The sequence below is a fragment of the Marmota flaviventris genome, chromosome 4 (genome assembly GCF_047511675.1).
Source record: "Marmota flaviventris isolate mMarFla1 chromosome 4, mMarFla1.hap1, whole genome shotgun sequence".
Lineage (NCBI taxonomy): Eukaryota > Metazoa > Chordata > Mammalia > Rodentia > Sciuridae > Marmota > Marmota flaviventris.
In genome coordinates, this window is record NC_092501.1 from 66,972,096 (window position 1) to 68,075,706 (window position 1,103,611).

The 1,103,611-nt window shown below is 33.1% G+C and overlaps 2 protein-coding genes across 19 annotated transcripts; one reads left to right on the top strand and one right to left on the bottom strand.

Annotated features, from left to right (window-relative positions):
• Positions 1-225,540: 225,540 nt before the first annotated feature.
• Positions 225,541-972,212, top strand: Pcdh15 (protocadherin related 15). 16 transcript variants are annotated; one of them, XM_071610753.1, is made up of 37 exons: positions 225,541-225,631; positions 344,692-344,757; positions 483,757-483,917; positions 494,283-494,438; positions 530,972-531,091; positions 543,850-543,960; positions 549,343-549,513; positions 612,133-612,241; positions 634,924-635,036; positions 660,260-660,466; positions 667,046-667,180; positions 669,256-669,405; positions 695,969-696,162; positions 704,865-704,997; positions 742,819-742,898; positions 747,446-747,539; positions 772,692-772,820; positions 805,210-805,515; positions 808,357-808,581; positions 819,216-819,332; positions 841,181-841,321; positions 843,199-843,311; positions 863,878-863,987; positions 865,226-865,366; positions 883,836-883,963; positions 916,268-916,483; positions 923,523-923,611; positions 942,509-942,685; positions 948,400-948,618; positions 950,949-950,957; positions 952,016-952,168; positions 959,447-959,512; positions 961,459-961,477; positions 963,022-963,060; positions 967,384-967,454; positions 968,310-968,418; positions 971,661-972,212. In XM_071610753.1, exons 1-37 carry the CDS (start codon positions 225,541-225,543, stop codon positions 972,210-972,212), a joined length of 5,220 nt encoding a protein of 1,739 aa, XP_071466854.1. The 16 variants fall into 16 exon arrangements, with proteins under 16 accessions (XP_071466854.1, XP_071466855.1, XP_071466853.1 ...); XM_071610754.1 differs by lacking the exon at positions 959,447-959,512; XM_071610752.1 differs by lacking the exons at positions 959,447-959,512; positions 961,459-961,477; positions 963,022-963,060; positions 967,384-967,454; positions 971,661-972,212 and adding exons at positions 344,162-344,176; positions 663,018-663,038; positions 954,538-954,543; positions 969,378-970,256.
• LOC114089408 (transforming protein RhoA-like) lies at positions 273,672-274,253 on the bottom strand. 3 transcript variants are annotated; one of them, XM_027931230.2, is made up of 2 exons: positions 274,125-274,253; positions 273,672-274,064 (listed from the first exon to the last, which is right to left on the bottom strand). In XM_027931230.2, exons 1-2 carry the CDS (start codon positions 274,251-274,253, stop codon positions 273,672-273,674), a joined length of 522 nt encoding a protein of 173 aa, XP_027787031.1. The 3 variants fall into 3 exon arrangements, with proteins under 3 accessions (XP_027787031.1, XP_027787032.1, XP_027787030.1); XM_027931231.2 differs by having other exon boundaries at positions 273,672-273,845; positions 274,098-274,253; XM_027931229.2 differs by having other exon boundaries at positions 273,672-274,253.
• Positions 972,213-1,103,611: the final 131,399 nt, after the last annotated feature.

Sequence of the window (1,103,611 nt, forward strand, 5' to 3'; positions counted from 1 at the left end):
AGCAAACTAGACAGCATTAAATAGAATGTATCCCTCAGTGGTCTGCAGGGTAGAATTTTAGAATCAAGGTGTTGGCATGACTATGCTATCTCTGTAGCCTCTGGGATAGGAACCTTCTTTGAATTTTTCCAGATACTTGTGATATGTAAGCAGTATTTATCATTCCTTAATTTATAGCTGCATAGCTTCTCTCACATGATATTTCCCTGTTCCTTTGTATCAAGCTTTCCCTCTTAAGAACACGAGTCATAGGTTTAGGGACCACTCTAATCCACTATTTAAGTCAACATAACCTTTGTAAATGATTTGTGGAAACTCCATAGTCACTGTAAAAGGGGATTTCATTTCCTCAACTTACACATAGCTCTAATCTCACATTTCCACTGAAATGTTATTTTTTCCCCCATGCCATTGTTACCTGTGATTTCTGTGACATTTCAAGAAGAAAAGTGGGAAATATTCTCTATATATTAGAATCTAAATTATTTCTATGTCTTTAGCTTTACCAACATAGAACATTTCTGTATGATAGACTTTTGTTATCAGTTCTAATAAATAGTACAGGAAGTAATTAAACATTGGTCCCTGTATAATAATTTATAAAATCCATGTTCAAGATCTTTCACTGGTTCATGTTTCCTATATGATGTATTGCTATTGATGAGAATAGTCAGGGCTATGCCCAGCATGTGTGAGGCATTGATTTCCATCCCCCAAACCATACCACACTCAGACACACAAAGTCTTAATTTGCTGGGTGGGGTGGCACATGCCTGCAGTTCTAGCTACTTGACAAGCTGAGGAGAGAGGATCACTTGAGCCCAGGAGTTCAAGATCAGCCTCAGCAATAAACTGAGACCCCCTTCTCAAAAAATGGATATCCCAATGTTATGGATATAGATATCCTCCAAAAGCTCATGTAAGAAAATTTAGAGGTGAAATGATTCAGGCATGAGAATTTTAACTAGTCAGTGTATTAATCCCCTGATTAAAATTAACTAGATGTTAACTGTGGCTGGAGGGGCTGGATTGATGGGTCGTGCCCTTGGAGTTTGTGTTTTGTTGGTGATGAGAAGAGTGCCTTTCTGCTTCCTGGTGTGATGTCCTGAGCCGTTTTCCTCTGCCGTATTCTTCTGCCATGATGTCCTGCCCTACTTCAGGCCCTGAGGAATGGAATCAGTCACCTATGGACTGAGACCTCTGAAAGTGTGAGCCCCCAAATAAACATTCCCTTCTCTAAAATTGTTCTTGTTTGATCTTTTGGTCACAGCAGAAAAAGGCTGACTAAAGCACCTGATTTTCTGTATAAATGGAAGGAAAAAAGGCTCAATTTGTAGTTTGGGATATTGAATAAAATGATGGAATAAAAGAGGAAGGGAAAGCATCCACATTTTTCAGAGTGCATCTAAAAATGTGCATTCTGATCTGATGAAACTCCTTGAGTTTTAACTAAGAAGAAAGGTTGTAGTCCATTTATAGGACAAGGAAGAAAAGCAGGTGGTGGTAGTTGGACAGAGAACAGGGAAGGGAAGGAAATTGAAGTAAGATAGAATTTGATATTTTTTCCAAATATACTATTTACTCAAGAAAAATAGCCTGGGCGGCTTTAGGAAAGAAGATGCTCATGCATTGTCTTCAACATCTGAGAATTGCAAATGGATTTTAGTGATGCCAGGTTGACAGATACACTGGAAAATTTTTAAGATAACTTAAAACTTGGGCATGGTGAGCCTTTGAAAACATGGGAAAAGACAGCCTTTTGCAATGTACATCTTATTATTTGTTTGTTTCAATTTTGATTCATTAATATGTGCTACCCATCTTTTCTCCAGCTTTTAAAATATGCAATTGGCAAACAAAAATAGCTTATAATTACAACATACAAGTCAATGTTTTTACATATGTTTACACTGTAAATTTATGGTATCAATATAATTAATGTAAACATCACCTCACATACTTAAGTTTGCTTATTTTTGTGATGAGAGCATTTAATATTGACTCCCTTAGCAATCTCCAAGTATATAATACATTTTTGTTAACTGTAGTCACAATGCTGTGCCACAGCTCTATGGAACTCATTCATCCTATATAAATTAAAATGTGTACCCATCATCACACTCTTGACTTAGAGGACAAGGGTATTATAGTAGCTTTTGGTTTACAGCTGTCAAGAGTGCAAACTATAAAATAATATTGTTTAGTTGTTTTGGACCCTTTTCCAAGGCTAGTATGCTTGGTCAAGAAGGTTTAGGAAGAAAGAATTAACACAGTATTATGATATATCAAAATATTTGGCATAGTATTATTAATTACTGTTATCTTTATTCCTGGTAGAGGGTGTGTGCTAGAATCCATATAATCTTGGAAATAAAATATTAAAATTTAAATTCTCTTCTATTCTATCCTTGTTATATTTGTGCATTGTAATTGTCAAAAGTATGTGTATTAGGAAATGTCAAATCAAAGAAGAAAAATATAGAAGAGAAAAATGTAAAATAATACAATTAGGATAAATTTATGGAAACTATTTTCATACAGTATATATCTAATGTTTATTTGTTAAAAGATAAAAAGTAAATCAAAATTAATCACCCACAAATAGCAAACATGGGTCCACTAGTTATAGCATCTTGATACACCACAGTTCAAATCATCCAGGGGCTGACCCCCAGTGCACAACCACTGTACCATGAAAGTTCTGAGAAGTCTACAGAAATCACACTGTTTATTTTCATTCCCAAACCATACTGCAATGAAAATTGGCTGTCTGATTTTCCTCAGCTCAGTATTTTGCTTTTTATGATAATACCAGGGAATTAGTAGTGGGTAGCCAGAGTTGTTATTTGATGTTATATAGTCTCCCACAATTCATTTTTGATTGGCAGAATGTCTGAACTCTGAAGATGTTACAATTACTGAAATAAGTGTTTATTTTTGTCTTTCCATAAACAGAAAGAAAAATGACACTGTGTTCATTTTTGTCAAACAAGAACTGTTCCTAAGGGAACTTTCCTTCCTCAATGCAAGCTTTAATAAAATTTGACAGCAAAGACTATTGTTTATTGTGGTAAATATTTGGCAGTAAGTAAATATCTGCTACAGATGCCAAGTGGTTAATTTCATAAACCAACCTACTGTCTTTCCACTTTTGCATTTCTTCTATTTAGAAATTATAGGGGTGCCACACATATTTTCTCTTACAAGAAAAAAAACTGCTAATACATCTGAGATTTCATTCAGTCTTCTTCATTTTTAAATTAGTGAAAAAGATAAGCAAAAAAATAGTAATTTTTTAAAAATCTGGATTTGTCAAATTGAGAATATATGAGATATTTTCATTTTGGTATTTATTCTAAAATGTATCACTGCAGCATTAATATAATTAGGTAAATTCTGTCATCTTTAATGTAGATTTCATCTTTGAGCTAATAGCAAGGTATTTATAGCAGTTCTAAAGTATTATATGTAAACATGATAAATTCCAATAGGAAAACAGACACCTTATCTTTCTCACTGACATTATTTGGAAAGAAAAATCTATTCCAGATGCCCACAATAGACATCTTCTCATAGATTCTTCTTCACAATGGACCATATTACCAGTCCTCAATGGGCCATCAGTAAAGGGGTTGGAGTTATAATTATTGATTTAAATTAATCTACAGGGGCTGCCACTTGTTTTGGGAATGTAAACACAATGACTTCCTTAACAACATTCCTTGTATTAATGTTCTAATTAAATGAGAAACATGACATATTCGATACTTGTGCCTGGAACATCATGGCTTAGTGATTAGTATTCTTTGAATTATTCTGTAATTCTTCAAATTCATATCCAGTGACAAAATATTATGCTTTTTTTGAATCTTATCTTGGGGCGAAGTTGCTTATTTATCAGAGCCTTTGCAAACATCTTGATCATAACCAGTTTTAATGGCTCTAGTTTTTATTTACTATCTTCTATTTTCAAGCCTTGTTTTCACAAGACTGGAGTATTATTGTTCTTCTGAAAATCTTTATCCTGATATCACTAACATATACAATGAAATTGCCCCTTGTTGTTTACTTCAGAATAGCTCAGAATTCTCTACTTTCTTTTTCCTAATTGCCCATACCATTACAATATTGAAGTGAATCTAGTTTGTTTTCTATTTATTTTTTAAATTGAACATTTATTATTCTTTCTTGTGCTACCCAATTTAATGTGTTATTTTCCTTAATCTAACATTCATTCTCCTCTTAGTTTAAGTGATTATATTGCCTATAGCACAAATAAAAAATACTGAATAATTTGAAATATTGAAAATAAGTCCCAACAATAGTCCTCTTGGATTCCTACCTCTCAGTACTTACACCTTGCTTAATTTCTTCTCCTTTGATAATGGGTTAAACTTGTTGTATTGATTCTAAAGAACAAAAAACAACTAAAGTAATGAGATATTCTTTCTGAAACTATTTTATGAAAACACTGTGTCATATGCCTCAGGCTCTCGCTCTTGTTCTTTTTCAAATTGCTCATACTTGGCAAAGTCAGTTTATATATGAAGCAATGCAATGGGGTTAAAACTAATCACATGAATGGGTTTAGATGCTTCCTTTCCACCACTACCACCAGTTAAGTCTTCAGATGAAAACATGGTATAAGTCAATTGTTTGTAACCTCCTGAGAAAACTTGGTGCCAATTCACCAACAAAGAATTCCTAACTCAGAGAAACTGTGAGTAATAAATGTTTGTCATTGCCACTAAATTTGGGAAAATGTGCTATATAGCTGTGTTAGTCAACTTTCCATTACTGTGACAAATATACCCAAGATAATCCACTTAAAAGGAGCGAAGATTCATTTGGCTCAGGGTTTCAGTACAGGGTTGCTTGGTTCTGTTGCTTTGGACTTGTAGCCCCAATGTGTATTCTGACAGGAGAATGTGGTAGAGAAGGTCTGTTTACCTCATGATGACCTGGAAACAAAGAGAAAGAAGAAAGGAGTTGAGTCCCAACATCTCCTTCAAAAGTGTACCCCAAAGAACTGACTTCCTTTGACTGAGTTCAACCAACTTCCGGTATCACCACATATGGGACCAAACCTTTAGCACATGAAGCTTTGGGGGACATTTCATATTAAAATATAGCAATAAAAATAGACATCTATTCCTTGATATAATTCCCTTGTATTTTGCCATTTCATCATCTTTTAATCCATTTCTTTCATTTCTACTTAGATTATTCTTGCACAGAATAATATAGCTCCTTTCAAAAATTTCATGGATGACATTTCATATAAAAATATTTTTTAGAAAAAAAGAAACTATTTAGGATTTTACTCCTTTTTGCCCCTTGTCTATATTCTCTTAATTTTCTGTTTACAATCTTCACTGTCACCTATATCTTGTCCTTGCTTGCATGTTCACTAGTTCTATAGACAATCAGGTTTTGCTCTATAGTATTTACCTCTATAAGCCAAAGAAACCATATGTTATGAAGGTATCATGGGCAGACCATTTCTGTATTATTCTAAACATCATGAGATATATTAAGGAATCTATAAAACCTTCAGGCTTTGGACTTTGTAGCAGATGCTAATTCCTCTGGAAATTCATCTCTAGATTTGTACTTACCTAATTGTGACATGACAGATTTAAAAAAAAAAACTTTAAATATGAAAGTACATTTAACTGATTAAGTCCAATCAGGAATGTATTCAAACATATTTACTACATTTTTTACATTATTTAAATTATTATAGCCAAGTAATTATCATCACCCCAAATTTAGTTACATCCTAAAGCACAGCTTCTCTATACAACTTAATTACTTTTTTTTTTGCTTAGAAGTTCAGTTGGAGGTTTAGTATGAACTCTAACTCTGCCTCTGATATAAAAATAATGAAGCTTGACAAGTGCAGCTTTAAATTTCCCTTTGCTCCTCCCACAGTGTTTGCATTTCTAATACTTCTGTCCCTTCTAGACATAAACAGCAGCTATGATCTGTTTTAGTTCTTATATCCTGATTAAGAAAAGAAGTTGGATATTTGCATGTTTTATATAATCATATTCAATCAACTGTGACACACACACACACACACACACACACACAACTATTTATTTTTAGTGCATATGGAATAAGGTAGAAGGATACTGGGGAATGAACCCAGACCTTTCTCCATGCTAGGATGCACACTAGCACTGAGCTATGCTCCCAGCCCTATGATATATTTATAAAAATGAAATTTTAAATTAAGAAACTTCTTTCAAAACAAGCTATTGATCATTTATATTAAAATTCTAACAACTTAAAATTTTTGAAAGAAACATCATTATAATTTCAATTCTGCATTACAGGTTAAAACAAGACAAAACATTTCATTGAAAATATAGTATAAGCATATTTTCATGAAAATTAATACAAATAACATGAGACATTTTAAAATAAATTAATTGAAATACTTAAGATATTTCTATTATGTTTATAATCATGTATAATTGAGAATATTTTATTTCCACCCTTTTAAAAAATCACTGGCTATAATCAAATGAACATAATAGCTTACACCTCCTTAGCTAAAATAAGTCTTCCCATGAATTCCTCTCCTTTTTCTATTTACAGGTAATTGAGCATGAAATTTCTATTGTACTTTGTATATTGTTTTCAACCTTTTGCCAACATGTGCTATAAATTTTATAAATTTGCTGTGAAGTACAGTCTCCCTACTGTGCTATAGAACATTATAACATTTTTTTCTGTATCATTGTATTTGGTACTTATGATTCAGCCTCCCTCTATTCCTTCTCCCCCATCCTTCCTAATTTCTATTGACCACTATTGTACTCTCTACTGCAAAGAAAACAACTTCTTTGTTTTCACAGATGAGCAAGAACATGAGGTCTTATATTTTCTTTTCTGGCTTATTTCCTTATTTCCTGACATAATGTCCTCTAATTCCATCTGTTACCATATGCAAACATTTTATTCTTATTTGAGGCTGAATAATGTTCCATTGCGTGTATGTGTGTTTACATGTGTATGTACATCCACACTACATCTTATTTATTCATTGGTGATTATCTCAGTTAATTCCACATTTGGCAGTATGTGTGGTATAGCAGTGAACTGAGGAGTGCAGATATCTCCAATATACAGATTTCATTTCCTTAGGACCCTTGGATCACTTGGCAGTTCTAATTTTAGTATTTTGAGATATTTTCATACTGTTTTCCATAATGGCTATACTAATTTACATTCCCACATTATATATAAAAGTTCTGCTTCCTCCACACTCTCTTTTTAATCTCTTGTCTTTTGATTAGCCATTCTAACTGGGATGAGATGATCTCTCTTACTATAGTTTGGATCTGCATTCCCCTGATGATTAATGATGTTGAACATCATCAATGAGTATTGACTCTATCTTTTTAGATCCATCAATTCAAATAATTTGCCAAATTTTGAAATGACTATTATCTTTGTTGTTGCTGTTGCTGTTATCAATTTTGTTGAGTCTTCTGTGTTCCTTGTATATTCTGCATACTAATCCATTGTTAGATAAATGGCTTGTAGATATTTTCTTCAATTCTTCAAGTTGTCTTTTCTCTATTTTGATTGTTTCCTTTGCTATGCAGAGCAATCTTATTGGTCTATTTCTGTTTTTGTCACTTGTGTTTGGGGGTCTTATCAAAAAGCTAATTGTCTATACCAATTTCTTGAAGTGTATTTCCTCATATTTCTTTTCTAATACTTTCATTGTTTGGGATCCTGAATTTAGAATTTTTATCCATTTTGAGACATATGTTGTTTTGACTAAAGGACCTGATAAGAACAACTCTAGATGAGGAAAAGTTTATTTAAGGGCTCACAGTTTCAGAGGTCTTAGTCCATAAAAGACCAGCTCCATTCCTCAGGGCTCTAGGTGAGGATGAATATCATGATGGGAAAGTGTGACAGAGGGAAGAAGCTCACATCAGGGTGATCAGAGAGGAGAGAGAGAGAGAGAGAGAGAGAGAGAGAGAGAGAGAGAGAGAGAACACCACTTGCCAGATATAAATATGTACCCCAAAGCCACACCCTAATTCCCACCTCCTCCAGCCACACCCTACCACTTCAGTTACAACTCCTTTAATCCCCATCAGGGGATTAAATTACTTATTGGGTTAAGATTCTTACCACACAAGTATTTTATATATAAAATTAGAAAAAGGGTCTAGTTAATTTTATTCTTCTACATATGGATATCCAATTTTCCTTGCAAGGTTTATTGAAAAAGACTGTTCTTTCTCAATTATATGTTTTGGGTGCATCTGTAGTGGCTATAGATGTTGGAATTTATGTCTGCATTCTCTACACCTCTGTTCCTTTGGTCAGTTTACCCTTTTTCTTTTCAGTATCATGCTGCTTTGGTTATTATAGTTTTATAAGTTTTGTGAGATCAGGTATTGTTATAGCCTCGGGTTTGTTGCTTTTGTTCAAGATCATTTTGACTATTCATGGATCTTTTAAAATTTCATTTGAATAGTTCAATTATTTTCTCTATTTCTTTGAAGACCAATAGTAATTTTTAATGAGGATTACATAGAATCTATAAAATACTTTGGGTAGTGTGGCTATTATAGCAATAAATACCAGTAAATATTTCAGTCCATAAATATGGGAGGTCTTTGGGCAGGGAGTATTTTTCAATCTCCTTCAGTGTTTTATATTGATAATTAATTTCTTTGCTTAAATTTATTTTCTTAATTGTACTTTATTTTTTGTAGCTATTGCAAATGGGATTTATTTATTTATTTCTCATCAATCTTATTGATGTCTAAATGTACTATTGATTTTGTTTGCTAACTTCACATTCTGCAACTTAAGTGAATTCATTTATTAGTTAAATTTTTGACAGTCTTAAGTTTTCTTTATATAAAATCATGTTGCTTGAAAGCAGGGATAATTTTATTTCCTTCCTACCTATTGGAATTTTCTGTATTTCTCTCTTTACTGCTCTGGCTAAGATTTCTATGCTGTTTGAACAAAGAATGGTAAAAACAGACATTCTCATCTTGTTTCTGATCCTTGAGAATATGATTTCAATTGTTTCTATTCAGTACCATATTGCCTGCGTGTTAGTCATATACAGTCTATTTTGCTGAGGTTCATTTCTATACATTACTTGCTGAGGATTTTTTTCCTTATCTGTGATGATGAATTTTATCAGATGCATTTTCTGCATCTTTTGAGATAATCATATGGTTTCTGTTCTCATTCTGTTGATGTCATGTTTTACATATACTGATTTGTATAAATTGAACTATCCTTTCACCCTTAGAGTGAATTCTACATATTTTGGTGGTGTTATTGGCTTTAGTTTCCTAGTATTTAGTTGAAAAATTTTGCATCAGTTTCATCAGGGATATTGGGTGTAGTTTTCTTTTTCTTTTTTTAAAATTATGTCCTTGTATGGTTTTTAGTATCAGAGTAATGCTGACCTTGTAGAATGAGTTTGGAAGTACTTTCTCCCTTGCAATTTTTTGGAATAGTTTGAGAATAATTTATATTATTTCTTCTTTGAAAGTCTAGTAAAATTAAGCCATTTGTTCCCAGCATTTTATTTGTTGGAGACTTTATTTACTGACTCAATCATATTCCTTGTTTTTGATCATTCAAGATGTTTTTGTCTTCATTGTTCAATTTTGGTAAGATATATGTGACCAGAAATTTATTCATTTCTTTTAGGCTTTCCAATTTGATAGCATAGAGTTGCTTATATTTCAGTGTATTTTTCTCTAGGTAAAGGGGAATCAAAACACAGAATATTATAAAATAAATGAATAAGATTGATTGAATTGGCTTGTTGTTGAAACATATAACATTTAATGTATACTATTAAAAAAATAATTCTGGCTGTGCATGCTGGTACTCACCTGTAATACCATAAACTTTAGAGGCTGAATCAAGATGATCACAAGTCTTTCCACAAATAATCAATATATTATTTAAAACTAAGAAAATTCACTTCAAATATTCAATGGAGCAAGAAAAGAAAAGAAAACGGAAATATACTAATAAATGTGTGTTCTCCAAAACAAGTAAAAAAAACAATGTATACCTGCTTTGCACTGAACAGATTATTGTCAGAGTCATTAATTAAGTCTGAACTTACATAGTTTATAAAACAGATAGACTAATGAAAATATATGCTGAAGAATAGAACTGGTTAGAAACGGCTAGAAAATAACATTTATCAGAACAACAACAACAAAAAAAGATGAGATTTGAAATTGAACAAATTACTGAACATTTATGAGAATTTAAACCTTAACCTTTTTTGAAAATGGAAATACAAGAAAACTACATGAAGGACATTGTTAATGTTCAATAAATGTTAATTTTTCCGTATTTCCCTGAAAAAAAATAAAATATTTGAGAACTTGAGGGAGATGAATTGCAAAGCTATAATATAGTAAATTATTTTTTAGTGAAGTTCATGCACAAAATGAAATGAATGTTAACTAAAAAATTTTAGAAAGAAAAAAATTCCTGAAAAAAGTTTTCAGAAAGAAAACAAAAGTCTTATAAGAAGCAATTTAAGCACTGTTTCTGGGGACAAATATACAGAGGAAATGAGGAGAAAAGTGAACATCCAGAAAGTGTGCATTAGAAGGACAAATATGAAAGGATTATGCTTTTTGTTATGGAAATTATCTAGTACTAGTTATATTTGGGATTTATGAATATTAATTTGGGTTAAAGTAAGAATAAAAATGAGAGTTATTAATATGTCTTTATAAACAGAAGCTGCTTCATATTTTTTCCCATGAAAAAAATAAGAGAAAGCAAGAGAAATCCATAAAAAGAAAATGTGGTAATGTGAATTCATTTCAGACATAGCCAGAAGAAGATAACACAGAGGATTTTACCTTTAGGAGTAGTGACACTCTGAACCTTTACCCAGGCTGATTTAACTAGCATATTAATATAATATGTAAAGTTATAGGCATATCTCTTTTAAAAGTAAGAGCAAAATCTTGGAGGAACTACTATGGCCCTATTGTTTTTTTTCTCTAATTCAGTGTATGTGAGATCATCTAGTGGTTATTGACTTCAAGTATACTGTTCTATTTTGAATCTAAAGACATGGACCTATAGCGTATTTTTCAGAATACATTTGTTGTTACCCATTGAAAATTATATATTAACACACAAAACACACATATATTTATAATCAAAAAGAGTTAAAAGCTAAACTTGATAGAATTAAATTGTGATTACTTAACCATAAAGTCTTGTATACTTTGTAAAAGAATAACAATGTGAAGATCACATGTTTATCCACTGCTGTCCCAGTCCCATGCTGACTTTCAGAGAACAGTTCCCATGCAATCATGGGTGCTAGAATCCTACAGAATACCAAAAAGTCAGCAGCAAAATTGTACCAGAGCTTAGGAAAATGTTTGCAATTCATTGGGCATCCCCCTTACCAGGTCCTAAACCCAAATCTGTCAATTGAGACACAAAAAGAGGAGATAAGTAATGAATTCAAAACAGTTTTACAATAATAATAAGGAGTGCCACCAACATTCATTGCAGTATTACTTAAAATAGCCAAGATATAGAATCAACATGTCCACCAACAGATGAATAGATAATGCAGTATATGTACACAATAAAATAATATTTATTCTTTAAAAAATGTAGTTTTAGGTAGATAGAATGCCTTTATTTTATTTGTTTATTTTTCTGTGGTACTAAGGATCCAGCACCTCATACATGCTAGGCAAGTGCTCTGCCACTGAGTTACAGTGTCAACCCTATATTTATTCTTTAAAGGAGGGTTTATGGTTTGGATATGTGGCATCTCTCAAAAGCTTTTGTGTGAGATAATACAAGAATTTTTGGAGGTAAATGATTGGATTGTAAGTTCCATAACCCCATCAGTGGATTAAAATACTGACAGGAATTAATTATGTGGTACTGTAGATAGGGAGGATGTGGCTGGAGGAAGGGGTCCACTGGGAATGGGCCTTTGGGATTTAAACTTTGTCCCTGGTGAGCAGAGAGCTCTCTCTGTTCCTGCTCTTCTCTGCCATGACTTCCTCCTTAATGTTTTTCCTCACATGGGGCCCAGAGCTATGAAGTTGGCTGACACAGACTTAACCTCTGAAACTTTGAACTAAAACAAAGTTTTGCTTCTCTAAATTGTTCTTACAAAGTCTTTAGTTACAGAAACACAAATTTACTAATATAGAAAGAAATTCAGTCATTTACAGCATGGATGAACCTGGACGACATAACTGAAATAAGCCAGGCATAGAAAGACAAAAATATTAAACTTACATTTAAAACCTAAAATAAGCCAACATATAATTAGATACTATAATGGTGATTAACATGCACTGGGGTTGAGATAGAATGGAGAGAGAAAGGGAAAGTTTACAAAGCTTCATTTAGATAAGAGGAAAATGTTTTTGAGTATAGCACTAACAACATGGTGACTACAACTAAGTTAATAATTTTGTATATTTCAAAATTGAGGAGATGGAATTTCAAATATCTCACCACAAAAATAATAATAGTGAGGTGACAGGTATGTTAGTTTGGTTAAATCACTCCACATTGTACACATATATCCGAACATCATATTTTCCCCATAAATATATTCAATTTTTATAAATTACAAATATTAAAATTAACAATGAATAAGGAATAACAAGTGTCTCTAAGAGCAGAACAATTTTTTGCAAAATTTAAATTTGAGGGGCTGGGGCTGGGGCTCAGTGGTAGAGTGTTCACCTAGCATGTGCAAGGCCTTATGTTCGATCCTCAGCACCACGTAAAAATAAATAAATAAAATAAAGATATAAAAAATCAAAATATTTTAAAAATTAAATTTGAAAGATATTTAACTTTTAAATAAATTAAAATAACATATGCTATAGAGAAATGGAAAGAAAAGTACTAAGAGGACTGTTTATACCATTTAGTGCCCACATCACAAAAGCAGAAGCTCTCAAACAACCTATCACTATATCTCATGAAAAAAAATCCAAGTTATTAGAAGAAAATAATTAGATTAGAAAATGAATCATATCTGAGCAGAAATAAATGAAATAGAGACTAAAAGGGAATACAAAACATCAACTAAATAAAGAATTTTTTTAATGGACAAATCCTCATCTAAAGTATCAGAAAAGAGAGAGATTCAAATAAATTCAGAAGTGAAAAGAGACACATCAAAACTGACATCACAGAAATATGAATGATCACTAGAAATTATTATAAACAACTGTACACCAACAATTTGATAAGCTAGAAGAAATGCACAAACCCCTGATGTATTTCCCTTACAAGATTGAATTGTGAGAAAATAGAAAACTTGAACAGATGAATAACAAGCAATGAGATTGAATCAGTAACAAAAAGTCTCCCATTGAAGAAAAGCCCAGAACCAAATGACTTCTCTGCTGAATTCTACCAAACAGTAAAGAAGAGTTAATACCAAATTTTCTTAAAATTTTATCAAAAAAATAGAAGAACTAAGAATTATTTAAAATATATCTTTGAGACCAGTATTACCCTGATGCCAAAACAGAGACACAACAGAACAGGAAACCGGAGGCCAACATCCTTGATGAACACAGAGGCAAAAATCCTCTACAGTCTACTAGCAAACTGAGTCCACAGCACATTAACACATTTATTCACCATGTTCAAGTGGTATTAATCCCAGCAATATAATGATGGTTCAATACACACAGATGAAGAAATGTAACATATCAGATAAATAAAATGAAAGGCAAAATCATATGATCAACTCAATAAGTGTGACAAGGAATTTGGTAAAGTTTGAAATCTCTTCATGATAAAAATCCTGAACAAATTATGTATAGAAGGAATGTACTGAGCTATAGTAACAAAAACAGCATGGTATTAGCATCAAAACAGAAATGAAGACCAATGAAGATGACAATGAGAGAATCCCAAATATATAGCCATCTGATTCTTGACAAAGTTGCCAAAAATATATGCTGGAGAAAAGAAAACTTGTTTAAAAAGTGGTGCTGGCATAGCTGTATATCGGTATTTAGAAGAATGAAATTAGACCCCTATATTTAACCCAGCATGAAGACGAATCAAAATGGATCAAAGACTAGGGAATTAGACCAGAAACCTTGCAAATGTTAGAAGAAAACAGGGTTGACAATTCATCATATCTATACAGGCAATGTCTTCTTCAACAAAACCCCTGAAGTTAAAGAAATAAAACCAATAATCAATACATGGGATGCCATCAAACTAAAAATCTTCTGCACATCAAATTAAAATGATTAAATTTCCTAGCTACTCACTGTCAGGGGATTAATATCCAGAATATATAAAGAACTCAAAAATTTAATGCCAAAAATCCAAATAACTCAATTAATAAATGGGCCAAAGAATTAAAAGGGGATGGGGGAAATTGGGATTGAAATAAAATTCCTCTTATGTGTTGGTTTGTCAAAATGAACCCAAATATTATGTATAATTATAATGCTCTAAAGTAAATAAATAATAATGATAGGCATATGTGATAAGCTAATAGCTAACATTATACTGAATGAGGAAAATCTGAAAGTTTACTTTCTATGTTTTACTACCTGTATTTATAGTAATAAAAATCCTAGTCAAAAGCAATCAAGCAAGAGAAATAAATGAAAGGCATCCAAATTAGGAAAATATAAGTCAAATTGTTATAATTGACAAATGGCATGATTTTATAAAGATAATCCCAAAGAATCTGACAACAAACTTTTGGAACTAATAAAAGAATTTAGCAAATTTAGAAAATTCAGGAGTATTGCTATACACCAATAATGAATTACCTAAAAAATACATCAAGAAAGCAATTCCATTTACAGTAACTACCAAAAAATACTTAGGAATAAATAACCCCAAAGATGTGAAATATTGCTGCTATTAAAACTATAAAACACTCATGAAAGAAATGAAGAGGGCACAAAAAGTTGAAATATATCTGGTTTTCATGGACTGAAGAATTAATATTGTTTAAAAGTTCAAATGTCCAAAAATGATCTATAGATTTAACGCAATCACTATGAAAATGCCAATGACATTCTTCACAGGACTAGAAGAACAATTCTAAGATCAGTGTGGAGCCCCTGACATACTGAATAGCCATAGCAATCTTGGACTAAAAGAAGAAAGCAGGAGGTATTATATCACCTGCCTTGAAAATAGACTATAAAGCTACAGAAATCAATCAGCACAGTATGAACATAAAAATAGACACACAAAGGAAAAAGAATAAAGAGCCTAGAGGTAATGCCACACATCTACAGGCAACTGATTTTCAACAAAGTTTCTAAGAACATTCATCAGGAGGAAGAGTATTTTCAGTAAATGGTGATGGGAAAATTAGATATTCAGGAGAAGGAAGATGGCGGCGAGGGGAGTGCATTGTCCCCGTGTGCTGCTTCACTGTGTGGGAGTATGACATGTCAGGACGGCTAAAGGATATTTTGTTAGGAATTTCCAGCAATAGTGGGGTGCTCCGGAACCTGGAGGAAGGATTTCCATCGCACGAGGATCGGCTACGGGGACTCAAACGCGAGAGGTTTGTCGCACGGAGGGTATCACTGCTTATTCAGCAAATCGCCCCGCGGCTAAAGTCTGGGATAGAGACGCAGGGTTACAGCGCTGCAGTTTCTGCCAGCCGCGCAAGCACCGTACTCAGGGCTGAATTCTGGGTTCGAGACAGGGGAAGGAAGCGGTCCATCTCGGTTCTCCACACCGGTCAGACCACAGAGGAGGCCAGCAGCCACCATGTTGGTAAACTGACGTCACCACCCCTGTTTTCGACTGACCGCAGCTCATTCAGCCATAGAACAGGTAATCTCAGGCTGCAATTCGCCTGCGGCTTGCAGACAGATTGCTAGGGCTCAGCGCCTGGGTGCTTCTTAGAACCTGATCTTATCAGAGTGAATACCGAGCGCGGGGCGGCCGAGTTCCGGCTCCCGGAACTGAGCCCGCGGGGACTGCTTCTTGGAGCTTACATTTATAGGAGCTTACACCGAGCACGGAGTGGCCGAGTTCCGGCTCCCGGAACTTCCCTGGCCCGGGGCTAGGAGCCCGCGGAAACTGCTTCTCGGTCCGGGTCCTGCTGAGGGCCGGTCAGGACTCACCCGGTGCTTTGGTTGCCCGGCAAGGGGAACGAAATGCTGCCATTCGCATAGGATACCAACATGGCAGAGATCTGACGTCTGCAGAAAGCAGCAGAGGAGGGAACTTCATCAATACCAGTGGTGACATAAGCAGTTGGTCTCCTGGTAGGGGGGGTGAGGCACAGTCACCCGAGTCTCCTCAATTTGTCGTCGAGCCAGAGGGAAGGAGCCGGGCCGCCGCCAGCGCCCGGAGCAGGCCCAGCGGCTCGCCAGCGTGGTGACCGCGTGACCCCAATTGGAGAGGGGGCGGAGCAGAGCCGCCAGCCGCAACCGCAAGGTGGGCAGACCCGCGACCCAGTGGTACATGGGCGTGGTAGGAGGGGCAGGGCAGAGCCACAGTTCGCGCTTGCAAGGTAAACAGACCTGTGTCAGCCTGGCGGGTCAGGCCCAGTGGCCTGCCAGTGTGGTACACACGTCACCCCAACTGGAGTAGGGGCAGAGCAGATCCTTCTCCCACGACCGGATCAGGCCCTGCCGGTGTGGGGGTCACGTGACCCCAATTGGAGTGGGGGCGGAGCGGAACTGCCACCCGTGCCCGCAGGGTGAGCAGACCAGTGATCAACCTGCAGATCAGGCCCAGGGGTCCGCAGGCGTGGTAGGAGGGGCAGGGCAGATCCGCCGCCCGCGCCTCCAAGGTAGGCAGACCTACAACAGACCGGCGGATCAGGCCCAGGAGCCTGCCGGCGTGGTACAAACACCACCCTAATTGGAGTAGTGGCAGAGCAGAGTCGCTGCCCGTGCCAGGAACAGGCCCAGCGTCCTGCAGGCGGGGTAGCCATGACACCCTAATTGGAGTAGGGGCAGAGCAGAGCCTCCACCCGTGCCCGAAAGGTGGGCAGATCTGCGACCGACCAGCGGGACAGGCCCAGTGGCCTGCCGGTACGACAGACACGTCACCCCATTTGCAGTAGGGGCAGAGTAGAGCCGCCTCCCGCGCCTGCAGGGTAGGCAAACCTGCAACCGACCGGCGGATCAGGCCCGGTGGCCTGCCGGCGTGGTACACTCGTCACCCCAATTGGAGTAGGGGCAGAACAGAGCCGCCGCCAGCTCCCAGAACAGGCCCAGTGACCTGCCGGCGTGGTAGCCACGACACCCCAATTGGAATAAGGAGAGAGCACAGCCGCCGCCCGCGCCTGCAGGAAAGATACGCAAGCAGTATGAAAAGACAAGGAAAGAAAGGACCACAAGCAATGCAGGTCAACGCAACTTTAGAAGAGGTAACAGCTGCAGCAGATGGAATGTCAGATAAAGAATTCAGGATATACATGCTTCAGATGATCTGGAGTATCAAGGAAGACATTAAACAGCAAAATCAGACAATGAAAGATCACTTCGACAACGAATTACGCAAACAAATCCAGGAAGCAAAGGATCAACTATACAGGGAGATAGAGGTTATAAAAAACAAACAAACAGAAATCCTAGAAATGCAGGAAGCAATAAACCAACTTAAAAACTCAATGGAGAATACTACCAGCAGAGTAGAACACTTAGAAGATAGAACATCAGACAATGAAGACAAAGTATTTCAACTGGAAAAGAACATAGACAGCTCAGCAAGACTGTTAAGAAACCATGAGCAGAACATCCAAGAAATATGGGATAACATTAAGAGACCAAACTTAAGAGTCATTGGGATACAGGAAGGTACAGAGCTCCAAACCAAAGGAATGAGAAGTCTATTCAATGAAATAATACAAGAAAACTTCCCAGACTTGAAGAATGAGACAGAACCCCAAATCCTAGAAGCCTACAGGACGCCGAATGTGCAAAATCATAAGAGATCCACACCTAGACACATCATAATGAAGATGCCCAACATACAGAATAAGGAGAGAATTTTAAAAGCTACAAGAGAAAGGAAGCAGATTACATTTAGGGGTAGGCCAATCAGGATAACAGCTGATCTGTCAACACAGACTCTGAAAGCTAGAAGATCCTGGAATAACATATTTCAAACACTGAAAGAAAATGGGTTCCAACCAAGAATTGTGTATCCAGCAAAATTAAGCTTCAGGATGGAGGATGAAATTAAAACCTTCCACGATAAACAAAAGTTTAAAGAATTCGCAGCTAGAAAACCATCTCTTCAAAACATCCTCGCCAAAGCATTACAGGAAGAGGAAATGGAAAATAACAATGAAAACCAACAGTGGGAGGTAGGACAGTAAAGGGGGGGGGGGAATAATCAAAGAGGAAAACAAACCATGTTTAGTAACATAAATAAACAAATATGGCTGGAAGAACAACCCATATCTCAATAATAACCCTAAATGTTAATGGCTTAAACTCACCAATTAAGAGACACAGGCTAGTAGAATGGATCACAAAACAAGACCCAACAATATGCTGCCTACAGGAGACACATTTGATAGGAAAAGACATATATAGGCTGAAGGTGAAAGGTTGGGAAAAATCATATCACTCATATGGACTTCGGAAACAAGCAGGAGTGTCCATACTCATATCAAATAAAATAGATTTCAAGCCAAAGTTAATCAAAAGGGATAAAGAGGGACACTACATACTGCTTAAGGGAACCATACACCAACAAGACATAACAATCATAAATATTTATGCCCATAACAATGGTGCAGCTATGTTCGTCAAACAAACTCTTCTCAAGTTCAAGAGTCTAATAGGTCACCATACCATAATCATGGGAGACTTCAACACACCTCTCTCGCCACTGGACAGATCTTCCAAACAAAAGTTGAATAAGGAAACTATAGAACTCAATAACACTATTAATAACCTAGACCTAATTGACATATATAGAATATACCACCCAACATCAAGCAGTTACACTTTTTTCTCAGCAGCACATGGATCCTTCTCAAAACTAGATCGGATATTATGTCACAGGGCAACTCTTAGACAATATAAAGGAGTAGAGATAATACCATGCATCTTATGTGATCATAATGGAATGAAACTGAAAATCAACGATAAAAGAAGGAAGGAAAAAGCATACATCACTTGGAGAATGAACAATAGGTTACTGAATGATCAATGGGTTATAGAAGACATCAAGAAGGAAATTAAAAAATTCTTAGAGATAAATGAAAACACAGACACAACATATCGGAATCTATGGGACACATTGAAAGCAGTTCTAAGAGGAAAATTCATTGCTTGGAGTTCATTCCTTAAAAAAAGAAAAAACCAACAAATAAATGATCTCATACTTCATCTCAAAATCCTAGAAAAAGAAGAGCAAAACAACAGCAAAAGAAGTAGAAGGCAAGAAATAATTAAAATCAGAGCTGAAATTAATGAAATCGAAACAAAAGAAACAATTGAAAAAATTGACAAAACTAAAAGTTGGTTCTTTGAAAAAATAAACAAAATCGACAGACCCTTAGCGATGCTACCAAAGAGAAGAAGAGAGAGAACTCAAATTACTAGCATACGGGATGAAAAAGGCAATATCACAACAGACACTTCAGAAATACAGAAGATAATCAAAAACTATTTTGAATCCTTATACTCCAATAAATTAGAAGATAGTGAAGGCATCGATAAATTTCTTAAGTCATATGATCTGCCCAGATTGAGACAGGAGGATATAGACAAGCTAAACAGACCAATATCAATTGAGGAAATAGAAGAAAGCATCAAAAGACTACCAACTAAGAAAAGCCCAGGACCGGATGGGTATACAGCAGAGTTTTACAAAACCTTTAAAGAGGAACTAATACCAATACTTTTCAAGCTACTTCGGGAAATAGAAAAAGAGGGAGAACTTCCAAATTCATTCTATGAGGCCAACATCACCCTGATACCTAAACCAGACAAAGACACTTCAAAGAAAGAAAACTACAGACCAATATCTCTAATGAACCTAGATGCAAAAATCCTCAATAAAATTCTGGCGAATCGGATACAAAAACATATCAAAAAAATTGTACACCATGATCAAGTAGGATTCATCCCAGGGATGCAAGGCTGGTTCAATATACGGAAATCAATAAATGTTATTCACCACATCAATAGACTTAAAAATAAGAACCATATGATCATCTCGATAGATGCGGAAAAAGCATTTGACAAAGTACAGCATCCCTTTATGTTCAAAACTCTAGAAAAACTAGGGATAACAGGAACATACCTCAATATTGTAAAAGCAATCTATGCTAAGCCTCAGGCTAGCATCATTCTGAATGGAGACAAACTGAAGGCATTCCCTCTAAAATCTGGAACTAGACAGGGATGCCCTCTCTCTCCACTTCTGTTCAACATAGTTCTCGAAACACTGGCCAGAGCAATTAGACAGATGAAAGAAATTAAAGGCATAAAAATAGGAAAAGAAGAACTTAAATTATCACTATTTGCAGATGATATGATTCTATACCTAGCAGACCCAAAAGGCTCTACAAAGAAACTATTAGAGCTAATAAATGAATTCAGCAAAGTGGCAGGATATAAAATCAACACGCATAAATCAAAGGCATTCCTGTATATCAGCGACAAATCCTCTGAAATGGAAATGAGGACAACCACTCCATTCAAAATATCTTCAAAAAAAATAAAATACTTGGGAATCAACCTAACAAAAGAGGTGAAAGACTTATACAATGAAAACTACAGAACCCTAAAGAGAGAAATAGAAGAAGATCTTAGAAGATGGAAAAATATACCCTGTTCATGGATAGGCAGAACTAACATCATCAAAATGGCGATATTACCAAAAGTTCTCTATAGGTTTAATGCAATGCCAATCAAAATCCCAATGGCATTTCTTGTAGAAATAGAGAAAGCAATCATGAAATTCATATGGAAAAATAAACGACCCAGAATAGCAAAAACAATGCTAAGCAGGAAGTGTGAATCAGGCGGTATAGGGATACCAGACTTCAAACTATACTACAGAGCAATAGTAACAAAAACAGCATGGTACTGGTACCAAAACAGGCGGGTGGACCAATGGTACAGAATAGAGGACACAGAAACCAATCCACAAAACTACAACTATCTTATATTTGATAAAGGGTCTAAAAGCATGCAATGGAGGAAGGATAGCATCTTCAACAAATGGTGCTGGGAAAACTGGAAATCCATATGCAACAAAATGAAACTGAATCCCTTTCTCTCGCCATGCACAAAAGTGAATTCAAAATGGATCAAGGAGCTTGATATCAAATCAGAGACACGGCGTCTGATAGAAGAAAAAGTTGGCTACGATCTACATACTGTGGGGTCGGGCTCCAAATTCCTCAATAGGACACCCATAGCACAAAAGTTAATAACTAGAATCAACAAATGGGACTTACTCAAACTAAAAAGTTTTTTCTCAGCAAAAGAAACAATAAGAGAGGTAAATAGGGAGCCTACACCCTGGGAACAAATCTTTACTCCTCACACTTCAGATAGAGCCCTAATATCCAGAGTATACAAAGAACTCAAAAAATTAGACAATAAGAAAACAAACAACCCAATCAACAAATGGGCCAAGGACCTGAACAAACACTTCTCAGAGGAGGACATACAGTCAATCAACAAGTACATGAAAAAATGCTCAACATCTCTAGCTGTCAGAGAAATGCAAATCAAAACCACCCTAAGATACCATCTCACTCCAGTAAGATTGGCAGCCATTAGGAAGTCAAACAACAACAAGTGCTGGCGAGGATGTGGGGAAAAGGGTACACTTGTACATTGCTGGTGGGACTGCAGATTGGTGCAGCCAATTTGGAAAGCAGTATGGAGATTTCTTGGAAAGCTGGGAATGGAGCCACCATTTGACCCAGCTATTCCCCTTCTTGGTCTATTCCCTAAAGACCTAAAAAGAGCATGCTACAGGGACACTGCTACATCGATGTTCATAACAGCACAGTTCACAATAGCAAGACTGTGGAACCAACCTAGATGCCCTTCAATAGACGAATGGATAAAAAAAATGTGGCATTTATACACAATGGAGTATTACTCTGCATTAAAAAATGACAAAATCATAGAATTTACAGGGAAATGGATGGCATTAGAGCAGATTATTCTAAGTGAAGTTAGCCAATCCCTAAAAAACAAATGCCAAATGTCTTCTTTGATATAAGGAGAGTAACTAAGAACAGAGTAGGGTCGAAGAGCATGAGAAGAAGATTAACATTAAACAGGGATGAGAGGTGGGAGGGAAAGGGAGAGAGAAGGGAAATTGCATGGTAATGGAAGGAGACCCTCAGGGTTATACAGTGGAGGAGGTAGAGAGAGAGGAGGGGAGGGGAGGGGAGAGGTGGGGAGGGGGGAGGGTGGAGGATGGGAAAGGCAGCGGAGCACAACAGACACTAGTATGGCAATTTGTAAATCAATGGATGTGTAACTGATGTGATTCTGCAATCTGTGTATGGGGTGAAGGTGGGAGTTCATAACCCACTTGAATCAAAGTGTGGAATATGATATGTCAAGAAATTTGTAATGTTTTGAACAACCCACAATAAAAAAAAAAAAAGAAAATTAGATATTCATATGCAGAGCAAAAGTAGATTCATATCTTTCAAGAACTAAAAAAATCCACTCAAATTGGATTAATCTATGAAATTACTAGAAGAAAACATGGGAAACTTTTCAGGACATTTGAATTGGGCAAGGGTATTTTGAATAAGAAACAGAAAAACAGAGGAAACAAAAGTAAACATAGACAAGGGTAATTACATCAAACTCAAAGCTTCTGCAAAGAAAAGGAAATAATAACTTACAGAAAGAGTAAATAGATAACTTATAAAAAGAGATAAACTATTTCCAAACAATATACCTGACAAGGGATTAATATTCAGAATATTTTAGGATCTCAAGTAGTTTAACAACAAAATTTGACAAACAGTTCAATTAGTAAATGAACAATAGACTTAAGTAAGCCATTTCTCATAAGTAGAAATACAACTGGTCATCAATTATTTGAAAATAAAAGTGTTCAACAGCAGTAATCAGGAGGGAATTTCAAGTCAAAACCACAATGAGATATCACTTTCTTCTAGTAACAGTAGCTAGAATAAAAATCCTTAAGAGAAAAAATGCTGGCAAGAATATGGAAAAAAGGGAACCTTTACCCATGTTTGGTGGATATGTTAATTAGTACAGTCAACAGGAAGACATGAAGTTCTTCAAAAAAAAAGAGAACTAGATTGGTCACATTACCTAGCAATCCCACCATTGGATGCATATCTAAAGGAAAATAAATCAGTATGTCAAAGAGACATCTGCACACCCGTGTTCACCGCAGCACTGTTAACAACAGACAAGAAATGAAACAGCCTAAGTGTCCCTAGACTGACAAATGGATAAAAAAATGTGGTACACACATACACAATGGGATATTTTTTTTAGAGATAAACAGAATGAAATCCTTGAATTTGCAACAATATGAATAGAAATGGGCATTATTATGTTAAATGAAAGAAGTCAGGCAAAGGAAGACAAGTACCACTTGATCTCATGTATACATGGAATCTAAAAAATTGATCTCTTGAGAGTTGAGAGTACAAGGGTGTTTATTAGAGGATGGGGAGGGTATGGCTAGGAAGATGAGGGGAGAGTTCTATAAAATAAATTAAAATATATATATGTATATATACATATATATGTATATATAATAAATAAATTAAACAACGAATGAAGAGTAGTATGTTCTGAGAGTGAAGAATTATTCATAGAACATTTGAATCAGATAACATAATGAATTAATGTTTTATGAGAAATCACTAGATTTACAGATTCTAGCTTCTAACTTGAATTCAGCCATTATTAAATGGAAGAACATCAGCAAATCCTTTAGGAGGTATTTGGCTATTTTATTGTCTGTGAAATTCAGGATTTGAGTGAGTTTATATCTCCGATTTCATTTCAATTCAATAGTTCATGATTCTAAAATATAGTTTTACAAGTCCTCTGTCACTAGCAAATATCTGAGTGCTTCTTTGACAGATGCTAAAGTAACCATAGGAAAGCAGAGGTGAACTCAGCATCCCCCAACCCACAGTGCAGAGTCAGTGAGTGCATGACAAGCACTGAGCAGAAAATGCACACTTTAGAGCTTCAGATTAGTTCTGACATCCTCCCCCAGTGAAGTCCTCAGAGGTTTTAGTCAGCACTTTTCTTTAGATTCAGGGGGTGAGAAAAGTAACATTCTGCATTAGAAAAAGACACTTTAAGGGAATATACCATTCAAAGCCATTAGGATGAAGTCCAGGATCTGCCACAGCAGTTCTTATCATTGGTAAGAATTTCTTGTGATGTTTGATTATTCACGTGATGGAGGTTCCTAGAGGTCAAGACACATCACAAAACTCCAAACATCACTTTCGGACACTGATGTATTCATGAAAACATGTTTTTTTTTTTTTTTTTTTTTTTTACCAGATGGGCATTTATGAAGTTTCTATCAGTTGTAGCAATTGAAATAGGGAATCTGAAATCAAAATAATGTAGATTTGTTAGGAAAATGAAATAACAAAAGGAACTAGCTGAGGCTGATGGTCCAATGTGCACAGACAGTAGAAAAATCGGGCATACTCTGTGAGATTTGACTTAGAAAAACTATAAACGAAGGGTAGGTATTTCTTTTATATTTTTTTCCAGTGATAAAATAATATTTATTATCCCTCCCACCAGGAATGTAAAAAATAAGAATATAAAAAGGAACCAAAAGAATCTTCAGTATTCATAGTTCAGCCAACCGTGGGGTCATCTAAAGTGAATCAGTTGCTTGTCAAAGATCCAAGTTAGATTTGTTCTTGCAGCTGCCTTGATGAGCTGGCCTAGGAAGTAAAGATGCCCAGGGGCTGGGGAGGAGGCAGCAAGGCTAAATGAAAACATAGTCAACTCTGTTTTACCAACGCTAGCCACAGAGTCACACTGCGTGAGCCACTCATTCTCTGAATCTCAGGTTCTTTACCTATAATGTGCCAAGGGTTGGTATTTCTAAAAATGCCACTTAGGACCATATTATGGTTTGCATATTTTGAAACCATAAAGTCCAATTTTAATCTGAATGATTGGGAAATGTCTCTCATCGATTTTTTTCAACAGTTATACTGTAATGATATTTTTAATTAAATCTCATGCAAACATCCTTGTATGTTATTTTGTAGAGGTGGTTGTCCTACAGTTTCCTAAGTTAGAGGTCTGCTGTCATTGTGTTGATATCAGAGGGGACTTTGCTTCAAATCAGCATTACCCTTGGAGATCAACTTTGTTTGGGGCTGCTTCCATCAGAGCAGCAATGTATGAAAATCATTGTGTTAATTATCCTAATATGAAAAGAGAGGGTGGACAGTTGATAGTATTTCTATTCCTGTAGCACTTTGCTATTAAAATACATCATTTTTATACAGGACCAATATACTTTTCCCAGAAAATAGCTATTAACAGACGTTAAGACAAGTACATAAAGCATATCCAAGGCTCATGTCTGTTCTTCTAAGATTCACAAATGGATTCTGATTGTGAGAAATATTCGGTGTAGCCTATGCCAGGCTTTTCATAAAGTAAGAGGAAGACAATAAACAACTTTTTAAAATTGTACATGAATGTTTTGAATCTTTTTAGGTTAAGAAAATTTCTCAGAGTGGAAGATTTATTCTTAGAATAGAGTTCTAAATTCTCTTTTATATTTCTTACTGCAACAGTCACAACTCAGGGCTAATGATTTTCAGTAGAAAGATCCATAGATAGTAATATTTGTAATATTTCATTTGAATTAGTCTCAGTGTAACTAAGAATTCTGTGAACGGATTACTTGTTGAGCCTATCATGCTTCATCACCTTTGAGAAAATGTGTTGGTAGAAGATAAAAATGACTAAATGTGATTTGAAGTGTGATGCCCTGGTATCTTACAAGCCTACTATCTCTTATTGTAAACATCTACTTTTTTGTTTCAAATTTTGGATGTAAGCATTTATAAAAATAAGTTGATGCATACACAATAAATTGTATAATACCCCTGGTGGGTTCTAGACACATATTCTAAAACAAACACTAATATTTGTATGGCAATTATGTCTATTTCAGTCAGATTTTACTGCCAAATGCATTTAAACCAGTGTTAGTGGAAATCAAACAACTTTTGATTGTCTATTTAAATATATATATTTTAATAAAATGTATAGAGTTTTTATTTTTATTATATTATAGGAATACAAGCAAGGTATTTTGGACTTTTTTGGGAACATATAAATCTAATAATTGGTTAGTAACTTTTATGATATTTCATAAACTCAATATGTCATTTCTTTTTCTTAATCAAGAAAGCAATCAAAATTTGTTTAATCAATAAAAATCACATGTGTATTAACCAGTGATGGAGAATGTTGTTTTAATTTGCAAATTACCAGGAAAGTCAAAGCAGCATTACCCTAGAAGATCATCTTTGTTTGGGGCTGCTTCCATCATTGCTAGAAAAATTAATTTGCAACATCTCCATTCAGAGCTTCTGACCATCTATTCTTGTTGGTCCAATGCTGAATAGAACCAGAGCTTCATAATTTCATCTGCTTTCCAATTTGGAAACCTAAAGCAATTGTTTTCTTAATGTTTTCCAAAAGTACTTATTTATGGTAAGGGTCAATGTAAGACTATGAAGAAAGTTTTTCCTCTTCTATTTCTTAGGTCCTGTAGCAAAAGATAAAAGTGCATTTTAAAAGTTGCTCGTCATTGATTTTTGCATCAAGAAGGAATCCATTGTACTTTTTTGGAATCAAATATGGATATGAGATCCAATTTAGGTGGGATCAAAAGTAATTTCTGTTCAAAATAGGAGCAGTTTTTAGTGATACTATTTTTATAGTAGCATCTTAACATTTTTATTTAACAGTCTCTATATTAAGTTACGTTAATAAGTACAACTTTAAAAATGTACTCTGAATTCTTTGGAACAGATTATTTTTTTTTCACATTTTTCTATAATAGAAGTTAAGAAATAGGAAGTTAAGGAATTCTCAGGGAAACTGTCCTATCATTCTCCAGAGTCTAACCTGAACTAATTTAATTTTCTCTGTGTTCTCCTAAACTCTCTTTCTATTGAAGTAACCTCTTTATCTTTGTGTTACTCCAATATGTCTCTTCCTGGAGAGGCAAAGTCCAGAATAGGAGTAAGCAACATCCATGTCAATCAGTTAACAGAATTTTTTTTATGAAAACTACTTAGTAATAGGTAAATTACTAGAAACAGTTTACTTAATACAAATGTTATGCTCTTTCATTCTTTTTTTATTTTATTTTTTTTTTAATTTTTTTTTATTGTTGGTTGTTCAAAACATTACATAGTTCTTGATATATCATATTTCACACTTTGATTCAAGTGGGTTATGAACTCCCATTTTTACCCCGTATACAAATTGCAGAATAACATCAGTTACACAACCATTGATTTACATATTGCCATACTAGTGTCTGTTGTATTCTGCTGTCTTTCCTATCCTCTACTATCCCCCCTCCCCTCCCCTCCCCTCCCCTCTTCTCTCTCTACCCCCTCTACTGTCATTCATTTCTCCCCCTTGTATTATTTTCCCCTTTCCCCTCACTTCCTCTTGTATGAAATTTTGCATAATCCTGAGGGTCTCCTTCCATTTCCATGCAATTTCTCTTCTCTCTCCCTTTCCCTCCCACCTCTCATCCCAGTTTAATGTTAATCTTCTTCTCATGCTCTTCATCCCTACTCTGTTCTTAGTTACTCTCCTTATATCAAAGAAGACATTTGGCATTTGTTTTTTAGGGATTGGCTAGCTTCACTTAGCATAATCTGCTCTAATGCCATCCATTTCCGTGCAAATTCTATGATTTTGTCATTTTTTAATGTAGAGTAATACTCCATTGTGTATAAATGCCACATTTTTTTTTATCCATTTGTCTATTGAAGGGAATCTAGGTTGGTTCCACAGTCTTGCTATTGTGAATTGTGCTGCTATGAACATCGATGTAGCAGTGTCCCTGTAGCATGCTCTTTTTAGGTCTTTAGGGAATAGACCTAGAAGGGGAATAGCTGGGTCAAATGGTGGTTCCATTCCCAGCTTTCCAAGAAATCTCCATACTACTTTCCAAATTGGCTGCACCAATTTGCAGTCCCACCAGCAATGTACAAGTGTACCCTTTTCCCCACATCCTCGCCAGCACTTGTTGTTGTTTGACTTCATAATGGCTGCCAATCTTACTGGAGTGAGATGGTATCTTAGGGTGGTTTTGATTTGCATTTCTCTCACTGCTAGAGATGGTGAGCATTTTTTCATGTACTTGTTGATTGATTGTATGTCCTCCTCTGAGAAGTGTCTGTTCAGGTCCTTGGCCCATTTGTTGATTGGGTTATTTGTTATTTTATTGTCTAATTTTTTGAGTTCTTTCTATACTCTAGATATTAGGGCTCTATCTGAAGTGTGAGGAGTAAAGATTTGTTCCCAGGATGTAGGCTCCCTATTTACCTCTCTTATTGTTTCTTTTGCTGAGAAAAAACTTTTTAGTTTGAGTAAGTCCCATTTGTTGATTCTAGTTATTAACTTTTGTGCTATGGGTGTCCTATTGAGGAATTTGGAGCCCGACCCCACAGTATGTAGATCGTAGCCAACTTTTTCTTCTATCAGACGCCGTGTCTCTGATTTGATATCAAGCTCCTTGATCCATTTTGAATTCACTTTTGTGCATGGCGAGAGAAAGGGATTCAGTTTCATTTTGTTGCATATGGATTTCCAGTTTTCCCAGCACCATTTGTTGAAGATGCTATCCTTCCTCCATTTCATGCTTTTAGCCCCTTTATCAAATATAAGATAGTTGTAGTTTTGTGGATTGGTTTCTGTGTCCTCTATTCTGTACCATTGGTCCACCCGCCTGTTTTGGTACCAGTACCATGCTGTTTTTGTTACTATTGCTCTGTAGTATAGTTTGAAGTCTGGTATCCCTATACCGCCTGATTCACACTTCCTGCTTAGCATTGTTTTTGCTATTCTGGGTCTTGTATATTTCCATATGAATTTCATGATTGCTTTCTTTACTTCTACAAGAAATGCCGTTGGGATTTTGATTGGGATTGCATTAAACCTATAGAGAACTTTGGGTAATATCGCCATTTTGATGATGTTAGTTCTGCCTATCCATGAACAAGGTATATTTTTCCATCTTCTAAGATCTTCTTCTATTTCTCTCTTTAGGGTTCTGTAGTTTACATTGTATAAGTCTTTCACCTCTTTTGTTAGGTTGATTCCCAAGTATTTTTTTTTTTTTGAGGATATTTTGAATGGAGTGGTTGTCCTCATTTCCATTTCAGAGGATTTGTCGCTGATATACAGGAATGCCTTTGATTTATGCATGTTGATTTTATAGCCTGCCACTTTGCTGAATTCATTTATTAGCTCTAATAGTTTCTTTGTAGACCCTTTTGGGTCTGCTAGGTATAGAATCATGTCAGCTGCAAATAGTGATAATTTAAGTTCTTCTTTTCCTATTTTTGTGCCTTTAGTTTCTTTCGTCTGTCTAATTGCTCTGGCCAGTGTTTCGAGAACTATGTTGAACAGAAGTGGTGAGAGAGGTCATCCCTGTCTTGTTCCAGATTTTAGAGGGAATACCTTCAGTTTTTCTCCATTCAGAATGATGCTAGCCTGAGGCTTAGCATAGATTGCTTTTGCAATATTGAGGTATGTTCCTGTTATCCCTAGTTTTTCTAGAGTTTTGAACATAAAGGGATGCTGTACTTTGTCGAATGCTTTTACCGCATCTATCGAGATGATCATATGGTTCTTATTTTTAAGTCTATTGATGTGGTGAATAACATTTATTGATTTCCGTATATTGAACCAGCCTTGCATCCCAGGGATGAATCCTACTTGATCATGGTGCACAATTTTTTTGATATGTTTTTGTATCCGATTCGCCAGAATTTTATTGAGGATTTTTGCATCTAGGTTTATTAGAGATATTGGTCTGTAGTTTTCTTTCTTTGAAGTGTCTTTGTCTGGTTTAGGAATCAGGGTGATGTTGGCCTCGTAGAATGAATTTGGAAGTTCTCCCTCTTTTTCTATTTCCTGAAGTAGCTTGAAAAGTATTGGTATTAGTTCCTCTTTAAAGGGTTTGTAAAACTCTGCTGTATACACATCCGGTCCCGGGCTTTTCTTAGTTGGTAGTCTTTTGATGGTTTCTTCTATTTCCTCAATTGATATTGGTCTGTTTAGGTTGTCTATATCCTCCTGACTCAATCTGGGCAGATCATATGACTTAAGAAATTTATCTACGCCTTCACTATCTTCTAATTTATTGCAGTATAAGGATTCAAAATAATTTTTGATTATCTTCTGTATTGCTGAAGTGTCTGTTGTGATATTGCCTTTTTCATTCTGTATGCTAGTAATTTGAGTTCTCTGTCTTCTTCTCTTCGTTACCATGGCTAAGGGTCTGTCGATTTTATTTATTTTTTCAAAGAACCAACTTTTTAGTTTTGTCAATTTTTTCAATTGTTTCTTTTGTTTCGATTTCATTAATTTCAGCTCTGATTTTAATTATTTCTTGCCTTCTACTTCTTTTGCTGTTGTTTTGCTCTTCTTTTTCTAGGATTTTGAGATGAAGTATGAGATCATTTATTTGTCGGTGTTTTCTTTTTTTAAGGAATGAACTCCAAGCAATGAATTTTCCTCTTAGAACTGCTTTCAATGTGTCCCATAGATTCCGATATGTTGTGTCTGTGTTTTCATTTATCTCTAAGAATTTTTTAATTTCCTCCTTGATGTCTTATATAACCCATTGATCATTCAGTAACCTATTGTTCATTCTCCAAGTGATGCATGATTTTTCCTTCCTTCTTTTATCGTTGATTTTCAGTTTCATTCCATTATGATCAGATAAGATGCATGGTATTATCTCTACTCCTTTATATTGTCTAAGAGTTGCCCTGTGACATAATATCCGATCTATTTTTGAGAAGGATCCATGTGCTGCTGAGAAAAAAGTGTAACTGCTTGATGTTGGGTAGTATATTCTATATATGTCAATTAAGTCTAGGTTATTAATTGTGTTATTGAGTTCTATAGTTTCCTTATTCAACTTTTGTTTGGAAGATCTGTCCATTGGTGAGGGAGGTGTGTTGACATCTCCCATGATTATTGTATGGTGGTCTATTAGACTCTTGAACTTGAGAAGAGTTTGTTTGATGAACATAGCTGCACCATTGTTTGGGGCATATATATTTATGATTGTTATGTCTTGTTGGTATATGGTTCCCTTGAGCAGTATGTAGTGTCCCTCTTTATCCCTTTTGATTAACTTTGGCTTGAAATCTAGTTTATTTGATATGAGTATGGACACTCCTGCTTGTTTCCGAAGTCCATATGAGTGATATGATTTTTCCCAACCTTTCACCTTCAGCCTATGTATGTCTTTTCCTATCAAATGTGTCTCCTGTAGGCAGCATATTGTTGGGTCTTGTTTTGTGATCCATTCTACTAGCCTGTGTCTCTTAATTGGTGAGTTTAAGCCATTAACATTTAGGGTTATTATTGAGATATGTGTTGTTCTTCCAGCCATATTTGTTTATTTATGTTACTAAACATGGTTTGTTTTCCTCTTTGATTATTTTTCCCCCCTTTACTGTCCTACCTCCCACTGTTGGTTTTCATTGTTATTTTCCATTTCCTCTTCCTGTAATGTTTTGCCGAGTATGTTTTGAAGAGATGTTTTTCTAGCTGCAAATTCTTTTAACTTTTGTTTGTCATGGAAGGTTTTAATTTCATCTTCTATCCTGAAGCTTAATTTTGCTGGATACACAATTCTTGGTTGGAACCCATTTTCTTTCAGTGTTTGAAATATGTTATTCCAGGATCTTCTAGCTTTCAGAGTCTGTGTTGAGAGATCAGCTGTTATCCTGATTGGCTTACCCCTAAATATAATCTGCTTCCTTTCTCTTGTAGCTTTTAAAATTCTCTCCTTATTCTGTATGTTGGGCATCTTCATTATAATGTGTCTAGGTGTGGATCTCTTATGATTTTGCACATTCGGCGTCCTGTAGGCTTCTAGGATTTGGGATTCTGTCTCATTCTTCAAGTTTGGGAAGTTTTCTCATATTATTTCATTGAATAGATTGCTCATTCCTTTGGTTTGGAGTTCTGTACCTTCCTGTATCCCAGTGACTCTTAAGTTTGGTCTCTTAATGTTATCCCATATTTCTTGGATGTTCTGCTCATGGTTTCTTAACAGTCTTGCTGAGCTGTCTATGTTCTTTTCCAGTTGAAATACTTTGTCTTCATTGTCTGATGTTCTGTCTTCTAAGTGTTCTACTCTGCTGGTAGTATTCTCCATTGAGTTTTTAAGTTGGTTTATTGCTTCCTGCCTTTCTAGGATTTCTCTTTGTTTGTTTTTTATAACCTCTATCTCCCTGTATAGTTGATCTTTTGCTTCTTGGATTTGTTTATGTAATTCATTGTTGAAGTGATCTTTCATTGTCTGATTTTGCTGCCTGATGTCTTCCTTGAGACTCCTGATCATCTGAATTCTTTATCTGACATTCCATCTGCTGCAGATATTACCTCTTCTAATGTTGAGTTGACCTGCATTGCTTGTGTTCCTTTCTTTCCTTGTCTCTTCATACTGTTCGCGTTTCTTTCTGCTTGGTGAACCTCTTGTGCTATTGAATTTTCCCCCTATATATTTATATTGCTCTTGTATAGTTGCAAAGTCTCCCTCGCATGCGCGGGCGGCGGCTCTGCCCCTCTTCCAATTGGGGCAATGTGCCTACCATGCCAGTAGGCCGCTGGGCCTGTTCTGTCGGTCGGTAGCAGGTCCGCCGACCTTGCAGGCGTGGGCGGCGGCTCTGCCCCTCTGCGGGCCGCTGGACTTGTTCTGTCGGTGGTCGCAGTTCTGCCTTTTTGCAGGAGCGGGCAGCTGCACTGCCCCTCTGCAGGCCGCTGGGCCTGTTCTGCCGGTGGGTTGCAGGTCCACCTACCTTGCAGGCGCGGGGGTGCGGGCGCGGCTATACCCTTCCGCAGGCTGATGGGCCTGCTCTGTCGGTTGCAGGTCTGGCCTGTTCTGTTGGTGGTCACAGGTCCGCCTACCTTGCAGGCGCGGGGGGCGGCTCTGCCCCTCCGCGGGCTGCTGGGCCTGTTCTGTGGGTGGTCACAATTCCGCCTACATTGCAGGCGCTGTGGAAGGTGGCGGCTCTGCCCCTCAGCAGGCCGCCTGGCCTGTTCTGCCGGGGGGTCGCAGGTCCGCCTACCTTGCAGGCGTGGTTGGCAGCTCTGCCCCTCCCCGGGCCACTGGGCCTGTTCTGTCCATAGTCACAGTTCCGCTTACCTTGCAGGCGCAGGGCGGAGGGGGCGGCTCTGACCCTCAGCAGGCCGCTGCGCCTGTTCTGCCTGTGGTCACAGTTCCGCCTACCTTGCAGGCGCCGGGGGAGAGGGCGGCTCTGTCCCTCAGCAGGCCTCTGTGCCTGTTCCCAATATAGTCTTTATATCCATTTGGACATAACTTGCATTTGAATGACAAAGGTAACCAGTTACAGAAAAATTCAACAGTCACAATTTATCAATACAGTGTGCATGACTGTATTTGCTTCCATATTCTTGGTTAGCAGAGAATATATTAATTGTTGAACAGACACAAAAACAACTGGTTCCAAAGCTTGCCAATAGTTTTGGTATATCTTGATGGGCCATATAGCTCCATCGTTATGTCTGGAGTTTTTGTGACTATGGAGATTTGAAGCATACAGATGAAATAATAAATCTGGAAAACTCAAAAAGAGAAAACTCAGTCTTTCAATATATAACAAATGCTTCTCCAGACTCCAAGTGTTAATTGTGTGTATGAAAATTAGATGTAGAAATGCTGTCCATTATCATAAATGTCATCAAAAAGATTACATTTATATAGTACATAGGTAGCTCTGTATTTCTTGTTGAAGGATGATCACTCCAAGTACTAGTTCTGGCCAGTTTTAAGCATCTGGGCAACTGCGAGGGAACTGATTCAGATTATCTCTTATGTGGCAGAAATGACAAACCACTGTTTACACCTTCTTAATTCAAAGCATTCATAAAAGGCATTTTTCAAGACAGCAGATTCTTAATAAACGGTTTCCTGGATCTTAAGATGTCCAGGTAATCCACAATTTCCATAAGTAACCCTCAAAGTACTCGTTCCATTTCCCTTTTGCATTATTTTCTTCTTTGGTCGTAATTCCCAAGCAGCCGATTTTATTAATTTAATATCGATTTTTGAAACCTTTTCACCCTCGGGCCTGCAGCTGCCGCCTCAGGCACTGGCTGCGCGAGAAGCCGCCTCCAGCAGCGCTCCCGGATCTGGCTGCAGCCGCCTCCTCTGCCGGCCTGGGGTGCGCTCCCAGCTGCAGATCCGCCTCTTGGCTCCTGGCAACAGCCAGCTCCAGCTGCCCCAACAACCCGGGCCGTGCTGCTCCCCCTCTTTCATTCATACTTGGTGATCTCACTAAAAACAAAATCAGTTAGTGATCATTTGTCTTTGTCAATTGTGACAGCTGACTTATGGTGCTTGTTGTTCTACATCTATAATACGACATAGACTGGGAAAAAGCAAACCTTCTGTGACCACCTTGGTTAGCAATAATGCATGTATTTCAGGTCAGCTCTTATTATATGCTGCCACAAAAGTACGATTACCTGGGTATGAGAAGAGACCAATTCAAAAAAATGGCCAATTTTCCAGTTTTCCACAAAATGTGTTACTTTGAAATATACAAATTTGAGTGATCAAAACATATTTTGTAATAAGTAATATATATTTCAACATGTTGTCAGAGAATATGTTGATTTTTATTGATTTTTATCTCCAGAGACAGTTTCTATAATACCTTTTTGTATGTCTTTGTTATTCCAAGGATTCCTTTTGCTAACTTCTCAAGCAGCTTATACCATTAACTCATCATTTATTTTAAATTGTACTCAAAATTTATTTGATATTCTTTTGTAATTTTGACAATTCATTTTACTTTCTTGGTGTTTAGTTGTTTCATCATGTTTTTACTACTTAATTTTGTACCATTTTTGTCATGAGGCCTATTTATGGTTGATATAAAAGTTATTAATCACTGTTTACTGTGTAATATTTTCCAGAGTTTCTTTCCTTCTCTTTTTTAGTATTATATTGCCTTTCATACTAAAACTTTCTATAGTTGCTACCAAGGCAATATATACCAACTGTTCCTTGCTAGACATCAACACTTTAGCATTTTATGTCATTTAGAGTTATTTTGGCCACTTCTGATTTTTTAGGTGATTTTGAATATCACTTTTATAATCCAAATGTACTTACATTGTAATTTGTCAGATCCTTAAACACCATATCTGACTTACCTTTGTACTCTTAGCAGCAACCAATTTGATGTGTTATGTTGGAACCTTTCTTTTCAATTTTATATTTATGAGTATATCAAATATGGGGTGGTAATCTTATGCTATTATTTAGGTTTTACATACATTAGGAAATGTACATTACTAAAATTAAACATATTTATATGACTGAATCACCTTATGATTCATATTAATCCACCAACAGAATGTTCATGCGTATGCTACAAAATGACCAAATAAACTTTTATCAATTAAAATTGTTATATGCTTTGAAAAGTTCCAAAACCCATCTTGGGCCATAGGAATTGCTTTGTATTTGTAAGTAATTAAAATATAATTTTAGGAAATTTTGTAAATTTTGAAATATATGAGAATTACTTGCCCCAAAACTTCCCCAAATAACTTTATTTTTTTTTTGCAAAATTACATGTTTTTTCCCTCTGCTTATTAATATGTATATTAAGAATTACTTTGCTTGCAAAGATGATCAGTGAGATTTGTAGTAAAGCTCAATTTGCTCAATTGTAGTATTGTTCAACTTCCCCATTTTTTAAATAAGTAAAACTGCTTGCTGAATTTATGCCCAAATTGATGTTCAGCAAGCTGGCACATTCTCACAAATCTTTCTGTGTTTTGTTCTAGTATTCTTAGGTACATCTATTTTTCTCCTTCAGTATTTGATACCCTTCCTACTGCTACCTTTCCTTTTATCCTAACACATCATGATACATGAAGTATCCCACAAATCAGTCATTGAATCACTTAGTTATTATGGATATCAAATGATATGAACAGAAATTAACAACAACAACAAAAAATCAGCTCAACCACCCTAGAAATATTTGATAAATATTATAATTTGGCGGGGGGGACTTACAATTCATTTTGACTCCAATCTAACAAGACTTTAGGGGTGTATGACTTAAGTGAAAGCCAGTATATTCCTGATCAAAGCAATGATTAGAAAATTATTTTACTTTCAGTGTTGTATGGATCAATGGCCACTGACTCAGGTACCAGCTAAACTGCTCAGGCTTTTTGAAAAGTAGCTGAGTGGAGAAAGGAGAAAACAACCTGGAGATATCTTTAGCAACTTAGCAGTGGGTGCATTGGATATTACTGACAGCCTAAATGAAAGATCCCACTTAGACACCAAGAAACAAGAGTAACAGCCAGGTGACTTGGAGAGGGTTTGAGGAAGATAAAAAGAAAGCAAGTAAGATAATTAAGCCATCATTTCTTAAAAGTCTTGACTCAAATTGTTAGATCCTAGGGCTCAAAAATAAGCAGGAGGAGATACAGAAAGGTTTTGTGAGAATTTACCAGCTTGCTAAAGACCAAGTTGGGCAGAAATTCAGCAAGTAGAGTTTTTTTTCTCATTAGAAAAGGTGAAGTTTATCAAGCTTTACTACAAATTTCACTAATAGTCTTGTTAAGCAAGATAATCCTTAATATACATATCAATAAACAGAATAAATGTGTAATCGCTCAAAAATAAACCTACCCTAGAAAAATTGGCTTGATTAAAAAGAAATAGATAACAAGATAGACTACACAGAGCAATAAAGATGTTTATGCAATGGCTACATTGATATCAATGGATCATTACATAATTTTATATCATTTATAGCATTTTCTCACTAGAATGTACTTCTTTGCATTTTCTTGGTGCTTCATTTGGCTAAATTCTAAAGATGCTTTAGGATTCTGATAAATATTTATTTTTAAGGAAGCTGTCTTCTAATCTCCTGAAGCCTCAGTTTTAGAAAAGATGGCTGAAGACTGAATGAGGTGAATGTATATGAAGTTTGAAGGATTATGCAGATACGTGTTTAAGTATTATGAGCATCTATTAGTAGTCATATTATTATGAGGGTCTGAATATTACCATATGTAGTTTGTGGGTTTGGTTATCAGGCAGCAATGTACTGATATCCTGACTCTGCCATAGATTAACAGTCTGTCGTTGGAAAATGTTCTTGAAAATTCTGAATATCAGTGCCCTCATCCATAAAGTAGGTAAGAAAAAGATGACCAAATCTACAAGGCTTAAAATTGCAGGCAAATATGTGGGTATTCAATAAATATTCATTCAATCATAGCCTTCTTCTAACCCTTTCCACATATGCTTAAATCAGATGTAATTTGTTAAAGAAGAATGTCTTCCAGTATACTGGGTGGTATTTAATGTTGTAAAGACCTTACAAATTCAATTTAATTCCAGGTAAATTATAATCCACTCCTCAGATCTAGGTAGTGGGGCTAAAGTTGGATATAGGATAACTGAATGTAAAGAGTTAAACTACAAAAGAAAAATTGGTCTTAACGAGATAAAGAAGATAATATGCTCATTAAATTCGATATAATTCTATAAATATAAATTAAATATGAAATGCAAAAATACATATTAGTATTTAGAATATACATGAGAAAAAATACATCACAGTTACTTTAAATTCCAATATTGCAAGTCTTTTCATAAGATCACATTTAAAGATTGATGTTTTTATTCCTGCCTTTTAACGTAGTATTACTTAGAATAAAAAGTATAGCAGGAGGCAGCAAATTTATTTAGTTTCATGGGTTTTAATCATGAAAAACAAAGTCTGTGCATTTTTTACATATTTAAGAAGAAACAGATGGGGTAAGGGGCAGTTAGTAAATTCCTGAAAAGATGCATCAATGGCAAAAGTTTTTAGAAATACTCACTAATTTAAAACTGGAGAGATGAATTCTAAGCACTACACATTACTCAGATGATCTTCTGATAGTAAGCTTTGTTGTGGAGAGGGATGTGTTGTGTGTAATAACATAAACAAAGTAATACACATAGCATGGGTAAAAGCACCTTAAGCATTCTGTTATACAGGAATACTATGCAGCATCCACATCTGTCCTGCTATCTCTTAATCTTCTAACATTTTTGTTATTTTTTTCTTTGAATTGGTAGTCAGGTTTTCCGAATTGGTAGGCAGGAATACCTTCACAGACCTGTCATTTAATCAATTAGGATATTGTCAGGGAATCAGTTGGGTTTAATAATTGGGACAGGTGGAAGGAAAGTCATGCCAAGTTAAATTCATCACCATGAGCAATACATCTTTGCACAGCTTTTCTTTCTTGCAACCCTTATTAAAAGAAAGAAAGAGAGCTGTGCTATTCAAGACCAAATGAAAAGTAAAAGCAAAGTTTTTGTATTCTGAAGAGGAACTGAATTTGGCATAATTGACAGGTGTCAAATTGTTGCATATTATTTTGTTGGTATCTTTGTTCCCCTCCTCCTGTTTCAATCATTTTTCCTCCCACAAATAATTTCCTGAATTATAGAAAAATCGGGACTGAATGTAAGTGAGGCATACAGATTTCTTCAAGGTGTTACTATATTTTTGTGTTCATTATTCACTTATTCAGCATCAACTTATCAAACCCCAAGTAACTTGTGATTGAATCGGACACACACAGAGATAAACACACATTTAAATACTTGACCTTGCAGTTTTTTTCTAGTTGAATAGTATCTATTCCTCTCAATATTTGAGTAATGAGAAAAAAAGACTAATGCTAACATTTATGATAATTTGAATTTAATTATATCAAAACTTGTTTTACAATATGTCATGGTGAGTTAGAAGTGGTATTAGTGATAAAATTTTATAGCAACAACATGAAAAATCAAATTAGGGAAAAGAGCATTTTATACCATTAATAGATGTTCTTTGGCACAACATTTAATATGCAGTAAAACTAAATATTAAATACAATAATATAAAACCATATAGGATGTTTAGTTTAGAAGATAAGTTATATGATTGATTTTTTAATGTAACTTTTACACAGTCACTAGCTTCAAAACCCATTTAAAATAACATCTTTAAAATAAGAGAAAACTTCTGTGTTTTCAAGTATGTCTTAGCACATGGGCCTTGGAAGTGTTAATATTTAGAACTTCAACTATTTCATGTCAATTTCCAGTTATTTTTTACTTCTAAATAGATTATATGATGAAGGCATTAGCATATCCCCTTTACATTTATTCCCTGTGCTACTTGTCTTTTGTGTGTGTGTGTGTGTGTGTGTGTGTGTGTGTATTACATTTTACCTTTCTCACCATTTGTATTACATTCAGACACCTCTGCCTGAATGCAAACTTCAGCAAAGTAAGAATCCTTCTCAGTCTATTCACAATTGTATCATGGGCAGCCACAGTAAATCCTCAATTACTTTAAGACTTCATAAAGAATATTATAACAGACAATAAGTACACTTAGAAAGCCCTGATATTCACTAACTTCAGATGCAGAATTTTGATCATATCTTTAGTACAGTAGTTAGCATCAGTAGCACTTTTGGTTAAATCACCAAAACAAATACTTTTGAGAGGACAATAATACAGAAAGGTCCGTTTTTTCATTTGATCCATACTTGGGTCAGGGAGCAAGCATTAAGGAGTGGATTTCATTTAGATTTCAGATTCCATGCACCTTCTTAGGCAGAGTCATTCATATCGTGACCATGCCAGAAAAACATTTTCTATTTTCTTGCTACAATGAGTTAGGTATCATTTACTATTATAAAATTAACAGAAAACCCATTCAAAAAAGTGATTAAGCCTACTGCAGAGAGAGAGAGAGAGAGAGAGAGAGAGAGAGAGAGAGAAGCTATTCCTCTTTTCCAAAAGATTTGATTCCAAGAATAATTTAAAAATGTGAGACGAATGGATAAAGAAAATGTGGTATATATACAGTGGAGTTTTACCCAGTCTAAACAAGAATGAAATTATGGCTTTTGCTGGTAAATGGCTGGATCTAGAGAACGTAATACTAATTGAAATAAGACAAACTAAAAAGCCAAGAGTTGAATATTTTCTCTCATATTCTGAAGCTAGTCCAAAATAAGGAAAACAAAAGGGGAGGCAGGTTTAATAAAATAGAAGGGAGGTAAGTGGAATAGAGGAAGAAAATTGAAAGAGGAAAAGGAGGGATGGGAAAAGGGAGGAACAGTGGAATGAAAATGACCTAATTATGCTATGTGCACATATGAACATAACACAGTGAATTTCATATATATGTACATATGTACATATATTTGAGTGTGTATTAATTTAAAAAAAAACTATAAGTGGATAGCGGGAAGATGAGTTGAGTAGGGGAGGAAGGGGAACAGGAGGAAGGAGGAGAGGAGGGAAAGAGGAAGTACTAAGGACTGAAGTAGAGCAAATTATACCCAAATATCATGTATAACCAAAATGCACTAATAATAAAAGCATCAAAAATGTTATTTGATGTCATTTCAAATTAAAAGTATAGATCCCAATCAAAACTGTTTGTTAGTTAAAAAGAATACTATCATGGTTTGGATGTGGTGGCCCCCAAAAGCTCATGTGTCAGACAATTCAAGGTTTGGAGGAGAAATTACTGGGTTATGATAGTCTTAACATAATCAGTGAATTAATCCATGATGGTATTAACTGAGTGGTAACTGGAGGCAGGTGAAGTGTGGCTGGATGAAGTGATTTATTGTGAGTGTGGCTTTGGGGTATATATTTTGTATTTGGAGAGTGGAGTCTCTCTCTGCTTTCTGACCACCATGTGAGCTGCTTCTCTCTGCCATGCTCTTCTGCCATGTTGTTTTGCCTTACCGGAGTAATGGAGCCAGCTCTCTGTGAACTGAGACCTCTGAAACCATGAGTCCTCAAATAAACTTTTCCTCCTCTACAATTGCTTTTGTATTTCTAAAAAGGTTTTATTTAAGTCACAGCAGGAAAAAAACTGACTAAAAATAAAAAAATACATACTAGCAGAAAATATAGAAAAAATAATAATAATGTGATCCCTGCTCTTATCCTGCTTTTTGAGCCTAAAACAAAATAATCACTCTAACATTGAAATTATGCTAAGATTTTAAAAAATTAATTATAGATACACATTTGTAGAACACATCATATGAATTAAGTGATTCTCATCAGATTCATATTTAACAAAAAGTTCTCCAAAGTTTATTAATTTTATTGGATGTTTTGATAATTAATCATTTTGCAATGAGACTGAACTTTTTTGGCACATTTCTGTTTTTTTTTTTTTTTTTTTTTTTTGGTGGGGGGAGGTAATATGGAACCCAAAGGTGCTTAACTACTGAACTATTTTTCCACATTTGCATGCACACAGATATTTAATTTAAAATAAAATTTTGACAGTATTGTTGTACTTTTGCAAGATATCTAAATCTTATCACCAATACCTCCTCACCTTTTCTTAGGCTACAGTCATTATGTCTATATTATGTATTTTCCTTCATATCATATTTTTCTTAGTGATGTAGCACTAAATGCGTATTAACAGATATTCCTGCCATGCTCTGTATGAAACAAGCTTCTGTACTACAGTGCTTTTCCTCTTTTTACGCACAGTCACATGGCATGTTGAATCATATTTTTTGACTATTCAGTCCGACTTTATGTGTGTTTTTAAATTGGGCACTGATAACTCTATGAGATGCATAAGGTAATTCTTCTGCAATGTCAATTGTTTATCTAGTACTTTTACTGTGTTTCTTGAAACAAACTTGTTTGATAACCTTCCTCATTTCAAGAATCTTCAAATTGTTTTGATGCAATTAAATTTTTGTCATAGAAACGATAAAATTTAAGAACTGAGTAAGGTGTGCATATAGAAATACTAAATAATGATTAGAATATAAAGTTCATAAGCAAAACCTTTTATTTGAGTTATCTCTCTTTGGACATAAAAAGAATGATAGCTAGTAAGAGTCAGTGAAGATCAAGTGTCAGCCTGTCGGACACCTATAAATCACAATTAAGTTGTTTTCTAATTATACATTCATCACTTGGTATTCAACTCCAGCTCTAGGATGTCAGGAAGAAAAGTTAATATTCTGACCCTGAGGTCTGGCAGTATTGGACTTGCCTGCTTGTTAAGTTTACATATTAATACAGGATATGCCTTTGTTTGACTCAGATCTGTCTCCTTTGAAGAACAATGCCAGTTTTTCAACTGCCAGGGCATAGTTCTACTTGTTCAGTTCTCCCTGAAGTTCATGAAGCCAAATGATACAAAAGCAATGAAAGGAAAATCAGTTTTCTTTAAATTGATTTTTTTAGAACTTTCTGGATACTGCTGAAGAGATGGGCTCTCAGTATTAAATTTCGAAAGCTATTTGAAATACATATTAGATTTTCCTGACTTTTAAGGATGACATAAACTAGTAATGCACTACATATTTCATCTATGCTCTCTCTGTTCCTCTTACCAATCAACAGCTTTCATTACATGTTCCTGAGAAGGGACTTGTTTGGTGAAACTCTCTCCCTTCCTTTTTATTTGGCAATAAAAAGGTTGATTTACTCTGGAATTTCTGAGTTAAAACTATTTGCCATTTAACACCTGAAATATTTTACATCCTTTGGTTTCAATCTGTAGTAGGAAAGTAGTTTTGTTTTTGTTTTTTTTTTTTTTAAATCCAAACAGGTTTCAACCTGTGTCTCTAAGATTTGTTTAGATGAGATAATATCATTTGAGATACTGTTTAATTTTACTGATTCTATACAAATGTATAGAATCTTTGATGTAAGAATCTTTGATAAATTGGATCAAGATGGAAAGCAGGCTAAAAACTGCAAAGTTCACAAATATATTATCAGTTTCACTTCATATTACACTTAGAACATTTTACAGTATGCCTAATTCATACTTACCTCACAAATCTGAAGAGATGTCTTAGAATTCCCTAGCATATATTTTAAAATTAGAGTGTTACATGATTCCTTATAGGATTTAATGACATAGTTTTCTCCTGGGGTTTGAATTTTAATGGGTAGAAAAAATTTTAATGGGTAGAAATGGAAAAAAAAATGACAGATCACTCATCACTATGATTTATTAGAATTAGAGAAATAATTTGAAGGGCATCTGAACAAAAGATACACCAGTCCCCACCTTGTCCACAGTTTGTATTTCCAAAAAGGTTTTATTTACCTGCAGTTAACAATGATCAGAAAATGTTAAATGTAAAATTACCCCCCACACACACACACCAAAAAAAACGAAGAAAAAAAAAAACCTGATAAATTTTAAATTGCATGCCAGGTTGAGTAGTGTGATGAAATCTCCTGCTATCTCCTCCATCCTGCCTTGGATGTGAATCATCCCTTTTTTCTATAGCATCCCCACTGTGATAGACTCACCTGCCCATTAGTATGGATCCTTATCTATTATCAGATTGACTGTCCTTTAGCACAGTGCTGTGTTCAGGTAGCCTGTAGGTAATTGCTATGTCACAATGCCTGTCATTCCCCTTAATTCACCTCATCACATAGGCCCTGCATATCTCAGGCCATAATAAGAACTCAGATGAGTACAGTACAATGAGATGTTTGGAGAGAGACCACATTTGCAATGCTTTCATTACAGCAAATTGTTTTCATTGTTCTGTTTTATTATTTCTGTTTATCTCTTACTGTGTACTACTTACAAATGAAATTTTTCATAGATATGGATGTATAGAAAAAAACACAGTATATACATAACTCTGTACCATCGCAGTTTGTGAATCTCCTGGTGATCTTAGAACATAATAAATACACTGCATATTTTGGGACTGCCATGTCTTGTAGCAGGAATAGAAGCTAAGAGCTAAAATTTTTAGCAGGAGGATTGGTTGGAAAGAAACTTTAAAATCATAAGAACTTTAGCAATAAATCATTCTCATTTGTTTTTGTTCTCCCCACCCCTACCACACACAGTTTCCCTTTACCTTTTCTGTTGCTTGACAAATTTTAAATGAATTTTATAGTAATATAAACACACTAAGTCCACATACCTTAATATAATTAAAGCTCTTTACCACCTATGATGTGATTTATTCTCTTAATATTGACCTTCTTTCCCCTGTGGTAAAAATGATGTATGCACATTAAAGTGAGGTCAAGCAATATAGAATTAGTGTATTGTCATATCAAAATAAACATTGGGTACATTAGATAATAATCAGTCTAGACATCTTTGTAGAAATACACGCAAACAGATAAAAGAGATAGCTACAGACATAGCTAATTAATTAGAGTGGCATTTGTGCTCATGAAAACAAATTAGAGCAAGTATGCTATACTTAATTAAAATTATTAAATAATTCCATTTTTATTTAAGTAAAATAATAAACTGAAAAGTGAAAATTCATCAATTTCAGATAATAGTATTTGTTTTCAGGTAATATGAGAAAATATTGCAAAATTAAACATTACGGAATTTGAAAACATTTTTCAACAGTTTTCCACTTTTGACATAGAATTAACAAAAAATATTGTACATATTTAAGATGTACAGTTGATGATGTGATATACATAAACATTGTGATATGATTGCCACATCGTGTTAAGACATCTTTCACCTCACATAGTTACCATCATGTATATATGCATGTAGTAAGAACACTTAAGATGATTTTTGTAAATTTCAAATATCCAATACAGTATTATTAAATATATTCTCCATGCTACAATAAGTACCCAGAATATATTCATATTATAATCAAAAGTCTATATTCTTCAACAAACGTATCTCCATTTCCCCCACCCATGAACTACTAACAATAAAACTTCCATTCTGTTTTTAAGAGTTTGACTTGAGTCCACATGTAAGAGTGATTATATGGTATTTTTCTTTCTATGTATGGTTTCTTTCATTTAGCATAATGCTCTTTAAGTTCATCAGTATTATTGAAAATGGCAGAATTTCCTTTATCATATCTGAATGATATTTCAATGTGTGAGTGTGTGTGTACATAGTTATGATTTCTTTATCCATTCATCTATCAATAGCCCCTTAGGTTGCTTCCATTTCTTGACAATAATGACAAATGCTAAGCTGAATATGAGATTGGAGATATCTCTTTGATGTACTAATTTAATTTCCTCTAAATGTATACCTAGAAGTGGGATTATGAATCATATTGTAGTTCTACCTGATTTTAATTCATTGGTAACTTTCAGATTGTTTTTCACAATGGCTATACCAATTTACATTCACACAAACTATTTACAAGGGCCCTTCTCTATTTCCTTGACAATACTTGAGTTTTTGATAGCAGCCATCACAATGGGTATAAGGCGATTTTGATTTATATTTCCCTGATGATTAATAATATTAAGGGCCTTTTTATGGATCTGCTGCCAATTTTATATCTTCTTAGGAAAAAGAATCAATTCAGATTTTTATCCATTTTAACAGGGCTACTTTTTTTTGAAACCATAACTAAAGAACATTTATTTATTTTTCACTAAGACTTTATCTTGAGGACATAACTGAACTGTGTCAACCACCACCCCCACCACCTGATCTTGAAGGGTTAGTACAGTGAATGTTATAAAGCAGATATGAATAGTTAACAGGGCTACTTTTTTGATTGGTTATATGCATATCTTACATATTTTGCATATGGATCCTTATTGGATTCATGATTTGCAAATATTTTCTCTACTCCAAAAGTTGACTTTTCATTTTGTTAATCTTTAGATGTGAGGTAATTTTAGTTTTATGCAATCCTTTTTGTTATTTGTGCTTTTGTGGTCATATTCCAAAAAATATTTGCCAAGAAAAATGTCATAACAGTTTTACCTACATTTTTATTTTAGATTCTTACAATTTGGGGTCTTACCGTGATTGTTTAATTCATTTTGTAATACATTTTGTGTATAAGAGAGGGGTCCAATTTCATTCAGTTGCATGTAAGTATCCAGTTTTCCCAACACCAATTAGTGAAGAGTTTATCCCTTCTCTACTGTGTATTCTTGGTATTCTTTCCAAATATTAGTTGACAATATGTGCATGATTTTCTTTGGGGGTTCTCTATTCTGATCCATTGGTCTGTGTGCCTGGCACATTGCTCTGATTATTATGGCTTTATAATACAGTTTGGAATTAAATAGTGCTATGCATCCATCTCATTCTTCCTTATTATAAATGTTTTGGATTTTCAGGATTTTAAAAATTATTTTCCTTTTATTTTGGGGGGAGTTGGGCTTTTTATACCAATTTTAGGCTGATTTTTCTATTTCCACACAAAGTGCCACTGGAATTTTGATATGGATGTCGTTGTACCTATAGATCACTTTGGCTTACAAGCATATTTTAATAATATTTCTTTCTCCAAGAAACACAGGAAATTCCCATTTTTAATTTTGTCTTCTTCAGTGTTTTATATCATTGCTTTATAGTTTTCTCTCTTTCTCTCTCTCTCTCTCTCTCTCTCTCTCTCTCTCTCTCTATATATATATATATATATATATACATATATATATGTATATATATATATATATATAATTTCACTTAATCAATTAAATTTGTTTACATTTTTGTTGCTATTGTGAGATTCCTTATTTCTTTTAAAAATATTTTATTATTAATTATATATAACATTTTAATATGTTGATTAATATCTGCAAATTTATTGAATTTGCTTATGTAATCTAAAAGGATTTTCTTTTTCTTTTTGGTAGTCTGCAGAGTTTTTACATATATGATCATTCCATCTGAGATTAGATACAATTGAACTTTTTCTTTTTCAATTTACATTTATTTTTTGACCCAAGTGCTCTATCTCCTCTAGTACTCCTGAATTTAATAGAAATGATGAAAATGGGTACTTTTTAAAAAAATATCTTTATTAGTTTTTTTTATACATGACAATAGAATATATTATGACATAATTGTAAAAGCATGGAATGTAATTTGTTCTAATTCAGTTCTTGGTACTTGCCCTTCCTCTTCCATCCTTCCACCTCCCCTTCCCCCACTTCCCTTCTTGATTTCCTACTTCCCTACTGATCTTCCTACTCTTTACTTAAGAGTTTTTTTTTTTTTTTAATTAGTGCCTTATGGTTATATATGATGATAAGATTTACTATGATGTATTCATATATGTACATAGGAATATTAGGTCAGATCCATTCTACTGAATTTCCTTATCTTATATTCTTCCCTTCCTCTCATTCTCCTTTGTCTATTCCACTGATTTTTCTTCTATTTTTTTAATCCCCCCTTATGTTGGATTAGCTTCTGCAAAAAAAGAAAGTTGAAAAAAACATTCAACTTTTGATTTTTTTTTTGCATTGGTTTATTTCTCTTAGCATGACCTTGTTTTTGATCTTAGAAGAAAGGTCTTTATACATTTCACCATTGAGTATGATGTCAGTTGTGGGCTTATTATGTGACAATTATTATATTAAAACACATTCCTTCTCTACCAGATTTTTTTAAAGAGAGAGAGAGAGAGAGAGAGAGAGAGAGAGAGAATTTCAATATTTATTTTTCAGTTTTTGGTGGACACAACAAATTCGTTTGTATGTGGTGCTCAGGATCGAACCAGGGCCGCACGCATGCCAGGCGAGCGCGCCACCACTTGAGACACATCCCCAGCCCTCTCTACCAGATTTTTATATTTTTTTTTTTGGCAGGGGAAGGATATTCAATTCATTCAAATGGCTTTCTGCAACTATTGAGATTATATCTGGCTTTCTGTCCTTCATCCTGTCAGTGTGGCATATCACATTTATTTGTATATATGTTTAACCATCATAAAATCCTTGATGTAAATCGCTTTTGGTCATGGAGCATAATTGTTTGACTTGTTAGTATTGTGGATTGTAGGATTTTTAGAACAATGTTCATTAAGGATGCTGTCTTGCAGTTGTCTTTTTGTGTGTGTCTATCTTGACTATAACATAAGGTTATTCTGGATTTGTAAAGTGAACTTGGATATGTTCCCTGTACTTTGATTTTTTTGAAAGAATTTGAGAAGTATTCGCATTAATTCTTTAAATCCTTAGTAGAATTTAATGCTAAAGACATATGATCCTGGATCCAATAAAATCTTTGCTTCACTGGAATACTTTTTACTATTTCTTTGATCTTGTTACTCACTTATCTGCTGTACAGCTTTTCTGTCTTAATGATTAAGTCTGGGGCAAGGGGCTATGTTTCTATGAATTTACTCTTCCTTCCAGATTACTGAACTTGTTGGCATGTAATTTTTCACAAGATTTTAAAATGATCCTGCCGCAGTCCGGCTGCAGCAAACTAGCCAGGGGGTGACGAATAACTTGTGTAGATAGATACAGCAGGAGTAGGAGCCATTTATTGCAGGACAGGAGCAGTATTTATACATTCCACACAGCTTATCTAATTAGCATAAACTAGATACATCAGTCAACCAATAAGAAATCTCCACACTTAATGGCTCGCTGGTGTTACTTCACAAACCACTCCCTCTGGCATTTTGCCAGGCGCCATCCAGACTTGTTTATAGACTCTAACATTTCTCTGGCAAAATGCCAGGCGCCATCCTGACTTGTTTACAGACTCTAACATGATCCTTTGTATTTTTTTGTGGTATCAGTTGTAATGTCTCCTCTTTCATTTACATATTACCTATTTGTATGTGTGTCTTTTTCTCTCTCTTACTGCTTAGTCTCATTACAGATTTGTCACTTTTTATTTTATTTGTTCATTATAGATAAACATGAGAGTAGACTATATTTTGACATATTTATACATACATGAAGTGTATCTTATTCTAATTAGGATCCCAGTCTTGTGGTTGTACAAAAGTGGCTTTACTTTTCTGATCTTACCTTTCTAGTATCTATTTCTATTTTTTGCTTCAGTGTTTATCATTTCATTCCTTCTGTGAACTTAGACCTTAGGTTTTTTTCCCATAATTCCTTGACATATATAGTTAGATTGTTTGAGATCTTTCTTTTTTTAATTAGTTATACATGACAGTAGAATGCACTTTTATATATCATATATAATAGAGTATTATTTCTAATTCTTCTGGTTGTACACGATGTAGAATCAGATGGGTTATGTAGTTATATATATATACATAGGGTAATAATGTCTGATTCATTCTATCCTTTCTCCCTTCACTCCCCTCTACTTAGTCTAAAGAAACTCTATTCTTCCCTAGACCCCCCAACCCAATGTGAATTAGCATCCACATATAAGAGAAAACATTCAGCTCCTGATTTGGGGGGATTGGCTCATTTCACTTAACATGATATTCTACAGACCTATCCATTTACCTGCAAATGCCACAATATCATTCTTCTTTAAAGCTGAGTAATATTCCATCATATATATATATATATATATATATATATATAATATGTGTTATATATAATCCATATAATATATATGGATTAAAAATGTTGTTGGGATTTTATATATATATAAAATCACATTTTTTAATCAACTCATCTGTTGAAGGGTACCTAGGTTGATTCCATTGTTTAGCTATTCTGAATTGAGCTGTTATATACATTGATGAGACTGTCTCACAGTAATATGATTATTTTAAGTCCTTTGGGTATGAAATGAGGAATGAGATAGCTGGTTGAAATGATGGTTCCATTCCAAGTTTTCTGAGGAATCTCCATACCACTTTCCATAATGGTTGCACCAATTTGCATTCCCACCAGCAATGTATGAATGTACCCTTGCCTCACATCCTTGCCAACATTTATTGCTGTTTCCATTCTGACTGGGATGAGATGAAATCTTAGAGTAGTTTTGATTTGAATTTTTCTAATTGCTAAAGATGTTGAACATTTTTTCATATATTTGTTGATTGATGGTATTTTTTCTGTAAAGTGTCTGTTCAGTTCCTTTGCCCATTTATTGATTAGGTTTTTTGTTTTTTTATTGTTAAGTTTTTTGAGTTCTTTATATATCCTGGAGATTAACATTCAATATGAGGTGCATTTTCTCACATTCTGTGGGCTCTCTCTTCATGTTACTGTTTCCTTTGCTGAGAAGAAGCTTCTCTAGTTTGAATTCATGCCATTTATTGATTCTTGATTTTACTTCCTTGCACTTTAGGAGTCTTGTTAATTAATATTGTCAAAATGGCCATACTACCAAAAGCATTATACAGATTTAATGCAATTCCAATTAAAATCCCAACAGCATTCTTCACAGAACTAGAAAAAGGAATCATGAAATTCATTTGGAAAAATAAAAAAAATCAGAATAGCCAAAACAATCCTTAGCAAGAGGAGTGAAGAAGGAGGAATGACAAAACCAGAACTTAAACTATATTTCAGAGCCATAGTAACAAAAACAGCATGGTATTGGCACCAAAATAGACACGTAGACCAATGGAATAAAATAGAAGACACAGAGACAAACCCACATAAATACAGTTATCTGATACTAGACAAAGGCATCAAAAACATTCACTGGAGAAAAGATAGCCTATTTGATAAATGATGCTGGGAAAAATGGAATTCCATATGTAGCAAAATGAAATTAAACCCCTATCTCTCAACCTGCATGAAACTGAACTCAGAGTAGATCAAAGACTTAGGCATTAGACCCTAGACCCTGAGCCTAAGAGAAGAAAAAGTAGGCTCAAATCTTTACCACGTCACTTAGGATCTATCTTTTTACCTACAATATTCACATCACTATAAACCACTCTCTTAGATACAACTTTATCCTATATATTTTGGTATATTGCTTCCATTTTTGTTCATCTCAAGATACTACTTCATTTTTTCTTAGTTCTGCTGGTTGCTCAAGGATATATGGTTCAAATTCTACATAATAATGTTTTATATATGACAGTGGTTCCATAAGATTATACTGGAGCTGAAAATTAACATGTGTGCATGGGGCTGTATCTGTTTTGAGATATGCTTGTGTGTGTTGGTTTAGATATGCATGTGAGTGTTGGTTTAGATGTACAAGTTGGGGGAAGACATGTATTGGTATTGTGTGCATTAGTGAGGATATGTATGGGAGTTGTTCTATGTGTGTAGGAGGAGACATATGTGTATATCTATAGGTGTACAAATATATGAACATATATCTATATCAATCTATACCTATATATGTTTGATATGAACTAATGTATATGATATATGGGATATGTGTATGAAGGACTATTTGTGGGTCTGTGTGTGTGAAAGAGAGAATTTTGGGGTGAATGGAAGTTTCTAAATTTGGCAAAAGCAGCAGAATGTCAAGAGGTGATTTAATATGCTAAATGCAGAAATTCTGGGTTTGGAGATAAGTTTTAGAATTGTGATTGTGTAGATATTCTTGTATTCATTTTCCAGCTTAAGGCTACAGATGTATTCTTTAAAATTCTTCATATGATATTGTCTCTTTACAACATAATATTATAATTCAGTAGGTGACCAAGCTATTATTCTTTTGCTCTTTAGAATGTAAACACGGATCTTCACAAAGATACTTATTCAACTCCCAGTTGTATATTAGCATTCGTCACTAGGAAACTAAGTGCATGAACGATGCAGTTAATTGACCTTTAACTCTCAATTCATGTGCTGCATGAAATAACGGTCCTCAGCAGATTTTTTAAAAGTTGAAAATACAATGGGTGCTCTATCAGTTTAAGCCTATAAGGGTTAGAGATTAACACAAAACATGCTAGAGAAGAAAAATGAACACTTTTTTGAATCAAAGTTGAAACTTAAAAAAAAATAAGTTAATTTCCAGGAATAGGGCAGCCAGTTGCAATAGTAGTGATTTTCAGTTTTCAATCCTTATAGTTTACTAAATGGGTGCCGCAGTCCGGCTGTAGCAAAATAACCGGGGGGTGACGAACAACTTGTGTAGATTGATACAGCAGGAGTGGAAGCCGTTTATTGCAGGACAGGAGCAGTATTTATACATTCCACACAGCTTATCTAATTAGCATAAACTAGATACAGCAGTCAACCAATCAGGAATCTCCACACTTAATGGCTTGCTTTTGTTACTTCTCAAACCACTCCCTCTGGCATTTTGCCAGGCACCATCCAGACTTGTTTACGAACTCTAACATTCCCCTGGCAAAATGCCAGGTGTTATTTTGACTTGTTTACAGACTCTAACAAATGGGCTAAGGAATCATATGAGAGTTAGAAACTTCAGTAAATAGCCTTTGTATCAATATCATACCGTAAACACTAAATACTCTCTAAGAACAGGTAAGGATAGAAAGCACATTGAAGTTCTTAGATTTCACCTAAACTAACTTACTTTGCCTCCTCCTTTCCTTTATTCCTTCCTTCCTACCCAATAGTTGCATATTGTAAAGACACAAGTTTTGTAAATTCTTAAAATCTGAGTTTGAATTCTGGCAATAATAATATTAGTTATATTTTATTATCTGAAGGATAGTAGGAACTCTGCTAAACACTGGCTATCAATGGCAGTATTTTACATGATTGTTAATAACATCACTATTATATAGATGAAAAATTAAGACTCTAAGAGATCACATATTCTGACAAATATGTGATCCAAAGAATCAAAGGTTTTTCTCATTCCCAAGCCAAGGAGCCAAACAATTTGATAATATTAATGTTTAAAATGTAAAGGCTTTTCAGGAGTAGTTAATGAACAGTTAATTCCCCAGCATTCCAAGAAAACCCAGTCTGTCCAGAATGAAACACTGAAGGCAGAACTCCTGGCATAGGAGACCTTCAGGAGTCCCGTGAATAGGGCTGGCATCCACTTGGATCAGTAGTGTACACAATATATTGAGTGTTAACATTTTGTTTCATCCTCATGAAATATCCAAAAAGCAAATAGGATAGACAGATGGCAGGGAGATAGTTGACTGATTTTAGGAATCGGTTGACACGTCAAAATCCTGAAATCTGCAGGGCAGGTCAGTAGTCTGAGAGTTCAGGCAGGAACTGATGCTGCAGTCCTCAGTCTGAAATCCACAGTGCAGACTAACAGGTGAGAAGCTCAGGGAGGATTTCTTTGTGCTCTTGAAACAGAATTGCTTTTCCTTTGGAAACCTCAGTCATTTTTCTTAATGCCTTCAACTGATTGGGTGAAGATGTCAGATTTGCTAGGCAGTTTGTTTCACTGCTTTTAAATATCAATTACCTGTGAAAAAATATTTTCACAACAACATCTAGAGTGGTGTTTTGACTGAACAAACGGGAAGCATTTCCTAGACAACTTAATAAATAAATCATCAAATTTTGTAATATTCTTGCCTTAAAAGCAGTATATTCTTTAACTTTTCTGAACTTATTTGAAATTATTTCTCATCAGGAACACATTTGTAATAGCACATGCATCACAGGTTGTTGGGAGAATTAAATGAGATAACATATGATCTTAGAGTATAAATAATAAATAAAATATATGTGTATCTGTGTTTTTTTGTGTCTATACATATAGATACATGTCTGATTTCTTTCTTTCCTTTCCCCTTTTCATCCCTAAATATGGAACTGCCATTTATTTTCTGTACAATTCTTATAGTTTCTCCCTTATTAGTCCTCCATTTTCTCATCTGAAAAATGTAGCATAAGGATTAGAAATTCCTGAACTCTCTTCTAGCTGGAATGTTCGAACACCTACAGGATCATCACTTCAATGATCTTTTTATTGCACCATTCACAAAACACCTAACTGATCCCTGCTTTCATCTATTGTCAGAAAGAGGGCTGTCATATTGAGCTAACTATTGAACCATAGAAGACTCTCAGTTTTCTACTGGTGGTAACAGTCACGTGCTGAACCAACACCTTTTCTTCTCTGGTTGATCTGGTGACCAAAGTCACATTTGTAGGAAAAGAGGTCAGTACTCAGGAAACACAATTTTTATTTCTGTGCAAACAGTTAGGACTAAGTGGTGTATTAGCACCTCAGGATGGGGCTCACCTTGGTACAGAAGTGCATGAATTACAGGAGAGTAACTTCCATCTTTTATAGGTGATTTATACTGGAAATGTAAGTGTGTAACACATCTAGTCTTGTGATATGCTGGTTAGAACACATTTATACCATCTCCATTTTCACATATCTAACTAAAAATTGGCACTTAAAACAGATATGCTACTAACATTTACATATCCCCAATTTACATATTCCATTGATTATTTGTGCTCAGAGTTAATTCAGGTCTGACCAGTCTGCTGTGACTGATTCAGATGGGCAGTAATGGAATCTCATTGCCAAAGCTTCTCCCAGGTTTCCTTGGCCTGTTCCAAATCAGTCTCTTTATGTCAACAGCCAACAGGGACATCAGCTGTGCAACTAGCTTTTTCATGAGCCACCTTGGCATCATGATAGAGAATTGGAACATAAAAGAGCTGTTAGAAATGTAGATACTTCAGTGGCAGTAAAAAAATCTGTAAACAAGTTCATATTTCCTGAATTACAAGTATTTACGTCTGAGGAAAATACACACAAGTGAGCATAGAAATGTCCAGTATTCAGATTGTGCATTAAGATACTGCTTTGTTTTGCTCCCTCGGCCCAGCTAATGTAAGGCAATGTCTCTGTCTTAAATCAGGAGCCCCTCCCCCAGGACTGTCCTTATTCTTGACATATGTCTCTTAATGGGGTCCAATGAGGTTTTCTATCCAATTGATCACTTAATAAGTGATTTATGATAACACTATTTTCTTGAACTGAAAGAGTAAATTTAGTTATATTTATCTTCTTTCGAAAGTAATCTGTGCACCTACATTTCAATATGTATATTGACATGTAGAGTTCAGAATAATTTTTCTCTTGTGTGATTCAGCTTTTGGTAACAATGGTCTATTCCCAGAATTCGGGTTTGTTTCTTAACCAGCTATTTTGTTTCTCAAAACTACAGTGTATGGCTAAAATAAGCAGTGAAAATTTTGAGTTGTGTGTAAACCAAATCCCCAAATCAGAATATCTTGCAAGCTATCAAACACTGCATTGTTAAAAATTGGTCAAGTGGGGGGAAAAGGTGACTGGATATCATAATATTCCTTTTTGGAATTGTAATGCTATTAGAGTTTCTTTTGAAATATATCTGGCATCTAAGCTGCATGAATGATTTCAAATGTTGAGAATGTATTTTTGCCACAACTCTATAACCTTTTCATTTTATTGTATGTTTCTATAAATCTCACGATTTTTTAAGCATATGAAAAAACATGTCAATAAAAATAATTATTTGTCAACTCTGGAATGCAAAAAAACCCCGACATTGCCAGAATTTTAAATCACAAGTTCTGTTTTCAGGGATTCACACAGAAGTTTCACTCTGAATTATTTCATTTATTAGATTTTATCAAATTAAGTGTAGGGTGTATATGTGTAGTATTGACCTACTTCTTGCAGTAGTAAATTAATTTTCCATAAGGACAATCGCCCTCTGCTAAGTTATACATATTATTCTTGAGAAAGTTTTGTTATTTGGAGATAATTGCACTACCGATAATTCATCGGTAACTTCCATTTTGAGGCCCTCGCTTGTTAATTTTGTGAGGTAGTAGAAGTTAATGGAAATCAGACTATTTATATGTAGAGATTTGTCTTATTAAATCTATTTTTGTTCTGTGTTGCTATATAAGGCAAAGCTTGCTGTTTGCTTTGAACATTCTTTTCTAAAGTAATAAGCATCATCATAGTCTGAGAATAAAGTAGATTTTGGTGTTTCATTGTTGAGATAATAGAACTGGATGACCTGTGCTGTGCCATAGATATTAGATCAAAGGAACAAAATCATACTTGAAATAGATGGGGAGATTTCTCATTGACAGCGTTATTCGTTGGTGTATTGCACTTATTGATGGGACAGTATACAATAAAAGGAAGAGAAAGACCCATGACAGGCTCATGGTAACAGTTTAGTATTAGGCTAGATACTTTGAGGATTAAAAGAGGAGTTTTGTTAATAATGACACTAGAACAACAGGAATAAGTTAGACCTGTCCAAGTGGTCCATATTGCCTTCTTTTCTTTAGACATTCAGGAAAAACATGGTATTCTATGAGCATGGATTTTCTTTTTGTTGTTACTATTGTTAGTATATTATAGTTCTCTAAGTATAGCTGTAGAATGAGACTGGGCTTCTATCTGATCTTCTGTCTAGTCTCTCTGCTTCAATTTTTATAACCTTTATTTCTTCAGTATTATTTATTTTGCTTTTGTCTTCATTACAAAATAACAAAGGTAATTCTTTTCAAAACTTTCAAAACCTATTCATCATGTTGAGGTCAAATCTAAGTTTCAGTCTTTACCTACAGGGCTTACATACAAAAACACATTCAGGAAATCAAGTTTCCTATCCTTTTTTCAGTGCAAAACATGCACCTCATACATTCTCCTATTGCGGTTTTTTAATATGCTAAGTTCCCAGGACTTTCCAGTTTCATTGAACAAGAAGTTTCCCGAAACAGAGACTATCTTTATCAGATTCCCGCATTGTTCACTACATTCATGTTTTTATTTCAATCTTCATCTGAGAAAAGGCTTTCTTGACCCCTTTATCTATAATAATACTTGTAACTCTGTTTCTTTATCTGGCTTCTTCTTTTTGTAATTCAGGCCACTACCCATATTATGTGTCTGTTTATCTTTTGTCTCCACTATTAGAATGCAAGTATGAATATGTCATACATGCTTTTTGTTGTATCTCAGTACATGGAACCATGATTAGCACATAGGTGCTATTTAAAATAAGTATTGGTTTGAAGAGTACATGGGAGTGATGAATTAAATTATTGATTGAATGAATGTATTCATAGAAGAGTTCATATTGCAAAAAACAAATGAACATGACACAAAAATGCATTAAAAAACTTAATTAACAAATAGATTGATTTTCTGAGGAAAAAAATGATGCACACACATCTGGTATATCCATAAGCAAGTTTAAAGAAGTAGTTATGCTCTAGTTTGAAAAGTAATAGTTTTTTTTTTCAACTAGAACCTGTAGTTATAATTCAAGCAATGGCTATCAAAAGGTTAGAATGTAGGTCAAATGCAATAAAATTTATGAAAGTCATAAACTGAATGACAATGAAAAGCTAGGCTATACAAAACAGCCAGAGTAATTCCTTTAATACTTTTCAGTGCCTATTAATCATATTTGAAGTAAAACCTGAGTTTTTAGTCTTTGCCTACAAGGCTTGTATACAAAACTAGCCTTAAAAACCTAATTTCCTATCCCTCTTTTCCATGGTCAACTCTTAATATATTACCCTGTACTTTTTTTTTCTTCTGTAATCTCTTAAGGTCTCAGGCCAGGTTAGAACTTTCCAATTAGCAATCTTCTAAATTCTAGTTGAGGCGTACCATGTACCTGTTTTCAATGCCTCTAAGGTTACTGCTCTTTCTCTGGCCATGTCTCTTCAATTACAGAATAATATCATTAGCTTTTATGATCTCTCCTATATTCTATGAATGGGAATTATGTGTCCAAGTAAGAAATTTTAACTGCTCCATTATAATGAAATATTTATTGAAACTTATATCTAAAACATCTGCTTCCCTGTAAACTAGTTGTGTTTAATCCAAGGCATCAGTACCAAGAATTACTGATCATATAAGCCATACCTTATCTGAAATATCCAAAAGTAAAAGAGTTTTTCACATAAGCTATTCAGTTTACATAATTATATGTGTGTACAAAATAGTATTAAATATATGTACATATGCATGGGTTCTCTCTTGTCCACAAAACAGGGTAGAGGAGAGTATGGCTGTGGAGTCACTATTCAAGACCTCCAGAGACCAAGCAGGAAGCAGGTCTGATTTTATTGCACAGTTACTACACACACACACACACACACACACACTCAGGCAGTAGCTAAGCAGATTTTTTCTGCTTACAAGCAGCCACCAATACAATTTCTTGCCAACTGTCCTTGCAGCCACCAATCCAGGAGTGGGCCGTGGAGCAAGCACAGGGACTGCAACACTATGACCTAACGCCCAGGGCTGTGCCTACAGGGTAAGTGGTTGGTGGCTCACGCACTTAGCAAAATGGGAGTGGTTTGCCACTCAGGCACCCTTAACTTATGCCATGTATGCAGTACTCCATGCACTTGTCTCCACATACACAATATAAGTTTACATATATACAACTCATACAAATACATAAAGATACACACACACACACACACACACAATCAGCCCTCCATTTCCACAAGTTTCTATTCAGCAGATCCAACTAAGATTGAATATATTTAGAAAAAAATTGAATATGTACTAAATATGTGTATACATTTTTTTTACTATTCCCTAAACATTATAATATAACGATTATTAACTTCACATTTACATTGTATTAGCTTTATTAAATAATTAAAGACAATTGAATGTGTATGGGAGAGTGTGCATAGGCTATATGCAAATACTGCATCATTTTATTTAAGAGACTCAAGCACCTGCCTATCATTTTATTCACCTTCCAGGTTGTGGTTTTGACCTGGATATGTTCCCTGAAAAGCTCATGTGTTGGAAACAAGGTCACCAATACAGCAAGGATCCTCATCAGTGGATTAATATACTTAATGGATTAACAATTTCAATATATTATTGGGTAATAAGTGTAAGTAGATGGGTATGGCTGAAAGGAATAGGTCACTTGTGTCATGCCCTTGGAGTTTATATTTTGTCCCTCTTCTCTTGGGGTGCACTCTCTCTCCCTGTCCCTCTCTCCCTCTCTCCCTCTCTCCCTCTCTCCCTCTCTCCTTCTCTCCCTCTCCCTCTCCTCCTGCTTGCCATAAATTAAGCAGCTTTCCTCCACCATGCTTTTGCAGTATGATGTTTGTGCCTTGGAGCCAGTCAACTGTGGAGTAGACCTCTGAAATCATGAGCCCAAAAATCATTTTCCTCCTATAAGTTGCTCTTGTCCAATATTTTGTTCACAGTGATGAAAAACTGACAAATGCATCCCAGTAAATCCATTCTGATTATCAATCTATCAACTAGACTCAACCACTGATGAAGTCATGGTCCTCATAATCCAGTCTTTTACCTCTGAGCAATGTTTTGTTGCCTAACATGAGCTTTAGAGGGAGAGGGGCAGACATTCCAGAGCCAAGTTATACATATTAAAAATCAAATATCTCTTACAGTGTTGGACATCATGTTCAGAGAACTTAGAACATGGTAGATACAATAAATATTTGTTGTCTTTGCTAGCTAAATGAAAATGGTGATTAGCTCTACAATAATTTTAAAAGTTTCAAAATAAAAATAAAAAAAAAAAATTAAAAGTTTCAATAAGCCCAGCAGGCAATTTAATAAGATGCCGTTGTTTTCTGCCAGGTCCTCTGTGTTGAAAATCAGGACTCTGCTCCCAATGGAGAGAAAATGAATAAAACATAGCTGATTTAAAAGACTACGTATTGAAAATTGCTTTTCCTCTCACTATCTATCTTGCAAACGTATGGAAAAAATAATTAAAATTAAAACATACAATATGGCAAATTTAGCAAAATGAAGCCACTTTTAAGACTAAGACTCAGCAGCCCAGTAGAAAATATTTTTAAGTAGATCATCTTCTAGTCACTGGTTCAAACTCTACCCAGTTTAGGATGATTGTACTTTACCATGTGTTGTTTGTTTGATAGTTTATGAAAAATGAAGTGTTTGCTCCGGTATTTCTTGAGCAAACATTGGGAAAAATATTATAAATATGTGTGTTCTGACTAGTGGACTCAAGTGACTGCAGGACTTTCATACTGAATAGCATTTCTTTTGGAAGGCACTTGTGGCATAACAATGACATTGCTAGTGTTGACATCATTCTCCTGGTAGAGAAGCCACTGTCATCCAGAGGTGAACTGGCTTTCTGGCCATCTGCTACCACAAGACATTTTCTGGCTTCCATTTATTACAACACATGTATTCCCATATGTGCACTTGGAACCAGGCTCCTGGCATGGACTGAAGTCAAACCACGATCTTCTTAGTGTGTATTTGGTAGGAAAAACAAACATTTTTCATCTCAAGAGACAACTCTAGTGAGTGCTTGTGGTTGTAGGGTGTACTATGTTCAAAATCCTGTGTCTGCATCCAGATTCAGTATCAAAGAAGCCTAGGATTGATTAGTGATACCTTCCAGAGAGAGGCGAGGTCATTCACTCTCTTGTTTCCTGTTTGTCTTCCTTGGTATAGAGTATTTGTCTTTATTACTTAGCAAATGCTTCTTAATGCTTCATAGTTATATTTTACTGGGGATTTTCTATAAAGATAAATCTTTCCATACTTAAAATATCATAGGTAATTTGTATGGGAAAAATAAAAATTACTTATTGCTCATTTAAAATTTTTATCCCAACACAGCAATTCCTAAGCCAAATTAGATTTTCCAACTCCTTTTCCCCATATTATCTTCCACTAACTATTTTTTTGGAATTGTGCTAATCTCATTTCAGATTTTCTTATTCTATAATCTCTGTACATGTCTACTATTTTAAGTCCAGGTTGAATATAGTTTACTTTAAAGTAACTAAATTTTATTTTATTAAACTATCTTCATATTGAGAAGAATTTTCATACAAAGCAATCTTAGCTTTGAGAGATCCCAGATATCAGACCTAGAGATTAATTAGCTTGCTCAATCAAAAACATCTATCAATTCCCTAGCAAGGACATTAGGGACTTTACTAAATTCCTGTGATAGAAATACAAAAAAGATAAGGTCTCTACTATGGAAGGAGTAAAAATTTTAAACAACTGCATATTCCATAGATAGAATAACTCCATCTGAAGATATCAGGCAATGCTTCACTAAAAAATGTTCTGCCACAGAATTAAAATTTTCATGTGAAAGCAGTGAGAACTCACTGAAAAGTTTTCAACTGATACAGTAATGAATTCACATATTCAAGAAATTGCTCAAGATTACTGCTTATAAGAACGGAACCAATGCTAAAGGTCCTGTGCTTTTATACAGTGGATATAATTACAGTGAATATTTCATGGAGAACTTGTCCTTGCATTGTGGCCTGCATGTTTAGTGTTCTATGGACCAGGATCATAATATCACTTGTTGAATCCATTGAATACCAGTGTAATATACATTTCAAAGTTGCTAAAAATTATAAATTGACATCGTCACCACACATATACAAAAAAGATAAATTGGTTAGATGATAAATTAATGTTAATTAATTTGACTAAATATCTGTTTTCATATATATATATGTATGAAAATGCATACATATATGTGAAAATATCTCATTGCACCCCATAAATATAAATAACTATTATTTATCAATTTAAAAAATAATATTTTTAAAAGCCTATACCATTGTCTGGGGAAGCTTGGAAATTCAATATATGACAACATTTATTTCTATATTTAAAAACATGTTACATTAAAAAGGACATATATTAAGTGATACGTGCTAATTAGTCAAGACAGTTTAGGTTAAGATCTTACCAAACATGAAGATTTAAACTGTATGATAGTGTTTTATTTATTTATTTTCAAAGTAAAAAAAAAAGTGGTCAAAACAACATTTTTACATCTTAATTGTAAAAGGTGTGATATTTATATTTGGATCCATATCATCCCTCCCTATAAATTTTCTCTGAGCTTTTGGGTTATGTGAAGATGTACTGTTTATTTCCCTTGAAGACAAATAATAACAATCCTGACTACGGGTCAGTCCCTTGCATGTCCATAGGTCAGATAAGCAAGGCACAGCCACATGGCCTACCTTCTTTATTCCCATAGTTTCTCTTTCATTTCTTCTTATTCCAAAAATAATTGACTGGAAAACACGATAGAATACAGTGGTGGTCTTTGGGGACTTGTTTTTTCAGACATCATGGTAGCAAATCCAGAGTGCTTCCTGATATACACATAGGGCCAGATTACTGTTGCCTTTTCTTCAAGCAGTTAGGTACAGAAAGGCCCCAGGCTAATCCTCCTGAGCATCTAGATGCTTAAGGTTTTTCCCATAGTTGTAGTTGTTACCCTTTTTCCTCCCTTGATGAATCAGGAGAAATGAGAGTAACATGTGTCAAGCTAGGACTTTCACTTTTGGCTTCTTGCTCATTATATAAATTACAATTTAACAATCATTCTAAGAGTATGCTTTAATTCATATATCTATAAACACACATTTAAATCCTGTACTAGTACTTTGAAATCCATAAACTAGAGGAAAATTTGTATAGGAATGAAAAGAATTGGAGAAAGGAAACAAAATCTCTTGAGTTTTATGGCAGCACCCCTGTGGTGTTCAGGCAGAAGATGGAAGACTTTCCTTAGAAACTTGGGAACAATAAAGAGAGAGTGCTAATGTACTTTGATAGCAGTAATATAGCATCGTTTGATACAATGCTAGACAAGTGGTAGATTTATAAGCATTGAAAATAAATTATTGTATCTTTTTTGCTATAACCTTGGGAACGCTAGGGTAAATATTGCAAAGACAGTTCAAAGAAGCTTTTACAAAAATCTAAAACACATATTCTTTCTTGAGTTGTATAAAGCTTTTCAAGAACAACTATGTTTAATCTTTTTTTCTTTCTGCAGCATAAACAATTCTTATTAGGTTTATCTAATTTTAAAATGACACAATCTAATAAACTTCCATTTCATAACATGAGATTGAGTAGCATAGTTTTGTATCAGAGTTGTTATCTCTTGGCTTATTTTTTGGTAACAAGATGAAATTATAATTAGACATCAGTTTTGAATAGCCATTAGTCATTTTTGATTTTAGGATCAAAAGGAACTAGATTCAAGACTGACACTTTCTACCTGCGATTCCACCCCTTTTATGCCTCACTTAATTTAGGGTGAAAAAGATGAATATAAAAGGTATCTACTATGCAGGCTTGTTGTGGGGAGTAAGTATGAAAGGACTGTGACTACTTTAGGACAATGCTACAAAGTTACCAGCATTACTAGCTCCTAGCCTTACTTCACCCCTCTGAATTGATGTCCTTTGCTATAAAATAAGAATAGTGAAATTATGTGTATTGAGGTAACTTTAACAGGAAGCTATCCAAGTTGATGTTAAAGAGCAGGTTTCCCTCACTTGGCACAGTGCAAAACCATATTACAGTCTGAGCAAAATGAAAATGTATGCCTCTGTGGGTGTGTCTGTATATGTGGGTGCATCTGCCTCTGCTTTTAAAATATTATATTAAAGTGTTATTCATCTTATTATTTACATGCAATTATTTCTGAGGCTTCCTAAAATTTTGTGATTAAGGTAAATTCCTCCTTTCCTTCAGCTAATCCTGGCCTTGTTCTCATCGGTCCTCCCAAGTCCTTGGGGGGAAATGCGGAGAAGTGATAGACCAATGCCAATAATTCAAAGAATGTTTAAAATTATTCATGATGCAAAAAAAAATTAAAAAAAAAGTTTAGGAAGAAAAATAAACTTAAATGTAAATTCTAAATTCTAAAACAATATTAACAATTTATAGTTGCAAAGCTAAGAACACTTCTAAGTTATAAATAACAATAACAAGGAAAACATGGTAGGCTTAAGATTGAAATATCTTTCAACTCTCACTAGAGCTATTAATATTACAAAATTGCTGTAATTGTTCTATGACGAGACCAAGAAGATTTTGCCAAGACATAATGGAAATTAAGTATTTCACATCTGTATCATGAATGGTAATCTATTTTAAAAAGTACTAGTTATTGTTGTACTTGTGGTATATGACAATGATAAAAATATGTAACTATTCATGCTTTAATTTCTTGTTTTTGTGTGCCCCTGAATTTAATCTTAGATACCAAAGGGGGAAAAATCTATTTAATAAAGAAAAAATGAGCTTACAAAGTCAATATAGAAAACTTGTTAAAATCTATATATCTTGAAAGCCTTTAAAATAGTTCAACATTATTCTGTCAACTTTAAGAAAAACTTTAAAAAAAAAAAGATTGAAAGAACTGAGTAAAAAAAGGCAATTTTTTGCACCCTAGATGATTGAATGAGATTGTATATATGAAATAAGGTCTCAGTGAAAGGCATATCAATGTACTCTAAGAAAAAAGAGTTCTTTATTCTAGCATGTGAATCATTTCATACAGAATACAGCGATTAAAAAAAAAAACAGAATGTCTCAAGGGAAACAAAACTGATGAGTTAGCGTGTGAATGAATATGTATGTAGGCATCTACACTGGCTTTGTCACACAGATCTCCACATCAGGGGGGACCCTTGAGGAAGTTTCTCTTGCCTTGCTGAGATTATTTCCTTGTTACTGATGGGAAGATTTCTATGGGGAAGATAACAAAACTGTCACACATTAGACACAATCATAGACCTCAAGGATAATTCCTGACCATTACTTGAAAATTTTTTCCAGAAAACTTTTTTTGTAGCAGTGGCTGTTACTTCAGTCAAAGTTTGGTTTCTCACAAGGTTAGAGAATGTTCGTTTAAATTACAAAAGATAAAATAAAGAGGGGGGAAAAAGCATCATGGAAAAGTTTGTATGACTATCTTTTCTGTGAGGAAAAAAAGAGAGTAATTGATCTAATCATATGCACTTGCAATTTAAATATACTAAACTTACTCTTTTCAAGGCACAAGGATGCCATGCAATAAATGGAAGTGATTCTCTTGTCTTGTGTGGTAATGTCTTGCAAAGTTTTCTTACCACAGATAGTCTCTTTTTACTCTTTAAGATAGTCTCTTTTTATTTACTCTTTATTTTTGGTGCTACACTGAGAGTAAAATTTATAAAAAAAAAAAATTAGTGAAAATGAGGAATGCTAAAAATATTCATATAACCATAAAAACATTATTGTATTTCATGATTAAATAAAGCTAACACCTTACTTAATGAATTCCATATTGTAACTGACTTTACATAATAAGATAGTCTCCAAAATCATGGATATAACTAACGTGGTTTTTGAAACAAGAGAAAACTAGGCTTTGAATTTTTTCAACAAAGGATGTGAAATGAAAGTCATTTGTAAGAATGAAAAAGTCATTTCCATTTTTAAATTTAAAGTATTTGGTCATGACTGAATATGAACAAGCATTATGAGTTAAAGACTCAAAATATGAGCAAGGGAGATAAGATACATTAATTGAATTTTTTTTGCATGTACTGGTTGGAGACTTGGCATTTCTTTATTATATTAGTTATCATGAATATTTAAAATGCAATATTAAGGACCCTGCAGGTTCCAAATGGTATGTATCTGATCAAGTCATCAGCAAGTTTTTATTTAGTACTTGCAGGTACTTAATTGTGTCCCTAGATGCTGTTCTGAAATAGTTTATGTGATAAGAAGATCAGTGTTCCAGTTATTACAGATGTATAAAATTACCCCAAAATTTAGTTGCTTAAGTAAACCATAAAAATGTTATTATTTCTCATGATTTCTGTGGGCCAAGGAATTTGGGAAGTTCATAGCTAGCATTCTGGCTCAGGGTCTCTAATGCATTTGCAGTCAACTAGTTGGTGGAAGTAAAACATCAGAAGGATGCAGCATCTGAGAAACATTCAATCATATCGTATTCTTCATGCAATCTCAGAGACTCTTTATATAGTGTATCTACTTGTCCTAATTTGGGCTTCCTCCTAGCAGGGCCATAGTCAGATTGATTACATGGCAGTTCAGTGTTTTGACTGAGCATCTGAAAAGAAGTAGCTAGAAAGTATATAGCCTTTAATCACCATGTTTCAGAAATCACAATGTGACTTCCATAGAGACAGAGTGAAAAACCAGCATAGGTGCACAGGAAGAGACCTCACATTCTGCTTCTTAATAGGAAGAGTGTCAAAGATAAGGTAAGAGGAACGTTTATGATGGGAGCAATCACTGAATAAGTATAGTGAATAGACTTTAATAATCAATCATTGAAATCTTTTCTCTAAATAAACAAAAGCTTTTCAATAAACGTGTTCTGTTCAAATGGATATTTGTCAAGTTGATATATTAACCTATCATTTCCTTGCTGCATCCCCCTGATGTTTTGCCTCCACCAACTATCTGATTGCAACAGAGACCCTGAGGCAGAATGCTTACCTGAGCACTTTCCACATGTCTTGACCTACAGAAACCAGAAGAGATAGTAAGATTGAATTGTTTCTTTAATAATAATCTAGACTGCATGGAAGGAATAGACAAATAGAGGAACAAAGAAGAAGAAAATGGGATGATGCAATGTGAATTAAAGAGTTTAACAGACCAAATTTTATTAGCTATTATGTACTAAATTTTAGGATAGAATTTAGGAATAAATAATCAAGAAAATTTGCCCTTTCCCTTAAACAGTTTAATGCCCTCTGAAATATTTAGGCTTAGAAATAATTAATTATACTACAACAAAGCATGGAATGTATACTATTATCCTATGTATGAATACATGGAGGATTGTAACATGAGTAGCAAACACTCTACTTAAGTGAATGAACTTGTAGGTGTTGTTGCCATTGTGAGTCTTGTAACTCTTTTGGTAACTTGAGCAATGGCACTTATGGAAAGGGATGATGAGCTTGTTTTATAAGAATATAGTGTGTTAATGATATACAAGGGCCTTATAATGAGCCCAACTGTGCAGTATATAATTCACTGTAAGACAGTTTCCATGCAAATGACTTGAGTTGAAATTACCATAAGCTTTTCATTATTGTACTATTTCATTTGTAGTTTTATCAGTAGAATAAACTCTGTGGCAAAGATCTAGGGCAGCGATGTTGAAGTGCTATGCTGTAGGTCACAGTATTTATCTTTCCTTTCTTGATGAATGAGCACTCATTTCAGTTCCTTTCACATTGATGGTATTGAGCCAGTTGATTAAGAATGTGGATTTTAGAGAGAGGCAGATTGATTATCTTGCTCTCACTTTTGGTAGTTGGGTGACCCTAGAAATTTAACTTACCATCATTAAACCTCAATTTCCTCCTTCTCAGGACGAGGTACGCTTTAAAAAAATCATGATGATTATTCTATGCAAGAGAGCTATGCTATTATTGTTTTAGTGTCTAGGATTATACTTCAAATTTAGTATATCATGCATACTTTCACACAAAAAATTAATAGCAAATTAGTTTCTCAGAGTCTTTAGAAAAAAATTAATATACTATACATTTAATATTTGAATTTAATATGATTCATAGTATATCAAATGCTATTTAAATGATTAAACCATAACAAATTTGAATCCCATTTCAAATATTGACATCAATGATAACTAAGGTTAAGTTAGTTTCATTTCAGTTAGATACAGAGCAACCAATAAGTTCATCAAAGAATATACAGAAGAATAAATTTAGCTTTATTAAAGTAAAAGTAAACCTATGAGCTTTCCTTATAGGAGTATACTATAGTTCATTAAGTAGCTCAAGGAGGTCAGTGTTCAACCACAACTCTGAAATCATATTTATCTCATTAGATAATTGAGTCAGGTAGTAGTGGGGGCATTATTTCTTAAGATTCATCGTGTAACTATATAAGGAATAGTTCTGGACAGTTACATGTCTATGATTTATTTTCTGTTGGAAGCATTGAATCTACAGTGAGTCAGCTACAATCTATTTTGTGGTAAGGCGTTAAAATGTACCTATCATTAACCTTATTAATTTCAGAATTAACCAAAGTGAATCCCTTTAGTTTTTGCTTAGTGTTAAAAAATGACTAAATAGATGGTTTTGTTGGAAACTCTTATTTTTTATCTGCCTGCAGAAATCAAAGGGCAAAAAGGAAAAAAAAATAACTTAGTCTTTCATTTCCCTTTGGAAAAAGATGTCCACAAGCATGGCTTATGTTCTGACACTGATTTATGTTAGCCTTCTGGTGCTATGAAATAGTTGTTTCCTAAACAGCTAATAAAGTACCTTGAAGTGCTTCTAACTTAATGATTGTGGCTTTCCTCTCCAGTCAGCATCTTGTAGTTCCTTAAATAATCCACTAGATTTTATTTAGTATAACCATGGCAAAATTTCTTCATGTACTTCAAAGTCATGTAATTTCAAAGAAACAAATTCAAGCTCTTGCATCCATTTTTCAAACACTATATAAATGTATATTAGGCATCTTCCATATGTCACCCATATTCTTAGGTATCAGAAATAAAATGTTGAGGAATACATATACTCTGATTGCTAGGAGCTTGTAGTTTATGGAGAAGCTAAGCAACATTTACTATGTAGTGCTGTACACTAGGACAAAGGTAAACATTGGTGATACTGGAGCATAGGGCAGATATTTAACTAATCCCAGTGGCTTTGGAGGCTTAGGCAGGAGGATCACAAGTTCAAAGCCAGCCTCAACAACTTAGAGAGGCCCTAAGCAAATCAGTGAAACTCTGTCTCTAAATAAAATACAAAATAGGACTGGGGATGTGACTCAGTATCAAGTGCCCCTGAGTTCAATCCCCAGTATACAAGATAAACAAACAAAAAAATCTCTGTCACAATGTTAACTGTAGCAGAGATGCAAAAGATACAAATGATGAACAAAATTTCTAAAGTTTGGGAGTTGGTATAAAGGTCAAGAGAAAAAAGTGCCCACATCAGATTAAGAAGAAAGAGAAAAAGACTTTGCAGTGTGAACACTTTAAATGGGGAGAATTTCAGTGATGGACTATAGCTATCTGCAGACACTAAAGGTAAAAACAGATTATTCTACTGAAGAAATTGTAACTGATCAGAAAGGATCCTTTGTGTTTTTATGAAGACTTTGCCATTCATTAGCAGTAAATTATTGCAAGATTAATTAACTTTTCTGGACTCAGTGTTCTTTTATAACATGGGAATAATAATCATTACATTGAACAAGTTATTGTGAGGACTGAATGAAAATCACACACAAGTGTTTTTCGCACAAGGCTTTGGATGTTAGATACACATTTAATTTCTCTTTAGGTTGGCATTTTTGTATGTTTTCAGCAAGTGAAACTATTACCTAATATTAATTAAAATAAACAGACACATCAGTCATTTTCTATGAGTCAGTTATTATGCTAGATGCTGGGATTTGGTACAAAGGAGACCTGGTCACTTTCACCACTAAACATATGGTCCTACAGAGAAAATCAACACTGAACAACAACAAAAAAATACAGTGATAAAGAATAGACTGCACAATGTTACAGAGATATATGAATTTGCTCTTAATATAAGCTACTTTAATTTTTCAAAAGTATATTATATTTGAGATTTCAGGTACATTTAAGAAGTAGCTGCACTTAATATATGTGTGCATGGTGGGATGAGGGTAGAAATAATCTTTTTCCAGTAGAAATATTAGTTAGTATGTGGGTGGGACACAAATCTGAATTAACTATGACATGCTGTATTATTTAAGGCTCTGTTGCACGTAGGGCCAAAAAATAGGGGTAAAATGCCTGCCAAGCAAGACCCTTGGTTCAGTTCCTAGAACCACCAAAAAAAATTATGAATCACTGAAGTATAGGTTTTGCAAAAGGAGTAAGAAATGAAATAAATCTGGAAAAAAAGAATAACATCAAGTAAAAATGGATATTGAAAATCATGTAAAAATTATGAACATTTTGAAAGACTTCAGAAAACATTACTATATTCTAAAAGGAATGTGACTTAATCAGAAATGTTTTGGAGATGGAATACTGATTGTGACATGCAGAAAAGATTGAAGGGAGGCAGGAGTAGAAATGAAGAGTTAAGAGACCATTCTTTAGTGGTAAAGAACAATGATTGCTATGGAGAGGGTAGAGAATAAGGAATAGATTTGAAATGTTTAGGAGATTTGATTCACAGCATTGGTGTGTATCTGATTGAAAATGAGGCTAAAGTGTATTAGGAATCAAAAGCAGCTTCCCACCCATCTAAGAAAAGGAGCAGCTCACAGATTTTTGGGTCAAGCACCTGTACAGATTAAGGTATCTTTTGTAGAGAGAGAGAACACTGGACCACAGGAGTAATATAGAAGACAGTGTAAAATGTTATGGAAATTGTATCTGAGTGTTTGGCATATCCAAATGAAGACAACAACTAATAAGCAAATGATATTAAAATACAGTTCTGCTCTAGAGATGAAAACCAGGGCGTCACCTACCTAACTGGAAAATTCAGTTATTGGAGATAGAGGATAAAATCCTATGGAGGGAGACAAGGTTTAACATATAGTACTAAGAAGAGTGCCTGGGATAGAATCTGTTTTAAAATTTTAAGGAAAACTAGAAAAAGAGGAGTCACTAAGAGACTGAGAAGGAATAGATAGGCAGAGGAGAAAATCCGGAGAGTGTGGTTCCTGGCAATCCAAGAGGAAAAATGGCCAGCAGTTCCAAAGAGTGTGGAAAAGGCTAGGTGAGGAAGAATCTGCGAGGGAAACATTTATGAGAACCAGCAAAATGGTTTTGCCAGGTGGTACATTCCACATCTAAGTGTCCAAAAATAAGTAGGAAGTTAAGGGAATCTTTGTGAAAGGAGTTGTAGAGTTTGATGTTTGGCAGTGAAATGGCAGAGACCTTGGCAGACACCATGGCCAATCACCAAGAACAAACCCTGAAGGACACCATCCTCAAGATCAATGTGAGCAAGACATGTACAGTGGGGCTCAGCAAGGTCACTTTACCACCTAGGAAATCAGGGTCAAGACACATGTTCATATTTTCATGCTGGATGAATCTACCATTAGGAAATAGTGACTTTGAACGGCTGTGAAGTGAATAAAGAGAGCAAGGACTGGAGCAGTTTATAAACAAAGTCACCGACCATTCTCTGGCACTGAATGAATATTGCCTTCACATGACTTTTTACAGGATGAAAGAACAGATAAAACTTACACTCCATCTAAAATAAGACATGCCTGAAAATTGGTGAGAAGAGGCAAAAGGTGACAATTATTTATATGTATCAATGAAGAAGTTCTAAATAACTTAGATGCTGCATGAAAACTGGTTAAAAAATATACTCATATGCTCCATTTTGTTTTGTTTGTTTTTAGGAAGTTGACAAAAAGTTAATTTGCTTTAGTGAAAACTCCTCATTCCAACTTTTCTATTTCTTTGCTGTTTTAATGTGATGTACATTCTAACCTCACAAGTCTTCCCTTATAATCTGCAGTATCCTAACTAAAGTTATTGATTGGGTCTTCTTTGCAGTTTTTGTGTCAAGTTTGTTTCTTTAATCTGATTAACTAGAATATCTTCATACCCATTCCTTTAATGTATAGTGTCACTTGATCTAATTTATGTGTAGAAGAACTACACCATTTTTTTCTAATTCAGCACACATAAAATACACATTTGCATACAGAAAAGGTCTTCCTTCCAGTTTGGAAAACCCTTCACATGGAAGATTTGTGAGGAAAATCCTTTTTTTTTATATTTATTTATATTTTTTATTTTTTTTTAATTTTTTATTGTTGGTTGTTCAAAACATTACATAGTTCTTGATATATCATATTTCACACTTTGATTCAAGTGGGTTATGAGCTCCCATTTTTACCCCATATACAGATTGCAGATCACATCAGTTACACATCCATTGATTTACATATTGCCATACTAGTGTCTGTTGTGTTCTGCTGCCTTTCCTATCCTCTACTATCCCCCCTCCCCTGCCCTCCCCTCCCCTCTTCTCTCTCTGCCCCCTCTACTGTCATTCATTTGTCCCCCTTGTATTATTTTTCCCTTTCCCCTCACTTCCTCTTGTATGTACTTTTGTATAACTCTGAGGGTCTCCTTCCATTTCCATGCAATTTCCCTTCTCTCTCACTTTCCCTCCCACCTCTCATCCCTGTTTAATGTTAATCTTCTTCTCATGCTCTTTGACCCTACTCTGTTCTTAGTTACTCTCCTTATATCAAAGAAGACATTTGGCATTTGTTTTTTAGGGATTGGCTAGCTTCACTTAGCATAATCTGCTCTAATGCCATCCATTTCCCTGTAAATTCTATGATTTTGTCATTTTTTAATGCAGAGTAATACTCCATTGTGTATAAATGCCACATTTTTTTTATCCATTCATCTATTGAAGAGCATCTAGGTTGGTTCCACAGTCTTGCTATTGTGAATTGTGCTGCTATGAACATCGATGTAGCAGTGTCCCTGTAGCATGCTCTTTTTAGGTCTTTAGGGAATAGACCGAGAAGGGGAATAGCTGGGTCAAATGGTGGCTCCATTCCCAGCTTTCCAAGAAATCTCCATACTGCTTTCCAAATTGGCTGCACCAATTTGCAGTCCCACCAGCAATGTACAAGTGTACCCTTTTCCCCACATCCTCCCCAGCACTTGTTGTTGTTTGACTTCATAATGGCTGCCAATCTAACTGGAGTGAGATGGTATCTTAGGGTGGTTTTGATTTGCATTTCTCTGACTGCTAGAGATAGTGAGCATTTTTTCATGTACTTGTTGATTGATTGTATGTCCTCCTCTGAGAAGTGTCTGTTCAGGTCCTTGGCCCATTTGTTGATTGGGTTGTTTGTTCTCTTATTGTCTAATTTTTTGAGTTCTTTGTATACTCTGGATATTAGGGCTCTATCTGAAGTGTGAGGAGTAAAGATTTGTTCCCAGGATGTAGGCTCTCTATTTACCTCTCTTATTGTTTCTTTTGCTGAGAAAAAACTTTTTAGTTTGAGTAAGTCCCATTTGTTGATTCTAGTTATTAACTTTTGTGCTATGGGTGTCCTATTGAGGAATTTGGAGCCCGACCCCACAGTATGTAGATCGTAGCCAACTTTTTCTTCTATCAGACGGCGTGTCTCTGATTTGATATCAAGCTCCTTGATCCATTTTGAATTCACTTTTGTGCATGGTGAGAGAAAGGGATTCAGTTTCATTTTGTTGCATATGGATTTCCAGTTTTCCCAGCACCATTTGTTGAAGATGCTATCCTTCCTCCATTTCATGCTTTTAGCCCCTTTATTAAATATAAGATAGTTGTAGTTTTGTGGATTGGTTTCTGTGTCCTCTATTCTGTACCATTGGTCCACCCGCCTGTTTTGGTACCAGTACCATGCTGTTTTTGTTACTATTGCTCTGTAGTATAGTTTGAAATCTGGTATCCCTATACCGCCTGATTCACACTTCCTGCTTAGCATTGTTTTTGCTATTCTGGGTCGTTTATTTTTCCATATGAATTTCATGATTGCTTTCTCTATTTCTACAAGAAATGCCGTTGGGATTTTGATTGGCATTGCATTAAACCTATAGAGAACTTTTGGTAATATCGCCATTTTGATGATGTTAGTTCTGCCTATCCATGAACAGGGTATATTTTTCCATCTTCTAAGATCTTCTTCTATTTCTCTCTTTAGGGTTCTGTAGTTTTCATTGTATAAGTCTTTCACCTCTTTTGTTAGGTTGATTCCCAAGTATTTTATTTTCCTTGAAGATATTGTGAATGGAGTGGTTGTCCTCATTTCCATTTCAGAGGATTTGTCGCTGATATACAGGAATGCCTTTGATTTATGCGTGTTGATTTTATATCCTGCCACTTTGCTGAATTCATTTATTAGCTCTAATAGTTTCTTTGTAGACCCTTTTGGGTCTGCTAGGTATAGAATCATGTCATCAGCAAATAGTGATAATTTAAGTTCTTCCTTTCCTATTTTTATGCCTTTAATTTCTTTCATCTGTCTAATTGCTCTGGCCAGTGTTTCGAGAACTATGTTGAACAGAAGTGGTGAGAGAGGGCATCCCTGTCTTGTTCCAGATTTTAGAGGGAATGCCTTCAATTTTTCTCCATTCAGAATGATGCTAGCCTGAGGCTTAGCATAGATTGCTTTTACAATATTGAGGTATGTTCCTGTTATCCCTAGTTTTTCTAGAGTTTTGAACATAAAGGGATGCTGTACTTTGTCGAATGCTTTTTCCGCATCTATCGAGATGATCATATGGTTCTTATTTTTAAGTCTATTGATGTGGTGAATAACATTTATTGATTTCCGTATATTGAACCAGCCTTGCATCCCAGGGATGAATCCTACTTGATCATGGTGCACAATTTTTTTGATATGTTTTTGTATCCGATTCGCCAGAATTTTATTGAGGATTTTTGCATCTAGGTTCATTAGAGATATTGGTCTGTAGTTTTCTTTCTTTGAAGTGTCTTTGTCTGGTTTAGGTATCAGGGTGATGTTGGCCTCGTAGAATGAATTTGGAAGTTCTCCCTCTTTTTCTATTTCCTGAAGTAGCTTGAAAAGTATTGGTATTGGTTCCTCTTTAAAGGTTTTGTAAAACTCTGCTGTATACCCATCCGGTCTTGGGCTTTTCTTAGTTGGTAGTCTTTTGATGCTTTCTTCTATTTCCTCAATTGATATTGGTCTGTTTAGCTTGTCTATATCCTCCTGTCTCAATCTGGGCAGATCATATGACTTAAGAAATTTATCGATGCCTTCACTATCTTCTAATTTATTGGAGTATAAGGATTCAAAATAATTTTTGATTATCTTCTGTATTTCTGAAGTGTCTGTTGTGATATTGCCTTTTTCATCCCGTATGCTAGTAATTTGAGTTCTCTCTCTTCTTCTCTTTGCTAGCATGGGTAAGGGTCTGTCGATTTTGTTTATTTTTTCAAAGAACCAACTTTTAGTTTTGTCAATTTTTTCAATTGTTTCTTTTGTTTCGATTTCATTGATTTCAGCTCTGATTTTTATTATTTCTTGCCTTCTACTTCTTTTGCTGTTGTTTTGCTCTTCATTTTCTAGGATTTTGAGATGAAGTATGAGATCATGTATTTGTTGGTTTTTTCTTTTTTTAAGGAATGAACTCCACGAAATGAATTTTCCTGTTAGAATTGCTTTCAATGTGTCCCATAGATTCCGATATGTTGTGTCTGTGTTTTCATTTATCTCTAAGAATTTTTTAATTTCCTCCTTGATGTCTTCTATAACCCATTGATCATTCAGTAACCTATTGTTCATTCTCCAAGTGATGTATGCTTTTTCCTTCCTTCTTTTATCGTTGATTTTCAGTTTCATTCCATTATGATCAGATAAGATGCATGGTATTATCTCTACTCCTTTATATTGTCTAAGAGTTGCCCTGTGACATAATAAGTGATCTATTTTTGAAAAGGATCCATGTGCTGCTGAGAAAAAAGTGTAACTGCTTGATGTTGGGTAGTATATTCTATATATGTCAATTAAGTCTAGGTTATTAATTGTGTTATTGAGATCTATAGTTTCCTTATTCAACTTTTGTTTGAAAGATCTGTCCATTGGTGAGAGAGGTGTGTTGAAGTCTCCCATGATTATTGTATGATGGTCTATTTGACTCTTGAACTTGAGAAGAGTTTGTTTGATGAACATAGCTGCACCATTGTTAGGGGCATATATATTTATGATTGTTATGTTTTGTTGGTGTATGGTTGCCTTGAGCAGTATGTAGTGTCCCTCTTTATCCCTTTCGATTAACTTTGGCTTGAAATCTATTTTATTTGATATGAGTATGGACACACCTGCTTGTTTCCGAAGTCCATATGAGTGATATGATTTTTCCCAACCTTTCACATTCAGCCTATGTATGTCTTTTCCTATCAAATGCGTCTCCTGTAGGCAGCACATTGTTGGGTCTTGTTTTGTGATCGATTCTACTAGCCTGTGTCTCTTAATTGGTGAGTTTAAGCCATTAACATTTAGGGTTATTATTGAGATATGGGTTGTTCTTCCAGCCATATTTGTTTATTTATGTTACTAAACATGGTTTGTTTTCCTCTTTGATTATTTTTCCCCCCTTTACTGTCCTTCCTCCTACTGTTGGTTTTCATTGTTATTTTCCAGTTCCTCTTCCTGTAATGTTTTGCCAAGGATGTTTTGAAGAGATGGTTTTCTAGCTGCAAATTCTTTTAACTTTTGTTTATCGTGGAAGGTTTTAATTTCATCTTCCATCCTGAAGCTTAATTTCGCTGGAAACACAATTCTTGGTTGGAACCCATTTTCTTTCAGTGTTTGAAATATGTTATTCCAGGATCTTCTAGCTTTCAGAGTCTGTGTTGAAAGATAAGCTGTTATCCTGATTGGCTTACCCCTAAATGTAATCTGCTTCCTTTCTCTTGTAGCTTTTAAAATTCTCTCCTTATTCTGTATCTTGGGCATCTTCATTATAATGTGTCTAGGTGTGGGTCTCATGATTTTGCACATTCGGCGTCCTGTAGGCTTCTAGGATTTGGGATTCTGTCTCATTCTTCAAGTCTGGGAAGTTTTCTCATATTATTTCATTGAATAGATTGCTCATTCCTTTGGTTTGAAACTCTGTCCCTTCCTGTATCCCAATGACTCTTAAATTTGGTCTCTTGATGTTATCCCATATTTCTTGGATGTTCTGCTCATGGTTTCTTAACAGTCTTGCTGAGCTGTCTATGTTCTTTTCAAGTTGAAATACTTTATCTTCATTGTCTGATGTTCTATCTTCTAAGTGTTCTACTCTGCTGGTAGTATTCTCAACTGAGTTTTTAAGTTGGTTTATTGCTTCCTGCATTTCTAGGATTTCTGTTTGTTTGTTTTTTATAACCTCTATCTCCCTGTATAGTTGATCTTTTGCTTCTTGGATTTGTTTATGTAATTCATTGTTGAAGTGATCTTTCATTGTCTGATTTTGCTGTCTGATGTCTTCCTTGAGACTCCAGATCATCTGAAGCATGTATATCCTGAATTCTTTATCTGACATTCCATCTGCTGCAGCTATTACCTCTTCTAACGTTGAGTTGACCTGCATTGCTTGTGGTCCTTTCTTTCCTTGTCTCTTCATACTGTTCGCGTTCCTTTCTACTTGGTGAAACTGTTGTGCTATTGAATTTTCCCCCTATATATTTATATTGGTCTTGTATAGTTGCAAAGTCTCCCTCACAGGCGCGGGCGGCGGCTCTGCCCCTCCTCCAATTGGGGCAATGTGCCTACCATGCCGGCAGGCCGCTGGGCCTGTTCTGCAGGTCGGTAGCAGGTCCGCCTACCTTGCCGGCGCGGGCGGCTGCTTTGTTCCTCTGCGGGCCGCTAGGCTTGTTCTGTTGGTGGTCGCAGGTCCGCCTACCTTGCAGGCGTGGGGGGGGGGCGGCTCTACCCTTCCTCACGCCACTGGGCCTGTTCTGTCTGTCGGTTGCAGGTCTGGCCTCTTCTGTTGGTGGTCACAGTTACGCCTACCTTGCAGGCACGGGGGGGAGGTCGGCTCTGCCCCTCAGCAGGCCGCTGGGCCTGTTCTGTGGGTGGTCACAGTTCCGTCAACCTTGCAGGCGCGGGGGGAGGGGGCGGCTCTGCCTCTAGCAGGCCGCTGCGCCTGTTCTGCCGGTGGGTCGCAGGCCCGCCTACTTTGCAGGAGTGGTTGGCTTCTCTGCCCCTCCGCGGGCCACTGGGCCTTTTCTGTCGGTGGTCACAGTTCCGCCTACCTGGCAGGCGCGGGGGGTGGGGGGCGGCTCTGCCCCTCAGCAGGCCACTGGGCCTGTTCTGTGGGTGGTCACAGTTCCGTCTACCTTGCCGGCGCAGGGGGAGGGGGCGGCTCTCAGGAAAATCCTTATATTCTGAAAAAAATCATATTTATATGCTAAAATCAATTGTCCAAAAGTTTAAGTTATTTACAATTAAATGCATCTCTGATATGCAAAAAAGTGTTGATATTTAAGAAGAAAGAGAAAGTGATATATAGACGGATTCAATGATTATATTTTAAAGATACCTATTTGTTTTTCTGAGAAGTATGGGATGATAAGTTGATGATCTGTAGGAGAAACTAGTACTTTCTGATATTTGGATTGTCATATGAAAATATCTTGTAATCAATATTCTCATAACATTTTCATAATTTCTGTGCTTTACTTTTTATCTTACTACCCTCATGAATTAAGAATGATGAAGAGACACTTAATCTTAGGAGAAGACTTATAGTTAAGCTTCTTTAGCACTTGGGACTTATTAAAGCCTATTTATAAATGCTAGATAGGATTTAAGGTGAAGTTTTGCAAACAATAAAAATTATCCTATTCCAAAGATTTTTAAAAACTGGCACTTTTAGAATCACTGACAGCATTTATCTCTTTTAACTTGTATGACTATTAGGTTTAGTTACCTTTTTTTGAGATTTTTAAAATGTTAATCATTTAGCTGTCACTAAGTATTGCTGAATGTATTGTTTCATAAAAATTGACAACCTAGCAAAGGTTAAAACAGGAAGGCAAAATTCAAGGATCTCAGAATTGGAATATACCAAAAAATTAACTAAATAAAATATTCCACCAGTGCTTGAACCCTAGGAAATTTGCAAGAACTTATTTTCTTCTAGGTGTTCTTTTGAGTAATATATAATATTTATATATATATTTAATTTGATTCTGTGAATTGCTATTGAAAATAAATGACTTGAAGAAAATGTCTACATTTTTAAATTTTACCATAATGATGTTTCACTTATGTGTGTACATATGAAATATTGAATGGTCCAAATGTATTTCAGAAACTCCATTTGTTAAAAAATGATATAGAAGAAATATGAAGAAAATTTTATGGAAAAATAGTCTCCAAAGTTATAATAGATGCATAATGGAATAATCTTACTTATATGTTTCTACAGATACTTTTTGCTGTTCTATACTTATTGCCTTATTCCACAAAGTTCTAATCTTATTAAGATTGCTAAACTATTTTAATATACCCTTAGATTTAAAAAGTCTTCCATAGCTTATTTTTACTTTAATCAGGTCTACTTTCTAAAAAAATCATCTTATTTTTTTAAAAAATCTATTTGATTTAAGATTAAGTTTAGCTGAAAATACATATTCTAGTACTATTATAATTACAATTCTAATCCCATTGTTTCAAGGAAAAATCAGCTTCTGTGCATATTTTTAAATCAGCGATCCAATTTAATACAAATAAGCAGAGCATATTTACTGTACACGGTGATGGCTGACCCTTGATTCATATTCTTTTATAATGTGTGAAACATTTTAGGGTGAAATATAAAATAGAAAAAGTCATGATCAATGCAAGATCTGTATCACTGAAGAGGTTAAATCATATGATTTCTTGTGTTATATTAAAATGTGAGTATCATATAATATAGATACATCTTCATATTTCAGAAGAGGGAATTTGCTGAACATGTATATTCATTGGCCTCTTTAAATAATGACGTATAGTGATAATGGTTTTAAACATGTACACTGATCTGAAGTCTGTAAAGTGTTATGTCCAGGAAGACAGAAGATATCCATGTTTTGTAGCCAAATCAGCAAGTGACAACATGGCAAGGACACTGCAACAGGCCTCCCACTACTCACATAAGGAAAATTCTAGACCACATATCAAAGTTGTAACAGTAGATGAAATTATTTTCTTACACCTGAAGGGAAAATAAAAATAAGTTAATATTTCTGAGAAAAAGAATAGGAATCTGAGACTTATTATTGCTTGAACACTGCAGACAGACCTCCTTGTTACAAGAGGTCCAAGGGGTGACAGTGAAGGGAAATCAGTTTTGTGTTTATTATTGATTTTTGAAAATTGAATTGAAGTTCCTAATTGACCACTTTTTTGGTAACTTATTTAAAGGTGCACATATCATTTAAGAAAAAAAAATATTGCTTTTCAGTAAATGTAACAAATATAAAAATTGTTTTCCCCAAATTGTTATTTCAAGTCTTACAACTACTACTGGTTAGAATAATGCATTCTAACAGCAGAGATGACTGGGAAATTATCTAAATTTGTTCTATCTATTCAAAGGGATTACAGTTGGAAAATTCTGGCTTGAATACACTGATAATAGTGATAATTTTCTTGTCCCCCAAACTCCTTTCTTTTCTTTTCTCCTTCAATAAACCAGACTCATTTTGAGAAATATCTGCTCTTTTACATGCTGTGCCCATACTGGTCTGTTTTGCTGCTGTGTTCCTAATCCCTACAGCTTCGCCTGGCATATTGTTGACACTCAGTATTGAGTGAATAAACATGAAGCCCTGCTTCTTCCAATATTGCACTGATGAACTGAGATGAGAGACTTTTTAAATGAAACGATAATGCAATGTAAATATAGAAAAAAGCATTTTTCTACAGGAAGCTGAAAGAATTCTCATAATTGTATTGAAATGTTTGCTGAGCTCATCATTTCTTACTCTGATGGCATTTATTATAGAAATGCTAAATATTGTAGCACTTATGTTTTCATTGTTTCTTAAAGAACATCCCTTTTGAACTTCCCTGAATTATCAATATCTATTCATCCTGTCATGATTGTATAGGAATTATAAAAGGAATCAGTGATGATAATAGATAGGATTTTATATTTCCTTTTTTTACACATATAAATTTAGGTGAAGCCCAAGTCTAGGAAGATTTATCAATAACAAAGAGTTGATAAAAATCTAAGTAGTAGATTAAGATGGTAGAAATTTATAAGAATTTTAGGCTCTAACAACTTGTCTAACATGATAGAGCAAGAGACTCTGTAGTTAACTTGAAAATAATATTCACACCTTAACAATATGCAAACAGTATTCCCCAAGTGTAATTTATATTCTCCTACTATGGCCATACTTATGTCAGTTTTTATCACCAGGATCAAGAAAGGAATGTTTCTCAGGCTCTTAATATTGGTATATATCCTTAATGGTTGTGTGTGTGTATGTGTGTGCGTGTGTGCGCACTTAAACACTTAAAGTCTCTTTAAAGCTGAATCAACATAAAAAATAAAATTGAGAGTAGTTAAAAGTATATGTGCCTTGGAATATATCCCTGCTTCTACATTTCTAACTATTCCCATTAACTGCAGAACTATTCTGTCATATCACTTTAGGGTATGTGGTGGAATTTGACCTTTTTCCAAAATATGTGACATGCTTATCTCTTGCAGTGGAATTAATGAAAGTTGTAAATGAAGCCACAGTGTAGTCACAAATTCTTCACTTCAGCAAGACATAGATTTGAAGGAAGACTATTTTATACATTATGGAGATATCTGATTAATTGCCAAGAAACAAATCAACTTCCATTAGCTTTTAAGTTTCAGGTACTGGCACTATCTTTAAATAGTGGCAGTAGGAGCTAAAAATATGGGACTGTCTGGGTTATTGACTCACTTGATACAACAATGCAAGCAATAAAATAATTTCATCAAGTCCACATTCTTAGCTCATTTCAGTATGTTCTGTCGTGCAAAGAATCTCCCTAGATTCACAAGTCACTTGGATTCTGTGTTCTTTCTGTATGTGGGACTTGGATTGGGAATGGCTGGTACATGTGTTCTCAGCTTTTGAGTGAATAGCATTTTTCTTTCAACACACTTATCTATGGCTGCTTTTACAAGAGAGTGCAAGAAAGAGAGAAGAGAAGAAAGGCTAAATAAATTTATTCAAATTTGCTTCAGAACTGTTTCCCTATATTTCATTCTTTGAAATAGGTGAAAACAGTGATTATTGAGACAAAGAGAAACTAAAGTAAATCAAAAAATGAAGTAATATGTGCCTCATTACAATACAAATTGGTGAATTGTTGATTTTTCATATTAATTTTTAAAATATTTATTTAAATGTTTTTCAAGTTGGATTAGGTTTAGAAAGTGCTCAAGTAATATTGCTGAGACTGGGATCTTTGCAGGGCTATAAAACTTGTATAAAATTCAAAATTATACTTTTGCATTTGAGATGACTAAGACCTTTATATAGTCAGCAAACTACTATGCTGAGGATGACTTTAGAAGCTCCAATGTAGCAAAAGGGATAAAGGGAATTCTTAGAACTATTTTACTTTTATTTTCCTTTAAAATCTAACAATAAAAGTTATAAATGATCAGAATATCACTTATTACCTACTAAATATCATAGTGTATTTATGTGTATAATTTTTATACTTAGATATATGTATATAAATAAAATCTGTGTGTAATAATAGACTTTTGGCTCAAGAAATCTAAGAAGTTATTATGGTAGTCTTCTCTAGAATTTTCTATTAAAGGCAGGCAAAGAACACAAAACCAGGTTAAAGTTCTTGATTACTTACTAATTTAAAAAATTCTCAGTCCTTACTAAATTACATAAGAAGTACAATTTATCCTACAATGTGTAGAATATTTCTATTGCATGTGAGTTAAGGTTATACTGAGATTGGTTTGCCTTTTTGTATGTGTATGTTTTTATTTTATTTGGAAATGTTCTCCTAAACAACCCTGGTTTTAAATATGTCAATTAATTGCTGAAAATGCTTGTAGTTTAGTGAAGACTGTATCATTTTTTAACTCCGATAAAAAAATGTATAATTTTACATATGAAAGGTTTTTAAACCACCGAAAGCAAACTTGATTGCTCAAAATCTGCAAATTTTTTGTTTTATAAAAATGTTATGTATGCATATGTAGACAAAATTTGCTATCTAACTGAGTATATTGAACACATTAAGAGTCAACTCAGTGTGGCAGGCAGAAGATTAAGATGTCCTCATAATCATTGTGTTCTCTGTAGTCCTCTCCGCTTGACAGTGGGAAGAAATCGTAGCTTGCTTATTATCAATAGAAGATGGCAAAGGTGATGTAATGTCATTCGTGACACATTGTGATTTCCACGTAGGTTTCCCCTTGTTAGTTCACATTGCTTCCTCTAGTAGCACTGATGATATAAACAGCTGTGTTGTAAATTGTTAATGAAGAGGACCATATGACAGAGGGAATGGGGAGTAGCCTCTAGCACCTAAAGATAATTTCTAGCAAAGAGTCAGTAAAAAGTCAAGCCTGAGCCATCAGTCAAAATGTCGCAACTGGGGGCTGGGTTGAAGCTCAGAGAGTGCTTGCTAGCAAGTGTGAGGCACTAGGTTCAATTCTCAGCACCACATTAAAATAAATAAATAAATAAATAAATAAATAAATAAATAAATAAATAAATAAATAAATAAATAAATAAAAGAAATATTGCCAACTAATTTTTTTTTAAAAGTCACAACCAAATGATTTCTACTAAACAACTTGAATGAACTTAGAAACAAGTCCTTCTATAGTTGAGCCTCTACAACAGACTTCAGCCCAGCCAAATTCTTCATTAAAACCTTGTAGGATCCTAACCTAGATGTCTGACTCATAAACTTTGAGATAACAGAGATATGTTGTGCTAAGCTGCTAAATTTGGGAAATTAGTTATATAATAATCCATAATAATATACCTAGCATGTAAGAGCTAGAGCTGTAAATAGGTAGCATAAGTAATGTTTTTTTTCTTCCTGTTTATACTAATTAGTTTATTTTGTCTAAATTTCCCTTCTTAGGGAGAAAAGACCCTAAGACAAGTACAAAGTAGCTAAAACCTAAACATGGTATTTAAGAAATTTTTGACAACAATATTATCTGTCCTCCTTCTTATTTATTTATTTGTTTGTTTGTTTTCAAAGGATTTTTATATTATATAAAATTGTGAAATAATTCCACTTTGTGATGTCAAATGAGATTCAAAATAGTTTCTATATTTGAAAGCCAATCAGAGGTAGATGAAAATCTATTTCTCACTCTAAAATTAATACTTTTTAAGAGCTGAATTTTTAAAGATAATGTGAATGATTCACACGTTCACATATTTTACTGTCATGTTATACATGCACAACTATATTTTTTGAAGTCCGTTATTCCTTTGAGCATTACCATTTAACTACTGTATTATGACTTCAGATTTACTTTACTGCCTGTTAGAAACCTCAGCAGAGCTAAGTATTAAATGAAGATTATATTGTTCCTTATCCCTCAAGTTGTCACTATAAAACATGCAAGTGCTGAGTTAAAAATAAAAAGTGAATATAGATAGTGCTAGAAAGAAACTTAAGTTAATGTAGTTACTTTAATTCCCAACAATAAAGAGGTGACATAATAAAAAATACACCAGGAAATCTTGAGACTTATTGGTAGGACTACAGATGATGCCGCAGCTGCAAGTCCCTGGTTAAGGTTAACATCCAACAGCTTTGAATCTCAAATCTGAATGACTGCTGATAGTAACAAGCCTAGAATGGCTTGATCCCAGGCAACTTGGTGAGACACTGCTTGTAATGAGCAGGGCTATTTTGATAATACTGTGGAAGCTTTTGTTCAATAAAACTTTAATCTGGATTTTTTTTTAAAAAATGCTTTCTCTTTTTCTCTTTACTTTGCAGTTCCTATTGACTCAAGGACTCAGTCCACATTCTGGAAGGATAGACAAAATCCTCTTATGTCTTGCTTTCTCAATCAGATATATTTGAGAATAACATATGAGTTAGTATTGGTTTCTGTACTTTCATCAGACCACACTGAAATATTCCCCACCAGAAGACTGAAGTCAAATGCCCACCTGAAGTAATTTATTTAGTTGATACAGACATTTTCTCAGAGTTAGTCAGTAAACTGTATTTTAATTCTTTTTGCAACAAGAAAAATAGTTTTGCATATCAAACTATTGCTATGTAAACCTACTGTTAAAATAAGTCAAGGTTTTAAAAAATTAAATACAGAAACAAAGTTTCTATCTCTGATTAATAATTTGCTTTTTATTGTTCATTAAATATCAGTGCACAGATGAACTGGCATGAATACAAATGTTTATGGTAATCTTCACAGCTGTATGTAGGATGGCTTTAATTTTTGACATACAGTTAGAGCATTATGTGTTTCTGTTTCATTGCTCTGTAAAATGTAATGTGTAGCAGTACATTTATATGGAAAATTCTCACAAATGCAAATACAATTAGATTTATGAGTTTTTAGAATAACATAAAAAATACACATTTTGCAACCATGCACACAAGCAAAAACATGTTAAGTATATTTGATTGGTTAGTTTTAGAAAGGAAGATGAATGACAGCAAGAGTACTAAAAGAAATTTAAGAAATAAAAATTCATAAAAAAAAGATGGAGGTGTTGTGGTATAGCTCTGTGGTAGAGGGCTTCCCTAGCTGTAGTCAGGCTCTGAGGCTTAATCCCTGGCACTGGGGGGAAAAAGAAAAAAAAAAAAAAAAAAAAAGAGGGGAGAGGAATGATGGAATGAAAATTTACCATAACTTTTCTTCAACTATAATAACTAAATTTATAATTCATCATGATACTACTGTGTGTATGTGTACATGCTGGAATACATTTTTAGACAAAAACTATTTTATATTATTTCTTTTCCACTTTAAAATTTTGGTAGTTTACTTTCTGTACATTTTTTATACATTTTATGATTAGCACTTTAAAGACTAGACTACTATCTTTGAAGTAATAGAATCTACATGTTCATTTCTCCATGGTCAATTTACTTTATAGTCAATGATTCATTCTTAACTGTATATATGAAATTTTTCATTTTCTAAAATAAACAAAATACAAATTTTCAATGTTTAAATATTTCCAACGTTAAAATGTTTCCAGTCTTTAAAATCTTTCTAATGAATCTAGTATAGCCTCTTCTTAAATAAACTGAACTGAATTTCACATGTTTGGTATTGACTGCTACACATTGATGAGCATTTCACGTGCAGGGCTTTGTGCTCGGCAGCATGTATATCTTATATAACAGACCACTCTGTTTTAGGTAGTATATTTTGCCACTTGCATCTCTGTGAGGTTTAGACAATCTTTAGATATCTTTAGACCAATGTGGACTGTGAGTTGTACTGTGTTTTCTTCATGGGGAGAAAAAGATGCCTCTTTCTTTGGATAGACAGAGTCCCAAGCCAAGATGAGTACCTTGGAGATCAGTTCTACTCCTTCTCAGATACTTGAACCCCAAACTTTGGTCAAAGGTAGAAAAAGGGAAGTTTGGAAGTTAAATGGCTTAAACCAGGATTCTATAAAAAGTCTAAAATTAGAAGACACCTAAAGGTGAAAAAATATTTTGTTAAGAAAATACAGATACACATACATATGCATATAATAATATAGCAATAATAATTTTAATCTAGATTTATTAACAGAAGCAAAATCATGACATTTTTTGAGAAGAAAAGAGTGAAATACAACACGTAGAGTTGGGTTCAATTAGACTTAAAATGAAAGACAGGGAGAAACAGAGGAAAAGGGAGAGAAGTCTAGAATATTAATCATCATGTTTTTAACAGAAATATCTCTGGGTACTGAATTTTCAGTGAGCTTCTTTTTTTGCTGATTTGTTTTTAAATTGAATTCCTAAAATTTATTTTTTTTCATTCTGTACTAAATATCATATTTTTCATATCATATTAACTATATCTAATATCTAGGTATGGTGATTTTTCTAAATAAAAACCTCAGCTATTTTCATAAATAAGAATCAACTGATAATGATCTGATTTTACACAGAAGACATGAAATTTTCTGTCATGGATGCATTTCTGAAGTCATTTTAGTTATTACTGAACATCACCAGACATAAGGGTGACTTTTTCATTAAAATAAATTATATTTCATAATTTAAATGATTACGGGAACAATCTCATATTACCAACTGTTCAGCTTAATCAGCAATATCAATGTACATATCTTACCACATATACAATATTTTGGTGAAATGGAAAACATCTCAAAATATTAGGAACCTTGTTTAAACATTTACTGGCAAAATTGTCTTCAGTAAAACATCAATTTTTAAAACTTTCAAAACATCACTTCTCACACCCATATGATGTGTCTGCTTCTTTCAAGTCCTCATCAACACTCCCTCCATCTTCTGTGATTTGAAGAGAGCAAACAGCTCTGTGTTTGAGTTGCACATAAAATAAAAACAAACAGGTTCTGCCTGAGGGCTGTAGGGGCTCAGCTATGATTATTATTCACCTCTACACATTTTGCTGCTTGAAACTTATGACACATTTGGCGACCTCAGATTATTTCCCCATTTGAAAAGACTTTTACCTCTTCTTTAGAAAACGGAACCTGCAAGTAAATTTTATTTTATGTAAGATGCTACTCTCACCAAAAGTATATATGAATAAATACGGCAGCACTTCTAGAAGCACTGCCTGCTTATTTTTTTCTCTCTTAAAGAGGGTGTGTACACCATCATGGTGAATAATCTACCTTGCCCATGAGGAAAACACCTCTCCTGGGGGATTTGAACTATGATACTCTTCACCTTGTTATTTTCAGCCAACCTCAGAATATTTGCTGGCTCAAGCATTACTGTAATAAGCTCTGAAAAAGCTTTCATTTCCTAGACCCTTCCTTCTCCAATACTAAGGTGAATATATGGGAAAAATTTGATCTGGGCTTATATAAATACTAAGCCAGATAGAATCCTTTAAATATATATATCTATACAAATATATATTTATATTTTCTATATTTATTATATATAGATTTATTATATATAGATTTAGATGTATATATAAATATATACTATAATATTTAAGTATATTTATATAAAATGTGTTATATATTTAAATATATTTTTATATAATATGTTATATATTTAAATATCAGATATTTAAACATATATATATACACACATCACTGACTAGATTATACAATAACTATTGTATAATTCTTCCTATCTATAAGAATGTGTTGGCATCTTATATGTTCCAATGCTTAAGAAATATTCTATAATTATTTTTCTAATAAATTTCCTTATGACCCCCTTATATAGGTGTTTACATATATGTGCTTACAAAAACCTAAAACATCTACCTATGTCTTCTATAAGATGTGTGAAGTTTCTTTATGCCCCAAAAGTGAGAGGGGTGGGCTTGATATAAGAAAATAGGCTTAATATAAGGGATGGGGTAAGAGGGAGAGAAAAGAAGGCTGTGGGAGGAGAGAGAATGGCAAAAGGAGCTTAAGAGATTATTCGGATTCATCAATAAGATTGTTATTGAATGTAAGCTGCTAAACTTCTTAGTACTGCTAAGGTAAAACAGTAAAAACAACCATATAGCAGAGAATGGAGAATCTCCAGAGGGACTGACAGGACACAGTACAATAAAGCAGCCAGCAGTGATGATCAGTGGGACATCAATTTGTCCTTTGGACTGTAGCACCTGCTACTAATTGGTGCGAAGAGCTCACCAGTCACTATGAGGCACAGCACACTCAGCTGTCTCTTGAATATGCTGTGAGGAGCAGGATAGCTAATTGCTGCTGCTTCCGTGCCAGTGAATCAACGTGCTGAGCTAATAGCCACAGATAGAGGGCAGACAGATTCCTGCTAGCAGCTTAAGAGTTAGTTGCTTGCGATAACTAAGGCAGTTGGCATACACCTCAGAATGTGGAGAGTGATGATATGCCTTCTAGGTTAATATATTAAGGTTTTGCTTTTTTTTTTTTAAATTTTAAATCTCTGGTAACATTTTCATGATGATACAACAGTGGAAATTAATGCCTCACGGAACAAGAAGTGTTCGAGTGAATGAATTGTTTTGAAACTAGATTATGAGTATTTGTTGTTTTTTAAAGGGATGTGCAAGAGGAAGCCTTGGCAAGAAAACTTACTTCATAATTTTCCATGGACTAAAGATGAAACTTTAAACTGCAAGTAAGTTTTTTCCCCTCAATCTTTTTTATTTTACTTTCAAATTTAAGATAGCAATAAACTACAGAGAAAGTTATAGACCTTGTTTCAGTACAATGCATCTCTGTCATGATATGACTTTCTGTCCTGCTTGTTCAAAGAGCAAAGTAGTAGTAATGTGCAAGTAATTATTTGCTTAAAGAGTAAGCACAGCTGCGTGTTCTTCTGTTCTTTTGGATTACTGAGTGGCGTTGTAATTGTGTTGATGCCAATATGTTTACAAAGACACATGCTTTTGAATTATACCTGTTTGCCATTTAAAAAGTTGATACTCAACCACTTTCTCTACATCTTTGTCCCTAAATTAAGAATTGACATGCTGTGTTTTGTTATTGTGTGTGTGAATACTGATGCTTTCTGAGGGGTAGTTTCTCAAGGTTATAAAGAGGTAATAGGTAAGTTAAAGCTCCTAACTGTATCCCAATGTGAAATGTTATATTTTGTGTTTGGTTATAACATACAGAATCCTGATGTCTTCACTATAAGCATTTCAATGCATTAGAATATCTCTCATGTTTTGAAAGTATCCAGGAGCATTAACCATTTAGAATCTGAATCTAGGTCGACTTTATCCTTTTAATACAAAATTAATACTGGACAATCTTAACATCTTTCCTACTTTGTACTATGGCATCTTTGATACAAACACACTTTGGTAGGGAGAGGGTAGGCGGGTCCAAATAACAAGTTTCTACTCAGCCTGCTGGAACTCTAATTTGTGACTCTTGTACATGCAGATGGTCATCAAGTTGATGGAATTGTAGCAAACATGCACAAAGCCATTGTTAACTCGAGCATAATACAAAGCCCTCGTGTAAGGTTAACTCCAAGTCATATTCGTTTACTTTCACAGAAGAGCCAGTTGTCAAATACAGTAACCAAATACTGAAGTTATTGTGTTGCTTAGCATTACAGAAGCAAAGTATTGGTTTAAAAAGGCATATTTTTAAACAGATTTTTGCCAGTCAGAAGCTTTTCTATACATGTTCATGTGAACTTGTTTTTCTCTGCAAAATGGCTCTATTATTAGTTTTGTTAGTTTGCTTAACTTGTGCTAAGTGTAAGTCAGTGCATTTATCTGTACATGTGAGTCTTCAGGTTTCAGCAACTTGATCCCCTTCACTCTGGACTCATTCTCCTATGAAATAAAGTGCAATTTAATGTGTGCCCAATTCCACTGAGTGGTGACCTCCTAACCTCTCAGTTGTTGCAATGATGTATTGAGCAGGGACTGTGAATCCTCAAAACTTTGCTACGAAAATTATCCCTAAGCATTAACTCTTAAGGGACCTTAACATGTCAGAGTTAGTGCTATCTCCCTATGAGCTGTCCCTCTACAGTAATATGGAGTGATTTTGAAAATCATTTATGAAGAGATTTTAATAAAAACCTTTCATTTTCTGGATTTTTAAAAATATATGATATATTTTATTGCTATTATTTGATGAGATTAGTGTGTGAGCTATAAAATTAGTTTGAGAAATATCAATAATATTAGTTCTAAGAAAAATAACCTCAGAGTTAAAGTGGAATATTTATTACAATTCAGTTTCTTAATCTTTCCATCTTTAAATTCTGCATAATAGGCATTGCTTTTTTGTTGTTGATTTTATCCAACTTTTTTTTAGATTAGCAAGACAAGCGTAAAAACTTTTTTCTATTTTTCCCTCTTTTTTTTAATTTCTCTTTTTTGCCATTTGCAACAATCCCTCAGTATTTTGGTACATAGCCTAATTTTTAAATCATGCAAAAGGTAATTATTATTTTTCTTATCAAAGGAAATCATTACTTTGATCACAAAATTTATATCAAGCAAATAAATGTTGAGTAATTAATTATTCCTGATCATAGGAACTTTTGCTTTATGAGTAAATAATGAGCCTCTATAATAATAGTACAAAGTTTAAAAAAAGAAAAAAAAAGAAGTAATCCCTCAAGTGTGAATGGTTTATACCAGTAGATTAGTTTGCTCATCTTGTTAATGAATGTCAGGTAGAATTTCTGACCACAGGAACATTTGTTCTTGTTTATATAGTGTAAAATAATGTAGAGATTTCATAATTAAGCTGTTATCTTAACATTTTTCTATCATAGAAGCTCCATTCTGGATATTTACATTTTACTGTGGTAGTAAACCTGGGAGAAATATATGATTTTAAGTTTCACTCAGGGTTTCAACCTTTGAATAATTAAAGTTGGCAGCAATGATAATATAAACAAAGAGACCACACTGCTATTTAATGGAGTGGGTATGTTTACTGTCTAAAATTTTTATTTTACTTGTGATTCTATACTGACAATAGATTTTGTTAATTGTCTCTTTTTTTCCTTTATATAAATGCTAATGTGTTATATATATATATATATATATATATATATATATATATATATATATATATATATATATATAATTTTTTTTTAGTGTGTTATTCTTACTGGGATCACAGGATCACAGGTATACTTGAAACAATTTGTGTTTCTGTGCCTCCTTGGCTTTCACATGCATAATGAAGTGACACAATTATAATATTGAAATAATTATTTTAGGCAAAGTTGATCTTCCAAAACTATTTTCATCATTCTCATAAAAATAAAAAAGTGTTTGGTTATAGATATTTTCTCTTGTAATGGGATTTTTATGTGTTATCACGTTATAATGTGACAGACTACAGACTCAAAACTAACACTGATCTATGGGGCTTCACATATTAAGTTTCATGCTCATATATAACTGAATTGCATGCAAAGATACTGGAAGAAACTGGGAATTCATCACTGCTCATAGTCAATTTTGAGTGAGGAAAAAAAATACTGTAATTTATAGCAAGATTATGTTCTCTTGGTAGAGTCTTTGTATAAATTCCAAAGGTTAAAATCACTCAGAAACTGAATTAATATGTAAATTTCTTTTAAATTAAATACTGGAGTCACTTAGGTTGAAATGGCAAAAGACCAGAAAATATACACAGAAATTAAAAATGCAACCATTGCCTTCTTCCAGGTAGGGTGGTAGTTAATTTTGATGTGGGTATGAATAGAATGGCCTTGAAGTAGAATCACTACCTGTGATGTGTCAACAGAAGTGCCAGACTTAGGGGAATATGAAGACTAATGTGACTTTATCTCAGTCTGAAAATACACCACATGCTAATGTGTTAAACACACACACACACTCATAGACACACACATACAATTTATTATTTTACCTAAGAAGCATAGAAACCTCAAATTCTGTTCAAGGATAAAAATGATTTTCCTTGGAAACATCAGCACATTCCCTAAACATTGTTTAACAAGGGTTTATGTTTATGACTCAGCGTTTCTGAATTTTTGGAAGATAACCAGGATAAGAAATAAGATATTTGCAAATTGCTAAATAAGTTAAAATATAATGGTTTCAATCATATAGCAATCACTTCTAATGATGATTTTGTGTGTGTATCAACAATAACAGCAACAAAATAATTTCCCCTATAAAGAGTAAAAGTTTCTCCCTGAGCTCTGCAATGCACAAATTTACTTTTTATCTTACAAGTTGTTTAAAGGTTGCACTCAGCCTCAAAGATCAGATCATGGCTATTGAGGCTACAAATGAAAAAGTTGAAAGTAGTCATTATTTCAAGAAACTAAGGAAAATAAAGCATTTCTCTTCTTTAGGCTGGTAAATGGAAAAATTCAAAGCTTGCTTATTCTGGTCCTTGATGGATATGATATTGACAGGAGGTGGAGCTTTCTGTATGGCTTTTTAGAGTGTAAGCATTCTCAGGCCATGGCAGATGTGTAGTTCCCATTACTTTGAAAAGTCATTCATTCTAATGCCTAGTGAAAGGGCGGGTTTCAGACAGAATTAAGCACTGTTTCCTGAGTGGGGGAGGACAGCAGTGATTGCAATGAAGTGCATCATTCAAATGGAGCCCGGCTAATGAATGCTCTCCCTGTTGTTTTCATGGAGGTGTCAGAATGAGCCTTTTTTGATTCTGCATCACTGAATCCTTATGGAAATGCAAATTGTTTATCAAGGACAGTGACTTTCCTTTTTGCTTTATCATTTAAGGGACTGATTTCTTCAACTTTGCAGCACATCACTGGAATCTAGAGAAGGGTCATTAAAACTGGATGGGAGGTTGCTATTTCTTGAGAATCTTACATTTCAGTCTGAAAGACAGAGACACAGAGAAGTCACAGAGAGACACAGAGATACACAAAGAAAGATACAGAGATAATCATACAAAGCAAAAGAGAAATAGAGAATGAATGAATCAGAGTGAAAGATGAGCATAACAGTGAATGATGGGCAGATAGAGAAACTGATGCAGTGAGAAAAGAACAAAAAGAGAGGTTCAAAGAGAAGCAGAGGTAGAGTGACAAGGCAAAGATAAACAGACTACAAGAAAACCAATAATAAATAAACAAAACAACAACAACAACAAAATCATAGATGGGGAAAGGGCCTATAGACAGAAGGTCTAAGAGGCAGACAGACACAGAAAGGAACGTGAAGGAAGGAAAGGAGGTGAGAAGGGAGAGGGGAAGAAAGAAGAGACTAGGAAACAAGAGAGCTTGTGATCCAGGAATGGAGAAGCAGACAGATTGTGTGTGTGTGTGTGTGTGTGTGTGTGTGTATAAAATATGTGTGTGAGAAAGGGTGTGAAGTGAGTTTTCTCATTTTTGAATTGTTGCTATAAAGGATGGTAAATGAAAGAATGCTGAACTAGATGGAACTGAGCCTTAATTGTACTCCAGCCTCTTTTTAGCAATGAACAAGTTATTTAATCTCCATGAGCCTGGTTTATGTCTGGAAAGGGTGATAAAAAGTATATGTAACACATATAAAACATCTTAGTACAGGACCTGAAACAAAGGAATGTGTCAGTGAAAGTAGGGGGGACTAGGATAACATGGACGACAAGGAAGACAAGGACCTCCTCCTCCTCCTCCTCCTCCTCCTCCTCCTCCTCCACCTGTCCCCCCCCCCCCCCCCCCCGCAGGTAGAATCCTTGAAAGCAGAAGCTTTGGAGTCAGAGCTTAAGTCAGATCCTTTTACCTTGGTTTGCATATAATATAGTCAACCATTTAATATTGATAAGCTACAATTATTTCATCTGTAAAAATCTGCTATTATTTTCTACCTCATAATCTTGCTTTGTGCTTTGAAAGAAAACATATTTCATTTGGGGCTTTGCACAATGTGTATTTTAGCTATTCTACTATTTTAGCTCAGTGTTGAGAATTTAGTGAGTACTAAATAAATATTTAATAAATGAATGCATATTTGCTCTGAATATTAGTTTTCACGAAGGAAAGCTGAAATGATGTTTCAGTATTTTAATACAAAACATTGTGTTAAAATGGTTAATTTCCCCTTGTCTGCTTTTCAGATAAGGGTGGTATTGATTTTCAGAAGTACCAGAGCAGATTTCTCTTTGCCCTCTCTACTACTTTCATATTTGAAATAATAATAGTAGCTTTGGCTGTGAACATTTGTCTTATCCTGCTGGGGACTTTGATCATTTGTATTTAATTGTTTGATACAATGACTGTGGAAGAGAGAGGGGGTAGGATTTTTGGAAAAAGTGAATGATTTCTTGTAGTAACAAGGATGAAGTTTGACTAGGAACAATTATATTGGAAAAGGCATAAAAGTGAGAGGTAAGAAGGGTTTTTTTTTTTTTGTTGTTGTTGTTTGTTTGCTTGCTTGTTTAACCATGGATTGAACACAGGAACCACTGAACCACATCCCAACCCTTTTTGGTATTTTAGTTAGAGACAGTATATTGCTAACTTGCTGAGGGCCTCAGCTAAGTTGCTGAATCGGGCTTAGAACTCAAGATCCTCCTGCCTCAGCCTCTCCAACCACTGGGATTACAGGCATGTGCCACCATACACAGCTTTTTGTTTTTCTTTTTTCTTTTTAAATAAGATAAACATGTGCTTACTTTTCAGAATTGCAAGAAAGGGTGAACAAAAATATGATCAAAAAGGATGTGTATGGATTGTAAATGAAAATGTATATTATGAAAGTACTAAAGGTTTTTCTAGCTTTAAGGTAGATTATGAGAAAATAAAGTAATTTGGCACAAAATAACCAAAGAATCCAAAATTTAAATGTCAGTTTCTTTTTTTTAACTTTAAAAACATTCTTATATTTTTAAATACTGAACTATCATCAGTAAATAAAGTATTTATCATATATGAATATAGTTTATAGCAACTGAAAAATATATGCAATAGTTTGATTTGAAAGCTTTTTCTTTCCTTTTTGTTGATGTGTTGTTAAATTTGCTTGATAAATGAATGAAGAAACGTTGAGACCACTGTGTGCTAGGAACTGTGTGTGTGGTGCTTTTAAATGTCATCCCTTGAACCTCAGTGAGGTATGTGGTATAGAAGGTCTAGATGTGCCCTTCCAGATTAATTTTATTTTTAAATACCTTTAGGTTTTGAGAGTCTGTAAAACAATCTTACTTCCTAATTTATATTGTAAGCATGAAATAGAATGCTGTTTGAAACATTACCTGCTGCTACATTGGTGTGATAACATTTTATAGAAAATAATACCAAAAAATACAGGCATCTTTACAAAGTTCACTGAAAAATTTTTACTCTGATTACCTGGGGTTCTGAATAACATACATTATATGATTTTCTATTCTGTAATCAAAAACCAGAGTTACGAGTAGAATAAAATTCAAAAAGCAGATAACAAGTCTTCACTTTATTATATTTTCAAATAATTTTGCAAATGATAGTAACTTCAGTGGAAGATATTATATAATCGAAAAATGCTAAAAGAAAGCATTTCTGAGTGCTCATGGGGTATAATAAATAGTTGCCATTTAGATATAGATTTATTTTCCCCTCAACATTTATATACACATACTCACAGACCCCCCTACACACACACATAAACAAACACACCTAAAATCATACACATTCTTAAGCAGTTTCTTAAGAGTTTGTTTATTTTGATCAAAGATCAAAAGTCCCAGATATGTGGAACACAATAAGGAAACAAAAGTTCCCTGCCATGTCTCTTAAATCCCTAAGTCTGAAGCCAGTCTTTTTCTTTCCACTTTTCATTCTTGTTGATTGTGTTGTGCCCAGAGTTTGTCAGTTATAATAAGAAAGATAAGGCAGGAATGTAGCTACTCCATCTTGGTGGAAGCAGAAGTCCTCATAATCTACTTTGTAAAAACGTTGTTCTACCTGTTCTTTGGAGATAACTGACAAGTAGGTGAGAAAAGAAGCAAGGATTGAAGAGGCCAAAGCAATAAGAGAAAATGGTGGCACGAACTAAGATATTTGTAGTGCAAGTGATCAGAAGTGACTTTTATTCTGGATGTAGTTTATCAAACTTAAAGAATATATTTATGGCTTGAATGTGGGCATGAACAAAAAAGATATGGGATAACTCCAAGATTTTTGAAGTTGTTACTGAGATAGGGAGAATTGATGTGCTTTAAAAGGAAAGTAAGATTTGAATTTTGAACATATTATATTTGAGATGGATATAGTATATACAAGTTACATTACTCTGCAGGTTTAAAAGTCAGAAAAGAATTTGTTCTGTATACAGATTTTAAGAAAAGTAGACAGTGAATCCAGCTCTGAGACCCTGCTAAGTTTAGAAGATGTATCAAATTCTGTAGATGGTTGCTGAAAAACAAGAACTAAGAAACAAACATTGTTTTCAACAACTGGAGGTCATTAGCAATCATGATAAGCAGTGCAGGTGCTGTATTAGTACTGAAAAATAATTGGCTTGGAAATATATTGGTGGTTATTATTTTCATTTGTTCTAATATTTACACTTTCAAGAGCTTGTTCTTGTTTTTTGTTACTTCATGTGCTTTTTATAAAGATAGTCTCATATCTTCATGAGAGTATTAATTATAATTATGTTCATTTTAATGAAGTCTTATTTGGCATCTTTTACAATATTTTCTCTCTGTTCCCACCTTTTATTTATATGTGTTGATTTTTTTTTCCATTTTCCCAGATTCCAAGTTTTCCTCAAAGAGACTGATTAATTGATTATTCATGCCTCTCTACTTACATGTAAAAATTTATTCCTTAGGAAACGTAGGCTATGGAAACAAATATACCCTCACATTTAATTGCTTAATGTTTACTTTTTGTTCATATAACTATCTGCAGGCTGTTTTTATTTCAATAGTATGTTGGAGATTTGTGAATGATTTTCAACTCTTAGCTTCCAAATTTTCTCTGAGGCTTTGTGTTCCTAGCCATCCTTCTTGGATTAATAAGACAGAAGCTTGAAAAGGAGGTTTAATGGGTCAAAATTGGACCAACATGGCACATGCAACTTTTCACATTTCTTTGTCTGAATCTTAGACACATGGTCGGCTTATCACTATGAAGAAAGTTTGAGACATGTAATTTTTCTCTGTGCCAGAGAGACAAGGGAAATGGATTTTTATTAACATAATGGTGACTTTATCACTCATGACAAGGTACTAAAGAGCTCTCTGGAGGAGCTTTGTGCATGAGCTGCCCTTGTCCATAGGTGGGCAGAGGTGTACTCCCATCACTTAAAGTGACTCTGTGGCAATTTCTTCAGGAAAAAAAAAAGAGTAAGAGCTATGGGGGGAAAAAAGAAGTTTGGGGAAGATTTCTTGGAACTTGAGGGAGATCCTGGTAATTTAACTGATATTCTTAACAGAAATTATCTCACCTGATAGCACTATCCTCTTTTGTTTTTCATGGTGTTCCCATTTGCTAAGCTTCTTTCAGGTTTTACAGAACCTGTTGACTGGTTTATATTATCAGTATTCTCCCAATTTTGCCATTTGCAATGTAATTTTCTATACTAAACAGATTACTGGTCTTTCACCCACTTTCAAACTTCAGTGAACTTACAGAATTCACATATTTGCTTTTAGCACTTTTTTATCCTTATGGTTTAATTCTTTTAATTCATTTTCTGAGTTGAATATGTAGACAATGACAAATAACTATGTTTGGTTCCTCTAAGATCTTAAACTCACAAATTTGTATTTCAAAATTAAGAAACAGTTTGAGGAGTGATTGTCCTACAAATAGTTAACTTATACACAGAATCTAAAACTCGAAAGTGTTCTTTGAATGTGTTAGATAACAGATCACAAATATACAAATTGTTCTTTGTAAAATGGTAGTTATGATTGTTGATTCTTTGAAAAGATTTAGTTTTAAACTTAAGTATGGGTGAATTCCTTGCTAGTGAAGTATATTTGCAGCTATTGAGTCATCTCAAGGCTCTATCTACTGCTTAAACATACCTTATTACACACACACACACACACACACACACACACACACCTGGCCAGGTTTACCACCATACTCCTCTTTGCTACAGTGCAATTTAAAATTGAACATGGATATGAAGAACATAATGGGAGGAAGAAATAAGCCACTATACAACTCATCAGGAAATTCTCTATGTGACAGTTTTTCAGCAAATCACAGGAACAAGGCAAGGGACAAAACAGAAACAAGATGTATGGATAAAGTACAGTATTCAGCATTCACACAGATAGTATGTCATAGGGTTTTTGTTGGTTTCTTAATATCAAAGAGACTCATGCAAATGTTATAGAATATCTTGATTGTAAAATCAGTATTAAGTTATAAATGGTTTTGAAGTCATCCAGAATGTTAAAGGTGTTTCTGTTGTCTTGTGGGAAATATTATCACAATTTCTGAGATCTTTCATGCTGCCTCTGTGCTTGAATGGTTAGGGTTATTCTCATCAGGGAGATAAATGTCTTTCTTAGGAATCTCACACACACAATGCTCAAGTTTCCAAGGGACCTTAATTAGATAAGGATTTAGATCCATAAGTTCAAATTCAACTTCAAATTTAGTGACTCATCTCAATGAATTATTAAAGCAGTTTCACTGTCTTCATTTCAATCTGGTTTCCAGCTTTATTTATCTGAAATCCTCATACAATGTACTAATGACCTCCCTTTTGCTAAATTCAATGCAAGAGTTCGGGTCTTGTCTTGCCTTCAGTATTTGATATACCTGACTAGCTATCTCTTCTCCCATCTTTCATAGCACAGGTTTTTCCTTTGATAAATTCAGATTTTGTTGTTTCCTTTTTAACTCTTATTTCTTGTGACAAATTTCAGGTTCACATTTAGGCCATTCATTATCTTAGTATGTCTTATTAATAAATATTATCATATATTTCCCACAGTTTTTTCTCTCTAATTTTTCCATATTAATTCTATGGTACGTCAGCTAGTACTGTTGACTAATTTGTATCTGCAGATGGAAGGTAAAATTCTAACATCTCCAAATTTCATTCCAGAGATCAGACATGCAACACCATTGCCTCTTGAAAATTCCTTTGAATTATCCTGTGGGTGTTTCAAATTCACTAAGAGTGAAAGTAAGCATTTGCTGTCATCCTCTTATCTCTGCTTCCTAAACTTTCCTTCTTTCTTACATTCTTATTTCAATGACTGACAACAACTAACATCAAATTTCAAGTTCAAACATGTATATCATCCATGATTTCTCCCTTATCTGTTCTGCTAATATTTTGAACACCATAATTTTCCTGTTAGTTCTTCCTTAAATAGCTTTAGAGTTAGACCCCCCTTCCATTTTTTTTTTTCTGTGAAGTCATCATCATTTCTCACCTGATACCCAAATCGCCTCACCTGCTTTCCCTTTCTTTCCCCCCTGTACCCCCTTCCCCCACCTCTTGCCTCTGCTCTTCTCTACACTGCTGCCAGTCTTATCATGCCATTGCCTAATTAAAATACTGCTGCTTTTCTCATTCTATGTGTCCAGACTCTTCCTTGTTTAGTCTTCTCTCTCTTTCAGCTTAATCAAGTTTATTCAAAAGAAAAGAAAAGAAAAATTTATTGTTCTAAATCATGGAAATTCCAGAGACACAGAGCTGGTTTGCTCTAAGCATCACTTGATTTAAAGATCGAACATGATGCTAGTATGTGCCTGTTTATAGACTTTCTTTGTTAGGTGAATCAGTTCTCAAAATCTAAATGTTGACTAACACTGATGTTAAGCTCACACCATGGAAGCACCCAGTATAAGAAAAACTAAGAAGGTTCATGCCCTGATGATTCTGCCCAAAATCAATATATTGATTCTGCTTAACTCAGATTTACGTGCATCAGTACATCTAACCCATGAAAAGAGAGTGAAAAGCACAGTGTAAGACTCATCCTAAGTCTGGTTCTGGGAGAAGAGAAATTTCCAATAAAGTAGACATAGTATGACTTGACTTGCAAAAGAGAGCACTTGAAAGTAACTGAAGTGGTAAATAATTTTACAGCTTCTTACATTGAACCAAATTATTTAGATTTTTGATGTTGATATTGACCATCATTACTGATGTATGCACCCCTAGGCATGTTTTCTAAAAGTCAAAATTTAGCACTTCAAAAATATGTACTTTTTAATTAAAGGACTTATCTATATAACATATATATCTGAGATCAGTCACAGAGAATAAACATTTAGCAGTATGTCTATAATCCTAGCAGCTCAGGAGCCTGCGGCAGGAGGATTATAAATTCAAGCCTTGACAATTTAGCAAGACTCTGTCACAGAATAAACAATAAAGACCTGGGGATATAGTTCAGTGGTATAGTGCCCTGGGTTCAGTCTCCAGTACTACCAGAACAAAACTCCCAAAGTATGTTACAGTTAGGTATAGTGGTGCACGCCTGTAATCCCAGATACTCGGGAGGCTGGGGCAAGGGGATCATAAGTTTGAGGCCAATCTGGGCAGTGTAGTGAGATCTCAAAATAATAAATAAATAAATATTAATAATAAAAATGAAAAGGGCAAGTGATGTACCTCAGTGGTATAGTGTGTGGCTAGCATCTGATTGACCCTGGGTTCAATCCCCAGACCTGAAAAGTAGGAGAAGGACAAGGAAAAGATACTTGGTTATTCATTCATATTCTTATTCAATGTGTTTTTGTCTTTTCATCTTCATATATAATAAATATTTTTAAAATATTGTACATTTTAAACTATATTTGTCATGCATTCTTTAAGATGTTTTCCTTAGTTTTAAAATAATCAGGGTCATGGAATAATTAATTGTATGATATGATTCACTAATAAAGGGAGATAATTTTTTTACATCAAAAGTGAAATTCTATGTGAAGCTTCAATCTTCAATGATAACTAATTTTGACTCACTATTTTTTTTTCTTTTGGTGTGTGTATGCATATGATGCTGAGGATTGAACCCCAGCCCTCATGTGTGCTAAATACATCCTCTCCCACTAAACTACACATCTCTGCCCATCAGCAACTAATTTTTTTAGGTTAATCTTCTAGACTAGACAAGCAAAAATCTATAATTCCAGCAATAGTTTATAGCAACATAAATGTCTTTATATAGTTAACCTTGAAAGGAATTAGCAAGCACAATTGTAGTAGAAAAAGAAATGTGAAGACTTGCCATACCATGTTTTATTTTATTTTCATTGTTTTAAAGTAAGAAGAATTGTTATTTTAGTAACCAACACAAGCTTGAGGGAGGAAAACTGAAAGTCAAGAATACTCAAAGTAAAGAATAGATGATAAAACACTATGGTTTGTCATTTCATTGTATTCATATAGGTTCAAGGATCTATACAAACATATTTCAGTAAACATCCTCTTCATTAGAAATTTGCTATTAAAAAAACATTTGCTCATTCCTGATGGTAGTGACCATTTTGATGTCAACAAATATTCACTTAATAAATAAATCAGATTGGTTTCTCTTGATAATTATTTTTTTGTGAATAGTCTATTCTTCATATCTCTGATTTCTATAAATACCATTATTAAAGACATTTGAAATCTGATTTCCTTTGGTTCTCTGAAAACATTGTAGAATATATTTTGTCTATATTTTGATCTGGTGTTTTTGAAGAGTTACATATGGAAGATTTTTTTTTTTTTTAGCAGCTCCTCCTTTAATTGGTGACAGTGGTGAATGATATGATAAGTGCCTATGCCTGGTGAGCATGTGTGTCATATGTAATTGGTTCAAAAGCTGCATTGTGGGTTGAACTGTGGACTCCCAAGGGGATGTGATCCTCTTAGAATGTCTCTCAGCACTGACAGACTGATGAGAACATGAACATCACACTCTGATATTTTCCATTTTTGTTCCATATATTTAAAAACCACATAATGATAACCTATGATCATTATAAGAATTTTTACTTTCAGTAATACCAGAAACTAGTTAAATATTTTGTGTTACTTTACATGGAGAAGTGAAAGAGCATATTATAGTTTAAAAGTGGCCACTCAGTATATTTGTTGAATGAATGAATGTAGAATACATGTAATTTTTTATACTATTATGCTCTAGGAAATCAGCATTTAAAAAGAAAAAGAAAGCAAATTTAAAAAATCTCTAGCAGTAATGTTCTTTCTTACATAAATTTCAGTTATTTTTTCACTTTGATTACAGTTTGATTGGGCTAGGGCTGTAGTTCAGTGGCAGAGCACTTGCCTAGCACACAGGAGTCACTGGGATCAATCCTTAGCACCACATTAAAATAAACAAATAACATAAAGGTATTCTGTCTGTCTACAAATACAAAAAAAATGTTTAAAGTAATACAATTTGAGTATATATAGCCAATAATTCTCAATATTAGAAACATAATCTTCCCAGTTTAAGTGAGTCAAATAGATATAGATAGATACAGATGTAAATATGGATACAGATAGATAATTTAAAAACTTTCCATATTTTTTTGGGGGGGAAAGTTAGAATATTTTTTGCATTGGTGTCTTTACAGATACTGAATATATGCAAATACCTAAGGTAAGGTGTCATTATGCAATGGCTCTTTAAGAAAGGAAACTCATGAACATCACTTAGAGGGGTGTTTAAAATATATAAGGAGCTGGGATTGTAGTTCAGTGTTAGAGCACTTGCTTAATATATGTGAGTCACTGGGTTCAATTCTCAGCACCACATATAAATGTCCATCAAATACACACATACACACACACACTTTTACTGAACATTATAGGGATTCTAACTGAATACATCTAATCGTTTTTATCTCATAAAACCATAGACAGCACATTTGTATTAGAAAAATATGATATATATTTTTTTCTATTTTACTCATTAAAATTATAGCTAATTTTCCCACCTCCAAATAAGACTTAGGTGGTGAAATTCTCAAAAGAAAAAGTAGATTTGCTATTTATACTCTCTTAATGATTAATTTGTTGGTATAAGAAAAATAGATATGAATAATACACGTGTCTATTGAATAAAATAATTATATTATAGTCAGAAATCATTTTACATTATCTATTGCATTTTGATTTTTACATTAGTATTATCATATAAATATAATGGAAAAAATGTAAACACCTTGCCATAAAAAGACCCTCTTAATTTGATTTATTTATCTGGAATGGTGCATGAAGTAATTAACCTACAAATATTGTAGATAGTGATTTCAGTTACAATTACATTCATCTTTATGATTTTATCATGATAGCATACTCTTAAGGTATATTAATAGAATTAGATGAATAATTTACTCAGTAGTTGGCTCTTTATTTTTTCAACTAATTTTTAGAGATTCAGAACTGATATAGTAATCAGTCGTTATTTTAAGGAAAATGGGTACTGAAGTGGGATGTGTAATCAATCATATATTTAAAAATCATTGTAGGATTCATTCATTAGTCCTCTATTCCTATACTAACGCTAGTAACTAATGACTTTTAAACCTCAGTTGGAAGAAAAATTATAAGCAATATTCTGACATCTCTGTTGACATGACTGGCTCACTCACATCTGGATGCTGGCCTTCTGTTGTTGATCCACACTGACCTTAGCTGAGAATACTGAGGCTATGTGTATGTGCTTCACATGTTACATAAACTGCAGACTATGAAGACATGTTATTATATTGATGAAAAAAGACACATAAGTCAGGGCAAACCCAAACACTTAGATACTTTTTAAACTTTTCATATTTTAAACCAAATCATGTGGTGGAAATCAAGAGTCCTAGTAGGAAGCAATTATGGTTATATGGTAAAAGAGAAAATATAAGGTAAATGAAGAGTATGGGCCATTTTGAACTTTTGCTTTACATTTTAAAGAGAGTATTATCTGTTTACCTCAAGATCATCCTACTAATAGAATATCAGAAAATTGTTTTAGGGATTTATACATTAGTTTCAGTAGTGGAGCATAAAGTTGCATTCCAGTAGCTATGGGAATTGGAGAACTATTGTGTCATGATATCTGTTTCTGCTAAGAAATGTAGAGAAATTGAAATGTCTCATTCATTGTGGCTCTGACACCAGATTCAGAAATTAAATGAGAAATTTGGTTTTAAACCCTGAGAGATGAGGGAGCTAAATTGACTGGGATTTTTACTTTTTATTTTATTTTTTGGTGGTAATTTAAGTGGAAAAATAATAATAAGTCACATAGGAAATTTCTTGACTCAACAAAGGAATAGGGGTGGGGGAATGGTCATGTTAGAGGTTACATTTTAGGTAGAGAATATAGGATTCCTTCAGGGTTTTCTCCCATGCTGATTCCAGTTCAGCTCCTACATCCTTAGTCAAATGTCTGCTGTCTCCACTCTAGATTGTGATAAAAAGAAGATGGAGATTCAAGCCTATGATATGTCTTTCAAAGAGTCTGTCCCTACAGAGACAAATGGAGGTTAATCTTCACTCTCCCTCTGGAATGCAATATTTATTCAGGGAACAAAATGTACATTCCCCTTCCTCGTCTCAGCCTGAGTCTACCAAAGACTGGAATAGAAGGGCTTGAAGATGAGGGGTTATAGACATTTGTGTTGGTTTTCAAGCTTATTACACAGAAGAATTGGGAGATTTTTGACTTGAAAGATGAAGAATGTTGATAAATCGGTGGTTTTGTTGTTGTTTTAATGTGTGTTTATACAAAGAAGGAACCCAGGGCATGCTTCACAGGTAAGCAAGGAAGAACTCTGTCAGTTGTTTCATAAAAAGACTCTCAGAAAATATACTTATTATGTATTACTCTATATGGGAGCTTATTTGAGTACTAAAAAACCAAGCTTAGGAAAGAGGGGAAGGGGGTTGTGGGAGAAAATCAATACAAACCATTGTTATGGTTTGGATGTGAGGTGCTCCCTAACATTTCCTGTGTTAATGCAGAAACATTCAGATTGATGATATGATTGGGTTATGAGAGCTATAACTGAATCAGTTCATCCTAGTTTGAGAAGACTAACTGGGTCACAGCTGTAGGTAGATGGGGTGAGACTTTAAATGGTCACTGGGTACATGTCCTAAAAGGGTACATCTTTCCTATGGCCACTTTCCCTCTCTCCTCTCTCCTCTCCTTCTCCTCCTCCTCCTCTTCTTCTTGCTCCCTCCCACCCTTCATCCTTTCCTCCCTCTCTCCCTCCCTCCCTCCCTCCTTACTTGCATCCATGTCCTGAGATGCTTTTTCTGCCATGTTCTTCTGACATGATGCTATGCCTCATCTTGGGGCCAGAGTAACAGAGTCAGCCAACTATGTACTGAAACCTCTGAAACCATCTGCCCATAATAAACTATCCTCACCTAAATTATTCTTGTCAGGCATTTTGGTCACAGCCATGAGAAGCTTACCAACACATACACTTTATTCACACATTATTTCAGAATTACAGAACCAGATAGGATAGGGAGGAAAAGGTTGAGATAGGTTTCTGCGGACAAGGGCGGAAAGTGAATGGTTATTTTATAAAGCACCACATTTGCACAAAAGCCATTTTTACCAAAGGAAATGTAAAGAGGAGACATTTTCATATGATGGAACTGATTTCAGGTTGCCTCTGTTTTTTGTTTATGTTTTTCTCCTCCTCTGTGTCTTCAGACCTGATTTTTGGGTCATAATGATGATAATGATATAATAACTTGTTCTATTCTATATTGCAGACAGACTTTTTGTCCCAGTCTGAATTGTCTTAGGGCTTTGACAATGACTTAAGATAATGTGGCAGATGGAAAGCCATTCAAAGATTGAGTATGTTGGTCCAGTGAGGATAAGGAGCTGGGTGAAGTCAGAGGCAGAAAAATTAAAGTATTATCTCATATAAAATTAATTAATTTACCCACATTCATTGTCTTAAAATTTTAGACGGGAACCAGTAATGTATAGGGATGTAAACAAAACAAGAAGTAGTTGCATACTTGACTGTATGTTTATACATATTTAAACATGTAAGTTTGTGTTGTCTTTTGCCCTGTCTTCATTTCCTTGTTTTGGTGATAGTATCAAAATATTCTGTGGAAGACTCCTCTTCTCATCATTAATTCTAATTTGTTCAGGTTTGTTGGTAACATCCTACCCCAACCCCCCATGTCTGGATCTAGGAATAGGTATGATGAATCTGAAGCACAGTGGTTGGTCAGCTTAGAAAATGTGTCCTGATTCAGGCCAAGTAGAGCATATGTCTATCCGCACCAGGAATTTGTCTGTAGCACTTGGCATATTGCTACTATATTTCAACTGGAATATAAGTACACATCCCCACATATGTCATGTTTGTAGAATAATAAGTATATTTTCTGTGCATAATTATTTACTTAGAATGTTCTTGTGCAGAATTAAATTCATTAGATAGATATAATGCAACTAAGGTCAATGTTGTAAATTTAATATGTTTTTGATAAATGTAAACATTAATTTTACTTTTTTTCTGTACATGACCACAAGAAGAATATGAGTCTGAATTCATAGTGTTGGAACTAGACTTTTTACAACTCTTTTTATGCTTTCTATGTACTTGGGGAGGGCTGAGCATGGAGTGTCTACAAGAGCAGCACCAAGATTTTCTTAACTGCACAATACAATGAGAATCACTTTTAGAGTATACAGCAAGTTTTCTTCCTGCCCCTCCCCGCACCAAGGGAATTAGTTAACTCAAGCATCATTTCACAGTAGGCTAGCATCATTTTATCAGATTATAGTGTACTCCCTACTTGGGTGTAGAAATCAGGCTGATCATCTTTTGTAAATTCTGAGCAGTAAATAGATAAGAAGAAATTCAATGAGAAGGGAGATGCCAACTAAAAATACTAGGCCCCTTTCTACTATGTTTAGTGGAGTATTCTGTAATCAATTAAAAATGAAATCAATTTGATAAGTTAATACTTTTTAATTTTACTTTGTTTGACATACAACAAATTGAGCAACACTTCTTGCTAGATAAAACAAGGGTGTCCTTTTGAAGTCTGACTTTCCAGCATTTCCTAACACTCAAATAGGCCTTATTAGTTTAATTTTAAAGACAAACTGAAATTAATCAGAGTTTCAGAAAGTGAAGCATATTGATTAGTTACAGCTTCGGGATGAGAACTGAGGTATATCTGGCTGCAAGAGTCCATGTATTTTCACAGTGTCATGCTTATAGATCATGCATCCATATTGCATACTCAAAATTCACCTTTCCACTGATGATACATATTACTGTTCCTATGAAAATAAGTGTCAATATTTTATTTTCATAGCACATGACTAAATAATCCATCCTTTATATAATACTTCTAAAGTTTGGTTGATTTTGTTTTATAGATCTCTTCCATAACTGCACTGATTAAAGACTGAACTTTTTTTAAATGTCCCTTGTCTCTGAGACTTATAAGACTATTTCAATTATTTGCAAATGTGTTTCCCCTGCGTTATGACAAATCTAAATTACTTGAAGTAGCATAGTACGACTTTGTAAGTTTCTTCTATCTAAATGTAAACACACCGTGCCAGCTGTTGAGGTAATTTAAAGAAGAAAACTTGTGTTTGAAACAGTTCTTCATATGGGTAATATTCTTTGAAAGCACCAACCTACTTCCAGAAGAAAGGTTGTCTTTAGAGGAAGCAGATGGTAAAGATATTTAGTGAGATACCATATTTAAATCCAGTGGGAACTATACAAATTCAAAGAACTGATATCCAATTCTTCACACATAGAAAAATAAAGTTTATTTTAAAAATACCAATACTTTTTGTTTAATGTATATTTTCTCCTGGACTCAGTAATTCCAAGCATATTCACTGAAAAACATTTCAGTACAATTATTCCATAAAAATTTTTCATTGGTTGTAAAATACAGCAACAATTTAATAATTACGTTTAGGGAATTATAAACTTAAATTAAATTTATGTGTGCTTTGATTATATCCTTGTCTCACATAATTAAAACATGAAAAGAGTACATTTATTCAAAGAAATATGATGTTTCTTTCTGTGGTGGACACCTAGCTGCATAGGTGTGTTAGTTTTTGTGAGTGATAGGAATGTCATGTAACATATGTTTGACATTTCCCATTTGGCCTAGATCCTAAGTGTATCATGTAGACTACTTATGTTATTTGTTTAAAAAGAGGCTTAGTTAGAGGTGATAAAGTAGGATTGGAGGCTAGTTTTCTGTATTGCAGATGTCATTATCCTTTGCCATAGACAACACATGACCAGCTGTCATCTTCTCCATTGCTAAGTTTGAGTCCTTTTGAAAATGCTGTTTTCCTAAGGAAATTTCCATTTTTTCTGGAGGATTTTAAGTTTCTGATTTATAACTACTGAATTATGTTGTGAATCAGACACCTGTGTCTTATCTTTCTGTGGTATTGTGAATAACCAGCTACCACATATCTCTAGAATGGCTTATTTTCACTTTTTAAAAAATAATTTATATGCCCAAATTTTGATTTATCTTTTTCAAATTTTCCTGTTCACTTGATGAGTGTAAAAGAAGCCCCATTTTTGTTTATATCTTAATTCCTGGTGCTTTGTGTCCCTCTCCTTGGCTAGAAATTTGATAGCACTTTCCCTTCCTCAAAATATTTCCAAGAATGTCTTGATGTTATGAGAACAGCTCTTCTTTATTAGCTTTTGTTGATTATGCAATGAAATATCACAGTTCATGAACCAAGAGCATAAAGAATAATGCCTTTAAAATCCCCATTCCCAAGGGACATATTTCTGGTTTCATATGTCTTTTTGAGAACAAATAATTCTCTTGTTTTCCAAACATTACAGATTTTGCAGCTAGTTGATGGTGAAATCTCACCATGTGTCAATGATTCCCATATTTACATTAGATCTCAAATTGATAATTTCACATTGCATATAAATTATAACAAGACTCATGTTTCTATTTTAAGTATATTATCTTTGTTTTAGGGCTTTGTTTCTTGTTGGCCTTGTTTAAAAGTTTTGCCTAGAACAAGTTTGTGCCACCTTGGACTAAGGACTTGCTTATCTTACATGGATAACTGTAAACATTACTTGAGAAATGCTTTGGGGAACATATTGTAATTTTATTATTGACATAAAATAAAACATAGTAAAGTACTAAAAAACTTTAGTGTTCTATATGAGAATAAGTGCACATATTTCTCATAAACTCGATATGTTCTGTGTTTTTTTTGGTGCAGTAACAAAAACCAATTCTGAACAATTTAATCAAAAAGGGAACTTACCTGAAGGATTTTAGTCCATAGAATTGATGAGAAAGTTTGACAATAGGCTACTATAGAAAAATCCCTCCAGGTCTCAGTAGCAAAAATATATTGTCAATGTTGACACAGCACCTCCAGTTGAATGAATGAAGTCCATTCATCTTTCTCATTCTCATGTCATTACACTCAATTCAAATTACAGAGAATGAGAGTGGTATTCACTTACATTCTGCTCACTCTGCTGTGCCTGTCTTTTGGCTATGTACATTCCAGTTGGACCATCATATAATGGGAGAGAATCAGGGATATCACAGAAAGTGGAAGAAATGCTGGGTTTAGAAAAGAAAAACAAAAGGTCACCTACAATGGAACATACTTATGACTGAATCCTTGTACTGGTTGTTAACAACATGACAGTTTAGGTTATAAAGAATGTAGATTTAATCTCAAAGCAGAGTTTTATTTACTGGGCTAAGTTCCTTACTGTCTTGCTGGGAAGTTTGGCTCATGAAAGCAGTTGTTTTTCTTGTAATCTGGCTTTGGGAGGGTGCAATGGAGCCTATTTTTCTCTACAGTATTGCTACTTAAAATGTATTACAGTTCTCTCTCTCTCTCTCTCTCTCTCTCTCTCTCTCTCTCTCCCCTCCCTGGAACTGGAGGTTTTATATACATAAGAGGAGAAATCCCTCCACATAGGAGCTGCAGCTAATTCCTTTAAAGTCCATAGAAACACTCTGCGAATAGGGAAGGGTGAAACTGAAATCAACTTGGCAAGTGTTGCCCAATGCCTTTTTAATACAGATTTTTGTTCTGGTATTTCAATTAATGTAAATCAAATGTTAAAGACTTGAATCTCTTTATTAACAAACATAATTATGACTACATATTTTGTCTGCAGTTATCAAGGGCTTGTGCATTTATTTCAATAATTAATGTGAGATTTAACATAACCAGTGAAATATTAAAAAAATTAGAGAAATATTAAACAAAATTTCACCTAGTATTATATTTCATGAAATCTGACATAATTAATACACCTGAGTATATCCTAATTTCAAGGAAAATTGAATCTGTTCACAATGATTTGCCAACCAAATATTATTCCAAAATTACAGCAAAAATGTCAATCAGAAACTGAAGTATAAATAAAATGAAACCTGACCTCACAAGCTTTGAAAACTATTCAAGAGTATACTTTGAGTTTCTTTGTTCCATTTTTCTTCTAAAACAATGATGTTTAATGACACTTATTCAGAGAAACATACCTACTAAACTTCCATGGAACTATGGATTTTGTAACTGACATTGAGCAAAACCCTCATATCCTCAAATACTTGGGTAATGTAGTACGGAGAATCTGTAGAAAACAGTGTCTGTCAATACCAGAAACTTTCACTGTTAGAACAAAGGGAATCTATTAGTATGTCACACAGAGATCTGATTAAACTCAATGTTACACTCAATTAACTCTTGTTAAACTCAATCAGTGCAAATATATGACATCTGTGGTTTAACAAAATTTTAACAATATTTTCATTAGTTTTATCTGGTATTAATGGCAAAATTTGGTAAAGTGAACTTGTATCTGGAAATTCAAAGTTTCTAATAACAAGTTTCTTGATTCACAGTGCCGTTCTCTTCTGATTTTTCTGTACTCAGTGTGCACATAACTAATAACTCCTTTTAGGAATCTTATTCTTTTGCTAGCTTAATTATACTGACTTGGTTCTTATTTGCAGAATATTTTTTGCAATAAACAAAGATCTAAAAACTCATGCTACTAGATGGAAAACTCTTAAAAGTCCCTCATTTTCTGCCTCTCTATTATCTATCAATCCGTTCTTTTAGCAAAAAGAAATCTGTTTTTACCCACCCCCATTTTTTCCATTTCAATTATTCTTTGAATAAGTACAAGAGTGTGACAGAAATTACTAAACACTCATTTAGCATTCTTACTTTTATGTGGAAATGAACACTACAAGAGGAAAGAGAGATCATTGAAACTAAAGAAGAATATGTGTCTTAAATCAGATGGATGGTCATAGTGAATGAAGCACAGCGAGACTTGTATAAGTCTGCATTACCTCCCATTTGTCTGCTTTTATTACTCCTTGGGAAATGTCTACTTCATTATGAGAAGACTGCCCCATATCCTTGAAATCCTCCTCTAACTCAGGTGAAGTGAGCCTTTTCTATACAATCTTGACTCTTGACCCTATTCCTTCTTGAGGACTTGCCTCATTTTTTTTTTTTTTTTTTTAATGGATAACACCAGTATTGCTTGCTTATTTCCTGAGCTGTCCACAGTGACTGCTGCCAACTCTCAGTTCATTCTCAGTCTGGAAAATATCTTCAGCTAAGAGGAGCCACTGTGATCAAGATTATATCTATACCCCACCAAGCTGCCAGCTTGACTACCAAGTAACAAACAGAGCAGTACAGTGATTAGTTTGTTGTTGTTGTTGGGCTGATATGGAGGGAATTATATAAAGGTCTGTAAAAATCGAATTAAGATAGGACAGCTTAAAGGTGCTGATTTGGAAATCATTGCATGCCCATCTTAGTGGTTGTTTCCAGGTCAACCAACCTGTCATTGTTCATGGTATCAGAAAAATTAAATGTAACATGTTAATCAAAAATTGATATTTAATGAAGCTTGACAAAAAGATGGAGAGGATGATTTATAATCTATATAGTATACACATTTTAAAAAATGAAATAATTATATTTAAAATATAGCTTCTGTACCCCAAACTACTTCTTTCTTCCTATAGACCAGCTATTGATTCACATTGTCTCCACTGTTATACCAACTGTCCCTTGTTGCTTATTATCTCATTGTGTACCTAGTAGCCTCAACTATACCTCCCCATCTGCAAGAGAATAGAAAACAAATAATAGGTCCTAAAAATGAAGCATATTACATATCAAAATCAAGCCATCTTTTCAGAAAAACATGCTGCTTTTAGAAGTTTTTTTTTTTTTTAATTTAAAAATGTTTTTTGGTGTTCCTTTTATCTTGCACTGAAAACTGAAGCTTTCCGTGAGTTCTTATGAATTGTCAAGACTAAAAGTTATCTTTCCACTCACATTCACAGTGCCATGGGTATTCACCTTCATGAAATGCTATATAAAATATTTGTTAAAAATAATTGCCCTTATATTTCAATAGATAGGAAATTGAAGTCTGGGGTCTACAGGTATGAACTTCTATTGAAATTTATTTTTTGTACATGTTGGATAATTTTTTAAAATGATGATTACAATAAATAAGTGGACTGTGCTTCTAGATCACAGATAACTTGGTTTGTTTTATGAACCAGTTAGACAAATTAGCCTCTTGAATTAAAATGTCAGTTGATCAAATAGTTTCATTATATTGGGATCTGATTGCCTGAAATTACAATAAAAAACTCTCAACCCTTAATCTTATTAGGATAAATATATGAAAATGATATTAAATCAAATTATTTCCAATATTACTATTTAATATAAGACTTACAGGTAGTATTATCAAGTTTTTTGAGGCATTTATCTCCCTTACATTCTCAATTGTAAATTATGTATTCTTTAGTAGACTGTAACAACCTATAAATTCCCTCCATAATTAGATTACACATTTTTCTTGCTCAGTTGCAATCAGGGTTTAGTAATATGTTGATATAATATAGTCCAACAGCCTTAGAAAACATATTACAAATATGATGCTTTTGATCAAGTAAACCTAAAAGGAAAAAAAAACAAACACTTTTTCCCCTTCTTTATTAAACAGATTATCTTCAAAGCAAGAGGATATTTAATAAGAAATAAAACTAATATGAAAACAAAGGAAGTAAATGTCAGGTACGAAAAGTAGTAAGCCCCTAATAATGACTTACCTAAGATTTCAAGAGCAGTGGTTTCTAATATTTATCCACTCATTAAACACTGTGCTAAGTTTTGACATTTAGATTTTGCCTACTAGTAGAATTTTAATGAAAATAATGGTCTCAGAGGCTTAGTAGGTAATACTGTCTGGAATAACTTACCACTGGTGAATTTAAGTATATAAGGTTTGATATGCATAGTTTTATTTAATATTAATTTATATATGGATGTAAAATGTGGCTCTGTGTGTCTGCTTATTCTTGGTGAAATATATATTTAAATTTGTGACATTTGTTTTTCCATTGTTTTTCCTTTCAGGATAAAATAGAGGCATTTGATTCCATTCATTTTAGATTTGAATCTATCAACTTTTAGTAACCCCTGATTGTTTTACTGCCTTTAATGATTAAAACAGAAATTTATTTAAAAGACTATGAATAATTCCAATTCATCTAACCCTGTCTTTTACAAAGTGTCAAGCAGCAGACATTAAGTAACAGATGGCCAGAGATAAGAATTGGGTCTCTCACAATTGTGAAACTGACTTCATTAAAAATTATTTTATTATTATTATATGATGTTGCTAGGCTTTTTCCTTCGATTACTATTCTCAGTATTTTTAAAGTCAGAAAAACAAAGTCAGCTAAAAAAAATCAATAACAAATTCTTAAAATGAGTCAGTGTAGCAATGGTTGAGAAGGGCAAGTTCTCAGCATGTTGATAGTAATTTTTAACATGTTTATAGAAGAATCAAGAAATACTGAAAGCAGCACATCTCCATATGACAAGATGACGATTGTCCCTCTTCCATCCAAAGCTGTCATAGAGGATTTGGCCAGATCTTTTCTCCCCAGTAGGACACTGAAAGTCTTTAGCATCTACAGATGTGAGTGATTAAGATAAAGCCTACTGTGGTACTAACAGCCAAGGGTAAGGAACATGGATGCTAACTGTACCTGATTTTTGAGGAAGGAAAATTGAGATTTTTCATTCATATTTTTCAACAGTCTACATGTGCTGATGACCAAAATTCTAATTTACTAAGGACAAAACCTTACAGGTTAAAAGAATTAAGTACCCATATACATTTGTATTTCATTTATAACCCATGACTCCTTTAGATCTTGTTTCTTCCCTTAAAATAACATTTTCAGATGCTATTTCCAAGATTTAATTGCTTTATACATCCTGAATGTAGTTATAATACAAGGAATGCTTGAATTATTTATTTCAGGGAGTAAATCTTTAATTATAGGAAAATTGGCTGGAACAGGATTATCACAAAGAGTAATGTACTTGAGAATATTCATTTAATGTCTAAATAAAATTGTTAAAACTTTGGAGTGTGAATTGTATATACACATTAAACTATATGGTACTCTGTGAATATTCAAAAACATTATGTCAATTAAAAATAAAGTATTGGAGCTGGGGTTATGGCTCAGTGAAGAGTGCTTGCCTAGCGCTTGAAAGATGCTGGGTTCAATCCTCAGCGCCACATATAAATAAATAAATAAATAAATAAAAATAAATTAAAAAGTACTTAAATTTATATAATATTAAATTGCCACAAAAACACACTATACATTTCACTTATTTCAAGTTCTTAGAGGTTTAATTATTTTTCTATCTTCAAATATATTTTAAAACAAATAACAGGAAAAGCCTGTTATCTTAGTAGGATTTATGTGTAACTTTTCCTGGTAGATGTTTTACATTTAATGACTGACATTAACATCAGGATTTACAAATAAGGCTTAATTCTACCAAATATTTAATATACACAATTTAATCTTCTTTATTGTGCAATGTGGTGCAATAGCAAACATTTTTTAGACATGAAAGTTACCTGAATTTACATATACAAAAATATTCACTTATTAATTTATATTTGATTGGTTTTATATTTGATTGGTAATACTGACCATTTTACATATATAAGTAAATTGAAAGTACACTTTGAAAACCTTTAAAATGGATGTGTGAATTTAAAACAAATATAAACCTATCTTCTGTTTGCTGAGTTTAAATGTCAGTATCACAAACATTTATAATTATGCCTTATTTTTATTTACAAAAAAATTTCTCTTTGCTTGGTGTTTGTTCATGGTAGCAATTTGTTAAGCTCTAAGCTCTTTTGAGCTTGTACAATTACTCTTAATACTCTAAATTTTTCATAATATCTGAACCAATACAAGCATACTAGTAAAATTTACTTACAAAGAAGGTCTATAACATCATTATTCAATCCTAACTGAATTAATCCACTAGGTTTGGGAGAGATTAATCCTATGATAATCTTGAAAATAGATGTTTGGGAAAAATAAATAATATTATCCAATGTCTAATGTAAATGCGTTAAGTAACATCCTGAAATAGAAAATCAAAGCAGAGTGTATTTTCTTCCAAATTTCTTACTTTGACAACATGGGTTCTGTACTCTCCAACAGATTTGACAAGGTTAAACCTATGTAAAATGGTAGTTTCTTTTCCTCCTTTTTCTTTGCCAACATCTCTCATAGCATGAACAGACGGACATTTAACTTCATATAAAGTTAACAATTGTGGGGGAGATAAAATAATATCTGGCAGAAATAAGGAAAATCATGATGATTTAATCTTTCCTAGTATGAGGAATTCAAAGTAGCCATATGGGCCATGATGGGTGCATCAGTTGCATTTGAAGACACCAAAGCAGAAGACAAGTGAGTAAGAAAAGCATTTCAGGGTATCAAAAGCAAGTGTAGTTTAAAAAACTATAAGTGATTACAAAATGGACATATATGGCTATTCTCCCCTAACCCTAAATACTTTGCCATACACCAAGTGGCTATCTTAAAGTAAACATTTAAAATAAAATCAGGAGGGCTAAAAGAAAGGTTTAATCATCAAATTTCAGAAAATACTAAATGAGGAAGGCTCTAGAGAAACTAATGGGTCTGTTTTAGGTAACTGCTATCGTAGTGAATTCACTCCATTACATTTTGGTCTTTGTGATAAATTCACACAGAATAACCCAATTGATTAACTTGTCAAGCACAAGTCCAGGCGAGGGTAGGCAGCTCAAATTGATGGATAAAATACCAAGAGTACATATTTGGGAGGCAGAGCATAAACTAGAATATCCTTTCCAAAAAAGAGAGGAAATATATGCTAAGCAGGTTCAAAAGAAAAGTATTCATCTCAAAGACTGCATTGCATGCATCACTGAACTACCGTGAACATTTGAGCATTACACTGACTGTATTTTCTGGAAGGGATGATTCTTGTCAGCCTTTAGACTTTACTAATGGAGTTTAATATCATTTGTAAAGAGGTAACTGTGAGGAAGACGTCAGTAGTTGTTAATGAGTGCTAATAAGATTTGATTTTTTTTTTTACTTTAAAATGAAGTGAGCTCTGTATCTAATTTGATCACTTGTAGCCTTGTTAACGTATTCAAATAGAATAATGGAGTGAAGCCTGCATAAAATACCACATGGTATCAAGGTCATGCCACAAAATTTCTAGCAGTATCTACTAATTCATTAAAAAATTCTCCACAGTAAATGTGACACATATGTCCTATTCAAGTTTTCCATGCCTTCGAGCTGCAAGAACTTTTTTCAAAGATAGACAGGTTCTGTGTCTGTGTTGCTTGGTGTGGTAGCTTTTGGTCACATGTGGCTATTAAAATGTGTCTAGTAGGATTGAAGAAATGAGTTTTAATTTTATTGAACTTGATATAATTTAATTTAAATAGTCACAAATGATTATTGATTAAAATATTGGACAGCAGAGTCTTCATGTATTTACTTTCATCTGAGGAATAAATTAAAAATGAAAGACAAAAAGACAAACTTATTTGCTACAGAATTTAAGAAACATATTCCTAGTGTAAGAGAAGGTTTATGTCTATCAGTGCTCTGAGTTGCAAATAATTATTTCATACTGACTAGTTTATGCAGAAAAAAAGAAACACATGCACCCCTGCGCACATGTACACACACTCACGCACACACACACACACACACACACACATTGCTCAGGCATACAGCTACCACAGCTTGCCTGCTGACTCTTGAGCACTGAATATAGGAATTTTGTCACAACTGTCTCCCAAGGGTGGATGCTTCTGATGTCACCTTCAGCAGAATAGGTGCTGTACAGAACCTATTTTCTTATGCCATTTTGTGTTGCTGTCTCCTGTGAATGTGTCACATTTGTGGATCACAATTTGCATGTCGATGTCTTATTCATTAGGAAATTTAGCTTATGGAATCTCTGTGGCCCATCTTGGACATGCCTAGACTTACAAAGTACATTTATAAAGGGTGCTTGGTTCCCCAAAGTTATTAGTCCCAAAATAAGAGAATACATTAAACTACATTATAGTCTCAGGCACCATATTATAAGAAATATTTCTGCAAAAGTTTTAAGCATCTTGTAAATTACAAAAGTTAAGTTATATGTGCTTGGTTTAAAGAAAAAAAGAAAATGTTATTGGAGATTGCATATTTTGCTGGCAAGTGTCCTGTCATTTGGTTCAAATAAATTTATGCCCTGCAATGACCAGTGATAGAAATTCCCCTGTTATCTTTAAGTAAGGCAGTTTTTGTAATTTCAATAGGAAGTATTTTGCAACCTTGATTAATATTAGCATTTAAAAACATGTATTTATATATCACTTACCTACCAATCAGGACCTAAATACTCATCAAAGTCTGAAAAAATATATATATACACACACACATACACACACACACATACATACATATACACATAAATTTCATTTGTGTTCAAAAAATTTGAAAGAAATGATACATGCATCCCATCATGTTTAACCACAAGAATGGGCTCAAAATTGAAATGAGTAGTACCCCATGTATATATAATATGTCAAAATACATCCTGCATATCTAAAAACACAAAAGAAAAAAGAGAAAAAGAATAAATGATAGATGCATCACTTTTTAAGGACCAGAATATATGGAAAAACTAGGGAAATAAACTGTGTTTCCATAACAAGTCACAAAGTTTCATCTTTACAAAATTAAAGGTCCTGTCCTTGGCTTTGTGGTCTACCTAGTTTTCAAATTTATCCTTCTTTGGAGTTTCTGGAGTGTTAAGAGCAAATACTAATACTGGGTCTTAACTTTCTCTGCCTTTTAGCTTTAGTAGATGAGTTCTTGTTTATATATTACCAGGAAGATATTATACTTTGTCTTTAGTATTCAATGGATGGTTAATCATCTCTAGGAAGTGCTTGCTACCTCAAAACAAGAGGTGCCCCCAGCAGGAATCATTCATTTTATTATTTTTATAATTATTCGCATAAGACCTACATATTTGACACATCTCACCTTTTGGAGCATTTCTTTTTACCAGTGACCTATTCCACTTCACTATCACTGGGAAATTTTTATAATTATAAGACCACTATTAAATGTTTTTTCTGTAACCCACCACAGTGAAGTGATGGAATCCACATTTCCTGCCAGGCAGAAAGCATCACAGTTCCTTAGTTCCATCTTCATGTCAATTTTCTAATGTCATTTGTGGCACCAATAGTGGATGTTGGGGTTCCCTTTAAAGCAGACTTTGAAATGGAGGCTATTTGGGAGGATATGCATTAGGAAGTGTTTCCAGGATCAATATTTGTTGGTCTATGTCTACTTAACTATTTCTGCTTGGTTTTGTTTTTTTGTCTTATCTCCTCAATACCCATGATGATGATGATGATGATGATGATGATGATGATGGGTGTAGGGTCAATGGGGAGGCAGGAGAGAGAGAGAGACTTGTTGTGAACCTAGTTTTAGGCTTGAGATGATAGTATCTACCTCCAGAGTGAACTTATTTTAATCTGCAGATGGTTAAAATGTTTTGTTCAACTTTTCTAATAATTCTCAGGAGATAGATTTATATAAATGATTAATTTTAGCATTAAGAGAGATAAAGTCCAAGTTGGTACATTTCAAAATATAGTTACATTGGAATAAACCTTGCAGGCATCAATTTCAAGATTATTTGGCTGAAATTGTATATTATTTCCATTCATAAACATTATAATGCCAATGAGTAAAGGGGGAAAGAAAATGCAAATTGCAAAGAATACAATTTACATTCTACATTTACAGTTTGTCTTGGGTCATTATATGCACATTCACTTAATCAGAAAAAAATCTGTTATTTGAAATATCTATTTTCCATGAATGCAAATTTGTTTTAGACAACTATATTGTGTTTGAGTAGTTGAAAGGAACTTTGAGGAAATTCAAAGCAAAAAAATAAAGAGTTGATAGCAAATCAACTCTGATATAATGTTTTTCTCTATAATAATTTGCGATGGATCGCTCCCTGAATTAAGCTGAGGAGTATTATTTCTCTAAAATCAATATAAGAAATATTACCAAGGACATTTCTTTCTTTGGCACATAAAAATATGTTTTGTTAACTTAAGGATAAGCTTTGGCTTTCAACTAATCTCTCTCACTAACTCTTCAAATACCACCATTAAAAAGATCTTTGTGACATAAAATCCAAGATAGTGGTATTTAGCCCATAGGTCATAGGATAGACAAGTTAAATGAAAGCCTAATCTTTTTTAATCACATAGGGAGGTTCCATGTGGTTTTATATTGCTATTGGGGTGTGAATGTGAAACCAGATTTGGAATACTCTCACAAAACCATATGTTTTTGCTAACCATTTTTAACATGACAAATGAACAAGAGCCCTTGGGAAATCTCAGGAAAGACAGGATGGGGGAAAGAAGTAGCAGATGACTCTTAACCCCTGGGAAAACTGATATTATAACCAACTCTTGGAAAATGGTGGGTGGTTCAGGCAAACAGGAAAGCAGAGATGTGAGAAACAGAAATTGTCACTTACAGGCTTCAGTTTTGAATCTATCTTCTATTTGTTTTTTTCTTTTCTAACAAGTAGGAGATTTGCAGAGGGTTAGCCCTAAGGTCTCTTTTGTGAATGATTTTGAGGAACAACAAGGCAAGAGAGAAAACAAAAATAGATATTTATGTAACTTTTCTGGGGTTTGCTAATTTCTATATGGTATGATTCAAGAATGCTGAATAATGTGGATAGTTGAAAGAAACAGAACTTCAGAAAAATAATATCCTGAACTAATCACAGCATCATGCAGTGGGAAAACCTGCATGATTATCTAGTTCTGCTGAACAAGACCACCCTATTCTGACCTTTCTGCTTGTTTGTGTTAAATGCTCATTAGCTTCTCCATTATTTCAATAAGAAATTGTATAATGAACTTTCTAAATTCAACTATAACATATGTTTACTGTGCAAGTATATGTATTGTGTAGTCAAGTAAAAAAATAGACTTTAGAGTCAACCTAGTTTCATTCAAACCTCAAATTCTGTGCGTGACACAGAGGCAGGCATCCAATAACAAAGTAATGACTTGGTCAATCATCATTACCATCACCACCACCACCACCATCATCATTATCATTTGCTCGGTATTGATCTAAATGCAAAGATGAATATGATGTGGCCTTGTTCACTGAATAGGGAGAGGGAGGTAGCCAGTGTTTGCAATATCAAGGACAGTGATAAACAATTTCTCTAAGAACTGTGAAAAGCTAAATGTCCTACTAGTGGGAATGGTTTGGGAAGAGTAAGAATACAATGACATCTGAGCTGAGGCTGTGGGAGGGAGAAATGAGAAGAATAAGGATAACGAAAGAAATTACAGAGGATGAAAAAGCATTTTCAGGATTACAAGAGTATCTGAGAGTACAGTTTGAGCAGAGGACAGTACTTTTCAGGATTGCTGTAGTGCACTTCATTGGTTTAAGGGTTTGGAGAGCTGAGAAGGGCCAGTCAGGGAAGGTTGGATATGCCATTCCAAGCAATCGGGGTTTGGTGCTATAGATGATAATGAGGTATTGAGAGATTTGAAAGAATGATATTCTTGTCTAAACCTGAAACTGAAGTACAATGACAAAGTAACATACGAGATTCTAGTTATTTCTGAAACAGGGTACACATGATTTTGTTTCAGTCATCTCTATAATTTTTTTCAAATGATCATTTGATCTCACTCGCTTTTTAATTATTTCATGAAACTGCTCTTTTTCTCTGAAGTCCTTGGAACATAGTCACATAGATGATGATCCCAGTCTTAGCCTCTATTCCTAAATATGATCTGATTTATTTCAATGGTGGCAAGTGTACTTTCTCACATAGATTGTAATCTCCCTGAGTGAGACATCATTTTGTAAACAAATCAGTGGCACTGCTGAGGCTTTACAGCTCTTCTAATCCTGTTCACTCATTTCAAGCTAAATGGGGGAAAGGATGGGTTAAATGGCTTATGGACCCAAACAGCTTGTGGCAGAGCAAGAAGAGAATGTGTGAGTGCCAGGTGCTCTAAAGTGTGAAGTTTATATTTGTTCCATACCTCCATGCTGTCATCCATCTCATCATTATTCAGGCTTATTTGGAGTCCTCTGTTTATTTTTTTGTAGTTTAGATAGTTTATAGAAATAAATTAGATTTTAGAGAAAAATAGAACAGATTGTACAAAGAAGCCTTATAATCCTCAGGATGCATGTTTACTAGTGTTAAAAAATTTACATTAATATGGATCATATGTTACAATTAGATCACCAATATTGATACATATTAACACAAATTAGTAATTCACTCACATTTGATTACTTTTTATATAATGTTCTTTATTCCAGAATTCCAGAATACCATGTTATATTTGTCCTAGCTCCTAAGGTTCCTTATGACTGTGACAATTTCTTCAACTTCTTGTATTTTTGATGACCTTGACAGTTTTGAGGCTTGACAGTTAGGTATTATAAGATACTATTGTGTGGGAATTTGTCTGATTTGTTTTCTCATGATAATATCAGTTTTTGTGTTTGGGAGGAATTGAGAATACATACTATCCATATGTTTTATAATTGTAGCTGTTGACTTTGATCACCTGGATGAAATGGGTTAGTCTGCCTCCTCTACTGTGAGGGCACTCTTCCTTTTTCTCTTCCAAACTGTATTGTTTGGATGGAAGCCACTACCATAGCCCACACTTAAGAATAGCAATTTTACCTAATAAGAGGTTTTTCCGCTGCCCTACCACTTAATAATAATTTATTCTTTCATTTATTCATAGTAATATCATCTCATGAATTCTCTCTCTCTCTGTTTCTCTTTTTAATACTGCACATTGAACCCAGAAGCACTTAACCACTGGACCACATTCTCAAACCTTTTAATTTTTTTTAAATTTTGAGACAGGGTTTTACTATCTTGCTTACAACCTCACTAAGTTGCTGCCTGGCTTCAAACCTGCAATCCTTGTGCCTCACCCTTCTGAACCACTCGATTACAGGGGTGCCCTACCACATCTGACAGTCCTCTTTTATATTTTGCATTATAACCCAGTACTGGTAGGTTCTTCTTTTAGTTCATCCTTAGGATCACTGGCATTTTCTTCAGTCGTCTTTAATATTTTAAAATAATTTCTTAGTATTATAAATATTCTAAATTTCAGTATTCTAAAATACTTTCAGCATAAGAATGAATTTTGAGCCAATAAATTTATTTTGCAGGAACCCAAAAAGATGTTTTCATATTAAAGATCCAATTTCAGTAACAATACTCTTACATCTGTAATGTTAAAATGTAGCTTATGGTTGCAAATATTAGTAAATACGGGTTGTGGGTTGAATGAGAAGTTTATACTAATCACAAAGCACTATGATAATGGACAGACTTTCAAATATATTTTTATAAGCTTAAAAATAAACTAATATTGATCAATATAATACACATATTGATCTTTTAAAGAGCCCATAAGTATAGTAAACCTTAAATATTGTGAATAACTTTTTACATTGTGATAAGCACTTCAATAGAATGATAAAAAAAAATCCTTGTAAAAAATATTTGTATTTCTCTAATCTGAATGGAATGTGTATTAAGAAGATAAAATTTTACAAAAGTTTAATAATTATTTTTATCAAAACAAAAGATCTGTTGTTTTTGCTATTTTTCTAGCTAGAAAATAGTATGCTTTAGATAGTTGATTATTATTCAAGAAATTAATTTCTTCATTAATGAATAGATAAATGGATGGCAATTATATGCCATCTCTTTTAGCTACAGTTAAAAATGTGGTGCCAGAGAATAATAGGCAATCAGCTGAAGAGTATACTAGTGCTTATGTAATTGTTAACTGGATTTTTTTCCCCATCTAACTTACGTGGTTTGATTGTTTTGCTATTTTAAAAAATTACACAAGATCACTTAATTAAAGCATTATCCATTAATTCTTCAAATTCTCATACATGAGAGGATCTAATCTTTTTAGTCCTCATTAAAATAAAGATATAATGTTGAGCCATAATTTTTAACTTTGATTACAACCACATACATAAATGATAACACACAGGATAAGTTGAGAGAATAAGAGGCTCTAAGAGAATTTATAATTTTATCTTGTGTCAATAAACCAGTAATAGCTGAATGGAACTCCTATTTCTCAAAATTAACTGTTTAATAGAATAATGCAAAATATAATGGTGAGGTTTTATAACTTCAAATGTCTTTCCATCTTTTTAACCAAAATTGCACCAAAACTAAACAAGAATGCTTTGCATTAGATTTAAAACAAAAATGCATATATGAAGTTTTCGTATGTGAATTAATGTGTATCAGCATGCCTGACTGAAGCAGAATTACATCATTTTAGAGATAAAATGAACCAGCCCTTGTTATTCATGCTTTCTGATTCACCAGAGCAGATCCCACATAGGATTATGTGCTTTGTGAAATCTCCTTTAAAAATAGCAAGGTGATGTCATCCTAATTACTTTGAGACATGGCATTATGGATTATTTCCCTATGTGACTGTGGGATTAAGTTCAGTTTGAGGTTTAAGTAAGATGTTTGAAATTCCAATAATACGTGTGGGTACCAGATTTCTATTAACTTTTTTTTTTTTTTAAACCTAAGTTGTAGGGTTGAGATTATTCTCTGGAAGGCCTAAAGAATTTCCTTGCTTAATACAAATATTCATTTAAGCTCCCTCTCTCACATGGCTAATTCAGGGCCACAACAGGCACAGGGTTGGTGTCCAAAATCAAAGTTGGGTACTTCAAGGAGAAATCAAGCATTCCAGAATCATAGTTTAAATTCCAATGGTAGAAATGGAATAATATTATTGCTTTAATGTTAATCATTGTCATAGCAATAACAGGAATACACAATTTGTATACACTGAGCAATTTTTAGTACTAGATCTGATTTTTACTGAGAGTTTTTAAGGCAATGTGATAGTGTCCTCATGCTCATTATCTATTATCTGTACTCCTAATAGCCTTATTGATAAATTGGATGCATTAGCCCTAAGAAAAGAGAAATTGGAGTACTGGTATTTTGATTCACTAGTCATAACTGACTTTCAGTGTTTCAACTTTTTTACCTCCTAAATGGGGAGGTAGAAGATTAAAACAAATGATTGCCTGTTAGGTCCAATAATGCTAACGACTACTCTTACTGTTAGTTTCCACATGAGAAAAAAGCCTCAGAGAGGCTCCACTGATACATTAAGCAACTTGCTTAAGCTCTCTTAGTTATTATTTGTCAAAATTGTGATTGAAATCTATATTTTGTCTAGGTACAAAGTCAAATCAAAAGAAATCAGATACTAAGGCCAAATTTAAAAGAATGCCATCATCAGGTATTGGAGTCAAAGAATGGAAGTGACTCTGGAACTTAATTGTATGAGATCATATAAAAAAGTGAAATTCTTAAGTTTTCCTATGTGAATTTTTTGGATTGATTAAAGATCAAGATCAAATAATTAATGATAAAAACCTTATTTTAAATATTTCATATATATTGTTTGAATATTGAATACTGTTTAAGAGCTAAGAATATTATGTCTCTTCCCTGCAAATGTTTTAAATGATGGATAGCTTGGTGGATTTCCTCTAGTAGTACAAAATCTCACCTTAGAATACAAGAATGGTAACAGTATAATCCTTTTGTGTGGTGTGTGTGGGGGAGTGTGTGAATGTGGCAGTACTAGGGATTGAACTCTTGGGCACTTGATCACTGAGCCACATCCCCAGCCCTATTTTGTATTTTTATTTAGAGACAGGGTCTCACTGAGTTGCTTAGCACCTTGCTTTTGCTGAGGCTGGTTTGAACTCCAGATCCCCTTGTCTCAGCCTCCACTGATGGATTATAGGCATGCACCATAGTGCCCAGCACAATTACTAATTTTCCAGATCAAGATTTCCATGTCTGCTATTATGGACTTTATTTTCCAAAAATTCCCCAATACTAAAATTTCTTCATGCTGGTAGGAGAGAATTTTTCTCATTTACATTGTTAAGGAAGTTTATTTTTTTATGTTACATTAATAATCAACCCCCCTCCATTTATTCAACAATACTTACTGTTTAAAATTTTGGCAATTTAAAAAAACCCAAATTTGTTAATATATACATGTCCTTCTGACAAAACAAATGAATAAAATGCTCCTTTTATTTTTATCAAGATGGGATCCAAGTTCTTAGATAAAATAATTTCTGGGATGTAAATTCTATTAGACCCCCAAATCTATGTAAATTGTGATTCTTTGAGTTCATAATTACATACATTGTTTCTGTATATTCGAGTTAGCATTTTCCATTTTATTTCAAATTATATAATTTTATATTGTACCTAATATTAACTTTTGAGTAGAAGTAATGGGATCTAGTAGTATACTATAAATGCAAATTTTTAAATATAAAAGATGAAGAATTGCTAGAGTGTTTTCTATTCAACCTGATGTAAAATATTGTTACATTCAACCAGAGGAAACACTGTGTTTAAGGATTTGAAGCATTCATATGAATGTACCATTTTTTCTTTTCTGAATTTAAATCTAACTTGAATTGCAATACATTATTTCTTTATTTAGCTACAACAAAACAAAAGTGACTAAAGAGTAAGAGCAGCTCTTAGAAATTAATTCTCACAAAACTAACTAGTTGTTATTTGATTTGGGCTTTTTAAAAAAATTTTATTGAGTGAACAATAAACCCAAGTGTAATAATAAAATAAAGCTCCCATATAGTCCTCAAATAAAAGCCAAATGTAGTCTCTATTATTAATGTGTCATGGCAAATCTGGTAATCATGAAGTAGCAGCAGAAACCAGACCAAAGCATTCCTGATAGGATTCATTTTAAATGTATACTTAATGCTTAGTGAGATACAGAAATTTCAAGAAATTTAACATAAAGATAAAAGCAACAAAATTGTTCATGGAGTGTTTGAAGAATTCTAAAAGACAAGTAGTCTAAGTATGTTCCTGCTTATATAGAGGATCAGCACTTATTACTCTTATAGCAGTAACTCCTGAGACATTACACAAAATTCTCTGGAATCTGGTATTGTAAAGTAACTTTTTATTATGTAAGAAAATGATGCATTGAACAAAATAGCAAAAATATTTTTGTTATAACATTTTAAAATATGATTAAAGTTTTATTTAGACTTTTTAGGTTTTGAAAGAGAATATTGTATAATATTTTATAGATAATGTGATTATTTCATAGTAGAAACTGAATACATTCTTTTTAAGGCTGTTCTGAGAAAGTGCATGCTCTCCAAAATGCTTGATAAGCTATCTCTCCTTTGGGAGTGTTTTTCCAATCATTTCTTGCTTACATAAAACACAACAAACTGCAGTGTATTTAGTAAAAACTGGAATGTAAAACTACCATAATAGATTGATGCAGAGAAAGATTATATGAACTCTACCTTTGAAATAAATTGATTCAAGTTTCATACTACTAATTCCTATTTAAAATAAAGTTCATGAAATAATGATACAGAGAGTAATTGAAATCATTTTTAATTAGTTATATAACTTTCAAATATATTTAATAAATTTTACTTTTCTTAAAATTTATATTTTCATACTATGTTTCACTTTATCCTTCTGGAAAAGTGAATAATTATATTTACTACTGAGAAAAAATAGATTCTATTGGTGAACATGATAATTTTTTATCATTCAATGTGATTTTAACTGTATGTATCACCAAAATAAAAATGACTAGAAAATCAATCTTAATGCTCTGATTTATTATGTTTTTTTTCTTGATGTAACAAAATGATCAACTCAAATGTACATATCCCTACAGTCAACAACTATGAATCACCTGGGGAGAGTTATTGTTTTTTAGATTTTTTTAAGATGTTGATGAACCTTTATTTTGTTCATTTATTTATATGCAGTGCTGGATTGAACCCAGTGCCTCACACATTCTAGGCAAGTGGTCTACCACTGAGCCACAACCCTAGCCCCAGGGGAGAGTCATTTTTAAGATATTTGTGATTAATATGCATACATAGATCAAAAGGAGAAGAAAAAGTTAATGATAGAATGAATAATTCAATGTTTATTCTTTATTTTATTTTAATGTTTTTTTTTTCAATTGTTATAAAGTCTGTTACTATTAGCAAATTTCCTAAATAACCAAGGTTAACTACAGCAGTGAGATTGGCTGAATCATGGCCCCCTATAGATATCCCCATCTGAAACCCCATAACCTGTGAGTATCTTACATGGCCAAAAGGAATTTGGCAGGTGTAATTAAGGTTATAGGCTTTGAGATAGAAAGATTACCCTGCACTACCAGGGTTTATTCAGTCTAATCACATGAGCCTTTAAGAGCAAAGAAAAAATTCTTGCTGGAAGGAAGAGACACGTGGCAGAAGGAGAAGCCAGAATAATTTCAAGTATCAGGAGGTTTGAACATTCTGGCAGCTCTGAGATGTGGGAAGACATGCATAAGGACCTGAGAGGGATCTCTAGGTATCGGCACACCCCCTTGACAGCTACCAAGGACACAAAGACCCCACTCTAAACAGAGGTTCCAAATTCTGCCAACAACCTGAAGGAGCTTGAAAACTCATTCTCTCAAAGCTCCTCCTAGGGTCCTGGTTGGGTAAGACCTAAGTTTAGGATTTGTGGAACCTGGAGGAGAGAAGTGAACAAGTTCAACCCAAACATCTGACCCACAGAACTCTGATATAATAAACAAGGTGTTGTTTTAAGCTATTTGTTTTTTGTTAATTAGTTACAGCAGCAATATGAACCTAGTACAAGTATGTATACATACTGGAGCTCTGGCTTGGTGGCTTTAGTTTATAATAACATATTCTATACTTGAATATTGCTATGGGTAGATCTTAAAGATTCCCACCACACAAAAAAGCACAGAAACTATGTGAGGTGACAGATATATTATTTAGCTTTTGCACTAATCATTTAATAGTGAAAACATATATCAAAACATCAAGTTGTATACTGCAAATATATACAATTCTTATTCATCAATTATATCTTAATAAAGCTGGGATGAAAAGAAAAAAATGCAATTTAATGCCAACATTTCTATTGCCATTAAATCAAGATATAGTCAATCCTTTTAAATATTCCACTGCAAGAATTATATTAATAATTATAAAATACATATATATATAGGGTTATTTCATTTTTATAATAGGAAGTAGGGAAGAGAAAACTTAAGTCTATGAACAAATAAAATAAATTTTCAAAACTCTTAAATAAAAATTACTTAATGATCTCTTGTCAGCTAATTTACTCTGAGAATAATAAGTAATAGATTATAGGTATTGAAAGTTAATGTGTTTTTTTTAACTATTTTAGTCTTCTTTTTTTAATTATATATCTAAGTGGAAAATATTTGAAAAACTGATTAATTGCTTTATTAATTTAAGGTAATCATTGCATTCTTTACATTCACAGAATTGCAATTCTTGTACAATTAGTATTCCATAATAATAGAAGCACTTTAAAAATTGAATCCTGATTTCATGGCAGTTCTTCATTAATTTCTTTATTTTCCTGAAGAAAAGTAACTGATTTCACACCTTTCTTTTTCATTTTATCTAGTTAATTTTAAGGCCTTTTCATATAATTTGTCATATATAATCACTAATAATAATAGCATTATTTAAATTTATAATACTTTAAGAAATATGCTCAGTGCTTTACATTTAAGACTCTTAATAAGACCACAAAAGAAATAATATTATTTTCTCTACTTACCAATAAGGCTCAGTAAAATTAAGAAAACTACATTAACCCAACTGATCAGTAGAAGTGTTTGACACTGTTCATGCTTTTTATCACTATTTGGTTCAGTTTTATATTTTGTTAATGTAGTCTTGGGTCTGGTGATGTTTTTCTATATATTAAATAATAGAAAAGTAAAATCAAATATTTTAAATACTAATTATCATGCAATATGTGCTAAATAATTCTGTTTTAAATTAATTATGCCATTAATAGAAATAGTATAAACATTCTTTGAAAAATAAATTAATTCTCTCTCTCCTCCATTTCCCTCTCACATTCTCCCTCTCTCCTTCTCGAATGTGATGAGCAGCTTTAGAAAAAGAAAAAGAAATTAATATTTTTATTTAAAAACATCTTTATTCATCATCTACTTTATTAGAGATCCTAGCATGTGTTTGAACATATGACAATGAAAAAGTATGTAAGAAATAACTTACATGGAGTGAGTTTATATTCAGCTGAGTCTGAGTCTAGTGGAAGACAAACCAGTAATATATGGTAATAGATGGTACAAAAGAAAAGTCAAAGCAGAGAGATGAAACAACGTGTGGTAAAGGTGCTACTTAAAACATGGAAGTTAGATGAGGCTTCACAGGTGAGTTGACATTTGAGCAGAGGCCTAAAGAAGGTAAGTTGTGGATCCTTGTGGCTCTCTAGAGTAAGATCTTTCCAGAATAGTGCAGAAATCCTGAGGCAGGAGTGCACATGGCACACCTAAAAACATCTCATAAAGACAATGTTCCTGAATCGGAGTGAGTTAAGTTTGGAGAGGTCATAAATTTGTCAGGACAAACCTGTTGGCTTCCCTGAGATGGAGATGTGACCTGATTTGTTTTTAATAGAATTACTATGGAGATAACAATGTTGTGAAAAGCTCTGTGGATGGAAATGGAAAACAAAACACCAAAAACTTTAAAAAAAAAGTCATAAGCTTGGGCTACAATGGTAAATTTAGGTGAAAAATCATGAGATGTAATATCATTATAGATAGAATACAGCAAAGAAGAGGAGGAAGTATCAGCAAAGAAAACTAAGAAGTTAGATAAAAGGGAAACCTAAAAAGTGTTGATACTTGAAAATACAATGAAGACATTTTTTGAGTAAGGAGATGTTGCTGAAAGCTGGGTCCTTGTTCCTGATGCCAATCCATTAACAAGGACACGGTTTTGAGAAAAGGAAAAAGAGGTTTATTGCTTTGCTAGCAAAGGAGAAAAACAGGGACTCCTGTCCCAAAGGCTATGATTCTGCCCATCAGCAGGAACAGAGGGCTCTTAAAGAGATGATTCAAAGGCTACATTTCACTTCTCTGTAGAATTCACTTGTTAATTTGGGAGATAGTCATTTCTGAGATTTTCTGGTACCATTCCCAAAGTCTGGATTACTTCTTCCTATGGTGGGTGTGTACTCAAGGAAAGATAAATTTGCCTAAAATGGGAGAGAAAGGTAATCTGTTTCTCCTGAGATTAAGGAGGGAGGAGGAAGGAGAGAGCAAGAGAAAGAAACATGTCCATTTAAAAAATAAGTTGCAGTGGTAGAGCAGCAAGGGCTATATTCAAAGCATAAAGTGGACCATGGTTACAGATAGAGTAAGCAGCCTATCAAATACTGCTAATAGTTCAACCAGGATGAACCTGGAGAACTGACTTGGACTTAATAATTGGACTGAATTGGATTTAATAATCTAGTCACTCATAGTACAGTTTCAGGGGTGTAGGAGATGTAAAAATAGAATGATTAGAAAAGATTTGAGTGTGAATGAGACTGCAGAATTTAAAAAAATAGATTTTTTAAAAAACATTGTAGTGGTTGTAATAAATAAATCCTGACTTTCCATAGGATGAAACCAGGGGATAAGTACCTTAGGGAGTAGAGGGGGCACATTCTACAATCCTTGAGAGAGGAAGAATTGCTGAAGTAATACCCTTAAGCAGATAAAAGCAGCTGGTTATAGAATCATGGGGAATAAATTTATATAAGAATACTAAAATATACTTATAAATAATAAAATACAGAAAGTCTCTTATCACTCACTGCCAATTTATTGTTTACTACAAATTTAACAGAAAATGTTCAGATTCATCATATTCTAAATTTCAGTAAATACAACTTTTTTGTTTTCTTTTTTTAATTTTTATTTATTTTTTTAGTCATACATGACAGTAGAATGCATTTTGACATATAATACATACATGAAATGTACATACATCAATCATATTGTCTATTCTGCTGCCCTTCCTATCCTCCCTACTCCTCCCCTCCTCTCCCATCCTTTCCCTGTATCCAATCTAACCTTTTTTGTTTTCTTAATGAAAACATTAATTTAGAATTCCTTCCCAAAGCAAACTACTTTCATTAACTTCTGACTCAGCCTATTTTTAAGGTATATAAGGTTGTGTCATTGTGTAATTCATTTGTAAAAAGGGTCACTGTTTTCACCCTGATTAATAATTTCCTTAGTTTGCATTAACCACATTGACCTGAGAATGTAAATTTATACTTAGCTTTTATGCCTGACAAGATGTTAACACTAGCAAGGATTTATAAATTAATTAGCAACACATGTTAAAAGGCAATTAAGCCTCAAAATAATTTAAAGCAGAATCAAGTCAGAACATAATACAATTTAGTATATTGTTGAAATTTTTTGTGTAAAATCTTTCACTAAGTGCAACATTTTCTCTTTCTTTGGCTGATTATCTCCAATCATTTTATTTATTCATCTTTTAAATTCCTTTTTGCTAAACAAATGAGAACTATACTACAAGTGATTTCATTTTCCCATTACATGTTAATGTTTCAGATTTCAATACACACTAATTTTTGTGACAAAACTTCACATACTTCAATAGAGAAAATAAATAGGTATGTCATAAATAATTATTGTGTAAGTTATACTGACAACGTGAAAATAATAAGCTAGTGCCCTGTGTGAAGTTTTACGTGGGGCAGTTGAAATTAGTGCATATCCCTAGAAAAGTGGAGCCACACAGGTTCTCATCCCCAACTTGAAGGCAGATGATTTCTTGTAAATCATAAACTTCACACAAACCTTAAATAATGGAGCATTTCATAGAATTTGAGTTTTTGTTTATTTTCTCATTCATAGTGGGCTACAGAACTATTTTTATCATGAATAATTAAAAAAAAGCTGTCTTTAATTTTTTTTATTATGAAAAAAACAAGAAAACCTATGAAAAAATCATTCTATTAGGCTCATAAAGGACACAGATATCTATATATCTATATATATTTATATTTATATTTTAATCTTTGCATATTGCCCTTTCTCACTACAATTGCCTACATAGAATTTGTCCATTGCCCTCTGTTCAGATTTATATAGCTCCAACTATTTATATTAGCTCCAACTATTCCTGAAAGCTCGCTAAGACTCTGCCTTGAAGAATGTTTTATTTTTTCATTTCCTTGCTCCAAGCTATGTGTTCTGCCCTAAACATGATGAGCGAGCCATACACATTCTCAGTACATTACAGTGGTTCACAGTATTCTGTTTTCTCTAGAGTATACACTAAATTCTAAGATAAAAACGTATGAGAAGAAAAGCTTACCCAGGGTCCTGCCTCTTTTCTTACTACCTACTGTTTTCATATTTTGCTTTAGAAAATTTCTAAAATTCTGTATCTTGCATGACAAACTCATGGAATGAACCACTTTTTAATCAGTTTGTATCTGTAACAAAGTTAGACACAAAGAATGACAAAGTTCTTAAGATAATTAGGGACCATTTTAAGACTACATATGTATATTGCTTTGCCTTATTTGCCTTATTTTCTATTCTAGTTCTCTTTAATAATTATATATTGAACCTAAAAAAGAAAATATTAGGAAAGTTTGTTTCTCTTCTTCAGATTGATTAAAATATCCCTTTTTAAGTTTTTTTTATTAGACCTAACTGAATATATTTACATGGCCATCAAGATTTCTAGGAAGTTTTCTGATTTCTCTTGTAACTTTGAAAAAGGTAAAATATTCTGTATTAACATTTTTAACTTAAATGTCACCCAATCCAATGTTTATTCCCAGAACTCTTTTCCGTAGCTAGCAATTTCAGTACAGACACTTTGAGAAAGGGGGATTTCAAGTGGTATTAAATTCTACCCTTATGGAACTTTGAAACTTCCTAACATCTGTTCTTAGAGTCTCATGGAATCTGAGCTTCAGAATGTGAATCATATTCTGTCTTTGTACACATAGAAGACACAGGGATCTCAGTATTTACCACCTGTTGTAGTGCACAGCAATATTGCTAAGGTTTACTGGCAAAGCCCTGGGGTTTTTTCCCTTCAGTATTATTCTTTGTGTTTATCTGTGCCGACCACCTGGTACACTTCTGCATTCACAAAAAGCAAGGGTGGGACCATCTTCAAAATGAGTCTCCCTATTCCCTGAGAGACGAATGAAATAATGTCCTCTCACAGATGGTCTGCAGTGTAAACCTTGGTTGAATATCTAATCATGACAAGTAGTCAAGGATTAACAGAAAGTTACTAGAATGAACTTAAATTGTGACACAAACTTATGCTTCAAAAGTATGGAGCAAAAAAATATTATTTCAAGATGACAACACCTTTGACAACTACCTTCTATATAAGATGTGTTTGACGATTGCATTTCATTTTTCTGAAACATGTCTAAACAGCTCAAATGTGTGAATGCAATTGAGAAATACTCCCTTTATGATATAAACACTTTGGTTTTCACAATTGTACTTTTAAAGCTCTTTATTACAAGATTTGAGCTTTAGATAAATCTTTATTTTAAGATGAATATTTTAACTTTTTAATTTAATTTTAAACAATGAATTTTATAAAGGATTGTATTTTTTAAAAAAAAGACAAATTAGTAGCCACAAACTCAAGAGTATGTGTTTGATTTGAGAGTCTGAAGGATTTTGTTTGCTTTAGTTTTATTAATGATATAATATGATGATACAAATGATGATATAATGATATGATCCATCAGCTGTGTCCTAATAATTATAAACATCACTTCAGCTTTATGAGAACACCGTATTATCTTCATTGTCACTGGATATTACTGGAAATATTCTGGAGATATTTTTAACTACCATTTCTTTCAAAGGACTACCCTACTTATGACCATATTCTATTACCCACCCTAGACCATATCCTTACACATTTGTGTGTGTGTGTGTGTGTGTGTGTGTGTGTGTGAAAGGGGTAAGAGTGTAAAACATTTGCTAACACCTACATTAATTATTTTTATTGAAGTTATTTACATGTAAATACTTCTAAAATGTGGATATTTTTTACTCCATTTAACCTTTTTGCAAGGTCAGAAAAATAAGTTATGTAACTTTTCTCTGTAACATTCTTTTCACATGATTGTAATTATATATGTCCTGACTTTATGCTGTAAGGAACTCAGACATAGGTAAAATGTGATTTAAGTTTAAATTAGTTGGAGAGTGTATCTGAGTCTTCATTTATCATAAGAAAATTGGTCTCTTAAAAAAAAATTCACCATGTTCAAGGCCTGTTGTGAATAGTGTGATCTCTATGGACTAATGTCAGAATATGCACATACTGTTATCATTGCTTGAGTTTCAATCTTCATAAATTTTACTAACATCTAGTCCCTGGAATGCTCCATTTTCTCAAAAAGAAAGCTTCAGTTCTGCACAAAAGTTGTTTTTTCTGTGAAGTGCATTTTGATTATAGGCACCAGTTGGTTTTTCCTGACCAGAATCCTTACTTCATTATTTTTGCAAAAAAAAAGTGCTAATATTCCTTTGCCTTTTGCTATTTTCAGTTCATTGATTTCAAAACCTCACCCCATACCTCTGAGTTCAGCTTACTACCTAGGTAATTTGTTTCCTGGCAACTTTAACTAGTTAATATGACATAAAGGTGAATCGAGCCAAACAAAATTAGAGATAATCCTAAGAATTTTGCAGGAAATTCCTTACAGAAATTCTCTTTGGGGAAAGTTGGTGTACAGGTGGAAGGGGTATAGGAAGTGAGAGTTGTGGTCATCATATTGGCCAGCATTACTGGGAAAGTTAAGCTGACAAGCCAATGAGGACTATTTACTTCGTCAGCACATATACTAAACTTTTAGAGAAACCCCACCATTTCTTTTTTTGAATTATCAGTTACTTGGGCTACCGATTATTTGAGCCAGTATCTTCATTATATTTTATGAACTAAATTGGCATTGAATTTATGCACAAAACAGAGGAATGTCTTTTTTTCTATGTTAGCATTCATCAATATGAACTCAGTTCCTCACCTTCCCCTACTCACTCCTGTAGGACTTCTGTGAAAGAAGAATATTGACAAAGAGATCAAGATACATGAGAATTAAATTTTGCTTAACTTCGCATTTTTCTGCCATCTAAAATCAGCACTTAATTTTAAACATCTTAATGTTTATGATACTCAGTCTTGACAAACAAATAGAAAGGACGGATCATTGAACTCAGTAAGTTCAAAGACAGAAAATGATCTAAGAATGCCAATATCATCAAACACTGCTATTAAAAACGCAGGCTCAGGCAGCAGTTCATGAACTGCATGGATACTTCCACATTTACACTTGAATCTCAGTTAATTTAAATAAGATTTCTGGTAGCTGTTTCTGCTGTTCTCATTATCCAAAGTGTTAACACATTAGATGAGGTACCTGGTGATGTGTGCAGGAGATGTTCCTTACATCAGTGAGGTTCTTGGTAGGAAAAAAAATACACACACACATACACACACACATGTTGTTATCCAAGTGTTCACCCCATCTGTTTCTTTCTTTCTTTCTTTTTTTTTTTTTTCAAAGATCAGTAGTGGATAGAACTTTAAAGAACAAGCATTGCAAACTAACAGAGAAATGTTGGCAGTTACCTACTTCGGTAATTTGTGAATTATTCTGAGAAAACAGATCAAAGTACTCTTCCACTGATAAACTGTATATTAGTGCTTCCTTCTTCACAAGTTACCATTGAGTTTTACAACTATTTGATGAGCAGGTGCTCATTAAAACTTCTGAAAATAAATCTAGGAAAACATTGAACAATTGACCACTTTTTAAAAATAGAAATTATGCTTTGAGAACCAAGTGTTTGTTTGTCTTACTATCTGCTAAGTTCATTGTGAATTGACTTCTCTTCCTTACCCCTTGTATGTGAGTAGGTCATGCAATGAAAAACAGGGCTTAGGTGAAAGTGTTCATTTATTCCTATAACTCAAGACTACTTTGCTTGAGGTTTAGCAGTGAAAGGATTATTCTGGGATAAAACTGTACAGAGGCACCGATAAATTCCACAAATTCAACACCTACCCACCCCACCCCACCCCCCCAAAATGAAATAAATACAAGGCAGGTGAGAAAGCCTAAGCATAAATTTATTACTTATAGAAACCTTTAGGATTTCCCAAAAAAGTTGTGGAAGATTTTATCTCTTTGAATATTTGCATTATTTGCTTAAAGATGAATGTACATCTCTTTAGTTAGGATAATGTTCACTTATTCATTCATGGAGATAAAAAAATTGCACTGCTACCTTGTATCATGGTACATACCTGTAATCCTAGTGACTCAGGAGGCTGAGTCAGGAAGATTGCAAATGAAAGACCAGACTCAACAACTTAGTGAGACCCTGTCTCAAAATAAAAAGGGCTGGGGATGTGTCTCAGTGGTAAAGAGCCCTTGGTTTAAATCCCCAATAAAAGACAAATAGTATCTAATTCTGCTCCCAGGAATATAAATATATCCTTATTTTTTTTTAATTCAGATGAGGTGTTATATATATTTAACAAGTTGAACTGTATGCATGCAAGGTATTGCTATACAAGAATGGAGAAAACAGATGATTAAAAAGAATTATTTTAATGGAAATCTCATTATGATTTTATATTTTATGAAATAATGGATTTTTATTATTTAATATATCATTTTTTTTCTGAAACTAATGTATATTTCTTTTTATAAAATTGTCCATTCATACTCTGAAAATTATGTTCTGCTTTCTTGTTGAGTTCACAGCAAATATAGAAAACTCACATTTTGCAACCTGAACAAAGGAAAATTTAGGTGTTCTAGTGGAATTGCACACTTCTAAAAATAATTTGTTTTGAGTACATATAATATTCTTTATTTGTAAGAAAATAATGCATCACCTTTTAAATGTCTACTTGACATCAAATTGATTTTATCAAGTGACATTTATTCTGTTCTTATATAAGGATATTGGTCAGCAATAAAATAGGTGGAGAGAAAGGGAAGACATGGACAGGGACAGAAGTAAAATGATAGTGATAGGCACAGAAAGAAATGACTATGGGCACATGCCGTGGAGATAAGAGAAGAGGAGAATCAGTGGGAGACCAGAATATGAGAGGGCAGAGAAAGCCAGACCTAGAGGAGGCTGGGATGAAAGATATACAGGCCCAAGTGAGGAACCTTGGAAGGATAAAATCATACAGAGAAATAGTGTAACCAGGAAAGCCTTTGCTGAAGAGAAGCTTTAAAGAATATAATCTAAGATATACCAGATTAAAAAAAAAAGCATATCATATATATTTTTTCATCAAAAAGAGACTGTTCAAAGGACAAGCCAAAAGTTCAATTGGTTAGGTTTTTAATTGGATTTCCTTTTAGGGATCCAAGCTTTAAATCATCCAAGCTTCTTTATAATCAGAATCAATTGAATATTCTCATTGAGTATTCTGCCTCCTTCCCATACCCATGAAGAGCACTAACAATTACAGGGTAAAAAAGAAAAATTTGTTATAGAAGGAAATGCTCAAAATTGAGTGATTTGGTATATTCAAACAATAAAAAAATTGAGGAACTATTAATTAACTTTTAGATGTTATGTAGTATATAATGTTCAGGTTAGAAAATTTCAGATAACTCCATTATATCAAAACATATCCATGTGTTTTTTTTTATGTACATCCTTATTAACGTTCTACTAAACCAGCATTTGGTAATGCTCCTTTGGCTGTGAAAGAAAACAAACCCAAATAAACTTAAGCAATGAAAAATACTAAGTGGACAACTTCAGGTGTTGTTAGATCCAGGTCCAAATAGAATACTGAGGACTGTTTCTTTTTGCTTTTATTCTGTCAGGATTCATCATACAGCTATATATTAAGGCTACTGACAACCCAATATTCAAACTCTTAGGACCCCAATTAAGAAGAAAATGAGTCCTTCGCTTACTCATAAATAAAACTTCCAGGAATAATCCAACAAGACTCCTTGGGTCTCCCAGGAGTAATTGGTGTTCAGAGTATCACTGTGACTACAGAAATAGAGCATGAAATGAAGTGGTTTCCCGAAGGAAAATCAAATTTGTAAAAGGAGGTCCTAGACAGGCAAGAAACAACAGATTTGTTATGAATACTTACTTGCACATATGTAGGGGAAAAATGTGTTGTTTGATGTCCTGATCTGAGTTAAATCGAGACTTCTTTAAAAAGTATGTAAAGTCTCATACACACACACACACACACACACACACACCCCAATGAAGCTCTGTGTAAGCCCATTACTATTCAACCAAATTCATTAAATTGTGGGGGATTTTGTTTCTTTTTTGTTTTGTTTTTGTATTGGGGGTTAAATCCAGGGGTGTTTTTCCACGAAGTACATCCTCAGTACTTCTTATTTTTATTTCTAGATAGGGTCTTGTTAATTTACTGCAGATCTTGCTAAACAGCTGAGGCTGAAGTTGATCTTGAAATCCTCCTGCTTAGGCTTCCTGAGTCCCTGAATATGCAGAAGTGCACCCTGCCCCACCAAATTGTTTTTCCTGAGATTGAGCAAAAATATCTGACACATTAGTATGCACATTTTTCCTTAGAAGCCATGTCCATTTGGGCACAGCTAGGTCTCTTTTGCTGGCAGAAAAGTCAAATTGGAGCAGAAAGCCAAGCAAACATGGAGTCAAGCACTGAAGTTGGAACTTTTCTTTATATTTACACATTCAAAAAACCAAATGACTGCTGCTCCATAATATGTAAGAATGGGTCAAATAGGTAAGAATATTCCTTTGTTTCTTAAACTCATAAAATTACAAAATAGATAAAGCAAAAGTAACATTTGTTTTGCGTCCTTGATGTGGTAGGCACTGTGATAAGTAAACACATTTTAAGAATTTATTATTATGACTATTTTTCATAATAATACAAAGAGAAGAGTGCTACATTATCCTGATGAGTCAACAGATGTTTTAGCACATTTTTATTAATTGTTTTGCAGTAGATTGTATAACTATTTAAATTGATTAAAAATAAAAACTACATAGTTGGATTTTTTTGTCTGGGCATATTAAGATTAACCCATAATCCATACCTAAGTTTAGAATGGTTGCACTAAATCCTATAGTATCTTACTTTATTTGATCATAAGACTATGCATCTTTCTTTCTCTATTTTTTTTCATTCAAATATCTTTTCCTAAAATATGTTTAAGATTTAAAAAAATATATAAATATGATATTAGAACTAAAGCCTTGAACATTTTCCAAATTGAAGAACTTTAGCTACATTCTGAAATGGAATAAATTTTTTTCATTATTTTTTTTGAATATATTGATTTCCTTCCCTGGAAAAAAATATGTATGATACTAAACCATAAATTTAAGAAAAAATATTAATTTTTACTGTATTCTATTTGGTACCCCATAAGAAAATTAAATTAACATTAGCATTAGCATTACTTTCAAGTTGCATTGTACATAAAGAGAAACACTAAGCATAAACAAGCATAAAAATATACATAAAGTATTTAAAAATTGTAGCTTGAATCTTGAAAAAACATGTATATGAGTTATTTTTGTAATATTTTCTTTGTGTTTCTTTCTCTCTCTCTCTCTCTCTCTCTCTCTCTCTCTCTCTCTCTCTCTCTCTCTTTCTTCTTCTTTTACTTGGCATAGTGCTAGGGATTAAACTCAGGGGTGCTTTACCACTGAACTATATTCCTGGCTCTGTTTATATTTTATTTTGAGGCATTGCCTCTCTAAATTGTCTAGCTGGGCTCAAATTTGCAATCCTCCTACTTCAGTCTCCCAAGTTGCTGGGATTACAGGTGTGTACCACCCCACCCTTCTCCTGGTATATTTATAATATTACATTTATCTCATGAACAACAACCCAGTGTAATCGATTATCTTTATCAGTGTTTTTATTTCTTCATTTTAAATAATTCGTGTTGAAAAAAGCATATATGGAATACTGTCTTTGCATGGAAATCTAAGCTAATAATATCTGCTAAATATGTCTTCCTAAATATGATAAAATGATAATACTTACTTTAGCACTAAGATTTATTATCAGATTTTTTGCTAGTGAAAATATATCTATTACAAAGTAAAAATTAATACAACATTATCCTTAATTAAAATAATTAGATGTATATTGGCATATTAATTGTGTATATTGATTTTAGTTTACCAAGTCTTAACAAAAGCTTTATTTTGATATGTATTTCAAGTTATGTTTAATTTGAAGTGATAGTATATATTTTAAATATAATTCAATCCATGGCAAAGGTAATCTTTATTTGCCAAGCAAAATCTACCAAAATATCAGTAATTCATTCTTGGCTCATGCTTGTTGATTGCATTATCTACATCCTTTAGAGTTTTACTTTTAAACAGAGTTTTATGTAGTGGTAGAAATTTTATGGTGATTTTAATATAAAGAAACTAATATAATGATTCTAATCCAAAAATAGTTTGATGGCTAAATTGTCTCAAACTATTAGGCAGGAAGTTATTCAATCTGCTACTTTCCTTGGCAGTAAGATCCTGGTAATAAACTACAGGAACAATCCAAATTTAGGGAAGTGAGCCAGAACTCTATAGAGCCAAGATCACCTTCCTGTGCTTAGGAACTTGCCATCAAGGGAAACCACTCTAGCCTGTTTTAGTCTGAAGTATATGGGAATTGTCTTTCCTAAATTTCAACAGAATTTTAAAATATATAATGGTATTTCATTCTTATAAGTGTAGTGGAAAGGAAAGGCAAATGTTCTTATATTGCAATTTATAAAAAGAAAAAGAAGAGCAAAAGATTACATAACTGGATAAAATCATAGGATTTTAATTCAAATAGTTTCTTATTTTAATCCATGACTATGCATTAATACTCCATCCCAACCAACATTCTATGGTTATAGATACATCTACATAATGCATAACCTATAAGTTAAACTGCATTTATAGAAAATTCATGTGTGAAACACTTTACTTCTTTGTATCTCTACTATGTGAAAAATAGTAAGCAGTCAGTACATACTGCTGAATTTAAAAATGAATCTTTTATATAAAATTATGTTTTCATATGTTTAGATCATAGGTTTTCAAAGATTCTTCTTAGTCCATGTAAATATCTCTGTTATTAATTATTTGGGCCAAAATGGTAGTTTATTTCTATATAAATTACTATTTTAGGGATTGGTCTACACATTATCTCTGATGTACTTCAACTACATATGGCACTGATTACCAGGGAAAATAACTGGGAGAATTTGAATGAGTGTGAATCCCTCAGGCCTGCTGATAAACCAATAAGACACAAGTGCTTTCCTGTCAGTTGGCTACGTAACAATTTTATTGTTTACAAATTCTAAAGATATACTCTGCATCTAGTTTTATAGGAATATAGAAAATATCAAAAAAATGTAATAGAGTCATCCAGTTGGAAGTATTCATTGAGGGATTTATAGACTCCATAAAAACTATAAAGCAAAAAGGTATTTGTATGACACATAGGAAAGACTGCTTTATTCTTTTAGGTGTTTAAAATGACATTAGCTTTAGACAACTTCTGCAACAATTTTTAGTGTTTATATATATTTCTGGAAATACAAATGTAGCTTGCAAAGAAAATTAAAAGAATTATAAATTTTTAATATCCATTTCTCTGAATAAAATATTTTGAATAATACGTTCACAATGAAAAATGCCCTCTCAAGGCATTTTTTATTAATTATAATCAATTTTGAAAAAAATTATTCATGAGAGATTTTTTTATTGTATTAACTAGAAATATTTCATATCTTTCTTATAATATTGGAAATACTTTTAGGCAAAAGAGTTTTATAACTAAATGTTATTACTCATTTTTTTTGGGGGGGTGTCTTGGGAATTGAGGTCAGGGACACTCAACTCCTGAGCCACACCCCCAGACCCATTTAGTTTTTATTTAGAGACAGGGTCTCATTGAGTTGCTTAGCACCTCACTTTTGCTGAGGCTGCCTTTGAACTTGCAATCCTCCTGTCTCAGTTCACCCTCCCTCGCCCCACCACCAGCCACTTGGATTATAGGTGTGTGCCATCCTGCCCAGCCACTATTATTACTCTTTAAACGTTTCTGGCAATATGATGGGAGGTAGTAACAACTTGTATCATTCTTAAGTTTTCCTTCTTGTTTGAGAGAGCATCTTTCACAATTTAGATGGGATAAAAAAACATAAAATATAAAAAGTGTACTCTCCTGATGTAATAGAGAAAATTCTAGAAAGGAATTTATGAGAAGTGCTTTTGGGTGTAAATTTTGAAATTTTTAAAACAGTAAATTGGCTAAATTTTTAGTGTCTATTTATCTAAATTTTCTCTAACACAGAGTGTTGAACTAGACTGTTCTTTCTAGGTGCAATATATTATGTTGCCAATTTCAAAACTCCTTGTTTGTGGTGCATACTCTTGAGTATTTGAAAATATCAGAATATTATTGTCAGTTATATGTTTAGCAGGCACCATCTGTTTGTGCATATTTTATAAGCAATTTTAAAAGCACACCTGTTTGAGCTTCAGCAAGATACAATGGAAAAATCATGGACTTAGAATTATACAAACTTAATTATAAATTCCTGGCCAAGCAAATTTTTAACCACACTGATTCTCAGTTTTAATTCCTCAGCATAGTAGGGATAATAATAATCTATCAAATACATATATAAAATATTTAATATTAGTATCAATATTCTTGCTTATAGAAAGTACATAATATACTATGTAACAGAGATTGTGTTCACTAAATGTTATCAGTTTGCTATTTCTTTTCAATTTGTTTTTAACTCACATCTGATTAATATAAAGATGCAAATTATCTATCACTGTTGCCAATGCATTGTGGAACTACTCTAAATAAATATAAATAATATATAATCACCAGTAAAAAAGATCAATAAATTGCTAAACTTTAATATTGGTAATTGAGTTAGGAAGAAAGTTTTGAATTTAATTCTGTGATATTGTTCTTGGCAATTCTTTCACATACTTTTATTATATTAATGGAAAAAATGTAGAAATTTTGGGCTGTGAAACAAATATAGGCCTGTAATATTTTTACCATACATTTGTTTCTAATGTATTTGCCCTTTATTCTGAATTTATTGATGTGTAATTTGCATTAAGCACAGAAAAATAAATTTTTATTGATTTAAAATTGTCCTATAATGATCTAAATTCGTAATAAAATATATTTAAATTGTCTCCAAAACTTACTGTTTTCATAGAAGTTGAAGTTAAAATTACAAAGAAAAATTATAATTCTGAACAACTGAAAAATTGATTGTATAGAATAGTGAATTTAAATTATTTATAATTTGATTCATCTCAGTAGAAATTGAGCCTTTACCACCAAATCTGTGCTCTAATTGACCTGTATTTCATTGAGAAGAAAGTTTTATTTTGTTGGTTGACTATAGTTCTTAAAAAGGAAAGACTATAGCTATGACAGTAAATTGCTTACTTTAGTTTTAAATCTTCTGTAAATGCTGTCAATTTCACACTAACATTATGAAGTCCCTGTCTCAAATTATCAACAGAATAAGATTTTTGAAATGTAAAAATTTTTTTCAGAACAATGGAATAAATTTCTCCAATTGTATTTTAAACTATCTTCAAATAAGAAAAAATAGAAAAGTGTGGGCACTGCAACTATCTGGGTATTGAAAATATTAACCTTTGACAAATCCTGAAGCCACTTTTAGTGCTTATATATATACTTGGAAATATAGATGTAGCTTGCAGAGCAAATTGAAATTTAAATCTTAATCTTCTTAATCTTTTTCTATGTAATAATAATGTTATTTTTCTGTAATAATGATGTTATTTATTACTAATGAGAGCAATACCCCCCACCACACACCTACACATGAATCTCTTTAATGTGTAAGAAAAGTTAAATTAGAGAAGTTAAATGTGAATGTTCAAACTTAAAGATTTAGACAGTGGAAAAAATAAAATTAAAATCTAGTTCTGTTACTCTTTTTTTTTTTATTGGTTGTTCAAAACATTACAAAGCTCATGATATATCATCTTTCATACATTTGACTCAATTGGGTTATGAACTCCCATTTTTACCCCAAATACAAATTGCAGAATCACATCAGTTACACACTCACATTTTTACATAATGCCATATTAGTGACTGTTGTATTCTGCTACTTTTCCTATTCCCTACTATCCCCCCTCCCCTCCCCTCCCATCTTCGCTCTCTACCTCATCTGCTGTTGTTCAATTCTCTCCCTTGCCCCCCCCTTCCCCTCACAACCTCTTATATGTAATTTTGTGTAACATTGAGGGTCTCCTACCATTTCCATATGCTTTCCCTTCTCTCTCCCTTTCTCTCCCCCCACTCGTCTTTGTTTAATGTTAATCTTTTCTTCATGCTCTTCCTCCCTGTTCTGTTCTTAGATGCTCTCTTTATTTCAAAGAAGACATTTGGCATTTGTTTTTTAAGGATTGGCTAGCTTCGCTTAGCATAATCTGCTCTAATGCCATCCATTTCCCTGCAAATTCTATGATTTTGTCAATTTTTAGTGCTGCGTAATACTCCATTGTGTATAGATGCCACATTTTTTTTTAATCCATTCATCTATTGAAGGGCATCTAGGTTGGTTCTACAGTCTAGCTATTGTGAATTGTGCCACTATGATCATTGATGTGGCAGTATCCCTATAGTACACTCTTTTAAGATCCTCAGGGAATAGTCCGAGAAGGGCGATAGCTGGGTCAAATGGTGGATCCATTCCCAGCTTTCCCAGGAATCTCCATACTGCTTTCCAAATTGGCCTCACCAATTTGCAGACCCACCAGCAGTGTACAAGTGTACCCTTTTCCCCACATCCTCGCCAGCACTTATTGTTGTTTGACTTCATAATGGCTGCCAATCTTACTGGAGTGAGATGGTATCTTAGGGTGGTTTTGATTTGCATTTCTCTGACTGCTAGAGATGGTGAGCATTTTTTCATGTACTTGTTGATTGATTGTATGTCCTCCTCTGTGAAGTGTCTGTTCAGGTCCTTGGCCCATTTGTTGATTGGGTTATTTGTTATCTTATTGTTTAATTTTTTGAGTTCTTTGTATATTCTGGATATTAGGGCTCTATCTGAAGTGTGAGGGGTAAAAATTTGTTCCCAGGATGTAGGCTCTCTATTTTAGGTCTGTTACTCTTGAGTGCATGCTTTTAACTATATGGAGAAAGATGATAAGTAAACTCAAGAAAAACAAAAACAAAACAAACATGTAAATTCATTTTTATTTTATTTTTTTAACCTCAAATTCTTCTATCATGCATTTAACTTTGCCAATTGCATTTGTCTTTGTAACACTGCTTTCTGGTAAAATTAATTTGAAAAATATGCAAAAGCAGTTAGAAGGAAGTAACTATACAATTGGTATTTTCAGTGCAGTATTGATGACAAAACTATATTACCTTGGCTAATTTCAATTTATGCCTAAGAAGAATGTATGGAACTAATTTGAAAAGCTTCCAAAAAGTGATAGCCATTAAAATGAGTAAATTGAATTCTGTATTTTACAACAGGAACTGGAGATACTATATTATAATATTTCAAATACAAATTACCTTCTAGTAGCTTTTAGCAAGCCAAAGAACAGCTAGAATTTGGATTCTTCTAAATGTGTTTCTAAATGTTAATGAGGTGAACTTTTATTATCCATAAGGATTCCGGAAACAGTTTATTTAATGCCAGTTACTTTAAACTTATTCTTAGGTGTACAAATAACAATTTCTTCTAATTATTAATTATGTTTATATTATGATAAATGTATTATGTTTCATTAAATAAATAAATTAAAAGCTGTCATTTTTGCAGGTTCTGATGCAGCTGTGCACACAGTGGAAATACTTTTGTCTGGGAATTAGGAGGCTGGGTTTCATTAACACTCCTAACTATCTCTTGCTTCAAGGAGCACTCTCAAATTTATGTTGTTAACTTTTTGATCTCTGTCAAGGTACTAATGCAAACATCAGCATTTATGGAGACCTTTTACCATTTTAAAAAAAAAATGGACACAGAATGCTTCCCTTAAGGTACAGTTGTACACACACCCACACAAAAAATAGATCTACAGAGGAAGAGAGTTAGAAAGAGTAATATACAAACTCACTGCCAAGAGGCATGAGGTCAAAACATCTTATTTGTCTTACCAGGAACAATGGTGCATTCAAAGAAATAAAACAGCATTTTAAAGCAAAATGTTCCATTTAATTTTAAATTAGATACTCAAAAAATTTCAAACACAGAAGATGATAATATTTGTAGGGCACCCTGTATAAACATTTGAGCCTGGTTATCAGAAGTATCTGGTGCAGTGTTTTGGCAACCTATAGATCCTCCCAGATCCATATTAGCATTTTTTGAATGGTTTCAAGGTACACTTAAAACATATTCTTAGTAAACCTGAGAATCAAGGAAACACATTCTTTAAGTCATACTGTTTTTCTTTGTTATACAACATAGTTTTATAATATTGGGTTTGCCATTGAACATCTAAAATCCCATAGAAACACATAAAATATAGCCTATTATTTGTGAGATATTATGAAATATTTTCTTTTTTTTGTGCAAGGTACTTTAGAGACCAAGGTGAACAAAGTGCAAGGGTCCTGCTATCATTAAATATTTTATTCAGGAATGGCAAAATGACAGCAACCAGACAATATTCCAATAATAAAATTTGAACTCACTAAGATGACAGGTGCTTTAAAGGAGTGTCATGTGGTGAGAAGATGCCTTATATTTTCTAAACAACAACAATAACAAAAAAACAAGGATGATTCTCATTTCTTCCATCTATCCTATTAATTTAGAGTATCTTGTCTGGAGTGAAGAACAGTGGAAAACTCTATATCTCAAGTTAGAACTATAACCACTGAGTGAATTTTATCTTGAAAATTGATATAAATGATGGCTCATTGGTACAAAGGTATTGTTCATGGAGTCTTGAGTTCAAGAAATGTGAATTCCTCATTCTTTCAGAGGTTGTATTTGGAGATTAGCATTGATCAAAACCTTACCACACACCATTTCCTTTTGACTAAAAATGGGCTCCAGAATTGGATGTTAAATTAGTTGGAGATTTTCTGAAAAAGCAAATCAAGACTGATATACTTGAATTTACTGAAATATTTCTGTATTTAATTATTAAACTTTAACTATATTGATATTGTTGCCTATAACATTTTTTTTAATTGAGAAATAAGATTCATCAGGAATTAAAATGTAAACAGAGAAGTTTGAGGAATCTTCTGTTGAATTGCATGCATTTTTTTAGCATATCACCAAACCAAAATGTGAGCTTAGGGGAACTTGATGTATAAAGGATGACAAATATATGTTATGCTCATGAACTCTAAAATTATAATCTTATTTGTACATAAGTCATGTAAACAAAACCTTTTGGAATAGTGATTCTCAACCAACAGTGATTTTGCCCCTCCAGGGGACATTTTGCCATCTCTGGAGATACTTGAATGTCATAAAAGGTAGAGGGGAGTAATTCAGGGAATGCCAGTTACCATCATTACAATGGGTAGGACATGCCCCCAAACAAGCTAACATCTGGCCCAAAATATCCATAATGCTGTACTTGAGGAGATCCATCTTAGATAAAAATGAAAGATGATATTTAATCACATATCAAAATTACTAAGGCAAAATATACTAAAAGTAAATTACTTTGAAGTACAAACTAAACAAGCAAAAGCTAGAAAGTGCTGCCAAACCTAAAAATTCTTAGAATTTCTATGAAATTCTAGGTCTCAATATTCATATCCTTCCCATGTTATTTGTATATCTACATGGTTCTTTGTTTCAGGAATAGATAATTTAAAAATATAGAAAAATTTTTTCCTTTGTTATTAGAGTATTATACATGGTATATGGGTTCATTTTGACAAAATTATACATGGAAGGAATTTGTTTACAATTACTTCTTCCCATGTTCCTCCCCTTTTCTCTTTCACAGTTCTCTGTCCTCTATTCTACTGATCTTCGTTCACTCCTTTATTTATTTATTTATTTATTTCTGATTGGTATTTCTATGTATACATTAAAGTGAAATTTTGTTTGCTACATTTATATATGTTTTTAACATGATTCTGTAAACTTCATTCCATATTTATTTTCTATCCTTTCCCGCACCTTTCATTCTTCTACTCCATTGATATTCTTTATATCTTTATGGTATCAAATACCCTCCCCCACCACCTTTTTTACTTATTTTGGTCTAGATTTCACATGTGATAGAGAACATTTGAGATTATTTCACCTAGCATGGTTTTCTCTATTTCTATCTATTTCCCAGAAAATGCCATTATTTCATTTTTTATAGCTGATTAAAACTCCATTGTTTATATAAGTCATATTTTCTTGACCCAGATGGGCATCTGGGTTGATTCCATAATTTATCTATTGTGAATTGTGCTGCTATATATATTGTAATGGATGTATCATTGTAGCATGATGATTTTAGTTACTTTGGATAAATACCAAGAATTGAGTTAGCTGGTCACATAGTGGTTCCATTCCTACTTTTTTGAGGAATCTTCAAACTGCTCTCCCAAATGGTTGTACTAATTTGTAGTACCACTGAAACTGGAGTTGGAAATGAAACTTAATTATCTGCTTCTGCTAGCAGGTGAGACTCAGTTTTTCTGCTTCAGCTGGCAGGTGAGGTTTGCCTAAAGTGCAGATCCCTCCAGCTGAAAAATATTGCATCTCTCAGTGGTGAGTTTTCCCTTCCAGTGCTGCAGCAGAACCCACCAACTCAATATCAATTTCTTCTTATGCTTCCTGGGTTCTTAGTGAATTTGAAGAATGAAGTTCACAGGTCAGGATGATGGGTGGAATGGTAGGATTTATTGAAGAACAGGAGTAGAACAGTTGAGTGCAAGACGGGACCAATACAAATGTGGTAGTCTACAACCTCAAGTGTGGTTTTTATTGTACTTGGTTCACTTCTATTTGCCCAAAATTGTGTTAATTGGGGTTTGGAAATATACTAATGCCATTTGTCTAAATTTATGGTAATTAAGGCTTGGTTCAGCACATTTTGGTTCTCCTAGGCTCTGGCTCACTGCATCTCATGCCTGTAAGATGGGCTCCACAGAACACATGGTCCAACCCTCTCCTGTGACACTCTGTTGTTCCATCACTCCATCTCTCATCTGCTAGTACTCAACAGGAACCAGTAGGCCAGCTGCATGGATTGGGAGCTGGGGAGGCATGTCCCCATCATCAAAATATGAGTGTATCTTTTCCCCAACATCTTCACCAGAATTTATTGTTCATTTTCTTCATAATTCACATTCTGACTGGAGTGAGATGAAATCTTGAAGTAATTTTGATTTTCATATCTCTGATTGCTAGAGATGTTGAACGTTTTTGTTTTTTCATGAATTTGCTGGCCATTTGTATTTCTTCTTTTGAGACATTTCTGTTTAGTTGTTTGGATTGGATTGGATTATTGATTGGGTTATCCTTTTGGCATTGAGTTTTTGAGTTATTTTTATATTGTTGATATTAATCCCCAGTCAAAGGAGTAGCTGGAGAATTGATGGCATCCCAATTATTGATTCTTTGTTTATTTCTTGAGCATTAGGGTTTTTTTTAGAAAGTTGATTCTTGCACCTGTATGATGGGGTGTTGACCTCGAGTTTTATTCTGGCAGTTGTAAGGATTCTGCTCTAATTGCTATGTCTTTGATCAATTTTGATTGACTTTTTCTGTAGGGTGAAAGATGGGGATCTAATTTTATTCTCTCTCTCTCTCTCTCTCTCTCTCTCTCTATATATATATATATATATATATATATATATATATATATATATCCATTTTTTCCTGAATAATTTGTGAAAAAGTCTGTGTTTTCTTCAACACATATTTTTGGCACCTTTGTCAAGTATTAGAAGTCTGTAAGTATTTGGGTTTGTCCAGTTTCATCTACTCTATTCCATTGATCTTCATGTCTATTTTAATGCTAATACCATGCTGATTTTGCTATTCTACCTTTGTAGTATAACTGGAGATTGGGAATTATGATGCCTCCTGCATCACTTTTCTTATTTAGAATCACTTTGACTATTCTGGGTCTCTTATTATTCCAAATTAATTTTAATTTTTTTTTCTATTTCAGTGAAGAATGGCTGTGATATTTTGATTGAATCTGTGTAGTAGTATGGCTTTTGGTAGTATGGATATTTTGAAAATATTAATTCTTTGTATCTAAGAACATGGGAAGTCTTCCAATGTCTTCTTCAATTTCTTTTATTAGTGTTCTATAGTTTTCATTGCAGAGGTCTTTCACCTTCTTGTTAAAATTAATTTCATTTTTTTTAGTATATTGTGAAAGGAATGGTTTTCTTGATTTTTTTCCAGTTGAACTGCTGTTCAATTATAGAAAGACTATTGATTTATGAGTGTTGATCCTGTATCCTGCTACTTTACTAAATTGATTTATCAGCTCTGGGAATATTCTGGTGGAATTTTTAGTGTCATCTAGAGATAGGCACATTTTTTCAACAAACAGTGACAGTTTGACTTCCACTTTTTCTATTTTCCTTCTCTCATCTGGTTAGAGTTTTAAGAACTATATTGAATGAAAGTGGCATCAGCAGATGTCTTTCTCTTATTCCTGATTTTACAGGAAAAGCTTTCAGTTTTTCTCCATTCAGTATATTGGCTTTGGGTTTGGTTTTTGTAGCCTTTATAATGTTGAGGTAAATTTCTTCCATCTTTTTCTCTATTGTTTTTAACAGAAATGGCTGCTGTATTTTATCAAAAGCATTTTCTACATCTACTGAGAGAAACATTATTGTTCTTAATTCTATTTAAGTGGTGAATTATATTTATTGATTTATGTTTATTAAATCAACCTTATGTCTGTGGGAATTACAACTTAGTAATTGGTGTACTATGTTCTTAATATGTTTTTGAATACAGTTTACTATATCCCATTAAGAATTTTTGCATCTGTGTTCATCAGGTCTGTAGTTTTCTTTTCTAGAAGTTTTCTTTGTCTGGTTTGGTATTAGGCTTATGCTGGCTTCATAGAATATGTTTGGGAATGTTCCCTCCTTTTAAATTTCATGGAATAATTTGAGAATGACTGGGGTATTAGTTATTCTATAAATTCTGGTAGAATTCAGTTGAGAGTCCAGTTGGTCATGGTCTTTTCTTTGTTGGTAGACTTTTTTTTTCTTAAAGATATTTTATTAGTTGTTGGTGGCCTTATATTTATTTTTATGTGGTGCTGAGAATTGAACCCAGTGCCTCACACATGTTAGGCAAATGCTCTACCACTGAGGCACAACCCCAGCTCCTGTTGGTATACTTTAAACTGCTGTTTCAATTTCATTACTTGATATTGGTCAAAATGTTTTTTCTGTATCTTCCTGGTTCAATTTGAGCATGCCATTTGTGGTTAGAAATTTGTCAGTGTCTTCTAGATTTTGCCATTTATTGAAGTATAAATTTTCAAAATAGTTTCTACTGATCTTCTGGATATCAGAAGTGTCTATAGTGATGCCTCCTTTTTCATCTCTAATTCTGTTGGTTTGCATCTTCTCTTTCTTTTGGTTAGTTTGGCTAAGGGTTCGTATTTTCAATTAACTAGCACTTTGTTGTACTGATCCTGTATACTGTTTTTTTATTCTCAAAATTATTAATTTTGACTCTGATCTTTATTATTTCTTATCTTCTAGAGATTTTGGAGTCATTTTGTTCTTCCGTTTCTAAGGTCTTGAGATGGAACATAAGCTTATTTATTTGGGGTCTCTTTGGGATCTCTCTGTTATTGTAAGCACTCAATGCAATAGATTTTCCTCTTAGTACTGCTATCATATTGCCTGACAGATTTTAATATGTCATATCTTTGTTTTATAAAAACTCCTTGAATTCTTCTCTCATTTCTTCTTTGATCCATTCTTCACTGAAGAGTTTATTGTTTAATGTCCACATTTATATAATTTCTATTATTTTTATTGCTGTTAATTTCTAGTTGTATTCCATTATATTCTAATAGGATGCATGGTAGTATATAGATTTTTTTTGCAAGGACTTACATTTTGCCCTAGAAGATGTTCCATTTTGGAAGACCTTGTGAAAAGAAGGTAAATTCAACTGTTTTGGGGGTGAATCTATTAGGTTCATTTCATTCATAGTATTATTTATGTTAAATTTATTGATTTTTTTGTTTTGATGATCTATCTATGGGTGATAAGACTATGTGGAAGTTAATCAGTATAATGTTTTGAAATTTCTCTGGGATTTAATGTCAAGGAGTTTTTTTAATGTAATTGTGTATGCTGACATTTGGAACATATATATTTACTATCATATCTTCTGGTTGGCTTGTTCTCTTTACCAGGATGCGATGGCCTTTTTTGTCTCCTTTGATTATTTTCGCTTAACATCAACAGTGTCAGATATGAGAGTGGTTACTCTGGCTTCATTAGAGATTCCATTTGTGTAGAATTTTCTTTTCATCCTTTTACCTTCAGCCTATGAATGTCTTTGCTTATGAGATGAATCTCCTGCCAACAGCATATAGTTGGATCTTGTTTTTTGATTCATTCTACTAATCTATGTCTTTTAATTGAGGAGTTGAGACCACTTATATTCAAGGTTATAATGGGTATGTGTGTGTGGTTTGCTACTATTTTGATTTTTTATGATTAATTCTGTCTTGATTCTCATTTAGATTATCAGTCTTCTATTGATCTTCATATATTTGGAAATTTGGGGATTTAGTTTTTTTTTGTTTCTTCTTTGTGCACTTTATCTTTCAGATTCTTTGTAGTGCTGGCTTGGTTTTCATGTATTTTTTCATTTATCTGTGTCATTGGGACTGTCCCATCAAATATGAAAGAGAACTTTGCTGAGTATTGTGATCTTGGTTGACAATTGTCTTTTTTTTTAGAGCTTGGAATCTCTTTCCAGACACTCCTTGATTTTAAGATGTGACTTGGGAAAGTCAGAAGTGAACCATATTGGTTTACTTCCAAATGTGACCTGATATTTCTTTCTCGCAGCTTTGAATATTCTTTCCTTGTTTTTTGTTTGTTTGTTTGTTTGTTTTGTGTGTGTGTGTGTGTGTTAAGCATTTTGATTATGATATGTCTTAGAGAACTCCTCTTCTGATCAGGTCTATTTGGGGTCTCCTGTATGTAGATGTCTATCTCTTTTCTGATACAGGGAAATTATTCTGTAACTATCTCTTTGAAAGTTCTTTATGCCTTTGGCTTGTATCTTCATGTTCTCTTCTGTCCCAGTGATTCTCAGGTTTGGTCTCTTGACCATTTGAATGATAATGAGTTACTATGCAAAATGCATATGGAATTCAAAAAAAGTCACTAACAAGAAAAAATTTAAAAAAAAAATGGTTTAAAGAACTTGAATAGACATATCTCAAAATAAGACATATTTACTTTTCAACATTTTTCAAAACTTGTCCAATCTGCACATTTCAGATTCTTCCACATTTCATAGTTAAATTGGTATTTTATCACTGTAACCTCAACCTATAAATTTGCTCTTTCTATGGTACATTAAAGAATGTTGTAACCCAGGGAAGTTTTCTGGAGTTCTTAATTCCCAAACATGAAGAGGACTGTGCTGCTTGTAATCATTGAAAACTACAATTTTTGTACCAAATATCTTCGACAACTTAAAGAAACTTTGGAATATATGCACAGTGGAATAGCATTCATCTGTGAAAAGAAGGAAATTCTGAACTTTGTGACAACATGAGTGAACCTGGGGGGCATTATGTTAAGTGGCATAAGCCGAACTGAGTAGTGCAATTACCACATGATATCACTTTTATGTGTGAAATTTGAAAAGCTGAAGTCATAGAAATAGGAAGGAGAGTTGTGATTGCAAGGGACTGAAGTGTGGCTTTGGGGGAGGATGGTCAAAGTACACAACATTTTAGTTAGCTAGAAAAATTAAAGAGATTAGTCTATGTTGTCGTGACTATGTCTAATAATAATGTGTTGCATTTTTGAAAATTGCTACAATAGTAAATTTTAAGTAAATTTTAATCACACACACAAAAGAAGCGTGTGAGGTAATGCAGTATGTTAATTAGCTGAATCAAATTCCACAATGTGTACATATTTCCAAAATATCTTATATATGATAAATATATACAAAATTTTATATATTGAAATAAACTTTTCAAAAATAAATATGAATAAATGACATGAGAGTGAAGAGTCTAAAGAGAAGTATACATTGAATTTGAGATACTTAATCGCACTGTTGAGGGCAGAGAATGCTTTTACTAGTATTCAAACTGATCATATTCCTTATATCTGACAGTAGGTGGATTGTGGTAGTCTTTGCTAGATTACCATAATTTCAAGAAAATACAGTGTAAATATTTATTTCTTCCTATAATTCCTGGATCACTCTACAATATTATAAATTATTGTTATGCCTCCCAGATACTTGGAATCAATCTTATATTTACTGATGCTTTTACAAAGTTTTTAAACTTTCCAAGAGCATGAAAATTCCATAAAAGAATAGCATTCTGTGGAATCCACCTAGTAACATCCTAGTTGTTTTGCTGATTGCAAGTTCAATGTCCAATTCAGTAGGTTGTGAAAGAAAAACACATTCATGTAGCATACATCAATAGATACATGCCTACTTAAAGACAGAACTCATTTGCCATTATTAGAGAGATTATATACCTATTGATTCTTCTTGTCCATTCTGTGTAATACTTCTGATTATGTCCCTTTTGTCCTTTCTTTGGTATACATGTATATGAAAGAATTAGGTTTTCCTTTCACCTTTTCTTTGAATCATATTTCCTACAGTTAAAGGCAATCAGCAATCTAAATTCCATCAGAGCTCCAATCACATGCAATTTATAAAATCTTGGAAGAACACAGGTAGGTACTACACAGTAATCAACTTAACTGTGGAAGGACAATTTAATTTTTTATCATCTACCACAGTGATAAGCCTGGAGAATTGATTTAAATTATTGAGATAGGGTTGCCTTTGGACAACTTTTGATTTTTTTTCCTCCTCTTATGAAGTACTTATAACAAAATGAAAAAAACTATATTCAAAATTTCACATAATTTCTTACCATGAGAAAATTCTTCTTATAAGAGTCAGTTAATGATCAAATAGAAACTTTGGTTAAGAAATCCAACTCTGATCACACATGTCCTCTCCATTAGGCAGCTCACAATTTGGAAGTAATGTCAACAAAACTAGCAAAAAGAAGGCAAGAATAGTGAAAAAATGTAAATAAAAAAGCCACAGTCCTTTGTAATCTAAACTTGGAAGCGATTATTTGTGAGTTATAATTAATTTCAAGCTCAACATCAAAAATATAGGCCAGGGTATGGATGTCAGAAGGGATCACTGACAGCCCTTTTAGAAACTGCCTTTAATTATGTGTATGTTATGAAAATAGATTTTTTTCTTTTATAATTATCTGATCTTACTTTTTAAAATTTTTATTATATATCAAATAGTTTGGAACCTAAAGCATGAGGGTAAAGACAGATTTGGAACATAGCATGTCACTCTCAATATTTAAGAGTGATATTTAGGGGCACAGCATAATGTGTCACATCAAGGATGCTACTATTACCTTTATATTATGTTAGAAAGATATATTCATCCCTTGCTCTCTTTTTTTTCTCTCAAGTGGTGAAAAATTATAATGGCTAAAGTATACTTAGAGACTAAATTAAAACTCTACATTAGGGCATTAGTATAAGCTTGTTAAAGTATGACTAAGTAGTCCTGCATGCATTTTCATAATCTCCAATTTTTCCCTATTGTGTCATCTTTTTGTATCTGCATGAACTAAATGTAGATTTTTAAATATAAACCTCTGTAAATGTGAACAGAGAGTGACCATGCCACTATGAAGCAATCATATAGTTAAAGGGAGGGAGAAGGATTGGCTTAAACACAAGACCTTTCAGTACACCCAGAATGAATGTCTCAAATATCATGAGTCCTTAAAATGACAATGTCCTCAAACCTGGGGGAAAGAAATCCTCATTCTCTATTCCCATTTGATTTTATGTAAGAATTTAATCACTTACTTGGTGTCCATAGTTTTCCAAGGACATGCATGTGTTTCAAACTCTTTCTTGGTTTTAGTTGCTAACTTTATTTGACAGCTGGTTCTAGATCATTACTTTTAACCCCCTTTTCTGCTAGTTACTCAGTTCTGGGCTTCTTCATACTCATGTTAATAGACACCTATCTACCACTTTTGCAAATATAGTGAGATAAATCTAGTCTATAAATTTTAACAAAATTATGGTGAAGGTTAAAAAATAGTGATTAAATTATAATGCCAAGATATTTGAGACAGTATTGATATGACTGTTCTTAAAGAACATAAGTAAGTCTCTTTGGTGGTCCCCTACTCTGTAATATATTACTTGTTAAAGAGTTGATCTACTCCAGGCTGGCACACCAGCATAGGATCTAGTATACTACTCCATTATTATTATTTTTTTTATTAAAGAGAGAGAGAGAGAGAGAGAGAGAGAGAGAGAGAGAGAGAGAGAGAGAGAATTTTAATATTTATTTTTTAGTTATTGGTGGACACAACATCTTTGTTTGTATGTGGTGCTGAGGACCGAACCCCGGCCGCACGCATGCCAGGCGAGCGCGCTACTGCTTCAGCCACATCCCCAGCCCAACTACTCCATTATTAAAGTGCTATGGGACATATCTCTCCTATGCAGACTTTGAATACAAGTCTTAAAGGAAACATGTCTTGACTTAACCCTGGGATAAGATCTCCACAGCACTCATCTTAGCAGGGACTTCACTGTATTATCAGAAATCTGCAGTATTTTTAGGAGAAAACCATTGTTTTGTGACCATGGATAGATAAACTTTCTCTATGTCTCCTAACATGGCAAAGTCTTCAACATTCAGGGATCACTATATTAGAATATTTGCTAACTTCTTTTGGTCTAGAGTATCATTATCATTCCATTTAAATAGGAAATTTAATCCATCTATCATCTAATGAGTGATAACACTAGGTTGGTATAAATATTCTGTCTTTATATTCTCTACTCTCAATTTTTCTAGTCAGCATTTTTTGAAAAATGTACTCACACATTCATATTCTATGAATAAACCATATTTAATATGCACTGGGTATTCTAGGTTCATAATTTGGAAAGTCTTCTACATAAACAACTTTTCTTGTGACATCACCAAAAAATGCAGTAGTGAGGACACAGTCCCAAAATATTAGTTGTTTTCCAAAACAGATCAATTGACCTGAAAGAAAAAATAATTTAAAAAGGTAGTATTAAATTAAATGACAATATATATTCTACTATATGTATTAGATTGAGTCTGACAAAAGTTATGATGAAATGGAAAGATATAGTTAGGTTCCATCACCTAAAATTTATCTCATCATTTTTGATATATAAAACATTGACCCTTCATTTATGCTAATGCCTAACTCCCCAGAAACTGTGAATACATTATGGCACTTAGTGAATGGGAATTAAGATACTAGATGAAATTAAGATTGCTAATCAGTTGACTTAAAAGGGTCCTTTAAAGTGGAAGAGAGTCAGAGGATGCCAGGGTGATATGGATTAAGAAAAACTCAACTGGACATTGCTAACTTATAAGATAGAAGAGGTTCACAAGCCAAGGAATATGGCCAGCTTCTAGAGGGTAGAAATGGCAAGAAAAGGGATCCTCCTCTGAAGCTATAGAAGGAACACAGCTCTTCCAATATCTTGGAATTTTCAAAACTCATTTTGCAAGTTCTACCCAGATACAAAACTTGACAATATTCATACTAAAGATATGAATGACTTATGCAACGTGTTTACAACATTAGAGCTTTCTTAATTTATCTGCATAGTTATCAATGCCAGTGAGTCTTGTGTCTTTTGATGTTTCTTCTAACTCCTTAACCTCCCTTTACTTCAATATAAAGAAATCCCTTTAGCATCTTGTAGTATAGACCTAGTGGAAAAATATTTTGTCAGCTTTTGTTTGTCTACGGATATCTTTATCTTTCTTCATTTCTAAAAGACAACTTCGCTGGATTTAATATTCTTGATTGACAGTTTCTTTCTCCAACCCTACCCACTTAATTTCAATGAAAATATTATGTTATTGTCTCTTGGCCTGTTAGGTTTTTGCTGAGAAGTTTGCTGTCAGGTAAATTGCAACACCCTTATGGGCCTTCGTTAAATTTGGTAAATTTTCTGTTATTTCAATTTGAATTAAGTTTTCTACTTCTTTAGCCTTCTCAGTTCCCTCTTGAATTCCAGTCACCTAAATATTTCCTCTTTTAATGTTGTCCTAAAGTTCACATAGATTTCTTTATTCCTTTTTCTTTTCCATCTGTGAATTTTGGAATAAACTGTCTTCAAGCTTAGCAATTATTTCTTTTATTTCATCTTTTCTGCTGCTGATGTCTTCTACTGTGCTTTTAGTTATTACATTTATTGTATTTTTCATCTTAAGGATTTCCTCTGGAAGTTTTTTAAAACATTGCTTCCATTTTTCTCTTAAGTTTCTCTGTTAGAGGATTGAATCATTTCTGTGTGTTCTCTTGAATCTTCTTCAGTTTCCTTAAAACCACTATTTTAAATTTTGTATTTGAGAGATCACCTGAACCAACTTCTGTCTGGTCAGTTTCTGTTGCCTTGTTTTGACTGTTGGGTGAAGTTTTGGTTTACTGAAAGCTCTTGATGTTTGGTGGTTTGTGGCATCATCTCAGAACTGAGATTAAGTATTTATTCCAATCTTTGTAATGTGTGTGTGTGTGTGTGTGTGTGTGTATGCAGTTTTTCTGAATTTCCAGCGATTCTAAGCTGACAACTTGTTTCTTTAAGCTTGCAATCATTTCCACTATTTCAGCACTAGCTCATATGCCAAGTCCAATTTTGCCATGGATCCACTGTTGATATGTTATTGCTGTTTCAGTGGTAGAAGGTGATTCAAACCCAGAATTTCCTCAAACCTGCAAGTGCTATGTTGTTCAGTGTGGAATGAGGGAATACCTAAATATGCAGTTAATCTTCAGAAGCCTTTTCCTGATATTTGGGTAGGTCAGAACACATATTCATAGCTACCAGTCTATGCCATGCCTGTGTATACAAACACAGTGTGTAATACTGCAATGCTGTGTTACACACTAAAATTAGAGCAGCACTACGTAGGACCAGGGTCCACAATGCTATGGACTGACAACTGCTAAACTGGATTCTTAGCCCAAGATCACTATGACCATGCATAGGTGATGATGGCAGAAATAGAAGTCTTGCAGACTGAAACTGCATGTCTATCCCAATGGTGTGCAGGTCACTGCCTGGTGCCGAAGAGGTCTAGAGGTTCTATGAGCACAGTCTTAAGATAGCTGTATTGCCTGATAGTGGGGGATGGATGGAGGAGAGAGCCTCTTGTCTTTTAAGGCTAACACTAAACTGAGACCCACTTGAGTCTCATAGCTCCAGGGGCCTTAGAAATCTCACAAATAGAGAGCAGATAAGTTAGGCTGACTCTAAGGCTGTTAGTGATACAGGCCAAAACTCAAGTCTGTCATACTGGCATTCAAGTCTGCTCTTGGTATCTTTGCAGGTCTCGAGCTTTGGTCCCTCAGCTCTGGCCTGGATAAAAGGCCCTTTTGTTTCCTCCTGATGTTGAGTCTAATTACAGTGGTCCTGGCACAGTAGTCCAAGGAAAGTTCCTGTGCTACCTTTTGTGTCTTGTTCCTCAGTGGGCAGGTAGTCTTGATTTTTCCTCTGCTGCCTGAGGTCCGGAAGTGGCAGTGGAGGTAGTTAGTCACTTAGCTAAACGAGTTCCGGTTGTTCAGTCCATGGGTCCTGGCCTGAAGACAGATTTTGTGGAGGTCTTCCTTACATTGGGTTTCATCATGGTACTGGATTTTATGTTTAAATCTTAAGTCTTGAACTTAATTCCCTCTCTCTTTCCCTTAAGTGAGTAGCTTGGAGTTGGGGGACTGGTGGTGCAGACAATACTTATCTTTATGCCTTCTTCAATGTAACTTTTTTCATTATTATTCTAAAACCAGGCAGGCACTCTGGTCTCACCTTACTTCCTTAGATTTTGTAAAGTTAGTGTGGTACACAAACTGGTATGTCTGTGGGAAATGATCACTGGAGAATTTTACTCAACTGTTATCTTGCTCTGTCTCTTAAAACTGTATTGTTTTTAAAATGCCATTTTGATAGCAATTTGTCACAGCAGTAAGATGAAACTTTGACAGAACTATTTTTATTTCCCTGTTACCAATGATGAATACCCCCACCAATATGTACATCTTCCCTTTCACTTGACGCATGACCTTGAAATTGTGACCTTGTATGTTAACAAATACATTAATAATCTTATGGAAGGATGAGGAATATTTGACATATTATTTGGAAATGATAAATTTTAGTATATATAAATAAATTTATATTTATAAACATCAGTTGTATATATTAACATATAGTATAATTTTAGCTTTATATATCACTAAAATATATATTTCTATATCTGTCTTTTTGATCTTTAAAATCACATTACTTAGACCCAAATGTCCTGTATGTATGACTGTGGTGGTTCAACTCTGTTTTTCTGGATAAAATGACTTTGGTGTCTAGTTGAAGCTAGATAAAGCCTTTTAGCCACTCTGATGACCATAACATAAAATACAAAACAAACATAAAACTACCAAAACACCTAAATTAAAATTCACCAGGTCATTATTATCACTTTAGCTGAATTGTTAGTTTTACAGAAAGTGCACTAATGTGTATTTTTTTGGATGCCATTTACTTCCATATCTCTGTAAACACTTGCATCGTTATAATCTATTGTCAACATAGCAACCAAAATGTTCCTGATTCTTTTCAAATCCTATTTCAAACCATATAGTTTCCCTGCTCAAAAGCTCTGTCTCATTCTGAGCCCTTTAAATGTCCTAAGGTACTCTATGATCTGACTTCTGCTTAACACTGTGGCATGATTGCCATAATAGTCTCCACTTCTGTCCTGTAACTCAAGTCTCACAGTGATTCAATGTTTCAACACATGAAGTCCATTCTCTGCTCAGAATTCTGACACCATTTACTCTACCTGGGATATTCCTCCCTAGGACCCACTTGGCTAGATCTGTTACCAAGCTTTTCAGTGAAGCCCACCCCAGGCACCCAGGATAATGTTGTTATCCACTTTTCTCAATTCTAAAATACTGTATACATATTTTGCTTTTTGACTTCCCTCACTAGGATTTTACATGAATGGGCACTATTCATGTTTCCTTTTTCCATGACTGTGTCTATTAACTAGATAAGTGCCTAGTATATGGCTTGTGCTCATTGATATTTATTAAATTAATACTTTTATTTGTTTGGCATTGATGCAATAGCTTAAACTTATCAGTTTTAAAGTCCTAATAAAACAATATATCATCAAATTCATTCTTTTGACTTCATGTATGAAAAGAATAAATAAACAAACAGGCTCCAGGAGAAATCATATAGCTACTTTCACCAAGTGTTCAATAAGGAAACTTTTATTTTTTAGTAAACAAAACTGAGTACAAGTCAATATATGACTTTGTGTTTACACTAATAGCAGCCAACACACTTTCCAATTTAAACCTTTAGAAATTTCCACCCTGTTGTCTTTCTTTTGAGGAAGCTTTTTATTTATGAAGTCAACATTCCTTCTTACCTTCCTCTAAACTTTCTCAATATAGTCATTTATTTTTCAAATATTTGTAATAACTGTTGTGTAAAAAACACCTTTATAGCATAGTGAATATTTTAGAGACAGATTTTTTTTTTATGATTATAGTCTTGGTGCGTGCGCACGCGCGCGCACACACACACACACACACACACATCTCTATATACCAGCCAATCATCTGGTTATGTACCATTGCAGATCCTTTCAATCTCACCTCTGTCTAGGCAGATAGCCACAGTTCTGCCCCAGCCACTGAGCAGCCACTGGGTCATTTCTGACCAATTTCACAGGTGTAGAAGCTGACAGAGCCTTATCTCAGGACCTTGCTGTGCTTCTTTGATTCTCAGATGCCAGTGATATTCTGGGACCTTCTTAGTACCCATGGATATGAAGCTCATTTTCTCAGGGAGTTAATACTCTATTGGCTAAACCTCAGATCAGTAGGAAATAGGAGTTAGCGTATGATTTTGTTCCCTGAAAGAGCTTATTTGATCTTTTGGAAAACAGTCCTTCAAAACTAAGAGACCCATTATACTTGATGCTGAGAGTGACTCACTTGTAACACATTGTCACATTGGCTCTGCCTTCTTCGCTGCTTCTCTCATTTTACCTCACTCTGATTCTTTGGGGTTGTAGTCCTTAGCAGACTTATGGGACATGGGCTCTTGCCTAGGGTTTTGCTCTCTGGGTAATACTGAGAATACTTCAAGGACCTTAAACCTAGTAAGAGGAGTTATATTCAGACTACTACAAAGTATTATGTAATATACTACACGTGTCTTGTCAGCTTTCTGTCACTAACAAAATGCCTAAGAAAATTAACTTCAGAGAGGAAAGAATTATTTTGCTCATAGTTTCAGAGGTTTTAGTCCAGGACGGGTTGGCTCCACTGATTTGGAGCTGAGGCAGGACAGAAAATAAGGATGGCAGGAGCCTGTGGTGGAGGATGTTACTTACTGCATGGCAGCCAGGAAGCAAAGAGAGAGCCACAAACTGGAGACAGAGCATAAACTTCAAAGGCCCGCCCAGTGACCTACTTCTTCCAACTAGTCCCTTCCTCCTAGAGTATCTGCCACTACCCTGTGCCACCATAAGCTGGAGAACAAGCTTCCAACACATCAGCTTTTGATTAGCATTTAGGATCCAAGGCACAATAATATCTTACCAAACATTTACAAAATACTATCCACGTTTAGAGGAAAGGGAGTTACTGTTTTCTTTTTCTTTCTTTCTTTTTTGCGCCCCCCCCCCCATCCCCGAGGTTAAAAAGGTTCAATTCAGAACATAATTTTCAGTAAGTAGTAAATAATGAGTAAGATTTTGGTAGAAAGAAAGATGAGCAATAACCACAGCAATAATAGTAGTAAATAAAAGTAGTAAAGAGAGATGAGCAATAACCATTAACCACATTGCTTGTGATGATCTTACCATGTCCAGGGATTAATCATATTTTATAAACACTGTGGGATGAGTATACATGAGTGTGTGATTGTGTGTGTGTGTGTTGGAGAAATGTGTTAAAATTATCTTTGAAAATCTACTTTCTTTAAAATAGTTATGGTGAATTATTATTTGAAACTTCTGATTAATAAAACAAAATTGTAAGCCTTACTGAAAGTATCATCTACTCAAATGGGAACTGTAATATTTACCCAGAGTATAAATGATTATACTTTAGAAAAATCATGTGCTTTATAATGTTTTATATGGTTACATACTAGAGAGCTAAATTCAGTCTTTAGTCAGCTCCTGTCAAGATTGTCCTGACTTCCATGAGTTCAAGGGGGGATAATCTTAAATCAGAGTTTGATGTGAAAAATGGAAAGCAAGATCCCAATATTCAGAACACGTGATTTTAAATCTCTTGTCCATTATGGCTACAATAATTATACATTCAGTGTTTCAAAGAGATTAAAAAATAAAAGCAGGAAAGGTAATATAATAACATTTAATAGCTGCTAAATCAGATAGGCCCAATAATGAACTCTAATCAAAACTGGCTGATTACCACACTCACTCTTCTAGTGACTGACAAACCTAAATCAAGAACTGATTTTAATAAATCTGAAAGCTTATAAATGAATTCTTCTACTTGGAGAGGCAAGTAAATTTTCTCAATTAAATATTTTTTTAAAAGATATGGGAACACTGATATTTTCTTAAGAGACAGGGTAATTTGCTAAGTTGATTCTCATTTATGCTTATGTTGTTTAGTGGATCAAAGCAATTTCAGATCTTTTTGTTATCTCAGTCTCTTACTTTTACATTATTCAACTTTAAATTAAATAGGTTTATATTAGTCAGCTTCATGTTACTATAATGAAATTCCTGAGAAAATTAAATTATAAGCAAAAAATTTTATTTACCTTATAGTTCTAGAGGGTATAGTCAAAGATCAGGCTGCTCCTGTGGTTTGTCACTGGTAAGGTGCTATCTGGCAATAGTGGGAGCATGTGGCAGAGTGAACCACATACATTGTGACCTGAAAGGAGAGAATGAGAGAACAAAGCCCTACAGTCTCCTTTGAGAGTACACATTCAATGATCTAAAGACCTTACCACTAAATGCCCAGAATTAGAAGCATAAATCTATTTACTGTGTTTAGCATTATTTTTAAATTCATGCATTTTTCTCAAAATCAGATGTGTGGCTATAATACCTTATTATAAATATTTTTCTTTTAATGTATCTTTTTGATTATGATTTATTTTTCTCAGACTTTTTTTAGAACTTCCCCCTCAAAACAACATAGGGGACATGTAGGATAGAATTTTTAAGTTAATCAGTTAAAAGTACAGTCTCCTACATAAGCATGCTGGCTTATTTTTTCTTTTTCTTTTTCTTTTTTCTTTTTTTTTGATGCCAGGGTTCAACATACTGAGTGACACACACTGTATACTGAGTCCTAGACATGGTTTTAAAAGTTCTTTTTCTAAATTTTCTACAACACAAAAATATATATTGTTAACATAAAAATTCATCTAGAGGAAGAAAGTAGCTAACAATATATTAGAAAAATTTTAAAAGTCAGTTGTATATGACAAAAATTATTCTTTTTAGATGTACAATTTGATGATTTTAAGTATTTTTATTTTTAATTTCATACATTAAACTCCCATTTTTGAGTATGGTGTGTGATGAGACTTGGAAAAACACATAGAGTCTCATACCATCATTATTGAAGAGATAGAGAAGCAGTTTCATAACCCCTGAGAAACTTCCAGACTGTTGCTTTGTAGCCAGCTCTTTACTTATAAATTTGTCCTTTCCTGAACATAATATAAATGGAATCACATAGTAATACACTTTGAATCTGACATTTTTCCCTTAGAATGATGCATTTATTATTAATAACCTCTATGTAGATATCGTGTTTTCTTTTTATTGCACAGTAGTACTCTTTTGTACAAATTGTCATAGTATTTTTTTAAAATTTTTTTTCTGTTTTCTAGTTGATGGACTTTTAAAATTGTATCCAGTTGGGGCTGGGGATGTGGCTCAAGAGGTAGCGTGCTCGCCTAGCGTGCATGCGGCCCGGGTTTGATCCTCAGCACCACATACAAAGATGTTGTGTCCACCGAAAACTGAAAAATAAATATTAAAAAAATTCTCTCTCTCTCTCTCTCGCTCTCTCTCTCTTTAAAAAAAAATTGTATCCAGTTTTTTACTATCACAAATAAAGGTTATAGCCATTTGCATAGAGTTCTGAGTAAACATAAGTTTTCATTTAATTTGGGTAAATACTAAGAAGTGGGAATGCAAGTTCATTTGGTAATTAAGTGATTATCTTTATACAAATTTCCGGGCTAATTGCCAAAATTGCTGTGTCACTCTGCATTCTTACCAGCAAGGCATGAATGTCACCTGCTGTACTTCCTCACCAGTTCTTGGTGTTTCCAGGAGCTGTTTGTAATTTTAATGTTTTTAATAGATGTGTGATATTGTCACATTGTGGTTTGAATTAGCATCTCCCTAATGACTGTAGTTATTGAGCATCTTCTTATTTACTTAGTTGTTATTTGTATTTACTCTGGTAAAATATCTGTTCAAAACTTTGCCAACTTTTTTTCTTATTACTTTTATTGAATTATGATAGTTCTTTACCTATTCTGGATGCCTGTATGTTGTCACATTGATGATTACCAAATGTTATATTTTTTTATAAATAATTCATTTTTCCTGAACAATTTTATACTATTTATTAAAGTCAATTTTGTAATTTTTCTGTTGGTTATAGTCTCTTTTTTCCTTCTTTCTATGAACTGGTTGCCTATTCTTAGATTACACATTTTGTATGATATTTTCTTCTAAAATTGTATAGTTTTACATTTCATATTCAGATCTAATATCTTTTTAGAGTTGATTAGATAGAAAAAGTGAAAGGTCACGTCATTTTTTTTTTGCATATGAATGTCTAATTTTTTGGCACCATTTATTGAAAATCAATTCTTATTGATTGCTTTTAAAGCATTTTCACAAAAATAAGCATTTATGAGTTTCTACTCCTATTTTATACCTTTCATTTTTGGATCTAGCTTTTTGTCACTAAACACTGTGCTGTTCACTACAATTTGTCTTGCTGTAATATTAGGTAGAACAAGGTCTGCCTTGTTTTTCAGCATATATATGTGCATATATTTTGTTGTATTTTCTAAATAATTCTTTTATTGAAAATTTGATGCATGGTATAAATTTAACATCTTTGATTTATAGATGTTCATCATTTTCCTATAGAGATGCAACTGAGTTTTGTTACTGTGATGAACTAAATTTCATTATTCTTAGAGTTTTTTGTTTGGTTTGTGTTTAGTTTTGGTTTTGAGGTTCCAGGGGTTTTTCTACATAGTCAATTATGGTCCATTTTAATAGACCATGTTTATTTCTCTGTCTTCTGTTTCAATTTGGAAGCTTCAGAGGCATTAGTGCTATAGTGATTGTCATAGCTGCCTTCCAATTTGGGAGCTTTACTTTTTTCTTGTCTTTCTTTTTCTTTTCTTTTTACTCTTGTGAAGCAGACCAGAGACCCCCACTCAGAAGCCCCTTATGTAGAAGTAGAAACCCCCACCATCTTTGTAACATATAAGTTCCTCCTCTTGTCAGAAAGCTTTATAACAGAAAATCAGGGAAAATGTCTACAAAAATATTCAATGTGGAATAGGACTTCCTATTTTTTGTGAGGACTAAGTTACTTTGCAAAAACTATGTTGGACCACAGACTTGATAATGTCACTTCTGCTTTTGTTGGAAAACCTCTGACTAATCTAAAAAATGGAATAAATGCACTTTCTGTGAACTTAAGAAAAAAAAAACTGTATATAGACTTCTACAAAAAAATGAAAACATCCAAGCTACCCTGCCCCTTTGGTATAAAGTTCCAAGAATTTCCAGACTCATCATTCAGAGAATTTTATATAATAGTCCCTCTGGAACCTAAAGCCAATAAACCTACTTCTTGAAAATTCCTCTGGTATCCATCTTCTTCAGACCGGCATTAGTTGTGCCAATACAGTATTAATGGTGAGAAAAGATTGTTTTGGCAGTCTTTCACCATTATAATATTATCTGTTGTTCATTACAGATAATCTCTATCAGGTTAAGGATGTACTCTTAGTTTTCTGAAGGTTTTGCCATGAAGGAATGTTGAATTTTGTCAAATCTTTTTTTTATTACTATATTTTTCTTTGTATTCTCAAAATATCAAGACATATAAATTAAATTTCTGATACTGAAAAGTTTATAGTACTTGAATGGATTTTTTCTGTCTGTGATAGATTAGGCTATGCATATAGTACTAGATTCTGCTTACTAGTAACTTGTTAAGTTTCACTCCTGTTTTGATTAGGGGAAGTAGCTCATGTTTCATTTTAATAGAGTTTATTTCTTCATCTTCTGTTACAATTTGGGAGTTTTGAAGGTATTGATGGTATAGTGGTTATCATTGCTTCCTTCCAATTTGGGAGCTTTGTTTCACTACAATAATGCTTACTCTTTGAGGAATTAAATTAAGTTACTTTGTGGAAGTTTCTTTCTTATTAGTGATTTCTGTCTATTTTCACAGATTTTAGTAAAAAAATACTTGACTTTTTTTTTTACAAAGCTATGTAAAAGCTGTAGTACTACCACTCACTAGTAATCTCAAAATTAAAAAAAAAGGAAAGTCAAAAATGTAGATAAACTAGGAAGCTCTTACTCTGTCTGCAGCCTGCTCTTGAACAAGTCCTTGTTAGAAGATAAACAAGAAAGTTATGCCTTGAAATTTGTAAGAGTATACATGTATCACTACTGCCTACATGCATTCAGACAGCTATCATTTTATATTATATTTTCATCTTCTTTAATGTACATGCTGATCTGTGACAACAGAGTCACTGTTTATCAGTAATATCTGCACCAAGAATGAAGTCTGAAATGCAAATCATCCATGGACTGCAGTGTCCTGGGAATTCTAGTACCAAGCTTTTATGCTCATTTTTATTGCCAACTATTACCAACCATAGCAATTCACATGGATGCAATTATTCCTATTTCCTCAGTTTCGGTTTGAACCTATTCTTCTTATGCTGAAGAAAAGCTATAAAAATGGAATTTTGAAGCCCCTTAATATATTTGTTAACAAATATTGGAAAAACAAGTTTTAGACTATTTATGAACAATGAGGTACATTACCTTCTTAATTATATTCCAGCTGACATTACAGAAATGAGATGTTAAATTGTAATTTTGAATCAATCAAATTAAAATCCATGCCTTTCTCAAAGTCACAGGCAGCTCATTACATTATAATTCAAACCTCTGTTCATTGTCTAAGAACATGGGTATTCTCTTCAATGTTTTTCAACTTAGGAGTGTCCCCTGGACTGCTAAAATTTGAATAAATATTTACAAATAAATCATCTTCATTCATAGGAGATTTTATTAGAGATGTTCAAAATAGTGATATCCATTAATAGCATCTTATTTTATTTCAAAATGACTCATGAATCCCATGAGTCAGAATATCTCACAACTTGACATATTATGTCTCATTTTGGCATCCAAAACTCATAAAATTCATTTTTGTAGAATGAATTAGTTTTAAAGTAGCAGAAACATACTTTCAAACAAATATATACACACACACACACACACACACACACACACATATGGATACATGTATATAAACACGCATGCAGTGCCTCAGAATCTGTAGTGGATTGGTTCCAGGCACCCCCACTAAAGTCTATGGATGCTCAAGTCCCTATGTGAAATGGTATAGTATTTTCCTATTACCTATACACATCTCCTATATACCTTAAATCCTCCTATTCTTACATATAATACCTAATACAATAAAATAATTGTAATATATGTATTTTTAGAGAATACATATATTACAATTAATTATAAGAAAAAAGTCTACATACATTCAAAAGACGTAATTAAAATATTTTTTCAATCCTCAGTTCAGTGAATCTATGAATATAATATCAAATTATGACCTTAAATATTGACTGTTTTGGGCATAAACCATTCCTAATGTATATAAGGAATTTTTAAAAATATTTAAGAGGAAAAGAACATAGTTTTATTACCTGGTTTATAAAAATTAATTAGTCTACTGTATTTTTTTTTGAAAGTCATGACTGCTACACTGGAAGTAGATCATAAAGTTATTTATTCAGTATTTAAAGCCTTTTGACAACAAGTTTATTAAGTCAGTGAAGATGATTGTTTTACAGTATGAATGCACCTGGTATGTTCATATGTTCATGTCTAAACCTATACACGAACGCAGCCTGACGGTGTGCTTCAAGTTCTATTGTTTTAGTTACCTATCAATTCCTCTGTGACTGAAATAAGGCTGCCCTTTGGTTTTTACTGTTGCAGCTATTTACAGACACCAGTGATGTTCGAGATAGATGGTTCACCTCACGGGACATCTGACACCTTTCTCAAAAAGAGATCTTCCTCTCTGATTACAGTGCTGTGTCCCACTTTAGTCTGTCTGACATTGTTCTTTCCAAGTCATATAGAGCTGTGAAGTTGTGAAAGCAAATATAACTGAAGATTAGAAGTGCCGCTAAGTGCTCAAGGTTTCTGATGAGAAAATTGTCTCAGAGAGGTTAAGAAACTTCACTCAGAGATATTTTCTACTTCAAAACCTCAATTCTAACATGTTGCTTTATTTATAAGCTTGAGACCAAGAATTATGATAAGCTATCTGGTGCTTCTGGAATATATATATATATATATATATATACATATATATATATATACACACACACACACACATATACATATATATATATATATATATATATATATATATATATATGTGTGTGTGTGTGTGTTTATTCATCTTTCAAGTTAAAAGTCAAAAATTGAGTTGATACAGAAAGAGTTTAAACTTTTTGGTAAAATTAGAATGTTTTGTTCACTCAGGTCTAAAGGAAGAAATGTGGTGATTTTTAATAATAATTTATGAATATAAATTAGTAAGATACTTATGGAATAGAATATGACCTGATAGATATATGGCCTAATATGTTAAAATGTTCCTAGAACATATCAAGAAATACTTAGATGGTTTTTACATAGAAGATTTTTAGGCAAATTGATGTTTTGCAAAGACATTGATTACATTAATGAGCTAAAATATGTACTGGGTTCAAACATCTTTCATAGTCTGTATAATACTGACTAGCTTGTTGATCCAGATTTTATTTCAAACTGTCACTTCAATTTTAAGAAAGGAACAACAGCAAAAATGGGAAAAAATTAGCTCATATCATCAATTTGAATAATATTCAATATGCAGATATTAAAAATAGAATATTGTGTTCCACTCTTTTATTTACCTAAATATACTTCTTTTCTGATTCTGTCCATGGTATCCAGCTCAAAAATGGCACATGTAGCTAGCTTTGAAATTTAATTGTATTAAAGCATTTTTTTTCTTTAATGTGGACTAAAAAAATGCAAAAAGCTATAAATCAGTTCTTTTCTTTTGAAACTTCATTAAGTTATAAATAATTCTGACTAGAAACACACACCAAAATGAATGAATTGTATAAAATGTAAATGAAGAAGCATTCTAGATTTACTTGAAAGTGTTGAGGCAATGCTCACACTTATCTGTTTTTGTAACCAGTGATTTATGATGCCTACAACCTAGAAACATTAAGCATTAGAAAGACTTTAAAATTGATGTAAAAACTAAGATTTTTTTTGAAATATCAACATCTTCTATCATCTATTACATGTCTATTTTATACACGGAATAATAAAATTTGTTTACTGCATAGTGAGGTTCAAACTTCATCTAAAATATCTTCTTACAATTCTTATGATAAGTATAATTAAGGCTGTGAATCTCAATACAACTCATAAAATGATTAGCTCTAATTTTTTTTAGTTTAAACATATAATAATTCTCATTTTAATTCGTTAACAACTTCTTTGTGTTCTGACCATCTTATTAGGTTCTAAATGCTGACTTCAGTTCTAGTTCAAGATGATATTTTCCACAACTATATGAGCTAAGTTACTGTTCCCTTTTGTAGCCATAGAACAGCCTTCAATCATCAACCTTTTACCTCTCTTATTTGCATTGACATATGGTATTATTTCTAGATTCTACTATAAATATGAGATATTTTCTGAGATATTGTCTAGTACTCATGCTTTTTTCAAAACATGATGCTTACTTATCATATTCTTACTTAAAATATGCATTTTCTCAATTATTGCCCTCCTATATGTGTAGTATTTCTTCATATTACATTTTCTACTGCTGGTCGTGTCTCAAGTTTTCTAAACTTTTAAATCTGTTTTAAAGTTCATTCATCTCCATGCTTAAAACAATGAGGGACAAAGGCTGTGTTTGAATTTTGGAGAACAGATCATTCTTCTTAATCAGATATCTACCAAAAAAGGTTAGTATTTTTTTTCTTTTCCACTATCCTTCTGACAGGTCTGGGTTATAAGTACACAATGGAATTTTATATCTTCTCCAAGACATTTGTATTAAGGCTGAAGACTGAGTGAGGAAAATATGATATCTTGTTAAAAAAAATACATCTCCTTTGTAAATACATTTCTTTCTATACACATTCAAAGTTGGAGGATATCTGAAGATACAATTACCCCAACAGTATATAAAGGGGATATTTATGGTGTTGCAAAATTCAACAATGTTTAATATTTATTCTCATAATCAAAGTCAGAGCAAGTTAAACATACAAATCTAAAGAGCATTAACAATGAAAAATGTGGAAATTAACTATGATGAAATAGTTAAATTAACTATTTCAAATAATTGAAAAAGAGAGTGTTACACATGAAAAATATTACAAATTTAGTTATTTCCAGTACTTAAAAATTAAAATTTTATAATTAAGTAAACTCAACTGCATAAAAACTAAACTTTAAGAAAAAACAACATCTATTAGGTTTTCAAGGCTAAATTATATGGTGAACAAATACCTATGTATTTTTAATCTAGGCTTTTAAACTTTTAGTGAAGAAACCTGACATTTCTGCATATTTAAAAGCAGAAAAATGCTAACCATAATTTGTGGACATTAAAGAGGTAATGTTTCTACTGTTATGTTGTATTATATAATGGACACTTAGATTATACTTACACTAAATTTTAAAGTTCTTTAATTTTCATCCATGTAATATGTTTATTGTTTTCAATTATTTATGTTTTCTTTATTGTTTAACCCTGAGCATGGACATCTGTGCCTTGAAGAAACTTTTACTAATGATTTTCTGAATACCAATAAGGAAGTTGATTTGCTTTGAAGTCTTGAATGTTCACATTTATTAGATTTAATGTCTGAAAGGGGATGCCAACTAGCTCCAGTTATATTATTATTATTCAAAAGATATTGATTTAGGGTCTCCTTGATACTGTTTAAAAATATTTTTCAATGACTTGAAATACCAGATAAAAGGTGTTTTCTTTCTTTGGAGTATAAATAGATTATTTCAGTGGTATTTTCTGACTATTCAATGAAACTCTTCTATTTGTGCAGGTCCATCCAATATGTGGACAGCCTGAGTTACAAAAGCCAGACTCTTATCCTTTTAGCAGACAAAATAATCAAATAGAAAAGGAAATAAATGATCCCGGAGAACTAAGGCATTTCTAAATACGTTGCTGGAACACTGTCAAGTACGGAATTACATTTACTTATATACAAATGACTTTGTATCTTAGTTTTCTCAATTCAGTTCCAGTTTATGCCTGCTATATTATTACTATCAGTACTTCTTTCATACTTAAAAGCATTCTTCTTTGAACCATAAATTACATAGTGCATCCTATTGCTAATCATAAAATTTACAATGAAAATAATTAGATAATGGTTCCAGAAAACCTTTTGAAAAGTAGGTCATTAAGTACAAAAAGTAAAAGAAATGAGAAGATTAAACCATTTCACTCTATGTGTTTTGAATTGTTTCATTTTTTTCTACCCATTTAAATGTAGGCTTTGCTTTATTCTGGACTAATTATGACCATGCAAATTAGGGAAGCACTTTGTTCTACCTTTTCCACTTGGTGTGAAGGGGTGGGCGTAGGAGTTAAAAAAAAAAAAAAAGTCCTGTTCAAAATACTTTTGACACAAACAGACTTAAATCTATTCTATGGTCATTATAGAGGCTGCTATTTTCTGCAGTAGCCAATAAATAATGAACAAACTAATAATAACATAATGTATTGCTGTTCCAAAACTCTCACTGTTGAGTAATACAGTCTTGATAGAGGAATGTTTTAGTCAGAAATTGAACCATACGTAAGAATCAAAGCATCACTCTTATTATTCATAATATTAAAATAAACATGATTAATTTTGAAGCTAGCTGTATCCATCATAATACTTTTCAGTACTGTTTATTGATTTCTTTGTATTTGTGACCCTTAGAGGTAAGCTCTTGTCACTGGGAAAACTGATGTTTCCTTTACTGGTTTATAAAGAATCACCTCATGATCTTGCTCTGGAATACGACTGACAACATCCATCTGAATTAGCTCATTACAGGCAGAAAGACTGCCCAGACTTTTATGTAGGAGGACCATGTTAACATCACTGTCAATCACTATTTTTATAAATTATCAGTAATTGCTAAGATTTATTGATTTTTTTCTTTTACCAGGCATATTACAAAAGGATCCTTGTCATCTAATCTTTGCAATAATAGAAGGCAGATACTTCTATTATTATAATTAGCATAATATTATAATCCCATCTCAATTTTTTTAAAAAAAGAGGATTAAATTATTTGAGTAGTATACTTTTGAAGGAAATTAGTTTATACACTAATGTATAATTATGTATGTAGTGTGTTTATTTCATGCTAAGTTTAATCCATCCTAGCATAAGTGAAGACTATTGGAAGCAAGTACAGCATGCTTCATCACTTAAAAAAGAGGAAAATAAAAGAAAGAAAGAAAGAATCTGTATAGAATGATATTAAATCTGAGACACTATGAGGCATGTATTTGTAAAAGATCTTGTCTTGCTGATTTCTAATCAGAGAAAAGAATAACTTCATACAAAACATAGTTTGATTTTCTTTTCCTTTAGGATTAAGGAAGATAATCAGTATTTTTGAAAATTAAAGCAAGTAGTCATAATCATTTTAAAAAAATTGACACATAATTGTAGATATTTGTAGGACATAGTGTGACGTTCCATGTAAGTATAAACTGTGTAGTGATTAGATTAGGGTAATTAGTGTGTCTATTACCACAGACACATCATTTATTTGTTTAGAGAATATTTAAAATCTCTATACTCACTATTTTAAAATATTAAATTCATCCTTATCAATCATAGTGATCCCACTGAGCTATAGAACATTAGAAGGTATTCCTTTTACACAACCACATCCCTGATCACATTACCCATCCTTTCTCCATCCCTCCCCAGAATCATGCTTTAATGTTCTATGCAGAATGATTTCCTCCTGTAGAAGGGTCCTCCACAACTGATAACTAGATCGAGAAGCAAAGATTTAAAATTTCTCTGAATTAAGAGTAAAAATAAGTGTTTGCTTTAGATATGTTGCCCTTGTTGTTTTTTTCAGTTATCATTAGAATTATAACAGCTAATTATATGAAGGAACAATTATGAAAATGTGTTTGAGTCTATTTGCACATACCAACAATGAAGGAGACCCCTCCAACACACAGGCAGACACACATTTTATTCTCACAGACAGTTATGCTGTTGTAAGGGTCAAAAGTAAGATGTTTGGAATTTACAAATATAGAGCCTTGAAGAATGCTAATGCTATGAGAATTAGCAAACTAAGACCTAAGAGACAATCTGGATACTCCGGTAAATCCTGATTATGGTGAAACAAAAAGAAAAGAAACAGTAAAACCAATTAACACCAAAATTCACAAAGCTAATGGAATGTCAGAAAGTAAAGGAACTAAGAATGATCAACACGTGGATTAATAATGGGAAGGATAAATGGTTCTACATTGGAAACTTTCTTCAAAATGTTTTAGATCTGCATTTTTACAATGTGGATGCTTCTTGAATTTGGTTAAATAGAGAAAAAATATATACTGTGCCTGTTATTTTATTATCCTTATAAAATCAATTATGGAAATTAATTTACTGAAATATTATCAAAGTACTTCATCCCAACACTGCTGATATTTCCAAATTTATATTATTATCATAAACCTTATTTTGTACACTTGAATTTATTTGCAGGAAAATTTTAATTTTTATGGTTTTAATTAATTTTCTCTGATGTATTTAGGTATTGGCCCACAATAAGCAGTGCTTTTGATGCAAGTAGACTTCTTTCCCATGAAACTTCCTTGCCTTAGAAAACTTAAATCCAAGAATAAAGACAATACAAAACACATCCATGTGTGCACACAGAAATGCATATGCACTCACCTGTGGACTCACATATTTTATTCTAATCAGTTATATAAGTGGAATTAAACTAGCAATTTGGTTGAAACACAACCATTCGGGTCATTCATCTTTTTTCTGTACTTATAGACCCATTTATTATAAGGTGTTTTTCAACTTCAAAACTGAAACTTTTCTACACTTTATATACATTTACATAGATAGTGTATATGATGTTCAGTCAGCTCAATAAAAAGCTCAGCAACTCCATAAGATTCAGTGTGTTTGCTGTATGCCAACCCAAACTTGTCTTCTTTACTGGATGTAAATTGAATATCAAATGTAACCTAGGTCTCTTTGCTTTTACATCTCATAACCCTGAAATCCACCTTCCGCCTTGTTGCCATAGTGATTTGTCTACAAGAAGAAACTTGCTTTATCCTCCTTCTATTTAGATGGACTGTGGCTCTTTTGCAATTATCCATGTGACATTCATGTCCTCTGGGTCCTGGTCCTGCTGCCCGAGCTTTATTCACCACTCTCTTTGCAACTTCACATTCATTACAATATTACATGATTGTTTGGAGTTCATCCAACACATCTATGTCCTTTCACGATTGTCTGTATATGCTCCTGCTTTTTCTGTTGTTAAAACATAATAGCCTCTGACTTATTTACTTATTACCTTCAATTAAGGATTACCTTAGACATTCTGTCCTCCAACAAGACACTCCTGATCTAGTGAGCAAGCTAGGTGCCCTCTGCCTTGAGTTCACATATTGTCAACTTTTTCCCTTATCAAGATAATCTGCTTATGGACTTTATACCTTTAAATTAAAATTTATTTGATAATATAGCCATAGTTTTTCTCATTGTAGACGCATCAATGAGTGCTATGGCTGGCAAATTTAGGTCATGCTTATTCGTTGAAATGAAATAGCCAGATTTTCCTTAAATGAGAGTCAGACTACAATCTTAAGCTAGTTTGCTCATTCACAGAAAAAAATTGTGTTATTTTTGAAATAATAATATACATAAAGGAGGAAGATAGACTGCATCTATCTAGTAATCTTAAATTCATGCCCTGCTCTGCTTTCTTTACTGTTTTAGATAATTATTTTATTTATTGTGTTGTTCTTTTAATTTTTGTAGTTCCTGGGGATAGGTTCTTTGTATGTGTAGTTGTTTCAAACTGTGACCAATTGCTATACCAGCAATTCACTTCTAATAGGAAACCCACCAAAATATAATTTATTTAACCCTCTTTCTTTCTGAAGTCTGTATGGACATGGGCAAGAAAAAATGGTATGTATACCACTAAGTTACTCCTGAGGGAAGCTAATCTCCCCAGAGATTGCTTGCAACAAAGTTTATTAGTTGAGTCTTACTTAACTTTTTTGCAGCTTTGGGGTTGACCAGGCTTGACTGCCACCTCTAACAGTTTTTAGGTCAGCTGCTTAGGTGGACAGCTCACAGTGGAGTCCATTCATCACATACATACAGGAGTCAGCACCTGGACTGTATGAAGTGCACTTGTTAAACTGCATGTCTCTTAGTATAGACATGTTAAACTTTTAGAACTGTTTTAGAACTGCTTCAGAGGAGTAGTTCTATACAAACTAAAATACTTCAATTCTGTGTTCTTAGCAGGATTTTCTGTTTTCTAAGGTCTGAAATATATCCTCTGTTTCTATCCCTGAGGGTAAGGCTTTAAATACCTGTGTACTCCCCAGGTGTGGAGGTGGCAGAATTAAGAATTAAAGAATGTAATATTTCCATAATTTTATCTTATTTAGTCTTATGCAGCTATGCCATTTACTCTATTGGAATCATCTTTGCATATTTTACATTTCTGCATAATATCAGAATAATCTAAATTTTAGTACTGACTCTGGGTAATGTATAGATATTTTCATTTTATTTTTATAAATCTTATATTTTTCAATTAAACTACTAGTTCCTTATGTACCCTTAATTTCTCTGGAGTAAAATTTTTTATTGACTTCCATTCAAATATATGTAGCTGCCTGAGCAGTGGCTCATGCCAGTAATCCCAGTGGCTGGAGAGGCTGAGTCAGGAGGATCATGAGTTCAAAGTCAGCCTTAACAATTGAGCAAGGCCCTAAGCAACTTAGTGAAACCCTGTCTCGAAATCAAACATAAAATAGGACTGGGGATGTGACTTAGTGTTTAAGCACCCCTGGGTTCAATCCCCAGTAACCCCCTAAAAAAAACGTTATGTAGCTACCTAAATGTCACTTAAATAACAAATTCATAATTTGTTCATATTAGATGAAAAATATAAAAATAAAATTATAAAAAATCTTCCAGTATCAACAGTTGGTGCCCAGTTCAGGAATAATTATAATTACTTGATAAAACATTGCTACTTAGAATGAATTAATTAAGAATATTTATGAAATTTTGTTTAATATAATTTCTGCATTTTAATTGTGGGTTCAATTTAAATTTCTCTCTTTAGTTCATTAGTTGTTACTATCTCTATGAGCAGTGAAGCCTCAACTATTCTCAAAAGAAACTCCCAAGAGCTTCCTTCTTTTTAATTGTATTTAAATAGGTCATGAGAAAGTTAAAAGATAAATTGTCATCAAAGGACAAAGATGCTGTCACACTTGTAAGGGACAGGTTAGTTAGTGGAGGAAAGATATAAAATATAATCAAATTATTAATATTATATGAGGCAAAATAAAATAGTAAAATAATACCTGAAAAATTAGATTAAACAGGAAATAGAGTAATAAAGGATTTTTAAGAATCAGCACTGAACAAACACTTCACAGAAAAAATACAATTGATCAACAAATATATGAAAAAATGTTCAACACCTCTAGCAAACAGAGAAATGCAAATCAAAACTACTGTAAGATTTCATTTCACTCCAGTCAGAAGGGCAATTATCAAGAATACAAGCAATAATAAATGTTGGAGAGGATGTGGGGGAAAAGGTACATTCAGATATTGCTAGTGGGACTGCAAATTCATGCAACTCTTATGAAGTGACACTAATATTCCATTGTGTACACCACATTTTCTTTAATGGCATAGATATGTAAGACTATCTCAGATAGTATCTCAGAAACCTTGGAATGGAAGTACCATTTGACCTAGTTATCCAACTCCTCAGTTTATCCCCAAAAGACTTAAAATCAGAATACTACATTGACGCAGCCACATCAATGTTTATAGCAGTTCAATTCACAATAGCTGAAGTAGGGAACCAACCTAGGTACCTTTAAACAGATGAATGGATAAAGAAAATGTGGTGTACACAATGGAATATTACTCAGCAATAAAAATGAAAAGTATGGTATTTGCCAGATAAATGGATGGAACTGGAGACTATCATGCTAAATGAAATAAGCCAAAGTCAAAGAATCAAAGGCCAAATGTTTTCTCTGAAATGCAAATGCTATCCCCAATAAGGGAGGGTTCTAGGAAAGAATAAAGGTACTTTGGGTTATGTAGAGAGAAGTGAAGGGAAGGGAAGGGATATGAGAGTACAAAGGGTAGTAGAATGAATCACACATTATCACCCTATGTGGATATATGACTACATGGCCAGTGTGATTCTATATCATGTACAACCCAAAGAATAAGAAATTATACTCCATTTATGTATGATGTTTCAAAGTGCATTCTACTGTCATGTGTACTAATTAGAACAAATTAAAAAATCATTTTCCAATTTTGGCAAAAAAAAAAAAAAGAATAAAACAGCAAAACACCGAAATATAAATTGCAAAAACTGGAATAATCTTAGAAATATTACCTAGTCACAAATAAATAAAAATTTTTCAGCTAAGTCTCATTTTAGTATATGGAAAAAACACATTTAGTCAGCAATGGAGTTTGGGTTAAAGTAAGCATGATTTCTAAACCAGGCTCATCTTTTTGCAGGTTTTGTGATTCTGTGTTGATTATCTAATTTTACTATGCCTCAAAATCTTCATTTGTAAAATATAAAATGTGATTTCTGTGTGATTAATGAATTAATTTTAAATATTTCATGTAACCTAGTAATGATTATCACTTTAATAACAAATAAATAAATTAATTTGTTCATATTAAATTTACACTGTAATTTCAGTATTATTTCTTCATTATCAATGATCATGGTTTATGTTCATACTGGATAATATTTTATATTGTTATGAAACTAAAAATTTGAACATCTGAATGAAATAAACTGTTTTCAGAAAAAAATAAATGCAATATTTACCAAAAGTGCAATATGCAAATAGAAGAGATAAATATATTAGGAATATTTAGGTATTATTAAGTAACTTCAAAGGGAAGATGATCTGACAATGACACTCAACTTCTGTTAAAAACACATTTCCCAAAATATCAACCAATTAGGGAAAAGCCTAATTCATGCACTAAAACTAGCAAACTCTCAAAATTTAACAATGAAAGAATTGTTTAAATGAGAAGGAATCTAAAAAATGAAGAAAAGCTAAACACATTGTCTTGTAATTTTTTTAAAAATAGCTCTTTTCCAAAATTGCTAATTCTGATGATAAAATTATTGTGATGTTAAGAAATGTTCTTAAAAAGTTTCTTGCAATGGTGTAAAAATAGAGCCAGCCAATTCTACACTAATTTATCTCTAAAAAATGATATTATTTCAAAAAATATTAAAGCAAACTATGAAAGTTTAAGAAAAAATGTCTTGAATCTATGGCCTAAATATTTTTCACATGTTACATTTCTAGATCTCTCAATTCTCAAGACCTCTGACTAGCTCAAGACCTGGTTATCCAAACCTGAAGTAAAGCACAGTATTTCACAGACATCACTCATTTTAGAATGCTTCCCCCAGCACAATCTTTCTATTGAGGAAATGATCTTTTAAAAACTTATATCTGATTAAGTCACCACCCAGCCTTAGATCAATGAATGCTTGCACTTTCTCTTAGCATAAATTCTAGACTTCTACATGACTTTATATCTTAATCTGACCACCAGTCTCTCATTGATTTAATCACCCTAAACTCCTGCATCAAACTCTCTTTTAATCATGAATAAAAAATTCTTTAAATTCCTCAAATAAACCATTTTCCTGAAGTCTCTGGGATTTCATGTAAGCTGTTCATGTTTGCATGAAAATTCATTTACACTGTAGAGTATTTCTTATCTTTAGTGGACCCTCTTACACCTTAGACAGAAATCGAGTTCACAGTGAATTTTAGACTTAGTAAGATTTTTAGAAGTATCACAGGGGAGTAGCATCATAAATTTGGATAAAGAATGATATGTTTAAGTTCCAACCAAAAGGATTAACCAAGAGAAAAAGATGGGAAAATTGTTCTATATTAAAGAAAGTATGCTCATAAAAATACATAATTGAAAGAGTGAAAAAGTAATGCATCTAGTGGTGAGAGATATCTATAACACAGATAACAGAAAACAGCACAAACAAAAGATACATAGAAAATGCCTATAAATAAGTAAAAAAATAAACAATGATAAGACTATACTTGGAAAAGAGTGGGCAAGAGGCTCCAACTTATATTAACAATTAGGCTGTTACAATGAGCAGTAAACTTATGAAAAGATGTTCAACTTCATCAGGAAATTGCATTTTAAAACTGCAAATTAGAACCACAACACACCAATGAAAAGAGTTAACACTGAAAGATCAGCAAGACCAAGGAGTTACAGGATGGGAATCATCCAGGATTTGCAGATTGCTTCTAGTATAAACATTTGAAACCACTTTCAAAAAACAACATACTGGGGAGGTAGGAGGTGAGGATATAGAGTTATTATATCTTAGGAAGTGTGAAAGAGAAATCTAAAGAGGAAGATTAGTAGCAGGAGAAGAGAGAAGAAGTAATTTGGGGTACACAAGTAAGGTGTTCATTAGAGATATTGGTCTAAAGTTTTCTTTTTTGATGTGTCTTTTCCTGGTTTTGGAATCAGGGTGATCTTGGCCTCATATGATGAGTTTGGAAGTGCTGCCTCTTTTTCTATTTCCTAGAATAAATTGAAGAGTATGGTATTAGTTCTTCTTTAAAGGTCTGGTAGAACTCACCTGTGTATCCATCCTGTCCTGGGCTTTTCTTGGTTGGTAGACTTCTGATGGCATCTTCTATTTTGTCACTTGAAATTGATCTATTTAAATTATGTATATCATCCTGATTCAATTTGGGAAAATTATATGACTCTAGAAAATTTGTCAATGCCTTCAGTATTTTCTATTTGATTGGAGAACAAGTTTTCAAAATAATTTCTAATTATCTTCTGTGTTTCTGTAGTGTCTGTTGTGATATTTCCTTTTTCATCAAGGATGTTAGTGATTTGAGTTTTCTCTCTCCTTCTGTTCATTAGCATGGCTAAGGGGATGTCAATTTTATTTATTTTTTCAACAAACCATCTTTTTGTTTTGTCAATTTGTTTCTTTTATTTTGATTTTATTGATTTCAGCTCTGATTTTAATTATTTTCTATCTTTTACTGCTTTTGTTGGCATTGAATTGTTCTTCTTTTTCTAGCACTTTGAGGTGTAATGTTAAGACATTTATTTGCTGACTTATCCTTCTTTTGAGGAATGAATTCCATGCAATGAAATTTCCTCTTAGTACTGCCTTCATAGTGTCCAGAGATTTCAACATGTTGTATCAGTGTTCTCATTCACCTCTAAGAATTTTTTAATCTCCTCCTTATGTCTTTTGCAACCCATTGTTCATTCAGCAGCATATTATTTATTCTCCAGGTGTTGGAGTAGCTTTTATTTTTTTTTATTTTATCATTGATTTCTAATTTCATTCCATTGTGATCTGATAAAATGATCTCTACCTTTTTATATTTGCTAAGAGTTGCTTTATGGCATAATATATGGTCCACTTTAGAGAAGGATCCATGTGCTGCTAAGAAAGTGTATTCATTCATTAAAGGATGAAATACTCTGTATATTGCAGTTAACTCAAAGTTATTGATTGTATTGTTGAGTTCTATAGTTTCTTTGTTCAGCTTTTGTTTGGATGTTCTATCCAGTGGTGAAAGAGGTGTGTTAAAGTCACCGAGAAGTATCATGTTGTAGTCTATTTGACTCTTGAACTTGAGAAGAAGAGTTTGATGAATGTAGACACTTGGTAACTTGCTTGGTAAGTTTATGCCATTAACATTCAGGGTTATTATTGAGACATGATTTGTATTTCAAACAGTTTTGCTTATTTTTGGTATTAAACTTGACTTGGTTTCTCCTTTGATTCGTTTTTTCCTTTAATATAATAACTCCCTTTGCTGATTTTCATTGTTTTTCAATTCCTCTTCATGGAATATTTTGCCGAGAATTTTCTATAGTGCAGGCTTTCTAGTTATAAATACTTTTAACTTTTATTTGAAATAGAAGGTGTTTATTTCATCATCAAATCTGAAGTTTATTTTGCTGGTTATGAGATTCTTGGTTGACATTAATTTTCTTTCAGAGCTTTATAAGTGTTGTTCCAGGATCTTCTAGCTTTCCAGGTCCAGAAAAATCTGCACGTAATCTAAATGATTTCCCCCCTGTAATCTGATTTCTTTCTCTCATGGCTTTTAATATTCTCTTTTTATTCTGTATGTTAGGTATTTTCATTATATTGTGACTTGGTTTGGATCTGTTGTGATTTTGTATATTTGGTATCCTGTAAGCCTTTTGAATTTGGTTTTCCAATTCATTCTTCATGTTTTGGAAATTTTCTCATATTATTTCATTGAATAGATTGCTTTGGTTTGGAACTCTATGCCTTCCTCTATCCCAATAACTCTTAAATTTGGTCTTTTTATGTTATTCCATATTTCTTGAATGTTCTGCTCATGGTTTCTTACCATTTTCACTGTGTGAACTGCAATCTTTTCAAGATTATATGTTTTGTCTTCATTTTCTGTCTGAGGTCCTTTCTTCCAAGTGGTCTAATATGTTGGTGATGCTTTAATTGAACTTTTAATTTGGTTTATTGTTTCTGTCATATCAAGGATTTCTGGTTTTTTTTTAGAACATCTATCTCCTATTGAAGTAATTTTTAGATTTCTTATTTGTTTATGTAGCTCTTTGTCAAATGATATTTTGCTGCCTGTATTTGCTCTCTTATATCATCCTTTAACTCACAGAACATTTTATTCATGTACATCCTGAACTCCTTCTTATCATTTTTTTTTTTTTTTGCTGTGCTGGCCATGGATTCTAGTAATATGGTATCTTGATTAGTTTGAGGCACTTTCTTCCTTGTCTTTTCTTATTGCTTGTGTGTCTTCCCTTCTAGAACTGTGGATCTGAGGCATTGCCATTTTGCTCTATAGGCTTACAATTCTCCTCTAGCTTTCCAACACCTCTCCTTTGAGGTGAAGAGTAATGTTAATAGATCCCAATATAAACAATATACACCATAAAAACAAATATTTGCTAGTAAGATGTTTATAGTTTGGTCACAATGTACACAAATGGTGAATTCAATTATTATCTACAATATACTCTGTTGGTTTGTAAAAGGTTTTATATTTTCTGATGGTGGACAAAGAACAGGGGTGAGGAATAGAATGATATGCTGAGGAGGTATGAGATGAGGATATAGAGTTATTGTATCTTAAGAAGTGTGAAAGAGAAACTAAAGAGGAAGATTATTAGTAGGAGACGAGAGAAGAAATAATTTTGGGTAGACAAGTAAGAGGGAAGACTTCTTTTTATCAAGAAAAATAAAAAATGTTAAACTAGTAAAAATTGGTGGAAAAAAAAGAATATACAACACAACTGTAATATTCTATTCAGACATTTTAGTCCTCAAAATCCTAATTAATGCATAATACTAGGTTTCACATATGTTCGGGATGTGAGGGCCGGAGAATAGAAAGAGAGAAGAGAAAAACAAAAAAACTTGAAGGAAGAAACAGGGATTGGTTTGGTTGGAGATCAGTGTCTTTCCTGCTTCCCTTCTCATCCAATAGTTGGGAGTCCTCTGTTGTTAACTGGTATCTCTGACCTCAGGATGGTGAAGGTAACCAGGGTAGGAGGGTTGGTCCTGATGCGAGGGCACCTGGAAGTGGGGTGTGGGAGACTGCAACTCAAGGATCTCTTTTTGGGTCCACTGGTGTGATGTGAGCACCTGGTCTTTCTTCTTATCTCTCCTGAAGACTCCCAGTTCCCGGTCTCTGTGTTAGTCCCTTAACTGTATCACACTCATCATATCCCTTCCTACTTGCTAATGAGTGGCACTTCTCTCCAGGACTCTTGAGCACGGTGCTTTGAGCACACTGCACACCTGCCCCCCTGAGAGCTGTTTTGTGTTGTGCACTCACTGTGCTGGGTTAGTGGCTGCTGGGGAGAAGGGAGATTAGAAACTGGGTACCTGGCCAGCTGGAGTTACAAACTGGAAGTTGCTCCCACTAAAGATGGTGATGAAGGTGACCCAAGATGAAGGTGGTTGCTTTCAGTGATGGGGTGTTGGGTCAGGTGGAGGGAGACGGGTAATGGTGTTGGATGATGAGTTCAGAGACAAGCTCTGTAGCGTGCAAAGTGTGGCTGCCTGCTGACTTCATTTGCGAAGTTCTCATGTGTAGGCAGGCTACTAACAATAGGGGACTATCTCTGTTGCAGAAGAGTCCCAAGATGGAGGTGCCCGGGGCAGTCCCACATTGGTAGATGGGGGTCCACACGGGAGTGGCAGCCAGAGTTCCTGTGCATGGGAAGCTGCTGGGTGTCCTGCATGGGAGCTGAGTCCATGATTTCTTCTTGGGTGGGTGGCCAAAAGTTTTACGTGGGTGCTGATGCCAATGGTCCAGTTCAGGTACCCAGCAGTCCTGAGTGGGTGAGTAGTTGGGAGCCTACTCTGATGCCAAGGCCTGGAGCCCTGGACAGGCACAGTGGCCATGATTCCTGCATGGGAGCAGGAATATTGCTCACAGAGAAGCAGTATTCTCACACTCCAGTCTCAGGTAATGGATAGACACAGAATGCTGCCTCCCTCTGGCCAGCCATCTTGGATCCCCTAAAATCTATTCTTCAAAACCAGTTTTAGCAATGTATAAAAAGATATGTCTAATTCTATCAGCCTCCTACATAGAACTCTATGCAAAAGGAAGGAGCTATGATATAAACCAATTCAGTAGACATTCAATCATAGCATGTTCTTTTCCATAGGAGAATTATTATCTGAATTTTTATTTATTTTCCAACTCAGTTTCTGTTCTGGCAATAGAATGTAAGCTTATGAGAAGAAGGACATTGGATTCACTTATTCTTTAATGTGTGATCATTGCCAGAACCATGGAATAAAACATGTTTATAAAAATGTAAATGTGCAACTTTTGAAGTACTAGAAGAGTCATTCTATAGCCATTAAAAACTGTATTGAAGATACAAATTTCTTCACACAGAAAATGAATCAATGTCTATTCTAAATCAAGTTGGATGTTCTAGTGTTATTATTGAAGGCATAGGTTTTACTGAATATCTATTATAAGAAAATGTTTATAAGTAATTTTTTTTGGGGGGTACTGAGGATTGAACCCAGTGGTGCTTAACCAAAGAGCCATATCTCAGCCCTCCTTTTTCTTTTGTAAGATATATTTTATAGAGAGATAGGGTCTCACTGAGTTGCTGAGTGCATTGCTAAATTGCTGAGGCTGACTTTGAAATCACAATCCTCCTGTCTCAACCTCCTGAGCCACTGGGATTACAAGTGTGCACCACCATGCCTGGCTTAGAAGTGACAATTAAAAATAAAAATATATACAAAAGGATCATTAAGACATAGCTACTTTTTATATATTTATTCAATTCATTTGTTTCCAAATATATAGTGCCAGTGAAATCTCTTCCTTTTACAAAATGGTAAAAGGGCAAAGAACTTAAGATATATCTCTATTAAGATTATTTCATTTATCCAGTAGGATGGTAAACTGTACAACTGTACACATACATATACATTTCCCTAATTTTGATCTAGAGAATCCTATGTAAAATTATAGTGAGGTGAGAGTCATATCCAGCAGTTTTTGTCTCTAAGGATAACACTTTCCCCACTGACTCCTCCACTCTATAGTACGCAGAGAACTACTTGTCTAGTCTCAAAACTGAGGTGGCATTGCAGAGTCATCTTTATCATCATTTAAATAAAAAATGATTTAGCCGCCACATGGAAAATGTGCAGATACTTTCCTTCAGAGTTTTTTGTTACTTCTGGTTACAGTCATTTAAGATAGAATTTTATTTGGAAATGTGCCTAACTCTTCTATAACATAAATGAACTGATAATTAAGGAAGATACCTATGACTGATTTTTCTTTTACATGAAATTTGTATTTTGGGTTTGTTAAATCATGTTGAAAACCTCTCATCTTTTAAACATGGCAACAGCATTGATAAAGACTTTGAAACATCATGTATTATATTGTCTGCAGTTTATTTGTTTTTAATCCTTTGTCAAAATACCATTACTACTTTATATATCAGCTCTTTGCCTTAAGCGCAGAAGCAGGTTTTGGGTGATTTTATGCTTTTTTCCCTCCTGAGGAAGAGGATATTACTTTAATGAACACATTCACTTTATTAATATTGACTTTCTTTCTTAAATGTGAGGGAGGAAGAGGAATTTACTGTGTAAGTCAAGGAGCCCTTTCTTGAGGGCACTGAAAAATCAGTCATTATGAGTTAGCTTCAATAAGAAAAATTTACACCAATTAGGTTGATTATGTAGTTTAGTGGTAGAGCACTTGCCTAGCATGTGCAAGGCCCTGGCTGAGTTTGATCCTCAATGCCAAAAAAGAAAACAAAAACAAAATAGAAAAAGAAATCAGGCATGGTGGTGAACCCTGTAATCCCAGTGTCTCTGGGGTTGAGGCAGGAGGACCTCAAGTTCAAAGCCAGCCTCAGCAATTTAGCAAGACCCTATCTCAAAATAAAGAAAAAAATAAATAAAATGAGAATGTAGCTCAGACATAACAGGCCCCTGGGTTCAGTCACCAGTACCAAAAGAAAGAAAGAAACTTTCATATAAATGGTAACAGTTAACAGAGAATGCATTTTAAAGCAAAAGGCAAAAATGAAATATAGCACTAATGTCAGAAAAGAAATGATAATGAAGCCACTAGGGAAGTGTTGGCTCTTATGTGCCAGAATCTATGTTAGACTATTTATTTATCTATGATTTCTAAATTCACTGTAGTTAATCAGGATTATTATTACTATCTTAATTTTACAGTTATAAAATCAGGATTAGCCTAGTGCGGTAGTACACGCCTATAATCCCAGTGATTCGGTAAACTGAGGCAGGAGGATTTTAAGTTCAAAGCCAGCCTCAGCAATTTTGTGAGGCCCTAAGTAACTTAGCTAGATGCTGTCTCAAAATATAGAACAGGGCTGAGGATGTGGCCAGTGGTTAAGCACCCCGTGGGTTTAATCCCCAGAACAAAAGCAAACAAAATTTCAGGAAGAGAAAATTAAAGGAGATGGGTAATTGGTCAACTCTATAAAGCTTTTAAATGACTTAGAGTACACTTAAAACAAGTTTTGTAACATTGAAGATTTTCACAGTACCCCCTGGATTACAAATATATTATTTCTTTCCTTTTCTCCCAAAGATACAGCAAATAATCCATAGCTTTTGTTTCTGTATAGCAACACACTCCTTCTACAATTTTCTAACCACAGATTCTGTATGTCATTTACCTATTGATTATGTTTCTTTTAAAATATATCCATGAGAGAGTATAAATGGAAGGGACAGAAATAAGCATAACCATTTCTGTGGAGGATGAAAATTGTAAGTGTATAATGATGTATATAATTACATTTCATCATTAATAGCAATGTACATAGTGGAAAATTAGGAACAACATAAAAACCTCATGTATTATAATTAATTAAATAAATCTAACTGTATTGTCAGGATAATCATTTATTTTCAATATCAATAAAGATATAAATTCATAGGCTGATATATCTGTGGTTATGGAACCTTAAAGCATATGTGAATGGAAACATTTTATAGTTGAAATATAGTCAGCTATTTTCAGGATAAAGACTTTTTTTAAATACTTAGGAATGCACAGACAATAATCAGAAATTATTACTGAAATTTGAGATGACTTATTCTTTTCACTGTACTTGAAAATTTGTGGTTACTTATTCTTAACTATCAGAAAACCATTTCTTATGGACTAACTACAAATAAATAAAAAAGAAATTGGCTTTTCAAACAATAATGTCAACAAAAATTTCCCCTGCATAATAAAAGGCAATAGCTGTAGGGACAGGGAAAATATTGGGGAAAAAGACAGGTGAAATCATTCCTGAAATGACCACGTTTTTCTACTTAAAGTAACAAAGTTTTTTTTAATAGCTACAGAAGTCAAAATTAAACAAGATAAAACCTATAGAATGGCTATGCTAAAATGTAATTTGAGTTTAAAATGCAAAAAGTAGTCATTTTGTTTCTTTTTAATTTGAAATAGTCTCAGAGCAGAAGTTCATTGCTTTCAGCTGCCAACACTAGTCTTTTTTTCTGACACCAATAGTAGATTTTAATTATATATATTTTTAAAGATCAGATGTTTTGTAGTTAATTAACAAAGAATAGGTTCCTTTAACTTACTTTAGTTTAAAAGCAATACACATTCACTGTTAATATAATCTATTTGGGATTTAAACACGTTCTCTATGATACTCTTTTATTTTTTTCGTGATCTACTTAATTAACTTCTTTTTAGTTTGTTAGATTTAAACATTTTCCCCAGTCTATTTTCTTTACTTTGTTTTTTTTTAAATTTTTAAATTTGTTCTAATTACTTATTCTTGATAGCAGAATGCATTTTGATTCGTTGTACACAAATGGAGCACAACTTTTCATTTCTCTGGTTTTACATGATGTAGTTACACCACAGGAGCAGTCATACATGTACCTAGGGTAATGATGTTCATCTCATTCCACCAGCATTCCTGCATCCATGTCCTTCCCTTTCTTTCCCTCCGCTTTGCCCAATCAAAGTTCCTCCATTCTTCCTGTACAACCATTTTGGATCAGCATCCACTTATAAGAGAGAGAACATTCAGCCTTTGTTTGTTGGAATTGGCTTACTTCACTTAGCATGATATGCTCTAACTCCTTCCATTTACCTGCAAATGCCATGATTTTATTCTCTTTTATTGCTGAGTAATATTCCATTGTGTATATGTACCACAGTCTCCATATCCATTCATCTGTTGAAGGGCATCTAGTTTGGTTCCACAGTTCAGCTATTGTGAATTGAGCTGCTATGAACATTGATATGGCTTTGTCACTATAGTATGCTGATTTTAAGTCCTTTGGGTATAGGCGGAGGAGTGGGATAGCTGGATCAAATGGTGGTTCCATTCCAAGTTTTCTATTTACTTTGGAACAAAAGCTGTGTTCTTATATAATGCTTAGCTCATGAAACATAATAGGTTTATTGATTTAATTTCAGAATGCAACAAGAATTTTCTTAAAATTTGAGTAAAAGATAATATTTTTTCTAACCACTTTAACAGCAGCAAGTTGAATGGTATGTTTTGCAATTTTTATTGGTCACCTTTAAAAATGTATTTTGACATTTATTTGACCATGTCCATACTTTCTTCCCTTCTTCTAAACAGAGTAAACCCTTCTAAATCTGATATGCTGTTTCTGCTTTTATTTAGTTCATTCTTTAGTAGTAACCTCAAAGCATATTGTAATATTCACAAAAAGTAAATTATCATTGAGAATTTATTATGTAGTAGCATAGTTCTGTGTGTCCTTCTATTTTAATCTTTGAATTCCTAAAGCCATTCCCTATATATAGGTGAGACAATAGTTACAATGCACGATCCTGGGCACATGCCCCGGCCAGGCTGGATCTATATTCATGCTCTTCAACATATTTCTTGGAAAAAAAGAATGATTGTTTTTATTTTTTATTTTATATAATCCCATCTCTGATAACCATAGACATTTCACTCAGTAAATGATGCAGACAAACTGATAATTGTTGAAGTGTTTGAATTGTTCCTAGTAATTAACTTAGCATTAACTTTTGTACTTGATGGACTGGCTACTTTCCATCCAAGACTCTTATCTTTCCAAATCTAGATTTAAAACCTGTACTTAATACAGACATAGTTCATTTGAAAGTACTTCCACTTTAGGGAATGTACTTCCTCTTTAAGTGATATAAAAACATAAACTTCACTGAAAATTTAGTCATTGGAAAAGCAAATGCTTTTAAAGTCTATTTTTTCCCTTAGAAAGCAATCAGCAATCCAATAGAGCTCTGAATTTTCCACTACTCTAGTTCCATAATAACAGATTCATTTCTAATCAAAAGGTTTAGAAACCCATATCTCAGAAAAAAAACATCAATTTAAAATGTGATAATTTGCACTAATGAAATTTCTTAATGTATCAAGATAAACTAACCCACAGTATTGCTACATGGTGGGAATCCTCCGGAATTTGAATTCTTGCTTCATATCAAGAGCTTTTTTGCCTATATAAATTGAACTGTAATAGAATAAAGGGGATGAAACAAACATCAATTGTCAAGGTTATAATTCTTCCCAGTGTAAACGTGAAAGCTAAGGTGAATGTCATATAGTCAGCATGAATCTCACTTGAGTAGTTACTTTGTGCCTGGGTTTATGCTAAGCATGTAGCACCTTTACCTTATTTAATCTTTACCATACTATTTCCATTTTGTTGCTGTTGTGGCTGACATTGACAGCTTCTATAAGCTTGATGTTTCTTATTTTAAATTCTTCAATCAGCGATATTTGAAATTACTAAGCTTTCAGTTTAAGAGAAGTTTAAGTATGGCTTAGCTTAAAAATTATGGAGCTTATACTTCTAGATCTTATGTAAAATGAAACCATAAGCTTTAACCAATTCTTTTTTGCAGACTATTTTCTATGCATAAGCTGTTTTAGGGAAGACTAAATCAGAGAGAACAAGAGGAATGTTTAACCCAATTAGATTTCATCTAAAAAGCATCTGGCTTGAGAAGAAATCAAAACTTAAATGTCTGAGAAATGACTTTAATTTTTAAAGTTTAAGAAGAAAGATAATTTGAATCTCTGAATTTTAGTAAACTTAGAACACTGCTGGAAAGAAATGTATATCAGTTTAAGAACTAAAAATCAGTGACTATATCACTGCTTTTATAACTATAGTGAATATAAATGTATAGTATATATATATATATATATATATGCACAGTGAATATATTTAGCTCTATATGAGGATGCACAGAGAATAATTAGAAATATATCTCTTTTACAAATAAGTCTATTGGAAGGAAGCAGCCTACAATTTCATCTAATATATTCAGATGTATGTTATAAATAAAGCCAAGATACACCATGAACCATGCTTTCAAATTATGTATTATTATTTCTCTCTCTATAGAAATAATTTGTAAACAAAAATTTGTAGATGAATTTTAAATTATCAAGACAAATATTAAAAGGTACCTTAAATTTCATATGAATTTAAAATACATCCTTTATTACCTGTAAAATGGATGAAGAATTGCTTTTGTGTGCTTGATGTGTAAAGGACAACACATTTTCTATTTCCTAAACTTATGTTGTTGTTTTATATAGAGAGACTATAGAGGGAGTGAAGTCAAATTTCTGTTCAATTTAAACTTCCTAAGTAAAAGTCTACAGGAGGTATTCTCTCCAAAACTGTCAAATTGTTTCTCTAAACATCATGAAAGAATCAAAGGCATGGTGTAAAGAAAATTCTTATTTAGAAAGCCAATTTCCTTGAAGGATGATGTTCACATCTCAAGTCCAGAAAATACAAAAATGTAGATGTTAGTGTAGTTGAAAAGTTTAATAATGCCATTCTTTGCCATTTGAATGCTTTTAGGACTATAGTCAGAGTCCTTTCCCAGGTCTTGAAGCAGAAAGCTTTCACAATTAATAAATTGGTGTACCAGATCATTCTTAGCTCAAAATTTATCACTCACAAGGCTCATTTTTGTTTAATCTGAAGCTATGTCTCTACTAAAGAAACATTATAGGAGCACAATATGTTTCTAGCTGAGGTATTTTACAGTTGAAGTTACATCAGGAGAATTTCATGATCTGAGAGTTTTTGGTATATAGCTCCATCTAAATAGTAATGCAACAAGGAAATTCGTGGGATATGGCCACTCATCAAGAAACTGACTTTAGTGACAGGATTATGTGTAGGCTGTTCTCAAATACCAATAAACAAACAAACAAACAAAAAACCAATGAATATGGAGTCTGTAGGGATAGATCTACAAATCTGGACTCTGAAATTACCTGTTTGAAAAAAAGATGCAATTATTTGTGGGCTATAATATTTGAAATTTAGATTAGGAATATTTTATTAATAAAATTGATATTAAAACAGGTTTTCTTCTATTTTTCTGCTATTCACTTTCACAAATTATTTTTACTTTCATTTTTGCCACACTCTTCTACCAACTCCCTTAGGTCTATTTGCACGTCATGAGAATAGGCCCTATCTCACCTGTTCAGAGGATCTTTTCTCTCCCATGGTCAGAAGCTTGAAGGAAAAGCCTGGAATTTTTCCCACTGGTCGTTAATTCCCTAAAACTTGAGATAATAAACAGATTCACACATAACAAGCCAAACTCGGTGGATGATGTTAACAGACCAGAAGAACGTTAGTTGATATATCATCAATAGTTAGGCACTTCCAATAGCAAAAAGTGTAAAACTGGTGCTGAGGATGTGGCTCAAGCAGTAACACGCTGGCCTGGCATGCGCGGGGTGCTGGATTCGATCCTCAGCACCACTATAAATAAAATAAAGATGTTGTATCCACTGAAAACTAAAAAATAAATATTAAAAAATCTCTCTTTCTCTTTAAAAAAAGTGTAAAATTAAAATATCTAATTTAATACCTGAAACCATTGATATTAGACACCATCATCACCTTCTGTGCTGTTCCCAATCCCAGCTACACACACACACACCTAATAATACCAGGAATAAACAAAACTACTTCATAGCTGCTTTTGACTTTGCTTTTCATGGTAACTGTGTATTAGTTATTATTGATTACCCAATCACAGCAGTCTAAAAAAACAAACACATATTCCCTCAAAAATCCCAAGGACAAGAATTCAAAAGCAAACAAACTGGTTTGGCTCTGAGTTTCTGGTAATGTTGAAGTCCAGCTGTTAGTTGTGTCACTGGAGTAAGCTCTACTTCCAAGCTCACTCACATGGCTGTTGGAAAGCTTCAGAAAACCTACTTCCAAGCTCCCTCCCTAGCTTAAGGCAGGCTTCTGGTCTTTGTTATGTGAGCCATTATGCTAGAATGTCTCATCTGATGGCAGCTGACCTTAGAACACAGTTTGAAAAATGAATTTAGTGTTTCAATAAAATTCCCAGTATTTATATTCTGTTTCATATTCATGATCTAGCTTCAAACTGTTTTACCCTTACCAGGTTGTTCCAACACTTAAAAGCCAATATCCTAACTTCCACTGAAACATGTACATTTTCCATGTGATACTGTGTTCTTTGTACCTCCATTTTTTTTTTTATTGCTTATAAACTGGGCCAAGAATACTCCTGTCTCATGACCTCTCACTCACCTTTCAAAAATCTTTTCCAATACCATTTGCACTCTGAAATTTCTATGTACTCTTTTGTTTCCCTCCAAAATAATTATTTTCATTTTCTCCAGCACCAATGGGATTTGACTCCTATTTGGCATATGAAATATATTCCATTATACTCTAACTTATTCTTGTGTTGTCTCCATATGGTTGAAGAACATGTCAAACCTATCTTCACAGGTATTTAATCTGGGCCTGACATAGTCAACCAAACAGTATTTGAATTTGGGTTTAGGGATGTATGACATTTTTGTTGTCATTATTTAATAAAGTGATGAACAATGTTCAAAATATTAGAGAAAACCAAATATGAGGCATTTACCTCTTTAAATCTTCATTCTTTAATTGCAAATTTCTATAAAGTGCTTTCCATGTTCAGTAAGTTAATGAGGAAAAGAATCAGAGGAAAACTGTAGCTTTTGATTGAGAATTTTTCTCCTGTTGTATATGACATTTGGTAGTTGATGATACATTACTAGTTCAGAGGCCAGTATTTTCCATGAGCACTTCATATAATATTTAAGTTCTTTGCTTCTGTGAGTTCTGTAGTTACCATATCCCAAAATAGTGCTTTGTATTTGCATGTTTTCAATGAATAATACATTTTCCATATGCTTTTGTTGAATCCCTCTGTTACCATCATTTAGCTCATATACTTTAAGAATGACCTGTTTTATATCCTTTTTAATCTATCTTTAATATATCTAAATTATTAATATTATGAGGCATTCTCTTCTGAGATATTGGTTAGCTTGGTCATAGTCAAATTGAGTGTGATTAGAAATAAAAAAAAATTTGCAAATGTTATTGAAAAGCATATAAATTCCTCTATGGGCACTGGTATTTTTAAAGTAATCAATGGCCAAATAAAAAGTGAGCTTTGGTTCTTTAGTCTGGGTAGTGACAACTTACTACTGCTATAGCAGAATTAACTACTGAATTTTTCTTACTGAAAAAACAATTGCCTTTCAGACTTGATTTACAGATACTTCTTTTCGAGTTTAACTTCTACACAATTTTTGGTTTGTGAAAGAAATTATAATGAGTCAAACTTATCTCTGCATCATCACTAATTAGTAATTCTTAATTTTATATGCCTGGATTTTCAAAACTAACTGGAAAATGAAAAACAATGAAAGCATGCTTATTTCAGCACATTCTGACATTTCCAATAAAGCCACTATGTGTTTTTCACAAATGTACAATATTCAGATGATACAATATTTACCTTTAACCTCTACATCTGCTAAAATGAAGACTCTGAAATTTAATATTTATGCTCTAATTCTACTTGTGTGAGAATGATTAAAATTTATTAAGCATTTTATGCAACATATTTTTACTTAGAAACAGATTGAACTGCTACTTGTTAATGACTGTTTTAGCATCAAAATAATCCAATTGGTCTAGTGTGATCAGCCCAACTCTAAAGGAGTAAACTTGAGGCTTAAAAAATTATATGACTCAGGCAAATCTATCTAACAGATTTGCTAAATTTCAAAGGGTTTTATAATCTGAAATTCTATATTTCCCATTATTTTACTTGCTCTATAGTTATCCTCATTTTTAATTTGATGTCTTTATAGAGCTGAGAGTTTTCTTCTTAAATTTAATTGAGAAAAGTTGTGAAATAAACTTAAATTAATTATATTAGGGCTAGATTTAATTTTTAAGTCTCATTGTGGCAAGAACATAGCATGGGAACCACTTTTTTCACAAAGTTTTAAGAGTATTATTGTTGACTATACAGGTAATGCTGTATAGAAGTTATCTAGAACATAATTATCTTACTTGATAGAAAGTTATGTCCATTGATTAGTAACTCCTTATTTTGTCTTTCTCATATCTCCTAGCAACCACCATTCCACTCTTTTTGATTGTATCACTTTGAATATTATGAATGCCTCATATGTGGAATTATGCAGCATTTGTCTTTCTCTGACTGGCTCATGTCCCTTAAGATAATGCCCTTAATGTTCATCCAATCCATATGGTTTCATATTGAAAATTTTTTCCTTTTTTTATGTAACTCTTTAAAGGTGAATGATATTTCACTGTGTGTACTGTTAAAGACAAAATTTATTCAACCACTGAATATAATTATAGGAACCTCTCCAAAGGGGTCTGTAAGTGGAGGAGACAGATTAGATTCAGCTCCAACAAAAACAGAGAATTAGAACCAAAGAGGATGGGGGTCTATGGATGGAAAATTACTAAGAGGAAACCTCTATGATAAAGGCATTTTCTGATTAAATTGACTTGATCACATTATTAGTGAAGGGAGGACAGAGTAATAAGATATGGAGGGTGGGGGAATTTTTCCTAAAATGACAGGATTTGAAAAGGACAGTGAGGAAAGCCCACAATTGGGACCAGTCAAGCAATGCTTTAGAGGAGGTAAAATAAAGTGAAATAAAGTTTTGGTCAAAGGAGAAAGTCTATGCGAATATATACTACATTTTCTTAACCATTCATTTGTGGCTAGGCATTGAGGTTATTTTCACATCTTTTCTGTTGGTGTTGCAATAAACATAGGAGGATTAATATCTGATTATATTTTAGATCCTGGTTTAATTCTATTGGATAAATACCCAGAAGGGAAATTGATGGATCATACAGTGATTCTACTTTTAATTTTATGAAGAAACTCCAAGTTGTTTTCTTTAGTGACTGCATCATTTTATATTCCTGCCAAGAATATGCAAGGGTTCCAATTTCTCATTATCCTCAACAACATTTGGTTTTTTTCCTGTGTGTTTTTGTTTTGTCTGTTTGTGTTTTGTAATACCCTACTGACCACTATGAGATGATATCTCATTGTGCTTTGGATTAGTATTTTCTGGTAATTAAGGACAGAAATTTTTTCCATATATCTAGTGACTATTTGTATTTCTTCTTTGAAGAGTTATCTATGAAAAGCTTTAGCTCATTTTTAATATCAGATTATATATTTTGCTTTAAATATTGAATCTGTAGTTTTTGGTTTTTTTTTTTTTTTACAGATTTTGGTAATTAATCCCTTATCAGTTATATGGTTTGCAAATATTTTCCCTCATTTCAATAGGTTGCCTTTTCACTCTGCTGAGTGTTTCTTTTCTTGAACAAATGATGCTGGGAAACTGGATAACCATATTCAAAAGAATAAAATTGGATTGTTATTTTATATCACACACAAATATAAATTCAAAATGGATTAAAAACTTACACCTAGAATCCAAAAATATAAAAATCCTTTTAGAAAAGACTTCATGATCTTAGTCTTGGCACTCATTTCTTAGCTATGGCATTAAAAGCACAAGCAATAAAAACAAAAATCATGAAGACTGCTTTTTGCTAATTAAAAAATTTCCAAATAACCCAATAAAGCAAACCCTATTTATATTTTCTTAAAAAAAAACTAAGCACAACTTATTATATAGAAATATGAATCCCTCAAAATCATCCCACAGATTGAATAATTAGCTTTTGAACTCTTTTTTTTCCCCTAGAAAATCCTCTGTATTTTTATGAGAGTAGTATGGGTAATACTATACAATTTTAACTTTTGAAAAATTATAAATCCTGGGTCATCACTAAAATTAATAATTCAAAATTAATTTCCTGGATTTGAATTTTCATAAAAGAATCAGAAAATTAAGGGCAATATATATATTATATGTATGTGTACATATACATATATGTACACATATACATATTGTTAAATTCATACACACACACACACACACACACACACATGCAATTGTAAGAATGCCTATGTAGCTGAGTGCAGTTATATAAGCCTGTAATCCCAGTGGCTCTGGAGGCTGAGGTAGGAGGATCCTGATATTCAAAGCCAGTCTCAGCAAAGGCAAGGTGCTAAGCAACTCAGTGAGACCCTGTCTCTAAATAAAATACACAATAGGGCTGGGGATGTGACTCAGTGGTCAAGTGCCCTTGAGTTTAATCCCTGGTATCAAAAACAAACAAACAAATAAAAAAAAAGCCTGTGTACCTATCTCTGTAAATATATAAATGGTGGCATATTTGGATGTGGAGTGCAGATGAGGCCAATGTGTGATATAATTATAGAAACCAAGAACTTTATATTTGAATGTAGGATGGAAAGTCAGATTCAAGGATGTAGAAGGAGCACCAAATACGGGAATATGAATGCACATTCCAGATGATGAACATGATAATCAAATTTTAGATGACAAACACTATGAGTTTTCCTTTGTATTCTGTTATTTTTGTTGAACAACTTAACATTAAGAGAGACAAGGTCTGGCCAAGTTTCTAAGGACCTCGCTAAATTTCTGATGCTGGCTTTGAACTAACAATCCTCCAGCCTCAGGTTCATGAGCTGCTGGGATAACAGGCCTGTGCCACCACGCCTAGCCTATAAATTTTTATTTTGGTTAAAAATAATTTTCTCACCATAAAATTATCAGTATGGGAGATAATACACATTTAATTGATTTACTCATTATAAAATGTAAACATATTTCAAAACACGTTGTACCTTATAAATATATCCAGTTTCTCTCAACAAAAAATTGTTAATTGAAAAACATTTTTTGTAACTATGTTGTTTGAATAAGAAATTGAACTTTAGGTACCCCATTTCACCCAAAGCCCAGATTGGAACCTACCTAGAGCAACCTTGCAGGGAACCATGAAACATACCAGAGATTCTGACCCCAAACAACGTGTGGCTGCACCCAAACTACCTTCATCTTGGGACAGTGCAGACACCACTGTAATCCTTTCCATATGGTAATCTCCACTGTGGAACAACAGACAGGGTCAAGCAGCTGCCCTTTCTAGCACCTCATGCCACAGTGTGCCATCGCAGAACAGGCTGCCTGCCTAATGCCATCACACAGCTCATCCTTCCAGCCCCATCACTGAAAGAAGTTGCCTCCATCTTGAGACACCTTCACCACCATCTTGAGTTACCTCAGCTGCCACCTCTACCATCTTTAGTTAGGGAAGATTCCGTCTTGGGACACTGACTGAGGACTGGAAGCTCAACAACAAGATATCTATGGGCTTGATGATACTGTCATCACCAACTAGGGATATGGCTGCTTCTATCTAGGGAAAACAACCAGGACCTAGAAGACCATCACCAAGGTCACTGTGGGCCTGGTTGCACCAGAGGTATCCCTACTAGTTCTGCTGTCCCCATCGTATTGCAGAGGTAACAGGAAGCCTTGCAGGGGGTTTCCTGTTTCTCTCTTTTTTTTTTCTCCCGATAACAGCCAAACTCTGTTGATTCCCCTTTCACTCATCTTATAATCTAATACCTCTATATTTTCACATCCTACCTCATTACTACCTTACCCTGTGTCTCTCTCTCCACCACTAGAAACTATAAACCCTCATACATACCTACTGGCTATATGGTAGAAGATAACCATACTCATCATTTCTTTTTATAGTGGTAAAACTATAAATGTCTGAATAGAAGCTAATCGATTTATGGCTGCATATGAGTTGCATAGGGTGCTGTAAATCGATCTACCCCTTACAGGGGAGATATTCATAACCTGCAGGGATACTACAAAACCATAGGGTAGAAACTGCAATACCTCAGCTCTGCACTGCAAGAGAGGAAGACACATATACAACATAAATAAACCAAGGGAAAAAAATGCCCCAAACAAACCAAGATACTATAACAATAGAATCCATTGACAGCACAGTAGATGAAATGACAGAGAAGGAGTTCAGAATGTACAAAATTAAAATGATCTGCGAATTAAAGAATGACCTAAGTGAGCAAATACAGGAAACTATTGATGACACCAACAAAGAGATAAGAGAGAAAATACAGGATGCAAAAGATTATTTTAAGAAAGTGATAGAGAGTTTGGAAAAAAAAAGACAGAAATCATTGAAATGAAGGAAACAATAAACCAAATAAAAAAATCAATAGAATGCTTCACAAACATACTAGACTACTTGGAAGACAGAACTTCAGACAATGAAGGCAAAATATACAACCTGGAAAATAAAGCTGACCACACAGTGAAGATGGTAAGAAACCATGAAAAAAAATCACAGAATTATGGGATAGCATCAAAAAACCAAATCTAAGATTTACCGGGACAGAGGAAGGTGCAGAGTTTTAAACCAGAGGAATGCACAATTTATTCAATGAAATAATTTCAGAAAATTTCCCAAACATGAAGAATGAATTGAAAAATAAAATACAAGAGGCTTACAGGATACCAAATGTACAAAATTACAACAGATCTACACCAAGTCACATTATAATAAAAATGACTAGCATACAGAATAAGAATAGAATCTTAAAGGCCAAAGAGAGAGGAATCAAATCACATATAGAGGGAGACAAATTAGTATCTCAGCACATTTTTCTACACACACCCTCAAAGCCAGGGGATCCTGGAAAAACATATACCAAGCTCTGAACGAAAATGGATGCCAACCAAGAATCTTATATCCAGCAAAATTAAGCTTCAGATTTGATGATAAAATAAAAACTTCCATGAAAAACAAAAGTTAAAATAATTTACAACAAGAAATTCTTGGCAAAAATTCTTGGAAAACAGAAAAATTCTTGGCAAAATATTCCATGAAAAACAACAATCAAAATCTGCAAAAGGAGGAACTACATTAAAGAAAAGGCCAATCAAAGAGAAACAAAGTCAAGTAAAAAAACAAACCCAAATGACCAAAACATATTTCAATAATAATACATTGAATGCATATGTCCTAAACTCATCAATTAAAAGACATAGACGTGTGCATTGGATTGAAAAATAAAAAAGACTCAACAATATGCTGACTTCAAGAGACTTCTCTCACAGGAAAAGACATCCACAGGCTGAAGATGAAATGATGGGAAAAGACATACCAATCAATGGACCACATAAACAAACAGGGATTTCCATCCTCATATCAGGTAAAGTGGATGTCAAACCAAAGGTAATGAAAAAAGATAAAGAAGGACATTTCATATGGGAATCATACATCAACAATACATAATAATAGTAAATACCTATACCCCAAACAATGGGGCATCAATGTATATCAAACAAACCCTTCTCAGCTTCAAGAAACAAATAGACCAAATCACAATAATACTGGGTGATCTTGACACACCTCTCTCACCACTGTATAGATCTTCCAAACACAAACTAAACAAGAAATTATAAAACTCAATGACACAATCAATAATTTAGACATAAACAACATATTTAGACTATTCCATCCATCAACGAGTGAGTACACTTTTTTCTCAGCAGCACATGGATCCTTATCCAAAATAGACCATATTTTATGCCACAAGCAAGTTTTAGCAAATTATATATATATATATATATATATATATATATATATATATATATATATATATATATATTTTTTTTTTTTTACCCTGCTTTCTATCTGATCATAATGAAATTAAATTAGATACCAATGATAAAATAAAAAACAGAATCTACTGCAACATCTAAATAATATGCTAAATAATAGACTGAATAATATGCTCCAGATAACAGAAGACATCAGGGAGGAGATTAAAAAAAAAAAAAAACTCTTACAAGTAAATAAGAATTCTGATAAAACATATCAAAACCTCTGGGATACTATGAAGACAGTCCTAAGAAGAAAGTTCATTTCTTTAAGCTCATTCATTAAAAGAAGAAAAAAGTCAACAAGTAAATAACCTGACATTTCATCTCAGAGCCCTCGAAAAAGAACAAACCAACACAAAAAATAGTAGAAGACAGGAAATAATTAAAATCAGGGAAATCAATGAAATTGAAACAACAACAACAATTCAGAAATTTTAAAAACAAAAAGCTGGTTCTTTGAAAAATAAATAAAATTGCAAAATCTTAGCCATCCTAATGAAAAGAAGGAGAGAAAAAACTCAAATTACTAAAATTCATGATGAAAAAGGAAATATTATGAGAGACACTATTGAAATACAGAAGACAATTAGAAATTATTTTCAAAATTTATACTACAGTAAAATAGGAAATCTCAAAGATGTTGAAAAATTTCTAAAAGCATATGATTTACACAAACTGTACCAGGAAAACATATACAAGGTAAACAGATCAAATTTAATCAAGGAAATAGAAGACACCATCAAAACCCTACCAACCAAGAAAAGCCCAGGAGAGATGTATTCTCAGCTGATTACTATCAGACTTACAAAGAAGAATTAATTTTGAATACTCCTCAAATTATTAAATGAAATAGAAAATGAGGGAACACTTCCAAACTCATTCTATCAGGGTAGTATCATCCTGATACCAAACCCAGACAGAGGCACATCAAGGAAAGAAAATTTCAGACCAATATCCCTGACAAACATAGATGTAATAATTCTCAATGAAATTCTGGAAAATTGCACACAAAAAATATTTTTTAAAATGTCACTGTGATCAAGTTGTGTTCATTCCAGGGATGCAAGGTTGGTTCAACATACAGAAATCAAAAAACATAATTCATCACATCAATAGACATAAAGATAAGAAGTTTATGATTATATCAATTGATGCAGAAGAAGCATTTTACAAAATACAGCACCCTTTCATGTTCAAAAAACTAGAAAAACCAGGGATAGTGGGAACATACCTCAACATTTTAAAAGCTACCTAGGCTAAACTCAATCTCAACATCATTCTAAATGGAGAAAAATTGGAAGCATTCCCACTAAAAAATGGAACAAGACAGGGATGCCCTCTTTCACAACTACTAGTCAACACAGTTCTTGAAACTCTAGCCAGAGCAATTAGACAGACAAAAGACATTAAAGTGATATGAACAGGAAAAGAAGAACTCAAACTATCTTTATTTGCAGATGACATGATTCTATACTTAGAGGATCCAAAGAAATCCACCAGAAAATGTCTAGAACTAATAATTAATTTAGCAAAGTAGCAGGATATAAAATCAACACCCATAAATCAAAGGCATTTCTATACTTCAGTGATAAATCCTCTGAATGAAATTTTAGGAAAACTACCTTATTTACAATAGCCTTAAAAAATACTAGGGAATCAATTTAACAAAAAGGGTGAAAGACCTCTACAATGAAAACTAGAGAATACTAATGAAAGAAATTTAAGAAGACCTTAGAATATGGAAAGATTTCCCATGCTCCTGAATAGGCAGAAATAATATTGTCAAAATGGCCATACTACCCAAAGTGTTGTACAGATTTAATGCAATTCCAATTAAAATCCCAATGTTATTCCTATAGAAATAGTAAAAGGAATCCCCTGAAATTCATTTGGAAAAATAAGAGACCCAAATAGCCAAAGCAAACCTTAGTAAGAAGAATGAAACAGGAGGCATCACAATACCAGACCTTAAACTATACTACAAAGCTATAGTAGGAAAAACAGCGTGGTATTAGCACCAAAATAGACATGTACACCAATGCACAGAGACAAATCTACATAAATACTGTTATCTCATACTAGACAAAGGCGCCGAAAACACATTGTAGAAAAGACAGCCTCTTCAACATGATGCTGAGAAAACTGGAAAGCCACATACAGCAAAATAAAAACAATTTCCTATCTTTCACCATGCACAAAAATTAACTCAAAGTGGATCAAGGACCTAGGAATTAGACCAGAGACCCTGCACCTAAGAGAAGAAAAAGTAGGCCCAAATCTTCATCACATTGGATTAGGTCCAACTCCTTAAAAAGACTCCTAAGCACAAGAAATAAAGTCAAGAATCAATATATGGGATGGATTCAATCTAAAAATATTCTTCTGAGCAAAAGAAACAATCAATGAAGTGTACAGAAAGCCTACATTTGAGGAGAAAATGTTTGCCACATGTACATCAAATAGAGCACTAATCTCCAGAATATATAAAGAACTCAAAAAAGTTAACACCAAAAAAAAAAAAAAACACTCAATAAAGGGACTAAGGAGCTGAACAGACACTCCTCAGAAGAAGATATATAATCAATCAACAAAAATATGAAAAAATGTTCAACATCTCTAGTAATTAGAGAAATGCAAATCAAAACTACTCTGAGATTTCATCTTATACCATTCAGAATACCAGTTATCAAGAATACAAATATAATAAGTGTTGATAACGATTTTGGGGAAAAGTTACACTTATACATTGCTGGTGGTTCTGCAAATTGGTGCAGTCAATCTGGAAAGCAGTGTGGAGATTCCTTAGAAAATTTGAAATGAAACCGCCATTTGATCTAGCTATCACATCCCTTGGTCTATACCCAAAGGACTTAAAAACAGCATACTACAGTGATGCAGCCACATCAATGTTCATAGCAACACAATTCACAATAGCCAAACTGTGGAATCAAACTCGATGCCCTTCAGTGGATGAATGAATTAATAAAGTGTAGTACATATTCACAGTGGAATATTACTCAGCAATAAAAGAGAATAAATTATGGCATTTGCAGGTTAGGGGATGGAGTTAGAGAATATCATGCTAAGCGAGTAAGCCACTCCCAGAAAACCAAATGCTGAATATTTTAAGTGGATGCTAATCCATAATGTGTCATGGGCATGGAATGAATGGGGGAATTTTGGGTGGGGAAAGGGGAAGGAGGGAGAGAACACGGAGGTAGGAAATATGGAGGAATGAGACAGATATCATTACCCTAGGTACATGTATGATTGCATGTATGGTGTGACCCTACTTTGGGTACAATCAGAGAAGTGAAAAATTGCTCTATTTGTGTACAAAGAATTGAAAATAATTCTGTTGTCATGTATAACTGATTAGAATAAATAAATAAATTTTAAAAAAGAAATTAAACTTTAGCAATAATCTTTGGTATACCAATTGTTTACTTTCATGCATTTATATATCATGATTTTAAAAATTATTTCCTCTTTATTTGACAGCATGTGACCCAAACCATAAATTAAACCAAAATTTGTGTATAAGGAATTCATTTTCCTTTAATTTTCTCCAGCAAAAGACACTCATTTTTTTTTTCAAAATAAATTATCATTCTTCAGTTTCATTTGGTTATATTATTTTCTTTGGACTACATAGTGAACACCATCAATACCCTCTTCTCCAAAATTATCATCATCATCATTGTTTTATTCTTAAAATCTGTCATTGAAAAAGAAGTGTACTCACCAGGTGTGGTGGTGCACACTTGTAATCCCAGTGACTCTGGAGGCTAAGGCAGGAGGATCGCAACTTCCAAGTCAGCCTCAGAAACTTACTGAGGCCCTAAGCAACTTAGTGAAAGCCTGTCTCTTAAAATGAAAATAATAATGATAAAAAATAATTTAAAAATGGGCTAGGATGTATCTCACTGGTTAAAAGCATCTGGGTTCAATCTCCAAACAAGCCAATAAATAAAAATTTTTAAAAAAATAAAAGAAGCACACTCAAGGAGATTATCTCAGAGATATCTCCCTGACGAAGCCCTTCCTCTGACACTGAAACTTAAAACTCCTGATAACTTGGTCAAAGAAGTTTATTCTTCTAACAAAATCCACATCAGAAAGTGTCTCATGGAATTAATACATTTTATCAAATTCTCCCAAGACAGGCTTTCTCTGTTATGTCTTCCACCCTATCAATTAACTTTAAGTTCTTGAAATTTAGAGAATTTTTTTAAAAAATTCCCTCCAAAAAGTCGGTGAACTCCTGGATAGTTGTAAAGTGTCATCATCCATTCTCTTTGCCCATTGAAACCTCTTGACAATGTAGTGATTCAGAGCACTTGCCGTGCTCTTCATGTCACTGAGGAAAGACTAAGCACACTTTCAAAGATTGGGTAGTTGGTAGGGATCATGAGGTCAATAGAAAATCATACTTCACATGACATGGAATTTATTTTTTCAGAGAAACAAAATCATATGAGCTTTCACACGATGGTTCTTCCACTTCCATAGGCTTCTCACAAAACTTCTCACTTCTGTTAATATATTGCTGAGTAAAGGGACTTTCTTTGTATTTGATAATGTAACAATTTTTGGAGCATTTCCTGCTGTGATACTTTATCAATATCATTCCACTTAATAGATTTTATGATACTTCAGAATTAAGCTTAATGATGTGAAACAACCATATTTTAGAATGTTTAAAACATTTTCAAAATAATCTTTCTCATCCAAAACACTACCTAACTTATTGTCAAGATAAATATATACAATATAATTGCTCCATTTCATGCCTCCATTGCTATAGAACTTGCTTTGTGAAAATTCGACATCTATACCATCACATTCACATATGGGTACCAAATTTTTTGTCATATTATTCCCTTTTATATTTTTCAACTTAAGCTATACCTGTTTTCACCTAAGATAGATGTCCATATTTCTAATAAAAGGGTAGTTTTCTTTTACACCTATCAACAGAAATGTGTAATAGTCATTCTAAACAAATCAAAAGTATCTCATAACATAAAATGGCATCCTAATTGCTATTAGATAGCAAATCCTACCTTATGCCTTAATATAACATTTTCTTTTGATTTACATAATTTCTAGAGCATCAAATACAATACAATGATTATATTCACCCATTGTATTAGTTTCCTACTGTGGCCATAATAAATCAATAAAATCTTAATCACATTTAACAAGAGAAATTTATTGTGCATAATTTTTGAGGTCAAAAGTTGAAACAAGTTATCAGCAGGGCTAAACACCCCTGAAGGTTCTAGAAAACAACCCTGTCTTTTCTCCTTGACTCTTGGCGTCTCTAGCATTCCTCAGATCCTGGCACCACAGTTTTAACCTCTGCCTCACTCTTCATATGACTTGCAGTGTCTCCTGCTGTCCTTTGTTCCTTTCTGTCTCTCCTAAGGACATATAACCTTCAAATCCTAATAATTAAAGTGATTTCATCTGAAGGGCCTTATTTACATCTGCAAAGAACATTTTTCTAGATAAAACTCATGTTCTCATGTTATAAGGGACTCAGACATATTTGGGGGGTGACTATTCAAAACCAATGCAAACATTAAAAAAATCCATAAACTAGAGGGGGAAATATAACCTAAAATACTATAGTAAATAAATTTAAACTGTGCCTTATTAATTATATACATATATTTTTCTTTTATAAATATTATTTTATATTTCAATTCATTCCAATAATAACTATCCTCATAAGAAATAATGATATAGCCTGCAAGGGGCAAAGTCAGTATTCAGCTCATGTTAGCTGACACTTCTAACCTAAACTGGATGTACATGACAGTGATGGAGGCATCTTGGGCCTTGGTATATTGTGACAAGACAGAGGACAAAGATGTGAAGACCCTGTGTCTAGTCTTGACTCTCTTTTGTGAGCTTGGGAAGGTACCTAACCTTCTGTGTACACTTCTTCCTTGGTCTCAGAGAAAAGCAAATAATATATATCATACTGATATGAAACTTAAAAATCACGTTTAATTAAATAACCTACTAAAGGTGTCTAAGAGCAAAATGAAGAAGCTCAATAACTGTATCTGAAACTTGACTTCAGATTTTATTGACCATTATAGAAATATAGTATTTGTGTTCCTTTCTGTGTTCATTTTGACAAAACCATACAATTTTATCTAAATTCCCATTCCCACCTTCCTTCCCCTTCTTCTACCCCCATTCTCCCTCCGCTGCATCCATTTTTTAAAAATTCTGTCAAGCACCTTGCCCCTAGTAAGTATGCAATCAATATTACTGTACAAATGAACACTTTCAGAATTTCTAGTGTCTTGTCCTAGTGGAGGGAAGCAATGGTTTTAGATAAATGATTCATCCAAATTTTCCAAGATCTAGTTATCCTTTGTGTATTCAGAACAAAGTGGGGGTTTATAAACAAACGCAAAAGAAGTTTCGTTATTTGCCACTATCCACGTTTTTCGAGTAATAATCACTTTGAAGATGTCTATTTAAAGCCTACGTATGATTTAAAAGTGAAACTCTAGTCACTCCCACTGATTCACTTAAATCACTTCTCTTGGGGTCACCAGTGACATCTGCTTTGCTAGATCCAGTATGGTCATTTCTCAGTCCTCACTTGTAACATCGACACTTTCTCATCCTCTTCCCTTTGAAATCCTTTCTTTACTTAACCTCAGCCACTCCCTCTCACTCCTTCTCAGTCTTTCTAGATTAATTTATTTTTGAGACCTCCAAACATTTGTCAGTCCTGTTGATCCCCCTTTATATTCACTTCATAAGTAATCTCTATGATATTTTTTTCATGATTGGCAGCTTTTATTTCACCCTCTAACTTCCAGATTCATTGATATCTATCTATTCATATTTGGTAGTTTAATAAATATTTCAAACCAATTTTCAAGACAAACTGTGGATTTCTATTCCAAATTTGTTTCTTATCCCTACACAACACATTCTAGTAAGTGGAGTCTTCATTCTCCGAGACTTCTGAGTTGGCTACTTCTCTTATCTCATATACTACCCTCTCATTCTCATTAGTCTGGACCATACACCATTTATCAGCCAATTTCTGGTGCACTGTCAATGCAAAGCCTTTGAAACTGGCATGCATGCATTCCAATTATAGATTCTCTGCAATATCCATTCAGCTTTCATTTCAAATCACTTATCAGAGAGCCATCCCTGAATAACCTCAGTAACTAGCAAACCTTTCCTACCTCAACCATCTTACTTGCCTCTTAACATCGTTCTTCAAGCACTGGCACTACCTATACTATAACTATTTTTTTTGTTTGTTTTCTCACAAAAATACAAGCTCCATCCATAAGGACCTCATTAAATAATAATTTTCAAACAAGATGAAGAGATCATTTAAAAATATTTCTAATCATTGTATCTTAATACCTTATATAGGAAGGAATACAACTCTCATGAAAGACAAATACATACTTCAGATTTGTTTTCACAGTAATTTACGTGCCCCTCTCTCACTACATTTACCATACTGGATTAATCCCAGAGAAAGATAAAATCATCACTATTATTCTGGGGGAGAAACCCTAATTACCTAATTGCCTCTGAGCAAAATCTATAAAGAAGCTAATACATTTAATCTGTTTACTAATATATGTTTTAATCATATATATCATATCTTGGCAGTTTATACATTTATTAATGTAGCAGGTACTCAAACACACAGAGATCAAAATGTTCTTAAGCTATCAAATATATACCACCCCTCCAGTCCTACCACCCAAATTAAAATTATTCCCTAAATTTAGAAGTTATTGGAAGATGATTGTCTGCTTAATTTGTTTTTGAGAAACTAAAGTAACAGTATTTAAAAATTAACAAGCTTTCATTTCAATTTATAGCAGTATTTTACTTCTAGGAAGAAGTTTAAACAAAGCTTTCCTTATCAGAGTACTTTCATTCTCTTATTATTTTTTTTGTTTTGTCTATAAACAAATCACTATTTCCAGACTCTTACCTCCTCTGTAATTACTGTAGCTTAAAAAAGTTCCATTCAAAATGAGATTACAAGAAAATTATAGACATAAGCCACACTTAAAGTTGTTTAATATGACAGTTGGAATAGCTTTCACTTGGTATGTATTACTTGGCTGGTGTGAGATAATGCATGATACAATTTTAGTTTTAATTCAAAGTATTAAAATTATTCTACTTCTCATGTGTTTTCAAGAAAAGTGATTTTTAGAGGCTAATCTCAGTAAACAGTATTTCCCACTCTAATTAGCAATGCCTCATGAAACAGAGTATGTTTTTCCTGGTGCTTTTAAATTTTTTTTTTCCTAAATCCTCTTTGGGTAAGTATCCTTAGATAGCAATTATTATTTTTCTCTTCAATACAGTAAGCTCCAGGGAAATATTCTTAGGTTATACTAAAAAATTATTGTAAATTCCACTGTATCACATAATTTATAATATAATATGTTTTAAATTTACATTAATAATATAAATCATATGAAAATATTTCTAGAACTCTGACTATGCCATCAGGGCTTTATTGTCTTTTCAGCTCTATGTAAGTATTTTTTGTCCCATATTTACATATTTTCTTACTTTTAAAAAATCATATTTCCTCCTGATAAGTATATATGTCTTCTCCTTTCATTTTTGTGACTTAATATGTAATAACCTTTAAGGTAGTACTTACAACTATCTGAAACTCATTTAGGAAGTCTTCTTTTCAATCCAAATTATTGAAAATTAAAAAATACCTGAAGAGAATAAATCTTCTGATTACAATCATTTAATTGGCTTTCTTTTATTTTTTTCCTTTTTTCTTCATGTGTGTGTTTTCACAGGAGCAATAATCTAAGACTCTTATAAGGAATTTCAATGAATGACAATAGAAATGTCAATTTTAGTGATGCTCACAAAAAGATAAACAGCACTTACCAAGAGCTTCTTGAACATATTGTCTAGAATCATCCCTAAACCTCAAAAGGATAAAAAAAAGCATAGGTATGACATCAATATGAGTTTAACCTAGAAATTTGTTACCATTTTAAAAAATTGTTAACTTGATTGCAAAATTTAGAGTATAAATCAATACTTCACACAGGAATAAAATTTATAGAGATGATGATTGTGCCTGAAATGCATTCTTACTTAAGAGGTAGAGGTGCATCCAAGACAACATTTGTGGATATACACATCCACTATACATTTGTATTACTTTTAAAAATTCCTACGTGGCATTTCTGAAAATTCTTCTTTGAGAAAACCATGCATAGCAATGGTACAAAAATTTGCAGGTATGTTATCTTGGGCATCTTGACACATCATCTTTATAGCTATTGTGTCTATTTGTAATTTTTTTTCCAAGCAGAAACACTTTTGTTAATAGTTCTCAAAGAACATGACTATGGGAAGAGGTTTTGAGGCACATGTTAGTACTGGGGTCCTAAATATATATGGAGAGCTATGATTTGCAATTGGCTGCCCACTGAAAGACCTCAAAGCCTAAGGTCTTTGACCTGGAAACATTACACCATGACCTGGACTATACAAGCAAGAAATTCTCCAAAATTCCTTGTTTTTTCTTCAGCCATCATCACTTACTTACAATATCTTCCTAAAACTTTTTTTGTTGTAATTGTAAATGGACAGAATATCTTTATTTGTTTATTTTTATGTGGTGCTGAGGATCGAACCCTCTAATAAACACACACAAGCACATACACATGCAAACACATATACATCCCACTACAATTATATCTGAATTTTAAAAATCCTCAAACACCCTTGCTTACCAGGTCTTAACAGAATATGCTTTTGAAATGCATAATGATGCCTTGATGGGAGTAAACTGAGGGATAAAATAAGATTCTTTAATTATCCCTTTTACTATATCTTTATCCTTACTAAAACTGCAACTTCAAAATCATCCCTAGTATCTGATTTCATCTTTGCCCATGAACATCATATTAGCAAGTTTCTAATCTTAAGACTTCTGCTTGGTTTCATACACAAAAGATCCCAGATCCTGATTTATCCATCTGTCTCTGAAACTGAAAAGTAGAGGGGGAAAGTTTCTAGCTACTAATCTATATAGAATTTAGTACTCTTTAATGATATTTTTTCCTGAGAATAATATCTTGCTGAATCGTGAAATAGTGGACTTTTCATCATTTTGAAAGTTAGACCGGATACTTTGTGAGTGGTAATTAAAAACTTAAACCTTTGAACTTCAGCAATAATTCCAAGGGTAAAAGTGTTACTTTTAGAAAGTGATTATTGCTTAATTAGACAAGAGTGCTAATTAAGTGGGAAAAACTATAATTTAAAGTTCCTTATACTTTAAATTTCCTTATAAGCTTTCTTCAAGGTTTTGTTTTTGTTTTCTGAAAAATTCATAAAGAACCTTATTGTAGCTTTCTATTACTTTCATAATTTCAACAAAATAATAAAATTGTAGTTTGTGGCTTACATTCACTTCTTTTCATGATTTTATACAAAGCTGCATATTAAAAACGGAGATCATTTTAGGTTACAGAGGGTTTGGCAATATAAGTAAGTGTATTCAGACATAAGGAAAATTTGAGAAATTTATTTTACTGACTCATAGAAACAAACATGACCCAAATAGCTTCTATTATATATAAACCATATGAATTTAGATTATGTGAATAATGTTATTGGTGTTTTGATAGAGACCGCTTTGATTCTCTAGACTACTTTGGGTAACATGGCCATTTTAACAGTGTTAATTCTGCCTATCCAAGAACATGGGAGGTCTTTCCATCTTCTAATCCTGTCTTCGATTTCTTTTTTCAGTCTTCTATAATTTTCATTGTAGAGGTCTTTCATCTCCTTGGTATTTTTATACACACACACAAACACACACACGTTTCTAAGTTATTATTTTTTGAGGTATTGTGAATGGAATTGTTTTTCTAATTTTTTTTTCATTAGATTCCTTATTGCAGTACAGAAAAACTTGATATTTGTATGTTGATATTGTATCTTGTTACTTTGTAGAGTGTGTTACCAACTCTAGAGGCATATTCAGTAGAGCTTTTTTAGGTCTTCTAAGTGTAGCATCATATAATCTGCAAACAGTGATGATTTGAGTTTTTCATTTCTTATTTTTATGTCTTTTATTTCCTTCTCTTGCCTAACTGCTCTCACTAAAATTGAAGTACTATAAATTTCTATTTAGAAATTAGGATTTAGTGGTAATTTGCCAATTGTATTTTATTCTTCTTTTAAGAGCCTATATTCAATCTAAGTTTGACAATTCTGAATATTCTTATGTGATTAATATATGATAATATAAAACAATTTTACATTCTTTGTGAGGATTAACAACATTCATTACCATTTTTCCAACAATGCATTATACCTATCTCTAAGAAAACATAAGTTCTCTAGAGTCTATCCATTAATTTTCCTGTCTATTGGGCCAAAGTTGTGGAAATATTTGATAAATTTAAATTCCACACATATATACAGATGTGATCAGAACAAATTAGCTTTAGTTAATATACTAAATAATATGATAAGTCATTTCATAAAAGTGCTAATTTTTTTTTAAAAAAATTGATTCAGCATAAACTGATAAAATGCTAATCTGAACCGAACACTGTGTTAGGCTTTGATATAAAAAGCTATGATAAGCATTTGTGTAGTAATGATTCTTCTCCTCAGGTGCACAAGATAAAAACTAAATATTGCCAAGGCACCCTGTCAAAAATGTAATTATAAATTGAAATGTGGTTTCTGAATGAAAGGAAAAGACTTAGAAAGATTATAATAAATGAAGCTGTCCTATAGTTAATGGAGAAGGAGAATTTTTTTTTTTTTGAGAAGTCTTAAATGAGGAAGAGATTCTTACATTGAAATATAAAGGAGGAATGCCTAGGAAGAAATACCTTAAATTAAATTTATGTAGTATATATTCTTGAATTATGTTGAGAGAGTGCAATGTAAAGTGTTCTCACCACAAATATAACTGTAAAGTAATGCATATATTAATTATCTAGATGTTGTCATTCCACAATGAATATATACTTCAAAACATCACATTGTACAGGAAAAAATGGTATAATTTATATGTTCATTTAAAAAAATAAATTCATAAAGAAATAAACAAGTAATGAGATTGAGTCAATAACAAAAATCCTTCCTTCAAAGAAAATCTCAATACCAGGCCGCTTCATTGCTGAGTTGTAACATTCATTTTTTTTTAAAGATGAGTTAATCCCAATACCAATTCTTAAATTACTCCAAAAAATAAAAAAGGAGAAAATTCTTCCTATTACTCAAAAAAAAAAAAATCAAAAAGGAGAGAATTCTTCTTAAGTCATTATACAAGGTCAGCATTTTCCTGATACCAAAAAAAGACATTGACACAACAACAAAAAAATCTACAGGTCAATGTATTTGATGAACATACTTGTAAAAATCCTTAACGAAATTGTACCAAACCAAATCCAACAGTGAATTATAATGATTATTCACCATGGTCAAGGAGATTCATCCCCAGGATTCACACATTGTTCAATATATGTGTATCAATAAACATGATACAGCACATCAACAGAATGAACAACAAAACCATATACTAATTTCAAGGGAAGCAGAAAAGTACTTGGTAAAACTCAACATTGCATCATGATAAAAATAAAAACTGAGCCAATTAGGTATAGAAGGAATATACCCTAATATGATAAAGGCCATGTATGTTAGGAAAGAGTTAACACCATACTGAATAAGGAAAGCTTTGTCTTTAAGATTTAGAACACAACAAGGATGCCTGTTTTATCACTTCTATTCAACATAGTCCTAGATACTAAACCAGAGAAAGAAATTTGTATCTATCTTGGAAAATAGGAACTAAAATTGTCAATGTTTGCAGATATATGGTCTTATTGTGTATAGAAAACACTAAGACTGCACAATTTATATATATATATATATATATATATATATATATATATATATATATATATATAAAATAGATATATAGATATATTATATATATAAACAACAAAAAGCACTTTTTAGAACTAGTGATCTATTTTATATATAAACTCTCTTTTTAAAAAAAAATATTTATGTTTAGTTTTAGGTGAACACAATATCTTTATTTTATTTTTTGTTATGTGGTGTTGAGGATCAAACTCAGCATGCTAGACGAGCACTCTACCACTGAGCCACAACCCAAGCCCATATATCTCTTGATGCGTTGTGTTGAGAAATGAATATTTGTAATTTTTTAAAATTAATAAGTAGAAAATATCCTTGAAACATCATTAACCCCCAGGGACATATAGCAAGATATTTTAAAAGTGAAGAAAAAGTATAAAATGATTATTTGAATTTATACACCATTTAAGTTCTAAATCATTTTTTTAGGACAAAATATTACGTAAGTGGTATTCATCCCTCTGCCAACCACTATTTCATTCCTCACATCTGTGAGTTTACAACACTTTCAGATTTTTTGTATAAGTGAAACATTATTTGCCTTTCTGTGTCTGGCTTATTTTATATAATGTCCTCAGACTCATTCATCTATTCTGTCCCAAATAGCAGGATTTTCCACTTTTCTTATAGCACAATAATATTCCATTTTATATCCTTACCACACATTCCTTACCCATTCATCAGTGAATGGATAATTACTTTTTGACAATCAAGTTGAAGTGACATTCACATCTATACTTCTACTGAAGGACCATCTTTTCTCCTGTCCTATACTTTATATTATTGTTCATTATATTTTGATTTTTATTTATCTTATTCTATAGCATAGTAATTCTAAAATGATTCTTTAATATGCCAGAGGGCTTTTTGTGAATCTTAAGAACTTTATCATGTGTTTGACTGATTGAAAGTAATTAGAATGTTTTTTCCTTTTTATAAAGTACTTTCATAACCATAATTTAAATTGTATTCATTTTGTCTTCAAAACTATAATTACATATTCAAAACCTTATATTCTCAGTGTTATGCTGAGAATTGCAAACACACAAGTAGTCAAGATATTTTAAATATTTTATCTTTTAAAAATCTCTTTCAGGCACTATATTAACACAGATTAGATATATTTTACATTTAGAATTTTATATGCTTTCTAGTCTCAAAGGAAATATGTTTCCCAGAACTTTTGTATAATCAAATACTGGTTAGCATTATGTTAAAATCAAGTCTCTTTGAGAAAGACAATAGAGACCTTGGGATTTGTAGTGCAAATGAAGGGCTATATGATTCCCTTACAATTAGTTGTTTCTCTAAGCAAATTATTCATCCCACACTTTTGCCTTTAGAGAAAATTAATCATTACTTTAATCACATAGATTTATAAGATAAAGACTAAAATTGTAAGATAAGTATATCAAACAAAGCTTAGAAATAGTGTAAAAATTCTTCTGGATGTCCCTCTCTATTAGTCTATTATTTGAGTTGCTATTTTTGATATATTTCTGCAAATGTCCTATCCCACAAATTTGACATATAATTTCTTAGTATGAATAGAAAAGGTACAGATCGAAATTAAACAAAATACTTGGACATTTGGCTATAAAAATTAATAAAAACTGTGTAATGATTTTAATAACAGTTACATCTACCATACTCAAAATATTCACCTTTAACATAATTTTTATCAGCATTGAATTCACAGGTTTAGTTCTTGATGAAATTTTGCAATTATTATAAAGCATGTGGGTCCAGTTTGTTATGTTGAGGACCTTTGTGAAAAACTCCTGCAAAGACAGTGTTTTAGTCAGCTTTTTGATGCTATGACTAAAAGACCCAACAAGAACAATTTTAAGGAGGAAAGGTTTATTTGGGGGCTCACAGTTTCAGAAGTCTCAGTTCACAGACAGCTGGCTCCATTTCTCAGAGCTCAAGGAGAGGCAGAACATCATGGCTTAAGAGTGTGACAGAGGGAATTAGCTCATGTGACGGTCAGGAAACAGAAAGACTAATCTCAGCTCACCCAATAATGATACCCCAAAGGCACACCTGCAGGGACCTACCTTCTCCAGCTGCATCCTATGAGTCTACATTTAGTACCCAGTTAATCCCTGTCAGGGACTCAACTTACTGATTGGGTTAAGGCTCTCATAACTCAATCATTTCACCTCTGAATATTCGTGCATTGTCTCACATATGAACTCTTACGGAATAGCTGATATTTAAACTATACCTTTTCATAACAGGAAAAGGCATTATATAGAGAATGTAACTCTTGTCATTTGCATTGACATAATATGCAATTTTATGATCCCTGGTTAGTCTGCATATGAGGAGAAGCATAAATAAAATTTACAAAGTTGTGATCATTGAGTCAATTATGATAATAAGAGAGAGAAATAGAGGATGAACTTTAGTTTCATTCGTTCTGCTTACATGTCACTTAATAAAGTATAGAAAATACACATTTTCTGTTCTTACTGAATGAGCTTTAAGTAAATTTTATAAGATATGCTTTGAAGCTATATAGCAAATGAATTATTTCATTAACTAGAATTCCCATTTCCCAATTGGCACTTCCTTTATTATCCATTGCACACATATTAATATTCAAACAGATATCATAAATTGTTTTCTATTATCACCAACTGTATGTAACAAAAATGGCTTATTTTATTAATTCATTTTCCATGGTTTTAGTGCATGCCAATCAGCATTTTACACACTCAATTTCACCAGATATTCACATTTATTAAATTTTTATTGCTGCAATTAAATTACCACAAATTTGTTGGCTTAAAAATCATGCATTGGGCTGGGTTTGTGGCTCAGTGGCAGAGCGCTTGCCTTGCACACGTGAGGCACTGGGTTCAGTCGTCAGCACCACATAAACATAAACAAAATACAGATATTGTGTCCACGTATAACTAAAAAATCTTTAAAAAAAATCACATGCATTGATTATCTCACAGTTCCCCCAGGTAAAGACTCCATGCAGCACTTCTCTGGGTGCTTGGCTCAGGGTCTTTCAAGGCTGCAATCAAGATGCAGGCTTATAAATCTTATTTATAAGATAAATTAGATAGCATTCCTCTGCTAAGCTCATTTCCTTTCTATTTCATGACTGGGGACAGTTTTCTGGGTGCCTCCCACAGTCCCAAGAGGCCATCTGAAATATCCTGGCATATGTCTCTCTTTTTCAAGAACTTCAAGACCAGCAGGAAAATCTTTCTCTCTCTCCAAGGTGTTAAGTGTGAGTCTTATATAAATTACCTGACTTAAGAGAGTGACAACTCATTACCTTTTCATATTCTATTAGTTAGACGCAAAGTACTGATCCCACCTGCACACTCTAGGAAGAGATTATAAAATGGCTTGATTCACTGAGGGGCACTTAAGGGTGTTAATGTCATACCCTATTAGAAAACTCCAGAGAGACTATCAATGAGCCATGTGTTATCAATTCAGTTTTTTTTTTCTCAATGCTGTAGCCTCTATATCTTTTCAAGTCTATTACTCAGAATTTATATTGAATAAACACTTTGGAGTAGATAAAACAAATGGATATTCTAACTGCTTCTGTGCCTTTTATTTTTCAATTCTTTACCAGTCAATTACAGCAGAATAAAAGGCCAGAGTCATCCTTTCATTGTCTTCATTTTAAACGAAATATTAAAATGAATTTAAACTAAATGTCACAAGTTTCACCAGACCATTATAGAACTAGGGGGGAAAAAGGTAGTGATCAAGTTAGGAATGCAGCAGGAGACTGTCTCATTCCAGTCAGCATATATATTGTAATACATCAGAAAAATCTCTTCAGTTCTCAATTTTAAAATTTCATCTTTCTGAATACTTTGATATTTTGCTATTGGATATGCCCTAAGAGAATTATCATTCATTACTTTATTGTTCTTAGGATGTATAGCCTTAATCAAGCAAGAATATTTTCAAAATCTGCTTCCTGTGACAGAGAATGCAATTACACAACACTCTCTTTCAAGCATCCTTTTAAAATCAGTTTTGAGCTTGGTTGGCTATATTTTTAAGCTAAACACATCACAGATGAAATAATGCATGGTTTTGTTTTCCATTTCAGCATGCTTCCTACTTATAAACTCGGATTTTTCCTGTGATTATTTTTCAAAAAATTGTGAGAAACCTATTAATGTTTTTGAGAAGCATTACCCCAAAAGAAAGCCAATATCCATTCTTCATTTACTTAGAATTTTATGATTAAAAATAATATTTAAAAAAAGGTTAGACGACCTACAGATGTGTTAATGTATTTGAATTTTCTAGGAGTTCACCAAAGTTTGACAGAAGAAATTCTAATCTTGAACTTGCTCATGTATATTATGTTCCTTCAGAAAATATTTAAATTAAATTAGATTTATTTAATGCCTTCATCTGTTGATGATATATTCAAAATATTTTGAACTAGATTGTAACACATTGTCAATGATTTTGGAAATAGCAAAGTTAGTTTTTTAGGATTTCTTCTTTGTTTTTGAAATTATTTTTATCCATCATTTTTATTCTAACATACTCAGGGTATCTATGCATCCAAGAAAGCACACACACAAAAAAGCAAATTAACTCACATTTTAAACTTATTGCCTAAGGCAGGTTTACATATTATGACAATAGGCTTCAGCTTCAGCAATGATGAGGTAACCCTGATTTTGCTTGACTTAGACCTCACAGTGTCCCCTGAAAATTGCATTAATATGTTTTGTGTTACCATAACAATATACCTGAAGCAAGGTAACTTTATAAAGAAAAGAGGTGTATGTATAGCTCACTAGAACTGTGAGCTATACATATATCTGGCATCTGTTCAGCTCTGTTTAGGACCTCATGATATGGCAAAAGCAGAGGATAACAACATGGTGCAGGAAGACTGAGGGATTCAATTGTTAGGCTCAGCTTTTGTAACTCCTCTCAAGATAGCTCAGGGGCCCCATGAGAGCTCTTCTAATCCATTTTTTTTATACTGGGGATTAAGCCCAGGGGTGCTTAATATCTATCCCCATCATTTTTTATTTTTTGAGATAGGGTCTTGCTAAGTTTCTTAGGGCCCTGCTAAATTGCTGAGGTTGGGTTTGAACTTGCAATCCTCAGTTCCCCCTGCCTCAACATCTGGAGTTGCAGGGATTGCTAGCATGAGCTGTCAGATCAGCCCTTCTGAGTGCACATCACTGTGAGCTAAGGAATTCCCCTAGGCTCTTCCCCTTAAAGTTCCACTATCTCACACTACCACACAGAGAACCAGATGTCCAACACATGAATCTCTGGGAGACAGGCAACTTGCCAACCATAACAATAGCATACTTCATTTTGTCTAGTTTTATCTCAACTCAGGTACAGCCTGACCATTTCTGTGCTTGAACTTGAACTCCTACCCAAAATAATAAAATAAAACCATACTGGGAAATAATATAGATAAATAAGTTATAAATACATTCTTTACATAGACTGTGTAAACATATAATAGAAAGTAGTACACAAATATACCTATATTTTATTTTGCAGAAAACAAATATACAATAGTATCTAATATGTATTTATAGGTGAATAAATAATCTAAATTTATACATAAATATACAGTAACGGAAAGATAGAAAATGATCTAGAAAGAGGGAATATGTCTGAAAGAATTTCTCAAGGTTTACTTTCCTGAAGTTTATATTGTAAAAGAAAAAAAAAAAAAAGATGAATCATTGGGTCAGGCTGAAGAGTGATAAGTATCCCTGAAGCCATGGAGCCATTATTGATGTTTCCCTCCATGCTGAAGTACAAAGCAGTTTTCCCAGGCAGTCAGTTCAGGAAATTCATGTTTGGTCTGGTGAGGTATGGTAACTTTGGAAAGCTTCATGTTTGCAGTCTTTTGATAGTTGAAGTTGCATTGAAAGGACCTTCACTTTATTCTGTCATGTGGATAGCATATTTCTCACAAGACATACAGAGCAGTGACAAGTTTTATTTTTATAGCTCTATCTAGATTTTGTCAGAGATCAGAAGTAGCTGGGGTTTGACTGAGCAGACTGCTGAAGGGCAGACTGCCTATGGACAGCTCCCACTTGGCTTGCTGCCTGATGTGGCCGTGGTATGGGATTTCTCATCAAGATAATGGCAGTGGGCTCCAAGCTCGCCATCTTCAGAGAAAATTAGTGGTGCTTCACATAGCTGTCAGGGACAGAGGCTAAAAAGATAGTTAACATTGCTGAAAACATATTTGAAGGAAGACTGCTGAGGTGTCGGCCTTGGCTACTTTTGTCATATGTCACCATGGCCACCCGAGACGCAGGGAGCAAGGACGAAAGTACAAAAGCATAGCTTTCTGTACTGCCAGGCTTTGGGTTTATACTCGAAAGTGGAAGATAGTGAAAGACCTTTATTCTTTCTCCAAGAAACAAAAACAGGAATCTCACCTTAGGACAGCAGATTCCGTGGAGAATACTCTCACAGAGTTATTAGCACAATTATGATCTCCTTAAAAGATTCTCCTTAAGTTACATTATCAGAAAACATTTTGATTGTTTTGGGTAGTCCGAACTTTATTGAATGATAATTAAGTGTAACATAATAATATAAATGTTTTGAAAATGCTACCAAGTGTATTCATGTCACTTATTACCTTTTTACACACTTGATATAACTTATGTTTATTGTGTTCTATTTTCATTTTGCTAGATCCATTAAAACAGAGAAATTAGTCACTTTGTTCATTGATATTTCCAGCTGCCTAGAAGAACAAATGCTACCTTGTAAACCCTATTGGGTAAATACATTTCTTAGCATATAAAACACCAAATAAATAATAATAAACTTTATCATCTAGGGAACACAAAATACGTGAAATTCAAATTATTGTATTGTGTGTTGAGTAATTGTAGCAAAATATTTTTTAGAGTAAGGAAACCATATAAGTTAAATGTGAAACTCAACCTCTTACCTATGAGATTATAACTGAGAAAGCTACTTTATCCCAATATATTGATATTTATAAATATTATTTGCATATCAGTATTTAAAAATCATGTCTATTTTCTATACCAGAGTTTTGAATATCCCAATTGCTTCATAAAAACAAAATACAGTTAAAAATTTATAGGTTACCCACTCACATTCTTTTTTGGAACTGGGCATGATTTTGATTTCTAGAACTTAACAGTGTTTTTTACAGAGATCAGGAGGAAAAATCTGTATTTAGAGAACATGGCAACAATTTGACATGGGATTTATAAAAATTCGTATAGTCTATACCTAAAAATGAGGTATAACACTAGGTTAGAAGTGTTGTTTGCAATGTCTTTGATTTGTATAAATACACTCTGTAAGAGACTGAGTTTCATTTCTTGTAGAACATTTTTATACAGTTCTAGGAATAGTAAAGCTATTAATTAAAACAGTCTCTAAAGGATTTGACCTATTCCGACTTTCTTCATGGCAGAAATAACATTGTAAAATGAACTGCCATCTGATTGGCATATTGATTACATATTCTTTTGACTGGAGAAACACAGCCTCTTTCTAGGAAGTACCTTTGCATTTTATCAGCATGTAGAAAATTGGGTTTTCTCTATGTTTTGGGGTATTAGGTTGGTTGACATTATGAGTTATGGCTTTTTTTAAAATTGTTATAAATGCTGAGCCTATTGAAGTGATTCAAATTGCTTTAGAGTTAAAGTCTATAAAATATAACAATAAGAATGTATAAAAGTGTTATATTTGTATTATTCAAAACAAGTGTCTCATAATCTCCTGAGTTATCTTATTCCTCAAGGTATTCACTAATTCTATAAGTGAATATTCAGTGTTTTCTATTGGAAAAGGTATTTTATGTAGGAGCTTTTTAAATGTTGTTTTCCAAAGTATAAATAATCTTCTATTAAAAATGTACAGAATCTCAAATCTGGTGGTTTTGTTCTTGGAGGCAAACTAACATCAGTGACATCAGTGATTTTAAAATGATGACCTATACAGTTGTTTCAATCTTGTGGCTTTGAAATGAAACCAAATTGGTGCGAGTCTGAAATAAAACAAACCATCATCTGTGAGAACATAACATTCAAAATAGAGTAATTAAATGGAAGTCAAGTCAGTAGAATTAGAACCCACAAAGGAACATGACTCCATCCTTTTGTCCTTTGCCAAGACAGTATTTCTCTAATTTTTTTTCTAATAAATATCATGACAGTATTTCCTTTTTTAGTTTTGACACGCCTTTTATTTGTTGTTGTTCCTTAATGATGCCATTTTTGGAGGGGAAAAAAAGAGTTGAAGCAATTAATTGCACAGTTTTTGATAAGGGTATAATACTTTAGAAAAGGACATGAAGACTCCATTAGAATTCAGGGGAACTGTACAGCTTCCATTCTAGACCTCTCATACTCTTGGAAACATTCTGGGCCAGTATCCTCTGAGAAAGTCTCCAGTCCTTTTCTGTGATGGAATGGACAAAGGTTTCAGACTCACAAACTTTCCAGCCTTTTCAGCACCTGCCAGTTTAAACCTTTGAGCCATGACATCCTCTAAGAGCATGCTTTTCTTCACCAGGAAGATGAATGATATCTACCTTAGAGACTTTGCTAAAGACAGAGAAAATATATATTTGAACACTTTTAAGAGTGGGGAAATGCTGAATCAAAAATGACTCATATTAGCTATTGTGGTGTGCACACTTTGAGGTACTTTGCTAATCATACATTCATATAAGCTTATTTGTTTAAGTCTCAAAACAATCTTATGAATTATGTACTATTTTTATCTCCACTTGAAGTATGATTAAAGTGAGAGACATGCTATTTAATTTATTCAGGGTCTTAAATAGTTAATTTGAAGAGTTTGAACTGAAAAAGAAGCCATATTCTTACCCTCTCCTTGCTATAACCACCAGCATTGGTCAATTTTTTTTTCTTTCTCTCTCTCTTTTTTTTTTTTTTAAACATGAAAGTATGAAATGTTGTTTTCTATTGACATATAATGAATTATTCTTTAGACTGTCTGGGCTTAGAAGTTATCAGGGGCAGAGCACTTCATCAGTTATGAAAAAGGTGTGTGGTAGAGGTGGGCAGGTTAAAGAAGACCTGTTTCCCTTTTTGGTAAAACACACACAAAAAAAAAATAGGTTCTGTATTAAATGTGCATGATCTAGTGTTGTGATTTGTGCAATTCAAGAATTGTGCCTCCTGTGAATTAAAACCCTTTGAACTTGTGCATTTAATATGATTTAATCTGTTATATAGATTCATATATAAGTTGTATGTGTGTTGTACAAATAAGCATTATAAAACTAGCATAAATAAACAAAAATAAAAGACAAGATAGAAACAAAATTAAAATTGTTCCTCTGTGTCCTCTGATGAACTTTATCCACACTAGTCTAGCGAAGGGAGAATCCTGTGCAAAAGTAGGAACTGGAGAAACTCAGACACCAATGTGATCTGCCAAAAACATTTAGTCTTATAAAGAGCATTGCACAATCATCTAAATACTGGGCAATCACATAAAAATTTGGATGTCTGCCTTTTCCTGGAAAATCAGTAGACCTGGCAACACTGGTTTGCATTCCCCCATGACAACCATTGACAGAAGTTGAGCACCAGCTGGTCTCTTTAGACAAACCCTTTATTCCCTTTTATCACAGCCTCTACCAACCCTATTGTCCATGTGGGCCAATTCATGTTTTCCCTTTGTTTGCTGTTCTGTAGGCATTTGAGTTTGGAACCTCTGAATCAGAGAAACAGAGTTCATATTCCTGTTCTTCTACATTCTATAATCAGGAGTATTTTGTGCAATTCTGTGTGAATAATTTTCTCAATTTATGAAGAAACTGAGCACGTAATTACTTCAATAAGATTTTCTGGTGTGTTAACTGGCTACTGATTTCTCAATCAGCTTTTTTTTTTTTAACTTAGAATTTGTAAAGGACCAAAAAAATAAAATTAAAATTAAATTCCTCAAAAATGCTACAAAAGACAATTGTATTAAAAATTGACAATTTGTCCTTAGTGTTTCTTGGCATAGTTAAATCAATCTCTGATCATTGCACCAGAAAGGAATTAGCATTTTAATGATTTTTTTCTATTTAATCATGTAAGATAAATTTTCATTGAAATTTTCACGTAAAAAACTATCAGCTAATTTACCATCTTAAATTGTTGTAGAGCAACTTACAATTTATAGCTGAATTATGTTATAGACAATGTAAGTTTAGCAACTTAAACTGATTAACATTTGATTTATCTGTAAGGTCTCAATTTTAAAGAGGATCTGTTTCTAATGTCATTTGTATGTTAATTTTTCAAACTATTTGCTTGCAAATTAAGTAACAGAAAAGATGTCTTTCCTTAGAGATTTCTTGTCTGCAAATTCATGTTGATAAAAGGTTCCAGTGCATTAAACAAGTGTGTTACTTTGTTAATGGATAGCGTGGCACAGGTAATTAACTATGAAGTCATTAAGGCTTTTCAGTGCTGTGACAGTTTTGTTTACCTATAACAGATTAATGAACATATCAAATGATCTTTCTCCCTCTTGTTATTTTAGATCAACCTTGAGTGGATTTTGACAGAAGATGTTGCAACAGTTTTTTCTCTGGAAATGTTTAGCTTCGGGGATCATCATTGGCTCTCTCTTTGCAGCTTGCTTTGGGCAATACGATGATGGTAAGGCTGCTATTAGTCTGACCTTTAGAGCTGGCAGGAATTTCTGTTATTAAATTAAAAACGAAACACACCAGAGAAATGAATAGTGTTAATTTGTAGTTAAGTTTTAAAGGTTAGTAGCTATGAACAATAAGTTACCTTAACTAAAATAAGCTTACAGAAGTGGCATTGGATAAACTTTGCTGTTTAATAATTGCATTGCACTGTGGTAGAAAATCCAACATAAGATTTGAATTCTATTTAATTCTATTTCTAAACTCTTGAATAAATACAAATCTAGCAATACAAAGACAGCAAAATTTCCTTTTAGACAAGATCTCCAAGGGTCGAAGTAAAAGCCACGAGTTTTTTCAGTGTTAGTATTTTAATTGAAAATTGCATTATTATACCCACCACTATTTCATCTGAAATGAGTGAATAAAGATAATAGAGTTGGTGTTTGGCTTCTTCAGTCATTCCCTGACAGTAAGTCAGTCATTTTAGAAAGATATATGTCTGCAGGCTCTTTAGGGAGATCAGACATGTTATGTCCACAATGATTGAAATATGGCTTATGGATTTCAATATTGAAAAAAATCTGACCTTGAATAACACATAAGGAGAGTTAGAACATGTCTCTCTCTGTGGAATTCTTTCAGTTCAAAGGGAAAAAAATGAACAAAATTCTCTCCTAAAATTTTGCAGTTTCAGAAAAACTATTTCATTCTTTTTTGTTCAACTTTTCATGTGTTTACTCAATATTTGTTCAGCATACAAGGAACATAATTAACTATCTCATGAATATTGTCCTGTTATCTAGTTGATCTCAGTAGTAGCAAATACTGTGAATTTCTTATGTGCTTTGCTTGGCTAAAGTGATTAATCTTAGGATAGGTAAATTAATTTTATTTACCCAAATAACATTCAAGTTGTGCACATATTAAAATATTCTCAGTCTTCAATTGTTTGAGAGGTAGATTTTTGAGAGGAGGATGGCCAGCATCTCATTGGGGGGTTCTTCTACCCAGAGGAATCCCAGCCACCCTAAATGGCCACCCTAAATCTTAAGTATCTCAAATAATTAACAAATAATAAAAACAAACATTCAGAAATATATTTACAAAAGTGAAGCCCCTGATAGATCTAGTTCACATGGGTTATTGAATTAGAGACAAAAAGGCTCTGATGGATTACTTAAGGGGGTACATCAAAGGCAGGGGTAAGGTTTCAAGGGTAGAATCTTGCTTCCTGATGTCTTTTGGTCAACAGATTGTTTGACATATTGGCAGGTCATCCATCTCAGGTGCTGTGTGGGATCTTAGGCAGAACTTGAGGGGGAGGTTCACCTGCATCAGGTGATCAATCCCTGAGGGGGGGGCTACAGGGAGTTTGCAGTGCCAGCCTATCCCCTAATTAGGCTATTATGCACAGCAGTCCACACACAGCCCACGGATGGCTCTACAGTAGATTTCTTGGGATTTGAAGAATAATTCACATTACTAACTGTTTTCATGAAATCAACAACTTAATCCCCTGAATAGTCATACTAATTAGCACAAGGTTTACTTTACATCTAAATTTGTGGTTCTCATCTTTGTCATTTATAGAAATTGTGAATCTCCAGTCTAAAAACAAATTTTAAAAAATTAGCAAAAAATAAATAACTGCTACTTTGAAGCAAAAAGAAACAATGAGATTAAAATAGTATGACTTTATGTTAAAGGATTGCATTTTAATTGCACTCTGGGTATAGATGACAAATCAGTGTGATGTGGGTTTTTTAATAAGTAATTCTATTTTTATCCATATTTAGTATTCATACTGAGCAAGAAAATATTCACTATCATTTTTCACATTAGACATTCTCAAACCATGTACATTTTAGCAATATGACTGGTATTATCAGAGGAAATCCCTCCTGGTTTCACCTATAATGCTATAGATTCATAATCTCAATGTAGTTGTTGATCTTCTGTTAAACTAGTCACTTAGCTTCCAATATAAGCTTGTCAGGTCACTGTTGGTTATCATATACTCAACTTCTTGAAGCAGAAGGTACCTTCTCACCCGACCACTGATAGTATGGTAGGTAGCCCTTTAGGCCCTACACACTTAGATGACTTACTTACACTAACAGTTAGAATGGCTTCTCAAGTCACTCCTCCAAAGGTGTGACTCACTCTTAGAAAGATTGAAGGTATGGCAACTATAGCAGATGAACTTAAGCTCTATATTGTGTTTTCTGGAGATTTCCTAATTGCATATGCATTTCAGTATTTCCTCTTTATACACATCCTTCAATGTGCCCCTGAAGTAATAATATATTCTTCTACCTTTCCTCCTCCCAAACCAAACTGTTTACTTCTTTCAGATCTCCCTCAATTTCAGACTCTTTGGTATTAGTTTTCTTCTGTTGTTCAGTTATGTGTGACTAACATGGTTTCCATAGATATTTCCTTAAAAAAATGCCTATAAAATTATGAACATATATTATGCAAGGAGGAAATCAGGACCAGGCAAATCATGACTAACACAACATTTGACTAGATTGGAATATGTAATATGGAAATATTAAAGCAATATTTTTACCCAAATGTTTGGGTTGGGGGTATATTACTATGTTGAAGAAAGATAATGGTGATGATCATAAACAGGATTGAAAACAAAATGAAAAGTTTAATGAAAATAATGCTTTTGCCATAGATAATCCACTTGGATTAACCTTTATGATAGTTGGCAACAAATTTACATACACATTTAGGAGCTTCAGAGAAGAATGAAGGAAAAAAAATGTTAAGTTATCCTGGGACAACTAATAAGGTAGTGCAGGTCTTTGTTGCCAGAATAGTACCCAGGCTTTCGGATAAGAATGATTTCTCATTTTTTTTTAATGCATTTGTTTACTTAAGGGTTTGGAGGAAATAAAAAGGTACTGTTTATTTAATACATATTTTATCATGAAATGGAATATTCTAGTGTTATCCAAATGTCTAAAATTGCTTCTAAGAAAGAGATATTGTATAATGATTATTGTCAAATTTTTATAATATTTTTACTAGAAAAAATTAGTCATGTTTTAAATCTTTTATTATTTCTCATTCAAATTGTTGAGATAAGTTCTTAGATGCAGTAATAAAATTTGTTGATAATCTACTCCATAATGGTCATTTCATTTGGTATATGATTGTATATCTTAGCCTGCATTAATAATATAAATTAAGTTCATATTATTATATTTAATTTAAAAGTCAGAATCTAACTGGTATATTTAGAAAATTAGAGAAATTAATAGATTGTAGTTTATAATGTATTGACAGAAGTCTTATTCTTTTCCATAAATAGAACATTAAATGTGATAATATTTTATCTTATCTTTTAATGCATTACTGATCCTGACAATACTGGAATATATGCCCTGATCCCAAACTGAGTGTTCAGAGCCTAGAAAGGAGGAAACTTTGGGAAGCAGAGAAAGAAAGGTTATGGGCTACATTTTAAGTTATAGTGAATAAAACCTATTTATAATATAATCCTTATTTAAGCATTTGGTTTTGAACACAGGAATGGCCAATAAAAGGAATATAGGGAAAGGATAAAAGGAAGGTCATACATGGATAATGAATGTTTTTTCATTTTTAATGTTTCCTCTATATTTTTATGTTTTTCATACTTAAAATATACTACTGCCAAGGAGGTGGCAGATACCTGTAATCTCTGGTATTCTTGAGGTTGAGGCAGGAGGACTGCAAGTTTGAGGCTAGCCTGGGCAATTTAGTGAGAGCTTGTCTCAAAATAAATAAATCAATAAAAATAGCAGGGGATGTAACTCAGTGGTAAATCACCTCTGGGTGCAATCCCTAGTACCACAAATAATAAAAGTAAATAAGTAAAATATATTACTGCCAAACTCAGAGAAGTGTTTGTTTACAAATACATTATGAGAAAGTCTGAACCAAAGCATTGGAGGGTTTTTAAAATATGTATTTGCCAGTGGGAGGGGATATGCATGTGTACTGGAGGTGCATTTGAAAGATGGGGCAGAGAGATAGGAAGAGAGACAGTGAATGCCCGTGATGAATAAAAATAATCTATTGAGAAGGGATTCTCCCTGCTCAAGCAGTTAACCTGGAAGCCAAAAATCTTCCATTTTGTCTTTCACCTGTTACATAAATTAGCATATTCCTATGATTTAAATGATAACAATGGGACCTTTATATAATGGACAACATGAACAACTATATGAAGGGATCATATTTAAACCCTGAAACAGTCAAAACACTTCCTGGTTCTCAGTGTGGTTATAAATAAGAATAATCCTCCCCAACTCAATTTTATTCCATTTTACATAGAATCTGGCATATGACCAATGTTCAACTAAAATTTTTACATTTATTGTTTTTATTATTTTTTTTAATATTTATTTTTCAGTTTTTCAGTGGACATAACATCTTTATTTTATTTTTATGTGATGCTGAGGATCGAACCCAGTGCCTCACACATGCCAGGCAGGTGTGCTACCACTGAGCCACAGCCAGCCCAAATATTTTCCCCTTTAATCCTTGAAGATTCTTGTTGTTTTCATTTTCACACACATTTTAGCATGACATTCTACTTCTAGGCATTTACATAAAACTATTACTATTTAATTGGAATAGCATTTAATTTATAAGTAGAAGAAAGATGACATTTATACAGTAATAGAATTTTTAAACTATGAGCATGATAATGTCTTTCTTATTTAGCTCTTCTGTATTACTTCTTTAAAGATTTAAAATTTTCCCTTACTGGTTCAACTAAAATTTTTACATTTATTGTTTTTATTATTTTTATAAAGAATTATTTATTTGTCTTTTTAGAAACTGCACATTTATTTATAAAATTGTGCTCATGTATATATTCCTACATATATACACATAAATATTCATGTATATATTCACATGACACTTAAACTGAACTTTGAGGACAAGCTCTAGGTTGATGCTTGTCCTTATGTAATCTATGGAAGGTCAGTGATGAGATAGAAATACCAATCAGTTAAAAATTTCACCTGTTGTAAGAAATTCCCAGAAACTTCATCTTTATCAATGGATCCAGGGGTCATGAAGTTGAGTGCTACTAACTTATACTAATTATACTTAAAAGTTTAATTATAATTAATTAAATTAATCATAAATCACATGCTAATGATAGAATCATAAGGAAAAAATACTACCTAATGAGTCAAAATACTAATGTTTTTTGAGCAAGAAGAATCCACAAACAGGGTCCTACTGCAAAAGGTGTTGATGGTTCATGTGTCCAGGTGTTTATGCACCATCACAGAGGACACTGTTACACCAATTCTCTCAATCAGGGAATATTGTGCAGTTGTTTGCAGGTCATTCACTCTGTCCCCTGGATTACGTTTGAAATATTTTTAAAATTCCTCATTGTTTGAGCTCCCTATCATAAGATTAACACAGATTGTCTTTCTCTTGTTTACATTATTTTTCTGTGAATATAGTGCAATGTAATAATTTCTCTTGAGTCTGTTTCAGTTATAAAATTAAAGATGATGTTGGAGACATCTAAGAACTTTTCAGTGAGCTTGTTTGCCCCTGAAATGTCTTAATTGCTCATTTAAATTTGATTCTTAATGCACAATAAATACTGAGCAAACATATATGTATTATTATATGTATATATAAAATCATGCACACTTAATACACAAGTAATATATTTTTTCAAAAATAAAACCAAATATAACATATTGCTGTGCAGATTTGTTCATCTAAATACAGTTTAGATGTCTTTCCTTATTTACCCCTTCACTTATTCCATATTAAAAGGTGTATTTTTATTCTGAGAACTTAAATTCAAATTTTATGAGTAACTTTTTTACTTTCCCTATGTGAATATCTACAATTCCCAAAGTTATTCTTTTCTTGGAAGCTTTATAAACAAATGCATACATGATCTCTCTCTCTCTCTCTCTCTCTCTCACACACACACGCACACACACACACACACACACGCACACACACTCTAGATTATCTACCAGACAGACGTGTTTTTAAAAATGGTATGGTAAAAAGAATATTGTTACTTTCTAAGTAGGCTTCAGTAAAAACTTTCGTAAGCAAATCTTAATTTCATTTATGGATGTAAGCCTGCTTTGTCTGTTTTTTAGATTGTACTCACCCTTGCAATTTGTTCTTCCTCTTTACTAAAGGTTAGTAATCTTGTGTGGAAACTTTTTCCCACCCCAAACAGATTCATTTTAAAAGTCAAGGTTTGAAAGTATATGTCTTTTTTTTTCAGCAATAATTTTTTTAAAATCAGGTTCAATCTCTAACTTCTCTTAAGTTCTAACCTCCTAAGAAGAATACTTCAATAACCTTTATATATTTGAGTAACAGACTTTCATATATATATATATATATATATATATATATATATATATATATATATATATATATGTTTCCAGAAGGCAAGGGACCTAAAGAGATAGAATAAAATAGATCTCTTATAATTAGAAGACTAATGATTATATGTCGATTTTCTCCTCTCAGTTATGCTGTCTCTCTGTCTCATGTAGTGTCTCTCTCTATCTCCCCCCCACACACATGCGCATACACACACATATACATACACATGCTATTTTCTAGGTAACTGAAAATAGATAGCCAGATATCAATACTTCATACTCTTCTTTGCCCTGTTGACTCAGGGAAATGAATTAAAAGTCTAATTTCATAGTTAAGCAATGCAGAATAAATTAATAATTATAAGGCAGATTCTTCCCTTTGTGGCTGTACAATATTAAAAATTTGAAGTCATTGGAAAAAAATCACATCCTAATCATTTAAAAAGGCAGAACTAATTTTAAATATTCTTAATAGAAATTAAAATTGAACAAAAATGTAATTATAAACTTGCTTGGCTTGGAGTCATCAGTGCTTCCTACAACTCATAATAGAGGGACTTTTCTTAGTTGGATCTTTCCCTGTCAATTCTCTGTACCTGTTACAACCACTTCTTCATCAATTCCCTTAAGCTCTGCAATTTGTTTTTTCTCACAACTCTACTGAAACTGCACTCTCTAGGGTCTCCAATGACTACTTCCTTGGGCAAATCCCATCATTTTCTAGTATTTCAGTAAAAAGCATTATTGATCTACCTTTCCTGCAACTTTATATCTCTCAAAGGTTCTTTGTGCTGACCTTTTCTGAGTGTCTGCCTATTGGACTTCTACTCCATCTTCTGGTGAATGTACTACCTTTTTCTGGTCTATAATTTAAAAAATTTCTCATTCTTGTTTACTTTCCATAAGCAACAATATTTTATAATAAGCAAATTTATGTATTTTCTGAAAATGAAACAAAATCCTTTTTTTTTTTGCTAACTTCTATTCCCTCCAACTTCCCTTTCTCTAGCTGTGTGTCCACGGCATATACTTTTATTTTACCTTTACTCCACAATTTGGACGCTCTGTGGAACATATATTTAACTATCATGTGATTGAAAATCAAACTCCAAGAAAAGTATTAGAAAACAGTTCAGTTCCTGCATTCCTGTATAACAAGGGAGATTATCATGATTTATGTAATAATATAATTACATACAGTATATGTGTATAAGGAGAAAACACACCGAAAATTTTTTGAAGAATTTGGAGCAAAGATAATCAGACAATTCTTACAGGAAGAATTTTGAATTTTCATTTTAAAAGTCTTGAGAAGCATAAAAAGACTTAAGAAAAGCTGTGAAAAATATTGGGATGATATTCTGATTTGAGATGTACATAGTTATTTCTTTGCAATATAGAAGTTGGCACATGCTGGATTTTTTAAATATACTTTTAGTTTGTTTATTTAGTTTAGTTGTTTTGGTTTTTAATGGTGCTGGGGAATGTACACAGTTTCTCACATGTGCTGGGCAAGTGCTTTACCACTGAGCCACACAACCCTATCCCTGTACATGCTGTTTTATAATCTCAGTCGTATAAGTTTAGATAGTAAATAATCAAGAGATAACAAAATAGCAGGCACTCGATGGCCATGATCATTATCCCTTTTTCCAAAATATGCAATAGCAGAGGACATTACCCACATTTTATAAAACCCGTCAGCAGCCACCAGCATATCCTTATATATGTACCCACCTTTGAGAAGCAATGTGGCATGGGGGTTGAAAGTATGTACCTCAGAGGAAGCCAGACTGCCTAGATCTGAATTCTAGCTTTAAAAACTCTGTAGTTATGTGGCTATGGTTAATTCTTTAAACTTTCTTTCTTAAACTTCTTTATCAATAACATGTAACTAGTGAGAGTATTTGCCTTAGAGAAGTATTGTAAAGAATTACTTTATGTAAGGGGTTGAGATAAATAATGGTCACATTGATCCTTCTGTCAGTGGCTTTCATCATCATGGTCATCTAAAGTAACTTGTTAGTCAATATGTGAGCTCCCCTTTTTATTTATAGTTACTTGTATAACCAAGTTCAAATTGCTTAATCTCATTATGCCATCTTTGCTTATCTGTAAAATGGAGTAAATGATACTGCTTATCTCATGGGATTATTGTGAGTTCAGATGAGGCAAAGCATAAGATGCATTTGTGTCATTTCCAGGTACAAAAGAAGGTGAAGTATGTTTTATATATATGTTAAGTTATGTGTATGAGCTTGTGTGTCTGTTTGTTTATTGTTACCAGAATAATAGGAATGTCATTAATAAAATTATGGTAATAAATATATAAAAATTCATTTAATTCATATTTTAATAAAATAAAGATTCTTTGTGGGAGATGGCAAAAATTAGGCAGATTATTTGCTAATGTCTTACCATGAATTTAAAACATTAACCAGGAACAGATACAAAACCAATCAGTTTGCTAGAGTTACCATAACCAAATACTTCAAACTGTGCAGCTTGCATAAGAGAAATTGACTTTTTCACAGTTTAACAGACTGGAATTGCCCAGGATCAAGGTTTCAGCAGTATTGATTTCCTCTTGGTATATAGATGGTCACCCTGTTGCTGTGTCTTCACATGATTCTCCTTGTGTACAGGCACACCCCTATTGTCTCTGTTTGTATCTTAATCTCTATATAAGACCATCAGTGAAGTTGGATTAGGTTTCACCATCCAGGTCTAATTTTAAATCCTTCTTCAAAGCCTGAATCTCCAAATACAGTCACATTTTGAGTGAAGGTGCAGTAAGGAATCAAAGCATGAATTCTTGGAGACATAGTCCAGCCTCAAATAATGACATAGAGATAGATCCCAATAAAGTGTACCCAGGAGTTTTAGTTCTTACTCTTCAATACTGCACAGTTTTCTAAGTTTGTGGCTTTTATCAGACTTCACCTGCTATTAAGAACAAAACTATCCCTGGTGTCTTTGCCCTCATTCAGTTGCCCCAGATGGTAAGCAATGTATATTGTTCATATGCAAAATCTCTGAGACTTCAATTGTGCAGAATTGGAGCCAAGAATGAACACAGAAGACAGAGACAAAAGCAGGAGCCTCTGAAATCCACAGAAATGAGGAAAGAAAGAAAGGTCCCGAGGGCAGCAGGTGTAAGCAGAAGGTAAAAAGTGACCAGAGAAGCAGTTGAAAGTATAGTGATAGATGAGATATGGGGCAACATGAAGGGAATATGTCGGCCAAAATGCCTATCAGCTCCTTTTTGCATTTTTTGCCAATCCTCACTGTTCTCCTTACAGGATTAGTCCTTGGGAGTAAGGACAGCTTAATTCTGGATTCTTCAGTGAAAATTACAATTAGGCATTAACTCTGAATACAGGAGCTAGGAAGGCCAGGGCCTTCTGTTTCTTGTTTATTATTTAAATTTTATGTTCTAGTTTATATTTGTCTCTCCGTATGCATTTTTGAAATAAATAAATGAAATTCTCTTATGCTTGTTCCATTCATCTATAAGAAGCAGTATACTTGGTAAATATTCAATTTGTTCTGCTCGATTGTTTAGACCTTTAGCTATTAGACAGGACTATGTATCTCTCTCTGGGCAGTGAAATGTGTGAAAGAATGATGCATTATTGCTGGGCTTATATCACAAAAATATCTTGTTCAGTTCTTTAGTCCCTTTTTTGCAAAACAACTAGTGAAGCTATATGTTATAGATGGAAGTTATAAAAGGAGATATCTCCATTAGCCCTCTCATCTGAGTCACTTCATCTCTTCTTGCCCTACACCCACTCACCCATGAAGAATACCCACTAGAAGAAGAAAATGCATTCATCTCTCGAATTTAAGGGCTAAATTGCAACTGCAGCTCAGCTATCCAAAGCTATTCAACTTCTTTCTTGCAGTCAGTAAAACAAAACAGTCTTCCTTACTCTGAATTTCTTAATACGTTATTTTTTTCCAAATATCTTCCCAAAAGTCTTTAACTAACTACTAAATTAGGTTACATTCTAGTATTCTTGGTCCATTACAATCTATTCTCACTTTACCTATTTATAATATTTCCCAGGATTTTTCAAGAAATATCAAACATGTACTCACATTGAATTTTTCCCATTATTAGAATGTTAAATTTCCATTCCCTTCTCTTTGTATTATTTTAAAGTCTTTTTGTTTTCTTATGGTTCCTTCAATCTTTGCCCTCTCCCTCTCCACCTATCTTTTTTTTTCTATTTCCCTTTCCATGTCCCCATTCTCACTCCCAGTCCTATTTCTCCTACATCGTATTTATACCCCTGTTGTGTTTCTCATTTCCTTTTTCTCTTATCTGAGGTACCCATCCTGTCTCATGTCCTCCCCACTCTTTCTTTTTCTCCTTCTCCAGTGAAGTTCTCAGATGTAGTAATTATATTCAGTGTCATCTCACAAACACTTTAGTAATGTTCTTACATATCAGGTCATTTCTTTCTATTTAATAAGCTTCTTGAAGCATGCCAATATTTATTTTCTGCATAAACACCATACACTAATAATAACCATTGGCATTTATTTTGCACTTATTAATTAATAAGTAGGTTATTTATTTAATCTTGACAATTTTCCCATGAAGTGTTTGTTATTAGAACAATAATCATGCACTATTTTATTAATTGCCCAGGATCAATTTATCAGCAGTGTTGATTTCCTCTTGGTATGTAGATGGTCACCCTGTTGCTGCATCTTCACATGGTCCTCCTTGTATTCAGGCACACCCCCGCTATTGTCTCTGTTTGTGTCTCAATCTCCATATAAGATCATCAGTGAAGTTGAATTAGGTTCCACCATCCAGGTCTAATATTTTATTAATAGTATGTCTGCTTTATAGATCAGGATGCTATGAGGACACAAAGAAGTTCAGCTGCTTTCCTCGTGTAGTACAACTACTCAATGGCAATACTAACATCAAATCTTTTATCATCTGCTCCATATGCTATTATATTATGATGTCAAAATCCCAGAAATATCCTATTCTTTTAGATTTTACTTCATTTTAGCTACTGCTTGGTAATTATTGATTATCATTCTTCAATATCATTGCTAATGACATCTAGTCAAAATTAATGTTCATTGTTCCCTTTATACCATGTCATATGATGTTTCTCATGTTTAGATTATAAAATAAGAGACTATCTTATTTTCTTTCATTTTCCTCAGCATCTATTAGAAGGGCCCAATTTTCTTGTTTATTGAAATAAATAAGCATTGAAGAAAATTAGACTGAGAGATGAACTACTTCTTTTAACAATATAGTAACAAGTTGGTGAGTTTTCAGGATAGTTGCTGTGGTTCAAGCAGGAATTTAGAAACCTGTTTAACGAAAGTTTGGTTTTTAGACACTGCTCAACAATGATATAGGAACAAAAGCAATCAATAACTATGTATGGTGTGAAAGATGTTACCTATAGTATACATTTTGTTTCCTGTTCAGAAAATGGAGTCTATATCTATATCTATCCCTATATGGTATATGTACACACACACACACACACACACACACACACACACACGACACACCAGTTACTATTTATACAATGGTGGCATGTAATTTAGAAAAGGGTATAGGAAATTCAAACTCTGAATCCATGCTTTCCTGAGGTGTGTTTCCTGTATTGCTTGGTCTTCTATTATTATGAACTGCTATTCCTATTATTTATTCATAATGCTGGTGGATTGCACTGCTGTAGTTTTTCCTGAGATCAGTGGCTCATTTCATGCTACTAATCTTCCCCATTCTTGCTCTTCTTGTAGGATCCTATTCTGCCCCTCAGGGCTGCCCAATTAGACTGCTCAGCGAAGACTGTTCAGCTAGTTTGAGTTTATTAAGTGTTTTTATTGAACAACTAGAATACTGATGACAGTTCTTCAGGCTTAGACTTAGAAAATGTTTAAAAAGAAAATTGCTGACAGTCATCAGTATTTTATGAGGTTGTATCAGGATTCATGTGCACTTGGTCTGCTGGTTATATACGATGTGTTTCTGATAATATCACCATAAGGGAAATATATAGCATATTAAAGAAATAATAATAATGTGTTTTTTTTAAAGAGAGAGAGGATAGAGAGAGAGGGAGAGAGAATATTTTTTAATATTTATTTTTCAGTTTGCGATGGACACAACATCTTTATTTTATTTTATGTGGTGCTGAGGATCGAACCCAGCGCCCCGCACATGCCAGGCGAGTGCATTACCGCTTGAGCCACATCTCCAGCTCCAATATTATTGTTTTAATCTCTCAATTTTCACTAATTTGTTCAATTAAGTATAGCATGCATTTCTGACAAATTGATTATGTGCATATCATGCTTTTAATAATAATAGCTAGCATTGCTTTTGTGACTTATATGTGCCATTTACATTATGAATACATTCTTTAATCACACTGAGTGTGTATATATATAAAACAATATATATTCATGCCAGGGTAGTAATATATGACAAGTATTCATGACAAGATTGGGAAAAACAGTTTACTGAATGTATTTTGAAGATAAAGCCTCCCAGTTTAGTTGGTGTATTGAATATAGAGAAGACAAAAATGCTAGGATTTAAAGTTTTATTTTACTTTATTTGGTTTGAACATCCAGAAGGCTGAATGACCCGCTTATTAAAGAAATAAATATAGTTACAAGTTAGCCATGAAAAGGCATATTTTAGAAGTCCAGCAACATAAGGAAGAATCAGCAAGGATATTGATATGGAGAGACAGTGAAAGAGAGGAAAACCAGCAGAAAATGGTTTATCAAAAGTCAAATGAAGATGGCATCACAAAGAGATCGGCTGAGTCTAGTATTACTGAGCGAGGTGTCCTACAAGGACAATACATCAAATTAGTATTGTGATACTCAATTTTGACCTGTACAAAAATGGCTTGATGAAATTTTGAATGTGAAAGTTTGTAGTTGGGTTCAATTGAAAATATAACTAAAAGAAATATAGGCAGTTGAAATACAAAGATACAAAATATTTTGTTTTTGTTTTGTTTTGTTTTGTTTCGTGTTTTATTCAGTGGGCAGTGAAACCAGACACGAATCAGGAAATAAAGGGCAAGATCATTTATCCAATTCAGATCTTTGTGATGTAGAAATATACTAAAATAGACACCACCATCGAGAGGGCTAGAGAAGAATAGCATCTTCTGGGAAGATTAAATTCTAGTACAGCAAGAGAAAGAAAGGAAGGTATAGCAAAGTACATATTATCTTATTTAATCTTCATCAAATACTCCCGTGGGGTAAATTCTATTATTATTTATGTTTTCTAGATGATGAAATGGAAAGTTTAAAGATTGAAGCTGTCTTGCTAAGTTCACACAGCTCCTTCATCTAAGAGCACATTACAAGTGCATCCCAGCCCAAGATGTCACACTCTTTTTATTTATATATTATTTTTGTAAGAACACAATATGAAACATAACTTCTTAAAATATTTGTAAGTTCTTGACAGTACGATATTGTCTAAATGTCATACAACAGAATTATAAACTCATTTATTTCTCATATCTGAAAGTTTGTGCATGTTTGTTAGTGTAACTCTGTACTCCTGTATCTTCCCAGCCTCTGACAACCACCACTGTATTTATTTCTGTGCATTTCACTATTTTTTTATACTCCATGTAAGTGGTTTCATGCAATTTTTCTTTTTCTGTAACTGACATAATTACCATTGTGTCCTCAAAGTTCACATGTTGTCAAATTTTCTTCTGTTGTGTGAATAATGTTCTATTGTATGTACAGTCCTTATTTTCTTTATCCATGAATCTGTTGATGGACACTTACATCATTTCCATGTCTTGGGTTTTCTGAATAGTGTTGCAGTAAAGACGGCAGTACTAATATGTCTTAGAAATCCTGATTTCAGTTATTTTGAATAAATATCCACAAGTGAAATGTCAGGATCACATGGTAGATCAATTTTTAACTCTGTAGAGGGACATCCACACTGTTTTTCATAGTTTCTACAGCATTTTGTATTATGCTAATAGTGTACAGTGTTTGCTAGTTCTCTACTTTATTCCTTTTTTTATGCTAGCCATCTTCATAAGTTCAAAGTGATAACATCGTGGTTTTGACTTGCTCTACCATGATAACTTATACACTGCAAACTACCAACTATTTGTCAAATAAACTGAATAAAACATAAACAAATGGAAACATGGCATGCTTGTTCATATACTGGAAGACTCCGTGTTATTAAGTCCGTACATCCTGATATGAGCTGCACATTCATTTAAATCCCTATCATGCTGTTGCATTCTGACCTAGCATGTTTTACAGCCTTAGTACGAAGTTCTATAGGACTCATCAAAGTATGTCCTTGCCCCATAGATCCTGAAGAGAAAGATGAAGGCTGTGATTAACTCCTGCTGTATCTACATTTTAAAAAATATTTATTAATATATACTATGCACCAGTTTTATGCTAAGTTCTAAGGATGTAAATGTGAAAAAGATACATACATTGATCTCATGAACATTACTACCTAGCTCATATGAAACAAAATTGACAAATATAGAAAACAAGTGTAAATCACTACAATTATCTCTCAGTATCTGATAGGAATTGGTTCCAGGATCCCATGAAAATACCAAATACATAGATGCCTATGTCCCTTATATAAAAGGCACAGTATTTGCATGCATACTGTTCACATCCTCCTGTACATTTTAAATTATCTCTACTTACTTACAGTCAATAATACAATTAAATGTTGTGAAATTTGTTGTATTATTTGAGGAACAATGGCAAGAAAAAAGTCTATGCATGTTCAGTACAGATGCAATTTATTTTTCGAATACGTTAAAATCACAGGTATTTGAATGTATTGTTACAGATCCCACAGATACTGTCAACCTAAATTAAAAAGTAAGAGAAAGAGAGAGAGAGAGAGAGAGAGAGAGAGAGAGAGAGAGAGAGAAAGAAATAGAGAGAGAGATTCTCTAACGAATAATGATACCTTTATGGAAAGATTATTACTTTGCAATAGGACTACCATAGCATTGCAATGGAAATGTGTATGCCATGGTAAATTATGGGCACATTCAAAGAGGTTGAGGAAGAAGGTTTTCAAAGGCAAAAGTGAGGAGGATTACATATGATATTTTTAATCCTTGACAGCAATGATTAGTACCAAGATTGGTATCAGTCTGAGGCTGAACAGACAGTTGCTGGGCAGATGTTCTTGTAAAAGTACTTCTAATAGAAGGCTGCAGTGGCCTCTGCAAGCTTGTGATTCTGGCAGCCTTTTGTGATAGTTACTATCATGGAATCATGCAAAAAAATACCCTTCCCCTTCCTTCATAACCTCCTGGCTTGCTTAATTTATATTTGATTAAGGTTGACACAAAAGAATTCATTTTCATTCTGAGAACCTTTACAGCTCTGTCACAATGTGGAGAACCAACTGTACTGTAGGGTGTGAAAGGTTGGAGTTAAAAGGATCACAGTCATGTGGCCTGCTTGAAGTGTTAATAGTCGGTCAGCTGCAGTTCATTGCAGAAAGATCTTGAGATAGATACCTTAGAGTTACGAGGAAAATGAAATGATGAGCTATGATTCACACTTTATGCACGACTAGATATTATTGAAAAAGGAAACATGTAGGTTTAAAATATGGTAAAATATTAGTATTATATGATATGAAATATTAATTATGTCAGTACTTGAGAACAGGAGCTTTGAAATCTAATAGACCCTTTTCAAAACTTGGCAAAATCAATTTTGAAAATTTTGATGAGTTACATACTCTGTGTAAGAATACAGTTCTGGTCTATAAACAAGGCTAATAATAAATCTTTGATTAGTTTTTTGTTAGATTAACTAACATTATACAAGTAAATTGTTCAGCATGTTTTCTAGCATATAGCAATAATTGTTATATATCTTATATAACAATTATTGATTTATAATTGCATAAGATCTATGCAATGTTTCCTTACCAAGAATCAGTATTCATTTAGTTTTCTTTTGGCAAGAACATTTACACTAACACACACACACACATACACACACACAAACACTACATGTGAAATTGAACTTAGCATAGTCACTCTACCTTCTTTATGCATCATTCTGTGTGCTATAATTATTTTTTTTTATAAATTTCTGCCTATTTGCACACTTCTCAACTGCTCATTAAGATATCTGAGAAAAGGAGGAACTCAATAACCTTTTGGTATCTGTAATTTTTCATTCTTTTCCTATATTTTATTTTCTCCACCTCCTTCAAATTTTTGTCTCTAATTCCTTTTAATAAAAGCTTCTTTTACTAATCTTTACTCACTCCTATGTGGAAGTTTTTGCTATCTCTTTGTTCCTTGAATTTCTTTTTATATGTTTCACTCAACTCTCATTTCCATTTTTTCTGTCTTCGCTCCCTCTCCTTTTCTCCCCACCCTTGACAATTCTTATCATTCTTCTTCCCCCTAGCTAATTTAAATTTTAGAACATATGATAAGTATTTTCTAGGCTCCACTCACTTTATATTCTAACTCCTGGGTCTATTTTCAAAGGTAATCTTCTTTGGACTATTAATTTCCCTTGTTACACAAAGGATTTAGGATAACATGTTAGAAAAAGAGAACAGAAATTCCCAGAGTGCATTCTAGCATTATAAATTTGCAGAAGTGCACGCATACATATTTCAAAAAATCAGAGGCTTCCTTTTATCATCAGATGAGGAGCATTTTAAATAATATACCATCCAATTTCTTTTCCAATGTTAGTGACATTTGAAAAGATTTTCAATTTATTCTTCAAATTTTTAAGATTTAAAATTCAAGCTAGTATCTTTTGTCAAATTGCATTTCTCAAATATTAATTCCATGGGAGTTCATTTAAAAATATAAAATGGAACATCTTCTCAGAAAAAGAAGATTAAAAGAAATATTGTCCAAGGAACTACTGACACTGGAAATGAACCACTGCCTGTGGTATGTATTTATCACTGAGTGCTCAAGGTATCCATTAAAGCTGATGGCAGCAGTACCTTTCTCTAGCAAGTTAAAGTGTAGTATTTGAGAGCAGGTCCCCTAAAAAGTGACATTTGAAAACAATTATAATGTGTTTTGTTGTGTCACATATAGTAACTGCTTCATTTCCTAGTATAAGCAAAAATCCATAGGAATGCTTGCTTATGTGTTCGAGATAGCAAAAAATAGCCTTTATTTACTGAAAGTTCTTTAAGACTTTTCTGAAAGTAATGTTCATACTAATTTTAGAACATACATTATGAAAGTATTGTTGCAAAACAAAACAAAACATAACAAAACAAAACAACAACAAAAACACAAAACCCTGTAATTCTGGACTTTCTATTAGTCCTATCCCATTACAAGAGATTTGTAGAAATAAACAACTGACAAATGATGAAATTACTGATAAAATAAGTGGAAACTTAAGAGAAAGTGCTTCAACAATGGAAAAATATTCAGCTTTCTCCCATAGACAGGGAGGTATCAACTACTAGTTGATACTTGCTCCTGTTCCTGGTTGACCTTGGACAAATGGATTGTGATATGAGAAGCCACAATTTAGAGACTGCTAGCATATTTTACCAGAGTAAGCAAATAATGGATGGATTTTTAAAAAATCAATAGCTTCAAAAATGAAAAACATTCAGTAAGTTTTGAAAATAACTGAATCTTCTTCAAAATTACATGCATTTGTGTTTACCATACCCAAATTTCAAATAGAACTTTTTCTTATTTTTTATATACACCATATTCTGAAGATATTACTCTAACAAAAACAAAAGTCTGTAATTTTAAAAATATGTACATATGTGACACTAAATGAAGATGTAAAACAGCAAGTGAATTTAAAAAGTATTTACAAATGCAAAACGATAACCCAGGGAATCGCAAAAATATAATTTATTATCACAATTACACACACACACACACACACACCAAGTTTATCAGTAGATATTTTCAATGTATTTGCAAATTGTAGTCATCAAACGGATTCTGTGGTGGAATTAATATTAGTAGGAAAAATGGAAATTATCCTTGCTAGCACTTCTGAGTGCATTTAAGTACTTGATGATAATCCTTTCCTTTCCTTTAAGCTTTGGAAATCATTTTGAACATGTTTGATATAAAAAAGTTATTTGAAAAGATGCTTCTAAAATAAATGAAAAAACACTTGTCGAAATAAATTTATCAAATCTAATCACCAATCATTCTTCTCCTTTACATTGGAAGGTTATAACAGTTGTTTACAAAGAATGAACTTGGGTCAAAGTCAATTAGTAAAGACTCATACTTTTTACCTAAAAAAAATATTTGGGGCATGTATTGCCAAAATTAACTTTTGACTTTTCATCTATTTTCAAAACATTTTGTTTAAAAATAAGCCTTGGGTTGTGGCTCAGTGGTAGAGTGCTTGCCTAGCATATGTGAGGCACTGGGTTCCATCCTTAGCACCACATTTTATTTATAAATAAATAAAATAAAGGTATTGTGTCCATCTACAACTAAAAAACATTTTTAAAAAAAAAATATAAGGATAAAACTATAAACAAACAAACAGATAAATAAAATTCTACTGTTGCCTCAAAATTAACCTACTTTGATTAGTCTGGTTGATGATATAATAACAATTACTTCTGTCAGAGAAAGAGATTTTTCAATAAATTACTGCATATATATTAATGAATGATTTCTCTATAACTCATTGCATCCTTGCTAATGTATAAATAATATGTTAGATATACCAATTGATTTTGATCATTATTCCTTAATTTAATTATTTTTTCACTCAACATATTTTTATAGTTTCCTTTCTATATGCTAGGCACTATGAAAGATTCTGGGGTAAGGAGTAAATTTCACATAGAAGGAATCCTCTGGAAGTATCCTTGATCAGAAGTAAGTATAGTATGGTTAAAAGTCAGGTCTTACTCCATTTACATTGGAATGACTACTAATGTAAAGTTTGTGGCTTATTTCTCAAGTTATAATGTCTGGTGAGGACCTGTTTCTCAGTGCCATCTTTGTACAGTAATATCTCAAGGAAGAAGGGTTAAGGAAACTTTCTAGGATCTCTTTAATAAAAGCATGAATCCCACTCCCCCTGACCTAACCACAGCCCATGGGTAGCAACTTCTAATGCCATTGCCTCTGGACTTAAGTTTCAACATATGAATATTTAAGGAGTATAAATATTCTAATATAAAATATGAATGAATTTCAACGTAAATCAAATGCTAATGAAATAGAGGAGTTATGTAGGGATCAAAGTTTGTTGGCTAATGGTGATAATTTTAGTTTTAATTCTAAGTGAAGTCATTGAAAATTCAAAGTAAAGTTATTTAATTTATCAAAGGAGATGCAGAAGTGAGGAATGGAAAAATTATAGGATCTCACTGATTCTAAAATATCATTCACATTAATGAGGAGAATGAATTTGAGAACTATGGATATAAATAATATCATAGAGTAGATAAACAGCTATGGCATTGTACAAGAAGAGATGATGGTAGGTTAAAGTAGAGGTGGGATTAATGTGGAACTAGAGCTAAGTGAAGAGATTAAAAAAAAAAAAGAGTGAGCACACTACACACTTGCACATGTGAGTGTACACACATGCACACACTGTTGAAACTCCATAGTTGGAAGCTCAACATCCACAGATTCAATCAAACATAAAATTCAGGAGGAAAATGACCTGAATATGTACAGACTGATTTTCTTGCTACTTTTCATTAAACATTACATTCTAACAACTGTTAACATAGTTAGTATCTACATTATATTGGTAGAAACAATCCAGGTATAATTTCAACTATACAGGAGATGCTCACAGATTATATGAATATATTATGCCATTTTACACAAGGTCCTTGAGCATATGTGAATTTTGCTATCCCCATTTTCCTGGCACCAATTCCCCACCAATACTTAGAGAGGACTATATATGATATGTGATTTATTGAAAAAGAGGAGGGAGACAGGCAAAGGGAGGGAAAAAGCATAGGTAAGTAATTAGAGAGCAGGCCATTCACTGAGATAAAAACCCTAAAATCGCCAATTAGAGGTGAGATCATGAGTTGTAGACAGATCAAGTTTGAGATAATAAGTGGTGAATTCAATATATGGATCTCTATCTCAGCAATGCATATTTCTGATCTGTTTGCGAATAAGTGATAATCAAGATAATTCTATCTTTATTGAATATTTTAATATCACTAAAAACAAATTTTTAATTTTCTCACCACCAAAAAAAGGTAGGATGGTGAAGTGATATGCTTATTAGCTTTAATGCCTCTTTCTATGCTATATACAAAAGTAAAAACATCACATTTTACCCCATAAATATACATACTTATAATTTGTCAATTTTTTAAAATAAACTTTAAAAACTGTCAAAACTGTATATAGAAAAGAAGTAGTAAATTTAACTTTATGTGTCCAAAAATATTTTAGATATGCAACATTAAAAAAAAACATATATGTAAATAGTTAAAAAGAGATATCTGCTTATGTAAATACAATTGATATTTATGGAAACATTTTCTATAAAATATTATTATATTTAATTAAATAATTTATATGCCTTTACTTTCCTTCCCTCTAAGATTCTTGTCTGTGCTTCATATCTAGAGAAATATTTTGCAGCAAATATTTGGAATGTCATTTTATTTGTTTTCTTTCCCAGGCTACATTTAAAAATATACCAGTATTAAATCTGTACACTAGTTCATCTCAAGTGTTTTAATTTTATTATATGCATTGTTTCCTAAGATGATGTTGAGTTTATTCAATGATAATATTAAGTAATCATCAATATTTTCCCCTAGTTATTTTAAAAACATCATCAGTAAGGCAGGGACCTGACAATTTTTACTTTTATTAAAACTTCATTTTTTTCTTGAAAGAAAAATGTTTTTTTTCACAAATAACATTTTATTATAATATTATATCTTCAGATGACATCAGCGGCACTAACTATAATTTTTTCTTACTTTGCATAGATGTTTTCTAATATTTTTGATAATTAACTCAACACAAAAAAATGTAATTTCTTCACTGGTAGGAATTCATCTTTCCTTTGAAGTTCTTATAGAACTCAGCTGAGAATCTGGTTCTGGGCTTTTCTTTTTTGGTTGGCTTTTGATGGTATCTTCTATTTCACTGCTTGAAATTGATCTGTTTAAATCATGTATGTCCTCTTAATTCAGTTTGGGTAGGTCAAATGTCTCTAGAAATTTGTCAATGTCTTCAAGATTTTCTATTTTATTAGAGTATATATTTTCAAAATAGTTTATGATTATCTTCTGTATTTCAGTAGTATCCATTGTGATATTTCATTTTTCATCACAAATTTTAGTAATTTGACTTTTCTCTCTCTTTATCTTCATTAGTGTGGCTAAAGATTTATCAGTTTTATTTATTTTTTCAAAGAACCAACTTTTTGTTTTGTCATGTTTTTGAATTGTTTCTTTTGTTTTAATTTCATGGATTTCAGCTGTGATTTTAATTATTTCCGGTTTTCTACTGCTTTTGGTGTTTACCTATTCTTTTCCTTAGAGCTTTGAGATGTAATGTTAGGTCATTTATTCAGTGACTTTCTAGTTTTTAATTGAACGAGCTCAGTGCAAGGAACTTTCCTCTTAGCACTGCTGTCATAGTGTTTCAAGAGATTTTGGTATATTGTATCAGTATTCTCATTCACCCCTAAGTATTTTTTTTTTTTTTTATTTCATCCCTGATTTCTTCTGGTATCCATTCAATGGCATGTTTCTTAGTCTCCAGGTGTTAGAATATCTTCATCTTTTTATTCTATTGTTGATTTCTAATTTCATTCCATTATGGTCTGATCAAATGCAGGGTATTATCTCAGTTTTTTTGTGTTTGCTCAGAGTTGCTTTGTGGCATAAAATATGGTTTATTTTAGAGAAGGATCCATATGCTGCTGAGAAGAAAGTTCACTCATTGATGGATGAAATATCCTTTATATGTCTGTTAAGTATAAATTATTGATTCTATTATTTCGTTTTATAATTTATTTGTTTCATTTTTGTTTTTGATTGATGAGTTCAGTCCATTAACTTTCAAAGTTATTATTGAAACTTGACTTTTGTTCCCCGTCAGGTTAGTTTATTTCTAGTTTTTAATTTAAATCAGTTTCTCCTTTGATTGATTATTCATTTAGTGTAGTTCCTTCCTTTGCTGGTTTCCATTTTTTTTTTTTATTTCGTGTTCACAAAATATTTTATTGAGAATATTCTGTAGTGCAGGATTTCTAGTTATGGATTCTTTTAACTTTTGTAATGGAAGGTTTTTTATGTTGTTGTTGTTTTAATTTTTTGTTGTAGTTGAACACAATACATTTATTTTATTTATTTATTTTTATGTGGTGCTGAAAATTGAACCCAATACCTCACATGTGCAAGGCAAGCACTCTACCACCGAGCCATAGTCCCAGCCCCTCATGGAAGGTTTTTATTCTATCTTCACATCTGAAGCTTAATTTTGCTGGATACAGGCTTCTTGGTTGGCATCCATTTTCTTTCAGAGCTTGGTATATGTTATTCCAAGACCTCCTAGCTTTAGCATCTGGGTTGGGAAATCAGCTGAGATCCAAATTGTTTTACCCCTATACGTAATCTGATATATTTTTTTTCTTATACCCTTGAAATTCTATCCTTATTCTGTATGTTAGACATTTTCATTATAATGTCCCTTTATGTGGGTCTATTGTAATTTTGTATATTTGGGTTTCTATAAGCCTCTTGTATTTGATTTTCCATTTCATTCTTTAGATTTGGGAAATTTTCTAATATTATTTCATTGAAAACATGGTACATTCCTTTGGTTTGTGTCTCTGAGTCTTCATCTATCCCAATAAATCTTAAATTTGGTCTTTTCATGTTTCCTGTAATTCTTGAATCTTCTCTCAGTGGTCAACTCTATTTTCTAGATTATATATTTTGTCTTCATTGCCTGAGGTTCTCTCTTCCAACAGGTCTAGTCTGTTAATGATACATTCTGTTGAATTTTTAATTTGGTTTATTGGTTTCATCATTTTGAAGATTTCTACTTTTTTCCCGCAGAATCTCTGCCTCTTTATTGAGTGATATTTACTTCCTATATTTTCTCTCTGACTTCATTCCTTATATCATTCTTTACTTCACAGATACTTCACAGATCAGTTTAAGTATGTACATTCTAAACTCCTTCTCTGACATTTCTTCCACTTTGTTGTGGATGGATTCTCTTATTGGAGTATCTTGCTTTGCTTGGGGTGCTTTTTTTCTTGTGTGTCCACCCATCTAACAGTGTGGATCTGAGTCAATAGGGTTTTTACCCTCTATTGTGTCCCTGAAGGTTTCCAATACCTCACTCTTTAGGGGGAAACAAATAATAACAACAACCAATGTAAATAATATATAGCATTAAGCCAAATAGTTCATATTATAATGTCTACAATGTTAATTATTAGTATCACAGTAATCAGAAATCATATGATCAGTCATTGCCTACAATAAAAACAGAAAGTTTGCAAAAGTGTTTACAATTTCAAATGGTAGAGAGGGAAAGAACAGAAGTGGTATATGATGTGATGATTATGAGGGAGGAGGAGAGAAGACAAAAGTAAAATATTAAAAGAAGAGTGAAAGAATGATAGATATTGGTTGTTAGTAGAAGAAAAAAGAAAATCAAGGGAAATAGGACAAACACATACACACACACACATACACACACACACATATATATAGTAATTTTTTTAAAAAAAACTAAGATAAAAGAACACAAAAAAACTAAAATATATCAATCAAATATCCTAGTTCACAAAAAAAAAAAAAAACTAATCCTTGGAAAATAATTGTCTTCAAAAGTGCTAGAAGTGAGGAAAAAAGTGAAATATGAAAATGTATAAATGTTCATGTAACATCAAGATCACAATTAAACAGAGAAAAAAAAATAAGAAGCAAAAAGAAAATGAAAAAGAAAAAAATAATCTTGATGAAAAGTTAAAGAATTCTTTCCATGGCAGTTCAAAATAGTCTCAGCCTCTCTTCTCAGCTGTTTTAGGTAGTGGTGTGTGAAGCAGGATGCTCCACACTATGGATTTCTGGAGTGAGAGAGGTAGTCCCACAGGCAGAATTCCTGGAGACTGGGTTAGGCGGGCTCCAGGCTCTTTGCTGAATGCCAGTTTATCTGGAGATTTTAAATCATCACACCTCCTGCACCCAAAATTTGCTGGTCCACACTGGAAGTCTATACCCCAAGGATTCCACTCATGTGTCAGGGAGCCAATTCTTAATGCCCTGTGCCACCTGCAAATCCCACATTTCCTGGTCTTGGGTTCAGTCTCTAAATAATCTCTCTTGCTCCCACCCATTTGAGTTCATGGAAATATAAGTCCCTCCCAGCAGATCCTGCAAGTAGCCAGATTGGAAAGGGAGAAGTAGAGCCTGGTGGGATTCTGTGACAAGATGTTCCATATGTGAACCTCTCTCCACCTTTGTTTTTCTCCTGGTCACTTAAACACACTTTATGTTGTGCTGTGTTGAGTGGGCCTGTATTTGGGGTCAAACTTGGGTTTGCCAGAAATTGGCTTCCTCAGATGCTGGCCCTTCACAAAGTCTGCAAAATGGTTCCTTCCTTTTTCCCTCACAAACCACCCAAAGAGGTGGTGGCTTTTTTCCTGGCACATGGATGTTGTGCAGCATGTCTTTTAGGGTTGCTGGGCAATGTCCTTGATCTCTAAATGCTCCATACCCAGACACTCTTCAGCCTCTCCAAAATGTGGGTCTCTTTAATTCCTTTATCTCTCAACTATGCTCATGGAGGGACCACTCTGGGTGGTGCTTCTGGCCTGGCCATGGCAGTAGCTCTGCCACTGAGGATTTTTTTTCTTATTTTATTATATCCAACCTCCTGTGTCCCTGATCTGCTTTGAATATCCAGTTTTGAATTCCAATAAAGTCTCTCTCTCTCTCTCTCTCTCTCTCTCTCTCTCTCTCTCTCTCTCTGTATGCCTTCTTGGTTTCATGCCATGGGCAGCCAGGAATGTGACCTCCTCTTGATCCTCCAATTTATGTTATTTTAAATCATGTAATATTGAATGTCACAATAGTAATAGAAAACAAAACAATATCTTAAAATTTTACTGTTTATTATTTCTTCAGTCCATGAACATAGGAGGCCTTTAAAATTTTTAGTGTCTTCTTCAATTTCTTTCTTCAGTGTTTTGCCATTTTTATTGTAGAGATCTTTCAGCATTTTAGGCTTATTTCCAGACATGTGTGGGGTGGGGCTATTGTGACTGAGATGGCTTTCCTGATCTCTTTCTCAGTACATTCATCATAGTTGTATTTAAAAATATAAAACAAAACAAAAACAAAAATAAAACAAACAAAAAACTATAGAATTTTGTTGATATTTAATACTGCTACTTTACTGAATTTTATATCAATTCTAATAGTCTTTCCTGAAGTCTTTAGACTTTTCTATGTGTGGTATTATATTGTCTACCAACACATAGAATTTTGATTCATTCTTTCCTATTTGTGTGCTTTTTATTTCATTTTTGTCTTATTTGCTCTGGCTAAAATTTCTAGTCCTGTATTGTATAGTAATGGTAAAAATGAACACCCTTGTTTTTCTTATTCTTGATGCTCCAGAAAATGCATTCAATTTCCCCTAATTCAGTATGGTGTTGGAAATGGGTTGGTCATATATAGCCATTATTATATTGAGGTATTATTTTTCTATATCTAATTTGTTCAGAGATGTTATCATAGAGGGATGTTGAATTTAATGAAAGTATATTTTCTGCAGCTATCAAGATGATCATCTGAATTTTATCCTCGGTCCTACTTGTGTGACATAGTTTATTGAGTTAACCTTTGTGAAACCATCCTTGTGTCACTGAAATGAAACCAAATTGATCATGGTTCATGATCTTTTAAATGTGCTTTTGAATTTAAATTGCTAATATTTTGCTGAGAATATTTTTTCTTTTAGGTATATAAGGGTTATTGTTCTGTGGTGTTCTCTTTTTGTTTGTATGTTTGTTGTGTTTTGGAATGCTGGCTTCATGAATGAATTTGGAAGGCTTCCATTCCTTTTAATTCTACAAAATAGTTGCAAGGCATTGAGACTGGGAGAATTAATATTGTTGGGATGTTCATAACAGCCAATGCAATGTACAGATTCCATGCAGTCCTTATCAAAATGCCAATAATGCTCATCTTAGAAGTACAAAAAATTCTAAACTCTCATGGGAACACAAAAGACCCCCAAACCAAAGCAAACTAACAGAGCAAAGCTGAAGTCATCATGATACCTATATTCAAGACATACTACAAAGGCATAGTAGCAAAGATAGCATGGTACTGGCATAAAAACAGACATGTAGGCCAAGGGAACTAAATAAAGGATCCAGAAATAAATCCATGTATCTTCAGTTAATGGATTCTTGACAAAGGTTCAGAAGATATTTACTGGAGAAATAATAAAATCTTTAAGTAATGGAATGGAAAAAACTGAATATTTAAATAGAAAATTCAAACCTGACCACTATCTCTCACATCATACAAAAATGAACTCATGTGGCTATATTTATATCAGAATAGTTACTTATCTATAATTTTTTTTTAAAAAAGTAATAAACAATTATATTTCAGAGACTTGGGACTCTTTGTCTCCTCCTAGCATATGGATTATTAACTCTAGACAGTTAAATAGTAATGATGGACTCTTTAATATCTTTATTGTGTTCTTCTATTAGATCTGCTGTTTTTCTCCTTTCTTTCTGTTTTGTTTGTTTAAAGACCTAAAGTCTTATAGCCCACTCCATTGTTATCATATGTGCCTTCTAGAAAATGTTATTTATATGAAGTATTTTCATGCGTTTCAACATGCATCATGACATTTATAAATTTCATATCAGGAAGGAAATTGGAATACATCCAAATTAAATATAATTTAGTTAAAAAGCATGTAGAATTGAGACCTAAGATTTCCATCCTTAGAAAACTTGACTTGCAAGGTTGACCCTAATATAAATATCTGGGAGAAAGACTGATGGCCTCTGGAGATGGAAAGATGGGGATGGCAGAGTGGGATGACAATGGCATAGAAGTTGGTGATGCTGTAGTTCTTTGTAAAATTTTGCAATGTTTATTGTGTTATATAAATAAATATATTTAAGAAAATTACCATTGCTTTATTAATGATGGTCACATATCAAAGCTATTTATGATTTAAGATCCAATTAAAAATGTTAATGATGAAAAAAATGATTTGGAAACATATCAGTATTTGATTCTTGGGTGAATAACTTCACATCAATTAACCTTACTTCATCCTTTTGAGCTTCAGTTTTCTTATTTGAAAAATGACTCACTCATAATGTTATTTTGAAGCAGGAAAAATTTAGTCATTAGTCCTTGTATGAAATATTTCTGGTTCTCATTGCAGGCATGTTGCAGGATTAAATTTCCATAGGTGTTTTTGTTTGTTTTTGGTTTTGTTTTAAGTGATAAATAACCATGATATTTGTGAGTAAAAGAGAATTTATGCAAGTCACTTCTAAATGAAAACTTGTAAAGACTGTGTTGGTAAATTTTGTCTCTGTAACCAAAACACCTGACAAGAATAGCTTAGAGGAGGGAAAGTTTATTTTGGCTCATGGTTTTAGAACTTTAGTTGATGATGAACTAAACTCCATAGCTCAAGGCCCATGGTGGAGCAGAACAGTTGGAGCACCTAGTGGCCATAAAGCAAAGCAGAAGGTAGGGAGTGGTTGCAGAGAAGATGAACCCTTCCAGCACATGCCCCACTTCACCTGCCTACAGTTACCACCCAGTCAATCCATTCAAACTAGGATAAGACTGATTAAGCTAGAGCTTTCATCATGTATTCATTTTATGTCTGAGTTTACCTGCATTAACAGGACATCTCATGCCCAAACCATAACAAAAGAACCAGGGTCTGATTGACCATATTTCTTTTTCTCTGTTGTGTGTGTGTGTGATTATTTACTTCTGCCAACCTATGTATTTCCTTGAGCAAATATGAAAGAAGATGTTTGGAAATTAAGAATGAACAAAAAATTAAAAAAAAATTCTACTCCTCTAATACTCCCTTTCGCTATCCCACTATTCATCAGCCTCCTTATATCAAAGAAAACATTTAGCATTTGTTTTGGGGGGATTGGTTAAATTTACTTAGGATTATCTTCTCTAACTCCATCTATTTACCTGCAAATGCCATTATTTTAATCCCTTTTATTGCTGAATAATAAAAAATTAAACATTCCTTAAGTCATGAATCAATAAAGCATTTAGTGTATATATATATATGCATATATATGTATATATATGTATATATATATATATATATATATATGTAATTTTTTCCACTGTTTTATTTCTTATCATAGTATATCTTTGTTTATCCTAGCAAAACTTTTTAATAAATGAGATTAAAAAGTGGATCACCCCATATAATAATTAGCAAACCATATGTGATTAATGATTAATAGTAGTTATATCACTATAAATTTCACCTTTTTAATATAACAAAACTCTCACAGAATGCCGGACAAAATGGGTAAATTTTGGTGACAAATTTTTGATAAAATGTTAAGAAAGTTATCTAGTATATGCAAATGTATATAAAAATTATAAATTGAGAAGTGTTAAACACAAATTCTGTCAACATTTTTTGCCTAGAATTATGCAGTATTACTGGAGTTTTTAAAATAAAACAAATCAGCTAAATTTGATATGATTTGTAGGTATTTCTTAAATAACTGTTTTTATTCCACCCTTTCCTGGATTACAAGTCAGGAAAGGAAGTCCCAGAATAATTTATTTATTCATAGTATGAGACAATTCATCTACATTTCAAAAACAAGCAAAAAGTATGCAATGTAAATTTTAGGCATACTTACTTGTGATTTTTTTTCAGAAAGCAAGGAAAGAATAATAATCATAAAACTCAGAAGAAAAATTACATCTGCCTATAGGCTCATTAAGAAGTTAATGAATGGAAACCTCTGCTCTATAAATCAGATACATAAACCACGTTGCATTTGCCCAGATAGGCCACAAACACTTAGGGGCACACTTAAAAAAAATTGTCCATTTGGGGCTTGTTATACAAGGAAGTGACATCAGATATTGCATGGCACTGAAAGAGCAAAGATAAGACTAAGTTGCAGTTCTATAGTCATAAAGAAGCCAAACTTAGAAAAACAAATTATTTACTTAATTTTACTTTGGTATTCAAGAGAGTAATTCTAAAGATTCCTGTGCACATATATTATCTTCCAGCTGCTTCTGCTGTAGATGTAGTAAAACAGACATTTGAAACTCAGTGAAACAGAAATGACACGTGGTTTTTCTATTGCTTAATTTGCCTTTTATTCTCCTTAGCCTTTTATAAGAAAATGAACAAGTCACTTATTCATATATGAAGAGCACAACCACCTCTTAGAACAACAAATAATTCTCTATTTTACAAATTAAAATGTATATAATTTTGATATAATATGTCCAAGAATTTATATGACCTTCAAGAATTAAAATACATAAAATATTATTCATTTTCCATAGTTATGACAAATTGCAACAGCTGGGGAGGTCAATGAAAAAATATTTGAGACTTTGTTTCTAATTTTTTTGTTATACTGATAGACTATAAAATAGCATTCCTAAGTATAGAAAGCAATGTCAGCATCTTATAATTTCAATTTTAAAATGTTCTATTTGCTTGAAAGGCAATGTTCTTTTTGTTCTTGATAAGAATAAAGTAATGAGGTAGATCAAGTTGTTATATAGGTATATAAATATCACATAATAAATCCCTTTAATATGTAGAATTATAATGCACCAATAAAAATCAATTAGAAATAAATACACAATTATAAGGAAAAGAAAATAAGGTTGCTGCTGATAAACATGTATGAGAATTCAACTTAGTCCATCGGCTATGGATGCAAGAAATTAAAAGTATGCAAGCAATGTGTGAAGTTGAGGAATGGCTCCCAGGACAGGAAGCAGATGCAGGACTGGTGTATGAGCATCTTGTAATAACAGAGATCATAGAGACTCTCATTTCCTTCACAAGGAAATATTTGCATGGTGAAGGAGAATTTATTCTCTTTCATTTCATCCTTTTGCCTCTGTCCTCACACAAACTTCTTCCTCTAGAATCAAAGAGTTCTTGACTCTACATTGCTCAGTATAGCCCATAGCTCCTACATGAATTCAGACTTGGTCCACACAATTGACTATTTATTTGTCTGAGCTGAGAAGTAATATGGTAAAACAACCAACCTTCTTTGTTTACCCTTTGATGATGCCACTGCTCCTTAATTTTGCAAAATAACTTCATCAAACTTTCAAGATCAAGCAAATTTGTCTATTGAATATTTAGAGCAATAATAAAATAATTAAAAACTTAGATGGTAAAGAAAAGTATAAGTTCTATTCACAGTGCAATATCTGTTTGCATTTTCCTAAAGAATGTTCCCAAAGACAGGCATTCAGAAGAAGAAAATCTCCTATGGATGCCCCTTTACTTTTTTTTTTTGTCTCTGTGACTTTCAGATTCACATAGACTCCCTTATTTAGATCATTCTATAAACAAACAAACAAATAAATAAATGCAGATCTAACTCCTTTTACAGAAATTTATCTCATTTACTGTAAGTGTTTCAATCTCTGTACTCCACCATGGTATTGGGCCAAATGCAATTTAGAATCAAGAATCAGAGTATACTCTGGTAACCAGAAGTTTTCATGAGGTTACGATTTTATTTGTACAGACAGGTACATACTTTTCATTCCCTGATTTTTCCCCATGTTCTAATTAGTAGAATGCAGATTATCTCATTCTTATCCTAGTTAATTTATAAAGTATGAATCTTTCCCCCCAAATCTTCCTTAATATCTTTTCCTCAAAACTTACTGTCCAAATCTTTTTGAAACAGGATCCAGATTGATTTTGGCATCTATGGAATATTTCTAGATTGGGAGATTTCAGAAAAGTGATTAATGGACCAGTCTGCTATTTCTTTTATCAAATCTTGGAGCAGTCTCAAATTCTTGTTTTATAGTCTTCCATAGAATAGAAGAAAAAATAAAGTTGCTCTTATCCTCAAACTATATCTTATGAATCTTCTACTTCATACTGGATATTGCATTTCTTCAACTTTAATATACTTCTACAAATTACTTTAATATCAAAATACTCTTAATGCTTGTACACATGCAAATATTAATTAAAATTTATAGGTAATGGTCTGCCAAATATAAAAAGTTACGTTGTTTTTCCCAAAGTGCCACCTGGCAAATTTATACTCATTTTTTTGTTTAGACAAGTACAATTTTTTCCCAGACTAAAACTAAATAGAGTAGCTAGATGGAAATCAGTCAGGAATTCACCAAACACATCAGCACTTTTATGTTTTGTAATATTTTTAATGTTCGTTCTTGTAAAATACCTAGTGAACTCTAAATCTTTTAACCACATATTTCTTTTCTCTTTTATCCTAACATTATAAACCATGAGTTTAAAAAATGGTGTAAGCCAAATCCACTATAATTTATTTAACTAGTCTAATGTATATATAAATATTTGGAAAGGGAGGGGACATGGGGTAATTAATGATGGTGAAATGTAATGATTGTTATTATCCAAAGTACATGTATGAAGACATAAATTGGTGTGAGTATACTATGTATACAACCAGAGATATAAAAAATTGTGCTCTATATAGGTAATGAGAATTGTAATGTATTCTGCTATCATATATAATAAAAATAAATAAATAAAAATATTTATACAGAGAATAGGTATATAGAATTAACAGTAGACCTCAAGCCTGAACAAAAAAATATTTTATTGCCTTATGACTCTTTATAATTTAAACATATGATATTCTGTGGGCTTTTAAAAAGATTTTTAAGCATCTCAAACATGCATCCATGATTCCTTCCTAGAAATCACTATAATCTGTTCTCCTAAATTAATACATGTGATTTAACTTCATGAGATCCTACTTTGTATAGTCACTATATAAACCACGAACAATTTCCAAATCTTCCCATGATAGTAACAAAAAGTATCAGGTACCTCATGGAGCTTAATGTGTAACTATTAATCAAGAATAAACAATAAATACATTCACAAATAATTGTTCACCAAATCTTAATGTTTGAAAACCAAAGTATCTCAGCTTCATCCTATTAAGAAATTGGATTTCTAAGATGATTCACATTTCAATTAATAAAAATAAGCTCATATAGCTTACTGTCCTTAATAAGATGAACTTTCTGTCTTTTTTTTTTTTTTTAATGCAGTGGTAGGTTGAAACCTAGGACCTCATGCATGCTAGGCAAGTGCTCTACCACTGAGCTGTCTCCAGGCCTAAAGTCTTGGTATTAAAAGACCAAAATATGACACTGTTTCTTTCTCACCAAAAAGACAACTTGACATTTTTTCATGCTAATTAAAAAAAACAAAATATTATACAGTATTATCTAAGACTCATTACATATCCAAATTCTGAAGAAAAAATCATGGCTTTATTCTGAACTTGCTACTTATGATAATTAGAAGAAATAAATATTAGAAGAAATGAAAAAATACGTTTTAGCCAAATTCCTGTCAAATGAATTTATAATTGCAAAAGAACAAAATATATGTGAATTCAAAAAGTAATTTCCACTTACTATTTTTACCTATGTAAATGTGCAGTCTTAAATCCCTGCTTTAAGGGTAAGTGTGGCTAGTGCTGTTGCTAGGATCAGAAGCAGTCATTTTCTAGTGCCCATGGCTCATACATAAGGCTTTGACGGAGTGGGGAAAAGCAATAATAATTTTGATGACCATTACTAGAAAAACATAAGGACCTAAGAAATGTTATTCCTTTCAGAACTTCAATGTCCATGGGTGCCCTTTGTAATTATTTTACAATGTTAAGTTTTAACTGTATGGGATAACTTTTGGGTAACTATTGAACTTGTAATGTTTCCAGGATTGAATGTGCATGTAAGGAATGAATAAAATATGTCAATTTGATTATACTTGTCTTAGAACTCATGATGGTAATATTTATTCATTGTGAGAGATTAAACTCCTTTAAGTCAAAATAAAAAAAAATATGAGAAGATACAAGATATATCAAATTGAAAAACTTTAATAGAAATTGACAGACAGTACACTAAACTCCTGTGTGATTTAAGTGAATGAGTTGACTTTTAATGTGAAATTATTTCAGGTTGCTTTTGACATTTTGAAATTGTTTATCCTATAGACATTCAACTGATGTCTAAAATTAGATAATCATTATTCTTCCCACACTCCTTTATACATTCACATTCTACCGGATTACTTGAGCCAAACTTTTAGGGTGCAAACTGGTTTTATTTCTGCAGTAACTCTGATTCTACTTATTACTTATATATTTTATTAGTCATCTGATATGTCTTGCTATTTCATTAGCTAAGATATTCATTTTCTATTGTTCTGTCAAAGATAGTAGTCTCCTACATGATTTCGCTGCCTCATCAAACTGCATTATTTTTTCTATAGTTCTCTTTCTGAAAAAACAAATAGTAATTTAAAACATAACTCAAACATAAACATTCTACCCTAGGCAATAAGCACTTCATAATATACCCTGATTTCTTACTCAAACTTACCTACTATCAATTTTTACCTGATTACCAAATATCCTAAACAACATAGAGTTACTCAAAGAGAACATGCATATCATGTCTTGGTACCTTTCATGAAGCTAGTCTATCATCTCACTTGGACAGTTCCCATAAATCCTTTATTTGTTTATTTGTAATTGGACAAAATACCTTTTTTAAAATTTATTTTTATGTAGTGCTGAGGATTGAACCCAGGGCCTTGCATGTGTTAGGCAAGCGCTTTACAACTGAGCCACAACCCCAGCCCCCTAAACATCATTTTAAGAGCCAGCTCAGACATCTTCCCCTAGAAGCTTCAATTCATCTTTATCTCATGTAGTTATTTCCTCTCTGCTATGCCTACCTTGCACAAAGCATGACACTTACCATGCTGAATTACTTGCTTTTGCCTTTGATCAGAACTTAAAAGTAAGAACTCCGTTTTGTTGTCTTTATGTAGAGTTTTCCTATGATATTCTTTCTCTAATACCCTGGTAGTTTGCCATTAAGGACAACTATTTTGCTTTCTTTCTTTTTTTTTTTTTGGCCTGTGAACTGGGTTGTCAGCCTTCTCTTAAGATTTTCTCCATCTGTTTCAGTGAATTTCCATTGTCAGGTTCTGAAAGTAACTGCTTGCTATTTTTGAACCTGCCTATTTGAATCCTTTAACATGGATTCAGTTTTTATTTCTGGTGTGCCCTCTTTGATAGAACTGTTTATAACCTCTTTGTTTCTTGAACCTGTTAGTATTTAGCTTCACAATGTGACCATGCACTTCAATTTTACACCTAGATAAAATTGAGCCTGAGTCTCATCACATTGCTAAATGTGCAAGTTGCATATCTACAAGTATATCAACAAATTTGTGTTAATTAATCTGATGGTCATGTGAAAATATGAATGTTAAAAATATCTCAACTCCATAATACTTATTTAAATCATTAATCAATTATTTTTATTATTAAAAAATCTTTATCTAATATATGAAAAAGTACAAATCATATAAATTCTAAAAGTTTACATTTACATTAATTTCTTTGAGGAAAAGTTATACAACCATCAAATTCCTAATAATATTTTTTAGCTACAACTTATGACATTCCAAAAATTATTACAGATAACTGACAGTTAATCAAATTTTATTTTAGTTTTCTGAAATATTATCTACGAGGAAAATGCCATAGTAAATGTTCTTTAAAAATTAGAATGTTGCTATATGGCTATTAAAAGATTAAATATATCCCCTAGTATATTTTTGCTTTACACTTTTTAATATGTTGATTTTTACCCCAACTTTGATAGTTTCTTTAATCCACAAATGACAAAGTCCTAGAATATTAAGTTCTAGGACATTATCATTATATTTCCACTGACTTTTTTTTTTTTTATCCTTTTGTCACTCATTGACAGCACTGGAAAAAATATCCAAATACAGATAATTTTCACAAAAATTAAAATTAAAAAAAATTAAAACTTTAGTTTACCATAATTGATGAATTTTTTTTGCAAAGTACTAACATTCAAAGAGATAAATGATGGTGCTTTGTGCTTAAATAAGAATTCACTGTGAAGTTGACCAAAAAAAAAAAAAAGCGATTTTGACCTTGCCAATGGGAAGTCCTCCTCCATTTGATTTAATATCTTGGCCATCTGCCTCTCTCATCCTCTCAGGAAGAACGAATACCTCTATTGCTAATTGGAAGAGGGAAAAAAATGCACACAATATAATGAAAAGCAATCCCGTGCTCTTTATATCCATAGAAATGCCCAAAACTCAACTTAAAATGGATCAAGGACTTAGGAATACAACCAGAGACCCTGTGTCTAATAGAAGAAAAAGTAGATCCTAATCTCCATCATGTGGGATTAGGCCCCAACTTCCTTAATAAGACTCCTATAGCACAAGAATTAAAACCAAAAATCAATAAATGGGATGAACTCAAACTGAAAAGTTTCTTCTCAGAAAAAGAATCTATGAGGTGAATAGACAGCCTACATCTTGGGAGAAAATCTTTACTCCTCACACATCAGATAGAATACTAATCTTTAGGGTATATAAAGAACTCAGAAAGCTAAACACCAAATAAATAAATAAATAAAATAAAATAACCCAACCAATAAATTGGCCAAGGACCTAAACAGCCACCTCTTGGAAGACGATATAAAATCAATCAACAAATATATGAAAAAATATTCATCATCACTAGCAATTAGAGAAATGCAAATCAAAACCAAATCTAAGATTTCATCTCCTTCCAGTAAGAATAGCAGTTATTATGTAGACAAACAAAAATACGTGTTGACAAGGGTGTGGGGAAAAAGTACACTTATACACTGCTGGTGGGACTGCAAATTGGTGCAGCCAATATGGAAAGCAGTATGGAGATTTCTTGGAAAATTGGAAATGAAACCACTGTTTGACCCAGCTATCCCTCTTCTCAGTCTATACCCAAAAGACTACAGCATACTACAGGGACACAGCCACATCAATGTTTATAGCAGCACAATTCACAGTAGCTAAACTGTGGAGCTAACCTAGATGCCCTTCAATAGATGAATGGATTAAAAAATGTGGCATATATGCACAATGGAATATTACTCAGCAATAAAAGAGAATTAAATCATGGCATTTGCAGGTAAATGGGTGGAGTTAGAGAAGATAATATTAAGTAAAGTTAGCCAATACCAAAAAAACAAACAAACAAACAAATGCTGAATATTTTCTTTGATAAAAGATGCTGATTCATAGTGGGATAGGATAGGGAGCATGGGAGGAATGGACGTTGAACGCTAGATAGGGCAGAGGGGTTGGAGGGGAAGGGGGGGTTATAAATGATGATGGAATATGATGATCATTATTATTCAAAGTACATATATTAAGACACGAATTGGTGTGAATATACTTTGTATATTGCCGCAGTCTGGCTGGGCACAAATGCCGCAGTCTGGCTGGGCACACAATCACGAGCCACCACACAGCTTGTAGATTCAAACAGCAACTCTTTATTCCCGAACTCACACCAGCCGTCTACAATCACGTTTTGGGGGAATCCACGTTCTCTGCCCAAATCCACGTTCTCTGCCCAACTCCACCTCCACTGGGCTTCTATCTCCAAAATATACTGTCTGAATCCCATGAGAACTCAAGGGGAACTCAGGCAGCAGGATACGCCCTATTCCCAGCAGGAATAATCTTAAACCTTAAACCTGGAACCTAAACTGGCAACGCCCTAAACACGATTATCTTAAAACTGGGAACACCCTAATCTGCCTTGGTCCTTGAACAAGGTCACCTACATTCAATGTCACTGCAACATGGGGTACGCTGGCAAGGAAATTGTCATACCTACTTGGCTAATGGCTCCCAGCATCTCCCCCCTTCTGATTAATTAAACAACAAGCAATGTGGCTTAAGGACCGTGCCTGGTAGGTTGTCCAATTCAACATATGGTTCTTACCCGTCATCTGAAAACTGACCTTTAGGCGTCAGCCTCCTGTCTTAGGTTGATACCACTGCAATTGAATCATACCCGTCACTGACTACCGGTCCAGCATACAGCCATACTTGTGGATAGGTCTATGCACCAGTGGGGGGGTGAGGTTCTTTGCCTCACCTCTGTTGGCCCCCAAATTTGGCCTTGGTGCCAGTGGGGGAGTGAGGTTAATGTGGCTTATGGACCGTGCCTGGTAGGTTGTCCAATTCAACATATGGTTCTTACCCGTCATCGGAAAACTGACCTTTAGGCGTCAGCCTCCTGTCTTAGGTTGATACCACTGCAATTGGATCATACCCGTCACTGACTACCGGTCCAGCATAAGCCATTGGCCCCCAAATTTTAGACCATCACTAGCAGAAGGGAGGAGGATACAGAAATGCCACGACACCAAGCCAATTGATGGCTCCTTGGAAAAAATTGCATGACTGGTGACACCATCAGCAAAGATATGTCAGCACTACCACAATTAACATGGGGTGTGCTGGCAAGGAAATAAAAATTGTATCACTGGTTAATCACTGTTGCAGATGTAAGAATGGCCAAGCTGGAGCTCTGGATATCAGCTGTTATGGATTTGAGTCAAATCATCTTCTTTTCGATCTGTAGAAATTGTTTTAGTTAACCTCTCTGGAATCCAAATCGGCTGCTGTTCTCCCTGTGGAAAAACACAAACAAAACCCCGACTCCAGACAATCACTGGGTCAGGACCTTTCCATTGTCCTGTTAGAATATCTTTCCAAAGTACCTTAGGCTTATGTACATTTTTTGGATACACATGTCTTTCCGCAGCACTAAGTCCTGATGAATCCAAATTTTAAAAGTTTAGAGTAAAAAGGGTTATTTTAAGTTTATCTATGGGGGATATATACCCCTTTCCAATTCCCTCTTTTTGCTTTAATAAGTATGTCTGTATCTAATAGTTGTCTTAGCTTTTTGCATTTTCTATCTGTGTAATACCTTACTTGACATTTTCAACCATTTTCTATCTTATTTCTATCTTCTAGTTTTTTTTTTTTTCCCCTAAGGTTTGTATTTTTACCCTTAGTTGCTTATTTTCCTCCTAGTTTTTTTTTTTTTTTTTCCTATTTTGTGGGTTTAAAATTCTTGTCTTCCTACATCTTTTCTATCTTTTTACATCTTCTTTATCTTTTTTCTTTTTAACTTTCTATACTTCTGTCTTTAAAGTTTTTCACTTTAAATTTTTAATCTTCTTTATCTAAATATCTTTTATCCTATTATCTTCCCATTTTTTAAGCAATGCCTTTAAGATTAACTAAGCTTCTTTCCTCCATCATGAAGGCATTTTAACCACCTTCAATTTAACCTTTTAAAGCCTTCCAATTATCATCTACACTGTACTTTTAAATGTACTTTTTCACCACCTACAACTTCACTCTTTTAAACGAGGCTTAGATTCTGTTTAAATCTCTTTAATGTTAGTTTACATGGCTGCCCTTCAACCAAAGGCTTTTTTTTTTTTAAACTCCATTGAGAAGCTTTGTCTCAATCTGCCATGTACAAATACCTTTTTCTTCTTTTTTCCTTTCTCAAGCTTTTAAAGTAAGTCTAGTTTCCTCAAAATCTTTTTAAATGGCATTTTACAACTTTTTACTTTACCACACAGATTATCACTCATCTAGAAACATTTCTTTTTCCTTTAACCTTTTATATTAAAATATATTTCCATATCTTGAATCTTTTTCTCTTTTTTAACCGTTAACCCTTTTTATAAATTCACATTTTGAAACAACTCTTATAAAATTTCTGATTTAGACAAATTACTCCACTTTAATAAGATGAAAGACTTTCATGTTTTTTATGATACTATACTATAATTGAAACCCAACTGAAAATTTTTCTACTCTTTGTATATAAATTACACATGATAGAATCTTAACACTTAGTAAACTTGTTTTAGCAAAGACACAGACACAAAGCAATATTAAACATTTTTCCATTTACCAATTTATGAAAACACACATAATGTTTAAATATATTACCTTATGGAACTTAATAAGTAAAGAGTACTTGATTTCATATTTAGTGGTTGATATTTTAACACTTTAGCATTGTAAATTAATCAGATATCTGTAAAAACCAAGATCTTAGACAAGTGTAGTAAACAGAACTAGCCATCTCTTTCTTGAAGAAAACTCCTTCTACAGGATACCATGATGGTCCCATTGATATACTTAATAACTCGTCTTTAAAAAGCCATGGGCTACATTTTTGTATTGTATCAACATATGTCCTAACTGCTCTTGGTCTTACTGGGGTGCCTCTTTCCTCTAACAATTTCTCTTGCTCGGAGGCGAACAACTTCAAACCTTGAGTCAACCATTTCCCCCAGTTTGCCTGAGAAAGTTCTAGGAACAGGCAACTTGAAATAAAAACAAAATAAATCAAAACAATAACACATTGTTTTTTGAAATGTTCACCCATTCTTTCTCTCTTCCTCAAGGGTGAGAAATTTCACTTACCTCTAAGCTTCAGAAGTTCCCCGTACGGGCCACCAAATGCCGCAGTCTGGCTGGGCACAAATGCCGCAGTCTGGCTGGGCACACAATCACGAGCCACCACACAGCTTGTAGATTCAAACAGCAACTCTTTATTCCCGAACTCACACCAGCCGTCTACAATCACGTTCTGGGGAAATCCACGTTCTCTGCCCAAATCCACGTTCTCTGCCCAACTCCACCTCCACTGGGCTTCTATCTCCAAAATATACTGTCTGAATCCCGTGAGAACTCAAGGGGAACTCAGGCAGCAGGATACGCCCTATTCCCAGCAGGAATAATCTTAAACCTTAAACCTGGAACCTAAACTGGCAACGCCCTAAACACGATTATCTTAAAACTGGGAACACCCTAATCTGCCTTGGTCCTTGAACAAGGTCACCTACATTCAATGTCACTGCAACATGGGGTACGCTGGCAAGGAAATTGTCATACCTACTTGGCTAATGGCTCCCAGCAGTATATAACCAGAGATGAAAAATGTGCTCTATATGTGTAATAAGAATTGTAATGCATCCCACTGTCATATATAAATAAAAAGGAAGAAATAAAAAGAAAAAATTCTTACATCTGCTGCCATTGAAGTCAACTTTTCCATCTAAGTTGTGTGTGGGTTTCTGAGCAAAACATAGAATAGGTAATAGCCTATAGTCAGTATGGATATTGCCATATAAAAGCAGGTAAGTAGGTTAAAAATGACAAAAACCATTTATTCAGAAACTACCCCATGTTGTATTCCTTATATGTTAAAGAAACTTATATTCTGTTCCAATAACATCTTTTTCCAACACATGTGCTGAAGTTCCATTAAACTCAAAAATATTAAACTCTAAAAAATATTTAGGAAAGCTGAATTATTTGACAAATAAGATATAGAGATATAGCAGTTAATAATCTTAATGTAATTTAGAATTAACTTTTTTCTCATAAGAACAATACTAATAAAGAAGTTACTAAGATGTGGCACTAAATGATCGCCATCCTATTTAAAGCTTTCACTCAAACTTAGCTTAAATAGTTACTCATATAATTATAAATAATTCTCAATAATTATTAAGTAATACTAAACCAATCTGTTTTCTATCCTATATTTGTAGTACTACATGTGTGTGTAAATGTGTGTATGTCTGAGTGTAGACAAATGGGTGTTTCTCTCATAGAGTTGATAGAACTAGAATATAGCTAATAATAATATAATGTACTTGAAAATTACTAAGTTATTATAGTTTAAATATTCTCACCACAAAAATTTAGAAGTGATATAATGGATATGTTAACTTAATTTGGTGATTTTGCAATATATACTTATACATCAAAACATATGTTGTGCTTCATGAATATATACACATTTTTATTCATCAATTAAAATAATTATTTTAAAAAGAGAAATTTTTTTGAAAGGGATGTGTATAATTAATCAATGCCTAAGAATTCCTCAGATAAAGACTTTCAGAATATGAATTCACAATTCATTAAACTTCATCTACCATAGATGTGAGTTAGTAGACAAAACCAACTGATAAAATCAGATCCCCCAAAATCGTGAGTTTTCAGAGTTCTCAGAGAAAGAATATATGATGATCAATTAAATATGAAATTATGTAAAATGAAAATCATGCTGAAAAAACATGATATTATTAAACGTCATCTCACCAATATCCCTCCTAAGCATAGCTCAGAAATTCTTGATAAAATATTAGAAAAATGAATTAAATAGCACACTCACCACAGTCAGAATTGAATCATTCAGTGATGCAAGGATGGTTCAACATGTATAATTCGATAAATGAAATCCATCATTTTAACAGAATACAGGACCAAAAAATTATTATATGTAGAAGAATGAACAAAATTCAATATCTTTTCATGATAAAAAATTATCAACAAATTAAATATTAAAAGAATCTAACTCAACACTATATAGGGCAATTCTGACAAATCTACAGCTAACAAATTCAATGTGAAAAAGTTAAAAGCTTTTTCTCTAAGGTCTGTAACAATACAAGGATTCTATTCTGATCAGTTCTTTACAATGTAGGTCCTAGGGAGAGCAGTTAAGCAACAGAAAAAAATAATAGGCGATTGAGTTGGAAAAGAATTTTAAATTATCCCTGTTTTCAGATAAATATAATTTAACGTAAAGAAAACCCTAGAAATTCCACCAAAAACTTGTTAGAACTTGTAAGTCAATTTGGTAAGTTTTCAGGATAAAATATCAATACTATGTTTATACACTAACAGCAAGCTATGTGAAAAGGAAATCAAGAAAAAAAAGAACATGCTTTAAAATTTCAAAAATGCCAACTAAATTTAGACAAAGTCTCCAAGTACATAAACAGGGAAAGGATAGTCTCTTCAATAAATGGCCCTTGGAAAAGTGAATATCCTCATGCAGAATAAAAGTAGACTGTTATCTCACATAATTCACAAGAACCAGTGCAAAATTGATTAAAGACTTAAAGGTATACCTGGTACTGTGAAAATACGGGGAAAAAAAGAGTAAAACCTCCATTACATTGATCTGGGTAATAACATTTTATGTATGATAGCACAAACCTGGACAACAAAAACGAAATAAATAAATGAATAGGATTATGTTAAGCTGAAAAACAACAAAATAAATTCATTGAGAAAAGAAACAACTTATACAGTAGGAAAAAATATGTGCAAACTATATATCTGGTAAGCAATGCACATTATGGTGACCAAAATATATAATGAATATAATGAAGTCAAATAACAAAATAACAAGAAGACAAATAGCACAATTTTTAAAATGGCCAAATTAACAAAATAGATTTCTCAAAGAAAAAACAAACAACAACAACAAAAAACGTACAAATGGTCAACAGCTATTTGTTTAGAAATGTTCAAATCCTCTGGAAAATGCAATTAAAGTCACAATGTGATATGACTTTATACCTGTTGTAATAGCTATGATATATGAGACAAAAATAATAAGTGTTGATTGGAGAAGAAAGTACTACTACAAAATGCTTCTATCACACAAAATAATATGGACCTTCCTAAAACAAAATTAAGAATAGAATTACTATATAATCCAGCAGTCTAGTTTCTGGGTACATGTCCAGAGGAAATTAAAGTAAGATCTGCATTCCCATGTTTATTGAAGGACTATTCAGGATAGCCAATACATGGTATCAAATTAAATTTCCATTAATACATGAATGCATAAATAAAAAATTATACACACACACATACACATATACATGTACACACACACACACACATATATATATATATACATATATATATATGTATATATATATATATGTATATATATATATATTCATATCTGTGTACACTGGGATACTCTTTAGCTATTAAAAATGAAATCATGTCATTTGTGATAATATAGATTGTAAACTGGAGGACACTGTGTCAAGAAAGACAAATACTGCCTGATCTCATTTATGAAATATACAAGAAGTTGATCTTATAGAAATAAAATGTTATATTATGGTCACCAGAGACTGAGAAGGGCAGGAAGGAGAGGAGCATGAGCAGAGATTGGTCACTGTTTATAAAAGTTACTTTTAAGTAGGAAGACCATATGCTGAACACCAGCATATGCCATATGCTGATTGTAACAAATAATGGGATATCACATATTTTAAGAAAGCTAGAAAAGGGGATTCTGAATGTTCTTACCCCAAAGAAATGCTAAATGTTTAAGGTAACAAATACACTAATTATCATGATATGATCATTACATAATAATACATGTTTAAAATATCACAAGATATCCTATGAACATGTGAAATTATTCTGTATGAATCATAAATAAAAAACTTAAAATAGAAAAATAATATAAACAATCAAACAAAAAAGACAAGACCTTTTTTGTTTTCCTTTTCTTAAAACATTCAACATTGCCAATCCATTCCTCTTTATCTAATTTTTTCTGTCCTTGACTGCCTGTTCTTGAAGGCATCTTTTTTCATCTCTCTGTTTTAGTTTTTATTATATTTTCTATGTGATTCTTTGTTTATTCATCTGTGGTTCCAGCTAAGAAAAGATGATATTGTACAGAGAAGTTTGTGATTTGAGGAACAAAGATGACAAATTATATAAAACCAATGCTGGAGAACTGTACTATTTAAAAGGGGAAAAAAAAGGTAATCTTCTTTTCAGATTTTTTATATGGGAAAATTAGTAAGAGACTGGGTATTCCTAGGCAGAGAAAAGGCTGGGTTATTTGCTTAAAATATCCGTTATAGGAAAGTTAGAGAATGCAGGAAAATGAACCTCCTATAAATTTCATATAGTTTGAAGTTCTAGTAAATTTGGTGTTCACACACACCATAACATTTGTCTTTTCCTTTTAAAATGTGATCATTTTTAATCAACAGATAATAAACATACACATTTACAGGATTACATAAAGTAAATGCTCCTGGCAAAATAATCTTGGAGGAGTATGTGGATATCAGTATATTTAATAAATCAAACTGTTTAGTATGCACTAGGGGATTTATTTTATTAATTATAGTAATTATTGCTACTAACACAGGTTTGGAAGGTCACTAATCAATAGATGTTCGTTTACTTGAAATAAAAGTCCTAGCATTAATACATTTTAGATACACGTTGCTTTTGTTAATCAAATAATTACAACCAATTTTAGCTTTTATGAGTGAATCAGATTTATGTCCACAGGGCTTACTTAAAATGCACTGTAAGTGTACAATATTAAATGAAAATAATTTTCTCTATCTACATAATAAACCTTAGGGAACACACATTTGAGAGCCTACTCTTTTGGTGTCCTACAAAGAAAGAATGTATTTTGTCTTTATTGACTAATAGGATAGTGAATATTTTAACTCTTACATTTTCAGTATAAGCAGAATTAGATTTTTTTTCAGGTTTTGGAGGGTATGGTACAGTGTCTTATGCACACACTCTGGGTAGAGAGGATGATGGAGGGAACATATGGAAAAGGTGTTCATATTGCCCTTGCAAACAGAATTCTTTTGCAAAATCCAGATAATCTTACAGAAAGTGTAGAAAATATTAAATATTAGAATTTGAAAACAAAACCATCCTCTTATGATTATTGTAATTACATACTTCTAACAACAGTTTTGCCTTAGTTCCTCATTGGCGTCTGTTATAAAATGTTGTACCTAGCTTTCACAAAAAGAAAGCAGACAGTGATGACATTCAGAATTTTAAATATGCTGATGCATTGTTTTCTTGTGACTATGCACTGGCACATTCATTATGCTTGTCCTTCAGTGAGGAGTGGAAATAATTGAATTTCAGAAACAAACCCATTTAATTTGTTTTCATGATCATCCCCCCCCACCATGCTTCATTTAGACTCGGTTTCATTTATTTCACTACTCCTACTTCATGATAGATCCATGATAGATCTTCAATGATTCATTCATTGTATCAGATTTTTCCAATGTGATATGACTGTAAAACAAAAGAAAAACATTTCATCAAACTTTGCCTAAATAACTTACATTACTCTTTATGGTCCATGTGTATGATTTTCCTCACAGCATATGAAAAATCTATTTATATTCATAATAATGCCCTAACTCAGGGTACTGTCACCAAGAGCTTCTGTAAAGACCAAAAGGTAAATATTTAATGCTTTGTGAGCCAGATGGTCTCTTTTGTAAATACTTAGCTCTGCTACTGTAGCATGAAAACCATCAACAATATATAAAAGTGTAAGATCATGGACATTGAAATTTAAATTGTACATAATTTTCATAAATCAAAAAATACTTATTCCTTGGTACTTTTTCAACTATGCAAAATATAAAATCCATTCTTAACCTATCAGCTCTATAAAAATCAGATGATAAATTGGATTTATCCCGTGGGCCATAGTTTGCCAATTCCTGCCCTAGACAATACCTTCTAACCTATCTTTAGAACAGTCACAATTTTAGAAGGAAAAGAATTGAGAACTTTAGAAAAGTACAAATATGAGCTAGAACAATATTGTAAACTTGGTCCACTCTCTGGCATTTTCCAGAATTTTTAGGTTTAAGAACTTAGGTGTGGTCATCTGTTAATAATGATGATAATCATTAGGTATAAGTGTATTTATAGTAGTAATGGAAGCAGGTGTTTGTCTTAATGTCACTTTGCAAAGCAATTACATCTCATTTACTTCGATCATAAGTTGACTTTTGGTGTTTGGGGGCTCTTGCCTGGCCCCCACTCTTGCCCACTCCCAATTTAGAATTTAGTTAAAGCATGAGCAATTTGATACAAGAGTACACAGGAAAGGAAAAAATAAATTTTCCCATCAGTTTTAATACATGTAATACCTGAATTAAATTCTTTCCTCAGCTTTCAAGATTATCTTGATGCCATTAAGAAATTATCCTTGGTTTTCTCATCATTTCCTCTGCCAAACACAATGAATTATCAACTCTCATTTAAAACCCTTTTTAAAAGTAAAAAACACCTCTGATACAGGCATTTTCATAGTCTGCTATCCAAGAAAGGTGATGTTGTACTATCATTAATCTCTTTAAAGGCATTGATTCTGAGAGGGAGGGCTCATTTTAGTATCATCATTTAGTATTGGGGGTAGGGAGACTCATGTTTTTGTTCCCAGTACTGGGAATTAAACCCAGTACATCACACATGCCAAATAAGGGCTCTATTGAAATACATCTCCAGGGCTTTTTTTTTTTTTTTTTTTTTTTTTTGAGTCAGTGTCTTGCAAAGTTGTGTAGGCTAGCCTAGAACTTGTGATTCTCCTGCCTTGGCCCCTAGAGCAGCTGAAGTTACAGGTGTGGCCCAGTACCCACAGCTGGGGGACTGGTTTTCAATGGTTACCATAACTACTTTTTATGTTAGATTAAGCCTGTAGGATAACATGTGAACTATTTCTAGGCTCTTAACTATAAATAATGAAGATAAATTCTTGTTTTTTTTTTCCTAAGTAAAAGGGAGCATTGCATAATAAAAAATAGGAATAATAATTAAGAGCATATACCAAAAATAAAAAGGAAATAATTCATATGAAAAAATTCCTTTTAATAAGGATGTATAATTTAATGAAAACATACTTTGATATCATCATGGGGTATAGATATGTTTTTATTTTCATACAGAAGAGTATGCTGCTTACGTCTTTATGAATAGCCATCTCTGTGTGTCTTTGTGTATATTTAAAAAAAAAATTTCCATCTGAATTTATTTCCAAATACACTTTCTTTAAAAAAAAATACACTTTTCTGTGGATGAAGAATATCATTATTAGGAAATCCAATTATACAAAAAAAATACGACATCTACTCTGGGATAAATATATTTATTTTTGGTTACATATATTAAGTGGCACTAATTACACAGTACTATAAGGTAACTAACATGAAACTGAATAACTGTCACTCTGCTACAGCTGCTTGGATTTGGGTTTTTCCAGATGAGTACATTTTCAAAAAACTGGATGCCCACCCAGAGCACTGCCAATGAAATCTGCTGAGGAGTAAAGCTCCAACATGATGAGTCACCAGTGTTCCTTGCAGCTGACAGATGATAGGCAGGACATGTTAGTTGTAAAGTAGCTATAGCCCAATTCACAACAATTTACCATTTCTCTTTCTAGAAAGCAACAAGAAGTTTAAAAATTCCTTGAATTAGCCCTGGTGTGTCAGGTAGAGTGAAGAGAGGGCTGTTAGAGCAGTGTCAGAAGGACCCTGGCAGGTCAGGCAAGTTGGTCATCATTAATAATGATGGTTGGCTTCTAAATAGTAGATAAATGGTAGCAAGATGACTTCTGGTTTGTAATCTTAAGTCTTCTAAATGGTAGCAAGATGACTTCTGGTTTGTAATCTTAGGTAAATTATAGATAAATGAAAAAGGCCAGTAATCATGCACTAAGATTAATCATGCACTTCAAAATGAATCGCTTGAGGGATGTACTTGCAGCAAGGTTTCACAAGACAAGGCACCTAGGTTTTTTCTTCCAACATCTGGGTTGCAGAGCAGCTCTTGTGGCCATTTCAAAAACTGCCCTCACTCCATCTTTAATCTTTGCTGAGCACTCCATGTACCCAAAGGCGCCAATCCCATTAGCCATATCTTTGCCTTCTTCAGGTTTCACTGGCTCCTGCTTCATCTTGGCTAACTTCTGCCTTGTGTGCTCATCATTCCGAAGATCATTCTTATTCCCAACCAGGAGGATGGGTACACTGGGACAGAAATGCTTGACTTCTGGGGTCCATTTTTTTATGATGTTGTCTAAACTGTCAGGATTGTCGATGGAGAAACACATCAGTATAACATCAGTGTCTGGGTAGGAGAGTGGTCTCAGGCGATCATACGCTTCCTGCCCAGCTGTGTCCCACAAAGCCAACTCTACCTGCTTTCCATCCACTTCGATATCTGCCACATAGTTCTCAAACACTGTGGGCACGTATACTTCTGGGAACTGGTCCTTGCTGAAAACTATGAGCAAGCATGTCTTGCCACTTGCTCCATCACCAACACTCACCAGCTTCTTCTTAATGGCAGCCATAGCTTACACATATTCTGCAGAAGGCGTGGCCTATATGACAGAAGTTGTAGAAAGTACCTTGAATTTCCCAGATGAAAAGTTCAGACAGTGACTCGAGTCTGGCCTCTTTGCTCAGAGAACGCCTGTCCATGAGTCTCAAGGTCAGAGACCCGGACAGATTATCTCCAGAGGCAATGGCTGACTAATGAGAGAGAACCAACTGCCAGCAGCGGGCTGGGAACGCAAGGGGGCAGCAGCGAGCGCGAGCCAGCGAGGGCGGGTGGCGGCGGGAAAGCCTTACAGTTGCTTTACAGAAGATTATGTTGGCAAAATAGTCTTTTTGAAAATTTCACTAACATTTACTCTTAGAATGATATTTCAGCATAATCGTTTATTCTGATGGTAGAAATAGATAATGTATACCTTTCATTATTTCTCCCAGTCTCCAACAGAGTGTGGACACACGTGTTCAACTAGATAATACAAATATAGGTTGTTAGAGTGTGTCTATTTATTCAAAGACGACTAATGAAATAGTAATCATAATAGTAGTAGCTCTCATTTGTTGAGTTGTTCTCTGTAGCAGACTTTATGTTAGGCAAGCTACTTGCATTTTCTTATCATTCAAGCTAGGATGAATCATAGCTTCATAATTATTCATCATTGTTAAGAATTAGTTTACTCAAAACATCCCCTCGGTTTTATCTCACAATGCATATCCCAACACGAGACTCATTAGTCACAAAAATGCCTGTATATTGGAAATGTATCAAATTAGGAAGGAGCAGAATTTGATGGGGACTTTGTTGTGGCTCCAGTATCCCTTTAGGAAGGAAGGATGTGTATGTTCATTCCTCCAAACAAAAGCCTATCTTGTCATTTTGATAGATACATTTCTACCTCAATTCATGAGCTTAGGAAATATGCATAATTTGCTTGTAAGAAATTAGAGATAGCAAAATATATATTACCTCTCCTCATAACATTCTTCAGAATTGGGCTTCAGATCATGTTAAACTGGGACATACATATATAAAATGTAAAACTACTATCCTTCTGATACCTCCTGAAAACTGAAAGTATATTTGGGCCAAAAACTCATTTCAGAAGCTTATTTGGATGATCTATGGCTTTTCTACTCCTCAGCACCTCCCATCTCCTCCCTATTCTTATTCTCTGTCTTTTCTGTTCAGTCTACTTTATATTATTTAGTCATGACAAGTAATGTTATAGATTTTGTTATTCCTCAGTGCTATAGGTTTCTTACCTATTTTTTTAAAAACTTAGTTTAAATCCAAGTACCCAAGTCACAAAATCTTATGTATGGGAGATCCTATGATGTAGTCATATTCCATACATACAGTGAAAGTATATATTCTCTTTATCTTAAGTTAATTAGTCCTCAGTAAGACTATTTCTAAAATATGATTTGGCTATCATTCAAAGAAAGAGTCCCAGAGAGGTTAGGTAATTAAAGCTTGTTAAATATATCATCTTGAAAAATCTGAAATTTTATCCATGATTTGCTAAGTGACCATCTCACTGGAAATAATCTCAGCTATAATCTTAGATCATTCATGATTTTTATCAAATATTCATGTTTTAAAGAGGCAATGAAATTTATTATAAATATGAATGTACTATAATGACTTATATGTACTATATGTACTTATATGACTCAATGTAATATAATGGCTTACAAAATTCTGATTTCCTGCTGGATTTAAACAAGTTTAAAGAATAGCTCTTTATAGGGCTTGAAATACCATTTAAAAAAACTGATGTTTTCAAAATTTCAAGTGTTAGTAGTAAAAATGGGCATAAAAATTATAAAGAGTTTAAAGCAATATAATATAGTATAAATATATCTGAACACATATTAATATCATCTAGATAAACTTGCTATAAATATAGATCTCATGAGTTCTAGTCCCTGGAGGTTCCTATAACTCTTAAGTGCAGCTCAGGGTTTCTCACTAAGAAAGATCCTGGGTTGCTGTAAATTCACTGGTATAATGCTCAACATTTATTTTTCATTAAAATTAATTAGAGGCATTTATTTAAAAATTCAGATTACTACATTCAAAGAAAAATATTTGATTTACTGGAACCATGTCTGGGAACATGAATTTTATCAAGTACACCAGGTGATTAAAGTACTATAAGTTCAGAAAACATATGCTGATAAATAAAATACACTTGAAAAGTCTTCATTTCAAGAAACATAAGCACAGCAAAATTCAAGGTCTCCAAATTAATAATTCTATGATTTTACATAAATTTATCCATCTAGAATATTTTCTTTATTTCTGATCTAACTTTCATGGACAATTTAGGGAGAGTTTGTTTCAGTGTTCTTTCTGTTCTTTCAGACTTTCTGTAGTTCCATAGAGCTGTCCTTCCTGCTTTTATTTTGTGTTATAATTCCTTTAACATAGGATCAAACACTAGGAAACTGAAGGATGATTCCACCACAGACATAGTATTGAATTTTTAATTTTATTTTTATTTATTTAAATATTTGCTATATTTGAATTGAAACTTCCATTGTAGCCTTTGCATATTAAAAATATAGATTTTATTTATTTATTTATTTATTTGTTTATTTATTTATTTATTTATTTATCTATCTATCTATTTATTTATTTGGATTGAATCTAGGGATGCTTAACCACTGAGCCCAGCCCCCTTTTTAAAATCTTTTATTTATTTATTCTTTTATTTATTTATTGAGACAGAGTCTTGCTAATTTGCTAATTTGTTTAGGGTCTTGCTAAGTTGCTGAGGCTGGCTTTGAACTCCTGCCTCAGCCTCCCTAGTTGCTGGGATTAAAGGCCTTTGCCACTGTTCCTAGCCAGATATATATCTTACCTTAAAAATATAAAATAAATTTAGAAATTTGAACCTAGACCTTAACCTAGTTAAGGATTTCTGGGTAGACTTATCTGCTTTAGATAAAGTATGATAATTTTAGTTTATCATCATCTCTACCTCAGTAATCTCATTGACATCAAGAGCATGTTCAAGTGTACATGACCATTTCTCAATGGGAACAGTTTTATTTTTGAGAAATTATTTCCTATAATCATATTTATATAAAAAGTCAGAGATCACAAAATTATATACTTCAGTATAAATGAGGGAGCAATTTTTGCAAAAGGGATAATATTTTATGCATTTATTTAAAAACCTAAAATGATTCACACACTTTGTTTTTTGTAGGTACGTGATTCTGCAATCCCTCATTTATTTGATTTTTGTCTCTATGATTAAAATGAAAATCCATGGTCTTTGTGCAGATATAAATGATGTCTTCTTCATGCCTGTATCCTAAGCACCAAGCTAAATGTAAAGTAATTGGCTTATAATAAATTCACATATGTGTGTTTCACTGATTAATATAATTGCTTTTCAGATTTTTATCAACATTATAAATTATACAATTCAAATTATTTTATTGTTCTGTTGTCCTTTAGATTGTCTTTAGAACGTTTTTCTTTTTCTATCTGATCCCTTCTTTTCTTTTCAGGGAGGGAGGTGTTAAAGAAACTCAAGAGTAGAATCTATTGAACATACTCCTCTATGGCACTTCATATCTAGTACAAGAGATTTATCTCATGTCTCAACAGACTCCAGCCATATGGTTTCTGATAGAAATCAACCTTCCCATCTTCTACCATATATACTCAATTCTTATCACTTAAGTACTTTTGTAGTGAATGTTTATTCTAAGTTAATTCTCATTATGTAATCCATCACTTAATTTATGTTTGTTCTTTTAGGTAATATGCTACTTTCCACTGTGCTTTTAATGTTTAGCAAGCATGATGAACATTTAGAATGCATTGTGTGAATGAATAAATACACACTCAACACTCTATGAAAAGTAAATGAGTGAAAATGCAAGCCCAAAGGAGAAACAGAGAAAATAATAAGCATTTACTGAATATTTATTATATGTTAGGCACTAAAGTAAGAAAATCCTGCATATTATCTCATTTTATTTTCACTACAGTTCTTAGATAGACACTATCTTTGTTCTTTCTGATGAGAAAACAAAGTTTCAAGGAAGAGGCAGTAACAAGCAGAACTCAGAAAAGAAAGGTGGACTCTTTGATCCTAAACCCAGTTCCTTACATAGCATCCTGCCTCCAGGTGGGGGACATTAGTAGACAAGCATGGAAGAGTTAAGAAAGTGTAAGGAGAAGGTTCAGGAATGAGGACAGTTCCCTGACAAGACTTTATTTGCAGTGACCAAGCACTTCATCTGCACTTACTTCGTTGAAGCCCTTATTGTTTAGGTCAGTTAGTGCAAATAAATGTTAATGTAAAATCATAGGTTTGTGTTTATTTTAAACATTAAAATTATTCAAATTCAAGTTACTTCAAAATTCCAAAAAGATAAAATTCTTAACTTTCAAAAAGCATTAATTTTTAAGCCATTAACATTCCTTTAAAGAGCAATATTGCCTTAAAAATAATCCTTTAAAAATGAAGTTTTCAACATTTCCAGTGGATTTTGCATATATTACCTATCTTACAACTTCTTAGAAAAAGCAAAATATTGGTCCTGGCAGGGCATCATGATAGACCTAAATGATTCAACATTAGAACTTTTTTAACCTCTCAGCTCCTCTACCTTAGTGTTACCTCAGGATTATTATTGTCATATTTAAAATATTTCAAGATTTTCTACTATACTGGTATGTAGCTATAATTTTATACATAGTCCTAGTGTACATGCATTTGTGTGTGTACACTTGTTTATGTGTGTGCTGCCAAATATTGCTTACTGATTCCTTTCCTAATTTTTTATTCCATTGTTTTTTAATATAAAGGCTTTCTTCTAATTCATAGAATGTATTCACATAGGTTTTTATGCTGCATCATCTAGTACTCCATGTCCTATTTCAGTTTTACTTTTGATATTTTCAAAAATCTATAGAAATGATATTGTTCCATACTAGAGAAGTGTTGTATAGTCTCTCTCTCTCTCTCTCTCTCTCTCTCTCTCTCTCTCTCTCTCTCTCTCTCTCTCTATATATATATATATATATATATATATATATATATATATATATATATAATCGCAATAGCAATAACACCAACAGACTAAAAACATGAAACAAAATAAAAAAAGATGTTTTTACATTTCTCAAATATTACCAGAGAATCCATTGTCCTAATGTATACCTGTTTCATTTGTTGACTATTATTTGGCTTCAGACACAAAAGCTGATTTCCAAACTCATTCTCTTCATATCTTCAGGAATGTCTTCCCCCTGGATTCCATGTCTCTCATTCTTCTTCTTATTATCATCTTCATTATACCTAAGTCATACCAAAGAAATAGTACAGCAAAACAGAATTGTACTCAGCGGAAAAATAACTGATAATTGATAATTATTGATTGATAATTAGGATAGGCCAGAATGTTTAATAGAGAGAAGGAGACGAAAGTGTGTCAATGTTTTTGGATAAAAGCAATGAAAAAATGTAAACAGAACAGTGTATAATAATTGATGATGAGGCCTTAGAAAATATAGTTAACCTCCCGAATCTGAGTTTTTCTACTGTAAAATGCTTAATACCTACCTATATCATTGGACTTACATAGGTAGAATGAGATAATCTAGTTTAAATGTTTAGATAGTGTCTTGCATCAAACACTCAAAATATTTTTTGAAATATGAGGTATATTAAAGACATGTTATAGAATTAAGGCCATTAGACAAATAAAAGCCAGTAGTTTTCAGGGCTCAAGAGTTGATACATAGCATTTATAAACAAAAGTTTTTTAAATAATCAGGATGAATGAAGCCTCTTCACTCTATAATGCTGTGATCTGATGAGGTGTTATTCATAAACCTAAGAGGAGGAGTCAGTGACAATATAACTGGTAGAACAGGAAAAAAAAAATAGCAACTAACATTTTCCAGTGCCTGTTTTTCCCATGAAACTGCCTCAGTATCATTCATAGAACTATTAAAATATACAAATGGAAATAAAGTTTTATTTTTACAACATTTAGAGAAATTATTTTAGTGGCATAAATATATGCAAATAATAGAGTTACACATAAGAAGTGTTAAGCCAATATTTAGCCACCTAATATATTATAAATAGTCCTGCCTTCACACACATTTCCTCTGGGGAGCAAATGGAGTTATTTACATTCTATTGGTATGCAGTGTTCTTTAGAATGTCTTTTTTATAAAAATGTTAAATTAATGTGGGTGGGGAGGTGGTTAAGAAAACATTGCTCTATACCAACACACATAACTATGTAATTTATATAATAAATGCAACCACAGCCACAGTATATTTTCTGGATGTTAATGGCTTGAAATTCCTTTCAGTAGCAGCATTAATCAGTCAAGGATGGGTTATTTTATGGTCTTTAATGGCCTTTGTTGATAGATGGAGATTTTGTTTACAGATTATTCTTCACTGAACTGCCATACATTGCAAGCTATGATTCTTAAGAGATGTTCTCAAAATTCAAACTATGCTGCTAAGAAATCTGTTCACAGCTAAATTAAATTAGAAAGCTGCATTATTTATGAAGCATAGGTAATGGAACAGTATGCCACAAATGCCTTTTCCTAGGACATTCATGTGGAAATGTCTTCAACATATAATTTTTCCCTAAGAAATATCTCTCTGCTTGTGTGCAAGTTTATGAGCCTACTTGTAACTCCTCAGTAATTTATGTAGAATATGTGACACTTGAAATTTACTTTACAATGTATGACTCTTATAATAAATATCTGCCTTCAGGTCAGACATTATCAACAATTGTCATTTTTTTAAATGAACAAAAACAGAAGCATTCATTTATACATTCCAAATTTTTTAATGTTTAATGTACTTAAAGTGCAGTGGTGAGAGTTTTAATAATTGTTGCCGTGAATGGTTTGTTTCACATAGAAAATAGCTATTTATTGTACCTTTCGGGTTAACATTATTCATGGGCTTGTAATACATGATTATCATTCATTTTGCTTCTAAATAATATTTTGTTCACATAAGTCTTGTGGATTAAGTACAGAGTCTAAAAGTTTGGGTATGACTAAATTGCTTCAGAATACATTTTTATTTCCCAAATATTATTCACTTTCAAAATCTCTACCAAAGTATTTAAGTCTTTCTTTATCTCTCTCCCCCTTCCCTCCTTCCCTCCCCACTTCCTTCCATCCTTTTTTCCTTCCTTGAGGTAAATAATCATAGAAAACAAATGGTTATATTTGACTGGGCTACTAAATAGGACATATTTAATTTAATTCCACATGAAAGTTGAATTTTTAAGAGGACTTAAATGCCTGCCTTCCTATCACCCTACCAGATGACATCATATTTTAATTTAATAATTTTCTTTTTTAAAATTTTATGTGAAACTTTTACATAGAGAGCCCTTCCAGAGGCCAGAGGTATGCATGACCCTCCAAGAAATGCATTTTAAGTTTAAAAATTTATATTTATAAATTCATTATTTGTACAAGTCTTCTCACAGATACCACAATTTTATAGACAAAGCCTTTCAAATGAAAACTATAGAGGGCAGAGGTAGTAGCATGGTTAGTAATGTCTTACCTCACAGTAAGCCTTGATGCAATAAATCCACCCACTGCTATTCCTAACTATTTCTCAGATTGTAAGGATTTCTTCTAGACAATAAGAATTTTTAAAAGATACTGTTGATTGACTGGGATGATCTAATATTCATTCTAATAAATACAGTAAGTTAGTATGAATTTGAAAGTCTCCCTTGTCCTCTAGATCAGTATACTTTGTTACTGAATCAGTAGCTTTTATGCTAAGGCAATTTAAAGCTAAGGACCACAGGTTATTTTATACTGTTAACCTGAAACTAGAATAATTTGGCTTGTAGACAATTTGGCATAATATGCAGAAAATACATATATGCTAGGTTCTGAGGGATCCCTGAGAGCAAGAAACTGCATTTTATGTATGGTTCCCACTCTCTTTTCTTCCCATACCATTGATACCATTATCCCAATATTTTTTTTTTATATTTAATAGTATTATAGACGATCATATATTGGGTTTGGAAGTTACAGACAGATCAGAACCCTCTAAAATTATTAAATTTAAACAAATGTACAAATTTAAACAAATTTTAAACAAATTTTATAGCGTTATGTCTTATTATCAATACATACCATATACAGTACACATAAATTAGATTTTTATATTCTACTACCTTGTGATTGATTCAATTATTTTGAATCATATTTCATAATTTGCCACATGTAAAAGGTATTAATTAAATGTAAACATTATCATCATTTCACAATTTTAGGGATTTTTTTTTCGGCGGGGGGGCACCAGGGATTTAACCCAGGCAAGCTTAACCATTGAGCCACATCCTCAGCCCTTTATTAATTTTTATTTTGAGGCAGGGTCTCACTAAGATGCATAGGCCTAGCTATATTGCTGAGGCTGGCTTTGAACTTGTGATCCTCCTGCCTCAGCCTCCAAAGCTGCTGGGATTACAGGCCTGTGCCACTGTGCCCAACTTTTATCTTCACTTTACATTTACTTTTGTGAATATGAGTGCATAGCAAAGCACTCAACAGCTAAAAGACCCTATTACTGATCTTAATAAATCTTTCTTGCTACCTCAGATTGGTATTTTTTTTTTCTTCTTTTTTAAATTCACTCTCTTTTTAAAGGTATTTGCTACTGCCATTCATTTGGCCTTAGGTTGAAAATACTCAGGAATTATTCATTAAAAAGTTTAGACTCATCAGACTGTATGAAACATAAGACAGAGATTTTTAAGGCCATTCATGCATAAATCTGTTCCTCGCTCATCCTTCCCTTAGGAATTATTTTTTAATTAAATTTATTTAAACTGATACATAAAAATTGAACAAATTAATGGGGAAGAATGTGATCTTGCAATTTGTGTACACATTGTAATTCTACTATCCTTTGTGTCAAATGGCCTCAGGGAGAATTTGCCATGAACTTTGAAAATCTTTTTACCAATCCATGTTCACTTTCATGTCCTTTCTGAACAAGTCTTAACATTATTTTGCTACTTCTCTGATTTCTGTTACCCCTACCCACTTATACCCTACACATTTTTAACGTCTTCATTGATTATTATACTTGAGGACAATTCTCATTTTTCTGGAATTGGACAATACTTTGCTCACTACAATCTTAATTCTGAACTATTGCTTCCATTTCTAAGGCAGCATATGGGTTGAAAACTTTTAGTTTCTTTAATTTCATTCTGCCTCCTTGATAACCAGAGAGACAGGGACTAGAAAAGCATTTCTAAGCAGTATATGAGGACTGCCCAAGAGAGTTGCAATTATTCTCCTGTATCTTAAAAGCAAGTATGATTTTGTTTTCTATGAAGAATTTCTGGTAGTTGCTTTTAGAGTCCTTAGTTTATCTTCTCTGTCTTCACTCATGAGAGTTATTTGGGGGCAGCAGTTTTTACCTGTCAGGAATTAAAATCGGCACCACTCTGACCAGCTCCTGCAAAGTGTATGTTAAAAATAAATTCTAAAAAATACAGATTCTCTCATTGCTTCTCCACCCACTGCCCACATCAGTTAGTTTCAGTGATAAACTTGAAAAACTGAATTTCCAGATTCTCCATGGACAAAGATAGAATATAAATTCAGCACCCCACCTTATCCAGCTGCTACCTAAAGTCTGGTTTCTAACTTTGTCATTTCTGGGATCTGGCCTAGCAATGATTCACTAGCTCCCCAGGGCTGAAGAGAACAAGAGCAGAGTTCTGGGGGGAAGTCCCACTGCTCCTCCTTCTTGCTCATTCCAGTGATAAAGCAGCAGTCTATGGTGAGGTAGCTAGCACCTCTTTAGGGGGTTCTTCTTCCCGCCAAGGAGGGCGTAAGCCACCTGAGAAATTAAAGTCTAGAATAATTAGCAAAGAACCAAAGTCACAAAGGATAGTTTTAAAGATGGAGACCTGATAGTTCAGTCCACACAAGAGTTGGAGCTAGACCATTAGAAAATGGCTCCTATGGTTTATTTAAGGGGGTACATCAAAGAAGGGTAAGGTTTCAGCAGTGAAGTCTTGCTTCAAGATGTCTTGCAGTCAGCAGGTTGATTGGCATCTTGGCAGGTACACCAAGCACGCCAGCCCATTTCCGGTGCCATGTAGGACATGTTAGCATAGCATACAAATTCACAATGTCTCTGGGCAGTTAACCAGAGGAAATGTCCACTGGAAGTTTAGACACCAGATTATCCTATTCACTAGGCTACTATGTGCAACACAGTACACACAGAGCTCTCAACAGCAGTCCAGCCTGGAAGATGTTTGACTGCACATTTTGCAACTAATTGTTTTAGCTACCACCAAGGGGCTGGTTTCTAACTCTCCTGTCTCTAAGAACTGATGGATTATTTTTTTATACCACAAGATCATAAGCCTCTGGAAGCCAGATATTACTGTACTCTTAGTACTTAGCCTAAGGCCTGGAACATATTACCAATCAAGTTCTTTTTTAAATATTTTTTTATTGATGCATTAGAATTGAATGTAATGGTGGGATTGTTGTACAGAATGCAACAATACAATTTGGTTAATATCATTCTTCATAATTTTCCTTTCCCTCCTTTCCTTCTTTCTCATTGTCCCTTTCCTCTGCTTTACTGATCTCCCTTTACTTTCCTCTGCTTTACTTGAGTTTCATAGGATCACCCCATAACACCTTTCTTTTCCCTTTTCTTCTCTATATTTCCCAGATGAAAGAAAGCATACTCCCCTTGAATTTCTGAGTTTGGGACCAAGCTATTTAAAATGAATGAACATTAATTTCTCCTCTATTGGAACAACTGATAAATAAATTGAACTGAGGACACATAATTTCTCTTAACCTGTCATCATTTATTTCCCGGGAAAATTTAAGATTTATCGCCCTTTCCCTCCCATTTGTCTAATTTATAATGAAGTGGTAATAATTGCTCTTTTAAAAAATGGAAATTTTATGATGTGTGTGAGCATAATCAAATAATACAATACTGAGTATATTTTTCCTGAAAATTAGCCTGAAAGAAAAAAATGGGGGTAATTTCTTTTCTGACTTGATTTAACAGGTTATTTTTAAACCTTTTGGGGGCAGGACTATCTGCCCAAATCAACTGAGCTTTTCTAGATACCATCAGATTAACTCACTTGTACCTTTGAGGCAGAAGATGAAGTGTCTATTTTTCAAATCTCAAGTGCCCTACCCGCAGGAAAGCAATATTATTTTTCTTTTAATGAGCTTTAGCAGATGAACAATTAAGAAGACATAAATGAATGAGGCTAATCAGCAAAAAAGCAAGAGTTTGCCTCTGGGAACCTGCTGAAGTTGATTGTGGTTCTTATCTGTAGTGTTATCTCTTAAGCTAATAGTACCAGTGGGTGGGAAAACACTGGCTAGCAATTGGACATGATTGGTACCACCATATTTTAAAACTTCTTTTAAAAAATTACATATTGCTCAGAGGACTGATGGTACTGATAAAAAGAGAATGAAACTATTGGTTGATCTACAGTTGTCAAAAAAGAGTGTTTTTCTTATTCTGGTTATTAACAACTTCTCCGAGAGTTAGCTTTAATCATTGCAAGACATCTCTTCTTATTCTAAGGTAGGGGGTAAGCCATTTAATGAAGAACAGATTGATGAGAAATTTTGTTCAAAACTTTAATGAAGACCAAGTTTTAAAATATTCAGCTCCCTAAAGAAACTGGGAATTTTGGCATTTTTAGTAAGGGAATTGATAGTTTATAGAAAACTGCTATTTTGGAATACCAAAATGAAGTACTGGAAATTCTCACAGGATTGATATCCCAATTAAAGAAGTTCAGCTTGTGGTTGGAGTGCACACTAAGTTGTTTATTTCAATAAACCTTTAGGGCAGGCACTTTCTTCCAGGGAAACTATATATCTAGTTTTTAGATATATATCTAGTTTTTACAACCTTTTTAACAGGTTGTAAAAAGCAAGTTTGTTTTTTAAAATAATCATTTCTTATGTAATAATGAGGTGATTGGTCTTACAATTAAAAGCAGAGGCCTTTTCTTGATTCTGAAATTTGTGTATCTTTATTGTTTTAATTTTATAATTTTATACCCTAAATAAAGAAATGTATTTCTATTTTCAGATCAAATATTTTCCTTTTAACCTTTTATTTCTGTATTTAATTTTAAATGATAAAATTTGTGCATTTAGGCAATAGGGTTTTTTTTTTGTGTGTGTATGTGAGTGTGTGTGTGTATGTGTGTGTGCCATTTTCATTTCAAGTAAACAGTTTGTAGCTAAATAGATCTACATTTGAAGGGTTATTGTGCAGGTGTTGAATGTATTTTAGAGAGTCTATTTTCACACATTTCCACTATGATAGCAGAAAACAAAATCAAGCCCTTTTCCTTCCAGACTTATAAATGAGGTTTGCAATTTAAGCAAGTGATGTGGTTGATTAGCATATGAAGATGTCTTTTTGGCAGAACTTAAGAGCTGATGATCTCAACTAATGTATGTTTGCATTTTGGAAATGCCATATGCTTGAATAACTTTAGTGTATAGTTCTACATGTCCCTTCCCATCTGTAGGTCAAAAAATAAAAGCATATGCCAATTACAATATCCTTATTAGTATATAACTTTCCTTATGTTCTTTTTAGTATTGTCTACATATCCAATCCTTCAGCCTTGCTTAGAGGTGTCTTTAATTTTGACCTCAATGAGAAAAGTCAACATCAACAAGTCTTACACTTTAAGTAAAGTAAAATGGATAAAAGAGCAATTACCCAAGTAGCACAGGTAAAAATAAATGAAAGAAACACTAGAAAATCTTTAAATTTCTCAATTGTTTAGCAGAATAATCCACAATTAAACTCATTGAATCGAAGTTTTTAATTGAATGCATCAAATATTTCATCTCAGAAATTTGATCTGTTTGATCTATCATATGTGTGATTTCATCTCTATAAGGTCAATAAAGGCAAATCTTCTCTATGTATTATTTAAGGAGATGTACATTACAGCATATTTGTCAACCACAGCAAATAATAAGCAGCAAGAAATTCGGGAGCGTGTAGGAAAAGGTATGCAAGAGACTCTAAGGTACCAGTGATGTTCTGTTTCTTATTGGTTACTATTGGACATGCATTTTCTCCATTTGAATTTTTTCTAAAATAGTAAATAGAAATACATATGTTTTAAGGGGATGCACATGTATTTTTTACCATAAGAAAAAGCATGATTAAAAGAGTGTACGTATTTTTGACAAAGTGGTTTTTTGATTGTACCCTGGTCAGCATGTAGTTCCCTCACTTCACATGTGAGGTCGCTGTATGTTCACCTTTCTCTAATCACAGACTCAATGAAATAATCAAATGATCAAATGGAATTTAATAATATTTATGGAAGTGGAAGTAGTGACTTTTGTAATTGAGATAAAAAGTATAAAGCTATATATTAATAAATCGTATTCTTTATAAATGTGGGAAGTGAAAGTATTTATATTTTTGAAAAGAAAAAAACATTAAGAAATGATTAACAAATGATATAAATAGTGCAATAGTGTAGAAAATTATGGCAGTTGGAAAACACTATACGTAATAAGATTAAGTATTTTTGTGGTGTATTGTTTATCCGATCATCTCTATGTATGTGTATATGAATATGTTACTAATCCTTAGGTTAACCTAGTGCATCATATATAGATAAACATTTTAATCCCCATGGAACAAATGACAGAACCCAGACAAAGTGAATGACATATGTAAATGACATTATATGAATATAAGCAAGAATATCCTAATTTAAAGTATGGTAGTCTTTAGAAAGCAATGATAAAAGTATAATTATCAAGTAATTTTTTTGCCTATTTAATAACAAAACTACTGCTTGCTAGATTGTTATCTCCTTATATCTAAAATGAAAATAATATATTTTAATAGAAAATAGAGATACAATTTTCAATTATAAACTCTTTATACCTTCCCAGCTAATACTTATCTATGAATTCTACCTAATTTCAAAGTTTAGATATTATATCTCACAATATTGTCAAAGATCCTGATTTTTATAGGAAGAATATATTTTTCTTTAAAAAACAATGCTGAAATGCTTCATGGATATAAACAGACCTTGATATATCTTTTGGAGAAATTTCTGTTCTAGTTTTAGTTGAGTTTATTTTATTCCAAGGACTCAAGACTAAAAAAAAAGTCTTAATATCAAACTATGAATCTTTCAATATCATCTTGTAAAATATTAATTTATGTATGTTTAACATAAGCACACTACTTAAGGATGTTGTAGTCTATTTGACTTTATTTATTTATTTTATTAACTCTAATTTTCAAAACAATTGAAAATAATAGAAAAAAGTAAAAAAAATTATGGCAGTGAAAATTATTCTCAAAGCATTTCAATGTTTAGATTATGTTCAAATATAAATTTAAGAAAGTCAGGGTTTCTTCAAAAATTTTATTCATAATGCGCGCTCAATAAATATGCATTGAATTAATAGTTCTAAGAATGAAATTAAATTTCTGAAGATGCATTTAATTCTAGGTTTTCATAAATTTATAAAGCTTATAGCTGGGATTGCCTAGCATGCATAAGGCCCTGGTTGGACCCCTAGCACAACACCAAAAAGAAAAAATATGTGAATTCATAAAGTTTAAAGATGTTTTATTTAAGTCACATTATCCAGGTTATTGTACTCACTTTCCTGAGTTAAGCTTCAAAAAAGTATATTCAGGTTATATGGAGAGATGAGGTCAGTTGAAAACAAGAACTTGGGAGTCATAGAAACAATGTACCTTCATTTATTAGAAATTTTTTTGTTGTTTATTTATTTTCTGAGGCAAAACCAAAAATGAAAAACAACTAATCATTTTCTTTTAATAGACAATTCAAAAAATTTTTCTTGAACATTTCTCTTTCTAAGCAGGGAGTAGCTCAAAATAAAATAATTTTACATTTGTTTTTCAAATGTATTTTTTCTGTATTTTGATCATATTGTATAAATGACACTATACAGTTTCCCTTTTTCATTATGTCTTAGATGTTCATGATGCACTTAAAAGAAACACAGTGTACAATGCTTAAGTGAGATCGTGGGTATTTGCACCTAGGTATTATTTAAAAAAATATTTAGAGTACTTAATTCAGCTCTAAATTCATTTTATGCCATAATGGTTGCTTAGTATTTTCATACTGCCAAACCAAGTTTATGGAAAAGTGTGACTGCTATATAGGTAAAAAAATCCCTTGGTACCTATGCTGAAATGACTGGAGTAGGTGTTTAGAGGTTTGTTTTGTTTGGTATGATTTTCTCCTGTATTTTTCAAGAAGATCAGCAATACTATAATTATTTTCATTATACCACAAGAGCAGTTAAAATATTTTAAACTGCATAATAGCAGCCTAGACTGTAAAATCTAATGCAATAGCAGCAAAACTAGCCTTAGGAGCAGGCAGACACAATTTGATAAATTTGGGAGCATATGTGCTGCCCCCTAGTTTCTGATATTTATCTCTTTGGTTATGTTGCATATTTATTGACAATAAAAGCTCATTTTGCCTGTTGCAGTGGTCAATATCTGTAAACCCAGCCATTAGGGAGAATGAAGAAGGAGGATTGTGAATTTGAGGCCAGCCTCAGCAACTTAGAGAAGCCTAAGCAATTTAGTGAGACCCTGTCTCAAAATAAAACACAGAAAGGGCTGGGAATGTGTCCCTCTCCCCCACCAAAAAAAAGTTAATTTTATTTCCTTCTATTAAGAAGAGAAGTACTTTGGATTAGACAAAAGAGAATGAAGGGAAGGGGAGATGGGAATAGGAAAGATAGTAGAATTAATCAGAATACCAGACTTTGTGCATATATGATTACATGACCAATGCAATTCTACATCATGTACAACCAGAAGAATGAGAAGTTACACTCATGCATAATATGTCAAAATACATTCTACTATCAGATATAAAAAAGTGAAAAAAATCACTAACTTATTTCTTGTCATTATAAAAAGATATTGCATGGTACTCCCATAAATATTTACAATGTTTATGTTTCTATATATCAGTTAAAATAAATTTAAATAACCTTACAATTTCAAAGTCATTATACCCATATATTTGTATAGGTATAACCAATGTAGTGCCAAAACATATTGCACAGTGGCACATTTTTTTTGATTCACCTGCATAAATAATTCATGAAAATATGAGTGGTAGTGCATTCTTCTTCAAAGAAATCTATATCTATTATAGTTCAAATCATTTATGCCACATGGAAAAGCTTAAAGAAGGCACTTCTGACTACTTCCAAATAAGAGCTGGTTCTGAGCCAGGTCTTCTCTAGGCTCATAATTATGATGATGAGAGTTTTTGCAAGTACTGTGGTACTTGTAGAAATTGTACAAATTGTAACATGTAGCTCTTTGAAATTAAAAATGATACAAATTTATTTTATGTAGATGTACTAACTTCTTGGCATGGATTTTGGTGGCTACTTATTTGAAACGCTTGTACTTGAGGCAGAATCAAAAATCATTAAAATTTCAAATAATTATAGACTCTTGTTTATTTCCTGATTAAGATCATTGGTCAACAGAAGGTAAATCAATGTATTCTCTATAATAGGCATGGAATTCACTACACAAATATGATTATTATGGCCATTCAACTTTTGATGCCAGTTATTCTGATTTAAGCACTTCTAAATAATTTATCTCATTCCAAGTTTGTATTGGACAGGATTTGGCTTAAATAGGATTTAAAAATAGGTTTTATTAGTTCTTATATAATAGTTTAATTGTTCTACATTGGTTTTTCAACAGCCAAGGGAAATGTTCATTCCTATTATACCTATTCATCTTTTGGACCACAAAATTAACACCAATTAACATGTTTCAAAGACCAAAATAAGATTGTTTCTTGGTTCTTGGTTTCAATTTGCAGTGTTTAGTATTATTATTGTTGTTGTTATTTTTTAAACATGAAGGCTATTTCTTAAGTATCTGGGATGATACATGAAAAATATCTTCATAAATTATTTTGTTTGGCATTTGTGTATAAGGTAAACAGTTCAGGTAAATCTCCTTTACAATACAACACAGAGTGTTAAGTACAATTTTCAAATATCAGAATGTTATAATTAGCAAATCCTTTGCCAATCAAGGGTTTGATATTCACTATAAAGAAATAATTGGCAGCATTACATCACCCAGAAAAAAACAAGTCATTTGACTTGTATGCACTAAACTAGTGGTTCTCAGACTTTAACAGACATAAAACCTTCCTATAGAGATTTTTAAAGAAATATATGCCCTAGCTTATTCTAGGACTTCAGGAAGTTCAAGGTAAAAATTCTCAATATTTGTAAAGGTTTCATAGACAATTCTGACATACACTAGAAGTTGAAAACTGTGGTGATAAATTACAGAACTTCCCAATGTGTTTATAAATCAGGGTAATACATCAATCAATGTTGTAAAATTTGATCTTAATTTACTTTAGCTTAATTTAATTATGACATGCTCTTTAGAAGGACTCATTGGGGTAGTTGAGTAAATTACTGGAGGCTCTATGGAAGAGCTACTGTTATTAAGACTGGAAGTCAGTTAATCCCTTCACCCACTGAAATTATGCATAAGGACAGATGCTGGGGGAAGGGACTTAGGCATAGACTGTCAGACTGGCTGTGCAATCTAATTTGTTTATTGACTTCTGGAGGGGACATAACCAGTAAAATGAGTATGATGAGAAACCATTATAGGAATACGTGACATTCAACTTTATCTCTACAATTTGAGATTTCTTGGTTAATGAAGTGAAACCACTATATTATTTTCTTATTTTTTAAAATTTATATTTAACAGCAGAATGCATTACAATTCATATAACACATGTAGAGCAAAATCTTTAATATTTCTATTCATATACAAAGTATACTCACACCAAATCGTGTCATTATACATGTACTTTAGATAATGTTAACCATCACATTCCATTATCATTTCTAACCCTATTTCCCCTTCCTTCCCTTCCCACCCCTCTGCTCTATCTAAAGTTCATCTATTCCTCCTATGCTCCCCATCCCTACCCCACTATGAATCAGCCTCCTTATAAAAAAAATCAGGGAAAGGGAGGTATAAATAAATGAATATGCAATGTAAAAAAAAAATCAGCATTTGATTTTTGAGGGATTGGCTAACTTCACTTAGCATTATCTCCTTCAACTCCATCCATTTTCCTGCAAATGCCATGATTTTATTCTCTATTGCTAAGTAATATTCCATTGTGTATAAATGCCACATTTTTTTTTATCCATTCATCTATTGAAGGGCATCTAGGTTGGATCCACAATTGAGCTATTATGAATTGTGCTGCTATAAACATTGATGTGACTCTGTCCCTGTAGTATGCTGTTTTTAAGTCCTTTGAGTATAGACTGAGGAGAGGGATAGCTGGGTCAAATGATGGTTCCATTCCTAGTTTTCCAAGGAATCTCCATACTGCTTTCCGTAAGTCCCACTAGCAGTGTATGAGTGTACTTTTTTCCCCACATCCTCGGCAACACTTGTTTTGGAAACCACTAAATTATAATCAATTAATCATGACATGATAGTTTTGTCTTCTGTATTATCTCCAAATATAACCCTGAATTATCAACATGAGTGTCAACAGAAAGTGCATGTTTGCTGACCTCCATGCCCATCTTCAAAGTATAGAATAGAGGGCACTGAATAATAGGAGAGTCAAGAATATTGAATGTTTTCTTTACATATTTGGGTCTGCTTTCTGAGCCCCATTCTGTCTTGCCTGCATTTCAGTTCCTTAGGTTTTTAGCTATCAATCTATAAACATCTTTCTTTGTTTTCATGAAGATTTTCCAGTGGGGAAATAATTTGATTAAACTTACCAGACTGCTCCTTGAATCTAGAACTATCAATTCAAGTTTGACAAAAAAGAATGAATTCACTCATTACAATGAAGTACAAATTCTTGATTACACTAAGTACTATCTATGCATAACATCTCAGGATAAAGGTATATATATATATATATATATATATATATATATATATATATATATAATGTTGATTTGAGAGAATGCACTGGGGAAGGTGGCCTAGACATGGTGATCACTAATAGAACTAAAATCAGTGAACATTCCTGACAAATGTTCTGATATACAGCCACACTATAATTTTGAGGGCCAATAATGTGGCTTATACTGTGACAATGTCCAGAGTGTTTCCAGATCTGATTCTGCCTCCAAAGATTTATCATCTTTCAAGACTGAGTTTGATGGAATTCATCGAACTTAAATCAATTACTTAAAAAACAATGTAATTTACAGTTGTTTCCTTTCTTTACTCTTTGATAACTTCACAACATTAGTATAAGGTTTCCCCACACATACAAGGTAGATAATAGTCAAAGAAGATCTTGCCCTGAAGCCTGGCAATATGTGGCTTTATTCCTCTTTCATTTCAAACATGCTATCTTTAAACAATCAATAATTGTTGTATAAGACACAGTCTCACATTTGATGGAGGATATCACTGTTCAGGGATTCCCACCCTTATTCAATATTTATTTCTCCACATTCTGTTCTTATATTGAATCCATACAAGTAATCTAAATCTCCAATGCTAATTTTTTAAATATTTATTTTTTTTAGTTGTAGTTTGACACAATGCCTTTATTTAATTTATTTATATGTGGTGCTGAGGATTGAACCCAGAGCTTCACTCATGTTAGAAAAACGCTCTACTGCTGAGCCATAACCCCAGCCCTCCAATGCGTATTTTTATAGCTTTTTTTTTTTTTTTAACCTAATAGCGGATTAAAAAGTATCATTGTGTTGTCATACAACTTTCCTTAGAAGCAAATAGAAAAACAGTTCTAAATCAGCAATAATCAGGCAAACAAACAAATAATAGGTAATCAGATACATACCTTTAAGTTTAAACAACTCACTTAGAATAGAAATATTTACTTTAAATAATGAGATAATTGTTTTTTTTTTTTTTAATCTAACTTACAAACTGGCCATTGGCCAGGGCAATGAACTGACTATTTGGCTTCTGCAGAAATGCTATAGTGCCTTTGATGGCCATGGGCATCGCTGTACATTTACTCCTTAGTAAGTCCCATTAAAATAAATGTTGTATAGAATTGAATGTGGCACAAAAGCATGTGTCACTGCTTCAGGGCCAGGCTTCTGTTAAATCTAACAAGTTACATGTGAGTCTCCTGAGGATGTATCTGAGAACATCTTTAGAATTCTAGCAGTGAGGAAGCTGATGACTTCTTTATTACTACATATTTGGTCTTTTCTTTAGTTTTTCTTTTCATTGTCTTCTCTCTTTTCTATTTGGGGATTATCAATAAACTCAACTTAAAACTTTTAAATTTATGATTATTTAGGAGGTGTTCAGTATGCTTTGATTCATGCATACATTTGGTAAAAATCAATTCACAGTAGTTTGCATATCAAGCATTTTAAATTTTGATGATTTTTTGTGGTAGTATATTTAGAATTCTCTCTTCTATGTCAAGCTATACAGTTCTATGCTCTAGAATCCAGAGGTTATTCCTCCTATCTAACTGTAACTGGCCACCCTCTCCCTCTGGTCCTTCTTGCTCCTCTCCCCAGTCTCGCTGTTCTACCTTTAATTTCCATGTAATAAACTTTTTTAAATTCCATATGTTTACTCCCAAGACACTGGAGAGTAACCACAATACATTAAGGCATTTAAGATGAACCTCTAAAAGATGAGGGGAAATAAAACATTGTATATTATTCAGATGCAGTTGGAAAATATTTCATTTTCCCAGGAATATCTTAAATATGATGCAATTTCTTTATATCCATATTATAAAATTATGGGCAAATATTGAATGCAAACATCATTGGCCATATTATTTTATTATACTAGCATTTGACAAGAAATTGATAAAATAATATACAGGCTAATTTAGATTATTTTAGTCAAAGGATTACATACTGATGTTATTACTAATGATATATCAGTTATATAGACTGATGATATGCAATGATCTTTTTGAAGGAGCTATTAGGTAAAATTAGCATTGGAGATTTAGACTACTTGTATAGTTAGAGATTCAATATAAGACCAGAATGTATATACAGAATAAATGTGGAGTTTAGTGATGACTATGAGGGATGGTGCTGTCAGTAGTAGAATAATACTGTCTCCATTCTATAATTTAGGACTGTAATCCAGAGAGGACAAGTAAGATGTGGCTTTTCAAACCTGGAGTTAGAGAAAGCTGTAAAGAGAAGGACAACTTCTCTGTCCCCTCTATTAGTTAAAGGTACATAATTGTTTCTAGAATATTTTATGTGTCTTTTTGACTTGGGGAAAATCATTACAAGATGCAGTTAGAAACTCTTTTGGAGCAAAAGGCTTAAAAATTAGAATTTGCCTTCAGGTAAATAAGGGAAATTGTAGGCACAGAAATATGAACACTGACTGATCTCACTCATATGGAATCTAAAAAAGTTGATTACATGGAAGTTAAAGGTAGAACAAGGAAATTGGGGAGAGGAGCAAGAAAGATCAAAGGGAGAGGGTGGCCAGTTACAGTTAGATAGGAGGAATAACCTCTGGATCCTAGAGCATACCATTGTATAGCTTCAAATAGAAGAGAGAATTCTAAACCTACTTACCTTGAAAAATCATCAGAATTTAGGATGCTAGATATGCAAATTACTGTGAATTGATTTTTTACCAAATGTATGCATTATTCAAAGCATCTGAATACCTCCTAAAAAAGTATGAATTTAGATGAGGAAGATGGAGGCGAGGGGAGTGCATTGCCCCCGTGTGCTGCGTCACTGTGTGGGAGTATGACAAGTCAGGACGGCTAAAGGCTATCTTGTTAGTAATTTCCAGCAATAGTGGGGTGCTCCGGAACCTGGAGGAAGGATTTCCATCGCACGAGGATCAGCTACGGGGACTCAAACGCGAGAGATTTGTCGCACGGAGGGTAACACTGCTTATTCAGTAAATTGCCCCGCGGCTAGAGTCTGCAGCGCGCTGGGAAACGAGGAGATAGCGACACAGGGATACAGCGCTGCAGTTTCTGCCAGCCGTGCAAGCACCGTACTCAGGGCTGAATTCTGGGTTCGAGACAGAAGAAGGAAGCGGTCCATCTCGGTTCTCCACACCGGTCAGACCACAGAGGAGGCCAGTGGCCACCATGTTGGAGAGGTGACGTCACCATCCCTGTTTTCGACTGACCGCAGCTCATTCAGCCATAGAACAGGTAATTTCAGGCTGCCATTCGCCTGCGGCTTGTGGACAGATTGCTCGGGCTCAGTGCCTGGGTGCTTCTTAGAGCCTGCTCTTATCGGAGCTAGCACCGAGCGCGGGGCGGCCGAGTTCCGGCTCCCGGAACTGCCTTAGCCCAGGGCTGGGGAGCCTGCGGAGGCTGCTTCTTGGAGCCTGCTCTTATCAGAGCATACACTGAGCACGGAGCGGCCGAGTTCCAGCTCCTGGAACCGCCCTGGCCCAGGGCTAGGAGCCCGCGGAAACTGCTTCTCGGTCCGGGTCCTGCTGAGGGCCGGTCAGGACTCACCCGTTGCTTTGGTTGCCTGGCAAGGGGAACGAAATGCTGCCATTCGCATAGGATACCAACATGGCAGAGATCTGATGTCATCAGAAAGTGTCGGAGGAGAGAACTTCATCAATACCAGCGGCAACAGAAACAGTTGGTCTCCTGGTAGGGGGGGTGAGGCACAGACACCCGAGTCTCTCTCGATTTGTCATCGAGCCAGAGGGGAGGAGCCGGGCCGCCGCCAGCGCCCGGAGCAGGCCCAGCGGCTCCCCGGCGTGGTGATCGCGTGACCCCAATTGGAGAGGGGGCAGAGCGGAGCCGCCAGCGCCCGCAAGGTGGGCAGACCCGCGACCCAGTGGTACACGGGCGTGGTAGGAGGGGCAGGTCAGAGCCGCTGCCCGCACTGGCAAGGTAAGCAGACCTGTGACAGACTGGCGGGTCAGGCCCAGCGGCCTGCCAGTGTGGTACACACATCACCCCAACTGGAGTAGGGGCAGAGCAGATCCTTCACCCACGCCCGGATCAGGCCCTGCTGGTGTGGTGGTCACGTGACCCCAATTGGAGTGGGGGCGGAGCGGAACTGCCACCCATGCCCGCAGGGTGAGCAGACCTGTGAACAACCTGCAGATCAGGCCCAGCGGTCTGCAGGCATGGTAGGAGGGGCAGGGCAGAGCCGCCGCCCACGCCTACAAGGTAGGCAGACCTGCGACTGACCAGCGGGACAGGCCCAGTGGCCTGCCGGTACGACAGACATGTCACCCCATTTGGAGTAGGGGCAGAGCAGAGCCCCGCCTGCGCCTGCAGGGTAGGCAAACCTGCAACCGACCGGCGGATCAGGCTCGGTGGCCTGCCGGCGTGGTACACTCGTCACCCCAATTGGAGTAGGGGCAGAACAGAGCCGCCGCCAGCGCCCAGAACAGGCCCAGTATGCTGCCGGCGTGGTAGTCACGACACCCCAATTGGAATAAGGAGAGAGCAGAGCCGCCGCCCGCGCCTGCAGGAAAGAAACTCAAGCAGTATGAAAAGACAAGGAAAGAAAGGACCACAAGCAATGCAGGTCAACGCAACTTTAGAAGAGGTAACAGCTGCAGCAGATGGAATGTCAGATAAAGAATTCAGGATATACATGCTTCAGATGATCTGGAGTCTCAAAGAAGACATTAGACAGCAAAATCAGACAATGAAAGATCACTTCGACAATGAATTACGCAAACAAATCCAGGAAGCAAAGGATCAACTATACAGGGAGATAGAGGTTATAAAAAACAAACAAACAGAAATCCTAGAAATGCAGGAAGCAATAAACCAACTTAAAAACTCAATGGAGAATACTACCAGCAGAGTAGAACACTTAGAAGATAGAACATCAGACAATGAAGACAAAGTATTTCAACTGGAAAAGAACATAGACAGCTCAGCAAGACTGTTAAGAAACCATGAGCAGAACATCCAAGAAATATGGGATAACATTAAGAGACCAAACTTAAGAGTCATTGGGATACAGGAAGGTACAGAACTCCAAACCAAAGGAATGAGCAGTCTATTCAATGAAATAATACGAGAAAACTTCCCAGACTTGAAGAATGAGACAGAATCCCAACTCCTAGAAGCCTACAGGACGCCGAATGTGCAAAATCATAAGAGATCCACAACTAGACACATTATAATGAAGATGCCCAACATACAGAATAAGGAGAGAATTTTAAAAGCTACAAGAGAAAGGAAGCAGATTACATTTAGGGGTAAGCCAATCAGGATAACAGCTGATCTTTCAACACAGACTCTGAAAGCTAGAAGATCCTGGAATAACATATTTCAAACACTGAAAGAAAATGGGTTCCAACCAAGAATTGTGTATCCAGCGAAATTAAGCTTCAGGATGGAAGATGAAATTAAAACCTTCCACGATAAACAAAAGTTTAAAGAATTTGCAGCTAGAAAACCATCTCTTCAAAACATCCACGGCAAAACATTACAGGAAGAGGAAATGGAAAATAACAATGAAAACCAACAGTGGGAGGTAGGACAGTAAAGGGGGGGAAAATAATCAAAGAGGAAAACAAACCATGTTTAGTAACAGAAATAAACAAATATGGCTGGAAGAACAACCCATATCTCAATAATAACCCTAAATGTTAATGGCTTAAACTCACCAATCAAGAGACACAGGCTAGTAGAATGGATCACAAAACAAGACCCAACAATATGCTGCCTACAGGAGACGCATTTGATAGGAAAAGACATACATAGGCTGAAGGTGAAAGGTTGGAAAAAATCATATCACTCATATGGACTTTGGAAACAAGCAGGAGTGTCCATACTCATATCAAATAAAATAGATTTCAAGCCAAAGTTAATCAAAAGGGATAAAGAGGGACACTACATACTGCTTAAGGGAACCATACACCAACAAGACATAACAATCATAAATATTTATGCCCCAAACAATGGTGCAGCTATGTTCATCAAACAAACTCTTCTCAAGTTCAAGAGTCTAATAGACCACCATACCATAATCATGGGAGACTTCAACACACCTCTCTCGCCACTGGACAGATCTTCCAAACAAAAGTTGAATAAGGAAACTATAGAACTCAATAACACAATTAATAACCTAGACTTAATTGACATATATAGAGTATACCACCCAACATCAAGCAGTTACACTTTTTTTCTCAGCAGCACATGGATCCTTCTCAAAAATAGATCATATATTATGTCACAGGGCAACTCTTAGACAATATAAAGGAGTAGAGATAATACCATGCATCCTATCTGATCATAATGGAATGAAACTGAAAATGAACAATAAAAGAAGGAAGGAAAAAGCACACATCACTTGGAGAATGAACAATAGGTTACTGAATGATCAATGGGTTATAGAAGACATCAAGGAGGAAATTAAAAAATTCTTAGAGATAAATAAAAACACAGACACAACATATCGGAATCTATGGGACACATTGAAAGCAGTTCTAAGAGGAAAATTCATTGCTTGGAGTTCATTCCTTAAAAAAAGAAAAAACCAACAAGTAAATGATCTCATACTTCATCTCAAAATCCTAGAAAAAGAAGAGCAAAATAACAGCAAAAGAAGTAGAAGGCAAGAAATAATTAAAATCAGAGCTGAAATTAATGAAATCGAAACAAAAGAAACAATTGAAAAAATTGACAAAACTAAAAGTTGGTTCTTTGAAAAAATAAACAAAATCGACAGACCCTTAGCCATGCTAGCGAAGAGAAGAAGAGAGAGAACTCAAATTACTAGCATACGGGATGAAAAAGGCAATATCAAAACAGACACTTCAGAAATACAGAAGATAATCAAAAACTATTTTGAATCCTTATACTCCAATAAATTAGAAGATAGTGAAGGCATAGATAAATTTCTTAAGTCATATGATCTGCCCAGATTGATTCAGGAGGATATAGAAAACCTAAACAGACCAATATCAATTGAGGAAATAGAAGAAACCATCAAAAGACTACCAACTAAGAAAAGCCCAGGACCGGATGGGTATACAGCAGAGTTTTACAAAACCTTTAAAGAAGAACTAATACCAATACTTTTCAAGCTACTTCAGGAAATAGAAAAAGAGGGAGAACTTCCAAATTCATTCTATGAGGCCAACAGCACCCTGATACCTAAACCAGACAAAGACACTTCAAAGAAAGAAAACTACAGACCAATATCTCTAATGAACCTAGATGCAAAAATCCTCAATAAAATTCTGGCAAATCGGATACAAAAACATATCAAAAAAATTGTGCACCATGATCAAGTAGGATTCATCCCTGGGATGCAAGGCTGGTTCAATATACGGAAATCAATAAATGTTATTCACCACATCAATAGACTTAAAAATAAGAACCATATGATCATCTCGATAGATGCAGAAAAAGCATTCGACAAAGTACAGCATCCCTTTATGTTCAAAACTCTAGAAAAACTAGGGATAACAGGAACATACCTCAATATTGTAAAAGCAATCTATGCTAAGCCTCAGGCTAGCATCATTCTGAATGGAAGAAAACTGAAGGCATTCCCTCTAAAATCTGGAACAAGACAGGGATGCCCTCTCTCACCACTTCTGTTCAACATAGTTCTCGAAACACTGGCCAGAGCAATTAGACAGATGAAAGAAATTAAAGGCATAAAAATAGGAAAAGAAGAACTTAAATTATCACTATTTGCAGATGACATGATTCTATACCTAGCAGACCCAAAAGGCTCTACAAAGAAATTATTAGAGCTAATAAATGAATTCAGCAAAGTGGCAGGATATAAAATCAACACGCATAAATCAAATGCATTCCTGTATATCAGCGACAAATCCTCTGAAATGGAAATGAGGACAACCACTCCATTCACAATATCTTCAAAAAAAAAAAAATAAAATACTTGGGAATCAACCTAACAAAAGAGGTGAAAGACTTATACAATGAAAACTACAGAACCCTAAAGAGAGAAATAGAAGAAGATCTTAGAAGATGGAAAAATATACCCTGTTCATGGATAGGCAGAACTAACATCATCAAAATGGCGATATTACCAAAAGTTCTCTATAGGTTTAATGCAATGCCAATCAAAATCCCAACGGCATTTCTTGTAGAAATAGAGAAAGCAATCATGAAATTCATATGGAAAAATAAAAGACCCAGAATAGCAAAAACAATGCTAAGCAGGAAGTGTGAATCAGGCGGTATAGCGATACCAGACTTCAAACTATATTACAGAGCAATAGTAACAAAAACAGCATGGTACTGGTACCAAAACAGGTGGGTGGACCAATGGTACAGAATAGAGGAGACAGAAACCAATCCACAAAACTACAACTATCTTATATTTGATAAAGGGTCTAAAAGCATGCAATGGAGGAAGGATAGCATCTTCAACAAATGGTGCTGGGAAAACTGGAAATCCATATGCAACAAAATGAAACTGAATCCCTTTCTCTCGCCATGCACAAAAGTTAATTCAAAATGGATCAAGGAGCTTGATATCAAATCAGAGACACACCGTCTGATAGAAGAAAAAGTTGGCTACGATCTACATTCGGTGGCGTCGGGCTCCAAATTCCTCAATAGGACACCCATAGCACAAAAGTTAATAACTAGAATCAACAAATGGGACTTACTCAAACTAAAAAGTTTTTTCTCAGCAAAAGAAACAATAAGAGATTTAAATAGGGAGCCTACACCCTGGGAACAAATCTTTACTCCTCACACTTCAGATAGAGCCCTAATATCCAGAGTATACAAAGAACTCAAAAAATTAGACAATAAGAGAACAAACAACCCAATCAACAAATGGGACAAGGACCTGAACAGACACTTTTCAGAGGAGGACATACAGTCAATCAACAAGTACTTGAAAAAATGCTCACCATCTCTAGCTGTCAGAGAAATGCAAATCAAAACCACCCTAAGATACCATCTCACTCCAGTAAGATTGGCAGCCATTATGAAGTCAAACAACAACAAGTGCTGGCGAGGATGTGGGGAAAAGGGTACACTTGTACATTGCTGGCGGGACTGCAAATTGGTGCAGCCAATTTGGAAAGCAGTATGGAGATTTCTTGGAAAGCTGGGAATGGAGCCACCATTTGACCCAGCTATTCCCCTTCTTGGTCTATTCCCTAAAGACCTAAAAAGAGCATGCTACAGGGACACTGCTACATCGATGTTCATAGCAGCACAATTCACAATAGCAAGACTGTGGAACCAACCTAGATGCCCTTCAATAGACGAATGGATAAAACAAATGTGGCATTTATACACAATGGAGTATTACTCTGCATTAAAAAATGACAAAATCATAGAATTTGCAGGGAAATGGATGGCATTAGAGCAGATTATGCTAAGTGAAGCTAGCCAATCCCTAAAAAACAAATGCCAAATGTCTTCTTTGATATAAGGAGAGTAACTAAGAACAGAGTAGGGACGAAGAGCATGAGAAGAAGATTAACATTTAACAGGGATGAGAGGTGGGAGGGAAGGGGAGAGAGAAGGGAAATTGCATGGAAATGGAAGGAGACCCTCAGGGTTATACAGTGGAGGGGGTAGAGAGAGAGGAGGGGAGGGGAGGGGAGAGGAGGGGAGGGGGGATGATGGAGGATGGGAAAGGCAGCGGAGCACAACAGACACTAGTATGGCAATATGTAAATCAATGGATGTGTAACTGATGTGATTCTGCAATCTGTGTATGGGGTGAAGGTGGGAGTTCATAACCCACTTGAATCAAAGTGTGGAATATGATATGTCAAGAAATTTGTAATGTTTTGAACAACCAACAATAAAAAATTTAAAAATAAATAAATAAAAACTAAAAAAAAAAAAAAAGTATGAATTTAAAAATTTTAAATTTAATCTGGGCATGGTGGTGCACGCCTGTGATCCCAGCGGCTCAGGAAGCTGAGGTAGGAGAATCCGGATTTCAAAGCAAGCCTCAGCAAGAGCGAGGCACCACACAACTCAGTGAGACCCTGTCTTTAAATAAAATACAACATAAGGCTGGGAATGTGGTCAATGGTCAAGTGTCCCTGAGTTCAATCTCTGGTACCATTCCCTACCCCAAATTAGAAAATATCAATATAAAATATTACCTTTTATTTTTCCTTTTTTGCAGCACTAGGGTTGAACTCAGAGGCACTATACTACTAAGCTACATCTTCAACTATTTTCATTTTTTATTATGAGACAGGGACTCACTAAGTAGCTGAGGCTGGCCTCCAACTTATGATACTGCAGCCTCAGCTTCCTGAGTTGCTGTAAGTACATGGATGGCCAACATACCTAGGTGAATATTACATACTAAATTTGTGTTACCCAGTCATATTTTTTTCTTTCTAAATTTTTGATGGTACAGAAAAAATGCAAAAAAAAATAGCTATTATAACCTTAATCTTGATATTCCTATGAAATTTTATCTTTCAAGGTCATGAAAATAAAGGAGAAATAGGATTCCTTCTTAAATACCTTAATCCTATGACTGTCATATTTGGAATACACAAAATGATATTTCTATTAGAAGAAGATTTGGAAAAAAAATATGGTTCAAGGCCATCATAAATCCACTTCTTAAATTAGGGGTAAAATTATATGTGTATATATTTATAAATTTATATACATATTTATTTATTTATTTATATACATATTTATAAATTTTTGTGTGTTTGTGTTTATGTAAATCCAGGAGAAGCAAGGCATGATAAAATTTAAAGAAAAATAAGAAATATAATAGCAATATGTAAATATAGTAAATTGGAATGTGAAGCTATAAGTTTTGACTTTCAGATAAAGAATTAAAAGTTTTAAAGATATTTGATTTATTCAGTGATTCAAAATTAGCACTAGAGTTGTTTTTATTTGTCTCTTCTAACTTGGCTCTAATCCCACATACAAGAGACACTAATTACAACAGAGAAGTGAAAATTATTTTTCTTTTTTACTTCTCTGTCTCTCTGTTTAGACTTCTTTATTATGAATTTTCAAAGTGTTTCTCATAGACCAGAGTATAAAACTTACTAATTTATTAAATTTTGAAGGAATTCATTGTCAGGATACTCAAATCAGTAGCACAATAAATTTCATCTGGATTCCTTTTGGAAGTGCCTTCTATGATCATTGTCATTATCATCCAAACATATTTCATAAGTTTCAAGAGTGCTTGATCTCCCGAAGTCTGCCTTCACTCAAATTTACAGAGAACTTGAAAACATGAGATATTTTCACAGGGAATGATCTCCCTTTTAAATGTTTTTTTTTTTTTCCTTCCTTTCAAATCATTTCATTTGTAAATGAAGTAGCAAATTTAAATTTAATTTCTTCATCTATGCCATAGAAATTAGGATTAATTGTACTCCTCTGTTTCTAAAAGGTGAACCATGAGGCTTGTAGTCTGTAGTAGTTTCTGAGTTCTCATTATGAAGCTTGTATCCTTAATCTCTGTTCATCACTTCATACCCTCCATTTTCCTAGACACAAAGAAAGCCTCCCATCCTTCACTCTCAAAACTGTAGAAATTTGGTTCTTAAAATGTATGTATGGGTCCAGATCTGAAGAATTTAAAGTGATAATTCAAAGCTTCTTTTGAAATGAGAGCTAATAAAATTTGAAAAAAGAATATGTATTGGTAAGACTGTTTCTTCTCATTTGGTGCCAAGCTTACCCCCATCTCTTTTCACATTTTGTTTATGAATCCAATTTTATGTTTCAACCTCTGAAGAGCTTAGCTTTCAGAACTTCTGCTACTTCCCTTTTCAGCCTATTTAAAGCTCAATCTAGCTCACTAAACCACACTGATGAGTTAAGGAAGTCATAATGGGTAGTATATTGCTTTTCCAGGTGTTATAATTGTGTTTTAATGAGGACAGTATGAAGGTAATGTATTAATCCTCTGCATTGCATCTAATGATAAAATTTAACAGACCCTGAAATACTTAATAGAAAGTTCTCTGTATTTAATACAACAGAGCTTCCACCATCCCCCCAAATTCATTTCATTAAGGTATTTCAATTTTTGCTATTCTCTCTGCTTCTTGTACCTCAGAGCGAGGAGGTGTCAGGGGCAGCTTTGATGACTATTTTCTCCACCCAATTGCTAGAACACTTTTCTTTTGAATCCATGTTCTCCTGTACATTGTTGTGGCTTGGTTGTTTCTACCAAATTCCTGTCAGTTCTTACTCATCCAAAGTTCTGACTCAAAGCTTTTCTATCTACATTTTTCCCATGCTAATATCTTTACAGTTGACATGGGTAATCTATTCAAGGTATTCTGCTCTACTTTCTTTGATTTCATAGCTGATGGCCTTCACCAAACCTTGGGCACTCACAATCTAATGTTAAACCTTAGAACTCATCTTGAGGGTTGAGTTTAGAGTGGTGCAGGGAAGGCCCTGATTTTGGATGCAAAATTTAAAGAATTTTAATAAAAATCATCAAGACAAATTATATCTTAGTGCAATAATTTAAAAATCTTTTAAGGTAATGCAAAACTTCCATAAGAAAAGGTTTATCAAATCTTAAATATAGAATCAGTAAGATGAAGTTAAATAAAAAATACTTAAATTTTAATCAAGAGAAATCATTAAACATAACAATACATTCAGTTTAAAATAAGAGTGGATTTGAATAAGTTCTGAAGCATTATTGATAAATTTGCATAAACCAGAGCTAGAAAAAATAAATTTATAATATTTTCTGGCTTTGGTACACACTAAATTTTAAACAGAAAAATTGCTCTACTATTCCATTTTTCATTAGTTCTTTTTTTTAAGTATCTTAACAAACACAGGAAAATGTGTACTTAGCAAGACATATGTTTTTCTTTTGCCCAAGACTCTGAGATGGTCCCACATGACATTACCAATAACAACTTGCAAGTGTTCCATTCTGTCTCTGAATTCCCACCTGTCACACAACTGCCCACTCTTTGGAAGAGTGAGATAAACACAAAATATCTAGTAGGATTGCAAAGAGATTTTATTTATTATGAAAAATTAGACTGTGACTTCATCTAGAATTCTGTGTTAAAAACTTTGAATTCTAGACATTATCTAAAAATTCCTCTTTGTTAAAAATCCAACATAATCTTTGACTCCTGGTATTTATTGAGAGCACTAACTATAACAAATCTTAGAGCAAGATTTTTGTGTATCTGAAAGTCTTGAGCAAGAAACTCTAAAATAATTTTTTGTATATGTGACAGACTGTTTCAGAGCACAACTCTCACATATACTTTTTAAAACTTCCTTATTTAACCATTGCCAGAATACTGGTGATTCAGGACATATAAATGATTCTGGTTTGATTTATTGTCCAAACCAACATGGTCTCCAAAACCCAAATCCTCCTCAGGGATGGAATACTTTGTTTTCTTTTATGTAAACCCACTAAAAATTTATTTTGGCATAATTATCTTAACCCAATTTTAATTTATTCAGTATCTGCTTAGTGGAGTGGAACACTATAATAAATGAACTAAATGAGGAATCATTCTTGTATACTATTAATACTATCTTGGAAAAAAAATTCTTGTTTTTTCCTTACAAATAGGTAAGACATGTTAATTCCAGCAAGATTTTGTCTTACAACATTTTTGTATGAAAATCTCTGTGACCAAAAAGCAAGGTAAAATAAAAATGAGATTAAAACCTGGAAACAATGAATGGTCTCTTATGTATGAATACTGCCTTACAGATCTTCTTTACAATATAATTTTAGTATATTTTCTGATATTTGGTATATTTTAATTTTGTGAAAATTTAAGAACTCAGACCTAATTATCTGACTCCATGATGATATGCTAAATCTGTCTCAGTATTTATGGTTTTTGTCTGTTTATTTTGAATTACAGGATACTGTGTTGGATAAGCTTTGGGTCTGTCCTGGAGGTTGGGTTCCCTGATGTGCACAACAGTATTGTCTGTTGTCAGATACTGCATTAAGGTCAACATAATCTACACACACACAGACACACACACAAATGAATAAGAAAAACACTCTTCATTGAAAACTATATTCTAATGAGACTTTTAGATCTACAAAGTCAATTTCTTTAAAAAAAAAAAAACTTTGTTTATGTATTTATTTATTTTTATGTGGTACTAAAGATCAAACCTTGTGCCTCACATATGCCAGGCAAGCACTCAACCACTGAGCCACAAACCCAGCCCCCAAAGGCCATTTCTTGAAAACAAATATGTAACATATCAAGTTGTGATATGTATTGTTTTAAAATTGGAGAAACATAAAACCTGAGAGAGTGCAAAGTAAACTATTTCAGACAGAGTGGAAAAATAGGCTTCTTAGAGAAGAGAAGCCTGTACCTGAATAGAGACAGAGAGTAAAGGAGGCTTCGAGCCATGAAGGTGTCTGGGAGAAGAGCATCTCAGGTGAAGAACAATTCAGCCATCAGACTATGAAGTGAAAATGCCTGCAATGTTTAAATTATAGCAAATGGCTAAAGCCAAGTGAGTGACAGGAAAGAATAATAATAATAATAATAATAATAATAACAACTAAGCTTTGAAAATGTTTTTCCATGTAGCACAATTATCTCATGACCCAAACTGTACAAAATTAGTTGCCTCCTTATTAAATATAATTTAGCTTTTTAAGTAGGTGCAAAGATCTAATTCTTATAAGCGCACTTAGGTGATGAGATAAGTGCATGTAACAGAGACAGCTTTTACAACACAGAATCACTCTAGGGAGTTTCATGAGATACTAGAAGCTTCACAGGTTGGAGACAGTGCAGCAGGAAAGTCTTCTATGCTATAATTCTATACCTTCTTTACTTTTTGCTGGTTGCCTCTCAAAATCTCAATAAAGTTTGATATTTTGATCCATTTTGATTTCCTTCTTACTATATCTAGAAATATATTTATAGGTAAATTATAAGAGTCTCTTTGAGCCGGGTGCAGTGGCCCATGCCTGTAATCCCGGCAACTATGGAGGCTGAGGCAGAAGGATCACAAGTTCAAAGCCAGCCTCAGTATCTCAGCAAGACCCTGTCTCTAAGTAAAATATGAAAATGGGGCTGGGGATGTAGCTCAGTAGTTAAGTGGCCCTGGGTTCAATTCCAGGTACCAAGAAAAAAAAAAAATCTCTTTGAGTTAATTAGAAAATGTTTCAGGCAGCAAAACAGTTTCAACATAATGTTTAATTGTAAAGCATAGTGTCCTTCAGCTATTACAGTAGAAACAAAAGGTTATGCTACTTTATTGTAGGAATGTTTTAGCCTTGCCATTTGAAAAGATAAATCATCATTAGATTTTATGACACAATAAAAATATATCCAATAATATTGAAAAATTAAAAGAAGAGAAAATGAAATATTATAATATAATTTTATTGTATTTATCTTTCAAAAGTATTCTTTTTACTAAAAATATATATAGGAAAAAAACCTATGTGAACTTGTATATGATGATGAATTTTCAGATACAACATCAAGGACATGATCTATGCAAGAAATAATTGACAAGCTAGACTCCATTAAAGTTAAAAACTTTTCAGTGATAATTAATATAAGAAGCATGAGAAGAAGAACTATCGACTGGGAGAAAATATTTGTAAATGATACATCAGATAAAAGTTTATTATCCCAAATACACCCAGAAACTCTCAAATTCAATAGTAGTAAAACAACACAATTGAAGAATGTGCCAAAAGCCTTAACGAGACACCTAAACAAACAAGATATACAGATGAAAAATAAACATATGAAAAGATATCTCACATTACATCCGTGAAATATGAATTAAAATACTGATATCACTAATCAACTATTAGAATCTAGGCCAATATCTGGAACAGTAACAGTACCAGATGCTGGTTAAGATGTGGAAAAAATGGAACACATTCCTTGCTGATGCAATGCAGAATAACATAGCCATGTCAAACTGGTGTTTACAAGAAGATGGGAGGGGAGGGGAGGGGGGATAGTAGGGGATAGGAAAGGTAGCAGGATACAACAGTCACTAACATGGCATTATGTAAAAATGTGAATGTGTAACCAATGTGATTCTGCAATTTGTATTTGGGGTAAAAATGAGAGTTCATAACCCACTTGAATCAGATGTATGAAAGATGATATGTCATGAGCTTTGTAATGTTTTGAACAACCAATAAAAAAAAAAGAAGTTGAAAACTTAAAAACAAAAAATCAGTACCCGAATATATAGAGGAGCTAATTGCCAAATTTAAGATTAAAACCAAGACATCCTTCTGTAGGTGAATGGGTAAACTTTAGTGTGTAAATCCAGGCAGTGAAATATTATTCGACACTACAATAAATGAGCCATCAAATCATGAAGACATACAAGAACCCTAAATGCAAATTATTAGGTGAAACAAACCAATCTGAAAAGGATACATACATTTTATTCCATCTGACAATCATGGAGAAGGCAAAACTTTGGAAACAGGGTAAAAGACCAGTGTTCCCAGGGGCTGGGCGGTAGTGGGGATCATGGAGGATTTTTATAGCAGTGAAAATGTTTTTCATTATAGTATAATGATGACTACATGTCCTTATGCATTTTTTTGATGTCATAAAGAACCAATACCAAGTGTGAACCCTAATGTAAACTATGGTCTTCAGGTAATAATGACAAGTCATTACAGTTTTATCAGTTGTAACAAATGTACCACTCTGCAGAGGAATATTTGTAATGGGAGAAGCTATGCATATACCAGATATGTGGTATATGTGGGTTAAGGAGTATATAGTATATTGTTGTACCTTCCTCTTAATTTTGCTGTGAACCTAAAACTTCCCTTAAAATAAGCTTTTAAATATAAAAAAATGCCACAAATTCATTGTATATATTACATTGTATATAAATGGTCATGATTCATTTTATTTGTGCACAAGAAATCTTGTACTCATTCCTGCTGAATAAAAATATTGAGGTAAATTTGCATAAGATAAAGCACAAGAAATCAAAATTTTAGTTACATGAGTTTTGACAATTACCTACCCCTGTGTAGATGCTATCCCCAGCACATAACAAACATTTTCATCAGTTTGGAAAGTAACATAATTCTCCTCTCCAGTCATTATTTATTTATTTGCCCATTGTTATCTTTATCACCATCATAATAATAATATTTAGAAACATGTTACGCATCCTTGTTGAAATCCAGTATCTGTTTTTTAACATTTTTTTAACTTATAGCCACACTGCTCTAATTAGAGAAAAACTGGTTATGGCTACTCCCTAGAGAGACCAGCTGGTCATTTAGGTCAAGTTTCAGTAGGTACAAGCACCTAGCTGGGGAAACGAAGTCCAGAGGCTGGTCCACAGATCTGGAAACACAAGTCTTTGGCAGCAAATCTGGATGTGATTGAACTCAGGAGGAAAGATCACAATAACCAAAGCCATGTATGACAACCACTTGACAAAATGCAAATGTGTTTATGTATAATAAGAAATATAATTGGCAAAGGGACTGGAATGTATGAATTTGTTAGATAATAATGTTTTCTACCTGCAGGAACACAGTAATTGGAAGCCAAGCTTTAATTCAAAAAGTACAATCGGGATTAAACTACATGAAAGGAATTAATGGATGGTAATGATTTGGGTTCCACCAGTTTTCCTAGACACGTGATTCCATTTAGGTAGCAGGAATGGGTGGATTAAGTGTTTGATTTAAAGCACCCTTTACCTTGGCAGTGCTGAAGAGAAAGCAGCATATTCTTTCTCTCCAATTTTCATGGTTCACTTTCCCCTAAAAATGTGGCATATTTCTTAATACATAATATCATAATTTCTAAATGTTGTAGACATTAATGAATGGCCATAATGTTGAAATCAACAATTTATAGAGTTTTGCTCTGTCTTATGCTAGGTTCAATGATAAGAATCTCTGTGTTTTAAACTTGATCTTCATAAAAATCTAGAGATAGAATTATATTCCTATTTTGTTGTTGGGATAACGAATATACTATTTTCCAGTCTCTCCTTAAGAGGCACCAAATAGTCATTTGGGAGGTTGTATTCATTCCTGGCTTTCTCATTAAAACAAAGAAAAATATTTTTTTTTCTAGTTGGGCCCCTAATTCATAACAGGAAACATTCTTAATGGGAAACTGAGTAAATTCAAGTAGTACATTGTATGTTATCCTTTTCTGAAGTTAATTAGTTAAAGTTTGCTGTGATTTTAGCCTGAACATTTTATTTGAAATAAACTATCTGTTACACTAAAGGTAAATCTGGAAATAGGGTTCAAAAAGCTGTCTCTGATATTTTTTAACATGTATGATTTCTATTAGTGAAAAGATAACGCCAACTTTTCTCTAAATTTAGCCATATTTCCGAACCTTCTCAATGAGGAAAGGCAAAATTCAGTTTTGCCTTAAATTAGATATGCTCATTCACTCTAGCCTAAATGTATAACTTACTTTAGCATCTTGCAAGGAATCATTTCTGATATGTAATCATTTGGAATGAATGGATAAAACAATTTACAAAATTTAAGATTTTGGTGGATTCAGTAGCATGTGGGAAAAATAGGGAATCCATAAAAACTGCTGTGAATTAGTGTTTTATTTCAGGTGACTCAGCATTAATTAATTAATTTGTAATTAGGAAACAGCACCCTTGTTCTCTCTACTATTTTCTCTCTGTGTTCTTGGGAATAAGCCAATTAGCATCTCTTGGGGTTATTCATTTGTCTCTTTAATTTTTTTCTTATGAAATAACCATCCAGATATTTAATTTCCTTCAACATGGAACAGACAACAAGATCTGTTATACATTTAATTTCTCAGAATTATGGTTGTATTTTTTAAAGTATTTTGTTATGGATGGACTGAGTTATTTTTTTATTATTATTATTACCACAACACACACAAACAGAACAGAGGATGAATCCAGTAGCTGCCGCATTATTAAACCTGAAGCTAAAACCCTAGTTTGACAGATACTGTCCCTTGGTGAGGCAAGCTGATGCTCTTCCTGTTAAAGGTATTGCTAATTGAGCTACAACCCACAGATGTAATGACTTCTTGCCACAATTATTTATCAAGAAACTTTGTCTGCAAGTTTGCTTATACTCTTCAATGCACTTGTTACTCTTTTGTCGACTGAGCAGATAGTAATTTGGATACTACCTGAAAGCTTGATATCTCCTGTGCATTTATTTTGACTGAAAAGGTAACATTGTACTGAGGTGGATTTGCATTTCAATCTGTTGTCAGTTATACCTGGAAAATCCAGATGCTGACACAATTACACATGTAGAGCAGTGGCTTTATTCACATGCAAATACAAACACACCAGAGAAAAAGAGTTGCAAAAGCAGAAATATTGCAGGCCATCAGATTGATGGTCTGTGGTTTTGTGGTCATAGTAGACCCAGCTTTAGGATGATGGCATTAGCAATAACTGTGTATATTTCAAAACCTGGACAGTAATGTAGATTTATTTTTTAAAAAGAAATGTACCAATGATAAAGTGCATCAAAATAGCAATCAGAATGCAAATTGTTTTAAAATCTGTGGTAGGGTTTCAAGTATCACTTTTATTTTTATTAGGGATTGAACCCAGGGACACTTAAGCACTTTTGATTAATTTATTTTTATTTTGAGTCAGGTACTACTTTTCTGAAATCCACAGACAAAAATTCATGAAGACAAAGTCACATAGAAAGATTTGAATCTAAAATATGAAATATGATATGTCAAGAGCTTTGTAATGTTTTGAACAACCAATTAAAAAATTTAAACCGTCATTTTTATTAAAAAAAAAAAAGATAAGTATGAAAAAAATAATTGACCTATCTGGGCTTAAAGAAATCCTTACTTAATAGTTTTTGTTTTTTTTAACTTGCAATTATTCAATTTCAGTTCTTCAGTTACATATATACAAAGATTAACACATACTTAATAGTATATACTCAATAATCATATGCTTTTGTACTTAATTTACTGCATTAGTCAAATACACAGTAACTACCAATTTAAGTTAGGACTACTTTTACAGAGATAATGTAACCTAGGAAGTGAAATATTACATTTGAAGAGAAATTTCACATGTCATCAGTTCATTTTACTAAATATTTTACCATAATCACTTGTAATTGGTACATATATATGGGAAATAAACAAAAGAAAAACTACAGTTAGATTCTCATGAGCCTGATTTGATATGATCAGTTGCTTTTTTGTTTAAAAAAAAGATTTTTAGACATTTTAATTGTTTTATTTTTAGTTATACATGACAATAGAATTCATTTTTATGTAATTATAAAAGTACAGAATATAATTTGTTCTGGTTCAGCCCAATACTTTCCTCTCCCTCCCCTTTCTCTAACCCCCCCTTCCCTTCCCTCTATTGTACATATATTTTTTCTGCTATTTATTTTTATTATTTTTTGGGGGGGGGGGCTTTCCAATTTTTATTCAAGAACGCCTAGAAAATATTCCAAATAAAATAGTTTTAATACTCATCTTTTTCCTCCTCTTTATCCTGGTTATTAATCTGTTAATCTAGAAATGACATAATTTTTACCTCTCTTTGCTCTTTGTGACTACTCACAAACAATCATGTAGATGATTCTTCAAATATTTTTGGTGACATATTTTAAATACCTTTTGGATGTTACAGTGATCTTGCTATTACTCCTTTTGATGGTTGTAACCCCTCCACTAAGATCCCCAACTTTTCTCTTCATTTTGATTTCTGGAATAACTGCTCAACATCAGCAGAGTCCGTGATTCCATCTTCTACAGTTACAATTGAGGTTGAACTGAAGAACCTGTTTCTTTTTAGTGTCTTCCTTTCACTACACCTTTTTCATGGGTGCCATCATGGCAGTGGAGGCAAAGAGGGAAAGTTGCTTTCTTAGGCCCAATGCACAACACATCATAGTCTTTTCACTAGATGACACTTTTGTTGATGAAAATTACATATCCTGGATTAAATATCGTGCCTGAGCTGGTTTTACCCCTTTTCTTTTGACCCTTGCATTTCTGTAATTAACATTTTTTGTATACATATTTTCAAGTTGCAAGCCTTCACTTGGAAAATCTGTTTCAGGACTTCTTTAGTTTCTTTCTCAAATGGTGCCATTAATCTTGCATCAGATATTATAAATATAATCTCTGGGTGCTAGTTTTGTTGTGAGTGTCCTCAGTGATTATTTTCGGGATTATTTCCATAAAGACACAAGATGAGCAGCTATTTGATGTTAGAATTTTAGTTAGGAATGTTATGTAGGTTTTAATTTTTTTCTCATGATTTGCCTGTTTATTTTCACAGATTATTTTCTAGTATCTTCTAACATTTGACATATCTTCGATCTCATTTGCTTTGTTCACATTACTAGAGTTTCTAAATCAGTGAAGAAGGAAATAATTCCTATATTTGCTTATTCAAAATTAAAAATGGTGTTGTGAATGGATAATTATGATTGTAATGCATTCCACTATTTTCATGTATGTAAGAAATAAAAAAATAAGGTAGAGAAGGTAATAGATTTACAGATTTCATAATGCATTTACTAGTTGACAAGAAGACATAGGTAATCCATCTTATGGCATTGCTGAAATTCGCTCATGTGAATCATTTTTGAAAAATTCAACACCCCCCAGGTAGGGGAAGGGTGACCACCGACAGAAAAGGCCCAGTGGCCCAGGGCGGGACAGAGCTTCCAATCACTCCTGCAAGGTAGGCGGGCCTGCGACCCACCGGCAGAAGAGGAGCAGCGGCCTGCTGAGAGGCAGAGCCGCCCCCTCCCCCCCGCGCCTGCAAGGTAGTCGGAACTGAGACCACCATCAGAACAGGTCAGACCTGCAACCGAGAGACAGAACAGGCCCAGTGGCCTGAGGAAGGGTAGAGCCGCCCTCCCCCCCACGCCTGCAAAGTAGGCGGACCTGCGACCCACTGGCAGTACAGCCCCAGAGGCCTGCAGAGGGGCAGTGCCGCTGCCTGCGCCTGCAAAGTAGGCAGAACGGCGACCACCGACAGAACAAGCCTAGAGGCCCGCAGAGGGACAGAGCCGCCGCCCGCGCCTGCAAGGACGGCGGACCTGCTACCGACTGGCAGAGCAGGCCCAGCGGCCTGCCGGCGTGGTAGGCACATTGCCCCAATTGGCGGAGGGGCAGAGCCGCCGCCCGCGCCTGCGAGGGAGACTTTGCAACTATACAAGACCAATATAAATATATAGGGGGAAAATTCAATAGCACAACAGTTTCACCAAGAAGAAAGGAACGCGAACAGTATGAAGAGACAAGGAAAGAAAGGACCACAAGCATTGCAGGGCAACTCAACTTTAGAAGAGGTAATAGCTGCAGCTGATGGAATGTCAGATAAAGAATTCAGGATATACATGCTTCAGATGATCTGGAGTCTCAAGGAAGACATCAGACAGCAAAATCAGACAATGAAAGATCACTTCAACAATGAATTACATAAACAAATCCAAGAAGCAAAAGATCAACTATACAGGGAAATAGAGGTTATAAAAAACAAACAAACAGAAATCCTAGAAATGCAGGAAGCAATAAGCCAACTTAAAAACTCAATTGAGAATACTACCAGCAGAGTAGAACACTTAGAAGACAGAACATCAGACAATGAAGATAAAGTATTTCAACTTGAAAAGAACATAGACAGCTCAGCAAGACTGTTAAGAAACCATGAGCAGAACATCCAAGAAATATGGGATAACATCAAGAGACCAAATTTAAGAGTCATTGGGATACAGGAAGGAACAGAGTTTCAAACCAAAGGAATGAGCAATCTATTCAATGAAATAATTCGAGAAAACTTCCCAGACTTGAAGAATGAGACAGAACCCCAAATCCTAGAAGCCTACAGGACGCCGAATGTGCAAAATCATAAGAGACCCACACCTAGACACATTATAATGAAGATGCCCAACATACAGAACAAGGAGAGAATTTTAAAAGCTACAAGAGAAAGGAAGCAGATCACATTTAGGGGTAAGCCAATCAGGATAACAGCTGATCTTTCAACACAGACTCTGAAAGCTAGAAGATCCTGGAATAACATATTTCAAACACTGAAAGAAAATGGGTTCCAACCAAGAATTGTGTTTCCAGCGAAATTAAGCTTCAGGATGGAAGATGAAATTAAAACCTTCCACGATAAACAAAAGTTAAAAGAATTTGCAGCTAGAAAACCATCTCTTCAAAACATCCTTGGCAAAACATTACAGGAAGAGGAAATGGAAAATAACAATGAAAACCAACAGTGGGAGGTAGGACACTAAAGGGGGGAAAATAATCAAAGTGGAAAACAAACCATGTTTAGTAACAGAAATAAACAAATATGGCTGGAAGAACAACCCATATCTCAATAATAACCCTAAATGTTAATGCCTTAAACTCACCAATCAAGAGACACAGGCTAGTAGAATGGATCACAAAAACAGACCCAACAATATGCTGCCTACAGGAGACGCATTTGATAGGAAAAGACATACATAGGCTGAAGGTGAAAGGTTGGGAAAAATCATATCACTCATATGGACTTCGGAAACAAGCAGGAGTGTCCATACTCATATCAAATAAAATAGATTTCAAGCCAAAGTTAATCAAAAGGGATAAAGAGGGACACTACATACTGCTTAAGGGAACCATACACCAACAAGACATAACAATCATAAATATTTATGCCCCAAACAATGGTGCAGCTATGGTCATCAAACAAACTTTTCTCAAGTTCAAGAGTCTAATAGACCACCATACCATAATCATGGGAGACTTCAACACACCTCTCTCGCCACTGGACAGATCTTCCAAACAAATTTGAATAAGGAAACTATAGAACTCAATAACACAATTAATAACCTAGACTTAATTGACATATATAGAGTATACCACCCAACATCAAGCAGTTACACTTTTTTTCTCAGCAGCACATGGATCCTTCTCAAAAATAGATCATATATTATGTCACAGGGCAACTCTTAGACAATATAAAGGAGTAGAGATAATACCATGCATCCTATCTGATCATAATGGAATGAAACTGAAAATCAACAATAAAAGAAGGAAGGAAAAAGCACACATCAATTGGAGAATGAACAATAGGTTACTGAATGATCAATGGGTTATAGAAGACATCAAGGAGGAAATTAAAAAATTCTTAGAGATAAATGAAAACACAGACACAACATATCGGAATCTATGGGACACATTGAAAGCAGTTCTAAGAGGAAAATTCATTGCTTGGAGTTCATTCCTTAAAAAAAGAAAAAAACAACAAGTAAATGATCTCATACTTCATCTCAAAATCCTAGAAAAAGAAGAGCAAAACAACAGCAAAAGAAGTAGAAGGCAAGAAATAATTAAAATCAGAGCTGAAATCAATGAAATCGAAACAAAAGAAACAATTGAAAAAATTGACAAAACTAAAAGTTGGTTCTTTGAAAAAATAAACAAAATCGACAGACCCTTAGCCATGCTAGCGAAGAGAAGAAGAGAGAGAACTCAAATCACTAACATACGGGATGAAAGAGGCAATATCACAACAGACACTTCAGAAATACAGAAGATAATCAAAAATTATTTTGAATCCTTATACTCCAATAAATTAGAAGATAGTGAAGGCATCGATAAATTTCTTAAGTCATATGATCTGCCCAGATTGATTCAGGAGGATATAGACAACCTAAACAGACCAATATCAATTGAGGAAATAGAAGAAACCATCAAAAGACTACCAACTAAGAAAAGCCCAGGACCGGATGGGTATACAGCAGAGTTTTACAAAACCTTTAAAGAGGAACTAATACCAATACTTTTCAAGCTACTTCGGGAAATAGAAAAAGAGGGAGAACTTCCAAATTCATTCTACGAGGCCAACATCACCCTGATACCTAAACCAGACAAAGACACTTCAAAGAAAGAAAACTACAGACCAATATCTCTAATGAACCTAGATGCAAAAATCCTCAATAAAATTCTGGCCACTCGGATACAAAGGCACATCAAAAAAATTGTGCACCATGATCAAGTAGGATTCATCCCTGGGATGCAAGGCTGGTTCAATATAAGGAAATCAATAAATGTTATTCACCACATCAATAGACTTAAAAATAAGAACCATATGATCATCTCGATAGATGCGGAAAAAGCATTCGACAAAGTACAGCATCCCTTTATGTTCAAAACTCTAGAAAAACTAGGGATAACAGGAACATACCTCAATATTGTAAAAGCAATCTATGCTAAGCCTCAGGCTACCATCATTCTGAATGGAGAAAAATTGAAGGCATTCCCTCTAAAATCTGGAACAAGACAGGGATGCCCTCTCTCACCACTTCTGTTCAACATAGTTCTCGAAACACTGGCCAGAGCAATTAGACAGACGAAAGAAATTAAAGGCATCAAAATAGGAAAAGAAGAACTTAAATTATCACTATTTGCAGATGACATGATTCTATACCTAGCAGACCCAAAAGGGTCTACAAAGAAACTATTAGAGCTAATAAATGAATTCAGCAAAGTGGCAGGATATAAAATCAACACGCATAAATCAAAGGCATTCCTGTATATCAGCGACAAATCCTCTGAAATGGAAATGAGGACAACCACTCCATTCACAATATCTTCAAAAAAAATAAAATACTTAGGAATCAACCTAACAAAAGAGGTGAAAGACTTATACAATGAAAACTACAGAACCCTAAAGAGAGAAATAGAAGAAGATCTTAGAAGATGGAAAAATATACCCTGTTCATGGATAGGCAGAACTAACATCATCAAAATGGCGATATTACCAAAAGTTCTCTATAGGTTTAATGCAATGCCAATCAAAATCCCAACGGCATTTCTTGTAGAAATAGAGAAAGCAATCATGAAATTCATATGGAAAAATAAAAGACCCAGAATAGCAAAAACAATGCTAAGCAGGAAGTGTGAATCAGGCGGTATAGCGATACCAGACTTCAAACTATACTACAGAGCAATAGTAACAAAAACAGCATGGTACTGGTACCAAAACAGGTGGGTGGACCAATGGTAAAGAATAGAGGACACAGAAACCAATCCACAAAACTACAACTATCTTATATTTGATAAAGGGTCTAAAAGCATGCAATGGAGGAAGGATAGCATCTTCAACAAATGGTGCTGGGAAAACTGGAAATCCATATGCAACAAAATGAAACTGAATCCCTTTCTCTCGCCATGCACAAAAGTTAATTCAAAATGGATCAAGGAGCTTGATATCAAATCAGAGACGCGCCGTCTGATAGAAGAAAAAGTTGGCTACGATCTACAGTCGGTGGGGTCGGGCTCCAAATTCCTCAATAGGACACCCATAGCACAAAAGTTAATAACTAGAATCAACAAATGGGACTTACTCAAACTAAAAAGTTTTTTCTCAGCAAAAGATACAATAAGAGAGGTAAATAGAGAGCCTACATCCTGGGAACAAATCTTTACTCCTCACACTTCAGATAGAGCCCTAATATCCAGAGTATACAAAGAGCTCAAAAAATTAGACAATAAGAGAACAAACAACCCAATCAACAAATGGGCCATGGACCTGAACAGACACTTCTCAGAGGAGGACATACAGTCAATCAACAAGTACATGAAAAAATGCTCACCATCTCTAGCAGTCAGAGAAATGCAAATCAAAACCACCCTAAGATACCATCTCACTCCAGTTAGATTGGCAGCCATTATGAAGTCAAACAACAACAAGTGCTGGCGAGGATGTGGGGAAAAGGGTACACTTGTACATTGCTGGTGGGACTGCAAATTGGTGCAGCCAATTTGGAAAGCAGTATGGAGATTTCTTGGAAAGCTGGGAATGGAGCCACCATTTGACCCAGCTATTCCCCTTCTCGGTCTATTCCCTAAAGACCTAAAAAGAGCATGCTACAGGGACACTGCTACATCGATGTTCATAGCAGCACAATTCACAATAGCTAGACTGTGGAACCAACCTAGATGCCCTTCAATGGATGAATGGATAAAAAAAATGTGGCATTTATACACAATGGAGTATTACTCTGCATTAAAAAATGACAAAATCATAGAATTTACAGGGAAATGGATGGCATTAGAGCAGATTATGCTAAGTGAAGCTAGCCAATCCCTAAAAAACAAATGTCAAATGTCTTCTTTGATATAAGGAGAGTAGCTAAGAACAGAGTAGGGTCGAAGAGCATGAGAAGAAGATTAACATTAAACAGGGATGAGAGGTGGGAGGGAAAGGGAGAGAGAAGGGAAAATGCATGGAAATGGAAGGAGACCCTCAGAGGTATACAAAAGTACATACAAGAGGAAGTGAGGGGAAGGGGAAAAATAATACAAGGGGGACAAACGAATGTCAGTAAAGGGGGCAGAGAGAGAAGAGGGGAGGGGAGGGGAGGGGAGGGGAGGGGAGGGGGGATAGTAGAGGATAGGAAAGACAGCAGAATACAACAGACACTAGTATGGCAATATGTAAATCAATGGATGTGTAACTGATGTGATTCTGCAATCTGTATATGGGGTAAAAATGGGAGCTCATAACCCACTTGAATCAAATTGTGAAATATGATATATCAAGAACTATGTAATGTTTTGAACAGCCAACAATAAAAAAAAAAAGAAGAAAGGACAGAGATAGAGACAAGGAAGAGTGTGGTGGGTGGATAGAGAGAGGTTGGACTATGGGTGATAAATAGGAATAATAAAATGTGGTGTTCTGCAGCATGGTTGGGTGACTGCAGTTTATAGCAACCCATTATATATTTTATGAAGAACTAAAGTGAGGAGCTTAAATGCTTCAAACACAAAGAAAGGATAAAATATATAGGAAGATGGAGAAGCTAATCACCTTGATTTGATCTTTATACATTGTATAAGTGTAGTATATTAAATTATCACACTGTACCCCATAAATATGTACATTGATTTGTTAATTAAAAATAAAAAGTACAAATTAAAAAAAAAAAAAAATTCAACACCCCTTGATTATGTGGTAAATAAAGGGTGGAATAAGTTTCATTAACATCCTATGATGTAAAATTTTTATTAAGTATGCAAGCTGTATTACTTCTAGCCATGCTGGAGTAATTTACTTATTGCATAAAAACTACAGAGCAAGCAATTTCTTTCACTTAAACTTATGAAAATGTAGGGTATACCTTTATACATGACTAATGAAAAATTGAGTATTTACAAATTGATAATCTTAAACAAAATTTTATTTTTATATATTCTTTGATATGAAAAGTCTAATTCTAGCTATCTTATTACAGAATGTCTTGTATTAAGTCAGACTAGTGTACATGAAAATATTTCTTGCAGCATTTTTTTAGTGAATTATAGGAAGCAGATTAAATATCACTCAATTAGAAAATAGTTTATTGTTATGCAACATTATGCAATAATTTTAAAGAATTAGTTTCATGTCTATGTACTTGCAAAGTATCATCTAAAGTACTCTCAGGAACACTCACTGTTAGAAATCCCCATCTAAGCCAAGAAATATAAACAACGTTAATCATAATTAAAATTTTGGAGAGGAAATTATCATGGTGATTTGAGTGGTTTCTGAAGATTAACCCTAAGGTCATAATGTGCAAGAAATGTTTTATGAACCATATTAGGACCATTGACAGAAAAATATAAGCTGAGGCCCAAAGAACATCATTTCTAAAATAGATTCACATGATGAGTAAGTCCAAATTCTAAAAGCTCAAGATAGTCAATGTCCATCTTTAATGCAGAAAGGTCTTTTTTCTTGGGGTGAGGGAAGGAATGTGTGTGTTTGTGTGTGTGTGTGTGTGTGTGTGTGTGTGTGTGTGTGTGAGAGAGAGAGAGAGAGAGAGATTGATTTTATATATCTTAAATATATAATAAGACATTATTAAAAGAATAAGAGGACAAGTTTAGCATTGTATGGAGTGGCAAAACTTATGAAATTAATCTAAATTATCTTGATACCACAGAAGAACAAGGGAGCACATAATGAACAAGCAGCTTGTATCTTGGTGTTTAGACTGAATATTGCTTGAGGCCTTTCTAGGACATTGCCATGCTCCCTTTATAACGAAGAGCTCACTGTGGAGAGATACTCAACACCATACAACTACAAAGCCTATAGGATGGAAGCTGGTGAATGTCAGAAATGCAGAACTAATTGGACATGGAAATATTCTTGTCCAAGGATACCTAAGAGTGTTCTGATAATTTTACTAGTTTGTGTTTAAAAACTCCATGGACTCTTTCTCTTTTTACTAATGATTAAGGGGGTAGGACAGAAATAGCAAGACATTTCAAACACTTTGAAAAGAGGAACAATAAAAATGGGTACTTCTATCAATGAAGTGACAAGTTAAAATTTCCAATTTTGTCAAACACAGTTGAATAATATTTTTGCTGTTACCAAATCCATAACTCTCTAGCAAAGAAAACTATTAATATATCTTGAAAATAACCCCAAATCCTTCAGGATATTGAAAACTAAAAGCAAGTGCCAGTTGCATGCAAGTAGGAAGTATTCAAATTAACCTACCAGATTGTGTTCATCTCTCATCTCTACAGTTATATCAAGGTTATGCTATTTACAAATTAGATGTGTAACACAGTGTAGTGAGAATAAGAGCCTTTCAGAGCTATATGTTTCACATAAATATTAGATAGGCATTTCTTTCAGCCTTCATTTATCACTTTGTTTTTTTGAGGGGGTCCTAGGAATTGAACCCAGGAGTGCTTAATCACTGAGCCGCATCCTAGCCCTTGAGATAGAAGATAGATAGATTATAGATATATAATTATTATATATTATATATACATATATACACACATTATATACAAATGTATTTCATTTAGAGCTGAATTGCTTAGGGCCTTGCTAAATTTCTGAGGTTGGCTTTGAACATATGATACTCCTGCCTCAGCCTCCCAAGCCACTAGGGCATGTGTCACTTCTTGTATGAGATTCAACCTATCTAATACTCATCTCCTTAAGAAGTTCAGTAAAGTAATTACTTTTTAATTGGGATTTCTGCTGAGTTCAAAATACTGTAGTTCCTATAACAGTCTTATGTCCAGGACTATTCCAGTGATATTAGCTATATAATCTCTTAGCACCTGCAAATTGACAAGTTCAGGTAAGCTGTAAATCCTGCCACCTCAGTTGATTTTAACCATGATTAAGGGACATTCTAAGAGAGATTGGTGCTCATTATGATATATTTCACTTGTTATTTTTCCTCATCCCTCTTGAAATGTGACAAAGACTAAAACTGGAATTTCAAGGGTAAGAATTCTAATATACATATTCAAGGCAAAGTTGATATTTGGACAAGAAAGATAACAATCATGGAATTCCCCTTAAATGGGAATAGCAAGATTTAAGACATTACAGCAACGATTACAGGTAAATCACTAAGAGTTCATAGAAGATAACTCAGAATGCCAATAAAATATATATATATATATATATATATATATATATATAGGCATAAATATATATTATTTTTTTAAAAGCAAAGATTGTACAGGAAGAGAAAAGTCATAGTAGAATTCACTATAGTGGTTGATGTTACTCTTGCCCCTAGGGAAGCTGAGCAAACTTTAGTCAACATGTTTATAGAAAAACTATAGCAGACATTTGGTCTTTAAAAATTTCACTAATATTAAGTTAGAACCCAAATGGCTTGTCCAGATTGCCTGTGTATAAATTAGTAGAAGATTTAAAATAATTAAGAAGGTCAAATTCATTATAAATCTCAATCTCTCTCTCTCTCTTCTCTCTCTCTCTCTCTCTCTCTCTCTCACACACACACACACACACACACACACACACACACACTCCACACAAATCCAGGAAATAGATTGAGTTACTTAAAAGTTTAACTTAGGTCTTAGATGTGCAGAAATGTTAGAAATTTACTGAATACAGTTACTTATGATTGATTACTCCCCCCCCCCCCAAAAAAAGTACTTTATAAAATATCTTTTCTTCACAAGTCAGGAAAAGTTTTGAATGGTTTACTGTCTCTAAAGAGGGATAAATTGACTCTGAGGGAGAGATTGCATGACTGTGTTGAGGTTTGTGAATTATATTACTATAACTGAATCAAAGCACTCAATTTTGTCTCTTCATATTTAGAGGGTTTTTTCCTTTAAACTTTAAGGATAAAATGGAAAATAGAACACATAATTACCCTGAAATCAGAATTAATTTTCCCTATACATCCTTCTTTTCTTCCACAGTACAGAATGATTTTCCAATGACTTTCAGGATTAGTTTTCTCACTCTGCTTATAGTTGTCGACCAACATCTTTATTCAAGAAACTTCTGTCTCCAGTGCTTGATGGATTGCATGGAAATATCCCATTTTTTCATCTGTAAGGCTATTGATTTGAGTTTTATTCTGTTTTTGTTTCAATACTTTTTTTTCAAATATTTCAATAAAAACTGAGTTTTGTCTGGCAAAGAGGCTATTTTTCATTCTGTTTTTAGGTATTACTACAATAATTTTGGCTCCAGACTCTTTATGATGAGAATTCAGTTCCTCTCTCTTTCAAGGTCTACTACTAAATACTTTTAAAGGGTGCTCAAGAGATGGTTCCTAGAATTTGCAATAGATTCTTTTTGTTGTTGCTGTTTTAGAATTGGATAAGAATCCATTCAGTTTTCATAAGAAATCTTTTATGTGTAGCCTCCAAAATATTCTGTCCTCCCTGTGTACAGATTTCCTGAAATCGTCAGGTTTGGAGAAAATTTAGGATCTCCCAGTCACCTCTGGATTATTCTGACTCTATCAATATTTTTAGCATCTAATTATTTTATTAACTCATGAGCATTTATATAGACCTGGTAATGTAGAATATATATATTGTTAGAAATATCCTACATTCCTCTACAAATGCCTATGCCCCTTGTCTAGACTTTGGATGGTTTATCACAATGATTGTTAGTTCAAACTAAGATGTGGGCAAAAAATAAGAAGCTTGTTTATTTCTGAAAGATATTTAACTTTTAGAGGCAATTAAGATTTCTGAATTTCAGGCTGGACAAGAGTTAAGAAAAACATGTCAGAAAAAGGGGTTAAATCCAGGAATGTTACATGCCTGTAATCCCATCAGCTTGGGAGGCTGAGGCAGGAGGATCTTGAGATCAAAGCTAACCTCAGCAGTGGCAAGGCACTAAGCAACTCAGTGAGACCCTGTCTCTAAATAAAATACCAAAATAGAGCTGGGAATGTGGATCAGTGGTTAAGTGCCTCTGAGTTCAATCCCCAGACCCAAAAAGACAAAAAAAAAAAATAAATAAAAAGAAAAATGGGTTAAAGGCTGAGAGTACCGAACAAACAATAGGGGAAATTTAAGGACAGGGTAAATGGCCATTGAGTTCAAGTTGTAATAGGAATTTCACTTCCTTTCTATTCTAAGATTCCCCTCAAAATAATAATTTTGTTTATATCAAAACTTTACAATAAAGTCCCTGTAATTTTAAGTTATTCATGGTGAGATAATGTCTTTTGAAAGATAGTCATGTGACTAGATTGATAATGAAAACACATAGGAGAGGTAGGGTTCCAGCCTGTGAAAGACATAAATGTAGATTTAGAATGAAAGCATGAGAATCTAGCAGCAGCTGGCAGTAAGTCTTGCTATTTACAGATTATTTCTCAAGCTTTCAAATGAATGGCCAACTTTTTAAAATCTCCGAGTCAACAATCTGATATTCTTGGTTAAACACGCTGTTTTATTAATTTATTTTATTTATTTCACTGCAATGACAAAACGACCTGACAGGAACAATTTTAGAGACAGAAAAGTTTACTCTGATCATGGTTTCTGAGGTCTCAGTCAATAAATTGTGACTCCATAGCTCTGGGCACAAGGTGAGGCAGGACATCACTGCAGAAGCCTGTAAACCCCAAAGGCATGCTCCCAGGGACACACTTCCTTCAATGACATCCTACCTGCCTTCAAGTACCACCCAGTTAATCCCTAGCAGGGAATTAATTCACTGATTATGTTAAACTTCTCATAACCCAATCATTTCACCTCTAACTTTCTTGTGTTCCCTCACATGACCTTTTCTGGGAACATATCTAAAGCACCACACATAAGCTTTTCTCATAGAAGACATCTTATAGAATAAGATGCTCATAGACAAAGCTAAAAAAGGTTAGTGATACCAGTCTGAAGAGGAAATTTCTAAACTCACTTGCCTCTGGGCTGGTTGGCTCTAGGAATCAATTCCTCAGGAACAATTAAAGCTTTTAAAACATCTTCCTTGACACTCATAAATTATAAGGACAGAGTCAATGATCAATTTAGTAATAAGACAGATTTCCATTAAACATGAAAATTTTAAAAAGTAACCAAGATCATATCTATTTTAAAATAGATCTTATTTACTAGAAGACAGAATAAAATTAGCACTTGGAAACTTAAAAAAAAAAAAAAAAACATATCATAGTTCAGGTTCAACTCAATGCTTTTCATTTCAGTTAAAAAGATTCTGGAATCCCCAGGGATTCCCTAGTGAAGCATAATGTTTCCAAATCTTAGGCCATATCAGAGAGGAGAGTCAAGTAGAACTCAGTAATGCTTATAATTTATTGATCTCTTCATCAGATAGTCTATTCATAAAGCACTCCCGAGTCTATTAGAATACATTACAAGTGAGCACACCACTTTGAACTTTAATGGTGTTTCATAGGGATCAGAGTAGGACTTTTATAGAGCTTTAGGTTCTGTACTCAAATATTTAAACGACATTTTCAAAGCCAGGAGATAAGTGGGATTGGGAAAAGTTCATGATATAATAGTTTAAAATTGGTGGATATAGTGAGGTAAATAGAAATAAATAGAAATAAAAAAAGAAATAAATGGTCATTTCATAAATGAACGGTTTGTTCAGATGAACATGCTATTGTCTCTGATAAATTTATTTGCATGAAATTCATGGGAAAATTATTTACAAAAAAAATAGTAGATAAAAGTTTAATGGAATCAATAACTATATTATGTCATGAACTTTAACCTGAATCTATATTGATTTGCCAATCAGCTCATTTCCACTATCATAATCTTCCATAAAATTAGTAAGAGTTAATACTCACAGGACAGTTACTATACACTATGTGGCATCCAATTGGGAGTAATTGTAGGTATCAGAGTAGTCCAGTTAACAAGAGTCTTGAAATGATTTAGTTGAAACTCTAATTGATGTGGCTTAAAGGGAAAATTCAAATGATATTTTCATCATTGCCTCTTACTGAAAATTATGTTGGCATATTTTATTTATTTTAATAATGTGCTTTATACGATTGAACAATAATTTACAGAAATTAAACATATCTCTATTTTCTATTTGTGAGCTGCAGGGCAGTTCAAATATGTTTTTGAGGTCCAAAAAAAATTGTACTATATTGTTGTGAGAAATAATAGTATTTTTTAGGTGACTGTAAATAAAGAATATTGAAAAAAATAGATTCTTAAAAATACATATATTTTAAAAATCTGCTTGAAGTGTATACAGTAGTCAAAATGATGGTTTAGTATATTTCAAAGTCAATTAGTATATGTGTATTTCTCCAAGCAGGAAAGATAATATGTTACTTAAAATGTTGAGATGTTGTAGTATACTAAAGAGAAAATTAAATTTTGATGTAAGATAGTTTAATATCTAGGTATTTATTTTTATTACATTTTGACCCCAAAATTATTCTTTTAAGTCATTTTCCAGCTGGTTAGTTTGTTTTTAATGTGTTTCTTTCCTGTTATAATTCATAAATGTTTATTTAATCCCATAATGCCCAAAGCACACATATATTAAAAGCAGCTGCTATAACACTTTTAATTTCTAGATTAACATTCCTTTGATTTGATTTAGTGTATCTTGTTTTTGTTCAGAGGCAATACAAATGCCTTAATTCAATATGGATTCAGATTTATCCCGCTGACTGTTTAAGTTTTTGTGCATGTAATGTTTTTTTTTCTCCTTTAGCATTCAGAGAATTTAATGTTTTACTACATTTGTTGAAAAAACTTTAGTGCTGGGGTTGTGGCTCAATGGTAGAGTGCTCACCTAGTATGCATGAGGCACTGTTTGATCCTCAGAACCACATAAATGTAAAATAAAGATATTGTGTCCACTTAAAACTAAAAATAAATATTAAAAAAAGAGAAAATAAAACAACTTTAGAGGACTGGTGTTATAGCTCCATGATGGAGTGTGTGCTTAGCATGTGAAAGCCTCTGGGTTTGATCTCCAATATCACAAAAATTTAAAATAATATAAATAAAACAATTTTGAAGATTAACATGAGCTTTATGTAAACAGATATTTTCAGTTTTCTTTTATACTGTGAATGTAACTGTACCATCTATTAAAAAACACAAATAGCAATATCCTTTATTAAAAATCATTTATTTGAAAAATTGCTGATATTTACTGAAAGAAAGTCTATGAAGATTCAGCTCTCCATTGTTTAATATAATGTCATAGGAAGTTGATGAAGCAAGCAATCTATCCTTTAATTACATGACTAAATTTAGTATAGTGTCTAGTTTTAGAATATACATGGCCATCTATAAGTATATCATTAAATTTCCTTAAACTCAAAATTGTGCATTTTTTTCAGGAAAAAAAACGATTTCTTTTTCTTGGGGGTCTGTTGCTAGAGTTATTGTGTCCCTTTGTAGGAATTCTAAATTATCTTTAGAAACCACTAATTATTTTATAATATGTCCCATATGAGTTTTTTATGTTTTTTTTATGTCCCTACACTTGTATATGTACATATGGCATATCAATCACCTGTACTAATTTTATAGAGTGGTTTTCATAGCAAAAGGGTTTCTCCTGGAGATATCTCCAAGGATGAGGGTTATGTAGATTATGTTGGCTTTGGTTCAGGTAGGTACTTTTGTGTAGGGTCTTTGTAATTTCTAGTTTTGTGTAATGTCAATGGGAATCTATAATCCATGTTGGGGTAGTCCATGGATGTTTCAGTGTTCTGGGGTTCCATCAATATCAGGGATGTTTTTCTCTTAGATGGGGCGAGTTGGCTGGCATCTCCAGGAATATTATGCGTACATGTCAGGTTGGGGACCTATCTGTTTTTATGGGTACCCTGGGAGTGGACTATTCTGGCAGCCCCCCTTGCAGTTCCATAGAACTCCAGGCAGGAAAGGTCTCAAGATGGTGCTATGCAGCAGGAACCTGGGTTCAGGCCCAGGAAGCAGGGTTCAGGTCTCTGTAGGTGAAAGAAAATAAGAGGCACTGTTGAGATGGTAGTAATTCTTTATTCGGAAAATGCAGTAGCCCCAGCCAGTTCCATTTAGCCCTCAAACCCCTTCCAGAGGCCTTTTATTATATGCAGGCCAGACAAAGAAGGCACATTGCCAACAGATAAATCAGTGGGCTCATGCCCACAAGTAAATGTTTATGACCTTGAGTACATGTACTGAATCAGAGTGTTTATGATCTTGGCTACACCATAAAAACATAGCCCATCAGAAACCTTGCTGAAAGAGCCTAACTATAGTCATTTGGGGCCTTCCCCACTGTTGGTAAAGGTACAAAGGTGAGCTGGACTCTCACCAATTCATACTACTGGTAGCCTTGCAGCTCCCCAAATTATGCTTAGGGCCTATGAGAGCTGGGGGCTTCTCTAGCTATAAGTACTCCAGGGATTTGTGGCATTAGTAGGGACCTCTGGAGGCTTCCATCTTAATCTCTCCCCAGTGAGCAGAGGCCCTCTTGGTTCAGGGTTGAGACAAGTGGGTAGATATTGTGTGCTTAATTCCCCTCTTTATAAAGTCTTGTGTATCTCCAAGCTCCAAGATGTCTCTACTATACTCCCATTGCATTCCAACACTGGTTCAGACATTCCAGTTTAATAGGTATTTGTTTTTCTTTGTTCCTTAACCGTTTTTTTTTTTTTTTTTTTTTGCATGAGGAGGTAACATTGTTAGGCATCTATAGTAATGAATATTGCCAATGTCCTATTTGTAAATTTGTAATAGTACCTTCTAAACAATCCAGAGATAAAGAAAAAAATCATAATCAGAGGAAAATTGTGAATAATAAAAATTCAAACTTTTGAGATCTCCTTCTAAACTTCTTGAAGGAAAATTTATAATCCTAAATGCTTGTATTTTAAAAAAAAGAAAGCCTGAAAAATCAATTAACTATGCATCCATTTAAAATAATGGGAATGTGCTTGTGTATGTGGGTTTGTGTATAAAGAAGAATATGTCTAAAGAAGATCAAATAAATGATGAAGAGCATAAAATACTGAAATAACACAGCAACAAAGACAATGATTAGTTCTTTGATCAATTTGTTAAAAAATGATCAATGAAAATAGAAATAGTAAAATAAACAATATTAAAACTCATATGGGACATATTATAAAATAATTAGTAGTTTCTAAAGATAGTTTAGTAATATATGAAAATTAGGTGAAAATATTGGTGAAATGACACACTTCCTGAAAAGCATTAATTTGAAATATCAAGTATAACAAAATAAAAAAATCCAAATTCTGGAAACAGCAATTACTATTGCCCGACACAGAAAACTTCAGGCTCAAATCATTTTATAGAAGCAATACAAGAAATATCTAAAAATTATAATGTGAGACTAACTCTAAATATCACAGGAAAATTCTGTTACCAAAGCCAGTTTGGAACTATGAAAAAGAAGAATCACAGGTGAGCCTCACACACATAGTGATAGAAATTTTTCTAATACATCGTTAATCAACTGAGTGGAGCAATGAAAAGACATTAACAATGCATTATAGACCAAATTTGATTTATTTTGGGAGCACAAGTCATTTCATTATAAAACATTCTATTACCATAATTTCTCACATTCACCTAATAAAGACAAAAAAGACATTGCTTATATTAGTAGTTATAGTAATGTATTTAAAATAATTTAATCATCATTCAAACAATAAACGGTGCTCTGGAAGGGGAAAGATGTACAAGTTGGTCAATAGGTAAAATTTTACACTTAAGAGGAAAAAGTTTTGGTGCTCTGTGACATAGTAAATATAGTTTAAAATAATAAATTGTATATATAAAAAACAATAAAAAGAGTGAATTTGAATATATTCACCATAAAGAAAAATGTTTTAAGGTGATAGCTATGCTATTTTCAGTGACATGATCATTATATGTATACATTGATCAAAAAAACATCATGTTATATCTTACAAATATGTATCAATATTATGTGTCAATCAAAATAAATTTTATAAAAGCCAAAAGCACCATGATATTTAATAAAAAATCAATATAATACTTATTTTCATAATCAGAGAGAAGAAAAGGATGTTATCTTTTATTTTATTGGACTCTTGACAAGTCCATTAAGGTAAAAAACAAAATCATTTGGATCTAAAAGTAAGAGTCAGTACTGAATTGTGGTCATGAGTTCTTTCTTTTATATTTCATTTTTATTAACTTATTGTTAATTGTGCAAGTTAATAGGTTCCCTGTGACATTTCCATACATGTATATTGCATGTCTTGATCATGTGAACTTTCCTTTCTACCACTCTTTCCCTTCCCCCTTTCCCCCATGTACCAGCACAACCCCCCATCTTCTTAAACACCACTTCTACTTTCAGGTCACCTTTGTTTTTTTTCCTTTTTAGTTTCCACACTAAAGAAAGAAATTTAAGAAGACACTAAAATGACTTTTTATAACTCATAGATTGATGAACATTGTATCAGAATTTCTTCAACATCAGTAGACATTTGTAATGGCTGATTAATTTATCATTTCATGATAAAATCCAAGTAGCCTCTTTCATTTGAAGTGGATCTATTAACATGTGACAGGTGACTTAGGAGCAGGAACTGAGCTTGGATACTACATAGGTGAGATACAAAGAGCCAGAAAAATGCCTAACTACAATACTGATTTTTCTAGCACAAACCCCAATGGTACAACATCCCCCACTCCTCTAATATAGTACCTGGGATACACTGGGCTAAATGCTAATTTCTTTACCAGAGTTGACCCCATAGAACCACACACTTCTTTTGCTATATCTAATTCCCCTTTGGCTCACTTGTTGATATTTTTTTTTTCAAAGGTCATGAAAATGTATTCTGCTTGGCAGATTACCAAATAAATGTTATCTGCAAATGGCTCTGGGAAATATAGTTTTATGTTTTCTTTCCTTGACATTATAAAAAATACAGACATTAGACTGGAAATCTAATGTCTATTTGCAAAGTATTTCAAATTATAATGTTTAATAAAAGTATATAATGTTGACTTTTATAAGCATTTTTTGTATCAATATCTTCTTGTTTGATTATTTTGTTAATGGAATAGTCCCTATACTAAAATTTTCTCAGTTAAAGGGTCCTTTCTAAAAGTATTGCTATATTTCCTTTTAAATTTCTTTCTTTCTTTTAAAGATATAAATTATAACTCCACAAAAAATCATCTAAAAATTGTTTTCTTATTTCCTAACAAATCCTTGATATTATTCTTTTACTCAAATGTTTGACAATTTGAAAAACAAAATGTCACTGTATTTTAATTAACATTTGTTTTCATAATAAGCCTTTCAGCTTATATTTTTCTAAAATATATTATGTATTTTTCTATTATTCAAAGAGTTGTAATAAATTAAATATTATGTTATGAGTTAGGATATTAACGTAAGTTTTATTTAGTAAAGTGTTCCATAAAGTAGTATTGGAGCTATTTTAGTTAAAGAATGAAGTTTTTTACTCCAGACAATTATGCTTTGTGAGTTCTTCTATCTAATCTAATAATTTTTAGTCTTTTATTATTGCATGCATAATGAAATCTGCCTTCTTTAACCTTTTTTCCCACACATTTTCTAATTTGGTTAGTGTTTTCTAATCTATTTTGGGTCTCTCCATAAGTGTCAAATTTATAAGCTTAGCAGTGCAGACATTTGGAATCTTAGGGATAATATTTTTATCATTTCCTATTTTCTTCTTCTAGTTATGATAATTTAAATTTTCTAAGAGACAAACTTCTGATGATAGAAATATTACCATTTATGGGGTAAAAATAATTCACAAAAAATAATTCCAGCACCATATTGAAGTAAATCCATTGAGGAAAGAGATAATAAAATGCTGTTAATGCAACAGAAATTCTGAAAAGTTTGATTTTCACTCATTGGAATGGTGCTCACTTGTTGAATATTTTTGAGAAAATTACTGCGTACACACAGACACATAATACTAAGAATAAAAGGTTGATTTTAATAATTATAATTAGAAACCATGTAGCTTAGAAAGCAATGGAAAAAGCAATGACCAACTATAAAATGTGTGTGTATGTGTGTATGTGTGTGTGTGTATGTGTGTATGTGTGTGTGTGTGTGTGTGTGTTTTGGACTTACTGTTGGTTGGCAAAGGTATTATCTGAGCTAAAACAAAGAAAGAAAATGTAGAATCCTGTCCTTGAGAAGGTCTTGTAAATAGCAGCAGATCTTCAGAACTGTTGGTATCCGCATATAGAGGATTGTCAAAAATGAGTGGAAAAACCTGGCAGGAGATAAAGCTCTCTTCATATATTGTACATGTGGATAACAAACTGTTGAAAATATCATTTCTAAATGCCATGGGTGGCAAAATACTTGTCTTCAGTATTTTCAGTTTTTAAGAACTCCAAAGAAAATTTCCAAGCCTCCAAAAAATTCAATATATCAATAATCTGCTTTATTCTTATGGCCAATAGCAAAACTGTTATCCTACCACACTTTTTCTTGAAGGGCTTAATTTACACAATTTCATATTGCAACCTAAGGCCATGAAAGTGTCTCTGTCAAACTTATCCAAAAGTTTCTTTTTGTCAACAATAGCTGAGATCATATTACCAACTTGAGTTGGCTTAGATTTTACTCTCTGTAAGGTTTATGATGCAGAAAGAGATTATTCATTAAATAAAATATTTTTGATGGAGTTGCCACATGCACATACTACTCTCTGTCATTTCGTTTTCATTGTGAAAATGTAGTAAGAACATAGATTAATTTAGAGCTAGTCATTCTACATTCAGATTTCCTGCAGAATGACTTCTACCTGTGTGACTCTGAATAACCTGTTACTATACTAGACAGTTATAGCAAAAAAAAAGCTCTGAGAAAGCAAAATGAGACAGATGGAGAAAGTAGCAAATGATTTTTGTTTGTTTGTTTTTCTTTAGGTTCTGCTAGTTCCATAACTTTCAGACCCAACCCATATCTGTTCTTGCTTCAGACTTTTCCCCTTTTGTTAAATGAACCACAAACAAACTCCATGGCATTAAAAAATTTTTAAAAAGTAGGGCACTGAAGAAACATTGCTAAATGTCTGTTCCCTGAATATATTCAAATATATTAATTTTCTCTGCCAGACAATGATAACTCTTCCTTTTATTTATTTATTTTTTGGGGGCTGTGATCAAGCTCAAGACCTCATGCTAGGCAAGGGCAACCCTGTAATTTTTTCCTGCTCTCTCTAATAACTACCCTGAATCATATGTAAACCAAAAGTTAATTAACACGTTAAATATTACACATTCTTTCAAGATCACAGGATTGTAAACCTATATTATTTCATTTCAATAGGAAAATTCCTTCAATACACTGTCACTCTAAATCTAGCAGAATTGTTTCATATTGAAGTATGTCATATAATGTACAATGTGAAATTTACATGAATATATCTTTCAAGTAAATGCTGATAATTTTTTTTCTTTTAATGAAAGCTTAGGTATACATAATTGACTTGTGGAAAAGAATTCTATTTAAGTAGGCAAAGTAGCCTGTAAACAAAGACTTCTTAAGAATACCTCTGTTTGAAGAATGTAATTTTAAATAGTGATGTTGACGCTGCAGCTTTTATCCTTTGACCTTGTTGAGTGTCCTAGTAAAAAATCAAGATTGAGAATTTCCTCTGAGCCTCTCATTAAGAATAATTAGAAAATAAAATAACAAATTGGTTTTCAGAAACAATGTAGATGTAAACTCTTTAACTGCTTACGTAAAGTGTTTCTTGAATAATTTTGTTTTTCTCATGGACACAAAAATATATCCCTTTGTTACTGCCTTGTTTTTTCATTATGAAGAAAAGTTGGTTAATGTGAAAAAAATAACACAAAAACACATTTAGGGAGATTTTAGAATAATCGAGAACAAGATCTTATGAAGAAAGGTTAGCAGGCTTTTTTTTTAATCTCTATGACAAAATACCAGAGGAAAATAATTCAAAGAATGACAGATTTAATTTGGTTCATGGTTTCAGTCTGTGATTGGTTCACTCTATCCTAAAGGCTGTGGGTACACAGAAACTCATGGTGGAAACGTAGGAGAAAAGCTGCTTACCTTAAAAGAGCAGGGGACCGGGAACACAGTAAATGCTTCAAAAGCCACAAAGACCTGCTTTCTCCAACTAACAGGCCTCACCTTGTAAAGGTCCCACCAATTTCCAGTAGTGCCATTAGCTGGGGACCAAGCCTTCCACACATGACCCTTTGGGGGACATTCTAAAACTACAGTGTTATAAGCTTTTAGAAGGGAGAAGCCATCTATTTTGTATTAGATTATTATAAAATTTATTTATTTAGTTTAGTCATGCACATTGCTCTGATGACATAAGAAAAAAAGATATTTTTGCATTATTTGGTCATCCCTACATATTCTGAACAATCTGAGGCCATAAAATTATATGTATTAAGTTACTATTCTAGTACATTAAATGAACATAAAAATGCGAACTATTCCAAGCCGAAATTGATGAGCTAATAAAATATGGCTTTTTTAATGTAAGTATAAGAAACTGCTGCTGAAATATTCAAAAATATATGTCACTGTTTTTAAAATGAAAAGATATTTGTGTATTGCTTTCTCAAGTGTTAGAATAAAAATTTCCCTAACAATAACTTAGTAAGCATTTTTAAAGTCCAGCATTACTCTGAAAAACAAAGTGACTTTTACAATTAATGCAACTGAGCTATGGCAGATTCAATAGACATTCTAAGATCGAAATGTTTATATGTGGATAGTATTGAACCTGAGCAGACTCTGAAGGTTGAGTTTTAAGCCACAACACTGTGTTGTCTCTTCTGATGTTGGTGGTGACATTGGACCAACAGTTATTCCATCCTTTTTTTGACTCATCAAATGTTAGCGTGGTTATTTTCTGGAAGTTTCAACAAATAAGGAAAAATCATAACCATCAATGGAAGGAAAATACAAAGAACTTCCAACTCAAACAGTATTATATTTAAGAATTATATATAAGAAAATTGTAATAGGAGCTTGAGGATTTACATGTTTTGACATTGCATTTATATGAAATCACAAAATAATAAAATGTAGTAATGTTCATTCCTAGTGAACAAAAACAACCTGAAAATATTTGCTTGATTTTCTGTGTCAGCCTTCTCTTGACCATGTACTTCCTATCTTGCTTTCTTACTGCAGTCCCTGACTAACCTTTCTTTCTATTACTTAGATCCTTCAACTTTTTATTGTCTGTTTATCAGTCTACTGCTGTTGATAGACCAAAACAGAATAAAATGAAGTAAATAAGATTTTTTTAAGTATATAGGGAGTGAGCCATGGGCCTCTACAGTAAATGTAGTGAGGAACATAGGGTGTAGAGCAATAATCATTGATTACTTTGGTAGGTCTGAGGAGATCTTGTTATTTGAATACCTTAATCCCATCACATAATCCAATTAATGGTGGCAGTGAGGGATCATAAATACCTTGTTTTCTCTGTGGAAAAATTTGAAATCTATAAATGCTAATGTGAAAAGAGTAATCATCAGTAGCATATCACAATCTTAAATTGAAAATGACTTCCTTTTTCTTTCCTTTAGTTTACTCAGTTCATTTTACTTTCATTCAGTCTAGTTAAATTCCATGTCTTTGTTGCATGCAGTTTGATCTTATAAACTTCAAGATCAAACTCCTTTTCTTTTGGGTGAGACAGTCAAGATGTAAAACAAGGAGTCCCTATCTTAAGATTCCACTCCTGTGTGTATTTTTCCTGGAAATGAATATATCAAAGATCAACAGGAAAAAATGTGAACAGTCCCTCTGCTGCTTCTTGTGACACAAATTGAAAATAAAATGTTTGTGTAGCATGAAATTTAAAGAGAGCTCATTGCTTCTGTGAGTGAAAGGCCAGATTGCTTTGAACTAAGCAACTGATTTAGTGAATGTATGTGTGCATGTGTGTGTAAAGTTGCAAACGCCTGAGCAAGAGATATCAGATGACAGTGAATTTGCAAACTGATAGGAGAGGAATGTTGACAGATACAAAAATTTCAGATAATTTGTGATTCGTCCTTGATTTTTCTGTTTGATTACATAGGACCAAAAGCCAGCACTTGGCAGGACTAAAATGGGACCAGTAGGGACAGTGAATGCCACATTCTAATATATATATTTTTTAAACCTCAGGTCAATGAGTTTTCTTTTATTCTAGTAAATTCAATCTGGGGTAGTGTATTGTGGTTGGTATTTAAGATAGAAGTTCCATCAGATTTCTGTCCATACAGACCATCAATGACATTTCATGTGATCCCTTTAATTCTTAATAAGAATGTACTCCATCATCCCATTCATATATAGAGAATCTGTACTATCTGTCCTTGGATCAAGGGAAAAAAAAGGTAGAAAGGCTTACCAATTTTATTTCTTAAAATAATTATACTATAAAGATGTAAAGGTATAACAATTATGCCTAGAAATTTTGTTAGGCACAATGCTCAGAAATTACTGGAGATTATCTCTTTTCATCCTTATTGTAAAAGGATAAATGGGATAGTTTTGCTTACTATCATCCTCATTTATGCAAATGGAGTACAATATGGTAGTAATTTGTCCAATATTATAAAACTATTAAAAACCAATTTTAGAATTTGAACTTATACTTCCAAATTTCAAATCACTAGTTCTTAACCACTACACTACACTTAGGAATCGATTCCTTTATGAAACAGCTATGCAAAGGCCCAGGATTTGATGAGTTATTTGTTTTATTCATTTGCCACAGAGGAAGAAATTCCTTAATTTGACAAATATAGAATAATTCTAAATCAAGTAATTTTCTAGGTGCTGGAACAATCCATTTTCAATTATAGGCAGCTGGTAAGAAAACAGATGAATAGAAATTACAAGGATACAAAGAGTTTTTTGACCACTAATATCAAACAATCTTTAGTATGTGAGGACATTGAATTTTATTTATTTCAGTTACAATTTAAGGGAATATGCTATCACTTATAATACATTTTACTACTTATAGGATATTTAAGCAAATTTTCTCCATATCATTTCTTCAGCCCATGCCATTGGCTCATCAGAGTGTGAATTCCAATATAAATTATAGAAAATTGGAGTAAGTGAACATTTTATCCTTCTTTCTCTTCTCATTACATTTCTATTATTGTGAGTTCTCTATCATCTGCCATAACAAGTTCCAAATCATTCCACTTTCTGCAGAATTTGCCATACTTTTCTTTAATTTAAAGGAAGACTTTCATGTTTGCTAATATAGCACCCGTGATTCTTCTTTTACACAGCAAGTTTGTTTCCCATTTTCCCCTATTATTTCTACTTGAGGACATTTTAAATATTAAAAAATAAAAACAATGGAAAATTAAATTATAAAGTATTTCAAAATTTTGATCATTATAAATTTGAGAAGTATTTTTATCATTATAAATTTGATTGAAGACACTCATTTTTTGGGGGGGAGCTTCTGGGGATTGAACTCAGGAGCACTCAGCCACAGAGCCTTATCCCCAGCCCTATTTGTATTTTATTTAGAGACAGGGTTTCACTAACTTGCTTAGCACCTTGCTGTTGTTGAGGCTGGCTTTGAACTCATGATCCTCCTGTCTCAGCTTCCCAAACCTCTGGGATTTCAGGCATGTGCCACTGTGGCAGGCTTCATTCACTCTTGATTTAACAAATAGTTGCTAGTAATCAATTATGTGTCATGAAATGCACTGAAAGGACATAGGCATGAAGAGTAGAGACAAAGTCTGGGTTGATACTGAGTTTTCTGTCTTTAGAAATCAGATAATCTTAAATTGATTCCGTGGGGCAGAGAGTTATGAGAGTTACATATTAGGGAAACTTACCTAGTCTGGGGACTAGAATGGGTAAGTGAAAGACAGATTTGTCTTAAATATTAGGAATGAGAAATAAATACAATATTGGAGAATCTTGAGGTGATTCAGGATGGAAAATAAAGTAATGAAAGAAAAGAAGTATCTGTTGGAAATGGTGGAAGAAAAATGGAGCATGGGAATAGGTGAGATGGTAAAGGAAGGAGAGAACCCTGTATATGATATAATATATTTTAACTTTTGTTCTAAAATTACATTATGCAGTGGGTTGTGGGCCATAAAATATTTTAGTTTTTAAACCTAAAAGAGATGGTAAATAATTAAAAAGTAAGCAAGCATGTACTTGTCAAAAATCACTCTGGTTAGATAGAAACTTAAAATGAAACATTGGGACAAGATTTCTTTTAAGACAATTAGTTAGGAAAACCTAATAGGTGATCTAAGAGATTAGGTGATCTTGGTGCTACTGGAGATTGAAGGCAGTGGTATCTAGGAGCAGTTTTTCTTCAGGAATTAAATTCAAGACTTAGTGACGAATGTGATATAGAAAAAATAGGAAATGGACAGGGTCAAAAGTAACTTTCTATTTCCTTGGAGTGAGAAGTGTTGAAGTTTTTTGCAAAAACATCGCTTGGTCATAAAATGCAGTTTTGAGATTAGGATTATAATTCCTGAATGCACCCTCTTTTGGTAAGGAGAACATTTGACAGTTGTGGATTATTGCTTTTGTCTAACCTATCACTACAATGGTCTTAGGCTTCAGTCTACAATAAGGATAGAATATCATAGGTTTGGTATCTTTAAAACCAGTCTTTACATATGTTTTTAGTATAACTTTTTGGGTTTTAAATCTATCCTGTTGTGTAAGATTTTTAAAAAATATATAGCTTATTTTTAGCTTGATGACACATTTGCATAAATCAGTCACACTGAGCATTCAGGTATTAGTATTCATATCCTATGCTTCTTGACAAATTGGATATTAGAAACAGATAGAGGCCTAAGAGGTTAGAAATTTTAGGCATGAAAAACAATGATTTTGTGACTTAACCAGAACAGTCAAGGGTGAAATTAAATAGATTACAAAAGACCATTTCCAAGATACAGGGTCAGCAGCTAAACTGTCTCCCTGTGGCAGACAGATTATTCATAGACCATAAAGAACAGGATTCAATCCTCCAAATTGCTTTCTAGTCCTCACTCTGATCTTGATTATGACGTTTTACATCTATGATACATTTTAGCTATTCCATCCAAAATTATTTTCTGTTCAAGATAATTCTCAATATGCTTATTGTTATTAAAATATTTGGTACATATCAAAACTAACTAATTATCCTTTCATTAATGCAACATTTAAAAACAAACACTTTGGCTGTTATGAATAAGCTTATTAACAGATTAGGTTCATGTGCCTAATCAATCTCTCTTCATTAGTGTTGTGAGTCTAAAAAAGGTAAATATATGTACATTAATTATATATTATATGTATTTTTATACATCAATATATATTATATATTGATATTTTGTATATTTATATCTTTAATATATTTCTATCTATTTATATATGAAGATATATACATATCTATATAGATACATATACATACATACATACATACACACACACATACATATACATATATACACACTGATTCGGAATCAAGCAAAATCTAAAGTATCTGTTGACCTTCTATACATGATAACATCTTACTGGGGGCATCTGGAAATTGCAAGAATCAAACTTAGTGGGAGTTATCTAAAAGGATCTGACTTTGAGGAAATACAGTAGAGTCTTACTCCTGGGCAGTTTCTGCTAGCAAGAGAAAATGAAGATAGAGACTTATGGACTGCTCTCATTGAAGGAGGTTCAATGGGCAGGGCAGAACCACAGTTCAGAAAAATTCAGCAAATATTCTTTCAGGATGAACCCTTATCAGATTTTTAGGTTACTGGATGAATATGACACATACTTGGTTTTAATGAACCTATGTGAGAGAGACTGTTGTAATTAATCTGGTGGAAAACAATGTGTACTTCAGGAATATGGAAAAGAAGCATTTTATCCAGAATGGCAGCATAGAAAGTTTTCTACTAGTAGTGATGCCTTAGCTGTTTCTTAAGAGAGGAGTAAAATTAGCTAGGGAAAAATGAGGAGAAAAATATATTTTCGCAGATGTAAAATATTAATTTGTGTTGGTAAGATGGAGAGTGAACTATGTTAATGGAAAGAGTGGGAGAAATAGGCAGAGCTTGTATTTGGCCAGTGTCATTTCGCTTATCCATATAAAGAAAGTTTACTCTTAAAGAAAATAGTAACAAATTGGTGAAGAGCTTGTAAATATTCGACTGGACTCACCAGTTTTCCCCTTTCCCTTCAGGCTACCTACACATAAAGTATTTTTTTTGTTTAAATATCTATTCCTCTACTGATATTTACTAAAATATATTCTTTCCTATTCTCTGTAGCTATAATGACCTTAACTAAGGCAGGGACTATGTATATGTGGGGGAATGATCTTGAAAAATACTTATTGTCCACCGTGCAACAGATGAGAGAGTTGGTATTTGAATATCTTCTTTTAGAGCTGATCGGGTTTTATCTTTTATATCCTTCACAAATTGCCTCCACCTTCTTGCTCTCCTATTCCTCCTCTCTACATGCATTATATATTTTTTCAGTCATATGTTATTAGAAAATTTACTAAAGAACTGACTTCACATATACAACATTCTACATACCTGTGTGGGTGTTTATGTGTTTCTTCTGGTCTCTACCACTCCCACCTAAAATCCTTGAACAAAAGAGCTCTTGATTACTTTTTTTTTAATTTCCATGCAATATATGGTAATAATCTATATACTAGTACATAGCAATTAACTGATAAGTTTGATTAAATTTTGAATATATAAAGGAAGGAAAATGAAACAAATATAACTTATGAGAACATGAGAATAAAAGATATTTATGAGTCAGAGATATGGAATAGGTGAAATTTGTAATTCTAAAGGGAAGGAAACCTCTGTTAGGCAGAGATACAGGCAAAATACAGGCAAAAACAAAACTAGGTAACAAAATATTCCTATAATTAAAAGATATGATGCAAATAAAGTGATAGAAAAGCAAGCTGCTTAATTCTATGTAAAAGATGTTTGGGCTCGTATATGTCTTTTTATGTTGCTATAACAAAATTCTTGAAACTGGAAATGAATCAAATAAAGAGGTTTTTTTTTTAACTCACAGATTAAGGCTGAAAACTCAAGATTGGATAACTACATCTGTTTGGCCTCAAATAAGGGCTTCCTGGTCACAGATAACATTGAGATGACAGGGATTTGTGTGTGTGTGTGTGTGTGTGTGAGAGAGAGAGAGAGAGAGAGAGAGAGAGAGAGAGAGAGAGATGCACGGTTGCATACAACACCAGAGAGATTTAGGGGTTTTAGGACTAGACTTTGATCCTTTATATTAACTTAATTTTATGGGAACAAACCAGGGTCCCAAGAGAACCACATTAATCCCTTCTGAGGGAAACGCCCCCTGTCACCCAAAAACCTCCCTCTAGGCTCCACCTTTTAACAGTTGTACTGCCTCCCAACATTGCCACACCAAGGACCAAGCTTTCATCCTATGAACCCTTGATGGATATTTTCTTAAAATGTTGTTCAAAGAAATGTTCTCCTTATTCCAAAGGAAGCCTATAAGATGTCTGTGTCATAATTTAGCTTTGATTTGGGATGAGAATAAAGCTTCTGGGAGAGTAGTGATAAAAGCATTGTAGAGGTGACAAACATGAGGAGCTGAACTTTAGGACACCTGGAGAAGACAGAGGAAGTGGGATGACCATGGGTTATCATAGGTCTAAAAGCACTGTGACCTCAAACTCCCAGAATACTGACAAGGATGACAAAAGAAAAATCATACACCTCTCAGCTTCTTTGATTCATGTGAGAGAATTCACACCTTACAATGCAGAACAGTGCATGCTAAAGACCTTGTTATTCATACACATATTCATAAAAATGGAAAAAAAAATTAGTAAATAAATCTTGAAATCATCTTTCAAATAACATAAAGTTGGATGTCTTTATGCAAAGTTAATCTGATATTTGTACAGGAATATGTCAAATACTTACACATACATATGTCAGTATGTCAAATATATATGACACAACTCTATCACCCTGTCTTTGTATCTCCTAGAAGAATGTTTTTTTTTTGTATCAGATATGTACATTTGACATCTTTCAGGCAAACCTTTCACATTGTAACTGCCATCTATATTATAGCACATGCTACTGTTTTTATGTTCATACCATGTGATACCCAGCAAGGTATTAGCAGTGTTTGAAATTATGAATTAGTTACCACTACTGATTGATATGCAATACACAGAAAGTTTTTTCAACATTGCAGGTAATAGACTGTGCACAAGTAATTTGTATTTTTGTAAAAAATTACAATGTTTTATGATATTTTAACGTCTATAATAGTTTCTACAATGCTAATTATGTATATTATCAAGTTAATGTGTTATTATTATCAGAATTATAACATCTGATAGATTTTATATCTTCCATTTCCATGAAACATTAGGCAATGTATCTGTTATTATATAGTGGTTTTTATATCGTGAATCTCTTCCTAATATATATACATATATTCTTTCTTCCTTTCTTTCTTCCATTTTTCTGATCTGCTTCCATTGATGACTCTATACTTTTGACTGCAGACTGGCAATATGAGGGTAAGATGACAAAAATAAAACCCCAAACAACCTCATGAGCATTGCTTGTCTGTCTTTGTTTTATTCTTTTTAGAACATTATTAAAATTCTATTCACTCTCTTTAATTAGACCCTTTATCACAATTAAAGTCCAATTATGTTTGTTTCTGTTGTGAAGCTTTAATTACCATTTATCCTTGTTAATCATTCCTTTATGTTATTTCTTTGGGTTAAATTATCATCTCATTATCTCTGTCCTGAAGGACTTCTTCTCTCCAGTGATCTCTGCTGGTGTTTTCTCAGTAAGATTTGAATAGTTTTTTTGGTGTACAAAGTGACTATGTCATGATGTGATAAGGAATCTGTGGTTCTTAGGAAATATTTTTTAAATAATAAAATATTTTAAATAATGATACATGCTAATTATGTTGTATGATTTGTCTTTGGAAATATCAATGTATATCTCAATGTATTTGATCTTGGAGTGAGTCCTCCCAGAATTGTTATTCTTACCTTTGATCATTCTCTCTCTTTAGATTGCAAACTAGCTAGGGGAGGACCACCAGCCACCATAGTTGCTATTGATGAAGAGAGTCGGAATGGTGAGTGAGTTGTTTTATCATTGTCTTATCTAAGAAGGGTTTATCAAAATTCAACTCCTGATTTGACATCAGATGAGATGTTAAATCCAAATCCAAATTAATAAATAATTCCCTTCTAATTTGTCTATAGTATGCATTTAAATTATGCCATTGCTGGAAGTGCTTTATTTGAGGGCTTCTTTCAGTGAACTCAAGTGTTTAGTTCTCCTTGAGAGGAGGTGATTCTGAGTCAGCACAAGAATGCATATACCTATGGGCTGAGATATTTCTTTGTCAATATGTAGAGTTGACAATCATGCATATACTTCTCTAACTGAAACACAATATATTCCTTAAAAGTGATCCACAGGTAAGCCTTATACTGCAAACTTCAATTGTCTGAAATTTGGTGAAGACTAAGATTCAAACCTAATTAGATATAGGGATATAATCAGTGAAGGGGTGACTTAAACTTGCTTGAAGAAGTGAACATGACAAAAGTTGAAACCTGAGAATGTCCGAATTTTCATCTGTAGTCTACAGTGATTAACAACTAAGATAGAACATATCTAAAACTTCAAGGATAATTTTTCTTATCAAAATAAAAATAAATATTCAAGATATTTTTGTAGCATTCTCATTGCATCTTTGAACTTTAATGTATGAATAAAGTTCTCTCCTTTATTAGGTAGAAGGAAAATGGATATCTGTGGGGCTCTGCTATTTCAAACTATTCTCTGTGTGAATGAGGTCTGAGGCTCATTTTGTCTGCTGATTCTGTGGTGCACCTTCCATTGGGTTTTTTGATTTATACTTCTTCTCTACTTTAAAAAGTGTTCTTCCAGATTAATATTTTTAAAAGGAAATTAAAGTGGTTTATTAGAAAGTGAGATTTTCCTGTAACAGCCTTTACACACTTAGAAAAAATTTATTATATATATATATATATATATATATATATATATATATAATACCTACAATAGTTCACTTCATCACAGATTTATATTACTCATTTGAAGAATTGTCACAAATTTATGTTTTTGAACATTCTTTGTAATCATTCAAAATGTCTTCACTATTGCTATCTTCCATTTAAGTGAATTTATGTATCTACTCTAAATTTTTCTTATATTAAAAAATCACACAAAGACAATATTCTGACTATTTTTAAAAATCCATATTGATAATGAAAGCATATGAACTTATAGTTATCATAACTCATTTAAGTAAGTTGGAAATGAATCCTAAAATCATTTGCCCAAAATACAAGAAAATACTATAATTGGAAAATATTCTTTCTCACATGTTGAATTAAATTTTTTTATGATTACCTATTTTTATTCCAAAATAGCCTATATTTTCTAAATGTTCTACAATGAAAGTTTAAATTTGCAACCAAAGAATAAAAAGCCTATAAATATGATAAATGATCTATGTACATTTTTAATAGATAATTCCCACAAACATAAAAGCTGAGCTGAAATAAGACATTTATTTTACTAAATAAATTTTGTTTTAATATGTGATTCTGTACAGAATTTTGCCAACCAGGTAATTATAGTCACAGTAATGATGACGTTTTACCTTCTTTTGCACTGATTATATTACTACTTTTCAAAGGAGCTTGGGAGTGCTACAAAGATGTTGCCATAGCAGTTCTGTACAAGAACATGTGGCGAAAGTTCAATATTTGTGTTTTGGAAAAATGTGACATGATACAGCGTAGTAATGTTGTGCTCCTTACTTGGCATATTTTGTAGAAACTGCCAACTACTCAGAATGCTGCCAAAGTTGTTGGAGTGCTATCACAAGTAATATAAATATCGACCTACAGAATAAATGTTTTGCTTTATTCTTTTACATTAAGTTTTTTAAAATATGGTCAAACTCCTGCCAGAAAATTCAATGTAATGTGTAATCATTCTTGTCTTAAAAGTCTAAGGGAAACAATTCATGGAAAAGTTTTCATATTTTTTTTTCTTTAGGCAATCCAAAAAACTTCCCCAAAATAAGATTATTTAAAACCATGCTCTTAAACTTTCTTAATTTTCTCCTTTCCTGCATCTTTTAATTGGTAAGAATAAAGTACTTGTTATCCTATTTTGCCAGTAAGATGAACTCTCATTTTTAAGGATTTGGGGCTTCTTAAAAGAAAGTCAGCTAGGCGCAGTGGCATACACCTATAATTCCTCAGCAGCTCTGGAGGCTGAGACAGGACAATTGTGAGTTCAAAGCCAACTCTAGGAACTGGGAGGGTACTAAGCAACTCTGTGAGACCATGTCTCTACATAAAATACAAAATAGGGCTGGGGTTGTGGCTCAGTGATTGAGTACTCCCTGAGTTCAATCCCTGGTACCAAAAAAAAAAAAAAAAAAATGGTATAGCAAATGCTATATTAAGCAAAACTGGTAAATTCATTGTGAATCAACTTGTCATTGGCTAACTTTATTGCTGTCTGATGCTAAACAGCCTGTATCATTTTATGTACATTTGGAAAATAAAAGATGATACTGAGGTGTTTCTATAATTTTGAAGCAACATCTCCAAAGGAAAGGGTGTCACAGCTGACTAATGAAGTTATGATTAATTGTTAGGACACATATTCCACAGTTGGAGTATGATTGAGTTACAGAGTCAAAGACACACTTGCCTCAGAAAGATGGAGGAAGTGCTATTAAGGAACACTAAATGTATCCAGTCACTCTGTTCCTGAAGTTTCTCTTGCCTAAGTATGTGGTTAGAAGAGAAGGGACCTGGGCATGAAGGTTGTTCATCTATTTGAAACAATTATGGTGTTAGGGAAAATTTAGGTGTTGCCCTATAGGATCTTTTCCTTCCATTGTCAAAATCAGTAGGCCTAGAATACAAGATAAAATTTTTTAAATGTTTTGTTGATATTTTTCTCTATTTTGTGATTGTCAATTTTAAAACCATTAGATTAACAAGAAGTTAGACAAACCTTGCCATGTGCACATCCAAAGATGCAGTGGAAATTTCACATGCATCTCGTACAAGAGGCTTTGGACTTATGAACAGAATAAAAAAACAAGTCTTTGTAAAAATTCCCAAATATTAAATAAGGTGTATATAGGAAAAATAGTTTTTGGCACTAGGTATTTATAAGCCATTTTTGATGGGTTTATCTTTATTCTTCTCCTAAGTTCTCCAGAAAGATTAAAACTACCAGAAATTTTTGGAAGAAAAGCATAGTGAAAGAAGTATGGATTCTTTATTCACAGCTCAAAAGTCAGGGATATGACACAACTAAAACCTCAATGAGAAACAGCATGATATTAAGAAGAAAAAGGAACTGAGGAACCAAGATTCAGAGAGCAGGCAGCCTGGGCGACAGTGTTGGGGAAAGCACAATGTTACCAAGATGTTGTAAGTCTAGGAATTCATAGGGGATTAAAAGATGCTTCAGTAGGTTAAATATTAAAATCCTTACCTGGACCTGGCCTTTGTTCTTCTTTCTTTCAATGTGTGACAACGAAGATACTTGTATGAGACATTTCTGACTTTCATTATCATCCCTTCTCTGTTTCTCCCTTAGTTCTGTGATAGTTACTTTGGTTATTTCAAAAAGGTACATAATGTCAGTTTTGCTATATAATTTCCACATTTAAATAAAATAAGAATAGTATACTGATTATAGAAATCAAGCTTTTAAAGATGCATAAACTTTTTGCTGAGAAAAAGAGGGTTGTAATGCAAATGTCCTTGTAAGGGATAGTTCTGTTTTTAAGCAGTTTCTCTTGTATGTATTTTTGTCTCACTGTTGTTTTGCATGATTGCATTATAGTGAAGGTAAACAGACTTTGTCTCTTTATTTGATAGTATTCATTATCAAATCCCAGAATTATCTTTGAGCAAAAGATCATTACCTCCAGAATGCAGCAAAAGTAGAAGGCAAGTTTAAATGAATAGAAGAAATTATAATTTTGTATAACAAACTATTGACTAATGAAACTGAATGATTTTCATGAGAAAAGTAGTTCTATAAAGATTTCAGCTAATTAGCAATGACTACATCATCTTATAAGATATTAAAACAAGTCTAATATATTTACGGGGTTACATGGAATTGTAAATGTTGACATCAAGCCAAAGACCTTTAGCAAAATATGGTAGTTCTATTTTTCTGGATAAATAGGAAAAATATTTCCTTTTGTTATATAATTTTTAGTATACTAATTTAATTTTAACTACAGAAAAATTAAATATTTTTATAAAACATTAGTTATCCTCTGGCTAAATTGCTTGTAGAGGTTGCATAGCACCAACGTTATGATTTCAAACTCATTTATTATCATTACTGCATTTCCTTTTCCAACTCATTAAGTCATTCTGAGTTATTGACAGTAAAAGCTGTACACAGTGATGAAGAAATAAGGGTTTTTCATAAATCATGAAGAAGTATTCATGTCCATTTTCTTGGGTATTTTAGTCTTCTTATAACTGTTTTAATAGAAAAAACAATTTGACTCTGGTCATTTTTGGTGAAGCTACATCTGCAATAATGCATTCTGCTTTTTTTATTTGTGCCAATGGATCATTTCCTAAAATGTCAGCAGCTACAAACCTTCTGAATGTGTAGCAAAAAGAAATAAACAGAAAAGTTTATAAGAATTAAGAAAATAGGTTGATATTTATCTCCTCAAATTATGTACAATTTTATAGAAATTTCATCATGTCATATGCCTTTTCTTGCTCATTAACTAAATAGCACTAAGTATGGGGTGGGATAGCTGGAGCTAAGGGAAGGACAATAAAACAAGGAACAGAATATGCGAAACAGACAGAAGTCAGAAAGACCAGCAAACTAGGGAAAACTAACCAGAAAACTAACTGTAGAAGTTAGTGACAGCTCAATTACTGTTTAAACTTCAGGATGCTAATGTTATTAAATATGATGAAATATGTGGCAAGGAATTCTCTGTTTTTCAGGAAATAAACATCACATTTAAGGAAAAATATTCTAATTTTATTTTTCTCCCTTTCATTTAAAACACTTATTTTAATCTATGTTTAAAAGGAATAAGCTTGATTATATAAAATGAAATCATGTCACACAAACATAAACTTTATCCCAAATGATGCTATTATAATGGGCAATTTTTCCATAAATGCAGATTTTAAATAGCAGGTCCTTAAGGCAAATGACTAAAGCTATTATTGATTTTATTTACATAAGTAGCTGAAACATGGGTCATAGCAAGCAAAAAAATGGACTTTGTTGTATAAGGAAGGAAGTTTCTATCCACTTTTAACCTGGTAGGAAGGCAAATTCTCTAAGGTTCTTTTTTCCCCACTACAATAGTAAATTCTTCATATTAAAAATATGTCATTCTAATGTAAATTTTTCTTTTCTTTTCTTTTTTTTAAGCTAAAGAAAACATATCTGTGTGCCTCAGGTAGCCCACAGTCACCAGTTTTGGGGAAATAATCCAGGCAACAGAGATGGAAGAAGTGAATTATAACAGTATAAATAAAAGGCACAGATTATTGTAGAGGGAGAAAGGCGCATCCACAGGGTTGCATTTTTATGAGAAGGGAGTGAGGAGAAAACCCTTTCAGCTTTTGCACATCCAGCTCAATGTTTATATTTAGATTATGTGATTTTTGGAGGTTGTGTAAGGAGTGAATCTCTGATGGAAATCACCAAGGAACTTGGTGGTGCAGAAAGCACTGAAAGTCAACTTCAGGCTTTAGAATGCTCCTGGGGGTTTTCTCTGAACACAAACATTCTAAGCGTTGTGTGTCCATCTGGTCTTCCTCAAGTACACTCACTGGAAGCTTTACATTGCACCTTTCCCTGCCCTGTAAGACTTATCTTTTCAAAATTTTCCTTAGCCATATACAGTTCTATCACTACTTCTGTTCCTCACAATCAAATATCGGCTACAAGATTACTGATGGGTGTTGCTCAGGCAATTGGTCTGCGAGCTTTGTTCTTTGTTAGGAAACAGAAACTCTGAAATTGGTCATGACCCTCACCTTTCGAGTGCAGTAATCAACAGTGTAAAGGTTGTCGCAATCATAGGAAGAAAATAGAAATTCCAAAATGATTTGAAACACTTTGTTGATTTAAAACACCTTCTATTTTTTTAAACACCTTCAATTTTCAAAACAGATGTTTAAGTGCCAAATATTCCTAAGTGGAACTGCTAAGGTAATTCAATTAAATTTAAGTATACTATTCGGAATAAGGAATATAAAAGTACATCATATCATTTCATCTGTAACTACTTCATAAAACTTTGGATTATGTATTAAAGCTAGCATTTATTTTAGATTCCTATTAGATGGTGCAATTTAAGCATATAGTGCATAATTATTTCTTAGAAGAAATAAAAATGAATCTCTTAATTATATTTAAGGAAAATTTTTGGAATTGTAGACTGTAACATGGCAGTACTCTCTGCAAATGGGTTTATTAAATAGAATGTAGAAATACATTAATATGTTACTTTATTTTTATGGTATATTTTAATCCACCAAAATTACATGTTATTCGTGACCAGAAGCAAGGTTTTTTAGTTATTGTTTACTTTTTTAGAATCAGTCTTTGGTTTTATTTTTCATATCCTGAATTTTGCTATTAGAGTACTTTTTTTTCCCCTCAGTCTTGAGTGCTGGGCTGCTTAGCACTAAACTTTCCTTATTTAACTCAAGACATTTTGGAAATGTCTCTTTCTACCACAAGAGCATTCAAAATCTTTTTGCTGCTCTTCTTGGCATTTTTCTTTTTATTATTTTCTTTGGAAAATTCACAAATATACTGGAACAGTGATTTGAACTCTCAAATTAGTGTGCAGTTGAAAAGGTTACTTCTCGAGATGGTTTTGGATCAGAAAGGAATAGCTACCATTCAAAAGATATTGTTAAAATTACCCACCCCCAAGTTTCTCTGTCTTCAACTTTACAGGAAAGTGACTGCAATAGAAAGTAAGTGAAGCAGACCACTTGCTTGCAATTTTCTCTTCCCTATTATAATAGAACAACTTCTACCAAATGTCAAGAGAATAACTATTGTTTTTATTTCAATTGCTCACTCATTTGTTGAAACATTCATTTATTTAGCCATTTCCTCAAGATACAGTTACTGGTATTTCCTAACTCTCAGTTCTGTGAGGCTTTATTGGAGATGCTTCAGGGAAGAAAACAGGCAAAATCACCTCCCACATACAGACTGAGATCAGTAACCACAGAGAAAATGTAAAGCAGAGCAGGAGACAACAGGGAGCATTGGACAGGTAGGGAGGCAGTGGGTGCTATTTTAGTTAAATTGTTGCTTTGAAAAGATCAGATTTAAGTAAATCCCTGTACAAAGATTGAAGATATGAGGCACATATTTAACTATGAAATTCGTATTATAGACGGGAATAACAAATTCAAAGGCTCCAAGGATGAATAAGACCGGTGAAGTTAAGAAATAGTAAAAAGTCAGCTGGAAAAGATGAGTATTAACCAATATGTCAAGAAGTGGAGATGAACATTGATAGAAGTAGATCAGCCACAAATGCTTTGAACACATTTATGGATTTGCCAACAAATCAGATGATGTTGAATTTATCTAGCAACCTATAGTTTACAAGGGATAATTCTTGTTTCCATTTGTTGTTCTGTGTCTTTGTGTAATTCAAAAATCAGATACAAAACCATGGGTGTATGTATGTTTGTAAATAATCTCATACCATTTGTTTCCCCTTTGGAAAAAATACGATCCACTAAAAACAAAAGTCATAAAATATATTAAGTCATTTTATTTGGCTTGGTGGTATCATTGCCTCATTTAATACATAATGGAGGATTACTTCAGTCATCTCAAAGGTCAATGGGAACATGATCATTTTCAATCATAAATTAATACTGAGTGGCTGAAAATTAAATGGTGTGGTGCCATCAAAATTAATCACTTTTTTGTTGTTATATTGTTCTTGAAGTATCATTAGTAAAGAGGGAAGATTCAATACAAATAATGTCACCCTTCAGAAGAATCCTTAGACACATTCACTCTTCTTGATAAAATGAACATTTTTATAGAAGCATGTTTTGGGGAAAATGTTGATTAATGAACTTAGTTTTATTTTAATATTTTAGGACATGCAAGGTGAGGGGATTATTAGTTAAGAAACAGTACCCTATCAATAATTGCTACTGGGTTCATTTACTACCCTTGAAAGTATTTCTTTAAATATATCAGGACCCTTATTGACAAAAGTCAGACTAAAGGTTACAAATGAAACAATTAAATAGATTCTTTAAATCTATCCTGAATCTTAGGTACATTAAGTTTAAATTTTCTTTGTAGTGCATAGGCTTCATAGAACATTGTTAAAAGCAATTTTTTCTCTAATTTTGTACTACTGATGATCAATTAATACCTTTATTGGAATTTCCGCCATGTAATGTGTAACAAATATGAAAGTTAATATTTTCTTTGTTATTTAAACGTTCCTTTTTAAAATTTAAATTTTGATCTCTTTAAAATGATGTTCCACAGAGAATAGTTTCTTGTCAGTTGATAGAGTTTGTTTTTTGAATCTATTATGCATCCCAGGAGAAAAGCAACAATTTTATTTTTTATTTCAGCTTGTTTCAATATGCCCACTAAGCTTACAAATATCATTCTCCTTCATTTTTTATTCAAACTTTAATAACCACAGTTATTTCTCACTTTCTTTCTTTTTTCATTCAAAATCAACTAAAATTCATGATTGATTTTGAGGAGACTAAATGGCCATAAATTTGAAATTAAATAAGAAATAATTATCATCTTTCACACAAGACTAATTAACCTGTTAATCTTACATGTTTCTCTGATTAGAAATAACTGTTATGTATAGAAATTTCTGTTATAGTTGGCAGATGAAACACGGATGGAAACCGTGCAAGCATTCTTGCGACTTAACAGACTTCAGAGATCATCCTTTGAGTTTAGTTTCATGAAAGCATGCTGTTTAAATTAACAGTGATGAGGTATTATGTTATATTTTACATAGTAATGTGGATTTAGCATTCTCCTTCATGATATGTCTGTCTTGACTTAAATTTTAATTTTTAAAATGAATAACTATTAGTTAAAACAAAGGATAGAGGAGGATGTGCTTTCTTCATTTGGTGACACAGATTTTAGAGAGGGCCCAGATAATGTATATAAGAAAGAAGGGTACTTTGTGAATCTTATATGAATAAAGCATATAATTGTACTTATTTTAACAATGGTTGACAAACAAGGAGAAATTTTTTTTTTTATATTGAAAACATAAAGAATTTAGTTAGCATATGAATGTAAAGCCATGCTCTCCAGGAAAGCCAGAATTGAAGGCACACAGTAGCCTAACATTTTTCGACAAACAAGTAGCTGTACTTGCCTTTAACCTTAAATGGAGAATATTGGGAACTTATATTTATTACATTACAGTTTCTTTTAGAACAAAATCTGAATCTGCTTCCACTTATTGCTATAATCCCAGAATATTCCTGATACATAGAAAGCATTTAAAAACTTTTTTTTTTCTGAATCATTAACATTGACATGAATTCCACACTCACTAGCTATCTTTATAATTAAATGACACTTAACCTATTTAGGCTAGTTTGTAGTGTTATTAAGAATTTCAACATAATCTACCCTTAATCAAAATTCACTGTGCAAATAAAAAAATATATATTGTATCCCTTTTTAATTCCAATGTGCTGATTTTGTTTGCAAGACCACATCTACAATGCTCAGACACATTTCTTTTTGGTTCAGATTTTTATCTGCAATAGTAGGAAAGAATTATGATAATATCAAACACAAAGGGATGCTATTATGTATGTGTGTGCATATATGTTTATATAATTATATTGAATATTATCTAAATCTAAAGACTATATAATTTAGAAATTTTTAAAAGTCAATTATTTTCTTGCCATCTGAAAGTGTGAAATATACACAGATCCATACTTTCCTACTTTATGCATATTGAAAAGTGTTTCATAAAATAGAACATCTAATTATTAAGTAATCAGCTAAATTCACAAAATAATATTTTATTTTATTTGTCTTTGGGGTGTTACATATTTTCTTAAGGTTAAACTTATCAACATAGTGATTTTATCAATTATTAAAGTGTCTAAAATATGGTCTGCTTATATAACAAGTTATGTTTGATTTTTAATAAGTAATGATTTAAAAAAACTTCACTTAGATTTATTAGCCCATAAGGGATCAATTAAATGTGTTTGCCATAAGTGACATTTTTAAAAAGTATAACTCGGTAAAACATAATGTTTTTTAATTAGAAAATGATGAAATGTTAACTGATGATAATTTTGTTGGTGATTCGCTGTGTACTCTCCATATGTTAGTAATTTAAAAATATAGCTATTCTGAATAAGTATTTATTGACTAACTCTTTAAGAAACTGCAAAATGTTTGAAACACACTGAACAAGTGAATTTTAATTTCATAAATGAAAAAACTCTTGCAATTTGACATTTCTTTTTTAAAAAAAATTAAATTTAAAACTTCAGAAACAGTAATTGATTTTTGATAATCCTTTCTTCAATAAAATAAAATAAAGTAAAATTTGTTATATTTTTGTAGAATAGAAATATCTGGTATGTACAAGAATAGTATGTATACACACAACCTACAAATAATATCTTATATGTACATGCACATAGACAAATGCACGATGCCAGAAATATATATAGCACATTAAAGATAAACAAAGTTTAAAATTACTTAGCAAACTGATTCATAACAAATGTATGAAAAATATATATTGGAGAACAGACTGCCTCTTCAATAAAAGGTGCTGGGAAAACTAGATATCCTCATGGAAAAGATTTGAGCTCAATCTCTTAGCCTGTACAAATATCAACTCAAAATGGATTGAAGACAGAAATGTAAGATCTAAAAGTGACACTACTCAAGGAAAACACTTCAAAAATTGGTATAGGCAATGATTTTCCAGGGCAGGATTCCAGAAGCACAAAAAGCAAAACCAAAAATTTACAAATGAGCTTATTTTATACCATAGTGCTTCTGTCCAGCAAAGGAAACATTCAACAGAGTAAAGAGACAACTTCTGGAATGGGAGAAAATATTTGCTAACTATTGATCTTACAAAATACCCATAATACATATAAAACATAAAAATTTAATAACAGAAAACCAAGTAACCCAATTTTAAAAATAGACAAATAATCAGAGGAGATAATCCTTCAAAGAAAAATTCAAATGACCCACAAATTTATGAAAAAATGTTCAACTTCAATAGATGTCAGGTAATTGCAAGTGAAAACTATGATGGGAAACCATATAACCCCAGTTAGATGTGAATATTTTAAAAACTAAAAATAAAAAATGCTGATGAGGATGTGGATAAAAGAAACTATGTTGTGTTATTGGTAGAAATGTAAATCAGTACTGTCATTAAAGAGAACATTATGAAGCTTCCTCTAAATTCTAACAAATAGATTTACTTTATGATTCAGCTCTCCCATTTCTGAGTATATATCCAAAGGAAAATAAATCAGCACACCAAAGTGAAACCTGAGTAGTCATATTCATTGTGGCATGACTTCACAATATCTTAGATACAGAATCAATCTAGTTGGCTATTGACAGATAGGTGGATAAAGAAATGGGAATATATACACCATGGAATACCATTCAAGCATAAAGAATAATTAAATCTATTATTTGCAAAAAATATCATAGGAACTGGAGGACATTATATTAAGTGAAATAAAGCAGACACAGAAAGTTAAATAGTGCATCTTATTTCTCACATAGAAGTTAAAAACCTGTATATAAATATAAAATAGTGATTCATAGAGGTTGAAAGGCTGTTAGGAATGAAGGCAGCTAAAGGAAGGCTGGATTTGATCAATACATGCATTCTCCCAAAATGTATATTTAAATACTCTCATAATTTTTAAACAATGATTTTATAATCATTGTAAACATATTCAGAGATTTCTATTATATATTTCTATTACAGATAGATAATTGTGCACCAGAGAATATAATAGTGCAAGTATATTTCAATCATCTTAGATATTGAGCCTAAATACATGCTTGGTTTGAGGCTGATAGTTGAAGATCTAAAGCATTTAAAGTTCCTTTAAAATTTACTATGATCACCTGAGATGATTTATATATAAAGTGAACATATAGTTTATCATGTAAAGTGTATATGTCGGTTGGACTTTTATATGAAACAAAACCATAATAGACAATAAGGGGGAAAAATCTTTACAAAACCATGAGATCTGATAAAGAAATCTATGAAAGACCTCTGCATCTGGTGGTAAGCATGAAGAAGCTGCATCTCGACTGGCATTTGGGAAAACAACAGGTGTGAAGCAGAGGGAAATGAGGATATTCTGGTACCTATGAAGACAAAGTGGAATCCAGGCAAATAAAAGTTGGAATCCACATTTGTCACAACCTTTAACCTTTAAATTGTCAACTACCTTATGACGATAAGGTAAATTAGTAGATCAGCCAGAGGAAGCATAAGTTGCATCAAGATATGGTACATAAACATTTAGGTACACTAACTGCATATCATTTTTAACAGCAAAAGTAATTCTTAAAAATGTTCCATAGGTAATGTAAGCCTGAAATTCTAGTTACTCAGGAGGTTGAGGCAAAGGAGTTCAGTTTCCATACCAACCACGGTAACTTAATGGGACCCTGCCTCAATTTTTAAAAATATAAAATATAATGGCCTGGGGAGTGTTCTCAGCTAAAGTACTCAGCCTGGGTTCAATCCCCAGTACAAAAAGAAAAAAAAAAAGTTTTCCACTTTCCTGCCTACCCCTCAAAACATCAATATGTTGATTTTATATAAGTTTTACATTAAAAAAAACAACAACAACTGCAAAACCATGATTGTTCCTAATATATCTGTCTCTCTAACAAATGAAATCATTCTCTCTCTCTCCCATAATTGGACATGTACTATCATAAGTCACTATTCCTGTTTTAGCGACATTTATTATATTACTTTTCTGAGGCACCTTCTTAAGGTAACATAATTTAATTGCAGAGATATAAGATTAACTAGAATTAGCACATCTCAGATGATAGGAAAATACAAAAAGTGAAACACTGATATTTCACAAATGTATTCATAGCCGTACCAGAAAAAAATTCCTCATTATTATTGCTATCCTTATTTCTTCAACCAGGCTTATGGTCATATCTGATTTATAGCTTCTTTCTTCCACTACTCATTCCATTTTTAATCTTCAACAAGGACATTAAGAACCTTGCCTGATAGAGTGACCTAAGACTTCATTTCTGGAGAAGCTGGGCATTAAGAGTCCTACTTCTGCTAGATTATGGTAGCTTTCTTTAATATCGGTCACAGAACAAAGGAGTATCAAAAAGACCCCAGGGGGTCACCTACAATTTTGGAAAATAGTGGCTGAGGAAATAGATTGATCAATATCTCCAAGATGGGTTGTATTATTAGGTTAGCATCTGTAGGAGGCACAAATATTCAAACTCCATATCTGATTGGAGAAAATTAACCACAACCATCTTTTTTGGAGGTCCTTATTACAAATGCTTCTGTTCATTTTAAGTACTGTTCAGCCAAACCATTTGCTATGCCCCACATATCAGGATAGATATGTAGTTTGGCTATCTCTTCTTTCAGCAAAAAGTACAAACCAGATATACTGCTCAAAGTTTTGTTGACATCAAGGATTTCACCTTCACTACTCTCCTGGGGATAATGGATCTATTGTGCTATACTTGCCCACTTCTAGGTAGTGCAAGAATACCATGCAAAATTATCTCCAAAAAAAAAAAAAAAAAGAAAAAGGAAGTTCTTCTTTTCCTTTGTCAATTGTTCAAAAGGAATTCCACATGAGGCCACAGAAGCCAATAGAAACAGAAAAGGAAATGTAGCAGGAACAGAGTTCAATGTCATCAGTCACTAAACTCATGAAACTTATTTCTACCCTAAGAAATTGCTTGAGTGATATGAAATTTCATTTATATCACTTCTGTTTGTTGATAAAGACCTTATGTATACACCTAACTTTATGGCTGGTAGAGAGACAATACCTAGCTCATAATGGGCAAAGTGGTTTCCATAGGAATTTGATGTCACATGGTCTAGTATATTCCTTCCACTAGGATCCAAAAGCAAGATAGAAGCTCTGGCTCAAAATGAGATTAGTTTTCTTAATAGGATGTAAAAACTGATTGCAAATTTCTAAAATACAAGTTGTGATTTACCTTAGGGATCTTCCAGGTACTTATTAGGTATAACAGTGTTGAATATGCTGGTATAAATGCCCCCCATAGGGACATTTTTGAGCAAAACGGAGATCCACCAATTGAATTATGCCAGGAATATACACATAAACCTGAGTGATCCTTAGAAAACCAGAATATTTAACAAACCTAATTAAATATTACATTTGAAATGAATTTCCAGACATTCAGAACTAGATTTTGTAAAATTTATTGAGAGATTTCTTAAGGAGCACCACAACCACTTTCATAGTTTTAATAATCATAAAGGAACTACACTACATAAAATCATACAGAAAAGTGAGCAAACCAAATAAAAACAAGTTTCTTTGAATCAGAGATAGTCGAAGTTTAACCCCAGATTGTTGACTTCTTAGTTTCATGATCTTGGAAAAAATACTTGAACTATCTGGTCTTTAATTTTCCCTGCTATAAAGTGGGAAATATGATGAATGTCTTAGAGATTTGTTATGAGAAATAGAGGAAAAAATGTTCAAATTGCTCTTGGTACACAGTAGGCACTTATAAAATATTATTATCACCACTTTTCTTACTACTAGGACTACTGTTCATTTAGACAATGTTTTTATTATCAGTGTCCTAAAAGTTACAATACTCCTTAGTTGTCATATAAAGAACATGGGATTCAGAGAGAGGAAGTGACTTTTGAAGGTCAAAATGACAATTTATTACCAAACTAGTACTGTAAGATAATTAACCTAGTGCTTAAAAAAACAGACTTTAGAAGCATATTATTACATTTTAAATCTTGGCTCTTCTATTTAACTTCTTGGTACCTCTGTGTCCTCATCTGTAAAATAGGAACAATAATATACATACTTTAAGATGTTGATTAAAGGGTTCATATGAGTAAAATGCATATAAATTTGTAATATACTTTGTGAAACCAAAAGAACAAAATAGATAATAGCAAGATTTTCATTTTCTATTCCATGTGCCATATCATATTTTGACTAGCTGAAGGAACCATAGCTTTCAAAGTATCTTTTGATGAAGCAGTGATTTTATATAAATTTTATTAAGAAAAAATAGAGATATTAAATTACATGCATATGATATGCAGATATATCCTACATGAGTGTGTATGTATGTGTGTGTGTGTGTGTGTGTATATATATATATATATATATATATATATTGTGCTCTATACAGAAAAAAAGTGGTTTTTTTGGTCTTATTAAAATGGAAACCTGTTAAGTGAGAAATCAAGGAGACTTAACTCAAAAGCACACTGAAATTTGAAACATAAGATCATTAAAGTATACATGTGATATGCAAAACAAATGCTTCCAATAATACACTGAAATGATCTCATAAGAAACAACTCAATATTTTTATATGTATATAAGGAAAGGCAGTAGTTTATTAGTCATGTAATTATTAAAGGAATCCTAAAGGCATACATTAGGATTATATCCTTGTTAAGAAAAAGCCTATGTATATTCCAAAATAACCATTATTTCGCTTTACTTTTTTTTAGGTCAGATAATAAAAAACATGTTTTAACTTTAAAAATTCTGCCTACTAAATTTAGGACCATGTAGTCATTTCTTTGCCAATGTCCAGGCATTTATAGACAAGTATTAGAATGAAACAGAAACTTCTATATTCTTCTTTATTTCATCTTTTGTCTTTTACTCTTTGAAAGTAATGCTACAGAACACTGATAAGGTACTAATTGGCTGTATACCTTATATTCACTTTGCTCACCTGCAAAAATTGCTTTTCTAGTACAGCTTTTGTAGGTACTTCACTGTCAACTTGCTGTTAGTCAATTGAAAAAATGTTGTAGGAGTGTTTCTACTTTGTTAATCTAGTAGATCCAAAGGTAATGACATTCAAATTTTAATCTTTAGGGCAGAGCAATAGTCATTTATTACTGTATTAAAACTCTGTGTTAAAGAATACTTGCTAGTTGTAAGGTCAAGCATTCTTTATATTTTATGATACATTGCTCAGTTTTTAAAAAATCACCCAAGCACATAAATTTTCATGAAACCTGGAAATGTTTTAATATTTATTTAACATTTCAAAGAACAACTCCTTTCAAAAATGGTCAAGTTGAGTACTGAATTTTATCATATTTTCTCCCTTGATCTTCAGTTAACACAATGTATAAGGTGGTGTTTGTTTCAATTACCCAACAATATGATGACTTTATAGAAATTCATTAAACAAATGATATTTAGTCTGGTCTGTATATTTCTAAAACTCTTTATTTGGATTCAGGGAATAATCAATATATTGAAGTATTTTTTCAACTTTCTGAGTTGCTTGCATATAATTCTTCAATGCAAATGTCTCAGATTTAATGAATGATAAGTTATTGGTTATTTAAAAGGGCTTATTTTAGCCATGAGTTCTACATTTGACATACTAAATAGTGTGATAGACATTGTAAGGTGTAAAATGTCTGACAGTGTACAATATGTGTTAATAGTGTCAGAAAAATCCTGCCAAGTGACAATTCAAATGTTCTTATAAATAATTGTGACTATCACAAAATAATGATCATGTTAAATAATAATACCACTGCTATACATGGAGGACAACTCTTACATCACTGGAAGATCTGGGAATTCTATTTTTTATAGCTGTGTCAGATCAAGTTTTATGGTTTAATTTGTAACACTTTAAAATAATAATTTAAACACACAGAATATGTTCCCTTTTATTATGCATAGAAATTGGTGAAAATTATTTGAATTACATTTCCACAACCAAATCAAACAGAACTTAGAAGGGAAATATATTTGCAAATGATGAAAATCTGTCTAGATAGTATGTCAAGATTTGCATATCACTCACAGGCAAATGAGGTTTTGTATTTAGAAACAAGTGATGTAATACCTCTTCTTCCCTTTCATTATATTCCTGAATATGCTTTTAGGCATATATAGTAACCTGGCTATAAACTGACATGCATTAGAGAAACTGAAAGGAACTTTGGAGTAAAGGTATAGTTCCCTTGATAAAGGGCATATGTTAGAATGTGGCTAAAAATCTCAATCTGAAGCTACTGGCTGTCATTCATAATCTTATTGTTTTAAGCAAATGACAAAAAGGAAGTATGGAGATTTACAAAAACCAAGGGACAAAATTAGATTTTATTTTATTTTAAAGGAATGTTTATTTCTATAATCCCATAACTCACCATATAGCCTGAATTTTTTAACTCCCAAATCAACTTTATAATTTGAAAAAGTCCATAGTATAAGTTAATAATTTACTATAAATTATAAATCAGTCAGTATTCTTTTTTCTTGTGGTTCTAGTGACAGAATTCAGGCCCTCATGCATACTTGGCACACACTCATATCACTGAACTCCATAGCAGCCCCTATAAATTAGTCTATCTTAAGTTCTTATGGTTTGTGAATACAACAATAAATATATAATATGAAATAAGTATTAGGTATATACAAGTCACCTAATCAATACAGAGAAGAAATTGAATAACAATTTGGCAGAGAAAAGGGAGAATAAAGAGGGCTTGGAGAAGGAATTGGCACCTGAGCCATATCTGAGCACGGTTTTAAAGAATTTAGAGCAACTTTCCCATACAAAAAGATTGAGTGGAAAGAAAAAAATGTTTCAGGTAAATAGTCATGATATAGAATGTTGTTTGGAGGAACTGAGTATTTCTGCATAGCTATTTAGTAATTTATAACACATCCTGGGGCATGTGTTAAAAATTAAATTGCCTATCCTAGAACTATGGAATTGGAATCTTAATATTTAAAATCCAAATATGTACATTTTAACAATTCACTAAGTGATCATATGCATTGTTATGGTTTTCATATTAAGTGTTCCCCCAAAACTCATATGTCAGACAATACAAGGTTTAACATTGAAATAATTGTGTTGTGAGAGTCAATGTAATCAGTCATCTCCTGATAGGAATTAACAGGGTGATAAATGAAGGCAGATAGGGTGTGACTAGAGGTAGGTCACTGGGGGCATGTCTTTGGTATACACGTTTTGTATCTGGCAAATAGAATCTCTCTTCTTCCTGGGTGCCATGACTCTGGCTGCTTTCCATCACACTTTTCTACCATGATGTCCTGCCGCATCTTCAGCCCCAAGGAATGGAAATGATTATTTATGGACTGGTACCTCTGAAACCCTGAGCACCAAATACAATTTTCTTCCTCTAATTGTTCTTGCCAGGACCTTTGGTCACAGCAGCAAAAAAAAAAAAAAAAAAAAAGCTGACTGAAACATGCATGTTAAGGTTAGAAGACAACTACAAATTTGTGAACTAGATAAGAAATTTGATGGGAACAAGGACCTAACTCCATTTCATTGGAAGCATGTACTGAGATTATAGTGGATCACCTTTGTCATTTCTTACTTAAGAGAATAATTTTACAGACTGTAGAATGACTTCTAGAGTCAGACAAGTTATCAGGATGCTGTTTTGATTGAAAGTATAAATGATGAAGAGTTGGTAAGAATGGAGAGATGGGGCCAGATATGCCAATCCTTTACGTATTGAAAGATATGTGCAAAGAAACTCTTATCGTCTCACATCCTACACGGTACTCTTAAAGTTAACTCTGTATTTTTAGCTTTAAAAATACAGAGTTAACTTTAAATGTCAAATATTACACAAATCACGGCTCTAGCAGTCTGATGATTTAAATGTTGCATGCTCTGAATAACTAACCATATTCCTGTGGGCCTCAGAAGAAAAGTTGCAGGGAAGGTTTGGTTTAATTCATTTCAACACAGCTATCAGTGTCAACCTGATTGTAAGAACAACTTTATGGGGGGTTTTGTTTGCTTTTGTCTTTAATATTCTCTCTACTCTGTTTCCATTCTTGTCTATTTCTGGCTAAAATATCACACTTCAGCTTACTTGGTCTTCATGGAGCAAGACAGCAGCTGCCCTAGTTTCTCTTAATTCAAAAGCGACAACTGTTTCGTGCTCTAGAATTGCTGTAGTACTAACCATGGTCTCTTCCTATTGTGTTTGTCTTACATTCCTTGCCTGAGATTCACCATTTGATCTGCTATGCGAACTGAGGTTCAAATGCCATCAATGTCTCCCAAGAGTGTTATAGACATCTTTGCACGCCTGTTCCAAATTAACTTTAATAACCAACATCTACCTAAGTAAGAATTTTTATAATAAGCTAGAAAAGTCATTCTACATATATTATAGGAGGCAAAAGCTTAAATCTGCAACAGAGAGAGAATTGTTTGCAACAAGGACTACTTACAGGGTACTTAGGGTGTGTTTAGCATAGTTATATAAACTAATGACAGTAAAGTGAATTATTTGAGGAGATTTATAGTCTCATTGAAAAAACTCTTTATATTAAAAAGACAAATAACATTTAGAAATCCGGGGAAAAAACAACATACAGAAAGAAAACCGAACCCAACCCTAATTCAACAGCTTATTACATCTTTCAAGAAAGCATTTAGCTTCAATTACATTATTTATAGAGCCTGATAAAATAATACCTGGCTTTTAGGTACTCTGAGGTTAAATATCACAGGAAGTTATTCAATCATTTAACAACTACATAGTAAACCAGAAATGCTGTTCTATATATAATATTAGCTCGTAGAAACAGTGTAGCAACAAACCATACAGAGCTTGATATTCTGGATGGACAAACTGGGAAGGAAATGTACACACATAAATTGAGAGTAAAATACCAAAATGTGAAACAAGGGAAAATGCCCTAAAGTAAGTATACCTTGGCTTGTTTAAGGAGTGGAGAGAAGGCCATTGAGGCTGGAACACTACATTCGGTGAAAATTGACATGAAGTCTGGAAAGACAAGCAGGGAACACTTAAAAATGTTCCCACTGCTTCAATTCTTTTTATGTGCTAGATATTACATGAAATACCTTCCATCTATGAAATTTTTCTCTTAATAGGATAACCCAATGGATGTGCAAACTACTATTATTATCTGCATTTTACATGTGAGGAACTGATATCTTGATCTAGGCTACATATTCAGTGTACAAAATATTTGAATTTAAGCATTCATATTCTAAAATTGATATCATTTGCCAGAAGGAGGAGTGGTCCAATTAAAGAAGATGAAAACAAAGATGAAAAAATAAGGGGAAAATAAAACATGAGAGAATAGAGTCGGAGTAGGAAAAGGGAAGAAAAATATTTCAGGAAAAAAAAACAAATTTAGCATGCAATATACACTGTGATTCATGCAAAATTATATATGGATATTCGCACATGGAGACATTGGAAAATATAAGTATTTGCTTACCCATGGGCATGATACAATGTGAAAAAGTCATACAGTAATATGTATAACTATTTTTTTGTATTTAAAAATAAAACAAAACCAATTACTTATTAATGTAATCATAAATAAGTATATATTAAGTTTTAATAAAATTGGATACCTCTAGAGAGGGAGTTGAAGAAAAAATGTTTCAGGGCAGCAGCTCAGTGGTAGAGTGCTTGCCTAGGACACATCCCCAGCAATGAATAATTAGAAACAAAAGAAAAGAAATAAAGAAATTAAAAATAGGGAGAAAATAGTGAAAGGGAGAAAGAAAAGCAAACAGTGACTTCTGTTTGTCTGTCAATGGATATCCTTAAAAAATTGTTGCTGATTGGAAAGTGGAAAGAAGCAAAAGGATTCTGGACTTAAACTAAACTATGAGACCCCTCAAGGCTATGAGTTAAACACTGTGGAAATCAGTTGTCACTTTAGATAGAATAATGTGATATTTGTCTTATTAGTTGTGAATTGCTAACAAAACACTCTTACTTTGAAGACTACTTAAGGCACATAGAGAGATGTTTCAAATCTCTTGTGAATATCACTCCTTTTGTAATTTCCCACTAGTATCAAGTATTTTTCATGTTAATCCCTTAAAAACCCAACATGTAATTCTTCCATTAAAACTACTCTTGCTTTAATTTTTGTCTATACCCCTGGATATTTTTTGAAGAGTCATCTTATGCTAGATTTCTATAGTCTCCTAAGGAGAGTAAATTATTTGGGGGTTGATTGTTTTAAGTGTCCCTTGCTAATGTGTTCATATGTGCATGACCCTCTCAAAGTACAATAATGGATAAAATAATAAAGAGTGGATAAAAGTATGAATAAAACAAGTAACATCATAAGTTGATAATCAGGAGGATTGGTAATGGATGAATCTAGTGTATTTTAGTATTTGCTACTGTTTTATATGTTTGAAATATTTCTTTGAGTTAAAAGGGGAAAGAGCTGTAAGTATTGAAAAACTGAGATAAGCCCACCACCACTGTTTTCAGAGTTAAGTTTAGTATAAATGCTGGAGTAAGGCTGAAATGATTTCTTAGGGTATCCCTCTTTATTTAGATAAATGGATAAACAGAAAACCTCCAGCAACTGTAGCTTGATCAAGTAAGTGTTTCTTTATCACAGGTGAAAGAAGTCTAGAGGTGGGCAGCTCAAGGGGGTGCAGTAGGCAGATACTATAGTAGGCAGATACTATCACAAATACTCCTTCTACTCTGCTGTCCTTAACATGTGACCTTTGTTTTTCTGGGCACAAGATTGTTCCTGTATCTGAAACCCAAGAACCTTATTGCAAGCATTAACCAGAAGGAAGCATTACAAAAGAGCAGTGACCATAGAGGGAAGGCAAAACTCTCTTTCTTTTCAAGCTTCTTGTGTAGCATTGGGACATGTAGGAACCATTAGCTACAAATGAATCTAGGAAATAAAATTTCAAGTTAGAGAAATAATACTAGTAAGACTAGTGAGGAAGGAAATAAAAAAAAAATGTACATTGGACAGGTTGCTAACAGTACCTATTGGGGTCTACTGGCTTATAAAACGTTTTTAGTCAAACCTCCTCAAAAACATAGAGCACAAGCATCCCCACCTGCCTCCTTATGAGGAACAATGGTCTGAAATAAAGTCTAGTTTTTACATGGTTCCCAAGTATTGAATTTTTCCTTTGTCTAGAATAGACTCTGTTGTTGAGATTTCTGCAATATTTTTTGTTAAAATAGTAGGAATTCCTGCAGATTTTTTATTAAGAGGAAACACATTACATGGTGTATGTGGGAAAAAATATGACTTGAAAAGTATCAAGTAAGTGGATATTGGTAAATCCATTTGAGATACAGTTAGGTAGTCAAGAAAATTAAAGAAAAATTTGGACATAGACCTCAGCAGATGGTTGCATTGATGGGAGAAGATTAGATAGAGATAGGTGAGCAAGAGAGAGATCAAAGATAATACCAAAACTTAAACCTGTGATGTACATAGAAAGGAAAGCTCTAAATATGTTCTCTCCAAAATTTATATTTTGTCTATGGAAGGAGTAGATATTATAATATTACAAACATTATAATATAATCCTTCTCAGTGAAAAAAAGCAATACAATCTCTTACTTCTGAATGCGACACTTCACTTTACAAAGAATATCATTGGAAAATAGCAAATATTTTCATTAGTCACTGCTTAGTATGAGTCAAATTCCATGCAAAATATTCCAATGTTATTTTACTTAATCATTATAACAATCTAATAATAAAAGAGATCTATTTCGTTTCACAGATGTAGAAGTTATTTAGGAAAGATCATACAACTGGGTTTTATACTCAATTTTGCCTTGCTACAAAAGATGAAAGAGATATCCTTCTTTCTTTATTATACTGATTTCCACAGATTATTACTCATATTTTCATATAATTGCATTTTTGTAGATGAGCTATTAAACAAAAAAAGCATTTCTATATTTTAATATGGATGTGGGGATTACATTGGGGGGGGGAATTCCTTTATAGGGATCTTAGACATCTAATAACACTTTGTCCCACTGTTGAACTATCTGTGCTGGAAAGGAAGGAGTTTCAATCTATGACATTTGAATTCTGAAAAGTTTCAGATCTCAAATACAAGATATTGTCAATATTCCTAGAGAGAGTAGAGACCTGGTAAGAGGAGAGTATGACTGTTAGAAATGAATGCTATAGGAGCACAGACTTTCTACTGAATTCAGATGCTGAGGGCTTCAGAAATTAGGTCTTCAGGAGTGCAACCACAAGTCAGTGCCACCAAAACTTCCGTTCCTTTTACTTTTCTCTTCACCTCTACTTTTCCTTGGTGTTTACCCCACCCACCTCCAAACAAAAACAAAAACACTTTTTTGGACTTAATAGTTTTTTTTTTTTTTTTCAAAAGGATTATTTCAAGGAGAATAGGACTGCTACAATGCAGAAAGAACTCTGACCACACATATGCAAGCCTTACAAGGATTAGGTAAAAATATTTTTCTTTCGGGGAGAATTAAGCAAGGTTAGAAGTGAGGCAAAGAGCCAGAATGATTGGGTAGAGGATAATAGAAAAAGTTTTGTTCTGAGCTCTGCCATGTTTCTGCTTTAGGCTGAAAATGGGTCAAAGTTCAGGGATACAAGGGAAAGGAGAAAAAGTTGACCAAATATTTTCTCCAAATTTGTCAGTAGGAATAAAACAGTCCAGTTCACCAAACAAAGAATGCACATTTGGAGGATCTGTGTAAGGATGGGAGAATTTCTTGACTGCTGTTTTCCTAAGATCACAAGACTTGGGTAAATCAACATTGTCATCTCCTACTATATGGGATGTTTTATTTTTGTGGTGGTTCTCCCCTATGTATATACTTTCAACGTGAGCAACTAAAAAGCAAGAGATATCTATCCATCCTTATCTTTTGGAAAGTTCTATACTGTGAAACTGAGATTCCCTATGCCAACATCTGTATTGAGTTAAAATAAGAAACAGTGATAAACAATGTTATTCCACGTGGTTCAGTGGGGAGGCACTAAAATCCATCCTTTGTTCGATTTCTTTTCCCAAAGAGAAAACACAGTTACTAAAACTAGAAAATAAATAAATTATGCAGGCCAGTAAAAGACAATAGCCACTCTATTATACCACACCTTATTTCTTTATGATTGTCTTAGATATTTCACTTTTAATCATGCATAGGTAGACAATACTTTACTAAGACCTGAAGACTCTTAACAGTACATGCCTCAAACAGCTTAATACTTCTGGCACCTGAATGCCTTAGCATATTCCTTTACTATGAGTGGTAGTTAGCGCTCTCTTCAGTGCATAGAGATATATGTATGTTCATGTTGACACATTTTTCTTCTATTTTTCAAGGGGCTCTGTGTGGTGCTGACATTTTTTTACAATTTTTTTTTAGTTGTAAATGGACACAATACTCTTATTTTATTTATTTATCTATTTTTAAATGTGGTGCTGGGGAATCAAACCCAGTACCTCATGCATGCTAGGCAAGCGCTCTACCACTGAGCTACAACCCTGGCCTGGTATTGTCATTTTAAGCTACCGCTTGAATTGGGGTTCAACTTGAAGTCTTATATTGCATTTAACATGTATAGCTTTGCTGTTATTGCAACTACCCTACTGGTGGGAAATAAAAAAGTAGTTATTAAAGAGTTGTAATATAAGCTACCAAAAAGTAACAAATGGCATAATTATTTAAATTTGAAAATCAGGACATACTTAATGTAGATTTGGATTATATCATGTACTTTATAACTAAACTTTTCAAACATGTAATATTAGATTTTCAATTGTTTACCTTGATTTTTCAAGACTATTTTTAGTCACCATTTAAAAAATAAGTTAGTAATGAGCAAACAGAAAACTTTTAAAGGTAATAACAAAAGTAATAACAAAAACTAGAATTTTGACTTTTTAGAAAATATCACAGAAACTAAGTTACTCTCATTTTGATTTTCAAGATGAATTTAATCACATTCTAAATCACTTCTAAAATAATCACTTCTAAATTAATAATTGGAGAATTGAAAGTTTTAAGAAAGGGCCCTTTATTTCATTCACTTCCTCCCACTTGCCTGCTTTTCTTTCTTCTTCTTCTTCTCCCTCTCTCTTTCTTTCTTTCTTTTTAAATTTTTAAAATTTTAGATAATGGGTTTCAAAGTGGTAAAAAGTAACCATGACCAAAATGTTGATTGTTAAATTTTCTCTGTATTGTTTTTGATAAAGATGAAAGAAAATATTGTGGCTCATTACAACTACAAGAAATTATCATCACCGCTTCCTTATGTTTTCCCCTGGCAGTAAAAAATGAATGTGATAGATTTTTTTTTCCTCACGTCTTAAAAACGTATTATTTGGTAAGAATCAACTTTATGTGTGAATTCTTGGGAAGATTACCTGTTAATAGTTCAGAATTCTTGAGGTCAGGTGTATTGTTAAGGAAAAAATTAGGAACAACAACAACAAAAAGAGCTAAATTTAAGTCTGTAATTTTTCTATGGCCAACTATATTTCCCCCACCATAGGGATAATATTGTGCCAGTGAATTTTTAAAAGAAGTTTAAGATACACAGAGAACCTTACACTAAATACAAAATAATTTTTGAAATTCAATCTTCAGTTTTGTACTTGTCCTACTGATGCCTTTTTTTCCCCCTGATGACTTTTAAGTGATGGATGTGGACAACTATGATACAGTTCTACAACCTCTCACTTAATTCCCTACACTGTCTTGTAATGCCTACTTCCAGAGAAAGCTGATTGATGAAAGCTGCCTTCCTTTTACATGTATATGTGCTTCTTAAAGTTTACACTTTGCTGAAGACCATACTGTTGTCATTGAGGAAATATGTGCTGACCCTGGGGTGGGGGGCTAAAAATAAAAACCAATGTGGCTGAAGGCAAACCATCTGGAGTCTCATTCAACTCTTAGGTTCTGGGCCATTACTTCACTGTCTGTCTTTGGGAAAATTTCCACTCTTCAGAATCTAGGTAAAATATTCTCTCTTGATTTTATGTCTCACAAACTCATTTGTTCAGTAATTCTAGAAAATAAATAAATTGGCAAAGAGCCTTTCATACAAGATCTTCATTAAATGTGTCAATCTTTCAACCTTATTACCCATTGAATTCTTCAGGAAAGATTTGTGAAAATACATCAGACATTCTCATTCAGCAGACTTGAGTGGTATAGTGCATGCCTGCTTTTGAAATTTCACAGCTGATTCTAGTATATGTCAGAGTTTTAAAAACTTCTAAGTTTATAGCTTTAACATAAGATTGAGAACATGTTACACAATGACTTTTGAACTTCTTACATGAGGAATTATAAAATAAAAACTTGCAGATACTAATTCTTTGATTTTTAACAGTCAGGTTGGTTTCTCTTGCTTTAAATCACTCAATGTTTCTTTGTCATTAAGTGTAAAGAAAAGTAGACATGTTGGAGAGGCTGAGATACAATTTTAGGCTCTCCAATTTTGATGTTGTAATTAAGGACCAGATATATAATTTTTTAAATCATCATCACATCCCAGTTATTGAACATAATATTTCACCAAGATTATCTGGTAAATATTATTTTCCTCATCTGATACCCATGGAAAATGAGTCTAGGAGAGCTGAGGATCCTTGAGTGATGCCCAAGATCATATTCCCTAAGAGGGGGCAGAAGGAGAATATTGGCCCTAGAGATTTCAGCTGACTCCAGAATCTCCTTCTGAATTGATCAACCTTCTTTAGAAGTAAAATGGTAATTATAATCTAATATTTAACTCTGAGTGCTTCCTCTTTAACTTCTTTACAGTGAAGTTTTGAAACTATCATCTTTGTTTAAGGTATATATCTAGACTGTCACAAGCACACACACACAGAACACACACACACACAAAATCTAACTGAAAGCTATCACTCATGTATACTTAAGTTAATCCTTATAAAACTAATAAAGTAAAAATTGTCATTGTGGTGATTTTTAAGACCTTTGGATTATTTCAACTACAAACTAATTTAACATACGACTTAGCTTCATGGAACAGAAAAACCCCAAATAATAATTGCCACAGTCTGGCTGGGCAAATAACCGGGAGGTGACAAGCAACTTGTGAAGGTTGAAACAGCGGGAGCCCCCTATTATGGGACATCAGAGGTATATATATCCAACTAATTACACACAGCTTAACTTAATTAACATCATCTAGATACAGCAATCAGCCAATAAGGAATCTCCATCATCTTAATGGCTTAGTGGCATTGCTTCACAAACCACTCCTCCTGGCAAACTGCCAGGCGCCATCCTGACTTGGTTGTGGCCTTCAACAAATAATGACTTCAGTAAGAATGGCAGTTTACTTCCTATAATGAAGTCTGGATTTAAAATGCCAGCAGCTCTTACTACCCAGGTTCCTCCATGTTGCCATTCTTCCTGTTTAGTAAATTTTCACCTTTATCCTCATGATCTACAATGGAGAGAATTCAAGTTCCAAAGAAAAAAATGGAGAAAAGGAGGTATACAAAACTCCCATTCCCCCAAAGATGTTTTCTGAAAGTTTACACAACACGATTCTTACTAAGCAGTCAAAAGGGGGAGGGAGGGAGAGCATGGGAGGAATAGATTAACTCCAGATAGGGCAGAGGGGTGGGAGGGAAAGAGAGGGGACAGGGGGTCAGCAATGATGGTGGAATATGATGGACATCATTATCCAAAGTACACATATGAAGACATGAATTGGTGTCAACATACTTTATATACAACCAGAGATATGAAAAATTGTGCTCTATATGTGTAATAAGAATTGTAATGCATTTTGCTGTCATGTTTTTAAAAAATAAAATTAATTAAAAAAATTAAGCCACTGAAAAAACAAAAAGCAAACAAAACAAAACAAAAAACCCAAAAAAACCAACAAACAAAAAAACCTAGTTCCTACATTAAAGTAAGTGACTGGAGAGTTTTATAGTCTTTTAAACTTACAACTGAAAACCAAAATTTCTACTGTTAAAAAGAAAACATGGACATTTGGTAGTAACTAGTACCTTCTGCTACCTGAGATTAGTAGATCTTAATTTAACATAAGTATAAATCAATTATTCATCACAAAGTTGAGATTTGACTTAAAAAGACCAAAATATCTTAATATTTTAAGAAGATAAAATAAATATAGAGATTCTTATATAATTCACACTAATATGTTTCCCTTAACATCCCTTAAAAGTACATCATTTTGAATTTTTCCAGGGTAAATGAATGAGTATGTATTAAGGAAACTATTTTGCCTTATGCAAAGAGTTTCCTCATTACCTCCTTGGGTAATGTTCACAGTTGCCTTCTCAATGTGATACAGTTTCTAAGAACCAGTCAGGCCTTGACCATGGTGCCAACTGGACTGTTCTTTGTGAAAAGGGTGGGACTCACTGGGCCCTGTTCATTGTTACTAAGTCAGTGGGTATTCACAGTCTATACTGCCTAGATTCAAATTATTAAGCCTCCCTGATTTGTATGAGTACTCATAGAGTACTACAGTCAATAGACTCCACTCTCAATACTACATCACTGAATAGATTTACAATGGATAAATCAAGATATTCAAATATTTTTCCATACAACTATTAAACACCTGTACCTCTCATGGTTTTATCTTTGTCCTGATATCTAGATCTCTTATTTTATTCTAGTTTAATTAAGCTTCAAAGAATTTTTCAAACCCTTGGATGCCATAGCATGCCTCAATATTTTTTATTTTGCCAAATTTATGGACAAACAAGCAGGCATATTTCAGAGCTAAATTTGAACTGCACACATTGGTATGGATGCTCCCTGCTGAGGAGTGGGTTTTTGAAAAATAAATGACTAAAAACTCATGGTCTGTTAAAGGTAAAAAGCTACTCCATCTGTTTTATTTACTTCAGGCTGAAATTCTCCATCTTGTTTATCTCATGAATATATATCAGTAGAAATCTAGCAACTAACATATATATTCTTGAAAAATAGAAAAATATTGGCCTACAGTTTTTATTTTTTAAGGAGCAGAGAAAAATATTTCTAGGAGGAGACAAATATGAAACATAGCAAGAAGCATGTGTCATAGTTTTATTTTCCTTAACATTGGACATAATTGATTCTATTCCTTTCTCAATTTCCAAATTTGGCCTTACTTCAATATTCTATTTACAGAAGGAAAAAGGGTTCAATTTCTTGGCCATAAAGCTAGACTTCCACATGACATTTTGGAAACCCATTCTAGGAATCCATTTTTAGTTAATGGATTCTTTTGATTTCTTAGGCCAAAGAGAAAATTTCTGCCATACAAAAATTTAGAAGAACTTTGTTCCTCAAAAATTCTGACATATTGTGAGTGCTATTGGAAGGAATTACTTCTGCTTGATTCCAGAAATGGATATTGTGAATGAAATTTAAGAGAAAAATAAAAACTCTTCTATTGTGGAAACTCAGGTTCCCTGCCTAATTTGAACATGGCGTAATTACTGTTACAATTTGGAATTTCTTCCTAGAGAAGAATTTCACTTTCACAGCTACCTTGATGTAATTATTTATACAACTTTTTTTGTTTTTTTTTTTTACTATCACCAAATACAATTGGAGGGTCCACATGCAACCTATGCAGTGCTAGATGGGATATTTTTTAAATCTTCATGGACATGCTTAGTGTGGGTGTAGAGAACACTATCAAATAAGACTTTGTGGTACTCAAAGATGGTTTAAGTAATGAAGTAAGCATCTTCTTGTCTTTTATTGTTTTCTAACTCCCTGAATTACCATATGATTTCTGGTTATGTGTATATTACCCACTTTTATTGATTTTAAATTCATGCCTATATTTAAAGAATCTCCGCTTTTCTGAGGAGTTAGTGTTGATTTTACCTCACACTTCCTATCTCTACTCATTAATGTGACTTGTATATGATTTATAGCTACAATCTACTCTCCTGCTTCCTATCTTGCTACTTGTGAATTTCCCATTTGAGGTATTTCAGCTTTTCTTTGAAGATTCTTGCAATTTATATGAAAAATGTGTTTTTAAAAAAAGTATTTATAGAGGCTGCAGCTGGAGTCTCTACCCAGGCAAGTGAAAACACTCTAAATGGGGAATTCCATTAAAGGTTGAAAAGCACTATTAGGTGTTTGAGTGAGTCCCTTGAGAATGTAAGAAGAAAAAGCAATCTCCTTGCTTCATGAACAAAAAAAGGATTCTTTCGTACTTCATGGACATACTGTCAAGCATCAGATTTGCAAAATGCCACTAGTTATGCTCTGTTCACATAATACAGGAAGGTAAATTTTTTGCTCTTTAAAAAAATCATCACTGCTTTTCTGTTTTGTTCAAAGGAATAGCATCGTTTGTTGAGTTCCATTACAACAGAAAAATCACAATTTTGGGTTATATAGGGTATTTTTTTCCCTTTCTTAAAGGACCAAAGAAACATTTCTGAAGATTATGGAGGACATAAAGAAATATCAGATTGTGGACAGTGGTTGAAAGCATTTATAACCTAACATATCATGTAAGAAATTGCATATGTTTTATAAATGTGTCAGACTGAAACTTGGGTACTAGCACTTTCCCTTAAAAACTATATCACTGAACTTTATTGAAATGCTATTTCTTTTCTATGTTGAAAATAATTTGTAATATTAATTTCATAAAGTAGGTGTAGGATCAAAATGGAAAATGTCTTTCAAGGACTTTGCCTAAAACTGAAACCAAATTTATGGTATATGACCTTTTTGGAATTAGAAAGGCATGTTTCAAAAGAAAAACTGGGGAAAATAATGGAAAGAATCAAAGTGCAGCATTGACTCCATTTTGGATTTGTTATGTTTCTTTGTTCCTATCAACTTCAATTTGATGATCTTCTGGGAAACACACTGTAATTTTCTTGTGGAAAAATTCTGTCTCCACTACATTATGACTTAGTGAGACCACCAGTTGTGGTGTCATTTGTGAATTTTTTTATTAATGTCTTAAAAGTTTATTTCTCAGTCATGCAAAGGCTAATACAGTACTCTTGGCCTTCCTCATTTTTCTACTCACCAAAGAATTCAATTAAAAAACAATCTCACCAAAGAATGGAGGTTATTAAGAGCTGATAGGACCTGATGTAAGCTGCTTAAAATGAAACCCATAAAATTCCTGGAAAAGTTAAAATAAACTCAACTAAATTTTGATATAGACATTTTTATTTAGTAAAATTAGTGTAATTTTACTAAAAATCCCACACCAATCTAACCTTTTCTGTGTTCATGACCATCTCTAGGCATTTCACACCTTCCACATATTCCAGGTCCAAATTCCCTTGACTCTTTTTTTTTTCAGTACTAGGGGATTGAACACAGGGGTTATCTACCACTGAGCTATATTGCCAGCCTTTTAAATTTTATATTTTGAGACACAGTCTTGCTAGATTGTTGATGCTGGCCTCAAATTTGCCATCTTCTAATTCCCAAGTGGCTGGAATTATAGGACCGCACCACCATGCCTGGCTCCCTTGACTCTGGATTCTGTGGATGGTGCCCTATAATTCTTGTCCACACCTTATATTCCTGTTAACTATACTTTAGAGTTAAGAATAAATTTTGATTATAATTCCCATATTATTTTCTTTCCTTTAAGATATTGTATTAACAGGTTGGAAACTAAAAGATGATTAAAAGAAAAAAAGCAACATTCAGAAATTTGTTATTATTATATTCTCCCTCTATTTGATTTTTGATGTCTTTTATTAATCTACCTGTCTTTCTACTTTGAATATCTGCCATGCATATTCCTTCCAGCTAGTAAACATATATCTGCTGATCATCATTGCTATTCTGGTATGCGCCTCACCATTCATATCACACTTTCATGCAGTCTCCCTGCCAGCCAGCAAGCAGGCTTTATTTTCTGGTCTACTTCCTGTATTTCTGGTGCAGGGCCACAAATGTTTGAAGAACTAAATGAGTACATGTGAAGTTATTCTATAAAAATTCTTACTGTCCCATGGAAACTGAGCTCTTCTGCTTCAAATGAATCTTTGTGTTCACTCCTTTTAAATTTTTCAATGAACTCACCATTTTGTTTCCACTCAATTAACAAATGGGGAGCCATACATTACAATACGTAGATAGCAAACATATTAGAAAATATTGTAATTTCACAGAATCACAGGTTGAGGGTCCGCTGCACATTATCTATGTGATCTCATTATTTAACCTACCTGATATTTCATCTGTTAATCATGGGTTGCAATGCACCTTTTTTTTTTTTTAATTTATAACACATAAGTAGATGTTTAACAATTACCTTTGCCTAGGTCTATTTTCACCTCATTATTTCAATATCTATATCTCTCTCCTCAAGCATTTAAACAGGTTTTCTAGTCTTTGTGTGTTAAGGGCAATATGTGAGCAGTTAGGAAAGATGGATGTAACAGTAATTAACCCTCCTCACTTTTTTTTTTATTACAACTTTATGCACATTATTAGCTGAAATACCTGGTACCTTCTGTCTCTGAGACCTTTCACAGAAATTAAGCTGTGAATAGTGCAGCTTCTTGATGACACCATCCCTTTCCTGTCAGTTCTACTCTGTATTGTTTAAACCGTCTTTATTATCTCTCGGTCTTCCTGAATTGTGTTGACATCTCTCAGATTCTACTATCTCTTCCCAAGCCTCTTTCTTTTAATTAAATTAGATCTTTTTTATTCTTTTAAATAAGCTTTTGGATGGAGTAGTGATAAGTTCACATCAGTGCTTTATAACATCTGGAATTCCATGGACATTTTACTGTATGGATTCTGTGTCTGAAACAATTATGAATTGCATTCTGTGATCTTAATATTAGTATAGTTTGCCTATATATTCATAATCCCTATTCACATTTAATTTACTTATTAGATATTAATTACACAACAGCACATATCCCCTGAAAATGTGCATTGGGAATTCAATAGAATGTATCTATCTTCCTTCAATTTGTTGAGTTGATTTTATTGTGTATTTTATTTTCAGAAAATAATTTTAAATATTTGAAAAATGTTTTTTATATAAATATCTGGCAATGAAGATTGGAAGTGTGCACTATGTACAATTCTAACAAACTGAAATGTGTTTTGTTCCCTAGAATTGAGGCAGAGTCTCAATAATGGTTATCAGAATTTTTTAGTGTTGGATTTTTTTCCTAGTGGGTAGTCTGTATCTTAATTATAATGCTGGAGTAATAGTGAATATTAAATGGCACACATTTCTACAGGGATACCAGTAGTATGTATATGAATAAATGCACACTTTCTGAAGAATATAACATCTGTTCATGTGATATACTTGCCATTATCTCTCCCTGTCCTTCCAAAATTATTTTATTTCTGAATACAGTATTTAAACTCTGAATGAGATTCTTCTTGCAATGATTTTCTAATAACTTCAATAATCCATAAAATTAAATTTCCAACCAAAAAATTCACAAAAAAATTAAGTAGCTTTTTACTAGTAGGTATTAGAAATTCAAATGATATGCACATATTCTTCTTTCTATAACTCAAAAGTGAGTGATTAGATTGCCAAAAATTAGCTAATCCCCCATGAGCTATACTCTGGAAAACAACTGTTTTGCCTAGAAAGGGTTTGCTTAAACAGGGCAATGGTGACCTTTCTGATAATGCAGGAGATTTGGAGTCCTAAATAGAATGTTTCATATTTTTCCTCTATAGTAGCATTTACCTGTGCATTAACATTAAATCCTAATCAAAGGAACATTGTATAATTTAAATGAGCCTCTGTTGCACTAATATGCCCAAGTCTCAGAATCTCCTGAAGCCTCTTGTGGTTTTGTTGAAGTCGACTACTGCTATAGTCGACTACTGCAAAGAGTTGTATTGGTATGCCATCATATCTCCATTCAATTTAAGTGTATAGACGCAAGTCTCTTGACTACTGTGTCTCCTAATGATCCATTTATTCCTATTGATTAAAATTACTCAATGTCACCAACAAGTACTGAATTATGCAACTAATTTTAAATTTGCTTTTATTCATAATTATCTAATCTGCTATATAGAATATCTCATCATGTTATCTGATGCCTGGTCTATAACTGGCTAGAAAAAAAATACTGCACTTTATAAACTACATATGGACTTGTCATCTTAGAGCTGACTTTTTTTCTTTTCTTTTTTTTTTGAACCCATATCCTGGTGAATACTACAGACATACTTTAACACAAACTCACCCCTCATCCCATAGAGATGATTTTAATAATGAATTTTATTTCACTGTTATGTTCTGAGTAAAAAAAAAAATCATATTATATGTAAAACAAATCATTAAAGACAGATACCCAAGAGAGTGTTTGTGGAGACAGTTGTATTGGTTATACCAGCATTAAGAGCTGAGGGAGCAAATTATGGACAGCAAGCATAGTAGGACATCATTTATAACTACAGTTGTAAGAAATGTGTTTTGCCTGGAAAGGGTTTGTTTAAACAGGGCAATGGTGACCTTTCTGATAATGCAGGAGACTTGGAGTCCTAAACAGAATGTTCCACTTTTTTTCCTCCATAGTAGCATTTACCTGTGCATTAACATTCTATGTTTAAATAATTTAATAATATTTTTTTCAAAATTATCCTTTCTGTTAATGAGAAGTAAGGTGTTTTATGTTGTTCAGGAAGAGAAGTAGAGGGAAATTTTAGTGAAGGAAACTTCAAACTTTCATGGCAAAAGGCATTAGTTTTAGGACAAATAAATGGGTCCAGTAACTCTGCCAAGAAAAAAAATGTGTGGCTGGTGTATTTTCTTTTTTAGTTTTTTGTTTTCTTCTCTAGAGAAAAGAGATCTTTTATTTAGGTGTAAATATTTTCTTTATAGAAATAAAAAAACATTTCTTTTGCAGTATAATTCAAACCTAACCCAGGCAGATACTGTATTATATGGTGTGTCACATATAAATTAGATAATAAATAAACTGCAGTATTAGCTATATTACATGGAATAATTTATTCAATTTCTTGTATATGTGCATTTAAATTTTAACCACAAATGTAATGCATTGTCTTAGGTTGTTCCTCAAACCAGACAGGTAACACCACTAGGGGACTAATACAATCAGGAAGTACATGTGTGAATAGCTTTAGGGTAGAATATAATTAGGCCTATTCAAAACTAGTAAAATTACTGAATTAAAAAGGAATGTTAGAAATCTCATGATCCAAAAAAACATTTTGTATGCCCATATTAATATAGAAGAATTTTCTCTTTGACTGAAATTTTAATAAGAAATCCATTAGTGTACAATTTCCTTGCAAAATTTATTACTGAACCAAGGTTAAAATATTCCTGTATCTTCATTTATCTTGCTGGCACAATATTCCTCTTCTCTCTCCCTCTCTTATCTTTTCCTCAGGTACAGCATATTGTGATAATTTTGCGAGACTGGATTCCACTATGACACACACGATAACTCTGCATTTATATTGCATCTGTTATCTCTATTTTGCCTCTAGTCTTGACTGTGATCCCAGGCAACACAATATGTTACCATTTAATTTTATAATAAGCCATTTGCACAGCAGTTTCTTTTCTTTTTTTCTTTTTTTTAACAACAGTTATAAATAAAGGGACTGCTAGAATAAGTCTGTTGAAGACAGGCAAAAAAGGAACATGATGCCATAAATGAGGAATTAATTCTTCAATTATTTTAAAATGGCTTGTTAGATTTCCTCTTAGATATGAAGAAACAAAATTCGAGAAAAAGAGTCACCTATACTAGTGATTTAACTACTTATTTCTGTGTTAAATGTTTGCTTTCATTACTGTTTTTTTTTTTTTTTCTGAAGCTAAAATTCCTTTTCTTTTAAAGCTTTGGCTGCAAGCAAAAGATTAGATTATTATATTTTGCACATGGCAATGTATACTTGTAACATTTTTCCTTCATTGAAAAAATAAAATGTAAACTACTGAAACATAAATAGAATGAATTGTGGTACAACAAGCTACAATTATAATTTTAGGGTATTTAACTTTTGCAACTTAACTATGCTTCTAGTTTCAAACTCTTTTTTCTTAGGAAATACTTTAATTAGTTTTTTATTTGTAAACCCTATACTTAAAATATTTTATTTTCTTTCAAAAACAAATTGAAAACTACAAATGCCACGTCAATCAGAATTTCTCATTGAAATCAGACAAGTCTTACTACTAGCAGAGATACTGGATGATTTTGTTAGTCTACAGACTAACAAAAATTTTGGTGAGCAGTGTACAGTGGTCAGTAAATGGTAAATAGGCATAGGCTACAGTAGTGAAGTACCTAGAAATAGTCTCTGGGTGACTGTTTGGGCTCTTTGAACTTACTTGTCTCTCAGAGCTCATAAAAAATGCAAAGAAAGAACTATATAAAAATAAACTTGGATAGCCAAAATTAAGAAGTTTATAAGGAGAGTGGATTCAACCAAAGCATGTTATATGCATGTATGGAAATATCACAATGAAACCCATTAATTTGTACAATCAGTATACACTCAAAACTAATTTGTTTAAAACAAAAATATTCTTTGGTTTTAAGGAAGAGATCAAGATTGCACAGTAATAAGTTGTCCCTGTCAAGTGAATATTTCATTTGCTTTCATCTGTTCATTTAATACAGGTATTTTATGTGCATCTTGTGTTCAACAGGCTCTGTGCTATACTCTGGTATAATAACTGGTCTCTGGTCTCTATAGTCACTGATCTCATAGAACTTACAATTTGGTGATGCACACAGATATGCAGAGGTGATGTTAACACATTGTAATGAGTGCCATTATAGAGACAGTTATAAAAGTGGACACTAAAGTGGTATTCAATGCACATTTGAACAAACCAGGAAGGCTTCTAGAGAAAGGTGATTCCTCAGCTTGAAAATAAAGAACATGGAGGAGTTAGCAATGGATGTTTTTAAAGGGTTGAAAAAAGATGAATGTTTTCAATAAAAGGATACAGAAAGTGCTTTGAGAAAAATGTAGGGTGTTCAGTAAACTCCCTTGTAGTAAAATTCACCTTCTATATTCATAGGTTCCAAATCCTTGAATTCAATCAACCACAAATAAACAATCATTTTAAAGAGAGAGTGTCAGTTCTGAACATAGAGACTTTCAATTTTATTCCCTGAAAAATACAGTGTTATAATTTCTTGCATAGCATTTACATTGCATTGAAAATTATAAGTAATCTAGTGATGATATAATGTATATGGGAAATGTGCATACATTTAATGCAAATACTATATAATTTTCTATGAAAGTCTTGTGCTTATGTACACTTTGCTATCTGCTGGGTCCTGGAACCAGCCCTTTATTACATGAGGGTTTCTTTATTTAAGTATAATGTGTGAGAGATGAGGCTACAGAGATAAGTGAAAATTGAGCCAAGAAGAGCCTAACTTCATTATGAAAGGATAAGGTCCTCAAAAGAGTTTATCAAATGTACAACATGATTCTATTTGTGTATTAGAGGGCTCACTCAACATTAAAGAGATTCAACAAGATAGACTGGAGGCAAGGAAGCAAGTCAGCCTACCACAGAAGCTAGAAAAGCTAGGTAAAGAGAACTGTTGTCTGATTTAAAATAATGACAGTTAAAGGGTAGAAAGGAATAGGCAAACTCAATATGTATATAGTAATTTATAGTAAAGTGAAGATGGTAGAGATCAAGACTGTCAGTCATGGTTACAGTTTTGGCACCATTATGGATCTGCAGGCTTGTTCATTCATAGATGACCACAGAACTACAGACAAGTGTACATAACTGTGGAATGAATACAGAGTGCACAAAATCTTTGAAGTCTAACCAGGAAAGAAATCTATGTTCTCTTGATCCCTTAGACAATTTGTTGATTTCAAAATACAGAGAAAAAAGAACAAGAGACACAGTCCATCTCCATAGTTTCTATTTACCTGTTTCCTTTCTATGTCAGCTGCAGGAGGCAGCATGAGGGGCAGTCAAGTGAATATACTATTGAGTCAGAATGCCAATGCCTGAAATATGCTATGGATTATTTTGAACCAGGTACTTAACTTCTTTACTTATAAAGTAGGTATAGTGTTATGAAAGAAGCCATATAACACATATGAGTGAAAGTGTTAAAGCATTTAGCACAGGTTCTAGAAGTGTGCTATAAATGTTATCACCATGTTATAAATGTTAGCACCATATAAACTGTGCTAAAGCCTGGCCTTGAGGGAATTTGTTGAAAGTTTACATGCACACAGATCAATGCAAGTTTATTACCACTTTGGAAATGATTCCCATGGCATTCTTTGATGATAACACATTACAGTCTTTACCTGTAGCTCGACATAAAAATATTTCAGAAACCAGTTGTTTATTAGAAGACTCTTCTCCTCTGAGGCAAAGAAGGAATTATAATAAATTATACTAATTTTTGTCCTTGCTAATAGACTCTCATTTTGCCTATCTGAGAAAGTATTTATAAATAAGATACATTTAAGAATAAATATTTTATAATTATAATTGGTATGATTTTTAAATACCTCAATAGGGACAGCATAATGAAAGGCAAGTAAAACAAGATTTGAGTACTAACCACCTTGCTTGTGCTGCACATGCATTATCTGTATTACATGTCAGGAGATTGTAAGGTAAGACAGTTATCAGAATTTTATAAATAAATATATTGAGGCTTAAAATATTATGTTAGTTGTCCAAACATACAGTTAAAACAATGATGAAATTAGATGATCTGTCATGCTTCTAAATGAAGTTTAGGTTCCAAGTATAATTAAATTTTTCAACTTTTGTGCTGAATTGTAATTGTTGGCATTAAATGTTAATGAAATATTAATTAAATAAGTAGCATAAATAGTTCAATGATGACTTAATTGCTACAAAACAGCTTGAATTCTGCATAATAAATTTACTCTTATACCAAATAATTGAAAAACAAGTATCATAAGACATTCTGTTCTTTTAATAGCCCAATCCCAAATATGCCTAACAGTTTTTTAAAAACTTTTCCAAGATAATAATTTGTAGATTTTTTTAAAGTTATGGAAATATTAGAATAAGTTAATTTTATATTGTTTTACATATGAAAAAGGTTAGACATATTGTATAAATTATTCAAAGAAATTCAGCTGCATTTTCAATTTTTTAAGAATTTGTTTCATTAATAAAAAGCTAGAAACTGTCAACATTCAATATTTAGTTGACTGTTCTGTGATCTATTAGAATATTACAGGACTTAGTATTCTGATATTTGTATCTTTAGAAATATTTATATATTGTTTTCTGTTTTGCTTATAAGTGATATATTTCCAAGGTATCAAAGAAATACCTATAGATTATATTTGGTTCATCAATATCTAAATGTACAATGTTCTTTTTATATGCTTTAAGGTCTTACCGTATTCATCATGACCTGTCTGGAGGATCTGTAGTGTGCTCACTGCTGCCTTGGGGATTTTTATTAGTTGGTTAGATTTTAAATGTGTGGTCATCAGATGAACAACTGAGCAAAATACCTTTATATAGGTGATTCAATGATCTGAAAGACACTGAATTGGTGGTATTAGCACAGGATTTCACACAGGAAACACCAGTTTTTGTTCTGACCCTGATATTCCTGAGTCTCCTCAGGCAAATCATTCAGTCTTTTTGGTGCCAATTTTTCCTTTCTGTGAAAAAGGGATTGATTTCAGTCTACTATTTTCTTCACTTCTAAGAATACAAGCCTTGGTGTCTGTTTAGACCTTTATTCCTAAGATTTCTTCTATTTGAAAAATCAGGATATCATTGTCAAGAGATATGTTTAGTAGGTATATTTTAACCATTCTATTCCATGAGCAGTACAAATAGCATATTTGTTATTGCCAAAATTTTTTTCAATCTGAATAAATTTCCATTTCTTTGTATTTCTGATAACAATAAATTTTCTTTGTCAAAAATCTCTGTTCAGATTAGTTGTTTGAAAGCAGTATATAATTAAGTATATTTTCTTGCTAGATTGCAAATTATCATAACTGCTTAATTATTTGATCAAAGCAACTCTACAAGTTAGGTTTAAAATACCTAAATACATAATATCTTAGAAAATCAATTGTGACAACTGATAATCATACCTATATGTGTATACAAATTTATTACTTAGAATTTCTATGTTTGTAGATTTCCTGTAAATTTATAGTCATATTTTCATATATTACAATATTTATGTGATCCTTGTTTACTTGGAGATAATTAAATGATAATATAATAACAAACTATTTAAAGATATCCTTTCAATAACTTGTGATATTAGTTTCTATATTATCTTGAGAATTTGAGAGGCTTCTAATGAACTGAAGATAGCATGGTAGTCCAATATTAAATGTGCAGGCAAATAATTAAAACAATTATTTTACCATTAGAGAGAATTGAAGTGTTAACAATAAAAGAAAGTAAAACTTTGAAATTTAGTGTGAGAACTTGCATATAATTGTTATTGTTTTGAGAGAGAGAGAGAGAGAGAAAGGAATGCAAAAGAACAGAAAGAGAATCCCAGAAGTATCTTTACATTTTTCTCTCCAATTCTTTCTTCCTTATTTAACCAAATGTTTTTCAGTCCTAATACCGTTTTTGAAGCTTTTCTCTTCTCAAGCATAGGGTGTTTGGTTTGTTTTTGTTTGGCAATATTTTGTTTGATATGGTTCTAAATATCCCCTTAAAAAGAAATTTCCACTATTATGATTTTATTTTCTTAGTATTCCCCAGTTAAATATATGTTTAACATATATCTGAGCACATTTCAAAAAGCATTTTCCTTTGCACTCTATGTCAGTCATTTCTTATCATTTGCTGGCTTTTAATCACTTCATGACCATTACCTAAAACTTATGCATACAAATTCTGCATAATGCAAAGAAAGTCAGTTTACTTGGTCTACCTGTCCCCAGCATTCCAGTGAAACTCAGTTCTACACAATTATGCAGTAGTCTTATTTCCCCATACCTCTTAATCAATAATTTTATTCATTCTAAAACAGTTCAAGAGAGGGTGTATGCAGTTTATTTTAGAACTTAGACTTTAAAGTGTACAAAGAATTTATGCACTTATTTATACTATGATGAATTTACCATCTGGCCATTCTTCTCCTCCCCTACCTCTTCCTATTTGCTCCTCTTCATGAACACCTGTCCACTCCTCTCCAGCCTCCCACTAATCCGGTAAAATTGTGACTAGGTCTCCCCTCTTCCTGGAAGATTCTCTTGAATTGTGTCTTCTTCATGACTATAACACACTGTGATTACTGCTGTCACTGACATGTATGTTTTGTTTTTTTTATTTTTCTGGGTTTGTGTAGATCTTATATATTATAAAATTCTTGAGAGTTTGTATTCCTATGGCACTGGCTGATACATATTACAATTACTTTTTTTTTCTTGCACAGTCTTTTTTTTTTTTTTTACATAGTGCCTTTTTTGGCTAGTGCTTGAGGGTACATGAGTTGAAAGAATACGTACCTTTGATATCTTGGCAAATTTTCTTCACAGCTAAAATTACAACTATTAAAGATAATAAAAATTAAGTGAAAAATTTTAATAGACCTAACATCAGGTAACTGAAGTAACTGATTTCCCTGGTTTCCCATCAAATTGATTTTTTACATGATTTTTTTTTATAATAGCAACCAAATGCCATTGTTTTTTTTTTTTTTAGTTTCAGGTTATATAGCTCAGGAAACACATGTTAATGTAAAACATTTTATAGAATCTGACCTAAATATATTCTGGGTTTTTAAAAAATAGTTCACATTTTTAAAATTATTTTTGGTATCAGTGCTCAAGCACTGATACCAAACATCTCCAGCACTTTTTGTTTTTTATTTTGGGACAAGGTCTCACCAAGTTGCAGAGTCTGGCTTTGAATTGGCAATCCTCCTGCCTCAGCCTCCAGAATCACTGTGATTACAGGGTTGTGCCTTCATGCCTGAGAATTTTATGACATTTTTCAAGAGATAAATATAACTTCATACTTTTGTGAGTGATTCTTCTTTTTCTCTCTGTCATTAAATTTGTAAAGTTATGTGCATGATTTCACTGGCTTAATACTGAAAAATAATTTGGGATATTATGAATTTGGTTGTTTTGTAAAAATCGTGTTTTGTTTTCTTGCTGAAGTTGAACGGTTTTTTTTAGTAAGAAACAAAATGAGTGCCTCTTTGAAAACAAATGTTTAGAAATACATGCCATCTTACTTAAAAAGAAATATTTTGCAAATTTTCCATAACACATCTTATTGTTTTATAAAATTAAATATTTTAAATTTATGAATCTAGGAAATCTCCAATCACACTCGATTTATTGTTTCCAACATGAATAATAAACATAACTGTCCATTATTTTATTGTACCTCATTTTTTTCTCATTAACATGTGGCATACATATTTTTAGCCAACAAATATATTTCTAAAAGAAAATTAAACTTTAAAATGATAGTTTTTGCTCTTATTTTAATAAATCAGCCACTTTTTAAATGCCTACTGTGTGCCAAAAATATAAAATCTTTCATCAAATGTTTCAAATTTTTAAAAAAAGTAGATTTGAATAGCTGTTCACATAAAGAAAAATGTCATATGGCATTGTCTAATTGCTAAAAAAATATATGGGAAATGATTGCCATATTAGTTGAACAAAAGAACTATTTAAATTGGAATACACTGGGGGTTCTTTGTAGGAGAAGTGGAATATATGATAAATAAATAAAGAGGTAAGCAAGAATATTATGGAAAAATACATTTTCATTGGCTCTAGGGGTACAGAAGCAACAATAGATAAAAGTAGGCTTTTGTGGCCTAAATCAGAGCATATTAACCTGTAAACCTTGTATGGTAATTTTACTACCCCCCCAAAAAATAAATGTAGGGCCTCCTCCCTCACTTAACATAGTAAAGCATTTCTTTTAACCATTCTTTTGTCTGTCTTTTTGTGACAAATATAATCCTATCTAAGCAAAAATGAATTAGGTTACTTCCATTTAAAATAGTAGATAGATATATGATAGATAGGTGATAGATAGATAGATAGATAGATAGATAGATATTTAACCTTGAAAATAAGGTCAAGCTAGAAGGATGACATGATCTTTTAATATACTGGGGCATGACTTAAGAGGCTTGTAAAAGGATTATTGAACATATGGGATAATGTACCTGTGTATAGCCACTTACTATTTGATTAGAGCCCAGGTACTAAATGTATATGTAAATTAATGTTTACTTAGAGATTTCTGTCCTATTGAGACAATAATCCAATAGGTTGTGGTAATTACTATTCATAAAATTTTATATGAAATTGTGTTTAACTCAGATATCTTGATATGTTTACTTCAAAAGTACACATTAAGATCCAGTTCTTCTAAATGCTTTTGAAGTAAAATAACCAGATACATCATCTTAATACTTCCATTTATTAATCAGTTAACAATCAGTGTTCAACCTCAAGGCTGAAACCCCCCATATACTGTTTTCTGATCCCAAAGAAAGAACTTGGAGAACTCACCAGAGAGGTTTAGATATTTTATTCCTCACTCACTCCTTGGCAGTGTCAGACCACGATACAATGGAGGGAAACAAAGCGAATAGATAGGATAAGTTGCATGCCCACTGTGCAAGTGGACTTCTTCAGGTATTTCATGACTACATTTTTTTTACTTTAAAACCATCGTCATTCTGGTTTGAGTCTCACCTAAAGATAGAGATAAAGGAGTGGCCAGCTCCCCCCCGCCTCCATTTCCTCTCATCACATTGTTTTGATTCTCCTTTTCTTATTAGGTATAACTACAGTTTTCCCAGGCACTGAACCCAACAATCAGTCACATAGATTCATTTTATATTTACATAAGCACCTGTTTGGAACTCCTTGAAAATGTAATTTGGCACTCTTCACTGTTAAAATCTCCCTTTTATGGCAGTCATTTCCATCTCCACCCAGCTGTGCCTTTATTGCACTTTATTCAGTTTGCAAGTAAGAGAGAGTGTAAATTTCAGTAATATTCAGATACAACTGAGATAGACTTCTGGTTGTGCTCAGATCTCAGAGAACTTTGCAAAAGCTTCCACAGACTTGCTGTACTTTTAACCCAGTGTGATCAGTATCTGTGGATACTAGGCAGGGCACATGGGGCCATCCCCTGGCAAAAGGCTACACTTTCTACTCCGTCACCATTCCTTGTGGGGAATCTCCTCCCACACTGTCTATAGTTTCCCTTACATCCAAACACCTATTACCTAAGTATGTCAAGGGCTTTCTTGACACATTATGGTATCACTTACCATTATTTTCTGCCTTAAATATTCTTCACCCAGTGTCTGGTCCTTCCACAACTTCAAGACAGAGTTTGAATGTCACTTCGTTTATAAAGCCTTCCTTCTCCAGTTCAGTGTTTTCTCAGCACTTTGCCATAAAACAGCAAAGCCCATTAGGTAAGCAATAGTTTGGGAGGTGCTTGGAATAAAAAGTCAAATAAGATATAGTCCTTGACCTTGACATTCTCCCAGTATGGTGAAAAGCTTATTGTCTGATGGAAGTGTTTATGCCTCCCTTACAATAGTCAGTTTTATTGAAAGACTGTGTTTACTTGGTTCTCCACTAGAAGTTAGCCATCCTTTCCTGGCAAGAATTTGGCATGTAGTTTGTAAACAAATTCAGAGGCTTTTTAAGCAAAGATTCTGTGGTCAGACCAGCCCGATTCAACTCCAGACTTTCTAACCTACCTATCATCCCTGTGTCTCAGGTTTCTCACTAATTGGTAGTAGCTATTCTTTTTCTGTCTTACTATTAAAATTGGTACAAGGTGAATATTATTAATATGAGTTTGAATTGTAAACGACATTTAGTGTTAGATTATATGGTTTAAAATTTGCCCTAGTAGTAAATGGAAGTCATTATAAAATGTAAAATGAAATTAGTAAGATCAAATCAATATTTCAATACATTTCTGCATGAACATTTATGATTTATATTCAATGTAGTAAACTTTCATCTGTAAAACCTTTCTTTGCAATATGTGTAATTCTCTTTAGTGAATGAATAGAGTTGAACACCTCTTTATTGAACATACACCAAATAAGCATTTGATGTGCAGTTTCAGCTTGGATAAAATAGGATCTCATTCTGTGTGTGTTCTGATATGGCTAGCTGATCTTTTAACAATTTTGGTTTATTTTCTATTAATACTCAATGCATGTGGAAGATATTTAGGATTATTCTATGTTTGATATGAGTTTTAAAATGCTCTAAAAGCACTTGGATGCTTTATGAGAAAGATAAAAATTCAACATGCTCTGAAGTATAAGAAGATAAAGAGCATGGGTTAATATAAGCATCCAATATATAGCACTACCAGGATTTACAAATTGGAGCTGAGTAACGTAGGTGCAAAGAGGTTTCTGAAAGACATGTATTCAGATGGAGGGAAAATGGGCATTACCAAAGCACAATAAACATATACCTAATATGCAGCCAATGTGCAGTTTCAATTTGGATTAGATAGAATCTCATTATGTATGTTTATGTTTTCTTCCAGAAAGTAGGATGTAAATTCTAACTGCAGTAGTTTAGCTCATTAAAAACCAACTTCATAGAAAGTTCTGAAGCTTGCTAACGTTGCTATGAAATGTTTCACATACTGAGATTTCTCAGATTCTGAAAATTAACTACTAGATATATATGCCAAATTCTAACTGCAGTAGTTTAGCTCGTTAAAAACCAACTTGTATTAAGAGTTGTCTCTTATATTAAGAGACATCTAGATAAGATTATTCTACTCAATTTATGTTCCATGTTTATCTATTAAGCAATCTACTGTGTAACAGAATAGTTACCATTTTTCTGAGGGGGAAGGAGTTCTAGGAATTGAACTCAGGTTCACTCAACCTCTGAGCCACATCCTCAACCGTATTTTGTATTTTATTTAGAGACAGGGTCTCACTGAGTTGCTTAGCACCTTGCTTTTGCTGAAACTGGCTTTGAACTTGCAATCCTCTTGACCCAGTCTCCTGAGCCACTGGGATTACATGTGTGTGCCACCACACAAGACTGCTGCCATTTTTTAAAGTTATTATATATCAGTCAATAGACTATGAATTTTACGTTGGCTAAATTGATTAATTCTTACCATAGTCCTGTGAGGAAGGTTCTGAGTTTTTATTGGTTTTATTTTACCATGAAGAAATAAATTCACAGAGTTTAAAAATCTTGTTCAACTCTTAACCAGTATCTAACATTGCATAAGGGTAGGATGATCACATAGTCCCCCATCTATTCAATATGTTTCTTTAACTTTTGTACCTATGTATGTTTATAAAGCCATCAGACAGTTTGAATAGTCTAGCTTTAGTGTCATAAACCCAAGAGATGGTCTGATCACAATTTGAATTAAAACCTGGCACTTAAACCTTACATGGAGAAAGCCATATGGATGTGATTAGTAGTGGTGCTATGAACTTCCACTCCTTTTTTTGCTAATGTGCAAAAATCCTCAAAAAGATAGAGAAAAAATAGATGTGATCTGGTATCCACAAAACATAGGCTATCAAATACAATTTCTTCCCTGAGTTAATTAGGTAGCATTTAGTGTTAAAATAGCCTAAATATGTACTAATTCCCTGTAGAAGAATAATTGCTAGAAGATACTGCCAGGCATTACATTTTATCTTTTTATTTATTCATTTTGCAGTTTATGAATAGAATTGAAAATGTTTTTTCAATATTGCTTCTGAAATGCATAGATGAGCATGAATGCCACTGGCTATTATTTTGTCATTCTTACAACAGGTGATGTTAAGTAGCAATTTCATGTTATAACATCATGTAAGTAATGAATTAATAATTTATAAAAGAAGTCATTTAGGCATTTTGTATCTGTTATTCAGGTACTGCTGTACCTGGTATTGATTCAAAATATGTTCCTCTATGATTTAAGTATACATTTTCTCTTAGAAATGTGTTTTCCAGTAAATGTTGATGATTATATTTGGCTAGAAATGTGTGTTAAACCTATTTAGTAGGCCCCCCTTGGCTTTCTCAAGTGCACTTAAAGCTCATTTGTTCAAAATTCACATCATTTTTCAACCTATTCCCTATAGTAAAAAATTGATTTTCCTCTGGTTTCCTTATTTCATTAAATGTCACTATCATCTACCTAGTTCCTCAAGTCAGACAGATGGCAGTCATTTCTGATGTCTCCCATTTCCTCATTCCCTACATTAAAAGCATAACGACATATTGTTTATTATTACCACTATGTGTATCTCTGTGCTTCTTTGTTAATCCTCTGCCACAACAAGGATTCAAGCAGTATGCTTTCGTTTGCTTCTTTCCGGGACTTTTGTATTCTCCTGTATTAGCATCTTCACCTGTCTCCTTGCATATATATATAAGGAGTGCTGTTATTTTAACTGTTGGCTCTACATCTGCAGATTCAACCAACCACAGGTTGAAAATATGTACAACTTGCATTCACACTAAAGAAGTACAGACTTTTTTCTTGTCATTGTTCTCTAACCAATATATTAAAACAATTATTTAGGGCCTAGAAGGGGGAAGTGCTGGCGAGTGATATTGCCCAGATTATATTATTATATTGTTTGCATGTATGAATATGTAACAACCAATCACATCATTATGTACAACTAAAATGCACCAATTTAATATGTGCAAAGAAAAACTAAAACAATTATTTACATAACATATCTTATTAGGTATTTTAAGAACCTAGAGATGATTTAAAGTATACAAGAGAATGTGTATACGTTTTATTAAAATATTACACTATTTTGAATGAAAGACTTCAGCATTGCAGGGCATGATGTAACGTGGGGCATGTTGCATCAGAAAAGAGGAAACTTAACTTGCTGGCTGCTACCCACTTCCCAGTCCTGGGGCCACACGTGGCTAAGAGAGCACCTAGCGATTAGCCAGAAGGCATTGCTGTGGGTTGTGATGAAGAATCAGACCACCTCTAGGATAGGCTCAGAACCCTTCTGCCCTCACTGACAGCTGGACAGCTTGTGTCTCCCATTACTGCCTGTAGGATGGATATAGATGTAAATTCTCCCCATCCTGCTGACCTTTACCCTGATTGGTTCCTGTACATTATATTAGCTGTGTGTGTTTTCTCATTAAACGAGATCCTGCTTTGACTGTTCTCCCTGGCGATCTGATTGTCCTCCTGCGAGGGAGGGCTGGATGTGGGCGGCCAGTCGACCTTTACCTTTCTTGGTTCGTCCTGGTAGGGGCCTGTTCCCCCAATCTCTCCCACAGGTCAGAGGGAACTGGGGGCCAAAAACCCGGACACAGCATCAGTGATATCTAAGAGTAGTCTTGGGACCAATATCCATGAATACCAAGGAAAGATAGTATTCTACTTTCCTCCTAACTCTCCTAAAACTGTTTCTAGAGTGATGTTTAAAACCTGAAATATAATATTTTAATTACTTTTCAAGTACTTCAATGGTCCATTGCCCCAATTCAAAGTATTTTTTAAAAATATTTTTAACAATTATTATTTGAACTCTCTAACAAACTATTAAGCTCATTAGTGTGAGAACCACATCTTAGTTACAACCCAACAACTGAAACCAGGTATATAGGAAGTGTTCAGAAAACATCTCTTGAAGACATGAATGAATGAATCTAGTCTAAAAAATCACAATTCCCTAACAATTCACTGTGGAATTATGAATATCTTACTGGGCTACTTCATATCCCAATTTATTTCTCTGTTTTGGTTTAACTGCCTCAATATTGAGATTGGACTACATTATTTCTTCTTTGTTTTTCCTCAATGCTTATAATACACAAAATAAAAGTAAATGAAGATAGCTAAACCCATGGTCAATAAATGGTCATAAAATGTCTAAAAGTATTAACAGTATTTTATCTACATAAAATATATTGTAGTTATCAATTAGGGATAATTCAAAACTTTCTGTATGAGAATATCACTGAAGAAAGAATTTAGTCCTAAATCTGCTTTTGTAGTGCTTATGTAACATTATAGAATCTCAATTTTTTCATCTAATACTGGAGTAGATTTTATGAGTTCCATCTAATACTAAAATCACATTTTTTTTAATATTTATTTTTTAGTTGTACACAATACCTTTATTTTGTTTATTTATGATTAAATATAAAAATTATTCTTAGGAAATTTTTTTATATTTCTGTGACTTCTATACTATTGAACAACATTATTACTAGGGATGTGGTGGGGGACAGGATAGAAATTAGAGAATGAATTATAGCAAAAATATTTCCTATGAGAAAATAATATTTTTAAGAGCAGGAAATTTTGCTTCAGAAACTGTTTTTGCTGGGAACCACAGTGACATACCCCTGTAATCCCAATAACTCTGAAGGCTGAGACAGGAGAATCATAAATTCAAAGCCAGCCTCAGCAACTTAATGTGGCCCTAAGCAACTTAGAAAGATGCTGTTTAAAATAATAATAATAAAATAAAATAAAGGATTGGAAATGTGGCTCAGTTTTGAGGGCAGCTTGTTTCAATCCCTAGTACTAAAAAGGAAAAAAAGTATTCTTAACCTTTTGACCACACTATTTATTGAGTTCAAGTACTAAACTATGTTTTGAAGAGGGGCATATATGGTGCATATCTGCCATCCTAGAGTAAAGTCATGCCTATAATTTTAAGCAATTAAAAGCATGAGATATTATCTTACAGAATATCTGTAAGAGATATTTTTTCTATGTAATTAGTATATACTTTTTTCTATGTAATTAGTATATACTTTATTTTTTAACATTTTTTTATTAGTTGCTCAAAACATTACAATGATCTTAACATATCATACATTTGATTCAAATGGGGTATGAATTCTTATTTTTCCAGGTGTACAGATTGGAGTATCACATTGGTTTTACAGCCACATTTATACATACAGCCATACTAGTGTCTATTGTATTCTGCTGCCCTTCCTATCTCCTTCCTATCCCCCCTCCCCTCCCCTCCCTTGCCATCACCTCTCTCTACCCACTCTACTGTGACACTCTTCTCTCTCTCTCTCTCTCTCTCTCTCTCTCTCTCTCTCTTTCCCCCTCACACCATCTTATATGTAATTTTGTATAATAATGAGGGTCTCCTTCCATCTTCCATGAGATTCCCCTTCTCTCTCCCATTCCCACGCCCCTCTCATCCCTATTTAATGGTAATCTTCTTCTCATGCTCTTCTTCCCTGCTGTTTTGAGTCACTCCCCTTATAACAAAGAAGACATTCAGCATTTGTTTTTTAGGGATTGGCTAGCTTCACTCAGCATAATCTGCTCTAATGCCACCCATGTCCCTGTAAATGCCATGATTTTGTTATTTTTTAGTGCTGAATAATATTCCATTGTGTATAAATGCCACATTTTTTTTTTATCCATTCATCTATTGAAGGACATCTGGGTTGGTTCCATAGTCTAGCTATTGTGAATTGTGCTGCTGTGAACATTGATGTAGCTGTATCCCTGTAGTATGCTCTTTTAAGGTCTTTGGGGTATAATTCGAGAAGGGGAATAGCTGGGTCAAATGGTGATTCCATTCCCAGCTTTCCAAGGAATCTCCATACTGCTTTCCAAATTGGCTGAACCAATTTGCAGTCCCACCAGCAATGTACAAGTGTATCCTTTTCCCCACATCCTCGCCAGCGCTTATTATTGTTTGACTTCAATAATGGCTGCCATTCTTACTGGAGTGAGATGGTATATTAGAGTGGTTTTAATTTCATTTCTCTGATTGCTAGATATGGTGAGCACTTTTTCATGTATTTGCTGATTGATTGTATATCCTCCTCTGAGAAGTGTCTGTTCAGATCCTTGGCCCATTTGTTGATTGGGTTATTTGTTTTCTTGTTGTTTAATTTTTTGAGTTCTTTGTATACTCTGGAGATTTGAGCTCTATCTGAAGTGTGAGGGGTAAATATTTGTTCCCAGGATGTAGGCTCCCTATTTACCTCTCTTATTGTTTCCCTTGCTGAGAAAAAACTTTTTAGTTTGAGTATGTCCCATTTGTTGATTATTGATTTTAACTCTTGTGCTATAGGTGTCCTATTAAGAAATTTGGAGCCCGACCCCACGAGATGGAGATTAGAGCCAACTTTTTCTTCTATCAGATACAGAGTTTCTGGTTTGATCCTTAGCTCCTTGATCTATTTTGATTTAACTTTTGTGCATGGTGAGAGAAAGGGATTCAGTTTCATTTTGTTGCATATGGATTTCCAGTTCTCCCAGCATCATTTGTTGAATATGCTATCCTTTCTCCATTGCATGCTTTTAGCACCTTTGTCTAATATAAGGTAGTTGTAATTGTGTAGATTGGTCTCTGTGTCCTCTGTTCTGTACCATTGGTCTACCCACCTGTTTTTGTACCAGTACCATGCTGTTTTTGTTACTATTGCTCTGTAGTATAGTTTAAAATCTGGTATCACTATACTGCCAGTTTCACTCTTCCTGCTTAGAATTGCTTTTGCTATTCTAGGTCTTTTATTTTTCCAGATGAATTTCATGATTGATTTTTCCATTTCTGCGAGGAATGTCATTGGGATTTTGACTGGCATTGCATTAAACCTATAGAGTACTTTTGGTAATATGGCCATTTTAATGATATTAGTTCTGCCTATCCATGAACAAGGTATATCTTTCCATCTTCTAAGGTCTTCTTCTATTTCTCTCTTTAGTGTTTTGTAGTTTTCTTTGTATAGTTCTTTCACCTCTTTTGTTAGGTTAATTCCCAAGTATTTTATTTTATTTTATTTTTGAGTATATTGTGAATGGGGTGGTTGTTCTCATTTCCATTTCAGAGAATTTGTCACTGATATACAGGAATTCCCTTGATTTATGCCTGTTGATTTTATATCCTGCCACTTTGCTAAATTCATTTACTAGCTCTAGAAGTTTCTTTGTAGAACCTTTTGGGTCTTCTAGGTATAGGATCATGTCACCTGCAAATCCTGCTAATTTAAGTTCTTCTTTTCCTATCTTTATGCCTTTAATTTCTTTGTCTGTCTAATTGCTCTGGCCAGTGTTTCAAGAATTATGTTGAACAGAAAGTGGTGAGAGAGGGCATCCCTGTCTTGTTCCAGATTTTAGAGGGAATGCATTCAATTTTTCTCCGTTTAGAATGATGCTAGTTTGAGGCTTATCATAAATAGCGTTTACAATGCTGAGGTATGTTCCTGTTATCCCTAGTTTTTCTAGTGTTTTGAACATAAAGGGATACTGTACTTTGTCAAATGCTTTTTCTGCATCTATCGAGATGATCATATGGTTCTTATCTTTAAGTCTATTGATGTGGTGAATAACATTTATTGATTTCCATATATTAAACCAGCCTTGCATCCCAAGGATGAATCCTACTTGATCATGATGCACCATCTTTTTGATATATTTTTGTATCCGATTTGCCAGAATTTTATTGAGGATTTTTGCATCTATGTTCATTAGAGATATTAGTCCAAAGTTTTCTTTCTTTGAAGTGTCTTTGTGTGGTTTAGGAATCAGGGTGATGTTGGCCTCGTAGAATGAATTTGGAAGTGTTTCTTCTTTTTCAATTTCCTGAAATAGCTTGAAAAGTATTGGTATTAGTTCTTCTTTAAAGGTTTTGTAAAACTCTGCTGTATACCCATTGGTTCTGGGCTTTTCTTGGTTGGTAGTCTTTTGATAGCTTCTTCTATTTCCTCAATTGATATTGGTCTGTTTAAGTTGTGTATATCCTCCTGACTCAATCTGGCTAGATCATATGACTTAAGAAATTTTTGATGCCTTCACTGTCTTTTATTTTATTAGAGTATAAGGTTTCAAAATAGTTTCTCATTATCTTCTGTATTTCTGTAGTGTCTGTTGTGATATTGCCTTTTTCATCCCGTATGCTAGTAATTTGAGTTCTCTCTCTTCTTCTCTTTGTTAGCATAGCTAAGGATCTGTCAATCTTATTTATTTTTTCAAAGAACCAACATTTAGTTTTGTCAATTTTTTCAATTTTTTCTTTTGTTTCAATTTCATCCCTGATTTTAATTATTTCTTACCTTCTACTACCTGGATCAAAAAAAATATCCAACAATATGCTTCCTACAGGAGACTCAACTGGTAGGAAAAGACATACAAAGACTGAAGGTGAAAGGCTGGGAAAAAATCATACCACTCACATGGACCTCGGAAGCAAGCAGGAATGTCCACACTCATATCAAATAAAATAGACTTCAAGCCAAAATTAATCAAAAGGGATAAAGAAGGACACTACATACTGCTCAAGGGAACCATATACCAAGAAGACATAACAATCATTAATATATATGCCCCAAACAATGGTGCAACTATGTTTATCAAACAAACTCTTCTCAAGTTCAAGTCAAATAGACCACAATACAATAATTACGGGTGACTTCAATACACCTATCTCACCACTGGACAGATCTTCCAAACAAAAGTTGAATAAAGAAACTATAGAACTCAATAATACATTTAATAACTTAGACTTAATTGACATATATAGAATATACCACCCAACATAAGTGGTTACACTTTTTTCTCAACAGCACATGGATCCTTCTCAAAAATTGACCATATATTATGTCACAGGGCAACTCTTAGAAATTATAAAGGAGTAGAGATAATAGCTTGCATCTTATCTGATCATAATGGAATGAAACTGAAAATCAACGATAAAAGAAGGAAGGAAAAATCTTATATCACTTGGAGAATGAACAATATGTGACTGAATGATCAATGGGTTACAGAAGACATCAAGGAGGAAATTTAAAAATTCTTAGAGATAAATAAAAACACAGACACAACATATCGGAATCTATGGGACACATTGAAAGTAGTTCTAAGAGGAAAATTCATTGCTTGGAGTTCATTACTCAAAAAAAAAAAGAAGAAAAAACAACAAATAAATGATCTCACACTTCATCTCAAAACCTTAGAAAAAGAAGAGCAAAACAACAGCAAAAGTAGTAGAAGGCAAGAAATAATTAAAATCTTACAGGTGTTTTTACAGATGGTCCCCTACTTGTGATTTGACATTATCTTTTTTTCTTGACTTTACAATGTTGTGAAAGCCATATAATGTTCCATAAATACCATACTTTGAATTTTGATCTTTGTCTGGGCTATACAACGATATGTGGTAAGATAGTCACTTGTGATACTAGGCAGAGGCAGCAAACTGCAGCTCCCATTCAGCCATATCATCAAGAAAGTAAACAACTAATTCTTTCTAGTACTATGTTGCTAAAATATGATGTTGAGCAGGTAAGGTATTATACTTACTATTGGTTTATCAGGATGTAACCACCTTATAAATTGAGGAATATATATATATATATATATATATATATATATATATATATATATGGAAGTAGAGAAGATTCACTCTGTAAACTTTAGAGAGGATGTTATAGAAAAGATGCCATTTGAACAAACTGTCTGAAGCTAACAAGAAGTTAGAGAGCCTAACAGGTGGAGGAAAAGACAAAAAGAGCCATAAATGGATATTGAATGGATCTTAAGTATTAGGTTTTGAGACTGAGTGAACTATATATGAAGAAGAGAACTTGTGTTAGGCTAGATTGTGAATGGCTCTTTATATCAAGCCAGATATTTAATATTAATGCTAAAGGCAGAATGGTATTATTTAAGTTTTCTAAGCACTACATTTGCATGTTTGGAATTTTTAAAGATGATAATTCTTATGGTAGCATGGAAGGAAGGAATTCTCCATGAACTAAGCATTGCTGTTGGACCTAACCTCATGTCTGTCATTAATTACAAGGAAACAAATGGAGAGAGTCTAGAGAATAAACATTAAGATTAGGTATCTAAAAGTAAAAGGGAACAGAGTCTGCAACTCCAATAAAAGAAAAACATATGGGAAGACACATCCTTTAAATAACAGAAGTACATAAACACCTATAAGAAGTGCACATGGTATTCTCAAACTAAAGTGTCATTTGGCAGTAACTACCACAAGCATGCTTTCATGAAAGCAGAATGTGAGTTTCATTGTTATTCAGTGGCCATTGATATATGGTAACAACATCCTGTATACAGCTCAGACTATGTGCCTTGGGACAGGAATATTGTATTATGTTTGTGCATAAAACAGTGCTGAATGCATTGTAGAAACACGATACATAGGTTTTATAGACTTTGTAGGATATTTGAGAACTTTTGTATTGCTTTTTCCCTGTAGCATATACTTTCATGTTTATAATTATCATTTTGATACTACTTCATTTTATGTGCTTACAACTATGATTTATCATTAAATTTTAAGTATATTTTTAAAATGTTGTTTAGCATTCTTAGATTCAGTTATATAATTTCCATGCCTAGAATTTTTCCATGGAAACACATTGCAAATTAGTTTTCATTTAGCAGATGAAAAAATAAAATTTTAGATAAACCATTTTTCTTTAAACAGAAGCTGCTAGCAATAGCAGGTGGTCCGAACACTGGGGAATATCTGATAACATTCTAACTGTGAGACAGGAAATTCTGAAATGGTGCAGCAGGAAGAATGGTACTTGAAGGATTAGGAGAACTATGATTTTCAACTTTCAAGTTCATCTATTTCTGAAAAGAAAAGAAGACACAAAGTTAGCTGAAGAATAAAATATCCAAAGGTATGAGAAAGGACAGGACAGCATTAAGTCCTTGGCCAACACCCATTACACTATATTATGGGTTTCAATCTTCCTAATATTACTGATTGTTTAGTTGTTACTGTTTGTCAGTAAAATAGCGCATGTATTTGTGAGGAAGGCTGACTTTGATAGCTTGTTTTCTTGTCACTTTGACAGCTGGAGTTGAAATTAGTCATCTGCAATAGATTGTTTTGTACTGTGCACAATGTCGTGGTCTGAATTAGCTGCTAGATTCATGATTTATATAAGTCTTTGCCAGGCTGATTTACACTTTATTATTCTTACCTTGACTTGAATTGCATCACTATGAAATAAAAGCTGAAAAAGATATGAACAAAAATTGTCAAAACATACTAAAATGTTTCAAAATAATGAAATGCAGCCTAGATATCCTTGCAAGGTATTACTTGAAAAGGTCAGAAGACAAAAGAAAAGCAAATGGATTGTAAATGGCTCACTGTTCAGTTAGAATTATGCTTGAGTGCTTTCTGTGTAAAAAGCAAGAAGGTATAGTTTTTACATAAATATGTATTTTTTTTTACTGTGAAAGGGTAGGCTAGTAATAAAACACAACATTTAACCATATATGTCCAAGTATGTCTGTGAATGTACACACTTAAAAAGTTACTTCAAGTAATAATTCACAGAAACATCTTAACCTTAGTGAATAAGATTCTGAATATATTAAATAAGATGGACTGCTTTTAAACATTTTAAAATATGATTATGTGCTGTTGTCTTTTCTGTGTTTCATGCTTTATAATTTGAGATTCTATATCTCTAATATGAATTTTTATTTTTCACATACAGATGAAAATATCTATTTAAATAAAAAGCTAGATTTACATAATGAAGAGTACAGAGACTAAATGTTGAGGGTATTGAAGTGTTACAATAAAAATCCTACATTTTATATAAATTATAAGATGAATACATTCAAACAAGAAATATCACATATTGGGCTGGGGATGTGGCTCAAGTGGTAGCGCGCTCTCCTGGCATGCGTGTGGCCCAGGGTTGGATCCTCAGCACCACATACAAACGAAGATGTTGTGTCCGCTGATAACTAAAAAATAAATATTAAAATTCTCTCTCTCTCTCTCTCTCTCTCTCTTTCTCTGTCTCTCTCATTCTTGCTTAAAAAAAAGAAATATCACATATTAATATATTTGATGTTATAGATGTAGTCCGTGTCATTTAAAAATATATTTAATTACCCACAGATCCTCTTTATAAGATATAAATGAAAATCAATGATATTGTTTCACAATACTAAAAAATAAGTATTGTTTTGTTTGGTTGCTGTTTGCTTATTTTTTATCTATTTTTAATTATATATGACAGCAGAATGCATTACACTTCTTATTACACATATAGAGCACAATTTTTTATAGATCTAGTTGTATACAAAGTATATCCAAACCAATTCGTGTCTTCATACCTGTACTTTGGATAATAATGATCCTCACATTCCACCATCATTAATAACCCCATGCCCCCTCCCTTCCTCTCCAACCCCTCTTGCCCTATCTAGAGTTCATCTATTCCTCCCATGCTCGCTCTCCCTATCCCACTATGAATCACCCTCATTATATCAAAGAAAACATTTGGTATTTGTTTTTGTTTTTTGTTTGGTATTGGATAACTTAGCATTATCTTCTCTAACTCCATCCATTTACTGCAAATGCCATGATTTAATTCTCTTTTATTGCTGAGTAATATTCCATTGTGATATATGCCAAATTTTTTTGTATCCATCTACTGAAGGACATCTAGGTTGGTTCCACAGTTTAGCTATTGTGAATTGTGTTGCTGTAAACATTGGTATGGCTGTGTCCATGTAGTATGCTGTTTTTAGGTCCTTTGGGTATAGACCAAGGAAAGGGATAGCTGGGTCAAACTCCCAGTTTTCCATTCCCAATTTTCCAAGAAATCTCCATACAGTTTTCCATATTGGCCCCACCAATTTGCTGTTCCACCACCAGTGTATGAGTATACCTTATTCCCCAGTACTTGCCAGTACTTATTGTTGTTTGTATGCCTAATAGCTGCATTCTGACTGGAGTGAGATGAAATCTTAAGAGTGTTTTGATTTGCATTTCTCTAATTGCTAGACATGATCAACATTTTTTTTCATATATTTGTTAATTGATTGTATATCATTTTCTGAGTAGTGTCTGTTCAGGTCCTTGGCCCATTTATTGGTTGGGTTATTTGTTTTTCTTTTTTCTTTTCTTTCTTTCTTTCTTTTTTTTTTTTTTTTTGGTGCTTAGCTTTTTGAGTTCTTTATGTACCCTAGAGATTAGTGCTCTATCTGATGTGTGAGGAGTAAAGATTTGTTCCCAAGATGTAGGCTCTGTATTCACCTCACAGATTGTTTCTTTTGCTGAGAAGAAACTTTTTAGTTTGATTCCATCCCATATATTGATTCTTGGTTTTTATTCTTTTGCCAAAGTATTTAGTTTGAGTCCATTCCATTTATTGATTTGTGATTTTAATTTTTGTGCCACAGGAATCTTATTAAGGAAGTTTGGGTCTAATCCCACATGATAAAAATTAAGGCCTATTTTTTCTTATATTAGACTCAGAGTCTCTGGTTCTAATTCTTTGATCCATTTTAAGTTGAGTTTTGTGCATGGTGAGATATAGGGGTTTAATCTCCTATTGTTGCATATGGATTTCCAGTTTTCCCAGCACCATTTGTTGAAGAGGCTATCTTTACTTTACTTTGTCTAATATAAGAGAATTGTAATTTTGTGGGTTAGTCTCTGTATCCTCTATTCTGTACCATTAGTCAACCAGTCTGTTTTGGTGCCAATGCCCTGCTGCTTTTGTTACTCTTGCTCTGTAGTATAGTTTAACTTCTGGTATAGTGATGCCCCCTGTTTCACTCTTCCTGCTAAGGATTGCTTTAGCTATTCTGGGTCACTTATTTTTCCAGATGAATTTCATGATTGCCTTTTCTTTTTCTATGAGAAATGGCATTGGAATTTTGATTGGAATTGCATTGAATCTATATAGTGCTTTTAGTAGTATGGTCATTTTGATAATATTAATTCTGCCTATTCAAGAGCAAGGTAGATCTTTCCATCTTCTAAGGTCTTCTTTGATTTCTTTCTTTAGAGTTCTGTAATTTTCATTATATAGATCTTTCACTTCTTTCATTAAGTTGATTCCCACATATTTTTGAAGCTATTAAAAATTGTGCAGTTTTCCTCATTTTCCTTTCTGAGGGTTTGTCACTGATATACATAAATGCCTTTGACTTATAGGTGTTGATTTTATATCCTTCAACTTTGATGAATTCATTTACTAGTTCTAGAAGTTTCCTGGTGGAACTTTTAGAGTCTTTTAGGTATACAATCATATCATCAGCAAATGGTGCCAATTTGAGTTTTTCTATTCCTGTGTATATCCTTTTAATTTCTTTTGTTTGTCTAATTGCTCTGGCCAGTGTTTCAAGAACTATGTTAAATATGCCTTTAATTTTTCTCCATTTAGAATGATGTTGGCCTGGGGCTTAGCATAGATAGTCTTTATGATGTTGAGATATGTTCTTGTTATCCCTAGTTTTTCTAGAGTTTTGAACATAAATGGGTACTGTATTTTGTCAAATGCTTTTTCTGCATCTATTGAGATGATCATATGATTCTTATCTTTAAGTCTTTTGATTTTATGAATTACATTTATTGATTTTCGTATATTGAACAAATTTTGCATCCCTGGGATGAATCCCACTTGATTATGGTGCACAATCTTTTTGATATGTTTTCGTATTTGATTTGCCAGAATTTTACTGAGAATTTTTGCATCTATATACATTAGAGATATTGGTCTGAAATTTTCTTTTCCTTTTATTTCTTTTTGTTCTTTCTTTTTCTTTCTTTTTTGTTTTGTTTTGTTTTGTTTGTTTGTTTCTTTGCCTGGTTTTGGAATCACAGTGATATTGGCCTCATAGAATGAGTTTGGAAGTGCTGCCTTTTTTTCTATTTCCTAAAATAAATTGAAGAGTATTGGTTTTAGTTCTTTAAAGGTCTTGTAGAACTCAGCTGTTTATGTGTTTGCTCCTGGGCTTTTCTTGGTTTGTAGACTTTTGATGGTGTCTGCTATATCATCACTTGATATAGATCAGTTTAAGTTGTGTATATTATCCTGATTCAATTTGGGCAAATTATATGATCTAGAAATTTGTAGATGCCTTCAATATTTTCTATTTTATTGGAGTACAGGTTTTCAAAATAATTTCCAGTTATCTTTTATATTTCTATAGTGTCTGTTGTGATATTTCCTTTTTCATCATGTATGTTGCTGAGTTGAGTTTCTCTCTTCTCGTTAGCATGGCTAATGGTCTGTCAATTTTATTTATTTTTTTCAAATAACCAAATTTTTGTTCTGTCAATTTTTTCAATTATTTCTTTTGTTTCGATTTCATTGATTCCAGCTCTGATTTTAATTATTTACTGTCTTCTGCTGCTTTTGGTGTTGATTTGTTCTTTTTTTTCCTAGGGCTTTGAGATGTAATGTTAAGTCATTGATTTGTTGACATTTTCTTCTTTTAAGGAATGAACTTTCCTCTTAGAACAACTTGCATAGTGTCCCAGAGATTTTAGTATGTTGTATCTGTGTTCTCATTCACCTCTAATTTTTTTTAATCTCCTCCTTGATGTATTCTGTAACCCATTGTTCATTCAGTAGCATATTATTTAGTCTCCAGGTGTTGGAGTGGAGTTTATTTCTTATTTTATTATTTATTTCTAATTTCATTCCATTATGATCTGATAGAAAGCAGGGTAGTATCTCTACTTTTTATATTTGCTAAGAGTTGCTCTGTGGCATAGAATATGGTCTATTTTAGAGAAGGACCCATGTGCTGCTGAAAAGAAAGTGTGTTATCTCATTGAAGGATGAAATATTCTATATATGTCAGTTAAGTTTGAGTTATTGATTGCATTATTGAGTTCAATAGTTTCTTCAGCTTTTGTTTGGAAGATCTATCGAATGATGAAAGAGGTGTGTTAAAGTCACCCCAAATTATTGTGATGTGGTCTATTTGACTCTTCAACTTGAGAAGAGTTTGTCTGATGAACATAAATGCTCCATTTTGAGCATATATATTTATAATTGTTAAGTTTTGTTGATGTACAGTTCCCTTGAGCAGTATGTAGTGTCCTTCTTTATCCTTTTTGATTGACTTTAGTTTGAAGTCTACTTTATTTGATATGAGGATGGAAACCCTGCTTGCTTCCACAGTCCACTTGAGTGGTATGGTTTTTTCCAACCCTTCACCTTCAGCCTGTGGATGTCTTTTCCTATGAAATGAGTGAGTCTCTTGGAGAGAGTATATTGTTGGGTCTTTTTTTTTTTTTTTGATCCAATCTGCTAGCCTATGTCTTTTGATTGGTGAGTTTAGGCCATTAACATTCAGGGTTATTATGGAGACATGATTTGTATTCCCAGTCATTATTTGTTTATTTTTCATATTTAATATCACTTTATTTCTTCTCTGATTAGATTTTTATTTAGTGAAATCCCTCCCTCTGCTGATTTTCATCATTGTTTTTTATTACCTCTTCTTGGAATATTTTGCTGAGGATGTTCTGTAGTGCAGGCTTTCTAGTTGTAAACTCTTTAACTTTTCTTTATCATGGAAGGTTTTTATTTCATCATCAAATCTAAAGCTAGTTTTACTGGATATAAGATTCTTGGTTAGCATCCATTTTCTTTCAGAGTTTGGTATATGTTGTTCCATGATCTCCTGGCTTTGAGGGTATGGGTTGAAAAATCTGCTGAGATCCGAATTGGTCTCCCCTTACAAGTGATCTGATTCCTCTCTCTTGTGGCTTTTAAGATTCTATCTTTATTCTGTATGCTAGGAATTTTTATTATAATGTGCCTTGGTGTAGATCTGTTGTAATTTTGTACATTTGGTGTACTGTAAGCCTCTTGTATTTGGTTTTCTAATTTGTTTTTCATGCTTGGGAAATTTTCTGATATTATCTCATTGAAGAGATTGTGCATTCCTTTGGTCTGAAACTCTGTGCCTTCCTCTATCCCAATAACTCTTAGATTTAGTCTTTTGATATTATCCCATAATTCTTGGATGTTCTGTTCATGGTTTCTATCTAACTATCTTTACTGGGTGATCAACTTAATTTTCCAGGTTATATACTTTGTCTTCATTATCTGACATTCTTTCTTCCAAGTGATCTAGTCTGTTGGTAATGCTTTGTATTGAGTTTTTCATTTGATTTATTTTATCCTTCATATCAAGGATTTCTGACTGTTTTTTTTTTTTTCAGAGTCTTTATCTCTCTCTTGAAGTAAACTTTTGCTACCTGTATTTGTTCTCTTATCTCATTGTTGGAGTGATCAATCTTTGCCTTTATTTGCTCATTTATGTCGTTCTTTAATGCACAGATCATTTTACTTATTAACCTTCTGAACTCCTTCTCTGACATTTCATCAATTTCACTGTTGGTGGGTTCTGTCATTATAGTGTCCTGGTTTGTTTGGGGCACTTTCTTTCCTTGTTTTTTCATGTTGTCTATGTATCTCCTTTCTTGCAGTGTGGATCTGAGATATTACAGTTTCTTCCCTATATTTTTGCAGTACCCTTGCAGATTGTCTGTACTTCACCTTGATGTTGAGCTTCCAGACCCTGCTGGTGTCCCTCAGTGAATGCTCTTGCATCCTGGATCTGGGTCCTGCACAAGTTGATGCGAGTGGATGTGGGCCTTTGGGCTTGACCTCCCTAGGTGGTCTGCTGGTTGTAAGGGGCGGTCCTTCATGAGAGGCTAGGCTCTGTGGTGTCTTCCCTGCCTGGGGAGTGGTGGACAAGCCTGCTGTGCATCTGGGACCTGCACAGCCTGGTGAGGGTGGATCTGGACTGCAGGGCTTGACCTCCTGCTATAGTCTGCTGGTTGGAAGGGGCAGTTCTGCACCAAGAGGCTAGGCTCTGGTGGGTGTCTGCCCTGCCTAGGGAGGGGTGGGCTGAGCCTCCTGTGTGCCTGGGACCCATGCAGGCTTATGTGGGTGGATCTAGGCTGTTGTTTGCTCATTAATTGCAAATCTATCTGAAACCTTTTAGTAATTTAAAAAATAAAGTTGTTTGTACACTCATGTACTGCATAAGAACATTTCGGAAGGACCAAATGGAAGGACCACGTATACAATGGGTCCCCTAAGATTATAACACACTGTGATGTTGTAACCTTCTCAGTTTAAGTACATGCTGTGATGTTTGCACAACAGTGAAATTCCTTAATGCATTTCTGAGAATGTATTCCTTTTGTTATGTGGTGTATAACTACATATATTTATACTTATAAATCATATTTTAAAGGTCTATTACTCTCTAATTTTACATATTATACATCATATAAGTATACATAGTACACACACACACACACACACACACACACACACACACACACACAAATACATCTCCTTAAGATAAAACCTTTGAAAAGTACAGAACAATTATGAATAGTTTCCTAGGGCTGCTATTATAACATATTACCAAATACTTATTGGCTTAAAGTAATAGAAACAATATATCAAAGTTTCTATTATCACTCTTATTATTAACTCTTTAGACTGGACGTCTGAAGCCTAAGTGTTTCCAGGCCAATGCTCCCTTTCAGGAATTTAGGGGTAAGAATCATCTTACCTCTTCTGAGCTTCTTCTTATGACTCTTAGAAATCCTTGGCATTCTTTATCTTGTGGCTACATCACTCCAATCTCACCTTCTTCACATAAGCTTTCTCCTTATAAAATGCCTATTTCTGAACAAGATCACAAGATAGATTTGAATTTGGGGAAGACAATATTTGACCAATGACACCATCTGAAGGTATTCATGTGGTCCAAATCATTACTCAATCATGACTCAAAAATTGAATCTAGTCATTTTATTTCTTCAACATGCTTTAGACATACAAGTTGCAAAATCAGTGTTCAGCTGAGAATGGGGGTATGCTTATTATAGTCACTTCCAAAACATATTGAAGAGTTTTATGCAGCATAAAGATAACAGCTTAATGATATATTTGTATCACAGAGCTTTAGAGTTGGAATAGCTTTCTAATTTCTATTAAAATTAGTTCATAACTTTTAAGCATTTGTAAGGACAGGTTAAAAGTCAACCTGCAGGAAAAAAAAACTATCCAATCTTATTTTGAATATAATTAGTATCCTAAAAAGTTCTATTGGAAGTCAATTGAATATAGTTACCTTTTTCTTGAGCTATTGGGGGGGGGGATGGCAAAATAATTTCTCTTTTAGCTTTCCAAAACACAGATACTAATTGTATAAATAAGACTCTGTCCAAATAATTTTACCAGAATCCATAAAACAGAAACATCTGTTGTTCAGACTCATCCAAGCTATACCTTATTCTACATTCCATTTTTATAAACCACAAAAGATAATGCTCACTAGCTGTTGAAGTCTATAGACTTTCATGCATTATTTATAAAGTCACTAAAATTTTCAAGTATTTGCATAATAATTGATGTTAGCAATAAGAATATGAGGTTATAAATAGTTTCAAAGTGCCAATAAATGCCAATGGTGGAGATAAACAGAAAAAAAGTGATCTTTATCACACCTGATTTAATGCTGTTTTTCTTTTATGTATCAACAAAAGCAGTGGGGTATTGGCAATGACAAAGATAGATGGGAACAAATTTTACATCATTAAAAATAAAATTTAAATTATGTGTTTGTATGTGAACATATGCAGATAAGGAATGTAAGAATTCTAGGTTTTCTAGTTACTAGATGACTTTAGGTGTCTTTGGCATATAAATTTGACAAGCCTTTATGTACTTGCTGAAGGCAAGCATCATGTTTAATTGCTTATCTTTCATTATTCATCATAAAATCCAGGTGATAAATTTGGAATATACCTTTTGGCAGACCTGAATTCCTATTTTTAATGGTATAATATTAAATAATAACATAATATGTGAAAAATATTGTGCTCACAGAGAATTAGTAAATGAAAATATATGATTAAATATGTGGATGATTTGAGTTTATTTTGTTTTCTTTTGATTATGGAGGAGAATTTTTTCATTGAAGCTAGTAAGATTCCTTCATTTATGAATATCTGTATCTATCTGAGCAAAGTTTTTATTTATAACTTCCTAAATTAGTTGTGATTACCCATGTGTGTCTTAGAAACTATGATTCTTAAAGAGACATGATTAATTCAAGAATGCCTAAGATCAGTCTGCTTCTGAGATTTCATTATTTTCTTAAATTCAGGAAGCCATAGAATGATATGTTGGGCTACAAACAAAGTTTATCTTAATGACAAACTTACATTGGAAGACATTTCATGTAGGTTAAAAACAAAACAAAAAAGAAAAAAAAAGCAAGAACCCATAAATAAACTTACAAATAATAGTCTTATTTTATGGTGCTATATCACTATTTCATCTACTATTCAGTTCCTCCCATCAACTCACATTACCTGACAGGAAGCCATGAAAATATTTTGAGTAGAGAAAAGAATAGTCATCTATCACTTCCAACTTGCTTCTAAAATTAAGGTTTGTCCCTAGACATTTCCTACTTTTTTTTATTGGAGTTCTTGCATCTTTTTTTTTTTTAATTTTTTCTAGTTTTAGATAGTCACAATACCTTTATTTTATTTATTTGCATTTTTAATGTTGCACTGAGAATAGAACCCAGTGCCTCACAAATGCTAAGCAAGTGCTCTACTACTGAGCTACAAAAGCAGCCCCCAAAGTTATCTATTTTTAACACCTATTCAGACTTTGGAAAGACCACAGTTTTCAAGACTCTCCATACCAAGTTTATAGTGTATAATCTTCCTTAAGTCAAATAATTGTTTAAGCAAGTAATGCACTTTTCTAGACTCCATACATTTACCATGAGAAAGCAAGAAAAAGCATGTGGCAATAGGGGAATATTTATCTAAGTTTCTCTTTCAACATTTGTGTGTTATATTCACTTTATTTGCTAGATATTGGAAAACACCATCCTATGCTATGCCTAGGAATTTATGGATAGCAGAAAACAATTAAGTGAAATGAAGTTATTACTTACACGGCACTATTACATAGCAAGCAGCAAAAGGATTTCCAATGACAAAAGGCTCAGTTTCAATAAGAAGTGGATGTAAGGGAAAGCTGTATAGTTCTTGGTTTTGGTCATATGTCATTTCCAACTTTCTTCTAAAAAGTGTGGAAAAGGACTGGTTCTAGGTGAGTCTCCATAACCATCCTCAAAGAAAAAAAAAGCTAGGATTTGCATGGACTGAACTCTTCCACCACAGCCAAGGGAAGGAGATCCTGAGTTTTCTTTCTGTTTGCTTAGGTGTGTGTGCGGGCTGAGGTTGTCAGCAATTAGCATCAATGATGAGGGAAGAATATTACAATTTGAAAAAAAAAATCCAAAAGGTAGAAATAAGAGGTATAAGAGGTATAGTCTAGACCTTAAGAATTTCACATGGAGCCAGAAAGACTAAGCATTCATTCATTGGGAACTTAAAGAAAAATGGAAATTGGATTTGGTTAAATGATAATATCAATGCCACACATAAGACATTTTGTAGTGATTCAGAACAGAGATTTGGAGTGCATTAAAAAAAAAAAAAGATTGTTACTATCCCTGTTTGCCTTTGTAGATTATAGAGGATTACAGTCAGCATGCAGAGATAATGTTGTTGTAACTTCTAGTTTTAAGCAATGAATTCTGTTACTAAAATTTACTTTCTTTTTTTTTTTTTCAGGTAAGAGAGTTTCTAAGGTTCTTATTCTTTTTCCTTCTAGATCCTTAAAATTGTATGTTTTCCACTAAGTTATTATTTATAGACATTAGGGGCAGATGGGGCTGATTCCATGAATCTATTCTAAAACATGTCTGTCCCCACCCCCAAATTTAAAAATTAAATGTTTGAATACTGGAATGTTAATCAACTTTTAATATTGGCAACCCTCAATTTGCTTAAGAAAAAAAATGATGAAGCTTCAAAGTATGATTAATAGATGCTTCAGAATTTGGCTTCTTCTATTCCCTCCTCTGATTACCTTATTCTGAGCATGTTGCAGTTTATGCTCAACAGAGATTATGGGTAAGACCATTAATTATAATAATGTTTTGAAATATTTTATTATTTCCATCCATAGGCTAATGTTCATTTAGCTAGACATATGCCATTCTTCGGAAAAATAATAAATGTTATATTTCAATTATTCATGCTTTGTATGTGGCCCAATTAACATAAAAAATGGACAAGACAATGCTCTCTGAAGGTTAGATAAATTCTGTCTTTATTGGAAAAGAGGGGCTTTAACTTTGCAAAACTGAATAAAACTCTGTATTTCCAAGGAGATTTGGTAATCAAGTTAATGTGATAATTAGTTATATATGGGATATCTACAGGAAAAATGAATAATGCATGTTTTCAAGATTTTATTAGAAAATATCTTTCTATACCATGTGGTTCACGATACTGGTGGTTTTGTCTTTAGAATTTATGCTGGTAAAGAAAATTTCATTTCAATAGTCATGTAAAATATTTATTTACTAAATTCACTTGATGAAATCCAAATAACCAAGGGGTTAAGCCTGAATGACTGGGCAATATCATCTGTATCCTTAATGCTAAGACATATTTAATTTTTATGTTCCAAATATGATTTCCAGCTATTATATACTACATTTGACCCTTTATGCCATGTCCTACTTAATTTATTCAAATAGTGTATAATTTGTTCAATGAGTTTGGACTCAGTAACAGATCTCTAAAAGTTGATAGGTCATGTAAATGAAGAAAATCCAGTTATTTCCAAAATATACATGAACCTGGAGGATATTATGTCAAGTGGTGTAAAACAGGCACAAAAAGACTGATATCACATGATCTCACTTATATGAGGAGCATAAAAAGTCAAACTCATGGGAATAGAGAGTAAAATGGTAGTTAACCAGGGCTGAGGAGGAGGCATGAGATTGGGGAGATATTGATCAAATGGTATATTTTGGTTAGGAGAAATATCATGAGATCTATTATCATGGTGATTATAACTAATAATATATTATTTTTTGAAAATTTCCATAAGGTAGATTCTACCTCAAAATAATGATAACTATGTGAGGAAATACTTATGTAAAAAGCTTGGTTTAGTCATTCCATACTATAAGTAATTTATATATTATAAATATTGTGATATACACAAAGTTTTTACTTAACAATTTAATAAATAGTTTTAAAATATAATAAAGGTGAATGGGAAGAATTACAAAAATATCAGAAATAGTGAAAAAAAAAAGAAAAACGTCAATATGGTTTCAAATAATTAAACATAATAATTGAATAAACAATGAAACCTTTTTGATAGAATCTTGAAAGTAGGCATAGAAAAAAATTATGAAAACAAATGAATAATTCAGTTTTGCAAATATTAATTTGAACCTAAATATCAGTTTAGAAACTTGACTTGGAAAGTATTAACTTGTAGTAAATAATCAAACCTGTAACAATTGACAAGTTTTCAAAAAAAATAGTAAATAAAATTTGTATTTGAACCTTGTGAAGTATCACCATGATACTTTGTGAACTAGTTTATGTATTGAAATTCTGGGACGAAGAGAGTCAGAGAAGAAATAAATAAAGGCTGTTTGGCTAAACCAGTTAAAAGATATTGTCTCTGGCTTCCTTGGGGGTCCCAAGAAAGCAGAATTCCAGAAAATGAGAGATATATGATTACCTCCTTATTTAAAATGTGAAGGGATAAGTAGTAGGTGATATTATCTAGTAAAACACTGAAGAAACTGCAATAAAACCTGCTATTTAAGGTAGAAAACAGGGAAGAGTTGAAGAAGTTATGAGTGTTTTAACGAACAGTATAAGAAAACAAATAAAGTAAGATAAAATCAACCCAGAATTTAAATAATGGACACTGGCTTCATGGGTTTTAAGACTTGGGTGAAAGAAAAGCATGAGGAAATAATTAAGAATGAGATCCTAGAAAGATAAGAAATATACATGTAGATAACCCAAAATATTTTATGGTTATATTTCACAGGAAAAATATTAGGCTTTCATTTTTGAATGTTTTATTGGAAACACCATAGAATGGAAAGAAGCCTTCTCCTGACCAACTTTAATAACTAAGGCACATTAGATTTCAAATGGGATGCTGTCGTGGCAGAGTGATGACAATATATTTCTATAAGTCATCTAGTGCACCAGCCACCACTGCCTTAAGGTCCCTGTGGTGTAACAGTAAGTTTATAAATAGAAGAAACTTGGAGCTTACCTTCAACACTTTGGACATTCAGGAGCAAACTGGTGATATTGACTCTAATTTGATTCACTTTTCCTATTTTCATTCTAAACAAAAGTTTCCTATTAAGTGAAACTGGGTTTCATTAATTTTCTGGTTTAGTATCTGAATAAAGCATGAAAGTAAATATGAAATAATAGGTGGCCTCTTTTCTCTTAGACTTTCAAAACTTGTATGAGTTACGAAAAATAAAGAAAAGGAAAAAAAACAAAAAACAACAAAAAAAATCCCACAAAAACCAAAAACAGAAAACCTATAAACAAAATAACTGGTAAGGAAAAGGCCAAGGCTTGAGTCAGAAAAGGCCAATGCTGGAATGAGAATCCTCCTGAGGTACGAAAAGACGGAACCGAGGGCACAGAGTAGATAAATGATGGTTGGAAAAAAGTAAAAAAACATTTCTATGGAAACAAAAGAGGAAGATTTTTCCTTGACCTCACAGAAAGCTATTTACATTTTGGCAGACCAAGTATAAATATCTATGGTCACATGAAGACATATAATGTTGTATCAGAGAGGATATTTCATTTTTAATGTTGCTCAACATGGAAGTTTTACCTATTAAAAATATGTCAGAAGCTAACTGCATACATTTAAGAAAGCAAATAAAATGGTCATATGAAATGCTATGCAGAAGTCCAACCAGGGTGCTCAGGCTGTCACCAGCTCTTAGTAAGCTCAGTCATCTCAAATAAATATGGGATTAAGAGATGTTCATGGAAACTACAGATATATGATTTGGAGAAGTAGCTGACAACTTTAAAAAATTCTGTGTTTGTTTTACAGTACTTTAGCCTAGAGAGATATCATTCTGTCAGAGGCTTTCAAAAATGATATTGTATGAAATTAAAATAAAGAGATATCACAAAAATATGTATAGTGTAAACTCAGTTATAAAATTAAAATCCTTTTATCTGAAATAATATACAGTGAAAATATCTAGAAAATGGCCTGGGGAAAAGATATTAACTTAATAATACTTATTTATTTGGCTATTCTTGGTAAGGGGGCAGGGACCATTGGTGCGTATGTCCACAGAAAGGAAGGCTGAGAGGACTGAGGGAACTCGCATATGTTGTGTACCCATACCATAGTCTATGTGAATGATGCTCACAGGAATAATGCACTGTCCAACAACCCTTTCAGGAGTGTGATGGGTAATGGTTATGATGTTGAGGCAAATTCTTTCTTTGCATTCTCTCTATTTTTTTTCTTCTTATTTCTACAGTAAGAATTTATTCAGGTATAACTTTTAGCATGAGGGAGAATAATATTGAGAGAATTATTCAAATATATGCTACCCTACTTCCAACATTTTTGCAAGTTCTAATGAACTTTTTAGACAGACTGAACATATGAAATTTGTTTTTCCTTTTTTCCCCCTCAGAATGCTATTATTTCAGGAAGAAAGACACAGGAAGACTTTGTGTACAGGCTCAATGAGAAGGTTTTAACGTGTGTGTGTTCTTGGCAGACATGAGTCATTCTTATGTAAAGAAGCTGTAACAGAGCCTAGTGCTCTGGAAAAGAAAACTCTGAGCTGGGGACAGAGACATGATGAGCTAATGGAAAACAGAGGAACCAGGATAATTGGGACTCTTTAAAATACACTTGAATCAAAATAAATAAGAAGGTAATCCAAGGAATTATTAAAACAGAAGTCAGGAGGCACTACCCAGCCATAGAACCAATAACATTAGAGAACAAATTTTGATCAAAAAATAAAAGCAGGAAAGAAATTAGCCTCTTATAGAAAGAGCTTTGTAGTCAAACAGATGGAGGTTCCATTCTTGTGTCCTCTATTTACAAGGGCTATTTCATCCTCTTCTCTGAATCTATTTCCTCTTCCATAAAAGGGTATGATAATTATTTCATCGGATTTTGCTGTGTTGTTGAGATGCATTTGTGAGGATTATATGAATAATGTATGTCAATACCTAGTACATTTCCCGGCACACAGATGTACATTAAATGTAGTTCTGTATCTGATCCAAAATTAAATCTGAATTTTTTAAAAAAAAGCCATTTCCCAAAGGACTTTGGAAGATGAGTATGAACTCACACTTGGAAAATATATCATCCAGAAAGAGGTCAGAAAAACAACCCCGTCTATATATTTCAATAAAAAGGTATTTAACATAAGGACTAAGACATACATCAGATAATAATGTAAGTGGGTGAAGAAGAAAAAATGCTACTATTTCCATAAAACCTGAAAATTGAGGAATTGTGAGAAAGTTGCTATCATTAGCTTCATGTGCCTGCCAAAACTAAACAAGAGATCCCTGAAAAAAATTTTTATATCTTTTTTCTAATCTGTATGCATGTCACTAAGGTGCCCCTCATTAGCATAGACTCACCTGGAATTCTGTTATCAAGGGATCCTAGAAAAAGTAGTACACAGGTTTCTCCTTTGTAATTTAGGAATATTTCAGAAGTTTAAAGAGAGAGGTATATAATGGGAAACTCTATGCAGGATGAAACTTTATTAATTTAACCATAATAAAAAATAATATTTCTTTACCAGGAGTTTTTTTTTTTTTTTTTTTTTTTTAACCACAGTAAGTCAACAAACTGTACTTTCTAGGTATCTACAACAGCTACAATTAAGTCATTAATTGTTTATTTTTTGCTCAACACCCAAATCTCTTACCACACCTTGAAACTCTTGAAGACAGAGACCAAGTCTGTATTTTTTTCATCAGTTTTAGGCATTTGACATTTAATTAGGGGGGAAAAAAAAAGAACAAGATTTTATTTTCCTAAAAACTACAATCTGCAGATTGAAGGAATCTGAAGGAATACAGCTATTTACATAATTATGTAAAAATTTTCTGATTCCACAATTAGAATTTACTTTTTTGTAATTCTGTTTCACATAGAAAATATCATTAATTTTTTTATATTAAAAAAAAATCACAGAAGACCATCCCTGTAAACCCATGTTTTGGCTTCTACCTATTATATAATCAAGCTTTTCTAAAGTGTAGAGTATATTGTTTCCCCAAGATTTCTAAGATCCCAAGTCAATATGGTCAAGGCCCAGACCAAAGTACTTGCACTTTCTTTTACTCCTTTTTTTTTTGCCTACCACATCATACCAAAAACCGTGCCCTAGATGCTTCTACCAAAAAAACAATTCACCTGAGTATGGGATCATGAAGTGGGATTCCTCCTGAAGAGACATGCAGAAAAATATAATACCAAATCCTATGGCAAAACCTACTACTTGTTTTTATTTTGAATAATTTTGATGTCCCCTGTGAAAGAGTTAATTTAATAGATTTTCAAATGATAGACTATTTTTTTTTCTCAGAAATTCATCATAGAACATGCTATTAGTTCCCTTGATGGTCAGAACAGAGGGAGAAGAATGTGTTTCTCTCTGTTGAATGTCTTATGTGTACTCTTTTAATCTTTATTCCTTCTTTGCCTTATGTTTATTTCATCAGTTTATTTCTTCACCAGTTAATCTGCCGCTGTTTCTGTGTTTCTAGGTCTCCTTGCCTTTCCCTGCCTCTCAGTAACTATTACTTTTCTTATCACTATGATACTGGAAGCCTGCACTGATGTTTCCTCACTAAAATTTAACCTAGAATTTCTTAATAACTGTATCATGAGGAAAGAAGTTTTTTTCATTTTTTTAAATATTAGAATTGTTTAATAATTCTAATTTAGCGAACATACATTGATACAAGGCCTTTTTTACTTAAGAGTTTTAGTCCATTTCCTATTACTATAACAAAATGACCCAGGCTTGGGAATTTTATAAAGAAGAAAGGTTTGATTGGCTCACAGTTTTGGCTGTTCTGGGGCATCATGCTATCATAAGCTCAGCTCTAGTGAGGATACCCTTGGTTATGTCATATTGGTGATGGCATCATGGTGGGAATGCATGTAAGAGGAAAATAATTTCACAAGACAGGAAGACAGAAAAAATAGGAGGGAACACTGATGTTCTTTTCTCTCTAGAAAACTATCTGGGCTGCCCCTAGGGCTACATGAATCTCCCTTCCTAAGACACAGCACCCAAAAGACCTCCCACTAGACTCTACCTCTCCAAGGTTTCACTACCTCTCAACATCCCAACACTGGCTACCAAGCTTCTGAACCCCCAGGAGACACACTGCATCCAAACCTGAAGACTTAGTTTATCTTACTGAATTATGTGGCCACAATTCTCTGTGTTAATAACGTGCTGTCAGTGTTGTAGCTAGTGAATCATAATCACGCTGGCAAGACTTAAACTGTACTCCAGTGGTTCACCCCAGCTGGAGTCCATCAGAAAGTATGGAATCAGAGACTCCAGGAGAGTGGACAGGGAGTGACAAGAGCTGACTCATAAATATTCTCCTTGTAGATTCTTCCTTGATTTTAACAATAGGTCTTCTGTCTTTACTTAACTAAAACACAGTAGTGCTGGTATTCTCATGATTTAGATGGTTTTATTGTTAATTGAGTAGTGTTGTGATTTATATATGAGATATCCCCCCCCAAAGCTCGTGTGTGAGACAATGCATGAAAGTTTAGAAGTGGAATGATTAGGTTATGAGAAATTCAACCCAATCAGTGAGTGAATCCACTTGAACTGATTAACTGAGTGGTAGCTGGGCAGGTAGGATGTGGCTGAAGGAGGAAGGTCACTCAGGGTATGTCTTTGGGGTTTGTATTTTGTCCCTTGTGAGTGAGAGTTCTCTGCTTCCTGATTGCAAATTCCTGAGCTACTTTCCTCTGCCACAAGCTTCCTCCATGCTGTTCTGCCTCACCTCAGGCCAGAGCTATTGACTGAGACTTCTGAAACTGTGAGAGCCGAATAAACATTCCCTCTAAAATTGTTCTTGTTTGATATTTTAGTAACAGTGATGAGAAACGTAGAATGGAAGAATTTATTACCATACAATTCCCATTTTGTTGTAGTGTCCTTTGCCTTGCTGATGTGATTAATAAAAAAGCAAACCTGAAAAACTATACATTAATATCCTTTGCTCACCCCCTTGCCTCCTTGAGTCTTGGAAAAGACAGATAAGTGATTGCAAACGAAGAATGCAGCACTCTCAGCAAAAGATTAGACGGTCATATATTGCTAAAAGATTAATTCATGTTTCACTGTTTCCAGTCAAACTGAAACACATTTCCTGAATCATACACTTATAGTGACTAGAGCTAGAAGTCTCCTTAGTAACAAAGTGTTTTTACAGGTAATAAAAGATTTTAAATCAAAGCAGTAAGATACCTAGGGCGACAATGGAGGATAAATGTCATAGCTGGAAATTCAATGATGGTTTTGTGATTCTTATCATTGTGTGTTTTGTTTCTTTTTTAAAATATAGACATCTCTTAATCCATTTGTTAATCCTTACATAGAAGAATATTAGACTAGTTTATTTTCACCCTCAAAGTGTATTCTTTTATTTTTTTTAATAGGCTGATCAAAAAAATGTATGGGCCCAAAATGATCTTAACTAATCTTAACTCCCAATTATAAAATTGGGAGGATTTTTTAAAAAATAGACAAGGTAGATAAAAGAAATTTCAGCAAAACAAAGCATGGTTCAAGAAAGGTATTTTAAATGGACTATTCAGTATCATTTTATTATTTGATTCTCTAGGTAAATAAAAGAATGTACATAAATTTGAGATAACATTAAATAAATAGATGCTAAAGAAATATATCTAGAATCCTATAGAATGTGCTAAATTATTGATTCAGCAATAAAAGGAAGAATTTTAATATGAAATTGAACTATAAAAGGATGTGACTTGGTATTCAATTTTCTTTGGAAATAGCATAGTAAACTTTAAGGAGTTTTTTTCTGAAGCTGCTAAATTTAAGCAAAAAAAACCTGACCCAGATTTTTAATAATATTTTACCTCCTGTCTAAAAGCCACCTGCAAATAGCTTATTTGCATGTGGATAAAGCACCAGGGCCTTCATCTCCCTTTTACTTATACTGATATAATGAACCTCTGTTCATGAAGCACAGCATCCTTCTTGTTGTAAGTGTAGAACCAGCCAACTTTCTGCTACATCTGGCTGTTGATCTATAAGCTTTGAATAAACAGTAGACATTCAATTGCCAACATCCATTATTTTTTTTAAAATGGGGAAAATTTCCCCCAATCAAATTTCCATTTACTATAATTGCATTTTATCTTTCAGAACAAAGAATTTGAAAACAGATCATATTTTATAGTGCAGAATGGAAAACATTTATTAGATACTCTAAAGATAAATCTATTGGTAATTTGTATACTAAATCTTCTCACAATATCTAATTATACACTAAAGTTTCAAATAGTTACTACAGCCATAGAAATTTTACAATATCATAAAGTAACATGTATATTGAGAAGCAATTTCTATTGCTTTTTCAGAAACTTTCTGTAAAATTGTTAGTTTTATGAAGAATCTAAAATCAACCTAAGGAAAAATCTTGATACTTTTTTTGCTGGACAATAAGTATGAAGGCAGTTTCAACACAATAGGTACATAGTATGGCATTTTAAAAGTCTATTTAATTGAAAAGCGAATAACAGCTACAGCATTCATAAAATTTAAAAGCTAACATCACCTTCCACTTTTCCCCCCTACTTCTAGGTGGAACTCACTCTCCTTATCCTAAATCTTTAAAGCATTTGACTATAGTCGCAGACTTTTGGAACTCCCACCTTAACTATGTTATCTGACAATTCACTAGAGCACACACTTGTTATGTAATGGAATATATAGCCACACCTCATTGAAATAACCTCACCAACTGGGCACAACTTTAAACTATAACAAGCCTAATTCTTATTGGGTTTTAATAGCCTTTATCAATAAAGCCACACAATATCATGGACACTTTTTTATTATTAGCAGCCACATCAAACTGTTGATCACCTGTGCACTTATAACCTAACGGAAAACATATAAGAATTATACCAAACTTTCTTTATTTTTGTTCTTCCCTTATCACTCTTAAACTTTAAGTTTATTAATACCTTTGTTTTGAGTTGAGATTACATCAAATTTTTAGACACATTACATTTATTGTCATTCCCAGCTCAGTGTTATCTCAAAATTGATATTAACTCATTTTTTATTTATAATTTATATTTTTCAGAAGAGGCATATTGAGTGTTTATATCTCTCTCAATTTTTAAAATTATGAAATAAGTTATGGGTAGCCCCCCATTCTAAAGAACAGGTTTCACAGGATTCAATATAATGTAGCCAGATCAGTTCTGAGATGCTTAATCCTTAACTGACTTCAATTATCTAGGCAACTTGGTATCCTAAAAGGAATCATGTGGAAAGAGAAAGAGTAACCTAAGTGAGAGTGTTCATGATCACTGAGGAGAATTAAGCTTGCTTTCTATCCTCTGGCAAGTAGGAAGAAACTTCCTAGAGTTTTGCGGCAATTTCAGGATGAAAAGAACCGGATATCACTCTCCTGTTGAGCGGCACACACTAAGCATGTGCCATGAGAAGCCATATGATGAACTGGACAAGATAAGATAGTTTAGGGAAAGTTTAATGAAAATGAAAAAAAAGAAATAGTAAAATTTGTTTTTTATTAGATCTTAGAATTTATGTTATGGTTCAGTTATGAATAGCTGTGTGATCTTTATTTTTCCTTGAATGGGCTGTTTTATAGAACAAGCAGACAATTTTAACTGTCTTGTAATCTATTAGCTACTAATATCTATGAGATGACCCCCCTCACCACATAATAGAAGATGGGAGTCAGTCCTTCAGTCAGTGTATTTCCAGATAATAAATGTTTAAATGAAGAGGGAATTTTTTTTTTCAGTTTCAGTCTATGATTGGCTGGTTCCATTGCTCTAGGACCCTGGTGAGGGAAAAAAAAAAAAAAAAAAAAACATGACAGAAGGGTACGGAGGAGAATGTTGCTCAGCAGGATATATGTAATAATGTTCAGTGTCCTGCTGTAAGAGTAGAAATGTTTTGAAATGAAGATTGTGCGTGTTTGTGATTGCTGGTAAAGGACATCGATTTATACAGTTGAAACAAAATTTCTTTTTAGGACTTCCCACTTCAGTTTGGGATCCATGCTGTCTAACTGGGAAAACAAATGTAGTCTCTTTCATATTTCTCCTAACACAAATCAAGACTTCATTGAGTTGTGTCATAATTGTTTTGGAGGTGCATTTGTAATAACCATTCTCTGTGGTTCAAGTAGTGCCAACCAGGTTTTGGGATAGGTAAAGCAGAGATTGAAGGGTACATTTCCTTTTTTATCTTAAGTGATTAGACTATTATACTTTCTAAAACATGATGAAAATATTTAATTAGGCTTGAAAAGGGTTATCTATTTAATCATAAAGACATAGGGCAAGTGCCACAAAAGCAATTGGCCTTGATAGTATGGTACTTAATAAATACATTTCTGGTATATTTAAGGAGGGAAATGCATGTACTTGCCCATCTTTATTGTAGCATGTTTGGTGTGAAGGTTAAGAAAAGTCAGAACTAGCCTAAAAGGTTGAAAAATCATACATATAAATCAATTAATTGAGTTACTTTGTGTGCTTGAAATCTTAATCAATCTTTTAAGAATTTCTGAAGTTATAATGGCCCTTGGAGTAAAACTTTTCAATCATTTTATATTGGCTTATATTTCTTAACTTATGAATATTTCAGAGAACCATGCTGTTAAGCTATAAGCTTTTCTATATGCTCCTTTACATTTAGATTTCTATTTTGTTCATTAATAAAATATTTTATCTGACTAGTAAACCAAAACACATTGCACATAAAGGTCACTGCCTTGTATTTGTAATAGTTTTATGATAATTCACAGCGACTTTATTTTCTTCAATTAAATTTAATTTTTTAAAGAAGAAAACAAAATCATCATTAAATCAGGATGTTTGCTCTTTTTGAGATTGCATTCTAATTCATTTTTATGGCTTACTTTCTTTTCCATCACTGGACCTAATTCCCGTATTCCCTTTCTATTTTGTGTCTATTTGTTGCTTCTTATTTGCCTCGGGTTGAAGAATCAAATTAATAAACCTAGAAAAATTGTGTGTAACTCAGGGTTAATGAGACACACAGCAGAGCTCCACAATAGAGTCCTTTATTCTTTCAGCATATATTTGTTAGAAAGTTACATTTGGAAACTTGTGGACAAGACAGTTCAGGCAACAGACCAGAGACTCATGGTCAATTACAATGATGGGAGATCACAGAGGTGTTGGAGACCCAGCTAGTCTAGATCACAGAGTGAAGCTACCTTCAAGAAGGGATACTATAGTGAAATATAAAAAAGAAGAGCATCAGTGAGTCAAAATAAAAGAAAAGTGGGGAGAGTACATTCTAGGAGATCATAAGCCTAGGAGTAATGACTTTGTGATGGATAAAACCCCTAAAAAGTTGGTGTGGGACTTAACATTCTGTTGAGATGAGCTGAAGAGGCGGTAAGAGAGAAACTACATAAATTAACCCATGATTTGTGATCCATGGTCAAGAGTTTATACTCAATCCTGAAGTCACTGAGAAATCTTATTTTGACTTTCAAAAAGAGAAATAAACTCGGGCATACTTTTAAAAGTAGAAGGAAAGCAAATAAACACACATGCTCTATTTTCTGAATCCCTTTCCTAGTTCCAATGCTTTTGCTGCAAGTATTTTCAATTATTCACATCAATTTTGACCATGAAACAGACAGATATCCAGACTCTTGTGCTTTGTACATCAAGTACTACCAATTCATTGTTGTGGTTAACAAGAAAAACGTGTGTTCTCTACATGTGAAAAGAAGTTGTGATGTGCTTTTTGTGTTGTCTTTTTACCCTCTGACTTTGTTGTAGAGGGTGAAATTGTCAGAGGACTGACCTTGAGTAAGTAAGGTGATCTATATATTCGTGTTAAGGTCAGGTGTGTTGCAACCAAATTCAGCATTGTTTTTATTAGTCTACTCTTACTCCACTTTTAAGAAGACATACAATATGATAAGTAAACCTGGGACATTCACATTTGTGTTATAGTTTATGTTATTTTAATGTGTAATGATATTATTTAAATGTAAGCATATGAACTGATGTTAGCTCAATGAAAATAAATATATAAAATTGTCTTCACCGGAGATATACTGGAAAATATTCCCGTCTTCTATTAGGTCCCCTTGAAATAGATTCTGGGATGGATATATACATACAAAATATTTCCTAGAATGCGCTTGTAAGGAATTGAGGAAGACAGATCTGGGCAGAGAGAGATGTTTACCTCTGATGTAGTTTTAATCAAGATAATGTCAGCTTTAGCAAATAAAAATACAGAATGTCCAGTTGAATTAAAAATTTTAGTTAATGAATGACTTTAAATGCATTACTACGTAGTTCACGGAATATACATAAACTAAGAGAACCAGCTGGGAATGTTATATGTTACTGAGACTTCAGAATATTCCACTGGGAGGCCTTCAGGGTTATCTCAAATTGTTGCCAAGGGATGTATCTTTGTAAGTCCACATGAGTCAGCCAGTGCCTGCCCTTGGAAGGGTTTAACTACTTTGGTGGAATAGTTCCTTTTAGTTTGCCTCAGGGTAAGTTTAAACAAAGCACACAGATGTTGATGTTCTCCATGATTGTGGGGTGGATGTCTTCTAATTCATGAAGTGGGGATGTGTAGTGAACCAAAGTGTCTTCTCTTGTAGTTTCTCTCATGTAAGTTTCCAAAGGAATATTTAGTTGAATTTATACTTTTATAACAATTTGTTGAGTTTTGTTGTGTGTATGTGAAAGTTAAAGGTGTTTTAGCAATCACCTTTCTTCTGTGAAAGAGAAGATAAATAAAATTCAATATTTCTATGCACAGAAATATTTGTTATAAAAAATTACATAAGTGATCTGACTGTATTTGCATTAAAGGATTAATTGCACATACCCCTACAAATGATAGACACTTGAAGAAATAAAGGAATGAGGGTTATATCACTTGAGAGAGAAAAAAGAATACTAGGTAGCTATGGGATGTTCTAAACAATATAGAATGTGAGACCTCAGTTTTGATAAGATTATCTATAGCAACAAAAGCTTATTTTCACAAAAATTCTAATTTGATATAAAATCCAAATATGTCTTTACATGATTATTAATTGTAAAGAGTGGAACTTTTAAAAATATATATTTTTTATTTTATCAAACATTTGTTTAAGCAAAAAGCAATTTTCTCAGTGCCTAGTACTTTTAAAGATTTCAGTAAGTTGTTTTTGAAGTATTTCAGTAAGTTTTAAGTATTTCAGTAAATTGTTTTTGTTGTTATAATATTTTAATTATACTCATATGGAAAAACTGCTAATTCAAATATTCTCTAATTGCTTACTGTTGTATCAGGTTACCTAAAAGTAAATATGTTTTGATAAGTGAAAATGAAACTATTGTTTTAACCTAGGAGGAGTGAATACAAAGTCAATATTCTCCAGAGCTAGACAGATACAACAGAAGACAATAGGGATAACCATGAAGTAAAAGCTATATGCTCCACAAAAAGATATTCCAATTCATTTTTAAAAAAAAATAATAATCTCCTTCTCAAATAGCTATACTTGGGAGCAAAGCAATAGGTCTGAAAGCCAATATCATGACCAGTGTGGAAATTTTATAATGTAATATCACGGTTAGAGCCATATTGAGATACGATGATATCTTAGATGACATCTTCATGTAAGAGATGGAAATTATTTACAATTGCTTTAGTAAAACAGAGTTTAAACTGGGATGATGAAATAATTCCTTATATGCCTAGGAAATGGAAAAATCGTTAGATAGCTGTTTGCTTTATTGCTATTTCTTGGTCTACATGGTTTCTAGTCTCCATTTATCTTCTTTTCTATCATCCTTTGAGACCAGATTCATGGGCAAGGCTTAGTATTTACTCATCTTATGTTTACTCCTGCCTTAGGGTTGCTGTGGCAACACTCGTGGCCTGATGTAGCTGGACCATTCAGTTGAAATGCCAATAACACACTAAAAAAATCAATCCAGTCTTCTAAATCAAAATTTTGAGAAAAGCCCTTGTCTACCATTTTCTTCTCTTTGAATCAGGCATCATTTCCTATTTTAGTGAGCTGTAAACAGAAAGTATGATCATATGGCATGAATAGGACTTTAAACTCTTAGAACTCTGCCTTATCACAATGACAGACTAAGACATTTAGACATTACACAAGCTGAAAAATTCATTATAAAATTCAAAACAAAATCATTTTGAAACAATGTACATATGTGCTAAGGCTAAATGGATAAACACAGTTAACAAAGAATATAAATTTGGAACTTTCATCTTTTTTAAAATTTGATATCCTGAGTGCTATTGGATATTTTCAGCCTGTCTGAGGATAAACCAGCTCATCACTCACTCAAGCCTTCTCATTCTCTCTCAACTTGCATCAACACTCCCAAACCTGAATCATCTAAGGAAATAAAGGTTTGATTGAGAATGTTTGCTTTGGGCAAAAATCAATGTATAAACTGATGGAGTACTGTATTGCATTTACTTCTGATTGGGGTTCCAATAACTTCAGATTCACTGTGTCCAAATCATTATGAATGATTAACTTCTATATATGATTGCACACCTACCTACCCTAATGCAACTCCTCTTCTGCCTCTTCTCCACACAGTTCCTTACATCATTCCAAATATATTTATGTCCAATCCATAGTTCATGAAACGGGTAAAGAATAAGGGAATTATATTAGGTATATAATAAGATATGCTATCCTGATCTCTTCTCTACCTGAGAATCCTTGGTTACTTAGTAACCAAGAAAAATGAAGGACACATCTCCTATTGGTCTGGTTATATATACCTGATATGGGTGAATCAAACTTTATATTTGTAAATATCACCTGGTAAGTAAGACAACATCAATAAAGGTCAACTTTCTGTTGGTTGAGAAAGCTTTAGAGAAATATGAAAGCCACCATAAATTTGAGAAGAAACCTTGGGCTTAGAGGAAAAAATGACTAACTGGCTGTAAAGTCAAAGACAGAAGACAGTGCAATAAGACTGCAAAAGAAAAAAAATTAGGCAATGTGATCTGTACTAAAATCACTGTGGCTATTCTTCCATGTTGCTGCTTAATAAATTTTTCAGTATTTTAGAAGTATGATACACAAGGTAAGTGTCTTAAGCATACTGTTGACTGTCAGCACACGTGCAGGACTGCAGAATTTAGAATCCATATCCCTAAATGGAAGTGCAAAATCAGGTGCAGAAGCTTAAGCTTATGCTTATTTAATAGTGCTAGCTAAATTCAAAGAAAATGTTTGATGTGATATTTGAATGGTTTTTCTATATCTTAGGCAACTTTACCTTGTAGGAGATATTTGGCAATGTTCCTACTCATTTTTGATTGCCACAAGTTGATGACAAGGGGTAAACTATTGGCCTCTAGTGGGTAAGAGACCAGAGGTGCTATTAAATATCCTGCAATAAATAAGACAGTTCCTCCTACATTGAAGAAATCTGGCTTCAAAATATCAGCAGTGGTCATCTTGAGAAGCTGTACTTTAAACTCTTCTTACTTCTTTAATTATTCATTATTATTTGTGAAATACTATCACACAACTAATAGTAAACCATACTTTATTGAGTATTGTGTCAAATCCTATTCTAAGAGTTTTACATGCGTTGATTCAGTTCATCCTCACTATACTATAAAAACAGCCTTGCTGTAATTCCCATTTTGCAGTTAAGGAAATTGAATTACAGAATACGTAATTGGCCCATAGTCATATAGTTCATATATGATGGTCCCAGAATTCCCAGTCATGCAATGTGGCTTCAGAATCCCAGCACTATGGAAAAGGAAATTTTCCCTTCATTTCCTCCCATGGTCTTACAACTCTGAGAAAAGCACCTCTGAAATTTTCAAGCTGAAGAATATTTCCTGCTTTGATAGTTCCTCAGAAAAAAAGATTTTATACTATATGCAATGTTCCACCATACGTATAGTAATTTTTCTGCAAAATTAATACTTATTTTAACCTAAAAAGAAGTAATTTCTTCCCCCATTCCAATTCTGGATCAATACAGATTGATAAAGAATAAAATTAAAAGAGAAAATATAATTCATAGCCCAAGTCATTAAAATTCAAAGTTCAACAGTCAAAATTTTAGGCTGGTGTGTTTGTTGACATTTTACATTAATAATCTTATATTTTTATCTCTTTTATTTTTTGTAAAGTTTTCTTACCTATTTTAAAATATCATAATATAAAATCAGATACTAAATTGAATTTTATTTTATTTTTATAATAATATATATTTTACATTATATATATATGTTTTATATATATATTATATAATAGTGCAGTATTTAGTGTACATTAATGAGTTTCTTTGTTTTTATAATTTTTAGCTGCAAACTCCAGCCAGGATCATAATATTGATTTCACATTGTAATAATGGAAAACTAAAAACTCAGAGATTTTTTTTTTCTAAATATATTGCATTTTTTCATACAATTTAAATCATTTAATTATAGTTTTAGCTATTTTTTATAATAGTGATTTCATTTTTTAAAGGACAAAAAGCAAGCAAGAATTTTGTTTGCATGTAAAATTAACATTCAAAACATCAATAATATTTGCTTCAAATATTTTGCATTCTCTGAAATAAAGCAATATGGGAATCATATTAGGGTAATAAAATACAAAGGAAAAACTACACATCTCAATTTTACTCCTTTCTATAATTATTTTCTATATACCTACCAACTGTTGTCTTCTGGAAGCTCCTTAAGATTTCCATTTAATCAATATACATATTAAATGAGTCTATTTCTCTGTAATGGATTGTATTTAATACCTTTTATGCTCCTAAGTGGTTGACCTGTGCCTCTTTCTCTTAAGGTTCTAGAGAAATTATGGCAAAGAGTCAGACATGTAGCAGAATCTAAGGGCACCTCTGCTTCCTCTCTCTAAATTGGCCCAGAAGGGCTTTTCTTTTTCTTTTTTTTTTATTGATTATTCAAAACATTACAAAACTCTTGACATATCATATTTCATACATTTGATTCAAGTGGGTTATGAACTCCCATTTTTACCCCAAATACAGATTGCAGAATCACATCGATTACACATCCACATTTTTACATTATGCCATATTAGTAACTGTTGTATTCTGCTACCTTTCCTATCCTCTACTATCCCCCCTCCCCTCCCCTCCCATCTTCTCTCTCTACCCCATCTGTTGTAATTTAATTCTTTCCCTTGTTTTTTTCCCTTCTTCCTCACAACCTCTTATACGTAATTTTGTATAACAATGAGGGTCTCCTTCCATTTCCATGCAATTTCCCTTTTCTCTCCCTTTCCCTCCCACCTCATGTCTCTGTTTAATGTTAATCTTTTCCTCCTGCTCTTCCTCCCGGCTCTGTTCTTAGTTGCTCTCATTATATCAAAGAAGACATTTGGCATTTGTTTTTTAGGGATTGGCTAGCTTCACTTAGCATAATCTGCTCTAATGCCATCCATTTCCCTGCAAATTCCATGATTTTGTCATTTTTTAGTGCTGCGTAATACTCCATTGTGTATAAATGCCACATTTTTTTATCCATTCATCTATTGAAGGGCATCTGGGTTGGTTCCACAGTCTAGCTATTGTGAATTATGCTGCTATGTGAAAGATCCAGGTAATTATTTCTTTTAAATATATATATATATATACACACACACACACACACACATATATATGTGTATATATATACATATATATGTATATATACACACACACATATATATAGATATACACATTCATATATATATATATGTATGTGTATGTATATATATTTCCTATTCTATCATTATCTTTTCCCTTGCTGTTGTATGATCAATATTTTTATATTTTTCTACTGATTTTAATCTCTAATAAGGATAATAACCTTTGTCAGTAACTAGAGTGACCAAATAATTTATTTTACAGATTATGACATTTTTGTGAACAAATTAAATTATATTTATAATTATGCAGGTGCAATAGACGTAAACAAAGCATTATTATACCTCATAAAAAAGTAAAATTCATTTCTGTTTTACTTTAGAATTTTTCATAGATATTTTGTTATGTATAACTTTTAAAATTTCTGTCTAGAAAATATTTTCTTTTTCTCTATAGATTTTTTATATCATGCTTCATGATTTTCTACCTCAAGTAATGTACATATTTATTCTTTTTTGGGGGGTGGGTATCAGGGATTGGGACTGAACTCAGGGGCAACCACTGAACCAAATCCCCAGCCCTATTTTTTGTATTTTGTTTAGAGACAAGTTCTCACTGAGTTGCTTAGTGCCTCGCTATTTTGCTGAGGCTGGCTTTAAACTCATAGTTTTCCTGACTCAGCCTCCCAAACTGCTGGGATTACAGACGTACACCACACCTGGCCTACATATTTATTCTTTTTCCTTATATTTTTATTAGTGAAATGAAATTCCATTTGGAATCTACTTTTGTAATAAATGTTCTAGTGATATTTTGATTATTTTTTTCTTAATTGGCTAGATGAAATCCTATACAGAGTAATGAAGAACACAGATAACCTGCCACATTACCTACTATTGAAGTTTATATACCTGTGTGTTTCAGTTTTCTGCTTTCTATACAATGTTAACAACTGTAGTTCTCTAGCAGGATTGATAAAGAGTCTCAAGTAAGTCAATATTTTTATATAGCCTGGGATGTATTAACACTTTGCCAAAATGTTTTAAATAAAGAAGTATCAAGTATCTTATGATTTAAAATGTTAACTGTACCAAAAGATAATTTCAAATTATACTGTAAACTATATGTCAAGATTCCTTATTTGTTTCCATATGAAATATCTACTTCGGTTCTATAGCCCACTCTTATAATATGTTCATAATTCGTTACAGGAAAAGTCTATCTTAATACTTCTTATTTTACAGAATTGCTTGGTTTCTTTACATGTTTATTCTGATATGTGAACATAAGAAATGCTTTATCAATTCCAAAATGTCCTAAAAGTGTTTTGATCTGAATCATGTTAAATTTGTAGATTACAGTTAAGTTTATTGATTAAATTTACCTCTGACAATATTCAATCTAATTGAAAATTATCATGTGTCTCAGTGTATTCAAGGCATCTTTTATAATGGATAATTTTATGCATAGGTTTGGGTGAGATTTGCTATTGTCGCTATTATGAGTGGGTTCTTTTCCAATTTTATTTTCTAATTAAAAATTTTGAGATATTAGAAAGTGCACATTTTTCAGTGTTTGCTTTTCAACTAGCTACATAACATACTAATTCTAAAAATACTTTTCAAAATAAAAACAAAACACATTAATTACTTCAATATCTCAAAGAGAAAATCTTTGCATGTGTAAATATGATCAATTGTTCCTTTCTTTTTTGATCATATTTATACCACTTAAGTGCACAAATTAGCACAACGATATTATATTTGTCATTTGCAATTCTATCAGTTTCTAATTATGTGTTTATAAAGTGTCGCCACATATTTTGGAAACCAGTGTTTAAAACCTGAACACATAAAATGGGTTCTCTATATAACCAGAAGAGAAGCATGCAGATAGTCAAATATTTTATCATTAATGCCCCCCTACTCCCACAAACAGCCTGCCTCAAATTATAATGCACTTCTCGTGATAAGACCAGGTGCTTTTCCTTTGAACTTTCCATAATTCCTGTGCATGCGTGCATGTGCTCGCGTGTGTGCGCACACATGCCCTCTCTATATAACATTTCTTTGCAAATTTTACCAGTAATTTTGTAGAGCAATGCTGTCCCTGCTTTCCTATAATTGAAGCCTGCAGAGTCAACTGTTGAGCAGCAAATCAGAGCCCTGTTTCAACAATGTCAGCTCAGTCAGTCTCATTATCTTCTCTCCATTGCTCACAGTGGGTCTGTCATTTTTGAAAGTGACTGTTGCCTTTGCATTTCAAATAGGACTCTTGATAAAATTTACATTTTAGCCTAACTTCAGGAGCTTGCCTTAAAGGTTGAAAGTAAAAGTAATCACTTTATTGTATCTTCAGGGAGCTTCCTGTTTTCATTTCCCTCAAAACTTGTATATTGCAAGTTTCATCAAAAAAGTGAAGGAGATTATTTGGAAATAGATAAAAACAGAATTCTGAGTAATTTATTTCAAAAGAAGGGCATTTCTTTCCAATTATTTACATAAATGCTAACATTTCAAAAGCTTTTGTAGGTACAATAATTATTAAGCCCATTGGTTTCTGAGAAATATTCCCAGCTAAGAGTTTCCTTTGAACACATGATTGCTTTTGAACTCTAGCTTCCAGAACTTCACAGTCAAGCAAAGGCTAAAAGAAATAATTGAAAAGTTATGACTTAATTCAAAACAATAATCATTCTGCATCCTGAGTTATTTTGTTAAGTAATATATGTCAGAGGGATGTGCTATGTTTTTAAATACTTTAAAAAGCAGAAGAACCCAAGTTTTTCTCCTCAAGTTTGTGTGTAAATTAACAATATCTAGACAGGCAAACAAACAAAAAACATTTCCAAATCCACTCCTTTCCATACTCTCAGAGGCAGCAAAGATCATGGCCTTATTATGAATACAGTTCTGCTCTCATGACTGGAATGGCTAAAATTTTGTCTAGATTTTATTTTAGTAGATGGGTTGTGCAGAAGGATTACCATTGTGAGATTCTCACAAAGTATAGATAAAATTATTTGTGCAATGGGAAGATAACTTGCCTAAGACTATAAAAAAATTGTTGCATGTATTTTAAGTGGTTACAGAAATAAATACTGCTATGATATTTTGGGTAAGTGGTTGGTAATGAATTCAGTTTGGCAGAGTACTCCTGGACATCAAATTATTTACAAAATTGCTGACTTTATTTCAGTTATATGTAAATGGCAGAAATTTACTTCTACTTCTAGGTTTTTCTTCAGTAGAATGTTTTTATATGTCTTATTCAATATAATATAATATACCAAGAATGTTAGTTACAAAAAAACAAAATCCAACCTAACTTCTTTAAGCAAAAAGGGTTTATTAAGTGGTATTAACATCTCATATCTTGTTAAAAGGACTGAAGAGATGGATTCTATTTTGACCTCTTAAGTTGCAAAACTGCAGCATAAGATACCTGTCATATGTCACAGGAAATGCTGCCTTGGTCATGATCCAGAAGTGAAAAGTTAGGTAGCTCCTGCCAAAGGCCCCAGCTCCAGAATCACATCACTTCTAACCATGATTCATGCTTGCAAGAAATGAATATCACTGGCTTTTACCCTTGCAGTGCATTCTGAACAATGTCTCATGTAAAAGCTTCCTGTCATAGTAATCTAAATCACACATAGAAACTGAGCTGCACTCAAAATTTTTAAATATAGTTTTAGCTTCCCTGGTTCTGCAGTTTAGGAACCTATGCAAAGTAGGTAGTTGAAATAAATATTCTCTGAACTGATCCACAGCATCTGCTATGCCTGTCACATGTTGACATGTTGTGATCTGACTCTTCCATGGTGACTGAAATAGAGTCTCAGTGATAACCAGTGGAGTGCTAAAATTCATGGTAACAAACAGATTTCCTTTTCTACATCATTGTAGGCTGTGAAATATAGGAAATTATTGACATTTACTTTAAAAAATTTGTTTTTACAAAAAGTGAAAACTGGTTTTTTAGGGAAATAAAATAAACATTATTTGTAGTGAGATATGCATTTATCACTATATATTTACATATTATTTTATGATCATCTTTGTGATAGTACTTTTAATAGAGGAAAGGGTATGATAAAGTATCTTACAATATCATCATCTTGTAAAATTTATTAAAATTTTTACATGATGCACTTCCATATGTAAAGGGAAAAGGCATGTGTGAGTTATTTTTAAACAGAGCTAGTTTTGTTCCTAAATGCATTGAAGGAATAATAGGAAATTAAAGTACAGAAAACAATAGTGAGAGTTACCCTCCAAAAAGACAGTTTTCTATTTTCTTTGTCTCTTTTCTCCTTCTTCTTCTTAGCAAAAGAATGTAGAAGCTATTGTAGTCAGACTTTCTATCTTAAGAAAGGTAGATACCAGTTACTACCTAAATCAGTGATTGGAACATAATGAAACTCCAAATTGTTCTACAAAAATAATGGATTTTAATGTCTGAATTTTGAAATTGATCAATATGATATTGAAATAAAACCAAAGAAGTATTAGTATTAGTATTCGTTTTATACCATCCCATTTATTAATTCTTGACTTTACTTCTTGAACTTTTGCAGTCTTATAGAGGAATTTGCTTTCTAACCTGACATGATGGAAATTTGGACCTATATATTTTTTTCTAGTAGGTGCAGGGCCTCTAGTCTAATGCCTAGATTGTGATCCACTTTCAGTCGTTTTGTGTGCAAGGTAAGAGATAGGGGTTTAGTTTCAATTTGCTACATATGGATTTCCAGTTTTCTTAGCACCATCTCTTTAAGAAGCTATCTTTTTCCAATGTAAGTTTGTGGCAACTTTGTCTAGTATGCCATAACTGTATTTATGTAGATGTGACTCTGTGTCTTCTAATATGTTCCATTGGTCTCCATGACTGTTTTTGAGCCAATACCATGCCATATTTGTTACTATAGCTCTGTAGTATAATTTAAGGTCTGGTATTGCGATGCCTTCTATGTCACTTTTCTGTTACATATTGCTTTGGCTATTTGGGGCCTCTTATTTTTGCAAATGAATTTCATGACTGCTTTTTCTATTTTTATGAAGACCACCATTGGAATTTTAAAAAGAATTGAATTAAATCTGTACACCACTTAGTAATATGGCCATGTTGACAATTTTAATTCTGTATATACAAGAACCTAGGAGATCCTTCCATCTTCTAAGGTCTTCAATTTCTTTCTTTAGTGTTCTTTAATTTTCATTGTAGACATCTTTCAATTTGTTTGTTAGATTGATTCCCAAATATTTCTTGAGGCTATTATGAATGGGATAGTTTACCTAATTTCTCTTTCAGTTGATTCATCACTGATGTACAGAGTGCAAATGATTGATGGGTGTTAATTTTATATCCTGCAACTTTCCTGATTTCATTAATGAATTCTAGAAGCTTTCTGGTAGGTTTTAAGTGAGAGTCTTATAAAAATAGGGAGAGTTTGAGCTCTTTTTTCCCCTATTCATATCCCTTTAATTTCTTTCTTTTTCTTAATGGCTCTGGCTAGCTTTTAAAGACTATGTTTAATATAAGTGGTTAAAGAGGGCATCCTTGTCTTGTTCCAGTTTTTATGGGGAATGCTTTCAATTTTCCTCCATTCAGAATGATGTTGGCCTTTGGTTTAGCACATACAACTTTTACAATGTTCCTACTATCCCTAGTTTTCCTAATGTTTTGAATATGGATGGGTGCTGAATTTTGTCAAATACTTTTTCTGTATCTACTTAGATAATCATGTGGCTCTTGTCTTTAAGTTTATTGATTTATGAATTATATTTATTGATTTATATATGTTGAACTAACCTTGCATCCCTGGGATAAACCCACTTGATCCTGGTTCACTATCTTTTTAACATCTTTTTATATGCTATTTGACAATATTTTATTGAGAACATTTGTATCTATGTTCATCAAGGATACTGGTCTGAAGTTTTATTTCCTTGATGTGCCCTTGTCTGGTTTTGTTGTAAGGTTGATACTAGCATCATAGAATGAATTTAGAAAGGTTCCCTCCTTTTTTATTTCAAGGAATAATTTGAGGAGTACTAGTGTTAGTTTTTCTTTGAAGGTCTGGTAGAACTTAGCTGAGAATATGCCTGGTCCTGGGCTTTTCTTTCTTAGGAGGTTTTTGATGATGTCTTCAATTTTATCATTTGAAATCTAACTGTTTAAATTTTCTGTGTTCTTCTGATTCAATTTGGGTAGGGCATCTGTCTCTAGAAATTTGACAATGTCATTAAGATTTTCTATTTTATTAGAGTATTAACTTTCAAAATAGTTTCTGATTATCATCTGTATCCATGATATTTCCTTTTTCATCACAAATTTTAATAATTTGAGCTTTCTCTTTTTCTCTCCTTGTTAGCTTGGCTAAGTGTTTATCAGTTGTATTTATTTTTTCAGAGAACCAACTTTTTGTTTCACTGATTTTTGAATAGTTTGCTGTTGTTATGATTGTTTCAATTAAACTGATTTCAGCTCTATTTTAAGGATTTTATGTCTTCAACTTTTGGTGCTAATTTGTTCTCCTTTTTCTTGGGCTTAGAGATATAATATTAGGTTATCTTCTATTTAATGAATGATCTCAATGTAATGGAACTTTCCTCATAAGATTGCCTTCATAGTGTCCCAGAGATTTTGATATGTTGTGTCACTATTCTCATTTACTTCTACATAATTTTTTATTTCATCCCTGATTTCTTCCACTATCTATTCATCATCTGATAGTATATTATTTAGTCTCTGGGTATGAAAGTAGCTTCTATGTTTTATTTTATCATTGATTTCTAACTTCATTCCATTATGATCTAAGAGAATGCAAGGAATCATCTCTTTTTTTATTTGCTAAGAGTTGCTTTGTGGCATAATATATGGTCTATTTTAGAGAAGGATCATGTGCTGTGGAGAGAAAAGGTATATTCAAACATATTTTTAGTAAGCTTTTTTACTGCTGTGAGTAAAAGAGCCAAACAGAACGTGTTTATTTGATGGCTCACAGTTTCAAAGGTCCCAGTCTATTGACAGCTGGCTTTATTCTTCAAGTCTCCAGGTAAGACAGAAAAACATGGTGGAAGAATGTGACGAGGGAGCAGCTCACATGATGATAAGAAAGCAGAGACAGAGAGACGCTACACTCAACGGATACAAATATATACTCCAAAACCACATCCCCAATGCCCCACCTCCTCCATTTACCCCTCAGCTGATCCAGTTAGGGGATTATTTCAATTATTGGGTTAAAGCTCTCAAAACCCAATCATTTCTTCTCTGAAACTTCCTGTCTTGTCTCACATGTGAGCTTTTGGGCAACAACTCACATCCAAACTTAATGGATAAAATACTCTATGTATGTCTGTTATGTCTAAATTATTGATTGTATTATACAGTTTTATAGTTTCTTTGTTTAGTTTTTGTGTGGAGGATCTATCCCACAGTGAGAGAGGTGTAATAAAGTCACACAGTGTTATTGTGTTGTGTTCTATTTGATTCTTGAAATTGAGAAGGGTTTGTTTGATATATGTAGATGCTCAATTTTGGGGGGACATAAATATTTATGATTATTATGTTTTGTTGATTTATAATTCCTTAAGCAGTATGAAATATCCTCTTTTGTCCCTTCTGATTAACTTTGGCTTGAGGTCCACTTTATGTGATATGAGGATAGAAACCCCTACTTATTTACAACATCCATGTGAATGATATATTTTTTCCGATCCTTTTACTTTTAGTCTATAGAATGTCTTTGCCTACAAGGTGAGTCTATTGAAGATGGCATATTGTTGGGTCTTTTTTATTAATCCAATCTGCCAGTCTATGAATTTAGATTGGTTAGTTTAGGCCATTTACATTCAATGTTATTATTGAGAAATCATTTTTTATTCCCTTTTTATTTATTTCTGTTTTTTAATTTAAATTAGTTTCTTCTTTGATTGACTATTCTTCTAGTACAGTTTCATCCCTTGCTAGTTTTCAATTTTATTTTTCATTTCTTCTTTACAAAATATTTTGTTGAGTATGTTCTGTGGTGTAGGCTTTCTAGTTCTGAATTCTTTTAACTTTTATCATGGAAGGTTTTTATTTCATCATCAATTCTGAAATTTAATTTTGCTGAGTATAATATAACATTCTTGGCTGGCATCCATTTTTTTTCAGAGCTTGATATATATTATTTCAGGACCTCCTAGCTTTGAAGTTCTAGGTTGAAAAAATAGCTGCAATTCAGATTGATTTCCCTCTAAATGTGACCTGTCTTTTATTTTTTTCTGGAAGCCTTTAAAATTCTATCCTTATTCTGTATGTTAAGCATTTTCATAATAATGTGACTCGGTATGGGTATTTTGTATACTTGGGGTTCTGTAAGATTCCAGTATTTGATTTTTTCTTTTCATTTTTTTTTAGGTTTCAGAAATTTTCTAATATTATTTCATTGAAAAGATTGTGCATGCCTTTGGTTTGTATCTCTGAGCCTTTATCTATCCCAATATATCTTCAATTTTGTCTTTTCAGATTATGCCATATTTTTTGGAAGCTCTGTTCTTGGTCAACTTTATTTTCAAGATTATATATTTTGTTCTCATTGTCTGAAACTCTTTCTTCCAAGTGGTCTAGTCTGTTGCTGATACTTTCTATTGAATTTTCAATTTGGTTTATTGATTCCTTCATTTTGAGGATTTCTGCTTGATTTTTTTCAGAATATCTATCATCTTCTAGATGTGATCTTTCACTTCCTGTATTGTCTCTCTGATATACCTTCTTATATTATCCTTTACATTGCAGATGAATTTAACTATGTACATTCTAAACTTCTTCTCTAACATTTCTTTCACTGTGGTGGCAATGAATTCTGTTATATGTTGTTTGTGGGTCTACCCATCTAACAGTATGGATCTGAAACAGCAGAGTTTCTACCTTATAGATATATAATATCCCTGAAGGTTTGCAGTATCTCACCATTTAGGGGGAGACAAATAATAACAATAACTGAAGCAAACAATATAAACCATTAAACTAAATAATAACTGCTATGATATCTACATTGTTAATTGTCACAATATACAGAAAAAATATGTTCAATTATTGTCTACAATAAAAACTGTAAGTTTGCAAAAGGGTTTATAATTTCAAATGGTGAACAGGGAGAGCACAAATGTGACAGGTTGTGTTATGCAGAGTGGGATGTTTGCTTCACTCTCAGGGTGGGATGTTTGCTTCACTCTCAGGGTGGGTTTGTTCGAGTGAGAGAGCTAATCATGTAGGCAGTTACCCTGGAGTTGAGATTTAGGATTAGGTATGCTCCAAGTTCTTTGCTGAATGCCAATTGGTTTGCACTTCCAGGGCACAGAAATTGACAGTCTATGTTGGAAAACTGTGTCCCAGGGATTTCCACTGGTATCCACTTGCATGGGCGATGAGACAATTCTTAGTCTACTCTGTCATCTGCAGACCCCATGTTTCTTGGTCGCAGGTTCAGTCTCCAAACTCAATTTCTCTGGACCCCAACCTTTTGAATTTGCAGCCAGGCATGTGTCTTCCAGCCAGTTGTTTAAGTAGTTAAATTGGAAGGGAAAGGGAGATCTGGGTAGGTTTCCATGACCACTGGTCCCCTGGGTAAATTTCTCTATCTGTTTGAATTTCTCCTGGTCACTTAGGAGAAATGTCTTTCAGTGTGGGTATGCCAGGAATCAGTTTCCCTAGTTGCTAACCTCCATACCATGGCTACAAAATAGTTCTTTCTTCTGTCCTCCCTACGTAGCATATTGTGTGCCATGCCTTTCAGTTTAGTTGGTCTCCAAACTCTCTGTACCAAAACATGCCTCAGGCCTCCTAAATGTGTCAGTTCCTTTAATTCCCTTATCCTTTCACTTTTCTTCTTAAAGGACTGCTCTGGCTAGTGCCTCTAGCCACTGAAGCAACTGTGATGTGGGGGATTTCTTTGTTATTTTATTATATCCATCTGCCTGAGTCTCTGATCTGCTTTGACTGTCCAGTGTTAATTTCCAGTAAAATGCCCCCCCTTTTTATTTTTTCACACACCTTGCTAAGAAGCTGCCTCTCTTCTTTCTCCATTTTATGTCAGGAGGCAACCAAAAAAGTGACCCTTTCTATTCCAGCATCTTGAAAATCACTTTTGTACTCTTTTAATAAAAGTCTACCATATATCTGAGCATTTTTAAAAAGCTATTTTAAAGTTTAGTAATTTACATATATATGCATTTATATATAAATTGCATATATTAATCTGTATATATATATATATATATATAATATATGTATATATTTATATAATCTCTCTGGATTACTTATTTCTTGTACTTTCATAGCAAAGCAGAATAGTCATGTTTTTCTTGGAGAAAAAATAATCACTTTTACAAGTGTTTTTTTTTAAATTAAGTAAGAAGATTATAGGAGCTGGGGTTGTAGCTCAGTGGCAGAATGCTTGCCTCATATATGTGAGGCCTTGGGTTAGATTCTCAGCACCACATAAAAATAAATAACTAAAAATAAAGATATTGTGTCCATCTATATATATATATATATATATATATATATATATAGAGAGAGAGAGAGAGAGAGAGAGAGAGAGAGAGAGAGAGAGAAGATTACAAAGAATCAATATTTCAGCAAAATTATGGACAAATTTGTTTTGGGTTGAGGAGTCTTATTTTTAAATATGTATTATATAAATTAGTAAAAATAAATCACCATCTATATATTACCAGATTAAAAATGATCAATTTTCTTCTATTTTTTAACTAAACTTTCACTTATTGGGAATAAAATGATTCTTATTTTAATTAGTATTTCAGAATAACTTCACTTTGATTGAAACACCAACATCAACTATGTAATTTTTACAAATGAACACATACATGGAACTACTACCTTAATGAAGATGTAAAACATTTAATCTATTCTAAAGAGTTTCTATGTATCCTTTTTCAGTCAGTCTTCTCCCCAAGTAACTAGTTTTTATCATCATAGATTAACTTTGCCTCTTTAAAAATTTTATAACATGGCTGAAATTGTAGCTCAGTTGTAGAGCACTTGCCTAGCATGTCCCTGGGTTCAAGCTTCAGTACTGAAAAAAAAAAAAAAATTGGCTTTCGATGAATGTTGAGATGTTGAGCACTTCATGTGGCTCTTCATGATTTATACATCTTTCTTCATGAAGTTTCTTTCTAATCTTTTGCCCATTTTAACAGTTTTCTCACAGTACTGAGTTGCAGGATAGTTCAATGTTGTCTAGATTCACATTCATTTTTAGATCTATTTGTAAGTATTTTTCTCATGGTTCACAAAGAGGTGTCTTTTGAAGAACAAAAATTTTAAATTTTGATGAAAGTCCAATTTATCACATACATTTCCCTTTATTGTTTTTTCTTATTGTGCCTGGACGGAAAATTGTTATCTCTTGTCAATCTGCCAAGTTTCTCTTCTGTTTTCCTCTAAATTCTTTGGGGTTTTGGTATTTAAAACATATGCCTCCTTGATTGCTTTTGGACTTAATTTTTGTGTTTGTTATGTGGTAGGGGTTTAAATTAAATTTTATATTTTTTATGGACACCCAGTAATACAAGTATCATTTGTTGAAAATATCTCCATTGATTCATTGAATTCCTTTGACATTTTGTGAAAGAGACATTCCTACTTCTTTAGTCTCTTCTAGAAAATGCCAAATTATGATTTATGGTTAGTTTTGTATGGCCTACAAATTAATAATATTTTTTAAAGCAGTACTTGAAACTGAACCCAGAGGCACTCTACCACTGACCTATATCCCCAGAATTTTCTTTCTTTTTTTTCTTCTTTTTTTAAAAAATTTTGAGACCAGGTAAATTTCCCTGGCTGGCCTGAAACTTGCTTTAAAATCTTCCTGACTCAGGCTTCCAATTTGTTGGAATTACAAGCATGTGCCATTGTGACTGGCTTAATAATGATTTTTGTATGTTTAAAGTATTATCAGAAATAAGAGCAAGAAGTGGGAAATATCAGACACTTATATGTGCCCCATAAATCATAAAATAATCAATATCTGTTTCTTTACAGATAAAGTTGCCCAATCCCTAATCTATTGTATTTCATTGATTAGTCTTTTCCTTTGCCAATATTTCCTTCTTTCTTTTTTTACATAGACCAGGAACATAATCATCTATTATTATTATGAAGCATTATCTATGTACATGATTGTGTGTGATTTTTATACTATAGATATCACAATATATTTTCACCACCATCACTAAAAAATGTGAGTCACGAGTTAAGCAATGACATTAAGACAGTTATGGTGTCACCAGGAGATACGAATATTCCAGTTTTATTATAAGCATTGCTTTTAAAACAAAAGCAGCAAGTTTTTTTTTCTTAGCACAGTTTTATTTTACTTTTATGTGAAATTAATTTATATTTTGTATTTTGAAACTGATACATAAAAGTCTTCATATTAATGGATGGTATTCTACCTTCAATACATCTATATGTTGTTCACTGTTTAAATCAAGTTAAATGCATTTATCTTCTCAAGTACTTATGATTTATGGTAAAATCTTCAAAAACCTTTCTTCTAGCTTTTGAGTGTGCAGTACATTACTGTTAATCTATATTTATGTTTGTAGTTTTATGTTACATTTTAAAATCAGATAGTGTAAGTCCTTCTACTTTCCATCTATTTTTTTCAAAAATATTTTGTGTATTCTAGGTCATTTGCATACTCATATAAATTTTGCATCAGTTTACTTACTGCCATAAATATCTTAGGATTATAATTGATATTTCATTGAATGTAAAAATGAATAGGTAAAATTGTCCTCTTAACAGTATGGGATTTCCTAATCCATAAACATGAGATGTTGCTCTACATGTGTTAATCTCTTTTACTTTATACTAACAGTATTTTATAGTTTTTAGTGTTCTGGTTCTGCACAACCTTTGTTAAACACATTTCTAACTATTATGTGTTTTTGGTGCCATTATTAACAAAAATTTTTAAGTATTTTATATTTCAATGTTTTCCACTTATAACCTGTTGCTCATTTTTTAAATATATTTACCTGTGTAAATCAGTAAATTTACTGATTCATCTACTTATCACTTTGGTAGTTATTTAAGATTTTATGAACAGTCATGATTTCTATAAATAAGAGCATTTCCTTCTTTGTTGTTAATGTATATGTCTTTTATATCTTCCCTTGGAGTGACTAGGATTTTTAGTAACCATGCTGAATAGAAATTATAAATCTGATACTCTTACCTTTTACTAAATGCTAGCTTTGGGGTTTTGTTTTGTTTAATTTCATATATTTAATATAGAGTTGTTGCTTAAGAGATGGAGAAATTTATATTCTATTACTATCATGCTGAAAGTTTTGATCATAAATGGGTATTTAATTTTGGCGAATAAATTTTATGATAATGAAGTTATGTTTTTTCTTCATTTTGTTAATAGAATTTGATATATTTTAATATTAAAATAACCTTGCTTTCTTCATATAATTTCGTCCATTTTATATACAGCTAGATATGATTTGTTAATACTTTCTTCTAACAAATATATTGTTAATTACTGTACTTTTGCATCTGAGTGAACGATAATGTTTGTACTTTTCTTTCTTTGATGTATTTGTGTAAAGTTTTAGTATTAAGCATATGTTTGCATCATATAACAAGATGCACTGTGTTACCTCCCCGTTTTTTATAAGAGTTTGTTAAAGCTTGCTTCTTAATGTTTGATATTATCCAGTCATCAAAGTAGCATTGGAGTTTTCTTTGTGGAATAGTTTTAGCTTGAAAAAAATAATTATTATACATATAGAAACATTCAGATTTTCTATTTTACCTTTGTATCTTTTAATAATATTTTTGTCTAAGTTAAATGTATTGGAGGATGTTGTTCATGAGAGTATTTTATTATTTCTTCAAATATTCCTATGATCTCTATAAAATTTCCTCTTTCTTTTAGGATGTTGGTAATTTGGATTTTCTTTACGTTATTTCTTATTTGCCTTACCAGGGGCTTCTCAAAAGTATCATTCTTTTAATGATAATATAGTATTATGTTTTGTCTCTTGTTCATTTTTTATATTACTGATTTCCATTTTTAGGCAAAGATATTCCTGAGTCCGCTAATGTAGTTCTTCTCTTCAAACTCATCTTAAATGTACTTAGGATTTTGAATTCTATATATTTTTTACAATCCACTCCTAAATGTCTTCAAAATTGCTAGTACTGTCATTAGTATTGCGTTGGACAAATTGATCAATTTATGATGATTTTAATGTTTTAATGATATTGAGTCTAAGAGCCACAAAAAGAAAGGAAGGAAGGAAGGAAGGAAGGAAGGGAGGGAGGGAGGGAGGGAGGGAGGAAGGAAGGAAGGAAGGAAGGAAGGAAGGAAGGAAGGAAGGAAGGAGGAAGGAAAGAAGGAAAGAGAGAGAAAGAAAATGAGAAATAAGAAAAATAAAAATGATAGTTTTCCAATTCATTAACAAGATTATTGAACCATTTTTAGATTATGTTAATTTCTCTTATTCATGTTTTATTCAGATTTTTCCTCTTTGTTCAGAGTTATTGAAGGTAAACTTTAGACTTATATCTGGCACTAGTGACTTTGATGCTATTATGAAAAGTATAAGTTTCAGTATTCCCTTTTTTCCTGTTTGCTATTAGGATGTGGAGTTAATTTAATTAGGCTTATTTTATCTTTATTTGTGATTGTGTGATTTTTATAAATCTACAATATCTTACTTTGTTTTCCATAAATCTCTCATTTCCCCCAAAAGTTCATGTGTAGTGCTTCCAACTAGAGATATAACAAAGATTTAGCATGGTATAGATTTGAAAGGAATCTATAAAAGCCAGGCAGTATCTGTGAGAATTAAAGGCACTCTAGTATTTGCTGTCCATTTTTCACAAACGTGAACAAAATATTTTTAATCTCTGCTTATTGTTTAAGGAGTACATGTCCTGCATTGAAAATAATTGAATACTTTTAATCACCAAATTCTCATTAATGGCAGCTCCCTATGTATAGCCATGTTCCTTTCACTACAAATTAAATAAATAAGACACAATTGCTATAAAATAAACTAAAGAATTCAGCTCTCCTTTAGGGTTGTAGAATACTCACTCTCATTTTTATTTATTTATTTATTTAATTAGTTGTGATCTTTCTGATGACAGATACCTGGAAGAAATGAACTCAGAGACAATTTGTTTTCCTCTATTCTTTGTCATGGAAATAATAATTTGATGATGAATAAATAATTTTGATTAAATTTTGCTATGTAAAAATAGGAATTTATTCCAGACTCCTACTGCAGACTTATTGAGGGATCTGGAAGAGTACATATTAATCCAAAATTAATATATGATGCATATTTATAGCCTAATACAATTGTATATTAAAAAATTTAATAACAATTTTTATAATTATCTTTTGCAATATATATGATGCACATGTTGGAAATTTATGCATTTTATAGGTAGTAATTGATGGTGAATTTAGAATGAAATGGTTAGAGATAGTATACCAAAAAACAAACTAAATGAAAAACATAGAAGAAAGGCCTTTCCCATGTACTTGTTATTGAAAAGTAATGTATTTCTCCATGGTGAGAATTAATGTTCATTTTATCTGATGGATTTGAGAATTAATTACAGGCTTTTGTTGGCCATTGCATATGGATTCCTCCCTCTAGATTTACTTCTTAATACTTGAATTTAATAAATAATTTATCTCTTACTTTGAAATACATGAAACATGTGCACTTTGCAAGGTTTGATGGAAATCAATTTTATTTTCCCCCATGAATGTCAATCCTCATGTGCATTCTTCTTTGATTGCCTTGGATTTTGGGGGGTGATATCTTTCTTTTCTCACTGACTTATTCTTGTCTGCTCCTTCCACTTGCTGAGTACAATTTTCCAGCCTTTCCAATTTGATACTGGGACAGGCAAGAGAGGCAAAAAGGAGAAAAGGTCTATCTGCCATCCTGTCTTGGGCTGGTTTGGGCAACTAAGTTGGTGGACTACTTGGGACATTCCTTGGAGACTGCCAACTTTGGGTAGCTTTTACATGACTTTTCCTTGACTGGCAGAGCACTCTCCATCCAACCAAGTATTTTAACTCTTGCTGTGGATGCGACTGTACAGCTTAACATCTCACTGCTGAGATCTCCTAACTCTTCTGGTGATTCTCTCAATCTAAACTCTGATTATTTCTTTCTTGCTTACTTTCTTGTATGGACCACATCTGTGCCATAAAATATTCACTGCAGACCTGTCTCTAGTTGGAATAGCATTAGGTACTGACTACAGTTTTTTTATGTCCTGCAAAAGTCCTTTATCTAGACTTTCATCTTTTAATATTGTTATGTACCAGTCACACACCAGTTAACTAATATCGCTAAACTTTCATAAACCTAGTTTTTTGTGTTTTTTTTTCGGATAACCTTGAAGTTTTTCTCATTAAGCTTATGGAGAAATGCAAATAATCTGATGCCTCTTTCATGGCAGGCTGCTCTCATCACATTTTAATATCCCTTTCCTCTCAAATCCTCAGTTTCTGAGCTCTTTGCATCTTCCCTTATTAATCTTTTTATCCTGTTAACTAGTTGAGGGCTTTAATATTACACACTGAATTCCAGTCACTTTTTTTCTTGGTGTCCTACAAAAATTGGCACTCTTTCACTGTGAAAGTAAATAACACAGTTTCAATTAAAACAGGTTTTTTTTCTTTTCTTTTTCTTTTTTTCTTCTTATTTATATGTTGAGAAAATAGATGTGATTATGCAAATATAATGTTTATTTTAAAGAAAATGCTTTCCTTCTAAGAGAATTGCTAAAAAAATCAGAAAGAAATGAATATATGTGTGTATACAAAATACATATGACAAAATAATTTGTAGTCTAAAATAAATCACTAGCAATGTTTTAGAAAGGTAGAAACATAATACTATATCCGAATACACTGGTATAAAATTCTGCAGTTTAAGAAATGTTTTCAAGGTATATAATTTAAAATGCTTTAATTATAGGCTTTGTATAATAAAATTAAAAATTGTCCATTTATTCTAGCAGAATTAATTTAATTCTATCTTTGTTCAGTTCATACTGTAACACTGATTCTTGATTCATTACAAATCTAGGCTATAAGAAGACTTGCTGTTTTCTAATTTAAAACAAACAAACAAATGAATCACCAGCAAATAAAGTAAGGCCATTTCTACAATCAGGTTTCTTGTGCATGTGTGTGTGTGTGTGTGTGTATGTGTGTGTGTGTGTGTGTGTGTTCAGGCTACATAGGAAGGATAAGTTTCTATGGAGAAAAAACCAAAAAACTTTTTGGAGGCTAAACTTTCACATGTAACTTTTTCTTGGTTTAAAATTAAAACTCCTATCACCTAAGTATTCCCTTTTCTGAAACTCACCTGTACAATAGATTTTGTTATATTTTTATTTTGCAACTTAAACTATAATATAATGGCTATCCCTATTGACTAATTTGTTGGTTATGTGCACAATTCCCAGAGACCGATAGCCATTGTTCTTTGCATTATTGGTTGTATATTTTGATCCATGTAAGTTTTTAATAGAGAGTCATGGTACTATTTTTCTCTAATTTTGGGTTATTTTACGTGTCTTAACTTCATCAAGATAATTAAAAAAAAATACCTTGAAGACTTATTCTCATTGATAGTGTTTCTTTGTTGAGGTTATAATAAAAATAATTTTTATAAATTATGAGCAGCCTTTTTTTCTATCTTGGGAAGAAATAAAGCCTAGGTTTGATTACTTTCTGTATAAAATCTAGTTAAATAGTGGTCAAAATAAAGGAAAGGCATACAGTACGATATTTATGCAATTATTTTTAAACCTTAACTATTTAATTTCTTCCTGGGATAAAACATGAAAAATATTTCTAGTAAACATTGAGTAAGATATTTTCAATAATATCAAAACTCATATTTACAACCAATTGGTTTATTAAACCAAATACACTGACACCTGACTCAGCTGAGGGGTTAAATAGAAGGAGCAACAGACCACCGTTACATAAAAAACCAGCCCCTGAATAACTTATACATTAGCATTCAAACTGAGCATATTAATTTTGAAAAATCTACAATCTTTCTAGTAATGATCAAAACTTATCTCTTGCAGATATAGCTTCAGGACAATCTATAATTTTTTTTTAAATTTTAGGAATATTATATATTTCATAACACTTCCAGAAAAAAACTCTACGATTGCAAAAAAAATGTTATTGTTCTTGTTAGTATATCTTTGATATTAAGTTTCTGGTTTGATTATTTAATTTTGGTAATAATATTTATTTTGAATGTAAATGTATTTTGTGCAATAATTAAACTAATTTTATAAAATGGAAACAGTTTCCAAAGTGAATCCCAATTCCAAAACTAGACTTGACTAAGCAAGTTTCTTTCAAAGAACAATTTCAAGGGATGATTAAATAGTCAAGGAAGATTTTATTCGAAGTTATTGCAATAGTGGAAAGAAACTGAACTCTACTCTTTGAAATAAAAGGCAAAGGGGCATTTAGAGGCTGGAGTGAAGAAGTGGAAACTTACCTGAGGATGTTAGGGGCCAGATGGTCCTTGTGATTACAGACCATCTATGTTTGCTAGTTGTTTTTTGGAAGTTAGGTTCTTATCCTTCCATACCAACTGGGAAACAGAGGAATTATCTGTCATTATCGTTACGTTTCAAAGTGATGGTGCCGATATCCCTAAGACAGACATTCCTGTGTTTTAAACCTGGCAAGAAGCTGAGAAAATATTTATATCTGAAAGTATCAGAGAAAAAATTACAGTATAAAAAAGCATTTCTAAGGTAAATGCTCTAAGAAAAGGGAAATTAGAGGTCTTCAATAAGGATGTAACCTCTCTGAAGTTTAGTCCAGCTGAGAGAGTATTAAAGCATCTTGCTCTGCGTGACTTTTCTCTGTAATTCACAAGCATTTACTGAGAAAGGCAAAGATAAACCCAATATTGCAGAGTAAACATTAATCTACATAAGAAAAGTAATGAGACAAAATATAATAAGGCATAAGTTCTCCTTTAACTTTTATCTGGGTATTTTCTATTATGAGAATATTTGAAAAGAACATACTGGAGTAGAGACTTATTATATCATACTGTATTTCACATACTCTTCTATTTAAAAGCATACTTTGAATGCTGCATTCTATTATTATGCCAGTTAATGACTCCTTCATGCTTACGTTTTATTCAGTTATGCCTATATTCAACTGAAATGAATTCAATGGGTATCCTTGCTTTTTCCTAATTTCCACTAGCTCGTTTAATTCAAAAATTAAAGAATGAATCTTTTCCTACATATGTCATAACACCTTGCAACAGGAATACTTATTCTTAAGACCTATAATTAAATATATATAAAAACATGTGTATCCAGGTGAGGTGGTGCATGCCTATAATCCCAGTGACTCAGAAGGCTGAGGTAGGAGGAGCACAAGTTCCAAGCCAGCCTCAGCAAAAGCAAGGTGCTAAGCAATTCAGTGAGACCCTGTCTTTAATAAAATACAAAATAGGGCTGCGGATGTAACTCAGTGATCAAGTGCCCCTGAGTTCAATCCCTGGTACCACCAACCCCCCCACCAAAAAAAAAAAAAAAGAAAAGAAAAAGAAGTGCAGGAAAATACTAAACAGACCTGCCAGGGAGGGACTTGTTTTGTCCTTCACAATCTTTATAAGTTCTTAGTTGGAATGGACTCATGTAACAAAAGATAGGAAAGTAAATGATTAGAAATCTATTAGCCACAGTATTTTATTTAGAAGAGGAGAGAAAGATGGCAGAAGCAAGCTAGGCATAAGACCAGATCTCCTCACAACACAGAAAGGAGACAGCAAAGAAAAAGCAGAATTGAGAAGCGGCTGACAAAATAAATGCTCTAAGTCTCATAGTACATTGTTTGAGACTTGGAGAGACTAGAGGATAGGTTGCCAGAGTAGAAAGCAAACGCAGAGTGCCCTAACCCTATACCTAACCCTGTGGATGAGAAGAGGTAAAGGAAACAAAGAGATAAAGGGGGCGGCAGACAGACACTTTCTTGAGATAAACCATATAAAAACTGTTGGAAAGACAGATAAAATTTAAAGTGCTATGGTAACAAAAGGGATTTTTTTTACTTAAAAAATTGTTCTAATTAGTTATACATGACAGTAGAATACATTTTGTCACATCACACATAAATGGATTATAAGTTTTCATTCTTAAGGTTGTACAAGATGTAGAATGACACAAGTCATGTAGTCATATGTGCACAGAGGGTAATAATGACTGATTCATTCTACTGTCCTTCCTATGCCCATATCACCTCCCCTTCTTTTACTCCCCTCTACCCAATCTGAATACTTGTACCTTCTCTAGCTGCCTCCATTATGAATTAGCATCCACATCTCAGAGAAAACATTTAACCTTTGGTTCTTTAGGATTGTCTTATTTCTCTTAGCATGATATTCTCCAGCCCCAACAATTTAAAAGCAAATGCAATAATTTTATTCTTCTTTAAAGCTCGGTGGTATTTCATAGTGTTCATAGACCACATTTTCTTTATTCATTAATCTGTTAAAGAGCCCTTGGGTTGGTTTCATAAATTAACTATTGTGAGTTTAGTTGCTGTAAACATTGATATGACTGTGTCACTGTAGGATGCTGATTTCAAGTCTTTTAGGTGCAAACCAAGGAGTGGGATAGCTGGATCAAATGGTAGTTCTCTTCCAAGTTTTCTGAGGAATATTCATACTGCTTTCCATAATGGTTGCACCAATTGCAGTCCCACAAGCAATGTGTACAATTTTTACCACATACTCTCCAACATTTATTGTTGCTTATATTCTTGATAATATAAATTTTGATTTACATATCTCTAATTGCTAGAGATGTTGAACATTTTTTCATATATGTTTGTTGACTGATTGTATTTCTTCTCCTGTGAAGTGTCTGTTCAGTTCCTTATCCCATTTATTAAATGTGTTATTTGTGCATTTTATTTTGGTGTAAAGTTTTTGAGTTCTTTATATATAATAATAGAGATTCATGCTCTATTTGAGTCCCGTGTGGTAAAGACTTTCTCCCATTTTGTAGCTCTCTCTTTATATTATTATTTCCTTTGCTAAAGGAATTTTTTTTTTTTAGTTTGAATCCATCCCATTTATTGATTCTTGATTTTTCTTGTGCTTTAGGAATCTTCTTGAGAAAGTCAGTTCCTAAGCTGACATGGTAATGATTTGAATCTAATTTTCCTTCTAGTATATGCAGGGTTTCTGCATAAGTCCTTGATCCACTTTGAGTTGAATTTAATGCAGGGTGAGAGATAGATGCTTCATTTCAATTTTCCACATATTATTTCCAGTTTTCCCGGCACCCTTTGTTAAAGAGGGTATCTTTTCTCCATTGTATGTTTTTGGCACCTTTGTATAGTATGAGATAATTTATTAATATGGGTTTTTCCCTGTGTCTTCTATTCTGTACCTTTGGTCTGCATGTGTGTTTTGGTGCCAATACCATGCTGTTTGGTTACTATTGCTCTATAGTATAGTTTAGGGTCTAGTATGGTGATTTGTCCTGCTTCACTCTTTTTGCTAAGGATTATTTTGGTTATTCTGAATCTCTTATTTTTCCAAATGAATTTCATAATTGCTTTTTCTAATATCATTGAGAATTTAATAGGAATTACATTAAATCTATGTAGCATTTTGGTAGTATGGCTACCAAATATTAATTCTGCCTATCCAAGAGCATGGGAGATCATTCCATCTTCTAAGGTCTTCTTAAATTTCTTTCTTTAGTGTTCTTAGTTTTTATTATTGAGGTCTTTCACCTCTTTTGTTAGATTGATTCCCAAGTATTTTATTTATTTACCTTTTTTTTGAAGTGAATGGAGTGGTTTTCCAAATATCTTTTTCAGTGGATTCATCACTGATGTGTAGGAATGTCTTTGATGTATGGGTGTTAATTTTATATGCTGTTACTTTGCTGAATTTATTTATTACATGTAGAAATTTTCTGGTAGAATTTTTTGGATCTTCTAAATGTAGAATCATGTCACTAGCAAATATGGATAATTTGAGTTCTTTTTCTATTTTTGTCCCTTTAATAACTTTCTTTTGTCTAATTATTCTGGCTAGAGTTCAAGGATGATGTTGAATGGAAGTGTGAAAGAGGGCATCCCTTTCCTGTTCCAATTTTTAGAGGAAATGCTTTCAATATCACTCCATTTACAATGATGTGGCCTTAGACTTAGCATATATAGCTTTTAAAATGTTGAGGTATGTTCCTACTATCCCATTTTTTCTAGTGTTTTGAGCAGAAATGGATGCTGTATTTTGTCAAAATATTTTTCTGGACCTATTCAAATCATCATGATTCTTTCTTTAAGTCTATTGGTTTATGTCTATTGATTTCCATATATTAAACCAACCTGTCATCCCCGGTATGAACCCCACTTGATTGTGGTGCACTATATTTTCAACATGTTTTTGTATGGTATTTGTCAGAATTTCATTGAGAATTGTTTTCATCTATGTTCATTAGGAATAGTGGTCTGAAGTTTTCTTTCTTTGGTCTGTCTTTGTCTGGTTTTGATATAGGGTGATACTAGGATCTTTGAATGAATTTGGAAGGGTTTCCTCCCTTTCTATTCCATGGAATAATTTGAGAAGTATTAGTGTTAATTCTTCTTTGAAGGTCTTGTAGAACTCAGCTGAGTATCTGTCTGGTTCTGGGCTTTTCTTGATTGTTAGGCTTGTGATGGTATCTTTTATTTCATTACTTGAAATAGATTTGTTTAAATTGTGTATATCTTCCTGATTCAGTTTGAGTAGGTCATATGTCTCTAGAGTTGTTTATGTCATCAAGATTTTCTATTTCATTGGAGTATATATTTTCAAAATAGTTTCTGATTATCTTCTGTATTTCAGTGGTGTCCATCATGATATTTCCTTTTTCATCAAGAATTTTAGTAATTTGAGTTTTCTCTCTCATTTTCTTTGTTAGCATGGGTAAGGGTTTGTCAACTTTATTTATTTTTTTAAATGAATCAACTTTTTGTTTTCTCAATTATTAGAATTGTTTCTTTTGTTTAAATTTTACTTATTTCAGCTCTGATTTTAATTGTTTCCTCTCTCTATTGCTTTTGGTGTTGACTTGTTCTTATTTTTCTAGGGCTTTGAGATGATATGTTATGTCATTTATTCCTTGACCTTCTATTCCTTCAATGAATGAGTTCAATGCAATGAACCTTCCTTTTAGTACTGCCTTCATAGTGTACCAGAGATTTTGATATATTCTTTAAATAGTCTCATTTACTTTTAAGAATATTTTAAATTTCATCCCTGATTTCTTCTGCTATCCGTTGGTAATACAATAGTATACTGTTCAGTCTCCAGGTGTTAGAGTAGTTTTTATTTTTTTATATTATCATTGATTTCTAATTTTATTCCATTATGATCTGATAGAATAGAGATAGGTATTATCTCTATTTTTTTATTTGTTAAGAGTTGATTTGTGGCATAGGATTTGATCTATTTTAGAAAAGGAACTATGTACTGCTGAGAAGAAAGTGTTTTCACACTCATTGATGGATAAAATATTATATATATATATATATATATATATATATATATATATATATATATATCTGTTAATTCTAAATTATTGATTGTATTATATAGTTTTATAATATATTTGTTTAGTTTTTGTCTGGAAAATCTATCCAGTAGTGAAAAAGATGGGTTTAAGTCAGCCACTATTAGTCTGTTGTGGTTTTGCAATACAAAAAATATATAGCCTTAAAACAAATAAGTCCTATTAAGATGTCGATAGTTGTGTTGTTATGAACAGAAATGGTGTTCAATTATTGTCTACAATATAAAAGTAAGTTGGCAAAAGGGCTTATGACTTCAAATGGTGGACAAAAAGAGAACACATGTGGTGTAAGACATGTTGTTTAAGAGAAAGGAATAGAGAACGTAACGGTAAAGAATTTTAGAAAAAGTGAAAAAGAAATTAATAGAGGTCCACTGTGAGCAGGAGAAAGGGAGAAAGAGAATCCAGGGAACCAGATAAGTGAGAAGAAATATATACATGTATATGTGTATATTAAAAATAAATGTGTAATACATACTTATAAAATATATTTTATTATATAAAAATAATAATATAATATATATTAAAAATAAAAAATTTAAAATAAAAATTTAAAAAGTAAAAATAAAAGAATACACAACAAAATTGTAATGTACTATTCAGACATGCTAATTGTCAATAAACTGGTTCATGAAAAATACTTGGCTTCAAAAATGGTAGAGATGTGAGAGAGGAACAAAGGAAAGAAAAAAAATCTTGCTGGAAAATTGAACAATTATTCTCATTGGAGTTCAAAGGTTTTTCAAATGCCCTTCTCAGCTGATAGGTGGGGTGTTGTCTGGAGTTTGATGATAGCTACACCCTCAGGATGGTGAGGGTTGCTAGGCAGGGTTAATCATTAAGGCAGAACTCCTGGAGGTAAGGTATAGGGTAAATATGGTCTAGTTTCTTGCTGTTTGCCAATAGGCCTGGAGATTTTATGTCAGTGCATATCTAGAGCCCAGAAATTTCCAGTCCACATTAGAAGAATGCACCCCAGAAATCTTCTTTGCATTCCACTCATGTGGTGTAGGAGCAGTTCTTAGCCTGTTACATCACCTGCTGGCCCCACAATTGCTGGTCTCTGACTTATTCTCTAAACTTGATCTCTCTTGTTCCCATCCATTCAAATTCCCTGCCAGGCACTTCTCTCCAAGGTGACCCCGAGGGCTGGGCACTGGGAACCTTATGCTGGTGGTGGAGAGTCCTTCTGTATCAGGCAGATCAAGACCAGAAGCTAAAACCTGTGGGCTGGCCGAGTATCTGTGAAAGATGAGCCAGGTTTAGGGCTAGGAGGGGTTGGGAGATTGGGTATTTGGAAAATGGAGGGCACTGTTGGGTGCCAAACTGAAGCTGGACCAGGTGGGTTCAGGGGACTGGTGAATGCTGGACTATAGAGTAAGTCAGGGACCAGGATGAGGTAGGACCTGGCTTATGCCACCCTGGGTGGGTCCCAAGAATATTGTGGGTGCCAGATGAGCTTATGGGTGAGCCAAGAGCAAGATGCCCTCATACTTTCTTTCAACCTTCCAATCCACTGTAGCCAGCCCTGCCAGTCCTCACATGTTTCAGGACTTGCAAAGCTGGGGAAAGCTCAGCTCTCTCCAGCCTCTATATCCTGTGTTCCCTTGGAATATAAGCTCCCAGTTTCTGACTCTTCACAGGGTTGTTAGGCACAAACATGCCCTTGAAGACCCAGCTGCAAACTCACAGATCTCAGTTTCAGTTTCTGATGGCTCCACCATGCTTGCAGTCCCAGGATGTCTCCTGGATTGTGGACAGTTGATAAAGTCTAGTGGAGAGGTATTTTATTGTTGGTATGTTTTGTGTTTTATATCCAATTAATGAGTCAGGCAGTCTGTGGTATAGCTAGGGCAGACTGCCCCTCCAGTCTCAGGATTTTTCACTCTAAGCCTCAAGGAGACATGGTATTCCAGCTGTTTGAGTTCTGTGTAGCTGAGCAAAGAGAAATGCTACCTCACACTATTCTGCTATCTTTTTTTTTTTGTCTGCGATATTTCAATCCACATGTGTCTATATCTTTAATACTACTGACAAAAGTTCAGAACATCTTAAAAGTCTGGAGGGTAAAGCTACCATGAAGATCACCAAGCTGCTAACAACTTGTCTAGCCTCCTTAGGAAGATCATAAAAGAGACTTTAAAACGGTGCAAAATCTTAAAACCAAATTTTAATAAGAAAACTTTATGAGGCTCTGCAGCCATCTTGGAGAACCCTCAATGGATTAGTTACTCCCTTAAATTAACAATGTGTCTCCCAACACCAGACAGTTGCAATTTATATCAGATAGACGACCCCTGCAGTGAGACCTCTTATGAATCCAGCCAGAAAGGACTTCTAGAAGAACAACTAGTAGCCACAAATCACCAAAATCTCTTCTCCCTCCCCTTTACCATGAACAAAGTGAATGAATGGGATGGTGGGAACCTGTGCCAGGATGTAAACCTAGCTCTGTGATTCAGGCAAGGTCATGAAGCTCTGTGCAGAATCTGTTTGCTTGACTCATAGACACCAAAGCCATTTTGTTCCCCATCAAAAGAAAATGGATTCACTATGCTGAGACCACCATCGCTGACACTAGGAGGACTCCACCTTGGGAAGCCTAGGGTCAGTCTCTAAGATTGCAGGGCGCTATGTGAGAAAAAATTGAAATTTCAATACAGGAACATATAGGACTCCAAATATACAAAATCATGACATATCCAACCCAAGACATATTATTATAAAAATGCCTAACATATAGAATAAACATTAAATTTTAATTTTTATCAGAAAAAGTGACTGATCACATTTAGAAGCAAACCAATCTGTATTTCAATTTATTTCTCAACCCAGACCCTAAAAGTTGGTAGGTCTTGGAATAATATTTTCCAAGCTCTGAAAGGAAATAAATGCCAACAAAGAATACTATACACAGAAAAATTAAACATCAGACTTGAAGATAAAATGAATAATCAACAAAGCTAAAAGAATTCATACCTAGAAACCCTACATTATAAAACATACTCAATAAAATATTTCATGAAGGAAAATGAAAAATTAAAATTAAAACCAGCATAGAAAGGAATTACAGTAGGAGAACAGTCAATCAAAGGAGAATAAAATCCAACTTAAACAATAGATATAAATCAAAATATCAGGTATTAAAAATCATCACTCAATAATAACATTGAATATAAATGGTCTCTAAACTCTTCAATCAAAAGACATAGGTTGGCATATTGGATTAAAAAACATGGTCCAACAATACTCTGTCTGCAAGAGATACACCTTACAGGCAAAGCCATTCACAGACTGAAGGTAAAAGGATGGGAAAAAGTAGACTTTCAACAGATCATGTAAACAAGCAGGAGTTTCTAATCTTCCATCAGAAAAAGTGGATTTCAAGCCAAATCAATCAGAAGATACAAAGAATGTCATTTCATACTGCTTAGGGGAATCATACATCAACAAGATATAATGATCATAATGATCATAAGTAAGTATTCCCCAAACAATGGAGCGTCTATGTACATCAAAAGAACCTACTCAATATTAAGAATCAAATAGACTACAATACCATAGTACTGGGTGACTTTAACTTGTCACTTTTACCATTGGATAGATAATCCAAACCAAAACTAAGTAAAGATTCTACAGAATGAAAAAGTATAATTAACAATATGGACCTAAGAGACATCAATAGAATATTTCACTTATCAATGACTGAATTCACTTTCTTCTCAGCAGCACATGGAGAATTTCCTAAAGTAGACAATATTTTAGGTCACAAAGCAACTCTTAGCAAATACATGAAAAACAAAAATAATACCTTGTATTCTATCAGTTCATAATTAAATGTGATGAGAAATCAACAATAAATAAAAAAAGAGAAACCACTCTAACACTCTATAGATTAAATACTATACATTTGAATGATGAATGGATAGTAGAAGAAATCAGGGGAGAAACTTAAAAAATCTTACAAGTTAATAAGAATACTTATGCAACATATCAAAATTTTTCAGACAGTATGAAGAAAATTCTAAAAGGAAAGTTTATAGCACTGAGCTCATACATTAAAAGAAGGGAAAGATACCAAATAAATCACTTAATATTATTATATCTCAAGACTCTAAGATAAGAAGAAGAAACCAACACCAAAATCAGTAGAAGACAGAAATAATTAAAATGAGAGCTAAGAAACAATAAATTTAGATTAGAAAAACAAAAGATCAATAAAACAAAGAGGTTTTTTAAAGAATAATAATAAAAAAAACTATGATTAAACCCTTAGCCAAATTAACTTAAAAAAGGAAAAAAAAAAACTTCAATTATCAAAATCCAAGATGAAAAATAAAAGACCACTAGACACAGTATTGAAAATCAGAGGATCATCAGAATTTATTTTGAAAATGTATACCCCATAAACTAGAAAGTCTTGAAGATATAGAAAAATTCCTAAAGACATATGACCTACCCAAATTGAATCAGGAGTATATAAGAAAATTAAACAAATCAATTTCCAGAAACAAAATTGAAGCAACCATCAAAAACTTACAACAAAGAAAATTCTAAGACCAGGTAGATTCTCAGCTAAGTTTTAGCAGAACTTTAATGAATAACTAATCCTAATAATCCTCAAATTATTCCATGAAAAAGAAAAGGAGGGAACTCTGCTAAACTCATTTTATGATGACAGTATCACCCTGACACCAAAACCAGACAAAGATACATCAAGGAAAGAAAACTTGAGACTAATATCCTTGATGAACATAGATGCAAACATTCTTAACATAATATTGGCAAATAACACATGAAACTCATTAAAAAGATAATGCACCATGATCAAATGGATTTCATCTCAGGTATGCAAGCTTGGTACAATATATAGAAATCAATAAATATAATCAACCATTAAAAGACTTAAAGACAAGAATCACATAATTATCTCAATAGATGGAGAAAAAGTGTTTGACAAAGTACAGAACCAATTCATGTTTAAAATACAAGAAAACCCAGGAATAGAAGTAATTCACTTAAAAAATTGTAAAGACTTTATATTAAAAACCCAAGACCAACATTATTCTCAATGGTGAAAAACTGAAAGTTTTTACCAATTTTTTTTAACTACTCCTATTCAACATAGCCCTTGAAACTCTAGCCAAAACAATCAAGCAAAAGAAGAAAATTAAAGGGATATAAATGTGAAAAGAATCTCTGTTGGCTGATAACATGACGTTATATGTAGAAGACCCAAAAATACTCTACCAGAAGACTTCTAAAGGTCATAAATGAGTTCAGTAAAGTAGCAGGATACAAAAATCAATACCCATAAGTTAACTGCATTTCTATACTTCAATAATTCATCTACTGAAAAAGAAATTAGGAAAACTATCCCATTCACAATAGCCTCAAAAAATTAAAATTCTTGGGTATCAATCTAACAAAAAAGGTAAAAGACCTCTACAATGAAAACTGAAGAAATGAATTGAAGAAGACCTTACACGATGGAAAGATCTTCTATATTCTTGGATAGACAGAATTAATATTGCCAAAATGGCCATAGTACAAAAAGTGCTATATAGATTCAATGAAATTCTCACCGAATTTACAATGGCATTCTTTACAGAAACAGAAAAAGCTGTCATGAAATTTATTTGGAAAAATAAGATGCCCAGAATGGCCAAAACAGTCCTTAGTGAGAAAATCAAAGCAGGAGATATCACAATATCAGACTTTAAATTATACTATGGAGTGATAATAACAAAAACAGCATGGTAGTGGCACCAAAACAGGCAGGAAGACCAATGGGATAGAATAGAAGACACAGAGACAATCCCACATAAATATAATTATCTCATATAAGATAAAGGTGCCAAAAACATACATTGGAGAAAAGATAGCCTTTTAATAAATAGTGCAGGGAAAATTGGAAATCTGTTGAGAGCCACAGCCTAAGCGGCCCCAGCAAACTTCCAGCTAATTGGCTCCTCTGTGGTGACACTCATTGGGCTGTTTCCCCGCCCTTTCAGACCACGGAGCTGCTCATTGGGGGATTCTTTTGGCTCTGCCCATATGACCCAGCCAATCAGCCTCAAGGACAGGAAGAGTGCTGGTTGAGGTGCTCACCGGCTGGTGGTGGCAGTTGGGCTCTGAGGGAATTCCTGAAGAGCTAGGGTGGTGCAGCGTGTGCATTCTAAAAATAAAGTTCGTTCAGTGCTGGATAAGTGGCTTTTGAATTGTGCCCAGCCAGATGGCAGCAGAAATCCATATGCAGGAGAATGAAATTTAACCCTCATCTCTCATTCTGCACAAAACTCTGATTCACAAAAGTGGATCAAAGACCTAGGAATTAGACCACATACTCTACTAGAAGAAAATGCATTGGAAAATATACTTGTGTTTGCTGATTTTAAAATCATTTGGATTTAAATAATGATAGCTAAGCTATGCAGCCAATCTAGGTACCCCTTAACAGATGAATAAATAAAGAAAATGTAGTACATATGCACAATGGAATAGTAATCAGCCATAAAAAATAATAAAATAATGGCGTTTGCTAATAAATGAATGGAACTTGAGAATATAATCTAGTCTCAAAAATTTGAAAGTAGAATGTTTTCTTTGATATGTGGATGCCATTCCAAATAAGTGTGTGTTGGGGGGCAGTGGTTAAAAAAAATAGAAGATCACTGGAGTAGACAAAGGGAACTAAGGAGAAAGGAAGAGAGGGAACGGATAGGGAAAGACAGTAAAATGAATCTGATCTAACTTTCCTATGTATGTATGTGTATATATATATATATATATATATATATATATATATATATATATATGGCTATAACACAGTGAATCTCACCATCATGTACATTCACAAGATGCTAACTTAAAAAATAAAAATAAAAAAATAAGAAAACAATAAGTAGATAGCAGAAAGATCAGTAGAGTCAAATAAAGGGAAGAGGGGTTGGGAGGAAATGAGGGCAAGTGGAAGTATTAGGATCTGAATTAGAACAAATTATATTCTGTGCTTTTATAGTCATGTCAAAATGAATTCTATTGTCATTAATAACTGAAAAAAACTAATTAAAAAAGAATGTTTTGTTTATATATGGGAGACACCAAGGTACAAATGAACCAGCCGTCTTAAATTATCAGTTAAAATGTTTTCAAAACTTGAAGAAAATTAAGAATTTTCAGTCACATATTGAAGATTAAGAATTATTATGTGCTTGCCTTAACCATACTCCTATAAGGATTACTAGCTTTTCCATTTTGCAGCACTATAAATTTTTTACGAGAATCTCATTATATTTCATAAAGACCCAGGAACAAGATAATTGTCTTCATATGTTGTGTGCCATCTTTTTTCTGGGGGGATTGGGAGTTAAAAAGTGTCAATTTGGCGAACATGTGAGATTATAGAACTAGAGAAGAGTAAAATTTTTGTTGAGTGGTTAACTCTTGCAGACTATTTCCCCCCTGCTGCTGTTCTGCTTACTCAAAACTTTGGGGGTAATGGTGAGGTTGGTAAAATGTCCATGAATATCCACTATTACTTTAAGAAAATGAGAACTCCAATCATGTCTTTTTATGGACTTAGCCACATTGCCATCCACACTGACACTTACATCTCATAATATTTCTTTGCTATGAAAAGAAGGTTTTTTTTTTTTTCCCTTCATTTGTCAGCATGCTCCTTCTCCCTCTCTTGCAATATGTATTTATGCACTTGTCTGGATGTCAACTGTAGCACCCAAGTCCTGTTAATGTGGTACACTTAAAACATTCAATGCTTAAATTTATAGCTTAGATTGAGGAACTTAATATTTTTGACATTGCATTTTTATATTATTGGATAAGTTTTTTTAAGTTAAAAGTAAAAGAATTGTGGTGAAAGAATGGAATGGAATGAAAGAATCAGGGTGCAGAGACCTAGTGATGAACTCTAAATTGCAACAGTAGCCATGGTGTTCAATGTAAGCCTCAAATGTTAAGACAGGAGGTAAGGGAAATATGTAAAATTCAGTAATAATATGGGTATGATTATCATTGACTAGAACCAAAGTTAATGAGAGAATAGCAGTTATCATGTAGAAGTAATTCTCAACATCTGCTCTACAGTTTTCTAGTCTTCTGTTATATTGAAATTACTGTTCAAGCATGACCTTCATAGTCTGAGGGTAAGGAACATAATCTAGGTATAGTGTGAATAGCATTTAGTAGCAGCTTTGCCTTTCTTCTTTTTGAATAATTTCTAATCCTCCTATAAGTAAAGCTAATAAAGAAAAGTCATTTAGATGAATGTCCTTCTCTCAGTCACATTAGTGACTTTTCTCCTTCATCTAATCATTACTGGACATACTGCATTATATAAATGAACTTGCAAAGAGATTTACCAAGCATGCTTACAAATAGACAACCACCACCTTAATACACATTATAAAAGTAGTACTTTTGTAATCATATCATAATTCTTAAAACACTTTCTTTGGAATATACAAACACAGATATGCCTAAGTTAAAAATAAGACTCTTCATGGACAGATACAGAGATATCAGATGGATATGTCCAGCTCAAAAGAACTACAAAACTTATAATCTGAAACCTCCTCTCTCCTTCTTATCTTCACTACCTAATGCTATCACATCTCTACACTTACAAATTGCTGTGATTGTTGGATTTTGTTTCCTTTCTTTGAGGATAAGTTTCTTCAAGAGAAGGAAATATGAACTTTATATTTAAACTGCAGCCATATGGAAATGAGCTAGCCCTTCTGGGGCTCGAGTCCAAAATTTTATGGTAGAACTCTGCTACATGCTGGGCTATGTGCCCAGATGATTCCACAATTATTGAAACATGCTGGATAAAATGGAAGCTGCTGGATAACTGTGAAAACGTGGGATACAACCATTAATCATTAGTAAACACAGACCATTGTGAATTCTGCATTGTATACAAGAAAAACTATTTGTAGAAGTCATTTTTGCATCTCTGTGACCAAAATAACCGAGGAAAACTACTTAAAAGAGGAAAAATTATTGTGGCTTAGTTTCAGAGGCTTTAGCCTATGGTCATCCAGATTCATTTCTTTGGAATTGAAATGAGACGGAACATCATGGCAGAAGGGCAATATATAGGAAAGCTACTCAGCCAAGGAAGCTGGGAAGCTGAGAGAGAAGGAAGGACGGGGAGGGAGGAATACAGGGAGAGAGAGAGAGAGAGAGAGAGAGAAATGCAAGTGGCTGATTAAAATGTAAAATTCCCTGAGGAACCATTCCCTTCAGCTAGGCTTGTTCTCCCATTCAGCTGTCTGAGTTAATCTACTGATGAGGACAGAGACTTCTTGATCCAGTCACTTCCCATGATCCAGTATTCATTTCTGAATACTGCTGTATCAGATATTGAGCTCTCAAGAATGAGCCTTCCAGAGACAATTCAGATCCAAAACATAACATGCATATGAATATGTGCATATAGAATATGTATCTGCACATTAATTTTTTCAAAACTCAGAATGGTTTCCCCATATATGTGTGCACGTATACACACACACACACACATACACACACACACACACACACTCATATTTATGCCTTCTGATACACAAGTTCAAGAATTTTTCTTCAGTCTGAACCTAGGTATAAGATTGTGTCAGCTGGTTGGGAAAAAAAAATTGGCTAACAGCTCTTTTCATTTTCTTGTAGTTCTGCTTCCTTTTTTTTTCCCTTGGTACTTGGGCTTCAATCCGGGGCTTCACACATACTAGTAGGTGCTCTACTGCTAAGCTATATTCCCAGGCTCACGATTTTGCTTTTCTGTCAAGTCTTCTTACATATCTAATGTCAAAATCACAAGAACAACAACAAAACAACAGCAAGAAATATATGTCTAATTGTACTCGTGTATTCATAAGATACCTAATCTTCTGGATAATATTGTTATGTAAAAAATGTTTTATAATAGAATACATAAAAGTTGTGATATAAAAAAAATTAAATATGGGCTCACATGGGTAGTACCTGAGGCTTACAGTCATGTTATGGTAACTGTTCTCTCAGTAGCAATGAGATATGTTCCAAAATCTGTTTTATATTAGCCAGTACAAAGAAAAAGACATTTTCAGCTAAAAATTTCAAAATGTTTATGGATTCAAAATAAATCTCTCACTTAAGAGAACTATAGTTTTTTTCATGGATCTTATGGTTTGGATGTGGGAAGCCCCCATAAAGGCTCATTTGCTCAAGGTTTGGTTCCCCCATTCAACAGTGTTCAAAGTTAGGGATCTAATGAAGGGTTTGGATCATGAGGGCTCTGACCTCATCAGTAGATTAATCAACTTTTAGCTGAATGGAACACTGGAAGGTATCAGAAGTTGTGGAAATTGGGACCTAGTGAAAATGATTGTGTCCCTGGGGCATGCCTTTGGGAAATATATCTTGTTGATAGCTCCTTTCCCTTCCTCTTTCTCTATCCACCCTTTCTCTCTGTATGTATGTGTGTTTCCTCTGCCATATGCTTCTACCATGATGTTTCTGCCTTGGAACCAGCTGACCATGGACTGAAACCTCTGAAGCTATAAACCAAAATAAATCTTTCTTCCTCTAAATTGTAAGGTATTTTAGTAGTTGATTACAGCAATTAAAAAAATAACCTAACACAATGGATCATAAAGGAATTTATCACAGGTATTTATTGTGGAGGTGGCTTACCTGTTTGAGTAAGTGAAAAAAAAATCAAGATGTTGTGTGTAGTGTGGTAGATAATTAAATTATGGTTAGAGAAGGCTTCATCAAGAAAATCATATTAGGGTACAAACCAGAAGACACTAAGGGGAGGGAAGTTTTATCATATAAGACACAAAATGTAGGGGCAAAATAGGGAAAGTGGTTCATGTGTTTAAGTCATTAACTGTTGGCTAGTGACTAAAAGAATGAAATCAAAATGCTAGGCAAATGGAAATAAAAATTAGGCATTTTGAAACAATATAAGGATTTGTCATTGTTTTTTTTTTTGAAGATTGGGAGGCATTCGAGAATTTTGAGCTGACTTCTATTTCAGAAGAATAATAAACTGTTGTGTTGAAAATGGACCAGGTCAGAGTAAGTTCTTAAACAGGAAGACCATTTAGAAATTTATTGAAGTAGAGCAGGCAAAATATAATGTTTGCAAAGACCAACTTGTTAACGATAAAAATAGTGAAAAAAATATAATTCAGAATACATTCTGTATATGATTGTCTCTCAGTTTATATATGACTTTACAGAAAATGAGTCAATTATGAATAAAAATATTTCTACCTGTGAAATTGGAAACATGGAGATTCATTTAATTGCTATGAGGATAAAACAAAAGGAAGAGATATAGAAATGTACAGAGAAATCTAGAAATTCAAGTAATTTTAATCAAATCTCAATTTAATTTGTTTACTAGATAAATGAGTAAAGATGTGGAGGAGACAGGATGTGAGGTTTCTGTCCAAGATAAGTACTGGATGGGAGATTTAAATTTGGGAATCATAATTCAAGAGCATAAATGAGACTGAATAAGAAAATCAAAAGGAAAGATGATATTAAAAAAAAAGGAAATCATGGATACAAGGATTTTTTTTTAACTTTGGATACATAAAGGAAGCATACCATGAAGTAGAAGTAAGGCCAAAGTGTATGGTTTTCTGCAAAGTGAGCAGAGGTTTATGAAGAAGAGAGTGATTAATGAAATGTGGCTGATGGATCAAGTTGTAAATGAAGAACTAGTTGCAGAGTTTCTCAACACAGAGATCATTTGTAACCCAGACAAGAGCCTTTTTGGTGGGCTGTTGATGTGAAAGCCTCACCAGGATGTGTCCAATAGCACATAGTGGACAGGAAGGTGAGGAAGTGGAGAACACTATGAGCAATTCTTTTGATGAGTTTTCTGTGAAGAGAGTTTTTTCCAATGACTAATATAGTCATGGCATCTAATGAACATTCTGTTTTGAATGTGTTTCATTAGATTCATGTCCTTCCTCATCACCTCTATAGAGCAAGAGACCTTTACACACAAAGATGTGCCACACAAAGATGTGTAGGGATTTAAGAGCTGAGAGAAAAGAGCATCCTACAAGTAATAGGCCAATCTAATTTGGTCCAAAGTAGGCTATAAGTAACTTATTCTTCAAAAAGATCAGTTTATAGACTTCTGAGGTCATTGTCATCTGGAATATTTCTAATTGTTAGTCAATTTAAGATGCTCAATGTCATTCATAGGGGAATAAACAGGCTATTTTAACAGTAGCCCATGAGTACTTTGTGAATATTTAAATATTGAATAGCAGTGCAAAAAAAAATTGATGCACTGTTGAATATTTTTATGAAATAATATGAGGTATATGATGTTTAAGGCATGTTAGAATATAAGATTGCATCTTCCAAATACTCTTGATAACCCAGACATGTAAGTCTAGCCTTTTGTAGCTCAGTGTGTTGACTCTTTATTTATAGAAACTAATAAATTGTTTTTCTTAAGCTAGATTTAAAGTATGTTTGCAGATATGATAAAGAGGATAAAGAGAGATAGAAATCAAGTACCTATATTATATTGCAAATTAGATAATAATATTACTTTACACAGGCCAAAGAACAACTAAATGATATCAAATACCACATTACCATGCCTCATCCTCTATGACTCTTATTGTCCTAAGCCAATCACTCCAATTTTCTTTCCAAAATTTCTCCTCCTTCACACCTGAATTCATGTTCCATAATGTATTACCAAGACCAAGTCACTAGGGAATGTGTTGATATGAGGTAGATCCGTGTGTAGATGCAGTCTGTTTTTCCTGAATATCATATCTCTATCTGTCCTGTGTTGTATTAGTAAGCTCTTGACATTTCTGTCTTTTTGTTGACTTCCACCAAAGGGCAAAGTAAGAATAAGATGAAGAGAGAAAGGAGAGTGCGAACTAGACCTGTAGGGCCTTGGCCCTTCTCCATAGGTTCTCTTCAAGATGGCCACCTTGTTCTATAAATGTGGCTGTTATTATGTGATGTCCTTTAGTATTGTTTTGTTTTTCCCAAAGACCATTTTCTTATGTATTCCTTGTTTTTTTTTTCATTGTGTTTACATTACTACACATAATTTTTCTATACCCTATCCACATCTCTGTTAAGCATTGATTTGCTGAAACTATATAAGATTATCCTAATTTGAGGTTGACACTTTCTTGCTCACACAACATTACTTCTACAATTGGTGCTTGACTCGTCTCCAAAAGCAGGGAAAAAAAGAAAGAAAAAATCACAATGAGATTCTTGGATTGTATTGTGTATATTTGAGAAGCAGAGACAACCTTCTTTCCTGAGGGTAGGTAATCCAAATGGCATACAGCTAATCTGTGCCAAGCAGAGCTCACAATTACTCAAATTAGTGCCTGTGGTAACATGAGATGAAGTGCAGGTGTAGAGTATTGGACGATCAAATGGGTGAATTATTTAATCACTATGACAACTGTAGTAATTATGATTATATTTGGTTTCCCCTGACAACCCTAGAAAATGTACATAAGGAAATTGTGAAATTAGCAGCTACAAAATACAATAAGAATGCACACTGAGAGTCCAAAGTTTCCATGGTAGCATTGAAGGAATCCTGCATCTTTCTGTAAATGTAGTTTCAGAGATGCAGGGCCATGTGAATTCTCAACCTTTTCAGGTTTCTTAAGCCAAATAAATGGCATTGAAAAATAGTATTGGGAAAGAGGGAGACATTGAGATAGGAGATAGAAAAAGAACATTGTGAACCTCTCTGGCCACTAAAGGTAGACTTATCTCTTTCTCTAGGCTCTAAATAATACACCTCTGCTTAAGAATCTTAAACTAACTGAACTCAGACAATTTGCTCACAAGCTTATGGTGCCTCCTCTTTACCATCTCTTATTGCCATATAGTCCCATAACAAATGTAAGCTCCCAGCCCAGGTGGAAATATAAGCTGTTTCAAAACATGATAGCCTATATACCAATATAAATATAAGATGTTAAACTCTGTTGGAACTGAGCTTGAGAACAGGTACAGGAGTGGATTATAGTAGAAAATGAAATATGAAATATAAAACTTGCTTAGGCTGAATTTCTTTTCATGAGTGCATTTACCCTGGATTCAGAGTGTAATATATTGATAACACCCTGAACAATGGTATTCATAGACTGCTAGATTGGCTAATTGAACCTAGGTCTTCATAGTAGCTTATGGTTAATGAGGTCAAGACTGCCTGAGCTTTCCCAGCATGTTACAAAATAAGGTTCTCAAACTTTAGCAAGCATCAGAATCGCATAGATGACTTGTTAAACCAGGTTTCTGGACCCCACCCTATGAGTTTGTAATTCAGTATTATAAGGTGAGCAAAATAAAAAATATGAATTTCTAACAAGCTCCCAATTGAAGCTATTTCTTCTGTCTAGGGACCACATTTATTAGAGATATTGCTATAAAGCCTAAATGCATAAAGTGACGTGTGCAGAGAAGCAGTGTCAACTAGAAGCAATGTCAATGTCATCAACAAGAAGGCTCCATCTATATTTACTAAAGCAGAATTTGTAATTCTAAAAAGATCCCTAGGTGATTCATATGTTAAAGTGTAGAAGCACTACTTTAGAGAAGTTTGAAGGCTCAGGGTGATGGAAATGTGGAATGGGTTTCTTTTTATGTATAACTTGATAAACCATTTCCTATCATACCTTCAAGGGTGGCCAGAGAACACATACTGCAACAAGATTTAGCAAGTATTTTCATTTTCATGCAGAGTTCTTCAAATTTATGCTGTTCTCTGCAGATTAGTGATGGTAGTGAGGGATACTATAATGGAATGGCTATCCTGATCCCAATAGGAATAAGGAAATGACATTATATATAAAGTAATTGTAGTGACAGGGATGGGCATAATTTTTAGGCTGAACAAGACAGCCTTACTAACATTGACCTTACTACCTGTTTCTGACTACTCACTATGCCAGCAACAGAGACCAAATTTGAATCACTAAGATTGTATTGTTCCCATGGGAACCAGCTGGCTTCCCAGTGGCTTTAGACTGTCCTTTATCATGGAGGAAAAATACATTGTCCTCATAGGAATACATGTTTCTGTATGGAAGCTGTCTTCACAGCTTCTATCTTATTCAACATTCATGTGCTGAGAGTGTCTTTTTTGGTGCTTCTTAGCAATATATGGATGACAACATTATTTCCAACACAAGGATTTATTTTAAGGCAAAACAATGATACAATATACATAGCATATAGTTTATTATCATAAATATTGTGGGTGTGACATTCAGAGCCTTCATGTATACTCGTATTGTTGAGCAACCATTACCACTATCCATATCCAGAACTCTCTCCACCTTGAAAAACAGTCTTTACCTGTTAAACAGTAATTTCCCATTATTCCTTTGCTGAGACACTGGAAACCATCATTTTATTTTGTTTCTCTCTGATTCTGACTACAGTATTTACCTCACATAAGAGGAACAGTACAGTATTGTGTGTGTGTGTGTGTGTGTGACAAGATTATTTAACTCAGCATAACTTCATCCATGTTGTACCATAGGTCAGGGTTTCATTCCTTCTATATATGTATATATTACATTTTGCTTATCCACTTACCCTTGAGGGGATGCTTCAGTTGTTTCTGCATTTTAGCTATTGTGAATGATGCTTCTACAAAGATGAGTGTATAAATACCTCTTTAAGGTTCTGATCTCAAGTATTGTGTGTGTGTATGTGTGAGTATGTGTGTATATTTGTACACAAATGAAATTGTATGTATTCTATTTTTAATTGTTAAAGGAAATGGCATACAATTTTCCACAGTGATTCATACTTTTACTTAATTTTAGTTTTTATTTTTAAATGCCACTTGATAAAAATTGTGTAATTCATGGTGTACAACACAATTTTTATTGAATATAAATGGTAATAGCTAAATCAAGCATACTAACAATTTAATTACATTGAATACTCTTTGTGTTTGGTAAAAACACTTAAAATCCATTCTCTTGGTAAGTTTCAAGTGTGTCATATGTGATTGTTGTTGTTGTTGTTGTTTTGTATAGTTATAGATGGACAGCATACCTTTATTTCATTTGCCCATATCCAAGCAATACTAAGGATGGAACCCAGTGCCTCAAAAAAACCAGACAAGCACTCTACCACTGAGCTATAGCCCCAGTCCCCTCATATATTGCTATTAACAATACTCACCATGTTGAACAATAGATCTCTTGAATTTATACTTCACATCTAACTATAATTTTAGGCCACATCATTTTGTGTTCCCACTGACAGTATACAAATTTCCAATTTTTCCAGATCCTCACCCACACTTGGCATTTTCTATTTTATTTTTTCTTGTAATATTCATTCTAATGGGTGTGAGATGGTATCTAATTGCAATTTTTATTGATTTTATCTAATGAGTAGTAACATTCAATATCTTTTCTTGCGTTTATTGGCCCTTTGTGTATCTCTTTTGGAGAATGTCTATTCAAGTGTTTTATCCATTTTTGAATCATATTATGTTCCTTATTGTTGAATTTTAGGAATTATCTGTATGTTTTACACACTGATGTCAAAAGCATAGTGGTAATAACCCATATGTAGAAAGTAGACAATTATTTTCTGGTAGTTTTCTGTCTAATATTGAATTAATATTCTATAAAGTTGATAAGAATACTGACTAAATTATCTATCAATATTGGATAAAGTTGAATAATCTCCCTCTCCCTTAAATTCAATATATTTAGAAAACCATAAACATTCTGCACACACACACACACACACTAAAGAAAAAAAAAAAAAAAACTCTTAGAACTAATAACTGAGTTCAGCACAGTGAAAGCATACAAAGCCAACTCTTATGGTTTAGATATGAAGTATCCCCCAAAAGGTCATGTGTGAAAAAATACAAGAAAGTAGAGAGGTGAAATTATTAGGTTATGAGGGTTTTAACCTAATCAGTGTATTAATCCCCTAATAAGAATTAACTAGGTGGTAGGAGGTGGCTGGAGGAGGTGGGTCCCTGGAGCATGCCTTTGAAATATATCTGTCTTGTTGAGTGCAGCTTTTCTTTGCTTCCTGGTACAAAGTTCCCAGGTGTTTTCCTCTGCCACAACTTTCTAACATGATGTACTGCCTCACCTCAGGCCCTGGGGAATGGAGTGAGCTATCTATAGACTGAGATCCCTGAAACCAAAATCTTTTCTTCATCTAATTGTTCTTGTCAGGTCTTTTGGTCACAGAGACAAAAAAAAAAAAAAAGCAGACTACAGCACCAAAATATAAAAATGAGATGAAGTTCTATACACTAATAATGAACAATTGAAAAAAATATGTAAACAACTCAATTTGCAAAAACATCAAAACAAATAAAATTCTTACCAATTAATTTAACCAGGGAGATGAAAGACTTGCACAGTGGAAATAATAAAACATTTCTGAAAAAAATGCTCTATGTTAAGTCCTTAAATTAGGTTCTTCAATGTATAAAAAACTTCTCACTTTCATCACTTTAGAAATCAAGTGAATAAAATAATTTCTAAAAAATATCTTGAATAAGCTTATTTAATTTGATTTTTTAAAAAAAGGAATAACCTGTACTATGGAAAAGGAATATGATTTAGAGAGTTTATTTCATTTGTAAACTTCAATTAGTGAAATTCAGTTAGGTGTTTCAACTTATATGATGAGCCTATTAGAAAACTTATTATTTGTGTATATTATGGTTCTTAATGATCAAATTTAAGCCTATCTATTTTTCTATTACAGACACTGTGAGAGAAAAATGACAAAATTTGCTGTGTTAATACTTATCCATCTTTATATAAAGAAGCAAACACTGTTTAAGCACAAAATATTTATTCAGAATGTCCTTCAGTTAATTATTTCCAGAGGCAAATTAGCTATTGCAATAAAATATTTTTTACAATGTTTTTCCAGATGACATTTATGATAGTCACAAGACCCTCAGACTTTATCGTTGACCTATTTTTTTTTTATTGAAGAACATTGTCTTATTGCTTAGAGTATTTGTTTTTTTGACTAATTTTAGAGGTGAGAAATTAGGTTTAATTTTAGATTTATGACCAATAAGAATTCTAAAGGTACTGAAAAGTATATTGCTTCAGTATACTGTAGAAAGTAAAATGTTTTAAGAACCTTATATACAAATTAAATATGAAATTAAAGAAAAATTGGTAGGACTACATTATGTCCTATCCTGCTTCCTAGAATATAAAACTTAGTGTTGGTTCAAGTAGAAACTCAAAAATCATAGCAAATAAGTGAAGTTGTTGAAAGATATGCTCATAGATCTATTCCTGAAAAATAAATCCACCCCAAATTTTTATGAAGTTAGTAAATAGTATATGATTTACTTACTTTCCCAACATTTGAGAGTCCACTATGAATCAGGGATTTCCAAGGCTCTAGAGATAGAGCAATATGAAGGAAGATTATTTCCTTTATGAGTGGAACAAGTCAGATAATAAATAAATGCATATGACCTGCATCATTCACATCTCTCTCGTAGCTCTAGATTCTATGAAGGCAATAGTAAAGGAGCATCTGAGTTGTGGACTATGAGAGATGCAACTCTATCTCAGTGGCAGACAAAGTGCAGGATGAAATAGAAGGATCAGGCTCCCTGGGCCAGAGTAGTGTGCAGCTCCAGCAGATGTGACCTGGGGACAGATGAGTGACAGTATCCCATCCCTGAAATTCTCTTCCCTATGAGTAGATAGCTTACCAGTACCCTAGCATCCTGAAACTAATGAAGATTTTTTGGACTCTTTCATATGTGTAAAATAAATAAATAAAAGCCTCCTATTTTCATACTGGAAAATACAGAGTGATAAACAATACTGTGAGAACTTACATTTTGTTTTTTCTTTTCCTTTTCAAGCTCAAATGCTCACCCATGCCATATAGTATCATAGAGCACAAACTTTAAAAAGTATCAAGTATTTTCTTCAAGCTTAAAACAAAACAACAGGGTCTGGGGATATAGCTCAGTTGGTAGAGTGCTTGCCTCACATGCATAAGGCCCTGGGTTCAATCCCCAGAACACACAAAAACTCTGACATGACATGTAAAAGTTGCTTATAGTTACTCTATAGGAACCACCATTTTTAATTCCAGATTTGTTTTTCAATCATCAGAAAATGATTTCAGAAAACAAAAAAAATTAGATAATTTTTTTTTAATTTTAGAATACAAAAGCTGAATTGTCAGCTTCACTACTTAACAATATAACTTTGGTAGAATTAAACAGGTTAAAAATACACTTTCATGTTTTATAATGTCAACCAACAAGATAAAGACTAAGTCACCAGAGAGGTTTTTAGAATATAAAGTTTCGAATCAGTCATTTAATCAAATTTTTTGTTGTCTTTTCTTTTCTTTCCCCTCTCTTTTTAATCCTTCTAACTTTTTAAAATATATAGTACATTATTTTTAGGTATCTCTAGTTACTCTACTTTGAAATAGCACACCAAAATTCTTGCTTCTATCTAACCATAAATTAGTACTCATTGATCAGCTTTTTCCCATCTTTCCATCTATCTCCACACCCTCACACCTCTCCAAGCCTCTGGTAACTTCCAGTCTGCTCTCAATTTCTATAAGATCAACTCCTTTAGATTTCACATATGAATGAGATCACAGATACTCACTATTCTGCACCTGGCTTATTCTCTTAACATAGTGGTCTCTAGTTTCATACATGTTGTTGCAAGTGACAGAACTCTATTCGGTTTTTATGGCTGAGTAGTATCCCCTGGTGAATAGATAACTTCTTTTCCTGAACCATTCATCATATGATGAGAACTTAGTTTGTTTCTGTTTCTTGGTTATTGTGACTAGGACTGAAATGACACAGGATGCAGATGTCTCTTCAACTGCTTTCATTTTTACATGCCTTCTCTTATTTCATTCTCTTAGTGATCCTAAAGTAAGTGAGGTGCTTTTATTTATTTTCTTAACATGTGGATGTCTGTGCTTGGAATGTTGCTTATATTTTAAATAATATTAAAAATATTTAAGTAATACAATTAAAATCAAAATTATGATTGACAGGAAGTTCGAGTTATAAATCTTGTCATTCTTGTTGTAAATGTAGGAAATTTGAAAAATAAAGAAAAGGTGCTTAAGACTCCTAAAGCTCAAGTAGTAAAATCAAGAATTAATAAATGGGATGAATTCAAATTAAAAAGCTTTTTCTGAGCAAAGGAAACAATAAAGTGAGGAGAGAGCCTACAGATTAGGAGAAAATCTTTACCACATGCACTTCTGATAAAGCATTAATCTCTAGGATATGTTAAGAACTCAAAAAACTTAACACCAAAAAAGAAAATGACCCAATCAATAAATGGGCTAAAGAACTGAACAGACACTTCACAGAAGAAGAAATGCAATGGATCCACAAATATATAAATAACTGTTCTACATCTCTAGCAATTAGAGAAATGCGAATCAAAACTACTCTAAAATTTCATCTCACTCCTGTCAGAATGGCAATCATCCTGTTCGAATTCGGGCAACAATAAATGTTGGTGAGGTTGTGGTGAAAAAGGTACACTCATACATTGCTGATGGGACTGCAAATTGGTGAAACCAGTACAGAAAGTGGTATGTAGATTCCTCAGAAAATTGGGAATGGAACCACCATTTGACCCAGCTATCCCACTTCTTGGTTTATACCCCAAAGGACTTAAAATTAGCATACTATACATCAATGTTTATAGCAGCTCAATTCACAATAGTTAGACTATGGAACCAACCTAGATATTCTTCAATAGATGAATGGATAAAGAATATGTGGTGTATATACTCAGTGGAATACTACTCAGCTTTAAAGAAGAGTGAAATTATGGCATTTGCCATAATTGGTTGGAGTTTGAGAATATCATGCTAAGCAAAATAAACCAATCCCACAAAATCAAAGGCCGAATGTTTTCTCTAATATTCAGATGCTAATTCACAATAAGGCGGGGGGGGGGGGGGGGCACTAGGGATGAATAGCACTACCATAGATTAGGAAGCAGGAAGTGATGGGAGGGGAGGAAATGGGATGTGAGAATAGGAAAAATAGTAGAATGAAACAGACATTATTACTGTATGTATATATGAGACTACATGACCAATATGATCCTGCAACATGTATACTCAGGAAAATGAGAAATTATATCCCATCTATGTTTATCAATGTGCATAAATGCATTCTATTGTCATGTCTAGCTAATTAAAACAAATAAAAAATTTTAAAATAATAAAAAACACTTATATTTGTTCTGTGATTAATGTTCTATTAACTCATAAATTGAACAAATTTAATTCTTCTACTCTGTTTACTCTATGTACAATTTTTAATAATTAGACTCCTGTAAACAGTTTAAATTACAAACTCTTCAAAATTCTGAAAAGGTAAACTAACATACTTAACAGACTTATTTCACTATCTTTTTTTTTTGTTTTGGTTAAAGTTATATGGAAAAGAAGTTTATTTTGGCTTAGCTCTAATCCAAAGTTTGTAGTATTTGACCACAACTTTCAATTTAATCAATCACATTTATCAACTTGCTAAATTAAATTTTTTAAAATTTTGAAATAGTCTGTTGTTTGTTTGTTTGTCAGTTTAATTTTTTCCTTTTTGCAATATTGGGGATTAAACCTAGGGCTTTGTGCATTCTAGGTAGCATAATAGGCTACCTCTGAGCTACCCAGTCCTTTTTAGTTTGAGACAAGAGTCTCACTGTGTTGCCCAGGTTGGCTTCAAATTTATGATCCTCCTTCTACAAGTTCCCCAAAAGCTGGGAATATAGGCTAGCCATTACCATGTCCAAATGAAATACTGTCTAGAAGTTAAATCAAATCTTGTATTTTAAATTACATTTCTAACAACAATAACAACTTCCTCCAGGTGATTTTTCACTGAAGAAAGTGAATTCACACTTACAAGTGAAGTTTTTCAGTGAACAGATTTTCAGTGAAAAAAAAAAATTGGGATCTTGCTAGAGATTTTAGTTTATTGATTCCAGAACTAAAGTAGCCAGCATTTGAAGTTTCTAATTAATTCTAATGGAGACAAAGGTTAAGAGGTTGAGCCTTTTCATCCAGTAGGGTTTTTGACTTCCATATTTTGGAATCAATCAATATCATATACACATCTTAAAATATTTCCTTCAACAATGTTTTCTTTTATTTCATCCTGAGATTTGTTTTTTGTTTGTTCGTTTGTTTTGTTTTGTTACATAACTGGCCTATTTCCAATGATGGAGGAGAATTGAGGGTCAGAATCCTTCTTAAACCACCTTTCTATAGCCATCAAGTAGGAAAAAAATGGTGAGGTCATTTTAAAATTTTTCCTCTGCATCAATTTGATGGTATGAAAATAATAAAATCTTGTTATCTTCTGAGGACATGAACCTTTGTCATTTTCATGGGCCTATGAATTGGATTTGTTGTTGTTCACTTAATTGTCTTTAGTCTATCATTATTGGTTGGTCCAGCTGATACCGTAAGCAAATACTAATAAGAATTTAGACCTCTATAATATGAACATCTTTGATATTAGGCTGTTCACTTTTGCTTTGTCTGGAAAAAAAATGGCCTTTTGCTTCATGGCAAATTTTCAGTGATAGCTATGAATAACCAGTTGTCCCTTTCTGTTTAGTGTTTTTCAGGTTCACAGTCTTATATTTTTGTCAGATTTTATGTATGTTTTGAATTTCTTTTTAGTTGTAAAGAAAGTCATATTACATATAAAATACTGTGTATGATGTTTACAATTTAATGAAAAATAATCAATAATTCCTGTATATACTTTAATCTATATAAATGACCAGTGGCAGTAGGATGGAAAGTATTATTCATTGAGTAACTCTGTGCCTCTACTTAACATACATCATTTATTCCTCATAATAGCCCACATTGCAGATTATAAGAATCTGGGAAACTTGCCCAAGATTATAGAGTTAGTATGTTGTGGCGCCAAGATTTTGAACATAGATCTTTGACTTTAAAGCCTGTACTAATTCTCTATTGCTACATAGCAATATTATGAAAACTTAGTGCCTTCAGTCAGCATACATTTTTTATCTCATAGTTTCTTCTGGTCAAGAGTTCAGGCACAGCATCTCCTGGTCTTCTGCTGAGCCTCACAAGATTATGATAAAGGTGTTGACAGGGTTGTAGCCTAATGTGAGACATGACTAAATATCCAGTTTAAGTCATTTAGGTTGTAGGAACAGATCTGTTCCTTGTGGTTATAAGACCAAAGACTGTGATGTTTTGTTGTCTATGAGTTGAAGATTAGTTATCCTGAATCCCTGAAGGCAGCTCACAGTTCCTTGACATATGTGCCTCCCAATTTCATTGGTTGTTTTGTCAAAGTCATCAAGGAAGAGAGAGAGACAGACAGACAGAGACAGAGAGACAGACTCAACAACAGAGCTAAGAGCATCTCATGTAATGTAACCATGTAATCACTTAAAAAGAAACACAGACTTCCCGTCATCTGTGCCATATGTTTTTGGGAAAAGAAAGCCATAAGTCCTATCATTGTCAAGGGAAGGAAGTCACACATGGCATAAAGCCAGGAGTTGGGCATCATATGTATATCTTAAGAGGTTGTTCACCATAAACACTTTTTGGGTTTTTTAAACTCATGACCCAGCTTCTGTGTTTAGCATTCTTTTCTCTGCACAGTGGAAAGAAGGTGGCATGTTTTTTCCATGAGACATTAGCTCAGTGTGTTCACTTTTTAAATTGATGATCTCCTAAGAGATGATCATCTCCCTAAGATGGTCTCCATTATTATTTGTCTGTCTTTAATATTCACTATCCTCTTTTATGAGTGGCAAGCTATAATGTCAGAGGTTATATCTTTATCTATATCTCTATTTATTTATTTTATGGGGATATTAGTTATAGGGTTAGGTCATTTGTAATTACATTGTATTATTCTCCCATATTTTACTTTAGAATCATTTCCATATGAATCCATTTAACTTTTGTTCAGAAAAATTATATGGGATGTATTCTAAACAGTCAATTTGCATATCTACAGGATTTTTATATAAGTTTACAAAGAACTAAATGCATAACTAATAAGGTTTTCATTTTTAAGAATATGTTTGCACCTTTCCAATGAAATAACAAGATGTGAAGAAAGAAGATCTAAATAGTGATGAAAGTAGAACACAGTTTTATTTATGGATCTTCTTTTACTGACTAGAAAATCTTGGTCAAGTCATTTGAACTCTAGAGATGAAGAGAGGTGGAGGATTACCTCTCTCTCTCTCTCTCTCTCTCTCTCTCACTCACACACACACACACAAACACACACAATAATGTTGTACAGAGATTCTAATTCTATTATACTAATTCTATGTTTTTGATTCAGTTTTCATTGGATACATTACATATAAGCAAAGAAAATATAACCTCTTTACCAATATGCATATTGTGTACACATTTTGCTTAATTCACAGTATAAAATAGATATTAGGAACTGACTAAACATCAAAGTATTTATATCAGTTCCTAAAGGAAAAAAGGAAAAAAAGATAGAAGAAAATCCTCTATTTCTGAAGCTTTATACTTGGAATTTTATGAAATGCTTTATATATACATGATCAATTTTATCATTAAGAAAAAATAAATCTAAAAATATTGTTGAGTGGGTTAAGGACCTGTGATAGAGGACTTATTATGTAGCATGTGTGAGGCTCTGGGTTTAACCCCCAGCCCATGAAAATAAATAAATAAACAATTTTTTAAAAGAATATTTCACCTAAAAAATATGAATGAAGTTCACATTAACAAAGCCTTTAATTTTAATTTTAATTTTAAGGGAAAACATAATTTTGCAAAACAGCATGCTTAAAATATTTGTGAACTTTCATTTAAGCTATTGACTTGACGATTTATCATTTTTCACCTTTAGCAAGAATTACATGTTATTAGTATATTTCTAGCATTCAAATTATAATCCAACCAAAATGTGTGTTTACTTCCTTCATGAAAGAGGCATGATAAATCTCCTGCCAAAAGTTTTCTAAGAAATCTATATATAATAAATGCATATGTATAACCACACTACACAGTTTCTATCTTTGTAAACTACAAAGTGTGAAAAATCAAAGAAGAAAGACTACTTCCAGAATGATCCTGAGAAGTTTCAATAAAAACAAGGATCTAAGCATAAGAATATTCTTGTTTAAGCCTGATGACCTTTGAATCTAAATATCACTCAATACCAACTACATAATGTCCTTCTCAGATTAATCTCACTGGAAAACTGCATATTACTTACATTTTCACTTTTTAAAATTTTGTTTTGTTTTGATCAAATAAGTACATTTGGAAACTTTGTTTTTGTTGGCAGGGAGTAAGAAAAAGCTTTTGGTTATGTAATGTAAGTTACCTTCTTCCATGTGGCTGTAAATGGAGAAACAGTTGACAATTAATAGAATCCATATTGGCTATACACTTTTGAATAATTAATTGTTTAGAGGACCAACTAGTGGGCTCTAGGCAGAGAAAAAAAATTAAGAATTTGGAATGAATCCAATCAGTCAATTACTTGCTCTCTCTGTAGAACACTCTTTCAGCTTCATTGAATTAGGTTAATTAGAAAGGCAATGGACCTTCCTCCCCAACGCCACTTTCACAATATTTTTAGAGATTAATGTGCCTGTTATTTAAAGAAGCAAATAATTTCTGCAGGAAAATACTGAGTATGAAATTATAATTTATAACACACACATATATTTTGTTTTATAATATACATCATATGTATATTGTGTGTGATGTATATATATGTGTGTGTACTTGTGTATGGCAAACATACATACACACACACACACACTGTATCCTAACAGAATCAAATACTCCTGGGATGAATAAAAAGTATTCAGTATAAAATTATCTTCTAGTATCAATGTGTAGTTGTTGACTATGATCCCTTCTAGCTAAAACTTAATTCTAGTTTGAGATTTGATGATAAAACTCAAAGTTGTCTGAGATTAGAATTGAAAGAATGAAGTCACTCTCTGATATCTGCAATCCTGGATGAACTGCATGGCCATGGACTTATAATGCAGGAAGACCTTGACAGAGGGTTCTCTTTACAAGTATATCTAGAGGGAGTGATCCTTCCCTCCCTCCTAACTTCCAATAATAATTATTTTGGACTTAAATATTTTAAGTCCATATAAATTCTTCCTGACTGTTTGCCACACCTAAGTGGTGACCAAACATGTTAACCATAGCTTTGTGACAGGAACAGTAGATTTGGTGTGTAAAGACTTCTGTGACTTATTTTGCTTTAGCTTTTGATACTTTTTGTTTCCCAAATGGAGTTATGACATCAACAACAATAACCATTATTCACATTTTTAAAGTTATTTTCTGTATCAGAGACTACAATCAGCACTTTGTATGAGTTATCACTTTTAGTATTCAACAAAATCTCACCAATTCTTTTTTGATACAAATTACCTTATGTATAATTGGTAAGTAGGAAAAGGAAGTTGGAATTATGAGGCAGCTGTATTGATTCTTAACCTATTTTCCATTAAATTTATGTTTTGACACAATCTGAAAAAGCTATTTTTCCTAATTAAAAAGAAAAATTTTGCTATGTAAGAAGATCTTAAAGGGAAAAATGTGAAAATCTATCGGTGCACCTGTGTTTAGTGAAAGTCTTCCTGATTGGCTACATGAACAAGTATCATTGATAATAGGTTAAACTCTCTAGAGAGTCTGGGAGTACAGATCACTGAGCTGCAGGTTTATTTGTCTGAAATAAAATAACAGACTAATAAAGATTAATGACATGAAGTTTTCTTTTTTTTCTTTTTACTTTCTATTTTTTTTAAATTTAAAATAACTTTTAAATGACTCATAAAAATATAAAAATGTACATGTTAATGATAATTGCATTACCATATAATGTTTAGTACATATATGTATTCTAAAAAGTTTAAATCGGGTTAAACATATCTAATTAGTAACAAGTTATTCTCCATTATTTGAAATAGAAACACACATTTCAATAACCGTGATACATGCCTAAAATACCACTAAAACATATAACCGTGCTAACATTTTTATTGCAATTATGATTATTTTACTTTTTGTTACTATTCGAGATATAAGAATACAGGTCCTTCCCAGGTACGTATATATGCTATTATAGTAGGGATACCTTTTCAGTTATGGTACTGATTTCGTATAATGAGAGAATTGTGGATAATCTATCCTTTTTCACATAGCTGGAAATGAACAGCAAGGGTGGATTCTAAGCATATCAATTCTAGAGTCAGCTGTCTTAACTCATGTGATATAAATATAAGTTAATTCAATTTCTTTGTCCTAATAACCAACACTTTTGTTATGATGAAAGAAAATCTTCATGTAAAGGGAGTCCAGTCTTCGGTATCACCTATTCTTCAAGGCAGGTTTCTTCAAGGTCAGCACTAATTGCTTCTACTATTTATTTATTCATCTATTCCTGAGAATGTATTTATCAAATGAAAGAAAAAATTAAATAATTGGGTAATAAGGAAGAAAAGAAGGTTAGATGAACTCAGAATTAATCTGTTTGCAAGTTATATAGATATAACTGAGGAGAAAGGAAGAGAATCCCATTAGATTTATTTTAATCCCCTTTCTATGTGGAAGGCAGGCCACAATGCCTAGCCATTACATAGCTGTTACTATTTGACAAATTGTCCCTTTACTGAGTGTGGAAAGCCTATTTGGGAGATTCTGGGCAAATGAATGACACCTGAAGGAGCATCTGTAGCTGTTCTGGTTCAAGTCCAGTATTTCCTTCTATGTACTAATTGAAGCTTTCCTCTTCATTCCAGTTCTCCAAGAATTTTTTTTATTATTACAGAAGTCCTACTCTATCAAATTATTTATTGTCCCGAGTCCTGTTTTTCCTCATTTCAACTCTAGTTTCAGTTGATTGCCTTATTGTCACAGAATATGCCATTTTATCCCTATAATATTAGAAACACTCAGCTGTCTTATTTGTGTTGCACTGTGTATCCTATCTCTCTTTATATTTAGACTGAAGTTAAGGCTGGGAATGTAATTTAAGTATCACATGTGAAGGATTAAATAAGAGGTTTTGTTTAGAGGGAAGCTTGCAAGCAAGAGAGGAATTAAAGGACCACATTGTTCCAATATACCTAGGTTATACTACTGGTCAGCTACTCACCTGCACTGGGTTATAACATTAGCTGCCCAAATCTAGACATTTGGAAACCTCTGGGAAGAAACATTCCCCATCCTAGGGTGGAAAAGAGTGACAAGTTTCTGGTTTAAGATTAAATTCAGCTTGGATGCTACCTGTTTTTCTAATCACAGGGGTAAATAGGCAGAAGAACAGGGTTGTCTAGGCCAGAGGGTGGACACCTAGGTTAATCTTAAAAAAGAAACACTGATCCTTGCAGTAAGCGTGAATGATCCTTGTGTTTCTTCTTTTCTTCGACTATTGATCTAGGGCAGTATGGCATATGAAAGTCTTGAGAGATTTTTGTCAGTATGAATGGTGAGAATAAAAACAAAAATCACATAATGTTTTTCTTTTTAGCTTAGTAGCAGTAGAAATACTGCTGAGTTTCAATCATTGAAAGACATAGTGGAGTTTGGAGAGCAAGATAAATATTTAAATCTCCATGAAATTTTCAAACATAATTAAATAAATTGTAAGACCAGATAGAATGTTTTGTTTCACTGCTTTAGTAGAAGTGAAGATTGGTATTACAATCTTTTCTATCTTTGTTTACAAAGGAGAGCTCAATGCCTGTGCCTTGGCGTTTCCATTTGGTATACGTGTACATTACAGAGAAGCTTGCTGCTGCTATTCTTACTCACTGAGTCAAGGCATAAAAATTAACATGAGTTGTTTTGCCTACTATGTGTTTCTCTTTTTTATCAGAAAATAGAGTTCCTTTTCTTTTCTTAATTACATCTGGAAGTTGACTGAATAATTTTTCAATGATGAGTTGTATAAAATATTTGCAAAAATGTGTGTACTGGGGCCCTGAGCATATATTTGGACAGACTTACAGGTCAGAAAATGACATCAACATCTGACTTGTACTTTGGGGGTGTATTGTCTGAAGGTTATTCATTTACCAGGTAAGTCATAAACTAGTAAGACAGGTTTCACTCAATATTTACATTTTTACATGCCAGCAAATAAAAAACTAAAAGGAAAATTTCTGTCATTTAGAAAGGTATATGTGTATATGTGTGTGAGAGAGAGAGTTAGAGTTTAAACATTATTTAGGTTGGTGGATCCATAAAAAAAATAATGTCTTCTTATAAAATTTCTTAGAAAATTCCTAGAAGTACAATAGACAGTTATTTTTATTTAATTACTTGGAATATCTTACAAAGAAATTCCCTTTCTTTTCTTGTAGCTATGTAACCAAATAACATTTGAACAAATTTATGCCTAAAGAAAACAAGGCTCTTAGATTTTCCATCATATTCTTTAAGCCAGATTCATATTTATGGATTATCTATATATCCTTGTTTGCTATTCTAAGGCAAGGAGTTTTATAGATATTTGCGATTTATCCTACTGTCTTTAGGAGAGTACATTTTTATTTGCATAGCCACATCCTTTCTATAGCCGTAAGTTTAATAAAATGGATCAGTTGAAAATGATTGCCATAAGCCATAGGACATTATTGTTTGGGAAAGAGATCATTGCTGGGGGTGGGGTTGTGGGTGAGGGGGATGAGATTTTAGTTACATCAATGCCATTTACGTTCAACTTGTAAAATGCTTGGAATCTTTAACAAGTAGGAAAGATCAGAGACTTACTCTCTTTTCAACTCTTATTCAGGAAGTGTCTACAATTCAGCCTGCTGAAAATATAATAAGGAAGCTTCAAGCATCAAAATGTTACATTGGAATAGCCTGTTGTTCTAGTCGAGTACCCCAGACATGTCTTAAAAAAGAATGGCTTCTATTGTGTGTCTGCACACTAGTTTTGTCTTTCACATTAAGATTTATGTTTTATGGATTTGCTTTAAGATAAAAGAAAAAGATGCCATTCTCACCCTGGGAGACACTGCTGCTGCTTTATCTCTTCCGTTTTCTTCCTCTATCTTATTTTCACGATATCTCTTTTCATATCAGAAGTCTTACAGAGTGAATTGAAGTATCAGACTGTTATTACAGGCATTTCCTTTTGTTCAGGATAAAATTTAATGATAACTCCCATGAGAAGTGATGGACAGAGAAGAGATGAGATTCCTGTTAAAAGGAAACAAGAAGTAGATGATGAAACTCACCAAGTGTTTGAATCTATTCCTCCCATCTTCATCTCCCCACAAAATCATTTATAAATAGTATAATGAAGGTATTTTTTGCCTTTTTGACATTAGGAAGTTTTGTATGTTAGATGTACAGTTGAATATTTTATGCTTTAATAAGTCAGCTGCAGTTTAAAAACATAATCTTTGCTAAAGAATGCATATGCATAGAATATGGTTTCAAATAACTTTCTTTGGTTTGCAGGTACGATTCTGGTGGACAACATGCTGATAAAAGGGACTGCTGGAGGACCAGACCCCACCATAGAACTCTCTTTAAAGGACAACGTGGATTACTGGGTGTTGTTGGATCCTGTTAAACAAATGCTTTTCCTGAACAGCACAGGCAGAGTTCTGGACAGAGATGTTAGTGTTTGTTTGTTTATTTGTTTGTTTTTTTTTTTTTAATTTTGTCCCTGTGTTATAACTTTATTATCATTTAACTGTCTACATATGTTTGTTGATACAATTTTGATTTTCTTCATGTAATTTAAGTTTATTTCCTGCATATTTGACCATAAAAAAAAATCAACTACTTGAAAGAACCATGAGAAAGGAAAGGAGCATCTGTGTCTGAGAGAACCATTAAATTTCCCTTTTAAGATCCTGGAAGCTTGTCAGATTTCTGAACAAGAAGAGAATAGAATGCATGTAATATGGAGGTGGTAATGGCAGAGTAGGACAGGCATGGCTATAATCCACTTCTCTCTAACAATGGCAAAATATAACAATGCCACACAGCTGTGGCATTGAGGACAGAAGTTTGGAGGGTGCCCTCATAGTTACTGTCTTGCAAGTTCTAAACCTTGGTAAAAGGATTTGACAATGTGCTTATGTGGCTGTCAGAAGAGCAAAAGAAAGTGAACAAATTTCCTGTGCTGTCCTAGTCGAGTAGTTCTCTAGCAGCATGACTTAAGTATTTTGTTCTTAAGAACAGCTAAATTATCAAAGTTGCTCAATGACTCACTTTTGAAAAAGATGGAAAAATAAACTTGAATAGATTTAAGTAGCTCCTATATGTTACTCTGTTTTCATATGCATACCCAGCTTTCTTGTGGGCAGAAAAGGGAAGTGAGGGTGAGTGGATCATAACCAGTAATTAATGGATAGGGATCTAGACATTTCAAGAGTATGTCTAAACATGCCTACCCCCAAATTCCCAGTTTATGGAACCTAAACATCAGGTTTTCAGTTTAATGAGCCTGAATTACCTCACATCATTGGTCAGCATTTACAATCCACTTTACAGAAAGTTAGGAGAAGATGATTCCTTAATCTTCATGTCTAAAATGTGTCAGTTTACCCCTTATTTTAATGTGGATTACTATGTCCTTTTTTTATTATCGGTTGTTCAAAACATTACATAGCTCTTGATATAATCATATTTCATACATTTTATTCAAGTGGGTTATGAACAGGGAGGAAGAGCATGAGAAGAAGATTAACACTATGTCATTTACTACTCTGAATTTTTGTGAATTTCCAATTCTGTAGCCACAGTGCTATCAGCACATCATTCATCAAAGTGCAAGGCCTTGTATTCTGAAAATCCTTAACCCAATGCACATGTGTTTTGTGCAAAGCATAGACCACTGCTGCTAGACAGTTAGTGAGGTAAATTAGTGCTTTTATTCCAAATCTAATTGCAACTGAAAATTTTTATTTTATACAATTTTAAAATAATATAAGCATATGGAAAACATATGAGAAAATAAAAAGCTTATGTGTGAATTTTTTTTTTTGCCAACTAGGGACAATAACATTTAGTATTTATCCTACCGCATGTTATTTTAAGCATACATGTACATATATTTAATACTAACTAATTATAATTGGATCATACTGTAAATTACACTTTCAGTCTGATTTTCATATAACTTGTGATACACATACTTCCATGTGAATGAATGTAAACTTCAATCAACATTTTAATAGCTACATAGTTTTTGTGGAGAGAAAAATTAGGGATAGTGTGTGCGTGTATCCCATCCTGGCTATATTTCTTAAACCAATCTTTTATTTTTACATCAAGTTTGTTTGCAGTTTTTAGTGATTACAAAAATGCCAAAGTGAGAATTTTTGTACAAGCATCTTTATACACTTTTTCACTTTAAAAAACAATGAAGATAAGCTCACTTACCTTCATTAAATTACTGGCATAGTTAATTACATGCAGTTGACTAACCGATAAATAATTATATCTACACACTTACACATCAACACTGCTAACTTACTATAATGTATGAAATGAAATAATAATATTGTTTAAGCATGTGAAAATTTGCTCTTCTTGAAGAGCTGTTGTTTTTACTTTATTGTATTTAGTTGAAATAATGTGTTTCTTTCTTGGTTATTTACCTCAATGATCCTAGGTCACGATGCTTTCTAAGAAAACAAAAACAAAAAAACAACTAGCATGTAATTCATTTGAGAAAAGTATGAGTGCCTTTTTCTCTTATATAGACTGCATTTATAAATAGTGCTCTTCAGTATGAGCATAATATATTAATAGTATAATATTTACATACATATATTTACATGTGTTAAATTTTATTTAATTTAAAATATAAATAATTAATTTATTTAATTCAAAGGCTAAATATTAACAAGTTATACATTATATTATTATGAATTAATACCAAACTATTATAGTTTCTATTAAAATATAAGGCATTTACCTGAAATATAATCCTTTGGGTTGTGGCCCATATTCTTTGGACTATTCATTTTAAGGACTGTAATGAATCATAATAAAAATATGAATGCTCTGAATAGCCAAACAGAACCAAAAATCAGGGTTTAACCCTATGAACAACAGCCTAGGCTTCATATTGTGATCACCAAATTAGAATTTCTTTTAATATTTTTGATTTTGAAAACTGTTCCAGAAATTGTTTAGTGCAAAATGTTCCACTGAGTCCTTGACATACACTGATTCTTTTTAAAAATATTATTTTAATCAAAGATTTTTAGCTTATAAGGAAAGCATAAAATGCCTTAAAATGAACTCAAGTTTTATAGGCAGAGAATATTAAAATATCAACACAATAGAAAGAAAGTCAATATGTTTTCAGGAGGATTGAAGTTTACCAGGGTCAGAAGAAAACTTAGACTGCAATATGTAGACTCGCTGTTTTGTGTGTATCCTCTATTCTTCTTCCTGCTGACAAGATTACACTTATAATTTTTGAATTTATTATTTTTTCTGTCATTTCCTTGTTTTAGATTTGACTGTAGCTCTTTTTGATGTTCACTGTACCCCAGTTCACTAACTTTTTGTTTTTAGATTGTTACTTTGTACTAATATGGGGTACAATGTGACATTTTATACATGTATGTAGTGTGTAATGATCAAATCAAGATAATTAACCCTAATTAATTTTTCCATCTTCTTATCATTGCTTCAGTGGGAGACTTTGGAGCTTCTCTCTTTTAGTTTTTCATAAAATACATAGAAGGGTATTGTAAAATATAGCCATCTTATCTTCTTCAGAACTTATTACTTCTCTTTAATTGCACCTGGATACCTGGTATCCAACTTCCCAGAATGTCCTCTTTCCTCCTTATTTCCCAGCCTCTCATAATCACTATTCTATATTCTCATTGACTTTTATTTAAACACCCTCATTTGAGGAAAACATGGTATTTGTCTTTGTCTGACTTACCATAATGTTCCACGTTTCCATTCATTTTGCTACATATGGTGGGATAACATGTTTTTGTATGGCTGAATAATATTCCATTGTGTACATATGCCATGTTCTCCCTACCATTCATCTGTTGATGAGCATATTTTGACTCCAGCTATTGTAATAACAAACATCGATTATGTACTTTTCTTCATTATACTGGAATACTTCTCTTTGAATAGATCCCTAAAAATGGTATAGTTGGATCATATGATAGATCTATTTTTAGTTTTTTGAGAAACATATGTTCTTCTTCTTAGGTGTTGTAACATGAATGAGGAGAATTTTCTCTTCTCATTCTTGCATGCATTTGTTTCTTTTTGGCTTTTTGATAAAAGCCAGTGCAACTAGGTTAAGTGATACCTTATTGTGTGTTTGTTTGTTTTTGTTTTGTTTTGGTACTGGGGATTGATCCCCAGGGCACTTATCCACTGAGCCACATCCCAAGTCCTTTTTAGACAGGGTCTTGCCCAGTGCTTAGGGTTTCTCTAAGTTGCTAAGGCTGGCTTTGAAATTGCTGTCCTCCTGCCTCAGACTCCCCCACCTCTGGGATTACAGGCAAGTGCCACTGTACTTGGCTCATAGTGGTTTTGACTTGCAATCCCCAGACAAGTATTGAAATTAAGCATTTTTTCATAAATTTGTTGGCCATTGGAATTTTTTCCTTTTAGAAGTATCTGTATCCTCTATTTTAATTGTGCTGTCTTTTCACCCTTTTGATGGTTTTCTTTGCTGAGGAAAACCTTTTAGTTTGATATAATTCCATTTGTTTGTTTTTGTTTCTATTTCCTTTACTTTTGAAGTGTTATCCAAAGAAAAGTGTTGCCTACATTTATGGCTTAATATGTTTCCCCAGTGTTTTCTTCTGGTAGTTTTAATATCAGGTTTTGCCTTGCAGTCTTTGATCCATTTTGATTTACCTTTCTATAGGTTGAGAGGGCTCAAGTTTTCCACTTCCACATATGAATATCTAGTTTACAGACTGACTATGACCATTTGTTTTCTTTTTTTCTTTTTTTAGCCAGGGAAGGAAACACCATCTAAATAGTTATTGGCTGGATACAATCATAGCCAAAGAAGGAGGAGGGAAGTCCCAGGGTAACTCTATACTTAATTGAAACTGCACTTTGAGGAACTCTTAGTGGGACTTTATTTTCAAGGGAAGACATCCAAATTATGTTTTCTATAATTTATTCATTGAGGCCATAAATGATCTATCATTTGCACAATTATGGCTGCATATATAAACAAACAATATAAACCAAAATATTTTAGCATTAAATGTTAAAAAATAAAATAATAAAGTAAATATTTTCATGAGAAGTTCTGAGGATAAAATTAAGACATAAAAATATCAAGCTTCAAATATTTTATTCAATTATAAAACATTTTATGAAGTTGTATGACTATGAACTATTTGGGAATTTTCAAGTTTGGTCCATAAATCTTGCCATTATGGTTGTTTTTTGTTCTTTATTTTTATTTCTGTTCAGTAAAGTTACATAAATTTATTTTACATAAAAAGGCAAGCCTAAATAATCAATAGTCAAAAATGATAAAACAACCAAAATGTCCACTGGGAAAATGAATAGTCTTGTAATAAAGGAACATCACGTAAGAATCTTTAAAATACCAAATGTCTCTTATGGTGAATATTCTTTAATCACTAACTGGGCATAAAATAATTCTACTTAATATACTATCAACAATTAAAATAATAGCAATAAAATATGATTCCATTACAGTATTTTAATAGCTATATCAAACTCTGTGCAAAATTAAAAAAAAAAAACAACTTGAATATTCAAAAATTGTGTTCATGGTAGTACCAAATGTTTTAACCTGTCCTCTTTCAGAGTCTAAACTGATAGCTGCATAAAGAGCTTTGACCAATCTCCCCAGTCCACTATTTAATGACTAAGTTTAGTAGGCTTATCTCCCTGTATCTATTAGCATAACTTTAGTATAAATTCCCTTAGGTCTCACTTGGAGTTTGGGATAATCTCTTAATTATTAACTCAACCATCATTCTTGATTTAGTCTGTTCTAGATTCAGTCCCCGCAAAAAGAGTTCTGACCTTGTCAAGAACTAACCTTTCATTGCAAACTGTTTTATTTGGCCCTCAAAGTTTTCTATAGTTAAGTCATATTCAGTCTTTATCATTTCTTTTACTTAAAAAATGTATACATTACACTAAGAAAACTGAATTTTTTTGTTAATCTTTTTTTTATTGGTTACTCAAAACATTAAAATGATCTTGACATATCATATATCATACATTTGATTCAAATGGGGTATGAATTCTTATTTTTACCATGAGTACAGATTGAATTTAATTGCTTTCTCCTAAGTACAATCTAGGATTTTGCTTTCTTTTGAACTTAGTTTTGAAATTACCTTTGTCTAGTAAAGTAAGTTAAAAGTTATTTACTATCAAGGCATATCTTAAAGGGTATTTTATATAAAAACCTACTCCCTAATAGTAACATTGATATGTCATCTCTTGGTCTATATTCCATAACCTTCAATAGTCTTTTATTGTACCTTCAACATAATTTTTTATATTCATTTAATATCAATTTTTAGGAACTGTTTTAGTGTCCAAGGACTAGGTCATATTAATCTAATCCCAACCAATATGGAACTTTGCACATAACAAATACCTACTACTAAAGAATAAAACAAACTGAATATCTATTTAATTTATTATGAAAAAACTATAAGTTTTTCTACATATTGCAATATATCTAATTATATTCTGTGATCATTTCGTTCTTCTCTAGGCCTTTTCTGAAAATAACCTGTTATTCAATGTGAAAATTAATTTGTTAAGGATGTTCACATTTCTATCCAGTCATTTAAGTTACTTTTTCATTGAAAACAACATTTTTAGAAAACACTGTGTCTCAAATTCTTTTACTTTCTTCCATATGTAAAATAATGAAAGTTCTTCATTTTGTAAAGCTAGTAAATACAAAGAAAAATCATGATAAAACCACTCACTCCTATACAACATACTTTGCCTAGGTTTTATTAAAAAAATGAATTCTTATTGGTTTGCTCAAAAACTATCCTTCTCCAAGTAATGAGCTTCCAATTCATTAAGCCTCCTAAATAATGTGGTTTCTAGGAAAAACTCAATTCACTTTAAATTGCAGAAGAGTGTTATAATCTACATTATTCACATCAAAATATCTCACTTTGTATATTAAATAGTCTGAGAAACATAACATTTTTTTGTTCTTTTATATTACAAAATTTATATGTATTTTTGGAAAATGTCTTCCTAACTTTACCCTCCCAGAACCACTTTTTAAAGATAACTTTCATTAGCCATTGATGTGTCATTCCTGATACATATATCAAAACCTTTACACATACATACACTGATGTTTGAATATGCTAGTTTACTTTCAGAGTTTTATGTTTAGCATTTATTTTGAAATTAGCAGGACAATGTGCATTTCTACATATATATGAATGGTTATTGTTTTAAAATGATTACCTGAACATGATTCATATATAGTTTTTTTCTATCTTTGTTTCATGAATGAAGAAATTTAAAAGAATTTAAAAAGATAAAATTACTGTGACCTTTTCCACTTATGAAAAATAAACTAAAATTTCCCCCAACACATTCCTAAGCACTTTGGCATCTCTAAACTCTAATTGACTTAGGAGAACTGTACTTGCTGTATCTTCTTATACAGCAGAATAGAATCTATTCCAATGTAAAATTACACTGTGTTCTATATTAGTCACAGGGAATTCTTAACTGCAGTATAATCCTTTGTGGCTGGGATTTATTGCCTGCTATGTTCCATCTATGCTACTAAGAGTTGCACAGGGAGCTAAAGTTGAGAGTGTCAACAACTCTAGGTGACCTAGTTATGTCTAATTTATAGGTACTTAGCATGACTAAGGGGGACTCAGTGCATACTGCAGTTGATCCAGTTTGAAAAGACTGTGACCTTTCTGTCCCAGTGCAACCACTCAATGTAGAATTAGAAGTAGAGATGGAATGGTTTTATATATCTCTCCTGAAATGTTTAGAAGAACATAATTCACTTGATTGTTTCCAAGAGTTGTGCTAGGGGCTAACAGCACAAATATTTATTCTGTTTTACTTTACAATTAAAATATATGGAACCTTTTAAAAAACATCTGTTAGTGCAAATGTTTTTAAACTATTAGTAAAGATAGAGGTCATTTAATTCAAATTATTTCCCAAAATCTTTTAAGATCTAGTCTTTTAAAATGGTCTTTTATCCTCTCGCTTGCATATTTTCAGTGATGAAGCTTGCTTGATAGGCTAGTACATTCTATTCTGTGCTACTTTGGATTAAGAGAAAAACCTCTAATCGTATTGAAAGCATATGCTTTGAGTGCATTATATTCATTGTTCTTATTTCTGTTCTCTGAAACTATAATAAAGAAACTATTAGGTTTTTTTTAATAATGCCATCTAGTTATCTGGAATTTTTTTCATCATTCTCAAATTTTATAATATATGCTCAGTGTTCAAACTTCACTTCCTCTAGTGAGCCACCATATTTGCACCTATATTTGTGTTAGGATTCAGCAGCCATTTAAGGTGCTGATATATAAAATCAGCTTTTAAACATCAAAATTTTATTACATGTTTATATTAATGTTCACACTCATTTATTATATTTGAGAGATTACATTACTTCTATAACAAATTAGAGGATTTATGTTTACTAATATAAAAAATTATCATTTTAACCTAATACTTTTAATTACTAAGATAACTTTGAGCCTTGCCTTTTGTTATTGATGTTTACATATATGTACACATATGTATTCTTTTAAGCTTTGTGATTTTCACAGATTTTATACATAACATTATATTTAATTTTTAAAAGTGAAATGAGGTAGATATCAGAACAGAACTCTGTGGTATCTAACTAGAGATATTCCTCTATATATTAATTATGTCTCAATTTATTATTTCTAAATACAGTAATTCAGGCATGTACAAATAAACTATCTTTTTTTAGTGAACATTAAATATCTTTAAATTAAACAATGCATTTCTTAAATTTAGGTGCAGTTTCTACAGTATTTTTCTCATTTGTAAATGTGGCACGTGATGTTTTTAATGAACCGATCCCAGTGGTCATTGGTATATTTTTAATTTGGTTTAATCCAAATATCTAATAATTTATCTTATATTCCAAAATTATTAGCTCCTATTCATGTATATGTTTGGTAGTTATCAGTTCATGAAAATTATCCTAGACTTTGAAAACTAGTGGAAAATAAAGAAATAGAATGATTGATCAATGGGTACAATGCTATTATTTAATAGGAGGAATGAGTTTTGGTATTCTACGGCCAGAAGGGTAAATTTATTGAACAATAATGCATTGTATATCTCAACATAGTTACAAGGGATCTGAATGTACTCACCTAAAGAAATGATAAGATAATGAAAGTTTATCTTTTTAGATATAAAAATGTAGTTTATATTCATCATATGCTTTTATGTGCTCAGTTGGTATAATACCATGTAATATTTACAGTTCTATCATATTAGTGTAATTAATATCCCTATTTTTAGAGTTCAACAAACTCAGCACAGAGAGGTTTTTTAATTTCCCATGGATCATACAGTTAGTAGTTTCTGGAATTGGAATGAGAAGCCAAGTCATATGACTCTGATAACATCCACTCATCTGTCCTAGGAACAATGCTAGTTACTGGACATAGTGACAGCTATTGGTAGAACAAAGCCTAAGGTTTTATGAGACAAAGGACACAAACTGAACTAAATATATAAAGTATATAATACTCCAACTTGTGGATGAGAAATGCAATGTGGAAAAGTAAATAATGGCAGAGGAAGTTGAAAGGGAAAGGCAGGCTGGAGACACAGTATTTAAGATGGTACAGTCCAGATATGTTGTTGCTGGGTTTTTGTTGTTGTTGTTGTTGTTATTATTATTATTATTATTATTATTATTATTATTTTGGTATGAGTGATAGAACCCAGGGGTGATAATGCTATCCTGATAAAACTGAATTATTTAGAGAGAGTTTTTTTAAGCTTAAAAGACATTTGCAATCACAAAGAAAGAAATATTTTATAGTGTTCTGCCTCTGACTCTGGATTCAAACATGGCAGGTGTTCATCCCAGCCCCACAGGGACCTGAGTCAACAAGTTCCACTTTAATGACACTTTCTCCCTTCAAAAAATTTATCATAAAAAGTAATTAGGCAAGTGAGCATATATTTATATGGAGTATGTATTGAAATATTGTAATATTATTTATAATGACAAAATGGATAGTTTTAAATCTCTCATTCTATTATTTTAAATAGCATAAATTAAGCTACAAACTTATAATGGAGTACTGTAAAATTGTATAACATAACTTTATAGTAGCATTACATAAAACTGCTTTAGTAAATCTCTATTAACAAACAAGATATTTGTGTGTGTGTATGTGTGTGTGTGTGTGTGTATGTGATAGGTATATATTCGGAAAAGGAAAAGATGAATGAAATGAGCATGTAACTGTGTTGAGTGAGAAAGTTTGGTTGGGTTGTGAGTGATGTTTCTTCTTTTGACTATATTTTAATATTTATCAGTAAAGAGCATATATTATAATAAAAATTTACATGAACACTAATATTTACACAAAATCTTTTATCCAAGGATTTATTTATTAATGGATTTTTATTAAAATTAGTTTATATCATTGCTTCTTTAACTTTTCTAGGGAAAAAAAATTGTTTTATCACATCTCAGCATTAGTTTTATGGTTTTAAGCACCAGTAAAACCTGAAGTGTAGCACTACTTGAAGCCCTATATCTGAGATACAAAAGTAAGCAATGAAGTTATTGCAATTGTCCTCTCCAGTCTTTTGAATAATAGAAAGTCTGTCACGTTTTTAGATTATTCTAATTTGAAAATTATCAAGTATAAAAAATTGTATTGAATGAACATGTTTTGATAATGACGAGAAGTTTTGATTTCAGTTGGTTTTCACAAACTGTACCATCTACATTACAGCCACCAATGAACATCCACTCCATTGTGGTGCAAGTACAATGCATCAACAAGAAAGTGGGCACCGTCATCTACCATGAAGTGAGAATTGTGGTGAGGGATAGGAATGACAACTCACCCACCTTCAAACATGAAAGCTACTATGCCACTGTGAACGAGGTCAGTTCCTGCCTGCTCTTTGTATCATTTTTGTTGATAGGTCAAACTAACTATATACTGTAAGTTTTTTTTTTAATAAGCTATTTCTTCATAATAATAGGCCTGTTTAGAAATACTAAGAAAACATTTTTAGGAATGGTATTTAGAAGAAATGTATTATGGGTGATTTTTGATTCACATTGCTATAGGAAAAGTTCAACTGACCCCCAAATTTTTCATTTTTGATCATCTTAGAAAATTTGGTGCCTGAATTTACTATATACTTACTGAAGCAAAATAGGAGTTAGTAATTCTCAAAGAAATTGAGAATGGCAGTGGTCTAATTATTTAGAGAGACAATTTTTTAAGCTTAAAAGGTATTGTCAATCACAAAGAAAGAAATGTTTTGTAGTGTTCTACCTCTGACTCTGGATTCAAGGTGGCCGAGGTGGCTAAACTGGAATGAAATATCTGAGATTCTGTTAATTTGAAGGTACTAATATAAATAACTACTGAATTCTTCTACAAAAATGCTGACCAAATTAGCAAACACCTTAAAAGCAATCTTCTTGCTTTTATTAGAGAGGACTTTTATTATTGTTATGTGTTGTTTGGGTTGTTTGTTTGTTTTCCCCTTTAACTAAAATCCATGAGCCAAGATGTGTCTTAACTTTAAAACAAACAAACAAAAAACTGTTATTAATCTATTAAGTTTTGTTTAGTTCAATAAACCAGAAAATATTTTTAAAGCACTTCTAATGTCATTTATTATTTGTACTTTAGACACGTAGAAAAATAAATGGAATTAATATGATAATCCATATTTTAGCAGGTCATTTTTATCTCCAGGTTTTTTATTTTAAAAAATACATGCCTACTTTATAGGAGAAAAATCAGTATAATTTGGTCATTAAACATACTATAAAGCCTTTAATCTTTTCATTCCCTTTGAAATTAATTAAATATATTTTAGTTCAATATTTTTCTATTCATACAAAATTGGAGAAATTATGTTTCACATTAATACTTAACAAACTAAAAACTCCTATTTTAAGTGGCTTGACCAGGACAAACTTCAGGTTAGTAAATACTGAATATATTAAAGACACTTTGAACAGGTTTCTGCAGTAACGACAGTTGCTAATTGATTACCCTGTAATTGGTTTTAGATACTTATAAATGGTTCCTTTTAGCATCTGAATTGCAGCCTTTAAATTAGATTTGGCTTTGTCTGCTTGAGGGTTAACTTCATTTGAATATAAATTGACAGGTGAAGTATGTTAGGCAACTCATTGGAAAAGCTGTTCTTACATCACTTTGATTGCTTCTGGATCTTTGACTATAGTTCATTTTTTCTTACAGAAACTTATAATGCTTAATTTAAATTTTAAAGCACCATTTGTTATTAGATTATTCTCACTCCCCTCTTTAACCTTTTCAGTGCCTTGTTGAAAAATAACCATTCTAATCATGTCACTGTACTCTTCAGCAATTGTGTACTTTCTCATTATGGTCAGAAAAAATACCACTTTTTTGGCATACCTTCAAGTTCTTGAATAATATCACCATTGTCAATATGTTCTTAATTTCACATTCTCTCTGACAATGTTCTATGCATCTCAGATGGACTTCCTCATATCCCAAGTTTCCATTTCTTGGGCTTTGCTCACACTGTTCATTGAGATCTTCCCTACCTTTCAATTCTCCCATTCATCTTTTATAATTTAACTTAGGACCTATTTTCCAGAAATTATCCCTCCCTGACTTTTCATAATTATCACTCTTCAATGCCTCCAAATTTCTACCATATCTGGATAAATGACAGAATGATAACATTCATGAACAAGTTAAGCATTTTATCTTAGTATTTTGAGAAGCACAGTTTCCTTTCCAAAGCTGTTTCTATGTGGTTGAACCCATATGTTCCTTGCAATGCATTTCCCTATAGCCATTTGAAGCAATTTTATCCCATGCATACCATAATTACAACTTCTAAGATTTTGCCCATATTGTCTCATATCTATTTTTGAAAAAAAATCAAAACTGTATTTAAACCTGAAAACAATCTCAAGAAAAAATAAAATTCAATTTCTCTCATCTTATATTTAGTTGAGTTGTTCTTCCATAGTGATTGTTCTTAGTTTAATTAACTTGAATTTTTACAATATGCCTATAATGTTGTCTGTAAAATAAAATTAAATGAATTGGATTTACATTTTACAAAATTGCAAGATATTTTTTATATTTTCTCATTTAGTCCAAGCTATGTAGTTAATTCAGTTAAGACTAGAAAGTTCCAAATTAAAGGGGGGGAAAAAACACTTCCCAGTTTGATAGATTGTTGGTGTCAAAATATTTCACACTTTATTAAAATACAAAAAAAGACAGGTAAAAGTCATTATCACAGATTTATCAAAGAAGCTTCCAAACTTAAATTCCTGATTAGTCATTTCACTTCAGTCTGTAGGAGAAAATTGTGGAGTACTAGCATCAATTGACTGTTAGTAAATTGGTCAGAAAATTGGGGATAATACAAATCCTTTGTTCAGTCATCCCTTCTCTATTCATTAATAAGCATCTTAGTAGGCTAGCATAACTACTTTTATGTACCTGATATTAAAAATAAATATCAGAGTTGGCATTTATGGTATTATATGGTATTATAGCATATCAAAATTACAATCAGTACTTTTATAAACACATTAAATTTTACCCTCTTACACTCTTTGTAAACATATTATTTTATTAGTATGTCAAGAATTCACCAAAACATTATTAATTCCTTTATCTAAATGTCAAGTAAGGGTTATAACAAGGTTTATAATTCCTTATTTATGAGAAAGACATAAGACATTATAAGTATTTTTATCTCTCAGGGTAATAGAAGACTCTCAATTAATTTTGGACTATTGTATCATTAAGTAATTAGACTGACTGTTTTGAAGAACAAATTACACAGTAAAATTCTGATCATTCTTAAGCCATTTGTGGAAGATAAATCTTTCCTGACAGTGATGCCTTTAATAATGCATACAACCCACCCCCCAAAAAATTATTTTTACATAATAATAAATATAAACAAGTAAAAATTCAAGCACCAGTTTAGTAAATCATTTATAGTAAACATCAGATTTTATTAAATTAAGAAGTATACTGAAAATGAAGAAATAGAGATAGTCAATATTAGCTGCCTTTCAAGATGTTTAACTAAAAGGAGAAGGAGAAATTGAGTGGTAGCCAGAAGATGAAATGAGGCTCAAGTTAGAATTTAAAGGAAGAAGAGAATAGAGGATATTTTAATACAGGCCAAATAACACATAAAAATTAACATTTCTTCCAGGTGCAATGGTGCAAGCCTGTAATCCCAGCACCTCAGGAGGCTGGGGCAGGAGGATTGCATGTTCAAAGCCAGCCTCAGCAAAATGGAGGTGCTAAGCAAATCAGTGAGAACCTGTCTGAGTAAAATACAAAAAAGGAATAGGGAAGTGGCTCAGTAGTCAAGTGTCCCTAAATTCAATTCCTGGTACCCCTCTCTACAAAAATTAACATTCCTAAAAACCAATTGTTGACTTGTTTAACATTATTTCATATGAAATTAGATATGTAAGGAAAGTACTTCAATGCAATAGAGACTATAAATGACAAAGCTACAGCTAGCCTCATAATCAATGGGAATCAACCGAAATAATTTTCTAAGACTACAAACAAAACAAGATTATACACTTTTACCACTCTTAAATTTAACATACAATTGGAAATTTTAGCCAGAAAAATCAGGCAAGAGAAAGGAATAAAGGGCCTCTAAATAAGAAAGGAAGAGATAATATTATTTCTGTTTTCAGATGACATGATTTTATATATAGAAAAACCTAAAGATACTACCAAAAAACCCTTTTAGAACTGACCAACAAATCCAGTAGGTTTGAAAGGTAAAAAATGCAAAATCCTATAGCATTTTTATACAACATGATAAACTTGTTGGGGAAGAAATTAATACCATTTAAAATAGACACAAAAGTAATAAAATATTTAGACATAAATTCAAGGAAATTAAAATTTTAAAACCTCAATGAAAATAATTAAAGAAAACACAAAAAGAATGGAAGAACCTCATATTCTCATTGATTAGAGGTATTAATATTTTACAAATGTCCATACTACCCAAGCAATACAAAGATTCAATACAATCATAAAATATGAATAATCTTCTTCACAGTATTTGTTATATTCTGTAAATCATTTGAAACCATAAACAAATCTGAGTACCATGAAAAATCTTGACCAAAGAGAATGAAGATGCAAATGTCATAATATAGGACCTCAAAAATATTACAAACCAAAAAACATTGTATTCACATTAAAACTGACATGTAGCATAATGATAGAGAATAGAGAACCTAGAATGAATCCAAAATATACCTTGAAGAAAATATAATCTCTTTAATAGATGGTGCTGGGGGAAACAGAAATCCATACATAGAAGAATTAAACTAGACCTCGTCTCTTATTATAAAAAAAAAAAAAAAAATTCAACTACAAATGGACCAAAGGCCTAAAGGAACACACAATATCAAATTACAAGAAGAAAACATAAGGGAAACAATTCAAGATGTCAGTATAAGCAATGATTTTTTTTTATAATATCCCCAAATCACAGGCAATAAAAGCAAAAATTGATACATGAGACTATATCAAACTAAGAATCTTCTACACAGCAAAATAAAAAAACAACACAGTGAAGAGACAACTAACATAATGTGGTAAAATGTTTGAAAACTAACTGTCAAGGTATTATTTGTAGAATATACAAGAACTGCAAAACACTCAAAATCAAAAGAAAAAAGAACAAATTAATTCAAAATTTGGGAAATAACATGAACAGCCATTTCTCAAAATAATGTATAAGAAAAATGTTCAACACCACTAATCATCAGGGAAAAATTCAAACCTTAATGAGAATTTTTTTTTCTACTTAGAATAGCTATAGTATAAAAGAAAATAATAATAATAATAATAATGACAACAACAACAAGGATGTGGAGAAATGAAAAATCCACACACTGCTAGTGGGAATGTGGATTAGTATAGTCACTTTGGATAAATTATAAACAAAACTACTTTATGATCTAGCTGTCTCACTACTGGGTATAGATCCAACAGAAATAAAATCAATACATCAAATATTTGCCTATGCTGCCATGTTTGTTGCAGCACTATTCACTATAGCCAACTGACTATATGGAATAGACTAATGTGTCTATACATGAATTAATTGATAAAGAAAATATGGTATAATACACTCTCTCCTTATTATTGAGTCTTACAATAATTGAATTCTATAATTCATAGCAAATGGACAGAACTAGAAGACATTATGTTAAAGTGAAACAAACCTGGCACAGAGAGACAAATACCATGTGTTCTCACTCACATGTAGAAGATTACAAAGCTGATTTTATAATAATTGCAAGTAGGATGCTGGTAGTTAAATTCTGGAAGGATAGTGGGGAGAAGAGAGAGACGAGTTGGATAACAAGTACCAAAATCCAGCTACTGTGTTCTACAGTTCACAAGAAGGTAGTGTCTGTTTTATGAGTAATTAGAAGAGAGGACTTTCAAAAGTTCCCGCCACAAGGAAGTGATAAGTGTTTAAGGGGATGAAAGGGCTAATTACCCTGAATTGACATTCCACACTGTGTACATGTATTAGATTATCACATTGTAACCCATGAACAGGTACAGTTATATGTCAATCAAAACAAAGGAAGTAAGTTTCTCTGGCTAGGGTCAGAGAGAGACAATGTAAAAACTGAGGCAGAAGAAGAAATTAAAAAGAACTGAAGAATGAGAAAGACAGCCATGATTGTGGGCTTTGAAGATGAATGGAGCTGTAAGCTTGGGAGTGCAACCAATATAACAGGCTGAGAAGAAACTTCATTGGGGCCCTATCCAGAGCTCAGTTCTCTTAGTCCTTAATGGCTAATTAATTATTTCAAGCCATAATTGCAGTGAGCTTGGAAACAGAACAGTAGACTCCTTGATTTCAGTGTGTTGAGAGCTACCAATGACTTCTGACTGAAATGTATGACAGCAAATAGTATGTTAAGTCACTTAAATTGTATTATTTTCTTATTGCAATAATATAAATGAATGTAAATGTTCTCTCAGTAACAGATAAAATAGCAAAAAAAATACTGTAAGAAAATGAAAGATTGGAATAATTAAATTAGTAAAATTTATTTGTACCCAAGAACTACAGAGTTCATTCTTTTTAAGTACATGGACTATTTGCAATAATTCATTCAAAAAAACCTCTTGAGAAACATATCCTGAGGGTTGAAATTATACCAAATATATTTTATAAATACCATATAGCTAAGTTTAAAATAAAAAAAAAGAAAACACATAAAACTTCCCATATATTTAGGAAAGGACATATGAATACATTATTTACAAATGGTGTCAACTGAATCTGTAGAAACCCACAGTATTTAGAGAAAAAGTATTACAATTTAAAGTGAGTTCACCAAGTTTGCTGGAAACAAAGACAATATATTTTAAAGGATTTAAAAAAATTAATAAACCAGCAACCAACAGAAAATGAATTTTTAAAGTGAACCACTGATCATAGTTTTTATCAAAATGGAGTTTTAATTATATCTATTTATTTTAAATTTAGTTGAAAGAAAAACAATACTTTCATATTTTGGTCAATATGTGGATTTCCCACAACATTGATACATTGCTGGTAGTTGAGTAAATTAGCCCAATTACTTTGGAAGTGTGTTTATAGTATATACAATAAAATGAACAAGTACAGATCCTATGACTCACAAATTCTACTCTTCTGTACCTACTATAAAAAATTAGTGAATATGTCCACTGAAAAAAATGTATAGAAAGATGCATTGAAGATATAACATGGTAGCCACAAACTGGACACAATCTATTATGGTTTAGATATGAGGTATCCCCCAAATCTCACATATGATACAATACAAGAGGATTTGGAGGAGAAATGATTGGGTCATAGCCTTAACCTAATCAGTGAATAAATCCCTGATGGGAATAACTAGAGGGAGGTGGGGTGTGGCTGGAGGACATGGTTCATTGGGGGAGTAGCTATGGGGCCTATATTTTGAATCTAGAGAGTAGAGTCTCTCTGCTTCCTGAACCTCATGTGAGCTACTTGCTTCTGCCATGGTCTTCTGCCATGATATTCTACCTCACTTGAGCCAGGAGGAATAGAGCTGGCCTTCTATAGATTAAGACCCCTGAAACTAATAGCCCTCCAATAAACTTTTCTTCCTCTATGATTGTTCTTATCAGATCATTTAGTCACAGTGGTGAAAAAGCTGACCAAAACACAATCCAAATATCCAATGATACTCAAGTCAGTTTACCATTTGTTAGTTGCATTTATCTTAAAAAAAAAAAAAAAAAAAACACATTTTATTTTGTCTTCTCTGGGGTCAATTTCTCATGTGATAATGAGACTATTAAAATACTTACCTTATAAGGTTTATTGACTATATCTATTAAATAAAAAGTAAAATAATCCCATTGTTTTCTAGTGTAGAAGACTCGCATGTCTTGTAATTATTTCAATGGACATCTGAAGATGTTTTTCTTTATACCATATATCTACATCTGGTATAATATATGTATTTGCTTCCTTCATAATGTCTATCTCTTTAGAATCAAATCTTCAGTAAAGCTTGCAATGTTTTCATTGAGTAAAAGAGTATGTGACACATTGTAGAAGTTCTATAATATAATTAACAGGGAATTATGAATTGCACAATCTTGAAACAGAAAAATATTTCTTAACATTCTTATTTAGTCTGATGGTGGCTGAGAAAGAGTGAGAGAGAAAACAAGTTTGTTTTAAGTTAAATTCTGAATGAAGTTCATATGTGGTAAAATTTTTAAAGAAATAAATAAATGCTTTTTGGAACATTGTAATACACAGTTCAAAACAACTGTGGTGACAAACAAAAAGAAACTTTTTTCAATATTTGGTAAATATGAACTATATGAATTATGATCCTTTTACATAACTCCTGGGGGAAATTATATATTTATTTATGATAGAACTATTATACCACTTGAGAATTTTTACCCTACTTTTCATGTCCCAGAAAAACTAAGATCATATTGATTAAGCAACATTAATATGAGTCCCCTTTGACCAAATGTCCCTTTTGTTTTCTTTATGAAATTTTTCTACACACACAGCTTTATGAGACTCAATACAAATGGTCCTGAGAGCTTCACAGTCAGTTTAATAAATCTGTCTTTGATCAAGTTCTATTTCTTTTAGTTCTTAACAACATGAAACGTTAAAGGATGCCTCATAAATCCAAATTTAAAATGCCATTTACAATTTAGAAAGGTGACTGTTAGCAGATGAAGTAACCTTGGGTTTGAGAATAATCAAATTGCTTAGTAGATATTGACATTACAATTATGTTACAAACTTTTTATTTATAATAATTTTAGTATTTATTTTCATACTCCTTAGGGATTAGAAATAATCATAAGGCTTGAACTACATACCAGACCAATTTTTCACTTTTTTTATCCAAAATCTGTTTATAGTAAGATTGTTGTATAAATGTTCTAGTCAATTTAGTGGTATCATCTGTCCTAATATTAGAAGAAATAAAGGAGACTATCATGATCATTTAATTTCAGTTGTTATCGCTATTTAAGGGCATTGTGTGGCAAGCGAAGTCAAATTGTGTTTTTTTTCTGAAATAGCTCATTTAAAACTTACACAAATTATAAATACACTTAAACTACGTGTGTTTATTGTTTTCATATTACAGATGAGTAAGTGTAGGCATAGTGAAGAATTTATTAATTTACTTAAGATTTCATTGTTAATAAGGAACAAATCTAAGCCAGAAATCAAGGGAGACTCATTTTAAAACCAGGAGCCTTATCACCACATTGTATAAACATATTAGGCAAGAGAATGATAGAAATAAGATACATGGAGAAGATTCCATGAAATTTTAAAAATTTATGTTTCTGCCCCCATGTCTTAAAATAATGTTTTCTGAAAGAGTGAATAATTAAGATCATTTATATGAGTACATATTAATGCTAACTTCAAAAACAAGTTGCAGTTGTTCACTTGGTCTAAATTTCACCTTGATTCACAGTTTAGTAAACTAGCCAAGCACTGGGTAGAGTGTTTATAAGAAAAGAGAACAGTCTTTAAATCCTTGTCACCTAGGTTCTGATATTAGAATAATTGTTTCTTATCTATATAATCATGGAAAAATCATTAATTTATACTAGCCTTAACTTCCCCTACAAACAATTAATAATCATGTTTGTAGGATAATTGAAAATTAAAGCATATAGAGAAGGCAAAGTGAGACATCTTGGCCGGTATTGAATGGTAACAAAAATTTCATCTTCTATTGAGCAATTTCCACTTTCACCCAACTATGCTTCCCAGCATATTAATTCGCAAATGTACCTGAATATTTACTCATGAAGCATTTATTTCTGATGAAATTATTTATTCAATTTTATTTTTATTTCTACTACCTTCTTTTTTATGATAGATAACTGTATGGCACAAGATCATTAAAATATCACTGCTAGCAATTCAATTTTTTTAAAGCATTTTAAAAATGATAAGCATATGATAAAATGAAAAAGTTAAATCCTCTACACACACACACACACACACACACACAACATATACCAATGGGCACCTTAAAACTTTAATAAATCAACAAATGTTCTATCTATTTTTCATTCTCTTTAGACTTTGTGAGATTAATAACCAGAAAACTCTCCTTGATGCTCAGGAGGGAACACTATAAAATGATTTTTATATATGACATAATGACTATGGAATACAGAGTAGATTATAGGATGCTCATAGCATCAAATCTGGATGGATAATAAAACAAGATTTTAAAAATATAAGAAGATATTATATATTACATATGTTTTAAATACATATAAAACCTTTAATAACTTCTGTATAAAATTTTCAAAAGTTCATAAAGATATCTATAATGTAATGAAATGACACGCATCTCAAGATGGCATTCCATAGGGGTTATTTTATATTTGTAGGAATCATGTGCTGATGTAATTAGGAATTTTATTTTACTCTGCTTTAAATGCTATTATGCTTAATTCTCCTGACATGTCTCCTGACATTCTAAACATGTCCTGCAAAAGTATCTTATTATACCGTGCTTAATTCAAAAAACTACTGGGCTCTAAAATCTTTTAGATTTATTTTTAAATTTTAAAATAATGATTAAAATATTTTAATGATCTTATCAATCTGTAGGAACTAAAAGTTGAATTTTAGTCAAATTAAAACACAAAACTGCATAAGAATCTTTTTCTTTTGGTTTCTCTATTTAAGATACTTAATTTTCCCCAAATTTTTATTGTTGCATTATAGATGTATGTATTGATGGTATTTTTTTGTTACATATTTACATGCACACAATATAACAACACACTTTGGCCAACATCACTCCCCAGCAATTACTCCTCTCTTCCTGCCTCCTAACCCTTAGTCCTCTTCCCTCTACTGATCTCCCTTTGATTTTTAGGAGTTCCACCACCACCTTTGCTTTTCTTTTTCTTCTATAGCTTCTACATATGAGACAAAACAGAACCCAACTTTATGGCTGAATAAAGCTTCATTGTGTATATTTACCACATTTTCTTTATCCATTCATCCACTGATGGCCATCTAGGATGGCCATTGTGAATTTTGTTCCTATAAATATGGGTATTCAAGAGTACATACCAAGAATGCTATAGTTGAGATATATGGTGCATCAAGGCTTAATCTTTTGAGGAGATTCCATACTGATTTTCATAGTAGCTGTAGTAATATACAGTCCTACCATCAGTGTACAAAAAGTGTTGCTTTTTCTTCACATCCTCTCCAGCATTTATTACTATTTGTTTTCTTTATGACTGCCATTTTGACTAGTATGAGAGGAAATCTTGGTGTAGTTTTTATATCATTTTCCTAATTGCTAATGATGTTGAATATTTTTTCTGGTATTTGCTGGCCATTTGTATTTGTTCTTTTGAGAGTTGTCTGCTTATTTTCCCATTAATATTGGGTCATTTGATTTTTGGTTTAAAGTTTTTTTAGCTCTGTATATATTCTAGATATTAACCCTCCATCCAAAGAGTAGCAAGCAAAGATTTTCTCTTATTCTGTAGGTTCTCTCTTCATATTCCTACTTGTTTCCTTTGCTGTGCCATTTATGAACTCTTGGCATTATTTCCTGAGCTTTAGGTGTCCTATTTAGAAAATCACTGCCTGCGCCTAAAAGGTGAAATATTGACCCTATGTTTTCTTATAGGAGTTGCATAGTTTCTGGTCTTTGATTGATTTTGAGTTAATTTTTGTGCAGTGTGAGAGATAAGGATCTAGTTTCATTTTTCCCCATATGGATAATCAGTTGTCCTAGTACCAATTTTTTAAAAGGCCATCTTTTCTACAATGTATGTTTTTGTTACATTTGCCAAGGTCAGATGACTGTATCTGTGTGGGTTTGTCCCTGTGTTTTCTATTCTATGCCACTTATTTACGTATGTGTTTTTATGCCAGTACCATGCAATATTTGTTACTATAGCTCTGTAGTATAGTTTGAAGTCAGGTATTGTGTTGCTTCTAGCATTGCTTTTTGGGCTTAAAATTGTTTGCTACATTTTGGGTATATTAGTCCAAATACATTTTAGAGGACTATTTTTTCTAGTTCTGTGGAAAATGTCATTGATATTTTGTTGGGGATAGCATTGAATCTGTATATTGTTTTTGGTAGTATGTCCACTTTAAAAATATTAAATCTGCCTATTCATTAACATGGAAATTCTTTCCATCTTCTGAGGTCATCTTTAATTTCATTCTTCAGTATTCTTTTTTTAATATTTATTTTTTAGCTTTAGTTGGACACAATATCTTTATTTTTTTGTTTTTATGTGGTGCTGAGAATCAAACCCAGTGCCTCATGCATGCTAGGCAAGCGTGCTACCACTTGAGCCACTTCTCCAGCCCCTCATTTTTCAGATTTCTATAGTTTTTACTATTGAGGGCTTTCACTTTCTTGGTTAGGTTTATTCCTAGGGTTGGTTGGTTGGTTGGTTTTTTGAGGCTATTATGAATGGGATTGTTTTCCTGATTTATTTTACAGCAGGTTTATTGTTAAGATACTTTAATTTTTTTAATGAAGAGTTGGTTCACTGAACATTAGGTTCATAAAAATAAAATGTTCATAAAATAAAAGCTTTTTGATCATTAAAAATATTATATACATTTTTATAAATGATATGTTAAAGTCCTGAACTTTGTAATAATAAAAATTTTAATGAAAATGGTTTACTATTATATTTTCAATAATATATTTGAATAATATCAGAAGTATTTATAGCTAAGTAATATTTTAAAAGAATGATACCGTTATCCTCTATTCCCCATGAAGTTTCCCCATTGTTAACATATTTGTGTGGTACGTTTTTAAATAAAGCAAAATTTATACATTATGATTAACTTAAATCCATAGTTCATTCAGATTTCCTTAAATTTTAACTTACATACTTTTCTTGTTCTAGGATCCCATCTGGAATGCCATATTATATTTAATCACCATGTTTCTTTCTTTTTTTTTTTAATGTTCTAGATCATAATAGTCTTTATTTTGTTTGTTTTTAATGATTTTGGCAGTTTTGAGGCATACTGGTCAGATAAGCTTTCCTTATAATATACATATGTAAATATGTATATATATATATATCAAATATATAACATATACATATTTTGTACTTTTTATTGCCTAAGTGTATGAACATTTATAATAGATATTTAGTATAAATACATAATTACTTATTCTTTTACCAATGAGCTGTGAATTGAATAATTGAAACCCCTTGTAGTCTTAGCACTTGAATATGTATTTACTAAAAATGAGAGCACTCTTCTACATATCCATTGTATGCAATCAGTAAATTACATTAATTAATACAATATTACTACCTAGAGATGCCATTCAAATGTGCTGAATTTTCAGATAATATCATATGTAGGTCAATGATTCAATTTGGGATCACAGGTTACATTTAGTTGTCATGACTTTCTAAATTCAATTTTAGTAGTTCTAGTATCAATCTTAGCTGTTCCTCAGTATTTTCTTGGCTTTCATGACCTTAAATTTTTTAGGGAAAGGAAAGATTATGGACTATATCTAACTGTGGGTTCACCTGTTGCTACAAAAGGTGATGCCATGACCAATCTTCACTATATGTAACACACAAGACACAATGCCAATTTGTTCCATTGTTAGTGTTTTAGTCAGCTTTTGTGCCACTGTGACTAAAAGATCCAACCAAAACAAATGTAGTGGAAGAAAAGATTTCTTTAGGGGCTCACAGTTTCACAGTTTCAGATGTGATGTCTTAGTCCATAGAAGGCTGACTCCATTCCTCAGGTTGAGGCAGGACATGATGGCAGAAGACTAAGGCAGAGGAAAACAGTTCACATGAAGATCAGAAAGATGATGTGAAATGTATACCCAACAGCCACCTGCCAATGAACCACGTCCTCTAGTCACACCCCACCTATGTCCAGTTACCACTCAATTAATCCCATCAGGAATTAATCACTGATTGGGTTAACTCTTAACAACCTAATCATTTCTCCTCTGAATCTTCTTGCATTGTCTCACATGTGAGCTTCTGAAGGACATCTCACATCAAAACCATAACAGTTAGTAAATATAGCCTTTATCAGTTCTCCAAATTGATCCACCACTGACATTACTAAAAATTGTACTTAATAATTAATGAGTGTTAAAGCTATTCTGTGGGAAACCATTTTAAGGATCTATAAATATCTTGTTTCTCTTCAAACTCATGACTATTATTTTTATTAAGGATTTACAAAATATTAATTTATTAAAAAGTAACTGAAGAAAATATAAATCATAGTGATTGTACATGTGTTCTTTATCTTTGCTTCTGATGTACTTATTGATTTAATACATTTTCAGGCTTTATGCAATGTTCTACCAGTAAATATATGATTATTAATAGACATATTAAAATAATGAAATCAGGGTGAATTTGGAATTTATAAAATAATTTACTTTTTGAGAAACAAAGTTGTTTTCAGTAGTGACAATTATTTCAAATGATATTTCTAAAGTGTTGATAGTTAAGTTGAGGTTCTCTTTCTCTAAACTACCTCAAAAGTATTAATCCCTTAGGCCAATAAATTTGTTTATTTATTTATGTACTTACTTATGATGCTAGGTATTAAACCCAGAGGCACTTAACCACTATACCATATCCCCAGCCCCCTTTTTAATTTTTTTTTTTAATTTTGAGACAGATTCTTGCTAAATTACTTAGGACCTCACCAAGTTGCCAAGGCTGGCCTCAAACTTGTAATCTTTCTACTTCAGTTTCCTAAGCCCTGTGATTAAAAGCATGCACCATTGTTTCTGGATAATAGTTTATCTTTGATAGAATATATGTTCCAAATTGTATCAATTCAGATTAGCTGTAAAACATATGCTGTTATATGCAAATTTTGTTTCTTCTTTCATTCCCCTTATCTCAAAAACTTTATTAATTAATTTGGCTCATAAATTATCATAGATTAAGAGTATAATTTAATTATTGTGAGTTTTCAATAATATATTTCACAGTGTTTAAGAAGGAATCCTTTGATATCAGACAATCTGTGCCATAGACCTACACACCAATCATTGGACTTATGAGATTAGGCCTAAGCTGTCATAGCCCATTATTTCTTAACTAAAGTTAATATAATAATAACAAATGATATAAATTTATATTAAGGATTATAAGAGATAATGCTTTTAAGGTACTTAGTATAGGAACTGACCAACTTTTCTTGCAGGTTACCCCAGTCTTGGAAATATTCTTTAAAAACAGTCATGTATCTGATAAACAAATAGTCCCCACATAGCAAATTCAAGATTGAGACTCCAGCTTTTTCTCACAATGATGAAATTTTATTCTCTCTTATGTATCCTTTTTTTTTTTTTTTTTAACTTTTCCTACCTAGTTCTGTCAGTTTGGTGTCTTTGTTTCACATTTCATAAATATTGTGCCATCTTCCATTTAATATGTATTTTTGAACATTTGTTCTTATCAAAGTCATTCTGGCAGAAAAGGAAGCATAACAATGTGATTTCATACAAGATTTTAAGTATTTTTATATGTTTTGCAAATGTTTTCATTAAATATCCAGTATTTATAATTCTCAGATATTTATAAATTAAGGGTAGAATTAGTAATTTTTCACATAAATTATATACACTTTTTAGAAACATAGCCCATGGAATTTACTAGAAAGTAAGGGCATTTCCCATTCACAGAATTTCCTTGAATGGACAGTTTTTGTATTTAATTTACAGCTTAGAAAAGCATCTCAAGGAAGAAATAGGACATATCTGCTATTAGAACTGATGAATTCAGTTGAGTTGCTAAATAATCAACATACAAAAATTAACAGTATTTTATATACCAATAATGATTGACCTTGATGTAAAGGAAATTAAAAAACAGGGAAGAAATTGAAACTGCAAATAAACCAGAAATGAAAAGTAAAATACAATATTCTTACCCAAAATGTTCACAAATTAAAAAGTGGTCCTCATACAGGAGAGATACGGAAAGGCAAAGGGAGGGGTGATGGATAAAAGTTAAATAACAGGCTCCAAAAAAACTGCTGGAAATGAGTCCATTCTGGTCTCTAAGTGCAGTAGGGTAACTAGGGTAACTATTGCTTTTATTAACATATGATATATTTCAAAATAAGTAGAAGAATATTAAAGCTCCCAACACATAGAAATGATTAACTTTTGAGGAAATGAAAGTACTATTATACTGACTCAATCATTTTGCATTGTATCAAATTATTATACTCTACAGAATAGAGATATACAAATATTATCTGAATAAAAATAGATAATATGTTGATATTTTCAATAAATAATTGCAAATGAAAATTTAAAAATATAAACAAAACAAGAAAATAAAGCTAGACACAAAATAGTATAAATTATGGCAAACCAAGAACAGGAAAAATAGCTACATTGATTGAAAAAAAAAAGTGGATGATAGTCTCTGAAAGACAGAGGGAACGTTATGGAATGAGAGAAATATTATTCATTTTGTTTAAGGTGGTTTTTACATGGGTGTGTATAATGTAAAGACCACCTTAAACAATCTGAATATCTAAAATATGTTTTATTTTACATAAATTTTATTTCAATGACTTAGTATTACCTTGACTAAAGTACCTCATTTTTTTTTGTTTTCACTTTGACTTTATTAAATTACTACAAGATAGCTTCTACTGAATGTGAATTCAATGATGAGTATTATTAATGATCAATTCTAGAAGATTTAAAACCGAATTCAACTGGAGTTAATTTGTACAAATGCTTGAGTAAAACAAACATTGTATTGAAGAGTTAATGTGAAACCAACATTATGATCATAAAAACATTGATTTGGCCTATAAATTATTATAGATTCAGAGATGATATAATTTAATTATTGTGAGAAAAATTAAAGTTCAGTCATTTCCTGCTAATTACTGCCTGTTTAAAAATTCAACTCTGAATTTCACTGGTAGAAATTCCCTGGATTTCAAATTTGTCAATGTTTCTGATGCATATTTTTAAGTCAGGGATGATTTGTAAGTAGAATTCATAAAGTTATTTTATTGGGGGATGAAGTCAAGGAATGAAGTATAGTTGAGGATGAGTCTTTTCAGACTTGAAAAGATAATTATTATGGTAATGATCATCATACCATGCAATGTAATTGAGAGGAACCTAAAGGTACCTGTAGAGGAGAAAACAAAACAATGTCTAATCATTTGAAAAATAGGTCAATTTTCTGGAAGTACATAAATTAGTGTTTAGAAATTTTCAACAATTTGTATAATGATTATGGGAGCACTGTGAGTAATCTTCAAAGGATCATGGAGTATGATTGAAGTACCAGAGAATTGTATGGCCTGTATTGCAGCTAAATCAGCAACTGTTCTTCCACAGAATGCCAAACAGTGGGTACATAGACCTAGATCAGTCAGAATCCTGGGAATCTAATCTTTACTTCTTACAAACCAAGTATACAATTATACTTCTTCTCTGAAAAGAAAATAGGGTCAAGGATATATTAATCAGAGTTCTTAAGAGCAGAAAAAAAGAACCAGTATTTTATACAAATACACATATACACATACACAGTTGTGTCTCATTATCCTTAGGGAATTGTTTCCAGGACACCCAGCAAAAACCAAAATCTACAAATGCTCAAGTGGTAATGTATTTAAATATAATTAATGCATATCTTCTAATTTAAATTATCTCTAGATTTTTATAATATTTGTGAAATCTGCATACATTATAAATACTTTTATACTTTATTGAGTCAGGAATAATGACAAGGAAAAAAGTCCATGCATGCTCAACACAGACACAAACATTTTTTTCCCCCCAAATTTTTCCATTCACAGCTAATTGGAGCCACAGATATGTAACTCTCAGATATAAATGGCTGACAGTATCTATATCTATTTTTATCTGTATCTACCTCTACATCTATATCTATCTACCTGTTAATCTGAGAAAGAGAGAAAAAGAGAAGATCTATTCATTATAAGGAACTGGCATATGCAATCGTGGAGGTTAAAAAGTCCCAAAGTCCAGTTGGCAAACTGGATACCTGGGAAAACCAATGGTACAATTCTGGTCTGAGTCTGTAGACCTGAAAAACAAGAGATTTGATAATTAAAATGCCGGTCAGAGGGCAGGAGGAGGTGATGTACTTGTTCAAAAAGTCAAACTGAGTAAGAAATCTCTCCCTTACTCAGTATTTTTTTTTTTCTTGTTAGGACTTCAATAAATTGGATGAGGCCTGCCCACACTGGGGAATGCAATTAATCTACTTTATTCAGACTATTTTTTCAAGGGATAATCCCACTCAGAACACTCAAATATATACTCAGAAGAATGCTGAGCCAAATATCTGGGCACTGCATGGCTAAGTTGATACTAAAAATTAATTATGCTCTTAGTGTCCTGGGGCAAAGGCCCCAGTCCCAGTGGTTCCAAAAGGCCAGTCTTGGTCACCCATCTCAATACATCAATCAAAGAGACAATTAGTGAAGAACCATAGGAAACAATCTATAATCAGCATGACCATTCTAGAAAGAAGAGGTTAGGGGTACAATGACCAAAGATCTGTTTTCAAGAAAGTGATAAAAACTTTGAGGTTTTACATAAAAGAAGAAAATAGGCAAGGGTTAAGGGCTTGCATGGCTGGAAGTTAGCTAGCTGGTAAATTAGGTTATGTTGGTCAGGCCATGATCTGGTTGGTCATTATCTTAGGAAATGTTTTGTGGAGCTCTGGGATGGTCATTATTATTTAAAGGAGCTCATTGGTTCCATGATGGAATGACTGTGGGGGCAGTTCATTTCCATCATGGGATGATTATTCCTGCCTGGGGGTGGGGGCAATTTCATCTTGGATGATGTTTACACACACTTGCAGGAGAAGTTTCAGTCTCTTGTCATCAGGATGTTTGTAGACCAGGCCTGTTGTTTCCTGGAATCCAATGTAAATCCAAAGAAGAAAGGTGCTGGGGCGGGGGAGGGGGCAACATTAAAAATGGAGTCAGGGAGTCAGAGAAGGTCAAAAGGAATTGTTGAAGTCAGTGACTGACCCCTCCTTCATTAAAGAAAAAAAAAGTTGAACTCATGCCATACAAAAGCAAGATACAAATTATAAAATTGAGATCTCATTTTTAATTAAACAGGAAGGTATCTCCAGTTTTACTAGTAGCAATAATTGTACAGAATATCATCATCTGTTGGATTTTCTTGAGAGATTAATTGGCATGAAATGGTTGTGTAATACTATAAATTGTATAAATAATATTGAAAATTAAAAAACTAATGAGCATTTGACAAATAATCCTGTTTCACTAAAGGTAGCACTCTCATTTGATAATGTCTATCAGTAAAAATATAGTACCTGCTGTCTTGATAACAATCTGTCATTAAGTCATTATTATATGATAAACATCATGTAATGCTTAGTTCTATTTCAGTTTATTTAAATACCCATGACCCTTCAGATGCTCTCTCTCTTTTTGTGTGGAAGGGGAGAGGACCAGAACACTTGGATTCTTGAAGAAACATATTAGTAACTAGCATCTCATCAATTGCATTTTAAATAAACCTTTCAGGATAGCTTTTTCTTAAGCAAGTTTCCAAAACTAGATAATATTATTTTTATGAATTTTTTTCCAGTTGAAATGATATTATTTAAATTACTTTATTATACATAAAAATACTCCTCAAATTTTATAGCAAGCATATGTAAGAAGATCAACTTTGCAGATTTACTACCAGAAATTATACAACACATAGAAATGTCAGAGGATCATTACTACCCACCTATACAGTGGTGTTAATGACACAGACATTATTGAATCAGCAAGTATATACATTTAACACAGTATGATGATTTTTAAAGTGTTTTCTATCATTTATTCTTCTCAATATTTTATTTAAACTTAACAATGTAACATTTATTTGCTAAATACAAAGTTGTTCTATTTGAATTTGTTTGCTACTATATCCTCTTATATTTTATTTACTAAAATTCTACACATTTTCTTCAAAGAAAAGTAGCAAGAACACAGCAAGAACTATCTTCATAGTGGACTCTGCATGATTTTCTTCATGGAAGCAGAGAAATAAGCATAAATTTTGTTGGAACTGAGCTGCCAGACCCCAGCTCAGCCTATTGCAGACTAAAACTTAATGAATGGGTAGGAGTTTCTTTTAAAAAGAGGTTTCTCAAGGTGCTAGGAAAAGCCAAACAAGGGATATGAAACAGTGTTCTGATATCATGACCTTATGATGGGTTTGTATTAAAATGTGAAGAAATGATGATAATTTTCAGTCTCAAAAATGAAATACTACATACAAGTGTGAAAAAAAAATTTTGAGTTTCTATTGTTAAGCCAGTTTCTATGTTAATTGCTATGAGAGATAAAAGAAAAAAATAAAATATTGTCTAAAGTTAAAGAGTTGTGGTGTACAAATAGCAGTCTCTGTGGACAGATTCTTTTTATTTCTCTTTATTTAATACTTTGTTAGTTATGCAAAAATTGTCCTGGTGTATGTCCATTTAGCTATGTGCTTTCTGTCACTTCTTTTAATGTATTTTTTTGCTGTCATGTTAGTTAGCAGTTTTGAGATATAGCACTTAGGAGATGTTACCTACTGAACATGGGGTAGGTCTTGTTGTGCAGTTTTCTTACAGTAGAAAGTAGATCTGAAAGATATGAGTGACACATTAGAACTCCTTTCAAATGTTGCTGGTCAATTGCCTTCTTTCAGAAGTTTAGTGTGAAGAAAATATGGCAAAGAAAAATACTTAATATGACTTTATTAGTAAGAACATTCCATATTTAGCTACAAGTCTTTACTATCTCTCCTAATTTTATTTTGCTTTACTAGTTGCTGTAATGAAAACTCTATTTTAAAGGGAATGCTCTTATAAACGATGCCCTACTGTGATACCAATTTCATGTTTATTTTATACTGGCAAATTATTCCTTGGAATTTTTTCTACATTTTGTAGTTTTCAAAGAAATTCATAAGGATATATATATATATATATATATATATATATATATATATATATACACACACACACACACACACACACATATGTGTATATATATATATATATATATATATATATGTATGTATTTTAGTAAGTTGATGTTCTCTGTTTTTATTTTTATTTTTTGCATTTGTTTCATATTAAGTGGGAAGTCCAGGGATGTTGTACCTTTGTGATTAAATAGCATATTTGTCATTTCAAAAATATTTTCTATATTTCTTACTATGTCTGGTTGAATCAAAATGCATTTTTTGAATGTTCCTTAAAAATCACTATTTTATGTCCAAAATTTTGCTTAAAAATTTAAGGCTGACTAGAAAAAAAAGTCATTTTGATAGATAAGAGGGATAGAAATTCCAACACTTACACTATATTGAGTATACAACATATTTAGAATGCATTATGCCACATATTGTGCTAGACCATTTACCTATATTTTATTTTTAATTCTCCCACATGGACATTAGAAAATCGAGAACAAAATTGGGTTGATACAAACAAAGGAAGAGGAAACATGTACTAGAAAAACAACAAAAAAAAATGTTGACTACATTTTTTTGTTGTTTGCTTAATTTTTTGTTAAAGAAAATTTTAAGCATACACAAAGGTCAATGCTCATTATTCAGCTTCAAGAATTATCAGCTCTGGACAAACTTGTTTCATTCATATCCCCTACCCAGTAAGATTTTGAAACAAATCTTAGACATATCATTTCATGTAAAAACATTTCAGTATTTATATTCAAATTATAAGGACTCATATTAAGTCTTTCAATTAAGGACTAGTGGAAATATAACATAGTAGCAAAAATTAAAGACATCATAATTATTTACCTCAGTGAATTCTCCAAAGCAAACTCCTAAGTATTACCACAAATCTGCTCACAAATGGAGCTACTGTCAGATCTTAGGAAGGATACCTTCTACAGTCACTGAACCCTTACAAAGGACAGCCTCATGTCTCACCCTAGTATAGTTGTGAACACTAGTATAAATGCAATCATGCAGCATGAATTCTTTTTATGTCAGTATTATTTTTCATCATTATGTTCATGACTATACACTGATACTGTAGCAATATAATGATCGATAGTATAAATATTCTTCATCTTGTATAGAGCTACTCAATTGTTGATAAACATTTCAGTTATTTGTATATTTGGGATATTAAGAACATATGCCTAGGTATAATCTTCTGTAGAACTTTTCAGTTCACATGTACATATTCTTGTTTGATGAATACAAAAATAATTTTTAAGAGAAAATTTTGAGTCATATGTGTCCTTTTAGAATAGTAGATATCATCAAAGACTTTTCTAAAGTAGCTAGGTAAATTGATTCATGCTTGTAGTATAACAGAGTTACATTTGTTCTACCATAGTGTTTTCCTTATAATTAGTTTTAGTCAGTCTAATGGAGACATAGAGATGTTCTATTGGATTTTAATTAGAATTTTCTAATGTTTTAAAAAGTAGCATTTCTTGCTTGGGTGCCATGGTCCATTCTTGAAATTCCAGTGGCTCAGGAGGCTGAGGCAGGAGGATTGCAAATTCAAAGCCAGTCTCAACAACTTAGTGAGACCCTGTCTATAAATAAAATATAAAAAAGGACTTGGAATGTGACTCAGTGGTTAAGCACCCTTGGGTTCAATCCCCATTATCAAAAAAAAGAAAGAGAAAAAGGAGAAAAGGTGCATTTCTTACATGTTCATTGACCATTAAGCTATATTGTTTTCAACAAATTTATTTTTCAAGGATCTGGTATTTTACTAATTGCATTATAGGAATTCTTTATATATTCTGGACAAAATTTATTGGCGAACATATGTTATCTAACTATCTCTACTGATTTTGTATCTAGCATTTTTGCAATATTTTATTTTTAATGTAGTCCATCTCATTTTCATGGCTTATTCTCTGTATGTCCTATTGAATTAAATCTGATTATAATGTTTGTAATGTTGTAAAGATATTATCTAATGACTCTTCTTGAAAAAATATTTTGTAATTTACATTTTTTTCTACAGTCTACTGAAATTTAGTTTTATTTATGCTGTAAAGTAGAAATCAACAATGAGTTTTTTTTTGTTGTTGTTGTTTTTTAATTCCCTTAGGGATATGTAATTAGCCCAGCATCATTTAGTCAAATGACCATTAGATTCCTATTACACTGAATTGTTGTTTTCTGAATCAGATGATTCTATCCGTGGGAATTGTTTCTGGGCAAGATCTATTGTACTGTGAGTATATTTATTTACTCCAAAGTCAGTATCACAGTGTCTGCTTTTCTATAGTTTAATAATAAAGTCTTAAAATCTGGAAGAGTAAGCCTTGTAATTTAATTCTTCATTAAGATAGTCTTCTCTAATGTTGGACCTATGTGTTTTTACATAAATTTTAAAATCAACCTAGAAAGTGCCTTATCTAAAGATAAATTTGGGGAAAATTGGCATAATAACCTTAATGAACCAGAAAAATCTATTTATAGACTGTCCCTCCATTTATGTAATTCTTTAATAAGCTCTCCAAATATCGATCTAAACTGTCCCTCAAAAGTACTTCAATCCAATTTTAACATTCACAGGAAAGAAATTGAAGTTCAAAAGAGCTATGTGAAAATGAGGCATCACAGTAGTTTTATAATTTATGATCTTATATTCAATCAATTTTGGCTTGATTTTGTACATGGCAAGAAGTGTATAATCTTATTCTTCTGTCTTAGTTTTCCACAAACACCATTTATTGAATTAACTTCCTTCTCTCTGTGTGCTCTTGGTACCTTTGTAAAATATCAGTTGATAGTACTGCTAGAGTTTATTTCTGGGCTCTCTATTCTGTTCCATTGATCTGTGTTGTTTTTTCATGCCAGCACAATGTATTTGAGTTACTATAACTTTGCAGTATATTTTAAAGTAAGGTCTTGTGATTGATTCTACCTTCTTTTTTTTCTCAAAATTGCTTTGTTTATTGGTATTTTATGGTTCTATATAACTTTTAGGATTTTTTTTTCTATTTATGTGAAGAATGTCATTGATTTTTTTTTCTTTTTTTAATTTGTTTTAATTAGTTATACCTGATAGTATAATGACTTTGATATATCATACATTTGAATCAGTTGGGATATAATTTCTCATTTTTCTGAGTGTACAGGTTGCAGAATCATATTGGTCATGCAGTCACATATATACACACAGTAATAATAATGTCTGTTTCATTCTACTATCTTTCCTCGGGGATTGCGTTGAATCTGTATATTTTGGGAGTAGTATGGACATTTTAACAAAATTAATCATTTCAATTCATGAACACAGGTATTGTTCCATTTGTGTTTTCTTCAATTTCTTTCATCAATGCCTTTTAGTTTTCTATAGATCTTTCACCTTTAGGATGAATTTATTTTGAAGTATTTTACATTTTTATGGCTATTGTAAATGGAATTGTTCTCTCAATTTCTTTTTCAGATAGTTTACTGTTAGATTACAGAAAGACTACTAAGTTAATGTACAATAGATCTCAACAATCTCTGTTGACTTTCATTCTATTTTCTGCTTCTATGAAATCAGTTTTTTAAATTCTATAAATGAGTAAGATCATATGGTATTTGTCTTTTTGTGTCTGGCTCATTTCATTCAACACAGTGGCATCCAGCTTCAGCTGTACTCTTGCAAATGACAGGATTTTCCATCCCTTTATGACTGACTTTATAACAATTTTTAAAAAATCTATTCACTAGTTGATGGAGACATGTTGGTCTCATAGCGTGACTATTATGAATAGTATCCCAGCCAACATCAGAAACATTTGCTTTCTTTCTGTTGAGTTGTTTAGGTTCCTTACATATTTTGGATATTAATTGCTTATCAGATGTATAATTTGAAAAGATTTTTCCCCATTCTGTAACTTGTTTCATTACTCAGTTTTTTTAATTGTACAGAAACATTTTAGTATATTCTAATCCCATCTGTATATTTTCCTTTAGTTGCTTACACTCATGGATCACATCCAAAAACTCATTGCCAAGACTGATTTCTTAGAGCTTTCCACCGTATTTACATTTAGATGGGAGGAATATGTTTAAGGGATCCATCTATTGTAAAGTTTGGAATCATAGTTAGTGAGAGTATGTTGTGTTGTTGAAAAATTCAAAGAATATGGTTATTTAATGCTTTGCTACAAAATTATAAGCATGTAAGTTAATACATTTGTTATTAGCTAGATTTAAGCCTTGCAAATGTTTAACTTCTCAAACATATTATGTTGTACATGATAAATACATAAAATTTTATCTATCAATGTAAAATAATTGAAAACAGGAGTTATAGGTAAGCACAGACAGGACAAAAGTCAAACTTAAGTCTGATAATTTCTAGTTTATTGCATTTTTTAGCCAGAATTCAAATGAAAACCTAGTTCTGTCTGTTACATATAGCCAATTCTCATTGTGCAAACTCCTTATTTGCAAGTTGTTCCACTAACAAAAATTTATTTGTAACTACAAAATCAATTCTTGCCAAACTTTTGCAGTCATTTGCAGATATGCACAGACTGGTGAGAATTTTGTCAACAATTGCAAACATTTCAACTTAAAGTGAAATAAATCTATGTTCTGCCATCTCTTCAAATCTCATGCTTCATGAAGTTATTCTATTTGTAATTTATGTAGTGTCATCTTTCTACATTTTTGTGGTCTTTATTGTTGTTGCTGTTGGTGGTGGTGGTCATGATCATGTTGTTTGAAATGGCCCCTTAAAGTACTGCTGATGGGTCGTCAAGTGTTCCTAACAGAAGAATGTAATAGGCTTTATGCAGAAAATACATGGGTTAGATAAGCTTCATTCAGGCATGAATTATAGTGCGGATAGCTCAGAGATGGAAGTTAATAAATCCAAAATATGTATTAAATGTCTTTAAACAAAACAAGGTTATGCATTGATCAGTTGATAAAAAATATTTAAACTAGACATTTGCAGAATCCATTTTTGTATTTCTCAAGCCTCCTAGGTTTAATACTCATTAATTCAATGTTTGTGTTGCTGTTATGGAACTTAACCACTACATCTAATAAGATAACCACCTGGATTCATATCAAACAATGAATACAATAATTCTGTGGGGATTTTTTATGTGTAAGATTGGAGTACTCTCTTTTGGAGTATTGTTCATAATTTTTGAGTTGTATTAAGGAAATATTCTTCACAAAATGCCTGAAAAGTAAACTCAGAAATTGTCACCATCTTGTATGTTTACATTCTAACTTCTCTTACTTTTTTATAAAAAAGAGAAATTGTTTAATTTTGAGACAAAATATATCAATTCAGTATTATAAATCAAAACTAAATCTCTCATCCAACCTAGAAATATAAACAATTTTTTTAAAATCAAACATTTTAAAATAATACATAAAACATAAAATTGTACATATTTATGTAGCACTATGTGATGTTTAGATATATGTTTACATGACATAATATTTAAGTAAGGCTAAACATCTCCTCAAATATTTATCATTTCTTCATGGTAAAAAGTCTTATTACTGGCTTCTTCTTAAAGGACGTCAATTTTTCGTTTTTATTTTTTAAAATTTTTGCTTTTGAATTCATCAGTGTAGTTCATGTACTTGCCAATATAGCTGTATAGCTGTATACAATTATTTGTGGCAAAAGACATGAACTAAATAAACAAGTAACAGAATCAGGCAAGCTGATCATCATTCCTCACAGAGAAGGCATTTCAGAAAATATAATTTAAACCTGAGACTTATCAAAACGTTAAGGAACAGAGAAACTGGTCATCTGCCTGGCAGAGATGCCCTGAAAGCTTTCCACTGAAATCTTTTTTTTTCCTAATTATAAATCTTGTTTAAAGTACGAAAAACAGGAAAAAAGTGGTTTTAGTAATAGTGAGTAGATATAAAAAATATCAATCTTATAGCAAATTGTCATTTAAGGTAATATTAAACAGGCCAGCAGAATTTATTAAATTGGGAAAGTAACCTCTGTTGTCTTTGGAACCCTTTTGCTCACTTTTTGTTGAAAAGCAGTTGCTTCCCTGACTCCAGTCCACCTGTGGACCCCACGACCTTTAATATTCTTGAATGTGACCTGAGTTCCTCCAGGATCTCCTATTCCTTCCCTATGATACCCACTGTATCACCGAGTGTTTGACTCCAGAATCTGGCTCTAATGTGAAAGTGGTCTAATGGTACCTGAAGGCTCAGTAAGTAGATTGAAGGATACAGGTACACTTGTTTTCAGAATTTCCAGACACAATATTTTTCAATTTTTTGGTTTCTTATTTTATTTGTTCTTTGATTTAGCATTTTTTGATTTGCTTTTATTTAGTTCAACCCCATGATGTTGTTTTTTGCTTTGGCAACAAAATCTTTGATTAAATATTTTATTAAACATCTGGTAGCAATCATTTTAATTTTCATAATTTTAAAACTCTGGATGAACCTGGGAGATATTATGTTATGTGAAATAATTCAGGCATGGAAAGAGAAATAGAACTCATGTGTGGAATCTAAAAAATTGAATTCATAGACATTGAGTATAATGATGACTATGATACAAAATTCCAGTTAAGTAAGGAGAAGAAATAAGTTTAAGAGGTCTGCTGTACAACATAGTGACTAGATTTTTAAAAATTGCTGATCAATCAGGTTTTATTGTTGTCACCACAAAATGATGTATATTTGAAGTATAGATATGTTAATTAGCTTTGTTTAAACAATACACAATGCATACACATTTTAAAAGATGTTGTAATAAGTACATATATATATATATATATATATATATATATATATATATACATATATATGTGTGTATGTGTGTGTGTGTATACATACTCACACAATTTTCATTTGTCAAATAAATAGAAGCAAAAAAACCTAAAAGCATAGCTACATAAGAATGAGTGATGACAACAGGGAAGGAAGATGGCGGCGAGGGGAGTTCATTGCCCCCGTGTGCTGCTTCACTGTGTGGGAGTATGACAAGTCAGGACGGCTAAAGGATATCTTGTTAGTAATTTCCAGCAATAGTGGGGTGCTCCGGAACCTGGAGGAAGGATTTCCATCACACAAGGATCGGCTACGGGGACTCAAACGCGAGAGGTTTGTCGCACGGAGGGTAACACTACTTATTCAGCAAATCGCCCCGCGGCTAGAGTCTGCAGCGCGCGCTAGGAAACGAGGAGATAGCGACGCAGGGATACAGCGCTGCAGTTTCTGCCAGCCGAGCAAGCACCGTACTCAGGGCTGAATTCTGGGTTCGAGACGGGGGAAGGAAGTGGTCCATCTCGGTTCTCCACACCGGTCAGACCACAGAGGAGGCCAGCAGCCACCATGTGGGAAAGCTGACGTCACCATCCCTGTTTTCGACTGACCGCAGCTCATTCAGCCATAGATCAGGTAATTTCAGGCTGCAATTTGCCTGCGGCTTGCAGACAGATTGCTAGGGTTCAGTGCCTGGGTGCTTCTTAGAACCTGATCTTATCAGAGCGAACACCGAGCGCGGGGCGGCCGAGTTCCGGCTCCCGGAACCGTCCCGGAACCGCCCTGGCCCAGGGCTGCGGAGCCTGCGGAGGCTGCTTCTTGGACCCTGCTCCTATCAGAGCATACACCAAGCACTAAGCGGCCGAATTCCGGCTCCCGGAACTGAGCCCGCGGGGACTGCTTCTTGGAGCCTACACTTATAGGAGCTTACACCGAGCACGGAGCGGCCAAGTTCCGGCTCCAGGAACTTCCCTGGCCCGGGGCTAGGAGCCCGCGGAAACTGCTTCTCGGTCCGGGTCCTGCTGAGGGCCGGTCAGGACTCACCCGTTGCTTTGGTTGCCCGGCAAGGGGAACGAAATGCTGCCATTTACATAGGATACCAACATGGCAGAGATCTGATGTCATCAGAAAGTGGCGGAGGAGAGAACTTCATCAATACCAGCGGCGACATAAACAGTTGGTCTCCTGGTAGGGGGGGTGAGGCACAGACACCCGAGTCTCCTCAATTTGTCGTCGAGCCAGAGGGGAGGAGCCGGGCCGCCACCAGCGCCCGGAGCAGGCCCAGCGGCTCGCCAGCGTGGTGACCTCGTGACCCCAATTGGAGAGGGGGCGGAGCGGAGCCGCCACCTGCACCCGCAAGGTGGGCAGACCCGCGACCCAGTGGTACATGGGCGTGGTAGGAGGGGCAGGGCAGAGCTGCCGTTCGCGCGGGCAAGGTAAACAGACCTGTGACAGCCTGGCGGGTCAGGCCCAGTGGCCTGCCAGTGTGGTACACACGTCACCCCAACTGGAGTAGGGGCAGAGCAGATCCTTCTCCCACGCCCGGATCAGGCCCTGCCGGTGTGGTGGTCACGTGACCCCAATTGGAGTGGGGGCGGAGCGGAACCGCCACCCGTGCCCGCAGGGTGAGCAGACCTGTGACCAACCTGCAGATAAGGCCCAGGGGTCCGCAGGCATGGTAGGAGGGGCAGGGCAGATCTGCCGCCCGCGCCTCCAAGGTAGGCAGACCTGCAATAGACCGGCGGATCAGGCCCAGGAGCCTGCCAGCGTGGTACACACACCACCCTAATTGGAGTAGGGGCAGAGCAGAGTCGCCGCCCTTGCCAGGAACAGGCCCAGCGTCCTGCAGGCGGGGTAGTCACGACACCCCAATTGGAGTACGGGCAGAGCAGAGCCTCCACCCGTGCCCGAAAGGTGGGCAGATCTGCGACCGAAAAGCAGGACAGGCCCAGTGGCCTGCCGGTACGACAGACATGTCACCCCATTTGGAGTAGGGGCAGAGTAGAGCCGCCGCCCGCACCTGCAGGGTAGGCAAACCTGTAACCGACTGGCGGATCAGGCCCGGTGGCCTGCCGGCGTGGTACACTCGTCACCCCAATTGGAGTAGGGGCAGAACAGAGCCGCCGCAAGCGCCCAGAACAGGCCCAGTGACCTGCCAGCGTGGTAGCCACGACACCCCAATTGGAATAAGGAGAGAGCAGAGCCGCCGCCCGCGCCTGCAGGAAAGATACGCAAGCAGTATGAAAAGACAAGGAAAGAAAGGACCACAAGCAATGCAGGTCAACTCATCTTTAGAAGAGGTAACAGCTGCAGCAGATGGAATGTCAGATAAAGAATTCAGGATATACATGCTTCAGATGATCTGGGGTATCAAGGAAGACATTAAACAGCAAAATCAGACAATGAAAGATCACTTCGACAATGAATTATGCAAACAAATCCAGGAAGCAAAGGATCAACTATACAGGGAGATAGAGGTTATAAAAAACAAACAAACAGAAATCCTAGAAATGCAGGAAGCAAGAAACCAACTTAAAAACTCAATGGAGAATACTACCAGCAGAGTAGAACACTTAGAAGATAGAACATCAGACAATGAAGACAAAGTAATTCAACTGGAAAAGAACATAGACAGTTCAACAAGACTGTTAAGAAACCATGAGCAGAACATCCAAGAAATATGGGATAACATTAAGAGACCAAACTTAAGAGTCATTGGGATACAGGAAGGTACAGAGCTCCAAACCAAAGGAATGAGCAGTCTATTCAATGAAATAACACGAGAAAACTTCCCAGACTTGAAGAATGAGACAGAATCCCAAATCCTAGAAGCCTACAGGACGCCGAATGTGCAAAATCATAAGAGATCCACACCTAGACAGATTATAATGAAGATGCCCAACATACAGAATAAGTAGAGAATTTTAAAAGCTACAAGAGAAAGGAAGCAGATTACATTTAGGGGTAAGCCAATCAGGATAACAGCTGATCTTTCAACACAGACTCTGAAAGCTAGAAGATCCTGGAATAACATATTTCAAACACTGAAAGAAAATGGGTTCCAACCAAGAATTGTGTATCCAGCGAAATTAAGCTTCAGGATGGAAGATGAAATTAAAACCTTCCACGATAAACAAAAGTTAAAAGAATTTGCAGCTAGAAAACCATCTCTTCTAAACATCCTCGCCAAAGCATTACAGGAAGAGGAAATGGAAAATAACAATGAAAACCAACAGTGGGAGGTAGGACAGTAAAGGGGGGGAAAATAATCAAAGAGGAAAACAAACCATGTTTAGTAACAGAAATAAACAAATATGGCTGGAAGAACAACCCATATCTCAATAATAACCCTAAATGTTAGTGGCTTAAACTCACCAATTAAGAGACACAGACTAGTATAATGGATCACAAAACAAGACCCAACAATATGCTGCCTACAGGAGACGCATTTGATAGGAAAAGACATACATAGGCTGAAGGTGAAAGGTTGGGAAAAATCATATCACTCATATGGACTTCGGAAACAAGCAGGAGTGTCCATACTCATATCAAATAAAATAGATTTCAAGCCAAAGTTAATCAAAAGGGATAAAGAGGGACACTACATACTGCTTAAGGGAACCATACACCAACAAGACATAACAATCATAAATATTTATGCCCATAACAATGGTGCAGCTATGTTCGTCAAACAAACTCTTCTCAAGTTCAAGAGTCTAATAGACCACCATACCATAATCATGGGAGACTTCAACACACCTCTCTCGCCACTGGACAGATCTTCCAAACAAAAGTTGAATAAGGAAACTATAGAACTCAATAACGCTATTAATAACCTAGACCTAATTGACATATATAGAGTATACCACCCAACATCAAGCAGTTACACTTTTTTCTCAGCAGCACATGGATCCTTCTCATAAATAGATCATATATTATGTCACAGGGCAACTCTTAGACAATATAATGGAGTAGAGATAATACCATGCATCTTATCTGATCATAATGGAATGAAACTGAAAATCAACGATAAAAGAAGGAAGGAAAAAGCATACATCACTTGGAGAATGAACAATAGGTTACTGAATGATCAATGGGTTATAGAAGACATCAAGGAGGAAATTAAAAAATTCTTAGAGATAAATGAAAACACAGACACAACATATCGGAATCTATGGGACACATTGAAAGCAGTTCTAAGAGGAAAATTCATTGCTTGGAGTTCATTCCTTAAAAAAAGAAAAAACCAACAAATAAATGATCTCATACTTCATCTCAAAATCCTTGAAAAAGAAGAGCAAAACAACAGCAAAAGAAGTAGAAGGCAAGAAATAATTAAAATCAGAGCTGAAATTAATGAAATCGAAACAAAAGAAACAATTGAAAAAATTGACAAAACTAAAAGTTGGTTCTTTGAAAAAATAAACAAAATCGGCAGACCCTTAGCGATGCTAGCGAAGAGAAGAAGAGAGAGAACTCAAATTACTAGCATACGGGATGAAAAAGGCAATATCACAACAGACACTTCAGAAATACAGAAGATAATCAAAAACTATTTTGAATCCTTATACTCCAATAAATTAGAAGATAGTGAAGGCATCGATAAATTTCTTAAGTCATATGATCTGCCCAGATTGAGTCAGGAGGATATAGAAAACCTAAACAGACCAATATCAATTGAGGAAATAGAAGAAACCATAAAAAGACTACCAACTAAGAAAAGCCCAGGACCGGATGGGTATACAGCAGAGTTTTACAAAACCTTTAAAGAGGAACTAATACCAATACTTTTCAAGCTACTTCAGGAAATAGAAAAGGAGGAGAACTTCCAAATTCATTCTATGAGGCCAACATTACCCTGATACCTAAACCAGACAAAGACACTTCAAAGAAAGAAAACTACAGACCAATATCTCTAATGAACCTAGATGCAAAAATCCTCAATAAAATTCTGGTGAATCGGATACAAAAACATATCAAAAAAATTGTACACCATGATCAAGTAGGATTCATCCCTGGGATGCAAGGCTGGTTCAATATACGGAAATAAATAAATGTTATTCACCACATCAATAGACTTAAAAATAAGAACCATATGATCATCTCGATAGATGCGGAAAAAGCATTCGACAAAGTACAGCATCCCTTTATGTTCAAAACTCTAGAAAAACTAGGGATAACAGGAACATACCTCAATATTGTAAAAGCAATCTATGCTAAGCCTCAGGCTAGCATCATTCTGAATGGAGAAAAACTGAAGGCATTCCCTCTAAAATCTGGAACAAGACAGGGATGCCCTCTCTCTCCACTTCTGTTCAACATAGTTCTCGAAACACTGGCCAGAGCAATTAGACAGACAAAAGAAATTAAAGGCATAAAAATAGGAAAAGAAGAACTTAAATTATCACTATTTGCAGATGATATGATTCTATACCTAGCAGACCCAAAAGGGTCTACAAAGAAACTATTAGAGCTAATAAATGAATTCAGCAAAGTGGCAGGATATAAAATCAACACCCATAAATCAAAGGCATTCCTGTATATCAGCGACAAATCCTCTGAAATGGAAATGAAGAAAACCACTCCATTCACAATATCTTCAAAAAAAATAAAATACTTGGGAATCAACCTAACAAAAGAGGTGAAAGACTTATACAATGAAAACTACAGAATCCTAAAGAGAGAAATAGAAGAAGATCTTAGAAGATGGAAAAATATACCCTGTTCATGGATAGGCAGAACTAACATCATCAAAATGGCGATATTACCAAAAGTTCTCTATAGGTTTAATGCAATGCCAATCAAAATCCCAATGGCATTTCTTGTAGAAATAGAGAAAGCAATCATGAAATTCATATGGAAAAATAAAAGACCCAGAATAGCAAAAACAATGCTAAGCAGGAAGTGTGAATCAGGCGGTATAGCGATACCAGACTTCAAACTATACTACAGAGCAATAGTAACAAAAACAGCATGGTACTGGTACCAAAACAGGCGGGTGGGCCAATGGTACAGAATAGAGGACACAGAAACCAATCCACAAAACTACAACTATCTTATATTTAATAAAGGGGCTAAAAGCATGCTATGGAGGAAGGATAGCATCTTCAACAAATGGTGCTGGGAAAACTGGAAATCCATATGCAACAAAATGAAACTGAATCCCTTTCTCTCGCCATGCACAAAAGTGAATTCAAAATGGATCAAGGAGCTTGATATCAAATCAGAGACGCGCCGTCTGATAGAAGAAAAAGTTGGCTACGATCTACAGTCGGTGGGGTCGGGCTCCAAATTCCTCAATAGGACACCCATAGCACAAAAGTTAATAACTAGAATCAACAAATGGGACTTACTCAAACTAAAAAGTTTTTTCTCAGCAAAAGAAACAATAAGAGAGGTAAATAGGGAGCCTACACCCTGGGAACAAATCTTTACTCCTCACACTTCAGATAGAGCCCTAATATCCAGAGTATACAAAGAACTCAAAAAATTAGACAATAAGAGAACAAACAACCCAATCAACAAATGGGCCAAGGACCTGAACAGACACTTCTCAGAGGAGGACATACAGTCAATCAACAAGTACATGAAAAAATGCTCAACATCTCTAGCTGTCAGATAAATGCAAATCAAAACCACCCTAAGATACCATCTCACTCCAGTAAGATTGTCAGCCATTATGAAGTCAAACAACAACAAGTGCTGGCGAGGATGTGGGGGAAAGGGTACACTTGTACATTGCTGGTGGGACTGCAGATTGGTGCAGCCAATTTGGAAAGCAGTATGGAGATTTCTTGGAAAGCTGGGAATGGAGCCACCATTTGACCCAGCTATTCCCCTTCTTGGTCTATTCCCTAAAGACCTAAAAAGAGCATGCTACAGGGACACTGCTACATCGATGTTCATAGCAGCACAGTTCACAATAGCAAGACTGTGGAACCAACCTAGATGCCCTTCAATAGACGAATGGATAAAAAAAATGTGGCATTTATACACAATGGAGTATTACTCTGCATTAAAAAATGACAAAATCATAGAATTTACAGGGAAATGGATGGCATTAGAGCAGATTATGCTAAGTGAAGCTAGCCAATCCCTAAAAAACAAATGCCAAATGTCTTCTTTGATATAAGGAGAGTAACTAAGATCAGAGTAGGGACGAAGAGCAGGAGAAGAAGATTAACATGTAACAGGGATTAGAGGTGGGAGGGAAAGGGAGAGAGAAGGGAAATTGCATGGTAATGGAAGGAGACCCTCAAGGTTATACAGTGGAGGAGGTAGAGAGAGAGGAGGGGAGGGGAGGGGAGAGGTGGGGAGGGGGGAGGGTGGAGGATGGGAAAGGCAGCCGATGTGATTCTGCATTCTGTGTATGGGGTGAAGGTGGGAGTTCATAACCCACTTGAATCAAAGTGTGGAATATGATATGTCAATAAATTTGTAATGTTTTGAACAACCCACAATAAAAAATTAAAAAAAAAAAAAGAATGAGTGATTTTTTTTTATAAAAGAGAATGGTATCTTTTCTGACATTTTATGCATTTAAAAATAAATAAAAATGGCAATTTGGAAGCCATTTAGTTAACTTAGAATAATATTATAAATATCCTATTTCCTTATAGCTATGGTTTAGTTCTTTAATCATAGTTATGTTGTTTTTGTAAATAAAAATTTACAAACTAGTGTAGTTGTTAGACCAATAAAAATGTGTTTGGTCCATTCATAGTTTAATTTTATAAAATCTAGTGCCAACTTGAGAATCAATAATTTTCCTATAAAATTAGAATTTTAGATGACCTAGTAATTTTAGCTCCATATTCCATTATGGTAAGAATTTTGTAGTGCTGAGTAGCAGCTATCAAATTAGACAGGGCATTTGTTCACTTTTCCCATCAGACTTGCTTTCCACATTTTCATCTCCTGATTGATCTCTGTAGACATTTGAATTTATAACCCCTAAAAAATGTTAGTAAATTAGATGATCTCTTTCTTCCTTCTTAAAGTATTTTTCCATGAGGGAATCCCATCCAATAATTAACACAACAAACCTAATAAAATTAGGTCTCTGCACTGTAGAAGTACAGAGCTTATGTTTATTGCTAAAATGTGTTCATTTACTGGGACAGCATAATGTATACAGAAGTGTAAAATGCATAAACAAACAAAAAAGGTCACTATAATTTTACTCATAGTGGCAAAGGCTATATTAGGAATGGTATTGTAGTAAGTGATATCAAACTAAGTTGAAACATACTCAACGAGTAATTAATGAGCTAAAACATGAGGAATGGGAAAGGAGAATTGACAAAAATATATTGTACAAAGACAATTTGTAAGAGAAAATAACAGTGATGTTCTGTGGAGATTCTAGGATCTCCACATTAATAGGCCAAATGCCTTACATGGTTTTACATGCCAAAATACATTGTTTTACTATTATTCTTTTAATTTAAAAAAATAGATAAAAAGATGTGACTGTCTTCAACTCCTGTCATAAAATTGTTTCTTATACAACCAATATTAGAAGCCCAGAAGAAATTCATAGCTTCTTCCTCTAAAAGGGCAGTCATTATTATAATTTCTCTTCCCCAAACTTGCCATGTGGATATACTTAACAACCTGGATTTTGGGCTGTCTCTGAAAAGGCTTTTGAAACTAAAATAAAGAAACTTACTTGTATGATTGAAATTCTATCATGTAGATAACTTAATGCTTCAAGGTTTTTCAAGAAATAACAGATGCATTTTCTCCACAGGTATTAAGATGCTAATGGGTATAAATTGGGCCAAATGTGCTTTATTCTGAATCCTTCTATTTCTTTACCTGAAGCAAGGATCAGGAATTTGGAAATTTCAGACATTGTAAGAACTCCTATGTTAGGTTTGCAAGTGTGTTTTTTAAAAATATTTCATTTCTGTGGTTGTAGGCAGATGTCTATTCTCTTCCTTTGTGTTACTAAAGGCTGGTTTTTGTGCTATATACTAGATGTACAACTGACAAAATGAGAATTGAGTTTTTCCTTTCTTTTCCTTTCAGCTCACTCCAGTTGGCACCACGGTATTTACAGGATTTTCAGGAGACAATGGAGCTACTGATATAGATGATGGCCCAAATGGACAGATAGAATATGTTATTCAATACAATCCAGAAGATCCGGTATGTAAATAGCCATACGTGATGAGATTTCACTATAAGGAATAAAATTAACATTTATCCCAGTTGATATTTGTTCTATTTAATATTAGTTAATAGAACCACTTAAATTAACTATTATTATATAAAAATTGACTTATTTACAATATTTGTGTTGTATTTTATCTTTGGCAGTAACTGAACATAAAAGCAAAATGCATTCATAGGCATAATATGCCACCATCTTTACTAAATTTATTTTATATTTGTAGACTCATAATCAGTCTAAGCATTCTAAACAAACCATTGCATATGGTATAACCAACGTGATGCATAGGCTTTATGCAATTTGAAAATTAATGACAATAATGCCACCACAAACCACAAACACACACCAAATACATTGTCAGTTTTGAGAAGACCCTAAAATCCTAGTCCTGCCAACAGTGAAATCTCAGAGCAGAAAACAAAGTCTCTAGCTATAGGCCTTTCTTGTTTTAGGATTTATATTGGTTTTTAGGCCATGGAATCACTCAAATGACATATTAAGCAAAACTAGACAAAATGTGAAATCTTCAAATGAGGCTATAGCTGGAAGTCTTGCCTGCCCTCTGTCTTTCCTCTTGCTATGGCATCTTCGCAGATTACCATGAATTCCCCAAAGCAGAATTAAAACCACTTCTTAAGTGGTTTCTTATTTCATGTTTCTTTCTTGTGTTTACTACTAGGAATATTAAAAGTTTTGAGGTTAACATTATTTTTTACCCTTTATGTTTTTTCATAAGGTTTAACTAAACACACACAGCACACATAAACGAACAAAAACACTGTTGAGCAGGTAGAGTTTAAGAACTCACCAAATATGTCTACTTCACAAATTTATTATCAGAATAAGTTAAAACACAAATGCATCTTCTTGTATTCCCAAAAGCAAGTTGTAGTAGCAAATTTTCTCCATTGCTTTGGAGAAACAACCAGGCTCACAGGTGAAGTGATTTGCCTGGTATATTACACGGCCATTTCTAAGTCTCAAAGCCCAATGTTAGAGGAGCATGCCCTCCACTCTTCCTCTACTGAATTCTAATGAAATATATGTAGTACTGTTGTTAAAAATTCTCAAAACATTTGAAAAATAAGAATTAAATAAAAGGGGGATGGGATGGGCATAGTAGGGCAAAGGGCAGGTTTTGGAGATTTTGTTTCCCTTAAAGGGAACTTCTCAGCATGTTTGAAAGGAAACCAAGAGATGAGGACGTGATGAGAATGTGACAGTGAGCCTTAAGTATGAAGGGTTATACAAGAAATGGAGTGGAAAGGACTGTAGAAACAGCAGAGGAGCAGAGGGCAAGAGAAACACTTTTCCATTAACAGTACAAAAGACAGCTGATTGCACATTCTGTCTGAACCATTCGTCTTGTTTGCTCTTCAGATTTTCTTCTTCTCGGTCTATTCCCTGAGGACCTTAAAAGAGCATACTATAGGGATACTGCCACATCAATGATCATGGCAGCACAATTCACAATAAGTAGACTTTGGAATCAACCCAGATGCCCTTCAATAGATGAATGGATTAAAAAACTGTGGCATTTATACACAATGGAGTATTACGCAGCACTAAAGAATGACAAAATCATGGATTTTGCAGGGAAATGGATGGCATTAGAGCAGATTATGCTAAGTGAAGCTAGCCAATCCTTAAAAAACAAATGCCAAATGTCTTCCTTGATATAAAGAGAGCAACTAAGATCAGAACAGGGAAGAAGAGCATGAGGAAAAGATTAACATTAAACAGAGACGAGTGGGGGGAGAGAAAGGGAGAGAGAAGGGAAACTATGGAAATGGAAGGAGACCCTCATTGTTACACAAAATTACATATAAGAGTTTGTGAGGGGAAAGGGGAAAAAAAAAAAAACAAGGGAGAGAATTAAACAACAGCAGATGGGGTAGAGAGGGAAGATGAGAGGGAAGGGGAGGGGGGATAGTAGGGGATAGGAAAGGTAGCAGAATACAACAGTCACTAATATGGTATTATGTAAAAATGTGGATGTGTTACCGATGTGATTCTGCAACTTGTATTTGGGGTAAAAAATGGGAGTTCATAACCCACTTGAATCAAATGTATGGAAGATGATATGTCATGAGCTGTGTAATGTTTTGAACAACCAATAAAAAAAAAAAATTAAAAAAAAAATAATAATTAATATTGCACGTGTGTGCCATTTTCCAGCTTACATTATATGATGTCATTCCTTAATTCTTATTCCTTAAGCTATATGAAAATTAAGCCATAAAATATAGAATGGTCATAGAATGGTCATTCCATGTATTTGAGGGAAGTGTTTTTTTGCATTGAAAAAAAAAATATTTAAAGCTTAAGTTATAGTTTGAACTAAAAAAAAAAAAAATACTTAGAAACTATCTTCTAGTTTTGTGAAGCTGAAATTCTTTTTTAGCTGTGCAGTAGTCCCTTCTGAATGCTTCCCCCTTTCAGGAATCTCTGGGCTTGAAATCAAACACAATTATGTATCTTTTACTACCTACAGAATAGATAACCAATCAGCCTCATGCAGTTTTAAAATTAGAAGAAGGAAAAATAAATTTTAGCAAGCTAGCACTACTGTCGAAAAAATAAGGTTCTCTGGACATGGTCTTACTTCCATGCGACAAAAGAGTAAGACATCAGGAAAACATTTCACGTGGGTTCTATTGGAGGAGAAAGCATTAATCAAGGCACATTTTTAGACAACCTTCAGCTGTCCTAGATATTTACTGTAAATTCAGTACCAGACTTTTTTCTTATAAGACCTGCAAGAGAAACACTTATTATTTTTATATTTCATATTCTCATAAATCTATAGTAATTTTGTTTATATTAAAAGTAGCATAATGGCTGGGAGTGGTGGTGCTTGCCTGTAATCCCAGCAGCTGAGGAGGCTGAGGCAGGGGGATTGGGAGTTCAAAGCCAGCCTCTGCAAAATCCAGATGCTAAGAAACTCAGTGAGACCCTGTCTCTAAATAAAACACAAAACAGGGCTGAGGATTTGGTTCAGTGGTTGAGTTTTCCTGAGTTCAATCCCCATACTCCCTCCCTGAATAAAAACTAGAATAATGATCTCCTTATTTCTTAATATAAAAGCAAAAGTGCATGTGTAATGAACAAACTATTTAACCTGAATGTGATCATCTCTGGCTTTGGTAAGCACTGATATAATTTCTTTTAAAGTAGTCTCATACTGTATGATAGATAAATGGTAGAAAGAGTAGATCAGCCTGTCTTACTTAAAATTCTGGTCGTTTTCTTTCATCTGATGCTTTGTTGTTCATTACTTAAAGTCACATATTACCTACCCTCTATTTCATTCATCTCACAGATGTTTTGTTTGGCCACAAAATATTGTAAACTATTTTTGAAGTCAATATCTAAACATCATGAAATTTACATTCAAGGGTGGCTTGTTTTCTTCCTTTGAGAAACAGAAACATGTTGACACTGCCCTTGATTTCCAATAACACAGTAATCTGCATTTGTTGAACTTCCATCACTCCTATCACTGAGCCAATATGTATGTATACATCCATACCCCAGTTGCTTCCCTCATTTATATTATCTGCTTCATCCTTGTAGACAGTCGCAAATGCACCTCCTGTCACATAACAATGCAAAATATTAATTAAATTTTCCCATCATTTTAATCAGTGCTTCTAATGAGAGTTCAGTGGAAATTTAATATTTCCTGTACATAATGCACCTTTTTTTTTTCTACTTTTAATTTTTTCATTTCATTGTGTGTGCTTAGCAACTTGACTTTTGCATGATAAGGTGTACTTTTTTAATAATTATTTTTGGGAGAGGGTTGCAGTCTTACTTAAGTTTTTAATCTCTATTTTTTATAAATTAATTATCATTTTTGTGTAATATTTTTATGCCCTTTTCCATCTTCCCCCTGACTGCTTTACATCTAAGACTCTAATTACAGAAAAGGTAGATATTTTGATATTGTTTCACAGCTTCCCAGGGCTCTGTTTAATTATTTTCAATATATTTTTAATCATTTTTCTACAAACTGGATGTTTTCTATTGATTTGTTTTCAAAGTCACACATTGTCTGCCATCTCCATCCTGTTGTCAAATATATGCAGTGGTCTTTTTATTTTATTTTATTTTTTTTAATTTAAGATATTGTGTTCTTTTATTCTAAATTTTCCACATTCTTAGAATTTTCATTTCTTCACAAGCTATAAGATTTTCTTTTTTTTTTTTTTAAATTTATAGTGTATATCATTTTTTCATCTTTTTTACACAGGTAGAGTTATAATATTTGCTTGAATACCCTTGTCTGGGTTTTGTAGTATTGTCTTGTCTCTCTCTTGAAAAATGGAACACATTTACTTCATCACACTGACTTGTTTGGGGACTCTGTCATGGATATTGTGAATGTTATGCAGTGGAGAAACAGTTGAATCTATTTAGTTTCTCTGAAGATTGTGATTATTTCAATGTTGTTTGTTTATTTTTGTATTTCATTTTAACGGACAACTTGGTTGAACTCAAACTGGAAGCTCTTTTACTTGAGTGCAGCTCAAATCTTCATTCAGCAAGTATTATGTTTTTTTATAGTTGATCTGCTTGTAATCGGCCCTACAAAGGTGCAGTTTAGAGAACAGCTAGAGATTGTGACATAGCTTTATCAGTGGAATTTTATTCTATCCCTTGCTAGCTTTCTTCTTTCCAATATTTCCCTACTCAATTACAGTCAACCTTGGTGCATCACCTGATGCTTCAGTCATAAGACTTCAGGCTTCCTATCAGACTTTTATGTGTCTCAACATGGTTCTGAACTTGGCCTTCTCTCTGGGTAACTGCCATAAAACAGGAAACTTAACTCATGTCATCTCTTTTTTCAAGTATCTACTTACTTAAAAAAATATCTGCTTTGGTTTTCTCTCTGAAGATATTAGCTTTTGGTTTTGTTTTGTTTTGTTTTGAGTGGTTGATTGATTTTGATATTCTGTATACCTGTGTTTTTTGTTGAATTATTTGGTCAAGTAGGAGGAGTTAGTTATATAGGAGTAGAATGATTAATGAGTTTCTCTCTTCAATATATCTTTAGAAAACCTAGTGTTTTTACTCATTTTTGCCTTTGAACTATTTTGGCTATCCTAAATAGTACAATAGCAACAATGATAGTAGCATTCCCAAATCTGAATAACAAAAGGGAACATGCATCCATTCCACCTATAACTGGATCTGCAGTGATATGCTGTCAGCTGATGTAGCATATCTACTACTGCAAAACCACAAACACTGAAATTTCAAATCTATTTTAGTCTGTATTCTCTATAGTAAAGGCAAAATTAAAGAAAGTACTAGACCCCGACATGTCTATTAATCTTTTTTATTAAAAAAAAAAGACTAATGTAGGGGATAGGATAATGCTTTTCAATACAAGTGTAACAGGGCTGGGGCCTTTTGGGACACTGAGTGTGAAGATGTCCCTCGTCCTGCTTTTAAAGCTCAATTTTACAATCAATCAAGTCAGATTTCAGACATGTTGCTCAAAGTAGCAGGCATGAGTTTACTGAAGGGATAAGAAAAGGGAAAGGAGACAATCTCAAGGGAAAGAGTGGGTCCTCTCAGAGAGGAAAAGGACAGTGTGCCTCTCCTGCACTCCGGTTTTATCTGGAGTCCTAGAGAAGTTTCCAGAGAGTCCTACCCAGGTTCATCTCTTAACATTTGACTGATAACAGAATGACATCAGATTTTCAAGTTCCCACTGCCATGACAGCTCTGGGTCACTTTGGCCCATGCTGACTGGTTCTAATTGGATTCTTAGCAATAAATTCTTATAAATTTTATGATTAAGAGGAATTGTTCTTATCTCCCTGAGTTTCAGGATCTGGTCTGTGAAGAGTCACAAAAGTCTCTCCCTTTGGTTAACAGGGATTTTTCTTGTTCACATTAGTTTGGGCCTGCATTGCTTCTTCAGACAATGGGCAGTTTGCTGAGGAATGTCATATAGCCTGTTCACTTAAGCCAGCCAGGGTTGCAGGAATATTGCTTCTTGAAAAAGAAAGCATGTGGTGGTAAGCACAGTGGGCCTATTGTTTAGAATTATTCCCTAACCTTGTGTTCCCACAACTCACTTCTGTCTGTCCCCTATCACAAGAATATGGAGGATACGCTCATGCAAATGTGTTTATTGTATAAAGTATCAGAGAAGGAAAAATACAGTATCACTACAATATTATTAAGTTGGAGATTCATCAAAGGTTTTAGCTATCAATAACGAGTACTGTGTGTCATCACAAATCCTTCAGACATGTCCTAGGGAACAGTATGATGTATTGGTTTGCTATATAACAAATTATCAAACATTCAGTAATTTAAAACAACATATTTATTTATTTATTTCCTTACAGTTTCTGTGCCTTCTGCTTAGGCTCTCATAAGATTGTAATCAAGGTGCTGGTGAGATTAATACTCTTAGTGAGGCTCAACTAGAGAATAATCCATTTCCAAGGAAACTCAGTTTGCTGTCAGAATTTATTCATGGCTATACAACATAGGTCCTCACCTTCTTGCTCCTCTTTACTGAATGAAGGCTGGTATGGACTATTACAGGCTGCCCCAAGTTCCTTGCCATAGAGTCTGTGCCTTCATGACTACTAGTGCTTCAAGCCTGCAAAGAAAGTATCTAGAGCAAGTCTGATCACAAGACAGAACTTCATCTAACACGATGTAATCATGGGACCGATAAGTCATCTACTATGCTATATTCTAAAGACTAGAAGCAAGTCAGAGATCCTGCCCACACTTAAGAGGAAGATATCATGCAAAGGTGTGAATTGCTTATCAGGAGTCAGATATGATTGTCACATATACTATAATGCAAATGTTTTTTTCATTTTTTTGCATAACATGTAAACAGAATCTACTTTGAAAAAACATTTTTGACTTTTTTATTTTTAAACTACAAAATAGAAAGGATGAAGGTTCTATTCTGGTATCAGAAAAAGGTAATTTAAGATGGTCATTTGCATTATTAGGGTCTTTCTTATCCTACCTATTTTTTTCTTTATGACAGGACAGACAATTTAGTAGAAAATGTGGTGTAAGGAAGGAGGAGGCATTTTTATTATTCAAAATCATAAAATTTCAAACATAGCCAAATGTTGCAAATTCTTCACCACAACAAAGTTCTTTTATTTAATCCCTGAATAAAATAAGAATAGCTAAACTTGAGCTTTTCTTTTCTTTTGTCTTTTTATTGAAATTCAAATGATCTCTTAAAATAAAGAAAGAGCAAATTTGAGTATAAAGGGCTGCTGAACTGACTGACCCATTTTGAAGCAAAAGCACTTGTGCTATTTACCAAAAACTCCTGATTTTTCTTTCTTTGGAGATATGCCAAGAATGTACTTTTCTTGCTTAGAGGAAATTACTTGCTTTGACTAATAAAATATGAGCTCAGAGAACCAAAGTACAAGTCATATCTCCTCCCACTATATAGGAATTAGAGAAAAACAAATTAAGGTTGTAACTGAAAGCTCGGTCCTTGTCCCCAATGCCAATTAATGCCAATTTAATAATGAGGACACGGTTTTGAGAAAAAAGGAAAATGTTGTTTTATTGCTTTACTAGCAAAGGAGAAACACAGGGGACTCCTGTCCCAAAGGCTGTTATTCTCCCCATTAGGAGGAACAGGGGGATTTTAAAGGAGCTCTTCAAAGGCTACATTCCAGATGTGCTAGGGGGTCCCTGGGTCCCCTGATAGTGTGATAGCATTCACTTGTTAATTTGGGAGATATTCACTTTCTAGATCCCCTGGCAGACATCTCCTTTCTGTGGAGCACAGATAACTCAAAATAATCCTGTTCCCAGCCCCACGGTTAGGAAGCAGGAGAAGGAGACAGGGAAAAGAACACATCTTTAAAAAATAAGCCTCAGAGCATATATTCAGAGCTTATATTCAAAAGGTGAAGTGGACCACTGTTACAAGGTAAGCCATCTATTAGCCTGAATTCTGAATGACAAGAAACAAAGTCTATCTGCTGAAGTGCTAGATGTATAAATATGTGGATTAGGTAAGAAATGAAAATAAGGACCTTTGTTTCTGTAGCATAACCTATTTTTTCTTAACCGATTTATTTAGAAAATAAATGTTAGTAAATGTCTCATAAAATCCTTTAAACATTTGTTAAAGAAAACAATTACTCAATGACATGTGAAAGCATGGTGAAAAAGACTTAATTCAGGAAAATTGCAATAGATATAGAATTACTGCAACCAGTTCTTACAGTGGAGAGAGATTGAACTCAACTCCAAATAAGACATGAGCAAGTGGAATTTGTAGGCAAGGAACAGGGTGATGATCCATGTAATAAATTTTTCTAGGAGAGATTATCAGGGGAAGGGGGGAAAGTTAGACACACTTATCAGGATTCTTGCTAGAACCAAGCAGAAGTGATCACACATGACCTGGAGAATGATGGAAAATTGGGTACCTGATCAAATATCAGATATGGAGGGTGATCAGATATCTAGACTGAGGGGATTCTTGCCCAACTGAGTTAGCAAGGTTATTTGCTAACATTGGATTTTATAAGGAAGTACATGGATGGGCTTGAAAAAAATTTTAAAAACCTGAATAAAGTTTGGCAGAACAAAAAAAATTGTAGTTCTTTCTTATCCAAGGGAAGAAGAGACATTCTTCTTTATAAGTGCATTTTTTCATTCTGTCACCTATTGTTCATTAAGAAACATTTGGATTATTTGTTAGGACATGATACTACAGGATATTTGCTGAGCGAAGAGAGCTACAAACATTTAAATTAGGGGCCTTTAATGTCTATGACATTTATACTATGCTCATCACAGTTGTTGTAAAATATTGTTTTTGATGCCTTTGCCATAATAAATACATTGACTAATTTAATTGTTTAGAAAAAATTGAAAAAAAAAATACTTTTTTGAATTCATCACATGCTTCACAAATCTTGCATTTTTGTGTCTATATTATATATTAAATGAGAAAATGCAAATATAAAAAAGGTATCATTCTGATATTTTAAATTCCATTGTTAGCAAGATTGAAAAAACTTTCTAGAAGTTTTATTGTATTAGTTCTCTTAATCTTCTGCACTTTAAGTATTTTGATCTAAAGTGATTAGGAGGAAAGGGACAACATATCCCGTGTCGCAGTCTCCAGTGAACTAAGGCTACAGCATACCTTTTCTATTAGGAACCACTGCTATCAGAAAAGCACCAAGGTAATAGTGTGCATACACAGCTTCTGTTTTGGAGGCAGTAGAGCAGTTTTTCAGAGGGTGCTAATATCTTTTATCAATGCCTCCTGAGTAGATTGTCCTCTTTTATAGTACACTTAACTCCCTATAGCTTTGAAGGAATTGAGAAAAAATAAACCACAATTTATTTTTTAACATGCAAGCATGTAATACATTTGAATTTCCTGAGTCAGGAAGCTAAAAGCACAGTTCAAATGTAAAAGGTTTTTAACAAATTACCATCCTTTAGTAGTTTCTGTATTTAAGTCAATGTCAAAATTCAGATGTTATTAAAATATTCCAAGCTAAGCAAAAATAGTTTCTAGGCAGCTAAATAGTAGAAATATGTTATACTTCAAGAATATCATACCTGGTATATTATATCATGGCCGTCTCAAATCCCTATCATGTTTAATATTCTCGTTTTTTCTTGTTTAAGTCATCTAAAAGTCATCTATTTATAAAACTTGGAACCTAGGTCTTTTCAATATAAATCTGTAACCTTTTAACTTTGCAATATAAATACTTCTACACTCAATTAAGCACTTCTTAATACAGTTTGATGGGAAATAGGTTAGAACAAGGTAAAATGCAAATATATGTGTTTATGATAACTTTGTATTAAATAGTAAAATATTATCAGAGTGGTAGTAAGGGCAGAGTCCATGCTTCCTATATGAATCACAGTCTGGTAAACAAGGATAATGTATTCTTGCTAAGTGATCTGTTTTTTCTGTCAGTAATTAGATTAGGGGAAATGGCCTATCAATGACAACCCATCTATAGGCTGATCATTAACTGATGCCATGGGGGCCTGGCTTAATAAGACACAAGCTAAGGGTTGAATAGAGAATGTTAGGACAAAATTGATGCTGTTTATTATAAGTTAAGGGAAAATTAGTCTTACTCAAAGTGAACATATCTCTAACTAAGGGCATAATAACTGCTAGCAGGACCCTCAGAGAAATGACTTTTTATCTAAACTATTACTAACTCAACTTCACACATATTAATAAAGAAGGTTATGGGAGAATTAAATCATCTTGTGGGAAACAGTGTCAATATTCCCTCTACCTCCCTCCTTTGTGGGTGCATAAGTGTGTGGTGTGGAAGTTACACCTGCCTTCTACCTTAATTTCTGTCCTTTGGATAGTGATAAAACTGCTCAACCTGTCTCATATCCTCACTTTACTAAATGGAGGATTGCCCCTTCTCTGACAGTTGTCAGGTCACTGAACCACTTGGAAATTGTGAGTGGACCTTTCTTAATGGAGGCCAGGTGTTTAGAGCCAGTGGATGTCAAAAGATTGAGCCATAATTGGATTTCTTTTGTTAAGATGGTGTATGTAGGTAGAGGTCAACATTTAAATTTCCATCACCTAAAGAAAAGGGTGCCAAGTTTGTGTCTTACAGAATGTCCAGAACTATCAGAAAGAGGGCAATGGCTTTGCCTCACAAACATTGAAGCAAATGGATATTACTATTCCCATGCTCTTCTTCATTATGGATCAAAGCTCTAATTATGAAAGGAAAGAGCCATAAATAGCAGAAAGGCAAAATGCAGACACATTCCTACTCCACTTTCTCAAAGTAAAATCTTAACTGTCTGCATCAGAATCATGCAGTAAGTCTGATAGAAATGTAGACTACTGAGACTTTCTGAATAAGGGGGAACAGAGATGTATCTGAACAATACATATATGTTATATATTATAAATTATGAGTGAACTGTCCCATTTCCCTGTGACCCTATACTATAATAATTAACAATAAAGCAAACAAACAATGATTTTTTCTATAAAATCTTGCTTTCTTTTTACTTCTTAGGTTAAGTTTTGGAATTCCACTAAAATAGGGCATTTAATTAGAGTTGATCTTAACCAATATTCATTTTACTAGAGAAAGTTTTCTAAATCTTTTTTTTTTTTTTTTTTCAGTACCGGGGATTGACCTCAGGGGCACTTGACCACTAAGTAACATCCCCAGCCCTTTTTTGTGTTTTATTTAAAAATAGGGTCTCACTAAGTTGCTTAGTGCCTCACTTTTGCTGAGGCTGACTTTGAATTTCAGAACCCCCTGCCTCAGCATCCTGAGCTTCTGGGATCATATGCGTGTGCCACCATACCCAGCTCCTAAATCTTTATCTACATTATGCTTCTCTATTTTGTACATTTTCTTCTATTGATTTATTTAATTATTAATCTATAAGTTTTAGAGAAAGAATGGCTACTCAAAAATACTTGTTTAATCAAGAAATTATTTAATTTTAATGTTTTAATACATAGGCTTGCCAACATTTACAAAGTAGCGCTGATGATGAAGCGCATACTGCCCCTTTATTTTTCAAAGTACTTATGAAACAATTAAAACATGAAAATATCAGATTTATGTAAAATATAGATTTAGCTAATAAGAAATAAGATCAAAAATTCTCAGAGAGCAATAACATTACTTGTTATTAACAATAACTTTACTTGTTATTATCTTTAACATAGTTGTTCATAATAGTTCTTCATATTTTTAATGAAAACTGTTAAGAACAACAACAAAATATTGAAAATATCCCTCAAGTTGTTTTGATAGAGATAGAAAGGTAAGTATCTCTGTGTCATGGACTGAGGCTCCTGAAGAATCCGTGAAGGGAAATAGAAAATACACAAAAAATATGTTTTGTATGAAAAAAAATTCAACATCATATCAAAGACTTAATTGAAATTGGAAGAAAGAAGATTTCAGAATAGAATTTGCAAACATTATTTTATCATTTTTCACAATGACAATAAAGTACAGGAGTCATTTAAGGTCTATGGGAAGACACTAATCTTGTAAATTGTCCTCTTAAGGAGTGAATACACTTAAACTGAGGGCTTCTTGTAAGAGGAGGCGCTTCAAAGATTGTTCTTATGACCTGCATGTTATCTGGAAGGCACCTTAAAGATTGTCCTTATAACTTGCATGTTACCAGGAAGCAATGGGGTTAGGGAGCTTAACTAATGTGTTAAATTATGAGCCTTGAAAAAAAATAAACTTTAAATTATAAGTTACATGATCATATTGTATTTAATGTCAGAAAATGCTTGGAATATGACATTTGCACAAATGTAAAAAAAGTGAAATTAAATAGAAATAACAAACTGCAAAATCTGAACTCTTTGATGTTACAACAACAGGTCAAAAGATAACAGGGAAGATTTTCAGGTTTCTGGAATTTGACTCAGGACTATTACAGAGCCATGGATGAATAACCTTAATAATATATGAAAAACTATGACAAGTGTACTGCATTACAGTTATCATTATCTCTGGTGAAACTTTTTGATCAAAATAAAATATTTTGAGAAATTATAAGGATATTCAGTATAAACTTTATACTCACATTTAATTCTCAGATAATAAGCAAACCATCTACCTTTCAAGAGGACTAATCCACAATATAAAACTATCTTGTTTCATCATATATTCAACTAATCTGAACCTTGTGTGCTTAATATTTGCAGACATCCAATGACACCTTTGAAATTCCCCTTATGTTGACTGGAAATGTAGTGTTAAGGAAGAGACTCAATTATGAAGATAAGACTCGATACTTCGTCATCATCCAAGCTAATGTGAGTATTTAATTTCCTATCTTTTTCTATGAACTTATGAAGTAAACAATGCATCCAATGCTCCTAGAGTCCTTGGCATGATAAACTTTCTCAACAGGGCAGCGCTGCCCTTGGTGGAATTTATATATTATATGATTCAACTCGAGGAAAGTGATGGAATGGAGTTGGAGGGTTGGCTTCCACTCACTATTCTTTCTCATCTAAATCTCCCTCTAATGTAGGCGCTGCATGCCAATAATTTGCTTTTTAGCCCAAACTGAAATACTTCCCAAAGTATGATTTACCAAACAACCACATCAATATCAACGTGGAGCCATATTCAGTATGTAGATGCCTGGATTCTGCCTCAGAAGCTCCACTAAAAAATTCAGAGGATGGAAGTCAGAAGTATATGTGTATGTAAAAATATCTACATTTTTATTGGATACACACACAAAAAAATCGTACTTTCAGATTTCAACCTATGTAAAAATATTTTCAAAATACTCTCACCCTGACCTTCCCTCACTTCTGCTCCCTATCAATTTGGAGTAAGTACTAATTTTAAACCATTGTTTTTAACTCTACCAGTTTCTTTCTAAAGTATGGAAGTAAAATGTGTGGATGGTGATTTACGGCTTACGGAACAAATATTTATAGATTATTAGAATAATAAAGATACATGAGCACATGAGTCTGTAAAACATATTATTGCATGTACAGGCATGCAGAAAAATGAAGAAAAATCAGGTAAACACCTCAAACAAACAAGCAAGAAAACCTTCAATAAAAAAGGCCCACTTCTAAAATTAAATAGACTAAGATAATTTGGTTGCTATTATTCTCTTTTTTTAAATAAAGAAACAGAATGAAGTTACCAGGATTAATTTTTAAATTTTCAGTCAGTAATATTACATCTATCACCAGTGAGCAGAAGCAAGACAAATAGCTCTGTGGTCTTAGGTAACAGACTTAGGGTCAAAATACTCAAGGCAACTCTAATTATGTTGAATATTTTTTTTTTCTTTCTCTACTGCAAATACCTGATAAGGTAATGAAATAGTATTTAATATATGTATCTATGAATGAGTCTGTTAGGTGCTGCTAGCCATTTGTTAAACTACAAACTAATACTGCATATTTAAATTCTAGAAATCTCTTCCAAGGATTCTGTGATATTTCCTCAAAAATAAACCAGAAAGTAAGCATGTCTGTCCCAAAGTCATTTTAAAACCAGACTTCAGATTTCATATAATTTTAAATATTGTTAGAGTCCAAATCTTTCTTGGCCCCATTTACCACAACCAAATTTTACTTAATGTAAACATAGAACAGGCCAAAACCAAACAAACAAACATTATAAACTGGCATTTGTCCCAAGTTTGATCAAGGAATAATTAGAAATTAAACTGTTTTATAAGAAACACTTTCATTTGAGAAGGAGGACTTAAAGTCTCACCATCTAAAATTAAAGGTGTTTCTTTGCTTTAATATTATTACAATTTAAATATTTCTAATTTTATAAAATTATGTTTTAAAAAGAGAGTGTTAGAACAATAAAGTATATCTGAGCCATTTATAAAAATAGTGACTTTTATTTAAGTGTTACTAGGCATGAACCCTGTTTTATAAAACATAAGTTCTTCCATGTAATGTATTGATGAAACTTTCAACCTATTCATTAAACAATTTATTCAAGAGCAATGTGGTATCTTTGATATGTGAGTCCTTATGTTGCAGTATGCTTTTGAAAAGTTGTGCATTGTATTTCCATCATATGGAGCTAGAATATTGAAAGACTTGCATGAAGATGCTAAGCATTCAGTACAACATCCCTCTCTGTGAGACAATGACAGAATGCTCCAGTTCTGTCAAATCCTACACTCCACTGAACAGTCCTCATTGTTTTCTCGATTCTGTATTGAAGATATGGTTATACTTTTCAAATCCCATATGTCAGCTTTCCTGCTGGATTATTATTTGTATAACCTCCAATTCCTTACATATATCTAAAGTAATAACTTTAAAAGACATAGTGACTCATTCTTAAGGAAGGTAATTAAGGCTTTTTTGTTAATAAATGTTCAGTGTTAGGAAATATATAAATAATATAGGAAATAACAGCACATTTTCAGAAAATCTACATTAAGTAGTTATATTAGTCTGCTTGTTTTGCCATAACAAAATACCATAGACTGGTTGTCTTATTCAACAGAAATCTTCTCACCAGTTTGGAGTCCCGAAACCACAGACAAAGTCTGGTAGGATTTGTTTCTGGGGAGAACTGTCTTCTTGGCTGGTAGATGGCCATCTTCTTTCAGTGTGCCTCATTCCTTTTCCTGTGCTCCCATGGTGCAGGGTGGTGGAGCTCTTATTATCATGCTACTTCTATCATATAAGGGACCCATACTTATGATAGCACTTAACCTTAAATAATCTACTTATATAACTGCACTGGGGATTAAAGCTACATTATATGAATTTGGGGGGAACATAATTTATTTCATACAGCACTTGAACTGTGAAAAAAGTTATAAAGAGATATCCTTGCTGACCAATTACAATCACTTTTCTAAGTTAATAAAATATTATTTTAAGAGATTTTTTTAACAAAGGAAAGAGAATGAGAAATGAAAAGGGAACATGAAAACATGGACAGAAGGACATTTCTTGGTAGCTTTTACATACATTTCATTGATACATTGCAATGAGTAAAAACACAAGCAATGAACATCATATCAGATGTTTATGCCAATAATTATATTTTATTTGTACCATTCCCAATTTAGAATAGTATTTACTTCATTATAGCTATTTTTGCTATACTTTCAACAGACCAGTTGCTGATAGCAAACAAATGAAATGGCTCTTCAAAACAGCTAATAAAGCAGAGTTATGTATGTAGCATAATGGACTGGGAAGAACAGGTGGGATTCCAGGGGAACATACAAATGAAAAAAATCATTGTGATATTAGTTTGTGTAGATAGGAATTATCTTCTCTCTATTTTTCTTTATGACCATAGGAACCCAGGGAGAGGGGATTCATGGCACTATTGCTCCCCAAGATAAAGAAAGCTCAGAGGATTTTTTCTGTTGAATCTCAAATGACTTGTTTTTAAAACAATCACTTTATCAACCCTGTGGTTTGAATGCATCTAAACATTTTGAAAATGTAAACATTTATTTTTGCTGTGATTTGATCATAATCCATCTTATAATTGATCAAAACATAAAAGAAGGCTGTGACTGTAGCTCAGTGGTAGAGCACTTGCCTAGCATGCATGAGGCACTGGGTTCAATCCTTTAGCACCACATAAAAATAAATAAAGTAAAGGCATTCTGTCCATCTACAACTAAAAAAAATAAATAAAAATAAAATAAAAACATAAAAGAATACTAGAATCAGAAGGTTACTACTTTCCAGTATGATAGCACTTGTAAAATTCCTCCAATAGAGATTTTTGCTTTCTCTGATTTGCCTTCAATCACTTCTCTAAAACTCTTCTGAATCAACCATGTTGAGAAAGATGACTGGAATGTAGTATTTCTAAAGTTAAGAAAGTAGGCTTATATTAATATCTGATAACTGTCACATAGAAAGATGATTTTGAAGCAATGTAAAATAAGTCAGTCTAATCAACTTTTGAAACTTAATTGAGGTAAATTAACATAAGATACATTAACCAATTGAAGTGAACAATTCAGTAGCATTTGATACATCCTCAGTATTATACCACCACTGCCTCTATGTACTTCCCAAACATAATCAAAATTGTTAAAAAATAAGAAGTCTGAGAAATTCTCAATGCCAAAAGGAACCTAAAGAGACATTATGACTAAATGTAAAAGTTATCCTAGTTGGAATATTGGAGCAGAAACAATTAATAGACTCTAAAAAAAAAATCACATGTCAGTTATTAACAACGTATGATCAAAGAAAAATTGCACTGGACAAATTAAATAGGTAAGGGATACTCTGTTCTGGGCTATCTTGATAAGAAAGAGCAACCAGAGGAAGGGCTGGTGAGTAATTAGGAGCCGAATTGAGTTTGTGTGTGAGAGGATGCGAGAGAAGGTAGAGAACCATAGTTCATCAATATTTACTACTTAGCCTTTTCAAAGGAAAAGTAAATTCTCTTATGTTTATGGCAGGGCATAAGTTTTGGAACTTGGAGAAAGCCTCCTTCAAAGTTAGGCACCCAACTTCCCACAGAGACTCAGTAGGAAGGAGCCCTATCTTTCTTGACTATTACATTCCAAAGGGATGACTCCCAGGTCATTGAAAAAGACAGGTCTGGGTTGTAAAACTGACAAGAAGTTTATAAAAGTTTTTTTTTTTTTTTTTAATCTCAAAGGAGCAAAGAAATTTACAATCATAAGGTATCCAAGGTGAATACTCTAAGAAGAGGAAGAAAGGAGCCCAAGGCTATGTAGATTCTGTCAGGACTTGGGTGGTTGGAGATAAGGGGCCTAGAGAAAGGAAGAAGTCCTTATGAAGTTTGGCCTGCTTGAGGGAAACTCTCAGGTTATTTTGGTCAGTATCACTATAGTCTCTTTGATTGTAACACATGTACCATATTAATGCAAAGTATTAAGAATAGGGAAAACTGGGCTTGCAGTACATGGGAACTCTTGTGTGTGTGTGTGTGTGTGTGTGTGTGTGTGTGTGTGTTTTGGTACCAGAGATTGAACTCAGGGGCACTTAACTACTCACTGAGCAACATCTCCAGATCTATTTTGTATTTTATATGGAGACAGGTTCTCACTGAGTTGCTTAGCACCTTGCCATTGCTGAGGCTGGCTTTGAACTACTGCCTCAGCCTCCCAAATTGCTGAGTTGCTGAGATTACAGACATGAGCCAGCTTGCACATCATGGGAACTCTTTATACTATCTTATCAATATTTTCCTAAATCTAAAACTGCTTCAAAATTTTTTAAAGTATTTAAAAGTAACCACACTCCACACCTATGGATCCTGATGATTACATCCTTCCTTCTTCCTTCTTATTCAACTTGGATAATGGAAAGTTTCCTTTCATTTCCAGATCAGCTTTCCCAGTGAATTATAAAGCTGTAAATGAGATTTCTTTTTATTTTCAAAAGGGACTCAATGAAGCAAATTCCCAAGGACACAATGAACTCATCACAATATTATATTATTACCCTCCTAATGCTGTGAAAAGGCCGGACCTATGAAAGTTTAGCTACTATAGTAAGCTTTTGGAGAAAGTTGATTTGAAGATAACTAGATTTCAGTTTACATCTCAACTTCACCACTTCAAACTGTTGGTTTAAACAAGTTGCTTATCAATCATTTAAGCAAAAGGAAAAGGAAATTTAACAAGTCACATTATTCCCAATATTTTTAAGCTACTCAGTTGTTTATTTTCCCTCTCACAGGACCGTGCACAAAATCTGAATGAAAGGCGGACCACTACCACCACACTCACCGTGGATATCCTGGATGGAGATGACTTAGGTCCCATGTTTCTTCCTTGTGTCCTTGTGCCAAACACTCGAGATTGCCGACCACTCACCTATCAAGCTGCCATACCTGAGCTGAGAACTCCGGTAAACAAACTCTTACTCATTTCCCTTCATTTGCATCTCTCTAAATGCAGTGGGATGCTACTGAAACATTTTTCACACATATTGATTGATAATAGCAAAATAGACAAATATTTAAAATATTTATGTCTAAAACTATTTTCAGACAGTATGGGTAAATTTTTGTCACAATGCATAATTACACCATTTACAAGGTAGAAACTATATCATGGCGCAGCAAGCCCTCTGACATTGATAGTTTCATTTTTTCTGTGCATAAATCACAGCAGAGCTCAGTTGCCAACATATTCTGGGAAATTCCAAGAAGCAACTCCAGCATTTCCTTAAATTCACATTTAAATGTGCAGTCCTAAATCAGAGGACACAGGCCAACAGGAGGCCCTTCTAGCTTATAAGAGTTCAGAAATGTTGTTGGAGATTATGCTTGAGCATTTCAAGTAAGAGATGAGAAATTCTGAATACAAGTATCTACCACTTAAAGATATAATTTAAGAAAGCAAAAAAGTAAATTCTGAATGCATATTTTCTGCACTCAATTCTGAATTTAAAAAATGCTAAGGGAGCTATGAATTTCAGTCAATTTGGAATTCAGACCACAGATGATAAATGTACATATATGAGAAAAAAAATGAATTATAAGACAAACAGATACCATGTTGAGACTAGAATAGCAATTCTGCTCTAAAGTTGGAATATATATGTATATATATATATTCTTATTCTGTTTCAGAAAATTCAAATTCCTGGCAATCAACTATTTGACTAATGCTTTTGCTACTGTAGTGGGAAATATTCAGCTCTGTGGCTTTGCAACATAATTCCCAATGTGAAAATTTACATAGGGAATTTTTTTCTCAACATTTAAGAAAGCTGAAGTTTTTGGTATCCTCTTTGTATTTGAGATTTTGAAGAATAGAACAGGAGAAATGTACAATAAACATTATAGCACTTTATTCAATTCACAAGTCCTTGTCCCATGTTATATCTATAGGCTTGACTCATAGCATAAGTGATCACTGGTGAAGTTGACTTGACAAAAGTTTAAAAACTTGGAGAAAACATCATCACAATGTAAGGCAAAAATTTCAGCTAGCTGAAGCAATTTTGAAGACAAAAATGCTAATCAGAACTTGTCTGAACAAATGCATGCATATTACCTAAATTTATACATCGTGATTTATTTTGTTGAATCTAAGTAAGAAAACAATTATTAAGGATAATAAATGTTAAATTTTGTGTGGCTTAATGGAAATGGTAAAAAATATATTTTAGTATTAATTTATGTTTCTGAGGTAATTAATGTAGCTAGTGTACCAGTGAGACCCCAAGAAAGAGGATGTAGTATAATCACAATAATTAAATTCAGTGAATCAGTCAGATGACTGCTTAACAGCACTTAGTGCACTGAAGAAAGCAAAGAAGGACTGATGTTACTGCATGAGAAATGGAATATACTGAATTAGTTTTATAAAGTGTCATGGAGCTTTCTTTCCTCTCTATTCCAGATTACTGACAGAGCATTTTCTCATCCTTATGGGATTTGGGATAATAATATAAATGATAATAATGAATAACAGTGATACAGATATTGAGTTTGACATTAAATGTGCTAAACTCTGCACAAATATTAACTAGTTGAATATATACTAGGATCTTTTGCAGATTTGCCCACCATTAAGTTCATTTTAAAGATGAGTTCTTGGAAGTAGAGTTCATGTAACTTCCCATGATCATATGGCTAATAACTAAATATATGCATATATACTGTATATATGTCCAACATACATTATATGTCCAATATACATATAATATGTATATTGGACATGTATACAGTATGTATGCATATACAAATAATATATAATTTAAATCAGATTTGAGAAGACTAAATAAAATTAATATACATTTGAGTCCTGTCTCTAAACTAGATAATAGACTTATTCTGATTCTTGCAGCTGAGTTATGTGGGAGCTTCCTTCTGTAGAGTGGACACTAAATGCCTTTAATTTATCCTCTCTATTGTTGCACTTTAATATTCATATTGTGTATCAGTACCCAAGGAAGAGCTAGCCAATAATAAATATTTCTTCAGTTGACAAATAACTAGTCAATGACAAAAACTATTCAGTCTTTAGTTGACGAAGCCATTCCAATAGCAAGAATTAACATTTCTAACATCAAAGTGATGATGGTGCCCAGTCAAGAAATTCCTTCTGGGGCTGGGGTTGTAGCTCAGTTGTAGAATGCTTGCCTCACACGTGTGAGGCCCTGGGTTCGATATCAGTACCACAAAAAATAAAATAAAATAAAAATAAAGACATTATGACAATCTACAACTAAAAGAAGAAGAAGAAGAAATATCTTATGCCCTGAATATCTTGGAAAATAGTGTTTAAACTAGAAACATAAAGGATCCTGGACATGGTGAACTTATGTGGATTAAAAAAAGAGGTTTCCATGGGCATGGTGGTGCATACCTTTAATTCCAGCATCTCGGGAGGCTGAGGCAGGAAAATCATGAGTTCAAAGCCAGACTCAGCAACAGGGAAGCTCTAAGCAACTCATTGAGACCCTGTCTCTAAATAAAATACAAAATAGGGCTGGAGATGTGGCTCAGTGTTTGAGTGTTCCTGAGTTCAATCCCTGGTACACCCCTACCCTGAAAAAGAGGTTTTCAAGCCACTATCAATAAACAGTTTCACAAACAAGTATCCTGATTAGCCTTTAAAATCATGTTTTTTGAATTCAGTGTCATCCTAAATTCCGGAATGATCAATTTTCATACTTCGTCATCATTTTTAACAGAGTAAGTCTTTCCTTAACATCCGGTGAAACAAAAAGAATTTGAATTTTACAAAGAAAATTTTAGCTTTACACATTTAAATAGATATGGTGAAGATTTATGCATTAAGGAGTATTTTTTATTGCCATATAGGAAAAAACAGTGTGTTTACTTGTTAAACTAGACACATAACTGTGATTATCAGTTGCAGCATAGTTATCAACCAGACCTTAATGCTTCAAAATATAATCATTTAATGTTTTCATAAATCTGCAAGTTAGGGCAGGAGTTGAAGGAATATCTTTGCTCCATCATAGCCCCCCTAACTGAGAGGTGGGCACCACTTTCAGGATGCTGACAAGTATTTTGGAGACTTGATGACCTCTTATCATGGTTAAGGAGCTGATTCTGGCTACTTGGGCCCAGTGAGGTCTGTGGCACGAGCCTCTTAGAGGTTGTTTGTGTGGCTTGCTAACACAGTGAGATAGTGGGTTCAGAAAACAAGCTTCCCAAGACAAATAGGTAGAACTTCTTACAAACTAGCTTTGGAATTTGCAGTGTCACTTCTGCTATAGTCAAACCTCTGCCAGGCTCAAGGGGTAGAAACATTCCTTTTCCCTATGGAAGGAGCATCCAGGTTATGTAACAATAAGTACATATGAGAAGGAAATTTTATTGTGGCAATCTTTGAAAGATGAAAACAGCTCTAGTGCTGCCATCAGGTTGTCATGGACTCCTCTAGATCTTTGTTTTGAATCCATTATGAATCAGTAAAGGTACAAACTGAACTTAGTTTTTGAATTTCACATTCAGATTGCTGTGTTTGTAGTATATTTTCAATATATTTTTTTATTTTCTTCTTTTCTTCTTTTCTATTTGCCTTTATGTGGGCTGATTAAATTTAAGGATATTTCAGTAAGTAAGATCTTGCTATTCAAAGTGAGAAAACTAACCATTTACGTCAGCTAAACAGGACATGTTGACTCTAATTACACACTTGCTGATCCTTTCTCGAACTAATTCTTCAAATTTTGAAAGCTTTGACACCTGCTCACCTTCTATGTTGATGTGAAAATTTCCACCAATTACCTCAGTGGTATTCTTAATCCCACTATAATACATGTAGAATTCATCAGCTTAGAAAAACACCTTTAAAAATATAGTCTAGTTTAGTGTTTAATTCATGAACTAGGATATAATGAAAGCAAAATATCTGTTTTATATTATAATTTTATAAACATGTTCAAAGATAAACTTATTTTATAAATATGGATTACATTTTTTTCTACTACAGAAAAGTGCCTCCAGTGAAAAGTAATGTCTTCATAGACACTTAGGTTAATAATTTACTAAGAATATCAATATAGAAATCTGGTATCCCAAAGGTACTAAAAAATGGGTAGTTCCCTTCTGGTTATTTATTGTTAATTTGATAAATATCTACTGGACCCCAACATATGCTAAACTCTGTGCTAATTTAGTAGCCTATTTAGAATTGCTAACACAGAGATTCTTATTGCCCAATAAGAATAAAATACAATCTTGCCAAAAATATTATTATGTAATTTATTCTAATTTCTGACTCTTTTAAATTTGTTTATATGTCTATAAAATTTAGGTTTTATTAGAATAAATAAATAAATAAATAAGCTGTAGAATGTAGAGTGCAGAATTCATGGCTCTATTTTCTGTGTTTTCTAAAGAAGCAAAAACAAGACATGGTAAATACTTACACACTTCTTTGGAATTGAATGGTAGTATAAATTTGCGTGTTTGTTGGTTGGCTGTTTTTTGTTTTTGCTGCATAATTTATCCCTGAATAGAAACACCATTGAAGCTGGGCAGGGTGGTATATGCCAGTAATCGCAAAAACTCAAGAGACTGAGGCAAGAGGATTGCAAGTTGAAAGCTAGCCTCAGAAACTGAGCAAAGGCCTAAGCAACTTAGTGAGATCTCTCTCAAAATTTAAAAAGCAGCACATTTCTGGGAATGTGGCTCATCCCTGGGTTCAATCCCCACTACCAAGACATAAATAGATGAATGAATGAATGAACACACACAATGACATATTGGCTTATTAGTTGTTTACTGTTTATGTGAATTATTACACATTGTATTTTTCACCATTTAAATATTAGTTGCCCACCAGACATAGACATCTTTTTCCCTTCCTCTGTTTAAAGCCTTGAATTGGATCCCAATAATCTCTAGGCACAAATACCTCCACTAGAGTCATAAAGAGGTCTAATTTTCATATCTCTGTCAAAGATGGTTCTTTTGCTTTATTTATGGTGCTTTGTCCCTCCAGGGAAGCTGTCTCAGTTATTAGAAGAGTGGTGACAACTGCAGTGACCTACAGCATTTATAATTTCATCTTGGCTTATATGCTAATTAAATGTGTTACTATCTGGAAAATCCCCTCTCTTGGTTTTTATGTTACTTGATTTTTATTTTTTCTTCTTCTCCCAGTGACCCTGAGTTTATTTGAGTTTACTTTTATTTTTTTAACTGAATCTTCCTGCTTGCTTTTGTCCCGTTTTATTCTTAAATTTTAGGGATTTTTCCAAACTTCCCTCTTGTGGAATCTCCCCCACCCCCACCCAGTATGGGTTTACTAAGATTGAATTGAGCAAACCTACATTAATGAATCATTTTTCCTCAAATAAGAATGATTATTCATAGGCTGTAGGAATGTTGTCTGACTTGAAATATCTCCTAAGTTCCACAATTACATTTCTTACTTTTTCTGGACATTGTTTTCCTGATTTTCACAGAGATTCCTTTTTATCATTTCTAACTAATTCCAATATACGCAGTGACATGTTACCCACCTATAGGCCAATGTTGATTTGAATGGACAATTTAATAACCCCCATTTCAATCTCAATAAATGTTCAGAGACAGTCTCTGCATTATGTTTTCAATGTTACTCAAATATGTTTGAAACTTTTCTATTTCCAATGCCAAAATGCCCATTTAAAGACACATTCTCAATTACCAGCCTCCAGTCTCACTCCACTGACCACCCTCACAAAGCAAGATAATGTTTATGAGCTACAGTTCTGGTCTGATATTTTGCTGTTTAATTTTTTTAAAAAACTTTGATATTTTCTATTTTGTATTGAATAAATCCCCAAACGTGTAGCATCTCATTCAAAGTAACATTGTGTCTGTCTTTTTCCAGTTTCATCTCTTCTAACTTACATGGTGTAACTTATCTAGTCAGAATAATTTTCATATGACCCTGAACTTCTGAGAATTACCTGTCTTTCTCTCTACATTGTTTCAATATTTATTCTTCAGGATTCCTTTGGATTAACCTAAATTGATAGGTCCTCAAAATTAAGAGTTTTTTTTTTTTTCCCATGCAACCCACATATTCCTATGACAAATGTTGAAGTCTTCAATGTATCAGTCATTTACTTGTTTCTCTTTCACTAGAATAAATTTCTATTTCACTAAGTAATTTAAGTTCCTATTTGCTCTATATTGAAACCCCACTGACTTCACATAGTAGATGTTCATTAAATTTTAAAATGAATAAATTCAATTAAATTATAACAAATACATATTGTATACCAAAACAGTGAACATAACTATATATACCCATCTCTCTTGTCTTTTCACTTGAAATAAGAGGGTATTTGTCATAAACAGGAATTTTCAAAGAGTATGTATATACTTATACATGCAATTATTTTAAGTGTTTTCAACTCAGAATATGATAGCAAACACCTGGTCATTGTCTAGTCGAGGGTCTAACAGGTAGTCTTATGTAGGAAGTATATTTCACTGTTTCCATAGATAGTTAGTTCATCATTGTTGTCCTGGAACATTGTTCATAATGTCTGCTTTTCTTTTCAACAATATTCCAAATGTTAAATTCTCAGTCTTTTGGTCCGTTATTTTCAAAATGTTTCCTGTGGAGCTCCTTTGGGATCAGTGAAATCATAAGTGAAGAAGGATAAAATTAAGAAAGATAAAATTGGCAGCTCCCCAAACACCCACAGCCTTCTTTTAATAAAAGGATTGTTTGCTAAAATACATGGAAGGGACAAATGATAAATAATAACATCTACAATCAACATATGGCATGGCCGTAATTTTTTCTTTACCCCAGCAATCACAAATACACATTAGTCAGAAACAATTGATCAAAGAAACTTCAGATTCAAGTTGGGGAAACAATAGCTAAACAGTTGCAGCAACAACAAAAAAGAACTAGAGTTCAGCATGTATTGTCTGGAGTGTCAAACTGCATTGTAATTCTGACAGTGGTGTTCATGAAATTATATGAGAGCAAAGAATCTTTTGTTCTTTTCATCATTTGTCAAAATATATTTGAACAATTCAACTGTATCCTATCTCCATTTTTAAATACTGTGAAGATATTTGCAACTTTCATGCATGGTTAAGGCATGATAAACAATAGGAAAAATTCAGTTTTTTAAGATCAGTTGAAGAAACAAAGTAACTACTCTCCTGAATAGCAAAATCAGTCTACTTTTTTTTCCTTGAAGTGTAGCTCAAAGTATTATTTTACATGAACATTTGGACTGTTTTTCTATGAAACACACATAATGGGAAAGATAAGTCAATTAAATTGTGATAATGTTTTAATTTTTTCTTAACCTTATATCCTAAAACTTTCTGATGACTTATCAAATTATGTGAAAATATTTTACAAAATATTTATGTGAAGTATTAGAAGTTCACTGTAGTGTCAGAATTTACTACTGACTACTTTAAAGAGTTTGGGAGGCATTTTCTATCAAAACATATGATAATTTGTAAGAACTCAGTCTTATTTGAAATTATGTGTGTCCTTGGGAATGTTGATCAATGCTCTGAATATATACACTTTACATGAGTACTATAAAAGGTTTTTGTAATGTAACTATTTCCTAGCAAGTACTGAGAGTTCAATAGTACTAGTTGTTATTGTTGTTGATGTACAAGTATCATCATCATCTTGTTGGGTGTTTATTGTGACTTATGAGAAGGTGTACCTAATTCAAATTTACTTTCAAAGTATCTATGATACTTAATTGAAATTACAGTTTCAAAACTGAGTTTGTGTGTGTTTGTGTGTGTGTGTGTTTTGGTGCTGAAACAGACTGAATTGCCCCTGCCCTGGGGTGGGAACAACTATCTCAAGCTGAGAGTAAGCAAGGGGCTGCCTCCGTGGCATGTCAGAGGGATGCCAAGAAACCAGAGAGCAAGAATGAACGCTGCCCAGGCCTGTCTAGCAAGGATGACTGAATTTGTGTGTGTGTATTTTCTGCCTCTTGTCTCACTTCTCTGCCTCACCTCTTCTGCCCTGCCTCTTCTTTACAAGTTATGCTCACCTTCAGGGATTTCAAAGATGGAACATTTGAAACAAAAGATTTCTTCTACCTTCCCTCATAGCTAGCTTTGGGTATAAACTATTTTCTTACCAATTTGGCTCTGAATACTTTTGAAACAGTGGGCATTATAGCCTAACCTCTTCCTCCCTGGGAGAGTATTGAACTCACCGGATAATAATACCGGTTGTTTTTTTTTTTTTTCTGGCTGTATTATTCCTTATTGGTTCAGCATGATTTTGGCCTTTTCAAAGAATGCAATTCCTTTATAGAGAAGAACAGTATTAATATTTTTAAATAAACTAATTTGCCACTGCTTGTGCTGAATTAACTATGCACTATGTTATCATTTTGAAGATAGGCAACATTTGATAGAAAATGACACAAGATAATATTGTGAGCCAAAAATATCAATGAATCACATTTTAAATGTTGCCTGGAAAGCATGATAAATATCCTTTATTCTTTTAAAAATAAGTATAAAATTGATTTTGGTTTAGTTTTGCAAATTGTCCCACAGAGAGCCCCATATTACAGTTGCCTCAGGGCTTCTGCTGCAGGTAGTGGTAGGACTTCCACTACCAATAACATTGAAATTCTGCTGTATTCCCCACCTATGAACCTAGAAAGTTTTTCATGATTTACTTGAATTTTGAAAGGACTGGGTACTAATTGTATATTATAAAAATATATATATATTTTAAAATTATACATATTAAAATTGGAAACATTTAATCTTTAAAGCCCAGTCTGCTAGATAACCATTATTAATTTGATACATGTCTTTTGAAATATCTGAAGCATGCCTGAAATAGTTACATTTTTTAAAATTTTATTTTTAAAGTTTTAAATAAAACAAATAACTCTGGATTATGTAAAAATGAAGTATTAGAAGTTCACTGTAGTGTCAGAATTTACTACTGACTACTTTAAAGAGTTTGGGAGGTTAAGATTGGAAAGCACAAGCCACAACTATGTTCTTTTGGGTACTGGAGGAAGATCATGGGATCTGTATGTAACCAAGGGGATGTATGTTTTTGTCTTTGGATAGAAATATGAATTGGGGCTGGGGATGTGGCTCAAGTGGTAGCGCGCTCGTCTGGCATGCGTGCGGCCCGGGTTCGATCCTCAGCACCACATACAAACAAAGATGTTGTGCCCACCGAAAAATAAATAAATAAATATTTAAAAAAAAAAAAAGAAATATGAATTGAAGAAAAGAGCATCTGATTCCTATTTTGAATCACATGCTCACTTTGAGATGGAATCACTGTTGATTATACATTAATATGATTAGAACAAAATACCTGGGTGTTTGGTCAACTGCTTGTGAATGGTGCTATGAACATATTTTTAGATGAGATTAACATGGAAATTGGTGGAATCTGATTATAGCAGGTTACACTCTCTAATGTGAGTGGACCCCATCAAATTAGGTGAAGAGCCTGACCTTTGTCCAAAGAGAGGGTGTTCTGCCAGAAGATCACCTGAGGACTTCAACTGGGACATCAGTTCTTCTCTAGGTCCCCAGGGTGCCAGCCTATTTGGACTTGCTAGACCCTACAATCACATGAATCAATTTCTTAATACAAATTCTCCCCCTGTCCTTTTCTGGGAAAAGGTAGTTTTCTAAAAATCAGAGATACTTTTAATGGGAAATGAATGATGAGCAAATGAAAACTCAAACATCTAAGGCAAATATCTAATCAAATATCACAAATTCTTTAGTCCTGCTATAGCTGTCTAACAGGTCGGCCTGAAATGGAGTCAGAATAGTGTTACACCATAGATATCGGATCATGTCACTTCCTGGTCCAACATTATTGTCATGTTTTATTTAATAACCATATTTAAGTATCTACCTTTACCAAAATCAATAAGGTCCAACACAGCCCTGTATAACTACCCTTATCCCTTTCCCCTCCCCTACCTACCCCCTGGCCTTCTTTCTGTCCTTTAATATGCAATAATGTTTTAACTGAAGATGTATGTCCTTGGATGCTTTTATTCTGGAATATTCCATTTTGTTATTTTCCTCTTTCTGGCCCCATCAAGTGCTTATGTTTCAACTAAAATGTCACCTCCTTATAGAGGACTTCCCTGTGGTCCTACAGTCAATAGGAAATTTCTTGCACATTTGTGGAAATTTCTTGCACATGTGTGGAAATTTCTTGCACATTCATTTAGTTAATTGATTAATACATATCTACCTACTCATGAATATAAACACCACAAACAGGAAATTTGCCTGTGTCATTTGTTGTTTTATCACAATATCTTAGAACAATGCTTCAGATATAGGATGCTCAAAAAGGATGTATTCATTTGAAATAGTGTAAATTTTCCTTCTCAATGCATGTATCTTATATTTTAGACTAGCTGCATACTAGGACTTTTATGAATGCATCTTAATTTATTTTCCTATTTTATATTTTGTGATTCAGTGTAAAGTGTTACTTGAAAAAAAGCATCCCACTGTGTAAAAAATCTATATAAAATTTCGTCTTTGATAGCAGATATATATTTTAACTGATTTCTTGTTAGCAAAATCAAACTTAAGTTACATATGCCTTTGCTTAGTTCTTGATTAAAATGAATAATGAAGGACATAATAATTCATTTAAATAGTTTTAACTATGTTGATGCTTTTGTGTGGCCAAAAGATGGTTTTGAACACAGAGGGATAATCAGAAAAACAATTACAGAAATAATACTAGAGAAAGTGATAAGTACAGCTTGCAAGATTATTTCATGTACAGCCTCATCTTTTAGAAACCATAATATCTAGAGTTGGCTTGCTGGTAAAGCTTTATTTTTGAAAGTATTTTATTTCTCTTCTATGATAGTTCTAAATTTGATTTGCAGTCAGCCTAGTAATCCTTCTGCTTTGCACTTTGTTTACTAATATATTCTCAAAAAAATTCAGGAATATGGGAAACAAATAGAAAATGGATGAAGCAACTGACTTGTTTACTTTCAGTTATGGAAGTTCGTGATGCCTTTAAAATCTTTAGAGGGAATATTATATAGAAGCCACTGGCACTTCTTGTTCTGTATTCTACTTTTCCTTTTCATAGCCCATTTTTCACACAGCAGACAGAGTGATAGTTTAAAAGCATAAATCAGTTCAAGTTACTCTTCCTGGTTAAAATACTCCAGTAGTTTCCAATTATGTTAAGAATAAAGTCCCAACACCTGAATATGACTTACCATGATACACATGATTTAATTCTTGTACATCTGGTGCTTTTATGCTTTAACTTTTACCCTTTTTTTTAAGGACCTTCCAAGTTTGCTCACCATCAAAGCCTTTCCTGTTCATTCTACTGTAAAACTCTTCTGAGTCCTTCTGATGGTTGATTTATTCTCAACAATCAAATCTGGGGTTCAGAATACAATATCATGTCCTCATTTTCCTGACAACCCCCCCTAACCTTCTTTAAAAAATAATGAAAAAAATCATATAGAATAATTGAAATGTTTTATTAGTTTTTAAAGGTGAATAAAATTTAAATGAGCCCTGTTGTCATTTCATTGAGATTTCCTCGAGCTTGCAGTGAGTTCGTGGTAAGTTGATTATTTAAGATGAAACAATGATATAGGGCAATAAACAATATGCAAGACAGCTATTTTCATCCTAATGAAATTGAGAAAATCTGCCATGTCAAGATAATCAAAGAATAATTACTATAGGTACTATAAATATTTATATGGATAATGTCAAAGTTGTAATAAACACCCAAGGAACTTTAAATTCCCAATCATTAAACCCTTGGCAGACAATTTATCTGAAGACATATGAAATGAAAAAAACACTTATTCCTAAAAATATTACTCTTAAGGTGACATTTTCATACAAGAGGAAAAGGAGAAAATGTAAATGATTTAGGTATATCTTTGCCAGGAAGTGTCTCCTTAATGTGATTTGAGGGTCCTATAAAAGACTTTACATTTATCAACATGGCATGTATGCACTGGGTTCAAGAGTTATTTAAAACACTACAATCTACTCAGAATGCTCATTTCTCAGTCTGTTTGCTTTGATAAAAAGTGTCACAAATAAGAAACTGATTGAATCGTATATACTTAGGTTATAAATATTTTCTATGTTCAGAAGCACTTTTATGCTACACAATGTTTAAGGACAGTACATACCAGATTGGTAACTCACATTTGGCTATAAAAATATGCTTTCTTGTATACATTTCAAAATATCTCACCTATGAAGCATGTGTAATATGACCTTGAGTTGTGTTACTCTAGGTTGAGTTCTAATTATTGCCATTGTAAAACAGCTATATATTTCCATGTATTGAAATCTGCAGAGCAATTTAGGTATGTGTGCATATGGAAGACAAAAGAGGAAAGACCATCACCGACTTTCAAAATAATTGTGCTCCAAAAATTGTCCATTAATTAGTTGTTTGGCATATGGAACAGATTTTCTTGGAAATGATATTAATTAGGGAAATCCCCTCAAAACATATAAACATCTGTTTTACATGTTTTTTTCATTCTTTAGAAATATAAATGCATTTTTCTTTGGAAAAATAATATACAAAGAGATCCAGCCTGGAATGATGACAGTAATCTTTCCTTCTCAGTAGTTCTCTGGTACTAGCATTGTACTATGCTCCTCTATCTGCTGGATGGTGGGAGCCACTTTGAGTCAAGGACTGTTCCAATTCTTACAGCTTAAAGCTAGCAATGGAAGAAGCTAGCTTTAAGTATATAGAAATAACACATTATTGAATAAACCTTCTTTTTATTACTCCCAGATTGAATTGAGCTAAAAAAAGTAAGCAGGGAATACTTCTGGATTTTCTTTCTCCTCCACTTTCTTTCTTTCCTCTTCATTTTAACTTCTAAAAGTGAGGAGAAAGCATTGTGAAGGAGAGTTGTAAAATTCTGTATAAGAGACCTGAGATCAGAGGAAGAGTCAACTACTAGCACACCTACTATGTGTTAGATATGTTATATAAACTGTCTGATTACTATATAACAGAGTTTTCTCAGCATATTGAGGCTGCTATGAAAAATACTGCAAGCTGGATGGCTTATAAACAGTAAAAAAAATTCTCACAATGATAGAGATTGATAAGTCTACAATTGAAGTATCAGAAGACTCACTTCAGGTAAGTCCTGCTTTCATACCCACAGATTGCTGGGAGGGGCAAGGTGACCTCTTATATGTTACAGGCACTAACATTCATGAATATTTCACCATCATGTCCCAATCACCTCCTAGAGACCATACTTCCTAATACTGTAAACTTGGGGATCAAGAATTCAACATGTTCATATTAAAGGGTCATAAGCATCAGAATACAGTACAGTTGGAATTTAGAATCTATAGTAACAAAAGGGAAATGTCTCATACATGCTTTATATATGCACATTTTCTCTGTATGTTGACTAGTATCTCAGGATCTAGCATAAGTTATCAACCTGATTTTATTATCTGTAAGTAAAGGGACCAAAACACATTTCTAGGAAGTGGATGAATAGGGATTTCTTTTCATGTGTTAAAAACTTGAAATTAAAAAAGAGTGAAATCTTTGAAAATTCATTTTTATTATCATTATCTGAACAGCTAAAAATATTCCTGTTGCTAAATACAGGAAAAGCAGTATGCTGTGTTGATTTTACAGGAAATTAAAAAAATAGTTTTATATTTTATTACAAAGAGTAATAGTATTTAATTCAGATAGTTTTGAAAAAGTCAAAAACCACAATGTGACCACTTTAAATATCACTGCAACAATTCTGTGAAAATGTGAAAGGGGCATATAAGGAAAAAAGTACCAGAAAGAAAGTCCAGTGAAAGTCTATCAGTTCTGAGAAAAGGATATTATAATGTATCACATGAGTAAACCTCTTCAGGACTGAGGCAACCCATTTTCCCAAATAACTCTGTCCCTCTGTGCCTGGGGTGTAATTGGGTGACAGAGATTATTCAAGTCCCTCTGAAAAATCGCTGTCTTCTTAGGGAAGCTCTTCTAATCTTGTAACCTATTTCTGGGATTCTCAAATGGGCTGGGAGAGTATAGAAAGGCCTGGTCATCTTGCCTCAATAGATGCACATTCTGCAAGTTACCCTTTCCGATCTTTTTGGTTTGGCTTGTCTCTCTGCACTGTATCTTTTCAATTCCTTCCTCTCTCCAGTCCTACTTCCTTTGCTTCTGTATGAATTTATTCCCCCTATAAGCTTCCTATAGGCAAATCTGAGTCTGTTTTCCAGGAAACCATCCTAACAGAGAAAATTATTTTACATATCCCAAAGAAAGCCCTAAAGAGTTATTGTGTTTTATGTAGAAGAATGATAGAAGACTTGTATTCTGGATATGTTTGATAAGCACTTTACAAGAAATGTAAGACTTATGTAATAAGCATGTTGAAGCATCTGAGCCTTCTTCAAACTCTCTATTTCCTTGTTTTGGATATGACCTGAGAATTGAGTTTCAACCCCTGGGGATTATGATTCAGTATGTCTGAGATATGGCCTACAGAATTTATATTTTGAAACAAAAATGATATAGGAATGTTTAAGTATCTACAAATACAGAGACAAGAGTATCATGAACACCTACAAACTTATCACTCAGGCTCAACAGTTTTAAATTCATGGGTGACATGACTCAACTCTATCTCTTCTTATCCTTCTCTCCATAACAATTTGAAGCTTGTCTCAGATATCATCTCATTTTATCCAAATGTGTTTCAGTGAGTATCTTGAAACTGTGTCATCACAAAATACCACTAACACAAATAGGATTTTGTATTTTATATCTGTCAAAATAATTTCAATAATCTAGAGGTATTGAGACATAATTTAGATGAGTTATAGCCTTGGTATATGAAAAATTTTGGTGGAGGATTTGTGTGTGTGTGTGTGTGCGTGTGTGTTATCTCTTACTTTTAGGTAATCATCTTTGAATTATGACAAATATATACTTTGTCAAGTCCTAAAATCATCAATTGCATACTAATATTTGCTACCTTTAATCTATTGGATTTATGTACTTTGCTATATTGATGATTTCTTCTGATAAATTATTGATAAAAAGATATCTTTGAGAAAGTGTAATAGCCTCTAAACCAGAAAATTTTAGAATAGGCCAATTTCATCTGCTTCATTCGTTATCAGTGCTGTCAATAACCTTTACATTATAGCATAATGGCGGTAACCTTTACCTTCTATGAACTGATAAAATGATATCTTTCTTTTCCTCTCTTCTCTCTTTTCCTTTCCTCCTCTTTCTCTATTCTTTCTTTTTCTTTTCTGTCTTTCTTTCCTGCCTCTTTTTTTCTTCTCTCATCATTATCACAAACTACTCAAAAATAGTGATCCTGAGTATATGGTTCCCCCCATAATTTGGAGGAGTATATATAACAATATTGAGTCTTACAGACTTTTTAAATCCTAGATATTTTATCTATTGTCCAGAATCCATTTCTAACCAGAGTAGATGGTATATATGTCACTACAACTATGAATACAGAGAGAGGCTCAAATTATCTTAAAGAGAACTGAATCTCAAATTTCTATTAATTTAGCATCTATATTCAGATAGAATTAATATCTCTTAATTAAACCAATGACAGAAATTAGTATGTGAAACTTGTCAGAACTACTCGAATAAATCAAGAGGGAATACTGATATAACTCTCTCTCACCCTTTAAGTAGCCATGTCATGACTAGCTCCAGAACAAGAAAAATAGGCAAAAATGAATTTTATTGAAAAAACTTATGCAGAGGCTATATTGAATTCCTGAAATTATAAATAATTCCTGGGAAGAAAAAAACATTAATACTCACCTAGGCTGGAATCAGAAATTAAAAACCATAAAAATTAGGTACTGAAATTCAGGTATGTAGAAAAAAGTGACATTTTAATATGTCTTTTCAGGAAATATGCTACTCCATGCAGAACTTTAATATTTATAATATAATATCTTTACTACAAATGAAGCAAATAAACAAAACAGTAAAATTGATGTATGTCATAAAATCCCTGATTAATGGTCATGAGAAAACTTATTGTTGTATTTGAATGCAAAACTCATGTTTTGGTGACAGTTTTCTAAACTGTTTTCCTCCATTATACATTGGTGGATGTATAATTCATAAAACTTGGAAATAACAGTTTAAGATGTCAGCAAATTGAAAGAAAAGTATAATATAATTTTGAAAATGTACAATGAATAAAGGTTTAGCAAGTAGTAGAGGTCTTGAGAATAAATTAAGTAAAATATTTAATGTTTAACATATTGATCTGTGTCATACCTTACCCTATTATTTGTGTTTACTCTTCTCATCTACCATCTACATGATGATGCAAAGACAACTCTTATCTAAGTGTAGCAAAAGGAATTTGAACATATGATGATAATCAGAAGTTCACATCTAAAATATCAAGAAAACTCACATTTTTCAGATAGAAGTGCAAATTTCTCGTATAAAATATTTACACTGCTCATGTTTTTATTGTGTTCATCTTATCAGTTTACAGATGCTATTGAAATGTGGTATTTTGAAAGGTGGCAACTAAATTTGTTTTGTTTAGTGTTTAGAACCTGACTATTGCTAAAGCATTAAAAACAAAAAAGTATGGATCTAGGAACCAAAAGATACTTTAATTATAGATAATTTACTGTCAAATGAAGTCCAAACAGGCATGACCAATAGGTTCTTGGCAAGTATTTATTGAATAAAATTAGCTGAAAAATATTAACCTTTAAAATTGTATTAAATAAAATTTATTTGGAACACTTTCTTTCATACAATACTGTCATAATCAACATAAAACTGTACCTTATTCATATTCTGTGATATGAATGATATGATGAATCAATCCTTTTGTTTGGTTTTTGAGCCTATTGAGTAGACTATAGTGTAGAGATGGTAAAGAGGCCATCTTACCCCTGAAGGAGGGAACTGGGATTGCTGGAGGCTCTCCTCTAGATTAATTACATACTCTCTCTTTCATGGCAGAAAGATATCAGAGAATGAAATGTCTAGGGTGGAATGAGGAAACCTGCTATTAGAGGTGTAACTGTGTACCAGGAACTTATTGCGGCCAATTTGACCAAAGTGGGAAACTCTATAAGGACAGAAAATCCAGCCCACCTAGAGGAGTCTGCACTACATCTGAAAATTCATTATTACTTTTCCTGTGAAGACTTCAACCTTTATAAAAAATGAATGACTTGTGTATCAAAGAAGTATCTCTGAGATAAGCTAATTAATTCCTCAGATATTTTTTTTCATTCCTGCTAGGATCTTTAAAATAGCACCTTACTAATATATTTATGATATGCTGTAGAAAACCCATATTATGTGCCACAGGACTTTTGTCACTATAGACTCTGCTATTTATAAATGTAATTACACTTAAATGGTAGCTACTTTGAAATAATGTTTTAAATTTTGCTTCCCTGATTAAGAAGGAAAACTAATGATTTAACAAATATTCCATTCCTGGAAGCTTTGGGTTACTGGTCTTACTTTCTTGTTGACTTTAATCCATCTTATTAAAAGTCATCTAAAATCTTTATTGTAATTTAAATTTTGGCATTTCTTTACTTAATCCATATATCCTCCCAGCCCTCCTCTGGTCTAAAACATCAAGTGAGGCAAGTCATTTCATCTATTTTACTTCATCCAAAATGCTAGATTCCTAGTTTTATTTTAACATACTTCAGGAAGTAGAGTACATAGGATTTTTTTGATTGTTAGCATTTTTCCTTTCTTTATTTTTCGATAGACAACATTTTGACTTGAGAATGACTATTAAAAACAAAATAAATGTTTGCATTTATTGTTATGGAGAAATTTCAACACATATAGCCATTTCCCAGAAAATAGACTGGAAATTCTTGTGCTCTAGTAAGACTTGCCTTTGAAGACTGTCTCTTACTGACATTGAGTTCATTTTTATAATAGTACCAGTACCTGTAATTTTTATACAATGTGACAGGTGATGGCATTATTTAAATAGGAAGTATGATTAAATTCCCCTTGTTAATGACTGTAAGTTCAGTTTAGTTATTTTCTAAGGATCATAAAAGAAGAATGGATGAGAAACAAAATTGAAGGTGAAATAGGGGTAAGAAATGCTCTTTCTCTTATTCCTTATTAAATAAAATGAAAATACTGTAGAATCCAACTTTGCTGAAATATTATCGTATAATAATGGAATAGACTTGCAGTCTTCCAAAATACTAGATAAATATTATCCTATTTCTCTTCCTTCAGTTTCTGCAGGAAGAGACTGAAACATGTATATTACCTGTAGAATTCTGATATTGCTAGCTTTTTGCACTGATTAGGTTATGACTCTATTTCATGCCTTTTACTATATTTTTCTCTTAGTGTTGGCTACCTCTTCTGACTTTATCCAGTGGATTTGTCCTCTTATCCATTTTGAAATTATCATAAAATTTTTCTTTCTAATTTTATTTATAAACCTTTTTCATATTATCTTCCCAAAGGCATTGACTATTGGTAATTTACAAAAATCATGAACTCAAGCATGGTACAATTTGATAAAATTCCCAAATATTATTAATATTTTAATCCACAATATAGATATTTGGGACTACCCATGGTCAACAGTCATTTAAACTTTCAAAATCATTTTAGTAGAATCCCATACTCTATAATTTAACACAAGTCTAACAAACTATTTATTTTGACTTCAAATATAAACTCATCACCTGAATTGTAAATTGAGCCATCTCTAAGTTAGTTTAAATCCCATGAACATACAAGACTAAAGAAAAGGTGCTGAGGTTGTTACTCAGTGGTAGAGCACTTGCCTGGCACATGTGAGGCATGGGGTTTCATCTTCAGCACCACATAAAAAAATAATAAATAAAATAAAGGCATGTGTCTTTCTACAACTAAAAAATTTAAAACAAGTAAAGAATGCATCTTAAAATTTGTTTAGCTTTACTTGGTATTAGAAAAGGATTACAAAATTAAAAGTACCTTTTGAATAATATATAAGTGAAAGTAAAAATACACTTTTTAAACTTTTGTGTTCCTTTTCTTTATGTGCATATCTTGGATATTATTCATCTTTAAATTTCTAAGCCTACTTTAAAGTTCTAACTATTTCTGCTCCAGTGTATGGTATGGTAAAGAAGTTATCAGTCTCTCTCTCTCTCTCTCTCCTCCTCCTCCTCCTCTGCCATGTCCTCTTCCTCCTTATTCCCCTGCCACTGTCTGGCTGGACACAATTCAGGAGCCACTTATCAAGCACAAACAAACTTTATTTTTAGAACACACTCTACACCACATTAGCTCTTCAGGAATTCCCTCAGAGCCCAACTGCCACCACTGGCTTCCCACAAGCCTCTCAACCCCCCCCCCTCCTCCTGCTCTTGAGGCCGATTGGCTGGGTCGTGTGGGCGGAGCCAAAAAAGTCCCCCAATGAGCAGCTCCATGGTCTGAAAGGGCGGGGAAACAGCCCAATGAGCATCACCGCAGAGGAGCCAATCAGCTGGCAGCTGGAAGTTTGCTGGCTGCTGTAAGTTTGCTGGGGCCCCTTCGGCCATGGCTCTCAACATTCCCCCACCGTCCTCTCTCAATCTTTCTCTCTTTCAGGGATTTAACAACTTTTATATGCATCAGAATTACACAAACTTGTTAAAACATCAGTAATGGGGCTAAAGAATTTCTGATTCCTTTTATCTGGGTGAACACTGAAAATGTGCAAATTTATAGGTAATGCTAAAATCAAACTGAGAATGAATGCTGTAGTCCCAGAAAACTATGTAGGTCATTTCCACCATTGATAGATTAAGTAAATGAAAGAGTTTTTGTTTTCGTTTTTGGTACTGGAGATTGAACCCCGGGGTACTCAACTCTTGAGACACATCCCCAGCCATTCTTATTTTTTTTAATTTTGAGACAGGGTCTCACTAATTTGCTTAGGGCCTTCATAAGTTGGTGAGTCAGAATTGGAACTTGCAGTCCTCTTGCCTCAGCTGTGCATCATTATGCCTGGCTATGCAAGAGTTTTATTAAAATTTTATTAACAGAGATTTTCCAGTATCAAATGTTAGAAAGCACTCTGCATGTACACAAAATCAATTGCTACATAGGCTCCAGTAATTAAACTTCAATTTAAGATTGTGTTCCCAACATCTTTAAAGAATTGAATTAAGATCTCTTGGTACTGACATATGCAAGTGTTCTTTTATTACCTTGGTGGGAGATATATATTTGATGAGTTATTGGATATCTTGTTTCTTTAATACCTGTAATATACTTTAAATTAAGGACCTCATATTTATATGCAATTACATAATATTTATGTTATGCTGGCATAGCAAGAATTACAGTTTAGTATAAAGTACCTTATTTCCAAATTTATTAGTCTCATTTATAGATGATATTACCAAAACTATCCATCCTGGTATATAGTTATATTGACAACTTTAAATGCGACTTAAAAATACTAAACAGAAGAAACTGGGAAATCAATTACAAAATTTAAAAGTCCATTTTTCCTAACAATAGAATCTATCTGCTTGATGTACCCTGAACACATTTACTTAGGAATTCTACCACTATTGTTCATACAAAGTTCATTTTGGAGAAGATTCCACAGATAATTTTACTCTAAAATAACACCTAAGATTTTTAATACTGTTAATAATATTAATGATGATATTTTAATTTAATGAACTTTGCCCAAAATGGGAAGTAAGTAGAATTGTTGACTTATCCATAAACCTTTTCTATATTTCTAGTAAAACATATGGAGCAAAGAGTCTGTATGTAATTTATTAACTGTGGGCTTTTCAAAAATTTGTATTTTTTAACTTTTTATATCATGGTAAACACAAGTAGATGTTATAGCCAATTTCCTTAAAGGTTACAAACCTGGTGCAAGTGCAGGAAATTTAAAACACCTTTCTCAAATTGGGAACAGTTCATTTAAGCAGGCTGAACATTCCTCTGCCTAATTAAAAATAAGACTGTGTTCCTTCATCTCATCAATTTCAAGTCAAATTTCAGGGCATATTAATAAAGTAAAAATTTGCATAATGCTTTTTAGAGCTAGAAAATCGATAGCTCTTGTTGTAAGCAAAGGTATAATTTTAATAGTTTTTTTAAGTTTTATGCAAATTTTTGGGTTGTATTAACATTCAGTTAGGCAAACACCATGGTTTTATAGACACAGAATTTGCTTTACCTGCCTTTGTTAATTTTGTGTTTGTTGTATCTATAGACCAGCAGAGTTGAGGGACAGGACAATTATGTAATTTAAAATGCTGGTATGCAAGATCAGCAGGAGCATCTACAATCATAGAGCTGAGGACTAGAAAATACAAATATATAGGAATTCACAAGGAAGGAGGGAAAAGAACAAGGACTTCCTAGAGAGGCAGGATATATATATGGCTAGTGAGATTAAAATTTCAAAGCAAGACAGTGTATTATGAGCTAAAAGCAAAAAGTGGAGTAGATAATGGCATTATCATAGACCCCAAAGTAATAATCATTCCAAAAATTAACAATGAAAGAAGTTTAAGGATCAAAGTGAAGAACTAAGGTCACTGTCAGATATCAGAGCCTGGTGGGGGTTCTAAAAATGGTGTAGAGGACATCTTTTAAGGTAGAGGTGCCCATTTGTGGTTAGAGGCCTGACTTAAAAAGGGCCTTTCCTTCCACTGAGCTGCTGTAAGAGGAATGAAAGCTGGAATGTTTGCTGATCAATTTCCAAACCAAAACAAAACAATAACAACAAAGCAACAACAACAACAGAAACAATATCACCATAAATGGGCAGTATTCATTCATTCCAAAAATGCAAAGATATTTAGAAGGAAATAGGTAGCAGGTTTATAATAGATCCAGTGACCTTGATTTTCTTATTTTGAATTAGCTGACTCTAATGTGTAAAGTTCCTTATGATAATTAAAAGGTAAGGGAATGAGAAATTTGAACACATTTTCAGCATAAATATGAAATATCTAATGTGATGGCTTAATGAGGACATTGATCTTATATTTGCATCATTTTAATGGGACATGCCTTTTACCAACATCAAAACAAGTTTTTTGATGGTTTAATCACTTCCTAGAAAGTCTCAGAGTACTCTAGAAAGCTAAATGTCCAATATTTATTTTTCTTCCCACCTTTCCTGATAAATCAAATATCTACTATATGCAGTCACCTGGTAAGAATTTTAAATAAATGTCACTCTAAACAACTGAGGCATAAAAAGGTTAAAATTATAAAGAAGTTCCAGGTAATTAATTTTTATATATCTAAGACTGCTCTAAGAAGGGCAGAGATAATTAAAAGAAACTGCTGCTAATTGTAATGGCAAAGTGAATGAGATTTGAGAGGGCAATCAGTACCACATTCCGTTTTTAAAAATGTGGTATCTGGAAAGAGTTATGAGGAATGAGACCTATCTTCTCTCATATTTGGATGTCAAATTAATAGAGTGTTGACAAAAGTAAAGTAGTTTTCTTATTATATAAAACTGATACCCTTCCCATACCCTTTTCCACCATAGCGCCTTCTCAAAACTAGCACCATTTTTTTGAAAAGTGAGAATTTCCACTTTTTAAATTATTTATACATAACATAACTGTGTATTTTGTGCTTTATTGGGAGATATGAGAAATGCTTTCATTATATTTGAACACTTTTAGACTTTGGAGCCATATGAATATCAATATATTTATTTTCATCATGTAAATAGGAAACCATTTTACCAGCAGAACATATTGTACAATTTAAAGATGCAATTGTGATTTCTCCCAAAGAACATACTTTTCACCTAGAATGCCCAAATATATCAATATTTATCTACTTATGTTATTTATATTTATTCTTTCTACTTCATGTTAATATTTCTAATACTCATTTTTTGTTCACTTTGTCATGCACTATATAGTCATTAGCAATGAGATGATAGCAAGTATATAAATGACAAAGCTTAGAAGCAGGTAAAAAATCATACATTATGTATATAATACATAAATGGAGAATTCTGGAGGTATAACAAGTGCAGAAAATGAAGGATGAGGTAGGTTGAAGGAGGTCTCAAATTAGGAAGAATTAAAGTACAGATTTGCAGAAATAGGAAACAGATCTTGTCGTGTGCTGACCAAATAGAATGATATTAGGAAAGACACATTCATGAAATTAAATTAGTTCTAAAATGTATACACTGCATGTCATGAGACTCCATAGACTATATATAGAGAAGAAAGTACTTGAACATTCATTCCCAAAATATAGTGCTGTAATTGACAAAAATAATCTCAACTTCCCTTCATCCAAATACCTCTTCAGAGGTGCCAAGGATGAAGATGTCTCTAGTATCTCTCTAATAATCAAGTTATGTCACTCCATTTTTTTTCCTAGACTTTTAAGGACCACAGATTCTCAGGCTGCTAATTCACCCTTGTGTTAATAATGATATAGAAGAGAGAATAGCTAATTTTCCCCTTCCCATATGTTAAACTGTGAGGAGGTTGTTTAAATATTTATGACACTATAGGTGCTAAGTCTGAAATGCCTTAATATTATTAAAGGTCCATGGATAAAATAAAATAAAGTTATACTTCTAGGGATGATGGCAGGGTTCACTGACTAGAAAATTACCAAAAGTTATTTTGAAATCAGGCCAGTTACTACATGTTTAGGAGGTGTAGAGTTTGTTAAACCTCTCCTTTTAAAATTGTATTTTGAATAGTGTAATAATAATGGAGACAAGTCTACACTGTTGTAGGACATAAAATATTTACACCATGGACTTACATTTGAGAAGCTAACATTATCTTTTGTTATTATTTTATCTTTATATCATCTTCATTTCATATCTATATAGTGAGAAATATTAATATTTATGTTTTATTGAAACTCTGCCCTGACCCAAAGACCTACATATACAATTCTGCATATTCCCAGTTGAATGTCTAATGAGCATCTCCAATTACCTGTGTCCACTCTTTTCTCCACTGATGTTTGAAGTTTTTTAAAAAAATATGTTTTGGCTATTAACTCCTATTCTGATATATAATTTAAAATAGTTTCTTCTCTCTGCTAGGTTGTATCTTCACTCTGTTATTTCCTTTGCTATAGAAGCTATTTAGTTTCATGCAATTTGTTTATTTTTTTATTTGTTGCCTATACTTTTGAAGTCATTATCCCAAGATGCTTCACTGAGACTACTATGATAGAGATTTTACCCTGTGTTTTCTTCTACTAGTTTCATTGCTTTAGGTATTATATTTTAGTCTGTAATCCTTCCTGGGTTGACCTTGTTATATAGTATGAACTAAGGACCTATTTTCATTCCTTTGCATGTGGATTTTCAGTTTGCACAACACCATTTACTGAAAAGACTATTCTTTTCCTATTTGTTACTCCTTACACCTTTGCCAAAAATCAGTTGGCTGTAAACTTGTAAATGTGTGCATTCATCTCTGGGTTTTCTATCCCGCTTCATTGCTCTAACTGTATTTATGCCAGTACCAGAGTGCTTTGTTTAGGGTAATTTTGTAGTATACTTTGAAGCCATGTAGTGTGATGCCTCTAATTTTGCTTTTCATGCTCAAGATTGCTTTTACTGTTTAGGGACATTTCTGGTTCCAAACAAATTTTAGAGCTGCTTATTTATTTTCTACTATTTCTGTGAAGAATGTCATTGGTATTAAGTTGAATTTGTAGATCACTTTGGGTAAGATGACATCTTAACACTGTTAATATTTTCAACCTATGAAAGGGGCTATCTTTTTATTTATTTATGTGTTATTCAATTCATTTTGTCAATATTTTATAGTTTTGAGTATAGAGATCTTTCTCCTCCCAAGTTAAATTTACTAAACTATTTCATTTTATTTTAGGCATTATTGATGGTATTTTCTATGTCTTTTTCAGAAAGTTGACTGGCAGTGCATAGATAGCCTATGGATGTTTGCATATTGATTTTGAATCCTGCAACTTTCCAGGATTCATTCATTAGTTCTGATAGTTTTGTTGGAGGCTTTAGCTTATTCTATATATGAGATCATATCACCTTCAAACATGAATAGTTTTATTTTTCCTTTCTAACTTGTATAGTTTCTATTTCTTTCTTTTGCCAAGTTTTCCCAGGTGGGACATTTAACCTTCATACTAGATATATAAATACTTTACACACCAACATTACATTGTTAGAGCCTGTGTTTAACTGTGTTCTGTCATTTACCAGTGAGTTTTATACATTCCAATGTTTTCATGGTACTCATTGGCATCTTTTCCTTCACAGAGGAGACCTCCCTTTAGTATTTCCTATTAGACAGGTCTGTTGGTGATGAATCCTTCAGCTTTTATTTGTCTGGGAAAGTCTGTCTCTATTTTTGAAGGACAGCTTTACTAGGCACAATAATCTTGCTTGGACGGATTGTATTGGTTTATATTTTTCCTGTTAGCACTTGAACATAACATTTCATTCTGTTCTTGCCTGTAAGGTTTCTGCTGAGAAATCTGATGCTAGTGGCACTCCCTTATAACTGATTATTTATTTGCTACTTTTCTCTTATTGCTTTCAAGAGCCTCTATTTGTCTTTGATTTTTGAAAGTATAGTTACAATATGTCTTAAAGTAATTTTGTTGTATGGAATCTGATTAGAGACCCATAGCCCTTCTGTTTCTGGATATTTGCATCGTTCTCCAGGTTTGGGAAGTGTCTATTTTTTTAAATATAACTTCTACCCCATTGTCTTTATTTTCCTCTTTGTTTCTTCCTACCACTTGAAAATTTGCTCTTCTTATGCTGTCACATAACTCAGTAAATTTTCTTCATTTATTTATATGCTTTTTGTATTATTTCTATTCTGACAATACATTTTCAAATGACCTGTTTTCATGTTGACAGACTCTTTACATTGCATAGTCGATTCTGCTGTTCATGTTCTCTATGTTTTAAAATTGCTTTCATTATATTTATTTCACCACCAGAATTTCTGGTTCAAATTATTTTTCTGTTATTTTATTAAATCTTAGATACTCCTATAGTTTTGACCCTCATCATCATCATATTATGTCCAAATGTCTTTGTCTTTGCTGTTTTCTTGATCATCAATCTGGCTAAGTTTGTCTATTGGACAAAGTTCTTAGAGAATTCTCTTTTTTTTTAAACCATATTATCTTTTCTTTCAACTATTTCTTCCTCTAAATTATTATTTCCACTTACTTTTTATGTTTATATTTCTTACATAATTTCAATTTTTGCTATATTCAACTTTCCTAAGTATTATTTTCACTGTAATTAAATTATAAGAATAGTATGGTTTCCAATGAACTTTTTAAACTGTAAAGTGAATGTGAATATCTATTTAAGTTCAAAAATGTTATCTAGTTTTCTCTTATTGGCTTCTGTCTTACATTTGGGACAGAAAATATGGTCAGTATAAAAAGATATTTTTAGTCTGCAAATGTATTGCTAAATTTACTAATTTAACAAACTTTAATAAATAATTCACTAATCAAGATTTTTTCCTCATGTAGTAGAATTTATTTTTTTTCTGGCTAATATTCTCAAAAAGTAATTTTCATGAATACTTTTGTTAATGCTTTTTAAAAATTAAAAGTGCTCAGTGACTTTACATCTGACTGTATGTTCTGCCTTATTAAGTATGATATCATGAATGGCATATAAATTGAAATTGACAGGTACTCTCCTGGAGTGCAGAAATTCCCCTCATGGTAAGGCAGTCAAGGGAAGAGCTTAGTCTGGTTTAGACAGCAAAACAATAAGAATTAGATATGTGTACTGTTTTAGAAAACATCACACTTTTAAAAACTGGGATTATCTACTCCATTATTATATTTTAATTTTAGATTCCACTTTCTCTATAGATCTACAGATTTTACTTGATAATATCCCTTTGAATGATCATTAATTTAGCAAAACCTAACCACTCTTCACAAAATATTCTCTCACTTCCTTACTCTTCTGTTGATGTTGATTTGCCATATCTGATAGAGATTATTGTAATTTCAGTATCAATTGCCATAATATTAATTTAGAACACAAAGTGCTGCAGATAAACATGGATGAAATAATATTTTCACTGCTGTTGTTGAAACAGTGTGAGTCCTGAATGATTTGATAGCTTTATAATTAATCAAATAACAGGCTACCAAATTGAATCTAAGTGCACTAAAAATAGAGTGTATATCTGTGGATAGCTGTAAACAAAATTAAAATTGTATCATTGGTGCCTCTGGTTCTTTAAATGCCATGAACAACAGTAGGCATGATTTTAAATGATGATTCATATTTCTTTGCTACTGTGTAGGAGGTCCACTAGCATGTTTTCTTTATTATATACAAATAAGAATGGTACAATCTGGATGTAAGGATGATAAGCAGATTATATGATGGGGATGTAAACACCGTAGATGTTTGAACTCTTACATCATATATGAATAAATAGTATGGAAATCATTTCATTTTACTCAATGATATCTTGTATACACCCTCTATTGGTTAAGTGTACAAATTTAATTAACTACTAAATAACATTTGCTAAGTCCAACACTGTTTCAGTAAGCTTTTTCTCTGCTATGACTAAAAGAGCTGACAAGAACAACTTTAGAGGAGGAAAAGTTTATTTGAGGGTTCAAGGTTTCAGAGGTCTGAGTCCACAGACAGCAGACTCCATTACTTGGAGCTTGAGATGAGGCTGAACATCATGGTAGAAGAATGTGGTGAAGGCAAGTGTCTCACATGATGATCAGGCAGCACAGAGAGACTCCACTTGCCAGATACAAAATATATACCCCAAAGCGAAGCCCTCAGTGATCCACCTTCTTCAGCCACACCCTACCCATCTTTAGTTACCACTCAGTTAATCTTGTCAGGGGATTAATTCAGTGATTGTGTTAAGGCTCTCATTACCCAATCATTGTCCTTTAAACATTCTAGCACTGTATCAAAAATTCATGTATCACACATGAATTTTGGGGGGACAGCTCACATCCAAACCTTAAAAAGTACTTACATGAAACAAAATCTTATGTCTGTGGAAAGGCACAAAATATGTTTGTGGTAAGGAGATGGTAATATTATCGATGTCTCATATTTTGTTATACAAGCATCGCTTATTAAGGTGAATGAAGTATAAACTATTCTAAATTTTATATTAAATACAGATTATGCCTGCAGTTATAATAGAAGATCAAATTAAAATCAGTTATCTGTCAATGAACTAAATACCTGAGTTTCTTGAAAAAATAAAAGTTTATTTCTTGGAATTTACTGATAAATATTACTAATTCTTATTTGCTTCTGTAATGTACTGAAACAACACATAGTATTATATGTTAAAGCTGTTCATAACAAGAACTTCCCAAATAAAATGTGCAATAATTCACTTCAGGTGGCATATTGTAACATAATTGGCATATTTTTAGCATAATAATAATCATTAGTATTTATCATGTGCATCATTTAAAAATGTCTGTAAAATATTTTGAATGTTTAAAATATTTATGGATGAAGAGTTTCTCTAGAAACAGTTTATCATCCTTAATGAAGGGAACTCCAAATCCATAGGTGACATCATAGTGATGAGGAACAAAGAGCAAATTGCTATAGTTTACTTTTGTGAAGGAAAAATGAAATGTCAAAGAGAAAATTTTTATGGTTCTTTAATCACAATCATCAAGTTGTAACAAATGGAACATTCAAATTGAATTCCTAACTTTTGCCTGAATTGCACATAAGATTATACCTGCATACTAAGTGAAGAATCATATTTCATAATGCATTTCATTTGGCTCTCAACACAGTTATTCTGTTGGAGACATTTCAGTAAATCTTGTCAGATATAGCAAAAGCCATTTAGTAAACACCATGATCAAATACCTATCTCATTTCTTCTTGATATTCTTTTAAACTTTCAATGCCTAGGATTTCATTGCTATAATATCGTGTGTTATTCTCTCTTCACACTGATTCATTAAATTGTATTCATTGTTCTTTACAATGTTGTTTTGATATACCTCACTACCTATCAATTTGAGGAAAAGTTTGGTTGCTTTAGTACATTTGAAAACACATGCTCTTTAATAATATTGCTTCTTAACTTTTACTGGTTTGTTTTCTTTCAGTTTCTCATTAATCCTCATTTTTGTCACCTTCACTGAAAGCTGAACATATGCTACTTAACAACAATTTGTAGTAATTGAATATGTTTCTTACATATTCTACAAATTAAATTTCCAGTTGCTCACTTTTTCATGATTATGATATTGAGAGGATGTGGCAACAGTTGCTGGTAGAAGAAAAATTACTGAGAGATAGTAAAACTTTATGCAGGATATTTTAAGGATCTTTGGAAGAAAGAAAATATGAGGTTTTATATTATTTCCAAGGCTGAGAAGAGATGAAAGTATCAGATTTGCAAGTTACATCAGGAAATGCTCTTTAAAATTAGTCATAGACATTCTTCCTCTGATAGACTTTGAAAAATTCTATCCATCAAAGAATATCTTAAATTAATAAAGTGTTTCTCAACACTGGACAAAATTGTCTTATTTTCTCTTTTATGTTTTCTTGAAATATTATTCATGTTTACAACTTATAGTTAGTAGATTTCTTAATCCTTTCACTCAAAAAGACATTATGGATAAGTATCTGACATGTTTTAAATGATTTTTCAAGTGTCCCAATGTGTAGCCTGGTGATTAGTATGCTAGATTTCAACAAATGATTATTCAATGAGTAAGTTTGGAACCAAGTTACTAGGAACTAAGTTCTCTGTCTCATGATCAATCTCCTATAAAATATTGTACTATGCTTGGGATAGCCATGGAGGTCATGCATGGAAAATGGGAAAGATTCCATTAGCCTGGAATACTAAGTGAGATATTGACCTTTCAATGAGAAATAAGCATCTATTATAAAGAACTAAAAACATTTGAATGTTGACCTCTTTTGGCAGTAAACATTAACAAATACAGGGTTGTTTTCTGGTGCAATGAAAAGAGAAGACAGGAAAACCATAAATTCCCTAGTAGCATCAATCTCTGATTTTTAGCAATTGGCAACAGTGACAGAAATGGCTCAGTAGGTCTTACCTAGCTTGTGCCTCAGTTGAGTACGTCTTGCTCTGAGTTCAACATCCCAAATCCTAACAGGATGAATGTAGAAATTGTTCTCAGATAAGTATCCAACAGCCTGACACGTTGAATGGCATTCTATATACATTCTAATCAGCATAAAAAAGTCTCAGTCTGTTTCTAAGGCCCTAATTATTCAAAGTATCTACCTTTCTCTCTTGTCTATAAAACAAGAGAAGACCTTTTCTTCAGCTCCTGTTTCACTCAAAGGTTTTTGGTAATGGAAAGGGTAAGAGATATTTGGTTATCTTTGGCATATGGATTCCTAAGCCCCATAAAGAGGTGAATAGGTAAATGACTTTGATCCATTTGATAAATGACTTTAACTTAGACAACTTAAATAATTGATCTTGTATGCAAAGTATTTCAATGTCATGATATTTTTTGCTGTTAATTGTACGTTTTACCATAAATAAAATTCATGAAATCCTAATACTTATCAATATTTTTAATTTCTGTACTTCTGAAAAATATTATTAGGTCATTTCCCATGTAATAAGCATTAGAAAATTTCTCACATAATCTTACCTGCTGCTTTATTCATGAAAAACTTTTAAGTACACATTTTTCCTTTTGTTTTCTGCTTCCCCATTTCTTCCTCAAACATTGTTTGATACAAACTCTGACATTCAGTTCTTAATATTATTTGAGTGTCCCCTATTTAAAATATTTGGAACCAGAAATATTTCATATTTTGGATTTTTTTTTGGATTTTAGAACGAAAGCTAAGCATAACTAATCTGAAAATCTAAAATCCAAAATTCTCCGAAATCTGAAGCTTTCTGAGGATTGATATGATGCCATAGTGGAAAATTCCATACCTGAACTCATCTGATGAACTGCAGTCAAAATGTAGACGCACTTAAATATATTATATATATTAAAAAATATACATATATATGTGTGTGTGTGTGTATATATATATATATATATATATATATATATATATTACTACCCTCAGGTTATGTGTATTATTCATATATTACATATAAATGAATGATTTATTTAGATTTGGATCACATCATCAAGATAATACACTATGAATATGCAAACATTCCCAAATAAAACAAATCTCAAATCTGAAATACTTCTGGTTCCAAGCATTTCAGATAAGAGGCACTCAACATGTATGCATATGATAAAAAATAAACACATTTAATGAATGTATCTGTGTTTTTTAATGATAGAATAGTTGTATTCATATTTTTATGAATTTTATTTTTCTTTTAAAAAAATTACTCAGTAATTCCAACAGGTCTATTGGTATAAAGCCAATACACTTACTTTAAATTCATTCATTATAACCAAAAGTCTAATAAGCCTGAAAATTTTTTTCCATATCATATGCCATATGTATTTACTTAACTTTGATTTGTCTATTCATTTTTTTCTATTTTAACAATGAATTCAATTGCCTCAGACAAGGAATTCTAGAAAGTGGTAGAATTTACAAAACTGGAACAGAATAAAATTAGTTTATTAGACAAAATTGAGTCTGTGCCTTACAGATTTCTGTAAGTTATAGGAAAAACCGAGAGAGAGTATCCATAGCAATGCCCTGTGATCTGTTTCACTTTGGTATGTGTTGGCACATCACATTAATGGAAATCAAAAGAATTATAATAATGTGTGGATGAATTTTACTCAATAACTGTTCTGTGTTACTTTCCCTCAGCTTGGCTCCTGTTTTTTTAATCTCCTCTTTATCTTCCTCTCATGTACTGGGGATGTACTTCAATGGTTAAGCACCCAGAGGTTCAATCTGTGGCACACACAAAAAAAGGGGCTCATTTGACTTTACTTAGTACCTTTGGGATTGTTGATCTAGTTACATTCATTGCACCTTATGTTGATTTTTTATTTTCTTGTATTTTCAATTTTGATGACGTATTCTCATCTCTCCCACCACAAACATATGCATCCTGATTGTGAATCCACTTAGAGCCCTCAGGATACAGTTCCAGCTACACCTAAGGCAACTTATGACAGGGGCAAGTTGGTGTTTGCTAATAATGGAATTCAATATATTGGCAAGAGGACCAGTGTTGAAAGCAATTTTCTTTCCAAGTCTGTTACCTATTTAGTCTAGGCCTGTTAAATGTCATGCAATCTGTTATTTTCTAAAAGTGAAACTTTGAGGTCTCCTGTAATATTCCATTATGGTGAACATTACTTTTAAAGTGATTCTAGGTCACTGTCTCCTCAAATGCAAAAGTTCTATAATTTTTCCTGAAGCTTTTCTATAATGCATACATTTTATAAGATTGAAAGTGACTAAAATGTTTTAAAGGATAGATGATAAAGGGATAAATGTAATTTTAATTTTTTCATATAGGAGAGCACAGATTCCTTATTTCTTAATGAGATAAGAAACCTACTAAATGGAAAATGAAGAGGTATATTATGTTTTATGTCAAGATTTTATATTTTCAGCTATATCATAAAAATTTTTGTCCATTAGTATTTTTGTTAAATAAGATTTTTGGAGAAATAGGGTTACATTATTATAAAATATTTTTCCTTTGAGTGTTAGGACTTTAGTCATGCTGGTTATTGCATTGCATTTATGTATTTTTATCACAATATCTTATTTGTTTATTTGTTAGAAAACAGGTAAGCACTGAAATTAATGTTTCAATTGAAAGAGATATTTGTGCTTTTCATCTTATACCAAATGTTTGTTTTTATATAGACAGCTCAGGGAGGACTTAGCTTCAGGTACTGTAGGCTCTGCCCTTAAACCAGTGTCATCATTAATTTTTCTTGCCCTCTATCAAGAAATTTATATTAAGATAAGGTTGGAATTTTCCTCTAGTTGAAACAAGCATGTGATCCTTTCCAGTAGAAAGATTCAGCAAATATTTGGGTTCATAGTCTAATTGGGTTATTTCTAAAATAATCTTCACTGTGCAATTCCTTGTTCTTATACATTTATCTCTTCATGAAGCTGTTCTATAGAAAAATAATGTCCTCCTTTCCTTACCTGTCCATATTTTTCTATTCTGTCAGCAAAATAAATACTTTCTGTTTGTAAAGAACAACCAGACATCAATCTAATTCACTCTTTGACCTTCGACTTACCCTTGACTCTACAGTATTTGCTGTATCTCCAGTTTTTCATCACCAGCAGAAATGACTCTGGAACATTGGGTAAAAATCAGTGCATAGAGAATGTTCCAAAAAGGGAGGAGAATCGCTGAGAGACTAAATTTACTAATTTATCATCTTCCCTTTACTTATGAAGTATTTGAGATAATTTTAATCTCTAGGCTGTCAATAATGAACATGTATGATTTTATGAGTCAGTTTAAAGTGTACAGGGCCAGTCCTCACTCAGAGGACTATGCATGTAACAGTAATTGTATCCTGCATTTTTTTAAATTACCAGCACATATAAAATGTGTTTTTAAGCATTTATTCCCACATGGAGTCAGTTGGGCAAGTATGTTGTTTAAAAATAAATGTTTACATCATATGATTTTATTTTTAAATCGGGGCTAAATGCATTTGTCTGACAGCTTTTCTTTAGTGCCATCGAATTGCTAGAATATTCTGGAATTATATACATGCACTTTCCATCTGACATAAATCCATACAATTTTATTATTTTAACAAGTTTATCTATGATGCTTTTAGTAAGATAAATAATATAATAGTATTCACTGTTGCAGATTTTTTAATCTTTTCACCTGGCCTAATTTTCCCAGTTAAATTGTTTCATATTTCTACAATAAAAACTTCAAAAGAGAGTAGCATTTCTCACAAATCCTATTTCCTTTAGGAAGCCTTCTCCTAGTACTGAAATTGTGCATTGAGATATAATTTAACCTATTAAAAAAAAAAAAAAAAAAGAGGGAGGTCCTTACTTTACACTGCTCCTTTAAGTGTCAAATGAAATAAAATACATGAGAGAAAAACCCTGCAGAAATCTCTAATATATGTATATTACTCTGGTCTCCCTGACTCAATCCTCTGACTCTGAATAATTCTGTAGAAAGTTAGTTCCACATATTATGCATTGTTATAAATTATAATTTCTATTATACATTCAATAATCTTGTTTTATAAGTATATATTTTAAGCCCAACTAGTAAAATAACCTTAAAAGGAATCAAACCATTTGTTATAGATACATGCATACTATACTTCTATTTCCAATTCGACATCAATATATCTAGAATGTGTGTGTGTGTGTGTGTGTGTGAGAGAGAGAGAGAGAGAGAGAGAGAGAGAGAGAGAGAGAGAGATTTTTTAATTGCAAAACAGAACAGCGTTTAAAAGCTAGATTGTGATTCTCTGCCTTAAGAGAAATTACATTGCAGTATGAGGAGACATAAAAGAAAATTTCAATAAATAAGAACGTCAGACACTGATAACAGCCATGAAGAGGACAACGTATAGGAAGTACTATAAGTGAAGGGGTTGTGTGGGTTACACTGGCCAGGGAAATCATCTCTGAGGAACGGACATTTGTGTTGAGATCTTTCTTAGGAGAAGGAAGGATTAGAAAAATAGCAAATGCAAAATCCTTTAGAAATAAATTGGAAGACAAATTAAAAAACAACAACAACAACAACAACCAAACCAAACCAAACCAAACAAAAAATTAGAGATGCCAGAGTGCAGGAAATGAGAAACAGCATGGGAGGTGCATTCAGGCAGGACAGGAAACTGAAGCCTCACCCACACATGGATGGAAAGACAAAGAATCCAAAAAGTACAAGGTTGAAAGTCAGATTCTGATTTAAAACTTACTATTTGCTATTCAAGGCTTTGGGCAGGTTTCATAACAATGGGCTGTGAAGAATTAAACCTATAGAACAGATACAAGTAGAATATCCAATGTTACTCTACTTGCTATCTTTTCACTTCCTTTCAATAAGTGGTTGTTTATTAATTGATTAAGAAACCCTGTCTCAAATATTTTCTAAATAAATAAAGCTGAAAATCCTATTGTTCTTGTTCTTTATTAGGTTACTCTGAGAAAGCTTAAACTCTTCCATTTGAAACTCCACTTTCTCCCATATTTAATTACTAATCCAATTGTTGCTGTGACTGTTCACCATTAACTGAATCCATATGAAATAGAGTGTATCCATTCATTGAAATTTGGGGTCCATGAATGTCTTATGTTTGATAACTTTCTACTAGATTAACTGATTTGCTATCATTTGATTTTTCTTGATATAAACTTTGCAATAGAAGTCTATAAGTGGGGTGCCTAGTTATTCAAATTTTTTGTATTTTAGAAATAGTTCATAAAAAGCACAATATTGTTTTTTTAAATAATAAGAATCCAAAGAACAAATGAAGAAATTCTTAAGTGAAGAGAGTTACCCAATATAGTGTAAATTCAAATACAATATATAATGCTGTCTCAACAAGTTTACAAGAAAAGTGTTATGCACAGACTATATCCTTCCTAACACTGTCATCCCCTCTCTTTTCAACAAGTGAGGAAAAATAAACTTGAGAAATAAAAGTCAGAAAGTTCCAGAGACTATCAGAAAGGGTTAAAGTGTATAAAATAATTTGTATAAATCTTTATTGTATATAAAATTTTCTCAAGGTGTTTGTACAAAATACAAATTACCTAAAGCTGTCCTCAGGTAATATGATTGTTTTTGTTTCAGGAGTCAAGCCTAAAAGTTAGGATGTTTTAAACAAATGTTTCTCATGCAAACATAATGGCACCTACACTTGAAAAATGTCAATATAGTGAGAAATAAGTTCATTTAATGTGGAAGACATAATTGGTACCAATGAAGGCAGGAGAAAAGAAAAACTATTATCATGAAATTCTAAAGAAAAATTGAGAAGTTTAGTGCATGTATCCAGAGACCCTGTTGGCAAATATCAAGAATGTGATTTGGAAAAGATTTAAGAAGCATCTATCAGTGCCCTGAAGGCATCGGTATCCAAAGTTATCAACAGCTCCCCTATTGTGGTTTAAAGTAGTAGTCTCTGTTGCAAGGACAAACTGGAAGTCTGAAAACAAAATAATTCTTTCAAATATCAAACCAAGTGTTTCAGTTTGCCCTTCTCCAGAAAAAAGTCAGATCTCCTAGGATTCTTCAGTAATCTGGGGAATTTAAATGTTGCAAACAGTTTAGTTTGAGGGAAGTTGCTATTATGCGTGTGATTCCAAAGCCAGCTATGGGAGTTGGGTAGGAGTGCATGGGGAGCCATGCTATCTGAAGTTATTTTATATGCTTTTCCAAATGTTTTATACTGTTCAGTGAGGCAGACATAATCCCACCAAGTTTTTCTATCAAGAAATGGTCTTTATTTTTGCTACCCTTGTATCCTCTGGAAATTCAGGTTATGTGAGATCTGCAAAGCTTTCAAACTTTATCTTGCCAGGGTATCCTGGTGTGCATTTTCATTTTAGTGTTGTTTTATAAATGTTCTACTTGTCAAAGGGAGGCTTACATGATCTCCTCAAATTCTTATTCTTGCTTTTTAAATGTAGAGTAACCTTAGGGTGAAACAGTAGGTCTGTTGGGTAACAAGGGGATATTTCTCCTTCATCACCCAGCTTTCAATAACAAGAGACACATAAAAAGTTTAAGGTACTTTGTGTACCAAATCATCATCCAATATGATAGTTTGAGTCTTTTCATTGTCTGGGATATAATACAAATAATGAAACTAGAAATGCAAAAGGCTTATTTGGACCTCAAATTTTGTTAATTTCAGGAATCTTTCTGCAAAGGATATTATCACTGTTATTACATTATTCATAATGATGATGCACAAATGGTTGCTATGTTCAAATTTCAATACATCAGACTAAATGTAACTAGAAAGTGACATTAACATTTCTTCCTCTGTTATTGAATATCTATTTGGTTTATTAATTTAAAATATGGAATTTGATATTGAAAGTCCAAGTTAAAGAACACTAAATAATGTGCTTCAAACCAGTTATTAAAAAGAAAATTCATTTATATAATTAAAGTTATAGAATACTCTAATGCATGCACATTTTAATAATAGCAAAATGATAATGATTTTAAAAAATTATTAAAGTTTAAATTGTATGTGTAAAAACAAACCACTAATCACTCATGTCTCTTCTTCATTTGTCCATATTTTGAAGATAAGAAAAACCAACTAATTACTATTTATGTTTGTATTAATAAAACATTTTTTAAAGTTCTTTAGAAAGTTTAATTTGGTCCTGGCTTATATCAAGAAATATATCCAAATGTATAAATAATGCTCTAATTTATTACTCAGTATTTAAGAGCACATAAGAAAAAATTCTGCAAACATATTCATCCACTTAGAAGCATGCAATCTTGAATATTTTTTTTATTGATATTGAATTTCCCTTAGAACTCCAAATTCACGATAACCATCTTTAGCAGAATTTGAAGATGGGGGAAGAAATTTAAAAAATTAAAGGCTGCCATATAACATAGTTTCTATTTGTCCCCAAGTTCAGAAGATGCCATTGTGAGAATTCATTACTTTATACAGTAAGAGTGTATTTGGTGAAGTGGTTATTATAAAACAGTAGGAAGTCTATAAAAATATGGTCAGTACTGCCACAAAATTATCAATAATCTCATTGTTTATGAAACAACAACAATATCATCAGGCAGTGGATTTGAGAGCCTATTTTGTTTTTATTACTATTTGTAGGGATGTTTGAATATCTTTATAGTAAAGTATACTATGTATTTGGTGTTATAATATATATTCAAAAAGACATAGGAAAAATGCAGTAACTTTGATATTCTCAGACACAGTATCTCAGACACAATATCAAAATTTAATATTAAACACAGGATTAGATTAACTTATTTTCTATTTTTTATTCATTATAATTTTCTCCCTTTCTGAGATATGAATCTAAAATTCATTTTTTTCTTAGTAAACCCAATCTCCAAAAAAACTTACATCTGCAATATATTTTTTAGATATCCCATTCTTTTGGATTTTCTTATCTTCCAGCTATATCATGCTGTGATTATTTTATGCTCAAAATTTATTCAATAGCCCAATACTTGGTTTTCTAATTTGTTTAATGGCAATCCTGTGTCTACAATATGTAAAACAACAAGTAAATCACTATCCTTGAAGGAAATAATAATTCTCATATTCTTTAGTGTAGTTATGTTCCAGAACAAAATTAAATTTACCAATTAATAATTATATAATTATAAGATAATTATAAGAAATTTGTAAACTAATATTTGTTGGATGACACAGCAAGGCTCTCTAAACAGTTACATTAAATCTTGAGAAAAGCTCTGTGATTTAATTGACGTGAATTATTCTGCAATGTGGCAAAATTAGAGGTGAAGACTTTCCCACAATGTGCTAATCTTGTTCATAGGTGAAAACATAGCTATATCTAATCCCTCTTTTGTCACGTTTCTGCTCATATATATATATAGAAATGGTAGGTGGCATTTTGATAATGTTTGATAATATTTTTATAATATTTTGATAATGGAAGGCTATTTTGATAATATTAATTCTGCTTATCCAAGAATATAAGAGGTCTTTCCATTTTGTAAGTCTTCCTCAATTTCTTTCATTCGTGTTCTGTAGTTTTCATTGAAGTGGCCTTTCACTTCTTTTTATAAGATTGATTCCAAAATATTGATTCTTTTTTGATGCTATTATGAATGGAATTGTTTTCCTAATTTCTCTTTCAGCTGATTCATATTTGAAGTGTAAGAATTAAATTGATTTATTGGTGTTAATTTTGTATCCTGCTACTTTCTGAATTTATGAATTTTAGAAGTTTTATGGTGGAGTATTTTGGGTCTTCTAAATATAGGATCATGTCATTGGCAAACAGAGAATGTTTGAGCTCTTCTTTTTCCTCTTCATATCTCTTTAATTTCTTTATTTTGCCAAATTGTTCTGGTTAGGACTATTAAATAAAAGTGGTAGGCATCCCTGTCTTGTTCCTGTTTTTAGAGGGAATGCTTTAATTTTTTTCTCCCTTTAGAATGATGTGGGCCTTGGGTTTTTCATTAGTTGCTTTTACAATGTTGAGGTATGTTCCTTCTATCCCCATTTTTCTAGTGTTTTAATCATGAATTGATGCTGAATTTCTGTGTCTATTGAGATAACCATGGGGTTCGTGTGTGTGTCATTCAGTCTATTTACATGATGAATTGCATTTATTGATTTCTGTATGTTGAACCAAGCTTGCATTCCTGGGGTGACACCCACTTGATCATGGTGCAATATCTTTTTAATCTGTTTATGTATGGAATTTGCCATAATTTTATTAAGAACTTTTGCACCTAGCAAAAGTGTTATACAGATTTAATGTAATTTGCATTAGAACTCTAATTATATTTCTCATAGAAATAGTAAAGGCAATCATAAAATTTATTTGAAAAAATAAGAGGCCCAGAATAGCCAAAACAATTCTTATTGAGAAAAGCAAAGTAGGAGGCATCACAATACCAAAGCTAAAATTATACTGCAGAGGTATACTATCAAAAACAGTATGATATTGGTACCAGAACAGGCATGAGGACTAATTGAATAAAATATAAGACAAAGAGAGAAACCCACATAAAAGTTATCTCATACTAGGCAAAGGCACCCAAAATATACATTGGAGAAAAGATAGCCTCTTCTACAAATGGTGCTAGGAAAATTGGAAATCCATTACGCAGTAAAATGAAATTTAACCCCTAGCTCTCACCCTGCACAAAACTCATAGTGGATCAAAGACCTAGGAATTAGACCAGAAACCTTGAACATACTAGAAGAAAATATAAGCCCAACATTCCAACATATTATCTTAGAAACTGACTTCTGACAAATTCCTATAGCACAAGAAGCAAAATCAAGAATTAATGATTGGAATTGCGTCAAACTAAAAAGTTTCTTCATAGCAAAGGCAACCATCCAAAGCATGAAGAGAGAGTCTCCAGAATGGGACAAAATCTTTGCCACTTTCATTGCAGATAGGACATTCATTTCCAGAATAAACAAAGAACTCAAAAAACTTATACCAAAAGAAAGATAACCCAATCAATAAATAGGCAAAAAAAAAAAAAACACTTCTCAAAATAAGTAATATGAATCACAACAAATATTTGAAGAAATGTTCAGCATCTTTAGCAATTACAGAAATTCCAGATACAACTACAGTGAGATTTCACCTCAGAATGGTAAATATCAAGAATATAACTAACAATAAATATCTGTGAGAACACAGGGGACAAGGTACACTCATACACTCTTGGTGAAACTGCAAATTGCTGCAACCACTCTGGAAAGCGTGTGGAGATTCCTTTAAAACTTAGAAAAGGAATCACCATTTTACTCAGTTATCCCACTCCTCAGTATATATCCAAAGGACTTAAAATCAGCATACTATAATGACAGAGCCACATCAATGTTTATAGCAGCTCAATTCACAATAACTAAGCTAGGGTGCCAATCTAGGTGCACTTCAACAGCTTAATGGATAAAGAAAATATGGTACATACATAAATGAGTATTGCTCAGTCATTAACAAAAATGACTTTATGCATTTTGCCAATAAATGGGTGGCTTTGGAGACTATTATACTAAATGAAATAAACCAATCCCTAAAAAACCAAAAGTTGAATGTTCTCTCTGATATCTGGAAGCTAACACACAAGAGGGGGGACTGAAATAGAAATTCAGTGGATTAGACAAAGGAGAATGAAGGGAAGAAGGGAGATAGGATTAGGAAAGACTGTGGAATGTACCTAACATGACTTTCCTATGTACATATATGAATATACCACAGTGAACCTCACCATTGTGTACACCCACAAGCCTGGGATCCTAATTAGAGTAATTCATACTTCATGCTTGTATAATATGTCAAAATGTACTCTACTGTCATGTATATCTAAAATGAACAAATAAAATAAGTTTTTAAAAAAAGATGTCACAAAAAAATGAGATTTATAAAGAACCTGCAATTGCAAATGGAAGGTGTGCAAAGTATGAGATACACTTAAGTTAAAGAGATCAAAACTTACAATGCTGGTACACTGTGTTTATTTGAAGACAAAAAAAATTTCAACTGGATAGTTGGAGAAAAATCAACAAAATCAAATATTACATAGAATTTTTAGTGATTCCAAAGAAAAATTTATGCTTAGAGAACCCAAAATTTGGTCAAAATTTTATTTAAGACGGAAGTACTTAAAATTTGCAGATAGAACTCATCTTATTACAAGGAAACATTATTCAAGGAAATATACTAGTTGACTGTTGAAGACAAATAAATAACTCAAGTGTTGTAACAACTGTACATGAGCATTAAAATCAATGAAAAATGTGGCATTTATACACAATGGAGTATTACTCTGCACTAAAAAATGACAAAATTATGGAATTTGCAGGGAAATGGATGGCATTAGAGCAGATTATACTAAGTGAAGCTAGCCAATCCCTAAAAAACAAATGCAAAATGTCTTCTTTGATATAATGAGAGCAACTAAGAACAGAGCAGGGAGGAAGAGCAGGAGGAAGAGATTAACATTAAACAGAGACATGAGGTGGGAGGGAAAGGGAGAGAAAAGGGAAATTGCATGGAAATGGAAGGAGACCCTCATTGTTATACAAAATTACATATAAGAAGTTGTGAGGGGAATGGGAAAAAAACAAGGAGAGAAATTAATTACAGTAGATGGGGTAGAGAGAGAAGATGGGAGGGGAGGGGAGGGGGGATAGTAGAGGATAGGAAAGGTAGCAGAATACAACAGTTACTAATATGGCATTATGTAAAAATGTGGATGTGTAACCGATATGATTCTGCATCTGTATTTCGGGTAAAAATGGGAGTTCATAACCCACTTGAATCTAATGTATGAAATATGATATGTCAAGAGCTTTGTAAGGTTTTGAACAACCAATAAAAAAATAAAATCAATGGAAAAATATAAATACAAACCAATGCATTAATCTAAATGTATTGTCATTGAATATGGGAAACTGAAACATGCTTAAAGTAAAGATACAGTATAAAAATTATAATCTGGTTTCCAATTCTCAAATTTTATTAATAATGGCAGCAGTTGTGGTATATCCATGTATGTGTGTATGTGTGTGTGTGTGTGTGTGTGTGTGTGTGTGTGTGTGTATGCATCCTTGGGGATCAGATGTATAACAAATTAGAGATATTAAGAAGTGCAATTAGATGATCATTTCTGCTTGACATTCCATTGTCCTTATGTCCATGAATTTATGGTTAGATTTCCAATTCCACATTGTAAGTCAATATTCCAATAATTAGTTTTCGTAGACACACACACACACACACATGCACACACAAAAACACACACACACAGAGTCCTAAACTTAATTGCTCTCATATAACAGAAAAAAAAAAAATGTTTCTACTTTAAGGGATTATAAATAAAAACAAGTTAAGATTTTTTAAATGATACAATGGAATAGAAGCAAGGCATCATTAAATTTTTAAAGAATGAAGTTTAGTAGATTCCCATTTAAGACAAAGGGAGAAAGCAGAGATTTTCAAACTGGTTTTATTTCTTTTGAAAAAGTAAATTGAAAATATAATTTGATGGAAAATAAATCTTTACTATTCAACTTTCTTTATACACTCTAATAATAAATTTAAAATATTATATAAATATAAAATTCAGAGGTGAAAAACTAGGTAAACAAATCTAAAAGAAGGTACATTTGCATATATAAAAATGAAAATAACATCAAAAGGCAAACAATAAACAATGTATTTACAAGTCTAGAAATATTTGCCATGGAAATAAAATTTTTAGGTTCCAAAATTAAAAAGAATATAAACTAAGTAAATAAACAGAAGAAACAGAAATAAATCTATCAAATAAATCATGCTAGGAAGAAAATTCAAAATTAAGCTTTATACTTATTTAGCAATATTCTAGATATATATCATTGTCAATATTGATAAGTAGATGCAATTATAAACACTCATACAATACTGAGAAAGAAATAAATCATTGAAGTCTATTTGGAAAGCCATCTGGCAATTTGTGCTGAGGAGTTCAACACATTCTTATTCCTCAATAAGAAACTCCACATCTAGCATTATAACTAATGACATTGAACAGTAATGAATATGTCATTTAACAAATATCTAACTCTGAAAACTAATTATTGATAACATTTGTGAATGTTGTACATTATTGGAAATTGTGGTTTCAAATCATATTTATTTGCTTGGAATCATGATGATACATATAAGACAAAAATAACCAACCACAATGTAATGCAGTGAAATGTCATATTGGTAAATAGGTAGACAAAGACAAATGAAAAACACAGGGAGAAAATACCTCATATCTGGCATGGTGGTACAGGAGGCTGAGACAAGGGAATCATAAGTTCAAGGCCAGCCTAAGCAATTTAGCAAGGTCCTGAGCAACTTAGAGAGTCCATGTCTCAATATACAAAAAAATAAAAAGGGCTGGGATGTGGCTCAGTGGTAAAGTGAAACTGAGTTCAATTTCTGAATACTAAATTGCTGAGCTGTTGAACAATGTGTGTGCGGGTGTGTGTGTGTGTGAGTGCTCGCGTGCACGTGCATGTGGACCTGCATGCCTACTTACTACTCCTTCTTACAAGATAATCTAGATAATGCTTTCTTTATTCAGAAAGAAAATAAATAATTTTTTTCCTATTTGCCTTTCGATGTTTTCCATTGGCTAGTATAGGAAAAGCTGTACTGTTTTAAGGCATTTAACAACTCCCCTCAAAATAGCCTTATAAGACCATTAATTAAACTATTGATCTTCCTATTTCTGTTTTACTCACCTATACAGCTCTTATCAGAAACAAACACATAATAAAATCTATACCAATATTTAATCTATACCAATATTGCCTTTAACACCTGGATAAAAATTTATTTTTTTCAATCTGTTCATGCTTAAATATCTCTGATATTTGGTATTTTGCACAATTTCACCCATGATACTTAAACTTGTAAATTTTCTAACAGAGTTTTCTATGACTGTTTATTGATAAATATCATTACAAAACATTTTGTAATTTGACTTCTGGTAGATAACTATAAGATGCCATACTTCTTACCATTAGCACCTTCATATAAAACTCATATTGAATTTATTTTATACTGCTTGAACAATTTATAGATATTTTTGTACACAACATTTTCTTAATACATTTATGTAGCTTATATAAATATCAATAATTAAGAAATGTTACTGCAACATTTTATAATGAAAATATGGGGAATAGATTGATCTTAAAAGTGCAATGCATCTGAGTCTACAGAAAATGTGACTGAAGCTTCCTTTTAATAAAAGGAAATGTACACTTTATGTAAATATTTAATTCTCTGGCACATTATCTTAAATTATATTTATGTGTAATCACTAAATAATTTATTTTGTAGGTTTTATATCTAACACTTGGCTTAAAATTCAATAGCAGTAATAGGTATGTTTGTAAGACTACTTACACTATCTGAGAAGTCCTTCTCAGGGAAGCCTATAAAGTTCTTATCTCTTTTATTCCACATTCCTGGTCTCATTATTTTTGCCTCTTGTTAAGTGTAGCAACTTGATACCTTAAATATCTCAACGTTATAAGGAGAGTCTCAAAAGCCATCAATATTTGTATATGGATGTCCTGCAGAAGCCCGGTAAGCCAGGCTAAGGTCATAAACCTTAAAAATACTCTAAATAAATCTAAAACTGGCAATCCCTTTATTCACAGTTTTGAATTCCTATGTGCTACATGTGTTATCCAATGCCATAGATACAAAAACAAATAGGACTTAACCCTACCCTCAAGAATGTTATATTCAAAGCAACTAAAACAGGAAAAACAAGAATATGCGAAAAATTCTGAAATGGATGAGAAAATTATTTTATTAAAATAAATAGTTTAGAAAATTTATGAGCTATATACCTCAGAGGGTATATATATAAAGAGAGATACAGAGGAGAGAGAGAGAGAGAGAGAGAGAGAGACAGAGAGAGACAGAGAGACAGAAAGAGAGAGAGGAAATAGCCAAGTATAAATGAAAAGAGAAAAGGAAAGATAGGACTTTATTAAAATAAGGTAAATTAGGGATTTTCTTCTATATGACAATACTAACAGGGGTCAAACATAAGCCATAAGGGATATGATACTAATAAATTCTTTTTTAAAATTTTTTTATTGTTGGTTGTCCAAAACATTACATAGTTCTTGATATATCATATTTCACACTTTGATTCAAGTGGGTTATGAACTCCCATTTTTACCCCGTATACAAATTGCAGAATCACATCAGTTACACATCCATTGATTTACATGTTGCCATACTAGTGTCTGTTGTATTCTGCTGCCTTTCCTATCCTCTACTATCCCCCCTCCCCTCCCCTCCCCTCCCCACTTCTCTCTCTACCCCCTCTACTATCATTCATTTCTCCCCCTTGTATTATTTTCCCCTTTCCCCTCACTTCCTCTTGTATGAAATTTTGTATAACCCTGAGGGTCTCCTTCCATTTCCATGCAATTTCCCTTCTCTCTCCCTTTCCCTCCCACCTCTCATCCCTGTTTAATGTTAATCTTCTTCTCATGCTCTTCATCCCTACTCTGTTCTTAGTTACTCTCCTTATATCAAAGAAGACATTTGGCATTTGTTTTTTAGGGATTGGCTAGCTTCACTTAGCATAATCTGCTCTAATGCCATTCATTTCCCTGCAAATTCTATGATTTTGTCATTTTTTAATGCAGAGTAATACTCCATTGTGTATAAATGCCACATTTTTTTATCCATCCGTCTATTGAAGGGCATCTAGGTTGGTTCCACAGTCTTGCTATTGTGAATTGTGCTGCTATGAACATCGATGTAGCAGTGTCCCTGTAGCATGCTCTTTTTAGGTCTTTAGGGAATAGACCGAGAAGGGGAATAGCTGGGTCAAATGGTGGTTCCATTCCCAGCTTTCCAAGAAATCTCCATACTGCTTTCCAAATTGGCTGCACCAATTTGCAGTCCCACCAGCAATGTACAAGTGTACCCTTTTCCCCACATCCTTGCCAGGACTTGTTGTTGTTTGACTTCATAATGGCTGCCAATCTTACTGGAGTGAGATGGTATCTTAGGGTGGTTTTGATTTGCATTTCTCTGACTGCTAGAGATGGTGAGCATTTTTTCATGTACTTGTTGATTGACTGTATGTCCTCCTCTGAGAAGTGTCTGTTCAGGTCCTTGGCCCATTTGTTGATTGGGTTATATGTTATCTTATTGTCTAATTTTTTGAGTTCTTTGTATACTCTGGATATTAGGGCTCTATCTGAAGTGTGAGGAGTAAAGATTTGTTCCCAGGATGTAGGCTCCCTATTTACCTCTCTTATTGTTTCTTTTGATGAGAAAAAAATTTTAGTTTGAGTAAGTCCCATTTGTTGATTCTAGTTATTAACTTTTGTGCTATGGGTGTCCTATTGAGGAATTTGGAGCCCGACCCCACAGTATGTAGATAGTAGCCAACTTTTTCTTCTATCAGATGCCGTGTCTCTGATTTGATATCAAGCTCCTTGATCCATTTTGAATTAACTTTTGTGCATGGCAAGAGAAAGGGATTCAGTTTCATTTTGTTGCATATGGATTTCCAGTTTTCCCAGCACCATTTGTTGAAGATGCTATCCTTCCTCCATTGCATGCTTTTAGCTCCTTTATCAAATATAAGATAGTTGTAGTTTTGTGGATTGGTTTCTGTGTCCTCTATTCTGTATCATTGGTCCACCTGCCTGTTTTGGTACCAGTACCATGCTGTTTTTGTTACTATTGCTCTGTAGTATAGTTTGAAGTCTGGTATCGCTATACCGCCTGATTCACACTTCCTGCTTAGCATTGTTTTTGCTATTCTGGGTCTTTTATTTTTCCATTTGAATTTCATGATTGCTTTCTCTATTTCTACAAGAAATGCCATTGGGATTTTTATTAGCATTGCATTAAACCTATAGAGAACTTTTGGTAATATCGCCATTTTGATGATATTAGTTCTGCCTATCCATGAACAGGGTATATTTTTCCATCTTCTAAGATCTTCTTCTATTTCTCTCTTTAGGGTTCTGTAGTTTTCATTGTATAAGTCTTTCACCTCTTTTGTTAGGTTGATTCCCAAGTATTTTATTTTTTTTGAAGATATTGTGAATGGAGTGGTTGTTCTCATTTCCATTTCAGAGGATTTGTCGCTGATATACAGGAATGCCTTTGATTTATGCGTGTTGATTTTATATCCTGCCACTTTGCTGAATTCATTTATTAGCTCTAATAGTTTCTTTGTAGACCCTTTTTGGTCTGCTAGGTATAGAATCATGTCACTGCAAATAGTGATAATTTAAGTTCTTCTTTTCCTATTTTTATGCCTTTAAATTCTTTCATCTGTCTAATTGCTCTGGCCAGTGTTTCAAGAACTATGTTGAACAGAAGTGGTGAGAGAGGGCATCCCTATCTTGTTCCAGATTTTAGAGGGAATGCCTTCAGTTTTTCTCCATTCAGAGTGATGCTAGCCTGAGGCTTTGCATAGATTGCTTTTACAATGCTGAGGTATGTTCCTGTTATCCCTAGTTTTTCTAGAGTTTTGAACATAAAGGGATGCTATACTTTGTCGAATGCTATTTCCGCATCTATCGAGATGATCATATGGTTCTTATTTTTAAGTCTATTGATATGGTGAATAACATTTATTGATTTCCGTATATTGAACCAGCCTTGCATCCCAGGGATGAATCCTACTTGATCATGGTGCACAATTTTTTTGATATGTTTTTGTATCCGATTTGCCAGAATTTTATTGAGGATTTTTGCATGTAGGTTCATTAGACATATTGGTCTGTAGTTTTCTTTCTTTGAAGTGTCTTTGTCTGGTTTAGGAATCAGGGTGATGTTGGCCTCATAGAATGAATTTGGAAGTTCTCCCTCTTTTTCTATCTCCTGAAGTAGCTTGAAAAGTATTGGTATTAGTTCCTCTTTAAAGGTTTTGTAAAACTCTGCTGTATACCCATCCGGTCCTGGTCTTTTTTTAGTTGGTAGTCTTTTGATGGTTTCTTTTATTTCCTCCATTGATATTGGTCTGTTTAGGTTGTCTATATCCTCCTGAATCAATCTGGGCAGATAATATGACTTAAGAAATTTATTGATACCTTCACTATCTTCTAATTTATTGGATTCAAAATAATTTCTGATTATCTTCTGTATTTCTGAAGTGTGTGTTGTGATATTGCATTTTTCATCCCGTATGGTAGTAATTTGAGTTCTCTCTCTTCTTCTCTTCATTAGCATGGCTAAGGGTCTGTCGATTTTATTTATTTTTTCAAAGAACCAACTTTTAGTTTTGTCAATTTTGTCAATTGTTTCTTTTGTTTTGATTTCATTAATTTCAGCTCTGATTTTAATTATTTCTTGCCTTCTACTTCTTTTGCTGTTGTTTTGCTCCTCTTTTTCTAGGATTTTGAAATGAAGTATGAGATCATTTATTTGTTGGTTTTTTCTTTTTTTAAGGAATGAACTCCAAGCAATGAATTTTCCTCTTAGAACTGCTTTCAATGTGTCCCATGGATTCCGATATGTTGTGTCTGTGTTTTCATTTATCTCTAAGAATTTTTTTTAATTTCCTCCTTGATGTCTTCTATAACCCATTGATCATTCAGTAACCTATTGTTCATTCTCCAAGTGATGCATGCTTTTTCCTTCCTTCTTTTATCGTTGATTTTCAGTTTCATTCCATTATGATCAGATAAGATGCATGGTATTATCTCTACTCCTTTATATTTTCTAAGAGTTGCCCTGTGACATAATATATGATCTATTTTTGAGAAGGATCCATGTGCTGCTGAGAAAAAAGTGTAACTGCTTGATGTTGGGTGGTATATTCTATATATGTCAATTAAGTCTAGGTTATTAATTGTGTTATTGAGTTCTATAGTTTCCTTATTCAACTTTTGTTTGGAAGATCTGTCCAGTGGTGAGAGAGGTGTGTTGAAGTCTCCCATGATATTGTATGGTGGTCTATTAGACTTGTTGAACTTGAGAAGAGTTTGTTTGATGAACATAGCTGCACCATTGTTTGGGGCATATATATTTATGATTGTTATGTCTTGTTGGTGTATGGTTCCCTTGAGCAGTATGTAGTGTCCCTCTTTATCCCTTTTGATTAACTTGGGCTTGAAATCTATTTTATTTGATATGAGTATGGACACTCCTGCTTGTTTTCCGTGTCTACCACGCCCGCGGACCCCTGGGCCTTTTCTGCCGGTCGGTCGCAGGTCTGCCTACCTTGCAGGCGCGGGCTGCAGCTCTGCTCTGCCCTTACTCCAATTGGGGTGACGTGTGTACCACGCTGGCAGGTCGCTGGGCTTATTCCGGGCGCGGGCGACGGCTCTGCTCTGCCCCTACTCCAAATGGGGTGACGTGTCTGTCGCACCGGCAGGCCACTGGGCCTGTTCCGCTGGTCGGTCGCAGGTCTGCCTACCATGCGGGCGCGGGTGGCGGCTCTGCTCTGCCCCTACTCCAATTGGGGTTATGTGACTACCACACCGGCGGGCCACTGGGCCTGTTCCGGGCGCGGGCGGCGGCTCTGCTCTGCCCCTCTGGCTTGATGACAAAGTGAGAGAAACTCGGGTGTCTGTGACTCACTTTCTTTACCAGGAGACCAACTGTTTCTGTTGCCGCTGGTATTGATGAAATTCTCTCCTCCGCTGCTTTCTGATGACATCAGATCTCTGCCATGTTGTTATCCCATGCGAATGGCAGCATTACGTTCCCTTTGCCGGGTGACCAAAGCAACAGGTGAGTCCTGACCGACCCTCACAAGCTCCGTCTCAGTCCTGTTGCCACTGTCTATGAAGGCTCGGTTGGTATTTACCTCCACAGTATTCAGCAGGACCCGGACCGAGAAGCAGTTTCCGCGGGTTCTTTATCCCTGGGCCAGAGCAGTTCCAGGAGCCGGAATTCGGCTGCTCCGTGCTCTGTGTATTTTCTGATAGGAGCAGGCTCCAAGAAGCAGTTTCTGCGGATTATTTAGCACTGAGCCTGAGTAATTTGTCTGCGAGCCGCAGGCGAATGGCAGCCTGAAATTACCTGTTCTATGGCTGAATGAGCTGCGATCAGTCGAAAACAGGGATGGTGACGTCAGCTCTCCAAGATGGTGGCCGCTGGCTTCCTCTGTGGTCTGACCGGTGTGGAGAACCGAATTGGACCGCTTCCTTCCCCCATCTCAAACCCAGTATTCAGCACTGAGTATGGTGATTGCACAGCTGGCAGAAGCCCACGGAAACTGCAGCGCTGTATCTTTGCATTGCTATCTCCTCGTTTCCCAGCACGCACCGCAGACTCTAGCCCGGGGGGGGGGGGGGGGGTGATTTGCTGAATAAGCAGCGTGACCCTCCTTGCGGACAAATCTCTCGCGTTTGAGCCCCTGTAGCTGATCCTCGTGCGATGGAAATCCTTCCTCTAAGGTTTTGGAGCACCCCAATTTTGCTGGAAATTCCTAACAAGAAAGCTTTTAGCCGTTCTAACTTGTCATTCTCCCGCACAGTGACGCAGTACACAGAGGTAATGCTCTCCCTTCACCGCCATCTTCCCCCAAAATATTTATTTTTAGTTTTTGGCGGACACAATATCTTTGTTTGTATGCTAATAAATTCTTAAGTTGACAAAAGCCTTACATTCCATCAAACAGAGAACTATTATGAAACATGGAGAAAAAGATACATAATTCAATGAAAAGTACCAAAAACATATAAATCAACGCTTCAGAAATGTCCAATATCATAAATAGTTGTTTAACTTCATTTGTCATCAAGAACATACAAATTGAGATAAAAATTCACACCTACCGGAATTGCTAACATTTTAAAAGAAAATAAAATTACAAACTGTGGCAAATGTTTGAAGTAATTCAAATTCTCCCACCCTATACTAATATTTTAACCTATGAAACCACTTTAAAAAATTGGCAGCAATCCAGCACATTCTCCACCTTTATTCTTAATGTTTACAGAAGCATGTGAATATGTATAAGACAGTCACAAATGTTTATAGCAGCATTATTCATATCAGCATGTAGTAGAAATAATTTAAAATCTATGATTTCTTTTAAAAAATAATTTTAAAATGTTGGGATATTAGTTGTATAGTCTACAATCATTAAAACAAGTGTACTCTACTTAACAATGTGCATGGATCTCAGATGCAAGCATATCTTGCGAAAAATAAGAATAAAAAAGCCCTAGAAGATATACTCTATACTTCAATTTACATAAAACTCAAAACAAGTATGACATCTGTGATATGAGAAGTCATGTCATCTCTAAGATGGAAGGAAGGGTAGTAATTGGTATAGAATATTTAAAAATGGTCTACTGAGACTATATTCTATTTCTTAATCTCAGTAGTGATTACATGAATGAAATAGAAATGTGAAAACAGAATGGAAACTAATGATTTATTAAGGTATCATATGTATTGAACTTTAATAAAAAAGTTTGCTTATAAAGTAAATTGTATATTATACGATAGATTTCATTGTGAATATTTTTCTTAGCAACATTTCTGAATATTTATGTAAGATAAACAACTCAGAGTACAATCAATAAGTACTTTCAAAGCTACAAGTATTTTCAAACCTCTTAACAGATATCATTATTTTTCCTCCAGAATTTAACCTACTTATTTTCTATTATAAATTTTTCAGATCATTTTTCTCCTAGGCCTTTGAATGTTCTAATTACTAGATTTGTTTGTGATCACTGATTACTTATTTGATATGAAAATACTTGCATTTTTTAATAAACCATTTCCTCATTTTCACTTATGTTATTGTCTAACCCATTTGTGCTTTTCTCTTACATTTATTTTTGATCCACTAAGATTTATTTTACATAAAGTATGGAGTCAATATCTAATATAATTTTATCATAAAAGTTGTTAATTAGCCAAGCGTGGTTGTACATGCCTATAATCCCAGTGGCTCTGGGAGGCTGAGACAGAAAAATTGCGAGTTCAAAGCCAGCCTCAGCAAAAGCAAAGATCTAAGCAACTCAGTGAGACCCTGTCTTTAAATTAAATACAAAATAGGGTTGGGGATAAGGCTCAGTGGTTGAGTGCCCCTGGGTTCAATCCCCCACCAAACAAAAGAAGTTGTTTACCAATATTTAATCAGTCTTTATGAAAAAAATTCAGTATTTCTCCCACTGACTTGCACATTCATATTTATCACATATATACTCAGTGGGAACATAAACTAATAAAATCACTTGGGAAAATAGTGTGCACATTACTCGGCTTCACTGATGTAAAAACATGCTTCTTCTCCCACTAAGTCATACTGCATCTGATAACTTTAAGACTTTGTTTTCTCCAAAATCAAATCAATAAAAAAGACTGCTTTGTTATAAATTTGTTATACATTGAGAATATTCTCAATATACATATATTATGCTATATGATATTAAATATCATTATATCTTATAATAAAAATGCACATTATATATTATTATATTATATGTAATATATTATATTATATGTACATACCTCTAAACTAGAGAGACTGAGAGAGAATTTCTGAATTTTAATTATGATTTGATGATAAATTGAAGTCATCATGATGACACATGGATGTACACAGTGGGCATCGTAACATTTTTGTAATTGAAATACTCATGCAAGTGTGATGAGACTAAAATTGTAAACAAAGTTCTCCCAAGATTGTCTCTTCCTCTTCATAATAGAGCCATTCTACCCACTTAGTTTCTTATTTATTACTGACTTACAGTGTCCTGACTTGAAGATTTCCAGTAAGCAATGTGTTAATGAATGGAAGGCAAAGAACAAGAATATCTCAGGTTTGAGGCAATGTGAGGACTAGAACAAAAGAACCTCTTAAAGAAATGGTTAAGAATACCCAAAAAAAGGGCTATAAGGAATATTTTTATGCTCTGTATACCCTCTTTGCAAATATCTATCAAATAGATGCAAGCCCTTAAATTTGAGGGTTTTTGAAACTAATTTCTGTAGCTGAATCCAATGTCTCTGATTGCAATATTGCTTTGAGTCTATGTTGCTTGGATAGTGTAAAACAAGTCCATAGGCTTGCAGTTTTTCCTGTAGGTTTTTATTCCTAGGATAAATCCTAGGAAGTAACAACGGGGTTAACTCATAGCTAAGTATTTTCTTACCCTTCTGGAATTTATTTGAAGATCCAAGATATAGGAGAAACTTACTCCAGAGTTTTCTGATTTAAGAAGCAAAGAGAGATTCAAATAAGCAGTTTGAAAACGTGGGCAGTATCAGCAAAAGTGTTCAAATAACTCAGTTGAAAGCATATTCAAATACATATTTTGAAAATATATTCAGTCACAGTATAGAAAGCTTAATATATATCTAAAAACTGTGCATGCACAATGGAATAAAAAAGAGTATAATATTGAAGGGTCATAAAGTTAGCTATGAAAATAATAAAATGATTGTGCTTTTTGTTAACTTATTGAGTTTTCTCTTTAATATATAACACTCAAATTAGTAGATAGGAGCTAATGGTATTTTCATGAATCATCACTATGTGAGTATTCTACCTGTGGACTTTGCCATCCTCTTATAGGAATGGTAAATAGCAAGACTGTTTTGAAGACTTTAATATGACTCAGACATCGTTTTTATGTGCCATATAAACTTTAAAGTTCCCATACCACTCACCTTAATTAGTTACCCTTTTGAAATATTCACAGTTTGGAGAAGGTTTGAAATTTCTGATAACTTTTCCAGCCAATATGATATTTCTGCCATTTAAAAAGACAAAACTAAGCAAATAAAAACAGAAATGATTGGCCTCTTAAGGAAATATGTTAAGTGTATTTGAATGATTAAGAATATATTTGATTTGTTCTTCTTTTCTATTGTTTGTTAATACATAAAAATAAGCAAGAATCTGAGTGAATGCTTTCAAAAACTTCTAGAAAACAGTATACTTGTAATATAATATTAGATGAGAATAATACTATCCACTGACATTTCTTACAAGCACTTTAAATCTTTTGTTAATGAGACTCTATAACAGATTTAAAATATATATTAAATATTAAGTTTGAGTGGATATTTAAAGAGAAATGTCTACATAAATATAAAGAACATAAAATCAATAAAATCAATTTAATAATAAATAATATTTTCAATTATTTTGATATTAAACTATAAAATTTACTGAAATTTTAAATTATTTTGTCAGTGTTAGAAAACTTATGGCCTGGCATTTTTCATATTTTGCATATATCCTCTTTTCACATACTAAATACAGAGCAAACATCAAAATAATAATAAAATTATATGCCTAATATTACAAAAATAGGTTGGTTATTTCAAACACATAATACTAAAAATTCTAGTATTTGGAGATAATAGTCAAATATGATTATTATGCAATAGAAATATGTGATAATAGGAGTTTAGCTTCATTTTCAGAGATGTATCCAAATATATTCTTCCTTAGGGATTTGTTTAATGTCTTGGGGATTAGATTGCTATTATTTTGCCATTGATTTTAATATATTTTGGCAAGTTCAGTATACTCTTAGGTATATTTTACTCAAAAAAATTATTTTGAATGTAAAGATGAAAGACATTTTTAGCATTTATACAGGGTTTCTTTTATCGGTATCTCAACCAGTACCAAAGGCTTTAATAATGAGTCTTATACCAAATATGGGTTCTTATTTTCAAAATATATAGACCTATAGACTTGTACAGTGATAGATATTAATTAACATAAGCAAAATGGAAAAATATTTAATATATAAAGATTGACTAAATAAAAAAGATTGGCTAAAATTATTTTAAATAATTTAAAAGAATTCTGCATAAAACAGAATTAAAAATCAAATGAGTTATGTGGCCTTTTAACATAGAAATGATATGATATGAATGATATGGCAGAGTTCTGTGGATCATTACTTCTGTCTGCCTGATACAAGTTAAAATGGTCCAAGTATTCAATCTGGAATCTCCATGTTACCTTTAAATATACATTTTATAAAAAGGAATAGCTTGAACACCTATGAGTAAAGAGAGTAGAAATTTTCTTAAACCCGCAGAAAAGTTTTCAGAATACTTCTTTTGTGATTACTTGCTAGGATTATTTTCTCTATTGTTTATATGATAACATTTGGCCTGAAATTGTTTTCAATCTGGTAATGAGATTGTGTGAGAAGTAGCGAAACCACATTCACCTCAAAACTTTTTGTCTTCTCAGTAGAATACAATAATTGTTAATGAGCACATTGTTTTAGACCAATTCAAAAACCAGATCTCTCTCTCTCCAGACTCATGAACATGAAATATGTACTACCCATAGAATAATATTGGTCTTTTTTTAAATTTTTTGGTACCCAGGATTAAACTCAGGGGCACTTAACCACTGAGATGCATCCCCAGCCCATTCTTGTATTTGATTTAGAGATGGGGTTTCACTGAGTTGCTTAGCACCTCTCTAAATTGCTGAGACTGCCTTTGAACTTGCGGACCTTCTGCCTGTCCCCTGAGCTGCTGAGATTACAAGCATGTGACACCATGCCCAGCTAATAATATTGAGCTTTATAATCATTGAATTATACAGTAATTTTACAGGTGATAATCATTTCATTGCTATTAGTTTCTATTCTTCCGTTCACATTACAAATCTCTTTATGTGGACTGAATCCATGTAAAGATAAGATCAGGGAATGTAATTCTGAATGGTTTAAACAGTGAAATACAAATCTGCTCTCCTATGTACTCCCAACATAACACCTATCAGCCCGCATAGAATTCAAGAGACAGGACTGCTCAAAGACAAATGAGGTTATAAAGCAGCTTCACTTCTGAGGCAAAGTACGAAAGAGGCTTCCAGGGTTTGAGTGGCCTTTTTAGGTATTTTCTGGAATTCAACCTGATTATGAAAATTTGTTGAAATCTGTGAGGCACTAGTGTGATGGTTATAAAACTAAATATACTTTCTGCTAACAAGGGTGTGGTAAAGTAGTAGTTATAGCTATTATATCATAATAGAGGAACATTTTGATCCTCTCCATAAATAATACTGAAGTGCATTCAATCTATGGGTGGATTTTTTAACCTCTTTAACATATACTTCCTCTATAATCTAGACAGTAAAATCAGAAGCTGAACGAAATGAGGAGGACAGGAGAAGAATAAACAACAGTAATTACTATCTATTTGCAAAGAATCTGTTCTTCAGAGGAAACAAATCTCTGAAATGATTGTCTTTTCCCAAGAGCTCTGAAAATTTTTCTGGCAGTAGTAGTAACACTCTTCTTGGTAGTGGGTACTCTGAAACCTATTAGAGAATGGTGATCTCTTACCACCTTGAATAATTCATTAGAATATAAACTGACACAAATGTATTCAATCAACTATTGGCCAAATTCTCTGATTGCATGAATTGCATTTGCCAGCAAGAAGAATTCTGTTCACTTCACAGGACAGAATTTAGAAAATAAAAGGGAAGCAAGTAAAGTATTTCTAAGTGTTTTACATAATTTAACTTATTTAATCCATGCACTAGTCTAATGAAAGAGACACAATGATTATATTTCCAATTTTATAGATGAGGGAAATTAAAAGAGGTTAACATGCCCATATTTTACAGCTAGTAAAGTAAGGGAACTAGAATTTGAAATCAGAGGTGGCTGGTACCAAAATCTGACAACATTCTGCCTCTCTCTGAACCAAAGGTAAAAGGAATATGAAAAAAAAGAATACCTAAAGGATATCAATTGATAAGTATAAAATAAATTCAATATTATTTTCTCTATTATTTAAAAAATATGTTTCTTTCTTTTTTTTTTTTCCAGAGGATTATAATGATCTAAATTTCAGTTATTCAAGCTGAAGTTTTCCTATAGGATGGGCAGCTCTCTTTCTGAATCCCACTATCACCCTGTGACACCTCTTTCTCCCTGCTCCCTCTCCCAAGAACTGCAAGGATATGCAATTGTGCACCTATGTGTACAGAAGCTGGGGTTCTCCTATGACCAGAGGTTCTAAATTTTAGCTTGTATCAAAACATCTGGTGAAATTGTTAAAACTCAACACCTAAAGTTTCTGATTTAGCAGCCTGGAAAAGAAGCAGAGAATCTGTATAATTTCTAAGCAAGCCAATATACCACCATCTGCACTCTATTCTTGACCTAATGATATAGATTGATATTCTAAGCTCAGTGTCCTAGAGATTCTGCCTCAAAGTAACTTGGAGAAAAGGGATTTTTTATTATAAGGATATTATAGTTTTAGGAAATTGAAGACATTTCTGAATATTTTGTTTTCCTCTCAATTTTATTATTTTTTCACTCTATCATTTTTTTCTCAATTCTTTTAGGGGACAGGGTTTACATTGTTCTTCTTAAAATACTTAAGCTGAATAATTTGCTCATTTATTGTCAACTCTTCAGCTTCATTTAAACAATACACAATTTTCAGTATATCTTAATGTATATATTAGTAATTGTAAAAATTCTCAGGATTCAATGATCACCACTTATTTGGGAGGTAATCTTGGACATTATTTATGTTTGAGAATGCATTTTTTTTCACGTTTAAACCTCATTTTTTCAACAAACTTATTAATGCTAACAGAGGAAAAAATAATCTATTAGGGTAAGTTGCTAGTTCCTATAAGTTAAGGCAAACTATGAATCATAATAAGTTATTTTAAAACATTATTTCTCCCAAATTTCCAGAAATTGATAGAAACATTTACCTAGAAAATTTCTTTATTTTCCTTACTGTAATTTTTTTTCATTTATTTATAAAATTAAAAATAGTGCAGCCATGTTAATGACATAATCAAACAGTACTTAATGATTTTAGGTACAATATCTTCCTTCCATTTACTCTCACTTCCAGACCCAGTATCCAAATATACTCATGCTTTGCTATTTCCAATTTTAACTTCTGATGATTATTAATATAATTAGACATGTTGTAATTTTTTCTTTTTCTTTCTTCACTTCTTACCATATGACATTTATTAACAAGAAACAATATAGTTGAGAAATGTAATTAACACTTCTCATTCCTTCCCTCTTGACTTTGCTGTTATTTTTGGTTTTCCTTTTGTTTATTTAACTTTAAGTAAGACAATTAAAACTCCACTGCTTATTTCACCAACTGTAGATGTTATTTGGAGAGGATTTTAATTTACATGGCTAATTACCAAAACTAAAACTTTCATGGATTAGTACCTTGACAGCTCTACAGAAACAAGGAGAGTAAAGGTGGTCAGATGGGACACCTCAATATTGCAGGGTTGTTTTTTTTCCACACTTACCACTCTATAGAAAAACTCACATTTTACTTTTTAAAATTGCAAATAGGAAACTTAGGTATTTCAAATAGTCAGAAACTATTTGGGATTTCTGGGTATATTCTGACCATAGGAAGCAGATTAGGACTACAGAAAATACTCAGAATTGAAATCCTTTCTCAGAGTCTGAGTAATGCCACACTTCTGAAAAGATGCCATATACTTCATTAGCTTAACTGGGAATAAAGGAGCTTAACTATAAATTGACTTTGGCTGATAAAAATATATTCCTTTAACATAGAACTAGGAACAGTTGGCTAATACTTAATTCTTATTTCAAACATACATATTTTGATGAGGCTTAGACTTTTTCAGTTTAGGAATGAATACAAGTAATATATGTGAAGAGAACCAACCATTGGGAAGTTATGTGTGTGTGTATGTGTGTGTCCACGCATAAAAGAGAGAAAGATGAAGAAAGTGTGCATGAGGGAAATGAAGCAGGGATAAGTTTAGTGAGTGTTTTGTTTGTATGAAAGAAACAACAATTAGTTGGGTGTAATGAAGTTACTTGGATATTGATTTGATATTTTCATGTTTCTGAATTCACAGTTAGAGAATAGAATATTAGTTAAGTTGCTCCTACCAATAGTTGATTGTTTTCAGAAAAGTATGGTTAGTCTTTAGAAAGCGTGCTAGTGAACTTGAAAACCCCTAAGATTTATATAGTATCTAAATTATTGGTCAATAATCATCCTTAATTGTGATTATTCTCATGAAAATAAGTATTGCACATGATAGTTTAATATCAGTATTCTTTTTAGCATTTCAACAGTATGCATTTATACTGAGAATTGAAACTATTGCTTTTGCAAGACATAAATGATGGATTTCAATGTTCTGTCACTTGAAAAGAAATAATATGAAATATCATTGAAGTATTTCCTCAGAATGTGAAGTTGTCAGATACTAAGAGAGATTTTTATTTTCCTTTAGAATTACCACTTACATATTGGGGCCCAGGGTTGCAAAAATTTAAAGTGGTGTTTCCCAAAATATGTTCTAAAGATATTAGTTCAAAGAGATGTTAATAAATGGCAATTGTACACAAAATGCCATGTCTTTAGGGAGTCATTACACAAATTAGCATACTTAAGTCTCTGAGAAGAGATGAGAGGTGGGAGGGAAAGGGAGAGAAAAGGGAAATTGCATGGAAATGGAAGGAGACCCTCAGGGTTATACAAAAGAACATACAAGAGGAAATGAGGGGAAAGGGAAAAATAATACAAGGGGGAGAAATGAAGGTCAGTAGAGGGGGTAGAGAGAGAAGAGGGGAGGGGAGGGGAGGGGAGGGGGGACAGTAGAGGATAGGAAAGGTAGCAGAACACGACAGTCACTAGTATGGCAATATGTAAATCAATGGATGTGTAATTGATGTGATTCTGCAATCTGTATATGGGCTAAAAATGGGAGTTCATAACCCACTTGAAGCAAAGTGTGAAAGATGATATATCAAGAACTATGTAATGTTTTGAACAACCAACAATAAAAAAAAAAGTCTCTGAGAAGATCTTCCTTGCTTTAGATCAACTTTTTAACACTTTATTTATTACCATGATTCCCAAATTGATCTGTACAAAAATATTTTCATTTATCCAACATATATATTATTGCTTTTTCATTCTTCATTTTTTTCCAACATACAGATTATTCATATAGGAGTTAGTAAATTGTGTGTCACTTACTTCCTTTTTAAAATAAAGTTTTATTGAAACATTTATGCCCACTTGTGGCTTTTATGCCATAATGGAGGAGATGAGAGACTGCAACATAAACTTATGGCTGACAAAGTGTATATATATTGCTTATCTGATTCTTTTCCAATAGGAAAAACTTTTTACAAGTGTTGATAGCAAAATAAAATACCACTGGACATCAAATTGGGAAACACCAGCTTACAATACCTATTATAAATTTTGAAGACCATTATAAATTAAGTACTTATAACTACATAATATATAACTAATTTTTTCATTGTTATTTATGTATTTTTAAATTTGTTCTATTTATACATGATAGCAGAATGCATTTCAATTCGTTGTCCACAAATGGAGCACAACTTTTCATTTCTCTGGTTGTACATGATGTAGATTTGCACCACATGTGCATTCATACACATATCTAGGTAATGATATTTATCTTATTCCACCATCTTCCTACCCCCATATCCCCTCCACTTCCCTCCCTCCCCTTTGCCCTATCAAAGATTCTCCATTCTCCCCATGCCACTGCCCACTTCGTCATTATGTGTCAACATCCACTTTTCAGAGAGAACATCCAGGCTTTGGTTTTTTGGGATTAGCTTACTTTGCTTAGCATGATATTCTCCAACTCCATCTGCAAATGCCATAATTTTATTCTATTTTAATGTTGAGTAATATTCCATTGTGTATATGTACTACAGTTTCTTTATCCATTCATCTATTGAAGTGCATCTAGATTGCTTCCACAGTTTAGCAATAGTGAATTTTTAAGTCCTTAGGGTATAGACAGAGGAGTGGGATAGCTGGGTCAAATATTGGTTCCATTCCAAGCAGGACTCTCCATACTGCTTTCCATACTGGTTTCACCAATTTGCAGTCCCACCACGAATTTATAAGTTACTTTTTCTCTACATACTCACCAACACTTATTGTTGCTTTTATTTATAACTGCCATTCTGACCAGAATGAGATGAAATCTTAGAGTAGTTTTGATTTACATTTCTCTAATTACTAGAGACGTTGAACATTTTTTCATATATTGTTATATTTGTTGATTGATTGTATATCTTTTTCTGAGAAGTGTCAGCTCAGCTCCTTAGTGCATTTATTGATTGTTTTTGTGTGTGTGTGTGTGTTTGTGTGTGTATGTGTGTCTGTTAAGTTTTTTGAGTTCTTTATGGACATCAAATTGGGAAACACCAGCTTACAATATCCATTATAAATTTTGAAGACCATTATAAATTAAGTACTTACAACTACATAATATATAACTAATTTTTTCATTGGCGATTACTGTCTATCTGATGTGCGTGTGGCAAAAATTTCCTCCCAAAATGTAGGCTCTATCTTCACCTCATTGATTGTTCTTTTGCTGAGAACAAGCTTTTTAGTTTGAATCCATTCCATTCCTTGATCCTTGATTTTATTTCTTGCGCTTTATGAGTTTTATTAAGGAAGTTGAGGGCCTAATCCAACATGATGAAGATTTGGGCCTACTTTTTCTTCTGGTAGATGTAGCCTCCCTTGTCTAATTTCTAGGTCCTTGATACACTTTGAGTTGAGTTTTGTGCATGGTGAGAGATAGGGAATTAGTTTTATTTTGCTGCATACGGATTTCCAGTTTTCCCAGCACCATTTGTTGAAGAGGAAATCTTTTCTCCAATATATATTTTTGGTGCCTTTGTCTGGAATGAGGTAAATGTTTTTTATGTGGGTTTATCTTTGTGTAATCTATTCTGTACCATTGGTCTAAAGTCTACTTTGATGTCTATACCTGCTATTAACTAATTTTAATAATATAAAACTCAAATAATGTGACTTTGATACGTATCAATGTCAATTCTTTTGAAACTATTAGAATGCAGGTGAACTAATTAATGCATATTTTTGAAGTTTATCAAATTAATGTAATTTATATAAAAATGTAAAGAAATATTTAGGATGGAGACAATATAAACATTTCAAATATTTTCTAAAGCAGAAAGAAAAACTTCATATCAGAACATTTTATAGCCTTCATCTTAAAAAACACAACCTCTATAAAATTTAAGGATGTATTATAATCATCTTTTCTCATTTTCCCCATATCAAATTCTATGTACAGATTACTATGTCTTTTCATTTTTAATTTTCAGGCACCTTGCTTCCTCTTCACATTCAAAGTTAAGTATTGTAAGGTCTAAAACCATGAGTCCTAACATATATTTTAATTACTAGATCAGATGCTCTATAGGTGGCCAGACTAAGATGTCAATTCTTTTGAAAGTATTAGAATGCAGCTGAACTAATTTCTGAATTTTTTTCTAGGAAGAACTGAACCCCATTGTTGTTACTCCACCAATCCAAGCCATTGATCAGGACCGGAATATTCAGCCACCATCAGATAGGCCCGGCATCCTCTATTCCATCCTTGTTGGTGCGTATTTCTAATGTTTTATATTATCAGTAATCACTGTAGAATTATGATGAAATACTTTCAAACCAAAGAAAATCCTTTTAATGATAAAGTTTCTTATATTGAAATTGATTGTTGCATTTATATATAAAAATTTAGATGTAATAATATAAAAGTCTTTCTTCTTCATAGTTTTAGAAAAATATATTAAAAAATTTATAATACTTTTACAAATGGAGCAAAATAAGTCGTTAACACATTGGTAGTTTTATCCATCACATCTCATAAAGTGTTCTTTAGGAATTTTTTTTAAAAATCAAAGGAAATCATATTTTTTGTTCTACTTATATATTGCCATTGATTGGACACTATATAGGATTCTGATAAAATACAACTGAATTAAATAATGACAATTTTGGAGACATATGGGAGAAGGAATAAGATCATGAGTAGCCTAAGGGTTTATGATGCATTATATGCTTGACAATTTTTCTTGGAAAAATTCCACAAAAGGTGTCCTAATTCATATATATATATATATATATATATATATATATATATATTGCTAATTTTGCAAAAAAGAAAAAAATGATAATTTGATTATGCTATTCTTAAACTTCTTTTGATAAACTATGCATGTTGCTGATTTACATGGTTCTTAGGTTTTAGAGGAAAAGATGCATTAAAGATGAACCACACATCTCTTAAGAAGGCCTGCTTTTAAATTGTGCTTGGAAAATAACTTCAGTGGAGTTCAATACTCCCTTTAAATTTTATTGTCCCCTGGACTCACAGCATGTGTGCTTATGTTCATGCACAACGACCAGTAGAAATTAGACAGATTCTATACTATTATACCATGTTGTGCTTAAAAATTCTATCTGTAAATAAATTCAAGTAATTCTGTTAAAATCTTTTAGTATTTATTTCTTACAAATGTAAGACTCTTTTAAGTTTATAGAGGTTTTTATATAGATAACAGGAAATAATGTTTATTTCATTAATTGAAGGCTTGGTAATATCGCGATCAATATGCTAAATGCAGTACACTCAGAGATGAGAGATAAAATGTTCTAGGTTAGGAAGAGGAGGAATTTGAGGATAGTAAGATGTCAAAAAGTAAATTAAAACACATTGCCTCATGGTAATATAAATATAATTTGAACCACGTATCCTGTGGTTTCACGAGAAGGCAGTATTGAACATTTCTAAAAGGATTGTTTTGGAAAAGTCATTTCAGCAGAAAAATTCTGGTTTCCAGTTGAAAATGGAAGAAAAATATCTAGGTAAATTGTTTAGCATATGCAAAAGATAAAGGACAAATTTTAAAAATAGACTAAGAGAACAATTCTATTTAAAGTGGACTATCATTGAATGGCATTCAAAGATTTTTTCAGTTTAAAAAATTACATTTGTATTGTGTTTCAGAAAATCAGCATCCAGTCTATGATGTAAGGCAGTTCACTATACAATACGCATAGAAATACACAATAGAGCACAATACACAATAGAGAAAAAAGTTAATGCTCAATGTGTAGTAGTTGGTGATGTTATTATCATCAGAAAAAAAGCATATTATCTAAATCATATCAAACTCATGAGTAGAAGCACACAAACAAAAAACACTTACCTGATCAAAGAGTATTTCCTTAGGTCTGCTTTCATTTAGTATGTAAAAACCCTTGATTTTTCTTAAGTCCTTTCAAATAATTGTGAGCATATGTCTTCCTCATGGCTAGCCCTTGGTTACCATGTAGAGGGCTCCTGTCCTGCTTCAAGACCTTATAGATAGTTTCTGTATACTAGATGTGAAGATACAGATGTTGACGTCTGATAAGGTCATGTAAGAATAATTGTTGGCCTTACTATCATTAAAATCAATGGTGGAATTATTACCACTGAAATTGATCACTGCAATCTAAGTCAACTTTGCCACCTTGGTTTGTTATTTTCTATGGTGTGTTTAATGACATTTTGTGCAAAATAAACAATGCAAGGATGTGATTCGTAGGGCTAATCAAAGTGATAGATATTAGAATAATAATTTATAATTACTCCTTGCTTTAAAAATTGGGTCTTAAAAATTTTTTCTCCTAATAAGTTGAATTTTTTAAGGGGTAAGTGAAACTCTGATTGACACCCAATCAATGGCCTTATCCAGCCTAACTATTAGGATGATTGGAATATATACTGCAGGAAGAAATTTTACAAAAAACAAAACAAAACAAACTCTAATGATAAATACAGATTTTCTGAATGAACTATAAATTTCCATAAAGCAAACATAAATTTAGATGGGCTGGACTGGATTTTTTTGGGTATTTATGATTTCAAAAACATCAAATTATAAATTTAAGAAAATTCCTCACTATTGTTTTACTCAGTACTATACATTAAAGTCACTATGGTTATGAGATTGGATGATAATTTTTAGTCATTTAAGGATATATTTCATATATATTCAGCATAAATAGTCAAGTAAAGATCTCTGAAAATTTACTGCTCACTACCATTTGAATGAATGTTCCACAAACATCCCTACATATAGACTTGGTCCCTTGTGTTGTAGTTGGAGGTTCTGTGGACTCCTAAGAACTTCATAGGGTTGTTCCTAGGCCATAAGTATGTCCTTCAAAGTTACTGTTACCATTAATTTCTTCCTCTTTCTGCTTCCTGGATCAAGATCTGAGCACTGGCTCTGACTTGGTCAGGCAACACTATCATCTACTATCCTCATTAGGGGCCTAAACCTGGGGTCATCCAACATTGGACTTAAACCTCTGAAATTGTAAGCTAAGGTTATTTCCTTTTGGAGACTCAACATGGTGGCGGGCAGGGAGGCAGCGCTTTCAGTACCTCCTCAGCCACACAGACAGAGAGACACATCAGAACGTTCGGATTCTACCTGCTGAGAAACTCCCAGCAAAATTCAGCTGAAGTGAGACCTAGCTGGGGAATTTGGGATTATTTGAGACGACAGCTTGCTCAGGACGGGTGAATCTTGGCCACCCTGTGCAGAGGTCCTGGCTGCCGCCGCTGCCTGGCAACCAGCGCAGAAGGAGGCGTTTCAGCACTGCCAGATACTGTGTGCAGCATAGAGACCCTATGAAGAGGTTGCTAACCAAGCCTTCATGAAACAGCGGACCAGAACTGAAACCGAGACTGGAACAGACCAGAGACAGGCAAAACCCACCCCTCCCATTGGACACTCCGGCAAGGAGTCTGGGGCCCGCCATAGCAGAGAGCTGACGTCACCAGAGTTCTGTGGACGGGATCCCTTCCCAGTGGAATCGGCTTTAGCAGGTGTGTGACTCCCATCCCCACCAGATACATACAGCTGGGAAACCTCAAAAATCTCGCCCCAGAGCTCCGTGGGTGGAACTGTAGGGGCCAAGGGAAGCAGAGGGGACTCCCGACCCCCAAGTCCCCTTACCACCAGCGGTGACTCCCAAGGCCTTAGCTGCCAGCTCCCGGGGGTGTGGCCACAGAAGGGATCCAGACAAATTAAACTGACTGTGTGAGCGGGGCCTGGCTGTCTGGCAGGAGGAAGGGGGGGAGGGGCCGGAGAAGAGAAATGGCTCTGGACTAACAGGATTGGAGAGATGCCCAGTAGGGGAAGAGAAGCCTGCTGACACATAGAGGGCAGAAGCTCAGCTCAGAGGGCACAGCTCCGCCTACTGGAAGAGAAGAAAATAGAACTCTAAGACTTCATTTATCTTTTTTTTTCTTCCCCTTTTCAATTTTTATTGTTCTTTCCATTCTCCTTTATTCTACCCAACTTTCTCTCCCTCTTTCTCTCTAAGGACTCCTTCCTTCCCCTTCCCCCTAATTTTCATCCAAAGCATTACGACTTTCATTACGTGTAATTTTCTAAATGCAAATAGGTGAATGTTCTGAGGCTGTCTATAGGGCTCCTAAGTACCTAGCTATTACCAAATACCCTGATCCATTCACCTGTTAATATCCCCTTTCAGTAGAGCAATCTTCCAAAGTAACCAAGACATACTAACCTTCATAACATCATAGCACCCAACCTAAGCATAAAGTCCTAAGACCAAACAAAAGATCACTATATGCCTACAGAATCCGTAAGCCTTTTATGAATCGAATGAATCAGCATTAAATTAAAATAAAGCTCAACATCTCTAGACATAGTCAACCACCACAAAGGAGAGACCACAGAGATATACAAAACCAAAACAAATTTATAGGAGAAAACAGAAACACAGTGCCGCAGTCTGGCTGGGCACAAAATCACGAGCCACTCAAGCAGGAACAAACTTTATTTTTCGAAACTGCTGCCAATGCCCCGTAAGCTCCCGGGAAGATTGCCTATCAATGCACGTGGCGTTCTCCCGGCTCCCCGGAACCCAAGAGGAAGTTCCTCCTCCGGAATTCCCTCCTACTGCACTTCCCCAACCAATGGGAACTCTCCAGGAGTCCCATAGCAGGCCGAGGTGGACAGCAGGAGTCCAATATCCATATGAATGCAAATCTTAACATAATCATATCATCTCAATGGCTTGCTGGCATCACCTTTCAACCAAAAACGCCATGCATCATATTACTTGGCTGTGGCTCTTAGCAACACAGCAGTTAAACAGAGTTGGAAAGTAACGTGAGCACCATGAAAAAAACAAGGGAAAAAAGGATTACAAACAATGCAGGACAACTTAAATTTACAGGAGAAACCTAGAGGCATCAGAAAAATGGACAGAGAAAGAATTCAAGTCATACCTGACTCAGATGGATTGGAATCTTAAAGAAGTCATTAGACAGCAAGTCCAAACAATGAAAGAATACTTTGAAAATGAATTACATAAGCAGATTCAAGAAGCAAAAAATGAACTCTATCAGGAGATAGAGATTTTTAAAAAATCAAACAGTAATCTTAGAAATGCAGGAAACCATAAACCAAATCAAAAACTCAAATGAGAATATTACAAACAGACTAGATGAAATAGAAGTCAGAACATCAGATAATGAAGACAAAGTTTATCAACTCGAAAAGAGTATAGTCAACGCAGAAAGGCTGGTAAGAAACCATGAGCAAAACGTCCAAGAGATATGGGATGTCATAAAAAAAAAACAAACTTAAGAGTCATTGGGATAGAAGAAGGTATAGAGGTCCAAACCAAAGGAATGAGCAATCTGTTAAATGAAATAATCTTAGAAAACTTTCCAGAAATGAAAGATGGAATGGATTGCCAAATTCTGGAAGCCTACATGACCCCAAACATACAAAACCATAATAGACCAACTCCAAGAAACATTATTATGAAGAAATCCAACATACAGAACAAGGAGAGAATATTAAAAGCTACAAGAGAAAGGACGCAGATTAAATTCAGGGGTATACCAATTAGGTTAACGGCTGATTTTTCATCACAGACTTTGAAAGCGAGAAGATCCTGGAACAATGTATTTCAAACACTGAAAAATAATGGATACCAACCAAGAAAATTGTATCCAGCAAAATTAAGCTTCAGGTTTGACAATGAAATTAAAATATTTCACGATAAACAAAAGTTAAAAGAATTCGCAGCCAGAAAACCAGCACTGCAAAGCATTTTGAGCAAAACACTACAAGAAGAGGAATTGAAAAACAGCACCCAAAACTAACAGTGGGAGGTAACTCAGTAAAGGGGCGGAGGAATAACCAAAGAGGAAAAACAAGCCAAATTAAAATGAATAAATAAATAAACATGACCGGAAGTACAAACCATATATCAATAGTAACCCTAAACGTTAATGGCTTAAACTCACCAATCAAGTGACATAGGCTAGTAACATGTATTAAAAAAACATATCCAACAATATGCTGCCTTCATGAGACTCATCTAACAGGAAAAGACATACACAGGCTAAAGGTGAAAGGTTGGGAAAAATCATACCACTCATATGGTCCTCAGAAGCAAGCAGGAGTGGCCATATTCATATCGAATAAAATCAACTTTGAACCTAAGTTAATCAAAAGGGATAAAGAAGGACACTATATACTGTTAAAAGGAACCATTCACCAACAAGACATAACAATTATCAATATGTATGCACCAAATAATGGTGCTGCAATGTTCATAAAACAAACTCTCCTCAAGATCAAGAATCAAATAGACCACAACACAATAATTATGGGTGACTTCAACACACCGCTCTCACCATTGGACACATCCTCCAAACAAAAGTTGAATAAAGAAACTAAAGAACTCAATAACACAATCAATAACCTAGACTTAACCGACATATATAAAATATATCAACCATCATCAAGTGGATATACGTTCTCAGCAGCACATGGAACCTTCTCAAAGATAGACCATATATTATGCCATAGGGCAACTTTTAGTAAATACAAAGGTGTGGAGATAATACCATGCATCTTATCTGATCATAATGGAATGACACTGGAAATCAATAATAAAAGAAGGAAGGAAAAATCCTGCATCACCTGGAAAATGAACAATATGTTACTGAATGATCCATGGGTTACAGAAGACATAAAGGAAGAAATCAAAAAATTCTTAGAGATAAATGAAAATACAGATACAACATATAGGAATCTATGGGACACAATGAAAGCAGTTTTAAGAGGGAAATTCATTGCCTGGAGTTCATTCCTCAAAAAAAGAAAAAAAAATAAGTGAGCTCACACTTCATCTCAAAATCCTAGAAAAGGAAGAGCAAAACAGCAGCAAATGTAGCAGAGGGCAAGAAATAATTAAAATCAGAGTGGAAATCAACAAAATTGAAACAAAAGAAACCATAGCATAAATTGACAAAACTAAAAGTTGGTTCTTCGAAAAAATAAATAAGATCGACAGACCCTTAGCCATGCTAACGAAGAGAAGAAGAGAGAGAACTCAAATTACTAACATAAGGGATGAAAAAGGCAATATCACAACAGACACTATACAGAAGATAATTAGAAAATATTTTGAAACCCTATATTCCAATAAAATAGAAGATAGTGAAGATATCGATAAAGTTCTTTCTTAAGTCATATGATTTTCCCAGAATGAGTCAGGAAGCTACACACAATTTAAACAGACCAATAAGAAAGGAGGAAATAGAAGAAGCCATCAAAAGACTACCAACCAAGAAAAGCCCTGGACCGGATGGGTATACAGCGGAGTTTTACAAAACCTTTAAAGAAGAGTTAATACCAATACTTTTCAAGTTATTTCAGGAAATAGAAAAAGAAGGAGCTCTTCCAAATTCATTCTATGAGGCCAACATCACCCTGATCCTGAAACCAGACAAAGACACTTCATAGAAAGAAAATTACAGACCAATATCTCTAATGAACCTAGATGCAAAAATCCTCAATAAAATTCTGGCGAGTTGGATACAAAAGCATATCAAAAAAATTGTGCACCATGATCAAGTAGAATTCATCCCTGGGATGCAAGGCTGGTTCAATATACGGAAATCAATAAATGTTATTCACCACATCAATAGACTTAAAGATAAGAACCACATGATCATCTCGATAGACGAAAAAGCATTCAACAAAGTACAGCATCCCTTTATGTGCAAAACACTAGAAAAACTAGGGATAATAGGAACTTACCTCAACATTGTAAAAGTTTTCTATGCTAAGCCTCAGGCTAGCATCATTCTAAATTGAGAAAAACTGAAGGCATTCCCTCTAAAATCTGGAACAAGACAGGGATGCCCTCTATCACCACTTCTATTCAATATAGTTCTCGAAATACTGGCCCGAGCAATTAGACAGACGAAAGAAATTAAAGGCATAAATATAGGAAAAGAAGAACTTAAATTATCACTATTTGTGAATGACATGATTCTATACCTAGCAGACACAAAAGGGTCTACAAAGAAACTACTAGAGCTAATAAATTAATTCAGCAAAGTGGCAGGATATAAAATCAACACACATAAATCAAAGGCATTCCTGTATATCAGCGACAAATTTTCTGAAATGGAAATGAGGACAACCACCCCATTCACAATATCCTCAAAAAAAATAAAATACTTGGAAATCAACCTAACAAAAGAGGTGAAAGATTTATACAATGAAAACTACAGAACCCTAAAGAGAGATATAGAGTAAAATCTTAGAAGATGGAAAAATATACCCTGTTCATGGATAAGCAGAACCAACATCATCAAAATGGCGATTTTACCAAAAGTTCTCTATAGGTTTAATGCAATGCCAATTAAAATCCCAAAGGCGTTTCTTGTAGAAATACGTAAAGCCATCATGAAATTCATATGGAAAAATAAAAGACCCAGAATAGCAAAAGAAATTCTAAGCAGGAAGTGTGAATCAGGCGGTATAGCGATACCAGACTTTAAACTATACTACAGAGCAATAGTAACAAAAACAGCATGGTACTGGTACCAAAACTGGCAGGTGGACCAATGGTACAGAATAGAGGACACAGAGACCAATCCACAAAATTACAGCTATCTTATATTTGACAAAGGTGCTAAATGCATGCAATGGAGAAAAGATAGCATCTTCAACAAATGGTGCTGGGAAACCTGGAAATCCATATGCAACAAAATGAATCTGAATCCCTTTCTCTCGCCATGCATGAAAGTTAACTCAAAATGGACCAAGGAGCTTGATATCAAAACAGAGACTCTGCGCCTGATAGAAGAAAAAGTTGGCTCCGATCTACATACTGTGGGGTCGGGCTCCAAATTCCTTAATAGGACACCCATAGCACAAGAGTTAAAAACCAGAATCAACAAATTGGACTTACTCAAACTAAAAAGTTTTTTCTCAGCAAGAGAAACAATAAGAGAGGAAAATAGGGAGCCTACATCCTGGGAACAAATTTTTACTCCTCACACTTCATATAGAGCCCTAATATCCAGAGTATACAAAGAACTCAAAAAATTAAACAATAAGAAAACAAATAACCCAATTAATAAATGGGCCAAGGACCTGAACAGACACTTCTCAGAGGAGGACATACAAACAATCAACAAGTACATGAAAAAATGCTCACCATCTTTATTAGTTAGAGAAATGCAAATCAAAACCACCCTAAGATACCATCTCACTCCAATAAGATTGGCAGCCATTATGAAGTCAAACAACAACAAGTGCTGGCGAGGATGTGGGGAAAAGGGTACACTTTACATTGCTGGTGGGACTGCAAATTGGTGCAGCCAATTTGGAAAGCAGTATGGAGATTCCTGGGAAAGCTGGGAATGGAACCACCATTTGACCCAGATATTCCCCTTCTTGGACTATTCCCTAAAGACCTTAAAAGAGAGTATTATAGGGATACAGCTACATCGATGTTCATAGCAGCACAATTCACAATAGCTATACTGTGGAACCAATCTAGATGCCCTTCAATAGATGAGTGGATAAAAAAAAAATGTGGCATTTATACACAATGGAGTGCACTAAAAAATGACAAAATCATGGCATTTGCAGGGGAATGGATGGCACTAGAGCAGATTATGCTAAGTGAAGCTAGCCAATCTCTAAAAAACAAATGCCAAATGTCATCTTTGATATAAGGAGAGCAATTAAGAACAGAGCAGGGCGGAAGAGCATGATAAGAAGATTAACATTAAACAGGCACCAGAGGTGGGAGGGAAAGGGAGAGAGAAGGGAAACTGAATGAAAATGGAAGGAGACCCTCATCATTATACAAAATTACATATAAGAGGAAGTAAGGGAAAAGTGGAAAATAAAACAAGGAAGATAAATGAAGTACAGTAGATGGGGTAGAGAGAGAAGATGGGAGGGGAGGGGAGGGGAGGGGGGATAGTAGAGGATAGAAAAGGCAACAGAATACAACAGACACTAGTATGGCAGTATGTAAAAATGTGGATGTGTAACCGATGTGATTCTGCAATCTGTATACAGGGGAAAAATGGGAGTTCATAACCCACTTGAATCAAATGTATGAAATATGATATGTCAAGGGCTATGTAATGTTTTGAACAACTAATAATAAAAAAATAATAAAAATAAAATCATTAAATACAAAAAAGTTATTTCCTTTCATAAGCAGCCTATCTCAGATTTCTTGTCATAGTGACACAAAACCATATCATTCCACAAAAAGAATGAAAAAATGGGAAACACTTAGAAATTCAAATCAACTTTCTCCAAATTTTAGAAATTAAGCAAGGTTTATTGTAACTCAGGAAGTGTGTCTTTAAAAAAGTATAGCTAAGTCTAGTAACAACATAAATTATGAGGCGTTTTTTCAGTTAGATATCACACCTATGCACTGTAGCTTAGCAACCTTAATTTCCAGGGTGGTTTGGTAGCCATTCTAAGAGACAGAATAAAGTCAAAAGTACTTTCAAAGTCTCATTCACCAAGAATCATTATTATGTAAATTATCTGTTGGTTCCCTGGAAGCTTGTTTTAGATCACCCAGGGAAAATTGCCTTCTCCCAGAGAGGTATTTACCAAAAACAATTACAGAAAAGTGTTTTATTTTTGTGGCTGCCTAAGATGATAGATCATAGTTAAGGGAAACAATAGACCAATCAAAAAGCTTTGTACATTATTATTACTGTGTGTATATATGTGAATGCATGACCAATGTGATTCTGCATACTCAGAAAAAGGAGATATTATATCCCATCTGATTCAAATGTATGATATGTCAAGGTCATTGTACTGTCATACGTAACTAATTAAAACAAAACAAAACAAAACTTTGTAGGAAAAGGTAGAGAATTGTGTCCATAGGGGATTCAGCATATTTCTGGGAATTCAGAAGAATAATAGCAAGAATCATACTCTTAAAAAGGCCCTACATTCTATCATTTCTGGCCAACCTTGAGATTCCACAAAAAGTAATATGTAAATGTTAAAATGGGGTTTCATATGGTAAACTTGAGGAAAAATAAACATGTGATCTAACATGCATAAAGAGCTTCTGAGCAAGAATTAGGAAATTCATTTGCTCCATTTGTGTAAAAAATATTATTTTTAACAATTAAAATAATAATTACTGTACCAAAAATATTTTAAAGTAATAATTATTAACTAACTTCAATAGTCATATATCCCAAAGTATATAGACTTTAGAATGTTAATATGAAAATATCAGAATAAAAATAAGCACAACTATAGTAAACTTAAATTAGTAAACTCTGTGGAGTATTAATATGATTTCTAGAGTTGTTACAGAAAACTATTTGTAAATTCTAATTATAAACAAAATTACAAAACCAGAAAAAAATAATACAATGGCCAATACAGAGATAAAAATATTTATGGAATATGTTCTTGATGAAGCCAGACTCTGGACTCATTAGACAAAGATTTCAGTCTCTGATTTTAAATGCAAGAAAAGAGCTAAATAACTTCACTTTTAGCTCAATATGCTTTACTTTTCTTTCTGATGATAATAACACCACCACCTACTACACACTGTGCAAATAACTAAATAAAAGCATCAGAACAATGTCTTGTCAAAGAGGAAATGGCAAAAATAAATTTAATTTATTTAAAATAAAAAGTATTTCTGAAATAAATGTTTCACTAGAGATACTAAGTAGCAAAGTCAAGTAGTAAGAAGAAACAACCAGGAAATGTGAGGAAAGATCAACTGACATTATGAAATCTAAGGAGCAGAAAGAAAAAAGAATGAAGAAAGCTGAAAGTAATCTCAGAAGCCTGTGGGACAGCATTTGTTATAACAAATATGGAAAGTAAGAGTTTAGGAAAGAGCAGAGAGAAAGAATGTATGGATAAATAATGGCCCAAAACTTCATGGATTTGGAAATAATGTTTATCTACACATCCTAGAAGCTCTATAAACTTAAAGTAGGGTATATTGAAAGGGATTGTAGCCAAATACGTAGGTATATCCAAATGAAAATGTCAAGTCACATGAGGAGAAATCTTTATTTTTTAATTAATTAATTTATTTTTTTATTTGTAGCACTGGGAATCAAAGGCAGGACCTTGCATATGCTAGGCAAGGGCTCTACCACTGAGCTATGACCCCAACCCTCAAAACAATCTTGAAAGCCATTTAAAAAAAGAACAATTTTTCATAACAATTCATCTTCAATAACATCAGCAGGGTTTCTCATTAGCATGGATGCCAGACTGCAATAAGATAATACATTTAAAGTGCTGAAAGAAAAAAAAAAATGTCAGCCAATAATTCTATATGGGGCAAATCTATTATTCAAAATTATTTTATTGGACTGGGGTTGTAGTTCAGTGGTAGAGCCCTTGCCTAGCATGTTTGAGGCACTGGGTTCTATCCTCAGCACCACATAAAAATAAATAAATAAAATAATTTTTTTTTTATCCTCAAGATGTTTTATAAACCTTCATGAAGTATTTTCAGTTTTAATTATCATGATTATGGTCTAATGTACACAATACTAATATTGGAAAAGTCAGAAGGAAGATATGGATTTCAATGCTTATATAAAATTGAACAAAGGAAAAAAATGTTCGAAGACACTAAACTTTTCCTACTGTATGTTTCAGATATCACAATTAGCAGAGAAAACCCAGAGTGTTCTTTGCTTGTTTTAACTTATTACATTTGTGTGTTGGTGTGTGGTGTGTGTGTGTGTATTTTTGTGAGTGTGTGTGTGTGTGTGTGTTTTCCCCTGGTATTACAAAGTACACAAGGGACTTCTCTATGTGCTGGTCATTCATATGCTACATCACCTTGCACATAGTTCCTGAGTTACATTTCCTTCATGCATTTCCATTCTCTAGAATGTTGACTAATGAAATAGATTAGCAAGAAATTAGAGGTTATGTTGGGCATATGGACTTGCACATATCAATAATTTAATACAAAAAGAACTGTGATTTTAAAGCCTGGAGAAAAATAATATTAAAATTATCAATATAGTTTTAGTTATCTGAAAGATGTGGCATATGCATTGAATATCAGAGAAATGACATATTCGCACAATGACTCCAAGATTAAGTAACAAAGGTTTATGTGGAGATAACACAGAATTGTGGAGCTATTTGTGGATAATGACATTTTTGATAAATTAAGTTTTGCCTCATTTTTCCAAATGAGATAAATTAAGTGAATATAATGAGAATTTGAAGTTAGACCTGCACTTTTGTTTTTGGAACATGATTTTATATACTAATACCTTAGTTTCTGCCAGATACTCAGCATTCCGGAATAACTGATATGTTTTCATAAATGATAATATGGAGATAAGTTACATATTATAATTGCTTTTGTTCCAGCAAAGGAAATAGTGGGTGTATTCATTAGTGACATTTGACTAATTATTATTCCCTACATATGAACATATTTAAAATTTAGAGAATAATCATATATTTCCATATATCTCCATGGAAACTGGTAGATGGATTCTTAGATTTATATGTGCATCACATTACTAGTTAAGTACTATATATGAAAATTGATATTCTTGGAGGAGAAAGAAAAACATTTCACACAGTGTTGCTTAAGTGCCCCTCTGCAATAGTTTCCTGCACATCTTCCCATACATCAAATATTAAAATCTATGCTCTCTTGGATGTGATTTTGTTAATTAGACAAGTGAACTTGATTTTGTCTTGAAAATAAAGTCAAAAATTTTTAAAAGAGCTTTAGTTTCTGCCAGAATCCAAGGCAATCTTTTAACATATCGCAGAAGGATGAATTTCAACAAGAGGAATTAAAGGACTTTACTACAGTTGTTTGCTATTATAGTGGTTCAGCTGCCATGTCTGTGTTATGATTTTTTTTCTAAGTGAAAATTGTTGAAACAGGAACAAATAATTACTATTTTAGGTTATTAACCTCCACTTTAATCAGTTGTGCCTATAGGATAAGATGTACTATGCCCATAAAGGATGCGTATATAAACATCTTAGAAAATAATAAGATTTGAAAAATAATAAAAGACACAAAAATAATTCAATAGAGGAAAAGTTAATATTTGCAACCAATGATGCTGGCACAATTGAGTAGCCATACATAACCCAATTAACCTTAAACTATACTTCAAACAATGTATAAAAAGTAACTTGAAAGCCTTTCTATTCTTAAATATAAGAGCTAAACTATAAACCTTCTCAGAATTTAAGTGACCTTAGGACCGGCAAAAATTTCTAAAATATTGAAAAATAAACAAATAAAAAAATTTAAAAATTTGAAGTTATCAAAATATAAATTCATTTGTTCTTCAAAAGACATGGATGACTGATTGAAAAGACAAGTGACAGAAAAGAGCCTATATTTACAAACCATGAACCTAATGAAGGACTTCTACTGGGAATATGTAAAAACAATTTAATAAGAATGAGGTAATTTAATTATACATTGGACAAAAGTTTTAGCAAATGCTTTATCATAGAAAATAGTAAATCACAAATACATATGTGAAAAGTTACTCTACCTCTTTTGCCTTTAAGAAAAGCTAACTAAAGGTAAAGTGAATATCAATATATAACCTGAAATGGCTAACACTTAACAGTCTGAATATTTCAAGTATAGATGGAGGAACTAGAACTCTCTTCCACTGCTGATCCCGGAAAATAAAATATTTGAACACAAAGGAGATCAGAGAAAATTTATGTATTGTAGTTGTGTTGTGTTGTGGATATATATATGTAAATTTATAGGACTGTAACTGCCGCAGTCCAGCTGCAGCAAAATAATCAGGGGGGGTGACGAATAACTTGTGTATGTTGATACAGCAGGAGTGGGAGCCGTTTATTCCAGGACAGGAGCAGTATTTATACATTCCACACAGCTTATCTAATTAACATAAACTAGATACAGCAGTCAACCAATCAGGAATCTCCCACTTAATGGCTTGCTTTTGTTACTTCTCAAACCACTCCCTCTGGCATTTTGCCAGGCACCATCCAGACTTGTTTACGAACTCTAACATTCCCCTGGCAAAATGCCAGGTGTTATTTTTTACAGAAACACCATAAATAACCTGCTACAAACAGAAAGGGAGGATACAAAATGCCATAATACCAAGCCGATTGATGGCTCCATGCAAGAAGCCCTTGGAAAAATTATACCAGCAATGACACCCTTAGCAAAGATACCAAGTTACAATTTGTTGTAGATTACAGTTTGTTGTCTCAGTCCAGGTAAAGCAATGTCTCAATAGATTAACTCACAGTCCAGGTAAATCACAGTCCAGGTAAGTTCTGCAGGCAGCTAGCTTAAATCACAGTCCAGGTAAGTTCTGCAGGCAGCTAGCTTAAATCACAGTCCAGGTAAGTTCTGCAGGCAACTAGCTTAATCCGAAGTCTCCTCCGGTTCTCAGCAACACTGGAAATTCTTCCACCTTGGTCTTCACCGGCACTGGGACAAAGGCAGGAACTCTGGATGGCTAAAGAAAATCCTGTAGTATTCCAGCAGGCACTAAGAAAACAACCTTCTGAACAATTTAGTATATTATCTCAAGGTTTTTTACATTTGAAATAAGCATTAATAGTGCTCATTACTCATCAGCTTCCAGGTGTGGGAAAACCATTGTAGCTTAGTTATTGGCATTGAAAATGACCAAATATCAGGGACACCAGTAGTGTCTTCTGCTGGCTGTAGTGCCTGGACAGCCCCAGATGGCCCTGGGGAGTGTCCCGGACTCAAACTGCTACTGGGCACAGGGAGAAAGAGCCTGCGAGACTGTGCCTCCAGGTCAGGTCTAGATTTGGGCTCGCGGCAGTGGAAGAGCCAGCTCCCCGGCCAGGAGGCGGGGAAGGGCCAGTCGCCGCCGCCTCTTGGAAAATCCTTGCTGCGCTGTGACCGGCTCGCACACGTGGCAGCCGCAGCACCGATTCACGCACCCTCCGGTAATGAAAAGTATTTAGTAATAGCCTTTTGCTGCAACTTTTTTCCTGATAATCCTTCTTCTTCTGAACTTTCTTTTTCTTTCTGACTAGAGTTCCTGGGCTCTTATCAACACATGCCCTAACTATTCTTGGTTCCACTGGGGTGTCTTCTTCCCTTAGTAATTTACTTCTCACCCCTTCCATATTTTCATCACAAAGACAATACAATACACTGAGACAAAACAAGATACAAACATACTGTATCAATCTTCTCCATTTTCTCGAAATGGTCATTTTCCTCTCGCCCTATCTGCCTAGGGATGAGCAGATTTGCTCCAGTCCTATCTATGGACGGGCAGCTTTTTTTCGTCACTTACCCCCGAGTGTCCCGGGGCTCCCCGTACGGGCCACCATCTGCTGCAGTCCTGCTGCAGCAGAATAATCGGGGGGGGGGTGTGACGAATAATTTGTGTACGTTGATACAGCAGGAGTGGGAGCCGTTTATTCCAGGACAGGAGCAGTATTTATACATTCCACAGAGCTTATCTAATTTACATAAACTAGATACAGCAGTCAACCAATCAGGAATCTCCACACTTAATGGCTTGCTTTTGTTACTTCTCAAACCACTCCCTCTGGCATTTTGCCAGGCACCATCCAGACTTGTTTACGAACTCTAACATTCCCCTGGCAAAATACCAGGTGTTATTTTTGACTTGTTTACAGACTCTAACATGTAACCCCCAGAAAAGTTAATAAAACGTTTAGACACACACCTATCATATGACTTAGCCATTCCACTCCTAGATATTTATCCTGAGACAAATAAATTTATATACTCAATTTGTATTTAGACACAAAGTTCAAATACACATCAACATATAAATAGATAAATTTTGTATAACAAAATGATAAAATAATACTAAGATAAAAAATAAACTATTGATACACACACACAAAAAAAAACATGGATCACAAAATCATTAGGGCAAGTAAAGGATGCCAGCCCTTACCTCTCAAAAATATAGTAAATACTTACAAATTATTCAATAGATTTCTAGAAATACAAATTCATCTATACTGGCAGAAAATGATCAGTATTTGCATGAGGGTGGGGCATTTGGATATGGAGACGAGAAAGAACAGAGTCAGCAAAAATCTTGGGCAATGTTAGATAGGTACATTATCTTAATTGTGGTGATGATTCTTGACCAACACAAAATTATACTTTTTATATATGTGAATTTTATTGTTTAACAATTACATCTCAAACCCACAGAAAATATAAAATATCCCAAATCGTAAATTTTTCACTAAGAGCTTTAGATTGCTATTTTTATCCATTTAACTTTGATTGAAAATATAAGATTTTCGTAGAATACATAACAATAAAGGTTTTGAAACCCAGTAATTCTGTTGACTATATGAGTTACAATCCTGAAATTTGCTATACTATGTATAATTTTGAGGGTGGAAGATACAATTCTCAATTTTACACCTAAATTTGTGCTATCAAAGTCAATTCTATGGAACAGCTTGTTTTCATTTTTTAAAGTACGATATTTTGAAGGAATATAGGAAATTAAACTGTATTAGTCCTTAGTCTGTGCCCGAGGAGATGTATGTTTTTTCAATTACTATTTATACTTTTGCTAAGTTAATATTCTATAATGATGTCTTAATATCAACGTTCTACACACACAGGGCCAGTGTCAAATTCATTGGACCTAGACTATATAGCATAATAGCAAACAGTTTGGACTCCAGAATAGATACCTTAAAATTGAATCCCGGCTCAGTCATTTACTAGCTATGACAATTCATAACATTTTGCCTAAATTAAGTGTTAGTTTCTTCATAGATCAAATAATATCTTCCCCATAGGGCTGTTTTGACTTTTATATGAAGTAGGACATTTATAAATAAAGAGATTACAATGTTTTCTCTGCAGTAACTTTGGAGTTACCTGCTAGTAAGTATCACTCCCTTGAAGCTAAACACCTTTTTTCCCAGAACAGCTGCTGTTATTCATTTAGGTGTAGTGTGTTGGCCTCATCTTTTTCTATGTACTGCTACATTCTGCTGTGATAAGAGCTGTGATAAGACACAACCAAAGCCAACTCTAAAATTTATTGCCTTAAAAAAACTTTGATTAGGAATAAGTAAGAAAAAAATAAAAAGAGAGAGAAAGAGTTAGAGAAAATATTAAAATAAAATAACCATTTATACCTCTTAGTTCAAGAAATAGTAAATTTCACCTGGTGAAATTTTTGTTTTTAATCTATATTCTTATTCACCTCTCCCCTCATGTCAGTTTGAAAATCTCAATGTAATATTCCAACCCAAAAATATTTAATATATGTGTCTATAAAATAAAACCACTTAAAACAGTGTTGCAAAATCATATTATATCTAAAATATTGAACAATATTTTTAAAATATCATATAATATCCTTTGTTTGTTACTGTCCTTTTCTAACAAATGTTATAACTTTAACAGTGCTTTTTTTTTTTTTTTCTTTTGGAATGGGGGTTGGCAGGGAATTTGTATAATGTTCACATATAGTGATTGATATTTTTCTTAAGCCACGTTAAAATCTGTGTTGGTTCTCTTTCCATTATTTTTTCCTATGTTGTATTTATTAGAAAAGTCAAGTTATTTATTTTATGGGATTTTTCAGCAGTTTGCATTGTGCTCTCCTTGGTATAATTTTACATATTGCTCCATCCTTTGTATTTCCTATAGATCATTACTAAAGATTTCTTTTTTGTGTGTTTGTGTGTGTGTCCCTAAAAACTATTCCACATTTGGTGCAAGTATTTTTGGTTGACATTACAAAGCAGCACAGACTACATACCTCAAACAATGCAAACTTTTCTCACAGTTTTGGAGGCTTAGAAGCTCAAGGTCATGGTGTCTCCATGATTGGTTTCTGGTGAGGGTTATTCTCCTGACTTGTAAATGGCCATTTTCTTGCCATGTCCTCAGTTGGCCCGTTTTTCTTTATACTCTTACACACAGAGAGAGAGAGAGTGTGTGTGTGTGTGATCAAGCACCTGTGCACACTCCAATGTGTCTTTGTGTCTTCACCTTCTCATAAGCCAGTTGATTAAGGACTCACTTATATGACCTCATGTCTTCCCCTTCTCATAAGCCAATGGATTTAGGACTAATTCATATGACCTCTTTTAACCTGAATCACCTCAAAGGTTACTTCTTTATATACAGTTAAGTGATTCAGGTTTCACATATAAATTTGGAGGATAAGCAAAATCCAATCCCAAACAAATAATATTGAATTAACTTTCCCATCAGCAGTCAAAAAATATCTGGTTGTCACTGTTTTGTAGCAACAACTAATGTTCAATGATTTAATCCATCTATTTATGAGGGTCTATAAAATCTTTATGCTAATTTTATCATTTCTTTCATTACTAGCTGGAATAATTTCATAAATAACAAGTTCATCAATTATTTGTTTACAAAGACAGCCAATGATTTGTCGGAAAAGCAGAAAATGAATATTGTTTCTTTTTTTGTAGGTTTCAAAATGCTTTCTAAGTGTCATCTATGGATGATCAACAAAATGTTTTTCTTTTCAAAATTATGAACTTACAAGGCTAAATATTTCTTTCAAATCATTATGGACATTGCCCTTATTGATGCTCTATTTGTCTCATCCTTAGCCAGAGAAAACCCTTACTTATTGACTCTTGAACTCTTCTGAAAACCCAGTTTTCTTTGATATCTTTCTTGCTACCTGGTACAAGAAGGTGCTTCACATTGATCTTGATTTCCTCCCTTGGATATGGAATTAATGATCATTTACAAAAACCTTAATTATTTTTGGTGGTATTTCAAAATGGTATTTCAAAACCATACAGCACTGGGGAATTCATGGTTTCTAAATTGGCCATTGTTTTTAGTTCTTTGTTTTGGGTTCCATGCTATGGAATATGTGTTATATTCCTTAAGAACTAAAATGTGAGTTTAAACTTACTGTCAATCCAGTATGTAAACTGTAGGCATTTTAAAAAATAATTTAATTGTAGAGGGACAATTTATTTATTTTTTTGTTTTTTATGTTATTTATTTTATTTATTTGTTTTTTATATGGTGCTGAGGATCGAATCTAGTGCCTCACATGTGTGAGACTAGATCTCTACCACTGAGCTACAACCCCAGCCCCTAGGCATTTTTATTTACTTTCTTTAATTGTATATTTAGATCTCACTGATAACACTAGTTTCAATGCTGAGAATGACAGAATTAAAATTCCACATAATTACTCATTTAATTTATTATAAAATAAGCTCACAATCATCTTAGCATAAGAATATCAACACTACCATCAACAAAATGATTATCGTAGACAGTGTAATTTTTTTTGTAATTTCTCATATTCTTAGGCTATTTTACACTGATGATGCCAGTAAGTTAGTATATTTTAAAGTTATTTGGGTAGTTATTTTCTATGTGTACTTATGCCACCAACTGAATATACAGATTGATTTTTTATTTTATATTTAAAGTTTGAGATGTTTTAAATTTTAATTTGTTTCATAATAATATGTAATATTTACATGGATCCAAGTTTTTAAAAAAATGGTTAATATAGTTAATGAAGTCTAATTTCAATATCTATGCCTTATTCTCTCCCTCCCTCTTTCCTATATGTTAACTATTTATAGTGTTATAATTTATCTTTGAATTTTATATATTATATATATATATATATATATATATATATATATATATATATATATATTTTTTTTTTTTTTTTAAGTGTGTGTTCTTTCTTTAAAAAAAATCAGGAAAATACAAGTTCCTTTTTTTCCAAATGCCCTTTTCACTTAATATATTGGTAAAAAATTAGTAGGTAAAGATATTCACTGTTCATTTTTACATTTGAATTCTCATCCATTAAAAGATGTATCACCATTTATTCTTTCAGAGCACTACTGATGTAGGTTTAGATGGGTATTTATCTTTTATTATAATCCAAAAATGTAGAGAAGTAGGATGTGTGAGTGAGAAAATAAACATTGAGCTGGGGACTCATGACTCAGTTGTAGAGCCTTTATCAAATGTGAGATCCTGGGTTCTATCTCCAGCACTGCCAAATTAAAAAAAATAAAAGAAAGAAAGTAAACAATATGATTTTATACATTATTTCAAGTTCTCCTTCTTAGGTTTGGCAGCACTTTTGTAATAACACCACAGCTCTCTAAAACTACCTATTTTCTTGCAGGCTCACCAGCCGAGTATAATATTCAAGTAGGACTATTGCTAATGTGACAAGTGAGAAATGGAATCTTAGTGTAGTTTTAATTTGTATTTCTCTTTTTAAGTATAGAGAAAAGCATCTTTACATATAACCAAAAATCATTTGTTTTTCTCCTTTGAATTTTTTGTGCATACTTAAATGCCAATTATTTTTAATGCATTGTTAGTTTCTGTTCTTGTCTAAGTGATAAATTGGTATATATCAGGGATGTAAACTTTAGTCTCTGATGTAAACTGGAAACTTTTTCCCAGTTTGTCACATGACTTTATATTGCTTATTTTTCTTGCCATGCAATTTTGTAGTATAATTTAATTTCTCTCTTTTCTCTTATTGCTTCCTGACTTTGAACCATAGTAGCAAAAATTTGCCTACTCTTAAATTAGAGTAAAATGTATCCATACTTTTTACCTATTATTAGTGCTTATATTATATGTTATTTTATTATTGATTATACATAAATATTTTCTCCATTTTGGATTTAGTCTAATAAATTCTATGAAGAATTGAGTACACCCTATCATTTTTTGTATGACTCTCCTACTAGGAGAGGTAATCCTTTATCATACAGTAAATTTCATCTATAGTTTTCCTATTTCTGGACTTTCAAGTCAGTTTTAGTGATTTTTTTTCTATTTTCTCATATAATGTCCAGGAAATTGTTTTTCTTTTCTTTTCTTTCTTTCTTTCTTTCTTTCTTTCTTTCTTTCTTTCTTTCTTTCTTTCTTTCTTTCTAAACAGAGGAGTAGTTTAATAATCACACATTTGGATATGAATACAGAGATATAAGTGTAACTCTTTAGTGTGGACAATTTATTATACTCTCAATTTCTCTATATCCTTGTCTATAAAATAGAAATCACTTACAGAGTTATTGATGATTACTTACATAAATTCTTATCAGTAAAATGGAAATGATTTATGGGGTGATTATGATTGGCTGTTTAAGTAATCATCAGTATAATTTGATTTGACTTCTACATTTGACATCCAAGATTTGACTTAAACATTTTCTTTACTTTAGAACAAAAACTGTTGTATTTACACAGTTTAACATATACAATTGAAGGGAATTTCTGCAAGAAGGGTATCTAAACTCTAAAATGTCAGTGTTTAAGAAATATTCACCCTAATCATTAAAAGTATCATCAAAGCCTACATTCTAAATTATATGGTTCACATAATAAACTAAATAGTTATTTGTAAAAAAATTTACTGAGATGAAACAGAGCATGTTCATATAAGTTTCCAGGCATCCTGATATTTGGTTTAAATTACTAGTCATTATTTATTACCAGATATGTAGAGAGACCAGGCAGACTATAATTAATATTTATGCACCATTAACATGTAATCTTATAATCCAAAATTTGCTTTTCTTCTACTTAATATCTCTTTTCATGTGATGAGGTTCCAAATTAATTAAAGAGCTCTCTTAATAAAAAAAATTTGGAAAATCATCCAAACAAATATTTTCCATTCTCTTACTCATAAACTAATTAATTATATACCACATTTGTGTCTGCTTTCCCTAGACTGCATAATTTTGAAACTTAATTTACTAATAAAATTGTAATTCTGTTGCTCAGTTAATGAAGGAAAATAGACAAAGCAGATACACATATTACTTTTTGTTCTCAGTTATGTGCTGAAATGTCAATGTTTTTCAGGGACTCCTGAGGATTACCCACGGTTTTTCCATATGCATCCTAGGACTGCAGAACTTAGTCTGCTGGAGCCTGTAAACAGAGACTTTCATCAGAAATTTGATTTGGTTATTAAGGTAAATTAAACTAATGTCTAATTTCCTTGTATTTATGAAATGCTAATCAAAGAAAAGCAGAGGCTAATGTAGGCACTTTTATGTTTTAAATATTAAAATGAATGTGAATAGCAATTAACCAAATTTTTGATTAAAAAAGAATGTTAGGTACATTTTTAGTATACTATACTGCTTTTCTCTAAAGCAAATTTATAATTCTATATAATAAAATACTTAATATTTTAATATATAATAAAAGTTTTAGTTAAATATATATATATATATATATACACACACACACACATATATATATATGTATATATATATATATATTTCTACATAATATAATTTATTATGTCTTGCAACATATTTTTTACTAAAAGGTATTAACTTTGGACTACAAAAGAATAATCAATGAGTATATCTAAAATGTACTTGATTTATATTTTTATTTTAATAATATTTTAATCCTTATATAAGAATGAAATGTCTTGCTCAACAACAGATTCATTCAATAGGTGCTCCATTATACTCTTTATGTTGAAAGCTCATTCTAGATCTGAAATATGTTTGAAAGCTAGGGTAATTTGCGCTACAATTTTGATTTAATAATATGTAACATGAAATCAGAAAAGAGATACTGTAGAAACCTGGATGATTTTCCAATTGATTTCCATGGACTTCATTGAGAAGGTGAGATTTAAATTGGGCATTGAAGGAAGAGTAGGAATTTGCCAAACATAGATGGGGACTGAGAGAAGGGAACTGTAGTGAATGAATGGCTAGCAGCAAAGACACAGAGTAAGTCTAGTTTATATTGTGTGAATTTGTATATCTATGCATACAAAATAATTAGCTATCAAAAGGCTCCCCTTTACTATTTGCTCCTAAAAAAGTAAATATTTTCCTTCTTTATTTAAATTTAAAATAATTTTTAAAAAATGAAGTAAAATATAGAAATTTATGGAGCATACATGTTATATATACATACTTATCTCTGTACACTTTTCATTGGATTGTTGCCATAGTTTTAATTGTATGTTCATTTATACAAACTGTGAAAACTGAAGCTCAGGTAGGGTAAATAATTGGCTCAGGATTACATGACTGATCAGGTATAAAAATGAGATTCAAATTTAGTTTTACCTAAGTTACAAGCATTTTCTTTTCATAGTACAGAATTATTGTTTCTTACAAAAGGTTATATGATTTAACTATCCGTACATCCAACTGCAAAATATTTTGTATACAGACATTTAATTTTAATTCAAATTAGGTGATATATCCTTTGCACCCATTTTAGTATACATGCTGGAAACTGTTTATTAAGTAGTTCCTTGTCCTGGAAGAACTTACATTCCAGAAACAGGTAAATCAAAAATAAAATGTCAAGGGCTAATAAGAAGTCACATAAGTAGAAATAACAGAGCACAGAAAAAAAAGACATTTAAGTTAATCTGTGGACCCAGAAAAAATTTTATGAATATTACCCCCATGCTAAATATTGCTAGATTGAAAACGTTTGGCCAATGAGTGAAAGTGGGAAATGTGTCTGAACATAAGGAAAACAGAAGTAAAAGCTTGGAGGCAAACATAGCAGGCTATGAGCAGTTAACATAGAAATGAGCTGTAGTTTCAGACCATGGAGAGAATCTGATGAATGGATACAATTTCCTTGGATTTCATTCAGTAAGGCAGTAGGAGTCATTCAACCAAGAAACACTACTTTTACCACTTGTATAAATTGGCTACACATGTGATTAATCTTTCATTGATGATTTTAATTATCATGGAACTATATAAAACTAAGAAACATGTACCCATGATCTACTGTCATCTACCTGAAGTATTGTGGTGCTGCTCTCTGTGGAAGTTAAGAAACTTGACAAAACAAACTGGTGCATTTGAAACCAGAAATCAATTTTTTCCCTTTTATTATCAAAGTCAGCTGTCCTGAGTACTGTATAACTTAGCCCATCAATTATAGGAAAAAAATCAATTAGAACTGGTCATAGATAATTCCTTTATGTTTTAATAACATTTTATATTTTAATAGAAGCTTTTACAGACATTATTAGACTCAAATTGCTGTGTTTTGTGTGCAATCAAGGGGATAATAAGCAAAGGTATCAATCTGTAAGAATAATAATGTGCCTCCTGCTTGAATAATAGCTGAGTTTTGTGGCATTGTTCAGGGATCCATTGAAACTCTACAGTCTGGCACTTCCCTGTAGTATGCCTTTGAACATTTCCCCTTTTTTATTTTAATAATGCCTCATTTTTCTTGGCTATGAAAGATTTTGTTGGACTAGATCCCAATTTCTGTTTTGGAAGCTAAGAAAAATAAAAGAAAATGAAGTATCTTCTCCTAGACTTTGAAGAATTGTACTTTAAAAAACCATGTGAGCATTTAACAGCTGGTGAGGGACACAAATTAGAGATTTATAATCCTCATTTTTTTTTTCTATTTCTGCCACTGATTTAATCAGTATACTGACAAGTAAAAATGTAAAGGTGAAGCTGGGAAGAGAAAATGGAGTAGTTCACAAACTTGAGCACATTAAAGGATTGAAACATGTCCAACTGAAAGAGTGAAGAATATTCTATTTTAAAATTCTATCTTAAACTTCAAATAATTACCTTTGTTTAAGGATATTTTGAAAAGTGATACATTCTGTGAAACATGTATTGGGTTCCCCAGAACAGTTCATGTTTGTGCCTGTTGTCCTTGAATTAATGTCTGTAGCACGTGTTTCATTCAAAGAGTTGTTCCAATTTGGATGATAAGATATATGTTCACTATATTCACAGAGTTTTAAAAATCCTATAAAGTAGAATATTAAAGCATATTTGATATGCTAGGTGAATTTAGTTCATGTGTGGAGCTAAAACAAATCACAAAAATTCACTTTCATTTTTAAAAGTGCAGTATCTTAAAGGCATTATTGTCAATATATTCGTACTCCAGACATCTCTTCACTGTAATATACTGATTTTAAGTCCCTTGGGTATAAACCAAGGAGTGGGATAGCTGGTTCAATTGGTGGTTCTATTCCAAATTTTATGAGGAATCTCCATAATGTTTTCCATAATGGTTGCACCAATTTGCAGTCCCACCAGCAATGTATGAGTGTGCCTTTTCCTTTACATCCTTGTCAACACTTATTGTTGTTTGTATGCATAATAGCTGCCATTATGACTGGTGTGAGATAAAATCTTAGGGTAATTTTGATTTGCATTTCTCTAATTACTAGACATGTTGAATATTTTTTTCATATATTTGTTGATCGATGGTATATCTTCTTCTGAGAAGTATCTGTTCAGCTCCTTAGCCTATTTATTAATTAGGTTGTTTGTTTCTTTGGTGTTTTTTGAGTTCTTTATATATCCTGGGGGTTAGTGCACTATCTGATGTGCTTTTGGCAAAAATTTGCTCCCCAAATGTAGGTAGGCTCTCTATTCACTTCATTGATTGCTTATTTTGCTGAGAAGAAACTTTTTAGGTTGAATCTATCCCATTTATTAATTTTCGATTTTATTTCTTGCACTTTAAGAATCCTGTTAAGGAAATTGGGGCCCAATCCAATATGATGAAGATTTGGGCCTACTTTTCCCCTTATTAGATGTATGGTCTCTGTTTCTATGGTCTTTAGTTTTTCTCCCACACAAATCATCTCTCAAACCTTAGCTTCTTTTCCTTGTATCTCAACCATGTTCCCACATCACCAAGAGAGTATCAATGAACCAATAATAATGAAAATACATCAGGCTGCTGCATATTGCCTTCATGTCACTTTACAATTTGCCACCTGCATGAGTCTCCACCAGAGATTTTTGTCATGTTAAAAGATCAGAGGTGTCAGATTCAGACAGAATGTGGAGTCAGATTATCAGGCATCACTTCTTCAAATAAAAATGATGAAATCTCCTTTGGAAATGAAAGAACTACCAAAACTCATTGCATGTGAAATACAAGTTACTGGGTTTTTTTTTTCCTCCATGGTGTGTGCATTATAAGTTTATTTACAAAAAGATAAACAAAGAGGAGAACAGAACACCACAAATTCTCCCTTTGGGAGAGATAGAACAGAAGCCATCAGTGACCTAGGGTTTAGACCCCCTCACCCCCAACACACACACAATCAGGGCTGCTTTTGACCAGCCACAGGAAGCAAGGCAAATGCTATGAATGACACACCTTCAGACCTCTGGATATATTCTGGCCATGTACTCTTAGTCTTATAAATTCTTGAAAGAATGAAATACACATACAACATGTTCTCATCTGTCAGTGTGAACAACTATAACAAATTGGTATACACTGATTTATACTCAGCAGAAACTTGTTTCACACTGTTCTGGTGGTGGGAAAACTGAGATCAGGTGATTTGTGATCAGCAAGATTGGGTTGTAGTGAGGTGCCTCTTCTGGGTTGCAGATTGCCAAACTCTTGTATCCTTATATAGAAGAAAGCGTGGAAGGGAGCCATCTAAAGAGGCTTTTATAAGGCCATTAATCCCATTCATAAATCTTTGACCCTCAACCTAATCAACCTCACAGAGCCACCATCTCTTAATAACATTATATCAGGGATGAGGTTTAAAACATGAATTCTGGGGACACATTTATTCCATTGCATATCTAATCTTAGTTAAACAGGTTAGTAAAGAATAATTTCATATCCTTTTTGCAATAGCAAGGTCCCCAAGGTAAGCAAAAGTGAAGATCCTTTTTACATTTTAGATAAAATCATCCCATAAAAATTTCAGGCAATATTGCTATTAGTAATAAAATAGCACTCTTTTCATGGATATTCTAAAACTTCTTGACCAATTTCATACAGTGGTAAATATTCAAATTTTAAAATTTTTGTTTTACTTTTTTGATTGTAGTAGATTACCACATAAAACCTTATTTTTGTTTCTTCAGCAATAGTACTGAGTCATTTTATTTCCTCCTGAAAAATTATAAATATTAAGGCAAAGTTAATTATTGTTATGCTAATTATGGGAATTAATAACAAGAAAAAACTGTATGGAGACCTCATGTCTCATACCATTATCTATTCTGCAGGGTTAGTTAGAACAGAAGTCATATATAGTAGACGAATATACTGGCTTTCCAAGTGTGCAAGCTGACAAGACACAGAAGTGCTATTTTACTTGGCTTCTTTGCAGGTAAACTCCAACTGCTTGGAAGAAAAAGAGGCAATTTTTCCAGTTGCAGTACCTTGATTTTGGCAAGGTCCTCTTGTTTGCAAAGGTCATTACAGGAGTACCACAGCAAGATCACATATTGTAAAATGTTCGAATAAAGCTGCTTTCTGAGCAATCTTTGCTGTATCTCAACACTCCACACCTGCTCCACATATAAATTCCCTCAGCCCTCCTACACAATTGTTCCCAAGAAATCTTTTTTTCATGAACTTCTTGGTTATTGCATAGAAATATAAAAATAATATTGGGAAATCTGTGGACTAAAAAGGACTGTTGGTTATTTTATTTCTCGAGAACAGTCTGGTACGTATAGGAAAAATATTAACCTTCTCCTCAGTACCTTATGGGCTCTGAAAAACAATCCATTTGGAGATCTTAAATTTTTTACGTTGATGACTATTTTTTAAATTCAGATAACATAGAATGGGTAATTTCACTTGCTCAATTCACAGAAAGTATTTTGGTGAGATTTTTTTTTGGTTGAGAGAAAACTGTGGAAATAGTATCAAAATGCAAAATAGTACCGGGCTGCTTTGCTGGATGGGGAGGAAAAGGGCAGAGAGAAATAAAGGGAACATAGCTTAGTTAGAAGAAAATAGCATTATATCATTATTATCATAATTTTGTCTCTGGTTGGGACGACTAGCTATAATTAAGATAATTCTCATTTTTAAAACACCAGCCAAATAAGATGATATACATACCTGTGATTAGTGGAAGTTTTCTGAAGCTGTGGTCTTCCCCAGAGAGACAGTTTTTCTTCTGTGAATCACTGGACATGTCTATACTCATTCTAGTTTCAGTTTATATCCACATCTTTAAACAAAGAGAGATTTTTATTATTCAAAGGTATACAAGAGCTTTGAAGATTTCTGTTTTCATTATATAAAATTATAAACAGAATGGGCATATTCTAATTTAAGTGAAGACAAAATATATTTCATTTTATTAAAAATATTCCCTAAGTGAAAAATATTTCAGTTTTATTTTGTTGTCATTTAATTAGGCCTCCCCTAATCTGTCTAGTATACATATCGTTTCCTTTTGACCAAACAGAAAATGTACTATTTTCTATTAGGAAAGTGGACTTCTACTGCATTTATGACCTTGCAAACAAACAAATTGTATTACATACAGAATAATTCTTTGTATTTTATTTGACAAATTATCATATGGCTTTGTAAGTTTTAAAATATTTTTCATAAGATACTGTCAAACTCTTTATGTAACCTTCAATTTTTAGAGTATTAAAGTTTAAATAGAAGATTATATAGAGCTTTTAAGTCAGTATAATTTATAAGGAGGCAAGAAACAATGGAATATATTTAAAATTATCCATTAGTCACGCATATAATATGAACTTTGATCAAGGAAGTACAAGCTATCTCTCCCTAAGCATGAATTTAGAAAAAAGAAAGTGTAACCTTTGGCCAGTATTAGAGCTTTGGCTCCAAAGCCACTGTTGAACTTTAGGGAGCAAGATAGAACTCTTTAGATAATTTCATTACATAAATGGAGGTCTTCCACTCTACTTCCAACCTTCAAGTCCAAATTGAAATTTAAGACTTAGAGTAAAAAGTGATAACCACTTGCATAAGAAATGCAAGAATAATTAGCTCACTCTGGGGAGCTTTTTAGTGTAGCAGCAACCTACATTCCAGGTAAGATAAGCTAAATTGCCAGATCCAACTGAAACATCCAAGACTGTTGAGTGGATGATGTGATGTGCTTGTTTTTGAAAGGAAGATTTAAGGGTTCCATGCACCACATCAATCCTCATCATTATACAAAATACATGTATGATGATGTGAGGAAAAAAAAAAGAAATATGTCACATTAGATTGGGTAGAGAGAGGTGATGGTACGGGAAGGGAGAGGAAGGGGGGATAGGAAGGGCAGCAAAATAAAATAGACACTAGTATTGCCGTATGCATATACGTGGCTGTATAACCAATATGATTCTGCAACCTGTACACTTGGAAAAATGAGAAATATACCCCATATGATTCAAATGTATGATATGTCAAGATCATTGTATGGTGATGAGCAACTAATAAAAAAAAAGATTTCCATGTGTTTTCAGGATATAATATATAGTTTGAGAGTAAACTACATATTGAATTTGGGGACCTGGGAAGACAAAATATAATTAAGATAATAATTAAACAAACAAGTAAGCAACAAGACATATCAGGTATCTGGATTGAGTTTACAAGAATATTCCTTAATAATTACTGCAAATGGTTTTAAAGCTGGATTTTGGACATGATAGTGTTTGGGAAAAAAAGAGGAAAAATGCAAAAAAAAAAAACCTGAGTTATTTAGGGAATCTGATTATAATCAATACACATGTAAAAGATAAGCCTCTCTAATGCTAAGAATTTTGTTGTTGTTGTCATTGTATTTGTGGCACTGCAGATTGCACCTTGGAGCACTCTACCACTTAGCTACATCTAGAGGCAGCCCTTTTTATTTTATTTTTTTTAAATTTTGAGCAGGATCTCACTAAATTGCTGAGACTCTTCTGAACTTATGATCCTCCTACCTTAGCCTCCTAAGTCACCTTGGGATTACAAATGTGCACCACTGAGCCTAGCAATGCTAAATTTTAATAATATTTTTCAAGTCATACCATATAGCAGATTTTATTTAACTACACATACCATTCAGACTTGTATTACCATAGACTAATCTACTATGGTGAAAGAGGGATGGATAGACTATATGCCCTTTTTGTAAAAGGAATTGTATTGCAACATTTTTAATTTAAATCCTACTGAACATAGAAAAAATGTACATGTTGATGAGTTTTCACAAAGTAAAATTATCATGTAACCAGGATCCAGATTTTAAAAAATGAAAACATCCTACAAACATCCCATATGCTTGCTCTACCCACTCCTGTTCACCGAACAAATCAAGAACTCCTACTACAGGATTCTAACATCAGAGAATTGTCCTTTCCTTTGAAGGGGACATTTTATAATTGGATTAAAGTTTCATGTTTTTAATCTTAAATTTTAAGTCCTCTACATATCCTCTTTTTTATTACTATGGTCAACATAGGAGTTATCAAACACTTTCTACTTGTGTAACAACTCAACAAAAATGTATTATATTTGTACAAGGAAATTTGGGAGGATGATTATAAACATTTTATTTCAAAGTAAAACTAGCAGTAATCCATATTTGAACCTCAAGGCAAACTTTTCTAAATGTCTGCCTATTTTAAAATTATTCAGTTAATAAATAAGTTGGTTATACAGTTAATAAATAAGTTGGTTGAAAATTTAAGTATATTTTAACAATCTACTCTGATAAATTAAAATGTTCAACAAATGTAATTTACTTCTAATAAGAAAGAAAGAGTTAAAGTATAATTGAACAATCCAGTTAAATTCATGAAAGCAAACACTCTGTTGTTTGAGAGTTGAATTTTAAGTTGGAAATAAAAAGATGAAGAGATATGCATAAACCATTGATAGCTTGATGAACTTGCCAGTTTTTTAGTCAGCCTTCTGTGATTGGAAACACACAGCCTATACTGTGTTAGGAGAAGAAGTTTTGAAACATTGCATTCTTTGTAAATTGAAAGCTTTACTGCATGAGATTTAAGCAAGGGGTGTGGTGTCCAGGAAGGGAACACAGGAGAAAAGAAGAATTTCGCTTTATATCTTATGTTGAAGGACAGCAGCAACACCAATGTATGATGACTCAGAAATTTTTTAACATCTACTTTTAGTGGACATTCTATAAATAACTTTTTTTTCTCCCAGTACGTATTAGTATTCTTGTGAAGATTAAATAATTATTTCTGTATCTCTCTCAATCTGCTGTTTTATTAATATAATACTTATTTTCATTTTAAATTCAATGACATGAAGTATTTCTTGGCATGTCAAATCCATCAATTATGTGTAATTAAAGATAATGTAGATCCCAGTGTGTGGCACATGCCTTGGGAGGCTGAAGCAGGAGGATCTGGAGTTCAAAGGTAGCCTCAGCAATAGTGAGGTGCTAAGCAACTCAGTGAGACACTGTCTCTTAATAAAAATAATACCATATAGATGGGAATGTAGCTCAGTGGTTGAGTGCCCCTGAGTTCAATCACTGGTATACCCCTCCCACCCAAAAAAGGTGGAAACTAAAATTGTTAACTTAAAAATTGGTGTTCAGTTTTTTCGTATGTATCAACTGAAGTAATAATTTTTTTCTAAACTATATTTAAATAGCAGTAATAATACTAATAGTATTTAAGTAGGAGATTTTCTTGCAAGATGTGTTTATAAATATCTTGAATACATTATTCTATATAGTAGTCACATGTTTAACAATATGTCTTATAAGTTGTTGCTTATTGTGACTTAAAGTGTGGCTCAAGAATATTAGAGATCTAACTGAAGTCATGAAATTCATTGGATATAGCCTGAAGGACAAACATCACTCTGTGTAATCCACTTTACCATTACAGCATTGTTTTTTACTGAAGTAATGCTATTTCCATATGCAAAGTGAATTTCTTCACTCAGTATTCAATACTCGAGTCTACTCTATATAGGTACTGTTATAAGCTCAGCAAACTAACATTAGCAAATAGTAGTACATTTCTTATTTCTTGAAGGTTTTATTCTAGTGTAAGGACTAACAATAAGTGACAAATATAATAAAAATATTTGTGATGTTTTAGAAGTTCCTAAGTGATATAAAATAGCAAAGTGCATTAGGAATTCCAGTTGGAAGATGTGTTAAAAATAAGGTAATCAGAGATTCAAGAGGGCAGATTATAGAAAGTCTACATTTCTAGTTGCTTTGTGGATTCAAGTCTCTTACAGACTCAGAAATCTGGTGCACCAAACAAAGGACAGGAAACTACAGTGGAGCCAAGGCTCTATGGTAGTATCAGTAGTAGTGGCAACAGCACTGGTTCAATGCAGCTGTGAGGGATAACATAAACAGAGAAACACCAGAATATGTGTCATGTAAAAAACCCATAGATCAGAAAAACATCCTAAACTTAAATCGATCAAGAGGTTGCACAGCAAGCTGGTGTTTGAAAAGTGCCCTGAATTTTCCAATTGGTAAGCAGAGAATTGAGGCAGGGAGCCTTTTTGAGGTGGCTGCAATTCAGCTTGCTGCTATGGGAACCCAGGGGATCATAACAAACATTGCCATAAGGTCCTGGCAAGTGCCTACTATGTGGCTTAGGGTGAACCTAGTTTTAGAAAATGAGTAAAACAGGAACAGAGAAGATCATATCCAGTTGGGTTCAAGTCAGGAAAATGGAGGGGAATGCAACTCAGTTTCCTTTGAGTCTAGTGGCTTACTTGACCAGCTGAAGAAAGTTGGGAAAGTGAAAAGGCAGATGTGAATACACTCAGGAACTAAGCCTGGGATGGCCACATTCACAGGCAACAGAGCGTGCGAGACCCTTGGAGGGTTGACTGTTCTGCTTATAAGTAGAATTCTTGAGGGGCTTCTGAGATCCAAGCTCCCAGCAGAGATTGACAGCTGCCTGGCCCTAAAGGTATTTTGATTGTGTTAATCTAACCTTTCCAGGGCTCCTATCACCCCCCAAATTTCCAAGGCCTAATTAGACCTAAGCCTCAGTTTCTGAAGCTTCCTTCTTAGAACTCTGCTGTAGCCCCACTATGGGACTTTATCATTTTAGTCTGTCTCAACAAAATTTCAATGGACAACATTTCCCATTCCATTCCACCATGTACTGATGAGAAGGGAAGATGAGAGCTATTTCATCCACCTTCAGTTTTAGGACACTCCAGTTAGCAATTAGGCAGGCAACAGAAAAAGGGGAAGGGGATAACAAACCGCACTCCTTGTGTGACCCTCTTCCTGCATCTGTAGCCCAAGAAGAAATGGAAAGAAGGACAGTCGGGCATAGGCAGTTCCCATCCATCCTTGTCCACAGTTTTGACCACTTCATTGGAGATAATTCTTTCATTTTTCATTAAAGATCCAAACCTCATTTTTGGTGTTCTTGCTGTGCTGACTGGTTCATATATATTTCTGTTTTTCTCATTTTTAGCACTTTTTTATAATTACTTTTCCTTATCTTTTAAGGGTTAGAGCTGTTTGTTTTTGTTTTCCTTTTATCTATTTGTTTCATTTTTTTCTCCCTTCTTCTCCTATGAGCATCCAAATTCTCTTCTTTTAATCTTCCTTTACTTTGTTTTCTTCAATTTTTTTCTTCCCTTTCTTCATGACCATCATGTCACACCTCTTCTGCTTTCTTTCTTTTCACATTTTTAACATTCTAAACTTTCATTTACTCTTCTATCTCATTTTATTTTATTTTAATGAACTACATTTTTGTTATCTTTTACAACTATCTGGTTTATATAACTCCCGCCCCCACTTTTCCTGTTGTTGCAGTTAGTAGTGTAGATGCCATATTTGACATCTGCTGTTTCTTTTAATGCTAAATCTAGTTCACAGCTATTTATTGTTTTTCCTGTTAGTAGTTGTTGAATTCAAAATTCCTGTTTTTTTTTTTTTTTTTGGTATATAGTGTTATATATATTATAGTAAGCACTAGGTATTTATTTTAATGCTGCACATAGTTTGCTTCAGCTATCATTATTGTTTCTTTCCAACTTTTTTTGTAAGGTGCTGGGAAGCTACAAGAACACTACAGATTTACAGTGCAGAGACTCTTCTGCCGAAATAAACTCAACCAAAAGACATTGTCCCTTGCTTCACAGAAACAACAACATTAACATTCAGCTATACATTATTGGACAATAGAAGAGACATAATCCCGAACCAATAACCAGGACCCAAGTAGAAATGATTAGGAGCCTTCAGGTTTCACTCATAGACATTCAGTGTTACAGCAAAAACAGAATTAGCACAAAGGCTTTCAATGCCCTACACCTATGGGGGAGGATGAGTCTCAATCCAGATCACTCAGGGGCACCTCAGCAAGTGAAGGCTGTACCCTAGAGATTCACACCTAAAATGGAAGAGAAATCTATTTCAAAAGATGCATAAATCCCACCACAGGAATACAAAAATAGGAGGGGGAAGGCAACACAACACTTTCTAAAGTTCATAATTCACTAGCAATTGACCCCCCAAAAAATATTACAGTAGATGAAATATCAGATAAAGAATTCAAAAGAATTATTATAAAAATAATCAATGAATTACAAGAGAACACAGAAAAACAACTGAATAAATTAAGGAAGTCAGTAGATGATATGAACAAGAAATTCAACAAAAAGATATATAGAAAAAACAAAACAAATCTTGGAAATGAATGATTATTAGTCAAATACAATGTTTGGTTGGAAGTCTTTTTTATTTGTTCTTTTTAGTTATTTATGACAGTATAATTTATTTTGAATATTAATAAAAACATAAAGCATATCTTATTCAAATTAGGATTCCAGTCTTGTGGATGTACATGATGTGGAGATTCACAGTGGTGTATTCATATGTTTACATAAGACAGTTATGTCCGATTCATCCCACTGTCTTTCCTATTCCTATTCCCACCCCATCCCTTTATTCCCCTTTGTCTATGACACTGTACTTCTCTCCTGTACCTGTTTTGTGTTAGCATACATATATTAGAAAAAACATTCACCTTTGGTTTTTTTTTGGGGGGGGGAGCAGGGATGGACTTTTTGCTGTTAGCATGATAGTCTCCAGATCCATCCATTTACATGCAAATGTCATAAAGTCTTTCTTCTTTATGACTGATGAATAATCCATTGTGTATATATAACACATTTTCTCTATCTATTCATCTGTTGAAGGACAGCAAGGGTGGCCCCATAGTTCTGGTATTGTGAATTGAGCTGCTATAAACATTGATCTGGCAGTGTCACCATAGTAGGTTGATTTTAACTCCTTTGGATATATGCTGAGAAGTGGTATAATGAGGCCAAATGATGGGTCAATTTCTAACTTTTAAGGAATCTCTATACTGCTTTCCAGAGTGTTTGCACCAATTTGTAGTCTCATCAGCAATGCATGGGTGTATAAGTGTACTCATTTCCCCACATTCTTACTAACATTTATTGTTATTTGTATTTTTTTTCTTTTTTTTTTTTTTTGTGCTGGGGATTGAACCTAGAATCTTGTGCATGTTAGGCAAGCTCTCTACCAACAGCTGTACCCCAACCCCATTATTTGTATTCTCAATAGTAGCCATTCTGAATGGAGTGAAATGAAATATCAATGTAGTTTTAATTTGCATTTCTCTAATTGCTAAAGATGTTGAACATTTTTCATCTATTTTTGACCATTCATATATCTTCTTTTTAAAATTATTTTTATTATTTTTATCTGTTCTAATTAGTTAAACATTACAGAATAGACTTTGATATATTATACATAGATAGAGTATAATTTCTCATTCTTCTGGTTGTACATGATATAGAATACCACCGGTCATAATTATATTTGTACATAGGATAATATGTCTGATTCATTCTATATCCTTCTTTATCCCCATAACCTCTCCCCTTCCTTCATTTCCCTCTACCTAATCTAAAGTAATTATTCTTCCCTATGGCTCCCCTCTTATTGTGAATTTGCATCTGCATATCAGCAAAAACATTCAGTCATTTGTTTTCTGGGATCCTCTTATTTTTTAGCATGATTGAGAAGTATTCCTTTAGTTCCTTTGCCCAATTTTGATTGGATTATTTGTTTTGTTTTGTTTTAGTTTGTTTGGGTTTTTTGGTGTTAAGTTTTTTTGATTTCTTGTATATTCTAGAAATTAATGCTTTGAGATGTGGGTGTCTAGTAGTCTTAATAAAATACCAGCAAATCACATACATTGAAAAAATAGCACATCATGATCAAGAGGGTTTTATTCCAAGGATGCAAGGTTATTTCAACATAAGGAAATCAATAAATGTAATTAACCACAAAAATAGATTTAAATACAAGAATTACATGATTATCTCAATAGATGCAGAAAAGACATTTAACAAAATGGAGCATTCATTCATGTTCAAAACACTGGGGAAGCTAAGGATAGTAGGAACATGACCTCAGCATCGTAAAAGCTATATGCATTTAATGCAAGGCCAAATTCATTCTAAATAGAGAAAAACTGAAAACATTCCCTCTGAAAACTGGATTAAGACAAATGACCTCTTAACATTTTTTTTCAATATAGTTCTTGAAACTCTAGCCAGAGCAATTGGGCAAATGAAAGAAATTAAACGAATATAAATAGGAAAAGAAGAGATCAAACTATTCCCATTTGCTGATGGCCCAAAAAACTCTACATGAAAACTTCTAGAACTCATAAATGAATTTGTAAAAGTAGCAGAATACAAAATTAACACACATAAATCAATTGCATGTCTATACAACAATGAAGAATCAATTGAAAGAGAAATTAGGTCAACTATGCAATTCATAATAGCCTCAAAAACAGACAAACACCAAGACAACAAAAAATACTTAGGAATCAATCTACCAAAAGAGGATAAAGACCTCTACAATTAAAACTATAGAATACTAAAGATAGAAATTGAAGAAGACCTTAGAAAATGGAAAAATTTTTCATGTTCTTGGATAGAAAGAATTAATATGATCAAGATTATATTTTAAAAGATTAAAGATTATATTATATTAAAAATACTATATAGATTCAATGCAATTCCAATCAAATTTCCAATGATGTTCTTAATACAAATAGAAAAAGTTATTATGAAATTCATTTGGAAAAACAAGAGGCACAGAATAGCCTAAGCAATGCTTATTGAGAAAAGTGAAGAAGTAGTCATCACAATACCAGATATTAAATTATATTACAGAGCTATAGTAACAAAAATGGATTAATATTGACACCAAAACAGACAAGAAGACCAGTGGCATAGAATTGAATACACAGAGACAAACTCACAAAAATGTAGTTATCTCATACTAGACAAAGGCACTGAACACATACTTGAAGAAAATATAACCTCTTCAACAAATGGTGCTAGGAAAACTGGAAATCCATATGTAGTAAAATTAATCTATCCCCTATCTCTCACCCTGCACAAAACTCAGCTCAAAGCAGATAAATATCTAGGTATTAGACCCCAAATCGTGCACCTATAAGAAGAAAATATAAGTCCAACACTCCAACATGTTGGCATAGCAACTGACTTTCCCAACAAGACACCTAAAGTGCAATAAATAAAATCAAAAATCAACAAACAGGATGGTATTCAACTAAAAGGATTCCTCACAGCCAAAGAAACAAACAAGAGTGTGAGAGCCTTTCTAATAGAGAAGAACGTGAATAAAGAGTCTCAGAGATGAAAGGCAAAATGGGTACCCATAAAGATTCAAACTGTATTAAAGAAAAAAAAATAACCATGATCAGGATATACAAAAACTCTAGGACAACATTAGGAGATCATTTTTAAGAATCACTGGATTCAATAGGATTGTGAGACACAGGCTAATGACATGGATAAACTCTTTAGGGAAATATTAACAGAAATTTTTCCAAATCTTGAGAATGAGATATATATCCAAATACAGAAGGCATTCAGAACCCCAAATAGACAATGTCAAAAAGAATCTCTCCATAACACATTGAAATTAAAATGCCTAACATCCAGAACAAGGATAGGATGTTTAATGCCTTGAGAGAAAATTGTCAGGTCACATTTAGAAGCTAGGCTTCGAGTTTCTGAGCACAAAGTCTAAAAGCCAGGAGGGCTTGGAATGATGTGTTCCTAACTGTGAAAGAAAATAACTGCCAATTAAGATTATTATATCCAGCAAAGCTATCCTTTATAATCAAAAACGAAATAACACACTTTTAAGGTAAGCAGAAACTAAAATAATTCATGAGAATTAAGCAGGCACTACAAAAAAAAATACTTCAAGAAACACTTCGCACAGAAAAAAATCAAAAACAAACCTGAGGCAATACAAATGGACAAATCTCATTTGAAGAGTAGCTAAAAAAAATAACAAAAAAGCTAAACTAAATCAAACATTAGAAATAATTCAAAATGGCAGAAATTATCTCTCTATAATATTATTTAATGTAAATGTTCTTAACATTTCAATTAAAAGACAGACTGGCAGATGGATTGGAAAAAAGACTCAACTATATATTGTTTGTAAGAGAGTTGCCTTACAGGTAAAGAGAGCCACAGGATGAAGTGAAAGGATAGAAATTGATACCATACAAATGGAACCCCCAAAACAAACAGGAGTAGACACTCTCATATCCAACAAAGTAGAATTCAAACCAAAATTAATCAGAAGAGAGAATGGTCATTTCATAAAGGTAAAGGGAGAAATCCAATAAGAAGGCATAACAATAGTAACCGTTTATGTTCAAACCATTGGTGCACCTAATCACATAAAGCAGACACTACTCCAATTAAAGCCTCAGATGGACCACAGTATAATAATACTAGGTGATATCAATAACCCTCTCTCACCAATAGATAAGCATCTAGACATAAACTCAGTATAGACTCTTAAGACTTAAAAAATATTATAAATAAAATGGACTTAACAGATATCTATAAAATATTCATTCAATAGCAGCCAAATATACTTTTTCCCCAACAGATCATGGAAACTTCTCCAAAACATATCATATTTTAAACTACAAATCAACTCCTAAGAAATTAAAAAAAAATCATTGCATCTTATTTGAACATATTGGAATTAAATTACAAATCAATACAAAAAAACCTACAAATACTATATAAACACATGAAGATTGAATAATATACTTTTGGATAGTGTATGTGTGATACAAGAAATCAGAGGACAAATTTTAAAATTCTTATAATCATACAAGAAGTGTTGTAAAACATCAGTACCGCTGGGACACTATGAAGGTGATTCTAAGAGGAAAGTTTGTAGTTATAAGTGCCTACATAATAAATTCAGAAAAATTCCAAATAAAAAACTAGATGATTCATCTCAATTCCCTTGAAAAATAAGAACAAATCAATTCCAAAACAAGTAGAAAAAGAAAATTTTAAAATATTAGAGTTGAAATTAATAAATTTGAGAATAAAAATATATAATCAATGAAATGAAAATTTGGTACTTTGTAATGATAAACAAGATTGATAAGTCCTTAACAAAAATAACCAAAATAAAAAGAGAGAAAACATTAATTAAAATTATAGATGAAAAATGAGAATTCACCATAAATATCAGAGAAATCCAGAGGATCATTAGGGACTATTTTGAAAACTTTTACTTCAATAAATTGGAAAACCTAGAAGCAGATAAGTTTTTGACACATATGACCGGCAAAAATAGAATCAAGAGAAGTCTGAAAGCCTAAGTAGACCAATAACTAGTAATGAGATAAAAGTAATAATAAAAAGCCTTCCAACAGAAAAAAGGCAAAGACCTGATGGATTTTCAACTGAATTATACTAGACCTTTAAAGAAAAAAGCTGCTAGTGCTTCCCAAATTATTCCATGAAATAGAAAAGGATGGAACACTCAAATTCATTCTAAAAAGTCAGTATCATCCTTATAACAAAACCAGATAAGGATACTATATATATAAAATTTACCACAAAACAGAACTGAGAACAAATATCACAGTCATATCAAGAGAAAGCCTTAGACCGAACAGTACCCATTCATGATACAAACACTGAAGGAACTCAGGATAGAATGCACCTCAACATTATAAAGGGTATATATGACAAACCAAAATTCAACATTACAGTTAATAGGGGAAACTGAAAGCATTTCCTTTAAAATCTAGAGCAAGACAATGATGTCCACTTTTACCATTCCTACTCAATATAGTACTAAAAATTATAGCAAGAGCAATTAAGCAAAAGAAGGAAGTAAAAGGGATGATAATAGGAAAGGGACGAGTTAAATTATCACTATTTGCAAATGAAGATCTTCTATACAGAGAATATCCAAAAATCTCCACCAGGAGACTGTTAGAGTTAATAAACAAATTCAGCAAATATTGGGTTATAAAATCAACATCCAAAAATCAACAGCCCTTTTATACACCAATACTAAATCTGCTGAGAAGGAAATCAAGATAACAACCCCTTTTACCATCGCCTCAAAACAAAACACTAGGAAAAAATCTAAGCATGGAAATTAAAGGCCTATACAATGAAAACTATAGAATATTGAAGAATACAAAAGAAGATGAAAAGACGTTCCATATTCATGAAGAAGCTGAATTAATATTTATTATAGCCAGACTACCAAATGCAATATACAGATTCAATGTACTCTCCATCAAAATACCAATGCCATTTTTCACATAACTAGAAAAGTTGTCTTAAAACTCAATTGGAAGAATAAAAGACTAAGAAGAGTGATAATAATTTTAAGCCCCAAAAGCAATGCTGGAGGCATAACAACACCAGACTTCAAATTATATTACAGAGTAACCAAAAATTCATGGCAATGGCATAAAAACAGACATAGAGACTAATGGTACAGAATAGAAATCACAAACACAAACTGACCCAGACAGTCATCTGATCCTTGAAGAAGGATCTTTTTGAGAAAAGACAACCTTTTTAACACATGGTTCTGGACAAACTGCTTATCCATATGTAAAAGAATGAGACTAGATCTTTACCTCTTATCTTTTGTAAAGGTCAACTGAAAACAGATCAAAGACTTGGGAATTAGATCAGAAACTATGCTACTCCCAGAAGAAAACATTGGCACTCCAACACATAGGCACAGGCAATGACATTCTCAATTGTACTCCTAAAGTACAGGATATAATGACAAGAGTCAATCAATGTGATGTAATCAAATTAAAAAGCTTCTGAATAGCAAAGAAATAGTTAAGAATGTGAAGAAACAACCAATAGAGTAGGAGAAAGTCTTTGTTAACTACTCTTCTGAAGAAAATTAATCATTCAGAATATTTAAAGAACTCAAAAATCTTAACTCCAAAAATAAACAAATGATTCAATTAATAAAAGTTCAAATGAACTAAACAGACACTTTTTAAGGTAATTTTTTATAGAATAGATGCCTGAGAACATTATTAGTAGAGGAATTACTATTTGTTGAAATTTTAGCATGTATCAGGGACCATAGGACAGTATCTTGCAATCCTTAATCTTACAAGGGAAGCAATACTGAACAGACACTTTTCAAAAAAAAAAGAATCATAAATGACCAACAAATATATAAAATTTTTTCAACATCTTTAACAATTAAGGAAATGCAAATCAAAAGCTGCACTGTGATTACATCTCGCACCAGTTAGAATGTAGGCGTCAAGTATACAAACAATAATTAATGCTGGAGAGGCTATGGTGGGAAAGGAACACTTTTACACTGTTGGTGGGATCGTAAATTAATACAACCACTATGGACATTAATAAGAAGGTTCTTCAAAACCTAGGAATGATCTAACTATACCACTCTGGTGTTTATCCTAAAGAATTAAAGTCAGTATACTATAATGAAACATGCATAGTCATGTGTATAGAAGCACAATTTGCAATACCAAAACTATGGAAGCAGTCTAAGTGTCCATCAGTGAATGAATGGTTAAAGAAAATGTGGTGTATATTCACAATGGAGTTTTATTCAGCCATAAAAATATGTCATTTACAGGAAAATGGATAGAACTAGAGAACATTATATTCAGTGAAATAAGCAAAACTCAGAAAGTCAAGGATCATTTTATCTCCCATGTGGACGCTAGAGAAGAAAAAGAAAAAGAAAGGTGGGGAGATCTTACAAAAAATTGAAGGGATATTAATATAATAGAGGAAAGGGACCAGAGAGAGGGTAAAAGGGATATACAGAATAAGTATTAGGGAAAGAGATTATTAAATTACTATATTATGTACATATATGAATATGCACATATCCTACTATTATGTACAACTATAATTCACCAATTTAAAAACAATGGGAAAGGGGGGATGTGCAAATATGAAATAAAGAGGTGATCAAAGTGAGCCAAGTTGGAAAAAAAAAAGTGTTTAATCTATGTGACTATCTATGGGAACCACATTTCAAATAGTGGAAACAGCCAATACAAAGTTCTAAGGTGATAATGCATCTTGGTTCAGTAGAGCAGCACCAAGACAATATAGTCAGAGTACATTAAGAGAGAAGAAAATGAATATAATAAAATCAATCTGAGCCAGATCTTGTAGGGCCTGGGAAGTTTGGAAATCAGTTGTGGGTATTAGGGAAAGAAGTGACATTATCTGGCTATTATTTAACAAACTCATTGGGCTGCAATGTAAGAATGAACAGTGATCAAGGATAGTACCTGACTGAGAAAATATAATAATCTAGGTAACAGGTAATAGTAGGTTGGATGAAGGTGGTATTAGGAGGATGAGAGAAGTACTTAGATCCTGTCGATATCTTATAATCAATAGTTTCCTCATAAATTAGATGTGTGGTGTGAAAAGAAGCAAGGAGTAAAGATGACTCTACAGTTTGTGGCCTGAGTCACTGTATGTAACTACCATGAAAATGGAAAAGATGGGTTGGGTCAGGTTTGTGAAGGGAAATCTAAACTTAATTTTTGGAGTGCTTACAAATTGTTTATTAGATATCCAATCTGATTTATTAAGTATACAGCTGGATATAGACTATAACTCAGAGGAAAGGTCCAAGCTAGATATGTAAGTTAGGAGATAACATAATACTAACATTTTTAAAGCTTATGATTAAATGGAAAAAAATTAAGTGTAAACAAAGGTGAACACCTAAAAAGTCAATTCTTTTTTTTTTTTTAAAGAGAGAGAGAGAGAAGAGAGAGAGAGAATTTTTTAATATTTATTTTTCAGTTTTCGGCGGACACAACATCTTTATTTTATTTGTATGTGGTGCTGAGGATCAAACCCAGCGCCCTGCACATGCCAGGCAAGTGCGCTACTGCTTGAGCCACATCCCCAGCCCCAAAAGTCAATTCTTTAAGTAGAAAATGAATAATTCCTGACTTCATAAGAAAAACGGATTTATTGTGTCTTTTCTAGAATTTACTTACTTGTCTTAATAGTCTTCCCATTTTCTCTTTAAAAATTATTGTATCTAGTCAAAACATTTCATATTTCATATCATAGAATTTGTTAAATTGCTTTCCACTAACCAGCCAGAAAATAGTTATTCTGTAATCTCAGTTATCTGCTGCAAGGAACTCAGAAATTTTCAACACTTACTTGTTTTAATACTAAAAATGGAATTGTCTCTTTCAATGTTTTGCTCTCCAAGATACGTAAATAATGTTCTTGTTATATGTCTGCAGTTTTGGCTTTAGTTTTATTTTGGTCCCATTACTAAAAGTGGGATTCATGCCTAGAATTTCTCCAAAATAATAATAAAAACGATTCTGTTTTTTAAATATAATGTTCAAATGGAAATCATAGACTTTGAGAAATAAATTATTAGCTTAAATTTTTAAAATACCACTTTGTTTCACTTGTCCTTATTTTATATACTCCTCCTGTCATTCACTAATGATTGCAATGGAACAGAATAAGTGAGATATTTAGAACTTTCCTAATTCAGAAGAAAAGGGGAGATAAGAATTTTGATAGAAGGGCCCACTCAAGAATGTAAGTAAAATAGTATTAATTTGTTTTAAGTTCTACATTTTACTTCTATTTCAAGTAGAGGTATTTATGTTACTCTTATTTCTGACACTAATTTTTCCCATTAATCTTACTTTTGGATATTCATTTGCATTTTATATATATGAGAAACTTGTAGTTAATTTTCCTCTGTAGTCACTTATACCTCATGAGACCTGGACCTCAGCCCAAGGTCTTTGTGTTTCTTACATGCTGCCCAGCATAGAACATAAAGCTAATCTTTCTAGTGTTGTACCAGTACAGAAGTATGTGTTTTACCTCTAGAAAGACAAAACGCAATAGAGATTAAGAATGTGGGCTTTGTTTTCTATCATATGTGGAAACTAGAGAGAAATAAAGAATAAAAAATAAGAGGGATGGATGACAAGAGGGAATCCCATGAAAGTAGAGGGAATAATGTGGAGTAGAGGAAAGGAATGAAGGGTGAGGGAGGAGGGATGGGAAAGGGATGAAATGTGGAAAGAAATTGGCCATACTGTTCTGTGCATATATGAGTGTACAATGAACTCCACATTCATGTATAATTACAGTATACCAATTAAAGAGTAATAAATAAATAGAAGAAAGAACAATTAGGGAGAGAAACTGGTGAGGAAGAAGAGGAATAAAATGGCAAATACTGGTGTTCCAAATGGAGCAAAATGTGTTATCTATGTATTAATAATACAAGACGAACCACACTAGTATGTCTAACTACAATACACAAATGAAAACCAATTTAAAACAAAGAACATAGTATTTGGAGAGGGATATCTAGTTGTCACTCTGGAACACTTCAAATAAACCAAAAACATGGAGTAAGAATTAAAAACTATTAGGCATTATTGCAATGAGCTATTTTTAGGGTAATAAAAGCTGGACTAATATATGATATTTTTTTAAAGATGGAGGAAATAGGAATTAGATTGTTCTAAATAATCTAATTTGAGTTTTATTTTTTGCTTTCATTGAATCACTTTGTTTTCATCATGAGAACAGTATGTTTTTCTTGGCTTCACAGCTGGCAGTAAAAATTAATGGCATATTATCTGAATGTATAATATAAGCTCCTTTTGTTATTATACAATTGTGGCTTTTTTCCTCCTTACCCACTATAACTTGATTTGTGTTCCTTTTTTGGGGTAAGCGGACAAATATGAAATTTGTGACTTTTTATATCATGGTAAGAATATCCTGGACATGACATGATGGCTATTAAAATAATTACACATGAAATAGAGACAGAAAAAAACCCACTATTCATAATGACTTTCATGTGTGAGCTGCTAAAAATCTGTAAGAATCAGGCAAAGTGTTCAGCTTTCAGCAGTGCAAGTTGGAACTGCACATTGGAACAATTATTTTTACTTCATCCAAAAAAAAAAAACATAGTTTCTTGTCCCAAACTGTATTTCTTGTCCTGCTCAGCTGTCTGAAAATTTCTGATGTTGCAGAGGAAGTTCCTAGAGGAATATCTATGATTCAACACATATTAATCACAACTGCTGGATGCAAAAAGGTCCTCTGCAAAATGATGTATCGGTAGCACACATGATCATGTGTGAAAATTTCAGAGAAAGCCACACATTTTTCTATTACTATTCTTAAGGTTCAGCAGGAGCTCATAAACTTTTGGTTCCATGAAAGACCTTGCCATTCTTCCAGAAACTAATTTAAATATACAAACTATGTAATATTCAACATCAAAACAGAAATATAAGAATACTTAAATGTACATGTAAATTTTGTCGATGCATTATGTCATAGTATTTCACTATAGTGATTACATGAAAGGAAAAATAAAACTCAGATTCTTTAGAACAATCTAATTCCTATTTCATTCCTATTTTTAAAGTAATAATTACTATCCAATATTTTAACATATCTTAAGTATGAATAATCATAAGAAGTGAAATGTATTGTGACTTTTATTGCTCCAAAGTCACCAGTTTTACCAAACAACACTATGGTTTGCTATCCATTTTCTTAATTGTTGAAAATATTAAATCACAATTAGAAAAAAGTAAAAAATATTCTCAGTTCTTTCCTCTGGATTAAAAAAATAAGTAAAACTATTGGTCTGAACTACTTATAAACACTAGAGTTTCTCTATATAAAAATGAATTATGGAAGTCATTTTTTACCTAGAAAAACTCTAGTGTTTAATATTAGAAAAATTGACCTTAACTTTGTGCTTATTTCAAATGGACTATTTTAGAAGTGGGAAAAAAACATATTGATATAAATTAATGACAGAAAGGTTGAATGCATTTCAATAAATCTATATACTATTAAATTGTAGTGCTATTTTCTCCTAACCATTAAAGGAGATTTTTTTTAGAAACCAGTGGTGATAAAATCTTCTCTTATACTAAATCTTTAGATTCCTATGTAGTAAAACACACCTTTTCAGAAAAGCAGAGTCTAGGTTTGATGCTTCCTCATTCAAAGAATGGTCATATACAGACTTCCTAAGAAAAATTATTAGAAGTGAAATTTTTGTAAATTTCTTAAATTTAAAAAGAAAGCAAACTTATACATACAAATTAATATAATTTTCTCAGGTATAATTGAATGACATAATTCTTGTAATAATATTTGAAATTTTATAGCTATTAAAATATTATGATGAAATTATCTCTTTATAGGATACTTTTAAGAACTTTCAATTGGTAATAAATATATCTTTAATCTATTAATTTTACATAAAATTATAAATTGAGGCGCATCTTAGTCTGTTGCGGCTGGTATAACAAAATTATATAAACTATGAGGCTTGTAAATGATGGACAGTTATTTCTCACAGTTCTGGATCAAGGCACTGGCAGATTTGATGTTTGGTGACTGCCCATTCTTCACACAAAGGGCATTGTTGCTGTGTCTCACATGGTAGAAGGAGAAAAGAGGAGTTTTCTGGCACCTCTTTATTGAGGGCAACAATTTCATTAATGAAGATTCTGCTATTATCACTTCCTAAAACCTCCAACTCTTGATGTTTTTACCTTGGGTGTTAGGGTTTCAACAGCTGAATTTTGAGGTTACAGAAACATTATGACTACAGTGTGAAACAAGAAGACTTGGAAAAGACAAAAATAGGTGTGGTATTTTGTTAAGGTTATAGTCCTTTTTTTTCCCTTTTATTTAAATATTTCATCAGCAAGGCACTGAAATGCCTTACTTCTTATGTTCTGTGAACCTATGTTTAAACAGTCATCATTCTTTATGTTATAATAATTAATTGCAGTATTTTTTAAAAATATATATATTCTGGATTGAAAATAGAGGCTCAAACAATAAGCCTGGTACTTCTGTTTCCTGATTTATGTTTTTTAATGGATCTTTAATGTATTTCTTTTTTTTTTTTTTGTAATGGTACTAGTTTAAAAAAATCCATATATACAGCAAGAAAAGTGTCACACAAGAAGGGTATCCTAACACAATTTTTTAAATGTTTTGGTTTTTATTTAAGGCTGAGCAAGACAATGGCCATCCCCTCCCTGCCTTTGCCAGTTTACACATTGAAATACTGGACGAGAACAACCAGAGCCCCTATTTCACAATGCCAAGCTATCAAGGCTACATCCTTGAATCTGCCCCAGTGGGAGCAACCATTTCTGACAATATAGATTTAACCACTCCTCTAAGAATTGTAGCTCTGGACAAAGACATAGAAGATGTAAGTGAAATATGCATTTTTTCCTTTTGTTTTGTTAATACTTATTCTTATATTTATGTTGTTTTAATAAAAATGTTACAAAGATATGGCTACATAAACTATAGAATACAGGATATACAAAATCATTATAATGATTTAATTCCATACTAAAGATGTTTTTTAAAAATGTGTTTGAATTCAGTAACTGTTCTTTTTCAGTTTGCAGCAATTCAGTATATAATAGAACAGGAATGTTTCACTTGGGGTTTGCTAAGTCACCGGGGCAATCTTTTGTATTAATATAAATTAAAAACTGTTTTACATAATTACTGATAGGGAAAAAAAATAATGGTGTTACCCAGTGAAAATGAAAATCATGACAGTGGCCCAAGAGTGTGATTAGGGGGAGTTTATGCCATATGTTGGTACTCTCTTAAAGAAAACACATTGGGGGCAATGGATCGACTCAAGTCTGGCAGTGGCTATAGACATGACCACTCTTCCATCGTTGTCTTCTGGCTTTGTGGAACTGACCCTATCTGCATGAGTGGAAAGTGGTCCAGGTTGTACAAATCAGAGTACTTTATTCCCTTAGTGATAGTCATATTATGTGTGGACTTGATAGAAAATCTATACCAGAGTTTTCCTCAAATACACCTTCATGACACATATTTCCTTATAGGAAAAGCTTCGAGTTCAGGTACATTCTATATTTGCTATCCTGAACGTTTCTTCATCCTCAATTTCTGATACTTCTGCTTTACTCACTACACTTATCAATTACTTGTAGTTCCCTGCATTCACCAAGCTATGTTTTACCTAATTTTTTTACATATTTTTATGTTTTGAAAACTTTCATCTTCTTTTATCCAGAGCAGCATGGATAGCTTATATTTAATGTATGATTTTATAATTCAGCTTAGACATTTCCTTACACAGAAATCTTTCAGGGCATTCATTGCCCAATTTGCATTGCAAACACCCTCACAGTGCATGTCTCTATGACTCATCCAACTTTGTAATGTGGGTCTTTCTCCCTCATGGAGTTTAAATTTCTTGGGAAAATGTCCTATATGTTAATAACATATGTATCCTGAACACTACCACAGTTTTCAGCACTTGATAGATTTTAATAGTTCTTCAATTTAATGATAAATTCAGACATGACTGAATAAATGATAATATCTAATATATGATTCAAAAATTATAATGATATTAAGTTAATTAATTCCATAATTTAGCATATAGCCCATTCCATGGTTGGCCAATTCAATTCTGAGATGGTTCTTCCTCATATTGCTATGAAACCAATCTACTTGGAACTCACATATTTTCTTAAAATTTCAATTTACCAGAGCATAGAATAAATCTGTGAAATAGTCACTAATGTGTTTGAAGATGAATTTACGTTCTTCTGAATCATCTCTTTTTGCTGACCAAACATTCATTATTTTTGTGACATACATTAGTTCATTGCTAGGATCTTTAAAAATCTGCATTAACAAGAATATTTCAAGGTGGTTTTTCTTTACAATAAAAAAAAATTGCTTCATGGTGAAATCTTGACACTAATGAAAGCCAGAATTAGTGAAAATAATCAGCATAGGGACAAACTGTTTAAGAAGAAAGAGACATGTCACCTTAGGCCAGTATCACCAATAAAATTGTAAATTAAGCTCAAATGTAAAAACAGAATTGGTCACTGCAGGGCTAGGCTCCCATGAATTGTTTTAAGAATAGCTCTAACAGGGCAGATACTAAGGAGTGACAAATTTGAATTAATAGGTCCAAAAATCAAGTTGGACTTCTTTCTTCAATTAATTAGAAAATGAGCACAAAAGTTTAAGAAATGTTGTTAGGGATTGAAGAGTTATGATTTTCTTCACAGTGGAGATTTTGACTTTGAAAGAATCCTAAGAGTTATAGTAAAACGAAAAAAGCAAAGTACAGAAAAAAAAAAAAAACCAACAACACTTATGCCAGTGGGGTTTTTTTTGTATAAATGCACATAGACATATACAGATTTATATTTGTATGCATAATATTTATGAATCATTCATATTTATGATTTTTAAAGGACTCTTACCACATTATAGTTTCAAACTAGTACTAGGTAATGTACAAGGTGTGTAAAAAGGAGATATGAGACTGCCATGTTTATAGTGTCAGAACAACTAAAAACTGATTATTGAATTCCATTTAGAAAATAATAGTGTAGAGATCACCCATTTGACTGGTAAAAAGAGAATTGTTTACTTACCATTCATCCATTTATGTAAGTTAATTTCCATAAAGTATTATTGTTTCAAGACACAGATATCTTACTTAGAAATAAACTCAATATATTCTTAAAGATATTAGGTACTTTAAATAAATACTTGTAATAAATATCATTGTTACATAATATGTATGTCACAATAATAAGAAAAATGTTACATGTATTTTGAGAAAAGTTGTGAATTTAGACATTGGAAAAATTGATTTGTCTCTCTTACTAGTGTACATTTTATGTATCATGTTGTAATTGTAATTATTTATATTTATATTTTTTTCATATCTAATTTGCATATAGGTTCCACCTGGTGGAGTTCCTGTAGGTATTAGGCGCTGATTTTGTGACTGTTCATTGCTGTGGTTAATTTCTTTTTTTTTTTTCTTTTTTCTAGTATAACTTCACTATCATTTATACATATATCTAAAAAAAGCTTTATGAATGTTTAAGCACATTTACATCATATTATTGATTATTGATTATTATACCATGAAAATTTGTAGTTCACAATGAAATTTTGTAGTTTGTAATTTCATTGTGAATTTTGATAAAGATTGCTTATTTATTTATTCATTTTGTCTATTACAGACATTAATAATTCATTACAGCATTCTTTCTAAAAGACTAAATTTTAAATTGAACTTTTCTGAACTAGGTACCTCAGCAACTACTTGTTAATTAATTAAAATTTCATATTAGATGAAATTTTTTGTCATTTCCTGTTATGCTTGTACCTATATATGCATGTATCTAGGTAAGTATACATACATATGCACATATGTACATATGTGAAGAAGATTTATGTGCACATGTAAAAACATGCATATATTCTTGTGTGTGTGATGAAGTGTCTTGATTCCCATTATGTACTCTAAATTGGTTTAAAATTCACTAATGTCATATTTGAATTCTAAATAATGGGATGCCTTTGCTTATTTTACATTCATGTATTTTTTACTATGGTTTTATACATGTATTTAAATTTATATTCATTTTTATGTCATTTTGAGTGTGTGTCAGAATTTATTTTACTCTCAAATAATAATATATAAGTCAATGTAGTAATAAGTCATGCTTTTAGTACATACCAAATGCATATTCTATAGTAAGTATTTCCTTATGTCACAGAAGAAAATGATTTTAATCAATTATCTGTTTATATATTGATTTAGAATACTACCATTCATTTTAAATAATCCAACAGACACAACTACTACAAAATATGTATTCTCTATCATTATTTTTCTACTTGTATCCCAGTTTATGAAACTTAAAACTATGAATTGAAATGTGTTATATATATATACAAATGTTGACTGAACTTAGCACATTTATTATAGGAATATAAAGTTCTAATATGTTTATGAAATACAAACTGAATATTATGATGCAGTTTGTCAATGAAAGATTTAAAGTTATAAAGGGTTTGAACGAAGGATATTTGACTTCATATATACATTGTTCCTTACTAATTTTTTTACATAACTGAACTTGTCAAGAGCAGCAAAATCACTGTAAATACTGTCAATCAAAACAATAGTTTTGTTGATGTCAATGCATGAACACTGAAGATTGATATTAATATTACATAAAATTTTCACAAAATGCATAAAAACATAATATACTTTCTGAAACACTCATATCACTCTTGAAAGTGGTATTATTTTTAAAAATCAAGCTAAAATATTAAACTTTGAATTATATTTTGCTGAAAATTTCCAAATATGTCTTAAGTTTTTGTACTTAAACATCAAGATACTCACCAATAGCATCTGTGTATTATATATACATCTAAGTGTGTATGTATGTACACATACATACATACATATAAAATCTACTATTTTAAGTAAATATAAATATCAAAGAGTTCTATTTCAATCATAGATTAACTGTGTAAAATAAATTAAAATGTTTTATGAAAGGTCATGTATACTTCTAATTTTATATATTACATTATCTCTTTTTTAAGAAATAACAATCTGTAATCCTAGAGGATGTATTTATTGATCTCTTGCTAGTTACTATAAGAGAAGTCAAGAAGTTGAGAAACAAATTATCAAAAGATATTTAATATCTTTTTTATGCAATATGAGACACTTTATAGATTATCAAATTTGTGTATCATTTTAAATAGAAACATTTGACAATGAAATCTTAGGATTTTCAGAAAATTGATAAAACAAAATGATTCCCTTTGTGACATACCGCAATAGACTATAGCCACACACATACACACAGTCGCTTACAACAACATTCAAATGTTTAAAAAGCTCATGAGTATAGGAAGGAATATATCTAGCTAATTTGGTAGGGGCTACAGTTGAATGGAAGAAAAGAAATTAAAAGATAATTAAAGTATTAAATAAGTAAAGAAATAATAAGGGATTTGTACAAAAAGAAAAAAATAAATAGTAAAGAAGCCACATAGCAAAACTTGCTACTACGTATTACTGGACCTTAAAGTTTTTAGTAACATGAAGTGTATTAGATGCATTATTGTGATGTTAAGAAAATTGAGGAAAAATATATGCTATTTATTTTGATATTGATGCATGCTAATATTTTTGATCATCTTTGAAGTAATAATTGAATTTCATCGTGACTGTGAAGTGTAACAAAATAATGAGAATCTTCTAGAATGTGGTTCAAAACGTTACTTTTATAAATAAATAATTATATTTTAAAAATTGAGTATCATATTTGATTATTCAAAATAACCCACTTTCTATCCATATCTTAAATTGATCTCATGACATTAAAATGCAAATGTCTGAAATACCTGTTTGAAAATATCAGATTGTAAGATCTCTTGCCCATTGTATTTTAATGTATGTGACTACTTTGTAATATGCAGACTAATTGAAGCTATTACCTTTAGCATTAATTTTTGCATTATTTGGAGATAAATGTAGCACACTGACCTTAAATCAAAATCATGGACACAGAAATTACCATAAAATGAGATATTATGAATGCATAACTTCAGGTTCAAATGAAATTATTCATTTTAAATTGTTTAAAGAAATACAGATTTCAGTTTTGAAAATTTTTATAAGTTAAAGTATAGTGTGGCTTAAAGTGTACCCACTTTTAATTGTATTAATGGGCTTTACAACTTTCTTTATTCACATAGAAAATTTAAAAATGTGAATCCTGGTTTTATTTCCAAATGAATATTTTTTTAACAATCTGTTACTCTCTGCTCTGTCCTATGTCCTTGATACTAGACTTAGGAAAAAAGTTCTTTCTTATGAAACTGTGTTTCACATCATACTATTCATAGTATTTTAAAAGGTATCATATCCATACAGATACCTTAGCTCCCGGTATTATACATTTTTATTTTTCATAGTCTTCCTCATATTCCACTCTCTCAATATTCACCTTTTGTTTGCCCCACCTGCTTTCCCTTCCCACTACACATATACCAATCCAAGTGTCCTTGCTTTATATCTGTTTTTTCTCTGAATTGCAGAGAATAATTATCATTCAGGGTTGGCAATAAAATTGTGAAGAATTTTCTGTGCCAAGTTAATTATCTCTTATTCTTGAACCTTTGAATATGCTTGAACCTCAATATGCATTATCATTTTTTCCAGGCTCTCTTAATAGATACCTGTGTTAAATTCTTATTTTAAAAAAAAAATCTGAAATATTTTAATTAAAATAAGTGTTATGTTTCCCTTTGAAAAAACTTTGCAATAGTAAAATGAGGAGAAAGCATGATATTTACGGATAATGAATAATACATAACTGATTTTATTCCTATTTTACATTAAACCTTGAACAAGATATGAGCAGTTTATTACTACAAATGAAGGAACTGTAAAATCTTATAACTAAACTTCTGGGACCCAATTTCCTTTTCTTACATTTATTTCTTATTTCTTGAATCCAATAAAGTTATGGAAAATATTGATATTAAGTAGTAAGTAAGAATATGTTCAATTGGATTGCTTTTTATTCTTTTTATTCTTTTCCTTGTTTTTTGATATTAATTACAGCAATATTTTTCTTTTAAAATAGTTTTTCAATATGAGGGCTTGAACTTTTGTTCCTGCTAGGCAACCTCTGTACCTCTCCGCTACATTTCCAGTCTTCTAGTACATATTTTAAAATATTCTGCATTTCATACTACGGGTCACCATTTTTTGACCACCTTAGATTATTCATGAGTAAATATCTATTAACATCTCTTTTTTTTCTTAGTAAATCTTAATATAGTTGTACATATTTTTTGTAACAAACATTAAAAATTAATTTTAGGTAATTAAACTAATAGCCACATTATGTAATCAACTTTTCAATAATGAACTTTTTTTTTTAAGACAAAAGACCCAGAGCTTCACCTTTTTCTGAATGATTACACATCAGTCTTCACTGTCACGCAGACTGGTGTCACTCGCTACCTCACCCTGCTGCAACCAGTGGACAGGGAAGAACAGCAAACTTACACATTTTCGGTAAAAAATTTCATATATATGCATGTAAATGTCTTCTGTCTTTTTGAAATGGAAAGAGATGTCTGGTTAAAATTGACAAGGTCTATGATTTGAAGAGAAAACTTAAATATTTCAGGTAATGTTGAAGAAAATATCAATTGCAAAAAATTCTTCATATGTATCTCACCTTTTTCAGTGCATAAATTTGTGTAGCTACATTAATATTTTCCCCACAAAAGGAAAACACTTCTTCAGTCTTCACCATACACTAAAAATTAATAATATAAACTAGAATTCACCAAATAATCCTGTCTTAAACTTTTTGTTGTATTTTCAATTTTGTCATAGGGTTAAGCTAGTAATTCTCAACTGAGGATATTTTTTTTACATTCAGAGAATGTTTTGTTACATATGGAGGCATTTCTGGATGTCACAACGGAAGGGAGTGCTACTGGCCTCTAATGGGTGGATACAAAATATGGCTCTGAAAATCTTATGACACACCAAACACCCCTTACTAAAAACTATCTGGCCCAAATGTCAATAGCATGGAGAAATCGTGGGTTGGGGTTGATTAATCAAGGTTGGGGAGTGAATATTATTAAAGTTGTGATTGCACATATTTATCATGAAGTAGAAACACATACATACACACACACACACACACACACACACAAACACACACGGACTAGTATAATAAGGTTTAAGAGATAAGTACAGATCTAAAAACTATGTCAGATCCTTCAATAAAGTGTAAGAAAAGATGAACAGATAATAGATGCAAGTTATTGAACTTGGGATTTCTTTCTGGACAGGCCTACATAACAAAAGACTGGAATTTCTAGAAAATCTTATTTGACAATTAGTTATGTGTCTAAACCTTATTAGACACATAGTTGATTCCAGAAGCCATTCTCACAAGAATGGATGTCTGATACTTGTAGAATTGATTGTCACACATTCTCAATTATTTTTTTTAAGTGGAGAAAAATCAAGGAGAACCCCTTTATTACACATTTATAGAATATAAATATATATATATATATATATATATATATATATATATATATATATATATATATATATATATATATATATATATATATACTATAGTTATTAAAAATGGATCAATTTTTAAAATTTTTAGTATATTATATTTTGCATTCCTTTTTCCATCATGCTTACAATCTTTCCAAACTTGTTTTCTGTTACCAAAGTGTTCTGCAACCACTACCCCACCACTGTACAAATGAAAGAAATAAATATCCAATAGGTCCTTGAAAGAGACATTAACAGAGAAACTAAATTAATCCAATGACACATTAATAATTATTGAGTTTTCAAATTTTTAATACTGTAATCACTAGTAACAAATGTTAGTGAGTCCTTTAAAATTATCGTTTTGTGAATTTGTACAATATAATTTAACATATCTAGTGTACCTAACTTCTTGTCTGATAAAAATATGTTAATGTTAACTATGAAAGTAACTATTATATCTAAGGGGAAAAAAGAAAATATGAAAATAGTAGAAACTATTAAATAAGAGGAAGGGGTGGAGGAGTAAGAGGGAGGGCAAGGAGGAAGAATGGGGGCAGGGATATGAGTCAACTATGTTATTTTCATGTACAGATATGCTGCAGAGAAACCCATTGTTCTGTATAATTAAAATGCTCCAGTAAAAAGTAGATATTATATTGTAATATTACACAATATTATATTTAAAATACCTAAACATGAAGAATATGTTCCAATTAATTTTTAAGGATTATTTTGTATTTAGCTCTAAGGAATCAGTAATGTTATTGGTTCACTTTAAGCCTCCAAGATATTTTGCATATCCCCTTATTTAAAATGTGCTTGCATTGGAATGTGTTGAAAGTAGAACAGGATCCTTACTAATTTCTTTTTAGTACATTAAAAAACTTGAATATATGCGTATATATTTTTATTACTTCCTTTCATCAACAAAACATCTTATTACCCTTTTAAAATTGTAAATCACTTATTAAAAACTCATTAAGTTGTAAGAGTGGATTCTGTACTATTTATACTTGCATGAGTTCTCTATTAAGTGTATTTTTCTTCCTCTAAAGATAACAGCATTTGATGGAGTACAAGAAAGCGAGCCAGTTATTGTCAATATTCGAGTGATGGATGCAAATGACAATACTCCAACCTTCCCAGAAATATCCTATGATGTCTATGTATACACAGACATGAGTGCGGGAGACAGTGTCATACAGGTAAGTACCCATATGATTTAAGGATATGCACAAAGCAGTTATTTCCATGGGCATTGCACAACGTATTAAGAAATCACTTAAGAAATAAAAATGAGGGCTGGGGCTGTAGCTCAGTGGCAGTGCACTTGCCTAGTATGCATTGAGGTGCTGGGTTCAATCCTCAGCACCACATTAAAAAATAATAATAATAAAATAAAATAAGGGCATTCTGTCCATCTAAAACTATAAAAAAATTAGAAAGAAATAAAAATGATTTTCAGACTTATATGGCTTAATTTAGCTTAAATGACTTTAAATTGATGCTCACTTTTCAAGTAAATATAAATATATATGTCTACATGGACTCTAAAGTAGAATGAAGTCATTATTTGGTATAAACAGCTATTTGACTTGTTTGTATTTGATTTGAAATAATTTAACTGTTTTACACATTTATTTTAAGGTCAGGATTGTAATTAATTCATTTTTATGTCAATAGAAACTATATCCATACATCCTCTCACATATCAAATGATTTATATAATAAATGATTAATAAATCTTTATTTGAAAATGAAAGAAAGGAAGGCCAACATACATCAAGAAATAAGTGAAAGAAAATATGAATGAGTGAGAATTTATAAATGCACTAGGGTTTATTTATAGTTAATTGATGGACTAAGAGAATTACATTTTTCTTTATGGGATAGTCTACCTTAGGTAGCCAAATTAGTTTATACAGATAAAGGAATGATAATTATTTTCATGTTCTTATTTAATTAAACCTGATACTCTTCTCTATAATGATATAATTGGAAATAAAACTAAGTTTATATAGAAAAACAGCCAGCAGGGAACTAGAAAATGTAACTAAGAAAACGATCATAATTATGTGGTGGAACTGAATCTCAAAAATGCTTGCCTTAAGGGATCAAAAGCTTTTTTTCTGACATTTGAAGGCTACAAAACTTAATTTCCCTTATGGATCACTTTATAAAACAGATCTTGCTTTGCATTTAAAGATTTACATTTTATACATTTTCCTGAATTATGCAGATATAAATTGTTGTTTGTGTATCTCTGCCTGCATTTTCAAAAAAAAAATATTTAAAAGCCAAGAAATTAAACTTTATAATTAGTATTTTTAATGTTATTCCTGGTATGAAGTAAATGAATGTTTGGCTATCAATCATCCTGTAGGAGCCCAGAAATAAAATGAAATGGATTTCCCATTGAGAGAAAAAATTAAAACAAAGCACAATGGTTTAGAACTGTGATTGGCAAAAGCCCTTTTAGGGTCATGACATTGGTTGCTATGCTACACTCCCTTCTGCTCATTAACCCCACTGACCCCAAAGAAGATCAATTAGTTTTCTTTTTGGTTAGTAATCTTAAAATCAAAAAGAGTGAAAATATTAGAAACGAGGGTGATAATGAGCACTCTACAGAAAAAAGAGGGTTGGATAACATGTTTTAATTATTGTAATGTCATTCTCAACATATGCATGAGATTATTTTGGCCTGATGTGAGTGCACACTAAATTCCTGTAGTCCACTATTTTCTTACTATGAAAAAATTGTCATTGCCCATAGGAAGTCGATAGGTTAGTCACAAATATGTTACCAGGCCCTTGTTGAAAACTATAAGCTATAAATTATACCACTGAGTTTTTGTATATCTCTTATGCTCGATTATTGTGAAAAGGACCAAAGTGATTCTGATTTTTATATGTGATGAATTGAAACTAAGATAAACATTATCTTAAAGCAGCACCTTTACACCCATATCTGAAACTGTAACTGGATTATCAGCCTTTGTAAAAACATTTCTCGCAGAGGAAGCTCTGGAATGCAACTATCACTGATTCTTCACCTCAATGACAAAATTATCTAAATTTGTCAATCAATCCAAGTGCCAACATATCTATAGTTGTCTCTTTGTTGTCTGTCTCTTCTGTCTGTGTCTATCTATCTAATCTGGATTTCACTCATATCACACCACTAACATCATATAAAATCATATATCATGTCTGTCTATTCTATATGTATCAAACTCAAAAGCATTTCTCATTCATTAATCTATTTGAAACTTATGTGGATTCCCAAATTTATGGAAAACTCCCTTAGTTCTCAAGCTACATCTCTGCAGGCTGAGCCATGTTATTGTTGTTGTTCAATTCTCATGCTTTGAATGTTAATATTCCTTTAAAATCTGCTTCTAGCTCTCTCTTTCCTCTACTCCAAAATTTTCATGTAGTACCTCCATATATACCCATGTCTCTCAAAGTGAGAAATTCCCTGTTTTAACCTTTGTCCTGAGCATTGAGCTGACATCACAGACGTCTGTTGAACTTGACCATGTGGAGTTTTGACAAGCACTTCACACTGTATATAGCCAAGAGAAGTTAACTAATCCATTATCTTTCTGGCCCTCTTTGGAGGTGATTATATTATGAAGCACCCCTCTAGTCCTTAGGAGATGTAGTTGTATTTGCATCCTTCACCTACTGCATACCTTCTTATTATTTTTCAGATTATGAAATTTCTATCTTCTTTTAACCCTAAGGCAGTATTGCACTAGTTATAGTACTCATGTTGTGCATTAAATCTTAGACTGCCATTCTACCTGTCCGCTACTATATATATAGAGAGAGAAATACATCTCCTTTTCTTCCCACCTGATCCATCCTGCATTTCTACTTCAAAATATATCTGTCATCATTTTCTTTTATTTTATTTATAAAGGACTTTATTTTTAAAGAAACTTTGAGTTCACAACAAAAGTGATGGAAGGTACAGAGTTTTCTGATACATTCCCTGCCTCCCCTGTTATCCACACCCTCTACCAGAGTGGTTCATCTGATACAATTGATGAGCTTACACTTACATTTTTTAATCTTTCAAACTCTGCAGTTTAGATTAGTATTTACTCTTGGTATTTTACAGTCTCTATGTTTTTACTAATGCATCCTAATGTGCATATAACATTATAGTATCATACAAAGTAGTTGCACTGACCTAAAAATCCTGTGCTTTCCCTTTTCAGTCCTCCCCCACCACTTCTTGACAACAACTGAATTTTCACTTCTTTCACTTTATAATATGCATTAAAGCTTTCTCCATGTCTTTTCATGGCTTGATAACCTATTTCTTTTAATGCTGAATAAAATGCATTATCTCAATATACCACAGATTGTCTATTCCTTCTCTTACTGAAGAACATCTTTGTAACTTTCACTTTTTTATCAATTATTAATAGATCTACTATAAATGTCTTATGCAGTTTTTAAGCAGTAATATTATCAATTCCCTTCTGTAAATAACACGGAGTAGGATTTCTAAAATGTATGCTGAGACCATGTTTAGTGTTTGTTTCTAATTTTTTATTGGTTCTTTTTGGTTTTACATGATAATAAAATTTATTTTGATATAATTATAAAAGCATGGATTATAATTTGTTCTAATTCAGTCTCCAGTGTCTCTCTTTCCCTCCTTTCCTCTCACTTTCTATTCCCTTCCATCTACTCTACTGATCTTTCTATTTAATTATACTTTTTAAAAAATTAATGTTGGGCTGGGGTTGTGGCTCAAGTGGTAGCACGCTCACCTACAATGCGTGAGGCACTGGGTTGGATTCTCAGCACCACATAAAAATATAATAAAGATATGTGTCCACCTAAAATTTAAAAATAAATATTAAAAAATTAATGTCTTGTGGTTGTACACAATGATGAGATTCACTGTGCTATATGCATATACATATATACAGGAACGTTAGGCCCAATTCATTCTATTGTTGTTCCCTATCCCATTCCTTCTCCCTTCCCTTCATTCCCCTTTGTCTTATCCACAAAACTTCTCTTATCTCCCCCCACTTTATTGTGAGTTAGCCTCCACATATCAGAGAAAACATTTGACCATTGTTTTGGGGGGCATTGGCTCATTTCATTTAGCATGATAGTCTCCAATCCATCCATTTACTGGCAAATGTCCTAAAGTCATTCTTCCTGATAGCTGAGTAATAATCCATTGTATATATATATATATACCACAATTTCTTTGTCCATTCATCTGTTGAAGGACACCTAAATTGACTCCACAGAACAGCCATTGTGAATTGAGCTATTATAAACATTGATGTATCACTGTAGTATGCTGATTTCAAATTGTTTGGATATATACCAGGTCGTATGGTGGTTTTAGTCCTAGTTTCTTTGAGGACACTTCCTACTGTTTTCCAGAGTAGTTGCACCAATTTGCAGTCCCACAAACAATGTATCAGTGTACCCTTCCCCCCACATTCTCACCAATATCTATTTTTACTGATATTCTTGATAATTGTCATTTTGACTAGAGTGAGATGAAATCTCAATGTAGTTATAATTTGCATTTCTTAAACTGCTAGAGATGTTGAACACTTTTCATATATTTGTTGATCCTTTGCATTTCTTCTTTTGAGAATTGTTTATTTCCTTTGCTCATTTATTAGTTGGATCATTTTTTTGATGTTAAGTTTTTTGAGTCCTTTATATATCCTAGATATTAACATCCAATCTGAGAGACAGGTGCAAAGATTTTTCTTCCATTCTTTAGGCTCCTTCTTCATGCTCCTAATTGTTTCCTTTGCTGTGAAGAAGATTTTTAATTTGGTCCCATTCATTTATTTATTTCTAATTTTATGTCTTGCACTTTAGAGTCTTGTAAGAAAGGCAGTTCCTGAGCTAATATGTTGGAGTGTTGGGCCTACAATTTCTTCTAGCAGTTGCAGGGTTTCTGATCTAATTCCTAGGTCTTTGGTCTACTGTGAGTTGAGTTTTCTGCAGGGTGAGTCATGAGGTTAAATTTCACTATATTACCTATGGATTTTGAGTTTTCCCAGCACCATTTGTTAAAAGGCAATTTTTTCTCCAACATGTTTGGCAACTTTGTCTAGTTTCAGATAACTTGTATCTATGTGGGTTTGTATCTGCTTCTTCTATTCCATTCCAATGGTCTTCATGCTTATTTTGATGCCAGTACAATGCTGTTTTGTTATCACAGCCCTATAGTATAATTTGAGGTCTAGTAGTGTGATGTTTTCCACTTTGCTTTCTCATTAAAGATTGCTTTAACTATTTTGGGTCTCTTACTTTTCCAAATGAATTTCATGACTGATTTTTCTATTTCTGTGAAAAACGTCATTGGAAATTTAATAGAAATTTTCATTGAACAATATAGCACTTTTGGTAGTTTGGCCATTTAATTTGGTAACAAGCTGCCAAACTATATTCAAAAGTGTTTGTATCAGGGCTAGGGATTTAGCTCAGTTGGTAGAGTGCTTACCTCACATGCATAAGGCCCTGGGTTCAATCCCCAGCACCATGAAAATAAAAGCATTTGTGCCATTTTGCATATATATCATAATTTATTTTTCCAAGCCCATGACTGTCATAAATTTTAATGGTACTCTGATAATCAGTAAGTTTATTTCACAATATTCTCCATTGAATTACTCCAAATGATTATTCTGAAACTAAGTTAGAGCGATCCCCATCCTTCTGGAAACTCTGATAAAGATATGGTTCAAATTCCACACATAACAGCCAAGAACATCAGCCAAGAATAGCCAAAAATTTTTTCCAACTCCTTCTGTACTTCTCCATGTTATTGACTTTAAGAGCATATAGAATTTTGTTTTGTTTTATAATGGAGTATCTTTCCTTTTCTATAACTATTGACATCTTGCTCATGTTTTAATGTATTATTAAAGTTTTACTGTTATTTTTTATTCTTTAAGACATAGTTAAATTGTTAATTCTGTATTAAGCCTTTTTCATATTCTAGGAAATGGAAATCATTGTTTTCATCTTGCTTCCACATATCTAGCTTCCAACTATATCTCTTATATGTTTTATTAAATTATTAACTTTCACATACCTATTTACCTTATAGTACAATAAATCCTTTTTTTTTAATTCGTGCATTACAGTTTTACGTAATTTTGGAATTCATTTTAACATAACTTTACAGGCACAGAATATAATTCGTTCCAGTCAGTCCCCATTACTTCCCTTTTCTGTCCTCCCTTCCCTACCTCCTTTCCCCTTTCTCTACTGTTTTTTTTTTCCTCCTCTTTATATATGTTTTTTTTAAATTAGTTTACTATAGATATACATAAAGGTAAAATTCATTGTGGTATATTCATATATGGACATGGGGTAATTTGATCAGTTTCATTGTGCAATTCTTCCATTTTCTGTCTTTTCTCCCTCTTCTTCTATTCCTTTCTTCTACTCCAATAATCTCTTTTCTATTTTCATGGGATTCCACTCCACCCTCTTCTCTTTCCTCCTCATTTTAATCTAGCTTCTGCAAATGAAGGAAAACATTTGACCTTTGATTTTCTGAGTTAGGCTTATATCATTTACCATGATGTTCTCTACTGACCTATAAATTCTTTAGGACAGGAATTCTTAAAGACTTTTAATTGCCAATAGTTTGCAAAATAGTATATAATATATAAAATAGTATATAGTATATAAAATTGCAAAATTGTATATAGTAGGGATCTGCCTAATATCGATTGAAATTAATTCCCTCACAGCAGCTTCAGTTTAGAAAGAACCTCATTCTAGAAATATGTTCTCTTATTTAAGACAGAATTTGCTCTCTCATAAAGTGTTGTCTCACATGGCTCTTTATTACAATGATCTCTAATTTCACATCTTCGGGCAAGATACATTTTCCTGATTTTATTTTGGATAAATATTTTAAAATATAGATATTTGATACACTTCCTTAATTATGATTTATCATGGATCATGGATTATTAGAGCTAGAAATATTTTGAAAATAATTTTTTTCACAATCTAGTTTTTTAGAAAAACTTGAATGTATATGATGATAATTGATTCAGATTTCCAGAGTTTATAAATGTTGAAACTTATGTTGAATTCAATCTAAGTCAATAGAGTTAGGAACCATACTTGTTCATTGTGTCCCCCCCTGTCCTTTGCACTCTTACATTGTTACAGGGCTGGGGACTTATAGAAAACCTAGGCAAGGGAGGGGCTTCCCTTTCAATTCTACTTCTTATGATCATTTTAGAAAGATATCAGACACCTCACTTGGAGTTACAGACCTGAATTTATTAGAAGGGATGGTGTAGCATTCCTGGCGACAAAAACACTCAGGGTCACTTCAGGGGAACTGGGCTGAGCAAAATAACCACATAAGAGACAGAGATACCTTTTTCTTTAGGGGTCCTGTGACGGCTCCTCCGACCTTAAGGGTCCGCAGAAAAAGAGCGAGGGAACATGTGCCTACCCCCTTTATTGAGGAGAAGCCATTCAAATGAGGCAAGGGGTCAGGTTTCAAGGGGCTGAGTCTAGCTTCCAGATGTCTGCTGTCAGCAAGTTGACTGACAGCTAGGAAGGCCACACCCAAAGGCAGAGCAAGAGAAGGGGACACACAAAGGGCGTTTCCATGGAACATTCTATCCCAAACAGGGCAAGGGGGTTATATCACAAAGGAATGTGTGAGCATAGCTGACCCATGGGTCTGCAGGAAGGCACGCCTACACATGAAGACACATTTTGTGAAATTTTGCGACTTCCAAGATTGGGGCAGCCACCATGAGCCACTTTGGTGTGGCCAGAGCACTAGAAGTGACTGATGCAATCAGGAAAGGAAAATGCTGGTCACAGAGCAGGATGACCTCCCACAGGATGGGATGAAGGAAAGGGGACAGTCTTAAGAGGTCCAGGGCCCTCAGACAGGAGAGAGACAGTGTGCCTCTTTTGTCTTTCAGTTTTATTGAGATTCTATGGTAGTTTCCAGAGAGTTTCACCCAGGTCAACCTCTTGACTTTTGACTGACAGCAGGATGATATTAGACTTTCAAGTTCCTACTGCCATGATCACTTTAGGTGACTCTGGCCCATGGTAACCAATTCTAATTGGAATCTGTTTGTACAAACTTTGTATTCAAGGGGGAATTATCCTTATTTCCCTGAGCTGGTAAGTGGTCTGTGAAAGGGTCTTAAAATTCTCATTTCATGGTAACTTGTATTCTTATTGGAATTATTTCAGGCCTGCATTTCTCCTGCAGATAACAGGTGATTTACTAAGGAATATAAAAAATCATTTCAACTGAAGCCAGGCCACAGATAAATCACTGTTTTTAAAAAAGAAAGCATGTTGGAATCATCACAGTGGGCCCAGTTCATAGAATTAGTCTCTTCACTTCATTTTCTCACCACTCATGCCTGTCTGTCCCCTGTTAACATGACTTTGGACAAACAGTTTAATCTTCTCTTCATTTAAAATTTAAATGCATTATTTACTTTAGGCATAAAACCAAAAATTATATATATTTATGGGTTACCATGTCTTTTCTGAATCTCACAAGAGTGTTGTAAATATTAAATTACTATTTTATAAAAACTACTATACATGTTCACATTACATATGACATCTTTTATAAGTCACCTCATTATTATTATACCATTCTCATTAACTATGTGAAATATTCATGATTGTCAATATTTCTTGCTACCATATCTGTGAAATCTTTTTGTGTAACATATTTTATTTAGTTCTTTGTGGAGAAGACATGATCATAGCATTTTGAAGCATATATTAAGGTTATTTTTTGACTTCCATAATTTTAAAGAAGATTAAACAAGCCTATATAATCATTTAATAAACTTTGTCAATTTATTTAAGAAAATGATTTTTTCCCTCCGGGGTGTGTGTGTTTGTGTGTATGTGTGTGTGTGAGATATATATATTTTAAATTTGATAGAAATATTTATTTGATATCTTAGTAGAGTTTATTATTTTAGCAAACACTAGGTGGACTAAAAGAGCAAACTTTTTTTATCAACAAAAATGTAGATATAGTTTTACATTTGTACATAACTTTATTTTTGATAGGGTAAACCATTTAATTTTACTAATATACATATAATTTCATATCTTGGCCTATTTGCACTAGAATAAAAAACAAGAGCATAATTTTTACTTATACAGTTTATTCATTCATGCTACAGACTTCAATTGGATTGGAAATATTTTTACATCCATATTTTGTTCAAATGAATGGTGTTCCCCCTCTACTAAAAGGAACATCTTCCATTTAGTCACTCAAACTGGAAAACTATTATTGACACATTCCCATTTATTCCTGTCTCCCAATCTATTATGAAATCCTCCCAATTTTTCCTCTTTTACTTACTGAGTGCATTTACTGGTTTCTGTTCCTATTGTTACCACCAACTTTTACATATACCTTTGCAATACCTTTCTTTACATCTTATTTTTGTCTCCCTTCTTCATTTAGTACTAAGAGGGCTATTTTAAATTTAAGATTACATAAAATAATTCTAATACACCCTCCTGTGACTGCTATTGAAATAAGGACTGCCGTCTGTGTCCTGCTTGGCCAGTTCTCTGGATAGTATCCACATTTAAATTCTATCATTTGTTTCCTCTTGCTCATTATCATGCTCCCCCTATGACTATTGATCTGCTTTTCCTCTTTAGCTTCAGTTTAAATGTCACGTCATCAAGGAAGTCTTCCATAACTGCTCTTTCTAATTTATACCCTCTTATCATCTCAGAATATTCTGATTTTTCCTTCATAGCATATTATAAACTTTTTAATTATACTTTTAAAATTCTTACTCCATCAAATTATAAGCTCTGTTGAAGTAAACACTAGGTCAATTTCTTTCTTTACTTTCTGTCTTTTTTCATCACTGTTGTACACAGAATATCTTGCACAATGCTAGGAACAAAGATGTTTTTAATAAATATCCTTTCAATGAACCGAAGGATAAAGGAATTCAAGGATATAGGTAAAATAAATGTTCTCCAGTTAGGGATGTTCTCCAGTTAGGGATTTCTGTATGAGTAATGGGAAATTGCATACATTTCAGATTAATGCATTTTAAAAACTTAATTAAACTTCACATATATAGATCTCTAGAACATTGTACTTCCTAAATTGATTATCCAGTAGACCCTTCCCATTTGGAAACTTTAGAAACTAAACAACGTGAAAACATTTCATGAGAAGTCAATCAGCTATGCTTTTATAGAGGTAAAGTTTAATAATTAACATGTTTATTCTACAGTACTTTATTGTATGTGGGATCTAAAATAATAGGAGCTGTGTCAAAGCATAGACTGTAAGGAGATTACTAAAATTTAATTTCTGTTCTAGAGTATCAGGTCCAGAGTATTAGCTAAGAAAGGTAACATGATAATAATAGCAATAATAATAATAAGATATATAATATATAATATTTAAGTTTTTCCATAAATAATAAATATTACTCATAACATAAAATATTTAAAATCTATGGATCTCCCAAGACCTTAACAGACTGAACTTTCCCATTTTTTAAAATTGATGAAAGTATTTATGAGATCAGTATAGTGATTACAAACAACTGCATTATGAATCTATACTACTGAAAGATAGGGAAAAGAGACTATTTGTCTTTTATATTATTTTCATATATCATCCCCCTTATATGATATATTTAGAAATACCTATTTTCAAAGAAAATGTATTTATAAATGCAATTAAAAATATCTACCTTTATATCATCTAGCATACTTTTAGGTTGTCATAGTAGTTTTCCATGGCCAAATTTCAAACATTAATGCCTAATTGCTTGAATTTTCATGAAGTTTTTGTTTGTTTGTACACATTTTTTTCAATCATATTAACTCGGACATTTTTTAATTTCAACAGTATTCTCATTATTACAGTTCTAGATATTATTGCTTTACTAGATAATTGAATTGAAATTTGGTACTACCCTAGAAGAAATAAAAAAATACTATGTTGACTTTTTTCCTTTACATCCTATAATAACAAAAATAATTTCACCAAACTTTTCATTTTTGGCTGTTACTTAAAAAATAAAAAACAAGCTATCTTTTTCTTTTTATTTCCTTTTGTAGTAATTTCTGCTCCAATGTCAAATTACAGTCACTTGTGCAAAAAAAAAGTAGTTGGATATGGATATATTTCAAATAGAGAGAATTTTAGAGAAAAAAAAAAAAAGAACAGTAACATTCCAATAAAGCAGTGGGTAATTTTAGATGCAAAATATTCTTGCTCATTCAGTTTCACAAAGAAAAAAAAAACTACCACCAGGTTCAAATATAAATGCATATTACCAAGAAATATTATGGATGAATTTTCAGCCAAATTATAATTTATTGTAAATGGATTTTAATATAATTTGTACTAAACTAAGTGTTCTGAAAAATAAAAGGGTTGAATAAAATATAGTCCTATCACAAAAGGAATTTGATATATTCTATAAAACATAATCCGTATTTTCAATGAAATAATCAGATATTTTTTGAAATATTTTTATTAGTGCATTATAAACATAATATTGGGATTCATTTTGACATAATCATACATATATGGAATAAAATTTGCTCCAATTCAGTCCTTATTGTTTCCTCTTTCACTCCGCTGCTCCCTTCCCTGTTACCTTTCCTCCACTCTACTGTGCTTTCTTCTCTTTATTTATATTTTTTAAAATTAATGTGTTATAGACATGTATAAAAGTGAGATTACTGTATGATATTTATATAGATACACAGAACAGTTTGGTTAGTTTCATTTCACCATTCTTGCCTTTTCCTGTCCCTTCTCCCTTCCCCTCAATCATCTTCTTCTACTCCAATGATCTCTCTTCTATTTTCATGAGATCCACCCCATCCCCATTTTCTCTTATTTTTGTAGAGTTTCCACATATGAGAGAAAACATTTGACTTTTTACTTTCTGTGTCAAGCTTTTTTCACTCAGTATGATGTTCTCCAGTTCCATTTCTGTACCAGCAAATGCCATAATTTCAATATTCTTCATGACTTAGTAAAACTTCATTGTGTATATATCACTTTTTTTCTTCATTCATTCAAATGTTGACGGGCATCTGGGATGATTCCACAACATCTCTCTTATGAATTGTTCTCTTATAAACATCGATATGTCTATGTCACTATATTATGCTGATATTAGATCTTATGGATATACACAGAAGAGTGAGATAGCTGGATCATATTTTGGTTCCATTCCTGGCTTTTTGAGACACATCCATACTGCTTTCTAGAATGGTTACACCAATTTGCAGTCCAACCAACAGTATATAACATTTCCCCACATCCTCACTAGCATTTATTATTATTTGTATTCTTGGTAATTGTTATTCTGAATGGGGTGAAATTAAATCTCAATGTAGTTTTAATATGCATTTTGCTGATTGCTGGAGAGATTTAATTTTTTTTTTCATTTATTTTTTGGCCACTTGTTTGTTTTTTTTTTTTTAGAAATGCCCCATTTAGTGCTTTTGCCCATTTATTAAGTAGGTTGGTTATTTATTTATTTATTGTTAAGTTTCTTGAGTTCTTTATATGTTCTGGATATTGATCCCCTCTCTGAGAAGCAGGTGACAAAAATCTTTCATTCTGTAGGCAGTCTCTCTTCATGCTCTTGTTTCCTTTGCTGTGCAGAAGCTTTTTAATTTGATGCTGTCCACATTTTGATTCTTGATTTTATTTCTTGTGTTTTGGAAATCTTGTTAAGGAAATTGGTGCCTGTACAAACATGCTAAGGTGTTGGGCCTACATTTTCTTCTAGTTGTTGCAGATTTTCTAGTCTAATACCTAAATCATTTGTCTACTTTAAATCACCTTTTGGGCAGAGTGAGAGAGAGGGATCAAGTTTAATTCTTCTACATGTGAATATCTAGTTTGACCAACATTATTTGTTTAAGGCTGTCTTCATTCCAATGTATATTTGTGGCCTCTTTGTCAACTATCAGGTGACTGTATCTAGGTGGATTTTTTCTGTTCTATTCCATTGGTCTTCATGTTGGTTTTGGTGCCAATACCATGTTTTGTTTGTTTGCTTATTTGTTTTTTGTTTTGTTACTATAGCTCTGTAGTATAATTTCAAACCCAGTATTGTTTTGCCTACAACATTGTACTTCTTGCTCAGTGTTCTTTGCCTTATTTTTCCAAATTAATTGTAGAACAGTTTTGTTTTTTTTTTTTCCCAGTTCTGTGAGGAATGTCATTGGTGTTTAGATGAAGACTGCATTAAACCTTTCTAATGCTTTGGTAGTATGGTCATTTTAAAATATTCATTGTACCTATCCAAGTACATAGCAGGTAGTTCCTTCTTCTAAGGGGTTCACAATTTTTTTCTTCAGTGTTTCATAGTTTGTTTTTGTTGTTGTTGTTTATTTGGTTTTGTATAAATCTTTTACCTCCTTTGTTAGATTTATTTCCAAGTATTTTTTGAGGTTATTGTAAATGAGTTAGTTTTCCTAATTTATTTTTCAGCAGATTCATCCTTGGAGTAAAAGAATGCAATTGATTTATTATTATTGACTTGTATCCTGCTATTTTACTGAATTAATCTATGAGTTCTAGAAACCTTTTGTGGAGTTTTTTGTTCTTCTAAATATAGGATCAGGTTGTTAGCAAGCAAAGATAATATGAGCTCTACTTTCTCATTTTGTATTCCTTTTTCTCCTCTTGCCTTATTGCTCTGACTAGAGTTTCAAGGACTATATGGAATAGGAATGGTGAACATACACATCTTTTTTGTTTCCTGTTTTTAGAGACAATGATTCCCCCCGCCCCGATTCAGAATGGTATTGGTATTGGGTTTGTTTAATATAGCCTTTATAATGTTGAGGTAACTTCCTTCTATCCCTTGTTTCTCTAGTGTTGTAAACATGAGTGGATAGTGAAGTTTTTCAAATAGTTTTCTGCATTATTTTCAGATAATCATTTGAGTCTTGTTGTTAACTATGTTTTATGTGGTAAATTGCATTTGTTGATTCATGATACATTACTTTTAAAAAAATATTTACTTTTTAGTTATAAGTGGACATAATATCTTTATTATTTTATTTTTATGTCGTGCTGAGGATCAAACCCAGTGCCTCATGCATGGTAGGGGAGCGCTCTACCTCTGAGCCACAACCCCAGCCCCATGGTACATTACTTTCTTAATGTGTTTTTGAATGTGATTTATCAATATTTTATGTCCTTGAAATCATATGAAATTAGAATGTGTTACCCCTTTCCTATGTATTTTTTCTCTCCAGTACAAATCTTTAGGGATATTGGCCTGAGGTTTTCTTTCCTAGGTTTGTCTTTGGGCAAACCATTATTAATTGTAAAACTTGATAGAAAAAACTAAGACTATTATTTGAGTTCATTTAAAAGTGATTGGGAAAAGATTGTCTGTTAGGACTTGAGTTCTTGACAGGGCATTTAATACTCAGTAGGGTGAAGCATATATGCTTTCATTAGGTTGGAAAAATAAGGACAAAAGAATGGTAATTTCATGAGACATTAAGGATATGCATTTGATTGCCATTGGAGAGAGGGGGATCTGAGTCATGTAAGATTTACTTTCCTTTTACTAAGTCAAATACATGTTGATTTATTCTTGAAATCCCTTGTTTTGAAGTTTTTCTATATGTTTATAATACTTCCTTACTCCTGTATAATAGCGCTTATGTTACAGATTCTTTTATTTCCTGTCACCTTTCCCAGAGCACCTGTTTGATAGAAATTATTCTATTTGTATCTTTCCTTCTGCATTTTTCAGAGTTCAAAATCTGGAACAAATTAAAGTCTTTATTCATAAATCAGCTTGTTTATCGGTTAATTTAAGGAATATCCCTCATTACAAAGTAGTATAGCTTTGTCTGTTGTAATTAAAATGAGATTTCTTGAGAAATATTTAGAACCTGGTCCTAAAATTGATGGATTAAAGCTCATAAAGTAGGGATAGATGGAAACTAATTTTGAGGAAATCCTAAACTGACATAATGAGAGTGGAAGTTGAATATCGCAGAGTGCAATAGCATTGGAGTACTCAAGTCCCCATTTCCAATTTCAGAGTGTAAGTAATGAGAATGAATGTATTTCTACAAAATGATTCTGAAGTTGCCAAAGAAGTAAGTTCTCCAAATTATCACAGAATATTAGGAAATATTTAAAGATTTCTTGTTTTATTCTTGGCTTTCTTTGAGGAAGAGGAACATCTAGTTTACAGATCCATCTCCAGTGAAAACATTTCTGATGGTTCATAAGAAATTTATTATGATGTTATTGTTACTAGTGTCTGTAACTCTTTCTGATTTATACATTTGAGAAAAAATTTGACAACTACCAACTCTACAAAGGCACCCATCATCCTGAGTTATTCTATGATATGCTGAACAGAAGAGAATTAATCAGTTGTCTGTTATACATTTTAAAGAATCAATTGTTTGCATTAACTCCAGAGAAAATAAATCTTGAAAGAAATAAATCTTCAATGTTCAATTTGCTTAACCAGCAAGACTAGTATTTGGTTCAGCATGACTATCACCCTTGAGGTCCTTGAAAGGGCTTACCCAGCTTCAAGTTTATTCATCCATAAGCAAGGATACAGTACAAGCAATGAATAATTTTATAGCAATAACATAGTGAAAATCTTGTGACCTCTGGATATCTCTTTTTATGTCCTTTAAACAATATGAATTCAGAATGTGTCACCTCTTTCCTATATATTTTTTCTATCTAGTACATATAATAGAGTTACTAAAACACTGGCAATCCCCAGAATATATTTCTTCCAGTAAGGAAATTAAATTCCCTAAACAAATCAGATTAATCATAATTTTTCATAAATTTTCTTTTATTATTCCTTTAGCATTTGAAAATTGTTTATTTCCTTTGTCTTATTTTACTTATTTTTTTAAATTTTTAATTTGTTATATATGACAGAAGAATGCATTACAATTCATATTACACATATAGAGCACAATTTTCATTTCTCTGGTTGTACACAAAGTAGAGTCACACAATTGGTATCTTCATACATGTACTTAGGGTAATGATGTCCATCTTATTCCACCATCTTTCCTACCTGCTTGCTCCCTTTTTTCCCCTCTCTCCCCTTTTCCCTATCTAGAGTTCAAAGGGTTCTCTCACAGGCATAGTTTTATTAATTAGAAAACAAAATTATTTGTCTGAGCATTAGCGCAGTGGTCAGATGCTTGCCTAGGCTGTGTGAGGTTCTGAGTTCAATCTCCAATATTACACAAGCAAAGCAAGTAAAAGAAAACAAACTTATCTTCTCCATGGTACCTCTGGTAAGGTTGGGACAGACTAAAGATTCTCATTGAGTTTCTTCATAAGAGACAAATGGTTGAGAAAAACAACATGGTGATATTAAGTGAAGTATTTATATTAAAATATAACTAAAGTACTTACTTTAACTTATGTTTTTAATAAGCATTGATAGAGACATTCAACTATGTGTATATAAGTATTTTGAATGTAAATTAAATTATTTTGCTGGTAAGTCTGTCTCCACAGATATGACCTTGTTTAAGAGTTTTAGATTGCCTTCCCAAATAACTTTTCTCTCTTGGAGATCAATATCTACTCAAATTTTATTTTGATCTAAATGCATAAGTAAATTTGAAAATTCTTCATTACTACATAGAGTTGAGGCAGAGAATTGGATTACCACCAAATATTTCACTTAATATTACCATGTTGTTTTCTTAACTTTCCCAGCCAATCTGCTTTTTCACATGTACTGTACATTTTCCATTACCAGAGTAGTTATTAGCAACTGTTTATCAGACAATTCTGACTAGCCCCCAGATAAAATGTTTACTAGCAAAAACTTTGGAGTATTATTCCATTATACCAACCAGTTGTTTCTTATGAGAAAACTCATTGAGCATCTTTAATCTGTCCAAACCTTACCAGAGGTACCATGGAGAAGATAAGTTTGTTTTCTTTTACTTGCTTTGCTTGTGTAATACTGGAAATTGAACTCAGAACCTCACACAGCCTATGCAAGCATTCTACCACTGAGCTATATGCTCAGACAAATAATTTTGTTTTCTAATTAATAGAAATATGCCTGTGAGACAACACTGATAACAACCATACTTAAAAAATGATATCCTGCTATAATTTAGACTTGCCTGTTACCACACTATTCCTCCCTGACTTGATTATCCAGTAGAACAAACTGTAAACTTTTAAATTCATCGGATTACATCAGTCATTCCTGAGTAATGCCAGCTTACTGAAGAAGATTATTCCCTACATTGTTTATTTGGGTTAACAAGTGGGTCCAGCAAACCAACTCCAGTTCACAAGTCTCCAGATTCCTCTCAGCTCTTAATTTCCAGAGTTGATGTGCAGGCCAAGTACATCACCAAGTACACATGGTATGAAAGTACTTTAAGTAGGCTTTGTGTGCACAGAACTATTGTGTCTCTTAGAAACTTCTAGCTTGGGTGTATTCAAATTCTGGGTGAAGTTCATCCTGAATGTTCCAAGAGCTTCCCATAAATGTCCCTGGTGAATTTCCAGGAGCAAATCATCTGTGATATGGGATCATGATGTACTTCCTTATGCAAATTCTTGGGCCTGGTTTCAATTTTCTTAATATTTGTTTCTATTCAATCCCACCCTCCACCACATCTGGTGAATTAAAAGAGCTGTAGTGCCGGAACACCAGTGACAATGTTTAAGTGATGTCATTCTGAAACACATTATGCATATTTAAGCTATAGCTGCTGCCACAGAATATATCAGCTTAGGTCAAGCTAGGATTTCTCTTAAGGCTTCAAATGCAATAATAAACAAAACAAGCAAAAAAAATCCATGTGATACATGTAAACCTAGTATTCTGGCACATCATCAAAGGACATATTGGTAACAAATGATCTCTCTATAATTCTCAGATATATCTTGTACCTTCATTTATACAAAAGTCAAATCTGGGCACTTTTCCAGCACTGACCATGACTCAGTGCTACATCTGAAAAGAGCATCTAGGAGGGTTATACTTTGATCTACAACATTTTCTTGCAGGAAAATATCATCATATTTTCTTCAAGTCTTTGTTTATGTGTTATCTATTCCATATTCTACATTTTCCATACTGCTTATTTATTTATCACTATTCTTAACACTGATTCAGTCTTTAAAGTTATGATTGTTGATTCTAATCTCTTTTCCACCTATGGTACTGCTGTTTTTTTCTTGCCAGGCTTTTCCATTTTCCACTCCCAGGAAAAAGATCTAGGTTTCAAAATTTGGCAAGAAGTGGTGTGAAGTTGATTGTCAATTCCTAGAATCGAGAGAGTAGAGAAAACTATAAAAGTTTAAAAGACAAAGACTTAAACAAATATTCCTTGAACTAAAGTTTAGAAAGTGCATACAAAAGGAGGAATAAAGGAGAAAAATGAATCAAATAATGAAGTAACATGAACAATTAGCCCGAAGGACATCCTATTAATGCCAAAAAAATAGGGTACAATGACACAGATGAATAAAAGCAATCATATGTGTGGATAAAATTCTCTTTGTAATTTTTGAGAGCCTTCCTGAGTTAATAATTTTATGTGCTAATATACATTTTTTCTTCTATGAATTATTTTACTAAATTTAGGCAGTTGTACAACAATTACAACATAGGTCTGTACATTTCATTTCATCATTGCAAATGTTTGTTCATGCCCGCTTGCACTCAATACTCTCTCTACAGTTCTAGGCAGACATTTCACTGATTAAAATTTTTTCTTGTCTACAAATTTAAAATATGAAATCAGATTATATTAGTCAGCTTTCTGCCTTGTGCCAAATTTCTAAGAAAAATAAACTTTAAGAAGTAGAAAGATTCATTTTGGTCCCAAGTTTCAGAGGTTTCAGTCTATGTTCACTTGGCTTTGTTGCCTTTGGGCTTGAGATGAGGCATAACATCAAAGTGGACGGCATGTGGCAGAGAGCTCTCTGCTCACCTCGTGGTAAAAAGGAAGCAAAAATATAGAGGCAGTGGTCTAAGACACCAATAGCCCCCATAAGGGCACACCCCCAGTGACTTCCTTTACTTTCACTAGACACTCCCTCCTGAAGGTTCACCCATCTCCCAACAGCACCATAAGCTGGTGGCCAAGCATTTAGCATATGTGCCTTTGGGGGAATATCTAAGATAAAAATCATCATACATATTACATGTAGTTTTCTCTTTTTTTTCCTCTCATTTTTTGTATGGCTTTTTTTTTTTTAACTTAGCATGTTCATATTGCTAATCTCATACTGCACCCTCATGAATCAATTCTACATTTCTGTTTCTTTGAATTATGAAATAATATTCTACTATATAAAAATACACATTTGGTTATCTGTAAATCAATTGATATATATTTAGTTGTTTCTAGTTTTGGAGGTATGAATAATATGGCTAAGAATATTCTGTTCAAATTTCTTTATAGACAAATTTTAAAAAAATATTATTTTAATTATATTTACAAGAAACTGTGTGATAATTTGACATGTATACATCATGTAATGATCATTTTTTTTTCCTATGGGTATATATAAATACCTAGAAGGAGACTTACTAGATTTTATTGTAAGCATATTTGCTTAAGGGTTCTCTCTCTCTCTCTCTCTCTCTCTCTCTCTCTCTCCTATCAAGTGCTAAGCATCAAACTCAGGCCTTGTGTGTGCCAGGCAAGTGCTCTACCACTGAATTTCAACCCTGTAATATGCTTAAGTTTTTTTAAAGAAGCTACCAGATTACTTTTTACAGCCATTAAACCATTTTAATTTTTTATAATAGACTCATTGGCACTTAGTATTTTCACTTTCCATATTAAATCTACCATAGCTGGTGCTTAGTAGTATCTCATGTTTTTAATGTGCATTTTCCTAATGACTAATGACATTAGAACATTTTCATGAGCTTATTAGTCGTCTAGTGAAATATCTGTTCAAATCCTTTGCCTATTTTAAACAAATTGTATTGTTTTCTTAGTATTGACTTTAAAGGGTTTTTTATAGATTATAAACACAAATCCTTTATCAGAGGTATAATTTTCTCTATTTTAGTGGTCAGTGATTTTAACTAATTTTTATGTGATATATCCAATCACCATAGCCCAAAGTTCTATCTCCAATATGCTTCTCTTTGCCACTGTAAAAAATGGATGTTAGTGAGGTTCTAGTGGTGGGTCCAGATATGTAGTATAAAAGAAGGAACAGAATTTTGAATTTTGAAATTAGACTGTCCTATGATGAAGTAGATGAAAACAAGAAAGCAAAACATAAATATACTATACTAATAGGGGCAAAATGCTGTTTGTTTTTTCTCATTCTAACTTAGTACTTTTTTGTTTCATTTATAAGTTATAGAGTTTTTGCATAACTACTATGTCAGTGTTTTCATTTTATGACTAAATTTTACATTAAGCAATAAAATATACATCTAATAAAATCATAAAAAATAGCATATTGGTATACTAATTCTTTCTCTGTTGAATTAAAGTATCTACTGTTTGAGAAAATTTAAATGTCACAATTTTTTTAATGTAAAGGCAATTCTACAACCTATTACACAAACTTTGAAGAATTGTTTTTCTTATACTTTTACAAATAGACCAGACAAATAAATAAATAAATAGCCAGAAAAATCTGCCTTAGTAAATGTAAAATACAAAATAATAGGAATTTCCATGACATACTGGGAAGCAGATGGAAGTGAATTGTACAAAAAGTGCAATTTTTTTCCCTACTATGGTAGAAAATCAAATCAGAAAAATCCAGACAAGAGCTGAGATTCTGAGAAGAGCAAAAGTGTCTCCTCAATGACTATGCCTTCAGAAAACCCCTACTCCAGCTCTCTATCACTCCCCTTAAATTCTCTAGGTGAAATGCACTTGAAGTTAGAACACAAATTCCTTAGACTGTCTTATGCTTAGATTCTAACAGACTACCCAACTTAGTCAACAAATATTTAGAGTATGAAGTTTCTATAACCAAAGAGGTTTTGTCATTAAAAATTCAAAATGTGTTTCTATATAAATCAGAAAATCCCATACCAGAGGAAACCTATGATGTGAATGTAGCCTGTTTTTATCACAGAAAACAATATGGCTTCCATTCTTTAATGTTTGATTTTATTATTTATGCTGTTGACCAAAACTTTTCTGTCTCCACATCTCGTTTGTCATCTAAATCAGGTATGAAATGTTGTGGTTCATATTTTGGATACCAGAAGAATTTAACCATAATTTTCATCATATACAAGAACCATTAAAAATAACTGACCCAGCTGGGTGCGGTGATGCATGCCTGTAATCCTAGTGGTTCAGGAGGCTGAGTCAGGAGAATTGAAAGTTCAAAGCTAGCTTCAGCAATTTACTGAGGCCCTAAGCAACTTAGTGAGACCCTATCTCAAAATAAATAAATATATAAGTAGATAGATAGATAAATACAATAATAATGATAATTGATCTCTACTTTGATTTTTTTCTCTTGCATCCTTTTTGTCTAAAATTGTATTAACCTCCCCAGGTTTCCCTGCCCTCCATAAATATACACACAACACAGACTCACATGCACACACAGAAAAAAAAAGGAAACAACATAGACAACCATACATAGTAAGTATCATATATAAGTTAATTCTTTCTTCTTTTTTTTTTTTTTAGCTCTGCTGTAGTGTTTTCTAAACTCTCTTAGCACAACCAGCAAAAACTCTGAATCAGCTTGTCTCAACTGAGCTCAGCAACTTCATTGCGTGCTAGTCTTTTTCTAGTTCATCGTGTTTGGCATCCCTGAGAATGTTTTAGCAGAACCTTGTGTTGCTTAACATCAGGGATATGTTTTTTTGAGAAATGCTTCATTAGATGATTTCATCACTGTGCAAACACATACATACATATGCAAACTGAGATATAAAGGTCCATTACTCAATGTGGCATTCAGAGACAACATAAACAAGTCATTTAAAGCTGCTGCTGCTGGCATATCATGACGAACTGTTTTATAGTAATAGTAAATGTTTTTATAAGTAGATGAAGTATACTCTAAAACAATGATGACAAGTATGGCATGTAAAATAAACATAACCCAGTAACAGTTACTCATTACTATTTTCAAGTGTTAGGAACTGAGCACAATCATGTATGCTATATATTTATACTGCGGGCAGTGCAGAGTGTTGTTTACACAAGCACTGCCCCCAACATATGAGTAATGCATTACATTTCAAAGTTACAATGCCCACAACTTCACTAGGTGATGGGAATTTTTCAGCTCCATTATAATCTCATGAAGGCACTGCTGTCTGTGCAATCTGTTGTTGTTCAAGACGCCCTTATATAGCACAGGGCTCTATTTCATTCACATATGCCCTTCCTTTTTCCATAAAATGCTCTTAATCCATTTTCTTCAGTCATATTCTCATCTTCCAAATTCTATCTTAACTGTAACCTATGCCAGAAAGGCTTTCATGTTTATCCTATCACCCACTCATTGTTCCTTGGGCTCATTTTTTAATTGCACTTGTCACAACATGTCAATATGGATTTCTTTGTTTATTATTGAAAAATCTCTCTCATCTGGCAGTAAGTTGCAAAAAACCACAGAGCCCAGTATAATTTACCAATTTTAGCTTACACTTCACTCCTACTGTGTTGCCTGGGAACACTGTACATGATCATTAATTATTTTTAAATAAATGTTTTTCTACATATTTTTCCCAGAATTATGTTATCTGGCATTAATAACAAGTGGTCTAAGTAGTTTACTTCTATAACACTTTTCTTTGGAAAGATTGCAATATTTTTCAGGCTTTTTACAACTGAGATTTACAAGTTATAGCATAACATCAATTCAAAGTGCATCTTGCACATTTAACATCATTGTGAAAAGAATCAAACTTGAGCATTCACGGTCCTATCTTATTCTAAATATGTCAAATACTACTCAAGTGGCTCTGTTTTATTCCCCCTGTCATTCTGATTCAAGTATTCAACCTGAATAATAAGATATTTTTAAAGATGTTTAAAAAAAATGTATTTTTAAAAGCGCTCCATTTTAAAATATAGATAATTCTTTAATTCAGAAGTCAAACAGACTTTATTATCACTCATTTAATGATTCATTATAATTTGGGGGGGGGGGCTACCAGGGATTGAATTTAGAGGCATTCAACCACTGAGGCACATCCCCAGTCTTATTTTGCCTTTTATGTGGAGACAGAGTCTCACTGAGTTGCTTAGCCCCTCACTTTTGCTGAGACTGGCTTTGAACTTGCAAAACTCCTGCACCAGCCTCCCAAACCACTGGGACTACGGGCATCATTATGATTTTTACGCAAAAGCCACACCACTACCTTAATATTAAGATCTTTGCCCATTGTATGAATAATCATACGTTAATCAAAGAGGACTAGCTTTGATAATACCCCACAAGAACAACTTAGAGGAAGAAAAGTTTACTTTGACTCAAAGTTTTAGAGGATTCTGTCCATGGCAGATTGTCTCCAAGGCAGAAACATCATGGTGGAAGAACATGGTTGAGGAGAGCTTCTCAGCTCCTGGCTTCCAGGAAGGAGAGAGACAGAGACAGAGAGAGAGAGAGAGAGAGAGAGAGAGAGAGAGAGAGAGAGAGAGAGAGAGAGATGCAAGGGGGAAGTTATACCTTTTCAAGACATACCTGAATTGACCTACTTACCCAAACTAGGTCCCAAATCCTAGTAGTCCATTCTGCTATCAATGGATTAATTGATTAATTGATCAGTGAGATCAAAGTCCTCATCATCCTATCATTGCTGAAAGCGCCACCTGTGAACCTTGCTGCACTGGGGACCAAGCTTTTGAACCATGGGTTTTTTTGCGTGGGATCCCAAATCAAAATTATAACAGATGGTTTGACATATAAAATGATCACATGGCACCGCATACCAAGATCTCAAATCATAATGTTCCCTACAGAAATAGTCATAAAGCAAAATAAGAAGAATAAACAATCATTAAATTCTTTTTCTACAAATGTAGTATTTTTGTGGTTGAAGTGACATAATTTCAAGTTAAATTAGCATTTGAAATTAAATTTTGATTCATATATATATCAAGAAACTTCAGTAGTAAACTTAGCTTCCAGAATAAATGAAAACCATGTCATCAATGATATTCTTCCTATTTGCTGGCACTGTTTTATTTCATGAGAACCTTTGATTTAGTTACTTGAAGACAAGAGGAGCAGCGGAAACTGGCATTGGTCAGTTATTGAGTTGCAGTTGAATTAAACCCTCACCATAGTTTAGCTGCAAAATTAGCATTTAAAGCTCTATCTACCATGATAGACTACAGAAGGAAAGTCTACTGCTTAGTAATATTGAGGATTAAAGAAGTGCCTTGGCTTGCATGAAATACATTATTATTGGTCAGGTGTTCAGAGTCAGAGTCTCAGTTCTCTTTTCTAACCTTGGACTATCATTGATTTCTTCAAAAGTATGTTGATTCTTAACCCATGTTTTATTATTTAGTACTAAGAGATTGAAAATAGTTTAAAGGTATTTAACTAACCTAAAAATAGAATTCATTTTTCCCCTAATCTTTCCACATGCTAATAGTTTCTGAGGAGCTAGTCATTTTCCCTGAATATTATACCTCATCTGTGGTTGACTGGCTCTGCAATTTTAGGGGTATTTCGCTTGCCTGTGCTTCACAGCTTTGTGCAGTATTTACAGCACCTCCCAGATGGGTGTCTTTCTCAATTTAATTATCATCCAGCTTATCTTCCCTTCCAACCTCATTTATGAAAATGTTAAATAAGACCAGCCATAATACCCATGTCCCTGAAGCACACTCCTCAACACCTCTTCTTAACTTGATGTGTTGCCATTTATCATTAAATTCCTTTAGCCAATTTAAGTCCCAGGAAGAATGTTAATATTGAATCCAATTTGAGCTAAATTTTAATTAAGATTTCCTGAGACATTTTGCTTAAGTGATTTACTATAATCAAAATTGATATCTCCTCTCCTACCCCCACCCTCTAATTATCTAACTTTATCCACACACAAAAGAGAACGAATTTATCTGACTTGAACAGTGCTTCATAAATATACATCATTCATTTTGGCTGTTTCTATGAATAGTTTCCTTCTTTTTTGCCTTAAGGTCTATGTCTGTCGTTCCCATGTACGTCACAGAATCATTTAATGAAATGCCTTTCCTTCTGGCAGCCACATCTGTCTACCCTAAAGTATCCAGCCACAAGATTTAGCTGTATTAATGCCAGTCTCTCAAATTTCCTTTTATCTTCCAAGTATTTTTGTTACTGCTATTTCTGTGTACAATATCAGGCTAAATGCAACTGCAGTAAATTCAGAAATTGAATATATCCCACCTATCCTTGTAATCCTCTTGGGTGTTGTATAAGAAAAACTTTGTTTACATTTCTGGGGAATATTAAAACTGAACCTTCAAATGGGCCATTAATTACTATGAAGTGAAACTGAAGTGAAGTTTCAAGGTACATGTGGACATTCACAGGGTATCAAGAAAGCAGTGTGCCCCAGAGGACTTGTCAGATTCCCAAAGGAGTCTGTGAACTATAAAAAGCTACTGACATTATAGAAGTAAAATATGGGATTAGAGTCACATGAGAAAATGTAATTAAATAAGAAAAAGATTTCTACTATGTATTAAAGTTGTGTATGTTTTCCTTATAGAAAACATAGAAATAGAAATAGAAACATTTTGTTTTCTTCCATGTTTAAATCTCATCCATTTTCCTCCTTATGCAAATTTTGGTATGAAGAAAACATAAAGTTCTGTGAATGTTTGTAAAATGCATGTTATAATACTTCCTGCTAGAATCCATTTCTATTCTTTTTCTTTCTTTAGTTTGTATATATGTATAAGGAAATCAAGGATCCTTATTTAACATAATCATTATTTTTAATGTTGTTTTATAGGATTAATAAAGGTTATTTTCTTTTCATATAGTAACCCAAATATACTGTTTTATTAGATACTCTTTGCCTCAAAATGACTATAAGTATGTGCATATTAGTTCTACCTGTGTTTAGATGCTTATACAATATCAATTCAGGGGCTCTGAATATTTTTATTTTCTCAAAAAATTATATCTGGGGTTGCATTAACTTTTATTTTCTGCAATTAAAGATACATCTGTTTATTTTCTATACTGCAATTCTGGAAACCTTATCAGTCTTTCATACATCAGTGTCAGCAAGATTATAAGGCAGGAATACATTATGATGGAAAAAATTGAGAGTAAAAGGAAAGATGGCAGTAATAAAGAGAACTTTGCCTATTTTTTTTCCTGATCTCAGACTACAGAAACATGTGTTTATGTATCAACAACAGGAAGTGAGAAAAAATATTAAATTTTCTACAGGATATTAGATTTTATGTTAGGAATTTCCTCTGTTTTATTTATTTAACATAAAAATAGTCTTCAAGATTCAAAGGTTTTTCTCATCACTCTTAAAAGAGAAGAAAACCTCTTTGCAACTGTGATTTTTTTTTCAGTATCCTAACAGAACACAGGAGGCTCAAATCAACAAAACAAGAGCATATAGGCCAAGAAAAGTTTCTTCACTTATATTTTGTCTTTGAAAACAAGCTCCTTGTGGTTTGGGGGAGGAAAAAAAAATAACACAATGGTGAAAAGTTGAATCCCAAGAGGATTTATATTGTGATTTTCAATTCCAGCTCACTGCAGTCGACGCAGATGAAGGGTCAAATGGGGAGATCACGTATGAGATCCTGGTTGGGGCTCAGGGAGACTTCATCATCAATAAAACAACAGGGCTTATCACCATCGCTCCGGGGGTGGAATTGATAGTCGGGAGGACTTATGCGCTCACGGTCCAAGCATCGGATAATGCTCCTCCTGCAGAGAGAAGGTAATTTATATTAGAGCCAATGCAGTCTTTTTGTTGCTCCCGTTTAACCCTATAATTAAATTTAAGAGGCTCGGCAAGTATTCTTTTATCCTGTAAACATCTAAATTAGAACAGAAAATATCAGAGCATTCTCAGGAACTGCGTATTCTTATTGGTTAAATTTTGGGAAGAGGACATTAAAGTTAATATTAAACCACAAAATGATCTCACAGATGAAGGAGGAAGGTCTCTGTTCTAAAGTAGAATTGGAAGATATCAGAGGCATGTTTCCAATTTATTACTCAAAAACAAGGTTGCTGACAGTGAAAGACTCTTTTCTTCAAAGAACTTCACAGATTGTCAGAAGCATGTTATGTGTCAGGATTTTGAAACCACCTCTCAGTGAGTAATTATTAAAATTTATACGTAAAATATAAATGTAAATTATATATATATAATACTTACTACAGACATGCACACACACACACACACACAGAAGTTTAAAATTTTACTAATACAACTATATTCTTTTAGTTCCCCATTTGATCTCAAACAACAGGAAGTGTTGTTCCTCTTAATAATGAATTATTTCCAAATTTTCAATAGACATTTTAAAAAATATTAATGAATATGAATATAATCTTACACTTTGCTGGATTATTCATCTTTCACAATTTGTCTGTTTTTGGTTTGTGTTTTCATATGAATTCTGAATAAATTCCTCAAATTTTTTCACAGCTATTTAATATTTTTTCATATGTATGTGATTCTGTTTAAGAAGGCAACTTTCCATGGATTTCTTTATTTCATTCTTTTATACTGATAATAGAGAAATAAATAAATTGAACATATATCACTTTGATGAATATGTACAAGTATATAAAAAATTCCCAGTGGAAAGACAAATGAGTATTTATAGTTGTAAATTTTCTTGATAACTGCCAAGTTGCCAGCTATAAAACTTATAGTCTAAAATTTCAACTACAAAGTCTAAAAATGATATTCTATACCATTTCTCTAGTTGTCATTAAGCATTTATTTTTAAACATTTGTTATTCATATTGTCCCTATTCAATAGGTAATATATAGTATCTATTTTTATCCATGTGAGTATATTTCCAATGTTTAACGGCCAATTCTATTACATTTGCTATGAATTCTGGATTCATAAAATTTTGTTTGGTTTTCTATTGATATGTTAAGCCCACCTTACAATTAATCTATATTTTCTAATATTGCTTTTGGGGATTACAATTGTTACTGTAGGTACAATTGTTTTCAAGCCTTTGTTGCATTTGGGAATTATTCTAGTTTACAGTAGGATGTATTGATGCTGCCACATTTTTTCAGTCAATTATCCTGTTGTCCCAAACCAATGTATTGCATAGTTCATTTCTTCACTAATTTGTAGTTTCATTGGTTATATCATAATTATAACATATATTCCTTATGTATTTGGATTTGGGTCTATTCTATTCCATTATTCATTTATTTTTCATGAGCTATCATCATATAAGATTTCATTTCTGTCCTGATGGACAGTTTTGAAGGGCACTGTAGGCAAAGAATTTATATACAAAACCACCATTAGAACATTTTAGAAAAAAAGTTTCTGATACTTATACCAAATATCTAGCAAGAATGGAGATGAAATTGTCATAAATATAAATAAACCTCAGGTGTTTGATTAAGGTGACTTGGCAATGGTATTGTCAAAATAGCACACATGATTTGAGGACATGAGTTCAATTTTGGGCACACTCATTTTGGATGTAGCCATTGTTAATATACCAGAAAAACAAATAAGTATAGATGCCTAAAATGATAAAATGATTAAATGCTATTTCTTGAAAGAAAAAGTGGAATATTTTTATATATTGAGTAGTTATGGAATTTAAAATAAGTGTGAAATAAAATTTAAATTAATTTCAAATAGCTTAATTGAGGATGAGTTATTCTAAGAGGAATTAAAGATTATTAATAATACTGAGCATGCACTAAGGCCAAACATGCTATCATTTTACATACATAATTTCTAATTTTAATAACATTGTGAATGTTTGTATAATTATATTTATTTTTTAATCTAGAAATCTGAGAATGAAATAGGATAATTTACTTGACTAAACACTTCATCTAGCAACCTTTAGCTCTGCAATAAGCAAGTAGTAGAACTAGAACTTGAACTGAGATATGTTGGATTCAAAAACTTTCTCCTCCCACTCTGTTCTATATCCATAAACTCTGTGGTTATTATTTTAGAGAAAAGATACTACAATTGGTTATTAGCAACAAAATAATTCTAATAAAAAGAACAAGTTTACCTTTTTTTACTTGAAGTTTCAATAAGGTCCTTTCATGTTCATCAATTTATTTTAAATTCTAATTTTTCTCCATCAAACACAGTGCTGTGTCAAATGTTTCTGATCTGAGGTGTATATACCAATATGTTACTATTACTATGACTGATTGCTATGTTTTTGTTTGTTTTGTAATTGGGAGATGAACTCAGCAGTGCTTTACCACTGAGCTACATCCCCAGTATCTTTTATTTTATTTATTTTGAAATAATAATAATACTATAATAATTCAGGTGTCTTACTGTGTTGCAGAGAGTCTTGAGAAGTTGCTTAAGCTGGCCTCAAACTTGAGATCCTTCTTCTTTAGCCTCTTGAGTCACTGGGACATACATCACTGCATGTGGCTAAATGAAAAGTTTTAAATTATTATTTTTTGAATAGAGTAGGTGGCCTCTTTTTGTGTAGATTGTTTCAAAACTCCCCAGTGACTTTCTGAAACCTCAGGTTATGCTAAATCCTATATATGCTATATTTTCTTCCTCTAAATGCATAAGTACATATTTTTATAATACAAAATGTATTATAAGAAAATTTAATTAGTAATTTAAACACATAAAATATCAACAATAATATGAATAATAATAAAATAGAAAAATATCACACTGAAATAAAATTGTCAGCATCAGTACTCTTGCACTTTGGGGCCATTATCAATCAAAATAGGGGTTATTTTGGGCTGGGGTTATGGCTCAGCAGTAGAGGGCTGGTCTTGCATGTGTAAGACACTGGGTTTGATCCTCAGAACCACATAAAACTAAATAAACAAAATAAAGATATTTATAAAAATAGGGGTTACTTCAACACAAGCATTACAGTATCAAAATAGTCCATGTGATAACTGAAATGGCAACTAAGCAACTGATGGGTAGTGAGCATATACTCTGTGGATATGCTGGACAAAGGCATGACTAATGTCACACAAACAATGGAAAGGGGTGATGTAAGAGTTCATCCTGCTATTCGGAATGGCATGCGATTTAAATCGTAGGAATTGTTTATGTCTAGAATTATTTTTAGGTAAAATTTTTGGACTGTGGTTGTCTGTGAGCAACTGAAAAAACAGAAAGCAAAAAAAACACAGATAAGGGGGATAACTGTATTTAATAAATGAGATTTCATAATCCACAGCTTGCTCAGTTCCTATTTGCAAGTTGTTATCTATCACCTCTTTGCCTGAATAAGCTGTTAACCTGTATTGATCAGTACAAGAGTAGATTGTACCTGAGTAAAATTGTATTCCTCTCTGGGAAACAAAGGGCTGCCTTCAGAATCTAATTGCTATGTCCTTTCACTGATACCAGGCATAGTTGACCTAACCTCTCTTTTTCTTTTTTAAGAAAATGGGTTGGATACTAAAGGATCACCTTATAGTGTGAGGTCAAACGTCAGGTGGGAGCTGCAGAGAGTAAAATCCATATACCTTCATTTCACTTGCTGGGATAATGTCCTGTGCACTGCAGATGATGACATTTGCAGTTTTTCTGGAGGGAAATGAATCCTTCAAATTAAGTTGATGAATGAACTGTGTTGTGAGGTTTTGCTTTTAGTTTGCTTTATGAAGAAGATGCTATTTTTAAATTATGAACATAAAAATATAGGTTATGATATACTTCATAGATTGACCCAGACAGCCACAGTATTAGCTAAATGTAATTAAATAAAAGCATCAAAAACAATAGTAGCAGTGTTCAAAATTTGAGGAAATTTCCATATTAGTTTTCTTTCAGATTGGTAACTTCAATTTAGAAATTTAAATAACATTGAGTCTCAAAGTATCCAAGATGAATTTACTGTTTATGTGTCTGTTATTTCAGTTTGGTAAAGGATCTAAAGATTCAAAGTGAGAAAAGAAATAGCCTATAATTGACTTTTTTGGTGCTCATTTGTTTTAGGCTTTGATGAGAAGATGAGTAGAGACAAAAGGTAAAAGCTAACAGAAGTCATAAAACATTCTGGGGTATTGTTAACACTAATTGTGTCTCTAACTCACCTTCTTAGTATATAATTCAGTTAAATTGAGTAAATATTTATTAAGTTCTGGTGTGAATAAAGCATGACTGCTAGGTATGTATGAATATGTAAGAAAAAATAAAAGGCCCTGCTCCTAAACAGCTTCTAATATTTGTTGTAAAATGATTGTTTGATAGAGGACATATCATTTTCCCCACTTAATTTTTGGAGTCCAAGGTTATATATAAATAACATATAATTAAATAATCTATTCTCCAATTGAATAATTTTCCACTGTGAAAATATAGTCTTTAAATAACTTTATGTGCTATATTTAACATTGATAAAGACATGATAAATAAATATTGATTTATTTTAACAAAAATTTACTTGCTTTGCACAAGTCCTAGTCTCTTGGGTAGGCACCGGAAATAGAGGTAACATGAGACCTCTGTCCTCATGGCACTCAGAAGATAGCAGAAGAGAATGTCAGGCTCACATGTAAAGGGGTAGTAATAGAATATCCATCTAGGGGGAAAAAGAACAAGATATTGGAGACACAGAAAAGCAAAGCTGTGGGAACAGGAATGGTTTGACACATTTAATCATATCATTGACCTGCTTAAAATTTGTCAACCATTCCCCATTACCAAGATGAAGTTTGATTTGATAGGATTTGCGAGAGCCCTACATCTCCAATCATAACTGCAACTGCTGTTCCAAAAATAACCATATTTTTAGCTTTATAAAACTTATAGTTTTCTAGTTTTTTTCTCTGTGAATTTGCACATATTTTTCCTGTCTGTAATTCCCTACTGTTTTTATATGTAAATACATTTTACATTTTAAAATTCTTCCCCTGAATTTCCCTAAGAGTTTATCTTTGACCTCTTATGTTGGTTTTAAATCTGAGGTCTACTGTGGATTGATATTTGTACTTTCAAAATAGTAGAACAGAATCAATGAGCATTGAACTCTAAGTATAGCTTTTTTAGGACCACGTTTGTGAGAAAGGAAAAACTACAGTAATTTCTTTAAGTCTATTGAGGAAGGCAATATAAACACCTGTAACCTTTGTCATAGAAACAACATGGTTGAAATGTAGAGTTACAAATAGACATAACACATGTTGACATATTTAATAGAAAATTGTATAGAAAATAGCAAATATTTTACAATCCTCTAAATGCCAGCAACATTCTCTCGTTACTGATTATTATTATAATATGACAAAAGTTTGACTTTAATTTGTACCATTTCCAAAGTTAAAGCAACATAGGTCCATCCTTATACCTCCCCTTTATTCATGTTTTATTTTATTTATTTTATTCTTAAAGTAGTTGCGTTTGGGCCTGGAGTTGTGGCTCAATGGTGGAGCACTTGCCAGGCATGTGTGAGGCCCTGGGGTCAATCCTCAGCACCACATATAAATAAATAAATTAATTAATTAATTAAAAGGTCTATTGACAACTAAAAATATTTTTTTTAAAAAATGGTTGCTTTTGATGATGTTTCATTCCTGGTATAAATAATTAAAAATTGTAATTTCATAGTCTGAACCCAAGAGTTGAAATAATTTATGTCATCATGTGACAGAAACATGATGGTTTGTTAAAAACCAAGAATGTTTTATATTCACACACATCAGATGAGTAAAAATTCTCCAGTGTATTTCCTAAATTTGTTCTTCTGAGATGAAAGTTTTTCCTTTTTTCAAGCAAAGTCTGAATGTTAAAATCTTGCTTTTTTAGTTTATCTGTTTTTGCTAATTAACTTTGTAAACTTAATTCAGTGACTTATTATTTCTGATTTTTAAATGATCTTTATAAAACTATCTACCCAAATTAGATGATGTAAAGTCTTTAAAATCATAAGATTATTTGAGAAATGCATTACCTCTTTTTGTTCTTCTTTGACCTTTAATACCGAATGTGAAAGAATAAAGTATAATGGTTTTCGTTTTTGGAAATAGAGATTTATATACATCAAACCTCTTTATACAAAATAAAATTTGGTTATATAAATGTTCAGTTTTATGTATTTAGAACTGGAAATAAAATGTAAACATGAAATACATAAAATATTATTTACTTAGTGTATCATTTATGTGTTTAAATGATGCTGTTGAAATACTACTATTTATTACAACATGAATGTTATCATTTTCTTGTTAATACTGTTGTTTTTCAATTTAGGAAAGCTAACTCTGACACTCTGTTGACATCAGTAATAAAAAGAAGATATCATTTTAAAAGGCAATAACCCTCAAGATAGTGCTTATTTAAACACATTGAAGGGAAGTGCCAAGATGTTGAAGATGATAGTAACCTTGAAATGAAATTTTTCCAAAACTCTAAGATCAAAGTCCAAGAAGGAAAATAACATAATTAGTAAATATAGCATAAATTATTTAGAAAGTGGAAGGTGAAGCAAACAACTAAGGGTAGATGAAGGTAACAGTCGCATTGGACAAAGCTGCTCTGTGTTCTGCCCAAGATCACACAGTGGCAGCACCAAAAGTGTCATCTGAAAATGTCTGAGCACAAATCCTGGCCTCAATATCACCTGCCTACAGTTATCAACAATAGTTATGTAAGACATAGTATGCATAGAGAATAATAAGTCCAATGTTACAGAACATATGCATAGAGAAGATACAGTCAGGAAAAAAGAAGAGACATAAAATTACTGAATGACTTGATAAATAGTACATTAAAACAAGCCAAGATTCGCAAGAGTAAAAATATCCAGGAGGATGTACCTCTTGGTGCGGCTGTTGGGTTCCATTCACCATCTAGAAGGATATGAATTCTACCTCCAAATTAAATCCCACTGTTCTCACAATATGAGAATTGGGAGTCTCTGTAAATTTCTATTCTTTGTAAATTTCTATTATTTTATTTTCATATGAATTAAAGTTTATAAGCAACATTTCATTTATTTTAACCTATTTTAAACACTCTGAACCTTATAGGCTAAATTTACTATTAACAATTTTAATTATTTTATATATTAGTACATGTAAATAAATTATTTTTATTATCTCATACATTCATATATGAAAAAAGTAAAATTTTATTAGGAAATTTTAATAGTAAAATGTTAACTCAGATGCAATAATGAATATAGGTATCATAATTGAATACAAGAGTCTAAAATTTGAAATAAACTTACTTTGCAACAATAAATGCAAGAATGAAATTCTCTAAAGTCATGTAGCTTTTCAGTGATGCCTAATATCCTGTGGCTATATGTCTACTGAGGATCTGCTCAGAAACAACTTAAATTACAGGATATTACAAAGTGACAAGATATAAAACTAAATCTCAGTGCTCATGATCTGTGTTTCAGTGAAAAGATTTTCAAAAATTAGGATGGCATACTTAATCTGAGAAAAATGTGTTTGGTGATCATGTCTTTCAATTGAAACACTTATTAAAGACTTTGAGAAAACAAGAACATTTTAGCCCCAAACAGAAACCATAATTAATATGTTTTAAACTAAAAATAATGATTTTGTTAAAATAATGTTTAAAGCATATATTTCAGGCCATGTTAGTATGTTTACATAAGATGCATATGTATTTCAAGATGGAGGACTACCTTTTTGTAATTTATAAAATTTTATAATTTATATATTTTTGCCAGTGTTTCTTTATAAACTTTGCTTCTTCAGTTTTTATTATGGAAAAAAAAAAGAGTTTAAGATGTCAAAAACATTTCTGTCAGTGTTATTTCTTTTATGCTTGTAATAACAAAGTATTTTCTTATTCTTCAAGAAAATTATGGGTCAAGAAAGGCATTAATTAAATCTCATCTTTTAGTTTTTTCATATTATACTCTTTAAACAAAGACAGTAAAACCCATTTAGTTTTGTTTTCAACTGTTTTTTGTAAGAATTAATTTATGTTCTTGACTCTACATATACTTACATTAAGTCACTGGTGTCAGCTACAGAACTAACAAACAGTCCATAATTTGCTTTTGTGTGGTATTTTAATCAATACTTCCTCTGCTGGTTTAATAGGAAGAGAGCTCAAAGGACAGCTCCTATTACCAGATGTTTATAGAATATTTTTTTGCTATTAAAAAAGCATTGAAAAATAAAGTCAAAAGTCAAGCCATGTTAATTTATTAGCTTTGTTGTATAGCTATTACTTTTTAATTTGTACTTTTACCTAAGTTAAAAAAATACAGAAATAATTCCTTTCCTTTTTACTAAGATAATTTTGTAGAAGTGTTATGTTTCAGAGGAAGCTTTTATTTTTCTATCCTTTCAAGCTGATTTTACTATTTTCTATGAAAGTTTGAAAAGCTTTTGGCCTATAAAACCCCAAAATGATAAAAGGTTCAGTTTATCTTTAAATGCTATGTAGCTTTTTAAACATCTTGTTCACTTCTCATTTTCTGCAGGCACTCCATCTGCACAGTGTACATTGAAGTGCTTCCTCCAAATAATCAAAGCCCTCCCCGCTTTCCACAGCTGATGTACAGCCTTGAAATCAGTGAAGCCATGAGGATTGGTGCTGTTTTATTAAATCTACAGGTATGTTTGGCAACACACACACACACACACACCTCTTCTAAAGTGACAAGCTGGAGACTAATGAGTTTATATTTGTTCTTTAGGGGCTGAGAGGGTGGGTTGCATGCCTGCTTGTATTCTAGAGAATAAAAATTCCATCTGGAAAGGAAAGCAAGCATAATATGGATGTAGGGTTTGCACAGCTAATCTATTCTATTGATTGCCACAATGAAGAACCAACGTTTGGCTGGCAGGGATTAGCTGTAATCATTACAGGAGAAAATGAAGGGATTGGAAACATGCACTTGAATATTTTATACTTTGCAACTAAAGAGTTTGCAGCTGACTATTATTTTCTGTCTTGGGTGCCCTTGCCCAGCTGGATTTATTTTTGCTACAGTGTTGTATAGGGAAATAACCTTAGACTCAAAGGTTGATGATAGGCATTCTGACTCTAAAGCAAACTCTATTCTATGGTTGCAGGCTAGTCTTATAATTACGTGCCTTGGTGTATTTATTTAGATAAGAAGTGTATATTTAGCTGATGTTTCTATTTCCAGTTCAGAATTCATGGGCATATGAGTTACATGCAAGATGATATCTTGGTTTTTACTATTTATATATTCCTGATCAAAGCACATTTGACCAGTTAAGGGTGTATCTTTGACTGAATATGCAGCTCCAGTTTGTGCTACATATGGTGTCAATAACTATCACTTGCTACAACAATCATAGAACCATAGCATGACTATTGTTTTACCTATGGGTATTCAGAGGACAGAGTTTATCTTTTCCTTGAGTTACATGGAAATGGAAGAATTTTTAAATATGAAAATTTAGGGAGCTGGCCCTTAAGATTAGGAGAGATTTTAATATGAATAGAAGCAGAAAAGTTCTAGCATCATTCTAGGAAGTTACATAAGGTACAGTTACATCATGCACAAATCCATTTGAATACTGACATGTTCTCACTCCAATCCTGATTAATTAATAATTCCATAGAATTATTCCATAGTATTGAAAATAATGTGAAAATTAAAAAAACAAAAACAAAAACAAAACACCAGCCTATATCCCAGATGTGGAAAGTGAACTTTATAAAAAATAATTGATGCTTAAGATCAGTGAACTGAATTTTCCACACTTCTAAAACAAGTCTCTTTCCATTATATCTCTCTGGTTACCCATGGCTGTCACAATTTGGTTGGCTTTTCCAGGTACTTCTCTGTAGCTCTCCTCAAATATTTATTTCGTTTTTATTCTGCAGGTGATTAAAAAGAGTTTGATTTTATTGTCTACTTACTATTAGAACATAAGGGAAATGCAATTGCATAAAAGAAAAAAATATCACTTCTTCAGGATAGAAAAAGCAGCTAGTCAAATTATTACAATGATATAGAATTGGAAAACCTAATATTAAGAAACATGAGTGTAATAAAATAATGAAAATTTGTTTCTTTATATTCATGAGGATTCATTTATTGAAACAAAAAGGAAAATAAAATAAATCTTAGATTTCTAAGCTTCTTGTCAGAAATTACATGTTTTATCTTTAAATCCTCTATAACAATGTTCCTTTATATAATTTAACTTTCTATGAGGTAAGCCATAATTTTTCTCATAAGGTGGCCCAGGTTTTTTTCAATAAATCCCAGAAAGATCTAGGAAGCATATTATAAGAGAATAATACTAGCTGTGAGTTAAAGATGAAAAGGAGTTGGCCTTTTCATATCTCAGATTTCTCAGGCACAAAGGCTGAAAAAATACTTACAATGACATTTCTATTCACGCTTTGTGCTGCTGGTGGAAGCAAAAGAAAGGGTGCCAATTGCACTGGCAGTCACTATTAGAAAGAATGAGGGTGACACCATCAAGGTATTTTTCATAGGCCACCAACCACCCACTTTTGTTCCTGATCAACTGAGACTGAATTTAAACGAGTGACCTAAAATTTGAAAAGCTTCCATCAAATTACTCTTCCAAAGACTTCCAAAAAGGGGATGTGTTAGAGGTTCTCTGACTGCCTGTCCCCCATCTACCCTCATCAGCTTCTCACATGTGGTACCACATTTGCTGACTCATTGCTCAGTTCAGAAAGACATGGAACTGTAGAAGACAGCAGTGGACTGGCTCCCAAATAACCTTGTTTTGACTGAGATCAAAGTGATTTATTTTCAGATAACGGTCCTTGTTTCTCTTCCCACCTGATTTCAAGAACCTTCCTTTTCTTCCGTCCAAAAGATGTTTGGCAGGCTGCAGTGTTTCTCTTTGTATTAATATTGTGTTGGTGATTACTGAACTGATGGCATTCAGTACAGGAAAATACTAAACAAACCTCTGCCCTCTCAGACCTCTCATACTGACTGAAAGGAAAGCCAGGAACCAGGAGAGGGGTGAGCAAGAAATGAAAGACGGAGACCAGGCAGAGATACACAGGAGAGTATATTTGTCAAAGCTGACAAATACAGGCCATCTCTCCATAGATGGAGAGAGGTAAAACAGGCTTGGGGTTTGGAACTTTTATGGGGCAGGCTCAAGGATTAGAGGTGGGCAGGTCCTAATGTGGGCAGTGAAGGGTTGGGTTGGTATGAGGGAGTGGTGAGCTTTTCTCAGAAACACTCTTGGTCTGGAAAGCAAAATTTTTCTTAAAATGGCAGCTGTCACTTAAGATGGCTGTCCAGATGCTAAGCAAGGACCTTACTCTCCCCCGTTTTGTTTGTTATTGGGCCCCTTAAGGGAAAAGGTGCAGATCAATCTTCCATAGCTTCTTTCTGCTGCAAAGGAGTGGTGTCTGGACCCTTGTTAGCGATTCAGGGTGTCACTGAGGCAATGGTGATGGCCAGGAGGTGCTGGGCAATGCTGGCTCTGGATGACTCAATTTTGGTGAGGGGTTGGAAGTCCTGTAACAGAAGCTGGTTCACTGTTTGGTTAGAGAGCTTTTGAATCTGGTTGTGAATAAATCTAATGACATGGGGGCAAGCATTAGCAAAATGCCTAGGACAAGGAGAGAGGTCAGGAAAGGAAGTGTCCACTGGAGAAGGGGGTTACTTAGCTGTCTTCCTTCAGTTCCAATGATAGTGGAACGCTCTGAGGCCTGAAGGAGATCAGAGATAAAGGGGACATTAGTAATTGAAGTTCCCATGGTGGTAAGGAATCTGCACTTCTTCCAAATAGCAGAATGGGAGAGAAGTAGGTGGAAAGTGTATTTAGAGTCAGTGTAGACATTTAGGGAGGTTCCCTTTGCCAAAGTCAAGGCTCTGATGAGGGCAACAAGTTCCGTCTGATAATTGAAAGTATTATTGGGGAGGGGAGCTGCTTCCACAACCGAGGTTAGAGAGACTATAGCATACTCTGCCTGACCAACTCCCTCCTGAAGGAAGGAGGAGACTTCTGTGAACCATGTGTATGTTGCCTGGAGCAAGGGGCCTTCCTGTATTTGGGAGGAATGTAGAAGAAGCTCCTTCAGAGTTTCAATGCATAAATGGGTAAGAAGAGAAGAGGTAGAAGGGTCCTGAGGAGCAGGGAGGAGAAAAGCAAGATTTAAAGTTGAGCACGTGTGGAAACTAAGACTGGGATCTTCTACCAGGTAAATCTGTAGAGATAAAGGCGACAGGGGGATAAAGAATGTAAGCTCTTGTAGGTGAGGAGTTCCTTTAATTGCTGGGGAGCCAGGATGGTGATTTGGGCCCAAAGGTGAGTTTCTTTGACTTGTTAATGAGAGGCTGTGGCCAATGTTCTTAGGCTAGGGGCTTATCCCCAAACAGCAGAGTCAAGACCCATCAATAGATAAGCCACAGGGGCAAAGGTTGGCCCCAGCATGTGTCCAAGTACCCCTAGAGAAAATTCCTGCTTTTCAGCTGCATAAAGATGAAATGGGCTTGTGAGATCAGGGAGATATAGAGAAAAAGTTTTGAAGTCATTCTTCTGTATTGTATCCAAGGGAAAAGTTAAATTGATACTTTTTTTTCTTCCTCAGACCTCTTATCAAGCCTGCTGAATCTGTCCTTTGTATTTCAATGTTAGCTTCAGTGTGGCCTTGGCCAGTGCTTTACAATGTAGGGGAGTTCTGAGTCCCGTGTTTGTCTAGAACTAAGGTCTCTGGAGGAATCCAGAACTTTAGTGGCAAGTAGAAGCGGAGCAGGGGAGCAAGAGGAGCAAAGGGAAGACTTAGAATAGAGAAAGAAGAAAGCAAGCACATAAAGGATTTTCTTCCATTTTCCTGAGTGCTCGCAAAAATTAGAAATATTGGAAGGTTCAATAGGTCAATGGGCCTTCAGAGCAGGAGCCAAATGGAGTGGGGCTAAGTGGATGAGGAGGCAGCTGAGAGGTGAGTCAGATGGAATTTGGGAGTTCCCTGTGGTGAGCTGGAGTCTGGGACCCAGAGAAGGGAGTCACCCGCTACTTCCCTATTCCTGGGCTTTTCCTGTAGAGAGCCTTGGTTGTCTGGCCAGAGCTTTCGTGAACTCTGCTGATGAGCTGAGAACCAACCCTAGAGTGAACTTGCCAAGGGGAAGAAATGGTAAAGTCAAGCAAGACTCTCCGTGCTGGCCCAAGATCTAAGTTAACTTTCACTGCTGTCTCTAGGGAGTAAACTTGTGAGGAGGAGGGGAGGGGATGGGCAAAGTCGCTTACCCAAATGAGACCAGAGTGTGAATGAAGAAGAAGATCACTTGGTGAATGGAAGAAGGTGTGTGGTAATTGTCCTGGGCCCTCACACTAGGATGCCAAAGCAGCTCAAATCCCAGAGGGGAGAGCGAAGCCAATGGGAAAATGTGAACCAGTCACTGACATCAATGAAAGAAAAGTGGTGCGCGGGACTAATCACACACACAGCGGGATAAGAAGCAAGTTTATTGTCAGGAGCCTGACAAGGCTGCCCTGCAAAAAAGAGAGGGACAGCAGCAACAAGGAGGGAGAGCAGTATTGTGATTGGGCCAGAAAATGGAGGGAGGTTTTGAGACGAATGTGAATGGGTGCCTTGTGTGAGGTGATAGAAGAGCTAGAAACATCCCAGACAGTAGGGTCCACCTTGGAAGGGGGTAATGGGAAAGTACTGGCAGATGGAATAGGAGATGGTCCTAAGGTAAGGGTGAGGCTCATGGGAGTAGCAGTAGAATTTGGGTGGAAGCATAAATGAGGGGAGAAGGAAAACATGGCTCCCAACTTTGTGAGGATATTTCTACCCATAAAAGGAACAAGGCGCTGAGGAATGACCAAAAAGGAGTGGGTGAAAACTAAAGAGCCAAAAGAGAGCGAACAAGGCTAGGTGTCTGTAAGGGTTGGTAGTAGGACCCCAGAACTCCTTAAGGACTGAATATATAGCCTTGGTATCTAGGAGGAAGGAGACAGGCCTACCTAAATTATGCAGAGTTACCCTGGGTTCTGGCAGCCTAAAGGTAGTGGTCAGGTCATGGGGATTTGGGCTTCCTATCCTCTGCAGCCAATCCTGAGAGTTGGAAAGGGGAACCAGAAGTAATGGATGGCCGGGAGCCGCTATGGGGTCAGGGTCAGTCAGTGGTCCAGTGTGCTTCCTAATGGCATTTAGGACAAGGGCCCAGAGGCTTTTGAGGCTTGGGACATGTATGAGCCCATGTGACCACATTTAAAACAGGGTCCAGGTAGTTCCAAGGGATCCTTCCATAGGCCGGTGGAACCAGGGACAGATGTGGAGGCCAGAAGGATGGATTCAGAGAGCATCTGATATTTCTGCTTCTGGGCCTTTTCATCTCTCCCATTATACAACCTTAATGGCCACTCCCAGAACCTCAGCTTGGGGAATTAGGGTCCCCCTCTCAAGGCACCTTAGTTTGGCCTTAATATCAGGAAACTCTGGGAGAAAAAGTAGGTCATTAGTAGTTGTCTCCCATCTGGAATCTCAGGGTCCAGATAAGTATATTGCAATAAAGCCTTGGTGAGGTAATCTAAAAATGCTAAAGGGTTTTCATTTTTAACTTGAATGACTTCCTGGAGCTTTTCATAATTGATAGCCTTATGGGCTGTCTTTTTAAGTCGTGCCATGAGGCAAGCAATGAATTGGTTTCTACTAGTTATTCCTCCAGGCGATTTATAATCCCATTGGGATTCTGATCAGGAACTGCTTCAGTGCCAATCAGATGGGCAGGGAGGTCTGATGTAGCTCATAAGCATAATTTTTAGCTTGCTCCCACATTCGGCTGTGCTCCTTGGGTAGGAGGGTGTTAGACAAGATCACATGGACATCATGGAAGGTCAGACCATATGATTGTGTCAGATATTAAAACTCTTTGATATTTATGGTGGAGCTTGAAGTATAGGACCCAAGCCGCTTTTCTATCTGTGAAAGATCTGATAAAGAGAAAGGCACATGAACCCTGATTACACCATCTACCCCAGCCACCTTGCTTAGAGGACACAGAGATGTGGGTTGGGCAATAGCAGCTCCTGAGCGTGTAGCAGGAGGAGAGAAGGATGGAGGGGCATAGAGGACAGTTGCTGTGGTGGCTTCATCAGAAAGAGAATTGTGGTATGGTGGGGACTCATCAGTTGGGTTGAAGGAGGAGGAGTCCTGGGTAGGATCTCATGTCCCTTTGGAAGTAGACTTAGAGGAGGTGAGATCTAAAAGGACTTGTACGGGAGATCAAGAGTTGCAGAGAGAGGGCTTAGAATGTAGAGAGGAGAAAGCCTGAACATAATATATCTCTTTCCATTTTCCACAATGCTCACAATAGTTGAAAACATCCCTGATAATATTGGAATATAGAGTGCCATTAAGTGGCCATTTAGAGTTCAAAGGATATTGAGGTCAGAGTCTGATTGCACAAATGAATAAGTTTTGGGAGGTTTAGGTCTGGGGTGAGAGAGAGAGACCCTAGGTTAATGAGGAGGCAGCCTAGAGGACTGTGGGAGGGAATGGATGAGGAGCCACCCATGATGAGATGCAGGAGGTGAGTTTAGAGGTGGGGAATCCTCCAGTCTCTACTATCATCCAGTCGGGAGATGGTTATGCTTAGGGGGTCATCACCACTGCTGGGTAAGTGTCAGGGGCAGGGCCCTTAGAGGCACTTGGGCACCTGGCCAGGTCTACATAGGGGCAAAAGCTGTGGTGATTAACCCAAGGTCAAGAGGTCTCACCAGGAACAACTCCCAACCATCCTCTGTGATTTTTTTCAAAACCTAGACCCAAATAAAAGATCACCTATCCACCCAGTTGACAGTAGGGGTCAGCCATAGCTGTGAAAGTTGTGGCTGGGGGTGCCTTTGACCACACAATAACCCTGCGAGTGCCAGACAATCAATGGTCACTTCACAGGACCTGTAGGTCATTTAGCTCCACCAGAGACAGGGGTCTTACCTTGAATATCCGGTGGTGGGTGCAGAAAGGGCATTTGGCAGAATGAAGGGCCTGGTCCCATGATAGAATTCAGATCAGGGCCCAGGGATGTTCAGTGACCCTCAAAGAGGGGAACAGGAACACCAAGGAACCCGATTCTGGGTTTTGACACCAATGAAAGGAAAGCAGGAACCAGAGATAGGTGAATGAGAAATGAAAGACAGAGATCAGGCAGAGATACACACCAGAGTTTATTTATCAGAGATGACAAATAAAGGCAATCTTTCCATAGACAGAGAGAGGCAAAACAGGCTTGGGGTTTGGGACTTTTATGGGGCAGGCTCAGGGATTAGAGCCAGGTGGGTCCTAATGCATGGTTAAGGGTGGAGTTGGTATGAGGGAATGGTGATACACCCTTGGACAGGTCCTAATGTGGGCGGTGAAGGGTTGGGTTTTTACAAGGGAGTGATGAGCCTTTCTCAGAAATGCCATTGGCCAGGAAAGCGAAATTATTATTATTTTTTTAAATGTCGGCTGTCACTTAAAGATGACACTTAAGATGGCTGTCCAAACGCTAAGCAAGGACCTTACACTGACCATGGCTAGTGCTAGGTAAGACTTTTTTTTTTATTCCAGAGATTTTCAAATATTGCTCATAAGCACAAGTATATATAATTTGGAACGGATAGTGAAACCTGATACATTGTTGTGCCAGAGCCCCAAAGCCATGGAAGACAGTTTTGTTCATCTATTCTCAACTCTTAGCTTGACTTTTGCCATGGTGGGCATTTTTTTATGTCACAGTAATTGGCAAATGCAACAAATCCATTCTTGAGTTGCTTAAGGAATTTTCCAGATATGGACCTAATTTATTAAAATATTAAATCAATAAAATGTATTAATGATACCAGATTCCTTCCTCTTTGTCCCTCTGGATTTTTTTAATCTATTTTAATCACAAGAAAGATAAAGCAATTCAACCAAGTAATATTTTGTGTTATATTCAAATACATGTCACTTACATTCCTAACAAGAACAATTGTTTCCCTCCCAATTACTTCTACATATAGTTCTCATTTTCTTCCCTCCACCCAAGCATCATTAGCATAATCCTCTTTTCTTAATGTAAAATTCTCCATGTTGTCATTATCCTCCTCAAAATATAAATAACTAGCCACTTAATGTGGTACTTAACACTGAATCAGACACTAAGTTCCTTACCTTAAATTCTTTACTTATTATTTCCTAAGGAGACCTAGGTTTTATTATTGACATACACCCAAACTCAAAATCTCAGTGATTTATAACTGAAATGTTTATTTATTACAGTGCATATCTATCATGTATCCATTCCAGTTTTTTTGTTTTTAATCATTTTCATTTTCCTTCAGTATGATGGAGCTTCTTCTATCTAGGAAAATATTCTAATAACAAACAAAATTATAAATTTAGAAAATTCAATTGATTTAGTAGAATTTGATCAGTCAGAGTTTTCAACAAGTTTTGTTAGTTCAAATGATTTTCTCTATCATACTTATGTCTTGAGCATATTTATTTTATTCTATTTCCAAGTTTTCACTTACAAGATGTGACATGTTACTGAAAGCTGGCCACATTAGCATGCTAACAAACAAAGTTATGACCTTTAATATATGTATAATACATTGTTTTATTTCGTCATAACTCTGACTTTAATAAGCAGACAGATTTTATCTTTATTATCTAGAACATGAAGAAACTAAGAAACAGCAAAGTTTGTTAGCTAGTTTTGTTTTTTCTTTGACTCCAAAATCATGAATCTGCCCACTACATGCTATTATTTATGGTTAGGCTGTAGAAAAATAATAAATCTTATTCTTCAGCCCATCTTTGGGAAGTATTTCCTATTGCATTTTATCTGTTTCCAGCAGCTAATTTTATGATTTTAATAATGGTAAAATATACTAAAGAAGTAATATGATTTATATCAGTTATCTCAAAAACAAGCACTTAACACAAACACAAATTGACTCTTTTCCTTTATTACACGTTGTAAAATAGGATAAAGATTATAAACTAGATAAAGCACAGTTGATGGAAATATTAAATTCTCAGCTCTTTCCTCAAGAAATTCCTTTTTCTCAATACAATACTCCCTAAAAATCCAGGTAGGAGAGAGCTCAAGTGGTCTCAGAGAGTAAAAGTAGCATACTCTACGCACACAATATGTTCCTTCAGGATTGGGAGTAGAAGGATAAAAAGAGCTGGCAATTATTCCTTGATGTAGAATGTTCTTCTTGTGGCTTTTACTTTTTTTGCTGATACTTCTCTATTTGCATTTACTGTTAGGTTTATTTCTGAATCTAAGAGGCCATTAAAACAATGTTTTACTTTACATTACATATATCAGGGTTGATATAAAATTAGAACAAAGAACAGATGAAATATAGCACAGAATGACAACCTCTGTTCACAGGCAAAGTAGTTGAAAAGCTAAGCATTTTATTTATTTTTTATATATTAGAAGTTTAATAAAAACGTTTACATAAACAAAATATGAAATGAAACAATAAAAATTAAAGAATACTATGTAGAATCCGTGTACATAGCTCAAAGCTCAAAATGTTTACCTCGAATGTTTTATAGAAAAAATTTAATGACCTCTTCACTGTACCATCGTGCAGCACTTAAAATTAATAACGAAAATGTCTATTATGTTTATATAAAATACAAGGCCATCTCTAACAGAAGAAAATATAAAAGCCTGTAATGCTTGAAACTTGGCATTAATGTATTATATTAAATTGAATGAAGATATCATTAAACTGTGTTGAATATGGGTCTCACATCAGCTAGCTAAAAACAAAAGCAAAATTAGTTACCAAGGTTATATATTTAGCAAATTTTTATTAAAATATTGTAGGAGCCAACATCCCTTGATATGTAAGAGAAGTCTGAATTTTAAAAGCATAGGAAATATAGGCAGGTTGTTGTCTTTGGGTCAGGGAAGAGATTATATAAGATAATAGGTAAACTTTATAGAGATTGAAATAAAAAGTGAAAAAGAGATTTATTGATGGAAAATATTGTTTTTTTATTTTCAAAGAGGAAAATGTAACCTTTTTTTTGTTGTTATCATACAAGGTTGGGATTTTAAAAGTGGGGCCAAAAATGCTAGGTACTTTGAATAATGGGTATGCTATTTAAATGTTAAAGAATATGAGTGAATACATATATTCCAAAGAGTAGTTCATTTCCTTTATGATTTCCAAGTCCTCCATTGAAAAGGAATGATCACTTGTAATTAGAGAACAAAACAACACTTTGGAAGCTAAAGATGCACATGGCTAGAAATCAAAGACAATATCAAAATCTAATTTTATTTGACAACTACTATTACCTAGAAACTACACTGAGCATTTATTTGGTACTTAACTTTTTTTTATTTGGTTCTTTTCAATTATATATGACAGTAGAATCTATTTTGACATAATTATAAAAGCATGGAATATATCTTGGTCTAGTTCATTCCCCGATACCCTCTTTCCCCTCCCCTTACCACACCCTCTATTCCCTTCCCTCTATTAATCTTTTTGCCATTTGCCCATACTGTTTTTAAATTAATTTCTTGTGGATGTACATGATGATGAGGTTCACTAAAGTATATTCATACATGAACATAGGAAAGTTATGTCAGATTCATTCCACTGTCTTTCCTTTCCACATTCCCCTTTGTCTAATCCTCTGAACTTCTATACTTCTCCCCCCATCCCTTATTGTGGGTTAGCTTCCATATACCAGAGAAAACATTTGACCTTGGCTTTGGGGATTAGCTTATTTCAATTAGCATATAGTCTCCAGATTCATCCATTTACCGGCAAAGTCATTCTTTATGACTAATAATCAACTGTGTGCATATAACATTTTCTCTATCCATTCATCTGTTGAAGGGCACCTAGATTGGCTCCATAGCTTAGCTATTGGAAATTGTGCTGCTACAGACATTGATGTGGCTGTGTCACTGTTGTATGATGATTTTAAATCCTTTGGATATACACCAAAGAGTGGATTAATACTCCAGGAAAGGCATGAAGCAGCATTTCCAATGTCAAAGAGAAGCCAGTTGCAGAGGCTGGATTTCAAAGCAAGCTGTCTGATCCTACTGTCTCTGTGCTAACTGCCTTTCCTAATGACTGAGGTTTGCCTAGTCCCTTAAGCTTTACTTGGACTAGCTGACAATTCCTTCAATATTAGAGTAGATCTTTTTAAACAGCTAGTCATTATTTTTGTTTCTAGCATCTGCTTAATCATCCTTGATTTTAGTGTCTTCTGTTTGATTCATGATTCTTTACCACAGTGAAGAAAAATATTATACAGATGATGTCCAGTTGACAGAAGAAAAATTAGTTTAGCCACTGCTTTACGGTTGTGGTTCCATCTATGTGTAAGCTGACTGACTCTGACAGTTTGATCCTTTTACTTTTTCTGGTTTCTCCTTGTTAGAAACAGCAATTGCAGGTAAAATGGCTCAGAGACAAATAGCAGGAGAAAATAGAAAACAGTGAGAAACAGACCAAGAAGTTGAATGTTGTCACCCTTTGTTACCAGAGGGAATATGCATGCATTACCTAGGTATAAGTGTAAAATGTTTTGTTAGCTTGCAGTATGCATTTTCTTTTCATCTTTATTTGTTTTTCGCGTGTTTTAAATATTTTCAAAAAGTTGTAATTTAACCTATATGCCTCAAGGAATTATTATTTTTTGGTTCTGAAGAAAAATTTCTGCTGCCTTGATCTCACTACAAAATTGATCCCTTTCCAAAAAGTTTGAATTAAATGCAAACTGTCTTATAGCATGCCCCTTTGTATTCACAGGTCCTGTCCTAGGTGCTAATTTGTTTTTCTGACATCTTTGAAGTGTTATAGAAGTTTTAGGGTTTCTTTCAACTGTTTATTTTTCTTCACTTTCTTTTTTTATGAATATTTGTTATAAAGTAGGATGAATTTTTGCCCTGAAGATGATACAGGAGTTTATGATTCATGAGTGTTTTGCAGCTGGTGCAGGCACAGTGCACATGAATCACAGCCCTCGCACTACAGAATTTACAATGTCATTTATATTACGAGGATCACTTTGGATACTTTATTTGGGGATTTGCTCTTCTCTAATCAAAAAAGTTTTCCTTTGAGCATTCTGTTTTTCTTAATGTATTGTATAGCTGAATATTGCAGGTTCTACTAAAAGATGGCCATTTTCCTTTTAATTACATTATGTAGGATTTATCCTATTTAGTAGATTACCCTCCTGATTATGATAAGTGAGAGAAATAGAAGTTTCATGCATTTTACTCTATTTTTCAAGCTTACATGTGGGGAAGTTTATTTTTTCATCTTTCTTTGCAATAGATTTCAAATGGTACTTTTATCATTAATGTTGTCTTTTTTAAAGGATAATGTCATGTGTGTACATGACACAGCCAAATACATTGAACACTGATGTTGGTTACCTAATTGCAAACAATTTATATTTTGTATGTGAGCTGAATTGGTGGATAGATAGATATGAGGGAGATGATGGGGGCTAGAGAGAGCAACTCAAAATGAGAAGCATGCACTTCTTGCAAAAAATTTACCACATTCATAATGATCTGTATTTCTCCTTTAAAGCATATATTAAGGTAAATTCAAGTTTCCAAAAATTTTTGATCCCCTTGACACTATGGCATGTGTATTATCTAAGGATACTTTTTCATCTCTGGGCATATAAAGGCATAAACAGTGAGGAAACCTATTTTGGTATATTTTCTATTCATATATGTATCTTCCTCTTCCCAAAGAATAACTTAGTGCTACCTAAATCTTCCATAGACAACAATGTGCTTATAGGCATGAGGTGTCAGGGAGATTAGGAAAGGAAAAGCAAATCCTAGGTTTGGTCCATTTAAAATAATTATGTCCAGGGGCTGGGGTTATAGCTCAGTGATACAGAGCTTGCCTCACATGTGTGAGGCATTGGATTCAATCCTCAGTACCACATAAAAAATGAATAAAGTAAACAAAGTAAAGATATTGTATCCAAATTTAAAAAAAAAAATAAAAAATAATAATTATGTCCAAATAATTTGTCTTGATCCTCCTTACTATAAGTAAAAAATAAACATGTTAAACAATATTTAAACTTTGCACAAAAGAGATTCAGGCTATGACTTATATGCTTGCTTTTAATTGAGTTAGGCTTCATTTATGTTTCTGATTTATACTTTAAGAAGAAGTAGGTGAGGCACAGAGGAAGTAGGTGAAAATCATTTTATTTTTCACCCAGAAAGGACTGGTGGCTTAGAAAATGAGGTTTAGAAGCAAGCCAAGTTCTCACATTAAATTTTCAAAATGGTGGAAAAGAGAAAACCTGTATTTAGCATTTCTCCTTCAGTGTATTTTCTTCCCACACTTAAGTGAATACTTTTACATGCTCACACCACTACATTTCTCAATTTCTGCACCTGTTTTGTATGTGTTTTGCTTTTACTTTTGTAATTAAACATCAGCATTATTTTCCTATTTAAATTGTCCCCTTCATTTGCATACTAGATCAGTGCTTCTCAAAGCCTCTCTGATAAAGGATACATTTATTTGAATTGCTAGGAAAATGGGTAAAAAGACATAAAAATGAAGCACCCCTTTTTTTGCTATCAGAGTCAACAGACAATAAATCACTATCAAACCACTGTTTCTAAACATGACTGTAATCTCTTATCTCATCATGATCTATAATACCCAATTTGTGGAATGACACTGGACAACATTAACACTCAGACTGGCAACCTAATTTGTGAGGACCAGTGTAAATTGGAAAATGTGGCATCCGGTAATTCTGGGTTCTTAGGGCTGACCCTGATCACACTCTGCTGGATTCTATCCATGTCTACTGTTGTCTATTCAAGCCTGCTTCTCAAGAAGTGTCATTTTCCTTTTGCTTCACAAGAATTTCTTTTTTTATTTACATATGCATTTAAATATGTTATGATATCTTGCAATTAATGCAGACCAATGGCAAAATCTTCCTTGATCTCCTGAACCCACCTAGCCACTTACACAATTCCGTGCTTCTTTTAGATGTGGTACCTTCTTAAATTTATTCTTCATACTATTTTGGAGAAGTGTTGGTGATTCTCCCTCCTAATATTATCTCTTGACCCTAATGTAACCAGGTTCTCAGTTACATTTATTTACCAGAATTATTCCCTTTGTGATCTGAATGCCCATTTATCATTGCTAAGGTAATTCTTCTTCTTACTCTTTCCATCAGCAAGATGTGACAAAATTTTATTTAGTTAACTTTCAGAACATCACAATTTCTTTAGATTTTCTCACATTCTCTCTGAATTCCCCAGTACAGTCTTTTTTGATAGTTCTATCATATTTTCTTGACTTTTACAAGTTGAAAAGCCCCTAGACTCAATTTTTAACCTCTTCTTTCTCACTTAAGTTCACTCCTAAATTTATTTACCCTTATTTAATGGGTTCAAATTGTAATATAACCATGACTTACAATCTGTATTTCCAGTTTAGCTCTCATCCTAAAACTTTAGATTCATGTCCAACTATAAGTTAAGTAATTCCCTGTCAATGTTAAGAAACCACAGGTTTTGAGTTGGGTTAAGGAAAGCAGGCCTTAAGATAAGGTTCCTTTGAAGGATGTTTATTAGGGGTGTGTTTTGGTTTTCATATGAGGTGTCCCCCAAAAGCCCCTGTGTCAATGTAGGAATGCTTGGAGGTGAAATAATTAAATTGTGAGAGCTGTAATTTAATGAGCTCATCTTAGTTCAAATGGACTAATAGAGTGGCAACTCTCTTCAGGTGAGGTGTATTAAAGGAGGTAAATCACTGTATGTGTGCTTTGGTAATCTTCCTGTGACTCCTTTGCCCTCACTCTCTCTGCTTCCTGGCTTCTGTGAGTGGATCAGTGATCCTCCACCATGCCCTTCCACCATAAAATTCTCCTTCACCTCGAACCCAGAGCAATGATGTTGGTCATCTATGGATTGACACCTCTGAAATCGGGATCCCTAAATATATTGTTTCTCCTCTCATTTGTTCTTATTGTTTTTTTTTTTTTTTTGGTCAAAAAACTACAAAGCCATGACAGAGTAGTTTTGGAATCATTTTCTATGGAAGGGAAAAGGAAGGAAAGTCGGATTTAGGGAGAAGTTGAACTTCAGTGTATTCCCAGTTAATTCCTTAACTGAGCCCAGGAAAACTCTATGGTTGAGATTACTCTTCAGAGTTATAAGGTTAGGACAAGGAGAAAGGTCCTTTATATATCTTGCATCATTGATTCATTAGATGTAGGTTGCTTCACAAAGTGCTTTGACCTTGGGCAAAGTGATTTTCTTCCAATGAGGCAGTCTCTGGATACAAATGGCAGTTGAAGTCTCTCAGTATGCAACATTTTCAATACATAAAGAAATCATTTCTCTCCGGCAGAAGAGGAGCAGCGGCCTGCTGAGAGGCAGAGCCGCCCCCTCCCTCTGCGCCGGCAAGGTAGAGGGAACTGTGACCACCCACAGAGCAGGCCCAGTGGCCTGCTGAGGGGCAGAGCCGCCCCCCACCCCCCGCGCCTGCCTGCTAGGCGGATCTGTGACCACCGACAGAAAAGGCCCAGTGGCCCGCGGCGGGACAGAGCTTCCAATCACTCCTGCAAGGTAGGCGGGCCTGCAACCCACCGGCAGAAGAGGAGCAGGGGCCAGCTGAGAGGCAGAGCCGCCCCCTCCCCCCGCGCCTGCAAGGTAGATGGAACTGTGACCACCATCAGAACAGGCCAGACCTGCAACCGACAGACAGAACAGGCCCAGTGGCCTGAGGAAGGGTAGAGCCGCCCCGCCCCCCGCGCCTGCAAGGTAGGCGGACCTGCGACCCACTGGCAGAACAGCCCCAGAGGCCTGCAGAGGGGCAGTGCCGCTGCCTGCGCCTGCAAAGTAGGCAGAACTGCGACCACCGACAGAACAAGCCTAGCGGCCCGCAGAGGGACAGAGCCGCCATCCGCGCCTGCAAGGTAGGCGGACCTGCTACCGACCGGCAGAGCAGGCCCAGTGGCCTGCCGGCGTGGTAGGCACATTGCCCCAATTGGAGGAGGGGCAGAGCCGCCGCCCACGCCTGCGAGGGAGACTTTGCAACTATACAAGACCAATATAAATATATAGGGGGAAAATTCAATAGCACAACAGTTTCACCAAGTAGAAAGGAACGCGAACAGTATGAAGAGACAAGGAAAGAAAGGACCACAAGCAATGCAGGTCAACTCAACGTTAGAAGAGGTAATAGCTGCAGCAGATGGAATGTCAGATAAAGAATTCAGGATATACATGCTTCAGATGATCTGGAGTCTCAAGGAAGACATCAGACAGCAAAATCAGACAATGAAAGATCACTTCAACAATGAATTACATAAACAAATCCAAGAAGCAAAAGATCAACTATACAGGGAGATAGAGGTTATAAAAAACAAACAAACAGAAATCCTAGAAATGCAGGAAGCAATAAACCAACTTAAAAACTCAATTGAGAATACTACCAGCAGAGTAGAACACTTAGAAGATAGAACATCAGACAATGAAGATAAAGTATTTCAACTTGAAAAGAACATAGACAGTTCAACAAGACTGTTAAGAAACCATGAGCAGAACATCCAAGAAATATGAGATAACATAAAGAGACCAAACTTAAGACTCATTGGGATACAGGAAGGTACAGAACTCCAAACCAAAGGAATGAGCAATCTATTCAATGAAATAATACGAGAAAACTTCCCAGACTTGAAGAATGAGACAGAATCCCAAATCCTAGAAGCCTACAGGACGCCGAATGTGCAAAATCATAAGAGACCCACACCTAGACACATTATAATGAAGATGCCCAACATACAGAATAAGGAGAGAATTTTAAAAGCTACAAGAGAAAGGAAGCAGATCACATTTAGGGGTAAGCCAATCAGGATAACAGCTGATCTTTCAACACAGACTCTGAAAGCTAGAAGATCCTGGAATAACATATTTCAAACACTGAAAGAAAATGGGTTCCAACCAAGAATTGTGTTTCCAGCGAAATTAAGCTTCAGGATGGATGATGAAATTAAAACCTTCCACAATAAACAAAAGTTAAAAAAATTTGCAGCTAGAAAACCATCTCTTCTAAACATCCTTGGCAAAACATTACAGGAAGAGGAAATGGAAAATAACAATGAAAACCAACAGTGGGAGGTAGGACAGTAAAGGGGGGGAAAATAATCAAAGAGGAAAACAAACCATGTTTAGTAACAGAAATAAACAAATATGGCTGGAAGAACAACCCATATCTAAATAATAAGCCTAAATGTTAATGGCTTAAACTCACCAATCAAGAGACACAGGCTAGTAGAATGGATCACAAAACAAGACCCAACAATATGCTGCCTACAGGAGACGCATTTGATGGGAAAAGACATACATAGGCTGAAGGTGAAAGGTTGGGAAAAATCATATCACTCATATGGACTTCGGAAACAAGCAGGAGTGTCCATACTCATATCAAATAAAATAGATTTCAAGCCAAAGTTAATCAAAAGGGATAAAGAGGGACACTACATACTGCTTAAGGGAACCATACACCAACAAGACATAACAATCATAAATATATATGCCCCAAACAATGGTGCAGCTATGTTCATCAAACAAACTCTTCTCAAGTTAAAGAGTCTAATAGACCACCATACAAAAATCATGGGAGACTTCAACACACCTCTCTCGCCTCTGGACAGATCTTCCAAACAAAAGTTGAATAAGGAAACTATAGAACTCAATAACACAATTAATAACCTAGACTTAATTGACATATATAGAATATACCACCCAACATCAAGCAGTTACATCAAGCAGTTTTTCCAACATCAAGCAGTTTTTTCTCAGCAGCACATGGATCCTTCTCACAAATAGATCATTTATTATGTCACAGGGAAACTCTTAGACAATACAAAGGAGTAGAGATAATACCATGCATCCTATCTGATCATAATGGAATGGAACTGAAAATCAACGATAAAAGAAGGAAGGAAAAAGAATACATCACTTGGAGAATGAACAATAGGTTACTGAATGATCAATGGGTTATAGAAGACATCAAGGAGGAAATTAAAAAATTCTTAGAAATTAATGAAAACACTGACACAACATATCGGAATCTATGGGACACATTGAAAGCAGTTCTAAGAGGAAAATTCATTGCTTGGAGTTCATTCCTTAAAAAAAGAAAAAAAACAACAAATAAATGATCTCATACTTCATCTCAAAATCCTAGAAAAAGAAGAGCAAAACAACAGCAAAAGAAGTAGAAGGCAAGAAATAATTAAAATCAGAGCTGAAATTAATGAAATCGAAACAAAAGAAACAATTGAAAAAATTGACAAAACTAAAAGTTGGTTCTTTGAAAAAATAAACAAAATCGACAGACCCTTAGCCATGCTAACGAAGAGAAGAAGAGAGAGAACTCAAATTACTAGCATACGGGATGAAAAAGGCAATATCACAACAGACACTTCAGAAATACAGAAGATAATCAAAAATTATTTTGAATCCTTATACTCCAATAAATTAGAAGATAGTGAAGTCATTGATAAATTTCTTAAGTCATATGATCTGCCCAGATTGAGTCAGGAGGATATAGACAACCTAAACAGACCAATATCAATTGAGGAAATAGAAGAAACCATAAAAAGACTACCAACTAAGAAAATCCCAGGACCGGATGGGTATACAGCAGAGTTTTATAAAACCTTTAAAGAGGAACTAATACCAATACTTTTCAAGCTACTTCAGGAAATAGAAAAAGAGGGAGAACTTCCAAATTCATTCTACGAGGCCAACATCACCCTGATACCTAAACCAGACAAAGACACTTCAAAGAAAGAAAACTACAGACCAATATCTCTAATGAACCTAGATGCAAAAATCCTCAATAAAATTCTGGCGAATCAGATACAAAAACATATCAAAAAAATTGTACACCATGATCAAGTAGGATTCATCCCTGGGATGCAAGGCTGGTTCAATATACGGAAATCAATAAATGTTATTCACCACATCAATAGACTTAAAAATAAGAACCATATGATCATCTCAATAGATGCGGAAAAAGCATTCGACAAAGTACAGCATCCCTTTATGTTCAAAACTTTAGAAAAACTAGGGATAACAGGAACATACCTCAATATTTTAAAAGCAATCTATGCTAAGCCTCAGGCTAGCATCATTCTGAATGGAGAAAAATTGAAGGCATTCCCTCTAAAATCTGGAACAAGACAGGGATGCCCTCTGTCACCACTTCTATTCAATTTAGTCCTTGAAATACTAGGCAGAGCAATTAGACAGACAAAAGAAATTAAAGGCATAAAAATAGGAAAAGAAGAACTTAAAATATCACTATTTGCGGAAGACATGATCCTATACCTAGAAGACCCAAAAGGGTCTACAAAGAAACTATTAGAGCTAATAAATGAATTCAGCAAAGTGGCAGGATATAAAATCAACACGCATAAATCAAAGGCATTCCTGTATATCAGCGACAAATCCTCTGAAATGGAAATGAGGACAACCACTCCATTCACAATATCTTCAAAAAAAATAAAATACTTGGGAATCAACCTAACAAAAGAGGTGAAAGACTTATACAATGAAAACTACAGAACCCTAAAGAGAGAAATAGAATAAGATCTTAGAAGATGGAAAAATATACCCTGTTCATGGATAGGCAGAACTAACATCATCAAAATGGCGATATTACCAAAAGTTCTCTATAGGTTTAATGCAATGCCAATCAAAATCCCAACGGCATTTCTTGTAGAAATAGAGAAAGCAATCATGAAATTCATATGGAAAAATAAACGACCCAGAATAGCAAAAACAATGCTAAGCAGGAAGTGTGAATCAGGCGGTATAGCGATACCAGACTTCAAACTATATTACAGAGCAATAGTAACAAAAACAGCATGGTACTGGTACCAAAACAGGCGGGTGGACCAATGGTACAGAATAGAGGACACAGAAACCAATCCACAAAACTACAACTACCTTATATTTGATAAAGGGGCTAAAAGCATGCAATGGAGGAAAGATAGCATCTTCAACAAATGGTGCTGGGAAAACTGGAAATCCATATGCAACAAAATGAAACTGAATCCCTTTCTCTCGCCATGCACAAAAGTGAATTCAAAATGGATCAAGGAGCTTGATATCAAATCAGAGACACGCCGTCTGATAGAAGAAAAAGTTGGCTACTATCTACATACTGTGGGGTCGGGCTCCAAATTCCTCAATAGGACACCCATAGCACAAAAGTTAATAACTAGAATCAACAAATGGGACTTACTCAAACTAAAAAGTTTTTTCTCAGCAAAAGAAACAATAAGAGAGGTAAATAGAGAGCCTACATCCTGGGAACAAATCTTTACTCCTCACACTTCAGATAGAGCCCTAATATCCAGAGTATACAAAGAACTCAAAAAATTAGACAATAAGAGAACCAACAACCCAATCAACAAATGGGCCAAGGACCTGAACAGACACTTCTCAGAGGAGGACATACAATCAATCAACAAGTACATGAAAAAATGCTCACCATCTCTAGCAGTCAGAGAAATGCAAATCAAAACCACCCTAAGATACCATCTCACTCCAGTTAGATTGGCAGCCATTATGAAGTCAAACAACAACAAGTGCTGGTGAGGATGTGGGGAAAAGGGTACACTTGTACATTGCTGGTGGGACTGCAAATTGGTGCAGCCAATTTGGAAAGCAGTATGGAGATTTCTTGGAAAGCTGGGAATGGAGCCACCATTTGACCCAGCTATTCCCCTTCTCGGTCTATTCCCTAAAGACCTAAGAGCATGCTACAGGGACACTGCTACATCGATGTTCATAGCAGCACAATTCACAATAGCAAGACTGTGGAACTAACCTAGATGCCCTTCAATAGATGAATGGTTAAAAAAAAATGTGGCATTTATACACAATGGAGTATTACTCTGCATTAAAAAATGACAAAATCATACAATTTACAGGGAAATGGATGGCATTAGAGCAGATTATGCTAAGTGAAGCTAGCCAATCCCTAAAAAAACAAATGCCAAATGTCTTCTTTGATATAAGGAGAATAACTAAGAACAGAGTAGGGTCGAAGAGCATGAGAAGAAGATTAACATTAAACAGGGATGAGAGGTGGGAGGGAAAGGGAGAGAGAAGGGAAATTGCATGGAAATGGAAGGAGACCCTCAGAGTTATACAAAAGTACATACAAGAGGAAGTGAGGGGAAAGGGAAAAATAATACAAGGGGGACAAATGAATGTCAGTAGGGGGGCAGAGAGAGAAGAGGGGAGGGGAGGTGAGGGGAGGGGGGATAGTAGAGGATAGGAAAGGCAGCAGAACACAACAGACACTAGTATGGCAATATGTAAATCACTGGATGTGTAACTGATGTGATTCTGCAATCTGTATATGGGGTAAAAATGGGAGCTCATAACCCACTTGAATCAAAGTGTGAAATATGATATATCAAGAACTATGTAATGTTTTGAACAGCCAACAATAAAAAATTTAAAAAAAGAAAAATTGGTGTAATATTGAGAAAGAAATGCTCATTTAGATCCTCATTCTATATACTTAATGCTAAAAACTTCCAAATGGATTATAAAGTTATTTTTTTTTATTTTGGTAACAACAAAAAAAAGAAATCATTTCTCATTTCTTGAAATATATTCCTTATTAGGGAGTATTTATTATATTTCATTACTTAAGTATATATTCTTAATATTATCTTGGCATCTCAAAATTAACCTAGCCCATATTTAGCACTGATGCTCACTTTCCCTCTCCCAAAAAACAAGTGATCCTCCGGCATTTCCTCCTATTCAGTAAATGGAAAATTCCCCTTTCCATATTTTCTGACTAGAGCCTTTCAAGTCATTTATGAGGTTTTCTTTCCCATGTCTCTCTCTCATTTCTAATTGATCAACAAATCTGGTTGGTCCCAGGATATTTCCACAATTTCAATACTTTGCAACACTCCTTTTACTTTTATCTGTTTTTCCTGTTTTCTGTCTCCAATCAGAGTCTCTATTTCATTTGCTAGTGCATCTTTAGTAACTAGAACAATTCTGGGACCATGTACTATGCACTCAATAAAGATCTGTTAACTGTCAGGTTGATCTGATTTCAAGGAAAACTGGAACTAACTTTCAAACATGCCATCAGTCTCTGGCTTTTTTTCCCCTACTCTTATGCTTTAGCTCTATGTAGACTCTGAAAAAGACTTGCAAGTAAGGACATAAAGATGACAACAACCATCTTGTTCCTGATTACCTCTGAAATGAGCTATTTGGGCTTGAGCAGCTTCAAGGTGAAATAAAGAAAATGAGAGAACACAGAGTTTTCTGAAAGAATATATACTTAAGTAATGAAATATAATAAATACTCCCTGGAAAGTCCAAATCAGTAATTAAAAAATTCTTGAGTCTATTTAGAAGTAAAAGAACAATTTTAAGATTTAAGATTTTTCTCTAGAGATGTTTTTGATGTTCCAGTAATTGCATGCCTTTACAATGTATTGCTGTCCTTTGGTGAACTAAGATGTGAGAATATTGATGGGAAACTAGGACTCTCCCTCTGACAAAGTGTGCCTCTGAGTGCATGTGAACCAGGAAAGAGTCTCTGGAAGCCTTTCTCCACAGCACATAGAGATTCCTCAAAGCATATCTATACTTTCTAAGATGCAGAGACTATCAAAGTGGGGCCAATGGGCATGCACGTTTGCGGCCTCAGAAAAGAATGAGGTTGTTGAAAAGTGAGAAGACTCAAAATGAATGCTTAAGCCTGCTGAATTTATTATTGTTTGATCTGGAGCAAGCAAAACATCCTTAGCAGTTCAGTTTCTGACTCTACACAAGAAATATAATGAAATGTATCTCCTCAACTGTAAAGTTCACTCTATCTGTACATTCTTATACAAACACATTATGATTACTAAAATGTTTGAGTTTGAATTTGGAGAAATCCCAGAGCATGACCAGCTCTTAGCTATTACAAGAACCTAATTTCCCTGAAATTATTTCTCTCCCTGGCAAGTGGCAGCCCCTAAAACTGCTTCGAGCAGCACAAAATATGCTAAAATCATGAGTAAAACCTGTGACATCAGGGTTTGGAGTGTGAGGAAAGATTTTCAGTTTTGTTCTGCTTCCCAGCAAGCTTAATTTATTTTTAAATTGTGAAACACAAACTTTTCTCCAGGGATTAAAGAAAAATTCAGCCTAGTACTTAATAAGTACAGGTGCCCTCCTTCTACAGGTTCTAGACTTACAAGAGACTTCCTGAACTGTGCTGAACTGTAACCCTAGGTTTTATATTCTTCCTTCTCCTGAGATTAGGTTAACTGTAAATACTCATTTCATTTTAAATGAAAGTTTTTTTTTTTCACCTATTCTGCAATGTAAGGATTTGTGGCCTGTAATGGGAATATTTTGAAAGGCTTGGGAAATGATGCATTAGACATTAAAGAGAATTTTTGTCCTTATTGACTTAGAAAACCAATTCAACAGAGCAGGGAGAGCTATAGAAAGCAGTGAATGTATTTTTAAATAAGTGTAAAATAGTTGGTTACAATAACTCTGACTACAGAGAATATATAGCTCAGAGGCAAGAGTCAATTTCAAGAACTTTGTGTATTTTATATACATATATATAATAACAATATATATCTATATATAATAATTATATATTATATATAACTATATATATATGTAGTTTTTGTTTTTGTTTTTAATAGGATTAGGTGCCAGATAATGAATTTTGAAATTGATTTAAAAAAAAATAAGTAAAGCAATGGATTTTAGCCAGGGGCAATTCTGGTCCCCTGGAAACATCTAGCAAAATCTATTGTAATTTTTGTTTGTCACAAAAAGGGAATAAAGCCTACTGAAAACCAGTGATAAAGGCCAGAGATGCACTAAACATCCTACACAGGACATTTCCCACAGCAAGGAACTGCTCCAGTTCAACATTGATAAATCTGGGATAAAGGAGTGTGATCACTGGAGCAATAAGATGGATTACAACATCTTCATCTTTAATAAAATTTTATAGAAAACTCATGGTGGGTTGCAAATAGCAATAAAGCCATATTCTGGAGTATGGACAAGAGACACTTCAAATAGACTTTTATTCCCTATTTATTGCTGTTTAAAAATTTTTGTCCATATTAAAAGATGTGATTCTTTTCAGTTTTCTAGATGGTATTCAACAGATTTTTCCTTATTACTTGGGTTGGGAGTGGGTACTAGAAATTGAACACAGGGCAATTAAGTCACATCCCAAACCTTTTAATTTGTTTGTTTGTTTGTTTGTTTTTTGAGACAGTCTCATTAAGTCACTTAGGGCCTTGCTAAGTTTTTGAGGCTGGCCTCAAACTTGTGATCCTTTTGGCTCAGCATCCTAAGCCGCTGGGTTTACAGGCATGTACCACCATGTCACCAGATTTTTCTTGATCTCTTTGAGTCCATCTTTAAGGAAACGTTTTATTCATTCCTTCCTGTAAATTGTGGTAGAACAAAATGGAAACTTTAGTAGTTTAAGAGCTGACAGGCTATGGTTTTGCACGCTGACATATAGCAGCTCTGCTTACTGACATTTAAGACCATGGAAGCTTGCAGCAGCTAACAGGTACCTATAACAGAAAACTGCAGTAGCAGAAGCAGGAGACAATATAACAGAACAGAACTATCCCCCTAAAGGTTTAGTGCAATAAAAGTCCCTAAGCTGTATGTGCTAATAGACCCCAGGCTGTTGACAAGCTTATATCCACATAAAGAATGTAGAATGGACCCTCCAATAGAATTTCACAAACTCCCTTGCCTTGCTGTTCCCCAAATTTTCTTATGTTAACTAAAAGCCCTGAGGTGCTTGGGGCTCAGACTATGGAAATTATCCCTCTGGGCTGAGGTGCCACTGTTACTTCCAGATCTGTGTCCTGATCCTTATTTCCCTGCTACAAAATGATTTTTTTACATGAGTCTAGTAGGTTAGAAGAGGGGGTTAGGAGAAAGGAGTAAGAAAGGATGAAGGAGGCATTGGGAGTGAAATTGATCAGATTATGTTTTTATGTATGCACAAATATGCCAAAATGAACCCCACCTTTCTGTTTAATTAATATGTACCAATAAAAAGACTTAAATGATCTTCAAGAAAAGTTTATGACTACAAGTGAAAGTAAGAGCTTTCATTTGCTTCCTGCCAGAAGAGTATTGTATGATTTAAAGAAAAGCTTATAATCTGTAAACCTGCTTGACTTCTGAAGTTTTGGTGTGTCTTGTTTGTTGGCTTCCTCTTTATTGAGCAGAATTAGAAGATTGTGTTCTTTCTAAAGTAAAATGCAAAAAAAAAGGACTAATTTGAATTGTGAATTGAATGTGAAATGTTTGTTCAGGCAACTGTCTGATAGCTGCTGATATGTCCATAGCAGTCATCAATACTACCTTTAGTAACTTGGCAATAAAAGATTCTCACTGTGAAAGTTTTTTTAAATAAACCTCAAGTTGATTTCATGTCTTGAAGCTGTGTATTGCTTCCCATACTGCCACTTCTTGTTCATTAAAGGTTAATTATGCAAATGCCATTGTTTCCCTGAGATTTTGATAAATAGAAAAGAACAAAACTGTGTTACTGAGGTACACTCAACAAACAGCTAATCTGTGTCCGTTTTCTAGCAAAAACAACAGGAGACCCAATTGATCTTGAGGAGCGCCTATGGTGTTTCACTGCTGACTGGCAGGAATTAGTTGATTTGCAGCTGAGAAAACAATTTATTTTAGATTAAAAAAATAAACAGGGGATATTTGCATTAGAAGAGTTACTTAAGAAAACTGAAGAATTCAATGATATGTTTTTTTTGTTCTCATTTTGAATACTTTATTAAAATGGAGAGTCACAAAATTCAATAGTAGTTTAAAAGAAAATAGGGAAAAAAGATATCTTTTTCATCTCTTTTTTTCTACCTTCTACTCACACAGTGCCTTACACAAAAGAGCAAAGATTATTTCTGTAAAGCTTCCGATTCAGGAACCATAAATTTTAGAGATGGAAGAAAATTCCTATAGCAATAAAGGTTTGACTCCACTGTTCAACATAATTAATTATCTATAAAAGAGAGTTCATTCTGATTTGTAAACAAATAGTTAAAAAGGGCAGCAAAACTTGATTGTCCTAATTTAACCATCCTGTGTTAAGTGATTTGGAATTACAAGCTTCCTTTGTGAATCAAGTTAGAAAATTCAAAGATTAATGCCAAAAGTATCAGGCTAAAAAGACTGAGATGTTGTGCTCATTTTTCCTTGTTTAGTTATATTATTAAAATGAATATTCATACATTAATAAATATAATCATGTGCAGATTATTTCTTTAGTATGCAGCTTGCATCCTCCCTCCCTCCCCCCTCTCTCTTTCTCTCTCTCCCTTTCTCCCTTCCTCCCTCCCTCCCTCCCCTCCCCTTCTCTCTCTCTCTCTCTCTCTCTCTCTCTCTTTCTTTCGCTGAGGATTAAACCCAGGGATTCACGCATGCTTAGCAAGCTCCCAATCTCCAAACCACATCCCAGATCTGCAGTTTTATTTTTTATTTTCCATTTTTGTTTCACTCCCTGTCTCCTTGTCTGCTTACCTTAGATAATTCCCCAGCTTTACTTCTCAAGATAACCCATATTTACTACCTGGTAAATGTCTTTCCATGTTTTTTCCTCCAGGGCCACATACAATCAATATGAGATACATATGTGTTGATGTATATGTTTATATATTTATGTGTAATCTACACATACACACAATTTACATATAGGAGGTTTTACCATTGTCATAAGTATGCATGGATATTTTTCTATGTTAATTTTTCCTGTGTAACACCATAAAACTTCCAGAAAAGATATCAGAATTATTTAAAATCTTTGAAAATAAGTTACCATGACCACCAAAATCCTTCAATTTATAATTCTTTTAAAAAGCAATCTCCCATAGAAGAACAACTTAGCCATTAAAATCAGGAAATGACTTTGATACATTACTTCAATCTAACCTTCTGATTGCATTGAACTTTCACCAGTTTCTCTCATAGTATCTTTGACAGCCAGAAGATCGAAGCCAGAATTGCATGCTACATTGACTTGCTATATTTCTTCAGTCTCCTCAGTCTGAAACAATGCTACTCTTGTGACCTTGTTACTTATGAAAATTTCAGTCCAGTTATTTAGTGCAATTTCCCTTCATTTAGTTTAGTGGATGCTTCTCTACAATTAGAATTGTGAGTTTTCAGCAAGAATGACCATGAACTGATGATAAGCTATATTTCACTTATCACATCTTATGTGGCAGTAGAGACCTTTAGGTTATTCCATTACATTAATGCTATTATTGACACCTTGATCAAAGTTAATTTTCAAAGAACTATCATGACATACTTTGAAACTGCAAATATTCTTTTCTTAATGATTTTGCCCATTATTTTTAACATCTATTAATGTTTCTTGACTGATTTAATATGAGCATCGCCAAATGATGATTTTCTAACACCATGATTTCTTCTACATTTATTGGTAGGTATTTTACTGTAGAGGGAAAAAAAAATTTGTTTCCCCCTCATGTATTTATTCATTGTTTTTACTGATATCAACCTGAAGGCACAGATTTCAGTTTTCTTCAAAGAATTACAAGCCATCTATCTCAATCATCTCAGGGTGCTACAAAAAAATACTGTAACATTCAACAAAATATCTAAACAAAATGCTATTTCAAATGTAGACATGTGGTTTAAACAACAAATATTATTTCTCAGAGTACTTAAATCTGAGGTATCTGAGGTCTGATTTCCAGAGTGGTCAGTTCCAACAAGGGCTCACCTTGCTGCTTGCTCAGGCAACACAGGAAGCCATCTGGTTTGGTCCCCTTCCTTTAAGGTCACTAATGCCACAGCAGGGCTCCACTATAATGCCCTTATGTAAGGCAACTTTCAAAGACTTTGCCTTCTAAAACCATCCCATTGCTAAGATTTACGGCCTCATTTTTTTAGTAAATGTGTTCAATGATGTACTATTAACATCATTAATTTTTTGGTGTTTAAATTATCCCAGAATTGTTCTGGATGGGTCCATTTGAGTAGGTTTCTTATCTTCTAAACACATTCCCTGCATTCTTTGAGCTCTTTGCTGTTCTCTGGTTTAACAAGATTTTTCAGATTCATTTTATTTTATGTTTATTTTTTCTTATCCCAGCCTTGGATTTAACCATTTATCTAAAAAAGTTCTGGTTCCTTCAACTGTAGAAGAGAATTTATATGCGCACACAATCTCTTCTGCTTCAAATTTGAAAGTAATAGCCATATGGAATGGATATGATACAAAACAAAGCACTTTTTTAAGTGTAAATACAGTTGATTAAAATGCAAACAAATCTGCATCTGCGATATTTTACTTCATTCAGTCCATTAAGTTTGCCCTTCCCATCACAAGAAGTGCCAAGATAGGTCTTTCATAACGTGCAGAAGTGAGAAAGACTGAGAATTTTACATTTATTCTGTGATTCTTGAAATTCAGGAGGAAATCAATATGTCCTGTACCTTTCTTTCATGGAATGTGAATACTGCTGTTTTTAAATGAAAAGTGAAACTTCTTATATTCCCCAAATACATTTCTTTTTCATTTTTTCAGATTTTTCTAATTTATTTCCCCAATTATAACATGATTATTGTGATTTATTACTTTGTAAGAACCAAATTACAAATATTCATTGTGTTTCTTTCATGGCACAATTATATTCTCTTTAATTGGCATGTAGTAATTGTACATATTTATGGGGTAGTTTCTGGTAATTCAATACATGTGTAAAATGTATATTGCTCAAAGCAGAGCAAGTAGCATTTACACTGCTTATTGTGACTTTTTTTTGGAAACTTTGAACTCTTCTCTTCTAATTTTTCATAAATACATAGTAGGCTTTTGTGATGTGTAGTCACCTAACTGTGCTGGAGAACACTAGAACTTATTCCTCCTATCTAACTGTGTTTGGTACTTATTATCCAACCTCCCTCTATGCCCCCTCCCTCTAATAATTATCACTCCACTTTCTCCTACTTTGAGACCAAATTTTTAACTTTCATATCTAAGAAAGAACATATGAAAGTTGCCTTCTATGTAAAAATTATTTTACTTAGCATAATGTCCTCCAGTTCTGTCCATTTTACCACAAAGTTTTTAAGACTTAATAATGTTCTATTGTGTGTATGGATCATGGTTTCTATATCTATTCATCCACAGATGAGTACTGAGTTTTATTTCAGATCTTGACTATTGTGAATGGTACTATAATAAATATGGGAATGCAGGTATTGCTTTGATATGCTGATATATTTTTTTCTTTGAATTTATGCTAAGAGATGGAATAGCTGGAACATATTTTGACCTATATTTAATTTTCTAAACAACCTCCATAGTGTTCTCCAAAATAGCTGTACTAATTTACATTTTGACAAGTAATATATGAGTAACCTTTTCTCCAAATCTTTGCCAGCATTTGCTATTTTTTCTCCTGTAATAATAGACATTCTGACTGTAGTGAGTTGTTATCTACTGGAGATTGGTTTTTCATTTCCTAGATGACTAGTGATGTTCACCACTTTTTCATATATTTATTGTACATTTGCATGCCATTTTGAAAACCATCTATTCAGATTATTTGCACATTTTAAATTTTGTTATGGTTTGGATATGAAGTATCTCCCAAAAGCTCATGTGTGAGAAAATGCAAGAAGGTTCAGAGGAGAAATAATTGGGTTATAAGAGTCATAACCCAATCAGTGAATTAATGCCCTGATAGGGATTGACTGGTAACTGAAGTGGTAGGGTGTGGCTGGAGGAGATGGGAATTGGGGCGTGGCTTTAGGGTATATATTTGTATATGGCAAGTGGAGATCTATCTCTTTCTGCTCTCTGATCATCATATGAGCTGCATCCTTCCACCTCACTCTTCTCCACTGATGTTCTACCTCACATTGAGCCTCTATGAACAGAGCCTGCCTTCTATGGACTGAGACCTCTGAAACTGTGGGCCTTTAAATAAATCTTTCCTTCTTTACAGTTGTTGTGGTCAGTCCTTTAGTCACAGGCACAAACAAGCTCACTAAAGCAATTGGATTGTGAATGAGCTATTGTTGAATTTTTTGAGATCCTTATGCATTCTGGAAATGAATATTTTATCAAATGAATAGTTCTTGAAATATTTTCTTCTATTCCATAGATCATCTTCTACTCTGCTGATTATTGCCTTTGCTGTAATAAGCTTTTTGGTTTGATATAATCACAATTGTCTATTTTTACTTTTGTTGTGTATTCTTTTGAGGTCTTACGAGGGGGGTAGAAACAAACAAATTGTTTCCCTTACCAGTGTTATAAAATATTTACCCTGTAATTTTCACTAGTATTTTCATAGTTTCCAATCTTGTATTTTGGTTTTGAATCCACTTTGAGTGGTTTGGAAATTTGGTTTTTCCAGTAACAATTTTTGAAGAGGCTTCTTCATATTTTTTCAATGTTTCTTCAGTATTTTGATGCTGTTACTGAGAAACAGTTGACTAGAGAACTATGTGTTTATTTCTAACCTCTCTATGCTGTTCCACGGGTCACTGTGTTGTTTTTCATGCCAATATTAGGCTGTTTTAGTTACTTTGTCCCTCTAAAATGTCTCAAATCAGGTATTACTTTGCCTCCAGCTTTGTTCTTTTCGTTTCACTTTGCTTTGACTCTTTGGATTCTTTTTTGCTTCCACATGAATTTTAGGATAATCATTTCTATTTCTGAGTAAAATGCCTAACTATTTTGATGGCAATCACATTGATCTGTAAATCACTTTGGGCAGCAAGGACATATAATCATTTTCACTTTGCAATCTGCAAAGAGAGGTCTTTCATTTTATTTGTCTTCTCAATATCATCATTTTTTTTAATTTTCATTATAAAGGGCCTCTGTCTGCTGTGTGAATTTATTTCTAGGTTTTTGTTGTTGTCATTGTTGTTTGGGATTTTTGTTTTGCTTGTTGCCGTTATGAATGGGATTGTTTTTTTCATTTCTTTCTTGACCAGTCCATTACTAGAATGTAAAATGCTACTGATATGTATATGTAGATTTTGTGTACTACAACTTTATTTAGTTTTTTAATCAGTTCTAATAATTTTTGTTGTAATCTTTAGTTTTCTATATATAAAATCATATTATATTGAAGCTGGAATAATTTGACTTCCTACTTTCCTATTTGTATCCCTTTTATTTCTGTATCTTGCAGATTGTTCTGGTTAAGTCTTCTAGTTGTATGTTGAAAAGAGTGATAAAAATGTATACAACTGTCTTGTTCCAGATCTTATAAGAAATGCTTTCAGTTTACCACATATGGTATGATATTGGTTATAGGTTTGTGTCATATGTAGCCTTGGTTATGTTGAGATACTTTCCTTTGGTACCTAATTTGTTCAGGAATTTTACCATAAAGGATGCTGAATTTCATCAAATAGTTTCTGTGCATTTTTTAGATGATCATATAATTTTGTCATGTATTCTATTGTTGTGATATATTACATTTATTAATTTGTGAATGTTGAACCATCTTTGCCTCCCTGAGATCTCTGTGATAAATTCTGCATGTTCATGTCAAATGAACTTTTCAAGGTGCTATTGGATTCAATTTCCTTAAGACTTAAAAGATTTAGAGCAGACCTATGTTTTCATGAAGAGCTTGGTTTTTGTTTAAACAAAATAATAATTGACAGGAGTTTAGGATACAGGGGACTTTGCTAAAGATAGAAAATGAGTCCCAGAGAGCATAGCATTTGGATTATGCTTCTATATTTAGTAGTTTGCAAACTTTGGTAACTCCTTTAACTTTTAAGATTTTATAATCTATAAAGGCAAGATTGTGATTTTTGATGGATAAAATTATTTTGAGGATGGAGATGAGATATGTAATGTTTGTTATATATTATAAGATAAATATTAGAATGATTACTATTCAAATGGGTTATTTTAAATATTTCTAGTACTTTTAAATTTATTTTGTTGAAACTTCCTGGAGTCATATACAAAATTGGAATTGCAGGTCCATTTTAGAGTTTGTTAAATTCCTTTGTGTTCCTATATTACCAATTTTGTACAACAAAAATTTTTGAGACTCAACCTTTCATGGATTAGGCCAAATCTTGCCAAAATCTAGATATTTGTCCTTTTAAAATTTCCTAATTTATAGAACTCTCCCTCGGTGGAACAAGTAAATGTATATTCACTTTTAACCAGCATTCATTTCTAACTAAACATATACTTATTTTTAAAACTTCATTTCAAATACAGTGAGCAGAGACTCTGCTATGCTTTCCTAACCTAAAACATTTGATTTGACCTTCTAAGTAAAAGATCATAAATCAATACAAATATGAGAGGAAAAGAGGTGTTTGAGAATAATGGCCTTTCTGAGTGCTGAACATTCTGATATTTTGAAGCATACTTATGTTTTATCCATCTATTTAGCTGCATTTCCAAGTCTCATATTTTCACATTACATATCTTATTATTTACTATTTTTGAATATTAAATAAACTGTGTTATTTAACCTTATTGGGAAAAGGAATTTTGATTGAATCATAAATGAAAAATAATACAACTTTACATAAATGGAAAATATGTATTAATTCATACTGATATGCATTCACAAATACTATTATTTTATTAAAGAGCCAACAGTTTAGCACCAGGAGGGCACACAGATGATTTTGGAAACACTGCTGTCCTGAATTGAAAGCCTCAGTTCTTGACTGTTAGTAGTTTAATGACATAAAACAGAACTTGTTTGCCTACGTGAGAAAAGAAAAATAATCTGAATCTGTTTGTTTTCATCTATTTGGAATTCTTGAGGGCTGGTACTTTCTCTTAATATCCTATGAAATGTGTAGGATCATTCTATGTGCATACAGTCCACTCTATCAGATGGCATTTGATGATTGTGTTTGTCTTCAACATGGACAGAAAATTAGTTTAGAGATTTGCTCCCTTTGAAAATTTCTTTAAGTGTCTAAGAAATTTGCTTATTTAAATAACATCTTTTGTGTCCCTATTGATTCCTCTGATAAATTGGTGACTCAAATTCAGATACATTCATTACATGATCTTGTGGAATTGACTAGAAAGAGAAGGTGCATTGCTTTTTAAAGTTATTTTTCGACCTTCAAGCAATAATGAAAGAAAGATCTAGCTTATTCTAATCATGTTCTTAAACATATTTCAGTAAACCAAAGGCCAAATTCCAGTACTCTTTTTTATGTAATTTTTTATTTATATATGACAACAGAATGCATTGCAATTCTTATTACATATATAGAGCAAAATTTTTTATATCTCTGGTTGTGTACATAGTATACTCACACCAATTCATGCCTTCATACATGTACTTTGGATAGTAATGATCATCACATTCCACCATCATTAATTACCCAATGCCCCCTCCCTTCCCCTCCAACCCCTCTGCCCTCTCTAGAGTTCCTCTATTCATCCCATGTTCTTGCTCTCTATCAGTACTTTCTAAGGATTCACAGCAATCTTTCGGTTCTTGAACCTGAGGCTAATGGACAAGTAAAATCAAATAGGTGTATTCTGCAGCCATCCCAGCCGTGCAATTCCTCAGACTCACAGGCATTTCCCCGCTGTATGGCCTTTGCCCTTGCTGGGTCCTCTGTCTATTGTTTTCCTTATCACTTTCTCTCTCAGCTACTTCAGAAGATCACCAAAAGTTCACATTTTCAGTAAATCTGCTATGATCACTTTTATAAAAAAGGGAAATCATCGCCCTGCCCTCCATTATATGTTCTTCCTGAATCATTGTATATTTTAACAGCACATAAGGATCTATATTTTTCATTTGTTTATTCGATGTTCTCCACCACTATAGTGTGAGCTGCACTAGGGTAGACTTTTCATATGTGCTCTTCATTGCTGAAGTCCCAGTGTTTTACACAGGATGATACTCACAAATATTTGTTGAAGTCATGACTGCATACTGTTTGGTATTATTGTTATTTTACTCATTTGTAGTTAGGCACTTGGCCTAAAAATAGGTGGTGTAACCAGGTCTGGTACCTGGGTAGCTGGCTCCAGAGCCTCCAGTAAATTCCCTGACAAGCCCAAAGAACACAAGTGCTATTATTCTCTTCTCAGTTCTTGAAGAAGGGGCTCAGATTTGATGTCACTCAGCAAAGTAGAGATAGGAAATGTGTTTACACTAAGGAAGATGAAACAGTTACTAATATCTGTAGTTTTAACAAAAGATGTATTATCCAATTAAATAAATTACAGAAACTATAAAGAAATGGTGGCAGAAATCATGAGGTAATTGAAGACTTCTGCATTTTCTATTTACCAATGAAGTTACCATGAGGCTCAAATGAGATAAGGCATGTAAAATTTTAATATAGTTTGATATATAGTATGCAGTTATTCTGAGATGACTGGTTAGCTTGACTAAAATATTTTGAAATATTTGGAAAAATATATTTAGGGTACATATGTACAAATAATCAAATTTTAGTACATCATTGCTTCTGTGGCTCTTTCAATTCTTCCTTTTATGAATTATTTCTCCCCTTTAGATAGTAGTAAATAGTGATATATGTTATTTACTCAACACCTAATATAAATCATAGATTTCAAACTCTGATGTATATCATACCACTCCTTTTCAGGTTTTTGACAGAGAAATTATGTATCTTTCTTAATTACTTTATCATTTGTTTCAGACCCTGAAATAAAAATAAAGGACTTACTGACAGAGTCAAAGGAAGAAAATCATCAAATAGAATTTTATTCTAAATCCTGGTTTAAATGTTTTTAAGGGCCCAACTTTATTTAAGAATGAAGCATGCATAAACAATAAATAAATAGTAGGAAGATCAGTAAAGGAAAAGAAAAGGAACAACTGGAAGAAGGAGAGAAGGGAAAGTAGAAGTGTTGGAAATTAGAATGGAACAAATTATATCCCATGCATGCATGAATATGCCAAAGTGAACTTCATTAGTATGTAAAAATTATAATGCACTGACAGAAACATTAAGAGAATTTAAAAATAGATGGGTGTGGTGCTGCATGCCTGTAATCCCAAATACTTGGGAGACTGAAGCAGGAAGATAACAAGTTCAAAGCCATCTCTGTAATTTAATGAGATCCTCAGAAACTTAGTGAGAACCTGTCTCAAAATAAAAAATAAAAGAACTGAGGATGTAACTTAGTATTAAAGTGTTCTAGGTTCAATCCCCTGTTCAAATAATAATAATAATAATAATAATAATAATAATAATAATTAGTACAAATTGACCATATATACTGTAGGGTTTAAAAAATAATGAAGAATGCATAATGTTCATGAACTCTTGATAGCCTGAGATACTTAAATAGTAAACTGAAAAAAGCACTTCACTTTACCTCACGGATTGAAATCCATTAACAGCATAAAATAAGGATGTACACACACACACACACACAAATTATATAAAATCCACAGTGCTTTTATTCTACAAAAGTTTCTTATTTAAATAGATCTTATACTTTAAAAGATTCAACATAAATCTGGACTTGTAATTGTGTACACAAAACTATCTTGTTTCAGAATGTATTTCTTCTGACTTTCATATAAACATAAGATGATAATTTTTTCAAGAGAAAAAATATATATACACTAACAAGCAAAAAAGAACAAGTGTAACAGAACCACTAAATATGTGTAAAAGGGAAAAGTAACAGAAAATATTCAGTTTAAACTTTTTAGTGATAAAATACAGTCTCTAGACATAGCATAGTCCAGTGTTTTTTAAATAATCTGGCTGAGTATATTATTTGTAGTTCTACTTTATCTTTTTTGCTTAGAGTAGAAAAGAAGAGAGAAATAGTAAGAATTTACTATCAGTTCCATTGAGTAAAATTTTTTTTTAAAAAATTGTTGTATGTGTGTGTCTACAAGGATGCAATAGCATTTGGAAAAAAATAAAATTTTACCAAGAAATAATTATTTTTTAAGTGTTTTTATTTGATTGATTAAAAACTGAGCATAGTTAGGGTACTAGGGAAAAGGGAAACTGGGTCTGCTAGTAGAGTGGCTGTTACTATGGCCCACAAGGAGGATGGCATTAGGGAAGAATTTCAGATACAACCATATTCCTCACATATTTTAGACAGAGACAAGGGAATTTGCTGATGAGTTCAACTGGACGATAAGAGGGAGCATTCAGGTTGAGAATAGGAGACCTGAGAAAACAGGAGGATGGTGTTGCAGCTCTTTACCAAGATGATGAAGCAAGGAAAGCAACAATTCTTGTTTATCTGTTATTCTGTTTTGCATTTTGAAGCTGGTTAGGGACAGAGACAAACGATTTGAAAGAATTCCCCACAGCAACCTTTCTAGTTTCCTGCCAACTTCAGGGAAATGTCTTTCAGGGGAGAGGAGATATCTCCGCCTGGTCAATAACATATATGTAAAATTCATCTAGAATTTATTGAATATTTCTCCTTTCCCTAGGGACATGCTCAGACAAATCCCTTCCACATCCCTCATATATCATCCAGATTAGCTCCATCCATGATTGCATAAGGTGACTTCAGTGGCTTATTTGAAAAAGAAATTATTGAATGTTTTAAAGGCCAAACCCTAAACTCTATTGCTACAGAACTGGATGTTTGTTTATATTTTGGCTATGGAAATACAAAATTCAACATCAAGATAAAAGCTATAGGTTTTATCTTCTTTAACTTAAGTAAGGAAGAGAAGAAAATAAAAGCCAATGTTTATTGAAAGTTTACAAGGTTCCAGATGTTAGTCTGTAGGCCTTGATATTTGTATGTTTGTGTGTGTGTGTGTGTGTGCGATATATATATATATATGTGTGTGTGTGTGTATTTTTTTTTCAATTAAACCCCTCAGAATCTATTAACATTATTATTTTTATGGACCTCCTATTATAGTTGCAATTGGGAGACAATCCTAAAATTCCTAAGTGGAACTGAATTTTGAAATCAGACTCTCTGTTTCCAGATTCAGGATTCTTAACCCAAGTTTTACCAGTTAAAATATTTTCTTGATATACTTTGAGCAGAAAACAAAAACGTGCTTAAATATTTTAACACTATAATCTTCACGTGTCATTTAACACACTTGTTTAAATTGTAGAGATAGACTCTAAAATAAAATAAATAAATTAGTTAAATAGAATTACATACATAAACTTTAAGAAAATCATTACTTCATTTTCCTAAATGATAACAGTGTGTACTTTTAGAAATACTGGGATCAAATGTAAAATTTATTCTGTATCTTGCTATTAGTCCATGTTTAATCTTTATTTTTAAAATTATTAATGGATATTTTGTGCAATTAGCTTCAATCTTCTATAAATAAGTTGATAATTGAATTTTTTTTTTCTGAAGGCAACTGATCGAGAGGGAGACTCAATAACATATGCTATTGAGAATGGAGATCCTCAGCGAGTTTTTAATCTTTCAGAAACGTAAGTTCAAAATGAAATGATTTATAACTTGACTCTTTTTTTTTTGTTTAGTGTTAAATATTGTACTGTAACCAAGAAAACAGACTTCTAATCAAATGCTTTCAGCTGTTTGTAGTATTATTTTACTTTTTTCTCTATGAATGTTAATGAGAGCTGGGAGGATATTTCTGAACTCAGATATCTTGCTTGGGAGACTATTTATTTATTTTAAACATTTTTACTAAGTAAAATCCACTGAGGTGGAAATATTCCATTTACAGGCATAACCTGGGATTAATTAGATGCCTTTAAAGCCGTCAACTAATCATAATGACAAGGACATTTCTACAAAGAGTAACTTAGCACTAAACTGGTCATTCAAAGGGAATCTCATAAATTGTGTCACACACACTTAAGATGAAACATGAGTTCATTCTTTAATTTCTGATTAATGTAGATAAGATTTAGATAAGCATCATTTTACTTAACTCTTTGAAAACATCATAGATACTTCTCATCATAACTATCCAGAAAACTGGGAGCAATGTGACATTGAAAGAAAGAAGCTATTTTGAGTTCCAGAGAGATCATTTGCTTCCCTTCTGCAATATCAAGGTGGTGCTCTGACTTCTTATATGTTTGTTAAAGAACTGCGCTCGATACCTCTCTGGCATTTTGTTTGTGAGTGTGTTTTACTTACTGGAAGAATGGAACTGCAAACTTAACCCATGATTTTAAGAAGAAAAACTTGAAAAATTATCTAGCCACTACTTTGTTGTCTAGAACACTCAGTACATAAGGCCAAATCAAAAAAGCCATGTGTGAATTCCTAGGTCTTTTGAGGAACAACTGCAGTCTTACAAGGAATAAGGTTTTATGACCACAAAGTAGCAATACTGTGGAAACTGAAGACAATAACAGTATTTTTTAGACTTTTAGATTCCAAAGATGAATAAGCTTCTATTTAAAAAAATGTAAAGTCCTAACCATTTGAAGTTTCCTCACAGGGACATCAAAATCATAAATTAGCTACATTTTATGATTAGTATTAAATAAAGAAAACTATTTAAAAGGGAATCATAAAGGAAACATGAAAACATACATATAGATAGCTGGGATAGACTTAAGGATTCATATAGCATCCTTAACATATAGGTCCAGTTGGTTTCCAAAACAGGACCAAAGTTGATCCAATCAGAAAAGAATTATCTTTTCAACAAATGAAGTTGGGACAACACGCCAAGGAATGAAGTTGGATCTCTGCCTCACATCATCCACAATAATTAACTGAAAGTGGATTTAAGACCTAAATATAAGAGATAAAACTAGCTCCTACAAGAAGATACAGAAAGAAATCTTCATTACATGAATTAGCCATAATTTTTAGGTATTAGACAATATAAATAAATGATTTCTGAGATAACATATTGAATTTCATCAATTTTTTTTTCAAGTGGCAACATCATGAAGTCAAAGACAACCCAAACACATCACAAACTTTAAATAAAATAATGTATATGATAAGAATCATGTATCCCGAACACATAAAGAACTATTATAACTCAAAGATAAAAAAAGAAAAAATTCAATTAAAAATGGGCAACAATTTGATTACACTTTTCTTAAAAAAAATATATATAAGGCTAATAAACAAATAGAAATATGCTCATAGTTGCTAGTCATTATGGAAATTAAAATTAAAAATCTGTAAGATAACCCACTTTGCACACACTTTAGAATGAAAAGCAGACAGTAACAGTATGGGTAAAAATGTTGAGACACTGGAATCCTCATATATTTCTGATGGGACTGTAAAATGTGCACTTTGGAAAATTTCAGCATTTCCTCCAAATGTTAAAAATGGGAGGTACCTCATAACCCAGTAGTTCTACTCACGTGTACTCAAGATAAGTTAAGTCATACAGTTAAACTGCGTATCAGAATGTGCATAACAATTATTTATATTGACAAAAGTACCAAAAACTCAGATGTCCATCTACAGATAAACAGATTAACAAAATGTCATTATTCACACAATGGAATATTATTCATTGATAAAAGAAAATGGATTAGTAAAATATGCTATAACATGGATGAACCATGAAAACATAATGCTAAGTAAAATAAGTTAATTACAAAAGAGAATGTGTTTTATGATTCCTTTCATATGGAATGTCCAGGATAGGCAAAAGTGTGTAGGCAAAACATAAACTATTGCTTGTCTGAGAATGGGGCTGGGAAAGGAGGAGTGGTAGAATGGAATAATTGAATTTGTGACCAAACCTGTCAGCCCCCTTCACTTCATCTAATGTTTCCAAGATTCTTTGATTTAGCAGAGTGTCTCGGTTCTTCACTACTTTTCCTTTTTGCCTAATATTCCATTGCATGTATAAATAACAGTTTATTCATTTGTAAATTAATGCACATTTGGGCTATTTTGATACATTTGGGTTATTTGGAATACTGCTGTTATGAACATATATACATGTGTTTAAGTACATGGTTTTAGGGTTTGGGGAGTATATACTCAGGAGTACAACCACCAGTATTGTTAGTATATGAATTTGCAAAAAATATTATTTCCCTAAAAGCAACGTGATGTATCTTGGTCCACCTCCATCCAGTTCGTAGTAAGACTCCTCCTTGCCAGGTATTTCTGGAATTTCAATAAAGGATGCTCTTTTGTACCCATAAACTAGTCTTGCAGCAATGAATACCAAAAAAAAACCAAAACAGTACCTATATTTGCTTTTCCCCATCTCCCAAATGTCCCATTCACCCCTTCAACTCCATGTAGTGATGGGTCAGAAGGAGACAGACATCATCTTAAGAAATAACTATCTCTATTGTAATCACCAGACCACGAAAAATTAGCTATTTAGTAAAAAAAAGAGAATCCTAAATAGGAACATTATATAAATGTCTAATTGTGTTCTAATTTAATAGAAGGAGAAATATAGGGATATAAAGACCTTATAACAATAACTTAGTTTTCTTTCTTTTATTACACTATTGCTTGGTTTTCAGATTTCCTCTTTCTTAAGTTATGTGTGACTAAGTCTCAAAAGCAATAATTGTATTCATTTTCTCTTTGAATGCCATTGTGGAATGAGATTATCTCAACTATCTGCAGTGTAGAACTTGATACAAACCTGATTATTATGAACATACTCTGGGAATTGGTTTTCAGTTATTTTGACAAAGTATTTTTTAAAATGTACAAGAAGCAAAGTCAGTTTTTTATAGTCATATATTGAGAATTCTTTTAAGTCCATTTCAAGAACAACAAAATAAAATAAGTGGAGTTACTAGGGCTCTGATTTTGATTCATTATCTGTGACTCACCACATGTAGTATGAATTGTTGAAATTTTACTAGTACATTAATATCACTCATGCTAAAATGAGGCATTTTTATCAATCAGAAAAATACTATGCTTTTATACTTATAATATTATTTTAGTGTTTTATTACATTAAAATAAACTTCTTCAGTAGATGCTTGTTAGGGCTTCATTAAAATGTCATGCACAGTATCAAATTGTAAAATCTAGGAAACTCTTGCTGAACTTGTTACAGAAAGCAATGCAAGTGACCAAACTCTTTTAAGAAATTACATTAAAAATAAGCATTAAATATTTGACAGCATTTATTCTACACAGAGAAAAAGTAAGAAGTGGTATAAAATTTTTTAAAACATAAGTATTTACTAAATGCAACACATATTTCATTATTTATAAGAATCTTAATTTTAAAAAATAAAAGTAATAAAAATGTGACTATATCAACAGAAGAGTTTTATTTATATTATAAAATGAGACAATGATTTACTAATTACATTCTACTAGAAAGAATGTAAAATATACAGCCTGATTCTGCTTTTGGAAATAATTATGTGTTTAAATGTAGTCAGGCAAGAAAATAATAGAAATATTAAAAAATAACAATAGCATCTAATTTTTTTAAAATTCTTTATTCTGGTTTCCTACAAAGAGCTGGTATTATTTTTAAATTAGGAAGGAGAAAATGTACTTTTATCCATAGAATTTGTCAAGATAAATTCAATTATTTTGCAGTTCCACAATGAGCACATATATATGACAATGAATGGAAAGGTTATATAGATTATTTATAAGAAAGCATTTCTTGACTCAAAGAATTGTGAGACTGCTAAGGAGTAATGGAGTGTTTTACTTTTGAAATAATCACAAGTAAGATATATATATATATATATATATATATATATATATATATATATATATATATATATATCTTTCTTCCAGGAATGAATTAAGCATAGTTTAGCTTTATTTGATATTTTCTCCCTAGGAGCTAGAGAATCAGCTCATTTATCTTATTCATTTTGCAATTTATCATTGTTTCTAAGAAATTTGACAGCCTTAAAAACCTTTTTTCAATTTTCAACATGAATCCTAGTATTATACATCTTAAATACCCAAACCATGATTGCCACGAGGCGGGGAGAAATGGTGAAAAGTGGTTCACTGTAGTAAGAAGACACAATGTGACATAATATTTTTCTGTGTCTTTCTGTTTTCTCTGCCACTAGCACAGGGATTCTCACCTTAGGGAAAGCACTGGACAGGGAAAGCACCGATCGCTACATTCTGATTGTCACAGCTTCAGATGGCAGGCCAGATGGGGTAAGTATGCTAGGTGGAAAAGGTCTTTCAAAATAGTTTTAAAGAAATTTAGAGTCTTGCCATCTTACAATAAAAAAAAAAAATATGTGTGACCTTCATGAATTAATACTTTTTTTTAAACCTAGTGCATCTTAAAATTAACAGAAGTGCATGTATACTCTAAACGTGTTCTGGTATTGCAACCTTTGACCTGGAAGAACAGATACTTGTGATCATTATTCTTCTCCCAACTTACATGAAAAATGAAATCTCCTTTATACTAACAAATATTGTGTCTATCACTGGAACAGCACTGTAAGATGGGTTCTCATAGTTCTTCCATGTTGAAACCTTTGTCCCTTAATATCAATTCTGCAGAGATTTGGGAGATGGATTTTTTGAACAAATATGGTTAAACTCTAAGAAAATTGATATGATTGATTTCATAGGCATTTGTTAATATCAGTCTGAATCCTAAGTAATTCATGAAGGTCACAGTGGCTTAATGGGCCCATAAATTCTTTCCTCTGGATATAAAAAACTGTTTTGGTTTTTGCTGGTGATTGAATCAAGGAACTTGCTCAAGCTGGGAAAGTGCTCTACCACTGGGATGCATCCCCAGTCCACTGGAATGTTTTAAAATCACTTATCTATGTTCTTTGAAGGTCCTGTTCCCAAATACCATATATTGATTTCTAAGCATTATACTATTCCCATCATTGGTAATTGCTCTTCATCACCATATTTATACCATGAGCTTGTTTTGTTTTTTTATTTTCTTTAGCCAACTAATTATAAGCCAAGTCACTATGGATGTCTGGAAATAATTCAAAATCAATATAAATGAATAAGCAAGGCTCACACAACTCAAATAGCAGCATATCTCCAGTTTACTTGAAATGACTTCTTGGATTTGTATGATTCCTTGGCTGGGGCATAATAGAATGCACTTCTCACATTTACTTGAGTATTTGTAAGAAATATTACCATGATAAAAACATACAAATTTGATAGTTGGATAGTTTTATAATCTTAATTAAAAGTGAGAAAAATAGGAATAATTTATTGAGTTTGGGAATTACAATCTCTAATAACAAACTATGTGACATTTTCAGAGGTTAGATACAATATTTTTCAGAAAATAGAATATACAGACCAGTTTTAGGAAATAGTGGGAACAATAGAACTGCTGTAGATAATAGAAAATTGGAAGAAAATTAAAACTAAGATTAATTTCTATAAATGCCATGTCCTTGATTTTTATAGAGTGTCTGTATTATACGCAGGTAGAAAAGTCAGTGAGAGTCTCTGGAAGGGAAGAACTTGACTTATAATGAAGGTTTAAGGGAAAACTTGGCTGATCTCTAGCTGAGAGGGATAATTCTAAGAACAAGGAAAAGGAGTATTTTATTTACTTTTTTTTTGAGGTTATTATAAATGGAGTAGTTTTCCTCATTTCCTTCTCAGAGGATTTGTCACTGATATACAGAAATGCCTTTGATTTATGGGTGTTGATTTTTATATCCTGCTACTTTGCTGAATTCATTTACTACTTCTAGAAGTTTTCTGGTGGAACTTTTAGGGTCTTCTAGGTTTAGAATCATATCATCAGCAAATAGTGCCAATTTGAGTTCTTTTTTTCCTATGCATTTCCTTTTAATTTCTTTCATCTGTCTAATGGCTCTGGCCAGTGTTTTAAGAACTATATTAAATAGAAGTGGTGAAAGAGGGCATCCTTGTCTAGTCCAGTTTTTAGAGGGAATGCATTCAATTTTTCTCCATTTAGAATGATGTTGGCCTGGGGCTTACCACAGGTAGCCTTTATGATATTGAGATATGTTTCTGTTATCCCTAATTTTTCTAGTGTTTCGAACATAAAGGGTGTTGTATTTTGTCAAGTGCTTTTTCGGCATCTATTGAGATGATCATATAATTCTTATCTTTAAGTCTATTGATGTGATGAATTACATTTATTGATTTCCATATGTTGAACCAACCTTGCATCCCTGGGATGAATCCCACTTGATCATGGTGCACAATCTTTTTGATATGTTTTTTGTATTCTATTTGCCAGAATTTTATTAAGAATTTTTGTATCTATGTTTATTAGAGATATTGAGAAAAAGCAGTCATAAAATTCATCTGGAAAAATAAGAGACCCAGAAGAGCTAATGCAATCCTTAGCAGGAAGAGTAAAGCAGGTGACATCACTATAACAGACCTTAAATACTATTCTACAGAGAAATAGTAAAAAAAAAAAAAAACAGCATGGTATTGGCACCAAAACAGACTAGTAGACCAGTGGTACAGAATGCAGGACACAGAGACTAACAAAGGTGTCAAAACACTGCATTGGGAAAAAGAAAGCCTCTTCAACAAATGGTGATGGGAAAATTGGAAATCCATATGCAACAAAATGAAATTAAACCCCTATCTCTCACCATACAGAAAACTCAACTCAAAATGGATCAAGGACTTAGGAATACAACCAGAGACCCCGTGTCTAATAGAAGAAAAGGTAGACCCTAATCTTCATCATGTGGGATTAGGCCCCAACTTTCTTAATAAGACTCCTTTGGGGCTGGGGATGTGGCTCAAGCAGTAGCGCGCTCGCCTGGCATGCATGTGGCCCGGGTTCGATCCTCAGCTCCACATACAAACAAAGATGTTGTGTCTGCCGAAAACTAAAATTCTCTCTCTCTGTCTCTCTGTCTCTCTCTCTCTCTCTCTCTCTCTCTCTCTCTCTCTCTTTTTAAAAAAAATAACACTCCTTTGGCAAAAGAATAAAAACCAAGAATCAATATATGGGATGGAATCAAACTAAAAAGTTTCTTCTCAGCAAAAGAAACAATTTGTGAGGTGAATAGAGAGCCTACATCTTGGGAGCAAACCTTTACCCCTCACACATCAGATAGAGCACTAAACTCTAGAGTATATAAATAACTCAAAAAGGTGAACACCAAAAAATAAATAACCCAATGAATAAATGGGCCCAGGACCTGAACACACACTTCTCAGAAGATGATATACAATCAATCAACAAATATATGAAAAAGTGTTCATCATCACTAGCAATTAGAGAAATGCAAATCAAAACCACTCTAAGATTTCAACTCAGTCCTGTCAGAATGGCAGCCATTGTGAAGACAAACAACAATAAATGTTGGTGAGGATGTGGGGAAAAAGGTACACTCCTACACTGCTGGTGGGACTGCAAATTGGTGTAGCCAATATGGAGAGTAGTATGGAGATTTCTTGGAAAACTGGGAATGGAACCACCATTTGACCCAGCTATTCCTCTCCTTGGTCTATACCCAAAGGACATAAAAACAGTATATTACAGGGACACAGCCACATCAACGTTTATAGCCTCACAATTCACGATAGCTAAACTGTGGAACCAACCTAGATACCCTTCAGTAGATGAATGGATAAAAAAAAAAATGTGACATACTCAGCAATAAAAGAATAAAATCATGGCATTTGCAGGTAAATGGATGGAATTAGAGAAGATAATGCTAAGTGAAGTTAGTGAATCCCAAAAAAACAAATGTTGAATGTTTTCTCTGATATAAGGAAAATGATTCATAGTAGGATAGGGAGAGGGAGCATGGGAGGAATAGACAAACTCTAGATAGGGCAGAAGGGTGAGAGGAGAAGGGAGCAGGCATGGGGTTAGAAATGATGGTGGAATGTGATGATCATTATTATCCAAAGTACAGGTATGAAGATAATAAATACTGGTTTAAAATTAATGATTTCATTCTCTTTAGAGCATTTTAAATTGATTTATTTGTATATTTCAGTTCTTCTTGGCCAAATATTCTAGCATTTCTAGGCCTCCAATCTCTCAATCTTATGACCATTACAATTTCTCAATATTGATAACAATTATGATCATAAAGCAAAGAATTTTAGCTTTAAAATTTAACTCTTTTTGAAAAATATTTGTTTACTTGAAACAATTATTGAGAATATTGCAGAGAAGGAAATGTAAATTTCAAAGAAAAAAGTTTCTTCAGGTAACTTAATCACTTATATAAAATTTTAGGGTCCTATTATTATGTGAACATTTTTAATAGATTCCTGAAGAAGAAGTAATTATAAAATAATATTCTCATGATAACATTTTTTAAACCAAGAATTTAAACTGTATGCTTCATAGAGTTATAGCAAAATAATCTTTCTAACCTTTATAATCATGAATTTTAAGATAAAGTTTTAATGAACACGGACCATAAATTATTGGATTTTAAACAAAATGATACCAGAGATTTGCATGAACAAATTTTTCAGGGTAAATTTGGAAGTTTTGTTTGTTTGTTTCTTTTTTTCATGAAAAGTCACCTCTCCCCACTCACCCTAGAATGGAGAAGAAAACACACTGTATTTTAAGTCCTTATGATTTTTTTTTTCAGAATTTGATTTGACAGTCTCACATTTTCCCCTTTAATAAATTTACTTTGTTAAAAACAGTTGAAAAAACTATTAATTTAATATAATTTATAATTTAATATTATAAGTATTTAAACATCTTTAGCTATCACAAATAAGAACAGATAAAATCATATTTGTTACATTTTTATAAATACTTTTATTTATTTGAAATTATTGCAAATTTTTGAAGTTGTCAAATTCCTTATGGGAACTTGACAGTTCTTAAAATATTTTCACAGTTTTGCTGAAACAGACTTTGCTTGAACATTTATTTATGTATGTTAGTTTTTTAAATTATTACATTTTACCTAATCTATTTAGAGTAATATCTTGTAGGAAAGTTCCCACATGAATATACCTTTCTTAAAAATAAATATATACTTTATCTTTTTAAAAGCATCATGTAACATTCTTTAATTCTAAACTAAACAAAGTCCAACTAACCTAAGCTAAAAAAGCATTTTATGAAAATTTGCATATATGTTGCTATGTGTTTATGAATATACTATATCAATAAGTTTTTTTTTTAAAATTTTTATTGTTGGTTGTTCAAAACATTACATAGTTCTTGACAAATCATATTTCACACATTGATTCAAGTGGGTTATGAACTCCCATTTTTACCCCGTATACAGATTGCAGCATCACATCGGTTACACATCCACTGTTTTATATATTGCTATACTAGTGTCTGTTGTATTCTTCTGCCTTTCCTATCCTCTACTGTACCCCATCCCCTCCCCTCCCATCTTCTCTCTATACCCCATCTACTGTAATTCATTTCTCCCCCTTGTTTTTTCCCCCTTTCCCCTCACTTCCTCTTGTATGTAATTTTGTATAACCATGAGGGTCTCCTTCCATTTCCATGCAATTTCCCTTCTCTATCCTTTTCCCTCTCACCTCTCACCCCTGTTTAATGTTAATCTTCTTCTCATGCTCTTCCTCCCAACTATGTTCTTAGTTACTCTCCTTATATCAAAGAAAACATTTGGCATTTGTTTTTTAGGGATTGGCTAGCTTCACTTAGCATAATCTGCTCTAATGCCATCCATTTCCCTGCAAATTCTATGATTTTGTCATTTTTTAATGCAGAGTAATATTCCATTGTGTATAACTGCCACATGTTTTTTTTATCCATTCGTCTGTTGAAGGGCATCTATGTTGGTTCCACAGTCTTGCTATTGTGAATTGTGCTGCTATGAACATAGATGTAGCAGTGTCCCTGTAGCATGCTCTTTTTAGGTCTTTAGGGTATAGACTGAGAAGGGAAATAGCTGGGTCAAATGGTGGTTCCATTCCCAGCTTTCCAAGAAATCTCCATACTGATTTTCAAATTGGCTGCACCAATTTGCAGTCCCACCAGCAGTGTACAAGTGTACCCTTTTCCCCACGTCCTCGCCAGCACTTGTTGTTGTTTGACTTCATAATGGCTGCCAATCTTACTGGAGTGAGATGGTATCTTAGGATGGTTTTGATTTGCATTTCTCTGACTGCTAGAGATGTTGAGCATTTTTTCATGTACTTGTTGATTGACTGTATGTCCTCCTCTGAGAAGTGTCTGTTCAGGTCCTTGGCCCATTTGTTGATTGGGTTATTCGTTTTCTTATTGTTTAATTTTTTGAGTTCTTTGTATACTCTGGATATTAGGGCTCTATCTGAAGTGTGAGGAGTAAAGATTTGTTCCCAGGATGTAGGCTCCCTATTTACCTCTCTTATTGTTTCTTTTGCTGAGAAAAAACTTTTTAGTTTGAGTAAGTCCCATTTGTTGATTGTAGTTATTAACTCTTATGCTATGGGTGTCCTATTGAGGAATTTGGAGCCCGCCCCCACAGTATGTAGATAGTAGCCAACTTTTTCTTGTATCAGACGCCGTGTCTCTGATTTGATATCAAGCTCCTTGATCCATTTTGAATTCACTTTTGTGCATGGCGAGAGAAAGGGATTCAGTTTCATTTTGTTGCATATGGATTTCCAGTTTTCCCAGCACCATTTGTTGAAGATGCTATCCTTCCTCCATTTCATGCTTTTAGCCCCTTTATCAAATATAAGATAATTGTAGTTTTGTGGATTGGTTTCTGTGTCCTCTATTCTGTACCATTGGTCCACCCACCTGTTTTGGTACCAGTACCATGCTGTTTTTGTTACTATTGCTCTGTAGTATAGTTTGAGGTCTAGTATCGCTATACCACCTGATTCACACTTCCTGCTTAGAGTTGTTTTTGCTATTCTGGGTCTTTTATTTTTCCATATGAATTTCATAATTGCTTTATCTATTTCTACAAGAAATGCCGTTGGGATTTTGATTGGCATTGCATTAAACCTATAGAGAACTTTTGGTAATATCGCCATGTTGATGATGTTGGTTCTGCCTATCCATGAACAGGGTATATTTTTCCATCTTCTAAGATCTTATTCTATTTCTCTCTTTAGGGTTCTGTAGTTTTCATTGTATAAGTCTTTCACCTCTTTTGTTAGGTTGATTCCCAAGTATTTTATTTTTTTTTGAAGATATTGTGAATGGAGTGGTTGTCCTCATTTCCATTTCAGAGGATTTGTCGCTGATATACAGGAATGCCCTTGATTTATGCGTGTTGATTTTATATCCTGCCACTTTGCTGAATTCATTTATTAGTTCTAGTAGTTTTTTTGTAGACCCTTTTGGGTCTGCTAGGTATAGAATCATGTCAATTGCAAATAGTGATAATTTAAGTTCTTCTTTTCCTATTTTTATGCCTTTAATTTCTTTCGTCTGTCTAATTGCTCTGGCCAGTGTTTCGAGAACTATGTTGAACAGAAGTGGTGAGAGAGAGCATCCCTGTCTTGTTCCAGATTTTAGAGGGAATGCCTTCAGTTTTTCTCCATTCATAATGATGCTAGCCTGAGGCTTAGCATAGATTGCTTTTACAATATTGAGGTATGTTCCTGTTATCCCTAGTTTTTCTAGAGTTTTGAACATAAAGGGATGCTGTACTTTGTCGAATGCTTTTTCTGCATCTATTGAGATCATCATTTGCTTCTTATTTTTAAGTCTATTGATGTGGTGAATAACATTTATTGATTTCCGTATATTGAACCAGCCTTGCATCCCAGGGATGAATCCTACTTGGTCATGGTGCACAATTTTTTTGATATGTTTTTGTATCCAATTCGCCAGAATTTTATTGAGGATTTTTGCATCTAGGTTCATTAGAGATATTGGTCTGTAGTTTTCTTTCTTTGAAGTGTCTTTGTATGGTTAGGAATCAGAGTGATGTTGGCCTCGTAGAATGAATATGGAAGTTCTCCCTCGTTTTGTATTTCCTGAAATAGCTTGAAAACTATTGGTATTAGTTCCTCTTTAAAGGTTTTGTAAAACTGTCCTGTATACCCATCTGGTCCTGGGCTTTTCTTAGTTGGTAGTCTTTTGATGGTTTCTTCTATTTCCTCAATTGATATTGATCTGTTTAGGTTGTCTATATCCTCCTGACTCAATCTGGGCAGATCATATGACTTATGAAATTTATCGATGCCTTCACTATCTTCTATTTTATTGGAGTATAAGGATTCAAAATAATTTCTGATTATCTTATGTATTTCTGAAGTGTCTGTTGTGATATTGCCTTTTTCATCCCGTATGCTAGTAATTTGAGTTCTCGCTCTTCTTCTCTTCGTTAGCATGGCTAAGGGTCTGTCGATTTTATTTATTTTTTCAAAGAACCAACTTTTAGGTTTGTCAATTTTTTCAATTGTTTCTTTTGTTTTGATTTCATTAATTTCAGCTCTGATTTTAATTATTTCTTGCCTTCTACTTCTTTTGCTGTTGTTTTGCTCCTCTTTTTATAGGATTTTGAGATGAAGTATGAGATCATTTATTTGTTGTTTTTTTCTTTTTTTAAGGAATGAACTCCAAGCAATGAATTTTCCTCTTAGAACTGCTTTCAGTGTGTCCCATAGATTTCGATATGTTGTGTCAGTGTTTTCATTTATCTCTAAGAATTTTTTAATTTCCTCCTTGATGTCTTCTGTAACCCATTGATCATTCAGTAACCAATTGTTCATTCTCCAAGTGATATATTCTTTTTCCTTCCTTCTTTTATCGTTGATTTTCAGTTTCATTCCATTATGATCAGATAAGATGCATGGTATTATCTCTACTCCTTTATATTGTCTAAGAGTTGCCCTGTGACATAATATATGATCTATTTTTGAGAAGGATCCATGTGCTGCTGAGAAAAAAGTGTAACTGCTTGATGTTGGGTGGTATATTCTATATATGTCGATTAAGTCTAGTTTGTTAATCGTGTTATTGAGTTCTATAGTTTCCTTATTCAACTTTTGTTTGGAAGATCTGTCCAGTGGTGAGAGAGGTGTGTTGAAGTCTCCCATGATTATTGTATGGTGGTCTATTAGACTCTTTAACTTGAGAAGAGTTTGTTTGACGAACATAGCTGCACCATTGTTTGGGGCATATATATTTATGATTGTTATGTCTTGTTGGTGTATGGTTCCCTTAAGCAGTATGTAGTGTCCCTCTTTATCCCTTTTGATTAACTTTGGCTTGAAATCTATTTTATTTGATATGAGTATGGACACTCCTACTTGTTTCCGAAGTCCATATGAGTGATATGTTTTTTCCCAACCTTTCACCTTCAGCCTATGTATGTCTTTTCCTATCAAATGCGTCTCCTGTAGGCAGCATATTGTTGGGTCTTGTTTTGTGATCCATTCTACTAGCCTGTGTCTCTTGATTGGTGAGTTTAAGCCATTAACATTTAGGCTTATTATTGAGATATGGGTTGTTCTTCCAGCCATATTTGTTTATTTATGTTACTAAACATGGTTTGTTTTCCTCTTTGATTATTTTCCTCCCTTTACTGTCCTACCTCCCACTGTTGGTTTTCATTGTTATTTTCCATTTCCTCTTCCTGTAATGTTTTGCCGAGGATTTTTTGGAGAGATGGTTTTCTAGCTGCAAATTCTTTTAACTTTTGTTTATCGTGGAAGGTTTTAATTTCATCTTCCATCCTGAAGCTTAATTTTGCTGGATACACAATTCTTGGTTGGAACCCATTTTCTTTCAGTGTTTGAAATATGTTATTCCAGGATCTTCTAGCTTTCAGAGTCTGGGTTGAAAGTTCAGCTGTTATCCTAATTGGTTTGCCCCTAAATGTAATCTGCTTCCTTTCTGTTGTAGCTTTTAAAATTCTCTCCTTGTTCTCTATGTTGGGCATCTTCATTATAATGTGTCTAGGTGTGGATCTCTTATGATTTTGCACCTTCGTCGTCCTGTAGGCTTCTAGGATTTGGGATTCTGTCTCATTCTTCAAGTCTGGGAAGTTTTCTCGTATTATTTCATTGAATAGATTGCTCATTCCTTTGGTTTGGAGTTCTGTACCTTCCTGTATCCCAATGAGTCTTAAGTTTGGTCTCTTTATGTTATCTCATATTTCTTGGATGTTCTGCTCATGGTTTCTTAACAGTCTTGTTGAACTGTCTATGTTCTTTTCAAGTTGAAATACTTTGTCTTCATTGTCTGATGTTCTATCTTCTAAGTGTTCTACTCTGCTGGTAGTATTCTCAATTGAGTTTTTAAGTTGGTTTATTGCTTCCTGCATTTCTAGGATTTCTGTTTGTTTGTTTTTTATAACCTCTATCTCCCTGTATAGTTGATCTTTTGCTTCTTGGATTTGTTTATGTAATTCATTGTTGAAGTGATCTTTCATTGTCTGATTTTGCTGTCTGATGTCTTCCTTGAGACTCCAGATCATCTGAAGCATGTATATCCTGAATTCTTTATCTGACATTCCATCTGCTGCAGCTATTACCTCTTCTAACGTTGAGTTGACCTGCATTGCTTGTGGTCCTTTCTTTCCTTGTCTCTTCATACTGTTCGTGTTTCTTTCTGCTTGGTGAAACTGTTGTGCTATTGAATTTTCCCCCTATATATTTATATTGGTCTTGTATAGTTGCAAAGTCTCCCTTGCAGGCGCGTGCGGCGGCTCTGCCCCTCTGCGGGCCGCTGGGCCTGTTCTGTCGGTGATCGCAGTTCCGCCTACTTTGCAGGCGCGGGCAGCAGCTCTGCCCCTCTGCAGGCCGCTGGTTTGTTCTGCCGGTGGGTCGCAGGTCCGCTTACCTTGCAGGCGCGGGGTGGGGGGGGCGGCTCTACCCTTCCGCAGGCCGCTGGACCTGTTCTGTCGGTTGCAGATCTGGCCTGTTCTGTTGGTGGTTGCAGGTCAGCCTACCTTGGAGGCGCGCGGGGCAGCTCTGCCCCTCCGCGGGTTTCTGGGCCTGTTCTGCCGGTGGGTCAAAGGTCCGCCTACCTTGCAGGCGCGGGGGGCGGCTCTGCCCCTCCGGGGGCCGCTGGGCCTGTTCTGTCGGTGGTCACAATTCCGCCTACCTTGCAGGCGCGGGGGGAGGGGATGGCTCTGCCCCTCAGCAGGCTGCTGGGCCTGTTCTGCCGGTGGTCACAGTTCCGCCTACCTTGCAGGCGCGAGGGGAGGGGGCAGCTCTGCCCCTCAGCAGGCCGCTGGGCCTGTTCTGCCGGTGGGTCCCAGGTCCACCTACGTTGCGTGGGGCGGCTCTGCCCCTTCTTGGGTTGCTGAGCCTGACCTGCCGGTGGGTCACAGGTCCGCCTACCTCATCAATAAGTATTAGAATTAACTTTTAGGAATGTGCCCATGAATAACAAGAAGTTCAGGCAATGATACCATAATCAATTCAGTATTTTTTACAATAAAAATAAATTGTAGAGCCTCACACTGTGGTGCATGCCTGTAATCCTAATGGCCCAGGAGATTGAGGCAGGAGGATCACAGGTTCAAAGTCAGCCTCAGTAACTTAGCAAGGCTCTAAGTAATTCACTAGACCCTGCCTCAAAATAAAATATTTAAAAAAGAGGGCTGGGGATGTTGCTGAGAGATTAAATGCCCCTGGGTTCAATTCCCTGTACCAAAAGAAAAAAGAAATTGAAGAGAGGATTCTGGGACAATAATGGAGAGTAGAAAGAACAAGAAATCTTTCTCCTCATCTAGACAATAACTGCACTGAGAGAACCTATTAAACATAACCATTTGGAACTGTGGGATGTACTGATGGCTTGCATATTCCAGGTAAATTGCACTTAATTCTAGTCAATTCCAGCTCTTAGCACAGTAGCAGCCACCCATTCCCGACCCTCAGCCCCATGGTAGATAGCTATCCACATGCTTCTGAAACAGTCTTCATACTGCTTGAAGAGTCAGTGTGAATAAGACAAGCTCTGTCCCACAAATACTGGAGATATGTGCTCTGATCATAGAAGCACAACAGGGAGGTCTGGCCATTATGTTTATACCTCTCTGTATGATTACAAGACCCTCCTCTATCTGAAGTGACTTCCAGGTAATTTAAAAGGCTCCTGCCTCTCTCCTTTTATTTTTCTTTTCCCCCTTTTGGGAGCCAACTATTGAATACTAGAAAGGCAACCCTGTGTATGGGAGAAATTAAAAAGACACCACACACACCCAGGTTCCAGAAAGAGTAGGCTCAGAAACTGAGAAAATTAATCCCAGCTACTTGGGAGACTGAAGTGGATGGATTCCAAGTTTGGGGACATCCTGTGAAACCGCTAAATACCATAAGAAAATAAATAAGTACATAGATAAGTAGATTAATTCTGAGAAGAGCTGAAGTCATAATACTTTACAGACTGAACCTCAGTGAAGAAATAATCTACAACAATAAAAAGAAACAAACAAAAACCAAAAGACTACAAGAAACCCTGGGGAAGGAAAATAATCTGATTTTAGAATTATCATATAATTATATTCCAACATTCAATTTTCAACAAGAAAATTGTGAAACATACCAAAATAGAAAAGCATGGCCCATACAAAGGGAAAAAATTGAACAAAATCCCAACCAAAACTGTTCCTGAAAAAGACCTGATGGATCTACTACATAAGCTCTTTAATATAGCTCTCTAAGAGATGTGAAAAGAAAGGAGGATGTGGAGAAAGTTTAAAAAAATATTTGGACAAAATGGAAATATAAATAGAAAATCTAAAAAGATTTAAAAAAAAGAATTTTAAAACAAATTTAAAAAAGAATTTTCAGAAGAAATTCTGAAGGCTGAAATGAAAAAAAAAATCTGCAGAAATTCACAGCAAATTTGATGAGGCAAAGAATGAATCAGCAAATATAAAGGCAGGCAAAAGAAATTATTAAGTCTGAAGTTCAGGAAGAAAAGAAAAAGATTTAAGATAAGTGAACAGAATGCAAGGAATATGTAGGACAACATCAAGCTGATAACCATATGCTTTGTGGAAGTTCCAGGAGTACCAGAAAAATTAGAAAGGACAGAGAATGTTAAAAAAATGGCTGGAAATTTTTTAATTTTGATGAAAAACATTAATATAATTACCCAAGAAAGTCAACAGTCTCTAAGTAGGATGAACTCAAAGACACCAATCCAAGATAAATTATAATCAAACTATGTATGGAAAGCCACAGACAAAAAGGGGATTTTCAATGCACCAAGATAGAGTTAACTAATTATATACAAGAGTTTCTCAATTAAAGTATAAACAGATATCTCTCATCAGAGACTCTGGAAGTCTGAAAGCAATAGATGTTCAAGCTGGGCAGGATGGGACGGAGGTTAAATTCTGTATCTGGTAAAACTGTCCTTCAAAAGTGACAGAAAAATTAAAGATATTCTAATATAAAATATGAAAAAATTTGTTACCAATGGACTTTCCCTTTAAGAAATGCCAAAAGGAGTACCTCAGACTGGAAAGAAAATACACTACACAGTAACTTGAAACCATATACCTAAATAAAACAGGTCAATGAAGTTAAATACATGGGAAATTATATCAGCTAATATTGTTATAACAATAGCATAAACTCTTACTTTTTATTATCTAAATAATTTAAAAGAGTAACAATTATAATGTTCATCTGAAATACAGAATTATGGTAACTAGTTTTAGCCCACATTTTACTTACTGCATAATTTAAGATTAATGAGTTAAAAATTATTAATTTACGTTTTTGGAGATGGTGTGCAACTATGACATTTTTTAAGATACCAGTGACTGATGGGTGAGGCGGAGCTGTTAAAAGAGACGAACTTTTGCATGTTATAGAAGAGGATGTAAATTCAAATTAGCATATTTTAACTTTATGATATTAAATATAATCCCAATGGCTATCACAAATAAAATAATTGTAATATATAAGCAAAAAATTAATTTAAACCTTTCACTATAAAATATCAAATAAAAATACAATAGAAGACATTATGGAAGAGAGTGATAAACCAAAAGCCTATTATAAGGCAAACAAATAAAAAAATGATAGAAGTTTACCTTATCAGTATTCCTTTAAATGTAAATAGATAAAATATTTAATTAAGAGACAAATTAAAAATGGGTAAAAATATATAACTACAAGCTTTCTAATAAAGATTCATTTTAGATCCAAAGACAAATAGCTTGAAATTGGAGAGCAGTAAAAAGGATAATCCACAGAAATAGAAGCCACAAGACAGCAGGATTAGTTATACTAATATTAGACAAAATAAAATTTAAGTCCAAAATTTTTATAAAGGACAAAGGACATCAAACATCACATATTATTAATAAAAAATTATGATACAGCAAATGATATAATAATTATAAGCCTAAGTACTGACCATTAAAATATATGAATTACTAGAGTACAGAATTTAAGAAAAACACATTTATAACAATAGTTGGGGAGACTTCTACAAATCATGTGATTATCTGCCTGTGGAATTTGTGGGATACCATCAAGCAAGCAATTGTACCTTTGAAATGAGAAAATACATATTTCTTTTTTAAGACACAGATGAATTATAAATGCCTCAGAGGCAAAGTGTTGCCATTTCTCTAATACTGTTCTATACTTTCTTAAAAAATGAATGGAAATACTTCTGGTTTGATTCCCAGAGATTGTGTGTCTCTGTTCAGATAATTTCTTAGAATACATACATTTAAACAATTGAATTTAAGTCATCTAATGTAAACTGGACAAAATAAGTGATTATGCTTTTAGTTGCTCATGAAATATGGAGAAAGCATTTTCTGCCCATGAGATATTTAACAAATATTAACAGATAGATATAAAAATCAAAAAGCTAAAATATAAAATAAAAAAGATTTTTTTTGTGATGACATATAATATGAGAACACCTTCTCTTTTCCTTTCTGTCATAAACTCCAAAATTGTTGTTGTATTTGTAATATTACACTCTATCTTTAAATGTCCATTAAGCTAAAAGGAAATAGTATTAAAAATAATTCACTAAATTATTGAAAAAAAACAGTTCTTATTTTCTTATAGAATTAAACATTCACTTATTATAAAATTAGTGATCCCACTTCTAGCTGTTTACTCAGGGAAATTAAAGTTTTATTGTTTTCATTGCTACATAACAGCATAACACTGTACCTATTTGCAAGCTAGAATTCATAGGACTTGGTGACTAATCAATTGAAGGAATGAGAAATAATAACTCAAAAAACTAAGTTTTTTTTTTTTTTTTTTTTTTTTTTGCGTGTCATTTCCTGAGAGGTTAAATGCCAGAAAACATGTCATCTTCAAGCTTTGCTCCTTTTAATCTTCCATATCATGCCGTATTAACACCATTCTGTGCTATAGATCACTGAACCTTATTTCCTCCTGTCTAACTGAAACATTGTAGTGTTTAATCATCATATGCCTTTTCCTCATTCACAACCTCCTCTAGCTCCTGCAAACACAATTGTATTCTTGTTCTGTAAGTTGGACTCTTTTAGCATCCTGATGCAAAAGAAAATGTTCATTCTGCATTACATATCATCAGGGAAAGCACTATAATACTACTTTACACTTACTAGAATGACTATTATCCAAAAGATGAGTAATAATGAGTGTTGGTGAGATTGTGGAGAAAAAGAAACACTGGTGCATTGTTAGTGGGAATGTAAATTAGTACAACTAAATGGAAAACAGTATGGTAGTTCCTCATAAGCCTAAAATTAGAATTACATTATATTTCAGCAATTCTGTTTCTGGGTAGGTATCTAAAGGGTCTGAAATCAATCTGTCAAAGAGACATGTGCCCTCTTGTGTACATTCATTGTAGCATTATTCACAATAGCTGACAACCTAAGGGTCCATCCGCTGATAAATAGGTAAAGAAAATGTGGCACATGTATTTAATGTATGTATGTATGTATAGTAATGTAATACTACTGACCTTAAAAGAGTAGGAAATTCTGTTTGTAACAACAGGGATGGACCTAGAAAACATTATACTAAATAAAATAAATCAGAATATACTTTTAAAATGTATCCCATGATTAATTGTTTGATGAATTTTTTCAGTCATGAATTCAACTTAAATAGCAGCAAAATGTATCTGTCATTCATAAATTTATAAATAACTTTCAGAGACAAATAAACCTACTGCTAAAATTGATTACCTTAAAATTTCTGATTAATACATAGATGAAGAAAATGCTAAGAATTTCTATACAGCTTTGTAAATAAAATGAAGGAATATGATTATTTATATATATATATATACACACACACATTTATGATGACCTTCTTGATAGAAGCTGGTTTATTTATTTTATATTTATTTGTTTACACAGATGGAAAAATTGTCTGAGGCATAACTTTCATTTTAGGATGACAATATTTGTATGAAGAAACAAAATTTGTATATACTCTTTTGAAAAAAGAATGAGCTCTATTGCTTTGAAAGGAAATTTTGCCAAAATGATCAATTACTAATGATGTCTTCACCTCTTTAATTGTCTCTATGGGTTAGATGTCACACTTTTGTGTATATTTGTTAAATTTGGACTAACCAACATTATTTTTTTTTTAATTTTATAATTGTGAAAGGTTAGGAATGGAAGAGATCCTAAAAACAAAGTTCAAACTCTGTGTTTTAAAGACAGGGTAGAAGTTAAGAAAGACAATGTTCCTAGAGAAGGGCTAGCCCCATCCTAGCACTTTAAACTTCCCACAGATCAGCATTTCTCCAGTGTGCAGTTTTTTCAGTGGATTCCCCTGGTCCTTGGAGCAGATTTTCTGTTCCATATAGGAACAGGCTAACCACTGAGATTCCTAAATAAAGTAATTGAGATAGAGAAATTTTCATTTTGGGTGCATATAATGAATTCACTTAAATAAGTGGACCTGTCATTGCTTTATTGGGCTTAAAATATTATGTAAATTACATTACTCAAAATAGAATTATTTTATCAACATTTGGTATTGCTAACATGGGTGACATTGGCTAAATTAAATATGAATTCTTTTATATCAGTAATTTTACATTGGCAACATTATGCTTTTGGCTTTGGTATTCAGATATGCATATATATTTCTGTGTTTTTGTGTGTTCTCTCTGTATGAAAATGTATACACCATAATTATTTTATAAAACTCTCCAAAGAGCTCTAAAATTTATTCATAAAAAGAATAACTATATATTGTGGAATCTAAAGGCTTCTCTAGTCAATTAATATAATCATGCACAATTTGTAATCTAATTGATGTGATGTTTTGAATTTTGAATATTACTGATTTATACAAAAATTCAAAAAGCATTTGTATAAATGTGTCTCTGGATACACTTCAACACTGACCAAAAATCAATAAAATAAAAGGCAGGTACATCATTTCGTTCTCTATTTCTCCATTACATGGAGTACACATTCTTCTTATTGTGAATTTATAAGTATTTCTATTCATTGTATTATCATTTAGATCCATATGAATAGAAAATTATCATAATTTCTCTTAGGAATCAGAATGAATTCATTTTAAATATCTTAAGTATCTTGTACTTTTAAACTAGTTTCTATAAATTTAAAAAATTAACTTGTAGGTTAAGTATATGGTATAAAAGAAAGAACAATTATAATATATTTTTAATTAAAATAAGTTTTTATGATTTGAAAAGATATTTTAATGTAAATAAATATACATAGTTTTCTTTGATTATGACTTTATGTAAGACATGCTATACTAAACCAATAATGCTAATCTGTGTCTTTATTTCATAACCATACTAGTTTATGAAGATAAATGTGTATTCAAATTTTATGCTACAACAGAAATATCTAAATGACTTGGTTGAGCACAGAATGTATATTCTGAGGATACGTCTATAATTTAAAACACAAAAGTGATCAATTTTGGTGTTTAATACTAAATTATGTATATTTTCAGCTAGTAGAATTATAAGTTCACAAAACATTTGAGAAAATGATTAATAAGCATATTTCCTTGGTAGGGAAAGGATAGCTTTTTATTTATTAATTTGGTTTATTATCTTGGTATATTTTAATTTAATTAGCATAATATAAATTGATTTTAAAAATTGTGAAAATGAGTTAACTGACATTATCTTTAAATCATTAATTTAAATGGTCTATGTTAATTTACTAATATCTTATTTTAAAAATCTAAAAAATCTATCCTTAATAAAGGGCCTTAATATGCTATACCACTTGGAACCATATTGAAGCACATTGTTACCATCTTTAGGACCCAATCTACAAAAATTCATATCCCATATTTTACAGTTAACCAATCTATAATAATTTTTATAGATTCAAAAAATAAAGTCAATAATTCTAATGTATAGCCAGGAAATAGTATTTGGTTTAAATTGATTACCCAAGTAAATCTAATGCAAGTGCTATCTTCAGACTTTTCAATAAATATATAAACTGTAAGTATATTTATGTTTATGACTTTACATTTCTAGAATGCATACATTTATTTTCTTACATTTTCAGTAAAATTCTCTAAGACATGGAGAGATGTGCTAAAATGTCCATAAATATCACACCCTATGGGCCCAAAATTTAGTGATGTCGTTACTTAATGTTTCAGTTTTCTTAGTGATCTAGTCCTCTTGTACATTACCCAACTACAGGACACAGTGTTTGAAGGAGGATAGAGAACAATCTGAAAACATACAGCTTTTTAGTATCAAGAATGAGACTCTAAAAGAATAGGATGAGTTCAGGGTAGATTAGATTGATAGGGAAGTACAGATAGTCTGCCCTATAGGATGATCAGGTAGATTGAAGAAAAGCCAGCAAACTGCTAAGGTGACTCTCAGAGTTTTGCTCCAGACTGTCCATTTTAATGTCTTGTTCACCTTTCAGCAAACTGGAAACCACTTCAACTGTACAACATACATTTCTTTCCCTGGTTTCAACTCTAACCTAACTTTTAAAGAAATAATATTTGTTAAAATATTTTTTTGTTATAAAACTCATGTAGCTTTCTTGGGAAAAATATAAATGTTAGAGGGGGACAATAAAATATCTGCAGTTCATCTAGTCATAAACATTTGAACTTGTTTACACATATATTCACAACACATATGTATGGTTGTATGTGTACATGTCTTAAATGAAGAACACGCAAATGATAATTGTACAGATTTATAAATTCATATATTGAGCACACCTATGTATCTACTACTTATTCTAAGAAACAGAAATTAATCAGAACTCCAGAAGCCCAGACTTTTGATTATGCTAGTCCTTATTCTATCTTCTTCCCCAAGGACCCCTATCTTGACTTCTTTCTCCATGTAGAAATTATACCTGGTTTTGAAATTTATATAAATGGAATTATATAGTTTAAATGGTGTATATAGTTTATATTCAGTCTTCTTTGACTTTTTTCATTTAACCTTATTTTTATAAAATTTATCTAAATGATTACTCGAAGAAGTTTATTCATTCTTACTACTGTGTATTATGATATTGCTTGAATAAAACTTACTATATAAACATTTATTATTGATGGAATTTTGGGTGGTTTCCAAATTTTGTGTCTATAATGCTGTTCTGACCATTTTTATATGTATCTTTTTTTAAAGTACTTTTTATTTTTTTATTTATTTTTTATTTTTTTTATTGGTTGTTCAAAACATTACACAACTCATGACATATCATCTTTCATACATTTGATTCAAGTGGGTTATGAACTCCCATTTTTACCCCAAATACAAGTTGCAGAATCACATCGGTTACACATCCACATTTTTCCATAATGCCATATTAGTGACTGTTGTATTCTTCTACCTTTCCTATCCCCTACTATCCCCCCTCCCCTTCCCTCCCCTCTTCCCTCTCTATCCCATCAGCTGTTGTTCAATTTTCTCCATTGTTTTGTTTTTTTTCCCTTTCCCCTCACCATCTCTTATATGTAATTATGTGTAACAATGAGGGTCTCCTTCCATTTCCATACAGTTTCCCTTCTCTCTCTCCCTTTCCCTCCCACCACTCATCTCTGTTTAATGTTAGTCTTTTCCTCATGCTCTTCCTCCCTGCTCTGTTCTTAGTTGCTCTCCTTATATCAAAGAAGACACTTGGCATTTGTTTTTTAAGGATTGGCTAGCTTCACTTAGCATAATCTGCTCTAATGCCATCCATTTCCCTGAAAATTCCATGATTTTGTCGTTTTTTAGTGCTGCATAATACTCCATTGTGTATAAATGCCACATTTCTTTTATCCATTCATCGATTGAAGGGCATCTAGGTTGATTCCAGAGTCTAGCTATTGTGAATTGTGCTGCTATGATCATTGATGTGGCAGTATCCCTGTAATGTGCTCTTTTAAGGTACTCAGGGAATAGTCTGAGAAGGGCGATAGCTGGGTCAAATGGTGGTTCCATTCCCAGCTTTCCCATGAATCTCCATACTGCTTTCCATATTGGCCGCACCAATTTGCAGTCCCACCAGCAATGTGCAAGTGTACCCTTTTCCCCACATCCTCGCCAGCACTTATTGTTGTTTAACTTCATAATGGCTGCCAATCTTACTGGAGTGAGATGGTATCTTAGGGTGGTTTTGATTTGCATTTCTCTGACTGCTAGAGATGGTGAGCATTTTTTCATGTACTTATTGATTGACTGTATGTCCTCCTCTGAGAAGTGTCTGTTCAGGTCCTTGGCCCATTTGTTGATTGGGCTATTTGTTATCTTATTTTTTAATTTTTTGAGTTCTGTGTATATTCTGGATATTAGGGCTCTATCTGAAGTGTGAGGAGTTAAAATTTGTTCCCAGGATGTAGGTTCCCTATTTACCTCTCTTATTGTTTCTTTTGCTGAGAAAAAACTTTTTAGTTTAAGTAAGTCCCATTTGTTTATTCTTGTATTTAACTCTTGGGCTATGGGCATCCTATTAAGGAATTTAGAGCCCGACTCCACAATATGTAGATCGGAGCCAGCTTTTTCTTCTATCAGGCGCAGAGTCTCTGATTTGATATCAAGCTCTTTGATCCATTTTGAGTTAACTTTTGTGCATGGCGAGAGAAAGGGTTTCAGCTTCATTTTGTTGCATATGGATTTCCAGTTTTCCCAGCACCATTTGTTGAAGATGCTATCCTTCCTCCATTGCATGCTTTTAGCCCCTTTATCAAATATAAGAAAGTTGTAATTTTGTGGATTGGTCTCTGTGTCCTCTATTCTGTACCATTGGTCCACCTGCCTGTTTTGGTACCAGTACCACGCTGTTTTTGTTACTATTGCTTTGTAGTACAGTTTGAACTCTGGTATCGCTATACCTCCAGATTCACACTTCCTGCTTAGAATTGCTTTTGCTATTCTGGGTCTTTTGTTTTTCCATATGAATTTCATGATAGCTTTATCTATTTCTACCAGAAATGCCGTTGGGATTTTGATTGGCATTGCGTTGAACCTGTAGAGAACTTTGGGTAATATCACCATTTTGATGATGTTGGTTCTGCCTATCCATGAACAGGGTACATTTTTCCATCTTCTAAGATCTTCTTCTATCTCTCTCTTTAGGGTTCTGTAGTTTTCATTGTATAAATCTTTCACCTCTTTTGTTAGGTTAATTCCCAAGTATTTTTTTTTTTTTGAGGATATTGTGAATGGGGTGGTTTTCCTCATTTCCATTTCAGAAGTTTTGTTGCTGATATACAGGAATGCCTTTGATTTATGCGTGTTGATTTTATATCCTGCCACTTTGCTGAATTCATTTATTAGTTCTAGTAGTTTCTTTGTAGACCCTTTTGGGTCTTCTAGGTATAGGATCATGTCTTCCGCAAATAGTGATATTTTAAGTTCTTCTTTTCCTATTTTTATGCCTTTAATTTCTTTTGTCTGTCTAATTGCTCTGGCTAGTATTTCAAGGACTAAATTGAATAGAAGTGGTGAGAGAGGGCATCCCTGTCTTGTTCCAGATTTTAGAGGGAATGCCTTCAGTTTTTCTCCATTTAGAATGATGCTAGCCTGAGGCTTAGCATATATAGCTTTTACAATACTGAGGTATGTTCCTGTTATCCCTAGTTTTTCTAGTGTTTTGAACATAAAGGGATGCCGTACTTTGTCGAATGCTTTTTCTGCATCTATCGAGACGATCATATGGTTCTTATCTTTAAGTCTATTGATGTGGTGAATAACATTTATTGATTTCCGTATATTGAACCAACCTTGCATCCCAGGGATGAATCCTACTTGATCATGGTGCACCATTTTTTTAATATGCTTTTGTATTCGATTCGCCGGGATTTTATTGAGAATTTTTGCATCTATGTTCATTAGACATATTGGTCTGTAGTTTTCTTTCTTTGCAGTGTCTTTGTCTGGTTTTGGGATCAGGGTGATGTTGGCCTCATAGAATGAGTTTGGAAGAGCTCCTTCTTTTTCTATTTCTTGAAATAGCTTGAAAAGTATTGGTATTAATTCTTCTTTGAAGGTTTTGTAAAACTCTGCTGTATACCCATTCGGTCCAGGGCTTTTCTTGGTTGGTAGTCTTTTGATGGCTTCTTCAATTTCTTCCTTTGCTATTGGTCTGTTTAAATTGTGTGTGTCTTCCTGACTCAATCTGGGCAGATCATATGACTTAAGAAATTTATCGATATCTTCACTGTCTTCTATTTTATTAGAATATAGGGTTTCGAAATACTTTCTAATTATCTTCTGTATTTCAGTAGTGTCTGTTGTGATATTGCCTTTTTCATCCCGTATGTTAGTAATTTGAGTTTTCTCTCTTCTTCTCTTCGTTAGCATGGCTAAGGGTTTGTCGATCTTATTTATTTTTTCAAAGAACCAACTTTTAGTTTTATCAATTTTTTCAATGGTTTTTTTTTTGTTTCAATTTCATTGATTTCTGCTCTGATTTTAATTATTTCTTGTCTTCTGTTATATTTGCTGTTGTTTTGCTCTTCCTTTTCTAGGGTTTTGAGATGTAGTGTGAGTTCATTTATTTGTTGGCTTTTTTTTTTTTTTTTTGAGGAATGAATTCCAGGAAATGAATTTCCCTCTTAAAACTGCTTTCATTGTGTCCCATAGGTTCTGGTATGTTGTGTCTGTATTGTCGTTTATCTCTAAGAATTTTTTGATTTCCTCCTTTATGTCTTCTGTAACCCATTGATTGCTCAGTAACATATTTTTTATTTTCCATGTGATGCATGACTTTTCCTTCCTTCTTTTATTATTGATTTCCAGTTTCATTCCATTATGATCAGATATGGTGCATAGTATTATCTCCACACCTTTATATTTACTAAGTGTTGCCCTATGGCATAATATATGATCTATCTTTGAGTAAGATCCATGTGCTGCTGAGAAGAACGTGTATCCACTTGATGATGGTTGATATATTCTATATATGTCGGTTAAGTCTAGGTTATTGATTGTGTTATTGAGTTCTCTAGTTTCTTTATTCAGCTTTTGTCTGGAGGATCTGTCTAATGGCGAGAGCGGTGTGTTGAAGTCACCCATAATTATTGTGTTGTGGTCTATTTGACTCTTGAACTTGAGGAGAGTTTGTTTTATGAACGTTGCCGCACCATTGTTTAGTGCATACAAATTGATAATTGTTATGTCTTCTTGGTGCATGGTTCCTTTTAACAGTATATAGTGTCCTTCTTTATCCCTTTTGATTAATTTAGGTTTGAAGTTGATTTTATTTGATATGAATATGGCCACTCCTGCTTGCTTCCAAGGGCCATGTGAGTGGTATGATTTTTCCCAACCTTTCACCTTCAGCCTGTGTATGGCTTTTCCTATCATATGAGTATCCTGAAGGCAGCATATTGTTGGATTCGGTTTTTTGATCCAGGTTACTAGCTTATGTCTCTTGATTGGTGAGTTTAGGCCATTAACATTTAATGTTACAATTGAAATATGATTTGTACTTCCAGTCATGTTTATTTATTTATTTATTTTAGTTTGGCTAGTTTTTACTTTTTGGTTATTTTCCTCCCCCTTTACTGAGATACCTCCCGCTGTTAGTTTTGGGCACTATTTTTCAATTCTATATGTATCTTTAAATAAAATTTTTATTGAATTTTAAATATGTATAAATCATGAAGAGTAGCTATATGAATTTTTAATGGATATGCCCATGGACATACAAGATAAAGAAATAATCCATTACTAATACCCAATACTTCCCTGCTATGCCTGGTGATTTTTTAATAACTGCTGAACATTTTATATGTTATAAATATAGAGGTTCAGAATAAACCATGTTGCTAAATAGAGGTCTTTCTTTGGCTTCTGTTAAAATAGAGACAGCTCAGCTTAGTCTATTCAGAGCTTGATATGAGGTATAAGTCTCACTGAGGCCTGATATAATCATCATATAATCATCATGCATCAGAACTTCAGTGATCTTGACAAAAAGCATCAAATATTTATCATTACCACTCTTCTTGGCAGCAAGAAAATCCAGTTTTTGACCCCTCATCCAATGGCTACTACCAATCCTCTTCAGATTCATTCACCTTTAGTTGTTTTATCTGTACTCAGCTTTTTTAGTCTAGCTTTAGATCAGTTACAGATTGGTAGAAATTGTGTCTGTAGTTTTTAAACAAAAGATGAAGAAATCTCTGATGACTGTTTTACCTGCTTTTTCTCCCTACATTTTGTTTATATGTTATTAAATATTTTATACTGCAGCATAATGGACTTTTGACTTTTTAATTTAGGGTTTGTCTTTAGCCTTCTGTGAACTACCCCACACTATGGTAGAGATAGGTAGAGGCCAAGTGCTGAACTCAGGATTTGATTAGACAGCAGTTTCCAGCTCAAGCCACACATGACAAAGTAAACTTGATTGTGCCCAAGTTATTGACCAACATAATATTTTGTAGTTGTAAGGTGAAACATTTACCTTTAAACTAGGTAGCACATACTAATCCTCACCTTCCCATAGGCTATATGATTATAGAGGAATAATTCCACAACAAGTATGTGGTACTCAAATTCTTGATTTAGATATAAATCATGACAATAACTAAGGTGATATTTAGTGATAGTATTAGCATGCTTGAGAATATCTCCTTGTATACCACTTTATTTTATAATGTCTTAGGTTTTATTTTTAAACGGTGAAAATTATGTGATTAAAACCATAGGAATGGTACATTTCAGGGATAAAGAGCTACATATGTGTATATATACTTGCCACTCATAAAATGTGAACAAGATAAAGGTAAAATCATTTCCTGAAAAGTAAGCCTCCAGGAAATACTTGACATTTTCAAGATGTTTGCCCTTTAATATCATCATTTGCTTTTTCCATCAGTTTTTGAGATGTCTGAAAACTTCAGGCTGAGGCTGCTGCTTCCTGACTAGGAATAGGAATCAGACGCTTTTCAAATAGAGAAATGCCGGGGATGGCAACTTAGCTCAATGCAAAATAAAAATAGCTCCTCTCACTTTCAATCATCTTTTTTTTTTTTTCCCTTAAGACCTCAACTGCCACAGTAAACGTGGTAGTGACAGATGTCAATGACAATGCTCCAGTGTTTGATCCATATCTGCCTAGAAACTTATCTGTGGTGGAGGAGGAAGTCAATGCCTTTGTGGGTCAAGTAAGGGTAAGTGGAATAAATGTGTTTCTAAAAAAAATGCATGGTTTCTTACACTTTAATTTTGGAAAAGAGATGAAGCTAATGTAATCTGTTAAATGACTTTGCTGGATACTCTTCAAGTTTTTTTTTTTTAAATCTTATCCTATTCATCTAGATTTAACTTATTAAGCACGTAGATTGCATTTTATGATTGTTGTGTAATTTAACATTGACTAATATAAGATTATTCTTATTTACATTTGACCCAGCTATTCCCCTTCTTGGTCTATTCCCTAAAGACCTAAAAAGAGCATGCTACAGGGACACTGCTACATCGATGTTCATAGCAGCACAGTTCACAACAGCAAGACTGTGGAACCAACCTAGATGCCCTTCAATAGACGAATGGATAAAAAAAATGTGGCATTTATACACAATGGAGTATTACTCTGCATTAAAAAATGACAAAATCATAGAATTTACAGGGAAATGGATGGCATTAGAGCAGATTGTGCTAAGTGAAGCTAGCCAATCCCTAAAAAACAAATGCCAAATGTCTTCTTTGATATAAGGAGAGTAACTAAGAACAGAGTAGGGACGAAGAGCAGGAGAAGAAGATTAACATTTAACAGGGATGAGAGGTGGGAGGGAAAGGGAGAGAGAAGGGAAATTGCATGGTAATGGAAGGAGACCCTCAGGGTTATACAGTGGAGGGGGTAGAGAGAGAGGAGGGGAGGGGAGGGGAGAGGTGGGGAGGGCGGAGGGTGGAGGATGGGAAAGGCAGCGGAGCACAACAGACACTAGTATGGCAATTTGTAAATCAATGGATGTGTAACTGATGTGATTCTGCAATCTGTGTATGGGGTGAAGGTGGGAGTTCATAACACACTTGAATCAAAGTGTGGAATATGATATGTCAAGAAATTTGTAATGTTTTGAACAACCCACTAAAAAATTAAAAAATAAAAAATATATATATATATATATTTTTTTGGACATAAGATATATTTTTTGGACATAAGATATTTTTAGAGAACTGTGTAATTAGGTTCAGATAGAAATATTCAAAGCATAAAATACATAAATTTACATGTGAATTGACTTGACCATGTAAACAAATATTTAGTATTGATTAAAGGTCCTGTATTTCATACATGTTCTTTGGCCTGCACTCTCAAGACTCAGTTCTAGGCTGTTCTCCAGGAAATATAATTTAGATATGACGGGCCCCTGAGAACTTTGGGTTGGAAATGTGATGTCCAATGTAGCAATGGTTAGAGATGACAATCATTAGACTATGAGATCTGTAACCTCATGTGTGTATTGATCCATTGGATGGATTAATTTGAATGGACCACTAGGTGGTAACTATAGGTGGTGGGGTTTGACTAAAGGAAGAAAATCACTAAGGGTGTGACTTATGCACCTTGGCTTATATTGTCCATGGAGCCTTTTGCTTGCTCTCTGTTTCCTGGGCGGCCTAAGCTGATCAGCTTTCTTCCTCCATGGCCTTCCACCATGATATTTTGCCTTACCTCCATCTCAGAGCAATGGAATCAGCTGACTATGGACTGAGCCTCTAAGCCATGATTCCAAAATAAAATTTTCATGAAGAGCATATTATGAAGAGATTTTTTTAGTAGAGCAAACTATTTGCATCTTGTGCCAGGAATAGAGAGAGTCGAAGTGGCTGAGTTCCTACAATTCCCATTAAGTGTAGTTTTTTCCTGTTAGAGCCTCTTTAAAGTTTTGTCACCTCTCAATAGTGCCATGCTCAGGACCAATCCTTTACCACATGAACCTTTGGAGGGCATTCATCTAAACCAAACCATTATTGGAGAAAAGAATCCTCCTGTAGGAAAATGTGAGCAACCTGGTTGTCTAAATTCCAGCTTTCAGGGTCCTGCTTATTTCCTGTTCATGCCCTGACTTTTGAACAGGATTATTGGTGCTTTGAAGTAAGCCTTTTCTATAATTCAGACCTGGTTTTATATCCAATCTTCTGCAATAGCAAAGGAGGAATTTTTCTTTAGACTTTCTTGTGTTCTGGGATTTTGTCTAGTTTGAACCTATCCCTTATCATATAAAAACTAGGAACTCCACAGTCATTATAATTATCTTTGTCATTATCAAAGCCTGTAGAGACTGTATAAAACATACATCCTCTTCATTTGTATGCCCCCCACCCTAATTCACCGCAGGGGAGAATCTGGGTCATTGTGACATTACAATCTCCTGGTGGTTCTTTTGGTTTCCTGGCCCTGGAAGGATTCAACTCTACAATCCCATCTGAAGGATCCACTTCCCTTGCCATCTCTCTGATGTCAAATGTCGTACCACAAGGAAAAAAAAAATTAGAGACAAAAGATTCATGTGTATGTAATCTTTTTGAAAAATTCAGGTAGCACTAAAGGAGAGATATGCAAAAAAAGGAAAAGGAGCAGCACCCAATAAAGGGATTACCTTTAAATCAGTTATTACTAGAAGAACTAGAGTTTGGTATCAAAGGGTATCTAAGAAAAGGTATAAACTTGTACATAGATTTATTTATCCCCACTAGTGATGGAAATGGAAAATTCATACACTAAATCATGAGAGTGCATGGCTGCAGATGCTTGGGGTGAAGTGGCAATGTTTTGGCCTTTCTTCATCACCAGTAAGTAGGCAAATACTGACATAATACTGATAGAAGGAGGCAAATTCTGAGGTATGTTAGGCTACAGATGCTAGCAGGTGAAAGTTGGCTAGAGTATGCGAATGTTCCAAGGATAGCATTGGACACTGAAAATTTCTCCCATACCAAACTAAGAAGGTGACACATTCTTTACTTTTTTTTTTTTTTCAGTGCTGTGTATTGAACTCAGGGATGCTTAATACTGAGCCACATCCCCAGCCCTTTTATTATATTTTGTTTAGAGACAGGGTCTTGTTAAATTGCTTAGAGCCTCACTAAATTGCATGGCTAGCTTTGAACTCACAATCCTCCTGCCTCAGCCTCCTTAGCTGCAGGAATTAGGCCTGCATCAGGAAGCCTGGCTCTAAAGTGATAAATTCTTCATTTGGTACATATGCAGAAATCATGGAAAGTGATAAATGCAGAAATTTGTTCATAAAGGATGAATACTGGTAAGAGTGAAGTTGGGAGGGGTCGGTTACTATCAAGGCAAAGGTAATTGTGTAAGAAAAGGCAATTGTGTAAGTAAAGGCAAGAGCAATGCAAGCAAACCATATCATAAGACATGCCATATCATAAATATTTCCCTAGGCCACATTATAGAAGATGCTGGGGTTCCCATGAAGAATCTGAGGTATGACAACATCAGTTTTCTGAATAGCTTATAGTGGAAGATCCTAAATTTTGAAAGGGGAAATAAGAGGCAATTGTAAAAGTACAAGAATATGAGTCCTGAACTAATCATACTGGTGATTAAATTACATTGTGGTTTTTATTCTACAATATAATATTTTGAGAACAAATTATTTTAATTGTATACATCAACTACAGGTATTGAAATAATTTGTGAAAATTGACTTTCTCATTTTCTTAATATTTGGAATTGAGGTAAAATCATATGAAGTATACAATTAAAATGCACAAGTAGACATCAATAAAATTATTATTTCTAGTTTAATTTTCATTTTTCTTGTTTCTGGCACTTTTTCTGGTGATTGTTTGTTCCTGAAAATTTCCTGCATTAACCTTTCTCCTCCTCGCCTTGTTTTTCAATTTGATGAGAAATAGCTTCTGTAATTTGTTTTAGTTTTAAAATTTGAAATATGAATGTAAACACTCATAATTTAATACAGTATAGTTGCCCTGTTCTTTAGGCAAAAATGTGTTTTCATAAAACTAAAATGATTTCAAAAGTACAAAGGAAGAGAAAAATATGCAAAGCAGCCTACATCCAACTGATTCTGCAGTTTTGGAGAAGTTGTAATGTTCTTGGAATGGAATTTTGATGCATCATAATGGTCTCCTGTTGCTATCTAATGATAATTATATAATACATTAATTTTGCTAAATGACTCATGCTACACTTATAAAATTTAATTTTAATTGTCACCAAAAACTATTAAGACCCACTTAAAGCCAAGTTATGTATGGTTAATTACTCTACTGAATTTGAGTTATTGGTTTGTGTTTATGTTCTAATGATATGTTAATATGAATAATCTAATATTTGTATTCAAAAGCTGAAGGAACTTTTTATCTACTTTTTTAAAGGTAGTGTCATAGTTATTACTACAACCATATTAACAAGAAGTACTTCTGAAGTAATATTTATAGGTTATATGTAGCAAAAAAAGTGTTGTTCAGCATAGGAAAAAATAAACTCCAAACCAGCAAATATAGATCTTACTACTCACAAGGTACAATATAACACCTTCAGAATTGAAAATCTTATTAATATTGTCAAAGTACTTGTGGTAGCAGGAGAGTAAGTGGGAAATGACGTGAGCAGAATCAACCTAATAAACACAGTAATAATATATTGTTTTAAGTGTCAAATGGGTAATATAAATCATTTCCTAGAATAACTCAGAGCTGTTACATTGAATTGAGGTGACCAGGTCATGATTGATAGGAAAATCATCCCATCATCCCAATTCCTTTTGACCTATTAGTAACATTTTAGGTTTGGAAAAAAGTAAAAGAAAATTAAGATATCAGGCAAAATGAGGAGATATAAGATACAATGAAGACTAAGAGGCATTTAGAAGATACTTATTCAACAGCCAACAATAATGGAAGATTTAAAACAATTTGCATCAATGGGTCCTAGTGAAATAGTGATAGATAACAGAATCTGTCATTTTGCTATTTTGTTTTGGATCCTTCACAGTATCTCACAGGAGATAGGGTATGCATGTCCTGACTGGATCACAAGCAAGCCCATGGTTTATATTCAGAAATGGTCCCAGATAAAAGATGCCTCATACTAGCTACTGTAGAACTTTGATGACCCCACGTCCCTCAGTCAACAGACAGCAGCAAAAGACCCTAAATGTTTCTGTGAAGTCATAGGCTGTTAAATCTACAACCTGGACCTTAGGTCCCTTGGAGCTGTGCTAAAAGGACCCGATATTTTCTGCTCTGTGAAATGTACAGCAGAGTATGATGAAATCTCTGTGATGGGCCATTGAGCCTTCAGATGGATAGACTCTAAAGAAAGCTCTCTTCCCCTGTTAGATTCACCAGACTTCTCATTTTACCTCCTGCCCCTTATTATTCCTTATACTTTTGATGAAAATACTGTTGTTTTGATTCATCCTTGCACTAAGTCATGTTGTTTTGTGACTCCAGATCCAGCCCTATAATACATAGACCTTGATGAACAGGTTAAATCTCAAGCTCTGGAATCATACTGAGTTAAGATTAAGTTATCAAAATGATTATTGTTATTGTTAATAAGTAATGCAACCTCTCTGGGACTGGACTTCTTTATCAACAAATTGAGGTAGAATAGAATTTTGAATTTAGATAACAGAATTTCCTGTAGTGATTGGAAGGATTAATACACACGTCATGTAGGTAACATTGAACATAAAGGAGAATGAGATTGCCTTTGCTTGAGCACATGTTCCACTCTAGGAGCTTCAGGTGCATCTCTTTGTGTGGATAGGCACAGTGGAGGGTTGGGGAGGGGAGTGGAAGGAGGAAGGTTTGAGCTCATACAAAATGTGTCTAGGCTTCATAGTACCATTTCATGGAGAAATTTCTTAAGTGCCGGAATTCTTCAGAATAAGGACTAACTTCATCTCTGTTTCTCAAAATAATCTTGGGCATAAGTGCATGCACAAATGCATCAGAGAAGGCATACTTGGGAACAAGTATGTTTAAATAAGGTTCTTAGCATGGTATGAAGTATAGAGTAAGGCACTTCCCAACAAACTTCCCATTAAAGACTTGTAGCAATTCTCATGTTAAATTGACTTCTTTTAGCCATAGGTTACAAACAGTGAGCCCTGAATCAACAAAATATTCTCCCAGTTCTCAAATAAAAGACGCTGAATTTATTTAACCTGAAAAGCAAATGCATTCCCAGTGTGAGATCTGCACGCTAAATCTTAGCTGTGATGTAGTAGTAGTGATCCCATTCTAAACCCTTAAGGCAATTTTAAAATCATTAGTAATCTGCAGTGTTTAGAAGGGCAGTGATGGTGTCATTTAAAAAAGAAATTGATGTTTCCTTCAGCTATACAATTCAGTATTAAACAAAATAAATCTAAACCTCAACAGTCTGTCTCTGATTAATATAATTGTTGTCTCCCTGTGTGGGGTTCTAAAAATGAAATGAAGGTGGACAGCTTTATGGCATTTTCTTTATTTTTTTTAGCTCAGCATGACATGCAACAGTGCCTAAAACTATAATACTTCTTTTTTAAGTGGGCCACAAGTGGGGAATTTTATGGGCTCTCTTGTCAAGTCAAACAATATAATGCAAACACAGAAACTCAGCTGGGTAAAGAAAAAAACCCACACAATTTGAAAAATTGGTGGTGTCTGTTTTAATACTGCTGCCTGAAAATATTTTAAATGGACATTGATAATCTGTGAAGTTTGATCTTTTATATATTATCAGTTTATAAATGGGTTTAAAAATTTTGTTAGTGCATTTTTGCAATAATTATTTACAGCCTCCCCGTCACTAATTTTAGCATTAATACCAACTATTGGTGTATGTGTGTATGTATGTATAGTCATAGTTGTGTAGTTCTAGATATACAATGAATAATACCCATCCCTAAACTCAAGATCACTAATGGCCTCTTTATTGTGAAACATTATCTTCATCTAAATAATTTCATTGCTCTATTTGAAATGGATCACTCTCCTTCTTGATACACTACTCTGTGCTTGATTCTGGTTTTTATGTTTAAACGTGTCTGATACTTTCTGCCTTTATTTATCTATTTGCTCCATAAATTTTGACTTTTGGAAGTATCTTCTGGATTGCTCTTGTGACTCTGTGCATTCCTCTGGGGAGTCCTACTCATGTTAAATCCCACAGATATGATTACATTGAGATACTGATATCTCCCACATCTGTACCTTAAGCCCCTCTGCTTCTTTAAGCTACAATCTCACATAGACATTTACCTGTAAAATAAATCCACTTGAATACCCTACAGGCATCTCTATTTCAACAGGTTTAAGTTTGAACTCTTATTTTCACCCTCCCCAGGAAGGCTTCCTCCTCCTCCTCAATTCTGCATCTCAATTAATCATTCCCCAAGCCAGGTGCACTGGAACTATCTGAGTTTCCTCTTTCTTCCTTTATCTCCGTAAATAGTCAATCACCAATATTGATCACTTTACGTGTTACCAATCATTCCCGCCTTCTCCCCTTCTCTGTCTTAATACCCTTCATCAGGCTCTTATTATTTTTCTTGAACAGTTGCTATGGCTCTTGGGTGATTATCATGATACAAGTCTTGATTCCTCGTGAGTATCTTCAATATAAGTGCTGGCATGATGTCTTTAACAAACAGTTTATCTCCAGAAGACGGTCCTTTTCCTCATTCAGTACACAAGACACATCTTTCGCCACCCACTATTGCTTCGAGAACATTATCTCCAGTCATCCAAACTTGTATCTTAACAGATTTACCACTCGAGTAATATTGGTTCTCAAAGCTCTCCCCTGTGTCTTTGTTCATGCTTCTGCTTTAATTTCTTCTTTCTGCCTATTTTTTTTACATAACTTATCCTTGAAAATCCTAGTCATACATAATCTCTTCCATAAAACTTTCCCTTACTCATAGTACCACATTTTATACTGTGCACCTTTTTTGATGGTACTAAGTTATATTCATGTTATCTATTTGTTTCAAACATCTTAAAAGCCGAAACTCTTCTATATGGATCTTAGAAACCTCATTATGTATCCTAGTGTTTCACTCTTGAAAGGAAGCTAACTTAAATTATCTTTAATGGACTAAACTTATCTAAAAGCAAAGTTTCATACTGACAATTCATAAACTTTGTGGAAGTAGTGTGTCAACATCTAAATGCACATAATTGACATACTGCACAAGTGCACCCATAAGTAAATAAGTTCCATGCCAAATACAGTAAAAGTTTTAATATTGGATATATATCTATTTGTAGAACTTAGTATGTAATATATATATATATATATATATATATATATATATATATATATGTGTGTATATATATATATATATATATTCTTGATTTAAAGAAAGTGTTAATGCAAAGAAAAAAATAAAATTTAGAGTTGGTAGAGAACAAAATAATATATCTATTTTTTCATCCTTGGACAGGGCCATAATAATGATTTTCCCAGGTATAAAGATTATGTAGAAGAAAAGTGTAAAACACCTACTAACAATCTGTTTGCTCATGTATTTGAAATTGTATTTTCTATTTTAAATACATACTCCACTTAAATTATTTAACGTTTGTTGAAGAAGAAATATCAACCTGTTTTTACCTCACATTGTCCTCTTCCATTCGTGTTGCCGTATATTTTTATGCAACATTACATATTTATGAGATCACACTTTATACAAATTGCACTTCTGTTTTATAGACTTATGAAAATTTATGGCCTATTCACTTTAGTTGTATTCAGTTTCCTTCTCTACAAATGCAATAGCTCACCACAATTACTTACATTGACTTTACTGCCTAACTGGGGAAAAACATTGGGAAGCAACCTTTGGTTTAATAAGAAGGAGTTCAATTATTTCTGAAGGCTTCTATTAAGACCAGCTCCTATCTTGTAAGTGTTAAGAACACTATGTAACACACAGAAGGTGATATAAGCATAAATCACAGCATTACAATTATTAAAATACAAACATGAATGTGAATAGAGTATGTATGGGTACATGATGCTTCTTCAGGAGAACTAGCCTGCTTCTCAGACACACTCACTCTGCTCCACTGTAGTTAATTGTTATGCTACTTCCTTGTTTTCTTTCATGGATTTACAACCCAAATAAGCATCAATAAACAATATAGTTTAGTTGTGTCTGTTTTGTGAAATGTATATAAAAATAATGAAAACTTATGTGTGTTTTAGTATCTGACATCTTTCATTCATCTTTATCTTTTTATGATTTATCCAAATATCTGCCTGTTTATTAATTCATGCTACTATTGTACATGACTATGCCATAATTCATTTTTATACTCCACTGATAAGTATTTGAGTGGTCTCCAGTTTGAGAATGCTACCTGCAAGGAAGTTGTGAATACTTATGGGTTATTTCTTTTCACATGCATGTGACTGAGTTTCTATGTTACGAATATGTGTAGATCTAATTTTATTTGTATTGCCAAATTGTTTTTCATACGAACTGTGTCAAGAACTGTATGCAAGAGCAAGTAGTGACCCACATTTACATTAATTACACAGCCCATCTAAATGTGGAAGAATTGTTTGTGTTCTCCATCTGTTTTATTGAATTACTACTCTATATAGCATACTATTTTAATTACACTGATTTTACATTAAGACTTGTTATGTGATAGAATATGTTCTCACCCTTTCTACAAGTTATTTTTAGTTTGTATCAACACTTTTCTGTATCCTTTCTGAACCTATGGCTCCTTTCTTGGTCTGTGATTGATTGACCTGAATATCCAACAATCAACCATAAATGTAGATTTAGTGGGATTCTTACTTTGTCCCCTTAGTGAAAGCATCACTCCTGCCAGGACTTCTGTTTGCAGCAGAGTCCAAATTTGCAAGGACAGGAAGTATCTCTTCCCCAAAGAGTCTATCAGGATAATGTTAAGAGCAGAGTTGCTTTTCTTGAGGCCATAATTGTCATTTATATCTGTTTTCCCTATCAAGAACATATCACTATGTAATGGCCACTGCTTCCTGTAATAAGTCAATGTTGATTTTTATTCTCTCCAAGTCTTAGGCTACCTACAGTTTTCATTGAGGCCATAAAATTATAAATATATGAGTTTCTCTTAAATATATATCCTAGTAATCAGAAGATGGTATAGTTGAATAATCCAGCATTTTAGAAAGTTATCATTGTCTTGTGATATATTTTATTTATTTTGCTTCTGATATTTGAGTACTTCCACCTGGATTCCAATTCCAGAAACTAATACTCTATGATTAACATGGACAGAACATTGACAAAACAGCATTCATAATACTCCTTCCTGCCCTAGAGAGTATAGACATGACTGAACTTCTTGATGTTGCCAATGCACCTCTTGTTCCATCATTCTGTATTGTTTCAAAGAAGGGCCTGTTTCCTGATGCTTCTGGGGAACAGTTAGCTGATGGTTTTTCAAGTCTTGTATTATAAAGTCACACTAACATGTTCACTTTGCTGAACTGTTGATCCCTTCAGTTCTGTCAAGACATTTCCAATGCCTGCTCCCAGCTTGTTACATGTCATTGTTTTTCATAAGCTTTCCAGATAATGACCCAGCAGAGCCCTATGGTAAGCTGTAGCTATCATTGCCACAATCATGAGAAAGTACTTCCATATCAATAAAATCTCTTACATTAAGGCCTGAATTTGATTCCTTCTAATTTCTTCCAGCATAATCAAGATCCACTTTCAGGTATGTTCTTTAGGTCTGCCAGAATTTGTTAGCCATATCCCATTGTGGGTTAGTAATTCCTTTCTTCCCATAGCAAGGACAGTTAGACCATGCTGCAGCTTGATCTATGTTATTTATCCAGAGACAATGAAAAGGAGTATGCACGGAAGGTGTGCATCATTTCACATAGCATCTATTTTAAGTAAAGTTATTGCAAAATCTCCAGCTGTGATGCTATTCTCCTCTAGAAATAAATAGAAGGTGAATTTTCCAGTCTGTAAGATTTTAAGGTACTTTGAATCAGATGTGCCCTTCCCAGCTCTCTTTCTCTGTCAGCACTCAGTTGACATGTGAGATGTGTCAGGACTATGAATGAATTTCCAGAAGTTCTTTAACCAATATTTGAATCTGTCTCAGAACTTCCTTCCTACTATTGCTAGTTAACCTCAAAACTTACTTTGTGACATTAGGAGATCTCTATTATTGGTGGGCCATTGACTTTATCAGTCTCTCTCTTTATATCTCTCTTAGTCAACAAGAAGTTAAGCCTTCAGGAAAACTTTCAGAGGTGCTTACTGGAGAAGTTAGTATCTTTTTCAGGGCCTATATGACATTTCAATTTACCTAGATTATTTGTAATTGAAGAGATTCATAATACCTTTCTTTCATTCCTTCTATTAAACTTTTAATCTCTGCATTACAAAAATGATCCATTGAATTTTTTTGCTAGGGAAGTTTCTGGTTCACTATGTTAATCTATTAAAAAAAAAAAAAAAACAGCTGCTTTGACAATTCTGGACTTACCTTGAGAAAAGACAGTGCACAAATTTGCTTCCTTTTCTTGGTGATTTCTCACACAGGTTAGAAAAGGATTATCACTCAGGAACTTGGTTTTATAACAAATAATTTCAAAGGCATACAAACAAGTGGCTTTTTTTAAACAAATGATTTATTTTCCACAGATAATGTTCTATATAAATATACTTTTTTAAAAAATATAATTGTTCTACTTTTGGCATTATAGGATTTCTTGATATATAAAAAAGATTGATTGGGACCCAAAATTTCTGCTTTCATTTGGTCTGTTGGGTGAATTTATTTTTTATCTCTAAGTTCCTCCTTAGAGATCCTGATCACTGATTAATCCCTATAGTAATCACTAGATGCTGCAATACCGCTGTGAAACCACAACATCCAAACTTAGTAGCACATAATAATCAATATTATTTTTTCTCACTCTTGAGGTTTTGGATAGAATAAGAGGTCATTGATGTTTGGTTCATTCCAATTCCACTCAGATATGTGTGACTCAAGGATGTGGCTTTGCTTCAGAACTACTCAAAAAGTCTCATTCCTTTTGCACCAGCGATTACTGCAGAGCCTGGTTTCTTTCTCCTATTGCAAATTATTTATTATTTTAATTATAAATATTTAATTATAAATACAGTATGATAATTCAATATGTGTATACAGCATGTACTGTTCAAATCAGTGTAATTTGTGTTTGGTGCCAGAACAGTGTTTTCTTTATGAATGACAGGAAGACAAAAGTCCATAACTAATATGCATGTATATATAAAGTCTCTATTTCCATTCCTTGCCTTCTGATTTCTTTTTCTAAGCCAGTGCGTGGTAAAACCCAGTATTAATGTTGCAGGGAAATATATATATACTGTCTTCTCTCATAGAAACTACTTCAAAGTCACTGGCAAAGGGAAGAGATGAAATTTCAATGACAGAGATAAAGTGGAGAATTAGACACAATGATTCAACCTCAACCATTCCTTTTTGATTTCCACTACCATTATTTATATAAACAGTTCATGAATGTGTCCACTATATTAGTCAAAGGAAAAGAAGATGGGGACCGACAGGGTGCACAGCTTCCCACTGTTCCACTGTCCTCTTCAAATTCTGTTGTGCATCCTACCACTAAAGATTTTTCACTATCCTCTCAATTATATCACAAAACCTTTTCTCAACCCATCGTTTTGACTCTTCTCCATCACTTACCTCTTTTTCTTGCCTCAAAAGAGGAAAAAGTAGCTTTTCTTTAAACTGTATAATAGTTTAGTATTTTTTTCATGAAAATATGTTTTTGAATGTTGGGTATAATTTTACATCCCTTCCATTAGTTATTTAAACTGAGAATTCTACATATTTTAAGGTATACTTTTGCAAATTAATTAATATTTGTACTGTAAAAATACTTTTATTTTTACTACACCCATCATCTATTTGCACCGTGCATAATGATCGGCAAAAATCTTTAAAATATTAATGCAGATTAATAAGTGAATATTAGCACATTTTTCTTACAGTATAGCAGGAGAAGTAATGCCAATATTATTGTCCTGTTTTACATAAGGTATTGGGAAAAGTTTATATGATTTTCCCAGTTTTACACATCTATTTTTTGATTAAGCTAATACTTGAACTTGGTTTTAAGCTACTACTTGAACTTGGTTGTTGCTACTCTTAAAGCCAATTATATTATATCACAGTGCACTGCCTTCATTGAAAACCTTCTAATCTCTTTCTTGGGAAATAAAGAAAAAATTACTAAAGGTTAAAACTTTCATCTTTACAAAATATAAATGGCTACGCCTATAAGTCAAATAAGTATTATAAGAACACTAAATTTAATTTACTTTTATTTCTATTTTTTGTGATACACTTTTTAATCATATTTTACTGTGATTATTTCAGAGAAAAATCCTTTAATGATTTGCCTAGATAATTAAGACATATTTTAGTAATTCCATTCATAATAGCATATTTTATATGCATATACACTATATTATATGTAATAATATATAAATAAGATTATATATAAAATTTTTAGAAATTTTAGCTGTACAATTGATTTCTATATATATTTGATACATAAAATCTCCTATCAGGACTCCATCATCATTAGGTTAGAATAATATAATATAGAAACTAAAATAAATCATAAAATTATAAAATCTTAAAGATGTAATATGCCATACAAATAATTTCTCATAAATAATCATTTAATTTCAATAATTAGGGGCCTAAGAACCAAAACCCACATACGTAGCATATTACAAGAAGTACTCAAACATACTTCCAAATTTAGTGGCCTTTTAACTTATACCATATACAGGAATATATCCACTATTCCATTTCTCAGTAAGAATTTTTTAATGAGTTATCATATTATGCTGTTTTCTATATATCTGACTATGTCCTTTCCAGATTATATGAAATTACATTTCAATAATACTATTTTTGTACCTAAGAATCATAATAAGCTATTGCATTGATCATATTCATACATAAAAATGAATACCTAATCTTGCTTATATATATATTTTCCCACCAATTTAGTATGTTTGGAAAGAAAAAAATATATATAATCATTTACATGGAATCTCCAACCTGGTTTTGATATCTAATAAAGTTTTTTTTTTTAAAAAAAAGCTTAACATGTTTAAGCATGTATAAACAAATTGACCAAATAATTACCAGGGTTCATTTAAATGATGGTTCTGTAAGGTGAACCCAAGGAGCTAGGTAAGAAAAAAAAAGTTTGAATATTGCTGATATAATAATTTAAAAATAGATTAAAGCAATTAAGCTGATTAAATTCATTTAAAAATAATTGAAGTCCTATAGGAACCTTGAATTAGCCATCAGTCCCAAAATACTAAAGAAACATTGCTATATTGTGTACTCCACTGTGCCTCAAATTTATGTTCCTTCAATGCTGAATTTAGCCTTTCTTTGTGAAAGCTCAGAATCTGTGGTGATTGTTTACCACCTGGTTATTACTTTTGTAGCTAGAACTATGCATCAGGGTATCATACATTTTTCTTTCTTTGACTTTCTTTATTATTTAGTTACACAGTCAACATTGCATGGGATATAAAAGAAACATAATCAATAGGAAAAAAATGATGAAATAAAGGGAAAGCTGCAGAACCATGGAATTACTAAAAAGATGTTTGGAGAAATCTATCAACACCAGGTACTTCTGACCATTTCATCGTAGATATAAAAATTAAACATTGAACAGTAAAATAAAATTACCACAAACGTGGTTATTTGTATATCGCTTCACTTTCAGTTAATGGAGCCCTTCATCAAACTCCATTGTACTCACCGCTGCCTTACAAAACTTTTAAGTAGTAAAAAAATTAATGCTGATTGAATAAGAGAAGACACAGAGGTGAGAGGAAGGTTGAGAGTGAAGGAAGAAAGGAAAAAACAGATATAATAAGAGGGCAGTAAGATTAAAAAAAAGAGACTCTCCTTTGTCATTTTAAAATAAATTCCTAAACAAGACAAAGCTAACTTTCTCTCTGAAATTCTGGATTATTTGACTGTACCATCCTGTGATGAATAAGACATGTATCAGACAGAAATACACATAACTAGAAATTTTACAATAAGTTTTATGGCCTCATTGAAAATTGCAGGTAGTCTAAGTCCTGGAGAAAGTAAAAATCAATACTAGTGTATTGAAATCACATTATTCATAGAAAGAACATTTAATGAACTAACATAGCTCAACAAAATCTCTTTCTCTTACATAAATTTAGCTGACTTTCCAAGCAGCTTTGCTTTTATAATTTTCTCTTTGATTGCCCCACAATTAAAAATCATAGATCCCATGAGCTCAAGGGATATTCAGAAATTATACAATCTTCCACAAACAGTGTGGATTATTGGGTACTTTCAATTTTTATTTTTAAAACAATGTTATAGATAAAAATATTAGAGAAAATATTTTGGAGTCTTGGCATCAAGCCTTTCATAATTTGATTTTTCCCTATGTTTGACTTATTGTCACCTTTGAAATAAGAGTGGATGAGTATAGAAGAATATCAGGATCCTTTTATGATCTGTTAAAAATGAATAAATAACAATGAATGACTGAGACCTAAATTTTTAGGAATTATCTAGATCCACACAAGTCTTTGGACATTTAGTCCTGGCTATAAATGTAGGAAGATATTTATTATAAAAATCTAAAAGTGCTGTTAGTAATATTAACTAATATATGTTGGTCATTACTGTATCCTGTTCCAAGTGCTTTCTATATGTCAGTCTTCTCAATACTCACAAAATCTGATATACTTAATAATAATATTATCTCCACAATAGCAGGCTCTAAAAAGTGAATTACTTCATCATGACCATGTAACTGGCAAGTGACAGAAACAGTTGCATGAAGCTGCTAAATCTTAAAGAATTGTATTTGCCTTAATCAGAAGTAACTCAAAATTCTGGATAAGAGCACTGAATTAGCATGAGATCATCTTCATTCAAATTTTAGGTATAAAACTTAGTCAATCTGATTTTGGATAAATTATCTGATCCACATAAAATTCAGTTTCCTCATCTATGAAATGGCAACAGTAGTCTAATTCCTAGAGTTCCCTAAGGCTTAAATGGAATTCATAATCCTCCAAGCATAATAAGATCTCCAGTAGCCAGTGTGATAGTGGTGGCAGTAGTAACATTTTATATACTTGAATTTTATATACTGAAGAGTTGTGTTAAGACTTATTTATATCTCAGTTTCATCATAATATGAACCATTTTGTTAACCTTCATTTTTTCTTTATATTTTGAAATCATATCCTTCAAACTATAATAAAAATATCTGGCTAATCCCTTTAAGAGTCTTTCCTAGCTATCCACATCTCCAAGTCTGCCACTCAACTTGAGGATGATTCTTCAGTCAGCTCTGACTCTAAATAATTATTCAGGACACACTTTTTCTATTGTAACCACTAAAATTTAATGAAAAATTATCTCAGTAATTTTCCTGAAATCAAGATACACTATATCTATTGTGATTTCTCAGATTTATAAATGTTATAGCTTAAACAAAAAGTACAGAATTCCTAATGACTTGTACTTAGTATAAGTAACAGAAGTCAACAGGGGATTCCAAACTTCCTGACCTCACTAATGTTACCATTTAATGATAAATAGATGCGGGTAGAATGCTATCTGTTCTGGGCCTCACAATACTGCACAAAACATATCTATTTATATACTAGCACATTTCACTAACTTATTTTTTCCACAGTACTCACTAAATCTCAGCTTTGTTTGTGTGACTTCTTTGGTTTTTAATAGTTGTCTTCCTCATTAGAAGATAACTTCTGGAGGGGCAGGTTAGAAGTCCCCTTGTATGCCCTTATTGTGCAATGCATCTTTACCTGATTACTTGAGGTTATTACTGTAGTAATTTTTTAAAAGAAACCACTGTTTAATATCTGCTTTTCCCACTATATTTCAAATGGTATGAGACTTGAGAGTACATCGCTCTTGGTTTTCATTGCATCCCTAGCTTTAAGTGCTGTCCAGATCAAAGTCAACACAAAGACACTAAGTAAATGAATGAATGAAACCTTGTGTGACTGAAGCAGATCAAGTTCATCACATATGTACTTTGTATTTTTGTGCATTGGCACATCCTTTCTAATATGAGAGTGGGAAAATAACACTATTCAAAAAATTAAGTTGATATTTGTGGAGAGACAAACCTAGTTCTATATAAGCCACATTTTCTGACCTTTGGAACCTTCAATAGATACCAGAGGTATAAATGTCAATTATTACACAAATACTGATATGCTGTCATGTGCAATGTGTTGTGGGATTGGAAAAGGACAGAAATTAATTCATTTTAACTCTCAACCTTTAAATGATATGTAGATATATTTATATATATCTGTATTAGGTTTAATTTTATTTATTTAGTTTCATTTGGTGGTATTCTCACAACCAGGTTTTATGCAAGTGCTCCATTGAGATAATGTTGTTTTTATAACATACTTTGTGGAAGGGCAAAAAGAATAAAGAAAGACTGTTATCCTTTCAGTGCTTGTTCCTTCACAAATATATTTAAGTACAGGATTTCTTTTTTCTAAACTTAGTGTGTTAGGCACAGATTTTCTGATTTCAACAATATTTAATATTGAGTGTAGCTCTACTTCAAGGCTTCTTTAAATAGATTTCCTTCCTGTTTCAGTATATATGAGATTCAAAAGCCTATTCAAAATTTATCTGCATTGATGGAATCCAGATTTTTCCACCATAAAGATTGCTTGTTCTGATTGTAGTTGTAGTTCTGCTAGTTACTAACTATACAGACTGATCAATTTATTTAAATTCTTATAATACCAATTTTCTCATCAGTAAAATGAAAGTGATCATAATAACTTTCTTACAGTTTTGATGTGATAATTAAATGAGATGATGTACATAAAAGCAGCTTTAAACTAGATGGCACTAAGCAAATATCAGTTACTATGTATATATACACATACACATAATTATGTCTAATTGACATGTAGCACTACATGAGCATCTGCACTCTACATTCAACTTTATTTACAGAAGTCATTTAGCAACCAAATTTAGCAAAGATTGACACCATTTGTCATATTTAGTTTCCTTTTTAAGTAAATAATTATGACATTTTAGAACAATTAGGTGAATATATTAGGGAATGTATTTTATGCTTCTAATTCCTAGCACTCATCATGGCACCTGGAAAATATTCCATGCTTAAGACATGCTGGCAAAATCAATGACTGAAATGACAGTTCATATATTGAGAATAAAGAGCACTGTGACAATTTTTATTGCTCATGACTTAGACAATATAGTTCTAGGAGCTTGCCTGTGGATGGTAAGAGAATGGAATTCTTTGATAAAAGTTCTACAGAATTTCAGTAACTGGAGAATGGAGATGATAGGTACAGATGTTGGGTGGTTCATAAATTTATTTTGAAATGATTACCTCCATGTTTCACAGTGAACAGTGAAATTCAGAGGCCTGGGTACATTACACACTGTATTTCCCATGATTTCATGGCATGACTTCCACTGAATTTTCTGAATCATTTATTTTTCTTTTCTACTACCACATCATTTTAGACTAGCTTGCCACAGAATAAGAGCAAACATGAGGGAAGCACTGTTAATTTTATATAATTTAGCTCTTTACTTTTCAAATAAATACATGTAAATTCTGAGTTGCTATGTAATAATAATCTTCAAAGTGTTTATTTCTGTGATGTGACCCCTAATTTCCATAATTAAGCAAAGTAAACCATTTCAGAGTGAATTTTAAATAATTTCTATTCTTTTTTTTTGTTTATCCTTGGGCTTTCACCTATCATGCAGCCAGAATATGTCACAACACTCTTCCAGTTAAACAGCCTCCCTCCCTACACAAAGGTCACATATAGATAGCATATTAGTGTCCTAACTCTGAATCGATGTTCTCTTATTTGATATTTGTAGGGATCTGTATGAGCTTCTTAGCTTTTCTGTAATATCACTGCCTGCAAAATTTAGAAAATAATAGCTATCTTGCTGGGGGTTTGTAAGAGCTGAAAGACAAAAATATGTAAAGCTCTCCTTATCTAGGATTGTATTCTCAAATGGGGGAAAAAACCTCAAGAAAATATGAGCCATCGTTCTGGATAGAAAGAAGGAAACAGATCAATATTAATATGACTAAAAAAATTCAAGTCCTAGATGTTTGTAACTTTGGGGCTCTTAAGAAACCTGGTCATTTCATTGGAAAACAGTGAATAATTGATATTTTAATGATTCTGTGTGCATTTGCATGTATAGAATTTGCTATCTTTTGTTAAATAAGTAGTATATAATCTAATGAAAAGGAACTGCAGATGCAGACTTATGATGAAGACTGAGATGCACCACCCAGATTCCACTTGGAGAGCTCAACTCAGTATCTCAGCTTGTGGGAGTGATGTAGGCAGATGTCCTTCAGCTGCCAGCCATTTTAAGATTACCTCAGGTCACCAGGCTTCCTTGCTCAGGCTCATATCCTTATTTGTGTAGTCCACATCTTGACAGACACTCAAAATTACATGTCTGGCAATTTTAGTCCCATTTGAACAATTCTGTCCTGCAATTTAAATTCTAGAACTCCTTCGATGGAAGTCTGTATTTGGTCCTGTGTAGCAGTCAGACATTTTCCTCTCCAATCAAGCTCTCTTCGCCTTCCATAGGTATTGATTTCAAATCACATGCCAATGAAGCACTTGCAATTAATTTCTGTCTCACTACTTCTCAGAGTTCCCAGCCTGAAAACAAAAATACAGCCTTTTCTACAAGTTATACAAGAATTAAAATGGGAGGCTTTTTTTTTAATCTAAATGCAGTCTGCAAAATAAATAAATAAAACAGGCAATATTTCTTTGACCTGTTTTCTCACTATTAAGTTTATGATATCTCAGAAAGATTACTTCATTGGGATTTCTAAAACCCAGGACCGGAAATATTCCCTATGTGTGTCATAATTCACAACGTGGATATGTAGCAAATATATCCTCTTTTTCACTGTCTTCTTCCTTCTATCTGAACATTTTTATGAGCAGCTCCTCTGAGCCCACATTCTTTTCTAATGGTTTTATGACTCCTCAGGATCATACTCATCTAAGTCTGCACAGACAGATTTCTGTCAAAAGCAATCAGTCTTTATGAAAGTAGCAGGAGGAATGTCTCCTCTGGGCAGACCAAATCAAAGTGGCTCACACTTGTCATGTTGGATGGTGGCTTGGATCTCCATTTAGATTCTTCAGACTTTAAGTTTGAAATAAGTCAATAACTTTCTTCTTTATTATCTGCAAAGATTCTTGGTAGACAGATTATAGAGTTTCAGTTTCTCAGAGTAATGCACTTTAAACAATCTCACCATTTCTATCTTTGCTTTTATTCCAGACTTCAGTTCTTCTATATCATTCAGTTCTACTGACTAGACTCTTCCATTGGAGCAATAATGTTCCATAAACATATCATTTCATAGACTGAATCTCATTATGGTTAGGGAAGATTTTTATTTGCCCAGTGGACATTAAAATGTTCTTCTTATTGACTATGTGCTGAAAATAAAACAAAATGTATTTCCAGTTAAATTTTTCCTCCATTTTTTAATTTTTAGCATGGTTTATTTCTCAGTTAACAGAAAAGCTTCAGGATGTTGATCAAATATCTGAGTCTTTATAATCCTACAACTTTAAAAAATTATATATATATATATATAAGTATACACATATATTAGTATACACATATTAGTATATATATGTATATATACATATATATCATAAATCAGTTTTGATTTTTGCACAATAAAGTCACTTAGAGGAAGGTATGTTGGAAGGAAGGTGACTAGTAAAGGAGGAGCACAACAGAACTGAATTGTGATTTCTGATTCAAAAGGTATATTTAAATTTCATACATCCTAGCTGTTTTCCTCTACCCTTGAATGCAGTACTGGGGAATAATAAGGAAAGATTAATCATTTCTTCCAATTATTTGTTTCCCTAATGTCAATGGGTAGGTTAAAGAAGATAGTGGAAAATGTGATTCTTTACCTCAATCAATTGTTGGCAAAGTTGTGAATGTAGAACACACAGTTTTAAATAAACCTATTGTTTCAGTCAGCTTTTTCGCCTCTGTGACCAACCGAAAGACCTGAAAAGAACAAGGTTGAGAAAGAAAAGTTTATTTGTGAGATCAGGATTTCAGAGGTCTCAGTCTATAAATGGGGAATTACATTCCTCAGGAAGTTAAGTGACGCAGAACATCATGGCAGAAAGGTATGTTTGAGGAAAGCAGCGAAGGACATTACCAGGAGTCAGAGAGAAAACAACTCCCTTCACCATGGATAAATTATGTACCCAAAGTCACGCCCCCAATGACTTCCCTCCTCCAGCCACATGCTGCCTGCCTATAGTTACCACCCAGTTAATCCCTACCAGGGGATTAACCCACTGATTAGGCTACGGCTTTAATAAGCTTTGGGGGAACACCTCGTATCTAAATCATAACACCTGTTTGGCAACTTCCCAGATGAAGGTATTGGAACATAGCTGAAGATTACCATAGTTTAGGCTTTGCTCAAGGAATGAGTGATGGTAACATAAAACTAAGGGATCCTAATCTATATCCTGCTCTGGCTCAGAAGTTTTACCCAGGTAGGTGAAGATAAGTTTATGTATAAAATTTACCAAGCCATTTTAATTTTATGGTTGTCATTTGGGAAAGAATGTGAGCATATATCTAATAAAAGGATTATTGATAGTATTCAGGAACTATGAAACTTTTTTCTCTCACTAATTAAATGGCTAATGATATTTATTTCTCATGTCTTACACACATATTTGTTAATCTAATACATAAATATTCTTAAGGAAATTAAGTTGTGGAGAATTTCACAAAGAATCCAGCCTGGCTGTCACATTATTTCAAGTTTCCAGTTATGATTTTTTTTTCTAAAACAGACACAAGCTATTGTTTTTTATTAGTACTTTTAAAGCAATGTGATATTAAAAAACATAGAAACAAGAAACCTCTGTGAGAAACAGGAGACAAGAAGTGGGGCATAGATGATTGTTGGCTCTCTAGGAAAATCCATGGACATGTTTATATTTTATACCAAAGAACACTACACAAAAATAAAATTAAAACCTAAACAGTGTATAGGATCTCAGAGACATCCAATAAGGACAATATTATATAAGATATAAGTATAGGGCAAACTATTTAAAATATTTGCTTTAAAGTGAAACATTTGTGTCAAACTTATTTGTGTCAGAAAAAGCAAATATAAATAAATAAATTGTATAAATAAATAGAAATGCCTAGGCCGAGCGTACTAGCACATAAAGTGCAATCCATAGTGACAGTATTTTCCTCTTACATCATTATGAAAGAGTGGTGAGTATTGAACATAATTCCCGATATGTTCTGGGTTACCTTGTCTAGTTATATGGTCAATATTTCATAAAGTGATGCCACTATAAGGAGTACTGAAGGAACAATGTTTATGTGATGATGTTTATGAGCAGTGTGTTAGGAACCTCTCTTAATTAGTGCTTCCATTCTCCCCAGTAACATATCATTTACCAAATGGTTAAAGTTATTTCTTCATAGCTGAAAAACTCTTACTCCTCTTACATACTAAAGGCAGATATGTATATGTCCATACAGAGAAGTACAATATACCTGTGTTAATGAAATTTCTTGGGAGTTTGTTTACAAATTTAAAATCTTTAAAAATACTCATTAATACTTTAAAAATACTTGCTTGTGGCATGAATATGAATATATTAATAATGGGGTTGGGGCTGTGGCTCAGTGGTTATGTGCTTACCTAGCATGTGTGAGGCCCTGAGTTCAAGCCCTAGCATTTCCAAAAGAGAGAGAGAGAGAGAGAGAGAGAGAGAGAGATTAATAATGAAAAAGATTAATAATGAACTCCTTTCTAGAGTTCAACCTTATTATTAATAAGGTTCAACATTATTATTATTAATAAGGTAGAACTCTAGAAAGGAGTTTTAAGAAATTAAACTAGAGTTTTGTTAATTCCGTAAGAAGTAGGCATATGTGCTATATTTATTGTAAAACAAACAAGAAATAGATCATCTTAAAGGAATCTAGTTGACAAATGAAATATAATAAAGTAATAGAATAATAACAGATACAAAATTGAAGAAAATATAACTGTTGATGTTATTTTTCACTTAATTTTCATCTAAAAATGGAAATGTATCTAATCATTTTAATTTTTTCTGATAAATGGAAATAAATAACAACTTTTAAGAAAAAACAGCCAATAGTAAATGACATTCTTCATTTCTGCATGTGATTGGGTGGTCGAGAGAAGATTGATAGGTTATTGTTAAATAGAAACAGTTTTAGAAGAAATTTTTACAGAAAATATTGTGTAACTACTACATATCAATGCAAACAAAAGAAAAGGTACATAAATAAGCCACCCGACCATTAAAAATTCAGTGTCATGGAGGTTGTAAAAAAATTACAGAAGATAGTATTAAGGCTTTTGGTAAAGAAATGGACAGTAAGCTTCAGGAATACAGAGATAATACTTTTTCCTTATTCTGAGGCTTCTTAGATAACACTTGGGCTAAAGAATACACATCTTACGAAGTGGTACAAGAACTTTATGGTAGAACAAAGCAAGCACAAGACAACCTGGTTAATTTGGCAAAATGTACTTAGATTTAGAGATTATGGCATGTTTGCCCACAAGAAAAAGATGAGAAATAGAAGTAAAAAAAGGTGTGAAGACAAATTAAAAACTCAACCTATGAGTTTCTACCATCATACAAAATGGAAAACACACATTAAACTTACAGTGCAGAATGATCAAATGCCAAGAAACAGAAAATACAAAAATCACAGAAAAAGTCTTCATTTCTTCTACCAGCATTGTTAATAATAATTGAGAGAAAAAAGAACTACTGCAGAACAATGTAAAGATATTTAATTAACATTATTTTGCTTGTTTGTGGCGTGAATATGAACCAGATAGCCCTTTCTCTGGAACATCAAAGTAATAATCTGAGAATGTTTATCATTATATGGCACAAGAACAGGTAAGGACTTTTACTACAATACTTCATGGCTTTTTTGTAATGCTTACTTTTTAATTATTGGAGGTTAACCTACATTCTATTGTTATGAGATATACAGGTTATCTTGTAACAACTTAAAAGTGCTTGTTTATTATGACATCCTCAGTTCATATGTGTTAAATATCACCCAGTTTTGAGAAAACAGTTTATTTCCATTTTCTTGCTGTGTCTTTTACTTATTTTTCATATTTTCATTCTTGCTCCAACTTCCCACTTTCCAAACCACACTAAACAACTTACAGATTCTTTTCTCTAATGGTGCTTCCCATTATGTAATAGATAAAAGCAGTGGCTTTTTAGAGCTAATATTTAGTTGTCTGTTATTGTTTGGATATGAGGTATCCCCCACAAGCTCCTGGGTTAATGCAAGAATGTTCAGAGGTGAAGTGATTACACTTCAGCCTTATGAGAGTTGTTACCTCATCAGTGGATTAATCCATTTGATGGATTAGTAAATTGACTCGACTAACTGAGTAATAACTGGAGGTGGGTGGGACAAGGATGGAGGAATGCCTTGGAGATTATAAATATTTAGTCTCTGGATCCTCTTACTCTCTGCTTCCTTGCTCTCAAGAGATGAAGTTTTCCTCTGCCATGCCCTTCCACCATGAAGCTTAGCATCACCTTAGGCTCCAGCAACGAAGTTGGCTGTCCATGGACTAAACATCTAAAATCATGACCCAATGTCAACTTTTTCTCCTCTAAAGTAGTTTGTGACAGGTATTTTGATCACAGTGACAAAAACCTTATACATTGTCCAACATATATAAATAGCAGTAAAAAGTTGTTTGTGATAAGTACAAAAAGGATCAGAGGTTGTATAAAAAGAAAAGACTTCCCAAATTAGTGGAACTGGAGCCAGTTTTGAAAGATCCAGTCTAGGTTACAAAGAAGCCTATTAAGGGAAGATGGGAAAGGACATGGTGAATATCAAGGGAGGTGAGTATGGTAGCTTATACTGTTGTTTCTGACTTGTTGCTGTCTGACTCTGAGATGATACTTCTCTATCACATCAGCCTTGTCATGTGATTTGCCTTGATCAATGAACTAGAAATATAGGTGATCTGTTCCACTACCAAGCAGAAGCATTAAGAGTTGTGGCTTATTTTTCATTTGTCACATGAGTGACATGTTCCTATAAGAGCTGATCCCTTAACCTCCTTTCTCAAGTGAGGCAGACATGGAGCGCAGCAAGGAATGCATGATATATTCTGCAGAGACAATAAATAAACATTGATGATTTTAAACCACTGAGATTAGGAGTTGCTTGAAAACTGACATATTTAAGAAAAAAACAAGTGAAACAGTTTATGTCAGTGAGTTATTTGTGGGATATAAATGCATAGAGAGAGGACACAACAAGATCATGTACAGTATTAAATGCTAGGATAAAGTGCAATTTATTACATAATAAATACTAAGTAATTTTTGGATACTGGTAAAATCTGCAAATTTAAATAACGCAAAAATAAATAATTCATTAAACATTTATTAAACAAAAATTCATTGAACATCTATGAAGATTTGGTATTGGAAAGTCAATGTTAAAAAATGCAGTTTTCTTGTCCTCAAGTTGCTTGATGTATAGTATAGGAGACAAGTAGATAACCAGGCAATTATACCATGTCATAGAGTCAAATAAATACAGGATAACAGGGAACCTGGGTGGAAGGATAGTATCTCAGAGAGGTGGAACCAGGAACGTAATCCAGAGAAATATCTAAGTGCTTAGAGACAGTTTAATTGCAGTTTCTCCATGGTAGAATAGAAAGAATTTAAGAACACTAAAAAGACATAGCTTTGGAGAAAAATATGGGCAGCTGACAAAACTTTTATGTGTGGAAATACTGTTTACTGATTTCTGTAGGCAGAATTTATTTTTTCAGATTTGGAAGGACAGCTTGCAGTAGTGATAACAAGCAAGGTAATGTTTGCTGTTAAATAACACTAATGCTTTTTTCAGTTATCATTGTAATGATTTTAAGAACCTCACAATTTATGACAATATCATAAATTCTCACCCACTGACATGTACATTTGTTTCCCAAACCATGATGAAATTACTTTAAAATGCAACTTAAAGTTATCTCTTTTCTTCTACTTTCAAATGGAATGCATTTTTCAGGCCTTGTTTTTTCTCAGAGCAGACAGCAAATATTCCTTAGTATGGCAATATCTATAAAATCATCAGATAAACTTTTTTGTTTAAATTTCTCTATCATGTATCTGAACTAATAGCACATGAATTTTTCATATTTATCTTTCTTGTAATAACTAAAGTAATTTTCTCTTTTTATTCTTTATAATTAAATCATGAATTCTCTTATGTTTCTATTTTTTACACTAAAATACTGTGTAGACAGAAAACTTTCACATATGAGTTTTTTAAATTGACATACACCAGTATTCTCAGAAAATCTTGGCAATAATAATATTAATAGAATCAAAGAAATTTGCTATACAAGATTAAAAATGACTCCGAGAAAACAAAAATGTATAAATAAGCTAATAAAAACAGGCTAATTTGTTCCACCTAAAATATTCTTTCAGAAATGAAGGATAGAATTTATCTTTTTTAAAATACTTTCCAAGTAGATATTGAAAACCATAGTAACATAAAGATGGGTATTTTTTTGTTGTTGTTGTTGTTGTTATTGTTTGTTTCTTGTACTGGGAATTGAACCCAAGGACGTTGGGCTACATTCCAAATCTTTTTTATTTTTTATTTTGAGACAGGCTCTCACTCATTTGCTGAGTGTCTTACTAAGTTGCTGAGGCTGGCCTTGAACTTGTGATTCTCCTGAATCAGCCTTTCAAATCATTGGGATTACATGCATGAACCACTATGCCTGGCAAACATGGATACCATTTTTTATGGGTAGCTTAATATGACACAAGTATGTTGTTAATATGTAGTCCTCTTAGAATATAGATAAATACTCATTACCACCATATTTTTTTCAGATGAAGGATGAAAGGTTACAGAGATTGACTCTCTCAAGGCCATTGAGTCAGTATGGGAAGGATATGTGCTTCAAAATCAGAACTTAAACCCTTAAGAAATCACTAGTTTATATATCTATATTCTGGTGTCCTAGGGAATCACTATTGGAGCACTCAAATGTTTGAGGAAATCTATTTACTCCCTTATGTTTTGGTGATTTGAACTCAAGTAAACGTGTTACCTTTTGGTCTGTAACTCTACTTGACATTCTTCAATATTAAATATGAAACATTTGTGTGGACAGAGGAAAACCTTACCCTCATTTTGTGTCATTTAGTTGCTACTCTCCTTTTACACCATGATTGAATAGATTCACTTCTTTAAAGGACTAAAGTCAACAACTATTTCATATTTTTGATGTTGGCAGATAATAAATTAAAAAAAAATATGTTTCCCTTAATAACATCAAAAATCACTGCCAAACTTCACCTGACCTTTCCACTCAACGTCTTTTATGGTTCCCACTTGGAGGTAAGAACAGAGTGGGAGTTCATGGCCTCTTAAGTTACTGTCAAGGAAAAGCACAAAGAAGAGGAAGCTCCTGCTCAGCCTCTCCTTGGATCCATTAAAGGCACAGAAGAGTTCACAACTTTTTAATAGCTTAATATTTTCCTTTTTTCTACATAATTCTTTTAGTTGAGTTTTGTTAAAATAAAGAAAAATATTTTTCTTTAAATAATCTGAATAAGAACAAAAATATTTTTATTTATATGTTTTAGTTGTAGATGGACACAACACCTTTATTTTATTTATTTATTTTTATATGGTGCTGAGGATCAAACCCAGTTCCTCACAGGTGCTAGGCAAGTGCTCTACCACTGAGCTACAACTGCAGCCCCAGTATAAAAGTATTTTAAAGTGAAACTAATAATTGACAAACAGAACACATTATCTACCCAGGTACCTTTTAATAGAAGAGGAACAAGCATCTGGCTCTCCTTTGGGTTTTTATCCCAATTCATCTCATTGATACAGACATGCTTCTAGATTTCTACAGGCATCCACAGTGTAGGAATTCCAGAGTTGAGGTTCCATTTCCTCCTCCTCCTCCTCCTCCTCCTCCTCCTCCTCCTCCTCCTCCTCCTCCTCCTCCTCCTCCTCTTCTTGGAACAATTGTGTAGTAGATCGCTATAAAGTGATAATGAACAAAGAAAGGGGATGAATTCAATGCGTAATCAATATCATATCTTGTTCCCTTTCAAATGGCAAGAGGATAAATTGGTGCACATAAGTTGTTCAGAAAACATTTGCTTAATAAATGTTCTCATATAATCACTTCATTTTATTTCATTCTTAAATAATTGTTTGGTTGTTTCTGATATATCTAACGTTTTAACTTTAAGATATGACAATTTTTTTTTCCTGGAAAATATTCAAAGTTTTGTCCAGTGAGGTCTTTATTTTTATTTTTTCAAGGTCTGTATTTGTCAACAGACTATCAGCCAATTTACCAGCAATATGCATTTACAAATAAGTAGCCACAAATCAAGCCTCATAGTAAGGTAGATATTACAAAAATGTGTTAACCATGGACAGACAATTATAAAGTTGCAGCTATAGTGTTTATTCCTTTGATGTAGTACAAGGGGAGAAGACATGTGTGATTTTTCTTATTAACAATTTTAATTAACTTTTAATTGATTTCTAAGAAGATAAATCGTTTCATTATAGCATCACATACTGAGCTGCTTGGCTAGATATTAAACATGGATGCAAAGTTCTTGACAGTGAGTGCTGCTGAAAATAAGGGATTCTGTGTTTAGTCATCTCGTCTAACATCTGTATACTCATATATAATAGCAAGTAAGTGAAAAAACCTTGCTTAGGTAGCCCATGCCACTTTACTTAAACTTTGTTTATTCTTCAATTAATCAAGAGATTTTTAAAAAAGACAGGGGAATAACTTTGCATTTTGCGAAATTTTAGTCCATTTGTCTTCATTAGCTGTATATTTGAGTAATCTTACAATTTTTAGAGTAAATTCCTGCAGAATATATAGTATTTTGTTCTATAAGAATCATATATACTTCCTTTCATGAATACCAGATGTCCAGTAAATTCATTGGTAATAGATCTGCTCAGTCTTCGTGTGTGTGTGTGTGTGTGTGTGTGTGTGTGTGTGTGTGTGTGTACATGACATATTACTTACATTTGAGCTAATTTAAGAGATTTAAAAAACATTTAAAAAGCCTGTTATGAGGATGACCCATCTAACATTTGTTTTCAGTCTTCCTACTGATTGTCTGTTTGAATATTTTCTCTCAACAAATCATCTTATCAGAAAGTATAGGTTACTATATATTTGCAAGAAGTGTGATTAAAAATAAGGACTTTGAAATGATAACATTACCCTGGATTGTCAAGGTAAGCCTACTGAATCATGTAAGCCCAGTAAGTGCAATACTGAAGAACCAGTGACTGAAGTGACTGAAGTGACTGAAGAACCAGTCAGAGATGAGATGGAAGAAGAGCAATTCAAAAAATTCCAGAGAAATTGGCCACCACTGCTGCTCTTATAGATGAGGCAGTGTGCCAGGAGTCACAGGATGTGAATGGCAGCTAGAAGGATGGGATTGGTCCTCACATGTCAACCACCAAAAGAGTGGGGATTTCAGTCCTACAACCTCAAGCAATTGAGTTCTGTCCACAACTTGAGTGAGTAAGGAAATTAGTTTTCCCTTAGAGACTCCATAGAACATAGTCTTTCTTATACTTTGATTTTAACCAGGTAAGACCTATATTTAACTTACCTGCGGACCTTTAAAATAATGAACTTGTTTTGCAGAAGCTGATAAGCTGGTAATTTGTTATAGTATCTGATGCAGACTAGAAAACCAATATAGGAAAAAAAAAAAAAAGAAAACCAATACAGGCAGTCCCTTAATGTATAATGGTTCAATTTATCTTTTTTTTTTTTTTTTCCAATTTGGCCATAGTGCAAAAGCAATACATATTCAATAAAAACTGTCCATCAAATTTTTAATTTTGATCTATTCCCAGGCTACCAATATGTTGTGTAATACCCTTTCAAGATGCTGGGCAGCAACAAGAGAGAAACAGCTCCCACTTAGTCATGCTTTCTTGAGTGTAAATAACCAATGCTCTACTGTGTACTGTGTTGCTAAGCTATGAAGTTCAGTAGGTTAGATGTATTAAACGCATTTTTTACTTACAACATTTTCAATTTACAATAGGTTGATCAGGATGTAATCCTATAGTAAGTCAAGTAAAATTTGTATAGATATATATTGGGAGTCCTAATGGAGATATCAGCTGGATATTTATAGAGGAACACATATACAACACTCTCCCCTCCAAATATACACCCACTCACACAGTCACACACACATACACACAAATCAGTCATAGTAGTTAAATTTAATATCTTATCAATAAACCTTCAATTATGTGAATGAATAAAAAATAACCCAAGCAAGTGTCATTTAAAATTACTGATTGCATAAATGACTGATTTTGTGACCTAAAGTGTCTCAGAGACAGAAAAATTACTGAAAATTGCAAGATTGTTAGAGTAATGAAGTAAAACCTACTTATATTACTAAAGCATTTATTTATCTTCAGTTATTTTGAAAAATAAAATAAAATTCACAGTTTTATTTTGGGAGTGGTACACACTGTTTTTTGTTTTTTCCGCAAAGATGGTCAGCTTGACTAGTTTGTCAATAATTTTTGTGACAAAGTTTAGACAAAATGTACAAATAGAAGAAAATGCATCTATAGAAACTCTTCTCTTTTTCATAGTATTTCTTTCCTCCTCCGGCAATACTATAATTCTTCTGCTGTCTTTTTTTCAGGATTAAGCCTCAAGAGAGGGTGACCTCCCGAGGGCACTTTTGTTTTGATGAGTCTAAGGGACAAACACTGTTGAAATGTCTGGTATTTTGACCTGTAGAAGAAGCACAGTTAAAAACACGTTTCACATATTGGACTTATCAATTCAAACTAGACTCAAGATTTGACAAAACTGTGCATCCCTCTCCATTGTTTATAAAGCTCAAAGTGGAACTGCATGTGTACTGCTAAAAAATTGGACATTACTATCCTATGTGCATATATGATTTACTCAGCCAATGTAATTCTATATCATGTACAACCAGAAAAATAAGAAGTTATACTTCATATATATATATATATATATATATATATATATATATATATGTCAAAATACGTTCTACTTATTAGTTATGTATAACTAATAATAAAAAATTCAGAAAACATTTTAAAGTGAATTGTATCATATCCCAGGATCTGCATTCATTACCTGACTATTGTGTTCTTGATGTAGAAAGCACTCAAGCATCTTGTTTTCCCTCCTTTTCTTGCTGATAGCTTTGAGTACAACTGTAACATTTCACCTCTTCCTAGATGCATCAAGTGTTTTTTGAAGAACAATAGCAAAGAATTGTTTAAAACAAAATGTTAAGTATTTGATAGTACAAAGTCATTGTTTAGAAAACAATTTATTGAATTAGACTAATTTTCATAATATTAGTTAGACTAATTTTCATAATATTCCTTTAGAATATTCACCTAAAATTTACTCATTGTTTTGATTCAACGTACCTTTCAGGACTTAAATATTTTCACTAGGTTTATTATAGTTCCAACAGCTCTCTATTATTATGGATATTTATATTCTAATATTAAAGTAGCCCCTTGCATTTATACTTTACAATTACTGGATTTTTATTCTCACTTGGGTTTTGAATGCATTTAGTTTCAAATCTCAGTTCCATACATTCATTTAACATAAATTCATTAATTTCACAAGTATTTATTAAGTAGTTTTATATATGAGACATTGTACTAAGAACTGGGACACTGAAGTATTTATTTCTTGTGTTACCCTAGGCAATACAATTAAATTCCATAAGCCACATTTTTCCATTTACAAAATGGGACCAATATTTACTCACTAAAAACATCAGGAGAATTAAATGAGGTAAAAACACATAGTGCTAAAACATATTTAAATATGAAAATGAATATAAAAATAATTTGAATGCAAACACACAGACACTTAAGTTATTACTCAGGAAATTGTTTTAATTAAAAAATAAATTTTTGTCTTACTTTGGCATTCAAAATCTATTAAAAATAATACATGAAACATTCAGTATTTTTATAATATGTATTTTCTGTCATAATATCTTATTGTAATGCTAATGATGTTATCAATGTGTAAGTTATGCTCATTTTGAATGAGTATGCTAACTAAATTATGTATATCCCTTTTCATGTTTTGGACTGTGCATTTCATCTTCATTATCTTTTAAATTTTCTCATTAGAGATAAAAAGAATATCTGATTAGGAAAATGCCATAATATGTCAGAACATACCAGAAGCTACTATGTGAATTCTTTGTTTTTGATTTCTTTTAGGCAACAGACCCTGATGCTGGAATAAATGGCCAAGTGCACTACAGTTTGGGTAACTTCAATAATCTTTTCCGCATCACATCCAATGGGAGCATTTACACCGCAGTGAAGCTTAACAGAGAAGTCAGGGACTACTATGAACTTGTTGTAGTGGCAACTGATGGAGCAGTACACCCTCGTCATTCTACTCTAACACTGGCCATCAAGGTTTTGGATATTGATGACAATAGTCCAGTGTTCACCAATTCAACATACACTGTTGTTGTGGAAGAGAATCTGCCAGCTGGGACCACCTTCCTTAAAATAGAGGTATATGGAAAAAGTATTAGTTTTATTAATTCTGAATTATTAGATTTGCAATTAGGGTTATGTATCCAAAATCAGCAGCAGCAAAAATACAATTAACCCACTTACATTTTAGTTTCACATAAAAATGAAGGAATTATATTATATATTATATATCAAATACTGTATTTTGCATTTTCTGTGACAACCTCTCATTGGGAGATCCCGCAGAATTAATGGGAAAAAAGGCAAATTTGTAAGAAAAAATATACTTTCTAACATATATTTTTTAATTTACAAAGTTAAGCTGTATATTTTTGTAACATTGGAAAACATCTCATTAAGAAAAAAATATAATATTACTTAAATATTCAATATTCAATTGTGTGTATTTTTCACATTAACCTTTGTTCTAGGACAAATATGCATGTGTGCAGGTATGTGCATATATGTATACACAGATATACATGTGTGCTTCTCCTGTATTTTGCAGATATTGTTACATCCATCATACTGTACATTCTTTTTCACTTTATGTGTACAACAAGCATCTTCTAAGGCTCTAACTTACTTTTTTAAAATTTCATCTCTATATCCAAATCTCTTTTAACACCTTCACTGTAACATTCCCAGAAACTGAATATTTTGGTTCAGTAGGTCAGATTGACCCCTTAATTGCATTTTTAGCAACCACTTAATTTATATAGGAGATCTATGAAGTGCATTTTGAAATATTGTAATCATTCATTCCTCCTGCTAAGAATAACTTGAATTTTGATAGAATGCTTTTCAAGAATCTGTATTTCTTCCATAATTCAACTCAACAAAGATTTAACTGTTCAATAAACATTAATGAATCTAATTAAGGCACATACTTAACAGATAGAAAACCATTATCTCTCTATTTTATCCTCCATGCATCTATTCAACCATCCTTTCATTCAACAAGCACATATCTTCAGTGTCTAATTGTATGCCAATTTCTCTTGAAGACATCAAGAATACAAGAATAAGTTAACAAGACAGAGTTCCTACTTTTCTGATATTTTCAGTCTGGTTTACTAAAAAGACAAATAGATTGGTAATTAAAATAGTGATTATTAAGACCAGTGGCTGACAAAATCAGAGGCGGAACTCCTAAACTATGCTTGAGCATCAAAAGAACATTTTCTCATGAAAGTTATTTCTAAATTGTCAACTCAGGAGCAAGTCAGAGTCTCTAAATAAAGAGAGAAAAAAAGATTATTTAAGATGATGGAAAAAAAATCTTCTCAAAATCCTGGAGGACAGGGTGAAGTTTGAGGGGCTAAAGAACTAGAAAATGTGGTGGTCCATCTCATCATGTTAAGGGAATTGGCGCTCCTATAACTTGGATGTTGAATGCCCTCATAAGGCCCATATATCTTAAATTTGGTCCTTCATTTATGGCACTGTTGGGAAACTGTGGAATCTTTAGGAGGTGAAGCCTAGGGGGAGAAAGTTAGGTCACTGAGGATGTGCACTTAAAGGGGATATTGAGAAACCATCTCCTTTCTGTCTCACTTTGCTTCCTGGCTGCCATGAGGCAAATAGGCCTCTTCTGTCAGGAGTTACTACTATAATGTACTGTGCTGCCATAGGCCCAAAGTAATAGAAATGTGACCCAGGACAGAAACCATATGAGTAAAAATAACTTTTCCCCCTTTATAAATTGATTTTCTCAGGTACTTTGTCACAGTAATCTAACTTTAAATAACACAGTGGTTAATGCAAATTGAAATGAATATTGAGAATTGTAGGTAGGAATATGACATGGTAATATCTGTGCTTTGACAATAACTTTATAGTTGTGATGCCAGTAATTAGAGGAAAACAAGACTGAAACTTACAAAGAAGGTGCTTGCATTAATGAATGTACATTCAACAAACTTGAACTATCCCGATTTTTGTTCTTGCTGTTTTATTTCCTCTAACTTAGGTGCTTTTCCCCGTCTATTCTACTGAATGAAATAGCTGTCCCACTTCAACAAAAATCCTATCTTCTCATCTAAATTCCAATTCTGAGTGCTTTTCAGATAACATTGTTTTTTTTTTTTCCTTCTATTTGTGTACTTGTATAATTATTTCTTCTTTGAGGCCATAACCTAGAGTGCAGGATTTTGGGGTTGATTCATCTTGGCTTTTTCCATAGTACATTGTACCTAATATCCTATTTGCTTCATGGCAACCAGGAAGCAAAGTGAGACAGAAAGGGTATGGTTTCTCAATATCCCCTTTAACTATCCACTAGAGGATGGTTAGAGGAAAGAAGTTATAAAGGAATGATCTTCAGGAATGTATTATAGGATTTCAGTGAGAACAAATTTCTCCTTTTATGTCTTTCATTTTGTTACAGTGAGTGTTCTATTATGTTTATGAAAGTTACCCAATAATTACTTTTATTTATAATAGTTTCATGATTATTAAACCAGCAGAAAACAATGATTTATGACATGATTTATTTCTTTACTTTGCTATGATTCATTTAACAAGTGGTCTTCCAAATAAAGTAGATATAGTCTTAAAATCAATCATAAAACCCCATGGATAGATCTCTCTCTCTCTCTCTCTCTCTCTCTCTCTCTCTCTCTCTCTCTCTCTCCCTCTCCCAACTCTAACTCTTCCTTTCCCTCTCTCTCTCTGTCCCAACCTCTACCTCTTTCTTTCGCTGATAAATGATGAATTACTTAACAAATTACCTGCCTTTACAGACATGTCTTTTGGTCATCATTAAACTCTTGCTGTCCCAGACACTGACACATGACTATCATCAATTCTGCTTGCCTCTATTTTGGCAATACCACTGGTTAAACAAAACAAAACATTCTTTTACTTAACTTGTTACAGGCCAAAGATGTTGACCTTGGAGCAAATGTGTCATATCGGATAAGAAGCCCTGAAGTGAAGCACTTTTTTGCACTACATCCATTTACAGGAGAGCTATCCCTTTTGAGGAGTTTGGATTATGAGGCATTTCGAGACCAGGAAGCAAGTATCACTTTTCTGGTGGAGGCCTTTGATATTTATGGAACAATGCCTCCTGGTATTGCTACTGTCACAGTGATTATAAAGGTAAGGATTTTGGAGACTTCCAGTGGCCTACTTTCTCTCTACATGTAACTACTAACTCTTATATGATACCTATTATATTTTGGTCAGTAAACCATAGTAACTACAATGTTGCCAACCAAGCATATAGGCTGTATTTTTTTATGTAAAATATTAATGAAGACTTGATAAATTGCCGTGTTTTTTTTTAACCTTTGAAAGATAAATTTGAAAGAGGTACTAAATATGCATTAAAAGACTAGTTTCTGAGTCTGTATTAGTAGTATCACTTTAGTCAAATTCTAATCTAACTAGAAAACAGTTCAGTTCAAATTCCACAGCACCATGGATATTAACTTACTTCAGATTTTTTTCATTAAAAAATAAATTAAAAAGTGAAAAAAAATAGAGTCTGGATGTTTAAGTGTTCTTAGGTCCCAGAACTAATTACACTATTATTCGGAAATTCAAGAGTCTGGGATAAAGAAAGCTTCAGAGTCAGGTGAAATTGAGGTTTTAATTTGTTCTATTTTGGTATCTACAGTTACAGTCCATCAAGTTTTTAAGGTGATCTGTTTAGTAGAGTTTAATTATGATACATTACTAGGGATTTTGTATTCTTTACTTCTTACTAGCTCTAGAAATGTGCAAATACATTTTTTCCTACAATAAGAGAAAGTTAGTTTCTCAGGATGACTACAGTTCTTGAAGGGCAATTCCAGTAGAAGAGCATATGTATCTTGATTCTAAGGTAAGCAGTCAATGGCAACTTTTCTATAATTCTCATTTTTATAGGGCACTATAATGTATATATGATGAAAAAAGAAGTCATTGCCTTCTTGGGCTTTTTAGAATTGATTTTTTAAAAAGAAGACATGCAATTAGTTAACTTAAAGAATAAAATATCGATATGAAAGCATAGAAGGTTTTATCAATACTGAATTATAACAACTGCATCACTCCTGTGGGTTAATGTCCTTGACCATAGCATCTGCATGTTTGAACTTCTTTTTATATTTCTTTTTTTTTTAGATGATTTCAGGATTATTCTAATAGAGTGGGATATAAGGATTAGGTCTTTCCTCTTTTCACTTTACCTAGGCTCATCTGCTGGCATGTACACTGACACCATTTCTTCCTAGAATTATTGCTGCCACTTCTAAACTAATCTAGAAAGGACACCATAAGCCACCTCCATTCTTACATACCCTTAAGCTGTCTGGAGAATTTCCTTTTTCTCGGGAGTTCACAGTATTATACTTATTTCTTCCACTTTGTATCTACTTACACTGAGAAATGTATCTATTTAAGGAGTAGGAAACATCAATTTCAGAGAGTTAAAATTTTACTTAGAACCAAGTTTTCTTTGGAAAAAGGGAATTCAAAATATCAAATCTTTCCTTGGACTGTCTGCTTTTCTTTTTGCACCTTTTTGCTATATGATGATTTTCCCTGCTCTAGGACTTTTCAAAAGAACCAAGGAACACCAAAAATCACAGGGAACCTAGAGCAGGGAAGGGATCAATTTGTATTTTGAAATGCTATTTTGTCACACTGTTGTGTGATAGAATCTAGAAATCTGCTTACAAAAAAATATCTAGGGAAATGGTGCTAACCATGGTGATGATTCATCACGATAGGCAAACAGATGGGAAAAAAAAAATATGAGTGATGTAAACAGATCAGTGATACCAAAACAGCTTCTGAATCAGGTGAAAAAACAAAGGCTCTCTCACTCTAAATCATCCTTGTCTACCGAAATGTTTTGGTAGAATTGGACAATTAAAAAATCAAGAGTAGAAAAAATATTTACTTATTAATGATATGGAGCAAAGAAAAGAAAAGTTAGTGTTTACTGCCCTTTGGTTTCTGCCTAGAAGGAAATTCAAATGGCCTTGTCTTCTGTCTCAGAACAATGTTTGATAATGGCTAATTGTAAACATTCCTGGATTCTGAGTTGGCTACTCTAAATTCAGTTTGCATTCATTTGTTTGGATTATTATTATTAGTTTTTGATGGAAAAAATCAATGGAATCAACTGGATCCAAATATATCACCTACAAAGATAAGATGGTCATTATATAAGCCTTGTTTTCTCTGGAATTCAAGCCTCTTAATTTCTTCACGTTTCCAGGCACTCCTCCTTCACTTTATTTTAACATAAGGCTATCATTTGAGGTTTACTTCAGCCTCTGTGAAGGAGTGACTCACAGGGGGCTCATGTCTTCAGGGAAGAATGCTAGTTTGATTTTTATAGTGTCAGTTGTTTCATCTTAGAGAAATTGAACTATTCCAATCATCAGGATGATTGTAAAGATTCATGTAAAGATATTATTTATTGTACTTTTAAACAAAACAATCTATTTAATTATATGCATATTTAAAATAATATTTTTGTTTCTTTCCAAATGATTTAAGCAAAATAAAGTTTTCAGAATGTTTTTCCAATAGCAGATTGAAACTTGCTTACCTTTTCTCTGATAATTAAAGGTCACGTATAACAAACAGAAATTTAAAATTCTGTTATATACCAATGAATCCCATAAAAATGTTATCATTATTTAAGATAAAAATGAAGCACAGACTCATTTTTCCACAAATGCAGATTTTCCCCAAGCTTGTAAATTTTTTATTATTGGTCTGCACTGTCACCATTGTAAAAGGCTGTTTTGCTGATAACATAATAGGCATGGTTTTTTCTAAAGAGATATTTTTACCCAAAACAGTCACCATGGGGAAAGCATCCTGAAGATTTCTCTTTGAGCAGAGACATGATTTCTTTTGTAAAGAAGAGGAAGAAAAGAAAAAGAAAAAGAAAAGATCAGGTGTTTAATGTGTAGCTCATCAAACATTTAAAATTGGAAAGAGATATTTGGGAGAAACTTGAAGAGATATGGGGGAATATTTGCACAGTAGAAATAAAATAAGTTTGTCACAAAAATCTACAAAAAATTTTCTTAGTGTCTAGTTTCAAGGATATAAAAGAAAATCAGTGTTGATCATATAAATAATACATATTTTGTTACTAAGTTTTTGTAGAACATTATTAGGCCTCTCTTTTGTATGTTTTTATTGAATGTCAATACCAACAGAATTGGGGATGATTACAAATTAGATAATACAGGAAAATTTCCGGAATATAAAAGCACAATTCTAAAAAATTTAAAAAGTAACATCCAATGTGAAATCTGGCCTTATAGAAGAAGTTGTCACATAAATCAGTTCTCACCATCTGAGTTGTAACATAATATAAAAATACAAAGGTTTGTTCTATGGCAAACTGAGAACTAAACACAAATCAGAACAATGTAATATGTAAATATATATGTGTATATATTATATATACATATATGTGCATATTTGACACTAGAGAGTATTAAAAGGGAAGTAAAGGACTTGTGGAAGAAAAATGAATTACCTCGATGAATAGAATGGTTGCATAGGAGTAGGACAGAGAGAGAGAATGGAGTTTGTGTGAAAGAAGATTGCATTCACCTTGGTTGAGTTTGTCTGTCTCATAGTATGCAGGTTTGATTGTAGGCAGGGATGAGTGAAAGGTTCAGAAATGAAATACCATACATGTTTTGGTGTGAATGTGAGATTCTCCCCAAAATTCACTTGTGAGACAATGAAAGAATGCTTAGAGGTGAGATGATTGGGTTATGAGATCCTTAAAACATCAGTGTATTAGTCCCCTGGTAGGGATTAACTGACTAGTAACTGAAGGCAAGTAGGGTGTGGCTGGCAGAGGTGGGTTATTGGAGGTGTGTCTTTGGGGTATATATTTTTTATCTGGCAAGTGGAGATCTCCTTCTCTGCTTTCTGATCATCATGTGAACTGCCTTCCTCTGCCACACTTTTCCACCTTGATGTTATGCCTCACCTTCAGCCCCAAGGAATAGAGCCCTGTCTATGGGCCAAGAACTGTGAAACTGTGAGCCCCTGAATGAATGTTTTTCCCCTAAAATTGTTCTTGTCATGTCTTTTAGTCATAGCAGCAAAAAAGCTGACTAAAATGATATACAAGGCCTGAGGTTGTAAAATGCCGTGGATCTTGGAAGATAAAGTTAGCATTTTCATCTTTCAAAGGGATTTCTTCCTCCAGAAAGAAGAGGAATGTTTGTAGCCTGTAGCGTATAAGAATGTGGGTAGCTTTTCCAGGGAGAAACTGGATGTCATTACCAAGATGGAATTTACTAACCCACGAAATCCTAAGAGACAGTCAGAGTACCACTGATCCTCCATTTGCCACAGAGCTGGTACAGTCCTGGATTGGATGTGGTCCAAACAGCACAGCGTGAGAGAAGAAGAAGTAATACATAACTCAGATACTACAAAACATCTAAACATTTCAAGATTTACAGCATCCATACTTCCCTTCTCTATAGGGAAGAATTTGAATAAAAGATGATTACAATGTGCTAACTGGTAGAATATGGTCCAGTACATTGGTCATTATTATTAAAAACTTATTCACTGTTCTCTTGGGTTGTTTGACACGAGTACAATATATTTTTTAGTCTATGGCCTTCAAATATATCTTCTGTTTTATTCTACATGATCAGGTTCTTAGCCATGTGTTCTTTGTAATATATTCACCAACAAGTTTAAGGAATGTCTTGGGACTGAATCAGTTTTCTTAAGACATCTTCCTGCTCTACCATTCTAGAATTTTAGTTCTAAGATGTAACATATTGCCTTTAAGGAAATAAACTAGAGGAAACAAATAAAAATGTGCATGACCAGAGTTCAAAAAAATAGCATCTCATAAACCTTAACAATTCTTGTATCTCTGGGTCTCTTTTATGGCTTCCTAAATGTCACCTGCTGGCTTCTGGGAGTCTTAAAAAAGTGCCTTCCTCATATACATGACAAAGTTCTTTTAACTTTCACTGATTATCACATTCTCTACAGATGTCAAGGCTCATGAATCCAAACTTACTATTGCCACAAGTCTCCAGAGTTTGACTGCCTTCCCAGGGACCAGGGGCAATGGATGCTGATAAGACTCATTGATAGCAGTTGCTGCCAGGCACTGTCACCATTTCCCAGTAGGCTCTGCTGTCATGGCCAAGTCTCATCAATGCTGCAGCTAGATGCTCCCTCTGCCCCGGTGAACTGACTGCTGCACACCAGGCTACACTCTTAATGTGTTGGAATCTTCAATATGTTATCTGAAACCTTTGATTTACTAGTCATACCATATTCCAAATAATGATGAATTATGCCCTAAATGTATTAGATCCATGACTCTCAGGATATATTTTAGAGAGCAGTAGTCCTACAAAATGGTAATGAATGTGTCATATAAAAAATAGACAAATAACTTTGGGAAATATTAGGTTTTCTGAAGGTAAAAAAAAAATTTCTACACTGTAGGCCTCCATATTAGTATATTCAAAATGGTAAATATGCTGGTGTGTATTATGAATCCCAATAAAAGAAAATATGATTTTCTATACCACTAACAATTATAATTCCATTATAAAATGGAATTCCATGGAAAAATGATTGTTTCATGCAAAGCAGTTTGTCAAAATAAAAGTATAGTAACTAGTTGGAGGAATGCTTTAAAACTTTTAAAGACACCTTTGGAAATAGATATTTTATGAGTTATATGTGTGTTTTTAAATTAAAATCTTATGCAAGTTATCTTACATAGATTTTTCTGTTGATTTTTCCATTATATCTTTTCCTCACTTCCAGATACCAGAATTATGCCCTACTAACCAGAATTCAACCAGGTCCCTATCCCTTGTGGGTTGGATAAGCATAAGCAACCTGTGGTCTCTAGTCTTCAATTTCTATATATTTAAAGCAGGAATAATAATAGTAATAACAATAATAGCAGCAACAATAATAATAATAAAAACAATACAAACAGGCCTGAGTGCCAGCATAGGCCGATAATACAGCCATTTGGTAGGAGGATCACAAGTTTGTGACCAACCTGAATAACTTAGCAAGACCCTGTCTCAAAATAAAATAAAAAGGCCTGAGTGGTAGATTGCTTGCTTTGCATGTGGAAAACCCTGAGTTCAATCCCCAGTACTGAAAACAAAAATTGCCAATATGTATTTTGGACAAACTTTTAGACGCATTTATTGATATGATACAATTGACAAGCCTAGAAAATGCCTGGCATAAAATAAAAATAAACTACACACAGAAACACACATTCACAACTATTATGCCCATTTGAGAAGGTCTGAAATGGTCTCATATTTTTATATAGAAATTGCTTGAAGGTAATGCTCAAAATAAGCACATATTTTCCCAACTGGCAATCATATCATTACTTGGAAAAAATGTACAAAATTTTATCAAATCTTGTTCCCCGTGTCCTGGTTCCAAACAGGAGGACTACAAGTGGAATGAAGGTCTGTTTTAAATCAATGCAGTGTTGTTTGGCTATCCATCTTGAAGGATTATTCTACCTAATCACAATACATGAGCAACTTGCACCGTTGCTCAAGTGTCTTGGGATGCATCTTACGCTAAATTTAGTTGAATTATTTGCTATATATTCCCTTCATATCCTTGTACTACCTATTTCATAATGTTCATCACACTCATTTGTTTAGTTTTTGCTTTCCACACTAAACTGAAAGGTAAATACCAGGAGGCACCTTGTGTTTCTTGATTGCAACTATATCTCAAACTTTTACACACTGCCTAATACACAGTGGAAACTTCCTCAGTATTTGTGATAAAGAGAGATTGTATATTCTTTTTTGCCTTTAGCAACATGTAACTTCAATTACATCTACATTTCACATATACTACCCCCAAGAATCCATAACTCTAAACTCAAAAATTAGAAAGTGCACTTAAAAACGAATTTAGTCAAGTAAGAAAGAAGCTTCCAATGTAAAGTTTGATTTTTAAAAAAAGTAAAATGTGAGAGAAGGTGTTGATTTATATCTAAGCCCTATGCAAAGCAGAAAAAAAATTTTCTGTCTAGAGGTGCAACTTTTTCTAAGAGTATGTGTGGGAGCACAAAGAAAGAGATAGAAGTGAAAAAAGATAAGAAGACAAATGAAGAAACCAAAAGGGTAAAAGCAAGAGCAGAATTATACATGAGACAGCAAATAGCTAATATGTGGTAGTGGACAACAATACTGGTCACAGAGGAATCAGTTGCATAGCCTGCATAAGAAGAATACATATCAACTTCATTAGCTGCTCAGGATTTTGAAAGACAGCCAGCCAACAGTCCAACACAGGTAATGCTGAAACTGAACAGCAGTACAAAAGCAAGAGAAACTTTTATAGCTTTGTGTCTCCCCTGGATATGCATCACAGTTCAGAAAATGAGGTTGGCATTTGCTGCAATTTTACAGTTGATAAAGCCAGGCATGGTGGGGCACTCCTGTCATCCTAGTGACTTGGGAGGCTAAGGCAGAAGGATCACAAGTTCAAAGCCAATCTCAGCAACTTAGTGAGGCCCTAAGCAATTTAGCAAGACCCTGTCTCCAAATAAAAATAAAAAGAGTGAGGGATATGGTTCAGTGGTTAAGTGACCCTGGTTTCAATCCCTGATACCTAAAAATGAAAATAAAATAAAAATATGATCATGCTATAAAAGTCAGTACTTTTCTATTAAGAAACTGTCTCTCATGCAGAACCATTTTTATTCATGGCTTCAGAAAATCAAAATTTTTATCATCTCTCTCTCTCTCTTAATTGTTTTGTAAAACTTCAAACTTGTCTGTAATTTGCCTACCAGCTAGTTCCTGTTTTCCTAGCCTGCTCTTAAAATGATTTCTTAAATCTACTTTGTGGTCTACCAAAGTGAAAATGGTTTCTGTGATTATTTTAGACTTTAATTTAGAAAATAAATAAACAAACTTCATATTTTCTTCCTGCAAGCTAACTATACCTTCAGATACAGTTTTATTTGCTGGAAATATTGGGGAAAAAAATACAAAATTTAGTGGTAAACTATTTTATAAAGAAAAGCTTGGTATTACTCTAGTTGAGAAGCATGGTGACATTCAGAATACTCTTTTGAAACATGAAAACTAATTTTTGTTAAAATCAACAAATATAATCATAGGAAGCAAACTTTTATGTGTTTGAATGGTACTAACTAAAGGATTGAAGAAATGTTTCCTTTTGTCAATATTGCCCTCTAGTGGAATAATGGGGTACAAAAAGAGCATGGTTTTGTGGAATTGGGTGCATCCTTAATTTACTGCATAATAGAACATTTGTACAAGAGCAGATTTATGTATATTTTTTTCATTAGATGTCCCTGAAGCATAAACATAATGAACTATTGATTATGTTAGTCGGCAATGCATTTCAATAAATTTTCTTATCTGAAATAATGCATTGTGGAAGAACTATGGGCAAACTCCTGCACATCTTAGCCACAATAAAAGATCAGAACCCCAAAATATGTACAATGTGCCATAAAAAGAAATATTGCTACAGTATAACTGTATTGATTTATTCTTCATTCTGTCAATGGCAGGCAAAATAAAGGGGAGGGAATCCAATCTTTTTCAGTAATTTACAACATTTGGTTTATGTGTAATAAGTTTATGATGACAGATTGTAAAAATTTTCACAGGGCTTTCAGTTTGAAGGTAAAGCTAGTGAATACTTCCCTGTGGGCCAGCGGGGGAGGCCACTCTACTGCACATTTTAAACAACTGTATTGATATAATTGAAATGGCACCTTTTCCCCTTTAAGAATCAAATTTCACAAAAAGTGCCTTGTAACATTAAGAATTTAAATTTCCTTGGGGGGAGGGTGATAAAGAAGAAAATTCACCATAACCTATTGAGCTTATTGAGCTTTAGAAATTGAGGTAGAAAAATTTGCAGTGTTGGGTTCCTTCTTTTCTGACCCTTCAAAAATTATTGTTGAGGGGTGCAAAAGGAGTCCCAAACCCTTAATTAAAAGATATACTCATTAAATCAATTGGCACTCTAGAAAAAGAAGAAAAACGTGTGAATGTAAATACTTTATATATTTACCCCCTGCTTGGATTACTCAAGTTCGATACATTATATGATCCTCATTATAGAGAACCAGTGCTTCCTAAGCTCATTTACTTTCCCAGATTCTATACTTCATAATTTATAAAGGAAGTCTTCTTTTTCATAGAAAAGGTTGTGAATACCACACGTCAAAAGGAAATGATATCTTTTATTTTTCAGGTTTGCTTACCATTCAAGATCTCTTTCTTATTAGTATCTGCAGGCTTATTCATATTCACAACTCAGAAGTTGACTCTGTTGTGAGCATAAAAGGAATCTCTTGTTTGATTGTAAGAGATAATTATCTTGACCTTTTTGCACAAAAAGAAGTTTACAGTTGGTTATTTTTTTGTGTTTCCAATTTATATTATACAGTAAAACCTTTGTGTCTGGACACATATCAAAGACTATGTAGAATGTAGAGTGTCTACTTTTTAATTTAATAGCAAACAAATGAAAGGAAGAATAGATAATTAATAATTTTAGCTTTGTGCCTAAATTTGTTTGACCTAAAATACCCCAAACACTACATGCATAATAAGTATTTAAAAATAAACCACTCATTTTAATAAACATTATTTATTGAGAAAAAAATGATATTTAATCCTCTCTAAATGATAAAGTGGTCCTGAAAAAAATGGTCAGGCTCCATTTATGGAAGTTGATTATTTATTTTAGCTCTGATGTATGAATAGATTAATTCAGGCAAAGTCACTAACCTAATCTGTGGATCATTGTTTTTACCTGTCAAATGTCAGTTAAGTGATACAAATACAGGGACAATTTTTCTTGAGTTACCACAGCATCCCAAGGACTGGCTTATAAAAAGTGAGAAGCTCTTGATAAATATTTTAATGAGGAATGTTACATGAATAATATGGCCCATGTGTTACCAAATTGAGAAAATAAAATTATACGTATATGTATATATACATATATATACATATATGTGTGTGTGTGTGTGTGTGTATATATATATATATATATATACACACACATACACATATATATGTTGTTATGAAAATTTTTAATAAACAGTTTTCTTTCTGTAAATATATGTAATTTCAAATGCCATTATTGGAGTGTGCTACAGGAAAAACCTTCTTTATATCATTTTATATTTATAGGAATGAAATAAGGGGAATCAAAAGATATTTCACAGTTTGTGAAATGCTATAATTATAACATTACAATAAGTATATAAAATAATTTACAGTTGCTACAGAAACATATAAAGAATTTTTTTTAAATCAACAACAAATCAAATTAAGAAACCACCTTTACTTGTACTGTCTCATAGGATGTTACTTTATAAGAAATTAGATTTTGTCTTGTTATCCAAGATTAAAACATTACATCCTATTTTGAAAAGTATCTTACAGAAAATTTCAAGCATATTTTAGCCTCTAAAAGATGTATTTTGGGTGGGTGACAGAATGTTTACTCCAATGGAATGGCCTTCCATGGGTATCACACACATTAATATTGCAAAGGAATTCTGGCTATTTCCTCTGGGGTATCAGTCTTAAAAGAGTAATGGAATTGAGAGGATAGAAGGTTGACAGTGGCAAATGAGGTGTGTGATATGAAGAGCTGGAGTCAATCTAGTCACTGTGCCCCTAACCCGATTTCTACCGAAGCACTAAACTCTTAATTTTGTTTTCCAGGATATGAATGATTATCCTCCTGTATTTAGTAAACGAATCTACAAAGGGATGGTGGCTCCAGATGCAGTCAAGGGTACACCTATCACTACAGTTTATGCTGAAGATGGAGACCCTCCTGTAAGTAGAAGATATCAATGAATTCTCTGAGCTATAGGAGGAAAATTCTTAACACCCATGAGGAATCTGGTTCCCAATACAGCAAACACAGTCCAACAGAGTTTCATTCTCATCCATTTATATCCTCTTGTTTATTGCATGCACAGTTTCAGACCATATTTCAAATGATTATTACTGAATATAGACAATTAGGGATATGCGTTTTTTGCAAACTTTTAAAATTCATTATGTGTCTATTTGTCTAGCACTAATAAAAATATATGTGAAAAGAATTGCCTGTATTTGAAATCACTGTCATTTGGATCCTTTATTTAGAACAGTGCATGCTTAGTTTAGTATGAATAGATTTTAGACTCATTTTTTTTTCATTTATATGTACATGACTATTCTGTTAAAAAATTCTAAATCAATGTATAACATAAAAACTTATATTGAATGTGTTTGTTTTGGTAAGCTAAAATCTCAATATTGCTTTTGGAACATGTTTAATAGATTATTTTATCATATAGAACTTTACCTCTTTTAAGATATTTTAAATTATCATTCAAGACTGAAGGTGTTCAACTAAAATATTATTAGAATTATTAGCATATGTGATATAAATTTTCTTCAATTACATTTCTTTATGGCATTTAAGATAAAAGTATTAATAATGCCTGCATAAGAATGATTTCTCTAAACACCTAGGGTATTTTATAAATATTTTATGTTCTCATAAGAGCAGAATGGTGAAGATTTAAATTTTTACTTTGAGTTAGCTCATGCTATAAGTCAATGTCTAACTGATTCTAAAAATATACGTAACAAATTAACCATATTTGGAAAGAAAAAATTTGAAAACCTGAATTATTGAAACGACTTATAACCTTGTTTTCTATTGCTAATATAAAGAGTGTTTCTGTAATGCTTTCTATTTAATAAAAGGTGAATGGCAGTCATAATATTTTTCAGCTTCAATTGTGACAAGCCGTATAAAGTCTATTGTGACTATAAGGCCTTGAAAAATAATGTTAACATGAAAGCAATGACCTTTAACTCAGAAGTTCCTTTGCTAGATAATGCTAAAATGTTTTTGAAACTGATTTATCACATCTAGAGAAATATGATAGGCACAATTTCATAGTCTTGAACACACCAATAGAGATGGTGAATGGGAAATTGGTGTTTAATCTGCTTTTAAAGCAAACTGTCATCGATGCAGAATACTTTGAAATTAGTGAAATGCATTCAGTTCAGTTCTATTTGACACATATTTTGAACTGTATACTTGTCACTGTGCTAACCAGTTTTTGTTCTCAAGAAACTGACAATCTTGCAGGAAAGACAGAACTACAAATAGAAAATATAACATATTATTACAAAGTAAGTATAAGTAAACATGTTATTTTAACATGCTCATTTCTGAAAACGTACTATTAATTCGAAGTTTAAGTTGGAATTAAAATTAGTAGCACTATTGATGGGTGACTCCAAATGATGATTTTTTTTATGTTAAATGTCATTTAATTTTCAGCCCTAAAGTGGCCAAATTAAGATGTTTTGAGAATAAAACAAAGCCAAGTTTAGGATGACCTGGAACATTTTATCAATACTGGAAAGCATAGAAATAACCATTAAATTTTTCATCTATTTAATTGTTCAAGTGTTTTATAGCAGCCATTAAGTAGAAGGCATAGAGTTAGAACACACCTATTTGGGACAGATCTCAAAGTCAGAAAAGATGACAAACCTTTACTTTCCTTTTGGTGCATGTTACTTTTGTACCTGGCTTGCCATCAAGATCACATCCATCAGTGTCAAAGAGGCTGGAAAAAGTTTATCCTTGCATTCCAAGTACTGTGGCAGATTTTACACTTAATATCTGATGTTGACTTTTCAATAGATAAAAGGTGGATACAAGTCATTCTATCAGAATATTGATTGTACTTCTTACAAAGTATACATTTCTCAGATTTAGTTCAGATCCCTGAAACAATAACAGTCTTTAGTATAAGTATTATTCAAAATTGAGGTTTTGAATCATTTCTGCAAATTGGATCCCTTGAATTGGTATAGTCACAATTTGCCTTCACCCCCACCAATCTGCAATAAAAATTCAAATCCAAAACCATTTTCAGAAGATAACTACTGTATTACATAATTTCAAAAATATTATGATTGACTTTTATGCTTTTCATTTCATGTTTGTGGCAGGAAGACAGAAGAAGTATTTTAAGGTATCACAATGCTTCAGAAATAATAATTTTCATTTCTAGAGATTGACCACATCTTTTTCAAAGCCTCCTGTTTCTTGTGAACAAAATGAGAACCACCCATTTAAAACTAGGTAATAGCAACAACAAAACCCTTTGAAGTATCAGATGGAAAAACTAGGTATGGTCTCAAAGTTAGAGACAGCATTACTGCTGAATATAAATTAAGCCTTTTAAAATGCATCTTGTACAAAACAAAAGTGCTCTAGAAGAAGAAAAACAAAATATTCCAGGGAATTGTTTCCCCCACTGAACTAAAGCTGTTAGGAGTTCTTTTTTCTTGCTTGCTTTTTTGAGAGGGTGGACATTAATTCACATGAGATGTGAGTTGTCACTTAAGGCTTAGGGTTGTGGCTCAGTGGTAGGGAACTTGCCTAGCACATGTGATCTGGGTTTGATTCTCAGTACCACATAAAAAAATAATAAAGTTATTTAAAAAAGATTTCTTACTTCAAACTATCATAAACATATCTGCAAGTGAAATTTCCATTTGAATTTCTTAAATTCTTTCTGAAACCTCAGGTCAAACTTTAACACATAGGAGTTCCATTTATTGAACAGGGATAAAATCCCTGAAGATCATTGTCTTTTTTTGAATATGTAGACATAGAATGACTCAAATAAATGAAGTTCATTTTTTGCTCATTTTCAAGGAGGAAACTACAGGCCAGGCAGTGATGCACACCTATATTTCTAAAGATTGGGAAGATATTTTACTTTTTTCTGTCCCAAAATAAAATAAATAAATAAAAATGACTGGAGGTGGAACATGGTGATAGAACATGTGATAAAGCATCCCTGGGTTTAATCTCTAGTACCAATAAAAGAAAAGAAAAGCAAACATAACAAACAAACCAGAAATGAACTGTAGGAAAACCACAAAGACTGTATTTCTTATTGTTAGACTGTTCTTTCCATAGAAGCATTTTAAGAACTTTTAAGACTCTTGTTTAAGTAAGACAATAATTGAAACATGTTTAATATTAGCAAGCTTTGCAATTTCTTACTTGTATAATATCATATTGTAAAAATTATGTAGAATTTTAGACTTCTTTTTTCAGGATTTGATATTGACTTATGAAGTAAATATATGCCATAAAAATAGATCATGTTAGTTCTCAATAGTAATTGCATTTAAAATCATTCCCAAATATGAGTATTCTCACTATTTAAAAATATGTGTTTATAAAGAAAAAAATAACTCCAAGTGTGAGATATTTTCTTTCCATCTTTTGAGTTACTGACACTTAGCCTTTCTGAGTTCAGACAAGCTACACGAGGAATTATTTGCAATGTGTTTTCACAGGTGTCTTTAACACCCATCTCAATCATTCAAGAATAGTTTTGCCAAGAGCAAAAAAGATAGCCAGTTTTTGTTCTATGATGCATACCTATGTTTTATTAAAGTGTCATGATGTCATCAGTGAATGCCAGTTAATTATAGTCATCTCAAGAATGCTTAACCCTTCAAATAGTCATCCTGTCAAAACTTATTGACAGAGAGTGTAACAGCTCGAGAAAAGCAATAATCATCTTTATCCATAATTTGCTGCTTGCTTGCTTTGTGAGAAATAGTGGATGTTATCCAGGGTCCAAAATGTTGTAAAACTGTACTGCCATTTCTCAATAGTATGGCTTGTCTGCATCGTTTTCCTTTGTTGTCTTAACTGACCTACTTTTCATCACTCACCATCTACCAGCTAGTGTTGTTATGCTGTATGGATTCAGGTTATTGCTAGTAATGTACCAGATCTTCTGGTTTTAAGACCAACATCTACTAACTATGATTGCTGACCCTGGAACATGAGAAGGAAATGTACACAGCTCAGTGGTTCTTTTCCTTCACATCAAAGCTAAACAGGGAAATAATCAGGAACTGTTTTCACAGTGAATGTCAGCTTGTGAAAACTGAGAAGATATAGCCCCAGACCTGAATCCCTTTGGTCTCAAATACTTAATTAGAAAGAAAGTACACCATGAAACAGTTAGGGCTTGATCTTTAAAATGACAATGGCTTATAATTAGATTTGAAAGTGTAAATGGGTACAAAGGGGAAGGTTTTATGAGAAAATGTAAGCTTGGTTAGTGTCTAGAAAAAGCTTATCTATGCACTTTAAGGATCTGTCATTTGTTTCCCTTGTGTGGCATATATCATGTTCTATAGCATTATAATTATATTATGTAATTCATGCCACAAAACATATATTGCTACATTGCTACACATATTAATTACATTGTTAATATTACTGAAGATCAGTATGAGAATTAACTGTTTCAGATATAAATATTATTATTCTCATTTAGAAACTGCCATACTTACCAAGGTTAAAGATGCATTTTTCTTTTATTATAAATTGAAATGTATATGAAGCTTGCTCATTTTGAATTTTGCAAGAGCACTGCTCTGTAACTCATGACATATTAAGAATTTTCATTTTTTTCCAATGGGAATAAATTTCATGGGATTAGAGGGTTACAATACAAGTCAAATTTCCATTGGTAATTAAGTGAAATAAAGTTTTGTGGAGCTCACTCATAGTTCTCTTTTTTGGATTAATTGATGTGATCTTGTTAAAAATTCTTGTCAGAAGAAATGGAAACTGACCTCACTGAAAAGGTATCTTGTTTTTTCTGGTTTGGATTCTAGGTCTTAACACACTTTAAAATAAACCTTTGGTAACCCTTGTGCCTACTGTTATCTACAGTTCTTCTGTTTTTTGGAGTTTTGCTGTGTTTAGGCAGTAGACTTAAAATCAAACACGGGCCCAAAACAACCTAGACACTTTGTAATAGTTGATGAATAAATAAATGAGTTAAAAAACATTTATTATGAGCTGGACTGATGTAATGATATGACCAGATAGAGAAAGAGAAAAATCCATGAAAATGTTTATGAGAGATAATATGAAGTTATTCAGAGAATGGAGAAAAAAATATGTTCTCATTCATTCTGAGCCTGCTCTGAACAGTTGTTTTTCTATTTACAAAAATATAGTGGATTCAGTTGACTAAGGATAGAAGAAATTGATAAAGGAAATGTATCCAAAAATTGCAGATTCAAAAATATTCATCATATGTTCATATGTTTGTGTAATATGATTTGAAATAGATCTAATTCAAAAAATGTTAGCGGTTTAACAGAATATATTAGCACTGTCTTTAGAAATTAATTTATAGACATAAAATGTGCAAGACCCACTTTATTGTAGAAAATGGAAGACTACTAAAGACTTTTAAACATATCAATGACAAAATCAATGCTAATATTGGAAAAAATATTTCCTGTGATAGGCAGGTTTAATTGGATGAAATAATACATAAAGTTAGGAGACAAGTTGGCAACTTTTGCCTTTACTACATCTGAAAAAAAAAGCTGGCTATAAAATGGAGAAGGTGGAAATACTTCAAAGCCATTCAGGTGTGAGAAATGATACCTATTTGAAGTAAGGTTGAAAAGCATAGACAAAAGTAAAATCAAAAGTGAATCAAAGGCCTGGGCTTGTAGCTCAGTGGTGGAGCACTTACCTAGCACATGTGAGGCACTGGGTTCTATCCTTAGTACAACATAAAAATAAAAAGAAACAAAACAAAGGTATTGTGTCCATCTACAACTAAAAAGAAAGTTTTTTTAAGTGAATCAAGAATTTTTATATGAAGCAATAAAGACGGTTATTAACAACAGTTGACAGAAATAATGTATATAGAACAAGAACCTAATTTAAGAAGACATAAATGACATCAATTTTGGAACAAATTAAATTTGAATTGACTTCAGCGTATCTAAATGCACGTATTTATAGAGTAATAGAAATTGTCTTATTTCTACTCACCTCCACTCTTCCCCAGTCCTTCATCATGGATGCTGAGAAATCTAAGTCAGAACATAGCTAGTGAAGAATACTAACCGATCTCTCAAGGAACCCCTGTACAGGACTGGTAGGGAGACTGTCTCTTACCCAGAATTAACGGGTTTCCCAAACCAAGGAATATATGATAACTAACTGTGAGAGAAAACTGGAAGCAAATTGCTGCATAAAGGAACAATCTCTTTTGCAAAGGTAAGCAAGGTCACAAGGAGGACTTGAGGTTAGATACTGCTTGCCACAGTTGTTTTAATTTAATGCCAGGATGATCTAGCTTCATTTAAAGGACCAAGACTAAAAGGGTGGAGAAGCTGGGCAAGAAGGCATGTGTCCTCCATTTTGTTCCATCTCTTGCTTTAGTCACATCTGTTTTTATTTTGTTGAGGAGATGTTATTTGTGACTATTGCATATTGGAAACTTTATTTTGCTTTCACATATAACATTCAAATTGACACAATGTGAGTGTCTTGGGTACAATTTTTGTACTTTACAACCATACATAATATGTTACACTCTTTTCTGTTATGTAACATTATAGAGATTGAAACCAAATTAATTTTTCTTGACTTTTAGATATTTTGCTTTTTATATAATTGCAAGATTCTCTTCTTTAAATTACATTGTATTATTAACATATAATTAGATCTTATTTTCTATGTTAATTACACCTGATATATGATAATCCCTTAGATATAAACTTAAATATTCATCAATCATCTCAAAAAAGTTTTAAGTGGCTTCAAGAGTATGGGTTTTGGAGCTAGACAATCTGATGTCAATTTCAAAAACCCCCACTGACTAACCTCATGACCTTAGGCAATTTACTTAGTCACTTGGCTCTTCAGTTCTTGCATTTAGAAAATGAAAAAAATAACACAATTGAAATATACATGTCATGAATAGCAGCTTCTAGTTTCTTTCTCTCATAGTCTCTACCAGCTCATATTCTATTCTCTGCTTCTCTAATTCTCTTGTGTAGTCCTTGTATAAGTATTATTTGGCAGTATTTTTCCTTCCAAGATGGTTGGTTTAACTTAGTATAGTGCTTTCCAGGTTCGTCCATGTTGTTGCAGATGGCACGATTTCTTTCTTATTTAAGGATTAAATGTGTGTGTGTGTGTGTGTGTGTGTGTGTGTGTGACATTTTCTTTTCTCATCCATCATATGTACTTTTAGGGTGATCTACATCTTAGGTATTGTGAATAATACTTTAGTTTACATGGCAGTCCAAATATCACTTTCAGATGCAACTTAAAATCTTTTGAATAAATTACCAAAAACAGCATTGCTGTATCGAATAGTCGTTTTATTTATTTTTGTTTGTTTGTTTTTAGTGCTTTATAACTATACAAAATAGTGGGGTTCATTCTGACTAATCACACATATGTGGAACATAATTTGCTTCATTTCAGTGCCCAGCATCTCTTCCCACCTTTCCCTTATCCCTACAACTGTTCCCCCTCCTCTATTCCACTGGCCTTCCAATCCCCCACCATTTATTGGTTTTAGAAATTGATGCTTTATATGGTTCATAAAGGTTGAATTTACTGTGTTGTATTAAATGGTAGTTCAAGTTTTAATTTTTTAAGGAACCTCCATACTGTATCCCATAGTGGTAGCACTATTTTATGTTCCACTAATGGTGTTCAGTGTACCAAGTTTTCCATATCCTTGCTAATAGTTATCATTTTTTATACATTGACCATCCTAATAGGTGTTATATCTCATTGTTGTTGATTTTCATTTCGCTAATGATTAGTATGATGTTGAGCACATTTTCATATATCTATTTGAACAACTTGAGAAATCGTCTATGCAAATCCTTTGCCCATTTTTAGTTGAATTATTTAAGGTTGGAGTTTTGCTCTTATTCTAGAGATCTGACGGACAATAGTTTGCCTATAGTTAACAATAAATTATTACAAAATTTTGCACAATTAACTTTTTTTTACAGGGTCCATCTCATGTTACATGTTCTTACCACAATAAATAAAAAGTTTTGCTTACTTTGTAGGTTAATGCAATAATTAAATTATCTCATTTATGAGGAGCCTTTGTTACCTACCACATAGTCATTTTTATATTTATTCTGATATTTCTCATGCTATGTGTCCCTGAATGCTGTCTTCTATTTTTTGTGATCTGTCAAATATATCTATTGTTTGTGATCCTTCTCTTTGTGTTTTCCTCTGAATTCTTGAAAAGCCTGTAAATATTAGAGATTGGTTAACCTCAGCAAGAGCTGGGGGTGGGTACAAGGTTTGTGGGCATGAGGAAGTCACTGGGCTTCTGAACCATCACCATGACAACAAGTTTTTTCCCTTGCTTGATCTATTCTCAGTATAAGTATAAGTATAAGTATAAGTATAAGTATAAGTATAAGTAGCAGGGCTGAGTATTCTGTGTTGAGGTCCCTATTTGCCCATAGCTATGTGCTAGGGTTCTTAGCTAGCTCTCTCACCCACTGTGATAACACAGAGCCTTCTCCCCTGTTCTCTCCCCAACACCACAGCTGTCTTTAGTGCATACTTAAAGAAAACTAAACATTCAAGAGAATTTTTGTCAGGAATATTTTCTATTCTATTAAGGGATAACACATCGGAGACAACACCATACAGCTGTGGACATTATTTGGGATGACGTAGTCTATAACCTGCTAACACAGCAGGATTTGATGAACACAGCAAAAGTCCAAATGCAAGAACCAGGTACTCAGTAAAAATGCTGAGAAGAGCAAAATCATTACACAAAGTTTAGTTTTTTAATGCATCCAATATTATCACGGGTTTTTCTACTAAAATACTGCTTAGTTCAACAACACCAATATCTCTGATTCACAGTAACAAAGACTGATATTTTTATTTATGGGTTGTAAAGGCCTAGGGGTTCGCTAATCTTGATATCAGGATGCAGGCTGGGTTCACATCTATTCCCTTTATCTTCTCTTTTAGGGACTCATTTCTAGCCAGGCCTGCTCTTCACATGGCAAAGTACAGAATCATAAGAAATCTTGTCTAACCACATGATCCCATGTAAATCCTCTGGTCCTGTCCTTCATTCTCCATGGACCTGAACAAGCCACATGCCTAGTCCTAAATCAATGGAACATAAAGTGGGAGAAAGGGGAGTGGACATTGGCTGAACATTAATACGATTTACCAAAAGCCTATATAAAAGATACACTTTAGTTGCATTACAGTGATTCCCTTTAGTGGGAAAGGGAGGTAGGTCAGAGGTATGAGAATAAGAGGAGATATGGAAATTGGTAAATAAAGTCATCTTGCCGATCCTTCAATGAGAGAGTTGCAAAACATATAGATTACATTTAACTCAAATAGCTCTACTTTATGTCTGAAGAAAAAGGAAAATCCTCAATATTTATTACATGGGTGTATATCAATATTATTTGAAGAATATTTATTACTTAACAGATACTGGGCTAAATTAAAACCAATATGAGTCTTAGCTTCAGAATTTCAAACTAAAAACGTTACAAGTTAATAAGAAGTGTGCCAAGTTTAACATGACAACCCTAAGAGGTTCTAATAAAAAAAATGTTTGGGGTGCCATATAACCAGATAAAAGAGAGTCTGATTTTATCTTGAGACTCAAGGAAGTTTCTGGAGGAAATGGGTCTGAGCTACAGTTCAGAGATGTGCAAACTCAAAGTGGCAAGATGGAGAATTAGGTCCTAAAATTGGAGGGAGACCAGTAAATTGCAATAAACAAAAGAACACCATTTTTTCAGGGTGTGAGAGTTGTAAACTTGGGTTGGATCCTGTGGAGTCTTGTGGATCACAATGATAGTGCTTAGAATTCTTGTCCTCCTATTCTGAGAAAAAAATGGGAGGATTTTAAAGCAGCAGGCACATATCACTGATTCCTAACTCTGGGCAAGTTCACCCTATTTTAAAATTCCTTTTATTATGTGAGTTGGTTTGTAAGAGAAGGTTGATTGTGTGCCCCTGTTATCTTTGTGAACTAAGAAACATATCTAAATGAGGTTTTAGAGGATTATGTTATTTGATGTCTTGCACATTTAAGTTTATCTTTTAAAGATGAATTTCCTCAAAAATTTATAGGCAAAGAATCCTAAAACAAAAGTTTCTTGGTTTCTTTAACAGCTATGTTGCTACCATGTCTATAGACACTGACCTAGTGCACATATTGAGTGACATCTGGCACACAGAACACATAAATAGGAGTTCTGACTCACAAGTTGCCAAAATATTATATTCCCCAGTGTCACAAGGGGGAGCAGAAGGGGTGGACAGAAAAGCACAGATCTTCTCAATGGCTACTTGTCACTATTGTTGGCCCTTGTGTTTAACTAGGAAACAGGGTACCATACAGCAGATCTTCTCAATGGCTACTTGGAGAGTTAGACAGTACAGCTCTTCCTGGTCTCTTTAAAGGATACATTAGCATCCTGCTAGGGCCAGTAGAAAATGACAAAGTCATTATGAATGCCAAAACAATACAAACCACTTTAAAGTAATTTCTGGTGCCAAATCATACTTGGAAGATTTCATGCAAATGACACAATTACAAAATAAATCAAAGTTACTTTCAAAGATGTGGGAAGAAAGAAATTTAGCAACCATGTCAGGGAGAAGAATCTTTGTGTACTTGAGAAGAAATTACTTAATGTTTGTGTATTAATGATAATAACATGTTTTAATATTCCCTGCTGTAATATGATTACCATTAATATGAAGAAAATATTATGTGGGTCTGAGTAAATAATTTTTTGATAATTATGTATTTAAGAAAACTGGTTAAGTCAAGATACCCGGTGATATTAAGAACTTAATTATTTTGGTGCATTTGACTCTAAATGAATTTCCTATGTTTGCTAGTTTGCAACATCTTTCAAATAGGTCTGAAATTACCTTCTATAGTAATTAATGATATTCTCACCATCATTTAGTCAAAACACACTATGTTTAACACAATATAAGTGGAAATGGAAAGTAAAAAACATGCTAAATAACAAATCAATTGAAATTTTAAGTTTGTATTTTCTTGATATAAATTTATAATTTTCTCTTACATTTATTATTCTTATGAATTATGTCACTTTTTTGATTTTGTAAACCTAATATTAGCACCATCATCACACATTTTTTATCACATCCCCAATATCCTGGTTTACCATATCACATATCACTCTGCATATACTAAATAAAAGGCCATTCTAGAAGCATGTTCGCACTAGCACATATTAAGTTATACATGTCAAGTTCAGCTGATGAAAGGAAATCACAAAAATATCATAATCTCTTTCACATTTTAGTCTACAAATAAATCACATAATATCTCAAATCATACTCAGAAGTAAAATCACGATACATAAACAAACATAGTTATTGTTTTATCAAGAGGCATATAAATCATATCCTTCCTGAGAATCATTATGCCTTGCCAGAAACCTCCAAAGTCCCTCCCACCTATTTACAAATGTCGCTATTGTTGCCCCTTGTGTTTAACTAGGAAACAGGATACCATACAGCAGTTACTTGTCCTCTTCAAACCTCATTTCCATATACGATTTATAAAACCGATTTTGCTGGGTTGTTCCTGTGCTTACTGAATAATGAAAGTGTTTAGCTAGTCTGCAGCACAAAGATGTTAATGTTTCCTCCTCTTTCTCATTTCTAAGGTGATGACAAACGTGCTTAACTTGACCTCTGATTTAGTGGAATGCCTATAGTATTAATTTTAAACTTTATAATATCAATCATTGGACTCATGAATGAATTCTGGTGTCATCCATAGAACTATAATAGAGTTTTCATGAAAATATGCTAGTAAGACTTTGAAATTCCACAAATAAAAAACATGCACACATTTTACAAACTTCATGCCAAAAATTAGTAAGTTTTTGTTTAAATGAATAAAATTATTATAAAATTATATTTTAATTTATGCTACTTCATACTATTACATGTATGCTTTCATCACCACTGAGTTTAAGACAAAACATCCAAGATTCTTGACATGAAATAATTTTAATTTGTCATTTTAATAGTGAAATAATTAATCAGATCAAACTCCATGTATACACTATTGTATACATTATTACTACACTATTGTTGAAATCTCTATGAATCAAAATGAAGTCAATACCTTTCGGGATGTGTGTCTGCACAGGGTTATGTAGGGTCTACTTGACTATAAATCCTAAGACATGAACTCTAACTCTATCAACTTCATTAGCACCACATGCTTATTCCTCATGACTTGCATCAGAAATATTGTTGCTAATTGTATTTCTGTCTGTAACATGACCAGATGTGATGCCTATAAGAGCCTGTCTGTCACATCTGCTTTCTTCAGAGATGAATGTGAATTTACAAGGATAAATTATCTATGGACAGATATAATGAATTGAAAAACCATGAACAAGTAAATCTATAACATATGTAGTATAAAGAAAATATAAAAGATATTAACTCAGAGTGGATTATGGATGGATATATGCAGAACAGGTGTCAACTAAGACCTGAATGTTAGATGGTACTAATCATTCAGGAGTATTGAATACAGAGACAAAAGAAAATGGAAAAGATCTGAGGCAAGAAAGAGCTTGATATTTTATAATGACAACATGGGCAAATTATTGCTAAAAAAAATCAGGAAGGAGGGGATATGAGATTAATTTTGTCTCCCATTTGGCTATGAGTTTTTTTATTTCCACATTTCATTGATGCATTATTATTATACATAATGGTGGGATTTGTTGTTACATAGTAGTACATGGACAGAATATAGCAATATAATTTGGGGAACATTATTCTGGAGCACTTCTCTATTAGCCTTTTCATTTCTGTACTCCCACATCACAGCCATTTTTTGTCAGTAAACGTGTTAAATTGATTAACAAATTAATTAGTTAATTAATTTTATATATGATGAATATACAAGCTGCATGATAAGTGGTAGAAAGTAAATAATTTATAAATTCAGTTACTAATGTTTTATACAGTTCTAACTTTCTATCTTAAAACTATACTCCACATGAAATAGATAATATTATTTAGTTTTTTTTTTTACTAATTTTAAACTATAATTATGTTTTATATAATGGTAAGCAAATTGTGCTTTGGGATTTGTTGTAAACAGTGATTAATTTCAATTTTAGTATCTATAGTGCCTTTCTTGAATGATTAAGCTTCGACTAATACCATGGTTCTATTTTGAACATTTTATTTAGGAAAATATATTGTTCCAAAGACAGTGTATCATTTATTTGAAAATTCCAGGAAAATGTCAAAGAACGTTTTGGTAAATGGAAGTTGACACTAAGAAAGATTGCTGTACCAGCATTCCATCAGTCTTTTAAAAACATGACTATTTGAGGGAACATTTACTCTTTTAGATAGGTTTGTTTAGAGTTATAGAAATAGCTGTCACGTAAGCTTCAAAAATCTGTTCTGCTACTCTTCTCACATTTCTTCACCTTCCATAGAAATTAAAGAAGTAATTTACTGCAAGTACCCTTCAAAAGAATCCAGGCTGCAGAATAATAAGGAACTCCATTTTAGTCAACATGGTGTTCTGAAAAGAGAATCATTGCACACAATTTTAACTACTTTCCTATTAAATTAATGTTTATATTTTGGTTAATTCTTTCTGTGTTTTTTTTAATTTTGATAATTGTTCTTCATGATTGATATGCCAATAAAATAAAATTCCCTTGTGGCTTAAATAATACTCAACCTTTTTATATGATAATATATATAGATTATGAGATTGCCTATTAACTTTCCATAAATTAAGTTGAATCAAACTATATTTTTTAGTCCTCATTTGAAGTTTTGCATTCTCTGAAATGGCTACCTAAATTGTATCTCATGATATTAAAATACCATGGCAAGAAAGAGGTGTTATAATTAGGCCAATTAATCAAAGAAAAAATGTAAATGGATTCCATAATGTAAAGAATAAAATTGATATCTAATTACTTGTTTCATTGATGGTGAATAATTAGGTACTCTATTTTATTTTCTTGAATCCAGATTTTGAATGTATTTTTCAAAACAACTGTAAGTTAAAAAGGATATGAAGAAACGATACAAAGACTAGAAAAGTATGCCTTGGGTGGTACAGAAATAGATGGAAATAGCTATCCTAATAAAGCAGGGCTCAGAGGCAAAGACTGGTCTTCATAGCTATGCAAAGTTGCAGTGCTCTGAAGACAACTGTTTTCTGTGTCTGCTTAGGGAGAGATCTGGTTACAAGCAAGAAAAGTGTTCAGATACCAAGAAGAGTCTCCTTAGTGCCAAAGTCATTAAATGGCACAGTGGGCTTCTTAAATGATCATGAGCTTTTCTTTTGTTAAATCTTTAAAAATTTAACCCGAATGCTCTAGTCTACCTCAAGATTGCTTCTGGACCTAAATAAAAACTAATAAATTTGGTTCATCAGAAAAAAGCAGTAGAAGTCATTTACTTGTCACTTATAAATCAAATCATGGTCTTATTTCAGTTAGTAATAACTTTATCAAAGTGCCTTTGGGCTACCAGACGAGGTAGTGCATACTTATAATCCCAGCAGCTCAGGAGGCTGAGGCAGGAGGATCTCAAGTTCAAAACCACCCTGAGCAAAACCCAGACACTAAGCAACTCAGTGAGACCTTGTCTCTAAATTAAAAAAAAAAATAAATACAAAATAGGGCTAGGGATGTGGCTCAGTGGTTTAGTGCCCCTGATTTTAATCCCCAGTACTCCCCAAGAAATAAATTCCTATGGGCTGATTTTAGTGTTAGGAGAAGAATAATTTTATCACAATTTCAAAATGCTATAGACTCTTCTATTGCCATATTAAGAAGATTTATTTTTTAAAAAATACATTGATAACTTTTTCTTTTGGTAGAAAATCTCTATTGAGATTATATATATATATATATATATATATATATATATATATATATATATATATATATAAACTATACACAAAGAGAGATCTATGTAACATACTAACTCTAGTATCATAAGTGAAGTAGAAAATGGTAATTATGTATTTTATCTCAATTTAAGTACTTTCATATTTTAGTTCATTTTAAAAAACAAACATCATTAACTATTACATGTATTCAACTAGAAGACATATAAATTATAGGAAATATATAGAAATAAATATGGGTGCCTCTGTTCTTAGTACAGTTTAAAATTAAAAAAACTATTTGTTAAATTAACATTTATCTAAATGATAATTTGACCACTTATATCACATATATCATAAATATTAAAATATGTAATAGATAAACTCAGTGGACCATTTTATTTTAGCTTTGAAGATATAATTATTGAGGTTTTTGTACATTATAATGCTGAGATCCTGTGTATTACAATTTTAATTGGAATTAAGTATTAGAAGATGTTAAAAAATGTTAATGTTAATTTTACATGATCAAGTTTATAATGATCTTGTTTGTTAAGTGTGCTTGGAATTCTAGGTTTCAAAATGACATTTAAAAAAATAAAATCATAATAATTTTGACTTTCAAAAAGAAAGTGTTTGACCTGATTCATGTTGTACATGTCCCAGAGACAATGTTAGGAATGTTAATTAAAACTATTTCCCAAAGATAATTACCTTTACTATTATATAGCCTAGTCATGTAACTATTAAGATGACTTTTTGGAAAAAAAAAAAAAGCCTATGACCAGAATAAAAGGAGGAAAGAAGGAAGTGAGGGAAGAAAAATACAAAGGAAAGAATAAGAGAGAAGATAGCAGTAAGGGAGGGAGAATAAAAAGAAAAAATAAACTTTTGAATATGCTTGAAGCAATCATTTTATATGCTGAGTTTTGTATCATAGTGTGTGAAATAAAATGAAGTGTGGTGATTTGATGAGTTATAGAGGATATTGTTAAAATTTGTCTTATAAGCTAAAAATATTCTGAAAGAGCCATACCTTGATAATGTGCTGATAATCTACAAAATAACTAAAATCAGAGAAGAAAAATTTGTTGATAGAGCTAACATGTGACTTAACGTTCAGGTTTGTATACATGCAATTTTATCATAATTTCAAAATGCTATAGAGGTTGGCTCTAGGATTTTCTTAGCAGCAAATACTTTAGGCATTGGAGAAAGAATATTCCATAATTCTAGAACATTTTCTTCTTTTATTTTATCAATTGAAGCATAATTCTAAATGTTCCACAAATACCTTGGCTTTATTAAATACAACATACTAAATATAAATAACATTTTAAATATCTTGATGGTCAATTTGTGATTGTCAAAAGTAATGTTAGTGACGGCAGTCTGAATAAGTACTGATAACAGAAACTCTGAAAAATTGTTCTTAAAACAGTTTATGCCATAATTTTTCTCTTTCAACTTTGCCTCCTCATCTAAAGGTGAGATGGAGTATGTGCTGTATAACATCATGGACAATGTACTAAGGCGAGGTTTACTAGGGCATTAAATTCTAAAGCATCTTTCCCAAATGAATTTTCTCAATCATATTACCTTTTTGTTCTCACTTAAAGACTATTGCATAGATAAATAGTAAGCTGATTTAACACATAAGGACCTGTATTTTAGTATGAAGGAAGTCTGATTATGTAATAACTTTCTCATTTTCTAGCTAGGGAAATTTCAGGAAATGAATTAATTCTTAAAACTTTGATTTCATTTTTTTGTAAAATGTAGGTGTTCATGAGAACTCCTGGATTTCTTTTTAAGTATAAATATGGGAATGCATGTAATGCACATACTCTGGTATGTAGCAAAGCATTTCAATTGATAGCTTACAAATCTAGTCTATATTGTTATTAAAATACAAGCAAAGTTTCCTTCCTATGACTGGCATCTGAATGATTATTACAGAAACATTGTTTACCTAGGGAAAGTTTTTTTTTTTTTTTAATAAATGTTTCTTTTTCTATATTTCCTCAGTGGCTGAACTCTCCACCTACCACTAAGTAAAATTTGGGGTCCGTATACAAATATTATCTCAGAGCTGACAGTTCCTTAAAATTCTATCAAGAATTCCCCAACATTCTGCATTTTCAAAATCTTAAAATATGTAAATACTTTATTAAGAGTTTCTGGGCATACTTGATACATGGGAATTCATTCAGTAATTCATGTGTTCAGTCAAATGCTCCTTGGGTGTCTACAGGGTTCAAGTACCATTCAAGATCATCGAATAGAGCTCCTAACCTTATGAAGCTTGTATAATTACATAGAAGACAAAGAATAAAGTAAACAGATGACATGCATACTAGAATTTCAAGTAGTGTTGAAGGAGAAAAATAGCTTAGAAGCAGGTGCTATGGAGTACCTGAAGAAGAGAAGAATAATTTGAGTCGCTGAAAATCTTGGAAATGTGCAGCAGGAAAAGATGAGGAAGCAGGAACAATGTATGAACAAGAAATGAGCAAGCAAGTAAAGTTAAATAGATAAGCAGAAACAAGATGTTCTGAGAATTTATAGTGCATAATAAGAAGTTAAGCCATTTTGTGTATGAGTGACTAAAGAGCTTTGGAGGGCTTTAAGCAGAACTCATGAGATGATTTATGTTATTGAAAGATATAGGGCTCAATTCTGTTTTCCCCACCATCAACACCATTCACTTTTCTGTTCAGAAGGTTTTTTTTTTAAGTTTACATATCTTATATTAGTAGAATTCTACAGTATTTGTCTTTTTGTTAGTGACTTATTTCAGTTAACATAATGTCTAAGATTTATCGTTATACATTTTGCAAAATGTCTTAACTTTTATTACTTTAAAAAATTCTAGTTTCTGTATTCCAAATTGCCCCATCCACTCATCACAATGGACATTTTGTTTGCTTCCATGATGGCTCTGTTGAATAATATCATAACAAACATTGGTGTGCAAATATTTCTTAATTTGCCACATATGTAAGGGTTTATTACCACACTCACTCAGAATTCCATATGCCTGCCTCTTTGTCTAACTTTATGTCAGTATTAATAACTGAATACTATGGCTTGTAATAGTCAGGAAACAGTATTCTTCAATTTTGTTTGTATTTTGAATATTTTGAGGTATTCATACAATGTTGAGATTCCATACAATCATACAATTTCTAGAATAAGATTATTATAATTCTGAGAAAAATAAGATTGGAAGTTTGAAAGATATTACATGGAGCCTCCAGATAGCTTCAAGGTATACAAACACCTTTTAATTTTATCTTTAAATTCTTGAACAAGACCATGTTTAAGAGTATTCAATCAAGCACCACATGTTTATGGATTTTTGAACACCCCCTTCTACTCTGAATTCAAATTTTATTCTATGTTTACAAAATAATTTTAATATTTTAATGTTCATTAACCTTTGTTTTATTCCTTCAGTCAATACTATGCAGTATTGCTACTGAGAAAATTGAGTATATAAGTCTAATTGGCTTCAAATATTTTTCAAAGTTTTCTGTTTTGTGATTACCATTTTGTTTGATCTTATTTTTCTTTAGAATAAGGGGGGATTGGAGTATCCTAGTATTACAGTGTTGCTTTCTATTTCTTCATTTAATTCTCTTAATCTTTTCTTTCTATATTTGGGAAGTATGATGTGAGTTGCAAGTGTATCTACTCTTATTGCCGTATCCTAAGGAAATGTCCCTTTTATTTTTATATAATATTCCACTTTGTCCCCTTTTCAAAGTTGTTTTTTATTTAAAATCTATTTTATTCCATATAACTTTTTGCTCTAATCTATATTCCATATAACTTTTTGCCATTTTAGTGTATAACACTCATATCCTTTTACTTTTAGTCTGTTTGTGTCCTTAGATTTAGAGTCCCCTGTAGATTACACACAGTTGTATTTTTTTTTAAGATTTAATTCTGTTAGTCAAGCTTTTTGTATTGATTGTTTTTTATAATAATTCATTTTTAATCAAATATATTGTAAAAGTGAAGAACTCACTACTCCTACTTTATTTCATATAGCTGTTTTTCCCACTTAATGGTTTAATTTGTTATTCATCGATTTTGATAGTGATTTGCTTTGATTCCTCGCCTACTTCCCTTAATGTAGTCTATGGATATTTATTTTGTCATTTATATTGAGACTTTATAAAGATCACTTAAAGTGTACACTATATTTTACACTGACAACAACAAATTAGCTTAAATTTATTATAAAAATTTGGTATGTTTATATATCTTTTCAGAATTAGGTTACTAATGTTACAGTTTATTTTTATATCACATACCCATTAATAGGTTTATGTTGATTTTTTGCATTTGGTTTTCAAGTTCTCTTGCAAAATCAAGTGTTTTATAACCCATCATTACAGTGAAATAGAATGGTTTATATGTGAATTTTCTTTGCAATAAAACATTAAAATTAAAAAAAATGAAAGATAATATCAGTACAGTGGAAGCAGAGAGCCAATTAACAGACTACTATAGGGAACAGGTAAGTAGAGAAGATGGGAATACATGCATCTGAAAAAGACATGGCAATGCTTTGGTCATGGAGGATGAGAGGGATCAGAGATCATTTCTGAGCTTTAAGATGATACACTTTGGTTAAAGGTAGGACTATTTCCCTACAGCATAGGAGGAACAAATTTGGAAAAGGAAATGAGGATTCTGGTTTGCTTATGTCACATTTAAACATGGACCATCTAGTTGACAATTCTATGTACTAGTATGTCTTTTAAAGGTTGAAAATTTATCCAGAAAATAAAATTTGGGAACTGTTAGTAAACAGAAAATATTTAAACTCATGGGACTGAGAGAAATACTAGAGGCTTATGGTAGAGGTAGAAAATAGAAATGATAGCGACAGAGCCTTGGAAAAGAAAATGTGGTGTATATACCCAATGGAATATTACTCAGTCTTAAAGAAGAATGAAATTATGACATTTCCAGGTAAATGGACAGAGCTGGAGAATATGCTAAGAGAAATAATCCAATCTCAAAAAAACCAAAGGCCTAATGTTTTCTCAGATATCTGGATGCTAATTCACAAGGGGTGGAGGGGGGCGGGTGGCTAGGGAAGAATAGAGGTACTTTGGTTTAGGCAGAGGGAAATGAAGGGAGGGGAGAGGGTATGGAGGTAGGAAGAATAGTAGAATGAATGGAACATTAATATGCTATGTGCATATATGACTGCATGACCACCGGTGTGATCTTACATCATGTACAACCAAAAGAAAGAGAAGTTATACTCCCTTTATGTATGATGTTGTCAAAATGCATTCTACTGTCATATATAACTAATTAGAAAAACTAAAAAAAAAGAAAATGGAAAAAATAAAAGGTTTGAAACAGAACACTCAGATAGAATACAGAAGAATTAAAAAAACTAAAGTATGTGTCCAAGGAAATTGTGATCAATTGTGCTGTGTAGTATGTGAATGAACATGTAATAATTGGAGAATTATATAAGTCTTTAAGCTAAAACACTTATCCTATAGTCGAACTATTCTTTAGGCTCTAACATTACCAACAAATTCAGGGGTTGAAGTCAGGGGCCAGTATGTCACATCCCCAGCCCTGTTTTGTATTTATTTAGAGACAGGGTCTCACTGAGTTGCTTAGTGTCTCGCTGTTGCTGAGGCTGAATTTGAACTCACAGTTCTCCTGCCTCAGCTTCCTGAGCCACTGCCCTTAGAAGCATGTGCTGCCATACCCAGCCACTTTTTTTTTTTTACTGTCTATCTTCCTAAGGAACTTAATGGTTCCCTTCTGTCTGAGTCTGAAGTCAAACTGTACCATGTGCTCATCTGGTGCCTGAGTTGTTTACCTCACTTGTAGGATTTAAGAGATTTCCAAGCCTTAAGCACTGGAAAGATGATAATGTTCAACCCATTATCACCCTATATAATTCAAAATAAAAAGGATCTCAGCCCTAATTGAAGTAAGGACATCAAACACAATATTGACTGTTCCCTATTGTGGCTATTTTGATACCATTTTAAAATTGATCAAATGTTACTTTCTTTCATTAAAAAATATGTTTTATTTTGTTTTGGTTTGTTGTGGTTTGGTCTTTCAGTTTATCTTGGCTCATCTCAGGGGCAAAGTTGCGATCTTTATCAACCCTGAAGCCTCAAGTTCATTGGCTATAGAACGGGTAGTAGAGGACATCTTTACTATGGGCTTTGCACATCTAAAACTCAACAAATGTTAGCTATCATGTATTTTTCTATTATTACTGTCATATTCCTTATTAATGTTATCTTAAAGGACTGTTGCAAGATTTAGTCTGACATGTAAATATTTAGCATGAAAATTAGTACAGAGTAGATGGTAAATTAGTTTTGTTTCTTTCCCTGCCATGCGTATTCCTCCACTTCAACACAGTTCTCCACCCTTCACCTTTCTCTGAGTATCACAATTTTCCAATACCTATAATTAAAATATATATGATTAAAAATAACATGATTTTCTCAGAAGATAAAATATTAGGAAGACACTGGGTGTTTGGGAAGAGAAATGTGATTGTTACAATAAATGTGGGAGAAAAGATGCTGGAGGCAGCCATTAATGTTTTTCTGTGTTATAAATCCTTTTGAAGTAGCCTATAGTAAAGACACTTCATGGATTCAGATTGAGTTATCCTAAAGAAATAATGATTCTGCTACATTTTATCCCTGAAAGTATGAAATCATAAAATATAATTCTTCATTTCTACAAGGCCATTCATTTTGGAAATCAGTTTAACTTTATCACTATCCTGTGTTTTCGTTTAATACAATAAATGAATAATATGTAATTTCATTTCAGGGGTTACCTGCAAGTCGTGTGAGATACAGAGTAGATGATTTGCAGTTTCCTTACCCTGCCAGTATTTTTGATGTAGAGGAAGATTCTGGAAGAGTAATAACTCGAGTCAATCTTAATGAAGAACCAACAACAATTTTTAAGGTCAGTGTGTCATATTCTTCACGTTGTCTATGTGACATTTACCTTTTGATTAAGAGTCTGGCTTAGCAGATATCAATATTTTTCCCAAAAAATTTTTAGTTGGTTTTTTTTTTTTCAATCAAAAACAATTTTTTTTTTCTCATAGAAACTTAGCGGGGGGTGGGGGGGACAAATAAAAATAAAAACAATCACTTGATATTTCCTTTTGGGAGGTAAGCAGATATTATCATTTTGATCTCTGTCCTTACAATGATTTTCTATACAAATGCAAATACACAGCTATGTTTTAAAATAACAATCATATTGTTCATGCTGCTTTTTAGCTCAATGACATTATGTTTTTTTTAATCTAATACTATGTTGTTGGATAATTAGGCTGCTATGAATAATTTTCTAACAATAAAATCTGCTGTTTAGAAACTACTTATGTGACAATCATTCGCCTCTTGCTAACTTTTTTCTTTAAGATAAGTACCCATAAACAGAAGTATTAAATCAAGTTCATGTATTGTTGATAACTTATGCATCTGGAAAATTTGAAAAGAAAACTACCTTCACTTTATATTCTCCATCATTTAGAAGAACACCCATTTTCATAGGATAACTCCACTCTTTATATTATTGTTTTTAATCTTTGTGTGTCTGCTAAAGCTCTTTGGTTTTTGTTCTATTTTATGCTTCTTGAAATACTCATGAAATAGAACATATAATTACCTCTTTTCTTTTTCACATTTTTATAACATAGTCAACAAATAATGCCTGTTTCTACATGTCAAGAAAATATTGAGCAATATATTTTCTATTATCATAAGTAATGAATTCCTTAAATGTTTGGGAATTTCAATTTTTAATAGTTACTGAGGATAATAACACTTAGAATATAGTCTTTAAAACTATACTAATAAAAGACTTTTTCAGTTACTCTTCTGAATATCTATGAGCACCCTGTCTCATATCATTTAATCATTGTTTGAAATAATTGCTCTGTTTTTAAACTAGCATTAACTCAGAAAGTAAATTGTGGTTCTCAGGATAATCCTTGGTTATGGTCTTCTGTGACCTAGGTAGAATTACTTTAGTAACTTGCAACTTCCAGGGAGATATGTATTCCAGGGAAACATACGTAGGAAAATGTTTAAGATGTCTGAAAATAAGCATTAAAGTTCTTCTTGTGCAGTATAGGTTATTGAAGTAAATACTCAATTGTAAAAGTATTGCATTAATAAATAACATATAGTTATCACATTCACAAAACCAATGATTTCATCTAATTCATATTATTTGAACAATTTCTACAATACTGTATGAACTTGGTTTTATAAATTTTATTTATAGTATTGTATAGCAAGTGAGTTAAACTATAAAGATTTCCAATTTTATTCTCTAGAGTAAAATATTTTGCCCTGTAAACTTGCAGACAACTAATTCACTGGAAAAATTAATTTCTTTTTATAAGCAAGCTAATTAGCTTTTTGCCATTGATGTGACTGAATCTAACACTTTTTAAATGGTTGTGGTGGTGCTATAAAAGCACATGCTTTTACCATACACAGCAGAGGAATGGAAAAAACAATTTTATAATTAAAGAGATAGAGTATTGTATGCCTGTTTTCCTGGTAGCTATTTTTCTTACCTATAGAGTTAGTAATTTATTTGTGATTGTTTTCTCAGACAAATAAAAATAACATCTACCTGGACAGATTATTGTGAAAAATCAAAATGAAAATGTAGCATATTCCATGTAGTACCTAGTATCTCATGGCCATAAGATAATGGTCAGTTTTCTCTCCTAGAAGCAGGCAGTCCAATCATTAAAATCATATGTGTATCATTGTGTGTTTATAATTTTTAATATGAAGTTTACTGTTTTTTTTAAGTTGGTGGTTGTTGCTTTTGATGATGGTGAGCCCATGATGTCCAGCAGTGCCACAGTGAAAATTCTTGTCTTACATCCTGGAGAAATCCCACGATTCACACAAGAAGAATATAGGTACTTATTTCTATAAAATTTTTAAATATATAAAGTCTTTAGGGTTTCATATCTTAGAAACATCTTCATTCCAGTATTGATGTTTAAATTCCTTAGAAAAAATATTTTTATATTTATTATCTTAGAAATTTGAGCTGAATTCTTGATACATACCTCCCACAATGACCCTGTGGTCTTATTTATATTGGAAGAGCCAATCAAATCACTATATTTCAGGATAATCAAATTATCCTGATTTAGTTAGGGTAGGTGTGTTACCTAGGTTTTTGTCACTCTAACCAAAATACCTGATGAGAACAATTCAGAGGAGGACAAGTTTATGTTGGCTCACTGTTTCAAAAGTTCAGTCCATTGTCACCTGACTTCATTGCTTTGGGGCCAAAATCAGGCAGAACTTCGTCAGAGAAGGTCATGTTGGAAGAGCACTGCTCCACTCAAGGTGGCCAGGAAGCATAGAGAGGTAGAAGAAGGGGCCATAGGGAAGGTACATTCTTCCAGGGCATATCCCAGGTGACCTAGCAACTCCAGCCATTCCCCACCTGCCTACCATTACATTCCTTATAATCCATTCAAAATAGATTGGTCTGATTTGCTTATAGTTCTCATATAATGAAATCATTTTAACTCTGAATACTTCTGTATTAACACAGGAGCTTTTGGGGGATACCTTATATCCAAACTATAACATTAGGTTAGACCACTGTAAAAGGAAACTTGTAAATTCTAGTGGCTAGATTCTTTAAATCAAAAGCATGAATTTTTTCCCAGTAAAGTGCAAGGTGAACACTTGGTATTGGCAGTAGTTGAAATATGCAGTCCTCCATGCAGTCATGCAGACACCAACTCAGGGACTATCATCTCTTACATTCTGTTTAAAAAATAATGTCAATCATTGCCATTTTAGTCAGCAAAAATACGGGGACAGGCAGATGCTCACATCCAGAAATTTCTTCAACAAAGTTGGGAATTGCACATTTTATTTGTGCTCACATTTCTTTTGAATTTTCAGACACAGGTCCACACTTAAGTATAATAGGCCAGAGAAATGTTGTTCTATGCTACATAATTAAACTAATTCCTCTTCCATCATTAAGGAAGAGGGGAAAGTGATTAAACATTTATTTTGAAGAGCATTTAGCACTTATTCATGATAAAAGCTTTCAAAACCATTTTTTGGCTTTGTGAAATGTACAGTAAAATATTGCTACCTATTGTACACACCACTGGTATTAATAGTCAATCTACTGGACCATAGCACACCAGGACTTCTTATCCTATCTAACTGTTACTTATTTCCTATTCATCAATTTATCTCTTCATTCTGCCTAATATTCCCAACTTCTGGTAACTATCATTCTACTCTCCCCCCACCAAAGCTCATGTGTGAGACAATGCAAGACAATTTAACCTAATCAGTGCATTAGTATGTTGATAGAGATTAACTGGGTGATAACTGTTGGCAGGTAGGAAGGTAGGTTGTGGTGGGAGCAGATGGGTCATTGGGAAAATGCCTTTGGAGTGTATATTTTGTTCCTGGAGAGCAGAGTTAGCTCTCTCTACTTCCTGGTGCCACATCCCAAACTGCTTTCCTCCTCTGTTGTGCCCTTCTTCCTTAACAGTCTGCCTTATCTCATAGAGCAGAGGAATTGGCCATCTATGGCCTGGGACTTCTGAAACTGTGAGCCCGAAACAAACTTTCCCTCCTCTGAAATTGTTCTGCTTAGGTCTTTTGGGCACAGCAATGAAAAAACAAACAAACAAACAAAAAAACACCTGATTAAAAGCAGCATCTATGAAATCAGCTTTTAGGATTCCACATATAAGTGAGGTACCTGGAACTTGTCTTCCTGTGCCTGGTTATGTCACTCAACATAATGATCTCCAGTTCATCCAAACATAGGAAATGGAAATGGTGTATTGAAGATCTCTACCCTCCCTTGTACACTGTAGCACTATTCACAATAGCCAAGGGATGGAAATAACCTTAATGCCCCTCAACTGATGAGTAAAGAAAGTACGATACATATGCACAGTGGAATAACTCTCACCTATAAACCAAAACAAAATCCTGTCATTTGTGACATCCATATTTTAAACTATGCTTCTTTAATATCTTACCTTTTTTTTGTGTGTGTGTGTGGGGGGGGATACCAGGGATTGAACTCGAGGGCACTTAACCACTGAGCCACAGCCTATTTAGAGACAGGGTCTCACTGAGTTGCTTAGTCCCTTCCTTTTGCTGAGGCTGGCTTTGAACTCAAGAACCTCCTTCCACAGTCTCCTAAACCGCTGGGATTACAGGCATGTGACACTTCACTCAGCTCAGTATCTCATTTGGACAAACAAGGACATGTCAATAATATTATTGTCTTCAAGTTTTTATATCCTATGTCATCACTCTTCGTTTTTCCTCTCCTACTGTTGCCTGAAACAAATGTCTTAAAGAGTTAATGGCATTTTATATTCTGTATTGTTCAAACATCTCTGTCTTTGTCCTTCTCAACATCACCTCCAGCTTAAATCTTTCTTCCTCTTTCTTTCTTTCTTTCCATCTTTTCAGTAATTAAGTTCAAGCAATAACTCCTATGTCAAGAGGTATGAGTTAACATTAAAATAATGAAGAAGTTTTTAAAATATTTACCCTTGTATCTTTTTTGTTGTTGTTGTTTGTGGTGCTGGATATTGAACCCATGGCCTTGTGCATGTAAGGCAAGCATTCTACCAACTGAGCTATATCCCCAGCCCTACCCTTTTATCTTTGTTTATACCATTTTCCACAATTTGACTTTCCTTTAAAATTGAGAAAAATAGATTAATCTTATTATGTTTTCAAACTCATATCACATAATGGATGGAACAGATCATGTAGATTTTTGGGTGGACCTCATAATTTACTATTTGATTTAGAAAATAGCCTTGACACAAAGTTGACTGGGCTCCTTTTTTGTTGTTGTTGTTGTTGTTCTTTATCTTACAGTTGTGAGGAGCTTGTTCCTTTCAATCTTCTGATGAATGTGGATGCTGGGAAATTGTTCCCTACATTGATATTACTATTACTACATTTATTCTTTTGAAGTATTCTTTATGCATCTTCTCTGAGCTTCCAGAATTTTAGCATTCACTTCTTCTTTCAAGTATTTGACTGAAACTAAGTTAAACCCTTAAGAGAGTGTGGAAAATGATACTCTCCAATCATTTATTAGCAATTATCTTGACAAGGACTGGGCTTAAGAAAGAGAACTTTGTAAACCTAGTCATCTCTGTCATTATTCTGTAACATATACATGAATAAATATGCATTATTTATCAATTTATTCATGTTTATTTTAACATATAAATATATAAAGATATTATAATATATGTTAAATTTCTACATTAATATTAATTAAATTTCTTTCTCTTCAATATTTCTTGAAACTTTCTAAATATTTAGAAACTTACTAGATACATATCATTTTAGAATTTATATTATTTTACAGAAAAATAAATAATTCTTGTATTAATTTCCTTAATGTCCTATGTTATTTTAATATGAGATTTGACAAGTAGTAATTTCTTTAGGGAGATACTCCATTTGAGAAAACTGAGAAAGAAAGAAGATAAGACCAGGAAAACCTTCAGACCAGAATATACTGTGAACCCAAGAAGGAGGAAATACTGGGCACAAACACCCTTGACTACTGTGTAATTGAAGTGACTACTGTGTCATTTAAGTGTGGTTTCACAAGACAGTAAGGTGGTCTTCAAGCAATAGACAAATATCAGATAATTACTTCTCTTCTAGGAAGGAACCTGCCTTACCATCTCTATTTTCCATTATTAATTGCTAGCGTCCCATAGCAAATATGTTTTTCATCCAAACACAGCAATACATTTCAAAGCACAGCAACTAGGATATTGGTCAACTGTGCTCCATGCAGATGAACATCTACAAGGCATATACTCATTGCCAACTCATGTCTGTATTTGATGAGAGACTCCAATCTTTTATCCCTTGGGATCTTCTGGGAAATAGTTATATTATTAAGAGTAAATTATTTAATAAATCTCTCCTTTAATCTATACAGATACATAAAATTGTAATAATAGTTAAACAAATAATATTACCTCAGAATAGATTGACTCCTGTAGGTCAAATGTGTTAGCATTCTGAAGAACGGCATTTGACCTTCATCTTGGGATGATAGACTAAGTCTTATACACACTGGAATTTACTTGTCATCAGCTTCAGAAGCAAATATCATGGAAAGGTCAACATGTCTGAAATACATCATGCAGTCTAGATGTGAATATTGATTTGGGGTAGGAAATGCAATATCCTACCCCACAATTACACAATTTATCCAAAAATTAATCAAAGAAATCATTTACAAATATTCAAAAAAAAAATGCCACCTATATAGGCATACCTTTGACATCCACTCAAAATGAGAATGTAGCAACCTTTATCATTAATTGTTTCTTATATTTAAGGTCATATTTATATTCATTTTTCAAGATTCATATATCTAAAAATATAGTTTCCATAAATACAAAAGTTCAAAAGTTTTATTGTACATATAAATAGGAGAAAGGTCAAATATTCCTGAGGCATTCTGGATAACTTATTGAACAAGTTGATATTTTGCTAAACCTAGAGAAAATACTGGGTTGTTTTTCAATTTCTAGTATTCAAATTTCTAGTATTCAAATACAGAAAATCCAAAGCAAGAATATGATACATATGTACATCTTGACATTTTCCAAAATCAAAAACCCTTTAAAAATATTTCAATTTCCCTACTGCCGTTAAAACAAAATTTGTATATTGTTGATTAATATGAATTAATTTTGTAATAATATGAATTAATTTTGTAATGACAATTCAATATGATATGCAATTTATATTTAAACTTAGACTTTACAACCCTTATATCAAAAAATAAAATTTTTAGAATAGATTTTTAAAAGAATTAATAGTATACCTCCCTCTGTGGCAATCTAGAGGTATAATATAATATGGTAAATTTTTACATAATATAGTATGAAAAATAAAAACAGTGTAATCACAATCACCAAGAAAATATAATCAAGCAGTTCTAGTTAGCATCTCATTATTCAAAAGAATTAAAACTACCTTACATTGAGGAACATTGTAACATTTATATTTTTTATAAAATTTATATTAATTTTTATTAAATGACAAATTTGGACATGGGAATTTTAAAATTTTTAACCAACTAAGACAATATATACATAGAATCATTGATCGTGATTGCAAAGACTGTAAAAGAGAAAAAAAAGCTACCTGCAAATTATTAATATAAAATAAAATAAGTTTATTTGCAGAGACCATCACTTGATTACTAAAGTTGTTCTCTATTTTAATTTATATTTATTGTCCAATATGAGAGCTGACTTTACCTGAAGATGATCTTTCCTGTCTTTTCACGGCATTGTTGAATTCTTTCTACAAACATAATAGATGTTGCCTCTTTATTCAAAAAATGACTGTACAATCCTCATTGCAGCTTTCATTAGGCTTTCTCAGTATCCACGAGGAATTGAATTTTCCATCACAAATTCAAGGTTGTGCATGGTTTCACATTTGCTCATGTTTCAGAATAAAGCAAGTCTTTCAGCAACAAAGGATGCAAGTTTTCAACAATTCATTTTAAATCCATTTTAAAATTAGGATTGGTGTTTTAATATAAATAGTTGTAAGGATTTCATTCTTCTTTCATTACATTATATCTATGGATATTTTGTTTCAAGTGAAACACATTATAAGGTACATTGATTTTATTTCATTGCTAATTAATGCAGACATATTTTTGAGGCAAAATAGCACACTAGTTAGAGTCCTAAGGCAATGAGTTTAGAGGAGTAGTTAAAGCCAGATTGTAGAAGGTACTTATGAGCCATTCAGAGGACTTTGTTCACTGACACAGAGAAATTTGGAAACACTGAATGGTGTGAAACACTCAAAATGCATATGCAGAGGCTCTTTAAGGAAGGTCACTCTGTACTTCCATGGTTTGTATGAAAAGCAGATTTTCATACATATTAAATGTTGATTCACAATCATGATTTTTTTTTTGGAGAATTGAGGGTACTAGGGATTGAACTCAGGGGCACTCAAGCACTGAGCCACATTCCCAGGCCTTTTTATTTAGAGACAGGGTCTCACTGACTTGCTTAGTACCTTGATTTTGCTGAGGCTGGTTTTGAACTCCTGATCCTTCTGCCTCAGCCTCCTGAGCTGCTGGGATTACAGGTGTGCACCACCATGCCCAGCTCATGACATTTTTATCACCAGTTTACAATGGTGAAGTCCTTCATCTCCGATCTCCTCAATTCTAAACTGCAATGCCATTTAATTGATCTTATAATACTGCATTTTATATCTTTTAAACTTTTCTTTCTATATCATTAAACAATATATTGAAACAAAAATTGCATGCATTGAAAGAATGATAGGAGAAGACATGCAAACAATTGCAGAGAAAGCAGAAATTACTATGCTAATGTCAAACAATGAATGATTAAAAACAGAATTCTGATTATGTATATGCTTTCTCTCACCTAATGGATTGTATATTTCTTAAGGGAGAGCACTAGTATTCTTACTATATCCATATGGTCTAGGATAGTTAACATTCTATGATTTATCAGCCGAAGCAAGGCATTTGGAGAGTAAACACTCTGTCTAGAGTGATGGGCAAGGACTACCATTGATAAACAGAACCATATGGTCATTGGTATCTCTAAATACAGTACTGGACTCATGACAGGTAACTTGTAACTGCTTGGTGACCTACTGACTTGATGTTTGGGAATTGTGTCTTATTCAATGGAGATTTCTTTTTCTGTATGTGTATCAGTTACTTATTGCCGTATAAATTACCTTCTAAACCCAATGATGTAAAACGATAAATTTCTATGTTTTAGAATTTCATGAGTTGGCTGAGTATTCCTGGTGCGGATTTAAACCTCAAAGAAGAATTTACTAAAGGTCATTCCAATTAGAGAGAGAGAGAGAGAGACCAAAGCTATTCTTAACTCAGCTGAAACAAATGACTGGGGAGTATTAAGAAGGGAAAGGAGGCCATCCACCTTTGCTAATTTTCTTACCTCAAAGGAAAAAAGGCAAATGACCTCCTATCTTCATGACTGGAGGTGATTTTTCTACTTGGAGCAAGGAATCCATCAGAGTTATTTCCCTACACTTCCAGAGAAACCAAAGGGATGACCTACAGCTTACTGACAAAGCCATTGCTCAATTATAAACCTAGAAAGAACTTTTTTTTTATGTTTACCTCTCAAAGGGGCTGAAGAAACCTTCTTAAATTGTAATGGAGCTGAGAAAACATTAAAAATTATCTTGGTCCCTATATACTTATCTTGTGAATGGGATGGTGGTTCCGATTTGAGAAAGTGACTGGGTTTCTCTCTGTACCCTTAATCTTCCATCCATAAGAAAGGTAGACTGGGTGATTTTACCTTCTACTCAGGACTGAGTAGAAGCCTTGGGGCTCAGAGTTCAAGGCTGAAAGTCACACAATCTTCCCCCAGTCTAAAACTCCCACCACACACATACCCCAAATTATTTTGATCAAAGCAACACACAGGACCACCCTAAGTTCAAATAGAAGCAAAGTAAATTCTCCTTCCTGATAGGATGAACAGAAATATTTGTAACAATGTTTTTAACTGGCATAAAAAATTAAACATACTTACAGGATACTATGTGATCTTTTGATGCATATGTATGTTGTATAATGGGTTCAAAATATTCACCACAGTCTATCTTCTGTCCTCAGTTATTTACATTTCTGCCATATGCAAAGCAACAGCTGGGCTTCTTGGCACATGCCTGTAATCCTAGCTACTAGGGAAACATTTGCAAGAGTTTTGTGAGTTCAAAGCCAGCCTCATCATGTTACCAAGGACCTGAGAAACTTAGCAAGACACTGTCTCTAGATTTTTTTTTTTTTTACAAGGGCAAGGCATGTGGTTCATTGGAAAAGCACCCCTTGGTTCAATCCCAGGTACCAAAAAATAAACAAACAAATAAATATACAGAAAAACAAGCATTTGGGCCTTTAGGATCTCCAATAGTTTTATTCCATTAAAAAAATCAGTCTTGAATTCAGAATCATATCACATTTAAGTCAAGTCCAAATGTGGGCAAGGTTCTTTGGGTGCTGTTCCTCTTGATTCAAGTATCTGTGAACTACACAAGATATTTACATAAATCACAATGATGGAACAGCAGAACCATAACATACTGTTCTTGTCTCCCCTCTCCTTTTTAATATATATCATCAAAAGTCACTAGAAGGTTCAGGCGCAGTGGTGCACGCCTATAATTCCAGTGGCTAGGGAGGCTGGGGCAGGAGGATCACAAGTTCAAAGCCAACCTCAGCAACTTACTGAGGCCCTAAGAGACTAAGGGAGATCTCATCTCAAAATAAAACATAAATAGGGGAAGGGAGTGTTGCTGAGTGGTTAAGTACCCCTAGGCTCAATTTCTGGTACCAAAGAAAAAAAAATTCACTAGAAGGAATCAGTAGACCCTTTTAGAAACTCCCTTAAGAACATCCCCAAATTCACTAGTTCATAAGGGTTAGGGTTAGGGTTAGGGTTAGGGTTAGGGTTAGGGTTAGGGTTAGGGTTACTGTGACAATTTTGCTAATTGGTTCACAACTACTAAGCAAGAATTGTCATTTTCTAGCCCTGATCAACTATTTTCTCATCAACTTTACAGCTTCCTCTAACAGATGGTTCTCCCTTTCTCCAGCCTCACTGCTCATTTTCCAGCCACTGCTTGCCAGCCAGTTCACAACAAGGGCCATATATTTTCATATTTTGCTATGGCAACAGTCTACTCTCAAGAAACAATTTCTGTTATCTGTATCAGAACTTAGTGACTCAAGACAAAAACAATTTATGTATTTTGATACTCCTGTGAGTTGCATGGTCTAATCTCAGCTGGGCACTCTCCTTAGGCTAGATCGACTAGAGGAGTTGAGCTTTCCCCAAAGTGTTTTTTTTTTTTTTTTAAATAATAAAAAGAGACTGTTCTCATATTCTTCACATGCAATATCAGAGCACCTATACAACATGCAAAAGCAAGTTACAAAGTCTTATTTTCATGAGAGCAACAATGTCACTATCAGCTTGTTTTGTTGGACAAGTTCATGGCAGGGATTAGATACAAGGGAAGGAAAAACAAACTGCAGTTCTTAAGGGGAGAAACAGCAAAGAAAACTTTGTATTTTTAATTCACATAACATGCCAATACCTTCTAACCTGAATAAATATATCAGGAAAGTAAAATGTGTTAAATTTCTGTGGAAGTAAATGGTATACTAAAATGATGACATAAAAATGATGGGACTTAAAAAAATCTATTCAAGTTTTGGTACATTATTTCTAATTTTATAACATCTGTAGTCACAATTAAAAATGAATTTCAGGGATGAGGAAGTTTTAGATTGTTAACTTATTTATTTATTTTAATTTCTCAGTACACCAAGTAGTTGGCAGAAAAAGAAAAAGAAAAACAAGTTATTAATCAGACATACTAAGAATAATGAATCTGTTTTTTAGTAAATGGACACTTGGAACCTAAAAATTTCAAAATTACAAATTAGCATATTTGTTGGGAAGATTTCTTGTTAAAGCGAATTCCTCAGGATTTTTGAATATGTTTTTTAAGTTTAACAAATATGAACACAGTGTGGATGAAAGAACAGAGTGAGATGGTATAGTTGTATTATTTAGTAGCAAAATTTCAAAAACAAAAATCTCTGCACAGGTATGTATTAGGGCATATTCTTTATTTTAATTAAGCTTGAAGTTATTTTATTATTTTAATAATTTAAAGAAATGTTGAAAATTATTATTTTCATGGCATAATTGTCATTGGCTTAAAAAGCAAGTGATTATACAAGGGAAGAAATTTGTTTATGGTTACCTTAATTATAATAAAATTTACATCTAAGCATCATATGTTAATTGTAACTTCATTAATAACAATATAGAAGAAAATTAAGTACCTCAACTTCCTCAAGTAGTGATGAATTTGTCTACTTTAAGGTATTGAGTACTGATTATATTATATATATTATATTATATAATATATACTGATTATATGATATATATTTTTTCCTAAATGCCATAATTGTAAACATTCACAATCTTCCTAGGCTATGAACAATTTAGGAAAAAACGTTTTTTTTTCTAATTTTTCAAAAATTCTCATGACTCTTGAATGACTATTGTGTTGTTGTTTTTTTTAAAGAGAGAGAGAGAGAGAATTTTTTAATATTTATTTTTTAATTTTCGGTGGACACAACATCTTTATTTTATTTTTATGTGGTGCTGAGGATCAAACCCAACGCCCCACATATGCCAGGCGAGCACGCTACTACTTGAGCCACATCCCCAGCCCAACTATTGTGTTTTTTGAGGAAGTATATTCAGTAGTTTATGCAGAATGAATAGAAATATCAGATGCTAAATCTAGATTTATTTTTTATATTGTAATATTATTTGTATGATTACACTAATATACTTTAAGATCCCATAGTGATTGATGATTTTTATGTTTCTTATCTAGAAGCATAAACTTTATTAAATTAATAAATAAAAACATTAAGTGACTGGTTTGAAAATGTATTAACTGTCTTTAGAAAAGACCAACTATACAAATTCATCCATAAAAGAGAAAAGAGCTCCCACTATATAATTAAATTAACTAAAGTACAAAATTGTTTTCTCAGAGTTCACCGCTAGGTATATAGAGACCCACAACATAGCCCGTTTTAGTAAGTATATCAGTCATTCAATTATGAACATCCTTGGCCTACTCATTCCCTCAAAAGTTGTAGCCCCCTAATTCTATTTACAGCTAGGTCCTTAGGAAGTTAACATATAATCTTTCTCATTAGGAGTCTGATATTAATGCACTTACTAAATTTTACCCTGAGAGTTTTTGTAACTGGTTTGTTGGCAAGGCCCTAACCTCCCTGGACCTAGGGTCCACTTCCTCTCTCAGGTCTTTGTATCTGCATTGTCTCATCCATCATAGGGACACAGCACATGTTCAGTAAAGAATTTATGAATGAAAGTGTAAGCTTATGTGAGTAAAACTATTGGATTTTGGTGATTTATTTTTATTGTTTTTAACTTTCAATGCCCACTATAGTTATCAGAATCATCCCATGGTAGTTGTATATGAATGAAGCCAAAAATTATCTATGGATTTAAAACTATAAAAATAGAAAAGGAAAATATTATCTTTGTCTTGTATGTACAATTGATGTATGCTGAGATCTATAAAGGGAAAATCACAGTGCATAAGACATATTTTACAGTATTAGCTCATTAAAATAGTCACTTTATTTTTTGTGTGTTCCTACTGTTTAGAAGAAAAAAGTACACATATAATTTTATCTTCAAGCTACTCTTCCAGAAGCAGAAATTATAAAATAATGATGTTAATAGCCATATTTGTGTTCAGCATAAGGAAAAGTTTTATTTTTGTACATATAATGTCCTTTAGTACAATCAGCAAACTTCTGAAATAAGTATGGTCTCCACTTAACAGAAAAAGAAGTAAAATAAGAGAAGCCAAGCAATTAGGTCACAAAGCTAATAAATGGCAGAACTGCAATCTATGAGAATCAGAAGCAGCACTATCTGGTTAGCTCTAGGTTTTGGAAGATCATCCATGGCTGTAAGCTTAAAGACTAAAGCAAGCCACTCAGAGAGTTGGAAGTTAGAGAGGACATAGGAAGGAGGAAAAGACAACAGAGAAAGGAAGCCCATTTTTCTTTACCAGTGTGATTTTCAAACCCCCTACTCTCTTTACCATCTAGCCACTTGGTGCAGATCATATTCCTGAGCCTGACCTAATGGGCCTCTGAAATCAGATCTTTTTTAGCATTACATTTTGAAAATTTCAAGATATTTCTTTAGCACATTCTGACAGTTTGAGAGACATTGACTATGATGGATTCAAATAACTCAAGAAATGAGAATAGTAATAAAGTAAAACATAGATACAGACCCCCACAGATAAGAGTTTTACTTTTAGAATGGTTTAAGAAATTATTTAGATTTCTGATGTCATGTGTTTAAAAAGAGGATGCTTTATGGATCTGAATAAAAGTAAAACTCTTAATAGTGAACACACTTAGGGAAAAAATGTAAAAAACAGCATATAAACACTTGGTTTTTTATTAATTTTCTAATCTACAATTCATCCTAGAAATTCTGATAAAGCTGGTCTCAGCCTCCCAATTTATCACTTTTTAAAACTTTTTTTTTTTAGTTAGATATATTGAATTAGATCACCCTGATGCAATTACTCCAAGGTTACAAATAATAAGAGTTCCAGTGGGTGTTTATTTTTTTTCTCATTTTCATTAAATTCCCTCATAGTAGATATAAAAACAGTTTCTTAATTGGTACTGATTTGCAAATATATTGAATTTAAACATGTCAAAATAAATTAGATTTGTCTCTCTGTAGAAAGAAAACAATAGAGCCAGATTGAATCCCAGTGAAATTTTATAGTATCTATTTACAAACACTTTTATATCCTAAACTGCATGGCATTTAAAATAATTAGGAGCTTTATGCAACATGTATAACATTTACTTTTATTTTTACTCCTTGAGCACAATAATAAATGTAGGCTCTAAATTGTATAATAATTGTTTTATCTATGTTTATACTGTAAATCTGGGTCTAACATTTGGACAATGTAAATTCTGTTATTTTAGTATAGTCATTAGATGAGTCAGATATATTTAAGTGTATTTAATTGAAATAGATTTTTTAAATCTGTGTTTTCAATAATAATTTGAAATGTTAAACAAGAGCAATTTATGTCTTCAAAAGAAAATTGAAATATTTTGCTTATAAATTATAAAGCAGTTGATTTTTTCTGGTTTATGCATTTATTGACAAAGACGTATTTTAAAACAAGAGGTTTTGATTAATTTTGGTGAATTTTCTTACTAAAATCCGGCTGTATGTGATGTGTACATACAACATAATATTATTCAGCAATACAGCAAAATGAGATATCATGTCATAAAAACATGAAGAAAATTTATGTAAACACTGATAAGGAAAGAAGTTAGTCTGAAGAGACTGTGTGATTCCAACTGCATGGCATTCTGGAAAATGCAAGAATATAGTGACAGTGAACAGACATTGCAAGAGGTTCAGGAAAAGAGAAGGAGTAGTATGAAAAATAGTAGATTTTCCATATTGGCTGCACCAATTTGCAGTCCCACCAGCAATGTATGGGTGTGCCTTTTTCCCCATGTCCTCACCAACATTTATTGTTGTTTGTCTTCATAATAGCTGCCATTCTTACTGGAGTGAGATGGTATCTTAGAGTAGTTTTGATTTGCATTTCTCTAATTGCGAGAGATGATGAACATTTTTTCATATGTTTGTTCATTGATTGTATATCCTCTTCTAAGAAGTATCTGTTCATGTCCTTGGCCCATTTATTCATTGGGATATTTGATTTTTTGGCGCTTAGCTTTTTGAGTTTTTTATATACCCTAGAGATTAGTGCTCTATCTGATGTATGAGGGGTAAAAATTTGCTCCCAAGATGTAGGCTCTCTATTCACCTTACAGATTGTTTCTTTTGCTGAGAAGAAACTTTTTAGTTTGACTCCATCCCATTTATTGATTCTTGGTTTTAATTCTTGTGCTATAGGAGTCTTATTAAGGAAGTTGGGGCCTAATCCCACTTGATGAAGATTAGGGCCTACTTTTTGTTCTATTAGATGCAGAGTCTCTCTCTGGTTTAATTCCTAGGTCCTTGATCCACTTTGAGTTGAGTTTAGTGCATGGTAAGAGATAGGGGTTTAATTTCATTTTGTTGCATATGGATTTCTAGTTTTCCCAGCACCATTTGTTGAAGAGGCTATCTTTTCTCCAATGAATGTTTTTGGCGCCTTTGTCTAATATAAAGCATTACAGACAATATAGAAAGCAGTATGGAGATTTCTTGGAAAACTGGGAATGAAACCACCATTTGACCCAGATTTCCCTGTCCTCAGTCTATACTCAAAGTACTTAAAAACAGCATACTACAGGGACAAAGCCACATCAATGTTTATAGCAGCACAATTCACAATAGCTAAACTGTGGAACCAAACTAGATGCCCCTCAGTAGATGAATGGATTAAAAAATGTGGCATATATACACAATGGATTATTACTCAGCAATAAAAGAGAATAAAAAGCCATCCATTTTCAGGTAAATGGATGGCTTTGGAGAAAATAATGCTAAGTGAAGTTAGCCAATCCCCAAAAAACAAATGCTGAATGTTTTCTCTTATGTAAGGTGACTGATGCATAATGGTGTAGGGAGGGGGAACATGGGAGGAACAGAAGAACTCTAGATAGGGCAGACAGGTGGGAGGGGAAAGGAGGGGGCAGGGGTTATCAATGACGGTGGAATGTGATAGACACCATTATCCAAACTACATGTATAAAGACATGAATTGATGTGAACATACTTTATATATAGAGATATGAAAAATTGTGCTCTATATATGTAATAAGAATTGTAATCCATTCCACTATCATGTATTTAAAAATAAAATAAGTACAAAAATAGAGAAAAAAATAGTAGATTTTTAGCTTAGTCTGTGGCAGATTCATTAATAACTAATCCCAAGGGAGGACTTCCATTTCCTGGAGGACTGCAAAGAGCATCACTATGACACCTTAGTTGTCCCTTGACTTCTATCCATTGCATCCTGGGCTAAATGACCCTGGTAAGACAGAACACATCCACGTGGAACAAGTTATATGAAGCATTGTTTGTCAGTAGCTATGCTAATAGGTAAGAGGTGGTGGTTCATTGCTGTTTTAATTTGCATGTCTTTGCCAAGTTCATGTTAGTAAGTATTTTTTCTACAATTATTTATTGTATGATATTTGTCGCATACCATTTATATTTTGTCTTAGAATATTTATTCAAGTCCTTTGTCCATTTTATAATTGGACTATTAGTTGAGGGATATCTTCACACCCTTTTAATTGGAGCATAATTCACAGTAGCCAAGAGATGAATCAACCTAAGTTCCCATTAATGGATTAATGGAGAAATCAAATGGCATATACAGTGGAATGTTGTTCAGCCCTAAAATACACAGAAACCCTGCCATTTGCAACAAAGATAATCCTGGAATATGTTATGTTAGATGAAATAGTACAGACATGGAAAGAAATACGGCATAATCTCATTTATACATGGAACCTAAAAAATGTTGAACTCATAAGATCATAAAGGTGTGATTGTTATCAGGGACTGGATGGTGAGGGAGGATTGAGTGATTTTAGTCAAGAGATACAAAATTTTACTCAGGAGAAGTAAGTTAAAGAGATCCTTTGTACAATATGGTGACTTATAGTTTATGATAAGGCATTATATGCCTGAAAATTACTTAGAGTAGATTTTAAGTATTCTCACCAGAAGTAAATATGTGAAATTATCCCTATATTAACTAATTTAATTTTGTCACTACACAATGTATATATTTCATATGCTGTACAACATAAATACCTGTGCTTTTAATTGTCATTTAAAATATAAATGATAATAAAAAGGAAATAAAAAATAATTCAGTAGCTATCAAGGTTTTCTGGAAGGATGTATAAATAGTTAAATGCTAGGCATTATGAAACTATCATTATCTAATATTTTTCTCAATAACAAAAACAAAAATAATGCCTATTAATTAAAAAAATGTATGGCTGTTTTACATAGAAATTTAGAGAGTCCGATACAATGCAAATAGTAATATGAACAAGATAACCAAATTTAAAATTAGTTTCTATCATAGTTTGTTTTATAATAAAAATATTATTTAAGCTTGTCTGTAAGAATTAATTAAGGTGATTTTAGAATTTTTGTGAAAAACTGTCAACTTGGTTTAAAATAGCCAATAAAATTCAGAGTTGCCATTAGGGAGTTAGAAATGTTTCTCTTCAAGATATTCCTGGGCACATGGCCATCACACCCAATTTAGAGCATCTCTCATGAAAGACCTTATAATGAAGGTCCTTCCTGAAGGCCTGAAACCATTGGTCTTTCTAGTATTGGATATCCATATCTGTTAAATACATACAGTTTACTTTGGTATACCACTTACTTGATATATTGAATCTTTGGCAGTATAGTTCTCTTATTTTTCACAATTAAAAATTATTTTTTATAATTTTTTATTTTTTTATTTTACTTTTTGTGATGTTTTAATCTTATATAAATAGAAGACAAAACATTCCATAAACTAAATCTTATTCCAATTCAATGAGTACATATGAACCCTGTTTCGAGTGCTTCTTTAATTTTGTGTACTTTTTGTGAGTCTTACCAACAATAAATTTAGTTTTGAAAATTGGTATTCTTGAATTTCAGAGACCCAGTAACTTTTCATTTTGAGTCAAGCGTTAAAAAGTTAAATTAGAATTCATCTAATCCTCCCAGAAGGAGGGGAAAAGAGAGGTTATGGGGGCAGGAAAAGACAGTGGAATGAGATGGACATCACTTTAAGTACACATATGCAGAGATGAATGGTGTGACTCTACTTTGTGTACAGCCGAAGATATGAAAAATTGTGTTCTATATGTGTAATATGAATTGTAATGCATTTTGCTGTCATATATAACGAATTAAAATTTAAAAAAAAACAGTTAAATTAGAAGAGGGCTACTGATACATTACATGCTATAAATGAATGTATTGCAGGGATATGAATTAATAGTGAAGTATTTGTTTTTTAAGTCTTCTGAGAAACTCCTTATTTGGCCATAATTATTTCTTCTGAAATTAAACAATAGATTTTGATCATACTCACTGGAAAGAAAAGAAAGAATGATAAATCACATTCTATCAGTCAAAAAAAATGGTAGAACTGAAAACGTGTTAGTAGATACATTTATTTTAAAAAAAAAACTACCAGCCTATAAAACAAATTTTGTTCCATGATGCTTTAAAAAGTAAATGTCTATTAATTACCAAAATTTGATAGTTCATAAAATTCATATAAAATACTTAAATATCCTTTGTCAGTTGGAAAGATCACACTGGGCTTCAATTATTGCATAGTGCTTATGCAGTGTCCCATTCCTTAGTTTCATTCTCCCTATTCATTTATACCCAGCCCACATTATTTCATTTGGTTTTGATTCTACCTTCTCTGTTCATCTGACCTTATAGCCCTGATTTACACCAACTCCTTCGTTTTACATTCAAATTATATGTGACTCCAAGTAGAGTATGTAATTTGCCCAATAATGTAAGTGATACTTTCCAGGGCATAAAACAATAATAAAATAGGTCTTCCTGGCAATAAATAGAAAAGAATTGAGATTTTGCAATCTAATGTTCATTATCAGAGAGGTTCATTTAATTCTAGCTAGGAGAAAATTGCGTTTTTATAGTATGTTTTTATTCTCATAAAAAGAAGTGTGCTGCAACAATTAAGACAAAGGTTAATGAGAAGATATTTTGTCTAGAAATAAATCTGTTTTAAACATTCACTAACAAATAGAAATTTAAATGCTCTTAGTGGTATGCATAGGATTTAAATGCCTTCTAAATTATGCCAGTTTCTTCACCCCATGATAATATTTTCATCGTCATTTTGAAGTTAGGATAAAAAAATGAACACAAAATATTATTTTTAATATTTGAAAAATGAGATGGAAATTTTATGTTAAAGATAAAAGATTGGGCTGGGGATGTGGCTCAAGCGGTAGTGCGCTCGCCTGGCATGCGTGCGGCCCAGGTTCGATCCTCAGCACCACATACAAACAAAGATGTTGTGTCCGCCGATAATTAAAAAAAAAAAAAAATTAAAAAAAAAAGATAAAAGATTATTAGCAGTCATCTTATATATATGTATAAATATTTGTATATATATTATTAAGACTAAAAAAGAGGTTAACTATAGAATGTATCAAACTTAGCTCATCTCACTAACAAAATAGGCAAGTAATATATACTTCCTCAAAAAAGAAATTCAGTTTTTCAAAAATTTTCCAATCTATGACTATAACCCATCTGATTTCAAAAAGTTTTCTTACATCCAATTTCTTTTTTATATAAAAATTTTAATATATATATGACAGCATAATGCATTACAATTCTTATTACATATATAGAGCACAATTTTTAATATCTATGGTTGTATGCATAGTATATTCACACCAATTCGTGTCTTCATACATGTACTTTAGATAGTAATGATCATCACATTCCACCATCATTAATAACACCATGCCCCCTCCCTCCCCCTCCAACCCCTCTGCCCTATCTAGAGTTCCTCTATTCCTCCCATGCTCCCATGCCCTATCCCACTATGAGTCAATGTTTATAGCAGCACAATTCACAATAGCTAAACTGTGGGACCAACCTAGATGCCCTTCAAAAGATAAATGGATAGAAAAAAATGTTGTATATATACACAATGGAATATTACTCAGCAATAAAACAGAATAAAATCATAGCATTTGCAGTTAAATGGATGCAGTTAGAGAGATAATGCTAAGTGAAGTTAGCCAATCCCAAAAAACCAATGCCTAATATTTTCTTTGACATAAGGAGGCTGATTCATAGTGGGATAGGGAGAAGGAGCATGGGAGAAATAGAGGAACTCTACATAGAGCAGATGGGTTGGAAGGGAAGGGAGGGGCATGGGGTTATTAATGATGGTGGAATGTGATGATCATTATTTTCCAAAGTAGAGGTATAAAGACATGAATTGGTGTGAATATACTGTATACAATCAGAGATATGAAAAATTGTGCTTTATATGTGTAATAAGAATTGTAATGCATTCCACTGTCATATAAAAAAAGATTGAGGCCAGAGGTTAATCTTACAGAAATCAGATGGACTATAGTAACTGGAATAGAAAAAAAGATGAAGAAATGTTGCTAGGACCTATGCTTAATCCTTTTTTAAATCTATCAAAAATGGATGACATTAAATTATTGTGTATAGAGAATGATTGCTTGGTATAAATTTATGAAGATAGTTATGATAGCCTACTTATGATAACCAATTTATAAAATCATATTTTGAAAATGAAGTAAGGTATTAATGAATATTTTTGAAGTCATATAGATACCAAATTACTAGAGAAATAATATGTCTACAGTTAAGCAAAATAAGTGAATTAAAATGAAATGTGAATTTTGTTATGCTACCCATTCAAATACTTTGATATAGTTAAAAATTTATAGTAGATCAGGATTAGGATAAGAAAAAAATTATATGAAGCCCATATGCTTAAATATGAACACAAGAGCAACATTTTATTTCAAAAATTTGAGTTAGCAAATGCATGTAACTATTGGTTTCAGTCCAGAAGTTACTTTGGAAATTGAAAATAATTTTGTATGTAATATGGCAGATAATAGAATAATATTATGCTTTATTTTAATTAAAATATTATATATTATAAGGCATTCTAACCAGGATCATTTGCATAATTTTGAACATCATTTTTAGATTTGAAGTTTTAATATGGTATTTTCTCTGAAGCACCAGATAGTGGTATTACTCAAATAAACTTGCACATGTATAATATTACACATACTCTATTATTAAAATCAAAACTCTTATCATTCCAAATAAATAGATACTTCTACACATCTCTTAGAATGGCCATAATCTTGAACACTGACAACAACAAATGTTGGTAAGAATAAGGAGCAACAGGAATTCTCATTAATGAAAAGAACAAAAATCTGTATATCTACTTGGTCAGTTTCTTTAAAACTAAACCAAATCTTACCATATGATCCAGAAGTCATACTCCTCTGTGTTTACCCAAAGAGGTTGAAAATTTATGGCCATACAAACCCTGTAAACTGATATTTATAGCACCTTTATTCTCAATTGTCAAAACATGGAAGCAACAAAGGCTTCTTCATATATGGAAATAAACTTCAGTGCTTCTAGTTCATATAATATTATTCAGCTGTAAAATAAATGAGGTAGCAAGCCATGAAAAAAATGAAGAAGAAGGTTAGGTGCATATTATGAATCTGAATAGTGGCTGTATAGTATGATTTCAATTGTAAAGCCTCCATACTTTATGAGTCCATTTCTCTATAACGTTTCTGGAGAAGGCAAAACTGGACCTACAAAAAAGATAAGTGTTTGTTAGGGACTGAACAAATAGGTGAAGTGCCAAGAATATTTAGGGCAGTAAAATTTCTTTGTATGATACTATAATGGTGAATATTGTTCATTAAACACTTGTCCAAACCACAGAATATGTAACACCAAAATTAAAACATAAGTAAACTATTGATTTGAGGTGGATATGACATGTAATCCAGTTTCATCAACTGTCTCAAAAGTAGCACTGTAACATGGGATGACGTTAATGGAGGAGGCTATGTACATGTAGGAGCAGAAGGTATATGGGGGGAATCTTTTAAGTTCCCCTCAATTTTTCTGTGAACCTAAAGTGACTTTAAAAAATAATCTTAAAATAAATAAATTGCTATCTCTAAATTTACAGACCTCCTCCAGTAAGTGAACTTGCAGCCAGGGGGACCACAGTTGGTGTAATTTCTGCTGCAGCCATCAATCAAAGTATTGTGTACTCCATTGTTTCAGGAAATGAAGAAGGTGAGTTGATTTTTAGCTTGTGTTTTCACAATAAACCAATGAAATTGCCAGTGACTCACTATTACTAGACACTGTTGCCCCTACAGCCAGTGCTCAACATCTTACTTTCCTCATTGCATTTCTTGTTTTTTTTTTGCCAATATGATGCCATTATGCCTCCCGCCTAGATAAAAAATGAGCTTCCTATTTATTTATTTTTTAATTTATTTATTGGACTTCCAGCATCTAACTAAAGCTGTAGTCCTTCAATTGGTTACAACACTTTTCCTCTCTACTTCCATCTGTTTTTTTTCCTTGAAGATAGCAATATGATTCTATTTATTATCATCTATCCCTCACAGTTACTGTTTTACATTTAATTCATTTGTTATTTCATTCAACAAATATTTATTATACATCTATTATGGAATAATTTTTCTTTCAGCCTCTAGGGATAGAACAGTAAACAAAATAGATCCCTACACTCATAGGATTTAACAGTCCAATGAGAGGTGATGGATAATAAAAATTATCAAATGTATAAATATGTAATATTTTAGATGGTCATAAATGATACAGAGAAAAGTGAGGAAAGGATATGGAGAATCCAAAAGGTGCAGCATTATAAACTGAAAAATGTTCTGTGTTTTTCACTTTAAAAAATATATTTATATATTTGCATATATACACATTTATAAAATATAGAAATCAGATGAAAATATTTAAGATAATTAGAATCATAAGTAATTTGAAAATATAACCTACAATTAAATAAACCATTTGTTCTTTAAGAAGTTCTTAGCAGACCACTAATCCATAGAGTAAGATCCATTAAATTATTGAAAGTATAGTTATTAGGAAAACCAGAAAATATTTGGTGAAGCAAAATTAAATGGGTTTTTTAAAAGACGTATCTAAAATGTTTTACTATTGTAGAAGACCATCTGAACCTGTGGTGGTGAGTAGCGTATTATACGCCACTTTTCAAGCATAAAGACCACAGAAGCGTTGATATCCAGAAGAATCTCAAAACAACACACATAATTAATTATAATTTCAAGGTATCATTTGGGGAAATACTGATGTCTATTATTTCCAGGGCTGGAATATAGTTTCCAAAGCTGGTGCCTTATCACTTTCATACTTCACACTTTATAATTGCTACAATTAAGTGTTCTTGAAACCATACTCTCTTTTAAAGAGAATTATTCCCTTGCAAATGCGAAGGAAATGACTAGTAACTGTATTTTAAATTCTAGATAAGTTTGGAATCAATAACATCACAGGTGTCATCTATGTGAATGCCCCCCTGGATTATGAAACAAGAACAAGTTATGTGCTTCGAGTCCAAGCCGATTCCCTGGAAGTGGTCCTCGCCAATCTCCGAGTTCCTTCAAAAAGTGAGTTATATTACTTAAGAGCTTGACAAGAATTTTATAGTGTTTCTGCTGATATTCTAGTTAAATATATATGTAAACAAATTTCTCAGTGGAGAACAAAGGAATATCATTAATACCTGGAAATGATTATCATTCATTTTAATAGCTGGTATATGGCAATTCTGTGAGAGGTTTCATACTCTTGAAATGTCAAGGCAGTAAAATACTGTTGTCAAACTATGTATGTGATATTGTTAAAATACCATTATTATCAGTATATAATAAACCTTTTTCTTAATTCATTGGAGAGACCCTGGATAAGCATATAAGACATAAACTATAATGAATGTGTATTTACTAGACATTGCCTGAACCATGTGGCTTCTTTTTTTTAATATTTTTTAGTTGTCAATGAACCTTTCTTTTATTTACTTATATGTGGTGCTAAGAATCGAACCCAGTGCCTCACACATACTAGGGAAGAGCTCCATGACTGAGCCACAACCCCAGCCCCACCAGGTGGCTTCTTGTACTTACATATTTCCTTAAAGTAGAGGGAAAAACATTTTTAAATCGGTAACTAACAATAATCACAAATTACATATAACATCATATTTAATCCACACCCATCTCTATAAAATGAAAAAATTATAACCCCATCTTGCAAACACAAGAAAGTTTCAGTGGAACTTAAAAAAAAATGACAGTAAATGAAGAGTTGGAGTTTAAGACTTCTTTTTGAAGCTAAAATCTTTTCTCAACATTTCAGTGAAATATAGTTGACCCACACAGTAAACCAAGTGAAAGTCCATTTGTGAAAGGCACTGACACAAAATTTAAAAGATGTTGCAAATAATTGGATAAAGGTAATTCTTTTTATTTATTATAAACCTTATTTATTGAACAAGTGGAAGGAACTGTATAGTTGCTTGTGAAAGTACTGTCTGATCATTTGAAAAAAATCAGATTATATATACAATGTGTCTTTGAAATTAAAGGATTCAAACTGTTTTCAGTCAGAATGCATACTGGCAGAATTAAATTCCTTCAAAATAACAGACCACATTTTTTAAGCTTTAAAATCATTAAACTGCAGTATTTTTTTATATAAATACAGAGGATGCTTCAGCTTGTAAATTGAATTGTTTAAACAAGTTGACAAAATGTTAGGGTAGCTCTAAATTATATAACATTGCACATACAAATAAATGGAAAAGATTAGTTGAAAATTTTGTAATGTTTCTTTGAAATAGTTGAAAAGATTTAGAAAAAAATTTTGCTGAATATTTAGGTTGCAGAATGTAGCATTTCTTGAGAAAAACCTGTGATTTTTAGGAATAGAGATATAGGAAGTTCTTATAGTTAAATATAACAAAACTAGCTCCCATTACTGTAATTTAAATATAATTGTAAGGCTAATGAAAGTTTACCTAAAGTACACATGTATATTTGTATGTGCCTTTGTATGCATAGAGGTGTGATCAATTAGCACATTCATGAATTATCCTTTCAGAAATGCATGAAGTCTATAAAGCTAAATGTTAGTTTGTTTAATGCCTGATGCTCTGAATTTTGTTAACATCTCATAACTGACTTTTGCCCCTAAAACTTGAAATACGAACTCATGTTTTTCAAACATAGTTTCATTTACTAGTAACTGTTAATGGCCTGCAATCAATCCCTAGCCCATTAACTATGCAAATACTAAGACCATTATGTAAATTGAGGTTAATTAATTAGTTGTCTGAAGGTTCTTCTTTGCTTCAGAATTAGCTACCCTGTGGTCTTTAGCTCTACCATATATCATATGAACACAGGCAATAAAAGTAAGAAGTTTTATTCATTAAAAAAGTATTATAGTGTAAATTCTTTATTATAACAGTATTAACAACATAATTTTCAAAGTAAATTTTACAACTGTCCTCTAACTAAATTTAATATTTAAATAAAAATTAATAATTTAAATAGAAAAATTTAAAGCTCCTTAAATAAATTCAAGGCTACGAATATTTAAAACATCTTAACCTTTCAGTATGAAATGTGTGTTTTTAGTGCAGGGGATCAAAGTATGAAACATTTCAAGCATATATATACATATTACAGAGACAATTACAATGAATCTTCATGTATCAATTACCCATCTCAAGGTTAACATGTGCTGAGAAATAGTTCTACATCCATTCCAAACTTCTCCCTACTACATTATTCTGAAACTGCTCAGAGATACAACATTATACTTTAAATATTTTGATATATGTCTTTCAAAGATGAGAACTGTTAAAAATTAATTTTAATAATTTTATGATAACTTCATCAAAATTAGCAAAAAATTTCCAATGCCAACATGTATGTAGTCAGTATTCATATTAATAATTTATTTTCAACAAAATTCAAAAATGGTCTACTCATTATGACCTATCAATAGATCTCTTATGTCTCATTTAATCTGTAGGCTTCATCACTACTACTGATTTTTTATTTTCCTTGATTTTTCTTCAGGATACAGTTTTAAAATATTTTTATTTGTATGTTATAATTATACATAATGGTGGGACTTGTTATTACATATCATACATACACATGATATAATAATCTAATTTGACCAGTATCATTCTCTAGTATTTCCTTGCTTTCCCTCCCTGGCCTTCTCTTTTCCCCTTATTTCTCTACTAACCTCCATTTTTGATTTTGAGATTTCTCACCACCACCTCTTTTTTGCTTTTTTCTGTCTTCCACATGAAGGAAAATAATCAACCCTGAAGTTTCTGAGGTTGGGTTATTTTGGAGGTTTTAGGTCGATTGATTTTGATAAACATAATTTTCTCAAGTTACATATATTTTCTTACAAATGACATAATTTCATTCTGCTTTATGGCTGAAAAAACAATCTCCATTGTTTGTACATATCAGAAATTTCTTTTTTCATTCATCCCTTGATGAATACCTAGACTTATTTTATAATTTGACTATTGTAAATTGTGCTGCTATAAACATAGGTATGCATGTATTGTTCTGGTTGCAGAATTTCTGGTCTAATTCCCAGGTGTTTGATCCATTCTGAGTTGATGTTTTTGTAGGCAAGGATCTAGTCTTATCTTCTACATATAGGTAACCAGTTTTCCAAGCACTATTTGGAAAACAGACTGTCTTTCATTCAAAGTATGTTTTTGTTGCCTTTGTTAAGGAGCGGATCTGTAGGATAATTTGAAGTCAGGTATTGTGATGCCTCCAGAATTGCTCTTTTGGCTTAACATTTCTGTGGCTTTTCTGGATCTTTTATATTTCTAAATGAATTTTAGAACTATTTTTTCTAGGTCTGTGAAGATTATCATTGGCATTTTGATGGTAAATTACATTGAATCTATATATTGCCTTTGGTAATAAGGATATTGTAGCAATATTATTTCTTCCTGACCATAAACATGGGAGGTTTTTCCATCTTCTTATGTCTTCTTCAGTTTCTTTTTCAGTGTTCTATAGTTTTCATTGCAGAGGTATTCGTCTTCTTGGTTCTACTTATTCCTAGGTACCTTCTTTATTTTTAAGGCTATTTTGAATATGACTATTTTCCTGATTTTTTTTTCTTGGCAGATTCACTATTATTGTACAGGAAAACTACTGATTTTTGTATGTTGATTTTTTTAACCTGCTACTTTGCTGAATTTATTTATTCATTCTAGCAGTCTTCTGGTGGAAGCTTTTAGATCTTCTTTTATTATCCCTTATATTTATTTGTTTAAGAAAATAGATTTCTGGAACCTGGATTTTGATGACTACATTGTGAAGAAATTGTTTCATATTTTTCTCTGTCTTCTTTATTTCAGTAAATCTGTATTTAGACTTGGAGGCTGGACTGATCTAGGTACTTTTTGCTTTTTTTAATAAATAAATCATATGGTTTTTGCTTCTTAGACATTAAGTCTCTTCGGTCATCTTTTTGTGACTTATAGTCATTCCTAGACAATTGACTACTTCATTTCAGTTATTCAGTATACACTAGTCAAAATACTGCTTTAAAGAGAATTTTTTCTTTCTCAAATATTTGGTTAACTTAATGTCCAGTTACATAGGAAAGACAGAATTTTTTGCTTATTTACTGGTTTTCAAAATATTGGGTTGATTCACTATCATGTTCCAAGTAGGACCCCTGAGATAACATATTTTTGGTTTATGACCATATCATCCCTTTGCAACTATAATACTCAATTCCATTGTAGCTTAAAAATGGGGAGAAGCAACATGAAAAATAGAGGGTGGGTCTGTGCTCCTGTAAAACCTCATTTACTGAAGGGGGCTTGGGCTAGTTTGCACATCAAATTTTCACTCACTTGCTTTAGGTTTTTCATCCAGGGATTCTATATATGTTACCTTTCTTACTGCTAGCTTTATCATTATTATTAATCATCTTTGGAAGTAGTACATAATATAATAATCATGTAAATACATGAATGTATTGATGCATGATGAAAAATAGATAGACACTCTATTTGCCAGATATAAAATATATGCCTGAAAACCATGCCTCCAGTGCTTTGATCCTGTGTACATTGATTCTGTGCTGGGAATGGTGAATGAATCATTACTTTAAATTGCCCAAAGACAGAGGCAACACCTTCCCTTTTTCTCAGTGTGAAGCTGTCCATCAAAAACTGCCCAGTTGATGGTGATGCCCTGCTCATAGGAGATTCTGTGCTAGCTACGAATTTGTAAGTTCAATAGCCTTGGATTCAAAAACCAGCTGCCCAGAGGTAAAGAGTTATGGCTGCAAGTTGATAAGCCCTAATGGGACTGTTTTACCCACAACTTTGGTTTTGTTTATCTTGAAGAAGCATTCTCACAATAAATCCTTTTGATGTTTAAACCTACATAATAAACGTGCTGAGCCTCCTCCTTGTCAGTCTCTCAGTAAATGGAAATCCAGAAATTACCCTGTGACATATTTCGTTGGAGGGAAAATTGTATTTAAATTCTTTTCTACAACACACTCATTCCCCCTAAAAGAAGAATTGTGGAATATGATATACATTTCCGTTTGAAGTTTAATGTTGGATATTACAGTAAAAACACTGTCTATGTTTGCAGGGCAACATGAATTCATGTTTGAGACCTACCAGGTAAACCTAGAGAGAAAAAGGTGAAGCAATAATTTTATGATGACTGTTGTCAAGAGGAATTGCAGCCACATCAAAATAAGTCATACTCCTAGAAATGTGTAGACAGACAACCTGTAAATATTATCCAAGGTCCAGATTTGAGACACATGTGAATGCTAGTTTTCTTAGATACTGTTAAGTAGGATCACCTGAATGTGTGATAATGTTGCTAGAGGCAAAAACTAGAGACCAACTCTGAATTCATCCTAAAATGTCAAGCTGGAATTAATTGAAATACACTGCCAAAATTAAGTTGGGGCAGGAGCATGCTGATTCTGAAAGCACCCCCTTTGACGACATTGTTTTTAAACACAGGGCTGACCTGGAGTATTCAAACATTTCATAACTGCAAAATTTAAGTAGAAACTTCTCTGTAAACCTTACTTACACTTCCTCCTCAATCTCAAGGTCAAATAATGGCTTGTCTGAGTGGTTGGAAAAAAAAAAATCCAAGCTGCCAATGAACTCAGGAGGAGGGAGATTCAAAAAGAGGAAACAGGAAGATATGTCCAATTTATGAATAAGTCTGAAAAATTAAGCCCAGATTGTGAAGGGTTTTAGTATCAGACTAATGATATGCAAATATGCAGCATCTGTATCATCATGCAATCCATATCATATCTGACTTTGCTAATTGAACATCAGCTCTGCCTACTCCACCTCATCAACCTGGATCTGTAGCCTTTTTGTTACAGCTATTTAGGTAGTCATTTCTACAGATAGAGTCAGTCCACTGTTTCAAACAAGATAATGTGCTTCGAAGCTTACAGTCCTTGATATTGTAAGGACTACTCTGAAATCCTTTGGGGATCTCTCTGCATCCAATAAAGCCCGAAATAAAGTGTTCATTCTTTTGTCTTGATTAATTATGAACTCTCTGGTCCTCCTTCCCAGTTTTAATCTTTCTTATTTCCTTTTTAGTCTCAATTGACAGGTATCCACATTTACTTTTTTGGCTGCCTTAATGACCACTAATTTCAATTAAATGATTATCTTCAGTTTACCAGGGAAAGATAGACATACATGCATTGTTCTTTCTAATATATTACTGCAAAATTATGTGATTCATTTTGTTTTTGTTCACATGCTTTATCTCTCCAGACCACCTCAATGTCTGCTGAGTTCACAAAGTAAAATGTTATTTGTCCCAAAGAGGATCCTGAATTGAGGAGAATCTCTATAGAAACTTACATCAGTATTTTTTTTTCTGCCACAAAGCTACCTCTATGCTTTTAATTTTTATGTACTATAAATGCAATCAATGCAACTTTATGACTTAGATTGATTTATATAATTCCACAACTGAAGAAGCAATTTTTGTTTCATAGTAAAATTATAATTATCTTTAAATGTGAAAGAGAAAAGCAAAGCTTCTTATAAATATGTCATTGTGTTTTGATTCAATAAGTAGACTTTCAATTGAGAATAAATGACAGAACAATTAAGATAAAGCTTAAACTGGTGATAAAAAAACAACTCAAATGCCATTGATTTCATTTTATGGTTTTAGCTTTAGGGTACAAGCTTGTAATACATTTCATTTACTTGACTTTTCTGTTTTCAAATAGAAGGCCTATGACAAATAATGCTAATGACTCTTTACTTGTTATTGACTGACTTGCAAAAACATTTTTCATATAAGTTGACTAACAATATTGAAGTATGTCACATTATATATTTTTCATCCTAAATTCCCAGGAATGATGCATGCCTTATATTTGTGGTATACTTGCATGGCCACAGTTCTGGAAACTTCATTGATAATTTATTACTTTAAAACTTGGAAACCAGTTTATAAAGATGAATTTAATGTCATAGTATTTTTGTATCAAACATTCAATGCATCATATTTAACATACATTTGAAACAATTATATTTTAATGAAACAGAGATTTATTTCAGAATACTCATGGCATAAAAATATTTACCCCAAAAGCAATACATTGTCAATAATAAGTTTTCTTAGAAATGTGATTTAAAAATGGTTAGGATTTTATTAATACATTTATAAAACCAAGTACATTGAGGCAATGCTATTTTGTTGACCCCCAAATTTGTCTGTAAAACAATAGCAATAATGTTTGATAAACCTTTTTAAACTAGATGACAAATTATGATTGTATATTTCTGCATATATGATATAAAGAAAATCATGTTTCATGAAAAAAGCATTTTATATTGCTTCTGTTAAAATTAAAGTATGTAAGAGGTTAGGAGTACATAAAACATTTCTCTTTAATTATGCCTTTAGTTATGCCCACCTCTAAAATCAGAAGATGTAATTTGTTTCCTTCTTGAGAATATTTTTCTAATTAATATAAGTAATGTATAGTTAAGAACTTAAATTTCACATTTTCTTTTTTTTTTCCATTTGCAGTGCTGGATGGAATCTGGGGTCTTGCATGTGTTAGGCCAATAACTTAAAATTTCTCCTAAGCTACTTTAGTCCAAATTTAAAATGAGTTTCAAAGTCAAGATCATTTATTGAATATCAAATATTTTTGCAAACTTATATGCTGCTTTTAAGTAGCAATCATTTTATTCATCATGAGGCTCCAGAACCACACAGTGGAAACTCTATATCTCTTGTTTCACAAAGAACTCCTACTTAAATAGAAACAAACTAAACCCTATTTAATGCAAAAGAAACTAGCACAGGACTGAAATCTGTTAAATCATATATATCATTTAAATATTGTCATTTATAGACATAGAAAATTGAAGCAACTGTGTGAACAACACATGCATAAAAGGCATTTTACCCATAGAAAATAACAGGAGAATTTAGCAGAATTTTATGCTAAATCACCTTAATTCTTTATTATTGTTTATGGATTCCAGCACTGGACATTTTGTCTATTGTTACTTAATCATGATTTTGTCTCAACTGCAAAGTTAGCAGCACTGTTTTTTTTTAATAATTTGCTAAATATTGTGTGTAGTTATTATATTTGTTTTTACTTATTTGACTCATTATGGAAAATGGATAGTCAATTTTTTCTCTTAATTTAATGTTTTATTCTGAGCAGTAGTAATAAGTAGCTGAACTCACTGATTCTTTGTTGCAAGGAAAAAGAAAAAAATTCCCATTATCTAAACAAAACTAAATTTCAGCATTATGTTTAAATAATGAGAACGAAGTACAAGAAAAGTTACATTAAAAAGGAATGTAAATAGGAATGAATCTTCAGAAGATTCATTGTCCCAACTTTAGTGGGTCTTTCAATTCTGCTAGGCATCTTCTAGGTCACTGCTTTTCTCAATTTGCATATTGATTGAGTTATTTTCACTTAATTTCAAGGAATAACTATACCTTAATGTCTTTCCTTGCATTGTTCTCTCTTTTGAAAATGTCCTTCATTGTTTTCCTGATCCACTCCCAATTACTCTACAAGACTCAGTGTAAGTCATCCAATTTTTGTAACTTGGGAAAAAAAATACACGAGAAAAAATACATCTCACCTGTGATTTCTTCTCAAAGGCAAGGATGTGATATTATTCAATTTTATATTATCCCAGTTTTCATCATAGGATCCCAGGTGCTCTATGAGTGATCAGAAAATATAACATTTGAGATGAATCCTAAAAGAGAGGGTCATATAAATATCATGATGGAAGAGAAGTTACATTTCAGGGGACAGTTGACTGCACAATACAGAATTTGTCTTGTAAATTACATTAATTCCATGTGATAATATTTTTTGTCAAAGAAATGTTCTCAATGATTTATTTCTCTCCTGAGCTTTACATTTTGGTTTTGGTTTTGCTGATGGAGATTAAACACAGGGCCTCACATATGTTAGGCATATAGTCTACTACTGAGCCATACCTGCAGATCTTCAAACTTATCTTTTTAACATTTATTATTTATATGAAAGCTCATATTACATCTAATCATATCTTGTTATGAATAACTGGACAAAACATATAATTTTCCACCTGGAATAATTAATAGCATCATAATTTTATACTTCCTCTTGTGAACTATGAATTGTATATGATTTACAGGCGTTTAATGAGTGAAACATATGAAGTGATAATTAAATCCTAAATACAAAGTCAAATAACTAAATGTAGGGCATTGCAGGAAAAAAGTAGCAAATATATGTACACCAACAGTGACTGAGACTCAGCATTTTTGATCCTAAAATGAGGTTTCCTGCTATTATCTTAGGTTATATTACATGGATTGGTAAAGGCTTTTAGGGTCATCTAATTGTTATTACTCTACTAAGACTAATGTCCTTAATTTCAATTATGTACAATCAGAATGATTTATACAAGGGACAGATTTTTATTTGAGGGACATATCTAATATGATTTTTGTTTCCCATCATGAGGCCCCTGAAGTATTATTTTCATGTCATACAGGTCATGAAGAATGTTAAATTTACTAATTAATGTTCAGCTTTTGATACGCATAGTACTATCTCAACTATCTACATAATGAGATCTTTGTCTGTAAGAAGTTCATATTTTAGTGGATATACTATGATACTTGAGTAGAAAAATATATAGTGGCATGAAGAAGCATGTGACCAACTAATATATGAGAGACAAAGACATGGAGGATTTGATACTGAAGAATTTCCATAGAATTTACATGGTAGACTAAATAGTTTCTTGATTGAGATAGGAGAGGGAAACTTGAAATAATAACTGGTTTTGTATAAGTTGATCCATTCTGATTAGGATAGGTGGAAGCAGAAAGAAAGAATTCAGGGAGAATATTAGAAGTAAAACCTTGGGGGAGAAAATTTTTATGGTATCTGGAGAATGGTGAGTATCATAGCAGTAACAAAAAATTAGTAAAGAAGAGAAATTGGGAAGTAAATGAGTAAAAGACATCATAAAGTATATTCTTAAAATACGGATCTTTAAACTACTTGTGATACTCACTATAGATGTTTGTTTAAAATGATAGTTTTTGTGTTTTTTCCATAAACTGAATTAAGATATTTAGAAATAGAAAATGTAGTCTAAATAGAAAGTGCCCTGTGTTTTTGTTCATTTGCTGTTTTGTTGCTTTACAAATATTTGAAATACTGAGACAGAGAATGAATGATTGTAGTTTTATATTTTTTCTCAGTAACATGAAAAAATTAGAGCAGCATATGCTATATCATGGAAAGAGAGAAAATGAATACTAAAAAGAATAGGTTATAGCTGAACTTTTTTATACTTTTAATCTTGGAAGATATGACCTAAAACCCACAGAGAGAATAATTGAGTTTCCACAGACCTGCTGAACACACTATAAGAAGGGCTAAAACCTCCAGGCCTGATGGAGCACACCTGTAATCCCAGCTCAGAAAGCTGAGGCAGGAGGATCACGAGTTTGAAGCCAGCCTCAAAACTTAGTGAAGCCCCAACGAACTTAGCGAGATCCTGTACCAAAGTAAAATATTAACAAAAGGGCTGGAGATGTGGCTCAGCACTTAAGCACTTAAATTCAGTCCCTGGTTACCACCCCTTTTTCCCTAAAAGGGCTCAAAGCCAGGACACACACACAAAAAAATACTCTTCTTTTACATATTTAGAAGGAATATGAAAAAAAGAATAAGAGGACAACCGACTGTGCTTGTAACAGTGGGATCTTTTTGGTGAAGTAAATGAATGATCTTAAAGCAGAAGCCAATCATGAAGTGCTGTTTGCATTCACTAAGTTAACTCAGATCCAACGACTTACTTAAAATATCAAGTTTCCAGAGCCATCTGGCTTTGTCTCACTAGATTGAATGACTAAATAGTCACTGAAGAGCTCAGTGGAGAAAAGTAAAATTTGTATAATGATGGCCTGTTAGCCACAGTGGAGGAGGGGAGCAAAAAAGGCAGAGAGCCAAGCATGGTGGTGCACGCCTATAATCCCAAAGACAGGGGAGGCTGAGGCAGGAGGATCTTGAGTTTAAAGCTAGCCTCAGCAAAAGCAAGGCACTGAGAAACTCAGTGAGACCCTGCCTCTATATAAAATACAAAATAGGACTGGGGATGTGGTTCAGTGGTCCAGGTCCCCTGAGTTCAATCCCTGGAAAATGGAAACCAGGCCATAGTGGCACACTTCTGTGATCCCATTTACTCTGGAAGCTCTGCAGAGGATCGAAAGTTCAAGGCCGCTCAGGAATTTTGTAAGACCTTCTTTCAGAATCAAATAAAGAATAAAAGGAACTGGGGATATAATTTAGTGGTAAATCACCTGCATGCAGGAGTCTCTGGGTTCAATCCCTAAATATTTAAAAAATAAGAAAGTCAGAAAATGACTAGAACATCAGATATTCAAAAAAATATTAGGACAAAGGAAAGTATTTTGGATGGTACTTAGTTGGGCCTCAGTGACAACAGTTAATGCCAATTATTATTTTTTCTTTTTAAAGGCTGATAAGTTCAAGAAAACAGGGAAATGAATATGCCTAGATAAAGAATTTCCTGATTTTATCTTCATAAAAGGCAAAAATTAAAATTTAATTTGATTTTTAAACCTTTTCTGATTTTATTAATGTTTACATTTATATGAAGCATGCATTTGGATTTAGTTCACAAATTATGTCAATACAAAGGCGGAAACTGAGAATTTTATGATTCAAAGATAAGAAACATAAATTTAGCTTGTCATTCTTTTTAATCATTATTCAGAAAACAAATCTAGTAGTCAATCCTTTCAAATCTAATTTATTTTTCTATGCCTAGGAACTTTTATAAGCTCAATTAATCAATCTTGTTCATGTTTTTATCCCTAGTCATATCTTGTACCTAATTAGTCCCCTATGTAATATCTTAAAAAAATAATTACAGATAAGCAGCTCAAAGAAAATCATTATTTTAAATACTGTCACTTTCCATTCTGTAAGCTGTGGTCAGTTCTTTATTTACAGCATATTCTTACCATCAAGATTCCTAGGCAAAGATTGCTGTGTTTAAGTTTTATGCTTTATTAAAATCCATAAAAATGTTAGGAACCTGAAGCAGGCCAGTGACTCAGTTTTGTTTATGTTAGATGATAGTGCATAAATACTAAATATAGATGGCAGTAAAGAGACTTTATCTTTAAAAATCAGTTTTACCAAAACTTTTATAACTCAGATAACTTAACAAGTAAGTTGTTACTGTTCAAAATTACCTTAATACAGCAACTGAAAAAATGCAGATGCTGAAAAATTTGTATTCAACTAATTGTTTAACATTTCTGACTTTACTATTATATAAGCCTGAAATTTTCCCGATTTTTCCAGTTATTATCTTTCTCAATTTTTGTAAACTTTAGAATTTGTAACTTTTCTATTAGACTAAATATGTCTATATATCATAAACTGAGAATTTTAAGTGTGATAATGTTTACAAAGTACTTATGGGAACACAGAAAGCACTTAAAGAGCTATTATAATTGTTCTGAACTCTGTGAATACCCAATGGTTGTAGGTTGTGAAATGTTAGGAGACTAATCAGGTTATCTTTTGGGGTCTTTAGATATGGGTTCCACTTTCTTGATTGATAATCAAATATTATGTATACAAAATTACAAATATTTTCCCCGAAATAGTGGTCAAGATAAATGTAATTATGCATGGTATTAATGAGAAATATCCTAAAATATAGTACTAGATTAAATGCTGCAACACAGATGGAAAATTTCCTTCATCTAAGTTTTTCAGTAACTTGGGAGGGAAATTCCAACCCTTTTCTGTACATAGATATGAACTACTTTCGAAGGTATGGAAGACATTGGTCATTCCTAATGGCTCTTGGAGTGGATATTTAGTTTGAAACAACCTAACCCACTTTCATACCAAGAAGAATTTACCAGAACACTCCTTAGCTTGCGTTATTAAAACAAAACCTGAATAGGATCTAAGGCAGGACAAAGACCTGGAAAATTCAGCAATATTAGAATCCTGGGCTGGGATTGTGGCTCAGTGGTAGAGCGCTCGCCTAGCATGTGCAGGGCCCAGGGTTTGATCCTCAGCACCACATATAAATAAATAAAGGTATTATGTCCAACTACAACTAACTAAATATATATATATATATATATATATATATATATATATATATATATATATATATATTTTAAAGAATGCCAAATAGACATTTTTTGAGGTAGTTCTACCAAGACAGCTGGAGTCAAAGATAAGCAAGTGGCAGTCAGCTCAAGAATGGAAACTTTGAAGGGAAGGTTGAATTATTTCCTCTTGTCTGGAGGTCAACTGGAGAGTACACTTGAACCAGGCCAGTGACTCAATTTTGTAATTTTTTTCCATACAGTAATTTATAGTCCCACTTATATCACATGAAGTGTGAAGATAATAGTAATGCTGGAGGGAAAATAGAAATCTATAGCCAAAATAAAGCAGAAAGGGATGTTGGTAGCCAGGAAAAAAAGAAAACAAAACAAATAAATAAAAATACCCATACACATGAACACATGCACAACAACAACAAAACGACTCTACCATTTCAAAAAAAAAAATATTTAGGACTCAGTTGTGTTTAACTAGAAAGCTTGGGTGGGCAGTATGGAGGATTGTGTGAAGACTGGGCTATTATTTAAAAGTTACACTACTAGATTTTTACTTTCTATCATAATGAAAGTTTTAATTTCTATTTTTACTGACTGGTCCCCCAAAATACAAGTAGCTGATTACCTAAGCTTTCGAAATTTACAAAGCTCTGTTGCTTCAAAAATTGTTTTCAGTGGATTAAAGAAAATATTTGGATTGAATGGCCTATTACAAGAAATATGAACCCCTAGTTGATAAGTATTCATTAAATATTTTTCAAAAACTACATTAAGTGAGGATAATGGCATTAAATAGTTATAATTAAATTACTTCACTTTAAATTGCTTCTAAAATTTCTGCAAAAATACAATTATTTAATACTTTGTATGCCACATGACTAACGAACTAAGCAAAGATATACAGATAATTAGATTATCTTTTGCACAATCACTTATCTGTTTAGTCATTGTTTTGTAGTTAAATCTTCACAAATAAATAACATGTACCTTAGAAAATGTCTTCTTACAAATAAGCAAAGTAGAATGCAAATTCTTATTTATTTCAGGGGGGGAAATGTATGTTTTTAGCCAGGCTTCTTGATTCAGAAAAAGTAAAGATATATAGTAGGTATTCCCAGACTATTCAGAGAACAATGATGACATTTTAGAAAAGTGTAGAAAGAACCCAATGAAGTTTATTTCAATATATATATTTTTAATTTTTTGCATGCATTATTTTATAATTTTTGTTTTCTTTACACTTCTAGTTTTCCAACTTTACATTAATTTTTCCTTAGTTAGAAAAGTAATAAGAATAAAATTAGAGAAAATGTATAATGAAGAAAATTAAGATGATATATAATTGTACATTTTTACTTTTTTAAAAAGTACATATTTTCCCAATTATTTCTATGCAATCACACACATATGTACAAATTTTAATAATATGTGCTTTGTTTAAAATCATGGCCTCACTCTTTGTACTTGGTATTGTATCCAAAATATTTTTCTGTCATTGAATATTCTTCAAAAACATTATTTTAATGATTTTGTAATATTTCAACATGTGAATGCAACATAATTTAGATGTAATTAACATATAATTCCAACATGTGGATCAGAGCACAATCACCTCCTTCTGTGCTAGTAAAAATCTAGTTTGCTTTACAAGTATCTTTGAAGGTAGCAGTATTCAATTATATGGAAATAAAATTTCTCAGGTTGCATTCATACTATTTGTAAATATTTTATGCTTTTATGAGGTGAAGGTGAGGGATGTTTTCAACTATGGGCATATGAAAATACTTCCTTAGTCCATTTTTAAATGTGACTAATTTAATTTCAGTCAACTTACCCACATTTTTTGATATGGTTTGAATGCAGATTTTCATTCATTAGTCCCATTTTATCACTCTATATTCTTAACTCCAAGTTTTGTAAATATTTAGAAAGTTTTGGAAATTTCTCAGTGAAATGTTAATCCTTGTGGTTTTAGATGGAAAAGCATACTCAAATATTTACTACCTACCTAAATACAAGCAAATTCTCCTTCTTTATTTTTCAATTTCTTTGGGAGAAGGCAGGGGAATATTGATATAAACTGTCCTGCTCCCTATTCCTTCAAACTCAAAAATTCCAGAGCGATTTCAAGACTCTATTGGATCTTAAAAATGGCTCACACTGTGGTTTGTGGAAGGTTTGTGGTGATCTGTACATAGGGGAAGAAGGAGGATGTGCATGTACATACACAGTCATATCCACAGCATTGCTCACATTATCTGTCATTGGTAATAATGTTCAGAGGGTAATACAAATAGAACCAGATAATCATGTAAGAATTTTAAGAGCCTTCTGTTTCATGCTAACTTTTTGATATGGATTTTTTATGTTTTTAATATCATAACTTTTATTTCTTGTTCCACATAGTGATATCTAGAGTGGCTCATGCACAACAGTCCCTCAAAAGATATATTGAATTAATAATCAATTGATAGAATGAAAAAATGAGTGACTGTTAATTTTAATACTTGATTTGATTTAAAGAGTCATACTTGTATTTAGCAAAGTCACTGTGATGTCAGAATGCAGAACACATTGGAAAGAGAAGACAAGGGAAGCAGGTGATATATAATCACACACACAAAACACCAAAATATTTGCATACATGGGAATCTAAGGGGTTGTGATAAAAATGGCACAAGAAATATTTATTAAGAACATATTTAAGAGCTGGGGTTGTGGCTCACTGGTAGAGCGCTTGCCTTGTACATGTGGGACCCTGGGTTCGATCCTCAGCACCCCATAAAAATAGATAAGTGAATAAAGGTATTGTGTCCAACTACAACTAAAAAATAAATATTAAAAAAGAAGATATTTGCTTGTTGATAAGGCAGATATATAAAATTTGAGTTTGTAAACTTTTCCTTTTTTAAAATTTTTTTTTTGGTACCAGGGCTTAAACACTACCATAAGCACCCTGGGATGCTCAACCACTGAGTAAAAACCCCAGCCCTTTTTACATTTTATTTTTAGACAGAGTCTCGCAGAATTACTAGGGCCTCCCAAAATTGTCAAAGCTGGCTTTGAACTGGTGATCCTCCTGCCTCAGCCTCCCACACCTTGGGAATTACAATCATGTGGTACCATGGTGGTGATTTTTTGCATTTTAAACTACCCATTTAATGAAGAATAATGACATCCTTAATTAGTTTAGATTTTGAGACCTCTATCTTATGCAGAATTCCAAAAAGGCACAGCAGACTTAATTTTATGTATTTGTGAATGACAGGGAAGAAATGTGTTATCAGAAAAGTGATATAGTTTAGGATTCCTCCCTTTTCTTTAAATATTAAATTTTTAGCTGTTAACTTCTTTGATTCTAGTGGTAAAAATGGTATGTTGCTTAGATAAAATTGGATTTTATTTTGGATAAACTCTGATTGATGGTGGCTAACTGAAGGGCAAGCCAGGACTCTAGAACTGAAGAACATAGAAGCATAATCAGCCACAAACTTTACTTCCCTTCTTTGTTGACCTAGCAAATTTCTCCTTTTTATTCTAGCTTTTTCAGTTTAAGGATTATGAGAAAGAAATGAAGCAGAGGGAAATGAAAAGAGGAGAAACAGGATACGGGCAAAAGCTTAGGGTTTGTCTTATTAAAAAAAAAGTAAGGAAAAAATAGCTCTTTCTTTCTTTTTTGTTACTAAGACAGGTTCCTCATTAATTATTCAGTCAATTCAGATATCCAATATGCCCATTATGTATGGCTGTGCTACTCACTGGTATTCATTACTGAAAGCTTAAGACAGGGCATTTATTACAGAATAAAATATTAAAATAGTTATTTCTAATAAATAGTTTGTAGATCAATTGCCATATATTTGATCATAATTAAAATGCATCAGAATAGTTTCCTTAGGCAGCATGTTGGAATGCTGATTTTAGTCTACTTTTGCAGAATTGATAATTATTTATTTTCCATTTTATCTGGCTTGGACATTGTTTTTACACACTGGAATCCTTTTTGTATCAGAAACATCACCCTTGGACTAGTGACCAATGCCAATTTCTCACTAACGGGATAATGTGGGGCTGTTTCTAACAGTTGAGAGGAAATGTGTTCTTTATGGTATACTTTATATGATTTAAATGGCAAAATGTAGCATTTATGAATCATATGATAATTATCTTTTAAGTTACATTTTTTCACTGAATGTTAGCTTCTAATGCAAACAGTCCTTATTACATGATAAAACTTATTTTCCTTTTATAGCAGTAAGCAATTCACCCAACTGTCTCTAACTTTTAAAATAAGCTGGGCTCGATGGCACATGCCTGTAATCAAAAACCTTAGGTAAGCTGAGGCATAAAGATTGGGAGCTCAAAGCCAGCCTCGGCAACTTAGTGAGGCCCTGTCTCTAAATAAAATATAAAAAAGGGCTGGGGATGTGTCTCAGTGATTAAGCACCCTGTTTCAATCCCCAGTATCAAATAAAATAAAAACTTATATTGTAGTTTTAAACGAGGTGATTATTATTGCTAGTTTTATAAATAAGAATAATATATGATATACATTATTTATGGAAATGTCTATTATTTCAGAAGGAGTTTATATATATCTGCAGCTTTAATGTAATTGGTAATGTGTATGAAGTGTTTGTGAACTTGAACCATTGAATCCAGGCACGTATTGCACACTGTAATCCTAGTGACTCATAACCTCAGACAGGCCAATGGCAAGTTCAAGGTCAGCTTCAGCAACTTAATAAGTAAGGCCCTTATCAACTTAGGGAACATGGTCTCAATTTTTTTTAATTTAATTAATTAAAAATCTTGGAAGGATAGCAGAGTGAATCAGACATTCTTACCCTATGTACATATATAACTATATGACCAGTGTGATTCTACATCAGGCACAACCACAAGAATGAGAAATTATACTCCATTATATATGATGTATCAAAGTGCATTCTATTATCATGTTTAACTAATTAAAACAAAAAAACAAAAACAAAAAGGCTGGTGATGTAGATTAGTGGTAAATTACCCTTGAGTTCAATCCCCAGTCCAAAAAAAAAAGGAAAAATAGCAGCGCACACAGTACTTTAGTGCACAGTACTTTAGCATTCATTATATCAATTAAAATAAAGACATTGTAACCAAAAGAAATAGTGGCGATTTTACATTATTATAACAAAAGCGTCATTATTGATATCCTCTGGATTTGGAGAATTAGGCATCCATTTAGGAATGATTTTTATTGTAAGTATGATAAGTGTTTATTTCTATGCATTTGTTTTTCTAATGAATAACCATTAATAAAAATGTTTTATTTCTTGTCTCCCAGGCAATATAGCTAAAGTATACATTGAGATTCAGGATGAAAATAATCATCCCCCAGTGTTTCAGAAAAGATTCTACATTGGAGGAGTATCTGAAGATGCAAGAATGTTTGCTTCTGTGCTCAGAGTAAAGGTATGAAAAAATATACTAAGATACAGCACTGAAGTGAAAGAAAAGGGTTCCAGTTCTGCAGATGAACTATATCCATGTGGTTTGCATTAATTATGTACTTATTCAAATTGTATAAACAAAAGCCTGAAGATTGCAGATATATGAGTTTAATTATTCAAAGTAAGGCACAGATTATTTATATGAGGTGACTATATAAGCAATTTTCTTTTTATTTTCACTAATAAGTGAGAAAAATTGTTTTATTTTTTATGATAAATAACATTAAAAAGTTTGTTTTCTTAGTATATTTTTATGCCTTTCATAGTTTTAATTCAGGATAACTTCAGATTCTTAAAATATAATTTCAAGTGGCAAGTACAAAATAACTGATTTCCACTTGAAGAAATAATTTTAAAATGTTCGATAATTTTGTTCTACAATAATTTTTTGAAATTTAAATGTTTGTTAAATTAATGTAGAAAATAACATTACTGATGTCAATAATTAACTGAAATTTAAAAAATCCTTCATATTTCAAAAATTATGCCTAACCTATTTAGAATTTTTGAATATAATATTTAAGACTAAAGTTGATGATATTTAATAGTTCTCTAATTTTATCAAAATGTTTAATGATAATTTAAAAGTTTGACAACACAAATAGTTGCAATAGTTTCATTACTAAGAAATGTATGTTAAAACATTGCATTTTATTGGGGAACAAATTTAAAGTCTATTCATTTTTATTCTCAATTACAGTTTTTTTTTTTTTGGGTGGGGGGGAGTATCTTAATAGTCATTTTCATTGCTAAAAATACACCAACACAAAACCTAAATATCCCTGGTAAATTTAGCTTTTGTGTATCTATAGTTTTACTTTTTTTCCCTACTACTAGCAACACGATGAATATAGTTCTTTTTACAAGTAATTGTATCACGTATCAAACATCCTCATAAAGAAAAAGAAATGTCAACAAAGCAAAAAAGATGTGTGTTGTGCTCATAAAATAGTTCTTCTACAGTGCCAATACTGGTACCTGATCTGAATCCCCAGTTTTAACTATTTGTCATCACATTATGTCCAACTTATAAATTAGAGTAACAACCCTCTGTAGCCAATTCTTATCTTTTTTTTGTTTTATTCCAATGAATAATTAATTAATTTGGTTCAATCATTTTGTTAACAAATATTTTTGAATGTTTAAAATGCGTTAAACACTGTTCTAGAGGTTAAATTCAGAACAATTAAAAAAACGCTCCCCCCTGAGCAATGCAAATAAACTGTGTAAGATACAAATAGATGAGTAAAATCGGAAACTATTTAATATAAAGTCATGTAGCAATAAATTCTAAGACAAGAACAAAATTTCAGAATGGTGCTGTTTTCAGCTAGAAAGTTTAAAAAGAGCTCTCTGCGGGGGGGGGGGGGGGAATTTAAATGATGATGTGAATAAAGGATAAGAGCAAGATTTGTGGAACCTGAGAGAAGGAACTGAATTCCAATGTAAAACCCCTATAGCCAGTAGGTGCTTAAGAGACCTTAAGACTGAGAAAGGCTGGGTGGAGATGAGATATATTCCTTGGGGCTAGAAGATGGAATTTCTTTTCTATTTATGTTGGAAAGAAAGTCTTTGAGTAACTTGGAACAATGGTATGACTTAATCCAATGTAAAGGGATTATCCTTGATACCTTGAGGTTGGGAGTTTGTAAAAAAACAAAAAACAAAACAAAAAAGTGCTTTTAGAGAGGAGTAAAAGTTGATCCCAATGCATTACTAGCCCAGATAAAGTGTTAGCATGGCTTTAACCATGAGTGGGGGCTGTGGAGATGTTGAGAAGGAAGTCAAAAGAACAAGGATTTGCTAACAGGTTCTACATAGTACCCAGGGAAAATCAAAAATGAGTCAGTTTTGGCTGGGGATGTGGATCAGTTGGTAGAGTGCTTGCTTCACATGCACAAGGCTGTGGGTCCAATCCCCAGTACCAAAAAAAAAAAGAATAACTTAGCTTTTGTTCTAAAGAAGTCCTTGTCCTTCCCTCAGGTATTGTAATGACAGAAATCAAGAGTTCATTTGAGTAGACTTTATGTTTATAAAGTTTTTTCAATATGAAAGCAAAGATTTTGGCAAGAGTATTGCTGTTGCTGATCTAGAGTTAAGAAAGAAATTGTGGACTGAGATGCAATCATCTAGAAAATACTGTTTAACATTAAAATCCAAAGACTACACCCTGGAAATTTGACACTTAGAGATCAGAAAGAAGAGAAATTGCTCTATGAGGTAGTAGGTATACTTGGAAAATGCAAAGCACAGGAGCCATGTAATGAAAAAAATGATAAAAAGACAATGCTCAATTGTCAACTGGTACTGTGATTAGAAGATTCCAGTGTATTTTTACATCGCCACTTATGCTAATGGAAGAATATTATGGTGGAGAAAAGGAAAACAATAATTGAAGTGCTAAAATATTCCATTAAATTGTGGGTAGATGGCTATATTAAGAAAAATTACCAAGTGGTAGCATTAGTGCATTTTGTGATATTATAACAACATACCTGAGAATGGGAATCTTTATAATGAAAAGAGGTTTATTTAGCACACAGTTTGGGAGGCTGAAAGCCCAACAATGGGTGGCCTCATTTATTCATCTTGTGCAAGGGCCTTTTGACTACCTTACAACATGGTACATGTATGCAAGACAGCAGAAACAAGAGAAACAGCCAGGAAAGGTTGACAACCCATTCTTATGGGACTTAATCCAGTCCCAGGAGTCCTGACCCACTCCTGAAAAATCAAAAACAAAGCATTAATCCTTTCTGAGGCTGGTGCCCTCATGATGTAATCACCTTTCAATAGGCCCCATCTCCTAAGAATCCACCATGTTCTAGACAAATACATGGAAACCAGGCTTCCAGTTTATGAAAATTTAGGAAATAAAATATCCAAACCATAGCAGTGACGGCCTCTGCTTCATAGGAACTGGGATAAGGTGGTGAAGGAGATAGATTAATGTGAGAGAGAGATTGTGATGAAATAATTTAGTTAGAAGAGCACAGATTGCAGTCTGGATTCCAAGGAAAGAAATGGTTCAACACTGAAAGGACAAAAAAGTTTTCTTGAAAATAAGACCAGCTCTAAAGGGAGGTTAAATTTTCTCAAAGTGAAGCTTATGTAAGGAGGACAGAGGAAACACAGAGGAATCACACGAGGAAACAAAGAACCAAAATAGAAGCCAGGTGCAGAGCGTTTTTGTGAAACAAGAACAGGAGGCAAGAGATTTAGAGGGGATGGGAGTAAAAAGTCTTTCATGATCAATATCATTTTCCATTGCTGCCTTTCAGCTCAAAGTCTGAAATCTTTTCCAGAATTCAATCAGGGTGAATGTGAATTAAGCAGTTCTTCTAATTCATACTTTGGTAAAATATGTTATTGAAAATAGCATGGAATCAAGGCCAGCTATGTTGTGGTTCTTGAACTAAAGATGATTTGAAAATGTGGAAGTAGCCCAGAATTGTGAAAGAGGCTTTTTTATACCATTTGCTTTGAACTAGTACAGTAATATTAGATTTCTTCCACCATGAATGGAAGCTAATTTTTTAGCCTGCCATAAAATTCAGAATGATAAAAGTTAAATTAAAAGAAAATATGCCATGTGTAAGAAAAGGAAGAGGAAACACTGCATAGAATAGGAATGACAAAGTTAAGTGAGGCTTTGAAATATCAATGAAGGAAGCTACACTAACTTACAATATTGATAGTGGGCTTAGGACTTTTTTCCAACATAGGCTATAGGAAAGTTAACACATTTAAATGAATTATCCAATATAAGTGCTTTCAAGGGAGCAAATCCAATATGTTAAAGGACTTATTAGAATTTTTTTTAAGAAAACGTACTATAAGCCTACTGTGTGCTGAAAATATAGAGGCAAATAAAACAGAATGTGCCTCTGCCCTTGCAGAGTTAGTAAACAAGAGCCCTTTCCTCACAAAAAAAAGGGAAAAGAAAAAGAAAAAGCACATATGCAATAATTAAATACGAATGGATAAAATACCTTATGTTGTTTAGTTGAGGTTCATACCACAGTGAGTGAAAAATAGGATCTTCACCTGGAATTTAAGTCAAGGTAAGTTTTAGAATATTGGTAACATTAGAATAATTTAGGTGAAGTGTCCCGGTTTTATGTTGTTAGAGTGTGGTAGACACACGTAGTTGACTGTTTCTCCTTCCTTTTATTTAACAGAAATCCAATTTTATGCATCTATCTATTATCCTTGGGGATCATATGTTTCAGAGGAGGTAAAACTTATTTTTGGAAAATTGGCTAGTTTGAGGCAGTTTTGATTCTTATTCTGTTTTCCTTGTAAATGATGAACTTGGACATGGAGAGGTGACTCGTCTTTGAACAACTATTGACCAATAAGGGAGGCCTCTGGAGTTTTCAGACAAAGACACTTTATACCAACATGAAGTCTCAGTTTTGGGCTCAACCATTTGAATGCTCATATCATTTTCAAGTAATTCTTGGATTGTGTTAGACACAGAATGAAAGGACCAATCCTGAAAGGTTGACATCTACTGTGGTTTAATTCTTCAGTCTTTAATTCAAGAAGTCAACATCAGTTAAAAGTATACCCTTAACAAATAACTGGAATATTAAAAAGCAAGGACTAAAGCAGGCATTTGTATAAACATGTTCATAACAGTGTTATTCAAAAAGATAAAATGCATGGTCTGGTATGTAGCTCAATGGTAAAGTGCTTTCCTGGCACAACTGAGGCCCTGTGTTCAATCCCAAGCAGTGCCCCCTGACCCCCAACACCCCCCCAAAAAAGCTAAGATGCTAAAAAGTGGAAACAGTTATTTTGTTTATCTATGGATGAATAAATAGCAACATATAGTCTATATATACAACTGAATATTATTCAGCCTCAAAGAAAGTAAGTTTGACATGTGCTAAGTGGTAGATAAACACTGAAGACATTATGCTAGGTGAAGTAGCCTAGACACAGAGGACAGGCATTATTAAGATTCCACTTAAATGCGGTTCTTAGAGTAGTAAAATTCAGAGTCAGAAAATACAGTGGTGGCTGCCAGGGGATAGAAGTCAGGAAGGGAGAAAATAAGGATCTACTGTCCAGTAGTTACAGGATCACAGTTTGTGAAGAATAAAAAAGTTCTGTATTTGGATGGTAATGATGTCTGCAATATGAGGAGATGCTTAATGATACAGAACTGAACACCTAAATGGCTAAAGTGTAAGTTGTGTTATATATATTTTTCTACACTGAAAAATATATCTTGAGGACAGGAGATATCACCTTTAGTGATAGAATATGAAAACGATTCTTTTTCAAGCTATTATTCTTAATTAGAATCCATTCCCTTTTACTTGATATGAATGCAGAACTTATATTAAGATGCAAAAGTAAATGTGTGTATTAGTCAACTTATTTCTCCTGATTCTGTAACTATGTTTTTGAACATTTTATACTGATGCACACCCTCAGCAGTATCAGTACTAGAAGCAATAGTTGCCAGTGATGCTCATTGTGGGGGTCTACTGCCCCTTCTGAGTTAGCAGAGAAACACACAAGAATCTACAGGATCTTGTTTGTTCAAAAAGAAAGGGCTGGGAATGATTAAGTGCCCCTGAGTTCAATCCCCAGTAGCAAAAAGAAAAAAAAATGCAAAGAAGCAACATCTGGATATAGAAAATTTCAAAAATGCTACTGTACAGTCATTAATCAGTCATATTTGTCAAATATTGGTCATTATTTTCTGTGCAAAATAGGTATGATTAAGCTAGGGCTTTGACCATTAACTTCTGTTTTGTATATTAATGGATGACTATTCTGTATATAATAACAATAACTGTCATTTATTTGCCATGATTATTTTTCTGATAGCTGTGAAAAGCTACTTACTTATTTTAGTCATAAAATTCATTTTAATACATAAGTAAGATAAAGCAAGCAATAAATAAAATAAAATTTATTGATATACAACAATTAAAATAAATGAAAATGTCTACCTAGGAGTGAGGTGCAATTATTCCTTATTGTATCATTTAGGGGAAAAAAAAGGAAGATAAGTAAAGTTTAATAAATTTTCTAATATCCCTCAACCAATCTCCAGTTGTCAGAATTCAAAATTAGATCAACCTTAGTTCAAGCTGGTCTCTTGTAACTTATACATTATATTGCTTCCCAGGAGAATTGAGAAGTAGAATCTTGGCACATAGTAATAGGTCTTGTTAATTTTCTTCAAAAAATTAAAAGGTAATTTTAATATATTAGCAAGCCTACTAATTGATTTTTAACTTAAGGTAAGCTTTATTAATTGTGACCCTCTATTAAGATAATATTTTGTCAGCTTTTTTACTACTGTGACCAAAAGACCTGACAAAAACAATCTTAGAGGAGTAAAAGTTGATTTGTGGCTCACAGTTTCAAAGTTCTCCATCCATAGATGACCAAAAAGTTAGTGCCAAAGTTCTCCACTGTTTTGGACTGAAGGTGAGGCAGAATATCACAGCAAAAGAAGAAAAGCAGGTCATGGCAACAAGAAAGCAGAGAGAGCTCCACTCACCAGGGACAAAATGTATACCCTAAAGGCATGCTGCCAGTGACTTGTTATCTCCTCCAGCTACAATGTACTTGCCTACAGTTACCACCCAGTTAATCCATTCAAGTGGATTAATGCACTGATTAGGTTAAGGTTCTCATAACCCAGTCATTTCAGAATCATCATTGTCCTACACCTCATATCTAAACCACTACAGATAACAAGTAAGATCTGATTGTAAAAATATCTTTCAAATAAATAATTTTTTCATTTGTTGCATGTTGTTTAAACTTTAGCAATATCTTCACATGACACAAATACAGAAAAGATAAAGAATCATGAAGATTAATTTTAAAAAATCTCAATTATGAAGATATTTTCTAGAAGCTAAAGTAGTAAGAATCCCTTTGTCTATAAATCACAAATACGAAAAACTCAGTGTCAGAAAAGAATGAATTACAGTGTGGATTTCATGTCTATTCAAACTAAAAAGATCTTGAACAATGCATTTGTGGATTATTAAAGGTGTCAGATTTAAGGAATTTATAGAGTAGAAGAAAGTATGTTGAAAAAGCAGTTTTCACATTCCAATTGTTTATTTTATTTTCTAAATAAGCAGAAAATGGTGATGAGGGATTTTAGCAGAATGATGCTGTTGATAGAAAAAAAAGTCACATTGATGGTCAGAGGATGCAAATATTCTCAGTGGCAAAGGGTATAGAGAAGTTCAAGTGTGGCAATGCAGACAGTAGGTACACTCTATCTAGACAGAGGAATGGGCTTCTGAGAGCTTGTGGTTTCCTGCTCTGTGCCTTTTCACCTGGGTCTGATGGAGAGCATTCCCTGTACCTTTGTAAGTGTTAGTGTGTGTTCCCCCAAGTAGCATCTCTTCAACTTACAGATGTGAACACTGCATCACAGGAACAGTAAGTCACCTTCCTAAATTTTACAGCTGGTCAGTAGAGAAGCCAGGATCTGCAGCCAATCACTTGAATTATTTTCTGTGTCTGCTCCTTTCTCTCTTTGAGGCGTTATATTCCACTCCACTAGACTGCAGATGTCTTCTCTCACTAACATTGCTTTAAGACCAGGTACCCATTAAAGTCTTTAGTTATTTCTGATTGTTTGCTTGTTTGTACGCTATTTATCATTAAAATGCCAAGTGCCCTAAGACAACCATTACACTTAATTCTGAAATCCTCATCAGCATGGGTTTCTCAGTACTTGTGGATCATGTCACTGTAAGCTAGTGGGTTATTTTAAAACGATTTCTAATTTTTTCCCTAGTTATGCACAAAATATATATAAACAGTGCCAGTCTGAAATAAAAGTCTCACAAAATACTAATTGCAATTCACTTTTGTCATGTTTGAAGAAGCAATGAAGTATTCAAACCCCTCCCATTGTTTCAAGAGAGAGAGGTGTTTCCTAAAGAGATCTTAAGGTTGTATCCCTTCACATTTTGGCATAGCATCTGACTTTTCACGGTTTGTACTTTCAACAAAGTGAATGTATATAGGTAACTAATGGTACCTTGCTTTCTTGACTATTACCTTGTGATTGAATTACTGTGTGTGTGGTGCAGCAGTTAAAAACACATTATTTTATCATCACTTGTCTTTGTGCCTGTTTTCCCTACTAGAATTCAGATTTCATTTAGGTAGGTGTTATGCTTCTCCCTTCAAACTGACTTTTGTTTATGATTTTTTATTTGTTCATTCATTTTTACTTAAAGTCACTCCTTTGATAAATTACTGGTTTTTGAGTTAGCAAAATATACTTTACATAAAATGTTTTGAAGCAAAATTACAGCACAAAGAGTAACATTGCCCTTGACCTTCCTGGTATTTCACTTCTTATTAAAAATGAGGAATTTAGATTTGCTAATATTTTTGTCTTTATGAAAGAAAGTCCCATCCCTTCTTTCTATCACCCTATTTTTGTGAATGGAAATGTTTACTCGATGCCATTATATATTGGATATTTGTAAATAGGTTTTGATTTTTACAGGAGCTCAAGATATGGGCTTGCCCTGAGTCTCAGAGGAGACTTTATAGTTGAAATTTGGGCAACCCTCTAACTGTTGAGACTATGGGAAATTTTGGAAATGAACTAAATGTACTTTGCATTGTAAGATGGTCACAAGCTTTTGGGGACCAGGATGGAATGTTATGGTTTGGATATGAGATGTCCCCAAAAACTCATATGTGAGACAATGCAAGAAAGAGGCAAAATAGAGGCAAAATAATTGAGTTATGAGAGCCTTAACCCAATCAGTGGAATAATCTCCCGATGGGATTAATTGAGTGGTAATTGAAGGCAGGTAAGGTGTGTACAGAAGAGGTGGAGAATTTGGGGTATAGCTTTGGCCTGATCATCATGTGAGATACTACCCCTCACTGCACTCTTCAATCATGATTTCTGCCTCAACTCAATCCCTGAGGAACGGAGCCAGCTGTCTATGGACTGTGACCTCTGAAATCTTGAGCCCCAAAATAAGCTTTTCCTCCTCTACAGTTGTTATGGTCGGGTCTTCAAATCACAGTAGTGAAAAAGCTGACTAAAACATGGCCATAGACCATATTGTAGTTGATAATATTTCTATTGGTTTATGTACTAAATTCTCCAAAGAAAATAGTTGGTACATTCACCAGTTTTAGAAGATGAGTGCAATGCCAGTGATAGCATACTGAATTTCTCCTTGCTTTCCTTTAAACATTCTTCCTTTATTTTCTATCATCTTTCTCTCTATGTGGATCGTGTTAAATCTTATTTATTTTAGAAACAAAATAAATCTTACTTATTTCAGAATACTATGAGGTATACATGAACAGTTCAGATTTACAAAAATCTATTCTGTTTCTCCACTGTATTCTTTAAAAGAACATTGTTCTCGTTAGTCATTATGTTGTACAACAGATCACTTTAACTTATTCCTGCTATATAACTTAAATATTGCATTGCTTTTGGTAGTTCAGGCATTCTAAGTCTGTATTTTGCCTACGTACAAGATAAGAACCATGAAAAACCATCACCACTTTCTCATGCATAGCATTTTTCCTTAATGGTCTGAACAAGTAAAACATTATAGCTATGTTGCTTTTAATACAAGAGGACAGAACCAAGTCTGTTAACATTGTGGACAGAAAAGGAGTCTACAATAAAATAATTCTGCATGTGTATTTTACTCTTTTCTTTTTCTCTCACACTCCTCTCTACACAAGTCAATCATCTTATTGTCCACAGAAGGGGAATCTAAAACCATCATTCATTTCACAGAAACTTAATTTGTGCATGTTGGTTTGAATGTGGTTTAACTCAGAATGGCCTTTGTTTTCATTCTCTCACATAGAAGTGAAACTAATTTTCCCAGTCTATGCTTGTCTGAAAAATGAAGAAAGCTTGGATATTTGAAAGTAAAGGAAAAGTAGCTCTTATAACTGGAAAATTTCTAAAAAGTAGAGAGTTTGAAAGCCTTTTATGACTCTTCAGCCACTGAACATGATATGTGAAGAGAAAGGAGTTCATCCAGTGAACAGCCAAGTCAATTAGCTTCCCAGCCTCATGGGCAGCTTGTCTGTTTCTGAGTGCATGTGGGTGAGATGAGAAATTTATTCAATGTCTGCATATTGTTCAGATGATTAAATGTGTAACAACCCAGGGGAGGAGGATGGGATGTTATTTTTTGAGTTAAACTTGGCTTTCTTTTAGGAGATTTTATGTTACAGTGCAATGATAATTGTGTGCTCTCCTAGCTTATGTTTCAAGAACCACATCCTCCATCATCTCACACAGATCCATCAGGAATTTCAACACTTTATTCCCCCTTTTAAAATCTCAGATTTTTTCTGAACCTGAAGACTTCACTATAAGACACAATTCTATGTGTGATTCTGATGAAGTATTTCTTTTATATAAAAATGTCTAATTATTTTTCAAACCTCCATTTAACTTTGTGTCATACTGACCCTGCATAGGTGACCTATAACACCAATCTTAGTAAAAATTAGAAAATTGAGCTTTGACTGTAAGTTTTCATTCATACTTCTCTAAATAAGTCTTAATTTGAATCGTCTATTAATATCTCCAATAAAATGGGTAAAGTATAAAAGTTCCTTAAAATGTGTTTTGAAGAAAATTTAGTTCCAAATAAGTTCTAAGGAATAATGATTTTCCATAGCAGTTCTAATTAATTTACCTAGTGAAATTCAGCAGGCCTGGGGAGAGATTTTATACATAAGGATAATATAATTTGCATTCGTTAGTTCATTAGTCACTATAGAGCTGAAAATTGCACACCTTTTACAATTTTTTTTTAAATGGGCAAAAAAAAAAAAGTCTGGATTCACAAAATTGCAATCTTATGAAGAGTAATAATAAAATCTAAACTAGAATTCCCATCAAATAAATATTGAAATTTTATGTGGTGGCTACAATAGTTTTGGTAAACATATTTCTATATTTTGTGGTGTATCATTTTATTCCCAGATTTTTTTCCCCTTCTAGACATACATGGTCTTTCAGGATCCCAGTAATCTAAAAAAAGTCAAAAGTTAATAAGGTTTATAGTAATTTGAAACCTTTAGTACTATACAAAGTTCATAGACCCCAAAACATGCTGTAGGCAAATATCAAAGAAAATATTTTGATGTAAACTTTATATTAGGAAATAACATGCATATATAGATTTGCACAAATACTACATGCACAATTCAGTAAATCTTCATAGTAAACACCCCAGTATAACCAGTACTCAAAGAAGCAGCATAATCAGTTTCTGTGCCTAGTGTCTACCTCTACCCACAGATAACAATTATTCTGCCTCCTAGCACCTTAGATTTTTTTTTCTGTTTGGACTTAGAAAATGTGTATTTTTGTCTGATTTTGTTTGATTGCTTTGTTTCTATGAGATTTTATTCATTTGTTTGTGAGATCCATCCATGTGATTACATGTAACAATATTTATTTATTTTAATTGCTCTCTAGGATGTCACTGTACAAATATATATTACAGTTAATGTATCCTAAGTACTGCTGTCAGTCATTTAGGTTGGTTTAGGAGTTTTGATATTATAAATATTATTTCTATGAATCTATTGGTACATGTCTTTTTAATTTTTTTAAATTGTTGATTGACTTTTTATTTATTTATATGTGGTACTAAGAATTGAAATCAGTGACTCATGCATACTAAATATGTGCTGTACCACTGAACCATATTGGTACATGTCTTTTAAGAAATACACACACACACACACACACACACACACAAACACATGCATGCACGTTAATTTATGTTGGGTAAATACTTAGAGTAAAATTTTTGGTAAGAGGGTATGCATATGTTAAGACATAAGAGATAATGTCAAATAGTTTTCCAAAATCTTATACCACATCCCTTAGCAATATCTGAATGCTCCAGTTATTCAAAAATTTGGTATTGTATTTTTGGTTTTAACCATTCCAATGAACATTTAGTGGTTTCTTTTACCAATTCCTAGCAGCTAATAAGGTCTAATGCCTCTTCATGTATTTTACCAGTATTTGTATCTTCTATATACAATGCTCATTTCAGTCTCATTCCAGATTTTTCTTGGAATGGCTGTTGATTAGTTTTCTCATTACGTTGTTAGACTTCTTTATAAACTCTGAATTGGAGATCTTTGCCTCATAGATGTATTGCATATATCTTCTCCCAGCATATGAGCTTGTATTTTCACTCTATTTTTTCATAAAGAAAAATCGATAAGACAGTTTTTTCTTCATGTTGGACAATTTTGTGTCCTGTTTAAAAATGCTTTGACTAACAGACAACTATGAATATATTTCCCTATGCTTATTTCTTAGCATTTTATTTCATCATTTATCTTTAGATTTATAATCCATATAGAGATTCTTTTGGGGCTTGAAGGGAGGTAGAAGCATCAAGTGTTTAAACAAGTTTTCCATTTCAATATTGAATGGGCCCAGCTACATTTTCTGCAGAGACCATCTTTTCTCCACTGTACTCATTGGTTCCCTGAGTTTTGAATCAGATGAGCATGGATGGAGGCTTGTTTGTGGACATTTTATTCTGTTTCATTGATCGATTTGTTTATCCTTACCTTATATTATCTGGATGCTTTTAAAATATCTGATAGTATATGTCTCCTGCTTTTATTTTTGCCTATAGGATTGTGTTGGCTTATTTTGGTCCTATATGTTCATTATCATATAAAGCTATAATCAACTGATCAATTTTCACAGGTTAAAATTATATGTTAGAATCTAACTGAATAAACAGATCCAATTGGAGAGAACGGTGCTGAACAATATTGAATAGTCAGATCAATTTCTGTCTGGATTTATGTAATCCAGCTAAATGTTATTGTTTCATAAGAAAAAACTACAAGGGGTGGGTTGAATGCAGTTTGGGGTAAAGAAAAGAATGGGTTTTTAATGTTTTTTAATGTTATTCTTTTATTTTCTTCAACTCTTATATAGTAAATTCTGAATGCCTATTTCAGATTTCAGCATATCTGAAATTAGGACTGTTGGCTTTCTCTCTCTCTCTCTCTCTCTCTCTCTCTCTCTCTCTCTCTCTCTCTTGAATTTGATTTCTCTTTTGATTTTTGAAGATCCTGTGTTCTCTTTTTAACTTTCCTTTATAAACCCAAAGGAATTCTGAGAAGAAATTTGGGGTCCTCTGATAGGACAATAATACAGTATAGTGGGAACAAAGATAAGTCAGGCTCCAGAGACACAATTTTAAAATTTAAATAAAAATTTAAAATTGTGTAAAAGGTTTAAAATTCAGAAAAGACAAAAACAAGATTATTCAACTTTTTAGTGATATAAAGTACAGCTTTATAGAAGATATAACAATAGAATTTTATAAAGCAGGAGACTTTTTTTTAATTTGCATGGTTTACCCCATTTCCTTTTAATTATTGTCCTTTGTTTAGTTAATATTAAGGATATCCGATTTTAATCCTTGGAGAAATTAAGCCACAGTATCTCTTGTGATTTCTAGCAAGAAAGCAAGTGTTAAGACAATAAAGCACTATAATTTGTGGCAGTGGTTGATAGATGCCTATAATTAGAAAGTAGATTGGATCTAGAAGATGAGGGCTGCGAGGGGGAAGGAGAGTCAGTATGAAAAAAGATATGGCTTTACTCCAGTTCTTGGGTTCAGAATCCAGGATTGTAAACATGCAGACTTGAAAATTATTTAATGATGTCCACAGATCAGAAACAGACCCATAAATTATTGCAAGATGGATGAGCACAGACAGAGGCCTTATGATATTTTTTTTTTTTTTTTTTTTTGGTAAGGGATCTTGGATTTTTTTTTTTAATTTTTTTTTATTGGTTGTTAAAAACATTATAAAGCTCTTGACATATCATATTTCATACATTAGATTCAAGTTGGTTATGAACTCCCAATTTTACCCCAAATACAGATTGCAGAATCACATCGGTTACACATCCACATTTTTACATAATACCCTATTAGTAACTGTTGTATTCTGCTACCTTTCCTATCCTCTACCATCCCCCCTCCCTCCCCTCCCATCTTCTCTCTCTACCCCATCCACTGTAATTCATATCTCTCCTTGTTTATTTTCCCATTCCCCTCACAACCTCTTATATGTAATTCTGTATAACAATGAGGGTCTCCCTCCATTACCATGCAATTTCCCTTTTCTGTCCCTTTCCATCCCACCTCATCTATCTGTTTAATGTTAATCTTTTCTTCCTGCTCTTCCTCCCTGCTCTGTTCTTAGTTGCTCTCATTATATCAAAGAAGACATTTGGTATTTGTTTTTTAGGGATTGGCTAGCTTCACTAAGCATAATCTGCTCTAGTGCCATCCATTTCCCTGCAAATTCTATGATTTTGTCATTTTTTAGTGCTGCGTAATACTCCATGGTGTATAAATGCCACATTTTTTTTATCCATTCATCTACTGAAGGGCATCTGGGTTGGTTCCACAGTCTAGCAATTGTGAATTGTGCTGCTATGAACATCGATGTAGCAGTATCCCTGTAGTACGCTCTTTTAAGGTCTTCGGGGAAAAGTCCAAGAAGGGCAATAGCTGGGTCAAATGGTGGTTCCATTCCCAGCTTTCCCAGGAATCTCCATACTGATTTCCAGATTGGCCGCACCAGTTTGCAGTCCCACCAGCAAGGTACAAGAGTACCCTTTTCCCCACATCCTCTCCAGCAATTGTTGTTGTTTGACTTCATAGTGGCTGCCAATCTTACTGGAGTGAGATGGTATCTTAGGGTGGTTTTGATTTGCATTTCTCTGACTGCTAGAGATGGTGAGCATTTTTTCATGTACTTGTTGATTGATTGTATGTCCTCCTCTGAGAAGTGTCTGTTCAGGTCTTTGGCCCACGATATTTTATGGTGTAGCATATTGATGAAGAATTCAAACTGGGTGGGAAGACCCAGGGAAAGGGAACTGTGAATCTGGGAATAGGTGAGTGGGAGGATTTATGCATTCAGCTGAGATCATGTATTAGGGAAGGATAAACAGTGTGCTTTCCAGATCCAAGAAGCCCTGGCTGAGTTGGGAACACACCCATTGGAGGGATAAATAGCATGTGAAAAGGGCCAGACCAGGTTTTACTAAAACAATCTCTATAGAAGGAGGTGTCTTTGTGGGTTTAGAATTATGGTTTAGAGATAAGATCAGAGTATGGGATGACTGTGTCTTAGGTCAGAGATGGCGGAATAAAGGCACACCAGTGGGCCTGCAATAAAAATTAATTTTTACTCCAAGACATGAAGTCATGGTAGGGATTAATAAGGAAACTTTTTTTTTCATTTATGTCAATTTTGATTAAAGTTTAATCAACTATTAAGAATATGCTAAACCAAAAAATCATGAAAAACAAGGTAGATGAATTAAAAACATAAAGAACATAAAAATAATGTTTTGATATTCAAGTCCATAACTTCCCTGCAAGTCTAAATAGGAAGACAATTTGGACTTTTATCCTTTTAACATGAATAGGTTTTATAAACTTAGAAAGTTTATTCATTTTTGTAAGCATCAGGTCTGCAAAGTGATCATGATGTTATCTAATGAACTTCTTGTGAATATAAAAGGAAAAAAAAATGTATATTCTGAGCATAGAGCCTGGCTGCCTGAAGCCTCTCAATTAATGTTCACAGTCATTAATAGCTATTATAACAGAGCAGTTCTTTTTACCTATAATACTAATCTTATATTCTAAATTTAGCACGCACAGAGCATAAAAGTTATTAAAAACACAATTCTATTAAATGCTCAGGTACTTTATCATTGTCCTTGAAAACAAATAGTGGGCCTATCTTTCTAGAGTTCTCTGTAAGCATCCACATGTACTGTTAATTTTTTTTTATCTTAAAGGGATAACAATGAATAATTATAATCTGAAAATTAACATAAAAACATTTTTATCCAGTGTGTCATGATTAGGTGACTTTATCTTTGAGATGCACGTTAATGTACTATTTTCACTAAAATAACATTCATTAAGGGAGAATCAATACAACATTTCCAAATGTTTTATATTTTCTATAAATGTTTGCTCCTTTTATATGAACAATGATGAGATTTGAATTTATAAGATTTATGTTTCAAATGACTAGCATTATTATCTTAGCTACATGTTATAAAGTATTTATGTATAGATTTTTTTAATAGTTATCTATAGCCTAATAGTTTTCATTCAGGAAGCCATGGTAAATTTAAGTAAAAAAATTATTTCCATATGTATTAGGTATAAAGTTCTAAAATAAAATTGAATAGAATAGCTGAGAACACTTTTCATCTTCAGGTAGAATTTTATTAATATAGTAAAGAAGAGTTTTTCTTTTATTAAATTTTTAAAATTTTTAACAATTTTAATTTGTTATATATGACAACAGAATGCATTACAATTCACATTACACACATAGAGCACAATTTTTCATATCTCTGGTTGTACACCAAATAGAGTCACATCCTTCATGTCTTCATACATGTATTTAGGGTAATGATGACCATTGCATTATATCACCCTTCCTACCCTTATGCCCCCTCCCTTCCCCCCCTCCCCTTTTCCCTTTTGCCCTGTCTAGAGTTCATTTAATCCTCCCACCCCACCCCACCCCAAGCATATATGATTTCGCATCCTTAAATCAGAGAAATCATTCAGCATTTGGTTTTTTGAGATTGGCTAATTTCACTTAGCATTACATTCTCCAGCTCCATCCATTTACCTTCAAATGCCATGGTTTTATTCTCTTTTAATGCTGAATAATATTCCATTATGTATATATACCACATTTTTCATAGAAGAGTTTTTAAAAGAATGTTTAAAATTAGGGCACGTTAGAGATTTTTGTCTCTGTTCACATCATACCATAGAATACCATAAAATTGAAGGAGATTATTTTATAGTAATTAATGTTTATCTCATAAGTGGAAAAATATGTTAAAGTTCTTTAAAGTAAAATTAAAAAATTAAAAAGACATTAAAATTTGTTAAATACTTTTTTAATGAGAAAGGAGCTAAATCCATATAAAAATAATCCTAGACTAGAAAAATCCACCAATTTAGGAATGTTTATCGAGATTTCTTAAATCTTCCCTCATATATATATATATATATATATATATATATATATATATATATATATGGTCCAAACTGCCCATTTTCAAAGTGAAAGTATTAATAGAAAGTTCTGAACAGCAGAAAATAGTCTTTCATGATTATAAAATGAATTATCTATTAAAAATTGAGAAATGAAATAGTCCTTTCTCTGGCATTAATGAATCATGGCATGACATAATCTTTTCTGGAACACCCTGAGCATATTAATGGTATGTAATGCTATGATTATAACCATGAAAATGAGGTATATCTAATGAGAAAAGAAAAAGAACACAATGAAAATCTGTATCTCATATTGATAGAAGCCTGATTAGCATTAAATGAAATTAAAACATTGAATTTTCTTTCCATATGCCATTCAATGTAAGCAGCATTACTCATAGGGATATAAGCAGCTCCATTTCCTGCCAGTGTTTGTGTTCTGTTTTGTGTTTTAAAAAGACATGTAGAGATGAATCTATTTGTTTTAATTCCTCCTGGACTCTGATAATATCTATATGGTAATGGAAATTGAGCAATATTAGATTGCAGTTTTTAATGGAATCTCTATCAATTTAGTGCAGATGTCTTCTCTCTCTGAAACAAGAACTTGGTAATAATCTTTAGCCCACCATACATTCCTGTCAATACAATTAGGTTATTAGCAAACCATGGGTGAACCCTGGAGTCAGAATTATATATTCTGCTCACCAGCAGTTTGAGGTCACTGAGTGGTTCAGAAATGGCATCATGAGGAATGGTTATGGAGTTAAAAAATTAAATGATGCCCTATTAAGAAGTATTTAGACCAGTAGAGGCCACTAAGTATACTCAGATTTCTTATGTTTTCCCAGATCTTCCTCACATAGAATCTTCTGTCCCTAATTGCTTTTCATCACTGATGTTCAACCTGCGTTCGGTCACCTTAGTTGTTGTCAGTGCCAGGCCCTGAAGATTGGACTAAAGAATTGTTTGAATTAGAGCAGATTGGACAGACAATTAGGTTGAAAACAAGTTGACCAATGCTTCTTTTGACCCAAATCAAAACATTGAAACTTTTTTTAAAAAAGTACCCATTTTATTTCTAATGTAATGTAGAAGTTATCTTCTAACTATAGTAATTTTTGCATTCTCTGGGTTGGTTTTAAAACTGTTTGTTTTTATGTGTCCATTGAAAAATATATCTCTTTTGGACTTCATGCAACATGTGTTTGCAGAGAACCTGGGGCAAACCATTCACAGAGGCCCTGATTCTGCATCAGGATTTCCTATGTATCAGAGGGACTCCATGAATAAGATCTATTGAATAGCAGGCCTCCACACAAGTGTAACAACAATAACCAAAAAATTTAACAAAATTCCAATAAGATGACAGAAAGTTATGCTTTTCAAAAATTATTTTTCTTGATTATAATATTTTTGTACTACTCTTTCTGTTGTGTGATGGTTGACTTAGAAAAGTGTTGAAGTGAAATTCTTAACAGTTTGTTAATGACCAAAAATAGCAGACTGCAAAGTATTCAGGATGTCTGATTCTGGATTATAAAAAGAAGACATGTATACATATGCATGCTATGTATATGTAGATGCATGAAAGATGTATAAAAGCCCAAATATCATATGTTAACAATGTCTCTACATTGACAAAATTGTAGCGTTTATAATATACCTTAGCTCATTGCATTTTATGGTATTACTGAGGAAATAATAAAAGGCTACATGTTAGATACATTGTAAAACAGTGTTAGTTATTTAAAATTTTACAACATTTCATCTTCACAAGTAATGTAGAACAAAAAGAATTAGATGTACATGATTTAGGATTATTCATATTCCAAAATATTTTATAGTGATGAAAATTACCCTTACTTATATTGTTAGTTGTGCTTTAAAATATAACTGATGTATTTGTACTATGTGTGTTTAAAATTAAAAAAAAAACACTCAAATTCTGTGAAGCAATTGCAACAATTGCAAAATGTACTGTTACATAATCTAAAGATAGAAAGTGAAAATAAAACTAATCTTTAAAAAGAGTTAATGTTTAAAAGATATCTTCTTGGAAAGCTGGGAATGGAACCACCATTTGACCTCACAGCTATTCCCCTTCTCAGTCTATTCCCTAAAGACCTAAAAAGAGCATACTACAGGGACACTGCTACATCGATGTTCATAGCAGCACAATTCACAATAGCAAGACTGTGGAACCAACCCAGATGCCCTTCAATAGATGAATGGATAAAAAAAAATGTGGCATTTATGCACAATGGAGTATTACTCTGCATTAAAAAATGACAAAATCATAGAATTTACAGGGAAATGGATGGCATTAGAGCAGATTATGCTAAGTGAAGCTAGCCAATCCCTAAAAAACAAATGCCAAATGTCTTCTTTGATATAAGGAGAGTAACTGGGAACAGAGTAGGGAGGAAGAGCATGAGAAGAAGATTAACATTAAACAGGGATGAGAGGTGGGAGGGAAAGGGAGAGAGAAGGGAAATTGCATGGAAATGGAAGGAGACCCTCGGGGTTATACAAAATTACATACAAGAGGAAGTGAGGGGAAAGGAAAAAAAAAAAAAAAACAAGGGGGGGAAATGAATTACAGTAGATGGGGTAGAGAGAGAAGAGGGGAGGGGAAGGGAGGGGAGGGGGTATAGTAGAGGATAGGAAAGGCAGCAGAATACAACAGACACTAGTATGGCAATATGTAAATCAGTGGATGTGTAACCGATATGATTCTGCAATCTGTATACGGGGTAAAAATGGGAGTTCATAACCCACTTGAATCAAAGTGTGAAATATGATATATCAAGAACTATGTAATGTTTTGAACAACCAACAATAAAAATTAAAAAAAATAAAAAATAAAAGATATCTTTATTTCTGAAACATATCAGGTAGTCTACTTTAAATTTAAATTTTAAATTTTAAATAGCTTTTCCTATCAGTCAAGAAAACTGGTGATAGAAAAAATGCAAAACGAAAAAATTAGGAATAATTAAAATAAAAAAAACACAGTTTCAAGCTTGCTTAACAAATTTTTTGTTCTTAAAATATTAAATAATTTTATCCTTAAGTCAAATGATTATATTGTTTAATATACTAAAGTAATCCTTGTGTATTGTGAGTTCTGGGCTCTTGGGTTATATCTATGATATCTATTTTAAAATGTGTACTATTAACTGTGAAGTATGTATTATATGTACAAACAAAACATTTATTTGATTTGCATTTCTAAATATTACAGAAGTTTCTTGATAAAACTTTTCAAAATTAGAAATTTGATGCCTGATAAATCAGCATCATATTGCAATTAGTAGCACAATAAAGTTTTCCTATGTAGGTACTTTTGCTTTACTGCTGCTAAATAATATGTCATTCATTAAGACTACATTAATAAATATACTTTCTTATTAGCTTATTTACACATTCAATAATCATTTCCTAATTACCTTTTGTTTGAAATCTTCTAACCAGTAAGACTGATGAGATACAAAAATGAAGCAGAAACTTTTACTGTCCAAAAATTTGCAGCCAACTGCCCAAACTAAATAGTGGCCTGTGTTTTTCAATGTATACTAGGTGACCGGAAATAAAGTCTTCATGGAGATATCAATGCCATAGTAAACACAATAACCAATCTTAATTGAGATGACTTATTTCAGCATTATAACATCTGAGTGCACACTGCTACCTGATTGATTCTGCTTGCAATATTTCCCCATTTTACAGATTAGGAAATAAGCCCTGGAGAGTTATTTGCCCAAATTTGTATGACTATTAATTCATAGAAATGAGCACACATCTGTCAAATTTCAATATTAATATTTAAAGCACTTTGATTTTCATCTATAGACATTTAAGTCAATTAATATTTAACAATTTACTGGACAAAATACTAGAGTCAAAAACATGAAAAGAAAAAAATCTGATATATAATAAATACATAATTTTAAAATGTTATGGAAAATGTTGTAGTAAGAATTATGTACAAAAAAAAATACCACTTGAAACATGAAAGTGGGGGCAGCCTTCAGTGAAACCTTCAAGTGGTTATTTGAGCTGAGGTTTGATTGCTTTATTCAACACTGTATATATTTTCTTTGTGTGTATGTGTGTGTGTGTGTTTACTCCATATTATATCCAGGAGCAAACATCTTTTGGCCTAGTACACAAGGGATATTTCATTATAAAATTTATAGAAGATTCAACAGTAGAAGAAACTGTGTGTTCAAGGATTGGAAATTTAAAAGAAAATAGATTGTTAGAAAAAGTATAATAAATCATGTAGTTTTGGAGAAATATGTATACAGTAAATGTAGGGCAAGAATTTGAAATAGTAAACTGGCCTGAGATTGTCTTAGCATTAATTTTCTAGAAGATTGGAGCTCTCAATTTTTTAAGCTATTGCTAGTGAAACACAGGAAGAGCTAGAATTGGGCAGTGTAAACTTGGTAGAAAGTTAATAGAAGTGAGATATATTGTAGAGTTAGAAGGCTGAAAGTTTGCTGATGCGGTGAGATTAAACAGATGAAGAGAATGCTGAAATTTTTAGTTCAGTTCCATCCTGAGAGGGTGATCCTCTTCCTAGGTAAAGAAAATATAGAAAGAGGAGCAATTATGGTAGACAGAAGAGGACATTGCAGGATAGAGGAGAAACTGAATTTGGTTTACATTGATTGAACTTAATGTAACTATGAAGCAGAGAATTGAAAATAATGAGTATATTATTTAACTTGCTTTGAATGCCAAAAGATGGATGTATAACTATGAATTTATGGCAAATAGTACAGTTTGCCTACAGAGTTGAAAGACAAAGCTTTCAATAAAAATAGACATTTTGTAATTCAAAATTTACATTCAAACTAGTCTCCTCTCTCACAGAGGGCTCAAAGTGTGATTTCTTTTGTTAATACATCCATTGAATGCAGCACAATTTATATTTTGATATGACTGAAAATTAGAACAAGAGATTTTAGTGTACACTGGAAAGCATCTTGGAGGAATTTACAATTAGTCTTCATATTAGCTATAATGAAGAAAACAAAAAACATAATTAATTAGCTAATATTTATTTTCCAAAATACTGTACAAGGAAGGAAAGGAAAACTTTAAAATGTCTCCATTATTATATAAATGCAGGTCTTGCCTATTTTAGACTGCCACTGCCTATATAATATAGAATATTGCAGTATGCATATATTTTTTTTAAAAAAAAACAAACATTTTGCTTTTCTTTAGCTCAGTTTTTTTAATCTTCAAACACATGTTGTTCTGTGATTTTTGGCATCACTGTTTAAATTTTGATAAACTCCATAAATAAATAGCCCTGTAAGAATCTGTAATTCAAATTGTACATACCTTTGTTTCTACTCTGACTTGTATTTTACTTTTTAGAATACCTCAGAATTATACTAGACTTTTACTTAACTCTACAAATTGTAAATGGATATACTGAAATTAAGAAGTATAAATATTGCGTGGGGGGTAACCTTCCTGACATTCTTAAGCAAAATCAAACTCTGGAGTTTTTTATTTTATTTCATCTCTTCTTTTGTTTTAGCAGAAATCTTGAGTAACCTTATAAATAGATAAATCTACTTGATATTTCCTTACTCATATTTTTTCATAGACTAGGCATATTATCATTAAAGGCTTTAAAATGAAAGTATCTTTGTGATTTCAAAAAATGAGTGTAAAGCTAAAGTAGCTCTTAGAAGCCAAAGAGCTCTTTTCTTTTTGCTCCTTGCAAACACAGCTTGATGTACAGACATTAGTTGGTGGAAGTCTGAGGTCTGAACACTTTTGCCCCTACATTCTAAAACATTTTCATTCTATCTGAAGAAAAGTGAAACTTCAGTGCTGTTAAAAATGGGTCTAATTGAGAAGCTAACGTTAGCATTATTGGGTTTTAATGAATTTGGAAGTTCTTAGGACATCACTAATTATTTCACTAATATTTCTGCATCCGTAGTATTCATTTAGGCAACAGAGGAGAACAGTTACTTAGGCTGTTAAAAAATTAATGGTCTCACCTACTCCTCTATATGATAGAGGCAATTATTCGGTGATTTCCTCTTAATGTTGGGCACCTGTATGCATTAAAATTTCCAGATGAGTTCTTAGCAACTCATAAGTGGTTGCCTGTATATATGTTTTCACTTAAAAATATAATTACAGCACATATAATTATAATATTCATTTTTGGTTTTTATTCTTTTTAAACAACCCTAGACATAACTTTCCTGATTTTATTAACCAGGAGGAACTCATAAAAGTCAGTGAATCAAATATTCTGGGGTCACCTCTCCCAGATATTAATGAGCCCAGTATTAATTATTTTATTATAAAGAAACTGATATAATAAATAAAATGGCATTGATTCTTTAGTAAATTTGATTCATCTGGTTTCCCTGATGAGTCAGTTTTAATTTTTAAGCATGAATTTAGCCAAGCTTGTTAATTGCTCCTTTATCACTATCTAAAAAAATGATAGAAAAGATTTATTATATTTATTTATTTATGCTTTTATTAGACTATCTCTATAAATTTTCCCCAATTTTAATAAAGCAGTGTGGTTATATTCATAATGGTCCATAATATTTTTTTAAAAATATGGCTGTTTGCTCTATTCATGCCTAAGTTTATTCACTGATGACATTATAGGTAACATTTTTATTTTCTCTCTGAGAGTCAAAGAGGTAAAATTTCTTCTGAAAATTAATTAACCCTAAATAAAAATATAAATGAATTTTGCTTTATATATATCTAATATCTTTTCTTTCTTAGGGATAGTATTTTACTGTAGAGTATAGACTATCTAGTATGATTAACCTAGTCGTTAACGGGAGGATTGATACATTTTTTGTAAATATAGACATAATAAGTAGATCTTATGCCCTATCATTTTATTTTGATTTTCTTTTATCATTTGTCCTATATCTCTCCTCTTTAAAATATTATTTTGCATTAATTTTTTTCTTACTCCATGTTTCCCTTGTATGTTTCAAGGCTTTACACTCTATTCCCAGTAAATAAGGGGTACCTAGAAATATTAACATAAATTTTGTACCTAATAATATTGATGTCCCTGTTATCCTGAGTATCTTTAAGAGTGTTAGAACATTCAACTCTAGTTACTCACTGTCCCATTAACCCATTATTGCATTTGAATATTTTATTTTTTGACCACACACAATAGTATAATTATTGTACTATAGTGACCATTTTTACACAGATATACCACTTCCTTTGCTTTTACAATTTTTTTCTAAATCTTAACTCTTCCATCTAGAATCACATTCCTTTCATTTCAGATAAACAATTGAGACCTTTCCATGTGTATATTTTCATAGCAAACTCTTTAAAAAATGTGTGAAAATGTGTTCATTTTACCCTTGTTCTTTAAAGTCATTTTCATTAGAATTTTAAATTTATAGTTATTTTCCCTCTGAAGGTTGAAGATATATATATTTTTTTCATATCATCTTCCTTAAATGTTGCTGTGGAAAAGTCAACCTATCAATCTACTTCTAAAACCCTTGGAAACTTCACTTTGGGGTTTGGGTGTGGTATATGAGGTTCTATATTTTCTATATGTTATATGGTTTCTGGTGTGAGTTGTTTGCCCTACCTGAAGGTTATTACATTCTTAAATCTGTAGATAGCTGTTTTTAATCTAGTCCTGGAAAATTCTGTTTGTTTTCTTCTGTCTGTTTTTGACATTAAGATCAGATGTTTGCCAAACTTGCTCACTTCAATTCCATATCTAAAATACTTTAAATGAGTTTTCATTTTGGGGGCTCTGGATAATTTCTTTGTTCTATGTTTCAGTTCACTAATTCCTTAGTCAGATCTTCCTAATCTGCTAATAATCCCAATTTATGAATTTTTAACTCAAAATATATTATTTTTAATTTCTAAAAGACACTTCTAGCTTCTCAACTATTTCCATTATTTATTCGTGTTTTTAAGATGGTTATTAAATTTACTGAAACATATTTAATTTATTTACTTCATACTCTATGTCTACATGTTTATTTTTAAAGTACGTTTACTATCAGTGCCTGGGCTATTGTCATTCAAAGATCATTTTTCTTAAATTCTGAATGTGGTTTGTTCATTCATTCAGGTAATGCTATCATTTAGTTATGAGCCATCCCCAAAAAGCTCATGTGTGAGACAGTGCAAGAAAGTTTAGAGGTGAGATGATTGGGTTATGAGAGCCTTAACTTAATCAATGCATTAATCCTCTAGTAGGGATTAACTGAGTCCTAACAAAAGGCACATAGGATATATCTAGAGGAGATAAGTTAATGGAGGCATGCCTTCAGGGTATATATTTCGTCCTTGGTAAGGGCAGTCTTTCTCTCTGCTTATTGATAGCCATGTCCTGATGCACTTTCTTCCACCACACTCTTCTGCCATGATGTTCTAACTCATCTCTGGCCCAGAGCAATGGAATTGGCCATCTATGGACTAAAGCCTCTGAAATCATGAGCCCCAAATGAACTTTTCTTCATCGAAAATAGTTATTCTCAGGTTTTTTTCTTCAGAGCAACAAAAAAGCTGACTAAAGTAGATAGTACACAGAAACTTTGGACTTCAAAACTCAGAATATTATGATTTTTTTCTTGGGTTAGGCAAATTCATTATTGTGATTAAACGCTTTAGACTCATATAATGAAATCTCAAGGAAATTTTGTTCTCATTGTACACAATGTGACAATTTCAGCCAGACCACTATCTTTGCAATCGTTTGGTGATGATAGCAGCAGTAGTTAGGAAAAGATGAATTTAGTTTTCTGGGTAGTGCATCTTATTTGATTTATTTCCAGTATTACATCTTGGTCCTAGTTCTAGTTCATCAACTTCTAGTTCATCCAATTCATAAAAAAAAAAAATCAAGTAAGTAAAAGCCACCATCAATATTAAGATTACTGTATTCCTTCATTCATTTGTACATGCTGGCTGTCATATCAGAATATCATAGGCTATGTGGCTAATATAACATATTAATTTAACATATTAATTAATTTCTCATGACTTAAGAGGTAAGGAAGTTTAAGATTAAGACATCAACAGATTCAGTGCCTGGTGAGAGCTGCCTTCCTGGTTCATAGGGTTGTCTTTCTGCTTTGTCATTGCATGGAAAAGTAGGTAAGAAACTCTATGGGTGATTAAACTCCACTAATACCATTCATGTGAGCTCTTCGCTCATATCCTAAGCACCTCCAAAAGAGCCAACCACTAAACAACATTGTTGGTAAAAGCTCGATCCAATCTAATAACAAGGACACAGTTTTGAGAAGAAGGAAAAAGAAAGTTTATTGCTTTCTAGCAAAGGAGAAACATAGGGGCCTCCTTTTCCAGAAGCTATGATTCTGCCCATCAGCAGGAACAGGAGGCTTTTAAAGAGGTGATTCAAAGGCTACATTCCATGTGTTCTCTGTTGGCATTGTATTCAGTTGTTAATTTGAAGTCATTTCTGAGATCTTCTGGTACCATCCCCAAAGACTGGATTACTTTGTTCCTTTGGTGGGTGTGTACTCAAGGACAGATAACTTGGTCTAGGATGGGGAAGAAAGGTAATTATGTTTCCCCTGAGATTAGGGAGGGGAAAAGATTAGGAAGGAGTCAAGAGAGATGAAGAGAAAGAAACATGTCCATTTAAAAAATAAATTGCAGTAGCAGAGCAGCAAGGGCTATATTCAAAGCACACAGTAGACCTCTTTTACATTATCATATTGGGATGAGAATCCAACATATGAATTTTGGGGGAACATAAGCATTCAATCTATAGCACTTGGTTTTTGATCTGCATATTTGCTGTTTTCTTATCATCTCCTTATTTAATCTAGGAAGAATTCTTAGAATAGTTTATTAAGCATTTGATACTATTTTCACTGAACTTTTATTCTTGGTATTTAGTCTGACAAATGTGGTAGTTTACAGTGAGACCTACCCAAGGAAGCTATAAGCCATTTGGGTGATTATGAGCAATTTACTAATCTTTCTGTGCTTCCACCTGTAAAATAGTTACAATAGAACCTACTCAAAGGAAAGGATGCAATAGATAATGATATAATGCATGTACAGTTTTTACATGATACTTGGCAAATTAAACTTTTAATAAATGTTAACAGAAACAGCAGCGGCAATGTTATACACATACTGTAAAACAGCACAAAACTGGTTGATCTGAGACTGAGCCAGATTCAAGGACTGCCTTCAGTAGTGGGGAGAGGCAGAGGTCTGGCTGCTTTTTTTTTTTTTTTTTAAAAAAAAAAGATCATTGAGTAAAGGAATTGGAGATAGTGATTGTAGAGAGATTTTCTGAGAAACTGAACAGTGAAAAATAGATATGAAAGTTGTAGGGATATCATCAGAAAAGGGTAGAGTAGTTTCATTTTGTTTTAATGAGAAAAGGCATCATGTGTTTTTATAGTCTTCTGAGTAAAATGTTAAAAGGACAAAGATAAATAGAGCATCACATGTTAGGAGTGAGTCAGATCAAGGCCTAAGTGCCTTTAGCAGGAGAGGAGTGTCAGCTCTTTCTTTGGGATTTGAATAAAGCAGTGGGAGTAAGTACAGATGTAGGGTTTTTTAGTTAAATGATAAGAATTCAAGAAATTTCACACTTAATATCCTCAATTTTTATGTAAATTATAACTTCCTCATCTCCAAAGGTGACTGAAAGAAAAATTAAAGAAAAGGGCCAACTGTCGTGGTGCAACCCTGTAATCACAGTGACTACAGAGCCTGTGGCAGGAAGATTGCAAGTAAGGCCAGTCTCATCAACTCAGCAGGATCTTGTATTTAAAAAAAATTAATAAAAGGGGCTGGGATGTGACTCAGTAAAGTGTCCCTGGGTTCAAACCAGTACCAAAAAAAGAAAAGAGTGAATTTTAGGATTGGGTGGGGGCGGGAGGGAGAGTTACCACCTATAGATATAGCAAAGATTTTCTAAATAGAAGAAAGGCACAGTTGACTTCAGATTTTTTGGAGCCTATAGCAACACTAGTAGTCTGCCTGGTTATTTAATCTTTTCACTCTTCAGTAACCAAAAATAAATTGATATAAGATTGATCTAAGAGAAGAAAGGTCCTGGTTTTGTGGAAGGATAAAATTATGATAACTGTTTAACCAGCTATAACTTCTAGGATGGAGCAGAAAGGAACTTCATGAACTCTCATGCAATGGATGCAAAGATGTGGGACTGAAAATGTAGTGACAATAAAGAAGGCTGAATTGAACATGATCGTGGAATTTGTGGGGTTACAAATTTATAACTTGGTGTTTAAGTGTCCAGAGATGGCATATTTCCCTACAAACAATTTCAGCATGAGGCACAAGATCACAATTACTATGAAATTGAAAGGATACCTCAGATTTGAAGATGATTTGCTAGATGTGTTATCTATATGAACACTAAGGTTATTAAAGAAATAAGAATTGAAAGTGGAAGGGAGAAACTGAGAGCTAGATACCAATACACTTATTCAATAACAAGGTTGGAGAGTGTACATTTTAGATAAATGTTTGGATTTTATTTGAGGAAGAGGTTTTGCAATTTTGATTCAAAAGTGATATAGAAACAATAAAGGAGAGCTGGAAAAGAAAAAAAATAAGATTATAAAAAAAACTGTATAGACTTTAAGCTCTCTAAGTAAAAAATGATTAGTATGTTATGTGGTTAAGGGAGTTAAAAATCTTATGATTATATGTCTACATAAATAAATCTAAAATGGTTGAGGGTTAAATTTCTTTATTCATGGGAAAACATCATGATGTGGAAAAATATTAAATCTTTTGGCTAATATGATCAAAATTTATATTATTAGTAATACTTTATTTGGACATAACTCCATATATACTATATATGTAGAGAGAGAAAGAGATAAATAGAGAACAAAGATACACACATATTAAAATGTTATTTCTTGAGCATTATTCTTTACATTTTATAGATAAGGAAACTAGAAACTGTTTCAAAGTTACATATGACTTTGGAGCCCATGTCACTCTAAAACACAATACAAAAGTAAACAAACAAAATTAATTTAAAATTAATTGAAGTAGGAAGTACATTGATACAATACACACTAAAACTCTCACTGAGGTTTTACATCCTAACCCAAATTTAAAATTGTGTTCTAAATTTTTTTATTGATATTTTTGATGTGGATCATTGTGTATTTAACATACATCTTGTCATTACTTCATGAAAAGAATATCTTGTTGTTAACTTTTTATAATTATAATTTATACACGCCTATCAGAGTTAGATGTTGATCTCCTAAATCATGTATTTATTATAATTTGAGTTGACTCAAACTTGAAAATGCCCTGAAATGCTCATAAGAACAGCATGCATTGAAATTTCCATGATTCACTCTTCCTAAATGGTATTTAAATATGTAAACTTGAAAGAGAAGGGAGAAATGCTAATGATCCTGGCAGTTATTCTCAACAATTATCTTCAGGAAGTAAGTCACGGATATTACAGTATCATGCCCATTTAAAGAAATAGAACTTAAAGTGAGGTTATTGCTGCACTATATAGTGCAGATATATATATAAATACATATATATATGTATATGTATGTATATGTATATATATATACTTAAAAAGTTTAACAAATATGATTTTGAAAATTTTGTCTCATTTTTTACTAATTGCTCCAAATATACTATGAAAAGTTATTTTAAAAATTCCTAGATATTTCTGAACTAAAATGACTAATTCTGCATCTAAACTTTTACATTAAGTGATTATTTTTTCAGAAAGGCATGTTATAAAAAGCACTTTAATCCTTTAAGATGAAATATGGCTATAGTATAGTTATCAAAATTTAATGAATTAGGGATATTATCAAAGTGAATCTGTTTATTGAAACTGGAAGTTAATCAGTAGGAACTGTATATAGTAGCCTAATGTGCCAAACAATCACTATGATTTTATGGTGACCATCTTTTCTTTTCTAAATGTGATTTCATTGTTATGCAGCATTTATTTTAAAATAAAATGTCTTAGAATCTCACAAAATAAAAAAAAAGAATTTGAACATAAAACAGAGCATATTCTATGGTTCCATTAATACAAATTTTAAAAATATGCATAACTAGTCAATGACCCAGGGAAAGACTTGCAGTTTACCAAAGAGAGGTAGATGGGCCTGGAATGGTTCAGAGCACATACTGAACATTGGTGATGTTCAATCTCCTGATGCAGATGCTGGACAGATGCATATTTTGTAAAATTCTATTGAGCTGTACACTCACAACTTGCACAATTTTTGGTATGTTTTTATACCTCAAAATTTACATTATCAGTAGTTTGCTCTAGGGATAATTCCTATGTTAATCAGAGGTTAAAAGGTTAATATTCCACTAAATTTTTAGCTGCTTTGGCATTAGTAATAAATTAGCTCATTAGTATAGGAAATGTCTTGGACGACTTGATTTAGAATCAGACTTTAATTTTAGTTGGGAATATGATTTTATTTCTTATTATATAATTAAACTGAAAACAAAAAGAACTTATAGGTCAAAGCATAAAAAGAAAAACTAGTAATTTTTTTCTCTATGCTCTTTTTTGTTCCCTTTAAGTGAGAAGGTGAACTGATTAGTAATCTAATAACCATTATTCCAAGGCCAAAATAACTCTGCTATGATGCAAACCACACAGAACACAAAGAGATAAGTCTGAGCCCTCTTCTAAAGCTGAGAATATTAACTCTCTAGAAAATTCATAAGATATTTGATACGGAATGAAATATTTGAGTTTCTTAGTTTGTTATCTTGTCTAACAGGTAAATAGGATTATCCTGAAATATTTTAAATACTGAAATATTTTAAATGATCCAAATATGTGTGTGTGTAAAATTTGAAAGTTAAGTCAAACTCATGCTGTATTTTAATGAACTTTTGCTATTATTTGCAATTATTATTATTATTATTTTTCATTATTCATATCCCAACATTACCACTTATTATATATTCCTTGGCTATTGAAATTTAATTAAAATTATATCAAATTAAACTTTCAGTTGCTTAGCCACTTAGGCTCATTTCAAGAATGCAGTAGTCATACATTGCTAGTATCTACTGTCATGGGGTAGATTTAGAACATTTCTATTTACCAGAGTTCATTTGGTCAACACTAATTTATATAATTAAAGCAGTACCTTCTTCAGATTATGATATTTAATAATAATAGAATTAATAAAAATAAGACTAGCTATACAATAGAAGATAATGATGATTATAAGTGAAAACACACAACTTACATATCTAGTATCATGAGTATTTTATATATAGTCTTATGTAAGTTTTTGAAGACTCTCCTAGCCACAATTTTTTCAAACATTTCACTTTTAAATAACTTTGAAAATGACATTCTGAAAAATTTTCATTAATTAGAAGCCTCAGAACCAACCTTATGTATTATGGTCACAGCTATATTTTTAAAGAAATAGGAAAAAAATCTAAGCAAATGATTAAAGTCCTTTTAAATTATAAATGATAAGAAACGTAAACAGATTTTTTTAAGTCACCTGCCACCAATAACAAAACCTGGTAAATCAGGATACAAAATGATTAAGAAATAAATTGGATTAGTAGTACCTTCTGTATTTATGGTTATAGCATTAATTCATTGAGATCATTTTATACATTCCAATTTATTTGTTAAAAACTCTAACTTTGATTTACCTTTCTGTCGTTTTAATATTTTGTGCAGTCTTTTAAGTTGATCCCCTTCTGGCTCTATGCTAGATTTTTAAAAACTCATATAGTATTCCCAATACATGAAGACAATCTTCAGGTAACCAGCCAGTCCCACCTTTCAGCAAATTATGAATCACAACTCAGAGTTGAACTTATCAGGCATATCAGTTAAAAATTAACTTATTTCTTCCTCCATTGTCTATGTACTTTGTATTCACATTTCAGTAATCATTCTCATAATAACCATTCAACACCATGGATGCAAAGTACATAAATACACATTATGATATTCAGAAAAAAAAAGAATTTTAGGACAACTTTATTGTATTATTACAACAACCTTAAAAACAGAAATAGTCCCTTCAGTAAAGATTAGTTTTTCTTGTCAATTTATAATCTTATTTTTTCCTCTCTCCTAGGCTACTGATAAAGATACTGGTAATTATAGTGCTATGGCATACAGACTCATAATACCACCAATTAAAGAGGGAAAAGAAGGGTTTGTGGTGGAAACATACACAGGACTCATCAAGACTGCTATGCTCTTCCATAATATGAGAAGATCTTACTTCAAATTTCAAGTTATTGCAACTGACAACTATGGGAAGGGACTGAGTGGAAAAGCTGATGTACTTGTAAGTAGAGAAAACTTCAGATGTATAAATTACACACAGCTGGGCAAGTGGTGCATTCCTTTAATCCCATGAATTTAGGAGGGTGAGCCAGGATGATCTCAGCAATTTAGCAAGGCCCTAGGCAACTGGGACCTTATCTCAAAATAAGATATAAAAATGATTGGGAAAGGTGGCTCAGTGATTAAGTGCTCCTGGATTCAATCCCTGACACCAAAAAAGAAATAAAGAAAGAAATTGTATGCAATACTATTCAGGAGATTGTATTTTCAGCTCAGAACATTTTTAGGAATAATTTAAAACAGGTTTCTAAAACATAAATATCATTAATTTTCATCCACATTTTTAACATCTAGCCTTTTGTAATTTAGAAAACAACAAAAAATGTTTTGTAGCAATTTGTAATCAGTAATATTGTTGTTCTGACTTTCTCTTGGTCTGTGCACAAGTACAGTGGTAGATCATTTCCAAGAATAGTTTGATATTAGTTTTTATTGAATATATTTAAAACTAATTCATATATCCTGTGCAATTGCTACTGAGTTGGAAGTGTGGACTATTTGGACTTTTCTATGATAAATCTAATAAAAATTATAATTATTCTTGAATATATTTGTCACATAAAGATGGAGTAAAGCATAGTTTGTGTATTATTATTCTTGTCATAATAAATCTTAATTTCTCACAGTTCTCTTCATTAAGCTATCTGGACAAACTTAACCATCATATGCATGCAGTCATAAATGATCAGGTATTTGTCTTCTTAGATAATGGTGAGGACCAATTTCCATGATTCTGGTGGGTATGAAGGCCCCAACTGTCCCCCAGCTACACTCTCCTTTGTAACTGTAAAGCTATCAATGGATGAAGAAAGGACAATCTCAACCAAGAAGTTTAGACAGAAAATACTAAGGTTGATATAGAATTTTGATCAAATTAAGATCTATAAATGTTATAAAAGAATACCATTTTCTTATTCTGTTTTGTAAGTTATGCACAATGGGTACCTTAAAGACTAAATAATAAGATCACTACACAAAGTATAGTCAAAATATGATAAAATAAATACAAAAAATATATAAATAAATAGAATATATATAATGTGAATAAAGTATATATATGATTTATATATAAATAATGTGAAATTTATGTTTTTTTTAAATTTATACTTTATAAATAATATATGAAAATTTTAGTATATGCCAAAATATATTTACAAGGAAAAATTCAAATAAATCATAATATTATATACATATATAATATGCATATCATATATTATTATATTCTGACACAAACTAAGAGCATCAGGAAAGCCTTCTCAGCAAAATTACATAATCCTATAGTTCAAAAAAGTTAGATATAAAAGGAATGGCTTCTATGCACAAGACACAATATGTGCCAAAAACAAGGGGAAATAAAAGATGACAAGTTTGAAAAGTCACAGAAATTTATTTACTCATCAGAGAAGAATGTGAGAAGGAACAGGAATAATTAATAAGGCTAGAGATGAAAATAACTGGTCCATAGAAAAGACTTAAGCCACATGAAAAATGTTGGTACTTTCCCCTAAATATAGTGGGAAGCCACTGGAAAGTTTTAGTAAGAGTGGGATAAAATAAGGTTATTAAACTTAGAAGAAGGCTTCTTGTTTAGTACAAATCTAGTTCTCCCCTGAGATGGCACCATTTTTACTGCTGCTTTATTAGTGGTGGCTTCTGTTTGATTCTTTTTCATTTTTGTCTGTCACAGTCTTCATACTGCCCACTGGTAGAGTAGGATCTTCTGTGTACAACCGCATCACTTCTAAACCTTACCTTCCTCCTAAGAGTCCAGTCTTCATTCTCATCATCTGTCACTCACTACTTCCTGTGATCTCCCAAAACTTGGATCAAAATTATCCATCATATATATGACTTTAACTCCTGGAATTACTGTTCACTATCTCCGTCAATTCTCTGGACTTAATTTTTTAACATCATTCTTTATATTCAATGGTGATTTTTTCAGTGATCAAAACTCACATTCCTTGAATGCCTTTGTTCCCATGATTTTGCCCTCCCCCCTATTTCAACCATTCAGAGCCATTATCTTTGCCAGTACCTCCATAATCTCCATTTCAAGCCTGTTACTCTTTGACTGTAATGCTGAATATGTCTAACTAAATTTATCACTTTTGTCACCACTAGGACCTTTATTCCAGTTAGCTGACAATATATTTTCTGTCCATCATGTTTCTATTGAGACCTCCTAATGTTCTCCTTTCTTGCTTATCAGCTTTATGGCATATTTTCAATTATAATAAGCATGTTAATATAAAAATTTAGCTTCCTTTTTTTTCTATATTATTTATGGTTTTCCCGAAAAACAGAACTAGTGGATTTACTAGATTGGCTCAGTTATAAGGCTGAAAAAATGCACAACATCCATCTGAAAACTGAAGAACCAGGGAATCTTGGTAGAATGGTTCAGTCTAAGAAGCCAGAATCCTGACAACTAGCTAGCAATTTAAGACTGATGGCTTAGAGGTCCCAGAAGTCAGAGGCACTGGAGTCTATATCCAAGGAGAGGAGAAAATATGACCACTTAGAAAGGAAAAGCCAAAAGGAAAGAGAGGATGTTTCCCTTTCTTATATTACATTGTTACCTATGGGGCAACCGCCAATTGTGTGGTGCAGTCTTCAGTGAGAGCACATCTCACCCACTCAGTTTACTACCCCACACTCCAGTCTTCTCCAGAAACATCCTCACAGAAGCACTTAGAAGCAATATTTTACCAATTATCTAAACATCTCTTAATCCAGTGAAGTTGACAGCCAATCACACCACCTTTACTGATACATGTACGCATTTAGCAAAGTTGTAACTCTAATTAATTCCAACTCTCTACTTTACCCATACCTCTTCCCATGGTAATTTTATCTGCCAAAAAGAAACACAGAAGTAAGATTAGTTTCATTTTAAATGAACTTTTATTTTCCAGCATTCACTCTGTATTTCTTGGAGTGAATGTTCACTCCCAATATCCTAGAAAAATCTGTTCCCAATAGTCCAGGATATTATCTGCATCCTTATCGTTATTTAATGGAGTAGGATTCTATTTCATAAAGCTAAAACTAGTACTCCACCACTAACTCAACTTACTCACTAGAATCTGATTCAAAACACTTTCCTTCCTTTAATAGTTTTTTTTAATTCCCTATGCTTTATTCCCATGAATTCCTTAACTTAAAGACAAAATATGTCTATTTAAAACTATTTGGTAGATATTTACAAAAGTAAGTGCTGTAATCACGTCATTTTGAAAAAACAAATGATAGTATTTACTGCTAATGAAAACGTTGAAGCTTTTTAGCACAAATTGGATATTGGAAAGCTTATATCTGCCACTAAGAAATGACAGCTTCCCTTTACTTAAAGATTAACTTATGAGATCAATGATTATAGTAAATAATATTTCTTTTCTTGATATTATATAACAAAGTGTGTCCCATTTGAAAACTCTGACAAAAATCTGAACCAATATTTTCCACATGATTGAAAAAGACATTGAAAACTCATTCATGGGTAAAAGATAAATTCAAATTACAATAAAGATAAATGAATTTTCAGTATTACTTAAAATGTTTCTAAATGTGGCTTTAGATTTTACATCAAACCTAACCTTGTAGAAATTATCACTTGAGTTTTAATGTAATATCAAAGAAGAAAATATATGATGATATGAAAAGGCTTTAAAACCATTACTTTCATTTCATGAAAAGTGAGTGTATAGCAGAGTTCATTTAAAAGGAACAATGACCAGTTCAAGCAGGAAGTGATGCATGTATCTGTAACTGGATTGTCCAACACACTAGCTATCAGTCAAATGTAACTACTGATCACTGGAAATTCACCTGGTCACTATTGGATGTGCTGTAAGTATTTAATGCACACTGGATTGCAAAGACTTAAGATGAAAAAAAAATATAAACTATTTCCTTAATAAGATGTTTTATATTGAATATATATTCGGATAACATTAAAGTTTAAATTATTGAGTTAAAAGCATTATTGAAATAATTTTGCCAATTTTTATCTTTCAATGTGGATACCATAAAAATGAAAGTACCATATATATCAGTTATTTATGAGTTGTGTTGTATTTGTATTAGATGGTAATCTCTAACTTTTATGGGATCAAGAAAGGGAAATAAAAAGATAGTATGTTTATGAGGAAGAAATAATAGGGCTTAGAAATAAAATATGTAAATTAGAAACCTCTGTTTTAGAACTCTGATTCAAAAATATAAATTTTCTTTTTTATTGTGTCTAGTCATTTTAACCTATTACAAAAGCAATACCTACAATGATATAAATCTATGTTTTGAAAAGTTTCACTTATAATCAACCTATAGAGCTTAATTAAGGAAATTTGTAGGATATTTTTACAATTATAGTGTAGGGTTTTGTTATAGTTCAGAGGTGGAGCACATGCTTAGCATGCACAAGGTCCTAGGCTAAATCCCCAGCACCATACAATAAAAGCATAAAAATATAAAATTATGGTGTAATTAATCCTTATGAATTTCTAATATATCCTCATAGTCTTATTAGGGAAAGGAACAATTTTAGAGGTAATCCGAGACAATATATTTGTAGTTAAATGTAGCCTGAGTTTTATTAATTTAACAGAAATAGACATATATACTTTTTCATTTCTTTCTTTCTTTTCTTTTTTTGGTTCTGGTGATAGAAGCCAGGGGTGCTTAACCACTAAGTCCCCAAGTGCTCTTTATTTATTTTTTTTTTCAGACAGAGTCTAAGTTTTTGAGGTTGATCTTGAACTTGTGATCCTCTTACCTCAGGCTCCCTGAATCACTGGGATTATAAGAGTGTGCTACCACATTCATTATATTCCTCTTATGTCCTAAGAATACGAAATCATGTCAGAATTTGTCAAGATCTAAGAATATTTTTGAAAAATTATAAACAATCTGTACATATTTCTGAGGACCTAAAATATTACTTACTTTTTATCATTGATTCAGTCAGAATTTAGTTCCAAAGCTCACTAATAAATTTAAAATCTTTTTGAACAAGTTATTTCTCCGGAATGCAGCAAAATCATTGACAGTCCTTAAAAGGCCAATGAGAGTTACTTATATCTGCAATGCCAAATTTTGCTTCCTTACCATATAAAATTGATTGAATTCTAAATATTTATTTATAAATCAGCTGCTCAATAGCAGAAAACAAGCACAGAAAATCTGTAGCTTCCTTGCACCCACATATAACTAACAGTCTAAGTTTTATTGCTCTAAAATTATTAAGATTCTACCAACAACTGTGGTAATAGAACTTTAGATATTTGAGCTGATGGGGTAAATATAAAATAAAAAGTCCAAAATTTTAATGCTTTAACAAAACAGATTTTCTTTTTCTCTCATATGACTTAACAAGAGAGTACACATGTTTGACTAGTGTCCTTTATAGTTATTCAAAAAAGTTCAGAGACTTAAGCTCCTCCCCTTTTGTACTTCTCCCCTTCTTTATGGCTTCTTCATCCTAATGTAGATGGGGGCGGATTTCTCAGATAAAAGAAGTCTAATATTATTAATTCTTTCCCTTCCTGTCTTTACATTGGCAAGAACTTGATCATATGTCTGTAATAACCAACCTGGAAGTCTGGGAAATCTATTTTTACAGTGATCCCACTAGGAAAACAGAAATAGCTGGGTGAACAGTTAACCAGTGCTTATTACATATTATCAAATATGCATTTACCAAATATGCCTTGCATGCATTTTATTCAGAGCCCAAATGCTGATAAGGAAAAACATGTTTATTAGATATAGGGACAGATCTATAGAGACACATCCAACAGGACGGATAGTGATGTTAACCTGTATTAAAGGAAATAAAGAATGATTATCCCTATTCTCTGTCATCCCTTCAATATACTGCTTATGCTCTTCATTGCTTTGCCTGTCAATAACTACCATGTTATCACTCCTGAACCTCCTCCCACTAAGTAGTTGGAAGTACTTCCGCTCAAATACACTGGGATAGCTCCTCATTCCTGAGGCCACTAGTTCAGAACTTCTGAGTCCAGGTGAGAGGGCAGTTACAGGATATGATGGGATGTTCAGGAGGTTCAGGAGGTTCTGGTGAAGATATTTCTTGTTTAAATAATATCTTATGATTGTTATTTTTCCAGGATATTTCTTTTTCACTAGATTTTTTTTTCTGACTTTTCATGGTCTAATATTAAGAGAGACAGAGAGAAGGAAAGAAACAATTTCATAAGTTTTATATATGTACATCTAGAGATTTTTCATGTGTTTTTCTGCTAAAACTCAAAAGTAATTTGAAAAGGTTTCTACATAAATTTGTTCTTTTTATCCAGGACCAATAAGAAAAGAAAAAGTTACATAAAAACTGTGAAAATCAATTTTTCTAATGAAGTTACGTGATTTTTGTAAATAAAGAATCAGGACTGATCTGTTTAAGTAAAACTTAGGTATTTGGGTCCAGATAGTTATATAATGAGTTAGAGGTACAGAGGTCACACTGCCAATGTTAACTGTTGTGCATAGGTGATAAGCCAACAGATCCCTGGCTTATTATACCATCTTCAGACCTGATGTATTAGGCTAAAAAAATGGTTAGAAATGTTTTTAATTATTTGAAAACATTTTCCATAATAGTTTGCATTTCTTCTTCTCTTCATTGAAATATTCAGCAAATATGAATTTTCTTTCTAAATAGTAATATTCAGTAGAATTAAATGGTAGCTGAGCTCTTCAAAGGAATTGTGTGTACTCTGATTTGCAACACTTTCACTTCTCCCAATAATATTGTGGCTACTTCACATTTAAGTTAATTAAGTGATTGCTGTAACTATATGACTCTGACTCCCTGATAAGGCATCTATGTGCAACATAGATGGTAGAGAAGTTAGGCCTTATATAAAAAGTAGATGGCAACATAAAATTATTCTCTCTATAGATTGTGTTGAATTTTTAAGTAAAAATAAATGAGTTATTTTTCTTCTTTTTTTCAGGTCTCTGTGGTCAATCAGCTGGATATGCAAGTCATTGTTTCCAATGTGCCCCCTACTTTAGTGGAAAAAAAGATAGAAGATCTTACAGAGTAATGGATTTTGTTTACTTATATATTTATTTTCATATGACTGATTTTAATTTTATTAAGTCATTTTAATCATTATGATATTCAGATTAAAGCTATCTTTTAAAAGAGTTTCTTCATGATAAGTTAGATTACTATTTTCTCTATATAGCTTCATTGGAAATATGTAAAAATATTTTGATACTACCTTCAAGGATCAATAAAAGGTTTGAGAAGATTTTATTATTCTGAATGCTTTGATTGATACAGCAACAAAACTTCAAGACTGCAAATTGCTAATATTTTGGCAATTACATCCATAGTTTAATGTATGCTTCATTTGCAGTACTAGATTATATAAAAAATAAAATGTATAATGTTAGCAATCCAGCTAGTCCAGAAAATGTTAGTTTTAAAAATAGTATGTCTCAGTTTCTAGAGATTATTCTATAAAACCATATTAAAAATAATTTTGAACAATATGTCTTCTTAGTTATATAAAACATGTAGCATGTTCTTATTCTTTGTTAACATTGGACATTACATGCTCAAATATGTTGTTGACACAGTTATAGTTGCCATTATTTATTAGGCTGTTATTCTCTAATTTTATACTATCACACAGTATTAAAATATCTTCACTATTTCATTCTAAACTATCCTAACATATTTTGTAATTATCATATTTTGTATTTATTTGTGTGTTTGTGTGTGTGTTCTGTGCTTTCATATGGTACCCCTTTTAAACTCTAACCCTTTATTCTGTTTTATTTCTCTTCAAAGCATTATCTAATATTTTGGCAAATATGTCATTTTCCCAATAGAATATAATCTTTATGTAGGTAGGAAATTTCTTTTTATTGCTCTAACTGTAGTTATATAGTAGGAACTTGATACTTCTATTCAATGAGTGTCTTGTGCACAAAAAATCATGATGCCTTTTCTTTATATTTAATTAAACTGAAATAGAAAATCCAAAACAAAAGTACAGTTTTGTAGAGATTTGTAAGACATGATGACCTTATTGGATATGGTGGATGTGATCATATGAAGAAGAAAAAAAATTGTCAACTTCAGATAAATGTATGATTGCAAAAGGAGCTTGAACTTCATATGACTGGTTTGTAACACAGACTATAACAACTGATTGTTTCAGACCTAAGTTTCACCTTTGGTCAATAAGAACTAATAAAGCCTATAAGATTGTTGAGAACTAAATTATATACCTTTACAATGAATATTATGAATATACAAAGAATGTTAAACTTTTTACATAAAGAGGATTTTATATAAAGGACAGTTCAACTTTACATAGAATGATATCATGTTTTTGAACATTTTTAAAAAAGAACTTAACTCTATAATGAATAACAGTTTATGAATTCAAAAGTACATATGAGATTCTATTGTAAATGGGCAAGACAGTTAATACTTGTGGCTATACTTTCTTATCTTGAAAACTGGAATAAAGTCATCTATCTTTTGATAATTTTTTTTTTAATACTGGTGATGAAACCCAGGACTTTGCACACACTAAGCAAGCACTCTGCACTGAGGTACATCCACAGCTCTCTTTTAATAATCTTGAAAGTATTAAATATGTCTTTTCCAGTATGTTAAACAAAAAACACATTTTTTTCATTCCTTTTCTCATTGTGCTAAAATTTCACATAATAAATTTTATCATTTTAGCGATTTTTAAATTTATAACTTTTTATTGTTAAATTTTTATACATTGCTCTTAAACAGATTTCCAGAATGTTTTTATCTTGTGGAACTGAAATTCTATATACATTAAGTAACAAATCTCTTCCTCTCCCGTTATCCCACCATTTTACTTTCTAAATATATAAATTTGATGACTTTCAATATATCATGTAAATAGAATAATACAATCTCTCCTTTTGTAATTGGCTTATTTCACTTAATGTAATAGCATCAGTATTCATCCATGGTGTATTATGTCACCAGTTCTAGTCCTATTTTAAGGCTAAATTTTATTCTATTGTATGTGCCTACTATATTTTGTTTATCCATTCATCCCTTGAAAAACATTTGGGTTCCTTCTACTTCATGGGTATTGTGAATACTGCTTCTATGAACATAGGTATACAAATATCTTGTGTAGACCTTGATTTCATGTTTCTGTATATATGCCCACAGGTGAAATTTTTGGAATATATTGGAGTTCTACTTCATTAATATTTTTAAAGAACATAATACTGTTCTATAATATTTGTATCATTTTACACCAAAAGTACACAAAGCTTTGTACTACTTCACATTCCTATCAACGATTTCTCTTTTTCTCTTAATTTTGTTGATAGTAACCATCATAAAGGGTTCAAGGTCATACATTGTTGTGGTTTTCATTTGAATTTTTCTGGTGAGTAATAAAATTGAGCATATTTTTATATGCAATTAGCTGTTTGTATGTAATCTTTGAAGCAATGTCTGAGTTGTTTGACTATTTTCACAGGAGTTATTTGAATTTTTTTGTAGTTAAGCTGGGGAAGGAAATTCTTCATATATTCTGATATAAACTCCTCACCAGACATCGGATTTGCAGCTTTTTGTGTGGTTCCATAGGTTACCTTTTTTCTCTGTTGGTTGGGTCCTATAATAAACACAAGATTTTAAATTTGATGTCATCCCATTTGTCTGTTGTTGCTTTTGTGGACTATGGTATTGGTATCCCATCCAACAAATCATTACCAAATGTAATAGTATGTAACTATACTCGTATGTTCTTTACTGGGGTTTTATAGCTTTAGGTCTTACTTGTAGGTCTTTAATCTATTTAAAGTTAATTTTTATATGTGGTATATTCTTTTATATGTAGATACTCAGTTTTTCTATCACCGATTGTTGAAGGGATGGTCCTTTCCATTCCTGATTCCTCTTTGTAGATTTTTAAAAATATTTTTGTTTGTTGTTTTTTAGTTGTAGTTGGACACAATACATTTATTTATTTATTTATTTACTTACTTACTTACTTACTTATTTAATGTGGTGCTGAGGATCGAACCCAGTGTCCTACATGTGCTAGGTAGGCACTCTATCGCTGAGCCACAACCCTAGCCCCAGATTTTAGATTTTTCTCAAGAAGGAATATATTGAACACTTTTTTGAAAGTTACCTTAGTTGATGTAAACTGTAGAGATGAGAACTTTTATACTTGATTAAGCAGTGTGAATCCCTATATGTTCATCCTATCAGTACTAAAGAGTAATAAAATATAAACATAAACCATGTAGACCACAGAGTGCCAATTAGTTAATTAAATATAAAAATTTATTGTTCCAGTGACCAGACTAATTAACATGTTCATTCCCTGTGGACATTCATAGATGACAAGTCATTTCATCATCAAAGCCACTTTCTGTATTTCCCATGAGACATTCCTGTTATAAATGAAGTGGACATTTTGAATTCCATGAGATTATCACTTTTATTTTTTCCTTTAGGTAGACCCATATTTAAGGCCAAAACATAATCCAAAGTTTCCTTGGAAAGTCTAAAATTATGATGAATCAGGAAACTTGATGAAAGGAAAGCTTAATAACCTTATATCCACTTTGTGATGAAAAAGTTTTTGCAAACAAGACTACTATAGTTTGATAGCTAACAGCATAGCACCTGGAAACTAGAATGCTTAGAGTAAATCTTGGCTGCTATAATAATGATAATGATTAGTTCCACACTTCCCCAAATGGGCTTAAATTGTTTCAGTAAATTTTAAAATCATTTTTGTTATGTCATGCTTAAAGAACTGGTCAAATCCCATTGGTAATAAAACATCTTTTTTTTTTTTTTTTGGTTGTTGTTTTTGTACTGGGCTTGAACCCAGGAATACTTTACCACTGAGCTATATCCTCAGCCTTTTTTATCTCTTATTTTGAGACAGGGTTTCACTAAATTGCTGAGACTGAGATTGAATTTGCAATCCTCTTGCCTCAGCTTTTAAGTCACTGGGATTACAGGTGTACACCACAATGCCTGGTGAAACATCTATTTTTAATTATATTAATGCATTCAACAAATTTCAGTGTAAGTATGTTATCCTAGTCTTCCTACAGATAGCCTTACACATCTGCAGTGTCTCATGTTGATCTTAGAATTTATCTGTTTGGAACTTTGTGTTTTTCTTACTTAAACGTTTTTTGAGATTAAGGCATAGAGACAACAGCTGGGAGGATAAGAGTAGGGACAATTTAACATCAACAAATACTTAAAAATAAGCATACAGAGAAGAAACTAAAATGTATTTTTATTTCTTGACTTCTTCATTTCTTCTTCTTCTTCACTATAAACCCCAAATTAATAAAATTAATAATAATTAATAATGATTGGGGTTCTAAAACTTAAATCCCAAGATTATATAAAAAATATTTTGAAAATACTATACAAATTGGAACCAGTAATTTAGGTCTCAGAGTTGCTCCAGTGCTTCTCTTACTTTCTAAATACAATATGAAAATTCAATTTTAGTAGGACTTTATTGAAGCAGTTATTGATTTAATGTGCAAGAGCCTCATCTCCATGATATATTTATAGAGCACCTGAAATGTGTCTGTGTAATCAATTTATAGTTCCTGGAATTAAAGTTACAAAACATAGTTTGGAAATCTAGCCAAAACACATAAATTTCTAGCATAAGAATTCAGATGTCTTTTGACAAGCAAATCCATGAAACAGTAAATGATAAATTTCATTACTTACATTTTCTTAAATCAGTATAATAAAAACTTGGTCTTGAAGAGAAAGGTTAAATTCTGTTTGAGTTTGAATTAGTTATGCTTAATCTACACCCCACTAATGATTAGCTAAGAAATCATGGATAATAAATTAAACTCTTTAAGTGTGCTAATATCCATAACATAAACCTGGTGATTTACTCATTAAAAAGTTAGTTATGAGTTGTAAGCACTCAGATAAACCAGAAAACAATGATTACATGGAGTTTATTTTCTCTTGCAAGGAAACAGCGAATAAAATAGCATTATTAATAAGCTAATATATAATATGATGTTAGGTACTTCAATTCCAACAAACACAAGTAAATATAACTTGCAAATATAAAATTGTGGCAGGTAGGTTATACTAATTTAAGGAGGGTAGTTAAGGAAAGCCTCTTTGATAAGATTAAATCTGAACAGATAACTGAATAAACTAAGGTAGAAAGTCATATGACTATGCAATTAGATTCAAATAACCACAAAGAAAGAGGGAACTGCAGATATAAAAACTCAGAGTATGCTCAGCAAATAAAAATACAGATAAGAAAGTAGAAAATAAGTTATATAGAACCTCATAGGTCACTTGGAAGACTTCAAATTCAGCTTAATATGGAGAGTTCTTGTCTGTCCAACATGGTAACCACAGGAATTAAGAGTTTCTTTAGTTGTATAGCTTGTCTTATAAGCTGTGTTTTCTAAGTAAGTTACCAGCAACATGCAAATTTTCTCTAAGTTAAGTTAACACAAAGATAATTGAAAGAAATGATCAGTAGAGAATTATTACGAATGGTCTAACTCTTTCTGGTAATCAGTCATATTTTTATTGAAGGATTTTAAGCATAATATATTGGAATGCTTATATTTTATTTTTTATAACAACTCTACCATTATTTTTCCTTTGCTCTTTTTCTGTACTATTTTCTTTTTATTTATTTGCTTATTATGTTATTGGTTCTTTTTATTTATACATAACATTAGGGCTCACTCTGATATAATTATATAAGCATGAAATATTTGCTCTAATTCAGTTTCCAGTATTTCATCTTTCCCTCCCCTTTTTCTCCCCCCTGTTCCCTTCCTTCTATTCTATTGATCTATAAATGGCCTCATTTTTATCAAATAATGGAATATAGCCATTTTGATAGTACAATTTGTGAAAAAATAATATTTTCTGAAATAGTTATAAAATATGTTAAAGCCAATCATAAAAATAAAACACAATTTCTAATATATAATGAAATCTTGTATTTTAATATACAAGGTAAAATTCTCTATTTTTTTTTAAAGATGAATGCAATTTGATTTTAGCTAAACCCTTGGTAATTCTTCAGCACAAAGGTAATTGATTTTTTATTTTTCTGAAATATTTAGCTTTTAGTTTTATTTTGGTAGAGAAGGAAAAGTAATCTCTTCTTGCAAGAAGAAAGACTTTTAATTCATTATAAGAAACACTAATTATTTTTAGAAAAAAAGATAGCCCACTATCCAATTATATTTTAAATATGTTTTTATATAAATAATCATGCACATTGCAGTAGTAGTTTTTTAGGGTGGTACTGGGAATTAAATCTAGGCCTCACATATGCTAATCAAGTACTCTACCACTGAGCTATATCCCCAGCCCTGCAGTAGTATCTTTAATGCTTAAATCTTTGAGATGTAAAAAGTTGTACAGATTTAATGTCTATTTAGTATTCAGTATCATATGAAAGTATTCTTAATTATGCGTGATCCTTTAGTATTGAACTAACAGCATCAATGAAAGGAGGCTTCAATAAGGGTGTTCTGTACATTTCACTTCTAGTAGTTGTTTTTGAGAGTTAAAGTTTTTAATTTAACATAAATAAATTATTTATATTAAAGATTAGTCATCAGTTAAAAATGGTTGAAACTTATAATAATAATTAATAAATATTATATTTTATATACATTAAGACAAATTCTTTTTTATTTTGTGTCACTTGCGTTTTCCAAGTTTGTCCATATTTTCCTATAAGTGAAGTAACCAAAGCAAATGACTCATCAAATAGTTTTCTAAAGATTCCTTTGTATGTTTATTTAGTAAAGAGTCATGTAAGCTGTCCTATTTGTTTCAGTTAGTTTCTTATTTTGATGTCCAAAATAGTCATTGTCCATTAATTAACAAATTTTTGAGTATTTATAATTAAAACCATACCGGTTTATGTTGGGAGAAACAAAGTATAGAAGAATAATAAATCAATTTTCTCAACTAATATGTCCTATCTGAAGATATGATAATGGAAAAATTAAAATCATATTTGTGCTGTTTTCCCAAGCTTTTAAAGTAACATAAAAATGTAATAGATTAAAATAAAGGATGGGGCTTCACTGGCATACATAGATGGTATATTCTGTCAGCATTACTATTATTTCTACTCTATGTTTTTCATTTTTTATTCAAACTTTGGACACAGTAACAGGTAAAAAATAAAAATAAAAAAAAAAAATTCCTATAATTAAATCAAGAACCCTCTGTTTTTGCCCTTAATTCTAACAAAAATTAAAATCTTTGAACAATTGCTATTATTTTCAATAAAAGATAAGGAGAATTTTACTAGGTTGAATATATTTATATTATAGAATATAAATAATATTTTAATAGAAAATCCAATTAAAACATTATTTTTTTAGTTTTAAGTAAAATGAAGATATTCTTGCATTATCCACATTTGCCCTGTAAAAATAGTTATTAGCATAGAAAAATTAACAAATAGTAAAGAGAATATTTTAAGAAAACAGTAAGATTGAAGGTGAAGGCTAGATTGAGATAGATTGAGAAAAATAAATAACATAAATCACACTTAAAAGTGTAAATATGTTGACTTGGATATTTTCAATTTAACTGTGGATTTACAATTGATATTTTAAAAGAATTTAGAAATTATCTTACTAATTGACAAAATAAATTATACAGAAATATTTTTTCTGTGACTTGAGGGAAAGTGGTTATTAATATTCTATAAGAAAAATTCAATCATAACAATGAAAAAAGACCTATTCTAGCTCTCTATTGTACTTGTCTTTAATAAAAAATCTGGAAATTATGGAGAGAAGCAGAAAGATATAGAGTGGGTAAACTTAACTAACATTTATCTGTTTTATGGTCTTCATATATCACATCATTCAGTTCAGGTTAGTTTCCAGAACTTTGTCTCTCACCAAACAGAAAATAATTGGAAATCATAATATGAAAATAGGGCATTCTTATATATTGTTTTATTACAACATTTAAAATAACAGTTGTTTTATAGAGATTTCCAAAAAACACAGTGGGGCCTTTAATTCTTTTGAAACTATCTCTCTCTCTCTCTCTCTCTCTCTCTCTCTCTCATTTTCTCTTTCTCCATGTTTTAAAAGAAATGAGTAATACAGCATTATATTGTTTTTATAATCCATAAGTTTGTCCAATAGAACATCTCATTAGTTTACAATTCAATCAAGATACAGTGTAACATAAATAAATATATCTTTTACTAGGGTAGCCACTCCACTCAGCAAAAGTCAATCACATCACCCCCCTCCCTCTTTTTGAGGTGCTGGAAATTGAACCCAGGGCCTCACACCTGCTGAGAGAGTGGTCTACCACTGAGCTGTTCCTCAAGGTGCTTATCCTCTATTTTCTTAATCATGTCTATGATTCTTCTCCTAACTTTCTCCAATTTATTCGCAATTTACCTCAGACACTGCTGCTGTTTTTTAATGTGAGAAATAAATTCAACCACATGTTTATATAAGAAAATTTTATTTGTATTGTTAATTTGATAAATGTATATTAGTTGTTTTCATTTATGTCTCATGTATCTGAGGCTAAATTTAATTCTACTTAATATTCTACCTTATTCCAAAGAGAATTTAAGTAGCTTACAATGATTCAAGCAGTAAAACAAGATAAAATACATTGAAAATGAGTTCACAAAAATAAAGCAAACACAAAAGAAGGAAATTAAAGCAAGCAGGCCTAATCAAAGTGATCACAAACTTGCCTTTCACCTTATCTCGACAAAAGTGAAAGACACAAGCAAACACACACAAAGAAAAGAATAGAATCATTTGCAAAGGTAACAAAACAATACCATTTTTGGTAGAAAATCAGAATTATTTCTGAGTCTGATTTCAAATTAAGAGAAAATATTGTTATCATATGGGTTAGGGTAGAGAGGTGACCATAGAATGTAATGAACCAAATGCCAAGGACTATGGGTAGTAGTAATTGGGTTATAATTTGAGGAAAGTCCCTATAGGTTTATAATAATGTAGCAAAGAAGTTAGAAATACAGTAAAACCTGTATTGTGTATTCCTCCAGCACTCCCCAGTGACTTGATTCTTTCAGGAAGGCTTTTGAAAAATATTGACAGGTTCCTGGAGTGGAGATAGATAGTGCTACTAAAATATAAGCCATTTACTTCAGCAAAAGTCTAAGCATTAGAGTTTACAATCATGGAATCTTAAGAATTCCTATAGCTAACACAAATGTAACATAGCACTCTATTTGTTGGGTTATGTGTATTTAGTAGGTTTTTTCGAATTAACTCCTTCTACACACTCTTTAAGTTATGTGTGGGTAGTGTTCCCATTCTGCAGAGGTATGCCCTAAAACTGAGAGATTATTTAATTTCTAGAAACACGCAGATAGATAAGAGTGGAAGTTAATTTGAATGTGTATCTATAGACCAGCAGTAAACTGGTTTCTCTTTGCTGCATTACTTCTCAGGAGGTAAATCTGATTTAAAATTTAACCTATTTTTCTTTAGAGTGAGCTGACCATGCAAGGTCATAAATTCTCATAAAAATGATACTTTCACTTTATTTTTCATTAGTACTGATGGGTAATTTAGAATATGGATGTTATAATAATTTTAGGGTAAAAAATGAAAGTTAAATCAACCATAAGTAAATATCTGTCTCAGCTATGCAACTATTTCAATTAAGACCTTACACTTTAGTTTTGTATAATGCAATATATGGCTGAACCCAATTGAAGATGCATGTATATATGAAACTGATTAAGTTGATGCTGTAAATTTATTTCAGGGATAGGTACCTAAAATAACTTGGTTCAAGAACAAGAGAGACAGTTTTTATTCAAAACCTTAGTTTCTGATTTGAAATAAAGGAATTTTCATAGGAAAAAAGTTAACATGTTTTTCAAAGTTTATTCTAAAAAGCTGCTTAAATTTTTATATTTTATATGATTTAGAATATGGTAGCACACTTAATATGTTCCCATAACAAAGCTTATATTATCTATACTAACATAGTTCCTTAGAAGTTTTCAGTTTTAAAATGCTTCTAAATAGTACATAATTATATAAATATTCTGGGTATATTGTAGATATTTTAAATCATAGTGTAATGATGAAACTCTAAATTAAAATTTGATTTTCATTTAATAATTATTGCAATTATTCTAATTATTTTGCTAGTTTTTCACTTCTTAGGAGATCAAGTAAAGCCAGTTCTTTTGTTCTGAGGAAGTTTGCCATACTTGGACACTATTCTGTAATATATATTGACTATAGTATTTGTGTTTTAAATAGATAAGTTGCTATCAACAATGTAAATTCAGGGCAATTATTTTGGTGGTCAGCCACCTTTAATTTATTCTTTTATAATAAATATAATGGTTATATTGTCATTTATTTTGTTTCTACCTGAATCTACATAATACTTAAATAACCTAGAAGTAGTAGAATACACAGTCCACACTGCTGTGTTTTTCTCTGTACCTGCTGATGAAAAGGTAATATTGTTGAATTTTTACTATGTTGAGCAAATTTATTTATTTTAAAAGTATATATATATACCGTAGTCTCTTCCTGTATGTGCATAAAAGAAAAGCAGTAGAACTAAGAAAAAAAGTCCTGTGTACCCCGACGCTGGATAATTAATGGTATCAAACAACTGGCAAAGCTTACACAAAATTTTTGAAGTCAAGATAATTTTGCTATTGTTCATTGCTACATTCCTACCACTAGACCAGTACCTTATAAACAGTGGGTATCATATTTTATATATATTTATGATATATATATATATATATATATATATATATATATATATATATATATCATAAATAATGAATAATGCTAAATGACATTGTTCCTGATTTTAACTTTTTTATTTCTAGGGATTTTCCACACCCAACTGTTTTTCACATATCCAAATTTTTTTTTTGGTATTAGGGATTGAACCCATGGGTGCTTAACCACTGAGGTATATACAAAGTCCTTTTTTTTTTTTTTTTTTTTTTTTTTTAATTTTGAGACAGAGTCTCACCAAGTTGTCAAGTCTAGCCTTGAACCTGCAGTGCTCCTGCCTCAGCCTCCCAAGTCTCTGGGATTACAGGCATGCACAACTGTGCCTGGCTTTTCCAAACATATTTTTAAGAGTGATATTTCCAACGTGCTCTTTCTTTCACACAGAATTCATTTCATTAAATGTATTCTACCCATTGTGCAATGGAAGACTTCATTTTCAAAAATTCTTACGAATAATAAATGCTCTTTTCTTCCATTTCAAAGCTCCCATTCCCCAGAATATTTTATTACACACAATTTTCCAACTTATCTTGTTCAGGCTTTGAATATCTCATGTTTTTGGTGCACTACTATTTTCTAATATCAGCAGGTCATTTTTATTGAATTTTTACAGATTTTTTGTTGTTTTTAGAGCAACTTTTGGTTCATAGTAAAATTAAGAGGAAAATACAGAGATTCCCCCTATGTCTCATGCCCCACACATGCATACCCTTCTTCATTATCAACATCTTCCCATCACAGCAGTGCATTTGTGACACTTGAACCTGTATAACGCATAATCATTCAAGAGTCATAGTTTAAATTTGGTTCTTTCTTGGTACTCTGTTATCTGGCTTTATACAATGTATAATGACATATGCCACATTAAAATATCACACAGTATTTTCACTGCCTTAAAAATTCTCTGGGCTCCATCTATTCATCCTTCTCCCACACAATCCCTAGAAAGTACTCAACTTTTTAATTTATTCTTAGTTTTGTCTTTTGTAAGATGCACATAATTTTCTCTTTGTATTTAGTCGGTCCAATCAGTAGCAGATCAAAACTAAAATCAAAATATTCTTTACTGGATAAGTATAGACTTTTTTCTTGTTTACTCCCTAAACAATGTAGCAAAATAAATATTTCCATGAAATTTACCTTATATTATATATTATAAACAATCTAGATATATTTCCAAGTATATAGGAGGGTATTAATAAGCTGTGTGGAAAGAGTAGGTCATTTTCTACAGCAGTACAGAACATTCAGAGGTTTTGAAGTTCACGGGCATCCTGGAACCAATCCCTCATGGATACTGAGAGAAAATTATAGTTGGAAATATGCAGTATGGAGCCTTTTCAAGTTTGCTTCTTTCACTTAGTAATAGTTTAGATTGCTCCACATTTTTAGTGATAGATTACTCATTCATTTTAGCACTGAATAATATTCCAATGACTGGATGCTCCACAGTTTGTCATTCACCTACTGAACGATTATTTGTTGCTTCCAAGTTTGGGCAGTTTTGATGCAAGGCAAATCAAATAAATAATTCTCTATCAAATTATGTAGTAATCATCGCATCTTTAAGCATAAGGCAAAATTTGTGATCATTAGAATTACAAAGACAGATTGAACTAGAGACCAGGACAAACATACACATATTACTGCCATGAAACAATTGAAAAATAATTTATGCTTTGGTATTGCTATATTTTAAATGCATAATGTTAGTTCCAATGTACAATAAGTTCAGACTCACTTTAACAAAATGACATGTATTGGAAGATTGTTGGTAGTTCAATTCACTAAGAGAATTGAAAGAAGTGGAAAATGTTTCATAACAAGGGCAACTCTAAAGGCTAGGGAAGCAAGAACTCTAAGCATAGTTTATAGGCAATGTCCATGTGGTGAAGACATATCTTACATGGACAAATTTCAATTATAGAAAACTCTTCTCTTTGATTCTAGAACCAAGTTTGAAAGAATGAGTGACATGGTTTGGGTCACATGTAGTCTGTTTTGACCTGGAGCTAGGGGACTACAAGATTCCTGATTTATGTCTTGCTAGGTGTGACTGTTGGAGACAAGGTTAATTTCTCAAATCAAAATCAGGCTGTTTTCAGGTAAAGAACATAAATGCCAGTCAGACAAGAAATAATGTCTTCTTTTTGGCTTTAATGAACATTATATGCAATTCCTATGTCATAGACAGCACAGTCTTAAGCATATTTTTTTGTGTGTGTGATAGAAGTAACTGATTTAAGCAGCCTGTTACTCTATCTTCCCATGAGTCACAGTACACAGGTTGGCATTTCATTAACAGGGAGCAAAAATCTTCAGTTGGTTAGGGCTTGTTTGTTACTGCTATTTTTAGTGGAAGCTAAAGAAATGGTTTAGACATTACTTATTATTTCACAGTTTGCTTGAACAGTTTTTAATTATAATTAAGTAGTGTTGACCAGATTTCACACAAATTAACTGAAAGAAATGTGACAAATACAATCAGAGATTTGGGGACTTCTTGGCTGGCTCACACTGCATTTTAGTCTGCTCAGACTGCCATGACAGTGTTACAGACTAGGTCTCTTTAACAGCAGAGATTTATTTTCTCACAGTTCTAGAGATGTGTGGAAGTCCAAGATCAAGGTGCCAATAAGGTGAATGTCTGGTGAGGGCTCTCCCTTTTGATTGAAGACAGATGCTTCTCACTGTACTCCTTTGGAGGGAGAAGGGAGCTTCCTAGTGTCTCTTCTTCTAAAGAAATTAGATCAAGGCTCTACCCTTAGGACCTCATTTAACCTTATTGTTTCTCTGGAGAGTTCATATCCAAATACAGCCACAGTGGGAGATTAGGACCTTGACATGTAAAGTTTAGACAGATGCAAACATGAAGTCCAGAACATATTGGAACAGGTAAGGGAATAATAAATATTATTTTGCTTTACACTGAGTTTGCCAAAAATCCATTGTATCTCACATGTCTTAGTTGTTGATACACAGACTTATATAGGAAGAATAAAGAGAAAATTAGAATAATAATTTCTATAATTGCACTATATGTCAAATAAAGACAAATTTGGATTTAAGCAAGAAGAGATGGTATTCAAAAGGATTATTGTAGGAAATGTGAAATAATGTGCTAGTGGAAGGAGGACTGTTGTAATGGTGAATTCTCTGACCAAGAGGTCTGCAAATATCTCCAAGTTTAGAGAGAAAGGGATTTTCTTTTACAGGGAGGAGTAAATGAGGCTAGAAAGAATTGGGTGTGGGGAAAGTAAAATGACCATACAGTAAAGTAGATACTAGAGAATGTTTTACCAGACATCAGCCTATTTTATTAGGGAACTAAAGAAGAGGTTGTATGAGGTGTTGGTGTAATGGGGGATCGGGGTAAGCAGGGGTTGGGGGTCAGCCTAAAGGGATCAAGGAAAGAGAAAATTTAACCCATTAAGTCTACTGAGTCACCAAGTTTTTTAAAAGTTTGGCTAATCAAAAATTGATTTGATTTTATCAATCATTAGTGATAAAACAATTCACCTAATCACTCATAAAATACAGAATAGAAATGTATTTGGCTTCCTTATAGATAAACCACGGACCACTCTGAGTCTTATATAAGTCATGGTAGGAAGGCTGAATTCTTCACAGTCATTGATTTCTCTGAACAAAGAAGGGTAGGAGGACTCCTAATTATCACTGTTTTCAAGGAATACAAGGCACAGGTAAAATTTACTAGTTAGCTCTAAGAGGAAATTTTGCCTGAATCCAAGTTTGATATTTTACAGGAAATGTAATTAATAAACATGCTATTTTTAAAATTAATTTTTTTATTTTATATATGACAACAGAATGGATTACAATTCTTATTACATACATAGAGCACAAGAGATTTTTTATATCTCTGGTTGTATACAAAGTATATTCACACAAATTTATGTCTTCATACAAGTACTATGGATAATAATGTCCATCACATTCCATCATCATTTCTAACCCCATGATCCCTCCCTTCCCCTCCCACCCCTCTGCCCTATCTAGAGTTCGTCTATTTGTCCCATGCTCCCTCTCCCTACCCCAATGTGAATCAGTCTCCTTATATCAGAGAAAACATTCAGCATTTGTTTTTTGGGGATTGGCTAACTTCATTTAACATTATCTTTTTCTAACTCCATCGGTTTACCTGAAAATGCCAGGATTAATTATATATTCTTTGCTTTGTGTCCAGGTATTCTTTTAGAGATACCAAAATTATGTGTTTTTGAGTCAGATAATAAATTACTCAGTGATTATAAAATTATAAAATATAGGCCCCATCCCCAGTCCCAACCCCCCAAAATAGCCTAGGTTCCTTTGAATTAAGCTTTATAAAACTAAGGGATACTTCCAAAAATAATTATCATGCAAAATCAATGATAAGGGAAAGAAAAGATATAGAAGAACTTTCTATGTATTTTGGAAATTGTCCCTTTTCAGATATTTGGATTGCAAATATTTTCTCTCACTGTGGTGGTGACCTTCTTGTTTTGCTGATTTTACTTTTGTGCTACATAAATTTTATAGCTTGCAGTACTCCCATTTAGATATTTTTGTTTCTGTTGCCTGTGCCTTTGTTATCATACTAAAGAAAGCTTCCCCAAAACCAAGGTCAAGACATTTACTTCTATGTGTTTTTCTAGATTTTGTGGTTTCAGACCTTATATTAAATTATTTAAATTCATATTTAGTTACTTTTTGTATAGGGCAACATCCCCTGACCCCTGCCAAAATGGCCATAGGACTTGACTAGACATTTCTCAAAAGAATACATGCAAATGGACAACAGGTATGTGAAAGTGCTCAACATGTTTAATTATCATGAAAATACAAACCAAAACCACAATAAGATATCACCTTACAACTATTAGGATGGATGTTACCAAAAGAGACAAAAGAAACGTTTTGGAGAAAAATGGACCAATTACACACTGAAATATCAGGCCATGTAAGCACAATGGAAAACAGAATGGAGGTTCCCCCAAATTAGAAAATATAATTACCATATGATCTAACACCTCACTTCTAGGTATATATCTAAAAAAACTGAAATCAGAATGTTGAAAAAATATCTACATGCCCTCGTTCATTGCAGTGTTATTTACAATAACTTCATTATAGGATCAACAAATGCATCCACAGAAAGATGAGTGGGTAAAATAATGTGATATATACATAAAATATATTGAATGAATTTATAAATGAATAAATAAAATCTTTCCACTTAACTCTTACCTGAGTTTTCCTGTAATTTTGTTATATAACTGTATACCCAACTTAATTGTTTTACATTATTTTTTATTTCTGAACATATAGACTTACATATGGATATTTTTTCCTAAAGAAATTGAAGGAGAGGAGATGGAGAATTAAAGTTTTTTTTTAAAATTATGACTATATTGTTTTTATTATGTGTACTCTAAGTAATTCAAACTGAATAATAAGAAAAATCACAAAAATGTTTAAGTCATACCACCTGAACCTAAGCATTATTAACATTGTGTAAACATCTTCATAGACATCTGTTTTGATTTGTTTCTGAAGATATAAATATTATAGATTAGATAGAGACCATTTCACATTATCTCTCTTTAAATATGTTTACACATATTTATATATGCATATCCACATAGATATGTATGTATATATGAAATAAATGCATGCATACATAATAAAATTATATATATGCAATATATGTAATGAAGATAGATGTAGAAAATGCTTAATAAATAAATATCAATAATAGGTTTAAGATAGGATTTTACAAAATGTGCTTTTATAAAAAAGTATTAAGTTGGACCTGTGGCACACACCTGTAATCCCAGCAGCTGGGGAGGCTGAGTCAGTAGGATCACAAATTCAAGGCCAGCCTCAACAATAGCAAGGCACTTAGCAACTCAGTGAGACCCTGTGTCTAAATAAAATACAAAATAGGGCTGGGGATGTGGCTCTTTGGTTGAGTGCCTCCGAGTTCAATCCCAGGTACAAAAAAAAAAAAAGTATTAAATTCAGGTTTCCATAAGAAAAAACTTTAGGAAGAATTTGAATTAGGATACATTCTTTTTATCATAAGATATATTTCATCTCAAAAGTTCCAAGAAAATAATGTTCAGGAAGAAGGCATTATTGCATGTTTTAAATGTTATCATTTATTTTATACTTCATTGACTTATAATTCTCTGAAATCTTAAAGGAATTAGCACAGCAATTTTTCATTCTACAACTAATTTTTTCTTAATGTGATTCTGCAGTATTGCACTGAAACACAGTTGAAAATACAGACTTAACAGAAGTGTTTCTTCATTGTAGCACAGCATACAGTTAATCCATACATACATGAGGAATTTCCTCCAACAATATCAAATAATGCCAAAAGGATCTGCAGAAGATATAAATTGTTAAACTAAAGGAATGGGACAGCTAGCCCACATTCTACAATTTTTTTTAAATAGTGTACTCACATTTGTTTGATTTTGATTTGTGATTCAGTTGTACCAGTAATATGCTTTACTAATAGTTTTACAAATTAATTAAATATTTTTAATTAGATTCAAGGAAGAAACCTGTTAATGCAAATACTAGAACCAAATTTCTAGCTACAATCATAATATCAATAATTATAATTTGTAAAACCCTTTCTATCTGGAAAAAAATGTGTAAAGATTTGTGTAAAATCACTAAATGCACACAAAACTTCATATAAGGAATGATGTTTTCATTTTGTATTTAAGGAAACTGAGACTTTAAGAGCTTACAATTATTTTTCTAAGATGATGTCATTGATGTGTAAAAGGTGAAAACTGAATCCAAGCTTTGTGCTCTTCAATGCTATGTTACTACTGTTTGCATCTTGATTCTTCTCAAGAATCTCATCAGAAACAATTCTGTAAGATGAAGAAACCATGAGTGTGGGATGGTGAGAGAAAAGGAGAATGAACAACCTTCAACTGAACTCATCTATAAAATTTGAAAACAAATGGACAGAGCATTTCACTACCATTGGCAGCGTCCCCTGGCATACAATTGCATAGCCATTTCCTCCAAAGTTTAATATCCTGATTGTTCTTGTAATAAGGACAAACCAAGCACATGCTAAACTCTTAAGGCAATTTATTTTTAACAGAGCAGAAAGTAGGTCAATTTGATATCTTAAGCAAAAGTTATTTCCAGATGTGTTAGAGTATTTTAGAATATATTATCTACCCAAGAAAATATTTCACAGTTGGACTCCACAAGAAACATTGAATGTATAGGCAATGTAAACATATTTGTCACATACAGTTAAACACTGAACATTGAAATGTTCATAAATAATTAGTGTTCATTCCAGTATTAATCTACAAGAAATTGCCATATGTAGAAAAATAGAAAACAAATATTTATATGGTAGTAAATTGTATTTTCAATTAAAATCAAGTTACACAATTGGAAGAATTGCAATTTTCAGAAAATTACCCATTAGTTAATATTATATCTGCTTTTTCTATTATTATTCTGATATGACATGGTATATTTCTTAGCTGATTGTGTTCACCTAAATAGCTTCTGATATTTGCATGAAATATTTTTATCTTAACCTTGTAAACTTACCATGCAAAATATGTCAACATTTTCTCATTGCTATAATGCCCTCAGGAACTTTTTTTAAAAAATCAGGTATTCTAATCCTATACCTTAGCATGTAGCTCTTCCAGGTATTTCAGACATAGGTGGGAGGTGTAATTTATGACACTGACTCAAAGATCCCCTTGGCTCCTTTAAAGCATAGACAGCTTTATTTGTACAACATATCAGCCTTTCCCATGAGCCACATAAAAGCTTAAATGGTATCATAAATTAAAAAATCTAGACTTAAATAGAACATGGTTGATGACCTTTTTCTACCTTATTTGACTTCCAGCATCACTGGGAGTTAAATGCTGAAATAAAAAATGTCTTTTATTTTGTTGTTATTCTTTCCTTCAAAGGTTCATGTTCAGTAAACATTAGCAAAAACCAGGCTGCCATCATTTTTTTATTTCCTAAATGTCATTTCAAGTTGAGGGTGATTTTTTTCCCCCTAGTAAACCCATCGTAATGTCATGTTTTTACTTTGTTTGATTTATAGGATTTTGGATCGCTATGTTCAGGATCAAATTCCTGGTGCCAAGGTGGTGGTAGAATCCATTGGTGCTCGCCGGCACGGGGATGCCTTTTCTTTAGAAGATTACAGCAAATGTGACCTGACTGTCTATGCAATTGATCCCCAAACCAACAGAGCCATTGACAGAAATGAACTTTTTAAGTAAGTATATTTTATTATCATTTTTCATCATCATTCTGGTTATGATAGCATTCCTGGGTAATTGTAATTTAATTATAAGTACTTAAAGTTTAAAACACACCAAAATGTTGTTGCAAGTGAAGTGCAAGTAATAAATCACAGAGAAAATCTAGGTTCCTCACCACTAAGTTTTCAAGTCCTAGTATGAGCTACAGTGACTTCAGAATATATGGGTAACAAAGGATCTGTTATATGCAAGAAATAACTCTTTGAGGTCACTTTAGGACTGGGTACATAAACTCAATGGTAGAGTGCTTGCCTAGAGTGTTTGAGGCAATGGGGTTGATCCTCAGAATACAGAAAAGAAGAAAAAAAAAAGAAGAAAGAAAAAGAAAAGAGAGAGAGACAGACAGACAGACAGCGCACATTCCCTTCATGTTAGGGCCTCACTCTTGCTCTAAGACCGTGCCTGTTTGAGAGGAAAATACAGATTCCTAAAGCAGCAGTTTCCCTGCAACAATTTCAGTAGACTTGACTGTTAAGAAGAAATCTAGCTTTCTAAGAAGTCTGTTGAGTCAACAATTCAAAAATCATGTCTATAGTACATATTTTTTCCCCCTTGATTTGGGGGTGGAGAACAGAGGAAAAAAATCACACCCATTTAAGACTGTACCTATGTGTATTTCATCCCGGTGTAACCTTAGAGTGAACTTGAAAATTTGAGTTAAATATCCTTAAAAAATGGAGGTCAGAATCTAATAAAATGCTGCTGCGTATTCTCCATTAGATGTTATTCTAGCAGTTGAATCTTAAAAAAACAAAAAAAAAACTATCTTTTTCTGCTTTACTCTAGTGACACCTAGTGTCTAACAGATTCTTGGACTATAATTCAATGTAAACATTTTTAATTTAAAATATATGTTGAATATGAGATCATATGCATATATTCAAAATATTTATTTGTGTATTTACGCAAACTTACACAAAATTTATTCCCAAAGTCATGGTTTCAGAATTTAAATTTGTCTATACATACCAACCAGCTTAGAAACATATTCATGTTCAAATTTACATGTATCATGTATGTCTACATACATTTGTTTATTTAGAAAGTACCTACTTATTCATTTTTACTAAAATCCATAAACTCTCAATTTAGTTTAGTTTTAAGTCTGTTCATCAACAACAATTCTTTGCTTCTATTTTAGCAAGAACATAATGATTTATAATTTTAACAAGCCATTGTTATTAAGTTTGTTATTTAACAATTTATTTTAAGAGATTTTAATGCAAGTCAGTACACTTATCACTGTGTGGAAATATAGATGACTGAAGTGGTAACTCCCTCAGGCTATATAATCACTCTCCAAATGAAGTAACATTTAGACCTACAAACCCAATTTTGTGCATTTTATTATTTTAAAAATTTATGTAGGGCTAAATTACAGAAAGTCTTTCTGTTGTAAATATTAGAATTTTTCTTCTTTTAAAAAATATTCATCCTTTTTCTGTATTTTCTATGTAAACTTCTTTTATCTTAAAATTTGATAATAGATTGAGTTTAAAATGATTTTCCTAAGTGTAAAAATGTCTATTTTTTGGGACATATGCCTGGTTTTAAAAAGAAAAATAATAGTAATTATAATTTGAATTATACTGTCAAACATATTAGGGATACAATATTTGGAAAAAACAGTAGAGAATACTGATGAATTTTAAAAACATAGTTTATGCTGAGAAGAGGGTAAGTTGCCATGAATTATTAAAATTTAGCCTTACCAGTTTTTATCTTGAACCACTATCTGAGAAATACTGGTCTTATTTAACATTTTAATTGTTCCTTGAAATACTTTACAATAAAATTTTACACACACACATGTATTCCAAGGCTCATAATGTACACGTTTCATCATTAATAATAATTAATAATAAAAGTTATTGAAAATTTAGTTTTTAACACTGGAAAAGTATACCAGAATATTAAATTGTTATCTAATCTCCAGGGCAGTGGATATAGGGTTATTCCACTTTCTCCTGAATTCTATTGTCTATTCTTCAGAGTAGTATCCAAGTTCCTTTCTGGTATTTCCAATATCTAGGTTATCTGTGTCTGGTTCTCTTTTCTTTCTTACTTGACTAGTGTGCTTCTTTTCTTTTATAGTCTATTTGTGTTTTATTTGGTTGACTACCAGATATGTAAAACAGTAAGAACTAATGGGGAGTTTATGTCAGTACATGCACACATCCCCTTTTCTGTTGAGTAAATCTCTTCAGGAGTTATGTTTTGGAACAGTCATTACTTTCAGTGTGTTACAAAGTTCACATTTTCTCCTGGCGGAATGTGATTGCCACAATCTTAGAATAGGGAATAGTGCTGGGGTGTTCTCATACTCCTTCCTCAACCCTTCCCTGCTAATGATCCCTGCAGTCCTCTGCCATGGAGAGGATCCTCCCCTTCCTCTTTTCTCTCTAGCAGTATTATGCTGCTCTTCCATGTGGCTTGGTTCTAATCTTAATCCAAGGATGGGTGTGGGATGGGGGTTCCTTTGATGATCATCTATAAAAACCAGATAGGTTTCAGAAAAGACATCCTCATTGCCTTATGTTGCAGTATGAAAATTTAAGTTAAGAAAATATATACTTTCAAAACCAAAATTGAATTAGCTGGGCCATTGTTTCTTATATTGGAAAACTAATCTGGCAAATTCTTATGTAGCTGTGTTCAGACATTGGGGTGGTGTTTTTCAGATTTTGCCCTCTCCATCTTATGACAGCCACACCTTGCATTGGATACTTTTTTTTGCCAAGTGTGAATCCTTTGTATTTCCCCAACCAGCATGAAACCTCTACTTTGTACTGTTTCAGAGGATACTAGGCCCAGGGGACTACTGTTCCTCTTTTAGGTATAGTCAATTTTGGTTTATGCAAAAATAAAATGTACACCTTCACCTGAACTCTAGGGAAGGGGATAATTTACTCATGTGAGATAATTTCTGGGAAATGGCCTAGTGTTTCTGCCCATGCCACAGCTTTAACTGATTCTTTCTTTCCTGTTCTTGCACCTTGAATGAAATTTTTCTCTTGTCTCTTATCTTGTTCCTAATCTCTCTTGTGTGCATCCATGGAAAAGAGTTTCAGAGGGAGTAAAAATGCCTCTTTATTTGTGGGTTTCTGTTGCTTTAATCTTACAATGAGTATACACATACTAGTTTATCAAAATATTAGCTTATTTTTTCTCATTTGCTTTTATGGCTTTATAAAATACATCTCATTTGCCTGATAAAATTCCAAAGAGCAATAAAACAAAATTCACCATGTTGTAAGAAAAAAAAATGTTTTGACTCAAAAATATTTAACTAGTCAAACTGCTCTAAATGTACAAAAAGTAGATCAGTAGTCTAGATAAGGGTTCAAAGGGGAACACCTGTATGAATAAGAAATCTTCTTACATGGTTTGAACAAGAGTCCAATAAATTGAGATCTGTCAAATCAATTCCATTTGAAAGGGGCAGATTATCCCTGCAAGTAATGATCATCTTCTGGTTCTGATCTTTCCCAGTTTAAAAAATATATTTCTTGTGATTCAATTCTTAATCTATACTTCATTGAGAATATATTTCTTTATCTGATAAAAAATCAAACAAAATGATTAAAACTTTACTAAATTGTTCTACATGTAAAAATCATCTAGGAAAATTGTTGTAAAAGGCTTATTTTTCATCTATAAATACCAGATATGTTTTTAAAAGGCATCTTAATTATATTAAATTGCAGTATGAAAATTTAAGTTAAGAAAGTATGTAGCTTTAAAACCAAAATTGAATTATCTGGGCCATTAGGTTTCTTAAATTGGAAGACTAATAAACTAGCTATCAGAATTCATCTGATACCAAGCATCTTGTTTTCATATATGAAAGTTCTGAACGAGGTTTTAAATAAATTTAAAATTTGCATGGCATGCTGAAAATTAGAACAAATAGTTTCAAAAAGGCATAAATACACTGTAAAAGTGCAAAAGCATGACATTTGGCTATTTTAAAATTTAAATTTAAAGAGAAAATTATGTGTGTTCTGGGGAATTGTGGATGTTTTCCTATAATGTTCAGTATGTTGCTTAAATCAAGTTAAACGTACCTATCTTCTTAAACATATCATTTCCTTATAGTGAAAATATTCAGAATCCTTTCTTCAAGCTTTTTGAAATATGAAGTCCATAATATTTATGGTCATCCTACTATGCAAGAGATAATTAGAATATTTTACTTGTGCCTGATGCCAGGGGGCACTCCTATAATCCCAGCCTCTTGGGAGGCTGAGGGAGGAGGATCAAGAGTTCACAGCCAGTCTGAGCAAAAGCAAGATGCTAAGCAACTCAGTGAGACTCTGTCTCTAAATATAACACAAAATAGTGATAGGGGTATGGCTCAGTGGTCAACCTTTCCTCATTTTCTCACCTTTCTGCTCTCCCTAGCCTTTGGTAACTACCATTTTATATTTTGATGATAAAATTTAGAGCCATTTAAAGCTTTTTTTTCCACAAGTCTTTATGTTTTCCATGGTTTTCAACTTAAGGATGGTATTTTTGTATTAGTAAACAAAATTTTAAAATATTTTTACTCTTTTATGCTTTATAATCAAAATGTTATAACAACATTTTTAATTAAAAATGATTTTTTAGTATACCTAGATCTTAGCAGTGAGTACAGTTACTTTGCATCACAGAGCCATGTGTAATTTTCCTTTTCTTGAAATATTTCATTTTCTCCAATTTTTAATATTAAAACATTGGACTTTAAATAAAAAATCCTAAAGAATTAAGAATAACTTAAACATCTTGTGGTTCTGTAGTATTAAGAATATAAGTGTACTGATTTTAACATTTATAAAAGACTATAAAGAAGTTACACAGGAATTTTGAAAAATATATACTGCCTACTAATCATAGTATAAAATATATAACCAAATAATAAGATTAAGTGATAATTATTCCTTGATTCTCCTTGACAGTGTAATACCTATAGTTAGCATAGTGTTATTTAGAGGAAAGATTTTCAAGAATAATTGGATTAACTTTGCCACTATTTCTTGTCTTCCTGACTACAATAATTTCTACCTGTATCATTGATTTAATCTTTTTTTCCCAGGCAGAAAAAATATTTGTTCATGTTCTTCCTATAAAACATTGTTTCACTTTGAGGTTTGAGAATGTTGGCATTTAAGATGATGTGGTAGAAAATATTTATTGTGAATCTCAAGATGTAGGTTGGAGTCTCAGACTTATTTCCATAATGGTGTCAGAATCTGGGCTGTAGTCCATCAGTATTGTGTGTCTTCAAGATTATCCTGAAGACGCAAGAGAAAATGAATGAATATAATTTTAAACAGTGCTATCTACTTTGGAATATTATATTATACTCCATCTGAATACCTTAATGATGTCAATTATTTCGATGTTGGAGGTTTAGTGATATTGAAAGTAAGGGATATTATCATTAACAGCATTGATTTATACAGATATATACTTAACTCTTCTTTATTGCTGATTCTTCTTATACATTAAGTGATAATTATTCCATTCCTTGATTCTTCTCCACAGTGTAATACCTTTATTATTCATAACACTCTCAGTTTGTTTTAAAATTAAAGATAATAAAATATTTTATAGTATTATTTCATTTTAAAATGGGCCTTTTTCTTCTAATGTCAATAATTTTACTATTTATCTAATCATAAAGGTTTTTGGATGGCAAGCTGCTTGATATCAATAAAGATTTTCAACCATATTATGGGGAAGGAGGGCGCATTCTGCAGATCCGGACTCCAGAGGCAGTGACCAGCATTAAAAAGCGAGGAGAAAGTTTAGGATACACAGAAGGGGCTCTGTTGGCTCTGGCCTTCATCATCATCCTCTGCTGTATTCCTGCCATCTTGGTGGTCTTGGTCAGCTACAGACAGTAAGTATTCAAGGACACTAAACATGGATTGGTCTTTGAAGAGATACAAAAAAAATCATCTCTTGTAATGTGGCTTTGTAATTGAAAAATATTGGTAATTCAGCCATTCTGGGATTGCTTTATCTTTTTTGAACCAAATAACCTTCCTCAAAAGGAAAACATTACAAGCTTTCCACAAGCTTCTCATGTATAGTTGAATGTCCCTGTGCTCCTAATATAATCTCATTCAGTAGGAGGATTAGCTTATTTCCTGTGGTTTTATTCATTCTTTGGATTAAATCCCTCCTGAGAGAAGCTCATAGGTATCCTAGAGAATAAACAATATAATGTTATATCCATATACCCACTTTACAAAGTTCCAAAGAAAGGTATGAAACCTCATTATATTGCCATAATAGGTTTTCAGCCATACAGCTAAATTTACCTCCATACAGATGATGATAGTGTTAATAAAATCATAGCATATCACATGTGATTCTCCATGTGGTTTCTTCCTTCCTAGGTAGCCTTGATCTAACCTGTCTTATAATAGCTGGTAACATATTTTGACTGAGTAGTGCCTTAGTTTTCCATTTCCTACAGTCAAACTCTTCCATTTATAATATCTGTGCTTAAAAAATTATTTGACCTGGGCTGGGGATGTGGCTCAAGCGGTAGCACGCCTGCCTGGCATGCGTGGGGCACTGGGTTAGATCCTCGGCACCACATAAAAACTAAAATAAAGATGTTGTGTCCACCGAAAGCTGAAAAATAAATATTAAAGAATTCTCTCCCTCTCTTTTCTCTCTCTCTCTCTCTCTCTCTCTCTCTTTAAAAAAAATTATTTGACCCTTCAAAATAATCAAGTAATTATTACTATTTTAGATGTCTATAGTTAAGGCACACTAGCAATATCCTTGATTTGATATTAGGTATTGGAAACTTTGTGATTGATGCATACACATTTCAAATATATCTCTACTGAAAAAAAAATAGAAAGCTGGTCAAGAAGTTAGGTAACTCTGAGGGTGCTACAAAGAGAAAATAAATAACAGGCATCATGAATTATATAAATTACTTGATGTAACAAGTAGTAAGAAATAGTGGTAGAGCTGTTATTAATTACATAAAATGTTTACTGAAAAAGTCAATTCTCAAACGCTGAAAACTTCCTTCTGAATTGAGTATGGTAAGGTGATTTCAACTTGAAGTTGGAAAATCATGATCTACATGAAGATATTAGAGGAATATTTTCATCACAAAAACAATGTGAAGTTGCCAACATAATATTTAGGTTGATATATTGGAGCTTAATGTATCCTTAATATGTCAATCAATATACTAAATCTGAAGGTATGAACAAATGATACTGGGAAAATTATTTTAGATTATTAAGACACTAATCCAATATTAATTTTCAAGTTTATTCTGTATTGTTAGTTATCCTTTTTCATCCATCTGTTTCCCAAAGGAGCAATTTTATATCCTGATAGGAAAGAAAATTAATAAGAAAATTCTTATATTTGACATGCAATACAGCGATCAAAACTAAAGCATTCATGTGATATTATCAGCAGTCTGAAATTTAAAAAATTAAGATGCTTATACTTAAATGTTTTATAGATGATTATTTAATTCTCTTTTTAGTACACAATTATTTCAGTTATTACTTTTTTGTAGATTAACAGAATCTGAGTTTTGCTCTGCTGATATATCAAAGAAAAATTCTAACATATAAAGACCTAATGTTTGTACCTTCAAATTTTGCCTGTAAATAAGATAAAAATGGCTAGCTATTCTTTTATATTATGATGTGTCTTTGAAATTTGCTAGGTATAAAAAAGTACAAAGCAAAAATGATGAAAATTGTCATGAATTTGTTACTCTGCAGTTCCACCTTCCAATTTCAGCTTCAGCTTCAAAGTAAGGCCAAGAGTGTAATCAGTGCTTCCTGTAAGACTCACTTCATTCCTTTAATTTTCTTCAAGCTGAGTGAACCAACAAGTCAATTAGAAAGACCAGATCATCTTCAATTTTTCATTTCTGTTAGAATTGAAATTCACATCACTGTGTTTTAATCCAGTTTTTCCTATTCCATTTAGCTCATTTATTTATTTTCCTGTAATGAATATTTTAGCCTCTTTTATAACTGTAACAGTAATAATGAAGTGTTCCCCACTTTCATTTTTTGAACTGAAATCCTTAGTCTCCCTACCATGTCATTAACAGTCACTATGAGTTTAACCAGTAAATTATTCATGATTTAGAATAAATCATATGTTAAAATATTATGAGCACAATATCTCTAATATAGTTTTCTCTTTTTTCTTACTCATTGCTTTCCCAAACAGGTTTAAAGTGTAAGTATAATTATGGATATTTTACACATGATTTTATGTAATAGAAAAATAGAAACCATATATCATGTTGATCAAGTGGTCATCCTGTTCAAAACTATGTACTAATTATTTGACTGCCATTTATAATAGTTGTGCACTCTTTGGTTTGATATATATGGAATTGAGCTGATTTTAGAATTGGATATAACTGAAGTAAATATGAAATAGAGTGTTCTAATCATTTGTACCCTTTAGCAATATGTGCCCATAATAATAATAATAATAATAATAATAAACAGTAATCCATCTCTAACACAAGAATCACAAGTATTCCTAAGAATAAAAAAAAAATACAACATCTAACCAAATCTCCCTTCTGTATGTGCACACCTCACAGACTCTGTGAAGTAATGTCAAAAGTATTTAAACAGTTTTTAAATAACTTTTCTCATAATAGATGAAAAATAAAGGAAAAATATCTTTTATATGCCTCATTTAATGAAGAGATCCATTAAACTTTTAATTATGCAATACATTTATAAAATTTATTTTTAAATTTTAATGGACATATAAAATTGTACATATTGATGGAGTTCCATTTATTGTTTTTTATATATACATATATTGTGTAATGTTGAATTCAGGGTAAGCTTATCTGTATTTTCAAACATATATAGTTTCTTTGTATAAAAACATTAAAAATCCTTTTTTTCCCTTGTTTTTCAAAATATACACTGCATTAGTGTTATCTATAGTCACCCTACTATGCAATCATACAATACTACAACTTATTTCCCTTAGCTGTAACTTTAAAATTATTACTTAATTTATCTTGCAAGTACTCCTATTAATTTTCCCCCTTCTTCAAGGAGCAAATATTTTAAAGAACTGAGGACAATTATAGATCAGCAATATTTATGAGGATGCTTCTGTCACAGTATCATTTTATGAGTTCAAATAATTATGTAAAATATTATAAGTGGGCTCCTGTGATAACTGAACTTCATTATTAAGATAGCTTGCTAAAAAGCATATGATTTCTAAAATGAATTTTACAAAACAATCTTACTTTACCCAAGACGGCAAGCTGAATGCACCAAGACAGCACGAATTCAGTCTGCACTACCTGCAGCAAAGCCAGCAGCACCAGCGCCCGCTCCAATGGCAGCGCCTCCGCCACCCCCACCACCTCCAGGGGCACATCTCTATGAAGAACTTGGAGACAGCGCAATGTAAGTAGCCTTTCAGAAACTTTGAGAAGTAAATGGGTTTTGCTGGATATAGAGTGGTGTGTAATTCTAACCAGATGAAGAAATGCATTTTCAGTCTGTTGGACCGTTTATTTCATTTTTATATATAAACAGGAAAAAAAAAGTTCAGAACCAAAGTTTAAAAGTAATAGCAAAAGAAAAAAAAATCTAAGAGAAAAGTAGCACTTGAGAAAACAATTATAAATTTATACTTAGGGTACTAATATTATATGGACTCTCTCAGTTGTCATGGTCATACAGACATCACCCCCTAAAAAAATCTGGGGAAAAAGTTTTTACACATGAGATGAAAAATTAAACAATCCTAAAACAGTAATTCCTTATTTGGGATCAAAACCAAACCCCCATTTTGTAATTGAAACTAAATTCTATAGTTTAAAATCATAGCCTTTTATAGGACACTATTTGGTGCCATTATATAAGATCTTAAGATCTGCATGAAATGAATCCATGTATTAAATGTCCAACTACATACAGAAAATATTTTTCATTATATTATTCTTACTTTTATTTCATTGAGTAACTGTAGAATGGTCACCAGTCCACATTAACATAAATTCAAGAGTATTCTGGACTTCCTAATCTTGCAACAAACATTGTTTACTAATATTGATTTTATAAGTAATATTGGCACAATTTTTCTTAAAAGTTTCACATAATAGTCACATCTCACCTTTTTGCAAAAACTTTGGCAGAAAATCTGACAATGTGTGGTGAAATACGGCAGATTGCTATGGTTGCTCAATATTTCTCCTATTCTATTTAGAATCTCCAAACAGTATTAAGTCATATCTTTAAAAAAGACAACTTAGTGTTAAAAGACCTAAAAGCTGTATCTGTCAAATGATTCTATTCATATAATCTGATTTTTTTGGTTATGTTTAACTTGTTTATATTTTTAAAATTCAAGAGTAATTCTTTGTAACGTTCTATAAAACTACCAAGCATATTTATAAATTTTTGCAAACAGCTAAATTAAATTCAGAAACCCTTTTATTAACTAGAATTTGGTCAAGTAGAGGGACTGAAACATATCTCTATATTTGTAGCATTTACTAGTAGGAGTAAAGCAAGCCTTAAAAATAATGAAATTCACCTGTTAATTAGAAAAATGGTTTAAGCAGAGGTATTACTATTTGTTTGCTATATTAATAATTTTATACTAGATTCTGTCTAGTTTCAGTAATGTTAAAATTGTTATTAATGCTATTTTGACTAAAACTAAATTTAAAATTGTGTTTAATATGTGACATTCTATCTCTAAAATAATAATACAATATGGGATATTTGCTTCAAATACATGTTTTCACTGTTTTTCGTAAGTTGAAAATGAGGGTCTTTTTTGAACTACTGGTGAATGTAGGAATTGAGCCAATATGATTTGATTCTCTTCAATCTCTTTAACCACCACTGCCAGCAACAACTTTAGAAAGAAAAAAAGCAGTATGTGTAAAGTTAAGTGTGTTTCTATATGATAAGAATGAATGGTATGTGTGAATTTTAACAAAGACAGGCATCTGAATTCAAAGTAGTTTCAAAATGGTGATTTCCAAGAAGCCACATTTGTGAACTATTTTTACTAGAAAAATTATAATAGATTTAGTAAAATATTTTGTAGTTATATGTGTTAAAATATTTTAAGTTCTTTGTATTTAATTTTCTTTAGGAAATGTTTAACTTATCTATTCAAAAACTTTAATAGGAATTCTAACGATAGGGTACTATAAAATAAACTGGCTCCAAGTGAATTATTTGAAATCATTTTTAAAAATAAAAAACATCAACTCATTTTGTAAATGTCTTCAATAAGTAATCAATAACTTCACATAGTTTAAATATTTGTTCTATAATAGTCATCATGGTACTTCTATGGTACATCATGGTACTTCAATTTCTCCCAAACAAAATGTATCTTCTTTATAAATCAGTGTGCATTAACCTATTTGTTAGAGTTAAGGCATAGCAATTTGTAGTCTCATTTAAAATTTCTATTTTAGGATAATAATTATTCATGTTTCATACAGATCAATTATATATATATATATATATATATATATATATATATATATAGTAGATACATTGCTGGATATATTTTTTGTGATAAAACATCCAAATAAATACCATGTGATTTTATTTAGGACATTATTAAATATCATTCTTAATAAACACACAGAAAATCTTTAAGAACTCATGAATTTTTTTCTTGAATATAAGTATTAAATGTTTAAAGAAATTCCTGTTAGTATTTTTATAATCATCTCAAATTAACTATAGTTAAAACTTTCTTTTTTCTATCACATGTTTTCTCTTTCTCACCTGTGGATACATAGGCATAAGTAAGTAAATAATATCATTCTAATACAAGGGCATTAGAAAATAGATGTGATAGAATATATTAAATGGTATTTTACTATAACTACAGTGATCTTCATCTTTTACCACAGAATCATTTTCTTTTAAAAGGAAAACTTTATCTTCCACATCCAATTTACTTTTGGTGTCTTGAAATGCCTGAGCTTAAAACCAATATTCCCAGTGACAACCCTGGCTTTCAAGTTATCCTTGTTTTTAATTGAATACAAAAAATATTTATAGATTCCCTTAAATTATAAATTATGTGATATCATTATTTAGATCATTTTGTCCAAGAGAGAGCAAATCAAGACCAGATGTCCACAAAATCAATGACCAAGTAATGTGCAGTTAAATGAATTTTGACATACTTTAAAAATGTCTCTCCAAGATCAGAAAAGATAAAAAGTGTTGGCTGCCAGATTATTCCAAACTGTCAGCACTTTCTGAATCACTCAGATGGGACTGAAACTCTAGGTCCATCACTTAGCTTTCTTTTTTAGAACTTGTGTATTTTTGCCACATGACATGTTAACAACTTTAGTTTTATACATCATTTTATTGCCTAAACTATTACCTTGATTTTTCAATGTGGCTATTTAGTTCTTATTCAAAATATCCCCCCTTTTATTTCCATTTTTAATGGAATGTAAATATTAAACAATTACTAAAATAAATTTGGTATTCTGTTTGCACTGGAGAGTAAACCCTAATTAGAGACAAATTTAAACTCCATTACCCAAACTTTCTGGAGGAAGGTTCCCCAAGCTTTCAATAGAGGCACTTAATTTGTGTTCTTTGGCTTTTCCAAATTTGTTTGTATCTCAAAGCTACCTATGATTCACCATTTACAGAGGAGCAAATCTTCAACGACATTAAAGCCATATAATTTTAATGTAAATATTCTCAATAAGGGAAGTCTTTTTCTAAAAATTAAATGAAAGAAATACCAGCAGCTCCTCGGCCAATTGGCATTATTTATAATGTTTTAAAATTAAGTTAAAATTTAAACGGAAAGATCATCTCTCTTCAGGATTATAGCATAAATTCAAATGTGATTTTGAATTTTGTGAGAAGTCTCCCTCTGTGTTTGTGGACTGTTAATTCTCATAATCTGAAAAATAAAATACCTCTTTCTGTATTCTTTTGCAAAATTTCTCACAGATCAGAGTACTGTTAGCTCTAGGCCAGAATTATCGAGATGAAGGATAGTGGAGATATACTGATTCAGATACAGCCAAGGATCTTTTATGCATAACTGTCAGCTCTGAGCATCCTCAAGCAAGGCCAAGGATACAGAATCAAAGGCCAAGTTGCTTGTCTTTAATTTGGAGCATTGTGATTTATACATGAGTGAACTGTTATGTGAAGACCTGGATACTTTGCTGTATCAAACTAACTGGGGCGGGGGAAAAAAAGCAGTCTAGAGACTGACACATCTTTTTTTAATAATTTTTTTATGCTACTCCCAACTCTCAAGATTTTACTGCCTTATCTTTTTGAGAATAGGAATTTGAAAATAATGTTTTGCTTCAGTAAATTAGTGTTGTTTGGCATTTTATATTTTGAAGTAGTAATGAGAACCATAAAAACATCTTTCTCATGAAAGCTGTCACAAATTGTTTCCTTACATTTCATTATCTTCTTTTCTTTCAAGTCTTTTCCTTCTCTACCATTTTCAACAAAGCAGGGGAAATAACTCACTCTCAGAAGACAGGACAAATCAGCAAGTTGTGATGCCCTTTTCTTCCAATACCATTGAGGCTCACAAGCCAGCTCATGTAGATGGATCACTTAAAAACAACCAACAGAAGTCTACAAGAAAATTCACATTTCTATCCGATAAGGACGGCTTAAGTACTTATAACCCCCTTTATAAGGAAAATATAGGTCCAATATCAACACATTCAGACATTTCCTTGAGAACAGATTTTGAAGACCCATTTTTAGTGGAAACACAAGTCAAGAGTCAGTCCCTGAGGGGCCCAAGAGAAAAGATTGAGAGGATGTGGAACCAGCCAGTCAGCTTACCTAGGAGACTGATGCGGAAGGTTCCAAACAGACCAGAAACCATAGATCTGATGCAATGGCAGAACACCTGGCAAAAAGCTGAAAATAAAAGCAATGGAACCTACTCCAACAAAAATGGTAGTAGTAATCCATTGTTTACAACCGAAGATGCATATCTGACTGAGAGAGAAGAAATAAGGCTAGGTGAACCACTGGCTATGAAAGAAACAGAACAATTGAAATCTCTAGCTTCAGGCTCATCATTTTCTTCTTCTTGGTCTCACCTCTCTTTCTCCACTTTGCCAACTATTTCAAGAAGTGTGGAACTCAAATCAGAGTCTGATGTTATCACTTCTCCTACTGAATGCTCTTTGGAACTTTCTCCTGCAAGGTCTTGCGTTTCAAATTCTTCAGTCTTTAAGAGACAAACACCCCCGTGTATGTTGGATATTGAAACCAAAAGGAACGTTTTTGAAAATCTTTCCCATCCTTGTAACATCTCTGTCTTGTCTCCTTCCCCTCCTTCTCCTCCACCTCTTCCTCCTCCTCCTCCTCCTGCTCCTTCTCTTGTCCTAACTCCCTTTTCTTTTTCCTTTCCTCCTCCTCCTCCTCCTCCTCCTTGTAGTCCTCCTCCTCTTCCACCTCTTCCTCGTTCTGTTCCTACTATTTCTCCCCCTGCTTCTTTTTCTCTACCCCGCTTTCCTCCTCTACCTCCACCACCTCCTCCTCTTCCATGTCCACAGCCTCCTTCAGCTTCAGCTCTATCCACAGAGGGTGTTTGTATACCAGATATTAAATGTACTACATATATAACTCCTGCCAAGGAAATCAAAGCTGCTACAATGCACCTATCCACATCAAAATCAGTGTGTAAGACAGACCCTCAAAAAGAACCAAAAGGCATCCTCAAACATATTAAAAACTTAGCAGAACTTGAAAAATCAATAGCTAACATGTACAGTCAAATACAAAAGAACTGTCCACCCACAAACATCTCAAAACTTCAAACTTCTTGCACTTCAGAGATAACAAATATGGGAATCACATCTGAACAAAACCAGGAGAATGCAAACAATACTGTGGAGGGAATTGAAAAACAATCGCACAGTCAATCTACTGCACTGTAATGTTGATTTTCTTATTTTAACTGTGAATCTTTTGTTGACCATAACTTCAAGCTGAACATCAAATTTGACCATCAAAGAAGATTCTACTGTTTTACCCCAAACTCAATGCAATGCTGTTTTTTTCCCATAGTTTTAACTTAAAAGATTATTAACTTCATCACTACTAACTCATGTAGTAGATTTGCGTTAATTTTCTTAACTACAAAGTAGCATTATTTGTCCTACATTTATTTGAAAAGTAAGTAATTTTAATCTGTTTTTGATGGGGAGATATGGGCATGAAAGTTAGATACCCAACCTCACAAAAATGATTGTTTATTATGTTGATGCTTTCATTTTATTTTTTGATCATTGTTTCACATGAATGTTCCAGGAAAAGATAGCCTATTAAAAATATGCTAAAAGTCATAACATATATTCTGTTTTTCTTTTTTTGTTTTGTTCTCTTGAAGCCTATGTATTTGGTAGGAAGAAATACTTCCAAAGTAATATGCTATGTACTTAGAAATGTAGGGGATGACAGGCTTAGGTGTTTCAAAATAAACCCCAGGTGCTATAATATGTAGTCATCTGTTTTCTTTTAACAACATCCTTTACTCTGGCTTGCTTTTGTCTTACTAGTATGCGCATAAATTTGATAAATCTTTTACTTTTTTCAATTGCTGTCTTATTTATTTCTCATTGTGCATTCCCTTCTCTTCTTTATAATGCAAATAAATCTTGAGATGCTGACTTTTGTAAGACATTTCATTGTTCCCACAAGTGTTTAAAGTGCTATTTAATTTTGCTCTGTCACATTATTATATCATCTCTTTAATTATAATTTTAAAGATTCTCCTTCAAAGAAAATATTTATGTCCAGTTTAATAAATGAAATAATATTAAATTTAAATACAAAATCAAGAGGTATTATATTTGGTGAACTATCACCAGTTTTATCTAGGCCTTTTGCTCCTTGTTTTCAGCAAGAAGATAATAAATTTATACTATGGAAATAAATTTCTTTAGTTCAAATAGTTGTTAATATCTTAGAGCTCTATTCTTGTTAAATTCCTAAAACATTAGTTAAACTAAGGAAAATCTTCTTAAATTCTTCACTGAGCATATTTTAGCCCAATTTCATATTTATACATGCATATACATATTATTATATACAATGATATATATGCATGTTTGTATATGTGTATATAATGTATAGTATGTGACCATCAAATAATTGCTTTGTTTTGCCCATAAAACATGTGGAATGAATTTCATTTAGTGGAAATCCCTATTTTTGAATGGAAGTACAATTATTTTTTTTATCTCTGGAATTTTAATATTTTAAAAGATATGTCTGCCCAGAGAAAGGTACATTTTCAAATTAGCTCTATATGTATGTTCCAAGAAACAGCAGAAATATTGCAAATAATCTATGATTGTTATCATAGATTCTCTTATTTCTTTGAAATAACAGAAACTTCCATTCAAGTTAAGCTTGATAGTTAATTGATTAAGTATATTCACATAGTTTGAGGGGCATGCATTTTGCCATCTTAAAGATTTGTTCAGCCCTGATATTATCTGACATTTCTTTGAGAATTTGATCTGGCATTACTAATTAACAAGGTTATATTTTTAAAAAAATCTGTAAGTTTAATTATTTTCATTAGCTCATCTGCTTCAGATTCTTTTCATCCGAAACAAGAGTAATTTCTTGCTCGGGGTTCTTGAACCTGATTTTTTTCTCTCTTTCACTGAAAAACTTCAGTTGGAGTTTTTGTTGGCAGCTGGTCATATGCATGAGAACTTGTGCTAGTTGGCGGACTCTGACAAGGTATTTTTCACAATTGTGTGAGCATTTAATGTGAGTGTGTGTATTTTTAAGCTAATTTATACAACTTTTTGTGAAACTTAGAATTCCTTGATAATGAAATTTCTAACTAGTAACCAACAAAATATTATAACAAATTCAAATAATATTTTTGTGTAAGTACTTAAGCATTATTAAATTGTTATATTGCCTTTTTCTATAACATTTTAATATTTGTGTAATCTAAATTTTTTAATATTTTATAGTTTTCAAATGAAACATTCATTCTGTTTTATACTTAATAGTCTTTCATTGACACATTGTATTCGGAGTTCTCTGAGTTCCTCATAAAAGTCAGTTAAAATATCTTCCGTAATATGAGACCTATAAATATTATTTGAGTATACAAGCTCAATAACCTAATTTCTACAACCTGACAACCAGTCTCTAGAAAGGGAACATTTTTCTACTATATTTATTGAGATCCAATTAACACATAAGGAGCTATTAGATATCTTATTTAAAATACATATCATTGAATATATGCTAAATTAAAATGCATCAATATTATATTACTGATTTTATAACTATCAATAGTTATGGTTTGAAAACATACAGGGAATTATAAACATTAACTCTATTTTGTAACACTTTTATTTCTTCCTTTGAGCTAAACCAAGCAATATAAATAACTGCCTGAAAGGCAACAAAAAGATTAATAAAAACAGTATTTTTATATCTATTATTTATGGAAAACATTGATAATGAATAGAAATTGAAATATGTAGAAAATAAAGTTTAGTTTTGTTTGTGTATTTTTGTGTGCTGCACATGGCTCATTTATCATTATTAAAACCAGACTATGAGTTTCCTCTAATTTTTCTCTAAAAGAAATTGAAAGGAAGTTGAAAATGTCTAAATTTTTAAAAGCATTAGAAGGATGATCATTCCCACAAATATTAGCAGAAACATATAGGCACTCTATAAAATTTACTGTAGAACTCTTTTAAAAAGTTGTATTTATAATATATTAAATTAACTTTATCACCAACAGTTTCAGCAAACAGTATGTTAAAAACTTAAGATGCTTTCAGATAAATAGACTTATCTGATGACGATCTTGGAGTTTTTGAAAAATATTTTACAAAGGTTGTTTGGTTGGACTTCTTAATAAATCTTCACTATAGTAGTATGTTAATTTCATATAGCATGATCAACAGCATCAATTTAATACTTTAGGTTAATCATTCAATTCATAATAAATATAAATTTCTTATAATTACTTACATTCACAATGAATATGCTGTGCCCTTTTTTCTTTCTCAAGTATGGTCAAATACTACACCAGTTTGTGGTCCATGACCTTTATTAAGATTTATGCAATAGTGAATATTTGGCTATTATATATAATGTTTTGACTTTACTTCTAATGGTGTAATTGACCCTTAAAATTTAGTTAATATCTTGAATTCATTATTCTTACAACCAAATTGACATATGCAAATATATATATCTTGCCATCATTTGGAAGATGAAATTCTAGTGATGGAGATAATTTTTCATCTTGTGCCCACTACATTCTTCATATATAAAAAACATATCTTTCTCCACTGAATATTTTTTATATAGATCAAGGCTCATATAGGACAGAGATACATTGGATTATTATTATCCCAATTGATCCCAACGGAGTCAAAAATGTGTGTTGCTATACACTATTTAGATAAAATAGTTTTTGTATGTTCTGTTGTACATACAAAATGAGGGCCTGGGGTGATAACTGCTTTTAGTAATTCAGGCATGAAAATTTGGTCTTCCTTTCTTGTTCATGTCACAAAATATATTTCCCACTTAGACAGTGTTTAGTAAAAGTTATCTATTTTACTCAGATTCTTTTAAATGACCCTTATCTATAATTTAATCTGAAAATCTGGGTGTTTAATTCTTTTTTCTTTATTTCTGCCTTTCAGGAGAGGTTATGCACCAGAGGTAAGGGATTTATGGTGTTATATCAAGATTCCTGGGAGATTATTTGTGTAATAGGCAGTACTAATATACATTGTTCTGAAGCAAGATGATTATTCTTCAATTCAACCAAAGCATGCAAATAAACTTTTCTACTTCTTTTCTTTTATATATGTTGCTTCTCTTCTTTGAGGTTATAAGACTATGATTCAATGGATAAACAAAGATCAATTGCTTACATTTTCAAGGATAAATTTATTTGTCCTGAATTACAGTTACTCAGTACTGTCATGCTCCCTTAAATTCATCTTTCTAATATTATAATCTAATTTAGAAATTATGGGATTGCTTAATATTTGGTCTTACACCAATCTAAAACTTTTTCTTATCACTATATTGGAATGGAGTTTGACTTATTTATTTTAAATTCTGATTATTAGTACATTTAAGTTTTCTACTGCATTACTATGACTCAGTCTACAGAGAACATACCTGGCACTTTTCAATAGCATTTGGCTCACTATACTATAATTAATGTAAACAATGAAGTTATTGAGACCCTAGTTAAATTTAACATATAGCTTCTTAGTCAAGAGAAATAAGTATATGATCTAAATGTCTTACATTTTAGGATGCGCAAATCCTAGATTATGTAGAAATCAAGTTGAATGCCTATATGAATATCAGGTTTCAGGCATGACTGTAGCATCTCAAACTAAAACTTCCCTCACCTTTAAATGAGTACCATAACTAGACTAACTCACTAACAATTGTATTATAAGATGTCCAATCTTCAATTAAATATTTACTTTATTGTGCATGTCCAACAGATATTTCATTCATGGAATTATCTCCCAGAATCTTCTATCCACCTTTCCAGTGTTGTCTTTAAGATGTGTGATATAATTATTAAGCCCCTGAGAGTTGATAATCCTAAATTTAAACTTTATGTCTTAGTCTCATCCTGTTAAAGTCTAAATTATCATGAAACTAACTATTTGTGAATGATTCCCTATTCACAAAAGACTTTGTAAAAAAACGCCATTGACTTTTGATAAAAAGTAGAAGGAATGGGTACCATGTCTTGAATATGATCTCAAATACACTACAACTGTATCATTATCTGTGTTCTATTGTTCTTCCCAATGAATCTAATTATATTTAATATGACTGGAGAGAAAAAAAGAGGGACAATTTAAAACATATATAAACTTGTTAAAAATAATTATATCATGCTTAAAGTGCTCTTAGAAGCATAAATAGTTCTTTTTGCTATGAAACTTAAAAAATCTTTCTAGATTTTTTTTGTTATGGTTATTAAATTTGGTGTTAATTAAAACAATTATGAAATTAAACAAATGAATCCTTTATTACTTAGTGTTCCAATATAGAGAATTAGCCAAAATATTGTTTAATGTTTTTGATAGCTGTCACATAAATAATGAATCATAATCCCAAAGTAACCAGTTTTAAGCTGTCGCCTTTTTTCCCCCTCTCTTCTCAACCATAACCTACTTTTCCCATCTGAATTATTTTCTAAATCTTTTTCTTTTAATTTCCTTTGGCAGCAACAACAACTGCTGAGGCCTTCTCTTCTTAAACCAGAGGTATCAATTTTCATTTTCTTTTCAACCTTACTAAACCTTCACAATATATTTATGTGACTTTAGTACTTTTATGTTCATCTTACATGTAGACAGAGTGGGTGGCTGCCAGTATGGTATAATTTTACAAGAGAGAGAAAAGCTACATTTCCAGAGAAATGCTAAACATATTTGATAACTCAAATTCCACATGTGTAATATCATTCTCTAGAAATTAGGCAAATAATATTGTATTAAAAATAAGCCATCTGGCTGGGGCTGGGGCTCAGTGGTAGTGTACTTGCCTGGCATGTGTGAGGCACTGGGATTGAATGTCAGCACCACATATAAATAAATAAAAAATATAAAAAAAACTAAACAAAATTAAAAATAAGCCATCATTGAATGAAGCAATTCATGAATCTGATCAGTAGTTACCTAAGTATATAGAGATTCAACAGATCCATGCTTGAAGTCAGACCTAAATTAGGCAAAATCTAAAGAAAGAATGCTGACATCTGTCCTGATTCAAAATACTGTCTTTGGGCACATGTGTATTGCACAGTGTCTGTGATATTTTTTTTTCTGAAATGTGAAAAAAATTTTCAAGTTTTATAATAAATTCATATTATTTATGTATAATAACATGTCTATATATTGCCAAAATTAAAAATAATGTAGTGCTAGTTTAAAATACTTTTCTTTGTGATAAATTTAGTTTTTTATAAGCTACATTTATAAACATTTTAGTCCTTTTCCTTTAGAACAGAATCCTACCTTTTCTTAAGAGAGGCATTTCTTGCTTAGAATTGAGTCATCATAATCTGGAGATTGGGTGGCAGGGATATCCAGGTTTTAAAGATTTTTAACAAAAATTTACATGAAGAGAAGAATTCCCAGAATATAGAATCAGAAAACTCAAGGTTAAAGTCTAAACACCAATTATTAACTGTAAAACCCCTGCAAGATATGCATCCTCCTGAACATCAATTTCATATTCTAAAAAATGTTGGTAGTAATGTCCAATATATTGATATTCTAGTTAAGCAACTGGAATGTAGCAGGATGAAATTCAATAAATGATAGTTACAATAGTTCTTTTGGTTTACATAGATGTTTATAATAATAAGATCCAAATAAACTTTATATTCTCTGATCAGCAACAAAAATTAATTTTTAAAATAAAATTAAATGTTTGATCTACCCACAAAATCATTTTTAGTACATTATTTTGCATGATTTTCTAAAATTCAGTATTTCCCAACTAAAGAGATGCTAAAAGAGACTGCATGGTACATAGAGAGGAGGAGCATTCCATTGTATTTTTAGGTCAATTCAGGGGTCTTACCAGTCACTAGGTCCTTCCCCAGTTTCTTTATTTCCTCTCTTTTCCTCTCTCTGTCTCTTTCCCTTCGCTTCCCCCCCCCACTTCTTTTTGTTTTTGCAGTACTAGGGATTAAACCCAGTGGCATGATAATGCTGTTACATGTACTACATCTTCAGTATTTTGTAATTTTTATTTTGAGACGGGGTCTTGCTAAGTTGCTCAGTCTATGCTTGTACTTGGGATCCTCCTATCTCAGCCTTCTGACTCACTGGTGTTGATAGTATGCACCACAGCGCACAGCTCTCTATTTCTTTTTTTGAAGTGATGTTTCTCTGCTCTTCATTCATGAGCTGTATAAGCATTCAAAAGGCATAGTTCAAGTCACTCTTTTCTGTTAATTTCTATCCTCTTTTTCCAGAAAAGTCACTGCAGAGTGACTGACTGAGTCAAGACTCTCTTGCTGAGTTTCTTGGGCTCCTATGCCAGTCTTGTCTCTGCTTTATTACATTTTCAAAGTAATTGATGCTGGATATATAATGTAGTTAGGAAGAGCTGAGCCTTACTCTCTCTCTAGGAAAAAAAAAACATGTCCATATATTATTATCAAAATTTATTAAAATTCCACTTTAAAACCACTTGAAAGTCTTAATCTATGTATATTACATTAAAGACACATTGGTCAGGAAGTATAAATGTATTGATTCTGAGTCTTATTGCATTTTAAAAGAATGAAAGTATTACATTGTTAGATGACTCAAAAATGTAAGTTTACCATTATCTTTTTTCATTTTTTTTTTAGTTTGAACAACTTAAATCTACACTATTACTTTGTTTTAATTTCTTACTGTTATTTCTTAATCCAATCTCATTTCCTGCTTCTTATTTTTTGTTGCTATTGTTGTTGAAATAAATCCTGTAGCTACAAAGAAGTGCAAATCCTTTCATATGGTTACATATTAAGAATGCCCAAACACATTTTAACAGCTCTCCAGAAGCTCCTTTATGTTGACATCCAGATACTGATTTCCCTTCTCCTAATCACTCAACTGGCTTGTAGCACACACATTAGTCTGTTTTTGAACATACAAGTTGAATAATACAGTATGTTTTATGTGCATGTGACCTCTTTTGCTGATCATTCTGTTTGAGAGATTCACCTGTATTGTGGTGTATTTAGCTCATGGACTTTTGCATTGGTTCTGATTTTTTGCTGTCATGAATAATGCATTTTGGTGCACAAGTGTACGTAATACTCTTGGGTATATAATTATAAATTGAATTTATTTGAAAAATAGATACATATATTTTACTATTATTGACAAACATTTTCCCAAGGGTTTTACCAATTTATCATCTCTCTAGAATTGTATAAAGGTCCCAGTTATTCCATGTTCCTCCCAACACATAGTATTGCTTATTATTATTATTTGTAATTTCTGTAATTTTGATGGGCAAACTAATCTAGTTTTAACATCATGATTGAATATCTCTGCATTTGGTTCAAAGTATTTGTGAACTGTAAAGTTGTTATGTAGCATATTAGTAGAGCAGAACAGTCACAAACTTTAAATAACTATAGGAATCAGAGAATGCAGTTTATTAGATGCAAAACAAAGGCAGGTGGCAAATTTAAGATGATAATGGGTATAGTAGAATAGTGCGGTTGAATAATGCGGTTGGGCATGATGTAGTAACCAAAAGAGAATATGCTTGCTGGAAGTTATCATACTACCATCTAGATCTTTGACATGTAGAACCATGGTATTTGTGCTGCCCTCTTTCTGCTTTTCAAGAGAAAACAAAAACCCATATTTTCGGTGGCATTCTCTAAGGGTTGATGGCAAATAATTCAATATTTTTAAATGAGCTTGGCAAATCTTAGCAAAACTAAAAGTCATTATCTATACTTATCATGCAGGGTATCAATTTCCACACTTCCTAAGTGATGTATTTGTGGCATCAGAGAAGGGCAATTTTTCCTATCTCATTAGTACACTTGTATTAAGGAAATTAATTCTTAGGAATAGCGTATAATCTTAAGTAAATATCAACCCATTTTCCTGTAGATAGCTATGCTTTTTCGTCCTCTTATTCTATTGCAAATTTAATTTGGTTAGTCATTGCTTAACATGTCAAAACAGAATTAAAAAGGCAAATATAAGGAAGTTACATTTATCATTTAATTGTTGTTGAAAATTATTTTAATATATATTCCTCAGGAAAAAAAAATATTTCTATAAGAACATAGTTGAAAAAAATCAGTATAATCTGGAGTTTAGAAGTAGAAATGTTGACAGGATCCCTTCCTTTAAATAAGGCCTTCGCCAGTGTAATAATGCATACCTGCAATTCTAGCTTCCCATTCAGGAAGCTGAGACAAGAGGAGGGCAAAGTGAGGCCTACTTGGGCAACTTAGCAAGACCCTGTCTCAAAGTAAAACATTTTTTTTTTTAAAGTCTTAAATCCAGAAGTAGCATTAAGTGCCTTGAAATGTCAACATCCTTGGGAGACATCACACAGTAACTCAGATTCTTATTAGTGTATAAATTATTATTATCAAAAAATTTTAGATAAAGAGTTTAAATATATGGGAGAATAGTGGAAAACCATTGGTGGAAAGATGAAAACATGCTACAGATATGTTATAATTTTTGTCAATTCCAAAGGCTGTTAATAATGTAATTGAAGGTACAGTTAAGTTTAACTATTTGTAATTTTAAAAGTCATTCAGGAATAAGTGAAAATACTCATTTGAAAATTTTAAGAGATTTTTAATTAGGAAAAGTTACTTCCTTTTCCTTTAAGTAAAGTCTAATTATACAATCTTATTTTTTTTTTTTGTGAGTACTTGTGGCCAGAAAACAAACAAAAAGGGAACATGTTTAAATAACACTTTTAATTATAGTTATTTTGGCAGGTGTATTTTCAGAATCGTCAAATTCTAGGTGTGGAAATCTTATTTCGAGCTGAACTGTGATAAGAATTTGTTTTCAAATGCAATTTCTCTTTTTGAACAATAGGAGTTATCCATGGAGTCTGGAATTGATCCTGGCCAGGAATATGGACAAGATTATTACAGTTATGAGCATGGGTACATCTTCAGATTTTTTTTTATTCAGAATCTTATATAGTATTTATAAATAATAGGAAGCCATTTATTGATTTCTTTGCTAGCATTTATTATTTCAAAGTCATTTCATTAGTTTTATGTTTGAAAATGAGTAATGTATCTACCTTTAATTTCAATCAAATTTTAAGCATTTTTCTATTTGGCATATATTGTAATTTTAGAAATGTATCAAAATTATTCATATTTATTTAAATGTGAAATAAAATCAAACATATTTGCTCAATTCCTAAATTCACCTTTATCTTTATGTGACATGCTTAACATTTTTTAAACCAGTCTAGGTAAAGTTTTGCTCAAAAATGATTAGAAGGTGGAAAACATACTTAAGAATCCAATAACAAGTATTTCAAACGTTATTTCTCCACATGTACACTTCACTGCTTAAAGGAATGCAACAGAAGAATGTATCTCCATTGTTAACCATGTTTGAAAAAACTTTCAGTATAAATATGTAGACTTCACGTTCTGAATCAGCTATTATACTTTCAGAAGGAACATATTTTGTGTCCTACATTATTCACTTCATTAAGGAGCATTATGCCTTTTTTTCTCATTCTATTCTCTCAAAACTTATATCTAAAATAACTCAACTCTCTTTATTGTTATTCCAGGGTACCATTATGGCAAAAATCTTTGGTCATCAGGTAGTAGTTCTTACCCTATGGTTTTGTAGCTAATTTAAAAGGAGCCTAATAGATGCTATATAATATCTGTAGACTGAATGGTGAAGAAAAAGAAGAAAACAGAGATCATTCATGGTAGATTCTACATATACCGCAGGAAAAAAGTACTTAAGGTTTTTAGTTTCTTTTACAGGTATGAAATGCCTCAATATGGAAGTCGACGTCGATTGTTACCACCTGCTGGACAGGAGGAATATGGTGAGGTGGTTGGTGAAGCTGAGGAGGAATATGAGGAGGAAGAGGTAAGTTACTATAATTCCATTATGTGGGATGATATTGAAGAACAACATTTTAAATTCTATTTGACTACCAGTATAGAGACTATTTCCACCTTTAAAAAATACTATTCATTTACCACTTGTTTTCCACAGAAATTTAACATTGCTGGTCATTTTATTACTTTATCTATGGAGGGAATTAATTTTAATAGTTTAATCTGTTTCCTTCCATAAACTGTTAATATCTGGAAAAAGCTACAATAATTTTGTTTCCTAAAATTGTAAATATTGCTCCATGAACATAATATATAATCAAATATATAATACAAAATCAAATATGTTTAAAAACATACAATGAAATGTCTACTTTTGTTCCTACACTGTCTAGCATATCTAAAAATCATGAAAAATGGTCTCCATCTTTCAATCATTGGAGAAGGATAAATTATTTCTACCTACATATCTGAGGAAATTATGTAATCATGCCTAAACTAGTATGAACCAATTTTATCAAATTCTTTGCCTACACTATTAATTTGGCAGAGGTCCCCCTCAATAATAACAAATGAATGGCACAGTAGGCCTAACCTGTTCAAAATTTAAGAAAATAGCCAATTTTTATGTAAACTTTCAGATAAACTAATGTATTTTTATGATTTTAAAAGATTCTTTGTAGACTTTAGCTAAAGGGAAACACAAGAAGCTATTGCCAAAATCTAGAGATAGAAAGGAAAGAGGTAGTGGCTATTTCTTTCTTGATCTAAATGAAAAAAAAAAAAAAAAAAAAAAAAAAAAAAAAAAAAAACCTTTGAATTAAAAAAAAATGATATATCACTAGATTTTCCTAGATAGCCAAAAGTAAAACAGTTTATACAGTTATCACCCAGCATATTCTTTCCTACTACTTTATACATGACATGGAACAAGATCATACCATAGCTATCCTCACACTGACACTTCAATTGCATTCTCACAATTTTCAGGAAAAGCCAAAGAAAATTACAAAACCAAAAGTTGAAATTAGAGAGCCTAGTGAGGAGGAGGAGGAAGTGGTAGTAACTATTGAAAAGCCACCTGCAGCGGAGCCCACATATACAGCATGGAAGAGGGCCAGGATATTCCCCATGATCTTTAAGAAAGTTAGAGGACTAGCTGATAAAAGAGGCGTCGTTGACCTTGAGGGTGAAGAGTGGCAAAGACGCATGGAGGAAGAGGATAAAGATTATCTGAAACTAACTCTAGACCAAGATGAAGCAACAGAAAGCACCGTAGAATCAGAGGAGGAATCCTCCAGCGATTATACTGAGTACAGTGAAGAAGAATCTGAGTTCAGTGAATCCGAGACCACAGAAGAAGAATCTGAGTCTGAGACGCCCTCTGAGGAGGAGGAGAGTTCCACAGAAGAATCAGAAGAATCCGAATCCACAGAGTCAGAAGGAGAAAAAGCTAGAAGAAACATTGTGCTTGCAAGAAGGAAGCCTGTCGTGGAGGAAGTCAAGGAAGTCAAAGGTAGAAGAGAGGAGCCACCCAAAGAGCAAGAAGAACCCACTGTAGAAGAGGAGGAGGAACACCTAGGAGGAGAAAGTGACCTGACCCCTGTGGAAGAATCTGCAGACCTTGACGCTCAGGATGTCCCTGAGGAGGGCAGTGCAGAATCAGCTTCTGTGGAAGGAGGCATAGAAAGTGAAGAGGAATCAGAATTAGGCAGTAGTAGTAGTAGTAGTAGTAGTAGTAGTAGTAGTAGCGAAAGTCAGTCCGGAGGTCCCTGGGGCTTTCAGGTGCCAGCCTATGACAGAAGCAAAAAGGCAAACCAAAGGAAGTCTCCAGGAGCAAACTCTGAAGGTTACAACACAGCCCTTTAGAAGAGAGAACAGTAGGTGGGACTTTTGCAGTGATGAGTGCTCTTGCGTGCAGTGCCTTCTGTGTGTTCTCTGAAATGACTCTTTAAGGGCAGTTAATTGACCATGATTTTGATCTGACTTAAGATCAGAAGCTTGCCAGAAAAGCGATACATGATATCCAAAGAAATTGGTATATTAGACTATATTAGATTAAAATCCACTAATATTTCCTATACTAGTAAATAGGAACACATGTAATTAGCTAGTCAATGCTTACTATTTTTTCAGCAGGATTTTTATTATGCAATATGGCATTATGTATTATCAGTGACATCTCTCTGTTGGAATGAATTTTATATATAGATAAGAATAGATTGATACATAATCTGTTGGAGTGGAGCAAATAGCTACATGGAGAAATGGTTTGTAGCTGCCACTTTCAAATGTTAGAAGTTAAATAAGATAAAATATGAAAAATCGAATGTTAACATCATTATTCTGAACTGGATTGTTTAAAACCATATTGTAGGAGTCATAATATTTTTTTATCTGAGCAAGTAAACATAATAATTTTGAAATAGACTGACTCAGTGCCAAGCATTGATAGTTCACCCAGTCCAAAAATGTAATAAGGCTTCTTTGAGAAAATAATATAGAACAGTTCAACCTTTGCCCTCTGCCCTTTCTAATGTTAATTGGAAAGAGACAAATAATTGGTGAAAATTTCCATTGTGTTTCCGTTGCTTGCCAAAGGAAAGTTTAGAATAATTGGCTTTCAGTTTTATGTACTATTGAATAATTTGTGTACTAATACTAAATAAATTATGCAATCTGGGAATATATTTTCTAAGTTAACAAACATCTGAATGGAATGACCCAGAAAACCAGGACATTTCAAGTGAATGAATGCATTAAACATACAAAATTTTGGCTAATGGCATTGAATAAATTAGCAGGCATTGCATAAATAAGCAACTTTGGATTTAAAAACCATTTTTCAAATATGGGGAATAGAAACTTTAACATGAATTGAATAATCTACTGCTGTTCAATGCTTCCAATTTAACTTTCCTGAATAGTAAGGCAACTACAAAACAATGGATTAGTTCCTAAGTTAAATATAAATAATATAGTTTTCTTTTCATGTAGAATAGTAATTTGATCTAAGAGCATGTGTTTCCTGGAATGTCTGCTTCCTAGCTCAGCAACACTTTATTCAAATATATCATGTTGTGAAGCCAATCAAGAATTTGTGAAACTAAACTGACGTGAATAAAGAGTTGCTTCCTTGTACCCCTCTTGACTTATTTACATTTGATAACTTTCTACATAACACTTTTTAAAATTTCACAGGCATTGTGTTCTTTGTCTCTTTCACTCCTTTGATAATGACTAACACTTTTTTTTTTCCTTTTATTTTGTCAGTGGGCAAGAAAGAGAATGATCAAGTTAGTTGTTGATCGAGAATATGAAACTAGTTCAACTGGAGAAGACAGTGCTCCGGAATGTCAGAGAAACCGTCTTCACAATGCTAAGATCCACAGTAATATCAATGGCAATATATATATTGCACAGAATGGTTCTGTGGTGAGAACCCGCCGTGCCTGCCTCACTGATAACTTGAAAGTTACCTCCCCTGTCCGTCAGGGGAGGCACTTTAAGAAATTAGAGAAGTTGGCAGTGACACATGAGGAGAGTGTACCTCTGAACACATTGTCAAGGGGGCCATTTTCTACTGAGAAAATGAACAAAAGACCAACGTTGGTTACCTTTGCCCCTTGCCCTGTGGTAACTGACAGTACAGCAGCAAAGTCATTGGGGAACAGGCTGAAAAGCACAGTGGAACAGGAGTCCATGGTTGACAATAAGAACATCAAGGAGACTTTGGAATTCCATAGTGACCACACACAGTCAGATGATGAAGAGCTTTGGATGGGTCCCTGGAACAACCTCCATATACCAATGACAAAACTGTGACTGATTTTTTAAAAGTTATTTTAATTTTTACTTCAGTTTTTAATGAACTGTGCTTTTTATTGTCACTGAGAAAACAATGTATGGGATTTATATCATGCACACAAGCTAAAACTTTGAACAATATGCTTTAAAATTTAAAAAAACAGACAGATTTGCACTCACATTTGTATCAATTAATTGTTTTTCCCAGAAAATCTTTTTGGACAGAATCGATTCACTAAAAACACATCATTTAGACATTTAGCTATTTTGTTGGGTTTTGAATTATTTTTCATTTTAATAAACACATAATTTACTAAGTAATCATTCATATTTTGTTAATTAACACAAATTGTGCTTCATTTCTAACTTCACAACACATTTTTCAGTACATACATTTTTATTTTCTATAGGCAAATGGGGAAAATATTAAGAGGATTTTTATAGGTAACAGGTTTGTACAATTGTTGTCTATATTATCCCGGTTTTTTTAAAAAATGAAAGTAGTAAAGGTGAAAATCACCTGTAAATTATTCTGAATCATGAGTTTACTTTTCTTATTATCCATTTTAAAGTTTTACAGATTTTAACACACACACACAGACACACACACATATACACCTTTGAAGAAACACGGAACACTTCAGGTCATATCTTTTTAAAAAAATTTAATTTACAATTTTACTTGGTTCCCCCTAAAAATACATTATCCATATTATACTTTGTAGATCATTTGGTTTCGCTACTGGAAATTAAATAATTGGAGCAACAAAACAGTCTCTCACCCTCAGTAAAAGCTTACTGAGAAGTGGCAAAGGTCAAATAGGCAATATTGCAGCTAGAACCACAATTTCAGTGTGGAAGTCATGGTAAGGCCAGAAAAGTCTCACATTAATGTCACTGGACATGAATATTTTATGAACCCAGCAGAAAAGAATTTGGCAGAGTCACAAATTTATATAATATGTGAAATGCCTACAAAGGCTATAAATCCATAACTTCAAATGCATTATTATATTTAACTTCTCCCAGCTCTGGTTTATTTATAGACTATTTTGATGCACATATTTATGTGCCTGTAGTTCAGAGCCAGAAAATGATTGCCTGGACATTTTTTTTTAAATCAAAGAACAGTTGTTAATTTTTCACCACTGAACAAAGCACAGAGTTTTACCATTAATAGAAACTACAATAAATTATTCTTTTAGAAAAACTTGCCTTGTGTGTTGCATACCTTCCAGATGTAGAAAGATGAAATAATATAGTTTAAGAGAATTCAGAATTCTATTGACTATGACTTAGTATGATAGAGATATAGGTCACCTCAAATTTTGCACAGATTTCATTTACATTACTTCATGCATGCTTAGTATATGGTTGAAGGATTGAATAATGCATTATTATTTATACCCCTCTTACATATTTCACACATTAAAATACAATTTCCTTATTTCCAAAGTGTATTACATAAATGTGCCAACATATATTACTAGTATGCTTTCATTTCAGATTTTCAAAAGTATTTGAAGACAAATACCGTAACATCTCATTTATCTAATTTAATTGGAAATCAATGCATTTTTACACCCTTGTTAAAAAAACTATAAACATTAATAGAAGCTTGCTAGAAATATAGAATCATGCCCCCACCCCAGGCCTCTCAAACAAGAATCCACATTTTCACAAGATCCTAAGGTGATTTGAATGCACATTGAATTTTGTGAACCAATGATCTGTAATATTGAACTCCAGGGCTTACTTGTTCAATCACCAAAACAATTGTTTTTACTATAAAATAGTTTATGTAGAAGTTAGATTAAGCATATCTTGTCTCCCTATGAGCCCAATCAGATCACTGAATATAACTTAGTATTTTTTGTTTTCTGTTCCAATGTCATCTCAACCAGTATTCCAAATATTCTCTCCATATAGCTTTACATAATTTTTCCTTCAAATTTTGGCTATAAAATTTAACTTGTTGCTATGCCTTTCTCAAAAATTTTCTTCTAGTTGCAATTTCTAATATACTGGTGGGAGAGTTTGTGTTTTATTCTTGTTTACTGTTATTTAAAAATTTATTAAGTCTGATATAGGAATAAGGTATGTAGATTTGGGCAAAAGCTGTGTGATTCTCAGAAGAGTTCTTTGATCACTGTTGGAATCTGGACATTGTTCTGGAAATATGATGTTGGCAGAAGACTAATATCCTGACAGATGAGATACCATTGTATTTTCTGGTATACTTTTTAACAAGGAAATAGGCAAATATTATAAGCTATTTAATCATAAATATTTCAGAACTTTTGAAATGATTGTTTTAGTAAAATTGATCATGAAGTTAATCTATACCTTACTGGACACAGTGCAAAGATAAGCAGTATTTACACAGATCAACCAAATAAAATATTTGGTCATTATATTTTGGGGAAAGGATGGAGGGCAGTGAAATTAATACTAACTAAATAAATCTGAACCATTTGAATAGTTACTTTGATAAAACTCTCACTATTTTATAAATCCTTGACTCAGGATTAAAATTGTGGAACACAGGGGAAATTATCAAGTATGTTTAATCTTAAGAATACTTCGTATAAATGACCTTTCTATGTAAATATTTATAAGGAAATTTATGGTTATTTTTCCTAGAAGGGCATAGGAATTCATTTTAGTTTTAATCAGCCCAGCTTTCAATAATGCAAAAGAAATAGTAGATCATCACTGATGAGAGTAGACTGATATAAAAACAATATTGCTAAAACCATTGATTCAGGAGGTCTTATGGGCATTAAAGGACAGGTGAGGAAGAAGGAGTATATCTGATCAAGGTGACACAGTCATTTGTCACACAATAACCATCAAATCATATTTGTTGACCTTTGTTTCTAGACTTATCTTTTCTATTAATTAATATCCCTGACAGCTGTCATAGAATTGCAACTATAGGTTGGCCAAAAGCATCTTTGTTGAATACATAAAAAAAGTTTGCCTTGAATTTTATGCTATATGTTGCTCATGTTATTAAACCAAATTGTAACAGGGATGTTAAAACATGTTACTTACCATAAGTAGGTTCTTCCAGATGGTCATGGTAGTTACTATTAAGGAACTGTTAATAACATTTATGTATTATAGAGTCAGAAATAACTGACTATTGATTCTTGAAGGAAGATACTTTTTTTTCTGTTATTTCATAATTCTTGCTTTTTCTCTTGTTGTTCTTCATTCACCTTCTGCACTTTATACCATAAGTGGGTCTTATATACCACTTCAATTAACTAGTAAAATAGGCAGAAAGTGCTAATAATCTATTCTCAGGGCAGATGCCTATAGGTGCCTGCAAATAACACAGCGATAAGGCTGAGGGATAGGTTCAAAATAGTATTGAGGACCTCTATTTTTTATTGATAGTTTCTCCCTATTTTCAAATGATATGTGAATTTGTTTTACCTTTTAATTGTGTTTTTTCATTAATTGGCCTTGATCTTTATAATCACAATCTTTCGTTTTGGATTGGTACGTTTTTTCATTATAAACTATTTTAAGTTTATGGTAAGTTAAGCACATGTATGAAAGAATTGAACATTGTCTATAGTTTGAAAAATTATTAGCCTACCCACTGCTTCCTCAATTTCTTTATCTAAACACCGGTTCTTCCTTAACAAATATTATGTTATTACATAAAGAATATGGATTAGAAAGTTTAAAATGCATTACACAATATTTCAAAAATAAATTTGCATTTGAAAAAAAATGATTCCTCATTATTGTGTCAGATGGATAAAATCAGTAACCATTGTTTTGTATTTCAGTTTCACAATAAAAAGAAAACCCTTCTCTGTATATTCTTACCTTGTGATGTTTAGAAGTATATTTTAAAGCTCCTAACTATTCTATTCTTTTTCCATTTCACTCATGTACTTAAGCCACCAAGTTCTAGAAAGAGTGAGAATGTGCTTTCTAACACCCTATTTATTCATAGAAACATTTTATAATCAAGTAAACACTGCATACATTCAGTCAATTATGTTCACAGAAATGCTAAATGAGAACATAACTGTATTAAGAAGCTGATGAAGATATATATATATATATATATATATATATATATATATATATATATGCCTTAAATGTGAGCTCCCTTTCCTGGATACATGCAGCTCTATCTTCCCAATACTGCTAATGATACAACAATTTCAATTGTCTTTTAAAATAAATAATCTTAAACCATTTTAAACATAGAGAATTTTTGCCACTTTACCCTTTTGTTCTACCTATGGTAGAACAGAATTTTATTTATCCATGTATTTCCAATGCCAGCACACCTCCTTGAATAAATTTAACAAAAACATTTTATTAAATAGAGTGAATGAGTTCTCACCCTACCATTTTATAATATGTCCTATGTGTCAACCATTTTAACATTCATCTCATTGGAAAATGGCAATATAGACATCCCCAAGGCAAAGAAATAAAACAGATATTTAATCTAAGCTTGTATTTGCTGGCTCTTTGATGGTATATAAAAAGAAAAGGTTATAAATTTACCATGAATTGTCTTTCACAGATTTGCCCGCATTTTTATATTTTACCTAAATGGCTAAAGTAGATTTCATTAACCAATTCACATAGTAGATAATTTAAATTATAAGGAAGTATCATTTTTATTCTATGGGACTAATAAAGGTATATGCCTTTAAAGAGAAATAAAAGGAATCTATAGTTTTTTTCTCCTCCTCCCTCTCCTCCCTCTCCTCCCCCTTTTCCCCCTTCCCCACTTCCCTTCCCCTTTCCTCCTCCTCCTCCTCCTCCTCCTCCTCTTTCTTCTTCATTATCCCTCTGATCAATTTAAAATAAGAAAAGCAGTGCTAAAAAGCACTGTGAGAAGCTAGGCTACAAGGAGGACTGTTTTGGGACTTTGTATCTGTGATCCAGCAGAATGCTTTGACACCTGTCATCAGATATGACACATTTCAACTTAAACACCTTAAATATACCTTTAAAGTTGTGGTGGTACGTGCCTGTACTGCCAGCAGCTCAGGAGGATGAAGAAGGAGGATTGTAAGTTCAAAGATAGTCACAGCAACTTAGTAAAGCCCTATGCAAAGTAGTGATACTGTATCTCTCAAAATAAAAATAAAAAGGGCTTGGATATAGCTCAGTGGCTTAAGAACCCCTGGGTTCAGTCCCTGGAACTGAAAAATAATGATGATGTTGATGATGATGATGATGATGATGATGATGATAATAATAATAATAATAATGTATCAAAATAACAAAGTTTTTTTTTGAAGTTTGGTATGAAAGAGACAAGATATTTATCAAACTCTAGCCTATGTTGAGCTGTTCTTTCTTCCTAATTGTTACAGCATCATTTGCATAAATGAGCCCATTCATGGAGAAGTTTTGGAAATGTCAAATCTTCATGACTCTTTTTGACTTTAACCCATTTATTTTTTATTCCCTGTAAGATTTCTTTGCCTTGCCATATCCTACAAGGAATTCAGAATTCTCTAATCTTACAAAAATAGCAGTTATAGTATAATGAGGGTTGAAAAAAGAAGAATTTTAGCAGGCTTAAATGAATGATAAAAACCAAAGTCTACATACATTTACATTACTTTAGTAATATATAAAATTCATGAACATAATAGTGCATTAATCTCAAAATATTGTTTTTACATATAATATTTTATTCATAATGTAAATACTGACATATTTTATTCATACTATTCCCACATAAGATAGTGCATTTTTTCATAAGTATATATACATTTACATATATAAATTAATATAAAATTCAGACAGGTTTTAATTTTTTGAGTAGAGGAACCTAAAATTATATATTCCAGGTGCCATAAAAGTATGACTTTTAAAAGTAAGATAAGCATACTAAATGCCTTTTTAAATTATTTTAGAGACTTACTTATACCAATACATGTAATGGGATATAATTCTCATAAGTTACCTGGTGAGTAATAAGTGTAGACTAGAAATGAGTATCTAAATAGGATCATTCAGTTAATACCATATTCTTGCTAAGAATTTTGACGAGGGCTGACATATTCAGGGCTGAAATAATTTGGGTTCTGAGTCATCATTAGGTCATTATTCATTCCTTTCCTAATGTTTGTAACTATAGGGGAAACTTGAGAATAAATTTTAGCTTTATTATTCCTTTGTTTCTAGATTACACTGATGAGATTTCAAACTCTGTTTCAATTTTCATAACTACAAAAATTAGTTTGAATATAAGTGTCCTAGAACTTTTCTTAGCAGAAACTGAAATGATGAGCACAGTATTCCTTTGAAACAATCAAGATTTCCATGTGCAACTGTTTTCAAGAACCAGGTCGGTGCCATTTCCTGTCTGTGTTATTTATTTATAACCCATTTCAGAACAAGAATGCTACTAAAATACATAGTCCACAGGAGGAGAAATCAGGTAGAAAGAGTGTGATGAAAGAGAAATGAAGATGGGAGAAGAGTAAACGGAGGGCTTAGATTAGCACCCAGACTTATGTGTACATCCTTCCATACATTAGTTATTTAGGACCCAAATAAAGCTCTGATCTCTCTTCTGTCAGATCAAAAAATGAAATAGGATTGAGTCCAACATTCATAGAGTACATAAAGTTAAAAAAAAAGCAATTACTTAAGAGAATTTAACTTTGCCTATTGCCAAGACCTGAGAGAAATTTTTCCTGAGTCACATTAAAAAGCACACCATATGATACATTGTAGTCATTAAAATTATTCCCTTGCTTCTCAATTTCTTCTTGCAGAGATTGCAAACATCAGCCTTTCCTCCAGAAGATCTTCAAGTGTTGAAGTTGGTAACTGTCACTCTATTATTATCACCTTCTACAGTGACTGCTAGAAGGGTAGATTGCCAGAATATTTCCAACTTTCAGTAGCATTCTTTCTTACCAATAGATTTATATTAATCCTACTTTAATTAAATCATTAATCAACAACCAAGTTGTAAAGGTCTGCAATTTTCACAGCTCTATACCGTGCAGTTTGTTGATGATGGCGTATATAAGCACCAACTTAATTCTTCAGAATACAGATTTGATTAGGGTGTTTTCCCCCCTTGAAATTCTAGGCGCTAGGAAACATTTTTTCAGCCCAATAAAACAGTTTCCTATAAGATAGATAAAAAGTTGAAAAACATGACATCATCTTAAATGCTTGCCTAATGCTTTACCTAGCATACTAGTGTTTTATATTCATGTCTGAATAACAATAGATAGCTCTCCAAAAAAAAAAAAAAGGAAAAAGAAAAGAAAAATGATGTGCTATGTTTGTATATTTGTATGATATAACACTGTGGTCAATTTCAAGCAAATGGCTTAACAACCAGCTTCCAAAACTTTAAAATTTAGTAACTGAATTTCACAAGCCAGTGTGAACTCACTGTTTGTGTGAAATTATTAATAGAACCCGCTTTTATTTCCCAAAAAAAGTGCAGCAGAAATTAATCTGTAAGTCAAGAAAGTCTTTATAGAGGACAGATGCCTGAAGGATAATGGTCATTGGTCAAAAAGACAAGATTTTGCGTAAAATTAGGGAAGAGGAGAGGCCAAGAGGAGTCCCCAGGTGAAGATGCCAGTCAGGTAAAAAGATAACTTTGTGTAAAGGCCATAAATGTAAGATAATGAAATTCTGTTCTAAAAATTACTCATATTGTAATTTCACATTTTCATAAAATGCAGTAGAGTGAAGTCAGGAAATAGAAATATAGGTCTAATGTTAGGCAAGAACTCAATCATTAATCTATTTCTGTAGATTAGACCATGACTATATCATCTATACAGACTGGGAAATCACTTTAAAAATCTGAATAGGAGAGACCACTTAGGAAATTTTATATGTAAAATGGAAGAGAGAATTCATAAGAAAAAGGTTATAAGCAACACAAGGGAGAAACCATAAGAAGGCATAGATTCTAACTTTTCAAACTTCAGTTACTAATGAATATACTACTGGGGCTTTCTTTTGTTAAAGTCAGAGACCACTTCTCAATGTTATTCACTGAATTTATTTATTTTTTCCTGTTTGAATTAGCAACATCATCCTTCGTCTTTTTTCTCTATTTCATTTCTCATCATACTCTGGACTTATACAGTCTTCTCAGACCCTCTCATTCATTTTAATACCTTAATAACAAAGGATGTTAGGATGTTGAATAATATTTTTGACATATTAAAGTAATGAACCATTTATACATAATTCACTTTTTTTTTGTCATTCCACCTTACCAATTAACAGAAAGAAGTGCAGCCTTGTGATTAAACTTCAATTTAAGCTTGATCACATGGGCCCAAATCCTGGCTGTGCCACTACTAGCTAAACCTTTTATATGTGAGGATAATAATAGTATTTATCTTGTGGTTTGTTGTGAGGATTAAATTAGATCATTTCTAAATGAAATAAAAGGAAGTGTGTAGAGGGAAAAATCATTTTAAGAAGGATAAACTAACCAGGTACATTTATGCACAACTGTAATCTCACTGGCTCGAGAGGCTAAGACTGGAGGATCACAAGTTCAAAGCCAACCTCAGCAATGGCAAGGTGCTAAGCAACTCAGTGAGATTTTGCCTCTAAATATAATACAAAATATGGCTGGAGATGTGGCTCAGTGGTTGAGTGCTCCTGAGTTCAATTCTTGATACCCTCCCCACCCTGCAAAAAACAAAAACAAACAAACAACAACAAAAACGAAAGGTAAGCCAAGGAATAAGTCCCATCTGGGGAGGAAGAGGAAAAAGAAACGTGCTTACTCCACCTGTGGCTGGATTTTGAAAAGGAGAAGGTAATGACATGTATCAACTGCAATTTGATACAGCCTCTTATTGTCCACCCCTGTCCCTGTGTCTCTGAATGGTGAAGCAAATTAGAACACAAGAGCTTTTCCTAATCCTTGTTTGAGAATTTGGAGACCGTTTCTGGATGCTTTATGTTTGCATGGCCAGACTCATCAAAGTGAAATCAGCAGCTGTAAGACTGTCTGAGGCCCAACGTTAGCTCCTGCAACCGCACACTATAGAGAAGAGATTCACATGTACCCAAGAATTCTATGCAATGACACAGGAAAGATGAGAAGGTGCAGAGCACAGCTTTTAGGGCTTGAGTAGGTTAGTATGGCAAGGTTCAAGTGTTACAAGGAGGAATAGGGTAGAAGACAAATTTGCAGTGGGATTTCCAATAAATATGTAAGTGTGGGAGAAGAAGAGGTAACCTGAGTTAGCAGAGAAAGCCACACAATCTAGACCAGAGAACAGGTCACAGTTACTATTTGAAGACTTTAGCATAACATGTCCATAGGCAGAACTATAAACAGAGGACAGAGGGAAATATCAGATGCAAGCAAGGACCCAGAAAACAGCAATACCTATACTTGGATTCAAGATCCTTCTTCCATGTAATGATTAGCAGCTTCCTTGAGCAGCTCTACAGTTTTTCAGACAGTATCTTGGACTGGAAGTGGAGGGAAGAAGAAAGCCAAATATCTAAGAATTGTTTACTAAAAGGTAGAGTAAGTAGAATGAATTGGGCATAACTTCCCTGTGTTCACACATGAATATATGATGAGTGTAACTCATCATGTACAACCATGAGAATGGGAAGTTATACTCCATGTATAATATGTCAAAATACATTCTACTGTCATGTATAACTAAAAAGAATTTTAAAAACTTAAAGGTAGGCTGTTTAAACCAGAAAACACTGATATATTGTTAATTAGAAAGTTTATGTCTCTCTCTGAGCATCTGGATAGTGGAGTTTGATAAAGGTTTAAATGAGCTATAGAAAAATAAAGACACTTCTTTTTCACATTTGTGCAATAGCAATCTTAGGGTCAAGGATAAGTTTTTCATTATATTTGCTTCCATAAAACAGATTGAAGGACTTGCAAATTCTGGATTGTTGTCTTAAAATGTTCTAAGGGTCCTTATACATGTTTTAAATTTTTTAAATTTTCTCTGATATCACAACACAATCTAATTTCAAGTTTCTTCCTGCTTTTGATCACCAACTCATTTTCTTCCTACTTCAAAGAAGTGCCCATCTCAGAAAATGGATTCAAAGATATAATCACATGACACAACATGTTTTCTTGGGATTCACATAGATAATTTGCATCCTGATAGTCTCCAAAATGATAGGTCTTTCACAGTGAAAATTTCATTTGTCCATTTATTCAATATATATTGATTGCTCTTAAGAGCTAAACACTGCATTTGATATTTGGGTTATAGTTCTACATGGAACATTAAAACATCTCCAGGGAATTTACTGTCTATTCTAGTATATAGACAGTATTAACTCTTTGGAAGGAAAAGAGACCAATCAGATATATTTCACCAGTGTAGAGTAAGACCTTCTTCTGGTTTACCTCATTTGTCTATCCGTCAGGAGATGAACAAAATAGTTCTTTGCAAACTGTGAAGCAGTATATCAATTGCTATAATTAAAGAGGAATACAACACAAAAATATATAGTCACACATTTTTCTGAGATATTTTTACATTGATTCCTGTAATTCAAAATGTCAACTCTGATCTCTTTTCTGAGATCAGCTCTTGTATATTAGCCAATACAGGGGTTTCAAGGTTTCTTGAATGGTCTAGAATAGTCTGAGTTTAATGCCAATTGTTATTAATAACTATGCGTAATTATTAATTTCATTCAAAAACCCACTCACTTTAATAGCAGACAAATTAAGCATTTATTCTGCCTATTGACATATCCTCTTAAGTTGTCTAGAAGCTTCAAATTCTGCGTATTGTAAAGAGAAATTATTTTATTAATTCACCCCTGATCCTATCAAGCACACTGCTTCTCATTCATTTCCTAGTTTCTCCTGCTTTCTTTTCTTCCCTATGCCAATTATAGGCATCTTGTCCTGTTTATCTTTCTTCACATTTGCTCCATAAAATGTTTTTTTTTCCCCATGTTTGCATAGCTATGTCCCTGGCCAACGTCCTGAAAATAACTGTTCAAAACTATTCCAATAGAGCTTAATGAGGATTTTTGGTTTTAGTCTTTTTCTCTCTTTAAAAACCTCTAATTCACTCAGAATAATTTTTGAAATACAGTATCATCTGAAATAGTTTTGCTTACCATCTGACGTAGCTTTCTGTGTTTTATCATCCCTTCCAAGATTTAATTCAAATCATGTAACATTCAACAACTTCTAAGACACAGATTACCTAGCTCTCTAGAAGTATCTTCATCTTAATATCCAGGCAGGGTTCTTCCCACAAGACTAGACAACAGCCTCTCAGAGAAGATAAGGGATGAGAACATCTGGGATATATGAGCTGAAACTTTAGTGGAGAAATAATAATTTCTAATAGTTAGAAAGGGCTTCATGTTAGAATTTGCTAGTCGTGTTTTCACTGAGAATTGAAGTTTCTCACGCCTGGAGTGCTGCACAGAGCAGCTTTCATGTTAGCCAAAGACACCTGAAGGCCAGGATCATAAATATCTCAGTGGTATTAAATTGATAATGCAATGATCAAAGCACCCTTCACTTTCATCTTTGCATTTGACAAAATCTGAAATATCCACAGCTTCTGTGTACCCAGACAGCCACCAAGGGCACAGGGGCAGCAATGCAGACTGCGAAAGAGTTAGTCTACATCCAGAGGAAGGGTTACAAAGGAGACTTCTGAGGCAGGACATTTGAAAGGGTTGGAACATCAGGGAAAAGTTACACACCCAGGGACAAATCAAACTAAAAGACTCTCAAGCTCCTAGCCTCTTCTCAGGCTGCCCCCAACCCTGGTCCCTTAATGCCTGCCCATACATATTTGCCATACTAAGCCAGGGGAAAGCAAAGTATCTCTGCAGCTAGTCTAGCTCCTTGTCACAAGTGTCCTCACTTTTGGAAAAAAAATGTAAAATCCAACAGATGTGTAGATGGGAATCTCTCACCCAGTTCAGTAGGTTATTGTGTAGGAATAAAGAATTGGTATTAATGGTCTCTTACACAATTTTGCTGTAAATACCACAAAGAATCAGGAGATACTTTTGTTCAATAACTCAAGATCATTCTCACACATTTGGTCAATACTCCCCAAGGCAGGACTTGTTACATTTTTACTGACTCTTGTGCAGGAAGAATATAGACTAGAAAATGAAAGACATCCCTATGTAGGGCTACAAGTTATGAAAACAATTATAGAATTAATTAGAATTTTAGTTCAATTTCCTTATAGAGTGGCAATCCCTGTTATTTTTCATATGGTCTAAAAAAACAACTGAGAATCCCAGGACAAAAAAAAATAAAGAAAGAAAAGAATATCTTTAATGAAGCACTTGATGGCTGTATTGGTGGAATTTCCAGTACAGCTGATTTCCAAGGCTAATTAACAGTAAAACAGTACCATTTGCCTGGCTCATGTTTCAAGTGTATCTTCCCTTCCTTCTCTTCCCCCTTCCATTTCCCATTCCCTTTCCTTGCTCTTCCCCTTTTCCTTCTCTTTTCTTTGGTCTCTTCTTTTATCCTCTCACTGTCTTCCTTTTTTTTTCTTTTCTTTTTGTAAACTGAATACCTCCCTGTGAAGGCTTGTGACTTCCTGGCCTGATATTCCCACTCAGACCTAGGGACTGGCAAAGAAAGGGTCCTATAGTCCTTGCTAAACATGTGAAAAAAAAATGGCACATTTGCCTGATGTGATTTATTATCTTCTTGTTTTTACACAAGGGTATTATTGCAATTACCTCCTTGATAAAAACATTATCCTCCTCTCCCTCATCGAAAAACAAATTTCTTGGCTCAGTGAGGTCCTGAATTCACTGAGATTCCCCTAAATGTGTGGGCATGATCCACTGACATTTTGCTAAGTTTTGATAGTGTCCCTGGGACTGCTGCAGCTGCTCAATATCAATGCAGGCTATGCAGAACTGCAAATTAATGTGGTTATGTAGTTCAATGGTTAGAACTCAAGATCATTCTCATACATTTGGTCAATATTCCCCAAGGCAGGACTTGTTACATTTTTACTGACTCTTGAGCAGGAAAATTATAGACTAGAAAATGAAAGACATCCATATGTAGGGCTACAAGTTATGGAAACAATTATAGAATTGATCAGATTTTTAGGCTGACTAATATAAAATACTCGAAGTGTAGTTTCATTTTCTGTTGAGATTGTATCCTGATAGAACCCATGGCTGGATGACTGAAGCTCAAAGTTGCTCTATAAGGGGGGCATTTCATATGACACTGACCTTGCCTACTCTCTACCAATTAACTATTCATATTTGAGCCCTCTCTTGTTACTACATATGGGGACTCTCTTGACAATTTCAGTGTATAGTGTCACTATTCCAGCCTGATTTAGTCTATTCCATAAGACAGAAACTTTGTGCTCCTTGAAACCAATCCACTTCATGTTTGTTTGTTTTTTCTAAATCATTCACAGTCTGAATATCTTTCACCTTTTCTGACAAAAGCTCTCTGACAGTGGCCTAATAGTGGAGGACTCTGTTAGGCAATCTTGCTTCCTGTCACTCTCAGATGTCTGGCATTGTTGAGCATTAGAATGGAGTTCTCAAAAACCAGTCTAAAAATATTTCTAGTTCTATTTCTTTTACCTTTTCCTGACTCACATACCTTAATTTTGATCACTAACTGTAGCTGTCTCCTAAAAAGTTCACCTTCTTTTTGCTACTTTCCTAGTAATGAACATAACAAAGGTGGGAGGCTATTTAAATCTATTTAAATTTTAGAATTTTTCTAGATAATTCTTGGAATTTTTAAATATTTTTCTCATATTTTTACTGAGACATAATATCTGAACATCTTTATGGGATGCAGTTATGATAATTTGATAAGTGTATACAATGTGTATAGTAATCAAATCAAGGCAATAAGCATTTCTATCCCTCCAAACATTAATCATTTTTATGTGCTGTGAATTTCATATTTTTCCTTTTTTTAGTGATTTTGAAATATATCAGAGATTGTTTTGACCCACAATTACCCTCCTATTCTACAGAAAAAGCAGAACCAATTCCTCAACTGTACTTTTAGCTGGAGTCCTTATCATTGGGTGTCCCTTATTTACCTTTCCATACCCCTCCTGTTGCCTTTCCTACTCTCTAGTGACCACTATTGCATTCTGTTCTTCTAAGAGATTGACTTAATGGTTCTGCAATAAGAACATGTAGTATTTGTCTTTCTGTGTCTATCTTATTTCACTTAATAAAAATAACCTCCAATTCTATCTATGTTCTTGCATATGATAGGATTCCATTCTTCTTTTTCTTTTTCCCCTCTAGGTTGTCTTTTAATTCTGTCAGTTCTTGAATTTTGTGTTTCTGCTTTTTCTTTGAAAGTAAACTTGGGACAATTTGGTTTCATATATTTTGGGTGGGATCATGACTCAAATAAGCTTGTTATTTATAATTCAACATATGGCTTAAAAATGCCTTTGTTGCTCTTATTCCTGATTTCTGTATGAAAAAGTCTGGGTGAAAATAGGTTGCTAGAAAAAAATGTAAAATTATTCATACTTAAATGAAACACACTGATTGCATAGTGGCAGAGGGAGAGTAACAACCCTAGTATTTAGGATCAGACCCCAAAAGTTAAATGGGGCTGATAGGGACAACATTGCCTAAATCAAACTGCAACTACATTGGGTAATCTGTCCTGTTGCTGGATTTGTATCCTGTCCATTTGTCCTAAAAATATAAAAGATGCATATGAACATGGCTGGTCCTAAATTTTATTCTGCTCTTCCTTAAATTATATATGAATCAATCCACCACTTCTTGGTGATACTTTCTATCACCAAACAAATGTAATGGAAATACAAATCAAATTTTACAACAAAACTGAGTTACTCATGTCCTTTTAGGTTGTGAGTTTCTGTGGAAGAGTGTAGGACACCAAATATTTTTTTCTTTTGGGACAATTTTTCTTTTGGGACTACCTATTAACCCTTCAATTTTTGTTGTAATGGTTTAGGTGTGATGTGTCCTGCTATAAGTTTATGTGTAAGACAATGCAAGAAAGTTTAGAGTTAAAATGATTGGGTTAGGAGAGATTTAAAAAAAAAACAACAATACATTAATCCACTTATAGGGATTAACTGGGTGGTAACTGTAGGCAGGTAGGGTGTAGCTAGATGAGGTGGGTCATTGGGAGCATACCTTTGGGGTATATATTTTGTTCTTGTAGAGAAAGTCCTGGCTTTCTACTGCCATGTTCCCAGCTGATTTCCTCTACTACAACCTGCTGCCATGATGTTCTACTTCCCCTCTAGCCCAGAGCAACTGTGTGGGCCATATGGACTGAGACCTCTGAAATCATGAGTTCCAACAATTTCCTTTTCTAAAATTCTCATCAGAAAATTATAGCACTGTAAAAGCTGACTAACATAATCGTTGACAATCCAAAGATCTGCAGGTCAGTCTGAATTCCTTTGTATATGCGATAATGGCTTGGTCTTATGATACCTCTTGGCTAACTAATTGGACCTCCTGATCCTATGTGGGACTTGTTCACAATCAGCTGAGTCTAGGATGCTGGCAGGGGGCATGATTATAGACAAAACTGGGGATAGCCCTCAGCATGATACTTGGAATTCACCTGATAGTAGCTCACTTAAGTATAAGTTCTAGCTTCTGTCAGATTCATTAGCATGCCTAACAGATTGGCATAGTCTTGTGATTTAAAAAAAATTTTCCTTTTGTTCTTAAATTTATTTTTTAGCTTATAAATAAAACGTTTATATATTTATGGGATACCATGTGATGTTTTCATAGATGCATTCATTGTTTTGTGCAATCTTTAAACTAGGTTAAGCATATCTATTTCCTCAAACATTTGTCATCTCTTTATGTTGAAAACATTGCAAATCCTTTCTTCTTTTTTAAACAAATAACTCACTGTTATATCTATAGTCAATTGTTCAACAAAATCATTATTTCTTTAACAATAATAAATTAATCAATGTAAATTAATACTCATTGATCAACTTGTCCCCATACTTCCTTTCTCCCTACTGTCACAAGCCTTTGGTAACCATCATTCTACTCTCAACTTCTATGAAATTAATATATTTAGATTTCACATGAGTGAGGCAAGGTGGTGTCTGTCTTTCTATGCCTGCCTTATTTAATTTTTCATAAGATGAAACATAACAGTTTCATCTATGATGTCAGAAATGACAAAATTTTATTATTTTTAATGTCTAACTAGTATCCGAAAACCACATGTTCTTTATCCATTCATCAGTTGAAGGACACTTAAGTTGTTTTCATTTCTTGGCTATTACAAATAGTTTAACAGTGAACATAACAATGCAGACGTGTCTTAGACATACAAGTGTCATTTCCTACATAACCATTAATGAGATTTCTGTATCACAGGATATGTTATATTTTGGCTAGGAAGTGTACCCTGAAAGTTCATGTGTGATACAATGATGGAACGAACGTTCAGGGGTTAAATGGTTATACGATGAGAGTTGTAACCCTAATTGGTGGATTCATTTATTTTATGAATTAATAATTTGTTCCAGGCAGGGGTGGCACATGCCTGTAATCCCAGCAGCTCAGAAGGCAGAGGCAGAAGGATGGAGAGTTCAAAGCCAACCTCAGCCATAGCGAGGTGTTAAGCAACTCAGTGAGACCCTGTCTCTAAATATAATACAAAAAAGGGCTGGGAGGGGGCTCAGTGGTTGAGTGTCCCTGAGTTCAATCCTGGAACCAAATAATAATAATAATAATAATAATAATAATTTGAAATGCCTACTGTGTTCATTGGTAACTATAGACAGGTTAGGGAGAAAGGGAAGTAGTGGTTCATGGGGGGTATGCCTTTGGGGTTTATATTTTACTGATGGCATTCTCTCTCTCTCTGCTACCCTTCTGTCATGAGGTGAGCATCCTTTCTCTGCTGTGGCCCTTCTGCTATGATGCTCTACCTCACTCAGGCCCATAGCTATGGAATTGACCAACCATGACTGAACCTCTGAAACTGTGAGCCCAATAAACTTTTCTTCCTCTCAGTGGTTGTTAATTGTCAGGTATTTTGGTCACAGCTACAGCAAAGCTAACACAGGATAGTTTTATTTTTAGTTTTTTGAGGAGCCTCAATACTTTTTACCATAAACGTAACAAATCCCCCCTAATAGTATGCAAGGGGTCCCTTTCCTTCACAGCCTTTCTAGCATTCATTATTTTTTTCTCTTTTTTGATAATACAATTCTTAGGGGAGTAATAAAAACTCTTAATAGAATGAAGTAGAATCTCATTGGGGTCTTGATTTTCATTTTCCTCTGGTTAGTGATGTTGAATGCCTTTTTATATACCTATTGGCCATTTGTATGTCTTCTTTCTAGAAGACGTATTCCAGTTCACGTTGCTGTTTAAAATTATTTTCTATTTAGGTCTTCTGTGATTTTTTTTAATTCAACCAAGAACATATCGGTCATAAGGAAAGATTGTTGAGAAGAGAAATCTACCAAAGTTACTGAACATAACTCAACCCAACCCTGTAAAATGAACTCAGGAAAGAGCAGTCAAGCGGGGCATGATGGCACATGCCTATAATCCCAAGGCCTCTGGAGGCTGAGGCAAGAGGGTCATGAGTTCAAAGCCAGCCTCAGCAAGAGCAAGGCATTAAGCAACTCAGTGAGACCCTGTCTCTAAATAAAATATAAAATAGGACTGGGATATGGCTCAGTGAGTGATCAAGTGACCCTTAGTTTAATCCCTGTACCAAAAAAAGACTAGCCAAGGCCTCAGATTTCCTTTCTTCCCTAAGATAATTTTATACCACAGTGCTGCCCATGAGGCACATCCCTGTGAATAGCTTTTTAGGATTGAAAGCAAGTTTCAGATGGCAGATTTATAGTAATATCATTGGGACAACATCATAGCGTCTTCTCTGTCAATTACAGAGTGAAGGTCATGCCTTGTCCAATGTGATCCAAATCTCAGAACAGGGAGAGAAAGTCTTCCTTGGGTGCTCTGTTTCAGTGCTAGGGGTAGTATCTATCATATATTTTGTAAAAACATGACATGTGTGCTATTGTATTATATGTTATGTCTGCTGTTATAGTTGTTGATTTTTTTTTTTTTTTTTTACATTTGACTCCTCAATTCCTCCTTATTCTGATTACCTGCTATACTTAGTAATAGTGATAGCATGGCACCAGCATGAGACCTAACTTGATTCTAATATATTTGTAGTTAATATTGTATTTGCTGTTTGAACTGTGTAGCAAGAGTAAACAATAGTATAGAATTCCTGCCAATTGGTTTTTCATCCAAACAGTGTTTATTTATTTATAAGAATTTAATTCTACTTATACTTCTGGTAGTTTCATTTTTATTTGCTATTTATTTATTTATTACTTTTTAATATTTATGTAATAGTTGGCATTGTTTTTGATAATCAGAAAAAAATCTTAAATATTAAAAAGACATCATTTTAATAAAATTGAACTAACTGAACACATGAATCAGTAGTTTAAATATAAGACCTACTTTGGGAATACTCTTTCCTATAGCCTTTTGATGTTTTATATATAAAAATACTTTATATATAAAAATACTTTATATATATATATATACACACACACACATAAATGAATGTAATATGTAATGTACATGTTATGTAATATATAAAATATATATAATAAACATATAACATGTGTTATATATTATATAATTCAAACATATAATTCTATATATGTAATTTATTTGTTAACTGTGTTGAACCAATGGAATTATCTAGATTTTTTTATCTTAGTCATTGTTCTCCCGAATTAAAAATAATAACAGGGCTTTTTGTTTATAATTTTATTCATTATAATTTAATTTTCACAGAACAAAGGTGTTAATAGGTGCCCCAGGGAGCACCATTTTGGAAATAAACATATTTAATATTCTAAATAATGATCTGGAAGAGAGAACAACCTGGATCTTAATGAAATATCTAGCATGACTAATTTGAAAAGTGCAACATATACCATCAGGGACAGATAAATCTCAAGAAATAACATAGAAAAAATATAAATAATTTAAAACAAATTCATATTTGGCACAAAAAGTCAAAGCAGTTTAAATAAAATGATAATGATGTTCACATACTAGCAAAAGGAACAATAAAACTAGAAAAGTATTATGCTATGAATCGATGCTAATGTATGTAGTGTTTTTTAGTTTTATATATATATATATATATATATATATATATATATATATATATATATATATATATATATTTGCAATAGTAAATAACTTTTTCTTGTTGTTTGAAAGATTGATTTATTTTCTGGAGCAAAGTAGAAATAATTATGCATTTATTTTTATATTCACATGACTGATTTATTTGCTAAGTCTATTACTCCTCTCCCAATCAGCAGTGTCTAAGAATTCTAATTCCCCACACCTTCCAAAATTTTATATTGTCCAACTTTCAAAGCTTTTGTCAGTGTGATAGGTGAAAACGAGAGTATCTTGTGGTTTTATTTCATCCTTCTCCGTTTATTAGTAACATTGAATATTTTATCATATCTTCACTGGCAAATTGCCTGACTTACTCTATGACTTTCCTGCTTCTAGATTTTGCCCAATTTTATATTTCTCATAATTTTTAAAATTATTTTTGTATTTGTATATGAAGAATGTTAGATCTTTGTGGTTTGTGTTGTAAATATTATTTCAAGTTACAGTGTGTTTTAGTCAGCTTTTTCACTGCTCTGACTAAAGAATCTGACCAGCACAACTGTAGGGGAGGAAAAATTCATTTGAGGTCTCACATTTTCAGAGGTCTTAGTCCAGAGAAAGCTAGCTCCATTCCTCTGGGCTCAAAGTGAGGCTGAACATCATGGTGGGAGAGGGTGGTGGAAGAAAGCAGCTCAGGTCCAGGTGATCAAGAAGGGGGCGGGGGGGGGGGAGAGGAGTAGAGGGAGAGGGAAGGAGAATCAGGGAGAGAGACACTCCAGCTGCAGATACAAAATATATACCCCCCATAGGCACGCCCCCAATTAACTACTTCCTCCAGCCCCACCCCAGCTGTCTTTAGTTTCCACTCAGTTAATCCCATCAGGGATTAATTCACTGATTGGGTTAAGACTCTCACAGTCCAATCATTTCTCCTATGAACCTTCTTGCATCGATTCACATGTGAGATTTTGGGGGACGACTTATATCCAAACCATAACACAGGACATTTTTACACTTTCTTATGGTCTCTTTTACCATAAGACATAATATTTAAACAGAATACTTTCTCCCTTTCTTTGCTCTTTGTTCCAAAAGATTTCCACCATCCCACAATCAAACTAATATTGTTGTGTATTAAACATTATTTTAGTTTTAAAAATTAGATTCATATTTCTTTTCCACAGACGTCACTTGTCACTTTAGTTTTCTGTAAGAGTGAAAGAAGTACTAATGATTCAATGTGAGCTAGTGAAAAGAATATCAATTGTTGTCAAGGGACCAGGGACTTTGCTGTATGACTTTAGGAGGCATATTTAATTTCTAAGCACCTTGGTTTTGTAACATTATTTTTAAAATGCCTTCCATCTAGGTTATGTCAAACAGAGCATTCCCTGAGGTTTGTGGAAGTGTTTCAGGAATATATTTATTGTGGGATTGTGTATCTCTGTAAGTGATCTTAACCATCTACATAAGCCTGTCAGTCACTCTACTATCTACTCAGTGTCATAAGAATCTTCAAAAGGAATAAGCTGGCTCTTGGGGAAGACCTGCCCTGGTTACCTATTCCAGAGCTTCTTGGGGCCTCTGTTGAACCCCATGTAGATCTGAGAGTTTCCTGAAAGGGAGAAATGGAGTCCCAACCCATGTGGATTCTGGTTCAGACTCTGACTTTCTTTGTAGAAAGATTTTACTAAACCTAGATGCTGGAAGAGGAAGGACATTTTGAAGAAAGCACTTAAAAGCAAACTTCTCACTTTGCATATGTCTAAGGGCATTTATGATCTCAAAGTTTACACATGTGAAGTCCTCAAGTTATTAAAATGATAGATGAGGGCAAATGATGTTATTCTTTCATCTGAAAGCTCCATCTTGACTAAAATAGTGACTACACATTGATAGAAGTGCAACATTTATGATAGGGGTGAAAAGAAATGATAAGAGATTCTGCCCTTTCTCCGGGCTGGCAAATCTAGAGGTGCTGCTGGTTATAAAGTAATCAGGTATATTTCATTGTGTTATAGGAACTCAGAGAATGGAATCCAAAGCACAGAAGGTAGGAATTTGCATTAAAAAAATGTTGTTCATAGCTCTAATTTTACAAAACAAATTTGATGTGTACACATTATCGGGTTTTTGTAAACAAATTTCTGAAATCAGGTAAAGAGCAATATAGAGCTAGGAAACTCTTCTGACTTGACTCTGATATTCAATCGGGATTTCCGATTCCCTTGGAGTGGTCTTCCAGTATTTTCTTCTGTCTGAGCTTTTCTATATTTGATCTTTGTTTTTATATTCCAAGTCTCTTTCCAAATAAATTATTTGATCTTACATATTCGGCCATTCCCTGGACTGAGATACTCTAAACAAACATTTCACATAAATGCCTCTAACAACTTCAGTAATTGATTCTCTATTTTTTAAAAGAAATGTTCTCTCAAATATATATATAAAATTTAGTGGGGTATGGTGGCCTCTCCTATAATACACACCTATATTTCCGATTAGTCAGGAGGTTGAGGCAAGAGATTCACAAATTCAAGGCCAATTTAGGCAGCTTAGCCACACCCTATTTCAAAACAAAATAGAAAGGGGTGGGCTTGCAGCTCAGTGGTCGAGTACTTGCCTAGCATGTGTGAAGCCCTGAGTTGGATTCTTTCAGTTAAAAATATGTACTTATATATATTTATATGTGAATATATATATATATATATATATATATATATATATATATATATAACTTTCCAAAAAATATGTAAAAATTTTAATATTGAGTTGGTGTGTCAAAGAACCTTTTCAATAATATGTTCAAAAATTCCTTTTGCCCTGTTTTTTTGGTCTTTACTTATTGTTTAATTTTAAGGAGTTGATATTCTGCTTATGTTCTCTTTCATATTTTTTTTATCTGACTAGTTTTCATCTTCACCGATCATACTCCAAAATCTTCTCAACTTGAATAACATGCTTATTTATCAACCGGGATCCATCACTTAGTTGGTACAGATAAATAGATTTATAGCTGAAGTGGGAACTATATGCTGGGTGCTTGGTGAAATGCTGGGCCTTCTTAGCTGGGAACAATTCAGTTGAACATATATTTTATTAAAAATAATCAATTGACTTTTGAATGATCTATCTCTCACACAGACAATCTCACTAACCTCTGCGCCATATACTTCATTGTGGTGGCAAGAATAGATTCACAGCTGAGGGTAGCTCATTTGTAATCATAAATACTACAGCTCTAAAACCTTCCAGTCTCCTGGAGAGTATTCAGTGAAGTGTTTAGCAGAGAAAAGGTGGACTTCTGAGAGTGGTACTCATCAGGGAAATTGCCTCACTCTGGTGATAGGATGGCTCTTCAGGTGGCTTCCTGGAGACTGCAAGTTGAATAGAATACAGGGACAAAAGCATATTTATTTCTTTAAACAAAATATGCATCTACCAATTTCTATTATAGTACATTATCTGTTTTATGATTTTCTTCTTTTGATGGCTCCTTTCATTTATTCTTTTTCCACTCAGTAGTATGTGGCTCTAGTGATAATAAGTGTATTCATAGAGTGTTCTACCTTCCTGGGCATTCTAGAAAAGTACCACCTTTTATTGGTTCTTTTTTATTACTTCAAAGTGAACGTTACAGGTCCTGCCTTTCATTTTCTTTCTGACCCCTAAGGTTCTACTGCTTCAAGATTATTTGTGGCTAGTGCTATTCATTAAGCTGAATTACCACTAACAACAATAGCTATCATTTATTGGACATGCAAGTTATCGGTCACTATAAATTAAAGTATGCAATCCTTATGCCACACACAGGAAATTTATTATTTCTATTTTACAAATGTGAGATAAAGAGATGCACACAAGGTCAGGTTTCTCACTCAATGTGACATTTACTGACAGGTGAAGCAAGAATTTGGAAACACATGTTCTGACTGCAGAATGAATTCAATCGTTTTGTTAATACAGAAATGTGGTACTGGATCAGCATGAGGAAGGAGTATCCTCAGAGAAAATTCATGTAATACTTTAGTCCTTAGGAGAATATGTATTTCAATCCTCTGCTTTATTAATTCAATTCCTGCACTGTGGATGGGCTATCAGCTAGGGATTGATTATCACATATACCCAGACCTATATTCCTTGGTCATTGGTGGGTTCCAGACTTTTGTACTGATTGCAGATACTATGAAAAATGAAATTTTAGATTTACTAATAATAGAATCTGTGTGAAATTATTTTTTTGTTCCTGCTTCAATAAATTTCTATATGTGTGTGAATTGATGCACATGCTTTCATCAGTTAAAAATAATACTTTAGATTGCTATTAATCATTTTAAAAATAGTAATAATAATTATAAACTTTTTGAACTTTCAGATGAGTAAGGTTTGTACCAGTTTTTTTGTTTTTCTTTAATTATTTTTAATATTTTTTTACTCACATGTTTTCTTCCTTAATATTATGGAATTAAAATCTTATGACAGCCCTACTCTTCCAACTGATAGTGTGGGGCACATCAGTGCCTTGTAGTTGGTATGTCTGATGCATATGCCAGAACTGAGTCCTCTGGCTCAACAATGGAGATCCTCATTGATTTCTGGTGTGGGTCCCCCCTGACTTCATCTAGACTGGGAAAAGGACGACCTAAGTCTAATTTTACCCAAGAGGACCTTGTGAAATGTCACTAAAGTAATCGCCTACTTTTGTTTCTATTCCTATTATATTTGGGCATTTATACATCATTAGGAGACTTGTTAGATGTATCTTTTCAGACATTGTCGGTATGATTACAGCAATCAGCATGTAATTCTTCAGTGAAGCAGTTTTATGAATTGCATTGTGGCAACTAGGATTCACAGTGTTAGATTATGCATTCACATATAAACTGGCAGGAACAAGTCCAGGAGAGGAAAAATAGTAGCTATTAGACCTTTTGACAAGTTTGGAGCTTCTATGTCTCCTATGGACTGAAAGGCAAGCTGAGCTTGATTTGTTTTTATTTCAAGCTACATAGTGAAGCTACTATCACCAACAAATTGAATGAACAATAGGAAGTATTTGTTGGTTTATTATATGCAAGAGTCTCTATTACACATTGAGAAAATTTTAAAAACTGAAATTATTATAGGTTTCTCCTTTTTCTCTTCTTTAAGAATGCCCATAGCTACCCACAGGCATAGTGACAGAAAGGCAGGCAATGCAACTTTATCATGCCTGTTCCTGGAACATCTATGCTGAGTTTTTTATTTTGTTTTTACTATCAGTCGTTGTCTCTGTGTGAGCATCTCTCACTGCCCTGTAATACACCATGAGATATTCCTCCACATTGTTTCTTGGATAAGTTGGATACAATTTCTGGGAGATTCCCGATTCCTGTTTTTTTCTTTCTACTTCTGCTGTTGACACTAGTCTCCATGGGTCCTGCTCTCCTCTTACCTTCATTTTTATGTTAGGCTCTCCGTCTCCAAAGAACAGCACTGTGTGCGAGAGGTTTGATAAGTGTGCTTGTTTATGTTTCTACCTTACAGGAAAGTATCCCTTTTCTATATCTCCTACTAATTCTTCAAAGTGTCACCACTAGTGGGAAGCCGCCTCTGACCTGAGGAAATAGACCTTATCACCTTTTGATTGTTTGTTTATATGTTCATCTCCTTGATCTCTCCCAGGGAATAAATTATGTCATATTCACCTTGAATATGCAAAGGAATCTGAAAAAAAGTTAAATAAATGACTGACACATTCATTGCTTATTAAAAAAAAGTATTTTGATGAAGATTTTTGTATTTTTCATGTTACATTTCTATTCACTGGAAATCAACTGCATAATTTTGCAGATAAAATAATATAAACTGCTTCACTTCAGGGTGTGATTTATTTATTCCATCTAGGTATTTTAAAGTATATTTCACGTAGAAAAAACATTTTTATAAAACCTTGTGGACAAGAAACATACTACACCAGTACATATTATACATTTTTCATAAAAACCGCTCTGCAAAGCAAAGCTTATTAAATGAAGAACAGGGGTTCAAGCTTGTCCCTCTTCAATGTGAAATACCAGTCAAATGTTAAATGTTCAGAGCAAATCATGTCAAGTACAGAGATGAAACCCGAATTGTTCAGTATACTTTCTTTGCAGCACACTTCTATGGCAATTAAAGTTTCCTTTCTCAATAGAAGGAATTGGAGAAGAAGAGACAAAAGGTTTTCTATAATTGATTTTTTTTAAGTTACATGTAACATTTGGGTTCATTTTGACATAATTATAAAAACATGGACTGCAATTTGCTCTAATTCAGTCCCCAGTACTTCCCCTTTCCCTCTCCTCCTCCCACTCCCACCCCTAATCTCTTTCCTCTATTCTACTGATCTTTCTGCTACTTATATATTTTTTCAATTATTGTCTTTTGGATACATAATTGTGAGATTCACCAAGGTATATTAACTAATGTACATAGGAAAGTTAAGTCAGAGTCATTCCTCTGTTTTTCCTTCTTCCTTCTTCGCCAATCCTCCTCTTCTATTCCATTGATCTTTATGCTATTTTGATGGCATACCCCCCTTACCTTTTCTTTACCTTTTTCCCCCATACTTTGGACTAGCTTCTGCATATCACAGAAAACCTTTGACTATTGACTTTTTGGGTAATGTTGACTTCACTTATGTTTGTTTCAGTTCCGTTCATTTACCATCAAATGCCATAAATGCCATAATTCCGTCCCTCTTTATGACTGAGTAATATTCCATTGTGTATATATACCACACTTTCTTTATTCATTTGTCTGTTAAAGGGCACCTATGTTGGTTCCTTAACTTTACTATTAAGAATTATGCTACTATAAATATTGATGTGCTGCATTTCTAAAATATGCTTATTTTACATATTTTGGTTATATACTGAGCAGGGCAATAGCTAGGTCATATGGTGGATCCCTTCCTAGTTCTTTGAGGAAACTCCACACTGTTTTCCAGAGTGGTTGTACTAACTTGCACTCTCACCAACAATGTAGAAGTGTACCTTTTCCTCCATATCTTTGACAACACTTATTATTATTCATAGTCTTGGTAACTGTTATTCTGAGTGAAGGAAGATGAAATCCCAACAGTGTTTTGCTTTGCATTTCCCTGATTGCTAGAGATGTTGAACACTTTTTCATATATTTGTTGACCATTTGTATTTCTCTTTTGAGAAGTGTCTGTTTAGCCTGTTTAAACATTTGTTCATTAGGTTATTTGTTGTGTTTCTTTTCTTGGTGTTAAGATTTTTGAGCTCTTTATACATTCTGATATTAATGTCCTATCGGAGAAGCAGGTGGCAAAGACCTTCTCCCTTTGTTTAGGCCTTCTCTTCACACTCTTAATCATTTCCTTTGCCAGGCAGAAGCTTTTTAATATGATGCCATCTCTTTTATTAACTTTTGGTTTTATTTCTCATGATTTAAGAGTCTCATTTAAGAAAGCTGTTTCCTCCAACATGTTGGACAGTTGGGCCTACAATTTTTCTAGAAGTTCCAGAGTTGCTGATTTAATTCTTTGGTCTTTGATCCCCTGTGAAGTGACTTTTATGCAGAAAAGAAATAGGGATCAACTTCATTCTTTCACACATAGATATCCAGTTTTTCCAACACCATTTGTTAAAAATATCTTCTCTAATGTATATTTTCGGCACCTTTGTCTAGTATCAGATAACTATATTTATGTGAGTTTGTCTCTGTCTTTTATTCTATTCAGTTGGCTTTCATTTCTGTTCTATCAATACCATTCTGTTTTTCTTACAATAGCTCTCTAGTATAATTTGAGGTCTGGTATTGTGATACTTCCAGCATTGCCCCTTTTGCTTAGGGTTATTTTGACTATTCTGGGTCTCTTATTCTTAAATGAATTTGGGAACTGATATTCCTCATTCTGTGAATAATGTCTTTGGTATTTTGATGGGGATTGCATTGAATCTTTCTAATGCTTTGGTAGTGTTGCCATTTTGACGATATTAATTCTACCTATCCAAGAACATGAAATGTCCCAGAAAAATTTTCATTCAGAATTGATGATGAAATAAAAACCTTTTATGATAAGAATAAAATAATTCCTAACTACAAAATCTGTACTACAAAATATGATCAGTGAAATATTTCATGAAGAAAAATAAAAAAGAAAACCAGCATAGGGTTGAATTTCACTAGAAGAATGGTCAATTAAAGGAGAATTAAGTCTGAATTAAGCATTAAAATAAACCATAACAATAGAAACAATAATAATATATATAATATTGAATATTAATAGTCTAAACTCTTCAATGAAAAAACACAAATTGGCAAATTGGATTAAAAAACAAGACCTAACGTCATTTGCAAAAGAATCACAGATACAGACATTCACAGACTGAAAATGAAAGGAGGAGAAAAGAAATACCATCCAAATAGTAAACAAAAACAAATAAGAACAGCTATTCTTATATCAAACTAATTGGACTTCAAACCAAAATTAATCAGAAGAGATAAAGAAGGTCCATGGTTAAGGGAATCATCCAACAACAAGATATGGAAAAATATTTTACATTCTTATTATATAAAAGGCATAAGAAAAAATGGGATCTAATCTACTATTTAAAAATAAATACCTATTGAAAATTGTTAAATTAGCTAGTTTTAACCAAGAAAATATAAAAGAGAACAAAATTTGAAAGTATACCTAGATAGCTCTGTAGATGATAGATAGATAAATCAATAGATATAGATAGATGAAAAAATGCCAGTTTCTGTAGATAAAATTTTATTCACTTTCATGTGGCAAAACATTTATTTAACTTTTTTAAAAAGGAAAATAATTACTTAAGATTTAAAATATTAGATCTTAATATAGGTGTTTTGTGAAGCGAGTTCTAACTGGATGTGAAGGAGTGGGAATCATTTGGAATTTCTTCATAAACATACTCAGAGTTTTGGCTGGGATCAGTGGAGCCTGAGGTCCAGCTGGTCAGCTGCTGCCTTTCTTTTTGTCTTGGGCTTGCTTACCGCAAAACAGCCTCTTGGTGGTCAACATCTTCTTGAGCGTTACATTGGGCAAGTTCATTGGTTTGTTTTCTTTGCTTTTATACCTATTTGCAGAAGTACAGAGAATCTTATTTGCATATTTTAAAATTACTATGTCAACTTACTGAGATTTTTCAACAGGAAAGAATCAAAGAATTTCATAACATTTTTAAATTTTGTACTCCACCTTCTACCTTTTGTCCACAAATTATCACTATTCTTTCAACATGAAAACTGCATTTCCTCCATCCAAAGATTCTTTAAAACAATCTTAACCCATTGTACTAATTTCAAGTCAGAGGTCTAGGATCTCTTTATCTAAATCAGAGCTAAGTTTAATTGAGTTTCCTCTGGCATGGTTTTTTTATGTCACTTTTTCAAGTTCAGTTACTTTCTATCAAAAGATCTGTTAAATAAAGGACAAATTGTATGTCCTTCATACTTCCTGTATAATGAGGAAGTAGAAATACCAGAGTTGTAGTAGAAGTCCCATGCAAAAAGGGTAGGGCAAGAGGCAGCTTGTAATCACTGGTCCACAGATAATCACAAATCCAGATAGATAATGTCCTTTCTTCATTAATTTTTCTTGATTAAAGAGCACTCTTGTTATCTGGGAGCTTGTTCTCCCATTCTTGATCTATCCTTTGACTCAAGTCCTCTTTTCCATAAGTGTCAATTTACATTCTTCAGCCTCTTTCTGCTCACAAAAGGTTTGAGGTCTGAAGGCTCTTATCATTTGGCTCTCTTTATCTGTATTATTCCAGGTTCATGGCTTTTCCATCAATAAAATTATTTTTTAAAAATAACTTTATGGGACTACTATGATTTGACTAGAAAAACACTGGGTTAGATAGACTTCCTTGAAATAGGGTATTTCTCTATTTTGGGTTCCTGTGAGGCCACTAAGGAACATTCACATTACAATCCTCAGTAGTCCTTACAACTCTATAGTTGGCCTAACATCTCATTAGGTTTCGGCTTCCATTAAGGAACCTATTATGTATCTTCCGCCTTGGATGTATCTGAGACCTTGGCAAAAGCCTCATCTTTAACCTGAGGCCATTCTACATTGGTAATACTCTCAAATTTATGTTTGCCCGAGTCATTTGCCATCTGGAAAGACACAGCATGAATAATAGTTTTGTCGTTAAATACAGAAAGCCCTGTCACCTTTATATTCACTTTGCATTCTATTGGAAAGATGATTTATTATTTGGCTCATTGTTGATTTATATATTATGTTACATAAGATATAAGTTGGCATATTTTCCCCAGAAATCTCCTTGGTCAGATCCATCAGTTCAATCAGACACACTTTCTCTTTTCCATGCAACTGCATGAAATTGTTGTAATAAACTTTCCAAGAAAACAGTCCAAGGGAAGCTTTTCTTCCACATTCTAATAATATATTTTTCACAATAAGTTCTCATTACCACTTTTGTTCAGGTTTGTTGGACTTCTGCTTACCATTCCTCAAGGTCATTTCATCTCCTGTCACTTGGAACCAAAGAAATGACAGATAACAGTGTTTTTTTTTAATGACAGTACGCATATCCTGATTATTTTTGTTACATAATAAACTATTTTGTTTCTTCTAATTTGCAAATTTATTTACAGAAATTTTTCATTATTTTCTTTGTTATTTTGATGCTTCGGAAACTGTAATATTCTTTTGTATTGCTCATATCAATTGCTTCTTCAAATGCATTGTCCTTTTTTTCTGATTGCACTTACCAGGTTTTAATCAAAGAATCAATTTATGATACTAGTTTTTACCTTTTTTCTATTATATCAATTTATGAACTTGTTCTTATTATTTCTTCACTCCAATTATTTTTATTTTTATTTGCTATTGTTTTAGAAGTTTTTGAGATAGATGTGCAGATCAGATGTTTTTGTGACTTATGGAAAAATATGCCAATTTCAACTGTAAATTTCCTTCAAGGCACAGGAGTCTGTTCATAGTTTTGTTAATATTTTCCATTCAGTCCAAATCTAATCTAATTTTTTTTGTACCAGGGATTGAATTCAAGAGCACTTGAACACTGAGTCACATCTCCAGTCTTATTTTGTATTTTATTTAGAGACAGAGTCTCTCTGCATTGCTTAGCTTCTCACTGTTGCTGAGGCTGGCTTTGAATTCCGAGATCCTCCTGTCTCAGCCTCCTGAGCCATTGGGATTACAGGTGTACACCACCTTGCCCACCCCAAATCTAATCTAATTTTAATAATATTTTCTTTAATCCCTAAATTTTATGAAAATGAATTGGTTAATCTAAAAACACACTTAAGCTATGCTCTGATTCCTAAATTAGTCTTTTCCTCTGTCTTATAAGTAATATTATGTTAGATTACATTATGGAGTAACAAAAGCTATCTTTAATGACATTCTAAGAAAAGAAAATTAAGCATGAAGGAATTCTTTAATATTTAGACCAGAACTTCTTAGTTTAATTCTATCTTCTAGTTTAAAATGAACTCTTTGCAAGATTGTATTGCTTCCAAAGCAGATAAGATGTAGAAATTGTCCTTAAATGAAAGAGACAACCAACATTTTTGATCATATATTAAAATCCTTTTAGGAGACCCTTATCATTATACAAAATACATGTGTGAAGATGTGGATTTGGTGTCAACATACCTTATATATAATCAGAGATATGATAAATTATGGTGTAATGGTGTATTAAGAATTGTAATGCAAAAATAAATAAATAATTTTTTAAAAAGAAAAATCCTTTTAAGAAAATAGCAGTATATGAGAGTAGAAGAGATACATGATCCAGTTTGACTTTAGAAATTTGCCTCTTCCTTTCTTTCACAGCATTTGCAACAAATTGTAATAATCACAAAGAATGAGTTAAACACTGTCTAATGAAACTGCAGGTTCTGTTGATTAAATAGGCTTAATTACTTAGAGATTTAAGGCCATGTTGAGAATAAATACGTTTAAATCACATTAGCATCATCATTGTAATGTAATTCAAATTTGTACAAAAAAAGTAAATACCTGCTAGTTCCTATTCCCATTACCAAATTCATCAGTTGAAATTCCATTCTGTAGGAAAAAAAAAAGTCTTCATATTTGCATCCCAGAAATAATAATTATGCCTGCATTCAGAAGACAAATTCTTTTCACTAGAGTTAAAGATCAGGTTTCATGCTGGCAAGTGATTTTCTTTATGATGCCTCACTATTAAATTTAAAATAAATGGTTAGATTAAAGTTCACATTTAAAGTGCCTGGGGAAAAGCATCACAGTTCTTATTCAAGAACATCATCCTTTGTAGTCAGGTGTGTAATGATGCCAGATTTTGTTGAAACAAGCTGGCAGGTCATTCATTATATGAGGGTGCACATTTACTCTTTAAGAAACTCTTGAATGTGCCTCCATAGGATCCAACTAAGAAGAAGCCAAAGCATGAAAAGAAGAACTATAAAGAGCATTTCCCAATGAAATTAGTGATTATGATTCTTAAACATGCTGTATTTGAAAAAAAATGATTTTGTTATGTATAAACATATATATGTGTTTTACACATTTGTGCATATAAGGCATGTGACATACTTTTTCACTTGGCCATTTTGCAAATTTAAAGCAGTCTGCTTTCATTTTTGTCTTACAACCTAGCAATTTTTTGGCTATGTTCCCAGTTCTAGTATAAACCTCATTTCCTATGTCAGATTTTTTTTTCACTAATTCTATCAAGAGTATCTCTACAGCTGCACATTCATAGCATTTTTAATCATCATTTATTACTTCATTTATTATCAAATATATATTATTGAATATATTACATCTGTCAAGTAGATATAGCAATGGATACAGTGATAAATAAAACCTATTATCCGTTCTAAGAAAGATTAGATTTTTTTTGAGAATATATCAAAGAAAATAGACATAGTTACAATAATGAGATCACATATATTTTGTGTTCATCTATGTAGCTTCTTTAGATCATGATCCACTTTAAAAATAGATTTTATTAACTGCTGTGTTATCTCTATCCTGTCAACATCTAGAAAAATGTCAGAAGAATAGTTATTGTTCACTAAATTTGCTGAATCTTATTGACAGAGATAGACTATAAATTTTAGATGGGCACATCTTAATATGACATAATCATAAATTGGTAAAAGTGTCCACATAAGTGTGACTGATATTACTTACAGGTGGGTAATTGCCTACAAGGTATGATGTTGAACCTGGGAACCAGCTTCATCTTTTAGACTTAGAACTGGGCACTAGACTTAGGACAATTAGAATTAGTTAGTAGGAAAAAATCAAACATTTTAACCTAAAGTATAATGAAAACTGCAAATTGTAATTAGAGTGTGACTTTGACATATTACTTCTAAAATGTGACATCAGATTTTTCATTAAGTAGTACCATTTAATAGAAGACCGGAGAATAAAATGAACCAACCTAACATAGAGGCTTCCCAATTTCCTTAAAGTCAGTCTTACATTTCAATTTAAAACAATCAAACATTATATAGCAGTTATATCAGTATGCCTATGGATAGTTATATGTAGAATAAATGCTTTGAATTCATTTTTTTCAGTGTAGTGTGTTTGGGTTTGCATTGGTATGGTTAAGTACTAGAAGATTTATAATATGTAATCTCAGAAGTATAATCCTATCAAGGAAGTAAAGGGAGACATAGCCCATTGATAAACAATCAGTGCATCAGTTGGTGTGCCTGTACCACGTAGAATAATATATAAAGTGTCTTTCACTATCATATTCTGTAATTCATGGACATTACACAGGATCCAGGGTATACACGAGACTCAGGCTATTTGTTTACTTTTAAGTTCTTGAGTCTTAGCTGCTTTTTATGGCAGATTTTACCAAGGTTTTGATCAACTTTATTTATATATGTAGATGATACATATATAAATTCTGCATTTGCCTCTCCTTTTATTTAGGTACTTTCTCCAAAACTGCTTTAATGGGAATTTGTGTGGTAAATTTTCTAAACTCTTGTACATGTGAGTATATTATTATTAGGTCCTCATATCTGAATAAAAATTGGACTATTAAATTCTAACCTTTTTCTCGTAATGAAGGAAGATCCACTTTGTTCTTAGCTTTCTCTGAACTTTAGCTTCCTTGAACTTTAATCATCATTTGACATTATAATGAGAGAAAACAGCCCCAAAAGTCAAGCCACTATTTGTAAGAAGCACAGAGCAGAAAATTAGGGCTTTGAATGTGCTAAACCGAGGCTAAAGTAACCAATTCAGGAATTGTCCTACTTCTAGACTGTATGAATACAATTTTAGTCCATTTTTATTTGTACCCAATGATGCTATTGAAAAATACTTGTATTTAGTAGTACGTATTCTTTTTTGTCTTGTAAATAATTACAATGTACTTACAATGAAAATCTCAAATTAAATAAATCTCAATTTATTTAAATTGAGATTTTCATCTCATTTATTTTAATTCAGGGAGTTCTCTCTCTATTGTTTCAATAAATATTTCCTCCTATTTACCTTTGTTTCTTTCTAAGATCCTATTATTCTAGATTTTAGCCCTTCTGTTTTTACTTGGTTATTTTCTATTTCTCAGCACTTAGAAAACTATTTTTTTTTTGTATAAGGGATTGAACTCCAGACGCACTTAACCACTGAGTCACATCCCCAGCCCCCTTTTTATTTTTTATTTAAAGATAGCTTCTCAGGAATTTGATTAGGACCTCACTGAGTTACTGAGGCTACCTTTGAACTTGTGATTCTCCTTCCTCAAACTCCTGAAACACTGGAATTACAGGCATTTGCCCCCATGCCTAGCTAGAAAACTTTCTTATTCCTTTGTTTCTTCTTTTTTTCTAGAAAATGTCTTTAGTCTTCTCTTTTATTTAGCAACTTTCCAAACTTCAATTTTCCTCATTCATCATGTCTTTATAAAAATCAGCCATTGTCTGTAATCTTTCTTCTTGTTTCTTTTTTAGACTTTTTTATTTTTAGATCATACTGCTAATTTTATTATTATTATTATCATTATTGTTAATTATTATTATATTAGTATATTTTCTAAATTGTTATCTTAAATGTATCTTAAAAGTCCTCCAAAAACCCATATGTTAGACATTTGGCTGCCTGTCTGTGGCAAAATTGGGAGGTGTTGGAACATTTAAGAGGTAGCAACTAGTTAGAGGAAGTTAGGCCATTAAAAGTATGTCTTTGGGGTGAATATTGGGTTCTTGAACCCTTCCTTTCATTGTTGGCTTTCTTCCTCTGCCATGCACCCTGGCCATGATGTCCTGGGCCATCAGGGGTACAAAACAACAAGGCCAAGATAATATAGAATAAAATCTCTAAGACAGTAAGTCAAAATAAGTCTTTCTTATTTATACATTGATTTTCTCAGGTATTTTGTCACAGAGAAGTAAAGCTGACTAACACATGGGCTAATTTTAAATTTGGGCTTGCTTTGTTCTAATATTTCAACTTAACGTTGTAGCATGTGAATATGGTTATTTTGAAGTGGCTATATATCTTCTTACTTTGAGCTATACATTCAGTGGAAATGTTACCATTATATACTGGCAGTGCATATTTGAGAAAAGCTCAACTCTAATCTATATTAGCCCAAAGGAGTCCAAAAGAAACAAATGAAGGGTCTCAGATGCCTCAGAACTTTAATCAATCATCACTGTTCTTCCAATAAAACAAAACAAAACAAAACAAAACAAAACAAAAAAGATAATGCCCTCAGGTTAGAGCTCATCTCAATGGAGGAGTGTTATTAAAAATAGATACCGTCCAGTTTGCTATGGAAAGTGGCACTAAACTTGACGTTGAATATGGAATTTGAGATTCTGTTCAATTTTATCAGCTTCTAATACTATGGGGATTCTGCAATGTCCAATTTTAATGTAAAACATTAAAAAAGCAATGAGAAAGGAATACAAGTAGAGAGCCAAACTCATTTAATATATTTGTTTATGTTTGTGTGTAGATATATGCATAAAATATACAATATATGTAAATATGTACATCTATTTAAATATACACTTGTTGTTGGCCGGTCTTATTTTGTCTCTATATTCACAAAAAAAATCTTTAAATTTTCTTATCCCTATCCTCTTATCTAGTTTATCAAAATTATACTAATCTTATGAAATATATGGTTGAAATTTCAATAATTTCAGATTTTTTGCAGAATTTTTACTCTAATTTTGAAATCATGGTTTTATATTTGTCTGGATACTTTGTAATTCAGGCCCAGAATGTAGCCATTAATAGGAAATCTCAACACTTTATTTAATAAGCAGCACATAATTCTTAAAACCTCCAAAGGAGAATAAAAATCCCTTCAATGAATGAAATGTATTTGGCAGGAGGTGCCCATGCTTCAAAATGTGATAGCCATCTTGGGGGCCCATCTCAATGTTTATTTGAAATCAACAAGCCAGGCCACCTTAATTTATTTTTAATATTCAAGAACCATTAAAAGGTACTTCATGGTGTTTAACAGTTTCTGTTCATTCTTGGCAAGGACTCATGTTTACCGTCACCTGTTTCAGGTCAGATGTAGACAAATGTAATTAACATGAGAATGTTCAATACAGAACCATAGCCACTGGCAATGTCAGACAAATTTAAGTGAAAGAATAAACCCGCAAGTTAGTCTCCATATGTCAGATAAAAGAAGGACTAGATTGCATATCAAAACGCTTAGGTCATTTTAAAAACAGGATTTGGAACTGGATTTCAAGAAACAGAAGCTGAGAATAGAGTGGTCTTGCTTCTACTTGTACCAAGTCTACTTCTCCTCTTGTTGACATATTGGAACCGCTTTGCTCTAAAGAGATGGTCACTGAGTTAATTATGAGAATGTGAGTACATCTGAGAGGAAACAATGATCAAACAACAAACCTTAGTTTAAATTAACTTTATTAATCATTTAAGTACCATGCATTCCCCACTACATTTTTTTTTTCATTTCCTTTCTTCTTCTTTTTTGTTTCTTTCAGAGAAATGTTCAGTACAAGGATCAGACAATTCTGTGGCTCTGGGTTATAGTGTCAAAATGTATGTCAAAAATGTTAAAGAAACAAAAACAAAATGGACAGCTGGAGGTTTTCAGCACCAGTGATTTTATCGAACAACAAAGAGAGTCTCAAAGGTAATAATTTTCAAACTTTTACAATGGCATCAAACTACGTCTGATAATTTTCTGGCAAACTAAGATAATCTCAGAGGACTCCACAAGTTTAGAAAATGTCAAAGTAATGAGAATTTAAATGAGATGGCCCAGTTATTTGCAATTAAATTATACAACAGTTAAAATTTTAAGACTATAAGCTCCAAAATGCTATCAAGTAGCTTTATGAATTATAGAAGATGAAAGAAGATAAAATAATACATAGGCACTGAAACTGATTATTTCTTATCTACTCTCTTTGTTAGACACAGACAGCATATGCTCGTTATAATATTTAATGAGTAAAGCTGAGCTGTCATAATCCCAGCTTCTATCTCTTCACAAAGCTGTTTATCTCATTATAAATCTAAACTCCTGTTGTTCTACTGTGGGATTCAGGCTGAGAGAATCAAATCAGTCTTGTGTGTAATAATTGAAGCTTATGGTGGGAGCTATAGTCTGTAGATTAAGTGATATTACAAAGAAAACTGTACACAAGGAAAAGAGAATTTTACTCCTGTACTATATATTAGCATATTTGTGGACACCCATAACATTTATAATAGCAATGCTATTTTATAATATTTTTAAAATTTATTTTAATATAGGTATTTGTAATTTCAAGGTATTTCTTTCCCTAGCAAAGAACCTCTAAGTATGCCATTAGTATGGCATAGAAAAGAATTTGAACTTCATCAGAAGGAGACATTGTTTCTTTCTTTTGTTTCTCTTTCTCTTTTTTGTGCTCATTGTTTTTATACATACCTTAACAATTATTTTTGATGATGCCTTGTGAGCCAAGTTCTATAGGAGGCCCTTGTTTTTCCAAGCAGTAGCTTTGGATAGCTACATAAATTCTGTCAGGCTCAGTCTGCTTCTTTCATTTTTTAAAATGAGATAATATGATCAGTTTCTTCAAATATTGAAGAGTAAAAAAAGTGAGATGTTTTGCTCTTTTGTCAAGGGTGAGATTCATTCATGCATGAATTATCAGGAGCATGGTAGTAACTAAGTGAATGACCAGCCATAATTCATTTACATTAACAATTAAACTTTAAAGAACCTCATTGAATTCCCTGCTCAGTGCTTGCATCCAAAAATTTTATTATTTCACTCTCTTTATTCATAGACAGCTTTAGAAAATTGTTTTGGCCTCCATAGTCTAATTATTCCCTCATTCACATCTGAAGCCACAAAACAACATTTCACTAAAATTCTTTTTTTCCCCCCTGGGGCATTTGACATTTATTCACACATTCCTTCAGGGTATTTTGCAGAATTGGTGACTACATAATATCTTTCGAATGCAACAGTGAAGATTCTGGGTGTTAGTCCAGGTACTGATAGCTCCCTGTTTCCTAGGATTCTTCTCTCCCTGGATTTCATAAAAAAACTTCTGCCCCTCTCCATTCAACTTTTGGTATTTTTTTAATGAACCTTTTTTTGGGGGGGGAAATAGCATAAATATAAAGACATGGAAATATTATTATCATAAAGTGAACACATCAAGGTTATGACTAAAAAATAAAAAAAAGAGGATTGCAAATATCTCTGAATTCATCCCTCTTCACCTTCCCATTACTATACCATCTCTCCCCCAAGAGAATCATTATCTAGACTTCTGACATGTTGGTTAATTTATCTGCTTTTAAATTTAAATCAGTAGGACCCTGGGAATTTAATCAGGCAAAGGAAAGGGAAGAGTATTATAAATGTTCTCCCATTTACTCAAGTAATATTTTTATCTTTTTTTTCTTTCATTTATCCTATTTTACCCCCATTATGACTGAGCTGTATTGGGAAATCAGATTATTTTCTTTGAAATTCCATGCAGACTTATTCCTTTAATTTTATTTGACTTATTGTACATATTTTCTTTTTAACTATTTAAAAGAACAAAGTCTTGGGATCCTGAAATGGCCACCTTTTCCTAATGAGAAAAAGTTGGGGATGAGTTCAACAATAACATTTTCCCTTTTTAAAAATGAGAGTTGGTCTCAATAAATAACCCCTCTTGTTATGTTTTTTTCTTATTTTTATTTCATTGAGAAAAAACCTAAATATGTGCATTTAATAATAAAGTAAAGCAGTTATATTTTATTGACTATGTATGAGATGTAATGTGTTTGTCTATATGGACAAACTGCAGATATACAGTGATGCCAGTATTCTCGGAATAATTTAAGGATTTGATTTATAAACCCAAAATAAGAGATTTCTTTTAAATAGAATATATGATTTTTAAATTTGCTTTATTCTGTCAAGAGTTTATATATTGCTGAAAAGGAATCACAGTTGCAGATAAACTTTAAGCCATACAATTTAACCTTTGTTTCAAAATTCTTTCCTTTTTTCTTAGCAGTTTGAAACAGTTTAAAAATGGAAGTGTTCTCTGGCTGAAATTTGGAGTAAATTATGCCAAAGCTCTAGCATTCAGCACTTTCATTTTTTTTTTTGTTCACACCAAGTTTTGTTCATGGCCCCCTCAAAACAGTTTGTAAACAACTATTTTGAACTATTAATCTGGTAATGGAAATTTTTAGGGGAGCTTACACATTTTCAGAACTTCTCTGAACTGTAATTTTACAGTAGAATTCAGATATATTCGCCAACAACTAAATAAACTGTCCATGGATACTTAATGCTACTGGAAGCAATCAATTGCTCTCAGTAAACAATACGTGTCCCTCACATGGGGCTTCCAAAATGGAGAAGCCTATGTTGATAATGGCCACTAGAGCAGTTAGTCATTTAGTTATAGAGGGTTACATTATTGGGCAGTCAGTGCTGAGAAAGAGAGTAATTAAAGAAAAAAAAAAGATGAAAGATATAATACTGTTTTAGAATGAAATAAAGAAGCAGTTGTATATATTATAAAGTTATCTTACAGTTGGGCTGAAACAGCTCTGTATTTGTCTTTAGTCTCTAAAAAATCCCTTCTAATGATTTTTTTTTTTATTATTGGTTGTTCAAAACATTACAAAGCTCATGACATATCATCTTTCATACATTTGATTCAAGTGGGTTTTGTATTTGGGGTAAAAATGGGAGTTCATAACCCACTTCTAATGATTTTTGAGGCTGCAAAGTTCAAGATCAAAAAGCCAGCAAGATTGGTGTCTGGCGAGGGCTGCTCTGTTTCCATGAGAGTTTCCTGTTTTGCATTCTTTGGAGGAGAGCATGGTAGGAACCTGATGGAAAGCAAAAGGGCAAGAGTGTTTCATTTAAACTCAAGTGCCTTTTAAGTGTGTTAATCCCATTCATCAGTGGAGCACCCTCCTGGCTTAATCACCTCCCAAAGAACATATCCCTTAATACAAATAATCTCCAAGTTATTGGATTGTTTTGGGACTTTTCTACTTTATGATACATTTATTGAAACATAAGCCCATTACAAGTTGAGTAGTAGCTGGATTTATGATGTTTTTTTTCTTTCAGTTTTGACTGTAAGATGGGTTTGCAAATGCATTTTGACATATGATATTTTATTCACTTAAAATGGGTTTTTCAGAATGTGAACTCATTGAAGTGATGAAGCATCTGTACTGTTGCACTAGGGATTAAGTTTCAACATAAATCCTGGGGGATCAGCATCATTTGGATCATATCTCCTGTCTTTACCTTGTCCTGATATGTTACTTTATATACTTTACCTTCATTGAAACCTTACAGGAATAGGTTCTATGGTCTTTGAGGTTTTTTTTTTTTTTTTTTTTTGTTGTTGTTGTTGTTTTTTTTTTTAATAATTTGAGTTTATGTAAGCTTACATCTGACTTGCATCACAATACCTTCCTAGATTTCAGGACCAATTTTATTGCCCATTTTTGTCATCAACTTCCAAATTAAAATGTGTGTCTCTTAGCTTAATTGGAGTAAATACTTACTATTGTAATCCAAACCTACAGGGGCAAATAGAATTTGCCATTGAGAAAGTCCATAATATTTATTTCCAGGATAGTTATACGAATTAGACTGTTAAAATTTGGAGTATTTAGTTTGAATCCATCCCATCTATTAATTCTTGATTTTAATTCTTGCACTATAGGAGTTTTATTAAGGAAGTAAGGACCTAATTCGATATGATGGAGACTTGGGCCTAGATACTGTGCCTATTAGAAGAAAAAATAGTCCCAAATCTCCAAACTCTCTTTTCTTTAGATAAGATCAGGCTTTGTTAACACTGAGCATGATATACAAGAACCAGGAGATCCTGTTACTGTAAACAATCACATTGATACAAGAGTACAATTTCTCATTGTCTCAATTGTCTCATTGACCTTGGGTTTATGGTCAATTCAACTTAAAATTATCATAACAAATCATTCATGAAAGTATGAAAGATGAAATTATGTGACAATTGAAGAGATTTTTGTTTAGGTAGTCCATTATGAAATCTTATGTCATTACTGTTTTCAAATTCTAACATTGGTTTAGATCTAGTGTTCATACTCCCATGTTACTAGAATTGAGAAAAAAAATATTGATAATTGCATGAATAATTTGTTCCAGATTTTCAAGCAAAGGTGATAGGAATGTGAGAATGTATCATCAATGATTGACGTGCATTGTATGAGGATGCTTTTAAAATATAGTCTTTATCTTTGGTTTTTGGAACCTTATCTCGGAAATGGTGATATGTGGTTTTTAAAAGTAGAAATTATTTTATTTCAATTTTCTGTTGGTATTTGAATTTCTAAACTGACATTTGAACCAAACTTTAAAAATTTGTGATAAACATTTCTTTATAATTTTTTGGCTTATTCTGTCTCTCTTCTCATCTTATGGAATACCAAGTTCATATATTCTAGACCATATGATACTATTTTTTACAAGTTTTTATTTCCCTTGTGCTTCAATTTGAATATTTTTTATTTTAGTGTCTAAAAGTCAGCTAATCTTTTCATAGTATAGAATTTATTTTGTAGATAAATAGATGAAATTTGACATCAGATATTATATTTTTCAATTCTAATTTTTTCCATTTTTTTCTCTGTTTAGGGTTTTCATTTAAGTCCTAATCTGTCTCATGTTTTTGGTTCAATATATCTATTTTGTTCTATAGTTGCTTAAATATTTTCATATTTAAAATTTGTTTATATTAATGCCAAAAATCTTTTTTTTCCTCATGACTATGGCTTCATATTTTAGTTTACTTAAGTGTGTACTTATTTTTATTGTAATAATGGATAATTTAGATGATATGTTGAAAAGACACCAGAATCTTGGGTTGGTTATTTGGTTGGTTGGTTGGTTTTTAGTACATAATAAAATTAATATTGGGCCACTGGAGAATTCTAGAGGTTTCATTTCTGGAATCTAGAAACTATTTAAACATATCCTTAAATTTCTTGATTTTTTTTTTTTGTATGTGTGTTTTACTTGTTTATACCCAATTCAAAATGATAGATTTGATAATGGTTGACTTCTGAGAAACTTGGTCATAAAAATAAAATGTTTATGCTTCAAAGTTTCTTTCTGTGATATTCACTTTTGAATCTTGTTGCTGGTGGTTCATAAATTCAAGTCAGCTTCCATCTTATTTATTATAATAATTTAAGTTATTAGACATTATGTAAGTAATCCAATAGCTCTGAGACATTCTCTGCTCTTAAAAAGTACAAGTCACATGGAAGAGCCTCAGGTAAGTGTTCTCACCAAAAGCCCCATTGTAGGCCTCATCAAAATGTGGTATCAATTTCTAGGACTGTGGGTAAATTTATAGGACTATGAGTATTTTTTAATTCTAATTCTTTTAATTAATTCTAATTCTGAGTTTCCTTCAACTCTCAAGTCTTCTCAGGTGAGACTCCAAGCACAGAAAAATCATCTTGATTGGCCCCTGTCTTATCATTTTGTATTTTTCTCTTATTTCTAGTGCATATTCTTTAACTCTGGACTTTGATGCTTATTCCTGGTGAGTTGATAATCTGGAGTTTCAAAGAAAATTCAAGGCATTTACCAGATTGCTCTAACTTAGCAGCAATTAAACAACCTGTTTTTCTAGCACTTGAATGAAATCTTGCTCAGCTTTCTCTCTTTGCAGGAACTTTTATACGCTTGGATTCTTGGGTTTTGTTTCCTTTATTTATACTTCAAAATTGACAATCAGATTTGAGGAATCCTACCCTGATAGCCTCCCTTTTTAAATTTTACCTTATGTTGAAATATTGATTCATAACTACATTAACATGAGTACCAACACATTTCATATAAAATATGCATAATAATAAAAATTATAAAATGATAAAAACATGAATAATAAAAAGAGTTGTTAAGTCCTTTCCTCTCTTTTTCTTCTCCTCACTCTCTCTCTCTCTCTCTTTTTTTTTTTTTTTTTTTTTGGTACTGTGAGTTGAACTTAGGGGCACTCAGCCACTGAGCCACATTCCCAGCCCTATTTTGTATTTTATTTAGAGACAGGATCTCACTGAGTTGCTTAGGATTTTGCTTTTTGACTTCTCTGTCCTCTTTATTTTTTTTTTCTCTGATTTATTTATTTATTTGTGAACTCTGGCTGTTTTTATAGTTCATCCCACTGTGAAGCATGTCCACTAATTATTAATCCAGAGGGAGGACTCCCATTTCATGGAGCATAGCAAAGATCATCACTTTGTCAACCACCAATGGGAGTCCAAAATCACTCCCACCAATTGCTAATTTTAACAATTGCCTTAGTCCAGCAAGATAGAGAATATTCACATAAACAAGTTATATGAAGTGAGCTTATTACTCACAGAGAGTCAGAAGGAACAAAAGAAGCCTAGGCTCCATTTTGAGAAGATTCAGTTGCCCAGGGCTTGACTATGCATACAGGCCCCACTTGTAGCACAGGAGAGAACTCCTGAAAGACAGCCCAGCCCCATTTTAACCAATGGGGACAGGGAAGAAAACCCTAGCTATCCTAGATAGTTTCTTTATAATGTTCCCTAACAGGGGCAGGAACAAGGCCAGGACTGTCTCAGGCAGCTCTCCCTTTCTCAGTATTGCCAGCACAGCTATGCTTATTCTGAGAGCCATATATAGAAAACTTGGAAGTAGGGAATGATTGGTCTAAGTCTACCCAAAGAGCTGTCCTGCACACACTAGACAAATAAGTTAATTTAAGTTGTTAATTTTGTAACATATTTGTGTGGTATCAAATTGAAATATGCAAACCAAGGTTTACTCAAAGGATTCTACATTATTTTCTGTTCCTAACTATTGCCTCCCTTACCGTGTACACTTCAAAAAAAAAAAAAAGGATCTTCAATGCCTTTAATTTTTCTCAGTTTTAATACACTTAAAAGCAGTTTATCCTGTATATGTTTCATGAGGAGTATACAGAGGTATTACTTATGACTTTTTACTCCATTGTGTGAATATATTATACTTTATTCAAGCAATCCCCTTTGAATGACCTTTTCCTCCAGTTTTTCATTCTTTACTTCTGCAGAATATCTTGTTTCATATTCTTTTTGTATACCTACTAGTGTATTTTTTTAAATGGATTGCTAGAAGCAGGATTGCTGAGATGAATGGAAAATGAATAAGTAATTTTTCTAGAAATTACCAAAGTCCTTTCATAACGGTTGTTTCATTTGATAAAACTAACAGCAATGTGGGAGATTCTCAAATCATGGGTGTACTGCCCAACATTGATAGGTTTTTGTGATATGATTGTGAGAAATGGTATCTTGGTGTAGTTTCAAATCCATAGTTTTCATATGATGATGAGCCAAACTCTTCTTGAAGTACTAATATTTAAAACAAATGTCAGAAGAAAAATGTGATATTATTGTAAGAGAATTGAAATAATTTACTATTTAAAGAAAACATGTTTTTGTAAAGAATTTCTTTTACATAAAGTGAGACAACCTGACAAGCAGGAGGTAGTTCTTTTTTTTTTTTTTTTTTTTCTGTTGCTCTTGACATGAATTAGCTTTGGTGGACTCAGACAGATCACAGAAGACAGAAGAGGGAGAGGGCTCCTCCAATAACATGAACAAAATTGATATGAAACCCTTCTGACTGAGCAATAAATGTTGTGCAGTAGTGCTCCCTTGACATTGAACTCCTTTCGTCCTGAAAAAGTGTCGGGGCAAGGATCCCCCTGCAGGAGTATATTCCCACAGAATATACAGTTCTACCAGTCCACACATGCTACCATAGGAATAACTAGGAGGACTCAAAGAATATTGTTATTTTAGATACACCATTGTTAATAGGTTTTTGATCAAACTTATTGTAGGTCAATGATGTACATTGCACCATGCACATTGTTCAATATTTTACCTGACTTATGATCACATTTTACAAAATTATATTTTAGTACAAAACTTTCAGATGGAATTATGCTATGAGAGAAGTTTTTGGTTTCCTAATAAATAAATACAAGCAATTACATAAAATGAGGCTTTGTAAACTAAGTAAATTTTTAAAAATATTTGATTAAGGTGATTAAAAGATATAATTTGAAATGGCCCCCAAGTGATGCTAGCCTTCATCAGTGTCTCACAAATAGATCATTATATGTACCGTCTTGATTTTTTAAAAAATTCCCTTTTTGTGACTTACAAAGATAATCATAGTCATATTACAGTTGCATCTAGCACATTTCTATGAAGTTCAAGAAGGAAGGACACTTGAGTGAATTGAATCTAAAATAAAAATTATACATGATGTTGCTTTGTGGAATAATTATCACATCTGACATTTAATAAAAAACAATGTATGGTAACACAAACACTTAACTATTTAGGGATATCTAAGAGATTTCTCTATGGAATTCAATCTTAGCTCTAGTCCTTAATTAGCTACTCTCTACCTACATATTTTGGGGCAAGGCACATAGGAAATTTAAGAGCTTAAAGATTCTGTTTGTTTGTTTGTGGCATTATTTAACCTGCTGAATGTTGAAAACATGCTCTTCTTCTCTGTGGGTTCTTTTAAGAGGTCTATAAAATTATATATGATTTTCTAAAGGCACTTGACCACTCACTGTAAGTACCCAATAAAAGTCAATTTTAATGCTATTTTGGATAATTGTTAAAGCAAATTATAATCATATTTGTGGTTCCAGAAACTGTACAAAATGTACACTATATACATATAGTGTGCTTTAGAAACTTGAATCATCATAATTATTTAAACTTTCCATTTTAACTGGCCTTGTTCTGACTACAAAGTTAATATCCCATTTTTATGTATAACTTCAAAAATAAGTAATGACTCATACTCACATTGCTGATAGACTCATGGAGGAAAAAAAATCAAGACAGTAATTTGTCTTACTGGGGATATTTGTGGAGACCGTTAAAAATAATACTAACCACTTTAGAATAAATGCTTCTTTTACTTTAAGAAAATTATTCCTAAAATGTAAGAATCTCAAAACTTAAAATAGACATTTGTTCTTAAAAATGATTTTTCAATTTTTACATTCAGGTTGTAATGTTTCTTATTATATTAAACCATTGAGTTTTTTTTTAAATAAAAAAAGGACAAAGAAAATTTGCTTACTGTACTAATGGCAAACTCATACCATAGGTACCAATAAAAATATACAAACTCAGTGAGTTCTATTAAAAGAAGAATCATTTATTACATTTCAGAAAAGAGAGGCATGCTTTAAAATGAACCATTTAAAAAAGATCTTAAAAAATACATAAAGTAATAACTAATGAATTGCTCAGAGCACCTTTGAGGGAAAGGTAAAAATAAGATTTGTGTAATGTCACTGGCATCTCTGCAAGATTAAAAATTCAGCAAATAGCATGGTAGGGTAGGGTTCCTGAGAACTTCTGACATTCTACTTTGGTTAGGACTTGCCATAAAAATGTATTTTCTGCTATAAAAGTAAATATTTTCTGTTCAATCAATGTTAGATTTAAAAGTGTGTTTCAAGTGATCCTCTTGGGTTAGAAATGTGCTTATATTTTTTAATGCAAAAGATGAGCTTTCCTCTCTCTCTGCTTTTTTTTTTTTTTTTTCTGTTCTCAAGCTTGATGTTCTGATTAAAGAACTTCTGGTTTCCATCCAGGTAATCTAAATATCTGTCTCAAGCACTGGACTTCTTGAAACCTCAGAGGATCAGTCCATGCATAAGGTGTGCACAGGTAGTTGGACTTGAGATTTATTGCACTACTTTGCCATGCAGGAATTAGTGTAAAATATGTTACTGAGTAAATTACCACAAGTGGAAGTTAATTTCAAATTATGTACAAATATAAAAAAGAAATAGACTGCCTAATTAAGTAACAGATGTCAGAAAAAACTCTCAATTGGTAAACACAAAAATTTTCACGGACGCTTAAAAAACAAGCTGTTGAAAAATAGATAACAAACACACACAAGCTTGCAACTTTGCTTTTCAAAATAAAACATTGAAATTAGTGGTTAAAATACTTATAAGTATTCATTTATCAAAGAAAATGTATAAAGTGTATAGACAAAGAAAATGATACAAATCACAAATTAACATTAAATTATGAAAATTTCTTCCAAAACTAACTTTCAAAACTCAATTAGTGTTAAGACAGATAAACTAGGCTACTGTATTATTAATTTCTGTCTTCCAAATTATCATTTTGAAATATTAATAAAATTTTATCCTAAGGAAAAGTGTTGCTCAGAATTAGTAATTTAAATTACATCAGTATTTTTAATGTACACTTGAAAATCTACCCTTTTATAGATTTCTGGACTATACCTGAGAACTATAAGTACTCTTTTCTGAATACATTATGTACAGCTCTTTTAAAATGTCCAGATGAGGAGCTAGGGCTGTGGCTCAGCTGTAGAGCACTTGCCTTGCATGTGTGAGGTACTGGGTTCGATCTTCAGCACCACATAAAAGTAAAATTAAAAATGGAGGTATTGTGTCTATTTACAACTCTAAATAAATAAACAAATAAATAAGTAAACCAACGAATAAATAAATAAATAAGATGTCCAGATGAGAACACTGGGTTAGGTTTCACTGATTTGCAGGATTCCTTCCTTCCACAGGTGCAACACACTTTTACCAGGATATTGTGTCTCTTTGATATTTTTTCAGGTCTAATTTTAATCATTTAACTGATTTGCACTAAATTTTCATCATAATCTATATTTAGGATATGGAACCGTTCTCATGGTTAGATTGTACTGTAAAGTACTACATAATGGCTTTCTTTGTGATAGTCATAGCTGTGCTATCCTCCAAACTAATACTTTTATCACTTTTTAATTCTTGAATATTGTTATTCTATGAGTTGAACAGCTGTGATCCACTAGTAATACAGCATACATAATTGAAGCATTATTTTCCCAATTAAAAATGACTTAGTATATAAATTTTTATCAATTACAAAATTTTCTCTATAATTTAAAAAAAAATCATTTTGTTAATACTCATTGAAAACTATGATAAGAAGATGAATCCTAGGGAAGGGAAATGGGGCACCAGGAAGAGTGGAGAGGAAAGGGCAAGAGAAGGAAACAGGAAGGTGGGTACAATAAAAGCATGATATATGCTTCTGTGGAGATGTCACAGTATAACCCATTACTCTGTAAAATTAATAATATTGAATAATTGTACTACAAATAAAAAAAATTAGAAGCAGAAATCTAATACAGTTCAAATTTTTAGTTAATTTATTTTTAGTATATTTATTTGGCAATGTTTCTCAAAGGCAGAAAAATGTCTTGATTCCATAGATCATGTCATCTGATTAAAAATAAAAATAGTAATAATTTCTGAGTGGAATACACTGGTTGTAATTTTTAAAAATTCACTGAGGAATTATCACAAGTAAAAATAGAATTTAGAGGAATCTGTAGAGATCAGAAAAAATTTATGTGGAGACTGTAATTATCAGGAGAAAGGAGCTATGAAAAATTTGTATTTGTGTGACCATGAAAATGAAGGGCACCCATATAATGGGGGAGCAAAGCATGCAACATGACTGAGGTTGAAGATTTCATACACCTTCCCATTTTTGGCAATGAGACTCCATTTTATATTAAGCCATTATTATGAGAAAAACCCAGCAAATCTGATTTATAGTGTGATTATGTGTGATCCAACTAACTAACTGAGATTATGTGTGATCCAACTAGTTCTAGCTTAGGGGAAGGTCAAGGGAAAAGTTAACAAGACGTTTGTGCCATATTAAAACTTGGCAAGTACAAAGAAGAATTTGCATTATATAATAGAGTCAAATTGATCTGGAATGTTGATAGAATTTCTGAATTCTGGTCATCTTTCTCACCATTTCATTTCAAATTGATGTAAGATTACTTGAAGTTGCCAGGCACAGTGGTGCATGCCTGTAATCCCAGCAGCTGGAAGGCTGAAACAGGAAGATCTCCAGTTCAAAGTTAGCTTCAGAAACATTGAGGTGCTAAGCAACTCAGTGAGACCCTGTCTCTCAGTAAAATACAAAACAGGGCTAGGGATGTGGCTCAGGGGTTGAGTGCCCCTGAGTTTAATCTCTGGTACCCCTGCCAAAAAATGAAGTTGCATCTCTGCATTGTCTTGGTTTCCTGCTTTTTGGTATCTTTGTCTGAAGAGTACCACAGCCTGGGAAGGGTTGGGAGCCCTACCCCATTCTTACAGAGACTAGTCTAAATTCACATGTATCAAGATGGCCTGCTGTAACTGGACTGCTCCCCTTTTCATTTCTGCTTAAAGGACAAAAGACTGAAAAGACAAAAGTAATAAAATTACCCTATTAGTACATGTAATACGTTACATATAATATTGCATAAAATACAGATACAGATTTAATGCAGAATATGGGGCAGAACTCTATAACTAAATACATTAATGTTTCTGTAGAGAGCATTACTATTTATGTAGAAAGTGTATAGATGTTCATAGAAGAAGAAAAAGATTATATATTTATATATGTATCAGAGAAGACTTACTTGACCAACATATCTGAATTTTATCTATTTTATATAGCATCACAATGCATCACTCTATGTCCAATTTTTATAACAAATGTGTCTTTCTAAAAATTACATTTTAAAAATTCTGGATTTCACTTGTGGAAGTTAGGGACTTTGGCCCCAGTTTATTGCTATCACAATTATCACTGAACTTTCAATGTAATGTAACTGAATGCATTTTATTATTCCCTTCAATAACTGTGTGCGGGGGCGGGTGTTCTGTGCAGTTATGGAACTTCCCTGTGGCCTTACAATTGTGAAGTGAAATCTAAACAATGTTATTTGACTCAAAAGCACAATTTGGCAATTCTATAAGGATCTCTGAGCATGTATGAGACAATAAATATATTATAAAAAGACTTGAATCTGGATCTAATGGACAGAGTGACTGAAATGGTAACCCAGCTCCTGTACTAAATTCAGGAATATTTCTCTGATCTCTAAGTGCTGGAGTAAAAGTTCATCTTGATATATTGTGACTAATATCATTTGATTGCTTTAATATATTTCTTATATGGCATTGAAATCTCCTTGTTGTCATCTCTGAGGTACATCTCAGTATATTTTCAAGTACAGCAGCACAGAGTTGTAGTTAAGGTAAATGGTTTTAGAGTAAACCTGGGTTCAAAAGCTGGTTCCCAATTTTCACTTGTGTAAAATTTAGCAAGTAATTTGTTTCTATTTTGTTTTGTTTTTATATCTTTGTATTTGATATAAAAACAATAATTCCCTCTTGGCAGAGTTATTAGGAGAAATAATTAGGCATATAAACTACTAAGGATATTTGCTGAACCTAGGGAACTTTTTCTTAACACTATTGTGATTATTGTGTGACCCATAACTCTGAGACCCTCTTATTTCCATTTAGACACAGAGGACTACAGAGAACAATGAAAGACTCTGGATCCAATAGCAAGTTAGAAGAGCAAAAATGGAAAATTGAGTCTCCTGTACTGTTTTTCTCCCTCTACTCATACAATCAGAATACCCATCCAAACAATGCTGTTATCAGTATGGAAAATGAGAGCTCCTTCAGAATGAGCAGTTGTATTGTTAGCACTGTCCTAGATCAGCTGAAAAGGCTGGGCTGTGTTGAGAAGATGCCTGTTGTAGTAACTCTCTCCACTTTGGGGGCATTTGGGAGAAGAGGTGATAATAAAGTTCAGAAATGTACCAGGGAGAGTGAGAGCTAAAACCGAGGCTTAAAAGTAGTCTTTGGCTGGACAAATTGTTCTCTGTACTTGTCCAGAAATATTTCTGAAACTACTTATTATCCTAATTGCATGGTTTCAGAGCCACTCACAGGTTCCATACCTATTGGCTTCTAACACTTGTAACAATGATTGACAAAGGGCCAGGGAGTTTGGAGGGTGATGCAACACTTCTGATTCTTGACTGCAGTGGGTAGTTATCAGATTATATGCATTTGTCAAAACCTATTGAACTATCAACCAAAGGTGAATTTTTCTATGTTTTAATTATATTATAATAAAAATGGAAAGGGAAAAACACCATCAACTGTATTTAAGGAAATGACATACATCTTTGGCGGGAGCATAGTAGAATGTTATTTTATTCAGAGTTTGTTCCATAATATTGCAAAATATGATTTTAGTAAAATCTATTAATTCAAAAATTCTAATTCAGTTTTTCACAGATTAGTGGGCACATCCCACAAACAAATAATTGTAATTGTAATAGCTAATTTCATGCATACTCCTGAAGGAGGTTGTTTTTTTTTTTTTTTTCCTAGAAGGTAGTACTTTCCAATTTGGCCAAATTAAATAGATTACTATCCATTTGAATCATCATTAGTATAGTGACTGAAGATATCTAACAATTTTCCACAAATATTGAATTACTGCCAAAAAAGACTTACTGCCAGATAATTCTTATATTTGATTCTTTTGCTCCTGTTACCTTTTATTAGAATAATTTTTCAAAAATACTTTTATGCTTTCCTAAGTGCTTGGGCTTAGTTCTTACTGATATTTCAATCCATGAGTTGTTGATAAATTCTTTTACGGGAAAAAAATTAAAATTTCCTAAACTATTCTGAACTTCCACAATCTAATTCACTGAACAATTATGTTGTGACTCTAATGTAGAGATAAACAAACAAACAAACAAAAATCATTATTTCACATTTTAAAAGCTATATACATGTGTATTCATTATAATAGTCATAGTTTTTCAGATGTATTTATATTTATGTTTATAGATCCTCTATATTATAATTCTTCTGTTACTAAATATAATTCTAGTTTGGATATGGTCACTATTGATTACATTCTCTGCTCCCCCAACCCCCACAAGAATATTTTGAATTCTAAGTTGTTAAACACAGATGGGAAATAAGTTCAAAGGAAGAGATGATATCCAGTTTCAGAAACCCATGTTAAACAAATGAATCTCCTGCTAGAATCTTTTTGATTTTAACATCTAAAGCAACTCAGTGTTTTTAAGCAAGTTTTTTAAAACGAGCACATAATCTCTGCAGAGCTAATTAATATCACATAAATGTTAATTATGTTTGCCAGGTTAATTTTCATCCAGAAATAAATAACAGGAGAAGTTTAAATATGACGAACATTCTGTCATTTGAAGAGTCACTTGTGGAACAAAGAGATAACTCTAAGAATCAAGGGATAGCGCCTCTCTAAGGCTGAGAGTCGACTTTAAGAATGGACTTGGACACCTATTCAAGTAAACAAATGAGACAAGATTTGATTTCAGTCAGCTTAACTTACCTTTTCTTTATAAAGAGTGAGTTTATTTACTTTATCTCTACTCCATGAATATTATTTATGAATTTGGACATTTTTATCTTTAGGCTATGCAGTTTGATAAATGTTTACACATACATATGTATATTTATATATGCATATGTAAAATTTTCACAACAAATATCCACACAGCAATAATTACACTTTTGTTATACCCCAAAGTTTTTTTTATGCCCCTTGGTAATCTCTGCCTTCCACACTTCCATAGACCACCTATCACAAACTGTTATAGATTGGTTTGTATTTCTAGAATTTATATACTGTTTTTTTCTAATTTTATTTATACTTCATAATTGTATTGAGTTCCATACATGTTATATTTGTCTATCGATATTGTATACTTTTTTACTGCTCACTTGCATTTTATTATATGAAAATACAACAGTTTGTTTCATCTCATGATGGACATTTGGATTAGTTTAGTATCTTTATCTGCCTATATCTATTTGTGTACACACACAGAAATGAATTAGACAAGCAAATGTGTAAATGTAACCTGTGGTATTTCTGTTGTAGTTTTCTTAAGAAGATCATTAAGTGCAAAATCAATTAGTTCAATTGAAGTGAGATCATATTTTTATATTACAAAAAGCCAATAGATGTCACTGTGGAAGTGATAATTTTGCTTGATTACTAGATTTGTAGTGTTGGAAGAAGAATAGTAAATAGGTTGATTATTATAAAAATAATATAATTGCTCTAATACTTAACTGACACAGTTTCCCTTAAAATCCCCAAGTAATACAGATAATTATTCAGCTGAATAAAATAATGAATTATAGCTTTACATTAAAAGGTGTCTGAAGCTCTGGTATTCTCGGTTGTACAAACAGCCACTCTCATCAATATTTATTCAATTCATTATACTATTTCAACAAGTACTCGCCATTCCTCATGAATAGTCCTCCCTTTTGTATATCAATTTTTAATGTGTTCTCCAAAAAGAGGACAATGAACATACTGTTGAGAAAGTCCACTTCCTGTTCATTTTCCACATGAGGTCTCTCTGCAACAATGATTTCTATTTTTATTGTAACATGGGACAAAATTGTATAATGATGATTTTGGAACAGATTAAGTATTCATTAAGTTTTACACAAAATATTCAAGCAGAAATTGATATTTATTATTAGGTCTATTAAATTTGTAATGTAATTGTTAACATTGGTAACCCTTACAAACTATATCCTATCTATAGCTGATTTCTATACAGATCAATTACTCCATCTGTAACTCCTACTTGGAAACTTTTCTATCATTTGCCTAGTAATCAAAATCTAGTTGAGTGTACCTTTTTTTCCCCACATCTTTGGCAACATTTATTATTGCTGGTGGGACTGAAAATTATGCAATCACTCTGGAAAGCAATATGGAGAGTCCTCAGAAAACTTGTTATGGAACCACTATTTGATCCAGTTATTCCACTACTCAGTTCATATCCAAAGAACATAAAATCAGCATACTACAGTGACACAGACACATCAACATTTACAGCAGCTCAATTCACAAAAGCTAAACTATGGAAACAATGAAGATGTCCTTCAAAACATGAGTGGATAAAGAAAAGGTGGTATGTATATACAATGGAATATTACTCAGCATTAAAAAATAGTGAAATTATGGCATTTGCAGGTAAATGGATGGAGATGGTAATATCATGCTAAGCAAAATAAGCCAAACCCCAAAAACCAAAGGCCAAATGTTTTCTCTGATAAGTGGATTCTGATCCACATGAGGGGGTGGGTAGGTAAGGATGTAGAACTTTCCACTGGGCAAGCGGGGAGTGAGGGGAAGGGAGGGAGTATGGGTTGGAAACAATGGTTAAATGAGACAGACATAATTACCCTATATACATATATGATTACAGGGCGAGTGTGATTCTGTACTATGTACAGCCAGAGATTGAGAAGTTATGCTCCATTTGTATATAATGTGTGTCAAAATATATTATACTGTCATGTATAAATAATTAGAACAAATTTTAAAAGTAAAATTAAAGAAAAAAAATCCAACTGATTTCCCACCACAAAAAGTCTGCAGTCATCAGCATTTCTTAGATTGTCTCTTTTCTAGAATGAATTATACATCTTGCCTATACTTGTTTGTTACTCAGTAATAAGAGGCCTTGAAATGATTCATGTCTCAAGTAGGCTTTCTTTATTTTATTATGAGATAATCGATAGATACACAAAACCTCTAATATTTGAAAGGACATGGAAACTTAATCCAAGGTACATTTGAATTTAAAATCAATGAAACATACCAGTGTGTATATGAGGTGTGTGTGTGTGTGTGTGTGTGTGTGTGTAAATAATAATTTTCTAGATCTGGAATTTAAATATAAATTCCTTAAAGAAAACATTGTGCTATATTTAGTAAGTTGAAGGCCTTCTGTGTGTGGTAGTTATGTGTGTCTAATACTGTTGATTGAACCCAGTGGTACTCTACCACTGAGCTACACCCCCAGTTCCCTTTTTTAAATTTATTTTTGAGATAGGGTTTCATAAATTTGCCAACACTGGCCTTAAAATTGTAATCCTTGTGTCTCAAACCTCCCTGGTAGCTAGGACTACATGTGTGTACCACCAAGCCCAGGCTAAGACTTTCTTTAAATAGTTTCACTGGACTCTAAGGCAGATCCCTATATCATTAATTAAAATTAAAATTAGTTCCCTATAAATTACTCTTCTTTACTCTCTACCTCATTAGTCTGCAAAAACCAGGATTATAAGAACTGTCTCCAAGTTGCTTGGTAATATATGAGAGGCAGCCTTATGCACATGTCAGGATCCCTCTGTTCCAACATTGGCTTAATCACTCAGTATCGATGTATGCTTAGAGAGGATATTTTGATATTATTTGTTTCAAAGTCTTCATCTGCAAAATGATATGGGTGTTTTTGCATAGTTCTAGGCACGCGATATGCACAGAACAAATAATTTTAAATTAAAAATAAGTGGCCGATTGACAAATTGTATGTGCTCTCACACATTGACTACAATCTTCAGTGTAAACTTTGATAAGCAAACTATCATGTTCAGTTTGAATAAACAATATTTGATCTATTTGTTTATGGTCAACTTGGTGGTAAGCTTATTTCATCATTTGACTACATGCATAAACTCTCAAATTGAAAGGAACCACCATAAATACTTCAGTAATCATAAAATACTTGAGTGACTTTAATGAAAGCTATAGGAAATAAGGATCAAAAAGATGAAGTATACTGAAAGAAATAGAAGAAATGACCAGCATGCTAGGTTTTTGAGATACAGAAACCAGTTCTCCACAAATATATAGAACAATGTGATTTTTATAAACTAAGACAGATAAAAGTAATCATGATAATCAAAAAGACATTCATCTGTGACTGATTTTCATGAATAATTTATACTAAAAATACTAGACAGGTTTGCTATTGAACATGGTTCCATGTAGAGACCTCTTAGAAAATGTGCAGGATCACTGAAAAGACAGAATCAAAGCCACTAAAGCAATATACATATAATTAATACATAAAATAGATTACACCCATATCATTTTACAGATGAAGACTTGAGACAAAGAATATTTAAATATCCTCTGTAAGAATACATGGATAGTGAGTGATTAAGCCAATGTTGGAACAGAGGGATCCTGACATGTGCATAAGGCTGCCTCTCATATATTACCAAGTATCTTGGAAACAGAACTTCAACAGGATTTTTAGCTACTCTGAAACTAGTTGCGGCCATGTATCATAGCCTTAAATAGACTAAATATCATCTATAGTTAAATCTATTATGTATATGGGACATATAGTTGGGTGATTAACTTATCCCTATGAAGAAGAATAGAAGCATTCTTATTCAGTTTGGGGACATAATTGCTACTGGTAGCAGTAGTAGTAAAAATAATAAAACTACTAACAACATTAATAATCACTAGCATTATATGTTGTTTTTATCTGCCCATGCTTCATTTTTCTTCTTCTGGCAGTTACACACAAATTTTACTTTGGGAATATATCTTGTTGCCCTAACATGTCTTGGTTTTTGAAGAGTACATGACCTAAACTAAATCACTAACAGCATTAGGTGATGTAACTTATTTTCAGAATATCCAATGAGGTCATGGGTAGTTTCATTTTTTTTAACTCAAGTATATTTAAAAGGTGAAACACTGTGCCCTTGGGTATCCATACTAGTAAGTGATAGACTAGGTAGGTATGAATGTAAACTATCAAAGTTAAACTTGCACCAAAGTTGAATAGACAATGAAGACTTTATTTAAGACTCTTGCAGAAAGAAAATGAACTAAACTCTGCTGAGATAAAAAGCAGGAGAGTCTTAAATGTTGATGTAAGCCAGTGGGAAAGTATTGGAGATGTTGAAGAAGGGACAGAGAGAAATAGATCAATGGGAAGTATTCCTGAATTTGCAGATGTTTGTGTTAGTGATTGGGTCATGTGTGTTTACTAATTGGTGCCCATAAAAGTTAGTTTCCTACTTCCTACAGATATTAGGAAATGAGGGTACTACATCTTTAATGCTTTCATTTCAAAACAATGGTTCCTAGGCCCTTGAGAAAAAAAAAAAAACAATATTTTCCTGTGAAACTGAACATAGACTAGAAATAGATTTACATATATTCCAAGTGAGAAGAGGCAGAATTGACAATTTTAAGTTTTCTAAAGTAAATGCTCAAAGAAAAGGGAGGTCAAAGACCTATAATCAGAAACAAACCTGTCTAAAGATTAGGCATGCTGAGCAAGCAGTAAAGGACATCTTGGTCAGGTTATATCTCACACTGAAGCCCATTTTGTGAAGCACATTAGCATATTAACACTTTAGAAAGTCCTCCCTTTGGGAGCAGGAAAACTAACCTCTACTCTGGTTGAAACTAGAAGAAGCAGCATCCTCAGAACATGTGGAATGTCAGGAGAGGTAACTTTGCTTACCAAAGAACGGAAAATGTCAGTCTCAAATTAAGATGGCCCCTTTTAAACTTATCTCTAAGACAGGGATATATTTCCCCCCAAAGGTTACCCCGCGTGTATAAAATGCGTGCTATTTTAAGAATAAAATGTTAAAGAATCTTTTAAAAACTCCTTTTGGAGATAGCATTAGAATTCCTGTTATAAATAACATAATTGAAGGAGTGCTTGTATTCTCCTAGGACTAGTTTTCAAATCTGGATGTGCATTGGATTCATCCAGGAGCTTTACAAAGTGCTAGTATCTTGGTCCTTATGCAGAGATTCTGAATTAATTACTCCAGGGTGCAGCATGGTTATTTAGTTTAAAAATCTCTCCATGTGATTCTAATGTGAAGCCAATGCTGAGAATTACTGTCTGAAAGGGATAATTTCCAGAATTCTAGAAAAATGTTACTTAGTAAGAGAAATAATGAGAAACATCTTCTTTTGCATGGAAACATTTGGAAAAGCCAATCTGTACTTGAAAAGAATGGTATCTTTCTTTCTTTCTTTCTTTTTCTATTCCTCTGTGCCCCAAAATGCTCTCCTAAGGAAGCAACTTGACCAACTGGAAAGTAATGTGTTTGGCCCAACCTTGTGTTAATTCAAGTGGAACTCACATAACCTACTTTTAGTTATGACATTACTTCTTATAACACAGGTGTAATAGGACTCTTTCTCCCACTTGATCTGAGATGATGATTATTTATGAGATGAAGGAAACATTTATTTCCTTCATATAAATAACTGAGCTGCTTGAGACAGACATATAATGTCATGCACTGACCCAGAAAATTAGGTTGTAATTTTATATCTGCTTTTCACTAGAGAAAACATTAGATGATAAGACTTTCCTATCTGTAAATTTCTTACAAATATTGAAGAATGAAACACTCTCAAAAAACGTTCTATATTACATTTCTAGAACAAACTAATTTTTAACTAGTTCACGATTAATTAATGGCATTTAATTGGAGATGTCTGATGCATGCAAGGAGAGTAAAATGGATTTCTTAACATTAAGATATTTTCCCTAAGGAGTCAATTAAGTGCTAACCAATGGAAAAAGTCAATGTTATTTTCTGTACTTCTTTTTTTGTGATCTTATCTTACATAGTTAATATTTTAAAATCAATTAAACTTCCTTTTGAAGGAGAAAGTCCATTTGCATTTTAAGAGAAAGTCCCCAAACTGATTATCTTCTTACTTATTCAGATCATTTTTTAGAGGCCCAACAGAAATCCCACTAACCCCTTCTAGGCTTCAACCTGCATGTGCTCTTGTTGTGCCTCAGGTATATGCCTTGATTTTTTTCTAATGAGATCACAAACCTCAGCTTCTTGACTGTCATAAAAATTTTGTTAACTCCACTATGCCTAGCACAGGGGTAGGCACAGAGGCATTAAATATTTTTTTGATTACTTGTCATAGGTCATCTTAGTGAGTCTACTTCTTTAATCATATTGAATTCGATATGTATAATAGGAATTGTAATGCATTCCGCTGTGAAATATAAATAAAAACAAATTAATTAATAAGAAAAGATTTTAAAAGTAAAAACAAACAAACAACAACAACAAAAAAAAAAAACAAGGACTACTTACCTATCATCCTCTCCAGAGTTCTGTCAAATAAAGAATGTTATTGAAATACAAAACAAACTGAAGGTAAGAAGGATAAAAAGCTGCCTATTAAATGTCAATAAAGATATGTCTATGGAAAACAGACATTGAACCTGGCAAAGGCTTGAGGCTAAACTTGCACTTCTTACTTCAGATCTTGCTAGGTGGACAATACGTCAAAAAAATCTGATTTGATTTCCTGCTTTTGGGCAAATAAGCTGGGAGAGAGTGAGGAAAATTTGGAGGGAGAGGAAAAGGAGGAAAGAGAGAGAGAAAGCTGGATGTCTAGTTTATATCAAAAACAGAGAAGAAGTCGATCAGTGGTAAGTCAAGGCAGAAACAGAGTTTCTGCCACTGAGACCCAATATACTTAAGGAAAATTAAATGAGATTTAAGAGATGAAAGAATCTTATTAACCAAATAGGCTTTTCTTTTTCCTTCATGGCTAAGGGAAGTTCTAAGTATTTATTATCTGCCTTCATTCAATGGACATGCATAGACTCATTTAATAAAATATGAGTCCCTTTGGAATTATGAGCTCACAAGAATACCAATGGAAGTGTTCAAGTATAAATTTCAATTTGCTTAGGGAAAAAAAGTCATATTAAAGTAATTATTTTAAATATGAGTAGCAAATTTATATCAAGCTCATAAGGAAAGGTTACACTCAATTATTATAGAAATTAAATTTTCTATAGTAACATAACTACATTTTAAAAGTAATATGATTATTTCAAGTCAAAAAGTTGAAAATGGGGAAAAAAGACTATTTATAAATAAAGGGATACAAGTTAAAGTATTTTTTTTTTTAGTTCTGTGGTGACAATCTTCACTAAGTATAATCCTTCTTGAAACAAACTGTTGGAAGTTACCAAAAAAGCAACTAAATGAGCAAAAAGAAATTAAGAATTAGACAAAAATCAACTCTCCAAGAATTAAATATGCCAAACCATATCTCTCCTACTGGGCTATGATTTAAGTAAGAAATCTGACAATGATCTTTCTAAAACCCCATGCCTGAGAATTTTAATTTAATACAATTAAATGCCCAGGTTTATTATCTTACCTCTGATTATATTAAAAGCTATTAAGAGGATAAATATTTAGTTTATCGTTTCAATTATTTTAAAGAATATTAATTCCATCAGAATTCTACCTACCAGTGTAGAGGCTATGGCTTCAAAGAATGAATCATACCCCCAAGAACGGTTTAGTTGCTCTTCCCATGCTCCTAGAGTCTTGTTCACCTGGCTGACTGCTGAACAGCACTGTTGCTAGAGGCCAGATGCTGTGTCATGTGCACTGCATTCTCAATTCAGGCACAATACCTGCTACAAAATATTTATTAAATCACTATGTTATAGATTGTCCCATTTTATCATTTTGCCCATCTTATTTCTTTTTCTTGTCATTCAAGAATTAAAAAAAAATAACTCTCCACATAAAATATAACTAATTAAACAATATCAAATTGGTTAAAAAAGAGAGGAAGTATTTTATTGAAATATATGTAATTTTCATTATTTCAACTTGAGTTTGACAACACAAGACAGTCCCTTTTTATCAAATATTCAGGACCAAAATTAAGGTAGACAGCAACTTCATCATTTAAGTTTATCTGAATACATAAGAAAAGTGAATTTTTTTTTTAATCTAAGTTTATTTTAAAACATTACTCAGAGATTTTAAAATAATGGAAGCTCTTTTCACAAGCCAGATAGAAAGACAAATGTGGCTTAGACTGGGTTTCCCTAGAAACAAAACCTGGGACAAGTTTATTCTTAAGAAATTGGTTTGGGAATTTGATGCCAGGAGAAAAGATGAGACCAGGAAAGTGAAATGAACAATATATAGATGTATTTTTAAGCCATCTGGCAATAGATTTCCAAAGCTATAGTTAATCTCTTATTAATCTGAAAGGACACTCCCAGATAGTTTGTAAAATGTATCTCAGAAGTATCTGCTTAATGGAAGAAAGGGAGAAAAGTTTATCAATTAATTTCTGTTCCCTATTGGTCAAGTACTGCTCTTGGGACATTAACTATCTAGCAATTCCAGCTTGTTGTTTAGTGACTGTTGACAGATTTCCCAGAGGTATACACCAGCCAGAACATCAAAGAAAGCTCTGGGCAGGAAGCAGGTTGCACTAGCTCCAAACTGATTTAAACCCATGTAAGCTAGTTGCCAGAGAGGTAGGTAGCATAAGAGATGAGACCAGGTGGATTCAAAGAGGTGCAAAAGCAAAATTCAATGCAAGGGGCTTCTAATACAAAGTTGCATTTTGTTTAATATTGTTTTTCTTCTCTGTTAAATTTTCGGATTACTGGAGACCATTGATCACTTTGTTTTCCGTTTATATATCTTACTTGCCTCTCATTTCAAATAGTTCTTCTTATCTTGCTTTTTAAGTTACTGTTGATAATGTTGAAATCATTCTGATGATATGCTCATACCCATATTGTTTTTTCTTGTTCATACACCTGTGTTCTTAAAAAACGAATCTGGCTGACTAAATGTCTCTTGAGACGTGCTTTTGTACAGCAATGAAAAGTTTACACAGTGTATTCAGACACCTATATGTAAAAAAAAAAAAATCACAGAACATCACAGAGCTATTTTTTGCAGGACATGTCTAAATAAATTTGTCACTCCTTGAGAAGTACTTTTATCCCAATTGGAACAATGTAGTTTTAACCCATTGGTTGCGGGGGGGACACTGTTGTTTATCCCTTAGCCTTCAAGGTAAATTATTTTTCCCCTAATCTTCCTCTAAAGAACATCAAAAAAATTATCTAGAGCTAGTATATGAGTTATGTTGATAGTACTTTGTTAACTGAAGTGCATTGAATTGTAGATTCCTAAAAGGTATGTCTGAATCCTAACCCCCAGTACTTATCAATGAGAATGACCTTATTTGGAGGAAGGTTCTTTGCCGGTATAAGGTATAATTAAAGATCTCAAGATGAAATACTTCTTGATTAGACAGATTGACCCTACAATCTATGACAAGTGTTCTGAGAAGAGGAAAAGACACAGAGAGAAAAGAAGAAATATAGGAATATGACAGTAGAAAGATTCAAATTATATAACTAAAGTCTCCAGACACCAAAGATGCTAACTGGCACCAGAAACTAGGAGAGAGAGATGGATATCTTATATTTCCAGAAGGAACCAACCCTGCTGACACGTTGATTTTTGGCTGCTAGCCTCCATAAATGGGAAAATAAATTTCTGTAGTTTTAAGCAACATAGTTTGCAGTAATTTTTTATGGCAGTCCCATGAAATCAATACATTAATGGAGAGAAAATGGGCCATAATTTTCAAAAATAATTTCAATTCACAAGCAAATGCATTAACACATTTCTTGTACAATATGTACAACACTTAATGGATCTTTGAAATAAAATTTGATTGGACTAGTGTACAAATTTACATAGATGTATGGACACAGTTTGATCAATGCAGAATTTATGCCTGTGATGATACAGGGGATACTCATTTGGAATAAAATTGTTTTAGACTGCCAGAAAGATGACTATCAATGTATAATTAATGATCTTGATTTCATTAGATATAATAGAATATCCATGTGCTTTTATGAATGTGTGATATGAGACTAGAATTTGAGAGCTCCTTTGCAGAGCTGCCCTATTATCTATTTTTTTAAAAAAAATCTCTAACATTTAATACTGTCAAGATTTTAAAAAGCAATACAATGTCTTTGTAATGCAATATTTATTTTTCAGATTCAAGTATTATTTATTAGCCTTCATTATCAATTATCTCTGACAGAATCTTTTAGAGAAGAAAGGTGGAATATTAAAAAAAAAAAGAAGAATATATGTGCACTACTGGCCAAAAAATGGCAGGGGGTGAGTATTGGTTGCTTTAGAGGCAGGCTGCCAAAAGGACCATTTAAGAGATGCTGTGCTCTTGGCAAAAGGCAGTTAATTTAAGTTCCAATCAATGCTGCTGGTTGTTATCTAAGGTCCTCAGGGCCCATGTGCTCATTAAACTCATTGAATAGTTGTACAAATCTCTTATTCAAGAATATATTTAATTCATGAGGTTGAACATTCATGCAGAGAAGTAACTTATGGTCAATGTACTCAGAACAATTATATATTATAGATTAACTTTTTGGGGGGTATTAGCATCAGAAAAGAAAGTCAACATTAAAATTGACCACATACATGGGCTTTTGAAGGTTACCACTCATTCAAAAAGTCAAAATTAGGGGCTGGGATTATGGCTCGGTGGTAGAGCCCTCGCCTAACACATACGAGGCCCTGGGTTCGATCCTCAGCACCACAGAAAAAAATAAAGGTATTGTGTCCATCTACAACTAAAAAAAATTTTAAAAGTCAAAATTATTTCTTTACTCTCTGATTATTCTCACCAATTACCTTCCATAGTTTATCGTAGGTCATTTGAAATTTATTCATTTGCAAGTACTTGTTTGAGTGCTTATATTGTCTTTTATGTATGTTCTGTTTTGCACAGTGAGCTTTTTTCCTAAAGAAAGCCAAGAGCTAAGTGTCCCTGTTATGCTTGGTTTGCTTTGCTCATGGTGTGTCAGGGTGAATGTGGGCCAGTTCTCCTGATTCAGTACCCTCACCCCACCAGGTGATCATACTTCAGTGCTCATTTTGTCTATGAGCAACCAAGTGAAAATAATCACTGCTTGATTGTGACTTGATGCTATCTCTGGAGAAAAATTATGTGGGCCAGGCTAGACTAACAGAGAGATAAATTCTGGGCAGAACTTCACTTAAAATGCCAAATCTTTATCTATGAAGTTGCTGCATCTTCTGCAACTTCAATCAGTGTCTTATTAAGTTATTAAAAATTTCACAGTTCAGCAGAAATAAAGACAATTTATATATTATTTCACTTGGTCGAGTGCCTAAATTATATTGATTAGCATAAATATGTGCATATTTAGTACAATTGGCCCTTCCTATCTTTGGGTTCTACATTCACATATTCAACTAACTGCAGAACAAAGATATTCAGAAAAAAACAATTTATTCTTCATCTCATGACAGCATACATGATTTTTCTTGTCATTATTTCTTAAATAATACAACAATTATTTATATAGTACTTACATTTTATTAGGTAATATAAGTAACCTATACTTGATTTTAATTTATATGGAGGATGTTTGTAGGATATATACAAATACTACCTCATTTTATATAATGGACTTGAATACCCTTAGATTTTGGCATCCTCAGGAGTTCTTGAAACTAATACCCTTTGGATACTAAGGGAGGACAGTTTTGCTTTTGTCAATTGACACATGAGATATTTTATATGCGGATAATCAGTATGCTTAGTTTTGGAGTAGTAGTCAAAGCTGGAGATTGAAAGAGAATCCAAGTTTGAAATCCTCCTTTTATCATTTACCACTCATGTAAGTTTAAAGGAAATTGAAGGAAATCTTCAGAGGATAAATATATTATTTATGTCACAATATATTTTTTAAGAATTATACTATATAATCAGTGTAAAATACCTAGGCCAGAGCCAAGCACATGGTAAGAGTTTAATAATTAGTAGTTATTATGGACACATTTGCACTTTAACTTGTGAATCAAACGAAGAAAAAAGTTTATTTTAGTAAAAACAAAATGTTTAAATGAACAATCCTATAAAGCATGCCATACCTCTTTTTACTCCTCCAGTAATATAGTAAGTTCTTTATAGGAGTATGCAGGATCCTATATGATTTCACCTTGTTTATTTAATTCAGTCTTACAAGCTCAGTGAGTCCCATAAAATTGACTTCCTGTTACCTCTCAAGTACATCAGATGTGTTTGTCTTTCAGCCTTTCCCTCAGTCTGTGGTGGACACCGCTGACTGTCAGGAGCAGTGACTGAATTAATGTCCTTGAGTTGTCCAGAGACAGAAGTGATGCCTCTTCTGGGAAATTTCAACAGCACAAGGGTGCTGATTGATTGCCCAGTTGCTATGGTGACACCCTGTTCAAAAGAAGGTTCCCTTGCCTGCTACGGAATTATCAGTTCTTGACCACAAGTTCAGATGCCAGCTGCTGGGGATTTGAGAATTAGGTGCACAGGCTGATAACTATAATTGGGCCACTGGTATTCAACCTTGTTTCTGTTTCCTTTGAAAAAAAATTCTCACAATAAATCCTTTTGATGTTAAAGCCTATAAAATAAATATGCTAAGGAGGTTCTGGGTCACTATCTCCCTACCAGGGTTTAGTGATCCACCCAGTGCCAGTTTTTTCTCTATTTGTTGTGTGTCTTTTCTTCATCCCTTCATTGCCCCTCCTCTGATACCTGAATTAAGAGACCTGTTGTGTCAGCTGACTTCTGTACATCCTTCAGCTGTGAGTGAAATTTTCCCAGCCTTACAAAGTTTTTCCTGACCAATCCTGTTTATCATAGAACCTCTTCTGCACCCTTACCCTACATATATATGCAGGAGCCTAGCTGACAGATCTAATAGCTATCTGCCTTAATCCAAAGAAATAACCATGAGTTTAAGAATATTCTTTTGTTTACTGTTTACCCTCAGCAACTAAAGAGAATATTTCATATAATAGACACAATAGTTGCTGAATGAATGAAAGGATGCATTCCACATCTATCATACTCCCATTCCAAATTGCTTCCTGATATGCATTTTGTAACCACAAAAGAAGCTAATTTGATTAATTTAACTATACAGGATGAGGATGTGGCATAAAATTAGAAAACTTAGGTCTGAATTCCAGTTATTTCCTCATACCCGTTATAAGAGCACAGGAAAAAAAATCAGTTTCTTAAGCTGTGTAGGTTATAAGGCTCTAGCATTTCTAAAGGTTAAGTGTTTTTTCCTGAAGGTGAAGAGGTAAAATGTTCAAACGATATAGTATGGTTTAGATCATGCTTATACACTTAATACTGAATAATAAATCTATAAATATTTGAATTTAAAGTTGAAAATAAATTTTATTCTGCATATTTCAATAAGAGCATTTTAAAACATGTATTATTTTTGCCTTCATGATATAGATGAAGTAATTGAAATTTATTTACTTTTAGCAATCAAAGGTAGCATTAAAGATTTTCATTTTAAATTTATAGTTCAATAAGGATAGGGATTGTACTAAGAAAAGAACAAGTAAGATATATATGAATATATAAAAGAAAATGACTGATGAAAATTGGCTCATGGGATCATGGTGGCTTAGCATTCTCATGGTTTTCTGACTTCAAGATGAGAACTCAGGAAACCTGGTGGTATAATTCAGTTTGAGTTTGAAAACAGGAACTAATGCCCAAGTTCAAGAAGAAAAAAAAATCATCCTTTCTTTTACCTTTTGTTTTATTTAGGCCCTAAAAGGATTAGATGATGCCTGCCCAAACTGGTGTGGGTGGATCATTTTTATACAGAATGCCAATTTTAGTGCTACTCTCTTCCAGAAATTCCCTTATAGGCACTAAGAAATAATGGTTGAGTATTTGGGTATCAGTTTTAGTCAGTTTTTTTTTTTTTTTTGCTGTTACTACAGGATCTGACCAGGACAATTTTAGGGGAGGAAAATTTACTTGAGGGCTCAAAGTTTCAGCTCTCAGTCCATAGAAGGATGGCTCCATTGGTCTGGGCTTGAGTTGAGGCTGAACATCATGGCAGAAGAGTGTGGCAGAGGAAAGTAGCTCACATCATGATCAGAAAAGCACAGAGAGAGTCCACTTGGCAAATACAAATATATACCCCAAGCCACACCCCAATTTCCACCTTCTTCAGCCACACCCTATTTCTTTAGTTATCCAGTCAGTAATCTCTATCAGGAGATTAAGTCATTGATTGGGTTAAGAATCTAACAACCCAATCATTTCTCCTCTGAATCTTCTTACACTGTGTCACATGTGAGCTTTTGGGGACATCTCATATCCACACTATAACAGCATCCCTTTAAAATTTCCACATTAAACTAACCATCAAATTTGTTGTATGTGGATAACTTACAATTTCATTTTAAGTCAATTATTTATTTAATTAACTCATCAAATAATGTTTTAATAAATACTTCTTCTATGCTAAGCATAGAACTAATTGGTATATGCAAACAAAATGCAATTATTAGTGGTTTGAATTAAGGAATTCACATTCCAATGTGTTTAAAGATTGAACAAGGAACAACAGAGCATCTGATATTCCTATCATGCCTTCTTTCATATTGCCATTATTATTTGCAAAGAAAGATGTGATTTTCTTTTATCAAATTTTTAGACTACTGTTGGAAAGTTGAATCACTGGGGAAAAAGTGTGACTGATTTGAAGCCTTTGGATAAAAGTTGCAGTTTTTACAAGAAAAGCTAAACCCTAATTAACCTGTTCAAACAAGAGCAGTTAATTGATAATTTGAGCATTAACTAGATGAATGATTCAGATGGATAGCCATGTAGTCAGATCCTTTCTTATCACAGAGATTTAATTTAGAATCTGACTATTTAGAATTTATTCATCAAATTGGCATTGAAGAAAATTCTAATGAAATAATCATGAATTTATTCAGAAAGACTTTGGAATTTCAGTGACAATCTTCTAAATTAATTACACATTTATTAGATTCTTACATAGATATCACTTCAAAATTAACTAAATTTCTTTACTTTTTAAAGATTAAGAAGGGCAAGTAGCTTCAGAAAATTCCTTCCCCAGAAATGGAAAACCCACTAATCTTTAAGGGACATATAGGTGCCTCGAATTTAAATGACCCATAAAAAACCAACTGGGTAACCATATATGAAAACCAGCAACTATAATCTGTAGTAGTGTACTCGTCATCTTTTCACCATTTGACTAAAATACCTGACATAAACTACATAGCAGAGGATTTATCTTGGCTTACAGTTTCACATTGCTATGGAACTGTAGTTCACTTTATGGAAGCCAGAAACTAGAGAGAGATGAAGGGACTTGGGACTAGAGATAGCCCCTAAGGGCTTGCCCCCAAGGACACTTCATTCAAGTAGGTTCCACCTCCTACTATTTCTACCACTTGTCATTAGTTCACTCAGATTATTAATTCTTTGATGAATTAATTAATCCACTGATAACATTAATGCCCTCATGATCCAATCACTTCCTCAAAGCCCCATCTCTGGACATTGCTACCTTGGGAACCAAGACTTTAACACATGAGACTCTTGGGGAGCATTTTAGATCCAAATCATAACAATTAGGATATAACAGCAGGAGAATTACCCACCAATATAATAATGACAAAACTGTAGGAGTTTTCAAACAGTGATCCATAGGTTATGGATATCATTATTACCAACTTCCATAGGAGACTAACAATGTGTCCCTAAAGTTCTGATAGTTCCTTCGTATACTCTAAATTCTTCAGTTTGCTCTCGGATCATTAGAACATTTCATTTTCTACAGGAATATAAATATAGTAGTGCCTTTACTAATTTCCTGCACTTGGTTCTTCACACAAAATACAATCATGTGTCCTTGACACTACAATATCTTATATTAAAGTGATCTTTGGGCTTCCTTCCTAAACTTGAAACATTTTAAACAGGCCTAAAATTGATGATGATACCCTAGTATCACAAGAGGCAGGCTAAGGGAAAAGTCAGCATTTTCATATAATGCTAATTTATTCTTCCATTATTCTATATTCTTGTATTTTGATTTGAGTGGAGAACTGACCAATATTTGATGGTTTTGCTCCTATTAGATAGTTTGTGTTAGTGCCAAACAATAGATACCACAAACTGAGCTCAAAACTCTTGGTTTACCCCCTGCCTCATGTGCAGCTAATTTCTCCTTCTCAACTCACCTTTCAATGGTAATAGATCTCACCATTTCAATTCAACTTCTTTTTTTCCTTTACTATTTTCATGTATTTTAAGGTCAATAGTTTTCAGACTTTCTGATAAGAATAAGAAAACTACTTACACCAAGACACAATTTACTGATAGCTATGAATTCATAACTAAAACAAAAAAAATTTATAGCACAAAATTACTATTTATCACATGTGGCAATACTTACCTTTTCTATTCTACTCTATCCTATTTCTTTAAAAATTTTAATTTTGGTCACTTATCACTAAGTTAATTTTATAATCCATTGATTTCCCAAAATATTTCATTAGTATTTGTCTCCATTTAAGTGAATAATATTTATTTGAAATGTTACATGCAACAAAAGAAACTATCTTTGCCAGTTCACCACCCACCTGCATGCTCATTTGTTACCTCCGCCAGCTTTGCTATTGTAGTTAGCAGCATCATCATTCTCCCAGAAACTTGAGCCTACAATGTCATCCTTGATTCTAAGCTTCCTTCAGCTGCTCTTATTTTACATAAAATGTATTGTTTCTAAACTGTATCCTCAATCAGACCACTTGTCAGTCTCCACAGCTTCTCCCATAATCCATGTAAAACCAACTACTTGTGCTCAGACCACCATAGAAATCCTACAACTAGTCTTCCTGCTTTTATTTGTAGGAACTTTATAATCTATTTCTCTTTCTTTTCTTCTTTTTCCTTTTTTTTTTTTTTTTTGCACAAATGTATTCATGGGGAAGCGTTATAGAGCTTGTTTCATCCCTAGAGCATACAAATTACTCTAAAAGTACAGAAGCAAATGATTTCATAAGGTATCTAGTGAATTCAGGTCACTCACATCCCTCTCCTTTCCCAGGATCTTCCCCTTTCACTTAGAATGGCATCTTCCTTTTCTGTACTAATATCATAATTATGTGGTTATTGACAATCACCAAACATACTGGCTTCTTTCTGATTCTCCTATGGATGAGTCAAATGCATTCCTGCCTCAGGGATTTTGGTCTTGGCTGACATACTTTGATCTCTTGAGGGAAATTTCTACCTTGAGGCATTGCAAGTCTGAAACCCTCTCCTCTCATTTAAATGTCTCATCTATAGAAGGATCTTCCCTGAGTATGTAAACACATAATTCTTTATTTCATTAAATTATTTTTATTTTCTGTACAGATTTGATTAATATTTGAAATTTCGTTTTTAAATCATTTTATAATTTTTTATGAGCTTACATTCTGTTTTCTAACTCTAGAATGTAACATATACTAGGACAGGGATTTTGTCTTTTTGTTCACATCTATATCCCCATTATTCAAAATCATAACAAAATCAATGAACTATGTTGATTGATTAAACTATCAGGCTTAATCATATGTTGATTAAATCAATATGTAACTATGCAAGTGACGAAATAGGTTGAGTGATTGGATTATCCTATATAAAAAAACCCAAAAATATATTTTTCAAGTGCCTATGTTATACCTGTGTAAACTGTGGATTTATCACACTCTTCAGAATATTCTCCAGAATGATCATTCTTATAATGATATGAGAAGTGGTTTCCAAAGCAAGAAAGGCCCAAATCATTTTGAACTGTGAGCCTCAAGTATTTTTAAAAATTAAATAATCGTGAATAATAGTTATAAAATTACTATCATAAAACAGTTTTGTATATGCTATAAAAAGAAATTGACATTTTTATATATAAAACTTATAGTGATATTGTTTGGAAGAAATGTCTCAAAGTTTAAATTCAAGGTTAGTTGTCACAGTGGGCTCAAGACCAAAGGCAACCTCCTAGAGTTTCTTTGCTATGAGGAGGAGTAAAGCACAGAGCACAGGATGCTATAGAATGAATAACTTGGTGGTTTTTCTTTTACTAACAAGGAGAACCAAGACACATGTTTCCCGCAGTAGTAGGAAAAACTTCCCATAAATTATATGTCCAAAGACATATTTGCCTTAGGAAGAATGAATCCCTAGACTTCTGAGGCATTCAAGCCAGTTTTGATGGTAAGCTGGTTCAGAAGTAATATAGGAGTATAAAAGCAAAGGATGGGTACTTGACTGACATGGATTTTAAATTCTCCTACTTTCCAGGCTATAAATAGAACATCCGCTTGTATCTTTAAGGAATGCTAAATTTGCCACATAATTTTAAACATTTTAACATTTATCTAATGTCAAACTTCCTACATGTATGACCCTTTGATTCTACTAGTGGATTTATTTGAAATTGTAATTTCTGAAAATACATCTGGGAATTTATTATTTATTTTAAAAAGTTTAGATTTTATCTCCATAGTCTTTGAAGTTTACACTTTATATCCACAGTAACAATCCATACTTAATGAAAAACTCAACTTTTTACTAGTAATTTTTATCTAGTATATAAAGCAAGAACTATTCTGGATGTAATTTTGGAAGTTTAATTATACATAACATTTTCTACATTATTAATTATCCATCTATACCAGGGGAAAGTAATTTTTTTTTCTGTAAAGTGCCAGATGGCAAATATTTCAGGTTTTGTGGATCCTTTGGTCTGCACTACATTTCCATTAGATAGCAAAAGAAGCCATAGACAATATGTAAATAAATAAATGTGGCTGTGTTTCAATAAGATTTGTTTTACACAAACTGGTAGCAGAATAGATTTAGCCAGTGGATTGACTCTGTATTATATTATCATTTAAATACTGCATAATACTCCTCTGCATGGATAAACGCTTATATTGATAACTCTTTGGTTGAATATTTTAATTGTTTTCTGCTTTTCTCTTTTGGAAGTAAAAATAAACACATTAGATAAATATATTATTTATAAAAATATATAAAATAAATAATAAATGTATTATTTGTTAAAATAATTTGCTTTCAAAACATTATGTTTCTGAGCTCATTCAGGTTTTGGAATATAGTGATAGTTCAGTAATTCTCCTTGCTTCATAGTATCCATCATATGACTACACCACAACTAATTTATTGGTTGACAATATACATGCATTGTTTCTATTGCTATTATAAATGATGCTGTTGTGAACATTGCTAGCATCTCTTTTGGTACTTGACTATAAGAGTAGATAATTATATGCTAGTTGTATGGTGTAGGATATTACTATGTTTACTGTTTTCTAAAGTATTCCTATATTTACTGTTTTCTAAAGTTATCATTTTCCCAAAGCAGTTAAAGTAATATACCAAAAGTGAAATTGAGTTCCAATAACTCCGAATGATTAACATTACATGGAAGTATAATCATCTTAGCCATTCTGACGATTATAAGCTGAAATTGCACTGATTTTAATATATATTTCCCTCAGAACTAAAGGTAATGATTGACTTTTAAATTAGTTAATTAGTTAATTGACTATTGTATTTTGTTGGTTTGTAGAAATTCTTTATATATTCTAAATATAAGTTCTTTATTATATATATGTATTGATGAAAGATATTCTTAGATTTAAACTAGTCTAACTTGTATTTTTTCATAGTAGATTTCATTGTTCTGTTCAAAATATTTTTTCTAACTCCAGTTAGTGTATATATTCTACAAAAATTTTATCTGAGGAATATTTAGATGAAATCTGAAAGCTTTAGATTAAATCTACTTATTTTATTCTTAATTTGACTGTATGATTCATACTTACTTTGGGGGGCATAGTGTTAGGTTGGTATTAATATGCTTCCATTTTCATAGAATATCTAGTGTACCTTGAACCACTATTAAAAAATAAAATGTTATCTTCCCACTGGATTGCTATAGAGACTCAGACAAAGCATTACCTTAAGTCTATGGGTCTGTGATATATTAAACATATTTATCCTAGTTTATAATTTACTTCTGAGTTTACTGTGCATGCACATTATAAACATAGAATAGTTTAAATAAAACCCATTTTTTCATTGTAATGTCTTTAAAAAATCTTCCTATTTTTAGTGGCTAACAATCTGTATCTTTTCAAGCACACTTTGTGAATCACTTTTTGTATTCCTTAAACATATTTTGTGCAAATTACTGAAACGTTAGGTTACTTTTTGTTGATACAAGATGTCAAATTTGAGCTCAATTTCACTTCTCTTAATCCTTTCCTCTGCTAATCAAGAAAAGATTTAAGTGAGAGCATAGACTGCTTAGAGTGTCCACTGGTTAGGGACTGTGCATTTACCCTGCTTACTCATGTCTAAGGGAACAGGGTGGTTTGGATCTGAATACCTCCTCCCCAAGCCCATTTAAGAATTTTTCTGATATTTTGAAGTTCAGTGGAAGTAAGAGTTGCATAATTTAGTTTATTGCTATTACAATCTTCTCTTTGCTGTTACTGTTCTTTAGATGCCATTAACTGCGTGGTAGGAGTTCAAATGCTGGAACTGTCACAGAGTTATGTGTGAGTCTTTCAGTATCTCTGGGATATGCCCCATTAAGCCCTGTCTTAAGGATAAAGCCCATTCAGACCCAGCTCTGACTCTTGATCTTTTTCTTCATCCATCAACTCCTGTACTATGTACCCCATAATTTCTTTCCATTGGAGTTTCTTATCTCCATGTAGGCATGGTTCTTAGTGGGGAGTGAGGGATAAGAAAATGAACTGGAAAGATGACTTAGGATCAGCTATTTCTCTTGAACAACAATATACCAACACTTCTTACCATGCAAATAACAATAACAACAACAGCAACAAAATCCCTGACTCTTCTATTTTTGCCCCTTCTATTCACACTGGAATTTCTAAAGATTCTCCTATAGTTTGGGTTGGGTAATATAGGAACAAATTCAGGAGCAGTGGAAGTTCATTGGATCTGCTACTTAGTATTTATGCATCTTGAAAAAACACATAGTTGTACTACTGAAGATATGTGATCCTTAGGGGTAGGATTCTGGAGAGGCACTTTTCCCTCTCTATTGCCAGTGAGAAGTATAGTAACAAGAATGGTGTACTCTCCACCAAGCTAACAACTGTCTCCTTCCACAGTTCTGCAATATACAGATTGGATGTGGTAAACTGGATGCTTGATATGGATAGGCTGATTCAAGTCCATGAATATAAAGAGGAACCTGTCATTCATTGTTGATCACTTAATTACGATGTTCATATAATTAGCATATTTTCATAGACTTGAACATTGATTCTAATGTAATATGAATGTCCTACTAGAGACTCTATACTGCATGATGCAATGAAAATCTAGGGAAAAAATTCTTCCTTTTTCTCTTCTGTATGTTTACAATGCAATTATTTCTATCATCCTCTTGTCCTTTCTTGCCAATTTCACTTGATAACTCTCACTAACTCCTCATATTTCTGCTTAGACATTACCCCTTATGACCCTTTTCTTCATCAGTTTTAGGTTAAGTGTTAAGTTACCCTACTTTTTTTATAACTGTTTCTAGAATATTCTGTTACAGTGTCTTTCTCATATGTTTAAGAGTCTATTCTTCTATTAGTCTCAGCTATAACATTTGCAGGATTTATTGCAAATGAAAATGTTGGAACCTTCAGTCAAAATGCTTAAAAATTTCCAGCTGGCAACAGCAGAGGACTTAGCCCCATGCGGGGCTCTTCTGTGTAAGGGTCCCTGTGCATGTCTCTGAAGTTGTTCTTTTTTCTACTGAGTACATTCTTCCCTGGTAACTATACTATTTTCATGACATAGTGTATCCCTGTAAGTATCATGAGGTCTGTAGTAGTTATATAAGCAACATTTACATTAATTAAAATTAATAAACATTTATATTAATTAAAATGTTACCTCTTTAATCACATTCAATTGCATAGGAAAAGCAATATAAAATAAAAAGTTTGGAGACTGACAGTGTGTAGAAATTTAGATAAAGCTGTAGACTAGCAAATCAAAAACCAAGAAAAATTAATGGAAATTAACAATTAATGGAAAATGCAAAAATCAAAATACGGCTTGAGCTATTCCAATAAAGTAGGAGAAGCCGGGGGGGGGGGGGCATACTTTATCAAGGCACTATATCATAAAATAGGATTAGAGCAAGCAAAATCTATTTTGAAAGTTATAAAAAATCAAAGTGAAAAGAAAAATTGTATCGTAAAATCAAGAACACATCATTTAAAATTGTTGTTGCTATTGGTTCTTGAAAGGGAGAAATACATGATTAAATACATCAGGCAAATAATATGTGGGTCCCTTTGAAATAAAATGTTAGGCATGGCAGAGAAGGGACTAAAGTAAACATTTGTTTCATCAAAAATTTGTAGGGCTAGCAGTACCTAATTAGTCTTTTAGTTCTCAACTTAGACATGAAAAACACTTTACAGAAATCTTAGCCATTAAACTTTTTCTTCTCTTTGTTACCCATGTCCAGCCCTTTGCATGCAATATTTTACTGTCATTTCTAGTTTCAGGTTATATATGTCTGTGTCTGGGGACAGAATAGATGCTACTATATTGAGGAGAATTTCTAGCTGGCACATGCACCTTGCATTTTTTTTCATCTGTTGCCTAGACCACACTTCATGTATTTTCAGTCTAGCAAAATCTAAATATGATGAATAGTTCTCTACCATCACAGCAAACAGCAGCAATATAGTGGTGGAAATGGTGGTACAATAAGCTGTAAGAGGAGATTTTATTTATTTTTTTCTCTGAAGGCTATTTTTACAGAAAATAAATTGTCTTGAGGTTTAGGGTGCTTTCATTTTAATGAGACTTGACTTGTTCCTTTCAAGATTATGCCAACTTCTAGAGTAACCATGTTGAAGTTCACTGTGCTATGGCAATTGTTATGGAGTGTGTAGTAGAACATTTGTGTTAGAATTGCTACTGTAACATTTATTACCTTGGGTCTTTTCAGAAGTTACAAAAGTACTTTCTGAATCTTTTTTCTCCTATAAAGCGGTGCTAATAATAGAACTGAGAGCATCTGCCTTCCTGCCTTACAGGTATGCCATGAGGTGTGATTTAAGACATGTATTTTTTTTTTTAGAAAATAAACCTTTAATAAGTGTTAGCTGTTACTATTAAAATCTTGAGGACTTACCTTTATGTTTTGCTTACCTGCTCAAGTACCTCTTCTACAAAACCACATGACTCTGTCAAGCTCTCCTCAGCAGATAGAGTTCATTAATCTCATGTCACCTTATCCCTTCAAGTGACCCTTGGGCTCCTGCCAGCCAGTGTCTCATTGAACATCGTCCATCATATTGTCCCTGCCTTTCAAAATCGGTTCAGTTTTGATTCCTTTCTTCTCTCATTGTGTGTTTGTGCCCTTGGATTCTTAAAAAGTCTTTTCTGGTTCCTTCTGACTCAGGTTACTTAACTTTAGGTCCTCTCAACTTTTGAACTTCATTTCCACATATTGAATTGTGTATGTATGCTATTGTCGGTCTATTTTCTTATATAAGTTTTCATGTCATTGAGAGAAAAGATGTCTGTCTTCTTTCATAATCTCTAATTTGCATAAGAGCCTATTATATAGTATAATCAATACTTGGGTGACTGATTTCTCTTATAAACTAGCACACATGTAGAGAATTCTATTTTAACATTTTGTTTACATTTTAGATTTTTCATGTATTTTTAGAAAACAAAGTGTTTCCTTAACTTACCTAAATAGGCAAATTATTGAGCTTTAAGGGTTACGTAAAATGATAACTTTTGATTCAGCAGATATGGTCAAAAACTACAGTGAGTACATCTATCTGCTGTCTCAACAACCTGGTAAGTTCTCTTCCAGAATCTCATCTCAGAGCTCTGAGCATTCCCTGTCCCCCATTTGGTACCAAGGATTGAACCCAGGGTGCTTAGCCACTGAGCCACATCCCCAACCCGTTTTTATATTGTATCCGAGCAAGGTTTGCTGAGCTGCTTAGTGCCTCACTAAATTGCTAAGGATGGCTTTGAACTCAGTATTCTCCTGCCTCAGCATTTCAAGTTGCTGGTATTACAGGCATGAGCCACCAAGTTCCAGCCTCTGAGGATTTTTTTTTTTTTTTTGGTATTCTTCCCTATGAAGTCCACTGTTCTTTCCTATCCATGAGTTCATAACTCTGCCAAAGAATTGGCAATAAGTCAGAAATATCCATGAATAAAACATGGTCTCAATTAACTGTTAATATTGTGACTGATACATCACACACGTTGCTGGAATATATTAATTTTATTTAAGGAAACTGCTGTTATATAAATAATCCTCTTCGTGCATCATGAATGGATTTCCAGTTGCTACCTAATTGACCTAATGTCTCAATCTGATTGTAACACAGTTATGTACATACTCTAAGATTTATTGCTGAAATGGTGAATCTTGCCTCCAAACAAGAGCACTGAAGGATGAAGTGGCTATAGTACAAAGAGGAAATCATTTTTATTTATCTATAAGTTCAGCTCTAGGGAATAGTGAAATTATTACTAGTAAAAGCTGTTCTAGCAAAAGGTCATCGGCTTTACTTTATTAATTTAATGTACATAAAATTATAGTTATAATAGGGCATCTTAAAATTTATTGACCTGCTCAACATAAAGGCAGACATTAAAAATTACTGAAATGCCAGAGCATATTATCATCTACGGATTTGCAGCTTTGGAAATTTTTAGCAAAATTTGAGAGTGTTGGTGTTTATGTTTGAGTGTGTTCTAGTCAAAAAAAACAAAAACAAAAACAAAAGCATATTTGCTGAACTACTATCAGCTACAAAGAAAAGACAGGATGAAAGAAAAACAGGTGGAAGTAACATGACCGTCAAAAAAACCTGTAGTCTAGTGAGGAAGATAAATATTTTAAAAGACAGTTAATATAAGGAAATAAAGGTTTTGAGAATGGTTAACATGAGATGATGAACACAGAGGACAAACATTTATCCCACTTTTAGAAGTTTAATTTTCAATGGCTGGAGAAGAACTTTGTTCCATTAACTGGAGATAATGACCTGCCACTTCTACTTTTTTAGCTCTAATGCATCATTTCTCAATAGTGACAAGAACCAACCTGAAGGATTGCTAGATCATGTTGAACTACTTCTGATGACAGAGATCAGGGCTCAGCCCCACCTCAAACACTTCTGTTGCCATGGATTCCAAATTAAATGTTTCTTTGATCAGGGTATGGAGAACCTTGTTCTATTCATCATCATTTAACTACACAAGCTACAGCATATTTCTCTGATCTTTGTTGCTCCTGACAGCAGAGGAATTGAACATAAAACTGAACACAAATGATTAGAAAACACCACCTGTTCAGTACTTAATACAAAGAGAAAATCATGGTTGTGCTATTTGGAATAGAAATTCATTAGCATTAGCTCAGCTTGTCGTTTGTATCACCAATTATGAAAAACCTAAGTTACTAAGTGCATGGGATGAAATAGCATGTTAAAGATACCTGTTTTCTCTGTGAATTTCCCTCTGAAGATGTCAAGGACAGTGTGTGACTGATGAAGCCACTGTAGACCTGTCTCTAGATCACAGCACTTGTTGTTTGGAACATATAAATAAGAGAAGTTATTTGAAAGTAACAATACATCAATAAAATGTATTACATAGCCCAAAAGGTGGCCTGCAAGCACTCAGTTGTGACCTACAGCTATCCTGCTGTAAAGAACAAGAAAAAAAATGTGGAGTTCAGCTCAAAATCCAGAACCTTTGAATTTACATTTACAAGTACAAGAAGGCAACATGAATCATATGGATTTGCCTTCTTCTTTTGACCAAAAGCATTTCAAGAGAGCCATTAAACTGCAAATAAACAAAGGAAGCACTCAGTAATCACAAGCAAGACAAAATTTAACTTTTCATCTTCCAGTGTGCTTGCCACTTCTCAAAGAAAATTCCTCCGTCGTAGTCAATAATTGCATTTCTGCACATCTACTTTAGCTACTCAAGTGATATTTTATTACAACAGGTAACAAAAATTCAGCCTTACTTAAATCTGAATAGTATGCACAAGAAAACATATGTTTTTAAGAAAACAGATTTAATCAGATCAAGACCTATATCATAAAATTCAAAAATCAATGCTATGTTTAGTGTGTTTTTGGTTCTTTGACTATTGGACCTAGAATGTAGGGACCAATACTGATTTTATGTGTAGGGACCAATACTGATTTTATGTGAAGTACAATATATAATATTGTGAATTATATGTCTACAGTAGGCAGAGTTTTAAAATGACTCCCCAAATTTCCAACCTCCATCGTTCATGCTGTGTGTAAACTCTTCCCTTATGTGTGAGCAGGACTAGTAAAAAAGATGTAATATAACTTTTGTGATTGCACTATTTTATGGAAAATGTTTTTTTCAGATGTATTTAACATTCCTTAGTAGTGGAATTAAAATAAATCAAAGAGTAGATAATTCACGGTAGACCTGGCCCCATTAGGTGAACCATTAGAGGAGATGGAAATCAAAGTGTGATGAATTCTTCTGTCCTTGAAGAAGCAAAGTGCCATGTCCTGCAATCACGGGCACATTCAGAAGCTAAGAATGGCTCCCACTTGGCAGTAAACAAGAAAACAAGGACCTCTACCACAAGGAACTGAATTATTCTTACAGCCAGTGAGAAGAACCTGAAGCCCTGGTTGACACCTTATTTTTAACCTGATGTGCCCCTGAACTGAGGACCCTGCTAACTTCTTCAGACTTGACCAACAGAAAGTGTCAGATGATAGATTTGTGTTATTTTAAACTGCTGTTTTTTTGAAAACTTGCTGCCCAGCAATACAACATTCATGAAAACAAAGCCCTTATTTATTTATGTTTCTTTTGATTTTTGAAATGAGGAAACTCAATGAAATGTTCAGATTGGCACACAAGTGAAAGTTCTTTGGCCCTATGACTCATTATGTGGGATCATTATACTAAACAGTGATGCCTATAATAGATGAAAATCTAAGAGGAAGCAGGTATCTACAGGGGTAGAAAGAGACATAACACTGGGCAACAAGATGAAAGTAGATAGAATGAACAGAACCCAGTATTCAAAGCAAAGAATGAAGAAGTTAACTTCAGAGTAAATCTCAAGAGAGACCTATGATAACCAGTGGACTTGCAGAAGTATACAGAGAAAATGCAAAGCTCATTTAATTGGTTTAGTCTATTATTGTACATAGTAAACTTTCATTATAACAGCTAGAGAATGCAGAGGAGATATGGCTCAGAATGTTCTTCAAAACCAAAATAAGAAAAGTGCTGCAAGTTTTAGAAAAAAGGGGTAATGGTTTAAGAATTTGGGACACTTGAAACTACTGGGCCCGGCTGTCCAGGGGTATGAGAAAAACAAAAATGTCTTAAATAAACAAGGGTTAAAATATCACACACTTAAAGAAAGCCAGTAATTAAAATCATGCACCATTACCCTGAAATATTTGGTAGGACAGAAGCAGGAGAAGGGAAAAGAGATAAAAAGTTCATTCCGAGTTGTAGTTTGGCAGGAAAAATACGATAGAAAGATAACAAATTTTATTAACCAAATAATGAATAAAAAGAAAAATATGAAGGCCTTGAGGCACTGGATTCCAGAACCACAGTTCAAAGGGGAAGTTGGTAAGAAGACTAGGGATTTCTACTAGTAAACTAATAAATATTGTTTCATTTTGTTTTCAGATTAAAATGCACTCCCAATATAAATGTGTCCTTGGGAGTTATAGAGGAAAGTTATCTTTCCTTTTACAACCTGTCATTCAGAAAACTGAGGAGGAGTTCCTCAAATCTCATCCCTGTACCATGAGCCAAAATAGGATTTTTAAATCTTTTAGAAATTACTCACAGGAGAATCTCACATACCATGTATTTTCCTCATAGATAAATGAGAAAAACTTTTCGATGTGAAGTCAGAGTGATAAATAACTCAGAGATGTGGGGAAACCATATGCCCCTGAATGACCTCCTTAAGGCCCATAACCCAGACATGGAAGGGAGATACAGTTGATGCATTGCTAGGGGTGTGGAAGGCTGCTGTGTGACTCATGCAGGGCAACATTACCTCACCACCTGACAAGAAACAGGCATCCCTGTGTCCTTGGAGACTCTTACATAATGACTTATTTGTAAATCAGATAATATAGTCTAGAACTCTTAGAGATGCATAGATTTCTTCCTATAAATTAAAAATATGCAGAGTATAAGGAAGTACAAAAATGCAATTAGAATAAAATGAAATCCATTAGGACGGAACTAGCATTGAGGCTTGACAATGACATAATTGGTTGTTGTCAAATTGATCACTGAACCTTTTGCTTAAACAGGGACTGACATTAATTTAGAGCAATAAGAGGACTTGACTTTGATATACTTCAACATTAATCTAAGTTTTATACCTGGGATTTCAAAACTCTGGGATCTTTTCTTTTTTAAGTATTTTTAATTGTAGATGGACACATTACCTTTATTTTGCTTAGTTTTTTTTTTTTTTTTTTAACATGGTGGGTGCTGGGGATCAAACCCAGTACCTCAGGCATGCCAGGAAAGTGCTCTACCACTGAGCCACAAACCCAGCCTCTCTGTGATCTTTCTTAAGGTAAATGTGATCTGTCTCAAATTTCTAGGAGCTAAATGTATTTTTTGTATAATCCTTATTGTTGCAACAAATATTTTGGGCTCATAAAGAAAAAAATTTAAAATAATATTTTAGATTATTGTTCAAGGCTATGACTAGAATTGCAAATTAAATGAATAAAACATTAAGAAAACATAAGCTCATAAGAGAAAAGCTCTTCACGTAAGCTTAAAGACATAAGATTATAAGACAAAACCTTTTCACAAAGAGCTTTTCACCTTTTAGAATATATTCATCATATTATTTGAGACTGAGACTTGAGCATTTTTATTGGACATAAAAATGTGAGGATATTTCATTGTTGTGTTCAGTGGAATGAAAAAAAATTCAAAAGTGAATTGGACATTGACATTAATATGATAGTTGCAATATTTAATTTGCATATCTAACCATATATTTCCCCCAAAGATAAATGAGAAAATTTTTTGATGTATATTTAGAGATTGATAAAGTGATAGCAGAAGCAAAGAGGTATTTATTTGCTACAGTGGTGTGATTAGAAGCTACCCGTTATTCATGTCATGGGCTAGTTAGTCATATTTTAATTACTACAATGTTTAGCTGGTTCCTAAACACTCCTTAAAATATAGAGAAATTCTATTAATTTAGCATTTTCAGCCATAAATATAAAGAAAATACAACTCTTGGTGAAATAGCTAAAACAGGAAATGATGTAAGAATTTTTGTACAGGTAGAGTTGTTACAATTTTCTTTGATAGTTGTAAGAATAAGCTGATTATGTTTTCATTGTTTTTTGAGAAGTAAATAAATGTACACATGAAACAGTTATTGATAGTATTTTTATAATTCAATCAATAATATTCTATCAAGTCTTTCTAAAAATGAATAGTTAGCTAAGACAATACTAAGCATATTATTGTCAATTCTTATTGTTACTATAGAAGAATTTAAGCATCAAAAGGAAAACTCAATTTGAGCAGGTGAAAAGATGTTTTGCAAGTAGAATTCAATGTCATGATCTGAAATAATATTAAAATAAACTTGTCTAAAATATAAAATTTGGAATATTTCACAGAAAATATTACTTTCTAGAATCTTGTGGAATATCTCTTGGCATCTGAACATCAAAAGATTTGGAAAACTGCCCTGTGATTTTGTGGCAACAATAAGTAAGAGATAAGGAACTGCTGGCCTCCTTTCATAGGTTTTATTTCCTCTGATCAACTATCAATTAAAATAATTTTTTCTATATCTATAATACTAACTGGTAATTCTCATTTGTTATCTTCATTAGAGACTGTTATATTGTCTTCACTTTAATTGCTTGCATGGTTCTGAAGGCATTCCAAGTTTCTATATTTGGTCTTGATAGCATATGATCACTTTTGACCTGAAGTTTGCAAGTTGTTTATTCTGACTTGATAATAGAATCTTCCAGTCCCATCAGTTCATTTAAGCTAGTGCACATCTAGTAAAATAATTCCATATTACTATCAAAGAATAAATGAGCTGAATAATTCACACAAAATCACCAGCTAGTTAATGACAGATCTGAAAAATAGAATTCTTGACTCTTGTCCAGTTAGTAATTTTAAACTGTTCATGGGTTGCAGTCATTTTAACTATCATAGTAAATAGCTAAATAGACAAATAATCATAACCCTGGAATTCTAGATAAACTTTGATAAGTAAAAATTTATGCAAATTCAATTCCAAACATATAACTTACTTTTTTTTTTCTGTTTTCATTCAGGTTGTACCTTTCTATTAAACAAAATACTTGCTACTATGTAAATAAGACTTTTGAAAAGTATAAGATTGTGTAAAATAGAGATTTTTGTCAATACCATCTGTGATTGTGTCATTCCAGTGAGTTATCAATAAGTATGTATGAAGGAATTCAAGAAGTCCAAATCCATCTTAGAACATATATGGTTTGATAACATTATTTTAAAGGGAAGAAATATAGCCATGTGCTTCATATACTGAGTTCTTATCTCCTATCTGAAAATGCACATTTATTTAGATTTGTTATTCATTTTAACCATCACAGACATACTATTAATTATATAATGTTATTATGTACATTTTTCAAATAAAAAAATTGAAGTCTAGGAAGGTCAAGTTCTCAAGTTAGTTAAAGGCAGGCAATCTTATTCTGATGTCTCTGAGCTAAAAATGTCCATGTTAAACCTAGAAAACTATAGAAAACATATCTTACCTTTATTTTGTATGATCTATTGAGTGGAAGTAGTGGTAAACCCACTGGACCATGACTGGGCAAATCATATTTATAGTCTGCATGGTGAGGGAAGTAGAAGAACTGTAGGTTGGTGGACTCAGAGACTCACAGCACTAACCTCCGCCATTATTCCTAGTATCATTAAAGTTAGGACATGGTTGCAAATCACCCCCACCTGGTAGTGGCATTTTCAGCAGTAGTTACACACTACATGGTTATGTGGTATTATAAAGTTTATCTAGTTTACCTGGTGAGGTCATTTGAAATTCAACATGAAATCTGTCTGAAATATTTTTTTTCTATTACCTCATATATGTTCAGAAATGACATGGAAAGAGTTTGTGCTTCCAACCATGATGGAGTATGGAAAGAGATGGGTCTTTAGAGATTTATAGTGTAATAAGTGAACACTATCCTATGATGATAAAATCAAGAAATGAAACAGTTCGTATAAATTCAGAATAAGAAAAATATTCAGAGTAATGTAAACCAACTACTCCTGGACCAAATTGCCTAGTTTATCTTTCTAATATGAAAGAATTATCATTAGTTAAACTAAAGCAGTAAAAAAGAAAATTAATCACAGAAAAAGATTCTATCCATAATTAGTGTTTTCAATAGCCACTAATTTCAACATATTTGAAAACTGTGAATAAACTTAAGTGGAATAGTAAAGGGATAATACAAAGTAAAAATGTGTGTGTTGGCGGGGGTGATATTAATCAGTTCAAATGTAAGGTATTCTAATAAACAACATAAGGACACTGTTCCAGTGTACAAAGTCATTTAAATAAACCTTGATGGTGATACTGAAATTAAATTCATGTACTTGTGATGTGGCAACATTTTTATGCCCTATGGTTGTAGAAGAGTAATTAAGCAGAAATTATTTTAGAGCTTGAAAGTCTTTAACATTATTAAGACTGACTAGGATATTGCTGAAGGCATCCTTGAATACTATACTGTGCTTCAGAAAGTATTCACTTCTGTAGCAGACTTATATGGTTCCATAGAGGATACTTTAGAAAAGAAAAAAAATGTATCCATTAATATACTTTTTCAAATTCATTTCATAGTTATACTGGTCCCACTTTGGAAACAAACTCAGGATATTAATAAAGTCCTTATTAATTACAATTAAGTTAATTTATAATTTTATCTGCATGGCAGGATTTGTGCTTTTTTGTGCACATGGAAAAGAAACAAAGGCATGATAATTAATTTTGTGATACTTTTTAAAATTTTTTTCCAGTTTCTTTATATGTTTGGATGATTCATTTTATTTGTGAATTTAAAAAGATATGAAAGTTAATTCTGGGTTTACTTAAGTATCCTCACTAAATTTTGCTAGTGGGAAACCTGATGAGGTCAGGGAAGTACCCAACATCGATTTTTATCTATTGAGATTTACGGCCATATAAATATCTTGTGCATACAAAGTGGTATTTTTACACCTAGATTTGTCTAGTCAAGAGTTTGAATAGTAGTACTGCCACTAATTGGGCCGTTGAAAATTGATATTTTAACATTATGCTTTCCTTGTCTAAATATAGGAAGCAATGAGGCTTCCCTTTAGTATGAATTATACGCATACAAAAATTAACACAGAACATCAAGAGCATTATGTCATACTAAACAAAATTCAGCTATATTTCTTTACTGTTGGAGAAGAAGGTAGTGAGCAGGTAATGCAAATGCTCTTCCAACTTCCCCCCAGACACTTCTCAGGCCAGCAGCAGGCAGAAATCCATTGTGCTTAGTGCCTACATTATATGCAAGTGCTACATTGAACAATGAGATTTAAATTAGGGAGGGAGACCCTCCAATCCTCTCTCCCAAATATTGGGTTCTCTCCATAGTTGTGATGAAACTCATCAATAATCTGGGCTCATAGATGAACTTCAGCTACCCATTTTTTTTTCCATTACATATAGTTGCTTTTTAGATCCACAATTTATAGTTTAAATTTACATTTCCCAGGGAAAAAAGACATCAAGTTTCAACAGCATGATGTTACAAGCAGATCTCAAAAAAACCCTTTTTAAAATCATTTATATGTAAATAATTTTCAGTGTATATTCTGCTATTCTCTCTTAGATGTGTAAAAGAAAAAGAGAAATTGCCATTGCCTTTTTGCCAGTGAGTAGCTTAGTCATTTTGATGCTGTGAGTTTTTTTCCCTAAAGACCTACATGGTTCTTTCTGTTGCTGAGGTGATGAAACACTTTTGATTTATAAAATTTCATCGTTCAATTTTAATATATTAGTTTCTTTATAAAATGAAGGACTATCACTTCTGTTTAATACTTACTCTCATTCAGAATATCAGACCTTCCAGATTTAGTTTCTCAAGGAATAGATTTTAAAACGTCAAATATGATTATTATTTTGATATTACACTTCTCTAAGCCTGGCTGATTGAACATTGTATCATGTGATTTTACTCATTAAGAAAATTTGTTTCAGAGAGTCCTGCTTTTAATGATGAGAAAACATCTTGCCCTTCTAAAACCTGACTGGGATTCTCTTTTACTGGGTAAAAGAGAAAAATGACTAGACTGAGAAGCTGGATCTCTTCGTCATCCTTATATTTAGTCTTTTGCATAAGACATGAGATATAAAATTGTTCTTACTATTCTGAGATAAGCAACTGGAGGCTCTCATGAGCCACTAGCTAGCATATACCTGGTAAAATGATCCTTGTCATTTAGACTCAGTGCAGTGAGATCATGTCTGCCCAGCTAATTGCAAACAACAACAGTTTACACTTTTTTTATATGAAACCTGAATTCATTAACATTTGCTGACTATTTGACTATTTGCCAAATGTACATTTGTCAGAATCAAAGAGTGAGAAAGTGTTCATCCATTCATTAACAAATGATGAACAACTGGTGCCAGATATTAAAAGTGGTAAAATTGAATTAAATTGTTTGAAAGAAACACCTTTGCCTTCAAGAATCTAAGCAGCTATTGTGTAATACAGTGGAGATAGGGAATTTTAATACAATGCAACGTGTTTTACAATAAGTTTAATTAGAATACTACACAAAGGGTCAGAGCGGACAGAAGTCTTATCCAATTCAGGAGGGTCAGTGCCATGGCTGGAAAAAGCATATTAGTGAAAGAGTCATGTTTCATCTGCCACTTTTATAACTTATGGACTTCATTCCTACATTAGTTATTACTTGTCCAAGATTAGAAAACCATGAGTCAACAGAATGGAGAATAATTCTAGGACTCCTGAGAGGCCTTTCTATATATCTCTCTGGAAACTGAAAAATTTCTGCATCTGATGACTCAACCAACTGTAGAACAAAAATTGTTTAAAAAGGATACTGAACATGTACAGATGATTTTTTCTTGTCACTGTTTCTAAAACACTATAACATAACAAATGTTTGCATAGAATTTTCAATGTATTAAGTATTAAAAGTAATCTGGGTATGATTTGAAGTATATAAGAAGATGGTATAGATTATCAAAGTACATAGGAGCATCATATAGGTTTTATGTAGATATAGTTCATTCTACATGAATGAATACCCACACATTTGAGTGTACTTGAATACCCACACATTTGAGTGTCTGAGTAGGCTCCCAGATACTAAAAGATAACTGTATGTATATAATTTTTTAAATATTTCTACAGAAACTATCCAAGAAGTATTTAAAATTAGACATGAGAATGTTAATTATGGATGGCTTTCAATAAAGAATAACTATTTTCTATGAGTTCTTATAAAGTACTTTGATGATTCAGTGTTTTGCACCATTTTAATAGAAGTTCTAAATGGAGTTCTTATTGATAATATTTTTATCAAGTCTTTATTAAGAGTAGGAATAAATGAAATTCCATAGCTAGCCAAATACTATGGTATTTTTAGTGTTAAAATATATTATAAACTGAAATGATATATTGTCTATTCTCTTTTTTTAAGAGAGAGAGAGAGAAATTTTTATATATATATATATATTTAGTTTTCGGTGGACACAACATCTTTATATGGTGCTGAGGATGGAACCCAGCACCCCAGCGCTTGCCAGGTGAGCGCGCTACCGCTTGAGCCACGACCCCAGCCCGGATATATTGTCTATTCTCTAAAAATTGTTTCCCTAGAGATGTAGCAGAAGAACACTTTCCCCCTAATCTACACTACACTAAGAAAGTGACTCATTATTGTGAAAAGTAGATCTATCAGTGTTATCTGCAGGTCCCAGAAGTCCAGATTAATAATGATCTAGAAACAAATTGGCTATTCCAGAACTTTTTCCTGGAAGAGAGGTGGTGAACATCTAAGGCTTACTACAGACTCTAATTGACATTCAAGTAATATAAGTCATATTGGCAGAATGTCCCTACCTCCCAATCTGACTGACAGACCAAGTATAAGCTCAGCTTAGAATGTTTGAACAGTATCAGTTCCTTTCTCATAGGAACAGAATAAGTTGAAGCAGAACAAGTGATGAAATGATTAGAGACTTGCATTCTCTAGAGATATTTATGAATCACAACACTCTCTTTCATTCACTAGATTTATAACACGGAAATATTTTATAATATACTGAGACTTTATTTTATTAATACCCAAAATGAAGCTATAATAACTTCTCTTTTATAACTTACATTTTAGTTTATGGTGATAGCCAGAAAGCAAATTGACTATATTTGTATGAGTATATAGTGTGAGCATCATCTCACAGAGATTAAATAAAGGAGATAGTTTACACATCATAATGGAAGGCCTTCTGAGGAAGTGATATTTGAATGAATAAGGAAAGATCTTCTATGTTGAAAAGATTGTGAGTCAAATTTCTTTACATCCAAATAATAGCAAATAAAAAGTTCCTGTGCTGAGGAATGGAGGAACTTTGAATAGAGAAAAGGGGAGGAAGAGGAAGGGAAGGAGCTTGAAGGTAGGAATGATGGTGGAATGAGATGGACATCATTATCCTAGGTACATGTATGAAGACAGGAATGATGTGACTGTACTTTATGTGCAGAGAAATGAAAAATTGTGCTCCATTGTATACTATGAATTGAAATGCATTCTGCTTTCATGTGTAACAAATTAGAACAAATAAATAAATTTTTAAAAAATAATAATTAAAATAAAAAGTACCATGCTGAGAAACATCTTGAACTATTCAAGTAAATAACAGATGGATATTTTGGGTTGGGGAAAGGACAGAAGCCAAAGAAAAGCACAGATAATGCAATATGGATTAAAATGGGGTGGTAAAGATGAAGAGAAGTGCTTGGATTTAAGACACATTTTAAAGATTTAAATTGACAGGAGTTAACAATAACTTTTATGTAGGGGACAGAGGAAAGGAAAGACTCAAGCCCAACCCCAGGCAGTGCCCTGAGCCAATTATTGATGTTCTATTCAGAGATGAAGTGGAGACAGGAAGAAAAAAAAAAGTCTGTTGGTGGAGATGAGGGAAGCTTCCTGTACGCATATGCACAATCAGAAGTTACTGCAGGGCATCCAGTGTTATCATTAAGCAGGCAGCCTAACACATATATCTGAATTTTTGACGCAGTCATGACTACATGGCATACTTTATAATGAATATCTCACTCTTTGATGTGCACTAGGAACTCAATAAATATAAACTTATAAAATGTGTCATATTTTAAAAATGGGATACAAAGAAAGATTTATACATAAGAATTTTCTTAATCTGGTATTTTAGTAATGATCATTATACAAAGAATGCTCCTTCTAGCTCTTAGATGTAATTGTTATTTAATTTCTGCATGGCTTAGTTTGTGTGGAGTCTTAGTCTTACTTAATAAGAAAAAGAGAAAAATGAAAAAAAATATTATTGGTTCAATATCATTATCAAATTAGAAGGTATGATGAAAATCTATACAGGTATCAAATATGGACCCAAGTGTCACATTGAAATTTCAGTTCTGCTACCTTTTAGCTTTGTCATCATGAGGTGGCCACTAAGCCTCTCTGTTTCTCAATTTCCACATCTGCAAAATATAGATAATGGTAGCAATGATGTGAGGGGTTTTAAAAAAGATGGATTATATTATGCATTTAAAGAAGATAGCACAAGCTGAAATAACTATGAATGTAAAAGAATGGAATGAGTGATAGTACATGTGACATGTTATTATGAAAAGATTGCAAAGACTTTAACTCCCTTGGATATATAATGAGGAGTGCAATAACTGGGTCAAATGGTGGTTCCAGTCTAATCTTTCTGAGTAATCTCCATACTGCTTTCCAGAGTGGTTACACCAATTTGCAGGCTCACCAGTAATGTATGAGTACCCTTTGCTCCATATTCTCACTAACATTTATTGTTACTTGTATTCTTGATAGTTGCCATTTCACTGGACTCTCAGTGTACTTTTAATTGACATTTCTCTAACTGCTAGAGATGTTGAACATTTTTTCACATATTTGTTGATCATTCGCATTTCTTCTTCTGTGAACTGCCTGTTCAGTTCCTGTGCCCATTTATTGATTGGGCACAGTGACATAGTCACATCAATATTTATAGCAGCTCAATTCACAATAGCTAAGCTATGAAACCAGTCTATGTGCCCTTCAATAGATGAACGGATAAAGAAAATGTGGTATATCTACACAATGAATTATTACTTAGCCATAAAGAAGAATGACTTTATGACATTTACCAGCAAATAGATGGATCCGGAAACTATCATGCTAAGGGAAGTAAGCCAATCCCAAGAAACCAAAGGTCAAATGTCTCTGATAGGTGGAAGCCAAACCACAATAAGGATAGTGAAGATAAGAAGGGCAGTAAGTTAGACAATAGGGAATGGAGGAAAGGGAAGAGGCCGTAAGAAAAGGAAGAACAATGGAATGAGTCTGGCATAGTTTTTCCATGTACATATATGAAAATAACACAGTGAATCCCACCACGTACATCTATAATAATTGTACTCTAACTACAATTAGATATATTATAATATATAAGGTATATTCCATGCTTGTATTATTATATCACAATGGATTCTTCTGTAATATATAACTTAAGTGAACCAATAAATGTGTGTATAAAAAGACTTCAAATAAAAATTATGGAATTATGAGTAGAGAATATTAATAAATTAAGGTATTTGAAAATAAAGCACTTATGATTTCACAATACATCACTTCAGATGTTGGCCTTAAAAAGAGATAAACTTTTTAGTTCTGATTTGCATTTTAATTATCATTAATGAGTTTGAGCATTTTTCTTATACCTGTTGACCATTTGAAAAAGCTCTTTAGAAACATGTTTTTTTAAGTCTTTTGTCCATTTTAAAACATTTTGTTTTCTATTTACTTATAGTATTTCCTCACATAGTTTGAAAATCTACTCCTTATCAGATAACTTGCAAATATTTCCTCTTGTTCTATAAGCTTTCTTTTCATTTTATTTATTGTTTCCTTCACAGCACAGAAGGCTTTGAGTTCGATGTAGACTCACTTGCTTATTTAGCTTTTGTTGTATGTGATTTGGGTGTCATATTTAAGAGGTCATTATCAAGAAGCTCATTCCTAGTAGCTTTATATTTTTAAGTCTTATATTTAAGACTTTAATCCATTTTGTATTAATTCATGTGTTGATTTAAATCTCTAATGTGAAACCTTCAGTAAATGATTAGGTCTTGAGGCCTCTGCCCTCATAGTAGGGTTAGGGTTTTTGTAAGACAGACTGCAGGGAAACCTCTTCTTTCTTACTATGTGAAGAAACAGTGAAAAGCTCCACCTTTGAAGCAAAGAGCAGGTTGCCACCAGGCACGCAAACTCTTGGTACCTTGATCTTAGCCACAAATTTGTGAACAGAAAATTTCTGTTGTTTATAAACCAAAATACTTTGTTATAAAAGCCCAAATGGCATTTCTCTCTCTCTCTCTCTCTCTCTCTCTCTCTCTCTCTCTCTCTCTCTCTCTGTAGAGAACCTTGACTAATATACATCTTTTAGGATGGCTCTAACCGACAAATGAAAAGAGAACAACAGTAAACAATGGTGCAGAATATGGAATCCTTACACACTGATATTAAGTGGTGCAGTAGCTATGAAAAACAGTGTAGAGATTACTTAAATATTAAAAATAGAGCTATCATATTATCCAGCAATTACAATTGGGTACACATCTAAAATGATTGATATCAAGATTTCAAGATATCTGTTACCCACATGTATTGCAACATTAGTTATAATAGGCAAGATTTATAGAAAGAACACAAATTTCAATTAGTATGGAATAAATTTTTAAAAATATATATTTATATATTTATACACATTATATGTGTGTATATTTGTACACATGGAATATAATGTAGGCTATAAGAATATACTCTGTTATTTGTAACATTATTTATGAATCTTGAATACATTATGCTAAGGGAAATATGCCTATCCAGGAGATCAGTTACTGCCTGTTTCCACATATTTGTAGTAATCAAATTCATAGATGCAGAGAATATAATAGAGGTTAACAGACATGGGGGTGGGGAAATGGGGAGTTGTTTTTCACTAGATATAGAGTTTAAGCTCTGTTAGGTGAAAAATACGAGGGATGTGTTGTGCATAATAGCCCTTATGGTCAATACCTCTGCAAGGCCTTCACAAGTTGTGAAGAGGCTACACCTCATCTTATAAAAGCTCTTCACATATAATAAAATCTAAAAACAACCATGAAGGCCCAAAAAGAAGTGTTTGAAAGTATTGGATATATTTATTATGTTGACTTTGGCAGTGTATGATAGGTGTTTGTATAAGTTTAGACTCCTCAAATTGTATACTTTAAATAATGTATGATTCTTCACACATCAATTATAAATGATAAAAAAGCTTTTTTAAAAAAATATGACCTTTATTATAGTAATAATCTGAGGAGTACCCAGCAGTAATCCTACTTCCATCTGTGATGTAGCAATTTCTTTTCCTTAATTAATAACTTCCGATTTGAGTTTCCACCCTTTGAGTTAATCTAAAAATAGATTTATTCTAATTGGTGCATTATTTCATAATAGACTTAGATGTTAAATCAAATTAAAGAATAAAATACTTTAAAAAGAGGGAAATCTTATTAAAAAGAAATAGTTCAAGGTCAAAAAGAAACTTCTTAGCAATTTGTAGTTGCCAAAATAAGAGCAGCTTCACTGTGGTATTATTAAGCATAATAGAAGAAACGTTGAGCTCATGCATTATTCACATTTTTTCTGAATTTGAATTAAGTATGAAAAGTGATGAAAAGGAGAAGCTTGTAACAGATTTTTTAAAGCTGGAGACAGTTTTGTGTAATTCACACACTGTTATCATGTGAGTTCATGGAAGCATTACAATTCTGTTGACTTTTTTGAGAAAGAGGCAATAGACTTACTTAATTTTAAGATTAGTTTTCATACTGCTTTATTTTCCTTAGGAAAGAGGCACAAAATCTACTCAAACAAACACAATCTTCTTCTTCTTTTTTTTTTTTTTTGTCAACTTAATTGGCAGAAATTGATGCAAGCTGCTTCTCTGTTCTTAAAGTCTGGTGTTGGGACCACAGTAGAGTCTTGCTAAAGCAGTGGGATAAATTGCCCAGAGACTAAAGAAAACACCCACAGAGAGTATGCAAGACATAAGGTTTATTAAAAACTGTTTACAGGGAAAAACCAGTGGTGACAGGGTGCTTCATCAAATAGCATCCTGGACAAGTGGCACATATCCTGTTCACAGTGCCCTCAATTCTGTGACCATCACCATGGAAAGAGGACTTGAAAAGGGACAGAAGCAGTGACATCATAACTTTGCTTAGTCTGCTTTGTTCCTTGTGTGACCACATTTCAAGGAGCAGCTGTCCTGAAATGCATGCAACAAAACAGTTCCTATAGATACACTTTGCCTTATTTACAGAACACATGAGAAAGAAAGAGTGTCCGTCAAGAGAGTATTTATCTGGCATTTCAGTGCAACCCTGCTCTTATTGTTCCCTTAACTTGGCTGGGTTCTTGGGCTTAGAATGGGGAGTTTCAGTGACATGGTGTTTTATTGTCTTTTTTTTTTTTTTTTGGATGGTATATCTAGGTTCAACTTCTGCAAGCATTTTAGTTGGGTGGATGATTTTGTGTGTGGAATTTTATATCCGAAGATCTTTGCTACTGATTCCACTCACATGGGCTCTAATGGAAATGTGATTTCCTCGTCCCTGTTTTCTTTTTCTGCACAGAACTTGTTTATAAACTCACTTGCCTTTGGTAGCTCAGTCCAGTCACCGTAAGAACTTTTCCTCCTCTGGGCTATTTCTGTAATGTTCATGTCACATTTCTCTCTCATCAGCTTCCCACATAACAAATTCTCCTTTCCAGAATTTTATTCCAGGATTCATATTTATTTGCCAAAAATTGAAGAATTGTATTAATTCAACAAATAAGCACTGAACCTTTATTATATGGCATAGATTGGGCAGAATAACTGGCACCACTTCTAAAGAGGAACAACAAGATCTCTGTAAAGGAAGACAAAAGAAAATGTATCATGTTCTTGTTTTTTGACTGTAATTTTACTTCTAAAAATTTACCCCCAATCCTCACAATTGACATTATGAAAATCTACATGCCTTAAATGTAACTTCAAAATATTAGAAACAACCTAAATTTCTATACTTAAGGAATAAATTGTGATAAATATAAAATTAGGATACTAGGCAGAAATAAATGAAGCATATCCCTAGAAACTTATGTGGAATAATTGCTGTGTTGTATTGTTAAGTGAAAAAAAGAAAATTTTGATGATTTATCCATATTCTACTTTTATTAAAAAATAAGAATAAATAAAAATTTAAAAAATCAAGTGTCTGCTTATTTAAGCAAAAAATAAGTGCTGGAAGAATAAACCAATAAAAACTGAGGTTGGTTACCTACAAAACATAGATGAGAATGGTATATAAAGGGTAGAGGAATGGAGGGAGGAGATGTGTACTCCCTGAATATATTTTTTTTTGGTGCAGTATGAAAATTGGAAACATGATAGTCTTTCATGTGTTTTAAAGGATATAAACAAATAAATAAAACCATCAAAGATAGAGGGATTGAAAATGGAATACAACAAAAATAAATGAATATAACCATATGAAAGTAGAAGTATGAGGAAAAAACTACCCCAAATAATATAGTTTTAGTGCTATAAATCCTTATGTTTAAGAAAAAATTCTAATCAAATATTAAAGATTAATTTGTAGTTATTTTTCTCAAAGATATATATTAGCAATCATGAAATTATATTTACATTTTTCAGAATGGAATAAATGAGTAAATTTATCATGGATAATAAGAACTGGGTTTCTCCTACGATGGTTGCAAATGCGGGACAGAGTAGACTGAAATAAATCCTACCAGTTTGGGTTGGACTTAAAGATGCTGGTGTTGCCTCCTGGGATTTAACATATATTTGCATAGGTAGCTTGATGCAGAAATAGATGAAAGGTGTACATGTGTGTGTATTTATATGTGTATGAATGTGAGGATGTATACTGTGTGTATTTGTGTGTGTGTGTGTGTGTGTGTGTGTGTATTATAATGACCAGGCCAAATGAGAGGCCCTAGAAGTCATTCAAATCTGATATCAACAATAATACTTATTTGTATATTTTGATATCTAAATAACATTATCCTGAGCTGGGGATATAGCTCAGTTGGTAGGGTGCTTGCCTTGAATGCATAAAAGTCCATGGGTTCAATACCCGACACACACACACTCACACACACACACACGCACGCAAATAATAATAATAATAATAATAATAATAATAATAATAATAATAATTATCAGCCACAACCCAAGCCCCACCTTAACAAGATCTAAGGTGGGGCTTGGGTTGTGGCTGAGATGCAGAACACTGTTTCCATCTACAATTAAAAAAAGAAAGAAAGAAAGGAGATCCAAGGATATTTAGAGAAATGACTAATTCTATATCAAAGCTGGAATATCTTGATAAAACAAAAGGTATGGAAGAGCTCAACAAATGCTGGGGAAATCTCATAAGGACTTAGAATTCAGTTTGAAAGATGCCAAATAAGTCAAATCTAGGATAATTTGATCATTAAATTCAATAAACAATGACATTGAGCTGAATAAAATAAGAATCCATAAGCTCAAAATCAAAAGATGTAAAAGAAATGATACAATTAGAAAATCACCATTTGGCAACTACTGTTAACAACTGATCCAGGCAAGAATCATGAAGAAATTCTGAAACTATTGAGTGAATGTTTGAAGAGTAATAGAATGTTTATATAATCTCAGAGAAGCATTCAACAGAACATTTACTAATTGTAAGGTATAAAATAGCAATTTTAATGGAAAAAACTGGCAGACAGCCCTTTAGCCAAATTTGCAAAATTGTAGATAGTGGTATTCACCAATAGCATATATTCCTTATACAATTCAGATAAGAATATTCATCATCACTGATACAATATTCATGACAATAGTAATTATATTAAATTTATCTAGAAGAGGTATCAAATAAATTCAATTAGGCTATCATTTAATAAAATAATTATCCAGCAAACATCAAAAATGTTAAAACAATAAGAACAGTTCAAGATTAAATGTTATTAAATAGGTATGGCAATATAATACAAGTGACTTTGAATTTTCTTTGCTATTATTGACAATTTATGTAAAATATCAGTAACAATTTATAAAGCATTTAGAAAAATCTGAATAAGTTATCTACATTATATCATGCTTTAGCAAACATGGCCTATGAGCCAAGTCAGCTTATTGCCTCTTTTTGAAATTGAGTTTATATTGAAGACAGCTATGCCCTTTCATTTGCATATTTTCTCTGGGTGCCTTTGCACTGCAACAGCAGAACAGTTGCAGCAGAGTAGTTGCAACAAAGTCCATATGGTCTGTAAAGCCTGAAATAATTAATCTCTGGCCCTTAACACAATAAGTTTTCCACTTTCAGGATCAGATGATGGTAGTGAATCAGTGTTAAGTTTTTGATGTTGTTTTTGGTACTCTGATAATATAAAATAGTTTATTGTTTGTGGGAAGCATACACTGAATTTTATTGGCAGGGATGGTACAGGCACATCCTATCTGCAAATTGCTCATTAACAGTTTAGAGAAAAATATATATCATGTTATATAAATCTATAGATAGATAGATAGATATCATGATAATGATAATGAGGGATGAATAAACACCATATTTAACTTTTGGAGAAACTGAAAATGATTTCTGGGAAATATTTGTACTATTTTTCCATTTGTTTCGTAGTTCTAAAACTATCAAAAATAATAATAAAGGAAAGTAAAGTAGGAAAGTTTTAGATGACTTCTTTCTCTGTTCTAATTTTTCTCCAAGTGCTCCTCTTCCTTGAATATATTTCCTGGGCTTCATTTTGCTGTTGCTTTTGCAAATTTCCTTAAACTTTCTTAAAACTTTCTGTAATCAGATATCACCAGAGATCAACTTGTTCTAGATAATTAAATACACTTTCAAGAATTCTCCTTTCTCAAGCTCTGTAGGATATATACCACTGCCTATAAATTCCTGCTGTCTTAACTTCAAGTTCTAGGTGTGTATAAGAGAGGGGAGACTGTTATTTTATTAACCTCTTATCCACTAGTTTTTCAATATTACTGAAATCTCATCTAACATTTATTGCTTTTACTGTCATTGCATTTTGCAATCTACACATGAAATTTTGCCTCTTTTCCAGGGTGTTCTTAGAAGGGAAATTCATACGTATGCAAGATAAATGTAAAATAAATATCAGGGTTGCTCAATCTACAAGATTTTCTTATTATTGCACTATGCACTATTGGGAACATATGATTGCTTATAATTCTCCATAACATCCAGATCATATTGCTTGGTTTCTTCTTCCTTTGGATTTATCCTCTTTCAAAATGAATATTTCTTGTTTTAAATTGTCATTGTATACTATACTAACAGGTGTAGGCCAACATTTGAGCATTTGAATTTCTATAAACTCATTAATGTTTCTGTTAAACAACAACAAAAAATCTTGATTCTGGGGTTTCACACTTTAGGACAAAATTAAAATTGAAAAAAAAATCAATGTTTTTATTCTAAGTAGACAAGGAGCATATCACATTTGTTGAATTATAAATAAATTTTGTGCAGATAAAATTTTGAAAATTTTGGAGTAACTCAGGGTTCATCTTGATATTGAAGGCACCAGTAGAGTCACTTTGCCTATCATAAATATATACAACATATAAAGAACTCAAAACACTTCACAACAAAAACCCAAATAACACAATCAATAGTTATAAGCAGACATTTTTCAAAAGAAGAGATACGAAGGGCTAGCCAACAAATATATGAAAAAATGTTCAACATTTTTAATATCATTAGAATGCAAATCAAAACTAGCCTAAGATTTCATATCAATCCATGTAGAATGACAACTATCAAATTTATAAGGACTAATAAATATTGGTAAGAATACTGGGAGAAAGGAACACCTATACATTGTGGGTGGGACTCCAAATTAGTTCAACCAATATGAAAAACAATGTGGAGAGTTCCTAAAGTTTAAGAATGGAACCAACATATTTCTTAGGTAATCTTCACCTTGGTCATTATTAAACCAATATACTACAGTTATATCCTGCATTCCAACATGCACAGTAGCAGTTTACAATAGCCAAGCTGTAGAATCATCCTAGATTACTCACCAGATGAATAGACAAAGAAATGTAGTATACATTCACAACAGAGTTCTACTCAGCCATGAAAAAAGAATAAAATTATGCCACTTTTTGGTAAATTGATGGAACTGGAGATCATCATGCTAAGTGAAATTAAATAAACAAAGAAAGTAAAGGTCCAATGTTTTCTGTCATATGCCAAAGCTAGAGAGTAACAAGGAACAAAAAAGCGAGGATCTCATGAAAATAAAAGAAAAAATAGAGAAAAGAGATAAAGGAGACAGTGGAGGAAATGAAATAAATTGCAGGATGAAATTGATCAAATGTGTGAATATGAAAATATCAATTTTATATATAATTATAATGTACCAATTAAAAATAAGTAAAATACAAAGACTGGTAGAGTAGAAGAAAAGGACCAGGAGGAAGGAAGTGGGGAAGGAAAGGGAATTAAAAAGAAGCAAATTATGTTATAGATGTATGCAAATACGTCCCAACAAATCCCAATGTTACATATAAACCATACTATACTAGTGAAGACATAATAATGAAAATGGAGTCTGGAATCTGAAACCAAACTACCTTCATTTTTATTTTGAACCAACTAGGCATATGAGTAACCCTAGGAGAGCTACTTGTATAACCTAAGTCTTCATTTTATTTTCTCCTAAAATGTAATTATAATTGCCCTTGGAGCGCTACTTGTATAACCTAAGCCTTCATTTTATTTTCTCCTAAACTGTAATTATAATTGTACCTACTACATAGTCAGCCACATCATAGTCAGTCAGTTTGACTATTGCCATAGTTTGGTGAAAATAAAACCTGAAGGCAGACCAAGTGCCTATTGATAAACAACTATATGACTAAATAGTACCTCATGAAAACTGCATAATATTATGAAACTATTACATGAACAACATAGGTTTCTATTTGCTGACTTGAAGATGCATGATTAAATAATTTTAAAAACGTCCATTTGTAGTTATTTACAAGTTCTTTTTTTGAAATTTGTGAAGAATCACTAAAATCAGATATCCTTACATTAAAAAAGTAGGAAAAGAGGCTCTTACTTTTTATTTTGTACTGTCTCATGTGATTTGATTTTTCTAACAACATTATTTGGTTTTATTGCTTAAGTGAATAAAGAACCAAAGTTGTGGATAGTTTTAACAATTATTTTCAGCTTATTATATACTAAAAAATCCGATATGTACTCTGGTTACATATAATCAAATAAGTTAATAATACTGAGGCCAGGGATTGACGATATATTGAAAACCTTGCTTGTGGGTTTTTTACTTTTGTTATTCATAATGAGTTTGAAAATGATTATATGAACAAAAAACAAAGAACAAGTAAGCAAGTACATATGCATACAAACAACAAAATATTTTTCATAGTGTCTCCTACAGAATAAATATTTTATACGTTTTAACTCTTTTGTTATTTTTGCTACTATTGTTACTGCTATTGTTGATTGTAAGCCACAGTGTACACCAGTTTATTGAATATGAATATGTAGTATATGGTATTGGAAAAGTGTGAGAAAATACCTTAATGTCATGTGATAAAAATGTTGAAAATTTATTTTTAAAATTATTTTTAATTAAACTGTTATATGACTATTGTTACAGGTGAAAGGAATGGCATCTTTGATTTATTCTCCTGTGTTGACTAAGGTAAATGTAGCTGCACTTTAAGGTCTTTAAGGCAATTCTTAGACTGTTCTATTTATTTTGAAGAGAGGCTAATTTTTGTTTCTCTTCTATCCATAAGAAGCCCAGGACTATTATGACTGCAGAGACATCATGATAAACTCTGAATTCCCTTTGGTACCCTGTAATGATTACTCTCACAGAACTCAGTAATCAACACATGCAAGACCACGATGGGATTTTAAAGTGGACATTCCTTAAGGAAATGAACTGGAGATTCAGCCCTGTTCCAGAATTAAGATGTCCAACAAGAAATGGACCGTTTGTGTAGCAGCGGTGTATGTACTAATAGGATGATTTTGTTTCAATTAGCAGAATTTCCTTGCAAAATGATTACATATGTTGTTTACTCAACATTTTTTAAAGGATCATTAACATTTTGTAATCTTCTTTCTTCCCAAACTATGCTAGAAAAGTTTTTAAAATGGTTTTCTTCATTATGAACATAAAACAAAATAGGTGCTGTGCTTAGGGCAAACTTCCACTCCCTATAATAATATTCTATGTGAAAATTCCAAATAGAAAAATTTCAAATAGAAAAAGAGGTCATCATTACCCTAAGTACATCTATGAAGACATGAATGCTGTTAATATACTTTGTATACAACCAGAGATATGAAAAATTGTGCTCTATATGTGTGATATGAATTGTAATGCAATCTATTATCATATATAGCAAATTGGAATAAAAAATTAATTAATTTTTAAAAAGCTGAAAAACAACAACAAAAATCTATAGAACTCAATAATACAAAGAATAACTTAGACTTACCTGACATTTATATAATATTTCATCCTTCAACTGGAGAATACACTTTCTTCTCAGCAGCACATGGATCCTTCTTTAAAATAGAACATATATTATGCCACAAAGCAACTCTTAGAAAATATAAAAAAGTAGAGATACTACCTTGCATTCTATCAGATCATAATGTAATTCAATTAAAAATCAATATAAAATAAAAAATAAAAAGTATTCCACACTCTGGGGGCTAAATAATATGCTACTAAATGAATAAGGGATTGTAAAAGACATCAAGAACAAGATTAAAAAATTCTTAGAAGTGAATGAGAACTCAGATACATGTATTCAAATCTCTGGGACACTATGAAGGCAGTACTAAGAGGATAGTTCATTGCATGGAGTTCATTCCTTAAAAGAAGAAAAAGTCAACAAATAAATGATCTAACATTACATCCCAAAGCCCTAGAAAAAGAAGAAAAAACAACACCCAAAGCAGTAGAAGATTGGAAATAATTAAAATCAGAGCTGAAATCAATGAATTTGAAACAAAAGAAAAAAGAAAAAATTGACAAAACAAAAAGCTGCTTCTTTGAAAAAATAAATAAAATTGACAAACCCTTAGTCATGCTAACAAAGAGAAGGTGGGAGAAAACTCAAATTACAAACATCTGTGATGAAAAAGGAACTATCACAACAGTCACTATAGAAATATAGAAGATAATTAGAAATTATTTTAAGAACTAGTACTCCAATAAAATAGAAAATATTGAAGACATCTGCAAATTTCTTAAGTCGTATGATTTGCCCAAATTGAATCAGGATGATACACACAATTTAAACAGATCAATTTCAAGTAACGAAATAGTAGATGCCATCAAACGTCTACCAACCAAGAAAAGCTCAGGACCAGATGGATACACAACCAAGTTCTACAAGATCTTTAAAGAAGAAATAATACCAATACTCTCGAATTGATTTCAGGAAATAGAAAAAGAGGGAACACTTCCAAACTCATTCTATGAGGCTGATATCACCCTGATTCCAAAACCAGGCAAAGACACATCAAAGAAAGAAAACTTCAGACCAATATCTCTAATGAACATAGATGCAAAAATTCTCTGGCAAATAAAATACAAAAACATATCAAAAAGATAGTGCATCATGATCAAGTTGGATTCATCTCAGGGATGTATGGTTGGTTCAACATATAGAAATCAATAAATGTAATTCATCACATCAATAGACTTAAAGATTTAAGAATCATATGATCATCTCAAATAATGCAGAAAAGTCATTTGACAAAATACAGCACCCCTTCATGTTCAAAACACTAGAAAAACTAGGGATAACAGGAACACACCTCAATATCTTAAAAGCTATCTATGCTAACCCCTATGCCAACATCATTCTAAATGGAGAAAAATTGAAGGCATTCCCTCTAAACACTGGAACAATACAGGGATGCCCTCTTTCACCACTTCTATTTAACAAAGTTCTTAAAACACTGGCCATGGCAATTAGACATTTGAAAGGAATAAGGATAGGAAAAGAAGAACTCAAACTACCACTATTTGCAGACAATATAATTCTATACCTAGAAGATCCAAAAAGTTCCACCAGAAAACTTACAGAGCTAGTAGTAAATGAATTCTGCAATGTAGCAGGATATAAAATCAACACTCATAATTCAAAGGCTATTCTGTGTATCAGTGGCAAATCTGATGAAAGGGAAACAGGAAAACTACTGCATTTATAATATCCTTAAAAAAAAAAAAAAAACTCTTGGGAATCAACAAAAACTACACAACAAAAACTACAGAACCCTAAAGAAAGAAATTAAAGACCTTAGAAGATGGAAAGATCTACTTTGTTCTGCCTAGAATAAATATTGTCAAAATGAGCATACAATCAAAAGCATTATACAGATTTAATGCAATTCCAATCAAAATCTGCTTTTTCTGTTTCTATGACATTCCTCATAGAAATAGAAAATAAAATTCATCTGGAAAAATAAGAGACCCAGTATAGCTAAAGCAATCCTTACCAAGAAGATTGAAGCAGCTGACATCACTATACATATCTTAATCTACTACAGAGCAATAGTAACAAAACCAGCATGGTATTGATACCAAAATAGTCTTGTAGACCAATGGTACAGAATAGAGGACACAGAGACTAACTCACATAATCACAGTTAACTTATATTAGATAATGCTGCCAAAAATATACATTAGAGAAAAGATAGCCTCTTCACCAAATGGTGCTGGGAAAACTGGAAATTCATATGCAATAAAATCAAGTTAAACCCCTATCTCTCACCATGCACTAAACTCAACTCAAAGTGGATCAAGAACCTCGGTATTAAACAGAGACACTCTGCCTATCAGAAGAAAAAGTAGGTCCCAACTTCCTTAATAAACTCCTATAGCACAAGAATTAAAATCAAGAATCAATAAATGGGATGAATTCAAACTAAAAAGCTTCTTCTCAGCAAAAGAAACAATCAGTGAAGTGAATAAAGAGCCTACAATTTGGAAACAAATTTTAACCACACACACATCAGATAGAGCACTAATCTCTAGGATATATAAAGAACTCAAAAATCTTAACACTAATAAAAAATAAACCAATCAATAAATGGGCCAAGGAACTGAACAGACATTTCTCAGAAAATATACAATCAATCAACAAACATATTAAAAAATGTTCAATATCTTAAGCAATTACAGAAATGCAAATCAAAACTATCAAAGATTTCATTTCATTCTAGTCAGAATGGCAGCTATTAAGAATACAAACAACAATAAGTGTTGGCAAGGATGTGGGGAAAAGGCATGCCAATACATTGCTTGTGGGACTGCAAATTAGTGTAGCCAATATAGAAAGCAGTACGGAGGTTCCTTGGAAAACTGGAAATAGAACCACCATTTGGCCCAGCTATTCCATTCCTGTGTCTATATCCAAAGGTCTTAAAAACAGCATACTACAGGGACATAGCCACATCAATGTTTATAGCAGAACAATTCACAATAGCTAAGCTGTGGAACCAACCTAGCTGCATTTCAGTAGATGAGTGAATAAAGAAAACGTGGTGTATATACACAATGGAGTAGTATTCAGCATTAAAAGAGAATAAAATCATGGCATTTGCAGGTAAATGGATGGAGCTGGAGAATATAATGCTAAGTGAAGTTAGGCAATTCCCCCCAAAAAATGCTGAATGTGTTCTTTGCTTTATGGATGCTGCTTCATAATGTGGTTGGGGAGGGCATGGGAGGATTAGATAAACTCTAGATAGGGCAAAGGGGGGAGAAAGGAAGGGAGGGGGCATGGGGGTAGGAAAGACAGTGGAGTGAGATGGACATCATTACCCTAAGTCCATCATTACCCTAACTACATATATGAAAACACAAATGTAGTGACTCTACTTTGTGTAAAATCAGCGATAGGAAAAAATGTGCTCTATATATCTAATATGAATTGTAATGCGTTCTTCTGGCATTATAACAAATTAAAATTAAAACAAAAAACTACTGATGACCTGAATTAACACAAAGCAAAATTTGCCATTACACAGAAAACTCTTACTTTTGTGAATTAATCAACAAGTCTGTCACTCTGCTATTGATGTAATATTTTTGATTAATTAATCTAAAGCATTTAAAACATTAAACCCTAAAAGTTAGGCAAAATGATGGAGAATTTTAAAAGCAAGTAAATGAGTCTAAATTACATGGAAGAGGTTTTCATTTCCAATAATGCACCCCGTTCTTTAAATGGTTGCAGAGTTTAAATGAAAATCAATGCTTTTTACAACAAATAAAGATGTCTTAGATTGGTGTGTTGGAAAAATATTTGAAAATATATGAATATTTGATTAATGAAGGGATTTGAGTAGGATACATCATTGTTTATGGATATAGACAAGCTCTCAAAGAGGTTCAAAAGATCTAGCTTCCTAGTTTTGATGTGATCTTGTAAAATAAGTGTCTCACTTTATTGGTTTAAAATCATAAAAGAAAAAGGAAGAAAATAGGAAAACAAATATTTATAGTAATTTTCTTTATATTTGTGAACTGCATGCAAGTTATTTAAATTATCTAAATTTGTCTTCCCTAAAAGAATAATAGTGGAATTAAACAACCATTTTACTAGAGGATCCAGCTTTCCTTGTGTCTGCAACAATTTACAAGTTGGAAAGTGGGGACCAAGAATATATTACTTGGCTTCCTTTGTATCAGACATAGTGTGTGATCAAAAATGCTTCACATAATTTATACAAAAACCTCAACAAAATTCTGAATTTGGAGGTACAAGTAGTAAACTATTTCATATAATATATTCTAAAATATTGAAATAAATCTTTTATGTTCAAATACCACAGGTAGTATGTAGATGTATATATGATTGTAAATTTCATAATTTTAGAATTCCAGAAACAAGGAATAACATCTGACTGAGTATTCATAAGAGGAATAGTGAATCAAAGCTGTAGGTAGCAAATATTGACAATTAAAGCTGAAATTTATCCTTAATATGTACCCTTTATTCACACATGCTGCAACATATCCAGCAGCTCTGTTTTATCTTGTCAATAATGAAGTGTCAAGATGGCAGTTTTCTGGTACATAATAGATGTTAGACACTTTTTTATATGACCAAAATATAGCATTAAAAAAGTTTGCCTAATACTTTCAGTAATACTGCATATAGTTAGTGCATGTAACCCACTGGGTTAGACTTCCTTTTAGTCTAATTAAATATAGTCCTGCTGTGCATTATTCTCAAAAGAAATCATGAAAAAGAATTAATATAGTTGTATATGGTCATATAATCCATCCTTTTATGTTTCATTTTATCATAATATCACTTCTATTGTTGTTTCAGCTACAAAACCTAAGCTGGATTTCCTTAAGCAGGGCAGTTAATTGGTTTGAGACTTCCTGGTCAGCATATTTATTTTCACTGCAAATATTTTCTTAAGGAGGAAAAAGACAAATCTGACTCTTGAGAGAAGCTATAATTAAGACAGATAACCAGAGAAAGATAGTAAGGGAAATACAAATTAGACAGCAACGGCACCATCAAAATATAAATTTTGTTGCAAACCAATTCCTTACAAATAGGTCTATAAAATTTTTTAGAAATTTCTTTTAATAAGGCAAACTCCAGAGGATGAGTAAATTGTTTTATCAACAAATTTTATTTCTCAGTTTCAGGAGTAACAAAATAAAATAAATGTTCTAATTTTTAGAAATAAAAATAAAAATAAATAAAACCAAAAAATTAATGAACTTTTCAGTCAAACTTTTTGAGTTTGTGAAACCTATCTCAAAAGATGTGCAAGAAATTCAGTTTTATGGAAATCAAAGTGAGTATATTTATTAGAAAAGAAAAATAAAATTATATTTGGAAAATAACATTTCAAAGACCAAATGGCCAACTAATTATTAAATGTTGATAATATACTATGTCCTGATGCAAATAAGTTATTTGACTACATAAGTTCTGACATATGAGTTAAACTTTTTTTTTCTGAAAGTAACAAATGCACATAGATGTATATTTACATCCTTTCTCTTATTCCTGGAGTACTACTGGAAATCATCCTGACTTTAGATCTAACAAATGGTCTACTTATATTAACTTAGGTTTAGACAAGAAATTAGAATAAGAGGAAGTAAGGTTTTTGAACTAGACTGTTGGCTGAGATCTATAAAGTACTTTAACTGGTTGGTTCGGGATCCAGCTCTATAGCAAGAAACGAATCCCCAAGGAAAATCTTTTGGACACAAATGTTATAAAATGTAATTAGAAAAGTCTTGATTTTGGAAACCAATGTTCCTGAAAATGCCAAGTTAAATGGACTATTACTCTGGTTTGCCTTGGAGATAGCTTTACACATAGGGAAGTGGCCTGAAGTAATTTTGTTCTATGAAGAGAAAGCATCAGATGTGTCTTTAATAACAGGCAAATGCCACTGTGACCTCAAATGCAAATCTTAAAAACCTCAATTGGATAGTAAAATTGTGGCAAGTAACTTGAGAAATACAATGAGAAACTAAGTTGTGTAAACTCTTCTAAAATATTTAAATATGTAAATATAGGAGCCCTTCCTTTTTAAAAATGATCAGAAATAATAATGCAGCCAGAAATTCTCTGGATAACACTATTATTTTTAATAAAAAATTCTTTTAATTTCCACAAATGTCTCCAAACATAACTATGAGACAAGCTTGTACAATGCTTCATGGTTCAGATTTTAGTGTACTTTTCATAGCATCAAGGATATAGCAAGTGGACTGATTTTTTGCTGAGACATAACTTACTGTCACTTTCACAAGGAAAGGATGAACTGAATAATTAATAATTTTCTACTTGCCATTTTCTACTTTCAAATCTTCATATATTACTTCCTTTGTGAAGCTTGCCTTGGTCCTATCAGAGTAATCTCCTATTTTGGCTTCATTTTAATTACATGGTTGTATGCAGTATCATAATTAAAATTCTCAGAGATACTCTATCTTCACCAACTGGCACATACATTAAGACAAAACCTTTATTTAAATTATTATATGAAATCACATTGAAATTATTAAAAAATGTTAGTTGGCCATATCATACCACAAATATAATGAGCAGAAACAGTCCAGAATAAAATGAGAAATAGGAAATCTGAATTCCTATCAAATGAAAAATGAAATGCAATTTCATTATCAAATAAGGATTCTAGGCTTCTCACAAAGTGAAGACTTGGGTGTCTCATGTTTCCTACAATTGTCTGCATTTACCTCTGGAAAATAATAGATGAACCTGAACTTATGTGCATCCCAACTCTACTAAAGGGTCTTTCACTGGTGAACTATAGGCCACAATCATTCATATAAAGGTCTTGAAAAAACGTAGTTCTTGTCTTTGTTTCTAAACCATGAGGAGAATTTAGAGGCTATTGGTATCAATGCTAAGTTGACAACAACCATCCAAGAACTCCAATGAGATGAATCAGAAGTTTCATAAAGAAAACAAGCTTAAAAGAGATAAATACTAGAATGTAACCTGAGGTTAAAAGGATTTTAACCTCAGTTTCATTTGGATATAGAATGTTTGGATGAGTAAACAGAAACAATTGGAAACTAGAACTCAAAGCAAGAATTAAAGAAATAAAAATGAAAAAGATAAATCAAGTATATGCAGAATATAATACAATAATAAACATAAAATTGTGAAACAATAGAGAATTTACAGATAAATAAGTTGTGTTGAATTTGAAGAAAGGTGTTTTTTTTTTTTTTTTTAATTTTCACTTAAATTGAGTTTGGAAAATTTTCTTTGGTAGGGACCATGAAATAAAGAAATTTTCTTTCACACAATGTAGAAATATATTTGATCATTATTACAGATATTAGACAATACACACACATACACACAGAGACACACAGGTAAAGAATTCTTTCTTTATAGCCTATAGGTTTTCTTCTATGCCTTATGATATATTTTATGTAACTTCTTCCCCAACAAATCTGTCCTCATGTTACCACTGATTTGATAACATAGCTTCAAGTGCCACATATGTGTATCTCATGAAATTGTAAACTAGATTATAACCCCACTATTATGTATAAATCTGATGCACTAATAGCTATTTTTTAAAAAAAAATAATTTGTATTAGATGTCTATTACCCTGGCAAGTTATCCTAAAATTCAATGCCTTAAAATAACAGACATATATTATCTCATAGTTTCTTAGCTTCAGGAATCAGATATTACTTTGGGTGTTTTTTTCCTTCCATCTTTTTTATTGGTATGATATAGTTGTATATTTGGATGGGACTTATCATTACATATTTATACATACACACATAAACAATATAATTTGTCCAATGTCACTCCCAGAACTTCTCCTCCAGCACCTCCACCTCTTGATCTATTTTCTCTACTGATCTTTTGATTCTCATAAAATGCACCTCTACTTTTATTTTCTTTGTTCCTCTCTAGCTTCCATATATGAGAGAAAACATATGTCCCTGTACCTTCTGAGTTTGACTTCTGTTTCTTAACGTAATGGTCTCTAGTTTCATCTATTTTCATGCAAGTGACATAGTTTCATTTTTTTTGATGACTGAATAAAATTCTATTTTGTATAGACTACATTTTCTTTGTCCATTCATCCACAGATGGACACCTAGGCTGGTGCCACAGTTTGGCTATTGTGAATTGTGCTTCTATGAACATGGGCATGCCTGTATCACAGAACTATATATAATGACTTTTATTCTTTAGAATAAATACCAAAGAGTGGTATGGCTGGGTCATAGGAGGCCCAGTCAGTTTTGTTGGTTTGTTTGTTTTTTGTTTTGTACCAGGGATAAAATTTTTCTTAATTCTTAAAGTATTTTTTAAGACAGAGTCTCACTAAGTTGCTCAGGGCCTTGCTAAATTACTGAAGCTGGTTGTTTTGAACTATTGATCATCCTGTCTCAGTCTACTGTATCACTGTGATTATAGACGTGTGTCATTGTGCTTGGCCATACTTAGTCATTTAAGGAAACTCCATACTGATTTCCATAGTGGTTGTACTAACTTACAATCTCACCAACAGTGTAAAAGTGTTCCTTTTTCTATACATCCTCTCCATCATTTATTATTTGTATTCGTGATGAGGGCCATTCTGACTGAGATGAATTCTTAGTGTAGTTTTGATTTGAATTTCTCTAATTGCTAATCATGTTGAACATTTTTTCATGTATTTGTTGGCCATTTGTTGTCAGGTTTTTAGCTCCCTGTTCCCTCCTGAGCTGCGGGAGATATGGGGAGAGCACGCCCCCACCAGGACGAACTAAGAAAGGAAAAGGCCTACTGACTGCCCACACCCAGCCCTCCCTCAGGGAGGACAATCAGATAAGCCAGGGAGACCAGTCAAAGCAGGATCTCAGTTTATTGAGAAAACACACACAGCTAATACAAGGCACAGGAGACAATCAGGATAAAGGTCACCAGAGTGAGGAGAGTTCACGTGTACACCCATCCTACAGGCAGTAATGAGTGACATGAGCTGTCCACAAGGGCAGAATTGTTCTGAGCCTATCCTAGAGGTGGTCCGATTTTCCGTCACAACCCAGGCAATGCGTTCTGGCTAATTGCCAGGTGCTATCTTAGCCATACGTGGCCCCAGGACCGGGAAGCGGGTAGCAGCCAGCAAGTTAGGTTTTCTCTTTTTTGATGCAACATGCCCTACATGTTGCATGCCCTACATCAAGTTAGGTTTCCTCCGTTCTGATGCAACATGCCCCACATGTTACATCATGCCCTACAATTTGTATTTCTTCTTTTGAGAAGTGTTTGTTTAATTCATTTGCCCATTGATTAATTGGGTTATTTAATATTTTGTGTGTGAAAGTTTGAAGCTCTTTATATATTTAAGGTATTAATCCTGTCAGAAAAGTAGCTAGAAAAGATTATCTCCCATTCTGTAGGTGCTCTTTGTTTGTTTACTTTGCTGTGCAGAAGCGTTTTGATTTGATGACATCACACTTATTAACTCTCAATATTATTTTCCTGACCTTTGGGAAGCTTATTGAGAAAGTCATTGCCTGTGGTAAAGTGTTGGCCCTCCATTTTCTTCTGGGAGTTCAGTAGTTTCTGGTCTAATTCTGAGGTCTGTGATCCATTTTGAGTTGATGTTTGTTCAGGGTGAGAGATAAGGGTCTAGTTTCATTCTTGCACATATAGATAACCAGTTTTCTGACTTCATGGTTTTGGCTCAGGCTCTCTCTTATGATTCCAGGAAAGCTCTTGACTGGAACTGAAGTTTTCAGAAGACATGACTCTTTTATAGGGCATCCTCTAGAGCACATCCTGTAAGGGGGGGGGGGAGGAGAGAGAGAGAGAGAGAGAGAGAGAGAGAGAGAGAGAGAGAGAGAGAGAGAGAGAGAGGGAACCCAATCAATTTTTAAAAAATATTTTTTAAAGATTTTGCTATCAGAAGTGATTTACTATCTATTTTGGCATGTATTGTTTTGGTCTTAACACTGATACAGTATGGGTTAAGATGACACAATTATGAGTACTATGAAATAGAATTATTAAGGATCATCTTGAAAACTAGCCACTAAAAATGCTCACAAAACAGATGGCATCATCAGTATTCTAGATGCAGTGTTTCTGAAAGTGAGACAGAGAGACCTACTTGGATGAATCCACAGGAATGTACATGACTGAGCTGGAATTTAAATTTTACTCTTTCTGAGTCCTAATCTTTCACCAAGGACAAAAATTTCCTAATTTAATCATTTAAATGACAATCATTTTTTTTATTCTCAAAATATCTCTTATACTATTCACTCTGATTTTCTTACTACCATCTTAACATAGATTTTAGTGGTTAAACTTTATTCCAAGATATAGGTAACACAGAATAAAGAGATAAGTAATAAAATGAAGATACTCTGTATTTCCACGCATACATGTTCCCTGGCTTACAATGGTTTAAGTTGGTGTGAAAGCAATACACTTTCAGTAGAAAGCATATTCCAGATCTTTTCCCTTGCTGCACAATGATGTGCTGCACAATGCTCTGTGGTAATGTTGGGCAGCATCCAGTGAGCCCCCAATAAATGAGCAATTGACACTGCATAGTATAATATGAAGCGAACCTGTGCTTTGCAGGTTAGGTGTGGGGAAAGTTATTTTCTTCTTTTTTTTAACAATATTTTCAACTTGTGATGGGTTTTTCAGGATGTGATAATTTTAGGAGTGTCTGCATACGAATGACAAGAATCATTTTACATAGGTAGGAGATGTCATGTGAAACATAGATATGGCCTTTTACATTGAATCACATAGTCCCAGGGATTCACTTTCAAATCTCCTGATAACATCAAAGAGAAAATCGAAGTGATGCTAAGTCATTTTTAGCAATTCTCTGAAATGATTAATCCTATAATACCATGGGAGTAGCATTATACTTAGCCTCAGATTGTTAAACAACTATTAGGTAATGGTTACTATCTAGAATATAATAGCGTTCATTAAAATATATATATAATTTATATTTAAGTTTTATTGAGATATAGTCAGCAAATAAAAATTGTATGTATTTAAGGTATAACAATGATTTGCTATATCTATTACTGTAAAATAATTATCACAATTAAGCTAATTAACACATCCATCAGCTTACATAGTTACCTTTTTTTAAAATGGGGAAAATTGAGCAGCAAGTACTAAATTACATTTAAAATATATTTAAAAAAAAAGTTTTGGTTTAGAACAAAATTGAGCAAAAAACACAGTGTTCACATATACATCCTGAACTCCTACAGCAATTGTCACCATTAGTATTCCACAATAGAGTGGAATATTTGGTAAAAATGATTAATCTATATTGACACATCATTATCATTCAAATTCTATACAGTACATCAGGTTTCACTCTTGGAATTATATATTTTATAGGACTTGATAAATGTACATACCCATTATTATAGTACTATACAGAATCATTTTACTTCCCTAAAAATCCTCAATGTTCCCTTATTCATCCTTCCTGACCCCCTAACCTTTAGCAACCTCTGACCTTATATAACCTCTGACTTTATGTTCTCTCAGTTCTTTTTCCAGAATGTCACATTGTTGGTATTATTTCTTAGATACCTATCACTTTAATTTTTTCACTGAGAAATATACACTTAAGGTGCTTCCATGTGTTTTCTTGGCTTAATGGTGCATGTCTTTTTTTTTTTTTTTTCTGAACAATGTCCCCTGTCTGGATGTTCTACATTTTATTTATCCATTTACCTACTAAAGTGCATCTTGGTTGCCATCAAGTTTTAGCATTTATAAATAAAGCTGCTATAAACATTAGTGTTCACATTTTTGCTTAGGAATAAAGTTTCAAATAATTTGGGAAAATAACAAGAAAGGAAAGCATAGGGGTGCATGAGAAACATATGTTGTTTTTTTTTTTTTTGCGTTTATTGTTTTTGTGGTGGTGGTGGAGGCAAAGGGGATTGAACCCAAGGCCTGTGTACACAAGAAAAGCATGCTACCAAATGAGTTATATCCCCAACCCTATATATTTAGTTTTGTAAGCAACTACCAAACTGTACTCCAAAGTGGGCTCGTCATTTTGCATTCCTACCAGCAATGAGGGTTTCTGCTGCTCCACAATATTTGGGAGTGTTTTGTCCTGCATTTTGGCTATTCCAATAGGTATATAATAGTATCATTTTGTTTTATTTTGTATTTACCTGGTGACATAAGATGTAGTGTATTTATTCATATGCGTATTTGCCACTTGCATCTTCTCTATGGCGAAGGTCCTATGTGTTTAGCTCCTTTGCTCATTTTTAATTGGATTCATCCTTTTCTTACTGTTCAGTTATAAGAGTTTTGTATATGTTAGTTAACAGTCTTTTATCAGATATCTTTTTTTGTAAATATTTTCTCTATTCTAGCTTTTCCTTTCATTTTCTTTACAATGTCTTTTGCAGAGAAGTCTTTCTATTTTTAATGAAGTCCAACATAGTAAAATTATTTCTTTCAAACATAATACTTTTGGTATTTATATAAAAAATACCATCAAGTAATTCAAGGGAACCTAGATATTTTTCCATGAGAAACTTCCTAGGCTTCACAGTTTTGGATTTACATTTAAGTCTATGGTTTATTTTGAGTTAATCTTTGTCAAAGACCTGTTGGCCATATTTATGTGTATACATTTATGTGAGTTTTTTATTATGTTCTTTTTCTCAATGTGTGTATCATTTCACCAGCAATACAGTATTTTGATTGAAATAGCATTTGTATTTATTCTGTAGTTTTTCTTTGGTCTCATTATCTGCATTTTTTGGTATCATTTTAATTTTAACGAGTAAAACTTGCATTTTAATTATAGTAGTCATGCAATATTCCATGTTAAAGAACATCTGAAGGTTAAAAAGATGATAAATGAAGCAATAGAGGTACTTCTTAACACTAATACACATTATTAGCAGAAATGATAGGTAAAAATTACTAACAAATTTTATTTTAATAATAAAAACACATTTAACTATAAAAAGATATAAACTGCTGGAATTTTATTGAGAATTTTTGCATCTATGTTCTTTAGAGATATTGGTCTAAAGTTTTCTTTTTTATGTGCCTTTGCCTAGTTCTGGGATCAAGGTGATATTGGCCTCATAGAATAAGTTTGGAAGTGCTGCCTCTTTTTCTATTTCTTGAAATACATTGAAGTGTATTGGTATAGTTCTTCTTTAAAGATTTTGTAGAACTAGACTGTGTATCCATCAAGTCCAAAAACATATCAAAAAGATCATGCACCATGATCAAGTGGGATTCATCCCAGGGATGCAAGGTTGGTTCAAAATATGGAAATCAATAAATGTAATTCATCACATCAATAGACTCAAAGATAAGAATCATATGATTATCCAAATAGATGCAGAAAAAGCATTTGACAAAAGACAGCACCTTTTCATGTTCAAAAAACTAGATAAACTAGGGATAACAGAAACATATCTCAACATTGTAAAGGCTATCTACACTAATCCTCAGGCCAACATCATTCAAAAAGAAGAAAAATTAAAGACATTCCCTCTAATAACTGGAAAATGACAGGGATGCCCTCTTTCACCACTTCTATTTAACATAGTTATTGAAATAGTGGCCAGAGCAATTATACAAAGAAATTAAAGGGATACATAAAGAAAAAGAAGAACTGAAATTGGCACTATTTGCTGATGATATGATTCCATACCTGGAAGACCATAAATGTTACAACAGAAAACTTTTAGAAATAATAAATGAATTCAGCAAAATAGCATGATATAAAATTAACACCCATAAATTAAAGGCATTTCTATATATCAATGACAATTCCTCTGAGAAGGAAATGAAGAAATATTTGGGAATCAACTCAATGAAAGAGGTGAAAGATCTATACAATAGAAAACTACAGAACCCTAAAGAAAGAAATCAAACAAGACCTTAGAAGATGGAAAGATCTACCTTGCTCTTGGATAGGCAGAATTAATATTATCAAAATGACCATACTACCAAAAGCACTATACAGATTTAATGCAATTCCTATCAAAATCCCAATGGCATTCCTCATAGAAATAGAAAACACAATCATGAAATTCATCAGGAAAAATAAGAGACCCAGAAATAGCTAAAGAAACACTTGGTAGGAAGAGTGAAGCAGGTGGCATCACTATACCAGAACTTAGACTATACAACAGAGCAATAGTGACAAAAACAGCATGGTATTGGCACCAAAACAGACTGGTAGACCATTGGTACAGAATAGAGGACACAGAGACTAACCTGCAAAATTACAATTATATTAGACAAAGGTGCCAAAAAATGCATTGGAGAAAAGATAGCCTCTTCAACAAATGGAGCTGGAAAACTGGAAATCCATATGCAACAAAATCAAATTAAACCCATATCTCTCACCATGCACTAAACTCAACTCAAAGTGGATCAAGAACCTAGGAATTAAACCAGAGACTCTGAGTCTATTAGTAGAAAAAAGTAGTCCCTAATCTTCATCATGTCAGATTTGGCCCCAACTTCCTTAATAAGACACCTATAACATAAGAATTAAAATCAAGAATCAATAAATGGGATTGATTTAAACTAAAAAGTTTCTTCTCAGCAAAGGAAACAATATGCATGGTGAATAGAGAGCCTACATCCTGGGAGCAAATTTTTACCCCTCACACATCAGATAGAGCCCTAATCTCTAGGGTATATAAAGAACTCATAAACCTAAGCACCAAGAAAACAAATAACCCAATCAATAAATGGGCCAAGGACCTGAACAGACACTTCTCAGAATAGTATATACAATCAATCAACAAACATATAAAAAAAGTTCATCATCTCTAGCAATTAGAGAAAAACAAATCAAAACTATCTAAGATTTCATCTTACTCTGGTCAGAATAGCAGCTATTAAGAATACAAACAAGAATAAGTGTTGTCAAGGATGTGGGGGAAAAGGCACACTCATACATTACTGTTGGGACTGCAAATTGGTGCAGCCAATAAGGCAAACAGTATGGAGAATCCTTGGAAAACTGGGAATGAAACCACCATTTGACCCAGCTATCCCTCTCCTCGTCTATACCCAAAGGACTTAAAAACAGCATACTACAGGGACACAACCACATCGATGTTTATAGCGGCACAATTCACAATAGCTGAACTGTGGAACAAACCTAGATGCCCATCAGTAAATGAATGGATAAAGAAAATGTGGCATATGTACACAATGGAATATTATTCAGCAATAAAAGAGAATAAAATCATGGCATTTGCAGGTAAATGGATGGAACTGTAGAATATAATGCTAAGTGAAGTTAGCCAATTAAAAAAAAAAAAAAACTAATGCCGATTGTTTTCTCTGATATAAGAAGACTGATTCATAGTGGAGTGGGGGGGCGGGATCAAGGGAGGAATAGAGAAACTCTAGATATGGCAGAGGGGTGGGAGGTAAAAAGGAGGGGGCAGGGGGTTAGCAAGGATGGTAGAATATGTGATGGACATCATTATCCATAGTACACGTATGAAGACATAAATTGGTGTCAAATACTTTATATACAACCAGAGATATGAAAAATTGTGCTGTATATGTGTAATAAGAATTGTAATGCATTCCGCTGTCATATATTTTTTAAAAAATCAATTAAAAAAAAGAAACACACTAAAAATAATTAAATAAACTGCTGTACATTTCACCCCCAATTACTCTTAACATTCCACCATGAAACTTTCCATTATTAAATATCCTTCAATACATATTATTGTATTAATGATCCACAATATCATTATTTGAAAGTTTTGATAATTTGATATATTGCCAACATGTTGTAATTATTTTTTAACTCCTGATAATGAAGAAATATTATCTATTCATATGATTTGCATTTCTAAGAATTATCATTTGTATGAATGGAGTGTTGAGATGTTTCTTATTCTATAAGAATTTGGTACATATTTAGCATAGAAAACCTCCATCTATGACATTAGCCAAGGACATTTTGTCAGTGTGCTATTTGCCTTAATAATTATATCAACACTTTTTGACGTATTGGCCTAAAATATTCATCATTAGTCATAGTCACCTTCATGTTTCAGCAGTTTTCATCTGTTTATGTATAAAATTTCTCTTTGATTCTAGTTTTTAAGATAATTTGTTTATTTTTTATATATTTCAATTTTTCTTTGCTATTTTTTGCAAATTTATATTACATTTTTATAAATTTCATGGTGTTATCAGAGGAAAGTAGGGCAGGCTTTTTCATAACAGAGAAAATTCAGGGAGCAGGTATGTGAATAAAATGGCTAATTAGTTTGAAAGTTTTGTGGTCTATTTTTTCCAATCCACTGCTGGCAGTCTCTTTGGAATTCAATAGTCAGTGGCAGACAGCTGACATGCTCTAGACTAGAGAGACAATTGAAGAGACTGCTGAATCACCTACAAGCTTAATATTTGAAAGTTTGCATATAGTGATTTCCCATTTAAGATAAATTTTCACATATACAACAGAATGCAATTTTTCCAACTATTTCAACATAATCCAACATTTACCAAAAGATTTACAAACTACACTGCCAAAATAAATAATAAATAGATATAAATATTTTAGTATACAATAATAAGGAGACAGTAGTGTCATTTTACAGTTTAATTAGTTCTGAGGTTTTTGTTTCTGTATTTTTCTTAAGTTAAACTGTTGAATGTATTTTATTTGTGTTTTTGTAATTTGAACTGTTGAATGTATTTTATTTATTTGATGCTATATATCTCATTTTGGAATTGTCATTATTACATGTCAAATTTTTAAATTATATTTTAATCAATTATTATGAAATCAGAGGTAAAGGATAGTAATATTTTATCTCTTATGTTTTCTATCTACATATTACTTTAATATATCTTCTTTTTATAACTTTTGTCATATAATTTATATTAAAGCATCATTTTATTTGCATATAGGTGTACCTGGTATTTTCTTTTGAGTACTTTTTAATTCACATGTGTAAATTTTTATAAAATACCTGTTTTAGAAAGACTGATAAAATTAATCTTTAAAATATAGTGGTTCTGTTGTTTGGTATAAATTATACTCAGATATGATTCCATTGGAACATCCAAGGTCTCCCAGGAAGGCATGAGGACCACATGCTATCAAGATGTTTGTGCTCTCTCAAAGGCAGTAACAAACTTCTTTTCTCAGCACCACTGTAATAACTTTGTGCTTCTCTCACAACACAGTGGAAGTCTGAGTGAAGTTCTGCTCTTCCATCCAGGAGGAAACCCCAGAGTACTCGAGGTAGGAACTGAGTCCACCTTCCACAAATTGTGTTTGTATTTTAAGAACATGCTGTGTACCCATTTGCTCACTATCAGCACCAGTAGTTTTCCATTTCTTTAGTGACCTCAGTCACTCCAAGAACAAATTCATGCTTGTTTTATGTTGCCTTTTGATAACTTTCTCCTCTCCTGGGTATACAACATCATTTAAGGTAATTGATTCTGTCAACTTTTAAAGTTTGTTCCCTGCCCCTTGCTTGGTAAAATCCTGGCTAGTTTTCAACACACTTTTTGATCTCATTTTATTTTTCACAGACTGTTTTCTTATTTATTATCTTTTAAAAAAATATTTGATTGACCTTTATTAATTTACTTATATGTGGTGCTGAGAATCAAACCCAGTGCCTCACATGTGCTAGGCAAGTGCATTACCACTGAGCCACAACCCCAGCCTTTATCATCATCTTTTAATTTTTTTTTAATTTGTCTTAATTAGTTATACATGAATGTATTTTTATATACAGAATGTATTTCATAAGTAGAATTTATTTTTGCACTTTGATGTATCATACATAGATGGGATATAATTTTTCACTTTTCTGAGTGTGTATGTTGTGGAATCACATTGGTCATGCAGTCACATGTATACTAATAGTAATAATGTCTGTTTTGTTCTACTATCCTTCCCATCCCCTCATCCCCTCCCCTGCCCTTTCTTCACTTTCCTCTACCTAATCTAAGGTAACTCTATTCTTCTCCAGTACTCCTTCCCCCTTATTGTGAATTAGCATCTGCATGTTAGAGAAAACATTTTGTTTTGTGTATTGGCTTATTTCGCTTAGCATGATATTCTTCAACTCCATCCATTAATGGCAAATATCATAATTTCATTCTTCTTTAAAGCTGAGTAATATTCCATTGAATATATATAGCACATTTTCTTTTTTTATTTATATATGACAGCAGAATGCATTACAAATCTTATTACATCTATAGAGCATAATTTTTCATATCTCTGGTTGTATACATAGTATATTCACACCAATTCATGTCTTCATATACTTACTTTGGATAGTAGTGATCACCATATTCCACCATCATTAATTACCCCATGGCCCTCCCCTTCCCTTCCAATCCCTCTGTCCTATCTAGAGTTCATCTGTTTCTCCCATGCTCCTGCTCCCTATCCCACTATGAATCAGCTTCCTTATATCAAAGAAAACATTCGGCATTTGTATACCACATTTTCTTTATCCATTCATCTCTTTAAGGACACCTAGGTTTCTTCGATAATTTAGCTATTGTAAATTGAGCTGCTATAAATATTGGTGTGGCTGCATTGCTGTAGTATACTGATTTTAAGTCCTTTGGGTATAAACCAAGGAGTGGGATAGCTAGTTCAAATGGTAGTTCTGTTCCAAGTTTTCTGAGTAATCTCTGTAGTGTTTTCCATAGTGGTTGTACCAATTTGCAGTCCCACCAGCAATGTCTGAGTGTACCTTTCTCCCCACATCCTCACCAACATTTATTGATGACTGCATTCTTGATGATTGCCATTCTGACTGGAGTGAGATAAAATCTTAGTGTAGTTTTGATTTGCATGTCTCTAATTGCCAGAAATGTTGAACAGTTTTTCATATATTTGTTGATACTGTAAAGGTCGGGCGAGTGTCGGAGGAAGAGACCACCAAGAGACTGTCTTATGCAACAGCAAAGGGTTTATTGGGGGTCCAGCCTGCTGGGGCTCAGAGCTCACTTGAATAGAGCAGAGAGAGAGAGAGCCCCGGGAACAGCTTAAGCAGAGCTTATATACTTTCCTTGGAGAGGGCAGGGACTTCACATACAGCATAGCCAATCATTGCATGGTTTCTGGGAGGGGTTGTTTTCGTAGAGCAACCAGATGATCAGTGGGCATTTCTGGGAGTTGTTTTTAACTTCTACATGAGTTTCAGGTTCCAGGAAAACAGAACTTAATTCTTAAACCTTTTCATTCCCCACTTTTTTTTTTCTGACTACTTTTAATCTTAAAAGTAAGAAATCATAATTATTGAGGGGTATCACATTCTATTTCTGCCAGTGAGGCATATTGTTGTCTGATTACCATAAGTTTAACTTGTCCAATTTGAGCTTGGAGAAAGGAAACTACACGGTTAAGCAAACAAGGTCCTACAGTTAGCAATAATATGAGGATTATTAATGGACCGGCCAGAGCTGATAAAAGCGTAGTTAACCAGGGGGACTGTGTGAACCAAGACTCAAACCACCCTTTTTGGGCCTCTCTCTCTCGTCGATGCTCTTCAAGGCGTCTTCTTAATTTACTCATAGATTCTTTTACAACTCCAGTATGGTCGGCATAAAAACAACATTCTTCCCCCAATGCAGCACAAAGGCCCCCTTCTCTCATGAAGAGGAGGTCCAACCCTCGCCTGTTCTCTAAAACAACTTCAGAGAGAGAGGTTAAAGATTCCTGTAAAGCTGTGATGGAGGTTTCTAATATCTTTAAGTTTTGGTCTATTGCTGCTTCTAATTGGGTCATTTGTTGTGTCCCACGGACCAGGGCAGTGGTTCCTGTGCCCACCCCTGCAGCAACTCCTATTCCTAATAGGATGGCTAAAGTGAGGGATACAGGTTCCCAGCGGAACCAGGTTGTATGCCCCCCTATTTGATCTTCAAACGAACCTGCGTCATGATAGAGCATTCTGGGAAACATCTGCACCATTACACAATAATTTACAGAGCTGTTAAATACCTAGGCTGAAATGCAAGGAGTTAACCCTGAGTCACATGTCCACCAGGTTCCATTTTCAGGGGTAAGGAAACCCTGTGTGGTGCTAATTTTTTTTTATCTGGGTACATAAGTGTTGTTTACTTTTAGGTGGAGACCCTATACATAAGCCTGCCCAGGTTACTTCTGGGAGGGTTAACTTAGGATTTCCACCCCAATTACAGGAGGAACTCTGCGCTTTTACTGCATAAGTCCCGTCAATTGCTATCCCTTCATAGTAAGGAGGAGCAGCGGAGAGACAGAGCCAATAAGACTGAGTGAGGTCTGGTTGCGTGGAATTCAGTACCGCAAAGGCTCCTTCAATTAGCCCCCAGGTGGAGGGGTTGACTTCACTCTGGATTGGGGAAGTAAATGAAGGTGAAACTTGAGGAATATGGGAAAGTGAAGGGATCCTAGTAGATTTAGGTTCGGGAGGTCTATGAGGCCCAATTCCTGGCTTGCGGGGATTGGGCTCTATGGCTAAGGGGATTTCTTTTCTTTCAAACCGGACAGTGAACCAAAGGCCAAAATCATATCCTGTGGTGTAAAATCGCATTCCATAGGTTTTTCCTGAAAGCCATGTCCAGATATTTTGGTTTCTTCCTTTGGAAGTGAAGGTTATATTTAGGGGGTTACATAGGCTACTTGTGTCACATGGAGTAGGGTCAGCTAGTCCAGAAGTCCCCGCTTGGGGTTCCCATTTAAATGGGAGACATTGTTCAGGACTTAACTTAGTATTATTTCTTCCTACCCGAATCAGACTATCAGAGGAGTTTGGGTTCCACCAGGCAGCCCCTGTATGCTCACATCCCCATGACTTACAGAAGAAGTCGGCTTCTCCCCCACACAGCCGTGACTGTTTGTGGCTTCGATAGTCCGCTGGGCAAACATAGTAATCTAGGTTAGCCAACCTGCATCTGGCTCGCGTGTCCCTACATCCATAATGTTTGTTTCCATTATCTATGGTACGGAAGGTATTTAATGGAATTTTAGTGGGATCCTCTTCATCAGGGATATCCCAATAGGAAAGACCTATAGCCAGCTGACAAATGTCTGGGTGGAGAGATGGCCACCAGGTCCCTAAGGGGGCCGTATGCGAGATAGACCATACTTCTTGTCCAGTAGGATTTGTGATCAGCCACCACTGCTGAACGGGCTGATGAGGGTTAGGACTACTGGTGGTCAAGGGGAGAGTCCATAGCCCTACCCACACGGCGAATACGCAATTTGAGAGGGTTACCAGTTTTTTCCAGTTTCCAGCCAGAGTCTGGACAGGGCGCAGGCTTGAGATGAGAAGCATGGATCCAGGAAGTGATTCCATCTACCTTTACCGCTGTAGGTGTTATAAGTAGCACCTGGTATGGTCCTTTCCAGCGGGGTTCCAGGGATGACACCTGATGTCGTCTTACATAGATGAAGTCTCCCACTTGATATAGGTGTGGAGTTCCTTCGTCCCCAGGTTGGTAGGCAGTGGCCAGCTGTTTCCACAGGTATCGCTGGGTTCTTTCAAGAGCTTTAAGTCTGTCAAGCAAGGGGGTGTGAAAGGAATCCTTAGGTCTTAGAGTTGGGGTTGGGTCCCTTACTGGAGGAGGGGCACCATAGAGAATTTCATAGGGGGTGAGGTTACACAAAGAAACAGAGGGAGTATTTCTTGCACGAAATAGTGCATAAGGCAGGAGCATAGTCCAATCTTTTATGCTGGTCTCTAAGCTTAATTTTGTTAAGGTCTCTTTAATGGTTCTATTCATTTTTTCTACCTGTCCTGAGCTCTGGGGTTTATAAGCACAATGTAACTTCCAATTAATCCCCAGGGTCCTGGCTAACCCCTGACTTACCTGGGCCACGAACGCCGGTCCATTATCAGACCCTATTACCTTAGGCAGGCCGTATCTTGGAAAAATATCTTCCAGGATCTTCTTGACCACCATTTGCACCGTTTCGTTTTTTGTGGGGAAGGCTTCAATCCATCCTGAAAATGTATCTACAAAGACTAGGAGATATTTGAGTCCATACCTTGCTGGCTTAATTTCAGTAAAGTCCACTTCCCAGAATTGTCCTGGTCTGGTTCCTCGTAGGTGCTTTCCTGCAGGAAGCTTGGAAGGGTAAGCATTAACCAATTGACAGACCCGACAGGCTTTTGTTACCCGTTCAGCTATTTCCTTTCGCTGTGAGTCGGTTAGTGGAAAACTCTGTTCTTGATCCTTCAGGAATGCCTGCAGTTTCTTTGAACCAAGGTGAGTAAGTTGATGTACATTTTTAACGTAGTGTAGGGCTTTCTGAAATTGCAGGCTGGGTTCAGTGAAGTCGAGGAGTTCAGTGTCAGTGTCCTTAGATGTTAAGTTGTTGGGGTGCTCCGACGTAGTTAAATCTCCTGACTTATGTTCCCCCGGTGTGGAAAGTGTTAACATGGTTACTCCGTTTAGGGCTGCCAATTTAGCCTCTTCATCCACCCTCCTGTTCCTGACCGCTACGGGATCGTTTCCTTTCTGGTGTCCTGGACAGTGCACTATAGCTAGTTCCCTAGGGCTTTGCACTGCTGAGAGGAGGCGGAGGATCTCATCTCTGTTTTTTATTTCTTTTCCCGCCAAGGTTAATAGTCCCCTTTGCTGGTAGATATCCCTGTGTATATGAGAGGTAGCGAAGGCATAGCGGCTATCAGTGTATATGGTGGCTTTTTTGCCTGCCGCTAGCTCCAATGCCTTCGTGAGGGCGATCAGCTCTGCCTTTTGAGCCAATGTTCCCTCCGGGAGGCTAGAGGACCAGATGACTTTAGTTCTGCTAACTATTGTTGCCCCAGCCCGCTGCTTACCGTCGTGGAGGAATCTGCTGCCATCAGTGAACCATATGACCTCAGGATGGGGCAGTGCCTGATCCTTTAAATCCCGTCATATACTGGTTTCTTGTATACTGGTTTCTTCTGCCAGTATATGTTGACAGTCATGAGTGACGGGTCCTGATGATTGTTCAGGTAGTAGTGTAGCCGGGTTAAGTGGGGCAGGGGGTCCCAACGTTATTCTGTCTTTGTTGAGCAACAGACTCTGATAGTGTGTTATTCTAGAGTTTGATAGCCATCTGTCTGGTGGCTGGTGGATGATGCTATCTAGGGCATGGGGGGCTATAATGGTTAGCTTCTGCCCCAGCATTAACTTATCAGCATCCTTGATTAGAAGGGCCTCTGCTGCTATAGCTTTTAGGCAATGGGGCCATCCACTAGCCACTGAGTCCAGCTTTTTAGACAAGTAGGCTACAGGCCTTTTCCAGGGCCCTAGAGTCTGAGTGAGCACTCCTCGTGCTATTCCTTTCTTTTCCTCAATGTAGAGAGTAAAAGGTTTTTCTACATCTGGGAGTGCTAAGGCCAGAGCAGATAGAAGCACCCTTTTGATGTTATCAAAAGCTTGCTGGTGCTCAGGGGTCCATTGGAATTGGGCATCTCCCTTTAACAGCGGGTATAAAGGAGCAGCTAAGGATGCAAACCCAGGTATCCATAACCTGCAAAAGCCAGCAGTCCCAAGAAACTCTCTGAGTTGCCTCCTGTTAGATGGGGGTGGTATCTGCACAACTGTTTGTTTTCTGGGCTCAGTGAGCCATCATTTACCGCCCCTAAGGGAATAGCCCAGGAAGATTACTTCTTGCTGGCAAATTTGGGCCTTTTTGGCAGAAGCTCAATACCCGAGTTGAGCAAGCTCGGATAATAGTGCTTGGGTCCCAGACTCACAGTTTTCCTTGGTGTTGGCTGCCAGTAGCAGGTCATCCACATATTGAAGCAGGGTGACTTCGGGGTGTGTAGTTCTGAAGTTGTTGAGATCTCTGTGGAGGGCTTCATCAAAGTGAAGTTTTTGAACCCCTGTGGGAGTCTAGTCCAAGTTAGTTGACCAGATGTTCCGGTTTCTGGGTCTACCCACTTGAAAGCAAACAGCAACTGACTATCTTTATGCAGAGGCAAGCAAAAGAAAGCATCTTTTAAGTCCAGAACAGTATACCATTTCCGCTCAGGGTTCAGAGTGCTAAGCAGATTGTACGGATTAGGTACCGTGGGGTGAATGTCCTGCACTCTGTTGTTGATCTCTCTTAGGTCTTGAACAGGGCGATAGTCCCCGGTTCCTGGCTTTTTTACTGGTAGCAGGGGAGTGTTCCAGGCTGATTGACAGGGCCTTAGGACACCTAAGGCCAGATATTTCTGAATGTGGGGCCTTATCCCATCTTTAGCTTCTTTGCTCAGAGGATATTGATTGGGGAGGCTGAGGTTTTTAACTCCACTGTTATTGGAGGTTGTCACGGCTAGGCCTAACCCAGTAGTTTCTGCCCAGGCATCTGGGTAATCTGTTATCCATTTCTGGGGTAGCTTGCCTGTTTGACCAGTCTTGGGGGTGTGAAGAGTTGATGTTCATCTTCTACTGACATAGTTAAAGCCGTGACTATAGGAGTTTTTACTGAAGGATTTAGAAATTCCATTTGGGGGCTTTCAGGGTTAAAAGTTATTCTGGCCCAGAGCTTGGTGAGCAGATCTCTGCCCATCAATGGAGCCGGGCATTCTGGGATTACTAGGAAGGAGTGATGGACTTTTCCTTTCCCCAGGTCCATGGTCTTCTTAGTTGTCCAAGCCCAATATTTACTGCCGTTAGCCCCTTGAACTAGAGACCTTTTATTTGATAGAGGGCCCAATGGGGCCTTAAGGGCTGAGTATACTGCCCCTGTATCCACTTCAAAGTTTACTGGGGTTCCCTCCACTTCAAAAGTGACCCTGAGCTCAGGGAGGGGATCCGAGCCCAGACTTTCCTAGTCATCCTCCAGAGTTAGAATGGCTGGCTGGCATGGCTGTTTCTTTCTAGGGCACTCTTTGTCCCAGTGTCCTTTTTCTTTACAGTAGGCACATTGATCTGAGGCCAGGGGTGGCCTCTGGCGTGGGCCCAGGTATCTCTTCCTGTCTCCCTGTTTCTTAATTTCTGCCCTATTTGTTGTTGTGACCAGGACCTTAGTCAATGCCTTAGTCTGTCTTTTGTTTCTCTCATCCTCCCTTTGCTTCCTTTCTTTCTCCCTCCTTTGTTCCTTCTCTTCCTCAGTTTCTCTCTTATAGTATACCTTCTCAGCTTCTCTGACTAAATCTCTCAAAGTCATATCTTGTAATCCATCTAAGCGTTGTAACTTTCTTTTAATATCCAGGGCAGCTTGCCCAATAAAGGCCATCGTGACAGATGCCTTTTGATCCTCTGCCTGAAGATCGAAAGGAATATATCTCCTATATGCCTCCATAATTATCTCTAGAAACATAGAGGGAGATTCATCAGGCCCTTGAATAATCTCTCTTACCTTGGCCAAATTAGTTGGTCGCCTAGCGGCTACTCGGAAACCCACTATTTGAGCCCGGCGATAAGTGGACAGATGCTCCCTACCTTCAAAGGTGTTGGGGTCCCAGTTGGGTCGGTTCAAGGGGAAGCCAGCTTTGATTATGTTCGGAAGTTGTGTCAGTTGCCCATCTGGTCCGAGGATATTTTTCTAGCTTCCAGGAGGATTCTCTCTCATTCCTCTGTCATGAAGAGAGTCCCTAGGAGTTGTTGGCAGTCATCCCAAGTAGGCTAGTGTGAAAACATCAATGACTCAATCAGACCTGTGAGCCGGATGGGGTCCTCAGAAAAAGGGGGATTGTTATTTTTCCAGTTATATAGGTCTGAAGAGGAGAAAGGCCAATACTGGTAGGCTAGCATTTTTCCCCCATGGCCGTTGTCAATCATTGGCCCATAGGGACAGAGGGGGAGCATCATGGGAGCTCTAGGGTTTTCAATCATTGGCCGCCAGCAAGTTCCTTTAGCTGGGCCAGCTTCCTCCAGGGGAGGAGGGGCTGTGTGTGCCATGGGAGAGTCATCTAGAGGGCGCTGGGCCAGCTTAGCTTCCTCCAGGGGAGGAGGGGCTGTGTGTGCCATGGGAGAGTCATCTAGAGGGCGCTGGGCCAGCTTAGCTTCCTCCAGGGGAGGAGGGGCTGTGTGTGCCGCGGGGGAGTCATCTGGAGGGCGCTGGGCCAGCTTAGCTTCCTCCAGGGGAGGAGGGGCTGAGTCAGCAGCAGGGGAGTCACTTAGAGGGCGTTGGGGGTTGGGGGAAGAGGGCAGGGGATAAGGAGGGGGAGGAGAGTCCAGTAGAGTCAAATCTTGAGACTCAGAGAGAACACAGGGTGGAGGAGGAGGAGGATCAGAGGGTTTGAGAGATAGAATCGTGGGGGAAGGAGTAGGAGCAGGGGCAGGGACAAGGAAAGGCATCACCCATGGAGGAGGAGATTCGCAGAGGTCCTGCCAAGTTAAGATATACGGCTGTTGATCTGGATGGCTATGTGGCCCCGGCTGAAAGACAATATCTCTGACTTTTTGAATTAGTGGGAAGTAGAAAGATCCTTCTGGGGGCCATCCAACTCCAAAGGTGAGCCATTCTGAGGCACAGAGAGTCTGCCAGGTCCGGCGTTTTACTGAAAAAGAAAGATTCTGAGCCCTTAAGCGGACTTCGGTCCAGTGATCAAGGGTCAAGGACAGAGGCATTGAAGTGCTCTGTCCCATAATGAAAGATACACAAACAGTGAAAGCAACGACCCATGACACAGATAAGACAAGACACTAAAGACAGACAATGGACGTCCAACACTGAGACCAGGACTGAGTAGCGGGCAAAACCCGATGGGCTGGCAATACCGAATCCGAAACAAAATATCACCAAGTCGAGGAGACTATTGTTCCTCGATGTCCCGAGTCCTCTGGAGCATCCCCCAGGGACGTGGCCTGTGGCTCTGTGACACGTCTGTCAGCCACCGTCGGAGAGAGCTCATGGTCTTCACCGACAGCCACTTTGCCAAGCTCTAACCTGAAACCTGAAACCGGAAAGAGGCGCCTTACTTACCCCGAGAGGAGCACGTTGGGGTCTTTCTTCCGCCGCTGCCGGATCTCGGTGGAACCTCCAGATGTAAAAGTCTGGTGAGCGTCGGAGGAAGAGAACACCAAGAGACTGTCTTATGCAACAGCAAAGGGTTTATTGGGGGGTCCAGCATGCTGGGGCTCAGAGCTCACTTGAATAGAGCAGAGAGAGAGATCCCCGGGAACAGCTTAAGCAGAGTTTATATACTTTCCTTGGAGAGGGCAGGGACTTCACATACAGCATAGCCAATCATTGCACAGTTTCTGGGAGGAGTTGTTTTCGTAGAGCAACCAGATGATCAGTAGGCATTTCTGGGAGTTGTTTTCAACTTCTACATGAGTTTCAGGTTCCAGGAAAACAGAACTTAATTCTTACATTCTTAACCTTTTCAATACATTGTATTTCTTCTTCTGTGAAGTGTCTGTTCAGTTTCTTAGCCCAGTCATTGATTGGGTTATTTGTTATTTTGGTGTTAAGTTTTTTGTGTTCTTTAAATATCCTACAGATAAATGCTTTATTGCAGGTGCATGTGGTAAAGATTTTCTCCAAATCTGTAGGCTCTCTTCTCACATTATTGTTTTCTTTGCTGAGAAGAAGCCTCTTAGTTTAAATCCATCCCATTTATTGATCCTTGATTTTACTTCTTGCACTTTAGGGATCTTGTTAAGAAAGTCAGATACTAGGCCAACATATGGTGAAGATTTTGGCCTACTTTTTGTTCTATTAGGCGCAGGATCTCTGTTCTAGTGCCTAACTAAGTCTTTGATACACTTTGAGTTCACTTTTGTGCAGGGTGAGAGAGGTTTAATTTCATTTTGTTACATATGAATTTCCAGGTTTGCCAGCACCATTTGATGAATATTTACAGAACTTTTCTGATGTTTCTAAGACCGCAAAAGAGGCACCTCATTTTTTATCATTATTTCTATAGCTTAAATAGTGTTGATAGCAAGAAATTATATCAGTTAGATAATATTCTACAATAACTTTGTCATTTTATGGTTTGTCAAACATAAATCTATACACAGACAGATATGTAGCAATTTCACACTGTCCAAACTTTAATCAGTCCATTCCATGGATAATGATGGATGAATGGTGAAGTATAATGGTAACTGTTATTCCTGCAATAAGTGGTAGATAAAATAGTGACATGCCTTTAGAGTAGAAAGCATTGATTTCTTTTTCCCCTCCTGTCTTGTGAATTTTCCTATCCACAGAGCCCAGATTTATTCTATTCAAGTAGATTTTCCTACAGAAGGATAAATTGCATTATATACATATATATGTATATTATATATATATATATATATATATATATATATATATATATATATATATATAATTGTAGTTAATAATACATTTTATTAAGAACAAAAAGATGATTCCATTAAAGCATTGCATTGATATATAAGCATATCCATAGAGTTTTTTTTAACAATTTATTTTAGTATGGATGTTTCAAGTTAGGTGTAGAGACACTGTTTTGAGGAGATGTTCTCTGAAAATGGTTTATTGCAAAACAAACCATCCAAGATCATTAATACTTGGCTCAGTAAATTGGTTACACAATCAGAAACTGAAATTCAAATCCTACTTATCAATCACTCACTCTGTGACTTGATGAAAGTCATTAAGTGCTGTCATATTATATATGTATGATGAGTTTGCTGCTTGCATGTCAGTTAACTGTTTCAAATATCTCTGAGCCTCAGTCTCTTATTATCCCTGTTAAATGAGGATAACAATACACATCGTATGAGCTGTGATGAGGATAAGTACCTGACACTAAATAGGTATTTAGTGACTGACAACTTCTATAACATAAAACAAGGAAACACACACACATACACACACAAACACACACATACTTTTAATTAAAAAATAAGCCAAACTAAACAATGTTAGAGGAAAATAATGTTTTTGAATAATGTACTAAAATATTTAAATCTCCAATATATCATATTTATGACAATAAGACTTCTAGCAAAATATCACTGTGACCCATAACTTGGTATTTTCTTTGTTTCTAAAACAAATTTTTGTCATAGTACAATTTAAATAATTTAAGTAATTGAAATCATTTTATATTAACTGTAATGAGGAAGCTGATTCCTGATATCTTCTGATGATACAGAATTAATGTGACTGTCGGTGTTGAAGGCAGGTGTAGCTGTCCTCTTATAGAATAACATCCCTTACCTTATTTAATTCATTTAGCTTGACTCTTGGGCTGTAGTTAGTGTGTCCTACTTAATGGAAATCCATGCAGTCAGCACACTGAGTCAGTGTGGTTATATCTGATTTTTTTTTTTTTTTTTTTGCTTTTTCCTTTCTTCATTTTTTTCCTGGCAACAGATTATAGAATATGTTCTTTAATGTCAACAATCACTGCCAGATGTGTTGAATTATTTTTATCAACTGCATTGCTGCCTTTGTTTTCATTGTCAATGTTCTTTCCTGGGGAAACTATTATGAATTTAATGTCTTTGTCTCACCCTGTTGCTTTGAAATTATTAAACAATGTTTTCTACAAGAGCTTAATGTCCTTTAGCTGATGCAAACACTCACACACACATGAATCCTCATATTCTTCAGGATAAAATGAACAGTCTTTAGTGATGATTATAATAAATTTTAATCTGGATAAAACTTAGAGTAACTTTATTAATTCTTGGGAATATTTTCATAGTGAATAATATGTTAATAATCCAAAAGTCATGAAATTATTCATACATTATTATTGAAAAATGTTTTGAAATCCCATGTCTCATGTTAACCCATGCATATTCTTTTATTAACATAAAAATAATTATGTAAAAGTATTTTAGAATATCTGGTAACTTCATGCATTTTCTGGTTAGTTTACATCAAGCTAACACAGAGAACACTAGTTTGGGTTATTAAAGAGAAAAAGAGATCAGATATTCAATGTTATGGGATAGAATCATTCTAATAAGACCACAATGTTTGATACAGTTTCCAGCCCAATTACATTGTTTAACTTATAATAGTACCTAGAATAGAGGTAGCATTTCAATTTAAATACTAATATTATAGATATTTTATTTATTATATACAATGTCAGAAATTTTCATTATGATTGAAAGAAGAAATTTAGTTACACAAATAAATGAATGCCTTTTCCTCATATTCTTTAAGATAATCATGGTATATTGCTTATTGGGAATGAGAGAGAGGAGAACTTTTACACAACAGTAGAGAAAATTTTAAAGTTCATTCTTCAAGTACTAATCAGGTTGTTCTTGATAATCCTGGGAGCTCTCTGGTGTTTGTTTTCCATGTTTTCTTTCTTTTATCTGTAACATTTCATTGTGATTACATTCATCCTTAATAAATTGAGTTTGTCATTTTCATTTTAGGATAGATACAAATTGTTTTTATTTAGAACTGAAATTGTTGCAGTATCCATAAAAATGAATTTTGACAGAGACACCCAATAAATTATTTTTCATTTATCCTTCTTTCATATAGTCTCATAAATTTGCCAATCTTTCAATTATTTTGCACAAATGCAGAATTTAACACATGGTACTAACAATTTTTAAAGTTGCAGGACCAGCATGTGCATGAAATAACTTCAAATGACTAACGTGGCAGGTTTTAAGCATTATAACATACTACCCACAATCTGCTAGATTTAAAGTACTTTTCCCTGAAAAATTTTCTAATAATCAAATTAGTTCAGAGTAGAGCAATGATTAAATGTCAGTTTTTAACTCCTGTCCTGAATGTCAATGATTCAGTATCTCAAAATATCTCAAAGATGTTAAAAATAAAGGGTAGACTTTCATTTACTCTGGAACCCTACTATTTGACCTAGTAACAATACTTCTAAGAATTTTTCTTGAGCAATATTTATGGAATCTCAAAAAGAGTTAAAGAAGCTCAATAAATGAATCTCATAAGGTACCTTTCATTACATCATTTTTTTAAAAAAATAATATAACAAAACAACAGAGAAAACCAAATAATAAAACAAAACAAAACCCTGTGGTTAATGACAACAAGGAAAACATATGCACCAGGAAAGGGGACTAGATATAAGCTAAGGTTTATGAACATGATTCAGTGATGAAATATCAGG

Coding starts and splice junctions, on each gene's coding strand:
- Pcdh15 (XM_071610744.1), top strand. CDS start 225,541: ATGTTGCAACAGTTTTTTCTCTGGAAATGTTTAGCTTCGGGGATCATC. Junction 841,322..843,198: donor AACCAACAACAATTTTTAAG/GTCAGTGTGTCA, acceptor GTTTTTTTTAAG/TTGGTGGTTGTTGCTTTTGA. Junction 942,686..948,399: donor GACAGAAATGAACTTTTTAA/GTAAGTATATTT, acceptor CTAATCATAAAG/GTTTTTGGATGGCAAGCTGC.
- LOC114089408 (XM_027931229.2), bottom strand. CDS start 274,253: ATGGCTGCCATTAAGAAGAAGCTGGTGAGTGTTGGTGATGGAGCAAGT.